Genomic DNA, 1,153,433 nt, shown 5'->3' with positions numbered 1-1,153,433 from the left:
AAGACCAACTTTACCATAAGAGAGGAATTTTCATTACAATTACAAAGACACCATACATGAACTAGTTATCTGTTCCCATTTGGAAATTACAACTAATTAAATGTAATAAGGTAACTTCAATGTTATCCGATGTGATAGGTAGGCGGTGCAGTAGTAGAAAACAAACTTGAGTTTTTCACTAGCAGGACATGTAAAACTTAGAAGTACATGCCCTACTTTTAAAATGCACTGCAGCCTGCCTTCTGGGCTGTCCAGGGTCTACCCGAGGGTTGAGTTATATATATGGAAAGGGAGGGATAGGGCCTGGCAAAAGGTTTATTTTGCCAGGATGAAATGGCAGTTTACAACTGGACACACAGGCTGCAATGGCATATGACACAAACCACACACTGACCACCTAGAACATCCTCTCCATCCTACTCAGGACCTCTATCACCACTGCAACATTTCCCAATGTCTGGTAACACGCCAAAGTCAGACCACTACTCATAAAAACCCACCGCCGACCACAGCGAAGGCAATGGAAAAGAACATAAACACTCAATTCATAAAACATCTGGAGCAGAATCAGCTACTCGACAACTCACAATCCAGCTTCAGCAACATTCACAGCTCCGAAACTGCCCTGGTCCCAGCCACTGACAACATTGGAACGCTCCTCAACTGGAGGAGAAACAGGAGCTTTGATCCTCCTCAACCTCTTGGCAGCCTTCAACACCATATCCCACCACACGCTGATTAAAAGACTTCACCGCATCGGCATTCAAGGGGACGTACTCAGATGGATCACCTCCTTAGTCACAGGAAGAACTCAGAGGATCCACCTCCCAACTTTCACCTCTGAAGCCAAGGAGATAACCTGCGGTGTCCCACAGGGCTCATCCCTCACCCCATGCTCTTCAACGCACATATGACCCCACACATAATTATATTGTAACATTATTTCTAAACATATGTATTTTACAATATATATAAATGTAATTAATATTTTGAATGTATACATATATATATATATATAAAAACACACCATCCAACTCCCACAGAGTAAGCAATAGAAGGAGGCACAAACACGAGGCTGTCAGGGTACGGCATCCATTTATTCATTCAGGACCACCTCAACCCAAGAGGTAAGAGAGACGCGTTTCGGCTTTAGAAGCCTTTGTCAATCTAGTTGCGCCCTATCACACACTTCATATATAGTGCATCCCACTCGAATACATAATTAACATAGAAGACATACTCTCGAGTAAGTTCACACAGTACATCACCAATAGAGCCAAGTGATGTGTCCTGCAGCAACATGTTATCATTACTGGTAAAGCAAATGTTAAATTCAAAATTAGCACAATGCAACTATATATATGTATATATGAACTACCAGTCCCAATTCTACTTCGAATTTGGTATCCACAACAGCAAAGACAGCACTCTACCTCTCTTATGATTTGCGCTTTTATTGATTGCTGCTGTAATACGTTTCGGCAATAAGCGCCTTGATCACACTTATATATATATATTTCCTAAACAAATCTCAGATAATGTGCACTCTCAGGAAAAATCAGGCCCAAACTTCGATAGATTGCAAATTGTTTAATCCACACTAGGCGTTTTAACTGCTTCCACCGTCTTGATCACGTGTAAACGTGCACCACAAGTGATTGGTTTATAAAATAAATCATGGTAAAAATAGAAGACGGCTGTGTATGGAGTCAAGTGTCATGAAACTCGGTGGCCATATTGAAATGTAGTCAGAGACATGCAAATTACACCTCCATATGCAAGGTGCTGTACGTACGCGGATATCTACAAGCATGCGCTGATACACTGAAACAATAATTGTTATCAAAGTGATACTATATGTTCTGAATAGCCTATGGCCAGATCGTGCTATGTGTGAAATCGATAAAGCATAACATTTGATGTCAGGTGAAGTGCTGTCAGGTGTCAAGTTAGCAACTCCTAAAGCGTACTCGACAAGTCATGCGTGTCTGATTAAAACGCACATGTCGGCTGTCATAGTGACCCACAGTGGATATCTACTAGTGAAAAATAGATGCACAAAGTGGCTGCAAAAAAAGTCTTGTGAAAAGGAACGCAATATATATATAAATTACCTACTGGCGGTTGCCAGTAGGTAGTTGTAGTTAGGACCAAGTTTCCATAGGAAGATAATTTTTTGTTTTGCTTATAACTTTGGCGTCATTTGATGAATCTTCATGAACTTTTCCAAATGAATTTTTTGTTCAAATCAGCTCCCATGTTAAAAGTCTGGGGATGATTCATCAAGGAGGAGCCGAGAAAAAAGGGGGTTCCCAAAACATGTTTTCTTAATGCAATTTTCATAGGAAAAGGCTACAGGTCGAACGGGTGAACGGAAGTACCCCAAATTTGGCAGAGAGAAGGGTCTTGGTATAGAAAGCACACTTTTGTTTATTTGATGTAAATCTGTTCAGTAGTTTTTGAGAAATATCAAGATTTACAGATAATCTATATTTGAGAATTTTGTCATCTGATTGGCTGAGGTGTTACGAGCACGAGCTTGCTGCTTATTGGTTGTGAATGGTTGCAACTAGGAAGTGTTGGCAGCCATTTTGTGATTCCGGTGAAGCGAGTAAGGGGAAAAAAGGGGACAAAAAGTAGGAAAGAGGAGGGTAGGAGCGCTGTAAGCTCTGTGGAGTGGTTAGGGTGTGCTATACAGGGAGTGTGAAGTGAAGTATTTACCCCTACCGGTGTGAACGTGTTGTTTTGGCCACAGTGAAATGGCGCTGAGGTGAGGTACCGGTACACTTAGGGATGAAAGCGTGCGCCTAAACCGGGAGCTGAGTGCTGTAAACTGATGTGCTCTGGGCTCTGTAGCATACTGGCCGCTGTAGCATAGCTGTGCAGGTGGTGTTAGTGTGCGTTTAGACTATAGCGGGAGTGGGAAGCAAACTACTCACTCCTACCGGTCTGAAGACTCGGGGATGAAACCATGAGCCTAAGCTGTGAGCTGATTGCAGAGGAGGGTAGGAGCACTGTGAGCTCTGGGGGGTGGTTAGAGTGTGCTATACATGGAGTGCAAAGCAAAGTATTTACCCCTACTGGTGTGAAAGTGCTGTTTTGCCCCTAGTGAGATGGTGCTGAGGTTAGGTGCCGGTACACTCGGGATGAAAGCGTGCGCCTAAACCGTGAGCTGAGTGCTATAAACTGATGTGCTCTGGGCTCTGTAGCATACTGGCCGCTGTAGCATAGCTGTGCAGGTGGTGTTAGCATTTGTTTAGACTATAGCACGAGTGGGAAGCAAACTACTCACTCCTACCGGTCTGAAGACTCGGGGATGAAACTGTGAGCCTAAGCCGTGAGCTGATTGTTGAGGAGGGTAGGAGCACTGTGAGCTCTGTGGGGGGGTTAGGGTGTGTTATACAGGGAGTGTGAAGCAAAGTATTTACCCCTACTGGTGTGTAAGTACTGTTTTGCCCACAGTGAGATGGTGATGAGGTGAGGTACCGGTACCCTCTGGGATGAAATCGTGCACCTACACCGTGAGCTGAGTGCTGTAAACTGATGTGCTCTGGGCACTGTAGCATACTGGCCGCTGTAGCACAGCTGTGCAGGTGGTGTTAGCATTCGTTTAGACTATACCAGGAGTGGGAAGCAAACTACTCACTCCTACCGGTCTGAAGACTCGGAGATGAAACCGTAAGCCTAAGCCGTGAGCTGATTGCTGTAAAGTGATGTGCTGTGGGCGCTGTAGGATACTGGCTGCTGTAGCATACCTGTGTAAGTAGTGTTAGTATGCGTTTATACTATACAGGGAGTGGGAAGTACTCACCCCTACCGGTCTAAAGACTCAAACGCAGTGTTTTTAGCAAGCAGGAACAAAGAAATAATTGTGAAGAATATAATGCAGAATGTTACAATGCCACAGAACAGAAATGGTAAAATCAGGTGTGTCTAAGAAAGTGGCTGTGTGTAATAAAGCGATGGAGTCTGCAAGTTATATAAAAAGTGTCTTTATTTAAGTGCCATAAATGGACCCACTAGCGTAAGAGCTAAGGCATCCTGCTGAGGCAAACTCCAACCGCTTCTGCTGTATTCAAACGTAAGCTCCTGCATCAGTGAATCCCACACTACATGTTACAGTTCCATGTGACATAAACAATACCTACTAGACATGAATGACTCTAAATTCTGTAATGAAAATAAAGGTAGGATAGGATTACCACATGAATCCTTTAAGAAAACAAAAAAAATATTGTAAAATGTAATCATCAAACTTCTTAGGTACCCTGGTACTCCTTTTATGTTACACAAAATTATCAACAGTAGAACAGACAGAAATCTCTTCTACAGTAGATTCAATCTGGTGTGTTTCAGAATTGGTAATAGTTCTACCCACATCGGATCTTTGAGGAGGAACACAAACATTGCGCTTCTCAGAAGCACATTCGATATCCTTCTCGTCAACCCATTCATTATTGTCTTCAGCCCTTTCAAAAAAATATTCTAGTACAAAGAGCTAAGTCATCGAGCTGACATGAATGACTCTAAATTCTATAATGAAAATAAAGGTGGGATACGATTACCACACTGTGCCAACTAGTTTGTCGTGGTTTAGTATCTTGATCGCCAGCTCGTGAGCAGAGGGTGAGGATGAGTTGATTTGTGTGAAAAGGCTTCATGGATAATAGGCAGGCAGAGAGATGTGTGCACAAAGAATAGACATGGTTTCAAAATGGATGTCGGGTTTAGGCTAATTTACCAAGTAAATAGCATATTTGCATAGGCCATACGTCACCCATCCTTGGTTAGGCTGGAGACGTAAGGGGCAATAATGAAAACCGAGTTCAAATGCCTGAGCATACTTAGAAAGTTATTATATGAAAATTGTTTAATTGAAGCTTATTAAAAAATGTGACAGGAAAAAGTTTAAAAAGTTGGAAAAAATCAATCCAAGAATAACGTGAATTTCTTACAAGTCTTGGAGATTGCAGTCCAGAAGTTCTTCAGCGGCTTGAGATGCGTAATGTTCCAAGAGGTCATTGTTGCCATCGTGTGATAAAAGCGAAGTGATCCAATTCATATCCTCGAAGGGACAGTAATGTTCCTCGAATTTTGGAACGGCAATTTGAATTGACAGGCAATCTGCGATGTTGTCAAAGGTCGCACGTTGCAGGAGATCTTTTGCGACTGCGCAAGAATCCCATTCCGCCAGGATACCTTTTTTGCGTTGCATCCGCCATTTCTCCACTCCCCAAACAGTCAAGTTCATTGTTTTCAAGATACTCCATTACCTGCTGAATATCGGGAGCGATTGTTGAAATGTTGGCAAGGCATAGATCCATTTGGCATTCGAATGGGCAAGTTTTGCAATAAAAAGATGGTTGCACGCAGAGTGCATATTTGTAAGTAAATGTCATGTTGTAGCTAGCTCTCATAATAGATAGAGGCAGGCACCGGAAATTTGTTCCATTTTTTCATGGTATTGATGTAGCTTCGCGTAGAAGAGTATTCTGTCTGACATGCTTGTTACCACAGGGAGCGCAGCCATTTTTTACAAGCAAAAATAGTAGTAGAATGGCCGAAAAGAGAGCGAGAATTATGGGCACTGTACCTGTTATTCCAGAGATGATGAAATGAATAAAGTATGGTATTATACCAAAAACAGTTTGAAAGCCTGTGACAAGGCCGGAGGAGACAGTGTTAGAAAGTGTGCCAGAGCTTGAGTGTCAGATGTGTTGAAAATTGTGTAACGATTCACAAAGTGTAATGGGAGGTTTGTATTTAAAAGGGACTGTATTTTACTGGAAGTTCGTGCTATCTGCAGTCGATAAATTTATTTTGCAAAAGTGAGGGACACTTCTGTTTGAAACAAAAGCGCTTTTAGTTTGTTCAGTTTAATCAAATTCGTTTTCAAAGTAGGTGTTGAAGGCTAAGTTGAACTTTGGGAGTTACTTTGTGTGGGTGGGAATAGACAATGCCACGGGAAGTTACTTGGTTTGAAACAGTAAGGACATACCGTATGCCAGCTCACATTCCGTAGCAGTGCATATTATTAAGAAGCAGATAACTGCCGTTAGAAAGCTGTGTGAATGTTGGTCTGATTGTGGGAGTTGGCGCACGCAATATTGGGGGTTGTTAGCTTAGAAGCGTTGTGCAGTTAGACATTCTTGCATAGTAATGAATGACTGCTATTGTGGTCGCACTTTTGACCTGTGAGAAAAACTTCTGTATCCTCTTTAAGACAGCGATATGTAAATGGGGGAAACCACTGCTCGTGAATACATGCGCTACCTTATATAATCACATACAACATGACAAACAGCATGTACACCTAGCAGACACAATGACACTACATACTGTGGGAACTGTGGCTAGCCATGTACACAAACCAAACATGGCATGGCACCTCTGCCACACAATGCAGAATGTGGGGAGAGATGGGAGCAAAGTATGTGCAAAGGTGGCAAGTGATTCTCGATTATAAACGTATACAATGCAAAGGGTTGAGGGAATGTGCCGGACAGACTTGAGTATGCAGAGCACAGACATGCACATGTCAACATACACTGATGGTCTATTGAGTGAAGTGGACAGTGGATGCAACCATGATAGTACAGTCAGTAGGGAAGATTATGAAAACATAGTGCGTACATGCCCCCCCCAATTCTATAGCATAGTGGGCTGGCTTGGTGTACGCAAGGCTAGCATATGGGGTATGAATAAGAGGCAAGTTTCTCTGGGTATGGTTCTGTTCCGGAATGGCGAACGTGTCTCCCAGGTTTGCGCAGCTTACACCGCCACGAGGCTGACGCCATGAGTGAAGATGGCTTGGGTAATGATGCTCTCAGCCTGCTGGTACTCAGAAACCAGCATGGCTGCTGCAACACATATATGCCGCACAGTTCACCTTTTGACACCGCCATATGTGAAAGAGGACCCACCACGTGCAGATGGAAGTTCCTGGGTCGCGTTCCACGAGCTCGGAAGGCTCCTGAGATCAACGCTGGCTTCTGCGACAGAGGCACACAGCACCCAGCCTGAGGTCAAGCACCGTGGAGTGCTCTGTATACTACTAACACAGTAGTCAAACTGGTACCAACAGTGGGACGGTGTCTTGATTCTACAATGGACGATGTTAGAACTGCACCTGAGAGTGGAGATGAAGGTACTCCCTTCGACCAGGTGCAACCAACTGTAGGTCCCAACAGTGGAACGGTGTCTTGATCCCACAATGGACGATGTCCGATATTACCTGTGCATGGTTTTCATAGAACACCCTCCGTTGAGATGCATCACACTCTGTGCTTCCGTACCTAACTGCTGCACATGATTATTGGGCTTGGCAGACTGCAGTGGCTGGACTAGACCGGGGTACAGCAGGTCCGAACAGTGAAAGGGGTCTTGATTTTATGATTGAGAATGTCAGAAGTTCTCCGATTAGGTGCAACCAACTCCATGCTTCCGAACCCAACGGTACGTGGCTGTGAGGCATTAATGACCACTGCCTCTGGCGTACACTGCGGTCAGTAGGGCTCACAATTCAGATTGAGTGGTGATTGTTTAATTACAGAATCCAGTAGTCAAATAACTACAACGTCTATTGAAATATACACAATATCCTTTTAGTATACTTGCATGAAGAACTTTTGTTAGTTGAGTTATAGGTTTAGTACAATGACCAAATTCTTCTTGGTAGTGGAAAAGAACACTGAATAACAGTCTACACTGTGGACAGCAGAGATCGCAATTTGAATTGTTTTGATTTATGTATTGCAGAGTTTTCTGTAATTTATGTTGTTGTATTTTGTGAAGAGGAAGTGAGAAAAAGTATTCATGGATGTCTGTGTAACTACTGCCTTCAATTTACACTGCAGACAGTAGTGTTCACAATTCAGATTGAGTCGTTATTGTACATGACGCAGTCCTATAGGCAAAAGACATTGCTCCAGTGCGCTCTGTCTGCACCACGCAAACGCATCATCGCAGGCTCCGCACAGGTTTTTTGTTGCTTCGTGTATAACAAACAAAGTAGCTCAAGTCAACGCCACATGGCTGTGGGTTCTTGCTGACCGCTCTCTCAGGCCTATACTGCAGACAGCAGTGTTCACAATTCAGATTGAGTCGCTATTGCAGATGATGCAGTCCTGTAGGCAACAGACATTGCTCCTAGTACGGCCCACCCGCAGCACGCATCATCGCTGGCTGAATGCTTTTGATATGGCTATCTGAGTGCTCTAGAACTGATGGACCCTTTATCATACAATCTTTTTGTGTATTATTTTGGATCTATTGCCTCTGTCTCAGTATACCACAAGTGATGGTGCTTTTACAATATAATTTTTTCTGTATTATTTCTCATGTACTGTCCCTACATTACTGCAGCAGAAACTATTGACCCTTTTATCATTGAATCTGTATGTGTGATCCAATGATTACTGCTGTAGTTGATGCTAGCAGCAACCATTCCCTGAGGGCTGGTTTACATTCACCCCACACGCCTCCAGCAGAGACATCACTGGATATGTGACCCTGGTAATAAAAAGTAGTCCAGTGCAAGTGCCCGTACCCACTTCCACGATCTATCTGTGTCCGTGTGTTCATTATCTATGCATGATACTGCCCCTGGCCCGTACCACATTACATTCTGCTATGGACAGTATATGCAACCATGTTACCTCTGGCAGTGGGTAAATCTTCGGTTATGTAACTTTTAGGTGCATGGCTATCACAGGTGGAAGGCTACTTTACAGACAAGGAATATTGATAAATATGATGGTTTCATGTTGTGTGTAGTGTAAGATATGTGTACATTGCAAAACGTTTTTTAAAAAGCTCACTAAGCAGAAGAAGTGTGTCTCATCAAATGCTGTAGAGAGAATGACTAAAATGGGTGGCGTTCTCCAACTGCTACAATGGGAAATGTTATGAACTAATCAAATGGGTTTTTTTTAAGGTCGCATGGCAATCGTGCACCCAGCTCGCAAGGAGACCTCACCCAAAGCAATTTAGAGAAAATATATTTACTATAATATACGTTTATTACAGTTTGAAATATATAAATGTTTAAAATATTTTAGATTATTGCTTGCTCTCATATACACTTTAAAGTTATTTAGATATAGTTTTGAGACATAAAAAAATGAGGGAATGGCGTACCTGGCGCGAAACCATACGTCTATGACGTAACACAGGGCCTAGCAGTGTGCACTCGTCGCATACGCAATGCGCAGCAGGCGCAACCCCATACGTACATGACATAACGTGCGGCTTGGTACTGCGTACCCGTTGCATACCAAAGTAGCAGCAGGCGCGACCTCATACGTATATGATGTTACGCAGGACACGGTGCCATGACCCCGTCGGATACGAAATGCACATCATTTACGAGTTTAGCAATATGGCGGATAGGATTTGTGTGCTGATGGAGCTTGGTGCACTACGGGTACATATTTTTTTTGCAGATATGAAACATTACATAATTTTTAAAGGTAAAAAAAAAGATAATAGAGTTCCAAAATATTACAAAAAACAATTTGAAAAATATAGGTTTTATAAATATTAAAATATGAAATGTACATTTAAAAAACTTTCGAAACCCTTTGAAATTCACAAAAAAAAACCATAGGTTTCAGGGACGTTATAGTTAGTTGGACATTTGACTCATAAAACCAGAGAAATTCGGCCGTTATAGTTAGTTGAGCTAACTATAACTCGCGCGCCCGCAATGCACTGCTGATGACGCCACATATTACATCACTCATGACATGGTTAGTGACATCACTGATGACATCACTGATGACATCTCAAATGACATCCCTGATGACATCAACCATGTGATAATCTGATGCACATACTGATGCCCTAATATAAACTTTGATACACCCACTCTAAAATACAGACTACTATTTTTGAAACCATACACACAACAATGCCAGATACTACATACCACCCACTATTTCCTAGGTCTACACAGATATCCAGTCACTTATACATGCAGTTACTCATCAATACAGTACTATAATATGCACTCATACACCTATACATACAGTCACACTCCGCCACTCATCCATAGAGTTACTCACTCACCTAGTCAGTCATGCAAAGAATCAATCACATACCCATTTACTCATGTATACAGTTATACACACCAACTCAGTTATTTATACACACAGCACATCACTTATTTATGCAGATGCTAACAAATACGTACCGTCTAATACAGTCACTGAAACAAGCAGGCACTCATTTATACACCCACTCTTCAAATAACTTACTCTCATGTATAGTCATTTATATACTCCAACACTCACATATACAGCCTTAAAATATATGTAGTTACTCACACATATACCAATGAGACATTCATTCACTCACCAACACACCCATACACACACTAACTCGACCATACAGCCCTTCCCAGGTGTACTTTTCAATCCATACAACCAGTGAATCACCCACTCAGACATCTATGTACAGAGTCACACTGCACACAGACACACAGGCACCCATACAGATACTCAGACAGCAAATCAATAACCCATATAGACACTCATGTAGCTACTCACCAACCCATGCAGCAGCTTACACACCAACTGAGAGACTAATACAGACTTTCACACAGTTTAGTCATAACCCATGCATTCAGTAAGACACGTTCAATTACTTACTTATACAATCAGTCACGCACCTACTAAATAATCCATTCAGGCACTTGTAAATCCACTCATTCTTCAATACGGCTTGACATAGATACATATGAAAAATATTTAAACTTTACAGAAACTCACATTCCCTGGATGATGTAAACAGTGGTGTCATCAGTGATGTCATCAGTGATGTCACTGACCATGTCATGAGTGCTGTAATATGTGACGTCATCAGCAGTGCACTGTGGGCGTGTGAATTATAATTAGCTCAACTAACTACAACGGGTGAATTTCTCTGGTTTTATACGAGTCAAATGTCCAACTAACTATAATGTCCCTGAAACCTATGGTTTTTCCCTGAATTTCAAAGTTTTTTTTAAATGCTAATTCCTAACTATAACGTAAGTAAAACCTATGTTTGTTTTAGTGCATATATATGTATATATATATATATACACTAAAAAAACATAGTTCTTTTGACTCTCCCTCCCCTTCTCCCTTCCACCCACTCCCTCTCCCGCCCATTCTCACTATCTTCCTTTCGTTCGGACTACCTTTCTTTACCTCTTCCACATGGGACACATACTTCTGTTTCATTTTGGTCTTGCAGGTTTTGTACGCTGCTTCCAGAGGAGTCCAATGTACGTATTTTATGTTATACTGTTGTTTGTTGTAATAAACTTACGTTTCCATTTATTTGTGTTTTAATAAAGGTTATTTTTCTTTCCAATAAATAACTGAGTGTATAGGTCTTCTTTTTCTGGCAACACTTGTCTGTAGTTTATTGGCCTAAGGGGTCTGGGTATTTCTACCCTGCCCCCTTTTGTTATTTTTCACCTTTGTTTTTCTGTTTTCTTGTGCCTCGGTTAGCGAGGCACAAGATGGCTGTCAACACTTCCTGGTTTGAAGGGTTGACAGCCAATTAGCATAAATCTCGTGCTCGGGAGGATCCGCGGCCCTAGATATTGAATCTTTTTATTTTTTATTTTCTCAGAAACTACTGACTGGATTTACACTATTAACAAAAAGGGATCTTTCTGAACCAAGGGCTACCTTTTTGCCAAATTTAGTGTAATTCTGTTCAGCAGTTCTGGCTGTAACCGTGTCTAAAGTTTCCTATGGGAAATTGCATGGGGAAAACACGTTTTAGGACCCTCTTTTTTTCTCGCCCCCCCCTTGCTGAATCTCCCCGAAAACTTCAGGATAGGAGTGGACCGGAGCGCCGCCACGAGTTTTAAAAATTTCGCGAAGATTCGTCAATCGGCGCCAAAGTAATTAGGAATAGAATGTTGCGATTTTCCTAAAGAAAATAGGACTTAACTATAACTTTCTACTGGCGACCGCCAGTAGATAATATATATATATATATATATATATATATATATATATATATATATATATATATATATATATATATATATATATATATATTCACTGAAAAAACCATAGGTTATACACCATATATAGTTAGGAATTAGCATTTAAAAAACCTTATTTTACTCACACAAAACCATTGAAATTCCATATATGGTTAGTTGTACTAACTATATATCGCGCACCCGCAATCCACTGCTGATCATGTCACATATTACATCATTCATGACATGGTCAGTGACATCACTGATGACATCACTGATGACATCTCAAATGACATCACTGATGACATCACTGATGACATCTCAAATGACATCACTGATGACAACATCCAGTGACTGTATTTTTCTGTAAAGTTAAAATGTCTTACATATTTAAGAATGAGTGGATGTATAAGTGTCTGGATGAAGGATTTAGTAGGTGCATGACTGACTGTATGAATGAGTGATTAAATGTGTCTCACTGAGTGCATGGGTTAGTGACTAAACTGTCTTAATTTGTGCATCATTATGTCTGTTGTTCTGAAAACTGCTGCATGTGTTGTTCAGTAGCTATATGAGTAACTATATGGGTTATTGATTGGTTGCCCAAGTATTTGTATGGGAGACTGAGTGTGTGTGTGGGTGGCTGGGAGGTGTATGACTCTGTGCATAGATGTGTGAGCAGTTGATTCACTAGATGTATGGGTTCAAAAGTGCATGTGGAAACAGCTGTATGGGCGGTTGACTGTGTGCATCAGTGTATTGGTGAGTGAATGGATATCTCAGTGCTACATGTCAAAGTAAGTACATATGTAAAACACAGTACATGTGAGAGTTGACATATATAAATAACTGTGCAAAAGAGCCAGTGAATGTGTGAGTGGCTGTATGGATCATTGTGAACTTGTATCAGGGATTGTATAAGAGAGTAAATATGTGTTAGTATATGTTTGAATAAGTAAGGTGTGTATAACTGTATAGTTGAGGAAATGGAGGTGTGATTGATTCTTTGCATGACTGACTAGGTGTGTGAGTAACTCCATGGATGAGTGACAGTCTGTGAGTGTCTGTTTACACTGAGTGTATCTAAGGTTATATTAGAGTCTGAAGAGCTTCATCGTATTATCACATGAATGATGTCATCAGTGATGTGATCAGTAATGTCAAATGAGATGTCATCAGTGATGTCATCAGTGATGTCATTTGAGATGTCATCAGTGATGTCATCAGTGATGTCACTGACCATGTCATGAATGATGTAATATGTGACATGATCAGCAGTGGATTGCGGGTGCGCGATATATAGTTAGTACAACTAACTATATATGGAATTTCAATGGTTTTGTGTGAGTAAAATAAGGTTTTTTAAATGCTAATTCCTAACTATATATGGTGTATAACCTATGGTTTTTTCAGTGAATTTTCAAGGTTTTGTAAATGCTAATTCCTAACTATATATGGTCTATAACCTATGGTTTTTTCAGTGAATTTCATTGGTTTTTTAAAAGCTAATATCTATAGCTGTAAAATGTATTCTTCTTTAAATCCAAAAATATATTTTATATGTTTATTAATAATTTTTTTTAAAATATTTTTTTTGTTTCGCTCCCGGTCCGCGAACCGGGAAGCTTCCCGTTAGCTCATCTTGATGCCGCGACCCAGTCCGCGAACCGGTAAACGTTCCGTTTGCGCAACTGCCGCTTTAGAAATCAACATCGTGACGCGTCGCGAAAGCGTGACGTATCGCGTTGCCGCGTAATGCGTTTTATGACGTACCGCGTTAGCGCACCCGGAAGTGCCCCGGGGCGCGGACCGAGGCACGAAACGCAGCTCCCCGGAAGCGATCCGTGGCGCGTCGCGAAAGCGCGACGTATCGCGTTGCCGCGTAATGCGTCTTATGACGTACCGCGTTAGCGCACCCGGAAGTGCCCCGGGGCGCGGACCGAGGCGCGAAGCGCAGCGACCCGGAAGCTATCCGGGGCGCGGACCGGAGCGCGTAACGTAAGCATAACAGGTCATGTGACTTGTTAATAACACTTTTCATTGGTTCATTTCACTTTTGGTTTCATAATCATGTAAGGCTAGGTCAGGTGACCTAAAAATAACACTTTTCATTGGTTGAGAACTATTGTTTTTCCCAAATGATGAAAACCCCTCCTTCTTTCCTCACTCTGACTTTCATCATTGTGAGAGGAAGACCTTTATTAATACTTGAGAAATGGCTTCAGTAGTTGCTTCAGCTGGTGCACCCCCACCACCACCTCCACCTCCTCATGGGAAGAGAGGACCACCTCCCCAGGTCATGACCAACACAGAGGAGGAAGAAGAAGAAATAGAGGAAGAGGAGAGAGAAGAACCACAGTTCTTGGAAGAGATGCCCCGGGTTTCCCATAGGAAAGCCAGTTTCATCTGGCAGTTTTATTCAATCCCTCCAGGGCAAAAGAAAGTTAATGCGAGGTATGTCACCTGCCTCATCTGCAAAGATAAATTATCAAGAGGGACTGATAAAAAGTATAGTTATGGGAACTATACCATGCATAGGCACATGACCAGGAAGCATCCACTCAATTACAGCCGGGCGGAAATACGGGATATGGAAGAAAATCCAACATCAACTCCTGTGGCCAGGTCAAGATCGTCAATATCATTGACACTAGCAGAGGCACGGGAAACTGTGCCAAACATCCAAGAGAATTTTGGCCACATGAAACATACTTGTATGCACTGTGGTGCGTTGATAGCATGTGGCAACATGAGTATCAATTCAATAAACCTAGCTTACAACAATCATAATTGCCCTAACCGCCCCCAGTAATTTTTTTTTTGCTCCTGTTGAGCCCTTTTCAATGCCTGTTTTTTGTTGTTTCCCCCCCAAAAAAAACCAAAAAAACAAAAAATGTTCAAAATATAAAAAAAAAATATAAAACAACAAAAACATTAAAAAAAAAAGTTATTTTCAGAACTACCTCCCCTTTCAAAAAAAATTGCTAGAATGTTTAGCACTCTGGCAAGCTCTATTTCTTTTGGTTCGCTTCCCGGTTAGCTTCCCGGTACGCGGACCGGGGGCTAACCAAAAAAAAAAAAAAAAAAAAAAGAGTAAGAGTAAGTATAAGGAAAGTAAACAGAGAGTGATGTTAAAAGAAAGACAGCTATAGGGAGTAAAGAAGAGATACTGTTTAATAGATCTATTTACCGAAGAAAAGACGGAAGAGGGTATAATTGTGAAAAACAAAATAGATAAGGAAGTGAAAGAAAAAAAAAGAGAGTAGAACAATAACAAAGAAGAGTTTCTTGGAGAATGTGAGTGAATGTTCAAAATAAGATTAAAACATGGGGAATAACAGAGAGAAAAAATAGAAAACAGAAAACAAAAAATAACAGAAAAAGATTAATTGAAACAGCAAAGAAATGTAAGTAACATAGAGCCATATCATCAACATAGGCAATAAAAGTTTTGCAGCTTTTATCGGCAGAAATGTGTCGCTAAAGCCGCTTTTGCGGCAGGAAACTGCCGCTAAAACCACTTTTGCACCAGTTTTCTGCCAATAAAAACAGCAATAATTTTATTGGCTGTGTTCATAATATGCCCCTTAGTGTGCTTCAACTACACAGAGAAAGCATTATGAACAAGTAGTGATAGAGTGATCAGTCAAAGACACTAAGAGTAATAGAGACGGAGTGAGTGAACAAGAGTGAGGAACTATGAGAAGAGAGGGACTGAGAAAAAGAGTGGAAGGAGTTGAGTAAGTAGGTAATAGAGAAAGGAATGAGGGAAGTAGCAAAGGCAGGAAACTGAGGGTTAAAGAAATGAAGCAGTGGAACTAATAGAAGTTAAATGTGATAGAAATGTAACGAAAAGAGTACAAAACATTTACCTTATAATTGTCGTTAAATTACTCACTTTTTGTTTTTATACTTTCAATCTGTGAAAGAGAGAACAAACATTTGAAAAATATTAAAACATGTATTTAAAAATTACAAAAGACAAGGGAAAAGATTGAAGGACAAACAGTTTTTCAACAACTTTGACACTTACAGAAGCTTCTGCTTCTCCAGGCCCCCTACACAGTCCTAAAGATATACATTTTAAACTAACAGTATCTTGTTGCAGATGAAGTGAGGCCTATCTTAAAACATGGTGCATCTTTTGCATTGCTGTTGTCTCAGAAAAGTGTCGCAAGACACTAAAATTTTAAATGATTGCTTCAGGATGCCAATAAGATGTGTCCTATCCAGAGGTTTGTTTGAGGTGAGGCCTACTCAGGGTTGCAGATGAAATTTAGAGTTGTTGAAGAGTACAGAGAAGATAATACATTTGCAGGCCTACCAATGAAGTGAGTCATGTCCACTGCACTCTTGAACAAAGGCCAAACCTCCTCTGTTTCCCTGGACAGACCTAAACTTGATCTGCACAATGTGATTCGTAATGATAGGAAACACAGGTGATGTAATTGAAATACGTGCAATTTCTTTTGCTCATTTCACAATCACATCACTTGTGTTTCCTTTGCTTAGGTATCTCATTGTGCAGATGTAGTCCAGCATATGAAAGAGTACGCAGAAGTGCAGCACTGCATGCAACAACTTTGACACTTACAGAAGCCTCACCTTCTCCATGCCTCCTACACAGTTCTACATATACATCATAAATGGAAACAGTACAGAATTAATTATACATGTTAAATGGTTTATTTTTGCTGTTCTCAGAATGTATCAAAATTCACTAAAAACAGTGACTTGAAGGTATTCATCATATAACAGCGGGGAAAAAAAAACACAATCAAAATGATTGTGTTTAAAAAACCCATACAACATAACAAATCAGAATTCAGAACTCCTTAAAGTTAACTTACTTTCCATGACGTCAAAGGATGTCCTATGAACAGCTTACACTCTGTTGTGCTGTTATTACTTTCAGCCCGCCACTTTCTGAAAGAAAACCTCCATCGTTTTTAAAAACATGTTACATGCAATAAATGACTTCTTGCTCTCTACCACAAGTTTCCACAAGGCCAAATCTTGTCAGAGCCATTTATAACTCTTGGATTTGTTGTAAGCCAATCCCGTCATTTGGCATTTCCGCAACTTTCAGAATTAAAATGTTGAAGATCATTTTCACAATCCTGGAATAGTAATATCTTCCCCTTCTTGCTCAGTCATGTTCTACATTTCCTATGACACTGATACTGCTTACTATGAAGCAGACTTACACTACCTCTATGACTACTACAATTATTTAATTCTCTACATCACTTTTAATCACAAAGCAATGTAAAACAGTAGACAGCATTGCAGACTTACATTCCCTCTACTCTATGTTTTGATTGGCTGCTTCAATTAGCTTATAAAAAGAAATAGTTTTTCTGAACTCATTCAAGGTGCACTTATTTCTCCATGACGTCCAGTCTTATGGTTAGAAGTTATGTCTCTGAACTACACTTATCCTCAAGGCCAAATCGTGTAGGAGCCATTAGAACTTCTTGAAATTCCTCAGAGCACATCCCGAGATTCTTTCCCTAAAATTTTGGTTTTAAAAACACCAGGTAAGAGTTTTTAAGGTCATACGGCAATTTTTTTTTGAAAATTAAAACAGAATCATTGCAGAATGACCAGCCATTTCTAGACTTTAAATAAGCTGTGTAATGTCCTGATGTTATTGAAGGACCGTCATGATATATAATTGCTACAGTTACAAAAGTCCTTCCTGATATTGACAACTGTGAAGCCACAAAATTTTTAATCAAAGTTGTCAATTTTGTTCCATCAGGCCTACATCGTTGGAACATTAAAATAACATACGGGCCATATGTTCGTATAAATAATGTGGATATCATTTCAGATTTACATTGGCTACACTCCATGTTGTGATCAGCTGCTTTTACTAGCTTATGAAAGGAGACTGATTTACTGTCTGGCAAAGTTAAATATATAAATCTTTCTGAGTCTACACTAGTAGTACTTGATACCATACAGTTCTCGCAGTCATGCTGCCATTGATAAGAAAGCCCAAACAGCTGATCTACATCTACACCTTCAGCATGCAATACATCAAGCATATACATTAAAAACTCCTGACAATCTTGCTGAATATTTTGAGAGAATTGTGTTTGGCCTGAACATCTGTCTAACAGATTTCGAATTTCAGACACACTTTCTATGTTTATTCTAGCAGTGCTACATTTCTCTAACACAGAATTTAACAAACTGCAAAATCTTTGATCAGAATTGACCACAATCTCTTCTTTTACATTTTCTAGAGAAAACAAAACATTAACCACTACATTAGCATAGCAGTTGACACCAGAACTGTTTTCAAATTGAAAACCAACAACATCTTCAACAGAATCCTTTTTGTTTCTGCTTATAATTTCAGGTTCATCGACTTTTCGTCTTTTTGCTACAACCTCCCCAGTATTGGTCACATTTCTTCGTTTCCGGCCTACCACACGTTTCTCAAACAAAGGATATTGAGGCAAATGTGGCGCATACTCTCTTCTTAACCTATTGTATTCCTTAACACAATCTAGATCCGCACAAATGCTTGTGACATCACACTCAATCAAGTACAATCCCGATAAAGTTCTAACTCGTGACAATGCCACATATGCCATACCCTCCTTGAACACAGAACTGCCAATATTCACCAATGCACTGTCTACACTTAAACCTTGCGATTTATGGATTGTCACCGCATATTCCAAGCAAACAGGAAACTGCTTACGGCGAACATATAAGTCTTTTACAAGCAAAAATCTAGCAGAACAACGACCAATTAGCTGTACTTCCTCAATGCCATCAAATTTAATTTTTAAAAATTCAATTCCATCTCTATTTCTGTATTTTACAAAATCAACAACATTACCCATTGATCCATTTACCAGACCTCTTTCAACATGTAAATTCCTTCTTAAAATTATACGGCAGTTCAAGCACACATTCAGAGTCTTTTCAAAACCTGCAGTTTTAGATATACTCTTCTCTAATGAATCCAATTTTGTTTTCAGATTCTCAGACAAAATAATTGTTGATCCCATATGCTCTACTCTGTCAATAGCTTCCAGTTTCACAATCTCTTGCTTTTCTAAATGCAACATTTTGTTGTTGAATTTGGCACATTCTGCAAGAGTTGGCATCAAACATATTCCAGATTTCTTCTCAGTAATTTTCTGAAAAATATTCTCAGGCACAACATCTTGTTCTGGATATGAATTTGACAGTAATCGTGCATGTAAAGCTTCTTTCCCATGCTCGGTCACTTTTCCAATTCTAACATCTTGTAGAATAGTCTTGTAAACTTCATCCTTCGCCTGATGCATATTTTCATGCAGTTCAGCATAATTGAAGTTTAACCATATATTGACGTTGCCAATGCTGCCTAGGCACTTCCTGGTATCTTCATGCGTGAGCATTTTGAACACAGGTTGCCCTTTCACTGGTGTCAGCTGCAGAAGATCTCCGAAAACAATGATGTGTTTGCCACCAAATAACACATCATACTCTGTTTTGAGAACTTCTTGCATTCTCAAATGCACAAAGGCAAGCATGACATTGGAAACCATGCTTACTTCGTCAATGATAAGAAGTTTCATTTTCCTCAAGATTCTTGAAACTTCAAAACAAGCATCTCCAGATAGCTTGTGATATTGTAATTTGTTGTCATGCTCCACTGGCAGCATCAGTAAACAATGTAAAGTAATCCCTTTATTGTTATGTGCTGCCAGTCCAGTTGGAGCGGTGACAACACAAGACAGCGATGACTCTGTCCTTTCCTGCAAATAGCATGAAATTGCTTTAATGAGGAAACTTTTTCCAGTTCCTGCTTCTCCACTCACGTACAGTCGGACAGGCTTCAACGACGTACATGAGCACTCTTTCTTGTCATGACTTAATCCATGATCAATTTGCATGGTAACTTCGTCATATATTTTCCTCTGCTCAACGTTGAGTTGTCTTTCCAACTCTTCTAAGTTAACCGCATCCTCCTGAGCATGTGCCATGGCTCTTTCCACTTCATTCATAGCAGTGGCAGCTTCATTTTCGATAACAGGTCCTCCTAGTGGATCCTGACTCAATGAAGCAGAACTCTGACTGTCCTGAGAACTGTCTCTGGCAATCTCGGCTGCAATCATTGCTTCCTGCTCAATTTCCACATTCAACATTTGTACATATTTGGGAAAAGCAGGACATTCTATGGTCTCCTTGGCGGCATTGAAAGAGTCTTCGTAACAGAGAAAATCTCCAAGCAGTTCCTCTTCTGCACGCCAAGGCTTGAAAAGTTGCAAAAGTGCTAAATAGAAAAACTCCTTTTTTTCAGGAGATTCGCCACTCAATTTTCGATGGTTTACCAAGTGGCATTTTCTTTGCTTGACCAGACATCCCTCACTTCCTATTACAGCATACACTCCTTTCTCAGTATCTTCTTTGATATTCCTCTTGAATATGTAATTTTGAAGAACCTCATACAGACAAACATTCTCGTGGTGAATGCTTCGATTTGGATAATATGTATCCAACATGTTGGTCTTCAAAATGTCGGTACTGTTTGGCTCCTTTTCCGCCAAATACTCAATTTCCCGCACAGGTTTGAGAACTCGATTACGCGTTGCAGCAAGACCAAGACTCGCCCAAATGATACTCCTGGACTTGGCATAGAGACTTGCTGAAGACAACCGGTCAGAACATTCGTACGCTCCGATTTCTCGATGCGACAACATCTTCAGACTGAAACTGTACAACTTCTTGCTGAGGCTCTTTTCATGGGAAATGTCCTCCCACATATCCTTCAATTCTGTCTTCTCTTTTTTGGTGATGTAAGACGTCACATACCGAGCCACAGCCATACAGTTATCAGCCACAAACTGTATATCCATGTTAGCATTCCACATGGACAAAATCACCGGGTTGTAGTCGTTGATGTACTTGGAGTCTTCGTTCCTCTTCAAATTGTATGTGTTTTTAGGTGATTTCTTCATCACATTATGTCGCAGCGAAGACATCAAACTGTTTACTCTTCCTTTAGAAATCACCGGTCGTGGAAAGCCGAAACGACATTTGGTGTAGAACTTGTCCTTGTTTCGGAATTTACGACGACAGTACTTTCCACATCGATGGCTTTGGAAACGCAGAACTTTTTCTCTTAGGCTTTTCTTCTCCTCTGCGTTTGGAACAGCACACGTAGAATACTGTTGTATAAAACTCATCACTGAGTCTTCTGGATCCGTTCCAAATTTAGGTGCATCCTTGATCCACAGCAACATATGTATATGAGGAGCACCTCTTGCTTGGTACTCCTTTCTCCAGAAGAAATCCAACACCTCTCCAAGAGGTGGATTCTTCTTATTCATGATGAAAGACATCATAGCTTCAAATCTATGATTGAAGTACCTACATACATTGACTGGATCCAAAGAGCACAGTTCTCCGGGTGTCTTGAATTCAATGTTTTCTACGTTAGCATTTGCCTCTCGTAGAAATTCAAGTAAGTCTTCCCAGCCATACTCGGCACAGCTCAGAGTGAGGAACCATGTGGGAGTACCTAAGTTCCTCAGCATACATTTTAAATCACCATGACGATGGTACCAGTACTCATTAGTACCACACTGACACGCCATGAGATTAATCAGGTGAGAATCCAAAATACTGTCTTGGACATTGACTTTATCCATAAAGTCACTTGCCGAGATGTTTTGCATGTGTATACCACTTTTCAAGATGTGGTTCACTGCATATGACAGTCCAGACAGATCGCTTTCAAACAGGAGATGAAACAAATAAGGAATGCATTGTCGAAACCTAGCATCTCCTGCATACAATCGCAAAGTCCGGTATTCAGAAGCAGGAATTTGATGAGGTCGCTCATCATATCTTCCTCCCTGACCTGTTGGAAAAAGCTGTGGGAAACACCGAGCTTCCAAACTTTCCTCCCAAACACTAATGGGACTCCCTTTGGCTTGTTTTATTTGAAACAACTCAATAGCATTCCCCATGACTTCCTTGGAATGCAAAGGATGAACACTATAATGTTCATATATTTCTTCACTAGTAGAAGTTTCTACTTTCTCAATTTGACCAGCACACAAATCGCTATCCTCTTCCTCACTTACTTCCTCTTCTGCAACATATACATTCTTATAGTATTTATTATTTTTTTTCAAATACAATGTTGCCTTTTTATCTTTCCTAACATCTACTAAATCTTGCCATATTTTCTTATTCTTTGTCGGAACCCCATTAACTAAGATAACCAGAGGTTCCTCGTCCACTTTTTCTACTCCAATTGTGTTAATGTTTTTCTTCAAATCTAGAGGCAAATAAACAACTCTTCCCTTTAATCCTCTCTGTAAATCTGATGGAGGCAATTTCCCTGTCTTTGGCTCCATTCTTACAATAGCCTGAAAGGGATGGATACTTTGAATCAAAATAGATTCATAAGTATTTAAATCCTTCAATTCAGAAGGAATCTCAACCAATTCCAGATTATTATGAACTGCTCTAGCAGGCATCTGGTTTTGATTTAATTTGCAACAACAATAAGTACACACACGTTGATCCAATCCCAAATCAAAACAATTTTCTACCATCAAGTATGTTGCGAAATCCTTCCATTCACTATTATTTTCCCTTTCACTTTTTGCATATAAATCCACTAACTTAGTCTGATTCTTATAATAAGTGCGTCGACAACACACACAAGTGAAATTCGGCCTCTCACTTGATTTGACCTGAAACGTGGCAATTTCCCTCTGGAAATTATCTGTACTGGAAACCTGTACACTATCTTCCACATCACCCGCTTCTTCTTGGTCAATTTCAACATTCTCCTCTTTACTTCCAAAGTAACAAAACTCAATTTCTTCACATATATTCTTCACATCTATTTCAGAACCATGCAAAAGAGCAGCACATAATTTTTTAAGCATAATTGCTGGACTCTTAGCATAATACAACATTCTAACTAATTTCCTCACTTTATTATGATGCACTGCTAGCATCCTGAAATGATGAAAAACACTCTGGCATACTCTCCTGGAAAGACAAGCCAGTGAATGACCATGCAAACCTGTCACTTCTCTCACTCTGCAAGGATCTAATTCTTGCAACAACCTTATTTTCTGCTTCAAACTTTTCTTATTAAATCACCGTACAAAATCACAAAGCAAATTGATGGAATCCTGTCGCACACTGCAAATACTACTACACTTCCAGGTGTACACAGGACCCTTAGCACGTCTTCCTAAAACCTCATTACCTAACACCTCTTCTGCCTCTGTTGTCACAAGTTTTTCTTTTTCAACTGGACAACCATCTTTCACTTCATAAGCACGACCACTGGTGTCAACTGCATGCACCAAATCATTATCCTGGAAATAACTCTCCTCATTGAAAAATGCCTCACAGCTTGAACTATGCTTCCATTCTCCAGAAAAAACATCACAAAAATTACTACGATTAACTATTCTCTTCCATCTACTATTTCTTTTGAAATCATAAATTGCCTTGTTTAGCTTCCTAATTCTATTGATTATCAAAATAAATAACTTACGTTTAATTTCAAATGCCTGATCAATAACTTTCTCAACTTTTTTTTTTCTCTTATAAAAAACCACTTTCTGTTGACCTTTCTTAATATTTTTTAACAAATTGCCAATTATCCTGTTGCGGAACATTCGTTTACGAATGTCCCTAAACTGTTGTTTCCTTCTACTATCATGCACAGAGTTATCTCTTGCTCTAGCAGTAACATTTTTGATTGGCCTTTCCTTTCCATTTGAATTGCTTCTCTTTTTCTGGACAGAAACATTTTCTGTAGTAATATTTTTTTTACTGCAAATATTTCTTATGAATATTTTTGTACTCTTACCTGGTGCTTTCTTGTTGACTTGACAAATCTTTTTGTTAGAGGACTGCTGCTTTTTTTCAATCACCTGCTGTCTTTGACGTTTTGCAGCCTTTCTCAGTCTTTCTTTCGTTGGCATGGTGAAATGTTGAAATGATCTGCAGTTGAATCTGGGGTAAAATATATTAAAAAATGTTATTAACCACTATTACCCAACAGTACATCAATAACAGTAATCAAAAACTTAAAACACTACTTTACATTTTTACATATAAGATTTTTTAGTGCATGGCAATTTTAGAATACAGAAATAGCAGAAAAGAAATGGAATTTATATTCATGTTACCTGTGCTATCTTATATGTGAATCTGATCTAATTTTATGAGCATATTTTAATATTTTATTGAAGACACTACACATAACCTGTTTTTGAAGGTGTCTTTATTTTTAAATTAAACGGTTTACATTTTTACTTTTTATTTATTATAAATTTTAAAAATAAATGTTTATAGTTCCATAGGATCAAGCAGGTCAGCTTCCCACCCTATGTCATATAATTCGGACAAATCTGCATCCTCATCACGTTCTTCTTCATCCTCAGGATTTAAATCATCCAAGGGATCAACATCCACTGATGTTTCAATTACAAGTTCAATGATGAGGTCAAAATCAACTGATTGCTGATTGTCGCTCATGTTGATGTTGTCTTTATCTTTAAAGAAAGATAACAACAATGAGATGTTGCAGAGTAAGAGACAAATCTCAGAGATTATAATAGTAAAATTGTTTAACAAGAGTAACATTTTGCAGCTATTATTTAGCCATGTCCAGCGATGCTGAGCAGGTGAAGCCTATGTCTAATTTTTCAGTGAATAGGACTCATCTCTTCTTAACCTTGGATAAGCCTCACCGACTCTGTGTCCCCTGCACATACTTAAATGTAAAGGGGCAGATTTATGTTAAATGGCACATCCCCAGGCATGCACCAGTTAACGTGCACCGCTGCTCTGCCACCCATGGTGTGCCACATTTACAATCAGATAGGAGAAAGCTGCGTCAAAACCCTGCGCCTGCTTTAAGCAGGCATAGGTCTTGACGCAACATTGTGGAGATGGGGCACCCCTGAGCCTTGCTGGAGCTGCATCGCACTTGCGATACAACTCCAGCAATGCGCCACCTTTACAGCACAGATACTTCACGCATCTGTGCCATTTTTGCCCCATGCTGCGCCGCATTGTAAATGCAGCACACCATGGGTGGCGGAACAGCGGCGCAGGATGACTGGCACATCCCTGGTGATGCGCCAGTCATCATAAATCTATCCCTAAGCTTCTTATCTTGTTACAGATGAACCGCCATATGTATCATCAAACTATTTTGCATTTCCTAAATAGCGAATTTTAAGGAATAAATAGCAATTCTTTACCATTCCTAATTTGCAATGAGCAAATTGCTAATTGCAAATTACCCATTCATTTCCATGGGCTAGGAGGCTCATAGGAATGAAGGTGCAATTTGCGATTAGCAATTAGCTCATCGCATATTAGGAATTTTTCCAAGGGTGCAGGGGTGTCTCAAGAACACCCTGCTGCACCCCTGAAAAAGAAATTTGGGGGCATATGGCGCACATACATGCCCTAAGGGCATGTATTGGCGTCATATGGCACCTTTTGTTTTTTGGAAAAAAAGCTTTTTGAAAAGAATTCGCAAATTACTACCAACTAAAAGTTGGTGGTAGTTTCCAAATCCTTAATGTCATTTTTTACATATTTTTTGTTTGATACATTGCATTTAAGGAATCGCAAAATTTGCAAATCCTTCAGTGCAATCGCAAAATAAGGAATAGCAAATTTTGCTATTCCTTATTTTGCATCAAACTTGTTTGATACATACCATTTGTCTAATTAGCATTTGCAAAGGCCGAAATTCGCAGAATTTTGATCTTTCCGAATGGTAATTAGCTTGATACATATGGCCCGAAGTGAGGCCTGTCTTGCAACATGGTGCATCTTTTGCATCACTGCTGCATCGGTTTCATGTGGCACGTTTTTTTTACACCATGACACATCTGCCTAAATGCATCAATTTGTAATTTTGTCGCCTCATAGCAAATCTTTTGCACCGCCGCTGCATCACAAAAGTGACGCACAGTGGCGCAAAAGAGGCATACACCTATCATAAATCTGTCCCTAGCATTTTAAATGATTAATTCAGGATGACGATAAGGTGTGGCCTATCCAGAGGTTTGTTTAGGGTGAGGCCTACTCAGGATTGCAGATTAAAGTTACGCTTGATGAAGAATACAGAGGAGATAATACATGTAAAGGCCTACCAATGAAGTAAGTAATGTCCACTTCATTGCGCCAGTCATCATAAATGTATCCCTAAGCTTCTTATCTTGTTACAGATGAACCGCCATATGTATCATCAAACTATTTTGCATTTCCTAAATAGCGAATTTTAAGGAATAAATAGCGATTCTTTACCATTCCTAATTTGCAATGAGCAAATTGCTAATTGCAAATTACCCATTCATTTGCATGGGCCAGGAGGCCCATAGGAATGAAGGTGCAATTTGCGATTAGCAATTAGCTCATCGCAAATTAGGAATTTTTCCAAGAGTGCAGGGGTGTCTCAAGAACACCCTGCTGCACCCCTGAAAAAGAAATTTGGGGGCATATGGCACACATACATGCCCTAAGGGCATGTATGGGCGTCATATGTCACCTTTTGTTTTTTGGAAAAAAAGCTTTTTGAAAAGAATTCGCAAATTACCACCAACTAGAAGTTGGTGGTAATTTGCAAATCCTTAATGGCATTTTTTGCATATTTTTTGTTTGATACATTGCATTTAAGGAATCGCAAAATTTGCAAATCCTTCAGTGCAATCGCAAAATAAGGAATAGCAAATTTTGAATTAAGGACATTTTAAGTCATTTCCACATGTGCAGTGTTTTCAAATTTTGATTTGAAAATCGTTTTTAGGGAAAAGGAATGGTTTGTAAATTTATGACAAGGACATAATGGTGTATGCTTCTTTATAAGGCATTTCACTGTCTCTGATGTCATTTTTCCCATATTACATTATAAGACCTTTCCCCATGGAGCACATTCCTTGTAAATATGCTCCCACCTGTGCATGGTGAATTTAGATTTTGACTGTTTGAGTCACATAGCCATGTTAAAAGTGACCCAAAAAAATTGCAAAGGCTTTAAAAAAACACTTTCATGTGTCTTAAGGACATTTTAAGTCATTTCCCCATGGGCAGTGTTTTGTAAGTGGCGCAAAAGAGGCATACACCTATCATAAATCTGTCCCTAGCATTTTAAATGATTAATTCATGATGACGATAAGGTGTGGCCTATCCAGAGGTTTGTTTAAGGTGAGGCCTACTCAGGATTGCAGATTAAAGTTACGCTTGATGAAGAATACAGAGGAGATAATACATGTAAAGCTCTACCAATGAAGTAAGTGATGTCCACTTCATTGCGCCAGTCATCATAAATGTATCCCTAAGCTTCTTATCTTGTTACAGATCAACCGCCATATGTATCATCAAACTATTTTGCATTTCCAAAATAGCGAATTTTAAGGAATAAATAGCGATTCTTTACCATTCCTAATTTGCGATGAGCAAATTGCTAATTGCAAATTACCCATTCATTTCCATGGGCCAGGATGCCCATAGGAATGAAGGTGCAATTTGCGATTAGCAATTAGCTCATCGCAAATTAGGAATTTTTCCAAAGGTGCAGGGGTGTCTCAAGAACACCCTGCTGCACCCCTGAAAAAGAAATTTGGGGGCATATGGCGCACATAAATTTTAACAACATTCCTTTACCTCAAAAACGATTTTCAAGTCATAATTTGAAAACACTGCCCACAGGAAAATGACTTAAAATGTCCTTAAGACACATGAAAGTGTTTTTTGAAAGCCTTTGCAATTTTTTTGGGTCACTTTTAACATGGTTATGTAACTCAAACAGTCAAAATCTAAATTTACCATGCACAAGTGTGACCATATTTACAAGGAATGTGCCCCACGGAGAAAGGTCTTTTAATGTAATATGGGAAAAATGACATCAAATGTCCTTAAGACACATAAAAGCGTTTTTTGATTGCCTTTGCAGCATGTTTGTATCACTTTTAACATGGCTATGTAACACAAACATTCAAAATCTAAATTTGCCATGCACAGGTGGGAGCATATTTACAAGCAATTTGCACCACAGAGAAAGGTCTTACATTAAAATGGGAAAAATAACATCAGAGACAGTCAATTGCCTTATAAAGAAGCATACACCATTATGTCCTTGTCATAAATTTAAAAACAATTCCTTTTCCCCAAAAACGATTTTCAAATCATAATTTCAAAACACTGCACATGGGAAAATGACTTAAAATGTCCTTAAGACACATAAAAGCGTTTTTTGATTGCCTTTGCAGCATGTTTGTATCACTTTTAACATGGCTATGTAACACAAACATTCAAAATCTAAATTTGCCATGCACAGGTGGGAGCATATTTACAAGCAATTTGCGCCACAGAGAAAGGTCTTACATTGAAATGGGAAAAATAACATCAGAGACAGTCAATTGCATTATAAAGAAGCATACACCATTATGTCCTTGTCAGAAATATTATAACCATTCATTTTCCTCAAAAACGATTTTCAAGTCATAATTTGAAAAGACTACACAGCTCCTATGCAGAAAAACACCCTGTCAGTACTAATACTTCACATTTTCTCCAATTACATTTTCTCAAAGAAACAAAATCTATTTGTAAAACACTTGAGACAAAGCAACATTTGAAAAACACAACTTTCTTCATAATTTTCTCCTTAAAGCACACTATTCTCTATCTAAATTAAAGAAATATTTTCTCACCTTAGCAAATACTTTGAGTTTGAAAACAGTCTCAGAAACACACCAATTTGTCTTCAGCAGAGCAAAAGGTATGCACTCCAGAGTCTGCAGCTATCAAAAGCACAGAAATGCTGTAATTCTTCACACATATCTCTCATGTCACCCAATCAAAACTCTTCCCTCACTTTTTTTCAAATGAAAACCCTTCCCCCCTCTGCCATTTCATGCCTTTTCTGCATGGCAACCACCTCTTGGAAGACTTCTGGTGTTTGCAAGTTCACACAACAATGTTGCAATTGAACTCTGAACTCTCAGTGCACCTCATATCCAGTGCATTCTTTCATTTAATGATTTTTTCTTGACCACTCAAAATACATCTTTCAAACAACTCATCCATGCACCCTAACTTTCTGTTTTCAGCAATCAAAATCCACCAATCACTGTTACTGCTTCATTAACACAGAAACTCCACAGTTTTTTTCATTTTAAACTCTTATTTTTTCAACTGCCATTTCATTGCCACACTTCATCTGACTGCAGGAGAACCTTCTCTCACCATGTTTTCTGTCTGGATTGTTGGACATAGTTACATCTATTGGGCTCAGAGGTATGCTGAGAACAGGAATTTACCTAACCTCAATTTACAAGATGTGGAAATTAAGTGGTTTGGCCACAGAGGATTAAAATGTCACCAATTGATACCATTGGTGAAAACCTTTATGCATTTGCCAAAACCTGACCTGTTAATTGTGCACTGTGGAGGTAATGATTTGGGCACTTTGACTGGGGTAGGTCTGGAAATGCTTTTAAAGGACACCTTTGAGCAATTGATGGCACTTTTTCCTCAGACTGCCTTGGTATATTCAAATATATGCCAAAGACAGAAATGGAGGTGGTCAAACCAATTTTGTCCACAAATTGAGAAGTCGAGGAAGCATGTAAACAAATCTGTTTCAGCTTACATGAGAGACCATGGAATGGGCTCCCTGTACAACAATAACTTGCGTTACTACATGCAAGATATCTATAGAGGAGATGGAGTTCACTTCTCAGATGAGGGCAACAGAATTTTCATTCTGAATTTAAGACTGTGCATTGGTACCTACTTATAAGTACCTAAATGTACCATAAACCCAAAAGCTCTTCTCAGAGCTACCCTACATCTGATCACTCACAATTATTATTTTACTCTAACTTTTTTCACTAATTTTCAACAAAGTACGCTCCCTGGGGCGCTTCCCGGTACGCGAACCGGGAGCTAACCTCGCTAAATTTTTAAAAAAATGTTTTTTTATCGCACATATGGGCCTCCTCAGCCACCCTCAGAAAACCTAGGGGGTCAAGATAAGTCTACCGTGCCCCCTTCTACCCATTCTGAACATTATTTGCCCTCCATCTTGTATCTTAATTCGACCGAAACACAAAATGGTGGACTCCCGTAACGCTTAAGGTTCGCGAACCGGGGCGCTCACCAGTTCGCGTACCGGGTCGCTCCCTGGGAAGCGCACCATCAAAAAAGGTGGGAAAGTAGTTTACAGAAAAGCGACTGGAGACAATTTCACCAAATATAGATTACCTCATACTACATACCAATGCCTACCATTTTCACAAATTTGATTGAAATTCCATTTAACCATTTAGCCTGTAGACCTCTCTAAATACCCTGAGGTAAATTACTTCACAAAACACATCTGAAGTGTTGGAATTGACAACCAATTAAAATGTTACTTTCATTTTCTACTTTTTTTACCTGACATTTGATTGGTTATGTACCTGAATATATATAAAGAAAGAGAGAGAAACAGCCATTTTGACTACTACTTCCTGAATTACATTGCAAGATCATTTTCACTCACAACTTAAACTTGTTTTTAGAAGGTGAGATACTATTTTATAAATTTGAAAACATTTTCAGATAGTTATATACTATCCCTCTGTAAGAGTTAGACATTGAGAAAGGCTTCTTTATTATAATTATGGATTGATTTAGGTTTCTGTGGTATAATTATGAATTTACTTAGGCTTCTTCTACTATCCCTCTGTAAGAGTTAGACATTGAGAAAGGCTTCTTTATTATAATTATGGATTGATTTAGGTTTCTGTGGTATAATTATGAATTTACTTAGGCTTCTTCACAGGCACTTTTTAATAGTACTACTTCACGCCTGAAACCATACAGTGCCCATAGATTACTTCTCTGTTATAAACTCACAAGTACCTGTCTGAACTTAAACCCAACAGTGCCCTATCACTACTGATATATTTATTTTTTATGCAAATTACAGCAATAAAATGGAAGGTGAGCAGAATGTTTCCTTCGAAATTGTTCTGGACAGCAACAATGAACAAGTTATGGAACCCATTGATGACTTAGAATTCATGGATGAGTCACGGGACTATGAATTACTTCAATGTGTAGAATCTGTCGATCATTTACTCCATTATGATGACGGTCAAATGTGGGAACTTATGTTCACTCAACAAGAGGACATATCGGACAGTCAAATGCTAGACGTTCTATTAAATTTTGAAAAACAATCTGAAAAATAAAATTGTATGTAATATTAAAAAATTTTTGAGTCTTTAATCATTTTTATATGTAATTCATAAACTAGTTGAATGTTAGAAATGTTATTACATTTTGAAACACAATCACAATAATAAATAATTGCTTAAAAAATAAAAAAATTAAAAAATAATCAACAAAACCAACAATCAATTAACATACAGTATTTGAAAAGTCTATCATTCATTTTTCATTATAGTACGCTGCCCAGAACGCTTCCCGGTTCGCAAACCGGGCGCTACCCACGCAAAAAAACAAAAAAAAAATTTTTTTTTTTTTGCCCCGCGGGGCCCTTTTAAAGCCTTCACATTAAACCTAGGGGGTCAGGGAGGATATACTATGCCCCCTTATGGTCATTTCCCCCTTTGTTTTGGCCTCCTCTTGTCTCTCAATCCTACCCAGAGACAAGATGGCGGCCGCTCCGGACTGTTTAGAATGTTGACAGACACCGGAGAGCCAATCAGCTTCGCTACGTGAAGTTCCGGTACGCGTAAAGTCCGCGAACCGGAGCGCTGCCCAGAGCGCGCTTACAGATATATATCTTTTTTTAAACGTTAATTTCTCAAAATCCACTGAAGCACATATATTGAGACCTAGCAAAGGCACATCGGGCTACCAGTCCCTACAATTTTGCCAAGTTTCGTGCAAATCCATTCAGCCGTTCGGGCTAAAAGTGAGGCCAACCGCCCTATGGAAAACTCAATGTTAAAAACACGTTTTGGGACCCCCCTTTTTTCTCGGCCCCCCCTTGACGAACCCCCCCCAAATTTCCAGGGGCTGCTCAGAAACAAAATGTTCCATTTTCCAGAAAATTTCAGCCAATTCCGTCCACAAACGCCAAAGTTATTAGACATAGAATTTTCAAAAATCCCATAGGGAAAACATCCTAACTATATATACCTACTGGCGACCGCCAGTAGGTAATATATATACATATATATTTTCACAACAAAGTTCCCAAAGGATTTGGATCGCACTCCGCAAAAGCCTGTTCAAAATGAACTTTATTTAGGAGGACACTTCGCTTCGTGGGCACAGTTCTTTCTCCGCCGACCGGTTTCGGAGCCTCCTGCTGCTTCTTCATGGGCGTGTCTCTAGAGCTCCGCAGCAGATGTTAGTCAGCAGGCATGTGAATCCTTACGCTATATGAGGCATTCAGATAGGTATTTATCTCCTCCCTCTGGTGGGTTGGCCCTTGGTGGGTTGCTTGCTGGGATTTGTAGTATGAACCCTCTGGTGGGTGCTGCATTGTTCGAATAATTAATGGATTTGAAACCCAGGGTTGGGCACCGTGTCCGCAATGCTGAAATGATTTAAAAGGCTCTTGCTTTCTTTATGGGCCGATAATGAACGACCACGCAGTAACGTCATTTAATTTGGCGGTGGTGCAGTTCCTCGCGGTTTTGGGGACCGCGAAATATTTTGACAACAAAGTTCACAAATGATTTGGAACGCACTCCACAATAGCCTGTTCAACATGAACTTTATTTAGGAGGACACTTCGCTTCATGGGCACAGTTCTTTCTCCGCCGACCGGTTTCGGAGCCTCCTGCTCCTTCATGGGCGTGTCTCTAGAACTCCGCAGCAGATGTTAGTCAGCAGGCATGTGAATCCTTCCACTATATGAGGCATTCAGATAGGCATTCATCTCCTTCCTCTGGTGGGTTGGCCCTTGGTGGGTTGCTTGCTGGGATTTGTAGTATGAACCCCCTGGTGGGTGCTGCATTGTTCGAATAATCCATTTCCCAGAATCAAAAATGGTCAGCAAGGAAAAGGTTAAACATCTAAAAAAACATAAAGCTTAGATGACATGACCCTCCCCCAGTTCTAAAGACCAGAAATGGAAAAGCAGCAGAGAGACAAAATACAGGAAGGGAAGAGTAAAAAGAGAAGGAACTTAAAGTTAAAAACCAGGAAGGAAACAATCAATAAATCCGGAAAAATTTACAAAGAAGTCTGATTTAGAAAACACGTCAAAGGGAGACCTATTAACCTTCCCACGTATAGGCATCCCTATATTTCAAGGTAAGGGATACCACCACACCCAGGTTTTGCAGCCAGCCGCAAGCCAGGTCGTGGTGACCAGTCACATCACATCCAACCCTTTCAAGTTACTGAAGGTAGCAGAACAAATTTCCCAGATTTTTACCTCAGACGCCAAATTCTATAGTGTGAATACATTTATATTCCCCAATAAATCAAAAAAACAAATACATAATACCAACCAAAAAGAGTGATCTCCAACAAAGCATCACGTCCCTGGATATTAGTCCAAAGAAGGTTGAAGTAGTTTACACCCGTCAAATCTGTTTTTCTAAAAATACGTTATCGAAGGACAAAGTTGTAATCAAATAATGCCAAACATTACTGTCTTATGACAAGTCTTCCCTATGTTGTTGAATTAACAGACCTAAGCAGTGGTGGCTGTTGACATTTGAAAATGGTGAGGCGAAAAAGTTCTGGATGAATGCCCAGTGGCGAGCGAGCGTAGCAAGATAGTCTAACTGTCATAAGCGGGGTTCTCACGCTTTACTGCCTATCACCTTTACCATAAGCAAAATAAACCTTCTCTTCAGCGATAGGCATGCTTTACTGCCTACCACGTTTATTTCACAGCGTAAAAAAGCATTTATATATGCAACGTTTTTCTTCAGCGATAGGCACGCTTTATTGCCTACCATGATCTTCTACATCGCAAACAAGCATTTATAAATGCAAGGTTGCTCATCAGCGATAGACACGCTTTATTGTCTACCACGTTCATATACAATTCACCAAAGCATTTTTAAATACAAGCCTTTTCTTCAGCTATAAACACGCTTTGTTGCCTACCACGTTGACCTATACTACGACAAAGCGTTTATAAATGCAAAGCTTTTATTCTTTTATTTTATTACAACTCACCGACAAGCACATATCTTTGTCATTACAGCTTTAGATACAAAGACAGTTGTTTTCATCATGGCTTCTTCTCAACAGTTTCAAACGCCAGCTCCATTTTTGCAGACTCCAGGAAAACCTCCACTCATTTGGCGCAACTGGCTCAAAGGTTTTGAGAACTATTTGGTAGCTATTGACGCCACTAAATATGATCCTCCTCGCAAGGTTGCTATTCTTTATGGTTGCCTAGGAGTTGCTACTCAACAAGTTTTCGAAAACCTTCCTCACATTCCTTCTCCTTCTGGTGATTTTGGTGACAATTGGAACGTTTATCAAGAAGCCATTGCTCGACTTAATAAACAATATGACGATGAACCCAGTATTGTTTTAGAACGTCATAATTTTTTCAAACGTAAACAAAGTATAGATGAGAGTGTGGAAGACTATATCGCTCAACTCAGAATTTTGGCCTCTACCTGCGATTTTGGCGCAAATACAGATGCTTCTATCAGAGACCAGTTTGTTTTTGCTTGTTTTTCTAAAAAAATTCAAGAACGCTTGTTGAGTTGCAAAAATCCCTCCTTGTCTGAAACAATAGATATCACAAAAGGGATTGAACGTGCAACTAATTCCTCCAAAATTTTGCAAGAAAGCATTTCTCAACCTTGTGTTCATATGGTTGATCAAGCTTCAAGTTTTGGTTCAATTGACCTTGTTAACAATTCTTTTAAGCAACAAAATAAGAAACCCATCATTTGCTATAGATGTGGTTCAAGAAGTCATCTTGGTAATTCTCCTGCTTGTCCTGCATCTGGGAAAAAATGTTCTTCATGCAAGAAAATTGGACATTTTCCATCTGTGTGCAGAGGTCGCAAAAAATGTACCAGAGTTAATAATATTGAATTTAATGAAAGTTTAGAATCTTGCTCGACCAGACTTAATGATGTCATGTTGTCTATTGAATGTGATTCTGTTGAGTTCCCTAGCATTAAGGGTCCATGGTGTGAGTTAGTAGTTGGTACAATACCAATTCAAGTCAAAGCTGATTCTGGTTCTCCTATCACTATTTTGTCAGACCTCACATTTTATGCCACTTTGGGTAAAAAAGTTGTTCTTTGCAAATCTGACGACAATCCTAAAGCTTTTGGCGAAAAAGACATCGACATGCTAGGTTTCTTTTATTCAAATATTGCATGTCTTGGTAGATGCACCTTCACTAAAGTCTATGTCGCCCTCAAGGGCAGAGATATTTTAGGTTGGTTCGATCTAGCCAGAATGGGTTTAATTCTTAGACCTGGTTCAGATCAACCCATTGCTTTAGGTGACATTCCCCATGATTACTACACTAGTAGTGATTCTGGGAACTTTAATGTTTCAGATTTGTCTTTTCCTAATCTCAAAATGGATAATTTATTCAATTCTTTTCCAAACTTTTTTAAGGATAAAGTTGGTACAGTTTTGGGTTTTAAGCATGAAATTCGACTTAAACACAATGCCCAACCTGTTATTCACAAGGTTCGTTCTCTTCCGTTGAGTGCAAGAGATGAACTGAAGAAGGTTTTGAAAAATGTATGTGATGAAGGAATCATTACATCTTGTTATTCATCCGAATGGGTTTCCCCAATAGTTTTAGTTCGCAAAAAAAACTGGGGGGGTGAGATTGTGTGCTGATTTACGCTCACTGAATAATAACATCATTGTGGATTGCCATCCACTACCCAAAATTCATGACCTCTTGGCTAATTTGGGCGGGGCTAAATTTTTCTCTCTCCTGGACCTCAGGTCCGCATATCATCAAATCCCTTTATCTCCTAAGTCTCAAGAATTAACAACGTTCATCACGCCCTTTGGTGCTTTCAAGTACCTAAGGCTTCCTTTTGGTTTGGCTTCGGCAGCCAGCATTTTTCAAAAACTGATGGACAACCTTTTACAAAATATTCCTGGAGTGCAAGCATATCAGGACGATATTTTGATTTATGCAAATGATATTGTTCAACATAATCACACTTTGAACACTGTTTTACAAGTGTTAGAAAAAGCTGGCATGACTCTCAGGCACGATAAATGTACGTTTGGGGTTCAAGAATTGGATTACTTGGGCCATTCACTCTCTTCCAACGGCATTAAACCCAAGTTCTCTTTAATAAAAGCAATCAGGGATGCCATACCTCCTAAAGATAGAGATGCCCTTCGCTCATTTCTGGGTTTATCAGAATACTATGCGAGGTTCGTGCATGGTTATACACAGATTGTCGAGCCGTTGAGAGCGCTCTTAAAAAAGGGAGTACGTTTTCTTGGTCAGAAGACTTGCAAAAAGTTTTTGAACAAGTTAAAAAGATCATTGAGGATTCTCCAGCTTTGCATCCTTTTTCGGATGGTTCGAAATGTTTTATCACCGTTGATGCCAGTCTCACCGGTTTGGGTGCTGTTTTGGGACAATGGGTCGAAGGCAAAGAACAAACGGTTGCCTTTGCATCCAGGACACTTCTTTCTGCCGAAACTAGGTACAGTACAATAGAAAGAGAAGCCTTGGCTTGTGGTTGGGCTATACAAAAATGTAAGTCTTACATTTGGGGTCGTGAGTTTGAAATGTACACTGATCACAAGCCTCTTATGCACATGATTTCCAACAGTGCTTCCAATAGGGCCTCTGCTAGACTTGTTCGTCTTCTTTCAAAACTTCACGAATTTCATTTTGTCATTAAGCACATCTCTGGGGGCAAACATTTCAGGGCAGATTGTCTCTCTAGAATGCCTTTAGTTGATAATTCTGTGGTTGATGATGACATTGAGTGTGTTGTTGCTACAATTGACGCCATTGCTGAATGTCAACCCATTTCTGAGGTTCAATGGATTTCAGCTTACAAAAGTGATGTCACACTTTCTAAGGTCAAAGAATTTATTGTTAACAAATAGCCTGAGCGCAGAACCCTGTCTTCTGATTTAAAAGGTTTTGCAAATGTGTCAGAGGAACTTTCTTTAGTTAACGACATGATTATGCGTAATGATTTATTTGTTCCACCTGACTCTTTACGAGATCATATCATTGGTTCTGCCCATCAAGGACACCTTGGTATCGTTAAAACTTGTCAACGCATTAAACAATTCTACTGGTGGCCTTCCATGGATTCTCACATCAGGAAAATGGTTGATAATTGTACCCAATGTATTCTCTCTGACAAACATTGGAAGACACTTTCCACTCCTTTATGTCCTGTTCCTTTTCCGGCAGGTCCTTAGGACAAAGTAGGTTTGGATTTTTCCGGTCCATATGAAGTTTTACCAATTGAAAACAAGTATCTGATTCTTTTAGTTGATTATTATACTAAATGGCTGTATTACTCTTTTTGCAATTCGGCATCTACTGAAAATGCTGTAAATTTTTTACAATCTGTGTTTGACATTGAAGGTTTTCCCAATACCATTGTCACTGACAATGGTACACACTTTGTTTCCCATAGAATTTGCTCTTTTCTTAAAACTCATGATATTTCTCATTACAAAGTTGCATTGTACTGACCCTCTTCGAATGGATTGGTTGAGAGGTGTAATCGTGTAATTAAGGAGGGTATACAAACTGCAATTTCCTCTAGGCTAGATCCTTTACCTTTTGTTCATGATAAAGTGTGGGCTTACAATACCTCTCCACACTCCACAACTGGTGTTGCTCCATTTTCTTTACTCAGGAAAAGGAAATTTCATTCACCTCTCAATCCTAGTTGGTTATATAGGGATTGTAATTTGTCTGATAACTCTCACTTTATTCAAGAACGTGTGAAGACTAAACAAGATTCTATGAAGTTACGTTTTGATGAAGGTAAACATTCCTTTGATCAACCCTTGCAAAAAGGGGACATGGTACTCATTAAAAATCCCAAAAGAGTTTTGAAAGGAAGATCTAGATTCTCTTCTTCAAATTTGGTTACACAAGTCGGTAAAGCTTCAGCTCTCCTTGATGACAAGGGTTGGTGGAACAAGCGGGTTCTTGTTAAAATTTCTCCACTTCAGGACAATGTCATCAAAGAGCATGCCACTTCAGAGTCAGAGCACTGTGATTGGTTTGATTTAACTTATGAGCAACCTCCTTCTTTTAATCCTGCTTTCAAAACTTCCACGGTTTCACAACCCGTGGTCTCAGACCATTTGTCTTCACCGTTGGAAGAAACTTCTGAGACTTCTGTAGCTTCAAAGATTGTTGTCTCTGATCATTTGTTATTACCAACAAAAACAGTTGTTGAGAAGGCTCCTGAAGTGGCAACCAAAAGAGCTTTTCGCTTAAAACAATTGTCTTGTAGATTGAGAGACTATGTTTTGGAGTAGAACTGCATTTCTAAATGTCTTTTATCTTTGTTACCCTTTCAAGAGGGGAAGATGTTATATATTCATATTAGTACTTGTGCTTTCTGTATGTTTCATTTGTTCTAAGAGTCTCGTGGTTGTAACCACGAGACTTGTTCTATGTACTGTGTTCCAGAACCCAGCCTTTCAGTCGTGAAGATTCCCCTGAACGTCATTCTGGATGTTGGCCTCTTCACGATTGGATGGCTCTGTTGTGGGTGTTACGGAATAGATTTGGAATTGCAATAAACCCACATTTGATTCATCTACGAGTATCCGGTGCATCATTTAACACAGTCGCAGTTGCAATGACTACAGCAAAAAACCCTTGAGCACCATAACCGAATGTCGGGGGACCTCTTGGCAGGCAATTAGTAGTCTAAACGTGCAACATGGGTGCCTACAAACAAAGCAACCGCTATCTCATCTTACCTATTTGCAGCGAGCGTGCAACCTTCTATCGCTTCCCGTATTTTTAAAGTGAACTGCCATATCGTACGGAAGGGGAATATGAATATCCAAAAACATAACGTTAATCAGCGTCCGGGCGTTCACTTGAAACACGCCCAACTATGCCCGTGACCAATGGTCGCTAGAGCGTGAACTTCAAAATTAAGCGGAAGCGAGCTAAGACGTGCATCACACCTTCCACGGAATGTGTTCACAGTGTTACATTACCATCAACATTTTTTCCAAATCATTTGTTATTTTATTTCTCCAAAAACCAAAACAGGAGCGTAAACAAATATAAAAACATTATTTTGAGTCAAACTAAATAAATGCTTATACCAGTCTCAAACACCATAGACACAATGCCCCAATGAGGTGCTTTAAGCAATTACGCCATTCCGGCACTGTGAACACCAACGGAACTAAATGCCAAGATCAATTTTCAGTTCCACCATCTATACACATAGAATTAAGACCGAGGAATGCGTCCCAAATGGTTTATTTACATAGGTGCTTCTAAATTCTTTTTTTGGCCTTGGGGTCCCGGTGAGACCCCCCTGAGCAGGCCTAGGGGGTCAGGGTCTTTCTACCCTGCCATCTTTTGTTATTTTTCACCTTTGTTTTTCTGTTTTTTTGTGCCTCCGTTACCGAGGCACAAGATGGCTGCCAACACTTCCTGGTTTGAAGTGTTGACAGCCAATTAGCATAAAGCTTGTGCTCGGGTGGATCTGCGGCCCTAGATATCGAAACTTTTTTATTTTTTATTTTCTCAGCAACTACTGAACGGATTTAAACCATTTAACAAAAAGGGATCTTTCTGAACCAAGGGCTACCTTTTTTCCAAATTTGGTGTAATTCCGTTGAGCAGTTTGGGCTGTAGCTGTCTCTGAAGTTTCCTATGGGAAATTGCATGGGGAAAACACGTTTTGGGACCCCCTTTTTTCTCAGCCCCCCCTTGCCGAATCTCCCCGAACCTTTCAAGATAGGAGCGGACCAGAGTGCCCTACGAATTTTAACATTTTTCGCGAAGATTCGTCAATCAGCGCCAAAGTTATTGGGAATAAAATGTTCCTATGGAAAATAGGTCCTAACTATAACTATCTACTGGCGACCGCAGTAGATAATATATATATCTATATATTATCTATATATATATTATCCCTCTCTCTCTCTCTATATATATATATATATATATATATAGAGAGAGAGAGAGAGAGAGAGAGAGAGAGGGAGAGAGGGAGAGAGAGAGAGAGAGAGAGAGAGAGATATCTCCATAGAAAAGTCATCAACACTTTTAAAAGGCTCCAAAGCATTCAGAAAGCTATAATTAAAGTTATCAATATAAAATAAAAATCAAACTTTAAAATCAATTACATTTAAAAGGATTTTGGTATGTAAAAACAAGCAGAAGTGTAAGTTCCCACCAATCGGAACTTCCAAATTATTTATGTGTTCTGAGAGGTAGATGAAACATTGCTATTCCCACCAACAGCAGACATTGATCTCAGAGGCACACCTCGGGCAGGTTTATGGAGCAAGTGTGTTCCCATCCTACCCCCACAGTAGCTACTGATTGAGTATCCAAAACCAATAGAATATCCAAAGAACCAGAGCCAAGATACAATTCACCAAGAGCAGAAGCATTGCAGGAAGGCTCGTAGAATGTGTTCAAAGCAGCAGCTAACACAGGGCACACTGATACAAATGGGTCTTTATGGGGTCCACCAGTACTTTTATGTCCAGAGGCTCAACTTGTTTCGTTCCGAGGCACAAGTCCAGGGCATACTCTAAAGGACCAGAACCAGTACTCATTCAGTTCCTGAAACAAGGGTGTGCCAGAACATTGTACCCGTGGCAAAGGAACCACATGTGGTAGTGCAAGTTCCATTCGATCTTAAAATGGGACATCCATTTCGGAGCAAAAAAAATAAAAACAAAATCACGACAATCAAGAGTATGACCACCAAAAACACTTCTGAGCATGGAGTGTATTAATGATGGAATGACTGTCTGAAGGTGCTTACCAAACCAGAACCTATGCTTTTGAAAAAAGTGTGCCACCCGCAGTATTAGACATGTTATTAGACATGTTAAAAATGTGGTGCAGCAGTTCTCGGAAATGCAGTGGGAAATTAGTGCAGAGTAGAGACTGTATCTCTAAAGAGGTCTTTGCGTCTTAAAGATCAAATGTCTCCCCTGCAGATGTTTAAGCCAAATCTTTTTGAAAAAGTATGGCTATCAGTCTGCTCAAGGCATCAAAGCACACTTTTGAAAGTTTTATTGAAGGCCCAAGTGTTGCCTCCCTAAATGTACTGGCAGGTGGAAACAGTTCTTGTATACAACAAGACACCATGGCAAGAACCAGACCAAGATAGGCAATTCCTGGTCAACATTGACCATTCAACATCAAATAACTTCCGTTAGAATGCAATCAGAAAGCTGGATGGATTACAGCCATTGGTGAATCTTTTGAGCAGCAGTACATGTTTGCCATGGAAGCGTTACAAGCCCCTTAAAGTGAAACATCCTTGCACTCTAAGCAATGATTTAAGGGCCTCTCACAGCCAGATTCGTTAAGGAAAACTTCAGTCTCCCTATTCCGGCAACGGAATTTAAAAGATAAAACCTAAGATTCATGTACATATCCTTCTCCCAGCACTTATATATGCTCAGTTAATGGTGTTGTAAACAGTATTGGAAGTGGAATGTAGAAATCGGTCGAGCAATGAACTCATGGATCTGTAGAAGGCGTTTCAGCTCCAGTGAAAGGTAATTTCTCTAACTGTTCAATGTGTACCATAGTGTATCTTGCATCCATGCGAGCCATGGATATTTGCTGTTTCATAAGGCAGTATGGTGAAAACAGGTTTGCAGCATTGATATGTATAAGTGTCTGAAGTGTACTACTCAATAGCATGATCAATCTAAGTTGTGACTGCCCATGTTGTAGTGCAGTCATATTCTGTTGTATTATGACTATTACAGCTGATACTATGTTACCCAGAGTGTATAACCTGGAGGACAAAGTTGTCATACCACTATCAACCACTGTTAGAGCCTTGTGCAATCTTTCATTTTTAAATGGTGTTTGAGGACCCATCAAGAAGTAATGTAGTTCTGTATCATCAAAAATACGGGACAAGTATTATTTCATCTGAAACAAAGTTGAAGTATTTAGCCAATCAAGGCACATCTTCCCAACAGTGTAAGTTGTTACCATCCCCAAGAGTTCTGTCTGCACATAGGCAGGTCGGGCTTGCTGATATTGAAGCCATTGGTATTAGTGAGGAACGGTGCCTGACATCGACTAGTTTCTACAAGCCACACTAACTATCCCTTCCAATTGGTATCTGATGAATTATAGTCACCATTGCGTAGCATGGTATCTAGTGTTTCCTCCAGCTGCCAGTTTCCATATAGTGCAAATGAGGGAATATTTGGTGTGTTTGAATCTTTGTTTTTAGCCAACCCAATGCATGGTGGTTGTTGCACAGTTTTGTTCAGGATAATCATCTGTTGTAGTATAAGGCATGCTCTACACAAAGCCCTGTTCCCCTGAACCTGCCAATCCTTTGTTTCCTAAATTGATTAAAATTGACAGGGACTTTCAGAAGCCAACCCTTTGTGTGGACAGGTGGAAAAGAAGAGAATCAGAATGAATAAGCATATTCCTATTAGCAGGTGATGGTGTAAGCTTATATGTTGCATTTTGGGGCCTTTCCTGTCTCAGGTATTTGCCCTACCCACACAAGTGAGGTACCATTTGTGTTGGGAGACCTGGAGGAATGGTAGATGGTAGGGACTTTGTTGCTCCCTGCATATTCCAGAACTTCCCATCACAGAAATGTGAGGAGGAAAATATGATTTCCTAGTGAAAGTTTGAGGTGTGCAAGGGCTTCTGGGAAGGAAAACCTGGTGGGGGCCACACAAGTTGCCCCATGTTGGATTCTCCTAGGTGTCTAGCTTTACAAAATGTACAGGGTTGATAGGTTTCCTTAGGTGCTGCCTGAGCTAGGGCCTCAAAACAGCTAGGCACATTGCAAAAAGAGGGTTGATTGCAGTGGAAAAATCTGATGTGTACATGTTGCATTTTGGCAGTGGCATAGCAAGGTCCCGTGCGGAAATTTCTTGTCACCCTGGCTTGACAAAATGGCAGAAATATGTGTTTAAAACACATATTTTTGTCATTTTGTCACCACCTCAGTGATGACACTTGTCACCCCCGGCCTGACAAAATGGCAAAATATGTGTTTAAAACACATATTTTTGCAATTTTGGCACCCCCCTCAGTGATGACACCTGAGGCGGTGGCACCCACCGCACCCCCCTTACTACGCCACTGCATTTTTGGCCCTATCTTATCGCAGGCACTATGTCTTACCATACAAGTGTGGTGCCATTTTGTATCGGGAGACCAAGGGGAACACAGAATAGTAGAACAAGTGTTATTACCAATTGTATTTCTCTGCATTTCAGCCTTCCAAATGTAAGCCAGTGTGTAAGATAGAAGACATTTTGAGAAATGCCCGCTAATGCACATACTATGATGGTTACTCAAAAATTCATGTGCAAATAAGCACTGCTTTAAAACTCAATATGTTGTGCTCATTTAGGAAATGCATAGGTCTCCTTGATACCTATTTTTTACTCTTGATATTTTAGCATGTGAATTGCTCTATACACTGTACGCAATGAAAAACCATTGCAAGGTGCAGCTCAGTTATTGGCTCTGGGTTCTTCGAGTTTTTAGGAAACCCACAAACCCTATATATCCTCAAAACCAGAAGGGTCTAGCAGATGTAATGATATATTGCTTTTGTAACGAGAAGTTACAAATGAAAACGTTTTCACAAACGTACATTTTTTCCTTTTAATTTTCAATATTTACCCATGGTTTGTACAGAGGTTTCTACCACAAAGTGGAATTAGGTTGAAAGCACAAAAAATACCAAAACTGTGGTAAAAAAATCGTTTTTTTGATGCAGATGTGCTTATGCCTGGTAGCCAGTAAAAAGGTGACCTGAGAAGAGCAAACCTTTTGTTGATGAAATTTTCAGGGAAAAAACAGAGACTTTATCAACAGTACTTTGTTATTAACAACATGGCTGCAAATCACCAGTGAGCATAAGATTGGTGTTATGGTCTGCAAAATTTAGTAACATTGCAAAAATGGAACTATTTACTCCTTTTAAAAAAACAGCCCGTATTGATTAGGCGCACAACCCTTTTGGCCTCAAAGGGTTTCAGCCCGTTGCCCCCCCCCTGATCGTATGTGTCAGCCCAGGCTGAGACAGCTTCCCGGGCTGGCAATCGTCTTATTGCAGACGCACCTGAGTACTTCACAGGTCTTTAAAAGACCATTGTTAACCAGGCTTTGTTGTGTTTTCAGCCCTTCTTTGAGCCCCTGCAGCTCCACTCTGCCTACTACTGGAAGACTTAGCCCCCACCAAAGTTTTATTAGCCCCTCCTGAAATTGAGCTCTGGTTGCACCTCTATTATTGACACTTTTTTTCTAAAGAATAAAACGGAGGTGTGACAATTATTGTAGGGAAATACTAAATATAAGTGCTTTGGTACCTATAAATTCCTCTTTTTATTTCATTCTGTGCTCACACCGGGTAACTGGAACTTCCACACTCATTTATTTAGCAAATCTACCCTTCCTTTTAAACTTGCATACCCCAGATAAGAGTGATTTAGATTTTAAAATGGAAAAAAAACATGTAGCGGAGCCACATATATTAGTGAGGGATGGCTGGAGGTGGGGTTAACCTGCACATAGGGCAGCTATATCGCACCCAGAAAATTCAAAAGTGTCTGTAAAATATAAAGAAAAAAGTTCCGGCATTTACTACCCTGTATGCTACAACTCCTTTTGGCTGCCAAGACGTTATTTTAAATTTAAATTATTTAAATTATTACCATCTTATCTCTGTTCGTTGGCTCTGCCTCGGATTTTAATCTGCAACTTCCTATTACAAAGTGCAATAAATAAGGCCATTACCGCTGTCAAAAGCTGTCCCTGCACTGAATTATTGGGATACGCAAAAAGTGCAGAAATATGTCCTCTCTGCACAGTAAAAAGTCCAACGTATGGGCTGTCTGACGAAATGTCAGGATCCATTTCACTCTCAGCATTGTGCCCAGTGCCGGCTCTAGGGCGGTGCCATCGATGCCACCTCACCAGGTGTTAACTTGGGGTGGGGGCATCATTTTCTATTCGTCTCTTTCCAAGGGCTGGTTTGAATGGCCTTGGGGGTTCATACAAATTCATGCTTCTTCCCTAGATATTTCAGCACCCAGGCTAATGTGCTGCATAGCTAAATACATATAAGGTCCCAAACGCGAGACCAATTGCATTGCAAATGCTTGGTATTAACTGTGTTTGAAATGTAATGTTTTTTCATTCCTTTTTCTTTATTATATTGTTGTTTTACATTCTTGAACGTGCATCACATACATTTTTATCTAAGGAAAGCCTTGCTGATAGTGCTAAACGAAAACGGACAAGACAATTAATACATAAAAAACAATGTATCTAATAGGAGTTAGTTTGTTTTCGCTATGTAGAAGCTAGGCTATAGGGCAGATCAAAACTGCGATCTGTCTCTCCTCAATAGTTTTTTACTTTGTTTTTTCTGCAGAGGGAAAGGTAGGAATATTAATGACCAGAGTAGTAGTGTCAGATAGATTTATTGACATAATGCACAGACAAGGCAGCGGGATTGTACTATGAAAATAAAAATGAATATGTCTGAGAGTCTTAGTTCTTCAAGACTACTATAATATTGATAATTTCCTCTGTTAGTTCAAATTATAGCCATTCACTCACTCACGTTAACCTACTGTGTTACTAGATCATGGTATCAAAGACTTACTAATTTATCTAATTTATTTACATTTTCATTATGTTCATTTACATACAAACTCCATCTACTCATTCATTCACTGTCTTTGTTCACCAATTGCTCCACTCACCCTTCAGATACCCAGTTATCCATGCCATCTCTCATTCGCAAATATGCTTGCTCAGTCACTCACTGACCCACTTGCACACTCATTTATTCACTAATTCAGTTTTCCATCCACTTATTCATTTACATTTCTGCTCACTCCCATAACTCCTCATTCATTCTTCATCCATCAATTGAAGCAAGCATTCTGCCACTCAAAATACATCCACTGTTCGACTGACACATCCATCCATCCATCCTTTATTCCTTCCCAGGAGCTAATACATCCCCAATCTATTCCATCCATGAACTCATCCACATGTCCACTTACACGCACATCCATTATTCACATATTCACCAACTTAACCAATTAAACAATGTATTCAGTCACCGATCCACAACCCCACTCACCAAGTTACCCACTGTCCCTTCTCTCACATAATTATCCATCAATCACTTAGAAAGTAATTACAACTGACATCCTTGCATTTCTGGCTAGCAAATCCACCAGCTCCAATGGCTCTAGACACAGCTACTGTCAGTTCAGGATCAGAATTAAGACGAAGAAGTAAAAAATGAAAAATAAGGCGACAGGCCTTTGTTTATGCGCGCTGAATCTGGACCAACATCACTATGTTGATAAAGACTGCTTCAACACTGTTCCAATTTAGAAAAGAGTTGAACACACAACTCATTAAAGAATACTACACTACAACAAAGTAGAAATTTAAGGCCTGTACAAGTAATAGGTCTACAATTAGTACATTCACTGGTAACCAAGCACCCCATGAAGTGCTTGACTCTTTAAGGGTAGAAAAGAAGAGCACCACAAGGACTAATCATGGGAGGTAGCGTGCGTTATTAATCACCATTCGCTGGCATGCAATAATAGCACTTGATAAATAATTGTCCAGTTTGTGCTTTTTCTTTCAAAAAGGAAAAGTACATTTATTACCCACATACTGCTCAATACTACAAACTAATGTACAACTATATAAGTACCTTTGGTGATTTCTGAAATTACATTTGACTGCTAATGGGTCATGACTCCCAAAAATCCAAGTACCGCTTCACCTATACCAGATAGTACATCACCAAATAAGGGGGTATCACTTTTAAAGAAAGCAGACATATTGGTTTTATCGGGGGCACCACAAAAAAAGACCCATAACTACATGTGAAAATCACCATTCCATAAATAAAATCAGCAAACATGTTTCACATACACTCATTATTGCCAATAAAGCATTGTAATGCTTATTAAAAATCACTGACTGCAATACATTAAAAAAAACAAATTCTTGTCAATCAAAATCACATCTCTGTCTTTCCTGAACCACTTTAGGCCACCTAGCATGCAGCCATAGGAACAATCTTTGTAGATTTCGGCCCTCCCCAGCTGTAAAACAAAAGTTCCAGCCTTAGAAATGCTTCAAGCAATGTTGAAAAAGCGTAGGAGTTATAGATTTGTTGACCCTGGAAAACTTAGGGAAGTTACCAAAATTACTTATTGGGGCTTCTGAAACTCCCATTATTCTTCTTTAGGTTGATGGTGGTCCCCCTGCTGTCCTTGGGGGACCACCATTGCAAACGCTTTTCAAAACAAGCACTGACCTCAGGACATTGTGGGGCACTACATTTGTGGAGCGTGAATATTATAGTAGTGGGCTCAGCCACAGTGATCCTTGCTACACATGGCTTTAACTCCATGTCTTATTTTCTTTTTTCCTTTCATGTTTCGTTTGGCCAGTTTTACCATTGACACCCCAATGCAACTTTTTTGGGGGCAGCACAAGTAACCGACTCCTGCGCTGTCCAGACGCTTACCTGCCCTGCTGGCTCTGTTGTCTGTCAGCACAGGATCAGGCAGGATGTTAGCTCTGGTGTGCTGCCCTGCAACCCCTAGACATGAGCACAGGGAGCAGGGGTGAGTCCACCATCACTGTTGTGGGGATGTAACAATGCTCCTCCTTCATTTCTTCACATGGGGGCTCCTGGGATGGGGTGCCAAGCCACATTCCTGAGTATGCCAGTCTCCCTTCATCTTTGGGGCCACATTTCTGACAACACCGGCCCAGGGATTCAAGTCCAGGGTCCAGCGGAACTCAGTGGAGAGGGCCTCATGCATGCACCCTCCTTGTGCAGTAAAAATGTATAAAGGTAGCACCGACCCATCTGGGGTTTTCTCAGAAACTTGCGGGGAAGCCCCATTCACTCTGTCACTCGAGCGGGGGCCTAAGCTCAAATGCTTTCCCTATCATTTTCTGGCCTGTTGTGCTGAATCTGGGGATATTGCTCCTGGTGGAGAGCCTTAGCCACCTGGAGCTGTTTCAGTAGGCCTCCTATCCTCTAAAATGGTGCACTATGCAGGGAGCTTGTCTCAGTGGCTCCCTGCACATTCTTTTCTCTTTTCCTTGGCTTCAGACGATTCTCTCCTCCTGCTGAAATCGAGGTCTTCCCCTAGCTGGTCCTCATGTGATGCTCGGAAGCCTGATTCCCTGGCATGGAAGAGACCCATTGGGCCAGAGGTCACCTGGAGAGTATTTAGCTCAGCAGGGCATCGGGGGGCTTCTCCTTCCAGATGTTCATGGTGTTCTTAACATCCAAGTCCAGGGTCCAACTCCTTGTCTCCCTCTTGTACAAGAGTTTATAAGTGAGGGTAGGAAAGTTATAGATGTCAGGCACCCCTGGCCAATCCTATGATGACACTCCTCCTCCCTGTCTTACCCACCTGCACAACATGCTGGAACAATCCAATACACGTGGTTTCTATGCACATCTCTTCAGCTTCACCCCTAGCTGACAACACTGCCAAGAGACTTTCCCATCAAAGATTAAAGGGGGGGCTCATGTGTTGCTCCAAATGTCCTTCCTTCTTCATTTATTGGACCTGGGCTGCACCAGTCCTTGCACAGTGTGACCGCTCATTACTAGATGTTGTTTTCCTCTGTCCTCCCTAACCCTCCATCCTCAGGAGCTGAGCGAAGCACTGATAATTGCTCCTTTTTAAGCGAGGCCTTTTCCCCCTTTGCTTGGCAGCAGAGTAATATTCTAGGCCCAATCGGGTGAAAAAAGTTCTATAATCTGATCCTGAGCAAGAGAAATATGGCCAATTTTGTATGACCACTGAGGTGCCCATGTAGATTCTTGAGACCTTCATATTCAAACTTGCTGAACATATTTACCCCAGTTTGATATCTCACTGGACTATGTAGGCCTACAGGGAAGGTCAAAGTTAAACGAAAATACAATTTAAGGCAGATTTCCTCCAATGTGTATAATACAGTGACACTGCAGATAAACCAGTAAACCCTACAGTCCTTACCTATGAGTGCCTAGTAACATTATAAGACGTGTGTCAGGTCAACCTCTAGCCCTGCTGTGTATCTTCTGTGCCAGGGTACCTGTGTGCAATTACCAGGCTGGGCACAGCGGTAGTCTCACATGCTCGGCACACAAACATGTGCACATGCATGTACACACATGTTCATATGTAACCAGCTCAGTGCCACTTAGACTAGTTGTGCTAGAGCAGCCTTATCTTAAGAGATGGATGCTGGTGGTAACCACTTGCAGCCCAATTACGATGCAACTACCTTGAATGAGACTTGAGTAGTGACACTCGCCCACAGCAAAGGTTAAAAAAATGGGTGATCAAAAAGCAAAATAAATCAAGGCAGATTGAGTAGGCAAAAGCCATTTTGCTACACTCATCTATTTATAAACCCACCCATCCATCCACCTGCTCACTGATCCATGCTCATGTGTTTATCCAGTATTCCACTCATTATACACTCACCCGCCCATTCATTTCTTTAGTTACTTATACACATCATATGCCCCCAGCCAATCTTCAACCTCAATCTAGTCTTTCTTCAAATTAATGACCCATAAACCCCCTCATCCTTCTAGTTCCTTTATTCCTCCTATTTTTTAACATCATCCCACTCATTCATCCAACTAATTTGACAGTAACTAAAAATATTCATCCAAACATCTGCCCATTGCACATACATTCATCTATTTACTCTCCCATCAGTCAGTTCACTCCTCCATTAACCCACTTGAGGGAAGTGGCCTGGTTCGGGTCACCTGGGTCACTAATGACCACCTCTCAGCCTTCCATACTAAATGAAGAGTTAGTCGGATAGTAGAGAATACAAACTAATAACTGTTTTATTTTTATTCTAACACACTCACACAGCCACATACTAATACACAAAGCGGTGCAAACATAAACAACTTCACTTAAAAAGACATACAATCTAGCCTTGGCAGTGCTTTTTGTTTCTGGCACCACTGCTGTCGATTGGGTCTCGGTCCCTCTACCCAAAATTAAAACCTTGCCAGTGAAGAAATGTGATTTAGTGGCCAGGGCGGCTGTCTCCAGGGCACAGGGCTCACGGTTCGAACCCTAGCTCTGGTGGCAGCTCAGCTGAGCACAATGTGACTCTGGGCAATAGCTCATTTAACCACCGGATGACCCCCAGCGCCTTGAGACCCTCAGGGGTGAGTAGTTTGCGCTTCACACATACCGGATCTATCTATCCGCCTACATCAGCAATATTCCCTTCTCAAAAATTCTTCGTTCTGCTATAAAATGAATTGCTACGACATTGTTTGACCCACCAATTAAATCGATCATTCTATCACCAAAGAGGATTCTTTTTTTTATTTAATTCTAGAAAGCGGTGGAAGAAATGTGTAACCAGGCCCATGCCATTTACATTACTCTTTGTATTAAACAAAGTGAGCATGAAATGAATTTTATAACAATACATATTTTCCCTTCACATTCAGTCCACCGTCTATGAATGGAAACTTGAACACTAGGATAGAAACAACAAATAGGTGCCATTGCAAAATATGTATCTTTATTGTCAATGCTGTTGCCTTTTATAAAGAAAAGAAATCACGATGAGCTCAATCTTAAAGTGTAAGACTCATGAAGCAAATACAAAACTTTGGCCATACAGTTGGCTGATTGAATGTAATGTTTGAAAAAAAAGAGTTGTGAAGTTGGAGGAATATGGTGTAACTTCTAGTCATGTCCAACCAGACCCAGCATACATGTTCCATAATCACCCTTGAGTTCATCCTACAAAAGAAAGCACATTTAACATAAAATTTAGAAATAAATAATACGTGCTATGAACTGTATTTATATGGACACATCCCATTACATTGCGAAAATGGTATCTGCCTAACAATGAAGCAATAGTTGAAGAAATAGGCATTGTAAATCTATGGAATCTTATGTCTACAATTACAGACCTTTAGAAATGCACACAACTATTGCTGTGAATATATTTAGTTATTTTAAGTTCAATTATTAACCGGGATGTGTCTTTCTGTCATACTTCATTAATTTAATAATACAAAAAAACACACTGCTAGTTCTGCAGAATATTTTCGAAGCAACTGCTTCTCCTTCCTGTATAATTGGCACTTTTAATTCCTTGCATTTACAAACAACAAATGAATACCAATTACATGCAGGGTCCGTCAAGCTGCTAGATCAGGAAGCATATCATACCATGAATGCCTGGCGTATACTTTTGCCGTAAAACCGCTTGAAAAGGGCTTGGATTTCCTTCATGTCAATTTCGGAGCGAGAGACCATAATTCTATTCAATGCTTTTTCATTAGTTCCAGAGCCCTATGTAAGAAAGGAGAAGAAAATAATGCCCATTTGTATGTAATTTTATAAACTGGATGTGCTTGTCGAGTCATGCTCAATGCTCAGCGTACCTTTGGACAAATCTTTGATCTGTCTTATGCATATGTCAAATATCAATATCTCTTCAAGCATCAGCACTTCTCCAAACATCACTTGTTGCAAATTATTCAAGCCGTCCAATAAAGGTACCAGTGAATATGAATATACATCTGTTACTTTTCTTTAGGTCCAACTGTTTTAGTTTGGTTCTTTGCATCACAGTTGTTAAAAAGGCCTAATACCTATAGCAAGTTTTGAGTGTGGCCCTTCAATTGTTGGAATACTCCGACCAACCTCTTTCAGACTTGGTCAAAGACATTTTAGCTCAGATTAACAGAGTATTCATCTCTCACCTAATGCTATTGACTGTTTGGCTATATACCTCCACCCCATTTAACTGTGTGTATTGTACTGCAGGAGGGTTACCCACGCCTGGATACCCTCCCCCCAGGTTGATTAGCTCAGCTACACAAATATGACTTGATTGATTGATAACCTCCCATCTGTAGCCCTCTGTTTTCCCAGCTGGTTTCCTCCTTTGTGTTTCCCTCTGTTTCCTGACCCTATCCCTCCACCCCATGCACTTTTTCTAACCCCTTTCCACATGCCACCCTCTAATGTTCCTTCCTTCCTTCTTTCTCTTTTCTGTGCGTTTTTGTTTACCTCCATCCAGCTGCAACCTTCTTGTACACATCTCCCTTCCCCCATGTGCTCTTCATCAGCACCAAACCTTCCCACCCCTTCTTAGCTCCCTCCCTCCCTCTTGCCCTGATCTGGACCAGCTCATTCTGTCCTTGTGAAAGTATAGGGTGAAAGCTCTTCTTTAGTCTCCGCAATTAGAAAGTATATAGTAAAGTTAAATAGGTTGATGTTTAGATATAATTTAGAACTTGAGTTAGGCCCACCTATTTGAATCAATTTAAATACTTATATATAACCATGATTGTTGACATAAATGTTCAAATAAGGTAACAACAATATCTAGACCAGATTACAAAGTCAGACATTGATATGGAGAATAATTTCATCTTTTCTTTCATTTCTTCATTAAAGTTTTTACAGCGGCATAATTTTTTTCAGCAGGTTTAGAATTTGAAAATACTATTTTAATGACTGTACATGCGAAACGTGTTTCACCCTTTATGGCATGTAAGTTTAGGGCTTTCTCAAGGACTTTGCATCAGTCCTTCAAGAAACAGTTTGTATTGTGGCAAAGTCTTTGCAGTCTGAGTTTCTGCCATTGGTTGAAGTGGCAGAATGTTATGTTTTATCTCCATGTTGGCTCTGCGTCACATGTTGAATGAGTTACAATTTGCTGTATTTGTGAGGGGAACATTCCACACTTGTCATTTGGAGCTTGTCCAGACGAGATGATAACAGTGGCTTATTGAGAGAAGCTGAGAATAAACGTTTACTAATTTTACACTACAAACGTGTCAGAAAATTTCAAATAGATTGCCGATGACTTAATCCACCGCAAAGCCACACAACAAGACGTTGATTCTTTGCTAAACGGCGACCCAGTAGTATCCTGCCGGAAGTCTTTGCAATGCTGTGGAAATTTAGCCTGGTGAGTTATGAACTTTAAGAGCCTGACTGTCCCTGCCAAAGTACTCGGTCGGTGAGCTGAATGTTTGATGGGTACGGTTGCTGGGCGTTGACCAGTGCTGACCATGTCCTGCGCATGTGTGGATTTTCACAACTAGCTACGGCCATGTGAGAAGTGCATTTTTGGTTGGCCTGGCACATCATGGAAACATGCCCAACGCACTCTGAATGAAAGAAAGCATAGCTACCCACAGCATGTTCCGGCCATTTTGGATGGCTGGGAAGATACTCATTCAAATCTAAGGGTACTGTGGTTCCATTGCCGCCCGCATTTCCGTATTGGTTTTGGTAGAATTCAAGTGCAATATATCACGGTGACAGGCACACCTGTGCTTGTCTATTCTATGTTATTATAGTGACAGGCACACTTTTAGCAGTGACAGGTACACCTGTGATTCTCTATCCTAATGTATTACACTGACAGGCACACTTTTAACCTTGACTGCTGGTTATGGGCACTAAGCTTCGAGTCAAGTCCCTTTGAATATTGTCTGCAGTTGGTGTTATATACATTATTTTCAAGAAAGGCTGCCATGGTGTATATGTGTGTATAACAGTGAAACACACACCTATATAACTACTACAGATCCAAAACGTGGCATGCTAGGAATCCATACAGTGACACTCACACCAGTTTGGAGAGACCGAGTTACGTGTTTCTCCGAGGTGCTACACACACCTGTATAGTGCCACTTTAAAAACAGTTAAAAAACTGTCTAGGGTCTCGCCATTTCTACCTTTTTGATCAGTAAAACCCTACACCTTCATGTAACCAAATAATTACTTTATTGTCATATCCCCGAGATAGGAAGCGGGACATGGAACAACGCTTCCTATCTCGGGGATATGACAATGAAGTAATTGCACGAGCCAAACAAAGAATCATTAAGCTCCCTAGGGAACAAACATTGAAATCCAAGATTAAGAATAAAAATAGGAACATGTCTACTGTGCGTCTTATCACCAACTACAGCACTTTGTCCTCTAAAATATATAGGATACTGAATAAATACTGGTTTCTTTTAACATCTTAGCCAGGGCTACGCCCATTCATTGCAAGCCATCCTTCTGTGACTTACCGTAAGGGAAAGTCAATCAAGAACATTTTAAGTCCTAGTTACCCTAGACAATACTCACGGGCTCCTAATTGGCTACAAATAAGGGGCATTGGATCATTCAGATGCGGAAACTGCAGTATGTGCAGTAGGATTATACAGGGCATACGCTGCTTTAGTTACAATGGTTCGCAGAATTACAACATTACTACAAATATTGATTGTAATACTACTTATGTAGTGTATGCCGTGATCTGCAAATGCGAATTGATTTATATTGGAAGCACCATCAGGAGACTTAGGGATAGGATATCAGAACACTTCAGGGCTCTGAAGAATCATGATACTAGATATACTATTGCTGCTCATGCTGCTGAATGTGTATCACAGGGTGCTCACCCTTCGTTCACATTCCACGGCATAGAGAACATTCAGATAGATGTGAGGGGTGGTAACAGAGAGCTTAAACTCCGACAGAGGGAGGCTCGCTGGATTTTGAATTTGCGTGCTGTAGAAAAGGGCTTGAATTTTGACAATGAACTGCAATACTTTTTAGGATGAAATATTTTATGACATCAGACTGTATTAATTTCATTCTATATATTGTAGATTTGTTTGCTTGCTTATGCTGTCATTCCTTCTGTTTTGATTTTGGAAATGTGTATGACTAGCCATTTGCCTATATGATGCACCACTTACAACTGTGTACCTATATGGAATTATCTGAGTTGGTTCATGCACATAAGGATTACTTGTCCTGTTATAACATAACATGTTGAACGATGTATTCTGATCCATATAGTGATGATTTGCTCTTATTTTAAGGTGGGTCTACGCATGTTCTAATACTTGCTCTATCTCACTTTACTATTACTATTGATCTTCACTTATATCATTTCTTTCTTTGTGCACTGTTATATAACCTTTGTGATTGTTGACTTAGCAAAATGAACGGGGTACCACATTTAGTTTGCGCTTCAAATATGGTCCCTGGAGTAATGATAGAATTGGGACAGTACATACAACGAGAAATATATTAAGACGGAACCGGAACATTTTATATGCTCATTGAGAGTGCCGAATAAAGTTTTTATTATGTATTGTAAAAACGCGTAACTTTGGGCGCCATTTTGGAATGGTCTGAAACCGGGGAATAATTGGTCCTTCCTTAGTGTTTGAGACTGAGTATTTATGGACACTAAAAGATGGCGCGGGTGCTAGACGCCGTACTCGTGCTGCCACCGGTATTGAAAATAATAAACTTACTCAGTAAGTGTCTTGTAAGACGTTTACTTCCTAAAACCCTCGAGTTGTAATTCGAAGCCTTGAATTGGTATGCTTTGCGATATGTCACTTTACTGTTATTTAACGATGTTCTGTCAACCTTACGAGTGCTTTGAAATATGGGAAACCTTGTCTGAGAGGTTTTACACAAATAACTTTAATATGTCCTGACTCAAGAATGTAAAGTTAGATCGAGTAGGGCCATTAAATTATTAATGGTGTTGAAGGCTAGGTATTACATCCTATTTTATTGCTGAGGACTTAATATTAATGTTCTATTTTAGATGTTGTGACCGGACCTTGCCCTGACGAGGGTCTCGTTTATTCTATAAATTGAGGTGCTACTTCTTCGTTGAATCGACTTGATAACTTCAAATTTAATGAGTACTGGAGTCACTTTTTAGGTTTTCCTTACCTAGCGTGATGAGGCAGATAAATGGGAGTGCTAATGTCACTTCATGGTCAAATTGGATTTCATTCTGTATATATGTCCTTATAATATTTTGTTGTACGGCTAACTCATTGCGCCACTCGGAACAGAGAGTCAGTGGTGTCGCCAGTCTCATAAATACATGTGCTGGTGAGCGTTTATTTCTGGTTTAAACTTTCTTATATTCACTGTTATTCACTTAGGGTTTTTAGAGGTATCAGGATTCTTTTTTATGATCTGCACTTAGTTGGACATGTCCTTTCATAATATTCTTTTCTTCTTTATTTAATTTTTAATTATGGGTTTCTTTTGGGTTCTATTGAGTCTGTCTTTGCACTTCTTATCTTTTTATAAATAAAAGATAAACTTTCTTGTGTTTCTTCGTTTATTCGAATATGTTGTACTCACATTGGGTGTGTTGATTGAATCCATTACCTTGACACATAGGTGAAATCGCCATATGGATGCTCCTGTCATTTGAGGCGATTTGGTTGTCACGGGGTTGAGAATAAACTTGTCTTTTCTGAATTACCTTTTGAATATGTTTTATATGACATATTTAGGACCTCATTTATGAGGCCGTGTGTCAGTTTTGCGCTTCCGATGCGTCACTTTTTGTGACGCATCGGCGGCGTAAAACATGCCTCCTGTTGCGCACTATTTACAAAGTGACGCATCTAAGCAGATGCGTCACTTTGTAAACCCCTGAGCTACATTATACCTGCGTCAGGTATAATGTATGCAGGGGGGGGCGTTCCCCCGCAAAAAGCTTCGTAGAAGTGACGCAGTGAAATCTATGAGATTTCACTGCGTCACTTCTAGGACGCCGTTGCGTCAAAATCTTGCGCCTGCCTCACAGCAGGCGTAAGACTGACACAGGCCCTTTTACATGGGGCTTGCCCCATGTGAAAAGACGCATTGCTGGAGTTGCGTCACTTTTGTGACAAACTCCAGCAATGCGTCACTTTTGCGCTTAAAGATACGTCAGAAATACTGACGTATCTGTAACTCCTTGCGACATGATGCGTCATATTATAAATATGACGCATCAGGTATGTCGCAAGGAGTGCGCACTGAGAAGTCACGCATCGCTGCTTTCACGCAGCGATGCGTCATTTCTCATAAATGAGGCCCCAAGTTTGTAATTGTTGTTTTTGTTGTATATTCTAGCCCTGATGAAGTCTAAATGCATAAACTGCTAAAATTAGACGAAACACGTGTTGGCTAGCAATCAAAGAGATGCTGTAATGAACATTGGAGAAGAAGACTGACACCTATTTTGGAACAAGATGCTTTATTTGATAGATGTTTTGTATATAGTTTGACTTTGCTCGGGATATATTGCATTCACATAATAGAGAGGGCTGAGGTTGTTCAGCCACAAATTTGTCTTGCCATGAATGCGGAAAGGTGGGGAATTTCACAAAATTATACCAGGGTAGTCAAACTACAGAGTCCAAAGTGAACTGTCTGGCTGAGGATAATTAAGTAAAGGAGCAACAAATGTTAAGAGATTTCCAGGATATGATTTTTGTTGTTTCAGATGACAAATTTGCATGTGGAGACCTGAATGAGTGTGTCAATCCATATGTTGATATCATAGCCAGGTGAAGGTTTTACATCTATTGCTTGATTAAGGTCAGAAACTAGCAGAATGAGGCAGAATAAAGGTCAGAAACAAATAGAAAGAGGCAGAACAAAGGTCAGCAATGAGCAGAAAGAGGCAAAATAAAGGTGAGAAATGAGCAGAAGAGGCAGAATAAAGGTACGAAACAAACAGTAAGAGGCAGAATAAGTGGCAGCCAGAGGCAGAAAGAGCCTAAATACAGGTGAGAAACAAGCAGTAAGAGGCAGAATAGAGGTCAGAATCGAGCAACAAGATTCAGAACAAAGGTCAGAAATGAGCAGGAAACGTCTAAATCAAGGTGAGATATGAGGAGAAAGAGGCAGAATTGAGATCAGAAACAAACAGAAAGAGGAAAATAGTGGTCAGCAATGAGAAGAAAGAGGCACAATAAAGGTGAGAAATAAGCAGAAAGAGGCAGACCAAAGGTCAGAAATGAGCAGAAAGAGGCAAAATAAAGGTCAGCAATGAGCAGAAAGAGGAAAGATATAGTTGAGAAAGGAGCAGAAAGAGGCAGAATAGAAGTCAGAAACTAGCAGAAAGACGCATCGGCGGCGTAAAACATGCCTCCTATTGCGCACTATTTACAAAGTGACGCATCTAAGCAGATGCGTCACTTTGTAAACCCCTGAGCTACATTATGCCTGCGTCAGGTATAATGTATGCAGGGGGGGGTGTTCCCAGGCAAAAAGCTTCGTAGAAGTGACGCAGTGAAATCTATGAGATTTCACTGCGTCACTTCTAGGACGCCGTTGCGTCAAAACCTTGCGCCTGCCTCACAGCAGGCGTAAGACTGACACAGGCCCTTTTACATGGGGCTTGTCCCATGTGAAAAGACGCATTGCTGGAGTTGCATCACTTTTGTGACACACTCCAGCAATGCGTCACTTTTGCGCTTAAAGATACGTCAGAAATACTGACGTATCTGTAACTCCTTGCGACATGATGCGTCATATTATAAATATGACGCATCAGGTATGTCGCAAGGAGTGCGCACTGAGAAGTCACGCATCGCTGCTTTCACGTAGCGATGCGTCATTTCTCATAAATGAGGCCCCAAGTTTGTAATTGTTGTTTTTGTTGTATATTCTAGCCCTGATGAAGTCTAAATGCATAAACTGCTAAAATTAGACGAAACACGTGTTGGCTAGCAATCAAAGAGATGCTGTAATGAACATTGAAGAAGAAGACTGACACCTATTTTGGAACAAGATGCTTTATTTGATAGATGTTTTGTATATAGTTTGACTTTGCTCGGGATATACTGCATTCACATAATAGAGAGGGCTAAGGTTGTTCAGCCACAAATTTGTCTTGCCATGAATGCGGAAAGGTGGGGAATTTCACAAAATTATACCAGGGTAGTCAAACTACAGAGTCCAAAGTGAACTGTCTGGCTGAGGATAATTAAGTAAAGGAGCAACAAATGTTAAGAGATTTCCAGGATATGATTTTTGTTGTTTCAGATGACAAATTTGCATGTGGAGACCTGAATGAGTGTGTCAATATATATGTTGATATCATAGCCTGGGTAAGGTTTTACATCTATAGCTTGATTAAGGTCAGAAACTAGCAGAATGAGGCAGAATAAAGGTCAGAAACAAATAGAAAGAGGCAGAACACAGGTCAGCAATGAGCAGAAAGAGGCAAAATAAAGGTGAGAAATGAGCAGAAGAGGCAGAATAACGGTACGAAACAAACAGTAAGAGGCAGAATAAGTGGCAGCCAGAGGCAGAAAGAGCCTAAATAAAGGTGAGAAACAAGCAGTAATAGGCAGAATAGAGGTCAGAATCGAGCAACAAGATTCAGAACAGAGGTCAGAAATGAGCAGGAAACGTTTAAATCAAGGTGAGAAATGAGGAGAAAGAGGCAGAATTGAGATCAGAAACAAACAGAAAGAGGAAAATAGTGGTCAGCAATGAGAAGAAAGAGGCACAATAAAGGTGAGAAATAACCAGAAAGAGGCAGACCAAAGGTCAGAAATGAGCAGAAAGAGGCAAAATAAAGGTCAGCAATGAGCAGAAAGAGGAAAGAAATAGTTGAGAAAGGAGCAGAAAGAGGCAGAATAGAAGTCAGAAACTAGCAGAAAGAGGGATGATTAAGGTGAGCAACGACCAGAAAGAGGCAATATAAAGGTCAGCAGCAAGCAGAAAGAGACAAACCAAGCATTTGCAAAGCAATCGTCTTGCCTTTGGGACCTTAAATGTATTTAGCTGTGCAGCACATTAGCCTGTGTGCTGAAACATCTACTGTTCTGTAACATGGAGGAAAAATAAGCACTAAACTGCGTGACACGACAGGTATGGAAGCATATGGAGAGAAATATTGCATTTCAGCGGGAAATGGTAGAGTCCAAAACTCTGTTTTTAATAAGGGCCTTCGGTGGTCATATCACTGAAAATATAAGATTTGAACAAAATATTACTGTCTACGGGTGCTCGTGGAAGACAGTTTCTATGGACTGGAATCTAGAGGATGCTGAAGTGATTCTGGTATCTTACTGACCTCTGCTGGTCGTTTTCTATCAAGAAAGTTAAATAGAGCCAGCTGCCAGAATAATAAAAAAAGAAAGTACCTCAGCAGAAAGAAATTCTGGTATTTTACTGACCTGTGCTGGTTGTTCTCTAAATAGAGGCAGTTGAACATAAAAAAGTCCCTAAGCGGAAGCAGACAGGTCCTAGGGCTGCTCTCCAGAGCCCACTAAGTACATACACACATAAGTATATACTAAAGTATATAAATATATACTAAAGTATATACAAGAGGTCTCGAATGCTCAACCTAAAAAGGCGATCAATGAGAAGAAAGAGGGTGAATAAAGGTCAGAAATGAGCTGGAAAAGGCAAAATAAAGGTTAAAATGAGCAGAAAGAGGCAAAATATAGGTCAGATTTGAGCAGAAAGAGGCAAAATAAAGGTCAGAAGCGAGCTTGCTGAAAAATGCTGAGACCTTGTCAGAGGCCCTGCCTACATTCTCAACCACTCTGAAGAGTGGCCTCCTCGTGCACTACTGGTTGGGGGATGAAGTCCCTTAGGCTGCTGAGGGTTGTTGGAGGCCAAGAACCCCCATTGTTGACGCAATTAAGTCCTTCAGGGTGGGATTGCTGAGAGCTTGTTGGAGGCCCATGCACTTTCTAAACCACTCTGCAAAGGGGCCTCCTGATGCACTACTGGTTGGGGGATGAAGTCCCCTTGACTGCTGAGGGTCATCGGGGGCCAAGAACCCCTATTGTTGCCACAAGTAAGTCCCGCACAGCCACATTGCTGAGACTAGGGGTGAGCGAGCCAATAAACTCTGCTCTGGTTTTCTGTGTTCCAGGAGGAGCCCTGAGTGGCAAAACTGCACAAATTCAGCTGGCAAAGGAAAGTTAACTACCCACCCCTAGTTACTATGCACTGACCCACTCAGAGACTCATGCGCCCACTCACAAGTCCACTCAGAGACTCATGTACCCACTCCAAACCCTCTCAGATACTTACAGACCCGATAACTCTGAGACTCACACAACCACCAACCTACATATACAGCCACTCACACACCCACTGTCAAAGGTTACAGTTAGGAAAACAAATTATTAAAAACATCAGAATGCACTCAAAAAAGAAAAACAAAAGTTACAGGGATGTTACAGTTATAAAATACAATTAAAAAACATTGAAATTCACTGAAAAAAATAAAGGTTATAGGGTCATTTAAGTTAGGTTCACATTTCAGATTTTACAAAAAAAAAACAGAGAAATTCAGCAATTATAGTTACCTGAGCTGACTATAACTTATGCCCCCGCAATGCACTGCTTATGACCCCATATTCCATCACTCATGACATGGTCAGTGACATCACTGATGACATCTCAAGAAATAAACTCCCAAATTTTAAACCACATTAAAATGATTCAGAAGCCTCTGATTGTCATTCAAAAGAGGGAATTACAAATATTTTTCAGATATGCTGTAGTAACTGAATTAGTATTTCATCTTGCTAGATAGTCCAGGAACTTAATACCAAAAAATCATGAGGTTACCTTTACAGACAACGTTATTTTACCTTTGGCAGACAGATTGTTTCCAAAACGTAAAATATAATGTGCTTTGTGTCAGCCTCTTGTCCATGATTGGATGGCTTTCTTGTCCAACTCAGTAATTTCTTCTTGATTTGATGTCTATTACCCTATTCTTGTGTTTGTCCCTGCCTGGAGCATTCTGCTTTCATAGTGTTCTGGCTGAATATGTTTTATCATTTCATTGCAAACTTTGGGCACTCCTTGACTTTTTTGTTTGGTCCATGAAGTTCAGAATAATCCCACATATTTTGCAGATGATTACATTTAATTTGAGAAAGGGCATAGAAAGGAACAATGCGCCAACAGAGGCACATTTTGTTAGGAGCACCATACAGCAATACCCTAATGTGATCCAATCAGCTCTTTTGATGGAAGATAGCATCATACACTGGCTTTTACAACACTCCCTGCCTAGAGGCTTAGGAGCAGCAGATCATATCTACCCACAAAGATCAGACCAAGAGCTGGCCCCTCCATCATATATAATGGCTGTGATCAGTAGCTATATGGGCCACACAGTTAGAAATCTTTAGTGAAGGGTATGGATACATACAAAGGACACATTTCACAGAATGGATAATTTTTAATATATGAATTTCATATAAATTGTTATTACAGCTCTGGTTCCATTCAATTATGCCACCTTTTTGATATTTAAAGAATGATTTAGTCCTCTTTCAATGTCTGAGATATATGGATAATTTCATACTACTACACATTCAAGAAGTGGTTGGAAGAGTTCAATTCATTGGAACAGGAATTTTGGGGCGTATTTACAAGAAAAGCTCGGAGTGTGGAGCTGCGCCAAATTTGGCAATACCGCCCTCTGACATTTTCAAAATGCAGGGGCGCGCACTATTCACAAGCATACGGCTCACCACAATGTTTTCCCAGCGCTGGCACAACATTTAGCTGCACCATAGTGCAAGGGTGCCTGCGCTGCAGTGAATGATTGTTTATGTGCAGGAAGGTGTCCCTTTCTGCACATTAACAAACACTAATGGTGATGTATTACTTCTATGTGTGCTGCATTCTGCAGCACATATAGAAGTAGCAAAGGATCAGTATATAATAATTCTTTATGTGCAGGAAGGGACCGATTTCTGCACATAAACAAGCATTAATGGTGTTTTGCTCTTCCTATATATGCTGCAGAATGCAGCACACAGAAAAAGCAAAAACGAGGAGAAATACAAGTATTTCTCCTTTTTTTGCCATTCCTATGCCTGCTCTTGAATGGCATTAGTTATTGTAGCTGCCTCAGATTTACAACTCCTTGTAAATCTGGGGCAGCATCAAAAGCAATGGGGGTTGCAGTGGAATGCCCCCAACAACACCCATTGTAATCCCCCTTTCACGCTAAGTGATGCGTGTAAAGGGGACTTATTTACAAGGCAGTGTTAAGCCGCAAAAAGTGGCTTAATGCTGCTTTTAAATGTGCCTTCAGAACATTGCTAAAAGTGACATTCTGGTGGCGATATCCCCCTGTAAACATGCCCCTGTGTCTCTCATGACTTTTCGCTTCAGCTATTACACTTACCTTGCAGCATGAGGGGAGAGCGAGATAGGGAGAAGTGTTGGTCGCCTACACATTTTCAGCACTATCTCTAGGGAAAGGGCCTCATACTTGAATGTCAAGTTACTGGATTTTGAACACTACTTTGAAATTGGGAGGTATATGTGGTTCAAGGTCTGATAATGAGGGGCATTAATTTGGACATTACTGTACCTATACTTCTTGGTGTTCCTTTGTTGCTTTGGTAGTCTGTTCTCCTTTGAAAAGATATAATGAATCAGTCACTGCTTAATTTGAGCTGGTGGTTTCTGGTGCTCAGAACCGTTACTTCATTGTTAACACTGGCACTCATGATAGTCTGCCACATGGTGGCGTTTTTTGTCTAATTTAAAAATGAGCTCAGCTACTGTCCTTTATTAATGAACTAAACATTAATAAAAGGACCACTACCTGCCCCCCACCCCCAGCTACTCCATAGTGTTGGGCACATGGAATAATCTGAATTCTCACACTTGTAGAAGTGTGATGTTTAGTAGTTGTTATGGTACTGTTGTTGGCAGCACTGGCTGGGGCAATGAGTGTTGCAAGCTGCAGTGGCCTCCTGGTGAGAGCCTTGGCAGTTATGTTTTTTTACAAACTAAGCATTGGGTAAGGTGTCTCCTTCTCTTGCAAAGAGTACAGAAGGAGGTTTTGTGCTCCAGTGCCATGTTAACCTTTAAGTAAAGTAAGTGAATAATTAACATTGGCACCCTCAAAAGGCTATGTCTCCATACATTTTTTGTATTATGCCAAAATTCAAATGCCACCTTCATACAAACATGTGAACTCTTATCCACTGCACAGGTAAAAAAGAGAGCCATCTCAATAACATCCCCTGCCACAAACTACATTTTTCGTTTGTGACAAGGGATATTTCATTTCTGGTGGCTGATGAAATTTACTCTTGAGATATGGTATAAAACACGAAATATAAAGCTGTAAATCAAATGTACTTCTACAGCTCATCTCCATTGTGTCCACGTCCCCTTGTGCACAATAAAAATACTCTGAGCTGAATCTTCACAGATTTTTTGGGCTGTCCATCAAGAAGCTTGCCTTTGGATTAGATATTCACAAAGCCTTTAAAAGGAAATAATTTGATCTACATGATATCAGAAATATGCAAAACTTGATTTAAATATAATATTAATCCATCTCATTCTAGGCATATTTTTCCATTGATCACACGATTCTAGCAATCGTATCTATAAAGCTTTCTTAAGGTCACAAAAATAATCATTTTGTGTTGAACACATTTTCTCTATATATTCCTTTGAGTGGCATGAAAGAAACAATGGCACTCTTTGGTACAGTAAACGCAATTAGCATAGTTCAGGATACTTGCTTTTTATCTATAGGGCACTATTGACAAATTATATCCATTCTTATACCCATGAACCCTTAAAGAAAGATTTGCGGTACACCACTCCTTTAAAAGCATATATTTTTGGCAGAATAGAGAGGTGGGGAGAAAGAATACACTGATCATAAACTCCTGTTCAAATGGTTTGCACTAAAGGACATTTATTATATTCTTTTGTGAAACTTTGCGGTAAGGAAGTGGCATTCCTCAAAAAAACTGCTGGGCGATGGGCACCCACCTGACTGGATTGATTCTCATCAGGGTGTTCTGACCTGAAGAGAGCAAAACCCCTTCAACCTATAGAGTAGGCAATAAAAGTAATGATTTCTATACACATCAGTTACCTTTACATACAGCAATGGAAAAACCCATGTGGAAGTGTGTTTGGCAAATTTAACGAGCTTAGGACAAGCACCTTTACATTGCCTGCATGTTGCTTGATCAGGCATAATCTCCATTCAACTTCATGCAATCAATTCCCAAATAAAAGGATGGAGTGAATGCAAATGGTATCCATGCACTCACTACAAAGGCTACTCAAAAATGTGAGCGTGCGTTTGTTTGCTAAGATGCCTTAAGCATTGCCTCTGTGGTCTGGTATGTGTGTATGTGTTGCCACTGTGCTCTTTCTCATCTAATCTGTCAGTTTTGTCATTAATCTCTGCATGCGCTATAGGAAAGGAAGGCTTTGTTTGATATTTTTTTTTAATGGATATAAAGCGTAATTTATTAACTCATTCGAGAAACTGAAGGTAAAAAGTCAGAAAAGTCAGAAAGATGCCATTTTGTTTCCTGTGCATACTTGTACGAGGGTATTCCTGTTGGACTGAAACATATTCTTTTCAGTCCGTGCTATACATTCTCTGTTTAATAAAGGAGAACAGAAGGAGTTTGCTTAGGTACAATACAATACAATACAACATAATCTGAAAGGTTTTTTAAAAACGTCTACAGACGGGGGGCGTGGCTTGGCGCCCGATGGTGATGGCGGCGCCCGTGTGAGGCTTTGCTGGGGACTCGGGTGACACACTGTTTAAAGCTCATCTTTTCCTGCTGGACGGCTTCTTCTCAGCGGCGGACCATTCCTAATTACCACCGCGACTGATGTTTATGCGCTGAAATGCCCTGAGACGGAGGACTGCAACAGTCGGCGGCTTCACTTCAGGTACTGATGCAGCCGCCATTTTATGACGCCACGCACCTCAGACTCTTGCCGTTCCCACGTGGGACTTTCTTCATGGTCACCGCCGCCTGCTTCCCGACACCTCCGCAATAATTTATTTATTTATTTTTCCATGGCCTGCAAGCTCCCCATTTGTTTCAATCTCTTTCACTATAGTAATGAGATGTTGCTGCATTATTCCTCCTTCCTGACCGCCATTTTGTGATGCTCCTGGGGCTCTACCTCATTGCTTTGCCGATGCGGTGTGGAAGTGCCTGAATTTAAAGACGATTCATGAAAGGGGGTGGTGATGGACAGAGTATCTGAATTAAGCAGAACACTCCTACCCATGTCAAAAGATCAGGGCTTGATCCATCACCGTTTTTTAGCTCACTGCACCATCCCAGCTCAGAACCTGGCTACATGCAAATTAGTCTGACCCTGGCCCAGTGCATCATGGGAACAGGGCAGACCAAACTACCAAGCCAATTCTTTACTGGAAAGGAACAAGCTTCCGGGGACCGGTTTCTGGCATTGCAGCCGTCTTCGGCCCGGCTTGCTTGAATCCTGATGGTGCAGTGAGCAAGGGACTCACATCTGAGTATACCCTACCACACTTATGGTGGCCAAAACGATTCATGAAAGGGGGTGGTGATGGACAGAGTATCTGAATTAAGCAGAACACTCCTACCCATGTCAAAAGATCAGGGCTTGATCCATCACCGTTTTTTAGCTCACTGCACCATCCCAGCTCAGAACCTGGCTACATGCAAATTAGTCTGACCCTGGCCCAGTGCATCATGGGAACAGGGCAGACCAAACTACCAAGCCAATTCTTTACTGGAAAGGAACAAGCTTCCGGGGACCGGTTTCTGGCATTGCAGCCGTCTTCGGCCCGGCTTGCTTGAATCCTGATGGTGCAGTGAGCAAGGGACTCACATCTGAGTATACCCTACCACACTTATGGTGGCCAAAACGATTCATGAAAGGGGGTGGTGATGGACAGAGTATCTGAATTAAGCAGAACACTCCTACCCATGTCAAAAGATCAGGGCTTGATCCATCACCGTTTTTTAGCTCACTGCACCATCCCAGCTCAGAACCTGGCTACATGCAAATTAGTCTGACCCTGGCCCAGTGCATCATGGGAACAGGGCAGACCAAACTACCAAGCCAATTCTTTACTGGAAAGGAACAAGCTTCCGGGGACCGGTTTCTGGCATTGCAGCCGTCTTCGGCCCGGCTTGCTTGAATCCTGATGGTGCAGTGAGCAAGGGACTCACATCTGAGTATACCCTACCACACTTATGGTGGCCAAAACGATTCATGAAAGGGGGTGGTGATGGACAGAGTATCTGAATTAAGCAGAACACTCCTACCCATGTCAAAAGATCAGGGCTTGATCCATCACCGTTTTTTAGCTCACTGCACCATCCCAGCTCAGAACCTGGCTACATGCAAATTAGTCTGACCCTGGCCCAGTGCATCATGGGAACAGGGCAGACCAAACTACCAAGCCAATTCTTTACTGGAAAGGAACAAGCTTCCGGGGACCGGTTTCTGGCATTGCAGCCGTCTTCGGCCCGGCTTGCTTGAATCCTGATGGTGCAGTGAGCAAGGGACTCACATCTGAGTATACCCTACCACACTTATGGTGGCCAAAACGATTCATGAAAGGGGGTGGTGATGGACAGAGTATCTGAATTAAGCAGAACACTCCTACCCATGTCAAAAGATCAGGGCTTGATCCATCACCGTTTTTTAGCTCACTGCACCATCCCAGCTCAGAACCTGGCTACATGCAAATTAGTCTGACCCTGGCCCAGTGCATCATGGGAACAGGGCAGACCAAACTACCAAGCCAATTCTTTACTGGAAAGGAACAAGCTTCCGGGGACCGGTTTCTGGCATTGCAGCCGTCTTCGGCCCGGCTTGCTTGAATCCTGATGGTGCAGTGAGCAAGGGACTCACATCTGAGTATACCCTACCACACTTATGGTGGCCAAAACGATTCATGAAAGGGGGTGGTGATGGACAGAGTATCTGAATTAAGCAGAACACTCCTACCCATGTCAAAAGATCAGGGCTTGATCCATCACCGTTTTTTAGCTCACTGCACCATCCCAGCTCAGAACCTGGCTACATGCAAATTAGTCTGACCCTGGCCCAGTGCATCATGGGAACAGGGCAGACCAAACTACCAAGCCAATTCTTTACTGGAAAGGAACAAGCTTCCGGGGACCGGTTTCTGGCATTGCAGCCGTCTTCGGCCCGGCTTGCTTGAATCCTGATGGTGCAGTGAGCAAGGGACTCACATCTGAGTATACCCTACCACACTTATGGTGGCCAAAACGATTCATGAAAGGGGGTGGTGATGGACAGAGTATCTGAATTAAGCAGAACACTCCTACCCATGTCAAAAGATCAGGGCTTGATCCATCACCGTTTTTTAGCTCACTGCACCATCCCAGCTCAGAACCTGGCTACATGCAAATTAGTCTGACCCTGGCCCAGTGCATCATGGGAACAGGGCAGACCAAACTACCAAGCCAATTCTTTACTGGAAAGGAACAAGCTTCCGGGGACCGGTTTCTGGCATTGCAGCCGTCTTCGGCCCGGCTTGCTTGAATCCTGATGGTGCAGTGAGCAAGGGACTCACATCTGAGTATACCCTACCACACTTATGGTGGCCAAAACGATTCATGAAAGGGGGTGGTGATGGAGTCCCTTTCTCACTGCTCCATCAGGATTCAAGCAAACCGGGCCGAAGAGGCTGAAATGCCAGAAACCGGTCCCCGGTAGCTTGTCTCCTTTCTGGTGAAGAATTGGCTTGGTAGTTTGGTCTGCCCTGTTCCCATGATGCACTGGGCCAGGGACGGACTAATTTGCATATAGCCAGGTTCTGAGCTGGGATGGGGCAGTGAGATAAATAACGGTGATGGATCAAGCCCTGATCTTTGGACTGGGTAAGAGTGGTCTGCTTAATTCAGACACTCTGTTCATCACCACCCCCTTTTCTGAATCGTTTTTGGCCACTATAGGTGTGGCAGGGTATACTCAGACATGAGTCCCTTTCTCACTGCTCCATCAGGATTCAAGCAAACCGGGCCGAAGAGGCTGAAATGCCAGAAACCGGTCCCCGGTAGCTTGTCTCCTTTCTGGTGAAGAATTGGCTTGGTAGTTTGGTCTGCCCTGTTCCCATGATGCACTGGGCCAGGGACGGACTAATTTGCATATAGCCAGGTTCTGAGCTGGGATGGGGCAGTGAGATAAATAACGGTGATGGATCAAGCCCTGATCTTTGGACTGGGTAAGAGTGGTCTGCTTAATTCAGACACTCTGTTCATCACCACCCCCTTTTCTGAATTGAATTTAAAGACGGCAGCCTTCTCTGTAAAAAGTAGTCGCTGAGCATTGCTTACAAGTTGTCTACTATCTGGGTGATTGCTACCCTGTTCGACAGTAAGACGTCATCCCTCTGATACGCTACTTATCTTGCCTCAGCCTCACCGGATATACAGGCAAGGGGAGTTACCAAGATCTGTACTCTGACTTATTGCCACAGGAATGAGACGGAATGCTGCTGCCCTGTTGTTCTTTTTATCCACTACTTCATGCCTTCATTAACACTCGCCTTCCCTGTTCTAATGGTGATACGTGAATTCTTTCATCAATAATTACTGCTTCTTCTTTGCCTGCCGCTCCCTATTGCTGTTTTTGACACTACAGATGTCGTGCTGATTTCTGATTGTGACTCTATGCAAGGTGGTCAGTTTCTCTTTGGCGATTTCCTAGATTAAGACGTGTTGTCTTCAGGAGTGCCTTCTTGGACTATTTACTTCTGCTCCACTTCATGCTCTTACATACCTCCTTGTGTTGGAGTCTTCTCTGCTAAGAAGGCAGTGCGTGTTATGTAGGTCGATACAGTTTCATATATTTTATATGGGGCGACTGAAATCTATGTCGCGCATACACTCCAAAACTACGACAAAGGTGGCCTTTGTGAAGAACTCCAAAGTGTTTTCAGTTCTTTCTAAACTAGAGGGTTCTCTCACTTCATCTGGCTCTGACGCAGCCATGGATCCCTCCCAGTCAGCATCGGGGAAAGCTACCACCAAGAGACTAAAAAAAGATCCTTCCTCGCCTCTCAAATCATCTACACCTGTCTCAATGGAACTCTTGCTGGAAGAGATAAGATCCTTTCGCCCTTTTTTGGAGGAAATCGGGACCCTGCGTCCTTTTATGGAGGAAACCAATGTCAAGCTTCAGGCTCTTACGGAAAACTGGTCGCAAATTGAAAGCAGAGTTTCTTCAGTCGAACAGTCTGTTGCTTCATTTCAGGAAACCCATACCACGGTTTCTCATCTAACCTCACAGGTTGTGCCCTCCAGAAGCAGGTGGAAGAGTTGGAAAATAGGAACAGGCGGAACAACCTCCGCATTTACGGCTTGGTGGAAGGCCTTGAGGGTTCGGACTCAGTCACTTTCTTTAGGTCCTTCCTTCCTAAGTTGCTCCACTTGCCAGAAAGTACGACTCTTAACATTCAACGACTGGGTCGCCTACCTACATCTGCTTCCATGTCGCAGCGTCAAAGAGGTGTCATTCTCTATTTTCTGGAATACACTGACCTTCTGAAGGTTCTTGCGGCTGCCAAGGCTTCACCGAAATTAACATGGTCTGGCTCCTCATTGTTCTTCGCTCAGGACTATGCAAAAGCGATTGCCAATCGTCAGAAGGCCTTCTTAGGCATGAGAGATGTCCTTCGTTCCATGGGCGCTAGATATGGGTTGTACCATCCCTGCTTGTTCAAAGTCACCTACAATAACAAGACGACTACCTATGAAGACCCAGTGCACCTACAGAGTTTCATTAATGCACACAAGACTACTGCCATGGACTCTTCTGGGCCTTCTTCTTCTCATCCTGGCTGAATGGATGCCCTGCTTGCTCTTGTTCTTCTGATGTTCTTGTTTTGGTCATGTTTTGCCTTTCTTTTTCGTTTTGTTCCCTTGCTTGTTATTCTCCTTCTCTTGCATTGTTGTTGACTGCTCCTTGTTCTCCTATGTTCTCCGTTTGTAATTGGTTTTTGTATTTCCCCGTTCTGTGTCCACAGGATTCTTCCCCGTCCGACGATGTCTCCCTGGCCTTGCCTCAGTGGCCCCATCCCACCCGGCTCCATTTTTGTCTTCTCCTTTTGTAGGTATGTTTTTCCCTTATTCCCCTTTGTTCCCTTCTTTCCTTACCCTTCCTCCTGTGTTTTAGCTTCCTTGTTTGTGCGGAAGTTATGTCTGCACGTTCTTTCATTCGTTCTTTCATTCGTACTGATTCCTTTTCTCTTTCTCCTCTCTCAATTTATACTGTATATTTATCTCCTTTTTCTTCATCCTTACTCATGGGTCTTTGTCCTATTTTTGCATATGCTTTATTCTATAGATTACTGTTTATAGTATGTCGCTGAACATAGTGTAATGTAATGTTAAGGATATCAACTCTCCAATTAAACGTCAACGCATTTTATCTCACCTTGCCAAATTGAATGTTTCTCCAGGAAACCCACCTCTCCGATATAGAATCTGTAAAGCTTAAGAGGGGCTCGGTGGGTGAGGTCTTTTATTCACAAGGTGATGGTAAGCGTAAAGGTGTAGCAATCTTGTGTCGCAGATCTCTCCCTTTCACCATTATTTCTCAAGAATCAGATACTAATGGCAGATGGATAAATGTCGGACTATCGCTTAGAGGTGTTCCAATCTCCCTCCTTAATGTCTATGCTCCCACTAATGGTGAACCTCTTTTTTGGGTTGAGTTCTCTCAATGCATTACCCAATTTATGGATGATAATTTCATCCTTGCGGGAGACTACAATCATCCCCTAGATCCTTTTGTGGATAGGAATTCTTATGCCACTTATGTTCCCAACAAACTGCACAAACTCTTTACTCAAGCTATTTCCCAACATAAGCTTGTTGACTCCTGGCGACTATGTAATCCGACCTTGCGGGGGTTTACCTTTTATTCTCCATCTCACCGATCCCAGTCGTGCATCGACTATATTTTTGTTTCTCATACCCTTGCTCAAACGCTCACTGCTGCTGAAATTGGCCCTATTCTGCTTTCGGATCATGCCCCGGTTATAATCAGTGTTGATGTGCTTCCTAAGATTGATGGACCTAGGAGATGGCGCTTTAACAACACCCTCTTCTTGGATCCCAAATTCACTGCCTCCTTCACTGCCTTTTTTGACAAATTATTTTTATTTAATGATACCCCCTCCATCCCAAAGCCCACCGTTTGGGATGCTTTCAAACAGCAGCACGCAACTTTATTATTGGCTATGTCGCAAAGAAGCATAGGGCTGCACGTCAGTATACTAATCACCTCCTTTGTGACATTAAAAGATTGGAACATGTCTATTACACCTCACTTTCTAAGGATAGTCTGACAGCTCTTGTTGCTGCCAAGATGAAATTTAATGAGAAGTCTACGGAGGATGCTTCCTTGTATTTGCTAAAATCTAGTGCTAAGTTTTATGGTGGTAGGAACAAGGCTGGGAAAATCCTTGCAAATTATTTGAAGGTCAAGCACAACAAATTGAACATTGAATCTATTTATGACACCAATTCTAATTTACAGCACAAGGGCGCAGACATCCTCACTGAGTTTTCCCGCTTTTACAAAACCCTTTACACCTCTGAAACCCAACCCTCTATTCATTCCCTCACGCATTTCTTCTCTACTATCCAAAAGCCCTCACACTTCCCTCTTGATCATTCTTCTTTGGAAATTGACATTTCAAAGAAGGAATTGCCCACCGCGCTCCAACATCTCAAACTTTATAAAGCTCCTGGACCTGACGGTTTTACCGTTGAATTTTATCTCCACTTTTCCAACCTGTTACTTCCGAAACTACACTCTCTGCTTGATACCTTTGCTTCTTTGGGTAACTCCTCAGGAACCTTTTCCGATGCACACATTTGTTTAATACCCAAGGAGGGAAAGGATGTGAAGCATTGCAAGAATTATAGGCCCATCTCCCTTGTCAATATTGACTGTAACATTTTTGCTAAGGCGTTGGCGATAAGGTTGGACCATCTGCTCCCGGACCTTTTGGGAGAAGAGCAGTCTGGTTTTGTCAAGGGTCGGTACATCACTGACAATACTAGACTTTTATTCAACATATTATCGAAATCATCACATCTCCAAGGGAAACATCCTTTACAACGCAACTTTTACCACGCAGTGCTTTTACATAGCAACTTTTACAACGCAAATCATTACAACACATTGCGCTGGGGGGCGCTCTAGGATAGGGAATAGATTTAATTTACTATCCAACACCTTCCCTACTATCCACGGGGACTGGAGTTGGAATATTAAATTAAACTATTCACTATCCAGCACCCCAAAGTGCTATGCGTTGTAATGTATGCGTTGTAAAAGTTGCGATGTAAAAGCATGCGTGGTAAAAGCATGCGTTGTAATGTCATACATCCCATCTCCAACACTCCCTTGCAGCGATCGCCCTTGATGCCGAGAAGGCGTTTGATAGGGTCGAATGGCCATATCTTTTCCACATTCTCGGTTGGTTTGGTTTTGGCCCTAAATTCATTTCCCTAGTTTCAATGTTGTATTCTCATCCACGGGCTGCGGTTTATGCGAACGGCCAAATGTCCTCTTATTTTGACCTCGGTAGAGGTGTCCGTCAAGGTTGCCCCCTTTCGCCTTTTCTTTTCAATCTTGCTTTAGAGCCCTTTTTGTCCAAGCTTCGCCAGAATCCCAATATACATGGCTTTCAAACTACTGAATCTCCCATTAAACTTGCTGCTTATGCAGATGATATTTTACTCTTCATTTCTAATCCCACAGACTCCATTCCAGCCTTCCTAGAGGAAGTGCGCATTAACTCCTCAATCTCTGGCTATAAGCTCAACAATGACAAGTGTGAGATTCTACCCCTGACGAAATTTACCTTCAAACCTGATTTTAATGCTTCTAATTGTGCCTGGAGTCCCTCCCATATTAAATATTTGGGTTTACACATCACCCCCTCTATTTCAGACACCATTTCCCTCTGTTTGAATAAATGCTCTCAGAAAATATCAGACCTTACAGCCAGGTGGCATCCTCTCTATTTGTCTTGGTGGGGTCGTCTTGACACCATTAAGATGATGTTGTCCCCTATCATTCTCTACATAATCTCTAATATCCCTGTTTCCATTCCAGCCAAATTCTTTAAGAAAATGTATTTCTTTTCTGTGGCATAACAAGAAATCCAGAATGTCCCTTGCCAGATTAATCCGCCCTGCTTCTGAAGGTAGAGTCAACTTTCCGGACTTTCCTGCCTATCAAGCTTCTTTTTGGTTTCAGGATCCCAGTTCCCCCTGCCCTTTATGGACTAAGGTTGAGCGCCTTTTCCTCTCCCCATTCTCCTTTGCTGAATATATCTCTTTCTCACGTAAACCCTCTTTGACCCCCACTCCCATTCACAAATTTACTGTCAAACTCCTTCTATCCTCCAAGCCTCCCCCTCCTGCGACTGTTGCTGATTTTCTCTCGCCTGCCATTTGGCATAACAAGTATCTTTTAATTCATCATAGACACTTTTATTGGAAATCCATCTGCTACAACCTTTTCCCTCCTGAGGCGGAAGCCGGGAGGTCTCCCTTCTTTCCTTGCACATTTTATCTGTGTGTTTTGACTTGCCTGTTCAGTCATTTTATTTTGTGCAGTTTAGGCTTGCGCTTCGCGCTTGATTTAATAAGTGTTTGCTGCCTTGCAAGAGACTTCCCAGCGCTCTTAGGCGCTTCGTTTGCTCCCCTCCCCTTGCCTGGGTATTCAGACCGCCCTCGGCCGAGTATTGACGCCGAGGGCTGGGATCTGACTTTGGCCGCCATCTTGGGGGTAGGACTCGCCGCCCTCACGCTCTAGTAGCGCTATAAAATGCTCACCTCTTCCTCCGCGTAGCGGACGCGTACTGCGGACACGCCGGACCTGCGCCTGAGTCGCGCCAGAGTCCTGCCCGTCTGCGCCCGTCAGCGTCCCGGAGGCGTACGGCGTGGCAGGCTCTTTTAGTTCTGATTCTTCCCTTACACATATCACCATGTTATCCTACACATCCCAGGAGCTCCACTCCATGAACAAAGTTGCGGGGTCCTGTCACTTAGTTTTTTCCCGGTCACCATAGGGGTAAGCACAAATGCCCAGGGTGTAACTGGCAGCTCATTAGCGTACATCCGCCCACATCTTATACGAAGGAGCGTAAGACTAAACACCCTTGCCTACTCCTCAACACTAGGTCTATGCACAGACATGCTCAGGAGATCTTTGATCTCCTGACCACTGATAAACCTGCCTGTCTGATGCTCACTGAGACATGGCTCAATGAATCCTCCCACCCTGACATTGTTGCCGCCATTCCTCCTGAGTACAACATCCTTAGACAAGACAGAGATAGGGGTAGAGGGGGAGGAGTGGCCCTCGTAGTGAAAAAAACTATTACGTGCTCGGTCATTCACACGGAAACCATCACGGGCACCGAATCCCTAGCCTTCTCCCTATCCCTTCAACTTCCATATGGAAGATTGTTATGATCCGGATACTATTAAGATGCTAGATGTCACGTCCTCCCTGGGCCTGCTTCCCTATCTGTCTGGCCCGACCCATGACAAAGGTCACACCTTAGACCAGGTCTTTTCCACCTTTCCGGTTGAAGTGACTGCAGTGTTGCCGGTTCTATGGTCCGACCATCGACTAGCTCATTTCGAAATACCTGGCACTGAGAAACCAGCAGTCACCGCTCTGAGACAGCAGGGATATGCTTTTAGAGCATACCACCGGGTGACCCCAGATCTGCTTGCCCAGGCCCTTGTGAACCATCCTGTGTCTTATACCGGTGACTTGGACAATGACCTCGAAACCCTGCAGACCTGGCTCCTAGCCAGACTGAACGAGCTTGCCCCTGCACAGCCCCCCCCCGTACCGCCATCCAACGGGTTTCGGCACCATGGTTTACTGCGGAACTGGCTCACTCCCGTAGACAATGTAAAGTCGCCGAACGGACATGGAGAGCTCAGTATGATACCGAGGCAAAACTGACCTATAGATCTATGACTAAAACCTATCATAGACTAATCCTTCAGGAAAAGAAATGCTACTTCGCTAAAAGAATCGAGGAAGCAGCAAATTCCTGTAAGGATATCTTCGCGGTCGTTAGAGAATTTACCACCCAGCGATCTAACTCAGCACAGGATCCCCCCGCCGAGACCTGGGCTGATACCATAGCTAATTTTTTCACCACCAAAATTAGGCAGATACAGGATTCCTTTCCCCCGAGGCCGATAATTGTTTTCCCGTCCTCGCCGGTGGAGTCAGTCCATTTGCCTACTTCTGGCCCCGTGCTGGCGGCTTTTCCGCCTCTTACGGTATCATCATCACTAGCACTTATGATGAGTCTTAAATCTGGATCGCCACGTGACCCTTGCCCTGCCAAATTTTTAGCCAGAATGGCAGACGTTGTTAACCCTCTAGCTAACCCTATTTTAAACCTTTCATTGAGTCAGGGGGCCCTTCCACACCTGTGGAAACAGGCCATGGTCATTCCTCTTCTTAAAAAGCCTAGCCTTGCCCCAGAAGTCCCTGCCAATTACAGGCCCATTTTGCTCCTTCCGGCTCTCACTAAAATCTTGGAGAAACATGTTCATGGCGTGCTCTCCAATTTTTTGGAGTCCAACGAGCTCTCAATCAGGTTTTCGACCTAACCTGAGCACAGAAACCGCGCTCCTGGAGGTTTCAGAGATTGTTAAGGAGTCGCTGGATGCCGGAGGCAGGGTGATGTTAGTCATGTTGGATCTGTCGGCGGCTTTCGACACCGTCCCCCATGAGGATCTCCTCATAAGACTGTATGACATCGGTATGAGGGGGACGGTGTTCAGTTGGTTTCGTTCCTTTCTAGCCAACCGCCGACAAACGGTCTGGGCCTCCCCTGGATCTGCCGAAATGTCGCCTTTGGGAGTCGGAGTTCCTCAGGGCTCAGTATTGAGCCCAACTCTTTTTAACATCTTTATGACCCCTCTGGCGACATTGGTGGAGTCCTATGGGGCCCACATCGTTTCCTATGCTGACGACACCCAGCTTCTCTTCACCTGCCAGAAGGGCGAAGAATTCGAGGGTGAAAGTATCCGTGAGTGCCTTGGGGCTGTTTTTAACTGGTTCCAACTGAACAGCCTCAAGTGCAACTCGGATAAATCCGAGATACTTTTCTTTGGATGCCCCTCGGAACCGGACTGGCAAGGGTGGTGGCCTGCCGACATGTTCCCTCCAGCTAATTCCTCTGAGTCAGCCAAGAACCTGGGAATTAAAATAGATAATGGGCTTACGCTCAAATCCCAGGTGTTGACCCTCACAGGAACATGTTTCGGTATCCTCAGGATGTTGCGGAAGTTTTTTCCGCTGCTTTCTGAAGACCATAGGAGAATAATTGTTCAGGCCCTCATCGGGTCCAGACTCGATTATGCCAATATCCAGTATCTGGGCCTGCCGGAATACCTCTTGCAGCGTATGCAGGTGGCCCAGAATGCAGCCGCTCGAGCCATCTTCGGCTTACATCGACGAGTGAGGGCGTCAAACTTATTGCGAACCCTACATTGGCTCCCCATCCGGAAGCGGATAATATTCAAGGCTATGACACTGGCTCACAAAGCCTTGCATGCCACGGGTGCCCAATACTTACAAAAGAGGCTGGCCTTCTATCTGCCGGCATGATCTTTAAGATCGGAGTCACTGGCATTAGCAGTAGTCCCCCGCATAAAGAAAGCCCGCATCGGAGGACGGTCTTTTAGGCTGCTGGCGCCTCAGCTTTGGAACTCCCTACCTTTGTCCTTGCGTTCCATGCCCAACTTATTCACTTTCAGGAAGAGCTTAAAGACCTGGCTCTTTACTGGCTAGAGTCTCATGGTTCCATCTTTGGTCCTGCCATTTTGTCCCTTCACTGTTATGTTGTATCTGTTTACTTTATTTTTCTGGTCTGGAGCACAAAGCGCCGGGACACTCCTTTGGAGTAGCCGTGCGCTATAGAAGACCTATAATAATAATAACATAATAAAGGATTGATATGGATTTCGCAGCTACTCTCCAATTCCACTTTCCTGCCTTTTCACACTCTCTGTTCCTCCTATGCTTTACCCCCATCTTTTGCTCCCAAGTATCTTTTACTTAAAGCAGCGGTCATGGAGACTTACACACGACTCATGCAAACAGCACCTCCCTCCATTTCTCCTGACCCAGCTCTCCAGCTTCACTTTCTCTTACACACTACACCTAAAGCTTCCATTATCTATAAGCACCTTCATGCCCATCCTTCTACTAGACCTAAGTCTAAGTTAGAAGCGCAGTGGGAACAGGATCTTGCTACATCTTGGCCAGTATCCCTGTGGGACAAGATATGGACAAAGGTTCGTAAATCGTCTAGAGCGGCGTCCCTGACGCAATCCTTGTTTTTCATCTACAACAGGCTACTTCACACACCTTTTACCCTTAGTAAACGGTTCCCTACCGTTTCAGACGCTTGTTGGTCCTGTTCTTTACGACACGCTACTCTGTTTCATATGTTATTTCTTTGTAAACCACTGCATGATTTTTGGTTGCAGGTTTGGGCTCAAATCAATGTAATTTTTCACACCTGTATTCCCCTTTCCCATGTTAATCTTTTTCTAGGGAGCCTCTCTTCCTGCTGGGAGGAAACTGACCTCCCTGTTCGCATTGTTGACTTGTTACTGGCTGTTGCGTTTCAATAGATTACTATTAATTGGAAGACTTCTTCTAACATTTCATTTAAAGCATGGTGGTACAATGTTTGTCACAATCACAGGCTTGATACAGCTTTTGTGTTTCCTGCCCAATTGGCAGCCAAACGTGCAGATTTATGTAATGTAATGTAATGTAAGTATACTTTTATAGAGCGCAACTATCACTCCAAGGAGCATCTTGGCGCTATAGCCCGTAGGCTAGGTGGAGAGGCCGGAAAAACAACTCACACATTATTCTCCTCTTTGCTTACATCCCTATGTCTATACCAGAGTCATGCACGCTGTATCTGGGAGGTTGAAGATCCAGGTCTTCAGGTCCTTTCTGAAATTGCTCTCAGTGGGGATTAGTCGCAATTTGAGTGGAAGCTTGTTCCAGGCTTTAGTACCCAGGACTCCGAGGGATTTTCCTCCCTTCGCGGATAGCCTAAATTTGGGGATCAGCAGCAGGTTCATGTTGGAGGACCTAAGGGTACGCGCCGGTACATAGCGTCTGAACCGAGGGAAGAAATACTTAGGTCCTTGCTGGTGGTAGGCTCTAAATGTAATAACCAAGATTTTAAACAGTATACGTTTGTGGATGGGCAGCCAGTGCAAGGTCCTAAGCGCAGCCGAGGCAGATGAACTCCTTGGCCAGTTTAGGACCAGACGGGCGGCAGCATTCTGGACCAGCTGCAGCCTATGCAGGAATGATCTATTTAATCCTGCATATAGGCTGTTGCAGTAGTCCAGACGAGATGTTATGAGTGCTACTGCCACCGTCTTCCTGGCTGCCAATGGGAGAAAGTCAAAGAATTTTCTCAGTCCTCTAATGATACTGAAACATGACCCCTCCACATCCCCTGCTTGTTGCTTGAATGACAGTGCTTTGTCAAACCTTATCCCCAGGTTACGGGCCGTTTCGATAGTGTTTGGAGGGATCTCCGCATCTGATGGCCACCATAATCTAGGGGAAAAAGGGTTTTGGGGCCCGAACGGAAGAATTTCGGTTTTCCTCGTGTTACACTTGAGATGATTTTTCCTCATCCAGGCGAAGGTTGCGGCGAGGCAGTCTCTAAGATTTTCCTCAGCCTTCACCGTTTCCCCATCTAGTACAAGGATGAGCTGAGTATTATCAGCATACGATATAGTGCTGATGTGGAAAGATGTAATCAGCTCAATCAGGGGGGTCATGTACAGATTGAACAGTACCGGGCTCAAACTTGAGCCCTGCGGCACCCCTGTTGGCATTGCTTTTTCTTCAGAGCAATGTTCTCCCAGCACCGTGACTTGCCTGCTGTGGCTGAGAAAGTTTTTTAGCCAGTCAAGCACAGTTCCTGTTACCCCTGCTGTTACTAGGCGGCCAATCAGTACGGAGTGTGATACCGTATCGAAGGCTGCCGATAGATCAAGTAGAATAAGGACAGCCTTCTTCCCTTGATCCATGGCAGTCCTCAAAGTCTCTACGGTATACAAAAGGGCAGATTCCGTGGAGTGCGACGCCCTAAATCCAGACTGATTGGGGTGCAGTATATGCTCGTCCTCCAATTACTTTGTCAGTTGTTTATTCACCGCTTCTTCCGTAAGTTTAAAGAGTAACAGCAGCAGCGAGATAGGGCGAAGGTTGGAAAGTGTTGAAGGGTCTGCTAAAGGCTTTTTTTGCAGAGGTTTCACCGCCGCCAGTTTCCATTCCGGCGGGATCCCAGCAGAGGACAGGGAGGAATTTATGATGTTGTTAATAATCGGGTTTACCGTGTCTACTAAGGCATGCAACAACATGGGAGGGCAGGGATCAAAGGGAGACCCAGATTTGCTGGATAATATCGATTGGCGGGAGTCTTCCAAGCTAATGGGCAAGAAGTTACTGAAATGCGCAGTCCTGGTACCCACCTCAGCTTCCTCTTCCCAAATGACATCTGGATGTTCAGGAAAATCTCTAATAAGACCTAATATTTTCTGCTCCAAAAAGTTGGCTATAGAATTACACAGGGTAAGAGAAGGGGGATTCTCTTGTAGGAGAAACCTAGGTTTCATAAAGTTGTTGACTATTTTGGATATCTCCTTCGGTTTATTGTTTAAGGAGTTGATTGCATCTAGGTAGTATTGTTTTTTGGCATTTTTGTTCAGTGCATGATACTGCCTCCTAGCTTCTTTGTAGTGGCTGAGTTCTTCTTTATTTATGGTTTCCTGTTACAATGTATTTGGACAATTGTGTGACTTGTTCATTTCGCCCATGACCTGCTCAGCAGGAGGTCCCTAAACCCCCCTGATGCCCTTCTCAATTCCTTTATTTTTCTTTGCATTATTATCTACTATGTCATTATTTGCATTTGCTTCTGATGTACAATTATTGTTTCCCTTTTACTCCTATTGCCCATGATACGTCTTTTGTTATCTAATTTCCTTGTAAAGTTTACTCTGTTTCTTTTTATTTTTCTCATTTTTTTTTCTTTGCCTTCCCCTTCCCCTTCCTTTAATTCCCTTATTTCTCTTCCTTCATTCTATAATGATGCCTTATTTTATGATCAATAAAATCTTTTTTTTGAAACTTTAAAAAAAAAACGTTTACAGACATAAATAGAGAACGTTGCAGATACTTAAGTGGGCAAACCATAGATATTGTTTCTTGTAGAAAAAACAACACTTAATTTCGAATCTCCAAATTAGATTGGCTGGTTCAAGCAGTCAACTATCAGTCAGACTATAAAAGTGACCCTTTCATTCAGATAGTTCAGGTACTTTGCTGTTGTAACTCGTTTTTGTAAAATTATTTGATTTTTTTATTGTAAGAGTTCAATAATCATCAACCCCCCTGCTTTCATTGGCTTACATGATGTGTCTAATGACAATCTAGGCATTTTATTAACCCACAGGAAGGTAGAGAACATACCTTGTATCTCTTTAAAAAATGTCATCTGTAGGGCATTAGGAATAACTCCAAACAAAAAATGACACAAGGATAATACTGACACTCAGATCAGAGCAGCCTGGCTCATTATTTATCGAGGTAAATTGGTCCATTTAGCTAACAAACCCTTGATCGTATTGTTTAGAGGGATGTAGGTTAGGGAATATTAATCATTAACATTTTCAGAGACATATATCCCCAAATATATCTTTGGCCTTGAGTTTATTAAAGGATAACACTGAACAAGTAAAGTCTCTAGTGCACAGTTACATTACAAAACCTCTGTTTTTAATGTATTTATCTTATAACCACCGAGTTGTTGATATTCTTGAAAGATTTCAAAAACCCGCTTTTGGTTTTCTATATTGGGTTTTAAAAATAATGCAGTCATCAGCATACAATATAATATTGGTCATTCCCCTTAGGGGCGGTTCTTCATACTGATTGTTTTGAATAGCTATAGCTAAAGGCTCAATGAAAAGGGCAAAGAATGTAAGCGACAGAGGACATCCTTTTCTTATACCTCTGCTCACCTTACAAATACCAATATTATGAGAGTTAATAATGTGCGCCTTAGATCCTTTATATAGATGTAATAATATTTGAATGAAACTGGAAGTAAATCCGAACTTGTTAAGAATAATTAAAAGACATTCTCTGCACAAATCAAAAGCCTTTTCTGCATCTATTAGCATCACTGAGCCAGTACTTTATTCTGAAAGAAGTAATCCAAGCCTCAATCAAAAGGTTTGTATTTAAAGATAGCTGTCACCCTGGCATGAAGCCACTTTGTTCTGAATGAATGACATAACCTTATATCCTACTCACGTGGTTAGCTAAAATCTTAGTAAAAATCTTATAAACAACATTTAAAAGACTCAAGGGCCTGAATGAATTGAAATTATGCTTATCCTTCCTTATTCTTCTTCATAAAGCCAACCACCACTGCATAGCGAATTAATGCTGGGACCTCTCTGCCTTCCAAAATGTGATTAGCTATTTTTAAAGCTGAGGATTTAAAACTGATGCTAACTTTGTATGCAGTTCTGAAGGGATACCATCTTCTCCGCAAGTCTTACCATTAGCCAAAGTTTTTACTACAGGCTCGATCTCTTCAAGGGTGATTTGAGCTATGAAGGATTGGGCTTGGCATGATTGCACTTGGGGATGGGGAGCTTGTTAAAGAAACCCCTTAGTCACAAAGCATCCAAGTCTTGCTGCGCATCATATATCGCTTCATAATGCTTATAAGATCTATCCTGGATTTGTGCTAGGTCCATTATATATACTTTTGTTTCTTCATCTATAAGGGATGTAATCCTGTTTTGTGCTTGGCGTTCTCTTACTTGCTTCACAAAAAATGTATCTGCAAATTCACTCGCCTCGTATACCTTTTGTAGATATGCTGAGCTTGTGATGTGTCCTCTGGTATAGTAATATTCTTGCATACTCATTCTCTCTTGCTGAAGTGCTGATTTATTCGATGCAGTTTTATTACGTGTGTATTGTACTGATGCCGTAGGCAGATCAGTCTCTAACTGTGTCCTATCTAGACTTGAACGTTTCCTCTGTGTAATCTCTTTAGATGTTATATAACCCGTATAGTTGCTTTTAATGCCTCCCAGGTAATTTTGACACTAGAAGTATTAGTATTAATTTGGAAGTAACTCATTATTTCACTTTGTGTATCTTTGCACCACTCTACAGAAAAAGCCAACAAAGCCAAACCTTTCTTTGACTTTGCCATTATCCCAAACTTAAACCAATGAAATAGTCCTACATAGAGGCCAGGAATATTCTAAACTAGAACATACTATTCATACAGCTTTCCATACTGTTACTCCTCATTAACAAGCACAGAAACTCTAATGGTATCAAATGGACAAGGAGCACTAAGGAGCTCAGACACCCTTAGCCATAAATTCCCAACATGTTGAAAGAAAATCTCTTAGACTCTTATGCAGTCTTTCTCTGGGAGTGCACCCAGGATTAGGAACTCCATATGTTCTGCTAAAAATTCTTCAGAACAAGCATTTGCAATGCAATAGGTCTCGCATTAGGCAAAGTTTGAGCTTTTAGTATTGTAAATGGCATTGGCTATTTTTTTTTGCAGTAGTTACGTTTTGTTTTTATAAAAAGAGACATATAAAATATGTTGCATATTGACATATAATGATGCAGCCCACCTATGACTTATGCAGCAGCAAAATGGAGCAGCATTGAGATCAGAGTGCAGCTCTGGAGGCCACATGTCCACCCACATAAGAAATGTTAGAGGTTGTCCACTGACAAGTTTCCGAAATGGCGCCACCTCCTCTTCGTAACTGAATAATAAACAGATACAGAAAATACACACCACAAGCACTGCAATTTGGCAGCTGCGGCGTCTTCTGCATGATTATAGCCCCTCCCCTCCACATAATTCATCACTTGCCAAATAATGTATCACTTGCCACATAATTCATCGCTTGCCACATAATTTATCACTTGCCACATAATTCATGACACATAATTTATCACTTGCCACATAATTTATCACTTGCCACATAATTCATCGCTTGCCACATAATGTATCACTTGCCACATAATTCATCGCTTGCCACATAATGTACATAGCATGCCACAACAGTTCATAGCATGTGACCTCATGTGCTTGGACTCCACAGTGAGGGCACTCAACCTTGTAACCACATTTCAGAGTGGCAAAAAACGTGTCAGTTGGGGGTAAAATCGGTTGACTCCTCACAATTCCATGCTCTACTTGAACTGTGGGAAAAACTGGCCCGGATCATCCTAACCTGCAGCAAACACCAGTTGGGGTTAGCTGTAGTTATTGTCAGTAATAAGGATCCCTACCAGTTCAATGAGTAAAGACACCCTCGCAGTTGGAATACTCCACCGTCGACCCTGCTGCCAGTTATGCGGCATTGCAAACACACTTTGATTAAAGGGTGAGGTTGGGAATTATTCCTGTATGTTAACTGTTATAACCATATGTATTTATGTATTTAAATGCGGTTGTTGGGGCGGTTCTCCTGCAGAGTGGTGTCTTGGATGCTGTGAAGGTTACCCAATGAATATTACACTCTTCTCCCCCAGGCATGTTATGTTATGTTAATAACTTTTATTGGGCGCACAGCTGCCCCAGCGAAGGGGCGTCCTGGCGCCTGATCAAGTACCACAACACAACAAGTCGATGCTGAAAAAAAGGAGAATCAGTCAGCAGAGGCAAAGGTGGGTTTTTATAGCACGTCTAAAGAGAGTCAGGCTATTTAGGGCACGAATATGGACAGGAAGGGAATTCCATAGTCCAGCTGCCAAGACACAAAAGGAGCGACCTCCCATCCTGCTTAGTCTGAACCTAGGTTTGATTGCCAGAAAAAGAGATTCCGACCTGAGAGACCGCGTGGGGACATAGAAAGAAACAAGCCCCACTGCATGACCTGCAGGCCTGCGGAGAGAAGCGTGTATGACACACGTGGTTTCTAAGCACATGTCTGGGTCTCCTTTTAAGCATCAGATTACTGCTCATCTACAACAGGAACACTGCAACAAACCATTAATAATGTAAGCTCTTTGGGTCTAAGGTGTATCCTTTGTGGTTGGTGTGTAAAAGCATGGGCTCCAGAACATCTATTGTCAAAATACCTATCCTACATACATGTCATTTTACATACAGGTAAAGCCGCTCCTGCGCTTGTCCCCAAAAATACTAGGACTGAAGTTAGAATACCCTGTCAGTCTAGTCCTACAAGAGGTGTTGCACAAGTTTTACTGTATTTCAGAATTAAGAACAAGTTCACTTTTTTGTTGATAGGTATTTCTGTAGACTGGAGATGTTTTGAAGTCTGTTTTCTCTTTCTATGCTTTCACGCTGAACCTCTCTAATCTCTCGACGCATATTTGATGCTTAAGCTCTTTCCCTGCAAGGTCTTCCTCAAAGGCCTTGTGAGTAGCTCCCGGTACTCTGGGATTGCTGTGTGACTGTGCACATTGTGTTTCAATTTGTACTGTAAGTGCAGCTCCTGACAGTCCTCTGACCGCAGGCCGGTCGCTGCCCTGCGTGTTTTCTGCTGGCAGCTGCACTCTGCAACCTTCCACTGTTCTAAAGGATTGTATCCCGAGAGTGGGCATTATTGTATGTTAACTCCACATTCCGCAATACAAATAACTTGCACTTTCCTCTGCAAGGCCTATTTCTATTTATAGTGGCTTATCCTGTACTTTATTTAATTTCAACTTTTATTAAAAGAAAAAAAACTACTCACTTGGGTGTGTGGCTGTCTTATTTCCCCATTCATAAGTTGTAAAATGCATACTTAACCTGCAGAGTGAATTTTGTTCTGTTCATGTTATTAAAGTATACCACTAGCTGCTGAAAATGCCTTGCTGCGCTCTACCAGCTGTTGGTGATGTTGTATTAAATGTCCAATTTCAGTGACAGACCAAGCTCGAAGAAGCTCTCCTTGGAAGGATGCTCAGTGTGTACTTTTATTGAAGGGCACTGGCGCTCCTGCCTCTCCCATCCTTTGTACGTCAAACTCCCACACGTTCATCCTTCCAATGTATGTAAAAACATCTAACACCAGTGCTGTGTTTTTTAGGTCTGGCTACGAACAGCTTAAGTGTTTACACCGAAATCTGCAAACAATGGAAATTATGGAATACCCTCCCTCATTGGCTATGATGTGTGGAGTAGCCCCCCTGCACAAGCATAGGGTGATTTCACTGCACATTAGACATGCATCTGCTGAGAGCGAATAGACAGATTTCACTTAAAAACAGCCCTACTGACGGCCGCATACGAAGAAATAGCAGTGCCACTACAATGCAATAAGTCAATAAGGGAAGAAACCACTATATATAAAATTACATTTACACAGTTTTTCTAAATATTTTAAGAGACAGTAAATGAAGAGCCTTGGCTGAAACTGTTCCACGAACATGTATAAATAGTTGCACTATTTTTAGTATCACCTGTGCAAACTTGCGGTCACATTTCGTAGAAATGTGGTGTATGTGCCAGAAGCTTCTAGTGCCTGCATACTAGAAAGCGCTCCTTCAAGATGACCATCACCAACCTTTATAACATCCTCGTTACTCTGCCGGCCTGCGACCAGGAAGTCAGGCAGGCTGGCGCGACAACAGGAAACAGGAAGTAGGAGGGCGGGAGCCTACCCCGCCTCCCACGGAAGAGCCGGAAGAGCCGCGATTGGTTGCAGCACCGGAGCAGGCAGGAGCCTACCCTGCGCCCCGGTGCCGAAGAATAGAGGAAGAGTCCTGCTGCCGGTGAGTGGGGCTTCGCTTTGTGGCTGGCCTGCGAGGGCGGGAGGGGGGCATGTGTGGGCGCGCGCGCGGCGGCGGCCTGTGTATGTGTGCGTGTGTCTTGGAGTCTGTGTGTATGCGTGTGTGACTGTGGGGGAGGAGGAGGAGGGGGTTGCCTGTCTGGGTGCCTGCGTGTCTGTGTAAGTGTAAGTGCGAGTGCGCGCGCGCGCGTGTGTGTGTGTGTGTGTGTGTGTCTGTGTCTGTCTGTGTGCATGCATGCATGCGCGGTAGGCTGGGAGTATGGGAGGGCGGCGCAGGACGGAACGTGCGCGTTCGCGCACACCAATCCAGCCTGGACTGCGCTCGTGCACCTTCTCGTCCGTCCTTCCCTCGAGACAGCTGACTATACGTCTCCAACCCTGGAAGCATCCTTTGGATGCTAATTCCAGGGCGAGACCTAACAAAGAAAAAAGGACAATCCTTTCCATCTGTGGATTCTTCACAGTAATACTCCAAAAATGTTTTATAATATGTCTCAAATGAGTCACTCCCGCTGGCCCTGCCCTGCGACTGAAGAAATGAACGTCATTCTTTCTAGGTATGGCTGATTAACTTTACTTCTTTTGTTTTCTGTTGCAATGCATCCCCTCTGATAGGCCCTGAATACAAGTAGGCAAGTGTTTTATGACCCCTAATCTCCTTATGGCGCTGGGGTTGGACGTATGAGTTGGGTGGTATTTACCACATCCAGTAATTACCGGGTGCTTTAATTGTTTCTCCCTTCATTAAAATTCGGCAGGTCAAACCTGCCAGAATTTATCAGAGGAAGATGTACGTATTTAAGGTACTGAGCAGATTGTGGTACATTGGGCAGTAACATCTGAATGGTATTCCCCAGAAACTCGTAATAGGTGCTGAATGTCTCACTTTAACTAATGTTCCCTAAAGAAACTGGTTCTATTCCACAAACCCGGAATAATGGCACATTATCTATTTCATGTTCCTATGTATATAGATTTTTGTTTACCTTTCAATTATAGTCACATATATTTCTAGTAATTCTGGTATCCTGTAACTACTGTTTATTTTAATCATGAATCCTATGTGTGAGCCAATTTTTCCTCCGTGGGTGCTCTTTTAACTGAATGGTTCTGGTCCAGGCAATATGCAGCACAATAAAACTGGCATTACAAAACCACTGTTTACTGTTTCAAATAAAGGTTGTTTAATGACATAGCACAGACACAGAACTCTCCTAATAACCTTCAAGTCTCTTCTTTTGTCTTAGTGTAGAAACGTAACCTATTGGATCCTAGTTTTTGTTAAATACCATATTGTTTAAAACAGGACGAAATGTTATTGCATAAACCATATGTGCAGTAGCGAAGATTACAATAAGGTATTTATTACCATTTTTGAGGAAGAAGAGGATTTCTAACCTCTCTTGGAACAATGTTTTTTCTAACATTATATTCAGGACACGTTTGCTGTACTGTACCTTCATGGCGTTGAAAAGCTTTTCTGCAAAATAAGCAGGTTTGCTGGCAGCACACTTAACTGTAAAATGAAAAAAAACCATGCAATTAGTAGATATCACCCACCAACTCATTAGGTGAGTTCTGTGGAATTAATATTGGCATGTGTTTAATACAATATATATAGATGAAATAAAAAAAATGTTCACTTAGGTCCTATCTTTTTTTCCACCCCTGAATGCTGCTAGGTGTACAACAAATGCATTTGTAGTCACAAATGCCACGTTATCATTTACAAATTCAGGATGAGTGACATTTTTGTAAACGCAAAATGCATTTATGACAATGGATAATCAACCATTATGTTTTACGGTTGGGGTCGCAGCAAGGAATGGCAGAGGGTCTCCATTGGAAAAGTGATTAATTGTTAACAAAGTTATTTCCCTGTGGTTATTCACAAACATTTCCAAATGAAAAATTAATTTAAACACTAACAACTGCTTTAATATTGGTTAGCAAAAGTGTGAAAAAAGAGTTTGAAAAATCCTGACGCAACCCCATATTTAGTGAGAGGGCAGAATTATAGAGCATAGCCGCCTTGTAGATAAAGATATGGGGTGGGCGCTATATTCTGATTTGTCGGTGGTCTGCCAATTGCAACGTGGAAGAATTTTTTCTTGTACATGCCTCACAAACGGTAAGTTGGCAAGTACAAGCAAGAATTGGTGACCCAGGAGGGGCCCTGGTGGGATTTCTCCAAGGCGGACAGTCACGGGAGGTCACGACCATTTACAGTCAGAAAACTGCCACTCGAGAAGAAAATCTACTTGAGCTGCAGTAAAATGAACTTGAGAAGCTGCACACTTTGGTGCGCCACGTGGTGCCATGCACACTGATTTCTCTGTGCTGAACAAGCTCCTAGCGCTAAATCCCAGCATCGGCAGTGTGACATGCCAAGTTCCACCTGTTTGCAGAACTCCATGGAATCTCGCTGAGTTTTTTGCAAGTCCACAGAATTCTGCGGAGTTAAACTATGCGAGTTCCGTCGAGGCCTAATAAAGATGAACCACCTATTGAAAATATACTGGGTTTTGTTTTTGTTTTCATCTCATGCATGATGACTAAAGAGTTGCAGTTATTGTGTTATGTGATGGCGGTGTGATGGATAAATGTAGGAGGAAGATGGACATGAATATTACAGCAAGCATTGTTAAAGCCAGTAGGTCTGGCCTATGAGAGCTATTTGCTTTGGCAATGGTTTGGAGCCATGATGTAGAGGAGCGTGGGTGCTATGCAGACTGGCTAAAAGCTATTTTTTTTTAAGTGATATGAGGTGGCCAGTTCTACTATACTTTTTTTGTTAAAGGCACATTAGCGCCAACCCCATGACAGCACTTTTTATAATTATTTTCAGCCATGCTGCACAGCACCCACGCTACTATACAGCATGGATACAGATCATTGCTGAAGTCGCCAATACCCATGCTGTGCATCATCAACAATGGCATTGTCAGAGCCCATAGGTACCAAAGCTCTGCCAATGCATGTTCTTGCTGGGACCAATCCGTCCATTCAACAGCAGGGCCTTGTTAGCCTTTACACTGACTGGCGGAAGCTGTGAGTCTGTCCTAGACACATCGAGGACAACTACAGTGACTTGGAATAGTCACTTGCCCCTGAGCACTGCATGGGTCGCATGGCAGCATAGACAACGAAGTCGGGCCACGAGCTCTGAATTCTGATACCGAGAAAGGCCGGTGCCATACCAAATAGGTTGAAAATGTACCGAAAACACAATAGGTGGATGAATATAAATTAAAGTGCTATTGCTAATTTGTCCCCCTCCCCCCCCCCCTGCTATGCCACTGTTTGGCACCTACTCCAGGAATTTGAATGTGATCTAAATGTGCAGATCGTAAACCCCGCCATCCTCTATTAGTGTCCAGTGCAGGCAGTGCGCTAAAGGCTTCTGTGCCCCGTGAACTGCGGCCGTATGTGAGATGCAGCAACCCTTAGACTCCCTGAGGCAATCCGCTCCCTTTCTCAGCCCCCCACACACAGTCTCTGTAGTTGCCGTCACTGTCACGTCATATCTCACCCATGAGCTCTTCCATTCTTCGCATTCATGAATGAATAGCTGATCCCATTCTAAAATTAGAACTACAAGATACAGGATGCCAGTGAAGACATATACTGGATGAGCTGCTCATGCATGGACCTGGGAATCTGCAGCCACTTTCACAAACCCCTCGATCCAACCAGCAGCCTTAGAAACAAGCGTTCACAACGCCTACAGTGTCATTTAAAAAGAACCTTTGCAAACATATGGAAATGTGGTTTGCAATCTACCCGAGTATTCAGCACAGAATATTACTTCATATTACACGCTCTATTTCCACATCGAGTCATTTCAAAACAAGAGCTCAGGGTTCAAGCATGTTCATCGAGTTATTGCTTTACAAAGAAACTCCGTATACAAAGTATGTGTCATAGCCTGCCCATGGAAAGATTCCGAAGTGCTGTGTTTACTGTTTTCAGGCATCGTCGGCTTAACTAGCTCCATCTTACAACAGTTAAGTAGCAGTAGTAGTAGTACTTTATTCAATAACATTTTTATCATAAAAGATGACATTCATTACAGTACCAGAAAAGCCACCAATCCATACATACATTCAGCTATAGTTTAAAAATACAAAAATGTACACACATTATTTGATAAAAGGAGTAAAATATACAATAAAAACGCAATATAAAATTACATAAAGACAACTTACCAAAGTCCATAAAAAGAGTCGTCTATTGGGGCTTGAACTTTATCCTGCGCATGCGAGTCTGCCATGCACTACCCAAAAACTTTGCTACTCCACAGATCAAGACTAGGGAGAAAGTATCAGTAATAAATAACCGCAAGGCCATCCTGTGACACCTAAGGCCCAGCTCCTTACATATTGGCTTTAGCCATGTCTTTCTTGCACCCCTGTATGCTGGACATGCGAAGAGGAGATGAGCCACAGACTCTTTAGGGGCAGCACACCCAGGGCAAGATTTAGCTGGAGAGCTTGAATTGTCCCACCGGTCCGTAAATTCATTCACCGGGAGGGTCCCAAATCTTAATTTTAAATAGAGTGATCTACCCAGGGGCGTCAAGATGGCGGAGTGAGGACGCAGGCGAGCGGCTGACCGGGAGCTCCTCTTCCCTCTGAAGCGAATTAATGAATACATGCACTGATACTGGTATTACCCCCGTAACCTCCTTTACCCCCCAAGCTGCAAGCATAAGGAGACGTCTAAAACTTCTGAATTAAAGCATATCGCTTACCGACGTTCACCGATGCTTTGGCTGTTGGACTTTTCACGGACCGCTAGGGAATCGATCGGGCAAGTGATCCGCAGTTTGCTCGCCAACTCGGAGCCCGGCTGGTCTGGTCTCCGGCCCACGATCCATGCAGGGTGGACATCCAAGATGTCTCCTAAGAATCCGCCCGCACCACCCGAAACACAAAACCTACCGTTGCTGCTGCCTCAGTTTCCTCAATGGGCGCGACGACCATGACTACGGCTTCAGCAGCCCTCCCTTCCTCGTCAGGTGCGACGGAGACAGAAGCGCCGCTCCCCGACACTGAGACCTCTACAGCTTCAGTGCCCACGGGGGTAGCGGATGGTGCTAAGAGCAGCCCCTCTGCAGCGATAGCAGCTGGAGCAAAAGCCACAAAAGCCGCGCACAAAGACACTGGAACTGCAGCAAGTATCGGTAAGCCAATATTACGCCCCCCTACGCTATCTGTCTCTAACACTTCATCTAAGAAACCCACTAAAAACACTGCTAAAACAAAAGTAAAATCCAGTGGCTTAACTGAAATCGCTAACGGAGGTGAGGGAGGCGATGTAATTGACTGCTTAACTCTCCCAACAAGTTTAGCTACTGTATCCACAGCAGGCACAGCTGAAGCTGAAGTCACAGGAACTGAATCAAAATCCCAAGTTGATAACAAAGTTCAACACCAACCCAAACACTGCTTCGTACAAACTCACACTCAGACCTAAACTCTAACTTATCGCTATCTACGGAACCAACTACTGAAGTAGCAATTATAGCAGAAAAGAGCTTAACGAATGGTGGTGATTTAAAGGCAGTTACTAGCAGGGACTCACATGAGCTGATTATTATCAGGGTATCAGGGGGAACAACAGAAAAGCCAATGGCAGACAAACAAATATTCAACACCGCTATTATTGAGGACACAGTAACTAATGCTACTGGACCATCAAATAAAGAGGTCGGCAGTGCTTTTGAGGAGTTGGAAGAAGTTAACGGAGACCTGGACTCCCAAGATGAATATGAAGCAGAGACGGAAGAAGAGACGGCAGATTCGTCTGAAACTTCAACAAGATCCCTGGCGATCAGAAAGCGCAAACTGAAAACTAAACCCAAGACTAAAAGAGGGGGCAAAGCTAACACCACTCTAAACCGACTGATTACAAACAATAACTCGGCTGCCAAGAAAATCTTTATTGATAAAAGCCCTCTTAGGAAATGGATAGAGGCAAAGGGGCTCGTAAAGAGAATGACATCAAGGCTATCCGGGACTAGCCCTACGGACCCCGACCCTACCTCAGGCCTTCTAGACTGTTCCGCTCCCCCGGAGAACAATGCTCCATGCGAACCCCTTAATGCAACATTAAATGTAACAACTGAGCAAGACCTGACACGTATGTCTTTGCTACAACTCAAATCAGTAACGCCACCAATTTGTGACTCGCCAGGGTCTATTAACTTAAATGTACCAGCCATAGATGGAACGACTGACAAAAGTACTCCAATTCGAGATTCAGAAGAGGAAGATAAACAAGAGCCGAATTTCTCCCAATTGGATACTATACTTCAAACACTAACCAACCAACGTAAAGAGGCACAAGAGCATTACTTACAACTACGGGAGGATAATAACAAACTGCAAACCTCCTTATCGGAACTGACCTCTAACCTTAGCGGGGTATCACAAGACATTGAAGAACTGCAACACCGAGTAGTAGGAGTAGAGGAAGTAACGTCTCGTATGAATATAGCAGTAAGCCAACACGATGCTCAGTTAACGACCCTCCAACTCAAAGTTGAAGATTTGGAAAATCGACAGAGAAGATCTAATCTGAGACTTTTTGGGGTACCAGAAGGGTCAGAAGGCTCAGATCCCAGAGCCTTTCTTGTCGGTTTACTTCAGAAAGCCTTTCCAGACTTAGCCGACTGGGACTGGGACTCTCAAATCCAGCAGGCACACCGCTTACCCTTAGTACAAAATAAAAAAGAGAGCAAATTTCCACGTCCTTTTCTTCTTTATTTTGGTAACTTTTTATTGAGACATGCTGTCTGGCAGAAAGCACGACCTAATGCCCCAATAACTATAGAGAATCTGACATTGTTCGTTCGATCAGACCTTAGTAAAGCCACTATGGACAGACGCTGGGAACTACGTAAACTGATCGACCCAATTAAATCTATGGGGGGGCAAGTGTATCTCCAGGAGCCTGCACGTCTAAAAGTCATCAAAAGTGGACACACATACTTCTTTAATGATACTAGAGAAGCTGAGCAATTTCTATCTGGCTTAAGTAAAAGCTAGACCTTACCTATTATACATATTGCAAGACTTTCGACTCTATCGATACCTCAGCTACTGAAAATAAATCTTAGCGGGTGATGGGCTTTCTTTTTGCCTTTTTAGGAAAAGATATTCTTAAGTGATATTATTTAGAAAGAGGTGGGGAAGGGTGGAGAAAGGTTGGAGAAAAAGAAAAAAACAATAACAAAAAAAAATCTAAAGGAGGGAAAAGGGAAGAGAAAAAAAAGGGGAAAAAAAAAATCACACTACAGAGGTGGGGATGGTGGGATTCCCTTAGTCAGCCTGCTGCAGATGCTGCCCCTTCAACGGCAGCAGAAGATGAAGGGTGGTCCCTTCCCGTTGCGGGTGGGTGACAAGGGGGGTGGGGGAGGGGGTTCTTTGTTCTCCACAGGGTGGGGGTTTGGGGGGGTAAAAAACTAGAAAAAAGTGATTACAATTTGAGGGGGAGACATGCTACTGAAGTAAAAAGTAAATGTATATTTTTTGCGTGGCTTATTGAAAATTTCTACTTGGTGTTTCATTATGAGGGTTTCTTTTCTTTTTTTTTCTCTTTACTTAAATGTATAAAATAAAATGTCTTGCTTAGAACGTCGCAGGGCTTAACAGTAAAAACAAATAATGTCTTGTGTCGGAAGAGTTGAGGCTGTACAACCCTCATCTTATACTGTTAACTGAAACACATATAGCCGGCGAGGAAAAAAAATTACTTTCCCAACTAGGTTATGATATTGTCTGCTGCTCCACTTTTGGAGCTTCAATTAGAGGGGTGGCAATTCTTAAAGATAAACGATTCAATACAGAAACCTTACGAACCGCTCAGGATAAAGACGGCAGATGGGTTATCACCCAACTGCATATTGAAAATCACAAATATATAGTCTGCGCGGTTTATGGTTCAAACCAAGACAAACCCAGGGTCTTTGATGATTTAAATATAAAACTTTTAGATTGGGATGGGGAGCTCATTATAATGGGGGACCTTAACTGCATCATGGACTACCAACGAGATACCACCAGGTCTAGGAGTTTCCAACGGATGCGTAAAACTAGAGCCTCAATTCTAGACCTATGCCATACACATAATATTAAAGACGCTTGGCGATACTTACATCCACACATCCCTGCTCCCGATTAGACATGGCTTTAGCTAATGCTAAGCTTTTGAATATTAGCGCAATGGAAGTATGCCCTCGAATCTCCTCAGATCACAACCCTATAATACTGACTTTTGATACTTCACATACTCGTACATGTCATAGACCATTTTCATTTCCCAGATACTTAATATCAGATTTGGTCTACATTTCACAATTAAAAAATCACCTTACTGAATTTATAGAAATCAATTGGAACTCTGCCTCATGTAATACGGTTTGGGACACCTGCAAGGCAAGTATTCGAGGATTCACGCAGGGATACGTGCTTAAACAAAATTCTGAGCGCCGTAAACTTAGTGAATCCTTGATCTCCAATATCTCTGATCATGAAGCACAATTAGTCATAGCACTTCGGTTAAATTCACCTACAGTAACAGAGATAGGCCTTAAACTAAATCAACTAAAATCTGAAACTAAAACAAAGTTTATTCAAAAAAATATCGCCAACATACATAAATTTAAGATCGCGCAATACGAGGGAGGGGATAAAATCGGTAAAATCCTGGCATACAAAGTGGCTGAAGATAGAGTTAGTACCACAATTACAAACATCCGAGGCTCTGATAATAAGATATACGACCAACCACATGATATACTGGAACAATTTGTGGATTTTTATAGGACGTTATACACTCCCGAATCTATTCCAAACGAAACTATCATACAGAATTACTTAGACATGACTTTAACAACCATACTTAATTCTTCGGAAATAGATTCGCTGTCTGAAAATATCACAGGGCAAGATATACGCCAAGCTATTGTCACCTTACCTATAGGAAAAGCTGCAGGGGAAGATACCATCCCTCTGGAAATATACAAAGTATGCTTAGAGGAACTGTTACCCTTACTATTGCAGGTCATACAATCCATTGGGGAGACTGGGAGGGCTCCCAAATCATGGAATAGAGCTAAAATAATATTTTTCCTTAAAAAGGGCAAACCAAAGGAGGAGAGGGGGTCATACAGACCCATATCTTTGATTAACACCAATGCAAAAATATTTGCAAACATTTTAGCTACCAGATTAGCTCCCCACATGCCCAAAATTGTTAATCCGCAGCAACACGGATTTGTCATCGGGAGAGATACTACCACCCATGTTAACATGGCTATAACAGCGTTTGATGTCGCTGAGATTGATTCCACCCCGCTCGGCATGATTTTGTTGGATGCCGAAAAGGCCTTTGACCGAGTGGGGTGGGATTATCTCTGGCACGTTATGACTAAAATGGGGTTCAGTGGACACTTTTTAAAGTGGATAAAGGCATTATACGATAACCCCTTAGCCCATGTTAGCTATGGGGGCAGACCTCCACAGACTTTAAGATCTCTCGAGGTACCCGCCAAGGCTGCCCCCTATCACCCTTAATATTTGCCCTTTCTCTCGAACCATTTCTATACTCTCTCCAGGCACAACATAGAATCGTCCCCTTCAAATCTAACGAACAAACATTGAAAATAACGGCATACGCCGATGATATCGCCATCTATTCTTCAGATATCATTAAGGCACTACAAGGGAATGATATCGAAGCTTGTAAATTTGGCAAAGTATCCGGCTATAAGTTAAACACAAACAAAACACAAATCATAGCCAATCACACACCAGCGGTAAAAATTCCCGAGATCTGCAAAACTGCCACTTACCTAAGAGTCAGAATTACATCTAACATACGAGAAATAAACAATCTTAATTATAACGAACTAATCAAATCTACTATCATATTGCTCAAACAATGGCACAGATTGCCTTTGAACCTAATTGGCAGAATTAACCTTATCAAAATGAAGGTACTACCTAAATTTTTATACCTCTTTCGTTCTATTCCATTAGCATTAGACAACTCTTTTTTTAAGCAACTAGACGGAATATTTAGCAGCTTTATTTGGGGATACAAAAAAGCCAGAAGATCGCTGAAACTCTTAAAAAACAGTATCGATAAGGGAGGCTTAAACTTCCCCGATGTTAAACTGTACTTTTGGTCCTCATTTTTTAGGTGCCTCCGGTCTCTACTACAAACTGAGAACACTTTCTTTTTTCATTCTTTTATGTTAAAATCAAACTCAAAAATGTTTTTACTACGAGCAAACGACCCTAACTACTACAAGATGGTGAACTTTAAGACCGCCAAAGATATTCTTAGGATATGGGTTAATATTCTATCTTACTGTAATACATCTTTTTACCATCCAAAACTACAGCTATGGGGCAATCCGGGCCTTCCGGGGATTTTCAACGATGGCATGGCCCTTAGATGGTCTGCTCACGGAATTAAGGTTTTGGAACATTTGTATGGCGCGCAAGGGTTTTTAGACTACAATACACTTCAAACTCTGTATAATCTGACGGAAACAATGAGATTCAAATATTTACAAATACATGACTTCTTAATAAGGAAGAACCAAATCCACAACATTTTAGACTGTGATATCTGGAACTGTTTATATTCTATCAAAAACAAATCTTTGATAAGCGAGGCCTACAAACATCTTTGTGCTATTAAAACCGACGACTGTCAAAAATCAGCGGAAAAATGGAGTAGCAAAATTGGCTTAAACATAACTCCCAAACAAATATCATGCTCCTTATCTAATATTAATATTTCTGTACGATCGTCCAGTTTAAGGTTACAGCAGTTTCGAACAACATGTATGCTATATTACACACCGGAAAAGATCTCTAAGTGGTCTCTTAATAACATTCAAAGCGATCGTACCAAATGTCCTAAATGCTCTGCTTATGAAGCAGACCTAGGACACATGCTGTACTCCTGTCCGACTTTAAAAGATTTTTGGGGGGAAATACTCAAAGCTTTGGAAATCAAGAAAATCTCCTTACCTTCTCTCACAATACCAATAATCTTACCCGACATTCATTCTGTTTCCCTTCCTCAATCTGCCCTGATAACCATCCTTATCTCCTGTGCCAAACTCACATTAGCTAGAGCCTGGATATGTCCTGAACCTCCTAACATATGGGAATGGTGGTCACTAGTCAATGAAATCCACTCTATGGAGTTAGGGCTCGCGAAACTCAGAGGAGCTCGATCATTAAAAAAATTCGAGAAAATTTGGGGCAACTTTCTTTCTCTTTGAAGACTTTCTGGTTACTTACCTTATCTTCCTGCTGGATATCTATTTTGTTGCTGTAGATAACTATGTTTTTACTGTCTTTTGCTCTCAATATAAATAATTGATATACCTTGTAAATATGGTCCAAGTGGAAAATGAAACATCTCTGTCATGGAACAAACTATATTTATCTTGTAAATAACAGTTTTTTTCCTTTTATTATATGTACATAGTCATGTCTTCCTAACTAACTTGTCAATAAAAAAAAGTAAAAAAAAATAAAAAGAGTGATCTACCCAGGGTTTTTTGTATGAAATCGAGAAACGGTTCAAGTTTCCTTCCAGGTTTAAACTCTAGGTACCGCTCTGAAAGGGTACCCCCTTTCCCTCTACATAGGTCCTCCTCCAGTACCCAATCCCAGTATAATTTCTTCATTACTTGCTTGGGGGGAGGTGCTTGGTTGCCCCATACTTCATACAATCCTAATATTAAGACCAGCTGTCTAAGATTATTCAACCACTTGATCTTATTACTCAAATTGAGTGTGATTAATTCGTCCAACACAGCCGCGTAGTTTGAGAGTTCTGGGGACCTCCTTAGTCGAACCCAGTAAAGTAGTGGGCGCAGACAAGCAATGTCCCTTAATGACCGCCTATCCATATCTTGTCGTAATGGTTTTAACAGGGTGGAGGTGGGCAGTGACACCAGTTCACGGAAAAACATATTTTCCGATCTCACTAGGTCAGTAGTATCCTCGAACCCCTACAACTCTGATCCATAAAGTGCCGAGGGCAGAGCTTGGCCTTCATACACAGAAAGGGCCGGAGCAACAGGTTTGCCAATTGACTCTCGCTGCTCCCGCAGGATCGCTCCAGATACATGCTTATAATTTAAAAGCATTTTGGCCAAATGGTCCCTCCAATTCATCCGACTGTTGACCCTTACCCCCAAATAGTCGAATGAATCTACCAACTCCAGTGGGGTGCCATTAAGGGAGACATTATTCTTAAATCTCTTAGAAGGGGAGAAGGCCATGAGCTTTGTCTTAGAGGTATTAATGGTGAGACCTCTATCCTTACAAAATGAGCTGAAGTGGTCCAACAGCTTTTGAAGGCCAGAGGGGGTTTTAGAAATCAGGAGGGTGTCGTCCGCAAAGAGCAGGGCAGGTTTTTCCCCCGCCAGGGATGGGGCATCGGCTGGGTCCTCCCTCTAATGGTCCACCACCCCATTCACAAAGAGGGAGAACAGAGTTGGTGCCATCACACATCCCTGGCAGACACTCCTACTCACAGCCACCCTCTCTGTCAGCTGGCCCTGGGATCCCCATCTAATCCTTGCATAGTTCCCCTCGAGTAATTTCATAATGAATACAAGGAGGGTGACAGGGAGCCCCATTGTTTGTAGTACGTTCCATAACCTGGAGCGTGGCACTAGGTCGAAAGCTTTTTTAAGATCTATAAACGCCAAGTACAGGATACCCTTCCCGATGGTCATGGTCTTCCAATAAATAGCAAACAATCGGAAGACCTGGTCCATCGTGCCCACCTTCTGTCTAAATCCCGCTTGGAAATGGGAAAGGATGTTCTCCTCTTCTATCCAGGACCCTACCCTGGAGATAATGACCCTGCCAACCACTTTCTGAATCACATCTATCAGACTGATTGGTCTGTAGGTGGCCCCTTGATATCAGGTTCATTAATAGGGAAATAAGGTTTGCCCATGTTGCAGGGTCATTTAGAAGGAAATCCCCGGGGAGCCCATCGGGCTCTGCCGCCTTTCCCGGGGCCAGATGTTTAATGACCGTTTTTAACTCGTTAACAGAGAAGGGGTCTTTGGGAACCCTGAGTAGTCTACCAACACTATCAAGTACTAATGGTAGAGAACATGGCTCGACTGATCCGCCGTATAACTCATAAATTGTGAGTGCCACTATTGTTCCGTTATATGATTCGAGATGGGCTCTGCGCCCCCCCTCCTGGCTTTATTGATTAGGTACCAGAATAGGGAAGAGTTCTTCATCTGGGAAGCGGATTTAAGATCCTGCCAATGTTGTTCATCCCATTCCCGTTTAGCTAGCACTAAGGATCTGGCATAGTCCTTCCTAGCCGCTCTAACTAGTGAAGGATTTTTTTTTAAGCAAAGCTGCAGTTAGCGCCTTCCTTTTATCCCTACAATGAGCCGAATACCAGGGATTACTTGATTTTACCTGAGTGTGGTTCTGTCTGCCACTACTGCCCTGTATGATGAAATATTGGCCCACTTTCTCTATTGCCCTTTTGTACACTAATGGGAAAGAAAGGCCCTGTGAACTTACAGGTTCAACTGCAAGTTGCTCTAGGTCAGCGATCATCTCTACTCACTAATCTTGCTCAGATTCCCTTCCTGGGATTGCACCCTTTCCCATTTTAGTCTGTGCTTGGAATTAAAAGGAACAACTTCCTTGGTTTGCAATAAGGGAGGCTTTGATTCTCATTTCATTTTTTGGGCCCCACCTTAACTTCATGCACAAGGGGTTATGGTCACTATCCTATGATGGTATTACCTCCATATCAATTGGATCTCGCCACAGGTCAGTGTCCAGCAAGATATAATCTATTCTTGATGGGCCAATAAGCCTATTAAAGGTCTTTTCCCCATCTGGATCAGAGCTTGTCCTTCCATTTAGCGCTCTCAGATTGTATTCAAGGGTCAGGGCATTGATCTGGATTGCCCTCGGGGACCATTTTTTAATTGGTTCTAGCGTCAGGGCCGGTATAAACCGTCTAGAGTCTTCCTCCTCTATCCCCAGGGAATCTTCCCTACTTAGGGGTTCAAAGGTGCAATTAAAGTCACCTCCTACAATAGTTTTAGATAGCAGAGTTCTGTTAGCTATTTCTGACTCGAGAACTGTTATCGTGTGTGACATTTGGGCCCCAGCAGATCCCCTTGCATAGACATTGTATAAATCTATCTTGCTGTCCCTATCTTGCCCTTGAAATGAAAGATGTAATATATCATCAGATGCTGATATGTGGACAGTGATGTTCCAGTTTAATGCAATCTTAATCCAAACACGGGGGCCCCCTGCTGGTCTACCTTTCCCTGAAATTGTTGCAGGGGTATAACAAGTAGAATACCCAGATTTATATATGGGGAACAAACTCCATGTCTCTTGAAACATGCAAATATCAAATTTGTCAATGAAGTTATTCCATTCTGGTAAAACCACTTTTTTTTGTAGCCCTGCAATATTCCAGGAGAGCAATTGTATCACCTTCTGTTTCATTGCAGGGACAGCAGGTATAATTCCCTTACTCCCGTCTCTCCCGCTTGGAATTTATTCAACATTATCTGTGCTAATACTTAATTGTTCCTGAGGGGTACTACTGGCAACAATACCTACCAATTCCCCTTGACCACTACGTGTTTGGGGTAAGGGATTCTGCCACGCCCGGCGTCATTCGACCTGTTTCAGCACACTATACCTGTTTCTTTGTGGGAATTGAAAGAGTAAAGAGGATTGCGATTGGTAGACCTCCCAAGGTGTTATTCCCTGTCCAGTTTTTGGTGGCACAATAATCTGGCCCTCCTCCTGTCGGATACCTCTCATCTGACCAGGTCTCCAATGGGGGGTGGGATAGAAATATGTTAAATGTAGAGGGAAAATTTGGTTGTGTGACCAGAGTTGCGACCTGTTGTAAATGTTAAGCATGGGCGGATTTTGCGAATTGGCAATCCGCGAAATTGCGTATTTACGGATTCGCAATCCGCAAAATCCGCGAACTCTCGCGAATTTGCGGATTTTTTTTTTTGTGTTCGCAAGGATTTCTGCCAGTTCGCGAGGATTTTGTACCAGTTCGCAAACGCGAACTTACTTTTCGGGTAGCAACGGTCGCGAACATGTTGTTTCTACATCTGGTTCATCACAGCACCCTCTGTTTCACCACTGCCACCCTCTGTTTCACCACTGCCACCCTCTGGCTCACCCATGCCACCCTCTGGCTCACCCATGCCACCCTCTAGTTCATCACTCTAGATTATGGGTGGAAAAGCACACCTGCCCTGCCTCAACTGACATAATTGAATTAGGGGCTGATTAATGTGTTACTGAATTTGAACTTCCTGGCTGGAACCTGCTTCCTTATCTGTAATTGCTTTCTCTGAGCCTGCTGTGAGGGTCAGAGCAGGGTCATAGAATAGTTGCAAGTAGGCAACTGAACTCTGAAGGGGCCCCTCAGTAAGCACTACAGGGAATGGTTACTAATGATAAGATTGAACTTCTGCACCTGCTGAGTGCTTTCAGTTTTGCAAAAATCCAAATATCCAGCAGCATCCACAAAAAGTAATCCTTCCAGGCACTACAGGGAATGGTTACTAATGATAAGATTGAACTTTTGCACCTGCTGTGTGCTTCCAGGTCAAGATCCAAATCAAAGTGACCAGCACATGAAGAAAGCACTGAGAGGAGCCTGCTGGACAGGAACAGGAAGTTGGAGACTGTGGGGCACTTCCTTCCTCCCACCCCCCCCCAAAATGGAATCCTTGCAAAAAAAAGTGCAGGCAAATGTCAACCTGAGGAGTTATTCTGATAAAAATCATAATTTTCAAGGTTTATGCTGCCTGCTGGTGGATTTCTTGTGCGAAATTGCAAATTTTGCAATCTCGCAATTGCGAGATTGTCGCTGCCCGCCGCATCTACGTTTTCGCAAGTGTTTACTCCCGCGAAATTGTATAGTATTCTAGTTGGCAAGTGCGACCAAGCAAAAAAATCCGCTTCGCACGGATTTACGAATTTTCGGTAAGTTCGCGAGAGTTCGCGGATTGCGAACTTACCGAAAATCCGCAAAATCCGCGAGCGGAAGGGATTTTACGCCCATGCTTAGTAAATGTATTCTACTGCCCGGGTGCTCCTAAAATTAATTACTATGCAGTTTCCCGCAATAGTTTTAGGCCCCGTCCCTATCCAGTCCACCCTTCTTACATTCAATATTTCGCCAGAGGTGTTGGGGGGAAGTGGCCTGTTTGAGTTAAGCCATTGTATGCATTTGTTTTTTAATTCAGTGTGATCCTCGCTTTTCCCCTGACTTAGTGGGGGAACCCCGGCAAGGACCACAACATATGGTAGGGACTCAGCTGGAAGGTCTAGGTTAGGCAAAACTAATTGGGTTCCCTCCTCCAGACTAACTCTACTACATCTCGGATGGTGGTTTACTGCATCTGTTCTATTTTCTGTAAACCCGCCCAGCACAGTACTTTTCCCCTTCTCAACTATACCATCACTAGCCAAGGGTAACACAGAAACATGGGTAGAATTAGCAGTTCCCTGGGTCAGTGGGGCTAATATATTTTTGCCGCCTGGTAATATTTTTGGGTCGGGGATAACAGTAGACTTACTGGTACTGGGGTTCCCTGGTGGGCTACTTGACTGGGCTCTCCCTAAGCCTGCATTATTAATCATAGAAATCAATCTATCTAATCTTGATGACAGTGGTTTAAAGTAAGAACCAATGATCTGCTCAATATGGGCTTCTAAGTCAGATAGGAGATGCGTCAACCAGACTGGAGTACCCAAATTATGTGAGGGGGGACCAGCGACAGGCTGCACATCATCCGATACAATTGCAGATGTTTTAAGCAATTTTTTATTTTTGCTTTTCATACTTTTCATACAAGGCTTAGGGGCTTTTGCTAGCTACAGCTTGTGGGGGAGAGTTAGAGGCCTCTGGGATATCAATTACATCTTGAACTATTAGCGCGCAAGGCAAATTAGCAAAAGAGCACATAATAGAAGAACTAAAGTCTGGGGGGTTAATTGTACCAGCTAAAAAATCCCCATGACTTGAAAAGGGGGAATAGCGGGAGTGATAGATAATCGCCTCTCCGTATTCTCTATTGCAGAAGCCACAACTCCAATAGTCTTCTGTAACATCTTATCAATGGCAGTGAGACTTGGAAGGGGTTGTGCCGTGGCAACCTGAAGCCTAGTAATACGGCGAGAGGAAACGGACTTAGGCATGTTACCCTTGTCACTCATAGCTACAATATGTTGAAAGGTCACACAATGCACTTTACCCAAACTTATGCACCAACATAGTCACAATAACTAAATACAAGTGATAAAATTTTAGGGTGAAAACCCTCCAACTGCTAAAGTTATACAATATTTAATCAATTGGCCAATAAAATAAGCATAATTACAAGCACCTCAGAAGCAGTTCCCAATTATCCTGGTAAGGTGTTAGGGGGGTGGCCCAGCCCTGCCTTGTCCGGCCTCAGATGGCCGCAGACGGCCCGCCCTTGTCCCGGACTTTGCCCGGTGTGCGCCCACGCGCGTCCCGCGGTTCGCGGATATGGGCGCCACTAAATAGGAGGAGATAGGGGTGGGAGGAGGTCCCAGGTGCGGCGGATGACAGCCCGCAAAGAGTGCTGGTCCTCGCAGTCCCGCGCCCTCAGGGTTTCGTCCAGAGTTCAGCCCAATTCGGCGAGAGTTTTGAAATGCCCAAAAATGGTCCCAGGAGCAGTATTGAAGCAGAGTCACAACACCCAAACACTATGGCTGCAAGCGGCACCCGCGAAGCGGGGGCTGCGAGCCGTAATGTACTGCAGGGAGATGGGGGCAGGAAGAGGTCCCAGGTGCGGCGGATGACAGCCCGCAAGGAGTGCTGGTCCTCGCAGTCCCGCGCCCTCAGGGTTTCGTCCAGAGTTCAGCCCAATTCGGCGAGAGTTTTGAAATGCACAAAAATGGTCCCAGGAGCAGTATTGAAGCAGAGTCACAACACCGAAACACTATGGCTGCGAGCGGCTCCCCCGAAGCAGGGGCCGCGAGCCGTAAAGTACTGCAGGGAGATGGGGGCGGGAAGAGGTCCCAGGTGCGGCGGATGACAGCCCGCAAAGAGTGCTGGTCCTCGCAGTCCCGCGCCCTCAGGGTTTCATCCAGAGCTCAGCCCAATTCGGCGAGAGTTTTGAAATGCCCAAAAATGGTCCCAGGAGCAGTATTGAAGCAGAGTCACAACACCCAAACACTACGGCTGCGAGCGGCTCCCGCGAAGCGGGGGCCGCGAGCCGTAAAGTACTGCCGTAAAGTAGTACAGGGAGATGGGGGCGGGAATAGGTCCCAGGTGTGGCTGATGACAGCCCGCAAAGAGTGCTGATCCTTGCAGTCCCGCGCCCTCAGGGTTTCGTCCAGAGTTCAGCCCAATTCGGCGAGAGTTTTGAAATGCCTTTATGTCATGTGTGTTTCATTCTGGGAAAATCTTAGCATGATAAGTACTGGTAATAGAACCAGGACAGCCTGACATTAGAAGCCCTACATTTGCAGGACACTAACAGGGCTTGTGTTTATTTGTAACCTATGTAAAATAATTTTTCTGGCACTGTGTATGCTGATTTCTGGCCGTATTGAGTGAGGGGAGCGAATGGATGTGGTAGTTGTCATACAAAATGCTAACAGATCTGGCTACTGTGAAGCTCCGCTCTAACATTCCTGTATGATGAGTGGCTTTTAAAATTGTGTCTTCATATGATGCAGAAGGCAAGGGTCAGAAACAGGCATTGTAACATCGGGCTTGAGAAGATCTGATGGTACATTCCAGGCTTTAAAGCGAAAGAAACTAGCACTGTCTGCAAGCCATAAATGCAGCCTGGGAAAGGATTCAGACATAGCATTAGTGAGTCCCGCAGGGATCGTCATTGTCTCCCCTCCTGTTTAATCTATATCTCAAACCCCTTTTACATTCCTTAAAAAACAGGAGGGTTACGATTTTTAACTATGCAGATGACCTGCAGTTAATTTTCCCACTGGATTCAATTGACGCCGCCATGGAATTCCAGGCAACTATGTTGCACATTCAACGTGGATGGAGTTGAATCATTTAAAACTCAACCCCGGGAAGACCGAGCTAGTACTTCCGGGAAAACGCTCTATCAGCTGGGGCCCTCACTTCTGGCCATCAACTATGGGATCCCCCCTCCCCCTCTTCCTCGGTGAAAAGCCTCGGGATCACGATTAACTCTGATCTCTCTCTGAAAAGCCAGGTGGGAGCTGTGATCTCGTCCAGCTTCCATCAACTGCGCAAAATTAGAAAAATCGCTCATTTACTCACCCACTCTGCCCTCATTCATGTGGTACTCACCTTGGTCTTGTCCCGATTAGACTTTTCAAATTCCATTTATTTAGGTCTTCCCCTGTTCTTGACTAAACGCTTGCAAATTGTGCAAAATCAAGCGGCCAGATTGATCTTCAAAAGTCACGGTAGGAGTTCGGCAAAACCATTGCTGGCTACTCTTCACTGGTTCCCATAGCCCAACGGGTATTATTTAAAGTCGGATGTTTGGCCTTTAAGGCTCTGCATGGGAAAAGCCCCATGTTCATAAACAGCTTAATAATTAAACATGAGCCTTCCCGCAATCTTCGCTCTGCCCATCAGTCTCTGCTCACTCTACCCTCCTTCAAACTTAAGCGTCAAGGTGGGTGTCGATTCGCTTATCTTGCCCCAAAGGTGTGGAACTCTTTCCCCCTGTCGCTCAGGAAGTGTACTAATCTTATGGAGTTCCGGAGAACATTGAAGACCTGGCTATTCAAGCAAGCTTCAGGATAGGCTAACCATCTTTCATTTATTTCCTCACTACAGCATCATGAAACCTCTAGGTGCCCACGCGCTTAATAAATTCAGAGTAAGATAAGATAAGAGTCTGAAAATAATGTGAACTGCTCAGACAGTAGTGTTCTCTCTGATGCCTCTGTATTTTTTCTAATACGGGTTGAACCTAATCTGCATCAGATGCTGGCATTTTTGTTCACTGTATGGTGGGGTTCTACTGAGGCGCACAGTGCTTGAAAGCGACAAAAAGCACGGAGGCAGGGAGGGGAAGACGCATGCAATGGAGATATCTGGAAAACACATGCTCTCACACGAAGTGCTTCACGAAAAAGAGAAAAAAGAGTTCCTAGAAATCGAGACAATGGTGTAAGCATAGAAAGAACCGAAACATTAGGTGTCAAAGAGGTTTTTTGCTTCAGAGGAGGGACACACACAATCTAGGTGAGCTAAAACAAATACAGCCAGCAAATAAAGGCAAGCAAAGGTGAGTGACAAAACACAAAGCCATTGGTAAGCAATGGGAGGAATGCTCACCTTGGTCAAATTTCAGAATATTCCTTTTCAACTAGAACAAAGAGATGTCTGGTAGTTTTTGATCTAAAAACGACTAGCCATCATAGCTACAGAAGCAGTGGTTTCCTGTGTGATCATACAACAAAAAGGGGCTAATCAATGAAGGCCTAGGAAACCATACAAGGACATTCACCAGGCAGATTTGAAATTGAATGAGTAAAAAGATACCTAAAGAGCAAGAATTGAAGCTAGTAACAAAAGCAGTAGCAGCTATGCACCAAACACGCCCCACGAAGGAGGAAGGATGCAGAGGAGCAATCAAGCCTGGCAACCAGAGCAGAAGCGACCCGACCTTTAAAACGTTCAGATTCCACCTACTTTTGCTAGGCTTAAGGAAGCTACAATTTGAGCAAGGGGTCATGCCCAAGCATCTCTTAGGCTCTTAAAGGAGGACAAGCACTATTCAGGTGAGCCTTAGGCAGGTCGTAGCTGAGACCCCACCCGGCACTCGCAAGGCTAAAAAAATGAAGTGCTTAGTAGGTTGATGACCTGACAGTGCAAGAGCAAATCAGTTTGCATTGGATTACTCTGCTGTCCTCACCCCTCCATTGACACCCTGCATTTTCTGTGGATCTCAGAGGTCCTTGTTCTGTCTACTTACATAATGAGGAATCCTCCAGACCTTCCAGAATTTCCTCCCAGAACAACTTCCACTTTCATTATAAGTAATGAATGACATTTCAGGGTGAATAAGAGCTGATGTAGTGACAGAAGACATATTCTATTTCCATTCTTTGAAGGGCAGCAGCAAGGCACCAATTTGAAGTTCTTACATTGTTCAATCTTAATGCAGCTCTTCTCTGACATGTGTGCCTTGTAAAAGGCACATTTTATATATGACTTACACAAGTTAATTTCCTTTCTAAGCTCCTTTTCCTGATTTATTTCCCATCTACCATCCCTCGCCCATTCACCCTGCTTTCCCTTCGAGCCAGAGGTCTTTCAACTAAAACAATAGTAGCCAATAGGTGTTATTTCCTGTCCTGTACTAAGTCCTAATTGTAGTCCTGGCTCCAGCTAGCAGAGTGTGATAAATCAGTCTATTGGTTACTGCAGCTTTTTTCTACTCTAGGAGAGCAGAACCTTTCCACTATCTATCTATCTATCTATCTATCTATCTATCTATCTATCTATCTATCTATCTATCTATCTATCTATCTATCTATCTATCTATCTATCTATCTATCTATTAAAATAAAAGTTAAAGTTATCTTACAGTTAGGTCAAAATGTCAGTGACAATGCAATGCTTTAAACTAAACTAGTAACTGGAACTCCTGCCCTAACGTAACTTTAACTTGCAGGACCCAATCTGCTGGGGCAAAACACATTTATTTTAGGAAATGGGCTAGAGGATCCCATTCTCTCAGGCCAAAGAATAATAATAGGAGAGGGACTACGTAGCCCCCTCCAAGCCTTACGAGACCCCAGGGACCCTGTTAGACCTGACCCCATTGGTGTGGGTATCCCTTCCATTTTTTGCTGTTGCCTCCTGTGTTCTTGCTGTGTGTTGAACTCCGTTTTGCTGGTCTAGATGCTTTGGGCACTTTGCCACTGCTGTTCAGTGCCAAAGTGCAAGTGCTCCCTTTGTAAATTGTTGTCATGGATTAGTGATTCCATGATTGTTTATTTGATTTACTAGTCAGTCCCTAGTACCGTGCACTGTATGTGCCCAGGGCCTGTAAATCAAATGATGATAGTGGGCTTGCAGCGCTGATTACGACACCCACAGAAGCAGCTCATAAATGTAACTCGGGCCTGCCATTGCAGAGCCTGTGTGCAGTTTGGGACTGCCACGTCAACTTGGCAAGTGCACACATTTGACAGTCCCCAAGCCTTCCCTTTTCTACAAGTTAGTCACCCCTAAGATAGGCCCAAGGTACCCCTGTGGGCAGGGTGCAATGTATGTAAAAGGTAGGACATGCCCTGGTATGTGTGGCATGTCCTGATAGTGAAATACTGCCAATTTCGTTTTTCACTATTTCAAGGCTACCTGTTCCCATAGGACAGAATGGGGAGATTATTTATAACATCTTATAAACATAACTGGCCCAAGGAACAAGGTCAGAAAATAAAGTTTAGTATGCCTGAACTCAGAATGTTAAAATGCATCTTTTAGTGAGGGTGATTTTTATATTCTGTGTTTGAAAATACCACTTTTAGAAAGTAGGTATTTTCTTGCCTAACCATCCAGTATGCCTCTGCTAGGTTTGTGTACTGTCATTTGGATGGCAGGGGCTGGAGAGGGTCAACGGCTCCAAACGTCTGATGAGTCAGAGCTGGGCTGAATAGACCCGGGCTGCATTTAGAGTAGGGCAGGAGATTTCCTTTCACCTTAATGGGCCTGGTCTGCCTTCAACAATGCTGTTTCCACCTCCTGCCAGGAAGCTGCACCAGTGAGGACAGAACTGGTTTTGGGTAAGTACAGACACTCTCTGCCTTCAGAGAACAAAAGATTTTGGTGTATAAAAAGAAGGGCCAAGACCCCAGACTAGATCACTTCTGGGAAATCAAAAGGAACCTTTGCCAAGGAGAAGAGCTGGTGAAGCTGGGGAGGAATTCTGGCCCTGTGCTGTTTGCTATCTGGGTTGCTGTCTGGGGTTGGCCTGCAGTTGCTGCTTGCTGCCAAGGAAAGGAGAAAGGGACTGTGCTGCTTGCTTTGTCACCTGCTTGAAGAAAAAGATCTTCAAGGCTTGATATTGAGCTTGCCCCCTGTTTTGATGTCTCAGGGACACAAAGACTTCATCACCAGCTCCCCTGAATTTCCTTGCTGGAAATTCCGACCTGCAAAGAGGTGCCAGCTGCTGTTTAAGACCTCTAGAGACAGTTAGTCATAGAGAGATGGAAAATTGACACAACATCGAAGAAGCATGTCGCATCCACACCTGTTTCCAACGCATCGCCGAAGAAATCATTGCAGCATCCCCTGCGGCTCGAGGAATCGCCGCATGATGCATCAGGTGCAATGATCTCTGAAGTCCGAGATCACCGCACTGATCCCGATGCAAGCATACTGTGCAGCTGCATGAAACCACGCATTGTACTGGATCGACCTATGGCTTTGAGGCACCCAGGCTGTTGCATCGTTGGGGGCTGCAGTAAGAAACAGACGCATTAACTCCCTACACAGTAAGAAATCGACGCATCACCTCCTCTCTGGTAAGGAATCAATGCATCACCTCCCCTGCAGTAAGGAATCGATACATCACCTCCCCCAAAAAAAGGAACTGATGCATCAGCTTCCCTGTGTGTAAGGAACCGGCGCATCACCTTCCCTGCGGCCATTTTGTTTGTTTTGTGTGAAACATCCAAGGTACTTTGTTGGAAAAGTGTTGCATTTACAGCTTGCATTGAACTGAACTATTTCTACCATTTGAAAGCCTTAATTTTAATACAGTATTGTGGATTTTTGTCATTTGGTCTTATTTTGGTTTAGATAAAGATTACTTATTTTTCTAAACTGGTGTAGTGTCCATTCGTAATGTTTTCACTGTGTTACTGTATGTGTTCGCAAATGCTTTACACACTGTCTCTGAGATAAGGCTGTCTGCTTGTGCCAAGCTACCAAGGGGTTGAGAATGGGTTATTTTAGGAGTGTATCCCCCTTACCCTGACGAGAAGCAAGGGTCTCTATTTGTACAAAGGTACCTACCTATGCCAACAAGAGACCCCCATTTCTAACAGACCCCATACCTTGCGGCCAATATTTATATTGTGGGAGTGGATGCATGGATAGGGAACTCATTTCCCAAGTCCTGTAATGGCAGTCAGTAACATGAATTAATATTTCTTTATTCGGTTTTACAAAATAGAAAACCATAAAAGCAGTGAGTCAGTACCATGTTTCTTCATGTTTCTGGTAAGCAATCAGAGCCTTGATCCCGTAGGAGCAATTTGGCCCAAGAGTAAAAAAAAATCCTTCACCAATCAGAAGGCTGTTTTTTTTAATTAGGTCCGAGGTACTCTTCAGAGAGTCACTTGAAACCAACCATCCAGAAATAGAAATAGTTTTGGAGCTTTATATCTCCAGACTACTGAATGAGTTTACACCAAATCACAAAAAGGATGCTTTCTGGACCAAGATCTAGCTTTCTGCCATATTTGGTGTAATTAGTAGTTTTTAGGATATCAATCAATCAATCAGGATTCTTGTAAAGCAAGACTATTAACCTGTGATGGTCTGCGGTTTAGTCAAAGAGCCAGGTCCCGAGGTCCTTCCAGAACTGCAGCAGCAATGGTGATTCCCTGTGGTACAGAGGTAGAGAGTTCCAGGTCTTAGCAGCGAGGTAGGAGAAGGATCTTCCTCCATGGTCTTGAAGAGCCATGGGATGGTTGCCAGGGCCAGTTGAGTGGAGAGAAAAAGTCTGGTGGACATGCAGATGGAGAAGAGGTGGTTGAGGTATGCAGGTCCGGAGTTGTGGAGTGCTTTGTAGGCATGCGTGAGGAGCTTGAAGGTAATTCTTTTGCTGATAGTTATCCAGTAAAAGTCTTCAGGTGGCTGGTGATGTGGCTGCATCGTGGGATGTTTAGGATGTGTCTGGTGGAGGTGTTCTGGATGTTCTGCAGTTTCTTTTGGAGCTTCTGGGCGGTGCCAGTGTGGAGTACATTGCATTATTCGAGTATGCTGTTGACAAGCTCCTGGCTGATTGTTATCCTGGACTTGTGGGAATCATTTTGAAGATCTTATGAAGCGGGCGGAGCGGGTGGAAGCAGGAGGACAAAACGGCATTGATTTGGTGGTTCATTGAGAGTGAGGAGTCCAGGATGATGCAGAATTTTTGTAAATGATCTGTGGTTGTGGGGGGTACTGAGCGATGTGGGTCACCAGGAGTCATCATAGGAGGGGTTGGAGCACAGGATGATGACTTTGGTCTTGTATGAGTTGAGCTTGAGGTAGCTATCCTTCATAAATGCAGCAACTGCCTTCATCCAGTTGTGGAGATTTCTCTTGGTGGCTGTGGTTTCGTCTGTGAGGGAGAGAATCAGCTGGATGCCATTGGGATAGGAGACGATGTTGAGTCCATGGCTTCTCATGATGGTTTCAAGTGGGGCCATGTAGATGTTAAAGAGGATGGGGCTCAGGGAGGATCCCATAGGTACTCCGCAGCTGATCTCTGGGTTATAAGTTGAACATGGGAAATCTGACTCTCAGTGTTCGGTCAGTGAGGAAAGAAAAATCCATTTTAGGGCTTTGTTGCAGATGTCGGCGTCATCGAGTTGTACAGAAAGTGTGGTCTGAGATGTGTTGAAGGCGACTGAGAGGTCAAGAAGGATGAGGGGAGCTGTCAAGGAGGGTGCGGATGTCATCTGTAGTGGTGAGGACAACTATCTTGGTGCTGTGATTGCTTCTGAAGCCCGACTGGGAGACATCAGGATGTGGTTTATTTCGCTGAACTCAGAGAGTTGGTAGTTGATGGCTTTCACAATGACTTTGGCTGGGAAGGGGAGCAGAAAGGAGGATCTGTAATTCTTGAGGTCTGTCATGTTGGCAGATGGTTTCTTTAGTGGGGGGTTAATCTCTGTGTGCTTCCAATCTTCCGGGAAGGTAGCGCACTCGATAGAGCAGATCACGGCGTGGCACAGTTAGGTTGATATTGAGGTGCCGGTTCTGTTGAAGTTGTGGTTGTGGCAGGGATTGGAGTGGGCACCTGAGTGTATGCTCTTCATGTTCCTGAGGGTGTCATCATGGGTGAGGGTGGTCCAGTTGTGCAAGTTCTGCTGGGGTCTGGAGCCATTGGGGGCAGTGGTTGCGGGTAGGGTTGGTGGTTCTTGGGTTGCAAAGCTGTCGTAGATCTCCTTGATCTTGTATTGAAAAAAGGTGTTGAGTTTCACACAGAGATCTAGAGAGGGGGGAATGTCTGCTGTCTCTGTGCTGGGTTTGGCAAATTCTTTGACCATGGTGAAGAGTTCTTTGCTGTTGTGTGCATTGGTGTTGATGCATTCCTGGAAGGCTATTTTCTTTGTTGAACTGATGAGGTGGTGGTGTGCAGTGATGGCGCATTTGAAGGCTGAGCAGTCTGCAATGATCTTGCTGCTCCTCCACTTTTTCTTGAGCTATCTACAGGTGCGCCTGGACTATTGGAGAGTGAGGAGAACCAGCTGGCTTTCTTGGAGTGCTGCTTGCCTGAGGGATTTTTGGGGGGAGCCAGTGGGTTGGCGCAGTCAGAGATCCAGCAGTAGCGGTTTTGAGCTTAGTTGTTGGCATGTGTGGATGTCGGTGGGGGGGTTTGCTGAGGAAGGTGGTGAGCTGAACTCCAGTGACCTTGTTCTAGCTTCTGCGAGGATCGCAGTGAGCAAGGCAGCAAACTGTCGGTTTGTTAAAAGAGAAGTGGATGTAGTGGTGGTCATTCCAATGTGGCTCAGAGATGTGGCTGACCGAGATGTTGTTGCTTGCTGATAATATGGGGTCAAGGCTGTGTCCTGCTGAGTGGGTTGGTGCGAGTTGTTTGAATCAATGGTGGCGAGGTTCTCTAGTCGGGATGAGGTGTTGTGGTCATCACGGTTGTCCAGGTGGAAATTGAGATCACAGAGAAGGATGTTGTTTGTTGAGGCAAGAGTGTGGTGAGTGATAAAGTCGGCTATGGCTTCACTGAAGGGAAGGCGGGGACCAGGGAATCTGCAGACAAGGCTGCTTTCAGGGTGCCGTTCGGGTTGGCTTGGATCTAGAAGTGGAGGTGCTCCATATCGTGTGAGTGGTCATCAAAGCTGGTTATGAGGTGTAGGGTGTTTTTATGTATGATGGCGATGCCTCCTCCCGGTCAGTTGATGCAGTCTTTGTGGATGATTTTGTAGCTATCGGTGACGGCGGTAGCAATGTCTAGGGCTGAGGTGGTGCTTTTTTTAAAAGTATATGGAAAATGCATGGGTATTTTCTGTTTTGGGCTCACTTTTTTCTCTGCCCCTGCTTGGCGGATTACTCCACAACTTTACAGGAAGGAGCTAAAGCACATAAACTTTTTTTGCTTAGTTTATGAGGTTTCGTTAATAGCAATCAAAAAAGCACACTGTCTATGGAAAATCAGACCTAACTATAGCTACCCAGTTCTTGTTATTATTTTTATGTGGCCTTCATCAGGGCCATGCACACTAGACATGCCACCCTGCAATCTGATGGAACAGACTGCTCACCAATGGCTGGTACCTCTTACTTATTTATGGACAAGGTTTACCTCTGAATACAACAGAAAAGTCAGTGCTGAAATCTGCTCACTGCAAATATCTGGCTATCACAATACAGCTAAGGGAAAGCAGAACATGGGATGCTATGCAGTAGCCGAGAGATACCATGTATAGTCTGCTAAGAGATCCTAAAATAAGTAAATCACAAAGGGCACCATTCGGCATTTCTTTATACCAATATATATATGCCCTAATGTAGAGTATGGCAGTAGAGTTAAAAAGTATGCAAAAAATTCAAACCTCTCAGAAAGTAAACAATGCAGCTTCACACTTCAAAAATAGAAACAAAATCACATTTTCCAAAACAACAGTTCACTGTAGCAATGATTTCTGTAATGATATTAGAAAAGAAATTGCAAATACATACGGATTTCGACCAGGCAAGTTTCAATGTCTCCTTTCATCTCCAGATCCAAAGCTGTGCTAGCATCATGCTTACTGTATTTTGGATACATCTGAAACACTAAGTAAATAGATCTTTTGTTTAAAAGCAGTAACTCCTGGTTCAGCTTACTTTCTCTATAATCAATAAATATGTAAGGCATACAACTATTAAACAATCAGCCTACGTATTACAAAACACATACAATAAATGATGCTTTATATTCAACTCTAGCTTCAAATGTACTGAAAAAACATGTTCCTAATAAGCAAACAAATATAATAAGGATGGGGATCAAGTGCAAAGGATGCTGGCAAATGGTCCTAAAGTTCAAAAAGAAAGTAAAGATGCCTTCATTAAAAGATGTATATATATATTTTCACTATGGTTACAGGGATGTTATAGTTGGACTTACATTCCACTTGGACAAAACCATAGTAATTCAGCAGCTATAGTTTCCTGAGTTAACAATTACTTATGCCCCACAATGTGCTGCTTATAACCTTACATATTGCATCACTCATGTTATGCTCAATGACATCACTGATGATATAAAAAAATGACATTACTGGTGACATTACTGATGACCCACACACCCACTCACACACACATACAACCCCTCATACATCCACTCACACACCTACACAACCACTTGCATACCCATTCACAGACACATGAAACTGCTGGCACACCCATGCATTCATCCATAAAGCCACTTACACTCTCAGTAACTCACTCATACAGGCACTCGCACAACCAGTCACTCATCCATACAGATACCAACACACCCACTCATTTACTCATACACATACTAACACACATACTCAGTCACCTAAACAGTCACTGAAACACACATACTCCCCCATCCAACCTCTCTCACACTCACTTACTCAGCCATATAGCCGGTCAGACAACCAGCCACTTACCCATACAGCCACTTACCAAACAACTTACTCACCCATGTACCCACTTACACACCCATTCACACACCCATACAGCCACTTATGTACCCTAATACTCACCCATACAGACTGTGATGCAGCTGCTTACTCACTCATATAACCAGTTATATATCCTTTCACACATCCATACAACCACTCACACACCCACTCACTGACTCTTACACCCATTCACATGGACATTCACTATCCTATGCAGGCACTCATACCCAGTCATTTACCTATACACACACTCAAACTACTACTCAGTAACCTTTGCAGCCACTCACACAAACACTAGGTCACGCATGCAGCTAATCACACAGCAGCACACAGCGGCAAATCAGACAGCCACAGACTCACCTACACAGCCAGTCACACACATGCACACTGTTCATTACAGCTAGTTACACAGCCACTCGCTCACCCATACAGCTACTCACAAACCCACTAACACATCCATACAGCCACTCACACAGACATTCACATACCCATACAACCACTATGACATTGTTACATGGTGGTTGAATTATGTGATATGGCTGGTGAGCCTTATCATGTAATACTAACACAATACACAAAAATAGAGCTGTAATTCACCCTTAGGCGCCTTAGTTCAGTACTGGTGGTGTAGTGTGGTACAAAGCAGTCAGGTGTGCTTAGAGGAACATGTGTTAAGCATTTCATAGTACTAGCATTGACACTAAGTAAGTGACAAAACTCAAAAGAGAACTTGACACAAATTTATAAAAATATATATTTTTATATAAACATTGACACCAAAATGAACTTTGTATCCTACATACAACAAGGGTAGTTGATTTTTGAAGTGTTCAAAAATAAATACAGAAAATCTTTCAAACTAGTCCCATTGAAGTCAATGGGGGAACCACAGGTGACACTTGCTGGGTCAGTTCAAACTAACCCTCTTGTGGATAAGGTCACTCAGGTCCCTAGACTAAGTTCCAATAGTCATTGCTTTCTTACTTTGCCCAGGGAGTCTGGGTGCAGAGGGGACTTGGCTGTCTCTGGTACTCAACCGGAGCTATAAAACTTGTAGCACTTGACAAAACCACACTTGTAGGTGGAGTTCCACTCTACCCCTGAAGCATAGAGGTCTTTAGGGTCCAAAGACCCGAGTTCACCAGCTAGATTTCGTCTACCTTACTTGGCGGCTCCGGATGCAGAGGTAGCTGGCAACTGTCATTCACAGGTCTCACCACTTTCCCACACACTCGACAACTCCAACTTCAGGATGCAGGAACACAGCAGCAAGGTGGTTGCTGATGACATTGTAATTTCGAGCTGCCCTCTGGCTGGAGATGTAACTCAAGGGGTTAATTATCCGACTGGCGATCAGCAAGATTTGACTGGGGAAAATGTAGCCCATGGTTACTTCAGTGGCTGCAGGTCAGCAGGAGTGGAGTAGAAGCTTGAAATTTGGAGAAAACGTAGCTAACACTCTGGGCTTGAAGTGCACTACTTCCTCTGGGATAAACTTGTGACAGTCTCTGTGGGTAACAATTCTTGTCACGCAGCACATTGATTTTCCTGGAGCTTGCAGGGGACTGGTCCCACTAATCCGAGGGAGTCTGTTTCAGTTTCTGCCATCCACTGGAGTCCCTCTTGAACACACGGTTTGAGTCCATGGACCTGTTGTTGGTGACGGCATCTTCATTGTGCCAGTTCTTGGATTCAAAGTCATAACTGAGCTTCTGATGCTAGGGGTGACCCTTGAATCCTATTTTTAGGGCACATTGGGGTGTGGGGGGCAGTGGTCAATGGGCTACTGGTTCCTGTGGCTAACCCATCCCTGCAGTGACAACATGCTGTGGGTGTACATCACCTTTCTACCCAGAGCCCTCCATTTCAGGGTAGTCAAACATGGCAAAACCCTTCCTTGGATGTACAGACCTCCTAGCCAACCCTAATGGTGTCTCTAGCCTTTTGGAGTTGTACACCTCCTGCAAAACTATTCATCCTTTCTGTCAGGCTGGACAGAGCAGAAAGGGCTTTGTCCTCCATTGGGGGACAAGTTAATTACATATCAAGGACAGTGATATATATGTATAACATGTATATTCACATCTATATTATAATGCTCTCTACCTCCTGTGCCTAGGAAGACAACCTTAAGAGTGACTTACTTATATTTAGGCAGTGGTGTCGCTCTGCAGCACATGGTGTGTGCAGAGTCATTCTCGAGCAGACATGCTGCTTGTGCAGGACTCCAATGGCACACGTGCAGGCACACATTTACTTGGGTCACCCAGGGTGGCACAATTCAGTGCTGCAGCCCTGGTGATCCTTTTACCACCCTTGCCCTAGGTACCACTGGTACCATAGACTAGGGACTTATCAGGGGTCAAATAACTTTGCCAATTGGGTGTACCAATCCACATACATTTTTGGGGAAAGAGCACTGGGACTGGTTAGCAGGTTCTAGAGCACTATCAGAGTAAAAAAAAACATCTAGTAGTCTACAATGGGACCAAACGCGGGGGCATCTGCAAAGGAGGCCATTTCCTTACATGACCCCCTCCCAGCCAAAACACCCAGGTGACTCATCCCACTCCTGGGAGAGTATACCTGGCTTGTTAGATGAGGAAGCAGAAAAGAAACTTGCTAAATTATTGCAGAGCCTACTCTTGCCTCATATTTTCTCTGTAAGGTCAATCCTTGTGGGAGGCTGACCCATCTCAAAAGTGATAGGAGCGATTTTAAAACTAACCTTTGCTATAGCTGTTTTACCTTCCCTCTCCCCTTTTACCTTGGATATTGAGGTGCCCACCTCACTTATCTTTATTTTAGCTAAGGTAACACCAAGTTTACCCACTGAGGATACCCAACAGTTGAGTAACCTCACCATGACTAGCAGGGTCAGGGGGCCTAACTTGCTTGTGGCCAGAGGTCGGCCGTCCATACCAAGGCCAGTGCTGCCTTGAAGGCCAGCACCCAGCAGAGGCTACTGGAGGCTGTCGATATCCAAACTCACACCCTGAGCTCTCCACTGACAAGTGGCTGAGCTGCCTCAAGGGCAACTGTGGGTTCTTGGAACTTCTCTTGCTGTTCTGATTGGGGAGGCAATCACATCTTGTGGCAGGCACCCTTCTTCCACTCTCTCTTTTTTAATAGCAGGGACAACACACCTTTTCTGCATAGCTGCTTGACTGTTCAGGATTTCCTCAGGAACAGATGACGCCTCACCAGTGCCAAATTTGAGCTTTATCCCTACTGAGTCAGAAGGCCCTTGGCTCACTTGTTCCTTTTTTTTTAAGTGGTTTTCTTTTCCCACCTTTTTTCCCTTTATTTTGGGATACATGGCTCAACTAAAGGGACTGGCTGCCCAGAAATGTGGGGTTGGGGGCTGCTCTGGGCAACCACCTTACTTGGGATTTGTCCCACCTCTGGAAGGTCATTATCCAGGAGGCAATCCAAGGGGGGTCAGAACTGACCACCACCTTGTGCCAACAAAGGGTGCCCTCCCTCTCTAGGGACAGTATGGCTACATGCCTAACTGAAACGATCCCGGAGGCTACCCTTATCTTCTTGGTTTCTCGCTTCACTTACTGATCTGGGGTCACTAACCGGTACCCCACTGTGGTGTAACTGGCACATGTGTCTCTCAGAACTATTGCAGGGATCCCATTCACCTGAATGGAGTGGAAGTGCCTAATCCTACCATGAGGGATCATCAGCTTACCATTTGGTTCTGTTTTCTATATTAGTGTTAAGAAGCCCTCCTCATCTGAGGAGTCCTCCCCTATGTCTACACTGGCCAGCCCGGTGCCAACCAACTTTTTCTTAGAACAGACTGGGTCACTTCTGTGGTGACCTTATTGCTGGCAGTCAAAACACAACTTGTTTATCCAGAAACATTTTAAGTCCGGGATTCGCCGGCCTCTGCTTGTCAGAGTTGGGGCGGGGTTTACTCTTCTTTTTAGGTTTCTGGGGTCTTTTTTTTTGGTTGTTATAACTTTTTATTGTAATAAAACATCAACAAATAAACAAGGCAATATAACAATAGTGCAATCATCAGGCGTGTGCTCAAGGAGGACGGGAGAAACACGTTAACAAAAGATAAAAGTCTTCAATTACAGGCAAGGGGGGGGGGGCCTGGGGGCAGAATTGCATATGTACAATAAGCACAGCTCCTCAGAGCAGGAATGCTGGGTCAGGGCGATTGGGGAGGACTAGAGATCTCCGTGAGCGGGGGCGTACATATATCACCTCGGTATGAGTTCCACTGGTTCCAAATCTTCCCCCATTTCCTGGGTCTACCTCTCGCCACATACACCGTCTTCTCTCTGAACATGCACCAGTCCATATTCTCTTTCCAGGCAGTCACTGTAGGGGGCCTCTGGGACCCCCATAATTGCGCAATATCTCGTTTGGCTATCATATTGGCAAGAGTCGCCCATCGAAGCTGTGACACATCATAATCATTTGGTCCCCATACATTCAATAGACATTGCCTGGCTTCTGGCTTCATCACAATGCCCGTTACCTCACTCATCACATCATGTATACAATTCTAAAAACGCACCACCTCAGGGCATTCCCAAATTATATGAAGAAAGGTGCTGAGGAGACCACAGCCACGCTTACATAAGCCATCCGCGGAATAGCCCATATGAATAAGGCGGGGGCCGGTGACATAGATTCGATGGAGGATCTTGAGCTGGACCAGGCGGAGGCGGGCCGGGATCGCAACCTCCCTGGGAGAGGAGATCGCGGACTGCCAATCCTCGTCGTCTAATTCAATACCATCAGCAATCCATGTGTCCCTAAGGCGGTCAAGCAAACTTGACTGGTCATTAATCATTTTTTTTTAAAACAATGAAAAGGTGCTATCTGGCACATGTCCATCCAATATACGATCTTCGAGGGGTGAGGATTCCGGAACGTCACTTCCCACCGGGAAAACTGAATTCAAGGCATGACGTACTTGAACGTAATGAAAGAATTCCCTGTCACTCAGCTGATATTCCACTTGCAAGTCCGAGAAGGTCTTTACCCCGCCCTTAACCCAGAGATCACGTACTTTACTAATACCGATCGTATCCCATTTGTCAAACCCCTTAGTTTTCCACAGAGAACCCAATTTTGCGGAGGCGTAAAGTGGAGTGGCACAGGTTAATCTATCTCTCCAGCCCATAGCCGCGTTCGCACTATGCCATATACGCACGGCTATAGCGGTAGGTCCCGAGAGACCTAAATGGGCAGATCCCGAATAAAGCGCCCTGTTATAATCACCACCCGGTAGCAGCCACCTATCCATTTCAAATGCTGGATTCGACGCCGGACCATACATTCCATGGTTGATGGCAGCAAATTGGGAAGCCCAATAATACCTTCGAATATCCGGAAGCGCTATGCCGCCATCGTACCAGGGAAGCGTTAACTTTGGAAGAGCAATGCGCGAACGTCCGTCCCATATCAATTGCCTCTGTAAGGATTCGGAATCACATCAAAACTGTTCTGGAGTGCATACAGAAATCGCGGTAAGGACATCATTTTGAAAAGGGCAGCACGCCCCAGCGGAGACAGTGGTAGTTTACGCCAGCGCACTACATCCGAGCGCAAACGTTGGAGTGGGGGAGTAGATTACGGTCATAGCGAACCGCCGGGTCCAGCGAGATAAACACACCCAAGTATTTAAAACCAGACTGCGACATTTGGATGGGGCAACCCCGCGGCAGAAGGGGGACACCACCCGCGAGAACATAAATATAGGACTTCGACCAGTTGATAACCAGACCCGAGTTCTTCCGGAAGGAATTAAGCACATCAAACAACACGTTAAGCGATTTTTGGGGAGACGTGAGGTACAATAAAATATCATCAGCGTACAATGAAATACGATCTTCAAAATCCGGAGTCCAATATATACCCCTCATAGAGGGTTCCCACCGCAGCCAAGCAGCGAGTGGTTCCAGGGCTAGGGCAAAAAGAAGCGGGGATAACGGACAACCCTGCCGCGTGCCCCTGCCAAGGGCAAAGGGCATGGAGACCCGACCATTAACTACTACCTGCGCCAGTGGCATATTGTACAGGAGTTTAATCCAACTAATAAAGCCAGCGCCAAAACCAAACTTGGCGAGTGTGGCCCAAAGATTCGGCCATTCGATTGTGTCGAAGGCCATCATGGCATCTAAGGACGCTAAGATGGCCGGTTCACTCAAAGTCGCTGCTCTCGCGAGAACACCGTGCAAACGCCTTAAATTCAATGCTGTGTTACGGTGTGGGATAAAGCCCGACTGGTCCGGATGAATCAGATCACTAATCACCGTGATAAGGCGATTAGCGAGTAACTTGGCCAGAATCTTAGGCTCAGCATTCAGGAGCGAAATAGGCCTGTAAGATGTACAACGATCCCGTTGCTTACCTTCCTTGTGGATCACCACAATGGTAGCAAGACGCTGATCCCGAGGGAGGGTGCCAGCTTCTCGCGCAGCCAAAAACATATCCCGAAGGAATGGTGCTAGCGTATCAGGTCGCAGTTTATACAATTCGATGGGGAGGCCATTGGGACCCAAGGCCTTCCCAGAGCGTATAGAGCGCATCGCCACTGCTACCTCAGCAACCGAGGGTGTGGCATCCAAACAGTCCCGATCAGACTCCGACAAACAAGGCAATGCGATATCCCTAAGTAACAACTGTGAATCCTCCTCGGGCCTGTCCTACACCGCGGTGTAAACTTCCCGGAAATAATCAGCAAAACATCCAACAATATCAACTGGATCTGTCACACGCACACCATCTGAGTTCTCAATCACAGGAATCACACGACTCACTCTCTCCTTTCTGTCTAGCCAGGCAATCAATTTTCCTGCCTTATCGCCCACATCATACAATCGTCCCTGTTGTCCCCTACTCATCATCTTGGCAGCATCAGTTACTAAGTACTTATATTCTAATTGCTTAAGATTAAGGATATGCAATGCGTCCTGAGTAACATTACGCTCCAATGCAGTTTCTAATACAGTAATTTCCGTCTCGAGACGAACAACTGCTTCATTTTTACATTTCTTGGCACACCCTATCAAAGACAATGCCTGCCCCCTAACAACAGTCTTGAAGGCTTCCCACAGTGACACAGGTGAGGACACGGATCCCACGTTTTCAGCAAAATATAAATCTAATGATTTAATCAACTCAGTACGGGTTTTGGGGTTAAGGAGGTACCAGGGGTTAATCGGGGCCACTCGTCCTTCAGCGCCTGCATTGGAGTTAAAATAGAACCAGAGAGGGGAGTGGTCTGATATACCCCGAGCTAAGTGTCTAATCTCGCCAATCGAGGAGGATTGGGCCGCCGGTACCAGGACATAATCTAATCTAGAAAGACTACCATGTGCGCCAGAGTGGAAAGTGAACTGTGTCTGCTCTGGGTGTAGTAGCCGCCAACAGTCCACGAGCCCCAATGTCTCCAAAAATTCACCCAACCAGGAGTGCGCAGCCGTAAGATCCCGGGGGGGATAACGATCCGCCCTGCCAGAGACGACTGAATTAAAATCACCACCTAATATCAGAACACCCTCTGGGAGACCCAAAACCATCCGCCCTAAGTCTGCAAATGTTGTGGATTGTAAGCCAGGAGGAACGTACACCGATACCAAGAACCACTTCATCAACCACGAGGGGGAGTAAGGTCTTAAGCAGTATACCCACTCCTCTAGAACTAGAAGTGAAGCCAAAATGAGCAACAAGACGGTAACCCCGCCTATTGAGAGCGTGGCAGGTATTCCCAATCAAATGTGTCTCTTGGAGCAGGACAACGTCGGGCGAGAGGTGCCGCAAAAGCTGCATAACCACCCCTCTCTTTATCCGATCTCCCAACCCATTTACATTCCAGCTCAGTAACTTCAACCCCCTACCCCCCATCCAAACCCATGGTGAACTCCCATCTCAGAACGAGCACCACACCAATGTCCGAAGTCGTAACAGTTCATTGCCTTGAAAAAGAAAACAAAGGAAAAAAAAAAGAAAAGAAAACAACCCCCACACAATTCCCCCCCTCCCCCCAATGACCCTCAACAGAACTCCCCCCCACCCTGCACCCCTGCACAGACTCAGAAGCCACCCCAATTTGCAGTGTGCCTGTCGCCCTAGCAAAAAACAACAACTAATCTACACAAAGAAACCCCAGAGGAGGAAAGGGTCCCATCGTCCCGCCACCCCCCAGGATACCCACAGAACGATCAAAGAGGTCAGTGAGCCACAGCTGTCCACGGCAAATAGTGTTCAGGATTCAGGCACCATTGTCATTCTTGGTCCATCAGGCCCCCTTCTGCGCCATTAGCATGGTCTCGGCCAGCACGACGGGCAGGCAACGTGTCCAACCAATCACTCGCTTCCTCCGGCCGAAGACAAAAATAATGTCCGATCATCGTATTCCACACGCAGCCGGGCCGGGAACAGCATCGCATATTTCAGCTCCATGTCTCTAAGCCTCCGTTTCACCCCTTGAAATCCCACCCGCTGCTTCTGGACAGACTGGGAAAAGTCTGGATAGAAGTTCACTGCAGTGTTCTCAAACTGCGTAGGTCCACTTGCCCGTGCAGCCTGCAAGATGGCGTCGCGGTCCCTGAAGTTGAAGATTCTTACGATGATTGGACGAGGGGGAAAACCGGGCTTCGCCTGTCCCCCCGGCACCCTGTGTGCTCGTTCGACCGCGAAGAATTTGCTCAGGCCCTTGGGTGCGAGATGATTGAGGATAAGGTCCTCTACTAGAAGATCAGTAGAGAGCGAGCTAGAATCTTCCGGGACCCCAATAATGCGCACGTTGTTGCGTCTTGCACGGCCCTCAAAATCCTCCAAGCAACGAGCAAAGAAGTCATTAGAAGTTCTCAGGTTGCGGACTTCTGTTTGCAAGTCGGACACATCCGTCGTGAGGCTAGAGGTATTTAAATCAAGAGACTTCACCTTTTCGTTTTTCTTGGCCAGATCTGTTCTGATTAGGTTGACATCAATAGCCACCGTATCCAGTTTCAGGGCCAGGGCTTCATATTGTTGGCCGATAGAAATTTCGATGCCAGCAATGGCGCCCATCACATCCTGTAGCGTTAAGTTCGCCGACATAGTCGGATCGTCGATAGCCGTCTCCCGGATCTTAGGTGTGCCACCGGGGGATCCCTTAGGAAGTGTGTAGCGGTCCATGACATTCGTCTGGGCTGAGCTTCCACGGAGGTTGGTCTTAACTTTCCGTTTGTCACCTTCGGGCTTGCCCGTCATGGCGAGCCGGGTGCCCCGAAGGGAAGCTTGAGACCTGGTCCAAATAGCTCCTTAGAATTCACCCACCAGACCACCAGAGGCAGAGACGAATCAATATGAGTTCACAGCCACACAGTCGCTAGTCCCATGCCCAGTGAACTGACATAGGAGCCAGCCGCGATCAGCAGTCACCCCAATGAGGGGTGACGGTATGCAGGAGAAACTAAACTGAAAGTGAAGTGGGGCTGCGGGCTGAACACCGTCAGCCGTTGTTGTTGAATTACTGTCTGGATAGAGTCACAACTCAAGGCCCAGGCGATCCCATGGAGAAGGCCACAAAATACAGGATGGCGTAACTCGGGAACCCGAAGTCCGATTTTGTCGCGGATAGCAGCTAGCGTATCAGCTGAGCTGTGTCCTCAATGATCTTCCGTCAAATCAGGATATTATCCAGGATAGATGCGGGAGGTGGCGAAGGGTCTCGGGAGCCCTGTGCTCACGCGGCCATCACGGATGCGCGCGAAGCTCCTCCTCCGGTTTCTGGGGTCTTGAGGGAGTCTCCTTGGTGGGCTTACTACCTCCCTCCCTTGATTTTTGTGGGTCTAATCCCCCCTGTCTGAAGGTATCCCCCTGGGATTTCTTGGGTACTCAGGACCATACCCCCTTGTCTGATTTCTTACCCAGCTCGGTGAGGAAGCTAAATCAGAGTCTACCAGATTCTGTTTCATTACCTCTGTGGTACTGTTACTCAAAACGTGCTCATTCCTAATCAAATCATGCAGCCCTCACAAGCATCCACTTTATTACCTACTTTCCGGCCCTCCATTGCTTTGACTGAGGAGTCAACAAAGTCCCCCCAAGTTTGGTTCTGCCTCTTTTGGGTCTCTCTGAACTTTGTCCTGTACTCCTTCGTGGTAAGTCCAAACCCCTCCATCAGTGTCTCCTTCATGTGTGAATAAGGACTCTGCCACACTCTCCTCAAGGGATATAAGTATATATCTGCTCAACCCTGAGAATAACTTCAAAACTAAAGAGTCTGAGTGTTGGCGACCTACCTTCTTCATCCTGCAAGCTATCTCAAACGCTGTAAACCGCTTTCCTATATCATCTCCATCACTAAACTTTGGAACAATCCCATTGGAGATCTTAGGTTCAAAAGACCATTACTTCGACCATCTTTGAGGACTATGCCCCATTAACCCTGTTTTCCTCTAAGTCTTGTCTCCTCTCTTTCAGTTCCAGTTCCAGTCTTCTCTCCTTCAAGGAGAGTTCATCTAGCTGGTCATGGACGGTTTCTACCACTCTACCAGTGGAGGACATTCTAGATTGACCACTATCACTTTCCACTTGTGAAGGGGGTGTGGGGAAGTTGAGTGATTTAGGATCATCAGAGGCTTCTCCTTCATCAACTTGGGCTGCGACCAACCTCTCATCTTCTTCTGCTGTATGACCAACACAGGTGTTCTTACCCCTATATAGGTTTTCAGCCTCATTATCTTTGAGGGCCTGTTTGAGGTCCCCTCTCTTAAAGGTTTCTCTAAAGCTAATGCCTCTAATTTGGCATAATGCCATTAGGTTGCTGATCTTTAGAATAGAGACAATGGGCTGATAGAGGCTCAGGGTATTCTGTAGCATGCACTACTTGTTTAGAAGGTGTGGAAACTTATTAAAAACCTAAACAGCTTTTTAAACCTTAATCCTAACTTGCCAATCCACTTTTAACTTTTAATGCAATTGAAATAGGGATGTAACACAGGACCTTAGCAAATACTATTACATCTAGTTTTTAGAAAAATCTAAAAATCTTTAATTTAAGTCTAATGATAATTTTAAGGATTTCTTCATGTACTGAAAAACTACTTAATGTCAGGTGGTACAAATGGAACACAGGTTCTAGATCCCACCGCTGCCACAAATGTTGTAAGGTGGAAGGTATCATATGGTTGATGGGCCTTATCGTGTAATACCAACACAGTACACAAAAGTGGACCTCAGATTCACCTTTAGCAGCCTTTGCTCAGTCCTGGTAGTGTGGCACAGAGCAGTCAGGTGCACTTAGAGGAACATTTCTTAAGCATTTTAGAGAACCAGCATTGACACTTAGGGGCCGATTATGATGGCGGACGGACCTGAGTCCGTCCGCCACCATAGAGTAGGAGGGACCGTCCGCAGGGGCTGCGAAGGTCCCTCCGTGCAGATTAGGATGTGACCGCCAGGGTGGCGGTCACATCCTCAATCTTTAACATTGCGGCGGGTGCAGCTTCAAACTGCACCCGCCGCAATGTTAAACCAGCATTTACAATGCAACGGTTTCGCCTTTGGAAAAGTTAGAGCTATTGGCATTGTAAATGACAAAATTTGTATTTATGTGTTGGTTTTGAAAACCGATAAATAAATGGCATTGTCATTTACATTGCCAATAGCTTAATCTCTCGCAAATGTGAGACCTATTGTACCCTACGGACAAGCTCAGCAGACAGCAATTACTACCACACACACACACACACCCAGAGCCACACACACCCACACACCCAGAGCCAGCCACACACACCCAGAGCCACACACACACACACCCAGAGCCCCACACACACCCACCCAGAGCAGTCACATACACACACCCACTGGAGCAGTCACACAAACACACACACACTGGAGCAGTCACACACACACACTCTGGAGCAGTCACATACACACACTGGAGCAGTCACATACACACACACACACACACACACTTTGGAGCAGTCACATACACACACACTCTGGAGCAGTCACATACACATACACCCTGGAGCAGTCACATACACACACACCCTGGAGCAGTCACACACACACACACTCTGGAGCAGTAACATGCACACACACACACACACTGGAGCAGTCACACACGCACACACTCTGGAGCAGTCACATACACACACTGGAGTAGTCACACACACACACACACACACACTTGGGATCAATCACATACACACACACACACTGGAGCTGTCACACACGCACACATTCTGGAGCAGTCACACACACACACATACACACACTGGAGCAGTCACACACACACACACACACACACACACACTGAAGCAGTCACACACACACTCTGGAGCAGTCACATACACACACACACACACTGGAGCAGTCATACACACACACACTGGAGCAGTCACATACACACACACACACACTGGAGCAGTCACATACACACACACTGGAGCAGTCATGGTTTTCAGGTGTTTTAGTCTAATTAGTTCAATGGAAGCAAGACTACAATACCCATAATGCATTAGGTGATGACATAAAGGATGAGGACTGGATACGATGCCCCTAATGACGGAAAGAAGGCAGTTCTGCTATAGAGGTGTGGCACCAGCCTCTCTGTGGGGGTGTGGTTCCACACCTTGTCCCGCCTGGGGTTTTACATTTGAGGCTGTCACAGTGACGGTTTTCAAAGCCTGACCTGTTTTGCGTGACTTTCCACGGTAATACCACTGGTGCCCCAGGGTTGTAGCCGCAGCAAGTGTAAAACCCGGTGTCATCAAACAGAAATGGAGCAGCCCTTGCTTCCATCAAAATATCCATTCTAAATGTTTGTAGACTCTGGGGGTGAGACTACCACTTCCTAATGGCGAGCACAAACTTACATGTAAAATAGGCTTCGGTGTCATGTTTATTACTGACGGATAATCTCTTATATATGCCTCTTAACATCACTTCCGGCAGATCCATGCCCTCTCCCCTCCTGGGAGTGAAACATTGGACAGCTCCGTGGGAGATCGCCTTTATCTGCTTTTAAGGGGAAACCATGAACAGGTCCGTCTGAGACTCCCAGCTACGACCCCACCTTCTTTGATCCTGGACTGAACCATGTAAGAACCCCCCCCCCTTCCTACCCCTCCATCCGAGACCCTGAACAGATTGTTTTATTTTATTTTTATTTATTTTGTGAGACCCTGGAAAGTCCAGTATGGGCACCCCCCCCCCCTCATGCCCTCCGTTATGAGACCCTTGATAGACCCCACGCCCCCCCTTCCCGCCGAGTGAAAACCTAATCAGATCTTACAAAGCCCCATCCCACGTCCAGTCCAGACATCAAAGCCCAGTGACCCCAACAAAACACAGCCACATCCTAGGCATATACAAATAAGCCCCACAATCCTATTCCATTATTAACACCCCCATACTCTTTAGGGCTGTATCCCAAATCCCTCACATACTCGTAAAAAGCATTTTCCCGTGGGAGCGGTAGTCTTAGCCTCCCACCCCCTTCCCTCCCAGTGCCACCTGTGGGAATCCGCCGGGTCGAACTCCTAAGGGAGGGTGCATTTTAGAATTCCTCCAGCTGCGCACACCGCAACCCATCAGCACCAATAACGGGGAGCCCCAGTCCTGCGGGAGGGGCCCACGGGAGCCTGGGGGGTCTCCTCCGGCACCCGGGGAGGGAGCGCCGCGCCCGGGGGACTCGCACAACTTCACCCGATCCGGCTTTGTCACTCAGCATTGGCATGTGGGAGTCAGGCAAGGCGAAGAGGCGGGGGCGTGGGGCGAGAGGTGGAGAGAGAGCGATGGGTGCAACAGAGGAGAGGCAGGAATGGAGAAAAGAGGGCTAGACAGAGAGTGTCATGAAATGAAACATTCGAGTAACCCGAGAATTTTCTCTGAGACCAGTTCGTTAAGTCGTGATTAACCCTGGGCGTAGTGTGCGGAGTGGGGCTCCGCGGAGCTACGCGAAGTGGGCACACAACTACGCCTACCCGCGCACTCCGCGTAGCCCCACTCCGCGCCGCCCGCCTCCCTCCCGCCCTCCCTAAATACATCAATAAAAGTATAAAAAGCTATTAAAAACACTTACCTTGTCTGCCGCGTCCCCGGGGCTCCCTCTCGCCGTCCCGCGATTCGCGCCGCCACCGACCCGGATACTAATGCGCATGCGCGGGCGGCCGCGCATGCGCATTCCTCATGAGAAATGCGCATGCGCGGCCGCCCGCGCATGCGCATTAGGACCCGAAATGGCGGCGAGAATCGCGGGACGGCGAGAGGGAGCCCCGGGGACGCGGCAGACAAGGTAAGTGTTTTTAATAGCTTTTCATACTTTTATTGCTGTATTTAGGGAGGGCGGGAGGGAGGCGGGTGGCGGCCTGTGTATGTGTTAACATATTTGCCCTATAACATTGTATTTAAAGTTTCAAAATATTATCCATAAATTTAGTCGTCACTCCTCTGATGGGATTTGCAGAAGCATCTCAGTAACACTAATATGCTGCTGCTAGGCTGCTTCGCAGATACACAGACCAGCATTAGCGAGGAGGAAATAGAGACAAGTTGAGACAGACATTAGCCTGTTAACAATTAAGATGGAACTCCATAGTGGATGAGGTCACTTTAATTACCGAAGCAATGCGCGCTGTTAAATTAAAATGAGAAGAAGGGGATTAGAATAACCTCTGTTGGTCAGAGTGAACATTGCAAGGCATCAATGTGCGGGCACGTGAGCGCGGTTACTATGGTTACGCACGCGAGGAATCCCCGTGCAGGGGGAAGGGAACAGGGTCCAGGCAACCTCAACAAATATTTCTTAAATTGTTTTATAAAGGCAGGACGAAAATGATGCTTCGCAACAGCAGCCAGCTCGATGCCGCTGGAGATTGCTGTTGTGAAGGCATTTTTTTTTATTGTGGCCAGTGCACAATAAAACTGTAAAACTATTTTTACAATGTATCAAATAAGCGACTGCACGTACAGTGGGCAACTAAATTATTAAACCAGCGGGAAAATAAATTGCTTTATAACCACGAGCTATGCCTGGGGTAAAGAATACTTGTCGAGAAGATAGGTTTGGAAAGATGCACAAAGAGAAGGAAGTGTCTGATATTTGGATTAGACCCTGTAGTTTCAACCGGTCTTAACTTACACAAGAGTTGAATTCGAATCACCCTTTATTTAAGTAGAAACACCAATTTCCTGCCAATGATGCAATCTTTGGAGCTATATTAAAATCATAGAAGTAACCTGGTAACAGCGCAGAATGGGATTTATAAAATGGAGCAAACTCACGTTGCAGCAAAATGAATGCCTAACTGCAACTTGCTTCCTTGGCACACAACGTGTTCTGCTTTACTTTGTGAAATCAAACATTTTCCTTATAAAAATATAACTGAGAAAAGAAATCCAGTGCCTTGGGCGCACAGCAAATGTATTCCTGTCAAAACCTCAACTGCAAATGTATGCAATAAACGTGCTGCAAAAAAAAAGATAGTGGCTTGTGCAGTTGGGTCTCGAAAGTCTGTCTTCTAGTTTTGGATAAATTCTATTTCCCCGAGAATGACCTCCACATGGTGTGAACCTCCGAGTTAAATTACTTCGTATTTTTAAGCTGCTCAATAAAAGCGAGAGTTAGACACCAGCGCAACACACAATTAACAAAAGGTTCTGTTTGATTAAGTGAGCAGGAAGGCAGTAATTGTTATACAGCCTGGCGTACACTCTGTAGATAAAGAACCCCCCCTTTATCTTATCTCGGAACAGATAGGAGTGCTATTTAGATAAAATATTATATGAAAAGAGGTCAGGGCGAAAAATGGGTCTAGAAGAAAGAAGGTAAAAGACAAAAGGAACATTTGTTTGTTTACAATGTAACAGTTTAAAAATGTTAAGATTTTTTTTTTAAGTCACAAATTCACGTACCACAATTTCTTCTCATAAGAAGAGGAAATAAAACATGGTTTAACAGCACATTAGCTGAACCCCAGTGCGCCCAGCATATGGAATCATAAGCCAAAGCAGAGTAGGCGGTGCAAGCTGAACGAGGTAGAAATCAGTCCACAGATAAAAGCCAGCAAAGTGTGCCGCAGGCCCGCCACTCGTCACACATATAAAGAGCAAAATGGCGCATCCAAGGCTTCCACTGCTGCTCTAGAATACAGAGAAGGAGCTAGCAGTGTCCAAATTGGATTGGAACCCCTTCAATCACAAGCCACGTGGTCCCCAGCTCAGTTACAGGTGGAGACTTGTGGTGGAATTCACCCGTGGCTAAGAGCACTCCAAAAGGAAACTGGTGCTGGGACCCACACCGACGTCACGAAAGACACCGGCCATCATGCAGATGCGGATTGTAATCTTACTCACACGGACATCAACAGACCAAAATGCTAGAGGTAGTAGACGTGACAACACACAGCAACTGCCCCTGATGATATCACAGCGTTAGCCCCGTGCGCTCGCAAGCAGACTCTGCACACCCCAACCTGCACAGACAGCCTCTTTATGGTGCTAAAATGCCAGGGGAAATTCAGGGAAGATGAAGTAAAAATAGGAGGCAGGGCTCTCAAAGCCCCGTTTTGAATCTGTTCTTCACGCGGTCTTCAAGACCCTGAAAAACAAGTCAGGTCCCGGGCCGGCAGCCAATCACAGCGCGGCCCGGGAATGACGTCAGGGGGGTGTCCCGGGCCGGCCAGCCAATCACAGCGCGGCCCGGGGATGACGTCACGGGGGTGTCCCGGGCCGGCAGCCAATGACAGCGCGGCCCGGGACAAAGGGGTGGGACTTAAAAAAAGTCCCAGAAACGCCCCCGAATCGCGTTTTCTGGAGAAAGCGTGATTGGCAGCCTCTGTCTCCCAATGGCTAGCCTCCATTTATGGAGCTAGCCAATGGTAGACAGAGGCTGAACCAAAGTACATATGTAGAATCATGAGGTTTCGCCGTGGGCGGGGCAACTGCTACGCAGTTGCCAACGCCCAGGGTGAAACCTAAAAAAGCATGCACGGCATTTGCGTGCACAAAGCAGCAGGCACCGCGCGGTGCCCGCCGCTTTGTCCACGCAAATGCTGGAAGGTACCATAGGTACCCCCCATGTGCACCCCCCACCCCTCCGTCACCAAGGGGGCCCGCAACGGGTCACCAAAGGCAATCTCCGTATGCTTTTCCACGGCGGAAAAGCCGCTGTGGAAAAGCATATGTTTTCCGCTACCCTAATATGCCTGGCGGTGTCTGACAGACACCGCCAGCCATGTTAGGGCTTTTCCGCTGCGGTTGGAAGGCGACTGCGGCGGAAAAGCAGCGGACGGATTTTGAGACCCACCGCCATCCTAATTTGGCGGTGGGTCTTTTAGGCATCCGCGGCGGATTTCCCGCATCCTCCGGGCCGGCGGTGGCTTCCGCCGGCCCGGAGGATGCGGGAAATCCGCCATCATAATCAGCCCCTTAGTAAGTGACACAACTTGAAAGAAACCTTGACACCAATTTATAAAATTCGATTATATTCTTACATAAAAATATTGACACCAAAATGAACTTTGTAGCTTACATACAACCGGAGTTGAAGATTCTTGAAGTGTTAAAAAATATATGCAGAACATCTTACAAACTTGTCCTATTGAAATCAATGGGAAAACCCGTAGGTGACACTGGATTACTTGCAGGATGAGTTTAAATGAACCCTCTTGTAGATTAGGTCAAGTGGGTCCTAAGACCAAATTTCAACAGTTGTTACTTTGTTACCTTGCCTGGGGAGTAAGGAGACAGGGGTGACTTGGCTGTCCGTGGTAAATGAAGCCACACTTGGACATGGAGTTCCACTATACCCCAAAGCATAGAGGCCTTTGGAGTCCCAGGGCCTGCGTTCAACAGCTGGATTTCTTATACCTCGCTCGATGGCTCCGGATGCAGGGGTAGCTGGCAGACGTGTCAATCACTCGGGGCAGATCGCTCCAAAGATGCTTTCCACATCAGGAACACAGCAGCAGGATCATTGATGTCATTCACTGTCGCTGTGAGCTGCTCTCAGGTTGTAAATATCACTCAAGGGATCGCTCACCCAACTGGCGATCACCAAGCATTGGCTGCAGCAATTGTAGTTCATGGTAACTTCAATGGACGGAGGCCAACAGGAGTTGAGCAGCGGCTTAAAACTTATAAGACACCACTTCTCTTCTGGATCATTTTTGACAGGACTAGCGGGTCACAATTCTTGTCACTCAGCACGCCGATTTTCCTGCAGCTTGCAGGGGACCGGTCCCACCAATCCAAGGGAGTCTGTTTTAGTTTCTGGTGTCCACTGGAGTCCCACTTGCTTGGAGCAATGAGCTTTCACCACAGACACATGTCAAACACACAGTTCCAGTAAATGATCTCGTCAGGGCACTTAAGTGCCCTATCTTTGCGAAGTGGCAGAGTACTTGGTCCTGTTATTTGTGATGGTATCTTACTTGTGCCTATTCTCCAATTTAAGGTCAGAACTGAGGTTCCGGTGCAAGGGGAGACCCTTAAATCCTAGTTTTAGGGAGCATTAAGGGCGTAAGGGACAGTGGCAAATGGGCTACTGGTCACTGCAGCTTCCCCGCCCCTGAGGTGACAAAATCCTCTGGGAGTACGTCACCTTTCGACCCAGAGTCCTCTCTTTCAGTATATGCCAACATGGCAGAACCCTTCCTTGACTGAACAGACCTACGAGTCCACCCTGAAGGTGTGTCTAGTCTTTTGGAATGTGTGCCCCGTTGGGCTGAGCAAGGCGGGAAGGGCTTTGTCCTCCACTGGGGGACAAGTTAATTACAAATCAAGGGTGGTGAAGCCTTTGAGGCTCAGCACCTTGATTACTCTTTTATTGGCCATCCTTATCCAGGGTAGAGGTGGGATCTCCGTCCTACCCAGGTACTTTGTCTCCCATCCTATGGACATGCTAGAATGACCAGCAGGAGCGCTGACTCTTGGCTTGGTGGCAACCAACTCGGGGAGCCCACCTAGGCGCTGGCTTTCTGTATCTTAGGGGCACACCAACTCAGTGTTGCACACCTGAGCATGCCAGCTCACCTCCGACACAAGAATCATGTTGGGGTGAAAAAGCACAGTGTTTGACACCAAACACAACACAATTCTGTTGTTCCATAGTGGAGATGGCTACCTCACATTTTCCCAGCAGCCAGCTCATATTACTCCATGGACTGGTCACTTACAGTAAAGCCTTGCTTTACAGGGTTACTGTAGGAATATACATGTATAAACATATACATCTAATCAATCAGTCAATCAGGAGAATTGTGAGTGTGCTACTCACTTGTGACAGTCTCAAGGCACTGAGAGGGGGGTCTACAGATATGTTTAGCCAAAAAGCCAGGTTTTTAATACCTTTAATCTAGTTTTCTACATCCTTGGCCTAGGAGGACAACCTAAAGAGTGATTTACTTATATTTAGGCAATAGTGTTTTAGTGTGGCTCTGCAGCACATAGTGTTTGCAGTCACTCTCGAGCGGACAGGCTGCTCATGCAGGGCTGTAATGTCAGACCTACAGACACACCTTTACTTGGGTCACCCAGGGTGGCACATACCGTGTTGCAGCCCTGTTGACCCCTTTACCAACCTGGCTCTGAGTACCACAGGTATCATATACTAGGAACTTATCAGGGGTCAAAGTACCATGCCAATTGGGTGTACTAATTCTCATTACTGTTTGGGGGATAGTGCTCTATCAGAGCAAAAAAACTGCATCTAGCAGTCTACATTGGGGCAAAAAGTGGGGGGCCTCTGCACGGAATGGTGATTAACTCAGGTAACTAGAACAACTAATTGTCTATGACCTTGTACGAGTGAAAGATAAGCCTAATTATAACGTCCCAGTAACCTTTATTTTTTTCTGTGAATTTCTATGTTTTTTTAAATTCTATTTTCTAACTATAACGTCCTTGTAACCTTTGTTTTTTCCAGTGAATTTCTAAGATTTTTTAATATTCTATTTCCTAACTATAACATCCCTGTAACCTTTGTTTTTTTCAGTTAATTTCCAAGGTTTTTTTAAATGTAATTTCCTGACTGTAACCAGTAACCTTTGAAAGTGAGTGTGTGAGTGAGTGCATGAGTGTCTCAGTGGGTGTCTGAATGTGTGTGTGATTGTCTCAGTGGTTGTGTGAGTGTCCCAGTTGGCCTGAGAATGGCTGTATAATTGGCTCACTGCGGGTCTGAGTGTCTCAGTGGGTCTGCGAGTAGGTGCGTGAGTGTCTCAGTGGGTATTAGATTGGGTGCATGGCTGTCTGAGGGGGTCTGTGAGTGGGTGTGAGAGTGTCTGTGAATGTTTGTGAGTGCCTCCGTGTGTATGTGAGTCTGTCTGTGAGTGAGTGCATGAGTGCTTCATTGTGTCTATGATTGGGTGCATAAGTCTCTGAGTGGGTATCTGAGTGGGTGCATGAGTGTCTGAATGGGTCTGTGAGTAGGTTTAAGAGTGTCTGAGTGAGTTTGCAAGTACAATCATGAGTGTATGAGTCAGTCTGTAAGTCAGTTCATGGGGTTTTGAGTGGGTCAGTGAGTGGGTCTGTAAGTAAGAGTATGAGTCTGAGCGGGTCTGTGAGTGGTTGCATAAGTGTCTGAGTGGATCTGTGATTGGGTGCATGAGTCTCTTAGTCGGTGCATGATTGTCTGAGTGAGTCTGTAAGAGAGCATATCAGAATATTAATGTCTGTGCATGCATGAGTGTATGCATGGGTCTGTGAGTGAGTGCATGAGTGTCTAAGTGGATCTGTGAGGGAATGTGTCAAAGTCTGAGCCTTTTAAGGATAACAGACCTCCACACAGATAACATTTCCTTTAGAGAACACAGAGATTAGGCAATGGTGCTTGGGTGGTGTGAACATAGATACAGGTGACTGTGCCAGGAGTAGAGACTGCTAAAGGGACATTGGTCAGTGATAGGAGGGTACTTAGAAAAAGGCTGCAGCTGGGCTTCAGCAGTTCACTTTCTGCCCTGAGGCACCCTAAGAGGCAGCAAGAATAATTTCTACCTGCTGTGAAATACCTCTTGGGCTGCTATTTCTAATAGGTTCACAATTTCACTCATCTCTTCTCATGACACATATCAGTTATTACTCAACAATTTCTCATCTTAAAGACAAGCTCTTAATTTTGTTTTAATTAACTTTAGTATGTACATTTTGATTTGCTGCGAAAGGGATATACAGTTGTTTAAAAGTATCTTACCTCTGTTAAGGTGCGGAAAACTCCTTGCTGTAAATATTTCTAAGAACACACCCATATTTGCTGATTTTATCTTCTCTCCGGCTTCATATAAGGCCTAATTTACAGAACACAAAATAGATACATATGCTAATGTTGATTTCATTAATAAAGTGAATCATCGTTTTTTTATTGAATTTTTCTAGACTGAAAGAAATCCTTTGACTAGGAGGTTTACAACTTATGGTTCTAAAATAGTATAACATGTCAGTTTCACTCAAATTACATTGTGGCAAACTGTTGCGTGAAAGCACGTTTTTGAACAAAATATCATTGATTAACATTACACTGCCTTTTCCAGTTAAATATTGTAATAGACATATGAGTGAGGGTCAAACTCACATTCGAAGAAGCAGTACGTTCAAGTGATGCGGACGTCAAAGATAGAATAATCAGAATTTGGATGCTGCACAAGTGATTTGGCTGTGACCCAGAGGTAGAATGCATTTCACACCAAGATACATGACATCTGAAGGCAAAGACTCGTTTGCCAAGAAGGCATCATTAAGAAGTTGTCTGTATTGGATCCTCCACCAAAAATTGGCAAATCACCCGTATCTGCTAAATCCTCACATTCCCTGACTCACTGAGATGTTGGGGGATACAGACATTCCAGATTGGTGCGTTGTAAACAGCTTCACTTTTACAATCGCCCCATTTCTGGACATCTGCCAATGGCTTTGGCATCAGAAAGCCCACCCTATTCATTTGCTGTGTCTGTGGGCAAGCAGGTGAAAGCAGAAAAGGCCTGTGCCAAGCTGAGCCATAAGTACTCTTTACATATCATAATTTGTTTGTTTGTGTCAAAACCTTTACATAGCACATTCTTTGGTAGCTTTTCATGTTTTTTTACAAAGGTTTTTATTAATGGCTACACTTATTAGTATTTTTTTACGGTCATGTCTAAAGTCCCACAGTTTTATGTCACGTTAAAATCCAAGACAGGTGAATAATGACTATAGACTTTTGAGCCATAATCACAGATCATGCTTTGCCTAGGAAAGTGTCAAGGAAGTTATTCAGACAATTCATTCATGAAGGGTCGAGGAAAAGCATCCTGCTTCGCTATGGATCTAGGAATGAAGGGGCATATTACCAAGAATAAGCGAAAATTATTGCTAAGCTTGGTTAGAGGCAATAATTTTATCGTCGTGCTTCGCCTATTTGTATCGCTTAGAAACCTGGGGCCTCATTTATGAAAAGTGACGCATCGCTGCGAGAAAACAGCGATGCATCACTTTTCATTGCGCCCTCCTTGCGACCCCAAAGATGCGTCATATTTACAATATGACGCATCATTGTGCAAGGACTTACAGATACGTCACTATTTCTGATGTATCTGTAAGCGCAAAAGTGACGCATTGCTGGAGTGTGTCACAAAAGTGACGCAACTCCAGCAATGCGTCCTTTCACATGGGGCAAGCCCCACGTGAAAGGGCCTGCATCAGTCTTATGCCTGCTGTGAGGCAGGCGTAAGAAATTGTCGCATTTGTGTCCTAGAAGTGGCGAGGTGAAATCTCATAGATTTCACTGCGTCACTTCTATGACCCTGTGTTGCGTCAGAACCCCCCCCCCCCTGCATACATTATACCTGGCGTAGGTATTATGTAGCACAGGGGTTTACAAAGTGACGCATCTACCTAGATGCGTCACTTTGTAAATATGGTGCAACAAGGCACATTTTTTATGCTGCTGGTGCGTCACAAAAAGTAACGTACCGGCGGCGTAAAAGTGACGCATGGCCTCATAAATGAGGCCCCTTGCAATTATCAAGGTTTATCTCCTAAGCGATAAAAATCTGCCGAAATGCATGAATATCGCTGTAAAGTCAGCGATATTCATGCATTACCGAGCTAATGCTCTTAGCCATGTTATCCACCTACCATTGGATAACATGGCTAAGAACTGCTCTGGGCAGGCGTTAGCTTTTGGAGATAATCGCGCTTAGCGCGATTATTTCCAAAAGTAGGTAATAGGAGATAGCGATGTGAGCGACTGTTTCCAGTCGCTAACATCTTGGCACGCTCACTTTGCATGTCATTCGCGATAAATATCGCTGACATGCAAAGTGGGCCCCAAGATGATTGCTATCTCCTACTAGCTGTCGCTAACTGGTGTTAGCGACAGCTAGGTAATAGGGCGATAAAATTATCGCCGCTTTAGCTGGAAAAAATCCAGCTAAAGCGGCGATAAGGCCCTTGGTAATATGCCCCGAAGTTCTGCTGTTGCCCAGTGTTTTCCAAGCCAGCTACCATTGACATGTCTGGCACCTTGAGTAGTGCTTCAACCCTGGTAAAAAAAACTGAAAGAACATAAGAAACCAGGGAAAAATGATCAACTTTAATCAGACTGTCATAACTTCTGCAGTGAATACTCTTCTGCCAGGTTTCTCAGCAACAATTACTGTAAGGACTTGACTCCTACAGCTAAAAGCAGGACCATACCAATTGTAGATGGACTATAGAGTGCCTCCCAGTGAGGAATTTTCTGGTGGAAGTACCTGACTGACTAATTTTCTTATCCTCACTAATGCTCTTCTATATCTTTCCCACTTACCCATTCCGTTTCCTCGAGATTTGAATCACTATTCAAACTCTTCCTACACGTTAAGAAATCAATAATTGTGAAGCATTTTTCTCTAGATACTGAGACTGTCAGTAGTCACTAATCGATATCTGTGGTCAATAATGCCATTCACCACTGGTGCCCAAAGGTCTCAGATACTATTACAGTCCAATTAATTTGACATGCTTGTGCCTTTGCACACTTGAGTCACCAACGGGCGTTGAAGGGTTTGCAGAGTTACAAAACCTTGTGGCTCACAACCCTTAATAATTTTTTTAAGCTACAGCTAGCAATGCAAAAACACAGCGTTCCGTTGTTTGAACAAACTGAGGGCTAGCTCAGAACAGCAGAGGAACTGGTATCACTAGGCACCTTTTATTCCGATACATACACTTCTATTCATTACTGCTTGCCCAAAAGCACCCAATCCCACCCAATTTGGGTCACAAACTCTGTGGCACTTTATACCTAATTCATCAGTTTCAGTGTACACCATGGCACCCCAAGGCTTGGACTAACAGGTCTTATCTTCCACCTCTCATATTGGCACACACTGTACCTCTCCAACCATGTTCGATACCCTGCTTGGCACCTACTGATGATGTCATGTTGGAGTCTTAATCTCTTGTTTCCTTCATCTGCTTCACTGTCCCCAGTGACACAAAGTGTGCAAAATAAGCAAGACATGAAGAATGAGGAGGTACAACTTTGTCCTACTCATCCACCATTTTCTACTATATGTTCAAATGAAGCAGGAGATGGTTATTTACGGCAACAAAATCCCTGAGGACATTGTAGGAACACCAGCATGATTTGAGGAGTGAATCTGGAACATTTTAACGATACATTTTGTAGCTGGAGGGAAACTATGAGCTTCCCTTTACTAACTGTTGACAACAATTTTCAAATTTTTTGTAACTACCCTTGCACAGTTGAGTGTTTGAGTACCCCACAAGTCGAGCAGAGAAAGCTTGTTACAGGAGGTGGTGGGATTTAAAACCCATATCCTCAGGGGGTTTGAAACTCAGTTAGTTGATGACAAAACTAATTGAATATTGAACAAATCATGGTACCAGAATATAAGGGGAGAGAGCATCTCAGAACCAGGGGCCAGATGTACAAAGCTTTATTGAGATCGCAAACAGATTAATTCACAGAATCAGGCTGTTTGGGACAGCAAAAACCATTTTAAATGTAAAAATGCCGAATTGCAGTTTGGTAAATTGTTGCTGAATTGCAATCCTTGCGATTCGGTATTCGGAAGGGGCGTGTTTAGGGAATACCTTACAAATATCGATTATTAACTTTTTGCGGACGAATTACGGTCCCAAAACATTTATTTTTTACCAACTACTGAAAGGCAGTGGTAACCATTCCCCTTTGCGAATGTTGAAAAAATATATATTTTAAGAGTAGGCACTGGTGCTATGGACAACAGCCGACTTTAAAACAATTAGTTTTAAACATGTCATTATAATTTTTGACATTGTAAGGAAAATGTGTGCTTGGTGTTGTTTCCCCTGTCTTTTTGCCACTACCTCCTGTATTTTTGATGTTTTGCTAGACTTCATTTTTCCTGGTTTATGTACTCAGGATACTTTACCACTGCTGATCAGTGCTTAAGTGCAAGTGCTTTCTGTATTAATTGAGATTCTGGTTGGGTCTCCATGATTGGCATATTTGATTTACTGATAAGTTCCAAGTAGAGTGCACTATGTGTTCCCAGGCCTGTAAATCAATGCTGCTAGTGGGCTTGCATCACTTGTTCTGCCACCCACATGAGTAGCCCTGTAAATGTGTCTCAGACCTGCCATTGCAGTGTCTGTGGGTGCAGTTTTAAACTGCCATGTCGACCTGGCAAGTGCACCCATTTGCCTGGCCCTAACCCCCCTTTTACTACAAGTAAGCCTCACCTAAGGCAGGCCCAAGGTACCCCCATGAGCAGGCTGCTGTGTATGTGAAAGGTACGCCATGTACTGCTGTGTTTTTTATGTCCTGATAGTGAAATATTGCCAATTTCGTTTTTAGGTCAAGCATCAGTGCACGCACTGTCTGCAAGACCTGCTGTACTTACTCTAAGGAATGTAATTTTACCTGCAGCTCACCATTGTTCAACTTCTACATTGCTTTTGTTTCCGGACTCCTTATTGGCCGGTCTTCCCAATACATCACTTCAGTTTTTAAGCCAGGAGTGTGGTGTTTACCGCATCAAAAGAAGGAACAGGAGACTTCAAGTACAGCCAGGTGGGTTTTATTAACCTCATCCACCTACGAACAACTCGTAACTGACTTCCAGAGAAGCCTTCAGTCTAATAGAGAACTTCATGTAAGATTCTACAGATTAAAGGTACAACACATTTTAAAGGTACATTATCACACATCTTCCTTCCCAACAAAACAAAAAAACCAAAGAAAAAAAACCAAAGAAACAATAAAAAATTAAACATAGTCTTTTAAATAGGAAGGAGGTCTGCGTGCTCTCTGACCTCTTCTTGAAGAAAACAACAAACCTGAATCCCCAGGAGTATTGTTACGGGAAATATACGAACCAGTCTCAGCATGGGAAATATTTCTACCCCCAACAACAACAGGCAACTTTGAGTTAACCAAAACCACACGACTGTTGTTCCAAATCCTACCATCATCAGTCTTGATAGCATTCTTAAAAACTTTCACCACAGAACGAACTTCAGTGTACTTAGACCACGGTCTACACCCAACAGGCGCTCTGATGCGTACAAGATCACCAAGTTTGAACATTTGAAAAAACACACACTTTCTACTATCAAAATACTCTTTCCTAGCAGTTTGTTTATCCAACTCCTTACGTCTCCACTCTCCAATACCATTATCCACCAAACCTTTATTCAACCTCATCCAACCTGGACACCACAAAGTATTAGGAACTCTGCCCTTGAACAACTCAAGAGGAGACCTTCCCGTAGTAGAATGAGGAGCCATGCGATAACTATTAATTCTATCCCTAAGAGACTCCTTCCAATCAAGACCTGAGGACCCTGCCAACTGAATTGCCTCTTTAAGGGTCTTGTTGACTCTCTCGACGGCACCATTCGACTCAGGGTGGTACAAAGCGCACTTCTTATGCACCACCCCACACTTCTTTAAATAATCTTCCAACACTCTCGAGCAGAATTGAGGCCCATTATCCGAAAGTAAGTTATTAGGAAACCTTTCTTTTGAAAAAACAACATCCAAAAACTTAATAATAGCATCTGAGGTTATATCTCTCACAGCACTAACCTCAATCCATCTTGAATATAAGTCAATCAAAACAATCAAATATGGAGTATCAGAAACACCAGACAATAGACCAACAATATCTATGGCAACCTCATCTCAGGGATGAATGGGTAAAACTCTCTTAACCATAGGCATCTGTTTAGTTTTTAAAATGTTATAACTCACACAACATTCAGGACAGTCTCTCACCATTCTCTCTATTTCAAGATCCATACCGGGCCACCAAAACTGCAAACGGAGAATTTCCTTTGTTTTGACAATGCCTAAGTGACCACAATGAGCATGTGACAATAACTTCTTCCTAATACCTATTGGTGGAATCAATTTTGTACCACGAGTTAGAAGACCATCATCTGTGACAGAAAGTTCTTCTGAAACTAACAACCATGGTTTTTCTAAACGAACATTATTCTTTATGGAAGAAATTACTCCAGAAATCTCCAAATCTTTCACCAGCTCACTCCTCCATTCACACTCATCAACCGCTCCTTCAGTAATTTCACACACACTGATGTTCTCATCTGCTTCACACAAATCTTCCTCAACAAAGTTCTCAACACCAACGAGCCTTGATAAAAAATCAGCTGACTTATTCGCTACACCAGGAATGTACTCCACCTCAAAATCAAACTCCTGTAAAGAAATCACCCATTTCCTAATTCCTGAAGAAATGGCATCCAGCCCTTTTTTTAAAAAAAACCTCTTTTAATGGCTTGTGGTCTGACAAAACACACACTTTAGAACCCCAAATCAAATTTCTGAATTTTCTCAAGGCCCAAAAAATGTCAAGAGACTCTTTCTCTATCACCGAGTAATTCATTTCTGCACCCCTGAGACACCTGGATGAACAACAAATCAACGAATCCTGACCACCCTTCCTTTGTATCAAAACAGCACCCAGGCCTTTGTCACTGGCATCAGTGAACATGAAAGTCGGAAGACCAGGAACAAATGCATGCAGAGAAGGAGCTTTGTTTAACTCAACTTTTATACTTTCAAACTCCTTTCTACAATCATCAGACCAATCAAAAACAACATTTTTTCCCGTTAATCTCCTCAAACTATGAGTCTTCTCTGCAAAATTGGTGACAAACTTCCCATAGAACTCAACCATCCCAAGAAAAGAGAGTAACTCATCTTTATTTACAGGTTCCTTTACCTTCCAAATGGTCTCCACCAGTTCCTTTTTTGGAAAAACACCTTCCCCAGTGATCCTATGTCCAAGATAATTTGCATCCTGCACACCAAATTTGCATTTTCCTTTCTTCAGAGACATACCAGCTTCATCCAATCGCCTAAGTACAACACTCACACGTTCATTGTGTTCACGCAAATTATTTCCATATATTAACAAATCATCCTGATAACACTTCACACCACACAAACCCCTCAAAATCTTAGACATGATTCGTTGAAATACGGAGGCTGCCGAAACAAGACCAAATGGCATCCTCTTGTATCTAAATGTACCCATAGGAGTGACAAAAGCAGTAAGATCTCGGGAGGATTCATCTAGTTCTACCTGGTGGTAGGCAGATGCTAGATCAAGTGTTGTGAAATATTTTTCCCCCTCCAAAGTACCAACCAACTCATCAATATTTGGTAGAGGAAACCTTCCACAACTACCTCCCTATTAAGTGACCTCAAATCTATGCAAAGTCGAATTTCACCTGTTGGTTTCTTTGCGACTACAATGGGAGCCAACCACTCAGTTGCCTCAACTGGCTCAATTATCCCATTACTTATAAGTTTTTCAATTTCTTCTTGCACTTTGGTTTGTTCCATTAAAGGAATTCTCCTCACTTTTGCTACTATTGGAACAGCATTTTCTTTCAATTTGATATGATGCTTATAGCCACGTAAACAACCCAACTTTTCCCTAAAAACATTTGGAAATCTTTCAGAAAAAAGCTTACACAAATCCTCACTCGCCCCACTATGTTCACTCTCACGTACCTCCTGAATCTGAACTTGAGGCAAAGAATTGGGATCAAGTTTCACTCCCAGTTCTTTTTGATGTAACCACCCCAGTAATGCATCACCTTTCTTTGCTACATATATTTTACCAACAGTTATTCTGCTTCCTAACTCTATCTCACCCAAAAAATATCCCAACATTTTAATAGGTTTTTCACTATAACCTACAGGCGATATATCAGATTTCATTAACTTAACTCTACTTGAAAAATTTTCTCTGAATAATTTTTCATCAATTATCGTTATACGAGAACAGGAATCAAATTTAAAATGTATCCCCTTGTTCTCCACTTTGACCAGGTGTGAAGGATGATCAGCTTTTTTACATTTTATCTCAAAGCTCACAGTTCTGACCTGAGGTTGTGACCATCTCTTTTTTGTTACATCCCCTTTTGACATCTTTGTTCTACAGAACTTTGCGTAATGCCCTCTCTTGCCACAAACATTACACAATATTTTTAATGCAGGACAGATAGGGGAATTTGCTAAATGTGAAAATTGTCCACACCTGAAACAAGAAAATCTGTTAGGTTGACCAGCATAAGAAATACCAGACATGTTAGAATTCATTACATTTGCACTGACACCTTGTTTCTCTGGAACAGTACCACCCTCCTGTTTCTTTACTTGACAAACAACGTCTTCCACCTTAATTTCCTCTTTTGTCTCAGGTTTCTCTTTTTCTTTTTTTTATTTACCCACACATTTGGTCATATGTTCTACTTGTTTTGCAATGACTAAAACTTCTTCAAGAGGGGGTTCATCCTTCAACCATAACTCTTTCCTGATGTCATCATGCGCGCATCTCAAAACGAATTGATCACGTAGCCTCTCATCTAGAGTTTGTCCAAAGTTGCACAACGAAGCCAATTTCCTAAGAGATGATACATACTCTTCAACTGTCTCATCTTTTTTTGGTTCCCTCAAACCAAAGTGATACCGTTCCATAATCGTGCTTAATCTTGGCAAGTAGTGACGATCCAATTGTACTATAGCAATCTTATACTCGTTCAGATTTCTTTGTTCTGCCATAGGCAAATCTGGCAGGTGTTCTAATACATCTTGTCCTTTCCCACCAAGACAATGTAAAAGCAGAGCAAGCTTCCTTTCTGCGCTCAAATTTGTCCCACAAACCCTGGCATAATTAGCGAAAATCTTTTTCCATTTTTTACACTTAACATTTGGTTCTCCAGGGCTAACTAAGAAAAAGGCTGGTTGTGTAACATTTTGCATGCTTCCTTTCTTTTTTTTTTTAATTTATTTTCCTTTTATATTCTTCCCTTTATCTAAAGAATCTTTTTCTTTCTTTATTTCTTTATTTATTAGTTCATTGTCTTTTCCTAGTTGAGTTGGTCACAAAGAGTTAAAGAATTTTCGATGGGCTAAAGGATTCCAATTCCTTCAACAAAGATCCAACTTTCATGTAGAACGGGCCATTGTACTCAGGTTGCTAAGTTACAGCCTTTAATCAAAGCGGAATGTTAAAAAAAAAAAAAAAAGCGTTAAATAAATGTGGAGTGCATTGTTGGTACGCAGCGTGAGATGACGTTGTCTCGAAAAACAAGCGCACTGTTGGCATGCAGAGCGAGTTGACGTAGACTCGAAATACAGCGTCTACATAACAAAAGGCATCAGTTTTTTGCATACGCGTGTGCTCCTTTCACGCGTATAGCTGAAACGCAAAGTGAATTAACACCGCGTCAACAAAAGAGTCAGCACGCAGAAGTGCTCGCGCTCCTTTCACTTCACTCTTATCCGCTCGCGACTCCCAACAGGTTGTTTGATTAAATAAAAGCTTTTTTTTTTTTCTTTTTTACTTTCGTTTCCAAATACTCCCCACCGCTCTCCTCACCATAAATTTTGATGACAATTAAACTGACATCACAGCCGCTGGGAAGCAGCCGCTTCACTTCTTGAAATACAGCCGCTGGAGGAGGGGTGTCAGCAATCTCTCGTCGTGTTGAGGCTTTTGTTTTCCCGATTGTCGCCAAATTAATGTGGTGTTTACCGCATCAAAAGAAGGAACAGGAGACTTCAAGTACAGCCAGGTGGGTTTTATTAACCTCATCCACCTACGAGCAACTCGTAACTGACTTCCAGAGAAGCCTTCATTCTAATAGAGAACTTCATGTAAGATTCTACAGATTAAAGGTACAACACATTTTAAAGGTACATTATCACAAGGAGCACCAGTCAACTACAGTTTTCCGACACAGTAGGTTGATATGTTTTTCTTTGGGGACTACTTATTTTTAATTTACTATTGTGTTTGCTTCATCCGCATGTTTTATGTACAGGAGTGCCATGCTTTGTTTCAGCATGGCACCCGCTTTCGTATTTATACACATGACAGGCTTCAGAGCAAGAGCTCTCCCTGGCCTACGAGAGAAAGGGAGAATCCTTCAGCTGCACTTTCTTTTCTTTTCTTTTGCAGGGCACGGCTCGCCAACCTCCATTTTTTTAAAAATAACTTTAAACTATTCAGCGCAGCGCCCATATAATGGCTTTCAGCTCCAAATCTTCATCTCCTCCCACCCACCATAAGCCAAGAGATGTGGAGGAACAGAAAGCCAAAGCGGTGGAAATGAGGAGAAAAGAGGCTTTCTCGTGGAGACCCAGAATTGTAGTAATATCGAAAGTGACAGAAGCGGGATGCCGAGTAAGAATTCGCCCACATATGCCAGGACTCTATCGGCGATCCCCATCTATGTCATTCAATGTGCTTTGCTTGGATTCTTTGCACTGTTAGCGCTTACCCTGCACTGCACCGCAGGGCAATCATTTGAATGTGCATCTTTTTCTTAGAAAGGGTGTGGACAGAAGGCAGTCTGGACAATGGCAAGAAAAGAATATAACCTCTCCACTGCCAGCACAACTTAGCTGCCCCACAGTCCAGGGCAGTGGCTAGAAGGCAGAGTGATGTTGAGTGTGCTTCTAAGTGTGGCACAGTGGCTGGAAGGACTGGCTGTAGAAGTCAGAACGTCTGAGCAGCTGACTGCTTTTCATGTTGTATAACAAGAGTAGATGGTCTGCAAAGTAAGTTGTCTTTGCCCGATGTAGTGACAAAGCCACCCGGCCTGTTCACGTACGCTGGACACGCACCTACGCACCCCGAGGGTGGGCGCGCCCGAGGGCATAAATAAAGTGGCTCAGCACTGCTCGGGGTCTTGGCCCAGAGATAACATCTGAGAGCATGTCGTCTTTGATGTGGCCCAATCCTGTGACCTAATAGTGTAACTGCCCGTGTCCTGACTGATAGTTGCCGACATCACACTGGTGATGAGGCAGGTCTACCCCACGCCTCGCCGTGCCCGCACCTGCTGTGCTCCCTGGTGCCCGCAGTCCTCGACCAGGCGCTGCCACCGCGGCTCCGGTGCCTGCATGGCCTGCGCAGCTGGTGCCACCTGCGGGTGTTGCGGGTGCCCACCCCGCGATCCACCAGCTGCCTGGAGAAGAGATAATACGCAGCGTACAACCAGCGGCATATGCACCCGTCCTGACCAGTGCTGCTGGCTGCTGTCTCCAGCGCACGGACCAGCGCCCGAGGTGAGGCCTGCCCTACTCGTTTGCATACACACCTCTTGGGCCCTCTGCTTCACCTCCTGTGTCCCGCGCCAATGCCCAGCTGCATCTCGGCTCATCCGCGCTCACACAGCAACGTGGTCAAGCCGGCGGGCAGAAAACCTCACGCTTCTCGTGGAGCACCCATTCCTGCATGTGGTCTGCTCAACAAGGGCACGCTCTGTGTGTGCATTAGCCTGCGCTAGGAAGCTGTCGCATTCCAAGGCACAAGGGGTGAAGTGCCACATTCTATCACCTCACAGGACAGAGGAATAAAGCAAAAAGAAGGAAAGCAAGCCACAGCAGGACACAAGAAAGGCAAGCCCACACACACCTCAATGCAGTGTGGTCGTCAGTGGAAGGAACCTGCCCCAGTGCGGGTTTGCCTACACACCCCGGCCAGTCAAGCGTCTCAACATAACCCACAGACGTTCCAAGGCTATGCGGTTCCTCACCAGTAAGCCACAAGGTGACCCCACGGTGTGGTCTCTATAGCCACACTCTCGAGTGCATACCTGGAACACTACAAGTCCGCAGGAGGTCCGCCCTCACACATGCTACTCTGCTACTCTGCATCACCAGTCCTTGCCGCCCCGACATCTCACTCAGAAGATCTACAGTGGAGGATGACTGTACAAGGTGCTGATGGTGGCAGCGCTCCCCCAGCGGTGCTACCGCCACCCCCTCACCAAGTCAATCCACTGGCCCACGCTAGGCCTGGCCAGGCCACAGATGCCCCTCTACCACCCTTCAGTGAACTGTCAGACTCGTCCACGGCTGCGGCGTGCTGGAAATCCTGGATCGGCTGCCTGGACCATTACTTTATTGCCGTGCGAGAGACCGACAGGAGGGTGAAGAGGTCGCTACTCATGTGCTACGGAAGAGGTGAGCTGTATGACCTCTTCGAGACCCTGCTGGATAGAAGAGCGTATGATGATTACAATGGGGCTGTTGCGGCCCTATACCACCACTTCGAACCCCAGATAAACCCAGATATTGAGCGTTTCAAGCTTCAGCAGGCATGGCAAGGCAATGCCGAGACCATAGATATATTCTACACTCACCTACGGAAACTTGCAAGCTCATGCATGTTACTGGACCAGAGGGAGGAGATTAGGGCACAGCATATCCAAGGATGTCGGTCTGTCTCACTGCGACGCCTGATACTGTAACAACCTGGCATCACTCTAGATGAAATCCTAGTGCTCGCCAGGTTCCACAAGCTGTCCAATGGTCGTGCGGATGAGATGGAAGCGGATCTCAACTGGCCCTCCTAGCAGCCCATATCACCACGGACGCCCACGATCAAGGAGGAAAGAGTGGATGCCTTTCAAAGAAGGTCATCTCAATCAAGAGGTTCCATGAGGCCTTCTCAGAGGAGCATGTGCAGAAACAGTGGCCTAGACCACCCTCCACGGGGGAGGTGCTTCGCAAAAGTAAAGACGTGTTCGCAATGCAGAAAACTCAACCATTTTGCACAGGTCTGCAGGAGCGGAAGAGGATGGAGCAGTGCCCCGAGTTCCCGTGGACTCTCGAAGGCGGTGAGGCAACTGACGATGGAAGACCCCATCAATCAAGTAGACAACACCTCACAAGGGGTTGGACCAGGAATAGAAGACGACGACGTATTGTTTGTATCTTTTGTCGGCCGGGAAGGAACAAGATACCGACCACCGCCCATGTGCAACCTCACTGTAGCAGGGTCCCCTGTGAGTGCCCTCATTGACACCGGAGCGTCAGTAAACTTGATGGACAGCGAACAATATGACAAACTGTCGCCACGCCTGCCACTCCTGCGGCGTCCAAGTCCAGGATCTGCACGCATGCCAGCGATGAGCCGCTCTATCTGCGAGGAGTCATGGATTTCGAAATCACTAGAGACGGTCATCGCTTGAACACGAAATTTCATGTCACAGAAGGAAGAAGGGGCACTCTCTTCAGCTGCCATAGGGCGGAGGATCTGGAGTTAGTGTTCTTTGCGAACCAGGTGCATGACCTGCACACTCGAGAGATGCTGAGAGACTTTCCCTTGCTGTTTGAAGGCCTTGGATGCCTAAAGGGGATGATGTTCAAGTTGCACGTCAGTCCAACAGTCCTGCCCATGGCGTTGAGGCATGGGAAGGTGCCATTTCATTTGCAACCGCAAGTGAAGGGAGAACTGAAGAAGCTGGAGGACTTGGGGGTGATAGAGAAGGTGTCGGGCCCACACCATGGGTGTTACCCCTCGTCGTAGCCCTGAAGCCAAAGCAGCCGGGAGCAATTCGGCTCTGCGTTGACATGTGCTTGCCAAATAGGGCCGCGAAAAGAGAACGCTATCTCACGCCCACGATGGCAGAAATCGTGGCTGACCTGAATGGCGCTAAGTGGTTCACCAAACTGGACCTCAATGCAGGTATCATCAGCTGGGACTCCACACCGACAGTAGGAAAAACTCGACGTTCTCTACCCATGTAGGATAACGGCGCTACAACTGGCTAAGCTTTGGCATCTCTTCGTGAGCGGAGGTGTTCCAGAACGCAATAAGAGAAACCCTCACAGGATTTTAAGGCGTAATAAACTTAAGTGACGACATCCTGGTGTTTTCCAAGATGCTAGAGGAACACCACGTACACCTCCGAGCTACCCTGCAATGACTTGCAGACAACTGACTCACCCTACACAGAGCAAAGTGCTTGTTCTACCAGGAGTCAATAGACTTCTTTGGGTACATCTTCTCAAGAGAAGGATTGCGAGTAGACCTGAAGAAAGCAGAGGCTATACGATCCGCCCCGAGGGCAACATCAGCCACCAAAGTCCGGAGCTTCCTGTGGATGGCCACATACTGAGGCCGGTTCATTCCCAACCTGGCGTCTCTGTCTGAGCCACTCCATGCCCTCCCAAAGTCCAGCCAGGTCAGAGCTAGCATTTCAGGCCGTCAAGGAGGCCCTCATCGATGATCAAGTAATGGCCTACTTTCGCCCACATCGGCGCACAGAAGTCATAGTGGATGCCAGCCCCATGGGGCTGGGAGCAGTCCTGATGCAAGAGACCGAGGCCAAAGAATGGGTCCCTACTACATATACCAGCCGGGCATTGACTGCTACAGAGATGTAGTATGCACAAATAGAGCGCGAAGCCCTAGCCATCAAGTGGGCATGTCAGCACTTCATTTGACACGAATTCCGAGGGATCACCGATCACAAGTCGCTCATCCCGCTCTTCGATGGCACTTCCCGACTTGCTCCACCCCGGATCAAGAGGTGGGCAGTGCAGCTCCAAACATAACGTTTTCAGGGGGCCAACAACCCTGCCGACTTCCTGTTGCGTCACCCGGTCCTGGCCAAACCAGTTCATGCACCAACAAACGAAGACTACACCGAGGAGTTTGTTCGAATTGTCTCTCTCGAAGCGTGTCCTGTTGCCCTCATGCTTGAAGATATCGGAAAAGCAACGAAATTGGATGAATGCCTGATCAAGGTCAAGACCACGTTAACCAACTGGAACTGGTGCCACTTCCTGGATGGAGTCAGCTCCAACACTGAAGAAGAACAATTCTTCCGACACCAGGTGTGGAAAATGCAAAGCGAGATCAGTGAAGGCCTCCATGGAGTGGTCTTGCGGGGAACCAAGCTCATGATTCCGAGGAGTCTGCAAAAGGAGGTAGTCTGTCTGCCGCACCATGGCCACCAAGGTATCTTGAAAACCAAGGCCAGACTTAGAAGCAAAGTCTGGTTCCCAGGAATGGATGCCGCTGTTGAGTAAGCTGTACATACCTGTCACTCCTGCAACATCATGGGTGGAGACCCAGCACCTCATCTGGCAATCACAGAAGACCCGTGTCTGGAGTCGTGGTCCAAAGTAAGCATCGACTTTGGGTCCTTCCCCAATGGGCGTAACCCGCTGGTGCTGGTTGACTCCCACTTGAATTTGCCGGTGGTGAAGATGGTATTGTCAACGGCGTTTCACCACATTGTCGGATCAAATCCGACAATGGGTCACCGTTCCAAGGCAGAGACTTCCAAGAATACCTGGCCTCCAGAGGCATTCTGCACCAGACGATCATGCCACAATGGCCCCAGGCAAATGGAGAGGTGGAGCTGTGTCAGCGTACCGTGAACCGACCTCTCAGAATTGGGGCCGAGAAGGGAGAAAATGCAGAAGAGTGCCTCTCAAAGTTCATCAGTGCCTATTGCCAAACCCCACAGTGCATCGCCCAGTGTGCTCCAGCCCACCTCGTGTTCAGGAGAGCACCATAAGACTGCGTTCCTGCGGACTCTTTGTGGACCCCCCCCCACGCTGGATCATGGTAGAGCCCAAGCACGAAGAAAAGCATCCAATGACAAAGTGAGCCAGGCTCGAAGAGCACAGTCTATGTGTATCTAGGTTGGAGACCAAGTTGTGGTAAAGGACCATCACCCTAACTGGAAATATTGCACCCCGTATGAGCCCGAAGTGTGGAAGGTTGTCAATGTACATGGCTCCATGGTTTCGGCCATGCGGGGAACACGTGTGGTCACAAGGAACACCTCCTGGATCAAGAAGATCCCAGAGAGAATGCCACCTACTGACCAAGTCATAGAGGATTCGGAAGGCGGAGAGGGGGCAGCCCCCGTGGGTGACTCACCGGGCAATGCGGAGCCGGGACAACATCAAGCCGGAAGAGAAGTGGAAGCGGTGGAAGAGCCGATGGGCAATGCAACTGCATCCCCTGAGAGAGAAGACAAGGAAGGGTTGGAAGCCAAGGAGAACTCCCGGAGCCAGAGGTATGGTCTCCAGCCGAACCCAACCCCCAGCCAGACACTGAGAGACTTTGCATGGTGTGCTAAGAAGGACTGAACAACAGCCTGAAAGGGTCCCTGTATCTAAAAGATTGTAGGGATGTGGTGACAGAGCCACTCGGCCCGTTCACGTACGCTGGACAGGCACCCACGCACCACGAGGGCAGGTTTGCCTGAGGGCATAAATAAAGGGGCTCAGAACCGCTCGGGGTCTTGGCCCAGAGATAACATCTGAGAGCGTGTCGTCTTTGATGTGGCCTAATCCAGCGGCCTAATACTGTAGTTACCGGTGTCCTGATAGTTGCCGACATCACACGCCCGTCGCTCACCACTTTCCTCCATATCTATCTTCATGGTGCTCACTCCAACTACAGCATTATCCCCTTTCTTATGAGCGCCAAAGCCTCCTGGCCAAGTCCACACTCATGGGAGGGTTATTAAGGCACTCACTCCTCCCAGCTCAGGTGATATAAAATGAAATAATAAGCTGCAGCATTACTGCATGTATATATATTATTCACTCTAACTTAAAGAGGGGGCCGTGCTTGGCCTTGCTTCGACACAACCTTTGATAACGTTGCTGTGATGCAACGGTTGGCCTTCACAAACCCGGATGTGAGAAGCTGGCCTGAGGAAGATGGTGCCATTCGGCCTAAGGCAGTAGTGGGAGAAAGTGAGTTTACTTATTGAGAATGACCAGTGCCCTGCCTATCCATATGCAGAGCCCACCTCTGTATCTTTCTTTAGGTGCTTCTTACGCTCCTGACCCCGGTGTTACTACACCTGCTGCATAACTTGACCCCAGTTTTCATGCACCTGCTGCATTAACTTGAATCAGATTCACCATCCTTTGATACTGGGCAAATCAACTAATCTCTCAGTGCCTACCAAAAATAATTAGACAAGTCAGGGCATGAAGGAAAGATGAACTGGTACACATGCTGCCTATTTACTAGCACCTCCCTCCTAACCCAATGCCTCACATGCTCTAAGGCGCTAAGGCCAGGGCATGCAGAGCATTGTATGAAAGTGTGCATACGCTCCGGTCTCTCTGTAGGAGACTGGACAGATTTTCCTCCAGATCTTTAGGGGCAGATTTACAATAACTGGCGCATCCCGAGGGATGCGCCAGTTATTGTGCGCCGCAGCTCCGCCACCCATGGTGCGCCGCATTTACAATGCGGCGCACCATGGGGCAAAAACGGCACTGATGCGTGATGCATCTGTGCCGTAAAGGCGGCGCATTTCTTGAGTTGCGTCGCAAGCGCGACGCAGTTCCAGAAATGCTCTGGGGGGCCCTAGCTGTCCAATGCTGTGTCAAGCCTTACGCCTGCTTCAAGCAGGCGCAGGGTTTTGATGCAGCATTGGCCTATAAGTGCATGCGTGAAATCTTTTAGATTTCACGCAGGCACTTTTGCGAGGCGCACCTGCCCCGGAATGCCCACCCTGCGCCGGAACGCCCACAAGTGGCGCAGGGCTTTACAACATGACGCATCTGCCTAGATGCGTCACGTTGTAAATGGGTCGCAGGGATGCGCCACGTTTACGCCGTTGTTGCGTGACGCAACGGCGGCATAAACGTGGCGCAAGTCCGATATAAATCAGCCCCATTGAGTTTCGGTTGAATGAGCATGCATACTGTTCTATAGATACTGTGTAGGGATGCTCCCCTGTCTTTCAGTAGGGCAGGGCTCAGAGGACTCAATGGAGTCAAGGGCCAATGCATGTAGTATGTGTACAATAATGGATATTCTTACCCGAATCTCTATTTGTTTTTCTGGTGTTTCGGAGAGAGGACTAGGGAAGTATGTACTCAGTCCCACATAAATATTCTGCATACTCACCAGGCTCTGCCTCCATCAAATCCATTTGTGAGGAAGGCTCAAAGATTTACAGACTAAACGGGTAGGTGCTACTGATCTTACACGATATGCACATGCATAGCCGTCCCTCTTTTCAAAACTAACTCCAGATAAGATTTTTTTATTGATGTCCATGAGTATTTGCACTGGCATACACATGCTGTGTACGTTCATTTACCTTCCCAGATTCTCTGTTACATCAGATCTTTCTTGCACTACCTCTTTAACTGAACAATATTTACAGTCACTCTTCAAAGGAAGAAGCTCCAGTGAGTTAAAATCTCACTGATGACACATGTGGTACCTTGCAGGCTACAGGGACAATGTCAGCAAGGTCAACAGAGCCTTGAAATTATTTGGGGTCGGTCAACAGAGTCTCACTAAAATGCATAATAGTGCCAGCTCTTATATGTAACACTCGTTAACGGCCAAATAAATAAAAATAAGTCAATCTTGTTACATGCATTTAAGGAATGCCTTATACATGTAGGTTTGTTGCAGGATAAACAAGGATGTAAACAAACAGCGTGTAGATAATATACAGATGTAAAAAAAGAACATCCTCTGAAGATTCTATGGTTTTTCCTATTAAGACATATATGTACTTCTATTAGTCCTTACCATTTCCTAACAGGAGGTAAATCTCACGTCTGGCGATAATACACATACATTTCACTTTGTCATAATTTACTAAACTGAAAAATCAGCCAACATTCATTAGCTTTGTGTGAGAAAAGTGCACCTTGTATGGGGCCCAATAACTTGAAGAAACAATGTACTGTGATAGTTTATCAGCCGCTCACACTGTCTGGGAGGAGTTCTGGTCCACTCCTCCCTATAAAACTGCTTATGAAAACTGATATTGACGGCATTTACGTATACACAGTTCTCTTTAGACCCCACCATAGTATCCAAGTTTGGGTTCAGGTCTGAGCTTTGACTAAGCGATTCCAGTATCACGATGCTTTTCATTTTCAAGCACTGAGTCATAGATTTACCCATGTGATTTGTATCATTGTGAACTCTCAGCTACGCTATAGCTGTTCTAACAATGACCTCACATTTTCCTTTAGAATGCACTTCTATAGAGAGGGCGTACTTCTATGTTTGCATCGCTGTGGTGCATCGGGTTTATGTGCTATTTCAGAGTTTCAGAAATCAAGTTCTGCTGTAATTGGCAATTTTAGGGGAAAGTGATATGTTGTAGTAACGTTTGAATGATAGTTTATCAGTATCTTGTAATAGTTTTTTCCAACTGCGGAAAATTCGGAAAGTGCGACGACTTCTAACAGCAGAAGCCATTACTCAGGTAGTAATCGCAACCGTGATTTCCCACCTGGACTACGCAAATTCTGTCTACCTGGGCCTACCGCTTTTTCTTCTGAAACGTCTTCAGATGGTACAGAATTATGCGGCCAGACTGATTCTGAACCGACCGAGATGGCTCCCTGCCTCCCCCCTACTGAGGCAACTCCATTGGCTTCCTGTGGGTCAGTGATGCACCTTGAAGACAGGGTGCAAAATTTTTAAATCTCTTCACTGTAAGAGTCCAAAGTTCATAGACAAATTAATCAGTAAGTATGTCCCGTCGCGGAATCTGCGCTCTGCCAACCTGGGTCTCTTACAGACACCATCGTTCAGCCGTAAACGCTCTGGAGGCTGCAGATTTGGTACCTTGGCTCCCCGTCTGTGGAACACTCTCCCCTTGGAAATCCGGTCTTGTCGGGATTTGCTTACATTCAGGAAAGCATTAAAAACCTGGCTTTACACTCAAGCTTACCAATAGAATCCCGGTTACCCCTCGCTCAAGTATTTCCTCTGTTTGTCAGCGCCAAGAAACCAATCGGTGTTAGCGCGCTTTATAAATTATATTTTAACATAACATAACATAACACTCCTTAGCGTGGCTTAAGCACAGAAACACTCTCTAAAGGAAGTGCAATTGGAAAATCACCCTTGAAGAGAACACCTTAGCAAGGCACTCCTTCATCAACCAAAGGAACCTGTAGAGGGAGAAAGGCTTCCCAATGTGGAGAAACAGGTAAGTAAACGCTATTTTAGTGGACCTGTGAGAGTATCCCACCAGAACCTCTGATCAGAAGGCTTTGTTTCACTAGGAAGCACACAGCACTCAGTTAGGTTCACAGACGTACAGTCACAGACCTTTCTTCGTCTTTCTCAACAGATGTCTTCCATTACAGACATAACCTAGACTCAAAGTCTGCTTTACTAAGACACACCCCCGGCCTTATATAGTCGAGGTAAATAGCAACTGACTTTAACAAACTATTTCCAAATATTGCAGAACCATACAAAATTAAATATTATACAAGGTCAAATCCATGCATTCATAAATGCTTGTTATACTTTTACAGACTCAAAGGACTAGCTAGCAAGGTGACTAGGCATGGGAGGAATGCCCTTATTTAGAGGGTAAATGGCATCTATGCATGCTACAGTTGTCTCCCCTAGATAGGTGTGATGACTGGGTGTTTTTTACCATCAAATATGGGTAACTTCTTGGGCTCTGGGCTCAGGGTCTGGCTGGCAGCATTCACAGATAGGGTGCAAATGGCCACATGGATATATTTGCATGACTGAAGCCTGCCTTGGCAATAATGCTTTGTAAAGACGTGTCAGATGCGCGAGGAAGCCTCAATGACTCCACAAACAAGCATTTGCAATGGAATAGGTCTCGCATATGTGAGCGTTTGAGCTATTGGTATTGTAAATATCAATGTCTTTTATTTATTTATTTTTAAAAAACGGCAAGCAGTGCATAAATATGCACTCTGGACTTAAAGTCGCTGCTTATGGGAAGCAACACTGGCAGCAACTACACCTCTTTCACTGCCAGCCTTGCTTTTCGTAAGCAAGGACTATAAGTACAAAGTGCATGTTTATGCACTGCTAGCAGCTTTTCAAAACACATAAATAAAAGGCACTGTTATTTACATTGCCATTAGCTCAAACTCTCTCAAATGCGAGACCTATTGCACTGCAAATGCTTGTTCACTATTGCATGGACTAGCACTCCCACAGGCTATCATTAGGAGCCCCCTTGTAACATTTGACAAGTGTAACTTTCAATTGGGAACAGCTATAGATTTAAAGTTTGGGCTCTCTGAGTTCAGAATTTAAAAACACATCTTTTAGAAGAGGTGGTTTTTAAATTATGTGTTCGAAAATGCCACTTTTAGAAAGGTTTGTGTAAAGTATTGTTTTTGTCATGAAATGTCAGTTTTGTATATTGGTGTAAGTACTGTGTAAATTGTGATAAATGTAAATATGTATATGACATTGTGGTGTTCCATGTTATGGATGTAAAAGTCCTTCAAAAGAGAAAGGAGCTGTTAAAAAGAGGGTGAATAAGTAACCCAACTAGTAAATGAAAATAGTTTGGTTGTCGTAAAAATAATCTATAAACTTTTGAGTTGAGGTGTGCACTGCATATCTCGATGGCCCATCACCAGACTGATGGGCCTTCCTGAGCAAGAGTGGTGAGAGGAATTGTCACATACACATGAATAGGTCTGTTTCAGGCCTCTCACCATGCTGTCTCCGCCCCCTTGGAGTGCGTCTGGTGTCAAAACAAGGTAGGACAAGAACTTGTGCACTACAAATATGTTCCTTTGCAGCCCAAAAGGGGTATATGTATTAGGCCTAAAATACCAGAGTTTAAGATCACTTCAGGATCAAGAGGAGACTCTGCTAAGAAGAAGAGCTGAAGAGCTGTGAGAAGGAGTACTTCCCCTTTGCTGTGTGTTGCTTTGCTGGGTTGGCCTGCAATTGCGGCCTCTATCTTGGAGGGGAAAAGGACTGGACATTGTTGTGTATCCTGCTTGAGAAGTTTCTCCAAGGGCTCCTGTGTGCTTGCTACCTGTTAAGAAGATTCAGGGGCCTTAAAGACTTCAACTGCAGCATCCCTGAACTCTATTGCTGGGAGTTCTAACCTGCCAAGAGGTGTCAATTCCAGGTCTGGGCCCTTGGAGGCTGTTCCTGCTGCAAAAAATGACGAAAGTCTTGAAAACTGTCGCTTTTCTCTTCCAGCGCATGTTTATCTTTCACAGCACTGGCATGCAGGAAAGGTTTCCATGCACCACCACTATGCAGCTGAAGAAATAGATGCAGCTCCTGCCCACAGCCGAAGAGCCCACCATAGTCTGAGTTATGCGCACCTTGTCCCCGTAGTCCGTAGACCCTAGAGTCTAGCTCTGACGCAGGCCCTTCTGTGTGACTGAAAGAATCGATGCACTATGGGACCATGGCTGAAGAAATGGATGCAGCGCCTGTTTGCCGCTGCCACATCAACCTCCAGCGCAACCGGATTTCCATGCATCGTATCTGTGTGCCAAGTTTTCCATTGTATCACCTGCAGACCAGAACCGCCTTGGATTTTGACGCATCAGTTCCCCTTACAGTCCAGATTCGATGCAACACTTCTCCTGTGTGCAGCAGAACTGACACATCGCCTCCCCAGGGTCTCAGAAATTGGCACATTGTTGTGTTTCTGACACTTCCCTCCTCTCTGGCTTTTTTTCTTTGTGGATTTTGATGCATCTAAGGCACTTTGTGTAAAAGCATAGTATCCATTCTATGGAAAGAATTTTTTGAAACCTTTAAAAAGTCATATTTTGAGGTCTGTGTGTTGGATGTTTTTCATTTTTGTCTTGTTTGGTTTAGATACAGATTGTATATTTTTCTAAACTGGTGTAGTGTTTTCACTGTGTTGCTGTTTGTGTGTGTGATGTACAAATACTTAATGTAGTGTTGGGGAGGCAAGATGACGGTCATGCGCTCGGCAGAGTGAGCTGGTTCTCGGCGCTCTCCTGGTTCAAACACCCCCCATCTCCTGTCCGGTTTTCAGGCAATGAAGAGCTGAACTGATTCTTTTGTGTATCTTATGATCTGGAGGTTCCATCTTTGGCGTCTGGAGCTCCCTCTGCCCTCGAGACTAACTTGTGCAGGTCCTCGGAGTCTGTGGTATAGAACCACGCTTATCCGCTTGTTTTCTACGGCCCCCTCAATGCCCCCTAAAAGCACAGCTAAGGGCGCTAGGACCCGGGGGCTTCCCCTGGGCACGGGTACTGGGGCTGGGAGTCCCGCCAAGGCTAACATCGGCAAAGCGGGCGATGGTGAAGCACATCAACAAGCGGACGGTCTCTCCCCAGCCTCAGCAGGAAAGGGTGGCGTTCCTTTCCTGCTCGGAGGTGTCATTGGGAGGCCGACACAGAGGCGATTGTTGTCCGAAAACAAGGTATTTTACATTCACCGCTACTTGGATCCAAATAATTAGCAGCAACAACATTTATATTGTGGGCTTGGCCCATCGGAATTGAGAAGGATGTTACCTTAGTTTTAAGCACATTGTGGTATCTATAAACCCTCCGCCATATTGGAATAGGATACTTCCATACAGCTGACTATGTGAATTATGTTAATGTTAATGTTATTAAATATTTTATAACGCGCTCTGTTACTCGCGAGTATCCTGGCGCAGAGCGTAGAATGATGTGCGGTGAGCAGAGAGGGGGACATATGGGTAAATTAATCGGAAATATTAAACAGAAGAGTTTTTAGACCTTTCTTAAAGCATGAGATGGACTGGGCTGCCCGCAGGTGGAGAGGGAGTGCATTCCAGGCTCTGGCAACCATCACCGAGATAGACTGACCTCCCAGCCTGGTGAACTTAAATCTGGGCACAGCCATCCTGCACTGATTAGCTGATAGAAGGCAGCGATTGGGGACATAAAGAGAAATGCGTTTTCTCAAGTATAGTGGCCCACGCTGATGAGTCGCTCGAAAGGAAAGGACCAATGCTTAAAAGGTAATACGCTGTGCCACCGGAAGCCAGTGTAGGCTACGCAGGCGAGGGCGAATGATGGACCTCCTGGGCAGATTAAACAGGAGTTTGTACATCTGTTGTTCGTTTGGGAAGTGTGGATAGGATCACCCCACGTATCAACTGGACGACTTTGGTTGCTACAAAATACCTATATCAATAGGAATTCCGTGGTTCAGATTTGTATGTCCCCTGGAATCTACATGTGGTATATCTGACAAGGTCCTGAAGAAGGTGGTTGTTGAGCATCATGTAATCCACCGAAACGCGTGTAGACCAATCTAGTGCGGAGTCTCATACATTGCTATTGAGACTTCTTGAGTACCGTGTTTGGATATAGTTTGCCTTGATGTTTTGAGAGTGAAATTAGTGGTATGATTGCTGTTACGAGTGGTTGTGTGTGAGGTGATCCAGGGGGGTGTAGTGAGAAATGTTTTCATATTTATATATTTTATAATGATCATGGTTCAAAAGAAAAATATGTATTAATGACCATATGTATTGTAGGATTGTATTTTACTCCTGAGGCTTGAGCCGGGAGGTCTATTTTAATAATTTTCTAATAATTTTCCCTGTAATTACTTTTAGCTCGTGCTGCTGTTTCCCTTGTGTCCTTTCCCTCCCCTCTTGCAATTAAGTTGATCGCGCGCTGACTACTAGAGCGCCAGACTTAGCAAAGGTGATTGTTGAATTTGAACTGTTACCTTAGTTAAAAGGCAGATTACGTGTCTTGCCCTGTGGGTGTGGCCGAATCACGGGCCGGCATCTGCGGGTATTAACATAGTCATCTGAGACAGGACAGCGGCCATCTTAGTGAGGGCTCGCTCTGCACGGCGCTCGTCGCTCGTCAGACAGCATAAAGCCATACGTCAATGGCTCCGCGCAGCGGACGCGCATTGCGGGCACGCCGTTCGCGCGCCGGAGTCAAGCCAGAGTCCTGCCCGTCTGCGCCCGTCCGCGAACGACCGGGACGCGGGGCAGGACTCCAGGACTCCATAGAACTCATAACTGACACAGCTTTGACAGTGGATAATCACAAGATCTATTACTCTAAACCGGCCCTCCTTAAACTCGGTAAGAAGCCTAAACATTCCTGCCTCCATACCATAGAACCTGAAGGGGTGCCCAGGTCCTGCAACATATGTAACGCAACACTTCCTTCCCCTAATGTAACTTTAGAACCGACAACTACACGGAAGATGACATTGCTAAACTGCAGGTCAATGGTAAAGCATAAAATGGAAATTCATGACTTGTTGGAAAATAACGCTTTTGATACAATGTTTCTTACTGAAACATGGCTGGAAGAATCCTCGCTCCCTGACATTCTAGAAGCCATACCCGATGACTATACTCTTCTTAGAATAGACAGGCAGGAACAACAACGAGGTGGTGGACTTGCACTCATTTTTCAAAAAGACTTAGAATGTACTTTTACCAACCTGTCCATTTCTAACAGTGAATGTGGCATTTTTTCTATTAAATTAGATTCCACCACTACTATCACAGGCTTACTCATTTACCGACCCCCTGGTCCCACTGGACCTTTTTGTAATCATCTTATAGAAGTTGCCACCCAGCTAGCAATAAGACATAAAAATCTTATGATTTTGGGAGATTTAAGTCTTCATTTTGAAGACCACAACGCCAAAGAAGCATGCTTATTAAAAACCGCACTTAGCTCATTAGGCTTAAAACTTCTGTTCTCCAATCCCACCCACCAACAAGGGCACCTTCTCGACCCGATTTTTGTAAATTGGGAGGGAATTGACTCCCCTCTTCCCCCAATCCCGTTACTGTGGTCCGACCATTTTATGGTAACTTTTGAGACTTTAATCAATCAAAAAAAAAGCCCGCCTATCAAAGCCCACTCGCTTAAGCGCCGCAACTGGAAAAATTTTACCCCGGCACTTTTTAAAAGCTTTCTAGATGAACATCCTCCTATTGCAGGGCACTCATTACAAGAGGTATGGAACAATTATGAACATTGGTTAGGAAATGCACTAGATAAAATAGCCCCCTGGACTACCAAACCCCCCATCAGACGCTCTAAATCAGAACCTTGGTTTACGGAGAAACTCCGCCTTGCGAAAGCCCAATGTAAATCTATTGAGCGTAATTGGAGAAAGAGCTATGCGCTGGATCTTAAGATGAAGTACAGAACTGAACTAAAAATATATCAAAAAATGGTTCGAGAAGAAAAAAGCATTTTTTTCAAAAATAGAATTGAGGAAGCTGTTCACCCTACTAAGGAATTATTCCGCATTTATAAAGAACTGACTAATTCTGCCCGTCTAGAGACTCTTGATACTTATTCCACAGAAATATGCGAACAAATCGCTGACTTTTTCGTGGAAAAAGTTGAGAAAATCCATGCTACCTTCCCCAAAACCTCTAACGCAGCAGGTAATGTAGACATACAAACTCCCATCACTCAAAACCCGATATTGTCCATGTTTACCACGCCAGATAAAAAGGATCTACTTAATATTATTAAAAGTATACATTCAGGATCTCCAAGTGATGTATGTCCATATGACAAAAGTAAGGACATTATGGACAACACACTTATTGATCATATTAGCCATATGATCTCTCTATCCTTCCAGGAATGGTTTGTTCCTGAAGCATGGAAATTAGCGCAAGTGATACCGCTAAAAAAAAAAACAACATCCCTATTTCACAGCTTCAAAATCTAAGACCCATTTCACTTCTACCTTACTGCGCTAAAATTATAGAAAAAGTAGTAAACAAACAACTCATGGCTTTTGTAGAAAACGAGAACTTACTCCATCCCTCTCAATCGGGATTCAGACCAGGATACTCCACTGAGTCTGCAGTTCTGTACTCCACGGAATGTATTCGAATGATGGTGGATGAGGGCGAGACCGCAGCATTGGTCATGCTGGACCTCAGTGCAGCATTCGATACCGTGCTGCACTCAAAGCTGCTATCTCGCCTCTCGAACTTAGGAGTGAAAGGCCCAGCACTCGCCTGGCTCAGCTCCTTCCTTACAAAGAGATCATTCCAACTACACTGCCCACCCTTCAGATCATCACCTCGCAGCGTCAGCCATGGGGTTCCACAGGGCTCAAGTTTGAGCCCCACTTTATTTAACATCTACATGGAACCCCTGGCTGACATAGTAAGGAATTTTGGGGTGGGCATTGTTAGCTATGCTGATGATACTCAACTTATGTTTAAAATCACACCGGACCGTAAGGAATACGCCACCAACTTCTCAAACTGTATGGCGGCAGTGGCCACCTGGATGGACGATAACTGTCTACGCCTTAATGGAGAGAAGACTGAGGTATTGGTGGTGGGGAAGGAAACCTCTGTGTGATCCGATGCATGGTGGCCCTGTGAACTAGGAAAACTACCCAGCCCTGCAAAAGCGGTAAAAAACTTGGGGGTCATGCTAGATTCTGACCTTTCGGGCAAATCCCAAGTGAACAAAGCTACAGGAAAGTGCACTGGCATACTCAAAATCATCCGAAAAATCATTGATTTGATCCCCATAGGAGCTAGAAAAACAATAGTCCATGCCTTAATAACGCCACATTTGGACTATGGAAACGCCCTCTTAATAGGCCTGAATCACAAAGGCCTACACCATCTCCAATGTATTCAAAATACGGCTGCACGACTGGTATTAGGTCTCTCGAGAAAAACCTCCAATAAATCTGCCCTAATCAAGCTGCATTGGCTTCCTATCAAGGAGAGAATTATATTCAAAAGTCTCTGTTATGCCCACAGGATAGCCCATAACAAAGGCCCCATGTACCTTAGAAGTCTCCTGACTATACATCGTCCGATTAGAGACCTAAGATCATCAGGAACAATGCAATTCAAAATACCCCGCATTAAAAGAGCTAAAATGGGTGGTAAATCCTTCCGTTCCCTAGCTGCTAAACATTGGAACGATCTCCCCCTCCAATTACGGATGGAACCGTCCGAAAGGATATTCAGGGTAAAACTCAAAACTCTTCTTTTCCCCAAATAATTAGCTGATATGATCCCCTCCCTGTTCTCTACCTTGTTGGTTGATTTATAAGCAGTTAGCGCGGGGACACACAGTTTGTGCAGCCAGGCGCTTTATAAGTGTTTTATTATTATTATTATTTGTGTCCTTTATCTAAATGTTTGATGAACTTATGTGTTTAAAAAAAGAAAAAGATAAAAACATTTTTGGTACAAATATAATGATAAACTTTTGATATAATTAAAAAGATATTTTGAGATAAACTGATTTGTTCAGTGGTGTACTTTTTGAAATGTACCTGTTAAAGATGTGAATACTATCATTTGGTAAAAGTGTTATGGTATATGAGGGAAACACTGATACAGTTGTATGTTCTTTCTCCTCTTTTCCCTGACCGCATTGGTTCTACAGAGGGGGTCCCCAAGTTTTGCTCCTGCTTGCAGTCGCCTCACAGTTCCCGCGCTGTTCAAGAGCAATGGAAAGAATGTGGCGGATGTCCTCGAAGTTCCAGTAAATGGAAACAATGTTACAGCAGACGCGCCTGCGCCACCCCGGGAAATGCTCTTACAAGGTACTTATTCTGTCTCTGTGGTCAATGTGAGCGAGGAGAGTGGTGGAAGGAGGGGAGCTTAGGGAGGTTTGAAAGGAGTCTTGAAGGGGGCTGATGATCTTACTGGCTCTACTGGACCTGAGGGAGACTCAGTCACCGCAGGAGACTGAACTTCAGGTGTTATAATATCTGTGGATAAGTCTAAATTGACTGTGTTAGAAGCTACTACTTCTCAGAAGATTGGCCTGGAACAAGAAGTTATCAGTCTAAATTCTGTAGATAGCTGTATTGAGAGGGGTGAAGAAGAACCTCTGGTCTTACAAAATGGAGATCAGCCAGTCATGGGTCTGGCGAAGACAGGGGATTCAGGGGATAAGTTTTACTCTATGTCAGATCCCTCTAATTCGTCGGGGGTTGAGAGTCCAGGCAAAGATTGGGCTCAGGATGAAATCGACAAAAGCAGCCTACGAGCAGTCTTCTTTAAACACCGGAGCTGTTCGCAAAAAATAGGGAGCAACCCGAAACTCTGATAAATAAAGTTTTGGCCCGGCAGGTTCATTGGTCTGGGATTACTCCTTCACACCAAAATTGAGCGATAATGAAGTGGGGCATGGAGGAATCTCCATGGAGGCTTATGGGTCAAACAAAGAACCTCAAGACGAAATTACTCTCTCTACTATTTACCAGAGTATAATGGCTTATCGGGAAGAGACCAGTGCAGAGGGGTCACTGGCCCAAGGTGCAGTTTGGAAATTACAGAACTCAGTGCGCAGAGTTGCAAAGACATGTTCAGAGTTCGCAACCAGATGTGGTGAGGCTGAAGCTAGAATTTTGACACTGGAGGATGAGCTAGCACTGCAAAAGTCTATCACGGAATCTTTGAAGGCCCAGAAAGATGATACAGTCTGGAAGCCGACCGAGTTGGAAAATTGCTTAAGAAGAAATAATCTGTGGATTTTGGGGGTTTCTGAAGGTTTGGAGGGTACTGATATTCGGCAGTTTTTGGTTGATCTCTTCTTGGAAGCATTTCCCGAACTTCCTCAATGGGATTGGTCAGCGGAACTGCAAAGGGCCCATCGGTTTTGTTTTAACCAACAGAAAAAAACAGGGGAACTTACTGATAGACCTAAAGCCATTTTGATTTGTCTCAATAATTTCCTAGCTCGAGAAGCAATATATGATTTGGCTAGACCGGACGGGAAGCGAACAGGAAAGGGATGCACATTTTTTGTGCGGACTGTTTTTTGTCAGGCTACAGTCGAGTGAAGGTGGCACCTTTGACAATTGATTCTTTTATTTCAGGCAAAGGGTGTGCAGATATTTTGTTCCTAAATCCTGCTAAATTGAAAGCTATATTTAAGGGTCAGACACAGTTTTTCTCTTCTGAAATTCCAGCTAAAGAATTTCTAAATTCATTCTCTGGTGTACAACCGTACATAATTGGACACAATGTATTTGCTGATTCATATAAGGTGCCTGTTAGCATTGACGTTTAGGCTTAATGATATAATCAGATCCTTTTTTCTTTAATCCAAATTTTTTTCTCGCACCTTTTTTGACTATGGGGGGAGGGGGTTGGAGTGTTGGGGGGTCGACCAACTGCTTTTCATCACAGAGGACCTAGGTCCTTATGCCTCATTTGGGAGGAAGGGCAGAAGGAGCAGGAGGGTGGATATGGGGTGGTGGGGAGGGAGGGGGCAAGAGGGTGGCACTGCTGTTTTGTGTTATCTATGGTCATGGCATTTTTTTTGATGTGAGAAAGAGTGAATTTTTGGATATCACTGGTTTTGGTTTCCTGTTTGGGTTGACAAGACTTGAGATGGAGTATCTCAGATGCAGGGACGATGGGTAGAATTTGTATCTGTTCTTGGAATGTATGTGGCCTGAATGTCAGAAAAAAGAGGGGTCTGACAGCTAAAATTCTCCAGTTTATGCAGACTGTTTTGTTATGCTTGCAAGAGACTCATATACCCTGGAATAAACGTGGCTCATGAGGGACTTGGGTTTTGATATGTTAGCCTGCATTCGACAAGGTACAACAACTAAAGGGGTGGCCATCTTGGCAAAAAGAAGCATTGGAGTCTGCAAACGAGTGAAGGAAGATAACTTAGGGCACCGGGTCATTTTAAAAATCATAGATAACAATACCCCTCTATCAATCTGCTCTATCTATGGCTCCAATTTAGATGATCCGGATGTGATAAACTATTTGAATGTGGAATTGGGACTATGGCCTCACCCTTTAATTCTCTGTGGAGACTTTAATATTCATTTAGATAGTCGTTTTGATTTAACTGGTAACGGTAATCTCCCATACCAGTGAAGGAAATTAAACATTTTTAAAGCTATTCAAGGTTTAATTAGGGAACACGGGTTGGTGGATGTTTGGCATCGGCATAAACTAGATGACACGGAGGTCACTTTTTATTCAGCTCCACACAATGAATTAGTTTGTCTGGATTTTTTTTTGTCTCCTACCAAATTGCTGAGATGGCTAAAATTGAGGTTTTCCCCAGGGTTATTTCAGACCATAGCCCGATTATAATAGTATTGCCACTAAGCACCAAGGTCAAAAAGCAGAGACCTTGGACTTTTGAAAGAAAACTGTTGCTGAATCAGGCATATTGTGCACATATAGCAAGTTGGATTGAGGAGTTTTTCAAAATTAATAGAAATACTGCCACCGACTCTATGGTCTAGGATGCCTTTGAGGCTGGGGTACGCAGAGGGACTTCGTTTTTCCACATATAACAAGAAGAGAATGCAGGACCAAATTATGGACTGGATGGAACAATTGAGACTAGCAGAAATTGAAATTATGAGGAAAATAGCGAGTAGTTTAAACATAGAGGAACATCAAAAGACTATTGTGTCTATTAAAGTGAAAATTCATCAGCATATCGGGGGGGAGCTAGCTGCTAATTATGCGCAATATAGGGCCGAGATATAAGAATTAGGCGAAAATACAGCAAGGGTTTTAGCAAAGAGATTACGACAAGGGAAAGTTGCTAATCGAAACCATAGGATTAAAGACCATTTAGACCAGATACAGGACTCCCAAGCAGAAATCCTGAATGTGTTTAATAGGTTTTATAACCAATTTAATACTGAGGGAGAGGTTATAGGAGGAGAAGATCTTATGCAGGAATTTTTTTGTAGATCTTGAAACAACAAAGTTTACACATGTACAAAATGAGATTCTTGCAGCACTGATTACATGGGAAGAAGTGGAGGAGGCTATAATGTCATTAGCTACTGGAAAGGCGGTTGGCCTGGATGGATCCCTTTGGAATTTTTTAGGACATTCCGGCAGGTATTTCGACAAGATATCATGATGGTATTTCAGTTTGCCCAAAGGAGCACTATTCCTGACTCCTGGCGAAAGACAGATATAGTAATATTTTTTTTAAAAAGATAAGCCTGTGTTGAATCCCTCTTCGTATTGACCTATTACACTTATTAATTGTGACAGTTAGATTTATTCTAAGATTTTGGCTGGTCGGTTAGGAAAAGCCATTACTCCTTTGATATCAGTTCACCAGCATGGATTTATCATGGAAAGGGATACAACTGACCATGTGAGACGTGTAATTGCTCTTCTTGATTGGGCTCAGGCAACGAAGACTCCATAGGGGTGATCCTGTTAGATGCTGAGAAAGCATTTGAAAGGGTCTCCTGGTGGTCTCTTTGTTATGTCCTGCAATAGAAGGGGTTCTCTATGGAATTCATTCAAGCAGTTAAGACCCTGTATGTACTTCCAGAAGCTAATATTCGTATCTCTGGACAGGAGTCAAGATCGTTCAGTATTAGTAGAGGTACCAGGCAGGGCTGCCCATCTTCCCCCCTGAATTTCGCATTACATATTGATCCATTTCGCAATAAATTAAACCGGAGTGTAAATATGAATCCAGCTAGAGTTCATAATATGGAATATAAAACATTGGCATACACTGATGGTATTGTGGTTCTTACTAGCGATGTTCCTTTGGCGCTCTAGGCAGTGAGGACTCTGTCAGAGCAGTTTGGTATGTTTTCAGGATACAAATTGAATAGGGATTAAACCAAGATTCTTCACTCGCATACCATGCATCTTGTAGACCTGCCAGTTGCCTCTGAAGAAATTTATCTGGGAATTAAGATCACACCGCTAGTAGATCAAATTCCTGATCTGAATATTACTCCAGTGATGGACACTGATAATAGAAAACTGGAGATGTTAAACCACTTTCATCAGTCTCTTCATCGGCTTTGCAATGTGTTAAAAATGTTGATCCTTCTCAAATTTTTATATTTGTTTAGGACTATTCCTCTCATGTGTTCTACTTCTTGTCTAGCAAATGTGGAGAGGATCTGCTCCAGATTTCAATGGGGGTATCAGAGACCAAGAAGGGCGCTTAAATGGATGACACTCCCGAGACATCGGGGAGGATGGCCGATGCCTCATTTTTTGTTTTATTATTGGGCATCCATGATACAGAATATGGGGATCTTAAGGCTAAGGCTGAAATCCTGTTAGCTAGTAGACCAACCATATGTGAATTAGGGTAGGAAGATGGTACAAATAGCTGCTTGGTTAGGATATTAGAACCTAGCTATTATAAAAAAGACTAAATTTAAAGTGCCCAAAGCTGCTTATTCAGTCTGGAAACTTATTTGGCATAAGATGAAGATCCCAAATATAAATATTTATACTCCATTGTCGGGCCCCAGCATCCTCCCATATATTTTTCAAGATCATACTACATTTACTTGGGGGACTAAGAGAGTTTTCTTTCTGGGTGATTTATTTGATGGAGGCGATATTCTCTCATTTATGAATCTGCAGGAGAAATTTGGTCTCTCCAACCAAGATTTTTCCAAATATTTACAGATTTGTAGCTTTTTAGGGAGAGGTATGCATGGATCAGAGCTAAGGTTTGACAAGATTCCTCTGATTGAAATAATATGGAAAAAATCTCCGATAGGGAAGATTTATCAACAACTGCTCGAGGTTCTCCCCGATGATATCTGTACTTGGAATATAAAGTGGGAAAGGTAGGAATAAACATTGAGGAATATTTGGATTTGGCAAATCAGATTTTAATAATGAGTAGTCTCAGGAGCCAACATTTTATGTCTGTCTTTGATCTTTAATATACTCCAGGAAAGATTGCTAAGTGGGGAGGTCTGAGGGTGGAGGGAAATGTAGTAGGTGTGGATTGCTGGCAGTGGACTCTGTTCATATGTTTTTTTTCTTGCCCTAGAGTGGGTATTTTTCTGCAAGAGGTCAAGCATTTTCTGGCTGTTATTTTAGGGATCCCAATAACTATCACAGCTGATTTCATCATTTTGGGCTTTGGATCTGACATGGACGGAAACTCAAGGCCAAGATCTATGACTTGATTCTTGTTTATTGCAATGACTATTGTTCGCCTATGTATTATTTCCGAATGGATAAGCCACGATCCCCCTACGTTTATTAATTGGCGATCAAGGCTTTTAGCTATCTATAACTTGGAATCTGCAAAATATAAAGTGAGAAGACGAAGAAAGAGAGTCTTAGGTCGCCAAGTATGGGGTCCAGTCACAAATTGGCAACAGTAAGCCTGGGAAATGTTTAATAGCATTATGTTTGCATTCTATCCACTTTTGTTGTTTGTCTGATTATTCTTGTCTTCTAAAATAGGGTGGACAGCAGATCTTGAGCTACAACTCTTGGCTGTATCTGAGAATTATGTAGTATATCAGTGCATTATATTATGTTACTTCAAGCTTACATTGTACCTTTTGTGTTATACCTTGTGATGAATATGCCACAACTTGCTGCACTGAATTTGTTTTGTATAAAATGGGGATACAATCAATAAAAAAATATATTAAAAAATGTACAAATAATTTACACATTGCCTCTGAGATGGGGCGTAGCAGCTTGTTCAAAGCTACCAAGAGGGTAAGCAGGGGTTATCTTAGGTGGGTAACTCCTGTACTCTGATTAGACGGGAGGGTCCCTACTTGGACAGGATGCAGAACACTGTGAACTAGAGACCCCCCTTTTCTAACAATGGGCTGCATCTCGAAAATGGCATCATTGAAAAGCAATCTCAGGCATGGTGGTCTGCTGGCCCCAGCAGGTCACCATCCCTGTAATGGCTACCATTCTGATGGGTTGCAAAATGTTACTTACCTCATTAATATTTATGAGGGAGGTTGATTTCTGACCCATTGGGAATCACTATTTCAAAAAATAAAAGTTTCATACATTAGGATTAGCAATTTCAATAAAATTGCTCTTCCTAACATTTGTACATCTGACCCCGAATCTACTAAGATGTGGTGATGCTGCTCTCTTCCCTTGCTGAGGCACACAAGCTGACTGCACAGTGGCTACCTAATGACAAGCACACACCTTTGTACCACAGTACAAAGGAGTTTGCTTGATGACTATCCCAGGTGTTGTACTGCAAGTGTTTCATAATATTATGCTTAGACTATCTTGAAAACTTTTCCCTCATTAGATGTGTGTTGTACATTGCAGCACATACAATGGGAAAAAGGTTAGGAAAATTAACACTATTTGTCCATATTACAGCCTCTTTTAAGGGGTCATTATTTCTGGTGCAAACCCCCGTCTAGATGTTTTAGTAGATCGGACCTTGCATTAGAAACCAGGGGTTGTAGTGTTATAACGTCCATGTACCACCAATAAGACACTTTTGACACAATTTTACACAAAGCAGGAGAAAACACAATTTGTGTTGATTTTAAGACAACCTGCAATTTCAAAAACAATTTAACTGGAAAGTATTTAACTTATCCAGAATTTGTGTCGGTTTGGATGACACTGCCTGTTTTTGCACCAATGAAAAGTCTTCCTATATGTGCTCCTCAATGTTCCCTCAAAGCTGTATTGCTCATAATAGCAGACATATTTAAAAGATAGTAGTAAAGCAGATTTTTCCATAATTTAGCACGAAGTACAGCCACTCTTTTTAATATGCACAAAGTAGTAGAAATGCTGCCAAGTGGAGATTTCTCTCAAATGCTCGATGAAAGTTCAGAGCTAATTATGCTAAACTTGGCGATGGATCAGGCAACAAATTTAGCATGCAAATATGTCAGGAACAGTTACCATTGTGACAGTTCAAACAAGATGGTGTGACAGACTTCCCCTTAAGGTATGTTTTGTGTCCGTAACATAACAGAATGTATATTTCTATGTTTTAGAGCTATATGAGCTCTGACAATACACACTCGCATCACTGAAATAATATCGATAACAAAAATATAGAATTACACAAATATTGAAGATAAAATATAGAATCAAAAATATCGACTTCCTATCTACAAACAGGTAAGTACAAAAATATTGAATCAAAAATATCGTTTAAAGAAATATAGTCAAAATATCGATTTTTTTTAAATGTCTTAAAAATAATTTAAAATTAATGAAATATTAAAAATAATTAACTAAAATATACTTAAAAATACTTAAATAACTTTAAAATTAATAAATAACTCATTTAAGTTATAACAAAAATTACAATTTTATTTTTCAAAACATATATATTAACTTAATATTAATAAAAAAATATACAATATTTTTACCGTAGGATAGCGGGAGGGTAAAAATTACTATTCCCACTCCAGTGAGTGCAACAGTAGGGAAAGCGTTGTATAGCGTACGGGTAGAAATTACTATTCCCACTCCAGTGAGTGCAACTGTAGGGAAAGCGTTGGATAGCGTAGGGGTAAAAAATACTATTTCCACTCCAGAGAGTGCAACAGTAGGGAAAGCGTTGGATAGCGTAAGGGTAAAAATTACTATTCCCACTCCAGAGAGTGCAACAGTAGGGAAAGCGTTGGGTAACGTAGGGGTAAAAATTACTATTTCCACTCCAGAGAGTGCAACAGTAGGGAAAGCGTTGGATAGCGTAGGGGTAAAAATTACTATTCCCACTCTAAAGAGTGCAACAGTAGGGAAAGCGTTGGATGGCGTAGGGGAAAAATTACTATTCCCACTCTAGTGACTGCAACAGTAGGGAAAGTAAATACTTCATATATTAATAAAAATAAATACAATATAAATACCAATAAAAATTTAATTAAAAGTAATTACCAATTTAATATAATATAATAATTAATCAATTAAAAATACAAATAAAAATCAATTATTAAAATGTATTCCCTATTAATACAAATTAATTACCAATTACCAATTAATTAATTAGCAATTAAAAATTAATTAACAAATATTTCAAATAAATACCAATAAATAAATTAAAATATTTAATTAATTACGATTAAATTACTTCCCACCATATTCCCCTATAAACTCACAACCCGCTACGGGAAATAATTTTATAAAATTAACATAATTATCATTTAATCAATTAATAAAAATTAATTACCAATTTAAATTTAATTAATTACCAATTAAACATTAATTAACAATTAATTCAAGATAAATACCAACTAATAAATTAAAATATTAAATTACTTCCCACCCTATTCTCCTATAAACCCACAACCCGCTACAGAATTAAATTACGCAAAAATTAAATAACATAAAATTCATTTCAATAAATTATAAAATAAATATACATTTTTCACACATATACTAAGATACAAAACTCTTTTAAAAATTCGATATTATTAAAAAATCGATATTTTGAATACCTATATTATATACTTCGATATTTTGACTTTCTATATTTATGAAAATCAATATTAAATTACTTACCCTAAATTAGATATGTTTGTTGATTATATTCTGTCCATTCGATATTCTGTCCATTCTATATTTTCACTTCAATATTAGGGCAATTCGATATTTTTGACTCGATATTTTGTCTATATACCATGTGATAACCTAAAGCATTATGGTTCCTTTACTGTTTAACACACCTGAAAACAAGAATGTTTAAGTCAATGGTTCTGGACTGGAGACAGTATGCATGCTTTGCCACTATCCACCATTGGTGGCTGAAATTTTTGAACGGATGGACACCGGTTGATTTTCCGGCAGAGGGATTTGACTCAAAGTGGACAAAGTGGAGAGTCTCATTTTGCTGGAAAAATATCCACAAACATTTCATAATAATTTAAATATGGAAGGTTTTCCAGTTATCATGACATGAGTTAATGTATGATACATTTCTGGATATAAGGGTGCTTGCCCAAACTCTCAATTAGCTCCCAGGTCTTTTATTTATAGATAGAAAGGTGGGGCAGTATGAAATATTAACAGTAAAAACAAAGGATTATTCTAACATCTTCAATGGCTGAGAAACACTCACATGGACAACTATAGGGGTTACATAATATTGGCACTAAAATCTACTTAACATGGACCCTCGGAGTCAGTCTACTGTACAGGGAACTTAAGAAGTCAGACTCTCTGAAGTCTCTGACTTTTTATGGCATGTGTTTATTGCAGCTGCTCATTGAGGGAAAAGTGTAATTGAGAATTCCAAATTATATCAAGTGGGCTATGATCCGTCTGTCCTATAGCTCCGTTTCACAGCTTCCATGGAGCAAAGTTGATTGTTGAGACTCAATTAACTTGTGTGTAAATTAAAGTAATTTAAAATCCGGAATTCAAAAAAGAACAATGATCCCATTAAATATCCAAAGTGAACATTTTAGAATTCCAGCATGCCAGCTCTTACAGTATAGTTGCTCTTCTAACAAGCCTATCGCCAATTTAGCAGTGGTTTTACAAACTAGTACAGTTCTATGGAAGAGAGCATATATCTTCATTCTGGTCTCACAGACGCAGATCATCCCAGGGTGACTACTCATGCCAGAGTGTGTTGCAAAAGGATATCAATATTTAGTAGATCCAAATCTTAAATCTGCTGTCCTCATTCAAAGTTTTCAATGGGTTGACCATGGACAACCACTAAAATCTCACTCACCTGCTGCAGGTAGATTGATACTTCACCAGGAATGGATAAAGACACCCTGAATAAGAGCCATCATGTTGTGTAGGGACTCAGTAAGTCTTCCATACAACACACACCATACAACCTACACTCAATTTCCTATTTACACAACACATCACAAAGTGCTTAATACACTTACCTGGGCAGACTTTGTATCTCAATAATGGACAATTGTATGAATTTTCATGGGGTGGCTCACAGGCCGCCTCACCTCAATGGGTACTGGCAATGGTCCTGGGCTCCCTGATCGACAATCATTTTTGCCAGCACCAGCCTTCTCATTCCATGGAATGAGTTAATAGGAACCACCTCCGCTTAAGGCTGGAGGTACATATTGAGAACACCACATTCCCATCAGAGCCTAATACAGTGCTGTTGAACATCAATACAACTGTTGGGGTTCCTCCTGAGGACTTTCAGTGTGTCTAATGGTGGTGGGTAGACAGAACAGTGGTGGGCTTCCCTTCTCAGCCAAGCGAAGGATTCCTTCCTTCTTACAGTGTTCATCTGTCACACTGCCTTCGCTGTGAGTTAGGGATATTTGTTAGAATTGCAGAATAAGAGCTAGTTAACAAAACAGCTGAACTCACTTCGGAGCATCACCTGACTCTAAAAATAGCAGCCATTTGCTTAAATTACAAGAAGAATATGCAACATATGCTTACCCTTGCATCTCTGTCAGCAAGAGCTTCATCTACACGGTAATCCTCATTTCGATCTCCCTGTAAAAAATATATACCGTATCACACCAGCAAATAATATTTAATGTTTTTACTCTTCAAAAATAACAGAACAAGGGGAGAATGGATATGACACACATGTGCATTTAGTTTCCACAGATAGAGATTATATATACACATTTAGCAGTTTGTAAAAAATTAAAAAAATTATATTGCATGTCAAATGTGCAAATTATCCCATATTTGGGTGTAAGTTTAGTTGTGTCGAGGCTGGAAATGATTCAACAATTTTGGGATTTAAGGGGTTCAAGAAAAAATAACCTTTTCTGGCATGAACAATAAACCACCTTTCCAAATTCCGCCCAGAATTAGATATTATTAAACAGACAACAGCGGGAAGAGATTGAAAGAAACACTAGAAATATGTTTTTGAACCCAGCAGGGCCCCCATGGGTGCGAGGCCATCAAATAGAGGCCTGGGGCACATATGGTGCCCCTCTGTTGATCCCTGCACCCAGTGGCAGGCACTTTGGGGTGCCGGCCACAGGGTTCAGGGATGAACTGAACCCCTGCTTTACACAATGCAGGCATGCATTCCGAGCGGAATGCATGCTTCCATTGTGAAGCATACGAATGCGACCGAACAGGGTTAGGTTGCATCTAACTTGCAGGGCCGTAACCGATGACAGCAGGTCGGTCGGTTACGTCTACAAATGCACAATAGTAGTTTGTAATGTTGAACAACAGTGGGATTATTCCATATCAAAGCACTTTCAAACTTTAAAAATACAACAGGCTCTCACTACGTTAGCTGTACAAATTTATGCAGGAGAAAATAAACATTTTTAAATGAACGAAGACATGGCAGTTTTAGTGCGTTGATCTACAGCATCCTCAAATAACATGGAAATACCAAGCTATATATAAAACATTGCAATTACATCACAGTCTCAAACACTCCACCGCCACCACCGTTGGCACTTCTATCCTTGAATAATGGAGTGCGGACCACAGTTAAGGTGCTGCAATGTTTTCTATTCATTCCATCAGCAAGTTGGCCATTACGAGTTTCGGCTCCGTGAAGCCTTCATCACATGTATATATCGTTGAGTAAAAAAGCGAAGTGGTGTTGAAAATATATATATTGAGATATAAATATATATATATTTGATATATATGTATATAGATATATATATGGCAAAAGGTTACAGTGATGTTATAGTTAGGTGAAAATTTCAGTGACAATGTAGAGTTTTTAAATGAGGAAAACACTGACATTTATAGTTATAGTAACTACTTCTCATGCCCCCAACATGCACAGTTTTGTCATAAATGTTATCATTGCAAATGTTGCAGTGGGATGATTAACTGTGCATGGCCCAGGGGGATGGGGTCGGTCCCAGGGCCTTCACAAGGATGTGGGAATGGGGGGTCTCAAACCCACCCTCCCCTTTAATATGAAATCGTCCTGGGTGGTTGGGGTACTCAGGGTGGAAGACGGGATATGGGTGGGGGCATCCACTCACACCCCTTTCCAAAAATAAAAAAATAACAATTGTGGGGATTTAAAAAAATGCCACAAGACATCACCAAAAGTCCTGAGTTTTGTAAAAATGTTGGGCTCTGGGATGTCTCTCTTAGACCCTCCTACAAGGGCTATGAGGGCAAAATATTCCTACCCTGCCCCTTGTATGTGTTTTAATAAAAAACTCAGAGCAGAGGACTTAATCCCCGAGTCCTATAAAAGCTGCCTCAAACATTCGATCTCATTTTTTTTATTAAGTTCAAGGAATTCTCAAAAGAGTCAATCAAACCCAACTGTGCAGATATAAAATGTATTTGATCCTTAATTTTTCAAAAACTGTGCAATGAATTTACGAAAAATCACAAACAGCACACTTTCTGGAACATGGCCTAGCTTCCTACCAAATTTGATGTAATTCTGTTCAGCAGTTTTTGCCGTAGTGTTGTTAAATAAGTCTATGCGAAAATGCATCGGGACTCTGTGTTTTGGGATCACCTGTTTTTCTCAGCCCCTACTTGAAAGATCACCCAGAAACTGTCCATGCAGAAACTAGGTAAGAAACAACTTTGTAAAAAACTTTGTGAAGATTCGTCAAACAGTGCCAAAGTTATTAGCAACACAAAAAAGCCATTATCTATAGAAACGCTAACCAAATTATAACTACCCAGGGATGAAAGTTACTGGGTAGCTATTGTTAGGTCAGCGTCTCCATAGGAAATTCTGAACTAACTAAAATAAATTCTGATTGACTACAAAAATACTATTCCTTACCCTTTTAGAAGTATTCATTTGGAAAAATATATAAAAAAATACTGTTTTAAAAATGACCCTTTTATAACAATATCTTTATACATCCAAATAATTATAAAAATGGAAATGCCATCCAAAGAAAGGAAAATATTATGTTGATTCCTTTTAAAAGCTATATGACACAAAAACATGTAGACCCTTCATCCACACTGTACTAGCTTTACTTATACAAGGTAAGCTAAAGCAGGTGAATGTAAATCTGAGCATTTTTCTTCTGATTCACGTTAAAAGATGCACAGGTAGTGACAGCGTCATTTATCTATATGGATAAGGATCATGTTAGGGATGCACAAAGGGTCAGATTTATATACAAATTTGGGTACAACTGGGATAGAGATATCCTCGATTAAAAATAAAAATAAAACACAGCCTTTATGCCTCACTTAAGCAGACAGTAAAATAATCTATGGCGTAGCACAGGAATATTGGGATTACTGCATTAATTTATAACAACATAGAATAGCACTGGAGAGCGCAGCATAACAGAACAGGAGGGAGCAGAACAGAACATCATACCTTGCAAATGGCAGTTAAAATCTTTTGAAAATCCCCAGATGTTTCGGAAGCAATATCATTTGCTAATTCAGTTTTATATTCTGCAAAACAAGGAAAGAGAACAAAGGATACATTACCAAAAAGTTTCTATTTCTATACTTTAATTAATATTACTCTGTATTCAGGATGCATGTGGTAATCTCACAAGTACTGTTCAGCCCAAATAATGTGTTTAATGTAATGCTAGATTGGGCAAACATGTAAAGTGGTCTTGAAGTCTCTTAACAGCAAGCTCCCACTGTACCATACCATACCATACCATAAACGTATCAAGATTTAGGCGAAAGTACACGTCAAATACTGGAACAAAACATAATAAAACTATGGCCATATTTACAACAAAGTAACGCAGTGTGGTGCCGCAGGCTATTTGGCTGCGCCACGCTGTGTTACTTTTGAAGCAAAAGGATGTGTCATATTTCCAACAATATGACATTTTCCTGAGAGCTCCTCTGTGCTGGTGCACAATTGGCTGTCAGGCACTAAAGCAGATAACCTTGCACATGTTGAAAGGGTGCCTGTTTTGCAGGTATGGTTGTTTATGTGCAGGAAGAAACACATTTTTGCAGAAACGCAATCAATAGAGGAGTTTTCCTCTTTCTATGTGTGCTGCAGAAAAAGGAAAAACAAGGAGACATAAAAGTATTTCTCCTCATAGCATAGGATTGTGATGCATTCCCAGGGTTACGAAATGTTGCATGCAAAGTGCTGCGTGTAAAGGGGCCATTTTTACAAGGAGGGTGGCTTTACGTGTCCTTGTAACTATGGATCACCACACTGCGCTGCCAGCGCAACACAACAAGTGACGAACCGGCGGCGCAAGGGGCTTGTAAATATGCCTAGTTTTTAACACAGGGGCGCATATTTACAAGGAAATTGCGCCTTAGGAACATCACTTTTCATGACATTCTTGTGGCGCAATGCCCTGCTCCATATTTGCAAAGACATTAAGCCACTTTTTTTGCTTATCGCTGCTTTCTAAATACGGTACCCTTACACAGTGGTATCTGTGTGAAAGGGGCATGTAATGGGTGTTGCTGTGAGTGTTCGAGTGCAACACCCATTGCTTTTCGATGCTGCCCTAGATTTACAAGGATCTGTAAATCTGAGGCAGAGCCAAAAACTAATGCCCTGCAAGAGCAGGGGTTAGGATGTGAAACGGGGAGAAATACTTTCATTGAAAGAGCAAACCACTGTGAATGATTGTTAATGTGCGGGAAGGGATACCTTTCTGCACAAAAACATTCATTCCCTGCAACACAGGCACCCTTGCAATCTGGTGCAAGGGTGATTGCGTTGGTGCTAAGCAGATAATTTCTCCGCCAGCGCTAGGGAAAGCACAGGGGTGCACCGTATTGTTGTAAATATGGCTCATTGCTGCATTTTGGAAATGTTGGAGCGCTGTGCTGCCAAATTTAGTGCAGCTCCACTCTTCGACATTTCCTTGTACATATTTCCCGAGGTGAATAATGAAAGTAAGACCACCTCTTTGTTTAAGCTGTGCTTTAACTTTCCCGGATTAAAACATCATTTGGTCAATATGTTGCAGCCAATATGAATCAGGCATGTCCACTTATCCAGACATATGAGTAGTGCAAAACAAATATAATCTGAGGACCAATGAAAGTAATAGTACCAAAAGTGTGGCGATGGTGGTGAGCCAATTAACCTGCAGTTTACTAATCATCATAATAGAATACATAAATGCTGCAAGCAAAAAATAAATATTCACCTCCAAATGTGTTCCCTACCAGCATCTTATCCTTATAAAGCCGATTTAAAGAGGACTGATTATGCATCTTCTAAGTTATGTTTACATTTCCACACTGGGTTACTTCAGTATCAGAATGAATCTATCTATCCAAATAATACTGTAGCGTAGTCCACATTTTTCTAGGCTTGTTGCAGATGGATTGCAGCATCACGGAACAGTCAGCTGAATCCTTGCATTCCACTGCAACTTCGATCCATGCTTCAGTCTGGGGTAGAGGACACTTTAGACATATTAAAGTCATCCTGCAGTTTGCTAGCAATAGAAATCGAGCACTGAGCCAGCTAATGTATATTGTAAAAGCTATTACATATTCTACAGTCCAGAACAAAGGGTACCTCACAGGGGGACAGTGTCATCATGTGCAGCAGGGGACGTGGTTGCATCCAGCGGTGTAGCACTATGAAGCTGAACAATGGTTCTCAAAGTGTGGCAGCAACAATCCCAGATGGTGAATGGAAGAGCCAAGCTTCAATGCAAAGTACACATTTCATTCCAGCACCCTCCACTGAACTCGCTTAAGGGGAAGTGGCGAAACTCCAGAGGCCAGACAATCAGGATAATTACAAGTCACGTACGCCAATGCCGCCAAACAGAAACATATCATTTCATAGCAGGGATTGCAACATCCTTGCCAAAGTTGTGGTTGCACTCCTGGTTTAACCAGGGAGGCACAATGGAAGCAGTGTGTCTGCCGTGGCAGTGCAGCACCTCAGGAACCGACTAAGATTGGCTCGCCGCCCACACCAGTCCAGGCTGCCAAAGCTCACTAGGTGTGTCCACTTGCAACTCACCTCTGACTTTGGGCCTCCAGTGCAGCATTTCACTATGATTTCAGACACAAGAAGCACAGTGGGGGATTAGGCTGAAGATGGCTTACCACATTAATAAACATTTGCAGGATATGTTAGCAAAGGTGGGAGCACCAGGTTCAAGCAGTCTACTCGATAAGCAATAGTCTATCCCCCCACCCCAGTAATATCTTCTGGGTAAATGCAGCAGAGTACAGTGGACTGAGCCTCAGCAGTGGTTGTCCAAGGGCCCCAACCTTTGGTCAGGACTTGTGGCCTACTCATGGTTGGCTCCCTCTGCAAACCTTCAAACAACAGCAGATAGCCTCTGTTCAGTGATCAAGACAAAATATACTAACATTCATCAATCTGTTTGGCCTTTAAAATAGACAACTTCTCTTGTCTGGTGAAACTTATATTCTTTGTTTCCATCTTGAAATACAGAAATATAAGTCTTACTTGAACAAAGAATATAAGTTTTATCAGACAAGAGGAGTTGTCTGTTTTGGAGACCTAATGCATTAATGAATGTTACTATATTTCTTTGCTGAGATCATTTCAAATATTGTGAATTGACTTACCGAGTGGTTCTCCCATTCTGTATTGTTCACTTGTGATTGGGGTGTTTTGTTGGAACAGTAAACCCAGGGAGGATAGCACCGGCATTTAGGAACAACCTTGAGTGCAGTAACTTTTACCACAACTGTTTCTATCAAATTAATTTAGCCTCTATTCAGTATAGTTCTAGCATTTATTGATCTAAAGTTGGGTCGGAGAACCTTGTCTAGTTCTGAACATTTAAGCAGGAACCCAAACAAAGTTGAACATTTTGCGAATCATTGTGAAAGGTCACTTGCATACTGAGGGTGTAGACCCATACATAGGGTCCAAGAATATGCATTCATTAAGATTCATTATTAACTTTATCTACTTTCATAGGCCTACAGGTCACCATTTGCTTTGGCCTTTTCATACATCTATTCAGGACATAGGGGCTATGCCGCACATCCTGTGTGAGTGTGTGGGACAGAATATTTGTAGCTTCGGTGAGCCCAAGATTGCCTTTAGTCTTATGAACCCTGGTCTGGTTAAAATTGACAATGGGAGAAAAACGGACTCTGACAAATTAGATTAGTTTTTTTCTTTAATTTGGCATCAGAGGACAGTGTGTAGAATATATACATATTTGGGGGTAAAACAAAAATAAAGCATAACCTCATCCACATAGAAAGATCAACAAAGGTGTCCCCTGGGATCAGATTACATTTTTAGGGGGTTATTCATAGTAAACTAACTTTTTCTTCATTGCAGCCAACCCATGGTTTTAAACTCGGGTCCACTGATTCCACATGCCTAGTAATTAGGGCAGGAATTCTTCTACAGCCTGCAGACCTGTAGTAGAGTCTACTGACTTTTGTCATTTTAATGGGCAGTTGCAGCTGGTAGCATTTGCTGGTAACCAATTTCAAACAAAGGCAGCCATCCCTCAGTTAAGCAGAAATTGAATGCCAGGACAGTCACGTGTAACCTTTGTGACTAAGAAATGCACCAACCATGCAATAACATCTGAAGTCAAAGCATGAGATGGAGAACATGTGGAGCAGGTGGGTGAGATTGACTACTGAAGCAGAGGAGATGAAACTCTGCAAAGTGTTCCTGTAGAAGTGTTGAGCCTTGGAAAAATAGAAAACAGAGTTTGAACTGTATTAAATGGAGTACAAATCAAGATATGGTGCAGAGAACAAACCCCAACATTTGGGAATGAAAAAATGGAAGAACATTATAATGAACTACATTAAAAAAACTCAATAGATGGTCGTTGCCACAACAGTTGTAAAATTAAAGTAAAAATAACCCCCAAAAAAACAAAAACACAATATCCCTCCAAAAACACAATAAAAGGGTATTTTGGGAACTACTAACAATTATCAAATAAACAACTCTTTATATCTGAGGCCTTGCAAGGTTGGCGAAGGCTGCCCTTTGCAGCCATGTGTAGTGAGGTATGTCCTGTCCTGTGTTTTAATGAGCAGAGTTCTCCACCCGACTATAACGTCTCAGAAGTCTTTAAAATTACTATTTGTAAAATTAAACTTGCAGTTTGTGATTACCTTTCTGAAGCAGGCCCTGAGTATGTTTCATCTTATTTGATAGAAGTGCTTGGTGACAAAATCAAGAAACCAGATACACACTGTTAGGTTTTAGGTAGGAAGTGCAGAGCACATTATGTTGGACTTACTCAAGTTAGCAAATGTTGGAGCCCAACTCATTACACTTTTGTTCGGGTGACTAAAAATGGAAGATGGGTGGGAACAGCCTGTAGTTCGGGCTCATGTACTGAATTTGAATGAGAGAATAAATCAACAGTCAAACTTCTTCTTTTATTCGACTTTATCAAAGTGCCAGAAGATAGCAATAGGACTCAGAAGAAGTGAACTATTTAAAAGAAATGTATATTGTATTTTGACACAGTGTATCACTGTTTAATCGTACTATTGGATGTGTGCAACACTGAAGATGCAGCTTTTTTAATGTAAAAAACACTCATGTTACTAAAATATGATTGTTCATGTAATTTTAAAGAACTAAGTATAAAAATAAAAATGATTATAAAACAACATTTTGTAACTAGTTTCTGGCAAGGCAAATGTGCTTTCCATACCCACACAATATGTATTCCGACATTTCAGTGGTGTTGTATATCTTGGAACAATATGCAAATAGCTAAAGTATTGTGTATTTTTCATATGGGGCAAAGTGAACACAGACATATGACATAACTTGAATCCTAAGTGTAACTCCAGCGAGTGAGAAACATTCCTTACAATGTGATGTTGAGTTATCTCCTATTAGCAAGAGTATCAGTGGACTTTTTGATAATCAGTGACCATCCCTGAGGGTATGGGATTTTGCGAAGAATTCTACCATGCCGCAGCAGCACCCAATAGCAGATTGAAATGCTTAACAAAATAGTTGGCACATATATTTTGCTGGACTCAGCGTCTACAGCATGACAAATCCTGATATAACAGAATTTTTCTATCGTTCTTCTTCAGACCTGCCTATACATCCTATCTCTGTTAAGCCAGTCTGTTTAAAAATGGTGCTCGGAATGCCTTTTTTTCTGTAATTTTCTTTCAGAAAACATAACCCACAATGTTTCAGGGAAGAGCTGGGCTTGTCCATTACACCTACTCTTTCTCTCCTACTCTGCAATCCAGGTTGATATGAAAATTGTTGCCAGCACTTTTTGAATCCCCATCCAGAAATGAAATGTAGTTACTAATGTCCGCATTAGACGCTTGTCAACATAATAGACACTGTTTATTTTAACATTTTAAAGAATTATGATTTACAGCAACATTGCCTGTTTCACAATTTTATTAGCTAAAGGGTTTAATAACATTTCTTAAGTCTGTTTGATCTCTGAACAAATATTTTATCGAGAAGGGCTATTGACATGTGCTAACTTCATAAGTGAAGGGTTGAAAAGCATAACCTTTGTCCGATAAAAATATACCGCGGCACTACTGATTGACAGAAGTGCTGGATCACAAAACATTTTTCATAGGTGCTCTTTAATGTCCTTGGTGGTTAGCTAAGCTAGTCCTTGGTGCTAAGACCTTTTATTAACTTAGTGTAACAAGAACGTATATGCATATTGTAATGGTGTACTTTAATTTTTGTGTCTTATTTTTTTTTGACTATTTTATTGTGTCCTGTTATGTTTTAATTGTGTTATGTTACTTTGTGTGTTGCTGTGTTATGATCTGTTATTTTCTGTAGGTATTTCAACAAATGCAGCTACAGTTCTAGCCATAAACAGCAAATACTTTTAAAGTTCCTGTGGCAAGCAATCATTTAACAGTGTCTTAGGTGGTAAAATAGCACTGCTCAAGCTCTTCAACTGAAGACACCACTCGACCTAAACATTTGGCAGAGAATGTGTCTTAAATTAGTGTTTACAATGCTCACTGTAGGTGGCACAGCCCCCAATGTTTCTATATATGTCTACTCATGTTTATTTCCTTTTTCTCTTCCAGATACTTACTGGAATGGTTATGAAGAAGTACAGCCATTAGTTTGGAAACATTTATATTCTCAGGTAATGTTATTTAAATGTCCAAGGTATTCATTTGTAAAATCTACTTGGGTAATTCTCTAAAGATTGAACATTAATTTACCTTCCTTGTAGGCAGCAGTAATTTGTTTAATCTCTCTGTTGGTTTTAGGCACCAAGACTTCAATCAGAGTATTTTCATCTGTTCCTAAACCCTAAAGAAAATGACATGGTAAGACTCCATTTATCAGACATTTCATAAAACAATCTGTAAAACGAGTTAGTTAGAATGCCTGAATATAACTGCAGAACGAAGAGACAAAAGAACCGTAAGCTGCTATAGGTTCTCATACAAACTCAGGCAGAGCATGATCACCGGTGGTGATGCTTCTCTCCTCAAATGAAATTATACGAGATGCAGGAACATGTCAACCAGATTCCAGGGACTAAATTACACTATTGACATTGGGGTTCAGACACAAACAAAATGTGGTATAATTAAATGTGATTCCATGCACATTTTTCTCCCACTCATGGCAGGAGGAAAATGTGTGTAGGATTACGAACTACATGTGGTGATTTACCTGTCAAAAGGCGGATCCCACTTGTTATTCCACATTATAAGGCCGAAAAACATAGAATGGCTAATAATGACAGTGAAAATACTGTCATGTCAGGAATCAGTATTATTCATTCATTAGATGCAAAGGCATGATATCATAAAAGGTGATTTGAATAAGAATTGAGTTAACGGTAGATAAAAGCTCATAATCCATAGAAATCTAAATTCAAAACATGCTTGTATTAAGAAAATAAGGGCCAACACATGGAAATGATATACATCTCTCTCTTTCTCTCTCCGTTTCACAATATGAGTGCTTCCTTTATTTCTTTTCCTCACACATATGTATCCTAATCAATAAAGTTCCAGTGCCAACAATGATATGTTAATATTTAGCATAATTCATAATTTAAGGCTAACCATTGCTGTCCTTAATTGTTTGTTCTGTTAGACATAATGCTTCTCATACACTAGACAAAAGGTATCATAACACCTTTTTTTTTAGAAAGCACATATTTTCTCTTCAGCTCACTAAATGTTCATTTCTAAAGTGCGTAATTACTACGTTTGAAGGGATTCACTTTAGCATGTAGTTCCATTGATAACTCTTTTCTCCTTATAAATTAGTGACTTAGTGAACTATATATTCAGGTAATGATGCACCAGAATGTTGGGCTCCTAAGATTTCGACACTCCTGTTTGTGGAAGACACTGTGCTCAGCTATGGAACCTCCTCAGGGTTGCAAGTCTGCAGGACCGTTTTCTCTCATTTTGCACTGAAAGGGACTTGGAGCTGAACATCCAACAGACAAAAATCATATTCTTCACCCCCCTATCCTTTTTTGAGATGCAGTATCAGGGTCCAAAGTGGAGTCTTTGCATATCTGAGGGCTAAACTTACCAACAACCCTGCCTGGCCTTTGCAGCTTCAGAAGAGCGCAATAAAGCTTCAACTACAGGCTAGCGCAATTCTTACTATGTTAAACAAGACCAAGTATAAATCCCTCTCTCCAGCCCTAGAGATACATATACCAAGGCGTATCTGCCCTATATGGTGCAGAGCTATGGGGGCTAATAAAATGTAAATAATCTGACACTTATTGAAAATAAATTTGTAAGGGCACTGCTCAACCTAGCCCAAAGCACCCCACTCCTCCAGCAATTCATAGATACAGGCATTCTTTCTATTGCCTTAGTATGGAAAACTCAACCTTTGCTGAACTGATAGAGACTATGGTCCACTGATGGAATGTCCCCATACAGGTTTCTTCTTGCAGATCTAATGTGTCCAAAGGACTTGAGGAAGATTCCTTGGCTAAGTCATGTCAGGAAGTTGATTTGCAAGCTTGATTTAGGTGTTCTTTGGAACTCTCCCAACGTTGCTGCCTCTAACCCTAGTTCCATACTAAAAGACAGATTACGATCCTATCTATGGGATGAGGAAGTTAGAAAATGTAGTCAGGGTAGTTGTAAAGGCAGCTTTTGGATATCAAAGTAGTTCCTCTTTTTGCGCCTTCTGAGGACAAGATCAGGTGTCCTTTAGTAAAGCAGTTGCTCATATGTTGTAGATGTGGAATGCTACCCATCAGCAGTTTCTGCATACATTTGGGCCCCAAATATTGCAGTAGTACTTTATGTCCCACTTGTAATTCTGAGGAGGAAACTTTACACAACCTCTTCTTCTTTTGCAAAGCCTATGTCAACCCACGTAAGAAGTGGATCAACCCGATGTGTCTCTTGTAAGGCAAAAAGAGCTGAACTCGCTCTGTGAATAATGAAACCGGAAACTGACAAGAAGATTTATATCAGTGTTGCAAGGTTTTTGCTCTCTGCACGGACTCTTTGTAAGAAAGCCTATGCTGAAATCGAACTACAACACAGAATGATTATAATGTCTACTGAAGTACTAACATAGTAAAATGTTGCCTTACACCGTTCATAAACTATGATCCTGTAGGACGACGTGGGAATGTTTGTTGCTAGTGCTATTAATGGATTGCTGCTAAGTACCTGCACTTTAAGATCATTATGTCATTTCACCACTGATTTTTAATTTTTTTTACATGGGAATGACCTTTAATACATTGATGAACTATCTTTTAATGGACATATAATTCGCTTCATTTAAATGGTATTTCAGCTTTGCTAACTGAATTTTAGTAGGTATATATTTTCACGTGGGTGTGTTTATAATTATGATGTATGTGATTTTTGAAGATTTTCGAATCCGAAATAAACTTTCTGATGATGGGACAACTATATGAAGAAGCACTCGACTGTATTTCTTTACCTTCATGGCATTCCTAAGCTCTTGAGCATCAAACTGCGCTGGTGTTTTTAACAATGCCAGGGCAAGTGCTTCCAAACTGCCGCAGAGGGCGTGCTTCAGAGAATCTTCCAGAACCTGCAGAGAAAGAATATTACAGTTACAACAAGAACCTAAATCTTTAACGCGGAACCCTTCAACCCCTCGAGCGTGGTGGGAAAATGTAGGTGAGGGAGGTATCGCTTAATATTTATTACCTAGGATCATAACTCAGCCAGGGTTACCAATCCACACTTTCCACGAGAAGCCATATTCTAGGTTTTACACATTTTAGTTTTGATCTGTGTTGGTCTAATAAATTCAATGGAAATGAGCAAACAATATAATCTATTGTGCATTATCCTAAAAAGGGTCTCACCCTTGACTATCTAGGCTATTGGCAGCTCATGTCACCAGCAGAGGAGGGTCCACTCTGCCAATCAATGAGGCCGTAAAATGGTTTTACAGGCACAAAGTTTATTTACATTCAATTTGGCAACAGACTTATCAGGCAAATATTAGTTATGATTGTCAGCATTTTAAATTCACGGAATATTCTCTTTTTTGTGAGAATTATTTCACGTAGTCTTCTATCCAGCCAGATCTATGCCCTTGACATCACACAATATAAACACGCAGTGGCAACTTAGCTGGTAAGGTTTCAGATTGCTGTGTGTGACATTTACATAATTTCAGTGTAATTATGAGTGACACTTCAACAACTATGCGTGACACTTTCTCACGTGCAAAATCAAGCAATGAGGACAAGGTAAATATATAAATATCACTAATTAGACCCATGTGAGCAACAAGAAACTCTAAGAAGCTCTATGTTGCGTTGTAAAGGTTGCTCACCTCGGAAAAGCATATCAACTTTGCTTGCTGAGCTGAGCCACTTGTTCGTAAATGTGGCCCTCTAGGTCTCAAAAATCTAGATCATAATTGCATGAGGTATGCAGTTTCTTGATACTAGAAAAGGTAAGTGTTGAATTATTGCATACAGCTAACTGATACATTGAGACATCTCCGCATTTCATGAATTGAAAGTAATTACGTCATGATCATTGAAATATTTTATTAACATTTCAGTCACTTTCTCTTTCCAGTCTAATGACTTTTTAGAGAAAATTAACTGCACCATTGCCTGCTTTATTTCGGAATACACAAAAAGAAGAGCAAAAAAACACATTTAGTAACCACTAACTGGAGAAAGATGATTATCCTCGAAAATTGAGTCTGTATTACTGGCAAGCTTTGAATGAAACGCTTTTGCTCTTTACTCAAAACAATCACCATATGTACCCCCCCATTTTCATTTTTCTATAAAACATGGTGCTGGAAAGTGTTTAAGTTTGGGGGGTGTAATTATCTTCAAAAGTATGTAATTCCATACTTAGGCTGCATTCATTGTAAAATGTGGTGAGGTAGGACACGTTCAACTTTCAGATCGTCAAATAATATCCATCCCTTAGGATCAGTTTTTCAAATATTTACAGATAAGAAATTCACCTCTGCCTCAATCGTATACGTAAAGGAGTAGCCTTTACTTAATTTAATTTTGAGCACAGACTCCTTAAATTTCCTAATTTCACTTATTTATTCTCAGTCTGATGTTTCAACATCATAGATATCAAAATGTAGAATCTGAATATCATAATCTATCTTTGTAAATACATCATTTCAAGAGTTACAATCTGATTTTACTCTGATGAGACTAAAAACCCTGCAATGCCAAACATACTATGATTTTTATTTGAGCTCGGCTAAGATCACCAAATGACATAAGAAAGACAAGGGCAAAAACTAAATATCTTTCACCTACTCCTAATCTGATATCTATGTTTGCTATGGGTCAGTCCAAATCGATTTTTTTGTCTGAAATTTTTAGGAAATTTAGTGAAATGCTACTTAAGGAAGTTAACCCTACTGCCTAACTATTTTTTTTAGACAAAAAACTAATTTGTGGTATTTTATGCTATGGTTACAATCCAATTCTTAATAGTAAATATTGCAACTTGGTGGGGAGAAATTATGGTGCATGTTTTCTTGAATGCAAATTCGCTAAATCTCTCTGAAGTTTTACAATAGCTTGGCAGAAATGGGTGAATTGAAAGAATTATGGATAAATAAACAAACCTATATGTATTTCATACCAAATTAAGATTATTTTTTTTAGAAGACATTTTGTTTCTTCTTATTTACTTTAGGATGTTTCTGGCATATGCTTGTAGCTAAATCTAAAAAACAATGTGCCCCTTTAGGATGGTGGGCGTACTTTAGTCCACCTGCCGCCATGAAAAGGCCTTCTGAACCAGACATCATAATATGGTGCCGGTGCCTTCTAGGCACCTCCACCATACTATGCCCCAGCTCCACCCGGTCGGCAATCGGAATGATTGCCGTCCGGCAGATAATCGGTGGACGGACTTTCCATCTGCTGTGGTACCCTGGCCATGGTAATATGACCGTGGTAAATTTGGTTGTGATGGCGGGTGGATTGCCACTGCCGGCAGGGTGGTGGCGATCCGCCCGCCATCATAATCACCCCCTTAGTTCTATAAATTCTCCTGTCAAGATGCAAGTACTCATGTAACTTATGTGATACATGAATACACATGCCTATAATCCACAGTAAATGGCTTGTGGCACCTTAACCTAATTGGATACTGAAAACTGGCAGAAAATGGACTGATACACATTGTTTGCAAATCTCATTTTCACTAGCATTCTTCTTTATTGCTGCTCTATGTACCAATATCTTTCTTCTGCCTGCTCCTTTTTTCAATTTAAGTGTATTTCTCATTGTATATAAAGTGGAGATAAGGCGTGAGCCATACACATGGACTGCAATTGTAAAGTTGGAAACGATCAATAAAAGTTCCAAGCTGTTGCACCATGACAGCAAAAATGTGGATTTTATTACAGACATGAAGGTTAATTTTGTTTATTTTTCTTCTTTAATACAGATTTCAGAGCCGCATGACTTGGCGGATTAAACAATTATAATCAGCCAGTTAGAACTTTAGTTTTCCAAAAATGAAAACTCCAGATATTTTCATTACAGGCTCCTTCTCACTTGCAACACAAGGAAGGTTAAGTCTGAACCTGAGGAACATGTATTGTTGGGCCATTGTCCAAATTAGTCAATGGGCGAATCACTGAACAAAAAAAATATATACACTCGGTTGTTATGAAAATAGAGTCTTAAAGGGGTCAATACAAAGAGCTAGTGACTCATAAAAACTAAAAGCAGCAAATGAGAAATAGAATCCTGAATGAAAAATGGGGCGTGGACCAGTCAGTCAAAATGATCCCATTCCAGATTATAACTACAGTTACAGGTCAGTGAAAGGAGCATTTTTCCTGCAGCTGGCAGCGCCCCTCAAGTGTCCCATGGTCCCTATAAGCAGTTTAAAAAATTGTCCCATCTATATTATTAAATCCTGGCTGCCTTGACCACAGCAACACTCAGTATCTTCATACATGGATTCAACCCACTTATCCTTCTCCTGACCCCTATTCAAGCACTTTCATATGTCTCGTCACCCACCCCATTCCTGTTTGCTTCTGCGTCTCACTTGAGTTTGTTCTCCTCATGCTGACATGTGCATCTCTTTTGCCTTACCTTTACGCTTCTCCTCATGATTTAGGGAACTGCTAAGATTTAAGAGTACTATTTCCTTTGGAACAGGCTAAAGGAGAATGGGACCTCAGGGGGAGCGGCGCGAGCTGTCTCACCCTAGGGATGTTCGCGCACATGGAGAGGACCATGCGGAGATTGGCTGTGGGAGTGTCAGGTGCGCGCGCTGAGAATTCGTTGGTGCGTAGGCAGGGATGTTAGGAGCGCGAGCGAGGCTGAGGCGGCAGTGTGCGTTTTTCTCACTAGATTGAGGTGGCGTTTTTCATCTATTTGAAAGAGACTCTCGATTTTAATAATTTTGGCACAATGAATATGAGTGCAGAGCTTGTGGAGGCCCTGCGCATTATACAACAGGAGGGGAGAGAGGAAATGCTGATGCCTGAGGCACCTCAAAAGATGCTTCCTCCTGCACGGCCACTACAGCGTAAGGCAGTGAAAGGAGTGCAGTCAGCGGTGGAGGCATGCAGGAAGACACCGATGAAGAGAGGAGCTAGGAGGCTGCGCTCTTGGAGTACCAGCGCTGCGAGGGTATCCGCAGCTCATGCAGTTTCGGAGGACGTGGCTTTCTGCAGGGGCCTTTCCCTTCCACCAAAGGAGGCGGTGAGTCAAGGGGATGCCCTAAGCAATTTTAATGATGCCAGTGTCCTGGGCAATGTTATGCAGGTCGGGGCTCCCCGTGAGGTGAAGGCTGCCGCCACCAAGAGAAAAGGGAAAGAGAAAGTTGCAAGGAAACAGTTGGACAGCCAAAGAGGGTTGGGGACTGTAGTGATTTCAGCATTGTCTCCAGACATATGCAGTCAGGAGGTAGGGGACCACCCACTTCAACAAAATGTCTTAAGCGCCAGTGGGCAGAATGTGCTGGTGGGGAGGCAAGAAGCTTTGTTGGTTTCTTATTCCAGTGACAGTGAAGAGGGGGAAGAGTTTGCGGCGCAAGCTACAAAAGAGGTTGCAATTTTTAAGGCTCAGAGCAATGTGGCGCACGACAGAGACTGGTTTGGGGGTAATGGACATTCAGGGGACTTTGAACGGCCATTGGCAAAGCGCGGGAGGCCTCGTATTCAGGCAAAGACTTCCAGAGACCAGGCGAATTATGGTCCCAGAGTCATGGAGATGGATTTGGGCGGGGACTGTGATGACGAATGAGAGGATGGGGCCCTGTTTGATGAAATTGGGCACACAGTGGCTTCAGGTGTTTCATTAAAAAGATGGGACAGAGAATATTTATTCCCACACGCCCGCCCACCACCTGGTTCCCGGCAGGAAGTAAGTTACCCCCAGCCAAAGAACTTGGAGGGACAGTGGGTTTGGTTGGAGCACGCGAGCGCAGCGGTGGATGAAGTAGCAGATTGGAGAGCTCACAATACACGTTCCAATTCTCTACAGGGTTCTTGCGACCTTTCTGACAACGTCATGAGTGTTACTCCTAACGTAACATCAGGTAAAGCCATTCTTCCCACTGTTACAGTGACAGTGGAGGATCATCCTTATACTTATTGTGACTGATCTAGAGCAGATTTTGTGCGGGTGAGCAGACCTCAAGAGCGGAGGGCTGTTTCTACTTGGAAAACCTTTGATGGCGGGGTTGGGGACGGGGCATGTCCCAGCACAAGTGCTACACCGCAGAGTGGTTTTGAGGGTGTTGGCGAGCAATGTAGGATGCATTTAGGGGACAATGAAGGTTTTAATAACAAAACGGTTTCTGAAAAGCCAACAGGTATGGTATATAAAAAATGGGGCACTAAAGGGGGGGCAACGAAAAAGTCTGTTTTATCTTTTCAGATGTCAAGTGCGGACTCATCTCATACAGAGCAAACGCCAAGAGATTATCAGGAGCGGATGTCTCAGACGGAGTTTCAGAAGAGAGCAGAGCAGTTACCTATGGTAAGCCCCATTGGTGGGCAGTTTGGGAGGATGTACATGAAAAAGGGGAAGCGGGGAGATTACAACCGGGATCATTAAAAGTTGTTGACATTGGGGGTAGGAAATGTGGGTTGTCTGACCGCTTAGTACCACCTGGGACACTAACACCGGTTAGCACAGTGGGAGTTGAGGGGTTGGAGAATAGGCAATCTAGTTTATCTGATGAGTTGTCCAAAGATGAGGGGTCTGTGGGAACTGTGTCTATTAATATGTTATGTTATGTTAAAACGGGTCTTTTATAGCGCACGGCTACTCCATGGAGTGTCCCGGCGCTTTGACAAAAACCCGAAAAAAGAGACCAGGGCAAATGCAGGGCAAGAAACAAAGGGAATTACTGGGTAAAAAGCCATGTCTTAAGCAATATTAAGAGAAGGCTTCCTTACATGGGTCTAGCAATGCCGTTGGGAACCCATTTAGCTGACAAAACCAAACAGAAAATATGGAATCACGAGTTTGTTGACGTGTTCAAATTATTACACAGAGATATCCAGGCTAAAGAAGGGTCAAAGGAAGAGGAATGGGAGTTAGCGCGGCGTCCCATGGTGCCTCGTACCATAGAAAATTGGACTTCGGCTTTTCTGATATATGCGAATATTTATTGTGAAAAATATCCCGAGAGGTCAGTAGCTCTTTATAAGTACATTGATATAGTCAGAAAAGCACAAATGCATTTTGGGGGATATTCGTGGTTAAACTACGATGAAGAATTTAGAGCAAGGATTAGTTTATGCGCAGAGAAGCCATGTGGGATGTAGACTCAGAGCTTTGGCTACAATGGATGTCCACGTCCCACCCACCTGCAACGACACACACAGCAAGTGGGCTGCCAATCACTTACCGGCCCTTTCTGTGGCGTCCCGCCCAAACAGGGGCGGGTGGTTGGGGAAGGGGGCAAAATTCAGGGACAGGAGCCTCTTGGAATTTTAATAGAGGACTGTGCAGTAGACAAATATGTCTTTTCAAACATGAATGCTCCCAATGTGGAGGGCAACATCCACTCACGCATTGTGGTTCCCCAATTGGAGGTTTTGGCGGGCAAAGATTTAGTGAGCAGAGCAGTGGTGCATATAGGGGGAGGGGCGCCCCTTTCCATGCTTTCCCAAAAGGCACCTACAACAGTTAATCTGACAAATCTAAGGCCTTGGTTAGAAATTTACCCAGATACTGAGGCAGCAGCTAGACTATTCTGGGGGTTCAAAAATTGTTCTAAACTGGGATATCAAGGCCCCCGTCAGCGTAGGTGGGCTGATAATTTGCGTTCTGCAAAAGAGTTGCCAGAGGTGGTGCAGCACAAGTTGGATGCTGAAATAAAGGCGGGCAGGATAGCGGTACCTTTTCAACAGTGTCCCCTAGAGCATTTAATGGTGTCCCTGCTGGGTGTGATTCCTAAAAACGTTGCAGGAGAGTATAGGATGATACAGCATCTGTCCTGGCCAGAAGGCCGCTCTGTCAATGATTTCATCTCAACGACAGATACTTAGGTTTCGTACACCACAGTAGACAAGGCTATTCAAATGGTGACACAGATGGGTAGGGGGGCGGAGCTGGCAAAATGTGACATCCAATCAGCTTTCAGATTACTGCCCATACACCCTTCAAATTTTGAATTACTTGGGATGTTCTTTCAGGGTCACTTTTATGTGGATAGAGTTTTACCAATGGGCTGTGTGGCATCGTGTGCTCTGTTTGAAACATTTAGTACTTTTATTCAGTGGATATTTTCACAAGTGTGTGACAAAGGTGCCAGCTGTCATTATTTGGACGACTTCTTATTCATGGGTCAGGCTCAGTCAGGTCATTGCATTGCAGCCCTTAATAAATTTCAGGAATTTACCAAGTTTTTAGGGGTCCCTTTGGCTCCAGATAAGACAGAATGGCCCGGTACAATACTGACTTTCTTAGGTATAGAGATTGATACACTGGAAATGACAGCGCGCCTCCCAGCTAATAAGTTGCAGGAAATTCGATCATTTTTACTGTTTGTGCTTGACAAAAAGAAAATTGAGTTGAGGCAAGTGCAGCACCTTTTAGGATACTTAAATTTCCCTTGCAGAGTGGTCAGAGCAGGAAGGACCTTTTGTAGGCATTTGGGTATGGCGCTATCAGGAGCTTCTCTTCCACATCATAGAATCCACATTTGTAGGGCCATTAAGGAGGATTTGAGAGTTTGGTTGTGCTTCCTTGACAGTTTCAATGGAGTACCTTTGCAATTTGTGGATGATGACTTTGTTTGGCGGATTCAGATTTATTCCGATGCTGCAGGATCAAGTGGTTTTGGTTTGTTCTGGGAAGGAAGATGGTGCGCGGAAAGTTGGCCTGAGCATTGGATGAAACAGGGACCAAGTATTGCTTTTCTGAAGTTGTTCCCTTTGGTTGGTGCCTTGTTGGTATGGGGCCACGAATTTCGGAACAGATCTGTCTTGTTCCATGTGGATAATATGGCAGTGGTGAACCTAGTGAACAACCAAAAGGCTAAGGATTTGAAGGTACTGCAGTTGCTTAGAATGTTCATGCGTCTAAGTCTCAAGTTTAATATGGTTTTCAAGGCTATGCATGTCCCAGGGGTCAACAATTCCATTGCTGATGCACTTTCTCGTTCTCATTGGCAGAAGTGTCGGGCATTGGCGCCAGGGGCGGACGTCAGCAAAACGATGGTACCACACACCATTTGGGCTTTAGGGGATTGAGGATCGTCCAGCTAGTCGAGCATTTATTTCTTTTATTTATTTATTGCATTTGTAGCGCACATCAGCTACCCACAAAGGGCTTCCCAGCGCGAAAACATTGAGCAATGTAAGCATGGATAGGAGGGCAGTGTTGCTACATGTTGAATAACAGGGTTTTTAAGGTTTTACGAAAGCTCATATAATTCACCTCGTTATGTACTGTAAAAGGCAGGGAATTCCATAGCGAGGGCCCCAGGTAGGAAAAGGACCTGCCACCCATACGTGTGAGCTTGATCTTAGGGATGACAAACTTTTTAGATGTGGAGGAGCGGAGGGTGCGGGCAGGGTGGTAAAGGTGGACAAGCGATTGAAGGTATTTAGGGGCCGTTCCTGCATGGATTTTGTGCATGAAACAAAGTGTTTTAGATTTGATTCGGCAATCAACCCTCAGCGAATGGAGATCCCGAAGATAATGGGTAGTTGGAGTGGATCTTGGAATTTTGCATAGTAGCCTAGCAGCTGAATTTTGAATGACCTGTAATTTGCGAATTGATGCTTTATTTGTGCCCAAATAGAGCACATTGCCATAGTCAAGGCTGGAAGTAATTAAGGCATTGACTACTGTATTCTTAGTAGAATCAGGCAACATCCAGCAGATCTTTTTTAGCCATTTAAGGATGTCAAAATACGTGGCCGAGGTTTTTACCACCTCCTGGTGCAAATTGAAGGAGTCATCGATGATGATACCAAGATTGCGTGCTTGTGAGACTGGGGTGGGAAGAGTGCCCATTTCTAGGGGCCAATGGTTAGGGCCCCACAAAAGCTTATTTTTACCAAAGATGAGGACCTCGGTTTTTTCTCCGTTTAATTTGAGAAAGTTGTCTTGCATCCATCCTGCTATTTTAATAAGACCTTCCGTAAGTGTGGAGGAGGTGGTAGTGTTCTCAGAGGAAAGGGAAAAAATCAATTGAGAATCATCTGCATATGAGTACATCAATAGCCCGGCGTCTTCCACCACCTTAGCCAAAGGGCTCATATACAGGTTAAACAGTAGAGGACTAAGTATAGAGCCTTGTGGGACACCATGTTTAAAGACATAGGTGTCAAAGCAGGCTGAATGGGAGAAGACTTGGAAGGTGCGATCCGTTAAAAAAGAGATGAGCCATTGAGTGCAGAGTCATGAATGCCTAAGGAGCTGAGTGTTTTAATTAATACAGTATGTGATACCGTATCAAAAGAGGCACTTAAGTCCAGCAGTATGAGGGCCACGGTCTCACCCCTATCCAGTTGGCAACGGATGTTCTCTGTGACTCCTAGCAAGGTGGTTTCTGTCGAGAAACCGGCTCTGAAGCCAGATTGACCAGTAGGTAAAAGATCTTGAGAAGCAACAAATTCAGTGAGAGTTTGATGTACATGTTTTTCCAAAATCTTGGAAAATGCAGGAAGCAGGGAAATGGGCCGAAAATTAGAAGGTTGATCAGGGTCAGTTCCAGCCTTTTTTAGCAGAAGGTGGATCATTGCGTGCTTCCAGATAGGACAGTATCCTCACGAAGGGAGGTATTGAGAAGGTCCATAATAGTGTTCAAGGAGGAGGGATCAAGTTTTTTCAATATTGCACAAGGAAGGGGATCCTTGGGAGATCCTGATTTTATAGTATTGAGTAGTTTGGTTAGAGTCTCGATAGTGAGCCTGGGCCAACTAACCAGAGTACTTCTAGAGTGTTGAGGGGCAGGCCTGTCAGAATAGTTGGTGCAGTTATGCATAGTAGGGCACAGTGGAATTTCTTCCATAGGGGGGCCATTAATTTGGGCAGTAGCAATATTTTGATAGATTTTGTCCACTTTATGTATGAAGAAAGTAGCCAATGTATCACATTGTTGTTTGTTTAACTCAGGAGGCATGGCTAATGTTTTAGATCCCGCTAGTTCTTTTACCATTTTAAATAGGGTTTTGGATTGATTTAGAGCTTCTGAGATGGTAGAGCACACATGGTCAGCTGGCGCTTTATTGCAAAGGGAATGGTATTTAGCTAATTTACTTTTATAGATTGTTTTAGCTTCCAAAGAGTAATTTTTTCTCCATTTGCGCTCAAAAGTTTTACATTCCGATTTTTCTTTTTGCAGAAGTTCCATAAACCATGGGGCCGGAGGTCGAAGGCCCTTACGTTTTAGTTTAGTTAGAGGTAGGCAAGTGTCAATTGCCGTCAGAAGCCAGTTCTGCACTGCTGTGGATAGGGAATATATTGATTGTTTTGTACAAGGAGGGTGGGAGTTTAGGAATGAGTTGAGTGTTTCTATATCTAATTTTTTCCAGTTCCTTATTAGTGAGGATTTGTTGGAAGGAGCTTTAGAGTCATACATAGCCACTTGAAATGAGAATTTAATCAGATAGTGGTCAGACCAGCAGATTGGCAATGCGGGAAGAACATTAATTCCTTTTAAGTTAGAGAAAATAGGGTCAAGAAGGTGACCAGCCATATGAGTGGATCCTGAATTAAGTAGGCTTATATTAAGGGAAGCTAAGTCTGAGACAAGCTCAGAAGTAATTGTAGAGGTTTGATTATTTAAATGTACGTTGACATCACCAATAAGGGAGAAATTAGCAGCCTTCATCACAAAAGGGCTTAGAATATCCAGGAGGGCAATTGCCCATGCTGAAACCGAGCCAGGTGGGCGATATACAAGTGTGCCGGAAAACGTAAAGTTAGGGGTGAGGGCAAGCTTAAATATTGCAGCTTCACAGTTGGGAATGGGCAGGTGAGTGAAGTCACAAGTGTACTCTTTTTTAAAGAGAATAGCAATCCCACCTCCTATCTGATTGGTACGATCAACTCTTACTATTGTGTAATAGTCAGGCAACGCCACTGCAATGTCAGGAACTGAGCATTCCATAGTACCTTCGACTAGGAGAAGTTATCTACAAGCATGGGAAGAATTTTTGACTTATAAGAATTGTTTGCATGAGACAGTTTCCACAGGGACATGTGGTGCATTTATTTGTGACTTTGTTCTAATGTTAATAGATAAAGGTTTATCCCACACCACTATAGCGGGAAAATTATCAGGTGTGTCATTTTATGGCCAATTGTTATGGGGTTTCGATCCAGTTGACAACAGTTTATTTGGGAAAATGTTGAAAGGGCTGAATAGGGAAAAAGTTAGGCCCAAGCAGCTCCGTGCTCCTATTACGTTTGAGTTACTACAACAAATTCTGGAGCAGCTTTCGGTCTGCTGTTATAATGTTTGGGAATGGGAACGTTTCCAACTTGGAATGATTTGGATGTTTTTTGGCGCATTCAGGGTATCGGAAGTACTGGGTTTGGGTGGGGACAAGGGTTTGTGCAGTGATGAGGTTTCAGTAGTGGGACCCAAATTAGGTATCTGGCTTAAAAAATCAAAAAACGATCAGCTGGGCAGGTGCGTATGGGTTTTTCTCAATGGCAGCGGTGTATCGCAATGCTGCCCAGTTCAAGAATGGGTACGGTTTTCTTCTTCAGGTGCATTTCAGCAGGGCCCTATTTTCACTCACATGGATGGTAACAAAATAACGAGTGCTCATCTCTTGGCTGATCTGCGAAAAGCTCTAATGCTAGTTGGTCAAGACCCAAAAGATTTCGCCACGCATTCGTTTCGAATTGGGGCAGCTACGGAAGCATCAAGATTGGGGCTGGGTTTGGAAGTTTTGCAGCGTATTGGTCGGTGGAAATCAAGTTGTTGTAAGCGATATGTGCGAAAATAAGTATGTTTATGTAATAATAATGTTTGCTGCATGTTAATTTTTTGCCTTTCCATTTAGGTGATGTTTGGGGTGCACCTTCAAACTTAAAAAAGCAAACGTGGATGGTGGGTCATTCCTTTGTTAAATGGGCAGCTCTTTTTGCTGAGAAACAAATTTATGGAAGATCACTCGGTATACCCAACGCTGGACATGAGTTGGTATGGAAGGGTAAAGGAGGCATGAAATGGGATGACTTATTTCCGACGCTCACAGGTTTGTTTCATGTTAGAGGTTGTCCTGATTATTTAATTCTTCATTTAGCAGAGAATGATTTGGTTGAACTATCTGGTTCAATGCTCATCAAGAAAATGCAACTGGACTTAGCTGTTTTAAAAAACAATTGGCCGGGCACTCGCCTCATTTGGACTGAATTTGTTTATAGACAGTCTTGGAGAAAGGCAAGGTGTCACACAGCAGTCAAAAAAGCTAGAAGAAAGCTGAATAGAGCCATGAGAGTATTTTGTTCAGTAATGCGGATCAAATGTATTGTTCATGATAATATCACAAGCACAGAAGGTCACCTTTTTAGAGAGGACGGAGTCCATTTATCGCATTTGGGTGTAGCCTATTACTTAATGGAAATTAGGGATATGTTGGCTCATGAGTTAAATGTTAATTTATGGTGCAATTCCAAGTTGTAACTTGCTTCAGTTCAAGAGGGGGGGGGGGCAGATAAACTCTTTGGTTTTCCTGGGTGGCGTAAATTGGGGGAGGATAAGTCAAGAGCGGGCTTGTCCAGTCCTTCGTGGGGGGGTAGGGGGAGTTTACTCAGAACATTTGAGGGGAAGAATTTAAGGAAAAAAGGTTGGGGAAGTTTAATTCAGTATTGTGACACAAGAAAATTATATTGATGGTTTTGGTGCGATGTTATATATTTGCAAATGTAAGATGACAAATGGTTTCGGTTTTTATTGCCAAATTGCATCGTTATAATAAAATGGATATTTGATGGGAATTCATCTGTCTAGAATAAAGTGGCCTTTTCTGCTACAAAAATGTGTGTGGTCTGGATTATGTGGGCGATGGGACCTCAGGGGGAGTGGCGCGAGCTGTCTCCCCCTGGGGATGTTCGCGCACATGGAGCTGACCATACGGAGATTGCCTGTGGGAGCGCCAGGTGCGCACGCTGAGAATTCGTAGGTGCGTAGGCAGGGACGTTAGGAGCACGAGCGAGGCTGAGGTGGCAGGATGCGTTTTTCTCGCTAGATCCCACCCACCCACCAAAAAAAAAAAGAAGAAAATGTTATATGACAGTTTCTTTTTGCCACTTCAAGACATGATATTCCCTAGCAGAGGTTTAAGAGCGTAAATCGGGGGAGGATAAGTCTAGAGCAGTGCTTGTCCAGTCCTTCGTGTGGGGGGGTAGGGGGAGTTTATTGAGAACATTTGAGGGGAAAAATTTAAGGAAAAAAGGTTGGGGAAGTTTAATTCAGTATTGTGACACAAAAAAATGATATTGATGGTTTTGGTGCGATGTTATATATTTGCAAATTGACAAATGGTTTCGGTTTTAATTGCCAAATTGCATCGTTATAATAAAATGGATATTTGATGGGAATTCATCTTTCTTGAATAAAGTTGCCTTTTCTGCTACAAAAATTTGTGTGGTCTGGATTATGTGGGCGATGGTCCTGAGAAGTGATTTGCTGCTGGTGGCACCCCCACACCTTTCTCAAATGCCTAACAGCTGCAATGTACAACTTATCTTGCTAATTTATAACAAGATCTGATGTTCCTTTTTTAAGTATGTTTAAAATTTCGTGAACAAAACGGAACCCTATTTGCATCAGCAACTCAGTTGCAGATCTTTGCAACTTATCAAACCTTGAAAGATGTTGTACCATTAACATTCACATGAACTTTGCTGGGTCCCCAACATACTGCTTCAGCAATAAAACTCAGACCTGAGCAGCAAGTTACAGGTGTGACAAGGATGCATTTGCATTATTCCAAGATGGCAATAGTTTACATCACTGCAGTCACATTTTCAGCCAAGCAATGACTAGTCCAGCACAGTGGTGTAGTAAGTGAGCCATGGGACATAGTGTGAGTAAAGAAAGAGGACCTCTCATCCCCTTGTTTAGTAGTAAAAAGGAAAATATAGTTCAGGTGAAGCTGGCCTCTCCTGTGCCCTGTTTGCACCATGCCTGTTGCACTATAGAGAGCTTAGCCCTGGTATTGCAGCACCAGGATTTAAGGAAGAAAAACACAAAGTTAGCAACATTTGCAGAGTCAGAGCCTGTCCTAGAAGAGGAAGAGAGTTCTGACTGGGTTGATAGAGAAGGGTAGTGGAATTGTTTGCTGAACGAGAAAAGACCATGGACCTTTTTAAAGAGTGATGCTAGCCAGTCAGTAGCTCCTCTGACACTAAAACCAGATGCCACTGCCAAACAAGATATCAGCACACTGGAAGGGTTGTAACAACGCAGAGACATGTGAAAAGAAGTATGCTTTTGTCTCATGATGAGCCACCATTGGAATTTCAACAAATCATAAAAATTATCTACAGTAAGAATAAAGTTACAAGGTAGGATTGTTGAAATCAAACATACCCATCTGCAGCAAATGCATTTTTGGGGTACCTGATATTCACCTAACGCTTCTGGAGCTTGAGTGAGTGAATGAAGAGTAATCCTCTAGCTTTAAACACTGTGAGAGGGTAGAACATTATGTTCTATAGATATCCACCTCAATTGTTTGCTAGAACGCTATTACCGGGCAAAGTGGCAAACAATTGTTCCTGTTTTTGTCTCAAAAACATTGAATTATTTTCTATTGAAAAAGAGTCAAAAGCTATTATTTGAAATACTCAAAAATGCTGGTATTGCTACTGGGTTTTAACTTTATACTACAGCCATTCATCACACAATTTTAATGCTCCCATAAAATTACTATTATGCTGCCTTATTTTTAAAGTCTGTGTTTTAGTAGTTTTTATTTCATGTAACAATATTCATAAAGTTTACCATGTGGGTGTTATGTGGTGCTATTTCTTTCTTGTATTTTTTTTATATAAATATATTACTGTAATTATTTCTACTAGCATCAGAAGCGTTTAGGTTTGTATTGTGCACCTCTAAAATTAATAAAAAAACACAAACGGTGATAAAAATCCATTAAACTTCTCAAGCTAACAATGTATTTCAAACCATATGATTTCAACAGAGTTCTTTTTCTAACCATTATTCCTGTGTAAACACCCAACACTTTGTCTTGGTCCCTATTAAAACTTCCCATTCTTCAACTTGTCCTTGCCAGAAAATGAAGGTCTTCAATTCAGAATTTTGCATCAATACGCATATTATGCCTTCGTATAGAGAAACTAGGCACTAGTGTTAAAAAAACCACCAAGCATGCAGCATGACTCATGAACTTAGGGAAACAAATATGGGTAACTTTATTTTTTAGGAAAATAGTTTCATGTTTATATTTACCTTCCCCGTTGTTTGTTTGTATGCTGCTTTCATCTGTTGCCTTTGTGCATTACTTCTACTGGTTAGAATGTCAATAATAATTTTTTCATTCACACCTGCAAAAAAAAGAAATTGTTTGCAACTGCTGCAATGCATGCATAAGGGCACATATAATGTCTTCTTTGTTGGGTTTCATGTCAAAATATCGAGTCTATAAATATAAAAATGTCAACTATTATTAACTTAACATGGGCAGGTAAAATATATTGAAGATCAGTCTACATAGGTAATATATTACCTACTGGCGGTCGCCAGTAGGTATATATAGTTAGGATTTTTTCTCTATGGGATTTTTGAAAATTCTATGTCTAATAACTTTGGCGTTTGTGGACGGAATTGGCTGAAATTTTCTGGAAAACGGAACATTTTGTTTCTGAGCAGCCCCTGGAAATTTGGGGGGGGTTTGTCAAGGGGGGGCCGAGAAAAAAGGGGGGTCCCAAAACGTGTTTTTAACATTGAGTTTTCCATAGGGCGGTTGGCCTCACTTTTAGCCCGAACGGCTGAATGGATTTCCACAAAACTTGGCAAAATTGTAGGGACTGGTAGCCCGATGTGCCTTTGCTAGGTCTCAATATATGTGCTTCAGTGGATTTTGAGAAATTAACGTTCAAAAAAAGATATATATCTGTAACAGCGGACCGGGCAGCGCTCCGGTTCGCGGACTTTTCGCGGTACGGAGCTTTGTGAAGCGAAGCTGATTTGTTCTCCGGCGTCTGTGAACATTCCAAACAGTCCGTAGCGGCCGCCATCTTGTCTCTCGGTAGGATCGAGAGACAAGAGGAGGCCAAAGCGAAGGGGCAAATGACCATAAGGGGGCATAGTAGATCCTCGCTGACCCCCTAGGTTTGATGTGGAGGTTTTAAAAGGGCCCCGCGGGGCAAAAAAAATAAATAATAATAATAATCGAACGGCTGAATGGATTTGCACGAAACTTGGCAAAATATTAGGGACTGGTAGCCCGATGTGCCTTTGCCAGGTCTCAATATATGTGCTCCAGTGGATTTTGAGAAATTAACGTTCAAAAAAAGATATATATCTGTAACAGCGCTCCGCTTCGCGTACTTTTCGCGTTACGGAGCTTTGCGAAGCTGATTGGTTCTCCGGCGTCTGTAAACATTCCAAACAGTCCGTAGCGGCCGCCATCTTGTCTCTCGGTAGGATCGAGAGACAAGAGGAGGCCAAAGCGAAGGGGCAAATGACCATAAGGGGGCATAGTAGATCCTCCCTGACCTCTTAGGTTTGATGTACCATTTTGCCAAGTTTGGTGTAATTCCGTTCAGCCATTCAGGCTGTAGACGTATGTAAATGTCCTATGGAAAATTGCATGGGGAAAACACATTTGAAAGTGTTGAAATTTAGAACCAATTAAAATGTTACTTTGGTTTTGTATTTGTGTGTGATGAAAGTTAATTGGTTATGTATATATCTCAAATGAGAGGAAACCACAGCCATTTTGTGATACTACTGTCTGAGGTACATTTGTGAGGAATTTTTGGTGGTCAATTTTTGGTGTTTGATTTACACAGTACTAACACTTCTCCTACTTTTAAAAAGGTAAGTTGTTAATTTGTAAGGGGAACTATGTTGTACACTTGAAGATAATTTGAAAAATGTTTTCTGTTATTTATTTGCAGTCCTTCTGTTATACTAAATACTTGATAAAGTTAGTTTTATATTATGTATTACTAAAAACAATAAATGAAAGTGATTATTTTTTTCTGCAATTTACAGCAAGCAATTTCAAAATAAAATGGCTCACAATGAAGAGACCGTGGCAATTTATTTTGAATTATCCACTACATTGATTGAAATTGACAGCACCAATAATGAAATATTGTCACAAGGAGGAGATGACATGAATGATTTTTTTGATCAATCTGTTGATGGCGAATTTATCGAATGTTTGGAGACCATAGAGTTACAAGAATCATCATTGCAGACTTTTAATGAGGAGATTCCAGATGAGATGATTGAAGAGGAAATTCCTGATGAGGACATGTTACTAGTTCTTTCAAATTTAGAAAATTCAGAAGAATAAATTTATATTTAGAAATCAAAAATTGTTTGAGACATTATTCATTTTTATTTTTAATTTATGAGGTTGTAGCGAAGTGATTGTAGTATAAAATGAGACTTATAGTATAGAGTGCAACATTTTTATGTTACATGGTAAGTTTACTCATATTTACTTCCCTTCTACCACTATATTATCTCCAATGTGTATTTGACATTTCTTCTTCATCTCCGGCCTCCTTTCTCTCACTGTGTGTCTCTGATGCATCTTATCGCTGCTATTTTGTGTAATTACAGAAGAGAGTAAAATAAAATAGTTCGGAACGTGAAAAGGGGGCAAAGTAGAGTACCCCTCACCCCCTAGGCCTTCTCAGGCGGTCCCAAAAGGATCAGTTTCTGCTTTCCTGAGAGATTATGGTATGAGTTCCATATACCACAATAACTTGCATTACAACATGCAAGATATATATCTCCTATTACCAACTTTTGGAGATATTCGCGCTAAGCGCGAATATCTCCAAAAACTAACACCTGCCCTGAGCAGTTCTTAGCCATGTTATCCAATGGGAGGTGGATAACATGGCTAAGAGCATTAGCTTGGTAATGCATGAATATCGCTGACTTTTTCGCGATATTCATGCATTGCGGCCGTTTTTTATCGCATTTGCGATAAACCTTGATAATAGCAAGGTTTATCTTCGATAATTTCTGACGATGCTTAGCTGTAAAAAATTCGTTGGTAAGCATCGTTAGCGATAAATATCGCTTAACTTTGGTAATATGCACCAACGTCTGTTAACGTTCGATTCGAAGGAAATGAGGAAGTGTTGAAAAACATTGTTTGCGCCATCTTGCCTTTTTTGAAATGCCACACTTTTGTCGTGCACGGCAGCCATTTTAGATGCCTTGACCAGACCCACTCTCTGCACGCTGTCGATTTGTAGCATGGGTCCCCACCCTCGCAAGCATCTTCCCCAGGCACTGGTCACCCCCGCTCTCTGTCTTATGCATGGGCAATAAACCTCCCCCCATCTGCGCTGCTCTTCCCTGAGAATCACACTCTGTGCCCGCCCGACACCTCCCTTTCGCCCTATTCACTACCGCACCCTCTGACACTCCTCTTCCTCTGTGTCCGATTGTCCAGGCTATCAGCTAGCCCTGCAGATGTAGTTTATGGCCCCAGCTGTAAAGAATCACCCCTCTTCAAAGGAGTTATAGTAGATCAAGGCCCACACCCGATGAGATCCGTCACACCACACGTGTTCCTACTATCTGAAAACCATCCTGTATTGTGATTGGGGAGGGGACCGAGCCTGAAGCGGAAGATTCCAGGGATGACTCTTTGTACATCAAAGTTTTTACATTTATGTGTCACATTAAAAATATATAGCACTCCAACAAAGTAGTAGGATTATAAAACTTTAATAACTTATAAATATATACAACAAAACAAAAACAGTAAAAACATTTAAACAACGAAGAGACCGTGGCAATTTCTTTTGAATTATCCAATACATTTATTGAAATTGACAGCACCAATAACGAAATATTCTCACAAGGAGGAGATGACTTGAATGATTTTTTTGATCAATCTCTTGATGGCGAATTTATCGAATGTTTGGAGACCATAGAGTTACAAGAATCATCATTGCAGACTTTTCATGAGGAAATTCCTGATGAGGACATGTTACTAGTTCTTTCAAATTATGAAAATTCAGAAGATGTTGCCTGGGTGCCGCACTGATTTGGGTATTCGGCGTGGGGCGTCCCGGGGGGTGGATTGTCAGTAGCGGTCTGTTGTGCGAATAGTTCCAAGGCAGCAGAAAGCGCTGAAATCTGGATGTCACGAAGGTGATGTCTAGTAAGTTGCCGCCCAGCAAATAACGGCGTGGGGCGCCGCGGGGGTGAGTGAGTCCAGTAGGCACCACAGCTATTCTTACCGGCATTGCAGAATTACTGCTGGGGACAATGCCTGTGCTGTAGCAGGGTCACAGCAGAAACAAAAAGGATTCTGTTGAAGATGTTGTTGGTTTTCAATTTGAAAACAGTTCTGGTGTCAACTGCTATGCTAATGTAGTGGTTAATGTTTTGTTTTCTCTAGAAAATGTAAAAGAGGGGGAGGCAGTCCAAAATTCTGGTAAAAGGGCAAAGGAAAGGATCGGTGGTTTGAACTATCAGTCAAAAAGGGGAGGGGGTGCAACAATTTTTCCTACCGGGTCACAGTGTGCTTTCACCGGAACTGAGGTCTGCAGGATTCTAGTCATTCAAAGTGAGGCTGGCGCCAGCATGAGAGCGCCGACGTCCCGCGGATACAGTTTCGTCACTCCACGGGTGATCATGGCAGTCATTCCCCATCGGGGGTGTCTGCGGGGGTCGGAGACTCCCGCGGCTCCTCTAGAATCTTCAAGGTCGTGGAGGACTACGGTGGTGGAGTCAACCAGTGACCGGGCCATTTCTTTATGCTGGGCCCGCTCTTGCCAGGTCGACCGCCATTTTGAGAGTTCGGTAGCTACTGGCGATCGCGGGGTCAAATGAGCGGACGGGCTCCACCCCGCCGGGCGAGACGTTGCAGCATCGCCACAGTGGAAGAACCCTTTTCCGGGCGCCTGGAGCGCTGAGGGTGCAGGTGGGAAGCCTCCACTGGGGAGGCGGGAGAGGCCTGTTCGCACCGTCTCTTCCTCCCAGTGCACCCCACGGCGTCTCGCTTGAGATTTGTTATGGCCGGACCAGGCGATGAGGACGAGGGGGGGGGGGTCGGAGGCATGTGCAAGACATCCCCCCCAGTGTTGTCAAAGCCATTATTGAAGAAAGAAGAAATGTCCCATCCGTCTTCGGGCCGGGCTTCCGGTGGATGTCGGCCGGACGCCCCTTGCTCTGGCCCCATGAACGGCTTCCTTGGTTTATCGGCTGCAGCCGGATCCCATCGGCCCCGGCCGTTGGTGGCCGGACCGGTAGAGAATGTGGCGGGACTACCTGCAACTGTCAAGGGCCACCGCGGCCGGACTGGGAGAGAGAGGGGAGGGTCGAGGACACGGACATTCCCCCCCCTGCAACTCTCCAGCGTTGTCAATCCCCCTGGCCGGGTCCCGCTGGCCTCGGCCTCTCCTCCGGCTACACCCTACGTGATGATCTCCTGGCCGAGGCGTGGCAGCAGGACCCGCCTTATATGTGTTGCTTCCGGCTGGGCGTAGCCGAAAACCTGTTGCCCTTTGGAAGTTTCTAGAATGGGGCGGATGTCTGCTGACTTCTATCTTTCCCAGTTTGCCGTTATTTGGCCGTGGCAGGCGGTGGGACAGACAGGATTTGGGGCAGTGAGGGGCGATGTTTTCAGGTTTCTTATTACAGGCTTACTTCTAACGTTTCTTGTTTCTAGGACAATAATAGGTTTTATCATTACGTATTGTTATCGTTTCTTTGTTTGTTATTTAATAAAAAGTTCATCAGTGTCCTACTGATTTTCGTTTTCCTATTCTTTTCTTTCCAGGTTGTTTCATGCTAAAGTTTCTGTTAACAGGATACAGTGATCACTTCGTTATTATTGCATATGTCCTTTTCACTAGGGGTGCTCTCTGGTCGGGCCAGATGACGTAGCTCTAGTAAATGGTCCGGGTGAAACAGGTGCATCAATCAGTGGGGAGTAGATAGGCATGACAGATTACAACGGGGGAGAAAGGTCCGCATTACCTACCCTTTCACTACTTGCAAAGATTTTCCTACGTATATTTGCAAACAGGGAATACCTCCAAAAAGAACCAATTCCCAAACAGTCAATGTTTGGGCAAACAATCAATCAATGAGGAACGAAATAGGCACGACGTGTTAAAGGTTTGCGTTACCTACCCTTCACTATCTGCAAAGGGAGAGAGAATATTCCTATTCTTCCTCGTTTGCAGGCAGAGAAGATCCTTAAGAGAACCAACTTCGAACAATTCAATGCTCGATTCAAACAATCAACAAGGGGTACTGTGAACACAAATGGACGCCGCTTATGTACATACACATTGCTATTTTCAACAGGTTGTTCTTAATGTTTCTATTTTAGCGAGGTCAAAAAGAGATCCCATTAGTGGCCTACTGATTTTGCTCGATTCCTTTTGTTTTTTTACACGATTTTTCGCTATCTGCAAAGACTAAACAGAGTATTGCGACTCTGTGCTTGTTTGTAAATAGAGAATGAACCAAAGAGAACAATCAATCAAATGGAGAGAGAAGCAGGCACGACGGATTACAACGGGGGCAAAGGCCTGCGTTAACTACCCTTCACTATCTGCAAAGAGAGAGTACTCCTAATAGAAATGAGGGGTGGGGGGCAGCATTCAAAGCAGATCAGTGTGCATAAACACGAAAATGTTTTTACTTACCACGTACTTGACATTCGACAGCTTATGATATTTGCTATTAAAAAAACATTGAAATTCACTGAAAAAACCATAGGTTATAGACTATATATAGTTAGGAATTAGCATTTACAAAACCTTGAAAATTCACTGAAAAAACCATAGGTTATAGACCATATATCGTTAGGAATTAGCATTTACAAAACCTTATTTTACTCACACAAAACCATTGAAATTCCATATATAGTTAGTTGCACTAACTATATATCGCGCACCCGCAATCCACTGCTGATGATGTCACATATTACATCATTCATGACATGGTCAGTGACATCACTGATGACATCACTGATGACATCTCAAATGACATCACTGATGACATCACTGATGATATCTCATTTGACATCAATGGTCACATCAATGATGATATCATTAATGTGACAATACAATGCATCTCCTCACACTTTAATATAACCTCTGTTACACCCAGTGTTAAATACAGAGTATAATTTTTGAAACCATTGACACACCAATACTAGTTACTACATACGCACTCACTGATTCCTACGTCTACACACAAATTCACTCATTCACCCATACAATCATTCATACATACAATCACTCATCTTTACAACACTATCATATGCACTCATACACCTATACAGACACTCACACTCTGCCACTCATCCATGGAGTTACTCACACACCTAGTCAGTCCTGTAAAGAATCAATCACACTTCCATTTTCTAATCTATACAGTTAAACATAGAGTACCTTACATTTTCAAACATATACTAACACATACTTACTCTCTTATACAATCATTGATACAAGTACACATTGATCTGCACAGAGTCACACATCTCCCAGCCAGCCACACATACACTCAGTCTCCCATACAAATACTTGGACAATCAATTAATAACCCATATAGTTACTCATATAGCTACTGATCAACACATGCAGCAGTTTACAGAACAACAGACATAATAATGCACAAATTAAGACAGTTTAGTCACTAACCCATGCACTCAGTGAGACACATTTAATCACTCATTCATACAGTCAGTCACCCACCTACTAAATGCTTCATCCAGACACTTATACATCTACTCATTCTTCAATATGTAAAACATATTTAAACTTTACAGAAACACACAGTCACTGGATGATGTCATCAGTGATGTCATTTGAGATGTCATCAGTGATGTCATCAGTGATGTCACTGACCATGTCATGAATGATGTAATATGTGACATCATCAGCAGTGGATTGCGGGTGCGCGATATATAGTTAGTGCAACTAACTATATATGGAATTTCAATGGTTTTGTGTGAGTAAAATAAGGTTTTGTAAATGCTAATTCCTAACGATATATGGTCTATAACCTATGGTTTTTTCAGTGAATTTTCAAGGTTTTGTAAATGCTAATTCCTAACTATATATAGTCTATAACCTATGGTTTTTTCAGTGAATATATATATATATATATGTATATATATATATTTTTTTTTATACTTATACATATATATTATATCATATCATTTTATATATTCACTCACAAAAAAATGAAGATTTCAGGACAGTTATAGTTAGGCTCAGATTTCACTCATACAAAACCAGTGAAATTGAGCAGTTATAGTTACCTGAGCTACCTATAACTTATGCCCCATAATGCACTGTATATGGCCTCACATAATACATCATTCATGACATGATCAGTGATATCACTGATGACATCTCAAATGACATCACTGATGACATCATCCAGTGAGTAAAGGAATTTTGTTAGAGTTTATGATTGTTAAACATATATACTAAGGATACTTCAAAGGTTAAATTAATAATCTAGGAATACTATTATTGAGTGATACTACGTCTAAAATATATTTTGCCTGCGGGCAATTGTTTGCGCTTAACAAATGTTAAAAAATAAAAAATAAATATTATGTGAGTGGGTGTGTGGCTGTGTGTATGCCTGTGTGAGTAGGTGTGTGAGTGACTGTTTGGGTGTGTGAATGGCTCTATGGGTAGATAATTGGGTGTGTGAGTAGCTGTGTGGGTGAGTGAGTGGCTCTGGGGGTGGCTGTGTTGGTTAGTGAGTGGGTGTGTCTGTGGCACTAAAGGTGAGTGAGTGGCTATGTGAGTGGCTGTATGATTGGATGAGTGGATGTGTGAGTGACTGTATGGGTGAGTGAGTGGTTGTCTGAATGGCTGTATGAGTGAGTGGCTAGTTGTGTAAGTGTATGTATGGGTGAGTGAGTGGGTGTTTGGTTAAGTGAGTTAGTGTATGAGTGTGTGTGAATGAATGGTTGTATGGGGGAGTGAATGGATGAGGGGTTTGTATGGATGTGTGAATCGGTATTTAAGTGGGTGTGTGAGTGAATTGTGAGTGCTTGTATAAGTAAGTAAGTGGCTGTGTTGAGAGATTGTGTGGGTGAGTGAGTGGGTGTTTGATTGGCTGTATGGATGAATAAGTGGGTGTGCTAATGGCTGTATGAGTGAGTGAATGTTTTAGTGCTTGCATAGGTAAGTAAGTGGGTGTGTTAATGGCTGTATACCTGAGTGAATATGTGAGTGCTTGTATAGGTAGTAAGTGGCTGTGTTGAGAGACTGTGTGGGTGAGTTACAGGGTGTGTGGTTGGCTGTATGGATGAATAAGTGGGTGTGTAAATGACTGTATGAGTAAGTGGCGGGTATATACGTAGCTATTTGAATGAGAGAGTGATTGTCTGAGTGTCTGTATGCATGAGTGTGTAGGCCAGTTAGTGACTGTATGGGTAATTGTGTGTGTGTGTGTGTTTGTGCATGTGACTGCCTGTATGCATGAGTAACTGCATGTGTGAGTGGTTGTATGGGTGTAAGAGTCAGTGTGTGAGTGACTGTAAGGATGAGTGAGTGGGTGTATGAGGTGGTATAAGGATGAGGATGAGTGATTGGTTGTATGAGTAGCTGTATGAGTAGCTGTATTGCTGAGTGAGTAGTTGTGTGAGTGGCTATATGAGTGAGTGGCTGGGTGTGTGAGTGGCTCTATGGATGAATGAGTGGTTGGGTGAGTACTTGTGTGGTTCTGCGAATGAGTATGTGAGTGGTTGTGTGGGTGTGTGAGTTGGTATATGAGGTCTATAGATGTGTGAGGGGTTCTTTGGATGATGTCATGAGTGATATCTTCAGTGATGCCATTTGAGATGTCATCAGTGAAGTCTGTGATCATGTCATGATTGATGCGATACGTGAGGTAATAAGCTTGTATAGTGCGTGAGCGTAAGTGTTAGTTAGCTCAGGTAACTACAACTGGTGAATATCACTGGCTTTGCAAAAGTGAAATATGAGCCTAACTATAATGTCTATGTAACCTTTAAGTTTTTTATTCAATTTCTAAGGACTTTTAATTATATTTCTTAACTTTAACATCCCTATAACCTTTGTTATCTTCAGTTAATTTTTTTTAATTCTATTTCCTACTATAATAATCGTGTAATTTTTGTTTTTTAAGTGAATTTCTAAGGTTTTTTGCATTTTATTTCCTAACTGTAACCTTTAACCTTTAAGTGTAAGTGTGTGAGTGAGTGCATGAGTGTCTCAGTGGCTGTGGGGAATGAGGGAATTGTGGGAAGATCCGGAAAATGCTTTTTTCCCCTCCAAAACTCTTCTTAAAAAAAAAGTACTGGGAGATGGTGATTACAGAAGAGAGGGCAGAGGGTCTCTCCCGGCACCTGACAGGTCGTTTCATGGATATTAAGACCCACCCGACCCTGGAGCCCTATCGGGATATAATTGGGAAACAGCTGGATCGTAAGCTCTATTTTCAGCTGAGAGTGGGTACCCTCCCAGTAAGGTCTTTTACAGCAAATTGGGCAGGAAAAAATGGTAATGACAGATGTCCAAAGTGTGGGGAGGAACAAGAGTCTATAAGCCATTTCCTCTTCTTCTGCCCCATGTACACTGCCCGTAGAACGATGTGGATTACACCTATATGTAAATTGCTTGGGATACACAGGCATAAGGAGGCTCTTAGAATTTTATGTACTGACCCAACCCCTACAATTGCTGTTGCTATGGCTAAGTTCCTAAAATGGGCTTGGGTAATTCGTGCAAAACAAATAGCGACAGACATATGATGATCTAGCCCTAGCTGTGAGTTCCTGTGTAAATTACCCCTGAAAGAATTGTATATTGATCAGTTTGATTTTAAATATGTAAGTTGATATTCGTCAATAGTCTATTGTAGTTTAATTCCTTTTTAATATTTATTGTATGAATTTTAATGGATTTTTAATGGATTCTAAAATACTGTTTTTTCTATGTATACTTTTATGACTTAAATTGTCGAATAAAGTTCATGAATGGAATGGAGTACATGAGTGTCTCACTGTGGGTATGATTGGATGTGTGAGAGCCTGAATGGGTGCATGAGTGTGAGTGGGTGTCTGAGTGGGTCTGTTAGTAGGTGGGAGAGTGTCCGAGTGTGCTTATGAGTACCTTTATGAGTGTGTCAGTCGGGAAGTGTGTGCATAACTGTCTGAGTGGGTCTTTGAATGGGTGTGTGAGTCTCTGAGTGAGTCTCTGAGTGGGTCTGTGAGTCAGTGTGTGAGTCTATGTGTAGGTCTGTGAGTGGGTGAGAGAGACTATGAGTGATTCTGCAAGTGGGCGCATGAGTGTCTGATTGAGTCTGTGAGTGGGTGTAGTCTAGGTTTCCCTGTGAATGAGTGCATGAGTTCTGAGTGGGTGTGGGAGTGTCTGTGTTGTTCTGTGACTGGGTGCATGAGTGCCTGAGTGTGTTCTCCTTGTTTTCTGTTCAATATCTGACTTTTTTCTCCTAACTCTGACCCTTATCTTGCCTCTTTCTTCTCATTTCTGGCCAGGACTTGCGGGTCAGGGAATTCCTACTCCACCCCCTTTCTTTTATTTCAATTTTTTTTGTGGACTTGTCTAAAGTTGAGTCCTAAGATGATAGCCAATCGGAGCTGTGCACTTCCATGTGAAATTTGTATTTCCTTAAATTTCTCAACAAGTACTGAAGGGATTTACATAAAACAACAAAAAGCACAATCTGTGTACCAAAAGCTAGACTTCTGCCACATTTTGTGTATGGGAATTAACATCGGAAATGCAGTTTTCTCAGCCCCCGCTTGACAGATCTCCCTAAAAGTTTCCATGTGCAACAAGAATCACTGGCACACTTTTATTTTGGAAAAGTTTGTGAAGATTCGTCAAATGCTGGCAAAAACATATGCAAGTCAAAAAAGATTTTCCTATCAAGTTTTATAACTGCCTACTGTCGACTGCCAGTAGGCTTTATATATATATCAAGGACAAATCCCCAATGAGCAGAATATATATATATCTATATATATATATGATATGTTACCTACTGGCATTATAGTTAGGACCTAGTTACCATAGGAAAATCGCAACATTCTATTCCCAATTACTTTGGCGCCGATTGACGAATCTTCGCAAAATTTTCAAAACTCGTGGGGCGCTCCGGTCTGCTCCTTTCTTGAAAGTTAAAGGCTAATTTGGCAAGCGGGGGCCAAGAAAAAAAGGGGGTCCCAAAACGTGTTTTCCCCATGCAATTTTCCACTGGAAACTTTAGACACTGCTACAGCCCGAACTGCTGAACGGAATTACACCAAATTTGGCAAAAAGGTAGCCCTTGGTTCAGAAAGAGACCTTTTTGTTAAATGGTGTAAATCTGTTCAGTAGTTGCTGAGAAAATCAAATATTACAAATATATCTATATCTAGAGGCGCGCAGGATCCCCGCACCGTGCAGATCAGGATCTGCGCACCCTGCCGATCACGAGCTGCATTCTAATTGTCTGTCAACACTCCAAAGCAGGAACTGTTGGCAGCCATCTTGTGCCTCAGTAGAAGCGAGGCACAAGAAAACAGTAAAGTGAAGGCACAAAACAAGAATAGGGGGCAGGGTTGAAACACCCTGACCCCCTAGGCCTGCTTACGGGGTGCCACAAGGACCTTCTGGGCCAAAAAAAGCATTTTTTTTAAAAACACCGTGATGGGTGTTGGGTGCGCGGGTCCAGCCGCAAAAATGAAGAAAATGAAGCGCGGGCTCCCGCGCTTCGTTATTAATTTGCCCACGGGTGGGTCAAGTCCAAGAGGCATTTCTAAGATATATGTGCAGGGGCCCAGGGGGACTTCCGGAGCCCCGGGAACTGCCACCCCCCAGGGGTTTCTAAAAATATTTGGAGGGGTGGACACAGCCCCCCCCAGCCCCGGGGACCGCCATCCCCCAGGGCTTTTTTAAAAAATAGGTGGGGGCCCCCCTCCTGGACCCTTCGATGGCCCTGGGGACCGCCACCCTCCATGGCCAGCTCCTGCAGTGTCCGGGACACTGCTGTTTGCTGCAGGTTGGGCGGGAGCATGTAACTTGTATTAATATTTTAGCATTCATCTTGCTTGTTCAAGCTATTAATCCATTTAGTACTCTTGTTCTATGGCAATTCACCAGCAACAGTTTTTGTTTTATGCCAAATTGTATAGTATTGCATTGTTTTTTATTTATTTATGTAGTATTATACTTGTATTGCTCATGCACTTTTATGGACTTGGAGGCCGAAATAAAGTTATTTGTAAAAGGAATAAGAATAATTCCTTATAGCAGTCTTTCAGTTCCTTAATTTATGTATAGTTGGAAGGCAGTTAGGTACATTCGTTCATGCAATGCTATTGATTAAATGCTTAAAATAGCATACAATAATCTGTAGACATTTTTTAATGGTTCACTGCTTTGCATTCAGGCAACCACATACACAAATGGCAGTTACAGTGAACCCTGAAAACCAGTGACACTACTCAAGTCCTGGAAAAAACACATACATAATTTATGCCACAATTATGTGCTGCTCAAGACTTCACACGGCACATCACTTCTGATATCTCAAATGACAGCACTGGTGACACCATTGATTTGTTTAAAACTGTTTTTATTGTTTTTTGGTTTTTGAATTACAGTATATTTGACATTTTCCAGAAGTCCATTCAAATCACATTATAGTTTGATAATATCAATGCAGGCAATACAATAGACAATCTGAGCATTATTGTGCATGGACAGATCCAAAATGACTTTAATTGGTATAGTGCCTCAATATACAGATTTTAACAATAACCAGCTGAACTTCAATAACACCCAACAGTTTGCTCGCCGTCCTGAGACCCCTAATTGTCTTGGATCGCCAGTTGTAGTACATCTGCTATGTCCTATAAAATAACTCAACCACCCAACCCAACAATATACAGTTCGTATATATCTGCCTGCATACTCCAGCGCCCAGGACATATAAATCGCATGATTTGTGGCCCAAGGCCAAGGGTGTTCCACATGTGTTTAACTAAATGACAGGGAACAGAGGCAGGGGCAAAACAAATCAAGAATCTCCGCCGCGCGGGAAGGGTGGAGAACGTCATTAGTAGATCTCAGATATGAAGGGGTGAGGAAGTGGATGGGAGCAGGGGAGAAAATAGCGCTGTAGTCGCCACTCTGCGCAAGTGCCTCTAATATGGAAGTGGTCGCCGCCCCCGCCATGTGTGCGTTGTATGTCGATCTCAATCATGTGCCCCTTCAAGCCCTTTGGGCTCAGCATCTGATGCCTCTGGTCAATCCCGCCAGTGTGCTTTGTAATCTGACATTATTGTGTCCCATGCCTCCGCCACGGGTTGTTTCCGCAAACCCCTGACATCCTCCCTACGAAGCGCCACACTTTCTGCCTGTGCCCAACATAGAATGGATTGATACCAGGCTGTGGCTGCCAGGGTGCTAGAGCATTTCCAATGAAGCGTGAGCAGGTGCTTGGCTGTTATGAGGCCCAGGTCTATATACCTAGATGTCACCTTGTACTTTTTGGATCATTGGTACAATCCTAAAATACATGTTTCCCATGTCCAGTCCAGGGCATGAACCATGCACTGGGCCAAGCATGTGGTGACCGAGCCCCAATATGGCTGGATAACCGTGCATGACCACAGCATGTGTAGTAGGTCTGCCCCGATTTCACCGCATCTCGCACAGCAGGCATAATTCCGATCAAAATATTTATTTATGCGCTCCGGCATCAGATAGGCTCTATGTATTATGTATTACTGAATGAGCTGGAACCTAGCATTGCGAGGAATCCGTGCAGGTCTCTCAAGTATGCTGCCCCACTCCCAATCCGTGACGGGTCAGTGCAGATCGGTGTCCCAATGGGCACGGAGAGATGTCAGTGGTGGTGCCATGTGCATTCTAAGTGACTCTGCAATCCACCTAGTGAGGTGGCGACCCATGCCCAGCACATGCAGATATTGCATTGTTAAGTGGGTGGCAGGCGCCTGTGTCATATCGCCCCACAACGCGCACAGTGTGCGCACCAAGGCGGCATGTAATAGGAACTGACCTTGTGGCAATCCAGAGCCCTCAGCCAGATCCGCGAACAGCATCAATTGTCCATCGTTGTATAGGTCACTTAACGTCTGCATGTCTACCTCCTCCCAATGTGTGAGCTCTGTACTGGCTACTGCCTGATACCTCCTAGGTGTGCCTAGGATGGGTAGTGAAGGCGGGTAGGGCAATACCCAATTCGTAATACAAAGACTACGCCGGTAGCATTGATATGCCACCCGTACCTGCAATTGCGTGGGTACTCCGCCCTTCCGACCCGGATGGAAGAATACCTCTACCTGCGATTGAGTAAGTCCAGGCGCCTGTGTTGCAGTATCTCTGAGGTGGCGCGCACTTAACCATCGCGCCACCCATTGCAGTTGCGCCGCTAGATAGTATTGCCCCATGTTCAGCAACAGGAGTTGGTCGGCGGATGCATCTTGGCTAATTATACTCTGCTTTGCGATCCACGCCAGATGAACTGTTGCATATCGGTTTCCAGATTTTTTTTAAATGGCGACCTGAGCAACAATGGTAACTTAGTGAAATATTAAAGTAGACGCTGCAGGACCACCATCTTCAGTAGTGCCATTCTGCCCATGACCGCAATGAGCAAGGCACCCCAAAAGTCCATCTGTACCTGTATCAACATGGTAGTGTGCAACAGATTACCCTCAAGGAAGTCTGACTCATCCCTGTATATGAGAATCCCCAGGTATTGAACACTTCCAATTACTAATGTACCGCACCACCACTGATAACCAAACGTGGATCAGGAGTTGACGCAGCGAAGGGTACAAGCGCGATTTTTCCCAGTTGACCTTTAGGCCTGACACTTAGGCAAATTGGGATATCGCATCCTCAATTACTGCACACGATTGCCCCACATGCCTCAGATATATGACCAGATCATCTGCATATAAGGAACCCACATGGATGCTGTCTCCTAAGGGGATCCCTACTCACAAGAAAGGGGAGAGTGTCAAAAACATATTATTTTTTTATACAACTCCACCACCTCGAACCCCCTAAGGCAATGTATAAACACAAGAAGGGGTGGGGAGATCAGAATACACGTGCAACAACACGAGACAGAAAAAACAAATCTGTTTTGAAAACTGCCCTCACTCACACACAAAAGTGGGTGACATGCTTCATCATCGGGTCTGCTAACAAAACGCCCTGGTGTAGCTACACTCAGGGTGGAGCATAAGGGAGGGGGAAGAAAATAAAAAAGAGCAAAATGACAAAACACAACACAAATGTAACAAACACAGTGATAGAACAGTGAGTATCACCCTGGGACTAGGAATGGTGATAGAGCAAAGTGCAGTGTTGAAAGGTGCTTTAAAACTGGCTTGTGGATACCAATAGAACATTTATTTGTAGATTTCACAACCAGGGTTAAAAGAAATGAGGATAGGTTGTGTTAGGAGAGAAAATTAGGTTCTCAAAACACCCCTTCTGGCACTGCTTGTGCCAACATGTTTCGACCGACTTACTGTGCCACAAAGGTCACCCCGGTCATCTTCAGGACGTCTATCGCTCCCAGTCCTGGTACCGGCCCAACTGCAGTTCGGTCAGTGTGCGAATAATAAAAAGTTTCTCTTGATCATAACTTGATCATGACGTGTGGAGGAGATTCCCAACAAGACGGGATGCAACATACTGAAAAGAAGCATAATAAATTATATGCTTCCATGTATATGCTAGTTCATATACCCCACCTAAGGTGTCCGGTTATATTGTGTCTACAGCGTCTCCCTTCTAAGACTAGTTCCTGCAGTGTTAAATCCGCTAAATACCTATGGTGGTTATAAGCATTAGCCACCCAAGGTATTAAACAAAAAAATATAATGCTGCATAAAATGGTTACCACACCCCCTTGTATATGCACACCTCTCTCAAGTACATCACGTTTGAAAGGGCATACATATAGACTGAGAAAATACAGCCACATATACCTGTCCCAAATGGCGTACTCACCGAGTAATTAAAACTGGAAGTGGCGCCTGGCAGGAAGGTCTCCAAAGAACACAACCTGTGTTCAAATCAAGGGAAAGTTAGAAACAGAAAGCACGAACCTAAGATTACTCTCTGTGAAATTGATGTAATAACTCCACGCAGGAAAGTTTGCCATGCTGACATTGGCGGCCGACAAAATTGTCTAACAACCACTTGCCAGAAACGGTAGGATTTAAGTCCGCCCTCGCCGCCCACTCACCACTCCTCCTTACTGTTCCGCAGGAGAGCCCTTCCACCACTGCCTGTTTCCAGATCGCCGCGCAGAGTATAGCAAGTCCAGCGGCTCTATTTTTCAAGGAAAATAAACAGGCAGCCATTACCTTAACCGATCGTTCTGACGCCACCACGTGACACGCGTCGGAGCATGATGACGCGATAATGTCACGATGATGGAGCATCAAGGTCTGATAGGAAACCATGTCCATAGATGAAACGTGAACTCCGCAACCCCGATCCTACGGGCAAGACTGGTAACCCTTCCAGGAAAACAAGCAACCAGTAACCATCATGGGGTCTACAGAGGTACTGGTTCATGTTACAGGTAGGAGCCTTAAAACAAATGTTATATGGAAGTATGTCATCTCACCTAGTTAGATAGCCCAACAGACAAGGGGATTACCGTAAATAGAGAATTCAAACCTCCATCTAGAAAGGAAAAAGGACGTTTTGTAAGCAGACCCGATGATGAAGCATGTCAAACACTTTTGTGTGTGAGTGAGGGCAGTTTTGAAAACAGATTTGTTTTTTTCTGTCTCGTGTTGTTGCACGTGTATCCTAAGGGGATCCCCCAATCTTCTTGTGTTCTGCATAGCGCCTCAGCTAGAGGCTCAATAACAAGAGCAAACAACAAAAGGGAAATTGGGCAGCCCTGCCGCGTGCCACGCTCTATGGGGATTTGCTGTGCACATATGGGCCTGTCCTGAATCTAGCTGTTGGGTTTGTGTAAAGTAGCTGACGAGCCCCAAGTACTCCTCACCCAGTCCATATTTATGCAGTGCAATAAATAGAAATTCCCATTCCAGCTTGCCGAACGCTTTCTCCAGGTCTAGCACCAGGCAACCAGCCTGCGCCCATCCGTCCCTTAACGTGCCACCTGGAAGAAGTGTCATAGTTTTGAGCGACGTGTTGCCCGCTGGCACAAATCCGTTTTGTTCTACATGCACTAACTTCAGCACCAAAGGGGCCAGCCTGTTCGCTAATATCTTGGCTAAGGAACGCTAATGGCCGATACAAGCCTATTAGCTCCATGTCTCTGTTATGTTTGGATAGGGGCACCAGCAGGGACTCACGGAGTGTATCCCGAAGTGTTCCCTCTTCTTGTGTGTTTCGATATATTGCAAGAAGGCGTGGTGCCAAGGCCTTTGTAATATTCAGCCGGGTAGCCATCTGGGTCCGGTGCCTTGCCCCTGGCCAATAATCGTATAGCGCCTTGCAGTTTCTCTAACACAATCGGCTCATTGAGTTCATCCTTTTGTTTGTCCATGTTTTGGTGGAGATTCAAGGAGGCAAGAAAAGCCTCAATAGCTGATGCTGTGATGTAATGCAGGGACTTGTACACCTAGTGTAGTGTGCAACAAACTCGTTATGTATATCATAGTGCGCTGCAGTCCCCATGCGGAATGCAGCCACAGCACGGACAGACTCGGCTGCTCCTGACGGATCATACGCGCCAGCAATCTGCCCGCTTTGTTAGTTGCTGTATGTGTGTGCACAGCATGGGCAGCATAATTGAGACAACGTAATCGTTCTATCACTTCTTCGTGTTTTTGCCGCTGTGTTTCCATGTCTTGCTGTACATCAGCGCCCCGCGCCAGCTCAGCCTCTAATCGAGTTAGGGCATCTTTGATCTTTTTGACCTCGTTATCCAATTGTTTCCTTATGCTCCAGCTCAATCCCACGTTGCATCATCCAACTACTGCTTTTCCCACATCCCATAGTGTGCCCAAGTCCGTAACTAACCCCACGTTAGTGTCAAAGTACGACTCAATCGTGGTGCTCACTGCCTCACTGAACAGGGGATCCTCCAACGCCAGTGGTTGCATTCTCCACAGCCAAGTGGTAGGCCCCTTGTAGTCACCTTGGAGCGTCATGATATGTGGGCTGTGGTCAGAGTGCGTCTTTTCGTGGTAGTCTGCACTAAGGCATTTAGCCAATAGGGGAGCGCTTGCGACAAAATGGTCTATACAACATGTAGCCTGTGCGGGTGTGAGTAATGTGATTACAGTCATGTCTGGGGGTGGAGGGTCCTCCATATGTCGGAAAGGTTCCATCTACGTAGCCATTCACTCAGGTTTCTGGCATTGGACGTCGCTGCAGTCTGTGGTAGTGGTGGAAAGGACCTGTCGAGTGTAGTGTCCAGTATGGAATTAAAGTCACCTCCTAATAACCAGGGGATCTTGCACCAGGGTGATAGTATGCCTGTCAGAGTGTGCCTATTCCGTGTTCGGAGCATATATAGACCCCAGCACTACTTGTGTGCCATGGAGGCGGCCCTTTGCTAGCACATACCTGCCTTGAGGGTCAATCTCAATTTCTTCAGAAACAAATTGAATGCCTGACCTTATCCAAATCAAGGTGCTTCTAGGGTAGGCCTAGTATCCGGTGGCTAGAATCTGACCTCTTCACCTTTGTTGTAATCTACGGATTTCTGGCTACAAAATATGTGTCTCCTGTAGGAAGGCTATATGCACCGCATGTCGCTTAACGTACGCATAGATCTGATATCTGGGAGCCGGCGTGTGGAGCCCCCTAACATTCCAAGATATTACGTTTGTGGTTGGCATCATGTATGAGAATGAGTTGGAGTATTTGGCAGGCCGGTGGTGTTGTTAGAGATGTACACCGGCTTCCTTACATGCAATGAATGTGTAAGTAGTGTCCAGTTGAACAGAGGTGGGATAACTGTAACAAGAGTAGGGGGAAAGGTCCTCTCAAGGGTCAACTGGGATAGGGCAGATAGGCAACATGCATCTATCCAAACTAGTAACAATGCTATACGGCAAGTTTACGCCAACAATGGCCGGCTCGTTCCTTTCAGAGGGTGGGGAGGGATGAGGAGAACAAAAGCAAAATGTATAAGCTTGCTCCCGCATTGTGTATGTACAAGTTTGTGCTTGACTGCATCGTAGAGTATGTGCCAGCTGTATGCTACCTGCTGGGCGTGTGTAGTAGTACTGGCCTGCTCGGGTGCTGTGTGCCAAGCAGCACAACAGGGAGCATCCCATATGTGTCGCACTTTGCATGTATGCTGCTAACGCTGATAAGCTGCTGATGCGTAATACTTGCGTGCCCACATAATGTGTGTTAAAGTCACATCAGATCATCTGCAGTCTTAGGCATCCAAGCCGGAAGGGACTGTGAGTCATCATGGCAGTCCATATGGTCTGTAAGTACTCGTCGCTCAGTGACTGTTCAGAGGAATCTGCTGCTTCGTCGGTCGCTCAAATTCGCTATGGCCTGCAGTGCGACCTGCCTCTCCTGTAGCACCTGCTCTTGGCTAGGAGAGGTGCTGGACTGCATTGGGGACACTGTCATCCCCTGTTTACAGCTGGCACGATGACCCCTGCGGGCGCACTCCGTGGGCCCACGCGACGCTGTCTCTGGCTCGGCGAGGTATGGTGTCCCTTGATCTCCAGTCACTGCCATGCATCGTTCGCGGTATCAAAGAATTGTCTGAAGCTATCTTCTACCACTCACAGTCGGTCTGGGTGGATGAGAAAGTATGTCATGTTCAGGTCTCTCATTTGTTTCTTGACAGAGAGAAAGGTGCTCTGCTGCCTCTGTACCCCGGGAAGAAGAGGACCTGGGAAGTGTCCACTTTTATTGAGTCCATTTTCCTGGCCTCTTGCAGCACTGTGTTCCTGTCCTTGAAGTTCATGAGACAGAACCCTGAAGGGCCGTGGTGCAGTGGGCGGCCCAATGGTACCCTATGTGCCCTTTCCACCGCAAAGAAGGGAGAGAGCTTATCAGCGGGCATTAAAGATTGCAACGAGGCCTCGGTGTACGCCACTGAATCTTCACCTTCTGTGCCCTCCGGCAGTCCCACCAAACACTCATTGTTCATCCTTGACCTGCATTCTGCATCATCCAGCCTGCGCTCCAAAGAATGAAATTTGGCTGTGAGGTGACGCACTTTGGCGGTCACTTTGCTGGTCATCGGGGCAACTTCCTTAACTTCCTTCTCAAGATCACTGACTCTTCCTGTGGTCTGCATGCAAGTGTGTGAAGTCCATTGTGACCGTATCAATTTGGCCTTCCATCAAAGTTCGAGTCTGCATTAGTGCTTCGCTAAGTTGTGTGACTGCCTGAAGCAAGAGTCGATTTTTTACTCCAGGGTAGACTTCTTGGATGTGCCCGATGCTTCAGAATCCTGATCAGCTTGGGTTGGGCCGGCTGTTGAGCACTCCAGTACCGTGCCTGTACCTGTGCGTTATCTATCCATGTTGTCCAGGCCTACCATACACTGGGGCTGGAGGCAGGATGTCTCACCGCAGTCTCCGTGTCTCCTTATTCTCCCCAGGAGTCCCTCCTCCACGTTGAGGTAGTTGGACGCTGATAAGGGACAGGGCAGCTGTCTATGTAACTGCCCCAGCTTTGGCCACGTGACGGGCTCACATGTCTGTTATGCGGTCCCCTCAGTGTGCCTTCAACAGTGATCTTGTGGCTCCTAGCAGCGCACGTCTCTGTTGTCCTTCATTGCATTTGCTCAGGTGGCTCCCATGGGCAAACGATGTCAACGTGTGGTTCGGCTGAGTTACGTGAGGGCTTGTAACTAGCGAAATAGTCGGATCCTTCACCTGTGTCCTCAAGGCATACCACTGGTCACAGTGTGGGCGCCTAGTTGCTGAGCGCCAACACCCACCTCATTTGCATACAGATGTTGCTATTTCCCTGCAGGGTTAAATGGTGCTGTCTTCAGCATGGGAGAGAGCCCACGGTGCAGTCATTTAAGGGCTAAACACCCCAGGGGGCCAGGGGAGAAAGATCCGCAGCCACCACATTGACTCCCTGGCATTGCAGGCTTGCTCAATTTCACTCAGTTTTGCGCCAAGCCTCCAGTCACCTCTCCCGGTCCCACGCGTCCGTGGCATATTGAACGTGTAGGCCTCAATGGTGTGCCCATCTCTTCACACTGTACAAGCCACCCTTATTCACACTTGCTCCAGGTAGCAGCAGCTGCTCAGCCCCAGGAGTCAAAGGCAATCCTTGTTAATTCACAGGTTGGTGCCTGACAGGGCCCACAGTCACAATCACTTCCCCCAATGTACCTCTTGTATCCGCCGCTGCAGAGAGCTGGGCAAGAAGGCGCCTCGCACTCGCTCCCAACGCGGTGAGGGATCCCAACTGCTGTGTCCACACAGCCTGAGCACGTCCTGTGGCAGGCCGGGTGCTCGTGGCAACTCCAAAGCTGATCAGCAATGCAGCACATAGGGCTGGACCTGGTATCCTCACCGCCCCTCAGAGACTCCACAGAACCCGGAAGGCCACCTAGGCTCCCGCAGGGCAAGCAGGTCGGTTCACGGCACCAGCAATCGCGTGCCTCGCAGCGCCGCTCAGGATCCCAGCGCGACCTTGAGACATCTGCTCCGGAAAGGCGGCGATTCCGCATCTTCCACGGCACTCGGTGTGACCAAACTCGGCGTGCGGAGCTGCAGCAGCGTTCACAGCCCAGCAGGTGAGGTTTGAAAGTTCAATGGCTGTAGGAAGCGCAGGATAAATTACGAGCTTGCGGGCTAAGGGACGGAGCCTCGCTACAGCGTGTTCGCCATCTTGGCCAGCCAGCCACGCCCCAACTAGTGACACCACTGATGAGGTTGAAACATCAGTGTAGGAACAATGATCATGTGTGATGCAGAGTGTATAAGGAAGCAAAATACACAAGAAATGGTTGAAGATCAAGCTCTATGGCTCTAAAGAACTAAACAATATGTGATGGTACATGCAGTTGATTTTGGTGGAACAGAAGAAACCACAGGAGGAGATGTGGCCTAACAACTAGAGCTGCTGACTTTGGCACTCAGAAACCAGGTATGAGTCCTGGCGTTGACTCATGGTGGTAAAGCACTATGATGACTTTATGCCCAGTTTGCGCTACATAAACACTGTTAAAAAAAATCGAGATCACAAAGCTCAGTGTGCGTAGACGGCGCACAAAGTATGGTCTTAGGCACCCACTGCAATTAACCCCTTTCCTCCCAAAGCAGCTATGCATGGGCTTTGGCCGAGTGCAGCTTTAATACGATGTAAAAATTTATTTGTGTGCATTGCCTAATATGTGTCAAATTTAAAGAGTTGGGTCAAAAAAAGTATTTATTTGCTAGTAGGTTTGGCATTGCTTGACAAATATGCTTGTAATTTGACAGACAGCTAGCCCATTAAGCCTACTTCTGATAGCTGACGCTTCATGCAGATCTGTCAAGTGGTGACACAGTTATCATCTTATCCAAGCTTTTGTGAGCACCCTCCTTTACACCTTAATTAATCCAGCTACATTTTAACAGATCTATATACTTTGGAGAAGCCACTGCAACATTTCATGCAGTTTGTTAAATGGGCCCAAAGTTGTTAGGAAATAAACACATTTTCCCTTTACTCTACATAGCAAGAGTAAGCCAAGCATACTGTCAAGTTTCATGTACCTTCAACAAAACGTGCAAAAGTATTTTAAAATTGCCATTTCAATGTAACCTGCAGCTTAACCCTAGCATTTTCATAATAGATACTTGATGTTTAACCCTGTGAAGTCCGATAAAATTACTTTTGTAATGCTTGTATCTTAAAAAGGGAAAAAAGTACAATCTGAACTAAAATGCTAAATATTTCTTTACATAGCAGACTGTACTAATTAGACACTGATATTTATACACCAGACCAGTGATTCTTAATCTGTGGTCCGGAGATCCCTGGAAGCCAGGGTGTCTGTGAACCCTCAGAAAATGAACCAACAGTTAATTAACAAATTTATAAAGAGTGTATACATGGAAAAGCAAAATGTACAATCGAACATTGTAAAACGATCTGTAAATGAGAAAGAATCTGAAATAGAAGGCTAACATTCAAGTTAGTATGCTCAGATTGATTCGTTGTAGCAGTGTAAGTGTATCAAACAGAATATAGTATGGCAATGAGTGGACACAGATTCAGAAAATGTCGAACCTTCTATTAAAATTACAATTTAGATTTGTTATATTTGTCTGTAAATTAAATAAAATATTTAATCAGCCAAATGACTGTTTGTTTCAATATCTTTTGTGAATTGTTTTGAGGTTGAAATAATTGAAAATGTTTATTGTCGGGCCCCTGGTTTCCAATAATGCCGCAGTGGAGGTCTCCGGATGGCAATCATGATTCATTGGGGTCCCCGATTGGCTTTGTCACTCACGCTGAAATGTATAAAATTCTATGTGAACTGGGTAGCACATTTTTCAGGAACATTGAAGAAAAATATGTTTACTTTTGTAGGAAATCAGTTTAAAATACTGGTTTAAAGTTAGAGATTCCTATATATGATATTGATCACAAATGCTGGGGGATACCAGGTGCAAGTGGTAAGTTGGCAAGTGAAGATAAGCACCTCCGACTTCCAGACACATCCGTACATTACTGATTCCAGCCCAGTTTCTGTGGTCTGTGGAATTTCAATTATGTACTCATTGTTTGCATAAAAAGTACACACACTTCCATTGTGTTCTTCTCCATCCTAATTGTACAATCCAGTTTTACTGTATTAAGAAAGTAACATCCATAAATCCTATGTAACGAACCTTTGCGTCAACATGCCAGTGTTTGCAGGGACTATCAGAACAACTTTTCTATGGTTGATAGTGCACACAAAGCCCAGACTAGGTGCAATTCAGACACGAGGCACAGATAGATTTTTGAATCGTTTAAAGTATTTCATTTTTATTGAATTGAGTACAATGTATGTCTTTTTTCACCTTGAGCTTTAATATAAATGTTGAGTCTATTTTACATGATTTATCTCCAGAGAACCAAACCTAGTGATTTTCACTAAACACATGGCTGTTTAACCAATGGTTAGCTTTTATTTTATTAGACAGATCCCAAAGTGTCTGTCAATTTTATAGTATATACCTGTTGTGGTATTTTGTATTTTAAAGTGGCAAGAAGTGTTTTGAACAAGGGCTCTACAATTGAATAGGTCATACCATAAGAAAAAGGCATGGGGGCTTATTTATGAGCCCCTTGCAACACTTTTGCGCTGCCGTTGCGTCATTTTTCGTGACGCAGCGGCAGTGTAAACAAAGCGCCACGATGCATCACCTTGTAAAACCCTGCACCGCACTATACCTGATTCATGTATGAATGCAGGGTGGGCATTCCCACGCAAGATAAAAACCTTGTGGGTGTGGTGATGTGAAATCTATCAGATTTCACTGCACCACTTCTAGGATGCTACTACATAAAAATCTTACACCTGCCGCATAGCAGGCGTAAGGGTGACACACTCCTATGTGTGTGGGCCTGCCTAATGCATTTCTTGAGATGCGTCATTGTTAGCAATGGGGGTATATAGTTGGCAGAGGGAGGTACCTTTGTCCAAATTGGGACCCTTCTTCCTAATCAGGGTAAAGGAGTTACACTCCTAAGTTAACCCCTGCTCACCTCCTTGGTAGCTTGGCACGAGCTGTCAGGCTTATCTTACCTTATCTTAGAGGCAGCGTGTAGAACATTTGCACATAACCAACAGTAATACAGTGAAAACACCACAAAAGGACACAACAATAGTTTAGAAAAATATCCAATTTTTTTATATATCCAAAACAAGACCAAAACTATAAGAATCCAACATACAGTACTAAAAAATATATGCTTTGCAGAAATACCTTAAAAACTTACAGCCAGATTCATGTACGGGCCGTTTTGCGTGGCCCTAATAGCGAATCATAGCGACTCGCTATTGAGGACACGCAAAACGGTAATCATGTAGGAATTGCTAAATAAATAGCGATTCCTACATGTTCTCTATTTGCGAGTAGCAAATTGCTACTCGCAAATAAGGAATAACTCCCCATTCATTCCTATGGGCCAAAAGGCCCATAGGAATGAATGGGGTGTATCCCTTATTTGCGAGTAGCAATTTGCTACTCGCAAATGAGATAGCGATTTTAAGGGTGCCAGGGGTGTCCAAAGGACACCCTGTAGCACCCCTTAAATGCACATTTGAACAGGTGTTGCGCACACACATGTCCAAAGGACATGTGTGTGTGCAACATGCAACTTAGAAAAATGCTTTTAAAAGCATTTTTCTAAGTTTTTGCTATTTACCGAGAGGTCTGACCTCTCGGTAAATAGCGGCCCAAAATTGCTAATTCGCAATTTTTAAAAGTGTCATGAATAGCATTTAAGGAATCTCTAATAGAGATTCCTTAAATGCTAATCCTCGCATATTTGCTAATTCTTTATTAGCGAATTTTGCATTTGGGATTGTGAATCCCAAATGCCAAAATTGCACTCGCAAAAGGCAAGATTCTGAGAATCTTGCCCTTTGCGAGTGCAATTTAGCTTCATGAATCAGGCTGATAGTTCATAAGAGTCGGTAGCTCCTTCCGGGGCTACCATGATGCTGAAAAGAGTCTGACAGTTCTAACTGATGGTGTCAGTATGGGCCAGCGAAAGCGTGGACAGACCCAGTAACAGTACCTTTCTTGTTGTGGCTGTCACATTGGTGGGAGCAGGTCATGGCAACTGTCGCAGTTGCATTGCAAAATGGATACAGTGCAGTGTGTGGTGCCCCCTCCATGTAGTGCAGGAAGTGGCTCGGAGACGATTGTCCAGATGGCATTGGTGAGACAAGAGCTTATGATTCAGGGCGAGGCAGTCCTCAATGCGGTGATGTAGGTTGCAGTGTAAGCGACAGAGCCGGAGCTGGTGGTGGTAGGCTTGTGAGACCAGGATGGTGAAGTGAAGCCAGGAGGTTCGAAGTGCGGTGCTCACAGGTAAAGGTGCAAACAGCGGCTCTGTGGGTGGTGTCAGCCGTCGTCGTCGGTGAGACCAGGAGTGCGGTGCCAGATGCAGATGGCGTCTTCTGCTGTGCCAGAGCCAGCGACAGAGTCGGTGACTAAGTCGGTTCCGTTTCCCTTCTTTGTGGCAACTGAAACTGCAGTTCCAAAAGTTCTACCCAGGGATTTATGAAGTCTTTGCAGTCCTTGAGACTTCAGAACAGGAGTCAAGTTCTACTTCAAGCCCTTGAAGATACTCAACACAAGTAAAAGAAAGTTCAGTCCAGTCATTTCACTGCCCAAGGCAGAAGTAGCAACTGCAGGCCAGCCCAACAAAGCAACAACCCAGCAAAGGGGCAGTACTCCTCCTGGCAGCTCTTCCAGTTCTTTTTTCTTGGCAGGTTCCTTGATTCCTGCAGGTTCTCTATGAAGTCTTTTCTATCCCTGAGACTGCTATACTTCAAGCCCTTGAGAAAACTCTAACAGCAGGATGATGAATGTACAATCCAGTCCTTTCCCCGGCCAAGACAGAAGCAGCAACCAGGATATCAACACAGCAGAGCACGCAGCAAAGTGGCCTTCCCTCATGACAGCTTTTGAAGCCCTTCTTCCTGGCTGATTCCTTAGTTCAACAGAAATCTAAAATTCTGTCTTCTCTGGTGCAGCTGCCCGGCAAGAGCTGGAGACAGCATTGTCCGAAGCAGACAGGGTCTATTCAGGTGCTAGGTAAAACTCCTCCCGCTACTCTAAATGCAGACCATACCTATGCAGATGCTAGTGAGAATCCTCCCCCTACTCTGAATGCAGCCCAGGTCTTTTCAGCCTAGTCCTGACTCATTCAGGAAAAGCAGGACACACATCAACCCCCACTTCCCGGTGGCTGTCTGAGAGGATGCACCTCCCCAGCCCCTGTCACTCCAAAGCCAGACAGTCAAACCACAAACCCAGCAGAGGTACACAGGTTGGCTAAGAAAGAAAATACCTACTTTTTAAAAGTGGTGTTCCCAAACACAGAACCTAAAAATCATCTTCATTAAAACATAGTGAAAAATAAAACGCACTGGTATTCTCTACCAGGACACTGCACTCTGCGGCAGGGGTACGTTGGGCCTACCTTAGGGATGTCTTATTGTAAGAAAAGGGAAGACGAGGGCCTAGCAAGTGGCTGCACTTGCCAAGTTGACATGGCAATTACAATCTGCGTGCAGACTCTTCAGTGGCAGGTCTCAGTTACCTTTACTGGGCTATTTCTTTGGGAGGCACAGGTAGTGCTGCAGGCCCACTAGTAGCATTTGATGTACAGGCCCTGGCACTCTCAGTGCAAGGTACTAGGGACATACTAGTAGATCAAGTATGCAAATCATGGAAACACCAACTCATAACACAATTTTCACAGAGAGCATATGCACGTTAGCACTGATCAGCAGTGGTAACGTACCCAGAGTCCTAAAACCAACAAAAACAGGCCAGGAAAAAACAGGGGGAAGAAGCAAAAAGTTTGGGGATTACCATGCAAAAAGCGTCATTTCCAATAGTCAGCTTGCAACACAACTCCAGCAATGCACGCAAACATGCACGCATTGAACTACAAGAAAAGTAGGGTTGTTACTGTTTGGCACTGTCACACTGCTGTCACTGAGAAATATGACCTGTCAAGATACCTGTCTACTTTCACTGGTACTCGGGTTGTTGAAATGCCTCCTTAATATCTTAAAAATGTGTCATCCTTATTGACTTGAAATCTGTGCGGATCTATGCGATGGGATTTAGGAATAACTTTCCTCAGTCCCCAGCATTAGGTGAATAATATGTAAGATCAAACTTACTGTTGAATAATGATATTACATCATTTACTTTCCTAAAAAATATTATACAGCCTTTCAGCCAATTGCAGAGGGTTATTTAATCCAATGACCATCCGCTCCAGTGTTATTGCTCTGAGCCTAAAGTAAATGCAACATTACATGACCAACAAAGCCCTCTGAGGCTGGCCTTGAGACTAAAGCAATATTTCAAGCTATGAAGGCTGAATGTCCAAATTGAAACAAGCACCCTCCTTGGAAACACATGGAGTGTAAAAAATCTATGTCGTATTTTGCAGCTTCTCTCTCCCTTCTCTTGCAGCTGCACAGGTCAATAAATAATATTTGCTGCTATGGCTCTGCACGCTAGTGTAATAAACTGATTTGTTTAACATATTTTGACTTGCAGACTATGTTAAAATTGCACTTTAGAAGGCTTTAAACAGCATATAAATGTTTTCACATAGAAAACTAACACGTAGGGCAAATGTGCTTGCTTTACAATGTATAGGAATTCATTAGAATGCACTGGAATTCTGCTTAAAGAATACATAGGTAAATCACACATAGGGAAAATGTGCTTACTTTAAACGTATTTAAAATATAACACAGTGACATTTGTTGTACTAGGTTATCATTCTTAAGTGCGGTCCTGTAATTAAGCCCAGGCCTTTTCTTTTACCTCTGTTCATAGCTAAATAGACGTTTATTTAGGACACTTTGCCTAGCAGCAGCATCTTACTAAAGAATGCTGACTTCAAGATTATGTTCTTTTTGCTTCATTACACCATATTCGATCACTTTTAATAGCACAATGAAACTTGCTGTGAATTCATAATGCATAGGCTACCAGGATGAATAATGATTTAGATATATGTTATATATGCTGAACTAGACATTGAACACAACTCTTAGCTTAGGTAAGAAGGTTCTCATGCAAACTTTTCTCTGTGTTTCTAGTAGTGTAACACTGTTTAACCATGCACCGGCGTGAATGTTTACTGTGTTAATCAGGAACAGAAGCAACAGATGATGACAACACCATCAGATGCGCGGTTTTCATTGGGCGAAAGACATAAACACCTACTAATTTTCGTTACATCATTGTGTGATTTTATATATTATATTTCATGTTCCTAACTAGAGACAAAGATCTCTTAAGGGTCTACCTCGGGAGGGCAGCTCTTTTATATATATGCTTGCCCTTTGTTACAGACAGCCTTTGCTAAAGGTGACTTTATTCTATTTCCTTATTCTGATTTTTCTTTGATCAATGCTATTGCAACAATCATCCCTAAATCACTGATATTTTAACGGTTGCTACTGTAGCTGTGGGAAATCCAGCTGAGGTTTCAGAACAACGGGACGTTCTAGTCTTTATCTATGCTCTGAGAATCTTGTTCTTTTCTAGCAGGGACTCTTCACGGGTCCCACCTTATGTTAGATTAGGTCCTTTAGCTAGTTTAGTGACAATTTCCTTTATGGAACACTCTGTATTGAATTATGCCGTCACTAATCAGCCTTTCATTTGTTGTTTATGTAAACCTGACTAATCTGAATATAGATCAACAAACTTACTAAATCCCAAACAGAAATAAAACGTTTTGAAAACGTCTTCAACCTCTCATCATTAGCTGAATATTAAGGATCTGTCAGTTGATAATATATATGCATGACCTGTGTTCTTGTTCCAGCTCCAGTCGAAATACGGTGGCAAAGGTCCATCCGACCTGTCAAGCACCATCTGAATTTCCAAGTGTCAATCTGTTAATTGGGGTGGTTAATTTAGGAGACCACTTTGGCTAGTCCTCCAGGTGCCAACACCAGCTTGCATAGCCTTGATATCAACTAAAATGCATGGACAGCGTAAGTCATGAAAAAAAGGAGGCTATTTGTTTTTCTGTTGTGGTTTCTCAAAGAAGAGAGAGATAAGGGCCACAGAGTCTTTATCATGTAACACGATGTCACTGCATAACAGGGATTGCATGAGGTACAGAGTGGAAGAGTAAAACCTCTCTTGGCAACAGCCTCTGCATCTACTATTCCCTTTATAGAATCCTAGGGCCTCATTTATGAGGCCTTGCGTCAGTTTTGCACTTCCGATGCGTCACTTTTTGTGACGCATCGGCGGCGTAAAACATGCCTCCTGTTGCGCACTATTTACAAAGTGACGCATCTAAGCAGATGCGTCACTTTGTAAACCCTTGCGCTACATTATACCTGCGTCAGGTATAATGTATGCAGAGGGGGCGTTCCCCCACAAAAAGCCTCGTAATAGTGACGCAGTGAAATCTATGAGATTTCACTGCATCACTTTTAGGACGCTGTTGCGTCAAAATCTTGCGCCTGCCTCACAGCAGGCGTAACACTGACGCAAGCCCTTTCACATGGAGCTTTCCCCATGTGAAAGGACGCATTGCTGGAGTTGCGTCACTTTTGTGACACACCCCAGCAATGCGTGACTTTTGCGCTTACAGATACGTCAGAAATACTGATGTATCTGTAACTCCTTGCGACATGATGCGTCATACTGTAAATATGACGCATCAATCATGCCGCAAGGAGTGCGCACTGATAAGTGACGCATCGCTGCTTTCACGTAGCGATGCGTCATTTCTCATAAATGAGGCCCCTAATATGCAGAGGGGAGTTAGAGGTAGAGGAAAATGCCTTGTGTGGATGTGCTCCCTGTGAAAGGGCAAAAGTCCAATTACTCCGAGTAAAGTTGGCCATTGTCTGAAGTGGGCTGACCCATTGGCCTTGCTGTATGCAAGAAGAATGTAAGTAGTACAATAACAAACCAATTGATGAATAGGACTGGCTGTAACCCCCTATAAGTATGTATACTAGACATACAACTGAATTGCAAGGTAACTCTGTAAAGTTCCATAATCTCAGGCACCAAATGTGTTCCACGCCCTATGACACATCACGTTTGCACAGTCTCTAAGTTGAGTAAGAATAATTCAACACAATAGACCGAGATTATATTAACAGTTATAAATGACATCCTGCATGTTCACGAAGTGTCCAGTATTCTCATGAAGTTAGAAGATTAGACAAATGTGGCATCTATATTTAGATTTCCTTTTTGTTCCCTTCAGAGAACATATTTGCTTGCAAAGTCATTTCTTGCCAAACACACCATGCAAATTTAAATAGTGCAAGTTTTTCTTGTCACAGTTTCTGTAGCACTTGTATTTGGAGTATTCAATTATAAGTTTGAAGTCCAGATTCATGTGACAAACGTGTTTGAAAGTGTGTGTAAGTGTCCACGATTTTAATACAGGATGGATGGCATTCAACTCTTAGGCCAATGAATATGTTTGTCCACTACTTAAATCTTCTCTTGTGAACTGCCACTATTAGAAATCCACTTAGAAGTTATTAGGGAAGAATTGCACATTCTCTTCACACAGATGTCACCACACAAGGGAATCGGATGGTTCCCACACTGTGAGTTGCCACTAAGCCACACATGCAAACATTAAATTTGTCAAAGTTGAAAGCCACAGTATTGCCTTGAAAAAATGTTCTACTGCAAAAGTAAATTTTTAGTATTGTATTATACTGATATCGACATAATATTATTGACTATCCAAATATTACCATGTTAAGTTGCTGTGAGTTAACCATAATACATCCATACTTCTCTGTCTATGTTTACCTTCCAAGTATGTTGATAGTGGATACAGTGGATTCGACCAAAACATTTTGACCTTGAGATTGTGGCATACAACAATGCCAAAAATGGTTATAATTTGCCTGTACTGCCTTCTATTTAGAGCTGAACTTTCCAGTGATCCTGGATTACAACATAGATAATTATAACGTTTGAACCTCTCAAAATTTTAGCAACAGTAGGTTCTGGGTTTTGCAACACTCTGACATCTCAAGGGTAGAAGTGTCAAATGACAAAATATTTTATCACTGGTTTACTGGTTCTACAGTACCTTTTTCTTTCATCGCCTTGTCGAGGGCAGCCACATCTGCAGCAGCATTAAAGTTGGGATGAGCTTGAACAACCGGTCCATGGAATTCAGGCTGTGAAAGTAAATATGTACAAATGAATTGAAGTGCAAAGTTAAACGCCCCTTATAACTTTTGATTCGATTACTACTGTAACGTATCATTTTACTGTATTCTCAAACAGAAAAGCCATATTACTTTTATGACTATTTAAAAGCTTAGAGGGTTAGATCGAGCACAAACTATATTAAGAAGGTTCAAATTCCGATAGTGCAGTTTGAAAAGTTTAGTTTTGAAATCTCACAAAAACGGACAAAGGTTTGTTTCTTTCTGTTTCTGAATTGTGCTGTCTGAAACTAACTAAGAGAAATTGTGAGTTACATTAATTCACCTTACACACTGCAGGTGCATAAAAAGAGACACAAGGCTTTGCAGTGAGTGAGCACACCTATTCATGATATGGCTCAGTGAGTTGAGAATAAAGGATAATTAAAAATGTTAGTGCAACTACAGATCCGGGATACATTAAGATCAAATATCTGATGGTTAAAATGATGTACTAATGGTGATGATGTGATGTGGTAATTCAATAAACTGTTGTGATGAACTGTGTGCAAATGTAACAACAAAAAGTGTTTTAAAAAAACATATAAAGTATATATATATATATATATATATATATATATATATATTATTTCACTCTCACATAGCACTTTACTGTCTGCCACTGTTTTATGATCATATAGGCACATTGTGTATTATACTGTATATGTTTACAATAATACGTCCTATGAGAACTCTGTATTTATACAGTTAGATTTTGTTCCACTGTTTGACGTATATATGTAGTTAGTTTACTTATTTACTTATTACAGTATACACACAGTAATCCTGGATTCATCCGGTAATACGAATTAGTGCTTAATTGTAGTTAAGGAACTACTAGTGGCAGTATGTTTTCACTTTTCATTTTTGTCACATGACACATTACGTCACTGTGAGGGGGTGTTCCCTTCTAACACTGCATTTAAAAGTAGCATTCTGTCTTATATGCATGTTGCGGCGTGATCAAGGGCATAATTTGCCAGAAACGAACGCGTAGCTGCTCTGTGCATCGAATTAAAACTTGCTGATGCTGAATCATCGTGGTCCGTCTCCCTTTGTTTGCTGGCGTGCGAGGCTGTGCTGGGTCTGAGACGCCGAGAGATTCGAGGAGGAGTCACGTGCTATATATATATATATATATATATCTGATGGTGATTGCAGTGGCAGGTAACTTAATGGTCAATGATAAAGCTATTGTCAGAAATGCTCAGGAAATAAGGGTAAGGGTAACACAGATATGAGGAGAATAGAGAATGGGCTTAGCAGGAGGTCTCACTCACATGCAAAGAGTGAAGCACTCTCATACAAAGACTATAAAACAGAATTGTTGCTAAAAAGACACGTATTTGAACAAAGGATGGAGGGACTGTGTTGAAAAAACAGGCATAGAATAGTTGACGATTGATGATGATTCCAAGGCAGCACATTTAACTCCAATTCAAACGGTATTTCTCGGTGAAAGGAGAGTCAGATGAGAATTATGAAACAGAAAAGTGAAGCAAGTGAGACAAGTGCATAAGTTCCTTATAACTGTTTATTTTACATGAAACAAGTGAAGATAAAAATGAAAAAGTAAATTAATGGAGTAAAAGGTCTGAGAAGAGATAAACGGAGAGTACATCAAAGGAAAGACCAGATGAGCTGCTGAGGTGATTAGAAAGAGAGGTCAGAAATGCGTATTTTGTACTTCTATGTACTTACAAAGAAGGAAGGGAGAAGACAGCAAATTACGGAGAATTTAGACAGACGGTATGAAGTGTGCTTTGGGCGCTCTAACAAATTCATGCCAAACAAAAAGTCATGAGCAAGGGCAAATCAAGGTGATAGCAATCACTTCAAAAATAATTATATTTGAAACATAAACACGGTACGCTGAATATTCTAAATAGTAATTAAATACAGCACACTGAATATTCTAAATGGAAATTAAATACAGTACACTGAATATTCGAAATGGAAATTCTAAATGTAAAACATATAGACATCATGCCCGTATTTGCACAAGCAATTTTCTTGTTTTAGACACTGCTCTTAAAGGAAATCAGGAGATACACACAAAAAAAGATTCTGACGAAGGAGTTTAACTTTTGGGTGTCAGAATTTTTATTTTGTTTAACTTGACAAATATGTATTATACGAAATGAGAAACAAGCAATAGCCTCATATATTGTAATTATGTTGTGGTCTCATTTTTGTTATTGTGCATTTATATATCATTATAGGAGAGGATTAAATGGCTGTTAGAGTCGAGGGATAAAACGGCGGTTTGCAAGTTATGAGCAGAGTTTTATCCAAATGCCATAGCCTAGTGCAGTGTGCTGTGAGCGTTTTTAAGGAAAAAAAAAATAGCACATGAACATTACTATCAAAGGGCAGATAAAGCACACATATTTATTAATCTGTGAATCTTACTTGTGTCCTCCTCTGGTGAGACTCCAAAGCCATAAGCATTTGTTGAACAATTCCTGACATTTTTCGTTGTTGAAGTCGAAGCCCTGGAAGAGAAGAATTCAAAAAGATCCAGATTAGGAGGCAAAATAAATTGGGCAGTGGTTCTAATCTCAATCTGGTTTGTTTCTATGTTGCTTGAACTCTTCTTGAAGGTCTGTGAATTATTGCCTCCACCTCTACACCTACAGAAGGTGGTTGGTAGAGGTACTTAGCTAGTAGGTGAAACCAGTAGCAGCCAGCATGGCTCAGTTTTGTGGGGTCTCGCTGGGGGGTTAATAATAAAATGTAAAATCAATTAAAACCTATTTTTCTGCCAGCCCAGGCACCGCCTCTTCACTACTCCTGCTCTCGTGCCTCCGACATGATCAAGAAGCAGGCAGCCTCGCTCCCCACCCCTGACCCAATTGGTCATGACACCACCCAGCCGGGGCTGTAGGGGATGGCGTTCTCCATGTGGGCTGCAATGCAGCCTGCATGGAAAAGTGCAGAGTGTGCATGACTGGTGTGGGCTGCCCGAGAGGGTTGACTAAACAGTCTATGTACACTTAGGAGTTGGTAAGCCACTCCTGCCCTGCCCGGGCAGCTCCGCCCACCCACCCGCAATGTGCAAAGTATCAGAAAATGTTAATAATCAAAAGGTATTATCATTTTATGCTTGGCTTTCTCAAACTGCGAGAAAGCAGTGGGGTGACGCTCCTCTGGTAGAAACATTCTAAGCACCCCATGTTAACTGGAACTTGCCATTGCCTATCCAAGCAAAAACATAATACAGCATGAAAACTGATTGACTGAGAACGAATCACGCTTTTATACTATTTGCCCAAAATAAATTAAATATTTAGAAATGAAGGCAACCATGGCAAAGTGACACCACCACATGAACAGAATATTCGATGTTCTGTGCACACGTCATGTAGCTAAGGAGCAACATGAAAGGGGTGTTCCCTAAATATCTAAAGAGCAAAACATCTAATCATACATTCAGCTCAACCCACAGCAACACCAACAGGAAGGATGTTTATTCAGAAAATACTTTTTTATTATTCATTTTTTTCATTATAGATTTCATGGAGCATTGATTTCATTTAGTCAGTAAAAAAATATATCATTAGAGTTTTTTTGTACAGACAAACAGTGTAAAAGCTAGGACACGCAAAACATAATTTCGAAAAAAGGGGGGGCACAAAATCCATTCACTCAGACACACCTTTTGTACAGTCAGATTCATACACAAACAATCACATACATATCATACACAGAAAAGCGCCACGTCATGTAGCAGCATTGTCACATCCTCTTAACAAGGAAAATGCTGACCAAAAAATGGAAGAATGATTAGACTACAACCTACACAAAGCCAATGAAATTGCACCCAAGTATTAAAGAATGCATTGCACATTTTTGCCCACCATTCAGGTTGCTAGAAGGTGGTCAGGGGACCAATATCACGCACCATGCAAATCACTATTGTGGCTCTATAAGTCTTTCATTTGCACACCAGTATGGCAGAGTGCCCACAACTGAATGGCATGAAATGCTTGCTGCAGTTGATGAGGATATTCCTATTTTCCATCAGAGCAGGATTACTTATACACAACTCATAAAAAGATAACACACCCTCTGAGGCTACCACATCACCTATGCACTAGAAGGAAGTACACATAGAATACGTTGCATGTAAAAAACAATAAATAATAAGCAATGCAGTCTCCTCACAATTACTTTGCTTGAAAAGATGATTGAAATGCATCATGAAAAGGAATAATGCCCGTGGTCTCCGACAAGCACGACTACCATTTACAATATCAGTAATCCACAGTATCGTATAGCAGGTTGAAGGCAAATTACATATCTTCAATAAAGGACATTTAATCCATAGACAAGACCTTAAGGGAGCCCATTAGGAGGAGTACAAGGCAAGTATACCGAGTCTAATACACAAAGCCATTTACACACATAAGCTGAACATAGTTGTACAAAAGTCTCATTTTATGAGCTCCCCAAAGTACCCCTGTTCAGGATTGTGATGCCTTGGGACATAGGTAAAAACTTAGTCCAGATCTGTCTACGTTTTGCTCTTACTGAAGGTAGGAGTAAATCTGTGTACAGGTGGAAATGTACTTGTATGTAAGTATGCATGTGATATTTCTATAGTGTGAGCATAGACAAAAGGCAGTGGACCTCTGTATAGGGTCACAGACAAGCATAAAGTAAACATGTGATATGTGAGGTAGCTGGTTTGAGGAATGTTAATGGTAATGTAGCATTATTCGAAGAGGTGCATCTTAAACTCTGTTCTACTTTGGGGCAGCGTTTGGGGCAGTCATGATGGGTACAGGGATTTTCCAGATCCTGGGTTCATAGATGGAAATGAAAGGCTGCCTTGTTTTAAAATGTTTACACTTCTTAGTCTGTAGTCTTATAAACTTCTGGTTGCGGGTGTGCTAAGAACCAGTAGAGATGGTGATCTAGTCTGCAAGATAATCAGGATGGTGATAGAGAGCTTACAGCTCTCTAAATTGTATGGGTGCACTATACTCATGATTTAAACGCACTCACGCGTATTTTGTTTCGTTTGGAGTGTTTCATGATTATTAAAATGCAATTATTCAAAGTTAAATTAGCATTGTATGTATTGAAGAAAAGTATAATGCCTGTATGTGTATTGTGCAGGAATAAATATTACTCTTGCAACGTAATTTGTGCTTAGTTTAAGTTGCCTGCATTGTAGGCCTAAACAGCCAGTTGTTGTGAGTTTTGTTTCTACTTGATAGCTCAAGAATTGTCTTTGAATGAATCCTTTTTGTGCTCGAAGACAGTGTGTTCTCATCCTACTGGAGGTGCAGGAATTCAACCTTGTTATTCTTAGATTTAAGGAGATACAGGGAATGTCTTTGAAGAAGTCTGAAAGGCGAGAAGGGAGGACGCTTTCTGTGCCTGGCCTATCTGAGAACCAAGGCCACTGGAAGAAAAAGTTGCCTTAATTAAAGCTTCTGTGAAAAGTTACTGCAAAATGTTGCAAATGAAAAAGTTCACCTAGTGACGTATTGTGGGATGAACATTGTCTTTTTGTATGATGCACAGGGACAGATTCGGGAGACTTCAGCTTATTTTGGTGGAGAAGGAGCATCTTAGAGTGAGCTCCGTAGCGTTAAGCTATCAGACCCATTTGACATGAGTACTTCTTAGGAAGTCAACACCTGCTGACACCTTTGGGATAGGATGATGGAAAATTAGGTAGGACTCTCATCTAGAGTAGAGTAGGGGAAGATACTTCTGTTTTCTTCTCTCAAATAAAAAGAGAAATGAACTCGGCTTCTATACTTTGTTGTGTACTGATTTTGGAGTTCATTATATTATGCCTTTTGTGCCAAATGAATTATATTCGTAGATTTGGATCTGCATCGATTTTTCATGTATCTGTATACTCTGATATTGAGGTGTGTTTATATTCAATTATTTTTGGCCTTATAATAAATTCACAAAACTGAAAGTCGGAGTCTGTGGTCCTTTAGAAGCATGAACAAATTGGAAGTATAACTTTGATATATTTTATTTCCCTCAAGCACTTTAACAGGCTATAAAAATGCCATCTGATTTAAATTTAGCAGGGAAGGCAAGGAGTAAAATTTAGCGTAATCAAGGGCTTATCGCGATTGTTCCTTAATGTGATGCAACTGGTTTTGAACATAATGAGGTCAAGCAAAGGGAGCCAATGGACTTCCGTCTGGATTGGGCTGATGTGATCATATTTCTTCATGCCCTAGATGAGACAAAACATGAGGCCTCATTTATGAAAGTGACGCATCGCTGCGTGAAAACAGCGATGCGTCACTTTTCACTGCGCACTCCTTGCGACACCAATGATGCGTCATATTTAATGTATGACGCATCATGTCGCAAGGAGTTACAGATACGTCAGTATTTCTGACGTATCTGTAAGCGCAAAAGTGACGCATTGCTGGAGTGTGTCACAAAAGTGACGCAACTCCAGCAATGCTCCCTTTCACATTTGGCAAGGCCCATGTGAAAGTGCATGCGTCAGTCTTACGCCTGCTGTGAGGCAGGCGCAAGATTTTGACGCAACGGCGTCCTGAAAGTGACGCAGTGAAATCTCATGGATTTCACTGCGTCACTTCTACGACTCTTCCTTGCGTCAATACGCCCCCGTGCATACATTATACCTGGCGCAGGTATAATGTGGCGCAAGGGTTTACAAAGTGACGCATCTACCTAGATGCGTCACTTTGTAAATATGGTGCAACAAGGCACATTATTTGCTCTGCTGGTGCGTCACAAAAAGTGACGCACCAGCGGCGTAAAAGTGACGCACGGCCTCATAAATGAGGCCCATTGTGTGTAGGATGCCCTAAAGTAGTGCTAGTTTGGAGTCTGGGAGGCCATAGAGTAGCAAGTTACCTCAATGTATATGCAAGAGTATGCAAGCTTAAACTGTAGCTCTGAAGTGCTTCCGGGAACAAACCATTTCAATTCCTGCAGAAGAGAGAGCTTTGCTTTTTGGGGAATGTATTCCTGCTCCCACAGGGTGGGATTGGAGTCCAGAGTGAATTAAGTTGACTTGGCATTCAATGAAAGTTGGGGTTTGAAGCTGTAAAGAGTAATTCTGTTGAGCAAGGTTTGCAGTGTTTCTTGTTTGTTGCTCTTGGCAAATAACAGGAATTCCGTCTTGGTTGGGTTAAGTTTCAGGTGAGCGATGGAAATCCAGGTCATGATAATGTGCAGGCAGTGTTAGAGGTGGTGGATATGTGAAGCAGAGGAAACTTTTGAGTAGAGTTGTATATAATCAGCATATCAGAGAATCTTAATGAAGTTTCTGTGAGTAGAGCACCAAGAGGCTTCATGTAGATGTTGAAGATGTCAGGAACGTCACAGGAAGAAACTTTGAGAGAACGCCTTTAAATCAGTTATGGAAGTGTGGGAAAAGGTTTTATTCATGAGGAGAAATTTCAACATATACTCTGACAAATGTATGCCTAAGTTTGAAGTAAATTTCCAATCATTTCGGAATTTGCAGAAAATTCCAGTTGTACTTTTGGGAAGCTACAGCAGTAACAGTTTCCCAGAAGTAGTTTGGCATCACAAATATTTTACAAAACACAAATAGAAAATCAATTTCATACGCATAAATTTGCCTTGCTTTCTCCTTACTTATGTAGCTACTTCATAGATGAGAAACATTTTTGTCCTAAAAATAATTTCCTTTAAACTATAAATACACAATTATAAAGTAATTATGCAAGTATAAATGGATATATTCTAGATTTACACAATTAGAAATGCTTCCTTGTTTAACAATTTTGGGATACACATTGGCTTAACCGATTTGACATAGTTTATTTTCCAATTGCTACAATGCAGTAGAACCCTGCAGGTTTAGGCTTGGTCCTTGCAAAGAAAACAGTTGAGGAGTCAAATTTTGATCTCCTCCTTGCCTATCTGCTTGAATAGATACTAACAAGCAAAGTGCAATGTAGCAGTTTTATTTTCTCATAGATTACCCTTTGAAAATTCGTAGACTTCTTTGTAATAACTAATCATTTTCTTAACGTACCTCAATTATTAAAAGTCCCACATTTGATTACACTCAATTCCATGTCGACCACTTCAAGTAATGCATGAATTAAAGTAGCTAAGAAAGTAACATCATTAAAAAAAGTCCACTATATATGACTAGGCTTGAGCAAAACAAATCTGAATAGGAGTCCTGTTTCATAGATTGTCCATGTAATAACAACAGGATCCACATTGGAAAAAGTATTAGAAAAATAAATTTGTTTGGTTGTTTTATAAGTGAAAGGGCTTCCCCACTGGTTGGTTAGTTTGTGATTGTGAGAATAAGTTTACGGTTGGATGGATGAGTAAGTACATTAATAAATGAGTAGGTTACAATGCATGTGTGGATGGCTGAACGCATGGGTGAGTAGATTAATTGTTGAGTGAGTACCTGGATGGATGTAGACAGGTCATACCTATTGGATTACTTACAAGAAAAGGCTTAAGATAATCAATGCACTCACTCATCCGTCCAACTGTTGACTTACGATGTTACTCACATAACCTCATATAATTTCTGCACTTGAAAAGGACGCACCTAAGTAACAACATCAAATTTAAAGAAGCATTGGCAAACCCACTGTTTCCAGCCTATAACCCTATGTATACTGTGAATCAGCGGAGGGGTGATTAAGAATCTAAGAAGAATGGCACAGAGGCAGGAAAAATGTACATGAATGGGTGCATTGAATGGTTGGGGAGTAAAGGGACGAATGTGTTTAGGATAGGTGAAAAATAAAATAGAGACAATGAGGAAAATGAGGAAATTACAGTAGAATGGTGAAATAGGTAAAGAAGTTGGGTGAAAGGGAAGTGAAGAGAGAAGATTGAAGAAGGTCGGAGCGATACCAGAATTGAGGACACAGAAGCCAACAGGGAAGGGAAGATGGAGAAATTAGAATTTTAGACAAAAGTGAAGAAAGCAATGGGGAGGTGGCGGTCCCCGGGGCTTTGGGGGGCCCGCAACTCCCCCTTCTCATAATTAATAAAGCCCTCGGGAGGTGATGGTCCCCGGGGCTACAGAGGGCTGCGTGCCCCTGCGTGTAATAAATAAAGCCCTGGGAGGTGGCAGTCCCCGGGGCTGCACGGGCCTGCGCCACCCTCGCATACATATGGCACATTGCACCTGGGACCTGGCCCACCTATGGCCTCAAAGCAATGAAGCAAGGGAGCCGTGCTTCATTTTTTTTTTCTGGCCTGGTTCGCACACCCAGCGGAATTCAGGGCAAAAACATTTTTTTTAATGTTTTTTTGGGCCCTGATGTTCCTTGTGGGACCCCCTGAGCAGGCCTCGGGGGTCAGAGTGTTTTTACCATACCCCTTTGCTTGTTTTTATATTTATTTCAGCTTTTTTATTTTTTATTCTGACTCTTTACCGAGTCACAAGATGGCTGCTAGCACTTCTTTGTTTGGAGTGTTGGCAGCCAATCGGCATGAATCTCGTAGTCGGGAGGGTTCACAAATCCTACTTGGTCACCAGATAACAATATTATTTTTGAATTTCTCATGAACTACTGAATGGATTTACACCATTTAAAAATTAGAACGCTTTCTGAACCAAGACCTACCCTCTTGCCAAATTTGGTTTAGTTCCGTTCAGCAGTTCGGGCTGTAGCTTTGTCTAAAGTTGCCTATGGAAATTAACATGGAGAAAACCTGTTTTGTGACCCCCTTTTTTTCTCGGCCTCCGCTCGATGAATCACACTGAAACTTTCAAAATAGGAGCTGACCTAATTGAACCCCTTGGAATGACTCAAAATGTCAATAGTAAATGAAGGGGGCAATTGGTCACCATCATGCTAATCAGAAAACAACAGAACTGAGTTTGCTGGATTGCCCTCTCAAAACTCTTGCAACTGTATGCCAGCTTGAGATTCCATAACCAGGCAAAGTCCACGTGTCATTGACCGGCACTTTCACTACCAAATGTCTCTCCTGAAGAATGTTTCAAAATATGTCTGCCGCTTCCAACCATACAATAGGTGAAGAAGGCTGACCCAATCCCCCTTTTTCTAATTATTCTGTATTTTTAATGTACTTTAATTGTTTTTATGTTAACAAAGACTTTGAAGTAGCTAAAACTGTGTCTGGCCACACCAAAAAGGAGTGAAAACATTTACGGTTACTACAAATAGATTATTAGATGAGTGGAGTAATAGTCAGTGGCATAGTGGCTGATCTGTACCCGAATACTATAATGGGGGATGACGTTTGAAACACTTACAAATCAGGAGAAAAGTACAGAACTTAACCCTTTCTTGGACATGTACTTAATCTAACAAATGTTTAGTTGCTTCTTGTTGGGAGATATGATCTAGCTTTAGAAGGTCCAAAACCTCTTAAAAGCCCAGAATCTAGCCCACAGTACCAATTTAAATCATCCGCAGTCAGTATGAAGGGAAAGCAGAGACTCTAAATTCCATTAAATGTCTCAACATGAATACTGCTGGGTAATGTTTGCCTTGTCTTGTCTTTGCAGGCGTGTTTACAACTGCCAATTTTCATTAGTTTCCTGTGACTCAGACAGGGTGGGGCACATATATGCAATCTACAGTTTTAGATCTATTGTGTCTCAAGTAATATGCTACTGATCAAAATTCACCTTCATTCTTCTGTGGGTGTGAACGTCAAAATATTTGTTTTTAAAAAAGAGGCAGTAACTGACAAAGCCTTCCATTTCCATCCCTGAGTGAACATGCTTCTACTGTCTCACAGTATGAGCACTGACTAGTTCTATTTGCTTGAAATTAAGTTAAATGATTCATTTTAAGCATGTGAGTGTTAGCTGCCTAGAGTCGTCTTAATGAGTGACCGTGTTTAAAAACATAGGGGCATATTCTCAAGCCCCTATCACCACAGGAACATCACTTTTTCCCGTAGCGTGAAAGGGGGTATGCAGTGGTTGTTGCGGTGGGTGTACCTCAGCAACACTCATTGAATTCGAAGCTGACATCTATTATCAAGGTAATAGGTGGCAATGCTGAACTTAAAATCAGAAAAATTCTGTTCTTAAGGTGGCGAAACAAGGAGGAATGCTTAATTTCTCCTAGTTTTTGCTATTTCCATGTGTGCTGCCTTGTGCAGCACACATAGAAGTAGCAAAATGCCATGGTTTGTTTATGTACAGGAAGATTTCTCTTCCTGTACATAAACAAACCTTTTAAAAAATGCAGTTTTGTCAGGGCGTGGCTTGCTGCAGACTAAAATGGCCGCAGCCTAGAGGAGCTCCGTGGCAAGGGTAGAGTCCCCAATCAATCCGATTAATAATCTGAGCACAAATCGTACCTTGCAGGCGCTCAACAGTAAGCAGAACCTGCAGTGATTCCAGCGATATCCTCCCTGAGCATGTGTGCCCACCAGAACACCGGAAAGATCGAGAGAGGCGGCGCTGCCTACTCCTGAGGTTGAAGCCAGGGACTGTCCTGAAGTCGGGCCCAGGCGGGGAACGATCGGCGGCTGGACTGACTGGCACAGGGCCTGGATCAGACGGAGCAAAATTGGGGCTGAGCAGCGCTGTCGGGCGCAGACTGCGGAGAGTGGGGGCTTCCCCCCCGAGAAACAGCGCAGACACCGAGTGGCGGAGGGACGTCCGCGACGCAGGCCCGCACGTGATTGTTGGTTTGGCTGCTCTGGTGTGTCTGGAAGAAGGAGCGGTCAGGCTGCCGACTGCTGCAGGGACCTGTGAGGAGCCCATCAGGAGGTGAGCGAGGCCCGGCTCCAAGTGCAGACTGCCGAGGAGGAAGGGGGAGGTGAAGAGAGCGGGAGGGACCTACACACACAAAAGCACCCACCTGAAATGATCTAGGGCCTGGATTTCCCGACAGAGACTCGGCCCTCCATCTATCACGACCCCACGTGCAATTGCCACCCTATGAGACATTGATATAGGCATTAATCCAGAAGAAGGCCCCAGAATCTTAAAGTGCTGCACGTATGAGGATAGCGCCATTCTTACATTATCCTGTGCAGGGGGCAGCGTACCCCGGGGGATACCACCTGCATCTGCAACCAGAGCCTGTTACTACTTTAACCCCCTATACAGACATCTCCTGGGCACGGGTATTGTCTCATCATTGACACAAAGTGGCAGATGGTGGAAATTTGACTCTGCGGGGTGCCCCTCTGGTGCTGGTGTGTCCTTTAGGCATGCCACCATCGGCCCTCAGCCCCAGTATACCTCCCAGCTACCTGCACGGTGGGAAAACCGACAGGCCGCGCATGGAGGAAATCCCGTAGCTGGCGGCGGCGACTACCAGCCGGCGTAAAGTTCCCTGGACAAGAATGGGGGCAGGGGCCCACGCACGACAACCCAGGGCAAACTAGACAAGTATGCATTTGCTAGAGACTTTCCGGCGCTGCCTGAATGCAAAGAAATGCAGGATAAGGCCCCAGAAGGTGAGGGGGCGAGTAAAGTGACGCTAGATGACATTATGGTGGCTCTCACAAGTGTGCATTCGATGGTGGGCACCATTTCTACAGATGTGCCTTTCCTACGGGCAGATTCTCAGAAAATGACAGTGAGGGTCACAGAGGTGGAACAAGTGATGAAGACTCTGTCCAGGGATACGGCCACACTGATTAAAAAGTCGGGCACCTGGAGGCAGAAAACAGAATATTGGTGGCTAAGCTAGATGACCAGGAGGGGCGCTCCCGCTGCAATAATACCGAACTTACGGGCATTCCAGAAAGTGAAGGGGGCCCGGCCATCTACCTCTACGTTGAAGAACTCATACAGACCAGACTCCAGCCTTGGGGACTCTCCACCTTTTTCTCAGGGGAAAGAGCATATAGGGTGCCAGGGGGTAAGCCCAAGCCCGAGGCGCCACCCAGGTCTCTCCTGGCACAAATTTTTAATTTCCGCGACAGGGATGAAATACTTCAAATTGCGAGAGTGGCCCCACCGATTCTCATTCATAACTCAGTGATATCCTTCTTCCCAGACTTCACGGCGGCAGTTTCTAAACGCCGCAGGAGCTTCTTTGAAGTTAAGAAAGAACTGCGTCACAGAGAACTGGCTTACTCCATGCTGTTTCCTGCAAAGTTACGAGTAGTGGCGGACGGGAAAACCTGGTTCTTAGACAAACCCGAGGAGGCCCACGACTGGCTTGAGGGATGGGGGCAGGTGGGGGGGTCCAGACGATCGGGGAGGAGACAGCAACAGCGGAAGACGGAGGAAGACCCCGAGGAACATAGACAAGAGTGGGAAGATGACATCGCGCACAGATCGGAAGCTGAAGAGTGATGTTGTGGACATCGCACGAACGGACCTCGCTGTCCTCACGGAGACCGTGCAGGATTTGCCAGCAACAGAACATGGGACACGCCGCCATTGGGTGACTGAGTAATGTGACAGCCTTCCAAGGATGGGGGGCAGGCCCAGGTTCAGGGGTGAAATGGCTGGCCATTCTACTGCGGCGAGACTCAATTGTACATTCATCTTCAAGGAGGGGGTGGACTACAACATTCCCTGGACTCCTCACCCCCGAAATGCAAGTACTGTTATGGGAGAGGATATTGAGCAGTCTGCATTGTTGGGGTGGCGGGTAGTTCTGACTCTGTCAGCAAGGAGGCAGGGAGGGGGGTGGAGGGTGGGGATATATTGTTTTGGTTATGTTTGCTCCGGTTAGAATGCACCACACAGGCACATGTGTATGACACCTTTCTAGACATGAGTCGGCGAGGGCGATGCTCATCGGAATCCGTCACACCAGTGAGGTACACTCACAACGATGGCAATGGCAAACTCACAGTCATCTGAACTAGGGCAGTCCCCAAATACACGGATGGCTTCCCTAACATTGGTTACATGGAATGTGCACGGTCTCGGGAATGAAATTAAAAGGGTCTGGTCCTGTAGTGCCTTAAAAGAAGTTCCCCAGCAGTTGTCCTGCTGCACGAGACGCACCTCACTGGTGCCTCCTGTAAGGCATTGGACAGATTGGGATTTAAAATGGTAGCCCACTCTGAGTTTTCCTCAGATTCTAAAGGAGTGGGTATACTAGTTTGGAAACAAATGCCACTCATTATACATAAGGCAAAGACGGACACAGGTGGCTACTTTGCTGTAATTATTGGGCAGTGGAAAGGACACCCTATCAATATAGGGACTGTTTATGTTCCTCCAGCATTGCATGCAATCACCCTACCAGCCCTCAGTGACTTTCTCCTTGATCTCCCAGAAAGGAAATTGCTGATTGGAGGGGTCTTCAATGCGACGTTAGATGGGTCCTTGGATAGGCATCCCGCGAGGGAGCGGACACTGACGGCATCACATCTTGGGAGCTTTCTGGGTGCCCTAGGGCTTACAGATGTATGGAGGCATCACCATCCCAAGGAGCCCCAATTTACTTTTCATTCGGGGGTGCATAACAGTTTATCTAGAATAGACTACTTTACATCTTCGGATAGTTTGAAGCACGTAGACAAGATTGTGATCAGACCTAGAGGCATCTCAGACCACTCACCGATACTGTTAACATACACATATCACCATAGGGGGCAACAACGTATATTTCCCATATTCCCTGGCTACCTGAAGGTTCCCAAGATTAAGAAAGCCATAGTCTCTACAACACATCGCTACTTCCAGGAAAATGCTTTGTCGGTCCACTCTCCGACCATCTTATGGGAGGTCTATAGGGCCATTCTAAAGGGATAGGCAATTGCATCTATTACAGGGCATAGGCGGGACCAGCAGCAGGAGCTCATTACCATAGAGACGGAGTTACAGGTGGCCCACGCCCAACACTCTCGCAATCCAACACGGGCCACGACCCAATGCTTGCCCCTTAAACAACAATTGCATAAGGACTACCTTAGGGAAAGGACCAAACTCAAACTAACAGCCACACAACATAAGATATATGAGACCGGCGATAAAGCTGGGAAGCTACTGGCATGGCTAGACAAAAAATTATGAGACAAACAGTGGATAGCGCAGCGACCGACGGGCAAGGCTGCAGTAACAAGTGACCGGCCAGCGATAGTACATATGTTAGCACTACACTTCCAACAAGTCAACACATCTCTGTCAGAGATGACTGAAGAAGGAGCACTGACCCATATAAAAGATTTCGCTATGCCAAAACTTACACCGGAGGCGGCCCCTGAACTGGAGGCAGACCTCACAACTGACGAGCTGCAGGTGGCGATCTGGGAAGGCGGTGGGACCTAACGGCTTCCCCGTAGAACTTTATAAAAGGACGGCGGGTATAGTGGCCCCATATATGTTGGATATGTTTCTTGATAGTCTAGAGACAGGTGAGCTCACACTGGACTAACGTCTCGCCACTGTGGTGATGATCCCGAAGCCGGGGAAGCCACCGGAAGACTGTGCCTCCTATCACCTCATATCCTTAACAAACGCCGAGGCCAAAATTCTAGCAAAACTCCTTGCGATCCGGTTGACCCCACACCTCACTATCCTGATCCACCCGGATCAGCCTGGGTTCATGCCCAACAGAAATACAGCATTAAACTTGAAAGGTTTGCATTAAGTACTGGCCCACAAGCCCTATCTCCAAGAGCCGGCTGTTCTCCTGTTGTTGGATGCTCGCATGGCGTTCGATATGGTGGAATGGCCCTTCTTGTTCGCTGTGCTGCAGCACTTGGGTTCGGCCCAAAGTTCTGCGCTTGGGTGTGTCTCCTGTACAAAAAGGCCAATGGCGCACGTGAAGGCTATATATCCCACAACTTTCCATTGACCCGGGGCACACATCAGGGGTGCCCGCCGTCACAGCTGCTTTTCGCTCTAGTGTCGGAACCGCTGGCGGCGTGGATCAGATGGGAGGCAATGATCCGAAGTATTAAGTGGACGGAAGAATGGGAAGACCGCATCTCGCTATATGCGGATGTCGTTTTACTCTACCCGGTCTCCCCTAAGCGGTCCATTCTGGTACTCCTGAATATATGTGAACTTTATGAGCGAGCTTCAGGGTACACAATAAGCTGGTCAAAATTGATACTATTGTGCTCCATGGTCCACCGCCGCAGCTCCCAGAGAATTGACCGCTGCAGATCTCTGGAGACGCCTTTAAATATTTAGGTATCTATATCACAAGGGACCCGGGCGAGTTTATGAAAAGGAATCTAACTCCCCCCCTGGAACGCCTAAAAAGGGATGCAGCTCACTGGGGGACCCTTCCGTTAAAATTGTTGGGAAAGGCCGCGCTCTTTAAAATGATGGCGCTGCCTCGTTTCCTATACGTGTTGGAAAATACCCCGCACCCACTGCCATTGGACTATTTAAAAAAAATAGCGGCTCAGGTTTCCGGGCTGCTTTGAGGGCACAGACCTGCGTGCATAGCTCAGCACAAATTGACTACAGGGTGGTACGATGGCGGCATTGCATTCCCCAACATACAGCAATATTATTGGGTGGCCCAACTGAAGGTAGTCAACCAGTGGATACATGCCACACAGACAGACCCAGCTTTTAAGACAGATAGGAGCAGGATGGGAGTTGAAGGCATGATGTGGGTACTCTATAACAGGAAGCGTACACCAGCGGTAGTAGGTCACACAAGGCAGACGGTCCACATATGGCATGAAGCACACGCTAAGTTAGGCTGGAAGGGAACAATAACCCAGCTTACCCCTCTATGGGACACACAACGTCTGGGTGGCCTTCGTAATTACAAAGGATTCGATAAATGTGTGGGACTTCGAGGACTCCGAATGGCAGGAGGCGACAGCCTCACCGCGGGACGTGGGCATACCCTCAAGACTCAAACTAGTGCAGCTAAAAAATGTACATAGAACTTATTACACGAGACACACCCTACATAAAATAGGGACAGCATTGCACCCGTACTGTTTAAGACGATGTGGGGAGGAGGCTACGTTCTTTCACACTGTGTGGGAATGTCTGAAGAACACGGAGTATTGGGTGAAAGTAATGAGGACCATAACACCGACGGTGGAAGTTTCATTGACGCCTGAGCCTCGACGGTGCTTACTGAATGTGTGGGAACCAAACGATCTAACACGAATGGCGCAGACGTGGGCCACACTGGGAATAATGGTAGAGAAGCGCAATATGGCTAAAAAATGGGGTGCGGGAGAGTCGCCAACGCTCACTGCATGGTGTGGGGATCTAGACACGCCCATGGTGGCTGAGAAAGCAGCATTTATTAATCGAGGCTGTCCTCAGAAGTGGAACAGGGTATGGGGGGCTTGGAAAAAATTCAGGGGGTACATTTGTGAGCCACCAAAGACACAGCAGGAAGGGGAGTCGGAAGACGACAATGATGGGGGGATGTAGAGTTCCTCAGGGGAATACTGTACTCTGCTATACTGTGTATGCCATCTTTACGAACACTGCCATAATGCCGATAATGTCAGAATTGATTGTCTGTATGTACTATTTGACCAACACGTGCCTTGATTATAGTTATAATAAAACGAGTTTTTAAAAAAAGTGCAGTTTTTTAACTCATGTGTACTGCATGAAGCAGCATTTTAGGTTTTTTTATGTGCAGGAAGGGGCACCTTCCTGAACATAAATATACCTCCCCGCTTGCAGGCACCCTTGCACTCTGGTGCAAGGGTTCCTGCGTTGGTGTTAAGTTGTGAGAATTAGCGCCGTGGGGAAACATCAGGCTGCACCACATTCTTGAGAATAGGGTGCATCCTGGCGCTTCTGAAGTGGTGAGAGGCTTTAGGCCAAGGAGGCTCACGCCTCTCACCGCCACTTTCCCGTGAATATACCCCCTAATGTTATACATCATCCTTGCATCACATATAAACACACGTCCCTAACAAACCAAAAAGAGCCTAATTCACAACGTTATTTTCAATTGTCAATTACTTTTACCATCAACGTTAGCATGATTAACAACCTCTCGGCATTCATAAAATTTGAGGTAGCAGTTTTAAGTCCATTTACTTCTGCGCAATATTGCCCTACGTTAGTGTAATATTAATTAGGAGCAAACACCATACTACAGGTTGGCTCTGGATGTGTTAACTTGTGCTCAGTCTTAAACCTATGCGAAAAGATGCAAAACGTCCTTTTATGAGCATTCTCAAACTCTTATACGGACCTTACCCGCCCTGGAACTGGGCAGAGATTTACACCAGTCAGGGACTGAGTAAATCATTTTAAAGAGTCAAAAGAGAAACTAAACATCCACTAGCTTCTTAAGGGTCTACAGGAATGGCTTTCTCCATGTGCATTTCTGGCTTTCTTGTTCAACACTCACCTCCATATCTAATTGATAAATCTCTCCTCTTCACTGGTACATACTCATAGTACCTCATGAAAGAACGGCCATTTATAAATGCTGAAATTTCTACCATAACTCATTATAGCTTAGTCTCTCAAGTTTACACTTGACCAGTCCTTGCACAATTTACTTGATTGCTGAGAGGCCCATGGAGGAATCCAAATGCAATCGGGCTTAATATTGCAATCCTAAAGAAGTAGAAACTGCACCGCATCTTAGAGTCAACTGTTCACTCTAGCCTGCTACATGGACAACCCTCTAAGGGAATTCTTTGCTGCCTTACAAGAATGATAAAAATAAAAGATTAACAGTCATCCTTCATGTTTTCTAGAGGGAGCATGAAAACAATGCCCCATCCTCTCATATTTGTCAATGCTTCATAACTACAGAGTAAGGACTCTTTGGCCTTAAAGTAGATCCCAAGTTGCCTGGAGTAGGAGCACATTTTTGACCCTAGATACATAAATAGAACGCTTTTTGTATTTCCATACTTCTTAAATTGTTATCCATCTGGTGCAACCACCAAAGTTTGAAGTTATTTTTAATTAAAGTTAAGTGGAAATGTTGCAAGAATGATTAATAGTGAATTTAAAAGTTGTGCTCAGTCTCTTTTATCAGGGCCATTTATGGTCTTTCATCGAGTCAAGATTCTGCCTCACCAATGCTAGAACAAAAAGACTATGACACTGTGAAGCTTCTCCCTGCTATCTCTTGTTATGATGCAATATGCAAAGGAGCCAGAAACAAAGCACATCTACGTGAGTCAATAAGGGACAGAAGTGCAATAGTTAGTCCTCATGTGAATGAGAACACCACACAGAGATCATAGCATTGCTATACTCTATCCATATGAACCCTGAAGAGTTAAATTAGGTAGTAACATTAAGGCAACACATTAATCAAAACACATCATTTTGTTTGAAGACATTTTTCAACATTGGCTTATTTAACAGAGGTTTGAATTAATAAACAGTCAATCCAAGGAAGGATTGGCGCAAAGCAGAAATAGAGGCCTACTGCTCACATACAAGCTCTTTATACCAAACCAAAAACTCTACCCAAGACGTCGGGCAGGGTTTTGCTAGGGTCCCTGAAGTGATGTTTGTGATATCCTTCCAGGGAAAACCTTCATGATTTGAAGACAAAAAGTGGACAACAGTCCAGTAATAGAAAGAAACACCATAATCCTGCCTGATCTAATATTTCACTACTTATAACAAGGACATTAATTCCACTGCGGTTGGATATTTTATATCAATCTGAAACTGTGCTCATGATTAGCATAATCTTAAAAAGAACATTGGCACTCCGAGGGAAGTAGACTTTACTTTCTCATGGAAGATGCCAGAATTAGCCATCCTCAGTAGAGTGGTCACCACACCCTCTGATATTGCCTCTTGTTGTAAAAAAAACAAAAAGTTGGTGGTTCATTAATTTAAAATCTGAAGAGCTACAAGTTGACAGTACATGTATCAAATACTTCACTTGGCTGCCTAATTGTGGTACCCACCATCCCCATGAGAACGTGGCCCCCTGAAGTAAGGCCAGGCCATGAAATGCATTGGGCAATATATAAATGTTTGATATCTGTGAAAAAATGCCTCTTTGTCCTTTCTTCTTTATGGTACTGAACGATAAGCTGTTTAAAGTTCTGCCCTGCTCTGTCAGTGTTTGTATCTCAGCAAGTGCCCTATTCTTTTAAGTTCACATTTTATTTTTTAGTTTTATCACTAACAGTGCTCTAACATCCTCTCACCATTACAACATGTGCACGTTTACGAGTGTAAATAGGTTTAAAAACACGGAACCGGTATGTGAAAACTTACAAATCTACGGTATGGGAGTTTACTATGTCCCACTTTGCTTGGGAGCGGCCGCGTTCAATCCTCAACTTTATAATTCCTGTTTCAGAAAATCCACCAGAATGTCAGATTGCTCTGGTAGTAAATCCCATTTGCAGGCATAAGGTCGAGATTGTGTCTAAGAAGCTACCTTCGTGCTTTTTGCACACGGAAGCTAAACGTAGATGTGCAAAAACAGTCTAGAATCAGGTTTTGTGAATTAACAGAGTCACAGTAAATAGAAGCCTGGAAACTACGGTGAGGACAAACTGTAAAAAAAGAGCACCCAAAAAATGCAGTTTTTCTGTGTTACAGATGTGGTGACACAAACTACATCAACTGACATAAGATATGTTTGGCAACAGCGCGTGTAGGTGTAGGTGAGCAGGTAGAAATGCACTCTTCGGTAACCCAAATGCCATGCCGTAGGCACTCTGAAACTTCTGGGGGGAAAATCCGGAGGTAAGACCCCATGATAACGTCCCGTCTATGATCGGGTTTTACCTCAGAATTTTTCTCTGAGGTTTAGACATAGCTAGGCGTGCATCTCTATGCCTGTTCTGTTTTTAGACCCCAAGAAAATTGCACCTCAAAACAACACATTGCTTTAGAAGCACAACCTGTTCAAGATGTGTTTTGACAAGCTTTCAGTACAAACATGTCGGGAAAAGCACACTCTTCAGCACATCTTTCCGGAACAACGTGAAGACACCATTATATGATGATCGTATGGCAAGGTCGAATAGAAAAGTAAAACTATCTGTTCTGATATACAAAATGGAGGAGTATTCAAACCTGTTATTACAGGGACCTGAAACATCAGGCATTGTTTTAATTTATAATAAACACTTGCCTCAAAATGTATTACTTTCTTTGTTTCACTTGTGCTAACAATACAGGACTTTCAACAGGAAACGTAACACATTTTAAAAAAAAAATAAAGACACACAACAGATGTGGGTTCATTGCATGTTTAAAGCGGTTTCAGGCATTACATTTACAACTACAAAAATATAACAACAGAAATAAATTGCAAGGTTGCACTGGTCTCTTCAAATGCGAACAACTGCACGTTCACCGTAGGGATGTCAAATGTGTTATTAAAAGTGTATTTGAGTAATAAAACAATGGTGTGTTGTATTGTAAAACACAGTACTGTGCTCTTTCCTTTTCTTTGAATAATAGCAGAATATCGTCGAGTTAGCAGGAACAGTATTGATGTTTTAAAAGCTATGGTAGAAAATACAACTTACCTCTGGTCTATTGAAATGTAAAATCGCTCAGCGCCACACTGGAAGCTGCCAAACAGGATAAAGAGTGCTCGAGGCTTGCATCTTTATACTTTTATTAAGCAGCCACACCTAGGGCGTGATCAAAATACCTTCCACTTTACACATCTGACTTCACTTGTCAGACAAGGATCACCAGACACCGCTTGCACAAGACTGGGAGCTCAAGGACTCACATTTCAGAACAATCTGAGCTCAGTTCTGCTGGCTGAATGGATTCATCTCGGCGACAGAAAACTACCGAAAACCGATCTGGTCTTGCACTAAAGTAAGCTATCTGTCAAGGACACCACCTGAAGAATATCCAATAATAATTTTTGTATTCTATTAGGCTCAAACTACCACTTTCATGGAGCCTGGTATCTAGGGTCCCGATTCACAGAACTAACTAATGACAAAATCCCTAAACTTTCTACCATTTTGGTATTCACAGGTGTACTGAGCCCATACACTTTACAGAATCAGCAAGTTCTACCTATTCTATGGTATGAAATGGCATGCATGCAGATTCTTACTCCAAATTTGAAAAACAATACACATAGACAATTTCCATTGGCCACCATTAGCAGGGGTTATACAAAAATAATTTGTGAGACAAGCTTCAATTTATAGTCTCAGCACCTGTACTCTCACCCCAGCGAAGTCATCCTCCAACTCAGGACCCAGGGCCCCTCTATTTAAGGAAGCTGTTTAGTCACTATACTCCACAAAGGAGTTGTTGTTGGATCTGCATTCTGCCACACAGTGCCTAACTTCGATCCCTCACTTTCGGCGAACAAGGATTGGAGGCGGCTCTCTATCCTTCAAAGCGGCAGATGCGTGGAATTCTCTCCCCCTTAAACTACGCAGCATCGATGACCCCTCCATGTTCAAGAAAAATCTAAAATCTTTCCTGCAACGCATGCAGAACTGCTAAGGACAAAGACAGACTTTTATCAGATGGTGCATTTCCCACACATAATTGGCTGTATTGATGGTACCCACATACCAATATGCCCACCTTCTGCCTCAGAGTACATTTATCGGAACAGGAAGTCCACCCACACCATAAATGTACAGGTGATCTGTGATTCCAAGTACATGATCACTGACCTAGTAGCCAAATACCCCAGGAGTACCCACGAATCCTAAATCTTCCAAAACAGTGGGATCTACGCACGTCTGACAGCGGGGGAATTTGGCGAAGGATACTTGCTAGGTAACACACTCTGTGAAACTCCCTTGATACGAATTGCAGGTGGATGTGTGTGTGTGTGCATGTGAGTAATGATTTCTCTTCTTACTATTAGGGGACAGTGCATATGCCCTCCGGTCCTTCATCCTCACTCCCTACCTCAACCCTACTACACCAAGACAGAGGAGATACAACAGGGCTCACAGAACAACCGGAAACATTATGGAAACATTGTGGAGCGCACCTTTGGCATGTGAAAGAGCAGGTTTTGCTGCCTCCATAAGAGTGGAGGGGCCTGCCAGTACACACCTGTCACCTGCTGCAAGATCATTGCAGCCTGTGCAATGCTGCACAACCTTGCGGTCAAGAAGGGCACAGCAGTGGAACTCTCAGATTATGAGGGCCATGATGATGAGGAAGCAGTGCCTGAACCACACGCATCTGGAGTTGCAACACCAACTGATGGCAGACACAGACGTGATGAGATCACACGCAACTACTTTTAAGTAAGTGAAGAGACACAGACAGGTGAAGTTAGCACCAAATGTAGTTTAATTTTGTAATGAGGTAGGTTATCAAAGCACAAATGTGCAACAGAAAGTATTTAACTGCAATGATGTCAGTCCTGGTTCATCTCACCATGAACTGTAAAAGTTATTTCCTTCCACGCTTCCCAGTAGCACTTGTAGGTTGCTCACCCTGCTCACTCTCTTGCTGGCCTGTGGCCTCAGCGTGCCGTCTGCTCCTCCTTGTTTCAGGGACTAGGGTGCTTCCTATGCTGCCCCTGCTTGTGCTCTCCTCACTTACAGGCACATTCAGAGCAGCTGTATGTGCAGTTTGGGCATTCAACAGCGTCTCAAGAGCACTGGTCATCCTGCCCATGCCCCTAGTGACCTCATTGGTGTTTTTCGTCATAGCCTCCTGCATGTTACTGCTTCTCCTGCATAACAGGGATGTGGCAGTGGCCAGGTGGTTGATGGCTTTACTTTGGCCATGAGCACGCTGCCTTTCCTTGCGCCTTGCCTCAAAATCAGTGTCTAGTTTGGTGCATAGCAGCTGCACCGAGTTGTGAATACCACGCATCCCTGCTGCCATCTCTTTGTTGACTAGTACCAGCTCACTAATGCCCTTTCCTATTTCTTCTATGTTACTGTTCAGGGACCTCATTTGTCGTTGGCATGCCTGGATGGATCTTCCCTGCATCCTCTGTATCCTCACCATGCTCCCCTCCAGACCACGGAACACACTTGGACCCTCAACTGGTGCATCTGCTGGCCTTTCTTGGACTCTGCAGCGTCTTGCACCACTATGGGACACCCCTGCACTGGAGTGCGTTGTACCAGAGCTGACATCTGCAGGCAAGTTGTGTGTTTCGTCCCCCTCAATGTCAGCTGCTGCTGACTCCATTTCAAGGAGTGGTGCCAGAACATGCCTCCTGCTGGGTTGTGATGCAGGTGTGGGATCATGCTGTGATGCTGGCATTTCTGGGGATGACAGCAACAGAGGGGATTGAGATCTGCCAGGGGACGCCTGGAACTCTTGAGGCATTTCTGAGTCTTGTGCAGGAGGATGGCTACTTGATGCAACTGTGTCCTGTGGCTCGTTGTGGGTAGTGGGACCTGCCTCCTGACTGTCCTCCCTCTCAGGTGGTGTGCCTTCAGTCTCCTGCGAACTCCTGCAAGACGTTTCACCTGTGGACATATGAGGCAGCGTACATTAGCTAAGCGCTACTGTGTGACAGTCACTACAATTAAATATATGTCACATTTGCTATATTCTCTATGCAGTCATTTACTTAACTAGTTGGTTGGTGTGCTGTATGACATGTTCTTACATTGACTGACTACATATCGCATCATGCATTGGCCCTGTATAGTGCTTGCAGTACTGGACTGGGGTCACTAGCCCACTAAGGGTACAGGTAAGGATAATGGTATGGGGGGAATGCTGTGCATTTGTCTTACCTTTTTTGCTTGCAGCTCTGGCTGAGCTGTCCACTTCTCCCAGTCCGCAGAAGCTTTCTGGTTCAATGGTTGAGGCCACCATCTCCTCCAGGTCAGTGAGGGGGGTGCTGGGTTCTTGCCTCCGCCAGTTTTTGATGCCTGCTTGTGATGTTCTGACAATTTCTTTTTTGTTTGGCTCCTGAGGTCATAAAATCATTTTTTCAGGTCCTCTGTGTCTCTGGTGGTCACCCCAACTGCATTTACTTTCTCCAAAATGTCCAGCCAGATTTTTCTTTTGGCAGATTTGGCCACAGTGAGGGACTGCCTGCCAAACAGTTTGTGGTGCACCTTCACCACCTCCTCCACAAGGACCTGCAACTCCATGCTGCTGAATTTGAGTTTCCTCCTCCTCTCAGGATGCTCTTTTTCCTTGCTGCTTGCCATTTTACACTTTTAAAAGTGCACCAAACCCTTTCTGCTGCTCAGTGACTCAGCTCAGCTGCAACTGCCTTTCCAGAAGCTTCTAATTAGTTGCAGCTGCCTGTGTGGCCACTTCCTGGGAGGGAGGGGGAGGGTGGTAGCACCTGATTGGCTGCCTTCTTAAGTTTCACTTTTGTTTGCTTTCTGATTCTGTATTTACCGATTCTGTATTTACCGATTCGGTATTTACCGATTCGGTATTCCCCATGCATTCCTAGGGGCCTTTTGGCCCATAGGAATGCATGGGGAAGACCGATTCGGTAAATACAGAATCGGTAAATACAGAATCGGTAAATACCGATTCTGTATTATCTGATTGTCCGATACCGAATTTTACCGAATCGGTATTTTTTACCGATTTTTTTTCTACATACCATTTACCGATTCTAAAATACCGATTCGGTAAAATTCGGTATTTTAGAATCGGTAAAATCGGATTACCTACATCTGGCCCTAAGTCATTATGCAACCTTATGAACATCATATTTAGCAATGCTAGATAACAAGCATCAACATAATTGTGTAGTCTTGAGAAGTAAATCTTTAGAAACCAAAAAGGGCCTAGTACATATTGCATTCTATCCCATGTAACCATTGACTAAGGATCCCAGGAAACGCTTCAAGTTTATAGGTAAGGGATGGCAAAAATTGTTCACTCGCTATGCTAATATGGGCCTTAATGAGTGAGATTACATTTTGAGTACAATTCAGTGAGTCAGTACTATTTTTTAAATAGGCAAAATATTGCTTGTGTCCATCTTTCCCCTTCAAATCTACTCCCAGGTAGTAGTAATGGGAGACGTGTTCTACTCTGTTGTTACTTATGGCCCCAATTACAGCCGTCCTGCCACAGTGGCAGTCCCTAGTACTCCGCAGAGTTGATGATCTTTCACCCACCGTATTTAGATGCATGCAGGCAGCCTCATCGTCCCTGTCGACAAAGTGTTTCCCGCCATGGTTGCTGCACACTCCTACTGATGCAGCAGACTCCAATTCTGGCAACCACTACTCCATCGCCATCAGGGTGGCGTGTTCCAGCTGTGCAGATTTAGATTTTATAGTTGTACTGGCGGTCTACTAACGGCGGTTCCCAAACAGAATGAGCCTGTTGTGTTACACGCTCACTGATGCACAATTACTGTGACCATTGGATGGATGCTAGTAGAACACACTTGATGTCCATTGGCTAAACGGAACTACTCCCACAATACATTTTAAAACACACCCCATTTTAGACCATGATCCTTTGCCATTCTATTGCACCTAGACATTTGCTACCAGAGGCTTTGTCAGTGAAGTGAAGGTTTTTTGTTCATTCTTCCCATCTCCTGTCCTTTAATCCCCTTTCATGTATTACCTTGTGTTCAGTTATTTAATATTATTTTTTGCACAATACCAGGCCCCACAAATCCACATTTTACTCAGGGAAAATTATCAGTCATGGTGGATGAGATCCTAAGAGTAGAGCCAACATTTTTTGGAGTCAAAGTCCAAAATGCCCCAATCCCAGAAAAGGCAAACTTGGGCCATAATAGTTGACAAAGTGAATGCTGTAGCCAACAGCCTGCATAAAAGGGAGGAAATTAGGAAGCAGTGAAACAACCTGGGGGGTGGGTGCGTTCCCTGGCCTCCAAGCGTCACATGGAGGCAAACATTACTAGTGGTGGCTCTCCCAAGCTCCCAATACCATTCATGCCCTGAGAGCAGAAGGTCTTGCTGATCCTACATACTGAAGGTGTGACAGGAATACCTGGTGAAGTGGAGTCTGGTAAATTACATTTTGCAAAGTCTCAATAAACCTCAATGTCCTGTTTGTTCTCAGCTCAGCCGTTGCCAATGTGTTTTTCATTTCAAAGAAACCTCAAACTGTCAGTATCATATAATTTAGATTGTGTGAATATATTGTGTTGCATCTAAGATTACAGAGGCCAATACTCCATTACATGTTACATGATGGTATGGTGGTACAACACCAAATAACCCATTACCATATGGGTGTCATATTGTAACGGTCTGGCCCAATCCCACTTCATATTTTCCACAGGTATGTTCCACTGGCTATGTTGCTAGTCTTGGTAAGCTGCCTTTGAAATGACTACAACTACTATGATTCCCTGTTTCTGTTTCTCAAAAGAATATTGCTATCTCATATTTAGGAGGCTGTCCCTGTATATACTATGCCAAAGTAAGGGATAGTGTGCACAGAGTCCAGTGGATCCCCAAAGGTAGGCAGAGGTTAAAGTAGATAGTTCATCACTCTCTATTTGTGGTAGTGAGGGTGAGCAGTAAGGCCTTATCAGAGGGTAGTGCTAAGCATTTATTGTACACACTCAGGCAAGAAATTATTTCAAACACACAAGGACTGAACTCTGACCAATTAGTTTTGTGTAATAAAATAAAATTTAGGTATATTTATTTTCTAAAACCAAGCAAGGCCTGTTGGCAGGTAAGTACAAAAATACTTTGCAAGCATAAGCAGTTTAAATAAAGTTTAAATGCACTGAATTGGTTACAGAATACTTTACTTTGTATTTGCAAATAGTCAGAATTACTTTTCACTTCTTTTTCGTACAGAGACATGGATCTCCAGATACTAGGCTGGTGCATTTCCTGTGGGAAGGAAAAATTAGATAATGCACTTTGCAACTGCATTGCAGGTTTATAGAATTATTCAAAAGCCACATGTTGTCCTGAGAAGGAAGAACTGGATTTACAGGTCCGTGGATAGGATTCGGTAAAATGCCCACTCGAGTCTCACTGCCAGTGGCACAGAGGAAGCTGGGGGCAGAGTGCAGGGACCAGAAGTTAGCCAATGGGCTAAGCACTGTCATGGGCTTGGGGACTGCGGTGAGCAGGCGACAAGGTTGGGAAACAAAAGCTCCTGGGGTCGACGTCAGCACGGTATTGCCCAATGGCCAACACAAGAACTACAAATAATCAACAAGGTCCACCTTACGTAGAGTTAGTGTATAACCAGGTGTTTATGGAATACACAATATGTGTTAAAATACCCCTCACACACCAAAAGGGCCCTTGGTGTCATGCTTCATCATTGGGGTCTTCCCGCCCCGCTGCGGGACGGGGCAGTGCTGCGACAAGCGACTACGCTGGAGCACCTTTTATTTTGAGGGTGCTATGTGAATGAATGGGAGTGAGTGTCAGTAGGGTCAGGGGTGATACTAAATAAGTGATTTAAAAAAATACCTGGCCTAGTGGTAGAAAAAACTATTTAATAAACACTGGCTGGTATTGTTAAAAAAAGTCAAGCGGAGAGGTAAAGTAGATTAATGGACTTATTCTCCTGTGCGGGTCAACATGTTTCGGGGCCACAAGCCCCTTCGTCAGGACCGGGGACTGATCCCCCTGTCACTCACTAATGTTTTGCCACAAAAAATTAGGGTGTGTATACTTAGTAATGATCAATGTGTATAGATATAAATTATAAATATACGTGTTCCTGGCTATATCAGTAATGCTGATGTAATAAGCCTGAAAAGATAAGAGCACAAAATTATAATTGCGCGGATCCCAGAGCGCAGGACTAATAGTCACCTGTAAGGGAAAAAAACGAAACGAAAGAACACACATATATGGAGTATGGTACATAGTATCCAAGACTTTGCTGGAAAGTACCCTGTGGGTGAACTGCTAAAGGACAAAACAGTAAAACCACAACACATATCATAGGAACTACACACAAAATCAAGCAATCATACTAGCTGGACTACATACTCAGGGTGTTTGGAGTCAGTGCCCCATGAGCCAACTTTGGAACGAAGGGTACATTGAGGATCCAAACTGTAAATGGGGAGAAAAAAGGAACAAAAGAAAAGAATGTTTTCTAGATCTATCTACACTAGATAGGTAGTGGAGCTAAAGTCCGCTATTCCATTCGGCTGTGCAGTACTCACTTAACCCCCAGCACAGCGGTGCTTCCTCCTTCGTCCGTGGCTTCCGTGATACTGTGAAGCTCGGGAGGGGCGCCTTTTATGTGGAGGGGTTAATTGGGTAATTTGGAGTTAATTGGATTATGGCTCTGACTCGGGACAGGTGAGCTCGAGAGATCGAGTTAAAACCCTCGTTCTGCGGCGGCCATTACTGACAGTCTAGATTGTTATTGAGGTACCGCTAAACTGTCAAGAGTCGTCTTTATTTGACCGACACAAAAAAAGACTGGATGTACCGCTAATGAATTACGTTTATACATTCATTCTCAGTTCGGTACGGAACCGAGATATCATCCGCTGTGGGCTGGGTTTCCCTATCCTGTGCGCATGCAAGGTGAAAGTATTCTAGTCATGGTGCAAACATGCGCACGTTGGATTTTAACGCGCCTGCGCGTGTTGAATGTCGCTGTTATTTAATCGGTTTTCTACTCTTAATAAACACAAGTAGGCGCATTGGAGATTTTATGCGCCTGCGTGTGTGAAGAGTCACTGTATAAGGTTCGAGTCCTGGAGGCACTCTTATATTGGAATAGAGAGTTAGCGTACTAAAAAGAGTCCCCTGTGGTTATTGAAGGGGTGGGAACAGTGCTCTATGAAATTGGCAAGAAACATCTGACAATGGATTCATTACTAGGATATTATGGTATTATCCCATTACATCGTATCAAAAGAATCAAAAGTACTTGTGGAAAATAATATATTCTGTCATAATCAGCATTTTTTTTAAAACACTAGTAGACAGTTTTTAAAAAGAGGATTAGGGGTTCCACTAGATTCTCAACTGGGACCATGGTATTTCGTCATTGAGGCCTGTTAGATGGGTGCCAAGACGAAACACCCAGTGTTGTTCTTTAGATAGGAGGTCCTTGTCATTGCTGTACGCCTCTATTACCGTCCATTTCAAATCATGGATGTTGTGACCCATAGTTACATAATGTGTTGCCATTCTAGTCGTGTTTTTTTTACAGCGCACAGTACTGCGGTGTTCGCTCATCCGGACTTTTACTGGCCTGGTGGTCATGCCCACGTATTCTTTCAGGCAGGGGCAGGTGATCAGAGAGACCACGTTGCGGCTGTTACAATTCGTGAAAGAGCGTTGCTCCCAAGAGGACTGGTTTGAAAAAGTGATGTTACGACTTTTTTGTGTCTACTGACAGGACGCACATGAGCCACAGGGGTGGTGTCCACTGACGGCTGTTAATCTCTGCGGGTCATTATTGGTGCGATCTTTAGGTCTTGTGTGGACCAACATATCTTTGACATTTTTACCCCGTCTGTGTGAAAACATGGGTCTCGGGAAATTCAGTTTCCCGCAGTTAAGAATTTTCCAGTGCTTGTTCACAATCTTTGTGATGCGGTTCGAATTGGTATTGTACGTGGTCACACATATAGGACGTTGATCTGGTTCTTTTTGCACTGTGGGTTCTAACAGAGCCTCTCTGTTATTGTTATGAGCTCTTTTTAGGCCTTTGTTGACAACCGTTTTTGGATAGTTTCTGTCTAGTAGTTTACGTTCCAAATCCCCTGCCTGGGTTTTGAAGGTTCTGATGTCACTGCAGTTTCGCCGAAGGCGAAGGAATTGCCCATAGGGTAAATTTTTGCGTAGATGTCGCGGGTGGAAACTGCTGTAGAGTAACAAACTGTTTTTAGCCGTAGGTTTGAAGTGGGTACAAGTTTCTAGTCTTCCATTGATTGGATAGATATTTAAATCTAAGAACACCAGGTTCTCCTTGGAGGCTGTGTGGGTAAATTTAAGGAACCTGTCTCGTTGGTTCAACCAGATCATGAACTGATTGACTGAATCTTGGTCCCCTCTCCAGATCACTAGCACATCGTCAATGTACCTTTTCCATGTCACCACATGGTTCCTATAGGGATTCTGGTCGTTGAGGATTTTCGTTGTTTCTAGGTGATGGACGTACAGTCCGGCTAGACTAGGGGCACAAGTACTCCCCATGCTAGTGCCATGTTTCTGTAAATAATACGTGCTTTCGTATTCAAAGAAATTTTTCTTCAGGGACAGGGAGATACATTCAAGTACTACCTGTCTTGGTGTGTGGTATTTCCAAGTTGTGGAGAAAAGGACTTCCTCTATTATCTCCAAGGTTTCTTGGTGTGGGAGGCTGGTGTAGAGGCTCTCCACATCCAAGCCTAAGAGGAGGTCCTGTTCTGGGTCAAAAGCGACTTCTCTGACCAATTGTAGCACAGCTTTTGTATCTTTCAGATATGTGTTGGTTGCTTGTACTATGGGCCTGAGGAAAGCGCCAGCGAACTTTGATAGGGGTTCCAGGATAGAGTCAATCTCAGATACTATAGGGCGTCCAGGTGGGTAGGGGACGTCCTTATGAATTTTAGGAATAGTATAAAAATAGGGTGTTTTAGGCTTGTCCTGAATGAGGAAGTCACTTTCTTTTTTCGTGAGCCAGTCGTTTGCCATGGCTTCTTCAATCATTATTAGGATATAGATCCTGACCTCCTCTGTGGGGTCTTCTCTGAGTACTTGGTAGTTACGTCTGCCGTCCAATAGTTTCCTGCATTCTCTGTCATAGTTGGTATAGGTCTGTATGACCGTTGCCCCGCCCTTATCGGCTGGCTTGATTACGATATCCTGATTGTTGGCTAGTTCCTGGAGTGCTGTCCTTTCCAATCTGGTGGTGTTTTGGTAGGTTTCGCCCGTGTCAGTTGGTAAGTTTTCCAGATCACCCATGACTGCTTTCTCAAATGCCAGAAGTTCAACTGATAGAGTAGAGTCTAATGGGGTGAACATGGATTTATCATTTTGTGCTCTTATCTTTTCAGGCTTATTACATCAGCATTACTGATATAGCCAGGAACACGTATATTTATAATTTATATCTATACACATTGATCATTACTAAGTATACACATCCTAATTTTTTGTGGCAAAACATTAGTGAGTGACAGGGGGATCAGTCCCCGGTCCTGACGAAGGGGCTTGTGGCCTCGAAACATGTTGACCCGCACAGGAGAGTAAGTCCATTAATCTACTTTACCTCTCCGCTTCACTTTTTTTAACAATACCAGCCAGTGTTTATTAAATAGTTTTTTCTACCACTAGGCCAGGTATTTTTTAACATCACTTATTTAGTATCACCCCTGACCCTACTGACACTCACTCCCATTCATTCACATAGCACCCTCAAAATAAAAGGTGCTCCAGCGTAGTCGCTTGTCGCAGCACTGCCCCGTCCCGCAGCGGGGCAGGAAGACCCCAATGATGAAGCATGACACCAAGGGCCCTTTTGGTGTATGAGGGGTATTTTAACACATATTGGGTATTCCATAAACACCTGGTTATACACTAACTCTACGTAAGGTGGACCTTGTTGATTATTTGTACTTTCAGGAGAGGAGGACGCGCCCACCTTGGTGCAGTTCAGCACCACCTCTTCACTCCCCCTTCTTGATAATTTTTTCTCTTTAGGCAGCGTGCAGCTATGGGAGTTCCTTTCTCATATGAGAATACCAGTATTTCTGGACAACCACAGAATAAACCAATTCGTTTTTTTCTGTCCATGTACCTTCTCATTCTCTTCACTAACACCCTTTCTCACGAACATCACAGTTAGTCTACACACATAGTTACCACATACACAATTAGTCAAGCTGTCCACCACGGAGGACGCTGGTGGCCTTACATTTGACGACGATGAAGTCGACAGAATCCTAGCGACCCTACGCCCTTTTGAAGGGTTGAGCAACTCTGAACCTGGCACCAATGATGGCGACTGGGATGAACTAGCCACCTTAAGAAGAACACAAGTAAAGACAGCGCTACATGGCCTGTTAATGTCAGAGTACCTCAAATCTAATGCAGCCCCTCCCGGCCGTATAGTAAAGAATGAACCATTCATTTTCACCCATGTTCTTGAATTCAAGAGAGACTGGTCTCTTATAAGCTGGAGGTGTACTAGGGACTGGCTAGTCCTGATCATAAAAACAGCTACTAAACTTACACAAGAACTTAAAATAGAGATCACACAACTAGAGGTGAAAATCAAAAGTTACCTATCACCGGCAGCCCTTAAAAAGAGGCTTGAGGAACTCAATCAAGAGATGACTGACTTTGAACTTACTCTGAAAAAAAGTAAATACAAGAAACACAAAAAGACACTGAGAGTTTTACTCATTAACGTGTGTATCCGTATATTAAAAAAGACTGTGTCCAGAAACTATAACAACGATCAGGACATTGACTTTTCAGACACGAGTTCAAACAGCTCAAACTCAAGCAGAAATAGTAATCAGGGAGCAAGAGGAGGGACACCATCCCTCAGGAGTCCGTACCCACGGGGTGGCAGAGGTTGGACACCCTATCAAGGGCCACAACCCTACATGCAAGAACCCCCAGGTTACATGCAATATCCACCGGGACCTACCTATATTGGTAACCAGTTCCCCCCTTGGGACCAACAGGCACCCCCATTCAATTACTATGGTCAGCCGCCTTTTTTAGGCCAGCGCCAAGGACCCCAGAGAGGCAGGAATTGAAAAGGGACCCAGGTCCACTGGAACCAACAACCAGCAGCACCCCCAGGTGTGTCAACCCGGAGCCAAACAGCATCCACCAGTCGGGGAACCTAGTGGTTAACCTCTCTGATTATCAATTAACACAAGAACAAGAAAATGTCCTGAGCAAAGGGTTAGGTTTCGTACCAACCAACAAGATGGACAAATTTAAAGTATGTCTAGAGATGAAGGAGTTCATACGAAAATTAAAGCTAAAAGCCTTTTTTCCAGAACTCTGACATTGATACTGCTGATCAATCTGACACAGGTCTTAAGAAAAAATCCATGTTCACCCCATTAGACTCTACTCTACCAGTTGAACTTCTGGCATTTGAGAAAACAGTCATGGGTGATCTGGAAAACTTAACAACTGACACGGGCAAAACCTACCAACACCACCAGATTGGAAAGGACAGCTCTCCAGGAACTAGCCAACAACCAGGATATCGTAATCAAGCCATCCGATAAGGGCGGGGCAATGGTCATACAGACCTATACCAACTATGACAGAGAATGCATGAAACTATTGGACGACAGACATAACTACCAAGTACTCAGAGAAGACCCCACAGAGGAGGTCAGGATCTGTATCCTAATAATGATTGAAGAAGCCATGGCGCACGACTGGCTCACCAAAAAAGAGAGTGACTTCCTCATTCAGGACAAGCCTAAAACACCCTATTTTTATACTATTCCTAAAATTCATAAGGACGCCCCCTACCCACCTGGACGCCCTACAGTATCTGGGATTGACTCTATCCTGGAACCCCTATCAAAGTTCGCCGACGCTTTCCTCAGGCCCATACTACAAGCAACCAACACATATCTGAAAGATACAAAAGCTGTGCTACAGTTGGTCAGAGAAGTCGCTTTTGACCCAGAACAGGACCTCCTCTTAGGCTTGGATGTGGAGAGCCTCTACACCAGCCTCCCACACCAAGAAACCTTGGAGATAATAGAGGAAGTCCTTTTCTCCACAACTTGGAAATACCACACACCAAGACAGGTAGTACTTGAATGTATCTCCCTGTCCCTGAAGAAAAATTTCTTTCAATACGAAAGCACGTATTATTTACAGAAACATGGCACTAGCATGGGGAGTACTTGTGCCCCTAGTCTAGCCGGACTGTACGTCCATCACCTAGAAACAACGAAAATCCTCAACGACCAGAATCCCTATAGGAACCATGTGGTGACATGGAAAAGGTACATTGACGATGTGCTAGTGATCTGGAGAGGGGACCAAGATTCAGTCAATCAGTTCATGATCTGGTTGAACCAACAAGACAGGTTCCTTAAATTTACCCACACAGCCTCCAAGGAGAACCTGGTGTTCTTAGATTTAAATATCTATCCAATCAATGGAAGACTAGAAACATGTACCCACTTCAAACCTACAGCTAAAAACTGTTTGTTACTCCACAGCAGTTTCCACCCGCGACATCTACGCGAAAATTTACCCTATGGGCAATTCCTTCGACTCCGGCGAAACTGCAGTGACATCAGAACCTTCAAAACCCAGGCAGGGGATTTGGAACGTAAACTACTAGACAGAAACTATCCAAAAACGGTTGTCAACAAAGGCCTAAAAAGAGCTCGTAACAATAACAGAGAGGCTCTGTTAGAACCCACAGTGCAAAAAGAACCAGATCAACGTCCTATATGTGTGACCACGTACAATACCAATTCGAACCGCATCACAAAGATTGTGTACACGCACTGGAAAATGCTTAACTGAGGGAAACTCAATTTCCCGAGACCCATGTTTTTACACAGACGGGGTAAAAATGTCAAAGATATGTTGGTCCACACAAGACCTAAAGATCGCACCAATAATGACCCGCAGAGATTAGCAGCCGTCAGTGGACACCACCCCTGTGGCTCATGAGCGTCCTGTCAGTACACACAAAAAAGCCGTAACCTCACTTTTTCAAACCAGTCCTCTTGGGAGCAACGCTCTTTCACGAATTGCAACAGCCGCAACGTGGTCTATCTGATCACCTGCCCCTGCCTGAAAGAATACGTGGGCATGACCACCAGGCCAGTAAAAGTCCGGATGAGCGAACACCGCAGTAATGTGCGCTGTAAAAAAACCACGACTAGAATGGCAACACATTATGTAACTATGGGTCACAACATCCATGATTTGAAATGGACGGTAATAGAGGCGTACAGCAATGACAAGGACCTCCTATCTAAAGAACAACGCTGGGTGTTTCGTCTTGGCACCCATCTAACAGGCCTCAATGACGAAATACCATGGTCCCAGTTGAGAATCTAGTGGAACCCCTAATCCTCTTTTTAAAAACTGTCTACTAGTGTTTTAAAAAAAACGCTGATTATGACCAGAATATATTATTTTCCACAAGTACTTTTGATTCTTTTGATACGATGTAATGGGATAATACCATAATGTCCTAGTAATGAATCCATTGCCAGATGTTTCTTGCAAACTTCATAGAGCACTGTTCCCACCCCTTCAATAACCACAGGGGACTCTTTTTAGTACGCTAATTCTCTATTCCAATATAAGAGTGCCTCCAGGACTCGAACCTTATACAGTGACTCTTCACACACGCATGCGCATAAAATCTCCAATGCGCCTACTTGTGTTTATTAAGAGTTAAAAACCGATTGAATTATAGCGACATTCCACACGCGCAGGCGCGTTAAAATCCAACGCGCGCATGTTTGCACCATAACTAGAATACTTTCACCGCGCATGCGCACAGGATAGGGAAACCCAGCCCACAGCGGACGATATCTCGGTTCCGTACCGAACTGAGAATGAATGTATAAACGTAATTCATTAGCGGTACATCCAGTCATTTTTTGTGTCGGTCAAATAAAGACGACTCTTGACAGTTTAGCGGTACCTCAATAACGATCTAGACTGTCAGTAATGGCCGCCGCAGAACGAGGGTTTTAACTCGATCTCTCCAGCTCACCTGTCCTGAGTCAGAGCCATAATCCAATGAACTCCCAATTACCCAATTAACCCCTCCACATAAAAGGCGCCCCTCTCGAGCTTCACAGTATCACGGAAGCCACGGACGAAGGAGGAAGCACCGCTGTGCTGGGGGTTAAGTGAGTACGGCACAGCCGAATGGAATAGCGGACTTTAGCTCCACTACCTATCTAGTGTAGATAGATCTAGAAAACATTCTTTTCTTTTGTTCCTTTTCTCTCCCCATTTACAGTTTAGATCCTCAATGTACCCTTTGTTCCAAAGTTGGCTCATGGGGCACTGACTCCAAACACCCTGAGTATGTAGCCCAGCTAGTATGATTGCTTGATTTTGTGTGTAGTTCCTATGATATGTGTTGTGGTTTTACTGTTTTGTCCTTTAGCACTTCACCCACAGGGTACTTTCCAGCAAAGTCTTGGATACTATGTACCATACTCTATATATGTGTGTTCTTTCGTTTCGTTTTTTTCCCTTACAGGTGACTATTAGTCCTGCGCTCTGGGATCCGCGCAATTATAATTTTGTGCTCTTATCTTTTCAGGCTTATTACATCAGCATTACTGATATAGCCAGGAACACGTATATTTATAATTTATATCTATACACATTGATCATTACTAAGTATACACACCCTAATATTTTGTGGCAAACATTAGTGAGTGACAGGGGGATCAGTCCCCGGTCCTGAGGAAGTGGCTTGTGGCCCCGAAACATGTTGACCCGCACAGGAGTTAGTCCATTAATCTGCTTTACCTCTCTGCTTCACTTTTTTTTAACAATACCAGCCAGTGTTTATTAAAAAGTTTTTTCTACCACTAGGCCAGGTATTTTTTAACATCACTTATTTAGTATCACCCCTGACCCTACTGACACTCACTCCCATTCATTCACATAGCACCCTCAAAATAAAAGGTGCTCCAGCGTAGTCGCTTGTCGCAGCACTGCCCCGTCCCGCAGCGGGGCGGGAAGACCCCAATGATGAAGCAGGATACCAAGGGCCCTTTTGGTGTGTGAGGGGTATTTTAACACATATTGTGTATTCCATAAACACCTGGTTATACACTAACTCTACGTAAGGTGGACCTTGTTGAATATTTGTACTTTCAGGAGAGGAGGACGCGCCCACCTTGGTGCAGTTCAGCACCACCTCTTCACTCCCCCTTTTTTCAACACAAGAACTACACCACCAGCTCTTTCTGGACCGATTTAGTTACGGAGTTGTTCGGGTGTCACATTCGGTCACGGTTAAAGGGTTCTTGACTGCAGGTTGGGTTTGGGAGCTTGTTGAGGTTCAGACATCACTGGCATCCAGGATAGGATTTCTGGGAAGACCTTCTAAGGGTGTTGGTTCACTCGGGCGCTGGAGGCGGAGTGATGGAGACTCAGGGAGTCGGCCGGAGTCAGAGTTGGCTACTTTCGAGCAAGTCCTGTGCTGATGGGAGACGGAGTGCTTTTCAGGCACAAAGGCAGGGCAGGCTCTTGGTTTTTGAGGACTGCTGGCTGCAGGACACACCAAGGTTCTGTTGGAGAAGTCTGAGGTCAAGACAAGCCTGAAGGACTGGGGCAGGTTAGTTGACGTCCTCCTCTTATTCTCTCTGCACAGCTGCTCAGTCCTTCATCTTCTTGCTTCTTCTTTTCGGCTCAAGTCTGAGGAGGCAAGGTTCAGGGTTGCACCTAAATACTAACTTTAGGGGCGTTACAGGGAAATTCAGGGCGGGACCAATGAGTTCCTTTCTTGAGGTGGGTACTTATGCCCCCTCCAGTTGGAGGGGGCATAAGCCTCACTCTGGTTGGCTGTATCCCCCAATGTGCAAGATGGCGGGGACTGAGAGTTGTACTTCACTTCACCTCCCGCACCTAAGGGGTGGGGTTGGCACAGGTGGACAGACCCCTCCTCCTAACTTGATTTTCCCACCGATTCTCCCAACAAAATTGGGGGTCAGAACTGGTGGGTGCCAGTTGCTAGGGGCAGAAAATATCTGGGGGTAGCTTACAAATGCAGCTAGCCTTTGAACCTTCCCCGTCGTGGACCCTGCTCATATTGGGGGATGAGGCTTGGTACCTCGTCCCAGGATGTGCTTTGTTTCAGGACCCCGAGAGCAGCAGGCTCTCGACCCAGGGGTCTAAAAACATGTGGTGATGGCAGCTGGCGAGCGTCACTCTGCCAGGACACTAGAGTTAGGTCATTTTTCAGGTGGCATCTCTAAGATGCCCTCTGAGTGCCTTTTTCATTAACTCCCACACTGGCATCAGTGTGGGTTTAATGTGCTGAGTAGTTTGATACCAAACTTCCAAGTTTTCAGTAAAGCCATTATGGTGCTGTGGTGTTTTTAATGACAAACTCCCAGCATCATATACTTTTTATGGCATTACTGCACTTACAATATCTAAGAATTAACTTAGACACTGTAGGGGTAGAGGGCTCGTGCACCTGTACCCTCACCACTAGTATAGTGCACCTAGCTAGAAGGGTGTCTTACCTATGACAGGGAAGTGGGTGGTAGGCATGGCACACAGGGATGTGTGACATGTCGACTCTTCACTTTGTTCTGCACCAAACACGCAACCTGCAAGGGCAGTGTGTGTGTGTGTGTGTGTGTGAGTGTTTAAAGGTAAAGGTCCTCTAAGTATGGCACAATAAGTCCTGCAGTCCTTAGGGACATTCCCTGGTCACAGTGCCCCTGGTACCTATGGTACCCTTTTGAAGGGACTTACATGTAGCCAGAGAGTTGTCAATTGGGTTTTTCATTAATACAGATTAGGGAAAGAACATAGGCCCTGTGTACCTGGTTGGTAGGGACCCAGGGCACACTCAGCAGTCAAAGTACATCAACATTGTGCAAAAAGTGGGGGCAACCATGCAAAAAGGGCGACCACTGTCTTCCAACAGGCTCTCCCTTCTGATGGAAAACCTCATCAGACCGGACCAAACAGGCTTTATACTGGGACGATCCATCTCCCATAATCTACATAATCTGTTCTCCATCATGCAGGGAATGGACCTGGATGAGCCGTCTTTTTAGACACCACCAAAGCGTTTGACTCTCTGAAGTGGGGCTACTTGTTTGCGATATTGACCCACATGGGATTCCTGCCTGGATTCCTCAACTGGATTAAACTGCTGTACCATTACCCGAAGGCCACATTACTCTCGAATGTGGAGCGGTCCTCAGCCTTCACTATATCCAAGGACACACGGTAGGGGTGTCCCATTTCACCCCTGCTGTTCGCGATCGCAATGGAGCTATTGGCTGCCATGCTCCGCCAGCATCACAAACAATATGCGCTAGACTATCCCACCCACCAGTCTTCATTTTGCTCTGTGCGGATGATATCATGTTATATGTGCGAGAGCCTAACAATGGATTAAACACTATGATTCACAAAATAATAAACTTTGGAGCCTACTCGGGCATCACAATAAATTGGGGAAAGTTCCAAATCCTGCCGCTTACTCATAGCACTGCTTAGTTCCCAATGGAATACCCACTGCAGTGGTGTGACGAGGAGGTCTGGTATCTTGGTATCACCATCAATAAAGATAAAGATACGCTAATGAGGGCAAACTGTGGAGTGGTTCTCAACAAAGTGGAAAGCTTGATCACCAGATGGATAACTCTTCCGCTCTCCTTTGCGGGCCACGTGGCCTTAATGAAAATGGTAGTTTTGCCCAAATTCCTATACTTGTTTATAAACATTCACTTTTCGCCCGGTCGCTACTTCTTCACCAGGTTGAGGAATCAACTTATCTGATTGGCATGGGGAGGAAAGCAGCCTCGGATCAAATTGAGCACCCTACTGCTACCATTTGCCCAGGGTGGCTTCGAAGCACCTGATCCGGAATTGTACAGTTTCAGTGCCCAGGCGTACTATGCAGCACATTGGCTGGATCCTCCGCTCTTCATGACTCACTTGGCAGTCGAGCAGGGGCTTGAGGCGTCCCCCTCCCTTGCAGGCCTATTAGGCGTAGATAACAAAACGGCTGGGTGATCCCATTCCACAGTGGCCTGCACCAATAATACGTGGTGGTCCATAGCCAAACGATCCCAGACGCCTATGCTATATTCCCCGTTGCTCCCTATTCAGGATCAGCCTAACCTACACGTCCCACAGGAAGGCATCTGCATAGCATGTTCCTGAGGTTTGGGATACATACATGGGGAGATCTGTATCAGGGAGAGCGACTCAAACACGTAGAGGAATTCTTCGGTGACACATGTCCCACAACCATGGATCGCTTCCTATACATACGCCTACGACAGGACGTCATGGTCTCTATACCTAAGTTTCCAGAGGAGCCCCCATACTACTCTCGCTGCATCTGACACTGCGGGCTAGGGCAAAACACGCTGTATCACGCATATGCAAAGCCACCATAGGGGCAGGGCTCTCGGGCCCACAAAAGTGAGGCAGGGATGGGAAGCGGAGCTAGGTCATCCACTTACTGATGAAGCCTGGGCACATTGCTGCTAGCAGACTGAAAGCATCACAGCCACTAGTAGGTTTAGGATCATACACTTCAAATTTCTCCATCGCATATATTATACTCCAGCAAAGCAGCACAAACTTCAACTGCGGGACAACGCTGTGGGAGGGAGGGGGCGGGGTTCCTGCATGTTACATGGGAATGTAGGTCTGTGGCGCACTATTGGACCAAGGTAGCGACGGCCCTGGGAGACATGATTGGGGAGAGGCTTGAACTTACACACAAAATGGGTCTCCTGGAATACCTCCCTGGGCATAAAGATAACATTAAGCTTTTTCTGGCATTCGGTCTCCCACTAGCAAAGCGTAAAGTTGCATGCAGATGGGGAAGGGGCAGGGTGCCCAAATTCAAGGACTGGTTAGCTGACCTCTCCTATTGCAAGGAGCAAAATGCCATTTACGATCCCTGCCCAATCGCGGCCCGAGACATATGGGCACCCCTCATAGCATATTTATTGAGGGGCAAGGGATGGGAAACTGAAGCCACTGTAGCCCCCGTGCAACCTGTTAGTCAAGAGGAGGTCGGAGAGTCTCAGATCAGTGGGGAGGCATCCTAGAATGCATGTTGAGTAAATGTATATGCCTCTCATGTCCATTTTTAAGCCGAATGTACTGTACCCCACATTTGAAGAACAGCATCTCTTTGTTACTGACCATGCACTGTGTCCCTATGTTTCGATGTTTGTGCTGTAGCTGAAATGCCCACCGTGTATTGTTGGTTTGAAAGTACTGTATTATTAACAGAAATGCCAATAAACAAAGTTTAAAAAAACATGCAAAAAGGGACACTTTCCTACATCATATGACTCATTTTCTCTTGTCTTATAGATTTCAACATACAGTAAAGTCATGTGATGATCAATCCCTATTCAATGCATTCTTATGAAAATGATTTGTGTTGTTTTTTTAATGTTGGGCTGTGATGACATAAAACTCTTAAGGTATGGAATTTACCATGCTGGATGCAAGTGTTACTTGCAAAAATTGACTCTGCACTGTTCACATGATGACTAATGTCAAGCATCCATTCAAGTTATGGAAATGTCTGTTTTGAAGTCAGCTAGGCCTTGGAATTGTCAATTGCACATTTCACCTCTTCACTGTGTTGGTCTGAATGATTGGGAGATGTTAGTTATACTTCCTAATCACTTCATGAACATTTCAGAATGTCTTTTTACCTGATTATTTGAAGTTGTATTGCTTGAAACTGCTAAAAGATATGGGGCCCGATGTAGGTAATCTCGATTTACCTACTCTTAAATACCGAATCATACCGATTCGGTATTTAAGAGTAGGTAAATTGGAAGTAGGCAGATGTAGGTAATTTTTCTTTTTCAATTACCGAATCGGTATTTACCGATTCGGTAAATACCGAATCAGTATTTGCCATGATTCCTATGGGCCTTGAAGCCCATATGAATTAATGACAAATACCGATTTGGTAATTACCGAATCGGTAAATACCAAATCCTGCCAGGGGGAACGGGGTGTCACTTTGACACCCTGTAGCACCCCAATGCCAGGCTTGTGTGCCATGTGGCGCACATACATGCCCTAAGGGCATGTCTGTGTGTCACATGGCACAGGTGTACATGCACAGATGTGCATGTACACCTGAATTCGTTATTTACCATGCAATAGTATTACATGGTAAATAACGAATTCTTAGGGCCCTGTGGCACTGTTTAAAGCGCCACCTACATCTGCATTTACAGATTCTGTATTTTTACCGAGTCTGTATTTACCAATTCGGTAATTTTACCGATTCGGTAAATACAGATTCGGTAAAAATACAGAATCTGTAAATACATGCCCCCTACATTGGAAAAGGCATTTACCGGTCGGTAACGGACGAATTTGGCCGTTACTGACCGGTAAATGCCTACCTACATCGGGCCCATGGTAATATGTGCAATACCACTGCAAGCTATAATCACAATAATCTCCACCTATTTTGTCTCCTGGCTATCTCCATTTTTTTACTCAAAAGATTTGAATGTACAATACAAACTATTACTCATAAAATGTTCTCAATGTCTCAATAGTCCTAACTGGCACAGTACATGGCAAGGAATCTGCCACTGAAAAGATCAATGCCACCACCAGCAAGAAACCCCAACACTAATTTTGACCTAACATTCACTCTGTGTAATATTTCGGGACACATTTGCCTTTGTGATGCCAGTAGTATTTTGGACATTGGACTCTCCAACCAAGGTTGATTTGGTTTTTTTCATCCTCTTTAATTTGATCATATTTAGTACAATAGATTTACTAGTCAAACACTCATAGCCTGGTGTTATATATATCAATACATTTGTTTTCTTTCATCATAACTTGACAATGACAAAAATTAAAAGATTGAGTAAATATAGATGATTTGAAAGTAATTTTAATCTCAAATTCACAAACATAACTCCCAAAAATGTCACACCATTCAATCATCTACTACTATGTCTATTCCTTTAGACCAATTCTTATCTGTCAACATTTTCACTAACATAGCAATCTATACATTTCACTATTACAATATTTCTCAGTGCCATTTTGCACATTTCCAGTTCAAGACCATACCAATGTGGAAGAAGTGGATATGTCTAAAACAACAAGATAGCATAGGCAAATTATCATTGACTCATGTCTTCAGCTGGAGTCAGATCTTCTGGCTCACATGAGGAATCCCATTTCAATAACACAAGCAGACAATACCTGGGCAGCAATACATTTTGTAGACACTGGATCATTCCAAACCACTGGTCCAGTATCTTGTAGAATGCCACAACCAAATTTCAGTGGTGTGCCATAACAAGTATACCCCAAAATGATGTGTTGCATCAACTGCTACATACACTTTACACACAATGAGGATTTTGCCAATGTGAAGGGAGATGAGCATGATTTGGCTACACTATTACATGTGTGTTGTGTAAATGATGGAACACATATTGCTTTATTGCCAACAGATGACAGAGAATATGTCCAATGTCACCTTCAAATCTTCCATTCAATCACAGTGCAAGTTGCCTTTGTACAAGATTTGTATACCCAACGTCTATGTCTGTCTTGTCCAGGATCAACCCAGCTTCAATTTGTACTTCAAAACAGCACCACATGCCACCAAATGTCAAAATTCTGAAATGTCCAAATGGAGATGAAATGGTGAAGGTACCTAAAACAGATCAAAACAAAAAGATTACCAGTCTCACGGAACATGATGGTCACATTACAAAGTCAACCTTTGGAGAACACAGATTTGCGAAACAATCTGAGATAAACAATGCAACTGAACATAGCAGTCAATGTCTCCAAACTTTGATCAACAAACACCTTTGGCCTGCTTTTCCCTGAACTTGCTCTTTCCATCAAAGTGCCACCACATACTTCATTAATCACCACATCAATAGTTGGTGTAATGGTGAAGGAGATAACATGTAAATATATACTTATACTTGTGAGAAGAAGTTGTCAATGACATCTTGACGTAAGTCAACTTCTTCCTCTTCACCACTATCATCTGCATTTGGCATAGGACGATCCTCTCCTGGTGGCTCCTCATGGCCTCCATCCTCAGTGATATAAGGGAAATTCTGTCACAGAGCAATGCTGTACAGCATGCAGCAGGCCCTGTGATTCAGCACACGATATCAGGTGAATAGAGGAGGGCTCTGTTAGACATGGCATCTTTTGACGTGTTTCCCCTGAGTTTTTGCTTTCTGACCTCCCGTTTTTTACTCTGTTTTTGCTGGTGTAACGATTCTGCGTACTTTCCTCCCATTTTTTACTCTGTTTTTGCTGGTGTAATGATTCTGCGTACTTTCCTCACTGCTGTTCAGTGGTAACGTGCGAGTGCTCGTGTGATAAAATGGACAAAGGTGCAAAACCTTGCCAACTAGAGACCCCCATTTCTAACAGGCTCCAACAGTTTTGTCAAGACAACAAAATCTGACCACCGTGTTTTTCCATGTGTCTCATTGAAGGGGTTTTCCCGTGGCATAGTTGGATTCCTCAGTGGTTCCAATAACTAAGGCCAGTTAACCCCTTCGCCACGTGGCAAATTCCACCGCGGTGCGAGAGGGGGCGTGGTGCTGCCATACTGAGGACGGCTCCCGGCTGTCATGAGTCATAGTAAGCGTGTGCTCATGGTGGCCGGGAGCCATCCAAACTCCGCCCACCAATTAATTCTCCCGCACAGGCGGGGCATTACTCGCGCATGGGCGGAGCGGCAACAGTCAGACGGCCCCCGGACGTCATGAGCATACGACTACCGTGACTCATGACAGTCAGGAGCCGTCCAGAGCATCGATGAGGTTAAGGTAAACTGAGTCTCCTAAATGGAAGACAAAAAATGGTCAAAATAATTCTGGATTATGCAAAAAGAAATATTCCAAACAATGTAATGAAAGATTTTACTGACCAGCAAGCCTGGTCCTCTCAGTTCCAAGTTGAGATGAGACATTTGCAGGGGTATGGGGCTATTCCCGACACCGCCAGAACCAGCCTACACGAAGGGATGAAAGACGTCGCCGAGTGGATGAAGAACAGCCGCCTGAAACTGAACTCAGACAAGACGGAAGTCCTCATCCTGGGACCATCGCCCTCCGCCTGGGACGACTCCTGGTGGCCCCCCGCCCTGGGCACCATTCCCATGCCAACAGACCACGCATGCAACCTGGGCTTCATCCTGGACTCCTCCCTCTCGATGACCAGACAAGTCAACGCCGTCTCCTCATCTTGCTTTCACACCCTACGCATGCTCCGCAAGATCTTCCGATGGATCCCGACCGAAACCAGGAAGACGGTCACCCAGGCACTTGTCACCAGCCGACTGGACTATGGAAACACCCTCTACGCCGGAACCACAGCCAAGCTACAGAGGAGACTCCAACGCATCCAGAACGCCTCCGCCCGACTCATCCTGGACATCCCCGGACGCAGCCACATCTCCGGCCACCTAAGGGACCTGCACTGGCTCCTCGTCAACAAGAGAATCACGTTCAGGCTCCTCACCCACGCACACAAGTCTCTCCACGACCTGGGCCCCAAGTACCTCAACGACCGCCTGACCTTCCACGCGCCCACCCGCCCGCTACGATCTACTAGCCTCGCCCTCGCCGCCGTACCACGCATCCGAAGAGCCACCGCCGGAGGCAGATCCTTCTCCTACCTGGCGGCCAAGACATGGAACTTCCTCCCCATCCACCTTCGACTGACCCAGGACCATCTCGCCTTCAGGAGACAAACTTAAGACCTGGCTGTTCGAGCAGTAGCGGACCCCTTCCCCCAAGCGCCTTGAGACCCTCCCGGGTGAGTAGCGCGCTATACAAGTGTTATGATTGATTGATTGATTGATTGATTCTGTAGTACAAACGAATTATGGGCAGAGCTAGGGAAATATGCACAGACACTTGTGATGGACAAATCCTGTAAGCAGACAACTTGCACGATGATTGAATAGAAGTGTTTCTGACTTCACTAGACCTGTTCTTTGCATGGGGTGGCACTAAGGCAATTTGTGTGCCATCACTTGCTCCAACCACATGTGGTAGGCAACCCAACCCATTAAAGCCCCACTTCACATTGGCTAAATACTGCTGCAGTGGAAACTGGATGAGGCTGTTGATGTGTCTCATCATTGAAGATAGAACTTCTTGTAATACACCAAGGAAAGTTGGTTGTGACATATCACCAGACACAGCCATAGTGTAATGGAAAGAACCTGTAGCCACAAAATTAAATACTGCCATGAGTTTGACAATTGGTGTAATAGATGTGGGATTTCTGTTCGGATCGAGCTCAAGCTGATAACATCAATCCAGTATAGTTTGTCTATTCAACCGGAACTTCTTGATTCTTCCTGAACTTCTAAAACTTGCTGAACTCCCTTTCTTTCATGATGCTAAGATCTGGAAATTGGCAGTACAGATGAGGCTTATGTCTCCTTACTCTCCCAGGGTTCATATGTCTGAATTGGAGAAACATTTGGACTTTTGCTAGATTTTTAACAGCAACATATTTGATAATTATCCGTGAAGTCATGTACTCCTGCAAAATTCATGTTATCCATATTTTAATCCAGCATTTGATTTTTGTCCTTTATTCTTCACAAATTACATTTACTGCCTCAAATGATTGGGAAATTTGAAAAGATGGAAATAATACATTTTAAATTTGTTTTTAACACACTTTTTTAAAATAGTACATCATAAAATAATGCTAATGGAGATGTAAGCACACTAACGCACTATATATAATCGGTTTTTTTCAAAAGAGTGAGTGTCCATCAAAGTTTGTATGCGTGAGAACAAACTAGCACCCATTTTGAGTGGTGGTGATACACTTAACAGTTAAAACACACTATTTTGAACTTCAGAAATGGCGGTTGTCTGACCACTCAGACTGGACATTTGGAATCAGATATGTGTGATGCTTGTTGAGTGCATGTAAGGCAGTGAACTCCAACGATGGACACAGCCATAGGCTATTGTTGTTGAAAGGAATGTACAAAGACCAATGGATGTGACCATTTCTTCTGAAGATTGTGCAATCTAGTAAATGTATGCTGCAGTTGGATAAAAATCACTTGCCTCCTAACATTGCTGCTATTAAGACTTGCTCCAGTTTTGCTGCTGTATTTTGCCTGTGGGAGCAGGTGAGGAGACCACTTCCTTCTTGCCAGAGGAGCTGGATTTGCTGGTACAGGAGGTTCTCTCCCTGTATGGCCAGCTCTGTGGCACACCAGATGGAAATGTACATGTCTGAAATATTTATGGGAATCTAACTGTTTTTTTTCCATTGACACAAGCTGCAATGTCCCTTTGAGTACCCTGAGTGAAGTGTAGTTAGTGAACTGAGATGTCATATATATTGTTCCTTAGAGAGTACAATGATGGTGGGGATTTCTAAGCACTTTGCCATGCTAAAAAAAGAAAACTTAATTGTGTGCTGTTTTTTTAAACCCCTATAGTGCAATTGGTGTATATGGAGAGCTATATCTATATATGTGTTTGATTGGAATGTGCTACGTTGTAAACGCACATCATGGCAATTTGAGAACACATTTCCCATGGTTTGCCAGAGCCCTCCTTCAATGGCGACGGGCATGACCAACGAGAGGAGCATTTTCCCCCTTATTCTCTGCCTTCTTTCTGTTATTTACAGCCGTATCATCAAACCATGGCTTACCTGCCTACGCATGAGTGCTTTCTCGAGGACTTCCAACTGCCTCGCCCAGCAAGACACTGCGCAAGATCCACTAACCCAATCCAAGGTCTCACAGAAAGCTCATCGGGGGGGGGTTCCAGGAAGTGAACAGAAAAGCCAGTGAAAAGGGCGTCGCATAAATGAGGAATGCATTCTCAATTCCAGGACTATGACCACCCACAGAGAACTGCCACTCCAGACGAGGAACCTAAGGAGCCATGGGAACTCAGAACACAGACAGACCGGATGGAGGAATTCACCTTGTATCAAAGAACCAGCTCCGAGAGCCAACCAACCCGTGCTGTATCCAGCCACATTCCAGGAGGAACATGGCTTCTGCGGGTACAGCAACGATTGTGGGGCTAGCTAGGATGCAGGATTTTAAGGTCCCTGAAATGTTGAAGTTGGGTCGGGGATCGAGCTTAAGAGGGACAAAATAGTCTACTCTAGTCCGGGTACTTGGTGAAGGGCGTTTTTTTAAGGTGTAAATGGTCCCATACAATCCCACCCTCTACCATACTGAAAGAGATTGAATAACCAACGTACCTATCTCTCTCTCTCTTCCCTCCCCGGCACTGGTACGTTTGCAGTACAGTGGAAGGCCTCTACTCTGACCTGAAGAAAAGAGAGAGACAAACTCGAGAAGGAAAAGAATAATACCCATGTCTAAAATGTTAAAAAAACTAATATATAATGGTTGTCCGCCATTGTGTTTGCTAATTTCCTACACGTGGTGGAGATTCCGGGCAACTCACCATTAGTCTGAAATAATGGAGAACCTGCTTCAACTGTTGATAAAAGGGCAAGAGAAACTCGAATGAACCCTAGAGCAACAGATGTCATCTGCGCAGGCAGCTAGAGACTTATTCAAGGACTTTATAATGCAACAGGTTGAGTGTATCAACAGAGAAGGAAAGGACCAGGTACAACTGACCACCAGACTGCAAAACCCACCCTGGGGCCCCACGGGGTTCCCATAAATTGCATTACAGAAGTACATCCCGGGCGAGGACCCAGACGCCTTCCTTTTGAAATTTGAAAGAGCTGCCTGTGCTTGTGGTTGGACCATAGCCAAGTGGCCCTTCTTTTTGGCCCCCTTCCTGACAGGAGAAGCCCAAGCCGCTTACCAAGTGGCAAATGCCAGTGGAAATACCCCATACACTGACATTAAAGCTCTTACACTTGGCCACCTCAGTATGTACTCTGAAGCATATAGGGTCAAGTTCAGCAAAATCAGTGCAACGCCGTGTGATAGCTAAAACTAAAAGCCGCCGCTGACAAGTGGCTTTCTCCACAAGAAAACACTAAGAAAGAGATTATGGCTCTCATATATCCAGAGCAGTTTCAGAGGCTTTGCCCTTCCCCACCCAACGCTGGCCCAAACAACACAGTCATCCAACAGTTGAGCAGGCTGTCGAAATGGCCACCAAGTTCGCTCAAGCTCAGCCCATGCCTCTCCTTGGGAAGTTAATAAGAACCAACAAACCCATGCCTCAGTCGTAAAACCAGACCAAAAGACAGCCAAAACTACACAGAAAGTAACCTGTCCTCAAACCCACAAGACAGAAATGTAACTCTCCTGAGGACCTCAGTGTTTTGACTGCAGGAATTGGGTACACATCGCATGGGTCTGTCCCAAAAACAAGACTCCAGAAGAACCCATGAAAGTTAGCTATCTCTCTAAATCGGTTCTTTATTCCGAGGAGCGGGGAACATCTTTCTATTTAAATCTTTGGGTAAATGAAAAGTAAACCACTCCCTTGTTAGACCTAGGCTGCAGACAATCCATCATTCATTCTCATTTGGTAAAAGCCTCCCAGCACCTTCCTGGGTCCTAAGCTTAGGATTAAGCTCGAGGTACCGACGGACAGAGCGGGGCCTCTGCACCTGAGCGAGTGCCAGGAGAGGTGAGGCTATCCCCTAGCAAAATTTGGGATTGAGATCTTTGACAGTGCAGTCCCGCCATCAAGAACTTCATATATGGTATTCAGTATCAAATAAAATACTGAAAAAACGAATATATAACGCTTGTCCTCCATTGTGTTTGATAACACCCAACAACATTATAGTCTCTTTACAACTGTACATGAAAAATGTATTCTGTACAGAAGGGAAGGAGCAGAAACAGAAGAAATTGGGGAAATAATGAATGAGGACGTAGGGACCCCTGAGAGCGAACCAGATAGCGCGTAAGGACAATTTCAGTTAATATCGTCTGCATCTTGGAATCTTTTTTCGTTTACCAGATGTCTCGTGTCAGACACATCATTTCATTTATCAATGTAAGTGCATGGTGGGAGGAGCCCTGGTATAGTTGGGCTCAATGAATCAACGAATCAACCGAACTATCATTACTGGTAACAAAATAATAATAAAATATATATATATATATATATATATATATATATATATATATATATATATATATATATATATATATATATACATATATAATAATGTTGTGCAGAGTCAAATGACATCCCCTTGGGGAAATTGTCCAATTGTTGTTCATTTTGACTAGTAGCAATTACATTGCTTGTTTCTGTTTTGCGCAATTAGTCCATGTAGGTGACGATAGCAGCGATCAGACTGCTCGAGGTGCACATAGCGCTTAGCCTCCTCAGTGTTTTGTTTCTCCTTATGTTTATTGTCTTTGTGTGATTTTAAGACACTTGATGATTTGATGCGATTTTCATACTTGCCTAAAATGTAACTCACTTCCTTGCTCTTCCTGCTCCTGACCCCGTTCCGCCGCGGCTGTGTGCCTATCGAGCGGAGGGTCTCCTCGTGAGCAACACGCCCCACACCACTTCCTGCCTGCCACACTCTCCACGCAGATTAGCGTGCTAGTTGTTGTGGAGCTTAAGGCTATTTTTAGGGGTGGGCTCTGTGCTCCCTGTGACGATAGCGGCGATCAGGCTGCTCGAGGTGCACATAGCGCTTAGCCTCCTCAGTGTTTTTGTTTCTCCTTATGTTTATTGTCTATGTGTGATTTTAAGACACTTGATGATTTGATGCGATTTTAATACTTGCCTAAAACGTAACTCACTTGCTTGCTCTTCCTGCTCCGGACCCCGTTCTGCCGCTGCTGTGTGCCTATTGAGCAGAGGGTCTCCTCATGAGCAACACGCCCCACACCACTTCCTGCCTGCCACACTCTCCACGCAGGTTAGCGTGCTAGTTGTTGTGGAGCTTAAGGCTATTTTTAGGGGTGGGCTCTGTGCTCCCTGTGACGATAGCGGCGATCAGGCTGCTCGAGGTGCACTTAGCGCTTAGCCTCCTCAGTGTTTTGTTTCTCCTTATGTTTATTGTCTATGTGTGATTTTAAGACACTTGATGATTTGATGCGATTTTAATACTTGCCTAAAACGTAACTCACTCGCTTGCTCTTCCTGCTCCTGACCCCGTTCTGCCGCGGCTGTGTGCCTATCGAGCGGAGGGTCTCCTCGTGAGCAACACGCCCCACACCACTTCCTGCCTGCCACACTCTCCACGCAGGTTAGCTTGCTAGTTGTTCCCTCCCCTAGGTGTATTTAAGATGGGGACATGGGGGAAGCGCAGCGGGCGTGCCGTCTTCGCACCGAAGTTGCGCCTAAGTTAAGCCCGTCTGCGCCCGTCCGCGGCCGGTTGCGGCCAGCCGCCAGCCACTATGCCCAACTGATTACCTACTCTTCCGCGTATCTCCACGCACTCCAACACTCTGGGCCCCTACATTCCCGTGCTGTAGGCGTTGCTCAGGATTGTGGTATTTTGATCTCCCAGGGTCTCCCGTCAGGTACACCTGCAGTAAGTACCCCGACACATCGCAGCGAATTCTCTACATTTTTACCCGGTGTAGGATCCCCTGGACTACATCCCTTGGTGGTAGTCTACCTTAACACTCGCTCGCTGGTAAAACACCAGCTCGAGATATTTCAGCTGCTGGACGACAATAAAGTGGACATCCTTCTTCTCTCTGAGACTTGGCTAACAGAAGACTCTGTCCCGGATATCCTTGCTGCTATCCCCACCGGCTACTATATTTTACAATTGAATAGGGCCGCCGGGAGAGCAGGAGGGGGGGTTGCAGCTATCATCCGCTCCCAGCATAAGTTTATTACTCTTGAAACATCCACTCTCTCTAAAACTGACAGTCTTATTTTTAAATTTACCGCTCCTAGGTTGTCTATAGACCCCCTGATTATATCCCTCTTTTCCCCCAACAGTTCGGTGACTTAGTCTCCCAGCTAATTATCAATCATGCCAAAATTCTCATTATTGGTGATTTTAATTATTGGCCATCAGATCTTCGGGAAGGTAACCTCTCTGAGGAATTTACTGATCTCCTACTTGGCCTGAATTGCAGTCAGCATATAACAGTAGCTACCCACAGCAAAGGCCATATCCTAGACCAAGTCTGGACGACCAACTTGGACATTTCCCCTCCTTCAGTTTTTCCTTGCTCTTGGTCTGATCATTTTTAGGTCTCGCTAGACGTAAGCAAAAGCGAAGCTTTTGCTGTCTAGCGAGACAACTAATGTAGTTACTTTGCGGGGAATGAGGACAGCAAAGTGCCACGCGCATTTGCAGGCCGAGATTCGACCTCATGAGCGCGCACGCCCAGCCCGGCGCCGTGCACGTCCCCTGCCACAGACACACACATGCACACGCAGGCAGGAAAGGCCACACACACACAGACACGCGCGCGCACCCACACGCACGCACACACACATACAGAGACACCGACACCACCACCACCACCACCAACCGCCGCCTCGGCATACATGACGCCTCACGCCCCTCCTCTCAATTCGGGACTCACCGGGTCGGCTGGCGCTCGGCAGCGGGGCGGTCTCTCCTTCTCCAGCGGGGCTCCCTCTTCTGCACAGGCCCCCCGCCATGGCTGGCACGGCATCTCCGGTCACAACAGGCAAAGCTTCCGCAACGGCAGTGGGAGCGGACACACCTCTTCCCGGCCCCGCCCACAACCAGGCGGCGGGCCGGACATCTGCTTCCTGTGTTTTCCTCCGGGCTGCGGCGGTGATTGTTCTCTCGTCTCCTCCTGTATTGCACCGTTTGCTCCTCTTGTATTTTATTTGCTCACGATTATCACTTTTGCCTCATGTAATGTAACATTTGCTTTTGTAATTTGTTCACTTGTTTATTTACTTTGTTCACAAGTCTTGTTGGCCCGTTATTGGTTAATTAAGTGATTGAAAGAAAGGCGCGGTGTTCTGTTTTTCACCTGGCCTCTACTTGGTTTCCACTGCTGCCATCTAGTGACCAAAGGTGGCGATGTAAAAAAAAAAAAAAAAAGAAACCCGATCAGAGTCGTTTGTTTTCATTTGCCGCCTGATGTATTCATCTACGTACTTTTGCAGAATTTGGATGTTACACCGTGGAGCGGATGTTTCTAATGTATGCATGCATTGGTGCAGCCTGTCAGTAAAGGGTTGAGTGTTTAGATTATACGCCCTCTTTTTAAACATACATTGGTTTAGCTAACAGGTCTGAATCTGATGTGCAACGCATGTTTTCATTTATTTATTTAATGCGATTTTCTATAGCGCGAGCTTTACCCGAAGGTGTCAGATACATATTTACACAGCATGAGCTTCTGGCCATTGTCTGCCAATTTAAAACAAGCCTGTAGAAGAATGCGTTTGTGCCTGTGCATGCAACAATTACCACTTCCCGCTCGTCGCTGCCTGTTAATTTTAGTGCTTCTGCACTGGTCACCGTCACTAGCTGCTGCGCAACAAGTTAGTTAATTGTACACCTGTACTCTGTTTGCGTTTATATTACTGGTGACAATGTGCAGGGCATCTGCTGTATTGATCCATAGTATCTACGTTATGCTGCTTCACAGCGTGTGGTCATTACATGCAGAGAAGGGAAATTGCTCCATGACCTTTGCTTTCTCCGTTGCTCTTCTGCCTTCAGCCCTCTAGTTATCAAACAAGCTTCCAGTTTGTTTGGTGGCAGCAGACATACCAAACACTCTCATTAATACGTTGACCCTTGACCTGCAGTAATCCTTCGCAGAAGTGCAAGTGGTAGCACATTAGATGTTTGCAAGTGTTTATAAATACATTTTGAGTATTCCTTTGTTGAACATTTGTAATACATTCTCAAAACCCCACACTTTTGCATGCACATATTGATTTACAGGGATGCATTTTTATGATGAGTGAAATAAAAAAGCATTTGCAATGCAATAGGTCTCGCAATTGTGAGAGTTTGAGCTATTGGCATTGTAAATGGCAATGCCTTTTATTTACGTGTTGGTTTTTAAAACATAAAATAAGGTATTGTCATTTACAATGCCAATAGTTCAAACTCTCACAATTGCGAGACCTATTGCATTGCAAATGCTTGTTTTATTTCCTTTTCCCTGAATTTTACTCTGCCTATTCACCCCACTCCTATTTCTAATTTCACCGCCCGTAACTGGAAACGAGCCAACCTTGCAGAATTTAATTCCACTCTAGCGGCCACAGCCCCTAGAGGCCAGGCCTCGGTGGCTGGTCAGTCCTGTCATCTCGAGCAGTGGCTGGTGTCTGCCAGCAATAAAGTGGCCCGCTAAAAATTATAAAAACTAAACGTCCCCATGATGCTCAACTGTGGTTCACAGACCAACTGAAACTGGATAAACCGGCCCTCCGCCAAGCTGAGCGCCGTTGGAGGCGTAACTACGACCTAGAATCCAAAACCGTGTATGTAGACCTGCTGAAACGGTATAAAAATCCATCCTATTGGCCAAAACCACTTACTTTTCCCAGAAAATAACGGACTCAGCCTCTAAGGCTAAGGATATTTTTCTATCGTCGAGTAGCTCGCCTCGCCGGACCGTTTCACTGTCCAACCACAACCTACACAAGCTCTCTGTGATTCCCTTAATTCTTATTTCATTGATAAAATTGACACCATAAAGAATAACATTCCCCCTCCCCTTTCCCCCACTCCTCTACTTCTACTCCTATGAACTCTTGTCGCCTGGATGTTTTTCCGCCTATCTCCCCGACTGAGTTTATTTCTCTGTTACATATGGTGAGCTCGGGCTCTCCCAATGACTGCTGCCCCCCTCAAATCCTCAAAGAAGCCTTCTTGGCCTGCCCAGATCCCCCGTTGGCACTGCTTAACAACTCTCTTGCCACAGGCACGGTACCGGATTCTTTCAAACAGGCAGTTTTAGTTCCCATATTAAAGAAGCCTGGTGCCGATCCTTCGGTCCTGAGTAATTTTCGGCCGATCTCCCTTCTCCCCTATCTTGGGAAAATCTTGGAGACCTACGTTACTCGCTGTCTCAGTGCATTCATTGAGTTTTCTTCCTTTTTGGATAACCAGCAAGCCGGCTTCAGGCCAGCTCATTCTACTGAAGCTATTATTGTGGCAGTGATGGACGTGCTGAGGAAAGGCGCCGACAAGAATATCGCCCAGGCACTTGTATTGCTGGACTTGTCGGCTGCCTTTGACACGGTCGATTATGTCATCTTGATCGACCGTGTCAATAACGCAGGTATTCAGGGCATGGCTTTAACGTGGATCAGATCTTTTCTGCACCAGCAGTCTCAGGGTGTTAATCTGTCTACTTACTCCACCCCTTATTCCCCCCTTTCCTGTGGAGCCCTGTTGCCACTTTTATTTAACCTGTATATGCAACCCCTTATAGCTTCCCTCCGTCACACCCCGGTTATCATTTTCAATTACGCCGATGATTTACAGTTGATCTTCCCTCTTAATTCCACCCCTTCCTCCTGTGCAAACTTCCAATCCACCATGCTTGCCATCTCTGAGTGGATGCACTACAGCCAGCTGAAGCTCAATCCCAACAAGACGGAGTTAGTAATGATGGGTGGGTTGGCTAACCCCTGGAACTCTAGCTTTTGGCCTTCTTCCCTTGGGAACCCGCCCAGCCCTGTCAATTCGGTAAAGAGCCTAGGCGTAATAATATGTAGTGACCTTTCTATGAGGCCTCAAATTAATGCAGTTACATCATCCTGTTTCTTTCATTTGCGCAGGATTCGCAAAATTTGTAGGTACTTACCCCGAGGCACTCATTCTCGTCATTATGGCTCTTGTCACCTCTCGTATTGACTACGCTAACACCCTCTATGTTGGGATACCTGCTTACCATCTCCACCGGCTGCAGCTGGTGCAAAACCAGGCAGCGAGACTGGTATTTCACCAGCCTAAACATCAACATGTCTCGCCCCTGTTGAAGAGACTGCACTGGCTCCCAGTGGCCTATCGCTGCATGTTTAAACTTGGCTGCACTGTCTTCAAGGCCCTTTCCGAGCAAGCTCCTGTATTCATTACGTCTAGCCTCCAGCGTTATGCTCCCTCTAGAGATCTTCGGTCCACTTCACACAACTTGTTGATTGTCCCTAGGTATAAACGCAAAAAGCATGGTGGCCTGTGCTTTTCTCTCCTGGCCCCGACCCTATGGAATTCCCTCCCGATCTCCCTCAGACTTTGCCCAGTTATGTTTGCTTTCGTAAATTGCTCAAAATCCACTTCTTTCAATTAGCCTATGAGTAACCTCGGTGCACTGTTTCCCTCATTTGTTTTGAGCGCCATGAAACCGTTTGGTGAACGAGCGCGGTATAAATGTTTTTAACATAACATTTTAACATAACGTACATACTTCATGGAAATGATGTTAGCTATGTTTATCGTCCAACAACTCCCTCAGCCTATATCTGGCCTCTCCAAACAGTTGTATTGGAGATAACGGTAGCTCCCAGACCCCTTCAGCGTAGCACATAGTCTTGAGGCCATTTATTAGATAGGCACATGGTCCTTTTTGCATTGAAAAGTTAAGGGAAGCCTGTGTTGATATCACATCCAGATCATGAGGCTGCAGATAACAAACCTGACAAGGAGCAGTGCACAGTCAGAATTATGGACCGGGCTGGGTCACAGGGACAAGCAACTGAAGGTGTGAGGTACATCTCCAATAAACATATATCCTTACCAGGGCTCATAAATATGCCACAGAATGATTTTAAATGGACAACAGTTTAAAGGGAGAGCTACCAAACTACTTGAGCTAAAACTTCATGTCATTGGACTCCCATTTCAAAGTGTTTCATATCCAAACTGCATTCCTCTCATTCCCAGTGGCCAATATTCACTGTGCCATAAGTATTTATGTTTAGCCTTCAGTACTTCATTATCTATTGCACTGATCAGGAGCAGGTCACGTCACAGAATATGTAGGAGCTCCCTGGGTGAGATTATGTTATACGCCTGGATTGGTGAGTCTAGACCTTGACATAGGTTGATGGTAGGCAACAGGTCACTACAAAATTGTGTGTGAAGATATTGGTTTTGGTCAGCATGTGACAATACACATGTTGTATGCTAACGCATGAGTTATGCTAGTGATAGATGTAGCAAAATTGTGTTACATCAATACAGACAAACAAAAGTCACATAACCATTGTTTTTGCTATCATTTCTTGTATCCATACAGGTCAACGCCCATCAGAAGTGGGACATGTAGAAGGCCATCACCAGAAAGCTACAATGCTGGACACGAAAGTCAGCTGATGACCAGCTCGGTCAGTCATCCCAAAGTAGTGAGGTATATGTGCTGCACTCTGACTCTCCTAATAGCCCGCATTCTTGTGGTGGCCTATCTGTTGCTTGAGGGGCAGTTGAGGGCCCAACAGCAGCAACAAGGGGGTACGTTTTTATCAGAGTTTCACATGTTACATGACTATTTTTTGTTTAGCGGCAGGATTGTTCCCATTCAGTGTTACGGGCGACCCATGTACATTGTACAAAAACAGTTCTTGAAGGAGTAATGTTTGCACAATGTGTATGATGATGTGCTTTGTCAATTAAAATGTTGTCAATGATCCCACCTGATTCCTATTTGCAACCAATAGACTGTTGTGATCAGACATTGGCTGCCTAAACTCCACATTTATATCATGTTGCTTGATGTCATGATGGACAGTTGCACCAAACAAGTCAATAGTATTTATTGTGTCAGGTGTGATTCTCCTTCACTATTGGTGATGATGTAATGGTAGCCCTATTACATATGCAATAGCATACTAGGCAGTTATGATACAGTTGATGGACAAAAAGTCCGTGTTAGACCCAGCGGTTTCTGGCTGGCTGGGATGCATCTAAGCCAATCAGAATCCACCTTTCTAAATAGGATGAGTATGATACACTTGTCCAATAACCTGTGCTCAGCCCCTCAAGTGGCTGCTGTTCTGTATGAGCACACTTCTCTGCACAGCATGATGATGGTGTATGCCAGTTCTGTCCTTGTCCCGCCCACAATCACTTCCACACATCTCCTATGCACCTGGTGCGGTCCTTACGATCTTCTGAAGATGGTGCGGTACTTTGTGTCCTTGGGATCTCATGGACACCAGGACAGCTCACTGGCCCTTGGAGAGTACTTAGGGACAGTTGCCATGACAGTTGGTACTTAGCTGCAGGCCAGCAACGTCCAGGCAAAATCCACCAAGTGATAGTCCCCTTCCTGGAGCACACAGGTTCCAGTCCACCACAAGTCTTCAGATAGTCCGGCAGCAGGCTCTCCTGCCCTATTGGTTCCCCATGTTGAAGACCCAGTGTCAAACCAGAGTAGTATGGTTCCAAATCCAAAAAAATCTCTACATTCGGAGGCCAGAGCCCCAGTAATTATACCCACAATGGCCTTCGAAAATATGATGAATTCAAAAAGCCACCTTTGAAATGCACAGGCCCTCTCTAAATTGTGTCATGTCTGGCATCCTATTCTGGAAAGTTTGATCACCATCTTTACTGAGGTCAAGACCCTGCCCCTTGGAATGCAGATGTCAATTTGACCCCCATGTAACCGTCCCAAAAGGCTCCTCAGATTAAGAAGTCCTTAATTTCACTTGAGCCCCTATTTTATAGCCTTCTATGAGGAATGCACAGATGTATCTGTCCCTCTAGCACTAGATGTGAATTAGGAGACATGCACACAGAGGTACGAGAAAGAAAATGCCCACTTTGCCAAAGTGACATTTCCAAGACCGTAATGTCGAACCCACTCATACTACCAGAGAGGATTCAGCATTATGAACTCATTGATACTAAACACTAAACTGCTACTATTTTGCCCACAGGAAATACTGCTAGATAGCTTTCCCTACGCCTGCATATGATAATCCAATGCGAGAAGCAGGTCCTGTCATACCTAACACACTATCCGGTGCCATTTAAAACCCTTGCATTTAGCGCACACACGCATGCCGCCTGCCTCTTTCTAACATCGCACCTTTTCACCAGGGAGAACTCTGACATAGCAAAAGACATGTTGAACCTTGGCAAATACCTTTTAAATTCCAAGCAGTGTAACAGTAATCTGTGCACGCAGGCCCCATCAGGCAGACCTGTGGCACAATCGATGAGCTACTTCTGTGGAAGGCACAACCAGTGCTACAGACCCACGGAGGAGCATTCACGATACATGCCCCGGGCAGCCGCGCCCCATGGAGGGAGTTGCGGTGGGGCACGCAGGCTGGGCAGGGGAGGGGCATGGTGGGGGGTGATAAACACCGGAATATGGATGATTACTGGTAAGTAAACAATTAAATAATAAAACAAATTTCGTTCCATGTCCTGCATCGCAAAATGCAATGCAGGGCATGCTACGAAATTCGTTTTATTAATTTAATTATTTACTTACCTGTAATCATCCATATTCCGGTGTTTATCACCCCCCACCCTGCCCCTCCCCCGCCCCGCCTACCTGCCCCACCACAACTCCCTCCACGGGCCGCGGCTGGCCCCGGGTACATGTTTTAGCCATTCCCTTGACAAGGGACTTACAGCTAACTCAAATCAGCCAATCATATATACACCCATCACCTGTAGGTATACACATATCACTTTGGAACTGCACAGTAGTGTCAAACATGCTCAAAGTCATAAAATAGCAAAATAAGATCAAAACATGAGGTGGGCAGCCAAAAAGGTCAGGGTAGACCACGCCAACAAATTCCAGGTCTAATGGTCACATTGGTAAGTTGGGATTCTACACAAATAAGAGAGACCACTTGATCCAAGATGACTAGTGACATCAGTATTAATGGCTACATTTTGGATTCAAAGCAGTTCCAAATTATGTTTTACATCAGAACTACTGTTTCATACATGTTCAAAATGACAGATGTTTGCCACACCCGCACGCACCCTCCCAGACACAGACCTGTCCCTTCCAACCCCAAACCATCTCTTCTATCTTCCAACCCACTCCTCAAAAGGCTGTACCCAACCCTATTACCCCCAAAGGTACCCCAAAAAAAGGAAAAGGATCCCATCCCAAAAGGAAGACCACCTGTCCCGAAAGCACACCCCCCCAAACTCAAGGCCACACTTCCCAGAACCACACCCCTCCCAAATCCAAGGACACCCCTACCAACCCTCCACATAAAATCTTTGAGGGGACTGCTCTGCCCACTACATGCCCTTTCCAGCAGATGTTCCCCTGGCAGTGCAATTGTAGGCAATCTGGGTGCACTGGCACACATGTGCAGAAGAACTGTGTGGACACATATGGACTGGCATTTGCTTTGTTTCATATTAGTTGAGAGTTTTCTCATTGTGAATAAATCACATTTCATCTTTTTACCAAGTTTGTCCAGGCACTAATATACCTATGAAATTGTTTGATTCCATCAATGTACATACTTTATAAATGTCTACTATGTTAAATACATACACTGATTCACATGGTGTTTTGCAATTAGGTGCAGCCATTCAAAATAGTGGTGGAAACTTGCACAAATAGATGTTGGGAAATTATTTAAGGATATTTTACTACAGGTTTGTTTGTTTCACCTTTATTACTGAGTAGGTACACATATGCATTTCACCTTGTAATATTATCTGCAGATTTAAAGTGTATACAATACAGGATTTGCACTAGAGAAGGGATAATTTAAATAGATGAATATGTGGAGTGATTCAAAGTTGGAACGGCCATTGATTTTCCATGTAATCTATGAGGTGGGGGTTACAGCTTGTCTAGTGCAATTTCTTCATGAGGTTACATTACACTTATCCCCATATGTGATGCATGATTTTATTGTGACAATGCTAAGAGTTTATTTCCACACACCTGTATTGCGAGTTTCTATTTTTTGATTTATTATCCTTTTTTGTGCATGTCCTTTTTTTGGAAGGGGTGAGTGACAAGCTACAGGGGCTGCCCAACAACCCTGAACCAGGGACAGTCGAGTATAACACCTAACAAAGGTTCAGGTAATGAACTCAAAAAAGAAAATATTCCAACTTCATGCAAACAATCAAAAAAGAAAAGCAGAAAGAAGAAGCCTGCATATCCATACACAATTCAAAAAAACAATCAATGTATTAAATATATTATTTAAAAATTCAAAAAGGAGAAAAGAACTGTTGCGCTCAAGACAAAGTGTTGGTAAACAAAACACAAACAGTTACACAAACCAAACAAGTGGCTAACAAATGGAAATTACATGTGCAAAAAGGAACAACAAAGAGAAAAGATTGTGTCCTTTAGAAATTATGGCCACAAAAAAGTGTCGAAGGCGTTTCAACCGCTAGGTTACTGTGCGGTCATCATCAGGACATGAGATGGACTTGAGCGATAAATTGCAAATTAGAAGTCCATTCGGGAGAGCAAAAACCCGCGTGGTGTCCACAAGGTTCACCAACACTTTGTCTTGAGCGCAACTGTTCTTTTCTCCTTTTTGAATTTTTAAATAATATATTTAATAAATTAATTGTATTTTTGAATTGTGTATGGATATGCAGGCTTCTTCTTTCTGCTTTTCTTTTTTGTTGTTTGCATGAAGTTGGAATATTTTCTTTTTTGACTTCATTACCTGAACCTTTGTTAGGTGTTATACATTTTTTGGAAGGCAGCTGGTGCCTAATTCATGAACACAATGTGGTTAGACACAAGTGTTACTGTACATTCCTTAGATGTCAACATTAGAGACATGTCCATTGCACATTGGTATGCTATTGCTTGTGAGAGTAACTTAATGATGCATGAGTCCCGAGCATTTGTGGAGAGCCAAGTGAAAAAAGTAACTGGTAATGGGGGATGTTACCTTTGTTTCCGGAAATGACAGGGTTGATTTACATTGTGATCTTCCTGCCTCTTCTGCTGACACAGGAAATAGAAAGGTGAGTAAAGTTGGGTTTGTGCCTTTTAATGCGTTCCATTCCACCAACTCAGGTGTGGAGGTGTCTTTGCCACAGCTGCTTTGGCAGGAAGGCACATCGTGATTGGCCCAATGGAGAAACTGGTGGTCCTCCTTCTGACAGCTTCTTTTGCCTATCCAGCCATCAATACAGTTGAGTTTTTCTGGCGGTGACGGAGGGATCACAGCAGTCATTCATCTACGCAATCACCAACATCTAAATAGGGTGGGTGGGCCACCAAGCTGAAGGGCACGAAGACAGCCGAAAAAGCATGGCGGGACCCAATCTGCCAAGATCTAAATCAGGCCCTAAGCTTTCAGGATCCCTTGCTCAGTTACTTTGCCATTGGTGCATTTTTTCAGTTCAGCATTGATGCCAGTATCCTCTAGCACAGCCAGTAAGCATTACAAGCCAAATGGACAACATTATCCACTTGCTTTAAAGCAGTCATTTGTGCATAACCTACTTTCGGCTATGGAATTAACTCATTCTAGTAAATGTCCCAAAATCTGCCAAGTACAGATCAAATACCAGGGGTGCTAGGACTTTCCATTGTTTTAATTCATGGATTGTTCAAATCCAAGGACAAAGTTCACTTTTACGACCCAGTTGAATTCTTACCCAGTTGTACTGTTCAAGATGTACCAGATTGTGATTGCTGGCAACAAAGTCTTTGTTATTTTCCATTCTGTAAGCTTCTGCAACATCCTTCTCCTGTCCACACTGTCAGAGGTTAACCTAAAATCTATGACACATACGTGAAGTCGAGTCTGAGTGTGGACAGAGTGCTTTCTGAAGAAAGGTAGAATAAGATGTTATCCAGCATATCAAAACTTGGCTTGAACCAGTTAGATAATATTGCTTAGTTTTGAGGCTCTATTGAGTGGTGAACTGTAGTTGCACTTTGCTGGGCTAGCACATATTTTGTTTCTTTTAGCTTTTACTCTAAACTGTTGCACTGATACACAATTATAAAAATAAACACATATAACATGTGAAATCAATGTGCTGTTTATTGAGACATATAACTTTGAATATACATATATTACACGTATTTTACAAGTCAGTCTTCAGTTTGTAATTATAGTTAGGTCAGAGTTTCCATAGGAATAGCTTTTCTGTTTGACTAATAACTTTGGCACCTTATGATAAACAATCAAAAACCTCTCCAAAACAAGTTCATCTACCTCAGCTTATTCCTGGAAAGTTTCAGGAGGATCCGTCAAGAGGGACTGTATGGCGGAAAAAGGCATGCCTTTACCACGCATGCCTTTACAATGTTGTTTCTACAATGAACATGCCAATACATTATATGTCTTTACTATGCACAAACATACATAGGGGTTCATTGTAAGTACCTTTACCACGCATACCAACCAATACCACACATACCGTTACATCGCATTATGAAAATACATGAAAAGGTATACTTTTACATCTTATAAAAAGCTATTACATTTTGAAGAAAGTATGTAAAATAAGGTAACACAGTAACATTTTTCAGTGCATATATTACATAAAAGATTCATTGAAAAAATCATGTTGTAATATAACTAACACTTTAATAAACACATTTACATTTAATTTTTTTGCACAGTAGTCCTTCCTTTATTTTAACCCTATTTATGTAGTTTGACCCTAACCAAGATGGCTATTGTTATATGTGTGGATGATCAAATAAATGTTTTTGTTAGCAAATTAAATACAGTTCGATTAAGTCTTCTTGCCTTTATAAAGTTTTATACAGCGCAAACATGACCCTTGCGGCTATCAGAACACTTTCCAATGAACAAAAAGGTGACAAGTATAAAAATAACAACATCATCAAGAAGGAACAAGGTGTGGGATACTCCCTTAAAGAGCACACCACAGGTTCCAGTTGGACAGGAACCAGTAAAACAGAGTAAGAACATAGTTTATGAGAAATAAGCATGCAAGCAGGCAAGGGATAGATCAAGTTCTGGGCTATAGTTCATGTGTACACTGGCATAGATGTGTTCATCAGTGCCCTTTTGACTTTTTTCATGAATGAGGCAGTTCAGGAACTCATGGTTATTTCATAGGGAAGGTCATTCCAGATTCTTGGGGCCATACCTGGGAATGTGACGTTGTAAATTTTCTTTTTATGAAACTTTGGTGGTTTCAGCAGGAAGGGCTTCTAGATGCTCTGACTCCACCAGACAGATCTTGTTGTTGTGCAAGGTAGCTCGGAGTGTTGAAATGTAGGGCTGTATGTGCCATGCAGGCAATTTTTATGTGAATCCTTGCCTCATATGGAAGCCAGTTAAGTGATTTCAGGTCCGGAGTGATGTGATTGTTCCTTTTTGATCCGGTAATGAGTTTAGCTGCAGATTTAAAAGAAGCCCTTAGTGGTGCCAGCTTGGCTTTGGGTAGGCAGCAAAGGGTTGCACTCCCATAATCCAACCTGGGAATCACTAGTGCTTAAACAGCAGACTTGAGGCCATCCCGCGGAAGGAAGGAGTTTTGTTTATCTTAAGATGCTCATGTGGAAGTTCGCTACTTTGGTGGCAGAGCTGATGTGCTCCTGCATGTACAGATTCTTGCCGAGCGTTATTCCCAGAGATCTTGTTGACTCTATATTGTGTACAAATCAACCCAGTGCTGTTAATCGTTTCATCTAGTCTGCAATGTCCAGAGAACGTTTGGGTCAGACAATTAGAAGGAATTCTGTTTTGAGGGCATTTAGTTTGAGGTGGTTACCAGTCAGCCATTTTTGTTTTTTATGTAGGATTGAATTTAGAGATCTAATATTTCAGGTGAAGATATGTTTTATTACAATTGGCATAGTGTAATACATTACAATACATATTTTATTTTGTATTATAGAATACCACCAAAAACGGATAAATTCAGCCTTCCACAATTTTGTGCTCAGTGGTAAACTGACTTTGCTCGTGACCACAGGCATCAGAGAGAGGAGGAGACCAAAAAGGCATTAGTCTTCATACATTGCCAAAGGACGACGAAGAAGAGGGAGCCATCAAAAGCATGCCCTGTGGCAGGACCCCCAGACAGAAACCTCAAGAGGGACCATGAGCCAGACAACTGGCAAGAGAAGCTAAGAGTTAATCTTTCTACAAGAACGTTCACAGAAGTTGAGAAGAGTGTACTTTGCAAAAGCCTTTGGTTTCGTCCCGACTCCTAATGAGGATGATTTTAGGACAGAACTTGAATTACACCGGTTCGTCAGGAATATCCGCCCACACGCCTTCTTTTTTGGAAAACCACCTGTGGAGATAGACGACTCTGGGTTTCACAAACGCTCCACTTTTACACCTTCAGCAGGAATGGTGCCACCTGAGGTGGCCACCTTTGAGCAGGCCAACCTGAAGGATTTTGGCCAAGTCCCGCGCAAAACTCCCTTTCACAACATGTCAAAGATGGAAACTATGGCCATGTAGACCCTGGAGACTGACACATCGATTAGCATCAAACCTGCGGAAAAAGGAAGTGCCATTGTGATACAAGACACCACAGATTACAACTTGGAGTGCAGACGACAATTGTCTAACAACCGTTACTACACACCTATCAGGGAGGACCCCACCAACCATATCAACAGACATAGAACATCAATGGTGTTTACAGCAGAGGCACACGGGTGGATCAGCAAGAAAGAGGCAGAGATTCTGATCAGTGACCATCCCACGACACCTTGCTTTTACACCCTCCAGAAAATTCATAAGGGGTAAGACCTCCCGCGGGTAGGCTCATAGTGTCATAAATAGGGTCCATACTAGTACCACTATCTCAGTTTTGCTACTACTTCTTGCAACCCCTGGTAACAAAAATACTGTCATTCCTAAAGAATATGACAGCGGTCCTCAACCTCTTGGAGGAACTAGGTGAGGACTCCCCGGTTGACCTATTGATTACATTAGACGTGGAGATCCTCTATACAAACATTCCCCAAGATGCCACTCTGGAAATGATAGAAGCTTCCCTCAGGAATGAGGATTGGACCTCACCCACACCCATCAGTTTCATCATGGAGTGTGTGACCCTTGCCCTTAAAGATAACTATTTCCAATTTGAGGACCAGCTGTACCACCATATGCAGGGTACCTCAATGGGCACTACCTTTGCCCCATGTCTGTCATGCTTATACATGACAGACTTTCAGAGGAACAAAATAGAGAGTAACAACAACCCCTACAGAGAAAACATACTATTGTGGAGGAGGAATATCGACGATATACTCATCCTGTGGCAAGGCATCACTGACTCCTGCACTGAACTCTGCAATTGGGTGAACACACTTGATCAGATCCTCAAGTTTAGCAAAACCACTTCCCTCACCAAGATACCCTTCCTGGACTTAGTGGACTTAGTGGTAATACTCCATGAAGGAAAGCTGACCACAAAGACATTACAAAAACCTACAGATACTAACAGCCTCCTTCAGTATGACATTCATCATCTGAAACACCTACAGGACAAGCTCCCGTTTGGTCAGTTTTTGCGCCTACTTCATAATTGTAGTGAGTGAGGCATTACAAACGACAAGCTGAATCCCTGTGCTCTGACCTTGTGGCCCGTAGATACCACAAAAATGTGGTTAAAAAAAGCCAACAAAAAAAGAGACAGAAATAACCACAGGGAGGCCTTATTGGAACCACGAAAACGTACACCCTGTGATGTTATCACCTGCATCACCTTCTTTACCCCACAGTCCAATAAAATCCAAAAGATCTTAAAATAACATTGGCCCATCCTGTGTACTGGAGAATTGTCACCAGCTATCCCTTGCTTCGCTTTTAAACAAACTGCCAACATCAAGGACAGGTTGTACACACGAGACCACTCCCTACACCCATCAGGCACCAGCAACAACTATGGGGGCTCCGCCTGTGTCTGAGCATCACCCATGTGGGTCATGTAGTGTGTGTCCTTTCACACGCCAATCCAAGCAGGTAGACATAGGAACCACTGATGCATGGATATAGAGAACCCATACAAACTGCAATACACGCAATTGTGTGTACATGCTTACATGCCCTTGCCAGAAATGCTACATTGGCACGACCACATGGGCAATTAAATTGCTCATCACTGAACATCAAAGCAACATAAGATGTAAAAAAAATCATGAGAAAACTACTCACACACTACGTGAAACAACAACACACACCTGACGACATCCAGTGGACAGTCCTGGAAGCAAATGCCACCCTGACATCTCATGCTCTTTTAGTCAGTGAACAAATATGGGTTTTCCGATTTAAAACACACCAGACAAGCTTGAATGATGATATTTCATGGGGGAGATGACTCACTAACACCTATTTGCTGACTAGAGACAATGGGACTATGACCCTGAAAACCACGCTTGGTGAGACTGACAATCACTCTGTTCCACCAAGGGTTTGATACCCCTTAGACATAGCCCCCACATGATAAATCCATGCAGTCTCTTCAGTCAAAGTAGACCCCTGTAATTGTAAATCTGGCCCACCAAGGTGCTCCATTTGCTACCCCTCACAATGGATTATAATCAAATATATCCATCACTATTGAACCAGGGCACTCCATTCTAAAATGGCCCCTGTATTTTCACATTATGTGTGACCTTGTTCTAAAATGGCCTCTGCCTTGGTCGATTCATACATCACTCCAAGATGGCCCCTGTAATGGCAAGACTAATCCAACATGGCCGCCATCCATTACCTCTTTATAATCCATTTTAGAAACTCTCTTAGTGCCCCCAGGGACAGCTGGCTATAGGTAGGTCCCACATTGGGCACCTTGCGGATCCAAGTAAGAGCATTGTATGCTGACTGAGTTACTTTCCAACACACACACACTGTTATTTCCTATTGCCTTGCACACTGTGGCGTATTTTGGCATTCAATATTAGCATTATCGTCCAAATGATCCCCCCGCCATGCTGTTTTTTAACCTTCTTTAACACGCTTTCTTTGCACGTGGTGACATCTGACCGTGTTCATGTGCGGTCCTGACCACCCCGCTAAGTTTGCTTGCCCCACGACCCACCCCTGTAAAGCAGCGTGGCTTGTGTGAGTGCCGCTCATGGCTCCTGAGTCACACCAGCATGTAACATTGCCAGCACGGCCGGGATCAAGTGTCAAAAACCTTTCAAACTAACGGTGCGACCTGAGCAATAAATGACGCTCATGACTCTAGAGCACTATGACATGGTTCTTCAACAGTGCAGCCGGAATTACGTGTTGTGATCTGCATAGCTGCAGCACGACCAAATGGCTTGAGCTTCAGCCGCTTTGGGTTGTACAGGCATGTGTCAATTGCCCTCTCCTCACCAGGTGTGTAGCGCGTCTCTAGTGTGAGCAGCTCATTGCTGAAGACTCGCGCAGGCATTTCTTTTTGAGAGTTCAAACCGGGATGCACAGTATCTGTTGAGGGCCCCATTTTTGCATCGCGACTTGAGCATGAGACACTTGGTTCTTGGACAGGAATTGACTACCTGTCCTTGTACTCTCCATGGCCACCCTGAGCCCGCGCTAGCCTCCTGGACAATATGATCAGTTTTAATTTTACTGCACCAAGGGTAACCCAATCAGGAAACTCAGACTGATAAGCATATAGCGCAACCGTTTCAACTGGGACCCTCTCAAATTGGGCACTCATTTCAACCTTATTTGAAATATGATTCACCACACTCAGGTGCCCGCTGTAATCATCACTCTCTGCAGAAGGCACCAATTTCATAGGTGCGTGTTCCCATCTAGACAAACTATGAACCTCCTTATAATTAGAGCGCCCCAACCATGTTAACAATTTACACTCACCTTTTGCAGATTGGTCCCCCTAGTAAGTTGAGCGAGTTTGCCAGGTTGTCCCTGCAGGGGCATCATTACCTTACTCTTCCGGTGGGTCAAAAGGGTGTAAGAGACCTCATGGTCGACAATAATAGCCTGCAATAATAGTGGCACCACGTTACTTGGTCACACACTCACAATACTTGATGTATGAAATATGTGACCACTTGATGAGATGGTCTTACTGTGTATTCTTACAAGTTGTTTTCCCTATTTGTTGTTCAATAGGTTCTTCATATGTCCTGCATGTTGATAATGCTTATCTTTATAGCCACCACCAGGTATTACAACACCATATTAGCTGCACTTACAGATGGCTACGCCACAGACAATCACAATGGAGATGCATGGTTTGTCACCGTAATCATGCAATGAAGATATTCTCTGTTTTTTAAAAACATATACCCTGTAACTGTTTTTCTTCTCCAGGAGCCTTGCTTACTTTCCCTACTTTTTTTCTTTACCTGGGCAATGTACATACCCACTTCTCTTCCCCTTTTTCATGATTCTATGTAATTTCCTTTCAGTGGGACCCAGGTCATGTCTCATCCAGTACTAACTTCCTGTATGATATACTTTTTTATCCTCTAGGTGCACCATTTTCCGGAAGTTATATTTGTCCCTCACTTATGATTTGTTACTTCAGACACTAGGACTACTTAGGAATCCTGACATAACAGGACTTGACTTTGACCTCTGTCTTACACTACTTGCCGCCCCCTTTTTGAGTAGATGAGGATTATAGGTCCTAATAAATTGCTGAGATCCTGTTGGACTTTTTAATTGGCAAGAAATACGTTGAACCTTGGCACACCCTACTGTGACTAATTTTCCCCTCTCAGTTCACAACTTTTCAGTCTGTTTTTACTCATGGCCCAGGTACTCCTCGAATAAACTACTTTTGGAGAATCCAGGAGCCATTTTTAAATCACACCCACATCACACCCACACAGTCTCACCTCTACTCACTTCACATAGGCTCTCCCTCACATAATACATCTAGCTTCATGACGGCAAAACCAAGAAGACCTCCTGCAAAGAACTCCCCTGCGGGGCCCACTGGGCATTGCAGCACCAGCCCAACGAGGAGCTGCCCTATGATGAAGCATGACACCCCTTGGGTGTGAGAGGGCCCTTGCTTATTGGAGCTATCCCTGGACGAGCACTACTACCCTGTCCTTTCTAGCACCTACTAATAACTGCCATTACTGATTTGGACTGACATCCTTTTCCTTCTTCCAGCCCCCTAGGAACAGCATCCCTTTTGTCATTAGCTTATGATTGGGGCCCATATGCTTGACCTATCAAGCCCCATCCCTCCTTGTGAGACTTAATAAACTTAGCCAACCATATGTTTAAAAATGTAAAGTAAATTGTTTTCACCTTACCACAGCTTTTCCATGCTTCCAATCTTGACCATGAAACTCCACCAACTGTAGAAACAGAAGCACAACTGGGTATGCCAAGTCTGAAAGTAAAACTAAATATATATATAACAATTTTATCCATTACAACAAATGGACAAGCTTGAGGAAAATACTTTAAAAATGATTTAAAAAATATAATGCATTACAAATAAAATATGTTATTTTTTTGTAATTTAAACAATGTTTTTTACTATTTAGGAAAACATTTTCCTTTTTTATAAAAGCATTTTATTAATAAATAGTTTAAGTAAAATATGTGGTGTGAATTTTAGTATTTTACGTTAAAATGATTAAAGATAGTTTTTTAGGCTATTATTTTAGAATTTTGTTCTATGTTTTACAGATTAATGTCAGTATGTTTATATTTGTAGTTCATCAATTCTTAATACATAATTTGTCTGTTTAATTAACATAAAAGTATTAAAATTAATACCTGAGTATTAAAACACTTATCTAAACAAAAAGGAATCCACTCTGGTGGTGCTGGTGATCCCTACAGTGGTGGGGAGCACCCAGTGTTGTTTTAAATACCCCTCACACACCAACAGGCCCCTTGGTGTCATGCTTCATCATCGGGGTCTTCGCACCCCTCTACGGGATGCGGCGTGCTACGACTCACAACTACGTAGGAGCACTGAAGGTGAACTATGCGTTGATGTGTGTGAAGTAAATAAGTATGAGTGGTGAGGTGGTGAAAAGTGATGGTTAAAAGATACCTGGCTCGTAGGAGAAAAAATAATAAAAACTTTTTATTAAGCCCTCGGCTGGTATCGTTAAAAAGGTGCAGGTGAGGTTGTCTGTTACTGGTTAGGGTACGTCAACCTCAGAAGTGCGTCGACATGTTTTGGAGTTAAAAAACTCCTTCTTCAGGATGAGGATATGCACAGTTATCCTCACCTTACTCACATGAAAATGTAGATGTCAAAGTGTGCTCTACAAAAGTTAAAAAGATGAAATGTACCTAATCGTGTTATTATGAATGAAGTCTGTTGCGCCCAATTGGCGTTAATATTACAGAACCTGTGAATGAACAAAAAACATCATGAAACATAACATCACATACGGACATTAATGTTCAGAAAAGCCTATGCTAATACGTAGGAGGGTAATGAAGAACCCAAAATGAGGTCATGGAACCCTGTAAAAGAAAAATGGACATGGACATACATATAGACAAGGATACACATTGATTTAGGATATAGTCGCCATTAGATTCCATGGGATGAAAAAATGGAATGAAAAACACACATTTTTGTATATATACAGTGCTTACTTATGGACAAAGGCTAACTGGCCTCATGAGCCAAAGCGTAGTATTGGGGGTTCTCTTCTTCCTGCTCAATTTAGCAACCTGTAGGATGTCAAAAGAGCTGGGTTTTAGGATCTAAGATGCTGATTCTCAAGAGAAACATAGATGCCTCTATACTCCAAGACCAAACTCACGGTTACTGCAAAGCCTGGTAGGCTGTCTTCCCCTCAACGCGGCTCCGACGGTATGTCGAGTCGTTCTAACAAAGTCCTTTATATAGTGCCAGTAATTGCTCTAATTAATGCCCAATTGAAAACGGAATATGCCCAAAGAACGACAAAGTCCTTGGAATCAAATCCGGTCCTGCGTGTGTGTGCAGGGTGTGTCAGATCGAACTGCGCATGCGCGAAGGGGTGGCGTCCATGCCTCACGCTAAAGCACAATGAGAGCATGCGCGGTTTGTAAATGCTAGCTACTCGCGCAAGCGCGGAAGGGATCCCGGACTTTTTTACATAAATCCCGGACTTTTTTAAAGAAAGTGGGGTTAGTTTTGACAAGGCAATCCTTACAATATTAACTATTGTTAAGTGGGATCTCTGTGACAGATTCATTGAACGAAAAAATGGGTTGGGTCTATATCTGAGAACCAGAAAGTTGAGCCAATATCCTGCTATAAGGGGGTATGTCTAAGAAAGAGGGGATTGTTTTCCCACCGGTGTAGGTTTGAACAAGGCAATCCTTATAATACTAAATCCAGTTAAGTAAGATCTCTGTGACATGACCTCAAAGGGGATGCTGGTCTGATTGATAAATGAAACTTGGGTTTCTAGAGGGGCAGGTCAATTTCTGAGACCCGAATAGTCTAAGGGTTGAGCCAATATCCTGCTATAAGGGAGTGTGTTATTTTAAGCAGATAAAGTTGATCATCGCAGTTGGCTCCATGGAATGGAGTCATTCAATCCGGTGGTGTCCGTGCCCAGACGGAACACCCACCTCTGTTCCTTCTCAAAAAGACCAACATCAGATGGCAGTTGTTACGTTGCTTTTATGCTCGTTTATTCTGGTTTTTACAGCTTGTGTAGTCATACCCACGTACTCCTTGTCGCATGGGCACGTCTGTGTTACGACATACAGTTCAATCTCCAACCAGGTCTCAAAGTTGGTGAATAAACACTGGCACATTCTGACGAGTGGCACTCTAGACTTAGAGAAACCTCTATTTGCCCACAGGAGAGGAAAAAATCTAAAAGACATCCTGATACACACTAGACCCCCAACCACTGTGATTCAACAAACTAGACTACAAGGGCTACACGGACACCACCCATGTGGTAACTGCAATAGTTAATTTATCACGCTTGCACTCTCAAATTACATCTGTTTAACTGTTGTAGCGTGCTCTAGGGTGTACCCTCCTTCTGGGTACTGGTAAATCGAATAATTAGCGTGACCCTTAATTGAGTGACGTCCCCTAGTCACAGCGGTATCCCAAAAATTGGGTTGTAAAGTTCCAAATATTTCGAAATGTAAGTTCAAACTTTGCAGGTTTCAAAATTCTTTATTTGCATTATAGCGTTATTTTCAGGTTTCCAAGATTGATTCAAAAAACAATCCAAGTAATCCAGTCTTCTAATTAATGCTTCCTTGTCCAATGCATTTCGGCTAAATAACAGCCTTCATCAGGGACTGGATTCTACAAATTAAGTGATCACATATAAGGATATATCAGGGACTATATGTCAAACTCATTCTTAATACAATGGTAACTCTTTAAAACATCAGAGTCCGAAGTGAATCTATATCAAATAGCGTCGCCGTTAACAAATAGTGACACCCCGTGAATAAAAGTAATGTGATTAATAGACAGGTAGCTAAAAACGAAGTGCAGTCAAAGTATAAATAAATAAACAAGAACCCGAATAAGTGCCAAGTGCCAATTGTTTATAACCCACATTAAAATGTAAGGTACAAGTGGTTGAAATCGTGAAGCGCATACACCCACTCACCAATAGAACCTAAGTCTCTGGTACTTACTTGGAAGGATAGAAAATAACATGTAATCTAAATCACCATTCGCGAAAAACGCAGTTCACCCGATCAGTGCGTGAGAGAAAGTTAAATCGCCTTCATATTGGTAAACAGTGAGAACCGACATCCGTAATAGTTCCGTGGCGGCCATGAAGAAAAGGGGTAAAACGATTCTGAATAGAAAAAACTTTCTATCTAGTAGAATACTCCTGGAAATAATGTTATCTCATGGGTTAATGAAAATTAACTGACAGCGTATCTGTTGAAAAACTGTAACCGATTGCTTAGTTTCAATAAACATCACGTTAATAAACAGTGAAAACGGACTAAGTTCGAAATAACATCTCTAGCAATCATGATAGAAAAGGGGTAGAAGGGGTATAGACAAAGTAGAAAGCTAATCACGATCATTAGGAAAGTAAGCAAGAAGCGATGAGGGATACTAGCAAGGAAAAAAGAAAAAAGTGTGAGAAAAGATTTTACATAACAAAACATACTCAGTTAACTGGCAAGCTTTGAAAAATAAATTATGTACAATGCATTATTCTTGGATGCAGGCAATTAAAAGGAAAGGAAAACATGCACAATGTAATTCAGTACTTCATGGTAATCATCATAGGTAACAGCTAAATTCGGTCCGGTCATTCATTCCGGTAGGTTTTAAAGTTTCCAATTTGAAAATCCCAAAATTCTCTCGTTGTAGTAAGTTCTTATTGTTATCAATTCCCTCTCGTTTTTTCACAATCTCAAGAACGGTGAACCTCAGCTGGCTGATGTTGTGGGAAGCCTCACAAAAATGAGTTGCAACAGTGGATTTAGTCTGTTTGTTGCGAATGTTCGACTTATGTTCATTCAGTCTGATTTTAATTTTTCTCTCGTTCTTTCCCACGTATCCTTGTCCACAGGGACATTTCAATAGATATATGACATTCATAGAATCACAGGTTGCTGACACGCGTAGTTTTATCTTGTATCCTTTACTTGGATGGGTGATGGTGTTCCCTCTGATGATACTGTTGCAATGACTGCAGTTATGACATGGTAATGTGCCATGAAAGGTTTCTTTGGTTTTCTCCACCTTTGGTTTGATCATGTTTCCCAAGTTTGTCGCCCTTTGATAGGCGAATAAAGGTGTCTCTTTGAAGATGTTGTTGAATTCAGTCTCTTGGGATAGTATTGTCCAATGCTTTTTGATGATGCTCTTAAAGGTTTTGCTTTTGGTTGAATATTTCGACACAACAACCATTCTCGTGTTCTCCTTTTTTGGGGCTTGAATCAGTAGATCTTTTCTATTTTTTAGAGCATATCTCTGTTTGGCATCATCTAATGTGTTTTGAGGATATCCTCTACTCTTGAATCTTAATTCCATCTCTTTGATTCTAGTTTCTAATATCTCCGGAGATGATACGATCCTCTTTACTCTTATCATCTGCGAGTATGGCAAATGTATCTTTAGGGAATTGTTATGAAAACTGTTGTGATGTAGTAAGTTGTTACGATCTGTCGATTTTCACTAGATATCCGTTACAAAGTGAGATCCTTCTCTATGTATCTCTACATCCAGAAATGTAATCTTGGTGGCATCGATCTCCGATGTGAATTGGATACGTTCATCACGTGTGTTAAGTTCATTGATAGCTTCTTTGAGTTCAGGTTCTGAGCCAGTCCATATGATGAACATGTCATCTATGTATCTCAGTATTAGTTTGGTGTTGGACTTCCACGGTTCTTGGTTCAAGATGTGTTCGGTTTCAAACCGTTCCATATATAGATTCGCATAGGAAGGGGCTGCCGAATTTCCCATGGCAGTCCCAGTAAGTTGTAAATAAAACTGGTCCTTCCATTTAAAATAACTATGGAAGAGGGTGAAGTGGAGTAGTTCCATGAGGAAAACTTTAAAATCCAAATCCATTTCTATATTGAGCAAGGTCTGTTCAATCGCTTCAATTCCATCTTGGTGAGGTATAGATGTATACAAAGATCTAACGTCCATACTACATAGTATGATCTGTTCTTCTTCTCCGATTTTAACCATTCCCAGTTTCTCCAAAAAATGGGTCGTGTCCATTTTCATTAACCCATGAGATAACATTATTTCCAGGAGTATTCTACTAGATAGAACGTTTTTTCTATTCAGAATCGTTTTACCCATTTTCATCATGGCCGCCACGTAACTATTACGGATGTCCGTTCTCACTGTTTACCAATATGAAGGTGATTTAACTTTCTCTCACGCACTGATCGGGTGAACTGCGTTTTTCGCGAATGGTGATTTAGATTACATGTTATTTTCTATCCTTCCAAGTAAGTACCAGAGACTTAGGTTCTATTGGTGAGTGGGTGTATGCGCTTTACGATTTCAACCACTTGTACTTCACATTTTAATGTGGGTTATAAACAATTGGCATTTATTCGGGTTCTCGTTTATTTATTTATACTTTGACTGCACTTCGTTTTTAGCTACCTGCCTATTAATCACATTACTTTTATTCACGGGGTGTCACTATTTGTTAACGGCGATGCTATTTGATATAGATTCACTTCGGACTCTGATGTTTTAAAGAGTTACCATTGTATTAAGAATGAGTTTGACATATAGTCCCTGATATATCCTTATATGTGATCACTTAATTTGTAGAATCCAGTCCCTGACGAAGGCTGTTATTTAGCCGAAATGCATTGGACAAGGAAGCATTAATTAGAAGACTGGATTACTTGGATTGTTTTTTGAATCAATCTTGGAAACCTGAAAATAACGCTATAATGCAAATAAAGAATTTTGAAACCTGCAAAGTTCGAACTTACATTTCGAAATATTTGGAACTTTACAACCCAATTTTTGGTATACCGCTGTGACTAGGGGACGTCACTCAATTAAGGGTCACGCTAAGTAACTGCAATAGTTGCCATCTGACTGAGAAAAGTTTGACCCTCACTTTTCAGAATGGCACCAAGTGGGAACAACGAGCGTTCACTAACTGCAACAGCAGGAATGTGGTCTACCTCATCACGTGCCCATGCGACAAGGAGTACGTGGGTATGATCACACGAGCTGTAAAAACCAGAATAAACGAGCATAAAAGCAACGTAAGATGCAAAAAATCGACTACTAAGATGGCAGCACATTTTTTGGAGGCACAGCATTGTGTAAATGAACTACACTGCACTGTGATTGAACAACTGCCATCTGATGTTGGTCTTTTTGAGAAGGAACAGAGGTGGGTGTTCCGTCTGGGCACGGACACCACCGGATTGAATGACTCCATTCCATGGAGCCAACTGCGATGATCAACTTTATCTGCTTAAAAGAACACACTCCCTTATAGCAGGATATTGGCTCAACCCTTAGACTATTCGGGTCTCAGAAATTGACCTGAACCTCTAGAAACCCAAGTTTCATTTATCAATCAGACCAGCATCCCCTTTGAGGTCATGTCACAGAGATCTTACTTAACTGGATTTAGTATTATAAGGATTGCCTTGTTCAAACCTACACCGCTGGGTAAACAATCCCCACTTTCTTAGACATACCCCCTTATAGCAGGATATTGGCTCAACTTTCCGGTTCTCAGATATAGACCCAACCCATATTTTTCGTTCAATGAATCTGTCACAGAGATCCCACTTAACAATAGTTTATATTGTAAGGATTGCCTTGTCAAAACTAACACCACTTTCATTAAAAAAGTCCGGGATTTCTGTAAAAAAGTTTCGGGATCCCTTCCGCGCTTGTGCGAGTAGCTAGCATTTACAAACCGCGCATGCTCTCATAGTGCTTTAGCGCGAGGCTTGGATACCACCCCTTTGCGCATGCGCAGTTCGATCTGACACACCCTGCACACACACGCAGGATCGGATTTGATTCCAAGGACTATGTCCTTCCTTGGGCATATTCCGTTTTCAATTGGGCATTAATTAGAGCAATTACTGGCACTATATAAAGGACTTGGTTAGAACGACTCGACATACCGTCGGAGCCGCGTTGAGGGGAAGACAGCCTACCAGGCTTTGCAGTAACCGTGAGTTTGGTCTTGGAGTATAGAGGCATCCATGTTTCTTTTGAGAATCAGCATCTTAGATCCTAAAGCCCAGCTCTTTTGACATCCTACAGGTTGCTAAATTGAGCAGGAGGAAAAGAACCCCCAATACTACGCTTTGGCTCATGAGGCCAGTTAGCTATTGTCCATAAGTAAGCACTGTATATATACAAAAATTTGTGTTTTTCATTCCATTTTTTCATCCCATGGAATCTAATGGCGACTATATCCTAAATCAATGTGTGTCCTTGTCTATATGTATGTCCATGTCCTTTTTTCTTTTACAGGGTTCCTGGACCTCATTTTGGGTTCTTCATTACCCTCCTATGTATTAGCATAGGCTTTTCTGAACATTAATGTCCGTATGTGATGTTATGTTTCATGATGTTTTTTGTTCATTCACAGGTTCTGTAATATTAACACCAATTGGGCGCAACAGACTTCATTCATTATAACACGATTAGGTACATTTCACCTTTTTAACTTTTGTAGAGCACACTTTGACATCTACATTTTCATGTGAGTAAGGTGAGGATAACTGTGCATATCCTCGTCCTGAAGAAGTAGTTTTTTAACTCCGAAACATTTCGACGCACTTCTGAGGTTGACGTACCCTAACCAGTAACAGACAACCTCACCTGCACCTTTTTAACGATACCAGCCGAGGGCTTAATAAAAAGTTTTTATTATTTTTTCTCCTACGAGCCAGGTATCTTTTAACCATCACTTTTCACCACCTCACCACTCACACCTATTTACTTCACACACATCAACACATAGTTCACCTTCAGTGCTCCTACGTAGTCGTGAGCCGTAGCCCGCCGCATCCCATAGAGGGGTACGAAGACGCCGATGATGAAGCATGACACCAAGGGGCCTGTTGGTGTGTGAGGGGTATTTAAAACAACACTGGGTGTTCCCCACCACTATAGGGATCGCCAGCACCACCAGAGTGGATTCCTTTTTGTTTAGATAAATTGCTAGGGGAGACACAATACACTTCCTCCTCTCCCTCCCCCCTTCTGATATTTTCTTGTTCTAGACAGCGCACAGCTGTGGGAGCCCATCCCAATTAACTTGGACACCTATAGACAATCGCCACACACTACATCCAACGCCTAAAAACCCCTTTTTTTCCCTAACCAACATCGCAATGGAGGATGAACACGGCCTTACCTTCAGTGAGGACGATATTGACAGGATTCTGGTGGAAGTGAATCCTTTCGAAGGATTAAGCAACAACGACCCAGGCCCAGCAGTGGCAGACTGGGACGAACTAACAAACCTAAGGAAAGTCCAGATTAGGGCTGCCTTGCATGGTCTCCTAATGAGGGAATATCTAAGGAACAAGATGGCCCCTCAGGGCCTCATAGTAAAAAACGAACCCTTCATTTTTCAAGAAGATCTTGTGTTTAAAAAAGCCTGGTCCCTGATATCCTGGCACTGTACCAGAGACTGGCTGGTACTGATAGTACAAACAGCCACAAGAAAATCACAGGAATTGAAGGTAGAAATTCAGTGACTTGAGGTTCAACTCAAAGCATTAATTTCACCAGCAGCCCTGAAGAAAGGGTTGGAATAACTTAATCAACAAATGACTGACTTTGAGGCCACATTAAAACAAAGCAAGTTCAATAAACTAAAGAAAGACAAAAACCGCTTTACGGCAGAGAGGGCATACCCTTACACAAAAGCTGACTATGTGGCTAATGGAAACACAAGTGACGCTGACAGCGTGAGTTCAGATGGTAGCTCCACCAGCACCAACTCGGGTGGTTTCCAACATAGAAAACAACAAAGGGGAGGCTAACGCCAGCAGAGAACCCAAATCCCACGCCAAAGAGGCTGGAGAGTCTTCCAAGGGCCACCACAATTTAACCCCTTCCAAGGCCAATACCAATTCCCTCAATTTCAATATGGCCCACCACCAATGGGACCGATGTACCCACAATGGGGGCAAGACCCAACTGCCACACCTCAAAACCAGCAGCCTTTTTTATCGTGGGGCCCAGGACCCCGCAGAGGCAGGAACAGGAAGGGGAACAATGTCACCTGGCAGCCGGTGGACGAAGCAGACCCCAGGGTCCACACCAGGAGCATGACAGCGAACCAAGCTTCAACAAGCAAGAGGGGAACCTAGTCATTAACATATCTCCCTGGCCTTTAACAGACCTACAGAACCAGGTACTCAATAAAGGCCTAGGGTATGTTCCTACAAACAAACCGGACACGTTCCGCTTACACAAGGAGATCCAAGACTTTGTGAGAACTATCAAGTTGAAAGCGTTTTTCAAGAACCAAGAGCCTACCCAGGATCCTTCGAACACGGGTTTAAGGCCTAAGTCATCTTTCACGCCATTGGACAACCAACTTCCTGTTGAAGTCCTGGCATTTGAGAAGGCCATTATGCTTGAACTCAGCAAAATAAACCTCAACTAGAACGTATTCCAGAATATGAGCAAACAGGAAAACGAGGCGATAAGGGAACTCTCGCAGAACAAACAACTCACTATAAAACCTGCAGACAAAGGCGGGGCAGTGGTGATTCAAACGACGACTGCATACGACCAAGAATGTAGAAGACTCCTTTCTGATAGGAGAAACTACCAGATCCTCTTAGAGGACCCCACAGAATCTTTACGTATACAAATTGGGGCAATGATTGAGGAAGCCCTGGCCCACAACTGGCTTACAAAGAAGGAGTCAGAATTTCTGATACAAAGAAACCCTCATAGACCTTACTTTTACACAATACCGAAGGTCCATAAGAGTCTACAGAATCCACCTGGCCGTCCAATTGTGTCCGGCATTTCATCTATACTAGAACCATTATCAAAATTCGCCGATGCCTTCTTAAGGCCTCTGGTACAGGCAACGGACACATACCTGAGAGACACCAAAGCGGTCCTTCAGCTACTACAAAACCAACCGTTTGACCCAGACTTACAATTGTTGCTGAGCCTTGACGTGGAAAGCCTCTACACCAGCCTTCCACATGATGAAACCCTCCTAATCATTGAGGAGGTGCTCCATTCCAACCCATGGAACTATCAAACCCCGCGAGGAGTAGTAATGGAGTCCATTTCCATAGCACTAACCAAGAACTTCTTTGAGTATGAAGGCACCTTGTATCTGCAACGTCACGGAACCAGCATGGGTAGTACTTTCGAGCCGAGCCTGGCGGGGCTGTACGTACACCATCTGGAAGCTACCAAGGTCCTCCATCCCAGCAATCCCTTCAGGGGCAAAATCCACACCTGGCGGCGTTACATTGATGACATCCTGGTCATCTGGGAAGGGGATGGTCAATCTATCACGGATTTCATGACTTGGCTTAACACACAAAATGCCTTTCTGAAATTCACCCACCAAATGTCTAATGAGTCAATGGTGTTTCTGGATTTGAACATTTATCATGAGGCAGGGTTTCTGAAAACAGAGACACATTTCAAACCCACGGCGAGGAACTGCCTCCTCAGGTTCGACAGTTTCCATCCACGTCACCTAAGAGAAAATTTACCATACGGGCAGTTCTTACGTCTACGCCGCAATTGTAGCGACGTGGCAAAATACAAATCCCAAGCCCAAGACCTGAGTGAAAAACTTAAACAGAGACGATATCCTGATAGAGTCATTAAGAGTGCAATGAAAAGGGCTCGTAATAACAACCGGGAAGCTCTGCTGGAAGATAGAACTCCGAGAGAAAACACAGCAAATAGAACAGTTTGTGTTACGACATACAGTTCAATCTCCAACCAGGTCTCAAAGTTGGTGAATAAACACTGGCGCATTCTGACGAGTGGCACTCTAAACTTATAGAAACCTCTATTTGCCCACAGGAGAGGAAAACATCTAAAAGACATCCTGGTACACACTAGACCCCCAACCACTGTGATTCAACAAACTAGACTACAAGGGCTACATGGACACCACCCATGTGGTAACTGCAAAAGTTGCCATCTGACTGAGAAAAGTTTGACCCTCACTTTTTAGAATGGCACCAAGTGGGAACAACGAGCGTTCACTAACTGCAACAGCAGGAATGTGTTCTACCTCATCACGTGCCCATGCGACAAGGAGTACGTGGGTATGATCACACGAGCTGTAAAAACCAGAATAAACGAGCATAAAAGCAACGTAAGATGCAAAAAATCGACTACTAAGATGGCAGCACATTTTTTGGAGGCACAGCATTGTGTAAATGAACTACACTGGACTGTGATTGAACAACTGCCATCTGATGTTGGTCTTTTTGAGAAGGAACAGAGGTGGGTGTTCCGTCTGGGCACGGACACCACCGGATTGAATGACTCCATTCCATGGAGCCAACTGCGATGATCAACTTTATCTGCTTAAAATAACACACTCCCTTATAGCAGGATATTGGCTCAACCCTTAGACTATTCGGGTCTCAGAAATTGACCTGAACCTCTAGAAACCCAAGTTTCATTTATCAATCAGACCAGCATCCTCTTTGAGGTCATGTCACAGAGATCTTACTTAACTGGATTTAGTATTATAAGGATTGCCTTGTTCAAACCTACACCGGTGGGAAAACAATCCCCACTTTCTTTTTTTTTTTTTTTTATTGCAGAGAAGGGAATTTCAATTTACACAGCTCCTGGCCTACAACCCCTCCGGGCCGGCCGCATCACAAGTATTACAATCAACTTCACACTATACAGTACACAGCCTGGTGGCCGACAACCCCGGGGTCAGGCGGCGTGAAGTGGATCTCGTGTTCTCAGTATCTAGTATAGTTCTGAAGTGCCGGCAGCATCCAATATTCGTGTGCATTTTTAACTTTTCCTCCCCCTAAAACAACCCTGTAACTCCCCTATTGAACTACCCACCCCCTACCCTCACCTGTAGCCTCATAGAAGTGCCCTGCACTGTTCCACGTTACCCGCCTCTGCAATAGCCTGACCCGCACCCAACCCCACATCTGATAGTATCTGTAAGGCCGTTGGTAGAAGGGTCAATCAATAACAACAAGAGAGGAAGGGCATGAAAGGACACTTCTATACCCCAAATAATTGTATATTAGCAACAAAGGAGTGACTGAGATATATAGCAAACATAAAAGTGATGTTATCCCGCTTAGTGTCGCAGATGTGGTCAAAACTCACACTTGCATGCCTGCACCCAGCAGGAGAAAAACAAGCTGTCTCCCTTTGTATGCCCGATGGCTCCTATTTGAAGGAAGAAACCAAAAGGGCCTGCAAGTCACCATGTGCTCAAAACAAAGAGTATCCTTATTTGTTTAGAAGGACCCTCACTCACCACTAGTTGGTGACATGCTTCATCATCGGGTCCCCGCTGGGGTGACCGAATGTCCCCCCAGCGTGCTACAACGCCTGATTACAGCGGAGCAGGATGTGGTGAGTGTAACAGTGCCGAAATTAGGAGGTGACTAATAGTGAAGGTGTGAGTGTATTAAAAAATGCAAGGTTGTGCCTTTACAAAAGTCTTTAATATAGACCAACCTGCATTGCATAAAAACAGTGGGCGGATTCCAGCGGGTTCTGAATTAAGGAACCGGGATCCTGGTCAATAATAAACAATGGTCAACATGTTTCTGCTGTCAGTTGCTTTTTGCTCAGCATTCGTCAGGACCTTAACCAAAGTCCTCCTGTGGTGTGCGCGCGCTAAGGCGCACCCTCCCTGGAGGCTCGAAGTGTGAAAAAATATTTACAGCGATGAGGATCAAGAAATTTTCTTGATTTAGTCACTACAAATTCAGTAGTGAAAAATATAAAAACCGCATTCGAGGCGGATTCATGCCCCGTCGGAAAAGGCAGCGCGGGACATCTTCACGCGGTGGTAGTTTTCACCTCCGCGGCTCCCCGTGAAACACCTACTTACTCGGCTTCTGCCTTCTCCCCTTAGTTAATCCCCGCCGGTGAGCCTCTCACTCTATCCTCCCCCTCCGCCCTCCTTGCCCCCACCCCTGTTGGCGCGCTCAGACTCGCTCCCATTACATCTCGCCTGCGCTAGGGTACTGGGCCATGTCGTACATGGGGTCTGCCACCAACCCGTGGGGAGCGCTGTCTGTGGAATTCGCATAGTCAGATTGCTGTCCCTGCAAGTAGGTTTTGTATAGGGCCCAGAAGTTTTTCGGGCTGCTTTTTGGGGGTAATAGTTCACTGTACGTCTCCGTCTGCGTGCTACAGTACAGCATGTCCCGAGCCCATCTGGCCTTAGTCGGCAGGGGGCCTCGCATCCAACACTGGGCCACGACTCTCCTGGCCATAAGCATCCCCGTATCTGTGAGTCTGCGTATCGCCCCCGGGAGCCCCCTTGAGTTGCCTATGAGTGCTATTCCCGGATTGCTGTCCAAGTCTACCTCCAGTATTTTGCTCATCTTGGCAAATATTTCGCGCCAGAACGTCTGTATACCCGGGCACCCCCATGATAAGGTGCAGGAAGTCGGCGTCCGCCGCCCGACAGCGCTCGCAGTGAGCCTCCGGTCGTAACCCATATCTGTGGAGCCGCGCTGGGGTGTAATACACCCTTTGGAGGAATTTAAAATGTATGAGCCGATGTTTCCCATTTAGGGAAATACGTTTCGTGTTTTCACAGCAGTAGCGCCACGTCGCGTCGTCTAGTGTGGTCCCTAAATCTCTCTGCCACTCCAGCCGAGCTTTCATGAGTTGGTGCCCCCCATGGGATCTAGCTATGCTGTAGAGATTTGTCAAAAGCTTCTTGGGGTCTTTGTGTGTAATGACGTACAATAATTCTGGGACTTCCGGAGGCTCCGCCATGTCCGGACCCAGAAGTTCTGAGAGGGCGCTCCGAGTTCTATGGAAGTGGAATCTTTGGAGTAACGGTGGGTCAACTCCATCCCCCCGAGTTTGGTCCCAGGTTTTGGCAGTGCCGTCTTGAAACAAGTCACCTGCCTTGCTCAGCCCCAATTTTGTTAGTTTCTGTGTGACCGCTTTGTCCATCATGGGCGGGAGCCAACGCATCCACTCTATCGGCATCTCCGGCGAATAAATCATCGCCCCTCCCTGGCGAAACAGGAGCGAGTGCCAAGCGTGATTGGTAGCGGAGATGGAATCCAGTATTCCCGTCCGACGATACAATCCCCACTTTCTTAGACATACCCCGTTATAGCAGGATATTGGCTCAACTTTCTGGTTCTCAGATATAGACCCAACCCATATTTTTCGTTCAATGAATCTGTCTGTCACAGAGATCCCACTTAACAATAGTTTATATTGTAAGGATTGCCTTGTCAAAACTAACCTCACTTTCTTTAAAAAAGTCCGGGATTTCTGTAAAAAAGTCCGGGATCCCTTCCGCGCTTGCGCGAGTAGCTAGCATTTACAAACCGTGCATGCTCTCATCGTGCTTTAGCGCGAGGCTTGGACGCCACCCCTTCGCGCATGCGCAGTTCGATCTGACACACCCCGCACACACACGCAGGACCGGATTTGATTCCAAGGACTATGTCCTTCTTTGGGCATATTCCGTTTTCAATTGGGCATTAATTAGAGCAATTACTGGCACTATATAAAGGACTTGGTTAGAACGACTCGGCATACCGTCAGAGCAGCGTTGAGGGGTAGACAGCCTACCAGGCTTTGCAGTAACCGTGAGTTTGGTCTTGGAGTATAGAGGCATCTATGTTTCTCTTGAGAATCAGCATCTTAGATCCTAAAACCCAGCTCTTTTGACATCCTACAGGTTGCTAAATTGAGCAGGAAGAAAAGAACCCCCAATACTACGCTTTGGCTCATGAGGCCAGTTAGCCTTTGTCCATAAGTAAGCACTGAATATATACAAAAATGTGGGTTTTTCATTCCATTTTTTCATCCCATGGAATCTAATGGCGACTATATCCTAAATCAATGTGTGTCCTTGTCTATATGTATGTCCATGTCCTTTTTTCATTTACAGGGTTCCTGGACCTCATTTTGGGTTCTTCATTACCCTCCTATGTATTAGCATAGGCTTTTCTGAACATTAATGTCCGTATTTGATGTTATGTTTCATGATATTTTTTGTTCATTCACAGGTTCTGTAATATTAACGCCAATTGGGCGCAACAGACTTCATTCATTATAACACGATTAGGTACATTTCACCTTTTTAACTTTTGTAGAGCACACTTTGACATCTACATTTTCATGTGAGTAAGGTGAGGATAACTGTGCATATCCTCGTCCTGAAGAAGGAGTTTTTTAACTCCGAAACATGTCGACGCACTTCTGAGGTTGACGTACCCTAACCAGTAACAGTCAACCTCACCTGCACCTTTTTAACGATACCAGCCGAGGACTTAATAAAAAGTTTTTATTATTTTTTCTCCTACGAGCCAGGTATCTTTTAACCATCACTTTTCACCACCTCACCACTCACACTTATTTACTTCACACACATCAACACATAGTTCACCTTCAGTGCTCCTACGTAGTCGTGAGTCGTAGCACGCCGCATCCCGTAGAGGGGTGCGAAGACCCCGATGATGATGAATGACACCAAGGGGCCTGTTGGTGTGTGAGGGGTATTTAAAACAACACTGGGTGCTCCCCACCACTGTAGGGATCACCAGCACCACCAGAGTGGATTCCTTTTTGTTTAGATAAATTGCTAGGGGAGACAGAATCCACTTCCTCCTCTCCTTCCCCCCTTCTGTTATTTTCTGATTAAAACACTTACCCACTGAATACCCCGATATCCCTTGCATTCCATCCCTAAAGGTGTGTTTTACGGTCCTAAAAATATTTTAATTGAAGGACAGTATAATTATGTATCATATATCATAATGTGTCAAAAGTAATTCTCAAGTATCAAAATTAATACTGGAGTATTAATGCACTTCCCCAACCAATACACCTAAATCCTTTGGATCCTATCCCTAAAAGAATGTGCTACTGCCCTAAAAATATTTTAATTAAAGTACATCATAATTAAATATCATATATTATAGTGCCTAAATATTAACCCCTTGTATGCTCATGACGAGCTCAGCTCGTCATGGCATACAGTGCTCGGGTGCTCATGACGAGCTCATCTCGATATGTGCCCCACTTACGGGGGGAGCACTGGCACTCTCCCCGTGGGTGCCCGATCTAATTATTTTTTGCAGGGAAGGCCGGGGAAGACCTTCCCCTGCCTCCCCCGCCCTCCCCGCCCGTGTCATCAATGCGCGCTGACGTCATTGGAGGTTCCCTTTCTCCTCCAATGCGCAGGGAAGCCATTTGCTTCCTGCGCGTCGGAGGAGAACAGTAAGTTTGGGGGCTGGGGAGGGGGGATTTTAACTAAAGAGGCATTGAGGGAAAGGAAAGGGCTTTCCCTCGATGCCTCTTTTGAGCTTTCCTGCTGCACGATCGTGCGATCGTGCAGCAGGAATGCCCACTAGATACCAGGGATTTCTTTTTTAATTGGCAGTGTTCGGGGAGCGGCCCCTTGGGCAAGGGTCGCTCCCCCGTTTGGGGGCAATTTATTTGGCTTTGTCTGCCCCCCTGGGGGGGCAGAATTTAATATTTTTTTTTAAAATCATCGCACTTTGGGCAATGAGCAGGGGAGTGGCCCCTTGGGAAAGGGTCACTCTCCAGTTGGGGGCCATTTTGCGTAGCCCTAATGTTTTTGTTTGTTTTGGGGAGCGACCCCTTGGACAAGGGTCGCTCCCCTTTTGGGGGCAAGTTGTTAGCCTTTGGCTGCCCCCCTGGGGGGGCCAAATTTTTTGATATTAATTAGGATGTGCTGGGGAGTGGCCCCTTCAGCAAGGGTCACTCCCTTTGGGGGCCATTTTGCGTAGCCCTAATGTTATTTGTTTTTTTTGGGGAGCGACCCCTTGGACAAGGGTCGCTCCCCTTTAGGGGGCAAGTTGTTAGCCTTTGGCTGCCCCCCGCGGGGGGCGATTTTTTTAATATTTATTAGGATGTCCTGGGGAGTGGCCCCTTGGGCAAGGGTCACTCTCCTTGGGGGCCATTTTATGAAGCCCACATTTTTTGTTTTTGTTTTGGGTAGCGACTCCTTAGGTAAGGGTCGCTCCCTTTTGGGGGCCATCCTTTTTGCTTTGTTTGCCCCGCTTGGGGTGGCAGATTACAATTTATAAAAATGTGTTTGATACACTGTGCCACTTGAGTAAATGTAGTGGGGAGTGGCCCTTTGGGCAATGGTCACTACCCTTTTTTGGTGCATATATTTTGCCTTGCCATTTTGGTATGCCCATGATGTTAGGTTTTAGTTGGTGTAGCTCACTCCAGCACCCCAGTTCAGATATGGCCATATGCAAATTAGTCTGACCCTGTGCCTCATGGGAACAGTCCAGCCCAAACTGCCAAGCCATATCTTCCCTGGCCCGGAAACTACCATAATGGGACCGGTTACTGGCTAATCAGCCATTATCAGCCATGTTAGCTTGAGTCCTGTGGCAAAGTGAGCAAGGGACCCACGTCTGCCAACTTAGGGCAATCAAAGCGCACAGGGTCAGTCTGATTTGCATATGGCCATGTCGGAACTGGGGTGGTGAAGTGAGCTAAACAATGTTGATGGATTAAACCAAGATCAGTTGACTGGGGGTGAGTGTTAGATTTGCTCAAGCGTTCCGTCCATCATCCCCTTTGGTATCACCTTGAAGGGCAGTTCTGCTGTTTTTTTTTGTAGGGCCACTAGGGCACCAGGGTTTATTTTTTTATTGGGGATCCGCCCCTTGGACATGGGCCATTCCCCATTATGGGAGGGTGATTGTGGCCTTTTGTGCCCTCTTTGATTGGTAGAGTAGCTGTATGTGTTTAGTCCCATCTGTCCCCAAGGGGGGCAGAAGCCACTAGACACCATAGTTTTTACATTTTTTGTTTTGGTGCGGTGGCCTCAATGGCAAGCGTTGCTCCCCTATTGATTTTATACTGTTAGGCCTACCTACCCCTTAGCTTGGCAGGTGGACTGGTGCATTTTTTGTATATGTGATTCTAATGTTTTTTTCTTCTTTTTAAATCTAGTGTAACGCTTTTGATTCCTGTTTGCGGTTTCAACAGTGGCTGTTCTGCAGTTTTGTGTAGTTGCATTTTTTAGGTAAGAAAAACATTTTAGTTGTATGTACTCCAAATGTGTAATATTGCAATGTATGAATTATCTTTTTTGTAAGTGGTTTCATAGTGGCATTTAGTTAGTGTTTTGAGCATGAACATTTTTGGGATGTGTTTTGCATTGTCTTATGTGTATTTTTTTTCTCTTCCTTTTTTAATGGGATATTGTTGAGCCATACTGTGTCCGTGCAGAGTATATGGTGGTGAGTTTAGCTGCTTCTGGCAAGTGAGTGGTATTGTTTTGCAGTGTATTGGTATTTTTGGTAAAGGTGAATTTTCTTCATTGCTTATTTTACATAGTGTTTGTTGTTGTTGACTTGTGTGACAAGTTACCTTTATTAGTAATCACTATGGCTAGCCGTAGAATGACTGCTCAGCAGGTGGTTGGTATGCTCGTTGAATCTTCCTCTGAGCCAGATTATGACACTGAGAGTGCGTCTGAGGAAGAGGAGGGAGAGGAAGATTCTGGCAGTGAGTTTTCTCTCCCAATGGAATCATCAGATGATGAAGGTTCTATCAGTGCAGATGAAGGGCCTGTTTTAGAAGAGGATACTGCTGGGCCGATGGTGCAAGATGCATCTGGATTGCAGCCTGAGGCTGCTAGTCTTCCTACTGGAAGTTCTGGACTCTGGGTTGATACTAACATGGTGTTGCCTGCCTTTAGCGGTGATGCAGGATTGTGAATTTTTTTTGCCTATACAGTATTTTCAGTTAATAATGGATGATGTCTTTTTGGGTGAGATTGTTGAGCAGACTAATTTGTATGCTGAACAGTTTTTGAGGGACAACAGTGACAAACTTAGGCCCTACTCTAGAGCTACCCGGTGGACTTCCACAAATCTGGAAGAGCTGAAGAAGTTTTTGGGTTTGACTTTATTGATGGGTTTGGTAAGGAAGCCGAACCTGACATCATATTGGTCTTCCAGTCCCTTGATGGCAACAGCCATATTTCCAGCTGTTATGACTCGTGATCGGTATTTACTTTTGCTACGCATGTTGCATTTTGTGGATAATTTGTAGTCACCCTGACTGTGACCGTCTTTTTAAGATTCGGCCTGTTCTTGATTACTTTGTTGATCGATTTTCAGAGATTTACATTCCAGGGAAAGAAATATCTATTGATGAGTCTTTGGTTTTGTTCAAGGGTCGTTTGGTTCTTAGGCAGTACATCCCTAGCAAGAGGGCACGCTATGGAATTAAACTGTATATGTTGTCTGAGAATAAGACAGGATATGTTTTTAATTTTCGTGTGTACACTGGTAGAGATTCCACTATTGACCCCCCTGGTTGTCCGTCCACTTTTGGAGTTTCAGAGAAAATTGTGTGGGATCTTGCTAGAAGACTGTTCAACAGAGACCACCATGTGTACCTTGATAACGTCTACACTGCTGTGCAATTGTTTAAGGAATTGTTTAAAGTGGACACTTTTGCATGTGGCACAATCCTCTCTAACCGCACAGGTTTTCCAAAATAGCTTGTTTGCAAAAATCTTCAGAGGGGTCAGTGCAGTTCCTTGCGTAGTGAAGAACTACTAGCTGTGAAATTTGTGGACAGGAGGGATGTGTACATGATGACTACCATCCATGATGAGAGTACTTCACCTGTGCCTGTTTGGGGTCAGGTTGCTGATGTGCACAAACCTGGATGTATTCTGGACTACAATAAGCACACGGGTGGTGTTGACAGAGTAGATCAGAGGTTGAAACTTTACACTGCTATTCCGAAGGCTTATGTTTGGTATAAGAAGTTGGCCATCCATTTTTTCAACTTAGCAACTTTTAATGCTTTTATTGTGTTCAAGGAGTGTCCTCCTGCGTCCAAGTTGACATTTCTTGAGTTTCAGCACTCTGTGATATCTAGCCTTGTTGTTATGGAACAAGTAAGTGTTCCTAGATTTGGAGTGGTGGAGGATGTGACTCGATTGAAAGATCGCCATTTTCCTGATTACATTCCTCCCACATCTACAAAAGACTTTCCCACTAGGAGATTTAGAGTCTGTTGGCAAAGAGGTTTGCGGAAGGAGACTCGTCTTTTCTGCCCTGGGTGTCCTTCTAACCCTGGGCTGTGTGTGCCTGCTTGTTATAGAGCTTACCACACACAAAATAATTTTTGGGAGTATCCATGAGTTGTAAAATGAACCGCCGGGTCTGTATTTTTTTTAATTTGTATTCTGTTTTAAGGTTGGCATTAGTGCAATGTATTTAGTTTCAGATTTTGTGTTACTAGATTTGTATCTATTTGCAAATGTCTTTTTTTTTGTAAAAAAAACTTCAAAATGTGATGGTGGTGTGTGTATGCTGGCGCTTGGCTGGCGGTGTGCGTGGAGTGGCGCTTGGCTGGCTGTGTGCGTGGAGTGGCACTTGGCTGGTGTGCGTGGAGTGGCGCTTGGCTGGCAGTGTGCGTGGAGTGCCGCTTGGCTGGCGGTGTGCGTGGAGTGGCACTTGGCTGGCAGTGTGTGTGGAGTGATGCTTGGCTTGCGGTGTGTGTGGAGTGGCACTTGGCTGGCGGTGTGCGTGGATTGGCGCTTGGCTGGCAGAGTGTGTGGATTGGCACTAGGCTGATGATGTGCATGGCCTGGTGCTTGGATGGTGGTGTGGGTGGAATGGCGCTTGGCTGGCAGTGTGTGAGTAGTTACTTTCTGTTGGTCACTACACACACTTCTAGCTGAGCGCCACTCCACGCAGACCATCACTTTGTGTAGTTGCTGTGTCTGGAATGTGGGTGTGTGAAAGTGATGGGCCTTGAATGGTGCTGTCTGCTGGTGTGAGTGTTGTAATGTGATGGGCCCGCGACTGGCGGTGTGAAATTTTTGTATTTGTCAAATGTACGAAAGGTGTATGAATGGCCTGTAAAGAGGTTGGTGCCTTGACGTGGCTTTACAGCTCACGAGCTGTGAGTCAATGGTTCAGTTTCTCATTGTTTTAATTATTAACAGTGCATTTCATTTTTGTGAAATGACTTGCTAATACAATTGTATATATTGAATCATCACTCACCCTCGTGCCAAATCCAACCAGTATGTGTGTGCTTGAGGATTAGATGGCTGTGCAGTAATATTTGTCTTTTTTCTCTTTCTGAAGCAGGGTGTACCTTGTACCTTTTTGTGAATGTTGTAAAGTGTTGTTTTTGCTCCCAGATGGTGTGAATGGTCTTGTGTGTATCAGGTATTAAAGGTGCGTGAATGGCCTGTAAAGCGGTTGGTGCCTTGTCGTGGCTTTACAGCTCACGAGTTGAGAGCCACTGTTTCGGTTTTTATGTATTTAATTATTGACAGAGCATTTCATTTGTGTGAAATCTCTTGTTAAATACATTTTATGTACTGAACCATCACTCACCCTCGTGCCAAATCGAACCAGTATGTGTGTGTGTTTGAGGAATGGATCCTGTGCTGCAATGTTTGACTTTTGAGTGTCTCTGTTAAGGTGTACATTCCAGCTAAGAATAACCTAGTAAATGTAGATATTATTGTTAAACCATGGGAGTATATGGTGATGTCTCTCTTGTCAATTCCAAGTTAATTTTTTATCCACAATGTCCTGCAAACTTGAAAATGTCTGTCACAATTTCCATGCAATATTGTCCCAAAAATCTCACGCTGTGGAACTGAACACAAAATTAAGTCAAAACAGTTTTGCAAGGGAAGTCACCTGGGATTTTGGCCCCGTGCTCAACGGCCATAATACATTTCTGAAAAGTAGACACCCGGGGACTTCCAAGGAGGTATGGCTTGCGCGGATCCCCCAACGTTTCCTTACCCAGAATCCCCTGTAAACCTAAATTTTAGTTTTAAAAAATAATTTTTTTCACACATTTTTGTGTGGGAAAGAGTGGCATCACTGGGCTCACACACATTTCCTACCACCCAGCGTTCCCCCAGGTCTCCGGATAAAAATGGTGCCTCACTTGTGTGGGAGGCCCAAGTACCCGCGACAGGCAAGGGCCCAAAACGTAGTGAGGCGACTTCAAAAATGCCTATGTCAAAACCACCTACTTTTGCATGGGGGGTCACCTTGGTTTTTGGCCCAGTGCTCGATGGCCATCTAGGGAAACCTACCAAACTCACACATTTCTGAAAAGTAGACAGCCGAGGGCTTCCAAGGAGGTGTGGCTTGCGTGGATCCCCCAATGGTTCCCTACCAGGAATCCCCTGCAAATCTCAATTTTAGCTTTAAAAAATTATTTTTTCACACATTTTTGTGTGGGAAAGCGTGGCATCACTGGGCTCACACAAATTTCCTACCAAGGTAAGAGGAAGGGTTGGGGGATCACGCAAGCCATACCTCTTTGGAAGCCCCCGGGCATCTACTTTCCAGAAATGTATAGGTTTGCTAGGTTTCCCTAGGTGCCGGCAGAGCTAAAGCTCAGAAACTACAGCTAGGCACTTTGCCAAAAAAGGGTCATTTTCCACTGCAAAATTGAGGTGTGACCACGTTGCGTTTTGCGCCGTTTCTTGTCGCAGGCACTAGGCCGACCACCATATGGGGTACCATATTTCTTGGAAGGCTTTGAGGAACGCAGGGTGGAAGGAAATTTGTGGATCCACGCAAAATTCCTGAACGTTCCACCACAGAAATGTGGAGAAAATGTGTTTTTTTGTCAATTTTTTAGGTTTGCAAGGGATTCTGGGTAAAAGAACCTGGTGGGAGGCAGTCAAGACACCCCATCGTGGATTTTCCTGGGTGTCAAGTTTTTAAAAATGTATAGGTTTGCTAGGTTTCCCTGGGTGCCGGCAGAGCTAGGGTTAAAAAACTACAGCTAGGCACTTTGCCAAAAAAGGGTTATTTTTCACTGCGAAATTGAGGTGTGACCACGTTGCGTTTGGCGCCATTTTCTGTCGCAGGCACTAGGCCGACCCACACAAGTGAGGTACCATTTTTCTTGGAAGACTTTGGGGAATGCAGGGTGGAAGAAAATTTGTGGATACACGCAGATTCCAGAACTTTCCACCACAGAAATGTGGAGAAAATGTGTTTTTTTGGTCCATTCTTTAGATTTGGAAGGGATTATTGGTAACAGAACCTGGTGGGAGGCAGTCAAGATACCCCATCCTGGATTTCCCTGGGCGTCTAGTTTTGAAAAATGTATAGGTTTGCTAGGTTTCCCTAAGTGCCAGCAGAGCTAGGGTTAAAAAACTACAGCTAGGCACTTTGCTAAAAAAAGGGTTATTTTTCACAGCAAATTTGAGGTGTGACCACATTGCGTTTTGTGCCGTTTCCTTTCACAGGCACTAGGCCGACCTACACACGTGGGGTACCATTTTTCTCGGAAGACTTTGGGTAACGCGGGGAGAAGAAAATTTGTGGATACACGCAGATTCCAGAACTTTCCACCACAGAAATGTGGGGAAAATGTGTTTTTTTGGTCCATTCTTTAGATTTGGAAGAGATTATTGGTAACAGAACCTGGTGGGAGGCAGTCAAGTCACCCCATCCTGTATTCCCCTGGGTGTCTAGTTTTCAAAATGTATAGGTTTGCTACGTTTCCCTAGGTGCCGGCAGAGCTAGGGTACAAAAACTACAGCTAGGCACTTTGCCAAAAAAGGGTCATTTGTCACTGCGAAATTGAGGTTTGACCATGTTGCGTTTTGTGCCGTTTCCTGTCGGCAATAGGCCGACCCACACAGGTGGGGTACCATTTTTCTTGAAAGACTTTGGGGAACGCATGGAGGAAGGAAATTTGTGGATCCACGCAGATTCCAGAACTTTCCAGCACATAAATATAGGAAAAATTTGTTTTTTGTACACTTTTTTAGGTTTGCAAGTGATTTTGGGTAACAGAACCTGGTGGGAGGCAGTCAAGTGACCCCATCATGGATTCCCCAGGGTGTCTACATTCCAAATATATATAGGTTTGCTAGGTTTCCCTAGGTGCTGGCAGAGCTAGGGTGCAAAAACAACTACTGCTAGGCACTTTGCCAAAAAAGGTTCATTTTTCACTGCGAAATTGAGGTGTGACCACGCTGCAATTTGCACCGTTTTCTGTCGCGGGCACAAAGCCGACCCACACAAGTGAGGTACCGTTTTTATCGGGAGACTTAGGGTAATTCAGATTTGTAAAATCAACTGTTATTACCTATTGAGTTTTCATGCATTTCTCTCTTCCAAATGAAAGACTGTGTAAAAAAAAAGTCATTTTGAAAAATGACCAATAATTCTCATGCTAATATGACTATTCCCAATTTTGAAATTGTGCAAATATATACTGTTTCTAAACTCTATAATTTGTACCCAATTCAGAAATACATAGGTGTCTTTCATACCGATTTTCCCATGTACACATTTTCCCAGAATAATTGCTCTATACCCGGTACATAATAAAATACCATTGCAAGTTGCTGCTCAGTTTTTGGCTCTGGGTTCGTCGGGTTCTTGGTGAACCTACAAGTCCTATATATCCCCACAACCAGGAAGGTCCAACGGATGTAACGGTATATTGCTTTTAAACAGCTGTCATAACTAATTTTCTATTTTCCAATATTTAACTGTTAGTTTCTATAAAGAAACCTTCATGGATTTAGACAAATAACCCCTTTCTGAATTCAGAATTTTCTCTACTTTTCTAAAATGTATAGCTTACCAGGATCCATTATTGCTTTCATACTCATTTCATTTTTACCATTAACTGGAAGGAGGTTAAAAGCACTAAAAATAGTAAAATGAGGCTATGTCCCAGAAAAATGCCAAAACTGTGTGAAAAATGTTGGTTCTCTGACAAAAGACTGTCATTCCCTAAAAGCTGGGAAAATTGTGATTTCAGCCCCACAACCCGTTTTTCCCATTTTTCTGAAAAAACCCAGCAATTTTACTGTATTTTGCTTAATTTCTGGGACCCCTCCAAGGGAATCCACAAACCCTGGGTACCTTTAGAATCCCCATGATGTTGGAAGTAAGGGACGTAAAATTGGCGTGGATACCTTATGTGGTCAAAAAGCTACAGGGGCCTAAGCACGCCCTACCCTAAATAGCCAAAAAAAGGCTTAGCACAGGAGGGGAAAAGGCCTAGCAGCGTAGGGGTTAAACTTGTATTAAAATATTATCTGAGTATTAATGTACTTCCCCACCCCTATATCCCTTCCATCCCATTTCTAAAGGTATCTGTTACAGACCTAAAAATATTTTTTTAGCGAATCAGCCCATGTCAGAAATGGTTCCCATATGTCTTTTGGCTTAGATGAATGCTGCATTAGTTCCAAGAATGTTGATAATTGTGTGTGACGGAAAGTGACATCATGCAGCCAGGCTTCCAACTTAGGAATCCCGCACCTGCCCCAATGTATGGCTACCCTCTGCTTGGCAAAGAGCAAGAGCATGGCATGGCTTCAGCCGGGTTGTCTTTCACATAGCCCAGTAAACCAATGTGCGGCTCGGAGTCGACTGGTGTACCAATTATATCATGAATTGTATTAGAAATCGCGGCCCAGAATGATGCCAATGGAGTACCATGTCATGTGTATGAACATGGCTGGGCCGAACCCGCATCTCCAGCATCTGTCATCTGCCTTGATCTCCATTTTATGCTTACAGACTGACGTTCTGTTTAACTGATGTATGAATTTAAAAGGATTACGTGCAGACTTATTGGGCGAAAGTGCAGTAAGTTAACCACAACAGAAAGCCCAATGGTGGTCTGTTAAATGGGTTTTCAGTCTTGAGTTCCAACCCTGGAATGCCTTTGGAGTGATTATGGGGGCGGTGTTCTGCACAATAATGTATAGGTGTGTTATTAGCTATCAGGGGGAGACCGTCTGAATAATATTTTCAATAGCCATCAAAGTGGGCGAGGGAACATGGAAGGTTGTGTGTATTTGCTTGTAAGTTGCCCTGATTCTATACTAAAGAAAAAGCTCTGAGAATGTCCTAGACCGCTCGACTATGGTTTCGACGTTTTTACATTAGTACTTAGATATTAAGCAAATATAACCATTCTGTAATTAATTATATAGTATAGTTAGCTATATACTTAACTATATACTTACTCAATAATGCGTGATCAAGGCATGTGTTGTAAGTGTATATTCCTATAATGTGTGGTAATGGCTAAGCCTGGGCAGAGTTCACCTAGCGGTGCTATGCGAAAGTCCGCGAAGTTGCTAAACCATTCCGCTGGGCTACGCATAGTTCCACGAGCACGCAGGGTTGATTGTCAAGCCTGTTCGCATGATGTTTTCCACCGTACGTGAACGCGGATTGCGTGTTCGGGTGGAAATATTGTGTGAAGTGCACCACGCGTCAGACATGGGCATGGCCATCTTGTTTCATACTCTGTTTGTGGTGCTGGGCCTACTTTTTCATCCTTATTTAATCTCTTTTGTCCTTGGCTTTTTATTTATAGTCTTACCCTTTGTCTTTCTAAGTATGTATTTGTTTTTTTTTCTACTTTACTGTGTTTCTGGTGAGTTTTGTACTTTATTTTTTAGCTTTCCTACTTCCTTATTACTACCCAATCCTTCCTTCTTTTTCCTGTTTCTTTGTTTTTCTCTCCCCCCCCCAGCCCCATGGCAGACATGGGCGCACCAAGGCATGGCCCCCTTCCTTGCGGAAGGCAGCGCCAGGCAGGGGTGTAGCCCTGTGCCCTGTTTTCCAAGGTGGAGGTGGCAGCACTGTTTATATCCAGTGCCACCTCCCCTCCACCCTGGAAACAGGCAGCAGGCCTTGGTCCGGGTATGTTATGCGAGTGAGCCAGCAGCACTTAGCGAGGGTGCACCGGGTAGTTTACCGCTGCTCTAGGGTCTAGCGCACCCATGAGCATATGGCGCACCGCTGGTCCGACATTCTTGACCGAGAGCAGAACCTGCTGGACCTGCTAGGTGTTGCGGTTGAGGGGCTTGGTGAGTAATTATTAAAAGTATCCATTTTTATTATTACCTGTGTTCTATCCTATAGCTAATATTTTATTTTTTTCCCCAGATAATGCCAGCATGCTGCCTACATGCAGGGAAGTTAAGTGTTCAAATATTATGTAATACTGTTATTCTAGACAGGTGCTTAGCTTACTTGGTGCTACTCACGTAACCTAGTTATTGAATCATTCTTGTTGCCACTCACTTGGGCTGATGTGATTAGTGATGATTATGTTAGACGTCTGTAATTAGTTATTTGTATTGTCATAACCGCTTGGTGCATACCAATGCCACACGGAGGGTGCAGGGATGATTGTGAACAACAACATCCATTTTTAAATGAAAGCTTGTGCTGCAGGCTTTTTTTCGGCAGCCACACAAGTTTCCATTGACATATGGAGGTTTGCAACCGCCCTATGGCCTATGGACGATCACATTTATTCGTAGTGGACTAGTGCAGTTGTCGTGGCCACTGCGCCAACCTACTGCAGGTCTGTTCCAGAACTGCAATGGCGTCTGCCCGACAGCATTGGAATCATAATAATAAGGCCCTTAGTGATTAGTGCACTGGCCCATCAAAGGGATTTGACTTGAGACTGAGAGATTGTGAATGAGATTTGAGAAAAAGCAAACATGAAACATCATGATTTGTTGCAATTTATTATTAGTAATTCCAAAATGCAGTTTACTAAATTTGGAATAGGAGATAGGTTGTGTAAATTTTTAATAGGATAGGACGGTCTGCGATATACTACTGCTAGATGATGTGATTTAGAAAAGTTCAATGTTATTGCGATTGCCTTTGCCTTTGCCTTTCAAAAGTATTTTGGGGAGATATTATTTATTATACCACTGATTTTTTTTTGTCTTTATATTTTACATCACCATCCAGGGGCAAGAAGAAGGCTGAGGCAGGTGAGTGTCTGGGAGCTTAAGGTGGAGGCGCCTCCCTGGGCTCCTTGGCCTATGGCCCTGCTGACCCCATTAAGTCCTCCTGGTCTTAACATTAATACATTTATTTCCCTGATTTGTATGCTCCTTTTTGGATAATGTGATGTCTACCTGTTTATATAATATTTTACAAATTCTGTTTGATGTATCCATTTCTAAATTCTTGTTATCCTTGGATTATCATATTTACTTATTTTCTATATTTCACGTTTCTCTACTTTAAGTCAAACTGTCGCTAGTTACTAGTAGCCTGTCTACTCTGTAGCTTCCTTTCTTGTGCCTTGTTAGTCAGGTTTCCCTCTACCCTTTTGTGGACTGGCTATTGGTGGTACTCTAAGACTCAGAGAACACATTGGTCATATAGTAATACTACTCCTATGCTGTGCAGATTGCATGCCCATTGCCCAAGTAAGGTATTCTACACATGTAATAGATGGGAAGCCTTATATTCACTAAAACAAGAGAGTGGCAATGGTCACGTTGGACACCCCAAAGTTGTGTCTTCTTATTAGCTAGGCCTAGCATCATATTAGCAGCAGTTGGTGAACTGATGACTTTGCACCATGTGTGGGAGGAAGTACGGGGACAGCCCCATTGCATTAGCCAACCAAGGCCATACGCTATTTTTGTCTGCAACCATCAGATTCATCAATCAACAGCTCCAGCCACTACTTAACAGCATGTCTCTTGCCTTGACTTCAGGCTTTTTAGAAACTTTCCAACAACAACATGCCCATCCTGATATTTTTTATAGAAGATACTGTCTGTAATGAATGTATCCAGATTGTAGTAAATGATGTGTGTGGTGCATTTTAATTTTGCTACTAAACAATTATTAGGAGGAGGTGTATCTAGCAACTAAGAAATGTGTAATCGTTTTTTCAGCCACACCAACCACCAGTGCTGGGGCCAGGACAGACAGCAACAGCCAGTCTGCAGATGTGGCAGCAGAAGTGGGTGTGCCAGCGGAAGTGGCGGGCAGTAGTAAGTCATATTGCTTGCTTATTATTGACAATTAATCCTAATTATCAGCTCACTGTAAAGGTGCAGTCTTGTTGACTTGTGAACAACAGGTGTACAACATAACAGCAGGAGTTGAAGTTGAGCTGAGTAACTAATGTCCGCTCCTATCTTCATCTCAGCAGAAAACGTTGCATGAACAAGACCTTGAACTATGGGTTGCTGGAAAAGGGAAGGATATAAGGGGAAAGGTTGTATGAAATGTATTATATATGACTGAAAGCGAAGGAAATAGTACTATAGGTGGCTCATAGCTAGGATGCATGGGTGGGTGAAGGATGGATGAAAGGTTGGTATACAGGTAGGAACAAATATTGCCTGGATGGGTGAAAGTGTATGTGTGAAAAGGAAGCCTGCCTGGGTGGTTGATTAGAATCCTGTGGTGGTTTCTTTTGATTTAAATCAACTTAAGGACACATGGGTGAGTACATATCAAATGTCAAATAAATGTATGTTGCTGAAAGGTTTTTACTTGAGATCATAAGACTAGAGTGAGACAGAAGGCAATGTTTGGACCTTTGGATGGATGGCTACATGGATGGATGGGTAGTTTCAATGGTAAAGAGTGGATTGAGAGAATATAAAAAAATCTTAAAAGGTGGTGAGTAGCTAAGCCAAGGGTGAAGAATAAAAAATAAAATACTTGAAGAAGATTGCAATGTTGATTGTAAAAATCATTGGGAAGGAGAATAAGGAACTATGGTGCTCCTCTGTAGAGGTGTTTGTCACACCTTTACTTGCCTAGAATGTTTTTTTTATTTTTTTTATTTTTATTCGAATGGTTGAGGAGGTGGTATTTCAGACTCCTCCCTAGACTCACTGTAGTTTTCAAGCACATTATGTATCCTTCCTACCCACCCATCATCAATCACCTCCCACCATAGTTACCCATGGCATATATTTCTGTGTGTATTGCTAAGAGCATTGTTTACAATTTGACTTTTTTCTTTCTTGATATGTAGCTACTCCAGCTGCTCCACCGACCGGCAGGAGATTGCAGCCTGGACCTGGAGACCATCAGGGCTGAGTATCAGAGGCTGGTTGCCGAGGAGGATGCGGGTAAAGATGCTGCAGATGCCCCAGGCCCCAGCCAGGCCCCAACAACCACCCCACTACCACATCGTTGTTGCGGTCCAATAGGTGCCCACTGGTGCCACCATCACTGCACCAGCACTGCTGCTCCTCCTTATGTCCACCATTATGAACGCCGCATCATGTGAAGGCAGGCAAATATTGAAGCCAGGCAGGAATGAGTGGTGAAACATTTCCAGAAGCTCCTAACCTGCCTTTAGTGCTCTCTTCAGCCCCTTTTTTAATCTGTTTTTGGGGGATTGGAGTTGGGGGATTGTTGGGTTTTTCTTTATTTATAGACATTTCTGGACATTACTTGGACATTGGTTGGGGTTAGGGAGAAGGGTGGGTCAGTTGTGGGTTTTGTATTTTGTTCAGAGAATAATGAACTTTTAATACTTTTACATTTGAATATATTATGAATGATTTAAAAAAATGTGGTGGGGTTGATTGTTTGTTTCACTTCTCAGTGCTGCCTTTTCCGCAGCCAGTTTTAAAAGACTGCTGATAGTGTGAACAAAATGGTGATGCGGTACCTTCCCTTGTCCTACTACTCTCTCCTCCTAGTCTCTGTAGTCTACTCTGCTACTACTATATAATTCTTTTAACTAAGTATGGGCAAAATTTGCGAATTCGCGGTACACAAATCTGCGTGAAATCGAATTCGCGTTCCGCAAAATCCGCGAATTCGTGCGAATTTGCAGATTTTTTTTGCATGTTTGCGGGGCGCTGTGTGTGTTTGCGGGATTTTTTCCACCACACTGACCGCGAAGTACATGGGCGCGGCCATCTTGTTTCACGTGTTAGCGTTGCGTATTTCCATTTCCGGGCCCCAGTTGCATGCTCGCGTTGTGCAATTCCTACGTGCGGGCCTCAATTTCTTGTTCCCGTCCCTTTTTGCGTGTTCAGGGGAGAAAATTCCGCGCGAACTTACCCACGCGGTCCTCAATGGGCGCGGCCATGTTGTTTTTCATTCATTGCTATGGTTCTGGGCATGCTTTTTGTATCCTCCCCTAATCTCTGCAATCCTTTGTTTCTTTGAACTTATTTTTGATCTTTTTTACTCCTTATCTATCCCTCTATTTTTCTACATCTATATTTTGTGTTTTTTTCTACTTTTGAATACTTTAAAACTACTTTTTAAACCTTTTTTCTTTTCTTTACTTTTTCCCTATTCTTTCCTATTTTTTACTTGACTTTACTGTCCAGGACCATGGCAAAGGGAGCCGGCAAAAATCTGAAGGGGAAGGGTACCGCACCCCGTAGCCGGCTCCCTTGCGGGCGCTTAAGAGGGGAGGATGTTAAGGCCAGGGAGATTTTCAGCGCGGTGGAGGAGGCAGCACTTATCTTTTATGTGCAGCGCCACCTCCCCAAGACCGTGTCAGCAGGGGGCAGGCTCGGGTCTGGGTTTGGCCTCCGGGAGCATCGCCAGCTGTGGGCTAAGGTGTGCTGGGCCATGCGGAGGGAGTCGGAGGTCCGGCGCACCTACCAGCAAGCGACGCACCGGTAGTCGGACCTCCTTGACCAGGAGCAGAACCTGCTCCACCTGCTAGGTGTGGAGATCCCTGCCCTTGGTGAGCAGCTATTTAATAACTACTTTGTTTTCTTCTGCTCTGTGTTATATTGCTAATATATGTTTTTCCCGAAGAGCAAGAATGCTGCCGATTCGATTACATTTCAGGTAAATTAATGTTTAAATAGCTTCTGTGATTGCAGGTGCTTGCCTGCTCAGTGGCGTTGCTACTATGCTTACTTGTTTGCAACTTTGTGCTCATTTGAGAGCAGAACTGCGTAATGCTAGAGAGACTAGAGACTCAAGTCTAGTCCTTCCTTTGTACTCCTGCTGCCACTAAGAAGAGATAGCGGTGGATTGATAGGTTGAGTATATTATGACTTGTTATTTAGTAGTAGGACATTTTTTTAGTGGTCTGCAATCATGATGACGGACTGTGTCTGTCACGTCGCGTGCTGTTGAGTGCTGGCAGTCGTAGTAGAACCTTTTTGTTGTTGGTTTAGTTAGTGATTTACATAATTTTCCTAGTAGACGGTCTGTGAATCCAGCAATACTGTACTATCTATCCTAGTTGACCAGATCATATAGGTCAATCAATACATGTAGTGCAATTGTTGGTAATTTGTTTCCCCGAGATAATTTTAGATTGTGGTCAAAGAAATCAAATATTTAAAAAAAAAATCATCCATGTTTGTGTTTATTTCATGATCATCAGCACCTCCCAGGGGCAAGAAGACTACACCTGAAACTCCGGCGGAACAAGGTGGGCAGGAACGGTCCTCTGCAGGCTCTTCTGCTGGCCCCAGTAAGTTGTTCTGTTGTTAATATTAATAATTATACTTCCCTAACTTTTACAGGTCCTATTCATTACAAATTGTTTCCTAATTCTATTTTTTACAAAACAGTCTTTGATCTTCTTGTAGACTGTTTCTACATTCTTATCCTGTCTCTACCATCACTCTCTCTGCTACTACTATTATTTACTATTATTAGTCGGTCTGTGTAGGTAGTTAAGCTTGCCCAGTCGGCAAACGGTGTTAAACAAAACTCTGATCCAGCAATAGCTCTCAGCACTGAGTGCAGTCCTCTGGGTTGCCCTTGCTGTCTATTCCAGTCTTCTTATTGTAAGTGCTTTGACAATTTCCAACAACAAAATGTCAATGTGTCCAACAAGAATAAGCTAGTAGTTGGCTTTTTTTATTTGATAGGAGCACATACCATACCGCTAGTGTTTCAGGGACAATTCTGCACATAAAGAAGTATGGACAAGAGAAATAGGACATTGTTTATGATAGGTGCAGTTCGACTTTCCACATATGTCAGTCCGAACAGAAGTTGAACCCCCAATCCCCTGACCGACTATCTAGTGTGTCGGACCAATGATTATGACCCAGAAGAACAGAAGAAGACTACCGCGGAGTCCCGACCTATCAGAGTCACGGAAACATGCCTGCAAAGTGCAGTAGTTCAAACCCTTCCGCTCACTCACAGGTGAACAAAAACCACACAGTGTTTGTTAGTTTTAAAGTTTTATTTTCAAATAAGAAATAAAAAAAGAATTTCTTTATTTTTAATAGTGCAGTATTCTGAGCGAGCACTGGTGATGATAGATGACGTTAAAGTTTAAATAACATTCCTTTGAATCAATATAACTTAGCACATCAAATTATTAGAAAAACTGTGCGGGAGCCCCCACCTTCCTTAAAGTACTTAAAGTACTGCTGGTGATGAGGAGTAGGTGGTGAATTGTCCTGTTGGCAGAAGGGCAATGGAATCTTCTGTCTGTAATTAGAATAATGGTGCATGTTAAAAAGCAAGCATTCATCAGTTCTGCCAAAAAGTGTAGCATTTAATGGCTAACCATATAAAAGGTTAACACCCTCCCCAAAACCGTCACTTTTTTAATTCCCAATAATTAAAATTTGGTTATGTATTAACATTTTCTTTCATTACGAGACGAAACAGGGGGTGGTGTATGGCATCTGAAAATATGACATGTTTTTTCTAGACGTCACAACATCAGATGCGGCACCTAACACCAGTGCCGGGGCCAGCAGTGCAGAGGGGTCCACTCCAGGGGGTGATGCGGCGGCGCCACAACAAGTGCCACCAGGAGGAGCTGTGGGGGATGGCTCAGCGGCGGCGGACGGTGGTAAGTTATTATACTCCTTACTCATTGCCATTTTTGAGTAGGCTCGCAAAGGAGTGTATGATGTACTGTACAGTAGACAGTACACTAGTACAAGTACACTGTACTGTTAAGAACAGTTACTAACTTAGAACTACATTTTTGCCAATCACGGAGAAGACAGTCAACTTTGACTTAGCCATAGCATTAGCGGCTGTAGTTCTCGGGTAAGCAATGGCCCCCTCTATTTGACTTCAACTCAGCTGGGAAACACTTATCGTGAAGCCAAGTCATATCAGATGAACTTGAGGGATGTGAAGAACGAAAAGGGAAATAAGGGTGAAAGGAAGGACGAGGGAGTCGTAACATTTATGACTGTAAAGAATGATACGTGTTTTTGAATGCAGGCAGAGGTGGCTGATAGGAAGGAATCACATGCATAGCTACTTGAAGCAAGGATGGTTGGAGGAGAAAGAAACGATGACTGCCTGTGTAGGTAAATCAGAGAAAATGCATGTGTGGTGTGCATTGCAATATATCATTTGGGTCAAATTCAAATGCAAGTCAAGACGGTGGTTTACCAAATAAAAGGAAAAGGGTGTTAGTTGGTTGTTGAGAAAAAGTAAACTTGGTACAGTTGAGACATTAAGAAGAATGATAGACATTTACTTTGGGAGCCTAGATGGTATCATCGTCTTCCTCATAGATAGCAGAGCTGTATGTAGTAGAGCAGACGCTCAGTGGATGAAGAGTGTTATTTTGAACAGCATGTCCGTGCCAGTGTAGCAAAGCTGAGGAAATCCAAATACTAGAAGTTGTGATTGTTCAGAAATATTCCCTTGACTAACAGTACAGTAGTTTACTTTCCAAGCACAGCATATATTGTCTATGTATTGTATAGTTGACGTTATATCAAGTCAAGTCCCTTCCTCCGGCAATTATGGGTATCATACTCACTCCCTATGTTAATAATTTTCTTTCAGCTGTGTCATGGGTGGACTATCGCTGTTGTTCACTCAATCTATCAAAACAAAGCACCTAAAGTCATCCAATAAATAAGCAAAGAGCATGTGGTCGGCAGGATATATGATCAGAAAAGAATAATCTTCATTTTCCTTTTGTAGTAATCAAGGCCCGGGGGCAGTGCGAAATATAAATTACATTGAGCAGTAGCCCTTGATGTAACCGAGTATGGCCAGTGTCACCCCTATAGAAAAGTAAGAGCTTTCCTATCCCAACCTGCATGTACTGCTTAAAGTAATGCGAGTCTGCGTCATCATGGCTCGGGTCTGTTTTTCTTGGGTGCAAGCTGAGTGAGCTGGCATTATGCCGGGTAGGCTACCACAAGTTCACGTACAAGTAATTTCTTTTGCAAAACAAGACAAAAAAAGAAGAAGACTGGTGTAGTTTCTGACTCTCTGACTATGTAGTAGTGAGTCCATAGTGGTGTTAGTAGAATTCCTGAAACTCCCACTAATGTCACAGGCCTACAAAGACGGCGGAAAGATACATGCGAAAATGTTATACTGTGCTTGCAAGTTGCTAGTGTTACTGTGGGACAACTTTCTGTTGAATTATTTTGAGTTAATGTTAAAGACTATTGGCTACAGTATTTTTCTTTCTTTCTTCATATCGATGCTCCGCAACAAAAACTCACCCAGAAGGAGATGGCTGTCCGGGCCAGGGCCCGTAAGCTGGAGGCCATTTGCACCGAATATCGGCGGCTGTGGGCTCGGGAGCAGGATGAGGAGGCGGCAACTGCTGCATCCTTCTCCAGTGCCCCCTGGTCCACCAGCCAGCAGCCTCCAGCGAAACGGCGCCATGGCCCGACAGCCTCCCGCTGCCGCCGCACAGCAGCAAAAACAACTGCTGCCCCCCCAGAGCCTGGATGGCACATCTGCGCCACCTCCAAAAGAGAGTGGACTACCTGGAGCGCTTGGCAAAGAAACAACAACGCCAGATCCGGGACCTCCGCAAAGAGCTGCAGGACCACCTATCCACAGGACACCGCCGGAGGAAGCGACTGTCCCTTTCCCCTTTTTTAAAGGCTGTTGGGGGGTGGGAATTTGGCATTGGGAAAAGGGACCTGAAGGACATTTGGACCTTGTTTGGGGTTAGGGAGGGGGGTGAGTTGGGAAGAAGACTTGACTTGAAGACGGACTTTTGGACCTTGTTTGGGGTTAGGGAGGGGGGTGAGTTGGGAAGAAGACTTGACGATGGACTTTTGGACCTTGTTTGGGGTTAGTGAGGGGGGTGAGTTGGGAAGAAGACTTGACAACAGACTTTTGGACCTTGTCTGGGGTTAGGGAGGGGGTGAGTTGGGTTAGTTTATTTTGTTAGGGGAAATATATTCATTTATTTTACATACTTAAACATAGTATACGCGTTCATATTATTTTGTGTGGTGGTGGGCGGGGGTTACTGTACGTTTGGTTTCTACAAACTTACCAGCATGAATTATCTATACGTCCAAAAATGTACAAAAGTGCCACTAACAGAGTTAGTGAATTCAATTGCCCCAGTAGTACTTTACTAGTACTACTGTCAGTCTCTCCTCTCCTCCAAGTCCTAGCCCATTATTCTACCTCCCCAAAATGCTTATCTTACCTGTGATTCGTGTTTGAGAATAGGGCTAGGCACATGGCTGTCTGCATGGCAAATAGCGATTAATGACTCAATTCGCCGTCATCATCATATTCCTGCTGTGCTACTTCAGGTATGGTGTAATCCAGTTGTATAAAGTGCTGATTCAGATTGATCATGGTTAACCTCCCCACGTTTTGGGGTGAGAGACTGGTCCTTCTCACTGTCAGAACGGCACAGCAACACTGAAAACACGCTCAGAAGACACACTTGTGACAGGGCAACCCAAACAGTTTATCGCCAGGCTGTTGACCACTGGGCAGTGGTGCCTTTTCCCATACAAATACAGCAATGGGTTTTGATCAATGAAGACCTCTGTTGGATCATCCAGAGAGGCCTGGACCATATGCTCAATGCTCAGGGGTGCTCGGCTTGGCCTCTTTTGCCTTAGCCTCAGTATTGGACCTAACAAGCCCTTGCTGTAGAAACCATTCCTGTGCTGATTTTGGTGAGGCTAATGCTTCTGTCCTTCTTGATGTTGTTCTTGGTGTTGTTGGTGGTTTTGGCTGCTGTGAGCCAAATGCACTGCCCTTAGCCACTGAAGTTGAACTTGGCGCCGGCTGCCTCACAGTACTTGGTGTGGCCTAGAGTAGCGGGCCTGTAATTCCCAGCCATTCTTTTTCTAAACAATTGCCTTCCACAACTATGCAGCTTTTTTAGTAGGGAACATTCCCTTCTGAAAAAATAATCAATGTGTTCAGTACTGCTTTGTACTGTGGATCCAGAATTGTGGCACAAATGTAAGGGTTGCATGACACAATGCCTCTTTGCCTCCTTGTATTTTTTGATGAGCGAAGGGTTAAGCTCTCAACCAACTCAAATGAATCTTATTTTTCCTTCACACCTGCGTACATTGTAGACAACCCTTTAGCTTTTCCTGTAGCATGAGCAACAATGGGATAGCTTGGCCCATAGTACAGTCCTCCTTGCTGACTTCACGTGGGAAGAGCTTGAAAGGAAATAGCATCTCTGTCAGGCATTTAACTAGGCCCCATTGAACCATCTCAATGATCATGCCTTTCACAGTAGCATCCCCTCTTTGCATGACATATTCATTGATGGGTCTGTACTGCTCAAACAGACGTTCAACCATGTAATACATTGAGTTTCAACTTGTTGGCACCTCCTGGATGAGTGCTTTAACTTGTATTCTATGTTCACATTGAATCATCTTCAGCTGTTACCAGGCTTTAAAAGAATGCGGACAATGTGTGCAAATTCTTCTGCAGGTAGTCAGTAAGTTGCTGACTCGGTCTTCCTTTTTTTCAGAAAGTCTTGAACAATTATGTTAATGCAGTGCACCAAACACAGGACCCTGAAATAGTCACCATCGGCCATGGCCTTACCTATAATACTGCCATTGTCCGTGGCAACAAAACCAATGTTAAGCCCTCTTGGCCAATGCCTGTCAAAGTCTTCCAAAATGTTTACAGCAGTATGAGATTTCTCCATGGCGAACATGGCTACAGTTGCATGTTTACGAGTGGCATAAAAAATCTCAGCAGCGTCAACAACTGCAGATATCTTTTTTCTAACTTCCACAAAAGAGATCGAGTGTTCAGTGGTGCACATGTATTCAGTGGCTTGGCATCTGGTCCACATGTCTGTTGTCAGTGTGAAAAGCACTCTGCTGAAAAGCCTGGCCAAGCAATTCCAGCACGTTGCGATGTAATGCTGGAACAGCAGCACTGGCGAAATAGAAACGGCTGGGAACCTTCCATTTTGGGCAGATGGCTGTCATAAATTCATGAAAATCCACCCCTTCCACAAAAGAAAAAAGGAGGAGGTACAGTGCTAACATTTTAGCCAGCTTTGGGTTGTATAAATGTGATATTGGGAGGTTGTGTTCGTACTGCCCCTTCGACCTAAACATACTGAGAATGGTAGCCTGGATTTTTTTCTTTTCTGGTGCCACTGACGCAGTGATGTCTTGACACCAGATGTTGTTAATTTCAACATTCGCTTTTTTGTTGAGGTACCTCACTTGCCTGGGACCCCTTGGTGTCTCAGCGTGACTCTTAGTCTTGTGCCACTCCGATGTGGCTGCTGAGGATGTGGGCGGTACCACTTCACTGCTGGGGACAGGGCTACTTTGTGTACTAGAGAAAATGATCCCCCACTTGTTCATCTTCCACCATGATTAGATCTTCTACTTCTTCATTCCCACCAACAACAATGGATGCAGTTTTTAGGCCGCTAGGGTACGCCTCACACTTGATCAAGTGGTGTTTTTTCAGATGGGTAGTATGGCTACCGGTACCATAGTTTGTCCCAAGCTTACACCGACTAACACATTGTTCTCAAATGGAGCATATAGCAATGTTCACCTCCTTCCTGCTAACAAAAAAGAAGGTCAACTTTCAGGCACTGCTGGTGTCACCTTCAATGCCGGATGAACTGGTAGGTCTGCGTGACGTTTGACTCTCTGCAGTACCTACTTTTACTGAGGTGGTTGTGGTGGATGTAGGTCACTGCCTATTGAAGCTGGAGGTGGTGTTGGTGGTATCATCTGTGTTGGTGGTATCAGTGCCACATCCCTCACAGCAATTTGGGATGGGGTAATGTCAGTCGCCACTGGGGCGGGACTAATATTCATGATGACTGGCTCATCATCCTCCTCTTTTTCTACATCCACCTCCATAACTCTAAGGCTTTTTGGAACCTTACTTTTCCCTAGCCTTGTCTCATGGCATATCTCACTCTCAGACCGAGATGGTGGCTTCCAAGTGTTGTCTAGATCATCAGAAGGGGGGCTTGCAGAAGAAGACAATTGACTAATTCTCCTTTTCCTTGCTGGGGATCTGGAACACCACTGATCTTCTGAAAGAGTGACTTGCTTTTCATCCCCCATAGGATATATTGTACAAATACATTTATTTATTTTGACTTTTAAAGATATACAATAATATAATTTAATGTTAAAAAGTATATGTAAATAAAAAATGACTTTTTTTTTCCAAAATATTTTTAATTTAAAAATAATTATAGCTTATAAAACAATGGTAAATATTAATGCTATTTATAACTTTTGATCAATTTTAATACTCAAGAAATGAATACAAAGTTTTGCGTTCGTTTTTTTAAAAATACATCTTTAATAAAACACTTTCATTTAATTAAATAACATTAACATTTAATTCGGCATTAAGTTAAAATTGCTGAACCATTTTTGTATTTTGTTCTACATTTAAAAGAAATATATGAATTTAATTTATCTTAACATTTAATATAAACTATTTTTAAATGTAATAAATGTTTTAATATCTCCCTATGCAGTACCAATGTGAGATCTCCACCACAGTGGTGGAAATGTCCAAAACAGTGGCTGCGCCCTCCACCTACATGTAAAAGGTTACTCATAAATTGGGACCCCTTGTTTCAGGTGGTGGAGGCCTATTAATCAGCACTTTGTAGTAAACCTATATGTGCAAGTATACTCACATGTAAATATACCTTTTCAAATGGGACTCAATATGTGGTGCATGCCATCAGCTTTGAAAACCATAAGATGTTTCATAGCAGTGGGATGGGGAGGACTGGGGCTAGCAAAGAGATCAGAGAGCGAAGGTGCAACTGACGGTACCAACAAAAGGTACCAGAGAGGGCAGCAGAGTATGTTCAGGTGTACTGACATGGACAACAGAGGACATGGGATGGGTGCAGAGGAGGGGGCAACAGGCTAAGCAGGGACTGCAAGCTGCAAGTGCATTGGCAGTGCAGTGGATCATGGAGGGCTGGAGGCCAAGACAGGAACAGAATCACAGAGAACAGAGGGTAGATGACAGGGAGGCAAAAAAAAGAGTAGAGCACTGATCAGAAAGGTCAGTCAGCATGGGCAGTGTAGCACAACAGACCAAAGATATTAGACGACAGGTGGGAGGATTTCAAACTCAGACATCACAAGGCAGAAAGGAGGAGGATCTAGTCAGGGGAAGCAACTTGACTGGGGATAAAAAGCAGCTAGTGTAGTGGCAGAACAAGAAAGTACAGAGGGTAGGAGAAGGGTGTAGGGGCACGTACATGGAGAATGGAGGGCAGGGTGGAGAGAGGGAAGGGAGTCTGTGCAATCTGAGAGGGGAGGGCAGGTGTTATATTCAGTCGCTACACAATGGACCGTGAAGGGCTGAAAATTAATGGTAGGGACACGCACACAGATAATAGAGTGCAGGTGGGAGAGTGGAGATGGAGGGGCACAAAGCTGACCAAAGAAAGCAAGCAGGATAGGAGAGATGCAAGCACAGCCATAATGGAGTTAGGCAGAAGTAGATGTAAAAATATATTTTTTTATTTTTAAGGATTTTTTTTACATTTATTAAAATGTCTTTACACAATGTTTTTGTATTACTGAATAATGAAACTTTTGTTCATTGCTTTGGAGAAAACTATACTGTTAGTCTCACTTGAAAAGACTACCTGATGACATTCATTGCAATATTTTGTACAATATTGCAGTCCTGCTCTTTCTGTTGGTGTCTTACTACATTATTGCTCTTTATACTTCGTCACCTACTGCATATCATCTCTGGTACGCAGCCCAGGCAATCCTGTTTGAGGACATTGATCCGAGGTGCTTTCACATTCTGGAAGTGCCTATACAATGGTATCCTGGATTGCCATAAACATTTACTTGATTACACAATGTGCATGTGACATTTGGAGTACTAATATTTTTGCACTGTATGAAGCATAAAAATTGTAAATGAAAATATTTTTTCTTAGGCCTACTTGATAATGGGATGTTGATGTCATAGACACCATGTTTATATCTTCATACTGGGAAGATGGTGTTAAGTCATATCTGGTGTTTCCTGGTGTAAGTCTTAGCCATCGTTGTCAGCTACACCCTGTGTGATCGCTAATTTTCCAGGAACGTTTTACTGGAAAATGTACTGTTGTGGTACCTCTAGGAAGTTGAAACATCAAAAGGCATAGCACAGGAAGTGGCTTATTGCTGCAGAGAGGAAATGTCAAGAGGATGAAGGAGCCTCTATATTGAGTGCTCCAAATCACAGTGTGCAGCCTGGGAACATTGCCCCTGCTGAAACTGTAGTGGACCTGATCTGCAATGTAAACCCCTTGTACAGTAGAATTTCATTAAACTGCATAGACTGTAGTTGATAGTCTCTGCTGGAGTCCAGTCTAGTACCTTACTGCTCAACAGCAAGTCTGCAGGATATATTGTTTTTTATTCTAAGTTGATACCTCTTTTTTCTTGTTTTTAGTTCAAATCCTCAAAAATTCAAAAATAAAAAAAGTTAATAACTGTTCAAAAACCAAAACTAACGTTCTTGGTAGTACTAGCTTTGATTTAACAGATAGAAAAACGTTTATGCTGATTGCCATGTCTGTCTATTAATGTTAAGGATGAGGTTGGGCACAGGGCCTGAGGTACCAAAACCCCTTTTGACCAGGCTCTATGCCTAAACCCCAGTGAGCACCCAAGCCCCTTCATATCGGGCCTTTGTCTGTACATTGTGGGGCCAACACCCGAACCACTGCTTTTGACCAACCCCACCGCACACATCCTTTGGCCGTGCACAGCAAAGAGTTAGCCGGAGGGCCCAACCCCCCCCCCCCCGCCTGCAGCCAACCCGCCAATGTTCACGGCATTTGGCCATGCACAGCGAGGCGTTGGTTTCAAGCCCTTGCCTGCATCTAGGCACTTCACCAATTTAAATATTTCTTTTTTATATTTTTTGTGGTACAGCAGAACTCTCACGGTACCACTGCTCAAGCTTCACATCCATGGTACCGATTTATTCAGTGAGGTTTGCACGGCCCCACATGACCATCAAGAGGACGCTTGAGCGACTGATTTTCTTTGTTCAGTGGGGTCCCACTGTACCTATAAGTCGTAGGGGGTTAGGGTATCCCTATACTGGTCCCTTATACTTATCATATTTCTTTTCAACAAATTCAGGACAATAGGACCAAGTCCCTGTGTTCGTTAATAGCAACATTTTTTACCCGGCCAGCCAGATTGCACCGGTCCAGCGAAAGTGTGACAAACGAAAAAGCTCTCTCGGCCAATCAGAGGCCTTAAAAAATAAGTGCAAAACAGCTGGACTCCCATGGGACCAACTGTTTATAAAGTACTCTCTTTTTTTGCCAAATTTGCTGTAATTCCGTTCAGCCATTTTTTCTTTATCACTTATTGCAATTTCTTATAGGAATTAACATTGGAAAAAACGGTTTGTGATTTTCCCTTTTGCTTGGTCCCCACTTGATGGGAAACAATCATTTCAAAGCAGTGTACTGCCATGCATAAGTCTTTACTATGCCTGTCACTACCACGCGTAAGTCTTTACCGCGCATATCACATCCATGCATGCCATCACTAACCCTGGGCGTAAAACTCTACTCCGCTCGCGGAGTTTGCAGATTTTTGGCAACTCTGCATTCAGCGTAGAACTGGAGGTTACCGAAAGCTCTGTACTGCACACCAGAGCGGATTATTATTTTAGATCACGCACTCAAAAACATTTTGGCGTACTTGAGAGTGACTTACCGGGATGCCTGCAATCTCCGATGAATTTTCCGATCTGTTTGCTAGCGCCATGACATTTGGTAGCCAGCCGCACGATCCACGAAGTATGCGATCGCAAACGCGTAATTCAGGCGGGCAACCAGACTTCTGGCAGAAGTGTAGTTGGCTGTCGTGTATTCCTCCCAGACAGGATCACAAAGGGGTCTGGGTGTTGGAAGGATGGGTAATCCTGACCTGATTAGAGGGATGGATCTGTCACCTACCTAACGTGTACATCAAAGGATCTGCCTCATCAATCAAACAAAGAAATTTTCACCAGCCTTTTGTAACTCTAGGCATCCTGGGACCAGTGCCGGGAGGAAAGAAATTCAAGACGAAGATTTGGGGGAAGACTAATAGGTTCACCCACTTCAAAGCTGGCAACAGGCATAAATAATGGGCCCACTGACTGAATCTTAAGTGCACTCCTAGATAAGTGGATACTACAAAAGAAGGACTGTCCTCCTGGCAGAGGACTACCCTGCTGCTTAAGGCCTTCCCTACTGTCAGAGAAGGAAAACTAGACATGCCTGAGCCCTGCTGGCCTCTGCAAAAGTAATTCACTGAACCCCAAAAAGCGCTTTACCAGGGTCCTTGGTTGGCGTCAGAGTACACTCCTCTGAACAAAAAGTAGAAATCTTGAAGTTTAAGGTTCTTCAAGACCATGAAGGGGTCTGTTCGCACTGAGATCTTGACACCCACACAGACCACCAACGCGAACCTGCAAGGATGACATACCTTACAAAGATGCAAAAATTATTGAACAGTCCACTGTTTGTGCCACACTTAAAATAAATATAATTTAGCAGCATCAGCACTAGAACCATACAATAGCACGACATGTGAAGGCATTAGACAGAAGTAAGGGTACAATCTAGTAACCAGGAAACAGGAAGAACAGTAAAAATGGAAGTGAAAATAAAAACTCAAGCAGATGGAAGTTCAGATCTGCACTCTAGAGGACAATAAATACCAGTATGAACTGTGCATCCACCAAATTCCCTATAAAAAAAGCTGTTATGTGAATCTCTATCCTGGGCAAGGTCAGTGCATTGATATCCCCTCAGAGGACATTGCATTGCTTATAGAGCGCAGACTACTCACCCAGAATGGGTCTCAAGGCACTGGGGTGAGGGGGGAGAAGGATTGAGAGGGGGGGTCGCAGTAGTCTGGAGGGTGGTCAATAAGTCCCATCGAAGAGCCAGGTCTTGAGGTCTTTTAGGATCTTAGGGAGCGATGTGGTCTGTCGGAGGTGGAGAGAATGGAGTTCAATGCCTTGGCCATGAGGGGGAGAAGTAGCGTGCTCCTACTCTGGTCTTCTTGGTCCGAGGTACCGTTACAAGGGTGAGCTGGGCTGAGCGGAGAGAACGTTGTGGGCGTGGAACGTGAGGCAGTAGTTTACGTTGACGGGTCCGATGTTGTGGAGGGCCTTGTGCGCATGGGTGAGAAGCTTGAAGGTAATTCTCTTCTATACAGGGAGCCAGTATAGGGTCCGTAGGTGTTGGCTGATGTGGCAGTGGAGCAGTCGGTTGAGGTCTAGTCTGGCGGCGGCATTCTGGAGTTTGCGGTGAGGTTCTTGTTGATCCCTGCATATAGTGCATTGCCATGGTCCAGGCTGCTACTGATGAGGGCATGTGTGATTGTTTTCCAGTGTTTGTGGAGGATCCAGTTGAAGGTCTTTTGTAGTAGGCGCAATGTGTGGTAGCAGGAGGAGGTGATGGCGTTGACCTGGTGGTCCATTTTGAGTTTGGAGTACAGGATGATCTCGAGATTGCATGCATGGTTCATAGGAGCGAGGAGGGCCCGAGTGCGGGGGGCCACCAGGTGTCGTTCCAGGCATTGGGGTATGAACCCATGATGAGGACTTCGGTTTTGTTCATTTTGAGTTGTAGGCAGCTGTTCTTCATCCATCTGGCGACGGCTTCCATACCAACTTGAAAGTTGCATCTTGTGATGTTGGGTTGGTTGGAGAGGGAAAGGATAAGTTGGGTGTCGTCTGCATATGATGTGATGTTAGGTCTGTGTGCTGTGTGCTCTGATGATTGATGCGAACAAGGCCATGTAGATCTTGAACAGGGTTGGGCGGACTCGTTGGGTCCTGCCAGAGAGGAAAGACACGATCTAGTCGAGGGCTTTGTTCCGGATACCTGTTTCGTGGAGTCTGTGGGCTAGGTTGCGGTGGAAGACAATGTTGAAGGCTGCGGAGAGGTCCAGGAGGATGAGAGCCGTGTCTCTCCTCTGTCGAGTAGGGAGCAGATGTTGTCTGATGCCATGAAAAGAGTGTTTTTTATTTTGTGGTTCTTACTGAAGCCCGATTGGGAGCAGTCAAGGATGTTGTTTTCTTCTATGAAGGTGGTGAGTTAGTTTATTGACAGCTTTTTCGATGACTTTGCCCGGATAAGGAAGCAGGGAAATAGGTCTGAAGTTTTTGAGGTCGGTGGGCTCCGCGGAAGTTTTTTTTAGGAGAGGGTTGATTTCGACATGTTTCCAGCAAAGTGACAAGAGCCAAGTCAAGAAGGCCTAAGGAAATCAAGAATAGAATGAGTGCTGTCTCGGAACTACGCTGCTCCCTACTGAACATACAGTGACAGATGCAGGGCCCGGAGAGGTCCGGGAGACTGAGGTCTGGAAGAGTGAGACACGAAGAGACCATGCTGATTATTGACATTAAACTGTTAGTATCAAATGTTGTATCCCTTGGCTAACACACTTCTACCTTGATATTGGTCCTAAGTCAATTCTATACACACACCGTATGCATTACACTCTTATCCACACACTTGTATAGTTTGAACCATTTATTTATAAAAGTTAATGTTTTGTTACACAGCTGGTTTAAAATCACAAAGCAATATCACAATGTTACATAAAAGGGTTTTCAAAATACATACATTACAATGGTTAAAAAGAGCAATGAAAGTCAATTGCACTGGGTTTATAAAAGAAAAGTGAGAAAAGTCACAACAGAGGAGAGACATGCATAAGACATAAGCAATTTGTCATTAGGGATTACACATCAGAGACTCAAGTGATTGTCACCAACTAAACCTAGGCACGTTATTTTCTGGACTCCAGGGAAGTTTTATATCTCGCGATTGTGTGTCTGCGGCATCGACGCGTTTCGATGGCTTAATGTTGATACTCTGCCATCTTTTTCAAGACTATAAAATTCTGTCTCTCCTATATTCTGGGCACTGGATGGTTGCCACTTTCAATAGTACTCCTAGGAATAGACAATGCACTATCAAAGTTCTATTGTGGAGATCAGTTCTAAATCACAACATCACAAATTACATATTCTTTATATGTTTATAAGCAAACAGAATTTTTTTTATATAAAGATTGGCATTTCATTTTCACAGTCGTCATGATATCTGCACTGTCATCTATAATTAGACACAGTTGGATGTTTATATGGGGTCCATCTCACTTATACACCTCCATATATGCCTAACTTGATGTTCTAGTGGTGCCTGATCAATAGGTTTTTAACTATTCTACCTTGGCGGTTGCATTCTTTCATGAAGCATATATATATATATATATATATATATATATGGGATTGTTGGGGAGGAGGAAAGTTAACCCAAAATGGTGATATGATCTGGATTGTAGGGTATACCTCTGAAACTCAGGTTAATGCCTAATGTTACAATCGAACACCCCCTGTGGTGTGTTCTTCAGTCGTATTATCAAAAAAATATTTTATTTATATATAAAAGCAGTTTCTACGTAGGATAGAACGGGTTACTCTTACTTTTTTTCTCTATTTTTTACCTGTTTACATTGTACTTCAGGTCCTGAACGATCTGATCACAGTCCTAGAGCTTCAAACGTTGTTTTATCATAGTCTTCTAATCTTTGTAGACAAGGAAATTAGCATATTAGTTATCTGGCATCCTCTAACTGTATATATAGGTACTTGAAAAATCTAACTAAGAGTTACCTTATGGTGCGTGATTTATTGCCTCAAGTCCGTCTATCTGTTTCTTGTGTTTTAATTCGTACACACTTGATGCCTGCAAAATATATGTATCTTTTACCACTATTATCATCGACCTCCTGTACCTACTTTAGGTTCTAAACACCTCGGATACTCTGGTTACCCCGTTCACTTTTACCTTTATTCCATGTGGGTGGCGTTTTGGAATGTAGTTATGGCGGACTCTAGATTTTATTAATGTTTTCCGTTCTGTCACTATGCCCCGGGAGTATTCCTGGAATAAATAATTTAACATTGCATTTGTATCGCTAATTTCCTGCATGACATCGGCATATTTGTGCGATATGTCTATCCACTCTCAACCTCGAATCTTACCGTGCTCCGTTTAGGGAGAAACCTCCTAATCGGGGAGTGGGATTAATGGCACACTTCTTATGCAATGGGAAATCTGCAAATGTTTAAAGCAAAATATAGGGGCTATTAGAAGACGTGTAAATCGCATCTCTTAACGTTTTACAAAGGGTTTGGGTTGGGTGTTTATCTTACCAGCTTTCTCTTACAATACTGGGCTCCCCTCCCTCTCGCTTCGATTTTCTTTGCTCCTGTTGTTTTGAGACAGAACCTTGTAATGAAGAGTGGGTTCTTTTCCAGTAGGTAGTCTGAAAAAGATTTTTAACCAGGCATAACGGGTATTAGAAGATTTCCACACCATATTTCTTGGCGTGTTGCAAGGTTTCCACACCATATTTCTTGGCGTGTTGCAGAGATTTGGGGTGGGGCAGTTCTCTTACCGGCTTACTTCTAGCGACGTGAAGCTCCACTCCCTCTGGCTGCTCAGCACGGGTATCCGGCGTGGTAGTTACCTTACTATACTCAAAGTCGGGTTTTAACCTCTGTACTCAGAGTTGTTATTGGCTATCTTTTAAATGCCGACAGCTGTTTTACTTCAAAATCGGCTCCCACGCTGTGGCTCCGCCTTTCTCATTGGTTGGAGTGCCACGAGTTCCAAGCCTCGTTTTTACTCGCGTGCTCCAAGCCTCTTTCTGGATGCCGGTCTCAAACTCAGCCTTATTATAAAAGCATTTTTGTCGTTTTCCAAGCTTCGATTTCGCTTCTGGCCACGGTGTTTGTTTTATAGTGGACCATGATTGTCAGGGAACCCGATAATTTTGGGTGAAACAAACCAATTATTTCCCCGGAGCTCCGTGATGTAGCTCAATATGTTTTCCATTTGTACCCTGATTAGAGCGCTATATATAGTGCTTTTCTATCATTATACTACCATCAATTACATTTTGTCATAGGGGGAAGGGTCATTTTATTATTATTATTATCTCTCGATGACAGTCGATATAATTCTAAAATGGGTCTTCCTGCTTCCTACCACATTTGTGTTTTTGCGAGGCCCCAGTGGTAGAGTTGTTTTTGACTTATGATCTTTAATAGGTATTGAATATTATTATACTCTAGATTTTTGGAATGCTAGTAATTTACCACAACTGTCATCCAATCTTCACGTGAGTTCAAGCCTTTCTTGATTGTATCTAGATGGCATATATACCACTGCTCGCGTCTCTTCCTGAGTGCTTCTAAATTTCCTCCCCTCCTGCTGATACTGACCTTCTCTAGGATAAACCACGAAAATTGGTTGCATTTGTAGTTATTTGTCACAAAGTGTTCAGTTAGTGGAGCATTTTCCTTTTTGTTTTTAATTGAAGATCTGTGCTCTAGTAATCTTACGCGTAATTCTCTCCCGGTTTCACCTACATACCCTAGCCCACATGGGCAGATGATGAGGTAGATTACGCTTTTGCTTCTACAGTTCGTCAGGTTTTTCGGGATCATTGTTCTGCCATTGAAGTTCAGGGTCTTACTTTCTAGACAGTTTGGGCATATTGAACAAGACCCACATCTGTAATTGCCTACTGCCCGTCCTTGTTTTGTCAGAGTAGCTTGAAAGCTGATAACTAATATGCTAATTCCCTTGTCTACAAAGATTAGAAGACTATGATAAAACAACTAATATGCTAATTCCCTTGTCTACAAAGATTAGAAGACTATGATAAAACAACGTTTGAAGCTCTAGGACTGTGATCAGATCGTTCAGGACCTGAAGTACAATGTAAACAGGTAAAAAATAGAGAAAAAAAGTAAGAGTAACCCGTTCTATCCTACGTAGAAACTGCTTTTATATATACATTACATTTTTTTTTGATAATACGACTGAAGAACACACCAGAGGGGATGTTTGATTGTAACATTAGGCATTAACCTGAGTTTCAGAGGTATACCCTACAATCCAGATCATATCACCATTTTGGGTTAACTTTCCTCCTCCCCAACAATCCCATATATATATATATATATATATATATATATATATATATATATATATATATATATATATATATATATATATACATACCTATATATATATATATATGCTTCATGAAAGAATGCAACCGCCAAGGTAGAATAGATAAAAACCTATTGATCAGGCACCACTAGAACATCAAGTTAGGCATATATGGAGATGTATAAGTGAGATGGACCCCATATAAACATCCAACTGTGTCTAATTATAGATGACAGAGCAGATATCGTGACGACTGTGAAAATGAAATGCCAATCTTTATATAAAAAAAATTCTGTTTGCTTATAAACATATAAAGAATATGTAATTTGTGATGTTGTGATTTAGAACTGATCTCCACAATAGAACTTTGATAGTGCATTGTCTATTCCTAGGAGTACTATTGAAAGTGGCAACCATCCCGTGCCCAGAATATAGGAGAGACTGAATTTTATAGTCTTGAAAAAGATGGCAGAGTATCAACATTAAGCCATCGAAACGCGTCGACGCCGCAGACACACAATCGCGAGATATAAAACTTCCCTGGAGTCCAGAAAATAACGGGCCTAGGTTTAGTTGGTGACAATCACTTGAGTCTCTGATGTGTAATTCCTAATGACAAATTGCTTATGTCTTATGCATGTCTCTCCTCTGTTGTGACTTTTCTCACTTTTCTTTTATAAACCCAGTGCAATTGACTTTCATTGCTCTTTTTAACCATTGTAATGTATGTATTTTGAAAACCCTTTTATGTAACATTGTGATATTGCTTTGTGATTTTAAACCAGCTGTGTAACAAAACATTAATTTTTATAAATAAATGGTTCAAACTATACAAGTGTGTGGATAAGAGTGTAATGCATACGGTGTGTGTATAGAATTGACTTAGGACCAATATCAAAGTAGAAGTGTGTTAGCCAAGGGATACAACATTTGATACTAGTATAGTACCCCAATCCCCTGGTGTTCATAGGGGGTCTCTCTCATTTATTTGAACATTAAACTGGTAGTCCCAGGAGTCAAGGCTCCCAGGATCTTGACTCTGATGGTACTTGATCCTCCAAGACTGAGTGGATTACGACTTCTGATCCTAAATCAACTCTCATTTCGACGTTTGGTCGCCAGTCCTCAGCTCAAGAATTGTCAGCATTTTGTATGGAGATTTTGAAACTCGTTGTTGATGCTTGTGTCACTGATTTGATAAAAAAAATGTTATCAATGATTTTTATTGATTTTAACAAAGGAATATCCAGAGCATTTGTATAGTTATCAGAGCATACGTTTGACAGTAAAAATTTGAAGAACATCAAATGGCTTAGTTAGGGGGAGAAAGAAACTCATTATCAATTAACATTTCAATGACTACTGGGAAGGGCGGCTCACTGTGTCACTCGGCAGCACAGCACAGCCGAACATTGGCAAATTACAACAAATCAAATGGAGACTCCAGCATTGCTCCACAAATCCAGTCTCTTGACATACTGCATAACTCTGAAAGAGACAATATGAATTCGGATACAAAAAACACAACAAACAAAATAAGGAACAATTAGAAAGAGAAAATCCACATGTGACCTGAATAAGAGAACAAAACCTGATCCCCTGTATATAAAGTTTCAGTGCAACCACAATAGCTGGTCTGGTGTGATAGAAAGTGACATAGATATAAATATAGGGACATGATGGGATGTGTGCTGTCGTGTCGCGCAGTTGTGTCGTGCACCTCGGGAGTAAACATAGGAATAAATGGGCGAGGGAGAGGAGGGGAGGGGAAAGTGGATGTGCTGGGGCTGGAGAAGAGACAGTAAGGTAAATGGGGGGTGAGCAATTTCGCATCCCCGGTAATATGGGTGAAATTCCGGGGGGGGGAACGTCTGCAGCAGCTCCAGCCTCGATCGCCGTTAAAAAACCCTGCCATGGGGGGGCGTGGACAGGCAAGATGGCCGAGCGGATGTAATCCGTCTCGGCTCCCGGTCCGCGCCAGTGCCTCGGGCGATATTAGCCATTCCCCCTACCTGCAGTTCATTCTGTGATCACAGGATGCGCCTGCAACTTCTTGGGCGACGACGGAGGGCTGGGGCACCGGAGGAGTGGAGATCGATGGGCTTGCCTCAATGCCGCCTAAGAAAGCTGTCACCAAAGCAGCGACTGGGGTCACCCGTTTCTTCGCTCCAACAGATAAGCTCTCTTCCGAGGACCGTGAAGACAACACCGACAATATGGCTTTTACCAAAGAAGACTTCATGGCTTCACTTCGAGACTTCAAGATAGAGCTTCGGAAGTAATTGAGTCAGGACATTAAGGGCTCAATCGATCAGTTGAAAAATGACCTGAATGATCAAATGGCCTCCCTCCAGCGGGAAGTAGACTCTGTGGGAGTAAGAGTAGTGGAGCTAGAGGAACAAACTAAGGAAATTGACACGCGCTCCTCCAAAATGCAGGATACGATTTGTGCTCTCCAGGACCAGTTGCACCACAACCGACTGAAAGTGTAAGTCCTTGAAAATAGAGCACGCGGAGACAACCTACGGATTTGACACCTGGAAGAGGGGGAGGAGGGCCCAACCTGGAAGCCTTTCTAGTAGGCCTCTTTGCAGAAATCGTTAGTCCACGGGTCCTAAAAATCAAGCTTGAAAGAGTACATAGGGTTGGAGGGTCAGCAACTGGGGACTGGAAGCGCACAACCGAACATTGGCAAATTACAACAAATCAAATGGAGACTCCAGCATTGCTCCACAAATCCAGTCTCTTGACATACTGCATAACTCTGAAAGAGACAATATGAATTCAGATACAAAAAACACAATAAACAAAATAAGGAAAAATAGAAAGAGAAAATCCACATGTGACCTGAATAAGAGAACAAAACTCAATCCCCTGTATATAAAGCTTCAGTGCAACCACAATAGCTGGTCTGGTGTGATAGAAAGTGACATAGATATAAATATAGGGACATGATGGGATGTGTGCTGTCGTGTCGTGCAGTTGTGTCGTGCACCTCGGGAGTAAACATAGGAATAAATGGGCGAGGGGGGGAGGGGAAAGTGGATGTGCTGGGGCTGGAGAAGAGACAGTAAGGTAAATGGGGGGGTGAGCAACTTCGCATCCCCAGTAATATGGGGGAAATTCCGGGGGGGGGACGTCTGCAGCAGCTCCAGCCTCGATCGCCATTAAAAAACCCTGCCATGGGGGGCGTGGACAGGCAAGATGGCCGAGCGGAAGTAATCCGTCTCGGCTCCCGGTTCGCGCCAGTGCCTCGGGCGATATTTGCCATTCCCCCTACCTGCAGTCCATTCTGTGATCACAGGATGCGCCTGCAACTTCTTGGGCGACGACGGAGGGCTGGGGCACCAGAGTAGTGGAGATCGATGGGCTTGCCTCTATGCCGCCTAAGAAAGCTGTCACCAAAGCAGCGACTGGGGTCACCCGGTTCTTCGCTCCAACAGATAAGCTCTCTTCCGAGGACCGTGAAGTCAACACCGACAATATGGCTTTTACCAAAGAAGACTTCATGGCTTCACTTCGAGACTTCAAGATGGAAATTCGGAAGTAATTGAGTCAGGACATTAAGGGCTCAGTCGATCAGTTGAAAAATGACCTGAATGATCAAATGGCCTCCCTCCAGCGGGATGTAGGCTCTGTGGGAGTAAGAGTAGTGGAGCTAGAGGAACAAACTAAGTAAATTGACACGCGCTCCTCCAAAATGCAGGATACGATTTGTGCTCTCCAGGACCAGTTGCACCACAACCAACTGAAAGTGGAAGTCCTTGAAAACAGAGCACACAGAGACAACCTACGGATTCGACACCTGGAAGAGGGGGAGGAGGGCCCAACCTGGAAGCCTTTCTAGTAGGCCTCTTTGCAGAAATCGTTAGTCCACAGGTCCTAAAAATCAAGCTTGAAAGAGTGTATAGGGTTGGAGGGTCAGCAACTGGGGACTGGAAGCGCACAAGAGATATTCTTGTGAAATTTCATTCCTACAAGGTGAAAGAGACCATCTTTGTAGCAGCCAGAAAAAAGCACTCAATCTCCTTCCAGGGGCACGAGTGCAGCATATATCAATACGTGGAGCCCGCAACATTAATGAGGAGACAGTTCCAACCCATCACTTCCAAGCTGCGGGACGACAACCTTAGATACCGCTGGACCTATCCCTATGTCCTCAGTTTCGAATGGCACAACAAGCAACTTCACATCACCGATCTGAGGGAGGGCCTTGACCTATTAGGTCTTCCTGCCACTGACCCTGAACCCACAGCTGACACTACACGGGGCTCCGGCTGTGGAGTCTGCTCTTCAACAGGGTGGGCCAGGACCTCATGAGGGAACCACAAGTGAGGACGGTATCAGATCTCTTGTTCTCTCGCATCTCTACAGTCTACATACCTTAGCCACCAGTCTGGTGGAATACTTTGGTTGCTATGTGAGGACTTATACGGCCTCTGAGTCTCAAAAGACTTTGTGATATCTGCTTTACGAAATGGCTATAAACATATGTTTGAGAAAAAAAAACTTCCCTTGTACAGGGGTTTAGCCAAACCCAGACCAAGATCCAGATATTTATTCACACTCTTGCAAGTCGAGTTACGTCTCGTAACTCCCACCAGGAAGTGGAGGGGTTCCACCTCCACCCACGCATCTGTCACCGCTGCAAGCACAGCAGCCACCTCCAGCCAAAACACGCAAATGGTCGTCTAAGTCCAGACTATGTGAGTAAAAGTAGCTTCTTGATTTCTGCATCTAGGGCAGAGATCCCTGGCAGAAGGGTACATGTGTGTCAGTCTGTGAGGAATGAGATACGTTTGATGAAGGTAGTTAAATTGAGTATATTTCACCCTGGTGTTAGTCAAGATAATTTTGGGGTGGTTAAGACATTGTTGCCATTGTTTATCCAACAGGGTAATGGACAGTTCACCATCCCAATACGCTCACAGTGTAAGCAATGCAGAAGGATTGTCTAATCTAATGAAGGTGTATATAGCTGTTATGGCTTGACGCCCGCGGCCATGTGAAAGCAGGGTGTGCAGTAAGTGCGAAGTAACAGGTTCCACCCCGTTTGCATCCCAACACTGCACGGACAGGCGAGTCAATAGGGCATATACTCAAAAGGAGTCCTGTGACACTCCATACGATTGCACCAGGCCCTCAAACGTCAACAACTGCGAGTCAGTAAACATGTGCCCTGATGTGTCCAGCCCACTCTCCCTCCATGTTCCCAGCTCCGGACGTCCATGGCATGAGTACGTGCCGGGGAGCAACTCCAAAGGTAGACTAGGAGTGTAAGGTGGTGGGCAGCCCTTGGGTGGCACGTACCTAACCCAGTGCCGCCGGGTGGCAGTCATCAACAGGTTGCCTCGTCACCTCTGGGTCGGCACAGCCGTTCCCGAGAGCCACTCCAGGAGCGTTGGGATATCCCAGGTCACAGCTCCAGTGATCAACTTAGTGACGTTGCTTTTGGCGAGCCACCGCATCTGCCACTGTAGCTGTGCTGCTGCGTATTACAGTTCATAATTTGGCACGCCCGGGCCGCCATTCGACAGTGGCAAGTATATTTTATGAAGGGCCACCCGAGCCCGCGAAGCACCCCATTTCAGTGATACCAGTAATGATTCTAGATTTTGGAAGAGTGTCCAGGGCAGGCGATATGGAAGTACGCAGAAAACGTATAAAAGACGGGGAAGTATTAACATCTTGGATATTGCTACTCAGCACATTGGCGGCAAAGAGAGGCACCTTTAAAATGGGAGGGTCATGCGCACTAGCCTGATAGCTCTGCCTAGGTTCCCATCAACCGTGTCCAACCCCAAGTGGTAAATCTATATCCCCAAGTATTTAAAGGTGTTGAACGCCCACTTCAGCGGTGTAAGCAGCGCTAGCTGTCTTTGTGCTGGTGTCATTGGAAACACCACCGATTTTGCCCAGTTAACCTGGAGTCCAGATACGCCCGCATGATCATTTAAAAGAGCCATGATGAGCTGTAAGATCCCAGCCTCGCCGCTCGTCATCAGCGTACAACAAGACAATGTGCCATCGTTGATGGACCCGTATACCACAGTCCCTCACCCGCAGCCGAAATTTACAAGCTAGCGGCTCCATGGCCAGAGCAAAAAGGATCGGTGATAGGGGGCAGCCCTGTCGTGTACCCCTCACTATTGACAGAAGTGATGAGTAAGTGCTACCCGTTTTCACCCTGGCCTGCGGCCCAAGGTATAATTGTCGTATCCATTGTAGGAAATGGGGACCCATGCCAAACCCCGCCAGGGTCGCCTCGAGGTAAGCCCAACTTAAAGTGTCAAACGCCTTTCCTACATCAAGTGAGGTGATCCAAGGCTGTTCCTCTCGTACTACATGCCCACTCCAGGAGCGTGAATAACAGCTGCAGAATCAACCCCATATTGCTGCCTGGAATGCAGCTATTATGGTCCTCATGGATTAGCAGTGGGACAGTAGCAAGTAGTTGGTTAGCTAGTCATTTCCCCAGGATCTTATATTCGATGTTCAGCATAGACAGGGTAGGATAGGAGGCCATCAGGAGGGGGTCTCGGCCTGGTTTACGTAAGACAACCAGCGTCTTCTCTCTCATAGTGGGCGGTAATTCACCCATCTCATAAAAAGGCTTGTGTAACAAATGCATATTAAGAAGGTTGGCCAAACTGTAGGCCTAACTTTTATTTTCTTAAAGTTTCATTTCTCCTCATTTGCTCTAGGGTTGGGAGTTAATTAAAATATATGTGTGTAGAAGCAGAATCTGGTAGGAAATTGTGTCAAAGGCTGCCGATAAGTCAAGCAACACCGAAAGTACCGCTTGTCCGTAGTCCAGGGACACTCTAATGTTGTCAGTGACCTCAATCAGAACAGTCTCCGTGCTATGCCAGGGTCGGAAGCCCGAGTAAGATGGATCGAGACAGTTTGAAGCTTCGACAAAATCGGACAAGTGTTTATTCATTTGTTTTTCTAGAACCTTGCTCAGGAGAGGTAGTAATGAAATGGGGAGATTGTTGGATACATCCTCCATAGGGGCTTTAAGATTTTTTCGGATGGGTATAATTTTTCCATTCTAAAGGGAGGAGACCTTTTTCTATCAAGCAGTTCAAGATAGAAGAGATAGGGGCAGCAAGTTGTTTGGCGAGCAGTGTGGTGGTCTTGGCTGGAATAATGTCTAGCTGGAAGATTGATTTTATGGTGTTTAGGAGCACCTCTACTTCCTTGGGCTTACGTGTCCTGAATTTGTCTAATCTCTGTGCATTATCTATGCCCAGGGGGTGGTTTGCTGTGAGGTCAGTTCAAGGACTCCCGGTTGAAGTGATTTTATTGTAAATCAGTTCAATTTGCTCTGTTAGGTATATTGCTAGTTTGTCACACAGGGCTTGAGAGGATGGTTCTTCAATATCGCATGCCTTTGTCATATAGAGTGCCTTTGCCTTCATACTGTGTTAAGTTAGCATGAGCTTGTTAGAAGCTAAATGCCATTTTATTCTTTCTGTTGCTTTGCACATGGCCCATGATATTATACATGTTTAGAGTTTAGCATAATATTTTGTTTCACACGAGAAAAATATGTTTTTCCTATAGTATCAGTCTAGCTTGGTAGGCTATGTCTGCACAGTGAGTGCCGAAGCCCTCAAGGTTACTTCAACACAGTAGTTGTTTTTCGGTCTGATCAGCGCACGTCCTAGACATAACACATATGCAGCTGTGGGTGGCTCAAGTTTTCAGTGCCTTTAATATTGCACTGCGTAGAGCATGTGGTGGCAGTCTGACGAACCTTCGCATGCAGAGAGCCGGTGTAGAATATGATGTGATCTCATTCTACTAGAACCTAAGGTATGGGGCCGCCCTTGTAATCCCAAGAGACCTTTTATCGATCTAATCCAATATACTAGCAAGGGAGGGTAAGAAGTAGGTATCTTTAGCCTTCTGACCGTTAACATTTAACATGCTTTCTCCCTTTGTATTCTATGGAATTGTAACTATGCTGATAACCTTGTTTCTCATAGTATGTTTGCTTGTATTATCTAAGATACTGTACCTGAGAACACAGCATTAGAAATAAATATTTCAGGCTAGCACGTGTCCTCATTCACTCCTTGTTTTGGGCTGATTAGTGAGTATAACGAAAGAGTGTTCATGTTTTCCATGTTTCCTGAGGTGTACTAAGGCCATGTTTTGGGTTGTCTAACTATTGGGGATTTGTAAGAATCAATAAGACACTGATTGCTAGTCTGGTAGGGGATTTTGGGTACTAAGGTGAGTTTTGGCACACCCTAACTCACCAAGGTTCCAAGTCTTAGCGCACAGTTCTGCGTAGAAGCGGAATCCCTGTGACACCTTGGGAGTGGTGAAAGTTTGTAAAATCTGATAAAGAATTTTGTGGGCGTTCCCCACCTGTTCAAGTTGCATCACTAGGTGGGTTCTGCGAGCAATTTTAATGTTTTTATGGAATTGGGCCAGTGCACTTTTATATCTTTCTTTATACTGAGAATCGTGCGAATGGCAACATTGTCGGTCCAAATTTTTACAGCAGCTCTTTTCTGTCCGGAGGTTTGGGGAAATCCATGCTGTCTGGGGACGTCTGGCTACGCTGGAATATTGTTTCAATGGGAATTGATGGTCAATAATGGCTTTAATAGTAAAATTAAAACTGGCCAGGAATTCCTTGACATTGTCTGAATCAAGATTCTGTGGGCTAGGAAAGATATCTTGAAAATGTTACGGTGTGAGTTTGTGCACTGTCCACACCACCTAGGTAAGTTAGAGCAGGAGATACTGGGTGTCCCAGGGCCCAGGGCCCTTAATGTGAAACTCTATTAGTGAGTAGTCTGTCCAGGATAGAGTAGAAGTAGCTTCACAAATGATATTGGGGGAGTTAGTAAGGATAATATCCAGTGTATGCCCAGCTAGATTGGTGGGGCCATGTTGATCTTACTTAACTCCAGTGATGTTAAGTCTGCCAGGAAAGTAGAAGTATCTTGGTTTGTGGTGTCCTCACTATGGACAATAAAATCACCTAGGAGCAGAAAGTTTCTAGTAGAAATAAAATGCGGACAGATGAGTTTCATGAATTGTAGCGAGAAGTTAGAAAGGGGACCCGGAGGCCGGAAGACCAGGGCACCATTCCAGCTATGTTGGGAGAGCAGATCAATTCTATTTTGTGGAAAGTTACTCAAAAAGGTGTTCACATAATAATGTACGATGTGACCTGTTAGGGGTGTAACTTATCCTTTTTGTATTATGCACAGGGACATATTTGTAGGACTTCCGCTTTTGACTGAGGAAGGAGAGCATCCTAAAACTAGCTCTGTAGCTTTATGCTACTTGACCCATTTAACATGAGTGCACTTCTTAGGAAGTCAGCACGTGCTGACACCCTTTGCGGAAATTCTCTTGTGAACTAGGAAGGGATTCCATTTTAGAAGTAGAGTAGGAACAGACTATTCTTTAATTCAGAAATACAAATGAAAAAGGATCAGGAAGCAGTGTCTATACTCCGCTGTGTTCTCATTTCGGAATTTATTGTTCTGTGCCTATTGTGCTGTATGAACTATATTCGTAGATTGGGATCTTATTAGTTTTAGAGTCTCTCTACGCCTTGATTTTGAGGTGTGTCTATATTCTGTTTTTCTGTTTTTGTACTAAAAAAAGAAAAACTGAATTCTTATTTAGTTGGACGGGAGGGAAAGTTTAAAATTGGTAAATTATTTTCTTCCCTCCACATTTCCTAGCAGGCAATGAAGACCGTCGGCCAGATATTCCTGAGCAAATTTAGGATACGGAATCCGGCCCCATCACTGTATTGAGTTGCATGTTTTTTTATACATATGGCCCTCAGTGTAAGCATTTTGTTTGATAGAACAGTGTCAACTACTTCTTCTTAATTTTGCTGATGGATGAGTAACTTGTGCTACTGCAACCTTGAGGGTTCCCATTTGATTGGTATGGCAATAGACTGACACAGTCACGCAGTAAAGGACGTTACTCATCTCACTCTCTTTGTCAATAGTGTGTAGTCCTGCACATGTACTGATTAGCAACTGCACGCTAAAGCTAAACAGCTGCTAAAGTTCTGCTACGTGCCTCAGTTCATTTGTGGTGAAAAGCAGGATGGGTTTGGCATTCCTCTTTTCTGAAAGAAGTAGACTTTCTTCTTGCGCAAACCCTTTTCTAAACACCCAGCTACTGGATAATTAAGCAACACACTGCTGCTACGAGCACGCCCACAATACCAAACCCTTACTGACACGTCTGAACAAAGAAAGCTTTCACAACCTTTGTAAAGGAAGGGAAAACTAATACTGTATAAATGTAATATTGTGTGGTTCTACACAAGACTTATCCATCTTTCAGAAACCTTCCAACATTATCTTACCCCAATCTGCTTGAATAAATTGCACATTTATGTTATAATCACTTCTAGATATGATTGTGTAAGCTACACATACACTGGATTTGTAGACTTTAGAAATAGTGCATAGAGGAGCCAATTTCCAAAGTTCACTGAGTGACGACTTAGGGCATAACGCAATAAGACATGACCTTTGAACCATGTGACTTCAGCTGAAGTCAATTCACCAACATGCTGTCAAAGTAAAGCGTGGAAAAACAGAAAAGGGGTATTTGAATGCTTTGGGAATTGTACCTCAGTCCTCACAACACACAGGCACAGTTATTCTCTGGCAAAATAATCCAACATCTCACAGCAGAGCAGTCAGTGCTTAACTAGTAAAAGGTGGTTATAAATGTAGAAAACAAGTGCAATGAAATACTTCTACCACTAACGGCGACCTCTTAATGCCTTCTTACTCCATACATCTCTGCTGTGTGCCATCACTATCCCTTTTTCTTTCCTCCCTTTCTTTTCTTCCTTTCATCACAATTGTACTTTCTCTTCTTTTCCCACAAGTATTTTACTCCACTATTTGTATTTGCCCTCCACTTACTCCTGTTCTTCACTCCACACACCTCTTCTTGAACAAAAGCTCTGTGCGAAATAGACACAGTTTTTATATGAGACTTCAACCCTGCTCAATGAATTCAACCTCTCAACTAACATCTACTTTGGCCTGCAGGTCACAAGTCTGCATTTCACAAAAGTTAACACAGTCTTATATCCTTCAAAGATTCCCAATTAGGCATTATTAAAATGGATGATCCCACACTATTTACTGCACTTAGGAATGACAGTTTTGCGGCACTGATTAAAGTTAATTAATATGTTTGTTATTCAAGGTTGACTGAAGATTTTAAGCTTGAGAAGGTGGATTGGTGCAGGGGGTTAGGTTAGCGTGGCAATGATATATTCACAAAGATGCAGGGTTTTAATTCTATGGGAATGCTTGCGCTCCGCTATGTTTCTGACTGCCTGTTCGGCTGAATAATTATGGGTGGTGGAGCCACAGGAAAGGGGAAACCCTCTCAACCCCTCAAGAGATGTTGCGACGCAACACCTGCACTTTAAAACACAATTTCCTATGCACACACAATATCAATTCAAAAACAGAGCAATGTTGGTCTTTATCCGGTCAGTATAATCATAAACTTAATGTCCACTTCTTCTTGTATGAGCAATTTTTTCTTTATTGCTCAAGCTATATCACGCCAGCCGCCAGCCGACACGTGTTTCGTCAGAGTACAGATCGTTCTGACTCTTCAGGGCTGGAATTGAAACGAAATATACACAGTACTGAATATTCTGTCTTGGATATCCAGTCTATCATATGATTTTACATAGTTGTGGCGATACTTAAAAACACTTGTTTTTTTACATTTATACTGTGAGGCGATACATTTAACCCCCATAGCCACAAGGGGGGGAGTTTGAAGGACTCGAACAACATAGGACCATCAATGTCCATAAAACAAAAGCTCACTTGAAACAATGTTTTTTACTTATCGAAGAAAAGACTCTCATCATGTTTTTGCTGTACATTTCACTTGTGTAAGTGACATGCACTTGCATTTGAAAGGTGATTAAGTGACAAGATCACGACGAATTCTTACATGTATAGGCTGACACTATGCATATTCACGAATACACTACATGTTGCAGACAAAAATAAGGAAACGCCTAGAATCATTCATGCACGAGGTAATACTGTTTTAGCGTGCAGAAATATTGTGCTCCAAAAGGTGAAAGATCCGGACAAGGTGTGACATTTTTAAACGGTTGCCGAGAGAGAAAAGAAAAGACCCTGCACCTCTGTTTAGTTGTGCAATAATGGACGATGTCTTGCCATACGTATGTTAAGACATACCTGTCTTCTGATAATGGCGTGTGTTGTAATTCCTATTGAAAATTGTTACATATGAGTAGTACCCTTAATATGTCTCAGGTTGAAGCTAACCCCTATAAATAACAAATGAGAACTTATGTAGTGAAACTTACCGCTTGACTGGTGATAATTCCAACCAGGTAAGGGTATCTATTATGGTTTCGTTGAGTATAGATCTTCACTTTTGTCTTCATCGGTGTGGCACGTTACCCGAAGCGGTATATGTAATAAAAGTAGAATAAGGCCCAGTAAGCACATATTTCTCCCTAAGTTTTTGTAATAAGTTCTCAAGATGCTGTTAGCCTTTATACCTTTAAATGTCTTGAAAAAAACGTTTCTAAAACAGTGTTCCGACCAGTGCCTCTCTCCCAGTTTTTCTGCTAAGGTCTCAAATTACTATTCGATTTTAACCCTTTCAAAAGTCTTTGAACCGTTCCTTAAACAATGTTACATCCCTAAAAAAGAAGAACCTCGGCGGTCTTATCCTCAATTCGATACTCCTCAAGTAAATCTATGTAGATATTAGTACATGTATGTCTCGCTAATTTATAGACAGTCTGTGACCCAAATGCATGCCTAGATCCATTACACCTATGTCTTTCTCAATCTCTGTGCCCAAGGTATTTACACATTTAAGCAATCCATTTCGTAAAGTCCTAAACTATAATTGTCCACCTTTATCATGCTCACTGCATGATTTGACGTTAGTTAGAAGTGCTCACCTGTACACGCTAATTATTATGTTCTATGCGCCGTGATAGTACGCACAAACGGAACAGGAACACTCTTCTCGTTACACTGATCAATGCCTAGAGGAACGTGTAAAGAATTTTTTTACCTTAAAGCATATTTAGCTAATTCAAAATGTCAATAGAATTCCAGAAAAACACCCCTCGGGGCTCTTGTGCTTACACTTATGCTGGCCCAGTCTCCACATAAAAAATATCTTGATACGGTAGTTCTCCGTAGTTGTTTTGCAAACCGTCCCAATATCCGAGGACCTATAATTGCCTAAAATGCAGTTTAAGATCCACTAACTACTTGCAATAAGTCTCCGAATCAACTTAAAAAACAAAAATCCACCAATACCTCCTGTTCTGTGCTGCCGCGAATCCAGCGTGTCTACGCGATGGTAGCTTTCGAAAGCCGAAGGAGTTATCCCACGCGAGTGTTAAAGGGGCACTCTACCCTGTTAGTTAAAAGACTAGAACGTTGCGGATCACTTCCGTTTTTAGGGAATGATCAACACGGAAGTGTGTAAGACGAAAACCATAGGTGCCATCTTGTGTGTATAAACAAGTCGCGATCAAAGGAAAAATAGTGAATCACTATTATTTCACCTGAATAAGTGGAAATGAAAAGTATGCACTCCGGAAAAACACAGTAAGAGGCTATACAACCCAAATAAAGTTCTATAGGAGACCGAAATCTTAATGCAAAACGTTTCCTATGTGTGAAGTATAAAAGATTAAAACGAATAAAGTACAAAAAGCTCAAAATAAAAACGAACTCTTTGTATTTGATTCCCTGCCAAGCACAAAGTATGCAGAACATTTTATTGGGAATTACCTTATTCAATGAATGGAATATGGCCTTATTTTCTATTTCAATTGTTCCTATCACCCAGTTGTGTGTACTTAGTGACAGCTTAAGTGACATGTATTGCATGCTCATACAATTTCTTTTATACATGTGGACCTTAATATCACTTAAGTGTCATCATATTTGTCACATAGTGCGTGTCCCAGTCGATTATGTACAATGCGATACCATGGTTCTGTCCATATTTTGCCATAGTTGCACATTTATCCCAGGAAAAATTGCATTTCAGAATCACAATTCAGACCCCGTTTCACTGATTCCAAACGCGTTATCCATAGTGCCTCTGCTCTGCGAAGTCTAAGTTCCCTGTTGCCACCTCTCGGGTTTTGCTGTATTGCTTCAATCCCAAAGAATGAAATCTCCTTATGGGTGTTTTGGGCAGGGCACAGTGAAGCATGGATCGCTGCAGGATACCTAGCATCCCCATTTTTTAAGGCTCTTATGTGTTCTGTGATTCGATCTTTTAAGGGTCTAATGGTGCTCCTCACATATTGTTTGTTACATTTGCATACCAGTAGGTATACCACATATCTAGTGGTACAGTTAATGTTTTGCCTGATTTTATAGCATTGGTTGTTAGGACCTTTGAAAGTTTTAACTTTATGTTGGGCCCAATTGCATATGCTACAGAACCCACATTTATAGAATTCTTCAGTGTGTGGTGTTAGCCATATGCTACTCTCGGGTGTTCTTGGCAGTGACGGACTGAGCCTGGTGCGTAGCGTCCTCCCTTTCCTGAATGTAATCACAGGTCGAGCTGGTATTTCTTGTGACAAAATATTATCACGTTTTAGGATCCCCCAATGCTTGTTGAGAGTTTTCCTTAGTGTTTGGTTCATTCCATTGTATTCAGTATAAATGTAAAAAAACAAGTGTTTTTAAGTATCGCCACAACTATGTAAAATAGCGTGGCAATGATGTCAGCCTGACAGACACTCTTCATGTCCAGGCCAGGCAGCCAGGTAATGTACTTGCACTAAATGCGCAGGCGCCTGGCTGTTTGGGCTGAACATTTCAAGGCTGAAGATGTTACAGGCCAGAGGACGTGGCCCCCTCAGCCTGGCAAAGCGATTAGTGGTCCCTACCTCATGGTGAGGGGGAGTATCACTGATAACATTTGACCTGGGTGCTTCAGGCTTAAGCCCTGAAGTGCCCAAGGCAGAGTGTAGTCACATATTATGTTGGGGCAGCAGTCTCACTGACTCCATTACACTCTATGATGAGTAAGGGACTGCTACTTTATCTCTTTGGCTGACCCATGACAAGGTCAGTCAATGAGAGGAGGTAGCAATCTCAATCATCAGAAACCACCGAAGCTTTACCCTGCCATCCAAGTCTGGAGTCTAGTACGCTTTAAAAAAAATGTTTGGTGAATGCCTACGTGTGTATATATGGACAAAAGGGTATTTGTGAATACATACTGTGCATGGGTGTGAATGAGTGTGCATGTGTGCGCGTCATGCCCACCCCACTTAAATTATTAGCTGCCACTGGCTGTAGGCATCGCCCAAGTAGTTGCCATGCAAGTGCCCTGATAGTGAACAGGACTTATAGAATGGACTACAATACCACACACTTACTTTGGACACACCAAAGAATCAGAGCAAGCTTCATTAACACACAGAGGAGGTACTATATTGACAATAGACATTAGACAATAGACATTCAAGGCTCCATTGCACAGCATATGCATGTGTAGACACACATACACAATACTTGAAGTTGAGCAACATTGGAGAATTTCCTTGCATAGTGTACAGTTTCTCCCAAACAAAGCAGGTGACTTTCTGACAGCAGCTGCAGTGCAGTTCCCACTCTTATGCATAACAGTTGCAGCAGTAGAGCAAGCATACCTCACAAAAGACAGTCCCATTGCATGCAACAGCAGTACATTCTTTTCTCACATTCCAAGAGCAGTGACACATCATATTGGAGATGCAAGCATCTCTCACGAGGAGAACACGTTATAAAAATTCACCAGCAGTGCAAACGTCCCCGACATAGGCAATGTATGCTACAAGCAGCAACAGTGAAAGCTTCCATGACATACACTGAACATGCTCAACATAGTGAGGAGTTTTGCATTTTTTCACCTATAATATTAGCTACTTTCACAACTGTTGTGTGAATGATTTCATCACACTTATGATGAAGTGCAAAAGCTGATCATTCTTTACATGACACACAAACCGATTAGTACCAGCACTGTAAAGGTGTGATTGGTTAGGTAGAAATAGCAAGATTAATCAAATACCGAATTTAACACGTTCATTAACTTATCTCTTTATATTTCTAACAAACTCATCATGAAAATTAATTATGAATCTTAGCATTTCTATTGATTTTATTGTAAAGCTCCATGACAGTATAGTTAGTGGTGTAATCCATGATTGCAATTTGCTATATGACTGAAACTTTCAGTATAATTGACTAACATTTTAAAGACCTTATATCCTTAGAAATTATTCAATTTGAATGATTTTTAAAAATAGTTTACATGTAGGTACTTTATAACTTTTTGTCAGTAAGCACCTCACCTCCGCCCTCATCAGCACCCCAGCACCGACTTATCCAGATGCAAACACTGCTGCACGCAACCTCCACCGCAGGATCATGAACTGCGCCTACACACCCGCCTCCCTAAAGAAAGCCACTGGAAGACACATCAAGTAAACAAGCTGGTTCACCCCTGCCCTCCAAGAATCCAGACACTCCTGCGGATGACTCCAAAAGACATTGAGGAACAACAAAACCCTGAAACACGCATCATTTACAAAGCAGCCACCATTCCACACCACCATCTCATCAAATTCACAAGGAAGATCTCCCTCCAAGACAGAATCCTCACCAATGCTCACAACACCAAAGAGCTCTTCTCCATCTTCAAGGAATTTGTCAAACCCTGCCGCGAAACAAGAGACGTTCCACCCTCCCAAGACTCTGCAACAGACTCAGCACCGTCTTGCACCATAAGATTAAGATGATCTACCACAACTTGACAACCAAGACCTCCTCGCCACTCCAGCTCCCCTCCATGTGACACCACTCAACAGACCCTACTCAAATGGACCCCGCTCACGAAAGACAACAACTTGAAGATCATGTAAAGCATCCACCCCAGAGACTCCTGCCCCACCACACTTTCCACAGAGCCGCCTCTGCCATCATATCCGAACTACATCAGACTATCAACTGCTCCTTCGAGACCGCCACCTTCCCCGATGACTGGAAGGACACCGAAGGTTATCGCCTCCTGATGAAATCCTCCGAAGACCCAACAGACCTCATGAACTTCAGACCCATCTCCCTGCTTCCATTCATAGCCAAGGCCCTCCAAAAGGCGGTCAAAAACCAGCTAGCAAACTTAATCGAAGCTAACAATATCCTAGACATCTCCCAATCCAGATTCCTCAGCCACCACAGCATCAAGGCTGCCCGAATCACCACCACTGATGACATCCACTCCCTCCTCTACCAGACTGAAAGGGCTGGATCTCTCAGCTGCTTTCGACAACATCTCCCAAACCACCCTAGCCACCAGACTCTATGACACTGGCATCTACGGCAGGGCCCTCGACTGGTTGCGGTCCTTAATCACTGGCAGAATTCAGCAGATAAAACCCCCTCCCAAAATCTCGGAACCGACAGAGACCAACTGTAGAGTGCACCAGGGCTCCTCCCTCAGCCCCACCCTCTTCAATGTCTACATGGCCCCCGTCGCAACCATAGTTGGAAGCCATGGGCTCAACATCGTCTCATACGCCAACGATACCCAGTTGATCCTCTCCCTCACCAATGAACCCAACATCTCCAAACACAACCTCCAAGAAGGGATGATAGCCGTTGCCACCTGGATGAAGAACAGCTGCCTTAAACTCAACTCCAAGAAAACACAAGTCCTTATCCTTGGCTCCAACCCCTTTGCATGGGATGACTCCTGGTGTCTCGCCGCCCTTCAGAAATCCCCATCCTGACGTACCACCCATGAAACCTCGGCTTCATACTAGACTCATTACTCACAATGAACCATCAGATCAATGCCGTATACTACAACTGCTTCAACACCCTCTGCATGTTCCGAAAGATGTTCAGATGAATCCCGTCCGAATCCAGGAAAACTCTCATGCATGCACTCATCAGCAGCATACTGGACTACGGCAATTCTTTCTATGCCAGATTCAACATGAAACTCCTGTGCAAATTCCAGACTGTCCAGAAAGCCGCAGCCAGATTGATCCTCGGCATCCTCCATTGCAGCCAACTCACCCAATAGCTCCTCCATCTTTACTGGCTCTCAGTTAAAATAAGAAAAACTTTCAAACTCCTCATCCACACATAAAAGGCCCTTCACAACACCGGAACCACATACCTGAACAGCCACCTTTCCTTAAGTGCACCTAAAAGATACGGCTGATTTCTTGAGCTCTCTCTGGCCATGTCCCACTTATCTACAAGACCAGAATGGGAGGAAAGTCCTTCTCCTACCTCACAGCCAAACCCTGGGACTACCTCCCCCTCCGCCTCCGGCTATCTTCAACATTGACCCAGTTTGGGAGGGACCTCAAGACCTTGCTCTTTGGATAACCCCAACACGCAACAGAGATGCCCCCCTCTCCTGAGCGCCTTGAACCCTCATGGGCGAGTGGTTGCACTTTACAAACCCTAATTGATTGATTGATAATTATAGCTGAACACTTTTGTGTGATAATTACTGACAACATTACAAATATGCCCATATATGATATGTTTTATTTTTTAATTTTTTATTTTAATTTTTTTAATTTTTCATTATTAATCCATGATAGTTACATTACATTGCATTTATATAATCAATGGTTTAAAACAAGACACAAAAAAACACAGTCTTAAAAGCAAGTTGAGAAAAGGTTGTACAGTGTTTGACAAATTCTTTAGGCACAATGAATGCTTCATCATTACCGATCTAAAAATCCTAACAGTCCTAAGAAAACTACACACTAGGTAAAATAGGGGTTAGCTAGCTCATCAATTACAGTACACACAACATCATTGTAGGTCTAAAGTGCATAACAATTCCTTAAGGTGCAAATACATAAGCCTTTAAGGTATAACCCCAATATAACACATCATTCATCCATATAGGACAGCACCAGCCCCCATATCTCCATGCCCAATTTCCTTTTTCGAACACCTTTTAGTGCATATAAGCTATGTTCTAAATTGAAGATGGTAAAGAATCTGGCCCTCCATAATTCAAAAGTCAGAGCATTTTCCTGAAGCCACATTGAGGCAATACATAACCTGGCTATGGCTGTAGCCAAAAAGATCAGATATCGGAATCTATAAGCCAGCTGGTCACATCTATCACTCTCCTCTACCCCCAACAACACGTGAGCAGTTTTCCTCCTAAAAATTTCTGGTGCTCCAAAATGTTACTTAAGTGCCTACATGTAAAACAAATGAGCACAATGTCAGCATCCTCAGAGAAAACATCTTCCGTCATTTGTCCAACCCCATTTTAACAACCTAGCTGGGGTATAATAGAGGTTAAACACGGTCTTACAGTGTTGTGCACTGAGATTACAGACATCAATACCCTCCCCACCTGCTCGAAAGAGTATTCCACCCAAGTACCTTGACACCCTACCCTGTGGTCCCACTTAGTATTGTGAATATCTAAATCCCCACCTTTGGTGTCTAATAATAAATTGTATGAAAAGCTTATGCGTGTGTTTTTCCTTACAGCTTCAACTAAAGGATTTAATTCAACTTTCCATTGGCTTTTGCATAAATAATCGCAAATTTGTAGATATTTAACAAATTTGTTATCTGGGAAGGTGGTATTTCTCAGCTAGCATCTCAAAGGACATCATACCTGTTGGCATATTAATCCCAAAATATTGAATACCTTTAATCCGCCATCTATCAATGGTCCTATCCCAAAATATAGGTGGCAAGAGTGCTGTAGCTGTGAACGGGGTATACTGGGAAACTCTCTCAAATCTATGGCATTTTCGCACAGCTTTCCACACCCTGAAGGCGGCATTTAAAACCTTAAACCTAGTTCTTTTTATAGTAGCTTGGCTCCAGGCTAATGAATAATTGTTTTTTTGCATCGCTGCCCAATAGCATTTGATATATGGAGGGAGCCTCAACAATACTAAATGGTTCTACCCCCGTTAATAAAATATTCATATGTTGCAGTATACACCCAAAGGTGTATAAAGTAAAGTCCGGCACTGCCCAACCACCTTTCTCGGAAGGGAGAATCATATAGCTCATAGCTCTGCGAGGCTTCCCATGCGTCCATAGAAACCTAGCACATATTGACTGCAGTGCTGCCAGTTGGACACAGAAGATTCCTAGCGGAACAGATTCTAAAAAATATTAAACTTTGGGTAATATTAACATTTTAAGAACATTACATCGTCCCACGAGTGAGAGGTGTAGACATTCACACCGGTCTAATTGCTTCCGTACAGAATTGAAAAGATTGACCCAGTTGACCTCCACCAGTGACATTAAACATGTCCTTATTATGACCCCAGGTATGATACCTCACTCAAAATACAATGATCCTCAAAGCCGGCTTGATTTAAACACAAAGTTTGTGTCTTCGAACCATTAAGTTTGTACCTGAAGCGGCTCCAAACTCAAGCGCCAGCTGCTCTATCTTAGGCATGGCCATCATATGATTTGGACTGACCACTGCCAAATCGTCGGCCTATGCGAACACCCAATAGTGCTCTTGTCTCCAAATCACCGACTCTATCCCTGCTCTAACATCATTAAAAAAGAGTCGATATACAATGAAAACAACAAGGGGGATCAGGGGCATCCCTGCCTTTACCCCGTGTACTATATACCGGGTCTGATTAAAGGTCCATTATGCAGATTTCAGCTGTTGGGCGTCGGTATAAAACTTGGATGGCTGAGATGAAGCTTTGCTTAAAACCTACTTGTCGTAGTACTGCCCATAAAAATTCCCACACGACCCAGTTGAATGCTTTTTCAGCGTCTAATTGAATTAAGCAAAATTTGCTCCCCGTGGTATTAGCTATATCCAACAGGGTTACCACTCTATTGATGTGGTTAGTTGTACACCTCTTAGGTATAAACCAGTGTTTTCGGATCAACACCAGCGGGGCAGGAACATCAGCCAACTGGGTCGCTAGGATTTTGGCATAGATTTTGCCATCTGAATTTAATAATGATATAGGGCTATAGGAGCTCGGCTGTTCAGCCGGTTTGTCTTTCTTTTTAAAAACAATTATGCTAGCCTCATCCCAGGTCAAAGGCGCAGCAGGGGGCCTGGGCCTGCTGAAAAGTGACGAGCATATCGGCTTTAAGGTCTCCCCAAAAAGTTTTATATACTTCCAGGGGAAGTTTGTCAGGCCCTGCTGCTTTGCCAGAGGCTAAGCTAATAATTGCTCCTTCCAGCTCTTCAATAGTAATAAGCAGTTCTGCCTCTTGCAGATCCATTTTTGGCAGTTAAGACTCTGCAGCAGTGTTTACCCGGCTTGTGTATCAAAACACTCCCCAGTGTACAGTGCCTCATAATAGTCATAAAACACATTTAAAATCTTGCCATCAGTTTCTATGATATTGCCCTTAGAGTCCACCACTGAGCTAATTCGTTGGGCCACATTCCTTGATCGCAGCCTTTGCGCCAAACATCGCCCAGTTGCCTCCCCATAGTCATAGCATTATTTCCTGATAATAGAGTGTTTCCTAGTTACTTCTCCACCCCAATGTAAATTGATTTTGGCCTTACACCGGGCAACCCCCGACTGCGGAGCGGAGATCTCCTGTCCTGCGTGGATGCCCTGCATAGTTTTTCTTCTGCTATTGTAAGGCTGGCATGTAATTACTGTAGTGCTACTTGTATCTGTTTTTGCCTATGTAGCCCAAAGCTAAGAGTCTCCCCCCTAAGGCCCGCTTTAAAAGCATCCCACACAAAGCTGGTCCCTGCGGTATTACGATTCATGGCCACAAATTGCTTAATCCACACCTTCAAACGTGCCACATATCCTTCATCTAATAGCAACTTCCTATCAAATGAAAACGATTCCGGCCTAATTCCTGCTTTGAGCATACGTAAATTCAATACTAGAGGTCCATGATCTGATGATATCCATGGGTACACCTGAATGTTAGCACCAGAAAGTAAAAGACCCTATAAAAAAAAATCTAATCTTACTAATTTCTGATCTGGATCTGAATAAAATGTATACCCAGGATCCGACCCCCTCAAAGCGACCCATGCATCTACCAGACCATGATCCCTCAGTAAAGACTGAAGCGCTTTAAATACTTTGGGCTTCCTCCCATTATAAGGTTTGCTATCATCCTGCAAGATCTTTGGCTCAAGTTGTATATTTAAGTCGCCACACATAATTAGCTGAGTGGGCCATAGTGCTAGTTCCACATTCAACCCTTCAATTACTGCAGCCTCATCAAAGTTTGAACCATATATAGAGCAGAAAGTGCACTTCATGCTACCGATCATACATTCCGCAATAGCCCACCTCCCGTGTTTATTCGCCAGTACTCTTCCTGTCCCTTGTATATGGTTTATAGCCAATATCGCTATCCCACGTGTAGTAGTGGATTGCTCTGTACATATTAATACAGTTAACCCAAGTTCTGCCAGTAGTTTTTTATTGCCCCATGGAATGTAGGTTTCTTTAATACATACCAGATCTGATTACAGCACCCGTAATTCGATCGAGACCCGTTGCCTCTTATTATAGTTGTTCAACCCACATACGTTCAAGGAGCAAAACCAAATACCACCATGTATGCCCCTATCCCCAATATATTTTCCCCATATCTTTGTGCTTAAGGACTATATGCCTAAAACCATGGAATTTCATACTTTTGTTCAGTGCACCATCATGGATTATTTTTACTAGTGCCCCCCACCCCCATGACCCCCACCAACCCTTTCCTACACAGCTTCAGCTTCAGCTTCAGCCATGACCCACCCCCACCCTTCCCCAAACTGGAGGATTGGAGACACAAGGTCTCAGAAATGGTACGAGCTTCTGCCCCCAGATCCCCCTGCCCCTTTTATAACCATGCTTGATTGAGTATTCCCACACACCTCTGCTTTAAACAAAAAAAAAAAAGCTAACAATGCAATACGTACAAAAAAAAGAATCCACATTGTATCTGACAATAGGTCTAGACCTGGTTAACTCTGACACAATTAATCTGTGTAAATAATCTAAGGGGCATACTTCACTGCATTTGGATTTCTCTTTTTTTTCTCTTTTCCTCCCTTCTCCCTTCTCCCCACTTTTTTCTTTTTTTTCTTTTTACTTTTCCTCCCCTTTTTTTTCTCTTTTTACAAAGACTGCAAATACTCTTACGCCGCTGACTCTGCTGTAAAGAACTGCATATGCTCATTATAGATAATCTTGAGCTTAGCTGGATTTAGCAAAAAAGCTTGTGCACCTTTATCTCAAAACGGAGTGATTAATTGCCATCTCTTCTCAACAGTTAGAGGGCAATAATCAGGGAGCACAAAAAACTCTTGCCCCTTCCCGCTTTTCTTTCAGTCCTGTCGCTCCAGATCATAGATTGCTTTTCTCACCAGAAAGTTATTAACTGATATTAAAATCGCCCTCGGTCCAGCAGTGTTCTGGCCCCGTCTGTTGCACTGTATTAATAGAAATCTGTGCGCCCTCTGGATCTCCTGATTTCAATCCCATTGAGTTAGCCCTGGGAAAGCCTCAGAAACAATGTCAATAATAAATTTCCGCACCTCCTGCCCCTCGGTCCCCTAAGAGTGTCCAACACGCGGAGATTTTTGCACTGAAGGTGATTTTCCAGGTCGGTGATCTTCCAGAGTGTATCATCCTTTGCGGAGCATGGGGCTTCCGTTGTTGCTTTCTGGGCAGCTAGCTTATCCTCCAGGTTCGAGATGGGTGTCTCAGCCTCATGAAACCTGTTGACAAACTCGGAGCATGATTTAGCAATTCTCCATATCAAATTCTGGAGTTTGCGACAAGCCCCCTGTATGCGCTGGCTCTCAGTGCAGATCTCCTCCCTATGGGCCATTATACTCTGGTAGATAACAGCCAGAGAAATGTCTTCAGGTTTCTCCATGACATCTGATTTAGGTAGTGTCCCATCGAACACTCCATTGGTCCCAGACTCCCCCATAAACGAATAATCCGACTGAAAAGATTCTGCACTCTCAGCCATCTGGAAACCTGCGACCGCACCTGAATCACCCCTCTTGCGCACTATTTTCGGGCTACTCATTGGAGTACCGGGCGAATCGGCCCCCCCATTCTGAAGCATCCCTCGTCTACATATTGCTGGACCCCTTGTGCCTGATACTGGGAGGGCCACTCTTACATTTATTCAGAGTACTTGAATCGGACTCTTCCCCAGAGGGGTCAGATATCGGAAAAAAATGAAAGTCCTCAGAGTCAATCTCTTTTCTGAAATCCTGGTCGACCATGCTTTTTTCTTCAATCACCTTGTCACCACTCTCCAGGGCCAATTCTGCGCATTTTGTTCCATTTTCCCCCTCTTTTGATAAGCCCCGGGAGGTATCTCCCGCTGCACCCTCCTTACCAGCTAAAGAGTCCGAAGGAAAGTTCTCTCCCTGCATACCAGTTCCCCTGCTCTGTGCATTTTCAGAAGTAATTGGTGCAGAGGGGAGTTGTTTCTTTATTTTCCCCATGAAAACAAAGCGGGAACAGATTTTTTACCGCCCTCCACACGAGTGGCATCTTTTTTCACCAAAATTAACTCAGATTTTTTCATCTCAATATCTCGTCCCGCCACGCTTTCAGAGGCATCCATGGTGTTCCGCGCTGTACCGGGGGCATTGCAGCGCTGCACTCCGTTGAACCTGGGTCGGATTTCCCTTTCAACAGCACCCTCCAATTTCTGCACAGACCGGCGTGCACACACCTGGAAGTCCGCCTCGCTAGTTCCAGGAGCCACCAGAGAACCACACGGGGAACCAGACAGGTGCTCCAATGCATCCCAACAGATCATGTCCCCTGCACACGCCGCACTCTGTTTCACTCCAGGTCTGGCATGGTGGCACACAGGTTCAACCGACCTCGCCCAGCAGCACGGTAAGTGGAACAGGGGGGTGGGGCGGGGGAGTTCCGGGAGCTCGAGCTCCCACGACCGTGCTCACGGTCGCCATCTTGCCTACCTCTCTCCCGAGCACCTTGAGACCCTCATGGGTGAGTAGTTGCACTTTACCAACCCTGATTGATTGATTGATAATTAGAGTTGAACATTTTTATGTGATAATTACTGACAACATAACAAATATGCCCATATATGATATGTTTGATTTATTTTGTTATGCTTTAATTTAACTAGCAGTTTATTTGACTAAATAAGAAATGCAAACATTGTTTCCATTAAGCTGCATTATTTCATAGCCTGGTGTGGACTTTTGTTACCCTTTTGTTACCTTCCCCAAATTTTGCTTTATCTATTCTATTTATGCAACATTCTTTAAGCAATAAGACACTTTTTCAGTATTACTCAGTGTGTAAATTGGTGGGAACCTGATCTTTGGACTATATCTCTGAAGAGCAACAAAGTAAATATGTAAATAAGCTCTTTGTCAACTAACCTGTGAGAAAGGAATGGACAGTCATTTTTCATGACCAGCATAGGAAAATAAGTCGAAGTATCAATGTCTACCCGGTGAACGGAAAAACGAACACATGATGATCAGACCATTGTATGGTGACAACACAAATGGATGATTTGAAGTATAAAAAGTGGCTTTACTAATAGAGCGAGTCATCTTTCTTCTTATACTAATTAGAGCAGTCTTTCGCTAAGTGCACCCTTCACTTCCTTGCCTTCAACCTGCCTGCCACACAATCTTTACATGCCCTTTAACTTTTTGCCCTTGCTGATGAATTTGCCTATTGGATGGAATGGAGCTGTCTAGTGAGAGATCAGACTTGAACTTTCCTAATTAATGCTCCATTCCTCTTTGCCCATTCCCATGCACTTCTCCCTAGTGGACTTTAACTTGATCTATTTGCCCATGCTAAAATAATTATTTTGAACCATCCTGCTGCCTTTTATGGTGGCAAGAATCTAATTTTGAACCATCCTTTTTATATATTATTTTTTCAGAAATAGATTTACTTTACCTAGATATGTGATTTTATATTTTGAGCCATAAGACTGATGACAGAGCTTTTTAAATTGTAACTTTTATGCATTGATTTTGGATCCTGAACACAAAAATCAAATTATCTAAATTTCTTTTGGCTTTTCTTGTGTCTTAATGTTCTTTCCACTGACACTGTGCTTACATTATCTGATTTCTAAATGCATGGTAGAGAGAGTCATAGATTATTTTCATAACATCAGGTTATTTTGCTGTGGTTCTGTGTAGCCACAGCAGAACTACGGTTTGCATAATACCTGTCAGACTGAACTTCTTTAGGCGGTTAGGTCTTCCTATTGCAATACTTTATTTCTATAGCATGGTTCTGAGAGTAGTGTATTTGAACTTGATCTTCAATTTGTGAGTTGGCTACCAATTATTGGTCCTCATTGAGTGGCTGACAGTGGGACATCCTGATTTCTCATCCCTCACTATGAGGAAGAAAGTCCAGCTGAAAACAAATGCCTCTGTGCGTGAAGTATGGAATCTGAATGAAACAGTTAACTGTATAGGTCCAGTGCTTAGAAACTGCATAAACTGGCTTCCGCTGCAAGCAAGCTGGGTAGAAGAGTAATGGTCTTGTCTAGTGATGTGAAGAATTAAAGGTGAAGAAGGATTGTTGGAGTACTGTACCTGTAGCAGCAAATGAGTGTGAGTATTGATAGGGATGCGCATTGCAAATGTTTTGGCTTGGGTTGTGGTGTTTTAAAATAGCTGTGTGATGTTATGCGAAGTTAAAAAGTTGTATGCACCGTATCGCTTAATGGAAAGAAGTTGAAGATGTTATCAGGTCTGTTTGTGGCCTAACATCTCGAGATATATACCTATGTGGTGATCTTAGAATAGAAGACACTGAGAAAGTTGTTTGCTATGGTGCTTGTCATGAGATGTCATCTACAACATTTTATGGATAGGGAATTTCTTTTGTGTGTTGGTGGCAAGCGATTAGTATAGTTGATCTCGGGTGCACAGGGAATATCTGTATCAATTAGTGTGAAATCCTGCTGGTTGAGATTTCATTTGAAGTAAATGATAAAGATAGGCATAGAAATATTATTATTTTGTATTACCTTTTGAATGAGAGACATTATTTCCTTTGGAGGAGCAGGCAGAATTAATTGTTGAAACGGCTTGCATATTGTTGTGTGTATTTTCTTAGAAAACATGCCAAAGAAAAATGTAAAGGAGGGTAAGCTGCTGCAAGGAGCGAGATCTACGACACAGTGTCCCACGCTGTAATTGGTTGGTTGGTGTAAAGCCCCAATGAGATTGATTGACTACGTCATAGAAAGTCGCGCTGTTACTGGTTGTGATGGCTGAAGTAGAGAATTGTGGAAGTATTTCATTTCCAGGATTTTGCGGCGAACTTCAGTGAAATGCTGAATAAAAAAATGAAATTTTTCAAAACTTTGCAAAAATTAATACAAGGTGATCTGAGCAAACTTGTTCGAGTAGGAGAAGAAGTACTGCCAGGATACACTGTACTGATGGATAAAGGATTAAATCCATGTTTTTGGCTCGCACATTGGCAAAAGATTACAGAGAAAAACATGGTTCTACCGTTTCCCCATTATAGGACAATTAATTTGAGAATCATTGAGAATTTAAGGAGAGAATTATACAAAATGAGACCACCTCCTAGACCTGCTCCATTTGAGGCATTAAATACTTAATGTGAGGCCTGGCATCCTTGGCATGGTTTTTCCTTTTTTTTGTTTTGCCTCTACCTCCTGTATTTTTTACCCTAGTAAAGTGCACTGTGTGTACCCAGGGCCTATCAATCAAATGCTACTAGTGGGTCTGCAGCACTGATGTTGCCATCCACACAAGTAGCCTTTCAACTGTGTCTCAGACGTGCAACCGCAGTGTCTGTGAGTGCAGTTTTAGACTGTCATGTCAACCTGGCAAGTGCACCCACTTCCCAGGCCCTAACATTCCCATTTCTTACATATAATCCACCTCTGAGTTAGGCCTCTGGAACTCCCTTGGGCAGGGTGCAGTGCATGTGAAAGGTAGAAGATGTACTGATATGTTTTACATGTCCTGATAGTGAAATACTGCCAATTCCGTTTTTTACTAGCTCTGCCATAAGCTATCATGGGAGCTGCCTTGAAACATTTTACAGCTGTAACTTTCAATGTTGAGCAGCTAGAGATTTGGAGTTTAAGCTCTCTGAACTCTGAATGAAATAACATGCTTTTTAGTGAAGTTGGTTTTTAAATTTTGTGTTCAAAAATGCAACTTTTAGAAAGTAGACATTTTCTTGCTTAACCATTCTATGTGCCTTTGCCTGCTTGTGGATTGACCATCTGTTTTAAGACTGACTGGGTGGGCTGTTTGTGCATTCACTCCAGACACTCCCACAATAGGAACTGATGTGTGCCCTGCATACAATGGTGGGTCATCCTGGGCTAGAGTGGTAGGAGGAATTCTCACTGACAACTGAATAGACTGTGGCTGCTCTGCACTATGCCATCTCCACCTCCAGTAGTGGAACTTCCCATGGTGGACAGAACTGGTTTTACTGAGCAAGATACACTTTCTGAACAAAGACTTCAAAAGGAAAAAGGGCTATAAGTTTCAAATAAAAAAAAACTACAATTTTGCATGACTTCTGGAATCAAGAAGAACCTCTGCCACGGAGAAGAGCTGAAGAGCTGTCAGGAGGAGACTGCTCCTTTGCTGTGTGTTGCTCTGCTGGGAAGTTTGAAATAATCCAAATACGGGGTGTGGAAATCGCACACGAGTTAGATGAGGGTGGAATAAGTTCATAAGTTGGGTGGTGCATAGAAGTAAAACTCCCTGTGCTGAGGGTTGAAGAATTGCGTGATTAGCGCTGTTTCCCTCGGGAGCAGCGTCCCTTCAGTGCACTCAGAAGAACGCGTTCTTTGATTGCTTTAATAAAGATTTCTTGAAATGAATTTGTCTGTAATCTTTTTATTCTTTTTCAATGCTTTTCAATGTTTTTCATGTTCCACATTATTCATTCATAATGTATTCACTCTTGTCAGCCCAATGCATTTCGGGCGTTCGGCCTTCGTCAGGGGTCTTAATTATGAAAGCAACCAAGTAAGGCACACATTTAGGGCTCGATTAGGATCGCGGTTCTCCCGCATCCTCCGGGCCGGCGGAAGCCACCGCCGGCCCGGAGGATGCGGAAAACAGCTGTGGAGGCACAAAAGACCCACCGCCAAATTAGGATGGCGGTGGGTCTCAAAATCCGTCTGCAGCTTTTCCGCAGCGGTCACCTTCCGACCGCGGTGGAAAAGCTCTAACATGACTGGCGGTGTCTATCAGACACCACCAGCCAGATTAGGATAGCGGAAATCATATGCTTTTCCATGGCGGCTTTTCCGCCGTGGAAAAGCATACAGACATTGACTTCGGGGGCCCGTTGCGGGCCCCCTTGGTGAGGGGGGGTGCACATGGGGGGTACCTATGGTACCCCCCTGCATTTGCGTGGACAAAGCGGCAGGTGCCTGCTGCTTTGTGCACGCAAATGCCGTGCATGCATTTTTAACATTACGGCGGGTGCAGCTTGAAGCTGCACCCGCCGCAATGTTAAAGATTGAGGATGTGACCGCCAGGGTGGCGGTCACATCCTAATCTGCACGGAGGGATCGCCGCAGCCCCTGCGGACGGTCCCTCCTACTCTATGGTGGCGGACGGACTCAGGTCCGTCCGCCATCATAATCGGCCCCTTAATATGTACAAGTGCAAATGCTTATAATTGCAAATTAACATCATGCATTAAATCATCATCATGATCATGCAAAGAACAAATATCGGGCTGGATTTTAGTTAGCAAATGAATCTCGAACGAGAAACAAAAGAGAAAATGTTTGATTGAGGAAGATTGAAGAAAGGAAAAGGTGACCAATTCAATGAAAGAGTGCAAGATGACAACATGGTTATCCCGACTAAGTACACCTAAATGTGTGTGAGCGAGATACGCTGCGATTGACAAAAGCGTGTGACTCATGCGTATGCGTGTGGGGTAAACCAAGTGAATCCCTTGGGTCTAACCTGTTGCTGTAGCGTAAGAATACGGTCAGTGCCGTCTGAAGATCGTAAATGGCGTCTATGAAAAATGGAAAACCGTGATAAGACTGATACAATGAAAATGACCTGATCGCAGAGGTCGGGTGTTTTAGCGCGTGGAACGGCTTTGGTGCTTATCGCGTGTTCTTGAAGATGTGGCGTTTAATCCTCTCCCCACGAATGTGTGATAACGGAGTGTAAGTAACTCCGACATGTGTGGTGGGTTCTAATTGGGTCGGTGCGCGGTCATGTGACCGGAGAAATGCATAATCCTTTCTGATAGGCGGAAAAGCGGTCAGAAGGGCAGTTGCTACGGTGACAGCATTTTTTTTCAGGCAAAAAACTTTATCCGTCAAAAATTAAGATGTGGAATCACATGTTAGAACTGGATGTGTGCAGACATATAAAGAAGGAAAAAGGGTAAGAATGGTAAAGGCAAAAGACTTAAAAGTGAACACCATTAAGGTAATAAACGTGGTTGTAAACACAATTAGATAAAAACAAATTACTCTATGATTCATTGACTGCTAGCTTTAAAGTTCATTAATAAGTGACAATTAAATTCCAAACGTTCGTTGAGTCCTTTAGGCTGTACTGATGACAACCGGTGTATCCAATAGAGTTCTCTTCTAAGTAGGTACTGGGCATTGTCTCTTCCAGGTAATATTGGTACCATTTCTAGAATGCAATATCGTAATTGACTGGGGTTGTGATTGTGTTCATTAAAATGGGTGGCCACTGTGGATTTCGTTGATTTTAAACGAATGTTACTTTTGTGGTCAACTATTCGTGTTTTTATTTTTTTTGTGGTTTTTCCCATGTATATTTCAACATATACACCAAATTGGTGCTATCACACGTTCCATTTGTATTGAGTTTGATTTTGGTCCCATGTAGTGGGTAAGTAATTTCATTAACAATATAAACAAAACGGTGTGTTAGGACCCAGGGGAATGTTTTAAGACCAAGCTCTAGGAACCGACCCCATCAATATATAACAACAAAAACGTTCCAGAGGGTCAAAAAGGGGAATGTGAATCTACAGTGAGCAGAGAACAATCAGAAATATGATGACCCCCAAACCGACTATTGAGGCGGTTCACAATGACAACCTAGTGGATAATCAAGAATACAGTGGATGCTCGAAAGTACCCATCAGTCACCACTCGAGACCGCCCTTCATCATTTGGGATTTTCTGAAACCATCCATATAAGTAGGTAGTGTCCAAACGTGAGGAGACTAGATGGTCAATAGTACTCCCCCGCTGAATAGTACAGGTATGGTTTATCACTTTCTAAGACTGGTAAGTGATTAAGGCGTGGTGTGGCTGAGGGTGTGCAGTGCAGACCAAAGTTAATGTGAAAAAATTAGAAGAAAAAGTGTCTAAAATTGGATAAGGGAGCATGGAACAGACTTTATTGAGATAATGCTCGCTTTGCCAAATTAAAAATTATTATGTGCAGACAGTTTGAAAAATGCGCTGTCAAAAAGATGGAACCAGGCCAACATGTTTCAGCAAATCACGGACATAGTTGTCCTTGCTTTCATCAGGACCTCATAATAATCAAGTGCTACTGCAAACAAAAATAAGTGAGTATAAAAAGACAAATATTGCAATTCACCTGCAATCTCCAGGTAAAAGGGTTATGTCCTACCTCACAGCTAGTGTTGTTCACTGTAAAATCAAAAAAACAAGGGTCAGTTCTCTGACTGCTTTAAATGCTCACTCCATTTCACATACAAGGAACTAGGTATATATAGTGTGGACCTTAGATCCAGTCAAGCAATGACTATTCATACTCATAGAAGTAGTTAGGTTAAATATTCGATACCAGGATATTAATTTGTATGCCCAATAGAATAAAGACACGTCTTACCATATTCTGTGGGACGTGAAGACCTCACCCCACCTGGCAGCGGCTCAGGATTGGAGTGAAGCACCGCTCTAAGAAACACGCAAACCAAAGGAAAACATGTTTACCACAATGTGCAAACAACCTTATATCAACAAAAACCCTCCGTCACCCCACTAGGAAGTAGAGCGAGTCAAGGGTATTATTTTACAACCCATTGTTTTAAGAGTGGTCATAGGCCTGATCAAGTTATCAAATTACTCCGTGTCCGGTAGGGACACTAATGCGTTCTTTACTGAATTCTGAGAACAAAGTCTCTATGCTAAAATAGTACAGAATCTGCTTGATTGGGGACGCGATTTCGCGTCGACATTGTTGTGCATAACCAGCGGAAATGAGTTGTAAACACCTCCAAATGGTGCACAATAGGCTCAAGAAATACCCAAGTATTAATTCGCGCGAGTGCAGGACTCACCTATCCGTCGGTAATTCCTAGCCGGCGTCTGAACCGACTGGGGAGGCACCGAGCGGCTGGCGGGTCCATCGTTAAAAAGAGAACGTTCATTGGCTCAGCTTTCACGTGACCGGTATATGCTCTATATTGATTCGTTAGCGCGAGTAAAGAGATCGCGCTGGCCATTGGTTGTTAGACATCACCAAGGTAACCAAAATCAAAATAGTGCACTGTGAACGATTCTCGAATGTATTATATCGTGTGTGGTGACTATTATTACATCTTTGGGACACGCTGATTCAGCGTTCACGTAACCAACCTATACTAGGATCTAAATCGTTAACACTAAAAAGGAAGTAGCGATCACGCTGGATGTTTAATTAATACTCATCACCAAGGTCAGGAAAGTGCCCTCGGACCAAATCTCGGTTACATTATATCACATGATGGTGAATATCTCCTATGAATCGACCAGATATAATCATCAGAATATTATTAGTGAATTTCCTTTCTCCTTAGACAAGAGAAGGAATAAAAGCAGAAAGAAGCCTGGCAGGTATACACTTCTCAGAGGCTTATTACTGTTTAGATGACCATGGACACATGGGCAGTGACACTAGTAGGAAAGTACTGTTATTCAGAAATGTATCAAATTGAAACTATGAAATTACAGTTCGAAATAGCAGCTCTAAATTACAAACTGGACCAAGGAATATCATCATTGAGTCCCTGTTTATGAGTATTAAGCTTCAGGACCCATTTTTGTTCCTTGATCAAAAGAAATTTCGCTATATCTACAGTGTAAGATGGAATGAAAGGTTGTTCTAACACAGTTTATTCGAATTCAGTGGGCAGATGATTAGCTTCCAAAAAATGGTTGGTCAGTTTGGTAGCTTGTCTCCTACATCGGATAGTGCTTTTATGTTCCGATATTCTAATTCGTATCTTTCGAGTGGTCATACCCACGTATTTGAGTCCACATGGGCAAACGATCAGATACACTAGTCGGTCGCTATTGCAATTCGTGAATTTCACTTGTCTCCAAGGTCTTGATGTTCCAATGTCAAGCTCCAACGATTTTTTTGTTTGTGGACATGCCTGACATGTACCGCAAGGATGGTGTCCTGCAACCGGAGGGAGATCCCAAAGTGATCCAACGGCCCTAGGTTGATCTTCAAGAGGTCTGGTGTGGACTAATCTGTCCTTCAGATTTGAACCTCTTTTAAAAGAGAACAATGGCTGTTGTAAAGTCAATCGTCCACAATTAAGAATGGGCCAGTGTTTTCTGGTCAGTTTTTGGATTCTGTTAGACATGGTTCCAAATGTCTGGACAAATGTAAGCCGTTCCAATAGTGCTTTCGGAGTCTTGGGCTCTAGGAGGGCTTGACGGTTGTTATTCATAGCCCGTTTCATAGATTGTTTAACCAGCTTCGGTGGGTAATTCCTCATGATCAACTGATCGCATAAGGTGTTTGCATGTTCTTTGTAGGCTGCAGGTGTAGAGCAGTTCCTTTGGACCCTCAAAAATTGCCCAAAGGGGAGATTTTCCTTCAGGGATTTGGGGTGGTGGCTATCATAAAGTAGAAGCGAATTCCTTGAAGTGGGTTTCCTATACAGTTCTGATTGTAAAGCCTCTGGTGTAGCCAATATTAAGAGATCAAGAAAAGCAAGTTGGTGACCACCTATCTCGATGGTAAATTTAGGAAAGAGTTCCTGGTATTGAGCCAATCGAGGAACTCGAGACATCTCTCCCTGGTACCATGCCATGTCACTAGGTCGTCATCGATATACCTTTTCCAGGTTTTTAGGTTATCGATGTAAGGGTTGAGATTGTTGAAAATATGTTGCTGCTCGAAGGAATGCACATACAGGTTCGCTAGACTGGGAGAGAAAACGCTCCCCATACTGGTGCCCGATACTTGCAGGTAGATATTGTCCTCAAATTAAAAAAAATTCCGTTTCATGGCCAATGTGGCACAGGCCATGATGAAATGTACCGGTGTTATACTGTTGAGGTCCTGGGAGTCTAGCAAGGAGTGGATCACCTCTAAGGTCTCATCTTGAGGGATGGAGGTATAAAGGGCCTCAACATCAAAAGAGACTAGTAGGTCTGTGGTAATCTCGAATTTGATGTCGGGTAACAGACGTAATAAATCCGTAGTATCCTTAAGATAAGTAGGCATCCTTTGTACCATTGGTCGTAGAAAATAATCCACAAAAGTGGAGATCGGTTCCAGAGCTGATCCTATGCCTGAAATTATCGGGCGACCCGGGGGAGGTCGTTGCTCTTTATGAACCTTTGGCAGGATGTAAAAGTAAGGCATTTTAGGATGGTCAGTATACAGATAAGTAGCTTCTGCTTGGGTAATCCAGCCCTCGGATGTCGCCTCTTCAATCATAATCTTGATGGTTAATTTGAGTTCATCAGTAGGATCTTGATCGAGCAGCCTGTAGGCATTCCTGTTATTGAGTTGGCGCATGCATTCTGAACGATACACATCAGTGTCCAGAAGCACAATCGATCCGCCCTTATCAGTCGGTTTAATAGTAAGTTCCTTGTTAGTTGAAAGCGATTGCAAAGCCAAATGTTCTAATTTTGGTAAATTATAAAAGATCTCACTATTTTCAGCAAAGAGGTTTTCAACCTCTTTCTCCAAAGCCTGTTCATAGGCAAGGACCTGTGGTGGCATCAAATGAGTGGGAGGTGTGAAGGTAGACTTACATTTCAAACCTGTATTAGTTTCCTTCTCATCTTGTGGGTCAATTTCTTTCCCATTGAAGAAGAAGTGTAACCTGATCTTTCTGAGAAAGTTAGCCAGTTCCAAGCGGGTTTGAAAATGATCATTTCGGTGAGTGGGCACAAAGCCAAGTCCTCTATTAAGAGCTTTTTCTTCCACTGGTGTTAAAGTATGTCTGCTTAGATTCATTACTATTCCGGCATCGCGTTGTTCTGTGCTGCCTCTTTGCTCTTGGCGGAATTGCTCCTCACATTCCTCGTCCCTGAGGAGGTCGATGGGGGGCTGTAAAGAACCTGGGGTTGAGTTTGCCCTCTTCTTCTTCCTCGGGACCTGCCCCGGCCAAACCCTAAAAAAGGCTGGTTTGAGAAGTTCCCTTGGAAACCTGGTTGGAAACTCGTTGGAAAATTGGGCAAACATGGGCCCATGGGTTGTTGAATGGGAGGTGGTTGTTGGGGAGGAAAAAAAGGAGGTATTCCTCCGAATTGCCACGGATTTGGTGACCACCATTGTTGTTGCTGGTTGCCTCTCCAATTATTCCTGGCAGTTGATCATGAGGAATTACCCACCGAAGCTGGTTAAACAATCTATGAAACGGGCTATGAATAACAACCGTCAAGCCCTCCTAGAGCCCAAGACTCCGAAAGCACCATTGGAACGGCTTACATTTGTCCAGACATTTGGAACCATGTCTAACAGAATCCAAAAACTGACCAGAAAACACTGGCCCATTCTTAATTCTGGACGATTGACTTTACAACAGCCGTTGTTCCCGTTTAAAATAGGTTCAAATCTGAAGGACAGATTAGTCCACACCAGACCTCTTGAAGATCAACCTAGGGCCGTTGGATCCCTTTGGGATCTCCCTCCGGTTGCAGGACACCATCCTTGCGGTACATGTCAGGCATGTCCACAAACAAAAAAATCGTTGGAGCTTGACATTGGAACATCAAGACTTTGGAGACAAGTGAAATTCACGAATTGCAATAGCGACCGACTAGTGTATCTGATCGTTTGCCCATGTTGACTCAAATACGTGGGTATGACCACTCGAAAGATACGAATTAGAATATCGGAACATAAAAGCACTATCCGATGTAGGAGACAAGCTACCAAACTGACCAACCATTTTTTGGAAGCTAATCATCTGCCCACTGAATTCGAATGGACTGTGTTAGAACAACCTTTCATTCCATCTTACACTGTAGATATAGCGAAATTTCTTTTGATCAAGGAACAAAAATGGGTCCTGAAGCTTAATACTCATAAACAGGGACTCAATGATGATATTCCTTGGTCCAGTTTGTAATTTAGAGCTGCTATTTCGAACTGTAATTTCATAGTTTCAATTTGATACATTTCTGAATAACAGTACTTTCCTACTAGTGTCACTGCCCATGTGTCCATGGTCATCTAAACAGTAATAAGCCTCTGAGAAGTGTATACCTGCCAGGCTTCTTTCTGCTTTTATTCCTTCTCTTGTCTAAGGAGAAAGGAAATTCACTAATAATATTCTGATGATTATATCTGGTCGATTCATACGAGATATTCACCATCACGTGATATAATGTAACCGAGATTTGGTCCGAGGGCACTTTCCTGACCTTGGTGATGAGTATTAATTAAACATCCAGCGTGATCGCTACTTCCTTTTTAGTGTTAACGATTTAGATCCTAGTATAGGTTGGTTACGTGAACGCTGAATCAGCGTGTCCCAAAGATGTAATAATAGTCACCACACACGATATAATACATTCGAGAATCGTTCACAGTGCACTATTTTGATTTTGGTTACCTTGGTGATGTCTAACAACCAATGGCCAACGAATCAAAATAGAGCATATACCGGTCACGTGAAAGCTGAGCCAATGAACGTTCTCTTTTTAACGATGGACCCGCCTGCCGCTCGGTGCCTCCCCAGTCGGTTCAGACGCCGGCTAGGAAGTACCGACGGATAGGTGAGTCCTGCACTCGCGCGAATTAATACTTGGGTATTTCTTGAGCCTATTGTGCACCATTTGGAGGTGTTTACAACTCATTTCCGCTGGTTATGCACAACAATGTCGACGCGAAATCGCGTCCCCAATCAAGCAGATTCTGTACTATTTTAGCATAGAGACTTTGTTCTCAGAATTCAGTAAAGAACGCATTAGTGTCCCTACCGGACACGGAGTAATTTGATAACTTAATCAGGCCTATGACCACTCTTAAAACAATGGGTTGTAAAATAATACCCTTGACTCGCTCTACTTCCTAGTGGGGTGACGGAGGGTTTTTGTTGATATAAGGTTGTTTGCACATTGTGGTAAACATGTTTTCCTTTGGTTTGCGTGTTTCTTAGAGCGGTGCTTCACTCCAATCCTGAGCCGCTGCCAGGTGGGGTGAGGTCTTCACGTCCCACAGAATATGGTAAGACGTGTCTTTATTCTATTGGGCATACAAATTAATATCCTGGTATCGAATATTTAACCTAACTACTTCTATGAGTATGAATAGTCATTGCTTGACTGGATCTAAGGTCCACACTATATATACCTAGTTCCTTGTATGTGAAATGGAGTGAGCATTTAAATCAGTCAGAGAACTGACCCTTGTTTTTTTGATTTTACAGTGAACAACACTAGCTGTGAGGTAGGACATAACCCTTTTACCTGGAGATTGCAGGTGAATTGCAATATTTGTCTTTATATACTCACTTATTTTTGTTTGCAGTAGCACTTGATTATTATGAGGTCCTGATGAAAGCAAGGACAACTATGTCCGTGATTTGCTGAAACATGTTGGCCTGGTTCCATCTTTTTGACAGCGCATTTTTCAAACTGTCTGCACATAATAATGTTTAATTTGGCAAAGCGAGCATTATCTCAATAAAGTCTGTTCCATGCTCCCTTATCCAATTTTAGACACTTTTTCTTGATGAAGGGCGGTCTCGAGTGGTGACTGATGGGTACTTTCGAGCATCCACTGTATTCTTGATTATCCACTAGGTTGTCATTGTGAACCGCCTCAATAGTCGGTTTGGGGGTCATCATATTTCTGATTGTTCTCTGCTCACTGTAGATTCACATTCCCCTTTTTGACCCTCTGGAACTTTTTTGTTGTTATATATTGATGGGGTCGGTTCCTAGAGCTTGGTCTTAAAACATTCCCCTGGGTCCTAACACACCGTTTTGTTTATATTGTTAATGAAATTACTTACCCACTACATGGGACCAAAATCAAACTCAATACAAATGGAACGTGTGATAGCACCAATTTGGTGTATATGTTGAAATATACGTGGGAAAAACCGCAAAAAAAATAAAAACACGAATAGTTGACCACAAAAGTAACATTCGTTTAAAATCAACGAAATCCACAGTGGCCACCCATTTTAATGAACACAATCACAACCCCAGTCAATTACGATATTGCATTCTAGAAATGGTACCAATATTACCTGGAAGAGACAATGCCCAGTACCTACTTAGAAGAGAACTCTATTGGATACACCGGTTGTCATCAGTACAGCCTAAAGGACTCAACGAACGTTTGGAATTTAATTGTCACTTATAAATGAACTTTAAAGCTAGCAGTCAATGAATCATAGAGTAATTTGTTTTTATCTAATTGTGTTTACAACCACGTTTATTGCCTTAATGGTGTTCACTTTTAAGTCTTTTGCCTTTACCATTCTTACCCTTTTTCCTTCTTTATATGTCTGCACACATCCAGTTCTAACATGTGATTCCACATCTTAATTTTTGACGGATAAAGTTTTTTGCCTGAAAAAAAATGCTGTCACCGTAGCAACTGCCCTTCTGACCGCTTTTCCGCCTATCAGAAAGGATTATGCATTTCTCCGGTCACATGACCGCGCACCGACCCAATTAGAACCCACCACACATGTCGGAGTTACTTACACTCCGTTATCACACATTCGTGGGGAGAGGATTAAACGCCACATCTTCAAGAACACGCGATAAGCACCAAAGCCGTTCCACGCGCTAAAACACCCGACCTCTGCGATCAGGTCATTTTCATTGTATCAGTCTTATCACGGTTTTACATTTTTCATAGACGCCATTTACGATCTTCAGACGGCACTGACCGTATTCTTACGCTACAGCAACAGGTTAGACCCAAGGGATTCACTTGGTTTACCCCAGACGCATACGCATGAGTCACACGCTTTTGTCAATCGCAGCGTATCTCGCTGACACACATTTAGGTGTACTTAGTCGGGATAACCATGTTGTCATCTTGCACTCTTTCATTGAATTGGTCACCTTTTCCTTTCTTCAATCTTCCTCAATCGAACATTTTCTCTTTTGTTTCTCGTTCGAGATTCATTTGCTAACTAAAATCCAGCCCGATATTTGTTCTTTGCATGATCATGATGATGATTTAATGCATGATGTTAATTTGCAATTATAAGCATTTGTACTTGTACATATTAAGAGGCCGATTATGATGGCGGACGGACCTGAGTCCGTCCGCCACCATAGAGTAGGAGGGACCGTCCGCAGGGGCTGCGGCGGTCCCTCCGTGCAGATTAGGATGTGACCGCCACCCTGGCGGTCACATCCTCAATCTTTAACATTGCGGCGGGTGCAGCTTCAAGCTGCACCCGCCGTAATGTTAAAAATGCATGCACGGCATTTGCGTGCACAAAGCAGCAGGCACCTGCCGCTTTGTCCACGCAAATGCAGGGGGGTACCATAGGTACCCCCCATGTGCACCCCCCCCTCACCAAGGGAGCCCGCAACGGGCCCCCGAAGTCAATGTCTGTATGCTTTTCCACGGCGGAAAAGCCGCCGTGGAAAAGCATATGATTTCCGCTAACCTAATCTGGCTGGTGGTGTCTGATAGACACCGCCAGTCATGTTAGAGCTTTTCCACCGCGGTCGGAAGGCGACCGCGGCGGAAAAGCTGCAGACGGATTTTGAGACCCACCGCCATCCTAATTTGGCGGTGGGTCTTTTGTGCCTCCACAGCTGTTTTCCCGCATCCTCCGGGCCGGCGGTGGCTTCCGCCGGCCCGGAGGATGCGGGAAAACCGCGATCCTAATCGAGCCCTAAATGTGTGCCTTACTTGGTTGCTTTCATAATTAAGACCCCTGACGAAGGGCGAACGCCCGAAATGCATTGGGCTGACAAGAGTGAATACATTATGAATGAATAATGTGGAACATGAAAAACATTGAAAAAGAATAAAAAGATTACAGACAAATTCATTTCAAGAAATCTTTATTAAAGCAATCAAAGAACGCGGTCTTCTGAGTGCACTGAAGGGACGCTGCTCCCGAGGGAAACAGCGCTAATCACACAATTCTTCAACCCTCAGCACAGGAAGTTTTACTTCTATGCACCACCCAACTTATGAACTTATTCCACCCTCATCTAACTCGTGTGCGATTTCCACACCCCGTATTTGGATTATTTCAAACTTCCCAGCAGAGCAACACACAGCAAAGGAGCAGTCTCCTCCTCACAGCTCTTCAGCTCCTCTCCGTGGCAGAGGTTCTTCTTGATTCCAGAAGTCATAGTTGTCAGCTTCGAAGGAAACAAATCCATGTCACATGTGCTGAAAATTTGGGCATTGGAAACACAAATGTAGGTTTAATGTGAACAATCCTGGAAATCAAATACAGAATGGAGGGTATACACAGTCTTCGGGAAATTTCATGGTTCAGACTCAACAGACACAAAGACAGAGAGTTCAAAATTCTAATATATCCCAATTAATGCAGATACCGCAACCTCTGATACCACCACAGAATGTCCAGGTTCAAAGGTACAATATGAAACAGAGTCAGCAGACAAATTGAAACAGTTTCCCAAATAAAAATGCATCATCACAGTATTTGATTTAGACAGACAATTTCGATCAGGACCCGTCAGCCTAACCGTATCTAAGGGAGGAGGAGGACTGCATGTTTGGCATAGCCCTATTAGTAGACCAGAGTGATCCATTTGTGGGCAGAGAGGTAACTGGAGTCATGTCTCATTCCTTGTTGACAGCAATGTAACCTCCTCTACGGTAAGAATAGCAGAGGTTGCTAACCGACCCTCTGAAAAGAAAGTATCAAAGTTGTAGGAGTTTCAAATAAATGTTGTCCACCACAATTCTGAAGCAGTTACTGTTAAAATAGGGTTCTTTGAGGACAGAAATCGATTTCTGGTGTGTATTTCAAGTCCAGTGAATCTACTTGGACGTGACTTACCTTGCAAGCTAAATTGTTTCATTTATTGCATTCTAAATTGCATTCTAAATGATTTTGAATTTCATTTCAGTAAGCTGTATTCAACGATTAGTCATAACGCACCATGAAATGACTTGTTCATCAATAAATAAGTAAAAAAACATTGATATCAAAGTATGAGAGCCGAAGAATTGCAGCATACCAAGGTAAAATTCCGTAAGTATATAAAACATCCGATTGGGGTCCCCTGAAAGATAATGGTAAACAAAAATTAACATAATAGAGAGGACCAGTAAAAAGAGCTAAATAATTCAAAGTTAAATCTAGAAAAGTCTTAATTCTAGTCATAAGGAATGAAAGGGCTGTTATAACACTGGGATTCCTTAAAGCATTCTAGAAAAATCTTGCTCTAATAATCCACATCCAACCTAAAACGTTTGCAATAGCACATGTGTGTAAATGTTTTGAAACAGATCTAAGGGTTTTAAGAACAGAGGAGCTATTGTGGGTCACCAGTAATCTACATATTGGTGTATTCCATTTTTTGAGGGTATAGCATTACCTGGGCAGAGAAGAGGACATTACCAATATTTTCTATCAATAGCTAAAAGGTTGAACACAATAAATCACCATTTGATGTCCAATTCTATATAAATGATTTGCGAGGGGGGGGTGCCAAACCTAAAGTGGAAATATAGTGTTCTGTTCAAAGGGACAGTAATAGCATCCCAGTAGGACTCCACAAGGCTGCTTGCTTCGAAATTTAGACATTTCCCTGTCAGGGTTGAATCCACCACCCGTTTTGCCTCATAAATCCAGACCCACAGACAATAAAGATCGTTTAGCTTTGATGCTGATAAGGAAGTGGAAGATGCAGGGCTAATGCTGATTAATATTTTTTAATTTATTTTTACCAAACAATCTTTTCAGAACTATGAGCCTTAATTACATCCTCCAAAGTCAATGTATAATGGACTAATTCTGGATTAGACCATAGTTTTCTCCAGAATAAAAGGGGACAGATTCTAACTAAATCAGGCACTTACCTTCTTCCTACAGCATATATTAGGGGTGCTAGCAGGTAGATGTGCTATAGTTCTCAAGAACTTTTTTTCTAAACCTATGACAGAGGATATGCTGGCAAAGCCCCACAATGTCAGAGCCACAGAGTGCAGAGGTTACAGCTTTGCCATCATAAATTTGCAGAATGGAAGCACTAGGTTTCGAATAGGAAGAAGCATGCTCCATGGCTATAGCACTCACAATCTGCCTATGTTTGAGGGCATAAGACTCCACATGGGACTTCCAGGTAAGGGGTGATGATAGTGTAACACCTAAAATCTGTAAATCATCCACCCTTTTAAGGGGTTCTCCTCCCAATTCCTGCCTACCTTTAAAGGACTTGTGTTTGTTAAACATCATAAGCTTGGTCTTTGTGTAATTGAACCCAAGTCCATAGCAGTTACAAAATTAGAATCGAAAAGGGTACGCTGCAGTCCACTGGGGATTTTAGAGATTAATATTGTTTCATCTGCGAACAATAAAATAGATATTTTGACACCTGCCAAAATGGAAGCATCTGTAAAAAAGGCCAGTAAGGTTGTGAACTGTATCGTTTAAGAACAGGGAGAACAGAGTAGTTGCCAGTATGCAACCTTGGTGTCATTCGGTCAGCTGTTGTATGTTTCCCCAGTGTACCTGGGCATAATTGCTATCTTGCAATCGTGATAGCACAGTAAGAAGGTCCAAAGGCAAGCCCATGTCACTGAGCACCTACCACCATTTCTTGCATGGGACAAGGTAGAAAGCTGATTTGAGATCAATGAAGGCAACATACATGCTGCCTCCGCAAATGGCAACAGTCCTACATGAACCAAAACACCTGGTCCATAGTCCAAAGTACCTATCTTCTTTCAAAAATCCACTTTACAAGGTGATAAGACATTAAAGTCATCAATGCAAAAATGGATCCCGGCCAGGAGTAGGTGGGAAAACAAAATCTGAATACAATCAATTAAACTGATTGCCCTGTAATTAGATGGCAATGATTTGTCTCTCTTGTAAAATTGGATTACTTCAGCTCCCTTCAAGGAATATAGTATGGGAGTGCCCCTTGCATTAGCATTAGCTATCAAAAGGATTTATCGTGACCAATTTTACCTTTCTTGCAAAAAGAGATCAGCAGGGATGCCATCTGGCCCTGGAGCCCTACCTCTAGTATCTATCTAGAGCAAGAGTGACATCAAGGAGCTCAAAGGAGAGCTCGCTGTCAACGAATGGGTCTGCAGGGCAAGGGGTACTCTCAGCAGTCCCCTCTAGAAAAGTTGTGTGAATCGGGGAAAATAAAGCTGAGAAATTCTCAACTCGAGCAAAAGGAGTTATATGCAGGGCCGGACTGGCTACCGGGCATTTTAGCATTCTGCAGAGCTGGGGGCCGATTTCGTTGATGGGGACCTGCGTGTGCAAAACGAAATTCGTTTTGCATTGTTGATTTCGAAGCACACGCAGGTCTCCATCTACGAAATTAGCCCCCACCACAGTGACATCAGCCCCCAGCTCTGCAGAATGCTAAAATGCCCGGTAGCCAGTCCGGCCCTGGTTATATGGTTATGAGGGGTGGATGCTGAACAATCCCTTCCCTACTTAACCAATACACGCCCAAACTGTGGTAGAATCTCTGGTTGTAAAAGCAGATTACAAATCCCACCACTTGCTTTGTCCCATTCCCTCCTAGCTCGAAGCTAGACAAGTGTGTACAATTTCTTAGCTGAGTATATCAACGAGATATCCTTTGTTTTTAATGACTCTCGCAGGTGTTTCCGTGAGGATCTACATTCTGGTTAAACCAAAATTGGACCCTTAGTGGCCGTTTCCGATGATAAGAGGTTTTGATGGTAAAATAAGATTAAATGCCTTTGAAAAAGTTGATATGGGTCTCCCCTTGCACCACCAGTACTCACAGTCAATCATGATGGCTGACGGTGTATTTCGATCATGTGTCGAACTACAGGCCCCAGAAGCCATTGGAACACAGTCCCTGTTTAAAACTCAACCAAGATGGCCGCCTATGCTGTGGAGGCGATCGAGTGAAACCTGCCAGTGGAGGCTCGGCGTTAGCTAATATTAGGTGAGAACGAGCAAATGTTCGTTGAGCCTATTTAGTGGACCGGTTTTATGCTGATATTCACTGAGCGTTCCCCTATTAAGCGCTTCTCCCATTTCTTGAAATTTCTGCAGTGCGCGACGGCTTAAAACGGACAGACCAGACCCCTAGGGCTCACTGCATAATCAATCAGAAAGGAGGGAGACACCGAACTTCGGGTCTGATGCAGGTACTTTTTGTACCCCATTTTTGAAAACGACATGCAAATGAAATATAAATCTAAAAACCCGTGTAACTTTCACGGTACTTGACGTTTTTCTAAATCGGTTCCCCATTTTAACAGGCTGCTTCCTAAAGAACCACAACTGAACGAATAACCATCGTGACAATTAAAAAGAAGAATACAAGGTATGGGACCGTCTGAGGGACAATTGCACATTTTTACCAACAGTAATAGAAAAGCCAGATATATTACACATAAATCTTTTTTCTCCAATTAGGAACTCTGACATTTCGAGTTCACCCTCTCCTCCCTCCGAGAAGTGCCGGCCGGTGCACAAGGAGGTATGTAGAACGAAGGCACACCCGTTTGTGTGTATTAAAATGTTGTGTCTGGAACAATACTTCTCATTCAGCTTGTGTTTTATGTATTGTAGAAATTAGGTTTCAAGCACGCCATAACGCTCCCTGCATCGACAATAGTGAAGACACTTCCAGTCCATAAAAACAAAGGTAGTTTTTCTTGAATGATTCGATAAGTAGTGTGTGAAAGGGTAGAGACGTACAGGTTGTCAATAAAACTTTATTGTTTTTTGCATCCTATACAGATAATTAATAAAGCCCTGATGAGGGTTCGAGAACTGGTTCCTCGAACCTGAAACGCGTCGGCATACCAACAAGAGTTAATTATATCATCGAGGGATATAAAAATAACTATACACTACCTTCCTCTTGTTACCAAATGTCGTTGAGCTTGTTTTTATTAAGAAATTGATTTGTGAATATGTATGAAAAAGGCTTTTTTGTAATGGTATTTTTTAAGTGTAATGTTTAGTGTTAAACTGGATGCACTGTGAATTTCTTTGATTATGCACTGTGAATTTCTTTGATTATGCTCAGTTTTTGTCAAATGTTTTTGTATTGTCATAATTGTTTCAAATGTTTGTTCTTTTTTCGCCCATGAAAACTTCAAAAAAAGGATATCGATAATAATACAATTGATTGGTATAAATAAAAGTACCTGACCAGGTCAAAGTAATTTGTATTTGGTCGAGTGTAAATTGTTTCATTGAAATATAAGGTTTGGGCACCCCCCTCTTTTTGTGTAACTCAGTATAACGGTCCAGCCCACCCTTAGTCCCGCTAAGGACCTAACTCCTTCATATTCAAAATATTTTGAGCAATTATAGACTTGATCACTGGTGTTATTCCCGCCACCGTCTGTGGTGTTAACTTAAACTGTGGCATCCTTGGGAATTCGACATTCAGCTTGACCTGTGTCTTAACTGGTTCGACTCCTTCGATCAGACCATTTCCCCCTCCTGTAAAATCCCATACTGCACGAGAGACAGAGTCCCTCCGATCAAAAGGCAACTAGTCTTTGGCCATGACAAATAACATTTCTGCACACAAATTCTGACATGCCACCTTAAAGGCAGAATTGTCATCACAGGTCTGTAATTCCACCCCCTCGGAGTATATTAGATGGTACAAATTAGTTTGCTAAAAAGATCACGTCCTAACAAATGAACCAGAATCACACACTACAAACTGGTGTCGATCCTGAAAGGTTCCTATTCTCACAGGCAAATCATTTGTTGGTTGAGGATTGGTCAGCTTCTGATAGGTAACTCCTACCACTTGGATTGATTGTCCAGAAAGTGACAAGTTGGGGACCACTGCTGACCTTACAGTAGATAGGGCTGCACCAGTGTCAATTAAAAACGTAATGGGATGACGTTGACATCGGCTTCCATAATTGGTCCACTCTTATCTATCTCTAGGGCTGCGCCAAGGGTGCAGTCCTCATCCCCCCTCTTACACCTTCCTTGTAATCGGTTCATATCAGAACTGTTGGTCAATTCAATGAAGGGCATCTGTTGATACACATATTTCCTAGAAGAGATCCTTGGGGGTTGGGGCACCTGTACCTGAGGTTCCGTACCCCCCTCAAACATGCACTTAGGCCTAGTCACTGTGTTCAGACCATCAGATACCTGCACAGTTTCCTCATTTTGCATTTGATTCGCTGGATTTTAGCGACACTCGCACTTTCAAAAAGCCCGATTTTGTGTCAATAATGACAAGCAGTATTTCTCCTCTCCTGTCCTTGTATCCATTCCTCTTCCTCTCCCCTGCCCTGGGTGGACCGCCACATTTTGCCCTACTCCTCAACCACTCCCTTGCCGTCGACCCATAGTGCCTCCGTTCCCCTGCATTACATCTGGTATTTAAGCATACCTCAACTGTACCATCATCAACTTATCCTTCATTTTCCTATGGGTGTACTCTACTTGATCACTACAGTACTTGGCATAACGCAGAACCTTGTCCACTGACTTGTTCTGCCAACATATCAATTGTTGCTGAATCATTAAACTTATCTCAGCCCTCAATCCTAACACAAATTTCAAGACAAACTGTCCTATATCTTTCTGTTCAAGGGCATCCAGCCCACTATGCTGTTTAAAGGCCATTAGGAGTCTCTCGTAATACCCCAGTAATTGTCTGTCGTCTACAAGATCGATATTATACACTCTCTCAAGAACATTAACACTCCGTGACCCACAACCTGCATCAGTCACTCGAGCAGCTATAATCTGCCCCTGGCCTGAGGTTTCCACACGCGACTCTATTAGATCCACTCACACAAATTTCCCTACCCCAAGTGAGCCATAGATAGCGCACCATGACACCCCCATCAATTATCAGACAATTACAGTAAAAAGCTATCCCAGGATCTTTGACTTCTCTTGAGTCTGTTTTCCAAAAACCTCCTGATCTGCACATGTTCGAACCAATCAACTCACATTCACTCGACTATCATTCCAAATCCGCAAGACATCACACAACCAATTCACTGCAATCTAACGCACACATCACTATTCATACTCATGCTACCATTGTCTCCTCCGCACCATCAATTTCCACCGACCTCCGTCAACACCCGCTGTCCTCTGCACTCAGTCATGGGCTATCTTTTGGGGCTCTGTAGGTCTAATTTTGTTCTAGATTTTCTAAGATCTCCTCTCACGTCTAGAGGCAACCATCCATTTCTGCTACCAATTGATGGGGCCCGATTCCATATCCTAAATTCTCCCAGGAATATCTGGCCGATTGTCTTTATTGCCTGCTGGGAAGTGTGGAGGGAAGAAAATTATTTACCAATGGTACACTTTCCCTCCCGTCTAACTAAATAACTACGGACTCAGAATTCAGTTTTTGTTGATTTATTACAAAGCCAGGAAAAACTGAATAGAGACACACCTCAAAATCAAGGCATAGAGATACATGAAAACTAATACAAAGCCCAATCTACGAATATAATTCATACGGCACAATAGCCACAGAACAATAAATTCCAAAATGAGAACACAGTTGAGTAAAGACACTGCGTCCAGATACTTTTTCATTTGTATTTCCGAATTAAAGAATAATCTGTCCCTACTCTACTCGTATAATGGCAACCCTTCCTAGTTCCCAAGAAAATGTACCCAAAGGGTGTCAGCACGTGTTGACTCCCTTAGAAGCGCACTCACGTAGCGCTACAGAGCGTGTTCAAAGATGCTCTCCTTCCTCAGTCAAAAGCGGAAGTCCAACAAATCTGTCCCTGTGCCTAATATAAAAAGGCAAAGTTACACCCCTAACAGGTCACATGGTGCATTATTCTGTGAACACCTTCTGGAGTAACATTCCACAAACTCCAATTAATTTTACAGCTCTGTTGGCCAACCTTGGTTCCCAAGTTTCACCTGGCACTGAAGGTGTCCTTCCTTCTCTCTGTCCGAGTTCTTCACAGGCATTCATCTCCTCCCATGTATCTTCTTGAATCTAAACTAATGAGGTCAAATTCCTGCACCTGCAGGAGGGGCGAAAAGAAAACCTTATGCACACATCGATTTTAATTAACTCCCAACCCTAGAGCAAACAAGGAGAAATGAAAATTTAAGAAAACTAACCCTGGGCGTAGTAGTACGCTGCGCTCTCTGAGCGTGCTTAGTTTGCGCTCCTATACACTACGTGAATTGCACATGGCACAGTGCAAAAACACGTAGCGTAGCGGGCATTTTCGGCTTTCTCACAGTCCCCAAAGTCAAGTTCGTGACCGTGAGCGAGCAAAATCAACATCCCGGCAAGACTTTTTCCTCATTCGCGCATCAGCAACATCAAGTTGCCGATCATAAGCGTGGAAAATAAACCTCCCTGCGAGATTCCCAACACGGGGAGGTCAGGATTCTCATTGCGAGTGGTTGTGTATGCTCACGACCGCTCGCGATGAGAAACTACCAGTCCGCATTGAGAAAGCTGCCGCTCGAGTACAAATCTACTCGAGCGGCAGAAAACGACCGCTTGCACTGTGCAAGATGCCATTTGCAATGATTGCACAGTGCGGACAAGAATCCGGCACTGTGCAATCAGTGCGACCTGCATATTCCCTACCGCACTACGCAGTTCGCATAGCTACGCATAACGTGCGTATTGTGAAGTACACTTCACGTAGCTAGGCCTAGCACTACTACGCAAACTACGCCCAGGGTTAAAGAAAATAAAAGGTAGGCCTACAATTTGGCTAACCTAAGGACGTTGTTAATATGCATTCATTACACAGGCCTTTATATGAATCATCTTATAACAGTGAATACATTTGTTTTACCTAATATTCATTATATACGTGCATAGTTTACGTGATTTCTCTAAATACCTGCGAAATGCTGATCAATCCTGAAAATAACATCATAACTTCATTCTTGTGATTTTAACATGATGATATATAAACTCCCTTCTGATATGCACAAAGTTCAACCAAACATTAGAATATACGCAACTGCAATTCGTACATGAATATAAGGCACCCGTACAATTTTAAGAACGTTCAGCACAGTTTTGACCATTATACAGTGCATGCCTGTCCTTTCCTTGTGTTGGCTCACTTTTGGCTGCCTAGGGCCAACTCAGGCAACCTTATGTCATGTTGCAAGAGGGCCTGCACTGTAGATAGTATTGTGTTTGTGCAGGGAAACCTTCCTGCGCGAAAACAATCTTCAGAGGCAACTTCCTCTTTCCAAGTGTGTAGCATAACTTCCTACAGCTTGTTTTATCCCTTCAGCTTAACTGGAGGTCAGCCAATTGACTCTTGCAGTACATGTCATTGTCCTGGGAGCAGCTCCAGCCTTTCAGGTCTCCTCACGGGTCTCAACAACAGGTGCAGTCCTTCTTCTGTCTTCCACTGGTCCATTATTTTCTGTCGAGGGTGCTCAAGGATGCCTAGACATTTAAGCCTAGCCTTAGCCTGTGGGTGAGAGTAGCTCTTGGCCCCTCCCTAACTAACAAATAAGGAAAAGTTCCCAATGGTATCCCAACCCATTTTTGTGGCAGTCCCTTAGTGTCCTACAGCAAACAATCCCACAGTGCTCTTCTCTCCATAAATCTAACATGGCATTACCTTTCTTCTCCTGTATAGGCCACCTGTGGCCACTTTATAGGTGTGGCTAGAGAAATGGGCTACCTCCTCTGCACAAATCTGGTTCTAGAGGCAGAGCCTCTCCCATTTGGATAGTGCCTGAAGGACTAGGGTGAGAAATGAGCAGGCAGTCCTACTGTTAACTATAATCTGCCTGTGACAGAGTTGATCTCTTTGAAGTTAATTGAGCTCCTGAGCACAACCTAGATGTTCATCCTGTCAGAGGAACAGAACACCTCCCCACACCCAAGTTCTTTGTCTCACTCCTGGGATCAAGTTCACACCTCATCAAAAGGGCCCATTCAGTTCCTAGGTGACAAGTGGAAACTTGGAAACTATCTAAAACTGCCTTTTGTAAAATATTTGGGAAAAATCCCACTTTAACAATGGTTTTGGCTCGTAAAAAATATTTGAAATAAATCCCAGAATTAGCTTGGTTGCTCTTTCCTAAGTGGAAATACCATTATTAATTGTAATATTGCATTCCAGAGTTTTCCTAGGGAACATCTAACCCTGCTACAGGCAAAGCAGCTGTTAGGGCCTTGTCATTATGAGGACATGTTCAACTGCCTGTTAAAGCTGAGCACTCCAACACAGTGGGTTATGGGAAATGAAGGAACAAGATAGAGGGAGGTATACACGATAGGTTACCGAGCAGGGAAGGGGTTACACCTGGCGAGTTTAGAAAGGGAAGTGAGGGTGAGCGAGTTGTTGAACGTTTGGTGAAAGGAAGGAACTGGGAGGAAATGACATGGACATGTACTACAGGTACGGGGACCTTTAGTGAAACTTTGGGCTATTGGGATGGTTGTATTGGAGTAGAGTAAGGGTAGAGAAATGCTTCGTATGTGTATTTTCATTAGAGCGTGGAACGATTAACAAGGGGTGAAGAAAGGTGGGAAGCCCCACGGGATTTGATTACATAATTAGAGGGAAACGTTAATCACGGCATCAAAGACAGCATGGATTGAGTAACATATTGTTTAAAACATGTGGCATACTGTGTAGCTTGATACAGAATCTAACGATGATGTTTAACATTTGTAGTGAACCCCTGACGAAGGGCGAGGAAATTTGCCCGAAATGCATTGTGAGAATTACACTACAGAGGATGACTTATGTATTTTTCCTGCTCCAGAAAAAGGTCCGGATGGACATATCTGCAGTATTAGAAATAAAATACATATACTGGCTCTCATGTGACAGAGAAAAACGGAATTAATGAATAGAACATTGGAATACCCTGAATAAAAAATATGAAATGGATTAAGCAGCGGTACTTTTTTGCAACATAGCGTCAAGCTGTGCGTACGGTTTAGGAGTATAGTGACGCTCCCTAAATTTTGTGATTAACTTTAAATGTTCCCGTGTCCTACTTTTAAATATGAGGCACTCTGCCTTATAGGCATTTTAAGCCTATTAGGGTGATTTATTAATATTTGAAAAGATGGTTTAGGTCTGTCAAAAGGGGTTATTTTGGCATATTGGATTTGCAGTTTTAAACTGCATAGACAGCTAGAGTGGTAGGCCTGCAGTGATATGTTTCACTGTTACTCTAGTGATAGCTCAATGGGTGCTGCAACTTAAAATCTGACTTCATCATCAGTTGTGATTTTAAATTGTGAGACCAGAGACACCAAACCTAGCATAGAACATTATGCTTATAAAATTTAATACTGCAATCCCGCGGTTAACCAATGGAAGAAATAGGCCTTACAGTACCTGGGGAGGTAAAACTTAAAAAGTACACATCCAAACTTTATAATACACTGCACCTCAACACTTGGGGATGACAAGGGCCCACCTTAGTTGTGACTTATATGTATCAAAAAAGGAAGTTTTGAGCCTGGCAAGAAGGTTATCTTGCCAGGTCAAAATGACTGTTTAAACTACACACTAGATTGGCAGGCCTGAGGCATGGTTAAAGGGTTACTTATGTGGGTGGCAACATCAATAATGCAGGTCCACGTGTAACATTTGATTTACAGGCCCTGGGCACATGTAGTGCACTTTACTAGGGACTTATAAGTAAATTAAATATACCAATTGTGGATAAGACAATGTTACCATATTTTAGGTACAGAGCACGTGCACATAGCAGAATTTTGGGGGTGACCGTGCAGAAAGGGCCAGTTTCAGCACAGATCAAATATTTCTTTTAATGTAGTCTCTATTGATTTGAGTCTCTTCCACTTAACCCTGCCCTTATAATGCCCCACTCATTTTGAAGTATGTGTGATTCAATCATCTAAAAACCGAAGTGGGCACACTTTTAGTTGAATTACCTAAAATCCAAGAATCAGTACATATCTGATGGCTCTGTATTTTTTTACTTGAGCTCATTTCTGCCATCTAGCTTCTAATAACCTTGATTGTAATGATCCAATGCTTAATGTCAGTAATTTCTCATCATCAAATGACCTTCAGGGGCAATCAATCAATAAAACTTAATGCCTGCTTAGTACGCTCAAGTATCTTTATTCGCCCAACTTTGTTACACATTTATTGAAAAGCACCCATAAAACCCAAAGAGAGAAGTTACAAGAGCAGAAAGTGCAAATGATCATGTTGCATTAACTTTCTACTAGCATATTAAATGAGCATGATCTGGTAACAAAAAAAGGCAAAGCGGTAAGGCATGGCAGGCAGCCAATTAAGCCATCGTAAATCATCTGCCGTCATTGCCTTCGGAAGTAATCCCAGTGCTATACTGCTCTTCTTCCCGATAAAGGCGCTTGAATACGACCTGCCATTTTTGCTTTGAAAGATAGAGGTGAAAATTGTTATAGTGTACTAAAAAAAGTGAATAAAAACAGAGCAAGAAAGATAAGAAGCATGATTGTGCAAGGTTTATTGATACGTTACCCACTGAAAGCTTTACTCAGCCTGACTGGAATTGAAAACAAGCATTTGCAATGCAATCGGTGTTGCCTTTGGGATCTTAAATGTATTTTGCTATGCAACATATTAGCCTGGGTTCTAAAACAACTACTGTTCTTTAACATGGAGGAAAGTAAGTACCAAACTGCGTGACATGCCAGTTATGGGACCACATGGAGAGAAATATTGCCTTTCAGCGGGAAATTGTATGATCCAAAGCTCTGTTTTTAATATAAAATCAGGGCCTTCGGTGGTCATATCACTGAAAATACAAGAATTGAAAAAAATATTATTGTCTACGGGTGCTCGTGGAAGACAATTTCTAAGGACTGGAATCTAGAGAATGCTAAAGTGATTCTGGTATTTTACTGACCTCTGCTGGTCGTTTTCTATCTGGAAACTTAAATAGAGGCAGTTGTCAGAAAAATTAAACAAGCATTGGCATAGTCAATAGGTCTCCCCTTTGGGACCTTTTAAGTGTAAAAGTTCCTAATAACAAGCAGATCGTTGCCAGTAATAATGAAATCCTGTAACATTCTGTGACATGCTGATACCAGGATTTTTATAATAAAGTGATTTGAATTTTTCACTTGCAGTAAAATTGTAACCAAGATTAACCAAAGCATAGTTGCTAAGATTTCAGTTTGTGTGACAATTGTATATTTCCTCTGCCCCTATGTGTGACAGTTCAGTGCCTTACGGGTGAGATTTTATCATGAGCGGATGAAGGGTCCACCAAACTCCCCACCATGCCATGTTCCGCCCATATTAACCCCGCACCCAAATCACACACTCCCCCACCCACCCAGACACGGTCATCTGTGCAACCCCTGGTGATACCTTAGACTGTGAATTTCTGCCCCTGAAGAAATGTTTGTGAGTATCCCTGGTCTAGCGCCTTGAAATAAACTGAGGTTTCTGTGAGGAATTGACACTTTGTAGCCTGGCACCCGCAGCGAGGTCTACCTCCAAGAAAACAAATTAGATGAATACGCAGCAATGCCAATAGAGGCCAGTTATGTTAAGAAGGAAATACATAAGAATTCCCAAATACATTTTGTTAAAAAAAGAACAGAATGCTTAAAATGACAGAGCCATGAATAACACCTGATGTAGGGCTCAGGAAAAAAACAAAATATGGCAATTGCAGTGCAAGTGAAAGTGCAGACTCAGCTTACAATGTTTACTGCACTTTTGTGTTTCCTTTAGTGCTTTCTTGAATTGCTAAACAAACTATTAGCTTCTTGACCAATAAGATTGAGTCTCGTTTGGAGTCCCCGGCACCATCTGACATCATCTGTAGCAATGTTGCTGGCATTTAATTCATAGTCGTACAAAAGGGGGTGGTGATGGTCGGAGCATCTGAACCAATCAAACACACACCCATTCAACAGATCTGGGTTTAATCCATCACCGTTCTTTAGCCCACTCTGCCACCCCAGTTCAGACATGGCCATATGCAAATCAGTCTGACCCTGTGCCTCATGGGAACAGTCCAGCCCGAACTGCCAAGCCATGCCTTCCCTGGACCGGAAACACGCTTCCTAGGACCGGTTTCTGGCATTACAGCCGTCTTCAGCCAGGCTTGCTTGAATCCAGTGGCAAAGTGAGCAAGGGACTCACGTCTGAGCATTCCCTGCCAACTTATGGCGAACAAAGTGGTACAAAAGGGGGTGGTGATGGACGGAGCATCTGTACCAATCAAACACACACCCAGTCAACAGATCTGGGTTTAATCCATCACCGTTCTTTAGCACACTCCGCCACCCCAGTTCAGACATGGCCATATGCAAATCAGTCTGACCCTGTGCCTCATGGGAACAGTCCAGCCCGAACTGCCAAGCCATGCCTTCCCTGGACTGGAAACAAGCTTCCTAGGACCAGTTTCTGGCATTACAGCCGTCTTCAGCCATCCATCACCACCCTCTTTTGTGGCATTTAATTCATGGCAATTAATTCATTTACTTTGATTCTTTCTGTTTCTTTATGGATTAAGATTGGGCTCCATAAAGAAACAGATAGAATCAGAGTAAATTAATTAATTGCCATGAATTAAATGCCAGCAGCATTGCTACAGACGATGTCAGATGATGTCGGGGACTCCAAACACAGCACAGACATAGCATAAGAAAATGGTGATTAGTTCATGCATGCTACAATCGCGGGTACAGGATGAGTCTACGGTCCTACAGGAATAGGAAACAGGAACTGTGTCATGGCAGACAGTAGACAGGCTATTGCTGCAGAGGACACACAGGTGGCGGCCAAGCAGTTGTGGTGATTGAAGGTGGCATATGGCTGCAGCCGGTGGAAGGAAGCACAGCAGGTCTCGGCTCTTTTGCTGCTCACCAGTGCTGGCAATGGTGGGTAAAAGCTTTAAATGGCCGAGGAACACTCACCCCATTCAAACCCCCTCAGGAACCTCAGGACACGCCATAATTCCATGGAATATGCGATACTGATCTAGCTACAACACAGGCAATTACTTAAATGTATTCAGTCTATTACATGGGAATTGGGAATGCCCACACTTACAAAATAACACCTGTATAATATGACAAGGCACACTCCCTGTCTGCCCCTGTATCTCTGCGTCTCCTCGTGCAGTGCATTCATCGCCTGTACAAACAATACACAACACTACTGGGAAGAGGCACACAAAAGCAGGGCAAAGACAAGTGTTTACACAAAATGACTGAAGACAAACTGAAGACCCATGTAGGGACAGACTGTGGTCCGATGCCTGGCAATCAATAAAGAAACAGAGACAAAAAACACACATGAAAGCAAATGCTATGTGGACACAACAGATACAATGAACAGTCACCAAGAACGAGTTGTGCAACGTGAAAAACCTTGCAAATATGGGAGAAACAATAACACGGGCAGGACGCTAAAAGAAAAAAAACAACGTGAAAGTGTTTCACTTGCTAGAGCGAGCAGTGCCAGGAGCTATAATTGCTACCATATGGCGCTGCGCGCTCTCACAAGTGACTTCCCACACGTGCACACGTTGCTATTGAAGGCAATGGAACGCTTGCACGTTTTTGGCTGAAAAGCAGAAGCCATTCCAAAAGGTCTTTTTGCCTAGCAGCCCATGCACGCAGCGTAGGCGAGACCTAAAAAAGAAAGTCCCTCAGCAGAAAACGATTCTGGTATTTTACTGACCTCTACTGGTCGTTTTCTATCAAGACAATTAAATAGAGGAAGTTGAACAGAAAAAAAGTCCCTAAGCAGACAAGTCTTAGGGCTGATCTCCAGAGCCCACAAAGTACCTATACACATAAATATATACTACAGTATATACAAGAGGTCTCGAATGCTCGACTTGAAAAGGAAAAACAACTAATAGACAGGATCAAAATAGTTTAATAGCCACCCTAAAATGTGCACCTGTTCTGTCCTGAGATCTTTGGACGACAGTAATTCGGAGGTAAAGTCACCAGGTACAGTAGCACTAAACAGAGCCACCATTTATTAAAATGAGCAGACACACAACAGATTTAACTCACAATAATGGCTGACCTCTAAAGAGTAACCCTAGACTGCACCCAGCTACAGGCAATTAGAAAGCCATACCCTTCTCAGGATGTGATTGCATGAGAGCATACCATTCTGTTAATTCTTGCGCTTTTCATTGCAGAGGATATCAATCAATTTGACATTTTCCAGATTCCTTTCGATTTTTCCCTCCATCACGAGTTTAGAGGGGCTACGAATTAAATATATCATATTGCCCATTGGCTCATAAAGGAATGCTGGACACCGAAGTAAAATACACCTGGAAATATGTCGTAAAACATTTTTGCTTTATATTTTTGTGCTTTAGACTAAGAACAACTCGAAGTCCAGAAGGAAATGAGGTGATGAGTCTCCAACCCCATGGTCTGATGACAAGATGGCAGTCCATAAAGACTTGTGTGGTAAGGGGATGCCTCTTGCAATCAAAATGTATCACTTTGATTCTCCCCAATAGCTACAGAATTCAACAACAGCCTGATGAAGATTTATAGTGGGGTAATGAACTTGTGGACTGAGATGTTGCTCATATTCCAAATGATGTACCTCATTCACCTCAAATAATGAATATCATTTGAGGATTATGAAGGAAGATTTTTACAGACTGGTTACAGCTTTCATGGACGCTGCGCGTGAACATCATGCCTAGCTAAGGGGCTACTCCTTGGAATGTATATTATATTATTGAATGTAGTAAGGACTAAAAAACACCTGGAGATGGTTTGTTATGTCACACAACAACAAATATTAGTTCCATAGGAAACTTGGTCAGTTTTCCAGGGGTGTACATTGTTTCAAAATACAGACATCCCAAGTATCAGAGGCACAGCTAGGGGTGGAGATTGGTATTGCAGCCAGTATTAAGCATCCAGAACAATTTTTGATCTATGGTTTATTTCTCATAATGTCTCTTGCTATGGAGAAATAAAAAAGTAATTATAACATAAAAAAACAAAGGTGCTAGTATTCCTCCATTTACATATGTACACAATAAAAACAAGCATTAAAGAAGCTACAACTTCTAGAAAACCTTTCATGTTAAAGAACACATGCAATTTTCAATCTCTCAAGTTTGTTTTCATTTAAAGAATTGTTAGAATGAATTCAATTCCATCAAAATTAATAGGAAAAAATGTTTACTACCAATAATGTGAAGAATGGCCATGCATGATGTTAGCATTATTCCTCAGCTCCATTCTTTTTTATGAGTGTGCCTTGTGGTAGCAATGTTTGGCCAAGTGTGTTGTTTGACTTTCCCTTAAGCTAGGCTAAAGTAGAGTTGATCCTCGTCAGTAGTAATACTGGAGTAGAGGTGCATCTTTGTGAAACAGCATTGGCTTACTTTTTTGTGGATGCCCTTTAGCATTAGCATGTGCCACCCAACACCCTTTATTTGATTGTCTATTAAATATTCCCTATTCTACTATTACTACTCCAATCCCCTCCCACAATTACACCAAAAACATAAACCTCTGAGTGCCGAGTTCTCCATGCTCAAGACAGAGAACTCTGCACATAAGATACACTGCTCGTGCAGGCAGAAGTTTCTACCTGGAGATTTGTGAATACACTTTGTGAGCATGTAATAAATTACTGCCGGAAAACAATTTGACATACTCAAACGTTGTTTGGTGAGTATACCCTTGTATGTTTTGGATTTTCTCCTTCTGTGCAGAATTGCATGTTATGGCCAGCATTATTTTGAGAATAACATGTGAAAGTTTTCTTTTTTAAAGGTCTTTTGTATGTATGTAAGCTTGCATATATCTGAGGGGGGCTTCAGGGTGTCTAACTATGGTGTACCTCTATAAAGGCTTTAATAGCATTGTCAGATCAGACCATGCATTGACAGTGTGACACCACTTGGGTGACACAGAATCAGTGCTTAATTATGTACCTTTTTGACCACTTGAATCTGTAATATGACACAGTACCAGAGATAAATGTGTTGCTTTGTTTCTCACACACTACAATGCAAGTATGGGAACTCTCATTTTGCATTCTTCATTACACTTTGCATCTCTACCAAGAACTGAAGTGTCTTCTATGATACGAACATGCTGCAGTGGTGCTACAAGGTTACCCCATTGTGCTACTGTATTACTTTACATATGTGGTTGAAGTAAAGGGATAATGTTTATTTCTATTTTATGAAAACAGTCAAATATGCTAGAGTGGTGAATATAGGTGTTGTACCATACCCTCTCTGTGGGATCACCCCCAAACATTTTGCCTTTACCCCTTTTGTTTTCTGAACCCATTTTTGTCATCTTTTAGAACTCTGTGCATTTTACCGCTGATAACCAGTGCTAAAGTGCATGTACTCTTTCCTTTACAAATTGGCATATTGAATTTCCTTCGTAGAGTTGTACTACATGCACCCAGGGTCCGTAAATTAAATGCTACTAGTGCACCTACTCAAAAGAAAGGAGTTAGGTCCTTAGTGGGACAGAAGGGAGAGCTGGACCGTTTTGTGAATTCAATACATAGAATGCTTCCCTTCTAATATTATTTCAAGTTTATGATTTTATGGAGACCAAATAAACAGTTTAATTGAATCTGGTCAGGTATATTTATTTTTACCTTTCACTTATTATTTATGTAGAAAAAACTCTCATCTGCAACCAAATTTCATAGACAGAGAGAGAAAAACACAACATACATGATTCACTTATAGTTCCATTACTTCATCACAGTGCATTACAAACATTTATATTTACATGAAACATTACCTACACTTATTAAACAAAAAATTATATCAACAAAATCACATTCAACAAACATTTACTAAACATGATATCTCAACCACTTTACAGTAAATTTCTTCGTTTTTGAAGATCACAATTTTCAAATACCCAGACAGTAATTTACACAGAGCCTTGACATCTATATCATATACTTAAACACCATCAGGTGTGTTTTTTTTGGCTCTTTCCTAAATTTGCCGACGCGTTTCAGGTTCAAGTCCTGTGTCCCCAAACCATCATCAGGGCTGTGTTAGTCTGTTGAGAATGCAACAAAACATACAGATGTAATTTGTGCTCTGACATCACCATTCTATCTGTATCAACTATTCCTGGAAAGCTAGTGAGGCCCATACCTGTATATTCCTAGCAGGGGCATTAAAGGTAACTTCAATCGACTCAGTGCTGGATGTTCACTCTCATTCAGCAACCTGTTCTGCATAAAATATTAATACAGCATTGTAGGTTCATGATTTAGTTAGTGTAAGGCCTTATCATTAGTGGAAAATGAGCCTTAATCATACCTCTGTTTTAGTGGGAAGGTTATGCGGGAGGGAGAGGAGGATCTGTCTTTCTTAATTCTCTCCTGTATAGGAAGACATAATGCTCTTTAAGCATTTGCGTTAACCAGATAGTTTTCCCTTTGACGAAGGGTCATTGAAATGAGATCTCAAACATACCTAAAACGGTGTGTAACTGCCGTAAATCATTAGGTCCCACGGTCTTTTCGTCAATATTTTAAAGTCTGTTCTCCTATTAACAAAATGACAGAATATTACAAACTTGTTTTTGGCTTTTACTTAACGAAATACTCCGTGGTCTAGGCATCACTCGTACCTCTGTTTTGTATCACGGCGAGAGGCCTCCTCTCACTGTCAGTTCCAACCCCGTCCGGGGCTCGAGTAAAGGGCGGTGCTCGCGCGGTTCGGTACCGCGTTTTAGCCTTTTGTCTACCACGAATTAATCTGGAGAAAAGAAAACATTTTATCAGGCGCGTTTATTCGGTCTCAATGCCAGACAACGCTTGCTTCTAGGCATCAATCCGCATCCCTGGAGTGTTTGTTTATGTCGAGCACGGTCGGGTTCAAAAACTGCGTCTCTGCCTCCTCCCGGATCAAGCCGGAAGCAATTTCATTTCGGCTTAAAAAATGTGAAAGGTACTAGACCTTCTGGGACTCGTAGTTCATTACCGATGCGAATGCAGATTAGTTTAAAAAGAAAACTTGTTGTGGTCGCATTGCTATCATCGCGCTCTCTAAGATTCTTTTTTTGATTTCTCCATACCACTTCTAGTGGCAGCGCGTGTTATGTATAGTGAGTGGAACCAGTCAATGTACGGGCAATGCGTGCGACCGAATGCCGGCAGTCACGTGTGCATGTCTCTGTGCACCAGTAGTGCATGAAGTTTTAGTGTTTGTCATTCATGAGATTCAGCAAAGGGCTGTCACCGCTTCAATAACACTCAGTGGCACGGCGTCAACCCTCAAATTCTGGACAATTCGGACATGCTGTTTAAGCCTGACAAAATACAATTAAATTTCAAAATTAAGTATGCCTCTTTTTCCAGAAGCCTACGCTCAACGTCTGCAGGGCGCTGTATGTTATTCAGTGTAAAAAGCACAGACCACTTAAAATCATTCTCCTTATGTGACATCTCAACAAATTCTCAACCATTGGAGCAGTAAGGATTTTCTTGTTAATTCTGGACCTGTGTTGGCTTATCCGAATGTTCGCTTGCTGGTTCGTCTTCCCAATGTATATCCTTTGACAAGGACACACCACCACATATACCACGTTTTTCATTTTGCAATTTGAAAAATCGAGATGCTTCCATCTCACTCCCTGATGCTGAAACTCAGTGCATTCAATAGTGTTCCCACATGAAATGCAGTTACCGCATTTATGATGACCCTCTAGTGGTTTCATGTCCCAGAGGGCACGTAGATCCTTTTTTATTGTTGGCGTTGGAAGATCGGCCCTTACAATTTGCTGCCCCAGGCTCTTATTTTTCTTAAAAGCAAAAATGGGGCGTGGGAAAGGGCACTCCAGATTTTCTAATAAGTGCCAATTCTTGAGCACGGTTTGCCTGAATTTGTGCGTGTCTGACCCGAAGGTAGTCACGCACACCAGGCGATCCAGTTCCTTCTTCTCCCTATTTTCAAGTAATGTTTCACGAGGAGTGAAACGGGCCCTTTTGAAAGAATGTTTTAAAAGTTTCTTGGGGTATCCGCTGTGAATCATTTGATGGCAGAATGCCTGAGCATGGCGGTCATAATCGCTCACCTCGGAACAATTCCTTCGAATTCTGAGCATCTGGCCATAAGGCAAATTTGCCTTTAAGCTTCTAGGATGGTGACTTTTGTGGTGTAATATGGTGTTCTTATCTGTAGCTTTTCGATACAGGGATGCTTTTAGTGTCCCATCAACACAGGTCATTTCGACATCTAGAAATGCCATTTTTGTGGTGCTTGCCTCCAAAGAGAATTTAATATCCATGTGTCTGGCGTTGATCCAGTCGTGGAACGCTACAAGCTCGGTCTGGCTCCCCTGCCACAGGAGCCAGACGTCGTCAATATAGCGCCACCACTGCAAGATGTTTTCAATATGTAGGTTGTTATTGTAAACAAACATGGCCTCATACTGTGCCATGTAGAGCACTGCCATTTCTGGGGCATATGGACAGCCCATGGCAGTGCCCTTCCCCTGCATGTAGAACCTGCCATTGAATGTAAAATAGTTTTTTCTTAGGGCTAATTCTGCCAATTTCAAAATGAAATCGGTTGGTACCCTATGTGGCCTCGTTCTTTTGTCCAAATATACCTGTATTACCTCAAGGGCCTCCTCTTGGGGGATCTGGGTATATAGGGACGTGACGTCCATCGTCACCATTATTTGTTTACCTGGATCAAACGCTGTTCCCTCCACCTTAGTCAAGAAATCAGTCGTATCTTTAAGATAAGACTTTACCTCATTCAGAAACGGTTTTAGAAAAAAATCGATGTACTTGGATATAGGCTCCAAGCAGGAGTCTACACCCGAAACAATCGGGCGTCCTGGTGGCTCGGCTAGGTTTTTATGTATTTTAGGCAGCAGGTATAGAACAGGTGTTCTTGGGAATTGTTTGTTTAAAAATTCAAATTCCTTTATACCTACAAATCCTTGTTCCTTTCCTTGGGTCAGTACATCAGTTATTAACCCTTGTATCTGCCGTGTTGGGTCCTCCTCTAGCGGTCTGTACCATATGTCATTACTGACTTGCTTGAGTCCCTCTGTGACATATTTGTCACGTGGCCAGATAACGATTGCTCCCCCCTTGTCGGCCTGTTTTATGACAAGGGAGGGATCTTCCTTGAGGTTTCTTATTGCCTCTGCTTGTCCTTTGGTTATGTTCGAAGACACATATTTCTTCGCTCTCTCCATGGTGGTAATGGAGGATAGCATGACCTGCTCAAATGCTTGTATCTGCTTTGGGATATTTTTAAATGGCGTGAACTTGGATTTTTTCCTGAAACCTGTTACTTCGTTACTTATTGGTGCTGGTTGGTTGTGAAAGAAAGCCTTTAACCTCAGCTTTCTGCAAAATTCCAATGTTTTGATTTTTAATTTAGTGTAGTCGGTATGTTTTCGAGGAACACATTTTAGACCTAAGTTCAGTAAGGATACTTCCTGTTCTGTTAATACCCGATCAGATAAATTGACTACCACATTGGGTCTTTCTATGATTGGTAGAACCGTTTGCGTGTGCGCATTTCCCAAGGAATTTTGTACCTGCCCCGTCCTTGTTGACGCCTGTCTAAAAAAGACACCTGTTTGCGTTGATTTGATCCCCTGGCGTCTGAATGAGATGTTTCTGAAGAGGAACTATCAGAGAATGTAGTAAAACGATTTCTAGATCTTCCTTGATAATCATACAGCGCCCTGCGCGACTCCGCCTGTGTATAATAGTCCTCTTTAAGAAAAGGATAGACTTGATCTAATTTGAACGATTTGATGTCCCTCTCGTACTTCAGGCTTTTATTATTGATTGTGATGTCCTTAAAGACTTGAATGTCTTTTTCTATTTTGTCCAGAAGAGTTTTGGCATCCGTGACCGCCGGGTTATTGGCTATGGCCTTTGTTAACTCTTCTATCTCCTCCAACTCCTTAGCACATAACCTTTGAGCCGTCTCGATGGTATGGACCAACAAGTCCCATCTACATTTAGTGTTAATGAAGCTGAATCCTTTCTTGTATTCAGCGTCTTCAACAAAGATGACAGGTGTATTTTTGACCTGCAGTCCCCAGGGGATAGTGCCACCCTTCAGATGTTTAAGAAGGAAATGGCCGTGGAGTTCCGTTCTAACGTGTTTTTTACAGAGTCTTGTCAATTTTTCAGACTCATTCTGCTGCTTCGCAGTAGTGCTTAAAGTGATTGATCCAAATGGTGATGAGGCTATCAGAGACTGAATGTGACTCTCACTGAAGGAGAGTGTATCTTTCTCTGCCATAATCTTTGAAGGACCGTAGTCCTTCTACACATGAGGTTATGTTTAAAGTCCCTATAACACTCTCGCGGATATGCACCCGCTCTAATATGCTCAAAAGAAAGGAGTTAGGTCCTTAGTGGGACAGAAGGGAGAGCTGGACCGTTTTGTGAATTCAATACATAGAATGCTTCCCTTCTAATATTATTTCAAGTTTATGATTTTATGGAGACCAAATAAACAGTTTAATTGAATCTGGTCAGGTATATTTATTTTTACCTTTCACTTATTATTTATGTAGAAAAAACTCTCATCTGCAACCAAATTTCATAGACAGAGAGAGAAAAACACAACATACATGATTCACTTATAGTTCCATTACTTCATCACAGTGCATTACAAACATTTATATTTACATGAAACATTACCTACACTTATTAAACAAAAAATTATATCAACAAAATCACATTCAACAAACATTTACTAAACACGATATCTCAACCACTTTACAGTAAATTTCTTTGTTTTTGAAGATCACAATTTTCAAATACCCAGACAGTAATTTACACAGAGCCTTGACATCTATAGCATATACTTAAACACCATCAGGTGTGTTTTTTTTTGGCTCTTTCCTAAATTTGCCGACGCGTTTCAGGTTCAAGTCCTGTGTCCCCAAACCATCATCAGGGCTGTGTTAGTCTGTTGAGAATGCAACAAAACATACAGATTTAATTTGTGCTCTGACATCACCATTCTATCTGTATCAACTATTCCTGGAAAGCTAGTGAGGCCCATACCTGTATATCCCTAGCAGGGGTATTAAAGGTAACTTCATTCGACTCAGTGCTGGATGTTCACTCTCATTCAGCAACCTGTTCTGCATAAAATATTAATACAGCATTGTAGGTTCATGATTTAGTTAGTGTAAGGCCTTATCATTAGTGGAAAATGAGCCTTAATCATACCTCTGTTTTAGTGGGAAGGTTCTGCGGGAGGGAGAGGAGGATCTGTCTTTCTTAATTCTCTCCTGTATAGGAAGACATAATGCTCTTTAAGCATTTGCGTTAACCAGATAGTTTTCCCTTTGACAAAGGGTCATTGAAATGAGATCTCAAACATACCTAAAACGGTGTGTAACTGCCGTAAATCATTAGGTCCCACGGTCTTTTCGTCAATATTTTAAAGTCTGTTCTCCTATTAACAAAATGACAGAATATTACAAACTTGTTTTTGGCTTTTACTTAACGAAATACTCCGTGGTCTAGGCATCACTCGTACCTCTGTTTTGTATCACGGCGAGAGGCCTCCTCTCACTGTCAGTTCCAACCCCGTCCGGGGCTCGAGTAAAGGGCGTTGCTCGCGCGGTTCGGTACCGCGTTTTAGCCTTTTGTCTACCACGAATTAATCTGGAGAAAAGAAAACATTTTATCAGGCGCGTTTATTCAGTCTCAATGCCAGACAACGCTTGCTTCAAGGCATCAATCCGCATACCTGGAGTGTTTGTTTATGTCGAGCGCGGTCGGGTTCAAAAACTGCGTCTCTGCCTCCTCCCGGATCAAGCCGGAAGCAATTTCATTTAGGCTTAAAAAAATGTGAAAGGTACTAGACCTTCTGGGACTCGTAGTTCATTACCGATGCGAATGCAGATTAGTTTAAAAAGAAAACTTGTCGTGGTCGCATTGCTATCATCGCGCTCTCTAAGATTCTTTTTTTGATTTCTCCATACCACTTCTAGTGGCAGTGCGTGTTATGTATAGTGAGTGGAACCAGTGAATGTACGGGCAATGCATGGGACCGAATGCCGGCAGTCACGTGTGCATGTCTCTGTGCACCAGTAGTGCATGAAGTTTTAGTGTTTGTCATTCATGAGATTCAGCAAAGGGCTGTCACCGCTTCAATAACACTCAGTGGCACGGCGTCAACCCTCAAATTCTGGACAATTCGGACATGCTGTTTAAGCCCGACAATATACAATTAATTTTCAAAATTAAGTATGCCTCTTTTTCCAGAAGCCTACGCTCAACGTCTGCAGGGCGCTGTATGTTATTCAGTGTAAAAAGCACAGACCACTTAAAATCATTCTCCTTATGTGACATCTCAACAAAATTGGTTTTCGTATACGGAGTGAATTGCATGAGGGGGTCAGGTTGACGGTTGAGGCTCTGAAGAGGTAAATTGTTTAAGAATTGATTTCGTGGGACATGGGGATGTCAGGTTGTTATGTGAGGTGGGGTTGGGCTAATGGTGTAAGAGGGGCATTAATAGGGGGTAAATTAGATGTTAAAGATTACCTTTGTTTCATTTTTTTTTAAATATTTAAATTTTAAACATTTGATGGATATTTGATGCACTTTTAGCTTGGAGGGATTAAGGATGCAGTGGGAATGGGTTTATTTAAGTTATAGTATGTGAGTGTAATTCAAATGATGAAGTTGGGGAGGTAGAGAGGGTCGTTTTGGGTGGAGACATTGGGTATTACAGCATTTCATTTTACATAGTATGTTTGAATTGAGCAGTAAGTTGAGTTGCTTTTTTCATGTGTTTCAGCGACCCCTGACGAAGAGACAGCATGGCTCGAAATGCATTGGGTATGACATAAAGGGTCTTTTCTGAAACATGGTTGACCTCACATGCCACTGTTGAAAGCCTGGATTGGCAGCAGGAGGCATTTGAAATTGGTGAATAAAGCATTCAGGCGCAACCATTCTGTCTCTGTGGTGATTAAATATGAAAGAACATGGATAAAATGACTGGTAAAAAGTTTGGAATACACTGATAAAAATGTTGAACTTTGGAGTAAGTGGTTTTCATTGAGAGATTATTCCCCATTCAGCAGTGCAGCAGTTGGTGCGCGTATTAAGTGCCCGCTTTTGGAGTACTTTTAGGAAGTAGGCATTTTTTTGCCCTAAACATTTGGTGCCTGCAGTCTGTTCCTAGTCCACATGATTAGGTGTACTTGGTTGTTGGCCTTTGTGTATTCCTCCAAAACATCCACACAATAGAGGGACTAGAGTTTGGGCAGATGGGCCATTGTAGCAGGATGAGGGGGCGGAGCTGTGCACAGACCTGCTTACCCTTCAAGGACACTCCCTCTGCTCGTACACAAATAACTTCACACCAGCCTTCTGTGACTACAAATATCCTGGGACCAGATCAGGAAAGAAGGAAAATCCAGACACGTCTTTCAGGGGAAAACTTTAAGAGTTTCCTACACTTCAAGGTGGTACCAGGTATAAAGGTTGAACTCCCAGACCCACTCTTCAGTTCACTTCTAGACCTAAGGAAGGACCCTCAGAAGACTGACCTGCTGCCTTTGGCCCGCTGCGTACTTCAAAGGACTGCTCTACACACAATGAGGACTGCCCTGCTTCCTGAAGCCTGCCCTGTGCCTAAATCACAAAGGTACCCCAACGTAATAGAAATAACTTCAACTAACCTTGGTTAGGAATGGGAAGGTTAATAATGAAGCATCCTAGTTATTACCCACTAGGTTGTGGTAAAGGAAAAGATTCATTTTGTTTATATTTCCCTCACACACCCTTGTGGTGTCATGCTTCATCATCGGGTCACCCTGACTCCTAAAGGTCAGGGTGGGCTTGACAATTTTTCAAGGAGCTCTTTCAAGATGTGGCCAGGGGGTCTTAAAGATTAAAAATCCTCAAACAATTCCTGGTTTCCCTTTATTCTTGGAAATGGCTGGGATATTAAAAATAAAGGCATATAAAGGGGAAATTGGATATTAATGGTCCTATGACCCCCGTGCCGACATATTTGAACTCAATATATGGCCAAAAATTTGTCCAGGGCTTCAGGGCAAAAAAAGAAGAAATGAACTCCCTGGTGAGAGGTGAGGTTCAATACTACACTACTCCTATTTCGTGAAGAAAGTGCAGATATCTGCTCCTTTGTTTTAAACAAAAGATACACTTATCTTGTGCATGTTCATTTTCTTTTTACTCCAGCTGTATAACAGGGAAAAAAAGAAGAAAAAAGAGAACATAAGGTAACAACATTATTGTGATGCCTGTAGTTTCCCATTCGTGATGTACTTATGAACTGCACCCATGCTCAACCAACAGGGGGTGAGTGCAAGCCATATTTTTCTGTAACCTGGCTGGTGCGCATTTTACCAGGGTTATTTTCAGCCACTCTTTATAAAGTGTTGTATATTAACTGGCGATAAACATCGCATTTTGATTTTATTCCCATTCTGGTGTACGTGTAATTGTTAAAAAACACCGGTGTGACACTTTCATCAAACCATACAATTGCACAATCATTCACCATAAGTTCATTCAAACTGTCATATTCCTCTCTCCCTTACCCCGCTTTGGGAGAGGTAATTCATCTCAGGGAATCGCAGTGGGAGGTGTAGTCCTCTAGTCAACTCTGATCATTGTGTGGAGAAATTGCCGATAGTACGTTTCGGCGTATACGTGGAAGAAAAAGCAGCAACAGAAACAGGCACTGTTCTGCCTTTAGTAAATCTGCATTGATAATTACCATCCCCACATACCTGTGTGTGGTGTATCCCGCATGGGGCCAATCAAGATACTAACTTCAAGGGTCCTGCCCCGTGTGAAGACCTGCTTGGTTGTGCGTCCCCGGGCTTAACAATTGTAAGTTGCATTAAACACAGACTCTACAAAGGGTAAGCATTGGCAAATTAAATAACTCCATTTTCAAATTTTTAAAAGTTGCTTACAAAATCAAGAAATCAAGGAACTATTTCATATGTATTATACCTTTTTATTTGTTTATAGCTGAAGCAAACACACAAAAACATTTGAGTTGCATTAACAGGAACAAAGTTGTCTAGTCACTTCCGCACAAAGAAACAAGAATTTTTCCATAATCTCCATTGGTATCATCCTGTGAATGTAAACAGATAACCACATTGAGTTAGAGTTGCTAAACAAACAAGAAAAACTAAATTGGATGGTTGGGGAAGGCAAAACACAAGATACTTAAATGCTACAATTCAAGTAGTTCAAGCAGTGTATAAGATTTCTCTAACTGGGAAAGGACCTAAATTCTACAGAAACCCTTCCTCAGAAGATACTTCTGATACCAGCCTTTTGTGGATTTTTCATGGTTATCTACCTCTCTTTCCTCTGCCACTTTTGAAAGCAACGTATCTGTCTTAGAATGTATAGCACCTTGGAATCTGTGGATGAGTTTAGTGCCAAACAAAGCACCAAATAAATAAATACATATAAATGCATGTGAATGAAGAAGCCCGATAGTTTCCCCTTCTTACCTTACAGGAGAGATTTTGGTTGATCTGCAACTGTCCAGCACTATTAGTAGCATCGCTATTACCATATTATGTGCATCATTCCTGCTGTATAACAGTCCAGCATCCAACAATAAACTAGATGATGTATCACAAATGTTGTGAGAACATTTTGTATTATTCTAGTGCCGCAAATTGATTACAATTTTGAAATTCCCTCATGTGTGGCTATTTTACTTAAGCATTTTGAAGAGTCACAACTTTATCTGGTTCATTCAAGGCACGGAAGATGCATATGCCAGTGAAGTGAATGTAGGAAGGAGCACAGAGGAGAGTTTGATTTGCTGAATGAAAATACCATTGAGGAGTGTCCTACTTAAATAATGACATAAAGAATCTCAGATATGTTCAGAGAGATAGCTTTAAGTGTTTTAGCCATGTCCTTGAAGCAAACCCTGCTTTCAATGAGCAGCCTGTGCAAATAACTCAGTATAAGGATGAACTGCTCCCTTCTAGGATGTTTAGTTGTCAGACATGCTTCTGCCTTTTATACTTTGCTGGGTTTCAAGATAGATGAAGTTGTCTTTGTCCAGTCAGGAGTGGAATATAGGAGTAATTTGCAGAATCTTAAACTGTTGTTAAATGTAAATGTTATCTTCAGGAACTTTGCCTGGATAAATTAGATGCTGGTATATTTGGCAGACTACAAATTCCAAGCCAAATTACTATTACTGTCATAATAGATTCACAGATTGTAGACTGATTAGCTGGCAAAGGCAGGAGGTCCATATTCGCAGCCAGACCAGTTTGCTCCAGACGGAAATATCAGGGTGGCAAGGAGGAGCTCAGCTTTTACTGGATTACTCCTAAGAAAGTTGGTTCCCATCCACCATTGGCTGATAAATATTTGGCCAGCGAGTCAGGATCTCACATGCTAACATCAGTTGGAGAGACTTTAGACAACCTGGAGATATTCTTTCTGACATCAGCATATATTTACAATTGGGCTCCTGTGAGATGGGGAAGTTATGTGAGAGGCCACACACACAAACTTAACTAGAAAAGTGGAGAATGGTGATCTCTTGAGAATATCACAACTGATTCCCTGATCCCTTAGGTAAATGTGCGAGGGTGACTATCTGTTGCCTATCCCTGAGAAATGATTTGTACCTGTTAAAAAAAGTTTCTGTGAAACCTGTCTATGTCAGTCTATTGGTGAATAGTAAATAGTAATTATTTCAGAAGTTAATGTTTCACACTGTAATAGCAAGTAAATTGTGTTGTAAAAGTAATTGTTTTGATGAAATGGTCAAAAGAGGATCTTCCTCTTGGTTACTTATTTATTTTTGGGGAGTTTCATATAGTGCAAACTCGGCCCAAAGGTATCAGAGTGCTTTACATAAGCACCAGTTGCATTACAGATAGACACTTTCATTTTTGATAGGCACAGAAAGATTACGTGATTTGCCCAGAATCAGAGGATTTTGAGTGTCCCTGTCGAGACTCAAACCCGGTTCCCTTGCTTTGAGGTTGACTACTCTGGCCGTTATGACACATCCTCTCTCTTAGTGTAACCATTTACGTGTAACCATTTACCCAGTGTATCCACAGACACTAGCTCATAGAGTGCAGTCTAGCAATAAAAAAAATTTCAAGAGATGGCTGTACATGGATGATACCCTGGTCGTTGTCAGAACTACTGCTGTTTTTAAACCTAAGATTGAAGCTATCAAGGACTTCTCTGCGATATCGAGGAGGGAATAATTGTATAAACTATAGACATATCAATCCATGCATACCATCAGTCTACCTCAAAGGAACTACCAGGAAGTAATTGTGCCACACCTAAGAGGTATATATGTCCACATAGCGCTGTATCGTCTATATCTGTTCTGTAAAATGAATATAAGACAAATGGCCAACCTGCACCAATCCTTGAGCCTGATTCACAAAAGTAAAGTTAGACTTTTGGTTTGAGTTTAGACCAAAAGTCTAACTTTACTAGTTTTCGGTATTCACAAAGGTAAATTATGAGTATTATCTTTACCTCGGGACGGAATCTCCTCACTCAGGCGGAATCTCTGCACTCGGGCAGAGATCCGCCCTGAGGGTGGAGATTATGATCGAGTGCGGAGATGCCACTGTAAGTGCAGGATAGAATCTTCTCATTTGGTCATAGATTCTTCCCAGAGTGCCGAAACTCTGGCAGAGTACGGACATTAAAATACCACTCGTAACATAACTTTGTGAATACCGAAAGTCATACTCCTAGACTTTTGGACTAAGTTTATCTTTGTGAATTGGGCCCCTTGGTTTTATCTCAATCTCTCCCTAGCATTTGGCATCCTCTGTATTTTTAAACCGTGAATGGAAAATGCGCATCCTCTATTTTGGGTAGAGAAAGCAAAAATTCCAGTTTAAAAGAAAGGCAATTTCCATTAGTTAAGGGTGACTGATCTCTCCTGAATTTAAGTTCTATCTTTACATAGCAGCAGCACTATACCTGTGGTGAGGGATATCAATGTAGAACACTGAAATTATGTAATGTAATGATTCCTCACGCACCAGAGGGATATGGCCCTTAGAATAATTCCCACATTGAGATTCTTCATAAAAGCAGATTCAGCTAACTTGTTTATTTGAGTAAGTTAAAACTTGCAAAGTGACAAGCATCTAAATGCTTCATGGCCTTCTTGGATTTCTCAATACAATTTGGGTTTCAAGAGCAGACTTGTTTTTAGAAATATCTTCCTCAACTATTTTAACTTGAAATGGGTGTGTACTGCTTATGAATACAATTATTATAATCTCTTTTAGGTATATCTATAACAGAGTCACACTGATGCCAATTTAAGATTGACTAAACAATATCCTCGGACGAAGCGTAACATGCCCGTTAGATGTATTAGTTGTACTCTATAACTTGTGGCCTATAACATATAATCCTACATCCTCTTGCTACCTCTAACACTGTAATGCTGGGCACCATAGTTTGTTTATTTTTTGTACATACAAACTATGGCATTCTAAAAGTCTAAACATAGAGAAAGGGTTGCGTGCACGGAAGGCCTATAAGGAATGTCCATGGTTTGCAGTGGTCTATCTCAATCTCCCGTACATGACCAAAAACTTGGCACAGAATAGAAGACAGGGAAAAAGCTATTTTAGGATATACATAATTTTCCTTAGGGCTACATTTCAATGGATCAAATATACTAATATTTACATGCTAGATCATACTCCATAAAAAATGCACACAATTACACTTAATAGCTCAGTTGGTTGCCAATATGTAGAGCAGAGGTTAGCAAAGGGCTACCTATGCTTTGGTTTTGTTCCATGCTGGTCAAAAACAACGTGTCCAATTCTATCAAATTCCCCACTTTTGCACCTTCATGAAACTGAAATGATTGTGATGGTGAAGAATGCTACCTGACAGTTACATTTTTTACTTAAACATTTATGCACACTAATTCAAAAATTGACAATGAATGTGAAAAACTTATTTCACTAAATTGGAGGTTTAACCAGTTTTTGAAAGTTTTTCTCCCAGAATGTCATCTTTTTTTAATATCACTGATTCCTAAACTTTATGAAGTTGTTCTTTAGGATTACTGGGGTGGCCCAGTGTGTGGGAGGCATCTCCCGCACCTGTGGAGGCATCGCCAGTCCCATGAGTCCCTGATAGAGGAGCACAATGGGCTACCACCGACCAAAAATGATTCTGCCTCACCACCAGTCCATTTTAAAATCGGGCAGCAGATACTGCAACATTATTCTGACATAAAGAGAATCGAGGGGGGAGATCATATCATGTGAAAGATGGTATCTACACCTCTGCGTTCTCCTGCTTATTGGCAGCACAGAGATCATAGGTGAGACCTTGTTGGAAAAGAGTATACGGCCTCACTCCACCAAGATCTAAAGAGAGTACTAGATTATTGCCTTTTTAGCTTCCGTCAGAAGTAACTGCTCTGTACCAGAAGGTGGATTACTCTAAAAACAATTCCTACATAAATGATAATACTCATGCAGTCTTCTCTTGGATAACAGTGACACATTCATTACTTTACAATGAAAGCATGTTCCTCTAGACTAATGTACTAGTGCAAAATTAAAAAAATACAAAGGAAAACTTTAGGAAGTCAGGAAGCACTTACCCGGATAGCCTTCCGAAGTGCTTTGCCATACATCCGCTTGTACTGAGCTTTGATCTCATTCATGTCAACCTCATGACGGGAAACCATAATTCTTATCAATTGTCTGTCTCTAGTTCCATCACCCTGTTGAAATTGCAACCCATTTTTGTTACCTATAAACTTCACACTACTATTCAAATCAAATTATTTTTCTACTTGCATTTTTGAAGCTTAGCATCAAAACAAGCTCTTTTGTGTAATTCTTATTTATGAGTTTCGAAAATAACATGTTCACTTTTATGTGGAGTTGTTTTATGTTAAGATAGTTAATATATAATGCATATATCCCATGAACACCGTTGCATCTAGGCCCTGGCTCACCCAAACCTGACTGATTCACAAAGGTAACCTTTGACTTCTGGTCTAAGTTCAGACCAGAAGTCTAACTTTACTACTTTACGGTATTCACAAAGGTAAGTTACAAGTAGTATAATTCGGGCAGAGATCCGCGCATAGTGCAGAGATTCCGCCCTGGGTGTGGAGATTCCGATCCAAGGGTGGTGTGGAATCTCCACACTTAAGAGGAGATTTTGCCTTGCGAGAGAAATTTCCACCCCAAGTGTGGAAACTCTGCTCCGAGTACAGATGTAAAGATACTACTCATAACTTACATTTGTGAATACCGAAACTCATAAACTTAGGGGCGTATGTACAAGCCCCTATCGTCACAGGAACATCACTTTTTGAAACATTCCTGTGGCGATAGGAGCCTTGCCTTATATACAAGGCAGTGTAAATCTTTAAGTTTGAAATCAATTTGATTAAATCATAACCTGTTGTACATCTATTTTGCCACTTAAGTTCATGGCACAATGGTAAATACTCATAAGAATAGAAAATGCTACACGGGGAATAGATTCAAAGAAATTAGACTTTATGTAAATATGGTTATTGTATCCTCCACAGGGGTTCTTAATTGTTTTAAAGATTGAAGGCCCTGAAGATGGCCTTAAGAATTTGACAACAATAAGGCCGAAACGTCGACTTAAAAATCCACATCTTTTTAGACAGTTTTGTTCTGGACAACGTGGTCTTTGTTTATCTGACAAGATCTGCTGCCATATATCTCTAACGAGTGGAACACAACGCAAGTGGATTTTAAGAAAAATTAATTTACTTCTTGTCCAATTGTATATTGTTGATTTATTCTTTTTTTCTTCTTTGAAGATATGAATGATGTACCCCGAAGGATGAAAACTTTTACATAAAGTCTAATTTCTTTGAATCTATTCCCCGTGTAGCATTTGCTATTCTTATGAGTATTTACCATTGTGCCAAGAACTTAAGTGGCAAAATAGATGTACAACAGGTTATGATTTAATCAAATTGATTTCAAACTTAAAGATTTACACTGATCAATTACCTGCAATTTATGCATCAACGAATTCCCTTGTTGCCAAACTTCTAAAACAATTTTCAGCCCAAGCTCGCAAGGGTTTATTGGGTCACCCACTTCGAATATTATTATGTACAAGGCAGCGTTAAGCCACCAAATGTGGCTGAACGCTGCCTTGTACATAAGGCACCTGTTAGAAATAGGGTCCCTCGTTGGCACTGGCTGGTGCCAATGTCCAAATAGAGACCATTCTTCCTAAGTCAGGTCAAGAGGGCTACCCACTTCGATAACCCCTGCTCAACCCTGTGGTAACGTAGCACGAGCAGTTAGGCCTATCTCAGGGGCAGTATGTGAAGCATTTGTGACCATGCACAATAAGGCAGTAACGACACCACAGAGGGACACAACTCAAGTAGGTATATAAAAATAGTATCTTTATCTAAGGTTTAACTCAACACTCTCAAAGCGTTTCAACAAGCTACAATGCACTTAAATCAGAAGGGACTTTAGAATGCACTCACGTATTCACCAGAACCTGGCACTGACTGAGATCAAGGGCGGGGCCTACACCGCTCATTGCGCACCAAGTTCCTGCCATTGAAAGGGGACACAGCACGCAGCTTCTTGAAGAAGCGGAGACGGTGACAAGCGGACGCCCAGCGACCACAAGGGCTGCGGCGGCCCGGTCTGGTGGTGGTAATGACTGTCATTGTGCAGCTCAGTGGTGGGATCACAGCGGCAGCAGCTCTCTCTTAGCTGAGGCGGCCCACGAGATGATAGCGACAATCCTTGACAATGGTGAACAAGATGTGGGCACACAGCGGCCGCAGCTCTCCCTTAGCTGCGACAGCCCACAGGACGAATCACAATGATGCAAAGTTTGCAAAGGTGCGGGCTCTCAGAGGCAGCAGCTCTCTCTTAGCTGCGGTGGCCCACACGACAAATCACCATGATGCAAAGGTGCAGGCACTCAGCGGCAGCAGCTCTCTCATAGCTGCGGCAGCCCACAGGACAAATCACGATGATGCAATGTTGGCAAAGGTGAGGGAACTCAGCGGCAGCAGCTCTCTCTTAGCTGCGGCGGCCCACAGAACAAATCACGATGAGGCAAAGTTGGCAAAGGTGCGGGGCACTCAGCTGCAGCAGCTCTCTCTTAGTTGCGGCGGCCTACAGGACAAAGGATGGCTCGTACAACGGTGGGCACTCAGTGGCGGTAGCTCTCTCTTAGCTGCAGCAGCCCACACAGATTCAGCAAAGGTTCTGAGGATTCAAACTGAGGCCGGCTCTCAGCGGCGGCAGCTCTCTCTTAGCTGCAGCAGCCCACACAGATTCAGCAAAGGTTCTGAGGATTCAAATTAAGGCGGGTTCTCAGCTGCGGCAGCTCTCTCTTAGCTGCAGGAGCCCACACATGTTTAGCGAAGGGTTACCAGTCCCAGTTCCACACAGTAGACCTAGAGGTTTACTCAATGGAGGCCTCACCTGCAAGTAAGATTCCTCGCACAGGAACTCCGAAGGCTGGCGGGATGAAGTCTACTGTCCCTGAGACTTCAGCAGGAGACGCTCTCAATTCAGGCCCTCGGGTAGTTTCTTCAGCAAGTTTGGTGATAGTTTCAAAGTCCTTTCCTCTGTTTACTTGGAAAGAGGTTCGTCTTGACATCCAGAAGGAACACACTTTAAAAAGGTTTCAGCGCAGCATTATATTTCTAAAAAGTCTTTGTTCTTCTAAGGTCGCAAATCATTGAATCCAGCCAGAACCAGTTTGGTGGGGTCAGGGGGCACTTGGTTTATGAGGCGACATCCTGCCCTTTCAGAATGAGGGGCCTGCTGTAAGACGTCCCATGGGAGGTGGAGCCATCATTCACCTTGCCAGGCATGGCCCTGCTCTTATCAAAGAGTCACCCCTCCCCATGCTCTGCATGCCGCACTGTCTCTCCAGCCAGGTCTGACCCAGCAGGCCCTGCTGCTCCAAAACCAGACGGCCAATATACATACTAGCAAATCCTACAGAAAAGCTTAGGCAAGAAAATACCTTGTTTCCAGAAGAGGCATTTTCGAACATGGAATATATAAACAGGTCTTACTAAAAGGTGTGTCTCCCTGTCCTCATCTTAAACATATCAAATTTGAATTTCCTATCAGTTTCAAGGGGTCAGAAAGGATTATGGAATGTAATCCTCAGCCTGCCAATTCCGGCCTATGAGGACTGATAGCTTCAAAATAGTAAGCAGTGAAATGGAGGGTACTCGCTATTAGAACATGCTACACAGACCTAGGCATTACGTTGATCTCAATTCATATAGTCATATTTACACAGGGAGCATTCACACTATGGCACTGATTAGCAGTGGCACAGCACCCAGAGCATCTAAATCCAGCCAGCATGAAAGACATGAAGAGAAAAGAGGGTGGGAGACCCACGCCAATGATGTCGGGTCTAACAGCACCCTTTCACGCTATGGTTAGCGTGAAAGGGAAGTGCAGTGGGTGTTGCGGTGGGCGTTCCACCGCAATACCCATTGTATTTGACGCTACCCCCTATGTACAAGGGTGGCGTACACAGGAGGTAGCACCACAAATTAAGATCAGGAAAATCCTGGTCTTGAGTTGGCGAAACAAGGAGAAATTGATTATTTCTCCTCGTTTTTGCTTTTTCCATGTATGCTGCCCTGTGCAGCACTCATGGGAAAAGCAAAATGCCATGGTTTGTGTATGTATAGGAAGGTGTCCCTTCCTGTACATAAAAGAAACCTTTTTAAAATATGTCATTTTGTAACTTTCATGTGTGCTGCATGAAGCAGCACTCATGAAAGTTACAAAATGGAATTTTAGGATTGTTTAAGTGCAGGAAGGGACACCTTCCTACACATAACCAACCCTCCCAACAAAAGATGAAGTCAGCAAAAACAGGAGGCTGGAAAGCAAAATGTTGAGGAAAAGTCACACCGAGGATGTCAGGTCCAATAACTGTTATAATGGCAAGGCATTATTTCAGAATGGAAACACTTTCAACTTGATTCACCAAGGTAAACTTAGACCAAAAGACTAGGGGGATATGTACAATGAAGTGGTGGAGCTTGTCATTAGCCTCTTGGGCTTAACAACATGCTCTGCCACTTTGGAAATGCAAGGCTGCACCACATTTACAAGAATGTGTTGCAGCCTTGCGTTTCCCACTGAGATGGCGCTAAGTTTAACAACTTAGCACCAACGCAGGCACCCTTGCACCAGAGTGCACCAGAGTGGCATTGTCTGTAAAGCTAAAAATAATCAAAGGTAAGTTGATATGGATTGGACGCCCCAAGGTACTTGAAAATAAATTTCTGACACTATCCCAAAAGGTAGCCAAGGCAGGGAATTCATTAATTAAACATATGAATCACAGAAGCTAAGGCCAGCCCGCATTTCTTGCAGCTGACCGGTGAGCCTTTAGTGATTTTAGAGAGTTTTAATGGGGAGAAATAGGCCCTTTGAATGGTAAACAGGGGGTTCCTTTTCAGACGTGCCGGTTAAACTACCTCATATAAGATCTTGCAAGAATTCTGCCATAAATAGTCGCAATCTTGTGCAGTTAAGGAACCACCCCACAGTTCCTCGGCCAGTTTAAACTCGCCATTCACAGATTCGATTATGGCTTCATACCAAAAAGAAACCTCCTTCCTCCCAGGGGACTTAGCCACAAGCTGATGTTCTAGAAAGCTGCCACTCCCTATCGGGTGCTTGTGACATTATTTGCGGTTGGGCCCAGCTTTTCAACTGAAGATATTTAAACCTTGAGAGGCCTACACCAACTTTGTCTTTAAGTTTTTCCCTTGAAACAAGAATCGCGTCGGAGACCAGGTCCTTCCAGACCACCAACCCATGTTCTCTCAAGGGTACTGCCAGCCTATCCCTCAAACACTCCGGGGCAACAGGAGAGTCCCAGAGGGGATCCTGGCTAGAGAAGTAACAAAGCGTAGCTGTGCCCCTCAGTCTGGCCCAAGTTTTAGCGAAACCCTGAAGAACCTTCAACTTAACCTTTTTAAAAAACTTTGGGTCCCCAAATTTAAACAAAAAGCCCTCCTCAGGTAAGTTGGCGCCTCTAAGCATTGCTAGAAACAAGAATTGAGACAAAGGGGTATTAGGTGGTTGCAGGTTGGGCTACCTTTGAGTTGATGAGGGAGAGGAACTGTCACCTACCACACTTGCATATCACAAAGGCTCTCCCTGAGAAACCTCACAATGGAGTTGACACAAGTCTGTCTTGTCCCAGTCAAACTGGAGCCAGAGCATGGAGTGAGGAAATTTCTAGCACCTCTGGCCGTGGAAAACTCTAGAAACTTCTCCTACTTCAAAGTGGGAACGAGGTATAAATAATGGACCCCACAACCCAACTCTCCAGTAGACCTCAAGAAGTCTCAGAGAACTGTTTTACTGCTCTGCAAGAAGAACTTCTGCCCTGCTGCTTGGCTGCCTGAGTGGGAAGGACTCTACCTGCATCTTGAACCCATGGCCACCAGAATGATTCCAAGGGCTACTTGGCTGGTCTACTGCTCAGAGCCTCAGGAACAGAAACGGCTACAACCACTTTAAACTCAGCACTTGGACTCTGCCTGCTGTGAGTTTTGCCCCCAAGTTCATGATGTGGCAGGATTAGGAAAATGTTATGTCATAAAAATGTCTGTGTCTGAGTCATATTTAATCATTAAGACAATTTATGTGTAATGTCTATGCATTCAGTATGTAGTATACCTTTTAAAACACCAAGGGCCAGATGTACGACCTTTTTTCAGGGTCACAAATGGGAAATTGGACCGTTTGTGACCGCAAAATAATTCTGCCCTATGTACAAACCTGAGTCAGTAACCTATTACCGACTCACAAAATAAGATTGTGACTCGCTATTAGGAAGAGGAGTGCCAAGGGCGTCCCTTCCTAATAGCGAGTCATACTTCAATGTACCATTGTTTTGCGACCGCATTTGCAGCGGTATTTGAAAGTATTTTAATGCATTTGGTTCCATTTCTTTACAGCTGACACACACAGTAAGAAAATGGTCAGAAATGTATTCAGATACAGTACCTTCATTGAACGAAACAACTGTAGAGCAAAATAGGCTGGTTCGCTAATTGCGCATTGCACTGCAAAGACAATGATTAAGAATGTATTCAATACAGGAGCAGAAATTTGTAACATGGTTGACGCTCACACCCATATATTTTTTTTATTGCATTTTTTATTACATTGTTACATAAGAGAATGGATGACATGACGTAAATTAAGTTTACCAAAAACAAACATCACAAAAACCTGATATTTCATACAAAGTAATGTTTTTTAATACCTGTGAAAATGAGCATTTTCTGTCATAAGTTATAAATGAGAGGCTCTTTGTCTATTCATCACTGCCTGGCTCTTCCTCCTTACATTAAAGACTGTTTACAATCTGCCTTATCTATAATAATCATCACGAAATCCCCTTTCACAACCCCTCCAAAATTACACAAACACTCCAAACCACCATTCAATGTTATCTGCTTCAACAACCACCCGCTTCTTACATGCCCAAAGAATTAACCGTTCAGTCTTTGTCAATGTATTCACGTTCGTATTAGTGCCGGTTTCCTTTGAACTCTACTGGGGCAGGGCTGGAGTTGGGAAAGAAAAGCAGCCCTGGAAAAATGCTCAAACCAGCCAGCTACCTTTGTCTCTTTGTGCAAACCCTCTTTTACCATCGACCCATTCTCTCTCTAGGGCTGATTTTGACTTTGGCAGTGCAGGAGCGGTGCAGCATGCCACCACCCGCTCCTGCACTGCCAAAGCCGACTGCCGTGCACCCCCAGTGTTGGTCTCACGGTGGTACAGTGTAAAGGCTCATAGCTCGGAGCAATCCATGCCATGCAAGAACAAGGGTGCATGCATACAGGGGGGCACAACATGTGTCCCCCTGCATGGACCCCCATGAACATGGGCCAGGGCCCCCTTTGTTTTTCCCATCACCAGCCTTTTCATGGCAGGCTTACCGCCATGAAAAGGCTGGCAGTGGGGAACCTCGTAATATGCTTGGCGGTGCCGCAGTGGCACCGACAAGCATATTGCTGCCCCAGACCACCGTGGGACCCCGGTACCCTGGTGGTGCAATGGCGGTCCGACAGCAAAATTTGTAATACATCGGTCGGACTGCCAGTGCGGCTGTGGCAGGACCGCCACAGCTGCGCCCCAGCAAGTCCACTGCACCAGGGTCCAGTACAGACACAGTAGTCCCTCAAAAGCACTTTCACATTCATATTTCTAGCCATCATCAAACCAAAACAATATTCACCTATAAAATCCAAATCACTGTTGTATACATGAAGCGTCCTGGGTGCATCAATCTCATCATCCTATGCCTAAACACTGTGTAAAAAATGTCCTGTGCGTCCCAATATCAAACGTTTGCTCAAACTCCCAGATGATTTCTTCCAAAAACCAGATAGATCCTATCTTCATTAACAACATTTCCACAAGATGAAGCTCGTAGTTCGCATTCACCAATTTAGTGGCTTTAGAAACAACACAAATTTCTCATTAATACGTGAAAATGAAAGTCAAACACTGGCACATCATTTGGAAACGTGCTTAATCATTAATACAATTCATTTTGCTGGAAGAGATGAGTGAATGGCACATATGTCAACACTGTATTCCAAAGACAAGAAACTTCTTTTCTGATTGATTCTATTCAATCAAGATTTTGAATTAGGGCACCTTGCAACTCATCGTCAGTGTGTGGTAGGCCTGGTTCAGACATCTTTAACAGATATTAATATCTAAGATTACCACTACACAGTGTACAACACTCAATATATGTGCATAGATATACACATACAACAAGCATTGACAAAGCCAATAGGTATGGCGTTGTCCGCTAGCCTTTTGGCATTTCATGTTTTCTTTTGTCATGGCTTTTGTAAATATTCATTGTTTTGGGAACTGCCGGGAGTTTGTTAACCAAAAAAAAACACATTGACTAAAGATGCCATAACTCATAGTAAAGTAAGCCAATGGCTTGAAGTGGAGTGATGTGTTGCCCCTTGACACTCGAGTGGGTTGGAAAAAAATGTGAATGACACAACCAGAGACAAATGAATGAAGTGTTGCTAAAACCCCTATAGGTAACACTGTCAGGCACATATTGTTAATAAAATCGTATGTTCTTGGCTAACATAGACCTAAAAAAGACAATTGTTGAGCCATTGGCTGTCACCTCTGGACTTTGGGAAAGAAAGAAAGAAAGAAAGAAAGAAAGAAAGAAAGAAAGAAAGAAAGAAAGAAAGAAAGAAAGAAAGAAAGAAAAGCATGAACAAAGAAATGAACGAAGGAATTAATGAAAAAAGGAAAAAGAAATATTAATATGAAAGGATGAAAGAGGAAAGAAATAAGGTAAAAAGTAAAGGTATAAAGTAATTTATTATGCATGATTAATTATAACCGTTAGATACATTAAGTACATATAAAAATGGAGGTTCCTTGTTCATAATACAATAAATTAAAACAATGTTAAAAAGCCCACATCTATACTGTAATTAAGGCAATTAAGAATTCCTTAGAAAAAGGTACACCCATGATTATTACATTCTTCAAAACGCTGGGTAACTTAAACAGCGGAAAGTTTGAGTACCAATAAGTTGATGGATTGGGCTGCCAACCTGTCTATGCTCGGTACCTTGGTTTAAAGTGCCTGGACTGCAGCAGGGTGCTCTTTCTAAACTTGGGGGTACAAAAAACCAGCAATCCCTTGGAGAACTGGGCCTTATGGGCCGAGCGGCGCAGGGCACGCCTAAAATCTCCGGGTTCACCTGCCTTGTCAGACAGAGACACGAGACACTCTGTTAGGCGTAGAATATTAGGTTTATTAGCTGCAGCTAAGCACAGTTGTCCTAGAAGTACACCAGTGGTGAGTTCTCAGGAGACTGGCACTTAATTCCATGGCGCACAATCTTATATAGGACACATATTTACAATGCCTACTCCCAAAGCATACAAAACTGACAAATAGGAAGAGTTTGAAAACAAGTTATCGAGTATCTTGAATACGACCTTCTTTCAGACCCCGTGTTCTCCCCTCCCCTCAAGTTAATCAATGCTAGTGCATGTAATTCAATTTGCAGGTGACAGGACGTATTTGTGTGCCTCAAAGGATAGTTGTGTAATAGGAGAATACAAGGAGAGAATAGCGAAGGCCAGTCAAATAAGATAAAGTGAGGGAAGAATGGTGGGACCCAAACAGTCAACTAAGACAAGGATCAATCAGTCTAGACATGGATTAACAAACTTGGGCAGACCCTGACATCAGTTTCGTAAACAAGGACCGAGGGTTACTTTTTAACAGAGGAGACACCTAGCAGCTGGAAATGAATAACTACTATGTTCGCAGTGTGGCCTCAGTAACGGCAACACAAAATGGCGGCTATCACAAAATGACGGCTAGATACGGAACGAAGTCAAAAACCACAGAACCTCAGACCCTCCTTTTGCCATTACTCAGGCAAAACACAAAGGACTCAAGTTAGTCTGAGTCAATGTCAATGGTCATGAGGTCATTGAGCTGTTGCTGCAACATTATTTTGATGTTCTCTGTTTGCTGTGATACAGGCTTTGGGACACTCAAGGTGGCACAAAGACCACAGATGGCGGGGCCACACTGCAAACAAAGACAGCAAGAGAAAATGATTGCCAGAATCATTCTAAGGAACGTTAACACTTTCCATCCCCATGTGGACAGTAGTCCCCAAAACCATCCCATCACAGACCAATCTTCTGTGTCCTGATGAATAGACTCGGAAATCACGTGTAACTTAGAAATGGCTTGGTATACTGTAGGGGCGTTATCAGGAATGTAAATGCAGCAACTAGACCCAATCAATTTACAGACTCCTCCTCTATCTGCAAGGACAATGTCTAAAACCATTCGGTTTTGCAGAGTCATAAGGCGATCCGCCTGGAGTTCGGCTGTCAAATTACTCAAGGCTCCGGAAGTTACATTTATCGTAGCCTCGACAACACGAACTAGCTGTCTAATGTTTCTGCTATTGGCCATTGGGCCCCAAAATGGAAGAAACCCTTTAATAAAGTCTCCTCCCTCTTGTCCGGCTGTGTCTCCAGAATCAATAACCCCTCTGCCATATCTCTTTCTGTGATGACCTGAAGGAGCAGTATATGTCGGAGGAAGGAGGAAAGCCACGTAACATGTTCCTGAAAAATAGGCGGGAAGCCATGAATAGGCTCTATCATGACAAACAAAATATGTACCTTGAGATGGTACTAGCGGTGAAGAAACCAAGGGTGAATAGATGTATGTATGGGAACAAACACTCCTTTCCTGTTTGTTCTTATTATTCTGACCATTTATCTGCAGACATAAGTTACCTTTATGAGGTACGGTCCAAATTGGCAAAGATGTTCTTTGTCTAGCCTTATCAGTAAGGCTAGTAACGTAACGAGTCACATTCCAACCATCATATGCTCGCTTCTCATCAACGGGATCTTACCAATGTCTGCAATTTTAGCCATGGTCACTATTCCCTTTATCAAAGGACTATGACTAAAATCCGCTCCACTATTATATGGACCATCAGGAGGATATCGAAGGTGATTCTGGTACGCATTGGAAAACATAGCAAAATAAGCCCAAGCAGAACCTTTATAGGAAAATGGAAGGACTAAATATGGCATCCCTTTCTCAGCGTTATGGGGCATGAGCCCACAAACCCAACAATCAGTAGTATTGACTACCAGTTGATGCTGATGTAACAACTGGATGAAAGAATTGTTGAAGTAATCTGTTCTTCTAATTTGCTTATGATCTGGGAGTGCATAGAACCTATGTGGAGAGGTAGTAGTATGAATAGACAAAGAAACAGAAGTTGGAGCAGGTGCTTGCTGCATAGTGTGGACAATCCAACCCACACAGGCTAATAAAATACATAAACATACTAAAATACATAATGCTACGCCACATCTGTTAAACAATAATTTTTTATATCTGAGTTGCATTGCAACTTTCTTATCATTTCCTTCCACTATATTATCCATTCTCTAAGGCGTTGCTCACGGTAATCTTCCTGGATCACTTAGTTGTGGTTATTAGCCGTCCTATGACACTGCAAGTCCTGCTGACCTAGGTCACTACTCAGGTCACAGCCTAAGACTCATACCATGACCCTGCAACTTGATGGATAGTGGAAAAGGAAATGTCTTTCAGCAAGCCTAATCAAAAAGAAAAAGGAAAACACAAAAAGTTCAGTTGTCCTTCAATAACCTAGGTCTTAGGTTGTACCGTGTCTTGCCAGGTATCGTTTGGTCTCGAAACAAAGTTTCTGGATTCATTGTGTTCAGTCTCTTATGTGATGGTACAGCCTCTTGCAACACGTAGTCGTCTTCTTTCTCAGAACTTGTCCAGTCCAGGCGTGCACTACTGAAAGGTACAAACCGGGGTACTTTTTCACTTTCGCTGTCAGCTATGCCTTCTTTGACCCACTGGTCGTAAGGTAAAGGCAAAGGTACCCTCTTACAGTGCACGCCGTGGACCCAGTTTTTCTTCCCGACGACCTTCACTGCTGTACGCGTAACCAAAAGCACTTGTCACGGCGGCCCCCAACGAGGTTCCAGATTCTTCTTCCTCTGGAAGTTCCTTAAACAGAAGAAGTCGTCGGGTTGAATGGAATGACCTGGATCTGAGGAAGCCTCCGGCAAAGCGTTTTGGACCTGTTGATGAAGTAATCAATTAACAATGGGTATGGAATATTAGTATATTTTTTAGGTCGAGGGACTCCCCAGACATTGGCTGGACGCCCAAAGACAACCTCATAAGGGCTAAGTCCTAAACGAGAATGTACAGTTGTTCTTGTAGAGAGAAGTACCAAAGGTAAGGCATCGGGCCAAGCGAGGCCCGTGCTGGCCTGAATCTTTGCTAATTTGAGCTTGAGAGTTCCATTATAGCACTCTACCAAGCCCGCTGACTGAGGATGGTTTGCCGCATGGAATTTCTGCCTAATACCAAGACCCACACACACCTTCTGCATAATTTGACCAACAAATTCACTTCCATTGTCACTCCAGACAATTGCGCGGCAAACCAAACCTCGGGAAGAATTCCTTCAAAAGGACTTTGGCAGTGGACAAAGCAGTATTATCCTTTAGGGGGTAGGCCTCTATCCATCTGGAAAAGGCACAAACCACCACCAGGACATACTTGAGGTTGTTGGAAAGTTCCATATGAATGTAATCAATTTGTAAAACCTCAAAAGGATACGTAGGGGGAGCTAAATGACCTGCCGGAGTTGGGGTTCCCTTTCCTGGATTATGCATCAAACAAACAATGCAGTGCCTTACCACGTTCTCCGCACATTTGGGGATACCCTCATTCTGTCATACTGGAGCCAAAAGTTTACATATTCCTTTCACACTGATATGAGCTGGACCATGCGCCTTAGTAACTACAGGTAGTACATAGGCATCTGGTAACAACCAACGTTGGTGTTCTGACAACTCCGTCCAACATCCCGTTGCATCCAACATTCCTGTACTCTCTCTCCACATTCCTTCTCTGTTGCTTCTTCTTGGATTATTTTCACACCTTCTACTGTGTCCTCACACATACCTACTTCTCTGACCCATCTTGCAGGACCTGCAACATACATACGATTCTTGACATCTTTCGCTGTTTCTTTCGCTACTTCATCTGCAAAAGCATTCCCACGACCCACATCATCAGTGATCTTTTTATGTGCACTGCACTTCACAATCGCTATTTGTATAGGCAAGACAAGTGCCTCGAGAAGGTCAGTCACCAACTGACCATGCTGTATTTTGGTCCCATGGGAAGTAAAGAATCCTCTTTCCATCCACAAACGACCAAAACTATGAGCCACGCCAAAGGCGTATTGGCTATCGGTGTAAACAGTCACTCTCTTTCTCTTAGCCAACACACACGCTCTCGTTAGTGCAATCAATTCAGCTGCTTGTGTTGAATTCTGTGTGATAATTGCAGTTTCTACTACTGTATACAAAGTAGTAACAGCATAAGCTGTAGTCGTCTCACCATTAGGAAGTTTGAAACAAGACCCATCCAGCCATAGGATCCCATCCGGGTCCACGAGTGGTGTATCTTTCAAATCTATTCTGCCTTTAGTTTCCTCCTCTGTACGAAGAAAACAATCATGCTGTTCTTGTGTATCTTTCTCTTCTGGAATAGGTAACAATGTTGCTGGATTTAAAACATTACATCGCTTGATATGTATGTGACTAGCCAAAAGCGTCAACTCATACCCAGACAAGCGAGCACTCGTGAGATGTTGCGTTTTCGTTCTGTTCAAGAGAGTATCCACTGCATGTGGTACCATAACAACAAGAGTGTGATCCAATACCAATCCAGCAGATTGGCGAATGGAGATCACTGCTGCTGCTGTTGCTCTGAGACAACTAGGCAATGCCTTGGCTACAGGATTCAATGTAGCCAAAAAATAGGCACACGGCCTTTGTTTGTTTCCAAATTGCTGTGTCAAGACTGACAACGCGCAACCTTCTCTTTCATGAACGTAGAGTGTGAAAGGCTTACTATAATCAGGAGTACCCAACACAGGAGCAGAACACAAAGCAGTACGTAAATCTGAAAAACTCTTCTGACAATTATCAGTCCAAGGAAGAGGTTGGGGTGTGTCTTTCAAAGTAAGTGCCAACAAGGGTTTAGCCAACAAAGAAAAATTCAGAATCCACTGTCTACAATAAGAGGTAATGCCCAAAAAGGCACGCACCTCCCTTTGTGTGGATGGCACAGACATTCGTGCAATTGCATGAATACGTTCTGGGGTCAATCACCTTCCCTCCTTCGACAAGAGATGACCTAAATAGGTAACCTCTTGGCGGCAATATTGTAATTTAGAAGGTGACACCTTATGATGTAAATCAGACAAATGACGCAAAAGCGAAACTGTCGCATTTTTACAAACGCCTTCTGAATCGGCAACCACTAACAGATCGTCCACATACTGAATAAGAGTAACACCTGGAGGCAAAGAAAGAGCGTCAAGCTGGGATTTCAAAGCCTGACTATAAATGGAGGGGCTTTCACAATAGCCTTGAGGTGCACGCTTAAATCGAAAACTTCGGCCTCCGAGAGAGAAACCAAAGAGATCTCTACTCTCCTCAGCATTAGGAATGCTAAAGAAAGCATTTTTGAGATCAATAACTGAAAACCAAACAGCCGAAGCAGGGATCAGTGTGAGCAAGGCAGTAATATCTGGGACAACAGGAAACTGAGGGACAACAATTTTGTTGACCTCTCGAAGATCAATCACAAAACGGTATACAGGAGGCTTAGAAGGATCAGTACGTTTAAGAACAGGCAGAACAGGACTATTGCAAACATTTCCTCTCGTTTCTTCAACCACACCCTTCTGGACTAAATCATGAACAATAGCCAACAAAGCTCTTTCGCCATCGTTAGAAATCTTATACTGAGGAATACGAGGCAATTTAACATCAGGCTTGACAGTGATCACATAAGGTGGAATTTCAAGCAAACCAACATCATACGGACCCGTGGCCCAAAGCGTAGCAGGAAGTGAACACAATTCAGGCGGCAGCTGATCCTTAGACAAATACATGGGAGAAACCAATTTATCGCCCAAAGTAAGATTTACGCCAGAGGGGGAGCAATACAATGTGGCATGTAGACGTTTCAATAAATCCAAACCCAACAAATTCTCACCACAACCAGTCGTTAAAATGAGCAGGGCTTCCAAATCATAAGGACCAACAGAGATAGGCAAAGGACAAGAAACCGGGTTGCGAACTGGGGAGCCAGAGAATCCTACAGAAACATTCGTTAAGCCAGACAAAGGTGCCCCAGGAAGTTTGGAGTGAATAATAGAACTCCTCATTGCACCAGTATCCAAAAGAAATGGCTCTGAAACACCCAATGCAACAACGTTAACATAAGGCCCATTCTGATTAACTGGAACTGATACCACTCCCTTTCTTTGTCCATGGCTGTCCTAGCTAGTATGAAAATCCTGATTGTCATTTTCAGGACAATAATCGTCATTGTAATATTGTGCGGACTGGGAATTCCGCTGATCAAAATAATTCATAGTATTTTGAGGGGGAAAAGAACGCTGTTCCTGAGACAACGCACCTCGCCCTCTACCCCTAGGCGCTGACTGAAAACCACCATGGCCTCGTGGCCCTGGCAGTCCACCATTACGCTGCAATAAAATCGGACAACTACTCTTAAAATGACCTTCCTCTTTACAATAGGCACATTGATTAGGACCCAACAAAGGTCGCGGAACAAAAGGTGTAGGTTTCTGCAACAATCTTTGAAACTGTGGAGGCTGTTGCAATTGACGCTGAGCAGAACGAGGGGGATAGGCTTGTTGCAAAAGAACCTTTGTTTTCAGTTCTTTAGTCTTTTTCTCCGCTCTATCCTTTTCCTCCTTATCCCTATTCTCGTAGTACTGAGCAGTAGCTAATATCTGAGCGGACGAAGAAACGGCCCACGCACTCTCAGAATCTTTCAATTTGTGCGATAATTCTGGAAGTAAATTAAACACAAATGTATCCACAAATAATCGCTGTCCACCTTCAGTACTCATATCTTGACCATTATGGTCGATGAACGTTTCCTCGAAACGAGTAAAGAAATCGGAGACACTCTCATCTTTCTTCTGTTTACACGCAGCTAACTTATCCCAATTAACACGTAAGGCAGGCATCATCGTTTTCATTAAAGTGATTATTCTACCAGGCAATTCTGTAATCAAAGCATCAGGTTTAGCACCACCTACTTGTGCTTCATCCGCGGGAGTAATAGCAGCCCAAGTACCACCCAAAGCTTGATCATGATCTTCCCTTCAAATCCGAGCCCATAGTGCTTGAGGGACTACATTTTCCATCAGCAAGTCAATATCTGCTAAATTCATAATACACGCATCAATAGTCTGGGACAACTCTTCATAATACCCAGCAGGATTCTTACGAGGGTCCGGTAAAGACTGTTTAAGCGCCAAAACTTTCGATCTTTTCCAAGGGACATGTACCCATATACGCTGAAAATGAGCTGGGACAGCCAGAACAGCGCCTGCTGGTGGAACTGCATCTCTCCATATCGGAGGAACTTCTCGCATAGGATAGTGTTTTACTTTTTGCTGTACTGCAGGATCAGGTTCAAGAGAAACCTGAGAAGAAAATAAAGGCCTAAAAGCGACAAGAGTCCGTACGGTGTTCTCGATCTCAGAACCCACAATAAGTCCCGTATCAAAGGTAGCCTGTACGTCTAACAAACCCTGGGGAGCAAAACCCAATTCCATATCCTCCCAACCTTTAACAAGAGTGTCTCACATAATATTGAAAACATATCTCTGTCTAGGCTCATCCCACTGGGAAAAGGTGCTCATGATATCGGGCACACTATACTGTGTACCACTCGTGATCCATTTACGAGCAAGTTTATCCAACACTATTCGCTCATCAGAATCTGGAAGCTGACTACGAGATTGCCTTGGAGAAAGAGCAGGAGTCAAGTTAAAAGATCCAAAGAGGGGGGAGAAAAGGCCGGAGACAGTATCGACCAATCGTCTCCTAGCTGTAGGAGAATCTGACAGTAAAACGGGAGACAATGTATTAAGCACAGCGGGAGAAGAACTAACAGTTGTAAGAGGAACTGGCGGTAAAGGAGACTGAGGTACAGAAGCCAGTGGCAAAGGAGGTGGAGGTGGAATTACTTGAAGAGGCAATTGTGGAAGATTTGGAGCAACCGGTTGAGCAACAGGTGGGTGACCAACAGGTTGTAATGAAGGTGCATTAGCACCTAATACATAAGGGGGAGGTAATCTCAACAAATTAAGGGATCTTCGTCAATATCTTTAGCATGTGGGGAAGTAGGCAACGCGGGATAACATCTATCTATTGCCATACGATGCTGTCTTTCGGAGACTTCAAGCATCTGATCAGTCTCATTATTCTTAAACTGTTGAGCAGCCTGCAGAATTGTCATGTCTTGCGTTTTCTTATCTCTTTTTGCCTGTTTAATTTCTTTCTGTTTGGCTTCCTTACGCCAGAGGCGGAAAGAGTCAAACATTGCCGGCCGGGCTTTTCTCTTAAACAAAATTGATTCTAAGTTATCTAAGATATCAGGCTCAAAGCTACCATTTTGTGGCGACTGCAGAACACCATCTTTCTTCGTATATCGGATCCATGTGTCATTAAAAATAATGGGACCAAGACCATGTTTCGAATAGAGCTCATAAGTGGGAGTTCCAACCGGACGAATCGGACAAGAATCCTCTAGCCGGGAATCCCTATTACAGTCAAAACAGCAAAACTTCCTAAACTTACTAAGCCCAGGCATTTCGTAACGAACTGGACTATTCACGAACTTCAAGGGGGTTAAAGCAATAAGCACAGCACAAACGTACTTTCCCCTTGGCTTCGACTAATGCATTTGTCGAATAACAAAAACAAGACAAAAGAGTGGGCGCTACCCACGAATACTTAACTAAATGTTTTCGTACGCCAACAGGTGTCCGTCTAACGTCTCGCGATACCAATCATCACCAGAGCGCCAAGGCAGGGCGGCAGTCAGGGCAGCAGTCGTCAGCAGCCATCGGAAAGGAGTAGCTGTGCTACAAAAGACTTTCGGTCCACTTCGACATACAGGGGTCGCTTGACGTGGTTCGCGATACCTCCAGAATTTCCTTGCGAAGCTCCTCACGATCCTCAGGCTGAACCGCTACTACTGAAGCCGCCCCACGTTTGGGACGCCAATTGGAGAACTGGGCCTTATGGGCCGAGCGGCGCAGGGCACGCCTAAAATCTCCGGGTTCACCTGCCTTGTCAGACAAAGACACGAGACATTCTGTTAGGCGTAGAAAATCAGGTTTATTAGCTGCAGCTAAGCACAGTTGTCCTAGAAGTACACCAGTGGTAAGTTCTCAGGAGACTGCCACTTAATTCCATGGCGCACAATCTTATATAGGACACATATTTACAATGCCTACTCCCAAAGCATACAAAACTGACAAATAGGAAGAGTTTGAAAACAAGCTATCGAGTATCTCGAATACGCCCTTCTATCAGACCCCGTGTTCTCCCCTCCCCTCAAGTTAATCAATGCTAGTGCATGTAATTCAATTTGCAGGTGACAGGACGTATTTGTGTGCCTCAAAGGATAGTTGTGTAATAAGAAAATACAAGGAGAGAATAGCGAAGGCAGTCAAATAAGATAAAGTGAGGGAAGAATGGTGGGACCCAAACAGTCAACTAAGACAAGGATCAATCAGTCTATACATGGATTAACAAACTCGGGCAGACCCTGACATCGGTTTCGTAAACAAGGACCAAGGGTTACTTTTTAACAGAGGAGACGCATAGCAGCTGGAAATGAAAAAACACTATTGTCGCCGTGTAGCCAGAGTAAAGACAACACAAAATGGCAGCTATCACAAAATGGCGTCTAGATACGGAACAAAGTCGAAAACCACAGAACCTCAACCTGTTAAGAGAGCTAGTGCAGCCCTAAAGTGCTCTTCAAATGTTTTACAGGACAGACTCAGGTAGGGCCCAAGTCCTCTGTGTTGGGTTGATTTGTGCCCATTGACAAGGAGTTTTGATTCTCTTTGAAACTATATAAAAGAAATTGTGAGCCAGCAGTTTATCTGCACAACAGCTGGATTGAAGCACAGCTTTACTGCCTGGTGCAATCCTGCTTGAATGTTGGTCTTAATAAAGTTTTCCATTAAATTGATGCAAATACAAATAACATGGATAAGGTCCTCAGTGCCGTGTCCACACAGGCGGCAGAAGTTCTCGCCTCCTCTCCTTTCCCAAGGTGGTAGAAACAGGTTAATCGGGGCAATACCAGTACAGAGCTTTAAAATATTTTCTTCATGGCCGTTTTTATTTCCGTTTTGAAGTAGGGCTGGGGTTTGAGGACCTCATAGTTAATGAGCACTACACAGCCATGCGCTCATTTAGCAAGTGTTTCTTTGTCCTCTAGGGCTGACATCAGTTGAGTTGCCTTTGTCACTATTTATTTAAATCAGAAGTGTGTTATTGGAGTTTTCCATAGGTCTGTCAGACCCAGAAGCTAGATGGATTCCAGAAGATATTCTCTGGCTGGTGATTTTCCAAGGCAAAACAGCTCAGTCTAGAGGTGAGAATACAAGGATCCTTCCTGGGCTCCTCTGATTTAATGCCAACATTTTATGAAAACTCCCCTTCTTTCCACCGACTGTTTTTGAAGCCCACATTCCAGCCGTATTTGGGATGGCGAAACATATCTGGGGAGATGAAAAATTGCTTGATAGGAGTTTGCCAATATTATGTCCAGGACTGCAGCGTTTTTCCCTTTCAGAGGTTCACTCCCATAGGTTATAGTTGGCTGTAGTTTAGCTCGCAGGACCTTTAGCAGAAGGTTGAATGTTAAATCCGGCAGCTTCTTCTTAAAAGGCTTTATTGCTAAATAAAAAATGACTCCCTTCCTCCGCAAGGACTCCAACTGCGTTTTAAAAGAGTTATTGTGATCTAAAAGTATTCCAACTTATTGACTGGCCTGAACGATGCCCATCCAAAAACCAATGTATGATCTTTTTCTTGTTGTAATTTACTGCCATCATTTATATTTTTTCTAAATTTATTGTTAAGACGTTCTGTTGCGAAAAGCTGTGGGTGGCATCCAGAAGGTGCTGAAGTCCAATAGGGGTCCGGCTTATCAGCACTAGGGCATCCGCGTAAAGCTGGTTTGACAATGTCGTTTTCCCTAGCTTCCGGGGATGTATGACGTTACAACGCATACTTTTACAACGCCTACCGTTACAACGCAATTTTTACAACGCAGGATCCATTACAACAAATGTCTTTACAACGGAAGTTTTTACATCGCAGATGCCTTTACAACGCATGCCATTACAACGTAAGTATTGGTAAGTATATAATTATATTTAAAAATGTAATTAATTAAAATTAATATAATTTAATTTATTTTAATTTATATTTTGATTTATTTTTCTTTTTTTATAAATATATATATTTTTAATTTATTAATTTATATTTTTTAAAATAATGGGTGTAATAGTAGGGTAAGTGCTGGATAGTGTAGGGGTAAAAATTACTATTCTAACTCCAGGGGGGTGAAATAGTAGGGTAAGTGCTGGATAGTGTAGGGGTAAAAATTACTATTCTAACTCCAGGGGGGTGTAATAGTAGGGTAAGTGCTGGATAGTGTAGGGGTAAAAATTACTATTCTAACTCCAGGGTGGTGAAAAAGTTGAGTAAGTGCTGGATATTGTAGGGGTAAAAATTACTATTCTAACTCCAGGGGGGTGAAATAGTAGGGTAAGTGCTGGATAGTGTAGGGGTAAAAAATACTATTCTAACTCCAGGGGGGTGAAATAGTAGGGTAAGTGCTGGATAGTGTAGGGGTAAAAATTACTATTCTAACTCCAGGGGGGTGTAATAGTAGGGTAAGTGCTGGATAGTGTAGGGGTAAAAATTACTATTCTAACTCCAGGGGGGTGTAATAGTAGGGTAAGTGTTGGATAGTGTAGGGGTAAAAATTACTATTCTAACTCCAGGGGGGTGAAATAGTAGGGTAAGTGTTGGATAGTGTAGGGGTAAAAACTACTATTATTATAATTATTTAAATTATTTTAAAGATAAATAATATTTTATTTCTAAAAATATTAATTAATTAATATTTATTTATTTTTATAAAAATTATAAAAATAAAATTTTTAATATAATTATATACTTACCAATACTTACGTTGTAATGGCATGTGTTGTAAAGGCATCTGCGATGTAAAAACTTGCGTTGTAATGGTAGTTCGTTGTAATGGATCCTGCGTTGTAGTGGTTGCGTTGTAAAAGTAGTCCGTTGTAATAGTTGCGTTGTACCGGTTGTTTCCCGCTTCTGGGCATGGGATGTGCATCTGTTGAGTTCCCCCAGGAGATCCACTAGAAAAAGGTTAAAAAGCAACAGGGCTAGGACACACCCTTGTTTTAGCCCCTTTGAGGTGGGAATTCTTTTTGATAGATGTGTCGCGGAACCTAGCTTTATCCTAATCCAAGTATCGGTGTGCAGCTGCCTAAGTTGGTCTAAAAGAGGTTTGGGTATCCCCATCCTTCTAGTTTTTGCCAGAGCTTGGTGTGATCTACATGGTCCTTTCCCAGTCCTGAGGCAAAGTAGCCGGGAGCTGGCGGTACGATTGCAAAATTGCTTTTAACTACTAAAATAATTGTTTTTAAACCTTTTGTGTGGTGTCACCTACTTATGCTGTTGATCCAAGCACCACTTTGAAATAATCTTCGCTGCACACAGCCGATCTGAACGCTGTTCGCGCTTTGTATTGTAGAGCGGCCGCCATCAGCCCAGGCGTGCTCGCAGACCACGACCCCTTTAGGCCACGCCCCCCGACCTGCCTACAAATACGCTGAGAGCGAGCGCTTGTCAGAAATCCTTTCCCAGTCCTGAGGCAAAGTAGCCGGGAGCTGGCGGTACGATTGCAAAATTGTCTACATTGCTTTTAACTACTAAAATAATTGTTTTTAAACCTTTTGTGTGGTGTCACCTACTTATGCTGTTGATCCAAGCACCACTTTGAAATAATCTTCGCTGCGCACAGCCGATCTGAACGCTGTTCGCGCTTTGTATTGTAGAGCGGCCGTCATCAGCCCAGGCGTGCTCGCAGACCACGCCCCCTTTAGGCCACGCCCCCCGACCTGCCTACAAATACGCTGAGAGCGAGCGCTTGTCAGAAATCCTTTCCCAGTCCTGAGGCAAAGTAGCCGGGAGCTGGCGGTACGATTGCAAAATTGTCTACATTGCTTTTAACTACTAAAATAATTGTTTTTAAACCTTTTGTGTGGTGTCACCTACTTATGCTGTTGATCCAAGCACCACTTTGAAATAATCTTCGCTGCGCACAGCCGATCTGAACGCTGTTCGCGCTTTGTATTGTAGAGCGGCCGCCATCAGCCCAGGCGTGCTCGCAGACCACGCCCCCTTTAGGCCACGCCCCCCGACCTGCCTACAAATACGCTGAGAGCGAGCGCTTGTCAGAAATCCTTTCCCAGTCCTGAGGCAAAGCAGCCGGGAGCTGGCGGTACGATTGCAAAATTGTCTACATTGCTTTTAACTACTAAAATAATTGTTTTTAAACCTTTTGTGTGGTGTCACCTACTTATGCTGTTGATCCAAGCACCACTTTGAAATAATCTTCGCTGCGCACAGCCGATCTGAGCGCTGTTCGCGCTTTGTATTGTAGAGCGGCCGTCATCAGCCCAGGCGTGCTCGCAGACCACGCCCCCTTTAGGCCACGCCCCCCGACCTGCCTACAAATACGCTGAGAGCGAGCGCTTGTCAGAAATCCTTTCCCAGTCCTGAGGCAAAGTAGCCGGGAGCTGGCGGTACGATTGCAAAATTGTCTACATTGCTTTTAACTACTAAAATAATTGTTTTTAAACCTTTTGTGTGGTGTCACCTACTTATGCTGTTGATCCAAGCACCACTTTGAAATAATCTTCGCTGCGCACAGCCGATCTGAACGCTGTTCGCGCTTTGTATTGTAGAGCGGCCGCCATCAGCCCAGGCGTGCTCGCAGACCACGCCCCCTTTAGGCCACGCCCCCCGACCTGCCTACAAATACGCTGAGAGCGAGCGCTTGTCAGAAATCCTTTCCCAGTCCTGAGGCAAAGCAGCCGGGAGCTGGCGGTACGATTGCAAAATTGTCTACATTGCTTTTAACTACTAAAATAATTGTTTTTAAACCTTTTGTGTGGTGTCACCTACTTATGCTGTTGATCCAAGCACCACTTTGAAATAATCTTCGCTGCGCACAGCCGATCTGAACGCTGTTCGCGCTTTGTATTGTAGAGCGGCCGTCATCAGCCCAGGCGTGCTCGCAGACCACGCCCCCTTTAGGCCACGCCCCCCGACCTGCCTACAAATACGCTGAGAGCGAGCGCTTGTCAGAAATCCTTTCCCAGTCCTGAGGCAAAGTAGCCGGGAGCTGGCGGTACGATTGCAAAATTGTCTACATTGCTTTTAACTACTAAAATAATTGTTTTTAAACCTTTTGTGTGGTGTCACCTACTTATGCTGTTGATCCAAGCACCACTTTGAAATAATCTTCGCTGCGCACAGCCGATCTGAACGCTGTTCGCGCTTTGTATTGTAGAGCGGCCGCCATCAGCCCAGGCGTGCTCGCAGACCACGCCCCCTTTAGGCCACGCCCCCCTCCAGGGAGGATATGTGCATGCACAGGAAGCGCAGCGGACGAGCGCAGCGGGAGCGCCTAAGGCAAGCCCGTCTGCGCCCGTCCGCGCCAAGACCGCGACAGGCGCAGGAAACTCTGCCCAATCCTCCACGCACATCAGGTACCTCCCTAGCGCCCTCCACCTACTGCGGGGTACCAACTACTGCTCCTGCAAATTCGATTTGTCTACTGTCTCCGGCTTGGTCAGCTGCAAGGACTGTAGCTGGTCCTCCAAGTCAAACCCAGCCCACTCCTCTAACCCCCCACCACTTCCCAAAGTCTCCAGGCCGCCCTTTAAAGGCGGTTTGATAAATGCCCGGTCCATGTGCAAGCATAGCCAAGACATTCACGACCTCATTCTAGACTCTGATCTCGACTGTCTTCTGATTACTGAAACCTGGTTAACGGAAGACTGCAACCCAGACATAGCCAATGCCCTACCCCAGGCTTACTCCTTTTTCAGACAAGATAGACTGAAAGGAAGAGGGGGTGGTGTTGCAATTATATTGAAAAATAATTTCACATGTCATACGTTCAACTTAGACCCTTTAACCGGCTCAGAAGGCTTGGGTTTCTCTATCAAACTCAGCCAATCCTCCTCTTTCTCAGGTGGCTTGATCTATCGTCCCCCTGGAAACTCTTCCAAGTTCCTAGACTCCCTGAGCGACGCACTGGGCCACTTCCTACTCCGTTACCCGCATTTTACTCTTCTTGGGGATTTTAATTTACACCTTGAGTCATTATCTGACTCACAAACTAATAGCTTCTTACAGACCCTCGAAATTTTCAATCTTCATCAGAGTGTCACTATGCCGACTCATTTACTAGGTCACACTCTTGACGGGGTCTGCACCAATTCCCCTTCTCTCACCACCTCACCCCCTCTCCCCCAGATATGGACCGATCATAGTCTGATCCCATTCCATATTATCAAAGTACACCCTCAAACTGTCAATAGAACAAATTCTCATCGCATTAATTCGGTCAACTGGAAAACAGTCCAAGATAATCTTATCCTCAACCCCATTCTCCAATCCCAGTCCCCCGTTTTGTCTGGCAACATAGAACAGCACGTAAACATCTTCCATAACTGGATTTCACAAGAAATCACAAGCCGGAATCCTACCAATCGCCCCTGCAGTATTCAGAAAATAACAAAAACCAACGCCCCTTGGTTCACTCCTGCTTTAGCTACCGCTCGCCTTCTCTGCAGGAAAGCCGAGCGTAAATGGCGCAGAACATACGACCATGCCGACCGTCTCTCTTTCATCCAACAAAGGAAAAACTACCTTTCCAATATTAAATCTGCTAAAAAAATCTTCTATGTCAATGCCATTAATAAAGCCAGTCAGAAACAAAAAACCTTGTTTTCAATCGTTAAATCATTGACCCAGCCTAAAGCCCTTCAACCCGAAATCCCCCCATCCCAAGATTTTTGCGACAAAATTTCAGATTACTTTGACGAAAAAATCTCCTCCATCAAAATGAATTTCCCCCCTCCACCTACTCCTCCTTGGCCTCCTACTCCTGACCAATTAGACTCCCCAGTTGGTAGATTTAAAAATGTCACCCCTGTCACCCTAGCTCAAACCAGAGATGCTATCTTATCTTGCAAGTCCGGTTCCCCTCTCGACCCCTGCCCTCCCAAGATTCTTCACCAACTCATAGATGTGGTGAACCCCATCATTAATGACATAGTCAACTTGTCACTCAGCACCGGATCGGTCCCTTGCATATGGAAAATGGGCATTGTCAAACCTCTATTGAAGAAGGCTAACAAATCCCCGGCAGACATGACCAATCTCCGCCCGATCACTCTTCTCCCGGCTTTGGGAAAAATAACCGAACAGTTGGTCCACAGAGAGCTCAAAATCTATCTTGATGCTCACAATATACTTCACCCACAACAATCGGGTTTTCGGCCCAAACACTCAACCGAAACAGCTCTGATTGAATTATCATATCAGATACAATAAAAATGCTGCAAGATCAGAGGAAGAAGGCTATTCTCATTCTTCTCGACCTCACTGCAGCGTTCGATACCATATCTCACACAATCCTGATCAATAGATTGACGGAAATAGGGATCTCAGCTACCGCCCTATCATGGATTAAATCTTTCCTTACCGATAGGTGCCAAACTGTCGCCCTTGGCCCCTTTCAATCCAAAGAGAAAAAGGTCCCCTCAGGAGTACCCCAAGGCTCCATCCTAAGTCCCCTCCTCTTCAATATTTACCTCATCCCTCTCCTATCCCTGATAAAATCATTCGGCATACTAGTAACCTCGTATACCGATGATACGCAGCTGATTGTACCCCTGGAGGACAACTCAACCAAAGCTGAGCTCAATCTTAAAAACTGTTTAACAGCGGTCTTCCACTGGATGGACACTAACCATCTTAGATGTAACTCTAGCAAAACAGAGATCCTCCCCATCGGAAAGAACATCTCCTTCTGCCCAGCCCTCTGTTGGCCGAATAACTCTGTGCCCCCCCCCCAGACCGTAACAACAGCTAGAAACCTTGGCGTGCTATTCGATTCTGATCTATCATTCGATCAGCACGCCAGGAATGTTGCCGGCAGATGCTTTGGTATAATAAAGTCCCTGAGAAAGTTCTTCAACTTTCTTCCGCTTGACGCCAGAAAAACAGTAACAGTGGCACTTATAATCTCACGCCTAGATTACTGCAACGGACTCCTGGCCGGGACTAAAAAGTCCACTTTGACCAAACTTCAAAGCGTTCTTCACACGGCTGCACGACTGGTTCTAAAACTACCCTGTAAATCATCTGTCTCTGCAGCCCTTAGATCCCTGCATTGGCTTCCTCTCCACAAAAGAATACTTTTCAAAATTCTTACCATTGCTTTTCGGGCTTTCAACACTTCTGGTCCTAAATATCTAACCAGACGTTTTCCCCACTACTCTCCGACTCGTTCCCTCCGCTCTGCTCAAGACAACCTCATGTCCCCTCCCAGGTACAACCTGAAAACGAAAGGTGGAAAAACTCTAAGCTTCTTGGCCATCAAGGCCTGGAATGGCATGCCCAAACACTTGAGACAACAGACCCTTGAGAAACCCTTCAGAAAACTCCTAAAGACTTGGATCTTTAACCTCCCCGATGACTGGACTAAAGCTGCCATCTAGCCTCCGTCTGCCTCCACGACTGGGCCCTTAGGATTTTGAGCGCCATGATGCTCCCTCTGGAGCGAACGTGCGCTTTAGAAATACCCTTTCAAATATTCAAATATTCAAATATTCAAATGGTCGAAAGCTGCTGTGTAGTCTATAAAATATAAAAATAGGGGATATTTTTCCTCCTTTGCAGCATCCATCAGCAAGGTTAATGCCATAATATTGTTTATGGTGCCTTGCCCTTGGCAAAACCCTGTTTGAGTTGTTGGATTTATACGATTTTCAGAGGCCCAGGAGGCTAATTCGTCTAGGTTTGTCCCGCATAATTATTAGCCTCAGTGTCGATAAGGGCAATCAATCAGTAGTTATTCGGGCACTCCTTTCCCCTGGTTTGTAGATTGGGCTAATATTTGAACCTTTACAGGACTCTGGGATTATGGACATTCTAAGTGCATACCTAAAAACTCGAACTAGTGCCTTACTCCAAAATTCCACATCTTGTTTGTACAACATTGGGGGTATGCCATTCAGGCCGGGGGTACCTGCAGGTCTGCCCCTGGCTATTTGTTTCATTATCTGCAGTGCTGATGGGCCGCTTTGCTACTCTGATGTAAGCAGTGCGCAGTTTATGCCTAGTGATGACTTTGTCCCCTGTTGTTGTTGTTGTGTTAACCTGGGGTAAACACTTTGCTCTATAGTTGCAAGATTGTGAGTTTTTACTTCCCTGTTGTTCTTAGACGTTGAAATGGTTGGAAAGATAATCAACCCAGGCTGCCTCGGTTATGTTGGAATTTATACCAGGATGGTTAGGCCGCTGTAGTATATTGACTGTATGCCAAAACTTGGCGCTATTATTTTGTTTTGAATTGCTGAGCAATTTCGCCCATAGTTCATTGGTTCTTTTTTCCCATTTCCTTTGCCTTATCAGCGCCTTAGATTGTTGGAGGGTGCACTGCAAACTCAGGTCTTGTGGTGAGTTACGGAGTCGCCTTAGGGTTATATTTATGGAATGCTTTCATTTTTTTGAGACTGGACTATTCACCGTCTTTGTTGGGGTGACTACCATTTTCCTTAATTTTGGCCGTGTCCTAGTCACAAATTTTTCGCCAAGGGACGTGATCAAATGTTCCCAAGTTTTCATTGACTGGACTAATATGTCCTTCCCATGGTTGAATAGGACTTTGGCAGTTGCTGATATTACCTCTATATTTCTGGGATTGCATCTTATTCATTGGAGGTTTATAATTTCTTCTGGGGTGATGGTTTTACAGATCTCTGGTGAGAGGGTCGAACTGGCTTTGAATCTCACTTCCTGGTGAAGGTGGTCGCTATTTTCGTTATTGCGTACTCTAAAGAATGCGATTTAATTGAACAGGTTTAGGGTTGTTAAGGTGAAGTCTAAATGGGAAAATACTTTGGTCGAATGGTACGTGGCGACTTGTGGTTTGTCCCCCTCAAAGCGGCCATTTAGTGCTCTCAAATTTAGGTACTTTAGTTCCTGAAGCAGGTACGTTGAGCATCTTGTTGTTTTGATCGTTTTGGAATGGCCTTGTAATGGAATTTCCCAGGCTCCAGTTAGATCTTGAGTTGAGTCATAATCTTGATCGTTCCTTAAGAGGTGCATGTCAAAGTCGCCTGCCAAGATGATGTGGTCTGTGTCCTCCTCTTCCACTACTCTTTTTAAATCGGAGGCCAACTCCTTCGCTGTCTTTAGTTTATGTTTTGGATGCACGTAGACATGAATTAGTATTACTTTCTGATGAGTCTGGTTGAGCTTGAACGTTGCTATTACAGCCTGCATGCAGCTTGGTGGTGCAATGTAGATCTTGACCTGAGAAATATCTCCTATTACTGTTATTGAAGCTAGAAGCATTAGACCCCCTGAGCGGCGGCCAAAATCAGATCCCTTTTTTGCTGGAATACGGCGGGAGGTGTAACCATAGAGATCGAAGGGTTTTTCCTCCCAGGTCTCATGAAGCAGGATAATGTCAAAAGTTTTAAAGTAATTTAGGACCTCTTGGTCATCGATTTTAGTGGTTAGACCATTGATGTTCCAAATGCATATATTAATTGCATGTTGCTCTGCTGTAGGTGCAGGAGTGCTAAATATCCCTTGTCAATTTGATTGCGCTGATGACATTGTTCACTGTATGTGCATCCAGTCGTTGGTTGTAGGCAAGTGAGTTGATTCAAAATGTCTGCAGCCTGCGTTCATTGCGATGGTCAATTTAACCTCCTGGTTGTTACCCTGAGTTGGTGAGCTTTGGGTTAGGGCACTAATTGGCGGCCTCCTGGTTGGTTCGTGAGTCAGTTCCTGGATGGTATTGACTCTTGTTGTAAGGTGTGGATCCCCAGACAATTCCTGCGGAATATTGGATCTTGCAGTCGGGCATTCAGTTCTACCTTTCATGGCGGGGACAGGGGTGCTTAAAGTGTCCTTGAGATAGAAATCGGGTCGGCTGAGATTACCTTGAGCTGGTTGTCTGTACATTTGTCCGGGAGGTTAACTTTCTGTGTCTTCCCTTCCTTTTTTGTTTATGGTGGGTTTTCGCTGGCAAGGTGTTTTTTTCGGGTGCTCCCGGTATACTATTAGCCAACAGCGTACTACCACCGATGGGTGATCATGGTTTATTAATGTCATCTCCATGAGTTTGGGTACTGATTTTATTTTTCCATCCTTGGGTGACTCACTACTCGTTAAGATCTGAAGTCCGACTTTTAATTTCAGGGCAGAAGTAGCTCACCTAGTATTGATGGGAGCGTGAGTAATTTATCAACTATTGGGGCGCAGGTGCATTCTTGTTGCGATGTTTGGGCTTTGAAGGCCGCTTCTTGCCCATGCTTTATTAGGCCATTCAGCTCGGCTAGCTTCCTGTCAATCCTGAGGTGAAATCTGCCAGGGTTTGAAGAACTGTAAGCTGAAGGTACAGTGTGTGTGGTTGGTATTGAAGCGCCGTTGCTGAGTGTTGAATAGTGCTTATTTTTGTTGTCGAGATTGAGTCTTTGTTTGTATGTCCTTCATCGCTTCTCTCAGACCCTGCGGTAATTGGAGGGGCATAGGGAATATGGTTGTATGAGGCGACAAGTTCCTCCCATTCCTTGGAGGCTAAAAAAGACATCTCGCCGATTGATGTGTGAGAATCTTCATCGGGTAACAGTAGACAACGCCTTGGCATTGAATTATCAGAGAATACACTTAGGGCCGTCGGGGCCACTACATCTTCTAATTGTGTGATTGGCAGTTGTAGAATGGAGCTATTTTTTGGTTGTGATGTTTGGTCCCTTGCTTTTTGATGATATGCCCACAGCGCTACTTCCGGGGTGAGAGCGTGTTGGAGTTTTGGGTTTTATCCCAATGTCTGGTTCCCCTTGTTGTGGCAATGTTAAGGTGTCTGCAACTAGATGACTCTCCACTTCCAGGGAGGGAACTTGATGGAAGCTTGGGGTCTAGTCCAATATTTGATCCCCCTTGTTGAAGCAATTTTAAGATGTCTGTCCCAAGGTGGCTCTCTATTGGTGCCTTGGAAAGTTGCAGAGTCTGTGAAGAATTTTGAGCGTTTTGTGAACAGACCAATGGACGATCTTGCAGCTCCTTGGATTGATCGGTGCCGTTGTGCCTTTTCTGGGTAAAGTGGCTGCCGCTACCAAGTTCTGCGCCTTTACCTGGCCCGTTGATATCTTCAACTTTTAGTATTACTTCTAGGATTTGTTGAGTAGTAGTCGAATCTATACTGGTAATACTGCTGATATTGCTGCAGAGTTTTTCCTTTGAGTAGATTAGGGGGTCAGTTAATTTTGTTGTGGGCCGCAAAGTTAGATCGGATCTCCCTAGTTGGAGTGGGGTTTGCAGACCTTTTATAGTTTCACTTTTGGGAAAAATTGCTGTTCTGGGGTCTTTCAGGAAGGAAAATGTGTATATTTTGGGTTGTAGGTTGCATGGATTTCTCTTTTGGGGTGTCCCTTCAATATTTGTTAGCTCTTGGCTTTTCCAAGTCCAGCTTCGAGAAAGCTACATTTCCAGTTGCTGTTATTATTAATGTGTTTTAATTCTCCAGGCTTTGTGTTTCGCTGTAAATTATGACTTTGAGGGGAGATTTGTCACTATAAGTTGTGCCTTTGAGGGGAGCACTGTCAGGTGATTAGGGGATCCTATTGACCGTCGCTATGTCGCTCATTTTGTCGAGCTTTCACGTTTTGTTAGGTGACTTTCCCGGTCAGGGCCAAGGGGGCTGTTGTCCCTGCTTTCGTCCTCATTTTTCCTTTTTGTTGTTTTTGGATGCAGCCTTGATCTTACTGGGGTCTTTCTCACTCTGCCCGACCTAATGGTCCTTCCAATTATCATTTCTGCTTTTTTGAGGTGAATTTGTCATTTTGGCTTTGGAATTGATTTAGTTTCATTTTTTGTACCAAATGCAGGCTTACTTGTTGAACTTATTGTACTTGTTGTACTCTTGACCTTTCTGTGGGAGTGTAGTCCTACGAGGTGATGAAGGTGAGGAAAGACAAGCTTTTTAGCGTAACAGTAGGCTTCAGGAAAACTGGTGACTGCTGCCCGTGATGAAAAAATCTGTTTCTGCCAAATACTAGAAAAAGCTGGCAGATATTGATGAACGCGGTCAGCTGTAAAGTGGAAAACTGCAAATTAGACCGGCTTGAGCACTAGAGAGGGAGGGCCAAGGCCAAGGCTTGAACACGCTGGATGCGGCCGGACGTGCCCCCGGCCGAGCGGCGTTTAGTTAGAAAAAACTAGCTTGTTTATATTACCCTCACACACCCTAGTGGTGTCATGCTTCATCATCCGGTCACCCCGACCCCTACAAGTCGGGGTGGGCTTGACCACAGTGTTGGGAAGCTCTTCTGATATGTTCAAAGAGGGGGCTCTAAATAAAATAAAATCAACCAGATAGATCCCCGGTATCCCTTTATTTTGGGGTCTATCTGAGAAGTTAAAATATTGTATAGAATTTATTAATACAATTGGGTCTTGTCAGGGTATTATGGTCCTATGACCCTAGTGCCAACATGTTTCAGTCCGCAGTGGCCATAAAGGTCCGGGACTTTCTTCAGGGCAAGGCTAGCCCCCTATGTGAGGGAAAGAAGGATGGGATTCCGTATCCTAACGGTGTTGTGAGGGCAGAGTAGCTGCTCCTCAAAGTATAGAGTGTAGTGTGTGTGTCAACTGCCAGGCTGCGTCTGGAAAGGAAGACAAGAACAAACGACATCATATACATATGCGCAGAATCCTATTTTCTGCGGTGACATGAGTGGTCTGGAACGTGTGCCACTATTGTGAGCATGCACCATGATTGTAGTGCACGCCTGTATAGAGGTATCCAACCCCTACTTGTGCCATTCAAGTACATGCTTCCGTGACATATCAAGGATCATGTGACGGAAATAATGTCTCAGTGGCGACTTAATCGCATTCTAACATTTTGCATCAAAATACGACTTGTGTATATATATATACCAACATTACACATGCACCCTAAGAGTTAGTCTCAATCGTATCCACTCAATTAGTAATAGGAAGGTTCTCAGTTATTCCGATTCTATTCACATCATCACACATATTGTCATGCACATTTGCGTGGGTCGAGATACTGTACCCAATTAGGGAAGTCGGCTTGCTTCACAGGATCGGAAAAAATGTGTGTGGTCCTAATGATAATGAATTATGGAGGGTTATGTTGTAGTAGTCGCTGCCAGCGGGTTATATCGTAAGATTGTGGGCAGTATTTTCCCGACTGCGCTGCATACAGAGTCACTTACTTCAATTGAAGGTCTCACCCCGCAAAGTACCTAGATCGGTTCCGGTCCTCGGCTTTGGGCAGCCGCAGTGATCGGGACGGTTGTTAATAAAGCCCAGCTAGCGGCATCGTAGGTTGCCGTTGGTCACATCTCCCCCGTATACGGAAATGACGTGGTACGTCATGCGTGCGCAATGCGTGAGGGGCGGAACAGGTTGGGATATGTAGTTTCCAGTCCATTTGTAGTTCTACACCAATTTGGGGAGAGCTATGATGGATCATTTATGTATATATTTGCAAGTGGGGCTTTTGCCAAAGTTTATAATTATTCATTAATCATGGTGAATAAGCCAGTAGAGATAGTAGGGAATTGTTTGCAATGACAGAAAAGCAAGGGCAATTGTGCTCAATCCAGAAAGTATGTATTGGTCAGAGGTTGGTGAGCCATGAGAGCATGAAGAAATCCTCAGATTCACTTATTGAGTTGGCTCCAAGGTATGCCATCGTTAAGGCCATTTATATGGGTTTTTAAACGGTATACCCAACGTTGTTCCCTCTGTAGGAGTCTCTTTTGAAGATTTCTGTGGTCGAGACCACCCCGACTTGTAGGGGTCGGGGTGACCCGATGATGAAGCAAGACACCACTAGGGTGTGTGAGGGTAATATAAACAAGCTAGTTTTTTTCCCCACATACATGGCTGCGCTAGACACAACCTTATAGTAGATAATTGTTTTCCCCACTACTTTCCTGTTTTCCAGACCACAGGTACACAGGTACAGTTTTTATCCCTCACTCAACTGACCATTACGCGGTCCATTGGAGTATTTTTTCGTGCTAAACTTCTTTGGGAGGATATCCTCCGGTTATTACCTCTCCTACCCTCAGGGTACCTGGTTCACTCCAGTGCCCACTCGTGTTATTGGCGTTTAGTTAGAGCCAGAGTCGGCGCAGAGCCAGGACGCCAGCCTCAGCACTTGGCCGCCCGATGCTGGATGCTGGATGCAGCCCGCACCCCCCGCATTTAGTTGGACCCCGGTAAGGAAACTAAAGTCAAAGTCAAGCGGGAGCCGGAACTGTGGGCTCAACTGCAGCAGTTTGATTTCCTCCTGCTTCGCTTAAAGCAGCCGGGCGATCGAAATGATTGAAACAAAAGAAATAAGGAATGAAAGAACAAAAGAAAAAAGGAAAGAAGGAGATATGAATAAAAGAAGTAAAGAAAGATGGAAAGAAAGAAGGAAAGAAAGAAAGTTACAGCGAAAAGTAAGAAGACAATGAAACAAATATTACAAATGCTGAAAATTAAACACAATAACTGGTTTCCTTCCCGGGCAAAGTTTATTAAAAAACCTTTATTGAAATTCACCAGAATAAACGTCTTCTGCTTAGGAATTCACATGTATAATATTGAAGCTTTCGACAATTGAATACAGAAGAACAGTTTCAAATGATCTCAATCTGTGAAATACCAGCAGTAAAACAGTAAACAAAGGACACTCCAGGAACTTATAGAGAGAGGAATGTGGCCTGTGCTCATATCTGGTAGAGGGTCCTGCTGTCACATTGGACTCTATACACGAAGGCAATATCAGAGTAATAGAGTATAAAAAAACATTGGCACACAAAGTAACTAGCTTGTGTGTGGATGTGCTCATTGTGAAAAAGAAAAATGCAGTCAGTCAAACTGATGTCTTCCAGTGACTGAAGTGGACTTATTCTCTTCCCCATACCGTATATTGTAGTGGGCAGAAGCAAAATATGAATGAAACCTTACCCCGAGGTAGCAGGTTGCCGGTTGCAGGATTGTGGGCCACAGCGGATTGCGGACTTTGACCCCACCCAAAAGGATTCCTCGCCCCTGAGGTTGCTGTTGCTGCAGTGTTGGAAGCGCAGCCAGCGATTTGAACCTCGCCGCAGCGCCGTGTCCGTGGAGGCGCCTGACAGCGTGGGTCTGCTGTGCAAAGGAGGAGGAGCAGGCAGGGCAGAGCGTCGGCGGGGCTGCGAGCAGGCAGGGACTCCAGTCTCCAGGAGCCCCTGCGCGCCCATTGAACACACCTGGGCTGCTCTCCCCGCTGGACACGCCCCCGCCTGATAGTTGAAAACTTGGGCAATCGAGCACTCCTTGGAAACCTTACCCCGAGGTAGCAGGTTGCAGGTTGCAGGATTGTGGGCCACAGCGGATTGCGGACTTTGACCCCACCCAAAAGGATTCCTCGCCCCTGAGGTTGCTGTTGCTGCAGTGTTGGAAGCGCAGCCAGCGCTTTCAACCTCGCCACAGCGCCGTGTCCGTGGAGGCGCCTGACAGCGTGGGTCTGCTGTGCAAAGGAGGAGGAGCAGGCAGGGCAGAGCGTCGGCGGGGCTGCGAGCAGGCAGGGACTCCAGTCTCCAGGAGCCCCTGCTCGCCCATTGAACACACCTGGGCTGCTCTCCCCGCTGGACACGCCCCCCTGTCCTCCCTTTGAAGGGCCGGCTGTATCACAATATAAAACGGAGTTCACTCCCCGCTGAGCGGGAGCGAGCGGGAGCGCGCCGGGAGAAGCCCGGGACAAGGGCGGGACCGTCTGTGGCCGTCAGGGGCCGAAAGAGGCTGGGCTGGGCCAACCCTCTTCCATCTGATTTCTCCTACCTCCAGCGGAACTGAGGAATTGAAAACGGAGATGCCCTCACCGGCACCTTGTGAAACCCCATCAAGGGCGGGGGGAAGTAACACAGGGACGTTGGACAATTATTTCAAATCCGCAAAAGGAGATGGGGCCAAAGAAAATTCCTTGGAGAGGCGTAGGGTGGAGCGCCGTCGCTCAATCGAATCCATGAAGAGCACACCCCTGTCCGAGATAATCCCGTATCCTATTTCCCAAGAGGAGGGCACCCCTATTGATAGCCAAAATTTACTAACCCTAGAGGACTTCCCTCTACTGCTACGGGAAACTCCAAACACCTCTGGTATCCAGCCTGAAAAGATCATAGAGATCACCCCATCTTTAACATCCTATATGGCAATGGACTTGATTACCCTAACCCCTCCACTGAACAAAAACAAGAAAAGTAAGCCAAAGCAAAGTGTGGTGGTGGAGCTCCATCGGCCTCCACCTAGCAAACGTAGAAGGAAGACAAGGGGGGGGGCAGGGGAAAACCAAACTATCCCATCTAGATTTTGGTAAAAAAAATAAAACCGCACCCCCCCTTGGCAGGGATAGTGATACTGCGCCTATCGCTACCCCCTCTAAGGATTCAAATACTAACACAGTCGCTATCAACAGTGACCTAGTGGCCAACACGTTTAACATAGCACCCTCTCTTACACCCTTAGGGAGTATAGAATTCTTATTTCGTTCACTTTTGCAGCCCATTAGTGATAGCTTAAAAAAAGTTGAGATCAGGCTTACCATCTTAGAGGCATCTCTTACTACCTTGAACACCTTAGTTAGTAAGCAGTCCAAAAGTGTGGGGTCCAGTTCTTCTACAGGTAACCTTCCTAAAACAGGAGTCTTGCAGGGTCCCACCAAAGTCCCCTCGCAGGGCGCTCCCACTGCCCCCCCTTTGCAGCCACTTATGGCTATCCCAGTTCCGGCACCACGTAATTACCCAACCAATATGCCTCTACAACCAACAGACTCTGCCCCTCACAACTCACAGACAGGGACCAATTTTGGCTTCCCCCAAGTCGCTAGCACTTCCTCTCCCTCCCCGGCCCGGCCTGCCCCAAGACCACGGAGACCAGATTTGCCTCCAGAAGCCAACAGACTAACGGTGGTGTTAGCAGGTGCCCCTCAATTACAAAGAGGAGAAAACGAAGATTTCCAATCACTTAAGAAAAAAGTTATTAAATGGCTGAATTGGAACCGACCCCTACCACCACAATATAATAATGAGATTATTATGGTCAGAAGGGTTCCCTGGCTAGGAAAGACGAGAAAACAATAATAGGGGATTGTATATTGGTAACCTTCAAAGACCCGGGTACTGTTCTACATATCTGTGAAGAGGTGAACCGCTCATTGGATTCTACCTTTCAGACCCTGCCAGTATCCTTTTTCTTTCCTCCAATTCGCATGCACTATGATCTACCGCATGAAGAATGGACAAGGGTGGAACGTAGGCACAGACACAAGGATTATGTCCAACGCCCAAATTTCCAACTACCAGATACACCCTATCTTCACTTTAACCGCTTTAACTGCTTGAATGGTCTGGATGGGGTCGACTGACTGCCCACTTACAACCCTGCGACTTTGGATAATGGCTCCCCTAGTCTTTCTGAGCCATCCACCGCCACTGTTGGCAATACTCTTGAACCACTGACTGATCCAGTGTTTGAAACCATCTCTGCCCATCTTCTTGATACGGCAACCGACACCCCTGAACACTTGAGATTAATCTGGTGGAATGTTGCCGGACTGGCTAATAAATTGGCCGACCCCGACTGGGCAACTTACATTGAGACTGGAGACGTTTGTATGTTTCAGGAAACCTGGGCAAGAGAAGACTATGGGCACCAAGGCTACCAGTCTTTTTTTATCCCAGCAAGGTGGGAGGGTAAAGGCCGCCCGTCAGGCGGGCTTACAACTTGGGTCGCATCTCACCTAGGCTGTGAGGCAACACGGCTGCCAGTTAGCTCTGATGACATCCTTGCGGTCCTACTATCCTGGCCAAACCAAGCTAAACTTGTTTTAATTAACATCTATTCCAGGCCTGTGGGAATTGCCAAGGAATCACTGACCATAGATGAACTTACAAACTATCTATCCGAGCTACCAAGTGACTCATTCTATGTGGTGGGAGGGGATTTTAATTCTCACTTCGAGCCATTGCCAGGTCTTCTAGAGGGGTTTTCAATGGAAGAAGAGGCTAGATGGGCAGTGCCCACGGTTGAAGCTCCCTCCCCGAAGGCATGGACCCCACTTGCATTACAAATCACAGCCCTCACCCTAAAGTTCGGAATTAGAGCCTGTAATGGGCGAATGAGATCTGACATACCCAGTAGAACAACTTATAATAGAGCGGGAAGAGAGTCTCGCTTGGATTATGTCTTGGCCCAAATAGTGAAGTGGCCAAACATCCGGGACTTTAGGGTAACGGAAAGGGCAGATAGTGACCATAATGCACTCGAACTCGACCTTGTTCACCCTGGCCTTCAGACCCCAATGACCGCTCTGGAGGTGAGCAAACCTGCGCTTCTCCTAGAAAATAGCAGGAGAAGAATTAGGTGGGAGCATCTGGTTGCAAGTAAGAAGAAACTCCCCATGCTCTATGATGGGATAATTCCCATCTTGGAAATTGTGGGGAACTTGGAGATCGAGGTGAATAATAAAGTCTCCCAGGCTAAATTATGCAAGGCTCATGAGGACCTCATAAAAGCAGCGGCCCCTAACCTCTTCAGTAGTACACGGAAACCAGGTAGGGGGGGGCAATGCAAATCCTCATGGTACAACCCAGCATGCAGAAAGGCAAAAGGGGATCTTTTTAGGTCTATTAAGGAGGGTCTAGGGGGGGTTAACCTAAGAGAAAGCAGACGGGCCTATAAGAAACTCGTTGCCCACGCTAAAGCCAAATGGGAGGAAAACCAGTGGGAAGAACTTACTAAGGCCCTAGCGATCAAAGACCACCGCCTGTTCTGGAGGATAGTGAGTGGGGGGTCGGGAAATCTCCAATCGGCTATTGAGCCGAACATCGCTCCAGGGGCGTGGCAGGCACATTTCCAGTCCCTATATAGTTCCGACGCGGGAGAATTTATTGCTGACACTGGGATTGAATGGCCAGACTATGGAGGGGATCCAATAACACTGGGCGAGGTTACTGCTGCCATAGCAGGACTAGCCTCGGGAAAGGCGCCAGGACTGGATGGCCTACCCGGGGACCTGTTTAAACAGGAGCCCATTGTTTGGGCCCCCTACCTTGCCGCCCTTTTTAACGGAGTTCTTAGCGGCATGGAAATCCCTAGTACTTGGCTGGGGGCGGAGGTGGTGCCCATTTTCAAAAAGGGGTCGCCTCTCCTCCCAGCCAACTACAGACCCATCAGTTTAATTGATGTAGCACAGAAACTCTTTGGCAGGGTTTTGCTGAATCGGCTCCAGGACTGGATGGAAGAGGCGGGTGTCCTTAGTCCCTACCAGGCGGGATTTAGGAAGGGAGTTTCCACAGTGGACCAGGTTTTTAGATTGAATATCATCTACTGGAGGTCAGCAATATTCGAGGGCGGCAGCCTCTACACAATTTTTGTGGATTTACGAGCCGCCTTCGATCTGGTGCCTAGAGGGAAACTTTGGAGCGTCCTGGCAGAGATGGGCGTTCCTCCGGACATCCTATTAATCTTGCAGAGGCTGCACCACAATAATTATGCCCGAGTGAGGTGTGGGAGGTCCGGGGAACTTACTGAAAGATTCCCCGTTGGCCGAGGGGTAAGACAGGGTTGTGTGTTGGCACCGACCCTGTTTTGCCTCTTCGTCAACGGGGTAATCGCCCACCTGAATGCCACTGACTATACCGACGCCCCCAAACTGAATGGCAGCAGGGTGCCTGCAATCATGTTTGCAGATGACACCCTGCTGCTATCTAAAACCCCTATGGGGATACAGAGGATCCTCGATTCATTTATGGCCTTCTGCTCTGATCGGGGTTAGAAATTAATGCGGCCAAAACCAAATTTATGGTTTTGAATCCGAGCCAAACAACGCGGCCGAACCCGTCACTGGGAGCAGCGCGGCTCGAGAGAGTCTCCACCTTCGAATACCTTGGTGTGACCCTTAATGAAAACATGTCTTGGGGATCCCATCAGAGCAGGGTGAACCTCAAATTGACACAAACTACTGGGGGCATCGCCCGGATGATGAATGGCTCCTCATACCGTCCGCTGGGGTCGCTCATCCAGATTTACAAGGTTCAGGCCAGGGGAGCGATCATGTATGGGGCGGAACTGTGGGGACATACATCTTGTCGTAGTCTGTCATTAACGGAGAATAATTTTATCAGACAGATAGCCGCGCTTCCGCCCAGCACCCCGCTCCTCCCCTTGAGGCTTGATCTGGGTCTACGACCATTAGCCGATGAAATAGGTCTGAGACCCATAGCCTTCTGGCGCAGGCTGTGGAGTAGTAACGATCTCGCAGCCTATAGGGCGGAACTGATGGAACTATTGAACCACCCGAAAGCGCTCCGGATCCCCTGGATAAAACACATCCAAAATACTTGTATGGAATTGGGGTTCTCTGATTTATGGACTGATCCTGCCAATGCCGCACCAAGCATTTCTAAAAGATCCCTGGCCAATGCATATCACGAACAAAAACTAGCTAGGGTCCTAGATAGCCAAGCTGGAGGGTCATTATCCTCTGTATTTGTACAAAGTAAGGACCGTTATAGGTTTGAGGGGGTTTTGGATGCTATTTCCCCCGTGCTTGCCAGAAAGCTGTTTCTCCAGTGGAGATACGGCACACTGCCCTTTCGATCTTTTACTAGCTCCTGGTCATCACCTCCTACCTCTAAGCAGTGTCCGGCCTGTGACGCCAAGGAGGAAACTGATTTACACGTGGCCCTTTTTTGTCCAGCTTATAGGGCTGCGAGGAAATATTGGCTTCTTCCACTGATTAGAAACATGGGTTGTAGGGAATATGCCCCAATGTATAGGATTTTAAAATCTGATGTTTCAGGCCCAACTGTGTTCGCACTGGCAACATTTCTTACCAATGTCTGGCACACCCGCAACCGTATTTTAAATATGATGGTTTCCTCTTAATTTTATGATTCATAGTCTTAAGGCATTTTTAGTAATATGTAATTTCAATGTTTTATAATGTTAAATGTGCTGTTTTATTGTGATTATACATGTGTATTGTTTATCTTTTATGGCCAAATGGCCGAAATAAAGATTGGAAATGGAATGACACACCAACAGACCAATGGGTGATGAAAGCTGACTGAAAGCCACTTTAAATAAGAATATTGTACATATATTCTATTAAAAATCAAAAGAAGCTTTTGAACCACCCCTCTTCAGTCACTAACTTGTTTGTGCGAGCCCCCTTCAGACATTGGCTCCATTGTCTGTCCATCATATTTTGGATCAGTATTTGGTGTATGTTCACATTTCCTACTTTACGTTGGTGAGTATAGAAATCAGTTCACCTGAAGACTTCTACTGCTGCCACCCTCTGTCTTTCTCCATTATTATGGGCCACACTTGCCTTGCCCACTTTATCATCCACATGCTCCTCCTACCTCTCCTGGCCACTGCATCCACAGCACTTCGCACAGATTTAACACAGTGTCCTTCTCCCTCTGGTGCCTGAACTTGTTTGCGGGTTGCTTCACTTTCTGCACAAGTGAAACAAGAGCCACCTCCCTGGAAGCTGAATGCTCTGCATGTGTATGGTGACATGGGGTCTCCCCTTCAGATCACTGACAGTGGAAACAATGCAGGTGCGTGTGTCTAGCAGTAGCAGTGATGTGAAGCGGTGGAGCACACACTTAATTGATACATCATACTATTGCATGTTCCTGTGATGGCTAAAATGTTTACAGAAAAATGCATGGGTTTGGTAATTATCACTAAACTCAGAATCCTGATTCAGTTGTAAACCCAAAATGGGAATCCTGTGGGTCCATGAAGGTGGCCCATGCTTTTGAGATTTTCATTCATACTGTAATGTCTTATTATCAAATCATGGCATAATTTGCTTTATCATGATGCACCTTTTTAGCTGAAGTTCCCTGCCACCATTTCTTTCACATCCAGTAGAATTCACTGTTGCTCTCCTACTTCTTGTGATGAAGCATGTTTAAAATATGTGCTGCTCTTACTTCTCTGCATTTATTCACATTAACTCATTACCCAAAGTATGGCACCTTTGCATACACCACAGCTGTGGAGATGATGGAAATAAAAATAAACTCCTGCATTACCTGCATCACCTTTCTCAAACACACACTGACTGGCTCATGCCCACAACCAAAGAAGTCTATATTTGTTATATGTTAATGTTAATGTTAACAGAATTTATACAAAGCGCATGAAAACCCAGAGGTGTCTTGGCGCTGAGGATTCAGTAGCCCACACAACGTCTAGTCCTGGAACAGCCAGGACTTCAAACCTACCCTGAAGATGGATAGGGAGGTCACACTTCTGAGTTCACTAGGAAGAGTGTTCCAGAGCTTGGAGGTACCATAGTGAAAGCTGCGTCCACCCCAATGCAATGTATGAACTCTGGGCACCGTGAAGAGTCTGTCCCCTGAGGAATGAAGTTTTCCTGTAGGTTTGTACCAGACAAAAAGCTTCAGAAGAAACAAAGGGGCTGTGTGATTCAGTGCTTTGTAGGCCAAGCACAGTGCCTTAAATTTAATACTCTGTGGTACCAGGAGCCAGTGCAAATTGCGTAACTCATTTGATACTGATTTATGCTTGGGGATGTTGAGCAATAGCCGTGCTGCTGTATTTTGGACCATCTGAAGCTTCTTTCGACACTGCTTCTGAATATTCAGATATAGCCCGTTGCAATAGTCCAGTTTGGACTGGATGAGAGATGTTACTACTGATTTTTCTAGTCTCCGTGGGGATGTATGGGAGGATCTTCCTTATTTTATTTATAAGATTGCCCTTCCTTCCTTTCTTGTTGGGTATAGTAAGTCTATTTACTACAGAGAATAGTTCCTTGGGGGAATTTTTTGCTGTCTCAATCTGTTTGGTGAAGTAATGCCTCTTTTGTGAAATTAGTAGGTTTTTATAGTGTGTTAAAGCGGTCCTATACACTTCCCTTTCTCGCCAACGACGTTCCAGACGGCGACAATTTAGCTTTTCTTTCCGTAGTGTGTCAGAGAACTAGGGGGCAGATGGAGTGTTCCTGTTCCCTGAAGATTTTTCTATGGGTACCGAAGCCTTAACTGCTTAAGTAAGCCAGTCTGTGTATTCGATGGCAGCTAGGTCGGAGAGGAAACGATGAGGATATGTTCCTGGACGCTATCTAACCCCGTGAAATATGAACAGTTCTTCTCTGATTAAGCACATCATCATCCTATTCCTATGACAAACCATCTCTAGCAACAGCTTTGAGATTCTTCTTCTTCTCTTCAAGATAACCGTGCAATTGGCCTCTCTATTGAAGCATAGCAGGTCGGGTGACTTGAGCTCAAGTTTCACCACAGTTCCTCCCTTGATTGGTACCGACGGTGGCCGCATGCTCAGATTGATTCTCCAGTCTTATCTGATCCATTTTTTATAAGTTGTCTACATATAATATAGAACTAGCATCTTTCTGCAGAATTGTTCACTTGTGTTTATCAACATCTAGTGTTCAGCTTCTGTTCTGTTTTCTGTTGGAAATTTTTGTGACTCTTCCTGAAGAAGGCGTCTTGTACGCCGAAACACGTGTAGAGAAAATTACAAACATCTACTATATCTCAGCGACTTGTGGTTCATACCACTTGAATTGTCGATTTGTTTCTTCATTAATTTCAATTATTTGTTCAATGTTTAACCCCTTCGCTGCTCATGACGAGCTCAGCTCGTCATGCAGTACACTGGTCGTGTGCTTATGACGAGCTGACCTTGTCATGAACAATGGGAATAAATAAGATCCAGCACAGGAGGAAAATCTCCATAGCATTGAAGGTGTTAAGATGGTTAGTGTGGTGTTTATAATATTGTATTGTATGTCATGCTGTTTATGTTTCATCATGTATGTTTATGTCAGACTTTTACATTTTATATGAATAAAATGATATATTTTTAACTGATGTGTGTAGTACACTGAGCGTACGTATGTAGTTATTATCACTCCATGTATAGGACTTGATTTTCATATATGGTCCCTAGTTGCTTAGGAATGTTACTTCATTTATAATAGCTAGGTCGGTGTGACCATGAGATTGTGGTTGCGAACCCTCCAACTGTGTGCGGAGAAATGTTTTGTCCACTGTACTCCAGACCGTATGAGAAGAGGCGGGAGACTTAGCGGTACCAACAATCCGACAGACATACCTAGAAGGCTGAACTTGATTAGTGAATGGTCTGACCATGTCAGAGGAAGGGTTTCATTTAGCATGAGCCATTGAGCTGTAGTAAAAATGCCATCCAGCGTATGCCCGGCCTCGTGGGTGGGAGTCTGTACTAGTTGGGTCAGACCTACAGCTCCCAGTGTGTCTAAGAGTGCCCCTGTCTCTCTTTTGTCCTTATCTTCCAGATGAAAATGAAAATCTCCAAGGATGGTGAAATCCTTATTTAAAAGAGTAGGTTCAAGAAGGCTATCCAGATTCGTTATAAAAGTGATTCTAGTGCCCGGTGGTCGCCTCTGAAAGTCAGCTTAGGGCTGAGTTCAAGTGTGAAATAAAGAGCCTCATATGAGGAGGACATTGAGGTAGGGTAAAAAGTTACTGGGAAATGTTCCCAAAAAAAATTGCTATTCCACTGCCTCTTTTTAACCACTTGGATGCTATGGCATGTCCAACGCTCTACGCTCTACTGTAATTTCCATTGAAATGAATCGGCACTCCATGACGAGTTACCCTTGTCATTAGCATCCAAGTGGTTAAAGACCTGTCGACCCTGATTGATCGAAATCCAGTGGGGGTTGCAGGGATGAAATCTGGGTCAGAGGCAGCATCAGCCCATGTTTCCGTTATGAAAAGTATATCTAACCCCAAGTTTTCTATCATGTATGCAACTTCATATTTGTGTTTTGCCAATGATCTAACGTTGACGAGGCCGCAATAAACCTCAACCCTATCGGAGAGTTTGGGAACATTATGGCTCTGAAAATTTTGGAGAGACTTGAGGGCATTGATCCTTCGAGCTTGCGGAAGTGTGAAGCCGCAGGGACAAATTGCATTGCCTTCACCAGGACCTCGCAGACAACAATTATCCTTAGTATTGTTAAGGCAAGATAGTTCCTTAGCGGAGTATCTTAGCATATGGGAAGTCAACAGGCCAGGGTTTCTGGCCTTAGGCGCGGTCCAGGCACGGACGGGCGCAGACAGGCTTGCCTTAGGCGCACCCGCTGCGCGCGTCTGCTGCGCATCCGCACCATCTGGTGATTATATACAGATTTCCGGTGGACGACTAGACCGCGGCCCGACCGGAAATGAGTGAAATGAGCAGCAGAGGTAGGAACGCCCTCCACACAAATGGCACGTCAGCCACGGCGTATCAAGCCCCAAAGTGCAAAGAGCAGATTCGGAATACAATGAGCAGGTGAGTAGCAACTAGTTTAATTTTTTTAAAATCTAATAGGCAGTTGCAGTAGCAGAAAGATATACGTAATAGTAAAAGTTATGGGATAAAACAATCAGAGCAAAGTAAAAGACAAGGCTAAAAGGTGCAGGGCACCAGCAGGGCGAACTTGAGTACGCTGCGCGTACGCACCATCTGGTGATTATATACAAATTTCCGGTGGACGACTACACCACATCCCGACCGGAAATGGGTGAAATGAGCAGCAGAGGTAGGACCGCCCTCCGCACAAACGACACGTCAGCCGCGGCGGAACAGGGTCGGCCCCAAAGTGCAAAGAGCAGATTCAGAATACAATGAGCAGGTGAGCAGCAACTAGTTTAAAAAAATGTAATCTAAAAGACAGTGGCAGTAGCAGCAAGATATACGTAACCGTAAAAGTTATAGGATAAAACAATCAGAGTAAAGTGAAAGACAAGGCTAAAAGGTGCAGGGTGCCAGCAGGGCTAACTTGAGTATAGAAATATGATTCCATCTCTGAAGCCAGGACTGCCAAGGAAAGTGCCTGGTACCTTGAATGTGAAGCCAGAGGGAGAGGCTGCTTCCTCTGGCAAGCCCTTCTTGATGTCCATGCTTGGGTCCTTGGTAAAAAGGCATATATGAACACTGCTATCATTACATAGCTATCCCATACTGTTAAAGTGTTTAAATAATAAATACACGTATCAAAAGTAGATGCAGTTAAGAGAACCAGCTGGCAATCTTTACTTGACCTCTTGTACTCGGGTCTTGAACCCCTGGTCTCAAAGATCATGAAAACTGTAACAGAACCAAACGTAAATAGAGTCCTAGGAGAGATGTTCACTTTCAATGCCCTTTGTACTTGTGGGTCCCAATTATGTATGGGGCGCGCTTTCCTTGTTGGGACCCAGTGCGCCTAAAACACGTATGCCAGGCACAAACACGGTAAGTGTGCCCCATTACATAGAATCCCCTACCCCCAGGGCAGTGCGCTCAGGTGAAAAAAGAAGCAGCTTTGAAGCAGTTGCTACATGTTTCACTGTGCAGGTGGCAACCCGCCTGCACTTTTAAAGGGGATTAGAGAGCCCCATGCAGGCAAGTTCAGTGAGTAACTGTACCCGCCTTCAAGGAGATGTCTGGATGGTCCGTAGGACCCTCATTTACCCTTCAGAGTGCTGCTATCAGGGATTGCACTGACAGTGCACCAGCTTTTAGGTGGGGCATCGTCAGTGAGCCCCCTGACAGCCTCTTTGCCTCTGCTCCCACATCTATAATACAGTGCCGGCACAGAGACAAAGAGATTCTCTCTTATGCATGGGGTCACGCCCCCATGCAAATGAGGGAAAGCCTTCTTGAGAGAGTGCTGGCGCTGTATGAGCACCAGCGCTTTCAGTATTACAGGAGGGGCTGCACAAGAGTCTGCGGCCCCTTCTGAAATATTAATGTGCTCCGGGGGCGCGCAAAGCCGGTGCGAATGCCTGTTGCGCCTCCGGGACACTTTGTGTAAAATGGCCCCTGGCCTTATTTTAGCTCCTTGGCTATAAATAGGAGGCTGTTAGGAGTCTTGGATGGGTCAACCTCATGGTGTTACCTATACTATCCCTGACATTTTCTTGATTCGAAATTCACATATATAAAAAAAGAGACATCAGAGATCAATGTTTGAGGGAAAACCAATACATACCAATGGTTGACAGAAGGTTTACAAGGTCCCCACCAAATTCCAGGTACAGCACCGTTTTCAAATCATGCTTGCTATAGTTGAGATATCTCTGGAAGACTGTGCAAACATTAAATAGTAATATATAACCAAGTGAAACATTACTCACAGTTGATACAGTGTTTTATTTCTGGTAATGCTCCATGCTCATGAAATAAAATCATATAATTTCCTCAACACTATATGAATGGTGCCGCCGCCAATGAAGGAAGACTTTTTCCTCTCCCCAGTTCAGACAAAAGGAGATGATTTGACTGGGTAAGTGGGGTGATCAGTAAATAAGGATAAAGAGAATGCAGTTATTGTAAATTTTATTTAAAAGCCTTCCTCTTCTGGGAGATGTCATCACCAGTATTTATACTGCCCATCTTGGTAAAGGACAATTATTCCACAATAATGAAAACAATTGTATTTTTAGTGCAATAGTAGACCATTGCACTCTGCAATTAAAATGTATGTGAGCATTAGTGTTAGTGGAGAATGATGGTAAATGGAGAAAATGCTAATGTCAGGGTAGGTGGACAAGAAGATGAGTACAAAGCAGATAGGATTTAAAAAAAGGGAAAAGAAGGGCAGAAAGCACCCAATTTAGTGTTTGGCAGATAGGGCACTTTGTCACAATGAGGTTGGAGCATCCTTTCTTCAGCAACTCTAGGTCAGCCCAATAAATTATGAGGTGTGCGGACATCAAGGTCTACAACAATGGAGTACAAAGTTCTCCTATTGGTGTAAACCTTCCTCCAACAGTCCGAAGGAGCATGAGGTGTCAGAGGTATCCATCCAACTATCTAGAGTGTGGGAAGTGACATGTGCCTAGTCGGAGGAGGTGACGTGTCACGAGAAGCAATGCTGGCGAAGGCCGCTGCAAGGCAGCCATGAAGGCTGTGAAAGCCACCAGTGTCTTCAGCTAAGAACATGGCAAGTGAAGCCAGGCAAAAGTCAGCCCTCAGCCATAAGCTTAACACACCAAGCCACAAAGCCCTGACTCCCAGCTTAAACCCTGAACCCCGAGTGCAAGGATGGATTAGGAGTGGCTGGGAGATGCAGCATGAGTGGCGGGGACTGAGTATGGCAGGGAGCCAGGCTTACAACTCCCTGGCACGACTGATTACAGTTTCCTGCTCGCTTTCTCCATCTGCCCATCATTGCCGAGATGCTGCAGTGAGGTCGGTAGTACAATTGAGGGATTCTGGATGTCTCTGGGTGACTCCAGCTGGCGGGCCTCAAACTGCAAGTACTAAAGGAGCACACTGGAACATAAGGAGGAGTGGGGCACCAATGTTTAGTGGAGGAAAGAGAGTGTGTGGTCTCAAGAGTTGTACTCAGCCTTTGTAAGGGTGAGCCTCACACCCTGTGGAAGTGGTCCAGCTATGTCTGGGTGCAGCTCCTACTCACCTCCTCTGGTTCTGGTGCCAACAGGGATTCTTGAGCAACATCCTCCCACCGTCATACAGGTGTTATTAGTCACCATCAGCAACACCACACAGGAAACCTGCATACCAAGTGTACACCCACAACTGGGAGAGCCCAGAATAACACAAGCAGTGTCCAGTATCCAGTAAAGCTCCGAACAAAGCATGTAACCTGTGAGGCAGTTGTCGTCTTGCTGAAGTAGCTTTAAGAGGCAGAAGCAAGTTCTCCTGATTCTGAGACTAATGTGCTTGTGGCCCTCCCTCCCTCCTACCCCAGGCAGAGCCCACTGTGTACTACAAATTGTATCCAGAAGGAAAGGCAACGCTTCCTACAACCTCACCACACACCATCTCACAACATCTTTATACCGGCTTATAAAGGCAAAATCTGCAGAGAACAGTACATCATGCTCCTTGAGAACGTGCTAAACAAGTGTCCAACAAATCTGTGGCAACATGGTCAAAAGGAAATTCCTCCCCTGGAAAAACTCACAGAATGCTCAGACATCTTCTATATTACATCTGGGTGCCCCCTCTCCAGGACTTGTTTATTTTTTATTTATTTTTATTGGCATTTTCAAAAGAAAATACATAAACTCAACAAACCACTAGCCAGTATGCTAGCGATGCGTGTTCAGGAGTAAAATCTGCCCAATCAGATCTTTACGAGTGTTGTACAATATGCGCCCATCCTACTAATACTAAACAGAACGATGTCGATGACAACCACATTGCAATACCAATCAAAAGAGAAGCATATGGGGTACATGTTTGCAAGTCCAGAGCCTCATCTAATATCACATGCACTGCAGGCCGGTTAACTGTAAAGAAACAGCAAAGCACACAAGATGATGGACGGAATGATGCACAATGGCAAAACATTCACCCCCAGTCACAGATCTGGGTTTAATCCATTGTTATTTTGCTCACCAAGCCACCCTAGTTCAGACATGGCCATATGCAAATCAGACTTGACCCTGGGCCTCATGGGAACAGTCCAGCCCGAACTGCCAAGCCATGTCTTCCTTGGACCGGAATCAAGCATCCTAGGAACGGTTTCTGGCTTGAGCCATCTTCAGCCAGGATAGCTTGACTCCAGTGGCTTAGTGAGCAGAGACCCACGTCTGGGCATACCCTTCCCACATAGGGTGAACAGCAAAACACACAAGATGATGGACGGAATGATGCACAATGGCAAAACATTCACCCCCAGTCACAGATCTGGGTTTAATCCATCGTTATTTTGCTCACCAAGCCACCCCAGTTCAGACATGGCTGTATGCAAATCAGACTTGACCCTGTGCCTCATGGGAACAGTCCAGCCCGAACTGCCAAGCCATGTCTTCCCTGGACCGGAATCAAGCATCCTAGGACCGGTTTCTGGCTATCAGCCGTCTTCAGCCAGGATAGCTTGACACTCCAGTGGCTTAGTGAGATAAAGAATGGTGATGGATTAAACCCAGATCGGTTGACTGGGGGTGAGTGTTTGATTTGCTCAAATTCTCCATCCATCATCCCCTTTTGTATCGCTTTATTCGCCCTAAGTTGGCAGGGTATGCTCAGACGTGAGTCCCTTGCTCACTTTTCCACTGGATTCAAGATAGCCTGGCTGATGAGGGTTATGAATCCGAAACCGTCCCAGGATGCTTGTTTCCGGCCCAAGGAAGACATGGCTTGGCAGTTCGGGCTGGACTGTTCCCATGAGACACAGGGTCAGACTGATTTGCATATGGCCAAGTCTGAACTGGGGTTGCGGAGTGAGCTAAAGAATGGTGATGGATTAAACCCAGATCAGTTGACTGGGGGTGAGTGTTTGATTTGCTCTAACTCTCCATCCATCATCCCCTTTTGTATCGCTTTGTTCGCCCTAAGTTGGCAGGGTATGCTCAGACGTGAGTCCCTTGCTCACTTTGCCACTGGATTCAAGATAGTCGGCTGATGAGGATTATGAATCTGAAACCGGTCCCAGAATGCTTGTTTCCGGTCCAGGGAAGACATGGCTTGGCAGGGGAGTGCCAATTGCAAAAGACATGGAGCATGATCCGAGAAGGATCTGGGAAGATGAGACACCCCCATGGTCCAGGTGGCCACATTGCGAGAAACCAGCCGGAAATCCAAGTGGGACCAGGCACCAATACAGTTGCCTTCCCTAATCGCAGGATATCTACAGTACCAGATATTGACTTAATCTCCATCTGAAATTATAGCCTTTAGGGCTTTGCTTTCTGAAGGATGCAGGGCCCGGGCCGTCTTCCTCCTGTCAAAGTCATCATCCAAGATAGCATTAAAATCTCCCCCCAGATAATAGTGCTGCAGCCAGTTACCCTAACTCTAGCCCAGATGTTTTGGAAGAAACTAGGTGAGTCCACATTAGGGCTGTATGTCACGACTATCGCAACTGGGGTCCCACCCAATGTACCCATTATGATAATAAATCTGCCTTTGGGATCCCTGTGTAGTTCCCCCTCCTTCCAGTCCAAGTCCCACTTAATCAACACTGCTACTCCTCGGGAGTAGTTGGAAAATATGGAGGAGTATACGTGGCTCCACCTCTTGGCCTCAGCTTAGGGAAAGGCACGACATTAAGGTGGGTTTCCTGCAGTAAACACATGTCTATGTTATGTCTCAATAGGTAAGCATGCACAAGCTTGGACTTCCTGCCGTCATTCAGTACCTTGATGTTCCATGTGAGAAAATTCAGATTGGTAGCATGGTGTCAAACTGTATGAAGTGCAAGAAAGCAGTGGGGCAAGGTCAGCACAGCATGTTCCAAAATCTTCCGGTGCAGACAAACAAGCAACAAAGAGTTTTACTTGCTAAAAACACAACAACATTCCCCACCTCCAACCGTCCACCCACTCCAACCACCCAATCACGTTGTAGGTAACTCTCCCATGAACACATAGAGAAACATTGAGCACACGTGAATCTTCCCATAGGGATGCAGGCACGCCGGCACACTCCCCTGCTGAGGCAGGGAGGCCAAGATACTTCAGAGATTTGAGCCAATAAAAGGAAAAGAATTCAAATAAACCACACACATATCTTTAGGGTCTGACTGGAGTCCCGACAGGTCATATAACTCTGTCCAGTCTGGTGTATCGCAACTCTGACCGGCATGCCGCATGGGACCCCCAGAACCCCACTTATATATAAGAAGGCCCCCGCCGAGGCAGGTCTCACACACCCACCCCGGGCAAAGCCTGCCAAAAGGAAGGAGCTTAACATAGGAGCTCATGCTATAGCAGACAGGGGCCATCAAAGAATAGGATGCCAAACAGGGCTCCCACCAACAAAAACAATACTAAACATCCAGAGCATATAACATGGCATAGCAGGAGAGCTGTCAGTCATTGTCACTTAGCTGGGTTTCTGCCGAGTCTGCCGATCTGGAGCCATGTTTTGACTGCTTACTGACGATGCATTTTGCGAATTTGAGGGTGGACTTGGCATCAGTAAAAAAGTGTGTAGAGCCAACATGTGTAACCTTAAGTTTGGTGGGATAAACAATGAGTAGTGGACCTGGGCCTGCAACAGGATCTGCTTCGCATGGAGAAATTCATGTCTCGCCGTCTGCACTGCAGGTGTAAAATCTGGGTAAAAGGAAAGCTGGTTACCCTTGTGCGTGACTTTCCCAATCTCACGCGCCAGATGCAGAATCCAGTCGCGGTCTTGGTAATTAAAGATCTGAGCCAGTATGGGCTGAGGTGGAGCTTCGACTGGTGGTTTAGGGCCCAAAGCACGGCGTGCTCTCTCGACTGCAAAGACAGGGGAAAGGTGAGTATCAAACAGTTCCTGGAGTTAATCAGCCACGTAGGTCTCCATCTTGACAAGGGCCGTGGTCTCCGGTATCCCTGTGATACGCAAGTTGTTTCGGCAAGACCTCGCCTCCAAATCTTCATTTTTGGCGCATATTAGCCCCAACACTCTATCCATCCGCAGAAGTTGTTCTTTTGTTTCCACTTAAAATTCATGGAAGTCGGATGTTTTATTCTCAAGTAAGTCGAGTCTATGTTCATGGGTCTTTACCTGGGACTTGACGGATTCCAGTTATGTACTGAGCTTGTCAAGCTTGGTGTCGATATTGAGCAGGCTTGACCGCATTTCAAGCATCAGTGTATGGAGATCTTCACCTTGATCTTCCATTTGCTGTACCGTAGATCTCTATGTGCTGGCTTCGGGGTCAGATTCCATGAGTCTAATCAACCTCCACTGGTCAAAGTTTAACTTCGGCTGCTTTCCATCTTGTTTACCCATATTTTGTGCTGGTGTCACCAGTCTCAGCTGCAGAGCTTCTCAGCCTGTTGAGGCACAGGGCACACACCCACGACCCTCTCTTCAGTATGTGGCAGCCTGTGTCGAATTAGTGTGGGTTAATGCTCAGTCTGAAGACCACAGGGAAGCAAAGGTGGCCCCCCAGCACCACAGCCAGCAAGCGGACATACCTGTGGACATTGGCAACACACTCCTAGTAAAGAATGCTCCTCAACGGATTACCAATCTTGCAGTCCATAGTGGCGCCAGGAGTGTTCACCCTAAGTGTCCTCCCATCACGATCTATGTGTTCTTGGCACTACCGCTCAGCACTCCGCCACATAGGCCCCTCTCGCAAGTTGGCTGCTGCGTGGGGACCAGGTCCGCGGGATCAAGACAACTCGCGCTGCATAGCCAGGGGCAAGGTGCACACTGATTGGGGTCCCTCAAAAACATTGGTAATTATTTTGCCCGTAGATATCAAGGGTACGATCTCCAGTTCAAAGTGTGTCACCAAAGAGCGCCAAGCTGAGCTCACATGTGGCACGGCTGCAAAATGACGCCTACAATTCACGGGGCGCTCCACATCCACCTCTCCACCGTACCTCATCTTTGGAGATCAAGTCTTATGTAGCAAGTCAGTCAGCGAGGCTGCACAGCACTGCGGCAGGAGCCGGCGCCGCCACCGGGACCTCCAGGAAGAAGGGAGCACCTGGCTGTCGCCTCAGCTGAGGCCCTCACCACGCCAGCCACTGTGGGCTCAATTTCAAGGTCTGCCCGCACACGCAGCATCCGGATGTGCCTCTGTCGCCGGCCTACGCACTGCAGGTCGCACAGACGAGCTCCAGAGCAGGACACACAAATGCGAGTCACAGCGATTGACTCCTGACGTGTTCCTCTTTCGATGTGTGGATGTTAGCTCGGGATTAGCTCTCCATTTGCAACGATAAAAGCAGGATCGTTTCTCGGCCGGCAGAGCTCACTCGCAGAGCGGCCACACCACAGCTCGGCAGACCATGCCCCCCTCTCCAGGACTTTGACTTTGCTTCAAATGAATCAAAATCCAGGACATAGCAGAGCAGAAGCATGAGGCTGCACTTATGGCTCACCAAGCCCGAACCAAAAAAGCCTCTGGGCTGACAAGCCGGTTCGCCAAAAAGATCCAGACCCTAGGAGTCCTGCCACCCATGCAAGGAATGGTTAACAAACATTTCCCTAACAGGGATCCCCACCTACCAACTTCATTGGGTTCATGGGACTTTAACAGTTCATAATTTTCCTCATCGTCCTCAGAATGCTTAGGATCAGAGGGCAAACTGGAATCAGGTTAAAGCCCCGTGGGTAAAATTCTTGCCCTGGCCTACAATGGGATCCCCAGTGCAGCAAAGAGAGCCTTGTTTTCATTCCCCAACCAACCCTCCAGACAACTGCCCCAGAGTCTACAGTAACAGAGAGTGATAATCATTCTCTGAATCAAGTGAGCATACAAAACTGGGGCTTGGAAAGAGAAACCCTGTACAATGAACATCGCTCACAAGCAGTAAATGTAAATGTAAATGTACAGTAATTTATATAGCGCAAATCACCAAGCGGTTTCTAAGCGCTTGCTTAGGGAACCCGTCCTGGTATTTCCCTGTGAGATAACCCCGGCAGGGTATCCGCAAGGTGAAAGCCAGGCATCCCGCCGCGAGGGGCCGTTGTGGAGATTAAGCAAGCTATTGCCCAGAGTCGCAGAGTGTGAACCCGTGAATCGAGTAGGCACCGGAGCGAGAATTGTCGAGTCCATGGACATTTTAGGACTCAAGACCCCGCCGAGCCGGGAATTGAACCCTGGTCCCGGGCTGACCTCTGCTTCCAGGTCTGCTTCCTCTAACCAGTGAGCCACACTTCTCCACGACAGTCACAGTGATCATGGAAGTCCACTGCAGCCAGACCCACCCTCTCCTTTTGGGCTACACTACCTAAAACCAAGACATCAGAAACTGCTCCAAAGGCAGACTCTGCTCAATCTCCTTCTAAAAAGCCTAGGAGGGAAAGTATATACGATAAGGAACTCGAAAACCTATCGGACCAGTTCCTTGCCACACTGGAAGCTGAGATGGAAGCATCAATGGCTCAAACTCCAGCGTTTAGAAATGACCTTAAACTCAGAACCATGAGTCCCATTCACCAAGGAGTACCAGTCTCTCCTTTTCCAGTGCCTCCTAGCCCCACACCGGCCTCCCTGTCCTCCATTAGTATCAAGCATGATATAATTGCCAGGGTGCTCGTATGTCAATCACAAAAGATGTAGCTCCAGATAGACCTAACTCAATCCATCACCTCGAGCTGAATGGAAATGGGACTCAGGCTTAGGACACTGGAAAATCTCTTTTGGTAAACAGGGATGGATAAACTCTGCTAATGTTCCCCGTTGCTTGATAAACTAAGCTCTCTACCAGAGATACTCTGTTCTCTTAAGGACAGTGTAAAGCTTTCAGACCGTGACATCGGAAAAAATTGTAGTCCATCCTCCCCAAACCAAACTCTTAGACCCAACCCAATCATCACTACCAACAACTCTTCCCCAGATGGCGTAATACTGGCCTCACCACGGCCCGAACAGAAGTCCCATTCTTTATTAAATCAGCCCACTTACACCTTGGCCAGTATTGCAGCCTAACTCCCCTGAAGCTCGAACAGAGGGAGAGCACAAGTTCAATCGCCTGAATCACCATTCTCATAAGGCACCAAACGTTCAATAAGAACAAAAAAGATACTGAAAAAACTGTCTAAAAAACAGTGCCCTACAAAACAGAGATCCCTGATCACAGGACCTACCAGGGTCTCTCATGCGGACCAAAAGGATGGGTCCACTAAACTCTTATCCATATTTACACAGCTCCTAAATCAAGCCTGGGCCACATGATAGGCACAAGCATGCAAACCGGCATGGAAAGTTCATCGAGGCCTTCTGCTTCCCTCTGAGGCGTTGCAATCCAGACCACAAAAAGCAGCAGCTGCACTGATTTGTCAAATGGACCTGGAAAAAACATTATAAAGTGACTACTCTGGGGACTGGCTTGGATCAGGCACCAGCAGTTAGCACGAATCCACCTGGGGTCACACGGATTCTTATACCCACAATTTAAACATAAATGGCAAACAATGAATCCCAGAAAGGTATTGGTGCACACAGCAGCATACTAGACACAAAGCAATCCAACACCCCTAGCCACAGGGTGGAAGGGCTACTCACAGAGGCTGTTTCTACGAGCCCAACCTCTGCATTAAACAAACTCACAATGGGCACTTACGGGATCAATTGTGTGAAGCCTTAAAACGGGTATGGGATAAGTGTGCATCTATTCTTAACTGCCCCAGGACACAACAAGTAGCATCAAGTACTAATAGAATACCTTCTCACTTAGATGCAGCTGTTAGGGGGCCTCTCACCAAAGGCCCCCCTTACCCTCCTGGCTATGCAAGTAGCATCCAAAATACATACTGGCCTATTGCACCCAGCAATCAAGCACAAACAAATATGTGGTATGGGCTCAGCGACGAGAATTCGGACCAAGCCCATCTAAGCAGTGGGTCAATCCTACACCCGGTGAAAACAGTTAGTTTGACATTCAGCCACAAACAATATTGAGACAAGCAGTCTATTGCTCGAAGGCAAATTGTAGGGGACAGCCAGTCACCCACAACAAATGGACCATCAGCTCAGAATTGGAGACAACGCAGCCCAATTAGCAGACTCCCACATATCCAACTCAGTGGCTCCCAAGGTGCATCTTGCCACACAGCTCTCCAGCCGGAATGGGGTCTGGAGACTCAACCTTCAAACCAGGTGAAGTCACATATGCAGGGACCATGGACCACTTTGGACTAGCATTCATTCCACACTACAACCCCAAGTGTGCCACTGACATATTAAACAGGGGTAATTTGTTACATTTGTTTAAACACATTTTAAAACAGAATGATCTGTCATGGGCTGAACTAACTTGTGCAATGTCCGCCCATTTCCTGGAAAAAAGTCCCTGGATGCCACAATCATCACATGGGAAAGAGCTGATCCCAGAGATGCTATACTGAATGAATAAATTATATTTGAAGAATGGGATATCGAGTTGTTAAAGCTCCACCCACCAAAATACCCCCATGTCCTACTGCTGCAGGAGCCCACTATGCAACACAGAAGTGTTCAGAGAGGGGGGTGAAGTGCCACCCAAAACTGTCTACCAAGCACCTCAAAGGGCAGGCAGGTCGCTCCCCAAGCCAGCACACAGCCGCCTGCTGCCTCGTTTCCTCCTGCTGCCTGCCGCCGCCTCCCTGCTGCCTGCCGCCGTCTCCCGCTCCTTCCTTCCCACCGCTGCATCCATGCGGCCCGCCCCCTGATCCCCATTGGCCACCCTGCTCACGCCTCCCAGCTGCTCCTCCCTCCCTACCAACCTCTTAAGGGGGCCGCACAGTGGCATAGGAGTGACCTTTGACCCTGCTCGCAGGCAGGCCGCTCCCCACGCCACCACACAGCCGCCATCTGCCTCGTTTCCTCCTGCTGCCTGCCGCCGTCTCCCGCTCCTTCCTTCCCACCGCTGCGTCCCTGCGCTCCCCCAGATCCCCATTGGCCACCGCGCTCCCGCCTCCCAGCTGCTCCTCCCTCCCTACCCACCTCTTAAGGAGGTCGTGCAGTGGCGTAGGAGCGACCTTTGACCCTGCTCGCAGGCAGGTCGCTACCCACGCCACCACACAGCCGCCTGCTGCATCGTTTCCTCCTGCTGCCTGCCGCTGCCTCCCTGGTGCTTGCCGCCGTCTTCCGCTCCTTCCTTCCCGCTGCTGCATCCCTGCAGCCCTGCCCCCTGATCCCCATTGGCCACCCCGCTCCCGCCTCCCAGCTGCGCCAAAGGCAAGCCTGTCTGCGCCCGTCCGCGCCTGGACCGCGCCCAGCACCAGAACCCCTGGACTCCGCGAACGCCACAACACCAGACTCCGCTTCGACACCAGCACCCTCTACGCACTCAACGCCGGCCAAAACCACACCTGCTTCCAAGCCGTCCCGAAACGGACTCACGGACCTTTCTCCTGCCACACCTGCCGCTTCACCTGTGACATAACCACCAAACCTCAAAGGACTGGACCCAACCACCTCCGCTGCATACTCCTCAACACCCGCTCCGCACGCAAACACGCCGTTGAGCTCTGGGATCTGCTCGACACCTCTGCCCCAGATGTGGCCTTCCTGACTGAGACCTGGTGGAACGACTCCTCGGCGCCGGACATCTCCATAGCCATCCCGGACGGCTACAAGATCACGCGACAGCAAAGAGCTCTTCAGCATCGTGAAGGAACTCTCCAAACCCAGCGCCAACGTTAACGACATACCGCCCTCACAAGAACTGTGCAACTCACTAGCCATCTTCTTCCACCGCAAGATTGCTGAAATCCATTACAGCTTCAACACTATGACCGCCCCAACTATGCCAGACTCCACCTCCCCTGTGAACACCACCAGCGCCAACCACCTGACCTCCTGGTCCAACATCAACGACGACGAGACACACAAGGTCATGAACTCCATCCACTCAGGATCTCCGTCAGACCCGTGCCCACACTATGTGTTCAACAAAGCAGACAATGCCATCGCACCCCAATTAAGGAAGGTCATCAACATCTCCTTCGAAACAGCGACATTCCCGGAAAGCTGGAAGCGCGCCGAAATCAACGCCCTCCTCAAGAAGCCAAAGGCGGACCCCAAGGACCTCAAGAACTTCCGGCCCATCTCCCTGCTCCCTGTTCGAGGTGAAGGTCATCAAGAAAATCGTCAACATGCAGCTGGCACGCCACCTGAAGACAACAACATCTAGGACCCGTCCCAGTCCGGGTTCAGACGAAACAACAGCACCGAGACAGACCTCATTGCCGCCACGGACGACATCAGGCGTCAACTAGACAACGGCGAAACATCAGCCCTCATCCTCCTGGACCTGTCAGCCGCCTTTGACACGGTCTGCCATCGCACTCTAAAGACACCTCCTAGAAGCCAGAATCCAAGAGAAGGCCCTTGACTGGACCACGTCATTCCTCTCCGGCCGAACCCAGAGCGTCTGCCTCCCGCCATTCCGATCCGAGGCCATCGACATCATCTGCGGCATCCCCCAGGGCTCATCCTTCAGCCCGACGCTGTTCAACGTCTACATGGCCCCCCTCGCACAAGTGGCCCGCCAACACAACCTCAACATCATCTCCTACGTTGACGACACCCAGCTCATCCTCTCCCTCACCAAGGACCCGCACACCACCAAAACCAACCTCCTAGAGGGAATGAAGGCCGTCGCCGACTGGATGAAGAACAGCCGTCTGAAGATGAACTCGGATAAGACGGAGGTACTCATCCTCGGACCCACCCCCTCAGCCTGGGATGACTCCTGGTGGCCGACCACACTGGAAACATCACCGACACCCACTGACCATGCACGCAACCTAGGATTCATTCTCGACTCCCTCTCCATGTCTAAACAGGTCAATGCCGCCTCCTCCTGCTACAACACCCTCCGCATGCTCCGCAGGATCTACAAGTGGATCCCGACCAAAACAAGAAGAACGGTGACACAGGCCCTCATCAGCAGCAGACTGCACTACGGCAACGCACTCTACGCAGGAATCCCAGCCAAACACCTACGATTACTACAACGCATCCAAAACGCCTCCGCCCGACTGATCGTCAAAGTTCCCCGCTGCAGCCACACCCCCCTACCTGACAGACCTACACTGGCTCCCCGTCGACAAGAGGATCACCTTCAAGCTCCTCACTCATGCACACAAAGCACTCCTCAATGCCGGACCAGCCTACCTAAACAGAAGACTCAGCTTCTACACCCCCACCCGCCAGCTCCGCTCCGCCAGCCTTGCCCTCGCCACTGTCCCCCGCATCCAACGAACAACCTCCGGCAGCAGATCCTTCTCCTACCTCACAGCCAAGACCTGAAACACCCTCCCCACCCACCTACGGCAGACCCAAGACCTACTCGCCTTCAGAAGACTCCTCAAGACCTGGCTCTTTGAGAAGTACCGGCACCCCCTCCCCTCAGCGCCTTGAGACCCTCACGGGTAAGTAGCGCGCTTTACAAGTACTCTGATTAATTGATTGATTGATTGAAAGGCAGCTAATGCTCTATAGGTATTATGCACCAAGAATCAAAGAAATGCAAGATACATGCCAGCAAGCAACAACAATGACAGGGGGGACCAGCTGGTAGATACCAAATCGGGAACCCAACATGACTATTCCTAGCAACCTCCCATCAGTCTGCCCACAAACTCAGAAAGCTCCAAAGGAGCAAAATCTCATAATTACATCATTGAACGTGGGTGGTCTGAGGACAATTCTAGAATCAAAATCTGTGGTGGCATTCCTATATAGCAAGATCGAAGTTGTGCCCCATAATCAAAACTCCCCAGCTTTGAGAGTGGCAACATTTTCAGGGCTAACAATTTCTCATAAAAATCTTCCCTTGCTCCTGATTTACTGCTATCACAACACACTGAAAACACTGAAAGCATCAAGGGAGCGTGCAATCAGCGATCGCTGTAACCACTACAAGTCCCACAGACAGTACCTTCAAATGGATCTCAACAATCAATTACATTTTCCCGGTCTGAAACCCTTGCAAATTGTCTTGCCAACTTTGAGATTCCCAACAGGGGTGAAAGCGACCTTAATTCCCTAACTCTAAGTCTGGAGCTAGTAGTTCCAACAGCAGCCAAATACCACGCAGTGGACTTTTTCACATGCCTGGAAGCTACAAGGTTAGTCAGGAGGATCAATTGGACGGCCACAGACACCTCTACGGTGACTAGGTGGTGACACAAGGTGCTTATCAATCCCAAAAATGCACAGGGAGTCTTACAAAACAGTAGTGGGGCAAGATGGTGGCCGCTGCAGTGGCTGAGTGAGCTGGCTCCTAACTACCTCCCCGCTAAACCTCTCCCTCCTTGATTTTATACGCTCGCTTACTTTTACGCATCTCCTCAGATGATCTGGCGTTCTTGGTCCTGGCTTCTGGGGGTCCCGCTGCCTTGCAAATTGGTAAAGGGTCCCCGCAAGGAGGAGGTGTCGGGTCAAACACACACACAACTAAAATTATAAGACAAACAATCACACAATAACCAGGGAGTTATTCAAAAGGCAAATGTTGTCATTTATTTAACAACACTTCGTATGAATCAGTGTAGTAATACATTCAAATTTAAACAATATAAAGCCCCTAGGGAGGAAAAGGAAAGGGAAAGGAGGGGGTAGTGCTCAAAAGCGGTGAGAAAGTCTAGCAAAGTACACAGACTCAAAAGGAATAAATATTTACAATCTTCAAAACATAATGAGAATTGTTTTGCAAACGCAAAAGAGCCAACATCAATTATGGCGTGTATTGTAAATGCAATTTTCATGAGGACATTCTACGGTCACATATATGAATAACTATAATACAGGGAATGTGCCGGAAAACCCAAAAGGAGAAACTCGTCGACGTTTCGACCCCAATATGTAGGCTAGATTGAGTCCTTTAACGGGGTCTTCATCAGGACAGGTGCAACGGGGAAGGGACGAGTTGGGGCCGTCCTATCTGCGAAATTAAGATTAAAAGACCCGTGTCAAAATAATTGAATTAAATCGACACAACAATCATTATCATCGTACCCACAAAAGGCATTCAAATTGAGAATGGACCATGGAGTCCGGGTCAAAATAGACCTCAGGACTAGGATAACGAGAAAAAGGCACGTAATTAATCATGCTCTGTCTCGGTAGTATCAGTCAATTTTAACAGAGGATACTTGTAACCAACAGCGAATGAAAAGGACATATTGGAAAACACTGCAAAAGTGAACTCACTTCAAATAAGAATAATCAGACCGCTGAAGTCTGAGATCCAAATTGTTTAACTGTTTTCATGCGAGACTAGCTGCTCCAAGACAAACACCAACTCTAGGTTGAATCATAATAAAATTGATGTTAATATATGACTAAGATATAAGTTACACTCATTGGTACAGTGCGATTACCAACTTACATTGGCTATCCAGGTATGAAAACACTGGTAATCAAATTTGATAACAGGTATTGTTCGTCTTCGTCGGTTAAAACTGTTGGGAAACATATAACCTTTATTAGAGGTTGGCCCATGTTGTCAATTAAAGCAATTGCCGCAGCAATATAACCATACCATCATACCTTCATTAAATAGCCGGTTTGGCTCTTCGTATATATCAATGTCAGGCCACGGAGGAATCAAAAGGGGTGCTGTGGCGTATTCATACGCTGAAAAAAATAAAAGCGAAAAGCAATTTGTTGACGTGTTCCCAATGTTGGGACAGCCAAACCCCATTCAATAAGTCAAAATATACCTCATGTGGAGATCTTTTTGACAAAGTACACACTGTACTAGAGGGAACAAGCCGTGTTCAATTTCATGCGTGAACCGCCATGTATAAAACGTATCAAATACGTGCAGTCAACAGATCCGTGTTGTCAATAAATCCTAAAACAGACATGAAATGCCGGTCAGCGCGACTAAACAAGGATAAGACCCGCTTAACACAGAGTCAACGTCTTGTGGAGCCGAGATCGGGAAAATTTACTTACACAACGTCTTAGGAAGGCAGGGTCACGATAGTCTGACTCGTCTCTGCAAACTCCGCCAGCCGCTACGCGGAGTTAGGGGCGGGGCTACTCATTGCTCTCTATCATAGACAGAGAGAAAATACTTGAAAAAGACGCTAAGGGGAAATCACTTCCAAAAATATATGGCGATATTCGATGTCAGTATTAAATTTTCACCAGGCTGTCAAAAATTAGTGAATCAACACGAAATTAAAACCATAAATCGCTTACCTTTAACAAGTCTAGTAATCAGTTCAGTGGGATGCACAACAAATAACTTTCGTACCACTCAAGCATAAAGATGTATACACGGTCTTTCAGTGGTCAATAACAAATTAAAAATTGTATATAACAATGTATACGTTGGTCATCAGATTGCAGGACTTCTTATTGATACATTAGTGTGCAAGAGATTGAAGCTCGTGCACTTCACAAACATGCGAGTGTAGGCGAGCCAGCATATTGTAAACAGTAAAGATATCTTTTCAGAGCATGCATTTCAATTAAAGTCACATCAGTATAACAATATAATTCGTGCACCTCTCAAGCATGAGGGTGTAAACGAGTGCTGATTAGGAGGCAGCATGAACTGATTTGGACAAACATCATCTTAAGGCTGCCAATTGTGCCAAACTGCTGTCTTGTTCATTTAACCCATTTTTGATCGAGTCTAAAAGAGACATCCATTTACATTCACGTAAATTCAGGACAGTAGCTAGGTTACCACCTCTCCTTCCTAGGACCACTTTTTCAATAACCAACCATTTTAAATCAGACACCACATGGCCAGCGGTTTGCCAATGATCCACCAAAGGGGCACCCAGAACCTTGCAGGGGGGCGCCATTGTCCCCGACCCTGATCTAAAAAATGAGGTTGAAATTGTGGGTCGGGGACAATGGCGCCCCCCACGTGGACGCGGCGCAAATTGGACCAGAGGCCAGAGGAGAGGTCAGCAACAAAATTCCGGATGGGAAGGCAACAGGGGCAAACAACAGAAACAAGTGACCTTCCGCGCCGAACCTCACGGAGAGATCTCGACACGGAGGAACACTTACAGATGGTGAATGAAATAGCCACCACAGACTCCAATGCACCCTCTAACAACGGTCCCATGGTCAATCCTGTGATTAACATTTCAACGTACCAATTGCACACTGATGAGATCAAGGTCTTAAGTAAAGGCCTGTCCTATGTGCCCACGGCCTCAGCTAATAAATTCTTGCTGAAAACTGAATTATATAGATTCTTCAGAAAGATCCGATTGAGATATTTCTTTCGCAACCAAACAACCAGGCAACAAGGATCTATCACAGGCCTGAGAGAGCCATCCACTTTCTTCCCACCCACGTATGCAATGAGCCCTAGAATTGTAGCATTTGAGGACATCGTGACCAAATCAGTGGATCAAGCTTTGGACAAAAGGAAGTTTGTTAGACTGAACCTCACTAAGAATGAAAAACAGGCTTTGACGAACTTGTGTGCTAATAAAGCAGTGGTCATCAAGCCCGCCGACAAGGGCGGGGCAATTGTAGTACAGGACCTGTCTAAATATAAGGAAGAAATCAATAGACAACTGGGAGATGGGGTCAGCTATCAAGAACTATCCCATGATCCATCAAGAGAACTAGCCCTTAAAATTTTGTCAACTACCCAGAGGGGTTTGGAAGATGGTTTCTTAAGTGAACAAGAGTTCAAATTCTTAAACCAAAAATTCCCGAGATTGGCTACAATCTATACCTTACCCAAGGTCCACAAAAATTTGGAAACTCCCCCAGGACGTCCGATCGTGTCCGGGTGTGGATCTATGTTGGAACCATTGTGTCAATACATTGACTTTTTTCTCAAGCCCATTGCTCTTAACACCAGAGCTTATCTACGTGACACCTCTCAAGTAATCCAATTGATAGACGAAAGACCTTTTGATCCTAGTACAACACTCTTGGTGACATGTGATATTATATCACTTTACACCAGCATCCCTCAACAAGATGCTTTGGATGTAATGAGAGACGTACTAAACAGCAGACCGGCGCCTGTCCAAGTTCCAACGGATTTTATAATTGATCTATTGAGTATTGCAATGAAACAAAAATTTTTCATTTTTCAAGAAAAGTTCTATGTGCAGACGAAGGGCGTGGCCATGGGAGCTACATTTGCTCCCAATCTAGCCATCATTTATATGGACCACTTCGAGCAAGAACACGTCTTCTCACCCAACAATCCATTTTCAATAATGCTGACCCTTTGGGTTAGGTATATTGACGATGTGCTGTGAATCTGGCAAGGTAACAATGACCAACTCAAAGAGTTTCATGGATGGCTTAACCAACGGAACCCTCACATCCAATTCACTTTGGAATCTAGTAATACAGCCATTCCCTTTTTGGATATTTCCATATATGTTGAAAATGACCATCTAGAGACAACCCTCTTCAGGAAACCGACGGAGCGGAACTCTCTACTACAGTATGGGAGCCACCATCCCAGAGGTCTAAAAGACAATTTGCCTATAGGTCAATTCCTCAGAATCAGGAGAAATTGTTCAACACGTTCAAATTATATCAAAGAATCTGAGATTCTTAATGAACGTCTTATTTCACGGGGCTATCCCGCTCGTATGGTAAGACGTGCTAGGAAACGAGCGTGGTATAACCCACGGGAGAGTCTGTTGAATCCAGAAATTCGTGACCCAACTGAGTTGAATCGCATGATTTGTGTCACTACTTTCACCACAAGAAGTAATGAGGTGAAACAAATCATCAATAGTAACTGGCCTTTGATAGCGGGAGAGATTGATCAACCGCATCTTCCCCTCCATTCTTTCAAAAGGGCGAAGAATATTCGTGATATGGTAGTACACTCGTACCTTGAACCAGAATGTTCCCCCACACTCACGAGCTTATGGAATTTACCACCAATAATTGGACATTTTAGATGTGGCACATGCACAGCATGTGAGACCACAATCCAGACAAAGACATTCTCACACGGCGATAGGGTCTATACCCTAAAACATCATACTAACTGCAACACCAGCAGCGTTATATACATTATACTATGCCCATGTGATCAAGTTTATGTTGGACAAACGCAACAAAAAATTAAGTCCCGCATTTCTTCCCACTGCAGCAGACTACGCTGCAAGGTTCTGGGTGCCCCTTTGGTGGATCATTGGCAAACCGCTGGCCATGTGGTGTCTGATTTAAAATGGTTGGTTATTGAAAAAGTGGTCCTAGGAAGGAGAGGTGGTAACCTAGCTACTGTCCTCAATTTACGTGAATGTAAATGGATGTCTCTTTTAGACTCGATCAAAAATGGGTTAAATGAACAAGACAGCAGTTTGGCACAATTGGCAGCCTTAAGATGATGTTTGTCCAAATCAGTTCATGCTGCCTCCTAATCAGCACTCGTTTACACCCTCATGCTTGAGAGGTGCACGAATTATATTGTTATACTGATGTGACTTTAATTGAAATGCATGCTCTGAAAAGATATCTTTACTGTTTACAATATGCTGGCTCGCCTACACTCGCATGTTTGTGAAGTGCACGAGCTTCAATCTCTTGCACACTAATGTATCAATAAGAAGTCCTGCAATCTGATGACCAACGTATACATTGTTATATACAATTTTTAATTTGTTATTGACCACTGAAAGACCGTGTATACATCTTTATGCTTGAGTGGTACGAAAGTTATTTGTTGTGCATCCCACTGAACTGATTACTAGACTTGTTAAAGGTAAGCGATTTATGGTTTTAATTTCGTGTTGATTCACTAATTTTTGACAGCCTGGTGAAAATTTAATACTGACATCGAATATCGCCATATATTTTTGGAAGTGATTTCCCCTTAGCGTCTTTTTCAAGTATTTTCTCTCTGTCTATGATAGAGAGCAATGAGTAGCCCCGCCCCTAACTCCGCGTAGCGGCTGGCGGAGTTTGCAGAGACGAGTCAGACTATCGTGACCCTGCCTTCCTAAGACGTTGTGTAAGTAAATTTTCCCGATCTCGGCTCCACAAGACGTTGACTCTGTGTTAAGCGGGTCTTATCCTTGTTTAGTCGCGCTGACCGGCATTTCATGTCTGTTTTAGGATTTATTGACAACACGGATCTGTTGACTGCACGTATTAGATACGTTTTATACATGGCGGTTCACGCATGAAATTGAACACGGCTTGTTCCCTCTAGTACAGTGTGTACTTTGTCAAAAAGATCTCCACATGAGGTATGTTTTGACTTATTGAATGGGGTTTGGCTGTCCCAACATTGGGAACACGTCAACAAATTGCTTTTCGCTTTTATTTTTTTCAGCGTATGAATACGCCACAGCACCCCTTTTGATTCCTCCGTGGCCTGACATTGATATATACGAAGAGCCAAACCGGCTATTTAATGAAGGTATGATGGTATGGTTATATTGCTGCGGCAATTGCTTTAATTGACAACATGGGCCAACCTCTAATAAAGGTTATATGTTTCCCAACAGTTTTAACCGACGAAGACGAACAATACCTGTTATCAAATTTGATTACCAGTGTTTTCATACCTGGATAGCCAATGTAAGTTGGTAATCGCACTGTACCAATGAGTGTAACTTATATCTTAGTCATATATTAACATCAATTTTATTATGATTCAACCTAGAGTTGGTGTTTGTCTTGGAGCAGCTAGTCTTGCATGAAAACAGTTAAACAATTTGGATCTCAGACTTCAGCGGTCTGATTATTCTTATTTGAAGTGAGTTCACTTTTGCAGTGTTTTCCAATATGTCCTTTTCATTCGCTGTTGGTTACAAGTATCCTCTGTTAAAATTGACTGATACTACCGAGACAGAGCATGATTAATTACGTGCCTTTTTCTCGTTATCCTAGTCCTGAGGTCTATTTTGACCCGGACTCCATGGTCCATTCTCAATTTGAATGCCTTTTGTGGGTACGATGATAATGATTGTTGTGTCGATTTAATTCAATTATTTTGACACGGGTCTTTTAATCTTAATTTCGCAGATAGGACGGCCCCAACTCGTCCCTTCCCCGTTGCACCTGTCCTGATGAAGACCCCGTTAAAGGACTCAATCTAGCCTACATATTGGGGTCGAAACGTCGACGAGTTTCTCCTTTTGGGTTTTCCGGCACATTCCCTGTATTATAGTTATTCATATATGTGACCGTAGAATGTCCTCATGAAAATTGCATTTACAATACACGCCATAATTGATGTTGGCTCTTTTGCGTTTGCAAAACAATTCTCATTATGTTTTGAAGATTGTAAATATTTATTCCTTTTGAGTCTGTGTACTTTGCTAGACTTTCTCACCGCTTTTGAGCACTACCCCCTCCTTTCCCTTTCCTTTTCCTACCTAGGGGCTTTATATTGTTTAAATTTGAATGTATTACTACACTGATTCATACGAAGTGTTGTTAAATAAATGACAACATTTGCCTTTTGAATAACTCCCTGGTTATTGTGTGATTGTTTGTCTTATAATTTTAGTTGTGTGTGTGTTTGACCCGACACCTCCTCCTTGCGGGGACCCTTTATTTACATTTACCATATAGCGCCCAGGTCCCCGCGACTGCATGGGTTCAACCCCCCTTTTTTGTAATGCCTTGCAAATTGGTGGCGTAGAAAACCTCCAGCATTTCCTCTCCATTTGTTTGCTGTATTTACCCCCCTTTAAAAATGCCACCAAAGACCGGCACGAAAAGCATTAAAGGACGGGGGCTGCCGGTAGGCTCTGGAAGCTCTCCGCTACCTACTCCGGATCAAGATGGTGAAAACCTCGATCAGAGAAGGCGACAATCTACTTCTTCAATGATGGCTTGGCTGCCCGGCTCCGGGGACCAACAAAAGAAAAACGGTGCACCTTGGGGAAAGAAGACGGTCCCTGCTTTGTTTAAAGCACAGATCGATAACAGTAAATCAACGTGGCACCTAGCAGCCAGTCTTAAATGGATCGGTAAGACTATACATGCTGGCGGCGGTTGCCTCAATACCACAAGGTGCTGCCACTCAATGTATGAAATCGCCGCGGGGTGAGCCTCTCAATCAAGAAATGAATGAGGGGCCACCGGTATGTGTTGTTGAAATTCCAACCATGGATGTAGCCATTCTCCCTGGTGGCAGTGGAGAGCCTGGAAGTTCAATAAGCCTATCCTCCATAGGTGTTCCTTCGGTGGCTGTGGACTCAACAGCAAGAGGGGTACATTTAACGTTATGGGAGCTGAAGTGCTTTTTGGTGAAGGCCAGGCAAAAGTGGCAATAGAATCGCCTTACACGGCTATGGGTGCTAATCATGTGGAAGATAAGCTATTAACCTCTAAGGAGTAGGATGTTGTAGATACATTCTATTCATTATCAAATTATTCTAACTCCTCAGGCGATGATCATCCCAGCAATGAATGGGCCACAGATAGAAGCGATAGTAGCAGCCTACACTGGGAAGAGGAGAGTGATAAAACATTGCTAAAACATGGCATGGAGTGCATACTGCTATACCCAATTACTCGCTCGGATCAGGCCAAGGGTGCGGCGGGATCTATGACATGGGGCTACTCCTTCTCACCCAATCTGGAGGGAACGGAGGTTTCGTAAGAGATCCTATTGGCAGGCACAGTTTTTGGCAAAGATCCAGAAGGAATTACGCTTTCCACAATATATCAAACCATTATGGCCCTTCGGGAGGAAACCAGAGCAGAGAGCTCCCGGACTCAAAGAGCTTATCATAAACTTCAAAACTCTATCCTTAGGGTAGCTAAGTCATGTTCCGACGAGAATGGGGGAGGCGGAGACCCGAATTTCTCAGCTAGAAGATGAACTGACTGCGCAGGAAATCTGACAGAATCTATGAAGTCTTTGAAGGAAGACACAGTATGGAAACTGACTGAACTCAAAAATCGATCAATGAGAAACAACCTTCGCATCTTGGGCGTTCCTGAGGGCAAAGAGGGGGCAGAAGTCCGTTAGTTCGTGATCGAACTTTTTTAGGAGGCGTTCCCAGAACTCCAACACTGGGACTGGAAAATACAGCTCCAGAGGGCCCATCAATTTCCTTATAATATATGTAAGAAGACAAGAGGACAGGCTGATAGTAGGCCACGCGCTATTCTCATTTGCCTCAATAATTATTGGACTAGGGAGGCCCTTCATGATCTGGCCAGAGCAGATAGGAAGAGGACTGGTAAGGGCTGTGATTTCTATGTGAGGCCTGACTTCTGTCAAGCGACAGTTGAAAAAAGATGGCTCCTGTGGTAACTAATGCTGGCATTTCAGGCAAAGGGAGCACAGGTCTTTCTACTTAACCCTGCTAAATTGAAGGTGATTTCCCAGGGGCAAATGCATTCTTTTCAATCTGAGATCAAAGCAAAGGAATTTTTGTCCTTATTATAGGCTTGCAACGGTTAGCTGAATTGGATACGTTTTGTATTTTATCTGCTAAGGGAGAGTAAGCTGGATATTAAAAGATATGAGTTATGAGACTCCAATTTAGTTTCTCTTTCTTATAAATTCCCATTTTGTCTTTTCTCTGATTCCTTGCTCGTTTTTATATAAAACAATTTTGGCTCATCTTTAGAATAGATTGTATGTTATATGGATGGGGGAGGTTTAGCTTAGTGGAGGGGTATGGAGGCCTGCTCAACATCACCAGGGACAGGTGGTCTCTATGCCTCGAGAGTTGGGGGTTCGGTAGGGGTGGGTCGGGGTTTTGGGTACAGAGAGAGGATTCACGGGGGCGGGACATCGGTTGTGGGTGGTGGTGGCAAGCACAATTGATAGTTAACTTGCATACTCAGAGTGTACTTTTTGGTGAAGGCCAGGCAAAAGTGGCAATAGAATCGCCTTACACGGCTATGGGTGCTAATCATGTGGAAGATAAGCTATTAACCTCTAAGGAGTAGGATGTTGTAGATACATTCTATTCATTATCAAATTATTCTAACTCCTCAGGCGATGATCATCCCAGCAATGAATGGGCCACAGATAGAAGCGATAGTAGCAGCCTACACTGGGAAGAGGAGAGTGATAAAACATTGCTAAAACATGGCATGGAGTGCATACTGCTATACCCAATTACTCGCTCGGATCAGGCCAAGGGTGCGGCGGGATCTATGACATGGGGCTACTCCTTCTCACCCAATCTGGAGGGAACGGAGGTTTCGTAAGAGATCCTATTGGCAGGCACAGTTTTTGGCAAAGATCCAGAAGGAATTACGCTTTCCACAATATATCAAACCATTATGGCCCTTCGGGAGGAAACCAGAGCAGAGAGCTCCCGGACTCAAAGAGCTTATCATAAACTTCAAAACTCTATCCTTAGGGTAGCTAAGTCATGTTCCGACGAGAATGGGGGAGGCGGAGACCCGAATTTCTCAGCTAGAAGATGAACTGACTGCGCAGGAAATCTGACAGAATCTATGAAGTCTTTGAAGGAAGACACAGTATGGAAACTGACTGAACTCAAAAATCGATCAATGAGAAACAACCTTCGCATCTTGGGCGTTCCTGAGGGCAAAGAGGGGGCAGAAGTCCGTTAGTTCGTGATCGAACTTTTTTAGGAGGCGTTCCCAGAACTCCAACACTGGGACTGGAAAATACAGCTCCAGAGGGCCCATCAATTTCCTTATAATATATGTAAGAAGACAAGAGGACAGGCTGATAGTAGGCCACGCGCTATTCTCATTTGCCTCAATAATTATTGGACTAGGGAGGCCCTTCATGATCTGGCCAGAGCAGATAGGAAGAGGACTGGTAAGGGCTGTGATTTCTATGTGAGGCCTGACTTCTGTCAAGCGACAGTTGAAAAAAGATGGCTCCTGTGGTAACTAATGCTGGCATTTCAGGCAAAGGGAGCACAGGTCTTTCTACTTAACCCTGCTAAATTGAAGGTGATTTCCCAGGGGCAAATGCATTCTTTTCAATCTGAGATCAAAGCAAAGGAATTTTTGTCCTTATTATAGGCTTGCAACGGTTAGCTGAATTGGATACGTTTTGTATTTTATCTGCTAAGGGAGAGTAAGCTGGATATTAAAAGATATGAGTTATGAGACTCCAATTTAGTTTCTCTTTCTTATAAATTCCCATTTTGTCTTTTCTCTGATTCCTTGCTCGTTTTTATATAAAACAATTTTGGCTCATCTTTAGAATAGATTGTATGTTATATGGATGGGGGAGGTTTAGCTTAGTGGAGGGGTATGGAGGCCTGCTCAACATCACCAGGGACAGGTGGTCTCTATGCCTCGAGAGTTGGGGGTTCGGTAGGGGTGGGTCGGGGTTTTGGGTACAGAGAGAGGATTCACGGGGGCGGGACATCGGTTGTGGGTGGTGGTGGCAAGCACAATTGATAGTTAACTTGCATACTCAGAGTGTACATCTTCATTTGAATAGGTAAATACTGAAAATACTGAACTGCATTGCTTCTAAAGATTATTTGAAATATATATGCCATGCTATCAGCTTAGGGAAAGAACTGGTACCCTATAAGGATAATGGTTAGGGACAAATTACGCATCTGTTCTATAAATATCTGTGGACTCAATGATCGCAAAGAAGGAATCTATTTGTCAAATTGATTAGGCATAGGCAACTAGAGGTTTTATGTGTACAGGAAACAAATATAGCCTGGAGTAAACAAAATTGGCTTAGAGATACAGGTCTTGATCTATTGGCTTGTACATGTCAGGGCACCACTACACGGGGGTAGCAATTTTAGCAAAGCATGGAGTCATAATTTGCAAATGCAAGAAAGAGAATCAAATAGGATTAACTAGGGCGATGGGTGATTTTGGAAGCAGATATTAATGGTGCTCCTTTTACAATCTGCTCCCTGTATGGTTCAAACTTAGATGACCCTGACGTTTTGAATTACATCAGTATTGAACTAGCTGTGTGGCCATCTCTGCTGATCTGCTGCAGTGACTTTAACATTCATCTAGAGAATAGCTTTAATCTTGCTGGTAATACTTCATATTCAGGAAGAAAGAGCAAGACCTTAAAAGCACTACAGGGGCTAGTCAGGGAACATGGACTAGCGGACGTATGGCATAGACACAGACCGGGGGATTCGGGCTTCACCTTTTTATCTGCACCACATAACAAACTGGTTTGGCTGGATTTACTTTTGCTTCATATCAAATAGTTGTAAATGCCAGCATCAAATTGTATACAAGAATAATCTCAGATCATAATCGGCAAAAAATGGAACTACCATTAAGTGGGCTTTCCAGAACTCCACCGATATGGACGTTTCAGAGGAAAATTCTATTAGATGAAGTCTACTGTACACATGGCTAAGTGGATCATTGATTTTTCTAATATCAATAAAGGTACCGCTTCTGAAATCATAGTGTGGGATGCGTTCAAAGCCGCTTTACAGGGGAGACTCTCAGTTTTTCTTTGTATCGTCAAAAGACGGTTATAGCAAAGACCAAGGGATGGATTGCCGATCTAAGGCTTGCAGAGGTTGAGCTTGTAAGGAAAATGAGTGCTGCTCAAAACATAGATGAGTATCAACATCTTATCGCTGCCATTAAATCTAAAATACATCAATATTTTGCGAAAGAGCTCGCTGCTAAGTAGATACAGCACAGGTCTGATATTTACTAATTTGGGGAAAACACCGGGAAATTACTGGCCAAACGTATCCAACAGAGGGCGGCTGCAAACTGAATAAGTAGGATTTTAGATTCACTGGGTCAGATACAAGACACTCTGTCGGGAATCCTAAGCGTATTTCAAAACTTTTATTATCAGCTATATACTGCAGGAGGGGAAGCTACTACGGAAAGTATCAGGGAATTTCTAAACATGATGAGAGTCATGCCCGAACAAAATGAGGCTCTCAACCCCTAAATCACCGGTGAGGAGGTCGAGAAAGCAATAGTGTCCCTAGCCACGGGTAAAGCAGTTGGGCCTGATGGGATCCCCCTAGAGTTTTTTAGGACATTTCGGCAATTGCTAAGTCCAATATTGCTATCTTTATTCCAGCTTGCTCCACGGGGCCAGATCCCTAAATCATGGCAGAAGACTACTATTGTAGTGTTCAAGAAAAAGGGCAAACTTGAACTTAACCCGGCATCTTACAGACCGATTACACTCATCATGGTGGATAGCAAGATCTACTCAAAAATAATTGCCTCTAGGCTGGGCACAGTTATAACTCCTTTGGTATCTATTAGACAACACAGGTTTATCCCGGGTCGGGATACAACAGACCATGTCAAGAGAGCAATAGCCCTCTTTTATTGGACACAGGCCACTGGATCACCGCTCAGGATGATCCTGTTAGACACAGAGAAAGCAATTGACAGGGTCTCCTGGCAGTTCGTTTGGTCTGTTTTACACTGGAAGGGATTTACTACAGAATTTATTCAAGCAGACCAGGCACTCTACATAACACTGAAAGCGGCAATTCGTATATCAGGACAAATATCACAAACATTCAGTATCTGCAGAAGAACAAGGCAGGGGTGCCCCAGCTCCCCACTGCTATTTTCATTATACATTGATCCTTTTTTAAATAGGCTGGAAGCAGAAACTAACATTGAACCATTTAAGGTTAACAATATTAGCTATAAATCATTAGCATATGCCGATGATATTGCGATCTTCACAAGTAACCTAAGGTTAGCTTTTCCAGTAGTGGAAGATCTAGCGAACCAGTATGGCACAGTATTCGACTATAACATTAACATGGACAAGACTCAATGTTTACACTCAGACAGCTCCCCTCCGGCAGACATTCCAATTTTATCAGAGGCCACCTATTTGGGGGTCAGATTAACAGCAGCAGTGGAACTTATCCCGGTACTTAATATCTTACCGGTGATTCACACAGTTAGCAAGTCTTTGGAGAGACTAGATCATCTACATTTAACACTACATGGTCCCTGCAATGTTATGAAAATGTCAATTTTCCCAAAATTCTTATTTTTTTTCAAACAATTCCATTGGCATTCCCAACACCATGTATTACAAAAATTGAAAGAGTTTGTTTCAGGTTTTTGTGGGGCTATCGGCGGCCCAGAAGGGTAAGTGGATGACTCTTCCCAGATCAAGCGGTGGATGGGGTGCCACATTTTCTATTATATCACTGGGCAGCACTAGTGCAGCATATGGGAATACCGGTGACTGGAAATATGGCTAGCTCAGAGGCTGTTCCCAACCACATATGAGATGCTTTTAGGAGACAAAGCTAGACAAAGGTTAGTTAAAATTTTGGAACCAATCTACTATAAGAAGACAACATTCAAAATAGTACAATCGGCTTATTCATTTTGGAGGAAAATTCGATGTAGATTTACGATATCCAACATTAACGCATATACCCCCCTTTCAGCGAGTGGTCTCCTACCAACTATATTCCAGGACAGAATCACTTCAGCTGGGGCAATGCAGGAATCACTGTCCTAGGGGATTTATACCATGAAGGACAATTAGTCCCACTTATGATTTTACAAGAGAAGTTTGGTCTCTCTAGGGGGGACGTTTTCAAGTTTTTACAGATTCTGAATTTCCTAGGTTCCAGTGTGCAAGGTGCAAACAGTAATCTGGGCACTATTGGTCTAATAGAACTGCTGCTGAGACAATCACTGATGGAGCAATATATCAGGCGTTACTGGCAGAGTTCTCTGATGATTTAATATCTCAAAATGCTCGCAGGGAGAGGAGGCTAGGGAAAACAGGGATTAATATGGAGACATCTTTGGAATTAGCTAATTGTGTGCTTATATCTGGAAGCCAGAAAACTCAGCATTTTATGTCTGCTTTTGATTTACACTATACCCTGCCTGCCAAGACTTCTATGTGGGCTAGCTCCTTGGGAAGTTCATGTAGTAGATGTGGGCTCTAGGGAGCAGACACTCTACACATGTTTTATACTTGTCCTGGGTTGGCACTTTTCTTGAAGGATATAAATCACTTTTTGAATTGGATTCTTGCACTCCCATAATATTTTCTTCTGAATTGATAATCCTGGGGGTAGAAAGTGACGAAGTGGGAGAACCTCGCGGTAGGGCTGAGACTAGTTTTCTTTTCATTGCTAGGGCTGTCCTAAGTCTATGCATAACATCTCAGTGGATTAGTCCAGATGCTCCAACATTTATTAATTGAGGATCCAGGACAATAGCGCTATACAATATGGAATCTTCTGTTTATAAAATGCGGGGGTTAAGGAGACGAGCATGGGAGTTAAAAATGTGGTTTCCTACTACTAGTTGCTTAGAGAAGACTGTGTAGGCTATTGCCTCCGCTCTCCCTGGAAAAAAAAAGAAATTGTCTTCTGTCTTCTCTTTTTTTTGTCTCTTTTTCTCTTTTTTGATTACTGCAAATAATGAACTATAAATCTCTATTTTTTCTAAAGTTTAATGTACATTGCTGATATGTTAATGAAGCTGTATTTACTGTGACAATTCATTTTGGGGGGAAAAAATCATAATAAAAAGGGAGTCTTACAAAACAAGTGGGACAAACTGACAATAGAACTTATAGAGACATTATTCACCACTGAGCCCATAAGCAAACCCCCTGCAAAAGGGAAGTTTCAGCTCAACCGACCATATATAGACCCTTGTTGTTACACGGAGCAAGCTCACATTTTAAAACTCCATGACTGTTGACTGTACTAAGAAACTAGATAATATCCAGTGGCATGACAGGACCAACCGCCCACTAGTCTAATGCTGCTCTGACTAACTCCTATCCATGACTCAGATCAGCAATCCGCACCGCTGCACTTTGTACCACCCTGTCTTAGGCTATTATCACTGCCTTTCTGGCTTTCTAGAATTTAAATGTTTTACTCTAACTAATCTTTTTCATCCCTGTGTGACTGACATACATATAAATTACTTTACTAGTATAATGAACTGAATCCCTCATTAAAAGTGGACTTCAATGGGTGCTTTACCGATAACGATACACACAATAGCCTTTGGTTATGTTTTTTATTAACTAAACAATACATTTTGATTCCTACGCAAGTGGGCGGCCAGAGGGCTTGTTTCACTGTACCTCATCACCAGGAATATCCTTTTTCCATTTTTGTGCCTAAGCAAATTTAGTTACCATGATTATCATAGCGTCACCTTGACTCAACTCCTTCAACCCAACAGCTATAAGCATGCAGATAAAAAGGTACACGCTTATTTAGATGGAAACTCTCCCTCTTTGTCAATTTCATGACCTAACAAGATGCAGGATGTTTGCCTCTGCTTAACATGCAACACTTGGAATCTAGCACCATAAGATAAAGACTAAACCATTTTTCTTGAGAGAACAGACAGTGCTTAAAAGACATGATCATTTATTTAAATACCATTTAAATATTGAGATAGAAGAAGTTTCAACCATATGAGGCTGATGGCTATTATCCATTGTAAACTTGCATAGGTCTACATTACTCAGTCAATGTCTTTGCAGTGGGAATCCAACTAACACAAAGAATGGTTAGTACCTCTACAAATATCTATATTTGCGTTTACTTTTTATTTAAAGGTTTGACGCCCTCACTTGCCTGCATTCCTGCTTTGCCGTTTGTGCTGCTGTCTGGGGGCTTCGATATTGTGCCACATCACGGGGCTAACTGGACTCCGCATCACTTCTCCTCTGTTCCCGAACGCGGACCACGGACTGCCTGGACTCCATCTCCCCGACCAAACACACTGAGACTGCTCATTAGGAACATTATTTCCCCATAGGGCGTCCATATATTTTTAATTAGGCTGGATCTACCACAATCATTAAAAATCACACATGAATAGGACTGATCCAGACTTATTTTAAGACTCTGCACAATGCACAGCTTTACTTGCAAATATTGAATAACCTGACATTAAGGCAAGAGACGCCGCTAATAATTATAACAACTGTAAAACTCAGAGTGAAATAACCCAATTGAAGGCCAGCATTTCTTATAGTGAAACACCAAATAGCTATGGCGGCCTTAATGTAGTTCCTGCCCCTACTGACTGCACATCACAGTCTGGGCCTAGACTGAAAGAAATTGAGGGTAAACATCCTTTACAACGCAACTTTTACCACGCAGTGCCTTTACGACGCAGCTTTTACAACGCAAACCATTACAACGCAAACCATTACAACGCATTGCGCTGGGGGGCGCTCTAGGATAGGGAATAGGTTTAATGTACTATCCAACACCTTCCCTACTATCCACAGGGACTAGAGTTGGAATAGTAAATTAAACTATTCACTTTCCAGCGCCCCAAAGCACTATGCGTTGTTATGGTATGCGTTGTAAAACTTGCGATGTAAAGGTAGGCGTTGTAAAAGTATGCGTTGTAACGTCATACATCCGAAATTGAGATCCTGTTCGGGAATGTGGCACGTCCTAAAGCCAAACTGTCTAACCCTGCCTGGCTGGAATTCATCCATAATTTTAACATTATATGTATTCAAGAAACCTGTTCTGACAACATCTTACATATTAATGGTTTTAAGATATGTTCCAGTCCAGCGGTGCCATCAAGTAAGGGAAGGAATAAGGGCGGCCTTTGCATCTATGTGACCTATAGGTTAAATGCTCACAAGATAGACCTTGTGAAGTCTAAAACCTATTATCAGGTGTCAAAAAGCAATTTAGACAACAAGTATTATTTAGTTTTGTCACATTTTTATAATAATATGCCAGCTGCGGACACCCGACAAACTTTAATGCATTTGCAGAGAAATCTGGACAAGACCCAAAGAAGCTCTGGTAAAGACTACTGTCTAATCTGGGGTGGATACTTTAATTGTGGACCCTGCCCACATACCATGGGAGATGTTTGTGGTATAGATCTAGATGATGCAAATGATTTGTTCCATTTTTTGCATACTGCTTCTGGAGATTCATGTAATTTTCTAAAATATTCTATGGACCTGGGATTTGCAAACAGTGTGTGTTTGCCCCCAACTCCTTTTATTAGTACCTTTAATGGACATGGCTTGTTTTCAGCCATAGACCATATACTGGTATCAAATAGATATGCGGACAGAATACACAAGTTTAAAGTACAGCCTGTTGCTTTTAGCGATTATTATCCGATTAGTGTCCTTTTAAAACTACCTGCCCAAGCACTAACAAGCAAAACATTGGCAACTCACCTGGCGGAAGATATCGCTATTGATAGACAAAATGGTTACACGGTCAAATGGGCGGGTGTAAATCAATCTGCTTTTAACCATCTGCAAAGATGATTTTATAGCCTGTCTCGATGAAAATACTAACAAAACAGATATCCTTAATTCTTTTAGGAAAATAACTCAGACTATACAAAACAGACTACGGGTAAAAAGTAAGGAATGGGCTGATAAGAGAAGCGGTTGGTTTGATTCCAAATGTTCTCAAACCCATGCAGCCTTGATAACCACCTTACACAAGTCCATAAATGATCGAGCTGATATAAAAAGGGCAAGACTAGCCTATAAGACGTCTCTTAAGGAACGCAAGGCGATCATAAAATCTGAACTATGGCAAGATCTAAAACGAGCATCAGTCTTGAAAGATACAATAGGTTTCTGGTAGGCAGTGAATGCCCCTTTCCTCACCCCAGGTAACCTGCCTAGTATCGAAATAGCAATAGGGGAGAATAAATGAGTGTCCCATTTTTTTGGCCTTTATAATAATAGGGTGGACCCCCAAAATGAGGTGGCCATATGTTTAAATTCTCCACACCATCTTCCTATTGAAATCGACTTTGATGCCCAGGATGTGATTCTGGCCATTAATGAAAGCATGGGGGGAAAAGTGTGACGACCCATCCTGCTATAGACCAATATCATTATTAGAATATTTTGCAAAGGTGGCTGGGCGTGTTGTTTTAAACCGCCTCCAGATATGGGCAGAGGAAAACTGTATAATCTCTGAATTACAGTATGGCTTCCATCAAGGTGTGGGAATCATCAAACAATGTTTGAATCTGAAAGTACTGGTAGGAAAGTACTTAAAGACTAAAAGGGGGAATTTATTTGTATGCTTTGTTGATTTGAGTTCAGCCTTTGACTGTGTTAACCATCAGAAGCTATGGAGCATTTTAGACGCCATGGGGATTGATCCACCCATTCTTAACTTTTTAAAACAGTCTTATTTAGATGCTAGGGCCCGGGTGCGCTATGGAAGGGGTGGTAAACTCAGTAAGACCCCACCGGTAAAGAAGGGGGTGAGGCAGGGGTGCGTGTTGGCACCCCTCTTGTTTACTCTTTATATTAACAGCCTGGGAGCAAAATTAGGTAATGATTGTCAGGATTTGCCATGCATAAACGGACGGCCAATAGGAGCCTTATTATATGTAGATGATGCCGTCCTATTGGCCCATACCCCCATTGGCCTACAAAATGTAATTAGCAGCTTCTCTGCCTATATGCTAGATCTTGACCTTCGTGTCAATATAAACAACACATTTACAATGAAATGTTGTAAGCCTAGCACCAAGTGCCGAGAATTCGTTATTGAAAACAGGAAACTTTAATTCATGGCCCATTTTTCCTACTTGGGCATTGTATTCGAAAAAAAGAGGTCTATGGGCTAAAGCTATCAATTCTAGGAAATTATTATTCTGTAAAGCCACTGGTGCTATAATTAACTTTGCCAGGAAATTGGGGAGGCTCCCAGTTGCAGATTTAATAACAATCTATAAAGCCAAATGCATTCCTGTTGCCAAGTATGGAGCAGACATCTGGGGTTATGCCAATGCCAAGTGCCTGCAAATAATTGAAAATAGGTTCCTGAGATATCGTTTAGCTGTACCTAGTAGCACAGCCGCATTCGTATGCCACGCTGAGCTGGGGTTGCCTTATCTTTTAGACTTGATTAAATTGCAGCCCATCTTGTTGTGGCAAACAGTTTGGACTGGTACATCTACTGGCTTGAACAGGGACCTGATCATTGATTCATTGTCCCTTGAAGGGGCTGATCATATTACCTGGTTGAACTATGTCCAAAAATTCTTAGAGAGTCTAGGACATCCGGGATATTTCTCTAATCCTGACAGTTTGAACAATGTTACCAGAAATAATTTAAAATCACTATGTCTGGACTATTAATCAATCCAGTAACATTGTAAAACCGTCAGTGAGTACACACCAACTACTCCTGACTCAACCAGGAATACAACCATACTAATTGAATACTGCAGGTGCCTATGATAGATTGCTATTGACCCGCCTACGCCTTGGCATCTTTCACACTAGGGTTACCTTCCCATAAATTAATGACCGGTCCCGCACCTTATGTTATGCCCGTGTAATGACATCTCTGCTCAGTCGACAATTCATGTTATGTTTTTGTGCAAGTTTTATTCTATGCCCAGGAAAAAATTGATTTGACCAATTTTAATAAGTTATGGCTTAAGATAATGCCGTCCCGCCCTTCTAAAGTTGCAATATCTGAATGACAGATCCGTGATTGATCAAATTGTCAGACAACGGCTGACAATGGATGATGGTCCCATCTTTTCTTAAAACTTGGTTTGAATTTTTATTCTGTATATATACATGAAATGTACGTTTTTATTTCTTATTATGTTTTGGGCTTTCATAGTTTAACAACTTTTAAAATCGTATAAAGTGTATTCTGATCTGATCTGACATCTCATCTTCAAAAAGAAAAATAGCTCCTCACCTAAAACTTCATCTATGCTCAATAAATTCCTAACTGTCTACTCCTGTCTAAATTGTCTCACACAGGAACAGGCATGAGGAAAAGCAGAAAAACCTATAACTGACTAGGTCAATACTGAGAACGTATTGATTAAAAAACTTTTTTTACTTGGATTTGAATGCATCAATTTAATTCCTTTTTTTAAGAATACAAACAATAAGATGAAGGGTAACTAGGGAGTGAAATGAGAAATTAAATATTTCAGCAAGTTTGTGGGGTGTTTCATGAACAAAGTGAACATGTGCAACAATGTGGTTACTCGCCTAAGTTTGCACAGGTGCAGTAGCCTTTCTGCAATGAATCTGCCTAATCATTAGGGGCCGTATTATTTCTTTCAGTGACGAGCGCAGAGGCAGAATCAATTAGTCATTAATATGCATGAGGCAGTAAGCTTTTTGCCACCCCTTGTAATTGCCTGCAAATTCATGGATGGAGGCCTGAGAGAAACAGTAGAGCACTGTCCACTCATTTTCATGGGGCCAACATTTGTTAAAAGCAGCATGGGTGGCTTTAATAAACAGGCTTACAGGGAATGTGTTTGGGATGAGCTTCCAGTGGACCCTCGACAAATGTAGTCTTCCCGAATTGAAAGCAGCCACCAATCAAATGGCTGATATTGTTCCAGTAGCACTTATTATCTTTGTGAAAGAATCTCACCATCAGGCCAGTAATCAGTCAATCGCTAGTGTGAGTGCCCCTTTCATGCCCCTTATCTTTGTGATTCGGACTGAGTTGCAAAAGGCACATTGAACGTCAGGAAAACTTTTGTGACTTGTCAAAGATCATTCTATATATTGCGAATTGTGTGTTGTGGTAGCAAATCATCCCATTTTGCGAATCAGAAGCATTTCAACCACAAATGCACTTCGTTCATCGATTCTTGAGTTGAAAAGTGGTTGCTAGTCAGAGTGTAGTTTCTATGAAGCATAATCCTTAATATGTACTCAAATGTACATTTGCAATGCGACTTGAAAATTGAGATACATGTGCTTTACATTAAGGAATGTATGCATTTAATTAACCATTGTAAATGTAATTATTCACCCACTTGAATCAGCTTCCAATTAAATACCCATTGCACATTCACTTCCTGACTTCTTGCGATGTAAGATCTCACTTATACCTACCCCTACGAAGGTGTGAGAAACTTCTTGTTGTAAGAATGTTGATGAAGGCATTAGCATCTGTCCCTTTTCTCTTCTCCCCAGCTTCATACAAGGCCTATTTCAAAGCAAGGCAAAATATCGTATTATTCCTTAGTATGGATGGGTTCAATAAAATGCATTTCTTGGTCTGTATTTAAGTGCATCATCTAGTCATTTTGTCCTTGATTCAATACAGGTGTTGGCGGATGAAATTTACTGTAAAATTAGAGTGAAAAGTTCCTGATAGGATTTTCTAACTGCACATTTGTATCTGATGACCTATCATGATACCAGACAATGATACAAAGAATTATTTTCCACTTGCTAATAACCCTAATTCAGCATTATCCCAAACCTATGTACCCTCCTCCCCCTCTGTCTTCATGCTTTCCTCCCCTTGAGCAATATTCTGGAGCTGTTTTTAATAGAAACCTCTACAATTAAATCCAGCCATCCCAGAATCTCACTGGTATTCTAATGTTTGAACATTCTGAACGTTTCCTTGAGCTTCAGGAAGAAAATCTCTATCAGAATTCTGGGAATAATCGCAGCTGCTTTTTTAACACATTTCCCATGGTCTGCTGTGGTCTTTATAGTGGAATAAACATCTTACACTTTGTTATTCAAAAGCCCGAGGCGACAAAGCAGTCTCCAATTTGCTTCTCTTTGTCTTCAGTCTTCAATTTGTCCTCATCCTAGGCTCATCCCCTTCCGCCTGGGACGACTCTTGGTGGCCAACGGCCCTAGGAAAAGCCCCCATACCGACGGATCACGCACGGAACTTAGGCATCATCCTGGACTCCTCACTCTCGATGACCAGACAAGTCAACGCCGTCTCTTCTTCATGCTTCAACATTCTACGCATGCTCAAAAAAACATTTCGTGGATCCCCACCGAAACAAGAAAAACGGTCACCCACGCACTGGTTACAAGCCGTCTGGACTACGGAAACACCCTTTACGCCGGTTCCACCGCGAAACTACAGAAAAAACTCCAACGCATCCAAAATGCTTCAGCCAGACTCATACTAGACATCCCCCGCACAGACCACATTTCTGATCACCTGAAAGACCTTCACTGGCTCCCCGTCAACAAGAGAATAACGTTCCGTCTCCTCACCCACGCACACAAAGCCCTATATGAACTTGGACCTGATTGTCTCAACACGCGCCTTTCCTTTTACACCCCCACCCGCCTGCTGCGTTCGTCCAACCTAGCCCTCGCCGCTGTTCCGCGCATCCGCAAAACCACCATGGGAGGAAGATCCTTCTCCTACTTAGCGGCCAAGACCTGGAATTCCCTTCCCATCCACCTCCGTCTTACTCAAAACCACCTAGCCTTCAGAAAACAACTTAAAACATGGATATTCGATAAGTAAACCTCCCCCCCCCCTTCCTCAAGCGCCTTGAGACCCTACGGGTATGTAGTGCGCTATATAAATTCTGACTTGACTTGACTTGACTTCTTCAAAAAAATGCAATAAGAAGGAGAGACATCATTTTCATCAGTAAGATAAAACAACTATTACTTAAGAGTCAAGGAGACAACGTCAATGTGCTAAATACAGTAGATGTTGGGGTTTCCATAGCATATGGCGCATCGAGAAATTACAAGGATAAACCCAACATAACAAAAACAACGAAGTGAACCATTCTTCACATCCTTGGACAAATTGTGTTCCTGGGAAGTCGTAAATGGAACGACATATGTCACCATTGCTGACATTCTACAACATTCACATAGCTACTTGGCTGGAAGAATAAGTACTCAAAGTGTGGCTTCCTATCATGTAGGTGGTGTGTTGGATTACCAGTGGGGTGGTGATGACGATGCCTGATCACCGTTCATGAGCATCGGAAGGAGGAGTCACAATGTAGTGCCCCGTCTCACTCCTGTTCGATAGGAATGCTCTGAGAGATTGCTTCAGTCTTACGTTCTCTTCGTTAACACCTGTAGAATAAAATGTGAGGGTGAACTGCCCCCAAACTCCATTAAAAAGTCAGCAGAAACCAAGAGTTGCTTGATAAATCTCTGTTTTCTTTGCATTGCATGTGTATGATGGTCTCTCTCTTTCTGCTCTCTCTGTGGTACAGTCAGTTGTGAGACTGCAACCCTCCCCCAACATTTCATTTTTTCCTTCAGAAACACCACCCTAGCTGAAAGAGACATGGTTGGTGTCTTGGGGGAAGAGGCATACATTTAGAAGAACACCCAGCCGACGTTAAAGAGGTGACTATGAATAAAGCGTTGTTGAAATTAAAAGAAGTGTAAGATTCTAGGCAAAGTTATCATAGGCTGAGCTTGGGTATAAATTCAGGGGATCGTGATTGATCCCTGCTTCATGGACTGAAGAATCAGAATAGTGGAAAAAAGGTATCGAGGGAAAAATTGAAGATCTATTGGGGGCAGTGTGCCACAATTAATCAATGCAGACAGGTAGCAAGAGGTGTGGTGCAGCGGCCGGGGTGCCTGACTCTGGAGCTCAGGGCTCACAGCTCGATTTCCGACAGCTGACTCTGGATCGCAGGGCGCACAGATCGATTCCCTGCTCCGGTAGCAGCTCAGCACCATGTAACTCGGGACAATAGCTCACTTAATCTCCCTGACAGCCCCCAGTGCCTTGAGTACCCTAGTTGTGAGTAGTTTGCGCCCTACAAATACCGTATTGATTGATTGACAGATATATAACAAGTTCAGGAGGCTACAACAGGTTCAACAACCAAACAAATATCCACGATTTAGGATTTGGAATGTAGACATAAATCTACCTGCTCAGGAAGGGGAGTCATTGAAAAAGCGATACAAAAGGGGATGATGGACGGAGCGATTGAGCAAATCAAACACTCACACCCAGTCAACTGATATGGGTTTAATCCATCACCATTCTTTAGCTCACTCAGCCACCCCAGTTCAGACATGGCCATATGCAAATCTGTCTGACCCTGTGCCTCATGGGAACAGTCCAGCCCGAACTACCAAGCCATTTCTTCCCTGGACCGGAAACAAGCATCCTGGGACCGGTTTCGGATTCATAATCCTCATCAGCCAGGCTATCTTGAATCCAGTGGCCAAGTGAGCAAGGGACTCACGTCTGAGCATACCCTGCCACACTTAGGGCAAACAAAGCGATACAAAAGGGGATGATGGACGGAGCGCTTGAGCAAATCAAACACTCACCCCCAGTCAACTGATCTGGGTTTAATCCATCACCATTCTTTAGCTCACTCAGCCACCCCAGTTCAGACATGGCCATATGCAAATCAGTCTGACCCTGTGCCTCATGGGAACAGTCCAGCCCTAACGACCAAGCCATGTCTTCCCTGGACCGGAAACAAGCATCCTGGGACCGGTTTCGGATTCATAATCCTCATCAGCCAGGCTATCTTGAATCCAGTGGCCAAGTGAGCAAGGGACTCACGTCTGAGCATACCCTGCCACACTTAGGGCAAACAAAGCGATACAAAAGGGGATGATGGACGGAGCGCTTGAGCAAATCAAACACTCACCCCCAGTCAACTGATCTGGGTTTAATCCATCACCATTCTTTAGCCCACTCAGCCACCCCAGTTCAGACATGGCCATATGCAAATCAGTCTGACCCTGTGCCTCATGGGAACAGTCCAGCCCGAACTACCAAGCCATGTCTTCCCTGGACCGGAAACAAGCATCCTGGGACCGGTTTCGGATTCATAATCCTCATCATCCAGGCTATCTTGAATCCAGTGGCCAAGTGAGCAAGGGACTCACGTCTGAGCATACCCTGCCACACTTAGGGCAAACAAAGCGATACAAAAGGGGATGATGGACGGAGCGCTTGAGCAAATGAAACACTCACCCCCAGTCAACTGATCTGGGTTTAATCTATCACCATTCTTTAGCTCACTCAGCCACCCCAGTTCAGACATGGCCATATGCAAATCAGTCTGACCCTGTGCCTCATTGGAACAGTCCAGCCCGAACTACCAAGCCATGTCTTCCCTGGACCGGAAACAAGCATCCTGGGACCGGTTTTGGATTCATAATCCTCATCAGCCAGGCTATCTTTTCTGAGCATACTCTGCCACACTTAGGGTGAACAAAGCGATACAAAAGGGGATGATGGACGGAGCAGTTCGGGCTGGACTGTTCCCATGAGGCACAGGGTCAGACTGATTTTCATATAGCCATGTCTGAACTGGGATGGCTGAGTGGGCTAAAGAATGGTGATGGATTAAACCCAGATCAGTTGACTGGGGGTGAGTGTTTGATTTGCTCAAATGCTCCGTCCATCATCCCCTTTTGTATCGCTTTGTTCGCCCTAAGTGTGGCAGGGTATGCTCAGACGTGAGTCCCTTGCTCACTTTGCCACTGGATTCAAGATAGCCTGGCTGATGAGGATTATGAATCCGAAACCGGTCCCAGGATGCTTGTTTCCGGTCCAGGGAAGACATGGCTTGGCAGTTCGGGCTGGACTGTTCCCATGAGGCACAGGGTCAGACTGATTTGCATATAGCCATGTCTGAACTGGGGTGGCTGAGTGGGCTAAAGAATGGTGATGGATTAAACCCAGATCAGTTGACTGGGGGTGAGTGTTTGATTTGCTCAAACGCTCCGTCCATCATCTCTTTTGTATCGCTTTGTTCGCCCTAAGTGTAGCAGGGTATGCTCAGACGTGAGTCCCTTGCTCACTTGGCCACTGGATTCAAGATAGCCTGGCTGATGAGGATTATGATTCTGAAACCGGTCCCAGGATGCTTGTTTCCGGTCCAGGGAAGACATGGCTTGGCAGTTCGGGCTGCACTGTTCCCATGAGGCACAGGGTCAGACTGATTTGCATATAGCCATGTCTGAACTGGGGTGGCTGAGTGGGCTAAAGAATGGTGATGGATTAAACCCAGATCAGTTGACTGGGGGTGAGTGTTTGATTTGCTCAAACGCTCCGTCCATCATCCCCTTTTGTATCGCTTTGTTCGCCCTAAGTGTGGCAGGGTAAGCTCAGACATGAGTCCCTTGCTCACTTGGCCCCTGGATTCAAGATAGCCTGGCTGACGAGGATTATGAATCCGAAACCGGTCCCAGGATGCTTGTTTCCAGTCCAGGGAAGACATGGCTTGGCAGTTCGGGCTGGACAGTTCCCATGAGGCACAGGGTCAGACTGATTTGCATATAGCCATGTCTGAACTGGGGTGGCTGAGTGGGCTAAAGAATGGTGATGGATTAAACCCAGATCAGTTGACTGGGGGTGAGTGTTTGATTTGCTCAAACGCTCCGTCCATCATCCCCTTTTGTATCGCTTTGTTCACCCTAAGTGTGGCAGGGTATGCTCAGACGTGAGTCCCTTGCTCACTTGGCCACTGGATTCAAGATAGCCTGGCTGATGAGGATTAGGAATCCGAAACCGGTCCCAGGATGATTGTTTCCGGTCCAGGGAAGACATGGCTTGGCAGTTCAGGCTGGACTGTTCCCATGAGGCACAGGGTCAGACTGATTTGCATATAGCCATGTCTGAACTGGGTTGGCTGAGTGGGCTAAAGAATGGTGATGGATTAAACCCAGATCAGTTGACTGGGGGTGAGTGTTTGATTTGCTCAAACGCTCCGTCCATCATCCCCTTTTTTATCGCTTTGTTCGCCCTAAGTGTAGCAGGGTATGCTCAGACGTGAGTCCCTTGCTCACTTTGCCACTGGATTTAAGATAGCCTGGCTGATGAGGATTATGAATCCGAAACCGGTCCCAGGATGCTTGTTTCCGGTCCAGGGAAGACATGGCTTGGCAGTTCCGGCTGGACTGTTCCCATGAGGCACAGGGTCAGACTGATTTGCATATAGCCATGTCTGAACTGGGGTGGCTGAGTGGGCTAAAGAATGGTGATGGATTAAACCCAGATCAGTTGACCGTGGGTGAGTGTTTAATTTGCTCAAACGCTCCGTCCATCATCCCTTTTGTATCGAGTCATTGAAAAAGCCCAACACAGTCAACTTTGACTAAGAATTTTGCAATTTTCTCATCACGTAACTAGTCTGCTGTCATGAGTGGCTGCCTCCACGAACAGGGCTATTTTTGATGCTCTATATATTCAAGTAAATCAGTTGGGAAACAAAAGAGGCAAGGAAGCCAGTGTCGCTGGGGATCAAATTAGTCACACCTCTCAGAATACAAACCTTGTAAAAATGATATCTGACTGGCTCCGCTATCTTTTGGCTAGGTTTAGGCTATAGAAATCCCATTTGCATAAGTACATAAACTTGATAGCCAGTACTCAAATAAAGATCACATCGTTGCCCGCCCTATATATCAAGTCATGACTGAATGGATCAACAATAGAACAAAAGCCATTCCGTTTACTACCAGTCCCTGTCATATGAAATCAACTTCTTTGATCATTCGATACTAAATGGATCTTTTTTAAGACTATGATGAAATTGTTTAAAGAAGGAAGATTACATGAATAGCGCAGACCAGTTATTCAAAACCGTATAGAAAGAGGGTATTGGAAGAAATTGCAAAGAAGAGAACATAGTTTAATCCAAAAGAGGCATTAATTGGACAGACTGATGAGAAAATACAGAAGAATCTGGGATGTGTTGCCACCTTCAGAAAATACAACAAACAAGTTAAGTCCCTGATGCAAAATAGTGGAAGTTTCGGGACAACGAAGGTACCACTTGACTTCATCTTTGCCCTTAAAAAGCACAGAAATATTAAAGCATGCAAACAGACTACGCAGCAAACTGAACATTTCAGAATAGCATCAATACTGCCATGTCTGAATGTCAGCACAAATGAGGTAAATGTTAGATCTGTGCACAAATTATTGAAGGACAAGAGTTTAAGAACAACAGCCACACCTACTGTGTACCTGAGCTCGGGGTCCCCGCCGCACCGCGGGGGGTCCTGGGGACTGTGTTGCGCCCCTGTGTACCTGTAATTCCATCATTGCACGCAAGTGTATGTGTGCAAAACTCGTCAATCTAGTATATAATCCAGTACAAATCAAAATTGAGGAATAAGCAATCAATGCCCCATTAGTCAGTCAGCCGTTTTTCGCAGGAAATTCACACAAAGGGAGCTATTGTATCGACAACACTAGAAGGTATAAACCTTGACACCAGTGACAGTGATACAAATTAAATCTTATTTCAAAAGAAAACTTGTATAATGGGAATATTATAGTCAAGCGAATCAGGACTTAAAGTAATGTCAGGGACAAGCAATATTAGGTAATCATTTCATCAATCCTATGTCTCATTTTTAGTGATAGTCTATAAACGAGAGGATCTCTCAGTCAACTAGTTATCCTGTGGCCATGCTACCTGACAAGGATGAGAGACACATGTGAGTGTAAGAAGTGCTTAATTATTTTAAGTGTGCTGTAGTCAGAAAATTGGCTATTCTGAATCTGTACGACTATACCTCCCATCATTATGTCTGCCAAAAAACAGGTGTACGCACAATCTGATCCACTACAGATGAAACATCTCCTGTTATTCCCATTACTCCACGTTCTGACTTCCCAGGTGCTGTCTTTTGTCAAGTAGTGAGCACTTCAGAGAAGCACGAGTGGTACCACTCTGAGTTGGTGAATTAACAGACTAGCTCTCAGGGATTTCAGGAGAGAGCGAGCTATCAGAACACTCGCAGATGCAGGTTAGGTGCCTGATCGACCCCTTCAATTTTAGGAAAATTCCAGAAAAAGGAAGGTAAAAAATATTTGAAACAAAAATAATAGCTCCTAAAGATTGAAGACTATTTGAGCTCATTAACAGTTCACCAGATTAGGAGTATACAAGTTTAGTAAAAGCCTTTTGTTACTTGAGCCACAGATCACAATAGAGGACTTACAGGGAGAATTGCTAAGGTCTTCCCAACAACGTCCTTGTCACGCACTTAGCAATGGTGGTGGGAAGGATCTACCTTCCGTGGGAAGAGGTAATTTGCTTACTTGGCACAACAGGTGAGTTCTGTTGGGTTGATTCATTAACAGGACACACAATTCTAACCCATGCTTGTGGCATGCTTCATAATAGAATTCAAGAAGCACAAATTAATTTAAAAGATGGCCTGCCTGGATGCATGCTTATCTGTGGGATTTGCAAAAATCAATGTGGACTGGGCCACTATAAGCTTAGGGTGTGTGCTATTGTTCTAGGTCACTTGTAGTGATGGCCTTGAGGCTGGACCCAATTGGGTCCAGCCTCAAGGCCATCACTACAAGTGACCTAGAACAATAGCACACACCCTAAGCTTATAGTGGCCCAGTCCACATTGATTTTTGCATATCATACCCGGGGACTGGACAGGCCCCTAGAAACCCTCGCTCTTTCTATTGTTTATCTATCTGTGGGATTTGTCAAAAGAAAATAACCCCATTTGGGTATTGCAGCAACTAACCACGTATGTTTCAAAATGCCATTTTGCTATAAACATTTGTTCTTTGGAGAGCCTAATTGTATCTGTTTTCCTTTTGCTTCTTCAAAGAGCGACCTGTACTTTTTAGAGATATATCTTTGACCAGACATTTATTTTATTGTCCGTGCTCACTCTGTCACAGTGCATTACAGTTTTAATCTTAGAGTAATCTCATAGAAAAAGCCCTATCTACTGCCCCTGAATACCGCTAGTGTGCCAGGAGTGGAAAGAGAGTTCTTGGTCAATCCAAATGGAGTTAAATGTTGTCTAAGACAACTGTGAACTAACCGTGATGTGCCCATAGGCCAAGACAACTGGCCTCAAATTCACCTCTTACATACCAATCAACTGTATATCTTCAGGTGCTACAAACCATGTCCCAGCAGCAACAGATTCTGATACAGATTTCGTTGTTGGTGATGTAAAGTGGTTGAACAAATTGCAAGCATTTTTCCCATCACTTTTTTATGTGTTTCACGTACCGCCCTAAGTTGCAAGTGTATGTATACCCAGACATGGGTACTGTGCTCACTGTGCCCTGGAAACAAGCTGTACCTGGCTGCTGAGCCCCTATCAGTGAGAAACCAGTCCTAGGTTGCTTTTGTTCTGGTTCCAGGAGTCCCTGGAGTGACAGTTAGGTCTGGACTGTTCCCATGAAGATCAGAGTCAAGGCTGATTGAAGGGTGCAAACTGAGGTGGCATGGTGTGCAAACCAATTGTGGAGATTTGGGGGCTATTCTAAGCAATTACCAGTTTTAGACAAATTGCAAGCATTCCTCCTGTCACCTTTTATCTGTGTGTAGTGGTGACCATAATTGCAGAAGGCAAACTCCCATGAAATTCAGGCAAGTATCAGACAAAGGTCGCCTTACCTATCATCCAGTCGCACATTTCTGTAATACATCTCTGAACAGTTTTTATAGATGATCTACATTAAATTGTGGCAGATTAATAGGGGCCGATTACGATCTCAGTGGGAAAGCCACCGACCTTAGGTCGGAATCTTTCCCACCAAGATCTTCGGTTTCAATTCAGACCACCTAATAACAATATAGGCAGTCGGAATTGAAATCAGCCGGTCATGAAGTACGACGGGCTCAAGGATCCAGTCGGAGGCTGGCCTGTAATCCCAATGGACGTTGTTTACACCATTGGGATTACAATGCTCAGTTTCACACAGGCTTTCCATGACGGGCTTTTTGAAATGGAAAGCCTGTTAGAAAGCAAGTTTGGGGGCCCCTGGCAGGGCCCCTTCTTTTTGTGACCTCCGGTTGGGGGACGTGAGGGCACCTATAGTGCCATCCTGTTCATGACTGTACCATGGTGGCACGTGGTGCAGAATAATCACAATCTCCCATTTCTCTATGGGCGCTTGTGCTTTGGCCAGTTTAAAGCTGCAGCACTAGCTCCTATAGGGAAATGAGAGCATGCAACTGCACCATCTGCATTCGCTTGTAACTCTGCGGGCAGAACCTCCAACTGGAGGTCAGTCGGTCCTCATTCCACGATGATGTCAACATCATAATCGGGCCTATAGACTGTAGTGATTGACTAAATCTCTTTCTTTGGCAACAGACATTTATTAGTAGCCCCAGTTCTCGTTTTAGCACTGAAATCGGCTTGAGAGATAGTGAATCATTACGCAAATATTTGATTTCAGATCCTACCCATGACGTCTCTTGTTCTTTTCTTCAGGCCTCGATTTTGACATTTAAACATTGATTAGTGGCACTACCCTCACCCAGGTGTTGCTCCTGCCATTGCCGTCACTACCCTGTCAAAGCTATAAATATTTGAAAAATGCTGCAGCAGTACAATCACATAATTCCATTGGCCCTGCTTATCAGTCTGTCCTATTTCAAATGCCATTCTAATTTGTAGGAGACATTCAGAAACAAGACATGAAAGACAATAAAGAGATGAAGACTGGTCAAAAAAGACATAACATTAGATTCACCTCTAAAATCTAATACTGATCAAATCACAAACTTGGATCTTATTCTACAGTGAATTACAACTGTACCAAGATTTGCAGAGAACCCAGAAAAACCACGAATATAATGCAAATGGACATTCAAGGGTTAAAGAAGAACTTTAAGGATTTGGCTAGCAGAATCGTCGAAGATGAGTCTCATATCAGCTGCCTAGAAGATGATGGATCAATATCACTGAAACTCAACAATTCCATTTGTTCTAAACTTGACTTTCTCTCTTTGAAGTTATTGATCTGAAAAATCATGGTCAAGAGGAACCCCAAAGATATTTGTCCTTTTGAAGGTGTAGAGGATACTGCAAATTCGTGTGTGGAATTTCTTGAATTCCCTGTATCATAAACATATTTTTCTGTAGGGACATTAAAATTGGGAGAGCTTGCAGAATCCGCTCAGGCAAATCTCTTGCGGACTCATTTAAAAGTAAGAAACCACTGAGAACCATGATCTTCAAACTACTGAGATATCAACACACTGAAGAAATGGTCAAGCATATGAAATACACCAATACATAAACCAGGAAGAGGTTAAACTCGGTATTGCTCAGGACTAATCCAACACTTCTGTGCAGAAAAAGCTTTCTGGCCCTCAGTCAACAGCTCTGATCTCTATTCATCAACACTTTTTTGGGTCCATCCCGCTTTAATATCATCTTCAATGACAAACCCAGAATCTTCTCGGATCCAGAGAGATCCAGAATGTTTTTTTTCTCACTATTTTGGCCACTGACCTCTAATTTCTGTATAGTTGTTTGCTGGATGGTCAGCTGACCCAGTCCTTATTTGTCTTCAAATTGCAATAGTTTGTATTGTTTGGTTAATGGGTTATGGTATATTATATATATCTTTTTACTAACTCTTCTTCTTTGCATAAGGCTTTTTAGATACCTAACATTACATAGTTTGTCAGTGATGTTATATTACTATCCCTATCTCATATTAAGGTATCTTTTGATCTCATTCCCACATGCAAACAGAAATTGCTCAATTGATAAAATGTAAGTTAATATTCATTTTAGACGCTTCTTGGATGTTCTGCAGTCATTACATACACCATATGCTCCTAACAAGTAATGATAGCTATTCTAAGGATGCCAACTCCTGCTCTTCCAGTTCTTCACAAAGGGTGGGTTTGAGATCCCTAGGGCTTCAGCTTTTTTGGTATATTATGCTTATTCTTTCTTCTGTCCATTATCTTGATTCCTCCTTTCTCTCTCCTTTTCTCTTTCCCAATCTGGCTTAAACTGGCATATGAGAGCACATTTATAGATACACCTTTTTGCGGTAATAGGCAACTGCATTGCTATGCTCTCTCTTGTTGGTGCCTATTTAGTACATCATCATTCTATTTCCTCTTCTACCATTTGATCTCTATTGGAAACTTTATGGTGCATACCTTGCTCATAATGAAGTTGTGTATGCTAACATTGCTCAGTCACTAACATACTATCACTGAATACAAAAGGGCTAAATCATCCTTTTAAAAGGGGAAAGGTGGTTGATTACTCTCAAAGATTAAAGGAGGATATCATCTTATTACAATAGAAAATAGCTGGTTTGCTAGATTCCTCAAAATTCAAATACTCTTGGATCAGTGACTGTTTAGCAATCTTGCACATCAAAAGAAAAATTATGTTGTAACACATATATCTAAAACATCCAATATCACTGCGACCTTAAATCAGCAAGACAAGTTAGGCAGATAGGTAATCATTCTAGCTAAAAGAAAGGAGACTAAGTACTATAATATTAATGTTTATGCACCAAACAATGATGACCCAGACGTCTGGTCTTCCTTAAATACAGCTATCTCAGACCTAACACAACATAACAGTGTAACAATGGGTGGGAATTTCAATCTTCCTCTAGATAGAACTCTTGAACCTCTATTACAGGTCATTTCCAAAAGAGCTCATACCCAACTTTTCAATCTTTGTAAAAACCAATAATGTATTAGGAATTTAGAGGATCCACAACACCTATGGTAGTGATTAAACATTCTATTCACAACCTCATACTTCCTACTCTAGGATTGATTACCTTTTAGTAGAGACCGATTCCTCAAACAATTCTCATCTTCAAACATTGAGCAAATTGTGATCTCAGACCATGCATGCATTTCCCTAGAATTTAACCTTGGTGTGTCTATACCATCATGAAGACAATGAAGAATGAATACTATTGTTATAGATAACAAAGAAATTAATCAGAAGTCAGAATATCTTTATTCGACTTATTCCAAGTCATACAAAGAAACAAAAAACAGTAAGACAAGACAAACATATGACATTACATGGAAAGCATACTTAAGCGTCCAGTTTCCTAAAAAGCATCAGCCTAAAAAACACATTTTAAATACTATATACAATTTTTTTTTAAAAAGGTACTTTTTATATAAGAAGATGCATTTTTCCCCATAATGGGGACATTTTTAAGACAGAAAATTGCCAACGGCTTTAACCCTTGCGGCTGCCACTAAAAATTTTGCAATACTAAAAGTAGTGCGAGGATTTGTCAAAAGCTGTAAAAAGAGCAGCGCACGGCGCACCTGTGTGAACCCTGCTTCTTTCAAAATGGGGAACAAGTATTTTTTTCTCTGCTCATGAAACAGGCTACAAAACATGACAAAGTGCATTGTGTCCTGCACAGAAAAATTGTCGCAGCTGCAAGGGGCGGCTTGTTCCGGCTTCTGCCAGCCGTTAAAAGAACCAAGGTGAAAATGTAAAAGATTGAACCTAAATTTGATTAATAAAAACCTATGATAAGGGATTGTAACGAAGCTGAGATAAGGTGCAAGATGGGGTTCACTTACCAAAAGGTAGTGGGCCCTGACTGCTGGTTTCTGCAGTTCAACTACCTCACGGCACACATCCTTCCTTTCATAGAATAACTTTTTTATGTGACCTATATCTTGAGCCCTGATTTTTTCTGGGCAAAAGAAAAGTTCTGGGCGACCCAAATTCGTAAAAGATTTAATCAAATAGTCCAACCATGGGATTTTCCTATATTTATCTAAAGATAGGACATCCTTCATGATACTGTGATTCAATGGGAGATCTTCGTTTAACCACATTTTCATCCACAAGGTCAGGGGCGCTAAACTCAATAGGTCTGATAGATACGATAAACCCACCTCCTTGTGAATAGAATAGGTTGGGGTTGACTGCGGGACAGATAAGAGAGATCTAATAAATCTGTTCTCGGCTCTCTGGATGGGGTCAAGATTTACATATCCCCACAGGGGGGATCCGTATAGAGCAATGGCCACAGGTTTACACTTGTAAATTTTTAACAAAGCTTCCATGGGTCTTGCTCCCAACTTGCCTGCAAAACCTAAGAGAGCTGAGGCAGATCTAGTTACCGCCAATCGCTTTGCACTTATCTGTGGACCCCACGTCCCTTTATGGTCGAACAAAACGCCCAGGTAGGGAAATGTGGTGACCTTGGAGACTTGAAGCCCACTGCAAAAAAATGATTTATGGTTTTTTTTTGCACAATCCCGGCCCATGACCATCGTGTGCGATTTAGACACATTAATCTTAAGGTCCAATTTCTCCATAAAGGAGCCAAAGGCGTTCAGGAGAACCTGAAGACCAATACCAGTGCGGGCAATCAACACGGCATCGTCCGCGTACAGGAGTGCCGGAATTTGGACATCTCCTGCACGTGGAACGTCCGTGCCCCTGCCTCGCAGGTATGCCCCCAGGCCGTTAATATAGATGGTAAAAAGCGTGGGGGCCAAAATGCAACCTTGCCGAACCCCTTTTAAGGATTTAAATAAAGGGGTACACCTTCCGTTGTTAGACACTCGGACAGCTGCAAAAAGCTCCTGATGCAAAGTGGCCATAAACGTGACCAATGCTTCATCAATGCCTAGTTCCAATAGGCTCGACCATAGTTTGGACCTATTAACGAGGTCGAAAGCCGAGGAGAGGTCCATAAATGCTAGATACACGGACCCCTCCTTGGCCACCGTATACTTTGAAATGAGTAAATGCAAGTTAATGCATTGCTCGATTGTGCCTTTTCTTTCTCTAAAGCCATATTGCAGTTCGGACAGCCCACCGCAGCCCTCAACATTTTCCCTTAGTCTATGCAAAAGGACTCTACCCAAAACTTTTACGGTTGAGTCCAAAAGTGAAATGGGTCTATAGAATGCTGGGTCGTCCCGCTGACCTTTGTTTTTATAAATAGGGACGATAGTAGATATTGCCCATGATGCGGGGGCTGAGTTGTCAGTAACAGCATTGAACACATTACACAAAACGTTCGACCATAGTTTAGGCGAGTGCATAAAAAAGTCAGCCGGGACTCCATCTGGACCGGGTGCCTTGTGTTTTGTAGTTGCCTTAAGTGCATTTTCTACTTCTTGTGGGTTAAAGACGATAGGGTGTACGGGCCCATTGGACAATAAACCCTTATTGATGCCCTCATCCCCTTCGTCGCCCCCATATACACTTTTAAAGAAAGACAGCCATTTATCATCAGCAATCACGCAGTCCATGGGTTCATTTCTGTCTTCGGAGAATAAGGGCTGCTTGATAATCTCCCAAAACCTCCTACTATCCTTCAGTACTGCCGCTGACTGGAGGTTTTCCCATGTTTCATGTTTGATGGAATCTTTACAATTTTTTATTGCTGTCTTGTAAACTTTCCTTAGCCTCGCGATGTCATCTGTTGCCCTCGGTACAATTTTTAGAGCCACCATCAGATCTCTGTGGGCCTTCGAGCATGCTGAGTCGAACCATCGCTTGTGTCCTTGAGGTCCCTGAATAGGTTTAGCTAACAGCTCGTTAGAGACCTGGGCGCATATCTCCTCAAAAGCTGCTACAATCTGTTTCCCTTGAGCGTCCGAATTCTGACAAAGCTCCACCTGATCTTTGATTTTAGGGAAGCATTTTTTGTAGAAATTATCCGGAATCACTTTTGCCCACTTCACTCTTCTGTCTTGGTCGGTGGTCCTCAGGGAGTGTGAAGCTTTTATGATTGATGGTGAAGCGCCCATCTGGGCTCCCCAGGCCACTTCCAATAATACTGGGTTGTGATCGCTAAAATGGGTTTCTACTGTGCGGTAAGCAATAGTCCGATTGAGGATACCCATTGAGACAAAAATATAGTCTATCACCGTTCCATGATTGCCACCCACAAAAGTTGGCGTCCTCAAACCATGGTCGGGTTCAAAAAGATTATAGTTGGCGAGTAGATCTTCAAGCTCTTGACCCTCAGCAGAATGTACAAAGTGAGGTCCTAATGGTACCGCATCATCCACTTCATCAACTTCTATTCCCTTACAATCTAGATTACATAAATGAATATTAAAATCACCTACTAAAATAAACTCGGAGGCAAATACGATATTCTGTGAGACTTTGTTTAAAATACTGTCCAGACTAGCAATGTTACGGCCGGCGTAGTCACTATTCCCAGAATTATAAAAATTAACATATAGAGTCCTGCTAGTTTTACTGATCACCCTTTCTACTATTAAGATGTTATCAGAGTCAGAGGTGATCTGCCTATAGCTTCCTTTTAAGTTCAGAGAAAAAAAGAGCGCCAAACCCCCTTTAGCCCTGCCCGTTCTACTGGGGACTGCAGGTCTTATGAAACTAGTGAACCCATCCCACCCGATATTGCTGGATGTAACCCAGGTTTCTTGCAGAGCAATAATGTGATGTTCTAAAATAAAGCTCCGCCAAACAGGGTCCTGGCTTTTAGTATTTAGTCCTGCTACATTCCAGCTTATGATCTTGCACGAATCAATAATTACACTTGGCTCATTTCCGCCCTCAGAGTCTCCTTCCGGTATATCTTGCGATGGAGGTACCTCTCTGATTTCCCCATGACCGCGACACTGTGTGTCTTTTCCATTAACACCCGGTTTCACACCGGCCACAAGCCCGGATAGATTTGGGGCCAGATGTAGGTAGGCTTTTACCGGTCGGTAACGGCCGAATTCGGCCGTTACCGACCGGTAAAAGGCATTTGAGATGTAGGGGGCAGAATCGGTAAATTTACCGTTCTGTAAATTTACCGATAGGTAATATTACAGAATCTGTAAATATACCGGTCGGTAAATTTACTGACCGGTATATTTACAGAATCTGTAAAATCGATATGTAGGTGGGACTCTTATGAGTCCCACAAGGCCTTAGAAATCGGTATTTTACCATCAAATTCAATTTGATGGTGAAATACCGATTCAGGTGTGCATGCAAATGTGCGCATGCACACCTGTGCCATATGACAGGCAGACCTGCCCTTAGGGCAGGTATGCCTGCCATATGGCCCCCGAACCTTTTTTGGGGGTGCTAGAGGGTGTCAAAGTGACACCCCCTGCACCCTTGCCAAAAATCTGTATTTACCGATCGGTAAATACCGACCTGTAATGCCCCATTCATTCCTATGGGCTTCATAGCCCATAGGAATGAATGGAGCATTACAGGTCGGTATTTACCGAATCGGTAAATACCGACTTTTACCGATTCGGTAAATAAACATCTGGATTTCCCTACATCTCCCCCCTTCATATTTACCGACTTTTAAATACCGAATCGGTAAAATTCGGTATTTAAGGGTCGGTAAATATGCTTTACCTACATCTAGCCCTTGGTTGCTGGGTAAGATTTGTAGAAGGGTGAGGCTCAACCACTACCTTAAACACTAGCAAACTAGAGTGTTCTTCTATATTAAAACCGTCACTACTAGTTTTTAGGTTGCTGGGCCCCACGCATTCCTGATCCGCTCCTATTGCAAGTCAGTCGCAGGTATTTAAGTCAGATAGGGGGCCAAATCTGTTTCCTGTGGCGAAACCCCACACGAATGGATTAGGTGGCTGAAAATGACCATTGTGAGCTACATTCCAAATGGGGTATGAACTATTTGAATGGATCGAAAAAGGGTCCGATCTCTGCCACTGTGTGGGCCTAAAACCCCGCTCGCTATGGTCGTATCCCAAAGGACCTGGCCCCCACCCATTTATTCTTAAATCATGCTGATGATCAAACTGATGATTTTGCTCATGCGGGTAACTAGATCTTCCTACATCCCGATGTACCATCGGCTGAAACCACTCAGTTGGGTGTCGCAAACTAGTGGCCCTCCCCCAGCTACTGGTGCTGATAGACTTATATTGCCTGGTGGTATTAGGCAAAGTGGCAGCCTGAATCTCATCATAAAAAAACTTGAGAGTCAGTGGAATTATAGAGCCACTGCTGCGTTGTGGTGGAAACACATTATTTAAGATGTCTGGGAGAACTTTAGCATTAGCAAAATTTAAAATAACACAGTCGCCTTTAAACTTTTTAGGTTTACTGCCAATCCAAGATACCCTCCTAGTCAGAACTATGTCCCCGGCCAGTTTGTCTAGCCCTTCTTGAGCCATATACATATTATTAGAGAGCCAATGTAGAACTTTGTCTTTTAGACCCTGTTTAGACTCAGTTTTATCTTGTACAAGGACTGGGACATTGGCCAACACCAAGACTACCGGTGAGGCTTCCACAATAAATTCTGCTGAGGGAGTCTCTTGGTGCGCTACCGCTGTTGCGTCAGTTGCACTGGTGTGGGGGACTCCAGTTTCGACATTCTGATCCATGACAGGTGGTGATAGCAATGAAGGAGAAGGAGCCAGCCCTTGTTGGATAGTCTGAATGGGCTGTAAATTACTTTCAGTGGGGGAGTCCTCCTCGTCCGTAGATGTTAGATCTGTGACGAGGGAAGATAGATTCTCTACCTCCTTAGCCAAAACATTATGGACCCCACTCAACTTCCTCACTTCAGCAGTTAATTTATCCACTTTCCCGATCAGAGGTTTGATTATAGTCCTAATTTTGATATCTATCATATCTTGGATCCTGTTGAAAAGATCATCATCACTGATACGTTTAGACTCGGAATCTGCCTCAAGGACAGTATGTTTGCCCGACCGCCTAGGGGGAGGAGTGGCGGGCTTTTTCCTACCTACATGTTTTCCCCCTCGTTTCGTAGGAAGCTTTCTACACGCTCTAACCGCGCGTGTTTCTGGCTGCGGAGATTGTTGGTCTTCATTCAGAATGGCTATCTGGCTGTTTGAGTCAATGAGGGTATTGTCTGACAAATCTATTAAATCAGTTCTACCCATCGAGGGCTCGAGATCATCAGTGGCCTCGATGAAATTATCTGAAGAATCAGGATCAGCCATAATAAGCGGAGGATTGTCTAGCAATGAGTCAGACATTGAAGTGCTAGCTGCACCTGTTGATGGACTATCTTCGGGCAACACCGGTGATTGACTCAAGCCCAGAGACTGCCTTCGCTTATTATTAATACTACTGACGACTTGAACAAGATACGAATCCAAAGTATTCAAAGTTTCAACTGGGGCAGATACCAGTTTTTTCCCCATACTCTGTGCTGTGCCTCAGGAGGGCAATCAGAAAATAGCAATAGCACTATGTAATGTGGATCATACGACTGTGATAAAAATAACAGAGGATGTTCTCTGAACAGTGGGCTATGCAAATATCAAACAGGAGCACAGTACCTTAGTATCCACGCGTTAAGTGTCAGGGGATTGGCCTTGCCTGGCCTTCTCGTGCCTCTGAGGGCCTTAGAGGGCCCGCCCTTTGCCCGGGCTTAGCCCCGGGCGTCCCGCTCGCGTCCCGCGGAGCTGAGGGCTTCCTGATTAAATAAGCCCCTCCTGGCGCGTTGCTGACGCGTCAGGGAACGCGCCTCCGCCGCAAAGGCTGCCGGGACCTGAAGTCCCGGGGCGGCGGTGGCGTGCCTGGTGCTCGCGGTAGCTGGCTTCTGGTGCGGCGACTCTGGACTCCCGCTGCTCTCCTCGGGATATGTTACTCCTGGAAATGCGCCTGTAAGTACTCCGCTGGACAGTGTCTGAGATGCGGCTCCCCCGCTCCACCGAGGGCTTCCTGATTAAATAAGCCCCTCCTGGCGCGTTGCTGACGCGTCAGGGAACGCGCCTCCGCCGCAAAGGCTGCCGGGACCTGAAGTCCCGGGGCGGCGGTGGCGTGTCTGGTGCTCGCGGTAGCTGGCTTCTGGTGCGGCGACTCTGGACTCCCGCTGCTCTCCTCGGGATATGTTACTCCTGGAAATGCGCCTGTAAGTACTCCGCTGGACAGTGTCTGAGATGCGGCTCCCCCCGCTCCACCGAGGGCTTCCTGATTAAATAAGCCCCTCCTGGCGCGTTGCTGATGCGTCAGGGAACGCGCCTCCGCCGCAAAGGCTGCCGGGACCTGAAGTCCCGGGGCGGCGGTGGCGTGCCTGGTGCTCGCGGTAGCTGGCTTCTGGTGCGGCGACTCTGGACTCCCGCTGCTCTCCTCGGGATATGTTACTCCTGGAAATGCGCCTGTAAGTACTCCGCTGGACAGTCTCTGAGATGCGGCTCAATCAATCCATTCAGAATTTAATTATCCACTATTTAAATGAAAGCAACATAGCTGAGACTTCTCCAAAAATCTCAACACACTGAAAAAGTTGTGAAGTGCATGAAAAATGACAATACAAAACCAGGCAAGGTAATTGACATTACTAAAGACTACTCCATGGACACATTGCTTCACAGAAAGGATTTTGTGGCCCACAGACAACAGCTCAGGTCTAAATCCTTCAATATTTGTATTTGGGTCTATCCCATTTTAATATCAGCTTCAATGACAAGTCCAGACACTTCTCGGATCCTGCTGATCTCCAGAAATTTAGTTTAGACATTAATAAGGGCCTCAATACGATGTCAGTCGGTAAGCATTCCGACCGACTCAGTGTCGGAACCGTTTCCCACCGAATCGGATTTGGGTAGTCCAACCAGCCAATTTCGATGTTTCCGAACACCATTCGGTCGGACTCCTATTGACTTCAATAGGAGCCTGTGTTCTGACTGACAACACAGGCTCCCATTGCAAAATGGGGTGGTTGCAGAAAACCTTGCACCCTGTGGCGGGCATGCCATTGTGAAAGCCACACTGTGCATGGTTGGAAAGAGGGGACCCATGGGTACCCCCATAGGCCCAACCGGAGGACTCTGAGTGTAGGGGGCCTGCTACGTGCCCGCAAAGTCAGTTTCCGACAGCCGATCTGTATCAAACAAACCGAGTTGGAAAGGCTGTCTGAATCCGACATCGTGATACTTCGCTCAGAAACGCAGTTCAAAGAGCTGTACCAGTTGGCTCCGACCAACCCGGTTTCACCTAATGTTGAGCAGAACCGAGTCAGAAAGACCGTACGGTTACTTACTATCGTAATCTGTCGGTCTGAAATGTTTCCAAGTCAGTCGGAAACGCTGGTTCCAACACAGATTTGGACAAACCAAATGCTGTTCAGAGACTTTCCAACTGACATCATAATGAGGCCCTTAGCATTCAGACATGGATCATTAATAGTAGCAGTTTGTGTGTATTTTTTTCACTATTTTGGCCATCAGGCTTTAGTTTTTCTATGGTCATTTGTTGGGCATGATCAGCTGACCTGGTCCTAATTTGACTTCAAACTGTTAAGGTGTGCATTGTTTGGTTAATGTGTTATGGTATATTATATAAATACTTTTGCTAATTACTCTTCTCTGCAATTGAAGGATTTTTAGATACATAACCTTACAAATGTTGACTGTGATGTTTTATTACTCTCTCCATCTCATATTTAGTTAGGTATCTTTTGATCTTATTCCCACATACAAATGGAAATTGCTCTATTGATATGCTGCAAGTTAAGGAATTTTTTTTAGGTTGTTTGGATGTTCTGCGGTCATTATATACACCATCACTCCATTCAATCTTCTACCATTTGACCTTTATTGGATACTTTATGTTGCCTACTACACTTACTTGCTCACAATGAAGCAACACTCTCACTGAATACAAAGGGGTGAAATAATTCTGTTAAAAGGAAAAAATAGTTGATTACTGTCACAGATTAAGGAGGATATATCATCTTCCTACAGAAAACGAGACTTAGGGCCCCATTAGGATGGCGGGCGAATCGCCCCCGCCAGGCCGGCAGTAGCCACCGCCGGCCTGGTGGCGGCGATCCCCCAGCCATCCATGCAGGAATGATCCCCCGCCATATTATAATGGCTGGGGGGTCCTCGGCCGACTGAAAGACCGTCTGCCGCTTTTCTTCCCGGTCGACATATCGACCGGGCGGAAAAGGCTTCTATATGGTGACGGTGTCTTTCAGACACCGCCAGCCATATTAGCATGTGCTATTGTGAATGTCTTTCCGTGGCGGCATTGCAGCCACCGAAAGGCATGTGGAGTTTGCTTTCCCATGGACTCCGAGGGGGGTGGGGGGTGCACATGGGGGGTACCTATGGTACCCCCCTGCCTTTCAAAGAACAACGTGGCAGGCACCGCACGGTGCCTGTCATGTTGTGCTTTGAAATTCACAACATGTACTTTAGCAATGTTAAAAATACGGGATGCACCCGCCACTGTGGCGGGCGCATCCTAATTGCCCCCACGGAACCCCCGCCCTTATGGCGGGCGGTCCCTTTCACCGGGAGGATGGAGGGAGGACAAAGTCCGCCCGCCATCTTAATGGGGGCCTTAGTCTGCTAGATTCCTCAAAATCCAAATACTTTTGGATCAGTGACTGTATTAACTATTCTGCTCATCAAAAGAAACATTGTGTTGTCCATGTTTGCTCTACCTTCCACACCAACTTCATCACTGAGCATACACATTGTGTATACCTCCCAGAGTTCCCTCTCTCTCTTTTTCTGCTTTTTCTATCTCTGGTTTTTAAAATCCCCTCCTCTATGTTTCCAATGTTATGGTACAAATATATTGTGCTGCTAATAATACTTTTTGGTTATTAGATGTAAAAGTCATCTTGATATTCACACCATTGATATACACTCTCAGCAGTTTCGATGGCCCTACAATGATACCTCACCTACTTTTCATACACCTCATATGAGATATATGTTGGCTATTGTCTATTTTCATGTCTCAATTGTAACTAGGTCTGTGTCCTGTTTGCAGTATGCACCATGATACTTTCTATCCATATAACAACTCAATAAAAACATTTTAAATGAAAAAGATGCTTTACAGACCCATAGTAGAAGTGCAAATTCTGATATCAGATTGGCAGAATCTCCACTTTTTTACTACCTTGGAATTGGTGGCACATGTGTGGGTGGAAGGACCTTGGAGAAAGGAATTTAGCGCTGCCTCCACTATGTTGCCTCCATTAACATCTTTTCAAGGTGTTAATGAAATACATTGGTACACCTTGAAGTTCACATAGCTATGTAATACATATGTGAATGCCATAGAAACAATTAGCAAAACTTTTTCAGATATTTTATTATGCTAAATATATTCATATAGGAGCTTTCATTTTTAGGTACGCTTAATATAGTGTGTGTTAAAGTAAAGTTGAGTAAAAATCATTGAAGGAAACTACCAATGTATTTGTAGAAAAGTTATGTTTCATCCATTCGGCAAAAATACTCGATTTGGCACGCTCTATTCAGTATATACAACAACCATAAAAGTACAAAAGCACATATTAGCAAACAATTAAATCTTATTACTAAAAAAGAGTATGAATAATGACAATCCAATTAATTATCACAATAAAATAAGTTGGGAATTAAAATGTTTTTTGTCGCATAAATTGGTTTTAAAATGAATGATGCAACATAGAAACATATCTCTGCATCATTTAGTTCAATTAATAGGTTCAGAGCAGCATTAGTCTTTCTTACATTGTGTTTCTTGAACAATGACTTTAACTAAAAACTTCTAAAATTCCAATAAACATTACAAAAAAGTAAAAAGTGCATAGTGCTCTCTTTGGAATACTCGTCGCATGGGCATAGGCTTGCAGGAACATTTTTCATTCAGGGAAAGGCAACTAAATGATGAGCGATTCGTATTCGCAGCCTTGTTAATATGAAGCGGTGCAAACGTTTGGTGACTAGAGACAGGTGTCATTGGAAACCGCCACTGTCTACATTTGTTTTGTAAGACAAAAATGTAGTATGCTTCCCCACTTTTCTCATGCAGGTCTCATTTTTATGAGCTAAGAATAAACCCTTTTTTTCATGTTTGGACAATCCTATCACATAAGCTAAGTTTTCACAAATCTTAATTTTAAATAACTCCTTATGTAGGTCCGTGACATATTTGATCCACGGGATAGATAGACTATTGTCACGTTGTAAACAATCCTGAATGATTTTTTGTGTAAACCTTGTCTCTTACTTGGCACACATGGATCTCCAGGCCATTAGTGGTTGCATAGCAATCATATCTGATAAATATCTAATTCCCACTTCTTGATGTATTATCTCTGTAGATGCAGACCTGGGCAGACATAACAAGTGCTTTCAGAAGGAGTTTTCATCCAGTTGTAGTGCAAAACTTGTAGTGTTTGTAATGTGGCCCCATCCCTGAGCCATATAATACAATAGAGGTACTTCGGGCCTTACAGATATCCACCATATCCTTGATATGGCGGTTTCCCTGTTTGGATGCAAAACGAAAAATACCTTGTGTGCTCTTTAGCATTCTAGTGTAAAAAGGTCAGGCTACCAATCAGTATAAAAGATCCTTAAGTATTGCCCGGCGGTGTCGCCTCTTAAACCCACAAGATATTAACCAATGAAGAGGCAGGCGCTGGAGACTGGAAGGCAGGAAACAAGGGTTTATTCTCTCCGGAGGAGAACACATCAGTTCGGACAGCAAGTATCGTCACGAGGTGCTCTAACCGCATCTCTGAGGCCTGGCCTCTTATACACAGTTTTATGATCTTTATTGCAGGAAACACATTCTTGTAATGCTTTGAAGTATGAAAGGACATCCTCGGAATCTCCCCTTCAGGCCCGTTCCCACACACATTTACAGTTGAAGTCCCCACCCCGGTCACAATAGGTGATGATTATCGCGCAGCTGGACATTCCGCCGATTCACGGAATGTGTGGGGTTGATCGGATATCATAGGGTGGGGGCTTTGATCAATTCGAGGGACCTTTAATGGGGGAAGCTTCCTACTGTACGGGGGGGGCAATAAACAGTATCCGCAGGGCCAGGTGGCGGCCTGGGAACGAGGAAGACAAACGGGCGCGCAGGAAAGGGGGTTTGTATCAAAGGGCCTGGGACCATGAAAGGAGTGAAGGGAGGTGTCGCGCTGGGAACAGGATGGGATTCCGGGACAGAGCTGCGCTGAAGAGGGGTTTACGACTCAAGGCATGTGAGAGCGGGGGGGTGCCGGCGAGGTTGAGGGAGAGAGAGGGACGCGCTGGCTATCAGCGAGGGGCAGGGAGGCCATGGTGCTCAAAATGGCTGCCGCTTACGTGCACGAATGGGTTCAAGAAGAGCAAGATAATGTTGACGTTTGCAGCCTAACTTTTAACAGTCCTCCCTTTTCAACATATCTAGCCAATTTGCCTACTCAATGTCAATCTTCATCAAATTCCTAACCTCGGCATCATATAATGCTCCCATGCGTTCGTTTCCAAAGTCCACAGTCTTAGGGCAAATACAATTTGTACATAGTGAACACAGAGGTGGCAGACATTGAATTCCTAAGCATAGACCGCATATTACAACTACAGGAATCAGGATAATGGTGAACAGTCTCCAGCCCCAGTTCTTAACGGTGTTCCAGAACCAACCACCAAGCGACCATTCTTCCTGATCCTGGTGGACTTCTGAAGAGAGTCTGTGAAGATGTTCGATGGCTTTGTACACTGAGGGTGAGTTGTCCGGTATGTATGTACAGCAGCTGGACCCAATAATGCGGCATGCTCCACCACGGTCCGCAAGAACCACATCTAGGACAAGGCGGTTCTGGAGGGCCACCAAGCGGACCGCTTGAAGCTCGGCGGTGTTGTTAGCAAAGATACCAGCTGTGATGTTCATTGTTGTCTCAACTGCCTGAGTCAGATGTCGGATGGCACGGCTGTTTGCCATCGGGCCCCAGAGGGGAACAAGTCCCTTCATAGCATCAAGGAACTGCGCTCCTGTTGAGTCGGCTTGCTCAATGTCCTTGGCTCGTTTTTGTCTATGATGATTCGCTGGGGCCACATAAGTCGGGGGAAGGATGAAGGAGATGAAACAAGTGCCCCCCCAGCCTTTGGGGAGCCAGGTGTAGGCCTTTGTGCCGCAGACGAAATACATGTTTGGGGACGACACAAAGGTAGGTGGATCCGTGGAGTCCAAGGTTCTGGTAAAACGGCAAGCACTGCGGCCCACCAGCTGTGTCCCATGTCCTTCTATGCACATTGGCCTGTGACGTTGATGACTGACAGGGCCACAGCCAGAGTGGCAGCCGTTCGTTTCCGCAGGTAGGAAAAGGTGGGTCTGGTTGGATTGTTGAACACCTGCATTTCAATTCGTTCTTTAGCAGGGATGTCCATGTGGATTGAGTCGTTGGAGGTCTGCCTTTGTTTTGTTTCGCCAGACCCCGTGGAAGAAATGCGTTACGGTTTTGCTGGAGGTGGCATTGTCCTTATAGCTTTCTTGCAGGAGGATCAGCCAAGCAAGGCAGGAGCCATGAACTGAGAAGGGTGAAGGGATGAATGGTATCGAGTGTCCAGTGGCGTGGGGTAGCAACCCACAGATCCAACAGTTGGTGGCATTGGTGGCGAGATTGTGCTGGTGAAGGAGCTGTACGAAAGAGTTATTCCAAAACTCCTTTCGTCTCTCTCTGAGTTGAGGAGAAAGCGAAATCAGATAATGTTCCTTCATGGTGGTAGGCTGAGCAGTGGTCAGGAATGTTTCGTGTGCAGGTGCATTTTCTTCCACAATCCAGAGTGTGGTCATGAGGAGAAAGCAGAAAAGGATTGTGATGAAGAGTGCAATTGTCTTTGAGCTGTGGAGTCTGTCTGTTCTTGGGTTTCTGTAGTGGGTATTTCCTGTTGCCTCCATCATCTTCTTATTTGGCGCTTCCATCAACTTCTTATCTGGCGCTTCCATCATCTTCATCTTCAAGGTGCTCGGTAGTGGGCAGAACCACAGACTTAGTTTAGCTTCTCTCCAGGTAACCCTTGGTTGCTTTGGGTCACCGTTCTGAGATTCAACTTAGTTCGTGGTCTACTTAGCCGAAGCTCCCTCCTTTTGACGCAGGAAATACCCTTCTCTGGATGGCACAGTGGGATCAGAGAATTTTGAAAGTTCAAGTGCTTCGGTATCTGGATAGCAGGTTAGCGACGGTCGGTCTTTGTTCAGGAGCTCTTCTTGGTTGTCGATGTTTTCTGTCGTGGCCAGGGTCGAGGAGACCTTCTTACAGTGGTGTGCGTGCAGCCAGTGCCGTTTCCCCTCCACACGAAGAGCCGTCCGGGTGGTGATTAACACTTGCCAGGGGCCCGTCCACCGGGGTTCCAAACTCTTCGACCGCTGAAAGTTTCGGATCAGCACGAAATCTCCAGGTTGGATGGCGTGACCGGGACCCCTGGAAGCATCGGGGATGGCCTGCTGCACCTGCTGATGAATGACAGACAGAGTTTCAGTCAATTTATACAGATAATCAGACATTAGGACGTCCGGGACGTCATGAATGGAAGTTGGTTTCGGTGCAGACCAGACACTCATGGGACGACCGAAAACAACTTCATAAGGTGTTAAGTGATGTCTGGTGGGGGTGGAACGCATCGATAGCAATGCCAGTGGGAGGGCGTCTGGCCATTTCAGACCCGTGGTAGCCACTATCTTGGCCAGTTTAAGCTTTAGTGTGGCATTGTGTCGCTCAACAAGTCCAGCAGACTGGGGGTGGAAGACTGCGTGGAATTTCTGCTTGATGCCCAACCCCTTTAAGATGAACTGGATGACTTCGGCTATGAAGTGGGGGCCATTATCGCTCCATAAAATACGACAAAGGCCGTAACGGGGGAAAAACTCCTTTAACAGTACTTTTGCAGTGGCCATAGCAGTGTTGTCACGGGTTGGGTATGCTTCCACCCATTTGCTAAATGCGCACACCACGACAAGTACATATTTCAGGCCTTGGCACCTGTCTAGCTGGATGTAGTCCATCTGCAGGACTTCAAATGGGTGATTTGGGACCCCAAATCCTCCCCGGGGTACTACAGTTCCTTTCCCGGGGTTGTGTTGCAGGCATATCAAGCATTGTTGGACCAGGCGTTTGGCGGAGTCTGTGATTTTATCATTGTGCCAAACTCTGGAGACAAGTTCAATCATGGGGGCTGATCCTATGTAGGCAGGGGAGTGTGCCATAGCCAGTATGGGAATCAGGTACGAGTCAGGTAGCAACCATTTGTTTGTGTCTCTTGTCCGCCAGCAGCCTTCGTCATCTTTTAATCCCACCCGTGTCCATTCAGTCAGCTCGTGTTGTGTGCTAGCCGTTTGAATGTCTCTAATAGTGTCCCTAGCGTCAGTCCATTTTTCTGCTTGTGACCTGGTCACATACATACGTGTTGTCGTCCTATTTTCAGCTGTCGTTCGGGCAGTGATGTCGGCTAGCGCATTTCCCTGCCCAATGATGTCTGTCACCTTTTTGTGTGCCTGGCATTTGACGACTGCAAGCTTTTTGGGGAGAAGGACAGCTTCGATCAAGGCGGAGACTAGATCCCCGTGCAAAATGGGGGTGCCGTGTGAGGTCAAGAATCCTCTTTCCCTCCAAAGGAGCCCAAAATGGTGAACCACCCCGAAGGCATACTGGCTGTCGGTGTAAATGTTCGCTGTGGTTCCTGCTGCCAGAATGCAGGCTCGTGTCAGGGCAATCAGTTCCGCTGCCTGGGCAGATCGTTGCGTGATGCGGGCTGTCTCGACTACAGTTCGAGCCGTGGTGACTGCATAGGCAGCGGAAGTGGTGCCATCGGGGAGTTTGATGCAAGAACCGTCCACCCACAGCTCCCCGTCAGGGTCAGGGAAAGCCGTGTCTCTGAGGTCAACCCTACTTCTAGTCTGTTCGTCCGTAAGAGTCACGCAGTCATGTACAGGGTGCACATTGGGATCGTTCTCTGGTAAGGGTAACAGAGTTGCCGGGTTCAGCGTGGTGCATCTTTTCAGGGCGATATGGGGTGCAAGCAAAGTCAGTTCGTATCCAGTCAGTCGAGCACTCGTCAGGTGTTGCGTCTTGGTTTGGTTCAGGAGGGTGTCAACTGCATGGGGTACCAGTACCGTGAGGGAATTCGAGAGTACGATCCCCTCACTCTGTCGGATAGAGATTGCAGCAGCAGCTACAGCTCGAAGGCAGGCAGGCAAGGCTCTGGCTACAGGGTCAAGAGTGGCAGAGAAGTAAGCGCACGGTCGTTGCTTTGGGCCAATGGCCTGGGTCAGGACAGATAAAGCGCACCCCTCCCTTTCGTGAGTGTAAAGGGAGAAGGGCTTTTTGTAATCAGGGGTACCTAGGACAAGGGCCGAACAAAGGGCATCTCGTAGTTCCGTGAAGGACGTTTGACACTCAGGGGTCCAAGGGAGTGGGAAGGGGACGTCTTTACCTAGCAGAGAAAGCAGCGGTTTCACGATGAGGCTAAAGTTTGGTAACCACTGTCGGCAGAAGGAGGTGAGGCCTAGTAGGGAGCGAACCTGTTTCTGGGTTTTAGGGACAGGAGTTTCGAGAATGGTTTGGATCCGGTCGGGAGTGAGTTTCCTTCCTTCTTTGGACAAAAGGTGGCCTAGGTAAGTGACCTGGGGTTGGCAGAATTGCAACTTCTTCTTGGAGACCTTGTGGCCATTTTCCGCAAGGAAGTGCAGGAGTTGAATGGTGGCTGTAACTGCTAATGGAGTGGTGTCGGCTGCCAAAAGGATGTCATCGACATATTGTACTAACACCACTCCATCAGGTAACTGGACTTGATCCAGTTGTCTCTTGAGGGCCTGGCTGTAGATGCTAGGGCTTTCTGTGTAGCCCTGGGGTGCTCGGCAGAACCTACATGAGCGGGCTTTTAGGGTGAAGCCGAAGAGATATCGGCTGTCTGGGTGGATGGGGATGGAAAAGAATGCGTTTTTGAGGTCAATGACAGTGAAGGTGGTGGCAGTAGAAGGAATCAAAGTCAGGATGGTGGTGATGTCTGAGACCACAGGGTACTGGGGTACCACCACTTTGTTGATCTCTCGAAGGTCAATGATAAAACGGTATGCTTTCTCATCTCCCTCTCCCTGTTTCTTGATGATGGGCAAGATAGGGCTGTTGCAAACGTTGCTAACCACTTCCTCTACCACTCCTGTGTCTATCAGTGACTGAATAATCTTTACCAATGCCTTCTCGCCCTCGGGCAATATCCGATATTGTGGAAGTTTTGGGAGTGTTGCGTCTGGTCGGACAGCACTGGGTCAATCAACATGCGCCCTACGTCCGAATCCGCCTTGGCCCACAGATACGGAGGCAGAGTGTCAAGCAGGGATGTGTCAGAGTCGGTGATGGAAAACATGCGTCGGGGAGGGCAATGTCTAAGCAGAACGGGGTTGTCGTAAAGGAAAACTCGAACTCCGTCTTGAGAACATCTGATCGTCGCTCGGAAGTGTTTCAATAAGTCAAGTCCCATAATGGCGTCAGGGCTATTGGAGGAAAGCAAAAACGTGGTGTCAGTGGTGTTGTTTTCTACGTCAAAGAGGATCGGGGCGGACAAGGGGTTAGTGGAGGGCGTTCCATCGAAACCTGTCGATGTTATAAGTGAGCCAGACAAGGGTGCCCTTGGAATCAGTCATTTAGATAACGCACTACGTGTTGCGCCAGTGTCCACCAGAAATGGAGACTTGGTACCCAGGACCTTAGCAGTGACGTAAGGGCCTTGCTGGTCAACATAGAGCTCGACTGGATCCCTCCCTTGCCCTTGGCAGTCCTATGCAAAGTTGTGGGCGTCATCGTAGTCAGATTGCTGGTATTGGTTCTGTCTGGGTCGATCAAATGTATTTGGTCTGCCCGATCTGTCGTTAGTCGTGTCATTTGGGGGCCCTCGCTGTTGTCCCTTATTTCTCGGTCCACTTGCTATGTCCTTGGGGTCTTTGTTTCTGATTATTTCCAGAAGAACTGGGCACTGGGATTTCCAATGGCCAGTTCCTTTGCAGAAAGCACACTGGTCCTCTCTAAGGTCTGTACGTCCACTGTGGGGAGTCAAAGTGCGGTCCTGGGGAAATGCAGCCTTAGGGACGTTCGTCTGATAGTTTCCCCGGTATTGGTCTCGTCCTATAGTCACCCCTTGCAGTTGGGCAATCATCACCCTCTCTTTCAAGTCCTTCTTCTTTTTCTCTGTTGCCCTATCGTTTTCATTTTTCTGATGTTCATAATATTGGGCCATCTGGAGGATAGCCGTAGGTTTGGAGGCTGCCCAACTACTCTCACTAGCCTGCAGTTTCTGGGAGACCTCCGATGACAGACCCTTAACATAATTCTGGACAAACAGATGGTGTCCGGTTGCAGTGGTCATGTCCTGGCCGCTGTAATCGGAGAACACCGTTTCAAACCGGGAGAAGTATTCCGATACATCCTCCTGGGGTTTCTGGCGACAGGCCGTTACTATCGACCAGTCCACTTTCTTTTCTGGAATCAGGGTTTTTAATTTCTGTACGATTTTATCTGGAAGGTCTAGAATGGATTTTAAAGGCTTTTGTCCAGGTCCTCGTTGTTTATCAATGTTATCGAGTTGTGACCAGGTATGTCCAAACAGCTCAAGGTGGTCGACTTTCCGGATTTGCTTCCACACATCAGCTGGTAGACATAACCCGAAAAACAAGTCGATGTCAGCCAGCGTCATAATCGTTGAACCTAGGGCTGTACCCAATTCAGTATAGAAGGCAGTGGGGTTTTTACGTAGGTCAGGCAGAGATTTCCGGAATGTCAGAATCTCTTGCCGGTCCCATGGCTGGTAGACCCAGTTGTACACTACCCTTCCTTTTGCATCTTGGTGGTTTGCATCATCGTTAGTCCCTGCACCTCGTGGAGGAACCCAGTAAGGGGCAGCCTCTCGTATCGGCATCATGGTGTTAGATTGCTCAGTTTGTGGTTCGGTCGCTACGGATGTCGTGGGTTTAGTTCCCGATTCTCGTTCAGTGAGGTGGCGGAAAACCTCAAGCGTACGCGTAAGGAGGTCCGTCACATCACACTCGCCCTCATCCCCGATATCGACCTTCCGGTACAGAGTCGTTAGGCTCTCGGGACCTTTGTCTCGATATCGGTCCTCGTATGCGTTCAAGACATGGTAACACAGTCGTACGGTAAAATGTCGTCTGTGACTCCCTGTATACGAGTTAAACATATCCGTGATGTACTCTTCATCTTCCTTCCTTTCTACCAGTGTCCTTGCTATCGTGTCGATCCCTGTTCGCTCATCTTTGCTTAGGCTGTTTGTTCTTGCAGGACCAGCCCTTCGGGTCTCAGGGTCGCCTAACGTTGTCGTTTGCGTAGTATTTAATACAAGGGGTTCGGCCGGCACAGAGGCCATGGGGGCCGAAGCTGTGGCGCTACCTTCGTTTGTACCTGGGGGTGGTGAGTGCTGTGCTAAGGGTTGGGAAGGGGCATATGGAGGGGGCATGTACATGGTCGGAGGACCTAACAGCAGATCATCGTTGGCTCGTTGTTTCGAGGGTAAATCAGGGTAGAGCATGGAGGACGTTCTAACCGGACACTGGCTTGATGTTTCCATTTCTAGTTTCTGTTTGGCTTTCTCTCTTTCCTTTATCTCTCCTTCTAGTTTCTGAGCAGCTAGGTGGGCTGCTTTTCGCAGCTCTTTTCCCAACCTACTCTCAGTTTTCTTTTTACGTTGTTCAGTTTCTTTGCGCCACATGCCGAAACTATCAAGCATAGTGGGCGTTGTCTTGTTTTTACCGAGGGCTGCTTCTAGCGCGTTTATTTTGTCATCATCAAAGGATCCTATCAGTGGCCACTGACTTTCTCGATCCTTTTTCGTATATTTATGCCACAGCTTGTTATAGGCTATAGCGATCAATCCATGCTTCATGAACATGTCCTTATTAGGGGTGCCTTCCAGTGGAGCCGGATGGTTCATCTCTAATAAGCGGTCCGGGCTAAACAGGCTACCAATCAGTGGGGAGAAGACAGACATGACGGATCACAACGGGGACAAAAGTCAGCACTTCCTATCTTATCACTGCGTGCAAAGACTAGACAGAATATTCCTATTCTACGTTGTTTGCAGGCAGTGAATACCTCATGAACCAATATCAAATAGTCAACGTTCGGTCAATCAAAACAATTCAGTGGGGAGAATAAGTAGGCCCGCAAAGGTCTGCGTTACCTACCCTATCACTATCTGCAAAAAAAGGGGGGGGGGTGCCTTCCAGTTTGCAGACAGAGAATCTCCAGAAAACAGTCTGGGAACAATAGTTCAGGTTCAAATAATTAATCAGTGGGGGAGAAAGATAGGCACGACGGCTGCGTTACCTATCCTTCACTGCTTGCAAAGAGAGAGCCTGTTGTTTCTCCGTTTGCAGACAGCGAATCTCCAAATAAATCAACAAGGAGTAATACTAGTATTTTCTAAACAATTGAACAATCATTTCGCAATTCGTCGTGTTTACACGACCTTACCCGGACCGCATGGACAGTTTCTTGTCTTCCGCATCCAGCGCCCGATCGTCCTCTTTTCTTCGTAATCCTCGCGGCACTCCTGATGGTTCCCAGTCAGGACCGTAGATCACTCGAGAGAGGTCTGTTCGGAACCAGTGAAGTTCGGATGATCGGCTGTCAGACGAGGGTCTATCGGACAGGTGCACTCCCGATCGTTGCAGTCATTCACTCTGTCGTCAGGACCTCTCCCACTGGATCCACGTGTCGCTGATGGGCCCCACGCTTGGGACGCCAATTGTAAAAAGGTCAGGCTACCAATCAGTATAAAAGATCCTTAAGTATTGCCCGGCGGTGTCGCCTCTTAAACCCACAAGATATTAACCAATGAAGAGGCAGGCGCTGGAGACTGGAAGGCAGGAAACAAGGGTTTATTCTCTCCGGAGGAGAACACATCAGTTCGGACAGCAAGTATCGTCACGAGGTGCTCTAACCGCATCTCTGAGGCCTGGCCTCTTATACACAGTTTTATGATCTTTATTGCAGGCAACACATTCTTGTAATGCTTTGAAGTATGAAAGGACATCCTCGGAATCTCCCCTTCAGGCCCGTTCCCACACACATTTACAGTTGAAGTCCCCACCCCGGTCACAATAGGTGATGATTATCGCGCAGCTGGACATTCCGCCGATTCACGGAATGTGTGGGGTTGATCGGATATCATAGGGTGGGGGCTTTGATCAATTCGAGGGACCTTTAATGGGGGAAGCTTCCTACTGTACGGGGGGGCAATAAACAGTATCCGTAGGGCCAGGTGGCGGCCTGGGAACGAGGAAGACAAACGGGCGCGCAGGAAAGGGGGTTTGTATCAAAGGGCCTGGGACCATGAAAGGAGTGAAGGGAGGTGTCGCGCTGGGAACAGGATGGGATTCCGGGACAGAGCTGCGCTGAAGAGGGGTTTACGACTCAAGGCATGTGAGAGCGGGGGGGTGCCGGCGAGGTTGAGGGAGAGAGAGGCTGGCTGGCTATCAGCGAGGGGCAGGGAGGCCATGGTGCTCAAAATGGCTGCCGCTTACGTGCACGAATGGGTTCAAGAAGAGCAAGATGGCGCCGATAATGTTGACGTTTGCAGCCTAACTTTTAACACTAGTGTGGACATTAGTTAGTTCTTGTGACCAGTGACCCTTGCTTGAAAAAGTAATTCCCAAATAGCAAAAATTGTTGACTGCTTCCACCCTGGTTCTGTCTCTAAATTTTTTTTTTTAATTTCTTAGGTTTTAAGCCACATACCATAGTGAATGTTTTTGCTTTGTTAATTAACAACTTTCTACTAATGATAAAAGCTCTAAACGTATCTATTAATCATTGTAAGCCTACTGGAGTTCTAGATAGGACACCCATTCATCTGCATAAACCTGGACCGGTATAGCTTGACCTGCAACTTGGGGTGCATCCGCCTTCACTGATTTAAGTACTTTGTCAGCCTCATTTATAAATAAAGTAAAAAGCAGTGGGGCTAAAACACAGCCTTGGTGAATGCCGCGTTTCACCTCGAAATTTGGGGTGCAGTTACCTCACTAACCATACCTGATTCGGCATGTCAGTCTCTCATACAGTTTTGCCAAAAAGAAATAATAAGGTCTAGGGCTCCCAAATGAAGCAAAACCGGCCAAAGAATGGAATGATCAACGAGGTCGAAAGCACTGCTGAGGTCTGCAAAACATAAATACAAGCTCCCTTGTTTTGCACACATATATTTGCCCATTAAAAGCTCTAAATTAATACATTGCTCTGTTGTACCTAGCCCTCTTCTAAAACCATATTTTCCTGGTGATAAAATCTCATTCTCAGTGACCCACTCCTCTAATCTCACCAATATGACTCTACTCATCACTTTTACAGAGGAATCCAAAAGTGTAATAGGACGGTAGTTTTTGGATTCCAATTTGTTCCCTTTTTTGTAAATAGGAACAGTAACTGATTGACCCCAGGTGGATGGTATGCCATCAGTCACTGTTAACTTAAAATGTAATGTAATGTATGTGTCTTGTAAAGCGCACTGCTGCCCTGAGGCGTTGTGGCGCTGTAGACCGCTGGGGAACCCGTCCTGGCTATCCCTGTGTGTGTCCCTACTGGGTATCTCCAAGGTGAAACCAGGCATCCCCGGCAAATGTGGGGGGCCGTTGTAGAGATGAGGCAAGCTAATGCCCAGAGTTGCCGAATGTGATCCCTGGTTAGAGTAGGCACCGAGACGAGAATTATCAAGTCCGCTGACCCTGGTCCATGACCCTGCCGCGCCGGGAATCGAACCCTGGTCCCGGGCCGTTCTCTGCTTCCGGGTCTGCCGCCTCTACCCAGTGAGCCACACCACTCCACCATATATAAGGTAAGTATGGAGCCCAATAGATCTGGCAAGGTTTTATAAACATCTATAGGGACTCCAAAGGGGCCAGGGGCTTTACCTCCATTAATGCCATTTAGACCCTGCCTAACTTCCTCAAGACTAATGGTTAAGGATATTATTGGCCACTTCTGGTGTGATGGACTGTGGAAACTAGAGGCCTCACAAACAGGTGGGTGAAAAATGCCAGAAAATGTTAAAGTCCCTTCTTCATAGCTTACATGAGACAATATTTCTGGGTAGGAATCATTTTTCAGGAAAGGTCAGTTACCAGTTTCCCAGAAGAGCTTATTATTAGATGTATCCGCTGCCCTGGATAGTTTGTCCCATGCTTCCTCTTGGAGCTCTTTCTTACTCTTTGCGAGCACTAGTTTATAGTTAAATGTTAGATTTTTAATTAGCTCTGGGTTTCTAAATCCAATACTAAGAGCCTGTTTTAGTTGTTTGGAAGCTTGAGTACAGGTGATTAAACCATCCCTTGTTTTGCATAGATGTGTCCCTATAGGGAGCTGTCAGTATCTCATCAATGGTGCTATTCATTTTTCTGAAATGGGTTAGCAACATGGTGGGGTTAGCGTCTGCAGGAAGGCAATATATAATCTATCCACCACATTTTTTTATAATATCATATATTACTTTATTCGGGTCTACCCCGTCCCACTTTATTCGGGTTCCATTTGGTCAGTGTGTGGAGATGTACATTTTTTACCCCACACCAATATTGACAATATAATGCAATTGTTGTCGCTGAGTAACAGCTGTGCAATCCTAGGTGTAGTGCACAATTGAGTAATACTTGTAGAAATTAATACATGGTCAATCACTGAATTTGCATTCCTGCCAATAAAGGTTGGTATCACATCCTCATTAACATCTTGTACACATTGCAACAAGTCAAGGTTATATTTCATCATCATTGTATTTAGTACTCCTCCATAGTCATTGTGTGGGAAATGAATACAATCGTCCCCTTCATCACTCTTATACCCACAAGCTTTGGTCATGGATAATGGACATACTTGCGTGTTAAAATTCCCAACCCATATAATTACAAAATTAATGTTCAATGCATCTATCACATTATCAAGCCCCTCCTCCAGTTCAAATATTGCATTACTACGAGTAGAATCAAGGATGTTATTATAGAAGTTAACCAGTAGCAAATCCCTTTCATCTATACAATTCAGCCACAAAATATGTTAGTATGCTCCTATTTTGATCACTCTTTTGACGGTCACTGGGAGTTTATTTGACATTAGAATTAGGAGTCCACCTTTTGCTCTGCCTGCAGGAGATGGCAATGCCAGAAAGTCATATAAGGTATGCCCTTCTACATGTACTTGATCAGTGCACCAGGCTTCCTGTAGACAGACTATATTGTGTCTATTAATGAAGTCTGCCCATCCTAGTAAATATTTCTTGCTTAACAGGACATCTATATTCCACGTGACTATTGTGTGATCATTTACCGGTAGGTTCCCTGTATTATCATCCAGTTAATCACAAATATTATCGTCATCCCCCTTGTATGCAACGTCTCTCCATGCGCACATGTTATATCTAACATGATATTAGGCATAATCACCACTGGGTTATCAGCTTTTGATGCTCCAGCACCCATTAGCCCTTCTCCTTTTTTGCCAGCCTCCACATTAAATGGACATGCAACATTATGTCAATCATTTTCTTCCTATGTACTTAGAGCTTGATATCTGTTAGACACTGGTAGAGCATAATGGGGAGGCTTTGGCCCAGCAAAATTCAAACTAGGGGGCCCCCGATCGACTCCCCTATTAGTTATTGGTCTTAGATGTCTATAGAAAAAGCCAAGAGATAGGAGGGACACATTATGATCATATTGTAGTGGTGCGACTGCTCTTTCCAGGGTATTCCTAGCCCAACTGGGGTTTCTAAAAATTAATAATAATACAGTCTCCTTTAAAGCACTTAGCCAAGGGGCCAATCCAGCTTATTCTCCTTGTTTGAAGAATCTGGCTTGCACATCCCACTGGCTGGCCACAATTCTTATCTAGTCAGTGAACACCTCTGTTTTTCAGGGTATGGTCTGATTCCTTTTGGTCCGGTAGTAACTGTGGCACATTAACCATTACTGCCACATACGGGCAGCACTCAGGAGGTAAGATTATAGAGAAACCCACTATACTTTCAATAATCTCCTCACCACCTGGCTTATTACAGTTAATAGTTGGTCGGTTCAACTCATACCTGTCCCCTCTATCAGGGCATGATTGGTTAAACTGTGATTGCCTTGATTGGAGATGAGTTACTGGCTCATTATGGCAATCTTTACTCCTCGAAGTAGCTCTTTCTTAGGACACGTGACCGGAATTACTACAAATTGGCATGCATGTTACCTTGGTGGGGGCAGCTATTTCCTGGGGAGGCTGCTTATTACGTACTCCCATTACGCCACTCGGTCTTTCCCGTGCACTGTTATCAAGATTACTTAGTATACCATTAATCTTAGCTATTTCACCATTCAAGTTATCTAGTTTATTATGAAGGGGTTTTAGAATTTCTTAAATTTTCAGTGCTACAAGAGCTATAATTTGTGTCGCATGTGCATTCATTAAAGACTCTTGCTCGGGAGGGGCATCACAGGCCTGGGCTATTTCATTCTGTGATGGTCCTTTATTGTTTTTATTACTCCATACCTTTACCTGGCTCTTTTTACAGCCTCTTTTCCTTTTTGGAGTAGGGGAACCATTAGGCGAGTGTAATCGTAATGTGCTGGTCTGTGAATGCAATTCAGTGTTGAGGTTAACAGTACTTTCTGTTATCCTTGGTATACCTGGTTACTTGTTGTTAGTGGATTCCCTTAATTGAGCTTTCTCCTGCTGAACTACACCGCTAACCCCACTATCCATCTCTTCTATCACTGTACCTGATCCTAATGATAGGCGGGGTTCCGCCCTATCAATTTCTACGTTAATTGCACTGACTCCACGCTCTAGATAGGAATCAATTGTAGTACATGGGGGATTAACCACTACTTTTTTTTATTTCGCACTTGGCTATTACTATTACTCCTTTTGCTAAATGTCGTCCCCTCGATCAACAACGAAGTGCAATGTCCCTTGATGGAAAAACAGCAGAAAATGTGGAAAGCCAAAAAAGTGCAAATGCAATGACTTAGGACTAGGGGTTTTAGGGTCAATGTGCCAAGTATAAGTCTATAGGACTGGGGGTTTAGGATCAGAAGTGCCAGGTATAAATACAGAGGGCCTCATTACAATGTCGGTAGGAAGAGATTGGACCGGCTTTTGGTCCATCTAAATGCCGTGTCAGAAGCCTTGTTTCCAACCGACTCAGAAGCATTTCCGACCAACCGATTACGATGGTCAGAAACCGTTCTGACTTTCCGACTCGGTTCCGACTCGCATCCAAACGGCATTCAGAGAAATTCAGTCGAAGCCAACTCTTATGGCTCTACAGACCGAGTTTCTGACCGATGCATTACAATGGCAGATTCAGACAGCCTTTTTGAATAAGTTTCTCCAGCATGGATTGACTGTCGGAAACCAACTTCGGGGGCCAATAGCAGGCCCCTCTTCACCCGGAGGCCTCCGGTTATTGGGTGATGTTTTAGCTTTAGATATTAGTTAATGCATACAATTACACTTTTAGAGAATTATAGTTTTTATTGTATACTTAAATAATATATTGGTAGGTTCAATTACTTTTTCTATTCTATTTTAATAATTTTGTATGAATAATTGTAGTTTTTGTGCTAAAAAGGGATTGAGTTGTCAATGTTTTGTTTCAACAGTATATTAAGTAATACTATATCACTATTTAATTATTTAAAAAGGCTATTATGTAATTTCGTACCTACACTAAATCATTGAACAAATATTTTAGAAAAATTGGGGTTCATTTATTTATCTTTCAAAAAGTACTTCATTATTTGATAAAAAATCTATTAAAAAACAGACAATTTATACTTAATTATTTGTTTCAATGATTTCAATATGTACTGAATGATAAAACCTTTCTGAATTTTTCTAGAATATTTTATTGAAAAATTTAAAATATTTAACTTTTTGAAAAAGTGCTATTTTTAATTAGGACAACAAATTAAAACTCTCACCCTAATATTTGTATCTTCAGCAATAGCAGTCAGACATGAAATAAAATACCAAAGCAAACCTCCCTAATGTACTCACTTTCACCAATGTGCGTGGGGCTGGAATCAAAATAGTAAAACTGCCTCCTCTGATACTCTCCCCAATGTTAATGGGATTGAGGTTAAAATAGTAAGTCTGAACCCATCCCCGAATATATGCAGGCTCCCCAGTGTTAATTGGGACTAAATCTAGAATAGTAAATCTGCCCTTTCCCCAATATATACACTTTGTACCATGTTATTATCACTTGAGCTAGAATAGTAAATGTCATACCCCAAAATTCAATGCACTTCTTCCTCCTTAAGGCAGTAGAGTAACTCTGACCTTCACATACACAAATATATGCACTTTTCCCAATCTTAGTAAGACTTGCATTAGAATAGTAAATTGGGACCCCTAAATATATGCACATTGTCAAAGTTAGTCGGACTGGGGTTAGAATGGAAAAAAAAGCTTTACCCAAATATGTGCACTTTCCCGAATGTTAGTGTAACTTAATTTATAATAGTAAATATGCCCACCCCAAATGTATGCACATTCTCCAGTGTTAGTGGTAATGGAGGTAGAATATAAACCTGACATCTCCAAATATATGCAGTCTTTCTCTAATGTTTGCAGGACTGGTGTTACATTTAACCCCCTCACCCCCAATATAGGGATATTCCCCAGTGTTCAGGGGGATTGAACCAGAGCAAACATCAAAGCTGAATATCCAAAATATATGCACTTGTCCTAATGTTAGGGCTAAAGTTAAAATACTAAATCTAGTTGCCTCGCACCCACCCTAAAAAACATATGCAGTTACTTGAATTTTAAGAGGGATTGAAGTTAGAATTGTATATCTATCCTGCTCCACATTCTTTATGCACTTTCTCTAATGTTTGTGAAACTTTTATTAAAATAGGAAATTTGATCCTCTGGTTTCTAAAGTTTTCTAATGTTTGCTTAAGTAAAGTAAAGTAAAATAATACCCTTTAATTTTTTTTTCTTAGTTGTGCGGTTTGAAGGGGTTTGGAGTTAACATGCTATGACTACTTATTAAATGTATTTATAAGTTGTTATAGATGCATAAAGCATTTAAAATTATGAAAATATTAGATTTAAAAAACAGTGTTATAACAAATGCTAATTACTACATTAGGAATTACAGTCCATGTAAATAGAGTGTTTATTTAAACTGTAATAAAAAAATCAATTTTTATAGGACTTTTTTAAAACTATTATTTTTTATACATTTGTATGGTTTTAGAAAAAATAAGCTTTGTTATATATATTTGAACTATAATTAGACATGCTTTCATTTTTAAAAGATAATTTTGCAAATAAAACATATTTTAGAATATTATATAGCTATATATTACACTGCAGCATATTTATATATGTATCTATTTATGATAAGTGTTTTTGTTTCTTAGCAAAATATTAGATTTCTTTTAAATTAAAATATTACATTAAATGTGAATTCCATTGCAGTTATTTTTTATATATTGTAGATATGTTGGAGTTTGTTCTAATATCAAGTCACCATCTCTTTTTTAATCTATATTTTTTGAATCTATATTTTTGTATTTAATATATTTTAAATATGATGGTTTTGATGTCAATATTTTTGTACTTGCCTTTATAACTATCAAAAGTTGATATAGTGGCCTTAAATATTTTTACTATGAAATATTTGTATCAATATTTTGCAGTTGATATTCGGGCATGCAACTCATCTTCAGCTTTAAAACAATATAGTCATTCAGTCCTTAACAAGAAATAAAATGCAGAGTGGATTTTAAACAAGTTAGCATTTAAATAATTTCAAGATAACAATTACCTAAACACTAGGGGCCAGATGTAGGTAATCTCGATTTACCTACTCTTAAATACCGAATCATACCGATTCGGTATTTAAGACTAGGTAAATGGGATGTAGGTAATTTCTCTTTTTAAATTACTGAATCGGTAAGATTTGGTAATTACCGAATCGGTATTTAACGATTCGGTAATTGCCATTCAATCCTATGGGCCTGGAGGCCCATAGGAATGAAAGTCAATTACCGAATCGGTAAATACCGAATCGGTAATTGGGGAAAACATTGAAGGGTGGCAGGGTGTCACTTTTACACCCTCTTGCACCCCTCAATCGTGTATGGGTGCACATGTTGCAGACATACATGCACTAAGGGCATGGGCATGTATGTCTGCAACATGGCAGCATTTGAAAAGCAAAAAAAATGATATTTCAAGATTTTTCATCATTTACCACCAACTTCTAGTTGGTGGTAAATAACAAATTCTTAAAGCCGTGTAGCACTGCTACCTACATCTCATAATACAGATTCGGTAATTTTACAAAATCGGTAATTTTACCGAATCTGTAAAATTACCGAATCTGTAAAATTACCGAATCTGTATTTTAGGTGGCCCTACATCTCATTTTCAAAATACCGGTCGGTAACGGCCGAAATTACCGAATTTCAGCAGTTACCGACCGGTATTTGCCTACCTACATCTGGCCCCAAAAGTTCATGTGGCTTTTCTGAAAGGGTGAGGTGCAATAATTTAAAATAAATTTGGGACAATTGCAGGAGTAAATGTACTTGTGCCAATATGGCAGTGTAAAGAAAAGGCTGAGTGAAAAGTAGTTTTAGGAAATTGAGATCAGGTAAGTAATTTATGTTTATTGATATATGTAACAGTAAAACATCTTCTATGACATCCGACAAGAGTACACACTCTGCCACGGTTTTTTGTGACATTCTTAACTGTTTAAATACATGAGAAAGAAAAGATGACTACCATATTGTTTTTAGAAGGACAAGACCACCAAGAACCTGTACATGGAATGCTTACCCCTGCATCACTGTCCACAAATTCATCATCCAAATCAGTATCTTCACTTCTGTCACCCTGAAAAAATCAATTACTGTGCGTTAAATTCAGATTTGCAACATGAATTGTTATTAAAAGTGCATACTCAAACCACATGAAATAAACTAAACATTACCAGTCCAAAGACAATCATATGCTTTCAAGTAAAAGCCAAAAACACCCTATCAAACAGACCAACTAACATGCAATGAAAATACATGTGAGCAAACATCCAAATGAGTGATTAAAAAGGAACAATGAAGAAGATTCTGCTTGAAGAAGGCTCTGTTTATAGACTTAAAATTACCTGGGCATGGCATGCTCACCTTGGCTAGTACCAACAAAGTTTTCCGAAAATATCCACTTGTGGCATCGTTAATATCTTTAGACAGCTCAGTATAGAAATCTGCATAAAGGAAATAGAAAAACACCTATAATAGCCACATAATTGCAGCTTGGTAGCTGAAACCTTTCCTGCTTGGGTCTGTATTAGTGTGTGGAATAGCACACAAGAGTTAACAAAGTTGAGGGCACTGGATTCACTGAGTGAGCCATCACAGCCCAAACAGTGTCAAAAAGCTATTTGATAAAATCTAATTTATTCAAAAGGCTTCTGAATACTATAACTCCTGAAAAAAGTAAAATGACTTCCTAGATCACAGAGATGGAAAATGCTATGGGACCAAGACACTGTCACAAGTCTGACTTGCGCACTTTGCAAGACATACCTGCTGTCACCAAGGCTGGTTTTGGAATCCAAATAAAATTAGACCTTGAAGACCCTTTCCTCTTAAATCCATGTTTTCCTTTGCCATCACTAATAGAGGGCTGGTCAATGAAAATCGTACGACTATGCTCTTATGACACAGCAGTGCAGACAGATATTCTATCTGCTGAAATATAAATCCCATTATATCATATGGGATTTATATTTCAGCAGACGGAGACCTCAATGGACCTTGTGAGGAACAGTGTCATTATTTCTTAACTCCTTAACCACAGCCGTTATTTCGCCATGCGGCGGTTCCGTGGAGTGGGCGGGGCCACGAAGGCATTGGCCGTTCGCAGCACCAGCGAGGTAGTGCTCGCGACGGCCAACGACAGACGGGAGCATGGAAGGGGTTAAAGAAGACCACCATTCACTTCAACTGATAATCCACTTTCTGACATCACCCCATTGGAGCTCATAATAGAAAATGTATGTCCAATGAAGGAATATTTATGTAAACAATATTTAGGAAAGTCTAGATGACATTCTGGCATAGAAATTTGAAAACGAATTATCGTTAGCTGATGACACTGTGTAACACCATTTTCAAAGGTCAGAAGATAAAAATGCCTAAGGAATGAAAGTTGGGTAAGAAGATTAGGATAGTCATCTTAGGTCAAGTAATTTGAGTAGATATGTACTGTAATATGATAAACAGACTTAAGATGATAACAGCATGAAAAGAGGTCTGTTTTGCAGGATTAGAAGCGTGGATGTGAAACTGCAGAGGTGAGTACATTTGATTGTTGGACTTTGCTGTTTTTGCAGGGTGATCCCCTAACTGTTTGCTTCTTCCTCCTATTTTTTCCTGACCTGTTGTTGTTGGCTACAGGTCTTTGGCCACTTTACCACTGTTAACCAGTGCTAAAGTGCTTCTGTTCTCCCAGTATAAATTATGTTTATGGATTGATGGTTCCCTGGTTGACTGTTTAATTTACTGATACAGTGCAATGTGTGTGCCCCAGGCCTGTAAATCAAATGCTACATGTATGACTGCAGCATTGGCTGTGCCACCCACACAAGTAGCCCTGAAAAGAAATCTCATACCTGCCACTGCAGTGTCTGTGCAGAGTTGTAAACTGCCATGTTGACCTGGCAAGTGCACCTACTTGCTGGGCCCTAATCCCTAACCCCTGTGGTAGGCCCAAGGTACCCCTATGGGTAGGGTGCAGTGTTGGTGAAAGGTAGGACATGTGTGTGACATGTCCTGATAGTGAAATACTACCAATTTCATTTTTCATTATTGAAAGGCTATCTGCCCAATGGGATATATTATGAAACATTTTGTAACATCTTAGAAGTATAACTTCCCACTATGTCAAGATAGACAAATAAAGTTTAGGCTCTCTGAACTCAGAATTTAATAACACATATTTTAGCAAAGATGGTTTTTAAATTGTTTGTATGAAAAATCCACTTTTAGAAAGTAAATCAGAATAAGCTAAACGTGCCTTCAAGGGCCAGATGTAGGAGCCCAAATACCGGTCGGTAACAGCCGATTTCGGCCATTACCGACCGGTATTTGGGTTTTGCTATGTAGGGGGCTGAAAATTACAGAATTGGTTTAGTTACCGATTTGGTAAAATTACCGATTCGGTAAATTACCGAATCGGTAAATATACCGATTCTGTAATTCCAAATGTAGGTGGCACAGTTTACAGTGCCACAGGCCCTTAGAAATTCGTTATTTACCATGTAATAGTGTTGCATGGTAAATTACGAATTTCTGTTAAGCGTGAGCGGTAAATCCGTTACGCCCACGGATTTTTCGGATTTTTGGGAAATACGCAATACGCGTATTTTACGGATTTCCCACAAAATCCGAAAAAAAAAATCCGCGCGGACGTAACGGGTTCAAAAGTTGAACCCCCACTCATGTAACTAATTTACAATGGCGCCAGCAAGCTGCCAGCTCCGTTGTAAAATAGTTACAAAGTTAGCTTGCACAGGAACCACTAGATAAAACGAAGCAGGTGCTGCTTTATTTTATCTAAGTGCTTCCTGTGCAAGCTAACTTTGTAACTATTTTACAACGGCGCTGGCAGCTTGCTGGCGCCATTGTAAATTACAACAGCAGCTCCAGTTGAGTAGAGGTATGGCACAAAACGGTGGCGTCTTCTTGAATAAATATGAAGGGCAGGGTTCATTCTGGCACGATGGTCCTGGCACAAAAATAAAACCTCAACAGGAAGCACTTACAGATATCAATAAAGATATCAATAAAGCATGTGCCCTAGTTGAAGCTTAAATTCAGTGACTCATTCATCAGCCCAAAAACAATCGTAAGCGTTGTCAAGGCTGGGCAGATGTGCCTTCTTCCCAAATCTACCGTCGAAAATCAGCTGTGATGCTGGATAGACTTTGCATCCTTGACTCTCACGAGCGCAATACCCAGGCACATTGTGTTCGCACGGGTTTCTGCACGTTCGCGAGCGTTTTGTACAATAAAACCCTCGCGAACTTGCAGAAACCCGTGCGAACACAAAAACAAAAAAAATACGCTAGGATCCGCGGATTTTGCGTATTTTCGAAATACGCCAATACGCAAATCCGCGGATTGCCAATCCGCAAAATCCGCTCATGCTTAATTTCTGTGTACATGCACATCTGTGCATGTACACCTGTGCAATGTAGCACACATACACGCCCTAAGCGCATGTATGTGGGTCACATTGCACACAAGCCAAAAACTGGGATGCTACAGGGTGTCAAAGTGACACCCTGTCCCCCTTGGCAATTCGGTATTTTTACCGATTCTGTAATTACCGAATCGGTATTTGCCATTGATTCCATGGGCTTCAAGGCCCGTAGGAATCAATGGCAAATACCGATTCTGTAATTACAGAATCGGTAAATACCGAATCATACCGATTCGGTATTTTTTACCGAATGAATACCTACATCAGATTTACCGATTCATGAATACCGAATCGGTAAAATTCGGTATTTATAAAGCGGTAAATCTGATTTACCTACATCGGGCCCTTTATTACCAAAAATCTTGTTGATTCAAAGAACTATATCTGTGAAGCCCTAATTAGTGACTTCAAGGAAACAAATTAACAAAGTCAATAATATTCATTCAAAGTGAGTGTATCAGCAAAGAAAAGCAAGTCGGGTGTATATTCATTTTTCTAAACTGGTGTGGTGTCCATTTGTGGTGTTATCACTGTATTACTGAGTGTTTTGACTCAGTACAGATACTTTACACATTGCCTTTGGGATTAGCTTGTCTGCTTGTGACAAGCTAACCAGTGGGTTGTCTAAAGTGTCTATCCCCCTTACCCTGTCTAGTAGAAAGGGTCCCTACTTGGACCTACCTCTGCCAACTCGAGACCCCCATTTCTGACAACGATCATGTTTGAAAGCTGGAGGTTGACTACCTAGATTAAATTTCAGAACTTTAAAGATGAAGGTAGTGGGAAGTGAGAGGGCAAAGAGGGCAAAGACGTGTTTCTTTAACCCCTTCGACGCTCATGACGAGCTGGGCTCGTCATGAGGTAGCCTCCTCGCACGCTCATGACGAGCCCAGCTCGTCATGTAAAGTGCGGTTTTAGAAAACTCAGCACAGGAGCAGAATTCCGCTAGCGCGCATGCGGTTAAAGGGGGGGAAATAAAAAGACCACTTAATGGTGTCAGACAGACAACCTGAGCAGAGAACGAACGATCAATGAATATTGTGAGATATAGAAGACAATAGTAGCGTTTATGAATAAGAGATGAAGGCATTGAATCAGAGGCTCAGCAGCACTGGGGATAGCAAGAGTCAGAAAATAACAAAGCTTAGAATCTGATATCAGATGTTGGGGTGTGCAAAACTCATGCAATTTGGTTTTGTACAATATATTGAACTTTGTACAGATTACATGAAATCGCACTTAATTATACAAGATGCAAAACTGACATTATATTTTAACTGGCTATATTGTATCGAAATTGTTGCAAAATGCATCCTACTGCCAACTTTGGAATACGAGGATGAATGTTACACCAAAAATAGTGCAATAAAACAAAAGCACTGCTAAGGACAGCAACTTACGTATTGTTGGGCCTGTACCTTTCTGGAACATTTTTACTACAAATGGCACATAGTTGCAAGACATGTCATTATAGCAGAATGTCGTCTGGCAAGAGTAACGTGGGATTTCTACAATTATGCTTAAATATGCCAGCATAATGATGAATTCACCTGGGCCTAATTAGGAGAATCTAGATAAACAGAGTCTCATAGAGGGGGTTAACGGACCATCACAGGGAATATGCTAGATCAATTATGGAGTTAAAGAAGTAGCAAAATCAGAAGTAGTCAGTGCTTAATTTGAGACAGTGGTTTCTGGTGCTTTCCACCGGCACTGAATTGTCAACAGTGGCACTCATGACAGACTGCCATATGGAGGCATTGTTTGTCTACATTAAAGATGAGCACAACAACAGAACTTTAGCAATATAAATTAAAACATGACTAATAACTACTATCCAAGCAATTCTTATAGCTTTGTGGGTCTGAAATAGTCTAAATTGTCACACGTGTAGGAGTGTGATGGTTAGTAGTTGTGTTGGTACTTTCATTGGCAGCGCTGGTAGGGGCAGTGAGTGGTGCAAGTTGCAGTGGCCTCCTGACAATGGCCTTGGCACTTATTTATTTATTTATTTTTACAAATTAAGCACTGGAAGTAGAGAGAGAATAGCGAGACAAGATATTGGGAAGATCTTTGAAAATAGATAGGAAAGACCACAGGTTTGGTGACAAAGTGGCTATAGGTGTGAGAAAATAACTTTTCTTGGCAAACAGAAGACGAGAGTCATGAGCCGCGTGGAGACTGGAGTGAGAAATGTGTTATTAGAAGGATAGGCCTTTATTAAAAAATATTTTGCTTTCAGGTAGGAAGATTTCTCTGAACAGAGAGAATAAGTATGGCAAGGTCAGGGAGGAATTCTGGAAGACTCAAAAGACTGAAGGAGTGAGTAGAATTGATCCAGATCTGAATGGGTGAGCAGTAGTTGAAATCACTATTAAAGTCAGTAGGATTCAGATTAAATGGGTGGGAAATCTATTGTGCGTGAGACAGAAGGGAATAACAGAACAAATGCCTAGGAAAAAACTAAACTTGATAGTAAGTAAAATGAAAAAAATTAATAAAATGTGAAATTTGAAAGTAAAAGAGAGAGAAAATGTCTGAAGTTCCACAGAGGGAGAGAGGAGACAGTGGTTCAGAAGGATACTGAAAATCAAGAATGCAAAGGCATCCAGCAGCTACATCGGGGGATAAACTCAGTGAAGCCCACATTTCAACAGCACAACATGAGGTGAGCCTGGCGCTTCGTTTTCAGCGCTACTAATGGCTCTCCTGGGCTAATATTCGGCGAGAATCGATTTTCGGATTCCGGCCGCCATTTTGTTTCGCGTTTTCACGCGATTTTCCCCTCAACTGCATGGCTATATGAAAGGCTTCTCCCCTCCCACACTTTTCATGGCTAGCATTTCTTTAATCCAATACTCTTCTATTTTTGGGCTCTCATTCCCCACTAATACTACCTAGGTGGTTTTTCCTGCGCTTTATCTCCTCAATATGACATCTGCTTGACTTTTGCCACCATTTTGAATACATTTCTCATGTTTTTCCTCATTTCTTCTTCCTGGAGCTCTGGACATCCATTTATGCAGTGAAGAATTGCTCATTTGAGCCCCCTTTTTTACATTATTTCTACTTCTATATGGGAAATTGAGCAATTTCAAGCTTTCTGCGGCAAAAAAATCAATTATATGCTCCGACTCTGACTCTACTATTCAGGATATGGAAGGCAATCCTGCTCCAAGCACTGATTTACAACCTGGAACAACTTCCAAAATGCATCCTGCCAGCAAACTTCCAACAACGACAGCATCTACCAAACGTCTAAAGAAAGACCCACCCTCTCCGAGCTCTGCTTCTTCCTCATCTTCTATGGATCTCATATTGGAAGAAATACGTGCCCTCAAGCCATTTATGGAGATGACCACTAAAACTTTACAAACTATGCATGATAAATGGTCTTCGTTGCATTCTCGTGTTCTGATCCTAGAACAATCGACAGAATCTCATCACACTTCCTGCTCTCGTATTTCTTCGATGGAAGCGGACATACTTCAACTCAAACGTCAAGCGGAGGATTTGGAAAATCAAAATCGCAGAAACAACCTTTGCCTTTATGGTCTTCCAGAACTTTTGGAGGGGTCTAATCCTACTGCCTTCTTTCAAACTTTTCTCCCGAAGATTCTGGAGTTACCCGTCTCATTACCATCAACAACCAAAGAGCCCCAAATTTTCTAACAAGCCTTGAGGTGTCATCATGTTGTTTCTGCAATACACTGATCTTCTACAGGTTCTCTCAGCGGCCAAAGCTAAAAAGCAGATTATATGGGAGGGACATTGCCTATATCTGTCACAGAACATAGCTAAAACAACAGCTGACCGTCCGAAAAAAATTCTAGACATGCGTCCGCAACTACGAGCCCTCAACGCTAGATATGGCTTGCTCCACCCATGTCTCTTCAAGGTCACTTACAAAGACAAAACTACCACGTTTGAAGATCCAGTTGCTCTACAAGAGTTCCTTCGTCATCATGGAGCAGATGCAATGGACGCCTCTGGAAATGCTTAGTTGCTTAACTGGTTTTTATAATGGGTTAACTGGTTTTTCATAGCGTAGGTTATGTGGTTATGTTCTATGTCTTGTTGGTCTTTCAATGCTGTTCTTGATTATTCCCTTTTGTATGCATATACCCCTTTTTTATCCCATGTTTTCTTCTCATATTTACTACCCTCATTTCTCTTTTTACAGCTGTCATTGTCGCCCTTCCTAACCTGATGTGCCCCTTCTGTTTCATATATTCCAGATGTTTTGTAGCGGTTGTTTGGTGCGCTCTCGTTGTCTGCCGTCGTCATCTTTAGGCGTCTTCACCCTCATTTTTCATTCGTTCCCGTAAGTATGTTTTTCAGTTGTATGTATTGGACATGTACTGTCTTCTTGTTCCATATCCTTTTTTCTTATTTCTATACCCTAATGCTCTTTTCTCTTTCTTCTTCTCTTTACCTTCATCTTCTCTTTTCTATTACGCTATTATTCTCTTAATTATTTTCTTCCTTTATATTCTTTCTTGGTTGCTCTTGTGAGCTAAATTTATTTGTTCATATTCTCTTATTGACTTAAATTCCGAGTTACTACATGGAATGTTAAAGGTTTAAATAATACAATTAAAAGGCATCGGGTATTGTCTCATCTTACTAAGCTTAAGACTGATATTGCCCTGATTCAAGAATCCCACCTTTCAGATAATGAAGCCTCTAAGCTTAAAAGATGTTGGGTGGGTCATGTATTTAACTCCCCTGCTATGGGCAAGAAAAATGGTGTCGTGATTTTATGCCATAAAAAATTGAATGTTTCTCTTATTTCTCATGAATTTGATGATAAGGGCCAATGGGTGATTGTTAAATTACTTCTAGATAAGATTCCTATTGTTATTTTCAATGTTTACGCTCCTCCTGGTGTTGATAATTCTTTCTGGCCTACCATCTCTGAAAAACTGTATTCACTTAACTTATTCTTGATGGTGATTGTAATCAAGTCCTTGATCCTATCCTTGACCGTAATTCTAAAGTTAAATTTTGTACATCCAAAATGCACACTCAATTTACCAATTCAATACATCACAAAGCTCTAGTCGATATTTGGAGACTATGTCATCCCGACCTTAGAGAATACAGTTTCTATTCCCCTTCCCATCATTCCCAATCCCGTATAGATTACATTTTCCTTAGCAAATCACTAGCCCACTTCCTCTGACATTGGGTCCATTTTAATTTCAGACCATGCTTCTGTCCATGTAGATATCGATCTCATTCCCTTCTCTCCTCATCCTGGTCGATGGCGTTTTAATAACTCCCTTCTCCTTGATTCCAATTTTTGTACTAAATTCACTGAATTCGCCACTGAATTTTTTCTGATCAATCATACCCCAGATTCCTCCTTTGTTATGATATGGGATTCTTTTAAGGCAGCTGCTCGAGGTTTTATTAATAATTTTGTCTCACAGAGGAGGAAATCCTTGGAGGCTAAGTCGACCCAACTCCTTCATAAAATAAAACTCCTTGAGAACAAGTCTTATCAAACCTACACAGAAGTTTCCCTCAAAGAACTTATTGATGCCAAAATTACATTTAATAAATTAACTACTGATGCAGCCTCCAATTACTTGTTAAAATGCAACTCCCGCTATTATGGAGGGCAAAATAAAATGGGGAAATTGCTCGCCAATTATTTGAAGGTAAGGAAGGAAAGAACTAAAATTGATTCTGTTCAAAGTCCTACTGGTGAAGCTTTATTCAAAGATAAAGATATTCTCCGTGAGTTTGTCAATTTTTATCAAAATCTATACACCCCTAAAACCATCCCAAATTCATCTGATCTCCTGTCTTATTTTCAATCTATTCCTTCCCCTCCTTCTGCTCACGTTGATTTTACCTCCTTGGATTTGGACATCTCTCTCAATGAGATTTCTCACGCTGTCTCAGTTTTACGCCGGGGGAAAGCACCTGGCCCGATGGATTTACCATTGAATTTTACAATCACTTTGCTTCACTTCTTTTACCAAAATTACTTCTTTTGTTTCAATCTTTTTTAGACACTGGTTCCTCTCAAGTTCCATTTCAAGAAGCTATGATCTGTTTAATCCCTAAAGATGGCAAGGATCATACTCTCTGCAAAATTACCGCCCTATTTCTTTGGTTAATACAGATTATAAAATGTTTGCTAAGATGTTGGCTCTCAGAATGGATCCACTGTTACCTGAATTAATTGGCCCAGAACAATCAGGTTTTGTCAAGGGTAGACTCTCTTCTGACAATTCTCGCGTCTTCTTTAATATCCTAAGTAAAGCTTCTTCACTTAACCATCCTTTGGCCGCCATATTTCTTGATGCAGAACAAGCATTCGATAGGATTAGTTGGGACTTCATGTTTCATGCTTTGCAATGGGCTGGTTTCCCTCCTAAATTCATTACTCTTATTTCTTTGCTTTACTCTGGTCCCCGAGCCTCTATCTTTGCTAATGGTATGATCTCCGATTACTTTTCTTTGCATAGAGGTGTTCGGCAAGGCTGCCCACTATCTCCTTTATTATTTGTTTTGGCCCTGGAACCTTTTTTGACCAAAATTCGACTGGATGATAATATTTCTGTGTTCCACTTTGGTTCTCAACAAGTTAAGCTCTCTGTTTATGCCGACAATATCCTTTTATATTGTTCTGACCCTCAATCTTCTCTTCCTTCAACAGGTTTCTTCTTTTTCTCAAGTTTCTGGTTACCGACTTAATGTAGATAAATGTGAGATTCTCCCCTTAATCAATTTATGTCAAAAACATCTTTTTGAACAATCTGGTTTCTCTCGGCAACCCTCTAAGATTAAATATTTAGGAATTTGGTTTGCTCCTCTTTTGTCGGACACTTTGAAAATACATTTTGATTCTATACTTAAAAAACTTGACTCAGCTATATCCCGCTGGAATCCTCTCTTCCTTTCTTTGTGGGGTCGCCTTGATTCTATTAAAATGATGTTGTCTCCGATAGTACTATATACTATATCTATGATACCTGTCCATATTCCTGGTTATTACTTTAAGAGAATTGATGCTACTCTACAAAAATGTCTATGGAAAGGTAAATGTTCTCGCATATCTCTGACATCTCTGAAGAAAGATAAATCCTATGGCGGTCTTCGCTTTCCTGACTTTTCAACTTATCATCGCGCTTTCTCATTGAAACAAGCTGCCCGTTGGATTACCACTGATTTCTCGTTTTACCCCCCTTTATGGCTAAAAATAGAATCTTCCTTCTTCTCTCCCTTTGATTTTCAGGAAATTCTTTCTTTCTCTACCAAACTATCCTCTCTTTGCCACCCTGTTATCTCACATTCTCGTACTCTACTTTTACCTTTTTTATCCTCCTCTTATCCATCTCTTCATTCCATTGATCTCCAACCTATTTGGCATAACAAACATATTCAAATTCGTAGTAGCACTATTTATTGGAAGTCCAGGCATTCCAAAGGTATAAGGTCGATTTCTCAACTTCTTTCTCACAATCAACCTCTTCCCTTCTCGGAAGTTAGGTCTACATTCCCCCTTCCCCTATCTTCTCGCACACAATATGACTTGCTTTATCCTGTCTTAGTTCAATATATCCAACCTTTACCCATGTCCTTTGCTATTTCCGTCACTTCTCAATCCATTTCTTCCGCGTTAAATCAATCTCCATCTGCTTCTTTTCTTAATAAGTCCTTTCAATCTCTCCTAGATAGGCCTAAAACTAAAAGTGAATTAACCTGGGAAAAAGACTAATCTCAGGATTGGTCAATTCCTCTCTGGGACAAAATATGGTTTAAGATTCATAAGACCTCCAGAGCTGCCAATACTACTCCAACCCTTTTTTTCATTTACAATCGGATTTTATTTACTCCACTAATTTTGTCGACCTTCTCACCAGATACCCCTTCCACTTGTTGGTCTTGCGCACATCCTTCTGCAGATTTAAAGCATGCTTTTTGAATGTCCCCCCATTTCCCAGTTCTGGAAACGCATTTGGTCCCAAATTCAATTAATTTTCCATGTCCAAATTCCCTTCTCCATCACTCATGCCTTTCTCGGTACTCTCTCCCCTATATGGCCTCAATCTTCACAAAACATTAAGCTCCTTGACCTCTTAATTGCTATTGCATTCCACCTCATCACCTCTAACTGGAAAGATGCGAAGAATGTCACCTTTCGCTCTTGGTGGAACGCAGTTTGTTTTCACCATCGACTAGACACCAATGATGTCACTCCCATCTCCTTAGCAATCAATCAGGATCTACTGTGGCTACCTTTATCTAATTATCTAACTCTAATTACTTCCCCGCCCACCTCATCCACATCCCACTCTGATGATGTACGTAAACCTCCTTGAAAATCTTCCCATTGCCTTTTTTTATCACTACCCTAATTAGTTGACAGTTTTTATCTTTTTGACATAATGATGATTCCTTGTCTCTTTTGCTTGACTATGCTTACGATGTTACCTTCTCTTTGTAGTATTTTTTGACTGATTTTATTCTATGTCTCTTTATACTTTACTAAGTTTTTTTTTATTACCATTATGTTTTTATCATACATTTTGTAAGATCATAACATTTACCTGTTTTCTTCATTTATGTTCCTGCCTTTTTGTTCTCAATAAACTCAAACTTAAAAAAAAAAAGAATGCAAAGGCATGAGCAGCGATAATATGAACAGTGAAATCCCTGAATACAAACCTAAATATCCTTCCATAAAGAGGAAAGAGGGAAGGTAGCGCAAGAAATAATATAGCACAACTAGAATCAGTACACTGTACCAAAGCTGAAAAGCTGTTTCTTTCTAAATGTGTGCGTTAGGTGACTCATGGACCAATTGTGATAATCGGAAGGGTTTTACTATAAGAGTGGTACTGGTCTTTCCCACATTCGCCTCCTCACACTTTCCTATTGAGCCTAATATTTCCTCAGCTTTAGCTACATAAAATCTAAAGATGAATCATGGTCAACAATCCTATCTATATACATCTTAACAGAGGTACTTAAAGATTACCTTCTTTGTAGGCCTTACGGATCGCCTTGATTTCTGTGTTGTTTCTCGAAGCAAGGATTTCAATGAGGATGTCTCTATCTGTCGCCCAAATCTATATAGAAATACAATATAATAAACTAGTTGCCATTTAATACAATAATATTGAGACACCTCAGCTTTTGCATTCTTTGCACCCTGTAACTCAGGATTTAAAACTATGAGGCAAGTACAAACAATAGACAAGCACAAGGAGGCATATGTCTGAATTTATCAGGCAGGTTGATTTGCCATTGCACTATAAAAGGCGATTTTAAGGATTTAATAAGTTTAACATGCTTACAAATGCAAAACACACAAGACCTGATTCCAAAAGGTAACTTACACACTTTTGTGTAAATTCACATTTTGGAGTGCGTTTATGGCTTTCGGTATTCACAAACTACGAATGTAAACCTACTACAAAGGTGTAAGCTGCATGCCTCCGTGGGTGACGTTACTACCTAACCACCTCTCTGACCCTCCTTAATCTCTTTAACTCCTCCCACCCACATTTACTACTAAAACGTGTTCTTAAATGTGTGTGGCAACTCTGCAGTTAGTGTGCAGAATCCACACACATATGTATAGATAATTTGCAGATTCGCATAGTTTGACAATTGCAATTGTAGTATTTTTTAAGTATTAGAAGATGTACTACAACGTGCAGTTTGTGAATCACGCTCACAGTACTTGATACACAAAATGTTTTGAAGTGGAAGACAGATCTACTTAGAAAAAAGTGGAACACTTCATACACAAATCTGATTCACAAAGGAAGGACCGACGCATTGCAGCATAGAGCATTGACACTTGACCCATTACCTCCTCCTCCATCGTCCTCATTTCATTAAATCAGTGCTTAATTTGAGCCAGTAGTTTCAGGTGCTCAGCACCTGCACTTAATCATCAACAGCAGTGCTTGAGCACCAGTTATGGACACATGAATTTTGGTAGGCATAGGGAGATTAAGTTATTAGGCTAGAATCATAGGATGTTGAGCTGACACCGACACTCAAACTTGGTTCCCCATCTCTGAAGTCGGCAGCTCTTGCCATTACCCCACATCCTCTTCCCACTTGTTGGGATTCATTGTTAGTTGTTAGTTCTGTGTTAGGCAGTGCCAAAAGGAGGAACGGGCTGGTCGAAGCTGCCTCCTGACGAAAGCCCTGGTGCATATATTTATACAATTTAACCACTGCATTCTTTAAATGCTGAGGTTGGCTTTCCTTTCTCCTACTCTAAAAAACTTCACCTAAAGTGGTAAATGCGGACCTTCACTAAAACACATCCATCTTTCTCTGTGTTGTGAAGACAATATATCATTCTCCATACTCTGCTATAAAAAGTAGGAGACATATATTATTGAATATTTCTTCAAAGTTATGACATTGAGAGCCTGATTATTAGATATGAGTCCCTTCAAGCATTAAGGAGGTGTCCCTTCCTGTATCTACGGCTGTATTTCAGCAAGTATATGTAGGCTTTATTTTTGAGTATACGGCTAGTGAGAACATCCTGCTCCAAAGGTACTTCTCCACAAAAATTCCCCTGCGTTCCCCTCTAACCCTCTACTCTTCTCTGAAAGTGCCTGATGTTTTTTAGGGCTCTCAGGGAAAGATGAGTCATGAATGTGTTGAAGTCATGCTTTATGTTGGCAGCACATTAGTGGGGATAAGGATACTCCTTCCTGCTGCTGTTATCAGTTAACACAAGCCAGCATTTGCTCTATGCAACCTCTTTAGCCCCAAGCACCACCTTGCCTGGTCTCAAAATGTGGTATTGCAAGGCTTCAGCAGTTCACAAAAATGTGCTGCCTAGTAACCAGGAACCTTGAAGGCTACTGAAGGAGACACCATGTCACAGAACCTGTTCTGTCCTCAGAATGAGAAACTTAGTTACAAGAAGGTGCTCATAGGCTGGCTCTGTCTGCCCAGTTGCAAGAAATGATCACCAAATCAGTGCATGTTGGCCTTCAACTGTATGAGGGCCTATTCCTCATAAACACAATAGAAATGCAAGATTTTTGTCTCTAAAATCTGAAGCTATGGAAGAACTGGAACAAAGGGGTAGTTATGGTCAGGGCCTTAGCTGACTTAAGCCCTGCAGAATTTGCACACTAATCTGCCTTTACTGACCCAGGCTTCCATAAGGTGGAGGACAATTTTTTACATGGGACCAGAGTCTGACTGAGTTCTCCTGCATAGTGTTATGCATAACATACAGAAGGGGAGGGGGGCGTGTCTAAGATGGCATTACTGCGAGACGCACCACGGGCATCCCACAATCTAGCTCAGCCCATCTCAAGTCGCTCCGGCTGCGGAAAGGCAGGCCATCGAGATGCAGACCTGGGGCCGTGTTTGCGGCCTCTGCCTCCATTGGACCTCCGCTGCAGACAGCCCTAGCCGGGGGAGTCTGATTCATTACCAGAGGCCCTACTGTATACCGCATTGTGCTTGTGGCCCCATGGATGCGGCATGAGTTTGCTGCGCTTCATCGAGCACCCTGCTATTTAATCGATGTCGGTAGTGAGGTTCTATGCCACAGCGAGGACGTCCCGGCCACGGACTCAGGTAGGCCGCCCGCGCCTCATACCACCTCCGGTATGCTTCAAACCTTGTGGCTGTTACTGGTAGGGTCCCTCGGGGACCTGACCTTCATCTGTGGGCCCCCTCCCCCTTATTCACGGGCCCACCAGACTGCTCCCAAGAGGCCCGGTCCATTTTTGGTTAAACTGCATACTCCATGCACATAGAGTGGTCATGAGGCCTGGCCAGCGCCCACCATACCATACTGACTCGAAGACATTGCAGTTACCCCCTGGACTCATGGAGGCCCTTCGAGACCAGGGGTACACCGTGCCTGGGCAGTGATAGCTTCCTGCTGCGCATCGGCGTGTGGACGCCCCTCGTCGCGGCAGCGCTGAGCCGGAAATCCCCCTATGTCCAGGGGTGAATACGAGTAGAGGGGAAGGGGAAGTCGCATAGAGTTTCCTTATCTTGTGTGCGATTCCGTCCCAGGGCACGGCCTTCATTGACAGGGCTCATAAGGGAGGCACCCTCCTCTTGTGTTATGGATAAAACTGCTCACATCTACACTGTACGGTAACTAACACTCACTGGACGATTGCTGCCTGGGACTCGATAATTTTTCTGCCTTGCCCTTCCACACACTATAATTGTCACTCTTGCTCGATGCCCTGGCCCAGGTGCTGCATTTAAGGTGGGAGCAAGAATAGAAGACTACCCCCCTTGACCGGGTGGGGCTCTGGCATTGGTCCCAGTGCGCTCTTTCTCTCCCTCTCCCTGGCACTTACAGAAGGCCATTACTACCAGGATGGGCAAGCCAAGGCCTGAGAAACAACAGCCATCGGCCATGGACCTACTGGGCCCACCATTCGCCACCGCGGGTGCCGGCCAGTTGTTAACAGACCAACCCATGTCACAGGCCGACCCTTCACACCGCCTCAACGAGCTAATGGCGGCGGTGATGGACATTAAATCCACACTGGTCCCAATGATTGTTACGTTATGCAGTGTTGCAGGGATTCTGCTCAGACACAGAACTGTGCACAAGGACCCAGGCCCTCAGTGAATTATGGTGGACCAAAAAACTCACCTTAGTACCTAGAACCCCTAACCAACTAGCATCAGTGTCACATTAGCTCTTCGTCCCATAGCAAAGTAATCAATGATTAGACAACCCAGAACATGCGACTTAGGTTACACTCAGGAATGGTGGGAATCAAGAACACTCTTTCGTTTGTTAGTCTCATACCAGTCCACAACATGGGTAAAAAAGAGACACGGTAAAGTTTAAAATGTTTATTTTTAATGACATGCACTAAGATGCAGTATTTTTGCGAGCATAAGCAGGCATATTATTAAAAATAATACAAGCAGCATTGTTACAATTCCATAAAACACGAAAGGGGAAATCATATTATAATGATGGTGGGAACAGGTTCTATAGTGCCTTGAATGCCATCCCCCTAGCTAGGACCTATGTTTTATAAAATATAGAAGGTCTCCTAGGCTTGTGTGGGGGACCCCATACCTCTAAGATCAGCAGGAGTGAATCACATCAGGATCTGCAAAAACTCTCTGTCTCTCTGGAAACGTAATTCTTCCAAGTGTCTAAAATCATGTATGCAGTGCCATATTAAAGGCACCAGAATTCCAGTTAACTGCAGCTATGTTGTGTCTAAGCATGAGTCGATCAGCCCGAACCACAGCTAAACATTGTTATGATAACCTTGGAGGCTTCAGAACTCACTGTGCAGACTAAGGTCATGATGTAAGTCTAGGGATGTTGAAAACAAGCCATTCTCATGTGAAGATATTATAACAGCTACCTGCAGTGTTGTGTGCAAAAGCGGCAAAAAGGCAAAATGGCGTTCAAGCTTCTAATAAGCTTATGCTAACATAGCAATGTGCGCAAGCAGAGGTCTGCCCTCACTACACCCTCCTTTGAGCGGAGAACGCAACAGAAGGGGAGCAAGTTTAGTACGCAGATTTAAAGTTCAAATGAGACAGAACCAAGTTCAAATTTTGCCAAACTGGATAATTGGAAGTAAAAACATATGAATCAGTTAACCACAAAAAAATTCAAAACCCAACAGGGGTGTATAACGTCAAACACAAGTAATGCGTAGAAAGAAAAACTTAAAAGATATCATGAGGCCACGTGTCTATGAAGTAGAGAGACAAAGAAATTGTCACTTCAGTCCAACAGAGTATAGGCACAGGATGTTGCAACCGCCTCCAACAGGAAGTCGTTGTTACAGTTCAGCCATCCAATTCAGTAATGGAAAAGAACATACATGTTCTTCGACAGCCGCCGCCTCTAGCACCGTCAGAGGACAACTCGGGTGTTCTTCGAGATAACTGCATGCCAGAAAGTCATGGGCTGCCGTCCATATAATCCAATTACCTGGGACTCCATGAGCCGCTGCGCAGGCCATAATCCCGACACGAGAACAGTCTAGTTCATGAGCAACTAAGGGACTCATTACTAGATCATAATCCGGGTTAGAAGACACCGTATTGCAGAGACACAAATCCAGAGCCCACTCAAAACTGCAATCCAGGCATTGGAAGACAGGCTGCACGCACATAAAGTACGAAAACCGGAAAGATAATCCATACGCCACACTCAATGTAGCCAGAGGTAGCGATCCATAGTATTCAAGCAACCGGTTATGAAGCTGGAGCAGCCGGGGCAGGTTGTCGTTTGGCACAGAATGTGCAACCATTTTTGAGCAAGCAAATTAACAGCTGCATACCAGCAGCCAAGGTGATAATTAATGGTAAACCGCCGAAGACGCTGGAAAAAATTGAATGAAAAATTGCCGGTATCACACCAAAAATAGTTTAGAATGAGGTCACAAAACCGAGAACTTACTACTGTAAAAAAGTGCCCCAAGCCTGTTGTCAACAAGGCATTGAATATAGTGTGAATCAAAGTACCAAGATGGAGGGGGAGATCAGTATTCAAAAGGGGATGCACCTCTGTGCGAGTGTTTGCTATATGAAGGACAAATGTTTCAAACGCGTATATAAGGGCGACTTCTTTTTGAGACAAAAGAGCCCTTATTCGACTCATCTTGTTGAACTCTGCTTTCAAGGTAGGAATGGAAGGCCAGATGGATACATCGAGCTTTCCATGCGGAGGATGCAACAGCACATTTTTACAAGAGACAACACGTTGGGAGACAGTCACTATGTACGGAATCCCTGCCAGCATACCACAGCAATCTTCATTATTTAAAAGTAAATAACTACTGTTTTCTAACAATGTGAAAGTCAGTGTAATAGCCGGGGCTGGTGTGCCCTTTTAAAATGCAGGCCAAATTTGGGGCGTCTGAATTACAAGAGCTGTGCAATTCTATATTTCTACAGACCAATGAGTGGTCGGTGTTGAAATGCAATCTTCACCTTTCAAATAAACGTCTTTACCGTCCCTCAGGCACCTATAGGTAAACGGTAGGGACCAATCTTCATGGAGCTAACCGCTACCCAAGGGTTCATATCTGCCTATGGCATCGTGTTTCATACATGCTTCGAATGAAAATAATGGTAAAGGTAGAGTTATTAACCCAAGAATAAGCCAAACAGCAGAGTTAATTTTGGCCACAGAAAATGGTAAGGGTTCCAATTTTTTAATATGCAAAAGCGAATATGTAGCATCTTTCATGGACAAAATTGTTGTTTTACTGATTAAAGGGTATTAATAGAGAAGAAGTGTTCATGTAATCCCAAGGCACCTTCCAAGCCTTCAAAGTTTGTAATGTCCATGCAAACTGCATAATAGAACGTAATTGATTTTGACCATGGTACAAAACAGAGCCATCATCTTGCACAATATCAACGACAGAAGAAACACTTTTGTCTAACGTGTAAATACGGGAAGAAAGTGTGTTAATGCTATTATCTACAACTGCAAGTACTTTTTCTAAATTAGCTTGATCAATAGCCCTTAACCTAGAAGCAGCTTCAATTTGAGACAGATTCCAAACCTCGTTGTAAATAGCATAAACCCATCTTTTTGATTTGCTTGTGGCAGGACCTTACACAAAGTCATTCAAATCAACATTGTCAGTCAATTTTGATAAATGAAGCGTAACCAACGCTAACGTGGAATGTTTAGCCAGTTCTGACATAGCTTGCCTACTGAGTGACTGAATGGCCACTTTCAAAACGGGGATCCACTCTAACCTGTGTGTAACCCGGGGCCAAACCCAGAAAACGATGTTGGCATGAATCTGAACTTTTTTGCCATAATAACTAACCTTGGGGATCAAAATTTGAAATATTAAATATTAAAGGACTCATTTATTAGCAGAGACTGTAAATCACTAAGGACCAGATGTAGGTAACCAAATACCGGTCGGTAATGGCCAAAATTACCGAATTTCGGCCGTTACCGACCGCTATTTGGTGTTTGAGATGTAGGGGCCACAAAATCGTACGAATCGATAAATTTACCGAATCGGAAAATTTACCAATTCGGTAAATTTTCCGATTCGATAAATTTTCAGATTCAATAAATTTTCTGATTTGGTAAATCAGGTGGTAACCAGGTGCAGGCTATAAAAGAGTGCCTAAAAACAACTGTTTGACCAGAATGGCGGCATTCTACGTGATTGCGAGGCGGCTAGGGCTCCAGGCAGAAGGAGAGAGGGTCTTGAGAAGGAAGGAGCAGGAAGGAAGGAGCAGGTCTACAGGCAGAGAATCACCCTATTCCAACTGACTGAGCCAGAGATCATACAAAGGTACAGGTTACACCCCAAACCATCCTGGAGCTGATCAGGGACCTCCACCCACTTTTGGAGCACCCAACCCCAAGGGCGCACGCCATCCCACCCCATGTGCAGGTGCTGTGTAGCCTACACCTGCTTGCCTCTGGGAGTTTCCAGAGTGTGGTTGCTGCGGTAGGTGGGGTGTCCCAGAGCTATCTGTCATGTTTATTTAGGAAATTCTTAGAGGTTATGATGCAGAAAAAGGCATCGTTACATCAATTCCCTGCAACGCACGCAGAACAGCTCAGGACCAAGACAGAGTTTTATCAAATGGCTCATTTCCCCAACGTCATTGGCTGTATTGATGGCACCCACATACCAATATGTCCACCTGCGGCCACAGAGTACATTTATAGGAACAGGAAGTGTACCCACACCATAAATGTACAGGTAATCTGTGATGCAAAGTACATTATCACGGACATAGTTGCCAAGTTTCCTGGAAGTTCCCATGACTCATACATCTTTCAAAATAGTGGAATTTACACACGCCTGACTGCGGGGGAATTTAGCGAAGGATACCTGCTAGGTAAAACACTGTGTGACACTCCCTTGATACATATTGCAGATGTATGTGTATGTGTGGATAAGTAATGTCTTTTTCTGTTACATATAGGGGATAGTGCATATGGGGTCCGGTCTTTCATCCTTACTCCCTACCTCAACCCTTCAACCCCCAGCCAGAGGAGATACAACAGGGCACACAAAACTACCAGGAACATTGCGGAGCGCACCTTTGATCTGTGGAAAAGCAGGTTCCCCTGCCTCCACAAAAGTGGAGGGGCACGCTAGTACACACCAGTGACCTGCTGCAAGATGATTGTAACCTGTGCAATGTTGCACAAACTTGCCATGAAGAAGGGCTCCAAGGTGGAATTATCTGATTATGAGGACCATGATGACGAACAAGCACTGCCTGAACCCAACACTTTAGGAGTGGCAACACCAACAGATGGCAGACACAGACGGGAAGAGATCACACGCAACTACTTTTAAGTAAGTAAAGAGACACAGACAGGTGGAGTATGCACCCAACGTAGTTTTATTTTGTCACTACGCAGGTTCCTAAAGCACAATTGTGCAACTCAAATTATATACATTCAATGATGTTAGTCCTGGGTCACTTCCCCATTAACTGAACTACTCATTTTCGTCCATGCCTACCAGTGCCAGATGTTTGTGGCTGGCTGTCTTCACTTGGCGTTTGGGCTGTTGCCTCACCGTGGTGCCTGCTACTCCTCCGTGTCTCTACGACAAGGGGGCTTGCCATGCTGCTCCTACTTGTGCTCCCTTCACTATCTGGCACATCCAGAGCAGCAGTTTGTGCTGTTTGTGCATTTATCAGCACCTCAACAGCAGTGGTCAGACTAGCAATGCCCCTAGGAACCTCATTACTATTTTGCGTGAGTCCCTCCTGCATGTTTATGCATCTCCTGCATAGCAGGGAAGTGGCTGTGACCAGGCGGTTAATGGCTTTATTTTGATGCTGTGCACGCTGATTCTCCTTGCGCCTTGATGCAATTTCCTGATCTAGTTTGGTACACAGAAGCTGCACCGATTGTGACATATCACGCATCCCTGCAGCCATCTCCTTGTTGACATCAACTAGTTCTCTGATGCCCTTCCCTATGTCTTCCATATTGTTGTTTAGGTTCCTCATTTGGCGTTGGACAGACATGATGGCCTTTCCCTGCAGCCTTTGGATTTTCATCATGCTCCCCTCCAATCCACGGAACACACTGGGACTCTCCACACGTGCAGCTACACTGCTTTCTCGTAGCCTGCGGTGTCTGGTAACAGTACGGGACACCTCTGCACTGGACTGCAGTGTGGCAGAGCTACCTTCCCCAGGCAAGGTGTGTGTGTCTTCTCCCTCCATGTCACCTGCTGATGACTCCATTTCCAATAGTGGGGCAACAACATGCCTCCTGCTCTGTTGTGCGGCAGGTGTTGTCACAGGCAGTGATGCTGGCATTTTTGGGGATGACAGTAACAGAGGGGATTGTGTACGTTCTGGGGACTCCTGCAACTCTGGAGCCATTTATGTGTCTTGGGATGGTGGCTGTGTACTTGGTGCACCTGTGTCCTCTGATACTATCTGTGCACTTGGACCTGACTTCTGACTCTCATCCCTCTCTGGTGCCGTGCCTTCAGTCTCCTGGGAACGCCTGCAAGGTGTCTCACCTGTGGACATATGAGGGTACATTAGCTAAGCGCCACAGCCACTACAATTAAATCATTTTCACTTGAACAATGTACATGTTGCCTGCGCTTCATTCTGTCTGGAATCATTTCCCTAACTTGCTGGTTGCTATGCTGTATGACATTGTCTTTCATTTACTGACTACATGTCCAATAATGCATTGCTCCTGTATAGTGCTAGCTGTACTGGACTAGGGTTCACTTCGCCACATAGGGTAAAGGGAAGGATGATGGTGTGGGGGGAATTGCTGTGCATGCGTCTTACCTTTTCTGCTGGCAGCTCTGGCTGAGCTTTTTACTTCTCCCAGTCGGCAGACGCTTTCAGGTTCTATGGTTGAGCTCACCATCTCCTCCAGGTCAGTAAGGGGGGGTGCTGGGTTCTTCCCTTGCCTGCTTGTGGTGTTCAACTTTTTTTTTGTCAGGCTCCTGAGGTCGAATCCACCTCTTTTTAAGGTCCTCTATATCTCTAGGAGTCACTCCAACTGCATTCACTTTATCTTGAATGTCCAGCCAAATTTTCATTTTGGCAGATTCAGCCACAGTGAGGGACTGCCTGCCAAACAGTTTTTGGTGCTCCTTCACCACCTCCTCAACAAGGACCTGCAGCTCCATGCTGCTGAATTTTAGTTTCCTCTTCCTCTCTGGCTGATCTTTGTCTGTGCTGCTTGCCATTTTTCAAATTTAAAAGTGCACAAAACTCTTTCTGCTGCTCAGGGACTTAGCTCAGCTCCAACTGCCTCTCCAGAAGCTTCTAATTAGTTGCAGCTGCCTGTGTAGCCACTCCTGGTAGGGAGGGGGAGGGTGGCGGCACCTGATTGGCTGCCTGATTCAGTTTCACTTTTCCATAGAAATGAATGGGGAATACCAATTCGGTAAATACCGTTTCGGTAAATACCGAATCGGTAAATACCGAATGACCGATTCCGATTTTTACTGATTTGGTAAAAAATACCGATATTTAACCTACATTGCATTTACCGACTCATAAATACCGAATCGGTAAAATTCGGTATTTAAGAGTCTGTAAAATGCAATTACCTACATCTAGCCCTGAGTGAGTTACTTGTGTGATTGTACCAGGTGGGGTATTCTCCCAAATCAGGAAGAGAAGGAGCATTTAATTTTTTAGACATAGCCAATCCAAAGCAGGTGGGTAGTGAAATAGTCGGATTCAAAAACAACATATGGTTCGGGATGAGACATGCACAATACTAAGCCTTGGTGCCTTGCGCTTGCCAACTTTTAGAACCCTAAACAGATTTAAGATCAATAGTATCTTTTCCCAGTGAAACAGTCGAATTCAAAAACAACATATGGTTCGGGATGAGACATGCACAATACTAAGCCTTGGTGCCTTGCGCTTGCCAACTTTTAGAACCCCAAACAGATTTAAGATCAATAGTATCTTTTCCCAACTCATAGCCCCAAAAGCCAATTGGTCAATAAAGGGCTTGGAATATAACAATTTAGTGTGAGGAAGTGTAACTTTGGAAGATGACTTAGCAGTCATCTTAAAATAAAATGCATCAGGATTGGACTGATCAAAAGCAGTAAAATATCTATACTTTTTCAAAAGAGTTTGGAGCTGCCTTCAACCGGGGCTGGACAATGTTCCCATTGTGGATATTTAACCACATTGCTAAATGTGTTTGCTTTGTACAGAAAATGATTGCCATAGTGATGGTAGCAAAATGAATCAGCATAATTGACGGAATCTAAGTACGAATCTTCAGCATCAAAGGCAGCATAATATTTCAAATCAGAAAATAGAGCTTCTACAGCTTGGACCATAGTGATGGTAGCAAAATGAATCAGCATAATTGACGGAATCTAAGTACGAATCTTCAGCATCAAAGGCAGCATAATATTTCAAATCAGAAAATAGAGCTTCTACAGCTTGGACATCCCAATCATCAGAGAGAATGTTTTGTTTAACCACATCTCCCATAGAAATACAAAGTTAATTAGGGACATTAATGAACTCTGTGGGTCCGTGGATTTGAAATTTCACAGCATCCCATACAATACCTTCTAAGACAGGCCAAGCAGTGATATTCACAAAAGTCTGGTCCCTCTTTATGATGTGTGATGAGGATTGGGATGCCAAAGTTCCATTAATTAGTAGATCTTTCTTTAACATAATGACTGTTCACAAGATGGGAAAAGTATACCACAAACCCAATGGACATGAACAAAAAAATTGAGAATAGCACCAGCCAAATGTAAGTCCAAGGGGGTATCAAAAAATATTTTTGAAACGAAACAGCAAAAATAGAAACCCTTGAAGGGGACTTCGATGAGACAAAATCAGTGTCAAATGAAATGCGCGACTGATTAGCCACACATGTCTGCAAATCGGGCATGGACAAATCTGTGGGGTAAGTATACTCTGTATCATCAAGGGGATCACCAGCCGGTAGATTCAATAAAGGATTTGTAACCGTAGGCATCTCAATGGCAACGTCAGGTCCGGTGTCCCTTGCCGGAGCCAAAACAGAATTTCTCAGCATTGCTGGACAAGAGACAGTAGGAGTCATACTAAGAAGTATCGGCCACTCGCTGTAATTTGACATTGTCAGTGGAGATGTGCCTGTTGTCCTTGCGACCAGGAAGTGGAGGTAAAATGACTGTTCGTGTGCCCTCCATGGCAAGTACAGGAACTGGTGCTCGATATGAGGGGCCAAACTCCTTCTTGTTCTCCACCTTCTCATGGATCAGATCACCAACTTGGGGTAGCCAGCCAACTACTGGAATCTGAAGAGCAGCATCAGATGTGGAGGGCAAATGTTCCTTCGCAAGACTGTCTCTGGTCTTTTGTAGATTCTGTAAAACATCACAATGTTCATCTACGTCGAAGGATGCAGAGGACGCCACCATGTCTAGACCCTCAAGGTCCGGAACAAACATTTTAATGCCAAAGAGCATTTCGTATGGGGTCCGCCCACCCAGAGACATTCTAGGGAGATTATTAAGTGCACATTGCACGCTATACAGATGGACCAGCCAGTTCCGGCCTGTACCTCAAACCTTAGCTGTCAAGGATTGCTTTAAGTCATGGTTCATCCGCTCCACAACTGAATTACCCTCAGGCTTGTATGGAGACGAAAATTTGACTTGGACCCCGAATGAAGCCATGGCATCCTTGTATGCCTTAGAGGTGAAAGCTGGACCCTGGTCCGAATGAAAGGTACCACATGCAAAAATTCCCACAAAGACACGCAAATCCCTGATGACAGTGCGGGCATCAATACTCCTTTGTGGCCACACCCAAACAAAGTGTGTGCACGAATCAACTACAAAGAAGATGTACTTATACGCAGTATCAGAGGAGAAAGGACCACAGTGATCTAAATAAACGCACCCAAGTGGTTTATTAGATATGTACAACTGTGCCAGGGGCGGGCGCGCAGCAGTTGAAGGTTTAATGTGCCGGAAAATGTCACAACGAAGAACATAGTCACGCGTCTGTTTGTACAAACCACGCCATCAGTAACGCTGTTGTAGAAGAGATACAGTAGCTGACATGCAGCATGAGCCGAGGCCATACCCTCGTGATCCACTGTTATAAAAGCCTGCCTGCGGTCCACGGTGGGAATCAACCTGTCACCAATGTTGTTAATTCCCACATAGGGAACTTTATCGAGACTTAAATGATAAGAGTATTTAAAAGGGAATCCTTTCGGGTAATTACCTCCCTTCTCTGTTGCAGCAATAGCTGTCAAGATGTCATCATCAATCTTACTTTTAGAATGTGTAACTGCTGCTCCTAAGTATGTCGCAACTGCTCTCTTTGCTGCTTCATCAGCAAGACCGTTACCAACAGCATGTACCCCCAAGCGTTGGTGACCAAGAGTATGAATTACAAACATGAGTGGGAGCCGTTCTTTGAGCTCAGCTCCTCAAACCCAAAGCATTTTGTGTTTAATCGTGCTACCTTTGTAATCACGATAGTCATTCTGAGTCCAAAAGAATAAGTTGTCAATGTAAGACTGTACACAGTAGTACGAATCATTCACAATAGGAGTAGTCACACTAGGGTCTACGTACTCCCGTGCAAGCACCAGAGCACGGAGCGCTGCCAATTTGGCAGTACAGTCCCCTAATGTCTGTGTATGCACGACAACGGACTTGAACTCTCCATTCACCATTGTACCAACCACTATTGCGCAGGGCCCAGAATAAGCATGTTTAGACTCCGCAGCTTGTTGCGCCGACCTGTATGAGCAAATGATACAATGGAAATCCTCTAGCGGGCGCATGGTCAGAGGAGCAGGATGAACAAACTCATATTGCAAGTACTCCTGAGTCTGTAAAGAGGAATCAAAAATAAAGGTGACATCCAGAGACGTCAAAGATGTGGCCCAATGTATCCACCTGGGAGGTAATCTTTTCGAATTAGGTACACTGGCCTTCGTCACTGCCTCCAAGGCAGGATACAGTTTAACAACCAACATGCATTTCCCCTGTGACAGTGCACGTTCTTTCAGAATCGCTATCTGCACCGCAGTCAAGACCTTTTACACAGAGGAAATACGCATTTTAGCCATAGTGTACAAGTGCGATAGGGACTGTGTCACCCTCATTAAAAGTCAGGTACGTGAAACACACTGCCCCAGCACAATTCTTATCACCAAGTTGGTGTGATTATCACGAGTCAGTAAGAATCTAGATTCAAGATCAGACTGCAAAGATTGCAAAATCGCAGAATGTTCAGGCAGCCAGAAAGATCTGGAGAAAGTAGGTTGTACCAAGGCATAAAGTGGCTTGATACGCTGGGCATAATTGGGAATGTAAGTACACCCGAAATTCAAATAACCCAGCAAAGATTGTAGTTTTTTCACAATTGTGCGCATTTCTCCAGGAAGTGAGGTGTCAAACCCCGACCTTCATTATTGAGCTCAGAGCCCAAGAACAACACTGTGTACTCAGCAATGTGAGATTTTGCAATGTTAAATTTGTAACCGAAGTCCGCAAACGAACAAATGATGCGGTCAACGTGACACAGATGCGTCCACAATTCGTCATCTGTGAGATAAATGTCATCCACTTACGAGCACGCATCAGGGTCGAGCCTCTTCAAAAGAGAGACTATGCGGGCGGAAAAGACGCCAGGACTGTTCTTGTAGCCCATAGCCAATCTTCAAAACTGTTTTTGTTAACGCCACAGGTAAATGCTGTCCATTGACTACTAATAGAGGACAGGTTATGGCTAAAAAAAGCCATTGGATATGTCAAGTGTTATCTTAAACCTTTTACGCATGAGACTATCCACACGGGCTGATCTGTGAGTATTCTGTACCGCGCATGTCCAACAATGGGAGTTTAAATGCCGGTAATCCAATACCAAACACATTTCAATGACACCTTGATATTCCAATTGGTCAAGGATTTCTGCCACGGGACCTTTCGCTTCATGTAGCATGGGGTATTGGGGTTGAGACTGTGGCATAGACCGCAATGGATTCTCATGACTGGGAGAAAATGTGCCCCATCCACATTGAGTACGGTAAACTGCTGGTGCAAGCACCTTAGCCCACTCTTCTGTAAAATGCAGGGCCTGCTCCTTCGGCACTGTGTGTGCAAAAGCAGGGAGGATTACCTTCCCCCCTTGGGGAGCGGCCAGACCAAAAGGCAGGGGCCAATCTACTTCCGCTGACAAAATGTCATAGGCAGTCGTAAGATTTTCCCAAAATACCCTTTTTATAGTACGTTGTATGTCACCTTCAATTAAAAGGACAATTTCATAAAGTCTTTCAGGGGGAGCCACTCTAATGTCAGCTTTCTCAACAGTAACAAATGTGTCAGTTGCTGTCACCTTCAGAAGTAGACGCAACGGTTCCTGCACTATGGTAATTTCCGCCGTGCTGTCTAACAGCGTCAGCGCCCACGTCAGGTTCCGAAGCTGTGTTCTCACTATCCGTGGCATATCTTGCTGTTAAAGCAGCAACTTTCTTCTTCTGAAACTGGGGTCGGGACGATGAGAATAGTCTTTTTTGCCTTTACCTTCAGTCTGGCGAGGCTGCTCACGGCTTTGCTGGGCACCCCAACCTCTGCCTCCTCCACCGGTTGGTGAGACCGATGTTCCCTGCCAAGAGCGAGGAGAACATTGTTCAGGAACCTGTAAACGATCAGGTGACTTAATAGAAGTGCGGTCACGCAAATCGTAAGTGCGCTCAGTAGACACAGGTATTGGCGAAGCCGGACGAGACCCCTGTTTCTGTTGCTTTTTCCCCTGTTTCATATTCTTATTCCAATTCTGCTTTGGAATTTAAGAGCGTTTGTCTTTATTAGACTTCTGCTCCTGAGGTTGTTTCTGTGCTGATTTAGCAAAAGGCTTAACACCCAAACCATTGTGGCCAATGGTCTCATAAGCTGGCGTAATAATTTTCGGCAACTGCCGGGGCTTATCAGCATTCGGGACATTGCGCAAAGCATTAGATACCTGAAAGCTCACTGCATCACCCTTGACATTAGCAAGGACCAGATCGGAAACAACGTCAAACACTCCAACGATTCTAATTCCCAATTCAACAGCCGCCTCCGCCCCATGTTCATCCTGGACATGCTTAATGACGAAAGGAAGGACAGCCATGAACGGTGTGCCAAAACATTTCACATAGACTGCCACAAATATCTTACCCCAGGTATCACAATCAGTCACCTCTGGCATCCTGTGTTTCTCAACAGGAGTCGTATTGGGAAATACTTCTTCCAGTTGGTTTAATTTCTCGGCAAGCCAAAAAGGCATATTGTCCTTATCCTGGGGGCACTTGCCCATAGCCGCATTAACCATGACGGGACTAAGCTTCATCCCGCCCGGCCCAACTGGATGCGCCGCAGCTCCAGGTGCCTCGCCCTGGATGTTGCGGGCTACATATTGTACCAAGGCCCTAATAACCCCTATAGCAGAGGTATAAAAGGTCCTCAATTCACCAACGCAAACTTGCATGTAACGCGGGTGTGGACTAAACACAGACAAAACAGGCCAAGAGGCTCCTGGGATGCACAAAGGACCTAAATGAACCACTGTTACAGAGTGGGGAAGGGTGCCAATAAACCATACCCGGTGCTGCCAGGCTGAAATCAGAATCTCCTGTGTCCTGTAAGGAGTATACTCCATAGGCGTGGCAGTTTGCGTGGCGTTTGACACCGTGCCCTACGGCCACCTCCTGCAGAGATTGAGAGAGTGTGGGTTCAAGGGCACGGTGTTGAAGTGGTGTGCTTCCTTCTTAGAGGGTAAAAACCAGGAGGTCTGGTCACCCCCCTTTTCAGCTAGGGGGCCGACTTTGAGTGTGGGTGTGCCACAGGGCTCTATTTTGAGACCTGTACTTTTTAATCTGTACATGGCCCCCTAGCTACATTGGCTGAAAGGAACGAGGTCACAATACTATCGTACGCCGATGACACTAAACTGCTGTTCACCTGGAGGAAGGGTGAGGAGTTCAATGGGGAGAAGATAAACAAGTGTCTAAAAGAAACTTTTGCCTGGTTCAAACATAACCATCTAAAATGTAATACAGACAAATCTGAAATAATTTTTTTCGACTCCCCCCTGTTGGACGTCTGGAAACAAAGGTGGTAAGCATGGGCTGAAAATTCGTTCCGCTCGCGGAATTTGCGGATTTTCCGCGGTTTCGCGATCCGCGAATCTTGCGAAATCGCGGTAAAACTCGCGAATCAGCGGGGACGAATTGTCAGCCAAGCACTTACAGGGTTACAGCAGCAGGTGCAAAAGTTGAAGATAATTTTTTGTAACCTTTTACAAAAGGGTTACAAAGAAATTAACTTCAACTTTGGCACCTGCTGCTGTAAGCCTGAAAGTGCTTCCTGGCGCCTCGTTGCCTACTTGCAACTATTCTCTGACCCTGCTCTGACCCTTGAAGCAGGGTCAGAGAATAGTTACAAGTTGGCAATGAGGCGCCTGTCACGAAAATTAAACCTCAACAGGAAGCACTGACAGATATAAAAACAAGCATTTGCAATGCAATCGGTCTCGCATTAGGAAAGTTTGAGCTATTGGTCTTGTAAATGACAATTTTTTTATTAATGTGTTGGTTTTGAAAATAGCTAAATTAATAGCTTTGTCATTTACAATGCCAATAGTTATAACTTTCGCAAATGTGACACCTATAGCATTTGTAATGCAACATGTTTTGTATTTACGTGACTTAGCTGTATTGATATTACAAATTACAATGGCTTGGATTTTTTAAATAAATTAATACTTAAATAAAAGTGATTTTAATTTATAATGGCAATAGCTTAAACTTTTGTAAATAACATTTGTGAAGATTATGCTCAGTGTATTTTATTGTGACAAAAATCCAAGAACAGAAGTGAAATATTAACATCTTTTTGTGACATTTGTAATAAAGTTTGAAACATTGAGAGAACATATTTGAACCAGTTGTTAAATGGTTGCGCAGATTGATGCTGGGGTGGCGCTGAGTGGTGCTGTGGTGGTGCTGAGTGGTGCTGTGGTGATGCTGAGTGGTGCTGTGGTGGTGCTGAGTGATACTGGGATGGTGCTGAGTGATGCTGGGGTAGTGCTGAGTGGTGCTGTGGTGGTGCTGAGTGATGCTGTGGTAGTGCTGAGTGATGCCGTGGTGGTGCTGAGTGGTGCTGTGGTGGTGCTGAGTGATAATGAGGTGGTGCTGAGTGATGCTGTGGTGCTGCTGAGTGATGCTGTGGTGGCGCTGAGTGGTGCTGTGGTGGTGCTGATTGGTGCTGTGGTGGTGCTGAGTGATGCTGTGGTGGTGCTGAGTGATGCTGTGGTGGTGCTGAGTGGTGCTGTGGTGGTGCTGACTGATAATGTGGTGGCGCTGAGTGATGCTGTGGTGGCGCTGAGTGATGCTGTGGTGGCGATGAGTGGTGCTGTGGTGATGCTGAGTGGTGCTGTGGTGGTGCTGAGTGATGCTGTGGTGGTGCTGAGTGGTGCTGTGGTGGTACTGAGTGATGCTGTGGTGGTGCTGAGTGATGCTGTGGTGGTGCTGAGTAGTGCTGTGGTGGTGCTGAGTGATTCTGTGGTGGTACTGAGTGGTGCTGTGGTGGTGCTGAGTGGTGCTGTGGTGGTGCTGAGTGATGCTGTGGTGGTGCTGAGTGATGCTGTGGTGGTGCTGAGTGGTGCTGTGGTGGTGCTGAGTGATAATGTTGTGGTGCTGAGTGATAATGTGGTGGTGTTGAGTGATGCTGGGGTAGCGCTGAGTGATGATGTGGTGATGCATAGGGCAGAAAGGCACAAAAAGCAGTCTAACAAAGGGCAGAAGGGCAGAAAAACAAGGGAAAAACGAGTCTAACAGAGGGCAGAAGGGCTCAAAAAACCAGTCTAACAGAGGACAGAAGGGCAGAAAAACAAGGGAAAAACGAGTCTAACAGAGGGCAGAAGGGCACAGAAAACAAGTCTAACAGAGGGCAGAAGGGCACAAAAACAAGGGAATAACAGAGGGCAGAAGGGCACAAAAAACGAGTCTAACAGAGGGCAGAAGGGCAGAAAAACAAGGGAAAAACGAGTCTAACAGAGGGCAGAAGGGCACAAAAACGAGTCTAACAGGGGGCAGAATGAATCCCGCCCTGCGTGTTTGTCCACGAAGATGCCACCTTTTTGTGCAATACCTCTACTCAACTGGAGTACTTTCTACTGTCTAATCAGTAAGTGCTCCCTCGTTGGCTAAATGTATAGGGACAGATTTACAATAACTGGCGCATCCCCAGGGATGCGCCAGTTATTGTGCGCCGCAGCTCCGCCACCCATGGTGCGCCGCATTTACAATGTGGCGCACCATGTGGCAAAAACGGCACAGATGCGTCATGCATTTGTGCCGTAAAAGCAGCGCATTGCTGGAGCTGCGACGCGCTTGTGACGCAGCTCCAGCAATGTTCTGGGGGGCCCTAGCTCCCCAATGCTGCATCAAGCCTTGCGCCTGCTTCAAGTAGGCGCAGGGTTTTGACGCAGCATTGGCCTAAAAGTGACTGAGTGAAATCGTTTAGATTTCACTCAGCCACTTTTAGGAGGTGTTCCTGCGCAGGAACGCCCTCCCCTGCGCCGGAAGGCCTCCTGATGGCGCAAGCTTTACAACGTGACGCATCTCTCAGATGCGTCACGTTGTTAATACCCAGTACCATGGCGCATCTTTTGTGCTGCCGCTGCGTCACAAAAGGTCTCTGTAGAGGGTGGCAGTGGTGAACCAGAGGGTGGCAGTGATGAACCAGAGGGTGACAGTGATGAACCAGAGGGTGGCAGGGGTGAACCAGGGGGTGACAGTGCTGAAGCAGAGGGTGGCAGTGCTGAACCAGAGGGTGGCAGGGGTGAACCAGAGGGTGGCAGGGGTGACCCAAAGGGTGGCAGTGATGAACCAGATGGTGGCAGGGGTGAACCAGAGGGTGGCAGTGGTGAACCAGAGTGTGGCAGTGGTGAACCAGAGAGTGGCAGTGGTGAACCAGAGGGTGGCAGTGCTGAACCAGAGGGTGACAGTGGTTAACCAGAGGGTGGTAGTGGTGAACCAGAGGTGCTGTGATGAACCAGAGGGTGGCAGCCGTGAACCAGAGGGTGGCAGTGGTGAACCAGAGGGTGAGAGTGCTGAACCTGAGGGTGGCAGGGGTGAACCAGAGGGTGCTGTGATGAACCAGAGGGTGGCAGTGGTGAACCAGAGGGTGGTAGGGGTGAACCAGAGGGTGGCAGTGGTGAACCAGAGGGTGGCAGTGCTGAACTAGAGGGTGACAGTGGTTAACCAGAGGGTGGTAGTGGTGAAACAGAGGTGCTGTGATGAACCAGAGGGTGGCAGTCGTGAACCAGAGGGTGGCAGTGGTGAACCAGAGGGTGACAGTGCTGAACCAGAGGGTGGCAGGGGTGAACCAGAGAGTGGCAGTGCTGAACCAGAGGTTGGCAGTGGTGAACCAGAGGGTGGCAGGGGTGAACCAGAGGGTGGCAGGGGTTAACCAGAGTGTGGCAGTGGTGAACCAGAGGGTGGCAGTGATGAACCAGAGGGTGGCAGTGGTGAACCAGAGGGTGACAGTGGTTAACCAGAGGGTGGCAGTGGTGAACCAGAGGTGCTGTGATGAACCAGAGGGTGACAGTCGTGAACCAGAGGGTGGCAGTGGTGAACCAGAGGGTGACAGTGCTGAACCAGAGGGTGGCAGGGGTGAACCAGAGAGTGGCAGTGCTGAACCAGAGTGTGGCAGTGGTGAACCAGAGGATGGCAAGGGTGAACCAGAGGGTGGCAGGGGTTAACCAGAGTGTGGCAGTGGTGAACCAGAGGGTGGCAGTGATGAACCAGAGGGTGGCAGTGGTGAACCAGAGGGTGCGGTGCCCATACACGACCGCATGGGTAACTTCACCATGCAAGCGGCTCGTGAACACGCAAAAAACCCAGCGAACACGCAAAAAAAACAAAAATCCGCAAATTTGCACGAATTCGCGGATTTTGCAGATTGCGAATTCGAGTTCGCGCAAATTCGCGGAACGCGAATTCGCAAATTTCGCCCATACTTAAATGGTGGCCCCACGACAGGTCTCTTCCCCAGGCCGCAGTCAGGACTGTAAAGAACTTGGGAGTAAAAATGGATGACGCACTCTCTATGGTACCTCAGGTTCAGTCAGCAGTCAGAACCTGTTTTGGTGTCCTGAAGATACTCCGGAGGTTTTCATTTCTATTACAGACCGAGCATAGAAAAATGGTTATTCAGGCCCTTATCATCTCAAGGTTGGACTATGCCAAAGTCTTCTATTTGGGCCTCCCGAAGTTCTTACTTACCAAACTGCAGGTAGTGCAGAACACGGCAGCCAGGGCTGTTCTGAGTCTAGGGCCTAGAGATCGGACGTCTCGCCAAATGACAAAAAATCGACATACAAAAATATCGGAGCAATAATATCGATATCAACAATATCGACATACTATCTACAACAAGGTAAGTACAAAAATATCAGAAAAAAATATCGATGTAAAAAATATTGTTTTAAAAAAAATATTGTTTTTTTAATAAAAAAAGATGTAAAATAAATTAAATACTACTTTAAAATATAATAAACATAGTTAAAATATTTTATAATATTTTAAATTAATAAGTAATAAACATAATTTAACAAAAAATGTATTAAACATATACATATAATATATACTATATATACTTACTTAATAATCCGTCAAACATATTTTAATAACATAAATAATTAAAAATATTCTAAATTACAAATGTATACACACAAAATAATAACATAAATAAAAATTAAATAGTTATGCAAAACAAATTAAAAAAGATATTTTACTTTTAATATTTTTAAAATTAATTATATACTACATTAACTAAAACAGTACAAAAAATATTAGGTAACAGAAGGAATAAAATGCTATTTCAACTCCCCAAAAAACAACAGTAAGGAAAATGTTGGATAGTTTAGGGGTAAAAATTACTATTCCCACTCCAAAGAGTGCAACAGTAGGAAAAGTGTTGGATAGCGTAGGGGTAAAAATTACTATTCCCACTCCAGAAAGTGCAACAGTAGGGAAAGTGTTGGATAGCGTAGGGGTAAAAATGAGTATTCCAACTTCAGAGAGAGCAACAGTCGGGAAAGTGTTGGATAGCGTAGGGGGTAAAAATTACTATTCCAACTCTAGAGAGTGCAACAGTAGGGAAAGTGTTGGATAGTTTAGGGGTAAAAATTACTATTCTAACTCCAGAGAGTGCAATAGAAGGGAGAGTTTTGGATAGCGTAGAAGTTACAAATAACATACTTATAAAGAAATTAATATTTTAAAATATTTTAAAAATCAATTAATAAATAAATCTAAACTATTTACAAATACCAATAAATAGTTATTAAAACATAAATACCAATGAATAATTAAGTAACAATAAATTATTAATAAATACCAATTAATATTAAATATAAAATAATAATTATCCATTAATAAACAGAGAATACAATATTTCTTATAACAAAAGCATATTAATTATTAAAAAGTAATTACCAATTAACTAACATTGAACAATTAAATAATTTCTTAAACCAAAAATATTAATTATCAAACATTAATTGCCAATTATTAATTACCCATTAATATATTAATAAAAAAGATCAATAAATAATATTTAGTAATATTTAATTACCAATTAATGATTAAACAACAATAAATTAATTTTCATAGCCAAAAAAATATACTGTTAAATAAGTACCAATTAATAATTAATATACAATAAATTAATTATCAATACCCATCTATGAATGTAATAATTAATTAATTACATAGCAATTACTTTACATTATATATTCCCCTATAAATGCACTACAAACTCTAATAATAAAATAATACACTTAACATAATTATCAATTAATCAATTAATGCAAATCAATCACCAATGAATTACAATTAATTACCAATAATAATTAATTAACAATAATATAATTAACAATTCCAATTAATAAAAATAAATTATTACTTAATTACATTTAAATTACTTGCCACCCTAGTCCCCTCTAAACCGAGAACCCGCTACAGAACATAATAATCAATAAATCAATTAATTAAAATTAATTACCAATTAATAAAAATTCATTAACAAATAATAATTAATAAACAATAATATAATTACTAATATCAATTAATAAAAAAAAATGACTTAATTACATTTAAATTACTTGCCACCCTAGTCCCCTCTAAACCGAGAACCCGCTACAGAACATAATAATCAATAAATCAATTAATTAAAATTAATTACCAATTAATAAAAATTCATTAACAAATAATAATTAATAAACAATAATATAATTACCAATACCAATTAATAAAAAAAATATGACTTAATTACATTTAAATTACTTCCCACCCTGTTCCCCTATAAACCCAGAACCCGCTACAGAACTTACACACAAAAATTAACTAAAAATGTATAATTAATTTAGTATAATTAAATTATTTCCCACCCTATTCCCCTATAAACCCACAACACGCTACAGTACTAAAATACAAAATTTACTTAAAATAACATTTAAAAAAAATAACACATACTTATTAAATACATAAAAATATACATACAAATCATATAAAAATCGATATTAGTAACATCAATATTACTAATATCGATATTAAAAAACTCAATATTACTTACGTTCAAAATTTCTGTCACTTCGATATTAAAAAAATCGATATTATTTACCTTCTATATTCTCCACTGGTTACTGGTGCGCAGTAGAATCCACTTCAAAGCTCTGGTCCTAGCCTTTAAGGCCCTGCATGATATAAGAACAAAATACATCTCCAGAAGAGTCTCTTTCTATATACCTGGCAGATCTCTCAGATCTGCCCATCAACATCTCATGGTCACCCCTAAATATCTTAGAGCCCGCAAAGGCGGACGATCCTTTCAAGTGCAAGTGGCTGGACTTTGGAATAAACTACCTCTCCCACTTAGGCAAGTCACTAACCTGCTCGCCTTCAGGAAACAGTTGAAAACCTGGTTGTTTCAACAAACAATATAACCTTTTCCGTCTTCTTCAGGTTTTCCCTTTTCTCTTTCCTGTCTCCCCCTGCATTTTGGTCCTCTCTGTCTTAAGCGCCGGGACACTCTATTGAGTAGCTGTGCGCTCTAGAAATCTATTTTAACATAACATAACATAATATGAAACGTATTGCTATCTGTATTGACCGCAGAGAATGTGACCCATGAGTAGAAAAGCTCAAACGGGTATGCCGCTTCATCACTCTCCACAAAAACAAACCGCTATGCCCTCCAAGGGGACGACATAAGCCTGCAAATGATTGCGGACCACCATCCGACTATGTTGGGGAATCTCAACATCACCCATAATCACACAGTAGAGAAGACGTACAAAGAAAATGTAGCACAGCAGTAAGGGGCCGATACCGATCTGGGTCGGAAATCACTCCGACCGAGCCGGATCCGGGGTGTTTTCCGACCGATACGGATTCCTGCAGGCCCACCGAGCGAGTACGATGCGGCCATATGCTGTCGGACTCGTTTAGGTTGGACTCTCATTGAAGTCACAGTGGACACGCGTCAATGCCATCCGCACCATACATGCCTGCCCATGTGTCCGAGCCGTAAGGCTGCGGGTAACAGGGGGTCCGATGCGGACCCCCAACTTCCCGCTCCGGGAGCTATTGCGGGCCGGAAGCTCCAACTCGATCCGGCTGTCCGAATCGAGCATCGTACTGGCTCGGTCGGAATTCGCCTCCATTGTGCGCCACGGTTAGCTTACGGCCGAGACGTACGGAGCGGTTCGGACCCGGAAACGATTCGGACAGAGATATTGCGCTTGTTCGCATCGTACTTAGATGTCCGGACTCATGTACGAACCGGACGGAAATTCAGCCTCCGAATCCGACCAGCTAATGCCGAACCTAATTAGGAGCTCTTCCGACCGAGATCGGAATCGGCCCCTAAATGGGTACTAGCTCAAAGTTCGAACCTTTTTAAATTATCAAGCTTGAATAAACCTATGTAAGTATAGGTAGGTTATACCGTTACCACTGTCAACCGGAAACAATAGTGAGGGTGTTGTGGACTGATATAAGCACTACTCGAGAGTCTCAAAATAAGACCACTGCGTTAGGTGCGCCATATTGCAGGTATTCTGCTAAGACACAGAACTGTGCACAGAGACCCAGGACCTCAGTGAATTGTGGTGGACCAAAAAACTCACCTTACTACCTAGAACCCCTAACCGACTACTCGTACTCGAGGTTGCAGGACCTAGGTTATCTAAGAAACAAAAAATCGGTAAAAAACATGATAGAAGTATGGGAAACCGATACAGGATACCCATACCTAGAAGCCCTCCCGAACTATGGTTTTAGGTGGGATATTTTAAAAATTAGAATTGGCATTATCCCCTGGCGAGTGGAGGAGAAAGTCACGGCAGAAATTATGTACCCAGATGGTTTATGCAAGTGCGGTATGGGGACTAAGTGTGAGATAACGCACATTCTTCTTGATTGTCTCATGTATGTTGAAGTGAGAAAACAGATTCTGCGACCCATTTTCAGAAAATATGACACAAGAATGAGAGCCCAAGCAATCAATTTAGTGCTAAGAATGGAATATTTAGAAATAGTTATAGCTCTGGGTTACTACCTGAAAGAAATAAATCAAATGGTCAGGGGAAAGCTCAAAGAAGTGTAGTGAGAAACCCCAGTTACCCTGTATACAATAAAAGAAGAAGAGTAACTTAGGCTGGACAAGTCCTATGGGTTTTAATATCTTTTAATCCCGTTACAGCAATGGTGTACTGCTGAAGATAATGAATAGCCTTAATTTTGAAAGTCCAAGACGATTCAGCTTTTAAGAAGAACGTACTGTATGTTTTTATACCTTTTAAAGATTTTAACAAAAAGCTGTACATTGTTTTACTAATAATTAATTATGTATAATACCCTGAATTTTACTCAATTTTGTTTTAAAGACTAAGGTCTAAATAAACAGAGTTTTTCTCTCTCTCTCTCCCTAACCGACTAGCATCAGTGGGTCCCGGAGTAGCGTGCTACCCGCCGAAAAAGCGCTTCGACGCCTCGTCAGGGGTAGTAAGCGCTATATAAATGCAATTACAATACAATACAATACATTAGCTCTCCATCCTATAACAAAGTAACCAATGATTAGACAACCCAGAACATGCAACTTAGGTTACTCTCAGGAATGGTGGGAATCAAGAACACTGTTTCGTTTGTTATTCTCATACTAGTCCACAACATGGGTAAAAAAGAGACACAGTAAAGTTTAAAATGTTTATTTTTAATCGACGTTCTCTAAGATGCAGTATTTTTGCAAGCATAAGCAGGCATATGATTAAAAATAATACAAGCAGCATTGTTACAATTCCATGCAACACAAAAGGGGAAATCATATAATAATGATGGTGGGAAACAGGTCCTTTAGTGCCATGTATGTCACCCCCCCTAGCTAGGAACTATGTTTTATAAAATATATACGGTCTCTTAGGCTTGTGTGGGGGACCCCATACCTCTAAGATCAGCAGAAGTGAATCACATCAGGCTCTACAAAAGCTCTCTGTCTCTCTGGAAACGGAATTCTTCCAAGTGTCTGTTAGATTTGGGGGTCTCTAGCTGGCACAGGTAGGTACTTGTGACAAATAGGGGCCCTCTCCTCTAGTCAGAGTAAGGGGGATTACACTCCTAAAATAACCCCTGCTCACCCCCTGGTAGCTTGGCACGAGCAGTAAGGCTTACTTCAGAGGTGTCGTAAGTTAAGCATTTGTGACCACATATAGTAACCCAGCGACAACACTACAAATGGACACCACACAAGGTTTTATGTAAAAAAAAAAGTATATTTTATATATAGTTACCACAAGACCAATAAACGACAAAAAGAATCCACAGTACTATTAGCTCTCAAGAGTTTTTGTTAAAAAGACTTAAATCAAGATTATGTGCGAGTCGGTAGCCCGGACAGGCTAAAGCGTTGCTGAAAATAACAGAGTCTAGCAAATCCAGCGGACCGCGTCGGTACGGGCCCACTCAAATGTAGACAGACTCAGTCACAGTACCTTTTACTTGGGGCGGCCGGCACGGATGTGCGAGCCAGTTCTGGTGATCGTTGCGGTGCAGAAAGGCTGCGTTGCAGGACGCGGTGTCCCTCGATGCGGTGCAGGCAGCCGCCCGTTGACAGAGTCGGTGAATCCAAGGCTTTGTTGCAGGTCGAGACAGTGCTTCGATGCGGTTCTTGCAGCTTGCGGTGCGGCGAACGAGCCGGAGTTCAGGAGCTGGCGTTGATCAGACCGGACAGCGGTGCGAGTCGAGCAGTGCGCCACGAATCGTGCGAGCCGGTGCCCAACTCCGGTGCGGTCACAGGACTCGAAGTCAGCAGCAGTGACCGCATCGGTCAGACCAGTTTGATTTGGTGTAGCGAGGCGTTGAACGTCGCGGTGTCTACCAGTGGTGGTGCAGGCTACGGCTCGGTGACGGCGTCAGGACGGAGTCGGTGAGAGCAGAGCTTCCGTTGTTCGAGACGGAAGTTTCTGCATGCGGTGCCTACAGGACATTGGGCCAGTCGTGAGAGTCGGTCACAGCTCTCTGCCTCTGTAGCCACTTGTTTCCAGCAGCAATTCACAAAGGCTGGTGAAGTCCACTGGTCCTGGGACTTCGATCAGGTGGCAAGCTCTCTTCCAAACCCTTAGAGATCTTTGCACAAGTTTGAAAGAAAAGTCCACAAAGTTCTTTCTCCTCTCTTTGGCAGTCAGGCAACCACTGCAGGCCAATCCCCCAAGCAGCACTTCAGCTTGGGAATAGTCTCTCCTCAGTTTCTTCAGGTTCCTTCTCCTCAGCAGAGGTTTCATCTTGTAAGTCCTCGGACCTGTTAATTCTCGCCTCGGTGCCTATTCTAATCACGGGCCCCACGCTGCAACTCTGGGCAATAGCTTGCTTAGCCTCCACACCTGCCCCAACAGCGCTAAGGATGCCTGGCTTCACCCTGGGGGTGCCCAGGAGTGGACACTACACAGGGAAAGCCAGGAGGGGTTCCACAGCGGTATGAGTATCAGCGCCAGGAAACCGCATAGGCGACACCGCAAGGTGATCGTCTGGTGACAGTGCGCTCTATAAGTACCATGACATTTACATTTACATTTACATTTACATTTACATTTACAAGTCCAGAAGTGATCTCATTTCTTGGGATCAGGGTCCCAATATTTATACCCCAAAATCCTTTGTTCTCTGTGGGGAGATGGGCCTGTGCAAGGTTTAAGCCAGTTCTGAAGCACTCTGTTTACCAGACTTCTCCTTTCCTTTCACAGCGCAGGGCAGGCACATCAGAAACCCCACAGGAGGTGGAGCCATCGTTGTGGAAGGCAAGTACAGTCCTGGAGCACTTTGTTGATAGTCTTCCTTCTCTTCTTTCGGTGTGCAGGGCAGAGACATCAGACGCACCACAAGAGATGTAGTCAGCATTGTAGAGTGAAGGCCAGCCCTATTCAGGTCCCATGTGCAACTCCTCCCTCCCATCTAGATGCAGATCTTCCTATTCACCACCGGGCTGTCCCAACCTGTCTCTTGGAATCCCCCAGCCCTGTCACTCACAAAACCAGACAAAGGAATACACAACCTCGCAGAGGCAGGCTCAAATGGTTAGGCAAGCAAATACCTACTTTCGAAAAGTGGTATTTGCAAAAAAAGAATATTAAAATGAACTTCACTGAAACATGTATTATATTATCCTGAGCCCAGGCATGCTAAACTCAAATCTCTACCATGTTCTCTGAGTCTGCTAGGATTATAAACATGTAACAATCCAGCAGCCCATTCTGGCCTATTGAGACCAGGTAGGCTTGCACTAGTGAAAAACAAACATGGCTGAAATTCACTATTAGAACATGCCACACACATCAGGGTGTGTCCTACCTTATACTTACAATGCACCCTGCCCTTGGGCCTACCATAGGGGTGACTAATATGAAGAAACGGGAAGGTGGGTGCACTTGCCCAGTCAGCATGACAGTACCAGACTGCACGCAGGCTATGCAATGGCAGACCTTAGACACATTTTACAAGGCCGCTTCTGTGGGTGGCACAACCCGTGCTGCAAGCCCACTAGCAGCATTTGGAATTACACGCCCTGGGCACACTCAGTGCACTGTACTAGGATCTGACAAGTAAACCAAACATCCAATCATTGAACCACTAATCAATACATCAATTTACAGTATGGAGCACTCGCACTGTGGCACTGGACAGCAATGGCGCAGTGCCCAAAGCATCTAACACCAGCAAGAACACATGAGGCAACAGCAAAAATGGAAAGGAGACCCACGCCAATGGTGCCAGTTCTAACAGTGTCTAAAATCATGTATGCAGTGCCATATTAAAGGCGCAAAAATTCCAGTTAACTACAGCCACAATGTATGTTGTGTCTAAGCGTGAGCAGATCAGCCCGAACAACAGCTAAACATTCTTATGATAACCTTGGAGGCTTCAGAACTCACTGTGCAGACTAAGGTAGAGATGTAAGTCTAGGGATGTTGAAAACAAGCCATTCTCAAGTGAAGATATTCACAAATTCAAAACTTGTGGTACCAGCTACCTGCAGTGTCGTGTGCAAAAGCGGCAAAAAGGGAAAATTTTGTTTAAACGTCTAATAAGCTTATGTTAACATAACAATGTGCGCAAGCAGAGATCTGCCCTCAGTACAGCGCAGAGCCTAGTTTCCTGCGAGAGGACCACAAAAATGTAAAAGACAGAGTAGAGGATGTGGAGTCCACAATCGCAATGGTGAAGCCCTCCGTGTCCTCAACGGTGGCCCAAATCAAGTCACTGAAAGAAGAGGTGAATCTTCTCAGAGATCATGTTGACGACTATGGCCGATCACGCCAGAATAACGTGCGCCTGGTGGGCCTGCCGGAAACCGTCAAGGCACAGAGTATGGAGCTATACTTTGAAACCAGGTTCTTAGACACCATACTTCAAGCCAAGCATTCCAAGTTCTTTTCTGTGGAACAAGCTCAGAGAGTACTGGGGGGCCCACCCCTACCCCTAGGCCGGTGGTCGCGGGTCTCTTCAACTACAGCAACATGGACCACATGCTGCAGGTCACGAGGGCCCGTGGCCCGTGGGTGATCAAGAACGTGGAGGTGGATATATATACCCAGACTATACATTAGCAAGCCAGTTTCGCAGGGCATTCTTTATGGACGTTAAACGCTGCCTCCGCGAACACGAGATTAAGTATGCACTACAATACCCGGCCTCATTGCGAACACAGCATAAAGGACCCACGATCTTCTGCCATTCACCTGATGAAGCTTGGAACTGGGTGGAACAAAACCAGGTGGCGTCAGCTCTGAAAGCCATGAGGGACTCCCACCAGCAATGGAAAACAGCCATAAACAGCGGACAGCGGACAGCACCCCACCACAGCCCGAGTGACTCAAGAAAGGGAGCAGGCTGTCAGAACCAGCTATCTCCTCTGCTGGCACTCGACACAGGAGCAAAATGTCGTAAGCTCCCAATTCCACCTCAAGACTCCCCAGCCACGCTCTAATTAAGATGAGTGGCCAGAAGAGCCCCACGGGGGAAAGGGGAATTGGACAGAGAAGAGACAACACACCCACGGAGAATTCTTCTTTCTTCTTTGTAGTGTTTTCTGCTGTTGAGTCTTCTCCTATGGCTAGCTTCTGCTGCAAAATAAAATTCACATTTATTCTAAGCCTGCCTTTTCTTTCTTTTGTTCACACAATCTCTCTCTCCTCCTCTACCTACCCATGTGTGGTGTGTCTTTGCTTCTCTTCTTTTAAATCTTTGTTCTTTTTATCTGTATTTCTTCTTGGCTGTGTATGATAAACCTTAATTATTATATGTGCATTCAACTTCTTCCTATTCTCTCAATGTGTCATTTATCTCCTTCCACCTGCCTCTCACCTAATATTTGCTAAGGTTCCTTTTCAATATGGTGATGAGAATGCTTCTGATGCTCTCACTACCTTATCTCCTACTCTCCTGTATTCACTACAGTTACTTCACTGTGTGTATGCACTTACGCTAATGAATATTTCCTTTCTCACTGCAAAGACGCTATTCAGTACTAGAAGTGCTTAGTAAGTGTTGCGATATAGTGGATAAACAGCCTGTCAACTTCTATCTTCTTTTACTTATTCAAACGGAAGAACGTTATTCAAAACAGGAGAACTCCTTAACTCAGCACCGCTAACATAACGAACTTGTGCTGACTCTAGTGAAGAAAAGGTTTGAGGAATGCAAGACGCTATTTAACATATCGCGCATGCGCCAAGAGAAGCGAAGCTTCCCCGAGCGTGCGCAGTTACCAAAATCTTTTCCCAAGACAATTCTCGGAACAATCTTACTTGGAATACGTAGTTCAACCTAAAGCACAATTGCCGGTTCCCTTCAAAACGAACTCGCGACGCAAATAATTCCCTATCTTCGCGCCGCTTCTGGAACACGTCCTAATCCTCCATGAATTCAGGTGAAGTGCGTAGTTGCTTGCACGTCTCACCTGCATCACGCTGATTGCTGGGGTAGGCTGGGCTGCCAACCTGGTTCCTTCCATGGAACAAACGGCCGCCATGTTGGATTCTGCCCTGGGCCCTATTCTGCTTATGAAGTCTAGATAATACTGCAATCATAACTCCTAAATTATTTACTCTGTTACTAGGTTAACTTAGTACTTTTACTAGTTGTGGACCTGACTCAGGTTCTCCAACAGGCCAAAAAGCATGGTGCCAGAGCTTCCCCTCTTCGCTCCGAGTCAGAAACGGAGACCTCCCCGGAGCAGGAATACTTCCTATTGGAATCACAGCAGCAGTTGATGCTGTGCGCCGGACATGATGTGACACCGCAGACCACAAATGAACTGGGTTGACCACACATGATACTGGGACTCGCCGGACCTGCGTAATTCATGCTAATGGACCATAATACTCAAGCAGGAGGCAACCACTGGATAAAACTCTTCATCGCCCTTTGATTGGCTGCTCTGTGAACACTCTACCAAGGTAGTCAGGAGACTATGTCGAGACTGTGCGAGTATTTTCACACCCCACACACGATAAGAGACTGTGATAGACTTATCTTGAGTTTTGTGATTTCCTGTTTTGTTTGTCTTCTTATTTGATTATGTTTGCATTCAAGAGCATATGGACTCTTGCCCGTTGGCAATTAGGCCTGGCGTGGGGGGGGGGGTCAGTTTATACAGTACCACAAAATGCCAGTCCATAAGATATTTCTGCATGCCATGCTAGAATGCAGAATTGTCCTTCAAGTGCTATTTCACTGCCTGTCACACGTGAGGAGGGCATATTTATTGTCCTTATCACTTACTGAAGTAAATGCCAGGGAATAATTACTTGTTGTTGACTTGGAATGTGAGTGGCCTGGCCGGTTATGTCAAGCGCCACAAGGTCTACCAGTACTTACGCAGTCATAAGATAGCCAAAGCTCGACTTCAAGTGACTCATTTAACACTACAAACACTGCAGTCACTCAACAAAAGGTGGAGGGGCACGGTAATAGGCACAACATACTCAGGCTATGCAAGAGGGGCCCTGATTTGGGTAGGCTCTGGTATTCCACTACAGATATTACACACACACACGTTGACCTTCAGGACCACTACGCGATACTAGAAGGCTCTTTAGATGGTCGCCCACTATCCGTGATTTCACTTTATGCGCCTAACTCAAGGCAATTCCCATTCCTTCAAACCTTAACCCCAGCACTCCTCAGGGACCCCTCGGTGTACACTTAATGGGGGGGGACTACAAAGGCGTACCCAACTTGACTCTTGATAGATCCCGCTCTCCCCTCTTCCAAGCTCAGGCGGTTGGACTTGCACATATATTATGTCTACCTGGGCCACACAGATACATTTGTTTGACAATTGGTGCGTTAAACATCCTACAGACCGGGCGTACTCACACTTCTCCACTCTTCACAATCCGTACACATGAAATTGACACCATTTACTGCACGGATACAGCACTGGTAAATGTAGCTCACACCGAGTACTTAGCTTGCATGGTATCGGACCATAGCCCCCTGCAATTTCAGCTGACTTGGGGCACGTCCAGACCAAGCATACCAACCTGGCATCTCCCTTTGGAGGCACTTTGTGACCCTGCCCTGAGTGCTACCATCTTGCAGTATATAACTTCATACTTCCAGACTAATGACGGAACAGCCACACATGTCAGTGTTAAGTGGGACACCATGAAGGTTCTCCTACATGGGCAGGTCATACAGGCAGTGTATGGTACTTGTATGACACTAACTAGAGAAATACAAGGACTAGAGGCTGAAATACAGCAGTTGAAACATGCGGCCCCTATGGACCCGCATACACTACCAGCACTCTCGAAAGCCAGATTAGAACATAAGTATGAGAAGTTGGCCTGGCATATGCTGTCCACTATTCTAGTGGGCACCTTGCACCAGTCCAAATGACCCTTATTGATGGTAGGTAAAGAAAACCATGATAGAAAGCTATCCTAGTCGTAGCTGTAGAGAGAAGCCTTCATTCTAAGTCTTGGAGGAATTTAAAGCAGCTTGTTTTACCAGTCTATAATCTTGTAAATGACCAAATGAAAGGAGAACCACACCAGGTATATATATGTAAAATATATGTATTTATACTAAACGCATCCCCCTAGTCTATTTATGAGGCTAGAGGCAAAAGTACTTTCAGTAAACTTAATAACACACAGTAAATAAGCACAATATACGTTGAGCCCTGGGGGCGTACCAACCATATAGTAAGAAAGTGGTATAAGTACCACGACTTGCATAGAAACAAGGCCTAGAGCCTTTAGAACCGCTGGGGCCACCAGGCACCACCCAAGGGAGTGACACAGGGGACCCACAGGGGACACATGCAGTATGTGAACACAGCTGCAAATCACCATGAACTTCTATGGGGAAAGTCGCGGTTGGAATTTTAAAGATAAAGGACACTTAGAAGAGGACTTGGAGCAAACCCCTTTAGAGATAGGGTTTTTAAGAGCCCAACACCCACGGGAGCACTGGAGTACTCGAGTTACCTCACCCAGGGAAGCCGGGATCATAGGTGTCTCTTGGTGTCAGGTTTCGTCATAGTTTTCAATGGCGATCGGCTGCAAAGTGCTACTGGCGTCTAAGTGGAAAGTGTCCAGTGTGATCCAAGCCTGGATCGAAGATGAGAAGAACCTGAAAGCAGAGGGTACAGAGTCTGGGTGACTTGCCAGTGACCAGGAGCATGATAGGCGAATGCCCACTGATGTCGGGTGATTTCAGGTGAAGAAGGAAGAAGGTGAAGCTTGACTCTTCAGCCACGAGGACCAGGGGGAGTCCTCGACAACCAGGATCTGTATTCGAGCTGTCCCACAAAGGTTGTCGAGTACTGCGGTGTCGGTTTCCGGATTGGACTCAACAATCCTTAGGAACAGCAACCCATGCAGAAAGCAGAGATAGGCTTTGGTGCAGACCAGCAAGGTGTGAGGGATTCACCACTTGGTATGGAGTCAGGGTACATCTGGAGCAACCAGGGAAGCCCAAGGAAAAGTAGAGTTACCTTCGAGGGGACCCATCAGTCGACGGGTCAGGGATCGGAAGGAGCCTTAGGCGGACATGCAAGAAGCGGGCTCACGGAATACTTGTGGAGTGTAGGCTCACAATCTTCTGTGCAGATGGTGCTCAGGGTTTGGGCTACAAGTAACCCAAAGCACAACTTCAAGAAAGATCGGGAAGTCAATGAACTAGCAAATGTGCATGGTGTCCAGGAGTTCTGGTTCCATGTCACTTGTGAGGGCTGTGGAGCTCAGCTTTTCTGGGGACTCGAGTCGGCCTCTGAGACATCTGGAAATCCTCTTACTGTGTCACAAATACTTCAGCGTCCGTCAGGAGCTTCGGAAATGCCGACCGGGAAGATGCTTAATTGGTGCCTGCTTAAGCAGGGGAGTCACTCCTTGACCCCAAGGGAGATTCTTCCATCCTCTAGTCTTTAGTAGAGCGTTGCAGTTCCAGGATTCAGTGTCAGAGTTTCGTCCAGGTGTAATCTAAAGTCATGTTGCCAAGGGTCCCTTACTTATACTAAGAAAAGGTGTTGGACATACTCTGGGGACCCACTAATGGGAGGGTCTGGAAAGAGGGGTTGCTACATCCATTTCATTTGTCCAGTTTCATGCCAGAACAGGGACTGGTAGACCCTGCAACCGATTTGAACTGGGCTATGCACAGGGACACAAATTGTGCCCCCAGTGCAGACTTTCTGCACCCACCCAGCCTAAATACACTAAAGTCTGTCTGGGAGGTGGTTACACCTCCCTGTGACAGGAAACCTATTGTCCAGGCCTCCCCTGCCGGAGGTTCATGATGCTGGGGCTCGTTTAAACTATTACCGGGCAGACCAGTGTGTACATATCTCTCCCTCTAGAATGGTGGAATTCTACCCACCCCCCGCCGCCACTACTGGCAGGGGAGGTACGATTCTAAAGTGTTTGTCACCAAACACGACATTTTTCCATGCAGCCATTACAAAATTAGCATTTACAGCAAGGTTATAATGAAATTGAGAGTATATGGTCTGGCTGCATCACAGAACAGCGTCAGAGAATAGATGCAGAAAGCTAAAGAGGGGTCCTGCTCATGCATGGGCACCCGCTCACACAAAACCAAGCACTCTGCCATCAGGATTGATAATCGCTGCCATAGGAGTGACTGATAGGTTTATATGTGTCAGTGATTATAGGTAGATATAGGTAACCTATATCTTAGTAAGAGGTGCATGCATCACCTTACCCAGGCTGCAGTAGCATTCCTGTGTTGTCATTTTGGAAGGCTTCCCAGGGGTGGCATAATACATGCTTCAGCCCCTGGTAGGCCTCTGGGGTACCCATGCCTTGAGTACATAGTGTATCATATACTAGGGACTCACAAGGGTACCCCAGTAACCAAACTGGAGTGTACCTAAAGTACCTACAATCATTTAACAGAGGAGCGGCTAGGCTGGGTTCCTGGATGCCAGACTAAAGTTGAAAAACTGTGAAACACCAGCAAAAAGTGGGGGTATCCACAGTAAGCAGATCCTACTCTTCTACAATAAGGATGCACTGGATAAACTGTGCGCCTTCGATTATAAGCAGTAATTGGTTAGACGCGGAGGGTGACAAAGCAGGCAAGACACTTGCTTGGCAGTTGAAGAGAAACCTTACGCAACCACCTATCACTGCAATATACACCCTTGATGGTACCCTGGCCAACACGCAGGAGCAGATCAATGGCTTCATTTATAAATACTATACATCATTATACAAGGCCCCTGACTCAGTTGACCCACAGGCAATGAAACTGTTTCTAGAACAAGCGGCCCTTATACAAGTAACGTCAGACCAGTATATGGAACTGGAGACCTCGCTCGCGGTAACCAAAATCTCGGATACCATCAAACAGCTAGCTAGAGCCAAAAAGCCCGGAATGGATGTCTGCCCCACGGAATTTTATGATACATATTTGACCCAGCTGTCTCCCCGGTTGCTCACTATTTTTACAGATTTCTTTGACAGAGGCATATTACCTCCTTCTCTCCGCAAGGCGATCCTCATAGTCCTTCCTAAAGCTGTAAACCTGGGCGGGACCCCCTCATCATGAGCTCATACCGTCCGTTGTCATTGCTTACATCAGCCCATAAAATCTTGGCAAAATTTTTGGCCAATAGGCTGCTTGGGGCTGTTTCTTTACTGGTACACTCGGACCAAAATGCGTTTGTACCAGGTAGGAGCATGGGACTGAACCGGCGACGCTTGTTCAAACTCCTAGAGTGGGCCCAAATGTCTCCCGGGCAACACTGGATAGAAGCCTTAGATAAAGAAAAGGTATTTGACACCCTGCGATGGGATTACCTACGGGCAGTGCGCGCCCGTTTTGGTATAGGCACCAAGTTTCTCCGCTGGGTGAAAATATTATATACTGCCCACGCGCCAGGGTGAAAACGGGTCACGTCATCTCGCCACCCTTTGACATTGAGCATGGCACAAGGCAGGGCTGCCCACTCTCACTAATTCTTTTCGCCCTGGCCATGGAGGCTCTGGCTTGCGCGCTTCGCAGTCACGTTCTAGATTGGGGCATACGAGTGCATACGCAGTGGCAAATAGTGTCCCTATATGCGCATCACACACTGATTTATTTATGCAATCAGGACGAGGCGCTCCGTGGTCTAGTCGCACTACTTGACACCCATGCACAGTTGTTGGGCTTGAAAATCAACTGGGATATGTCCGTCTTAGTACCTATGTCCCCCATCCCAATACAGCAGAGACAGTGGCAACCTCATGCCCCTCTTGCCAGAGCGTATGACTTCTTTAAATACCTGGGAGTACAGGTCTACCATTCTCCATCTGATTTGTTGGATGGCAACTTGGGGAAGTCGATCACCAGCGCCAGGGCGACTCTCTCGTTCTGGACTACCCTCCCGCTATTCCCCATGGGCTGGATAGCCATATCCAGGATGCTCCTCCTCCCTAGGCTCCAATATTTCTTCACCGTCCTCCCTATAGTCCGCCTCGGAAGTTGTTCCACAATCTACGGTCATTGCTAATCTCCTTGATATGGGGCAACTGCAGGGCAAGGGTAGCACTCTCTAAGCTGCATCTCCCTATATCAGACAGAGGTTTGGTGCGCCAGATTATGACCTACACTATGCGGCTGCCCTGCTTCAGTGGCCTATGCGCTGGTTGACAAAGCAGAATTTATTTGAATTAGATGCTTGGGCAATGGCGCTAGCACAACCAGACCTGCTTGAATGGCTATCAGGCACTAAAACTCAGCTCCAGAGGACTGAGGGCTGCACACTGTTACGGGCAGCTCGTACTGCCTGGTTGCGCTACGTCGTGCCCAAACGTCGCCCTCCCCGTACGCCCCAGACCTCCCCATTGAGACATCACCAGGGTCATATACCCGCCTAAAACTTCTGGCATTGGCTGAATGGCAGGTAGCTGGCCTGACAAAACGGAGAGACTTATTTACAGACTCCTCCCTATGTAATTTTGACACTCTTTTGGACGACTGTGGTGTGTCACCAGGACCGTTCCTTCTCTACGCGACACCAACAGGCAACACGAATCAGGGGGGACATTAGCACAGTACCACCAACTTCTGCAGCCTTGCAGACACTACTGACACACAGATCAGGCAGGAAAACCATCACGGCCATCTATATTTCGCTCAAAACAGACACCGCCCCCTCATTGTCCCCATTATGAGAATACTGGACAGTGGCACTCTACAGAAATCACAGACAAGCAATGGGAACAGTGTTTGGGAAACCACAAGGCCATCTGAATGAATGCCAGACTGAAATCCACGTAATTCAATTATTTGCATCATACATACTTAACCCCGCACAGGTTGGCGCAAATGTATTCAACCTCCACCGACATTTGTCCCAGTTGCTGTGACTCGGGCGCTGACTTCATGCATATGGTCTGGACGTGTTCTCACATTATAACATACCAGGAGAAAGTATCTGATATACTGACGGCGGCAACAGGAACCATAGTTCCAACTCAGGGCGCACACTACTTGCTAGGCATAACAAAATGGAATGCATGTCATAAGAACATCAATACATTTATTGAGTTGGCGCTGGTTCTAGCCAAACGTTCTTTGACCGTTGCTTGGAAATACCCGGCAGGGCCTTCCACTAGACACTGCTTGAACGCCCTCCGGCGTGCCCTGGTTGCTGAACACGTGCCACTGACATCTCAGCCCCTACGCCCAACGACTCGGACACAACCTGTAGACTAGCAGCACTATGTAGCTATTATAGAAGCTAGCCTCCGTGATTCTAATGACCACAGATGATATGGTAGTGGTACTGATGTTGATACCGGGTGATGCAACAGGGACACCCCTAACATCTACACTAAGACACGCAGGTCAGCAGAGTGTTCGTTTGCATATATGCAGGTGGGGTGGATAGATACAGTAGCCCCCCACTCCCAGCCTGGTCCGATAGCACCTACACATAACGCGGCACCTGCACTGTAAGACTCCTCTCTCACTTTACTCCCACTGCAGTATCCATCATAGCAGGACTCTGGTGGTCTGCTCTCTACACGTGCGGCACAATCAGCGGGAACAACTTTTTGACAATCATAGGACAGGCACACTAGTTAGATGGTACTATGTTTTCATTTTTGATATAATGTCTTGTTGCATATAGTAACATTGGATGGCACCTTGGTAGTGAAATAATGTCGTTTATAGTTTAATTGCAATATCGAGTACGGCGATTTGCCTCCCTCCATCTAGAGGGCACAATAATGCAAAAGGAGATGTACTACAACAGGTACTTTACTATGTTTTATTTCCAGCTGTATGTTGTTTTGTGTTTAAAATGAATAAAGAGTATTGAAAAATAAAAAATCATACAGAAGGGGAAGGCAAGAATGTGGAGTGGCCTGACTGCTTTACTAGCAGAAGTCTATTGTCACAGCTCTAAGCAGAATTGCCTCAAGAGAAAAAAGTGGACTCATTGATAGAATACTTTCCCTCCACGTATTCATAATTTCTGAGAAAGTTTCATGTTCAATATTGTTTACAACAAATTAGATGTACTTGGTAAGCATTCTTTCTCTTCTTCCAATTTTGTAGTAGTGGCCTAATCGAGGCCCTACTGAGGAGATGTACGAGGGAGCAAATAGTTTTTTCCATCTGTCCCTAGAGATTCAACAGTTCAGGTTAATATCAGACAATTAAAGTCAAGTCAAATAAACTTTATTCGACCAAAGGCCATAAAAGCATAACATTAAGAGAAAAAGACATGCGATCCATTTTTTGAAAAAGGAAATCCAACGACATATATATTAAAATGTTTCTTACATATAATAAAAAAACATGAAAAAATAAAATGTCAACCTCAAGGAACAGTACATTAGGTTGCCTATCTATTCCGGATATAAAAAGCAGTTTTAATAAAATTTAATAAAGAATAGCACAACTCCCATGAACCTGGAGATTGTAAATATATTAGCTCTTCTTTATGGGATCTCAGATCTGGTTTGTGGAGAATAGGGACCAAAAAAGGAGTGCCGTGGCTGCATTTGTAATGTGTAAAATAGGATAAAGCAATTAGGGCTCTATATTGAAGTCATCATCATCAAAATATCTTAATTCGATTCAAGGAATCATAAAAAAGCAAATCATAAAATATTCCAACAAATCCAACTTAAAGTGCATTCACGATTATAAAGTGCCGGTATATGCGGTAATACATTTGTACATAAATACAAAAAGAGTTTGGGTAACAATCCATTCAGTTCATATATCAACACATTCATGAAGTCCATTGTAATAATATACACAGGTATGAGTTACTAATTAATAAGGAACATCGTTTGTGCAAATATGCAAAATCCAGACTAAAGTGCAATTGCCAACTAGTCACAAAAAGAAATAATTCAGAATATGAAGTGCAATGCCTTTAAGTAAAATATTTTCCCAAGAAAAACAAAAATTACAGAATATATATTTTATAATAAGACATAAATACTATGAACATTAAAAATGTTAAAAAATACAACTAGGCAAGGTACTATCTTGGTGTTTTCAAATCTATTAAAACAGAAGTCCTATTTAAAATTTCAGACCATTCTTCATTCTGATATAGTTAGCAGCCAATAAGAATCTCGAGACTCCAAAGACAACAAGCTGGGTATTATCGGTTTTTAGGATACGCAACATTTCCATATAACTTCTCACACCCAGCTTTCTTCCTAACGGCGCAATCCGTTTCTGTCTAGCTTTCATGTAAGTAGGGAGGAGAACATGAGCTATGCTTTCTTTTGTTGACAGCTGGCACATTATGCATTTACTGTCTTCCTCCCCATTAAAAGCACTTCCCCACCCGGCTGTAAAAGATCTGACTAGAAGGGTCCTGTACATTAGTTTTAAATACAATATCTTTCCAAGTTCTGGTTCTATTTGATCAAGAAAGACCTCAAAGCAGGGGACGGGTTTGAACATCAGGTAGTCATTAGTAAGTGGGCCAGTGCTGCTATTCGATACATTTTTTAGTGCTGCCTGGTTCCAATAGATCCTCTTTAAGTTCTATTTTTGAATTAAGGGTCCCATTTTCTGGATGGAGCCAGAGCTCACTGAGCCCTAGGTTTGTTAACCACCTGCATACATTATCCAGCCAAGGGAACGATACATGTGTATCCATTGTATATTGAAATGCTGTTGCACCCACAAGGTGGAAGATCCCTATTCCAAACCTCTGCTGTGGGGAAAACAAATTTGATGTGTAAGGTTTCCAGCCTGGGGATTGTTAGCCAATACCAGTGGGTTAAATTCTCTATCCAGCCTTCGTATGGCTCCACACTATGGAGCCAATTACAATGTCATACGGGCATGAGTCCATCCAACATCGTTTGGGAGCTGTGACTGAACAACCTTCTAAAGTCGGTCCCAATTCAGCAACTAGAATGCGACAAAAACTGTTCTGTCGCACTCCTAGGGCCCGATTCACAGAATGAACTTAAGACAAAATCCTAAACTTACTACAATTTGGTATTCACAGAATGCACTTACTACAATTTGGTATTCACAGAATGAACTTACTACTTTCGGGATTCACAGAATAAACTTACTACTTTCGGTATTCACAGAATTGATTTAAGACTACTAACTTTACGTCCGCCGCCGGGGAGTAATTTACGGCCCGTAATCGTAATTTACGGCATTGTGCCGTAATTTACGATTACGGGCCGTAATTTACGATTACGGGCCGTAATTTACAATTACGGGCCGTAATTTACGATTATGGGCCGTTGGGCATGTTAGCCAAGGGGAAACACCTGGCCAAGGTCCACCCATCCCCCAACATGGATCAGCTGACACACAGCAGCCAATGCCAGCCAACAGCTCCATTTTGCCATGGTGTATGCTGCCACTGCCTACCATCCCCCACCACGCTCCAGCTAAAGCCAATCAACACTAATTGATCAGTACCACAACACACATAAAAGCAGCACACAGTGAAGGAACAGGTTTGGCCACAGAGAGACTGTTACAACAACGCTTCCAGTGCCAGAGACCATGGAGATGCGCAGAAAAAAAAAATCTCAGCAGAGGAGACCACCATGCTCGTGGAATACATAGTAAGGCACCACAAGCGCCTATATGGGCTACCACCATATTGCACCAGTGGTGCACAGAAGCAACAACTATGGCAGCAGATAGCCACTGCTGTCTCAGCCCTGGGGGTGGAGAGGCGAACTGTACAGGACATTAAAAAAAAGTGGCAGGACGAAAAGCAGAGAGTAAAGGAAAAGTACTCCAGGATAGAACTGAGGAGAGTCCTCCCTGCTGCATGCCCTGGACCCCGCATCCAGCTCACCCCACTGGAGGAGGATATCCTAACAACTATACACCCCCACTTGGTCCATGGGCTGCCTGTTAGTGATGTCCGCTACGTGGTACCAGGTAAGTGGAATGAAAAGAAAAAGTGCATGAAGAGATTGTCTGTGTTACACTGTCATAGTGATCATGGAAATTGTCCAAAATGCATATATATAAGGTTAGTCAGAGACTCATGTGTCACCCACTACGTAGCACCACAAGTCCCAGAAACCTTTGCATCAGAAAAGGCTAATACCCACCACCCTATTAAAACATGTGCACAGTACTGATGCCATACATACACAACCCAGCTACTTCAATACCTGTACATATTGACTGAAAGTGTGCAATGACAAATGGAAATTTAAAATTACGTTAAATAAATAAATTAGCTAAAGACAAACATTAGCAGGGAAGCGCCAGTACCAATGTGACATGCAATTCAAGCCTTGCGCAAACACGGATGTGTCGTGTACATATGGTGGTGCACTGTGGTGCAGGGATAAACAGATGTGTGTTGAATCTGATGGTGTCTAGGGGGGCTTTGCTGAGGTTGTGTCGCAAGAACGTTGCAACTCCAACAATGTCCATGCACTGCCCATACCTAACGTGCTGTGCCACTCCTTACGTCTGCTTCAAGCAGGCGTAAGGTTGCGTTGCAGCGGCCTCTGATAAGTGATACTGTGAAATCATGTAGATTACACTGACTCACTTGGACGCTGCATATCCCAAAGGAGTGCACACCCTGCCTACCTCCAAGCTGACGTTGCGCAGGGCCTCACAACATGACGATTCACCCTAGTAGGGTCACGTTGCAAATAATCCTAAATGTGTTGTCTGTTGTAAACCACCGTCGTGTCACAGAAGTGATGCAACAACAGTGTAAATTATTTTTCTAGGGGGTCGTAAACCTGCCACAAAATCTCCAAAAAGTACTTCACCCTGTGCCAGCCTAAATCACAAAGCAGATGGTGAGAGTATCCTCTGATGTAAATAAGTCCAACACATATCCTGTTGTCCAATTTCCACTCTGCCACACCATTACATCCCCAACACACCACTGCTCCTACCTGCCCCGTCTGCGGCAGTTCCGCACAGTACTGTTATCACACAGAAGATATGGGCGAATCCCCGAAACGTTACACAATCACATTTCCCATTTGTCAACTTTTCTCTCTTCTCACCCATTGACATATCCAGCAGGAGCACAGACAACTGCAGTAGCAGAGGGCACCGCATCGCATAGGAGGTATCGGGAACGTACCGAGGAAGGCATGTCAACTACACTAACTGGTAAGTAAAAGTGGACAGGAGATGTTCAAAATGCATATATCGTCAGAAGACGACAGAGGGACAAATAGTGCCCAGCTATGTAAGTCAACCATTTATGCCACATTTGCTGCATTACAATTGGAGTTGTCAATGGACATTCACCTTTAACATATGACATTTGTGAACAGCGAAAGACAAATCATAAAATGTCTTGGCTCATCATACCTTTGTAAATGTGGTACACAACATGTATTACACCAACAAACCCAGAACGGGGAAAGCAATCCTGTAATCGAGGGCCACAACAAGTCAAAAGGGTGTACACACCATATTGTAATAGTGTATGTAGACCTTATCAAGAAATACCATTTGCACCGATACGGAAATGAAGACCAAACAGTGAGATACCAGTCTCTATAGTATTGACAATGCATACACTGTCCAACTTCTAATCTGTCATACATACTTCATTCAGCACAGTCCACACAGCTGATCATGTACTGCGTACATTGGATGGATAATTTCTGGACTTCAACAAAACACGATAGTGGACTTTACCTATGGATTCGTAGGCATGTCATTGTGACATAGGTAGCATCAAGGTAGTGGGCCCAATCTAAGTTATATGTGGGATCACTCATTACATAATGTATGACACACTTCTGCAAAGGTGGTGAACATGACTGCTTGTGCCCGTCCTGTGCCAGAAATTGAATGCATCACATGTGGCAGCAGGAATGTAAAGTTGCTAAACAAACTTATCATTGTAGGTACAATGTTGTCCTCCCAGAACCCCAGACGCCCACTGACTTCTGCTACTAGGTTGGACTTGACATCTGTCCAGGGACCACCTACTGCTCCGGTGCAGGGCCACGGTAAGTCAAGCTTGCTGAATGCTTATTAATTGTGCCTTTCACCTCCACCGTATGTGTTGTACAATATTGTTATCCTGCATCACAATATGCTCACATAGGGCATTTGAACACATGGCCAATCAGACCCTGGTGGCAAATGAGATGCTGACACAAAATGTATGCCAAGTGTGTGCAAAATGGACATACAATAGCACAATGTGTCATAAGAAACGTCCACAACACAACAGGCTTGCAATTCAATGATATGCTAAATCCCTAGCAAAATTAACATGGTCAAATCAACATGAAATTGGTATGGCTGAGGCACACACGGGTGCCAGTTGTGTACCTGTGAGATGGGTGTAGGGGCTGCTAAGGTGAATCTTCATGCAGTTACACCTGCAAAATGATTTGGCTGAAGGGCAACAGGATAATCCAGTGCAGGTGGGAAGATTCAAAGCTTCTCACCTCATCTGCAATGTGTGATCTAAACCAAATGTTGTCTTCTGCTTGCCTCCCTTCTTCCATATTCAAATGTATAGGTGAGTGTATGAAATATGAGGTTTGGATGTCTGCTGCACAAGACACCCTCTGTTATGTAAGTAGTACCATGATGTTGGAAATGGAGCATGGGAACAGAGAACACTCAAAGGATGGACATTAGTAATCTGTGTTCGCTCATTCAAAAATTAGCTGTGTGGCCTCATGGGTAGGGAAGCACAAATGGGCAACATCAGGCCCCTGACAAATGTACATCTCACACATGAACTCCTTCCTGACTTGTCAACAGACAACATTACACCCATGAAAAAAGTCAGTCACAATGGTAAGGGTGAAATCAGTAACCTTCTCATACAAGTTCGTCAGTTGATGGGTCATCTTATTGATGTCAGTGCTGCATGGCTGTAAGCTAGCAAATGCTGCTTGTGAGCAGGTGCCCACATGTTAAGTCAATGAGCTACACATGCTGCACATCGTCCTTGATTATCCACAAATGGCTAATGAGAATGTAATTTGATCTCATAGCTACAATCTGTTGTACTGAAATATGGCCATGTATTTCTCATCACAGGTGCTGACAGGATGAGACCACTGCAGCGGACACCATCACGGGGGTTGCATGACATCCTGGCTGCAGCTGTGAAACCGTCGCGCACCTGTTGTAGTTCAGAAAATTCTGGACTCGTGAATAAAACTTCGTCGTAGCATGACGATTTGTATATCAAAAGACCGAGAATGGCTAGTACACTATGTACAAGCATTTTCGTCATATTCCAGTAACGATTTCACCTCAAAATCGTCATTTTCGTTCTGAACCCTTGGCTTCCATTTTGTGTACGGCAGCCATTTTGTGAGTTGCCCTTTACATAGGCTTATAATACAGCTAAATTAGATTCCAAAGGACAAGTACACCTTAATTGACTTTTCTCTGACCTAGGCAAGCTGAAACCATTGCCCCAGGCCGAACCTGTTTGGTCAGTTCCTCTCCCAGTGGCCGAACAAGATAGCATCAAGGCACAACAGGCCATAAACCCTTTTCATCGCACACACACCCTGCCGAATCTTGCTCACACCTGTCCCTGCTCTTTTCTTCTGCACTTGCTTTATGATGGGGAGGTGCCCGTTTTTATTGAGGGTCCACCGATATCTGATGGAAATGTTGGGCCTTGCCGGGTAATTTGTTGTGGGCTGGACGTTCTGAAATGTGGGCATGTCATCATGACTCTGCTTTTTCTTTGTAGTGAAAATATGCGAATAGGCTACTGTAAATCTGAGAATGTTTGCCTGAAGCACAATATTTTGTATAAAAAGAGAAGCCTGGCTTTGTGAGATTGAGCAGTCTCCTGAGAATATACATCCCGTGTTGTTGTACTTCTAGGACCTGTTACTTCGTTGCAGCCAATAAAATCGATCCTTGACTTCACCTAGAAGACTCTGAGTTTCTGTGGTCTGAATCAGGAAGGTACTCGAGGTCTTTGGGTGTACCCTGACACTGCTGGGTTACCGGTTCGGTACCGGTTCTGAAAAACCCAGTACCTCAGTTGGCGCCCAACGAGGGGCGATACCAGCGGTACCGGTCCAGCCAGAGGTTTGTGAGGAGCTTTGTGTGAAAATTCTGGAGGAAGGCCGCCACTTCAACGACCCCTGCATGTCGACGTGGTCCGAAAGTCTTTGCTGCGAGGTTCCCCGCTTCCCGACGGCTACAAAGGACTGCTGCCTTGGCTATCGCCCTGATTTGGACCCTTGAAGTTTGGTGGAGCGAAACGCTAAGACGAGTCTTCTGGTGACGTCATCGATATCTTAGTTAAGTATAAGTGGAGCGTTTCCCAGTCCTTAGTTGGTTCTTAGTTTTGGGTATCCTTTGGGATCACTTTGTTTGGAACTTCCAAGTGCCAAAACCGAAGGACTTGTGTATTCAAGAGAAATATCGTAATCGATAATCCTTTGAAGTTTGAAGCTAGACTAGAGAGCGAAGATGCCTGGTCTTAGCTGACTTGGAAATTTGTTTTGTCTTGGTTGTAATAATAGGGATTCCCGATTGGGGGACTCGTGTCCGGTTCCTCCGATTGGAACTCCAACATATGAATTGTATGTGAAACATGGCGTAGGCCCCATCACATACAACGAAGTGTGGATCAAATACACCAGAAAAGATGGTGTTTTAAAATGGCCCCAATATGGTAGCTTTGACACGGAAATCTTAGATAACCTTGAAGTTAAACTTTTTAAGAAGAAAGCCCGGCCGGCGATGTTTGACTCCTTCCGCCTATGGTGTAAGGAGGCCAAACAGAAGAAAATTAAATTAGCAAAGAAAAATAAGAGAGAAAGGGGTACTTCGATAATGCAAGCTGCTATGCAGTATAAAGACAATGAAGAAGAACAGATGAGTGAGCAGTTGCCCAGGCAACGTAAAATGGTAATAGATAAATGTTATCCAGTTTTGCCGCCTCTTCAGCAAGATGCAGCAAAAGAGCTTGAAAAAGATCCGTTAATGGCGCATTTGTTAAGTTCGCCTCCCCCTTATGCGCAGAATGCTACGGCACCTCCGCAACCTTTAGTTGCGCAACCTGTGGTTGTTATGCCTCCTGTTCCTCCACAGCACCCACCAGCTACTCTTCAGTTGGCTCCTGCTCATCCGTTGCAGCCTCCTCAAGGGCCACTGACTTTTACATCTGCTCTGCCTTTACTTCCTACAACTTTGACTACTATATCGACTACCACTCCTGGTACTTCTCCTGACACTGCCTCTGCATCTGCCTCGTCTCATCCTGCTTTTCCGCTTGTCTTTTCATCGACTTCTCCTTCAGTCCGTCAGAGAGTGACTAGCACTTTTAATAGTATTTTGTATCCTCTCTTTGGAGCGGCAAGTCCGGCTCCTGTCTCTGAACATAAGCAGTTGCGTAGTCAACTGCCTGATTCTAGGGAGAAGGAAACGTTGAATTATTTGGCACATAAATGGGTTGCTGACACGGAAAGATATGATTTAGAATGTGTTATGGATGTCTTCACCCAGTGGGAAGCATCAAAGCAGAGATACGTTTTTGAGAAAATGTGTGTTTTTCTATGTGAAGATTTAGAGGACAATGATTTAGACTCTAATCCTCCTGAGTTGAGCCATGTACGGTTTGAGTTTTCAAAAGGCTCAATTGTGGGTCCAGATGTTAGGAAAGCAGTTGCGACGTTGTTGTCGCTTAGGACTGAAGGTGTTTCTAGGTCGTTGTTTCAGTCTGATTCTTCTGGTAAGAAGAAGGGAAGACAATATCCCATGAGAGAAGTTCCTCCAGTATGGAAGGAAGCAGTAGCAGCTGGTCCTGGTAATGTCCCACCACCTATACCAGCACATTTTCAGCATGTATGGGTACATGTTCCTTGGAAGCGAGCTGAAGTTTTGGCCCTTAAGCAAACATTGCCTGATCCCCGTAAAAATCCCGCAGGGTATTACAAAGAGTTGTCACAGACTGCAGGTTCATGCATTATGAATTTAGCCGATATCGATATGTTATTTGGGAATGTTGTTCCACAGCGTTTATGGGGAAAGATTCGTCATGCAGATCATGATCAGGAGTTAGGTGACTCATGGGCTAATATTACTGCTGCAGATGCCCGACAAGTTGGTGGTGCTAAACCTGAGCCTTTAGTAGCAGATCTCCCTGGTAGGATCATTAATTACATGAAAACTTTAATGCCTGCCATGAGAGTAAACTGGGATAAATTGTCTGCTTGTAAGCAGAAGAAAGATGAAACGGTGTCTGACTTCTTCACCAGGTTTGAAGAAACGTTTGTCGACCACAGTGGTCAAGATATGAGCACAGAAGGTGGTCAGCGAATGTTCGTCGATAAATTCGTGCACAATCTGCTTCCAGAGTTGTGTAAAAAGTTGAAAGATTCAGAGAGTTCTTGGGCAGTTTCCTCTTCAGCACAGATATTAGCTACTGCACAGTATTACGAAAATCGAGACAAAGATGAGAAAGATAGAGCAGAAAAGAAAACTAAAGAGTTGAAAACAAAGGTTTTGTTACAGCAAGCATATCCGCCACGTGGTGGCCAGAATAATGGTGGTCAGAATAACTATCAGAATAATTATCAGCAGCCTCAACAGTATCAGAGGAACTCGCAAAGAGTCGAGTAAACTCAGCCACGTGTCCCTGTAGGTCCCAACCAGTGTTCGTATTGCAAGGAAGAGGGTCATTTCAAGTATAGTTGTCCTATTTTATTACAGCGTGCAAATGGTGCTTCTGGTGTAAGAGGTCGAGGTGTTCAACAAGCACCTAGAGGTAGAGGACGTGGAAATTTCCCCCAGAACACAGAGTCTCTTCCACCTCAAAATTCGATGAATAGGTTTGATCAGCAGAATAACACGTCTGGTAGGACAGCTCAGTACTATGCTGATGATTACTATGCAGAAGATAAGCATATGGAAGGTAATGATTGCTAGGACAGCCATAGACAAAGAGAGGGAGTTGTTTCAGTTCCAGTAGATCAGAGTGGACCATACGTTGAGGTGATTACATCAGGTGTGTCAGAGCCTTTTCTGTTGGATACTGGTGCTACAAAGAGTTCTATTATGCACTCAAAACTCCCTGGCGCACCTTTGTCTGGCGAAACAAATGTTTCTGTAGGTTTTTCTGGCGCCCCGGTTAGAAACACGATTTCTGACATTTTGTCTCTTTCTGTTGGTCCTTGTGAATTCAAAGCACCCCTTATTCTGACAACAGGTTGTGGTAAAAACATGCTGGGATTAGATCTGTTAAAAAGATTGTATGCGACTTTGTACTGTTCTCCTTCAGGAGTACAACTTACTTTAGGTAAGAAAGTGGTTTCCCCAATGTATTTGTCAAGGGATAAACTTCCAACAGAATTGTCGTTTCTTCCTGATATTCTTTGGGCTACTGGTCCTAATGATGTGGGTCTTTTAGAAATACCACCATATGTTGTAACATTGAAAGCCAATGTTAAAATGCCACGCATTCCCCAATACAAAATTTCTAGTGAAGGTGAAAAAGCGTTGTTAGCAATCGTTTACGATCTGATTGAAAAAGATGTGATTGAAGAGACAAGAGGCAACGTTTGCAATAGTCCTGTTCTGCCTGTTTTGAAATGTACTGATCCTTCCCAGCCACCTGTTTACAGATTTGTGATCGATCTGAGAGAGGTGAATAAAATAGTTGTGCCACAATTTCCAGTTGTTCCTGACATTACTGCCCTATTGACTATGATTCCAGCTTCTGCAACGTGGTTTTCGGTGATTGACTTGAAGAATGCTTTCTTCAGCATCCCGATTGCTGAGGAGAGCAGGGACATTTTTGGCTTCAGTTTAGGAGGACGAAGCTTCCGCTTTAAACGCGCTGCCCAGGGCTACTGTGAAAGTCCATCAATATATAGTCAAGCTCTAAAGACACAGCTTGATACAATTGTTTTACCTGACGGCGCTACCCTCATTCAGTATGTTGATGATTTGTTTGTTGCTGCAGATACTGAGGAAATCTGTAAAGAAGCCACGTTGTCATTGTTGCGTCACCTGTGTGATTTGCATCACAAGGTGTCACTTTCCAAATTACAATATTGTCGACAAGAAGTGACCTACTTAGGTCATCTCTTATCGAAGGAGGGAAGGAAACTGACCCCAGAAAGGATTCAGGCAATAGCGAAATTGAGTGTGCCAAGAACACAGAGAGAAGTGCGTGCTTTCTTGAGTATTACATCGTACTGTAGACAGTGGATACCAAATTTTTCTTTGCTGGCCAAACCTTTGGTGGCATTAACGTGCAAAGATACACCGAATCCCGTTCCATGGTCTGCAGATTGTCAGAAAAGTTTTTCTGAATTGCGCACAGCATTATGTTCGGCTCCTGTGTTAGGTACCCCCAACTACAGTAAGCCCTTTACATTGTATGTCCATGAGAAACAAGGTTGTGCATTGTCAGTACTGACACAGTTGTTTGGAGACGAACAGCGTCCATGTGCATGTTTTTCATCGACTATGGATCCGGTAGCTAAAGCATTGCCAAGTTGGTTAAGAGCAACAGCGGCAGCAGCTTTTTCTATTCGACAGTCTGCTGGTTTAGTGATGAATAACACCTTGATCGTTATGGTTCCACATGCAGTGGACACGTTGTTAAAAAGAACCAAGACACATCACTTAACTAGTGCTCAATTGTCAGGTTACGAATTAACATTGTTAGCAAGTCATGTGCACATAAAAAGATGCAACACACTCAACCCAGCTACGTTGTTGCCAATTGTAGAGGAATTAGATGCTTCAGAACAGCATGATTGTTTTCTTAGAACAGAAGAAGAAACGAAAGGGAGAGTAGATCTCCTAGACACTCCTCTTGCTGAATGTGATGGTACCTTATGGGTGGATGGTTCATGCTTCAAGCTTCCGAATGGTGATACGACTGCAGCATATGCTGTCACGACTTTGCGTACAATTGTTGAAGCTGCACGTATTCCACATAATTCAGCTCAAGCAGCAGAATTGATTGCACTCACGAGAGCATGTGTGTTGTCAAAAGGAATGAAAGTGACTATCTATACCGACAGTCAGTATGCATTTGGAGTGGCTCACAGTTTTGGACGATTGTGGAAAGAACGTGGGTTCCTGACTTCGCATGGAGCTAAGATTCAGCATGTTCAGTTGGTGAATGAGCTTCTTGAATCACTGACCTTGCCTCTGCAAGTTGCGATTGTGAAATGTAGTTCTCACAAGAAGGTGACTGATGATGTTGGTCGTGGAAATGCATTGGCTGACGAAATCGCGAAAGAAACTGCAAGGAATGTGATGAGCCGCATGTATGTTGCAGGCCCTGCAAGATGGGTTGGTGATGTTGGAATGTGTGAAGACACGATAGAGCGTGTGAAGTCGATTCAAGCTGAGGCTACAGAGAAAGAGTTGAGCATGTGGAGAGAAAGTACGGGTAGAATGGATGCAAATGGTTGTTGGATTGAATTGTCAGAGCATCAGAGATGGTTGTTACCCGATGCGTACGTGCTTGCAGTGGTTACAATGGCTCATGGAATGGCTCACATTGGCGTGAAAGGGATTTGCAAGTTGTTGGCTCCAGTATGGCAAAATGCAGGAATTCCTAAGTGTGCAGAGAATGTGGTCAAGAATTGCATGGTGTGTCTGAAACACAATCCTGGTAGGGGAACCCCAACTCCAGCTGGTCATTTTGCACCTCCTACGTATCCGTTTGAGGTTTTGCAGCTACATTTCATCCACATGGAGAGGTGCAACAACTTAAAATACGTACTCGTTGTTGTTTGTGCCTTCTCAAGATGGGTAGAAGCATATCCCCTAAAGGACAATACTGCCTTGTCCACAGCTAAAGCCCTTGTGAAAGAATTCTTCCCTAGATTTGGAATGCCTAGAATGGTCTGGAGTGACAATGGAAGTGAATTTGTGGGTCGAGTGATGAAGAGAGTATGTGGAGGGCTAGGCATTCAGCAGAAGTTCCACGCTGCAAATCACCCCCAATCAGCTGGATTAGTAGAATGTTATAATGGCACGCTTAAGTTAAAATTGGCCAAAATTCAAGCGAGCACAGGTCTTAAATGGCCTGACGCTCTCCCTTTAGCACTCCTATCAACCAGAATGACTGTGCATTCGCGAGTGGGACTTAGTCCATATGAAATTGTCTTCGGCCGCCCGGCCAACATTTGGGGAGTGCCTAGACCCACCAAGTTCAGTGAAATCGAACACCCTATTTTGCTTGATTATTTGTACGAATTGACGGCTAAATTGCGTGTTTTGCATCAACAGGTCCATGACACCCTGCCTCCGGTCTCTGAAACTCCAGGTCACGCCATCGACCCTGGATCCTGGGTTCTCGTGAAAAACTTCCAGCGGACCAAGAACGACCAGCCCAGTTGGACCGGACCGCACCTCGTCCTCCTTTCCACAAGATCAGCTGTTCGAGTGGAAGGGAAGAAAAACTGGATCCACGGGATCCATTGCAAAAGGATCCCTTTACCTCTGCCATACGACCGGTGGGTCCAGGAGGTTGTCGGTGACTCAGAGACTGAAACCGTGCCACGTTTTCTGCCTTTCAGTGATGCACGTGTAAAAGGAACACTGACTGAACAAGAGAGCAACAATATTTTGCAACCAACTGTATCACCATCAGTTCGATTGAACACTACAGAACCTGAACTCCTTTTCCAAAACCAAACAGTACCTGGGAGAAACGTTATAATTTGAGGCCGAGACCTATGGACAAATAAATAAAATTTTCCTTTTTGCTATTTTTGAAAGTGCAGCTCTCCCATCTGAGAAACTTGCTTATTTTTGTTTTTCGAACCGCCATCCGGGTTCTGCTGCTAGGGCCGCGATTGCCCAAAGTCTTTTGGGGTGCAGCTGACGACGTTAGGTCGGCAGTTCTGGTTGGTCTAAGGGAGTTGCCCTGGACTGACAGAAGCATTCCTTAGCAGAAACAACCTCCCATCGCGGGCAGCACTTTAGAGAGGATGGAGTTTTCCGAGATGGAGAGACCTGCCAAAAGAGTGAATTTTAAAACCAGGATCTGTAAAATAATGACAAAGAAAAGCTTTTTGATATTGTGCATTTTTATGTTATTCAGTGTGATGATATTTTTAATAAGTTATGTTTTATTCTCTTTCCAAGTAACATTTGCACCCACTACATCGCCTATACCTCCTCCTTCCACTGTTTCCCCACACTCTTTTCAACCCCTTCCTGAACACGAATCAACTAGGAGATTAGAGTTTAATAATAACTCCTTTGTTCAGCTCTTGCACCAACACCAACTTGTAATGAACACGACTAACTGTTGGGTGTGTGGTCTTATGCCTCACACAACGGATAAAGGTATCCCTTATCTGGTCCTGCCATTCAGCCACAAAGGTTCTGTGTGGGCATACAGAACGATGTTCATCTATGCTCGTGAAGTGCACCCCCTACGTTCTGTAAAAGACAATCCTAAGAATAGTGCTCTGGTTAAGGGTATAGTCGACATGATTAAGGAAGATATTTCTTATGAAACTACCCCCGAAAATGAGACACTTGCATATATAGGATGAAACGTGACCGGATATGGAGCTACTCTGAGTGAGAAACAGCAAGCTAAGAGATCGTCCCCGATTTGGATTGTACCCTATCAGGGTCACCTATGTCTGCAAGGTACTGGCAAGAATCCCAGAGCTCAGTTAGGGAAAAGTGTCTGTACTGAAACGTATGTTTTTGGGTCTCAGACTTCCCCTGCGTTTTTAGCAGCTAAGGGTACCTATTTCATCTGCCATGATAGAGCCTATACATGGTTGCCCCCTGACTTTTCGGGCTCATTTTTTGCACCCAACATCGCCATCGTCATCCCAGACGGGTACAAGATCATCAGGAGGGACCGCATCAACCAGACCGGAGGTGGCATCGCCATCGTCCACAGGAACACCATCCGCATCACGACCGACGCCAACGACTCCTTCGCAGCAGCCGAACATCTCCACTTCCAGATTCACACCGACCCTAAGACGACCCTCAGAGGCACCCTCGTCTACAGACCCCCGGGACCACGCACACAATTCAGCGAAGACATCACATACTTCATCAGCCCGCACGCCCTCCCCTCCACTGACTACATCCTTCTCGGGGACCTCAACTTCCACCTGGAGAACAACAAGGACCGCAACACCACCGCCCTGCTGGAAAACCTCGCCAACCTCGGACTCAAGCAACTGGTCAACACCCCCACCCACTACGCCGGCCACACGCTTGATCCCGTCTTCTCTTCCAGCAAGTACATCACCTTCAGCCACGCCACCGGACTCCACTGGACCGACCACAGCTGCGTCCACTTCAGCTTCAAAAGATCCACGACCCACCACCACCCGCAACAGGTACCTCACAGGAATTGGAGCAAGATCACCGCAGACCAGCTAACCACCTCCCTCAGCCAGAGCCCACCCGCCAACACAACGGACCCCAACGAAGCAGCCCGCAACTTCACACAGTGGCTGACCGCCTGCGCCGATGACCTCGCGCCACTAAAGAACCCTCCCAGCAGACCCAGAAGCAAGAAGGCATCCTGGTTCACCGACGACCTCAAGGACTCCAAGAAGACCTGCCGCACCTTCGAGAAAGCCTGGCTCCTCGACCGGACCACCGACAACATGACCGCTCTCAAACACGCTACCCACAAGCACCACCAGCTCATCCGCACCACCAAGAAGAAATCCCTGAAGGAACGACTGGGCAACAACGCCCACGACAGCAAAGAGCTCTTCACTATCGTCAAGGAGTTCTCCAACCCGAGCACCGGCACCAACGACATCACTCCATCACAAGACCTCTGCGACTCCCTCGCCTCGTTCTTCCACCGCAAGATCGCCGACATCCACAACAGCTTCGGCGCCGCACCCACGCACCCAACCGTCGAACCAACGCCCCCCCACCGCCACCCTTCGCACCTGGACCACGGTGACCACCGAAGACACAGCCCGCACGATGAACACCATCCACTCCGGATCACCGACCGACCCCTGCCCACACCAGGTCTTCAACAAGGCCGACTCCACCTTCGCACCCCAACTCCGGAACATCATCAACGCCTCCTTCAACACCGCCACCTTCCCGGAGAGCTGGAAGCACGCTGAGATCAGCGCCCTCCTGAAGAAACCTACAGCGGACACCACCGATCTCAAAAACTTCCGCCCCATCTCGCTCCTCCCTTTTCCTGCTAAAGTCATCGAGAAGATCGTCAACAGACAGCTGACCGCCTTCCTCGAGATGAACGGATCCCTCGACCCCTCGCAGTCCGGCTTCAGAGCCAACCTCAGCACTGAGACTGCCCTCATCGCAGCCACCGACGACATCCGGACCCTGCTCGACAAGGAGGAAACAGTGGCCCTCATCCTCCTGGACCTCTCCGCTGCGTTCGACACGATCTGCCACCGCACCCTAGTCCAGCGCCTCAGCAACATCGGTATCCAAGAGAAGGCACTGGAGTGGATCATCTCGTTCCTCGCCGGAAGAACACAAAGAGTCCGCCTCCCCCCGTTTCGCTCCGAGGCCACCAAAGTCATCTGCGGCGTCCCGCAAGGATCTTCACTCAGCCCCACCCTCTTCAACATCTACATGAAACCTCTCGCAGCCATCGCACGCCAGCACAACCTCAACATCATCTCTTATGCCGACGACATCCAGCTGATCCTCTCCCTCACCAGAGACCCCGACACCGCCAGAACCTGCCTACACGAAGGGATGAAAGACGTCGCCGAGTGGATGAAGGACAGCCGCCTGAAACTGAACTCGGACAAGACGGAAGTCCTCATCCTGGGATCTTTGCCCTCCGCCTGGGACGACTCCTGGTGGCCCCCAGCCCTGGGCACCGCACCCAAGCCAACCGACCACGCACGCAACCTGGGCTTCATCCTGGACCCCTCCCTCTCGATGACCAGACAAGTCAACGCCGTCTCCTCATCGTGCTTCAACACCCTGCGTATGCTTCGCAAGATTTTCCGCTGGATCCCGACCGAGACCAGGAAGACTGTCACCCAGGCACTCGTCACCAGCCGACTGGACTACGGAAACGCCCTCTACGCCGGAACCACAGCCAAGCTACAGAAAAGACTCCAGCGCATCCAGAACGCCTCCGCCAGACTCATCCTGGATGTCCCCCGACGCAGCCACATCTCCAGCCACCTGAGGAACCTGCACTGGCTCCCCGTCGACAAGAGGATCACCTTCCGGCTCCTCACCCACGCACACAAGTCTCTCCACGACCTGGGCCCCAAGTACCTCAACGACCGCCTGACCTTCTACACGCCCACCCGCCAGCTACGGTCCACCAGCCTCGCCCTCGCAGCCGTACCACGCATCCGAAGAGCCACCGCCGGAGGAAGATCCTTCTCTTACCTGGCTGCCAAGACTTGGAACTCCCTCCCCATCCACCTTCGGCTGACCCAGGACCATCTCGCCTTCAGGAAACAACTCAAGACCTGGCTGTTCGAGCAGTAGCATACCCCTCCCACCAAGCGCCTTGACACCCTCCCGGGTGAGTAGTGCGCTATACAAATGGCTTGATTGATTGATTGATTGGTTTCATTCCTGTTGCCTCCCACCTACACAGCAGCGGCAGATTACCACAAGACAAGGGTAGTTAGAGGTGTCTTGAGTAGAGAAGACACTACAGGTCAAGAATTTGGAGACTTCGCAAAGGGTTTTCTGCCGTTCTGGGGACCCATGGTTAACAGCAGGAACATCAGGCAATTGACAAGGGTGGTTGAGTCCACCGTAATTGAAACTGCTGGTGCCCTTAGTAACTTGACTGCTGAGCTCCAGTCGGATCGTCTTATGACCCTTCAGAACAGGGTCGCATTAGATTTCATATTTGCAGACCGAGGTGGGGTATGTAGATTGATCCAATCGAGTTGCTGTGTTTTCATTCCAGATAACGCTCCAACAGTGTACCAGGCCATCTCTAAACTGCATAAGATTTCCGAATCTATTCATGTGGATAAAGGAGATTGGTCATTAATGGGATGGTTCTGGGAACTGATATCCGCCTGGGGATGGAAAATTCTGATGGTCATTGGGATGGTCTTAGCCATTCTTTTCCTGTTCTGTTTGTGCGTGCAGTGTGTTCCTGCAATATGTGGCCTCTGTGCTACATCATGTGTAAGGAAGCCTGTATCAAGAGACGAACTAAGTAATAGAATGATGTTACAGCAACATCTCAATGACTTTAGGAATATAGACCTGGACTCAGATTAGCATGAGGATAGATTAATTGCCTATGTAAGGGCAAAAGGAGGGATTGTAGTTCTGAAAATTCTGGACTCGTGAATAAAACTTCGTCGTAGCATGACGATTTTTATATCAAAAGACCGAGAATGGCTAGTACACTATGTACAAGCATTTTCGTCATATTCCAGTAACGAGTTCACCTCGAAATCGTCATTTTCGTTCTGAACCCTTGGCTTCCATTTTGTGTACGGCAGCCATTTTGTGAGTTGCCCTTTACATAGGCTTATAATACAGCTAAATTCGATTCCAAAGGACACGTACACCTTAATTGACTTTTCTCTGACCTAGGCAAGCTGAAACCATTGCCCCAGGCCGAACCTGTTTGGTCAGTTCCTCTCCCAGTGGCCGAACAAGATAGCATCAAGGCACAACAGGCCATAAACCCTTTTCATCGCACACACACCCTGCCGAATCTTGCTCACACCTGTCCCTGCTCTTTTCTTCTGCACTTGCTTTATGATGGGGAGGTGCCCGTTTTTATTGAGGGTCCACCGATATCTGATGGAAATGTTGGGCCTTGCCGGGTAATTTGTTGTGGGCTGGACGTTCTGAAATGTGGGCTTGTCATCATGACTCTGCTTTTTCTTTGTAGTGAAAATATGCGAATAGGCTACGGTTAATCTGAGAATGTTTACCTGAAGCACAATATTTTGTATAAAAAGAGAAGCCTGGCTTTGTAAGATTGAGCAGTCTCCTGGGAATATACATCCCGTGTTGTTGTACTTCTAGGACCTGTTACTTGGTTGCAGCCAATAAAATCGATCCTTGACTTCACCTAGAAGACTCTGAGTTTCTGTGGTCTGAATCAGGAAGGTACTCGAGGTCTTTGGGTGTACCCTGACACCGCTGGGTTACCGGTTCAGTACCGGTTCTGAAAAACCCTGTACCTCACTGTCCCACAGGTAAATCGGGCATGAGGAGTGTCAACAGCTTAGATTTCAAAGCCATTACAGAGATCGAGATCCTCTTCTACATGGAATCAACAGTTGTTGATTACAAAGTGAAATACTGACCAGGAGTGACACATATGCAGGTCTGTCATTTGGTGAGGCAGATCGTTGAGAATGTTGTTTCTACCCTCTACAGCTATTTCTACAACAACTATGATGAGACAGGTGCAGCAGGATACACCAGGAGGGAACGCAAAGGGACTGAGAGTTGGGGCTGGAGCTGGTGAGTTTGCTAGTATCATGTAGATCTCCGTGTAACACCTCAGTGCTATGGTGTGAGCGGCCATTTGTGGTGGTACCCTAACATGATCACATGATCCTCATCTGCTGATGCAAAGTGCAGTAAATACACCCTGGTGTTGCTGCACATGTAATACCTGGTCAATCACTAATACAGTTGCAACCTCTGTGTTTCAGATGATGCTGAGGGAGAGGCAGATAGCCCGACAACCAGTGGTGGCCGAGGGGCAATCCGAGGGGAGAATCCTCTGATCCTCCAGGCAGCAATTTCGGCTGCAACTCATGCCCAAGAGGAGGAGGATCAAGATCAAGAGGACGGTGACTTTGAGGAGGATGATGAGTACATTTCTATTGACTCCGGGGATGACAATACTGACGTCCTGGACTCACATTCTCTGACAAGCAACGCCCGTCTGCCTCCTCTCAAACCATCAACAACACGGCATACATCAAACCATCCACGGCTCACACACATCCACTCACAGATATCACTCACTCACAGCCCTCACGTCTGTGACCGACATGGTGGTTCCCCTACCCACTCTTCCCTACGCAGTTTATCCCAGCCATTCTCTCCAACAACTGTGGGAAGTACCAGCCCTGTTGTGGACCTGGTATCCCCTGGGCACCCTACTCCTGCCCACAGACTTCTACCTGCCCCCCCCCGTTGTTGGACCTGCTCATCTCATCCCTGGCAGACACCAGCAGAGGGGGTCTGCACGTGACGATGGTGGCCAGTGGGAGCAGGGCTTCTTCCGACAGCCGGCATATGTGAGGCAGGACATTCGGGCCATAAGGGCTACCCTGTCCGACATTTCTGGGTCCCTGCAGGACATGGCCCAATTCCCTCAGGTGGTGGACAGGATGGGCCAAGCTTTGGTTAGGATGGATAGCACTTGGCAGGAAATGTCTAGAAATATGAGAGACCTGATTTCCATCCAAAGGGAAGAGAGTGCAAGACACCATGCCTTGGCCATGAAGATGATGGAGGGCATGGTGAGAGTGATCCAAAGTCTACCTTCACAGCCAACGCAGGGAGGGGAACAATCATGTCAGCCTGTAGGACAGCACATCCCCACACCTGTAACACCAACTGCACAGCACCACAGCCAAGGTACCCAAACACACCCGCACCCTGAACAGTCACTCCCACCACTCCCACTACCTGCCCAAACACCACCAACCTCTGCACAGTCACTCCCACCACCCCCACTACCTGCCAAAACACCACAAACCTCTGCACAGTCACTCCCACCACCCCCACTACCTGCCCAAACTCCACCAACCTCTGCACAGTCACTCCCACCACCCCCACTACCTGCGCAAACACCACCAACCTCTGCACAGTCACTTCAACCACCTGAACAACCAGCCCTTGTCCAGCCACAGACACCTAATGTGCAGACACCATTGGCACCTGCACCTCTTGATCAGCCTGGACACCACCCACAGACACGAAGGCGACAACCTCAACCTCACCCCTAACCCCATTCCCCCCCCCACTATTACGGAAACACAAACATGACCGCCATTGACATGGCCAATTTGTTTTGGGCTCCTTAGGAGTATTTTGACAATAAATATCTACCAAAGTAATATCCGGTTGTGTACCATGTCCCTTCTGACAATGTAGGCATGTGTGTGTGTGTGTGTGTGGCAGTTACAAGTGTAACACATCATAGCAACACGTTGTCATGTGCATAGAATGTGATTTACTAAATATGTGTTAATATTTGGGGATAGACATTCAAAATGAAGTCAAACTAGTCAGACAAAGTATAAATCTGCAAGTTATTTATGTAGGAACACAAACAAACCGTCCGTTTGGAAGGGAGAAAGGAAAACAAATGATGATCTTAATGCAGAAGGAGAATGGAACTTGGATTTGGGTGGGGCAAAACAAATATAACACGTCAGGTAGCGTCATGGGAACCAGTCTATTCACAAGGGGAAAAAGAAATCTCCGTCCGAAACAATGTCTCAGTCCAACAGTCAAGTGTCTTTCTGGTCATCCTCCAGGACCACAATGTCTAGATCCTCTGGGTCGGACACATCCACACGGCTGGCGGATGCAGGAACAGGCACCACACGGGAACGTGACACACGAGGAGTATGGGGGGAAACAGTGTGGGGCAACGGTCAGGGGGACACATTTACGGTGGTATGGGAAGGCACTTGGGAGATGAAAGACATTATGGCTGTGTTCAGGGACTGGACTTGGGTGCCGAGGTTGTCCATAGATCTTACTAGGTCCGTGTTCATGGACTGGACATGGGTGGCGAGGTTGTCCAATGATCGGACTATGTGCGCTTGCATCGAGCGTATCTCCAGACACACCTGTAGCAAGATGCGAGCGGACATGTCCGGTTCACCCTCGACCATCCAACTCAAGTCCCCTGGCACAGCCACGGGAGGAACAGCACCGGCACGGGGAGGGGGGGGGACACAGAAGGGATGTGGTGCCTCAGGTCCGGAGCCGATGGGTTCGGCTTGGCGGCTACGAGGAGGGGGACAGGTATCAGGGGATTGAGCTGGAGCCCCCGATGGCATGGGGGACGCTAGAGGTAGGGAGGGGCTGATGGCAGGCCCAGGATGAACATTGGCCTGCCCCGGGGACACCTCTTCGTGACCCACTGGTGAGGTATGTGTGGCTGAGTGGCCATCCCCCACATCATGGTCGGCGGTGTCCGGTCCTTCACCCCCCCTTCAATGTCCACAGCCTCCACCCGGGACATAGTACCAGTGTCATGTTCTTCTTCATCCTGGGTGGGTGAAACCCCCTGGCCTGCAGATGTTGAGGGCCCCTCCTCCTCCTCCACTTCCTCCTCCTCTCCTTCATCGCTGGTAGAAAGAGGGTTTAGCCGCCACCGTACTGATGGTCTCCTTCTCCGGACTTGTTCCTGCGGATCTCCTGTCTCACCAGCCGTGCCTGCAGAAGTGTAAGCAAAATCCTGATGTGGTGGTTGTTCCATGCATGACGCTACACATACATTGAATAGCCTAGGTCCGAATTTGTTTGCCTCTGATCTCACTGTATAGTTATCAGGGGCCGATTTACAACTACTGGCGCATCTCGCTAATCAGCAGAGGTGTGTCTGATGAGTTGCAACGCATCAGCCCACCCGTGCGTCACCCCTGATGGCCCGCATGTACAAAGCGGCACACCGTGGCGCTTGGGTGGCAGATGTGTGATGCATCCCCGGTGGAATAGCCGGGCTTTGCTGGAGTGGCGTGGCAAGTGTGAACCCGCCTCCAGCAAAGCTCAGGGGTGCACGATTGCTGACATGCTGCGGCAATCCTTACACCTGCTTCAAGGGGGTGCGTAGTTTTCAATCCACTTGGCCATAATAGTAACTGAGTGAAATCTTGTAGTTTCAATCAGCCAGTTTTAGGATGCGATCCTGCACCGTATGCATCACGTTGTAATAATCCTGCAGCATGGTGCTTTGTGTGCTCCGCCGCTGCGTCACTAAAGTGACCCTATGGTGGTGCACAGAGGCGCAGGTGCCTTGTTGATCTGCCCATCAGTCCTTATGGACTCAATGGTGTTTGGGAGCACACTGTCTCACAGTCCCAGCACAGTTTTCCCCTTTGCATCCGGGTAAATGCTGTTTACAGTACTAACTTACTCCTGAATCATCTGTGTTTGCAGGGAATGCTGCCAAGTTCCTCTCAGGCACACAGCAAACCCAGATGATTAACTTTGCTCTCTGAAACTGCTGCTCTCTACTGATGAAGCGCTCATTCCAGGAACACGTGTCTAGAGATATACAGCAAAGTCAGCTGCAAATTTGGTGTATGACTCCAGATTTTTCCTAAGTAAGTTTGAACTGTGTACTGCATTTACCAGGATGCAAAGGGACAAACCGTGCTGGGACTGTGAGGCAGTGTGCTCCCAACCCCCATTCTGTCCATGCACTTACATTACATGTATGCACACTGTCATATACTGATTTGAGTTTGACATGGACATCTCATGTGTATTATTGTGGCTTGCGCAACTGCATTAATCAAACCTCAACCTTGGCATTGTTGTGATCTGTGTGTCTTGTCACTGCTGCATGTGCCAGTTCAACTACAAGTCCACCAGAGGAGAACATGAAGAGTCCAGATATAATAAATATTGGCCATTGATATGGATTTGCAGCTATTTAACGTCTGTACAAGTGTCATCTGCTTTGTAGCATTGTATGGGACAAGACAAATGTGGGTCACACATCCACGTGGGGTCTGGAGTACTCCTCTAGCTACATTGTGTGTCTGGCCTTTTGATGTCCCCACACATCATCGGACAATCCAGTGCCACATAGTGTCTTACTTGACTTACAAGGTAGTGCAGTACACCGCTGAACAGTGGTGGGTGGTTGTGACAGCTACCTGTACATGTGAAATGTCATATAGGCCACTGAGGGTGAGACGTCTGTCAGTGGACACACCTTGCCAAACTATGAAAACTTGTGAGTGATGCAAGGATCTCAAAATCTGTCATGACTCCAAGGCACATGATGATCTGTCTCAATTGGAACACAACGCTACAGGTGCAATGCTAATCACAACATCCAATCCCCTATGGCCTGCCATGTGCAGACTGGACAGTCTCTGTACCATCGCTCATCCAATGCACACATCTGTTATGATTGACTTGGTTCAATTGTAGTGGTGCTGGCAGAGCAGAATTCAATATGGATGCATGAGTGTGGCTCATTTACCCAGTTGTCATGAGAAAACTACAACTCCCAAAATGCACCCTGACCTGTATAGTACATATGCCACAGTGTGCCTCTTGAAACCTGGTGACAGCTGCTTGGACATGCAATTGGCTAATGGAGGCATGGAACACACAATGGTACCGCACTGTTTCACTCACATCATACTCCCAGACTCATATTGCATATGATGCACTTACTAGGTCCATGCTGCTCGTGCTCCTCCAGCTGAGCATGGAGGGTGGGCCAAGCTGCTCGCAGGACCCTCCTGTACAGTGGTGACAGGCGAGGACGATGTACATGGTGCTGGGAGGACAGGCCAGCCAGCTCGGTAGCCTTGGTACGGGCCCACCGCTTCAGGTCCTCCCAGCGCTTGCGGCACGCCCTAGCCCTCCTGTTGGCCACTCCCACTGCACTGCAGCGCTCGGCGATGTTGGCCCATAGCCTGCCCCGGGCTGCAGTGCTCAGCTGGTGCTCAGGAACCCCATATAGCTGAGGGAATTTCTCCAGCACCCCCTCCACTAAGATGTCCAATTCCCTGTCTGTGAAAGGGGGGCTCTCTCCTCATATTCCTCAGCCATTATAGGGAATTAGGTCAGATGAGAGCAGCAGGATGCCTGAGGATCTGATCAGTGATAGAGGATGACTCAGAATGACCACAACATGGTTGCCAACTACTTCCTGTGATGTATTTCCTGTCTCCCACTTCATGTATTGCCTTGCCTGTATGAAATTATGTGTTCTAGTTTATTTTCGTAATTTATGACCCGAAATCGTAGTTTCCGGGTCGTAGTTTACGCGCACGCGCATTACGATGCGGCGCCGGAAACTACGTATTAGCGCAGTAAATTACGAAAATGACCCGGAACACATTATATCATACAGGAAATGTTATACAGGTAGTGGGAGACAGGAAATACATCACAGGAAGTAGTTGGCAGCCATTTTGTATTCATCCTGGGCCGTCCACATTCAGTAAACAAATCCACTGCCATCCTGTTGATCTGATGTAGGGGAAAGTGAAATGACAATGCAGGTGTGTATCATGAATATGTATGAAAAGGGGGAACAGGTCATTTCAAGTCATTTATGCAGTGACAGGGGGTAGGGGGCTGACAACATCCATCCCACTTTCCTAATCTCATACTTTGCATTATGGGACATGTAGTTCATATTGAGTACTCAGTATCAGAGTTGAATGAAGTGTTATGTAACATTGGTGTGGATATGTCAGATACATATGGGGGCAGCTATACGAGCCCTGTGTGCACCAATTGCGCCACAGTAGCGTAACTTTGGTGGCGCAGCAGCGCTACGCCACCTCCATGCTGTGGGGTATCTTCAACATGACGCATCTGTGAAATGTGTCATATTGTTAGGCCCTGCACCGCAGTTGTGCATTCCTGCACAGGGGGGACCTTCCAGCACACAAACACCTCCGAACAGTGGCAGGGTGAAATTTACTAAATTACACTCAGTCATTTTCATGGCCATGCTGCGTCACAACCCTGCGCCTGCTTGTAGGAGGCCTAAGAATTGATGCAGCATGTTAGGCATCGGCTCCCCGCTTGCCTTGCTGGAGCTGCATTGCGCTTGCGAACCAACTCCAGTGGTGCTTCACCTTTATGACAGCATATGCTTCACACTTCTGTCTATACTTGGCGCACAGCTTTGTAAATGCGGCACATCCATGATGGCGCAAGGGATGTCTGCTGTGAGGCACAATTACTGGGGCATCCCTGCTGATATGCAGAGATGCAACTGTTATTGTGAACCTGACCCATGGTGCATGAATCTCCCATAACATCATCACTCACATTCTGTGCCCATCATTTGTGGGGGAGTCAAATCTGTAGTGGTCATAGGCCTGAGTATGCAACCTTTTGTGATTTGGTGACCCATCCTTATGAGGTCCAGGTTTGTCTGTAAGGACATGTATTGTTTGTCATCAGCGTGAATAGTTTGTTTTAGGGATGTCCACTACGCTGCTTGTTGACATGGGCACATGACCTGAGGCACAATCCACCTTTTGACTTCTGTCAGCAGCTGTGATTTGCATGCAGTTAGTGTGGTTTGCAAAGTCATCTCAGGGTGGCATTTATGGACACTGTTGTGTCTGTCCACATTTCATCATTGACAACAGACAGCAAACCACATGTTGGCCGTGACACTACAGGTTGCTCATGCAAAATACGTGGCAACGAGCTGATCACGGACTTGCATGCCCTGACGTCGGTCATGTGCAATAGCCCGGTCTCCCACATTCAGAGCTAGTCGAGGTTCGAGAAGCATGTGTAAGCCATGCATTAGAGCAATGTTGTGCAAAACACAACAGGCTAGTATGATCTTGCACACGACTACTGGGGAGTACAGAAGCACACCCCCTGTACGGTCGAGACATCTGAATCGCGACTTCAACAGTCCAAAAGTGCGCTCGATGATGGCTCGAGTACGTATGTGTGCCCTATTGTACCTACGCTGAGGTACAATGTTAGCACGCCTGTAAGGGGTGAGGAGATGTGGAGAGAGTGCATACCCAGCGTCGCCTGAGGAGGGAAGAAAGGGCAGTTGTTAACATTTCACTCTTTGACTTTCACAGGACATGATCTATACATTCATACATGCAGTGTCTGTTGGGCCATGTATCTCATTGTACAATCATTACTATTGGGGGGCATTCAGACATTTCAATGACGCACATCACTCATTTTTAGTGCTTGGTACTTACCCAGTAGCCACATGTTACCAAATTCTTCAGCAGCCATACGCCGAGCAAGAGGTGACATGCGGAATATGAAGCTGTCATGTGTACTGCCTGGGAACACTGCATGCACATTGATGAACCTTCCACTGGCATCACAGACAGCTTGCTCATTGATGGAATACCATCTGTGTCTGTTGCAGAAGATGCGTGCAATGTGGCGGGGTGGCTGAAGGGCCACTTGGGTGCAATCAATTGCACCCAGCACACGTGGGAATTGTGCAAGGAGATAAAAATCTCTTGCTGCCCTTTGTCTCATGGCCAAAGTATATGGCATTTTGATGTAGTTGGGGGCTCTATCAGTACCTGATGCAGGCACCGCGACTGGCTCGCCTGGGAAATGCCCACATGGTCACTGGTGACCCTTTGGAAGGACCCAGTAGCAAAGAAGTGGAGGGCAGATAGGATTTTGAGGTATGCTGGTTTTGCATGTGAGCAGCAGGTCACAGAGTCAAGTTCCTGCTCCCACTCACATACCATTTCCAAGATGACTTCAGGTGGGAAACGGTACCTGGCCCTTACATCCTGGCTGGACATTCCAAATATGTTGACCCTCTTCCTGTAGATCCTCTCTGCTCTTCTCCTCCTCCGCAAGTAGTTTTGCCGCATGGCAAGGGGTAGTGCTACAAACACGTTCAGCGACATCCTGAAAAGGGATTGTTTGTGTCTGCTCTGCTTTCATAGATGCTGCAGGGCTGGGATTGGCTGCTGTGTGTCAGCTGATCCATGTTGGGGGATGGGTGGACCTTGGCCAGGTGTTTTTCCTTGGCTAACATGCCCAACGGCCCAAAATCGTAAATTACGTCCCGTAATCGTAAATTACGGCCCGTAATCGTAAATTACGATTACGGGCCGTAAATTACTCCCCGGCGGCAGACGTAAAGTTAGTAGTCTTGAATCAATTCTGTGAATACCGAAAGTAGTAAGTTTATTCTGTGAATCCCAAAAGTAGTAAGTTCATTCTGTGAATTCCAAAAGTAGTAAGTGCATTCTGTGAATACCAAATTGTAGTAAGTGCATTCTGTGAATACCAAATTGTAGTAAGTTTAGGATTTTGTCTTAAGTTCATTCTGTGAATCGGGCCCCTATTCTTTTCCATGGGAGCATGCATTCTGTTCGAAATACTTGCTGTTAAGGTAAAGAGCCGAGGTGCAGTTCATCCCTACACCCATGGTAGGTACCTCAGGTTGCCTGCCCCTGGGTGCAGGAATTAACAAGGCTGCACCATAGGTGCCCCTAGGCTGCCATCTGGAAGACTTGCACCCATGGGGGCCATGCTGGGGGCCCCCAAAGTCAGATTCCCACAGCCTTTCTGTGTCGGAAAGGCTAATATAGGAAGGCTGCGGGAATCTGCCATCATAATCCCTCAGGCGGAATGAGCCGCCCTTGGGCTTACTGGCCCCTTTACAAATGCTGTTGAAAGCTATTCTGAAAGCCTATTCGGGTTCCTTTCTGACTGACCACATTGTAATTGGTCGGTTAGAAAGGAATCCAAACTGGACATTTTAAAGCAGTTGTAATGGCTCCGACTGACGGTTGGAGCCGTTTCCGCCAGCATCGAAATCAGCCCCTAAATGTTGTAGATATAGAGGCAATGCCAATGGAGGTTTTGGCCTGGGTAGATTCCAGATGTATGTTTGTACAATAGGCCAAAAAGCGCTGTTTAACACACAGTTTGAGGCCACGCCTAATCATAGAGGTCTGTGAGACATACTGCATTGAAAGTATTTTTTATGTAAGATAACCATGGAATCTGATTTGCTTTGTCTATTGAAAGGCAATCAGCAATATAGGTTCTAGTTACTGCAGTCGCAGGTGTGCTCCAATTTTTTACCAAAAGCAATAGCTGGACCAAGCCCCCAAGTCTTTCAGGTATGTCACCCCAGTTTTTCTTCGCATACTAAAGTGGCTGTGTTAACCAGACCTTACAACACTGTTTTCTGCTCTTTTCAGCATCCTAGTGTTGTTGTAGCCCCACAGACGTGCGCCATTGGTTTCCAGCCGAGATTCATTTACTCTCGTAAAGGTTCAATATTTAATTTAATGGCTAATTTTGCAGTTTGCAAGCAAATCTAAAGGTAGTTTCCACATTCTTATAAAGGGACTGGGATATTACAGTTAAAAGGGGTGCCCAACTAAATGTTCGGTTAAAAATAATTACCCAAAAATGTTATCAGGCATTTCATTTGAATGTCTGTAATTCAGCAGCATCTCTTCCCTCAATTAAAGCTTGATTCGACAAGACACGTGCGCCTGGAAAGCTAAGAAACCCTGAAGACCTCTCTGAGTCATTTCACATTTACTCTTCCTAAACTCTTTAGTATGCTTCCAGAAGAGCTCATCAAAAAGTCAGACTAAGATAGTAAGCCGATGACTCCTGTACGCCATTTTGGTAGGGTCAGAGTTTTGGAGCTTGCAGACTTTTTGGTCCTTTTCCTCCTTGCAGAAAAGTGGGTCAGCCCTTTCTTGGTAGGGGTCATGTTATGGGTTTCCCTTCATCAGAAAAATTCCAGTATGAGCCTTACTCCACTCTCTCTTCTCCTTTCAGAGCTTCAATATACTGATCCACTGAGAAGTCAATGATTTCTCGACTTCCTGAGAGTATTCAGGTTAAGATGCAGGAGTACTTGAAATCATAGCCAGGGGCACTATATACTGATTAGTGCAATTCTAGGGAACTTCATGGATCAAAGGTCAGCTCCTCTACAATCTCTTGATTGTCAGGCCCGCCTCTAAGGAATCCGAGAATTGTTAGTAAAAACAGCAGAAATCCAAGTTCCACAGGAGAGAAATAACCTAGCACATTATTCTGTCATGTTTGCAGTCAGAAAACCTTGAGGATATTTAAGCCTTATATTGAATTTAAAAAGACTAGGGGCCAGATGTTGGTAGCCATATACCGGTCGGTAACGGCCGAAAATACCGAATTTCGCCGTTACCGACCGGTATTTGGATATTGAGATGTAGGGGCCCAAAAAAGACCAATTCGGTAAATACGAGTCGGTAATTTACCAAATCGTAATTTACCGAATCGGAATTTACCAAATCGGAATATTCCGAATCGGTATACACCGATTCGGTAGTTACCGATTCGGAAATTACCGAATTCTTATTTACCGAATCGGTAATAGGAAATGGAAAAAAATTAGTTTTGAGATGTAGCAAACTTCTAAAATACCGAATTTCATGAAATTCGGTATTTAAGAGTCGGTATTTACCATGCATTGAAAGCTGGTGGTAACCAGGTGCAGGCCATAAAAAAAGACCCAAAATGCAACATTGTGGCCAGAATGGCGACATTCTATGTGATAGCAAGGCAGCTAAGGCTACAGGCAGCAGGAGAGAGGGTCTGGAGAAGGGAGGAGCTAGTCTACAGACAGAGGATAACGCTTTTTCACTCACTGAGCCAGAGATATTGCAAAGGTACAGGCTACACCCCACACCATCCTGGACTTGATCAGGGGCCTGCACCCACCTGCACCCAACCCCAAGTGCGCATGCCATCCCACCCCATGTGCAGGTGCTCTGTAGCCTACACCTGCTTTCATCTGGGAGTTACCAGGGGGTCATTGCTGTGGTATGTGGGGTGTCTCAGATCTGCCTGTCCCTTTTCTTCAGGAAGTTCCTAGAGGCCATGATGCAGAGGATGCATCATTACATCTGCTTCCCTGACACACATGCGGAACTGCTGAAGACCAAGACTGACTTTTATCAAATTGCACATTTCCCACACGTCATCGGCTGTATTGATGGCACCCACATCCCTATATGCCCACCTGCTGCCACAAAGTACATTTACAGAAATAGGAAGTCAACCCACTCTATCAATGTACAAGTAATCTGTGATGCCAACAACAAAATCACAGACATTGTGGCCAAGTTCCCAGGAAGTACCCACGATTCCTACATCTTTCAGAACAGTGGGATCTACACACGCCTGACAGCAGGGGAATTTGGCGAAGGATACCTGCTAGGTAAAACACCGTAACAGACCCTGATAGATATAGCAGATGTATGTGTATGTGTGCATGTGAGTAATGGTTTTCTCATTTAAATAGAGGGGACAGTGCATATGCCGTCCGCTCATTCATACTGACACCCTACCCCAACCCTTCAACCCGCAGCCATAGACGATACAACGTGGCACACAAATCCACTAGGAACGTTGTGGAGCGCACCTTTGGCCTGTTAAAAAGCAAGTTCCGCTGCCTCCACAAAAGTGGAGGGGCACGGCAGTACTCACCAATAATCTGCTGTAAGATAATTGCAACTTGTGCAATGTTACATAACCTTGCTACAAAGAAGGGAACAGAGGTGGAATTGAGCGACTATGAGGACCACAATGATGAACATGCACTGCCAGAACCAAACACAGCAGGAGTAGTGCCACCAACCAATGGCAGACAGAGACGGGCAGAGATCACACAGAACTTTTTTTGAGTAAGTAAATACACACAGACAGGTGGAGTATGCACCCAACGTAGTTTAATATTTGGCACTACGCAGGTACTCAAATGCACAAATGTGCAACACAAATGACATCCATTCAATATTGGTAGTCCTGTCTCACTTCCCCATTAAAGTTCATGGAGTGTGGGCTGTATAAGTCATTTCCGGGCACGCCTACCGTGCCAGATGAAAGTGGCTGGTTGTCCTCACTGGGTGTTTGGGGTGTTGGCTCAACATGGCGCCTGCTGCTCCTCCGTGTCTCAACTACAGGGAGGCTTGTCATGCTGCTCCTACTGGTGCTTTCCTCACTTTCCGGTACATCCAGAGCAGCTGTTTGTGCTGTTTGTGCATTAAGCGGTACAAAAGGGGGTGGTGGTGATGGACGGAGCATCTGAACCAATCAAACACTCACACAAACTCACACAAACATCTCTTACCTGGCCCCTAAGTATTGGAATAGTCTCCCTGTGACCCTTCGAGACATCCCCTCCTACCAATCTTTCAGGAAATATCTTAAAGCCCACTTGTACCAGTTCTAGTTGTCCTGCTATGCCTCTTGTGACTGCGACTGAGAAAAAAGCTCCGAGATGCCTCCCGGTGATTCGCGCGCTATACAAGCAAGAATAACATAACATAACATAACACCCAGTCAAAAGATCTGGGTTTGATCCATCACCGTTCTTTAGCCCACTCTGCCACCCCAGTTCAGACATGGCTATATGCAAATCAGTCTGACCCTGTGCCTCATGGGAACAGTCCAGCCCGAACTGCCAAGCCATGCCTTCCCTGGACCGGAAACAAGTTTCCGAGGACCGGTTTCTGACATTACAGCCGTCTTCAGCCCGGCTTGCTTGAATCCAGTGGCAAAGTGAGCAAGGGACTCACGTCTGAGCATAGCCTGCCACACTTATGGCGGCCAAAGCGGTACAAAAGGGGGTGGTGATGGATGGAGCATTTGAACCAATCAAACACTCACACCCAGTCAAAAGATCTAGGTTTGATCCATCACCGTTCTTTAGCCCACTCTGCCACCCCAGTCCAGACATGGCTATATGCAAATCAGTCTGACCCTGTGCCTCATGGGAACAGTCCAGCCCGAACTGCCAAGCCATGCCTTCCCTGGACCGGAAACAAGCTTCCGAGGATCGGTTTCTGGCATTACAGCCGTCTTCAGCCCGGCTTGCTTGAATCCAGATCTTTTGACTGGGTGTGAGTGTTTGATTGGTTCAGATGCTCCGTCCATCACCACCCCCTTTTGTACCGCTTTGGCCGCCATAAGTGTGGCAGGGTATGCTCAGACGTGAGTCCCTTGCTCACTTTGCCACTGGATTGAAGCAAGCCGGGCTGAAGACGGCTGTAATGCCAGAAACCGGTCCTCGGAAGCTTGTTTCACGGTCAAATTACTGAATTTGTAATTTCAGATGTAGGTAGCACTGTTTTCAGTGCTACAAGGGTTTAAGAATTCTTCATTTACCACCAACAAGTAGTTGGTGGTAAATTAAGAAAACCATTTAAAAAGCATTTTTTTTGCTTTTTAAACAGTGCCATGTTGCAGACATACATGCCCTAAGGGCATGTATGTCAGCAACATGTGCACCCATGCACAATTGAGGAGTGCAACAGGGTGTCAAAGTGACACCCTACCACCCTTCAATGTTTCCCCCAATTACCGAATCGGTATTTACCGATTCGGTAATTGACATTGATTCCTATGGGCCTAAAGGCCTATAGGAATCAATGGCAGTTACAGAATCGGTAAATACCGATTTATTAATTACCGAATCATACCGATTCGGTAATTAATTCGGTAAATATACCTACATCCCGATTGCCAGTTCTTAAATACCGAATCGGTATGATTCGGTATTTAAGAATCGGTAATCGGGGATTACCTACATCTGGCCCATAGTGCTTACAATGCATTTCTGTAAAAGCTATGGCATGTGACATTTAGCCTTTTTAGAACGGTAGCTTTTTCTATATTAGATGTCGTGTTAGCTCAATGTACAACTTACAACATGCCTGAGGACACCAAAATTATGCAGCAATGAGAAATAATTTTCCTGGAAGGTTGAGGAAATTATCCTACAAATTATGAAATGTAATTTGAAAGAAAGCACATTCCTCATCATAATTACTTTACTATTTTACCATTTTAAGAACCATCATTACTGTCTGGCCAAAAGTTTAACCCTTTTTGTTCCAGTTTTAGCATCTAAATACAGGAATAAGCAACTGAAATGTATATACTTAATATCTGGAAAAATATATGCTGCTGTGCAATGGTTGTTCTTGTAGCTTTTGAAGGTTTTTTTATATAGATTTTCACTGGGATCTGGTAGATTATTTGGCAAACACAGTAAAGACTACCAACCACAAGTATGCTTTGAATACAGGATCGGTAAAGCAATAGCACTTTGTTGCTAAGCATACAACTGGCCTCACCTCTAATTTTAATGTAATATTTGAGCACATTATTCCAAACTACATGAATCTCACTTCATTGCTTGGCCCCCAAATTGTGGAATTCTCTTCCTTTGGAGCTGCGTGAGGAAGCTAATTATCTGTCTTTTAGGAAAAAACTTAAGACCTATTTTTTCTAATCCTCTCTCCCCTGTGACACGTATTTGGTACCTAAGCGCGGAGATATCCATTTGGGGTGAGTCAGGCGCTCTACAAATGTAATAAATAAATAAATAAAATAGGATGATTTGATAAATTAATGGCTTGTACAAAGGGTCTGTTGGGGGACATGATCACACCTATAGCTATCAAATGCCCACCTTACATGTCAAAGGGCTTGCCTCCAGTGCACACAAAAGAACTTAACACTACTCTTTTGTCACCCCAGACAATTTGGAGCCTTGGCAGGGGAAGATAAGAACTTTCCAGAACCAGATGCAGAGGTAGTATAAGGAATTCCACCCACTTCACAGGCAGGCACAACAAACAAATATTGGACCCTCTGTGACTCCTGGACCTGTGGCCCTTACAGTAGAATGACTGGCTTGCCACTACAGAGCTGCCCTGCTTCTACTAGACAATTGACCTGCTGCTTGAGTACCGAATTTCTCTCTGAGAATGAAGACTGGGCCTGCTCCTTTCATCCCAGGCTAACCTGATTGACTCCAAGAGCCAGGTGGCTCAGCTCCTGCATGAGCTACAGAGATACAACAAGCTCCAGAGGTCTCTCTGCAACTGTCCACATAACCTGCTGCATTGGATCAGCCTATACCTGCAACTGGACCTGTCTGAGCCCGGCTGGCCTCTTCTGAAAGGAGTTCCTGGTCCCGAAAGGGTGCCTCCCCAGGTCTTCGACCCTTGGCTCGAATCTGTTGAGCCCCTCCTGAGAAGAAAGGATAAATCCCAAAGCTTTGGGCTAGTCGTGATCACAAACTGGCCCCCTCACACCAAGATTCTGCCGCACACATCGACCACCAAGGTGAAGCTCCTTTGAACCCGACTCCTTACACAACAGCAACCATCAGCGGCAACTGTCAAGGCGAGATCTGCACTTCGCGCTGCAGCAATGACAGCCCTTGGTGACTGCCAATGCAAGCTTCAGCAACAACCACCTGCAACACTGGACTGGCTCTTCGCACTATGGTGACAACATCCCATGCCACCCGCCCTGCTCTTTACGCTACAGTGAAGACCATCCACGATGTTTTCCCTACTCCTCTTGAACTCCTTCACAGCGAGTGTTACTCTTCGCGCTGGAGATTGGAAAGATAACTTTTTCAACAGGAATAACCTGGTCCCTGTAGGTGGCCCATGTTCCATAGGGGTCAGCCTGAACTTCTGAATGTCCCCCGTCTAGCACAACCAGATGACTGGGAACAGCACTTTGTGCTCTTAGGTGTTTTTTTCCATAAACACTTGGAAATTACATATCTCTGGTTCTACGAATTGGATTTTTGAGGTTCTGGTATAATTATATATTAAAATGTTCTCTTGTTTTCAAAATTGGTGTGAGAATGTTCTTGTGTTGTACCTTCGCTTTATTACTCTGTGTGTGCTGCATAAGTACTCTACATGACAACTGACTGCTTTGGTGCCAAGTTATCAGAGGGTTAAGCGCAGGTTAATTTAGTGTTTGTTGTGTTTCACCCTGACAATATTGAGGTTGTTGCTCGAATAGGGTTTTCACCCCCCTCAATCAAAAACCCCATTTATTATATTGGTGTTCAGTGGTAAGATCCAGTGTTGTCTGTGCAGTATCACTCAGTGATTTTGTGTAACTCTAAAATTCCTTATAAATAAATTGATACCAGATTAGTTTTTTCAATTCTCCTTGATTGACCTCTTTTGCTTTTTTCAAATTCACTTCCATTCTGCCTGAGTTTGTGCACCTGTAACATTTGCCTGTCAGCATGGAATTTGAGCTCAACAACCTGGAAAGATACACTGTGGCTGATCTCAATGAATTCTACGAGAGAGGGCTTCCAGAAATCAAGATTTCCAAGAAGAAGGAGTTCCAGCAGGCACCTCAGGAGCTAGGAAAAGGCCCAACAGTTACAGTCTACAGCACAAGAACAAGAGGAGGGTAAGGATATGGAGGGGCAGGAGAATGAAACAGAGGGGGAGAATGAAATCCTCCTGACAATCACCCCAGAGGAGAGAGAATGACCCACAGGTGTGAGGTCAACAGAAAACAGCTTAAAACCTGGATATTCGATAAATAAACCTACCCCCTTCCTCAAGCGCCTTAAGACCCTCTGGGTATGTAGTGCGCTATATAAATTCCGACTTGACTTGACTTGACTTGAGGTCCCCTGCCAGGTCCAGAGCAGGCAACAGTATATCTTCCTGCGCCTGCCCACTGAAGACCTGGAGGGCAGGAGAGCTGAGAGGGATTTTTTTCTGAAGCTGGGCAAGCTGAAAGATGGAGGAGGCAGCCGCAAAATGGGAGGCTGTAAAAGAAGAGGGTTCTGAAAGAAGGGCTTTGGCGAAAGAAGGACTGAGGCAGAGATTGCCTTAGCCAAGGAGAAGGCTGAGCTTGAAAGGGCATTGGCAAAAGGAAAACATTGACTGGCTCATGAAGTGAGTCTGAAGGAGCAGGACATGAAATCAAAGGAGTTTGTGAATGAGTTTCATGTAGCGTGGACGGAGTAATACTGTCCTGCTGAAGACGCGAATAACGCCGAATCATTGGGCACAGAACCAAGTGGATTCTGGATATCGCTTACTGATTTGACCACTATCTATGGATGCGTAGTATCCAATTTGGATTTTGTTTCCAAGTTGGAATTGAATTGACGACTATTGATCATCGGTTGGTCCGCCAATTTTAATCCTAAGCTATGTAACGCTCAAGCAAATTCAAGTCCTGATGATGACCGTACATTAATACAGCGGTCGAAACGCCGTCGACACTTTTTGGGGCCATAATCTGTTTGAAGGGCAATTACTTTTGTTTGTGCTGTTTCTGTTATATGTAATGTTTTTTTGTTAAGCCACTGGTTTGGTTTATGATATGTTTGTTTTTTGTATGCCAACCTCCTGTCTTGAGCGTAATTGTTCTTTGAAATATTTTTCCTAATATGTAATAAACTATAATGTTCTTCTGAAACTTGTACAAATTATTTGGAATATATGATTTTATAGACTTCTCTCTTTATACAATAAGTTGCAAAACTTCTGTGACTTCTCTACCTGAACCTTTTGTTGGGTATAACGTTTGATTGGAAGCAGGTAGAAATGTCTTGCTGCAACTCAATGAATTGCAATGTAAAAACCTCTTCACTAGTAAAGTTGGATTCTAAGTCACAATTCTGAAAATACCAATTTTAGAAAGCTGGCATTTTTTTGTAATAACTATGTGTGCCTCCTGCCAGTTTTCTTGGTCAAATAATGTGAATAGCTTTGCTGCTGGGCTTTGGTTATTCCTCCCAGACACTGTAACAAATGAGGACATGGTGTTAGCAGAATGGACCATCATGCCAGAATGGATGAGGCCAGAGCTGTTCCCTGCCCTACTTACTCTTCAAAGGGCTTGCCTCCAGCCCATACAAAAGAACCTGTCATTTGTATTTTGACACTCCAGACTTCTCAGAGCCTTGGCAGGGGATGGGAAGGACTTATAAACAAAAAGGGGGAGATGTAGGTAGACGGTAGGTTCATCCTCCAGACTGTATATAGTTATTAACAAATCTGTAAATGACAGATCAGAGAACCTAACCAAAGCGAAGGTCTTCCACTAAATGAGGGAAACAACAACCCAGAATCTAAGAAGAGAAAATTCTCTTCTTGAGTCCCCTCACTCACCAAGGGATGCCCCTATGTGACATGCTTCATCTTCGGGGGCATCCCAGACAGCTACTGTTTGGGGCGTGCTGCAACTTGCGGAACTACGTAGGAGCACTTTTTGTGAAAAAATGTGTTGTGAAGTATATGGGGGAGTGGTGACAGTGATGCTAAAAATACCTAGCTAGTGAGCGATTAATTTATTCCTGCTCAATATGTCTGAAGCCTTTTCTGCCTCTGAGGCTCTGATCAAGTGGCCAGGCAACTGACCCTTTGAACTACCATGGAAGTCCTGAATTCAAGCACAAGTGCAGGTCACAAGCAGCAAACCTGTGCTCCGAGGGCACAGGGTGAGCTTCAGGCAGCAGAGCAGTCCTGGTAGAGTCTTCTCCTCACAAAAGTGTCTTGAATTTCCTGCCTCCCTGCCCTGGTCCCAGGATATCTGGAGTCACAATATACTAGTTTAAAGTTCTTTGTGTATGTGCTGAGGCAGTGTCTTTGAAGTGCAAGTACAGCTGAACATTGATCCGCCTCTCCATCCTGGCAGAGTGGCCCATCCAACCGCCACCCTTGCTCTCAATTGTGTGACTGTCTTGGAGGAATACGCAAAGGACAACTGCCACTCAAACCTAGTCATGTTACCCAAGAACAGGCTGCAGACTCTAATTGTTGTACAAGCACCTTTTGCATTTGATTTAGTAGACTGCAAGTTGCCCCATCTGTAAAAAGAATCTAGGCCACGAGGTGTTCGTACAACATACATCCTGAAATCATGCACTTAGAAGTGTGCTCATTAGTGATACTAAAGAAAAAGGACAATCTGTGGAATAAAATATTTGATCAGGATCACACATTTTTAGGTCGAGCTGGAGATGGTAATGCGAAGCATTGCGTCCAGTGAAGTATCTAATGTTGTCCGCTTTCTGGGAATCTGAGACAGGGGTCGGGCACACGCGGCGATTGGGATCTGTGGACGCGCACGTCCAGGCCGGCGCCGTGCCCATCTCCTGCCTCACATTCCCTGAAGTGCGCAAACACACACACACAGCCACACTCACGCATGCATGCACACACACACACACGCACACACACAGACACGCACGCACACACACACACACGCGCACACACACCTCCCGCAACTTTCACACGTTTCTTAATTTCCCCCAAAGTCTTCGCTTTTGTTCCCTCTCTCTGCTCTACCTCCCCTCTTGGGCATTGCCCCTACCCCCGTACCCCATCAGTGGGAACCACCCCCCCATTCCCCTACTCACCGGTCCCCGCTCTTTCTCCGTCCATCGCCTCTTGTACGACATCAGCAAGCGGAGAAACGGCCCAGAACACTCTGCGCCTGCACGGAAGTGCTTGCGCCTGCCTGACGTCACTCAGCGGCTGAACCTTACGGTAGGCAGGCGAGGGCCGCAGGGTCCCTTTGACCAGATTCAGATCAGCTTTCACCGCCGCTCCTGTCCTAGAGTTCCCAAACACCCCCAGCCCTGCCAGCAGCCGGTGTGGTTTGCCCCCGACAGCCTGCCGCACCTGCAGCATCTGGCGGTACTAATGGACTTTTTAGGAGATGGGCAGTCAAACACGAGAACCATCAACCCGAAGCTCTTTTTGGTTGCCGAGGAAGGCTCAACTAACGAGGTGTAGGATAGCGTGAGGACGAAACGTACCATTCATCGACCTGTACCATGAGCGATAGCACCGCTGTTTTGGGTATGCAGGCTTACTCTCTGGCAGGGCAGTTGCTGAAAGGGCATTATGGCTTGAACAGAGCCCGTCATACCAGGCTGGACTTACATATGACTCACAGCCATTTTGAAGGCCGTACTACTCTCCACTGAGACAGACGTGAGTGACACTGCCCCAGCCCTAACAGCTGCGCAGTAGTTCTGGCCACCAAACAGCTTCTGACGCATGTCACGGACTATCTCAGCCACTCAGATCTTGCTGCGATAGTGGCCTGAGAGGAAATGTTCTAATTTCATGACAGGGAGGACTTCTCTTTGCAAATACGTCTGACGCGATTTCTAAGGTGCTTTTTTATTCCCATGCTCTGCCCTGCCTTAAACCATGGCCCCTACAATGTGACAGCCGGGGAGTGATGTGTTTAATTCACACAGCCAATTAAAATGAGCAGGGCATCCATTAAAGACAGACACCAGGATTACCTCTGGCTTGCATCTCGCGCCAAGTGAGTTAAAAGACGCGCCACGGACCCATCAGTCATATGATGTCATAGAGACGGCATTCACCCTATCAGAGGGTCAGAGCTCTGCCGTGGCCTGGCAGCTGCTTTTAGGGGCACGCTTCCTGCCTCGAGCTCTGTCGCCTCACACCCTCTTCTCCAGTCTTATTCCTGCTAATTGACATATTTACGTTTCTTACTTTTTACTGCACGTCAGCCTTGCCCAGAGAGGCACGGGAGTGGAAAATGTATTGAGCCACATTGCTTGAAAGTTACTTTTTTCAAAGCACAGTCATTTAGTTTACTTCCTTTTTTCAATTGAGATTTTTTTTTGCAATTGTTCTGCCTTTAAAATGTTTGAAAAAGTTCAAAAAGGACTTAAGAGAAGCTTTGCTTGGGGCATAGCCAAATGCATGCAGAGTGACTGGCCAGCTGGCAAACAAGTCAATCGGGTAAATGTTGGGACATGGGCGCGAGACACAAGGTGCAATCTATATTTCCTCATGACATGCCTATGGCAAGGCACCGGTTATGTCTTGTAATACTATCTTCCCAATTTGGTGTTTGTGTTTGGGAGTTGTGTAGTGAAGAGTAAGCCTGTTGGAAACGTATCCAGCAGACAGGAGAATGCCCAGACGTGGATATATTTGCTCTCAGCATCTGTGTAGGAATCTGAAAGGAGAGGCTTCCAGGCCCAATAATCTTGTGTTCCAGTGCACCAGTGCAGAGTGCAGTGCTCCACTGAGCTTCAGGGTCACATACAGTGTGCTGTGCTCCACAAAACTCCAGAAATGATGCTGAGTGTTGCAGCCATTTTGAGCCATGGGCAAAGTGGGCAAGTGTCCAGGGCCCCACCTTTCAAGGGGTGTCCTGGTACAATGATTGGGACAGTCAGAAATACTGTAGCAGTCCATACACATTCTTGTTCAATCTGAGAGCTGCACCTCTCTCAGTATACCACTCTATGTCCTCGGTCTTCGCCTCTCTCTCCACCACTCTATGAGCCTGCCACTAGGTTCTCTCAACTCTCTTACTACCTCAAACCCTCTCTCTGAACCTCACTGCTCTGTTTCCATCTCAACTCTGTACCTCGGATCAATCACTCTCAGCCTTCTCTCTCTAATTATTACAGATCTGTACCTTTCCACTATCCCACTCTCTCGTTCTACCACTGTTCCCTCTACTTCATCTCATTTACTATCTTATCTTATCTCTTTCTCTACAGCTACATTCTGTGCTGTAACTACCACTACATTTCCCCTTCATCTCAGCGCCTCTTCTCTACCTCACCTTTCTCTGCCTCACCTCTCTGCCTCTTTCTCTTTAAAGTTCTCCATACCTCAGCTTTTTTTAACTCTCTACCTCACAAGTCTCTCTGCCAAGGTTAGTGCCCTTGCATTTCTGGTGCTTGCTTACAGCAGTTCTAATATCTTAGAGTTTCTTGTTGCTCAAATAGGTGTAATTTCTATCATTTATATATGTTTCTGTTGTCTATATTGCTTGATTTTGCTCGTAGCATAGTGTCACTCAAAAGCGTGCCCATTTAAAGTTGGTGTTATATAAAAATGCACACATTCTACTTGCCAGTGGTTGCGTACAATGGGACAGTGCACTTCAGCTGTATCCACGCATGTAAATTACAGGACATTTAAAGGAGCAATTGTTTAGTGACCTACCTAATCCAGTGAGATATTTCACTGAGCAGTTCAAAGCCGCAGCAGACATCACAAAATACTTCTCTATGTCTGATGTTGGTGGTTGTTAGAGGTTGCGGACTGGGGAAACAGGGCTGTGTGTTTTCTCTGCACTGGAAGCCCCTTTATATCTAGTGCTTCACAGACCGTGCATATATGTGTGCATTAATTGCTTATCCTTTAAAATACTATTTATGTATGGACAACATATTTTCGAAAGGGACATTTTTGCATTACATTTGTTTAAGATGTTTAAGGTGTTTCTAATACAACATATGTTTTTAAATTTGAAAAGCAGAAGCATCAATTGCTGTTCAGAGATCGAGTATTTTTGGTATTTACGAGTTTGAGCTATTGGTATTGTAAATGCAAATGCATTTTATTTATGTTTCTTTTTTTAAAACATGGATAAAAGGCATTGTTATTTACAATGCCAAAGTTTAAGCTATTGGCATTGTAATTGACAATGTCATTTATTTATCTGTTTTCAAAACCAACACATGGATGAAGGGTTTGTCAGTTACAATGGCAATGGCTCAAACTTTTGCAAATGCGAGACCTGTTGGATTGCAAATGCTTGTTTGACAATCAGAGAGCTGGTATTGATTCTAGGTTATCTGCTTTCAAATTTTGTAATTCAGCAGCAAATGGGTACCTTTTTTTCTCTCTCCTGTGTACATCTAAGGTCAATGTTTTGCCTTTCATTCTTGTCTCAATATGCGAAAAACTTGAACAGAGACAATAGACCCAACTTAGGGTCACCAGACCCACCTAGGATGCATTTCTTTGGGGAAATTGTCCCACCCTAAACATGCCCCTGAAACCGTGCCCTTGATGATGGCTTAGAGTGCTCTGAGTCCCCTAAACAGCTGCCGAGCCTTCTTGAGTTTGCCCTTGGCGCCCTGAACTGAGATCTGTGAGCTAGTGCAAGTGTTGCAACGCCGCAGTACTCTTACAGCTGGACCAATGGCTGCATCAAATCGAGGGCAAGCTGGCCTTGCATGGACTTGTTCTCTCAGCTGACCATCAGCAGTGCACCTTGTTCTGTGTTCAAAGCATTTCTGCCTGACTGACTGGTTGAGTATCACTATATTTGTTAAGTGATCTACTGTTAGAGCTGTCAGCTTTTGGGTGGCCTTCCCCCAAACACTTTTGCCTACTCTCCTCCTATTTTTTTTAATTAGTTTTTATTGACCGTAGGACTCTTCTAACCAGTTATAAAGTGCATGTGCCCTGTCCTATAAACATGGTAAAATTAAATTATTCCTGATTGGCACATTTCATTTACCTATAAGCCTAGAACAGTGGTATTACATGTCCACAGGGCCTGTAATTTAATTATACTAGTGGCCCTGCCATACTTATTGTGGCAAAGACTTAAGTAGACTTTTAAACATATCTCAGCCTGCCATTTACAGTGTGTAGTGTACTTTAAAACTGCCAATTCAACCAGCAAAATAACCCCGTTGTCAATCATAAAACCCCATTTTTAATATAGAAAGGTGCCCCCCAGGTAAGGCCCTAAATAGCCCAAAGGGCAGGGATGCATAAGTTGCTCATGTACTTCTATGTTTTATATATCCTGGTGGTGACAAACTCTTGAATTAATTTTTCACTAATGTAAATCTGACCTCTTCCATAGGATAACTTTGAGTTACCTATTATAATTAACATATAATAATGTTTGCTTTGGAGCAGGTAGAAATATTATTGTCGTTGGGGGTGAACTATGAATGCTTCCAAAAGCTATCCCTGTTTATAAATGTCTGTCTATGCAGTGACATAATATGATCCAATTTTCTTTTTTTTTTTACACTATGGAGAACGAGAGAAAGTCCAGTCAGTTGCACTCTTCTGTTTACAATGCCATCACATACAAGCAACTGCTGCCTTAAAAGTTCTCCTGAGGAACATCTGGGTTTCTTACTCGATCAGGATGTTGTGTTCTCCCTCTGCCCTATCCTGGAGGGTGGAGGTATCCAAAGATATTGGAGTAGGCGCCTAACTCACTTATCGTGACATGCTTCATCATTGGCGCCTATCCACACCCGGGTGAGATGATACTACCCGGGAGGATTCAAACATAGATGGAATGGGAGTTCTAAGATAAATCACTACTGGATAAGCAGGGATCCAGATTAGTGATATGTTAAAAATATCTCAAGGTATACCCAAATGCTATGCTTTATTTGGAGGGTACCTGGGGTATGGACAAAATGTGAATTTTGGGATTTTACTGAATTTAATCATTCAGATATACCCCTGTTACTGTCCTAACATATTTTGCCCCTCACCAGGAGCTCATATGGGTCTGGGGCCTTTGTCAGGGCTTTATAATATTGTTTTGTCCCTGCTTCTTTATTGTGCACACAGACCATGCACAACCGTGAGGCCTAGTGGCCTCACCTGTCTTGGTCCTGTTTTCAGTAGATTTTCTAAGAAAGGAGTGAGACGAAAAGGCCACTATTTCTTCTCTCACCCATCCTGACTTTTAAATCGTGTCTCATACATTCATAACGTTGGACCGTGTAATTGTGTTTTATACATATCTTTAATTGGTGAATGACTCTCTGGCTACAGTCTTCCCTGTAAATCTCTCTTTAAAATCAATATGAACAGGTGATCCAGTGACTATTTACATTGCTGTGATTTGTGATCTTATGTAACTCTGTACTTAAAAGTAAGTGGTGAACTATCTGATACGTTAAGATGCACTCTTAAAGTGTGGTTATTTGTCCGTGTAGTTCATATGCTATGCATTCCTTTTTCGATCGCCACCCTGTTGTGTCAATCATACTTAGACACTCTTGTGCTTACCCATTGGTATTATTCTTCAAGGGGCATGTGGTTCAGGAGGGATGTGTTGACTTGTAGTCAAACACTACAGGAGAGAGAACGCTGCTGTCTAAATATGAAGGTGTTTTTTATATGTACATACAAGATGTTTTGTATTAAAGGTTTTTTGTTGGAGTTCCTTCTCATTCCATTAGTAACTTTCATATTAATAAAATCTCTCCTAGCGGAGATGGTAACATTGCTTGCCAGTATCTCTACTTTTCGCTCTCAGATGTGTTTTGAGAATTATAGACAAGCAAGCTGATCAGCCCCTTTACACAGTAAGTGTATGTATACTGGTTTTATATCCCTTAACCTGGGGACCCATGGTGTATACAAAAACCCCAATACTTACTCATGTTATCACCCAAGATTTATTGCCCTGTAATGCATTGTTCGGAAGTTTCAAAACAGCTGAAAAGGTGCATGTCGCTCACCTCCCAGTGCGGTCTATGTACAGGCTGTTAGTCTGATGCAAGGTTATTGCTCACTCTCACAAATGGGGGAATAGCGCTGTCAGCTATGGACAACCACTGAATTCATCCATACACACTCATTCAATTTACTTACTTCATCAAAAATTCCAGCACCGCAGGATTACCTTGGTGACCCTGCTCAGACCACCGCTGAGTGCTGGGCTTGGCGGATTGGGTCTTTTTTTGAAGCGTTGTTGCGCTGCTTGGTACCACATCATCTAGAATGTATCCGTATTTTCCTATTGAATGTCGGAAAATGGAGTCTCATGCTTGAAAAGGGTGGAGTTTTGAGTGCAGAACTCCAGTTCTTACTTATTTTGGCATTCATTATGATACCCGAAAAACCTAAAAATGGTCTCCCTAGTTTTTCTAAGTAATTGTTTACAAAATTGTTATTTGTTTATTTTCAGGGGGTAGCGGTTGATTGTTTCTTCCCACATTGGATGCATATCAAGTGCCCTTCCGTATGGTTAATAAAGTTTTGTGAATAAAAAAGGTTTGTAAAAGAGTAGGAAAAACATGCAGGAATATTATTGGTTATGGGACATTTTGTACATGTGATTGAGAAGCCCATGACATACATCTTATTTATCACTGTGTTGTTAGGGAATCTTAATCATTTCATGCTTCATTTCATTGTGTGTTCGCACATTGGAGGCACCTTGAGGACCCTTCTTTGTTTTTTAAACAACCCTATACATGAAAAAAGAATTGTACATAGAAAGGCAATTCGAGAAGGAATTTATGTTTAGTAAATGTGTTACGAAGGTCCTGATGTAACTTTTTTATTTTATCATCTTATCGTTTGGAAATCATAAGCATTTTGTATTTAAAACCCCATATAAATGCCAACCTCTAGTACACATGTTGGGTTGTTTAGCTTGTTGTATCTACGTCAATCTGATACCCGTGTCCTCCTGAATGGAAAACTAGACCAACAGTTAATCTAATGGTTCTTGGTTTTTTAAACCTTTTTTTACACTATATAAATGCTATTTGTTGTCTCTGGTTTCTAGATATCCCCTTTCACATTAACAGTTTTATGTTAAAGTGATCCAGGGTATCTCTTCATTCAATTCCCTTGACATACCTCTTATTTATCACTGTGTTGTTAGGGAATCCTAATCATTTCATGTTTCATTCCATTGTGTGTTCACACATTTGAGGCACCTTGAGTACTCTACTTTGTGATTTATATAACACTATACATGAAAAAAGAATCGTACAGAGAAAGGCAATTCTAGAAGGAGTTTATGTTTCGTAAAGTTGTTACGAAGGTCCTGATGTACCTTTTTTATTTTGTTATCTTATCGTTTGTGAATCATAATCACTTTGTTTTTAAAACCCCCTATATATCTGTGGTTTGGTTCTTAGCCAACCTCTAGTCCACATGTTAGGTCATTTTGCTTGTTGTATCTACGTCAATGTGATACCTGTGTCCTCCTGATTGGAAAACTAGACCAATAGTTCTTGGGTTTTTAGACCTTTTTTACACTATATAAATGTTAGTTGTTGTCTCTGGTTTCTAGATATACCCTTTCACATTAAGAGTTTTATGTCAAAGTGATCCAGGCGGTAAATCCATTTTTGTTCTATCTTTAACCAGATCGATGCTATGCATTTTCCCCTCCTGTGCTGAGATTTACTTATTCCCATGTTTCATGACGAGCTGGGCTCGTCATGAGCGTGCGAGGAGGCTACCTCATGACGAGCCCAGCTCGTCATGAGCGTGGAAGGGGTTAATAGTTGTTTGTCATTTATGGTTCTGGGTAGAAAGGCGGTAAATCCGGTTCCATGTTTAAATATCGATTACAAAAATATAGTTTACAAAAATATGGATGTAAAAATATCGATTACAAAAATATCGACTCTCTATACTTAAACAGGTAAGTACAATAATATCGACTCAAAAATATAGATGTAAAAAATATAGATGTAAAAAATATCGACTTTAAAAAATATTATAACTTAAATTAAATAATTAAATAATATTAATATTATTAACAAAATAAATTACATTACATTTATATTTTAACTATTTATAACAAATAAACTTAATTTAATCAATCTAAACTTAATAAATGTGTACATATACATATATTTTCTTAAATACATTTTATTATTATCTTTATTTAATTTATAAACTTTAATAATTATATAAAAATTAAATAAAAACATATATAAAACATTTTGAATAAAATACAACTTTCTACAATTAATTAACACATAAAAGTATTTAAAAATAATAATACATACATTTAATAACAAAATCAAAACATTAGTAGTTAAAACATTTGATAGCGAAGGGGTAAAAATTACTATTCCCACTCCAAAGGGTGCAACAGTAGGGAAAGCGCTGGATAGCGTAGGGGTAAAAACTTACTATTCCCACTCCAGAGGGTGCAAAAGTAGGGAAAGCGTTGGATAGCGTAGGGGTAAAAATTACTATTCCCACTCCAGAGGGTGAAACAGTAGGGAAAGCGTTGGATAGCGTAGGGGTAAAAATTACTATTCCCACTCCAGAGGGTGCAACAGTAGGGAAGGCGTTAATTAGCGTAGGGGTAAAAATTACTATTCCGACTCCAGTGAGTGCAACAGTAGGGAAAGCGTTGGATAGCGTAGTGGTAAAAATAACTATTCCCACTCCAGAGGGTGCAACAGTAGGGAAAGGGTTGGATAGCGTTGGGGTAAAAATTACTATTTCCACTCCAAAGGGTGCAACAGTAGGGAAAGCGCTGGGTAGGGGTAAAAATTACTATTCCCACACCAGAGGGTGCAACAGTAGAGAAAGCGTTGGATAGCGTAGGGGTAAAAATTACTATTCCCACTCCAGAGTGTGCAACAGTAGGGAAAGCGTTGGATAGCGTAGGGGTAAAAATTACTATTCCAACTCCAGTGAGTGAAACAGTAGGGAAAGCGTTGTATAGCGAAGGGGTAAAAATTACTATTCCCACTCCAAAGGGTGCAACAGTAGGGAAAGCGCTGGATAGCGTAGGGGTAAAAACTTACTATTCCCACTCCAGAGGGTGCAAAAGTAGGGAAAGCGTTGGATAGCGTAGGGGTAAAAATTACTATTCCCACTCCAGAGGGTGAAACAGTAGGGAAAGCGTTGGATAGCGTAGGGGTAAAAATTACTATTCCCACTCCAGAGGGTGCAACAGTAGGGAAGGCGTTAATTAGCGTAGGGGTAAAAATTACTATTCCGACTCCAGTGAGTGCAACAGTAGGGAAAGCGTTGGATAGCGTAGTGGTAAAAATAACTATTCCCACTCCAGAGGGTGCAACAGTAGGGAAAGCGTTGGATAGCGTTGGGGTAAAAATTACTATTTCCACTCCAAAGGGTGCAACAGTAGGGAAAGCGCTGGGTAGGGGTAAAAATTACTATTCCCACACCAGAGGGTGCAACAGTAGAGAAAGCGTTGGATAGCGTAGGGGTAAAAATTACTATTCCCACTCCAGAGTGTGCAACAGTAGGGAAAGCGTTGGATAGCGTAGGGGTAAAAATTACTATTCCAACTCCAGTGAGTGAAACAGTAGGGAAAGCGTTGTATAGCGAAGGGGTAAAAATTACTATTCCCACTCCAAAGGGTGCAACAGTAGGGAAAGCGCTGGATAGCGTAGGGGTAAAAACTTACTATTCCCACTCCAGAGGGTGCAAAAGTAGGGAAAGCGTTGGATAGCGTAGGGGTAAAAATTACTATTCCCACTCCAGAGGGTGAAACAGTAGGGAAAGCGTTGGATAGCGTAGGGGTAAAAATTACTATTCCCACTCCAGAGGGTGCAACAGTAGGGAAGGTGTTAATTAGCGTAGGGGTAAAAATTACTATTCCGACTCCAGTGAGTGCAACAGTAGGGAAAGCGTTGGATAGCGTAGTGGTAAAAATAACTATTCCCACTCCAGAGGGTGCAACAGTAGGGAAAGCGTTGGATAGCGTTGGGGTAAAAATTACTATTTCCACTCCAAAGGGTGCAACAGTAGGGAAAGCGCTGGGTAGGGGTAAAAATTACTATTCCCACACCAGAGGGTGCAACAGTAGAGAAAGCGTTGGATAGCGTAGGGGTAAAAATTACTATTCCCACTCCAGAGTGTGCAACAGTAGGGAAAGCGTTGGATAGCGTAGGGGTAAAAATTACTATTCCAACTCCAGTGAGTGAAACAGTAGGGAAAGCGTTGTATAGCGTAGGGGTAAAAATTACTATTCCCACTCCAAAGGGTGCAACAGAAGGAAAGCGCTGGATAGCGTAGGGGTAAAAATTACTATTCCCACTCCAGAGGGTGCAACAGTAGGGAAAGCGTTGGATAGCGTAGGGGTAAAAATTACTATTCCCCCTCCAGAGGGTGCAACAGTAGGGAAAGCATCGGATAGCATAGCGGTAAAAATTACTATTCCCACTCCAAAGGGTGCAACAGTAGAGAAAGCGTTGGATAGCGTAGGGATAAAAATTACTATTCCCACTCCAGAGTGTGCAACAGTAGGGAAAGCGTTGGATAGCGTAGGGGTAAAAATTACTATTCCAACTCCAGTGAGTGCAACAGTAGGGAAAGCGTTGGATAGCGTAGAGGTAAAAATTACTATTCCCACTCCAAAGGGTGCAACAGTAGGGAAAGCGCTGGATAGCGTAGGGGTAAAAATTACTATTCCCACTCCAGAGGGTGCAACAGTAGGGAAAGCGTTGGATAGCGTAGGAGTAAAAATTACTATTCCCACTCCAGAGGGTGCAACAGTAGGGAAAGCATTGGATAGCGTAGGGGTAAAAATGACTATTCCCACTCCAAAGGGTGCAACAGTAGGGAAAGCGTTGGATAGCGTAGGAGTAAAAATTACTATTCCCACTCCAGAGGGTGCAACAGTAGGGAAAGCATTGGATAGCGTAGGGGTAAAAATGACTATTCCCACTCCAAAGGGTGCAACAGTAGGGAAAGTGTTGGATAGCGTAGGGGTAAAAACTTACTATTCCCACTCCAGAGAGTGCAACAGTAGGGAAAGCGTTGGATAGCGTAGGGGTGAAAATTACTATTCCCACTTCACAGGGTACAACAGTAGGGAAAGCGCTGGAACCCAAAACAATAAAAAAAACTATCAAATTTTTTATTACATTTAATTTCTAATATAAACATAATTAATATATACATTTAAATATATTATTATTAACAAAGATAATAAAAACATATTTAATTACACATTATTTAACACTATAATATCCACCACACACCTAAAATTAAATACACAATTACATTTAATATTTACTAATTAATTAATGAAAATTAAAGTCTTTTTTAAATTAATTAATTAATTATTTAATTGACAGCTTTCAAACCATATACACTTATAAACACCACAACACAAACCTAAAATTAATTACACATTTACAATTAATAATGACTAATTAATTAATGGTAATTAATTTATAAAGTATTTAATAATTAATCAATAACATTTTAATTACTTCACTCCATTTACACATATAAACTCCACTACACACACCTAAAATAATTAAACAATTAACATAATTAATTAACATAATTAATTAAGTAACATATTTAATTAATAATTAACTAATTGAAATTAATTAACAAATAATTATTAAACAATTATTAATAAATTAACACATTAATTAATCAATTAATTTTATATATTTAAATTACTTCCCACCCTATTCCCCTATAAACCCACAACCCGCTACGGAACTAATAACACAAAATTTAACATAATATACATTAATAACTAATAACATTCTACAACATATAATAAAATGACAAACAATTCTCATTAAAAACACTAAAATACATAACATTATTGAAAAATCAATATTTTGTAAACTATATTTTTGTAAACGATATTTATTACAACTATATTATTGTTATCGATATTACTTACCTGTCAGTCGATATTCTGGTCAAACTATATTTTTGTTTTCGATATTTCTTCAAATCGATATTTCTGCGGGGATATTCATGTCAGACGATATTTCTCCGTTGATATTCCTGCTCTGCACCGGTAAATCCATCTTTGTTCTATCTTTAATAGTTGTTTGTCATTTATGGTTGTGGGTAATTTCTCTCTCACGGTCCATGTGAAATAATTCTCTGTGTGGCCTGACATTTGGAAATGGCAAATTAATTTTGTGATTTTTTTTTCACACCGAAGGGGGCTTAGGTGTTCGTTGATGCGCATTTTAATTTTACCAGTAGTCATGCCTATGTATCTTAATTAGCATTTGCATGTGATAACATATACAACACTGCTACTGTTACAGTTTGCATGTTTTTTGAGTACCTATGGGGTTCTGTGCCCCAGATAGACTTCTTTGTTTGCCTTTGTTAAGGGGCAAACTTTGCAACTCCCACATGGGTAATGCCCTACTACTTCAGGTAGGCTCCACATTGTTTGCAGTGTATTGTCTTCCTCATTAGCCTGTCGGTTTGAGTATGTACCACTGAGTCTCTAAGTGATTTCCCTCTCTTAAACGCAAACATCGGTCTCTCTAGTCTCAATGATGCGGAGTTCAGAGTTATCCAGTGTTGCAGTAATAATTTTTTCACTGCATTGAATTCTGTGCCTTACGTAGTCACACATACTAGTCAGGTGTTCTGAGGTTTGATGTGCATCTCAAGTAATGATTCCTAGGGTTGTGTTTTTCCCTCTTGATTACCCTCTTCGCAAGTTGCTTGGGGTAGGATTTTTCTTCGAGTTTGTTAGCCAACAGTTTTGCGTCTCCTTCAAAGGTCTGTTTCTCGATACAATTTCTTCGCAGTCTGAGGAACTGACCTATAGGTACGTTGTCCCTGAGGGCTTTGGGGTGGAAGCTGTTGTAGTGGAAGAGAATATTTACATGAGTTGGTTTGTAAACATCTCAATTTTCAATGCTTCATTCTCAGACCCAATTTTCAGGTCATGGAATGTGATTGAATCCCTGCTCATGGTCATGGTGAAGTTCAGGAATTCATCCAGAGTATTTAGCCTATTCAAGAATGTTGTGGCTTCTGTTTCAGTGCCCCTCCATATTAGGAAGATGTTGTCTATAAATCTCTTCCACACTAGTACCTTTGTATCAAGGGGTTGTTGTTGTCATAGATGTACCTTGTTTCAAAATCATGGACATAAATGCAAGCTAAGCTTGGGGCAAAAGTACTGCCCATAGATGTTTCATGAGTCTGTAAATAGAAATCTCCCTCGAATTTGAAGTAATTCTTGGTTAAGGCCATTTACGGACAATCCAGGATGAACCTCCGTGGTGCAATTCCTCCCTTCTCAATATGGTTTCTATTACTTGTAGGGATGCTTCTTGTGGTATGCTGGTATACAGCGCCTTAACATCTAGTGTGATAAAGATGTTGGTTGTTTTGTTGAATCTCAAGTCCTGGAGTAGTTCCAGCACATCTCATGTATCCTTTAGATAGGAAGACATTTTCTGTACCAGTGGTCTCAACTTGCTTGTCTATAATTCTCAAAACACATCTGAGCACGAAAAGTAAAGATACCGGCAAGCAATGTTACCATCTGGGAGTCTTTCTAGGAGAGATTTTATAAGTAGGAAAGTGACTAAAGAAATGAGAAGGAACTCCAACAAAAACAACTCTAATTCAAAACACCTTGTATATAAAAAAAACATATTATTTTGAAAGCAGCGTTCTCTCTCCTGTAGTGTTTGACTACAAGACTACACCTCCCTCCTGAACAACATGCCCCTTGAAGAATAATACCGGTAGGTAAGCACAAGATTGTCTAAGTATGATTGACACAACAGGGTGGCGATAAAAAAGTAATGCATAGAAGATGAACTACACAGACAGATCACCACACTTTAAGATTGCATCTGGACCTATCAGATAGCTACCCACCTACTCTAAAGTACAGAGGAATATAGAGTAAGTTCACTAATCACAGCAATGTAAACAGCCAAGAGATTCCCTATTTATACCTATTTATGAGAGAGATTAACAGGGAAGACTGTTGCCAGAGAGTCAATCACCAATTGAAGATATGTATAAACCACGATAACACAGTCCAACGTTATGAATGTATGAGACTCGATTTAGAAATCAAGATGGGTGAGAGAAGTAATAATGGTCTCTTTGTCTCTCTCCTTTCTAAGAAAATGTTCTGAAAACAGAACCAAGAGAGGGGAGTGCGCTAGGCCACATGTTTGTGCATGGTATGCATGCACAATAAAGAAGCAGGGACAAAACAATAATATATATCCCTGACAAAGGCCCCAGACCAACGTGGGCTCCTAGCGAGGGCAGAAACATTTTGGCACAGTAATAGGGCTATAACTGAACGATTACATTAAGTAAAACCCATAAATTCACATTTTGTCCATACCCCAGATACCCTACAAATAAAGGATAGCATTTAGGTATACCTTGAGATATTTTTACCATATTCTTATGTTTTCAGTAGAATCCAATTGACTCTATACTGAAATTTTAATCATTTTGTTTTTGTTTTTTTTAATAAAAAGACTGTGAACGTTATGAATTAGTTTGTGACCAGTGATTTGAGCAGTAATCATATTATAACTTTATGTATGAGTTAGATAGCATTTTCTCTGACTAATTCCTCCAGGGAAAATCCTTTGACTTGTCTTTGTCATTAGTACCCTGTTCCCTGGAACGCGTGGGGTCTTCTCTCTTTTTGACGACTTACTATCTGGTGTTCCAAAACACTTCATAAAATTATTTTTAAAGGGACAAGAAATATGGAGCCCTGCCTACATGTGCCGATTTGACAACTCTTCCATCAGCACTTCTTATGGAAGGCAGAGACTAAGAAGAGTGTGTGCGGTGAAAATGCATATAAAATAAGTGGTTCCAGGGCAGGAAATCCAGGCTATTATGTTGTACATGACTGTAGTCATGAATTACCAGGGAATACTACCAGTCCCAGGTAGGGTGGGGAGGGGCACAGTTTCAGCAGGGATGTTTGGGTTGTAACACTCCTCCAATGCAGTCTTGGTTTCGTAGATGTGTCTGGGGGTCCTCAGTCAGGTCTGCTATGCCTCCTCTCATTTCACTAACATATTTTAACTTCAGTTCTTGGTTTGAAATCTTCAATATATGTGGGACCACATATATCAAAAGTATTTTGCATTTGCAAATGGTGCAAATGCAACATGGCCTTTCTGAATGTATGAAAGACTTTGGGATTTGCAATTTAGGTAATCACAATTTTTAGTGATTACTTAAATTGTGAATGCAAATAGGGAATCGCAATTTGTGATTCCCCAATGCAATTGTAAGAAGCCTTTTCTAAATGCAAACAGTGCATTTAGGACTCACTATTACCATTGATTTCAATTTGATGATAAAAATGTGTAATTTTGAAAAATGCTAAAAAAAGCATTTTCCATAATGTCATGTGTCAAACGCATGCCCTAAGGTCATGTGTGTGCCTTACTTGTGTACCTCTTTTTTGGAGGGGCTCTTCGGAGGAACCTTAAGTCCCTGTGCACCCTTCCCTTTGTATTATCTAATTTGCAATTACCAAATAGATAATCGCAATTTAGGTCACGCAAGACCATTCGCACCTATGGGCCTTGAGGCCCATAGGAACAAATGGAGTAGCAATTACAAATAGAGATTCTCTAATTATGTTTGCGATTTTCAAGAAATCGCTATTAGGGAATCACTATTTCCTGTATGTTTTGCTATATCATATTTAGTAATTACCTACTTGTGATTCAGTAACACAAGCTAATAGGTAATCGCAAAATGTGAGTTTGATACATGTGGCCCATAGTGACTGGTTTATGGGTGCAAATTTGCTACTTTTTAAATTCACAAACATTGGCAGCAGTAGTCTTAGAAAGCTGAGCCAGTCTCAAGTCTCCACACATACTTCTGGCAGAGAAACGACCTAAAGGTGATGGGATTGTTTCTTGCAAATAGTATAACCATTGGCAATCACTCGTGGTAGCATTCCATATAATCATGTTTCTCCCACTTTGCCACTCTAGACAAGGGTCTACCTAATACAAATCAATGCTGACCCTATTCCTCATGGAAATAGTCTATCCATACCTTGGTCACCTCACCTGGACACCCTCCAGCCATTTCTTTTTTACCACTGAATCACACAGATTTCAGTATACCCTTTAGGCAAAACCAGAAAATGTAGTTTACATTTACAGTTCAGCATATATTCTCAAGTATTCCACCTGTAAGTGTATCTCATCCATAGCAGGGTTTTCTTTGCATTCTGGGACTTGTAGTCCAGTTCAAATCAATAGAACATGTGGACTACAAATCACAGCATGCAAAACCAAGGCTCGATCTGGACAAGGTACAAACATGAGTACATGGGAGAATTAAGAACTCTGATCAGCTCGACGTAGGCCATGCACCCCTTTGTCCACCAGAAACACTTTCTGTGCTGACTCAGAACAGATGTGATTGTTTTTCGTTTAAGAACGTTTTTCGTTTAAGAAACTTGCCTTTAGACAACGTATTCGGATAGCCTTTTAAAGGGAATTGATTATTCCAAATGAAATCTGAAATCCTGCCACAGTTGTGATTTACTTCCATCGATCTAACGATTCCACTAAACATATGTTAAAATATATTGAACATACTTTCCTTTATATTCCTTTGGTTCACATGAAGGACACAAAGGCACCTAGTAGTACAGTAAACACAAACAACATGCCTCAGAGTATTCTCTTTTTTAACCATATGGCACTATTTACTTAATGATATTAATTCTAATGTTCACAAACCTTTAACAGGAAACATATAGGTCCTGGAAGTATACTTTTATGGCAGCATGAAAAGGTTGTGAGAAAGTATGCATCCAACAAACATAAAACGTAAAACAAAATGTTGATTAAAGGTTTTGGAATAAATGCTGTTCATTTAATCTCATTGAATGCTACATTCTTATGTGAAATTCGGCTATAAGAAAATGTAATTCTTTAGGGATAGTAGGAGAATATTACATAGTGCTAGTCCCAATGAAATGGGGCACTGGCTGCATCTTTTTGTACAGTTTCATAGAAGAACCTTCCAATTTCTATCGTATATCCATCCAACTTCTAATCACTCCACAGAACCAGACAATAAAAAGGATGGTCTTCAACACCTCGGTTAGAAATACAAACCTCAATGGACAATCATAATGAATCATGGGAGTGACAAATCTAGCAGGCACATGGCAAGCATTTTTAGCTGCCTTTTCTTTGCTTAGTCAAGCATATTCACCATACAGATTCATGCAGTCGATCCTCAAGAAGAAATGACTGTATATGGCAGGCTTGTGCTGGAAAATCACTGGCAAGTGTTGCCTCTTTTGTCTAGCTTGCATTGTGTCTCCATATGTGACCTTACATGTTGCCTGAGTGATAATTCTGTGTCCACTCATCTCTGTTTCTTGTGTTTTTGATCTGTGGATGCATTACACAAAAGCCAGACCTGTTAGCTTTGCCAATGCTTGTTTTATTTGGGGTGGCGTGTTTTAATGTGCTGAAGCCTTATTTTCGCTTTTGCTATTACATGACAACTCTTTTGGATACTGAATTCCACACAATACAATCCCTGGCACTTTGGTTGACTTCTTCATATTAAGTACAGGAGCATGTGGTGCACTATTCAGTGTTACTGTGATAGCAATGCATTAGGAATGAAATCGCTCAGAGTAAATCCTTTAGCTTACATATTATTGTGGCATTACATACAAAACAATCCTGGCCCAGTCAGTCACAGAGCACAGCAGAGTACGTTTGCTCAGGTGCAGACTGCAGCAGATGGTGGGCGATGCTGTGTAGTGCTCAGCAGGTCTGACTCTTCACCCTGGATAGAGTGCACAGCACAGGTGGTTTGCAAGGAGCAGGGTGCACAAGTACAAAAGTGGTCATTTGTGGCTAACTTTCAACAGGTAAGAAATATAAAATTGATACAGAAATTACTGAAATATAATGCATTATTTTCCACTCTTGCAAATAGGTAATGGAACTCGGTCATTAAAGAACTTGATTTGGCACTGAACCTCAAATATATTTTGTAAAATTGTGCATTTGAAACGTCAGCTGAGACCAACTAATTACGTTGCCTACCTTAGTAGCAAACTTCAGTTGATCCGCATCAAATCGAGCTGGAGTCTTCAGCATAGCCAGGACTACTTCCAAATAATGACCGGAAAGAGCTTTCTTCACCGACTCCTCTAAAGACTGAGTAACAAATAACAATTGGTCAGTCCATTTAAAAATCAACTTCTAACTGATGATTAACACTTATGGACGATAGGACCGCTGCTGCCCCCAGGGATCCGTGATCCTTGGCAGTCTGTCAGCTGTCTGAGGCTTACAATATGCTGGTGGTGACGCTGAGGCACGAGCAAGCGTATTGTTTCCTCACCACCACAGTTTTAATTGCAGTGAGCCTGACATGAATACAGTGTTGGTTAGGAAACAAAGGGGGCTCTTCAGTACAGGGCCCTCTGTTGCCTCAGGGCCAGGGGATGCATGCAGGGGGGCACATGTTGTGCTCCCCTCACTATGCATGCAGCCCTAGTTCCTGCATGGACTCAACAGTTCATGCTGTGCAGGAACGTGCTTTGGCGATGCCACTGCAATATCCCTTGAGTCTTCAAGGGATAATTTAGCTCCTGTCTATTTTGGGAAACATGACTAACCTACACTACTGTTGCTAAGTCCATACTATAAATGGTCTTAATGCATGGTAGTGGAAACATTGTCTACACCTACTTTCGCCCATATTAAGTGTAAACAAAGAGGATCACAATAATAGATCATCATTACAGGAGACATCTGTACTAGTAACGTGTATCCGAAGAAATTTCATTCATGAAAAAACCTCCTGTAAAAGTACTTTGGGCTGGAACTTTTCAGGGTAGTGTGAGTTTGTTTGAAGTAAGCAAACCTTGCAGCTTTGGGGAATGAAAATATGTGTATTTCATGGGAGCAGGAGACTTCCTCTGATAGCAAGTGTAGTAATATGTGTATTCTCATGGCACTTTACCTATACTACTATTATAAAGTAAGAACTTTGAACCTTTGAGGCGGGTAAACTCGGGAACCACAGCGCCAATCCACACACCCAATACATCATTGTAATCGTCAGGGTGTGCAGATGGACATAGGCTATATAAACTATAAAATATGCGTTATTTAAAAAATTTACATTAAAAAAAAGTAGTCCCTTCGAATAGCGCCGGCCGCGACCTGCGTGCTGACGTCAGGAGCGCGGGGAGGAGCGGCGTCCAGGAGCGCGAGGAGGAGCGGCGGACATGGCGCGGGGGAGGAGCGGTGAGGAGCGGCGGACAGGCGGGAGGAGCGGCGGACAGGCGGGAGGAGCGGTGACGAGCGGCGGAGCGGTGAACTGAGGAGCGCGGGGGAGGAGCGGCGGCTGAGGTAAGGCTCCGGGGGACCCAAGGACAATGTCGGGGCAGGCGGGGGTCAGGGCAGGCGGGGGAAGGGGCGGGCGGGGGCCCGGGCTGCTGGACAATGTCGGGGCGGGCTGGGGTCGGGGCGGGCGGAGGCCCGGGCTGCTGGACAATGTCGGGGCGGGCGGGGGTCACGTCATGGATAGAGCCAAACATCAGCAATGTCACATCGCTCCAAAAGAACAGTACACTGTGCTCAATACCAAGATCCCCAAATAACAAAGGGCACTAATGATCGTGGCGGGGGCCCGGGCTGCTGGACAATGTCGGGGCGGGCGGGGAAGCCTGATTGCTCCCGGACAAGGTCGGAATGGGCTGCTAGTTTCATTATAAATGTGAACTTGTCAATTTTACCCTACCCTCCCTTCCTGTAAAGCGCTGTGATAACCACTAGGGTCATGCTCGTGCTATACAAAACTTTATAAATAAATAAATATAAATGAAATAAGTAGTACCAAACTCCACATATATGCACCTATACAGTACATATATCCTCACGGTACATTGATGTGAATTTAGGAATAATAAATCTATACTCCCCTACCCTCACTAACCTTTGGATGTTTTGTCCCTCGAAATTCTGCCCTCGATATTCTTTTTATTACTATTTTCTGGGGTCGATATTCAGTAGTACAATTTCTGGCAACATTGACCACTCTCTACTTATATTTGTGAATGAGAGAGATATTTTTTTTTAGTTCCAATTTTTACAGAGTGAACACCTCCTCACAGTTGGTATTTCACCCTCGAAGAAAAGGACAGTAAAAAGATGAATGAACCACCTTTATTTACCTTTCTTGTAGCCTCTCGGAATGCATATTTAATCAGTTGTCTTTCTGCATTGTTTCGCCTCGTCAAGACATCAGTAATCCCATCTTCGTCTACTCCTATGTGAGTCAGAAAAAAAAAGCAATTTGTAATGGGTCCCGAGGAAATTTGATGTTGGGACATATCCGTCTGTAACAAGGTACAATGAGGAGGTACATATACTATAAAACAGCAGGCCTACCAACAGACTCACCACAGTGGCCAAATGCAAAATGATGGGGGAGCCCTGCAGAAAGAGACAACGGGTACCACCTAGTATCCCATATCACACAGATATTCATTGGTCTTGGGCTGAATGGGGTCAACCTGAATAGTTGGAGGCTCCTTGGAGGGTTGGTTCCCCCTCCCTGCACTGCAGGGGCTGCAGAGGCTGTGTTGTGCCCCTGGTTCACCAAACACAGACTTCCTGCAAGATTTTTGCAAGGGCTAAGTGGAAGCGAAAGGAATGATTTACTGCTGTATACCCAACCTAAGTTCCATCACTCACAAAGTATCCACTCCCAAACAGAGATGTGCTCAAGGGTCTCTAAAAAATATTTAACAATGCATATAGGGAGCTTGTTTCATCTCAACAGTTAACCAAGAAAAGGTTGCTAGCAGTAACAGAAAACGTCACAAATAAAGCAAAATGTGTATTTATAAAAATTAATGGTAAAGTTGTCTTAACTAGCTTGTATTAAGTCCCTCATTCTGAGGGGTGCAGTGAAACCCCATTGGTGATCTAATATTTAGTAACAATGTGGCAATTCCAGGGCGTGGGATTATAGTGGGATAACAAATAATCCCCTGTGAAGTGGGACCTGTAGAAATCGGAGTTAGAGCACTCCCTTCTCGTAGTGATTCATTTTTATGGGTGATTTCCAGCCTCCACGTTAGGAGAGGTTTAGGCTGGTGAAATATCAGTGGAATTTTGAGAGTGCTGTTTTTCTGCTCATCTGGTAATCGATTTTCAACAACAACTCCCATTCCAGCCAAACACGATTAACAAGTCCAATTCAGTATAGTCGGTTGGGGGTAGGGAGGCAGGAACAAGAGTAATAAGGGTACATTAGTATAAGTGGTGGCTGGTAACATTTGAAAGTGGTAGGGCGTAAACGTGAGGGATCCGTCTTCAGTAGCGCGTAAACGTGAGGGATCCGTCTTCAGTAGCGAACAACCACTGCATTTTCTTTTATTTTCACCTTGTCATAATTTCGAGAACTGTGTACCCCCTTGATGGCGGCCCCATCACACCCATTTGCACAGAATCACAATTACAACTCAAATACGTGACCACTAACCCTAAGCACTCTGCAGAGAGGCCAATGATTGGATGGCCATGTATTCTGAACACCATTTTGAGACACTGGCAGACCCTGTGAGAAACCGGCAGTGCCTTCAACCACAGCTCCGGAGCTCTTAATCGTGCAAACAAGTGGTGTCCCTCAGTAAAAACTATGCACTGTACAATAGTAATGACAAGAAAAAGTACAGAATCTACATCCCGGATGTAGCTAGCAGTATTCTCCATTAACCTGCATATTGAATTGACAAGTGTGCAAGACTGATAGCCTACCTGAATCGCATAAATATCTAGAGACTGCTGATGCCTAGTTGTTGTCCAAAGTCACCCCCAGATGCTCACACTGCGACCTAGAAGAAGATCGACACGGCCAAGTGAAGACGGATGCAAAATAAATGCACCGTCTGCCTTTCACTTCAAAATTGTGGTGCAGCATCTGTGATATGGGCTCTGCAATACAGAAGGTCGCAGAGCAGGGCCTGCAGCAGGAGCATCCAGAGAGGAGGAGAGGACAGGTGTCCTGGGGGAACAGCCGTAGGAAGTGGCCTAGAAATGCCTCCAGTCCCATGAACGGAGGAGGCATTCAGCTGTGCCAGGAAAGCAGCGAATTCAAACCAGGCCCCACTTCTGCAAGAATAAATAGGGTTGAAGGCTCTGAAAATACAGGACGTACAGCCTACTCACATTGGCAGGCTACTGGCCGTCTCATCCTGCTCCTTTATGTACAATGGCTGCACTGACCCACCCACCTTCCCATTAGGATCTTTACCTGGACTGGCGAATCTAGCATTTCTTTCATGGTGTGACCCCCACAGGTCATTGCCCCTAGGGAAACCCCCTCGGCCTCAATCCTTTCACTCTTCTGATGAAGCTCTGCTCACCTATTGAGTAGTTTCGGTTTTACAAGATCAGACATTGTGGGTTGTTGGTTCAAGAGGACGGGGGAAATTGGAACTGGCAGGCCCATTCAAATGTCTTCATCCTGTGAACGTGGACATTTTTGAAGCACTTATACTCTGTGCTAGGGCCAGCAAATACGAGATGTCTTGGACGGCAGTGGCAGCAGCGGCCTTCACGTAGTCCTGTGTCTGTAATCAGTAAGGGAACGTGTTTACCATAACATTTTGTCAGATGCTGGGCTCCATTTTTTCTAGCAGTTTCATACGGCACGTACTGGTGGACCTGAATTGTATGATTGCTTTACATAAGCACCAATTACGTTACAAAAGTTCATATTCGTTTGTTTTTACCAGCATAGAGAAGTTAAATGATTTGCCGAGAATTACAGGATGCGGTACGGTCCGCGCCACCTCTGCTACCCTTGGCGCCTTCACTTCACTGGAGTGGCAGACCCTCGCAGCCAATCCTGGCCCTTGGGGCACAGGTTATTCTACGCCCTCAGCACGCCCATTAGGGCCTGGAAAGGGGTTGGACTTCAACGCAGATGTTCAAAAATTATGATTTCATAACTTCTTTGGTGCTCATGATCACTATTCTGTTTTGTAGCCATTCAATATCATTTAGTTGGAACTCTTCAACCTGCAGACTTCCTTAGCACAGTCTCCTAGCTGAGCGGTATCAACACAGCATCATCTGCCAATTGTAATAGAATCGGTGTTGCACTGAACTAGAAACATGAGGACCGATTCATAATCATTTGCGAGTACAGGAAGAAGTACTGCAGGAGCAGTCCTTCACACAACATCACTGCAATACAATAGTACTACAGCTGTGCAACTTTAGATACTTATGTAGTCCAAAATGCCTCTGTAATCAGGCCCCAAAATCTGCAACCAAAAGAGGCAACAAGAGCAGATAAACATTTTTTAATTTAATTTAATTTATAGTATTTATAAAGCGCTCTGCAACCCTACGGGCATCCTGGCGCTGTATGAATATAGCTGAAACGCTGTGCATCCTGAGTAGAAAGGGTGTCATTTGATTCTGGGCAGTTAGATTTTAGGGAAAAGCCATGGGGCATATTATCAAGGGGGTTTATCTCCGCTTTTTTGGCTTTAAAAGCCAAGAAAGCGGAGATAAAATTATCTCCCTATTACCAAGCTGTCGCTAACACCAGTTAGTGATAGCTAATAGGAGATAGCGACCATCTTGGGCCCCGCTTTGCATGTCAGTGATATTTATCACTAATGACATGCAAAGTGGGCGTGCCAAGATGTTAGCGACTGGAAACAGTCGCTAACATCGCTATCTCCTATTACCAACTTTTGGAGATATTCGCGCTAATCGCGAATATCTCCAAAAGCTAACACCTGCCCTGAGCAGTTCTTCACCATGTTATCCAATGGGAGGTGGATAACATGGCTAAGAGCATTTGCTCGATAATGCATGAATATCGCTGACTTTTCAGTGATATTCATGCATTGCGGCCGTTTTTTATCGCATTTGCGATAAACCTTGCTAATAGCAAGGTTTATCTGCGATAAAAATCGCCGATGTGCGGCGATAATTTTTGTCTCTAAACAAGTTAGAGACAAAAATTATCGCTAGTTGTTGGTAATATGCCCCCATGTTTTTACCTTTTTTCGAAAGGCCATCAGTTCATCTGTTTTCCTGATGGTGATAGGTAGTCTGTTCCACAGATGAGCTGCCGCTATACTGAAGGCTCTGCCACCATAAGTGGCTTTCCTGATCCTGGGTATACTAATGAGGTTAGTAGAGGAGGATCGAAGGGTCCGCGTGGGTTCATACCATTTGAATTTGTTTTGAAGTGGTAGGGGGCCCATCCCATGCACTGCCTTAAAGACAGTGCATAGGGATTTGAAGAGGATCCTCTGGTGTACAGGCAGCCAGTGTAATTCAGCCAGTGCAAGAGTAGTGGGAGATCTTCGCCCTCGGGAAAGTGCCATTTTAGCTGCAGCCGCCTGGATGCTCTGAAGTCTGGAAATGAGGTAAACAGGAGATTCCAGTAGCAGAGCATTACAATAATCCAGGCGGCTAAGAATGGTACTCCTGACTATGGTGGCTCTGACCTGTGCTGGTAAAAGGGGCAGCAGCTTTCGAAGTCCTCGCATTAAGGCGAAACAACTGCTCACCTGCTTATTGACATTGGTCTCTAGACTCAAACTGTCATTAAAACTGACTCCAAGGTTCCTCACTGATTTCACTGGGGTTAGTAGCTCCCCTGGCTCCAGAGGCCAAAAGTCAGGGGGCAGACTTCTAGTGATTCTACCTACTTTGCAATGCATTATTTCGTTTTTATCTCTATTAAACTGTAATGAGTTCTGATTTAACCAGGATGTCATTTCCTGGATGAAGGTATGGAAGGTCTGGAGTGAATCTGCATGGGCACCATCAAGAGAGATCATCAGCTGCGTGTCATCCCCATAGTTGATCACGCTAATGCCGTGAGCCTTGATGATGCCCATCAGGGGTTGCATGTACACGTTAAAAAGTATCGGACTAATTGCAGACCCCTGTGGGACCCCGTGTGGAACTGTAGCAAACTCTGACTGGTATGGAGGGATTGCTACTGCTTGCCATCTGTCCGTCAAATAGGAGCAGAACCAGTCAAGCGCAACTCCCCCAACTCCAATGCTTTTCAGTCTTGTCAGCAGAATATCGTGACTCACCGTATCGAATGCGGCGGACAGGTCCAGCAAAATTAAGATTGCTGATTCTCCCCTGTCCGCCCTCATTCGTAGGTCGTCCAGAACCGTCAGCAAAGCAGACTTGGTTCCATGAGCTGGTCTGAAACCGAATTGCTCCTCTTCAAGGATGTTGTTAGTTTCCAGGAAGAGGGACAATGACCTGCTGACCAGCCGCTCCATGATCTTAATTGGATATGGCAGGAGCGATATAGGTCGGTAGTTTTTATGGCAGTTCGGGTCCAAATTTGATTTCTTCAATAGGGGGGTGACAACTGCCAATTTCCAATCTTTCGGTACAGTACCTGTGTTGGGAGATTGATTACACAGCTGTCGAAGTACTGGAAAGAGTTCGTCCCCAAACTCCTTTACTATTTTGTGAGGTAGGGGGTCCAATGGGGATCCCGATGTTATACTAAGGGCTGTTTGTGCGAACTCTTGTTCTGTCGGAGTCTCGAATTTCTCCAAGATAGCCTTTGGTATGGGGTGCCTTACATTTCCTTCGCTCTTCTCCCCATTCTCGGTATTACTATTATACTGCACTAGAGGGGTGGGGACATCCTTCATGCCCTTAATGATTTTAGTAATTTTTTCCTGGAAAAAAGACGCCAAACCGTCACATAGTTCCTGTGAGGGCTTGATTTGGCTATTGGCACATTCAGGATAGGACAGCTCTTTAACTATCCTGAAGATGTCACGTGATTTGTTGGAACTATTTAGTATTAGCTCTGCATAATAGTTTGCTTTGACTATGGTGATCTCTTTCTTGTACTGCACAATTGTCTGCCTCCAGAGCAGTCTCTCCTGCTCTGAATAATTTTTCCTCCAGTGCCTCTCCGCCTTTTTACAGGCGTTTTTTAGTTCTTTCAATTTATCCGTATACCAGGGCGTGGAAGGGTTTCCTCTTTTTATGATTGCTTTCAATGGTGCAATACAATCAAGTTTTCTAGTTACCTCATTGCATAGTAGGTGATAATTTGTGGTGATATCGTTCTCTAGATTAAACGAGTTGCCCACTTGACGGAAGTCAGACTTCCCTTCCTCTTTCCTTTTTAGCAGACCCTTCCAGTCACGGCTAATGAAGGTCCTGATCTGCGTGTTTGCTGGTCCTGTATTAACCAAGGTATGGATATTAAATAATAGGAGATGGTGATCTGACCATCCTATAGGTAGTATTGTTCCCATGGTGATAAGATCCTCTGCCGCGAATATTAGATCCAGTATGTTTCCTTCCCTATGTGTGGGGGTAGTTATCCATTGTTTTAATCCTAAGTTGTTACAGGATTGTAAAATATTATGAAAAGCCGTGTCTAGTTGGCCGTTAGCCCACAAGTTGAAATCTCCCAGTACCAACAGTCTGCTATGTGAGATTGACAAGTTGTTAATGACAGTGATAAATTCCTGCTGTTGCATTGCGTTGATATGCCCCGGTGTCCTGTAGCAGATTAGGCCCGTAAGGCAATGGCTGAGTCATGTTTGATCGATATCCCGAGAACTTCAGCACATGAGACCATATCAATATCCAATGTTACAATGTTTAAATCTTCCCTAAAAATGATTCCTATTCCTCCCCCTCGTCCCACGATCCTGGGTTTATGAACAATCTTGTATCCTACTGGACATGCCGGCCCCAGCTCTGACTCTAGTCCAGCCGCCTTCCATGTTTCGGTTAGAAACAGAATATCCAGGTTATTGGATTCGATCAGTAGCTGTATTTCGGTGGCATGTATTGGGAAGGATCTAACATTTAATAGCCCACTTATTAATTCTCCCTTAGTTGTATGCCTATGTTCTGCATACTTTAGCGGGATATGCCTATTGCCTGAGGTCTGATCGGATTTAGATAATAATTCAAGTGGGAGGGGATTAATATGTGGCAAGCACATTAGGCAGTTGGGGCAGGGATTCTTGTCCTTAGATGTTATATTAGGGGCTAGGTGTGGGCAGGTTGCTCTGCAGGCCAGTGGATCCAGCATCATCAATGCTTCCCTACTATATCTATATGCCTCAATATCCGGAGTAAGTCGGGCAAGGGGGGTTGCCCTGGGCCCGATCTCGGTGCGGACAAGCGCAGACGTGCTTGCCTTAAGCGCGCCTTCGGCACGCAATCGTCGCGCCCGCTGCGCTCGTCCGCTGCGCTTCCGGTAAATGGCATGCACATCCTTTATGGAAGTGAGATAGGTGGAAAAAGGGGGGTGTGGCTAGTACTATTGGGCGCGCCTTGTTATTCTGGCCAATGGCGTCCGGACTGCAAAAACCACCCGCCCGCGTCAGAGTTCTATCGCTGTGCGGTGATGTTAGTGCCTGAGATTTCAGTGCCCTGGATATCGGTGAGTCTTGTATTGCTTTAAAAGTAAACACAGTATTACAAAGTTAAAATCCTCAAATGTCCCTACTCCTGGCTGTGCCTCAGGAGATTTCAGATAAGACGCCACGCTTGTAATCAGCGCGAGTTTTGTACCTGGTAAGGGGGCGTGGCTAGTACTAGTGGGCGTGCCTTGTTATTCCGGCCAATGGCGTCCGGACTGCAAAAACCACCCGCCCGCGTCAGCGTTCCATCCCCTGTGCGGTGATGTTAGTGCCTGAGATTTCAGTGCCCTGGATATCGGTGAGTCTTGTATTGCTTTAAAAGTAAACACAGTATTACAAAGTTAAAATCCTCAAATGTCCCTACTCCCGGCTGTGCCTCAGGAGATTTCAGCTAAGACGCCGCGCTTGTAATCAGCGCGCGTTTTGTACCTCGTAAGGGGGCGTGGCTAGTACTAGTGGGCGTGCCTTGTTATTCCGGCCAATGGCGTCCGGACTGCAAAAACCACCGGCCGCGTCAGCGTTCTATCCGCTGTGCGGTGATGTTAGTGCCTGAGATTTCAGTGCCCTGGATATCGGTGAGTCTTGTATTGCTTTAAAAGTAAACACAGTATTACAAAGTTAAAATCATCAAATGTCCCTACTCCCGGCTGTGCCTCAGGAGATTTCAGCTAAGACGCCGCGCTTGTAATCAGCGCTCGTTTTGTACCTGGTAGGGGGGCGTGGCTAGTACTAGTGGGCGTGCCTTGTTATTCCGGCCAATGGCATCCGGACTGCAAAAACCACCCGCCCGCGTCAGCGTTCTATCCGCTGTGCAGTGATGTTAGTGCCTGAGATTTCAGTGCCCTGGATATCGGTGAGTCTTGTATTGCTTTAAAAGTAAACACAGTATTACAAAGTTAAAATCCTCAAATGTCCCTACTCCAGGCTGTGCCTCAGGAGATTTCAGCTAAGATGCCGCGCTTGTAATCAGCGTGCGTTTTGTACCTGGTAAGGGGGCGTGGCTAGTACTAGTGGGCGTGCCTTGTTATTCTGGCCAATGGCGTCCGGACTGCAAAAACCACCCACCCGCGTCAGCGTTCTATCCGCTGTGCGGTGATGTTAGTGCCTGAGATTTCAGTGCCCTGGATATTGGTGAGTCTTGTATTGCTTTAAAAGTAAACACAGTATTACAAAGTTAAAATCCTCAAATGTCCCTACTCCCGGCTGTGCCTCAGGAGATTTCAGCTAAGATGGTATAATATTCAGCTTTATGAGAATAAGGTATACCTCATGTGTAAGGAAAGTCATGGTAGATTAGAAAAGATGATATTTTACATTTGTTTTTGTTCTTGTGAATCCTTTTAATCCCTTTTATCCTTTTACAAAAAATGTAAGCAACACATGAGCAGCAACCAACGCACTGAATAGTTTGATAACATAGGACGCGATTCACAAAAGTATTCTAACTTTACTGCTACTAAAATGTGTGAATACTTAAAGTCGTAAAGTTAGGATGTTGTCTTAGTTTAGTAGTAGTAAAGTTAAGAATCCTAACTTTACCACTACTAAATGCCTTTTGTGAATACCGAAACTCGTCAAGTTAGGATTTTGTCTCCGATTTCTATTGTAAATCGGGCACATAGAGGATATGTTACACCTTAAGCCCTTTTGCCATTAGATTATTGCAAAACACTATGGGCCAGATGTAGGAGCCCAAATACCGGTCGGTAACAGCCGATTTCGGCCGTTACCGACCGGTATTTAGGATTTGGCATGTAGGGGGCATCTCATTTACAGAATCGGTAAATTTACCGATTCGGTAAATATACAGAATCGGTAAAATACCGAATCAGTAAATTTACCGATTCTGTAAATGAGATGTAGGTGGCACTTCACAGAGTGCCACAGGCCCTTAAGAGTCGATATTTTACCACCCAATCCTATTGGGTGGTAAAATACCGAATACAGGTGTGCATGCACACCTGTGCAATGTGACACACAGACATGCCCTTAGGGCATGTATGTGTGCCACATGTTACACATGCCTGTATTTGGGGTGCTAGAGGGTGTCAAAGTGACACCCCCTACACCCTTGCAGGATTCGGTATTTACCGATTCGGTAAATACTGAATCGGTATTGCCCATTTATTCCTATGGGCTTCAAGGCCCATAGGAATCAATGGGCAATACCGAATCGGTATTTACCGATTCGGTAAATACCGATTTTTACAGAATCGGTAATTCAAAAAAAGAATTTACCTACATCTCCCTCCTTCTAATTTACCGATACATAAATACCGAATCGGTAAAATTCGGCATTTATGAGTCGGTAAATTAGAATTACCTACATCTAGCCCGTAGTTTGTGAAAAGTGAAAAGCATTACAAATGATTTTTTTTTTTTTTTTTAAATTTAAAAAATGACAGAGAAACACAAATATAGAGAATAACACGTTATAAATGTGTTACCGTCTAAACTGATAATATTGAAGTGTAGAATGTAGGATGCACAGCAACCATGAAACTCCACCATTCCATGATAACTATACTTTTAAAGCTGCAGGAAACTCAGGCCACTCCTGTATGATTTTAGTTACTTTCTCCAATGCCCCTTTAACAATCCTTATGCATTTGTCATGCTCTTTTAATTTCCTTCCGCCATAGCAGAAACGACCATCGTTTTCACTCCGATCGGAGCTGCTGTGAAGGTGGTGCTCCCTCTTGCTGTGCTGGTAGATCCGCCTGGTTTCCTATTTACGTTCAATATCTTCCTTTTACCCCTCAGACACAACTTTGCTAACCTTGCCGAACTACTCACTTCATCATAGTGGAAGAAATATATTTGTGGACTAACGCGTTTTGTTTTGTAATTAAACGTATTCCAACATGGCTGTCTCATCGTCATTCGTTCAGTGAGACCACGCCCAAGACATGCTGCAGCGACAACTTCCAATGTCACACATGCGGGTCTTGCCGGGTCACCTTCGAGTTGGCCCTTTGAAGGCACGAGACAAACATGCAGACTCTCTCCTCGGTGTGTAGGGCGCAGAACCCACAGCATTTATTTATGCATTTTTATATAGCGCAGACTTTACCCAAAGGTGTCAGGGCACTTCACAATAAGACCCGTTACGTTACAAGAGGAAAATGTTACAAGTATACATGTTACAGAAGCAAATGAGATACAAGAAGAGGTATAATACAGCAATAGATGGCAGTCACTCAAAAATACAAAAACACACTGGGATGACACTTGCACAGGCATAGCATACAAATTTACAATAGTGAAAGAACTTCCTTGAGGGACTTGAAAGGGCGTGCATTCCGGGACGTTCCTTCTACCTGCCTTGGTAATGCACTGTCTGGTAACATCTAGACTCTAGATTGTACTTTTCACAGTGGCAAAAATAAAGCTTATGCAGGGCCTCTCCGTAGAGCAAGACTTCTCGCGCTGCAAGAAAACGAAGAAACTAAATAAGTAAACTTGTGTCCTGCAGCCAATCAGCGCACGCTTGTAATTAGCGTTTATCCAAGTGTGCAGGTGATTCATTTTTTGACAGCGAACAAATAATTAAAAGCTTCGCTCTTCAATCTCCAACTGGAGAAGCAATGATATTCTGTCACAGCTTTTTGAGAGAATGCCCTACCTCTAATTACATTTCAGGTTCGTCTATAATAAAAGAGAAAAGCTAGGAAATATATATTTGAAAGAGAAGACGGAGGGAAATTTACAAAAGATTTGCACGATTTCAATTTGAAACGAGGCTTTGACAGGCTTAGGGGACGTGTGCGGTGTTTGTATGCTCACTGATTGCACAAAAGCATCTCTCTCGCCCTGGGGGGGGGGGGGGCGTGGCTTGCGCGCAGCGGAGATGGCCGTGTTTCTGTAAGCTCCGTCGCGTCGCCTGGAGGTGAGTGATAAAGTGCTGTGAAAGAGCCTATTTTCACGATTGGAAACGCTGGCTTTGGATGGCGGAATACTTTGAGAGGGCTACGAGTGAATTTGAAGAGGCTGTGACGTTCCCAATGTAAATGACCTCGTCTGCAGCTTTTCTCCTCAGCAAGCTCCTCAAAATGGCGGCTCCTACAAGCTGAATGAAGCGTCTCGGATAAGTACCCTCTGTTTGCCACTTCCAATTGACTTTTACCTGCTATTCTTGTTCAGAGACTTGTTATTTTTTTACTCTTGCGCCACAACACAGCGACACAGTGATACAGCGTCATTCTTTCAACCATTTCAGGCGCGTTTATGAGCTCTTTACTCTACTTCTACAACCTTTCCCGCATTTTTTCTTCTGTTTTGCGGAAAGTAACTATATTCAGTGCCTGGTTGATTAATAATTAGGGCTTTGTTTTTGTGCGCTCTGTGTTGTTCATAACGATTCAGAAAAGGGGGTGGTGATGAACAGAGTGTCTGAATTAAGCAGACCACTCTTACCCAGTCCAAAGATCAGGGCTTGATCCATCACCGTTATTTAGCTCACTGCCCCATCCCAGCTCAGAACCTGGCTATATGCAAATTAGTCTGCCCCTGTGCATCATGGGAACAGGGCAGACCAAACTACCAAGCCAATTCTTCACCAGAAAGGAGACAAGCTACCGGTTTCTGGCATTTCAGCCTCGTCGGCCCGGCTTGCTTGAATCCTGATGGAGCAGTGAGCAAGGGACTCATGTCTGAGTATACCCTGCCACACCTATAGTGGCCAAAAACGATTCAGAAAAGGGGGTGGTGATGAACAGAGTGTCTGAATTAAGCAGACCACTCTTACCCAGTCCAAAGATCAGGGCTTGATCCATCACCGTTATTTAGCTCACTGCCCCATCCCAGCTCAGAACCTGGCTATATGCAAATTAGTCTGTCCCTGGCCCAGTGCATCATGGGAACAGGGCAGACCAAACTACCAAGCCAATTCTTCACCAGAAAGGAGACAAGCTACCGGGGACCGGTTTCTGGCATTTCAGCCTCGTCGGCCCGGCTTGCTTGAATCCTGATGGAGCAGTGAGCAAGGGACTCATGTCTGAGTATACCCTGCCACACCTATAGTGGCCAAAAACGATTCAGAAAAGGGGGTGGTGATGAACAGAGTGTCTGAATTAAGCAGACCACTCTTACCCAGTCCAAAGATCAGGGCTTGAGCCATCACCGTTATTTAGCTCACTGCCCCATCACAGCTCAGAACCTGGCTATATGCAAATTAGTCTGTCCCTGGCCCAGTGCATCATGGGAACAGGGCAGACCAAACTACCAAGCCAATTCTTCACCAGAAAGGAGACAAGCTACCGGGGACCGGTTTCTGGCATTTCAGCCTCGTCGGCCCGGCTTGCTTGAATCCTGATGGAGCAGTGAGCAAGGGACTCATGTCTGAGTATACCCTGCCACACCTATAGTGGCCAAAAACGATTCAGAAAAGGGGGTGGTGGTGATGAACAGAGTGTCTGAATTAAGCAGACCACTCTTACCCAGTCCAAAGATCAGGGCTTGATCCATCACCGTTATTTAGCTCACTGCCCCATCTCAGCTCAGAACCTGGCTATATGCAAATTAGTCTGTCCCTGGCCCAGTGCATCATGGGAACAGGGCAGACCAAACTACCAAGCCAATTCTTCACCAGAAAGGAGACAAGCTACCGGGGACCGGTTTCTGGCATTTCAGCCTCGTCGGCCCGGCTTGCTTAAATCCTGATGGAGCAGTGAGCAAGGGACCCATGTCTGAGTATACCCTGCCACACCTATAGTGGCCAAAAACGATTCAGAAAAGGGGGTGGTGGTGATGAACAGAGTGTCTGAATTAAGCAGACCACTCTTACCCAGTCCAAAGATCAGGGCTTGATCCATCACCGTTATTTAGCTCACTGCCCCATCCCAGCTCAGAACCTGGCTATATGCAAATTAGTCTGTCCCTGGCCCAGTGCATCATGGGAACAGGGCAGACCAAACTACCAAGCCAATTCTTCACCAGAAAGGAGACAAGCTACCGGGGACCGGTTTCTGGCATTTCAGCCTCGTCGGCCCGGCTTGCTTGAATCCTGATGGAGCAGTGAGCAAGGGACCCATGTCTGAGTATACCCTGCCACACCTATAGTGGCCAAAAACGATTCAGAAAAGGGGGTGGTGATGAACAGAGTGTCTGAATTAAGCAGACCACTCTTACCCAGTCCAAAGATCAGGGCTTGATCCATCACCGTTATTTAGCTCACTGCCCCATCCCAGCTCAGAACCTGGCTATATGCAAATTAGTCTGTCCCTGGCCCAGTGCATCATGGGAACAGGGCAGACCAAACTACCAAGCCAATTCTTCACCAGAAAGGAGACAAGCTACCGGTTTCTGGCATTTCAGCCTCATCGGCCCGGCTTGCTTGAATCCTGATGGAGCAGTGAGCAAGGGACTCATGTCTGAGTATACCCTGCCACACCTATAGTGGCCAAAAACGATTCAGAAAAGGGGGTGGTGATGAACAGAGTGTCTGAATTAAGCAGACCACTCTTACCCAGTCCAAAGATCAGGGCTTGATCCATCACCGTTATTTAGCTCACTGCCCCATCCCAGCTCAGAACCTGGCTATATGCAAATTAGTCTGTCCCTGGCCCAGTGCATCATGGGAACAGGGCAGACCAAACTACCAAGCCAATTCTTCACCAGAAAGGAGACAAGCTACCGGGGACCGGTTTCTGGCATTTCAGCCTCGTCGGCCCGGCTTGCTTGATTCCTGATGGAGCAGTGAGCAAGGGACTCATGTCTGAGTATACCCTGCCACACCTATAGTGGCCAAAAACGATTCAGAAAAGGGGGTGGTGATGAACAGAGTGTCTGAATTAAGCAGACCACTCTTACCCAGTCCAAAGATCAGGGCTTGATCCATCACCGTTATTTAGCTCACTGCCCCATCCCAGCTCAGAACCTGGCTATATGCAAATTAGTCTGTCTCTGGCCCAGTGCATCATGGGAACAGGGCAGACCAAACTAACAAGCCAATTCTTCACCAGAAAGGAGACAAGCTACCGGGGACCGGTTTCTGGCATTTCAGCCTCGTCGGCCCGGCTTGCTTGAATCCTGATGGAGCAGTGAGCAAGGGACTCATGTCTGAGTATACCCTGCCACACCTATAGTGGCCAAAAACGATTCAGAAAAGGGGGTGGTGATGAACAGAGTGTCTGAATTAAGCAGACCACTCTTACCCAGTCCAAAGATCAGGGCTTGATCCATCACCGTTATTTAGCTCACTGCCCCATCCCAGCTCAGAACCTGGCTATATGCAAATTAGTCTGTCCCTGGCCCAGTGCATCATGGGAACAGGGCAGACCAAACTACCAAGCCAATTCTTCACCAGAAAGGAGACAAGCTACCGAGGACCGGTTTCTGGCATTTCAGCCTCGTCGGCCCGGCTTGCTTGAATCCTGATGGAGCAGTGAGCAAGGGACTCATGTCTGAGTATACCCTGCCACACCTATAGTGGCCAAAAACGATTCAGAAAAGGGGGGGTCAAGCCCTGATCTTTGGACTGGGTAAGAGTGGTCTGCTTAATTCAGGCACTCTGTTCATCACCACCCCCTTTTCTGAATCATTTTGTCCACCATAAGCGTGGAAGGGTATACTCAGATGTGAGTCCCTTGCTCATTGCACCATCAGGATTCAAGCAAGCCGGGCCGACGACGCCTGAAATGGCAGAAACCGGTCCCCGGAAGCTTGTTTCCTTCCCAGTACAAGAATTGGCTTGGTAGTTTGGTTTGCCCTGTTCCCATCATGCACTGGGACAGGAACAGACTAATTTGCATATAGCCAAGTTCTGAGCTGGGATGGTGCAGTGAGCTAAAAAACGGTGATGGATCAAGCCCTGATCTTTGGACTGGGTAAGAGTGGTCTGCTTAATTCAGGCACTCTGTTCATCACCACCCCCTTTTCTGAATAATTTTGTCCACCATAAGCGTGGAAGGGTATACTCAGATGTGAGTCCCTTGCTCATTGCACCATCAGGATTCAAGCAAGCCGGGCCGACGACGCCTGAAATGGCAGAAACCGGTCCCCGGAAGCTTGTTTCCTTCCCAGTACAAGAATTGGCTTGGTAGTTTGGTTTGCCCTGTTCCCATCATGCACTGGGACAGGAACAGACTAATTTGCATATAGCCAAGTTCTGAGCTGGGATGGTGCAGTGAGCTAAAAAACGGTGATGGATCAAGCCCTGATCTTTGGACTGGGTAAGAGTGGTCTGCTTAATTCAGGCACTCTGTTCATCACCACCCCCTTTTCTGAATCATTTTGTCCACCATAAGCGTGGAAGGGTATACTCAGATGTGAGTCCCTTGCTCATTGCACCATCAGGATTCAAGCAAGCCGGGCCGACGACGCCTGAAATGGCAGAAACCGGTCCACGGAAGCTTGTTTCCTTCCCAGTACAAGAATTGGCTTGGTAGTTTGGTTTGCCCTGTTCCCATCATGCACTGGGACAGGAACAGACTAATTTGCATATAGCCAAGTTCTGAGCTGGGATGGTGCAGTGAGCTAAAAAACGGTGATGGATCAAGCCCTGATCTTTGGACTGGGTAAGAGTGGTCTGCTTAATTCAGGCACTCTGTTCATCACCACCCCCTTTTCTGAATCATTTTGTCCAACATAAGCGTGGAAGGGTATACTCAGATGTGAGTCCCTTGCTCATTGCACCATCAGGATTCAAGCAAGCCGGGCCGACGACGCCTGAAATGGCAGAAACCGGTCCCCGGAAGCTTGTTTCCTTCCCAGTACAAGAATTGGCTTGGTAGTTTGGTTTGCCCTGTTCCCATCATGCACTGGGACAGGAACAGACTAATTTGCATATAGCCAAGTTCTGAGCTGGGATGGTGCAGTGAGCTAAAAAACGGTGATGGATCAAGCCCTGATCTTTGGACTGGGTAAGAGTGGTCTGCTTAATTCAGGCACTCTGTTCATCACCACCCCCTTTTCTGAATCATTTTGTCCACCATAAGCGTGGAAGGGTATACTCAGATGTGAGTCCCTTGCTCATTGCACCATCAGGATTCAAGCAAGCCGGGCCGACGACGCCTGAAATGGCAGAAACCGGTCCCCGGAAGCTTGTTTCCTTCCCAGTACAAGAATTGGCTTGGTAGTTTGTTTTGCCCTGTTCCCATCATGCACTGGAACAGGAACAGACTAATTTGCATATAGCCAAGTTCTGAGCTGGGAAGGTGCAGTGAGCTAAAAAACGGTGATGGATCAAGTCCTGATCTTTGGACTGGGTAAGAGTGGTCTGCTTAATTCAGGCACTCTGTTCATCACCACCCCCTTTTCTGAATCATTTTGTCCACCATAAGCGTGGAAGGGTATACTCAGATGTGAGTCCCTTGCTCATTGCACCATCAGGATTCAAGCAAGCCGGGCCGACGACGCCTGAAATGGCAGAAACCGGTCCCCGGAATCTTGTTTCCTTCCCAGTACAAGAATTGGCTTGGTAGTTTGGTTTGCCCTGTTCCCATCATGCACTGGGACAGGAACAGACTAATTTGCATATAGCCAAGTTCTGAGCTGGGATGGTGCAGTGAGCTAAAAAATGGTGATGGATCAAGCCCTGATCTTTGGACTGGGTAAGAGTGGTCTGCTTAATTCAGGCACTCTGTTCATCACCACCCCCTTTTCTGAATCATTTTGTCCACCATAAGCGTGGAAGGGTATACTCAGATGTGAGTCCCTTGCTCATTGCACCATCAGGATTCAAGCAAGCCGGGCCGACGACGCCTGAAATGGCAGAAACCGGTCCCCGGAATCGTGTTTCCTTCCCAGTACAAGAATTGGCTTGGTAGTTTGGTTTGCCCTGTTCCCATCATGCACTGGGACAGGAACAGACTAATTTGCATATAGCCAAGTTCTGAGCTGGGATGGTGCAGTGAGCTAAAAAACGGTGATGGATCAAGCCCTGATCTTTGGACTGGGTAAGAGTGGTCTGCTTAATTCAGGCACTCTGTTCATCACCACCCCCTTTTCTGAATCATTTTGTCCAACATAAGCGTGGAAGGGTATACTCAGATGTGAGTCCCTTGCTCATTGCACCATCAGGATTCAAGCAAGCCGGGCCGACGACGCCTGAAATGGCAGAAACCGGTCCCCGGAAGCTTGTTTCCTTCCCAGTACAAGAATTGGCTTGGGAGTTTGGTTTGCCCTGTTCCCATCATGCACTGGGACAGGAACAGACTAATTTGCATATAGCCAAGTTCTGAGCTGGGATGGTGCAGTGAGCTAAAAAACGGTGATGGATCAAGCCCTGATCTTTGGACTGGGTAAGAGTGGTCTGCTTAATTCAGGCACTCTGTTCATCACCACCCCCTTTTCTGAATCATTTTGTCCACCATAAGCGTGGAAGGGTATACTCAGATGTGAGTCCCTTGCTCATTGCACCATCAGGATTCAAGCAAGCCGGGCCGACGACGCCTGAAATGGCAGAAACCGGTCCCCGGAAGCTTGTTTCCTTCCCAGTACAAGAATTGGCTTGGTAGTTTGTTTTGCCCTGTTCCCATCATGCACTGGGACAGGAACAGACTAATTTGCATATAGCCAAGTTCTGAGCTGGGAAGGTGCAGTGAGCTAAAAAACGGTGATGGATCAAGTCCTGATCTTTGGACTGGGTAAGAGTGGTCTGCTTAATTCAGGCACTCTGTTCATCACCACCCCCTTTTCTGAATCATTTTGTCCACCATAAGCGTGGAAGGGTATACTCAGATGTGAGTCCCTTGCTCATTGCACCATCAGGATTCAAGCAAGCCGGGCCGACGACGCCTGAAATGGCAGAAACCGGTCCCCGGAATCTTGTTTCCTTCCCAGTACAAGAATTGGCTTGGTAGTTTGGTTTGCCCTGTTCCCATCATGCACTGGGACAGGAACAGACTAATTTGCATATAGCCAAGTTCTGAGCTGGGATGGTGCAGTGAGCTAAAAAATGGTGATGGATCAAGCCCTGATCTTTGGACTGGGTAAGAGTGGTCTGCTTAATTCAGGCACTCTGTTCATCACCACCCCCTTTTCTGAATCATTTTGTCCACCATAAGCGTGGAAGGGTATACTCAGATGTGAGTCCCTTGCTCATTGCACCATCAGGATTCAAGCAAGCCGGGCCGACGACGCCTGAAATGGCAGAAACCGGTCCCCGGAAGCTTGTTTCCTTCCCAGTACAAGAATTGGCTTGGTAGTTTGGTTTGCCCTGTTCCCATCATGCACTGGGACAGGAACAGACTAATTTGCATATAGCCAAGTTCTGAGCTGGGAAGGTGCAGTGAGCTAAAAAACGGTGATGGATCAAGTCCTGATCTTTGGACTGGGTAAGAGTGGTCTGCTTAATTCAGGCACTCTGTTCATCACCACCCCCTTTCCTGTTCATAAGGCTGTTTTTTCCAAGTGGTTACTTTTGCCCAGTGAAGTGTCTGGTGTACTGATTGTGGAGATATCTTTACGTGGTGACCTTCTTCACTGTTTTTCTTGCCTTTTCTCATGGCAGACAATATGGGTCTTTCTCCCCAAACCAAGGACTCTAAAAGTACTCCTAAAAGGTCTAAACAAAATTCTCCTACTCCAGAACTTGTTCCGAAAGACTGGCACTACTTTGGATGCTATTCTCTCTCGCCTGAATGCTGTTCACGATATTGCACAGAGTACAAAAACCAATACTGATTTACTTCAAATTGAGGTTGCTGCAATTAGAAGTGATTTTAAGAATGTAACACTTCGAGTTTCCAATGCTGAAGCACGCATCAGTGTTGTTGAAGACTCCACACACAAGCAGTCTAAATCTATGCAAAATATGGAGCGCTCCTTAACTGCATTGCGGAGAGTTCTTACTGAGCAGGAAGACAGAAACCGTAGATCTTATCTGCGCATTTTTGGATTACCTGAGGATGCAGAGAAAATGGCGCCTTCAATGATTGATTTTTGACTCCACTGGATCCCTTCTGTGCTGAATATTTCGTTTCAGAAAGACTTTGAAATAGAACGTGCACACAGAGTTCCTTCAATCAAGCTGAAATCTTCACCTCATCCTAGATCAGTGGTTTTTAAACCATTGCGACATCAACAGTCTGAGCAAATTTTGGGGCAGATGCGGAAAGTTAGAGTGATTACTTGGGAGGGACACAGAATCGCTATATCTTAAGATTTTGCTAGAGATCCGACGGAAAGGTTTCCTCAATTTGCGACGACGTCTTCTTGACATGAACATACCATTTTCTTTTGCTGGTCCTTCACGATTTCGAATAACTTTTAAAGGCCGCTCTCAGATCTTTTATGAACCTGCTGAGTTGTATATTTTTTTGGGACAATCAGTCTGAGTCTCAGATGGAGTGTTCGCCTTCTTCTAGTGCCTCTGGTTCCTGAATATCTCTTGGATTTATATATATTCTCTGTCTCTACTGGTTTCTTTATCCTTGCACTCCTTGCTGGGATATTTGTTAGCATTTTGGAACAAATGGTAGATTACATTTGCAGTGCTTAACATGTTCTAATCTTTTCTTTTCTTTGCAGGTTCATTCTATATGATACAGGCTATGCTTTCTTTATATTTGTCTTGGTTGTGGCTTTACGATTGGTCTTCTTTAGTTTTACGATAGGTGTCTCATTTCCCTTCCTAGTAGTGTCTCTTTTTCTGGGTGTTCAGTGTTCTAATGGTATATTATTATCTTCTCGTTCAAGATTATTTGGTACATCTCTATATTTTGTTTTTATGTCATGTTTGTTATCTTTGTTACCTTTTTTGTTCTTTTTATTCCCTGGTTGGCAGAATCTGTGTTTTGGCTTGCTCGGAAGTTTAGTTCATCTCTATTTCGTCTTTACTATGTACTTCTTTTTACATTTGATAGTATAATCTACTATCTTCCTTCTCTTGCTCTAGATAAGTTATTGGTATTCTGTCTTATTTATTCTTCCATTGTTGCCTTTTCTTAATGAATTGTAGGGTTTCTCTAGATGAATTCTATTTTTGATGTTGATAGGGACATTTTCTGGATATGTTATCCTATATTTATTCTGCTAATGTAGTCATATTTATATATTGTGTTGCTTTGTTATACATGAAATGTTCATTTTCTATACTTTGTATGCCATATATTATATGTTATTAATTGTAGCTCCTTGTTGGACTAATTTTTTGTTTACTTAATCTCTATATTATAATATATTACTTTTTTATTATGAATTACCTATCTCTTTTTCATCTATTCTTCACTCTCTATCGTTTTCTGCCTTGGTGGTATTGGCTCTTTTCTTGTTTTTTGCTGGCCTCCTTGGCTGTTCCTCAATGTTTCTCCCTTGTATGCATTTTGTCTCTTATAGACTTCCCCTGGTGGGTTCTTTCTTCTTCTCTCTCTTTTTTCTTTTTCTCCTTTCTTTCTCTCTTTCTGCAATCTTTTCCTATTTCTTCTTTTCTGGTTTCTCCTGCTGGTGTTCTTGGTTTCTGTCCTCATTAGTTTTGTCTTGTCTTTCCTGTGCGGTTACTTTTGTTTTGAGATTTTCTCCTGTGGCATTAAGTAGTAATTGGTTGTTTGTTCCTTTCCTACTATGCCAGGTTTGAATGTTTTATCCCTAAATGTCCGAGGTTTAAATCATCCAGTAAAAAGAACAAACATTTTGCATTACTGTAAAAGCCTTTCTAGCGACCTAGTATTGTTACAGGAAACTAAAATATCATATAAAGAAGCTTTGTTGTTGCAGAAGGAGTGGGTTTTGGATGTTGTTTGTTCTGAGGCCTTTGGAAAAAGGAATGGAGTAGTGACCATGATTTCGAATAATTCGGGGTTGGCGGTTGTGTCTGCGGAGCATGATTCTGAAGGTAGGTGGTTGCTGACTCGACTATCCAATGGGTCTCTTGATTTATATGTCATGAATCTATATGCACCGAATAGTGATGATCCGTCATTTTGGCGTTCTCAGACTAAAAAACTTTCTGCAGTTCCTCATAATGGTAATTTGATTGTTGGAGGGACTTTAATCTCCCAATGGACCCTCTTTTGGATAGACACTCTGCTTTCACATTTCGTCCACCTAGAGCTCATAAACAGATGTCTAACATGTGCTCCTCCTCTAATCTTACTGATGTGTGGAGATTACATAATCGCTCCGGTAGTGATTTCACTTTCTTTTCTTCTCCTCACTCTAGCTTTTCTCGTATTGATTATCTATTAGTCCATTCCACTTTACTTCGACAATCTTCAAATCCTGTTATTCACCCTATTGTTATATCTGATCATGCCGCAGTTACATTCACGTTCCTCAATTTGTCATCACCCAAGGAACCCCGTACTTTGCGTTTGAATTCAGAGATTTTGTTTGATCAGGCTCAAGTGGCCTTACTTACTAAAGATATCAAGCCCTATTTTCTTGAGAATGATTCTTCGGTTAGTTCTCCTGTGGTCCTATGGGATGCTTTAAAAATGTACGATCATGGGTCAGATTATTAGTAAAATGGCAAAAAAGAACTCCGATATCAAACAGGAACTTGTTAAATTAGCGGATGACATTAAACACAAAGAATCTCTGTTTCGATCTTCTGCAGATAAGCTGCTCTTACAAGACATCTTATATCTAAAATATTCTTATAACTCTATTGTGACTAAGAGAGCTCATATTGGCGTCCAAGTCAGAAATTGAGGTTCTGTGATTTTAGACTTTGCTTCGTAGTCAGCCGCCATTTTGTGACAGCGGCCATTTTGTGTTGCCCTCACTCAGGCGAGACGGCGAACATGTTTTTTTTGCCTATTCAGCTGCTCGCCTCTCCTGTTAAAAACTAACCCTTTGTCCTTGTTTATGAAACCGATGTCAGGGACTGGCCGAGTTAGTTAATCCATGTCTAGACTGTTTGATCCTTGTCTTAGTTGTCTGTTTGGGTCCCACCATTCTTCTTTCTTCTTTATCTTATTTGACTGGCCTTCACTATTGTCTCCATGTACTCTCCTGTTACACAACTATCCTTTGAGGCTCGCAAATGCGTCCTGCCACCTGCAAATTGAATTACATGCATTTAGCATTGATTAACTTGAGGGGAGGGGAGAACACGGGGTCTGAAAGGAGGGCGTACACAAGATATTCGATAGCTTGTTTTTGAACTTTTCTCATTTGTCAGTTTTGTATGTTTTGGGACTAGGTATTGTAAATATGTATGGTATAAAAGACTGGTATAAAAGACTGTGCGCCATGGAATGAAGTGGCGGTCTCCTAAGAATTTACCATTGGTGTAATTCTAGGACAACTGTGCTTAGCTGCAGCTAATAAACCTTTTTTCTACACCCAACGGAGTGTCTTGTGTCTCTGTTTGATAAGGCAAGTGAACCCGGAGATCTCAGGCATGCCCTGTGCCGCTAGGCCCATAAGGCCCAGTTCTCCAATTGGCGTCCCAACATGGGGCAACTTCAGTGGTAGTGGTTCAGCCCAAAGATCGTGAGGAGCCTCGCAAGAAAATTCTGGAGGATTCGCGAACCACGTCAAGCGACCCCTGTATGTCGAAGTGGACCGAAGGTCTTTTTCAGTGCGGCTACTCCTTTCCGACGGCTGCAGACGACTGCTGCCCTGACTGTCGCCCTGCCATGGCCCTCTGGTGATGATTGGTATCGCGAGACGTTAGACGGACACCTGTTGGCGTAAGAAAACATTTAGTTAAGTATACGTGGGTAGCGCCCACTCTTTTGTTTTGGGTTTTTATTCGACAAATGCATTAGCCGAAGCCGAGGGGTAAGTACGTTTGTGCTGTATTAATTGCCTTAAACCCCTTGGAGTTTGAGAAATAGTCCAGTTTGTTACGAAATGCCTGGACTTAGTAAATTTAAGAAGTTTTGTTGTTTTACTTGTAATAGGGATTCCCAGCTAGAGGACTCTTGTCCAATTCCTCCTGTTAAAACTCCCACTTATGAGATCTATTCAAAACATGGTCTTGGTCCTATTATTTTTAATGACACATGGATTCGATATACAAAGAAAGATGGTGTTCTGCGGTGGCCACAAAATGGTAGCTTTGAGCCTGATATATTAGACAATTTAGAAGCGATTTTTTTTAAGCGAAAAGCCCGGCCGGCAATGTTTGACTCTTTCCGCCTCTGGTGTAAGGAATCCAAACAGAAAGAAATTAAACAAGCAAAAAAAGATAAGAAAGCACAGGATATGACGATCCTACAAAAAGCTATAAAAGGGCTCGCAATCAAAATCGCGATTCCCTTTTAGAAGAGCTTCCGAAGAATAACACCATTGAGGTCCCATTAACCTGTTACTACTTATAACACAGCATCCAACCTAGTGAGCCGGAGTTTTAAGAAACATTGGAGGATTTTGACATGGAACAATTGTAACTGGGAGAAACCTTTGTTCTCCTATAAGAGAGCTCGGAGTCTTAAGGACTCTATGGTACACACACACCCACAAAAATTTCAAGAAACCCCCAGAAGTGTTCTGAATGCCGAGGGTTTACCACCCGTGGTGGGCCACTACCCTTGTGGTAGTTGTAGTGTGTATCCATTTACCTCAAGCTCCAAAACATTGGATTTGGAACCCAGCAAAATTTGGGAACAAAGAAACCACACGAATTGCAACACAAGCAAAGTTGTGTATTTAATAACCTGTCCCTGCGGGTTAAGATATGTGGGGATGACTAAAAGGATGGTCAAACTCCGCATCTGTGAACACAGGAGCAGCATAAGATGTGGCAAGAACAATACGAAAATGACCACACACTTCTTAGAACATAGACATTCCCCAGATGAGATCCATTGGACAGTGATCGAGCATTTACAGCATGGTACTGAAAATAGACTCTTTGAAAAGGAACAGAGGTGGGTGCATCGCCTGTCGACTCATCTTAAGGGTCTGAATGATGACATAGCGTGGGGTAGTGTTCTGAGACATTGATAAACCATAATTGTTCCATTGTAGATCTTGATTTGCAGCTAAGGCCCAGAATATAACCTCAAATACCAGTCTGGACCTAATGATGATGTCTTAACTCCTTGAGTATGAACCCCGATTAATTGGGGTAGACGACCCGAATGGTCCCTAATGTCTTACTTACCCGAAGGGTTTGACTTCTCTCTGTTTTGCTGTTGTATGTAACAACAGAGGGCAGCAGATACCCGAGAGAAGTGCCTATTGGAGAGCTAGATATTTCTTGGTTAACTGGTGGCAATTTGGGACAATTTATATAAATGATTACTAATAAATTGTTACTGATAAAATACTGTCACCGACGATCGGCTTTATTTTCCAACAGAACGTAGGACTGTTAAGAATTTGTTTTCTCCAAAATATGGGCAGAATAGCTGAGGTTGTCCTTTGTCTAATGCATGGCAGTGGACTAATAAAGTTCTGCGCTTTGATCACCAGTGAGGTTAGGTAAACGGTCTAGTGTCGCTTGATCGGCAACCGGAAGTGATCTTTTTCCGATACACTGTTTTGCCATTGAATGTGTCACTTTACAGTTAACATTCCGGTGTCACATTGACTCTTCCTTAACATCACTGTTTATTTTGGAATTCTGTAAATTATGTTAGAGTTACGGACGAACTGTTTGTTGCACCCGCCCAGCATACGGCGACCCCGACCACGTGACACCCGGATGGGTCACGTGACCGGGTTTTCCGACTAAATGCTGTGGCGGTTGTATTGCGGGTAATATCCAGACTACAGTGGCCCGAAATCTAGGTTACTGGCGGCGAGTCGTTGTGTCCGAAGTAAGTGCTCGCTTTGCAGTAAGACAGAAGGGTATTTTGATGGGGCCTGGTAGCGTTGTTATACTGATACCGGCCATCTGTTTTGCTCTTTTCCAGAAGGAGCACAACGTGAAGAAATTGCCGCACTGATAGTCCATGTGGTATGCTTGAATTGTGAGCAATGTAAGTGTATGTTTGACTTATGCCTATACCTGTGATTTGTCTGTGACTGCAGATCATTGGGCCCTTTGAATAGGGTACTTGATCCGTTTTAATGGGGTATTGCATTGGTTTTAACTTTAAAATACGACTCCTTAAGAGATACAGGGGCGAATTGCTACCATGAATTCAGGATGTACGTTTCGGATTTTACAAGACCTTTAATATAATAAGGCCCACCTGTAGATAGCGGCTACAATACAGTCAATTTCAGGGTGTGCACAATGGAAGAAGGAGACCTAGAAGAGATTGGTACTCCTCAAATTCATAAGGTTCTGACACCTCTGGTCGATGAGACTGTTTGTTATGTACATAATGTTTATGTGTGTTTTTGTGTTGATTCACAGATAGTCTCCAGGCGAATTCCAGGAGTACTTGCTGCGGGTAAAACCGTGAGTCAAATAAGGAAAGAATTGTCTCCTTGTTTTCACATTTGTGTTCCCACGGAGTGGACACGCCTTAGTGTGCGTGGACCCCGGGGGGACTTTCTTCTTTTTTATACACTGGTCCTGAAGAAAGCTGAGCATAACACGCATCAAACAGCAGAAACATGTTGACCATCTACACCAGGACACTAAGGTTCTAATAAAAACCACCATGTGGCCTCACTGTTTTTAATGTGAGCAGCTGGTCCACTAATAAAGTTTTTTTGGGTCCAGCTGTGATCTTTTAACATTCACTCACATCACTAAACACTCACTTTATTGAAATACATCTTCAAAAATAACCCGCTCCGCTGCAATTGCAGGCGTCGCAGCACACAGGGGAGGCATTCGGTCCCTGCTGTGGGAACCCCATGACGAAGCATGTCACCACTAGGGTGAGTGAGGGTTCTTTTAAGAAATGAGTTTTTTCTTCCCTTCTTTTTCAGTCTGTTGACCTTATATGTAAACATATTTCTTTTCATATTGTGTTTTTTAGTAGGTAGGGACACTGTCACTTGTGAATTCACAGTAATAGGCACTCTTTTGTTGTTGTAATTTGTTAAACAGGGGTTGAAGAGTGGCCTCTTAAACCCTTACTTTCCCGTTGATTGCATAGATCCTACAGGCTGCTCAACAGTTTAAAAATAATGAAATTGATCAAATGACTGACATTTCAGAACGCCAGCATCGTATGGAAATAGGTTGATGTTATCCGGTGTTGCCTCCTCCCACAAAGGGTAGAGATCTTGACGAAGATCCTTTAATGTCTCATTTGTTGAAATTACCTCCACCTTATGTGTTAGGTGCTAATGCACCCCCAGTACAACCTATTGTTCAGCAACCTGTTGTTCAACCTGTTGTTCCAGTTCTTCCACAATTACCTCTTCCAGTAATTCCGCCCCACCTCCTTTGCCACCGACTTCTGTACCTCAGTTTCCTTCGCCGTCAGTTTCGTTTACCACTGAGAGTTCTTCTCCTGCTGTGCTTAACACGTTGTCTCCAGTCTTACTATCTGATTCTCCTACAGCTCGTCAACGTTTAGTTAATACCGTTTCCGGTCTTCTGTTGCCTTTCTTTGGATCTCTTAATTTGACTCCTGCTTCGTCCCGAAGACAAACCCGTAGTCAAATTCCGGATACTGACGAACGAATTAGGTTAGATTCTCTCGCTCACAATTAGATCATGAGTGGTCCACAGTATAATGTACGTGATATCCTGGATACTTTCCTTCAGTGGAATGCGCCTACGCAGAGATATGTTTTTAATATTATGTTTAATACTCTGATTAAAGGATGGGGTGATATGGATTTGGATTTACCTCCTCAGGGTTTGTTTGATATACAGGCTAACTTTGATAAGGGTCTTATTGTGGGTTCCGACGTCGAAGATGCTGTTCATACACTCATCACTTTTAGGTCTTCCTTTTTCTCTCAAGCTTCTCAGGAACCGTATCCTGCGGTTCGGCATAAAGTGAAACACTATCCTATGCGAGAAGTTCCTCCAATATGGAGGGCAGCAGATCCAGGTGCTAATCCGCCTGTCCCTGCTCATTTCCAGCGTATATGGGTACATGTTCCCTGGAAACGTTCTGAAGTTCTGGCGCTTAAACAGTCTCTACCGGATCCTCGTAAGAACCCTGCATGGTATTACAAAGAATTGTCCCAGACTGTTGATGCATCCGTTATGAATTTGGCGTATATTGATTTGTTGATGGGCAATGTAGTTCCTCAAGCATTATGGGCTCGGATTCGTAAGGAAGACCACGATCAAGCTTTGGGTGGTGATTGGGCTGCTTTAACTGCCGCAGATGCTGCACACGTAGGTGGTGCTAAACCCGATGCTTTGATCACTGAATTGCCCGGTAGAATAATAGCTCTAATGAAAACGATGATGCCTGCCCTCCGAGTTAATTGGGATAAGTTAGCCGCGTGTAAACAAAAGAAAGATGAGAGTGTCTCTGATTTCTTTACTCGTTTCGAGGAGACGTTCATCGACCATAGTGGTCAAGATATGAGTACGGAGGGTGGACAGCGATTATTTGTGGATAAATTTGTATTTAATATACTTCCCGAATTATCGCATAAATTGAAAGACTCTGAAAGTTCGTGGGCTGTTTCTTCATCGGCACAGATATTAGCTACTGCTCAGTATTACGAGAATAGGGATAAGGAAGAAAAGGGTAAAGTAGAGAAAAAAACTAAAGAGTTTAAGACGAAGGTTCTTCCCTCGCTCTGCTCTGCATCAATTGCAACAGCCTCCGCAGTTTCAGAGATTGTTACAGAGACCTGCACCTTTTGTTCCGCGACCTGTATTGGGTCCTAATCAATGTGCCTATTGTAAAGAGGAAGGTAATTTCAAAAGCAGTTGCCCGGTTTTATTGCAGCGTAATGGTGGACTATCAGAGCCACGAGGCCGTGGTGGTTTTCAGTCAGCACCTAGGGGTAGAGGGCGAGGTGCGCCGCCTCAAGGACAGCGTTCCTTACCTCCTCAGAATACTATGAATTATTTTGATCAGCAGAATTCTCAGTCTGCACAATATTACAATGACGATTATTGTATTGAGAACGAAAATTCTGACTTTTTTACTAGCTACGACAGCCGTAGACAAAGTAAGGGAGTGGTGTCAGTTCCAGTGGATCAGAATGGGCCTTATGTTAATGTTGTTACATTGGGTGTTTCAGAGCCTGGATACTGGTGCGATGAGAAGTTCTATTATTCACTCCAAACTCCCTGGGCACCTTTGTCTGGCTTAACAAATGTTTCTGTAGGATTCCCTGGCGTCCCAGTTAGCAACCCAGTTTCATGTCCTTTACCCATCTCTATTGGTCCTTACGATTTGGAAGCTCCGCTCATTTTAACGACTGGTTGCGGTGAGAATTTGTTGGGTTTGGATTTATTGAAACATCTACATGCAACATTGTATTGTTCCCCCTCTGGTGTACATCTTACGTTGGGAGATAAATTGATTTCTCCTATGTATTTGTCTAAAGATCAATTACCACTTGAATTGCGTTCACTTCCTGCTACACTTTGGGCCACGGGTCCGAATGATGTTGGTTTGCTAAAAATTCCACCTTACGTGATCACTGTCAAGCCAGATGTTCAGTTGCCATGTATTCCTCAATACAACATTTCTAGCGATGGTGAAAGAGCTCTGTTGGCCATTGTGTATGATTTGGTTCAGAAAGGTGTTGTCGAAGAAACAAGAGGAAACGTTTGTAATAGTCCTGTTTAGCCTGTTCTTAAACGTACGGATCCCTTTAAACCACCTGTGTATCGTTTTGTGATTGATCTTTGAGAGGTCAACAAGATTGTTGTCCCTCAGTTTCCTGTCGTCCCAGATATTACTGCCTTGCTCACAATGATCCCTGCTTCGGCTGCTTGGTTCTCAGTTATTGATCTCAAGAATGCTTTCTTCAGCATTCCTATTGCTGAGGAAAGTAGGGATCTCTTTGGTTTATCTCTCGGAGGCCGAAGCTTTAGATTTCGACGTGCACCTCAAGGCTATTGTGAAAGTCCCTCCATTTATAGCCAAGCTTTGAAGTCCCAGCTGGATGCTTTCTCTTTGCCCTCAGGTGCTACTCTTATTCAGTATGTGGATGATTTGTTAGTGGCTGCTGAATCTGAAGGTGTCTGTAAAAATGCGACTGTTTTGCTTTTGCAACATTTGTCTGATTTACAGCATAAGGTGTCACCCTCTAAGTTACAATATTGCCGCCAAGAGGTTACCTATTTAGGTCATCTCTTGTCGAAGGAGGGAAGGTGATTGACCCCAGAACGTATCCATGCAATTTCACGAATGTCTGTACCATCCACGCAAAAGGAAGTGCGTGCCTTTTTGGGCATTACCTCTTATTGCAGACAGTGGATCCCACATTTTTCTTTACTAGCTAAACCTCTGTTGGCACTTACTCTGAAAGACACACCACAACCTCTTCCTTGGACTGACGAATGTCAGAGGAGTTTTTCTGATTTACGTACTGCTTTGTGTTCTGCTCCTGTGTTGGGTACTCCAGATTATAGTAAGCCTTTTACACTCTACGTGCACGAACGAGGAGGCTGTGCATTGTCAGTTTTAACACAACAATTTGGAGGCAAACAAAGGCCATGTGCCTATTTTTTGGCTACTTTGGATCCAGTAGCCAAGGCATTGCCTAGTCGTCTCAGAGCAACAGCAGCAGGGGTGATCTCTATTCGTCAATCTGCTGGATTGGTATTGGACCACACTTTGATTGTTATGGTACCATATGCAGTAGACACTCTTTTGAACAGAACGAAAACACAACATCTCACGAGTGCTCGCTTGTCTGGGTATGAGTTGACGCTTTTAGCAAGCCACATACACATCAAACGATGTAATGTTTTGAATCCAGAAACGTTGTTACCTACTCCAGAAGAAGAGGGTACACAAGATCAGCATGACTGTTTTCTCCGAACAGAGGAGGAAACTAAAGGCAGAATAGATCTAAAAGATACACTGCTCGTGGATCCGGATGGGATTCTATGGGTAGATGGTTAGTGTTTTAAGCTTCCTGATGGTGCTACGACTGCAGCATATGCTGTTACCACTTTGCATGAAGTAGTAGAAACTGCACGTATTACACACAATTCAGCACAAGCAGCTGAGTTAATTGCATTGATGAGAGCGTGTGTGTTGGCAAAAGGAAAGAGAGTGTTTACCCTGGTAGCCAATACGCCTTTGGCGTGGCTCATAGTTTCGGTCGCTTGTGGAAGGAAAGAGGATTCTTTACTTCCCATGGGACTAAAATACAGCATGGTCAGTTGGTTACTGACCTTCTTGAATCACTTGCTTTGCCTACCCAAATAGCGATTGTAAAGTGCAGTGCGCATAAAAGGATCACTGATGATGTGGGTCGTGGGAATGCATTTGCAGACGAAGTAGCGAAAGAAACAGCGAGAAATGTTAAGAGCCATATGTATGTTGCAGGCCCTGCGAACTGGGTCAGAGAAGGAGGTATGTGTGAGGACACAGTGGAAAGTGTGAAAATGATTCAAGCAGAAGCGACTGAGAAGGAATTAAGCAAGTGGAGGGAAAGTACGGGAATGTTGGATGAGACAGGATGATGGACGGAATTGTCGGACACCAACGATGGTTGTTACCAGATGCCTATGTACTACCTGTAGTTACTTTGGCGCATGGTCCAGCTCATATCAGTGCGAAAGGAATATGCAAGCTTCTGGCTCCAGTATGGCAGAATGAAGGTATTCCTAAATGTGCGGAAAATGTGGTGAAGCATTGTATTGTTTGTTTAATGCATAATCCAGGAAAGGGAACACCAACTCCGGCAGGTCATTTTTCTCCCCCTATGTATCCTTTTGAGGTTTTACAAATAGATTACATTCATATGGAACGTTCCAATAACCTCAAGTATGTCCTGGTGGTGGTTTGTGCATTTTCTAGATGGATAGAGGCCTACCCCCTAAAGGATAATACTGCCTTGTCCACTGCCAAAGTACTCTTGAGAAAATGTTTCCCAAGGTTTGGTTTGCCGCGCATTGTCTGGAGTGACAATGGAAGTGAATTTGTGGGTCAAATTATCAGAAGGTGTGTGCGGGTCTTGGGATTAGACAGAAATTCCATGCGGCAAACCATCCTCAGTCAGCGGGTTTGGTAGAGTGCTATAATGGCACTCTCAAGCTCAAATTAGCGAAGATTCAGGCCAGCACGGGTCTCGCTTGGCCTGACGCTTTGCCTTTGGCACTTCTCTCCACGAGAACAACTGTGCACTCTCGTTTAGGACTTAGTCCTTATGAGATCGTTTTCGGACGCCCAGCCAATGTTTGGGGAGTCCCTCGACCAAAAAGATATTCTGACATTCCATATCCATTGTTGGTTGACTACTTGCATGACCTCGCAACTAAATTACGTGTTATTCATCAGCAGGTCCAAAACGCTTTGCCGGAGGCCTCCACAGATCCAGGTCACTCCATTCGACCTGGGGATTTTGTGTGCGTCAAGAACTTTCAGAGGAAGAAGAATCTGGAACCTCGTTGGGGGCCGCCACGACAAGTGCTTTTGACGACACATACAGCTGTGAAAGTCGCTGGGAAGAAAAACTGGGTCCACGGCGTGCACTGTAAGAGGGTACCCTGCCTTTACCTTATGATCACTGGGTTCAAGAAGGCATTGGCGATAACGAATGTGAGAAAGTACCCCGATTTGTACCTTTTAGTAGTGCACGCCTGGACTGGACAAACTCTGAAAAAGAAGATGATGATGTGCTACAACAAGCTGTACCACCACATCTAAAATTAGACACGACTAACCCAGAGACTCTGTTTAAGGGCCAAACGGTACCTGGCAAGACACGGTACAACCTAAGAACCGGGTTGTCCAAAGACAATTGAACACTAATCGAACACTTTTTTTTTCTTTTCCTTTGATTACTTTTTTGAAAAAAAACACATTTCCTTTCCACTATCCATCAAGTTGCTGGGTCACGGTAGGAGTCTTAGGCTGTGACCTGAATAGTGACTAGGTCAACAGGACTTGCAGTGTCATAGGACGGCTAATAATCACATCTAAGTGATCTAGGAAGATTACCGTGAGCAACGCCTTTAAAGAAATGGATACTGAAATGGAAGGGAATGATGTTATGATTATAAAAAGAAACAAATACAATAAACTGCTGTTTAGTCGATGTGGCGTAGCATTATGTATTATAGTGTGTTTATGTAGTTTATTAGCCTGTGCGGGATGGGTTATCCATACTATGCAGCAAGCACCTGTTCCAACTTCTGTTCCTTTGCTCTCTTCTTCTACTAACTCTCCGCATAAGTTCTACACACTTCCAGACCATGAACAAGTTAGGAGACCAGAATATTTTAACAATTCATTCATCCAGTTGTTACATCAGCATCAACTGGTAGTTAACACTACTGACTGTTGGGTCTGTGTGCTCATGCCCCATAACACTGAGAAAGGGATGCCGTTTTTAGTTCTCCCGTTTTCATATGAAGGTTCTGCTTGGGCTTATTTGGCTATGTTTTCTAATACATACCAGAACCAACTTTGATATCCTCTTGGTGATATATATACTGGTGGATCAGATTATAGTCATAGTCCTTTGATAAAGGGAATAGTGACCATGGCTAAAATTGCCGACATTAGTAAGATTCCCGTGGACGAGAATGTGACTCGTTATATTACTAGCCTCACTGATAGGGCTAAAGAAAGAAGATCCGTACCAATTTGGACAGTACCTCATAAAGGTATCCTATGTTTGCAAATAAACGGTCAGAATAATAAGAATAAACAGGAAAAGAGTGTTTGTTCACATACCTATGTCTATTCCCCCTTGATTTCTTCTCCGTTAGTACCATCTCAAGGTACATATTTCGTTTGTTACGATAGGGCCTATACATGGCTTCCTGCCTATTTTTCAGGAACATGCTTTATAGCTTTTCTTCTTCCCCCTACATACACTGCTCCTTCAGGTCATCACAGACAAATATATGGTAGAGGGGTTATTGATCCTGGAGACACAGCTGGACAAGAGGGAGGAGACTTTATTAAAGGGTTTCTTCCCTTTTGGGGCCCAATGGGCAATAGCAGAAACATCAGACAGTTGGTTCGCGTTGTCGAGGCTACGATAAATGTAACTTCCGGAGCCTTGAGTAACTTGACGGCTGAACTTCAGGCGGATCCCCTTATGACTTTGCAAAACCGAATGGTTTTGGACATTGTCCTTGCTCATAGAGGAGGAGTTTGTAAACTGATTGGGTATAGTTGCTGCATTTACATTCCTGATAATGCCCCTACAGTATACCAAGCCATTTCTAATCTACATGTCATTTCCGAGTCTATTCATCAGGACTCAGGAGATTGGTCTGTGATGGGATGGTTTTGGGGACTACTGTCGACGTGGGGATAGAAAGTGTTAACTTTCCTTGGAATGATTTTAGCCATAATTTTCTCTTGTTGTCTCTGTTTGCAATGTGGTCCTGCTATCTGTGGTCTTTGTGCCACATTGTGTGTTCCAAAGCCTGTATCACAGAAAGCAGAGAACATTAAGATGATGTTGCAGCAACAGCTCAATGACCTCATGACCATTGACATTGACTCAGACTAGCTTGAGTCCTTTGTGTTTTGCCTGAGTAATGGCAAAAGGAGGGGCTGAGGTTCTGTTATTTTCGACTTTGCTTCGTAGTCAGCCACCATTTTGTGACAGCCGCCATTTTGTGTTGCCCTCACTCAGGCGACACGGCGAACATGGTGTTTTTGCCTATTCAGCTGCTCGCCTCTCCTGTTAAAAAGTAACCCTTTGTCCTTGTTTATGAAACCGATGTCAGGGACTGGCCGAGTTAGTTAATCCATGTCTAGACTGATTGATCCTTGTCTTAGTTGTCTGTTTGGGTCCCACCATTCTTCTTTCTTCTTTATCTTATTTGACTGGCCTTCACTATTCTCTCCGTGTACTCTCCTGTTACACAACTATCCTTTGAGGCTCGCAAATGCGTCCTGCCACCTGCAAATTGAGTTACATGCATTTAGCATTGATTAACTTGAGGGGAGGGGAGAACACGGGGTCTGAAAGGAGGGCGAACACAAGATATTTGATAGCTTGTTGTCGAACTTTTCTCATTTGTCAGTTTTGTATGTTTTGGGACTAGGTATTGTAAATATGTATGGTATAAAAGACTGTGCGCCACGGAATGAAGTGGCAGTCTCCTGAGAATTTACCATTGGTGTGCTTCTAGGACAACTGTGCTTAGCTGCAGCTAATAAACCTGTTTTCTACGCCCAACGGAGTGTCTTGTGTCTCTGTTTGATAAGGCAGGTGAACCCGGAGATCTCAGGCGTGCCCTGCGCCGCTAGGCCCATAAGGCCCAGTTCTCCAAAATCTAAACGATTGCTTCTAAAAAAACGTGCAGGGATAGTTTTAGCTGCTACCTTGAAATTTCAAGACTCTGCTGTTAAATCGATACAGATATCTTGTATAAATGACAGTGCTGGAGTTAGGAAGATCCAAACTAAGGAGATCCTTGAGGTCTTTCGTAATTATTATAGCAACTTATAAACTCCTCATAACCAAGCTTCTCTTGATCAATGCCAACAAATTTTAAACACAATTCCGATTCAGACTGTGTCTGACTTTGATTGAGCGAAATTGAGAGGGCCAATTGAGTCTGAAGAAATTATTCATGCTATCAAGGCCACCTGCTCTGGGAAGGCTTCGGGTCCGGATGGCTTTCCCATTCTTTTTTATAAAACTTTTCTCCCCTCTTTTGCACCCCGTCTCAAAGATGTTTTTGACTCTTTTATTTTGTCCGGTTCAGTTTCTGGCTCTGCAGCGGAAGCTACTATCGTAGTAATTCCTAAGGAGGGTAAAGATCATTTAGATCCTAAAAATGTTCACCCTATATCTCTCCTAAATATGGAAGCGAAAACGTTTGCTAAGATCTTGGCCAAGCCTCAAGAACCATATATCCCTCTCCTTATTCACCCATCGCAGACTGGTTTTGTTAAAGGTAGGTTGGCTAGGGATAGTATTCGAACATTTTGTCATATCCTGGGGAAATCAAAATTATCTAAATTACCTACAGCGGCGCTTGCCCTCGATGCCGAAAAGGCTTTTGACAAGGTTTCATGGCCTTTCTTACAAGCAGTTCTTCGAGCCCATAACCTTGGTGATCCCTTTGTTAACATGGTGATGTCTTTCTTTGCGCATCCTCATGCAAACATTAGGGTTAATGGTTCTACCTCTTCTTTTTTTAATTTATGCCAGGATACTAGACAAGGCTGTCCGTTATCACCTCTTTTGTTTTTACTGTCTATTGATCCTCTTCTTCGTTTACTGAACCTTAATCATGATATTAAAGGTTTCTGATTTGGCTCCAATTGTCTTAAAACAGCTGCTTATGCAGATGACGTGCTTATTTTTTCTGATGATATAGTTACTGCAATTCCTGCTATTTCTGGGACTATTAATTCCTTCTCTAGTGTTTCTGGTTATACTCTTAACAAAGATACAACGGAAATGTTCCCTCTTAATGCGTATTGTTTTCCCGCGCATATGGGTGATGCCGGCTTTAAATGGCAATCACAACGTCTTAAATATTTGGGGATTTGGTTTTGTAGTACTCTTACAGATACGGTTTCGTACAATGAAACTCAAACCCTACTTAAAGTTCGTCAACTTTTGGATACCTGGTCACCTAAATATATTTCGTGGTGGGGACGTCTTTAAACTCTTAAAATGATGACAACTCCAATTATTAATTTTGTGTCCTCAAGGCTTCCTGTTAAATTGTTCTTGTCTTTCTTTCACGAAATTGATTCCCTCACTTCTACCTTCCTCTGGAGTGCCAAGAGATCAAGAATAGCATATAAACACTTGAGGAAACCTTATGACATGGGAGGTTGTAATTTTCTGAATTGGGATCATTATCAAGTGGCTTTCTTGGCCTCTCAAGGGGCTTTTTGGTTTTCTACAGACACTATACACACTCCTCCGTGGGTGTTTATTGAACGGGAACTATCTTCACCTCTACCTACTTCATCTTTTTTAACTATGTCCACATTGTCTATCCCTTTCTCTCGTACTAATATTTTAGATACCATTGCTGCAGTGAAAGCGATTGATGGGAAAGTTTCTAATTCAATTCATAAGTCTAGATGTTCTTTTTTGTGGCATAATCCTAGACTTAAGATTGATGGCGACTCCACGTTGGTAGCCTATTGGGCTACCAAAGGTATTACCCTTGTTCAGCATCTTTATGATTCTAATCATGACCCATTACACTTCTCTTCTTTGGCTAGGCAGTTTTCTCTCACTAATCTTGGTTTTTATACTTTTTTGAAGATCAAAGTTGCTGTGGCTAAGGTTCGGTTTCTTCCGACTTCTCCTACTATTTCTCTCTTATCTATGTGGTATAAATCAGGTCATAAGGCTGCTAAGATTTATACATTCCTATCTTCCACACTGCCTTTGTTGTCTACCGTTACACAACAAAAATGGCTTCATCACTTTGACCATGATTCTTTCGCACATATTTCTCCAGAAACTTGGCAACTTATCGGGAAATTTTCCCTTCGGAATAAGATGCCCCCTCTCTAATTCAGTCTAAATTCTTCTGTCTTAATTTGTTACATTGGACACCGGTTTGCCTACATTCTCTTAATCTTAAAGATGATGATCTCTGTTGGAGTTGTACATCAGTTGCTGGCACTTATCAACATATGTTTTTTGAATGTTCTTTACTCCAACCTTTTTTGGACTTGATTCATAAACATTTTATGCTAATTTTCAAAATTCAATTCCAGCTTTCGCTACCTTTAATTTTATTGGGCCCATGGGCTACATTATTAACACTACTGCTGGATTCTTTAGATATGTATTTATTAGATCTATTGCTGACAATTGCGGTTAAAATGATTCTTACGGAATGGAAATCCTTTGGATCCACATCCTATTATAAATGGTGGGCTTGGGTCTCTTTTCTCCGTGGGGCTCACACCTCTGTGGAAGAGAATCACTTCTCTCCTTCTATTTCTAGTGGGGTGTGGAGATCTTTGGATAGATATGTGGACTGGGCTTCAAAATGTGTGGTAGAACAATATCCCTTTGTGTCGTCTTCTTAATTTCCTTTTTTCGTCTGTTTGTACAGGAGACTCCAGACTTACTCTCTACTCCTTACTCTCTACTCTCTCTCCTTTTTTCATTTTTCCCGCTTTACTCTCCCTCTTTTTCTTTTTTGTATTTTCCTTCTGTTGATCAACTTTTTCAACTTTTTCTTCTTTTATCAAGCAATACCTGCTGACTTTCTATTATGTTTTTTTGATGATCTTGTCTATGACATATACGATTTATATTGTTATGTAGGAACGATTTTTCACATTATTAATTCTGTATTTGCTATTGTCCTTTTGTCTATGTATTGCTTTTTACTATGTTTAACTATTTATATGGTCTTTCTAATCTAATAAAATATTAGAACAAAAAAGCATCTCTCTCGCCCTAAACATAATCCCTCCCTCCCTAGGCGTGACAACATTTCCATCAACTAGGGCATTCACCCGACTTCACTGGATCACCCACCTCCCTGAACGCAATAGCATCTCTATGATCTAAAGCTGTCTTCTGATTTCACTGATCAGAAGAACATTTCTTCAACTCTGCCTCAAAAGTACTCTTTTCTGGCCATGACGGCATCTCTACCAGCTACAGCCCTCCCTCACTTCGCTGGAACAACTAGCATCTCCATCAATCTAGTTTATGGGAGCCAAGAGCCTTAAATATTACTTGCTTCACATGGTAGTGAGGGAAATTCCGAGGGTGCAATTAATGACAGCTGTGCTGGAGTTAGCGTTCAACGTAAGTTCCTTTCTCATTTCCAAAATGTGCCCCACCCTGATTTTTATTATAAACCCAACAAAATAGAACTCTTCTATTGAAATATGCCTGCATCATGCATGTTCCAGGACGACCCGCTTCCCCGTCGTTTTGACCTTCCTCTGTTGATGTAGAATGGCGAGAGTAAGAAATAACGCTGTAATTAAACCTACAGTAGAATAACATCATGGCAACGGAGAGAAGCAACAAACGAAGGGAAGCAGCTAACAAGCTGTTTACTAAAACGGCAGCTTATGGGACAAGTTCATCAATGGTACAAACCACCAGTACAGCAATAGACGATAAGCGCAAGTTTTGGGACACCTTATGGAAGGTACTGAAGAAAGAGCAATTGAAAGGATGGGAAGCAATGGCTCTACAACAATATGTAGATGTTGCAAGAATACCGCGGGGTCTGCATATTTATATCATCCCTACATTTCAAAATCCGGACCCGGAAATGATAAATGAATGGATGAGCAATAATGAAGAGTGCTCTATGAATATGTTAAGAATTTTAATTAAATACGCAGAGAAGGAATGCCTCAAATTAATACATTGAAAGATCTATACAGTACAGACGAATTCGAACAGGAAATGACGAAGATGAATAAAAAATTGGAGAAAATTGAAGAGGAAATCAAGAATAAGAAGTTGACCAAATTTGAAAGAGACTAAGCGAATTACAGAAATGGACAAATCCTTACATTCAGCAAAAAATGTGATCATTTAAGAAAGGACACTGTCGATAAGAGTGTTCAAGACAAGACACCTACTCCAGATGCAATAACGGATGAAAGCCAGGATGAGGAAAGAAATTCAGGAGAAACTATGATTGAGATCAGTAATCCTTCAGATATGGATATGGTAAAAGATTGATTTTTAAAAGAAATAATGCTAATGGCAAAAGGAAGAGCACAGAATCTACAGGCCAGCAGCGACAGCCCGGGCAAAGGTCGAGGGCGAGGAGGCAGAGGAGGAAGAGCGAAAAATTTGCCAAAAGCAGTACAGGAGAAACCCCAGTGGGAATGCTAACAAGGGGAAGACAAGCGAAAAAATGAAGAACCAGAAGACAGTGGTAAATCTTTCTAATTACTCTTTTTTGGAAACAGAAATGGATGTTTTGTCTAAGGGATTATCCTTCTGTCCATCAGCGGGTTTTAATTACACTGAAATAAGAATTGACCTTTTTAATTACACTAGAAAGCTAAAATTGAAAAAAAAATTGCATCCAACAACAACACAAGGATACAGAATGTCTCTGAGGCTCCAACAGGCTTAACTGTACACGATGTTGATACCTTACATGTGATTCGAGAATTGGGAAACCCTGGATCATTTATTGATGATCCATTTCTGAATCTGATAAATACCGATAGCAACATTGGGAGGAGTAGTGGAAGTAGCATTGTTAGAAATGGGATCCCTGGCTGGCCAGGGCTTGCGCCAAAGTCAGTCAGAGACCATCAATCCTAAGTCAGGGCAAGGGAGTTACATGCCAAGATAACCCCTGCTCACCCTCTAGGTAACGTGGCGCGAGCAGCAAGGCTAAACCTGGAGGCGATGTGAGTTAAGTATTTGCGCACGCACCCCAGCAACAACATTCAGGCCCACCACGAAGGAAACTCCACACAAGGTTATATGTAAAAATAGCCTTTGTATTACACCAAAACACATTAGATAAAAACACACACTTTACAATGTGCCAACAGGCACGGGCAGAATTTACAGGGGATATGTACAAGACAGGGCCACCTGGACCACTGTCAGGAATCAGCACTTTTAGAAGTAACAATACAATACTTGTAGGCCTAGAACTTAGAACATAGAGCCTATCGGACAGTACCTTCCATCCTGGTTGCGCAGGATAATGCGAGTGATCTCCTTAGTAGGCTTGAGCGGGCGACCGGCTAGCTACAAGCGTTTGTCTGGGGCGACCAATGTGTGCGGCTCAGAGGAGGAGGGGGTGGCAGGATGCGGGCGGCCCAGCGAAGCGGCGCGGCTCGAGGCTTGGGTGGGCGGCCGGGCACGAGCTGCCGAGGGCAGTGAGCGAGGCACACTTCAGCAAGGCCCCAGTGGCCCAGGGAGATCAGACAAGTCCCAGCAATTTGTCAGGGAAGGCACAATAGAGTCCACTGGTCCTGGGACTCTGGTCAGGGGGCGAGCTCAGTACCAAGCCCTTGGAATATCACTTAGAACATAACATAGAAAATCACTGTAGCACAAAATAGCATACAACCAGTAACTACTGGTAATCAGGTAAGTACCACCTACGCAATCCTAACCACCTTAGGAACAGGTCACGCAGGGAACCAGGACCTCACTAGCACCACCTGTACTAGCAAGAACAACCACCTAAGTATCACAATACAAGTAGGGGCCTAGACCTGGGGACAAAACACATGATGCATAAACATACATTCAGCCGTGTAAGAACAAGGCACATGATGCATCTACAACACATTCAGAGGTGCAGCACAGGAGAACACATGATGCATAATCAACACATTCAGAGGTGTAAGGAACAAGGCACATGATGCATCTACAACACATTCAGAGGTGCAGCAAAGAACACTTCGCATAAATCACATTAGCACAGAACTTACATCAAAAGTCCAGGGTCCAGGTTGCGCCACTGCGCCAAAACCTAAACGTAGCAGCTGCCCACTACTTGCTGGGCAGCTGAGGGACTGGACAGGGGGCCTAAACGCTGCAGCTGGCACTAAGTGCTGCGCAGCTGGGAGGCCAGGGTAGGGGTGAAGGAGTGCGTCTCACTCCTAAGTCCAAGAACAAGTCCCTAGAAAGGAAAACCTAAACGGTGCAGCTGGCCACTACTTGCTGGGCAGCTGGGATAAAACTGCGGCTGGGGCTCTCCCTAGCCCCTCAGGAATCAAAACTGAATCCAAACTGCACAATAGGTTGGAGCCCTCTGGCTCTGAAAACAAATATGCCCCTGGTTGAAGCCATCTAGGCTCAGGAAACCCTACTGCCCAGCGTGGGAGCCCTCAGGCTCTGCAAGTAAATACAATGTCCTAACACGTTGGAGCCACGGAGGCTCTAGCAAGATGGTTCCTATGGAGCACACTGGGTCCCCCAAGAGTAAAACATGCCCATGAAGTTGGAGCGACCCACTGCCATCTGGGGCCGCTCTACATATCACCACACTGTGCCCCGATCAGGCAAGGACCCCCAATAGCCTATTGACTCACGGGGTCTCCATGGGGGCACCTCTCTGCTCTCCGCCCTCCGCCTGGTCCCGCACGGGGGCAACTTCCCTCCGGATGCGTGGGGAACTTCTCTCCACCCGGTCCCGCTCCCAGGGGCCAGGTCTCTTCTCAGGCAGCGGGCGGGGCTCCCCTCACTCCTGGGAGCCCCACTAGGCAGGCACGGGGGCATCTTCACCCGGTCCCCCTTCTCGGGACCGGGACTGGAACCAGAGCCGTCGGGGCTCTGCGCGGCTTCCTTCCATCGGGGGAAGACACAGAAGTGGAGCCCTCGAGGCTCCGGTCGGCATTGTCTTCCGGGCTCCCCCATGGTCCTGGGAGCCCCACTACTCTTCTCCTGCATCCGGCAGCATTTCCCGGTATCCCTTTCCACACGGGAGACCGGAGGACAGCACAGGGGCTTCCCCCACTCAGCGCACGGCGGAGGGCGGGACTTCCTTCGGTAACCCGTATGTCCCGCCTACAGCCAGGCGCGATGCCGCCTGACTTCCTGTTTGTGGCCCGGCCGCGGCGGTGATCCAACGGGGGCAATAACGAGGGGTGGGCACCCTCGGTTTTTAGAAATAAACATAGAAGCGAGGTGGGCACTCGCTAAATAATTAAATGAACGGGGTGGCACCCGCAATTAAGAATAAAGTGCAACGAAGCACTCTGGGGCACAAAAAGGGCAGGAGCGCTCTGCCCAGGCAGGTAAATGAAAGCGCTCACGGGGCACTAGGGGCAGCCACAGCCCTGGGGCAAGGACAAAGGCACAGCAGAAGGTCCTGGGCATCAGAAGGAGCATGCAGGGCCCAGGGGCCAGTGCACAGGGCAGGAGACAGCCCCCATGGCGGTCCCTCCTGGGCCCCACCAGCAGCAGCCCACTCCTATCTGGATCCTGGAAGAGAACAACCTCTGTGGGGACACAGCCCCATTTTTATACTAGTAAATCCTTTGTTCTGGCACAGGGTGAGGGGAGAAACCAGTCGCAGCTGGTTGGTGAGCACTCTTGATGTGCTCAATCACCCTTTTCATTCACTGGCAGGGCTAGGGTCATCAGTCGCACCACAGGGGGCGGAGCCAGCATTGTCTGGGGAAAACCCAGTCTCATTCAGGACACAGGTACACTCCTCCCCAGCCATCAGCATGCTAATCTCCCACTCACCACCGGGCAGACCCATCCAGCCTTCCTGGAGCCTGGCATGCCAGCCAGCTCCAGCCAATCACGCTCCAGCACCCTCACTGCACACACACAGCCATGTCTAGAAGTGGCACTTCCACACTAGACACATACATGCCGCCTACACCATTTTGCAGCATTCAATCACACAAGTCCACACATACCAGACTCGAGCCTGTACACCCCACACATCAGGATCTACCAGGGACACATACATTCCCCATGCATTCCTATGGGAGGGCAGGCCTATTTCACACACGCACTCAGGGAGCACACGCACTTTACACTGCGTCACAGTGTCAAAGTGCGCAAAGACCAGAAATCACTATAATTCAAGGCAAAAAGTTCAGGGGTGAACCTACCAGAAGGCCCAAGTCCAACAAGCATCAATCCCAAATCAATCAATCAATCAATCAGAACATTTGTAAAGCGCACTACTCACCCGGAGGGTCTCAAGGCGCTGGGCGGGGGGGGTCCGCTTCTGCTCGAACAGCCAGGTCTTGAGCTGCTTCCTGAAGGCGAGGTGGTCCTGGGTCAGGCGGAGGTGGGTCGGGAGGGAGTTCCAAGTCTTGGCGGCCAGGTAGGAGAAGGCCCTTCCTCCTGTGGTGGCTCTTCGGATGCGGGGGACGGCGGCGAGGGCGTGGCTGGTCGATCGAAGCTGGCGCGTGGGAGCGTAGAAGTTGAGGCGGCTGTTGAGGTATCCTGGTCCTTGGTTGTGTAGGGCTTTGTGTGCGTGGGTGAGGAGCCGGAAGGTGATTCTCTTGTTGACCGGGAGCCAGTGCAGGTCTCTCAGGTGTCCGGAGATGTGGCTGCGGCTGGGGATGTCCAGGATGAGTCGTGCTGAGGTGTTCTGGATCCGCTGGAGTCTCTTCTGGAGTTTGGCGGTGGTGCCGGCGTAGAGGGAGTTGCCGTAGTCCAGCCGGCTGGTGACGAGGGCCTGGGTGACCGTCTTCCTGGTTTCGGTGGGGATCCATCGGAAGATCTTGCGTAGCATTCGCAGGATGTTGAAGCACGACGAGGAGACGGCGTTGACTTGTCTGGTCATGGAGAGGGAGGAGTCCAGGATGAAGCCCAGGTTGCGTGCGTGGTCAGTTGGTTTGGGTGCGCTGCCCAGGGCGGGGGGCCACCAGGAGTCGTCCCAGGCGGAGAGTGAGGATCCCAGGATGAGGACTTCCGTCTTGTCCGAGTTCAGTTTCAGGCGGCTGTTCAACATCCATTTGGCTACGTCTGTCATCCCTTCGTGCAGGTTGGCTCTGGCGGTGGCGGGGTCGTTGGTGAGGGAGAGGATCAGCTGGGTGTCGTCGGCGTAGGAGATGATGTTCAGGTTGTGCTGGCGTGCGATGGCTGCGGGGGGGCTCATGTAGACGTTGAAGAGAGTTGGGCTGAGCGAGGAGCCTTGAGGGACGCCGCAGATGACTTCGGTGGCTTCCGATCTGAACGGGGGGAGGCGGACTCTCTGTGTCCTTCCGGCGAGGAAGGAGGTGATCCACTCCAGTGCCTTCTCCTGGATTCCAACGTTGCTGAGGCGCTGTACAAGGGTGCGGTGGCAGACAGTGTCGAAGGCCGCGGAGAGGTCCAGGAGGATGAGGGCCGCTGTTTCTCCGTTGTCGAGCAGGGCTCGGATGTCATCTGTAGCTGCGATCAGGGCGGTCTCGGTGCTGTGGTTGGCCCGGAAGCCAGACTGCGAGAGGTCGAGGGAGCCGTTCGTCTCGAGGAAGGCGGCCAGTTGCTTGTTGACGGTCTTCTCGATGACTTTGGCTGGAAACGGGAGCAGCGAGATGGGGCGGTAGTTCTTGAGGTCGGTATAGTCTGCTGATGGTTTCTTGAGTAGAGCGCTGAGTTCGGCGTGCTTCCAGCTCTCCGGGAAGGTGGCGCTGTCGAAGGAGGTGTTGATGATGTCCCGCAGGTGGGGTGCGATGACAGCGTCGGCCTTGTTGAAGACGTGGTGAGGGCAGGGGTCTGTTGGAGATCCGGAGTGGATGGAGTTCATCGTGCGGATGGTGTCTTCGGTGCTGATCGGGGTCCAGGCGCGGAGGGTGGCGGTGGGGTGCGGTGGTTCGGTCGTGGAGTGCGTTGGTTGAGTGCTGAAGCTGTTGTGTATGTCCGCGATCTTGTTGTGGAAGTAGGAGGCGAGGGAGTTGCAGAGGTCTTGCGAAGGGGTGATGTCGTTGTTTCCGGCGTTGGGGTTGGGGAGCTCTTTCACGATGTTGAAGAGTTCCTTGCAGTTGTGCGCGCTGTTGTCCAGTCGTTCCTTGAATGCGGTTTTCTTGGTGGCGCGGATCAGCTGGTGGTGTTTTCGGGTGGCGAGCTTGAGGGCAGTCATGTTGTCCGGTGTTGGGTCTCTGCGCCAGGTTTTCTCGAGTGCTCTGCAGTTCTTCTTGGAGCTCTTGAGTTCGTCGTTAAACCATGGGGCTTTCTTGCTGCCGGGTCTGCTCGGCTGGGTCTTCAGAGGGGTGAGGTCGTCGGCGCAGTCGCTGATCCATTTCGTGAGGTTGGTGGCCGCTTGGCTGGGGTTCGTTGTGCTGGTGGGAGGGTTCTTGCTCAGGGAAGTAGTGAGCTGGTCTGCAGTGATCTTGTTCCAGCTTCTGCGGGGAGCCTGTTGCTGGAGATGGTGGAGCGTGGTCCTTCTGTAGCTGAAGTGGACGCAGCTGTGGTCCGTCCATTGGAGTCCCGTGGCGTGGCTGAAGGCGATGTCCTTGCTGGAAGAGAAGATCGGGTCGAGTGTGTGTCCGGCGTAGTGGGTGGGGGTGGTCACCAGTTGCTTGAGTCCGAGGTTGGCGAGGTTGTCCAGCAGGGTGGTGGTGTTGTGGTCGTTGTTGTTCTCCAGGTGGAAGTTGAGGTCTCCGAGGAGGATGTAGTCGGTTGAGGGGAGGGCGAGCGGGCTGACGAAGTCGGCGATGTCCTCGCTGAATTGTGCGCGTTGTCCCGGGGGTCTGTAGATGAGGGTGCCTCTGAGGGTGGTCTTGGGGTTGACGTGGATCTGGAAGTGCAGGTGTTCGGCGGGTGCGAGGTTGTCGTCGGTGTTGGTCGTGATGCGGATGGAGTTCCTGTGGATGATGGCGATGCCTCCTCTGTTAAAACTAAGGTCAAGGGACAATCAATATTTGCCCGGCGGTATCGCCTCTTTAACCCACAAAATATTAATCAATGAAGAGGCAGGCGCTGGAGACTGGAAGGCAGGAAACAAGGTTTATTCTCTCCGGAGGAGAACACATCAGTTCAGACAGCCAGTATCGTCACGAGGTGCTCTAACCGCATCTCTGAGGCCTGGCCTCTTATACACAGTTAAATGAATTTTATTGCAGGTAACACAGTCTTGTAATGCTTTGAAGTATGAAAGGACATCCTCTGAATCTCCCCTACAGGCCCGTTCCCACACACATTTACAGTTGAAGTCCCCACCCCGGTCACAACAGGTGATGATTATCGCGCAGCTGGACATTCCGCCGATTCACGGAATGTGGGGGTTTGATCGGATCTCATAGGGTGGGGGCTTTGATCACCTCGGGGGTCCTTTGATGAGGGAAGCTTTCTACTGTACGGGGAGGGGCAATAAACAATATCGGCAGAGCTAGGTGTCGGCCTGGGAAAGAGGAAGACAAACGGGCACACAGGAAAGGGGGTTGGTATCAAAGGGCCTGGGACCATGAAAAGGAATGAAGGGAGGTGTCGCGCTGGGAACAGGATGGGGTTCTGAGGCAGAGCTGTGTTGAAGGGGGGTTTATGACCCAAGGCATGTGAGTGTGGGGGTTGTCAGCGTGCGGGCTTTGCGAGGGCGAAGGGCCATGCTGGGGGGGGCCAGTGGTGTGCAGAGGGCGGTTCTGATCGAGGCACCTAAAATGGCGGGTGCGCACGACAAAAAGTGTGGCATCAGGGGAAAAGGCAAGATGGCGCAGATAATGTTTACCAAACCGTACTAATTTTCCACAGTCCTCCCTTTAACATATCCAAGACATCTTGCTGGCCTATTTCCTATCCATGTCTACTGTGGTGATCATAAGCAAAGAAGTAGGAACCCAGGTGAAGGAATTATAAACATTACATTTAAAATCTTTTCATCTTAGGAGGCGGGTCTATCGAAAAACTCGTTTGCAGGAAAGTCATAGTAATGCAATATCGGGTAGAGCATCGAGTACATTTCATAGATACTTATATTCATTTGGAATGTGAACTGATAGGTTATTACGTATGTAAATTCTGTTCATTTTTAGTTGGAATCAATACAATGGTGGCTGGGAGAGAAATGAGACGTAGTAAAAACAATAATCAGAGGCGCCATTGTTCGAAGGGGAGGTCCTATTGTCATGGACCGTTATTAGTGAGTTCTCAGCATTCTTTGTCGTCTTCTGTTGGCACGGTGGAGCGATGAGTCCAGCTCTCTTCTGAGCTCCGCGTTGCAGGGCATGACCTTTTCCTCGCTTTCCTGGTCAAAAAGGTCCTTTTCGCCCTGTGTCCTTTGGAGTCGATTGTCAAAAAGTTCAGGTGGAAGAAGAGTGTGTGTAAGTAGTCCATAGGGTAGGTCAGAGGAAAAGGGGGGATGGAGCAAGGCCAAATCGGGAACAGACCAGGGGGGCGGAAAATTTCAGGTAGGCGGGCTCATGACCGAATTCAGAGAGCGGGGACTTTTCGGCACACGTTGAACATTGAGCAGGGGCATCAGGTCAGCCCTTTCCTCTCATTTTGTCGGAAACAGTGCCTCGTCCTGCAACTCCTTTCTGTCGCGATCTCGCCTTGGCCAATGTCGCAGATGTTCCACGATCTGTAGTCAGGCCACGTGCTCCCACATCCGGTCTCTCTTTCCTCCGACAGCGGTACCCTTAAATGAGTTTGAAAAGACAGTCTTAAGAGAATTGGCAGAGGAAGGTAATCACATAAGTCTATTTCTCTCCCAGCTCCAAGCAAATAAGAAACATCCGTTACATTGGGGTTTACAACCATCATATAAATAATTGATGATGGGCTTGTTGGATTTCCTATAACTTTCCTTCGTAACTATTTCTTTGGTGCTTGTTGGCGTTACATTCATTGTCGTGGTACGAAATCTGGTACCTATTCATCGTATTTTGTGTATTACAGTTACGTCAGTTCTTCTGACAGAGACCCACCTTCCTAGTACGAGCCTTACAAAGCTATACCGTTCTCCAGGGCTTTATATTTTTCGAAAAAAAGTGCAACGTGCTATCACCATGGTCTGATGGGTATCTTTCTGAGGGACGAACATAGGCTAAACAATTTTCCATTCTATAAATACATCCTACCTTTCAGCTAAACATTTTACTTTCAACAGGGTTAATTTGCAACGATTTCTTCATTTCGGCCTAATCTTTAACTTCGCAAACATCAGTCTAGTTCCTACATAGCCTCTTACAACCTTATTACTTTATTAAAAACCGGGGTCTTATGGAAGCAACTAGGGACATAGCAAACTGTGGTTAGGGACTATCATCTTGCTTTGTGTCATAAGGGCGTTACTTAGCAGAAGGCCACAGTTCAGTTGGTAAGCGTTCAGTGACATTTCTCGAATTCTAAAACTCCGTAGCTTGCTCACCAACAGATCATTTCTAGGAACAACGGCTGGCCCGTGTTAGTTGTAAGTCGACTTGTTTCTTACAACAGGGGGTGAGGGACATTTTTAAAACTCTCGTCCGGGGCAGCTGATACAAAACTGAGGGGGTTCTGGGAAGACGGGGATGTTTCGACCACTTTTTACTGTTCGGGGATTGCGACAATTCGGGATGGGGAAGGTCGCATTATCCTGAGGCAATTTTTTTTTTATAGAAGCCACTGACATGTAGTTCCCTTATTACGGGCCAGATTAGGGAACCTTAGTCGTCTTACCTGTCCTTTCCCGTTTGGCCAATTCTAGGTTTCATCAATATTTAGCAGAAAGGAGAGGTAGTGACACGGCATCAGGGTGATTATATTTAAGACAAATTTTGTGCAAATACTTGCGGTATTTGGAGCCAATTGGGGGGTGCACTAGGGGTGGCGGTTTGCCAATTTTGGTGCTAGTCGTTCGGAAGAGTGAGAGTGTGGAGGGGAGAGAGAGAGAGAGAGAGAGAGAGAGAGAGAGAGAGAGAGAGAGAGAGAGAGAGAGAGAGAAAGAGAGAGAGAGAGAGATGTGCAACAATAGGCTAAATAGTACACGTGCGACATGGGGGGTGGCCGTGTATTTAGATAGGCTATTCAGCGCATTACACAACATAAGACATTACGGGTCCGTGTTAGAATTTCGAAAACATGCAGTTTGGGACGGACGAGCATTAGGCAGGGTAGAGGGGACATGCTTTGAGTAAAAGACACCATTGTATCGCACTTCTCGCACTCTCGGTCCTCCGATCAGTCAAGTCAGCGTCTCAGTCGCCCAAAAACATTTTCTCATAGATTCAGACATACGTGACACGTGCCCATTCACGCAACACGGATTAGGGGTGACCGTGTTTTATCATATTATATAACTTATTAGCTCTTTCGTTGCAAGAGCAGTTTGTGGGTGTGCTTAGGTGCCATCTTGCAGCGTTAGTCCGCTTCGTGTATCAGACATGGCGAGGCTTCAGATCTTCACCATACCTCGGCCGTGATCTCCAGTGTAACCTGTAGGGGGAGGAAAAGAGGGGAAGGGAGGGGGACAACATTCGCGCATTTCAAATGCATGGGCACGAAAGTTCTTTACTTACCTCATACTCGTCTTGTCTCCTCGGGATAGAATCCCTGGGGTCTTGGTTTCTGAAGCCAGGGGGGGGTAGTGTGCCCTTATAGGTCGCGTGTAGGGAAACGTTAAAAAATCAGGGGCTCTTAGTGCGGGGTATCTAGTTGGTAGATGTATCTAGCTATCGGGGCCCTTAAATCTTTTCCAATGCTGTGATGGTCTAAGGCATACCAGCTCTTCGGCCAACTCTGTTCCCTAGTACCTTTGAGTGTCGTACCTTCATAACGTTCTATCATTTACACCGCTTCACGTTACCCGTCCTCAGAAGTCGAGGTCCTTCTCCATCCGTTAGTTCCAGAGCCAGTCGCATACTTGGAGGCAGAGTATCGTGTCTTAGATTCGATCCTCCCTCTGGAGTTGAGCAACCATCTTCTAATAACCTTAAAAAGAGAACAAAGCAGGGTGCACAAAAAACTCTCTCGCTGACCCCACATTTTTCAAAAAGAGCATGCAATACCCATTTCATAGTTCGGAAAACCTTTATTTGCACAATCGTTCAGCATGTAGATATGACAGTGCAATCGTATTTGGCCGGGCACGGCAATGGCTAAAGTGCGTACAGTAGGGGGGTTATTTTGCAGTATTGGGAATATTAAGAATATTAAAAAGGTTTATTCATTCATTTGCAGGGGACTAAAACGTCTATCGATTAGTTGAGGGATCAAGGGGCATTCATTTCATAGTTGGCAGTACAGTTGGACTAGTTGCAATCAAATTTCCTATATGTATACCGTGTGCGTGTGTCGTAAGCGAGGTTATGTATCGGCTACAATAAACATCATAATAAATTGTACATTTGAAAAAACATTTTTCACGGGGCCCTTTTACATGTTCGTCGAGTGAACCCTCCCTCTTTTTCGTCAAGTGTACAAAGGATCATATACATTTTTCAGAACATCGAGTCTTTTTAGCTAAAAACACCACGAGGCGTTCGCAAGTTCTCATTGATTCCGGCGCCATTTTGGGCGGGGCCGGGTTAGTCCGGAAGTAGCATCAGAGACAAAATGTTTCCCATAACCGGCGGTTGGACCAGAGTCCTCTTCGGCAGTTCAAAAACTCGTGCTAACAGAAGGGGTGGCTATGTCGTGGTTATTTTCGTTAGCGACCAAGGCAGTCGTTCCTCGCCGGGAGCCGGCAGGGGCCGAGGGCTCCTGGGACCTTTGTAGAATCTTCAAGGCTGTGGGGATGCTGTCGGAGGTGGGGGCTCGTGCCCCGGTGGACAAGCGTCCGAGTTACATTGCTGGTCAAAGTTACTCTAGCGGCCTAGACCCGCCTTCCAGGGGGCCCAGACGCCATTTTGAGGCCCTGCAGCAGCCGCCCTTCGTCGAGTCTGCAAGAGTGGAGGAGACCTTTTGGGGTGAAAGAAAAGGAACTCTGTGTCGTAGGAGCAGGACATTCGGCTAGGGTGCAGCTGGGGCGCCCCCACCTGGGGGGGCGAGGGAGACTCGTTCGCGCCATCTCCCTCTCCCGGTGCACCCCACGCTGCTCTCTTTCATGGGCATGCATGATGGCCACTCCACATCCTGTGTTCCTCAAGTCCCATGTCCAGTGCTGTGGAAGTATGGCCACCTGCGGTGCATGTTCGGTGCTGTGCAAGTATTGGCGCAGCCGTTGTGTGTTCGGTGCTGCGCAAGTATGGGCACCGTTGCATGTTCGGTGCTGCGCAAGTATTGGCACCGTTGCATGTTCAGTGCTGCGCTAGTATTGGCGCCGCCCGGCTGGAGGATTTCGGCGCCGGGCCGGGGGCTGGGAAGCCTCCTATCCGTGGAGGTGGGAGAGGCTCGTCCGCGTCGCCTCTCCCTCCCAGCCCAACCTGGACAAATTTCTGCAGAGGTATTTGTGATGGCCGGACTGGGGCTGGGAAGCCTCCTACCTGTGGAGGTGGGAGAGGCTCGTCCGCGTCGCCTCTCCCTCCCAGCCCGACCTGGACTAATTTTCGCGGAGGTATGTACAAGACATCCCCCCCCCCAGAGTTGTCGCAGCCATTATTCAAGAAAGAAGTGGCGCCTGGCGTGTTGCTGCTGCCATTACGGAGGAGAAAAGAAAGAAGTGTGCCGTCCGTCTCTGGGCCGGGCTTCCGGTGGATGTCGGCCGGACGCCCCTTACTCTGGCCCCATGAACGGGTTCCTTGGCTCATCGGCTGCAGCCGGATCCAGTTGGCCCCAGTCCCCGGCCATTGGTGGCCGGACCGGGAGAGCATGTGGCGGGACTATCTGCAACTCTCACGTGCCACCGCGGCCGGACTGGGAGAGAGAGAGAGGAGGGTCGAGGACATAGACATCCCCCCCCCCTACAACTCTCCAGTGTGGTCAAGGCGATCCCCTGGCTGGGTCCCGCTGGCCCCTGTCTCTCCTCCGGCTCCACCCTATGTTACGATTTCCTGGCCGACTGTTGGCAGCAGGACCCGCCTTATATGGGTTGCTGCCGGCTGGGCGTAGCCGCAACCCTGCCCCACCTTGGAAGTTTCCAGAGTGGGGGGGGGGGATGTTCTGCTGACTTTCATTTTCTACTGTTTACCGTTCTTGTTTCTAACGTTTCCTGTTGTTAGGGCATTAATAGGTGTTATTATTACGTATTGTTATTGTTTCTTGCTCGTTATGTTAAATAAAAGTTCATGTTCATCAGTGGCCTACTGATTTCGTTTTCCCATTCCTTTCTTTCCAGGTTGTTTCATGCTAAAGCTTCTGTTAACAGAAGTTAAGTAACACGGAAACACAGGCAGAGGGATGACGTAGATTCATGCATCACGTACACACAAACTCAGACGGGGAGACAGTACAAGTATTATATACAAAGACCCAAGACAAACATAAAACAGTTATTGGCCATAATTATCTTTTTCTGTATGCTGCGCATACTTATTGTTCTGAGTTCTTTTTACCTGTTTCTTATCTTTTTACAGAGTGGGGGGGCAGCCGAAAGTAATCAGTCCCATTGCACTCGAAGTTTGAGTTCATTAATGGAATGTATACTAATCTGTCCGAGACTACTCTGTGTATTGCTTCTATAGGTTCTCCGAAAAGGGTGGCTTTCTTTCTTTTTTTTTTTGTTAGGGAACAGTAGTGATAGTACGGGGTTCGTCGCCGGTTAATTTAGAGCTAGACTGGGTTTCCCGTCTTAGCGTTGTTTGATCTATGAGGACTCGAACATGTCGCTGAAATCGGCCTGGCGAAATCTGTGCCATCGGGCATAATCGAACGTGGTGGTTCTATCTGGCCTGTCCATGTCAGTCTGATTCGTCTTTGTCTCGCGCCTTTTCCCTTTCTGCCGGCCTGTTATTCCTGTCGGCCCTCTGCTCCTACTCTCGTTCAGTAGAGTCGGACATTGGGCTTTCCAGTGCCCGGCATATTTACAAAAAGTACATTGGTTTTGCCCTAAGTCTGGTCGCCCTGTGCGCAGTGTCGGGGGATTACTTTCGGGTCGTTGTGTCCTGGGGTTGTCCTGTCGATATATTCCTTTACCTACTCTGTCCTCGTCTCTTTTCTTTCGTTGCATTGCTTCTTTGCGCCACATACCGAGACTGTCGAGCATAATAGGCGTTGTCTTATTATTACGAAGGGCTATTTCTAACGTTTCTATTTTATCAAGATCGAAGGATCCTATCAGTGGCCACTGTTTCTCTTGATTTTCTTTGGTATACCTGTGCCACAGTTTACTATAGGCTATGGTAACTAATCCATAGTTTATGAACATGTCTTTATTAGGGGTGCCTTCCAGCGGAGCTAGATGATCCACCTCTAATAAACGGTCCGGGCTGAACCAACTATCGACCAGTGGGGAGAAGACAGACATGACGGCTCGCGAAGAGGACAAAAAGTCAGCACTGCCTATCTTATCACTGCGTGCAAAGACTAGACAGAATATTTCTATTCTACGTTGTTTGCAGGCAGGGAATACCTCATGAACCAATATCAAAACAATAAATAAACGACCAGTGGGGAGAATAAGTAGATCCGCAAAAGTCTGCGTCCTCTACCCTTTCACTATCTGCAAAGGGGAACCTGTTCTTTCCTGTTTGTAGACAGAGAATCTCCAGAAAACAATCCGCGAACAGTAGCTCGTGGTCAAAAAAACAGTTAATCAGTGTGGGAGAGGGGATCTCCCGAAAACAATTCGTGAATAAATAATCAATCAGTGGGGGAGAAAGATAGGCACGCTGGCTGCGTTACTTATCCTTCACTGTTTGCAAAGAGAAAGAGCCTACTGTTTCTCCGTTTGCAGACAGTGAATCTCCAAATAGGTCAACAAAGAGTAATACTAGTATTTTCTGAACAATTAAACAACTATTTCGCAGTTCGTCGTGTCTACACGACCTTACCCGGACCGTATGGACAGTTTCTTATCTTCCGAATCCAGCGCCCGATCGTCCTCTTTTCCTCGTATTCCTCGCGGCACTCCTGATGGTTCCCAGTCAGGACCGTAGATCACTCGAGAGAGGTCTGTTCGGAGCGAGTGAAGTTCGGATGATTGGCTGCCAGACGAGGGTCTATTGGGCAAGAGCTCTCCCGATCGTTGCAGTCGTTCACTCTGTCGTCAGGACCTCTCCCACTGGATCCACGAGTCACTGATGGGCCCCACGCTTGGGACGCCAATTGTTAAAACTAAGGTCAAGGGACAATCAATATTTGCCCGGCGGTATCGCCTCTTTAACCCACAAAATATTAATCAATGAAGAGGCAGGCGCTGGAGACTGGAAGGCAGGAAACAAGGTTTATTCTCTCCGGAGGAGAACACATCAGTTCAGACAGCCAGTATCGTCACGAGGTGCTCTAACCGCATCTCTGAGGCCTGGCCTCTTATACACAGTTAAATGAATTTTATTGCAGGTAACACAGTCTTGTAATGCTTTGAAGTATGAAAGGACATCCTCTGAATCTCCCCTACAGGCCCGTTCCCACACACATTTACAGTTGAAGTCCCCACCCCGGTCACAACAGGTGATGATTATCGCGCAGCTGGACATTCCGCCGATTCACGGAATGTGGGGGTTTGATCGGATCTCATAGGGTGGGGGCTTTGATCAACTCGGGGGTCCTTTGATGAGGGAAGCTTTCTACTGTACGGGGAGGGGCAATAAACAATATCGGCAGAGCTAGGTGTCGGCCTGGGAAAGAGGAAGACAAACGGGCACACAGGATAGGGGGTTGGTATCAAAGGGCCTGGGACCATGAAAAGGAATGAAGGGAGGTGTCGCGCTGGGAACAGGATGGGGTTCTGAGGCAGAGCTGCGTTGAAGGGGGGTTTATGACCCAAGGCATGTGAGTGTGGGGGTTGTCAGCGTGCGGGCTTTGCGAGGGCGAAGGGCCATGCTGGGGGGGGGCCAGTGGTGTACAGAGGGCGGTTCTGATCGAGGCACCTAAAATGGCGGGTGCGCACGACAAAAAGTGTGGCATCAGGGGAAAAGGCAAGATGGCGCAGATAATGTTTACCAAACCGTACTAATTTTCCACACCTCCTGTCTGGTTGACGCGGTCCCTCCGGATGATCTTGTAGCCGTCCGGGATGGCGATGGCGATGTCGGGCGCTGAGGAGGCGTTCATCCAGGTTTCCGTGAGGAAGGCGACGTCTGGGTCTGTGGTGTCGAGCAGGTTCCAAAGCTCGACGGCGTGTCTGTGGACGGAGCGGGTGTTGAGCAGGATGCACTTCAGGTGGGTGCTGCTGGAGTTCGGCTTGGTGGGTGCTGGTGTAGCGTGGGTCCGGTTGCAGGTGAACTTGCAGGAGTGGCAGCTGAAGGGTCCGTGGGTGCGTCTCGGTGTGGCTCGGTAGCAGCGCGGGGTTCGGCCGGTGTTGAGAGCGTGGAGTTCGGTGGAGTCGTAGGTTCGTCTGGTCGGCTTCCGGCGGTGGGGGCCAGGGGTCCTGGCACTGGGCGCGGTCCAGGCGCGGACGGGCGCAGACTGGCTTACCTTTGGCGCACCTTCGGCGCTCAATCGGTGCTCCCGCTGCGCGCGTCCGCTGCGCGGTCGCTCAGGGGGCGTCATAAGAAGGGGGACGGGAGGGCGGGTCTGCTGGGCTGGGCGAGCGTCCGGGCCAATGGGCCGGTGGTGGGCGGGGCCGCAGGGGCCAGCGGCGGGAAAAGTGGCGAGCGGCCGGCTCCGCTGTGGCTGGGCCGCTCGGGGGTGCTGGGGGGGCGGCGGTGGCGGCAGGCAGGCGGCAGGCAGGCAGGCAGGAGGCTGGCAAGGAGGCTGGCTAGCAGGGCAGCAGGCGAGTGAGGGGGGTGACCCGGCCTCGAGAGGCCTAGAAATCCTTCTACATCCCCCAAATTAATAATGACACAATAAATTGCTTCGAAAGAGGGACGATCAAGGAACTGAAAAACAATTAAATGAAAGGTTTTAGAGGTAAACAGAATCTATCAAAACAACAAAGAGATGCTTTTAAGAGCCTGGAGGAACAAGGGACAAGGGGGGAAACGTGGTAATTTGGCCACTGCAAATGTACTTGGATGAAGGACAAAAACAACTGTCTGATTGTACTAAATATTGTGTGGTGTCAAGAAACAATTATGAGGCAGCAAATAAAGAGGTCATGGAAAAATTAATTGGGTTGCGGGACCAAGGCACATTAGAACAGGATGAATACTTGTTCCTATGCTGTAGAGATCCCAAAATTCCCATCCTATACATTCTGCCCAAATTACATAAAAATGCCACTATACCACCAGGGTGACCCATTGTGTCTTCGCGAGGAAGCTCCCTAGAAAACGTGTCTAAATATGTAGACCATTTTCTTCAACCTTTTGTACAAGGGTTGCCCTCTTACATTAAAGATACTAGTGATTTTTGGAGAAACATTAAGGACACAGAGTGGAAAAAAGGATATTTACTTATGAGCATGGATGCTTGCTTAAGTATTTAATAATCATAATACGCTTGCACCTAAGATGGCTGCTGCTACGCGAGGGTTTCTAATGCGCATGCATCTGTCATACTCACGTGACATGACGTATTCGTTGATTTGGAGGGAATCTGCCGCTTCTGCGCACTAGTGTTAATATGGCTGCTCTATGTTCTCACATGCAAGAAGCTTGCACTGCTGCTTTCGCCAAGCTGTTCGTTCTGCCTAACCCTAATGGTATAGTTAACATTAAGATAATGGGTATAGAGTAGAAATACATGGTATACAGTGTATTCATTTATTCTGTGTTCTAAAACTGTTTCTTTTCCATTTCATGTCGCACTTTGAAAACTGGCCTGGCTTGTAACACTGTACTCCATATTTGTTGAAACTGCGACTGCGCGAAAATCTCAAGTCTCTGGAACAGTGACCTTTGAACTATGGCCAAGGAACTGACTGACTAGAAGATGCTCCTGGGAACGTGGACTTGTGAACCTAAATTTATACAATGTTAAACAATGTATTTGTCAATAGAACATCCATTGTTGGGTGGAATAAAACCTCATGGGCGGGAACGTAAATTTGAATAAGAGATGGTAAAAGTCTCAAATTTGGTGTGGTGTGACGACCTCTCCTCTTTTGTCCAATCGAAATTGGGGATCCTTACACTTGCAACATTGGGGGGTGGTACACTGACCTTGAAAATAGTATAACTAGTGTAGGTTTAGCCAGAGAAATTGTCGACTTGTCCGAATAGCTGACCTGTCACTGACCCAACGCACTCAATAGGTGATCGAGAACAGAGGTGTAGCGGACAACTCTGTCAGAAGATTCGCTGACCCAATTGGGGTCCGGGAAGCTGAGGTGCTGGCGAAGCACTTTGTCGGTGAAATTGATAACCCAATCAGGGTTTTGGATGATTACTTGCAGAGAGGGAGTAGCATAGGTGTTGCAACTGAACTGCGGGTGCTGGTCTTAACCTTTGGTGGTCCTGTCCTGATCCAGATCTGGTTTATCCTGTCCTGATTCTGATCTGCACCTTCTGGCCTACTGGCAACTGAAACCTTTGGGGTTTCTGTCCTTAACTGACCCGTGGCCAGGGTTGGTCTTCACACCATTCTAGGTTAATATAAATCTGTGTCGGTATCGTCATTATATTTCCGTGTGTCCTTCTCTTTACCTTCCCTAAATCAAGAAAAGCTTTGTTTGCATATGTTCCTTTTCTTGCCCATCCCTTTTTAATGATAAATTCGTCATTTGAGTAAATAGTGTTTTCCATTTTCTTACCTTCCCTATAGTTACATGCACAAATTGTTTTCGGGATTGCATATTATGTTCCCTCTTTATACCCACCCTTTGATAATTGCTTAAAAGCTGTGCTATTTAGCATGTTCCTTCTTTTTCCACCCTTAGACAAATTGTGTAAGTCTGTTTTCAATTTACATAGCATGTTCCTTGTTCTTACCTTCCCTTTAAATTGCTATATGATTGGCATAATATATCTTTTGCATAGTTATACATTATTTCTGATTTTCGTTATTGAGAGTTTTATCGTGTTAAATATTTGGATCATGGCCATTTATGAAGTTTAGATAAAGAGTTTAAAACTTTCCCAAGTCTGTGGTTATTATATGAGTGCATATGTTATTTGCTACCTAATTTAAACTAACTCCCTGATCCAATAGGTTACAGGTACCAGTGATAAGGATTGGTAAGTCAATAGTGTAGGACCTAGTAGGTAAAATATCTGGTAGTTAGAGCGTAGGTTACCTGATTTAAGAAATGTGTAATTGATTATGGGCCCAGGTGAGTATGGTTAGTTTAATAGTCGGGTGACCTGCGCGCTTTATCAGTATATTTCTTTGGTAGCAGAGGAAAGGTTAGGGTTTAGTTAAATAAAGGTAGTTAGTTAGTTGGTTATGAAAACACTTTTATGATTGATCGATCAAATGTGATATTATTTGAAATATTTTGAAATTTTATTGATTCTGTTGATGCTGTATGAATTTTATGTATTAACCAAAATCGTTCGTACCTGTTATATGTTTGTTTGGAATCCCCGGGGGCAGAATAGCGGGTGGTAAATGGAAGCCACACTGCAGTGAGGTCACTTACTCGCAGGAAGTTAGTGCATGGTTAGGTAAAACCAGAAGCACTATTTAAGGTTTTCTGTATGAATGTGTGAATAAATGATAGCAATGAGTTCGCTAGCAAAACTTTTAGTGTGATATCACCTAGAAAGGGTCACACGGAAGGAGTAGCAGGTTCGTCTGAGCTTGATTGATAGCAAAGGGGTGCGCTGGTGAAACTTTGGCCTTAGTATATATCCCGGAGTGGATGAGTCCGAAGGAGTAGCAGGTTCTCTAATGCTTGGGTGAAGGGTAGGCAAAAGGGATCTACTCTTAGTACACAAAAGGTAAACGGAAGGGATTTACTTGCAGTGAAAGATATCTTTTCTTTCTAGACACTCAGGTACAGTGGCGAATGTTTATACGTTGTTGATTAAAAAAAAGAATTGCACTTTAAATAAAAGATTTGAGTTTTTGCATTACCTTGTGAAGGAGGGAGTCAGTTGCGGAGCTGCGCTGATGTCACTCAGAGCCGCGCTGGTATTGGTTGAGACAGCGGGTGTGTAGCTGAGATAATATTGTAAAGGAGGGGTGAGCACAGAAGCATGGGAACTCATCTCACGAGAAAAGCCACGCAATAATTGGTTAAAAATATTTGAAACCACATTGTTGATTGGTTGAAGAAAATAAAAGACGCGCTAGTATTGGAAGTATTTTGTAAACAAATCTGAGAGTTATCGTACGATTTCAAAATGTAAATATATGTGGTATTTAAATCCAGGGCATCCAGAAACTCGACCTGATAGAAGATACTTAGGGTTTGCTAGAGAGCAGAAGCTAAGAGGCAGACCTTACAAAATGTATGGAAGTGAAAGAAAAATGTCATTTGTAAACAGAGTTAAGAATTTCTTTAAAAAAGATAAACCAATTAAAACTAGACAAGGAGTTATTATTCCACCACCAAATACACCCGCATCATTTATGATGTTTGACAGGGGTTACCACATTTGTGTATGGTTAGAGAATTGGGTGGAATACACTAAAGATGACGGATTTTTGGCATTTCCCTTAGATGACACGTTTTATGGCAGAATTTTGTTCAATTTAGGGACAGGAATGAATGATTTACATCCTAGACCTAGACTAACACAATATGAGGCATTAGAAGAATGGGAGATTGAGGCTTTTGAGCGAGACAGACCTAGAACTGACAAAGGATTGAGTAAGTTCTACCCTAAATTCTCACGAGAAACCAGAGATAAACAAATGAACAGACAGAACATGGTAGTGGTTGGATTATATCCTGTATTAACTTTAGAAGAGCCCACTGGAAGTAAAAGGACAGAGAAAACAAAACTTTTAATGACTAGTGGTGATTCAGACGATGATTATAGGGAGGATTTCTTAATGAAAAATCCACCACCTTATAATGAGGAACCGAGTACAGTAAATCCAAATGCCCCGTTTTTAAAACCACCTTTATATCCGCAAGTAGTACATGAGACCTCAATCGAGAGGGTATTACAAGAAAGAGAAAGAGAAGCATTAAATAAACAATAAACAGAGAAGTGAATTGATTCAGAAAATTTCTCATTTAAATACAAGTCCCGAAGCTCTGACAATTCCAGTAACTATTGGCCCAGTTGTTCCTTTTTATGGAGATAAGCAAGCTAGTCCAAAAGCTCCAGTTATAACTACATCGGTAGTACAGCCAAGAAAAGAACCCTTGATAGTAGACGATCAGGCAAGTGAATGTGAGTCAGTAATGTCCTTAATGGATTTACCAATAAGAGAACCAGTGAGTAGTTTGATTAGAAAAACCACTCCTTTAAATTTAAGAGAAGTACAGATGGAGACATCCTCAGGTACGAGAAATGCAACTGTAGTAACTCCTGAAGAAATAGATAGATGGGCACGAGAAATAGAGAAACCAAAGACACAGCCGAAACCATTGGATATATACAAATTGAGAATTGAATTGTAGGAACTGATGGCTGGAAATGTGCGATTAGACAGATTAAATACTCTTAGTGAAGATGAACTATTATTTATTTGTAAAAGCATTACTAGAAATGCAAGCGTGTTTCATGAAAAATTAATGGACTCAGCAGCTAGCATGGGAATTGACATTGGTAAATCTAAAGTATTACAAAAACCATATCGAGCAGAATTTTCTGACAAGGATTTAGAAAACACGAATGTGTCCAGAAGAAAAGTGCAGATAAGAGAGCTACTAGCATTGTTACAAACATGGGGAGAATTAGAAAAATGGAAAGCCAGGTGGGCAAAGAAAAAGGAAGAGGTTCGATCAAAACAAATGACTTCAGAATATGTTTATAAGAAGCAGAAAAAGTGGAAAAATGATGTCCTATGCGAGAAGTACCAGGTGGAGGTTATGTGCATGTACCATGGTCCCGACAGGATATTTTGTCATTTACAAATGATTTCCCAAAACTTTGTGAAAAACCTGTAGAATAGTACAGACAAGTCAAGAGATTTGTAAAAGTTTCGAAGTGTCTTTTGAAAGATTTAGATGGATTATTCGACATTGTAGTTCTAGTAGATTTATGGACAGAATGTAAAATTGCTTTTGATTGGCCTAGTGAGGAGTACCCTAGAGACCCAAAGACAGGGGCACCTGGCGAAGATGTTATGAAAAAATACTACCAGGTAATACTTTACCTCAAAGGGAAGATGCCTGCAAAAGAGACAGATTGGACTAGAATAGATAGAACCACTCAGAATAAAGATGAATCTGTGCATGCATATTATGAACGTTTATTGCAGGTATTCAAACAGTACAGTGGATTGGATAACATAGATATGAAGGATATAACGCATTTCATTTATCGATTTGTGTCAGGATTAAGACCAGTCCAGAAATTTCACAATGGATTAAAGATCATAAAATTTGTTGGCAGGCCAAGCCAATCGACGAGATCCTTAAATATGCCAAATATTGTGAAGATGAGCTAGACAATAAATGAAAAGAGTTAAAGGAAAAAGTCATGTGGGCACAAGTACAACTAGCAGAACAACAAGAACATCAGTTGAACCAGATAGGTAGTAACCAGAATCAGGGTGATGGAAACGAAGGAAGGCCAAGGGGAAAGTTCAATAGAGAGGAAGCAAAACGAAAATTCCCTTGTCATGGGTGTGGCAAGTTGGGGCACTGGAAGAGCGAGTGTAAGCTGTACAGAGTGGTAATGTGCAAAATAATGATTTGAATCCACAAACGCAGAATGAGGTGCCATGGAAGACACAGCAGCAGGTAATACAGAACCAGTTACCCCCTGCACCTATGCCAAATTACAGGAGCAAAGCACAACAGAGAGTAGATACCACAAATTGGGAGGGGGGTGAGAGGAGAGATACAGCAACCTCACAATTTCTTCTGAGTGATACATTTTTCAGTAAAGAACCTTACTGACAGTGCCTGAGCAGGGAGTGCGTGCTTGGCGACTCCTTGCCTGTAGACCAGTCAGGGCCATACATTGAAGGAAATGATGTCACCTTTCTGTTGTACACTGGTGCTACCTGTTCTATTGTAAGAACAGCAGATGTTCCAAACCTACCCCTCTCGGGAGAAGAGATCCAAGTAGTGGGCGTTTCTAATAAACAAATTAGTGCACCAGTTACAGAACCTATGGAAGTTAGAATAGGCAATTTTAAAGAAATGCATAGATTTGTTGTCTGTGATTCAAGTCCTGTAAATTTATTAGGACGAGACTTGTTGTGCAAAATGAATTGCACCATTTTCTGTACCCCAAGTGGTGTTGAAATTCAAACCCAAGACGAAGACGGAATTTACAAATTAATGTTAGGGAAACAAGAGACAGAAATTAAAAGACTGACAATAGAAGACTTACCAGAAGAACTGCAACAGACAGTAAAACCAGATGTATGGGATTTTACTGAAAAAGATGTAGGATTAATGGCAAATGTTGACCCAATAAAAGTGACAATAAAAGAAGATGCAGTTTAACCAAATACTTGACAGTATAAAATGAGTTCAGCAATAAAAGCAGGTGTTGCAGTAGAAATAAAACATTTGGTTGAAGCAGGCATTTTACAAGAAATAATGAGCAGTCCATGTAACTCTCCTATAATTGGTATAAAGAAACCGAGTGGCAAGTACAGGGTCGTACAAGACCTCCGAAAAATGAATACGATTGTTGTCCCATGCTGTCCAGTCGTGCCAAATCCTGCAGTGATTCTATATCAGATACCGTGGGAGGCTGGATGGTTTACTGTCATTGACCTGTATCACGCATTTTTCTCGATTCCATTACATCCAGACAGCAAATTTATTTTCTCATTTGACTTCAACAGACATGTTTATGTTTGGAATCGTGTCCCTCAGGGGTACACAGAAAGTCCCTCAATTTATAATCAGATTTTGAAAAAGTGCCTTGAGTCATTGGTACTACCTGGACAGTCAGTCTTGGTCCAATATATAGATGACTTATTGGTGGCGTCTAAAACCCGGAATGACTGTGTTGTTGATACTATTGTCTTACTGAATCATTTAGGTGAAGTGTCACCATACAAGTTGCAATTCTGTACCACGTCAGTGAAATATCTGGGGCACCAGATAGAAAAGGGTGTCAGAAGAGTTACCTCAGAAAGAATCAGAATAATTAAAAACATGAACTTGCCTCATACCCAAAAAGAAATCAGGATGTTTCTTGGAGTTGTAGGATACTGCAGGCAATGGACTGTGGGATTTGCAGTACCTGACAAGCCATTAATACAAATGACAAAGATAGGAGCCAAGAACCCAGTAGAGTGGGATGACGAAAGCATGTCTGCTTTTGTAAAATTACGAGAATGTCTGTGTACATCTCCAGCATTAGGGATGCCTGACTATTCAAAAGATTTTGCACTTTTCTGTGACACCCGAGATAATTTTGCACTTTCAGTTTTGACTCAAATTCATGGTTTAGTGAGACGTCCTGTGGCATATTTTTCTTCCACATTGGACCCAGTGGCAGCTGCATTACCTGGATGTCTGAAAGCAGTAGCTGCAACTTTCATGAGCCTTGAGCAGAGTGAATCAATTATTATGGGACATCCTGTAACTGTGTATGTTCCACATGCAGTTGTAATTTTGCTAACAAGGACTAAGACCCAGTAACTCACACCTAGTCGGCTGACTAAGTACGAGAGAATACTTGTAGGTGCAGGAAACGTAACCATTGCTAGGTGTAATATCCTGAACCCAGCAACACTGCTACCTAATTCACATACTGCAGAAGTGAAGGGAGAAGTTGAACATGACTGTATTGATCTGACTGAATACAGTACAAAACTACGACCAGACATAAGAGAAAAGCCATTAATTGATTCAGAATATGAGCTATTTGTAGATGGCTCTTGTATGAGACATGAGGAAGGAGGTCTGAGCGCTGCTTAAGCAGTGTGCACATTGGGAGGTCCAGTTGAAGCATCCCATTTGCCTGGAGTCAAGTCTGCACAAATAGCCAAATTGGTAGCCTTGGCAAAAGCCTGTAAATTTGGGAAAAATTGGAAAGTAACCATATACACTGACAGCCAGTATGGTTAAGGGGTTGTGCATGACTATGGCGAACTATGGATGCAAAGGGAGTTTCTGACTTCTTCAGGTACTCCAATTAGAAATGGTCAATATGTAAAGGATTTACTTGAAGCAATCCAGTTACCAAAAGAAGTGGCTGTGGTCAAGTGTGCTGCTCACAAATCTGGCAATGACAAAGTGACAGCTGGTAATCGATATGCTAACCAGTTAGCCCAGCATTGTGCAAAATATAAACTAGCTGTTAATAAAAAGTTTGAGATGGTCGGAAACAGCGCCAACTTGTGTTGCTAGAAGGTGTAAGCACGTGGGAAGAGGTAAGAGATTTGCAGAATGCAGCAGAAACAAAAGAAAAGGAACAATGGAGGAAAATAGGTTGTCAGAGAAGGGCTGAGGATGGTGTCATTGTTTATCGTGAAGGAATGCCTGTGTTTCCCGACTGTCTGCTTGCTCCTATGGCTAAGTTGATTCACGGAGATTCCCATTTGGGAAGAGATGCTATGATACGTCTGTTTAGACAGTCGTGGTTTAATGCGAAATTCAGGAACATAGCAGAGGCACTCTGCCAGAGAAGAATACATTAGTGTTACCAGGAAAAATTGGGAAGGCAGAAGGTCCTTTTATTCGATTACAGATTGATTTTATTCAGTTTCCCCCTTGTCGAGGACTAAACTACATACTTGTCATTGTCTGCCTGTTTTCAAAATGGGTGGAAGCTTACCCCACACTCAGGAACGATAGCATCACTGTAGCTAATCATTTACTTAGAGAGCTTATACCACGTTTCGGTTTTCCAGTAACAATCGAATCAGACAGAGGCTGCCATTTTAATAATGAAATAATTGGTCTAATTTGTGAAGCATTCCAAATTAAGAAAAAGTTGCACTGTGCATATCGTCCAGAGGCTTCGGGAGTGGTAGAACAATTGAATGGCACTATCAAGTCCAAATTGGGAAAGATGTATGAGTCAACTCGATTGGAGTGGCCAGATGCTCTGACACTTGTTCTGATGGGACTTAGAAGTATTCCAGACAGGAACACAGGCTTGAGTCCCCATGAAATACTGATGTGAAGAGCAATGAGGCAAGCATGGGTGCCAGGACTCAAACTGATCAGCATATCTGATGATTTAGTACTGGAGTACTGCAAAGAACTGGCTGACCAAGTGCGTTCTATCTCTCACCAGGTTGGGGAAGACGCAGTCGCCAGACAAGCAACTCCAGCACATGACCTGAACCCAGGTGATTGGGTAGTATTAAAGAAACATACTCGAAAAACTTGCCTTGCACCGAGGTGGGGAAAACCACGACAAGTAATTTTGGTTACCACCACAGCTGTAAAGTGTGCAGGAGTTCCACACTGAATTCATGCCAGTCAAATGTGACTGAACCTGATGAAACTGAGACTGAAGGTTGTGCAGCTCAGGGGTCTCAAGATATCGATCCTGGAGTAGCTGATGAGGAACAACCGAGCATCAGTCAAGATGATTGGATTCCAGTAATCAACATACCTGCAGAATATGTGAGAACAAGAAGCCAAACAAATTTAAATAGACAGAGTGATAGTGAGGACGAGACAGGTATAGAAGAAAGTACTCAGATCATAGAAATCCAAGTCAAAAGTGATTCTGAGGAGGGCCAGATAGGGAAAGATCAGGTAATCAACATTCCACCAAGAATTCCTGAGCCTGAAAATGGACAGATAGAAATTAGGGCGGAGGCTCAAGCAGAAGAAAATCAAGGGTTCGAAGAGCTTGAGCAGGACCACACAGGAGTAGAAAATCGTGTTCAGGACGAAGAAGGAGAAACAGCCAAAAGTCAAATTCAGCAGACACCTGAACAAGGCCAGATTAGTGACTAGGCAGAAGAAACAGAAATATTACCTGGACCTAGTCAGGTAGAGAAGGTAACAGAAGGTAGCATTGAAATAGATGTGCCACAACTGAATGAAAATAAAGAGAGAGCCAAGACACAGTGCCAGCTAAAAGACTCAGAAAAGGGGACAAGTGGCCTAGGTTTGTCAAAAGACTGAGACTGTGTTTAAAGACAATTAATGAAGAACCTGAACAAGTGAATGAAATATCAAGTCAAGCCGACCAACCTGTGATACAACCAAAAAGAAGAAGTCCATGATTAAAAAGACTGAATAATAAATACAAAGGCCCTGAGTGGACCTACATTGTGTTGGAAGATTTTGAAAACTTGGAAATAAGTGATGAAAGTGATGAAGAATTGATTGCTGATCAAACTGACGAAGAAGTGAGACCAACTTGAAATACACACAGGGTAAAAAAACTGTGTAAAAGTTACAAAGAGGGGTTGGATCTCCTTTAGTCAGAAATGGCTGATCATACTGTTAATGGAAGACCGAAAATAAATTGTTTAAAAACATGCTGTAGTGTATGTTTATGTAGTATAGCAAGAGTACTTATAGTTTGGATAGGACTAACAATAGCTATTCCTTACATGGTGAGTAAAGAGACAAAAGTTAACACTAATGAACAACTGCCATTAGATACAGAAGAGTTACAAACAAAAGATACACCGAAAAGAGTAGATACACAAGAAAAGGCACTTAGTATTAGACAACAGAAGGTAGACTTAGAAGCACCAGATGAGGAAGGATTGCATTATACGAGAATTAAAAACAGAACACATTTGAATGTATTTGCAAACCTATTAGTACATTATGTTGAAGCTATGGAGATAGAAGATTGCAATGTTTGCATTAAACTGCCTACTTCGGTAGCTGAAGGTGTTACCTATCACCATTTGCCACTAACATATGGAATTTCCTGTAGTGTTTTAGCTAGTTTATTTTATAAGAAAGGACCTTTACAGTATTATTATTCTAATTTAGACGTGATATTTTCTGAACTTCCTATATGTAGAGACCTAAACCCTGTACATACTACTAGAAATGTAGCACGCTACATGAGTGAATATGTTCTAACTATAGGTACAATAGATATAGCTGACGCACACAAGAATAATCTAACATGTTTATTACAAGAAAAAGAGAAAATATTTTTAAATATGGTTGAAAAAAGGAGAGAGAATTTCCAAAGAAAAGCAAATGATAAGAATCATAAAATTCCTAAATGGGCTGAAAGTATAGGGAACACTTCAAATGGTGGGGCTAATGCTGCTATGTTGCTGGATTTCGAAAAGAAGGGGAAACTCTGTCTCCACAGAGAAAGAACTAGTTATTATAACAATATATTCATTGGTTCCAGTGAGTGTGAACACAATTATAAGGTAATTGGGGGTTGGGGTTTCAAAGCTGGAACTTAACCTGTGTTTCCCGGAGTCTATTATATATGTGGGAATAAGGCTTATTACAAATTGCCAGATCTCTGGTATGGGAGTTGTTATTTTGGAATAGCCTTCCCAAAGATATATCATGTGGTTAAAATCACTGGAAACAATGAAGAAACTAATGGATTAGTACGTAGTAAAAGAGCTAGTTTTGGTGAAATTGTAGGTGATATATTAATTGCATTGATACCTACAGTGGGAGTGGCTCTGAATACACACATAATCTGCAAATTGTCAACAGTATTGGATCAGTTATCAACTGACACTGCTGGAGGTTTCTTAATGGTCAATACCGAATTGGTTGCGATCAGATCAATGGTTTTACAAAATCGACTTGCTCTTGATACATTATTGGCAAAGGAGGGCGGAGTCTGTAGAATGTTGAAGGTCCAACATTGTTGCACTTACATACCAGACAAAAGTTTTGAAATTAAAAGATATGTGAGAAATATTACTAACTTGGAAAACGAGCTTAAACCACTGGAGGTTGATAGTGCATGGAAGAGTCTCACTGATGGTCTCTCCTCTGTAGGTAGTTGGCTTTCTAATGTTGGAAAGAGTATTGTAGGTAGAATACTGATGCCAATGGTGGGAATAGGCTTACTAGTTCTAGGAATAATAATTTGTTGCAAATGTCGAAAACATAAAAAGAAATACTCCGTAAATAGGCAAGGAGTAAAAAGAAATATTGATGAACTCGAATTAGAAGAGATGAATAGTAAAATATACAAGAAAATGAAAAATTATCATGGTAATAATGAGAAGAAGCAACATAGAAAGTTTGAAGAGATTGAGTTGGGTGAAATGTGAAAAGTTAGCATCTGTTTCATTAATTGCTGATGATATAAAATATCATCAAAGAGGGGATTGATGGAGCAAGGATTCGCACATAAAGCGACTTGCTTGTATTCATGAACCTCGAATAACGTTAATAAAGTAACCAACATGTTTTGTTTGACAGATTTTGCATATTTTACATCAACATTGGGTGTCCGAGTGAAGCTTGCTTATGTATTTATTATTCATAATACGCTTGCATCTAAGATGGCTGCAGCTACGCGAGGGTTTCTATTGCGCATGCGTCTGTCATACTCACGTGACATGACGTATTCGTTGTTTTGGAGGGAATCTGCCACTTTTGTGCACTAGTGCTAATATGGCTGCTCTATGTTCTGACATGCGAGAAGCTTGCACTGCTGCTTTCGCCAAACTGTTCGTGCTGCCTAACCCTAATGCTATAGTTAAAATTAAGATAATGGGTATAAATACATGGTATACAGTGTATTCATTTATTCTGTGTTCTAAAACTGTTTCTTTTCCATTTCATGTCGCATTTTGAAGACTGCCCTGGCTTGTAACGCTGTACTCCATATTTGTTGAAACTGCGACTGCGTGAAAATCTCAAGTCTCTGGACAGTGACCTTTGGACTATGGCCAAGGAATTGACTGACTAGAAGATGCTCCTGGGAATGTGGACTTGTGAACCCAAATTTATACAATGTTAAACAATGTATTTGTCAATAGAACATCCATTGTTGGGTGGAATAAAACCTCATGAGAACCTGAATTTGATGGGCCGGAACGTAAATTTGAATAAGAGATGGTAAAAGTCTCAAATTTGGTGTGGTGTGACGACCTCTCCTCCTCTTTTGTCCAATCGAAATTGGGGATGCTTACACTTGCAACATTGGGGAGTGGTACACTGACCTGGAAAATAGTATAACTTTTGTAGGTTTAGCCAGAGAAATTGTCCAACTTGTCCGAATAGCTGACCTGTCACTGACCCAACGCACTCAATAGGTGATCGAGAACAGAGGTGTAGCGGACAACTCTGTCAGAAGATTCGCTGACCCAATTGGGGTCCGGGAAGCTGAGGTGCTGGCGAAGCACTTTGTCGGTGAAATTGATAACCCAATCGGGGTTTTGGCTGAGTACTTGCAGAGAGGGAGTAGCGCAGGGGTTGCAACTGAACTGCGGGTGCTGGTCTTAACCTTTGGTGGTCCTGTCCTGATCCAGATCTAGTTTATCCTGTCATGATTCTGATCTACATCTGCTGGCCTACAGGCAACTGCAACTTTTGGGGTTTCTGTCCTTAACTGACCCGTGGCCAGGGTTGGACTTCACACCATTCTAGGTAAATATAAATCTGTGTGGGTATCATCGTGTGTCCTGCTCTTTACCTTCCCTAAATCGATAAAAGCTTTGTTTGCATATGTTCCTTTTCTTACCCTTCCCTTTTTAATGATAAATTTGTCATTTGATTTAATAGTGTGTTCCATTTTCTTACCTTCCCTACAGTTATATGCTCAAATTGTTTTCGGGATTGCATACTATGTTCCGTCTTTATACCCACCCTTTGATAATTGCTTACAAGCTGTGCTATTTAGCATGTTCCTTCTTTTTCCACCCTTAGACAAATTGTGTAAGTTTGTTTTAAATTTAAATAGCATGTTCCTTGTTCTTACCTTCCCTTTAAATTGCTAAATGATTGGCATAATATATATTTTGCATAGTTATACATTATTTCTGATTTTTGTTATTGAGAGTCTTATCGTGTTCAATCTTTGGATCATGACCCTTTATGAAGTTTATATAAAGAGTTTATAAATTCCCGAGTCTGTGGTTATTATATGATTGCATATGTTATTTGCTACCTAATTTAAACTAACTCCCTGATCCAATAGGTTACAGGTACCAGTGATAAGGATTGGTAAGTCAATGGTATAGGACCTAGTAGGTAAAATATCTGGTAGTTAGAGTGTACGTTACCTGATTAAAGAAATGTGTCATTGATTATGGGCCCAGGTGAGAATGGTAAATATATAGTCGGGTGACCTGTGCGCTCTATCAGATGTATGCAGTCTCTACACCAGCATTCCACAAAATGAAGGTGTAGATGCATGCAGGCATTTCCTAAAGGGAAGGTCATTATCACTTCTGTTACACACGGAAATGATTCTGGAAATGATAACAATTTGTCTAAAAAACAATTTTTTCCTTTTCAATAAAGTTTTGTACAAAGAGACCCAGGGGACCGCAATGGGAACCTGCGTCGCCCCGTGCTTTGCAGGTTTATACCTCGGCTGGTGGGAGGAGCAGGTTGTCAGGAACATCAGACAATACAATGACCATGTGGTCCTCTGGGCAAGGTACATTGATGACATCTTCTGCATCTGGAATGGAAACAAAGCCCAGGCAGACGAATTTGTGCAGACACTGAATAATAACTGTTTTAATCTACAATTTACCAGTGAGACCAGTGAAGAACAAATTGAGTTTCTAGATCTCAAACTAGAGATTGTAAACAACAAAATTTGTAGCAAGTTACACAGAAAGTTGGCTCATACCCAAAAAGAGATCAGGATGTTTCTTGGAGTTGTAGGATACTGCAGGCAATGGACTGTGGGATTTGCAGTACCTGACAAGCCATTAATACAAATGACAAAGAAAGGAGCCAAGGACCCAGTAGAATGGGATTACGAAAGCATGTCTGCTTTTGTAAAATTACGAGAATGTCTGTGTACATCTCCAGCATTAGGGATGCCTGACTATTCAAAAGATTTTGCACCTTTCTGTGACACCCGAGATAATTTTGCACTTTCAGTTTTGACTCAAATTCATGGTTTAGTGAGACGTCCTGTGGCATATTTTTCTTCCACATTGGACCAAGTGGCAGCTGCATTACCTGGATGTCTGAAAGCAGTAGCTGCAACTTTCATGAGCCTTGAGCAGAGTGAATCCATTATTATGGGACATCCTGTAACTGTGTGTGTTCCACACGCAGTTGTAATTTTGCTAACAAGGACTAAGACCCAGTATCTCACACCTAGTCGGGTGACTAAGTACGAGAGAATACTTGTAGGTGCAGGAAACGTAACCATTGCTAGGTGTAATATCCTGAACCCAGCAACACTGCTACCTAATTCACATACTGCAGAAGTGAAGGGAGAAGTTGAACATGACTGTATTGATCTGACTGAATACAGTACAAAACTACGACCAGACATACGAGAAAAGCCATTAATTGATTCAGAATATGAGCTATTTGTAGATGGCTCTTGTATGAGACATGAGGAAGGAGGTCTGAGTGCTGCTTACGCAGTGTGCACATTGGGAGGTCCAGTTGAAGCATCCCATTTGCCTGGAGTCAAGGCTGCACAAATAGCCGAATTGGTTGCCTTGGCAAAAGCCTGTAAATTTGGGAAAAATTGGAAAGTAACCATATACACTGATAGCCAGTATGGTTGAGGGGTTGTGCATTACTATAGCCAACTATGGATGCAAAGGGAGTTTCTGACTTCTTCAGGTACTCCAATTAGAAATGGTCAATATGTAAAGGATTTACTTGAAGCAATCCAGTTACCAAAAGAAGTGGCTGTGGTCAAGTGTGCTGCTCACAAATCTGGCAACGACAAAGTGACAGCTGGTAATCGATATGCTGACCAGTTAGCCCAGCATTGTGCAAAATATAAAATAGCTGTTAATAAAAAGTTTGAGATGGGCGGAAACAGCTGCCAACTTATGTTGCTAGAAGGTGTAAACACGTGGGAAGAGGTGAGAGATTTGCAGAATGCAGCAGAACCAAAAGAAAAGGAACAATGGAGGAAAATAGGTTGTCAGAGAAGGGCTGAGGATGGTTTCATTGTTTATCTTGATGGAATGCCTGTGTTACCCGACTGTCTGCTTGCTCCTATGGCTAAGTTGATTCACGGAGATTCCCATTTGGTAAGAGATGCTATGATACGTCTGTTTAGACAGTCGTGGTTTAATGCGAAATTCAGGAACATAGCAGAGGCACTCTGCCAGAGGTGTTTGATTTGCCAACAAATGAACCCAGGGAAGAATACATTAGTGTTACCAGGAAAAATTGGGAAGGCAGAAGGACCTTTTATTCAATTACAGATTGATTGTATTCAGTTACCCCCTTGTCGAGGGCTAAACTACATACTTGTCATTGTCTGCCTGTTTTCAAAATGGGTGGAAGCTTACCACACATGCAGGAACGATAGCATCACTGTAGCTAATCTTTTACTTAGAGAGCTTATACCACGTTTCGGTTTTCCAGTAACAATCGAATCAGACAGAGGCTGCCATTTTAATAATGAAATAATTGGTCTAATTTGTGAAGCATTCCAAATTAAGAAAAAGTTGCACTGTGCATATCGCCCAGAGGCTTCTGGAGTTGTAGAACAATTGAATGGCACTATCAAGTCCAGATTGGGAAAGATGTATGAGTCAACTCGATTGGAGTGGCCAGATGCTCTGCAACTTGTTCTGATGGGACTTAGAAGTATTCCAGACAGGAACACAGGCTTGAGTCCCCATAAAATACTGATGGGAAGAGCAATGAGGCAAGCATGGGTGCCAGGACACAAACTGATCAGCATATCTGATGATTTAGTACTGGAGTACTGCAAAGAACTGGCTGACCAAGTGCGTTCTATCTCTCACCAGGTTGGGGAAGACACAGTCACCAGACAAGCAACTCCAGCACATGACCTGAACCCAGGTGATTGGGTAGTATTAAAGAAACATACTCGAAAAACTTGCCTTGCACCGAGGTGGGGAAACCCACGACAAGTAATTTTGGTTACCACCACAGCTGTAAAGTGTGCAGGAGTTCCACACTGAATTCATGCCAGTCAAATGTGACTGAACCTGATGAAACTGAGGCTGAAGGTTGTGCAGCTCAGGGGTCTCAAGATATCGATCCTGAAGTAGCTGATGAGGAACAACCGAGCATCAGTCAAGATGATTGGATTCCAGTAATCAACATACCTGCAGAATATGTGAGAACAAGAAGCCAAACAAATTTAAATAGACAGAGTGATAGTGAGGACGAGACAGGTATAGAAGAAAGTACTCAGATCATAGAAATCCAAGTCAAAAGTGATTCTGAGGAGGGCCAGACAGGGAAAGATCAGGTAATCAACACTCCACCAAGAAGTCCTGAGCCTGAAAAGGGACAGATAGAAATGAGGGCGGAGGCTCAAGCTGAAGAAAATCAAGGGTTCGAAGAGCTTGAGCAGGACCACACAGGAGTAGAAAATTGTGTTCAGGACGAAGAAGGAGAAACAGCCAAAAGTCAAATTCAGCAGAAACCTGAACAAGGACAGATTAGTGACCAGGCAGAAGAAACAGAAATAAGACCTGGACCTAGTCAGGTAGAGAAGGAAACAGAAGGTAGCATTGAAATAGATGTGCCACAACTGAATGAAAATAAAGAGAGAGCCAAGACACAGTGCCAGCTAAAAGACTCAGGAAAGGGGACAAGTGGCCTAGGTTTGTCAAATTACTGAGACTGTGTTTAAAGACAATTAATGAAGAACCTGAACAAGTGAATGAAATATCAAGTCAAGCCGACCAACCTGTGATACAACCAAAAAGAAGAAGTCCACGATTAAAAAGACTGAATAATAAATACAAAGGCCCTGAGTGGACCTACGTTGTGTTGGAAGATTTTGAAAACTTGGAAATAAGTGATGAAAGTGATGAATAATTGATTGCTGATCAAACTGATGAAGAAGTGAGACCAACTTGAAATACACACAGGGTAAAAAAACTGTGTAAAAGTTACAAAGAGGGGTTGAATCTCCTTTAGTCAGAAATGGCTGATCATACTGTTAATGGAAGACCGAAAATAAATTGTTTAAAAACATGCTGTAGAGTATGTTTATGTAGTATAGCAAGAGTACTTATAGTTTGGATAGGACTAACAATAGCTATTCCTTACATGGTGAGTAAAGAGACAAAAGTTAACACTAATGAACAACTGCCATTAGATACAGAAGAGTTACAAACAAAAGATACACTGAAAAGAGTAGATACACAAGAAAAGGCACTTAGTATTAGACAACAGAAGGTAGACTTAGAAGCACCAGATAAGGAAGGATTGCATTATACGAGAATTAAAAACAGAACACATTTGAATGTATTTGCAAACCTATTAGTACATTATGTTGAAGCTATGGAGATAGAAGATTGCTATGTTTGCATTAAACTGCCTACTTCGGTAGCTGAAGGTGTTACCTATCACCATTTGCCACTAACATATGGAATTTCCTGTAGTGTTTTAGCTAGTTTATTTTATAAGAAAGGACCTTCACAGTTTTATTATTCTAATTTAGACGTGATATTTTCTGAACTTCCTATATGTAGAGACCTAAACCCTGTACATACTACTAGAAATGTAGCACGCTACATGAGTGAATATGTTCTAACTATAGGTACAATAGATATAGCTGACGCACACAAGAATAATCTAACATGTTTATTACAAGAAAAAGAGAAAATATTTTTAAATATGGTTGAAAAAAGGAGAGAGAATTTCCAAAGAAAAGCAAATGATAAGAATCATAAAATTCCTAAATGGGCTGAAAGTATAGGGAACACTTCAAATGGTGGGGCTAATGCTGCTATGTTGCTGGATTTCGAAAAGAAGGGGAAACTCTGTCTCCACAGAGAAAGAACTAGTTATTATAACAATATATTCATTGGTTTCAGTGAGTGTGAACACAATTATAAGGTAATTGGGGGTTGGGGTTTCAAAGCTGGAACTTAACCTGTGTTTCCCGGAGTCTATTATATATGTGGGAATAAGGCTTATTACAAATTGCCAGATCTCTGGTATGGGAGTTGTTATTTTGGAATAGCCTTCCCAAAGATATATCATGTGGTTAAAATCACTGGAAACAATGAAGAAACTAATGGATTAGTACGTAGTAAAAGAGCTAGTTTTGGTGAAATTGTAGGTGATATATTTATTGCATTGATACCTACAGTGGGAGTGGCTCTGAATACACACATAATCTGCAAATTGTCAACAGTATTGGATCAGTTATCAACTGACACCGCTGGAGGTTTCTTAATGGTCAATACCGAATTGGTTGCGATCAGATCAATGGTTTTACAAAATCGACTTGCTCTTGATACATTATTGGCAAAGGAGGGCGGAGTCTGTAGAATGTTGAAGGCGCAACATTGTTGCACTTACATACCAGACAAAAGTTTTGAAATTAAAAGATATATGAGAAATATTACTAACTTGGAAAAAGAGCTTAAACCACTGGAGGTTGATAGTGCATGGATGAGTCTCACTGATGGTCTCTCCTCTGTAGGTAGTTGGCTTTCTAATGTAGGAAAGAGTATTGTAGGTAGAATACTGATGCCAATGGTGGGAATAGGCTTACTAGTTCTAGGAATAATAATTTGTTGCAAATGTCGAAAACATAAAAAGAAATACTCCGTAAATAGGCAAGGAGTAAAAAGAAATATTGATGAACTCGAATTAGAAGAGATGAATAGTAAAATATACCAGAAAATGAAAAATTATCATGGTAATAATGAGAAGAAGCAACATAGAAAGTTTGAAGAGATTGAGTTGGGTGAAATGTGAAAAGTTGGCATCTGTTTCATTAATTGGTGATGATATAAAATATCATCAAAGAGGGGATTGATGGAGCAAGGATTCGCACATAAAGCGACTTGCTTGTATTCATGAACCTCGAATAACGTTAATAAAGTAACCAACATGTTTTGTTTGACTGATTTTGCATATTTTACATCAACATTGGGTGTCCGAGTGAAGCTTGCTTATGTATTTATTATTCATAATACGCTTGCATCTAAGATGGCTGAAGCTACGCGAGGGTTTCTATTGCGCATGCGTCTGTCATACTCACGTGACATGACGTATTCGTTGTTTTGGAGGGAATCTGCCACTTTTGTGCACTATTGCTAATATGGCTGCTCTATGTTCTGACATGCGAGAAGCTTGCACTGCTGCTTTCGCCAAGCTGTTCGTTCTGCCTAACCCTAATACTATAGTTAAAATTAAGATAATGGGTATAAATACACGGTATACAGTGTATTAATTTATTCTGTGTTTTAAAACTGTTTCTTTTCCATTTCATGTCGCATTTTGAAGACTGCCCTGGCTTGTAACGCTGTACTCGATATTTGTTGAAACTGCGACTGCGTGAAAATCTCAAGTCTCTGGAACAGTGACCTTTGGACTATGGCCAAGGAATTGGCTGACTAGAAGATGCTCCTGGGAACGTGGACTTGTGAACCCAAATTTATACAATGTTAAACAATGTATTTGTCAATAGAACATCCATTGTTGGGTGGAATAAAACCTCATGAGAACCTGAATTTGATGGGCCGGAACGTAAATTTGAATAAGAGATGGCAAAAGTCTCAAATTTGGTGTGGTGTGACGACCTCTCCTCCTCTTTTGTCCAATCGAAATTGGGGATGCTTACACTTGCAACATTGGAGAGTGGTACACTGACCTGGAAAATAGTATAACTTGTGTAGCTTTAGCCAGAGAAATTGTCCAACTTGTACGAATAGCTGACCTGTCACTGACCCAACGCACTCAATAGGTGATCGAGAACAAAGGTGCAGCAGAGCACTCGGTCAGAAGATGCGCTGACCCAATTGGGGTACAGGAAGCTGAGGTGCTGGCGAAGCACTTTGTCAGTGAAATTGATAACCCAATCGGGGTTTTGGCTGAGTACTGGCAGAGAGGGAGTAGCGCAGGCATTGCAACTGAACTGCGGGTGCTGGTCTTAACCTTTGGTGGTCCTGTCCTGATCCAGATCTGGTTTATCCTGTCATGATTCTGATCTACACCTGCTGGCCTACTGGCAACTGCAACTTTTGGGGTTTCTGTCCGTAACTGACCCGTGGCCAGGGTTGGACTTCACACCATTCTAGGTAAATATAAATCTGTGTGGGTATCATCATTATATTTCCGTGTGTCCTTCTCTTTACCTTCCCTAAATCGATAAAAGCTTTGTTTGCATATGTTCCTTTTCTTACCCTTCCCTTTTTAATGATAAATGTGTCATTTGATTTAGTAGTGTGTTCCATTTTCTTACCTTCCCTACAGTTATATGCTCAAATTGTTTTCGGGATTGCATATTATGTTCCGTCTTTATACCCACCCTTTGATAATTGCTTAAAAGCTGTGCTATTTAGCATGTTCCTTCTTTTTCCACCCTTAGACAAATTGTGTAAGTCTTTTTTAAATTTAAATAGCATGTTCCTTGTTCTTACCTTCCCTTTAAATTGCTAAATGATTGGCATAATATATATTTTGCATAGTTATACATTATTTCGGATTTTTGTTATTGAGAGTCTTATCGTGTTCAATCTTTGGATCATGACCATTTATGAAGTTTAGATAAAGAGTTAATAACTTTCCCAAGTCTGTGGTTATTATATGATTGCATATGTTATTTGCTACCTAATTTAAACTAACTCCCTGATCCAATAGGTTACAGGTACCAGTGATAAGGATTGGTAAGTCAATGGTATAGGACCTAGTAGGTAAAATATCTGGTAGTTAGAGCGTAGGTTACCTGATTAAAGAAATGTGTAATTGATTATGGGCCCAGGTGAGAATGGTAAATATATAGTCGGGTGACCTGTGCGCTCTATCAGATGTATGCAGTCTCTACACCAGCATTCCACAAAATGAAGGTGTAGATGCATGCAGGCATTTCCTAAAGAGAAGGTCATTATCACTTCTGTTACACACAGAAATGATTCTGGAAATGATAACAATTTGTCTAAAAAACAATTTTTTCCTTTTCAATAAAGTTTTGTACAAACAGACCCAGAGGACAGCAATGGGAACCTGCTTCGCCCCCAGCTTTGCAGGTTTATACCTCGGCTGGTGGGAGGAGCAGGTTGTCAGGAACATCAGACAATACAATGACCATGTCGTCCTCTGGGCAAGGTACATTGATGACATCTTCTGCATCTGGGATGGAAACCAATCCCAGGCAGACGAATTTGTGCAGACACTGAATAAAAACTGTTTTAATCTACAATTTACCAGTGAGACCAGTGAAGAACAAATTGAGTTTCTAGATCTCAAACTAGAAATTGTAAACAACAAAATTTGTAGCAAGTTACACAGAAAGAAAACAGCTGGTAACAGTCCACTGCAAGCCCAAAGTTGCCACCCAAGAAACCTTATAAACAGCATTCCGTTTGGCGAATTATTGCGCGCCAAGGGAAATTGTAGCACGGAGGAAGACTACAAGAAAGATGAATTGGTTATGACACAAAGATTTAAGGATTGAGGATATAGCTCAGTTACTATTAAATCAGCTGTTGAGAAAGTAACTAAATTGCAAAGGGAGGAGCTATTTGACAAAAAACATAAATGACCAAATAATCAAATAAGGTTTATAACAACATACAACAATCAGGCATGGGAGGTACGTAAAAGCTTGATGAAAGTTTGGGAGATCCAGATAATGGATGAGGATCTAAAGGACAACATTAGCAATTATCCTTCAATGACTTTTAGAAAAAACAAAATCATTGAAGGATACATTAATGACTAGTAGTATCAAAGAGACCAAAAAGCCCAATGCTATACAAGGATTCTTCATGTGTACTAAGTGCAAAGCATGTAGAAACAGCCACAATTGCAAAATGGTAAAACTCTGTAGTGAGAAAGCGGCATTTAAGATCGTCAAACATTTTTTCCTGTGATACCGATTATGCAGTATATGCACTTGCAATTTATTCTATATCCAAAGTACCATCAACAGGGTAAAATTACTTATTCTGGAACATCTACGAGCTATTGCCAAAAATGACAAACAGTACCCTGTTGCCCGTCATTTCAGTATCAAACACAACCAAAATCAAAATCTATTCAAGTTCTGTGTGTTGGATTCTATTCTACTGAGAGAGAGAGGTGGGAACCGCACACTTGAATTGAGAAAACTGGAATCAAAAATGATTATCAAATATAATACAACGAGTCACTTTGGTTTGAATCTTGATGAGGAGATGTCGATATATTTAAGATAAATCAATAGTCCAGATCTGCACCTATTCGTTGTTGCATTTTTTAAAATACATTTTTAACAAGTTTGTGTTTATGTTTTACACAGAAGAGTTCAACTGATTGGTAACACAGAATTTATTTGGTTTTGTTGCAGAAAAGAAGAAATTCAATTGGAGTCGTGGTTGATTCCATAGAGAGGATAAGGAATTGTAGCTCACTTGAGCATGATCTTCAATAAATTAGAATGTTGTTTGATGGATTGATAGACTTATATGCAGTTTTAACCCACTTGGGTGAAATTTATCGGATTCATTTAATCAAATGAATGAATTACAAGCGGCATTGGGTGTGTGCCATTTGAGTAACTTTACTATGTTTATGAAGAACAGTCCGCTGTAAAACCCACTTGGGTAAAAACATTACAATAATTTTGTTTATCTTTATCAAATGTATTTCTTTAAATATTTATCATGAATTTGAACCTCATTTGGAATTTACGAACCATGCATGATGTGTAAATACAAATGCTTAAGAAACTCTCTACATAGTATGTTTACTATATCTATTGTGACAAACAGAAATTAACTCTGCACCTTTAAATAGTTTCATTTCACTTGTGTAACTTACCCGTGATCAAGGAGTGAGGTTAACTCCAAAACGCGTTGGGCACCCGTTGCTGTAAATAAATACCGTCTACTTGCACAGAGGCCACGACACCAGTGAGTTTTATTTCTCGCTAACTGGATCTTTGTTGGAATGTTTGGGAGAGGCGTCCCGGCCGTGCTGCCCACCGCTGAAAGAGGCTTGGTTTTTGACAAAAAAGTACTTTGGGATATATATATATATATATATACATATATATATATATGTATATATATATATATATATCCAATCGAAGCTCATGCTAGATGTCCTTCACATCTAACATGAGCTTCGATTGGAATTCAATAGAGCATATTATCAAATCTATTATGGCCACTTTAGCGGCAGTTTGCTGCCGATAAAGTGGCGATAATTTTGATGCCAAGGTTTGATAATATGGTCCTCTCTACTATCATAAATAAAGTGTGTGTACCTGGTATAGAGCAGTTGTTATAGTGCCGCATTCAAGTGGTGTCTATATGGAAGTGCCTACTGTGTTACTGATGCCCGTTATGGCGACTGATTTCTAATGCATTGCTATGAAGGCTTTGTAGATCTAGGCTTCTGTGCTTACCTTGTATAAAGAGTGCGGCCACCAGAGTTCACCATTCGACTTGAACTCTGCTTCTATACGTCAAAGTATATTCAATAAGTTGCAGGGAATTCCATTGCTGTTGCTCGATAGGCTGTGGTTGCTTCTGAAGGATGTTTGCTGAAGGAAACAAAAGAACGTTTTGATTAGTCATCGTAAACTGAATTGCGTAACTACTATCAAAAGTGAATTTTAATATGGGTTCTTAATATTTCGTAGTTAGACTGTTGCAGCTTCAGCAAACAAAGGAAGATGAATAAGTTAATAGAGGCCTGGGACAGCCTTGTGACGCAGAAAAAAAAATACTATCATGGATGCACAATTAATAATAATAGAGGCCTAAGCACGTGGCGTAGTACAGAAGTACGACACAGAAATGTATGCACGCACAATTTTTAAGATTAGAGGTGTATAGGACCTTGTGACTTATAAAGAAATATTTCAATTATGTAAGTACAATTTAAAACCATTGAGGGGTAGGAAAGCCATATGAAGGATAAAAAAATAGCATTATGCATATACAATTTACAGTGGAGGCTGATGTTGTGACGTCTTCTCTTACCTTTGCTTCTGTCGTCTTTTGTCGTGTCTTGAAACGCTGCGGTTTCGCTGAGTCTGGGGTGTTTTCGACAGTCTGTCTGTCACCACAGCAGAGGCAGGCAAAAGAGAGCGCGCTCACTTCAGTGCCCGTATTATGTGGGAACCGCGGGGGCTGACCACACCAAGGCCAGGGCCGTCATTGGTAGCGTTTTCACGGTCTGTAAGAATGATGGCCCTGGGGGACATGCCATTGGGTAATGTATTGGTTTCCAGGCTAAATGATAGCAAGCATGCTAGGTGGTGGCATGTGGGTAGTGTGGGCGGGCATGCACCGCGCATGCGCAAGTATGAGTGTGTGCACAACAATTAACAACAGAGAGAGATGGGGGCGGTTTGTCATGTGCGCAGAGGCAGGCCCAGAATCGGATCTGCAATGAGTCAGCACTTCTAATCATTCTCCTTAGCGCGCCCTGAGCTCTGATTTGTCACTGAGAGGGTGATCGCACCATAGCTTGTACTGCTTATCATACTCAGCGTGTACCCGCGCATACGGTACGAATATGCTTTGATGTTACGCGTCGCATTAAAGCTTCGGTGTGACGTCATGTACGGCGTTCTGTACGTGAAAGGGGGCAATGTTTCTACTTGGTTTAAAACATGTATGTATTTAATGTACATACTAAGGGCAGACATTTGGGATAACTATGAATTTTTTTAATACTTGTAACAATCATATATTACTTTTAAAAAAGAATTACACAAATCGCGGTAGAAGAACATCATGCGTACTTGTATTGAAAGAGCTGCGCAAGCGCATCATAAGCGTACGCAAAGCCATGTGACTTTAAAAGTAGAGATTTGATTGGTTCAAACCTTTTCCTATTGCGACTGTTGAAAGTTCCATCCCATTATAATTATTCGACTTTGACTTTCTAAGAAGAAGCATTTGTTCGCGGAATCTTCTCAAATAGCAGGAAGATCACCATAATAAGAACAATGCAGTCATCTTCCAGCAGTTCTTCAGAGGGATATTTCATTCCTGAAGAACGTTCAAAGAAGAAGAAAGAAGCTCTAATTTGGAACTTTTTCACTTTTCCAGAAGGTCAGAAAAAGGTTAATGCTCCAAAAGTAACCTGTAAAATTTGCCAAACAACTCTTTCAAGGGGTGATCCATGCAAAACATACTCCTTTGGCACAGCAAATATGGTGCGACACGTGGAGAACTTGCACCCCAAGAACTTTGCTTGAGCTGCAAGACGGAGGTTGCACGAGAACCCAACTGCTGCTACACCAAGCACATCAACTGCGGCAGCAGCATTTTCAGCAAGCAGTCCACACCCACATATTGATTCTGACTTTGCTAAAGTTAAAATTCTATGCATTTATTGCGATAAACTTTTGTGTTATGGGGAACAGTCTATAGACTTGATGAAACGCAGGATGCAGGATCATTGCTGTCCTCGACATTAGTTGTTCTTTTTTCCATTCTTTTGTTCCGCTTGGAATTTGTTAAGAAAACACAAAAAAATAAAAAAAAACCAGTTCTTTTTAGAACTACCTTCACTGGTCAAAGAAAGAACTATATTTCTATGGTAGTGTGTAAAAGTTTGTTAGAATGAATGTGTAGTTCATAAATGAATGAATGAATATGTTTCTAATGTATGGAGAATGTGAAAGTGCAGAACTATAAGGAACTGCTACAGCATAAATCTATAAGTTGTTTATCTATAGTATACTGTAGTATGTCCGAAGCACTTGAATGTATCATATGTACATAAATATGTTACAAGTGTATGCTTCAATTTGCGCTGCTGGTGAAAGTGCCTGGGTGAATTTGTATGTGTTAGGGGCGGATTTACAATCCCCTTGTGCCTCTTTTACACAGCCGTTGCATCACTTTTGTGACACAGCGGTGGCGCAAAAGATGTGCCATGGTGTGTGCTATTAACAATGTGATGCATCTGGAGGGTGTATTACATTGTAAAGCGCTGCAAGGCCTCGTAAAAGTGACTGAGTGTAATGTATAACATTTTATTTAGTGAGTTTTGAGCTTATGCCACGTCAAAACCTTGCACGTGCTTGAAGCAGGTGTAAGGAGTGATACAGCATTGTGAGCATAGGGCCCCAGAGAATTGCTAGAGCTGTGTTATACTTGCAACCGCCGTCAAGCAATAATTCATCCAAAAATTACTTTGCAATTTAGTTTTGTTATTATTTTATAATAAGAATATGAAATATAATCTAAAAAATAAAATAAATATAAACATTTATAATAAAAATATAACAAATTAGTATAAAAAGAAAGACATAATAATTAATACATTTATAAATTATCATTTACAAAACCTTTGAAATTCACTGAAAAAACCATAGGTTTCACACATGTTATAGTTCGGAAATTAGCATTTAAAAAACCTTGCAAATTCATTGATAAAACCATAGGTTTCACATACTTTATAGTTAGGAATTAGCATTTAAAAAACTATGCAAATTCATTGAAAAAACCATAGGTTTCACACGTTCTAGTTAGCTGACATTTCTCTCATACAAAACCTTTGAAATTCCTCCGTTATAGTTAGCTCAGCTAACTGTAACTTGCACTCCCGCAATGCACTGCTGATGACGTCACATATTACATCACTCATGACATGGTCAGTGACATTACTCATGACATCACTGATGACATCTCAAAAGACATCACTGATGACATGACTGATGACATCATCCAATGAATGTGTGTTTTTCTGAAAATTAAATATGTTTTATATATGTATCTCAAGGTCGATGAAATGAAATGAAATTTAATTTATAAAGCGCATGGCTGCCCGAAAGCGTCCCAGCGCTAACAGAAAGAACAAAGAGCAAACTGAAGAGGGTACCGTTACTTAGGGGGTCACTGGGAAAAAGAAATGTTTTAAGAGACTTCCGGAATTTGAAATGGCAGGGTTCCGTTCGAATCCAGCCAGGGAGGGCATTCCACAGCTTTGCCGCATTTACCGAGAAACAACGTCCCCAAGTGCGCACCTTCCTCACTCTGGGAACCATGGCCAGATTTCCGAAGTCGGAGCGGAGAGCCCGAGAAGATTTATAGGGGCAGATCAAACTCCTGAGAATAGGGGGTCCTTTACCCTGGAGAACCTTATGGGTAATACATAGCGATTTGAAGGTGATTCTTTCGCGTATTGGCAGCCAATGCAGTGCTCTCAAGACCGGTCTGGCCGAAGATCTTATTGAGGCGCCGGTGAGCAGCCTAGCTGCTGAGTTTTGAACACGTTGGAGGGTATTGATGGTTGCTTCAGGAGCTGCTAAAAACAGGGCGTTGCTATAATCCAATCTGGATAGTATTAGCCCCTAGATTAGTAATTTCCTGGAGTGAAGAGGCAGGAGTGGAAGAACTTTCCTCACAGACCGGAGTAGGCCAAAACATATGCCTGCGGTTTTCTGTGCTTGAGTCCTAAAGGTTAAGTCGGGCTCAAACCACACCCCTAAGCATTTAATTTTGTCTTTAGGTGCGGGCAACTCACCTAGACAAGGGGGCCATATGGATTTGGGGAGAGATGTAAGACGGTGGCCCAGGAGCATAATCTCCGTTTTTTCTCCATTCAGTTTGAGCCGCGAACTGGTCATCCAGGAATATATTCCGGCAAGGCAGGCAGAAAGATTGTCCCAACACCCCTCCTGTTGGGTTAGCGAGACGACTAATTGGGTGTCGTCCGCATAGGTGACTATTTTAATCCCAAAAGGAGCAACCACCTCCTCCAGTGGGAACCACCTCCTCCAGTGGGGCCATATACACGGTGAAAAGAGTAGGGCTCATAGAGGGGCCCTGAGGGACTACACACTGGAGGGGGGTAGATTTGGAGAGTGCACTGCCTTCCCAGATCTGAAAGGTTCGATTATTCACAAAAGATGTAAGCCATTACAAGGCCATGCCTGCTACGCGCGAGACGATGTATTAAGATTTCGTGGTCCACCGTATCAAACGCTGCACTTAGATCCAGGAGGATCACGACAGCGGATCCTCCTGAATCCAAGATACACCTTGCTTCTTCCGTAACCACTATCAGGGCTGTATCGGTGCCCTACCCCGGGCGAAAGCCCGTTTGGGAGTTACGCAGCAGCTTATTGTTTTCCAGTAACAAGGAGAGCTGCTGGTTGACCATTTTTTCCGCAATTTTCCTAAGGCCTGGTAGCAACGAAATCGGGCGGAAATTGGCCGGGTCGGAAGGATCAAGCCCTGTTTTTTTTAAAAAGGTTTTGACAATGGCCTGTTTCCAACTAGGTGGAACGACCCCGCAGGTGAGTGAGGCGTTTAGGAGCTCAGTTGCTAAGGGGCAAATGGTGTCTGCGATCCGCTTAAGAATGTACATGGGTGCGGGATCAGACGGGGAGCCACTCTTCATAGATGACAAGACTTTACAGAAGTCTTCCCTGGAAATACAGGAGAAGGAGTCCAGAGAGGGACCGGAACTAGGAGCCAGGTGGATATCAGCATCAAGAATTGGAGCATTATATAGTAGACTTCCGAGGATTCTTTGTATTTTAGTATCGAAATAATCCGCTAGCTGGTTGCATCTTGCTTCTGTGCCTTCCTGAGTACTTAATGAGGAGGGTACCTTAAGGAGTTGTTTTACTATTTTAAAAGTTTCCCTAGATGAATTGGATGACATTTTGATTTTTTCTTCGAAAAATGCCACCTGGGCCTTTTTCAGAGAACTTTTGTAGAGTCTCAAGGCAGATCGATAGGCCGCTTGATGGGAGAATAAATGGGTATATAAGAGTCTAAATGGATGATTTTTGTGTGTAAAATTGATTGTATAACTGACTGATTAAGTGTATCTTAGTGAATACATGGGTTAGTGAGTAATGTTTAAATATGTAAATATCTCTATCAGTTTCTCACTTTGTGCATAAGTGCCTGCATGGGTTGGTGAGTAGCTGCATAAGTGTCTATATAGGTTATTAGTTGTGTTTTTGAGTATCAGTATGAGTGTCTGAGTGGCTCGGTGGGGGTCTTGCGTAGTGCATAGATGCATGAATGAGTGACTCACCGCTAGTATGTTTTGAACACAGCATGTGTGCAGGACTGTATGGGTGGATGAGTGTGTGTATGGGTGTGTTAGTGAGTGAATGACTGTCTCAATAGTGTCGTTAGGAGTAACTGCATATGTTTTAAAGTAGTATATGTCAATATTGGTGTATATAAGTGAGTATACATGAGAGTGAGAGATTGGAAGAGTTCTTATATAAAATAGTATGTATTTGTATAAGTGATTGCTTAAGAGAGTAAGTATGTGTAAGTTTCTGTAGCAGTAAGTGTGGTGGTGTGTGTATAACTGTATATGCAACTTAATGGATGTCAGATACTTTGTTTGCGTGTGTGACTATGTGTGTGAGTAACTCTATGGATGAGTGTCACTGTGTAACAGGATGTATAGGTGTATAAGTACATATGATGAGTGAGTACATGTATGAGTGACTGTATAGGACTGTTGGTGAATGGGTGGATGTGTGGGTAGATCTTGGAATTACTGAATAGGTGTGTTGTAAGTGGTATTGGTATGTCCATTGTTTTGAAAATGTTAGTTTCTATTTTTGAGTGTGTGTATCAAAGGTTATATTAGGGTGAGAGGAGGTCTGCCACTCTATCACAAGGATGATGTCATCAGTGATGTCATCAGTGATGTTGTTTGAGATGTCATCAGTGATGTCATGAGTGATGTCACTGACCATGTCATGAGTGATGTAATATGTGACATCATCAGCAGTGCATTGCGGGCGCGCGAGTTATAGTTAGCTGAACTAACTATAACTGGGTAATTTCAATGGTTTTGTACGAGTGAAATGTCCAACTAACTATAATGCCCCAGAAACCTATGTTTTTTTCAGTGAATTTCTAAGGTTTTTTAAATGCTAATTCCTAACTATAATGTGCCTGAAATCTATGTTTTTTCAGTGAATTTCTAAGGTTTTTTAAATGCTAGTTTCTACCAATGCCTACAGAGGTACGAAATGTGAAGAAAGAAATAAAAACACACAGAAAGAAGCAAAACAAATGCAGAAAGAAGCAACAGAAGTCCTCAAAGATGGAGAAAAGTGCAGGAAGAAGGAAGACGTGCAGAAAGAACAAACAGAGGAGCAGAAAGAGGCCTAGTTGCAAAATCATCCTGTACCCTCAACTTATTCAGATGGGTTCTGGTGGTAACTGACTCTGACAAACCAGTCCTAGAGCCAGTGCTATGCTAAAGGACACTTAGAATACACTTAAAACACCTATATACACTAAGGAACACTGTGCGTCGGGGTACCCCTGTGATTACCATGGCCTCCTCTGTAAGTCCCTAGTACATAATAGGGCAGGGGGATTACAACTACCTCTTAAATGCACCACAGGGCAAGTTTGCACACTGGTGAAGGGAGGGGGGCCTGAGGTGACATGTGGAGGATAAGGTCCCCTTAAATCCTGAGTGTCTTTTGGGTCCAACTAGCCCACCAGATATCTCCAGGTAGTGCCACAGAGCTGCGTTGCAGAGAGGTGTAAAAAGGGGCAGGGCCTGGACCACCTCTCCGCAACGGAGCACAGTAGTGGTTACTGGAAGCACCTGGTGGGCTAGTTGGCCCCCAGGGGCCCTCAGGATTGAGGGGAATTATTTCTCCAACTTAAAATGCGCCACAGGGCGTGTTTGCACACGTCACCTCAGGCTCCATCCCCTCCCTACACCACTGTGTAAACGCGTCCTGTGGCCGCTTTAATTTGGGAGATTAAGTCCCCTTGAATCCTGAGGGTCCCTAGGGACCAACTAGCCCACTAGATACCTCCAGTAAGTGCCACAGAGCTGCGATGCACGGAGGCGTAAAAAGGGGCACGGCCTGGATCACCTCTCTGCAACGCAGCGCAGTGGTGCTTACTGGAAGCACTTGGTGGAATAGTTGGCCCCCAGGGTCCCTCAGGATTGAAGGAGAATTATTTCCCCAACTCAAAACGCGTCATGTTTGCTCCTAATAAACATTGACGAATATTGATACAGAACCCCCGTGCGTGGCTAGCCGCCTAAAATGGCAAACGTGTCCTGGTGAGGCTCCGACTCCCCGGGAGGGAAAAATCTGATTAAATCACCCAAAACGAACTCTCACTCGCCATAATTACTGGCGTGTACCTGGTAGTGCCTCCGACGCAGACTGCAGCGGTAGGGAATCCTGAAGTCTTCGGCAACGTGTAGGTGTGGGAGTCGGACGGCGGATACAGCCTGTCTTGGATGCGCTGCTGAGGCAAGGAGGTCGATTTCTACACAGGTCGCATGAGACCACGGGAACCACGGGGCGGATCGAGAGCCCTGAGGATAGGTGATCGCAATGCCTCTGAGCGCGGCCACGCAGTGAGCAGCCTTTGCCACACCCAAAGGGACCAGAGCGTTATTGTGCCACGATTGGGCGGTGAGTGCGGTAATCGCCCTGAAACATCCGCTGTTGCTGGGCCTGACCGAGCTTAGGGGGTAATGCAGCAGCGCACCACGTCGCAAATCGAAGGCCCAGAGAGTACAGACTTGATGCTCGCCTTCCCAGTGCCGCATACAGACCGTGGGGACTTGTTAGTATGCTAAGAACAGTGCTAAGTCCTGAGACAGAGTGCTACAGACCTGCCGCGTGTGGCGGCCTTACATCAGGGGAAACAGCTTGCGCTCCTTTTAGTCGCCAGCCCTCTGTCAGAACACATCAGCCCGGCTAAGGCCCTTGGCAACTGACTGTACCTGGGACGTCCGGAAGCCTACTCACCTCTCAGGGTTCGGCTCGGAGGTGCGGTCCTGGGGAACTGGGTTCGGCGTGATCGACGTGCAGGCTGAAGTTGAGACCCTCCCCCCCTTCCTTCATGCCTATTTGTGAGTGAGCACCACCATCAAGCACAGCCAGTGTACGACATGGGTAGACTTAAAAGTATTGGACGGCCACTCTATTGTGAGTGGCCACTCTAACCCACCTGAGACCTCCAGTAGGCCCCTGTCACTGGGAGCCCCATCTTTGGAGACCATGGAGAGCACTTCTGATAAGCTGGATTTGATCCTAAAAGAAATCCGTGAATCTCGGTCGGCAGTCGAGCAGCAAATCGGGACTCTCACTTCTGGCCTTATGCTGCTCGAAGCTGACCATGGAATGCTAGCTGGGATGGTTAAGGAACATGACCGAGCGCTGAAAGACTTGGAACCCCAAATCACAGCAAATACAACACCTGCAACAACAGGTCACCAGCCTCCAGGATCGAGTGGAGGACGCTGAAGGCAGAAATAGACGCAATAATATACGTGTAATTGGCCTTCCAGAGTGTGGCGAGGGTCTCCAGAGTGGCAGACTGCATGGAAACCTAGTTCAAAGACCATGTGGCTCAGGATGGACTTTCACAATGCAAATACAACACCTGCAACAACAGGTCACCAGCCTCCAGGATCGAGTGGAGGTCGCTGAAGGCAGAAATAAATGCAATAATATATGCGTAATTGGCCTTCCAGAGCGTAGCGAGGGTCTCCAGAGCGGCAGACTTCATGGAAACCTGTTTCTCAGGCCATGTGGCTCAGGACGAACTTTCACGATACTTTTGTGTAGAAAGAGCCCATCGGATACCAACAGGGGCACCAAAGGCGGGTGTGCCCCCGAGACCGCAAAATCGTAAAAATTTTAAACTACAGAGACCGCGACATCCTCCTACAAAAAGCAAGGGAAAAAACGCAGATCCACTACGAAAATCACCTTATCTCATTGTAACCAGACTACACTATACTAGTACAATGGCAAAGATCCTCCTACCAAGCTTAAAGAAAAAATTGTGGGCGGCTCAACTTAAATATGCTTTACTATTTCCTGCCAGGTTAAAGATCATCTATGACAAAAAAACAACTTATTTCACAGCCCGAGTGATGCTAAGGAATGGCTGGAGATAAAGAACCTTGAACCGAGCCAGAGTGGCCAATCAGATTCGCTCCCCCGGAGCCGCAACGGTTCACAGAGACAGAAACATCGCCAACCACAGTTGAAAAATCGGAGTAAAGACAGCCCTGGCCCGACCCGGGAACAGCAGCAAATGGACAGGGAGAGGGCTCTGACCTTGGCCAGGTCATTTAGGGATGGCAGCCAGAAGATCTCCACGGACTCTGAGGACAGCACTCTTCACTCGGACTCTGAACACAGTATCACCCCTCAGTTACACCTCAGACTATCGACGATGTCCTAGACAATTGAAGCTATAAACCCCTGTGAAATGGTCAAACTTATATGAAAGGTCCGGTGTGTAAAATGACCCCTTGATGTAGGAAATAACACTAACCTATCAGTTACAATTGTACCCTCTTTTATCGCAATAAGTCAACAGAATTTAAGATGCCCGGAATTGTATGAATATGTTACTTGTTATTTTTTCCACGTATAGCTTCAGCCAGTCTGATTATCTGATTCAGTCCATCTATCAGAGATCATGCATGATTTGTTCTGTTTGAGGTTCACATGTAAACAAGTGGTGATAGTCAAATAATATTTATATTGTGTTCATATTCCCCCGGGCTCCATCGAGCTGCCAGGACCCCGCGTTTACAAAATGTGCAGTATGAACGGTGACAGCGCACACCCCACTGAGCGTATGCACCATTATGCGTACTTTGTATGTTGGAATTAGTTGTTGGGCCCAGCGCAGCTTGGGAGCTGAGCCACGTATTGTTAGTTCTAGGGTAATGGGGAACGCCTGGTCTGCAATACTTCACAGGCTCCACAACATACGGAGCTTCGTCTACCATAGCGTCTTATGCCTAGAGATTGCACCACCGTAGGCTCCTACAATCTACTAACCTGGAATGTGCGAGGTCTGGGAGCAGTACAGAAAAGGCACTATGTCCACGCATATCTCCTTAGACGTACAGCCCACGTAGTCTTCCTTCAAGAGTCACACCTTACTGATACCGAGGCCCAGAAGACCCACAAAAAATGGGGGTGCCATATTTACTCCACTAACTACTTAGCATTCACTAGAGGAGCAACCATCTGGATCCGCCATGGGGTCCTGTTCACAGAACTGGATTGTCGCATAGACGACCAAGGGAGGTGCATTCTATTGAAGGGCACCCTGGATGGCATAACCATGGTCCTGGGGAGTATATATGCCCCGAACTTCGCCCAGGACAAATTCTATCAGCAGTTGGGCACAGCATTAGTCGGGTGGGATACAATTCCATGGATCCTAGGCGGTGACTGCAATGCGGTGCTAGATATAGCTCTAGATAGATCACACACTCCATTACACGGCGCTAGTGCCTCCAAGTTGGCAGAGATGCTTAACACCTTGTTAGAGGGATGGGAACTGTTGAATGCCTGGTGCCGTTTACACCCCACACATAAGGAATACTCCTTTTACTCACCAGTCCACCAGCTCCACACAAGGACATGCAGATTCCTCTGTTCCAATACCATAGCCACGCAGGTCCGTCAACCCACTTATTTAGCAAAAACCCTTTCAGGTCACAACCCGCTTGAGCTTACACTCACCTGGGGTAGAGTGCCAACCCCAGTGCCCACCTGGAGATTGGGACCACAGTTACTGGAGGATGCCCCATTCCGCACTACTCTATCCAATACCATCACTACTTATTTATCTGAAAATTTGGAACTCAGCTTCCTTCAACCTAATTGAATGGGACGCACTCAAGGAGGTGGTGAGAGGGGCTGCAATTGGACAGATGGTGGGGGCCAGACAGGAAATACATCAGAATTTGATGAGAGTAGAGAATTTAATGACCACCTTAGAGCAAGAAGCAGTGACAGACCCAGATAAAAGGGATGCAGCCCATGAAGAAGAGGCTTATGCCTCGAAAGGCATCGGCGAAATGCACTGATTATGGATGTGAAAGGCAGGCTGCATATCACTACCGAAAGGGAGAATGTTTATCGAGTGACCTCTCGTTTCTGCAGGCATTTGGTTTTCAAATATTTTACGCAGCGGCCTGGCCGCGGAGAGGTGCACCATCATCAGCCGGTAAGGACTGTGTTTGCCGGTTGAGAGAGGCTGAGGTCCCGAACTGTTCAGGATTGTATCAGCACAACATTCTACATGCATAATGAGCATGCTGTAATATTCATTACTTACTCAAAGGAACAATGAAGCTTGAAAATACATTGTACTTTTGAACTTACCAAAGTTTATAATCCACACCCCGCATTGAGAACTCCATGTCCCACAATGCATGTACTAAACATACGCCCACTGGGGGCAGGCATGGAAGTCAATAATGCTAATTGAGAATCAATGCGAGCCTCAGAAGTACTTTGTTGTAGCCCATGAAGAAGAGTCCTATACCTTGAAACGCGTCGGCAAAAAGCACTGATTATGGATGTGAAAGGCAGGCTGCATATGACTACCGAAAGGGAGAATGTTCGTATATATGTTAGACCTGGCATCTTTGGCGTGGTTTCCCCCTATCTTTTTGCCTCTATCTCCTGTATTTGTGATGCTGTGCTGGATTTCGTTTTGCTGGTTTAGATGCTTTGGGCACTTTGCCACTGCTGTTCAGTGTCAAAGTGCAAGTGCTCCCTGTGTAAATTGTTATTATGATTGGTTATCCATGATTGGCATATTTGTGTCACCAAGAAGTCCCTAGTAAAGTGCACTGAGTGTGCCAGGGCTGGTGATAACAAATGCTACTAGTGGGCCTGCAGCACTGATTGTGCCACCCACATGAGTAGCCCTACAATGGTGTCTCAGGCCTGCCACTGCAGTGCTTGTGTGCAGTCTGTGAACTGCCATGTCCTCCTGGTCAGTGTCCCCACTGGCCAGGACTAACCCTTCCCTTTCTGTACACATTGGTCACCCCTATAGAAGGCCCAAGGTACCCCCTTGGGCAGGGTGCAGTGTATGTGAAAGGTAGACATGCTCTGGTAGTGAATTACAGCCATTTTCGTTTTTCAATATTGTAAGGCTATCTTGCCCCATAGGCTTTCATGGGGAATGCTGGCTACAGTGGCTACCAGCATATCTTCCCATAGGAGCAAGATAGGACATAAAAGTCTGGTATCCCTGAACTCAGAACTTAATACCACATCTTTTAGAAAAGGTTGTTTTTAAATCCTGTGTTTGAGAACAGCACTTTTAGAAAGTTGCTGTTCTCTTGTCTGACCTTTCTGTGTGCCTTGGCCTGTTTGTGAATTGACTGTCTGGTTTGTGGGTGACAGGAGCTGGGTGGCTCCCAGAGTCCGAGTGGGCCATCCCTGGGCTGAATAACTCCATCTGCATCTAGAGTAGTGGGGGGGGGGGGGGTAGCACCTGGGCCTGAATAGGGCTGCGCCTGCCTTCCACAATGCTGGCTCCACCTCCTGCTGGGCGGCTGATGACCCTGCCCCTCTCTCTGAAAGGAAAGGAGAGGCCAGGAAAACAAAGTGCTCAAGGAACACCCAGAACTGGTTCAGACCAGGCTCAGAGCCCTCCTGCACAAAGGGATCAAAGACTTTTAGGGGTATAAGTACAGGACCCCTAAATACATAAGATTAGATCATCCTGGAATCAAGAAGGAACCTCTGCCAAGGAGAAAGCTGAAACTGAAGAAGGAAGACTGTCCTGCTGTTGCTCTGCTGGACTGACCTGCTGTTTGCTTTGCTGCCAAGGAGAGAGGAAGGACTTTGCTTTGTGCTGTGTCCCCTGTCTTGAAGGAATCTTCAAGGGCCTGAGAAGAGCTGGCTCCCTGTTAAGAAGTCTCAGGAACAAAAGGACTTCACCCCCAGCTTCCCTGAATTCTGCTGAGAGAGTGTCGTCCTTCCTAGAGTGCTTGGGCCAGTTGTGGTGCCTCTGGAACTTGTACCTGTATTGGGAAGCTGGAAACCAAGCTTTTAAAGACTTTCTGCAAGTTTTGTCGCATTGCTCGCTTGCGGAGCGCATCCCTGACAGTGCGAGGAAATTCCTGCCACTACAAAGGCCGAGATCGTCACAGCGCCTACTGCCGCTGCCAGAGTCATAGCATCCTTCTTTTGCGGGACGCGCCAGTCCGGTGCAGAAGATTACCATAAGTGCAAGTGTCGTCGTAGAGCCTGTCGTCGCTGGGTGAGATCTTCGCACCACTTGCTTGCAGACTGCATCACGTCGCTGTGAGTGTCATCGCAGAAGCCATGGCATCGAGGAGCTGCGAGAGGAAGATCACCGCTGATCCGCGCATCGTCACCCCGGAGATCGTCGCAACTCCAAAGATCATCGCATCGTGCCTTTGCAACCTTTTTCACTACGGAACGTCCGCACCGGAATCCATGCAAGGTATCGCATCCCTCCCCATACAGACCGGAGTCACCGCAGCACGCCCGCTACATCCAGCGGGGCTGTCGCATCGCCTCCCCAGGGTCTCAGGAGTGATGCATCCCTTGTTTTCCACCGCACCAGCTTCTGTTTTGGAACTTTGTCGCATTTAAAGGTACAGTAGGCTAAACGTGATGCAAATGTGAACTTTTCACGCAACTGTGGATTATTTTAACGCAACCTTAAGACCTCTTTTGAAACCATACTCTTGAACTGTGTATGTTGGATCTTTGTTGTTCTGGTCCTGTGTAGTTTAGATTAAATACCTTTCTTTTTCTAAACTGTTGTGGAGTCAGTTTGTGCTATTTTAAATGTGTTACTGTGAGTGTTGGTACAAATACTTTACACATTGCCTTTGATAAGCTTGACTGCTTGTGCCAAGCTACCAAGGGGGTGAGCAGAGGTTATCAAAAGAGTGTTTCCTCCTTACCCTGACTAGTAGCAAGGGTCCCTATTTGGACAGTGGTACCTACCCCTGCCAACTAGAGACCCCCAGTTCTAACAATATATATATATATATATATATTCACTGAAAAAACCATGGGTTATAGACCATATATAGTTAGGAATTAGCATTTACAAAACCTTATTTTACTCACACAAAACCATTGAAATTCCATATATAGTTAGTTGCACTAACTATATATCGCGCACCCGCAATCCACTGCTGATGATGTCACATATTACATCATTCATGACATGGTCAGTGACATCACTGATGACATCACTGATGACATCTCAAATGACATCACTGATGACATCATCCAGTGACTGTGTGTTTCTGTAAAGTTTAAATATGTTTTACATATTGAAGAATGAGTAGATGTAGAAGTGTCTGGATGAAGGATTTAGTAGGTGCGTGACTGACTGTATGAGTGAGTGATTAAATATGTCTCACTGAGTGCATGGGTTAGTGACTAAACTGTCTTAATTTGTGCATCATTATGTCTGTTGTTCTGTAAACTGCTGCATGTGTTGATCAGTAGCTATATGAGTAACTATATGGGTTATTGATTGATTGTCCAAGTATTTGTATGGGAGACTGAGTGTGTGTGTGGCTGGCTCGGAGATGTGTGACTCTGTGCAGATCAATGTGTTCTTGTATCAATGATTGTATAAGAGAGTAAGAATGTGTTAGTATATGTTTGAAAATGTAAGGTACTCTATGTTTAACTGTATAGATTAGAAAATGGAAGTGTGATTGATTCTTTACAGTACTGACTAGGTGTGTGAGTAACTCCATGGATGAGTGGCAGAGTGTGAGTGTCTGTATAGGTGTATGAGTGCATATGATAGTGTTGTAAAGATGAGTGTTTGTATGTATGAATGATTGTATGGGTGAATGAGTGAATGTGTGTGTAGACGTAGGAATCAGTGAGTGCGTATGTAGTAACTAGTATTGGTGTGTCAATGGTTAAAAAAATTATATTCTGTATTTAACACTGGGTGTAACAGAGGCTATATTAAAGTGTGAGGAGATGCATTGTATTGTCACATGAATGATATCATCAGTGATGTGACCATTGATGTCAAATGAGATGTCATCAGTGATGTCATCAGTGATGTCATTTGAGATGTCATCAGTGATGTCATCAGTGATGTCATTTGAGATGTTATCAGTGATGTCATTTGAGATGTCACCAGTGATGTCATCAGTGATGTCATTTGAGATGTCATCAGTGATGTCATCAGTGATGTCATTTGAGATGTCATCAGTGATGTCATCAGTGATGTCACTGACCATGTCATGAATGATGTAATATGTGACATCATCAGCAGTGGATTGCGGGTGCGCGATATATAGTTAGTGCAACTAACTATATATGGAATTTCAATGGTTTTGTGTGAGTAAAATAAGGTTTTGTAAATGCTAATTCCTAACTATATATGGTCTATAACCCATGGTTTTTTCAGTGAATTTTCAAGGTTTTGTAAATGCTAATTCCTAACTATATATGGTCTATAACCTATGGTTTTTTCAGTGAATTTCAATGTTTTTTTATTAGCAAATATCAAAAGCTTTAAAATGTCAAGTACGTGGTAGGTAAAAACATTTTCGTGTTTATGCACGCTGATGTGCTCTGAACGCTGCCCCCCTCTTTTCTTTTAGGAGTATTCTCTCTTTGCAGATAGTGAAGGGTAGGTAACGCAGGCCTTTGCCCCCGTTGTAATCCGTCGTGCCTGCTTCCCTCTCCATTTGATTGATTGTTATCCAAGCATTTACTGTTTTGGAATTGGTTCTCTTTGGTTCATTCTCTATTTACAAACAAGCACAGAGTCGCAATACTCTGTTTAGTCTTTGCAGATAGTGAAAAATCGTTAGAAAAAACAAAAGGAATCAAGCAAAATCAGTAGGCCACTAATGGGATCTCTTTTTGACCTCGCTAAAATAGAAACATTAGGAACAACCCCTCATGAGAAATATGAAACTAGTGAGAGGAACCGAGCTCGACGCCATGATGGCTGCAAGACAGCTCGGCTCCGCCGCCCACCCCGCCCAAAATAACGACAAACCCTATGCAAATATTATAAATATATACAACACACCAGCAAAGTAACAGGGTAAAACGTTTTATTAAATAACTATTTACATGGCAGCCTGCTGCAACATCGATCCAAATGCATGCCGCCGTTCCCGGGATTTCTCCCCGACTACTCTGCGGCCTACGAGATGGAGAGGCCGGGGCGTTGACTAGGCGGGGCCTCCGGCCGCAACCACAGCGCCAACGATCGCTGCTGACGGAGGGGAGCCTTGCCGGTGAGACCACTGATCTGAAGAACCGCTGCCTGCGGTGCCTCCCTGAGCCGCTTGACGGAGGCCCCCGAGGGGCGGTGTGGTGGCGCGGACTCGGAGGGGGCGCTTGGCTCCTGCCCCCTCCCCAAGTCTCGCTCGGCCAGCTGAGTTGCGCCCACTCTTGCGGCCTACGACATGGAGAGGCCGGGGCGTTGACTAGGCGGGGCCTCCGGCCGCAACCACAGCGCCAACGATCACGGCTAACGGAGGGGTGCCTTGCCGGTGAGAGCCACTGATCTGAAGAACCGCTGCCTGCGGTGCCTCCCTGAACCGCTTAACGGAGGCCCCCGAGGGGCGGTGTGGTGGCGCGGACTGGGAGGGGGCGCTTGGCTCCTGCCCCCTCCCCAAGTCTTGTTGCCCTGGTGTGGCCTGAGATCGCCCCCGACATAGGCGGCCGGCTCCCGGGGTCCGGTGGAACTTTTTGCCTTTGGTGACTCTTCCATTCTGGACCTTGTCCCACAATCCGTTTGACCTGAAGACACGTCCTGCGGTGCCCTCGCAATGCGGCCTGGTCCCTGAATGTGTGCAGGGGGACGGTATTGATTGGATCAAGATGGCGGCTTCACACAAAGCTGACTCAAGTGTTGCTGCTGATGCTATGCAGACAAAAACTGGTTTTCAGTTAGTACATTCTTCAGGATTTTTCCATCCAAGGCTGGTTGAGAGTTTGTAGAACGATGGCTTCAGATTTTCAACATACTACTCTTCAACATTCTTCATAAATGTAACAATGTGAGACTCACTAGGAGAACGGCCGTTTATCTTTCCTTTCAAAATGCTGCCAACAATATTTTCTGAATGGAAGACACCATCTTGTAGCATAAAGGGCTGCGTCAAGGGTGGTATTGCCCAGAATGTCTTGTTTTCTAGTGCTCGTAATGACAAAGCCAGAACTGCCGAAAGGGATTCTGGTCCTGCCGCTACTTATTGGAGACATTGAACTATACTCTGGACCTGCCTGGCCTCGACCAAAATGGCGCCAGTATGGGAGCGACTTGCAACTCCTTATGACGTTCTAGTTACTTAGCCTTGACGTTATGGGGGATGTATGCGGTCTTTGTGCACATGGCGGGCGGGGAAGGGTACTGACTGGGAATACGGACAACCCTATTGATGTCGATTTTTCATTATTGATTATTGATTATTGTATTAATAAAGCTTCGAAGTAATGTTACCCATGATACTCGCCCATGGTGTGCGTATGGACGATTTTATTGTAACTGATCCTGTTATACTTTCAATTATAAAATTAACCTTCACTGATCCTGCAACCGTTTGTCACGTTTAGTTTTTTCAATTAAATGGCTCGCTTGTTACATACTCCTATACCCCTGGCTTTTGAAAGACACCATCTTGTAGAATAAAGGGCTGCGTCAAGGGTGGTATTGCCCAGAATGTCTTGTTTTCTAGTGCTCGTAATGACGAAGCCAGAACTGCCGAAAGGGATTCTGGTCCTGCTGCTACTTATTGGAGACATTGAACTATACTCTGGACCTGCCTGGCCTCGACCAAAATGGCGCCAGTATGGGAGCGAATTGCAACTCCTTATGACGTTCTAGTTACTTAGCCTTGACGTTATGGGGGATGTATGCGGTCTTTGTGCACATGGCGGGCGGGGAAGGGTACTGACTGGGAATACGGACAACCCTATTGATGTCGATTTTTCATTATTGATTATTGTATTAATGAAGCTTCGAAGTAATGTTACCCATGATACTCGCCCATGGTGTGCGTATGGACGATTTTATTGTAACTGATCCTGTTATACTTTCAATTAAAAAATCAACCTTCACTGATTCTGCAACCGTTTGTCACGTTTAGTTTTTTCAATTAAATGGCTCGCTTGTTACATCCTCCTATACCCCTGGCTTTTGAAAGACACCATCTTGTAGAATAAAGGGCTGCGTCAAGGGTGGTATTGCCCAGAATGTCTTGTTTTCTAGTGCTCGTAATGACGAAGCCAGAACTGCCGAAAGGGATTCTGGTCCTGCCGCTACTTATTGGAGACATTGAACTATACTCTGGACCTGCCTGGCCTCGACCAAAATGGCGCCAGTATGGGAGCGACTTGCAACTCCTTATGACGTTCTAGTTACTTAGCCTTGACGTTATGGGGGATGTATGCGGTCTTTGTGCACATGGCGGGCGGGGAAGGGTACTGACTAGGAATACGGACAACCCTATTGATGTCGATTTTTCATTATTGATTATTGTATTAATAAAGCTTCGAAATAATGTTACCCATGATACTCGCCCATGGTGTGCGTATGGACGATTTTATTGTAACTGATCCTGTTATACTTTCAATTATAAAATTAACCTTCACTGATCCTGCAACCGTTTGTAACGTTTAGTTTTTTCAATTAAATGGCTCGCTTGTTACATACTCCTATACCCCTGGCTTTTGACCCTTTCCTACGCGCAGTCTGTACTACCGCCCTCGGGCGATCTATGTAATGAACAGACTACCATTGCCGAAACACAAGGGAATGCATCTCAGAGAGATAAGTCAAGTACGTGGTAGATAAAAACATTTTCGTGTTTATGCACGCTGATGTGCTTTGAACGCTGCCCCCCCCCTCATCATTTTTTTTTTTCTTGGTTTTTTTTTGCCCCGCGGGGCCCTTTTAAAGCCTCCACATCAAACCTAGGGGGTCAGGGAGGATCTACTATGCCCCCTTATGGTCATTTCCCCCTTTGTTTTGGCCTCCTCTTGTCTCTCGATCCTACCGAGAGACAAGATGGCGGCCACTCCGGACTGTTTAGAATGTTGACAGACACCGGAGAGCCAATCAGCTTCGCTTCGCGAAGTTCCGTTACGCGTCAAGTACGCGAACCGGAGCGCTACTCGGAGCGCTGTTACAGATATATATATTTTTTTGAACGTTAATTTATCAAAATCCCCTGGAGCACATATATTGAGACCTAGCAAAGGCACATCGGGCTACCAGTCCCTACAATTTTGCCAAGTTTCGTGCAAATCCATTCAGCCGTTCGAGCTAAAAGTGAGGCCAACCGCCCTATGGAAATTAACATGGGAAAAACGCGTTTTGGGACCCCCCTTTTTTCTCGGCCCCCCCTTGACGAAACCCCCCCAAATTTCCAGGGGCTGCTCAGAAACAAAATGTTCTATTTTCCTGAAAATTTCAGCCAATTCCGTCCACAAACGCCAAAGTTATTAGACATAGAATTTTCAAAAATCCCATAGAGAAAAAATCCTAACTATATATACCTACTGGCGACTGCCAGTAGGTAATATATATATATATATATTCCTGCTTTCCGTTTTCTAATGGATTCCTCCCAACAATGGACATGGACCCAGGTAGCCTGCTCAAATTATCTATATTCCCTTGTCCCTTGTTCACATGACATGGCTAATTCATTTCCTTTGTGTTATTTAAAGTGACAGGTGCATATTTTAGTCAACCACGTGACAAATAAAACCATAGACATAAAAGAGTCAAATGTATACATAAATAATGTTCTAAAAATGTAGGTACTTCATTTAAAATTAATTATAGTGTTTTGGAAATTACCCAGGGTACCGGGACACGTCAGAGTCCACCTGCTGGTGTGGTGCAAATTACGGCGGTGTTGGAGTCATTCAGCTCTACGCTGGACTGGGCATGCATGTCTGCCTCGTCCCCGCCTATTGAACACCAGAAAAGGCAGGTTGAGGCGGTTGGAGACCGGAGGGGACAGCATATTCGTCTGCAACAAATTGGGGAACAAGGTGACGCTTTCTCATCCCCACGCAACGTTTTCCAGTGACAAAGTAATGCACTCTGGGAAAGGTAGTCACCCAATGTGACTTACCAAAAGACATTTGCGATTGGCATTTAGGCCTTTGGGGGTGGAGCTAAGCTGGTCTAATCAGGTGGGGCGTGACATTTTGTCAGTTAAATTTTGCCACCATCTGACACACCGACACCCGTGGCGCTGAGGAAGGCTAAATCCATAGCCGAAATGCATTCGCCTGTTAGCGGGTGTGTACTACTTCCTTACCTGCTGTGGACTGAATAAAGGTTGTTCCCACTGGTTCTCCTGCTGTGGCCTCTTCACTTTCGGCGGCGGCTGTTTGGTGATGGATCATATATTACAGCGCGGAATCCAGTACCGCGCACAGAGGTCCCCGTCTCGCTAAGTTGGCTCTGACTTTGCTGGCTGCTGCTTCCGCAGTGTTTTGGAAATTATCCGGGGTACCGGGACACGTCAGAGTCCACCTGCTGGTTTGGTGCAAATTACGACGGTGTTGGAGTCATTCAGCTCTACGCTGGGCTGGGCATGCATGTCTGCCTCGTCCCCGCCTATTGAACACCAGAAAAGGCAGGTTGAGACGGTTGGAGACTGGAGGGGACAGCATATTCGTCTGCAACAAATTGGGGAACAAGGTGACGCTTTCTCATCCCCACGCAACGTTTTCCAGTGACAAAGTAATGCACTCTGGGAAAGGTAGTCACCCAATGTGACTTACCAAAAGACATTTGCGATTGGCATTTGGGCCTTTGGGGGTGGAGCTAAGCTGGTCTAATCAGGTGGGGCGTGACATTTTGTCAGTTAAATTTTGCCACCATCTGACACACCGACACCCGTGGCGCTGAGGAAGGCTAAATCCATAGCCGAAATGCATTCGCCTGTTAGCGGGTGTGTACTACTTCCTTACCTGCTGTGGACTGAATAAAGGTTGTTCCCACTGGTTCTCCTGCTGTGGCCTCTTCACTTTCGGCGGCGGCTGTTTGGTGATGGATCATATATATATATATATATATATATGAGAAAGAATGATTCCTGCAAGAAGAACCGGAGAGACTCAGCGGGGTTTTCAGGAAAGGAATTTATTCAGCAGAGTGTGGCATGACGCGTTTCGACAACAATGTCTTTTTCAAATGCCTGATACACCATCAAATCTGCCAGTCCGTTTAAAAGTATGAAACAGCGTCTTGCCATTGGTGGCCATCCAGGTGGGTCAGGTTGATTGGAGGGGAGGCGTTGTAACGGCGTCGGCACACTACAACTCCCAGCATTCATCAGTCAGGAAAGCCAGGTAAGTAATTCCCCCTGAAACCACTTGTATCTCATGGAGTACTGGATGAATGTGGACGCTTGTAAAACGAAAGGGCTGTGCTGTGGCTGAAGTCTTCCCCTCTCCTGAGTCCCCCAACGTCTAAGCCGCTAGTAGCTCCTGCAACGCTGATCCTGAAGCCAAGAATGCAGTGATCTTGACTGCTCCGTGAGGTCACGGACTGCTGGGCTGCAGCGGAAGCCTTGCGGATTAGGAGAGCGGCGAGCCGGAGTGCTTCCAATACCTTGGACAATTGAGAAAGAGTGCCCTATATATCTAAGTGTGAGTGAGTGGTCTTTGGAATTTTGGGAAACAAATTTGAAAAGTATACAATATCGGCGCTAATTAGTCCCGCCCACTTCAATATGTTTTCGAATGCCTCCCGAAATGAGGAAGCAGCAGATGTCTTCAAATGCAGCCCTATGCAGTGTCCTGAAAAAAGCAATACTAATGGCACTCCAAATACTTTAAAGGCGCAATTCAACAAGTTAAAACGCCTGATGGAGCGAGAAATTCGCAAATGGTGGGAGGCAAACTCACTGCAGCATTATTTAGAGGTTAAAGGCGTCCCACGCAGATTACGAATTTATACAATCCCATTTTATGAGAATCCTGACCCCGCACTACTAGAGGAATGGTCAGAGTTTACCTCAGAGGCAAGTGCTATAATGTTAAGGATACTTATCAAGTTTGCTTGGAGTGACCGTGAGAAGTGTCTTAAGGAAATAGCAGAGATTGAAGCACTAATTAATGCTAACCCAGACACAGCGGCTAAAGATGACTTACGTGATAAGATGAAGGCACGGTTAATTGCATATCAGGACAAAATTAAACAAAGAAAACATACCAAATTTAACAGTGATGCCAGAGATTATGAGCAAGGGAGGATCTTGACCTTTGCTCGTAAATTTGATGCCCCAAGGAAGGTACTGAGAGGTGCTGGTCAAAGAAAAGTCCAAACAAGGGAAACGTCGGAGTCAGCTGTAAGCACTGACACAGAATTGTCTGGGGAAGAATTGCCAGGCACAGCAGAATATACTCTATGCGCCAGGGGGGCGTTTTTTAGAGGAATTTCAACTAGTGCGCAACTCCAGATAACGAGGTGGGGAGAGGCAGACCACATGAGCAAAGAGGCAGAGCCACAGAAAGATGAGAAGAGGCAGCCGCTTCAGGACAAGAACAAGGAATGGCCAGCCAAACCCGGAGCAAAAGAAGCCTCAAGAAGTAAAATCCTGTATTAATCTTACTATAATCAACTTAACTAAAAACAAGCTAACAAAAGATCAAGAATCTGTCCTAAAGAAAGGACTAACTTTTTGACCTGCCAAAAAAGTAGAATATACACAAACACGTATAGACCTGTACCTGTTTACGCGAAAATTGAAACTGCGGACATTTTTCAAATTAAGGGGGCAACACCAAATGCCTGCCCCTGCAAAACAGAGTGCAAATCCAGACACCCCGACGCTAACTGGCGAAGATCTCAGAACTCTCCAGGTGATTTCAAGTCAAGAACCAACAAGCTCACAAGATTCGACATCTAATTTATTAGAAGTAAGAAGTTTTGGCATTAATCAAAAAACAGTACTCACAAAGTTCAAAACAAATCAACGTATATACCTTTGTCCACCTATGATGCCATTGATGTGTTTGAAGAGGCAGTTAATCAAGACCTACTTAAAATGAGAACTGCTTCAGTGCTTCACCCAAAAGGCAACCTGACGAGAGGAGAACAAAAAGCACTGCAAGAATTACAAGATAACCAGGACATAATTTATAAGCCCTCAGATAAAGGTGGCAATATTGTGTGGATGACAAGAGAATTCTATACTCAGGAATCACTTCGCCAGCTGTCAGATGAAAATTGTTATCGGAAGATCACGAAAGGCGAATATGTCACTAGTATTCATCGATATCATGACTTGATTACGAGATGGGCAGACAGGAGCATGATAAATGACAATGAACAAAAATTTATCTCCTGCCCACACCCAGTAACATCTACCTTTTACCACCTACCCAAAATTCATAAAGATGCAAAGAGGCCACCTGGTAGACCAATCGTCTCCTCAATAGGTTGTTTGACTGAATCTATGTCACAATTTGTGGATTATTTCCTGTCAGACTTTGTAAGAACACTACCTTCATATATACAAGACTCTACACACTTCATTAAGAGCATTATTGACATTACATGGGAACAGGATATGCTGATGATTGTGCTAGACATAACTAGTCTTTACACAGTGATTGAACACCAGAAAGGATTGCAAGCTGTATGATATTTCTTAAAGGGAAGGTCAATTGAACTGCCTGAACATAATGAAATGTTATTAGAATTTGCAGAGTTTGTTCTTAATAACAACATCTTCCTTTTTGACAAACAACACTATCGACAAATAGGAGGGAACGTGATGGGCACCTGCTTCGCCCCCAGCTACGCGAATTTATTCGTTGGCTGGTGGGAGAAGCTGGTGGACTGGTCGGACAAGTACAGTGAGTGGGTGAACTGTATTATATCCTGGCATAGGTATATAGATGACCTATTTATCCTATATAAAGGTCCTAATTCCCAAGCAGAGGCATATATTAAAGAACTAAACAAGAATTCACTTAATCTCCACTACAGTGGGCAGATAAGCCAAGAAGATGTATCCTTTTTAGATCTGAAAGTGTTCATTCGAGATGGCAAGATTTGTACAACTTTGTTCCGAAAGTTAACAGCTGGAAATGCGAGTTTAGAGGCGAATAGCAGTCACCAAAAGAGTTTAAAAAATAGCATACCATATGGTGAACTGCTTCGCCTGAAAATGAACTGTTCAAACAATGATGATTTTGAAACTGCAGCGATAGATGCCATCCATAGGTTTCAGGCGAGAGGATACAAACGCGATCTGCTGACCAAAACATTTGAGAAAGTAAATAAAATTCCACGCAGATCGTTATTGAAGGAAAAAGAGAAACCTACCCAGTGTGAGAATGACCCTTGTAGATTCATTACAACGTTTTCTAGCGAATCAGGGCCTTTCAGAGAAATTCTATATCGTAATTGGCATATTTTGGAAACTGACCTGGTAATTGGCAAGGAATTACCAAAACACCCTTAGGTAACTTTCAGACGTAGCAGGTCACTTAAAGACTACTTAGTCAAGAGCCATTACGAACCAGTCCCCTTTATCCCTAGATTAAACACCCTGACAGGATTTTTTCCATGTTCAAAATGCAAAGCATGCAGAAGTAGCTCCAAAGTATTATTTTATCAGGTTCCAGGCATGAAAGGCACGAAGAAAATTAACAAATTCCTAACGTGCAATACACCATATTGTATTTACTGCCTGGTATGTCCATGTATGAAAATCTACGTAGGCAATACGATCCATCCAACCAAACGCAGAATCCTCGAGCATGCTCGCGCAATTGAAAACAAGGATCCCTCATACCCGGTAGCGAGGCACTTCTCTTAACTACATAATAGTGATCGCACTCTTCTCAAATTTTTCTGTATCGACCACGTTCCTATGAGTGAGCGTGGCGGTAACAGGGAATTGAGCCTGCGTAGACTCGAATCAAGGTATATAATCGATTTACACTAAATTATACCATTTGGGTTAAATACTGAAGAAGAATCGTCGATACACTTGGGCTAGCATGTTTTGTAATGACTGAAGTTGGAAGGCAGTGAATGTAATTGCAGTTGGTGAGTAGTGAATTACCTCAATGTCTTGTAGATGAACTTGTATAAATCTGCATAAGGGTCTCTTTGGATTCAATATAGAATTGTTACTTGTAATTATGACTTCATATATATTTTTTGATGAATGAAGAAACCATGATTTCCTAAATGATATGTTCTAATCAAGAATCTTTATTATTAATGAGTTTGCCCATTCAGGGCTCAATCATGTGATACAAGGTGGAATGAACTGCCAGTATATAATGATAGCCCATACAGGGCTTAATTGTGCGCCATTGAATTGATATACATTAAGTGTTAATGAACTAATATAATTTGTTTATAATACTGTGCATATATTTGTTACATATGTAAATAGTGTATATATAGACAATCTAAGATGGCGCTTATATTTACACTGATTAGCAGTCCACTTTTTGTGTTAATGGAAACTCCCAGCAAACAACGCGGGAGAGTTGTAAATAAAATGGCCCCAGTTTATCTTATTTTAGATACAGTGAGAAAAAGGCACGTATGCCGAGACGCGTCCTGTTTCTGTGAAACAAAACAGAAGATTTCAAACTTACCACGCGAGTGCGACCATTTCTTCAATTCTTTGGGGAAAACTTAGGAGCTGATATATATATATATATCCACAAAACACATGCTACTCTTCGCAACATGAAACAGACCACTCCAGCATGCTGTAGCATTATTTCAGATTTTATTGGAGACAGAAGCAGCATGACGCGTTTCACCTCCCACGAGGCTTAATCATATGCTCAGTTTTCTCTTGATGGGGTTGTTAGCTTTTAAAAAAACTTAACTAAAAACATTGAAGAAGGACTGATGTCCACCATTTCAATTAAAGAGGCAGTGGGTGTTTAACATAAATGCACGTAGCTTTCTCTTTCGTGCAGTCACAGTAAGTACTTTTTTGTTATTTATATAAGGAAACTCCTTTGAAAATCAAGTATTTTCATTATAATCGTGTCCCATCACTGCACAGTTTCCATATTGTCTTACATTGTAGCACTCGGACCACAATGCCCAGAATCCACCATCAATGCTTTTTTTCACCTACTTGGTACTTCAATGTTGTTTTTGGCAAAATAAAAACCTTGTTGTCACCGCAGCCCTCGTACATAGCGTAGCCTTTACCAGGAAAAGTTCCATTCTGTGGCTTATGTTGAACAGGTTGCAGGTTCACTCAAGGTCAATTCCGCTACCATCCAGACATTAAAACCTTCTTTTTGTCTTCCTTAAAGAAACATAGATCAGCATGCAGTGCGCAGGGAAATTCCCTCCAAACTCTAACTGTATCCATGTTTTATCTTCCAAGTCGAGGCGGGCCTCTCAGTGTGGCCCTTCCATCATTCCTTTGTTGATAATCCTTGTACCAGCCGGCGGGCGCTTCTTGTGATGGATTTGATCCATATACAAAACAGATCTGGCAATTGAAGCACCTCAGCCAAGTGAGTCGGGCCCATCTTCGGTGTGCCAGACACCTTTTAAATCCATAAAACACATGCTACTCTTCGCAAAATGAAACAGACCACTCCAGCATGCTGTAGCATTATTTCAGATTTTATTGGAGACAGAAGCAGCATGACGCGTTTCACCTCCCACGAGGCTTAATCATATGCTCAGTTTTCTCTTGATGGGTTCGTTAGCTTTTTAAAAAACTTAACTAAAAACATTGAAGAATATATATATATATATATATCTCCAACACATTTCACCACACGGAGAGAGGCCACTACACGATAGTAGTTTGAACATATTTGATTGCAGCTTGCCAGCAGGGATTACAAACAGGCACACAGCAAAAGTTAATCATGCCAGACGCGTTTCAGAACCAAAGTGTCCTTTCTTCAGTGGCAAGTATAAAGTAACTGCAATGGCGAAAATCGGCATTTAAGTATTCACAGTCCTGCCTCTATAGGCGTGGCCAAACACATGGCCTTCTGGATCTGGTAGTAAATAACATTGTTCCTCCAGTGAGTCCGTTTCTCATTATTTCCCCATTGCACAAATCATGTTCCAAGTGGTACTGTAAGCAAAGTTCGAATCACCTGCTCTGCTTTGTAGATGCAATTGCGAACATTGCGCTGCAAGCGCCGTGTATCCTTTGAGCAAACACCCTCTGGTGCCTGCATGGACCCGCTGGGGCGCGGTGAGCCTCTCTCAACAGCAGCTGGGTGTAGCTGCTAATTAAATCCAACACATTTCACCCCACGGAGAGAGGCCACTACACGATAGTAGTTCGAACATATTTATTTGCAGCTTGCCAGCAGGGATTACAAACAGGCACACAGCAAAAGTTAATCATGCCAGACGCGTTTCAGAACCAAAGTGTCCTTTCTTCAGTCAAATTTTTCTGTATCGACCACGTTCCTATGAGTGAGCGTGGCGGTAACAGGGAATTGAGCCTGCGTAGACTCGAATCGAGGTATATAATCGATTTACACTAAATTATACCATTTGGGTTAAATACTGAAGAAGAATCGTCGATACACTTGGGCAAGCATGTTTTGTAATGACTGAAGTTGGAAGGCAGTGAATGTAATTGCAGTTGGTGAGTAGTGAATTACCTCAATGTCTTGTAGATGAACTTGTATAAATCTGCATAAGGGTCTCTTTGGATTCAATATAGAATTGTTACTTGTAATTATGACTTCATATATATTTTTTGATGAATGAAGAAACCATGATTTCCTAAATGATATGTTCTAATCAAGAATCTTTATTATTAATGAGTTTGCCCATTCAGGGCTCAATCATGTGATACAAGGTGGAATGAACTGCCAGTATATAATGATAGCCCATACAGGGCTTAATTGTGCGCCATTGAATTGATATACATTAAGTGTTAATGAACTATATATAATTTGTTTATAATACTGTGCATATATTTGTTACATATGTAAATAGTGTATATATAGACAATCTAAGATGGTGCTTATATTTACACTGATTATCAGTCCACTTTTTGTGTTTATGGAAACTCCCAGCAAACAACGCGGGAGAGTTGTAAATAAAATGGCCCCAGTTTATCTTATTTTAGATACAGTGAGAAAAAGGCATGTATGCCGAGACGCGTCCTGTTTCTGTGAAACAAAACAGAAGATTTCAAACTTACCACGCGAGTGCGACCATTTCTTCAATTCTTTGGGGAAAACTTAGGAGCTGATATATATATATATATATATATCCACAAAACACATGCTACTCTTCGCAACATGAAACAGACCACTCCAGCATGCTGTAGCATTATTTCAGATTTTATTGGAGACAGAAGCAGCATGACGCGTTTCACCTCCCACGAGGCTTAATCATATGCTCAGTTTTCTCTTGATGGGTTTGTTAGCTTTTTAAAAAACTTAACTAAAAACATCGAGGAATATATATATATATATATATCTCCAACACATTTCACCACACGGAGAGAGGCCACTACACGATAGTAGTTTTAATATATTTGATTGCAGCTTGCCAGCAGGGATTACAAACAGGCACACAGCAAAAGTTAATCATGCCAGACGCGTTTCAGAACCAAAGTGTCCTTTCTTCAGTGGCAAGTATAAAGTAACTGCAATGGCGAAAATCGGCATTTAAGTATTCACAGTCCTGCCTCTATAGGCGTGGCCAAACACATGGCCTTCTGGATCTGTTAGTAAATAACATTGTTCCTCCAGTGAGTCCGTTTCTCATTATTTCCCCATTGCACAAATCATGTTCCAAGTGGTACTGTGAGCAAAGTTCGAATCACCTGCTCTGCTTTGTAGATGCAATTGCGAACATTGCGCTGCAAGCGCCGTGTATCCTTTGAGCTAACACCCTCTGGTGCCTGCATGGACCCGCTGGGCGCGGTGAGCCTCTCTCAACAGCAGCTGGGTGTAGCTGCTAATTAAATCCAACACATTTCACCCCACGGAGAGAGGTCACTACACGATAGTAGTTCGAACATATTTAATTGCAGCTTGCCAGCAGGGATTACAAACAGGCACACAGCAAAAGTTAATCATGCCAGACGCGTTTCAGAACCAAAGTGTCCTTTCTTCAGTGGCAAGTATAAAGTAACTGCAGTGGCGAAAATCGGCTTTTAAGTGTTCACAGTCCTGCCTCTATAGGCGTGGCCAAACACATGGCCTTCTGGATCTGGTAGTAAATAACATTGTTCCTCCAGTGAGTCCGTTTCTCATTATTTCCAGTTACTTTATACTTGCCACTGAAGAAAGGACACTTTGGTTCTGAAACGCGTCTGGCGTGATCAACTTTTGCTGTGTGCCTGTTTGTAATCCCTGCTGGCAAGCTGCAATTAAATATGTTCGAACTACTATCGTGTAGTGGCCTCTCTCCGTGGGGTGAAATGTGTTGGATTTAATTAGCAGCTACGCCCAGCTGCTGTTGAGAGAGGCTCACCGCGCCCCAGCGGGTCCATGCAGGCACCAGAGGGTGTTTGCTCAAAGGATACACGGGGCTTGCAGCGCAATGTTCGCAATTGCATCTACAAAGCAGAGGCAGGTGATTCGAACTTTGCTCACAGTACCACTTGGAACATGATTTGTGCAATGGGGAAATAATGAGAAACTGACTCACTGGAGGAACAATGTTATTTACTACCAGATCCAGAAGGCCATGTGTTTGGCCACGCCTATAGAGGCAGGACTGTGAATACTTAAATGCAGATTTTCGCCACCGCAGTTAATTTATACTTGCCACTGAAGAAAGGACACTTTGGTTCTGAAACGCGTCTGGATGATCAACTTTTGCTGTGTACCTGTTTGTAATCCCTGCTGGCAAGCTGCAATTAAATATGTTCTAACTACTATCGTGTAGTGGCCTCTCTCCGTGGGGTGAAATGTGTTGGATTTAATTAGCAGCTACGCCCAGCTGCTGTTGAGAGCGGCTCACCGCGCCCCAGCGGGTCCATGCAGGCACCAGAGGGTGTTTGCTCAAAGTATACACGGCGCTTGCAGCGCAATGTTCGCAATTGCATCTACAAAGCAGAGGCAGGTGATTCAAACTTTGCTCACAGTGCCACTTGGAACATGATTTGTGCAATGGGGAAATAATGAGAAACGGACTCACTGGAGGAACAATGTTATTTACTACCAGATCCAGAAGGCCATGTGTTTGGCCACGCCTATAGAGGCAGGACTGTGAATACTTAAATGCAGATTTTCGCCACTGCAGTTACTTTATACTTGCCACTGAAGAAAGGACACTTTGGTTCTGAAACGCGTCTGGCATGATCAACTTTTGCTGTGTGCCTGTTTGTAATCCCTGCTGGCAAGCTGCAAATCAATATGTTCGAACTACTATCGTGTAGTGGCCTCTCTCCGTGGGGTGAAATGTGTTGGATTTAATTAGCAGCTACGCCCAGCTGCTGTTGAGAGAGGCTCACCGCGCCCCAGCAGGTCCATGCAGGCACCAGAGGGTGTTTGCTCAAAGGATACGCGGCGCTTGCAGCGCAATGTTCGCAATTGCATCTACAAAGCAGAGGCAGGTGATTCGAACTTTGCTCACAGTACCACTTGGAACATGATTTGTGTAATGGGGAAATAATGAGAAACTGACTCACTGGAGGAACAATGTTATTTACTACCAGATCCAGAAGGCCATGTGTTTGGCCACGCCTATAGAGGCAGGACTGTGAATACTTAAATGCCGATTTTCGCCACTGCAGTTACTTTATACTTGCCACTGAAGAAAGGACACTTTGGTTCTGAAACGCGTCTGGCATGATCAACTTTTGCTGTGTGCCTGTTTGTAATCCCTGCTGGCAAGCTGCAATTAAATATGTTCGAACTACTATTGTGTAGTGGCCTCTCTCCGTGGGGTGAAATGTGTTGGAGATATGTATATATATATGTTCAGCTAATCCTGTTTACCAACATTCAAAATCAGGCACCGACTCCGTGGGATGAAGTTTCAAGGATAATATTTATTCCATACGATTAGACGCGTTTCGGCGGACAGAGCCGCCTTGGTCACTCACTACTAAGTATGGGCGAAATTTGCGAATTCGCGGTACGCGAATTCGTGCGAAAGCAAATTTGCGTTCCGCATAATCCACGAATGTGTGCGAATTTGCGAGAAAAAAATTGGTTGCGTGTTTGCGGGGCTCTTTGCGTGTTCGCGGGCCGCTTTCAGCGCGACGACCGCAAAGTTACCCATGCGGTCGTACATGGGTGCGGCCATCTTGTTTGCGTTGCGTATTTTTGTTTCCGGGCACTAGTTGCATTCTCGCGTTGTGCGTGGGGCGCGATTACCTGGTCGCGTGCGCTTTTGGGTGCTCGCGGGGGAAATATCGCGCAAACTTACTCACGCGGTCCTTAATGTACGCGGCCATCTTATTTTTCATTCTTTGCTATGGTTCTGGGCATGTTTTTTCAATCCTCCCCTAATCTTTGCAATCCTTTGTTTCTGTGAACTTTTTTTTGATCTTTTTTACCCATTATCTATCCCTTTCTTTTTCTACGTCCATATTTTTTGTTTTTTTTTACTTTTGGTTACTTTAAAACTACTTTTCTTAACTCTTTTCTTTTATTTACTTTTTCATTATTCTCTTTCTATTATTTCCATTCCTGTCCAGGACAATGGCAAAGGGAGCCGGGAATAACAAGGGGCACGGTCACGCACCCCGTACCCGACTCCCTTGCGGGCGATTAAGTGGGGAGCAAGTAGTAGCCCGGGAGATTTTCAGCGCGTTGGAGGTGGCCGCACAGATTTTCTAAGTCCAGCGCCACCTCCCCAAGACCGTGGCAGCAGGGAGCAGGCCTGGTTCAGGGTATGGCCTCCGGGAGCGTAGAAAGCTGTGGGAAAAGGTGTGCCGGGCCATGCGTAGGGAGTCGGTGGTCCGGCGCACCTACCATCAGGCGACCCACCGTTGGGCGGACCTCCTGGACCGGGAGCAGGACCTGCTCCACCTGCTAGGCGTGGAGATTACTGGCCTTGGTAAGTAGCTATTTAATAACTACTTTGTTTTCTTCTGCTCCGTGTTATGTTGCTAATATATGTTTTTCCCGATGAGCAAGAATGCTGCCGATTTGATTACATTGCAGGTAAATTAATGTTTAAATAGCTTCTGTGATTGCAGGTGATCGCCTGCTCAGTGGCGTTGCTCCAATGCTTACTTGTTTGCAACTTTGTGCTCATTTGAGCAGAACTGCGTAATGCTGGAGAGACTAGAGACTCAAGTCTTTCCTTTGTACTCCTGCTGCCACTAAGAAGAGATAGTGGTGGATTGATAGGTTGAGTATATTATGTATTTTTATTTAGTAGTAGGACATTTTTTAGTGGTCTGCAATCATGAGGACGGACTGTGTCTGTCACGTCGCGTGCTGCTGAGTGCTGGCAGTCGTAGTAGTACCTTTTTGTTTTTGGTTTAGTTAGTGATTTACATAACTTTCTAAGTAAATGGTCTACAAATCCAGCAATACTGTACTATCTATCTTGGTTGACCAGATCAGATAGGTCAATCCATACATGTAGTGCAATTGTTGGTAATTGGTTTCCCCAAGATAATTTTAGATTGTGGTCAAAGAAATCCAATATTTCAAAAAAACAATCATCCATGTTTGTGTTTATTTCATGATCATCGGAACAAGGTGGGCAGGATCGGTACTCTGCAGGCTCTTCTGCTGGCCCCAGTAAGTTGTTCTGTTGTTAATATTAATAATTATACTTCCCTAACTTTTACAGCTCCTATTCATTCTAAACTGTTTCCTAATTCAATTTTTTACAAAATAGTCTTTGATCTACTTCTAGACTGTTTCTACATTCTTATCCTGCCTCTACCATCACTCTCTGTGCTACTACTACTACTACTACTACTATTTACTATTTTTATTATGAGTCAGTCTGTGTAGGTAGCTAAGCTTGCCCAGTCGGCAAATGGTGTTAAAAAAACTCTGATCCAGCAATAGCGCTAGAGGCACTGAGTGCAGTCCTCTGGGCTGCCCTTGCTGTCTATTCCAGTCTTCTCAATGTTAGTGCTTTGACAATTTCCATCAATATAATGTCAATGTCCACCAAGAATAAGCTAGTAGTTGGCTTTTTGATTGATAGTAGCACATACCATACCGCTAGTGTTTCAGGGACTATTCTGCACATGCAGAAGTATGGACAAGAGAAAGAGGACATTATTGATGATAGGTGCAGTTCAACTTTCCACATACCTCAGTCAGAACAGAATTTGACCCCCAATCCCCTGACCGACTATCTAGTGTGTCTGACCAATGATTATACAACCCAGAAGAACAGAGGAAGACTACCGAGTACCGACCTATCAGAGTCACGGAAGCATGCTTGCAAAGTGCAGTAGTGCAACTGCAAACCCTTCCGCTCACTCACTCGTGAACAAAAACCACACAGTGTTTTTTACTTTTAAAGTTTTATTTTCACATAAAAAAGTTAAAAAACAATTCATTTATTTTTAATAGCGCAGTATTCCCATCGAGCAGTGGTGATAGATGACGTTAAAGTTTAAACTCCCTTCCCTAGTATATACTTCAACTTAACACATCTCATTATTAATAGTAACTGAGCGGGACTCGGGAGCCCTCACCTTGTTGGAACTACAAGTCCTCCTGGTGGTGCTGAGGAGTAATTGGTTCTGTCTGTAATTAGAAAAATGTTGCAAGTTAAAAAGCAAGCATTCATCAGTTGTGCCAAAAAGTGTTGCATGTTATGGCAAAGCATATAAGTTGTACAAAAGGGGGTGATGATGGATGGAGCATCTGAACGAATCAAACACTCACACACAGTCAAAAGATCTGGGTTTAATCCATCACCGTTCTTGAGTCCACTCTGCCACCCCAGTTCAGACATGGCCATATGCAAATCAGTCTGACCCTGTGCCTCATGGGAACAGTCCAGCCCGAACTGCCAAGCCATGCCTTCCTTGTACCGGAAACAAGCTTCCTAGGACCGGTTTCTGGCATTTCAGCCGTCTTCAGCCAGGCTTGCTTGAATCCAGTGGCAAAGTGAGCAAGGGACTCACGTCTGAGCATACCCTGCCAACTTATGGCAAACAAAGCGGTACAAAAGGGGGTGGTGATGGACGGAGCATCTGAACGAATCAAACACTCACACCCAGTCAAAAGATCTGGGTTTAATCCATCACCGTTCTTTAGCCCACTCTGCCACCCCAGTTCAGACATGGCCATATGCAAATCAGTCTGGCCCTGTGCCTCATAGGAACAGTCCAGCCTGAACTGCCAAGCCATGCCTTCCCTGGACCGGAAACAAGCTTCCTATGACCGGTGTCTGGCATTTCAGCCGCATTCAGCCAGGCTTGCTTGAATCCAGTGGCAAAGTGAGCAAGGGACTCACGTCTGAGCACACCCTGCCAACTTATGGCAAACAAAGAGGTACAAAAGGGGGTGGTGATGGATGGAGCATCTGAACGAATCAAACACTCACACCCAGTCAAAAGATCTGGGTTTAATCCATCACCGTTCTTTAGCCCATTCTGCCACGCCAGTTCAGACATGGCCATATGCAAATCAGTCTGACCCTGTGCTTAATGGGAACAGTCCAGCCTGAACTGCCAAGCCATGCCTTCCCTGGACCGGAAGCAAGCTTTCTAGGACCGGTTTCTGGCATTTCAGCCGTCTTCAGCCAGGCTTGCTTGAATCCGGTGGCAAAGTGAGCAAGGGACTCACGTCTCAGCATACCCTGCCAACTTATGGCAAACAAAGCTGTACAAAAGGGGATGGTGATGGACGGAGCATCTGAACGAATTAAACACTCACACCCAGTCAAAAGATCTGGGTTTAATCCATCACTGTTCTTTAGCCCACTCTGCCACCCCAGTTCAGACATGGCCATATGCAAATCAGTATGACCCTGTGCCTCATGGGAACAGTCCAGCCAGAACTGCCAAGCCATGCCTTCCCTGGACCGGAAACAAGCTTCCTAGGACCGGTTTCTGGCATTTCAGCTGTCTTCAGCCAGGCTTGCTTGAATCCAGTGGCAAAGTGAGTAAGGGACTCACGTCTAAGCATAACCTGCCAACTTATGGCAAACAAAGCGGTACAAAAGGGGGAGGTGATGGACGGAGCCTCTGAACGAATCAAACACTCACAGCCAGTCAAAAGATCTGGGTTTAATCCATCACCGTTCTTTAGCCCACTCTGCCACCCCAATTCAGACATGGCCATATGCAAATCAGTCTGACCCTGTGCCTCATGGGAACAGTTCAGCCCGCACTGCTAAGCCATGCCTTTCCTGGACCGGAAACAAGCTTCCTAGGACCGTTTACTGGCATTTCAGCCGTCTTCAGCCAGGCTTGCTTGAATCCAGTGGCAAAGTGAGCAAAGGACTCACGTCTGAGCATACCCTGCCAACTTATGGCAAACAAAGCGGTACAAAAGGGGGTGGTGATGGACGGAGCATCTGAACGAATCAAACACTCACACTCAGTCAAAAGATCTGGGTTTAATCCATCACCGTTCTTTAGCCCACTCACGCCAGTTCAGAAAAGGGCCATATGCAAATCAGTCTTACCCTGTGCCTCATGGGAACAGTCCAGCCCGCACTGCCAAGCCATGCCTTCCCTGGACCGGAAACAAGCTTCCCAGGACCGGTTTCTGGCATTTCAGCCGTCTTCAGCCAGGCTTGCTTGAATCCAGTGGCAAAGTGAGCAAGGGACTCACGTCTCAGCATACCCTGCCAACTTATGACAAACAAAGCGGTACAAAAGGGGGTGGTGATGGACGGAGCATCTGAACGAATCAAACACTCACACCCAGTCAAAATATCTGGGTTTAATCCATCACCGTTCTTTAGCCCACTCTGCCACCCCAGTTCAGACATGGCCATATGCAAATCAGTCTGGCCCTGTGCCTCATGGGAACAGTCCAGCCTGAACTGCCAAGCCATGCCTTCCCTGGACCGGAAACAAGCTTCCTATGACCGGTGTCTTGCATTTCAGCCGCATTCAGCCAGGCTTGCTTGAATCCAGTGGCAAAGTGAGCAAGGGACTCACGTCTGAGCATACCCTGCCAAGTTATGGCAAAGAAAGCGGTACAAAAGGGGGTGGTGATGGACGGAGCATCTGAACGAATCAAACACTCACACCCAGTCAATAGATTTGGTTTTAATCTATCACTGTTCTTTAGCCCACTCTGCCACCCCAGTTCAGACATGGCCATATGCAAATCAGTCTGACCCTGTGCCTCATGGGAACAGTCCAGCCCGAACTGCCAAGCCATGCCTTCCCTGGACCGGAAACAAGCTTCCTAGGACCGGTTTCTGGCATTTCAGCCGTCTTTAGCCAGGCTTGCTTGAATCCAGTGGCAAAGTGAGCAAGGGACTCACGTCTGAGCATACCCTGCCAACTTATGGCAAACAAAGCGGTACAAAAGGGGGTGGTGATGGACGGAGCATCTGAATGAATCAAACACTTACACCCAGTCAAAATATCTGGGTTTAATCCATCACCGTTCTTTAGCCCACTCTGCCACCCCAGTTCAGACATGGCCATATGCAAATCAGTCTGACCCTGTGCCTCATGGGAACAGTCCAGCCCGAACTGCCAAGCCATGCCTTCCCTGGACCGGAAACAAGCTTCCTAGGACTGGTTTCTGGCATTTCAGCCGTCTTCAGCCAGGCTTGCTTGAATCCAGTGGCAAAGTGAGCAAGGGACTCACGTCTGAGCATACCCTGCCAACTTATGGCAAATAAAGTGGTACAAAAGGGGGTGGTGATGGACGGAGCATCTGAACGAATCAAACACTCACACCCAGTCAAAAGATCTGGGTTTAATCTATCACCGTTCTTTAGCCCACTCTGCCACCCCAGTACAGACATGGCCATTTGCAAATCAGTCTGACCCTGTGCCTCATGTGAACAGTCCAGCCCGAACTGCCAAGCTATGCCTTCCCTGGACCGGAAACAAGCTTCCTAGGACCGGTTTCTGGCATTTCAGCCGTCTTCAGCCAGGCTTGCTTGAATCCAGTTCAAAGAGTTCAAGGGACTCACGTCTGAGCATACCCTGCCAACTTATGGCAAACAAAGCTGTCCAAAAAGGGATGGTGATGGATAGAGCATCTGAAAGAATCAAACACTCACACCCAGTCAAAAGATCTGGGTTTAATCCATCACCGTTCTTTAGCCCACTCTGCCACCCCAGTTCAGACATGGCTATATGCAAATCAGTCTGACCCTGTGCCTCATGGGAACAGTCCAGCCAGAACTGCCAAGCCATGCCTTCCCTGGACCGGAAACAAGCTTCCTAGGACCGTTTCTGGCATTTCAGCCGTCTTCAGCCAGGCTTGCTTGAATCCAGTGGCAAAGTGAGCAAGGGACTCACGTCTGAGCATACCCTGCCAACTTATGGCAAACAAAGTGGTCAAAAGGTGGTGGTGATGGACGGAGCATCTGAACGAATCAAACACTCACACCCAGTCAATAGATTTGGTTTTAATCTATCACTGTTCTTTAGCCCACTCTGCCACCCCAGTTCAGACATGGCCATATGCAAATCAGTCTGACCCTGTGCCTCATGGGAACAGTCCAGCCCGAACTGCCAAGCCATGCCTTCCCTGGACCGGAAACAAGCTTCCTAGGACCGGTTTCTGGCATTTCAGCCGTCTTTAGCCAGGCTTGCTTGAATCCAGTGGCAAAGTGAGCAAGGGACTCACGTCTGAGCATACCCTGCCAACTTATGGCAAACAAAGCGGTACAAAAGGGGGTGGTGATGGACGGAGCATCTGAATGAATCAAACACTTACACCCAGTCAAAATATCTGGGTTTAATCCATCACCGTTCGCTAGCCCACTCTGCCACCCCAGTTCAGACATGGTCATATGCAAATCAGTCTGACCCTGTGCCTCATGGGAACAGTCCAGCCCGAACTGCCAAGCCATGCCTTCCCTGGACCGGAAACAAGCTTCCTAGGACTGGTTTCTGGCATTTCAGCCGTCTTCAGCCAGGCTTGCTTGAATCCAGTGGCAAAGTGAGCAAGGGACTCACGTCTGAGCATACCCTGCCAACTTATGGCAAATAAAGTGGTACAAAAGGAGGTGGTGATGGACGGAGCATCTGAACGAATCAAACACTTACACCCAGTCAAAATATCTGGGTTTAATCCATCACCGTTCGCTAGCCCACTCTGCCACCCCAGTACAGACATGGCCATTTGCAAATCAGTCTGACCCTGTGCCTCATGGGAACAGTCCAGCCCGAACTGTCAAGCTATGCCTTACCTGGACCGGAAACAAGCTTCCTAGGACCGGTTTCTGGCATTTCAGCCGTCTTCAGCCTGGCTTGCTTGAATCCAGTTCAAAGTGAGCAAGGGACTCACGTCTGAGCATACCGTGCTAACTTATGGCAAACAAAGCGGTCCAAAAGGGGGTGGGCATGGACGGAGCATCTGAAAGAATCAAACACTTACACCCAGTCAAAAGATCTGGGTTTAATCCATCACCGTTCTTTAGCCCACTCTGCCACCCCAGTTCAGACATCGCCATATGCAAATCAGTCTGACCCTGTGCTCATGGGACCAGTCCAGCCCGAACTGCCAAGTCATGCCTTCCCTGGACCGGAAACAAGATTCCTAGGACCGGTTTCTGGCATTTCAGCCGTCTTCAGCCAGGCTTGCTTGAATCCTGTGGTAAAGTGAGCAAGGGACTCACGTCTGAGCATACCCTGCCAACTTATGGCAAACAAAGCGGTCCAAAAGGGGGTGGTGATGGACGGAGCATCTGAACGAATCAAACACTCACACCCAGTCAAAAGATCTGGGTTTAATCCATCACCGTTCTTTAGCCCACTCTGCCACCCCAGTTCAGACATGGCCATATGCAAATCAGTCTGACCCTGTGTCTCATGGGAACAGTCCAGCCCGAACTGCCAAGCCATGCCTTCCCTGGGCCAGAAACAAGCTTCCTAGGACCGGTTTCTGGCATTTCAGCCGTCTTCAGCCAGGCTTGCTTGAATCCAGTGGAAAAGTGAGCAAGGGACTCACGTCTGAGCATACCCTGCCAACTTATGGCAAACAAAGCGGTACAAAAGGGGGTGGTGATGGACGGAGCATCTTAACGAATCAAACACTCACACCCAGTCAAAAGATCTGGGTTTAATCCATCACGGTTCTTTAGACCACTCTGCCACCCCAGTTCAGACATGGCCAAATGCAAATCAGTCTGACCCTCTGCCTCATGGGAACAGTCCCGCCCGAACTGCCAAGCCATGCCTACCCTGGACCGGAAACGAGCTTCCTAGGACCGGTTTCTGGAATTCCGCCGTCTTCAGCCAGGCTTGCTTGAATCCAGTGGCAAAGTGAGCAAGGGACTCACGTCTGAGCATACCCTGCCAACTTATGGCAAACAAAGCAGTACAAAAGGGGGTGGTGATGGACGGAGCATCTGAACGAATCAAACACTCACACCCAGTCAAAAGATCTGGGTTTAATCCATCACCGTTCTTTATCCCACTCTACCACCCCAGTTCAGACATGGCCATATGCAAATCAGTCTGACCCTGTGCCTCAATGGAACAGTCCAGCCCGAACTGCCAAGCCATGCCTTCCCTGGACCGGAAACAAGCTTCCTAGGACCGGTTTCTGGCATTTCAGCCGTCTTCTGCCAGGCTTGCTTGAATCCAAAGGCAAAGTGAGCAAGGGACTTACGTCTGAGCATACCCTGCCAACTTATGGCAAACAAAGCGGTAAAAAAGGGGGTGTGATGGACGGAGCATCTGAACGAATCAAACACTCTCACCCAGTCAAAAGATCTGGGTTTAATCCATCACCGTTCTTTAGCTCACTCTGCCACCCCAGTTCAGACATGGCCATGTGCAAATCAGTCTGACCCTGTGCCTCATGGGAACAGTCCATCCCGAACTGCCAAGTCATGCCTTCCCTGGACCGGAAACAAGCTTCCTAGGACCGGTTTCTGGCATTTCAGCGGTCTTCAGCCAGGCTTGCTTGAATCTAGTGGCAAAGTGAGCAAGGGACTCACGTCTGAGCATACCCTGCCAACGAATGGCAAACAAAGCGGGACAAAACGGGGTGGTGATGGACCGAGCATCTGAACGAATCAAACACTCACACCCAGTCAAAAGATCTGGGTTTAATCCATCACCGTTCTTTAGCCCACTCTGCCAACCCAGTTCAGACATGGCCATATGCAAATCAGTCTGACCCTGTGCGTCATGGGAACAGTCCAGCCCGAACTGCCAAGCCATGCCTTCCCTGGACCGGAAACAAGCTTCCTAGGACCGGTTTCTGGCATTTCAGCTGTCTTCAGCCAGGCTTGCTTGAATCCAGTGGCAAAGTGAGCAAGGGACTCACGTCTGAGCATACCCTGCCAAGTTATGGCAAACAAAGCGGTGCAAAAGGGGGTGGTGATGGACGGAGCATCTGAACGAATCAAACACTCACACCCAGTCAAAAGATCTGGGTTTAATCCATCACCGTTCTTTAGCCCACTCTGCCGCCCCAGTTCAGACATGGCCATATGCAAATCAGTCTGACCCTGTGCCTCATGGGAACAGTCCAGCCCGAACTGCCAAGGCATGCCTTCCCTGGATCGGAAACAAGCTTCCTAGGACCGGTTTCTGGCATTTCAGCCGTCTTCAGCCAGGCTTGCTTGAATCCAGTGGCAAAGTGAGCAAGGGACTCACGTCTGAACATATCCTGCCAACTTATGGCAAGCAAAGCGGTACAAAAGGGGGTGCTGATAGACGGAGCATCTGAACGAATCAAACCCTCACACCCAGTCAAAAGATCTGGGTTTAATCCATCACCGTTTTTTAGCCCATTCTGCCACCCCAGTTCAGACATGGCCATATGCAAATCAGTCTGACCCTGTGCCTCATGAGAACAGTCTAGCCCGAACTGCCAAGCCATGCCTTCCCTGGACCGGAAACAAGTTTCCTAGCACCGGTTTCTGTCCTTTCAGCCGTCTTCAGCCAGGCTTGCTTGAATCCAGTGGCAAAGTGAGCGAGGGACTCACGTCTGAGCATACCCTGCCAACTTATGGCAAACAAAGCGGTAAAAAAGGGGGTGTGATGGACGGAGCATCTGAACGAATCAAACACTCTCACCCAGTCAAAAGATCTGGGTTTAATCCATCACCGTTCTTTAGCTCACTCTGCCACCCCAGTTCAGACATGGCCATGTGCAAATCAGTCTGACCCTGTGCCTCATGGGAACAGTCCATCCCGAACTGCCAAGTCATGCCTTCCCTGGACCGGAAACAAGCTTCCTAGGACCGGTTTCTGGCATTTCAGCGGTCTTCAGCCAGGCTTGCTTGAATCCAGTGGCAAAGTGAGCAAGGGACTCACGTCTGAACATATCCTGCCAACTTATGGCAAGCAAAGCGGTACAAAAGGGGGTGCTGATAGACGGAGCATCTGAACGAATCAAACACTCACACCCAGTCAAAAGATCTGGGTTTAATCCATCACCGTTCTTTAGCCCACTCTGCCACCCCAGTTCAGACATGGCCATATGCAAATCAGTCTGACCCTGTGCCTCATGAGAACAGTCTAGCCCGAACTGCCAAGCCATGCCTTCCCTGGACCGGAAACAAGCTTCCTAGCACCGGTTTCTGGCCTTTCAGCCGTCTTCAGCCAGGCTTGCTTGAATCCAGTGGCAAAGTGAGCGAGGGACTCACGTCTGAGCATACCCTGCCAACTTATGGCAAACAAAGTGGTACAAAAGGGGGTGCTGATGGACGGAGCATCTGAACGAATCAAACACTCAAACCCAGTCAAAAGATCTGGGTTTAATCCATCACCGTTCTTTAGCCCACTCTGACACCCCAGTTCAGACATGGCCATATGCAAATCAGTCTGACCCTGTGCCTCATGGGAACAGTCCAGCCCGAACTGCCAAGCCATGCCTTCCCTGGACCGGAAACAAGCTTCCTAAGACCGGTTTCTGGCATTTCAGCCGTCTTCAGCAAGGCTTGCTTGAATCTAGTGGCAAAGTGAGTAAGGGACTCACGTCTGAGCATACCCTGCCAACTTATGGCAAACAAAGCAGTACAAAAGGGGGTGGTGATGGATAGAGCATCTCAACAAATCAAACACTCACACCCAGTCAAAAGATCTGGGTTTAATCCATCACCGTTCTTTAGCCCACGCTGCCACCCCAGTTCAGACATGGCCATATGCAAATCAGTCTGACCCTGTGCCTCATGGGAACAGTTCAGCCCGAACTGCCAAGCCATGCCTTCCCTGGACCGGAAACAAGCTTCCTAGGACCGGTTTCTGGCATTTCAGCCGTCTTCAGCCAGGCTTGCTTGAATCCAGTGGCAAAGTGAGCAAGGGACTCACGTCTGAGCATACCCTGCCAACTTATGGCAAACAAAGCGGTACAAAAGGGGGTGCTGATAGACGGAGCATCTGAACGAATCAAACACTCACACCCAGTCAAAAGATCTGGGTTTAATCCATCACTGTTCTTTAGCCCACTCTGCCACCCCAGTTCAGACATTGCCATATGCAAATCAGTCTGACCCTGTGCCTCATGGGAACAACCCAGCCCGAACTGCCAAGCCATGCCTTCCCTGGACCGGAAACAAGCTTCCTAGGACCGGTTTCTGGCATTTCAGCCGTCTTCAGCCAGGCTTGCTTGAATCCAGTGGCAAAGTGAGCAAGGGACTCACGTCTGAGCATACCCTGCCAACTTATGGCAAACAAAGCGGTACAAAAGTGGGTGGTGATGGACGGAGCATCTGAACGAATCAAACACTCACACCCAGTCAAAAGATCTGGGTTTAATCCATCACCGTTCTTTAGCCCACTCTGCCACCCCAGTTCAGACATGGCCATATGCAAATCAGTCTGACCCTGTGCCTCATGGGAACAGTCCAGCCCGAACTGCCAAGCCATGCCTTCCCTGGACCGGAAACAAGCTTCCTAGGACCGGTTTCCGGCATTTCAGCAGTCTTCAGCCAGGCTTGCTTGAATCCAGTGGCAAAGTGAGCAAGGGACTCACGTCTGAGCATACCCTGCCAACTTATGGCAAACAAAGCGGTACAAAAGCGGGTGGTGATGGACGGAACATCTGAACCAATCAAACACTCACAACCAGTCAACAGATCTGGGTATAATCCATCACCGTTCTTTAGCCCACTCTGCCACCCCAGTTCAGACATGGCCATATGCAAATCAGTCTGACCCTGTGACTCATGGGAACAGTCCAGCTTGAACTGCCAAGCCATGCCTTCCCTGGACCGGATTCAAGCTTCCTAGGACCGTTTTCTGGCATTACAGCCGTCTTCAGCCAGGCTTGCTTGAATCCAGTGGCAAAGTGAGCAAGGGACTCACGTCTGAGCATACCCTGCCAACTTATGGCGAACAAAGTGGTACGAAAGGGGGTGGTGATGGACAGAGCATCTGAACCAATCAAACACTCACACCCAGTCAACAGATCTGGGCTTAATCCATCACTGTTCTTTAGCCCATTCTGTCACCCTAGTTCAGACATGGCCATATGCAAATCAGTCTGACCCTGTGCCTCATGGGAACAGTCCAGCTTGAACTGACAAGCCATGCCTTCCCTGGACCGGATTCAAGCTTCCTGGGACCGGTTTCTGGCATTACAGACGTCTTCAGCCAGGCTTGCTTGAATCCAGTGGCAAAGTGAGCAAGGGACTCACGTCTGAGCATACCCTGCCAACTTATGGCGAACAAAGCGATACAAAAGGGGGTGGTGATGGACGGAGCATTTGAACCAATCAAACACTCACACCCAGTCAACAGATCCAGACACCGGTCCTAGGAAGCTTGTTTCCGGTCCAGGGAAGGCATGGCTTGGCAGTTCGGGCTGGACTGTTCCCATGAGGCACAGGGTCAGAGTGATTTGCATATGGGTGTGAGTGTTTGATTGGTTCGGATGCTCCGTCCATCACCACACCCTTTTGTACCGCTTTGTTCACCATAAGTTGGCAGGGTATGCTCAGACGTGAGTCCCTTGCTCCCTTTACCACTGGATTCAAGCAAGCCTGACTGAAGACGGCTGGAACGCCCGAAACCGGTCCTAGGAAGCTCGTTTCCGGTCCAGGGAAGGCATGGCTTGGCAGTTCGGGCTGAACTGTTCCCATGAGGCACAGGGTCAGAGTGATTTGCATATGGGTGTGAGTGTTTGATTGGTTCCGATGCTCCGTCCATCACCACACCCTTTTGTACCGCTTTGTTCACCATAAGTTGGCAGGGTATGCTCAGACGTGAGTTCCTTGCTCACTTTGCTACTGGATTCAAGCAAGCCTGGCTGAAGATGGCTGTAATGCCAGAAACCGGTCCTAGGAAGCTTGAATCTGGTCCAGAGAAGGCATGGCTTGGCAGTTAGGGCTGGACTGTTCCCATGAGGCACAGGGTCAGTCTGATTTGCATATGGCCATGTCTGAACTGGGGTGGCAGAGTGGGCTAAAGAACAGTGATGGATTAAACCCAGATCTGTTGACTGGGTGTGAGTGTTTGATTGGTTAAGATGCTCCGTCCATCACCACCCCCTTTTGTACCGCTTTGTTCGCCATAAGTTGGCAGGGTATGCTCAGACGTGAGTCCTTTGCTCACTTTGCCGCTGGATTCAAGCAAGCCTGGCTGAAGATGGCTGTAATGCCAGAAACCGGTCCTAGGAAGCTTCAATCCGGTCCAGGGAAGGCATAGCTTGGCAGTTCGGGTTGGACTGTTCCCATGAGGCACAGGGTCAGTCTGATTTGCATATGGCCATGTCTTAACTGGGGTGGCAGAGTGGGCTAAAGAACGGTGATGGATTAAACCCAGATCTGTTGACTGGGTGTGAGTGTTTGATTGGGTTCAGATGCTCGGTCCATCACCACCCCCTTTTGTACCGCTTTGTTCGCCATAAGTTGGCACGTTATGCTCAGACGTGAGTCCCTTGCTCACTTTGCCCCTGGATTCAAGCAAGCCTGGCTGAAGGAGGCTGTAATGCCAGAAACCGGTTCTAGGAAGCTTGAATCCGGTCCAGGGAAGGCATGGCTTGGCAGTTCGGGCTGGACTGTTCCCATGAGGCTCAGGGTCAGACTGATTTGCATATGGCCATGTCTGAACTGGGGTGGCAGAGTGGGCTAAAGAACGGTGATGGATTAAACCCAGATCTGTTGACTGGGTGTGAGTGTTTGATTTGTTCAGATGCTCCGTCCATCACCACCCCCTTTTGTACGGCTTTGTTCGCCATAAGATGGCAGGGTATGCTCAGACGTGAGTCCCTTGCTCACTTTGCCACTGGATTCAAGCAAGCCTGGCTGAAGACGGCCGTAATGCCAGAAACCGGTCCTAGGAAGCTTGAATCCGATCCAGGGAAGGCATGGCTTGGCAGTACGGGCTGGACTGTTCCCATGAGGCAACGGGTCAGACTGATTTGCATATGGCCATGTCTGAACTGGGGTGGCAGAGTGGGCTAAAGAACCATGATAGATTAAACCCAGATCTGTTGACTGGGTGTGAGTGTTTGATTGTTTCAGATGCTCCCTCCATCACCACCCCCTTTTGTATCACCTCATTTATTGGCAGGACAGCAACATCCTTGAACGAGCCCTCACAGCAGAGTTAATCGCCTTTGTCACCATTCACGTTTCGGAAACTAATTTCCTTCATCATCGGCTTGGCTCACTGGGGAAGGCTGCAGCGGACATTGTTTGTTCAGGTGTTTTTCAACGGTATAAGTATATATATGTATATGTATCTGATCTACATGCCTCTATACACCAGAAAGGTTGCAGCATGATGGCATATAGGTATGTGGGAGGCATGCGTGAGTGAAACATGCCTTGGCATATATTCCTAAAATATAATGGCTGTAACCTGCCACTAGAAATTCAGATGGGGCTTGTAGACTAACAGTTTAGGGATGAGTGATCAAACATGATTAGCGTGTAATTTATTTACAATCATTTATGTTAAAAAAAGCATCTCTGTTTAAAAAGCCTTTAACATGAATCACTTTCATGGTTTTGTCCAGCCGAAATATATTGATTTGGCCACATGAGTTAAGTACACTAGAAATTGTTACACTGCCACAATGCCAACATATTTTAGGTACCAGATAGTCAGTCTTCACCCCAAAAATTCAGTACCTTGAAAATCACAACTCAACTAGAGATAAAGCCAGAGGCAGAGAAACATGTCAGAGAGAGTGAGAACTAAAGAACATCCACAGTGGGGTTGTGTGCAGCAAGGGTCAGACAATTCAAGGACTAAGGCAATTTAAATGCATTACCTGGCCAACGTCAGCTGCACATGACTGAAGGCTGTGACATTTTCCATTTTAATTCCAATAGGATTAAGAAAAATAGCTAAATGGAATCATTTTAGCTGGCTTCCTTCACACATCTTTGATTGCACAGTTTCTGTTGCTGAAATTCGTTTTTGTTGGCTCTAGTGCTCTGTGGACTTTACCACTGCCAACCAGTGCCAAAGTGCCTATGCTTTCTCTTTCAAACATGGTAATTTGCACATTCAGTTTACTCATAAGTCCCTATTAAATGGTACTACATGTACCCATGGCCTGTCATTAAACGCTAGTAGTGGGATGAAGCACTCATTTTTCCACCCACCAAAGTAGCTTTTTTAAAACATATTCCAAGCTGGCCACTGCAGTCTGTGTTGCAGTTTCAAACTGCCATTTAATCAGGCAAATTAAAAAAATTGCCAGGACTAGACTTTTCTTTCCAATGCTTATGAGTTGGCCCTAATGCAGTCCCTCAAGCCTTATAGGGTAGGGAGCATTTTGTTCAAAGAGGAGGACGGGTGTTCTTACGTTTTGCATGTCCTGGTAGTGAAAAACTCTTGAAGTATTTTTTCACTGTTCTAAGGCCAATATCTCCCTTTGACTAACACTAGGTTACCCTATTACATTTATTAAGAGCTAACTTCAGATTGGCAGGATATAGAGATATGCTGTTTACACTCAAATAAATTGTAATTTAAACTCAATAGTAAAATTGAATTTTAAGTTAGGATTCTGAAAATGGTACTTATAGAAAGTTAGCATTTTCTTATCCTAGCCATGTGCCTTCTGTGTCACATAACTGTCGATGGCTTTACTGCTGGAGTTTGTATGTTGTTTTAGGGCAGTGACCCAAAAAGGGGGTTGAGTGTGGACAGGATGGGCGATCCTGGCAGGGTGTCTGGTGGTACCCTTCAAAGGGCTTTGCCTCTTGCACACACACATGAACCTGAAACCAGGCGTCCCTCGCCTTTTGTCACCCCAAGGCAATTTGGAGCCCTGACGGGAGAAGGGAAAGAACTTTCCAGAGTCAGATTTGGGTATAGGACAGGGAATCCCTCAACCACAAAGGCTACCACCTGGTATAAATATTGTACCTTGAGAGCGACTTCACAGAACACTCCTGGATCTGTGGAAGTCACAGAAGAAGGACTGTCCTTCTGCTAGAGGACTGTCCTGATGGCGGTCTTGCCATAGGAGAAGGACAATTGGACCTGCTTCCTTCAGTTCAGGCTACCCAGAGTGACTCCAATTGTTAGTTGGCTAACCTCCTATGTGAGCAGCTGGTACATAACAACGTTCAGATGCTTCCCTGCAACTTCCCAGCTGACCTGCTGCAACTGGAACTCCTTGTCCTGCAACTGGACCTGCCTGAGCCCAGCTGCTATCCCCTGCGGGAGTGAGTCCTGAACCCCAAGAAGTGCCCCCCACGTCCGGGGCCCTCAGAGGCATCAGTTGAGAGCTCCATTTAGGTGAACAGGTGGAACTTCAGACGTTTGGGCTCTTCTTGACTGCAAATGGATCTGTTAATGCTAAGAATCTAGCACCAGTGACGACCACCAGTGTAAAGTTCCAATGAGGCCTGCTCTTCAAATTGACAGAGACCATCTACATCGACCACTAATGTAAAACCTGTACTTTACGCTACAGCAATGACAGCCTGTGAAGATCATCAATGAGAAGCTACAGCAATGACCGGCTCTTTGCGGTACATTGGCGATAGTTCGCAATGCCCGAATTGCCCTTCGTGCCACAGAGACGAACGCCTGTGACACTCAGCCTCCCCTAGCGACCTGCTCCACCGCAAATGAAACTATTTGCACTGGACATCAAAGTTAACTTTTCAGCTGGACTAACCTTTTCCCTGTATATGACCTGCACTCCATCACAGTTGTCCTGAACTTGTGACTCGGTCCAAGATGACCAGTTGTCCGCTAGTAGCGCTTTTTGTTTTAAGGCGCTTTAATACTTTAAACTTTCAAATTAAATATCTCCTGTTCTACTTATTGTTTTTTGTTGTTCTGGTATCAATTGCTGTATTCAAATGTACTATATCTTTCTAAATTGGTTTGGGATTTTTCTTGTGTTGTGTTTTCATTTTGTTGATGTTTGTGTGTTGCCTGAATGCTTTACTCAGTACCTGTAAATTAGGCCTGACTGCTTTGTGCCAATCTACCAGAGGGTTATGTACAGGTTAATTTAGTGACTTTTGTGGTTCACATTAACAAGAATTGGGTTGTTGACTGAGTGGGGCTTCCATTCCATGAACCAATAACTCAGTTTCTTAAATGGAATTACACCAAACTTGGCATGACTATTTGACTCGGAGACATGCCTTTGCCTTGTTTTGTGTAAACTAAATAAGTAATTTTCGAGAAATTAGCATTTACATTTTTTAGGGGGTGCCTGACAGGATTTGATTATAGAAATGTATGGACCATTATTTCGTGATGTCCATGAAACTAGGTTCACTGATCTATGCAGACTAAACATTTTAAACATATTAAAATCTAATTGGATGGAGGAGCTGTTACCTTCTGTGTTGAGTCCATGAAACAAAAATCACAGGTATCAATCCCAAATCTCCTTCTTTGCTACTCCATAACTTCAGGAAAAATGTTGTGTCTACCATTAAAGGATGCAGGGATTCATCCCCATAACATATATGAACAATGAAAAGAGCCATTAGGGATCATTGGGGGCATCACGTGAGACCTTTGCACAGATGGGGCGGGGACATAGGCTCTCCATGTGATTTAAAAAAGAATTGAGATGGGGTTTTCAGATCCCAATGATGGGTTTGCAGCCCCCAACAGGGCCCTAAGGTCTTGGAATCAGGTAAAGAATATGCAAAACCCCGACATTGGCCCCAGGACCTTTGTTAGACCTCTTTGAGGTCTGCTGAGTACCGCGGGATAACCTTGCAATATTTAACGACACTAAAATCAGATGATGTTCAATTGTTAACAAGGCTGTTTTTAGAGTTAAGTGACTTTGTTAGACCTGACAGTCTTAGGGTGTTCTTCCCCCAAATGTTTTACCCTACTCCTTCATTTTTGCATATCTTGTTTTTGCTGGCACTGGGACTCTGTGAACTTAGCACTGCTAACCAGTGCTAAAGTGTGTGTGTTCTCTCCCCTCTAAACATGGTAAGATTGGCTTGCCCCCAATTGGCACATTTAATTGACATGTAAGTCCCTAGGAAAGTGGTACTACATGTACCAAGGGCCTGTGTTTTAAATGCAACTAATGGGACTACAACATTGATTGTGCCATCCACTTAAGAAACTCTTAAACATTTCTTAGGCCTACTGTGCAGCTTTAAACTGTCATTTCAACCTGGCAAAATAAGTCTTTTGCCAGGCTTAAATCTGACTTTAGTATACATATAAGACCATTGAGTAGCCCCAATGTAGCCATAGAGTAGGGCACAATGTATTTAAAAAGTTGATTATTTACTAAATTTGCTTTTCACAACTACAAGTTCTGCCACTCCCAAAGGATAACATAGTGATAACTTATTACATCTAATAAGCGATAGCTATCAAATAGAATCAGGTAGGAATATCTAGTCTGGTGTCCGAAAAATTGAAATTTAGATTCCTTTTTCAAGGTAAAGTCGGATTTTAAGTCACATTTCTGAAAATGCCACTTTTAGAAAGTTGGCACTTTCTTGTCCCAACCATTTGGTGTCTTCAGACTGATACTGCCTCACATGACTAGGTGTAGTTAGCAATTGACCTTTGAATATTGTTTATTGCTCCCAGACAGTGACACAAAGTGCAATTGATGCTGGTAGGATGGGCCATCTCTGACTTGATGATGGAGAGGAGCTGGCACCTACCACACTTACATATCACAGAGGCTCTGCCCAGACACACTCACAAAGGGTTTGACACTAGTCTTTTGTGACCCCAGACAAGCTGTGGCCAGGGCATTGAGGGAGAAAATTCCAAACTCCCTGGGGGGCAGAAGGGGGTGCTCTAGAAAATTCTCCTACTTCAAAGCTTTGATTCCCGCATATCGATCACCATCAAACTTTCCATAAACAAACTAAGCAACAAGAGTACTTTTTTGGAAAGATTCATGTCAAACAGTGTAAAAGTTATTTGCAAACCAAATAGGCATTGCTTATGGAAATGCTGCCACTCCATATATATATCCATTTTAAGAAAAATGTGTTTCAAAACATACAGTCCGGTGTTCTCGGGTGAGTGTTGTTATCTGGCAGGTCGTAAATTACAGTGGAGGACACTGCACACAGTATTGTAAAGTGGAATAATGTTGAGTGGAGTAGAATGAAGTGGAGTAGCGGACAGTGGAGTAAAAGGTATAGAGCGGAGTGGCGTCTCGTACAGTAGGCTGGTGTGGCATGCATAACAGTTAAGTGGCATAGCATGCAATTGAGTAAAGTGTCATAATTTTGAGTGGTGTGTCATACAGTACAGTGGAGTGTTTAAAAGTCTTGTAGAGTAGAGTATGGTGTTGCCCAGTAGAGTGTTGTGGGGTAGAGTTGAGAAGAGAGTTCTAAAATGGAGTGTATGGGGATGAAGTGGAGTCAAATGCTGTAGAGTGGCATAGAGTGTGGGAGAGTTTTGTAGATTACAGATGAAAAGGGAGGAGGAGAGTGTGGTAGCTAGCGTTATGGAGTGTAGAGAGGAGCATTGAAAAGCGGCGAAGAGTGTGACAAAGTATTGTGTATTGGAGCTGTGGTGGCCATGCAGGCAAAAGCAGGGTGGCGGGATGGGGGTGGGGAGGGTGAAAGTGACAAATTACGGGATAGGGAATGTAAAATAAATATTTAAACAAAACCACTTACCTAGAGCTTCTCGCATCACCAGTTGGCAATGCGGCAAGCTCAAGGTAAGTTGGTTTATTGAAATAGTGTAATAGTGTAAGGTGGAGCAGCATAAAGTGGGGTGGCCTACAGAAAAGTGGGGTAGTTTGCAATGGTATATAGTGGAGTGAGGTAGAGCACAATACCATACATTGGAGGGAAGTACGGTGGAGTTGTGTACAGTGTAATAGGGTAGAGTGGAGTGGCGCTACCTTGAATAGCTTAGGGTGGAGTCGAGTGTAGTGGCGTATAGTGGAATAACATAGAGTGCAGTAGCATACAGAGGAGGGGTGTACAGTGCAGTTGTGTAGACTGGAGTGGCAAGCAGTGGAGTGGGGTTGAGTGGAATAGCATACAGTTGTGTACCCTACAGGTTAGTGGCATCCAATGGAAAAGCTTGCACTGGAGTGGTGTTGCTGGAGTGGCATACACTGGAGTGGTGTAGAGTGGCATACAATGAAATAGCATATAGTGGATTGGAGTAGACTGCAGTGGTGTACAGTGGAGTGGGGTAGAGTGGAAAACCATACAGACGAGTGGTATAGAGTGGAGTTGCCTACAGTATAGTAGCGTAGAGTGGAATGGCGTAGAGTGGAGTGACACAGTGAATTGGCGTAGAGTGGATTGGCGTAACGTGCAATAGACTATACTTTCATCGACTAGAGTGACATACCTTGTAGTGGGGTATAGTGAAACAAATAGAGTGTAGTGGCGTACTGTGGAGTTGCATAGAGAGGAATGGTATACATTGAAATAGTGTTGACTGGAGTCACGTAGAGTAGAATAGCATATAGTGGAGTAGCGTGGAGTGGCAGAGAAATGGAGTGAGGTAGAGTTAGTGGTGTGCATTTGAGTGGTGCACAGTCAAATATCGTACACTGAAGTGATGTATACCGGAATGTCATAGAGTGGCATAGAGTGGAGAGCTTAACTATGTTTGTGAAATTGAGCAATAATGTAGATTATGATGTTCAGAGTAACACAAAAGAGTGAATTATTCTGCCGTGCGTTCCTACAGATTTACCAAGCAATGTAGGGTCACTAATGGTGTCTTGCTTTGCTTCGTATATGTGATTTAAGTATTGTGTTCCCCCTGTGACACCATGCATTATGAAGAGTAATGCAATACAATAGTAGAGGTAGGCCTTAGTTATATCTTGTGCCATAGTATACTGCAGTAAATTTGAGGTATACTGTGGTACAAGGCAAAGACAATTAAATGGCAACCATATTGCTTTTAGTAATGTTTGACTTTGTTCTGAGGCAGGCCCTTAGATATAGGTAACACATTTTATTCATGTTCCCTACGTAGAGGGAGTGATTTGTTTTTCTATTTTATGACATATTTTTAATAATTTCCTTAGTTCCACTGTAGTACCTAGTGTTTCTTTTTGTAAATTTTTTAAGTTGTGTGGTAAATTCTAGGTTGCTGTGTTATTGGGAAAGGGGCTCAAATTACTTATGTACTTTGCATGTATTCAAACGCACGGGCCAGTGGGGCAGGGCCCAAACCCAGCCTGCACGCTTTTGTTGTGCCTTGAGCAATCATAAACATTGCAAATAATGATGGTGTGCATTCTATCGGTTTGTTTTGACACTTTCATGTATTTCCACCCTAAACAGATGAAAGGATTGAACAGTTAAAAGAATATATCGCCACGTGTCAGGCCGTACGTTTATCAGAGGGAGACGACTTCGTGTTTGAAGAACCACCAGAAAGCCCTGGGCAGGGAGCATAGGTAGTGGGCCCCGGAAGAAGGGGTCCGGGCGAGGGGGAGCCCCCCGGAGCTCAGGAAGGTGTTTTAATAAAACATCCAGAGAAGGCATTAGATGACCAGTACCTGCGGCTGCTCCTACCCTTCCGAATTAGTCTCAGAATGATAAAATTTAGGAGGAAGAGGGCATTGTGACACACGACGTGAGGGACTGGCACAGACGGCTGCAGTGCCAGGGCCATGACAGGGGCCCTGGACCCACAGCCCCCCCGAAGAGAAAGAATCGGTGGCCTCTTTGCCAGGAAATATTAATATCGATACCATATTGAATATGGTGTCTTACGCATGGCGTATGGCCATGTCCGTTACGGACACTGCACAGCCACCGCGTGCTCATGACACAAGCGTTTGACTTTTGCCAAAATTGGTCATGCGCCTACTCACAATTATTACTGGTACTGGCAAAGGTTAAAAGGGCTAGGTAGGGGCGACATGATTTAAACCAAACGTGGGGTGTGCTCGCGTTTCATAAATGCTGGCAATGATTACACAGTCAAACATGGTCTTTGTATGCGAGGAAGGGGCCTTCTGAGTTAGAGAAAGTTTTCCGCCCCGGCAAAAGTTTACAAAAATGGGCACATGCTGTTGCGATATTATTTAAAGGCGGGGGGGTGAACACCTACTGATAAATGAGAGAGGTGGGGCAGTAGGCCATCATCTAATCCTCAGACGTGACACGCAGGGTATCATGCAGCAAAAAGAATCGGTAAAAAGCCGGTTCAGCTATGGGTGTGTGCCTTGTCTGGTGCAGCGTAGGCCAAATGAAACAGAGGGGTATCAAGCAGCAAGCTGGCTTACCTTACAATGCCGGCCCTAGCTCAGGATTTAGAAAAACGCCGGTGCCCGTTGAGGAGCCGAAATATAATTGGTGTGTGCCTGAGGATGCATGAACATGCAACGTCATAATTTCTCACACTTAGGCAGAGTCAGGACAAGATGACAGATATGGCCTGGTGGCCCCTGGGGTTTGGCGGCCCTGCGCAGGTGCACAGCTTGCGCATGCCTAAGACCGCCCCTGAGCTAACATCGGTTGTTTAATAGTCATCAAAGAATATTGTTTTATGAACTTGGGGATCATTTCGTGATTATGTATTGTAAAAATGGTTTAATGGAAAACAACAAAATGAAGAACCGTTATAGAGCATTCCATGACGTATTTATGGGAGGAGGTTAAAGTGATTGATGGGCTTTGTAGTTGTTGTGCAGGTATAGGTGAGCGGAATGAGTAGTTTAATTCATGGATAAGGTTTAAATGCACGTAGGTGAGAGGGGCCACGTTGGTGGATATATTAAGATGAAGTGTAACGTGGGAAAGAATGGTGTTTGTACTTTCACGATGAAGGAAAGCAGCTGAGGCTGTTTCACTACGGAGCTTAGGTTGAGGAGTTTGCAGGTAAAAATTTAGGTTCTTGTTCATGGGTAGTTAGGTACTTTGTAGAATGCAGACACACTGGGTGATGTGATGTATACTTTTTTGAATGGTGGATGGGTGAAAAGTTTGGGGTATTTTTAGTGTTTGAGGGTAAAGGGTGATGAACATGTGGATAATTAACCCCTTCGCCACGTGGCAAATTCCGCCAGAGTGGGAGGGGGGCGGGTATGGGTGTGGCACTTGGGTACCCAGGACAGCTCCCGGCCGTCATAAATCACGGTGGGCGTGTGCTCATGACGGCGAGCCATCCGACTCTGCCCACTTAATAATTCTCCCGCACAGGAGGGGAATTCCTCATGAGTGGGCGGAGCGGCAACGTTCAGACGGCTCCCGGCCGTCATGAGCACACGACTATCGTGACTCATTACAGCAGGGAGCCATCCTGAGCATGGATGTGGTTAAATTTTTTCTTTTAAAATGCGCTACGCGAATGTCTCATATTAAGAGATGTGAAATGTTTGTGATTGTGGTACATTAGGTGAAATGGAGTAAAAAATAACAAATGGTGTTTTTTAATTTTGTAGTTACCCCTGACGAAGGGCCATTGAACCCAAAATGCATTGGGTTTATGCGAAGATGATTATTCAGGATGAACAATGTATTCCCCACGTGCTTAAGATAAAGGCCTGGACATGCTTATCTTGAGCATTCTAAGCTATGGGAAAACATGGCGCTTGGCATCTGGACGGATAAAGTTATGGAAAAAATATTTGTTGGAAACATGGTAAAAAAATTAAAGAAATTGGATGACTAAATAAAAAATGGATTATATTGAGTATCGAAAATTGTTGCTGTGAGATTGGGAAAGGGGCACAAATTGCTATTTTACTTTGCTTCATTTCTAGGTTTTACCACAGTGTTGAGTAGATTTTTTGAAAGTAATTAACTATGTTAAAAATTGTAAATATACTATAGTACACAATTGGCCTCATTATGATAGTGGACGATTGGACTGCCGTCTGCTATTGTCGTGGTCAGGCAACCGCCGACAAGCATACAGCGGTGTGACAACCGCATTATGATATGACTGCCCTGCCGGCGCAGACATATGTAACCTGATGTGGGGACCCACAAGGCCCTCCACAGCACTGGAGGCCACCACCCCCGTGGCTTTTGAATACCATTAATGTGAGAGAGGCCTGTAGAGTCTACCCCGCAGTCCTGGGGCTAATATTGTATTAATATGGAGAGGGCCGCTTGCCCCCCACAGCTGCAGGGCCCACTCTCTTCCCAGGGCAATGACTAACAGAAGTGCAGGGAGGCCGTGCACCCCCTGCAGTCTAGGGGACCGCCACCTCCGAGGGGCAATCAATAATGGAAGTACAGGGAGCCCGCTAGGCTCCCCCGCTGCCCTGGAGACAACCCCCTTCCCAGGGCTCAATTTATATATATGCAGGGGGTCCGTTGCGGACCATTGGCCCCGGGGGCACCGCTCCCACCCAGCCATAGCAAACTATGCTTTGCTTCATGCAAGCAAGAGCAGAAAATATTCTTGCTTGCTTTAGGACATGGCCTTTTTGGCTAAAGGTCCCTAAACTTTTTGTTTTCCCCCAGACCCTTTTCCTGACATAGAGTTGCCGATTTAGATGCTTTGGGTACTTTACCACTGCTGATCAGTGTCAAAGTACAAGTGTTCCCTGTGTAAAGTGTAATGGTAATTGGTTGGCCATGATTGGTATGTTTGCCTTACTAGTAAAGTCCCTAGTGATGTGCACTGTGCGTGCCAGGGCTAGTATTGCAAAGGTGCGCCGAGAAGGGAACTCAGGCCTGCAGTGTAGGGCCTGCGTGCAGTTTGCTAAGTTAGCATGTTGTCCTGGCAAGTTCAACCACTTGTCAGGCCTTACTTTCCCTTTTGCGTACACTGTGGGCAGCCCTATGGTAGGTCCCGGGTAACCCCTGGGCAGGATGCATTTTAAGTAAAAGGCAGGCCATATACTATGGGGTGTGTTATGTCTTGACAGTGAAAAACACTCAATTTCGTTTTTCACTGCTGAAAGGCCATCCTGCCCGTAGGACAGAATGGGGAGGATGGGTGTTGTGTTTGTTAGCCTAGTTTCCTATAAGTTTAAAATGGAGAGGGGAAGTTTAGTATGTATGAACTCACGGTGGCATAACACATCTTTCTGTGAAAGTGGTTTTGTCACTGTGTGTTCAGAAACCACTCAGAAAGTGTCTGAGTTTTGTGCTTTAAGCATTTCTGTGTGTATCTGCTGAATGTGGAATGACTGTCTGGATCTGAGAGGTAAGAGGAGGTGGGAGATGTCTTGACCCAGGGAGGGGTTGAGATGGCACCAGGTTGCCCTGCATCTGAACCTCTGCTAAGGAAGGAACAACTGAAGAGACTGCTAGGGAAAGACCAATCCTTGCTTCGTGATATGGGGCTGGTCTTCAGTTTGCTGTTTTAACCGAGGAAGAGGCTGTTGGGACTGTGCTGTGTGCAATGGGTCCCCCTGCTTGAAGAAGACTGTGCTTTGTGCTGTGACTTGTAACCCCAAGTGCCCAAGGTGATCTGGCTCCCTGTTTGGAAGCACAGGAACATAAATGTTTCCAGAGAAGTTTCAAGGGACGCGTTGGCAGAGTGTTGTCGCAGCTTGAGACCCTTGGAAGGTGTGCCTTGTGATCTTGGACACACGGAGGAGAAGTGAGACTCGGACGCACTGGGAGGGTGCACAGGAGACAGTTAAGAGCGCCTGGTCAATGTGTGTATCAAGGTGAAGCGTGTCTCGGATGCGCAGGGAACATGTAGTGGTGCACCGCAGGCATTGGTCAAGAGCGCCTGGTCAGCGTATGCACCAGAGGTGAAGTGAGACTCGGACGTGCAAGGTGCGTGTCGTGGTGCACCACAGGCATTGGTGAGGAGCGCCTGGTCGGTGTACGCATCGGCAGTGAAGTGAGTCTCGGACACGCAAGGTGCATGTCATGGTGCACAGGAGGCGTTGGTGAGAAGCACCTGGTCAACCTGTGCATTGGAAGTGGAGTGAGTCTCGGACGCGCAGGGTGCGTGTCAGGGGGCACCGGAGGTGCTGGTGAAGAGCGCCTGGTCATTGAGTGCACCGGAGGAGAAGTGAGGCTCAGACACAGTGTGGCTGAAGGCATTGATGTAGAGCGCCTGGATATCGGGGAACCGGAGTTGGAGTAAGTCTCAATGAAGCAGTGTGATTGCTTTGGTGCATCTGGGACTGTGGAGGTCTTCGGCTGATCATCGTGTGCACCGGAAGAAAGTGAGTCTCTGCAGCGCGGAGTGCGTGTCTTGGTGCCAACTGAGACCGCAGGAAGGAGTGCCTGGTGAGCATGCACTCGGAGTTGACGTGAAGTCCCATCAGCGTTGTGTGTGTGGCTTCGTGCCAAGAGGAGCCCCGGAGGGTGCTGTGGTGAACGTGCACCCGGAGTAACGTGATCTCAGGGGCTTGGGGTATGTGTGCTCTGCGGCCGCCTGAGACCTTCCTAACAGTTGCGGCCCAGACCTGCAGCCCTGGAGGAGCTGAAGCCCATTGAGTCAGTTCTGCACGGAAGGCCCAGTTCGCTGAAGGAGGAGAGGAGAGTGGGGTCACGCCCCCAGGTAACTTGGAACACTACCTGGGTGAGGTGCGGGCTTAGAGGGACACTCTCTCAGCCTCTCAGTCCTTCTGGCGACATAAGAATCCACAGAGAGGGTTTTTAGTGTAAAGGGAACAATTGCACTCAGCAGGAAAGACGGCTGTCAAGTCAACATAAAACTAAGTAAAATGGTGCTGACAGGAAAGGGGAGACCCTACTAACTCCTGATCTAGTGTTTGGAACTCCAAACCCATACTTCTGGGGACGTGAGCCTTTGCTTTGGCTCAGATTGGCCCGTAATGGTCAACGGAGTGGCAGTACTGGGGCCAGAGTGAGAAGCTGCACTTTATGTCATCGTGGATATGTGTGTGGGGCAATTGTTATTGAGGAGGCTGATTGTCATAATACACTTTGCCAATATTGCTGCTAACGAACTGCCGGACTGTCTTATGACGCCTGACATTATTTCTACATAACGAAGTACATGATTGTAGCGCTACGCATTGCCTTATTCTTCCATTGCAAAGTACAGGAATTGCAGCGGCCCGCATTGCATTATTTCTTCATTGCTGAGTACATGATTGTAGCTATGCATTGCTTTATTCATTAAATTGCAAAGTACATGATTATAGCGGTGCACATTGCATTATTTCTTCATTGCAAAGTAGGTGATTGGGGTGTGACGCATTGCATTAATCCTTCATTGCGCAGTACATAATTGTAGCAGTACGCATTGCATTATTTTCTCCTATTGCAAGGTACCGGGGTGTATCGTTACGCATTGTATTATTTCTTCTTTGCCCAGCACAGGATTGTATCTTTACGCAGTGCATTATTGTTTGTCCATTGCAACGTGTGTGATTCTAGCATTGCGACCAGCATAGCATTTTGAAAGCGGTGGTTGGGATTTGAACCTTCCAGCCAGCCGGAACGAATATTACCCTTTCTTATATGTTAACTTTTTGTATCATGTGGTCTGATCGTATATCTTTTTATATAAAGTTTATACTTGTTTAATCAAACTTGTATGGAGTCCATTTATGGTATCACCAGTGGGTTGCTGTGGGCGTGGTTGCACATACTGTACACTTGTGCCTTTGAGATAGGCCTGGCTGCTCGTGCCAAGCTACTAAGGGGGTGAGCAGGGCTATCTCAAAAGGTATCCTTACTTGGCCTAACTTCGAGTGGAGAGTCCTGGATATCGCATTTGGTGACAGTGGTGCGGGACGGGGACTCTCGATTCCAACACTTGCATGAAGCAGAGCAGAATTACTTTTGGACAGAGGGAGCTGCATGTTAGCAGCTCCCTCTGTCCAAAAGCAAGGCCGGCTCCCACCCATACTTCGAAGCCACCCTGTAGGGACAAGGACTCCCATTAGATGGAGACTTGGTTTGGTTGTGATTTGGGGAGCATTTCCCGCTTTCCCACGTGCAACACAATGGATTATCCAGGTACTTACAGTATGCTGGCGAGAAAGGGAGACTGGAGGTGAAAGGATGCCTCTTGCCAACTCTGATGCACTGATGTTTAATCAAGAAAAGGGATGTGACTTTGGCAGCAATTGCTATGAGCAAGATTGAAATAAATAAAGCCATGTTTTTTAAATACACGTGACTTTGGATTTTGTAAACATGTGGGCCTGAATGATTTAGTAATATAAGACTGTAATATAATGATGATGCTATTAAGCATGAGTTAAATGGACATTATAGTCTGCGTAAACACAGTGGCATTACAGGTGCATTATGGGAACAATAGGAATGCTGTTTGTCGTGTGTGTGTTTAATGCAATTTTAGGCATGTGATTAACTGTATCAATATCTGGCTCACCTCTGAACAAGGCCGTATTCTACGACCAAAATGCGTCAGGAATGGATTTGTTTGAATACAATAAAATGCCAGTGTTTCATTGAGTTGGTCTGTGATACTTGTTGTGTGTTTGATGTTACCAAAAGACCTTTCATGCCCGAAATTCGAAGCCACCCTGCAGCGACGAGGGCCTCCATTAAATGGAGACCTGGTTTGGATGTGATTTGGAGAGCATGTCCAGCTCGCCCATATGCAATTCAATACATTTTCCAGGTACTTAAGGCATGCTGGCGAGAAAGGCAGACAGGAGGTGAAAGTTCTCCTCTTGCCAACCCTGATGCCCGGATGTTTAATCGAGAACACGGATGTGGCTTTGGCAGCAATTGTTTTGAGCAAGGTTGCAATACATGAAGCCTATTTTTTTTAAATACACCGGACTTTGGATTTTGTAAATACGTGCGCCTGAATCACTTTTTGAGACTGTAATATAATGACGCTATTAAGCAGACCCTCCAGGATTTCGCGATTTCGCGGTTTGCCGCAAAATCGGCACTTTTGTAAAAATGCAGCGATTTTTACAAAAGTGCCAGTGAAATCGTCACTTTTGTAAAAATGCTGCGATTCAAATGGACATTGCAGTCTGCATTAACACAGTGGCATTACAGGTGCTTTATGGGAACAGTAGGATTGTTGTTTGGTCAAGTGTTTAATGCAATTTAAGGCATGTGATTAATTGCATCTATATCAGGTTCACCTGTGAACAAGGGGGCCGAAACGCGTCAGGACTTGCTGACACTTTGAATACAATAAAATGCCAGTGTTTCTTCAAGTTGGTCTTTGATACCGGTTGCGTGTTTCATGTTATCAGAGGACGTTCCATACCCGAAATTCGAAGCCACCTGCAGGGACGAGGGTTTCCATTAGATGGAAACTTGGTTTGGATGTGATTTGGAGAGCATTTCCCGCTCGCCCACGTGCAATGCAATGGATTTTCCAGGTATATACAGCATGTTGGCAAGAAAGGGAGATAGGAGGTGAAAGGTCTCCTCTTGCCGACTCTGATGCAGTGATATTTAATCAAGAACACAGAAGTGACATATGCATCAATTGTTATGAGCAAGGATGCAATACATGAAGCCTATTTTTTTTTAAATACACCTGACTTTGGATTTTGTAAATATGTGTGCCTGAATATCTTTTTAATATAAGACTGTGCTATAATGTCGCTATTAAGCATGGTTCAAATGGACATTGTAGTCTGCATTAACACACTGGCATTACAGGTGCATTATAGAAATAGTAGAATTGCTGTTTAATGCAATTTAAGGCGTCTATATCTGGCTCACCTGTGAGCAAGGCCATTTTCTATGGACGAAACGCATCAGGATCAGCTGCCACTTTGAAAACATTAAAATGTCAGTGTTTCATCGAGTTGGGCTTCGATACCTTCATATGTTTGATCAATAGAATTCCTAGACAATAAAGTTTGGGTAGATTAGGACAAGCTATAAACTACAATCTTTAGAAAACCAAATTCAGGAAACACCATTCTCCATTTGAGTAGCTCACATCCTACCCTACTGATAAAAAGTATTCAGTTTGGAGAATTTCATAGTGCAAGGAGGTTACGTAGCACAATAGAATGATATGATAAAGTAGAGAAGGAAATTAAAACATGTTTTTTAGAGAGAGGTTACCCACTATCTATTTTAGAGGCAGCTTTAAGAAAAGCAAGAGGATTAAACAGGGAAGATGCTCTATATAACCCTTCCAAAGCCATGAGAAAAAGCGAATAATGGAAAAATGACAAAGTACACAGTAAGCAGAGATTTATAACCACATACTGTGTAGAGCACATGAGCATTTTCTAGATTTTATGTAGACACTGGCGTTTAATAAGGGAGAATCTGGTTATAGGCCGATCAACAATGAGACAACTCCAAATTACTTCCAAAAAACAAAAATCATTGGGAGAGCATTTGGTGAGAGGCGAATTCAAAGCAAAAATAACTTGGCTTAAACATGTAAAGCATGCCAGAATGCAGAGAATATTTCTACTCTCACAACTACTTTTATCAAAACTGTCAAAATAAAAGAGAAACTTACTTGTAGAACAAGCTTTGTGGTGTGTATATATACTTAAATGCGCATGTGAAATGATATATGTAGTGAGTACCACATTGCCAGCCCATAAGAGAATCCTACAACACAGGACAGCTATAGCAAACAGGGAGGAAGATACCCAGTGGCTAGGCATTTGGAAAAGTACCACCACAGTAACCCTACATTGTTGAGATAAAGTTGCACTGCACAAGTACTGACAAAGAAAAGAGGAGGGGATAGAGAAAAAGAATTGAGGAAATTAGAAATGTTGGAGTTAAACAGTAAGGAGCTAAAAGGTTTTAATATTGATGAAGAACTTTATGCTTGTCTATATTGATAAAGGTCTCCCATTAAACACACTCTTCGAAGAGAGCAGTATAAAAAAACGTGTTATCAAAACAAAGAGAAAGGCAATAGAAGGGTAATAGCTAATTAGGACAGGCACTTTAATGAATAAAAGCACTTGATATATTTTTCACTTTATATTGGTTTTTGGGTAAATTTTATTGGAAATATCTACACTATAATAAGACACTAGCCAGAAGATATGACATACATGCTCATCAAATGCTGTTATTTTTATAAAGTAGAAGGTTTATTCAAGGGAATTTTCCCATGAAATAATGATTTTTTACAGAAGAGACAATTGTAAAAAATGTTTGGTTTATGTCCAATTTGGAACATCCATGAAATTGAACAAATTAAATATATATGGAAAGTTTCATTAAATGAAAAATGAGAACATTAGTAGAAACAGCCACTGAGTAATCCACAAAAAGAATCTGAGAATGTTACAAAATGGCGCTGACTGTGATCAGCTATAGTGCAATGATATGTTCCAGACTTGTCCTTTCCTAATGTATATTGTAAATAATTGAAAACGATTTATTGCATTGTAAAACAAATAGTGCTCGTCATCGTGAACAAGGCTACATTGACAGTAGGAATGCTTGGATGAATACCTAATCTTCGTAATGAAATTAAGAGAAGCCCACAGGAGAGACAACATAATTTTTTGAAGGAAGGTGATTTGCAACCTATATGAGGTGTGGCGGGTGCCTCTATAGATTGGCACCCCCGGCGGTTAGAAGATACACCAGCAACCACCAGGAAAAGTAATATATATATATATATATATTTTAGAGTACAAGAAAGGCGGCACAACCGGATACTTATTAGAAGTTATTTATTGCACCAACACTCCACCGACGCGTTTCAGCCTCATGGCTTTTTTCACGGTCAGGTCACACACTGCGGAGCGCTCTCATGCATGGAAGGATCGTTTTGTCTTGAATATATATATATATAGATATATATATATATATTACTACAGCAATTTACTTCAAACAAGAAGACGCCGCACACCACTTCAATATTTGCTTCAGTTGGTTTATTTCCTGTAGGTTCTTTCCTACCTACGCATTTCGGACATCAACTGTCCCTGGTCACGGTTAACAAACACTAGTCTTTTCTTTGTGTTGGTTATTTATACTAAAAGCTCCACTTAGCAAGTTATGATGCATTGTGGGCTTAGTAGGCAATACTTTCTGTCAAGCTTATCTTTGCATTGGATAGCTAGAGTCCGGCATTTTACTTTATTTTCGGGGAGTTGTTTACCACTGACAATTAAACAACAATTGTCATATGCATGGGAGACACCGATGTTTATTACATCAGACATCTTTTATTTTATTTTATTTTTATTATTTTTTTTTTAATCCTCATTTTGTGAAGCTTATGTATAAGGAGTTTCGGGAGACCTTTATTTCAGCGTTTTGTACCGTCACTGCCCCATAATCTTTATCTGGTCGGGGAGTATCTTATTCTGGGTTTCATTTCCGAACAGGTTTCTCCTTTTCCTTTATCATCTCCAATAATTCTTTTTCGGTGGTGGGGGAGCTAGCCCTCTCGGCTACTCAGCGGAAATTATTTCCGCTAGAATTATTGTTATCGCATTAATCATTGGATTTTAGGATTTGGAGACCATTTTAAGCATGTTGGTTATTTGTTTGGATAAAAAGTTCCCATATTTCCCAGTATTCTGATTTCTTGCTTGCTTTCCCTTTCCTATCTAGTTTGTTAGTTTTTATAATAGAGTTTAGCCAATTTGTGTGAGTGGGAGGGATTGGTTTGATCCAATTTAAGCAGATCTCTCTCCTAGCTAGCACTATCAACATAAACAATAGTTTTTCTTGTTTTTTGGACAGTTTTCTCAATCCTATGTCATTAGTAAGGTGAATCCCAAAAATAATTAAAATGGTACTTACTTCGATTTGGGTTCCCAATACCTTGTTAATCATCTTACCAGTTTCCTGCCAGAAGGAGAAGAGTGCTGGACATTTTTGGAACATGTGTAAATCATCTGCTTTCTCCAATCCGCACTTTGGACACGATTTTATAGATGCTCCTTTAAATTTTGATAGTTTTTTTGGAGTCCAATATGACCTGTGAACTGTAAATAGGTGATTTCTTTTCAGGTTTGCTGGTTTTATTATGGACCAACAGTTTTCTAATGATTTTTGCCAAATAGGTTGTAAGTTGATTCCCGGCATTGCTTTTTTCCATATTGTGTCAGGGACCCTGCACTCTTCTTCGCCGGCCATTATGAAGGCCCAATACCACCTGGATATTTCTTTTTTTTATTGGCCTGGGTTTGGATATTTCTCTTTCTAGATCTTCGTTGCCGGTTTTTGTTTCTGTTAAGGATTTGGCCCAGCTGGTCAGTTGATCATATTTAAATTTTGATAGGGAATAGTTAGTGAGTAAGGATATTTGGTCCCATGTGATTATACAGTTCTCTACCAGCAGTTGACCCCAATATTCAATTTTTGCCGTTTTTAATGGTGTGGCCAGGGAGTCTTTTAAACAGTCTGGAGTGCCTGGAGAGTTCCAAATTGGAGCCGAAGAACTGTAGTATGGTATCTTTACTGTGTTCCTGATTTGGTACCATAGTTTTGCAGCGTTGAGTATAATCTTTAGTTTTATTTTTTTAAAGAACTTTGGATGGCCAAACTTAAATAGGAAGTGGTCAGATTTGTCTGTCATACTCTGTAAGAAAACTGGATAGAGAGTGTATTTTCCTAATAGAGATCTCACATTTTTAAATTGGAAAGCTCTGTAGTATTCGAAAAGATCTGGGCTAGCAATACCTCTGTGCTCTTTTTTCCTCCTTAGTTTATTCCCAGAGATTCTTATGCACTTGGATGACCATATAAAACTTTTATATGGTCATCCAAGTGCATAAGAATCTCTGGGAATACATCAGACATCTTATCAAACAAAAATAATTTGTTTTTGTTTTGAATTGTGTTCATGCCGTGTCACAAGGACTACATTTTTATCTTGGTGTAATTATTGGCTAAGTGCCTTTTTTGTATTTGACCCCTTATAACGTAATTGCCGTTCTCACAGGTTTCCTTTGCTCCGATACCAAATATTTAAAACAATTATCTTATTCACATGTCTAATGAAGTTTCTTATGTCATACTTTGTACAATATTTTTTGGATTTAGACCATACTTTGGGCAAAGTCTATACGTAAAGAGTTAGGTTGGTTAGATGTTATAAAGTACTCTCATAAAGATTCCATGGATTTTCACAATAGTCCTTTAAAAAGCTTCCAGCTTTAGAAAGTCTTAAAGATGTACATACATCTCTTTGTCCCCGTTAAGTCCCATCGGGGTCCTGGTTTTGAATTTAATTATTAGTTATGATTCAAGGCGTCTTAATCTACTGACACGATCTTCACCCCTCTCATTCTCATTTACTATCGCGATGCCTGCATACTTGATATCCTTCCATGTTTTACCAGAATGATTCTTCAGATGTTTCGCAATGGCATAGCTATACTCACTGTTCTGAATTGATCTTATATGCTCCAGTATTCTTTTTTTGAGGGGGCAGGTTGTTGAGTCAATGTATTTCATACCACAGAAACATTGTAGTTGATACACGACAAATTGTGACTCGCAAGTTATTTTATCTCTGATTTCAAAAGTGCGTCCTTTGGAGTCCTTGATGCTTTTAAAATTTTGGCCTATTTTACAAGCCTTACATGATTGGCATTTTGAGAATCCGTATTGGCGTTTGTCTAGCCATGTCACTGGTTTGGTTCTTCTGAAGTGACTATTGACCAAGGTGTCTTGTATTGACTGTGCTTTTCGAAAAACAATTAGTGGTCTGTCTCCTATCAGGGGTCCAATTTTTGTGTCTTTTTTCAATACACTCCAGTATTTGGTTAAGATCTGCCATATCTTGAAACTTTCCTTCGAGTATGTAAGGATTAGTCGCGGTTTGTCTTCATCTGTTTTTTTTTTTTTAATCTTTGGTATATATATATATATTACAGCCAAACCAAACTTTCCTTAAAAATAAGGCGCTGACTCCGTGAATCATAATCCAAACGATATTTAATTGCTCAGTTGCTGCTTAGACGCGTTGCGGCGGCTTGCTCCCACCTTGTTCACTACATCTGCATGAACATTGTGTTGAACTATATATGCATACATGTTACATGTTCACATGGGCATTTGAATGTTACACAAGTTTCAATTGGCTAAGGGTTGTTATGGTTACAGGCATATGACCCTCATGGATGGACATAGAAGACTTCATGACTTGCACATTATTTCATCATGGCAGTCTTTTTACACTCTTGTCTGAAACTTAAAAAGCACACAGGAATCACAGTTCATAAGATGTCTCTAGTAAACTTGATGTTTGTAAATTCACACCCGTATATTTTAGACACAGAGAACACTCTAATTTATCTAAAACGTGCATCAACACTATTTACAAGTTTGAACTTAATACGTGTTACATTGTCAGTGGCATGCTTCATTACGCCTAAGGTTTTTGTGGCTGATGATAATATTGCAGTCCAAATACCGGCCTTGTGGCTGTTGGAATTTGGTGCGTGCGACTGAAAATCGGTCGCATATGGAGTTAGCGCTCCAGGGTATAAGCCCAATTGCAAATCATGCTTACTACTATATTCAGTTGATACTACTATGATATGAGCATCAAAAAGCATTTGTTTGATATTCAACTATTTTATCATATGTTTACGGCATATACAATTGAGTAAAAATATTCCTACTAATATTTTTGCGCACAATGTTATATATTTACTGTTAACACCAAGACACTGCGCAATGGACACAACTCGTCTCCAAGTGGAGTAAATGCCTAAAGACTTGTATAGTGTACCGTAAAAAGTAAGTGGTGAATAATGGTGAACATAAGTGAAGTGAAGTGGTGAATTAAAGGAGATGTGATCATGGTGTCCCTATGTGCTTGTGATATAAACTAATTGAATAGTAGTTAGAACTACAGATGTTAAGAATGGGTATTCAGGAAAGAGACAGTACAGACTGGTTACAGATGTACGTTCAGGGCTTCATCCGCGTTCAAACCGAACGGGATTTTAAAATTCAGAAGGATTATATATCTGGACTCCAGGCGACGTAAAGTCAGTTTACGATTGCCCCCTCTTGTGTTTCTGGGTACGCTGTCGATGACGTAGTATGATAGGCTTTGGGCATTCCCTTCATGTAGCCGATTAATGTGCCTAGCTACTGGGTATTTTGGGTCTTTGTTTGCTATTGCCCTTAGATGTTGTAGGATTTTGACATGTGCAGGGTGAATGGTAGAACCCACGTATCTTTTGCCACATACACATGTCAACACGTACACCGCGTATTCTGTTTTGCACGAGTATTGTGCTCTGATGGTGTACGGTTTTTGTCTGAAGGGTACAATGACATCAGTTGTATCGATGTGTTTGAAATAGAGGGGAGAAGGTAGATCGCTAGATCTAAGGGCACCAATTACCACTCAAGGGAGTGGAAGGTCCAGTCACAGTGTGTGCCCGTGGCAATCGTTGCAACAAGGGGGGTACTGGACTGTTCCTGAGCGTGACTAGAGGGAAGATTGGTTGGCGTGACCAAAGGTGTTGATTTTACACCCAAGGGCATCCATTTTGTTGGATGGATTGGCCTCACACACCCCGAAGGATGTCATGCTTCATCATCGGCGGTTGCTCCTCGTCGGGGAGGCGGTGCAATCCCCGACGGGCTCACCTCAAAGAGGGGCTCTTTGGCGGAGATCTTTTTCCAACTGCCTTATGGTGAAGTGCGGGTGTGTGGGCAGGGTGGTGTGTGGTAGTAAAAAAGGGGATATTAAAATGTAGCTAAGGGTACCTGGAACGAATTTTATTCAGGGGGTCCCTCGCTGCAGTTAAAAACAGGGGGCTAGCTCACTAGGAAACAACGAGTTAATTCAGGTGAACCTAGATGGGGCTAGTAGTGTACAATGGTCGACATGTTTCTCGCGGTGGGCTGAAGTAACCCGCGATTCATCAGGACCTAAAGAAGGTGATTAAACCAGTCTCCTTCGCCCCGGCTGCTTGACCTACCCTTCACCGCCGAGCTCGGCGGTGAAGGGTAGGTCAAGCAGCCGGGGCGAAGGAGACTAGAGTCTTGACTATTTGACTCATCCCTGATGCCTCACCCCGCCGACCCCTCATGTGGCAGGTAGTTCTTAACTATTAGGTATTGGACAACCAACACAGAGGTAACACAAACACAAACCCGCACATGACACTAGCATGTGGTTTAATCACCTTCTTTAGGTCCTGATGAATCGCGGGTTACTTCAGCCCACCGCGAGAAACATGTCGACCATTGTACACTACTAGCCCCATCTAGGTTCACCTGAATTAACTCGTTGTTTCCTAGTGAGCTAGCCCCCTGTTTTTAACTGCAGCGAGGGACCCCCTGAATAAAATTCGTTCCAGGTACCCTTAGCTACATTTTAATATCCCCTTTTTTACTACCACACACCACCCTGCCCACACACCCGCACTTCACCATAAGGCAGTTGGAAAAAGATCTCCGCCAAAGAGCCCCTCTTTGAGGTGAGCCCGTCGGGGATTGCACCGCCTCCCCGACGAGGAGCAACCGCCGATGATGAAGCATGACATCCTTCGGGGTGTGTGAGGCCAATCCATCCAACAAAATGGATGCCCTTGGGTGTAAAATCAACACCTTTGGTCACGCCAACCAATCTTCCCTCTAGTCACGCTCAGGAACAGTCCAGTACCCCCCTTGTTGCAACGATCAGTTGTATCGATGCCATGGTTACACGCTTTGCATTTGCTGCATTTCTTGAAACCTTTCTGGTTTTGTAACCAATTGCAGGGCTTTTTTTATGGCTGGGGCATTGCAAACCAACTGGCTTCGCATCTATTAGGCCTTTCTATAGGTTACAAGTGGTGTTTTGCCCACCGCCTGGCCGATGGTTGGGTCATTACGTACCAACGGCCAGTGTCTCCTAAGTATCTTGCGTTTATTCATGTGGTACCTGTTGTACCCCGTGATAAGTCTAGGTGGCTGCCGTTCGCAAATCACAGAACTCTTGCTGTCTTTGGGAGGGAAAATGAGTTCCTGCCTGGATTTAGTACTGCATTTGACTTCTGCTCTCCTACACGTTTTATCAGTGTATCCCCTGTTCTTGAGCCTAGTAAAGAGATTCTTTTTGGCTTTTGTCAAATCTTCTTGGGTACTGCAGTTTCGAGTCATCCTTAGGCATTCAGCATATGGGATGGACTGTTTCAAAGGTGTGGGATGTAAACTTTGCTCGTGCAGGAGGGCATTGCCTGCTGTAGGTTTGCGGTATGCGCGTGTCTGTATTCTGTTGTTTCGGACAAATAGCTCTAAGTCAAGGAACTGTATGGTGGTGGGGCTGATGTTACATGTGAATTTTAAATTTAAAGCATTTTCATTCAATTCACAAGCAAACTGTTCTGCACTCTCAGGGCTGCCCTGCCACAAAATAAAAATGTCATCAATTAACCGTTTATACACCATAATGTTGTTGGTCATGATTTCTGCGTGAGTTATTTATTTGCTTTTGTTGTCATCCCCATGGGAACAGGGGTGGTACCATCCCTCTGTATTAGAGGTTGTGTCCGCATCTTGGAGTCTGGTGCATGCTCTACTGTCATTTGATATCATGCTGCCCCTGTGCCAGGGCTGTCTCACGAAAGGCACAAAGCTGACATTTGCACCTCTCTCTTGTTTAGAATGGCAGAAAACCTCAATCCATGTTGGCCATTTTGTATACCCCCATGCCCCTCAAATGTGCCCCATCAAATTCATTGCGGGAGCAAATACATTTCTTCTTTTTCTGCAAGAAAAGCTCCATCCTGTGTGCTTGAAAATGTTGCATATATGTGCCTGGGCAACCTTAGTTTGTGTCAGCAACTTGGGTGTGGGATAGAGGCACAGTGTATTTGCACTTCTTGCTGCTAGTGATTCGCAGCACCAGTTCCTGCCTGCTATTTTTCACAAATGTTACAGACCCTGGTGCTGTCTGTTCATTCTCCAGCCTGAAGTGCGGTTGATTGCCAATAATTCTATGGAGGCTTCGTGAAGACCAGTTTCCCAAATATAACAAGCATTTACAATGCAACGGTTTCGCCTTTGCAAAAGTTAGAACTATTGGCATTGTAAATGACAACATTTTTATTTATGTGTTGGTTTTGAAAACAGATAAATAAATGGCATTGTCATTTACAATACCAATAGCTTAATCTCTCCCAAATGCCACACACACACACCAACAGAGAGCCCCCCACACAGAGCCCTCCCCCCACACACACAGACCCCTCCACACATACACACCCACACAAAGTCCCCCCCACACACACACACACAGAGCCCCCCCACACACATAGAGCCCCCCACACACACAGAGCCCCCCACACACACAGAGAACCCCACACACACAGAGAACCCCCCACACACCCACACAGAGTCCCCCCACACAGAGCCCCCCCACGCACCCACACAGAGCCCCCACACACTCAGAGCCCCCCCACACACTCAGAGCCCCCCCACACATAGCCCCCCACACACACTGCGAGCCCCCCACACACACTGCGAGCCCCCCACACACACTGCGAGCCCCCCACACACACTGCGAGCCCCCCACACACTGCGAGCCCCCCCACACACTGCTGCTGTTTACAAGGAGGGGTCGCATCAACCAAGAGGGTGACATAAGAAATCCATTGGACTAATCCGACGAGCGCTGCCTGGAAGTGTTTTTTAATGTTTTTTCTCAGTTTGTGGAAAACAACTAATATTGGGTCACTGGAGATTTAAAAATAAAATAGATGCCGACTTCTTTTTTTTTTTTACTATTTCTCAAGCGAATTAACTTGCCAGCTGAGATGTGAGCAAATGTGTGCTTTTCGTGAAAGAAAAGCATCTGCGATGCTGTGCATTGTAGCAGAGGGTGGTAGCAAGTGCTGCTCCGTACATTGGTAGCCAGGTAGTCGGCCCGTCTTGTCGTGTGCCACTGCGTGCTGGGGAAAGGGGTGTCGTGTTGGATAGTGCCGCTGTCGGCACGTGATCGACCATTATGCATTTGATCAGTGCTCCAACATGTTTCAGAGGTCACGTTTAGCATATAGTTAAAGAAGGGTGCGCGTGCTGGGGAAGGGTGCAAACCCCACGGCTCACAAGGCTCTATCTCTCTCTCTCACCCAAGGAAACCCACGATGCGGAGACACAATCTGCTCTACTAGCCTAGGACAGTATCCATGGCAGCCATTGCATTTAATTAATAATATGGAAAAACAAGTGACATAACAAAAACTTCCAACCTACACGTTATGGCTCGCATCAGATGAAGTGGCAACTTCGCGTGCACAGTAACAATATGACGTATAATATACTGATTACACAGGCATCTGAAGCACATTCGTTAAAGGCGTAGATTAGTTACTGCCTAAACATGGGGTCTGTTTCAGGCGTCTAGCCTACGGTCAATTCAAAGTTCCTTATTTTGAATAAACACATGGTCTGTCTAGAGTAGATTCTAGAGTCTAGACCTACAAGCAAACCCACATTTCTGCACCAACTGCCTGCCTCACGTTGCTAGTTTCTCCCTTTCATCAGCCACGTGCTCACTGACTTCAGATCACCAACTGTCTGTACTTTGCCTTCGCTTCGTCACAATCCAGGGGCAGGCGATACTTACGTTGCCCCAGAGTCTACAAACTTTGCACATCGTTAAAGTTACAACGTTGTGCGAAGTTTGCATAACCTTGCTCGCAGAAGAATTATTTTGCAACAAAATGCATTTTACAAAGAACCTCTCCCACTAAATGCTTGCTTCGATTTGGTTTTATCCTACAAACCCTGCTATTTAAGATTCTTATTTTCAGCAATTTATCACTTACCAGCCTCAGAAAGGTTGCGTAATTTTTAAGGAAGCTTTACAGGATTGAGTAAAAACTTCCAACACCCCTAAACAAATAGCGCCCTGGTTTTGCTTCACTTCTTTGATTTTGTGCCAACCTGACCTTTTACCTCGAGGGCTGTTGACGGCACCAGATTACCAAGGCATCAGCGGATTTGTTTTTGCCAGAGCAGCATAACAAGCACCTACGGGCACACGGACAGCGGGAGTGGGGGGCGGGAAGACGAACAGCGGGAGGGGGGCAGAACGGGCACACGGACAGCGGGAGGGGGGGGCAGGAATGGGCAAGGGGGGGGCGATACTTACGTTGCCCCAGAGTCTACAAACTTTGCACATCGTTAAAGTTACAACGTTGTGCGAAGTTTGCATAACCTTGCTCGCAGAAGAATTATTTTGCAACAAAATGCATTTCACAAAAAATCTCTCCCACTAAATGCTTGCTTCGGTTTGGTTTTATCCTACAAACCCTGCTATTTAAGATTCTTATTTTCAGCAATTTATCACTTACCAGCCTCAGAAAGGTTGCGTAATTTTTAAGGAAGCTTTACAGGATTGAGTAAAAACTTCCCACACCCCTAAACAAATAGCGCCCTGGTTTTGCTTCACTTCTTTGATTTTGTACCAACCAGACTTTTTACCTCGAGGGCTGTTGACGGCACCAGATTACCAAGGCATCAGCGGATTTGTTTTTGCCAGAGCAGCATAACAAGCACCAACGGGCACACGGACAGCGGGAGGGGTGGCGGGAAGACGAACAGCGGGAGGGGGGCAGAATGGACACACGGACAGCGGGAGGGGGGGCAGGAACGGGCAAGGGGCGGGCGATGCTTACGTTGCCCCAGAGTCTACAAACTTTGCCCATCGTTAAAGTTACAACTTTGTGCGAAGTTTGCATAACCTTGCTTGCAGAAGAATTATTTTGCAACAAAATGCATTTTACAAAAAATCTCTCCCACTAAATGCTTGCTTCGGTTTGGTTTTATCCTACAAACCCTGCTATTTAAGATTCTTATTTTCAGCAATTTATCACTTACCAGCCTCAGAAAGGTTGCGTAATTTTTAAGGAAGCTTTACAGGATTGAGTAAAATTACCAAGGCATCAGCGGATTTGTTTTTGCCAGAGAAGCATAACAAGCACCTACGGGCACACGGACAGCGGGAGGGGGGCGGGAAGACGAACAGCAGGAGGGGGGCAGAACGGGCACACGGACAGCGGGAGGGGGGGCAGGAACGGGCATACGTACAGTGGGAGGGGGGGCGGGAACGGACAGCGGGACATCACGCAACCCACCCCTACAAAGGACTCTTTTGAAATGGTGGAAAACAAAGCTGTAAAAAAAAAATATTAAACACCGCCCACCGCCGCATGACGATCGCAAGGGGGCGGGATGAGTAAAAATGGCCGGAACGCCCACTAATCTGCTCCGGCTTTGACGGACAGATCTCTGTTCCAATGGCTAGCCTCCATTTATGGAGCTAGCCAATGGAACAGAGGGGCGGGACTAGACTCACATACTCTAAACAAAAGATTTTGCCTGCGCAAAACGCTGCTTGCGCAGCTTTTGACAGGCGAAACCTAAAAAAACGAGGGATTGCATTGACAGTCTTAGCTCCTATATGGTTTCACGTTGCCCGCAATAAAGTGTGTCATGCAAAGTGAAAATACAGACCAGAGAAAAAAGCTGATGGTGCTGAGTGGTAGAAAAGCAAAAGTAGCATATTTTATTGTTGCAGTTCACTAAACCAAAATCAACTTGTAGCGGTAGCAAATAAGGAATGAAAAAAAGTTTGGAGAGTATGCGCCACTGCTCAACGTGTTTTTACATACATGCGTTTGGCAATACAAGTCACGTACATCTCTCAATCAATCACATCATTTCATTTGGTCAGTGTTACATCACCCGTGGGCATGTATGTACTTTTTTGTTTAGTCACTCAAAGCCTTTATATTCGCTGGCAATAGGAGGTTAGAGAACACAATATATGCCACGCTCTGCAACAGTCATCCGCAAGCCATATTTTTAATCGCGATAGAGCTTGCCAATGACGCAACTCAATTTGAATGGGCTTTCAGCAGCTGTGTCCTGCAGTATGGGTGCACTCGCTAGCCAGAACAGCTTGCACTGCACCTGCCAGTTCTGATGGGAACAGCTGAGCCCCACTACACAAACTTCATCAATGCCTGTGATTTCCCTCTACTTCCTCACATGCTAAACAAGCACTGCCTATGGCCTCCAGCGAATTCCGATGTGCAATGAGTACACATGGGTATGTTAATTAGGGGTCGACGGAACTCCGTGGAATTCCATGGAGTTTTTATTCAACTCCATGGAATTCCGCAGACTGAAACTCCTCATGCTCTGTCCACCACAAGTTAATTCCCATTTGGATTTTGAACACGACTACAGCCCGAACTGCTGAATGGAATTATACCAAATTTGGCAGAAAGGTTGCTCTTGGTCTAGAAAGCACCCTTTTAATGTTATTTGATTTAAATCCATTCAGTAGTTTTCGAGCTATTAAAGGAAAACCAAATGTGTATATATACGATGTGAATCCTCTGTGAATCCGAAATGCCCCTTGCTGATATCTGATTTGCTGCCAACACGTCAACCAGAAAGTGTTGGCACCCATCTTGGTATTCAGCTGCAGCCTTGTCCCAATGAAAATATTGTTAAAAAAAAGAAATGGGGGCATTGTAGAGATACCCTGACTACCCCTAGCTCTGGTCCTGCTATCATCCTGGGATACCACCAGTGCAAAAAGCATTTTTATTTATTATTTTTGCTGCAAAATCATGACAAGTCACAAATCTGCGGTAAACATTTTTAAAAACAAATGCGGTGTCCTGTGCTTGTTTCCACTATAGCCCCTGGGGCATGTAGACATGCAAGAAAAGGAGGGGGCGTGCAGGGCACCCCTCCTTAGGCTAATTTGAGAGGCCCTGGTACCACCACCTGCCCAGAACTACTTTAATATATTGGAGAGGTTTTGCTCGGACCCCCCTCCAGGAACTCATTTGAGCCCCAGGGACCACCATCTCTGCGGTACTTACATTTTTTTAAGGGAGGGGCGCACCACAGACTCCCCTCCAGGGCTGTTTGAAGCCCCGGGAACCCCCACGTTCCTGTGGCTAAATGAAAATATTTGATGGGAGTCACATGGACCCCCCTAGGCCATGGGGATAACCACCTCCCTGGGGCATGTAATATATTTAAAAGAGTGAGGGGGCCCACAGCCCCTTCCCAGGTAATATACAGCCCGAGGATCACCACCTCGCTGGGCAGGCCTATGCAAAGTAAAGGAGGCAGGATCACGCAGCCCCCTCCTGGAGCCCAATCATGGCCCTGGGGACCACCACCACCTAAGGCCAGATTCTGCTATCGCCTGAGGTGCCCACTCTCGAGAGACGGAGCGATACAAAAGGGGATGATGGACGGAGCGTTTGAGCAAATCAAACACTCACCCCCAGTCAACTGATCTGGGTTTAATCCATCACCATTCTTTAGCCCACTCAGCCACCCCATTTAAGACATGGCTATAAGCAAATCAGTCTGACCCTGTACCTCATGGGAACAGTGCAGCCCGAACTGCCAAGCCATGTCTTCCATGGACCGGAAACAAGCATCCTGGGACCGGTTTCGGATTCATAATCCTCATCAGCCAGGCTATCTTGAATCCAGTGGCCAAGTGAGAAAGGGACTCACGTCTGAGCATTCCCTGCCACACTTAGGGCGAACAAAGCGATACAAAAGGGGATGATGGACGGAGCGTTTGAGCAAATCAAACACTCACCCCCAGTCAACTGATCTGGGTTTAATCCATCACCATTCTTTAGCCCACTCAGCCACCCCATTTCAGACATGGCTATATGCAAATCAGTCTGACCCTGTACCTCATGGGAACAGTGCAGCCCGAACTGCCAAGCCATGTCTTCCATGGACCGGAAACAAGCATCCTGGGACCGGTTTCGGATTCATAATCCTCATCAGCCAGGCTATCTTGAATCCAGTGGCCAAGTGAGCAAGGGACTCACGTCTGAGCATACCCTGCCACACTTAGGGCGAACAAAGCGATACAAAAGCGGATGATGGACGGAGCGTTTGAGCAAATCAAACAGTCACCCCCAGTCAACTGATCTGGGTTTAATCCATCACCATTCTTTAGCCCACTCAGCCACCCCATTTCAGACATGGCTATATGCAAATCAGTCTGACCCTGTACCTCATGGGAACAGTGCAGCCCGAACTGCCAAGCCATGTCTTCCATGGACTGGAAACAAGCATCCTGGGACCGGTTTCGGATTCATAATCCTCATCAGCCAGGGTATCTTGAATCCAGTGGCCAAGTGAGCAAGGGACTCACGTCTGAGCATACCCTGCCACACTTAGGGCGAACAAAGCAATACAAAAGGGGATGATGGACGGAGCGTTTGAGCAAATCAAACACTCACCCCCAGTCAACTGATCTGGGTTTAATCCATCACCATTCCCCAGGATGCTTGTTTCCCGTCCAGGGAAGACATGGCTTGGCAGTTCGGGCTGTACTGTTCCCATGAGGCACAGGGTCAGACTGATTTGCATATAGCCATATCTGAACTGGGGTGGCTGAGTGAACTAAAGAATGGTGATGGATTAAACCCAGATCAGTTGACTGGGGGTGAGTGTTTGATTTGTTCAAGCGCTCCGTCCATCATCCCCTTTTGTATCGCACCCTCGAGAGACAGCAGTTTGCTTTTGCTCAGTGGCAGCTATAACAGCTCCAGGCAAACAAGAGTAAACATAATTCTGCTCCGAGGAAGCGGGAGCTGTCAATCTGCTACCAATTGGTGAGAGCAGAGTTTTCATCTGTTTCCCTGCCTGCTGTCAAGAGGGCAGGGAAACAGATAAAATGATTGGTCCTGAACACTGGGTGCTTCATATTTAGCAATTCCCTGCATGCAGGAGCAATGCCAGCTCCCGCAGGAGGCCAGGAGCTGGCAGGGACCGTAGGAGCATTCAGGCTCCCCCTGGGATCCCCATCAACTCACACTAGATGTCCTGGGTGGAGCCAGGGAACCCAGGCAGACATGGCTGGGTCCCCGGGGATGAAATCAGTCAGGTGAGGGGGGCCAAGCAACCCCCTCCTCGTATTGTGTTTTTTTAGTAGGCCCCGGGGAGGTCTTGGAGGGCCTGAGGTGTCCACATGGCCCCCGCTTATGTTTAAAATAGCCCAGCAAAGTGGTGATCCCTGGGGCATGGTAAAGCCCCAGGAGGGGGTCCATGCAGCCTTCCTCCATTGATAAATTAAAGCCCCAGGGAGGTGGTGGTCAACGGGACATGATAAAGCCCCATGATGGTGGTCTGTGTAGCCCTCTTCCATTGATAAAATAAAGCCCATGGGAGGTGGTGGTCCCTGGGGCTCCAAAGAGCCCTAGGAGGGAAGCCCCGTGGGCCTCCTCCTTTTTTAGCTTGCACCCACTCACAGACACAGTCATAAACTTGTGCACCCCCTCACAGACCCACTCAAACACCCATTGATGGTCCCACTGGGAGACTCACTCACCCACTAATAGACCCACTCAGACACTCATGCACCCACTCATAAATCCATTCAGGCATTCATGCACCCATTCACAGACGCAATAAGAGACTCACTCACCCACTTAGACATTCATGCACCCACTCACAGACCCATTCAGAGACTTACACACCCACCCACTCAGACTTATGCACCCACTCACAGATCCACTCAGACACTAACACACCCAGAGAATCACCCACACATGCTCTCACAGACCCACTGAGACACTCATGCACACACTCTCAGACGAACCCATGCAACCACTGACTGACCCACTTAGACACTCAATCACCCACTCAGACACTCACACAATAACTCACACACCCACTCAGATGCTCATACATCCACTCACTCACCCACTCAGACACTCATCTACCCACTCACAGACCCACTCAGAGACTCACACTATGACTCACAGACCCACTCAGACACTCGTGCACCCATTCACAGATCCACTAAGACACTCACACACCCAGTTACAGACCCACTCAGACACTCACACACCCACTCACAGATCCACACAGTCACTCACACAACCATGTATACAACCATACAATCATTCACTCACCCACTCACAGACTCATACAGCGTCTCACACACCCACAAAACCATTCACACACCCACTTCAAGACCCATACAGCCACTGACTCACCTCCCTTTACAGCCACTCACACACCAACTCTCAAGAGTTACTGTTATGGTATAAAATTTAAAAAAAATTGAAAAAGGTTACAGGAACGTTAATAGTTAGTAAATATAATTTCAATTTAAATTCACTGCAAAAGCCAAAGGTTACAGGAACGTTAGAGTTAGGCTCATGTTTTTATAAGCTCAAACCATAGTAATTCAACAGTTACATTTATGTGAGCAAACTATATCATATGCCCCGGCAATGCACTGGTTATGACCTCATATATTACATCACTCATGATTTGCTCAGTTACATTACTGATGACATCACTGATGATATCTCAAATGACATCACTGATTACAATCTTCCACAGAACAACTCACGCACTGATTCATACACCCACACAACCTCTCATTCATTTACTCACACACCCATACAACCACTCACACACCTACTGACTCATCCACAGAGCCACTTACAGACCCACTCACTCACACATACAGCTACTCACTTACCCATACACCTACTCACACAGCCACTCAATCACATATACAGTCACTCACACACTGACTCACTCACCAATACAGCTACTCAAATATTTAGTCACTTGCCAAAACAGCTTCTCAACTGAGCCACTCACACACCCAAACAACATCTTACATACCCATTCACACACCCATACAAGCACTCACACCTCTTCTCACTCACCCATACAGCCACTCAGCAGTCACTCGCCAATACAGCCACTCCCACATCCACTCAGCTAACCAAACACACTCAGTTGCTCACTCACCCATATAGCGACTTAGACAGCCAGTCACTCACATATAGTCACTCATACAACCAGTCACCCATGCAGCCACTCACACACCCACTCAAACAATCCTTCACATAGCCACCCACTTAATAATACAGCCACTCACACACCCACTCCCTCACTCATCAATACAGCTACTCACAGAGCACTCACTCACCCATACAGCTTCTCACACACCCCATTATGTACCCATTCACCTGCTCACACACCCATACACCTACAGTCCTTCACATAGCTACCTACTCAATCATACAGCCACTCACACACCCACTCCCTCACTCATCAATGCAGCTACTCACAGAGCACTCACACACCCATACAGCTTCTCGCACACCCCATTATTTACCCATACACCTGCTCAAACACCCATACACCTAATCAGACACCCTAATATTTACCCATACAGTTGCTCACACACCGACACACACACCCATACAGCAACTCACACACCCACTCACTCACCAATATAGCTACTCACACAGCCACTCACTCAACTAGACAGCTACTCACATACCCATACAGCAACTCACCCACTCCCTCACCAATAAAGCTACTCATGCAGCCACTCACACAGCTAGACAGCTACTCACCCACCCACTTATTCTCACATACAGCCACTCACATGCCCCTCACACACCCATAAAGCCTCTCAAACAATGACTCAACCACAGATATACACAGTTACACAGACACTCATATAAAGTATATTTGAAATAGTATCACTCATTAGCAGTACATAAGTTATACTAATGTAACTTTTGTAGTGTAGTGCCTTAGTATATATTTTAACACTCAAAAGCTTCCCATCTGGTGTCTTGTTCATGTGTGAAATGTCATGCTCTGTGATGCTGCTAGTGATCAGAAATCAAGGCTCTGTGAATGGTGATTCTCAAAACCAGAGGTATGCTGTTGCTAGTTAGACACCCCGGGTGCTGCTGAAATCTGGTAATTAAACATTCATTATATTGCCATGAAGATTAAAGTCGGGAAATCAGAGTCATTGATGTTAATTGGTGGTATTGCATGGGTCAAGCAAGTAACCGGGGCTAATTTAATTGCTAGAAATATATGACGCTCCTGTGCTGTTTATAACTAAACAGAATTAATGCTGCAGGTTGATTACAATCCTTAATGCATCATGCTGCTCTGCTCATGTCTAGGGTGTCATGGTGTCTTAGGGCCTGATTCACAAAAGTTACTTACAATTTTGAGCAAGTTTACTAATTTTCGGTATTCATCAACTCCAAGTTTAAGTTAATACTAAACAAAATATAATATGTCCAGCACTACAAATGAACAACAAATGGTACTACAACACCCACCCTGAGAAAATATTGACAGTAGGGGTTTAAATATATCCCCAATGGAAATAAAGTTCAATATAACTAAATTATTTAAAATAAGTAATTATATAAATAAGTATACATTTATGTTACAAATATATAAAAAGTGCCTACAAATTATTTAATTATAAAAGATTTTAACACATTATTATGAATTAAAAAATTATGCAATAATAAGTGTTATTAAACTATAAATTCATTTTAATTAATCAAATGCATAACTTTAAATAAGTATTACTGGACATTAAAAACATATTTATTGCTTTAGGTGTGAATTAATTTTTTTATGTAAGTTTCCGAAAAATATTTTTGATTTAATGTAATGTTTCCTTTAATTAAAGTTTTAATTAAAGATTAATGTAATAGTGTTGTAGCAATGTTTTGTTCTGTTCTACATTCAAAGTAAATATATATAATGAACAAACAATAATATATAACATAAAAATATTTTTCTGATGTATTTTTGTGTTAAATAAAATAATATATTGTTAATACGATACTTTAACATAGCAAGATTCCGCAGTCAGGGCAGAGAACTCTGCATGGCAAAGCATAGGTAAAAACTGATAGTCATGTTTTAGATGGTGAACATTTAATGTGATCTTGGATTTCAACATAAACTGATTTTCCAATGATCTTGGATAGTAGGTGAATGATGGGCCAGTAGTTTGCAGGGACATCAGGGTCTAGTGTAGCTTTTAGGAGTGAGAGAATCTGTCTTGAGAGATTCTGGGATGAAGCATTGAGTGAGGGGTCATTGTCAATGGCAACTAGGGGTGAGAGAGCTTTGATGAAATAACAGGATAAGAGATCATCTTAGTAAGAAATGGCATTGAGGGAGTGCAGTATGAAAACGAGATTTACAAGGGATAGGGTTTGAACAATGACCAGTGCAGGATTGTACCGTAAGTGGTGGGTGTAGGAGATGAAGCAGCCTCGGTGTTGACGCGCACTGTAAAAATGTATATCTGTGTTAATGCTTCTTTCAGAGTCCAGTTGTCTGGATGGAGCAGCAGGGGAGCCTCCGGGTGTTCTGATTTTCATAGGACCGCCCAGCGGGAGCAGAAAGAAATGCTAGAGGCTACTTTCTTATCTCTGCCACCAATGGACACTAATGCTATAACCAATAAATATTGTGGTGGGAACTTCACAAAATAAAAAGCTAAAATATGCTGGGCAGAGTCTTGCTTTCAGTGAAGAGGTTGGATCCAAAGCCCATCTGTGTGTATTGTTTATGGTATGAAGTATATTGATGTGGAGATATTAAATCTGTGACACAGTAAGCTGTCAAGCCACACCTGAAAAGAGTTTCCTCAAGTATGCAATAGAAGGGCAACATTCATTCAATCAGAACATAGTGACACCAAAACGCTCCTTGCCGGAACAAACACAAGAATAGAGAGGAAAGCCACTAAATCAGGAGCAGTAAAGGTAGAAAGTAAACAAAGCCATCCAACATCTCTGCGGGGCTGACCCAAATCCCACTGTAAGTATATGTTATGAAGTGGAGGCAGTAGGGCTTGCTAACAAATAGCTAAAGCTGTAGTTCAGATCTAAAAAAGGTGTCTTTGGCACATAAACTATCTAAGAAAATTGACGTATGTGTCACAGACAATTCACAGCAGTGGAACAGGTGCTCCGTGTTTATGTGCAGGTGGGTTATTGACACTTGTGAGCAGGATGAGTGCAGCCAAGCAATGTACAGCTTCTCTTAGGAACTGAGAGACCAGAATACCAGCGCGCAGGTGCTAGCACTGCATCCCCTACCTGTCCTGTCTTGAAATGGTTCACTATTTGGCAGTGCAGTCTTTTACGGATCCTGCAGATTTAATTTGCACTAGGTGGTCTTTTTTATGTCCTTGCACTTTTTATGGAAACAGGTGCACCGGCTAAGGTCCTTTCACAACACGTTACCCCATACAAATGAGGGAATACTACGGTACATGACACGTGCTAACTTTTCATACATATGTAGAGCAATAATGAAGAGGCTGAAAAAATCGTTGAGGTCCTTTTCGTAATACCAAAGTGCCCCACTCTGTACAAAACAGGTACAGATGCTTGTAGCCTTTCCGGAGATGTTTTTTTTTTTTAAATCGGCCTCAGAATTAGACCACGGGTTCGGAAACAGAAGTAAGTGTATTATCAGTCTCATATTGAGTTTCAGCTAAGAGGCACAACATGAACAGGACACGTAAGTATTAAATACGATTTACTATTCGTTAACTTTATTTCAAGCATACCTTTAGCTTTCATGTATCTTTCCAGATTTGCAGCATGATGAGCAGCATAAAAATCTGGGTCTTCTAGAACTGGTCCAGCAGTAGCATTCAAAACTGGGGCTTTTTGAACTGGTCCAGCAGTAGCATTGAAAACTGGGGCTTTTTGAACTGGTCCAGCAGCAGCATTCACAACTGGGGCTTTTTGAACTGGTCCAGCAGTAGCATTCAAAACTGGGGCTTTTTGAACTGGTCCAGAAGCTGCCTATAAACAATACAATTTCAAGGTATAAATTGTTTCCTTAAAATCCTGAGATTGAAGTTGAAACAGTATTCTTTAAATGATACAGTCTAACGGTGTGACACTGAAATAAATAACATGTCATTATTCAGCACATTACTAGCAGTGGAATATCCCATATATCAAACTAGAACTAAGTATACAAATGATTTTATACTCACATACTAAAAGTCACCATAAGGCTGATGTTTTTTATATTCGTCTGTTTCTTACTAATCTGTCTGCTGCTTTGCAGTCTATTCCTTTCTGATCCTTTCATGAGCTTAATTGCCTGAGAATGATGTCCTGTGGCATGTTTCCATAGGATTTATTCTACTTTTCTCTCGGCTATCCTGATTTCACCAAGGTTATAACATGCTTACCACAACAAGTCTTCCTCTTCACAACTTGATGAGTGAAAGGACAAATGTTTCCTTCTTGTGAGGGCTGTGTTGCACCCTTCTCTGGACCACTGCATCAGCCTGTTATTTGTTGCTTCTGTCTTCATTGCCTCAGTTAGAGGAGGAGCAGCGTATGAAAAAGATGCACATCCCATCTGCCCTTCATTGGGATTCCCCTCCACATTTAGGGTGTATGGGAATGGCGGAGCTTCACTGCTGGTTACACATTGGAAATACCTTTCCGGTGGAGCTGATGCCCGTGTTTACATGTCAACTAACTTAGAGAGACACTACCACTGGCATTTCGACCCTTTCGATCCAGGACACAATCATGGTGGGCTAACCCAGAAAAGTATTTACATCTTCCATCTTATAATATCCCGGGATATGTAAAGCGTGAACTAATCACCACTAAGGGTCACAAGGCGTAGGGGGCCATCAGGAGGATTAAGCGAGCTACTGCCCAGAGTCACATGGTGCTAAGTTGAGCTGCCGTCGGCGATCAAACCGTGAGCCCCATGCTCCAGAGTCCGCCGCCCTGGCCGCTGTGCTACACCTCTCCCTTCTTTCTGAAAGTGGACCCCCTGTTTGAAAGTCCCTTTTTCCAAGAATCTGCCACAAGTGCAGCTGAATGTCAAAGCTGCTAAATACCAGAACTAGTGGGACTAGTTCGTCCCTTCCCCCTTGGGGCCAAGTGAACGAGAACTTGATGAGGGCTCTGAAGAAAGGGTCCTTTTAGATTTCTGTGGATTGGTCCTGGCTGTGGTTCCCTCAGGAGGAGTACTCGAAGATCCTGCTGCACACACAGGCAACATCGAAGTGGAAGAATGACTTGGGAGATTAGGGAGTGCAGACAGAGAGAGTGGTCTATCTTGAGGACTCTAGGCTGCTCCTGACTGAAGACCTCAGACCATGAGACTACCAAGGGGTTGTCATGAGGGCAGGTACAGATACTAGATCCTAGCTGGTTCTGAAAACAGAGAAGTGCCAGTGCCATAGGGTTGAAAAAGAAAAACAAAACCCATTCAGAAAACACCACTAAACATTTTGAGAGAAGGAGGCCACAGCCCAGCATTCCTGGTGGCATATGCACACCACTAGGAGTAAAGCATACTGTAACAACTGTGCCCGGGGCACACAGCAGGCCAACTGTGGCCTAAGGAAAACAATGTGCACATTGAGTACTCATATGTCGTGTTGCTGGACACTGCTCCGCATGTAGCCAGCTTTACAGTGCAGTTGGTCCTGTTATTGCTGACAACTAGAAGGGTGGTCTGTGATCAGGTGGAAGCATTAGCCGATTTGGTTAGTACCTGCATGGGTCGCGCCTGGACCTGACATCCTTGACATGACATTCCCCAAACTTTCACCCCCATAGTTTGATGAACCATTTTTTAGGGCATCAGGATTTTACCCCTGCTAGCCAGTGCTAAAATATGTATGTCCTCCCCTTAAAACTTGATGAAATTTGCCTGCACCTAATTGGCACACTTAATTTACTTATAAGTCGCTAGTAAATTGAACTGCATGTACCCAGGGCCTAAAAATTAAATGCTACTAGTCGCCAGCAGCACTCATTGTGTCACCTACCAAAGTAGCTTTGCAAAACATGTCTCAGGCCCAGCACTGCAGACTGTTCTTCAGTTTCAAACGGCCATTTTCACTGTGCAAAATAAAGCCTTTCCAGGCCTTAACCTTTCTTTTTACTCCATGTTAGTCACTCCTAGGGCAGGCCCTAACCCCTCTCCAGGCAGAGTGCATGGTATTTAAAAACTTGGACATAGGCATTTAATTGTTTACATGTCCTGACTGTGAAAAACTCCTCAACGTGATGTTGACTGTTGCAAGGTCAGTCTCTACCATAGACTAACACTAGGATACCTTATTTCAATTATGTTATTTGCAAATACTTTATTTGGTGCTATGACCATAAAAGTGTGACAGACAGCATAAAAATACAAATAACAAAAATAAGCAGGTAAATAAAAACATGATCATGTCAATAATTGCAGTGTGTTACATGATATGAAATATAAAACCTGGCAAGTACCTAAAACATAAAGAAATAAAATTAGACATGAATAAAACAAAGCAGAATATGGGAACTTGTAAAGACCAGCATGCCAGCTACGAGGTTGGGCCCTCAAAGGCAACACAAGCCCTCTAGATGGACATTCCTCCCTATACACAACACAATCACATTTAGGAGAGCGACGGCCCTAACTTCAAAACATTAGGGACATTAACTCATGTCGTAGCTTTAAGCAGGAATAATGATTCAGGAGTGTTGAGATCGATAACCAGTAGAAAGTTTTCCTGAGTTACCTCATCGCATTGGCTCTGATTCTCTAGCTTCAATGAAAATATCTGGCAATGGCACAAACAATAGGTTCTTTGATCTCTGCATGCATAATCCTAAGGGCCACCAAACACTGTCTGACACCCAGCTGTCTAAAAATTGGAAGAATTCTTCCCAACCTTGGCCGTACATAACCAGGGCAGAAGAAGAAAAAGTATTGTATGTTCTCTTCAGATTGTAGGAATACAGGGCAATTAATACATCCTAACGTCTGATTAGGAGCAGATACTCAAATACATTTTACACTCAAATTAATTGTAAGTTAACATTCTCTTTAATGGTAACATAGGATTTTAAGTTACTACTTTTAGAAAGTTGGCATCCCCCCCCCCGCCCCCCCATCCACTGTGCTTTGCTGCCAGTGTCCTGACTCATATGACTGCAAATGGCTCTGTTGTTGTGGGTTGTATATTGCCTCCAGACAGTAAGACAAAAGAAGCCTAGGTGTGAGGGAAGAGGATCTTCCTGACAGGATGGTTGAGGAAGAGCTGTCCAATACTCTGATTACACTTCGAAGGGCCCTGCCCACTGCACACACTAAGGAACCTGGCACCAGGCCTGCCCTTGTCTTTGTCATCCTAGATAGTTTAAAGCCAGGACCAGTGGACCGGGAAAACCAGAACCAGTTCTGGGGGTAGGTCAGGGATTTCCCCCACCACAGGCTGGTATCACAAATATAAATGGGACCCTCAGAACCTCTCCCCCGAACACTCCTGGACCTCTGGAAGATTCAAAAGAAGGACTGCCTTGCTGCTGGAAGGACTGCCTTGCTATCTGGAAGAAGGAAGGTTGGACCTGCATGTTTGGAACCCAGTCTACCCAGAGTGACTCCAAGGGTCAGCTAACTGACCTTCTATGTGGGCTACAGAAACACAACAAGTTTCCATGGGCCCCCTCCACCTGCCCTGCTGACCAGCACCAACTGAACCTGCCAGGACGTGCCACAATCTTGCGGTTGGGCTTTACTGGAGTGAAGCCTGAACCCTTAGCTGGCATCAGTGATCATTATTTTTAAAACATTTGATGGCAATCCAGAGGTTTGGTTTCCTTTCTTCGAAAAGTGACCTCTTCATGCCGGTGACCATCCAGAAAAATGACTAATGGGAACAGCTGAACCATACTCTGATTACACTTCAAAGGGCCCTGCCCACAGCACACACTAAGGAACCTGGCACCAGGCCTGCCCTTGTCTTTGTCATCCTAGATAGTTTAAAGCCAGGACCAGTGGACCGGGAAAACCAGAACCAGTTCTGGGGGTAGGTCAGAGATTTCCCCCACACACATGCTGGTACCAGGTATAAAAATGGGACCTTCAGAACCTCTCCCCCGAACACTCCTGGACCGCTGGAAGATTCAAAAGAAGGACTGCCTTGCTGCTGGAAGGACTGCCTTGCTATCTCGATGAACTGCCTTGCTATCTGGAAGAAGGAAGGTTGGACCTACATGTTGAGAACCCAGTCTACCCAGAGGGATTTCAAGGGTCAGTTAACTGACCTTCTATGTGGGCTACAGAGACACAACAAGTTTCCATGGGCCTCCCTGCTGACCAGCACCAACTGAACCTGCCAGGACTTGCCAGAATCCTGTGGTTGTGCATTAGTGGAGTGAAGCCTGAACCCTTAGCTGACATCAGTGATAATTATTTTTAAAACATTTGATGGCAATCCAGAGGTTTGGTTTCCTTTCTTCGAAGAGTGACCTCTTCGTGTCGATGACCATCCAGAAAAATGACTAATGGGAACAGCTGTTCACTACGAGAGTGACCATCCGCAGCAACTGGCAACTTGAAACCTGCAATTCCCACTGGCATTGATGGCCTTTGACGATCAACCAATGCGAAGCTCCCCCAATGACTGGTTCTTCTCATTAAAGCAACTACCGTCCGAGATACTTACCCTGCTCTTCAACCTGAAAGCCTCCTCCTAGAGACCTCTGCCAAAGCGAATAGCCCCCTTCTCACCCGAAGTGAGAATGTAACTTTTCAACAGGACTAACCTGGTCACTATAATTTGACCCATGCTCCATTGGAAGAATTCCCGAATTTGTAAATTTCCCCCAGTCCAGCATGACCAGATAATTGCATTCAGCACGTTGTGCTTCTTTTTGGTTCTACTGATTGGATTTCTGCTGTTTTGATGTCATTTTATTTAATAAAATGTACTCTATTTTTCTAAAGTGGTTTGGGATTTAATTGGTGTTGTGTTCTCACTTTATTACAGCCTGTGAACTGCATAAATATGTTACTCATTGCCTCTAAGTTAAGCCTGCTTTTTTGTACCAAGCTATCAGAGGGTTACACAGAAGTTAATTATGTGAATTTTGTGGTTCACCTTGACAAAGAGTGTGTTTAATATAAGAGTGGGTTTACACCCTTCTGCACTAATAACATTTCTTACATTTCTATGTTTTTGTACTCAAGAAAGATCAGGATCTTCATCCTTGTACTGATTTAAGAGCTTCAAATAAGATAACAAGTAAGGATACATTTCCCTTGTCTCTTATAATGGATATAATGGAGCTCATTCAAAGTGCTCACCTCTCAAATCGGCTCAATTTGAAAAGCCATTACAATATACTGGTTATAAAGTAGAGCAAAAATCAGATGATGGCTTATTGCACCCCACTCAGACATTTTGAATAACATTTTGGTTGTGTAATATTGCAGATATGTTTTAGTACTTCATAGATTATATAGTCTCTGATGCTTTAAATCAGTTTGTGCTGTTCCACTTGGATGGTATTGTGGTATTATCTTAATTCTGGTTGGAAGAAAATGTGAGTCTCCTGCTACCATGATTTTAGCAACTTCATTTATTCCAAAAAAACATAGAAGGGTGAATTTGAGAAGGTAAGATGGAATACCATTGAATTGAATGTCTCTGGTCTGCCTATTGATCCACAGAAGTTTTTGACATTCACCTTCTAATGTCATAGAGACTGAAACCTTTTTTGGTTTTGCAAACTTTTCTCACCAGTTTATTTCAAATGTTCCCAACATAACTGCTGACATCGCCCACCTTTTGAAAAAGGAAGAAATAAGAAAGGTTTTATTAATGAGATGAAAAGGCTGAGGAGCCAAGACACTTGAATGTATGTTTGCTCAAACACCTATGACATATCACCCAGACACTTTAAAAAAGTTTAATGGGGATGCAGATTTCTCTGAATGAGTTCTTAGGGCAGGTTTGCTAGAAAGGCAAGACAAATATTGGTTTGAACATGCTGTTTGTTACTTAACCAATGCGTTGTCACATTCTGAATGAAACTATACAGTTCTGTAAAGAGAGCTTCTTTTAGCAATGGACATGGCCTACACCGAAAGGAGACCCCCTTTGATGGGTACTAGAGACCCATTTGAAATTTGAACAGGTTATTGGATTTATACAGTATGTTTAGTCTTAAATGCAAGAACCGTTGTCAAGCTAGATGGCCATTTTCTTTGCTCAGTGTGGTTTAACAACAAAGTATATTCTTGTGGTTTTTGTTTTGTTCTGTTGCTATCCTGATACACCTTTTACGTATGATCAGCCTCTAGTTCCTTTTTATTTAGTGGCTGCTACTGTCCAGTTCTTTTCAATCAAGACGAAAATGGTGCACAAACGGAAGGATCCAAAATAATTTGATCTCAATCTTAAGACTCTTTTAGTTCAATGCATTAAATTTTATTTCTTTCAACAGGCCGGGTTCCAACTAAATAACTACAACTGTATACAAGGATGATGTCTAATACTTCTTCATTTTTTGGTTATAAAGGCATTATTTTTACCTTGGGGTGAGCATTATGATCTTGTCATATAGATATGCTTTGCCTTCACACACAATCTTTTTGGAGGTCAGTTATTTAATCAGACATTCAGTATGATCTCTTGGTTATCCCACTGAGCTCCTGAACCTTGGCATGCACACTTTATAACGGATCTCCCACCAATGGTTACTGTAGCTATCTTTTCTAAGATGGCTCATATTTCACCATCAGTCAATATATCTAGAGCAGAGATAATGGCTCAATATTTCTTGGCAGATATTTTTCATCTTCCTGAGCTACCTCACTCCATTAATTCTGACAGAAGAACTATGGGCTGGATTGATATATTGGTGGATGGTTTACTCCATCACAAGGGTGACTGATATGCCATCCTGATGAAATATCAATCCCATTATATCCTAAAGGATTTATATTTCGGCGGATTCGATATCCGTCACCGTTGTGACCGGGTAACCCATCTGCTAAGATCTAAATCAGGACCTACGTTTTTGGGGGATTTTCGGTGGCTGTGTGTAAGACCTTAAAGGAATTAAAAAAGTAGTTTTCTATGGTTACCAACCTCAGTAAAATGGTCTAAGAGAGAACACACATTAATATATTCAATGATACTATAATGAATACAAAGATAATTGGTTCTCTATGTGCCCACGGCTGACTTTTCCAATGATAATGTAACCCATAGTGCTGCTGGGAATTCACCTTTCTATTGCTTGCAATGTTTTACTTCCAGATGGTTTACCTCTTCGTAGGCGTGGCCAAGATGGCAAATGGGGCAGACAAGGTATGAAGACCTCTGTTCCATCCACCTTTCTGACTCCATCCTCTTGCATAGTAGCCCACTAACCAACCTCAACATTTAATAATAATCAACACTTACATCCACCCCAAACAGAAACAACCTGGCAACGAATTGATAAAAGCCTTGGAAAAAATAATGGTCAAAGAGGACTCCAATTTATTCATCCTGGCAGGGGACTTTAACATGTTACTCATTAGCTGGGATTCAGAGGACGACCTTAACCAAGAACTCAGTGCTGCATGGTGAGTCCCAAGACAGGGCTCCACAAAAATCAATTAATTGCTCCAAAAATCTACTTCGTCAATTAGAACATCTTAACTTAAGAGCCTTGAAGAGGCGCTATGCTGAAGACGATCCACTGGTGGCAACCTTTCATTCCGATAAGCAATCCCCATCTGGACTACACATTCACATCTCTAAATATGCTTGGCAGGGTAAAGGCGTAAAAAATAGGGACAAACGACCTTAGTGACCACCTGCACCAAGAACCCACAATAAAAGTCAATTCATTTCTGGAGACTGAACCACACAGGCATTGATGTTGAAGGGACTTCAAATTTAAGGCGGCTTTGGTGCATTTCCTCTAACATCGACTCCATAAGCCTCGCAGCGAAAACTCTTTTTACTCAGACGGCATGTTCCACAAAGTTGACAGAAGTATGGCAAAACTTTATTCTAGACGTCAGTGTGAAATTGCTAAAAGGCCCGCCAAACAGGTCACGCCAAGGACAGGAAACATCAACCAAATTACAATTAACCCCAGAAATTAAAATTCAAAAACGGTTAATAAACTAAACACTGAGACAGATACGAAAGGATACAGCGAACCACGACTTGCAAACAATCCTACGGAGAGCGAAAAAACTGTTAAAATGGATGAAGTGGGAAAACCAAAAATAAAAAAATAACAAGCTATGGGCAAAACTTCTTTATGAAGTAAAATGGAAACACAGCTCAAGGTTCTGGCAAATGATTAAAACAATAAAGAATCCAGGCCAACTCAGCCTAAACTCAAACATAACGGAGGAAGTATGGACAAAATACCTACTCAAGCACTTCAACATTGAGGACAGCTGTGAAGAAGCGATGACAATAAAGTTCTGCAAAGAAGCTCAGAGGGAAATAACAGACAATCAATGCATAACAGTCACGACCCAAGAAATCCACATGAATGGAGTCATGCTACTGCCTCGAACAGAAAAACCAATGCCCGACCCTAGTTATTCTTGCCAAATCAGGTCTGGACATTTCGCCACCACGCCAGTTGACGTCAAAAGGCAAATAGCCAGGGGAAGACCGACAGGAGCCCCCGGGCCAAACGGCATTCCACCACTGCTGCACAAATCGGACGCGGAATTCTGGAGCATAGCGCTAACACCGACATTCAACAACGTAAAGGACACTCAGACTCTACCTGAATCATGGCGCTGGTCAATAATCAGTCCAATGTTCAAACATGGCAACAAGAAACATTCAAATAATTATCGGCTTATTTCCCTTATAGACGTGGAGGCTAAGTATTTTGCAGGAACCATACTGGAGAACCTGACGCTATGGGCATCTGAAAACTCAATAATTCCGGTCAATCAAACAGGGTTCTGCAGGTGTCAAGGGGCCACAACCAAAATCATGGTACTGACCCTGCTGATGGAAGCATCAAAAGAGATTAAAAATCCCCTTTTTCTCTCCTTTATTGATTACACTGCTGCATTTGACCACGTGGATCGCAACAAACTCTGGCAGAAATTGGACAACTGGGGAATACCCTAACATCTCCTAGACGTGCTGATCTTACTCCACTCAAACACCTGGATTAAAGTTAAACTAGGTGAGGGCACACACCTCTCTAAACCCATTCCAACAACAAAAGGGTTAAAACAGGGTTGCGTGCCAGTACCGATTTTATTCAACCTCTTTCTTGCCGTCTTGCCTGGGGAACTTGATAAATGCCTCTGTCACGCTCCGAAACTAGGGAAAATCCCACTGTCAAATCTGCTGTATGCAGATGACCTGGTGCTGATAAGCCGGACACTAACAGGCCTCCAGCACCTTCTAAATGTAGCCTACTCCTTTTCAGGAAGGAATGCCCTGCAAATAAATTTCAACAAATCCAAGGTCATGGCAGTGGACTACAAAAAAAAGAAAAATTAAGTGGCACATAAACGGAAAAGGGTTGAACCTATTGACCACCTACATATATTTGGGAGTAATTCTGGACTCCAAGAACTCGTTTAAACCTCAATTGGACTCTTTACGAGGAAAGGGAACCATGCCAAAGTCCCCGACCTAACGCTCAACCTTCTTCTCCAGGTGTTGCGCGCAAAGCTACAGCCAACTCTCACATATGGGAGTGAATTCCTCCAAGGGAAGGACGCCGCAGTATTGGACACAGTAATAGCTAATTCATACAGGGCTATCTTCAACCTGCCAAGATACGCCTCGCCTGCACGAATTCGGTTAGAATTTGGGATTCTGAAACAAACACTGGGAAGGCGGAGTGCATATGTTATCAGCTGGCACAAGATTCGCAGCGCTGAGACTGGTTCTCTAAACTCCAATGTATGGGAAGAGCTGCTCCGACATTGCAAACCCTCAGACAGAGATTACCTACTTGACTCACTTCAAGTCCTGAGTCTCGCCGACCTTTGGGACACTCCAACAGACCTCTTGTCTTTTAAAAAAGTTGCGAAAAAATCTGCACGCATCATCTCCTCCATTGAGGATAAGGACTCATTGGCAAAAAGAGGGCATGGTTGGATCACGCTCGGTGACTATCGAAGAATGCAACCGCAAGCATATTTTAACATTGGAATGAATTTAAAAACTAAAGAAAGTTTTTTAAATTACGCCTTTGCACAATTCCGGTTATCCCACATTTGCCACCGTGGGTAAGACAAACCTTCTCGCAGCAGTGCGGTCTGTGTAAAGCTGACAAGGAAAACATTGTCCATGTGATATGTATTTGTCCTAAATTAAAAGACTTGAGGCAGAACTTATGACGACCCTCCTTCAAATCACATGGCGTCCGGTCATGCTGGCAGGCTGTCAAATTGTGTTTGAACCCCGCTAATACAAAATAAAATTTTCGGGTCGTAAAGTTTTTTGAATTAGTTGAAAAAAGACACAGGAGCACTTGAAGGCTGTTAAACATTTTATGGACAACTAAGACACTGATATTAATCAAATTTGTAATACTGAGGAACTGCCCACAATGAACTTTTAACCATTTTTAGCTATGCTTTTATTGTTTTGTAAAGATTTTAATTAATCATGTACAAATACAAATTACTTACTTACTCACTCTCCGACCAAGTGGGGGCCCTCCAGATGACAGCAGGAGCTGGTTGGGCTGAGAAAGGGGCTGAGGGCTGTGGAGCTATGACGGTGGATTGAGGGGACGGCTCTAATGCCTAAGGCAAGCTGCCGCTCTACCTCATGTGACTACCCCTTCCCAACAGCACTGCAGGGCCAGAGGTGAGAGACCGCAGAGCTGCCATGGTGCACCAGAGGAACGCATGGCGGGACTGCAGCCTAGGGTGAACCATGGTTGTGGGACCCCATGATCTCCCTTGAAACACACTCTGATTGGACGGGTCCTATGGTGCCACATCTGGGATAGCTTCCTTCTCTGCCTTAACACGAACAACTGAGGTGGGACAGCAGCAGTGGTGAAGGATATTTACCACTGGGGTATAGGATTACAGCCTACTGAGCCGCTGTGGGAAGTTTCAGCCCCCCACAGTGCTGAGGTTTGCCTTTTTACTGCCTGTCCCCGCAACTATGAGACAGTTCCTACCCACAGTAAGGTATGTGTACACTTCTGGGGCAATACTACATTGCCAAAGATTCAATGAACTCTTACAGGCCATCGAAAATGTGAAGACTGCATTGGAATCCCCATTGGACAACCTGATGATCAAAATTGGCCTGTTCAGAGCTGACTGAGGGACAGAGTGGAATCTAATGGATCACGCAGCCATCAATTGTAGATATGCAGTTGCAACTAAAGGCCCTTTAAGCTGAAGTGACTTTGATACGCACCAGACAAGACGATGTAAAAGGTCAATAACTTTGCAACAACATTTGTGTGGTGGGTCTCCTGAAGAGAGAGGAGGGCCCTAATATGGACTTGTTTCTTGAAGATTGGTTGTTCAACACTGTGCAGGTAAGAAATAGATAAACCTTCTTCTCAGTTGAATGGGCCAATAGAGTCCACAGCAGGGCTGCCACTCAGGGACTTTGCCTAGGCAAGTGGTGGTACATCTCTTTAAATATCAAGATTGCAATCATATTTTACAAATTGACTGCATGAAAGGCCCCTGGCAAGTTAATAACAGTCCAGTGAACACCTGCCCAGACTACACAGCAAATTTGCAAAGCCAGCAGGGCTTGTTCATAGCGTTTAAATGAAAACTTTGCCAACTAGGTCTACAATATTGACTCCATGATCCTAGCCAAATCAACCATCATAGACTCTGAACACACGCATTTCTGGAAGTGGCTGGTATTGAAGGGGGTCACTGCATCAATGCATAATTCGCTATTGCTTAATGATCGGCAACACCAGAGGCCCAGACAGTTACATCATTGAAATACAATGGCAGGCATACAGAAGAAGAAGAGGTGAAGGAGAATGCACAGGTGCTAGCTGAACTGGAGTTTGGACATTGTCAGCCCAGGGGTTCACTTGACCATGCAATGGTTTCCCTAGAGAGGGTGTTGCCTTTTCTCCGGAAGATATGTCACCTCAACCTAGGTCAAGCCATGCTCTTACTCACATGACAGCGGACCAAGTGATGTGAACTGAGGTACTATATCCTTTTTCCAATCTGTATACCAGGGCTATGTTTTTGTATAGGAGAGGCATTCAATTGCAGTTGTATTATGGGTGTTGATGGTCAAATATCCTTACCACACATGGATATTCAAATCCACTGAGTCTGAAGGACATTTTTACTCTTCTTACATTGTAAAGTTTATATTTAGTCTAGAGCTTGTTGCTGTCTTGACTTGGGGATGGGATTTGAGATTTATGTTATTGCCTTATTTTTTGTGTGACCAGACTGCAATACAGTATCCATCAAAAGTAGGTCAGGGACACCCTGTGAAATTGGGGTCCTCGCTGATTGGAAAGGTGTGGGGAAGACAACATGCCAATCACAATAAAGTCAGAACATTTGACAGATCCCCATCCTACATATGACATAATGACCTGGAATGTAGGGCATATGACCACACCTAGATGCCGCCACAAAGTGTACTCTTATCTGCAATGCACATAGATCCACTTAGGATACTTACAAAAACCCCACATGACGGCCATGGAACTCCTCAAGCTCTATCGCTGTTGGAGAGGCCAGATTGTTCACACCTCCTATTTGGCATATGCAATGGGGGTGCTTCTGTGGGTGATACCAGCAATGCCTTTGGTAAAGGCAGGGAAAATGGCAGAATCCATAGAGTGCTATATGTAGGCTGAGGGGAGGCTTAATGGTGCATCAAACACAATAATGGTGCTGTGTGCCCTCAACGTTGGTCAAACACAATAAATAGACATGGTAGCCCCCGTGATGCTACATGTTCTAAAAGCTCCGTCTATATGTTGCATGTACTTTAACTATGTGAACTACACTAGTTTGGAGAGATCTATATCTCTGCTACATGGCATTCATCTTCATAGATTATCTAGGACACAACTGCCAGAAGTACATGTATCGCTCCATGCATCACCTCATGAGAGAATACTCATTCTTCCGCAATTTGCACACCAGAATTAACCTTCTTCTTTGCAACCCTGACATGTTTGGGGCAGACCCCAAAGACCCATACCTACTTAGCGGTTACACATATGGGCCCTATATGATGACGCATTCCATAGGACTGTAGACACATACGTAACCCAATTATTTTAGGAAAATGATGTGGGATGCCGTTAAGGTGGTCATGCAGGGATAATGCATAAAGACTGAGTATGCGTGAAGCTCACACTGCAATGCAAACTTGTTGTAAAAGAGTATGCTATACACGAGGCAGAGGTGAGTGACAGAGAAAGTATAGTGCATGTGATCTAGCTCCCTGCTCTTAGATCTGATCATAAGTCTTTAGTGGATAGGCTAAAATAACTGGATTATAAAGAATACATAACAAAACAAGTTAAAGAGAGAGAGAGAGCATGACACATATGGCTTGGCTGCTGCTCTTGTACACCAAGACCAAAATGATTTAATCCCAGGGAGGAACACATTTCTCAACCTGAGGCGTCCCTTTTATTTCACTGAGGATTATCCCCAACTTTGCCTCTGCCTGTAGCACTTTGCTTAGACTTACACAAAGCCTTTTATATTCTGGGTTGACCCTATCTATATGGAGTGCTACTTACACAATGGGCCTGGGACCTCTTATATGCTAATATAGTTGCCTGGGTATGCACAGGTAGGGAAACCTTCTCGACCATTTGGGTAGGCAGGGGCACCAGGCACGGATGTCCACCGTCATTTAATATGATTATGAGGTGCAAGAACCCCTGGCAGGCTTGTTTCTGCTGCAGGGTTCACAGTGGGGATCCTGAGTGGAGACCCATGAGAAGCAATATTGTTATACGCAGTTCACACCCCAGTGTATCTTGGAGATGTACGGTGAGACCTACTTGAGTGATGGAAGCAATAAACAAGTTCAAAACTGCCTTTGGCTTGAAATTGAACTGGGCCAAATCCTGTCTCTTACCTCTCCAACGAATTATAGAGTGCGAAGTGTTCTACCACATGGGCTTAACGTGTCAGTACGACACATTCAGAGTCACTTGGAGTCAATGTCTGTCACTCAGATGACAACTTAGTATAGGGCAACTTGGGGGTGGTGATGGCCAGCATGTATCTGTATCAGTCAGTGACATTCTGAAAGTCACTACCACTCTGGGAGTTAGAGTTGCAATAGCAAAAATGTTGCTCCTACCTAGGTTACTCTACCATTTCTCAGTGCTTCAACTCCCCCTTCCCCGGCGATTTCTTCAAGACTTAAATACTGTTCTTTCTGACTTGATATGGGCCACAGGGAAGAAGAGAGTGACTCTCCATAAACTGCATTGCACCAATAGAGGGGGGGGGGATGGGGACCCCTAACTATGACCTGTACTATTCAGTGGCACAGCTACAGTAGACCATGCAATGGATATCAGGCACACTTAATCCAGAACAGTTGTCTCTTTTACAAGTTATGTAAAGGCGGGGGATATTGGAATGACTTTTGGACTCCCACAGAGACACCCCACACATTGGACAACTTGCCAAGGTGGCCAAATACTGTTGTCACATGTATGTACAGCCCAGGAGCAGCCCATTGGAGTACGCACCCAGCCTGCCACTATGAGTATTCCCAGCATTTGCAAGGTGGCTGACTGACACAATATAAGGCAGTGAATGGAGGCAAGCATCCTCAGGATAAGTAACCTGTACAAGCATAAAACCTTGATGGCCTTCTATGTCCTCAGAGAGTGTTACAACATTGAGGAGAGCTAGTGTTTAGCACACAATGCCCTGACAGCCATGGCAGGTACCCCGTGGAGCCCTAATTTTATATCCCAAACATTGCAATTGTTACTGGAGCATGGCGTAGGGAGATGAGCAATCAAATTAATTTAGAGTGTGCTGCTGGAATCCCATGGCTTAAGTCTATATGCCCTGAGGGATTAATGGGCCCTCTTGCTTCAGCGAGAGCTCACAGGCAGGCAGTGGTCTCTTGCACTGGAGCAGGTCCGGCGAGTCTCCAGGAACCTGTGTTTATAATTCACACAGTGCAACTACCTACATTAGACATATCCTACTCCCACGCTTCTGCATCACATCTTCCCAGGTGTGGAACCGAAATGCCAATTGTGACTATGTCTGGAGACAGACTTTTACCATATAGTATGGGCCGGCCTAGAAATTGGACTGAATTGGACAGACACAATGACGACACTAACAGACATCATGGGATGTCCATTACAGCTTGATTACCTACACTGTTGGCTGGTTGCGTGGGTGTGACACGCCGTACATGCAAGAACAAATATGTTACAAAGCTTGTAGACCTGTTGTATATACCGTAAACATTTTGCATAGCGAATACAAGGAAGTACACCATAGTCCTCCCCCATTATCTCTGTGGCTTAGAGACCATTTCTAAAGGACAACTGCTAAGACAATTGCCTGGCGCTCACTTCCACTACAGTGAGAAGCGGTGACACAATGGGAAGCCTGGCACACATATGTAGACAAACTGGCAGCAAAGACAGACGAGTGACCACCTAGAGGCCCTGCATTCACCAACGGCCTTGCTCTTGTGCTGTTAGCTGTGGCCACTGAAAGTATTGACTCAATGATCGGTGACACAACATTTATGACTGAGGGCTAGACATTGGGGTCCTGCTTCCCACAAATTAATGGTGTTACTAAAGCTCTTCCTTTCTTATTTTCTATCAAATCAATGGGTCCCGACACTAAGACACATTAAGATACTGTGCTTCCCAAGAGAGGGGCAATAGGCCCACAACTGACACGAATGTCAATGGGCAATGGCGAATTGTTACTAATTATTACACAATGTTGCAGTAGCTCTTATGAGAAAGACAATAGGGTGCTCTAACCTCAAATGTCTGCTGACTATGTATGCCCTGGACACTAGGATAGATGTCTGTACTCATTTGGGAACTCGAGATGTAGGATAACACATTGTGGACTCACAAGGCATAAAATGTAATGCATACTTTATACTGCTATGTTGGGAATCCAAACCATGCTCATCACTGTATGTCTGTAAGTTGAAAAACCAATAAAGATTTACTATGGAAAAAGAGTGTTTTTCTCTTTTCCTCAGATTGATCTTTTGGTTCTGGCAACTATTGATTATGTGAATCAGTACCAAAAACTAAGGCAACCTGTTTCTGAAATTTTATATAGTTCAGAGATCAAGATGAAGTAAAAAGTTGATATGTAACAATCATGTTTTCACTTTTTGCTCCTGGAGTTAAAGTTTGGCTGTCTTCTCATTTTCTTCCCATTCAGAAACTCCCAGTCTAATCTTGGAATGATTTTTCAGCCCACTTATTGTTATTCATCAGATCAGTTATGTGGCTTTCTATTTAAATATGCATTACATTTCGAAAGATCATTTATTTGTCAGCGATCTAAACTGAAGCCTGTGTCCCAGATTCTAATTTTTAACTTTCATTTGAACCTCTGACACTGATGGTACCAGGACAAACAGAACATAAAGTTCAGACAATTTGTGACTGTCAGCTTTTCATCTTCTATTCTTGATTCAATGGAAGAGGAAGGATTACCCATCTATTGAGTGAACATGGTAAGATACTTCTGCTCATGCTCTCATGCTCTGTTACTTTTTTGACACTTCTTTCAAAAGTATCTTGATAAACAGAGAATTTCTGCGTAGTGTACACTGTCACAACAGTGCCTTGATTCGGATGCTGTTGGTGCTGTGATTAGAGACAACCACAGCAGTGTTTCAATATCAGTTAGAGACATTAGCTGACATGGGTGGTTGTGGACTTGTGGAATGCAGTGAAAGGAAAAGAATGTCCAACTTGGCCTTTTTCTTTTCATGTTTTGTAGTGTAAAACCTGCAATGAGACCACTGAAATACATCCGTTTGACAGGTCAAAACCTACCTTTGAAACATTATTAAGCCACATTTATGTCAGCCTTGTAGCTTTGAAGGCAGTATGTTGGCATTTAAAAGTAGTACATGCACAAATGTAACATGTCCTACAGTGACTAGCATTGAAAAGTAATTTTTCACTGTGGCAGGTCTAGTTACCCTATGCATAAAACATAGTGCAGATTAGCATCCAAATACTGCATCTCAGAAATGGGACTAGCTAGAAAATAAATTCAACAACTATTTTTAACAGTTATTAAAATACAATTGAATGGAGAAATTGGATTTTTTATTAATATTAAGGAAATGTAACTTTTAGAAAGTCAGCTCTTAACTTCATGAAGTTCCTGAACTTGTCCTGGTCAGTGATTAGCATTAGGTGTGAAATGCCTTCTAGGAGCAAACAAAAGGCTGGCCTAAATGGGCAAGAATGACTCATCTGAACCTCACAGAATATACAGAGTGGTGGCTGTGGGCATCTTTTTTGACAATACAGTGTCACACCCTGCTGAAGGGTTTAAACCTGCTTGACGGGTTCCCTTCGGGTGTACTTGATAGGCAGAAAACAGGACAATTCTTATGTATTGTTTGGTTCATGAAGAATCCTACTTTTGTCCTACCAGACCTCTGTGTTTGGGTTTTATGTGGGTACAGACGGTGGCCCAAACTGTATTTTAGTGTAAGATATGGAAGGACACTAGGGTTACCACAGTACATTCTCCACACACACACATCCAGCCCTCAGAGCCCAATTTTAGTGTAGCTGAAGAGTTTTGCCATCTTCACAATGCCCAAAGTTGGTAGGGTTAATAATATTAGTATTAATTAGCATTTATTAAGCGCATGGCTACCCAGAAGCATCCCAGCTCTAGGGACTGTTCAGGCTGAAAGAGAAAGCTATCAATTACTATTCTGGAATAGCCATGTTTTAAGACCCTTCCGGAAGGAGAGGTGGGAAGTTTCAAGCCGGAGATTGAGAGGGAGGGAGTTCCATAGTCTAGCTATGTTATATGAAAGGGAGCGTCCTCCGCTCCGCAGCCTATTAATTTTAGGAATGCAGGCTAAATTTAAATTCTCCGAGCAAAGAGATTTCTTAGGAAGATAGGCAGTGATCAGAGACTGATTGATGCAGGGGCCTGTGCCCCTAAGACTCTTATGAGCAGTGCAAAAGGCTTTAAAGGAGATCCTTTCCTTTATTGGTAGCCAGTGACGGGCTTTCAGACTAGGTCTGGCTGACTGCGTGCTGCCAAGTCGTGCAACACAATTCTGTGCCACCTGGAGCTTCCTTAGGGTTGACTTTTATGGCGGTCAAATACAGTGAGTTACAGCAGTCCAGCCGCCAAAGAATCAGGGCCTGGACTATTTTCTTAGATTCAGTGGGCAATAGGGGAAGGACCTTCTGTAGCATTCTAAGTATGGCGTGGCAGAACTCCCTCACTGCCACTGCCTGCTGGTCAAGTTTAAGAGAGTCATCCAGCCACACACCAACGCTCTTAATCTTGGACTTCAGGACTGGGGGTGCTAAAGCACAACGCCCAGGGCAGTGTGGGGGCTAGCTTGGCAGTATTGCCCAAGTACATGATTTCCATTTTTTCTTCATTCAGTTTGAGACAGGAGTCCAGGTGGCAACTTTCCCAAACAGAGCTCCAGGTCTGCAGGGTCAGTCCGTGGATGATTTAGAGATATCACCAACTGAGTGTCATCCGCGTAGGTGACCACTTTGATCCCATACACTGGATGACCTCAGCCAGTGGCCTCATATATACGTTAAATAACGTGGAACTCAGAGAAGATCCTTGGTGAACTCCATAGCTCAGAGGAAGAGGGCTGGAGGTGGATTCCCCTGTGAAGACCTGAAAAGTTCTGCCATTAGGAAACAATTGAATCCAGGAAATGGCTTTTCCTGCTACCCCAGCTCTCCTAAGCCGTTCAATGAGAACGTCGAAGTTGACCGTGTCAAAGACCGCGCTAAGGTCCAGGAGGATGATGGCCGCCACTCCTCCCTGATCCACTATCCTCCTGGTTTCCTCAGCTACAGTCGTTAGTGCAGATTCCGTACCGTGTTGTGAACGGAAACCCGTCTGGGAGTGATGAAGTAGCTTATGGGTTTCTAGGAAAGCTAATAGGGTGGAATTTATATGTTTTTCTAAGATCATACTAAGCAAAGGTTGGAGGGATATGGACCGGTAGTTGCTCAGTGCTTCGGGGTCCAGGCTGGTTTCTTTTCGTAAAGCTTTTACCATAGCGTGCTTCCAGACCTGTGGCACGAGTCCGTTGGTGATGGACATGTTGAGCACCTAGTGTATGGCTGGTAGAACCACATCTTTGGTCTTAGATAAGATGTGAGGTGGGCGGGATCTAGGGGAGATCCAGATTTTATTTTAACAAAAATCTTAGCTAGAGTCTTCATGTCCAAAAGAAGACATTCCTCCAGGGTGGGAGTGGCTGCTACCCTCATGCTCCTAGTGCTAGGCTCCTGTTGCCCAGCTACTTCCGTCAAGCTGGTGTCTAGATCACTAGGTAGTAGGGATAGAGGGAGCTTCTTATAAATAGATTGTATTTTTCCCTGAAAGTAACTTACCAGTTCATTACACTGTCCCTTGGATGAGTTTCTGGAAGTATCACGGAAAGTGGGCTCCAGGCGAGATTTGGTAATCCGGAAGATTTCTTTTGGTGCGTTTTTGATGCTGCCTTCATTTTGTCTTCATAATAAAATGACTGTGCCTTTTTTATTTTTTCGCTTGATATCGCTTTATGGCTTCTCTGTAAGTATTTTTGGTTCTTTCACTGAAATCCTTCCTCCAGATCCTCTCTAGTTGTTTGCATTTTTGTTTGAGCTATCTAAGCTGAGGTGAATACCATGGGGAGATATTTTCTCTCATCCTACGATTAATTGTTTTTCCGGAATAACTATATCCAGTGTGGATTCCAACCAACAGTTAAAGATCTTAGCTGCTGAGATGATGTCTGCCTCAAAAGTAGGTTTTGAGTTTATAAGTTGTGTTGACCATGCCTCAGCTGAAAGTTTGGACCATGGGCGGTCTTTCATCGAGCTATGTTCCTTGGATTCACAGTGGGAGGGGGATTTTAGAATGAAGGGGATCATTAATTGATCGGTCCATGGTAGAGGAATAGGACTCTTTACAGTCAACTCCAAGATATTAGTGAACATAGGGTCCAAGGTATGACCTTTAATATTTATGGGTGCGGTGATTTTTTGTATAAGTTGTATTGCGGTGAGATCTTGTATCAGCTCAAGTGCCTCTCTTTTACTAGGGTCCTCAAAATTAAGATTTAAGTCCCCTATCAGTGTGAAATTGCTGGCAGATTTTGCAAGCGACGCTGCCACTTCTGGGAGTGAGCTAAGGAGGGGGCCCCCTGGCCCCGGCAGTCGATAGATAAGAATTCCCGAGAAAGACAGTGTAGCAGAGAGAGAGATAGAGAAGAAAAGGCTCTCAGAGTTAAGTACTAGGTTGGGTTTAGTTCTACAATTAAATGTTGGCCCAGGGAACCTTTACCTCTACCTCATTGGTAAGTCCATACCCAAGAGTCATTCCCATACACTAGCTAATGTCAAACATATATGTGGCAACTCAAGCCACTCTCTTCAGAACACTGCTGGACCTGAGGAAGAACAGAAAGGACTAGACATGCTGTTTGTGATTTGAGAGGAGCCTTGAAGGATTGGGCCTGCTCCTTCCTGTACACAGGAGAATGAATTTGACTCCAAGGATCATGAGGCTGATCTCATTTTCAAGCTACAGGGACAAATTCAGCTACAAATGTCCTTTCCTGAAAATGCCCAACTGGCTAGTGGCAGCTGTTCCTGGGCTAGTGGCACATGGTCCTAGGTTTGAACCTACTGTTGTCCTCTGCCTGATTCTCTGTGAGACTCTAAGTACCTCTCCGGATGTCCTGAAGGCTTTAAGAGCGTACTCGTGTAGTTGATTGGTGCTTGAAGGACTGTGTCAGACACTAACATCTTTGAGCAGGACGATTGGTTGATGTATCCAACCTGAGCTCCCCCTGAACTAGCCTCAAATTGCTCATTGGTCTACTGCAACATAGTCAACGTTGTCTTTTCTTGGCGCTATTTCTACTTAAAACTAAAAATTCAGATTTCTAGTTCTCTTTTTGGATTTTTGCTTTTTGGTGTCATTTTGTTTATTACAATTTGCTCTATATTTCTAATTTGGTTTGATTGTTTTGTATTTTGACTTTTGTTATGTTTTGGTGCCACATAAATACTTCACCCATTGCCATATGTTAAACCTGTCTGATCTGTTCCATAGCTACCAGGGGTTTAAGCTCAAGTTAATTAAGAGATTTTAAGGGTTCACCCTCACAAGGGTTGTGATTATTCCTCAAACTCGGTAGAGACCCATCCCAATTAATAATCACATTTCGTACACTGATGGTCTGGTATTATCTATTATGTCTAAAGCTTCTGCAAAGGAGATGTCCCTAAAGTGAGTGAGCTTATTATGCTTTTTATTCTAAAGGATTTTTTATCCAGAAAACAATGGTTCCTGTGGCATAATAAATGTACAATACTAAGTCAGTACACAGCTCAATAGCATATAAGATGTTAGAGGGAGGATAACAAAGAGAGAAGCAATCCACAATTGTACCAGTTTGTAACAGGTTCTTTGTATTTCAAAACAGTTAATACTGCAATTATATTCAAATTGTACACATAGTATTCAAAAGTGCAAGGTGTCCCAAGTGTTATTCTGAGCGAAACAAAGAAAAGTGTGACAATAAGTGTGGCTGGATGCGGGCCTGGCCTTTGGCCCCCAGATTGGCCGGGTGGCGGGGGTATGCTTCGGCGTTCTGAGAACTTTAAGGAAGGTATTAGATCTCCTCCCTGTTGCGGCTCGCCGAACGCTGGTGCATGCCCTAGTCACATCGCGCCTAGACTACGGGAATTTGCTGTATCTGGGGGCCACGGGAAAGGTCATAAGCCGCCTCCAGGTGCTGCAAAATGCAGCTGCTCGCTTAGTTTTGAGGCTCCCTAAGAGATCTCCCTCTAAAGCAGCGCTCCAGGCACTGCATTGGCTCCCTGTTGGGAGAAGGGTGGAGTTTAAAGCTCTCTCCACATGTCACCGCATTCTGAGCGGTAAAGCTCCTGCCCCGCTACAGAGTCTGGTGACCTGGTATGAGCCCACGCGCAATCTTCGCTCCTCCCGTACCGGGCTACTGAAGGTTCCGAGAGTAAGGAAGGCTCGTATGGGAGGGAGGTCTTTCAGTTACCTGGCACCCAAGTGTTGGAATGCCTTGCCTCTGGAATTGCGTCTGGAACCGTCTGAGACCATTTTCAGAAAAAAACTTAAAACTTATCTATACAGCAGGTAGGCGTTTCTGAGGGTGGCTTGGACTGCAGCTTCCACTTATCATAGCACGGGGACACGCCGGTGTGCGCAACCAGGCGCTCTACAAATGTCCAAATAATAAGTAATATGTACAAGTTTCTGCTGGGGGTATTTACAAGGAGAGAGGAAAATGACCATGAACAATAATAAGAGCAATCATTAATCAGTGGCTATCTACAATCATAGGTACTGTGTTATATAGTTCATTTCCTATGGCGTCGCCGTAGGAAATGAACTATATAACACAGTGAACACAGCAGAAACTTCTACATATTACTTATTGTCACACTTTTCTTTGTTTTGCTCACAATAACACTTGGGACACCTTGCACTTTTTAATACTATGTGTACGATGTGTATATCATTGCAGTATTAACTGTTTTGAAATACAAAGAACCTGTTACAAACTGGTACAATTGTAGATTGCGTCTCTCTTTGTTATCTTGAGCTGTGTACTGACTTAGTATTGTACATTTATTATGCCACAGGAACCATTGTTTTCTGGATAAACGCATTGCCCTGGTTCCTTTGTGAGTAGGGTCCCCTTGTTCCCCTTTTCGAATTTATTCTAAAGGAGGCACTAGTGAGTTCCAAGATATGGCCAGTGCTTCAGGCTTGAACTCTGAGTGAATCTTGTGTATTTTACCTGTAAAAAATAAGTTGGGATACATTGTCACATAGGTCTTACATATGCTCAGGAGCAAGAATGAGCTGTCAGTTTATTGATTATTTTGAAAACTTCTTTAGAATAATTTAGGATTGTGGCTATGCAAGTACAGTAACATTTCCAGCTTGCCAGAAGGACTTGCTTTTTGCAAGCAGTACTTGCTACTGAGTTCTGTTATTTTGATTCCTCTTAGTATTTCAGCCGCCATTACTTTCCCAATATTCTAGCTTTATGTTTCCAGAAATGAAATTCTGGATTGAAATATAGATTGTCCTTCTGAATGGGTGGAAACGAGTGGTTATGGGAGTGCTTGGAGAGCTTTTTGTCCAACACAAAATTTAGGTACTTCAAGATGATCGATGCTATCTTAAAATTAGTAGGTTTACGGCCAGATGTAGGTAGCCAAATACCGGTCGGTAATGGCCGAAAATCTGTATTTTCGGCCGTTACCGACCGGTATTGAGCGATCGGTATGTAGGTGACAGAAATTTGGCCAAATCGGTAAATATACCGAATCGGAATTTTTACAGAATCGGTAAAATACCGAATCGGAATATTTACCGAATCGGAATATATACCGAATCGGGAAAAAACCAAATCGGAATATTTACCGAATCGGAATATTTACCGATTCGGAAAAATAACGATTAGGAATATTTACCGATTCGGAATATTTACCGATTCGGTACACTTACCGAATCGGTAAAATACCGATTCGGTAAATAAGAATAGGTAAAATTGAAGATTGAGATGTAGGTAAGCTCTGAAATACCGAATTTGCTTCAAATTCAGTATTTAAGAGTCGGTATTTACCATGGATTCAAATCAGGTGGTAACCAGGTGCAGCCTATAAAAATTGACCCAAAATGCAATTCTGTTTACACAATGGCGGCATTTTATGTCATTGCAAGACGGCTACGGCTACAGGAGGAAGGAGAGAGGGAATGGCTGAGACAGGAGCAGGTCTACAGGCAGAGGGTGACCCTGTTCATGCTCACAGAGGAAGAGATACTCCTGAGGTACAGGTTGGCTCCAGACACCATCTTGGACCTCATCAGCGACCTACAACCACTGTTGGAGCACACTACCCCAAGGGCACATGCAATTCCACCCCATGTACAGGTGCTGTGCAGCCTCCACCTGCTCGCGTCTGGGAGCTACCAGAGCGTGGTTGCTGCGGTGGGTGGGGTGACCCAGAGCAGCCTCTCAAGGTTTTTTCACAAATTCCTTGACGCCATGTTGCAGAGGATGGAGCATTACATTTCTTTCCCAGCCACCCATGCTGAACTGGTTCAAACCAAATCTGAGTTCTACCAGATGGCTAGATTTCCCCATATTATCGGCTGCATTGATGGCACGCACATCCCCATTTGTCCCCCTGCTGCCACAGAATACATCTGCAGGAATAGGAAATCCACCCACACCATCAATGTGGTGATTTGCAATGCAAAGTACGTCATCACAGACCTTGTTGCAAAATTCGCTGGGAGTACCCACGACTCCTATACTTTCCAGAACAGCGGAATCTATGCACGGCTGTCTGCAGGGGAATTTGGCGAAGGATACCTCCTAGGTAAGACACAGTGTGCGACCCCCTTCAACACCTATTGCAGTAAGAATAACAAGTATGCATGTGAGTAATGTATTCCCATTTCCCTTTTAGGAGACAGTGCATATGCCCTACGTTCATTTATCCTCACTCCCTACCTCAACCCCTCCACACCCAGCCAAAGGAGGTATAACCGGGTCCACAAAAGCACAAGGAATGTAGTAGAACGGACCTTTGGCATATGGAAAAGCAGATTCAGATGCTTGCACAAGAGTGGAGGTGCAAGGCAGTATACCCCATCACCTGCTGTAAGATAATTGCTGCCTGTGCCATGTTGCACAACCTTGCTGTTAAGAAGGGTACTGAGGTGGAGTTGTCTGACTACGAGGATCATGATGACGACAATGCTGTGGCAGAAAACCAACCTGCTGGAGTGTCAACACCAAGTGATGGCAGATACAGACGTGAGGAGATAACAGACAACTATTTCTGAGTGAGTAAAGAGACACAGACAGCTTGTGAATGTGAAAAAAAGTTTTTTAATGTTGTCACAACGTTAATGCACTGATGTGGAACAAATAATAAGTATTTGAACGTGGGGACTGCTAATGTCCCAGGTTGCCTCACCCACACTGTAAATGTCATTTACGGGCGAGCTTCGCAGACCCACTGGGGTGTGGTTCACTCCCTTCGGCATGTCCTGCAGGCTCAGCTGAGCGCCTGGTGCTCCGGCGTGGCTCAACAACTGCGCTAGCCGGGCTGCTGCGGCTGCTGCTGTCGTATGCCTCAGCCACGTCCAGGGCAGGATTCGCAGCAGTATGGGAGATGATCATGGCCTCCAGGGCACTGGTAATCCTGGCCATGCCCCTGGTTACCTCCGCGGTGTTCTGCGTGAGGCTTTCTTGCATGTTGGCGCTCCTACGGCATAGCTGGGATGTTGCCGTGGCCAGCCGGTGCATAGCCCTGTTGTGCACACGCGCATCCCTGCGCCTTGTTTGCTCCTGAGCATCCATGTTTGCGCACAGTTGGTTGATGGCGGTGGTCATGTCACTGTTGGTCTTTGCAACCTCCCTGTTGGTTTCCACTAAATCACTGATGCCCTTGCCCATGTCTCCCATTTGCTGATTTAGGATCCTAAACTGGCGGTGGCAGGCCTGAATCGATTTCCCCTGCATGCGCTGGATGCGCACCATGCTCCCCTCAAGGCCACGGAACACAGTGCCCTCTCCAGGTGGACCTGCACTGCTGGGAGTGCGTTGGCGGCTACGAGTGCTGCTGGACTGATGTGTGGACACCTGTACAGTAGGAGTGACTTCTATGGTTGCTTCAGCCTCACCCTCACCTCCCGCCATGACACTCAGTGGGGCCACATATCTCCTCCTGGCTGGTGAGGTAGCAGGTGTTGTCAGGGACCGTGATGGGGAGTTCTCAGGTGAGAACACCAATGGGGGGGATTGGGAAAGGTATGGGGAGTGGGGAAACACAAGGGGGCGAACAGTGTCATCCGCATGGGAGAGGGCAGTAGCGTCTTCGTCCTCCTGCAAGGCTTCTGCGGTGCTTGGCCCTGCCTCAACACTCTCCTTCCTCGCTGGCGCAGTTCCTTGTGAGGCAGATGGTCCACTGCCTGATGTTGGCCCTAGGTATAAAGAAGCGTATGTACACTGAGTGCTATTGTCTTACAGTCACTACAATAAATGCATTGCACATTTCACTTTCATTACTCTGATTGGCTTTCAATGCATTGCTGTTTTCTGTGCACTTACATGTGATCCTACATTTGCTGACTACATTTCCCATAATGCATTGCTCATGTATAGTGCTAGCAGTACTGGACTGGGGTTGGCCTGTACACAAAGGCTAAAGGGAAGCAGTTTGCTTTGGGGTGTCATGCTGCGCAAGCCTCTTACCTTTCGTAGTAGCTCTGGCTGAGCTGTCCACATCTCCTACTCCCACGACACTGTCAGGCTCGATGGTGGAGGCCACCAGTTCCTCAGGGTCAGTCAGGGGGGGCGCAGGGTTCCTGCCTCCACCGGTCACACCAGCCTGCTTGTGGATCTCTGCCATTTCTTTTTGGGTGAGGCTCCTGAGGTCGTAAAACTTTTCTTCAGGTGCTCTTGGCTCCTGCTGGTCACACCCACAACATTCACCTTCTCCCCTATGGCAAGCCACATGTTTCTTTTGGCTGACTCTGGTACAGAGAGGGACAGCCTGCCAAAAAGCTGTTTGTGGACCCTCACCTCTTCCTCAACCAGTACCTGCAGCTCCATGCTGCTAAACTTTAATTTTCGTTTTCTTTCAGCCTTCTGGCTCTCTGTGCTACTTGCCATTCTTACTCTCTTTCACTGCAAACAAATCTCTCCCTGCTGCTCTGTCTCTCTGCTCAGCTCTGACTGCCTCTCCAGAACCTACTAATGAGTTGCAGCTGCCTGGGTAGCCACTTCCTGGTTGGGAGGGGGAGGGTGGTAGCACCTGATTGGCTGTTTTCATTAGTTTCACTTTTGCTAGCTTCCCGAATCGGCATTTACCGATTCGGTATTTACCGATTCGGTATTTACCGAATCGGTATTTTCAATGCATTCCTATGGGCCTTTTGGCCCATAGGGTTGTACGGCCATTACCGATTCGGTAATTACCGAATCGGTATTTGCCGATTCGGTAATTACAGAAAGTCCGATACCGACTTTTACCGATTCGGTAAAATATACCGATTTTTGACCTACATCTCATTTACCGATTTTTGAATACCGAATCGGTAAAATTCGGTATTTAAGAATCGGTAAATGACATTTACCTACATCTGGCCCTTAGAGTTCAGATAATTAGCATTGACAATAGGACTTGTTGAAAACAACCTCAAAGTTCTATTCATGGCTGAAAGTGTTTTGCTAGTTTTTTTTTTTTAATTATTGGCACAGCAATAGTAAACGGGACACCCGGATGTACAGATCAGGGTAATATTATACAGAAGTCAGCCACAGAATGTAAATCCGGACAGGCATGGATGATTTGTAGGAAGTGGCATTCTTGATGAGTAGGTTCATTTATAAATGTTAAGTTGCAAACCTCTATTTCTTTCCAAAATCTATGTGCAGGTCCTGCTAGGATTTCCAATTGAAGATTAAATGTCCCAGAGCAATGGTGAGGTAATTGATCAAGTAAAAAATCTTCTATGATATATACTTACTCCTTTAAATATATGAAACTACAAATTGAAAACAAATACATCTCAAGTTGCAAAGCAACATTCGTTTGTAATCCTCCGACGGTGAAAATGGCTGAGGTGAGGTGAATATGTAGAAAGAGCGCAAAATTATGATAGTCAATCAGGTCACTTGTGGTCAGAAGGCTCTGCACGCAAGTCAAATATATCCATTCCATATCAAGCCTTGCAGAACCACTGACTTGTCTCTGAGATGAGAATCATCTATGACACTATGCACCGAGTGATTTAAATACATTGTGAATTATTACTCGTTAGTCAACACTGTAGTTTTACTAAAATATACATTTTATATCACAACATTGTTAGACCTGGCACCATTGGTGTGGGTCTCCCATCTATGTTTTTGCTATTGCTTCTGTGTTTTTGCCATGTTTTTGCTGGTCTGGATGCTCTGGGCACTTGGCCACTGCTATTCAGTGCCAAAGTGCAAGTGCACCCTATTGTAAATTGTTGTAATGGATTAGTGACTCCATGATTGGCTTATTCGATTTACTTGTCAGATCCTAGTACAGTGCACCATGTGTGCCCAGGGCCTGTAAATCAAATGCTGCTGGTGGGCTTGCAGCACTGGTTGTGCCACCCACAGAAGCAGTTTCTAAAATATGGTTCAGGTCTGCCATAGCAGAGCCTGTGTGCAGTCTGGGACTGCCATGTTGACTTGGCAAATGCACCCACTTTCCAGTCCCTAAATCTTCCCTTTTCTACATATTAGTCACCCCTAAGGTAGACCCAAGGGTAGGGTGCATTGCATGTAAAAGGTAGCACATGCCCTGATGTGTGTGGAATGTCCTGATAGTGAATTACAGCCAATTTCGTTTTTCACTATTGCAAGGCTACCTGTTCCCATAGGCCAGAATGGGCAGTTTGATTATAACATCTTATAATCCTAACTGACCCAGGGGGCTAGGTAGAAATTTAAGTTTAGTATGCCTGAACTCAGAATGTTAAAATACATCTTTTAGTGAAGGTGTTTTTTATATTCTGTGTTTGAAAATACCACTTTTAGAAAGTAAGTATTTTCTTGCCTAACCATCCAGTTGTCTCTGTGTGTATTCCAGATCTGGCTAGTGAGTGCTAGGGGGCTGGAGATGGCCGTGGCACCAGCAACCGGTGGGTCAGGGCTGGGCTGAATAGGACCTGCATTGAATAGAGAGTAGGGGGAGGAGAGTTCCTTTCACTGCTCTGAGCCCTCATAGAAAAGAGAGTAGGGGGCGGAGATTTCCTTTCACTGACCTGAGCCCTCATAGAACAGAGAGTAGGAGGAGGAGATTTCCTTTCAGCTACCTGAGCCAGGTCTGCTCTCAAACAATGCTGTCTCCACCTCCTGCCAGGAAGCTGCACCCAGGAGGACAGAACTGGCTTTTACCAGGTACAGACACTTTCTGCCTTCAGAGATCAAAGGATTTTGTTTGTATAAATATTGGGGCCCAGACCCCAGAAATTTAGATCACTTCTGGGAATCAAGACGGACCTTTGTCAAGGAGAGAAACCAAGGAAGCTGAAGAAGGAGACTGCCACAGTGCTGGTTGCTGTCTAGGGTTGGCCTGCAGTGGTTACTCAATTCTAAGAAAAGGGAAAAAGGAACTTTGTGTACTTCATTATCTTGAGGAAGATCTCCAAGGGCTCAAAACTGAGCTTGCCTCCTGTCTGAAGTCACAGGGGCACCAAGACTTCACAACCAGCTTCTCCCTGAATTTCCTTGCGGGGAATTCTACCTGCAGAGAGGTGCCTGCTGTTGTTCCGGGTACCTCTAGTGCCTGTGTGTTGCTCCGAGCTAGAAGCGTGACACAATGAGCAGAAGAGTCTTGCTGCCACAGCAGTTACATTGCCGAAGAAGCATGCTGCCGCCGCAGCTGTTTGCTGTTGCATCACAGACGAAGTGTAGCGCATCACCGGAGAAGCGTGACGCTGCCGCAGAGGTCACCGTTGCATCACCGCAGAAGTGTGTCGCAGGGCCTATCATGGCTCCAAAGTTCATCGATTTTGCCACATGGGCTTCAGACGTGCACGCATCGCATCCCCGTTGTCGCATCGCATCCAAGACGGCATTTTGACGCCGCAGTAAGAAACGATGCATCAACTCCCCACACAGTAAGGAAGCGACGCATCACCTCCCCTGCGCTGCAGTAAGGAACCAATACATCTACTCCCCTGAGTGTAAGGAATGGCGCATCAACTTCCCTGCAACCCTTTTGTTTGCATCGCGTGACGCATCCCAGGTACTTTGTGAGTAAAGTGTTGCATTTACCATCTACATTGAACTAAGCTATTTTCTACCATTTTAAAGACTTATTTTTTATTACAGTATTGTGGATTTTTGTCGTTTAGTCTTGTGTTAAGTCTTGTAAAGATTACTTATTTTTCTAAACTGGTGTGGTGTCCATTGGTAGTGTTTTCACTGTATTACTGTATATGTTCACAAATGCTTTACACTGCCTCGGAGATAAGTCTGTCTGCTCGTGCCAAGCTACAAAGGGGGCGAGCAGGGGTTATTTTAGAAGTGTAGTCCCTTACCCTAACTTGAAGCAACAGTCCCTATTTGGACAAAGGTGTGAACCATTGCCAACTAGAGACCCCCATTTCTTACAGATATGCACAAATATCAACTTCACTATATCGACTTGCATCTCATCCACGTTAGTAGATGTGAAGTTGGGGTAATAAACCTACACTTCCCTATGTATTTTACCATGATAGTATATTAGTCGTCAATATTTTGGTTGCAATATATGTGTAGATTCAGAGTTCCGGCCTCAATATTGTGGCGTGAAAATAGCAGTGGGTGGAATTTATTTTCGCAGGCTGATTAGGAACAATTTGGTAATTTGTTACGTAGAATTACTGAATAAATCCCCCCGCCCCGCCGGCGGAATGAATCAGCAGTGGTGTATATTTTTAACATGGCTGGTAGATTGAGCAGTCACTCTATGTTGAAAAAAACACTGCAAATAAAGTTTAATCTGCTATGGTTTTTAAACATAGAGGGACTGGCTCTTCCAGCCCTCTTAAAGCACAGCATGGCATATGCCTCGGGACCCTTACATACTAATGTAAGGTTTCCGAGGGGTATGCAGTGCAGTGCATACCCTTCTGTGTCCTTACATACTTTTGTAAGGGCCCATAGGGATATGCGTTGCAGTGCACCGCAGTACATACTCCCTGATGCCCTTACATAAGTATGACAACCACCAAGGGGTATGCACTATAGTGGATACCCCGCCTTGCCCTTACATGCTTATGTAGAGAGTGAGTGGGAGTGGATGTTTTAGAAGAGGCCGAAACATCTCTTTTATATGGCATCCGTGAATGAACTCTGCTTAAGGGGTTTCTCCCCAATAATAAAAAAAACATAGGAAACTACCCACTTGGACAATAAGGTAAACTTACAGTCGTTTGGGATCCTTCCAACACGTCTAGCAAAGTAAGGCTTCCCAAAAGTGCGCATATGATGCTCATTTCTGAAAAAAAAGAAAAGAAACGAAAAGAAAAGAAAAGAAATTTCAGAAAACGATAACATTCAACATATGCAAGAGCAGGTATCATGGTTGTAGCTTCATCCATGTATGATGGTCACAGTTCACTTCAATGTGTAGTACACAGTGTAGTTGAATGATTTTCACAAAGATGAAGCAAACGCAGTGAAAGGTAAGAGGTAGAATTTATATGTATAATGTCGTAGGACTAGGACACCAAAGAAGACACTTTGTGAAATTCGAGAATGTGATTTAATTGTGCACATTGAAAATGAAGGAGAGAAATCTTTGCACGGCTGATAAGGAAATAATGCTCCGCGCTGTTTTTGAGCAAAGATTCACAATGCAAAATATTAGCAATATGTCATGACAAATGTAAACTATAATTGTTCATGCTGGGGTTACAAAGGGGCCGGAGGCAGGTAGAAAGTAACAACAGCAATCTGTCGAAAGGACAGCTGGTGTTGAACATGACTCACCAAAACCATAGAAAATTAAATGAAACACTGTCGAAGAAAAAATAAAAAAGATTCTTGCTGAGGGGGAGTTTGAAGCGGTGTACCCACAGGATGGGAGCTAGGGACAAACACAATTTTGCTACTGAGGGAAATCATTAATGTTTTAATCTATCAATGCTTTCACACGTGGGCAATCAAAAGTAACTCTTTGGCAAGCTACTCTGAAATGACTCACCAGTTCCAAGCAGATATCTACAGTTCTGATAAAGAATTCTGACAACGAGTGACAACTGAATTACCCTGCACCGGTCCGAAACAAAACTATCATATAACCGGTGACTTATCAGATCAAGTTTCTGAAGCAAGAATGATCAGGCCTGCCAATGCACGCAAGCACAAATTGGGTTTATATGAGGGATGGACGGTAAGTCAATTCACATAATACTGCATCCTCCATGACACCTCCTTTTCACTTTGACTCAGTACCTCAAATTCGGATTTCTTTGATGACCCATCTGCAAACGTCATGTAACCCTAAATAACCGTTGTGCCCTCACTGTGCATTAGATGCACCTGTCTCCCACTCTCCAGACACCAAGGGTCGCAAACAGGCCTACCTCATGCATATTAATGAGGTAGGTCGCAATTTGCGACCCATTAGGAATCACAGGCATCACAGGGATGGACCAGCAAGTCTGTGATTGCTTTTTAACAAAGCAATTTTTTTTTAAATGCAGCCCGTTCTTCTCAAGGGAAAAGAGGATGCATATAAAAAGAAAAAATGAAACTTTGAAGTTTCATTTAGTAAGAGTGAAACTTTAAAGTTTCATTTCGTAAGAGTAGAGAGTAGTCCATGGGACCACTGCCTGCTCATAAAAAATATCCCCCAGATTCATGAAAGCAACATTCTGCGAATTCCAAATTGCGAAAGTTACTGAATGGCAATTTAGAATTCGCAGAATGGGATTCATGTAGAAAAGCGAACAAAAAAAGCGAATCGCAATCGGCCGCAATTGCCGTTTGCGATTTTGCCTAAATCGCCGAAAATCGCAGAATCGCCCTTTTTCAGTGTTGAAATTGCGATCTCGCAATTACCGAAATCGCTAATTGCGATCTCGCTAATTGCGAGATCGCAAAAACGGGAAGTCGCATTTCGAGCACAATGATGACTTCACAACCAGGAAGTAGGCAGTTTCCTGCCTCATTCTGCTCACTGAGCCTGAAAGTGGAAGCAGCACTTGCCAGAGCTCCACTACAGAGCACCTGCAGCAGCAAACCAGGACACAATCAACCCCAGAAAATGTCCCAGGAAGCAGCAGGGAGCAGTGCCCCTGGAAGTAAAAGGAAAATTTAATTTTCCGAGCAGGAACTAGAATATTTAATTGAGGGAGTCACCAAGGACCATGACCGGCTCTTCGGTGAAGATTCAAGGAGGGTGCATGAGGCGGACAAAAGGCGCATTTCGCTGCTCATCCGCGCTAAGGTCAATGCAGTGGGAGTGACCCAGCGCTCCATTGACGAACTCAAAAAGAGGTGGTATGATCTCAGAGGGCGTGCAAAGGAAAGAATTGCAGAGAGGTTGGGGGAGCGAATATCAACCGGAGGAGGAGAGCCCACCGTACCACCCAACACCCCACTAGAGGACCTTGTGGAGGACACCCTGAATCCCCAAGCATGCGTGGGGGTCACCCGGCTGGACTCCTCCCGACTCACCCAACAATCCCTAAGTAAGTGCCATGCGACTGCGACCCTGTCCCCTGAAAATGGCCATGACTCCAGAGCCAACCATTAGAAAGCCCAAGTCAAAACACCAGAAATGCCCAATTGCATTGTGGGACTTGTAGTGTGACCACAAATTTCAGATAGCCCCATACAGCCAGACCTGTCAAGTGAGAGTCAACCCTAAAGCCAGTCAGGGAATGCTAGCCTGCATGCATGTAGCAACCTCCCATGTGCAAGAAACATGTCATTAATCACGGTCCCTTTTACATAACAGGTGGCACAGAACAACCCAGCTCGGACAGTGAGGCCCTACACATTGACGACAACCCCGAGGACACCGAGGGAGAGGGCCGTCCTTCACACCAACCAGGACCATCACAGGCAGCAACAGCAGCAGTAGTACCACCACCTGCCCCTGTGGCCAGTGCCACCCCTGCAGCCACATGTGCGCCACAACCAGCCGGTGTAACACCCATGCCAGTGGCACAGGCCACATCAGTTGCAGCCCGGAGGCAGACAAGGCGCACAGCCACTGTTCGATCACAGTCCAGTGGACTGGTGAGGGAGGAGTGCGACACACCAACACGCGCTGGCAGGGGGGGAAATATCCGGGATCCTGGCCTGTCCATTGAACGTCGCATGCTCCGAGTCCATCAGAAGCAGGCACGTCACTTGGCTGCCATCCACCTGCAGCTGCACAAGACTGCACGTAATATGGGACAGCTCACTGACAGCATGCAAATAATGACCGCTGCTGTCCAAGAAAACACCCAGGTCCTGTTGTCCCAGCAGGATGTCAACCGTCGCCGCCACCGCCAGCTGCTGACCTGCCTGTCAGCTTACACACGCTCAAATCACATTATCGGGAATGCCACCTCCTAACTATCGCGTCGCTCCCTAGCGATGCAGATTCAAATGGTGCAGTGCTGCCAGGACGTCACTAGGGGACTGGAGCAAGTCACCACAGCAGTGCAGGGTCTGCAGGCGACTGGCCATGGACAAGCTAGTGGGGGGATGATGCCAGTGAGGGCAATTCCAGCCACACCAGCCTGTCGGTGCGGCTGGTGACGGTACCCCACCGCAGCACCAGGCCCACTGCAGCCTCACGGGCAAATGCTGAAGTGGAGGAAGTCGAAAGGCGACTGGGAGCGTGTGCCCGGAGGCGCCACTGACTCTTCCTAATGTACCTGCAGGGTCATGCTGATGATACAAGCATGCCCTCTTCACAAACATGGGGATGTATGAGTTAATACAGCTCTCATGCAATGTAAAAATAATATGACTACATTATTGTGAAAAAAACAATAAGGTTTAATATGCACAAGTTAATCTGACTCATGTCATTATTTCATTTGTCATGCATGAGTGAAGTGTTTGGTGAGGGGAGTGGGTGCACTAGAAACAGTTCATTGTGATTTGGTTGCGGCGCCTGTGTCCTTCAGCAGGATTCTCCCCCGTGCATGATGCACATGTGCAGGTGGGCGGTTGTCCCCGTCCGACTCACTACCAGAGATCTCTGCAGGTATCCTCCGCTTGGTAGCAATGTTGTGGAGTATTGCACACATGGCCATGATGCGGCAGCAGACTTCAGGCTGGTATTTGAGGGCCCCACCAGGCTTGTGTAGTATGCGGAATCGGCTCTTCAAAAGCCCAAATGTCCGCTCAATGCTATTTCTTGTGCGGATGTGTGCAGCATTGTAATGCCGTTGCTGTGGTGTGGCAGGGTTGAGGTATGGGGTGAGGAGGTACTCACGGAGACCGTAGGCGCTGTCACCTGAATGAAAGGAGCAGAGGGTGAGTGCCTGTTATGCTCAGCTACATGGTCGCGATGTACTGTTTGTTGGCATGTGTACTTACCTAGAAGGTGTCCTTTGCCAAAGTCTCCCCTGGCCAGTCGTGTGTGCATGCCGCTGTGCCGGAATATGAAGGAGTCATGTGTGCTCCCCGGGTATTGTGCCACTATGTCCGTGATGATTGTCTTAGCGTTGCACACCATCTGGATATTCAGTGAGTGGTAGCACTTGCGGTTCCTGTACATGTATTCGGTTTGTGCAGGTGGGCAGATGTGGATGTGGGTACAGTCAATGCATCCAATGACATGGGGGAATTGTGCAATGTTGTAAAAACCAAGCTTAGTTTGATTCAAGTCCTGTTGGGTGGTCGGGTATTAGATGTAATGGTGTAGCCGGGTCAGCATGGCCTCCAGGAAACTGTTTAGGCAGCGTGACATGGTGCTCTGGGAGATCCCCCCTGCTTCGGCAACTATCCCCTGGAAGCTTCCCGAGGCCAGGAGGTGCAGGCTGCACAGGACCTGGACATGGGTGGCCACGGCATTGGCCCTCCATGTTGGGTGCTGCATCAGGGGGTCAAGGTCCCGGATGAGCTTTGTAATCATTGCCTCATTCAGCCGGTACTTTGAGTAGATTTGCTCCTCAGTTTGGCCCAGAAGTGTGACCCGCTGGCGGAAAATTTGCTCCTGGATCCTGCGTCTGTTCCTTGCTGCAGCCTGGAGCCTTCGCCGCCTAACCACCATGTATAGTCCTGGCATTGTGAATGTCCTCATGCTCCTACTGTTTCTCCTTAAGTGTGTTTGGTCGGGGCTACACCTGTGGCTAGTTTATTTTTCTATGGACTTCATGGTTACCACCTAGTTTGGGTTCTCCTTTAGTTGCGCCTCGCAAATTGCGATTTTGAGGTTTTTCGCAATTTGCGATTTTTGATGAATTTGGTTTGCGATTATTTAGCGAATTCGCAAACTAAATCGCAGTTTCATTTGAATCACGCAAATTCCAATTCGCTAAGGGGGTCCCACCTTGATTCTGCGATTTAATTTGCGAATTCGCTAAAAATATTTTGCGATTTCGCTAATTGTTCATTTTTCAAATCATGAATTGCAGATCATTGAATTGCGATCGCAATAGCTAATTCGCAGCTATTGCGATCGCAATCTTGGTTGATGAATCTGCCTGTATATGTTTTCCATTCTCAAAGATTAAGGGGTACTCTGGAGACCCCTTTCCCATTTGTGAATGGGTTACCACCTCCTTCAAGGAGCCAGTAAAATAAGAATATTTTGCAACTGTAATTCAGTAATATCTTACAGTATTGCAATTTGTGTTTTGTACATTGTAAAAGCATTTTTGCTGTCGGGAATGGCCCAATCGGCCGTTTCTGACAGCAAAAATGCTTTGTACATGTGGCCCTTCAGGCCTTATTCACAAAACAAACCTTCACTTTTGCGTAGGTTTAGACCTTGGAGCAAGTTTAGTACTTTCAGCATTCACAAACTCTCAGTACAAAAGTGTAAATTACATGTCTCCACCTCTTACGTATTGCACTTGGCTTACTGTTTTGCTGGTTGGTGATGTCTTTCTCTAAATTCCTCCTTGGTCATACCTAAACCCCTCCTACTCACCCTAATCCCATCCCCTTTCGTAGTAAGTCAGTTCCTTCTTTAGGCCACTCCTCTGTGCCCCTCCCATATTGAAACCTATATTTACTTCTGCACAGTTGGGGTAGAGAGCTACGCACACATAAGTTTAGGTAATGCAGATGCATAAAACTTCACACAAAGGAGCACATGTATGAATAATTTTTGTATTCACAAGCAGGCCGATTCTGCGAATTGGCCCATTTGCGAATACAAAAAAGGCTTTTCACATGCATCAAACCCAAATTGCGATACGCTAACCTGTGACCGAATCGCAAATTGGGTCTTACGATTCAGTATTTGAAAGGGGTGTGTTAAGGGCGTCCTTTCCAAATACCGAATCCTAACAATATGCATGAATGTTTTGTGACCGTGAATGAGGTCGCAAAACATTTGCATATTACCACCTACTTCAAGTAGATGGTAACCCATACACAAATGGGAAGTGGTCCCCAAGGGACCCCTTCCCCTTTGTAAATGGTTGTTGTGAGCAGGTAGTGGTCCCACGGACCACTGCCTGCTCTTACAAAATGAAAAGAAAACCTTTTGTTTTACTTTTTTGTAAAGCATCCTGTTTTCCTTTAAGGAAAACGGACTGTTTTACAAAAAAAAGACTGCTTTATTTAAAAACAATCACGGACATGTTGGTCTGCTGACCTCAGCTGGCCATCATCCCTGTGATTTGTGCAATTCCTTGAGGGTCGCAAAGTGTGATAGATTGATTTGCGACCCCGTAGGAATTGCAATCTGAAACTCTTTGAATATCAAGCATTGTAAATTGCAATTACCTCATTGAGATTCTCAGGAATTTGCATTTAGGTATTTGCAATTTACATTGTTGATGCATGTACCCCAAGGTGTACAAAGCATTTTTTGCAGTCGCAATTGTCCTGTCCTTTGCAACTGCATAAATATTTTTTGTAATGTACAAACACCAATTTGCGATTTAGTAACTTGTTATCAGTGGTTAATTTGTAAAAAAAACAGAAGTGCTGGGCAGCTTCGACCAGCCCATTTCTCCTGTTAGCGCTGTCTAATACAGAACCAACAAACCGTGCCAGTGGGGAGGGGCTGTGACCCAATGGCCAGAGCTGCCGACTATGGAGCTGGAGAACCAGGTAGAGTCTCCGCGTCAGCTCAACATCCTGTGATTCTGGGGAAATCACCTTATCTCCCTGTGCCCACGAAAAATTAATGTATCCTTAACTGGTGTTCAAGCGCAGGTGTTGATGATTAAGTGCTGGTGCTGATCACCGGAAACCGGTATACAACCTTTACAACGCAACTTTTACCACGCAGTGCCTTTACGACGCGACTTTTACAATGCAAACCATTACAACGCATTGCGCTGGGGGGCGCTCTGGGATAGGGAATAGGTTTAATTTACTGTCCAACACCTTCCCTACTATCCACGGGGACTGGAGTTGGAATAGTAAATTAAACTATTCACTATCCAGCGCCCCAAAGCACTATGCGTTGTAATGGTATGTGTTGTAAAACTTGCGTTGTAAAAGCATGCGATGTAAAAGCATGCGTTGTAATGTCATACATCCCCGGAAACCACTGGCTCAAATTAAGCACTGGGTTGAATGCTGAATTGAGGACTATAAAGGACAGATTTAGCGGGGGCTTATTAATAAATTAACTAATGGAGGACTTCCATTGTAGAGCACTTTAGCAATAGTAAGACTAGGGATATGAATCCTGTTATCTGTTAGCCTATAATTTTAGAAGACAAGCTACTATTATGCATAGCCTTTGTCTTGTGCACAGATGATAACATAAAGTCAACTCCCTCCCTGAGGATATCAACTGAACCCATTTTGTAATGCTCTACAAACATAGCTGTCTGAAAGGCACTGCATTCTCACACACATCAATGCAAGATTGGCATTCCGCCAGAAGCTGTCAAATGGCGATAGAAGTTTGTTCAAATCAAAAAAGTAGTAATGTGATTACAGGACACAATTGCAAATGGACTATTGTGATAGTGGGATATTAAACATCACTAGAAAATTGTACCAGCAATATGGCCTAGGTTACAATGTAAAACTAACTCCTTTATGATACCTCCTAAAGGTAGCGCCCATTGTGCTGGGAACGACGCCAAGCTACTGTTTACAGCTGGGCAACAATATATTGCATTGAAGCTTGTAATATGATGTCTGTACAATGATGCTCATATTCATACTACCAATAAAAAAGATTTAAAAAAATAAATGCAAGATTGTCTCTTTTGTTTGTACTGAAATGACTGAATGTGATGTTCATGCACACTGCAAATCACAGCAAGAGCGTTGCCTCAGTACTGTGAAGATAAAAAAGGCTGCATGGTCTTGACTGTCCAAAAGGGTTCACTTACGAAGTTACGTATAAGCATTGCTGAAGCCAATAGGGCCAACCGTGTGGTAATGCACGCAGACAACAAGCAATGCTAATAAACAATGGTGCATGACAAGTGTATCAATATTCCTGCTTCACTTGCAAGTGTGAAATAGGCATCTGTAGGGAGTGTGTATGCATCCGGCTCCCTTCAGCCTTTCAGTAATCCAGGGAACTACTTGGATGTGACTGTAATTGTAAGCAGGACAGCTTCCATTAGCCTCGGCTTCCTCCATGGACATCGGGACCACTGACTGGAACCCTGGTAGAGGCGGTGGTTTTAAACTGACTTGCAGCTTCTTTATGAAAACTATTCTTTTTTGTTTTCATCTTTCATGTCCCTGACAGCTTGTTGCCTCTATTTAAACTATTCATTCCTTTAATACTCTACCAGTGATAGCCTGCATATTTGTCATTCTCCCCTCTCTGCTCTATGCATCAGGCAAAATTAGATGCTTGGATGGAAATGTGCATGAAAGGGTCACGGGAACATCGATTCACTAAAATGTCGGTGGTAAAGAAGTTCAAGCACATACTCTCTGACCCTTTATGATGTTACAACATGTACCACTTGTCCGGTGTTTAATTTGCAAAACAAATCTCGCCAGGGCTGTAGTCAGGAGGCCACTGCACCTTGTGCCACACATTACCCCTGCCAGTCCTGCCAATGACAGTAACAACACAAGTACTAACATTCACACTCCTACAAGTGTGACAATTCGGACTATTTCAGGTCCCCAAAGCTTTAAGAATAGCTTGGGTTGCAGGAAATATTCATTTTAAACGCGTATTGAGTTAATAATTCACTGTTGCTGTAATTCTCTCTAAATAAGCCAGGCAGCGCCACCTTGCAGCAGACTGTTGCAGCCCCGGTGCTGACAATTAAGTGCCGAGCACTGGAAAGCACCAGCTCAGATTAAGCACTGCTTTTTACCAAATGGCAGTTTGGGTTTACGAGCAAATAAGAACTGTTATTTGGAAGGGTTGTGTTCAGGTCGTCCCCTCCAAATAGGGAATCTGAATGGTATGTACTAATGTTTTGTGACTGAAATATTTGCACTTTATCACCAACTTGAAGTGAGGGTAACCCTTTGGGAACCATTCCCCTTTGGCATGGTTGAAAAAAATATTTTTTAAAAGAAGGCAGTGCCACCTCTTAAAAAATAAAAATGCAACATTTTATTTGCAAACGCATCACTAATTCCTTCAAGGAAAACAGGATGCATTTAAAAAAATATATATATATTGCTTTGTTTAAAAGCAATCATAGACATAGTGGTCCTGTGACCCCAACAGTCCACCATCCCTGTGATTGCAGTATATCATAGTGGGACACAAATTGTGACCCACCTCATTAATATTAATGAGGTAGGCCTATCTGCTACCAACAAAACTAATAATTAGTGTTAGAACTTTTAAAAGATACTGAGTAGGTTGATAGGGGTCTTTCATCCATGGCTCGGGGGACTTTACATTGAACCCTCTAAGCACACATTACATTGCATTCTGGTAGATGCACATGTACTAATTTAAGTTTGGGATAACAAATCACAGAATACAAATCCCTGTCAGAGAAAACCTTAACCTGGCAGACTAATCCTGAGGGATGAAGTCTACGGGTGAGCGTGCTGGTAAACTCCGCTCCGCTGACAGTTGGCGAAGTTTTGCCGAACTTCACATTCCAAGCAGATAGCAGAGTGGCAAAACTCTGCTGGCAGAGCGAAGTTTACTGCCAACCCCTAACAGGGACTCACAAACTAACTCATGTACCCATTCTGACACTCATATACCCACTTACAGCCCCGCTCATTCTCTCTCACACCCACTTACAAACATACTCAGACAATTATTAACCATGGGTGTAAAACTCCGCTCAGCTCAAGAAGTTTGCGGATTTTTGGCAAGCACTTCCACGTTCCGCATAGAATGCGGAGTTACCAAAAACTCTGCGCTCCTCAGCGGAGTTTTTCATTGAGTTTGCGTGCTCAAAATGCGTTTTCACGCACACAGGAGCGACTTACCGGGATGCCTCTGATTACTCATGAGATTTCCCATGCGTTCGCAAGCGCCACGAGATTTGGTAGCAGGCTGCACGGTCCCACGAGAGTGTGCAATCACGAACACATCATTTTGGCGCGCCATCAGACTTCTGACAGCGGGAGGAGAGTGCCTGGAGGTGGAGTAAGCAGACGAGCGAGCAAGGAGGGAAGAGAGAGGTGGAGCGGGAGGAAGCAGGCATGGGGGCTCGAGGCTGCCCGACTACCAGCGGGGCGACAGCAGATTTTTCAGGGCTACGGCCGCGGCAGTCTATGGTCTGACAAGGAGCGGGGGGAAGTGGCGTTCAAATTGGAATCAGCAGCAGCAGGCTTTGCAGGGCTCCCGCGGCTTCCCCCCCCCCTCCGTGATCTCCCGCGACCTGCGGCTCTTGGCGGTTCTTAGCTGAAGGTGGACGGAGCACAGCCAGGGACCGGAGCTGCGGGGCTACAGCAGGTCAAACCTCCACAAGCACTGTGAGTACCCGCAAGGTTGCTAGGGGTGGCACATAACTCTCCAACTCTCTAACGGTCGGTCACCGGTGGTGGTCGTGGCACTGCTCATCTTGCGCCCACCTTGCGCCTGCGCTGCGAGTTGCGAGTTGCTTGCCCCCATTAACTCCGAACTTTAAACTTGTACCAACGCTCGGGCCGCCTCAAACGCCTCAAAGGCTACAATGTTACAATGTCCTTAAAGTTGGCTCCAAGGATTTAAAGGCCACTAAAGGACTCAAAAAGGGGCCCCAAAGGAACCAAAAATGAAAAGTGCCTAAAAAGCATCTAATAAGCACCCGAGGGCCACTGTGGACGTGTCTCTCCCCCCTCACTGTGTCACTGAACTACAGAGCCTCCCAAACCCCCCAAGGCTCCCTCTCAAGACATCCTGGGAGCTGTAGAGAGCACCGAAAGCCTACCGTGTGGGGGACCACCACTTGCGATCTACTACTAACTGTCTCCGGCAGCTTGGGCAGCTTGGGTTCACTGCTCACGGTTACCCTAGGTCACTCCTAGGTCTCTCCAGGGTCGCTTCACCCTACCTCAGTCCAGCCCAGGCCTTTCTGACTGTTTAGTGGTTTCAGTGCCTGGAAAGGAGAGGACGCAGAGGCAACAAGGGAGCAGGGAGCAGGGAACAGGGAGCAGGCAGCCAGTGCCAAGCGGCCAATCACTGATTACTGAATACTGCATACTGCATATTTGAACACTGAATACAGAGCTCTCTGTACTCTCTGCGCTCATTGCATTTATGGCATCCATTACATTATCACTGCCCACCGCACCTCAAAAACATCACAAGAGCAGCAAACAGCAGACCTAACCTGCCACAAGCACATCAAACAGCAAGCCAAATCCACCCACACGCCTATCCAGGCATCGGAACGTCTGGTGAGCGTCTGGTGAACAAAAGGTCCTGCCAAAGAACTGCAAGAGCTGCATATCTGACAATTGAACCACGCCTTTAGCCACTAGGCGGCCTTCAGGCGACTCCAGGTGACTTAAGGCGAGCTCATGAGGTCAGGCAGGACTAGGGAGACCCTGACGTCAAATCTAAAGGCGAAAAAGGGAAGAAACCAAACCCCAGCACAAACTACATCATAGAGCCAAACCTCCTCATAACTGAGCAGGAATCGGCCGAGGATCAGGGTACGGCAGCAACAAAACTGCAAGCCACAAGCACAAGCAACTGTTACCAACCAAAGATTTATACAAAGTTCAACTTCTTAAAGGATGTGGCCTCAGGCATCTTTTCAAGCAATAAATCTCTACAAGGCCTGCAAACCCCACTGCAACCATCGTCACCAATGCTACCAGCACTGCCATCACCAATGCTAGTATCCATCACAAGCCCTTTATTTCTAGACAAACCTATGGCACAACAGCACCAAGGCGAGATTTTGAATCACAGAAGCAACATCACTTCCCAGAGGACCCCGACCAAAGGAGAGAAGACCCACAAATCTGTCGGTGAGCCGCCATCACCTCCACTACAATTCGCAGGCAGACTGGAAATCGGCAGCCTGAGTAGCAGCCAGAGGACTCCACTGACAGAACACAAAGTCAACGAAATAATCACCACATCATCACAACCAGATGACAAACCAGGCAACTGGTCCATCGAAAGGGTCAAACCCAAGCAGGAGCCCGGGGCCGAACCATGGACAAAAGCAGAGGAACAAATCAGGAAACAAACTTCCGTCTTATGATGAGTACGCAATCCAGGAGTCACAGCGCGCCAATCAAGACAACAGATCCAACGACGAAAAGTCCTCTACCAGCCACAGATCTGTACGGCTATGCCCAAGACAGTGCACCCACCAACCTGGGAGGACTGGGGGTAGGCTCTCAGGACCCAAGCTAGAAAGAAGACGGCAGGGCAATGGTGTCTTATCTTAACACACTCAAATGGGAAGATATGCTTGCAACCCGCAAACCAGACCAAAAGGATCACCCCCACCAAAACTCCCCACAGGAGTCCTCCAGGGTTACAAACCAGGCTGCTCACAATACCAACAATAGCAAAAACGAGAACTCAGGAAAGAACAAAACTCTGGTACCTGGAATTCTCTCATACACAATTCAACAAGCCGTCGAAGCCTTGCAATACCAATCAGAAAAGATGAAGTTACAATTAACACTTCTGAATACAGTGGCAGTTTTCACAGCCAGTATCGATGAAAAGCTGGGAAACCTGAACAGTTTGATAATGACAGCACAAACAAACACCTATCTCAGTTGCAACTACAACCAGGTAGTCGACAAACTAGCTACTCTGCCCTCAATGCTAACTGGTTTCATAAGTGATATAAAAAACTCAAATGTAGAAAACTCAACAAAAGATCTGGGCACCATCAAAATCTAAGAGGGATCATCTAGTAGGGAAAAACCTGGCAAAAGGCCAAAGGACAACCTTGATGATCACAACGAGGAGATAGCATCAATTGGAAAAGGGAATCGGCAAAAACTTAACGCCAAACAACGTAGTTAACAAAAAAGGAAAGGGCGCAATCAAAAACTACAAACAAACACAACAAAACACTTTTCCATTTTCGCAGGCACACAGGAAAAACATACAACTAATACAAGTAATGCAGGGTCAGCACATTGCGCAAACCTGGTATCAAACACTTCCAATCAACAGCAAAAAACAAACAGAAGAACAACGGATCATGATAAAATAAAGGTCCAAGACTCACTAACAAGAGACAAAATCAAACAAAACGAAGAACAATACATAGAAACACTGAATACTCAACCATCTCCAAAAATCGGCAGTGAAAATATCAGCCAGGAGCAAGACAATCAAGAACAGATGAGAGAACCAAGACTACCAAATAATGATCCTGCTCCTCCAGGGCAAGCACCAGTCCAGACAAGCAACCCAGAGGCATCAAGACCCCTGAAATTAAGCAAACATCTACTTCAAATCCCCACGAAGGGGACAGAAAAAGAACCAATGGCCCAACTTCAAGCCCAAATCATGAAGAAACAACAAGGGACACAGGAACTAAGAGTGCCAACACTATGATCAGACCAACGGGGAACTCACTGGTAAAACGGCCACAAGACAAGGGGGCAGAACCAAAGCAAACTCCTCCAAAACAAACAATAACAATTCCAAACATAAAGATCTCCTTAACAGCTGGGGAAAGTAAACACCTGGAAATCCAGGAAGTAAAACTATGCAATGGACCACCTGCTACAACATACCGATCACCAGCGAAACAACAAAAACAAGGAATCAGCCGACAGCCGACAGAGGTCCTGGTCCTTTACCCCAAATACACGTCAAAAGGGCAGCAGGACCTGCTTATCCGCGGTAATATCCTCAGACTATTGAAATCTATCCCAAAACTGGGGGGAATAAGTTCAAAGGACTTAGTCTCTGTAGAATTTTTTCCTGCAGTTAACCCACAAAGCTCGGAGGCAACTGAGACAACTTGGACTTCAAGCAACATTGCAGACTTGATCTTAGCTGAACAGGAGCTTCTCAAAAACTGGGGAATCAAGTTGGTCCCCTTTCAAAAACCAGCCTACCCTTTACCATTCCTGAGCAGGATGAGCCCAGCGCCAAAGAAACATCAGGTTCACACTTTCAGTGTACTCAGGGACGCACGGGGAAGCTCACCAAAAAGGAGCATAAGCAGCTCTTGGGATCGATCGGAAGCACGCTCAACGGCAGCAGCGGAGCCACACCAAGTTCCAACAAGGGAAACACTGTCCCGTACCATCATTATACACCCTGAGGAGGACTGACGCGGCTTACAAGACAGAGCCAGTAGCGGGGGAAGGGCACCAACCCTAGGCCTCTGCTCTTAGAAGATCAATGGCCTAACCTAAAAAATGGACAACCCAGATTTCCAGCACTACATCTCCCTTTTTGATATAATAACGCTTCAAGAAACTTGTCTCAAAGCCCCACAGCACATCAAGGGCTACACTTGCTTTGCCACACCAGCCGCAAGGACTAGTAGGTTCGGGCATCACTCAGGAAGACTCACCACCTATGTTTCCTCTACAACAATCGCTTCAGCAACCCTTATGGACTCATTTTCAACCACAACATTAACAGTTAAAATAAGACTTGTCCTCGAGAATAAAGAAGAGGAGGTATGCATAATCAACTCATACGTCCATCCCAAAAATAAAGCAAAAGACTCATCCAAAATTACCAATCAACTGGCTGAGTACACTATCCAGATGGAAAAGCCACTCTTCCTTCTGACAGGGGACCTAAGTCAAGATCTATTTGGCTCATCAGAAGGAGAGGAGGCACTGGCTCTAAACAGAATCTATAATATACCACCGCCAAGTGCCCTACTAGATAGGAGAAAACATCTGAATAGCCGCTTTCTTTACGACTTAGAACATCGAAACCTTTGGGCATTGAATGGAAGATTTTCGACAGATTCTCCTCCAGTAAAATCCTTTTACTCGATCACAACGAGCTCCATTCTGGACTACACTTTCGCAAGTCTTTCACTATTTCCATACATTTCAGAGTTTAGAATGGGAGATAAGGGTGACAGCGACCACCACCCCCAGGAATGCCACATAATATCAAATACACCAACCTTAATCAGGCCAGACACAGCTCAGGGGCCGATCTACTCCTTGAATCAAAAAAGGATCAAATGTACGCCAGTTAATTTGACCCCTCAAGCAAAAGCTGCACTCCAACTTTTCGACACCCAAAAATCAACTGCAGCTGTGCATATTACTTATTGGGATCACTTTACGGCAACACTGCTAAAAAAAACTTGCAGTTTCTGTCACCCCAAAAGACAATCTTTGCAAAGAGTGCAGCATGAACAATCTAAATAAGGAACAGAGAGCACAACTAAAGAAACTAAAAAGATCAGTAAACTTGACGCTACGGAAGCTGAGAACAGCCCCTAACAACATCAGCCTACGAGCAGAGTTGAAACATCAAAAGGCGAAAATGAGGCCTGGGCTAAACTCCTATATGATATAATTACTAACAACAGCGCCCGTTTATGGCAAACAGTGAATGGGATCATGCGCCCGCAGCATAAAGAAATAGGATCTCACATCACTGAAGAGATTTGGATCAAATACCTCTCCAGTCACTTCAATGACCACACAGAGCATGCAGGAGCGCAAATGAGGACCAATAAGATCAAAGAGACAAACTGCGAAACACGTACGCTAGAGACACTGGGACAGGCCTCTCTAGGCATAAATACCAACCTCCCAGATAACTTGAGTAACCAGCAGACAGCCTTAATTAAAAAGCAGATAGCCAAAGGCAGGAAAGAAGGTGCCCCTGGACCAAATACTTTGCCAGCACTATATTAGAGGAGATTGCACTTTGGGCTGAGTCAAACCTGATTATACCGCTGAATCAGACTGGCTTTCGGAAAAAGGCTGGAACATCAACAAACATCCTTGCCATTTCACTAATTATAGATGCACCAAAATCCTCTAAGCTCCCGCTACACTTGTGTTACATCGATTTCAGCGTGACATTTGATAACATCAAGAGAGGTAGACTATGGGGGAAACTGACACAATGGGGCCGACCGCAGTCGACTCTAAACATGCTGATGCTTCTCCACACCGACACCTGGGTGCAGGTGAAACTAGGAAGCGGCACTCACCTGTCCTCAAAAGTACGAACCACCAAAGGACTCAAACAAGGGTGTGTGCTTGCGCCAATTCTGTTTAACCTCTTTATGGCGGATCTACCGAGACTGCTCGATGCCTGTAACTCCCACTCACCGAGGATATGAGGGAAAACTCTAAGTAATCTTCTGTATGCAGACGACGTTGTGCTACTTAGCCACACTTACATTGGTCTCCAACGTCTTTTGACAGAAATGCAAAAATACACTATGGAAAACAACCTAAAAATAAACCTCAGTAAGACTCGCACAATGTCAATCAACACCAACAAAAAACAACAGAAGAGCTGGTCTCTTGGTGGTTTAAAAATTGAGCCAGCTTGTGAGTACAAAGATCTGGGAGTCATCTTTGACAGAGAAGGCGCTTTTGCGCACCAAAAGCAGGAAATTATAAGGAGAGGTTCACTGATCGCCTTGACGATGAAAAATCTGGCAACCAAATTGATGGCTTGAACTCTGACCCCCATTTTGAAAGTAATCTAGGCGAAGCTGCTTCCCTCGATTACCTATGGCAGCGAGGCTATGCGGGGAAGAGACTCCAAAGACCTGGATAGCACACAGGTCAAAGCTTACAGAACAATGTTCTCGCTTCGCTCCCGCTTTACACCTCTCCGGCTCAAATAAGACTGGAGTTCGGCCTGCAAAAGCAAGATCTAGCCAGGTACGGGGCATACATAATTTGCTGGCATAAACTTAGAAGCGCCACTACAGATAATGCTATGGCAGGATATACAAAGCAGGGATGCTTCTGAGGCAAGAACTTACCAACAGGCAGCATTGGAAGCCACCAAACTCTCAGTGCTCTGGGACACATAACTTGGGCACAGCATTTTCAAAAAACTAGTCTGGAAAAATGTTAAGTCACTCTCCTTACTGGAGGATAAGGCACTATTCTCAAAAAGATCGCATGCATGGATGACCATCAATTCTTATAAATCGCTAACACCACAAATATATTTCAACCAGGGTTACCCAAAAGCCACAAAAATTAAGCTCTTAAAATACAGACTAGGGATTCTGCCAAGTACAGAGCACCTACCGCCATGGCTCAGGAAAGACGGAAATGGAGCCTGCATGCTATGCAATTCAAAGAATGGTGATATTCTTCACTTTATCTGCTGTGTGTAGAACTGCAACAAGCACGCCAACTGCTTCTTAAAGATCAATTCAAGCAAAAAGGGATCAGCACCGGAAGGCAAGCGGTGCTCGCCTCCCAGAATCCGTTAAACACTAAACTAAACTGTAGATTTGTGAAATTTCGGCCGAGCAAAGAATGCCAAGACTGCCAAAATCAGGGGATAATATCACAGACTCAGGCTGATAAGCAGACGGACAATAGTATGTAAGGATAAATTCACTGCACACGTCCATCTAGCACCAGAGGGTCACTCTTGTGAAAAGCAAAACGCTAACGGCAAAAATAGTACATGGCTGAACAGGACGGGAACAATCCAATACGGGGATCAGAATTGCTCATCACTCAATGTAAAAAGTGTGTTTTTTGATCAGTCGTATTGAGTTATCTTTGGTGTAACCAGTAATGAATTTCCAATTTTATGTTCTATTTTATTGGTTTTAAATATTGATGTTTTAAGAATTCTGTAACATGCATTGCAATGGTTTTAATTAACTATGCATAATAAATTAAACTTAAACCATCAGACTTCCGGTGAACATTTGTAAAGTTTGCGATCCCAAACATGCAGAATTTGCAAGCTGGAGAAGAATGTCTCTCGAGGAGCATCAAAATCTTCTCAAAAGGATGATTGGATTAAAAAAACTCCTCAGATTGACATTTGGTTGTACTTTTTTGCATAAGGAGTCCTTTTTCTTTTTCTACTTTTTTTTTTAAGAGGAAGGTTGTGCCCCAGTGTTTCCAACTTCTTGTTCCTGTCCATCAGACTCCTCCGCAGTGCTTTGTCAATCTCCTGTTCACTTTTCATTTGGAGTTGGAAAGATCCCTCTTTTGTCTGCTGCATCATATATCTTTGGATTTGAGGACTTTTGGATTTGAGATCTTAAAAGTCACTTAGAAAATTGTTGTTGTTTGTTAGATTAGGGCTTGGTCCTACATTTTTTTTTACTTATCATCATTTATTTTTAAAATGTATTGTAGTGGGTGGCCTGTAGTTTCAGTAGGGGCCTAGTTGTTTCTTTGTATGTAATTTCATTTAGTTTTCTTTTATAAAGGAAACATGTTGCACAGTTCACTATATTTTCTCCAACTTTTGAAATCAATTTGCAATATCGATTTAATTCACTAGCCCAGTAGTCTGCCAATAGGCATTTCAGCCAGTAGCCCCAGAGCTTCTCATGGGTGCATGAGACAACTGTTTTTCTGGCGTCTCTGTTGAATTTAAAAATCATCCTTTAGGGCATGGATGGCATTGGATTGAAATACAAAATGTCTTTGTTGGATGTGTGTGGTTGTTGAGTTAGCTGCAATCATTTTTTAGCCCTGTGGATTTTTGTTTTTGGCATTGTTGTATTAAAGCTGTGTTGTTTAGCATGCCTCCTTGGTCTGGCCAGCATGTGAGTGTGTTTGTTTGTTCTTAATAGTGGGCCAGCATTTGCCTTGGCTGAGCTTCTCCGTGTGGCCAGAGGCCATCTTGTAAAATCGGTGTCCTTAATAGGCCTGCTTGAGTTCATTGTTTTGCAGGCCTCCTGCTTGTTGTTTTGAGTGACCATGTGGCTGGTGGCCACTTTGTGGTGGTGGTAGTGCTTTTGCCATAGACCTGCATGTCTTCTTTCCTTTGTCCTCTTGGCTTATTGCTACTTGTTGTGGTCTGCCTGATTGCCATTTTGTAAGGCAACCATTGTGCACTGCTTTTGCCATAGGCCTGCATTGTCTGTCATCCCTTTCTTGTAGTTGTGACCTGCCTGACCATGTGGCTGGCGGCCAATTTGTGAAGGCAACCAGTGTGCTTTCGCCATAGGACTGAATTGTCTGTCTTCACTTTCTGGTTGTTGTGGCCTGCCTGGCCACGTGGCTGGCGGCCATTTTGTGAAGGCAGCCAATGTGCTTTTGCCATAGGACTGCATTGTCTGTCTTCCTTTTCTTGTTGTTGTGGCCTGGCTATGTGGCTGACAGCCATTTTGTGAAGGCAGTCAGTATGCTTCTGCATTAGGCCTGCATGCATTTCTCTTTCCTTTCTTCCTCCTGGCTTATTGCTTCTATCCATTGTCATCTGCAGCTCCCTGAATGCTGAATCCCACGTGATGCAAAATGCCAAACAGGGTCAGTTTATTTGTATTTTTGTCATTGTTTTTCTTCTTTCCTATCCTTCCTCAGTGTACTGTAGAGTAAGCTAGTACACCAACCATGAAAACCCTTGTTTTTGTCAGTCTTACAAATGTCTACACTGTATTGTTATGTTATTTTACATAACTGTGGTAATACGTTTAATAATATTATTAATGAGTGTGACCACACACAAAGTTATATATTATGTTTGTTTGTTTGTACTAATAGTAATTGAACCACAACAATGAATACCACGTTTCACTGATGTTCTTCTTGCTTCTTTGCTTTTAGGGGCATAAAAGATGAGAAGGTGTCATCACCCATTGTACTGCCTGACAGAAATCCAGCTGCGCACGACATGACATGTTGTGTGACCACAGATATCTCCTCAGCTTGTGCCACTGCGTGCTGCTGACATCTGAAGAATATGGCCCCAAAGAAAGGTACCAGGTTTTCCAGTACCAAGAAAGTTGTCAGTGAGAAAAAGGAACTGCCACTTACCAAGACTGGTGTGCAGCCCAAAATCTTTTTAGGAATACCCAAAACTTATACCTGCAGCAGTGTCTGGTGATGTCATGACCCCAGTGCTTAGTCCTACATTCGGCAAGGTCAAGAAACGAATTTACAAAGACTCGAGATCATTCAATAAATACCCACACTGGTTGCGGCAAGTTCCTACCTGGAAGACCACTCTGAAAACCATTCTCAGGGTTTTGAGTCTGTCTTCATTTGCTCCCACTATGTCATTGTGCGAAGACAAAGGTTCACGCTCTAGTCTTTTGGAGCGCGAGACCAGTAACATCTATTCAGCGCATGCGCGCTCTGGTAACTGCGCACTTCAACTGAAAAGATCGACGGAGAGAGCAGCGTTTCCTCAGAGCGCATGATTTTGAATGCGTTTCTTCAGAGTTCAGAGCAGCAGTTTTCTAGGAAAGTATTCAGAGTTATTTCTTGTGTATTCACCGTGTGCGTTTGGTAATTTTGTTTATTTCACGAATTCATCTTCAGAGTCATTTGCCTTCAGAGAATTTTCATCTGTCAAGTTCAAGAGTAGAAGGAGTCGAGGATATAAGAGATGAGTATTCATTTGGAGGAACACCTTCTGTGAAGAGAGGGTTTCCATTCTTCAGAGCCAAGTAAGGAATTCCGTTACTAGTAAAATATAGCGCCACCTCAGCATTCAGTGAGGAGCCAACCATTGTGACTGATTCAAAGGCGCTTCACAAGATTAACAAGACTGTAAGTGACTGTTCAAAGAATTAGCGTCCAAGATTAATTTATGCTCCGAAGCACATAAGAGACTTGGAGTCCTATTCAGAGACTGTTCTTAGTTCATGTGAGAATTGTATTCTAAAACTGCTCAAAGTCTTGATTTCACGAAAGCTTTAAAGAACATTATTTTCCATTCATCTTCAGTTCTTCAGCGGGAGCTGAAGCTCATTTCAACTGATCAAAAACTAGCTCCGGCAAACGTTAGAGAGGGGCTAAGTTCATTGGTGATTAAGGTAACGAGATTAATATCTTAAGAATAATACAGTGTCAGAATTTTACTAGTTTAGAATAGAGTTACATTATTGTCTTTGTTGCAGGTACTTCCAGGAGAAATAAAATCGAAGAAAGACGAGTTCTGGTCGCTACCATCACCAGTGAAGTCTCTCTTGTTTGTCTTCCACTTCCCCTTTCCCCTCTGGTTGAATTCAGGAGACGAGTGTTTTTAATCACGGTCTTCTGTGTTTGGTCAGGGGGTGTTGGGGACTAGCGTCTGTTCCTGGGGAGGTCGCATTTGGTGTTCTGACAGATTGAAGTGCCAAGAGGCCTCTTTCTGAGGTGCACAGATCTCTCCCCGAGCAGACATGGCAGAAGGCTTAGATGTAAAGGCATTGGCCACAGTTCTAGATAGTATGCAAAAACAATTAAATAATTCATTGGAAGAAAATAAAAATCTCAGGGCAGAGATAGAAAGGACTAGTCAAGAAAATTTACAGATAAAATTAAAATTAGATGAATTGTTAGAAGCAGGTCCAAGTTTTAAGTCTTCGACAAGTCAAATTAGTAGTTTGATATCTCTACCCAAGTAATTCATGCAGTTTCGCCCATCATTCCATTAGCCTCTCCAGAGAGATTTAGTGGGGATCCCCAGAAAGCTCAAATCTTTCTCACGCAATGTTCTTTACACTTTTTGTGTAGGCCAGTAATATTTGCTAAGGATCAATCAAAGGTGGCTTTCATTCTGTCGTATCTGACTGGTGACGCAGCTGCGTGGTCTATGTCTCTAGTCACAAAGGACGACCCCATTTTGTACAAGTTTGAGGAATTTAAAGTGGAGTTTTTGAGAATCTTTGATAGACGTTCAGCGTCACAAGCTACAGACAATGAATTACTGGATCTAAGACAAGGCAATAGAGATTTGGTGGCCTATCTAGCCCAATTCAATAAATTGATTGTTGAAACTCAATGGCCGGAAGCTAAGAGAGCTGCCATCTTTTATCGAGGTTTAAAAGATGAACTTAAGGACGCTCTAGCGCAAATTCCAAAAAGACCCACAGAAGTATCCGAGCTTATTGATTTGGTATTGCAAATGGATCATAGACTCCAAGAACGTAAGAGTGAAAAGAGAAGAGATTTTCGTTTTCCTCCACCTCGATTCGATCGTATGAAAACTGAGAGTCAAAAGGTTAACGAAAGTTCTCAGTCAGAGGAGCCCATGCAAATTGGGTCGATAAGAGGGCCTTTATCCAAAGAAGAAAAAGAGAGAAGAAGAGCGGGGCAATTGTGTTTGTATTGTGGATTATCGGGCCACTTTGTAAAAGATTGTCCAAAGAAGCCAAAGACGTCACTCACAGCAGGTAAAAGATCGGCTTCACCTGTAGTTGGAGCTGCACAGGTGGAAGCAGAACCAAAGTCAGCTTCAAGTCCTCAACAGATAATTAATACTCTTCAATCATCTGCTCCTCATTTAGTAGTCTCATTCACTATCGAGTTTCGGAATCACAAGCTCAGTGAGGTCACCGTGATGATTGATTCAGGAGCAACGGGCAATTTTTGTGACATTAAGTATGCTCAACGGATTGGAATCCAATTCTTATGGAAGAAAGTAGTAGAGTCGGTGAGAGCAGTAGACGGAACAAATTTATCATCTGGCCCAATCACTCATGAAACAGAGAAGATCCAATTAACTGGGTTGAAGGGTCACACAGAAACTTTAATTTTTAATCTCATTGATGCTCCTCAGTTCCAGCTTATATTAGGTCTTCCGTGGTTAACTGAGCACAATCCACGCATTGATTGGGAGAAGAGAACAGTCATTATGGATTCAATTTTTTGTAAAGAAAATTGTTTTTGTGATTCTCCTTCGATAGAGGAAGACTCCCCAGCGCGAAAGTTGGCCGATCATCCAGCTCTGATTTGTTCAATTGAAACTCAAGAGATTCCAGCGGAATATCGAGATCTATCTGCAGTTTTTGACAAGAGAGAGGCAGAGAAACTTCCTCCACATCGTCCGTACGATTGCAAAATAGAAATAGAACCGGGAGCTGTGTTTCCGTGTAGCCGCATCTATGCATTAACAGAAGATGAGAACACGTATTTAAAGACATATTTGGAGCAAAATTTAGAGAATGGATTCATTCGTCCATCTAAGTCGCCCGTTTCTTCACCTTTATTTTTTATCCCAAAAAAGAATGGTGAATTGAGAATCTGTATTGATTATAGAGCTCTCAATCAATGACAGTAAAAAATAGATATCCCCTTCCTCTTATTTCAGTGCTCCTGGACCAAGTAAAAGATGCCAAAATTTACACCAAACTAGATTTGCGTGGGGCATATCATTTGATTAGAATCGCTGCTGGAGATGAATGGAAAACTGCTTTTCGAACACGACATGGATTATTTGAGTATCAAGTGATGCCATACGGTTTATGTAATGCCCCAGCAGCTTTTCAACATTTTGTAAACAATATCCTGCGTGAATTTCTGGACAGAATTGCTGTGGTCTACATAGATGACATATTAATCTTTTCTAAAAATGTTCATGAGCACATTTCCCATGTCAGATCAATTCTAATTCGATTACTTGAAAATCATCTTTTTGTAAAATTGGAGAAATGTGCCTTCCATGTGGAAGAAGTGGAGTTTCTTGGATTTGTATTGTCTCCCAAAGGAGTCAGCATGGATATTTCCAAGGTCAAAGCAGTGCAAGATTGGCCTTCCCCTTCGTGTGTGAAAGAAATTCAGAGCTTTATTGGTTTCTCCAATTTTTATCGAAGATTCATTCCAGACTTTTCTCATAAGGTCAGTCCCATCACGCGTCTATTGAGAAAAGGAGTCAAGTTTGAATGGGATGAGGAAGCGGAAACAGCCTTTCAATTTTTAAAGAGATCTTTCACTCAGGCTCCAATTCTGTTGCATCCCAGACCTGAAGAACCATTCTTTGTGGAGGCTGACGCCTCAGATGTTGCTATAGGAGGGATTTTATCTCAACGCCATCCAAATACAGGACAGTTGCACCCAGTGGCCTTTTACTCTCGGAAATTAACTCCTCCAGAATGCAACTATTCCATCTCAGATAAAGAATTGTTAGCCGTTAAGGCGGCCTTTCTTGAGTGGAGGCATTATTTACTTGGCGCAGCTCACAAGGTTACTGTATATACAGATCACCGTAATCTACAATTCTTAAAATCAGCAAGAACGTTGACAGCTCGTCAGCTTCGTTGGTCCTTGTTTTTCGCAGATTACAATTTTGTTATCACATTCAGACCAGGCACCAGTAATGTTAAAGCAGATGCACTTTCCAGAATCAATTCCAATTCCAGAGATGTCAATCCTAAAGATCAATCGATAATTCCAGAGGAGAAGATAGTTGCAATCTCCATTACGACTGATTTCTCTGAAGGGATTCAGAAGGCTCTATCTTCAGAAGAGATGAAAGTGTGGTCCGAAGAAGATTCTGTTAGAGAAATCCGGAAGGGTTTGCCTTACCATCAGAATAGTTTATACCTTCCCACGAAGGAATTACAGGAAAAGGCCTTGAAATCTTGCCATGATGGAACCTTAGCTGGTCACAAGGGAATTCAGAAAACCACAGAGTTGATTGAGAGAAATTTTTGGTGGCCGGAGATGAGATCACAGATACGACAGTATGTTACCACCTGCGAGCGATGCTTGAGAGGCAAATCTGATCGAAGGGCTCCTCTGGGACAGTTAATGCCTTTGCCAACCCCCCCTCATCCTTGGCATACTGTGTCCATGGACCTTATTGTGGATCTCCAAGTTAGTCAAGGGTTGAATACAATATTAGTGATGGTGGACACTTTCTCTAAAATGGCCCATTTCGTAGCCATAAAGGGTATCCCTTCAGCTTCCCAGTTAGCTCAAATATTTACTCAGCATATCGTCAGACTGCATGGCATTCCACAAGTCATAGTAACAGATCGAGGGTCACAATTTGTTTCCCACTTTTGGAAAGCCTTCTCCAAAAGATTGGGAATAGATGCTCGTTTCTCAACCAGTTTCCATCCAGAAACTGATGGGCAAACTGAGAGAGTCAATCAAGAGCTTGAACAATATTTACGACTTTATTTAATGAATCAGGAGGAGGGATGGTCGGATTTAGTTTGGTCAGCTGAATTTGCCTACAATAATGCTCAACACTCCTCTACAGGTTTTTCCCCCTTTTATTTGAACTATGGTAGACATCCTAGTTTGACTCTAAGTAGGGAAGAGGCACCAGTCCCAGCAGTTGAGAGTTTTGTAGAAAAAATGCAAGAATCTATAGGTCAAGCCAAAGAAAATCTCGAAAAGGCCAAGAAAAGTTATAAGGCACAAGCAGATAAGAAGAGAAGAAAAAATTCTCCCTTTAGAGCAGGAGATAAGGTTTGGCTATCCACCAAACACCTTAGGTTAAAAGAGAATCGCAAGTTTCAACCCAGATTCATCGGACCATTTAAGGTAGATAAAATGATCAACCCTGTCTCAGTTAAAATTCACTTGCCATCATACTTGAGAGTCCACCCAGTCTTTCATGTATCGTTGATAAAGAAAAGTCCACAGCACTTAAGAATGCAATCCACACCTAAACCTATTGAAGTAGATTCCGTAGATGAGTTTGAGGTACATAAAATTCTAGATTCAAAGATCAGAAAAGGTAAATTACATTATTTGATCAGTTGGAAGGGTTTTCGTTCTGAAGAGAACTCTTGGGAGCCATTTGACAATGTTCATGCTCCTAGACTTGTGCGAGAATTTCATCAGTCAAATCCAAACAAGCCAAGAATGAAGGGACGCCTTTTGGTGGGGAGTACTGTCATGACCCCAGTGCTTAGTCCTACATACGGCAAGGTCAAGAAACGAATTTACAAAGACTCGAGATCATTCAATAAATACCCACACTGGTTGCGGCAAGTTCCTACCTGGAAGACCACTCTGAAAACCATTCTCAGGGTTTTGAGTCTGTCTTCATTTGCTCCCACTATGTCATTGTGCGAAGACAAAGGTTCACGCTCTAGTCTTTTGGAGCGCGAGACCAGTAACATCTATTCAGCGCATGCGCGCTCTGGTAACTGCGCACTTCAACTGAAAAGATCGACGGAGAGAGCAGCGTTTCCTCAGAGCGCATGATTTTGAATGCGTTTCTTCAGAGTTCAGAGCAGCAGTTTTCTAGGAAAGTATTCAGAGTTATTTCTTGTGTATTCACCGTGTGCGTTTGGTAATTTTGTTTATTTCACAAATTCATCTTCAGAGTCATTTGCCTTCAGAGAATTTTCATCTGTCAAGTTCAAGAGTAGAAGGAGTCGAGGATATAAGAGATGAGTATTCATTTGGAGGAACACCTTCTGTGAAGAGAGGGTTTCCATTCTTCAGAGCCAAGTAAGGAATTCCGTTACTAGTAAAATATAGCGCCACCTCAGCATTCAGTGAGGAGCCAACCATTGTGACTGATTCAAAGGCGCTTCACAAGATTAACAAGACTGTAAGTGACTGTTCAAAGAATTAGCGTCCAAGATTAATTTATGCTCCGAAGCACATAAGAGACTTGGAGTCCTATTCAGAGACTGTTCTTAGTTCATGTGAGAATTGTATTCTAAAACTGCTCAAAGTCTTGATTTCACGAAAGCTTTAAAGAACATTATTTTCCATTCATCTTCAGTTCTTGAGCGGGAGCTGAAGCTCATTTCAACTGATCAAAAACTAGCTCCGGCAAACGTTAGAGAGGGGCTAAGTTCATTGGTGATTAAGGTAACGAGATTAATATCTAAAGAATAATACAGTGTCAGAATTTTACTAGTTTAGAATAGAGTTACATTATTGTCTTTGTTGCAGGTACTTCCAGGAGAAATAAAATCGAAGAAAGACGAGTTCTGGTCGCTACCATCACCAGTGAAGTCTCTCTTGTTTGTCTTCCACTTCCCCTTTCCCCTCTGGTTGAATTCAGGAGACGAGTGTTTTTAATCACGGTCTTCTGTGTTTGGTCAGGGGGTGTTGGGGACTAGCGTCTGTTCCTGGGGAGGTCGCATTTGGTGTTCTGACAGGTGAGCAAACTGGGAGCAGCACCTCCGCATCAGTTGACCCACCCCACCAACCTAGGCCCAAGCCCATGTGTGTCTCAGAGGCAGCCAGTCTAATCACGATAACGCCGACGAACAGTGATGTTGAAATTGACTTCTTATAGCAAAGAAGTACCCAATCAATGCAGGGAACTGAGATAATAGTGCAACAACTGCCACAACCACTCTTAATAGTAGTTGTTCCTCCCAAAGTAGGGGCAGTTCAGGAGCTAGAGCATTCTGCAGAGGAAGAAGAATAAGCCACTCTTTCAGAAGATCAATTGTCTTCCAGATCCCCAGCAAGGAAAAGGAGGTATTGTCTATCAACTTCTTCTACAAGCCCCCCTTCTGATAATCTAGACGTCAATTGGATCCCACCATCTCAGTCTGAGAGTGAGACATGCAACGAGACAAGTCTTGGGAAAAGGAAGGTTCCAGGAAGCCTTAGAGTTATGGAGGTAGATGTAGAAGAGGAGGATTACAAGCCAGTCATCATCATAGACATAGTCCCACCCCAGTGGAGACCAATATTACCCCATCCCAAATTCCTGTGAGGGATGTGGCATGGATACCACCAACACAAATCATACCACCAACACCACCTCCAGCTTCCATATTTCGCCGGCAGCAACGTACATCCACCATATGTTTCACCTCAGTAGAAGTAGGTACTGCAAAGTGTCAAACTTCACGCCCACCTACCAGTTCATCCAGCATTGCAAGTGGTACCAGCAGCAGCACCAGAAAGTTGACCTCACAGTTTAGGACTTGTTTTTGGTTAGCATGAAGGTAGTGAACATTGCTATATGCTCCATGTGTGCACAAGGTGTTAGTCTGGGTTAGCTTGGTACAAACTATGGTACCGGAGGCCAAACAACCCATCTGAAAAAACACCATGTGATCCAGTGGGAGGCACACCTTAGCAGCCAAAAAACTGTACCTATTGCTGTTGATGGGGATTACATGTGCATCACTGCACACTGGATCTCTTTTATGGGGGTTTGAGAAAACATATCTGCAGCAGGTGTTGTTGACACTGCTGAGATTTTCAATGCCACTCGGAAATATGCAACTGTAGCCATGTTTGCCATGGAGAAATCTCATACTGCTGCAAACATTTTGGAAGACTTCGACAGCAAGGTCTTAACATGGCTGCACCCAAGAGGGCTTAACATTGGTTTTGTTCCCACGGATGATGGCAGTAATATAGTTAAGGGCATGCATAATGGTGGCTATTTCAGGGTTTTGTGATTGGCGCTCTGCAATAACATCATTGTTCAAGACTTTCTGAAAAATTACTGACCACATGCAGAAGAATCTGCACACATTTCAGCCATTCTTTTAAAGCCCGGAAGCAGCTGAGGATCATTTAGGGTGAGCATGGATTGACTGTTAAAGCACTCATCCAGGAGGTGCCAACACATTGGAACTAAACGTATTACATGCTAGAACGCCAGTTTGAGCAGTACAGACCAATCAATGAATATGTCATGCAAAGAGGGGATGCTACTGTGAAAGGCATGATCATTGAGATGGACCAATTGGGCCTATTTAATGCCTGACAGAGATGATACTTCCTTTTGATCTCTTCACATATGAAGTCAGCAAGGAGGAATGTACTATGGGCCAAGCTATCCCATTGTTGCACATGCTACAGAAACAGCTGAAGGGGTGTCTGCAATGTACGCATGTGTGGAGGAATATGAGTTGGTTGGAGAGCTTAACCTTTCACTTATCTGAAAATACAAGGGTGCAAACAGGCATTGTGTCATCCAACCATTACATTTCTGCCACAATTCTGGATCCATGGTACAAACAGATAATTAACACAATGATTCCTTTTTTAGGACGGGATGCTGCCAAGTACAAAACTTGGATAGCTGCGGAATCCAGTTGCTTAGAACAAGAATGGCTGGAAATTAGAGGCCTGCTACTCCAGGCCACAACAAGTTCAACTTCATAGCCTGAGGGCAGTGCGGCTGGTTCACAGCAGTCAAAACCCCTAACACCAAGAACAACATCAACAAGAACAGGAGCATCAGCACCACCAAAATCGGTGCAAGAATGGTTACTATAGAAAGGGCTTGTTAGGTCCAGTGCTGAGGCAAAGGCAAAAGAGGCCGAGCGGAGCTCCCCTGAGCATTGAGCGGATGGTCCAGTCCTATCTGGACGACCCAACGCCAACAACAACCGTAAAGTATATTTTACCCCTAAACTAAAACATTCGCTATTGTTTCCAGGAGGCCTCCCTGACCCCCTGGTAAATCCGATGAGGTAATCATAACCTAAACCAGAGGTACGTGATACGTTGCCTTATGCCTGTTTTTTCTGCCGTAAACAAAAACGGAGATGGTCTCAAGTCACCTGGGGGTACTTTGTCACTCATATTCATGAAAACTATATATAAATAACACATTGCGCTTCAAAACTGGGCATGAAGATACAATGGTTACAGCGAGTGACGAGTAACAATCAGAGTGTGTGTGCATTACGATCGATTGTTCTAAACGTGAACAACACCGACAAGTAAAAATGAGCGTGTGAGTATTATGAATGATCATTTCTGAATGAGAACCACAACTGAAAGATAACATTTGCCATTAATGAAATGCAATCAGAAACATTGAATGGATGTATTAACGACTGGGTAATTAAGACCAAAAACGAAAAGCACGATAAATACACAATATTGGCAAGCGTGCAACTTAAATCGACATGATGAAATAGGTTTATCTCATCCAGTCAAGAGATAATATAATTCACTTTAGTAGCGAGAGTTGACCCTAACCTGAAGTTAGGGACAGTCGGATAAAGTATTGCTATTTTCTAGTTGTCACGCTATAATAGCGCAAACTGTTCCTGGTTATTTAACCAGTATTGACCAGTTTAATGAAAATCCAAACCCCTACCCTTTGTCTTGTCTATATGTTTTTACCCGCAGGTACATTTATACCTTCATGGAGCCATAATGAACAATGCTTCAGAATTGGGGACTAGCTTACTAGGAACTACCAGTATTGCTAAACACACCTAGAGACGCCTACAGGCCTCTCTACACTTATCACTTTGGTCCTGAAGAAAGCCCACTGACCGACTGGCGCACAAGGGCTGAAACATGTCGACCTACTTCACTAACATTAATGTGAGAGAGTCATAATCACTCTCAATCACGCAAAACCAATTTTATTATCTCCAAGCCAGAACGAATAAACCAATAAACCTGAATATGAGAGATTTTTAAATTTATTCACCTCACTTTGTCACGCACCAATCACTGATCACTACTGATCCTAACTAAGGGTACAACCTCCTGGTGGAGGATGCAAAAAACAATGATTATGCACACACGTGTGAGGGAAAGCGGAGAATCAAGATAAACCGCTACAACAGCCATCTAACACACGTGCATGAGGGTTAATTTTGGGACTGGTTGGAACGAAAACTGCATACCCTAGTTATGCAGGACAAGTGATCTTTCCCCATTTGATTAGCTGAAAGCAACACTAACTCATGGCAGGGTGAGGATCTTCTTCTACTTTTCCACCCATGCCCAGTATTAGCAAGTACATTTTGTTTCCAGAGGAACATAATCCATCATAATTATAATTGCCAGCATCGATTCATCATCCTTCCAGCACTAAAGGTTACTCTAGTCCACTTCATAGATTGAGTCAACTTCAGTTTGTAACTTGTACTAGGCTATCCCCGCCAACATTATGTTTTATTTTACTTTAGCATTGCTTATCATTCATCATCATGGTTTCTTGTTTGCCAGTGTTCCGGTGTATTCTACTTTTACTACTCATTCCCGAGTCTCACTCAGGTAACTGACTGTCTCAATTTCTTTTTTTGTAAATGCTACTATCACTGTCAGTTTCTACTACTACTATCACCACCACCATGGTATCTTGGTAAACCAAACTATCATCACCATGCAGCCATCGCTTTGCCTGAGTAAGAATAAGTGTTAATCATAGAAGAGAAGAGGTTTGGGGGAGACCTATTTAATTAATATGGAAATTAATTCATTACTTCACACACCCACGTCAAGTTTCAGACTGCATAGACTAGGAGCAGAGACTAACAGTTCTAGTTGGACAAGTCACAAGTGAGGGTATCGCATCTATCTGTTGCTGTGTTACACTATCGCAGATTATTATTTCAATCAAAAACTAGCTGGGGTCCTGCAGCAGCAAAGGAAACCAGGTGAAGTAAAAGAGTAACCCCTCCACAAAACATTTACATCGTATTTAAAGTAAGTATAAAAAATGTATTACCCTAACAAAATAAATTATTGGAAAAACCAACAACACCTGACCCACCCCTTCCCCCAACACCAACTAATGTCCAAAGATTATCCACTCCAAAAGTCCATTGTCCATAAAAACACCAACTTTTCCCCAATGCCCCACCCCCACACAAAAAAAATAAAAAAGGGACAAGGCGACGGTGTTCTAGGGATGGGCTCGCAGTCACTAGTTAATCGCCAGGACCTCCTTTACCTGCTCCTCTAGACACGCCACCCGGAGGAGCATGCAGCGTGTGGATGCTCTACAATTGCATCCAAAGAGGGGGGCAGCAGTGTTAAATGAAGATGAAGTGCAACCGGTGGCTGCCAGACCGTGGTGGCAAACCACTGGGGGGGCCTGGCTGCGGCCCGGGGCAGTGGAGGAGGCTGCGGCTGCTGCCGCCTCCTCCTCCGCTAGAGCCACCAGCCGCCGATACTCTCTGCAGATAGCCTCCAGCTTCCGACGCCGGGCCATGGCTGCTAACTCATTCCTGTTTTGTTGGGAAGCAGTAGCTATATCAAGAAAGAAATAAAAAAGACAATTGTAACCAATACTCTAAGCAAAACTGTAGCACACAATTAATTATACACATAGCAGCACAGTAGCACTAGCAAGCGCAGTACATTACATTTGTGGTATCCTCCCACTTTGTTGGCCTCTAACTTTTGTTGGAGTTCAAGCATTACTACTACTAGGCACTATGGAGTAGACAAGTCTTTTGCTCTCTCTTTTTTAGCTAAATTAACCTTGTAGGCAATTAGGCATGCCAGCTCAGTCAGCTTGCGCCCTAGACAGACACACTCATGTCAAAAGACTACATTTATTTTATTTACTACTGTCTGCAAGTGGGGTACATGTAGTCTATATTTACACAATTATCTTGTTTTTCTATTATGGCCATACTCTGTTACATCAATGGCAACTGCTCAATTTCACTTTCACCCTGACTACTACAACAAGGCTTATGAAGTCTGATCCAAATGATCATTGATTATATATGAGACGATGGCAGCAGATAGGCCACCCATGGCAGGCTGTCACAGTTGAAAATGAAATAGGTAGGGACTAGGGAGTGTGCCTCGGAGTTGGATGGAGGCGCTTGATAATGGTGGGTTCTTATGGGTAGATACATACACAATATATATGCTGTGCTTACAAACTACTGTGAGTCAAGGGAGTATTCTGAAATACAGCCTTGAATCAAACACTTGAAAAAAACAGTCCTTGTTTCTCTTACCAGCGATTTTTTCCATTTATCATTGCATTGGTCTTCTAGCATTATATTTTTTTAATTTGAATCCCTTTTTCTATTCTCCTTGGCCTTCCTACTCTGCCATGGTTTAATTTTCTTTTACATTGTCTTCATCCAGTGACAGGCTCCACCTATGCCATGGTGATTATACCATCCAGGCATCCATCCATTTAAAGTAAACATGGCTATCATTACTCTTAAATAATCTCTCAACAAACATTTCACCAACAACATACATTTGTAATTTATTTTTTAACTATGACCCATGCATCCTTCCTTACTTGCCTTTGAGTTTGACCATTGAAACCCCCCAGAGGATTCATGCAATCACCCATACAGTTTCACCCAGTCAGGCAGACAGCCTTTCCTTCACCTTCCACCTATCTTTCAACCACCCATGCAACCGATTCCTATCAGCCACCTATGCATCCCACACATCCTTCTCTGCCAGTCATATAAAGAATATTACATGTAGCCCGCCCTTCCTCCTTCCATCCTTATTTCCCTTTTCGTTCAACCCATCCATCAAGGTCATATGACTCTTAGTCTTCTTCATAAAACGTTCCCAGCTGAGTTGGAGTCAGATAGAAGAGGCCATTATTTACTCCACTCCCATCACTAATGTTATTGTAATGCTAAGTTAACGGTGTCTTCTTCAACCTTTGTTCACAACAACTTAGGGGGTCATTAGGATAGCGGGTGGAATACCACCCGACCGCCATGGAGGTGGAAACCAACCGCCCGCCTGCCTCGCGGGGACACCGGTGGCCACATTAGAATCAACCGCCACTAAAGACCGACCGCTGCGGAAGCTGGCCAAGCAAAGCCGTCCTACGCGGGCGGTGATGGCCAAAAAACTACTGCGGCGGTCGGAAAAGCTGCGGAAAAGCAACAACCCGCCGCAAAGGCAGCGGACACACCGCACTTGAAATTAGGATATCCCCGAGGCTGTCGCGGTCGGAACCGCTGTTACCGACCGCCGCGGATGTACACAGGAGTGAATGGGAGAAACAGCGGAAGAGCTGCAGCATAGCCACCGCAGCGGACGGGACATGAAAAACATGGCGGACAATGCCAAAACACCGCAGTGATGCCAAACATTAAACAAATAAAAGTAGCCATGCCCCCAAAATACATAACACACATACAAATAAAACAAATAGATGCAAATAAAAATAAAACAGCACAGGACAACTCCCAAAACACACCTGACACTTCCACTTGGACAAACCCACACAGCTGAGTATAAAGCCACCCCCTTCACTAACCACAATCCTTTGCAACACTCCAGAAGAGAAGGCCATACACCACATCTAACAGGAGAGGCAAAAAACCACAGCACACACTCACATCCATCACTACCAGCACCACCACCATTACACCAGCACAAACAATCCCCCAGCACACAACACACCTCACACCTCAACACCACACCCCTGCACCCACAAACATCTCAACCACCACACACCATGACATCACAAAAAATGACCAAATTCACCGAGAGTGAGTTAACAGTCATGGTCAATGAGAATATGAGAGTAGAAATACACACATTAGTGACGAAATGCACATCATTATTTATCCAAATGCTTTTGATTTATAATTTGATTTAAACTTTTTTGTGTGCAGTCCAGATATAGTGGTGTTGCCCATTAGACCACTCCAATTAATAATCAACACAGATGGAGCTTCTTGCTGCTCCTATCGAACGCACAGCCTCAGTCCTTGAAAAAAGAATAACTCAGTTTTTCTGATATTTCACTTCTTTTAATGTCCAGTTAATCCATAAATCAGAACGATTTCAATCCAGTTTTTCACATTCACATGTGTGGCAGTTAATGTATTTAGAACGTTTCAAATGTTGCAGATTGCCCATCCAGGCCTTTCTACTGCAACACGACGAATACAATTAAAAACATCCTCGTATCCAATGCATTAAGGGCATAATCTTCGCTCTTCATCAGGGATTCACTACAAGTTATAAAAAGCACAACGTTAATTCACAAGCTCTGTACCTCGATTATGACGCTCATTCCAAAATAAATCCCAGTGTTATGCATGTTTGTTTTGTCATCGCTCATATTTAACGTGTTTCCCTCTAATTTTCTTAACTTCACACTTTTACGACCCTCTTCACTCTTCCCATTACGACATCACTATGAATTGCTACACAGCTTTCCCTCCGGCGGCTTCCCTTAATCAACCACAACTTTCTCACTACATACTTCAAGCATCTTAACATCGCGCTTCCCGCCTTCTTTATAACGATGTGCAAAACGATATGTGAAACTTTCCACTTATTACCTCCCGCTTTTTTCACAGTGTCTGCCAGCTCTCCATCCCTTCCAGCTACCAATCCCCTTGATTAGAGTATGTTAAACTACCAATCCCAGAATACCTTCCGGACGTTTTTTATTGATGCATGGATGTTTCAAACACGTGATTATTTTATCTAAGTTGAAATAACTCTGATACCACGCCCACCCTAGAATGTTACTTGACACATTAAATATGGCATTTTAACACATAGAATACTGACAGGCATGTCGATTTACAATATTATTTTCCTGTAGCGCTCATAATCGCTGATTTGAATAGTGAGTTATGATCTACTGTGTCCCTTTAAAACATGGCGATCTTAAAAACCAGATGTCTATGTCTCCCATGTGGGAATTGAAGTACTTTCATGATACTATGGTGGGTGCAACATGTCATGTGGGCAAACATATATATAATTACACACATTAGTGACAAAATGCAAACCATTATTTATCCAAATGCTTTTGATTTATAATTTGATTTAAACTTTTTTGCGTGCAGTCCAGATATAGTGTGCGTTCGATAGGAGCAGCAAGAAGCTCCATCTGTGTTGATTATTCATTGGAGTGGTCTAATGGGCAAACCCACTATATCTGAACTGCACGCAAAAAAGTTTAAATCAAATTATAAATCAAAAGCATTTGGATAAATAATGGTGTGCATTTAGTCACTAATGTGTGTAATTATATATATGTTTGCCCGCATGACATGTTGCACCCACCATAGTATCATGAAAGTACTTCAAGTCCCTCATGGGAGACATAGACATCTGGTTTTTAAGATCGCCATGTTTTAAAGAGACACAGTAGATCATCACTCACTATTCAAATCAGCGATTATGAGCGCTACAGGAAAATAATATTGTAAATCGACATGCCTGTCAGTATTCTATGTGTTAAAATGCCATAATTAATGTGTCAAGTAACATTCTAGGGTGGGCGGTGTATCAGAGTTATTTCAACTTAGATAAAATAATCACGTGTTTGAAACATCCATGCATCAATAAAAAACGGCCGGAACGTATTCTGGGATTGGTAGTTTAACATACTCTAATCAAGGGGATTGGTAGCTGGAAGGGGTGGAGAGCTGGCAGACACTGTGAAAAAAGCGGGAGGTAATAAGTGGAAGGTGTCACATATCGTTTTGCACATCATAATAAAGAAGGCGGGAAGTGCGATGTTAAGATGCTTGAAGTAAGTAGTGAGAAAGTTGTGGTTGATTAAGGGAAGCTGCCGGAGGGAAAGATGTGTAGCAATTCATAGTAATGTCGTAATGGGAAGAGTGAAGAGGGTCGTAAAAGTGTGTTGCAGTTTAGGCTTTGGTGTAAAGTTAAGAAAATTAGAGGGAAACATGTTAAATATGAGCGATGATAGAACAAGACATGCATAACACTGGGATTTATTTTGGAATGAGGGTCATAACCGAGGTACTGAGCTTGTGAATTAACGTTGTGCTTTTTATAACTTGTAGTGAATCCCTGATGAAGAGCGAAGATTATGCCCGAAATGCATTGGATACGAGGATGTTTTTAAGTGTATTCGTCGTGTTGCAGTATAAAGGCCTGGATGGGCGATCTGCAACATTTGAAATGTTCTAAATACATTAACTGCCACACATGTGAATGTGAAAAACTGGATTGAAATCGTTCTGATTTATGGATTAACTGGACATTAAAAGAAGTGAAATATCAGAAAAACTGAGTTATCCTTTTTTCAGGGACTGAGGCTGTGCGTTCGATAGGAGCAGCAAGAAGCTCCATCTGTGTTGATTATTCATTGGAGTGGTCTAATGGGCAAAACCACTATATCTGGACTGCACGCAAAAAAGTTTAAATCAAATTATGAATCAAAAGCATTTGGATAAATAATGGTGTGCATTTCGTCACTAATGTGTGTAATTATGTATATGTTTTCCCGCATGACATGTTGCACCCACCATAGTATCATGAAAGTACTTCAATTCCCACATGGGAGACATAGACATCTGGTTTTTAAGATCGCCATGTTTTGAAGAGACACAGTAGATCATCACTCACTATTCAAATCAGCGATTATGAGCGCTACGGGGAAATAATATTGTAAATCGACATGCCTGTCAGTATTCTATGTGTTAAAATGCCATAATTAATGTGTCAAGTAACATTCTAGGGTGGGCGGGGTATCAGAGTTATTTCAACTTAGATAAAATAATCACGTGTTTGAAATATCCATGCATCAATAAAAAACGGCCGGAAGGTATTCTGGGATTGGTAGTTTAACATACTCTAATGAAGGTGATTGGTAGCTGGAAGGGGTGGAGAGCTGGCAGACACTGTGAAAAAAGCGGGAGGTAATAAGTGGAAGGTTTCACATATCGTTTTGCACATCGTTATAAAGAAGGCGGGAAGCGCGATGTTAAGATGCTTGAAGTAAGTAGTGAGAAAGTTGTGGTTGGTTAAGGGAAGCCGCCGGAGGGAAAGATGTGTAGCAATTCACAGTGATGTCGTAATGGGAAGAGTGAAGAGGGTCGTAAAAGTGTGTTGCAGTTTAGGCTTTGATGTAAAGTTAAGAAAATTAGAGGGAAACACGTTAAATATGAGCAATGATAGAACAAGACATGCATAACACTGGGATTTATTTTGGAATGAGCGTCATAACCGAGGTACTGAGCTTGTGAATTAACGTTGTGCTTTTTATAACTTGTAATGAATCCCTGATGAAGGGCGAAGATTATGCCCAAAATGCATTGGATACGAGGATGCTTTTAAGTGTATTCGTTGTGTTGCAGTAGAAAGGCCTGGATGGGCACTCTGCAACATTTGACACGTTTAAATACATTAACTGCCATACATGTGAATGTGAAAAACTGGATTGAAATCGTTCTGATTTATGGATTAACTGGACATTAAAAGAAGTGAAATATCAGAAAAACTGAGTTATCCTTTTTTCAAGGACTGAGGCTGTGCGTTCGATAGGAGCAGGAAGAAGCTCCATCTGTGTTGATTATTCATTGGAGTGGTCTAATGGGCAAAACCACTATATCTGGACTGCACGCAAAAAAGTTTAAATCAAATTATAAATCAAAAGCATTTGGATAAATAATGGTGTGCATTTCGTCACTAATGTGTGTAATTATATATATGTTTGCCCGCATGACATGTTGCACCCACAATAGTATCATGAAAGTACTTCAAGTCCCTCATGGGAGACATAGACATCTGGTTTTTAAGATCGCCATGTTTTAAAGAGACACAGTAGATCATCACTCACTATTCAAATCAGCGATTATGAGCGCTACAGGAAAATAATATTGTAAATCGACATGCCTGTCAGTATTCTATGTGTTAAAATGCCATAATTAATGTGTCAAGTAACATTCTAGGGTGGGCGGTGTATCAGAGTTATTTCAACTTAGATAAAATAATCACGTGTTTGAAACATCCATGCATCAATAAAAAACGGACGGAAGGTATTCTGGGATTGGTAGTTTAACATACTCTAATCAAGGGGATTGGTAGCTGGAAGGGGTGGAGAGCTGGCAGACACTGTGAAAAAAGCGGGAGGTAATAAGTAGAAGGTTTCACATATCGTTTTGCACATCGTAATAAAGAAGAAAGAAGGCGGGAAGCGCGATGTTAAGATGCTTGAAGTAAGTAGTGAGAAAGTTGTGGTTGATTAAGGGAAGCCGCCGGAGGGAAAGATGTGTAGCAATTCATAGTAATGTCGTAATGGGAAGAGTGAAGAGGGTCGTAAAAGTGTGTTGCAGTTTAGGCTTTGGTGTAAAGTTAAGAAAATTAGAGGGAAACACGTTAAATATGAGCGATGATAGAACAAGACATGCATAACACTGGGATTTATTTTGGAATGAGCGTCATAACCGAGGTACTGAGCTTGTGAATTAACGTTGTGCTTTTTATAACTTGTAATGAATCCCTGATGAAGGGCGAAGATTATGCCCAAAATGCATTGGATACGAGGATGCTTTTAAGTGTATTCGTTGTGTTGCAGTAGAAAGGCCTGGATGGGCAATCTGCTACATTTGACCCGTTTAAATACATTAACTGCCACACATGTGAATGTGAAAAACTGGATTGAAATCGTTCTGATTTATGGATTAACTGGACATTAAAAGAAGTGAAATATCAGAAAAACTGAGTTATCCTTTTTTCAAGGACTGAGGCTGTGTGTTCGATAGGAGCAGCAAGAAGCTCCATCTGTGTTGATTATTCATTGGAGTGGTCTAATGGGCAAAACCACTATATCTGGACTGCACGCAAAAAAGTTTAAATCAAATTATAAATCAAAAGCATTTGGATAAATAATGGTGTGCATTTCGTCACTAATGTGTGTAATTATATATATGTTTGCCCGCATGACATGTTGCACCCACCATAGTATCATGAAAGTACTTCAATTCCCACATGGGAGACATAGACATCTGGTTTTTAAGATCGCCATGTTTTAAAGAGACACAGTAGGTCATCACTCCCTATTCAAATCAGCGATTATGAGCGCTACGGGAAAATAATATTGTAAATCGACATGCCTGTCTGTATTCTATGTGTTAAAATGCCATAATTAATGTGTCAAGTAACATTCTAGGGTGGGTGGGGTATCAGAGTTATTTCAACTTAGATAAAATAATCACGTGTTTGAAACATCAATGCATCAATAAAAAATGGCCGGAAGGTATTGTGGGATTGGTAGTTTAACATACTCTAATCTAAGGGATTGGTAGCTGGAAGGGGTGGAGAGCTGGCAGACACTGTGAAAAAAGCGGGAGGTAATAAGTGGAAGGTTTCACATATCGTTTTGCACATTGTTATAAAGAAGACGAGAAGCGCGATGTTAAGATGCTTGAAGTAAGTAGTGAGAAAGTTGTGGTTGATTAAGGGAAGCCACCGGAGGGAAAGATGTGTAGCAATTCATAGTGATGTCTTAATGTGAAGAGTGAAAGGGTCGTAAATGTGTGTTGCAGTTTAGGCTTTGATGTAAAGTTAAGAAAATTAGAGGGAAACATGTTAAATATGAGCGATGATAGAACAAGACATGCATAACACTGGGATTTATTTTGGAATGAGCGTCATAACCGAGGTACTGAGCTTGTGAATTAACGTTGTGCTTTTTATAACTTGTAATGAGCCCTGATGAAGGGCGAAGATTATGCCCGAAATGCATTGGATACGAGGATGTTTTTAAGTGTATTCGTTGTGTTGCAGTAGAAAGGCCTGGATGGGCAATCTGCAACATTTGAAACGTTCTAAATACATTAACTGCCACACATGTGAATGTGAAAAACTGGATTGAAATCGTTCTGATTTATGGATTAACTGGACATTAAAAGAAGTGAAATATCAGAAAAACTGAGTTATCCTTTTTTCAAGGACTGAGGCTGTGCGTTCGATAGGAGCAGCAAGAAGCTCCATCTGTGTTGATTATTCATTGGAGTGGTCTAATGGGCAAAAACACTATATCTGGACTGCACGCAAAAAAGTTTAAATCAAATTATAAATCAAAAGCATTTGGATAAATAATGGTGTGCATTTGGTCACTAATGTGTGTAATTATATATATGTTTGCCCGCATGACATGTTGCACCCACCATAGTATCATGAAAGTACTTCAATTCCCACATGGGAGACATAGACATCTGGTTTTTAAGATCGCCACGTTTTAAAGAGACACAGTAGATCATCACTCACTATTCAAATCAGCGATTATGAGCGCTACGGGGAAATAATATTGTAAATTGACATGCCTGTCAGTATTCTATGTGTTAAAATGCCATAATTAATGTGTCAAGTAAAATTCTAGGGTGGGTGGGGTATCAGAGTTATTTCAACTTAGATAAAATAATCACGTGTTTGAAACATCCATGCATCAATAAAAAACGGCCGGAAGGTATTCTGGGATTGGTAGTTTAACATACTCTAATCAAGGGGATTGGTAGCTGCAAGGGGTGGAGAGCTGGCAGACACTGTGAAAAAAGCGGGAGGTAATAAGTGGAAGGTTTCACATATCGTTTTGCACATCGTTATAAAGAAGGCGAGAAGCACGATGTTAAGATGCTTGAAGTAAGTAGTGAGAAAGTTGTGGTTGATTAAGGGAAGCCGCCGGAGGGAAAGATGTGTAGCAATTCATAGTGATGTCTTAATGGGAAGAGTGAAGAGGGTCCTAAAAGTGTGTTGCAGTTTAGGCTTTGATGTAAAGTTAAGAAAATTAGAGGGAAACACGTTAAATATGAGCGATGATAGAACAAGACATGCATAACACTGGAATTTATTTTGGAATGGGCGTCATAACCGAGGTACTGAGCTTGTGAATTAACGTTTTGCCTTTTATAACTTGTAGTGAATCCCTGATGAAGGGTGAAGATTATGCCCGAAATGCATTGGATACGAGGATGTTTTTAAGTGTATTCATCGAGTTGCAGTAGAAAGGCCTGGATGGGCGATCTGCAACATTTGAAACGTTCTAAATACATTAACTGCCACACATGTGAATGTGAAAAACTGGATTGAAATCGTTCTGATTTATGGATTAACTGGACAATAAAAGAAGTGAAATATTAGAAAAACTGAGTTATCCTTTTTTCAAGGACTGAGGCTGTGCGTTCGATAGGAGCAGCAAGAAGCTCCATCTGTGTTGATTGGAGTAGAGCCACAACTGTTTGGTAGCCTGGTGCAACAGACACCATTAGCCACGTGGACACAAATGTGGGAAAGGATAGTCAAAAGGGTGAATGCAGTAGGGACCACCCCAAGATCCAAGAAGGAGGTCATGAAGCGGTGGCATGATCTCAAGAGGGTTGTCAAGGAGAGGAGGAGTAAGAACTGGACACTGGCAAACGTGACTAGCAGTGGCCCTCCCATCCCACCGAAAACATTCACATCATGGGAGGAGAAGGTGCTTGCCATACTGCTTCCTGAGAGTCTCACTGGAGTAGCCGGGGGAGCGGAGGCTGGTTAGTACAAACAGATGCCAAACAACACACTGAGAAGTACTTCCTTGCAATACCTAAACACCATTACACTGTCCACCCTCACACAAAAGGTAGCTAGCCATCTTGCTTAGGAGGCCTGTATGGGAGAGGGAGGCCTGCACTACCACTCCCACCATGCCCTCTGTCCCACAGCTGAGCAGCATGGAGGCCTCCCCCACCCAGGAGCATGTGTCAGCCATTGCACTGTTCACCCTCACTTAACAGGTAGGTAGCTATCTTTCTTGTGATGTCTGTCTGTTGGAGGGAGGCCTGCACTACCACTCCTACCATGCCCCCTGGCCCACAGCTGAGCAGGATACAGGCCTCCCCCACCCAGGAGCAAGTGTCAGCCATTGCACAGTTCAACAAACAGACTTACAGGTAAGTAGGCATCTTGTATTGAAGCATAGTTTGGGTTTGGGAGGCCTGTATCACTACTCCCACCATGCCCCCTGTCCCACAGCTGAGCAGCATGGAGGCCTCCCCCACCCAGGAGCATGTGTCAGCCATTGCACTGTTCGCCTCACCTAACAGGTAGCTAGCCATCTTGCTTAGGAGGCCTGTATGGGGGAGGGGGGCCTGTACTACCACTCCCATCATGCCCCTGTCCCACAGCTGAGCAGCATGGAGGCCTCCCCCACCCAGGAGCTTGTGTCAGCCATTGCACTGTTCCCCTCACCTAACAGGTAGGTAGCTTTCTTTCTTGTGATGTCTGTCTGTTGGAGGGAGGCCTGCCCTACCACTCCCACCATGCCTCCTGGCCCACAGCTGAGCAGGATACAGGCCTCCCCCACCCAGGAGCAAGTGTCAGCCATTGCCCAGTTCAACAAACAGACTTATAGGTAGGCATCTTGTATTGGAGCACTGTTTGGGTTTGGGAGGCCTGTATCACTACTCCCACCATGCCCCCTGTCCCACAGCTGAGCAGCATGGAGGCCTCCCCCACCCAGGAGCATGTGTCAGCCGTTGCACTGTCCCCCTCACCTAACAGGTGGCTAGCCATCTTGCTTAGGAGGCCTGTATGGGGGAGGGAGGCCTGCACTCCCACTCCCGCCATGCCCCCTGTTCCACAGCTGAGCAGCATGGAGGCCACCCCCACCCAGGAGCATGTGTCAGCCATTGCACTGGTCCCCTCACCTAACAGGTAGGTAGCTATCTTTCTTGTGATGTCTGTCTGTTGGAGGGAGGCCTGCACGACCACTCTCAGCATGCACCCTGCCCCACACTCCAGCAGCATGTAGGCCTCCCCCACCCAGGAGCATGTGTCAGCCATTGCACTGTTCAACAAACAGGCTTACAGGTAGGTAGCCATCTTGTATTGGAGCACTGTGTGCGGGTGGAAGGCCAGTATCACTACTCCCACATGCCCCCTGTCCCACAGCTGAGCAGCATGGAGGCCTCCCCCACCCAGGAGCATGTGTCAGCCATTGCACTGTTCCCCTCACCTAACAGGTAGCTAGCCATCTTGCTTAGGAGGCCTGTATGGGGGAGGGAGGCCTGCACTACCACTACCACCATGCCCCCTGTCCCACAGCTGAGCAGCATGGAGGCCTCTCCCACCCAGGAGCATGTGTCTGCCATTGCACTGTTCAACAAACAAACTTATAGGTATGTAGCCATCTTCACTTGGAGGGTGTTTGGGGGAGGGAGGCCTGCACTACCACTCCCTCCATGCCTCCTGTCCCACAGCTGAGCAGGATAGAGGCCTCCCTCACCCAGGAGCATGTGTCAGCCATTGCACTGTTCACCCTCACCTAACAGGTAGGTAGCTATCTTAACTCTTCCTGATGTGTGTGTGTGTGTGGTACACCTGCATCCCTAAACGCAACAACAATTGCATGCAATGCATTGACAGTCAACATGTATGAGTAAATTATGTTCCTCTGCACTATGATATTACACACAGTGTTGCCATGAATTGTACTACTGGTGACTTCATAATTGTGTAGTGTATAGACAGCCGATGATACACAGATGATACAATGCTTGCACAGTGCCCAACACTGACCATTCCCCATCTACTCCACAGGTGATGAAGAACTAACTGCTGAGGACCACTACAACGACCAGCAGAGCCAGTCTCCATCCCCGGCACATGTACTCTCAGATGTGGACTCCCAGGACAGTTTGGACGATGAGCTCCGGCCCGGCCCATCAGGTGTGCCACAGACCCAGAGGTCCCAGGCCCCCTTCCTCCCCACCACCTCATCTGCTGCAACAACAGCGCAGCAGACCCCTGCTGTCATGGCCTCTGCCTCCACCGCAGCCACCACCGCCACCAACGCCACGCACCACCACCACCACCACTACCACTAGTACCACCAGTACCACCTGCAGCACCCTCCCTGTCCCAGGGGATGACCAGCCCACAGAAACAACTGTGGAGGGCAGGGAGATAGTGTGTGGACCCACAGTGGCGAGGCAAGAGGTCCGTGGCACCAGAGCAGGTGGGAGGGCCAGGCTCACCACCAGATCTCGGGAGGAGTGGACACCATCCCTGAACCACTTCACCAGAGTTGTGCAGGCATACCAAAAGGTCCAGGGACAAAGTGGCCGGTCGGATGCACTATTAAGGGAGCTCATCCTGCTGATGAGGTCCATCGACAACCACCTTGGACAGATGGTGGACCTCATGGACCAGCAAGTGGCATTGCAGACGGACAGGCATGTGTCCCAACCACCACCTCCGTCCCCTCCTGTTGTGCCACAGGATGACAGTGCACCATCCTCCCCTGCGCCAACAGAGAGGGGCGAGTCCTCTGACGCCGCTGGCCATTCAGCAGGCCCCCCACCGCCAAAAATATCTAGGGGGCATCCGAAGAAGAGCCTGGGAGTCACCGTAGGCAAAGCACGTGCCACACGCCAGTCACGGAGCCAGCCGTGATGACAACCCTCTTCCCCACGGCATTCACTGTTTGGACTATCTTTCCCCACATTTCCTTGGCAATGGTACCTGTCTGTTGGACTGGGTCACCACATCCATGTGGTGTCTACTCTTGCATCTCATCGAACAGGACTGTCAACTCACTGCTCATTCCCCACCTTCATGTCCACTTTCAAAATAAAATACCTTACGCACCTGATTTTGTGCATTTTCGTTTTTAGTGCAATATTTACAGTGTTGACAATATCCATGATGTGTCCAAATGATGTACAGTATGTAGGGCAGTATTCTTCTGTAGCACCTAGGGAGACACAACAGAACAACAGTCACTGGTCTCATTGTGGCATCACAGGCAGAACACTACACAAAACATACACAAGACACAACAGGTATACTAGACAATGGGCTGCAGGTGTGAACAAATAGGGTCCAGCATACGTCCCCATATGGAACGTCAATGTCACATTTACCACACGCAGGTGACTGAACGTGTGCCTGTCGGTTACATCCGCGCATAGCCCTTCACAACAACAGCAACCACACCAGACAATGTACACGTTGTGCCTCGTCACCCACCTTCAAGTGAAGTAGCGGTCGATGAGATGCTGGCGCAGGTCTACTCCTTCCTCCTCTCCACTGTCCTCATCACTGGACTTGGGTCCTTGAGCAGGTGGTTGCCTTGGTTCCTCACCATCGTCCAGGAGCAGGGGGACCCCCTTGTGGATGGCCAGGTTGTGCAGCATACAGCATGCCACAACGATCTTGCACACCTTCCCAGGCGAGTATGCCAGTGCACCTCCGGTCCTGTCAAGGCATCAGAATATTGACTTCAGCAGGCCAAAAGTCCGTTCGATTACCCGTTGGGTCCTGCCATGGGTCTCATTGTAGCGGATGTCAGCCGGGGTCCTAGGATTCCTGAGGGGGCTCAACAGCCATGGCCTACTGGGATATGCTGAGTCACTTGTGAATGAGAAACACCCATTGCAATGTTGCACAGCCAGAGAGCATCAGGTAACACACAGCATGCCATATCAGTAGGCATACTCACCCACAATCCAAGCACGCTCAGGATGCAGATTCTCCATCATCCGTGGCACCATGCTGTTCCTCATGATGTATGAGTCATGCACCGAGGCAGTATACTTCACACATACATGAGACACAGTCATGTCCGCAAGGCACAGCACCTGCACATTGATGGAATGATAATGTTTGCGGGTCCTATAAATGTGCTCCATTGCCTGTGGTGCCACCAGACCTACATGGGTGCAATCGATGGCCCCAACAACATGTGGGATGCGCCCAAGGGGATAGAAGTCCCCCTTCACGGCAGCCCATTCTCCTCCCCTAGGGAAATGGATGTAGCGATTTCGATACAGCATCATGGCAGCAAGAACATCCCTCAGCACCATGCTAAACATGGGCTGCGACATCCCTCCAGCGCTAGCCACGGTCTCCTAGAAGGAACCTGTTGCAAAAAAGTGGAGTGCTGCCATCACCTTGTATGTGGGTGTGAATGCCGTTGGATAGTGACAGCGAGGTTGCAGGTGGGGCTCCGATAGATCACACTGGATCTTCAGTGTTGGTCTATCCAGGCGGAATTTCCGTATTATTGCCTCATTCTCCATGTCCTCCAGCACTGTCAGGTGACGTAGGAGATTTGGCCTCCTCCTAGTTGAGATGTAAAATTGAAAATGTCAGTGACAACCATCATGAGATGGACACAGCATATACCATCAATGATGTCATGGAAAAACATCGACTGCCTTAGAGATGCATGGCACACCAGGTTACATGGCTGGCCTTTTGATACACACAGAGGGCACACCTCTCCACTGACAATACACAAGTGCCACAAACACATCGGGGAATGTGAATGTGCACATACTGGAGAACACAATTCACATGTGCAGGCAAGATGCTGCAACATCCGCCAATGTTTTGGAAATTACCATGTCTGTATCATACCCATCTGCTGTACCTGTCACACCTCAATGCATCATGTAAACTCTGCACACATCCATCAACACAATGATCACAGTATCAGGAAAACATTCAGTTGTGTGAATGAGCTGTTGTGAATGCACCAGTCTGATACAATACAATGCAGTGACACAAGCCTTGTCAAGGTCATCACTGACCCACAACAAATGGATTTGTACTATATCATGAACACCAACTCAAGAGTGTCAAGCATCATCAGCCATCAAATGCATAACTAACATGGAAGGGACCACAGACCAAAGTGTGTCACACTGAACGTGCGTCCACCTGTGGATGACATGGAAGTATGGCATTGTGTGTACAATGATGTGCCCTTCACCATGATGCTGCTGTGTACTGATACAGTGTTCAGGTTTGACATAGCCAATAATGGTTATGAAAATAGCGGTACCTACCGCCTGTCCCCGGTGGCGTGACGCAAGCACCACCTCCTTCACAAGTGCGGTAGGCATTGGCATATGGACATGTGTACATGGCGGTGGGCATGCTCCGTCGCAGGCATTGCGGTACCTACCGCCTGTCCCCGGCGGTGTGACGCCAGGACCACCCCCTTCACAAGTGCGGTAGGCATTGGCATATGGACATGTGTACATGGCGGTGGGCATGCTCTGCCGCATGCATCGCGGTACCTACTGCCTATCCCCGGTGGTGTGACGCCAGCACCACCCCCTTCACAAGTGCGGTAGGCATTGGCATATGGACATGTGTACATGGCGGTGGGCATGCTCCGCCGCATGCATCGCGGTACCTACCGCCTGTCCCCGAGGGTGTGACGCCAGCACCACCCCCTTCACAAGTGTGGTAGGCTTGGCATATGGACATGTGTACATGGCGGTGGACATGCTCTGGCAGCGCAGAGGCGGTCATTGCATGCATTTGAATGATGCACCATAGCAGTAGCGCACCCCGGGCACCCGCGGTGCATCACCGCCATGGAGCATTGCCTACAGCCAATGGGAGTGATGTTCGCGGTGGCATGATGCAGATTTGAAAGTCGCGGAAGGTGTGCTCCGCCACCGCGAAGGCGGTCATTGGATACTTTTGAAAGAGGCAGACCTGGACAACCAATTGTTGCTGCTTTGCAGCTTCCAAATGACCCCAGGGGGCTATAAATCTGTGGGAGTGAGCCTCACATTTTCACTGCTCACAGAGCCTGCTGCCTGGGACCCTCTCCTGCTGCTGCCTGAAGTGCCTGCTGCCTGGGACCCTCTCCTGCTGCTGCCTGAATGGAAATGACCTATGTTTCGCTATACTAATGTGGCGGATGTGAGTACCGCTGCTCGCGGACAGTAAAAGCTGTTTTTCTGTCCCGCCACCGCCCGACATCCTAATGGACCCCTTAGTCTCTCTGAACAGTACAGTATAGTACACCCTTGCAGCGACTGTGTAACGATATATAATATAAGTACAATTTACTAGCACCCGCCCTGCTGCTGGCTCATGTACCCCTGCAGAAACTTTTGCATCTGCTCCCTCCTGGCTGGCGTTACCTGCCCCACCGCTGGCCCCGGCACTGGTGGTCGGTATACTTAGAAAAATCATTACGCATTTTTTTAGATGGCATATAAGCCTCCCCCTATTTCATTTTGTCATTAGCAAGATTGAGAAAATACAATACATACATACATATACCACTTACATCACTACAAATCATTTACTAGATTAGAGTAGACAGTAGTATGTCCTATCCTATCAAAAATAGTTAAATATATGGTTGGGCATTTTGTTGGTTGCATTTGTTTAAAAGCCTCTCAAAATTAGGGAGAGGACAACCCAAAGGACTGGACTCAGTTGCTAGAGCTATTGGTAAATCTGAGTTTTAAAACTTAAAAAAAATAAAGAGTGACCAACTGGGCAAGCTACAGACACTCTATTAGTAGTAGAGAGTCAGAGGCAGTTGGATTGATGTAAAAAAAAACAGACACTAGAAAAAAACATAACTAAGTAGGTAGGTAATGCAAGGATTACAAGAATTTAGAAACAGATAGATCGAGGAAGATTTGGTAAAAAAAGAATTAGGAAACGGAAATAATAGTTTGGAAAAAATATGGAGCATTAAAAGTTAGGGAAATATAATTATTAATATTAACAACAGGAGGACGTACTGGGGCCAGCAGCAGAGCCCTCAGTAGAAGAGTGATCCTGGCCCTGGGAGGCATCTCTGTGTCCCGCCACAGACGATCCTGTCTTCTTCTTGCCCCTGGATGCTGATCAAGTAAGATATAAAAAAGAGACAAAAATTGTTTGGTCTGAAGCAAATAAAATATTTTTTAAAATGCTCTAAAAACATTTTTGGACCGGAAACAACAATTGCAATAAAATTGACCTATCTAGTCTGATCAACTAGTAGTAGTATCGTGGACCGTCTAGCTATTATTTATCCAGTTATCTAGTTATTATCTAGTTATTATTATCCAGTGTTCCGTTCCAATTCCAGAATCCTAAACCTGTAAGTAAGTATCACTAGTCTAGGCCACCTATTCCAGAGACATTGGAAATAAATAAATCAACCCACTTTGTCGAGCCAATTGTTCACCAAGTCTGCATTTCCATTTATTTCAGTCCTCAAAAATGCATAGATGGAAGCATGCATATTGCATACACCAAATTGTTGGTTGGTTGCTGCTGATGTGCTGATGAGTTGCTATATTACTCAGTCACTAGCAAACTACAAAAGGTTCAACTAAGGACTAACCCTGGGTGTACTGGGTGTGGCGAGGCTATGCGGAGGCCCACAGAGGTTAAAACAATCTCTGCACACTCTGCATAGCTTCGCTATGAGCCACCCGCACTATTAACAATAGTTATAGAAGCTTAAAACACAATTTAAAGTATTAAAAAGGCCTAACCTGAGCTGCGGCGGCATCCCCGGGCTCCCCTCTTCCTCCAGCGCGACTTCTTGATGACAACTGCCCATGCGTGGGTGCTTGCGCATTTCTCATGAGATATGTGCATGCGCAAGCACTCGTGCATGCGCAGTTGTCATCAAGAAGTCGAGCTGGAGGAAGAGGGCAGCCCGGGGATGCCGTCGCAGCCCAGGTAAGGCATTTTTAATAGTTTACATTGTGTTTTAAGCTTCTATAACTATTGTATATAGGGTGAGTGGGAGGCGGGGGCTGGTGTCAACTCTGCTCCGCCGCGGAGAGTGTGGGGTGCTGCCTACTCGCCTATTCGAGAAGCGTGGAGTAGGCAACACTCCCCAAACTCCGTGGGTGGAGCAGAGCTCTCCACCCACACTTACTAAGGACTGGAGTCGGCAGGATGTGACATGACAGAGGACGAGTCACGCGGAAGTAAAAAAAATACCAACTAATGCTAAGTAAAAAAAAACTACCTACCAATCCACCACTATCTTAGTGACAGGACAAAGGACTGAAGTCTCTCTAGCATTACCTAACTTAAGTTCTCTAACCTCTCTTGCATAATCAACCCAAGCGAGCGCAAAGTTACAAACAAGTAAGATTAGTAGCGCCGAGTACCTGTCTAGTGTTAAGAAGTATAACAATCACATAATATTAGATTTTTAAACGTAACTTACCTGCATGTAAACAGCAGCATTCTTGCTATTTGGGGAAATATTTATATTCACAATTACACAGAACAGAACACACAATACTACTATAATTAGCTACTCACCAAGCCCCATGACCTCAACACCTAGCAGGTCCAGCAGGTCCAGCAGATCCTGCTACCGGTCCAAGATGTCTGACCAACGGTGATGCAGCTGGTCATGGGTGCGCCGGTCCCCAGAGCAGTGAAACCCTTGTCCAACGGCGGTGACACGCCTGGGAAGCGTAGGACTGCCGCCTGCTGCCAAGGCTAAGGGGAGGTGGCGATGTACAAAACAAAAAGGGCAGCCACCTTGGAGAAAAGGGCCCAGGGCTGCACCCCTTCCAGGCACCATCTGCCATAAGGAAGGTGGAGCTTGGTTGCAGGCGCAGCAGTAGCCTTGACCTTCTGACTACTAGAGATAGTAGCAGCGTTAGCCATTGTTCTGGGTGGGCGAGGGGCAGAAAGAAAAATGTAGGAGTAAAAAATAAAATCAGTAGAAGAAGTAGGAAAGTAAAAAAGAACAGTACAAAAAATGCAGTAAAAGTAGAAAGAAAATGAAAAATATACACATTGGGAGAGAGAGGGATAGATAATAAATACAAAAGATCAGAAAAACAGTGTAAAAGACAAAGGATTGAAAAGATTAGAGAGCTTTGAAAAACAGCCCCCAGAACCATGCAAAGAGTAGGAAAACAAGATGGCCGCTCCCACTGGTGACCGCGTGGTGATGTTTGTGCTATAGTTCCCCCGAACATGCAATCTGCGTTGCCAAATGTCAAAAGCATCTCACGAGCATGCGCGAGCTTGCGGAACAAGCAACTCTGCATGCTTGCATAACTCCGCGTAGCGTTGCAGAGTTTTTTTGCTGCTTTGTGTAGGCTCCCGTAGTGCAGCTACGCAAACTCCACCCTGGCTTAACAATCATACACCCACTGCGACACTCATGCACTCACTCACTCACACTCTGAGGCCCTTATTATTTTGTCAAACACCATTGCGTAATCAGGACCGATTGACCTCTAGTAAGCGGTCCAAACCACATTATTACAATGTGACTGCACATGGTACAGTTGCATACTCCCATTTGCCTATGGGAGGTTGTGCTTCAACTGTAAAATGGCCGTCGCACAAACGCCCATAGAAAAATTGGAGGATCTGTTCATCCCTGCACCGCATGGCAGCACACAGTACAGAGATGAAAAGGGGGCAACCATAGATGCCCCCGGTGGTTCGCTTTCCGACAGGCTTTCCATGTCGGAAAGCCCGACATGGAAAGCCTGTCAGAAACTGACACCGTAATCCCTACGGCGGAAACACCATCCATAGGTATTACGGGCAGGCCTACGACCTGCCGATGGGCTCCATGAGCCCGTCGGAATTCAGCCGGAATGACTGTCAGGTTTCACGGCGGCCGAAACTGAAACCCACAAGGGGACCAGGGAAGCCTCTCACCTGCGGACGGAGGCTTTCCTGGTCTCATCGTAATGAGGCCTCAGTGTCAAATGTTAGATGTTACAGTTAGAAATTAAAATGTAAAAAACTCTTACAAATTCACTTAAATAAATAGAGATTACAGGGACGTTATAGTTAATAATTTGAATTTTAAAAAAGCTTAGAAAATGACTGAAAAAAACAAAGTATCAGGGATGTTATAGTTAGGCTCACATTTTGATCGTACAAAAACAGAGAAATTCAGCAGTTATAGTTATCTGAGCTAACTATAACTTACATCTCTGCAATGCACTGCTTATGGCCTGACCTCACATATTACATCATTCATAACATTGTCAGTGACACATTACTGATGACATCACCAATGAGATCTCAAATGACTTCACTGATCCATTCGCCGACGTTGGTCATAGCATTCTGGGCGATGCATCTGGTGCTGGTGGTGTCTTTAGATGCAGGTTATTAGCCAGAGACTTACCTGGCTCAACTCACCCATTCATCCATTCACTCACTCACCTGTCTATTTATTTGACATTTGACATTTGACTCTTTTATCCACTCAACATGTAGAAAACATGTACAAATCGTCATTGCGGAAGCACTTTCATAATAATCATTAGCAAAGCCACTAGGGCTGACTTTGGCAAACTATATTTTATTGCAAACCTGTGCCACAAAAGCAAAAAACAAAAAAAGAAATTTGCCTGTAACCTTTTAGTGACGTTTTTTAAACAGCAAGTCTTTTATATGTGCCACGCAAGTTATGATTATTATTTGTGAAGTAGACAAGAGAAAATTGCATCCTAACCAAACACTCAAATCGTAGCTATGTTACAGTGTCACTTACTCATTATAACCCAAACCCAGCAAAACAAATAGGCAATATAATAAAAAAAAATAGTAAAATCATGCTTTGAAACAGCTTTGTAACTGAAGAGGAAGGAACTAATTTTAAATGGATATGAGCAATGTACACAGGCTTTGTTGAGTCAATAACTATGGAGGGAGCCATTAAGTAGTGCTGTAACGGGAAGGAGAAAAATAGGAAAGGCAATTTATATAGGTCAGTGGATGAAATCTACTGACCAAAAGCCCTATTCTTTATGTATAGTATGTATGATGTTTTGGGGGAATAGTCTGGGAAGACAACTAAAACTATTTTGAAGACTAGACCTGAAATGGTTAGCCATGCTGGATTTGTCAATGCTTTATTAAAACTTCCAACTCAGTATGGACGCAGGCAGCCAGACACTGGGAGTTCAAGCAGCAAATACAGCACAGCGAGTAAAGTTGTTGCACTGCACAGTGTTGCCTGAACAGAAGAAAGTAAAACTGCGCCATATCTACTTAGAAATGGCACAGTTCTGCTTCCTCCCTGCACATTCTGCCTTCTTTCTGTGCCAGTGGCTGTCGGCAGAGGTGAGAGCGATGTGGTGAGCGCAGGTGAGAGGTTTTATTATTTTTTTATTTACTATTACCAATCTTAACGTCTGTTGACTTCCACCCCCTTACCCCGCAATGTCCTGGCCCACCATTCTTACCTGTGCCGTCCGGGCCAGACTGGCTGTTCCCCGGTGAGCCGCTAGGGTGGGGGGCGGTTTTGGGTCCCGGGGGTCGGCAATAGCAACCCTCTGTAACAAAATCGACCAAGCAGTTTGGCAGGGCCGGTTTCATTTGCCAGTCTGGCCCTGGTGCCGGCTGCCCTGCGCTGGTGCTCTTGTGGCTGCCATGCACCAGCGCAAGAACCCGTTGTGCCTTTTGTGAAAGGATGTCTGTGTTGTCCTCAGGAAACATTTTTCTAGGAAGGCCTCCCTTTCTGCTCAAAAACAATGGTTTAAGGCACAGCTTTCCAATCTGTGTGGCGCGGCACGTTAGTGAGTCGCAACCCACACGTAGGTGTGTCGCGTGATGTGACGCGATGACATCTGCAGGCCAGCCAATATTGGGGGAATGCAACTCGAGCCCCCTCTCTGTGATCGCAACGTGCATGGCGATAGGCGGAGCAGCTGCAGAGAGGAGCCTCGTGGACAGGAGCTCCAGTAAGTATTGACCCCCCCACCCCGCCTCCGGGAGTGCTGCTCACGGCCCTGAGCATGTGACCTTGCTGGGACATTTTGGGTCACTTTTAAATCACTAAATCTTCTGTTTGCTGGCTCCTCTCCAACGGGGAGCCAGACAGCATGAATACAAGGACGTGCACGCAGAAGGCAGAACCCTGGGCTTCTCAGTTATATTTATTATTGGTGTACTTTAATTTCCTGCACGCTCACTGAAACTTCAACTCGCAGCTATGAGTTAAACGTGGCGAAAACAAGTAGCAAGTAGCAAAACCTTAAAATAACCTAAGACAGTAGCCACTACGTCAAACAATATTTGAACTTCATGTTCATTATTTAAAAGGCTCATGGGGAACCCACTGCGATAAACTGAACGGAAAAGCTCTCTCCTATTAAAAACAAATTCATTGAACAGCACTGGCTTTACTCATCTGTGCCTCAATGTTGAGTTTCCGCACTGACACCCAAAAGTACGGTTCCTCCTAACCCTGCAACTACTCATTTCTTTCTGCATTGAGTTGAAAATCCACCTCCTTGACGTTATCCAGAAGTGAATTCTAGAGCACGGGTACAATTAATGAAAATAAATCTGTTAGTACCAGATTGGAGCTGGGGTGGCTAAGCAATCTAAAAGGGCATGCCTGTGGCTGAAGTATTTGTTTTTTATTTAAATGTAAGTGCCTTTCTATCTATCAGACGTGTTTGATAAGGTATCAGAAATTGTGCAGAAGAAAAAATGTCATCAGGTTTGTCACATAAAAATAAGATTGTGTCAGAGAATTAATAGTGGAGGGATTTAAACAGCAGATTTTCAGGCTTGTGAGGCAGATAGTAATGTTGTTATCCAAGGGTTGTGAGGGAAAGGGGTCAGCTGATTCTATGTTTAAGACTGGATTTTATCTTCGGTCCAAGAGAGGTCTTGGGGTAACGCACAGTGCACAGATTTCAACTCTAAGAGCAAATGCCAGACACTAAATGTTGCTGGCTGGACGTGATCTATGTCTTAGAGGTGGAAGATGATGGATGTAGCTCCTGTATTCTGAACCAGCTGTTTCTTCACGAGGTCAGAGAAGAGGCCAATGTCAAGGTAGCTGGTATAGTCACTCTCAGAAAAAGCAATGGCTCATATCAGAAAAATCAGGTGATAAGCATAATTATTTTAGCATGCCTGGGGTGGTAGCCATCCCTCCCTCAGTGATCGGTACGTGTGGGGTTGTGTGTGTGTGTGTGGGGTTGCGTGGGGATGTGGGGTTGTGTGGGGGGTGGGGTTGTGTGGGGTTGTGTGGGTGTGTGTGTGGGATTGTGTGTGTGTGGGGGGGTGTGGGGTTGTGTGTGTGGGGGGTGTGGGGTTGTGTGGGGGTGTGTTTGTGTTTGTGTGGGTTGTGTGTGTGTGGGGCTGTGTGGGTGTGTGTGTGGGGCTGTGTGGGTGTGGGTTGTGTGTGTGTGTGTGTGGGTGGGTGTGTGTGTGTGGGTGGGGGGTGTGTGTGGCAGTATGCAAGTGACATCATGGTGCATGGCATTGCATGAAGTTACATCACAGCTTGTGACATCACAGGTGGCATTGCAGGAAGTGGCATCACAACTCATGAGCTTACATGAAGTGAGATCAGAGATTAAGACCTCACATATGTTAAGCAGGTCTATCATGAGTACATTTGAGTGCATTACAATATTTAACGAATTGATTTTTGCATTGGGGTTGTGCCAAAAAGTTGACAGAACCAGACACACAATCTGGGCCTCAATTAAACAGTTAAGGGCATATTGACATGTCCCTTGTGCCACCAGTGCATCAATTTAACCATGCGAAAAAGTGACATACCGATGGTGCAAGGTGCTTGTGCATGAGTGCTTTATTTTTTAAAACCCTACCACAAAGAAATTGGCAATAAGGAGAAATCAGGCAGTAATCTGTTCTGCTTAATTGGTGGCAAAGTCTGGGTTTTAAAATATATCATGGGGTTAAGGCACATCTTTCCAAACTGTGTGGTGCAGGTTGCTTGCACAAACCTAACCTTGCTTACACTCAGTTTTGCCAGTCACTGGCTTTGTTAGACCAGATTAACGATTGCTTTATTAGCCTTCCTGCTTTCTCAAATGTGCTTGGAAATGCACCATTTGCCCACTACTTTTTCAAAAATTTCTCCGGGGAACCCCTTGGGTGGTTCGGACTGGCTCGTTGCGCTCGCTCGCGTTACCGTGTCACTCAAATTTTTTTTATAAAAAGGTGGGTCACCAACATAAAAAGTTTGGAAAGCTGTGGTTTAAGGCATTGTCTTTTGTACCCTTCTTTGTACATAAATCGTCACAAACCCTTTCTTTCAATCTACTGCAAACCCATACTTGTAAATTGACATTTTTCAAGAGCCATGCAATGTAACAACAGGGGCATTGAATACCATTTTGCATTTGCTGTTCTACTGTTTAACTGCACGTTTTCAAATGTACGGCTGCGCCACGTATGCCTATTTCATTCGCTGTACTCAAGTGGATGAAAACCCTGAATACCAGTTATGGAAGACGCTGAACTGAACAAAAAGACTGTCAAGAATCTCCACCATTGGTATTCAGAGCTCTCCCTGAAATGTGAGTCTAAAGAAGTCAGAAAGGGAAATCAGCATTGGAGATGAAAAGTTAATTTAACTTTGTGATTGTCTTCGGCTCCAGGGAAATTAGCTGAACCCTAAATTGACACAGAAGAAACTTAACAGTTAAAACATACGCCAATTAACCACGAACACATGTGTTATGCTGCAACTACTTTTATCTTTTTTTATTAAAATAAATAATACAAAGTTTAGCCGCCTGGTCTTAGTAACGGAGAGTATTACGCACATTATACTTTGCCGCCCTGAGTATTTTCAAAACAGCCATTCTTCTTCCATATGCTCGTCTTTTTCCATTCAAATAAGTTATTTAAAGTGTAGCCGCCGTGTTATTAGTAACAGGGAGTATTACGCACATTATCCTTTGCCCACGGTCAGTATTTTAAAAACAGCCATTCTTCTTCCATATGCTCAGCCATCTCTTTCATTTTGTAAACATGTGTAGATAACTTTCATTTCAGAAAAAATTAAATTTTTTATCAAAAGAACGAAAAATAAAATAATCTTACTTGCTTTACACAGAGGAGAAATCTTCTTCACCGTAAAATGCTAAGAAGACCAAAGCTTTTTGCCGCAGGGAGCTTATATAGTCAGGGACGCATACACCTAACAAGAAAGGAATGCAATGTATGCTTTAGCGATTGGCCAGCACGTCAGAATATTTCCACCTACCCAACACTGCGGCCGAAAACAGGAGATTTGGCTCAAAATAGGAAATCGAATTTACAAAGTACATCAAACACAATATATACAAAGACTTCAAAACGTGCAATCAATCAGCCTTTTTCAGACCTGCCTCATATTTCTGATGAGTTGTTTGAATTTTAGAATTCTAAGGAAACATTTGAAACTATCACCTTGTTCCATTAGTCTTTTCCCAGAGTAGGCGTGTGGTAGCTTGTTTATAAGATTTACTTCTTAGACCAGTTTTACATTGAAACATACTGATTTTCTTTCAATCAGAAATTAATTCAGCAATAGACAAATGCAGCCCAGGTTAAGACAATTTCTACATTGAGCACACGTATATTTTATTTATATTTATTTTAATTGTATAGTATATGCTTTGTGACTTATTTGCTTCTATGCACGTTTGCGAGTGGCAAAAGTGATTTATGTGAGTGGGATATACGAATCTTTGGGGTGCACTTTTTTACATGTCCATTCATACGGAGAGGGCGTACACTGACCTCTGTTATGCATTTCACATATTTACAAGACATTTTGGTTACACTGAAACGAATGAAGAGGCCATATACTGCGCTGATAACATTGTTTTAATGTCCAATATAGGAAACATAGATTACGTCAACCCAGCTTTTGATGTTGCGTAGTCAATGGCCAACGTCATGTAGTTTATAACAAAACAATATGTATTTCTTTTTTTATTAATGCTATGGGCTAAATTAGTATGGATAACCCACGACCTTGGCCTAAGTCAGAGCTGTGGATGTCTAGTTTAGACATGGAAGGGAAAGATGTCACATTACACTTGGATACAAAATACACGATTTTAACACGAATGCCAGCTCAGATAGAACTTTGTGACAAACAATCACAATTTTTTTGTAGTTTTTGCCGGAAATGGACAAAGCTCAGAGAAAAAGGTTCACTAAGTCATGCTGCATATAAAAATAAGGTCAGCAAGGGCAAAAAAAGCTCTATAGACAATAAGTTGAAACAGCTGGGAGGAAATGGTGAGTGGAGAGAACGAGCACAGGATACACCGGATGTGGGCTCTGCGGAGCTGGTAATAGGAGAAAGGAAGGAAGAATTATCTTGTATTTTGGAGGGGATAGTCAGGAGAAAGTGGGAGGCAAGCAAGTACGTGCACCATGAATATGGGGAAGGATACGGAAAGCTCCAGGCTTGGAAATTAAAAATGGATCAGAACCAAAATAGGATACATGCCATTATGATAGAGAGGCAGAGCTCACCCAATAGTGAGGACAAAGAGATAGAAGGTGCTTTTTGTAGATTTTTTTCAAACCCTCTATACACAAGATGTGGGAGCTACGGAGGAGCAGGATGGAGGATATCTGAATGATTTGAAATTGCCTTTTTTGTCAGATGAGCAAAGGGGGCTGTTGAACCCTGAAATAACGATTATAGAGGTAGTAGGGGCAAAAGTGAGACTGAAGAGGGGGAAGGCGGCAGGACCAGATGCCCTCCCAAACGAGTTTTATCTGTCACTTACAGATGAGATTTCCCCTTTCCTAACATAGCTATTTAACTTGTTTTTTCTTGGAGCTTCTGCTATCTGGGAGTCTTGGAAGGAGGCTGCTATCTGCCTCTTGTTAAAAGCAGGGAAGGACTTAGATCTGGGGGTCTCTAGTTGGCAGAGGTAGGCACCAATGTCCAAATAGGGACCCTTGCTTCTAGTCAGGGTAAGGGGATACACTCTTTAGATAACCCCTGCTCACCCTCTTGGTAGCTTGGCACGAGCAGACAGGCTAATCAAAGGCAATGTGTAAAGTATTTGTACCAACACTCACAGTAACACAGTGAAAACACCACAAATGGACTCCACACCTGTTTAGAAAAATAAAGCTATTTAATCTAAACTACACAAGACCAAAACGACAAATAGCCAGTATACACAGTTCAAGAATATGATTTTAATAGACTTCTTGGGTTTGAGTCAAAATAAGCCACAGTTGCGTCACGTTTAGCCAAAAGTAACTTTAGATGCGGCAGAAGTTCCAAATGGAAGCTGCAGCATTGAAAAACAAGCAATGTGTCACTCCTGAGACCCAGGGGAGGCAATGCGACAGCCCCGCTGGACGCAGCTTGCGTGTTGCGACGAATCCGGTTTGTATGGAGAGGGAGGCAATACCTTGTATGGATTCCGGTGCGCAGGTTCAGTAGGCACGATGCGACGATCTTCAGGACGGGGACGATCTCAGGTGCGGCGGCGATGCGCAGCGCAGCGGCGATCTGCGACGATGTTCGCAGTGATGAGATACGGTCCGCAAGCAAGCGGTGCGGCGATCTCCCCCAGCGACGACAGGCTCTGCGATGAATTCGCAGCCATAGTAATATTCCCGCACCGGACTGATGTGTTCCGCAAGCAAAGGATGCGTCGGCTCTTGCAGCGGCAATAGGCGCTGCCACCTCGATCTCGATCTTCGCAGCGGCGGGAATTTTCTCGCACTATCGGCATGCGCTCGGCAAGCGAGCGATGCAAGAAAATTTGCAGATTGTCTTAATTTCTTCTTGTCCAGCTTCCCAAACAGCAGGCACGACTTCCAGAGGCACCACAACTGGACCAGGCACTCTAGGAAGGGCAGAACTCATACAGCAGAGTTCATGAGGAAGCTAGGGGTGAAGTCCTTTTGTTCCTGGGACTTCTAATCAGGGGGCCAGCTCTACTCAGGCCCTTGGAGATCTCTTCAAACAAGGGGACAGAGCAACAGCAAAGTCCTTCCCCTCTCCTTGGCAGCAAATCAACTGCAGGTCAGCCCACAAGTACACAGCAGGACAGTCCTTCCTCTTCAGTCTTCCAGCTTCCTCCTTGGCAGAGGTTCCTTCTTGATTTCAGGATGATCTAATTTTCTGTAGTCTGGGTAGCCCTTTTTATATCAGTCTTTCCTCTATTCTTTAGAGGCAGCCTTGGCTTAGTCAGAACCAGTACAGGTCAGTTCCTGAGCACTTTGTTTTTCTGTCTTCTCCTCTCCTTTCAGAGAGAGGGGCAGGGTCATCAGCCGCCCAGCAGGAGGTGGAACCAGCATTGTGGAAGGCAGGCACAACCTTTTTAAGGCCCAGGTGCTATCCCATCCCACCACTCAAGATGCAGATGCAGTCATTCAGCCTAGGGCTGACTCATCCACCCTCCTGGGGGCTCCCCAGCCCCTGTCACTCACAAACCAGACAGTCAATACACAAACAGGCCAAGGTACACAGAAAGGTTAGACAAGAGAACAGCCACTTTCTAAAAGTGCTGTTCTCAAGCACAAGGATGTGTTATTAAATTCTGAATTCAGGGATACCAGACTTTAATTTTCTATCTTGCTCCTATGGGAAGATATGCAGGTAAACATGATACTCAACATTCCCCATTATTGCCTAGGGGCAAGATAGCCCTCTCAGCAGTGAAAAACGAAAATGTCTGTCATTCACTACCAGAGCATGGCACAAATACTGGTGCATGATCTACCTTTCATATACATTGCTCCCTGCCCCGTGGGGTACCTTGAGCCTTCTATAGGAGTGTCCAACGTGTACAGAAAGGGAAGGGTTAGGCCTGGACAGTGTGGACACTGGTTAGGGCAGCATGGCAGTTAGCAACTGCACACAGGCACTTGGGTGACAGGCCTGAGATACCATTTTAGGGCTACTCATGTGGGTGGCACAATAAGTGCTGCAGGTCCACTAGTAGCATTAGAATCACCTGGCCGGCACACTCAGGGCACTTTACTAGGGACTTCCTGGTAATACAAAAATGCCAATTATAGATAACCAATCACACTTACAATTTACTCAGGGAGCACTTGCACGTTGGCACTGATCAGCAGTGGCAAAGTGCCCAAAGCATCTAACCCAGCAAAAACTAAATCCAGCACAGCGTCAAAAATACAGGAGGTAGAGGCAAAAAGTCGGGGGGAAACCATGCCAAAGATGGCAGGTCTAACTGACCCAAGGTGTTGTGAATCTTACAGGCCTATCTCTTTACTGAATAGCGACTATAAGATCTTTAACCAGATTCTGCCTGGGAGATTGGGAGGAGTAGCGGGTAATCTGAGACATCGAGACCAGAAAGGGTTTATAAAAGGTAGGCATCTTCATGAGCTGATACAAGAGTTATTAGGGCAATAGACATAGCAACTCAAGAAGGTCTCCCTCTGTCAATAATTACCTTCGACGCAACGAAGGCTTTTGATAGGGTGAGCTGGCCATACCAGCATAGAGTTGTTGAGTCATACAGGTTGAGAGAGGCTTTTGGTAGGGCTTTGAAGATGATCCATAGAAGCCCATCTGCTAGGATACTGGTAAACTGGAACCTCACACAAAACACATTAATTTCAAGAGGTACAAGTCAGGGCTGCCCCCACTCCCCTCTTCTTTTCAATCTTCATATTGAACCCATGGCCATCAAAATCAGGGTCAGTCAACAGATTTTGCCATTTGAGTTTGGGGACTGGGAGAAGAGGGTAGCTTTGTACGCACATGATCTGTTGATATTTACAAGGGACTTGTCATTTTCACTCCAATAAATTTCGGGCCTTTTAGACAAATTCGGGGAGATTACCGGGTACCAGATAAACGGACAAAAAACCGACATGATGGAATGGCACTTGCAGAGTGACAACCCCGTAGTCAAGGAATCAATTAGATATTTTGGTATTACGGTGACAAAGAGCTTGGAAGACACTGCACAGGTGAATTTTGAGAGGGTGGCAAATGATTCCAAAATGTTAAGACGAACTTGGACAGGGCTTCCACTTTCTTTTTTGGGAAGATCGAATATCTTGTAGATGGCAATACTACCAAAATTCACTTTTCTGTTTGCCTGAATCTCCTTGGAGTTTAAGAAAGTTTGGGTTGACAAATTGCAGGGTACACTGTCTAGTTTTATTTGGGCTTCTAAAGCAACCAGAATTGCGTGGAAGAAACTCCGTAGGGGGAAACAACAGGGAGGAATTGCTAGCCCAGATGTGTCCCAATATTGTAGAGCATTTCAGTTTAAAGCAATTAGAATTCTATTTTAAGAATATCCAAAGTATCCACTGTATTTACAGGTGATGACTTAGGTAGAAGGAGAACACTTTTTGTTTAAATTCGGCCATCCGAAGTAAAAAAAAAAAGAAAAACTGAAGATACCCCTAGCAGCATGCAAACTTTGGTGTCAAATCAGAAGAGTCGTAGGAATTCCTTATTACAGTACTTGTGCCCCAATATGGGCATCTCCATGGACTCCTGAGTGTTTGTAGGATAGCATTTCAGGCATATTAGAAAGATGTCTCATTACACTTGCATACAAAAGACACAATTTTAACACGAATGCCAGCTCAGATAGAACTTTGTGATAATCACAATTTTTCGTAGTTTTTGCTAGAAATGGACAAAGCTCGAGAGACAAATGTTCACTAAGTCATACGCTCATAATTCTAATGTGGAGGTGTGGGCCTGTGAACAAGAAGTGGCTGTCTCCTCTGCTCTTAATTGGTAGTGTGTATCACTGTTAGGTTGGCTGTGTCAAAGCGACATGCGCAGAATGGTTATTTGTGCTTTAACACCTTGTAGGTTTTGTAGGTGGGGCATAGATGCTTATTGTAAATCAGATTTGCAGGAAAAGGTGATTTAACTACTAATGTTGTTTTAGGTTTTGGGTGAGTAGAACTGCAGCATTCTATGTTCCTGGGCAGCGCTGTGGCGTTCGCTGCGCCTCCTGCTCTCGGTGGGAGAGGGCGTAATGCTACTATGGCTAGTAGCCTCCTCACTGTCCCCCCCCATCTGCTGTAGTGGCCACCTTCTCAGTTTGCAGCAGTTCAAGTGCTGAGCCTTTTGGACCATCCCCCTAGGCACATCCCTACTACAGTGTGCCATCTCCTCCTGCATGGCAATAGAGCGACTGCACATGAGGGAGGTAGCAGTGGACAGGCGGTTCACCGCCTTGGTGTATGCATCAAGTCTCTGCCTCTCCTTGCGCATAGACAGGCGGTCCTCCTCAAACTTGGTGCAGAGCTGCCTCACAGCCGACGCCACATCACTCATGCCCTCAGACATGATGATATTAATCGCACTGATCCCCTTTTCGATGCGATACATGTGCGCATTCATGTGTGACATCTTCCGCTGCATGGACCGCATTGCTCTCCATTGCAGGCGCTGGACTTTCAGCATGTTGCCTTCCAGCCCAGAGAACACACTGTCACCTAGGCTCGGGATTGGAGGACTGGCTGCCCTTGCCCTGCGGCGCCTTGAGGATGTGTGGGCGCGCTCGGATGGGAACTCGGATCTTTCCCTGTTGCCATCCTCAGCAACTGTGCACTGTTGGCCCCCTGTGCTCTCTTCCTCTGACACATCCATCTGCTGGAGGGTGGCCACGGCATGCCTCCTGCCTGACTGTGGTGGTGGTGTTGATTGTGGCAGTGGTGATGGTGTTGTTGGTGATGTTGGTGATGGTGGCGTTGAATGGAGCTGTGGTGAGGACAGAGATGGAGACGTTGGTGGAGCTGGTGGTGGTGGGGTTGTGTGCCCTGCAGGTGACTGCTCCTCCTCCTGTTGTATCCCCTCTGTCCTGGGTGCCTTCCCTCTGCTCCCCTCTGCTGCACTGCGAGATTTCTTGCCTGTAAAGACAGAATGTAGATATACTCACTTATCTGGCAGCATTTGCATTGCATTAAACATTACACCTGACAATCACACTGACTGTCCTCTGCTTGCTAATTGCTGTCGCATCCCTTTGGGTTTGCTAGACGGACTGTTCTGAACACGTGTTACTTATGACTACATCTCCCATAATGCATTGCAAGTCATGAGTGAAACATATACTGGAGTGGGAGTACCTATGCCTCTCTGGGGATTGGGGTTGGGGAGGGGGGTGCACAGCATGCTGTGCAGGAAGCTTACCTTGTTTGCTGGCAGCTCTGGCAGAGCTGTCAGTGTCACCGATCCCACTCACACTCTCCAGCTGGAGCATGGACTCCACCATGAGCTCCAGGGCTGTTGGTGCAGGCGCTCTGCTCCTCCCTCCACCAGTTTTGGTAGCCTGCCTCTACCTCTCCACCATCCTCACCTTTGCAGTCTTCCTCAGGTCATACCACCTTTTCTTTATGTCCTCAATGGAGCGCTGGGTGACCCCAATGGCATTTATCTTGCTCTGAATCTCAAGCCAGATCTGTCTCTTCTGCGATTCTGGCACATGGAGGGACTGCTTGCCAAACAGCTTCTCATAGTCCTTGGTGACTTCTTCAATAAGACCTCAAGCTCCATTTCACTAAACTTCTGTTTTCATTTTCTTTCACCTCCATCCTTCTCTCTTTCCTGGTTTGCCATTTTGCAAAAAAAAAAAAAATTCTTGGCAAAGAAAGACTGTGTTGCTCTTGGCTCCTCTGCTCAGCTACCTGCTTCGCAGTCAGTTCCAGGGTCAGTGCAGCTGCCTGGGTGTGGCCGCTTCCTGTTTGGGAGGTAATTGGAATGCACAGGATTGGCTGATTCAACAAATTCCGAAATTGTTAATTACCGAATAGGTATTTACTGATTCGGTATTGGATTTGGTATTTACGAATTGGTATTGGGGTTTCGGTATTTTTTTTTTACCGAAACCTTCCGATTAGCTATTTTTTACCGAATATTACCGATTCGGTCATTTTTACCAAATCTTTTGGGTTTTTTTTTGGTTTTTTTTTTATTGAGAATTGACATAGTATGAAAAAGACATCAGAATACAGGTGTTGTACATCGATAAAAAAATCACAAAATTCATATAATAAATCATCCCGTTAATATATCAATACAAAATTTAGATTTGATATTGTTACTACCTGAGCATACAAAGGATACACAAGATAATCAATCCACATAAGAAGAACAATTTATAGCTATATACATATATATCTTGTAGAAAAAGTTGATAAAATTCACACTGAACAGTAATAGATTAAATCAAAGCAGCGTTAGCAGATATACCCTCCCTCCATAACTTCACTGGAGCCCACATTTCAAAACCAAAATCCCGCAGTTTTTTACCTTTATAGAGATAAAGCGAGGATTCTATGTTATGTATAGCAAGGAATCTGGCCAACCACATTGAGAAAGTCGGGGGAGAGGAGTCCTTCCAAGCAGCTGATATCAAGATTCGTAAAACGGCCGCTGCTAGAAAAATTAGAGCCTCTACTTCTCTCCTTCCACTCAGCCCTAGTTTACCATCAAACCCGAGTATCATAACTGTTGGGGATAGACTGATCTTCGAGCCTAGCAGCCCCTCAAGAAATTTCTTGATCTCGGTTTTAATTGTGGCAAGTTTGTCGCAAAAGAAAAACATATGAACCAAATCGGCCGAGTCTTGTTGGCATCTAGGACATTTACTATCTTCTCTCACCCCCCAGTCATATAACTTAGCGGGGGTGTAGTATAGATTGAAAACAGTCATGAAGTGTTGAGCATTTAGATTAGAGGACCTGAGTACCTGCTTATCCAAGGATAGGGCTTTATCAAGATCTACATCTGGATCCTGTAGTTTTGCTGCCCAAGCTGCCTCATGCTTCTCGAGGTCGTTAGGTAGCCTGTCCAGCAGCTCCTGATAGACTACCCTAATCCTGTTACCGTCATTCACTACATAATCAAGGATAGGGCTGGGAGCAAGAGAACAAGCAGCTGTTACGTCTGCGCTAAGAGTTTGTGCAATTTGAATATACTTAAAGCTATGGCCTATAGGTAGATCATATTTCTGTTGAATAACTTCAAATGGCATCACCTTACCATTGCACATAATATCGCCTACCGTCTGAATGCCGTGCTGTTCCCAACATTTCCAGGCCCCATCCATACTAAGGTTCGGAAAGAAACCTGATTTCCATAAAGGTGAATGTCTATTAATTCTGGGAATCAGCAGGTATTTCTGAAGTGTTTTCCATAGGTCCCAAGCTCCCAGTGTAGTCTTGAGCCTAGTTTTTTTTTAAAATCTGCGTCCATTTTTTCTCAATAAAGCACCCACGGCTTCCTGCCCCATAAGAAGCTCATATATTGAGGGGAGAATATATAGATTTGAGGTTGGATCCCTAGTATGTCTCTCCCTACCACCAGCTTTAAATAAAATAGACATCTGGGTTATTAAGCATGCCCAGTGGTAGAATCTTATATTTGGGGCGCCCAGGCCTCCGAGTTCCTGGGGAAGAGACATATATTTGGCTGCTCTTCTAATCTTGCCATATTGCCACACAAAACTATTAAAAATGGATTCAGTTTTTTTTAACATTTGTTCCTCGATTAAAAAAGGTATAGACCTATATAGGTACAGAAGCTTGGGCAGCATTGTCATTTTCAGAACATTTGTTCTGCCAATAATAGACAGATGTAGTGCGTCCATACGTTTTAAGTCTGTTTCTATTTTTTTAAGGACTGGATTGAAGTTATCCCGTATGATTAACCCTGTCTCTGTTCTGATAGTAACCCCCAGATATATAGCAGAATCAACATACCGTTGATCCATTTTTATTATATTCTTTGAGCATATCACCTGTGTTTTTTCCTCGTTTAGCCTATACCCAGAACAGTATCCAAATTGTTTGGTAATCTCTACTAGTGTTCGCATGGTCTCTACCGGATCAGGTGTTAGAACCGCTAGGTCGTCAGCATATGCTAGAATTTTGCTCTCGAACCCATTGGTTATTACTGGTTTAATGCTGTTATTAACCAATATCTGCCTGATCAGCGGGTCGATATACAGGGCAAATAGAATTGGTGAGCAGGGATATCCCTGGCGGGTGCCCCTTTCTATCCTAATCCCGACCGAGCTCAGACCCATCATCTGTATGCAAGCCATCGGGTCGCGATACATGGCCCTAATAGCTATCAATATTTTTGGACCTAAGCCTCTCTCCTGTAGTACATCCCAGAGGTACTGCCATCTAACACGGTCAAATGCCTTCTCGGCATCAAGGAGGATCATGGCAATCCCCTCCCCCCCCAGCATGGGCCTCAAATATAGATATAGCTCTTCTCACATGGTCCGTTGTGCCATGGATGAACCCATGCTGCCAGGGGGAGACGAGGCCGCCAATGACCATCCCCAACCTTGTGGCTATGATTTTTGCGTACAGTTTGTTGTCGGAATTTATAAGAGAGATCGGTCTATAAGATCCGGTACTTTCTTTTGGCTTTCCTTTTTTATGGAATACAACTATGTTGGTATCTCTCCACGTTTCGGTATTATACCAGTACATATAATTCCATTAAAAAGATCTAGCAGAAATGGCGTAATCTCAGTCTTCAAGCATTTATAGATCTCCAAGGGTATACTGTCAGAGCCAGCAGCTTTACCTGCGGCTAGCTGAGATAGTGCTTCCAGTATTTCCTCTATAGTTATATCGGACTCGAGGCTTGCCATTTCACCTGGATTTAGCTTGGGGCCTAGGTCTGGGTAGTGTCTGCGTGCGGTATCCGGGGGTGTATCTCCTGCATCTTCCCTATACAAGTTTTCATAAAATTTTTCGAATATAGCTACAATATCTTGAGGTTCAGTATAGTCTCGTCCCTCATCATGTATGCGTGTTATGGCGTTTTTAACACTATCTTGCCTGATTCTTAAAGATAGTGCCCTCCCAGCCTGCTCCCCTGTCTCATACATTTTCTTCCTATAGGTCCAGTAATCTATAGATGCCTTATCGGCCAATTGTTTCTGTATCTCGGCTTTAATCAGGCAGATTTTAGTTTGACTCTGAGTACTCTCCTTCCCCAAAGAAAGTTCCAGACAATGCTGTTCCTCTGCCTTAACCAAATCACCCAGGAGTCTATTCTTCTCATCCTGTTGTTTTTTCCTTAGCTGAGCTGTGTAGCTAATTACTTCCCCTCTTAATGCTGCTTTAAACGAGTCCCAGACCGAGTTTCTCGAGGCACTATATTGGTTTGCGTCGAAAAACTTGCGTGTCCAGTTTCGCAGATGTTCTATAAATGCAGCATCAGCTAGTAATTTACGGTTAAATGTCCAAGATCTTCTTTTCCTAATTGGACCTAGACCATTATGGCTAATCACTAACGGGTTGTGATCCGAGAGGACTTTAGGGAGATTTTTAATGTTAACTTTCCCAATCTCTCCTGAGGAGATTAAAGCATAATCTAATTTGCAGTATTTCTGATGGGGGCACGAGAAGTACGTGAAGCCTGGGTCATCAGGATGTTTTAAGCTCCATATATCGACTAAGCCATGTGATGCCATCATGGAAAGGAGTGCCCTTGAGACTCTTGGTTTCCTACCCTTATAGGGGACATTGCTGGATAAGTCCATCGAGATATTAAAGTCACCACATACCAAGATTGGTGCGGGCCAACTTGCCAGTTCACTTTCCAATACTTCAAACACTGTAGTGTCATCGTGGTTTGATCCATAAATCCCACAGACCGTTAGCCCACATCCTAATTCTGCTATAGCCCATCTTCCCGCCGGATCTGATTTAGCCCGTTTAGCCCCCCCCCGAGTTAATTTTCCCAAGATTACCACACCTCTTATTGTTGAGGTCTGAGAGGAGCATGAAAGCATCTCAAAGCCACCAAATTTTAACAATTTTCTTTTTGCCCATGAGAAGTGCGTTTCCTGTATACACAGGATGTCGATGGGTTCAGATTTTACAAACTCTGTGAGTCTGGCTCTTTTTCGTCAGTCGTTCAACCCCCCTATATTAATCGTGTAGGTAGTAAGACTAAGCATTATCGTTTTTCATGCATCTCATACTTTTTAAATCCGGGGTTTGGTTACTAACAATAGCCATTCTGTACAGGTAAAGCCATACAAGTCTAATTTCTATAGCGTCAATTCTCAATTTTTTCTTTTTTCCCTTGCTTCCCCCCCCCCTCCCTCCACCACCCTTGCACCCTTGACCCTCACTTGGGTCACCCTCCCCCCCTTCCATCCCACCCTTTCCCTCTGGAAGCGCTCAGACCGAGGTCTGTGCGTTGGTGGATGGATGCAGCAGTGTGGTGTGTGGGTGCACTTGTGAATCACCAAAATCAAACTTTAAACAAAACATATCCTACCCCTAGATACCCCTCTCCTAACTCCCTGTCCCCTTGAAAAAAGGGGGGAATTAAACACAGCACCCTATTGAAAGCAGTGAAATTTGATTGTTTCTCCAGCCGTACATTTTTATCTAGACCCATTTAATACCACTTCCCCATGTTGGCAGGTTATAGTGAGTCCAGAAACTCCTTAGCCTTCACCTCAGATGAGAAGAATTGAGTCTTACCCTCTCTCACAACCTTAAGTTGTGCTGGGTTTACCAGGTAGACCTGCATATGTTTATCCTGGAGAGGCTTGATCAGTTGTCGGAGTCTCCAGCGCCTCTCGACCAATGCGTGGCAAAAGTCTGATCTTATAAAAAAAAGATATGCTCTCGCTTGTTCTTTTGGCATCAGGTCTGGCTTTATCAGATATGATCTGTCTGAGGATGTAGTTTCCTAAAAATATAAGGACTGCCCTTGGTCTATCAGATGTAGTCCCAGCACGGATTTTAAATGAAGTACCGTGGGCTCTGTGAATTTCAGATGACCAGTTCCAGTCTGCTAATTCAGGGAATGATGAGGGTAATGATGAAAGCCCTCATGTCCGACCCCTCGATCCCTTCTGGGACCCCCAGGACGCGCAGGTTGTTGCGTCTTAATCTGTTTTCCATATCCCCCAGCTTCCACTGGATATCAACAACCTGCGCTGCCTGAGAGTCAACCTTAAGTGATGCAGATGCAGCCTCCGACTCAGTCGCGACAATCCGTTCTTCTAGATTCGCAGCATTTGCATTGCATTAAACATTACACCTGCCAATCACACTGACTGTCCTCTGCTTGCTAATTGCTGTCGCATCCCTTTGGGTTTGCGAGACGGACTGTTCTGAACACTTGTTACTTATGACTACATCTCCCATAGTGCATTGCAGGTCATGAGTGAAACATAGACTGGAGTGGGAGTACCTATGCCTCTCTGGGGATGGGGTTGGGGAGGGGGTGCACAGCATGCTGTGCAGGAAGCTTACCTTGTTTGCTGGCAGCTCTGGCAGAGCTGTCAGTGTCACCGATCCCACTCACACTCTCCGGCTGGAGCGTGGACTCCACCATGAGCTCCAGGGCTGTTGGTGCAGGCGCTCTGCTCCTCCCTCCACCAGTTTTGGTAGCCTGCCTTTACCTCTCCACCATCCTCACCTTTGCAGTCTTCCTCAGGTCATACCACCTTTTCTTTATGTCCTCAATGGAGCGCTGGGTGACCCCAATGGCATTTATCTTGCTCTGAATCTCAAGCCAGATCTGTCTCTTCTGCGATTCTGGCACATGGAGGGACTGCTTGCCAAACAGCTTCTCATGGTCCTTGGTGACTTCTCCAATAAGCTCCTTTTCACTAAACTTCTGTTTTCATTTTCTTTCACCTCCATCCTTCTCTCTTTCCTGGTTTGCCATTTTGCAAAAAAAAAAATTCTTGGCAAAGAAAGACTGTGTTGCTCTTGGCTCCTCTGCTCAGCTACCTGCTTTGCAGTCAGTTCCAGGGTCAGTGCAGCTGCCTGGGTGTGGCCGCTTCCTGTTTGGGAGGTAATTGGAATGCACAGGATTGGCTGATTCAACAAATTCCGAAATTGTTAATTACCGAATAGGTATTTACCGATTCGGTATTGGATTTGGTATTTACAAATTGGTATTGGGGTTTCGGGATTTTTTTTTTTACCGAAACCTTCCGATTAGCTATTTTTTACCGAATATTACAGATTCGGTAATTTTTACCAAATCTTTACGTACATCGGAGATATTGATTCCTTAATGCCGAATCGGTAAAATTTGGTATTAAGGAATCGTTATTTCACGTTTACCCACATCTAGCCCACAGATGTTAACTCAGTCCTGAGTCTTAGCCTTTTGGGTATCTCTGAACTTTATCCTGTATTGTTCAGTGGTTAGGCCAAACCTTTGAATCAGAGCACACTTCAGGACTGTATAATCATCAGCATCCTCTTCTCTAACAGTGAGGAGCTTATTTCTACCTTTGTCTGCAACGGAGAGCCACAGGATTGCTGCCCACTGCTCCTGGGGAACCTTCTGAACTTTACAGGCCCTTTTCAGTGCAGTACCTCATTTGTGGATGTCAATCCCACTCTGGTAGGAAAGGACAATCTTGCTTAGGTTCCTATGGTCATGAGATCTTTCTCTACCACTAGGGAAGTTGCTGCCAACATGAGGCTCTAGCATCAACTTCTTTCTACCTCTTTGGAGCAGTAGGGACTCCCTTTCTAAGGCTACCTGCTGTCTTCTAATTTTCAGCTGGGCTTCCTCATACTTGATCTACCTTTCTCTCTTCTCCTGGGAGGATTCCTTCCTGTGAAAAGAAACAGAGGTCCCTATAGATGTGTCAGAATGGATAGACTTCCCTGAAGGAAATCTTGACCTTCTAGGCACACCTCCACCCTCCCTGGTGGAACAAAGAGAGGGCCTTAATGGCCTTCTTCCTCGTTTCCAGGAGGAGCTGCATTTTCTAGGTTAAGGTCATCGTTGCCTTCCTGCTCAGCTTCAGAGGTCAGGTCCAGGTTATTTTCACCCCTGGGCATTCCCTCTTCTGCTGCCCCACCCATACTGCCTACCCATCCAGGCCCGAGGCCTTTCTGAGATCATCCAACAGCAGTACCTCTATGAGGCGTTAGGTGTTTGCCCTTTTGTCTGTCTTCAATCTCCTAGTAGTACACAATGCTCTCAATTCCAAGAATGAGAATGTGTCATACTTAGATGCCAGTACTGTACTGACATCTGGCAGGGACCCACTGGTTCCCGGCCTTGAAGTCATCACTAGTGTGGTGTGGTGTATGCACCTACCTACTCTAGTGTGGCCTACTAAACTCTCTTGAGTTGTAGAAAGAGTGTGCTAAGCCCTTGACACACAACTCTAAGTTCAGCAGAACTTACTGTAGTTTAAGCTTGTATTATATGTACCTCAGGTACCTTTAGTGGTTTTCAGTTAGTCACTCACTTGAGATTATCTGGTTAAACAATGAGAAGCTTGAATCTCACTGCTGCCAACATTTTGAGAAGTTTGCCTGGCATATGCTGTCCACTAGTTATAGTGGGTAACTTGCACCAGTCCATTACAGCCCCTTAGAGGTGATAGGTTAAAGACAACCTTATTTGAAAACTATCCTAGTGGTAGCTATGGAGAGCAGCCTCCAGGCTAAATCTTGAAGGAATGTAAAGCAGCTTGTTTTACCAGTCTATAATCTCTTGAATGACCAAATAAAAGTAAAACCACACCAGGTGTATATATAAAATATATGTATTCATCGCAATGCACCCTACTAGTCTCTTTAGGAGGCTAGAGGTCAAAGCAAATATGTTACACTTAATATTTCACAGTAAATTAGCACAACATACGTTGAGCCCTAAGGGCATAGCAAACCATATATAAAGAAAGTGGTATAAGAACCACGACTTGACTAGACACAAGGCCTAGAGCCTGTACAATCACTGGGGCAACAAGGAACCACCCAAGGTAGTGACACAGGGGACCCACGGGGAAGCGTGCAGAGTGAGAACACAGCCGGAAGACGCCGTTACCTTCTATGGGGAAAGTCACGGTTGGAAATTTAAAGATTAAGGACACTTAGGAGAGGACTTTGAGCAAACCCCTATAGACTTAAGGGGTTCTAGGGCCAACACCCATGGGAGCACCGGAATACTAGAGTTACCTCACCCAGAGAAGCCGGGTGCATAGGTGTCTTTTGGTGTCGGGAATCGTCATTGATTTCAGTGGCGATCTGCTGCAAAGTGCTGCTGCAGTCGAACTGGAAAGTGTCCTGTGTTATCCAAGCCAAAATTAGAAGAACCTGAAAGCAGAGGGCACAGAGTCTGGGTTACTTGCCAGTGACCAGGGGCACGATAAATAAATGCCCACCGATGTCGGGTGTTTTCAGGTTAAAGAGGTGAAGCTTGACTGTGCAGCCACGAGGACCAGGAGGCATCAACTATGACCAGGAGCTGGATTCTAGCTGTCCCACAAAGGATGTTGAGTGCTGCAGCGTCGATGACCGGATTGGACCCAACAAGTCTTGGCAACATCAACCCACGCAGAAAGAGAAGAAATGCTTTGGTGTAGAGCAGCAAGGTGCTGGAGACTCACCAAATGGAGGAGAGTCAGGGCACACCTGGAGCAACCAGGGAAACCCAATGAAGTTAAAGTTGCCTTCTCAGGGACCCACCAGTCAATGGACCGGGGATCACGAAGGTACCTCAAGCGAAAACACAAAGGGCAGGCACACGGAACACTTGTGGAATGTAGGCCAGCAAACTTCGGTGGAAAAGGTGCTCGGGGTCTGCGCTACAAGTAACCCAATGCACAGCCTCAAGGAACGTCGAGAAGCTAATGCACTTGCAAATGTGCATGGTGTCCAGGGATTCCAGTTCCACGGTACTTACGAGGGCTGCGGGTCACAGCTTTGCTGGAGACTCAGGTCGGCTTCAGAAAAGTCTGGAAATGTACCTCCAGGGCTGCAATTACTTCGGAGTCTGTCGGGAGCTCTCCTCTACTCCAAAGGAGATTCTTCAGTCATCTAGTCGTGTAGATCATCAAAGTTCCAGGATATCTGTAGCAGACTTTTGTCCAGGTGTAATCTAAAGTCCTGTAGTCAGGGGTTCCTTTCTTATACCCAAGGACAGGGTTGGACTTACTCTTGGGACCCACATATGGGAGGGTTTGGAAAGAGGGGTGGCTACACCCATTTCCTTTGTCCAGTTTCACGCCAGAGCAGGGGCTGGTAGCCCCTGTAACCGGTTTGAACTGGGCTGGGCACAGGGACACCAAATGTGCCCCCAGTGCGGACTTCAAAGCACTCTCAGAGTGCACCCACCCAGGGCCAATACACTAAAGCCTGTCTGGGAGGTGGTTACACCTCCCTGTCCAGGCCTCCCCTGCTGGAGTTTCATCCAGCAGCAGGAGGCCAGACTCGTGTCTGTGTCTGCAGCATCCATTTTGTGATGCCAGGGCTGTTTTAAACTGGTACCGGGTATACTGGTGTGTACATGTCTCTCCCTTTAGAAGGGTGGGATCATACCCCCGCCGCCAGGACTGGCAGGGGGTATGATTCTAAAGTGTTTGACACGAAACATGACATGTTTCCATGCAGCCATTCCAAAGTTAGCATTTACCCCATGGTTATAATGCACTTAAGAGTACATGGTCTGGCTGCATCACACAGAACAGCCCCAGAGAATAGATTCCGAAGGCTGCAGAGGGGTCCTGCTCATGCTTGGGCACCTTCCAACACAAAACCCAGCACCCTGCCTTCAGGATTGATAAGGCCTGCCATAGTGGTGACTGATAGGTTTATATATCTAAGTAAGGGGTGCATGCACCACCTTACCCAGGCTGCAGTAGCAGTCCTGTGGTGTCATATTGGAAGGCTGCCCATGGGTGGCATAATACATGCTGCAGCCCCTGGTAGGCCTCTGGGGTACCTAGGCCCTTGGTACGTAAGGTACCATATACTAGGGACTCATAAGGGTACCCCAGTGCCCAAACTAGAGGGTACCTAAAGTACTTGGAATCAATTTAGAAAGGAAGCAGCTAGGCTGGGCTCCTGGATAGCAGGGCCCCAGCCAGACTAAAGTCGAAAAACAGTGAAACATCAGCAAAAAGTGGGGGTAACCATAGAGCAGATCCTATTCTCCTACACTGATGACATCTCAAATTGCATCACTAATTAAATATGTATTATGTATATGCTAATGTGTATTGAAGAATGAGTGGGTGTATACGTGTCTGAATGGAGGATTTAGTAGGTGCCTGACTGACTGTTTAAGTGAGTGATTATGTGTGTCTTAATGAATGCATGGGTCAGTGACTAAACTGTGTGAATATCTGTATTAGGCTCTCTGTTGTTGTATAAGCTGCTGCATGGGTTGGTTAGTAGCTACATGAGTGCCTATATGGGTTATCAATTGGTTGCCTGAGTATTTGTATGGGTGCCTGAATGTGTTTGTGGGTGGGTGGGAGATGTGTGACTCTGTGCATAGATGTTTGAGTGGCTGATTCACTGTGTTAATGGGTTCAAGAGTGCATGTGGATACAGCTGTATGGGTGGGTGAGTGTGTGTTTGGGTGTGTTGGTGAGTGAATGGATGTCTCAATGTTACATGTCCAAGTGACTACATATGTAAAAGGCAGAGTATGTCAAAGTTGAAGTATATAAATGACTATATGTGAGAGCCAGTGATTGTGAGAGTGGCTGTATGGATGAGTGTGTACTTGTATCAGTGATTGTATAAGAGAGTAAGTATGCATTTGTTTCTGCTTGAATAAGTGATATGGTGTGTGTATAACTGTATAGGTCAGTAATGGACGTGTGATTGATTCTTTGCATGACTGACTAGGTGTGTGAGTAACTCTGGATGAGTGGTGGTGTGTGAGTGTCTGTATAGGTTCATGAGTGCTTATGATAGTGTTGTACTGATGAGTGACTGCATGTATGAGTGATTGTATGGGTTAATGATGTATGTGTAGACCTAGGAATCAATGAGTGCGTATGTAATAACTGATATTGGTGTGTCGATGGTTTTGAAAATGGTAGTCTGTATTTTACAGTGGGTGTATCAAAGGTTATATTAGAGTGTGAGGAGGTGGATCAGATTTTCACATGGCTGATGCCTCCCGCAACGTGGCGATGACTTGAGGTGCACAGAGTTGGTGGCAGCCAAAGCACTTTGCCCGACACAGGCCTCCTGCCACGTGGCGATGACTTGAGGTGTACAGAGTTGGTGGTAGCCAAGGCATGTTGGCTGACATGGGCCTCACGCCACTTGGTGATGAGTTGAGCTGCACTGAGTTAGTGCCACCAGAGCTGAGCGGGTGTGCAGCCTGCAATGATGTGTAGGCCTCGATTCACCATCCTGGCAATCAAGACCTGAATTGAATTGTGAGCTCGGCTGGACCATGTGTACGCCAAAGGCAGCTGGCTGTACAGACATGACTCCACAGCGCAGTGCAGCAGGAAGCGCTGGGGGCCTGTGCCACGGAATTCGGCGATGGCTGAGGAGGTTGCTCCGGCACATGGTGGGCCCTCTTGGAGTCACGCCAGTGGGGGCAGGTGAGCATTGAGGTCTGGGTGTGCAGGGTCGGGCAGTCATCGCTGGGTGGCGGACTGGTCTGGGGACCAGGGCTGGGATGCTTGCAAAAGATGTAGGAATCATGCACACTGCCTGAGATGTTTGCGACAACATTAGTGTACAGGCCCGGGTGGTCCAGTTTTGCCTGCACATTGTTGGAATGTGTGTGGTTTCTGTTGCGGTATTTGTGTGCAACCTCGACAGGGTGCACAAGTAGTACATGTGTGCAGTCAATTGCCCCCAACACGTGCAAGAAGCCTGCTATGGCGTGGTTCCCTTGCTTGGTCTCCAGCTGCTCCTGCACAGTGCGGGTAAAGTGAACATGCAGGTGTATCACGTTGAAACGAACCGTGATGCTTACAAGTATGATAAATCTTGCATAATGAGGCCGTAACAGAAGTTTGTGTGGTTGTAAAGTTCCTTTTCTTCCTACGTAGGTTATGACCACACAAACGTTTGTTACAGTCGTTTTGTGCAGGATTTGTCATACCTGTAAGCATTCCAGTTTGTCCAAGTGCAATACATTGTACCATATTACGTTTGGGACCATAGTAACGCTTGACCATTGTCTTCATTTATCCAACAGGTTTCTGAATATGGACTTTTTGGATTTCCAGGATGATCTACAGGTATTTCGATCCACAAGTTGATGTTCCCCGTTGGGAATGTGTTGTTAATTTATGTTTTTCTAATAAAGTACTGTTTTTCCACTACTGACGACTACTAGACTTCATGACCTGGCACACCCCCATTTCAGTGACTACAATCTTGGATCTGGAGCACAGAGGTGTCAAGCAACGGCTGGGGTCGGTTGTGCAGGAATACTACGAATTGGGACGAGCTGGTGGTGCGGATACAGGGGCCCTACGTTGCTTTTGTGGACATGCATCCAAGACGTGTGAGGAAGTTTAATAGGGCTGGCTATGAGACTCCTCCGACCCTTGTAGTTGTTAGTTGGAAGGTACCAGAGGCCAACAAAGGCAGCACAGCCAGCAGCTTTGTCTGCAGAAGGATGTTGATTGTCCACTGTGTTGGTACCGTCAGCCTATGGGCAATGTGGCAGTGTGCATCAACTTGAGAATGGGCCGATAATTCTTTCGCCACTTTTGCTGTGCTAAAGTGACGATAACTTGGTGATAAGTCCCCACTCTTGGGTTATAGGGTGACTCTAAAATGAGCCCTTGTGTTTATTAGGACTTTGTTGTAGCTACATGAAAATCACAAGAATAAAGATGAAAAAACAAGAAAAGTGGGCAGGGTAGAAACACTCTGACCCCCTAGGCCTGCTCAGGGGATCTCACAAAACCCCCCAGGGCCACAAAATATGAAAAAAATGTTTTTAAAAAGCTACTGGGTGCACGATTCCAGACAAAAAATAAAAAAAAACAATGGGGTGTATTCTCAAGGACTTATCGCTGGGTTATTGGCACTTTAGCGCAGCAAAAGTGTCGAAATGGCCGGTTTTCCAGCAATAGCTTTTGCAAAAAACATCACCTCAAATGAGAGCGATAGCTGACGCTAAGGATATGCAGAGTAGGTGGTCCCATGCAAAAAAACACGAAAACACCACCTCCCGATATTTTCAACAACCAGCCAAATCTGTGATGCGATTCAAAAACAGGCGATAAGCCATGTTAGCAGTAAGAATTTAACATCTGCATTTTACTGGTGTAAAGCAGGACAACTACAAACAGTGAAAGGGAGCCCAGCCCAGAGCCACATCTGAAGACCCGCACATGTCACAGAGCTACTGATCATGCAGCTTTAACACCCAAGAAGGCCACAATACCCACTGCCACCACCCTCAAGACCTTCCCTCCAGACATCGCCCCCACTACCATCGAGGCAGCGCAGAACAGGACAGCAGACCTTCCCAAAATGGCATGGGCCTTTAGCCACACAATAGCTGAATGTTGGGAGAGGTGGGAACCAAGTGTAGCGGTGATGTGCTGGACAGACCTCACTATGCAGAACACAGACCTCTCCATGTGTATATATACTGCTGGTGCTTGTAGTGTTGTGAACAGTGGACGCGACCATGTTACCTCAGGCAGTGGGGAAGATCTCGGTCATGTATCTGTGTCGTCCCCCCCTGTTAGAGGAAGCGGAGTGGGCTGGTCCAACGTGTGCCACTCCTGTGTAGGAGTGTGAATACATAGGCAGGGACTCTGGGTGTGGTTCACTTCTGGGAAAGGCCAACACATCTGCCAGTGCGTCGGCCCTCATCCTGCCACGAGGCCGTTGCCGGGACCACTGGCCTCCTCGACACAGGCCCCCTGCGAACCCAGCGGCACAGCATCGCAGAGTTATGTCTGTACATACTATTGCCTTCGATGTACACTGCTAACAGCAGGGCTCACAATTCAGATCGAGTCACGATTGCAGATGATGCAGTTCAGTAGGCAACAGACATTGCTACCAGAGAGGCCAGTCTGGAGCACACATCATTGCAGGCTGCGCACATACTGAAGGCTTCTGGTGCCACCAACTGTGCAGCTGAACTCAACGCTATGTGGCTGTGGGCCCTTGCTGACCGCTGCCTCTGGCCTATACTGCAGAGAGCAGGGCTCACAATTCAGATCGAGTCGCGATTGCAGATGACGCCGTCCAGTAGGCAACATACATTGCTACCAGTGTGGCCCTCCCGGACCATGCATCATCTCTGGCAGTGCACACGCTGAGTGCTTCAGGTACCACTAACTCTGTGCAGCTCAAGTCAACGCCACATGGCTGTTGGCCCTTGCTGACCGCTGCCTACGGCCTACACTGCGGTCAGCAGGGCTGACGATTTAGATAGAGTCAGAATTGCAGATGCTGCAGTCCAGTAGGCAACTGACATTGATACCAGTGCGACCCGCCCGGACCACGTATCATTGCTGGCTGCGCACACGGTGAGTGCTTCATGTACCACTAACTCTGTGCAGCTCAAGTCAACGCCCATTGGCTGTGGGCCCATTGGTGATCGCTGCCTCTGGCCTACACTACGGTCAGCAGAGCTCACAATTCAAATTCAGTCTTGATTCATTAATTCACAGTCCAGTTGGCAACAGACATTGCATCCAGTGCGGCCCACCCAGACGAAGCATAATCGCTGGCTGCCCACACGCTGAGTGCTTCAGGTGCCACTAACTCTGTGCAGCTCAAGTCAACGTCATGTGGCTGTGCACCCTTGCTGACCGCTGCCTCCAGCCTACACTGCAGTCATCAGGGATCACAATTAAAATTAAGTCTTGATTCATTAATTGCAGAATCCAGTAGGCAACAGACATTACTCCCAGTGCGGCCGAGCAGGACCACACATCATAGCTGGCTGTGCGCACGCTGAGTGCTTCAGTTGCCACTAACTGTGCAGCTCAACTCAGTGCCACATGCCTGTGGGCTCTTGCTGACCGCTGCCTCCGGCCTACACTGCGGTCAGCAGGGCTCACAATTCAAGTTCAGTGTTGATGCATTAATTTCAGAGTCCAGTAGGCAACTAACTATAATGTCCCTGAAACCTACATATTTTGACAATGTATTTCATCTTTTGTTTCATACGCCTACACTGCGGTTAGCAGGGCTCTCAATTCGAATTCAGACTGGATTTATTACTTGCAGAGTGAATTGTACTCTATGTCCTCTGATTTTATCATGAGGAAGTAACAAAAAGCATTCCTCGATGTCTGTGCTGACTACTGCCTTCCATCTACACTGCGGACAGCAGGGCTCACAATTCAGATTAAGTCGCAATTGCAGATGACACTGTCCAGTAGTCAACAGACATTGCTACCAGTGTGGCCCGCCCGCACCATGCGTCATCACTGGCTGCACACACACTGAATGCTTCTGATGCCACTAACTCAGTGGACCACAAGTCACCACCATGTGGCCTTATTGAGGCAGAATTACTTAAGCAAAATACATTGCTCCCAGTGTGGCCCACCCAAACCACATTTCATTGCTGGCTGCCACATGCTGAGCACCACTGTTGCCACTAACTCAGTGCAGGACAAGTCAACACCAGGTCGTTGTGGGCCCTTGCTGACTGCTGCCTCCAGCCTACACTGCGGTCAGCAGGTCTCACAAATATCCAATCCAATCCTGCCCTGCAAGGACATGCCATCATCGCTGGCTGCCCACAAGCTGAGCTCTTCAAGTGTCACTAACTCTGTGCATCACAACTCATGGAACCTTTATCGTTGACTTTCGTGCTGCAGACATCGGACGCAACAATGTCACCTCAGGCAGCAGGAATATCCCGAAGGGACATTAACAATTTATTTATATGAGCACGCTCATCGCTGGTGCCCCAACCTTAGTGCACCACAAGTCATGGACCCTTCACAATACAATCTTTTGTGTGTGATTTAAGATCTGGTGCCCCTACCTTAGTGCACCACAAAACATGGACCCTTTATGATTGAATCTCTGTGTGTGATCCGAGGATCACTGTTGTAGTTTGCCAGCACTAACCATTCCCTGAGGGCTGGCTTACACTCACCCCACACGCATCCAGCACGGACGTCACTGGACATTTGACCCTGGTAATCAAAAGGGGCCAGGCACACGTGCCCAGACCAGTTCCACTATCTATCTGACTGTGTCTGTGTGTTCATTATCTATGCATGATTGCCCTGAACCCTACCACATTACATTGTGCTGTTGACTGCGCATGCAACCGTGTTACCTCTGGCAGTGGGGATGACCTCGGTTATGTAACTTTGTCTGGGTCATTCTATGAGTACATGGGTAGAAACTGGATGAATAGAGCAGTGAAAGGAGAGTGTATGGTGAATTTATAAGTGCTTGGGGATTGGCAGAGTGATTGGATAAGTACATATGGTGGCGGAGCCTAATCCCCGAGCAAAAGCTTGGCTCTAATTGGCTGCCAACCAGTGGCAACCCCGGCGGAGCATCAGAATTGCAAACCAAGCCTCCTGAGAGCCGACGCTACACACGGAGTATGAGTAGGCACCGCACCAGTTCCTGAGACACCCGCCTTCTTTGCGGGATCCCCACAGCCTTTGCTCTAGTACCCTGGGTTCCTGCCCCCTACAATCTGGGCCACTGACTAGTGGGAATACTGCACTGATGCCTGGAAAACCGAGTCCAGGAGCTTGGATTTCTCATTGTGGTATACTGCATTCTCATTCAGTGGATACCCTCCCAGATTGTTAATCTCTGGTTCAAGGAATTCTGACTGTTGGATCCCCTGAGTCCCTTCCACTGGATCCCCTAAAATGAGCTGCTGGGTCCGTGGAGCACCGGTAATAAAAGGCCCAGAATCCTGTCTGCAAGATATTCCCATCCCCACAGCTTGATCATTGACATACGGTGGATAGAACCTGTGGAATTCTGTAAGCGTAAGTGGAGTGGGCAGATCCGGCATACGTCAGTCAGTGGCACAGCTAGAGAAAAATTTCGAGGGAGGCTGATAACATTTTGGGGGGGGGGCTAATTCCTCCAGTCATGGGCAGAGTGGAGATGCAGGGGCTCTAAGAAGGGGTGAAAACACAACAAAGCTTCATTTAATTGTAAATGGTCTTTTAAAGACCTGTGAAGTACTCGGGTGCCCGGCTTAGAGAGCTTGGAGCTCAGTGCTGTTGTTGGAGCGCTTCTTACTGATGGGTAGTTGTTGAGCGTGGAGATATTGGCGGCGGCCCAGACGCCGGGAAGCACCACCCTGTTAACAAGGGGGGACCACTGGAGTTGGAATTTTCCGGCCCTGCTTCGTGGGACAGCGAAACGGGATTGAAGAAGCACCCGACCAGCAGAATATAGCAAGCATAGAAATAAGGACTTTCTTCGAAGCGCGTCAGGCCATCGCCGTGTTACAGCTGTGAAGGGGATCGGCAGCTGGATGACTTCTGTACCAATTAAAGAGCTTGGAGCTCAGTGCTGTTGTTGGAGTGCTTTTTACCAATGGGTAGTTATTGAGCGAGGATATATATATATATATATATATATATATATATATATATATATATATATATATATATATATATATTACCTACTGGCGGTCGCCAGTAGGTATATATAGTTAGGATTTTTTCCCTATGGGATTTTTGAAAATTCTATGTCTAATAACTTTGGCGTTTGTGGACGGAATTGGATGAAATTTTCTGGAAAATGGAACATTCCGTTTCTGAGCAGCCCCTGAAAATTTGGGGGGTGTTCGTCCAGGGGGGGCCGAGAAAAAAGGGGGGTCCCAAAACGTGTTTTTAACATTGAGTTTTCCATAGGGCGGTTGGCCTCACTTTTAGCCCGAACGGCTGAATGGATTTGCACGAAACTTGGCAAAATTGTAGGGACTGGTAGCCCGATGTGCCTTTTGTAGGTCTCAATATATGTGCTCCAGTGGATTTTGAGAAATTAACGTTTAAAAAAAGATATATATCTGTAACAGCGGACCGGACAGCTCCCCGGTTCGCGGACCGGGGCGCGTACCAGAACTTCGCGTAGCGAAGCTGATTGGCTCTCCGGCGTCTGTCAACATTCTAAACAGTCCGGAGCGGCCGCCATCTTGTCTCTCGGTAGGATCGAGAGACAAGAGGAGGCCAAAACAAAGGGGGAAATAACCATAAGGGGGCATAGTAGATCCTCCCTGACCCCCTAGGTTTAATGTGGTGGCTTTAAAAGGGCCCCGTGGGGCAAAAAAAATAAAAAAAAAAAATTGTTTTTTTTCGTGGGTAGCGTACTGCAATGAAAAATGAATGAGAGACTTTTCAAATGCAGTATGTTAATTGATTGTTGTTTTTGTTGATTATTTTTTATTTTTTTTATTTTTTAAGCAATTATTTATTATTGTGATTGTGTTTGAAAATTTAATAACATTTCTAACATTTAACTAGTTTATGAATTACATATAAAAATGATTAAAGACTCAAACAATTTTTTAATATTACATACAATTTTATTTTTCGGATTGTTTTTCAAAATTTAATAGAACGTCTAGCATTTGACTGTCCGATATGTCCTCTTGTTGAGTGAACATAAGTTCCCACATTTGACCGTCATCATAATGAAGTAAATGATCCACAGATTCTACACATTGAACTAATTCATGGTCCCGTGATTCATCCATGAAATCTGAGTCATCATTGTCCTCAATATCTTTTTCTGTGTTGTTCTCCAGAACAATTTCGAAGGAAACATTCTGCTCACCTTCCATTTTATTGCTGTAATTTGCATAAAAAATAAATATATCAGTAGAGATAGGGCACTGTTGGGTTTAAGTTCAGACAGGTACTTGTGAGTTTATAACAGAGAAGTAAACTATGGGCACTGTATGGTTTCAGGCGTGAAGTAGTACTATTAAAAAGTGCCTGTGAAGAAGCCTAAGTAAATTCATAATTATACCACAGAAACCTAAATCAATCCATAATTATAATAAAGAAGCCTTTCTCAATGTCTAACTCTTACAGAGGGATAGTATATAACTATCTGAAATTGTTTTCAAATTTATAAAATAATATCTCACCTTCTAAAAACAAGTTTAAGTTGTGAGTGAAAATGATCTTGCAATGTAGTTCAGGAAGTAGTAGTCAAAATGGCTGTGTTTCTCTCTCTTCCTTTATATATATTCAGGTACATAACCAATCAAATGTCAGGTAAAAAAAGTAGAAAATGAAAGTAACATTTTCATTGGTTGTCAATTCCGACACTTCAGATGTGTTTTGTGAAGTAATTTACCTCAGGGTATTTAGAGAGGTCTACAGGCTAAATGACTAAATGGAATTCCAATCAAATTTGTGAAAATGGTAGGGATTGGTATGTAGTATGAGCTAATCTATATTTGGTGAAATTGTCTCCAGTGGCTTTTCTGTGAACTACTTTCCCACTTTTTTTGATGGTGCGCTTCCCAGGGAGCGACCCGGTACGCGAACCGTTGAGCGCCTCGGTTCGCGGACCTTAAGCGTTCCGGGAGTCCACCATTTTGTTTTTCGGTCGAATTAAGATACAAGATGGAGGGTAAATAATGTTCAGAATGGGTAGAAGGGGGCACGGTAGAGTTATCTTGACCCCCTAGGTTTTGTGAGGGTGGCTGGGGAGGCTTATATGTGCGAAAAAAAAACATTTTTTTTAAAAATTTCGCGAGGTTAGCTCCCGGTTCGCGTACCGGGTAGCGCCCCAGGGAGCGTACTTTGTTGAAAATTAGTGAAAAATGTTAGAGTAAAATAATAATTGTGAGTGATTAGATGTAGGGTAGCTCTGAGAAGAGCTTTTGGGTTTATGGTACATTTAGGTACTTATAAGTAGGTACCAATGCACATTCTTAAATTCAGAGTGAAAATTCTGTTGCCCTCATCTGAGAAGTGAACTCCATCTCCTCTGTAGATATCTTGCATGTAGTAACGCAAGTTATTGTTGTACAGGGAGCCCATTCCATGGTCTCTCATGTAAGCTGAAACAGATTTGTTTACATGCTTCCTCGACTTCTCAATTTGTGGACTAAATTGCTTGGACCACCTCCATTTCTGTCTTTGGCATATATTTGAATATACCAAGGCAGTCTGAGGAAAAAGTGCCATTAATTGCTCAAAGGTGTCCTTTAAAAGCATTTCCAGACCTACCCCAGTCAAAGTGCCCAAGTCATTACCTCCACAGTGCACAATTAACAGGTCAGGTTTGGGCAAATGCATAAAGGTTTTCACCAATGGTATCAATTGGTGACATTTTAATCCTCTGTGGCCAAACCACTTAATTTCCACATCTTGTAAATTGAGGTTAGGTAATTTCCTGTTTTCAACGTACCTTTGAGCCCAGTGAATATAACTATGTCCAACAATCCAGACAGAAAACATGGTGAGAGAAGGTTCTCCTGCAGTCAGATGAAGTGTGGCAATGAAATGGCAGTTGAAAAAATGAGAGTGTAAAATGAAAAAAAACTGTGGAGTTTCTGTGTTCATGAAGCAGTAACAGTGATTGGTGGATTTTGATTGCTGAAAACAGAAAGTTAGGGTGCACAGATGTGTTCTTTGAAAGATGTATTTTGAGTGGTCAATAAAAAATCATTAAATGAAAGAATGCACTGGATATGCAGGTGCACTGAGAGTTCAGAGTTCAATTGCAACATTGTTGTGTGAACTTGCAAACAACAGAGGTCTTCCAAGAGGTGGTTGCCATGCAGATAAGGCAGAAATGGCAGAGGGGGGATGGGTTTTCATTTGAAAAAAAGTGAGGGAAGACTTTTCATTGGGTGACATGAGAGATATGTGTGAAGAATTACAGCATTTCTGTGCTTTTGATAGCTGCAGACTCTGGAGTGCATACCTTTTGCTCTGCTGAAGACAAATTGGTGTGTTTCTGAGACTGTTTTCAAACTCAAAGTATTTGCTAAGGTGAGAAAATATTTCTTTAATTTAGATAGAGAATAGTGTGCTTTAAGGAGAAAATTATGAATTATGTGGCGCAAATTGCTTGTAAATATGCTCCCACCTGTGCATGGAAAATTTAGATTTTGAATGTTTGTGTTACATAGCCATGTTAAAAGTGATACAAACATGCTGCAAAGGCAATCAAAAAACGCTTTCATGTGTCTTAAGGACATTTTAAGTCATTTTCCCATGTGCAGTGTTTTGAAATTATGATTTGAAAATCGTTTTTGGGGAAAAGGAATTGTTTTTAAATTTATGACAAGGACATAATGGTGTATGCTTCTTTATAAGGCAATTGACTGTCCCTGATGTTATTTTTCCCATTTTAATGTAAGACCTTTCTCTGTGGCGCAAATTGCTTGTAAATATGCTCCCACCTGTGCATGGTAAATTTAGATTTTAAATGTTTGTGTTACATAGCCATGTTAAAAGTGACCCAACCATGCTGGAAAGGTAATCAAAAAACGCTTTCATGTGTCTTAAGGACATTTTAAGTCATTTTCCCATGTGCAGTGTTTTGAAATTATGATTTGAAAATCGTTTTTGGGGAAAATGAATTGTTTTTAAATTTATGAGAAGGACATAATGGTGTATGCTTCTTTATAAGGCAATTGACTGTCCCTGATGTTATTTTTCCCATTTTAATGTAAGACCTTTCTCTGTGGCGCAAATTGCTTGTAAATATGCTCCCACCTGTGCATGGTAAATTTAGATTTTGAATGTTTGTGTTACATAGCCATGTTAAAAGTGACCCAACCATGCTGGAAAGGTAATCAAAAAACGCTTTCATGTGTCTTAAGGACATTTTAAGTCATTTTCCCATGTGCAGTGTTTTGAAATTATGATTTGAAAATCGTTTTTGGGGAAAATGAATTGTTTTTAAATTTATGAGAAGGACATAATGGTGTATGCTTCTTTATAAGGCAATTGACTGTCCCTGATGTAATTTTTCCCATTTTAATGTAAGACCTTTCTCTGTGGCGCAAATTGCTTGTAAATATGCTCCCACCTGTGCATGGTAAATTTAGATTTTGAATGTTTGTGTTACATAGCCATGTTAAAAGTGACCCAACCATGCTGGAAAGGTAATCAAAAAACGCTTTTATGTGTCTTAAGGACATTTTAAGTAATTTTCCCATGTGCAGTGTTTTGAAATTATGATTTGAAAATCGTTTTTGAGGTAAAGGAATGTTGTTAAAATTTATGTGCGCCATATGCCCCCAAATTTCTTTTTCAGCGGTGCAGCAGGGTGTTATTGAGACACCCCTGCACCTTTGGAAAAATTCCTATTTTGTGATGAGCTAATTGCTAATCGCAAATTGCAACCTTCATTCCTATGAGCGTCCTAGCCCATGGAAATGAATGGGTAATTTGCAATTAGCAATTTGCTCATTGCAAATTAGGAATGGTAAAGAATCGCTATTTATTCCTTAAAATTCGCTATTTTGGAAATGCAAAATAGTTATATGATACATATGGCGGTTGATGTCTAACAAGATAAGAAGCTTAGGGATACATTTATGATGACTGGCGCAATGAAGTGGACATCACTTACTTCATTGGTAGAGCTTTACATGTATTATCTCCTCTGTATTCTTCATCAAGCGTAACTTTAATCTGCAATCCTGAGTAGGCCTCACCTTAAACAAACCTCTGGATAGGCCACATCTTATTGTCATCCTGAATTAATCATTTAAAATGCTAGGGACAGATTTATGATAGGTGTATGCCTCTTTTGCGCCACTTAGAAAACACTGTCCATGGGGAAATAACTTAAAATGTCCTTAAGACACATGAATGTGTTTTTTTAAAACGTTTGCAATTTTTTTGGGTCACTTTTAACATGGCTATGTGACTCAAACAGTCAAAATCTAAATTCGCCATGCACAGGTGGGAGCATATTTACAAGGAATGTGCTCCATGGGGAAAGGTCTTATAATGTAATATGGGAAAAATGACATCAGAGACACTGAAATGCCTTATAGAGAAGCATACACTATTATGTCCTTGTCATAAATTTGCAAACCATTACTTTTCCCCAAAAACGATTTTCAAATCATAATTTGAAAACACTGCACATGTGGAAATGACTTAAAATGTCCTTAATTCAAAATTTGCTATTCCTTATTTTGCAATTGCACTGAAGGATTTGCAAATTTTGCGATTCCTTAAATGCAATGTATCAAACAAAAAATATGTAAAAAATGATATTAAGGATTTGGAAACTACCACCAACTTCTAGTTTGTGGTAATTTGCGAATTCTTTTCAAAAAGCATTTTTTTCTAAAAAACAAAAGGTCCCATATGACGCCCATACATGCCCTTAGGGCATGTATGTGTGCCATATGCACCCAAATTTCTTTTTCAGGGGTGCAGCAGGGTGTTCTTGAGATACCCCTGCACGCTTGAAAAAATTCCTATTTTGTGATGAGCTAATTGCTAATCGCAAATTGCAACCTTCATTCCTATGAGCCTCCTAGGCCATGGAAATGAATGGGTAATTTGCAATTAGCAATTTGCTCATTGCAAATTAGGAATGGTAAAGAATTGCTATTTATTCCTTAAAATTTTCTATTTAGGAAATGAAAAATAGTTTGATGGTACATATGGTGGTTCATCTGTAACAAGATAAGAAGCTTAGGGATACATTTATGATGACTGGCGCAATAAAGTGGACATTACTTACTTCATTGGTAGGCCTTTACATGTATTATCTCCTCTGTATTCTTCATCAAGCGTAACTTTAATCTGCAATCCTGAGTAGGCCTCACCTTAAACAAACCTCTGGATAGGCCACACCTTATCGTCATCCTGGATTAATCATTTAAAATGCTAGGGACAGATTTATGATAGGTGTATGCCTCTTTTGTGCCACTGTGCGTCACTTTTATGATGCAGCGGCGGTGCAAAAGATTTGCTATGAGGCGACAAAATTACAAATTGATGCATTTAGGCAGATGTGTCATGGTGTAAAAAAAACGTACCACATGAAACCAATGCAGCAGTGATGCAAAAGATGCACCATGTCGCAAGACAGGCCTCACTTGGGGCCATATGTATCAAGCTAATTAGCATTCGCAAAGATCAAAATTCTACGAATTTCGGCCTTTGCAAATGTAAATTAGACAAATGGTATGTATCAAACAAGTTTGATGCAAAATAAGGAGTAGCAAAATTTGCTATTCCTTATTTTGCAATTGCACTGAAGGATTTGCAAATTTTGTGACTACTTAAATGCAATGTATCAAACAAAAAATATGTAAAAATGACATTAAGGATTTGGAAACTATTGTGGTAAATTGGTGGTAATTTGTGAATTCTTTTCAAAAAGCTTTTTTTAAAAAAAACAAAAGGTCCCATATGACGCCAACACATGCCCTTAGGGCATGTATGTGTGCCATATGCCCCCAAATTTCTTTTTCAGGGGTGCAGCAGGGTGTTCTTGAGACACCCCTGCACCCTTGGAAAAATTCCTAATTTGTGATGAGCAAATTGCTAATCGCAAATTAAACCTTCATTCCTATGAGCCTCCTAGCCCATGGAAATGAATGGGTAACTTGCAATTAGCAATTTGCTCATCGCAAATTAGGAATGGTAAAGAATCGCTATTTATTCCTTAAAATTCGCTATTTAGGAAATGCAAAATATTTTGAAGATCACTGTTATTGTTTTACTGTTTGGTAATAATGGTTAATAACATTTTTTAATATATTTTACCACAGATTCAACTGCAGATTATTTCAAGATTTCACCATGCCTACAATAGAAAGACAGAGAAAGGCTGCAAAACGTCAAAGACAGCAGGTGAAAAAAAATAAGCAGCAGTCCTCTAACAAAAAGATTTGTCAAGTCACGAAGAAAGCACCGGGTAAGAGCACAAAACAATTCATAAGAAATATGTGTAGTAAAAAAAATATTACTACAGAAAATGTTTCAGTCCATAAAACGAGAAGGAAATCAAATGGAAAGGAAAGACCAATGAAAAATGTTACTGCTAGAGCAAGAGATAACTCTGTGCATGATAGTAGAAGGAAACAACAGTTTAGGGAGATTCGTAAACGAATGTTCCGCAACAGGATAATTGGCAATTTGTAAAAAAATATTAAGAAACGTCAACAGAAACTGTTTTTTTATAAGAGAAAAAAAAAGTTGAGAAAGTTATTGATCAGGCATTTGAAATTAAACGTAAGTTATTTATTTTGATAATCAATAGAATTAGGAAGCTAAACAAGGCAATTTATGATTTCAAAAGAAATAGTAGATGGAAGAGAATAGTTAATCGTAGTAATTTTTGTGAAGTTTTTTCTGGAGAATGGATGCATAGTTCAAGCTGTGAGGCATTTTTTAATGAGGAGAGTTATTTCCAGGATAATGATTTGGTGCATGCAGTTGACACCAGTGGTCGTGCTTATGAAGTGAAAGATGGTTGTCCAGTTGAAAAAGAAAAACTTGTGACAACAGAGGCAGAAGAGGTGTTAGGTAATGAGGTTTTAGGAAGACGTGCTAAGGGTCCTGTGTACACCTGGAAGTGTAGTAGTATTTGCAGTGTGCGACAGGATTCCATCAATTTGCTTTGTGATTTTGTACGGTCATTTAATAAGAAAAGTTTGAAGCAGAAAATAAGGTTGTTGCAAGAATTAGATCCTTGCAGAGTGAGAGAAGTGACAGGTTTGCATGGTCATTCACTGGCTTGTCTTTCCAGGAGAGTATGCCAGAGTGTTTTTCATCATTTCAGGATGCTAGCAGTGCATCATAATAAAGTGAGGAAATTAGTTAGAATGTTGTATTATGCTAAGAGTCCAGCAATTATGCTTAAAAAATTATGTGCTGCTCTTTTGCATGGTTCTGAAATAGATGTGAAGAATATATGTGAAGAAATTGAGTTTTGTTACTTTGGAAGTAAAGAGGAGAATGTTGAAATTGAGCAAGAAGAAGAGGGTCATGTGGAAGATAGTGTACAGGTTTCCAGTACAGATAATTTCCAGAGGGAAATTGCGACATTTGAGGTGAAATCAAGTGAGAGGCCTAATTTCACTTGTGTGTGTTGTCGACGCACTTATTATAAGAATCAGACTAAGTTAGTGGATTTATATGCAAAAAGTGAAAGGGAAAATAATAGTGAATGGAAGGATTTTGCAACATACTTGATGGTAGAAAATTGTTTTGATTTGGGATTGGATCAACGTGTGTGTACTTATTGTTGTTGCAAATTAAATCAAAACCAGATGCCTGCTAGAGCAGTTCATAATAATCTGGAATTGGTTGAGATTCCTTCTGAATTGAAGGATTTAAATACTTATGAATCTATTTTGATTCAAAGTATCCATCCCTTTCAGGCTATTGTAAGAATGGAGCCAAAGACAGGGAAATTGCCTCCATCAGATTTACAGAGAGGATTAAAGGGAAGAGTTGTTTATTTGCCTCTAGATTTTGAAGAAAAACATTAACACAATTGGAGTAGAAAAAGTGGAAGAGGAACCTCTGGTTATCTTAGTTAATGGGGTTCCGACAAAGAATAAGAAAATATGGCAAGATTTAGTAGATGTTAGGAAAGTTAAAAAGGCAACATTGTATTTGAAAAAAAAAAAAAAATACTATAAGAATGTATATGTTGCAGAAGAGGAAGTAAGTGAGGAAGAGGATAGCGATTTGTGTGCTGGTCAAATTGAGAAAGTAGAACCCTCTACTATTGAAGAAATATATGAACATTATAGTGTTCATCCTTTGCATTCCAAGGAAGTCATGGGGAATGCTATTGAGTTGTTTCAAATGAAACAAGCCAAAGGGAGTCCCATTAGTGTTTGGGAGGAAAGTTTGGAAGCTCGGTGTTTCCCACAGCTTTTTCCAACAGGTCAGGGAGGAAGATATGATGAGCGACCTCATCAAATTCCTGCTTCTGAATACCGGACTTTGCGATTGTATGCAGGAGATGCTAGGTTTCGACAATGCATTCCCTATTTGTTTCATCTCCTGTTTGAAAGCGATCTGTCTGGACTGTCATATGCAGTGAACCACATCTTGAAAAGTGGTATACACATGCAAAACATCTCGGCAAGTGACTTTATGGATAAAGTCAATGTCCAAGACAGTATTTTGGATTCTCACCTAATTAATCTCATGGCGTGTCAGCGTGGTACTAATGAGTACTGGTACCGTCGTCATGGTGATTTAAAATGTATGCTGAGGAACTTAGGTACTCCCACATGGTTCCTCACTCTGAGCTGTGCCGAGTATGGCTGGGAAGACTTACTTGAATTTCTACGAGAGGCAAATGCTAACGTAGATAACATCGAATTCAAGACACCCGGAGAACTGTGCTCTTTGGATCCAGTCAATGTATGTAGGTACTTCAATCATAGATTCAAAGCTATGATGTCTTTCATCATGAATAAGAAGAATCCACCTCTTGGAGAGGTGTTGGATTTCTTCTGGAGAAAGGAGTACCAAGCAAGAGGTGCTCCTCATATACATATGTTGCTGTGGATCAAGGATGCACCTAAATTTGGAACGGATCCAGAAGACTCAGTGATGAGTTTCATCCAACAGTATTCTACGTGTGCTGTTCCAAACGCAAAGGAGAAGAAAAGCCTAAGAGAAAAAGTTCTGCGTTTCCAAAGCCATCGATGTGGAAAGTACTGCCGTCGTAAATTCCGAAACAAGGACAAGTTCTACACTAAATGTCGTTTCGGCTTTCCACGACCGGTGATTTCTAAAGGAAGAGTAAACAGTTTGATGTCTTCGCTGCGACACAATGTCATGAAGAAATCACCTAAAAACACTTACAATTTGAAGAGGAACGAAGAGTCCAAGTAAATCAACGACTACAACCCGGTGATTTTGTCCATGTGGAATGCTAACATGGATATACAGTTTGTGGCTGATAACTGTATGGCTGTGGTTCGGTATGTGACGTCTTACATCACCAAAAAAGAGAAGACAGAATTGAAGGATATGTGGGAGGACATTTCCCATGAAAAGAGCCTCAGCAAGAAGTTGTACAGTTTCAGTCTGAAGATGTTGTCGCATCGAGAAATCGGAGCGTACGAATGTTCTGACCGGTTGTCTTTAGCAAGTCTCTATGCCAAGTCCAGGAGTATTATTTGGGCGAGTCTTGGTCTTGCAGCAACGCGTAATCGAGTTCTCAAACCTGTGCGGGAAATAGAGTATTTGGCGGAAAAGGAGCCAAACAGTACCGACATTTTGAAGACAAACATGTTGGATACATATTATCCAAATCGAAGCAGTCACCTCGAGAATTTTTGTCTGTATGAGGTTCTGCAAAATTACATATTCAAGAGGAACATCAAAGAAGATACTGAGAAAGGAGTGTATGCTGTAATAGGAAGTGAGGGATGTCTGGTCAAGCAAAGAAAATGCCACTTGGTAAACCATCGAAAATTGAGTGGCGAATCTCCTGAAAAAAAGGAGTTTTTCTATTTAGCACTTTTGCAACTTTTCAAGCCTTGGCGTGCAGAAGAGGAACTGCTTGGAGATTTCCTCTGTTACAAAGACTCTTTCAATGCCGCCAAGGAGACCATAGAATGTCCTGCTTTTCCCAAATATGTAGAAATGTTGAATGCGGAAATTGAGCAGGAAGCAACGATTGCAGCCGAGATTGCCAGAGACAGTTCTCAGGACAGTCAGAGTTCTGCTTCATTGAGTCAGGATCCACTAGGAGGACCTGTTATCGAAAATGAAGCTGCCACTGCTATGAATGAAGTGGAAAGAGCCATGGCACATGCTCAAGAGGATGCGGTTAACTTAGAAGAGTTGGAAAGACAACTCAACGTTGAGCAGAGGAAAATATTTGACGAAGTTACCATGCAAATTGATCATGGATTAAGTCATGATAAGAAAGAGTGCTCATGTACGTCGTTGAAGCCTGTCCGACTGTACGTGAGTGGAGAAGCGGGAACTGGAAAAAGTTTCCTCATTAAAGCAATTGCATGCTATTTGCAGGAAAGGACAGAGTCATCGCTGTCTTGTGTTGTCACTGCTCCAACTGGACTGGCAGCACATAATATTAAAGGGATTACTTTACATCGTTTACTGATGCTGCCAGTGGAGCATGACAACAAATTACAATATCACAAGCTATCTGGAGATGCTTGTTTTGAAGTTTCAAGAATCTTGAGGAAAATGAAACTTCTTATCATTGACGAAGTAAGCATGGTTTCCAATGTCATGCTTGCCTTTGTGCATTTGAGGATGCAAGAAGTTCTCAAAACAGAGTATGATGTGTTATTTGGTGGCAAACACATCATTGTTTTCGGAGATCTTCTGCAGCTGACACCAGTGAAAGGGCAACCTGTGTTCAAAATGCTCACGCATGAAGATACCAGGAAGTGCCTAGGCAGCATTGGCAACGTCAATATATGGTTAAACTTCAATTATGCTGAACTGCATGAAAATATGCGTCAGGCGAAGGATGAAGTTTACAAGACTATTCTACAAGATGTTAGAATTGGAAAAGTGACCGAGCATGGGAAAGAAGCTTTACATGCACGATTACTGTCAAATTTATATCCAGAACAAGATGTTGTGCCTGAGAATATTTTTCAGAAAATTACTGAGAAGAAATCTGGAATATGTTTGATGCCAACTCTTGCAGAATGTGCCAAATTTAACAACAAAATGTTGCATTTAGAAAAGCAAGAGATTGTGAAACTGGAAGCTATTGATAGAGTAGAGCATATGGGATCAACAATTATTTTGTCTGAGAATCTGAAAACAAAATTGGATTCATTAGAGAAGAGTATATCTAAAACTGCAGGTTTTGAAAAGACTCCGAATGTGTGCTTGAACTGCCGTATAATTTTAAGAAGGAATTTACATGTTGAAAGAGGTCTGGTAAATGGATCAATGGGTAATGTTGTTGATTTTGTGAAATACAGAAATAGAGATGGAATTGAATTTTTAAAAATTAAATTTGATGGCATTGAGGAAGTACAGCTAATTGCTCGTTGTTCTGCTAGATTTTTGCTTGTAAAAGACTTATATGTTCGCCGTAAGCAGTTTCCTGTTTGCTTGGCATATGCGGTGACAATCCATAAATCGCAAGGTTTAAGTGTAGACAGTGCATTGGTGAATATTGGCAGTTCTGTGTTCAAGGAGGGTATGGCATATGTGGCATTGTCACGAGTTAGAACTTTATTGGGATTGTACTTGATTGAGTGTGATGTCACAAACATTTGTGCGGATCTAGATTGTGTTAAGGAATACAATAGGTTAAGAAGAGAGTATGCGCCACATTTGCCTCAGTATCCTTTGTTTGAGAAACGTGTGGTAGGCCGGAAACGAAGAAATGAGAACAATACTGGGGAGGTTGTAGCAAAAAGACAAAAAGTCAATGAACCTAAAATTACAAGCAGAAACAAAAAGGATTCTGTTGAAGATGTTGTTGGTTTTCAGTTTGAAAACAGTTCTGGTGTCAACTGCTATGCTAATGTAGTGGTTAATGTTTTGTTTTCTCTAAAAAATGTAAAAGAAGAGATTGTGGTCAATTCTGATCAAAGATTTTGCAGTTTGTTAAATTCTGTGTTAGAGAAATGTAGCACTGATAGAAGAAACATAGAAAGTGTGTCTGAAATTCGAAATCTGTTAGACAGATGTTCAGGCCAAACACAATTCTCTCAAAATATTCAGCAAGATTGTCAGGAGTTTTTAATGTATATGCTTGATGTATTGCATGCTGAAGGTGTAGATGTAGATCAGCTGTTTGGGCTTTCTTATCAATGGCAGCATGACTGCGAGAACTGTATGGTATCAAGTACTACTAGTGTAGACTCAAAAAGATTTATATATTTAACTTTGCCAGACAGTAAATCAGTCTCCTTTAATAAGCTAGTAAAAGCAGCTGATCACAACATGGAGTGTAGCCAATGTAAATCTGAAATGATGTCCACATTATTTATACGAACATATGGCCAGTATGTCATTTTAATGTTCCAACGATGTAGGCCTGATGGAACAAAATTGACAACTTTAATTAAAAATTTTGTAGCTTCGCAGTTGTCAATATCAGGAAGGACTTTTGTAACTGCAGCAATTATATATCATGACGGCCCTTCAATAACATCAGGACATTACACAGCTTATTTAAAGTCTAGAAATGGCTGGTCATTCTGCAATGATTCTGTTTTAATTTTCAAAAAACAATTGCCGTATGACCTTAAAAACTCTTACCTGGTGTTTTTAAAACCAAAATTTTAGGGAAATAAGCTTGGGATGTGCTCTGTGGAATTTCAAGAAGTTCTAATGGCTCCTACACAATTTGGCCTTGAGGATAAGTGTAGTTCAGAGACATAACTTCTAACCATAGGACTGGACGTCATGGAGAAATACATGCACTTTCAATGAGTTCAGAAAAACTGTTTCTTTTTATAAGCTAATTGAAGCAGCCAATCAAAACATGGAGTAGAGGGAATGTAAGTCTGCAATGCTGTCTACTGTTTTACATTGCTTTGTGATTAAAAGTGATGTAGAGAATTAAATAATTGTAGTAGTCATAGAGGTAGTGTAAGTCTGCTTCATAGTAAGCAGTATCAGTGTCATAGGAAATGTAGAACATGACTGAGCAAGAAGGGGAAGATATTACTATTCCAGGATTGTGAAAATGATCTTCAACATTTTAATTCTGAAAGTTGCGGAAATGCCAAATGACGGGATTGGCTTACAAGAAATCCAAGAGTTATAAATGGCTCTGACCAGATTTGGCCTTGTGGAAAATTGTGGTAGAGAGCAAGAAGTCATTTATTGCATGTAATGTGTTTTTAAAAACAATGGAGATTTTCTTTCAGAAAGTGGCGGGCTGAAAGTAATAACAGCACAAAAGAGTGTAAGCTGTTCATAGGACATCCTTGGACGTCATGAAAAGTAAGTTAACTTTAACGAGTTCTGAATTTTGATTTCTGATGTTGTATGGGTTTTTTAAACACAATCATTTTGATTGTGTTTTTTTTTCCCCGCTGTTACATGATGAATACCTTCAAGTCACTGTTTTTAGTGAAATTTGATACATTCTGAGAACAGCAAAAATAAACCATTTAACATGTATAATTAATTCTGTACTGTTTGCATTTATTATGTATATGTAGAACTGTGTAGGAGGCATGGAGAAGGTGAGGCTTCTGTAAGTGTCAAAGTTGTTGCATGCAGTGCTGCACTTCTGCGTATTCTTTCATATGCTAGACTACATCTGCACAATGAGATACCTAAGCAAAGGAAACACAAGTGATGTGATTGTGAAATGAGCAAAATAAATTGCACGTATTTCCATTACATCACCTGTGTTTCCTATCATTATGAATCACATTGTGCAGATCAAGTTTAGGTCAGTCCAGGGAAACATAGGAGATTTGGACTTTGTTGAAGAGTGCAGTGGACATGACTCACTTCATTGGTAGACCTTCACATGTATTATCTCCTCTGTACTCTTCAACAAGTGTAAATCTCATCTGCAACCCTGAGTAGGCCTCACCTGAAACAAACCTCTGGATAGTAGACATCTTATTGGCATCCTGAAGCAATTATTTAAAATTTTAGTGTCTTGCGACACTTTTCTGAAACAACAGCAATGCAAAAGATGCACCATGTTTTAAGATAGGCCTCACTTCATCTGCATCAAGATACTGTTAGTTTAAAATGTATATCTTTAGGACTGTGTAGGGGGCCTGGAGAAGCAGAAGCTTCTGTAAGTGTCAACGTTGTTGAAAAACTGTTTGTCCTTCAATCTTTTCCCTTGTCTTTTCTAATTTTTAAATACATTTTTTAATATTTTTCAAATGTTTGTTCTCTCTTTCACAGATTGAAAGTATAAAAACAAAAAGTGAGTAATTTAACGACAATTATAAGGTAAATATTTTGTACTGTTTTCGTTACATTTCTATCACATTTAACTACTATTAGTTCCACTGCTTCATTTCTTTAACCCTCAGTTTCCTGCCTTTGCTACTTCCCTCATTCCTTTCTCTATTACCTACTTACTCAACTCCTTCCACTCTTTTTCTCAGTCCCTCTCTTCTCATAGTTCCTCACTCTTGTTCACTCACTGCGTCTCTATTACTCTTAGTGTCTTTGACTGATCACTCTATCACTACTTGTTCATAATGCTTTCTCTGTGTAGTTGAAGCACACTAAGGGTAATATTATGAACACAGCCAATAAAATTATTGCTCTTTTTATAGGCAGAAAACTGGTGCAAAAGTGGTTTTAGTGGCAGTTTTCTGCCACAAAAGCAGCTTTAGCGACACATTTCTGTCAATAAAAGCTGCAAAACTTTTATTGCCTATGTTGATGATATGGCTCTATGTTAATTACATTTCTTTGCTGTTTCAATTAATCTTTTTCTGTTATTTTTTGTTTTCTGTTTTCTATTTTTTCTCTCTGTTATTCCTCATGTTTTAATCTTATTTTGAACATTCACTCACATTCTCCAAGAAACTCTTCTTTGTTAATGTTATACTCTCTTTTTTTTTCTTTCACTTCGTTATCTATTTTGTTTTTCACAATTATACCCTCTTCTGTCTTTTCTTCGGTAAATAGATCTATTAAACAGTATCTCTTCTTTACTCCCTATAGCTGTCTTTCTTTTAACATCACTCTCTGTTTCCTTTCCTTATACTTACACTTTTTTTTTTTTTTGGTTAGCTCCCGGTCCGCGTACCGGGAAGCTAACCCGAAAGCGAACCAAAAGAAATAGAGCTTGCCAGAGTGCTAAACATTCTAGCAATTTTTTTGGAAAGGGAAGGTAGTTCTGAAAAGAACTTTTTTTTTATATTTTTGTTGTTTTATATTTTTTTTTATTTTTTGAACATTTTTAGTTTTTTTTTTATTTTTTGAACGATTTTATATTTTTTTTGGTTTTTTTGGGGGGGGGGAAACAACAAAAAACAGGCGTTGAAAAGGGCTCAACAGGAGCAAAAAAAAATTACTGGGGGCGGTTAGGGCAATCATGGTGTTCATACGCCAGGTTCAGTGCATTGATGCTCATGTTGCCACAAGCTAATAATGCACGACAGTGCATACATAAGTGGATCATGTGCCCAAAATTTTGTTGAATATTTGGCACAGTTTCCCGTGCCTCTTCTGGTGATAGAGAAACCGGTATTGTTGGTCTGGCCACAGGAGTTGGTCTGGGATTGTCGTGCATATCCCTTAATTCCGCCCGGCTGTAATTTAGGGGATGTTTCCTCGTCATGTGCCTGTGCATAGTGTGATTGCCAAAGCTATATTTTTTGTCCGTCCCTCTGGACAATTGTTCCTTGCATATCAGGCAGGTGACATACCTCGCGTTGACTTTTTTTTGCCCACGAGGTACTGAAAAAAACTGCCAGATGAAACTGGCTTTCTTTCTGGAAACCCGGGGCAACTCTTCTAAAAATTGTGGTTCTTCTCCCTCCTCATCCATTTCTTCCTCTTCCTCCTCAGTGTTGGTAAGGACCTGGGGAGGTGGTCCTTTCTTCCCATGAGGAGGTGGTGGTGGTGGTGGGGGTCCACCAGCTGAAGCTACCAATGAAGCCATTTTCCAAGAAGCAAAATAGGTCTTCCTCTCACAATGATGAAAGTCAGAGTGAGGAAAGAAGGAGGGGTTTTCATCATTTGGGAAAAAACAATACTTCTCAACCAATGAAAAGTGTTATTTTTAAGTCACCTGACCTAGCCTTCCATCATTATGAAACCAAAAGTGAAATGAACCAATGAAAAGTTTTATTAACAAGTCACATGACCTCTCACGCTCATGTTACGCGCTGCGGAACGCTCCCCGGTTAGCTTCCGGGTCGCTCCGCTTCGCGCCTCGGTACGCGCCCCGGGACACTTCCGGGTGCGCTAACGCGATACGTCACAAGACGCATTTCGCGGCAACGCGATACGTCGCGCTTTCGCGCCGCGGATCGCTTCCGGGGAGCTGCGTTTCGCGCCTCGGTCCGCGCCCCGGGGCACTTCCGGGTGCGCTAACGCAGTATGTCATAAGACGCATTACGCGGCAACGCGATACCGTCACTATGTTGATTTCTTACCGGTTCGCGGACCGGGTCGCGGAATCAAAGTGAGCTAACGGGAAGCTTCCCGGTTCGCGGACCGGGAGCGAAACAAAAAAAATATTTAAAAAAAATTATTAATAAACATATAAAATATATTTTTGGATTTAAAGAATACATTTTACAGCTATAGATATTAGCTTTTAAAAAACCAATGAAATTCACTGAAAAAACCATAGGTTATAGACCATATATAGTTAGGAATTAGCATTTACAAAACCTTGAAAATTCACTGAAAAAACCATAGGTTATAGACCATATATAGTTAGGAATTAGCATTTAAAAAACCTTATTTTACTCACACAAAACCATTGAAATTCCATATATAGTTAGTTGTACTAACTATATATCGCGCACCCGCAATCCACTGCTGATCATGTCACATATTACATCATTCATGACATGGTCAGTGACATCACTGATGACATCACTGATGACATCTCAAATGACATCACTGATGACATCTCAAATGACATCACATTCTGCCAATGTATAATTATCTGTAAGGGTATAATGCAAATGTAGTTGATATCAACTACATTTGCATTATACCCTTACAGATAATTATACATTCGCGTGAGTATTCCCAGTCAAGCGACATGTTGGCCGGTGATCTTCAATTGTAAGAAAGAGGATCAAGTAAACAACGGCGCCTGAACCCCTATTCATTGGGTAAGGGATATTGTGTGTGTGAATATGATAACAGTGATTATGGGTCATTTAAAGAATGGAAAAGTGAGAGATTTATTAAATCTTTTCAGACAAAGAACTTTCCCGGCAATAATCATCACGGTGGCTCCTCCTGGCAGCAATTCCCAGGAAGAATATAGCAGACTAAAAGGTAGTAGGCGAATTGCTTAAAACTTCTTTAACCAATAGATGTAGGACGATCCCTGTAAAGACATATACTAAGGGATATATCTATCTCTCTAGGTCCATATATATTTCCTGAAGCCCGACTATAAACACAGATGGCTACGGAATGAATATTGGTTGAATACCCAAACAAAAGAGGTATGGAGTTAAGCGAATGCCTATCTGGAATATGATAGAAACCAGGTATAAAAACATTAATAATAACAAGAGATGGTCATCTAAAAATAAAAAAAAATTTCTAGATCAATCACATTTGCTAATTGAACACGGCAGATCGTGAAACTCACCCTTAAGATAACATTTGGGGCCAGTCACTACTCTCCAGCAGAGCTACTTTTACTTTTCTGGAATAAGGTAGGCGGATATCAGAAATTGCTTGTTAATGTAAGGAACAGCATTGGAATGGAGAATTCCAAGGGAAAGGCAAACATATTGTATCTGTGTAGTCATGCAGTGAAAGAGAGACAATACTGAATAACCAAAGGGGGATGAGTATAAGATATCATGTAGATAACATATTTCTGTGCTGTAAAAAAATCATGTGTTCATCTATCTGGGTAGAATGTATAAAACTGGTATGATTCATAAAAAAATATATGCAACTATAAAAATATGAAATGTGACAGAAATGGATAACAGAGATAGTGTTGTTAAATGATGCATAAAAATGTCAGATGGTAACTCTGTGTTTCTTAATTGTCTAGAATCATGTCCTGAAGAAGGTGTTCTATAAGAAAACCGAAACGCTGCGTCGACCGTTGTGATTCTTTTCGTTTTTAAAATTTATTTTGTATAAAAGTTAAAAATTCTTTTATGAAGTACATTTGTCTAATTTGAACATGTTTTTTTAATTGTTTTTAAATACCTACATGTATTTTCATTCATTAATTGTGTCATTTGATAATGTTAATAAATTTGAAATAAGAGTTTTTACCAAACATTTGTTGCAATATGTCTCAGATACTGTCATAGCTTTAAATATTTGCTACTGTTGAATTACTGTCCCTTGCTGTATCTTTGCCTTTCCCGCCCATCAAACTGGCATGCTGTCTTTAGTTAGATACCTTCAGTAATATTACTGATCCTGGACACATCCTCTGATGTCCATTTTGTAATTGGGACCTTTTACTTTTGACACGAATCTTTCCCCCCAGTCCCTTACGAGCCTGTGCGGGGTCCTCCTCCCTTTGTCTATAGTATATATATATATATATATATATATGTGTGTGTGTGTGTGTGCTGTTGGCTCTTGCATCTTGGAAGAATTTAAGTAATTTCATTGTGGTGAAATATGGAGCAGGGTGAAGGATCACTGGATTTTTCTAGGCCTGGGCGGTAAATTCTGTGCCGCTCATGGTATTTGCGGAATTTGGGTAATTTCGCAGAGAACGCGAAATTGCCAAAGATTCTGCGATCCGCAGCTTCATGGAATTCTTTGCTTGTTCGCACTTTCAAAATGTGTGTTCACAAGATATTTCTCCCCGTGCACCCAAACAACGTTCATGAACAGGAAAAAAGCATCTCAAACGGGCAAAACAAGCAATTCCGCTTGCTCGCGGAATTTTTGCGTGCTCGCAGAGATTTTTTACCATTTTGCGTAGTTTTGCGTAGCGCGACTATGCAAATTCCTCTCACCCCTAGATTTTTCCTTAAAAGAGAAGCTAAATCAGGCAATTGAGAAAATTACTACAGAGATGTCTATTAGGATAGAAAGAAAACTAGAGTTGCTGGCTTCACAATCATCCAACACGGATGAAGAACGCATTTGGTCTGCGCCTGAGGCAGAGGCTGCACTTAGTTCAGCTAAAAAAGCATCTCGAAAGAGAAAGCATGCGACTACCAGTATTCCACTGGGTACAAAGAATAGATCTACGTTGGTAGAACATGTTTACTGTATTGACAGGCATGTGTAAGATGCTGCAGGCATCCAGGATGGGCAGGCAAAATTGCCCGCATGTTAAATTGGCAAAGAAATTTAAAGAGCTTTGACAAAAAGCGGTGATATGTGATGAATCCCCCGGAAGTGCGGAGGTGGAACTGAGTTGTATATCTGACTTTGACTCAGAGGAGGATGAGTCACTTAGCAACAAGTTGCTGGTGGAAGGCATTTTGAGTAAAGAGAATGGACCTCTTTTAGAACCTTTAGGGTAGAGCATGTGTGATCCTTTACTAATAAAACACCCCCTCTCTCCTGAAAGGTCACCTTGAGACCAATGAGCTGAATACCTTCAATATTGGATACGAAGGGAGATTCACAAGGAGGTGCATGTAAGGTTGAGATCCGAATGCCCTTGGGCTTCCATTGATAAGAAGGTGTTGATGACACCAGAACATGATGCAAAGATTATTGTATTTATTGCGAAGGGGGGACGTGACCCCAGGAAGGGCCTAGATACGGGTCTCAGATCCTGTCAGTACAGGTTATTAGATGTCCTTGGGCCGCTGACAACATTTTATGACATGGCCAAGGAAGCGTACGTTTTCAAGAATAGTATTGATGTTGAAAAACACCAATACAGCGCTCTCTAGAGGGAAACAACCATCACAATGCAACTTTCACCACGCACTACCATTACAACGAAAGATTTTACAAAGCAAGATCCATTACAACGCATGCTATTACAACGCATGCCATTACAACGCAGATGCTATTACAACGCATGCCATTACATTGTAAGTATGGGTAAGTATTTAATTTAACTATTAATCTTTTAATTTAATCAAATTAATTTAATTATTTTAAATATTTAAATATATATATTTTTTAATTTAATATTTTTTTTGAAATGTAAATCAATTTATTTAAAATAATTATAATATTTTATTTACATTTAATTTTTTTTAATTATAATTTAATTTACTTTAATAATTTTTAATATTTTAATTACATTTAATTTTAATTTATTACATTGAAATTAAACCCCCTGGAGTTAGAATAGCATTTTTAATCCCTACACTATCCAACACTTACCCTACTATTACACCCCCCTGGAGTTAGAATAGTAATGTTAACCCCTACACTATCCAACACTTACCCTACTCTTACACCGCCAAGGAGTTAGAATAGTAAATTAAAATATATTAAATACAAATTATTTTAAATAAATGTAATAAATAATGTTTGTAATTTAATTAAAATTAAATTAAAATTAATAAAATTAAATACTTACCTATACTTACAATGTAATGGCATGCATTGTAATAGCATCTGCATTGCAATGGCAGGCGTTGTAATGGCATGCGTTGTAATGGATTTTGCGTTGTAAATGTTGCGTTGTGATGGCATGCGTTGTGAATGTATGCGTTGTAACCTCATACATTTCTCTCTAAGGAAAGGAGAAAAAGTATTTTACAAAAGGCCCATCAGCAAATGGTCTCTTATTTGGGTAATCAATTATTAAAGGCCTTTCGAGGTATGTAGATGCTTTCAGCTCGCTTCAGAAATCTCAGAAAGAGATTAAGAAAGTTATTAACAAGCAAGCTTTTGGATTGGCCAGGAGAACAAGGATCCGGTCTCCCAGCCGAGGGCAAGGTATCACCAGAAGCACCTTCGTACATGGTTTTAGAGGATACCAGGGACAACAATCCTTTCATGGAGGTGGTTTTTCCCCCAGAGACAGAGGGCCAGGGGATGATATAGCCCCGAGGATAGAAGGAGCAGAAGAACTACTTGTAAGTCTAGACCCTTCTGTTACTGCCTTAAAACGGGCGGCAGACTAGCCCAGTTTTATCAAGGATGGTTGCAGGTCACAGGGAATCCTTGGTTTTTGGAAACTGTACGTGAGTTACATGTAGAGTTTGTGGATTACCCAATACAAGAGAGTATGCCAAGAAATCTAGTTTTTCGAAAAGATCAGATGACTCTCATAGACAGTGAGATATTGCAGTTAATAAAGAAAGTGTGAGAGAAGGAGATCGAGAGGATGGTTTTTTAAGCAATATGTACTGCTGAAGGGAGGCTGGATGACACGCTTGGATCTGAAAGATCCCTACCTTACAATCCCAATATGTTTAAGTCACCAGAGGTTCTTGAGATTCATATGGAAGAGAAAGATGTGGGAGTTTGCACCCTGGTGCTTTAGGAAGGTCCTTCGCCCGGTGACAGTTTATCTGAGAGAAAAGGGTGTGCGGCTGTTAATTTCATTGGCCCATATTCTGATTATGGCACAGGAGAGTATTATTATCAGATGCAAATGTAGAAGTGGAGGGATTGGAATGTTTGGGCTTTGTAGTGAACTGAACAAAGTCGCAATTTCTGCCAAGTCACCAAACCAGTTTTGAGGTTTTGTAATAGATACTCTGGAGGGTGTCCTGAGGTTACCAAAAGAAAATTTTGAAAGGATTCGAAAGGTAATAAGAAATACTCTGAGTTCAAACTGTATTTCCTTGAGAATGTTAGCCCACATAGTTGGTCTTTTGTCGTCTGCAATTCAAGCTATCTTCCCGAGACTTTTACATTACAAGGCATTACAAAGACTAAATGCTTTTCACTTGAGGAATGGTTTGAAATATTTAGAGAATATATGGCTAACTCAAGAAGCGAGACAGGAGTAGACTGGGTGGCTAAGAAACATAGAAGATTGGAATGGGCATGCATTTTTTGGAGAAAATGCATATTTGATTGTGGAAGCAGATGCAAGCTTGAAAGGTCGGGGTGCCTGCTGCGGATTGCAGGAAACTGGCAGTCGTCGGACAAATCAGGAAAATAATTTGCATATAAATTGTTTGGAGTTGTTAGCAGATTCTTTTGCGATAAAATGCTTTGGGGAACAGACTGCAAAATGTTCTGTAATATTATGAATGTTCAAAGGGCCTGGCGGATATAGCGAAGGTCTTCTGGGCATATTGCATTGAAAGGGACCTATTTGTTCAAGTGAAACACATTCCAGGAAGGTCAAATTCAACAGCGGATTGGTTCTTGAGGAATTTTTACGATTCTAGCGATTAGATGTTAGACAAAGGTGTGTTTATGAAGTTTAAATCATTAATGGATCCATTTTAGATAGATCTATCTGCAATCAGAGTCAATGCTCAGGTGAAGAGTTTCTTCAGTTGGCACCCGGATCCGGAGTCGGACGGGATAGATTATTTTCTCCAAGATTGGAGAGGGCTGTACCCCTATGTTTTCCCTCCATTTGCTATGATCAGCAGAGTGACAGGGATGATTTGCAAATGGAGAGAGACGGTGGCGGTGATCACCCCGTTCTGGGGTTCTCAGGCATGGTACCCTATTATGTTAGAGATGAGTGTGGATTCCCGGTACTTCTTCCGATGTTTCCGGAGATCATCCAGGGACCTCAAGGAGTGGTACATGTTCTTTCAAGAGAGTGTGGAAAAAGCCAGGACTTTTATCAGAGGCTTCAAGACTCATTGAGGAGTCCTGGGCACCTGGAACTAGGAAGGCCTACATATTTGCCTGGAATAAATGGAATAGTTGGTGTGTGGAAAGGGGTATGGATCCTGTGTCAGTGGATGTAGTTTAGGAGTTAAATATTTTTAACTGATTTGTTGTCAAATGGCTTAGCATACAGATCAGTGAACTTAAATAGATCGACAATTTCACTGGGTCACATTTTAGTGAATGGCCTGAACGTTGGTCAAGATGTGAAAGTGAGCAAACTGTTAAGAAGTATTAGGTTGGCTAAAACTCCAGGTACCAGGTATACTACCCTCTGCAATGTTTCACACGTTGTACGTTTTCTTGAATAATGGAATGATAATACAAACTTAAGTTTAAAGGAGTTATCCTTCAAAGTTATGATGCTGCTTGCAATCTTTCCGTAGGGTCTCAGATGTTCCTGCCTTGGAGATTACTAGTAGGTGTTTTATGCCTGAAGGTATTTGTTTCCATATAAAACAGAGAACAAAAACAAATTCCTCAACTATATTCAACCCATGTTTGGATGAAAAGGAGAAATTGTGTCTGGTGCATTGTGTGAAGGAATATGAACGTAGAACTTTGTTGTTGAGACATCCTGGGGTGGAACAATTACTTATTTCATTTAGACACCCCTACAAGGCCATTTCCTCACCCACTCTAGCGAGATAGGTGAAAGAAACGATGAAGAAATGTGGTATGCATGTTTGGGGCTTAATCAGATCATGGTGCTGCTGCTTCTAAAGCATGTATGATAGGTGGAAGTCTACAATACATCTTACGATGTGCTAATTGGTCTTTGGACTCTCTGTTTAGATGTTATCATTTCAAACCTATTGAAAGTGCAGCAATATTTTTAGTGATTAAGCTCTGAACTTGCTTAATATTGGCCTCCAGGTTTTGACATAAAATGACTATTTTCCACAGCCTTGGTAGGCTGAAAATCTGGATTTTATAAAAGTCACAGAGGCTAATATTATCCAAACGGCTTGTTGCTTCTCTCTTTCTCCTTGTTTATCCAATGTTAATAATGAAACATTCATATGTAAGAATGAAATTGCATCCCTATAACAAATTCACCTGCCATGAACTCGCAGACAACCACAACTTAGAAATACATGATCAGGAAGGCTCTGAGATCTAGGCCTGAAGTTACTGATTGACAGGTCACAGATAGGGTGGCACAGAGAAAGTAGACAAATGGGTGAACAGGAAACTCAATCCCACAGATAGGCGCAGTGACATCACAATGGCCCAGGGAGACTGGCCCCAATAAAGCACACATTACTGGAGGGTTGCACACATTTCCAAATACAGCATATATTCAGATGCCACATGAAGTTAGGGACACACAGCCAATCAGAACACAGTACACACAGTACATGCAGTGATCACAGGCTCCTCATGCCGCATAACAGAACATGTTACCCGCTAGCCCCAATTGTGTTCATACAAGTCCGAGGTCCACCTGCAGTTGTGATCAGGGGCCTTATTTATGACCCCAAAGACAAAGCCTGCATTCTTTACCCAAAAAAGGATTGAGGGAAACACTTTATGATACCCAAATAAATGTATAAAACTTTGATCAGATCGATTGCACTTCGAGACAGTCAATAGACCTGCTTCTGTAACTGTACTCCCAGCTGAAGTGTTAAATTTAACTAACTGTTCCTGTTTGCCAAACGCCTCTTGTTTTTTCAAGGTATATGGATTTTATTAAAGACACAGAGGCTAATATTATGAAATAAATCCTTTATTGCTACCACTCAGCAGCATGTTAAAAGCTTCTAGAATTTAGAACCTCGAGCAAACATCCCAAACATAATAAAACTCCCAGCAACCAGCCCTCTTCCTTCTTTTATGAACTGCGAATTGATGTACATCCTATGTTGTTAATAAAGATTGGTGGCGGTTCACCGAGGGAGTGCTGCGGGGTGGTGTTGGGGGGCAGGGGAGGGGCAGGGTGGCAGGTTAGTGGTACCTACTGAAAGAGTCCCATTTGAACAGGCGGTATACAAGGAGATTGAAGCATTGAAAAGAAATCCAACTAATGTCTAGCACAACATGACAAAACTGAAACAACAGCCCTAAAGGAATTGAAAGACCAAACTCAAAAAATAATAAAAACCAGCAGACAAAGGAGGGGGTATAGTTCTACAAAACCTCAAGGACTGTAGACAGGAATAATTGTTTCTCCTTTCAGAAGAAAAAACTGCTGAGTTTTGGATAATGACCCCACAACAACCAGACTGCAAACAGAAATCAAAAAATGTGGTGGAGAGAGCAGCAGAAAGAGATTGGATCTTAACAAAAGAAGCAGAATTTCTCAACACTCAAAATCCCAAAATTCCTTATCTTTACACACTACCAAGATCCATAAAAATAAGAACCCACCCACCCCCCATTGGGCAGATCCCATTGTTTCAGGAATTGGATCATTACTAGAACCAATATCTTGCATCTGCAACTTTTGTTTGAGCCCTATAGTTCAATGGACAAGCACTTACTTAAAGAACACCAAAGATCTACTTGTTCTACTACAGGATATGGCATTTAATCTGGTAACCGGCACCCTACTACTCCTAGATATGGAGAGCCTGCACACCAGCCTACCCCAAGATTCCACACTAGGGGCCAGATGTAGGTCGCCAATTACCGGCCGGTAACGGCCGATTTCGGCCGTTACCGACCGGTAATCGGTTTTCGAGATGTAGGGGCCAATATTTTACAGATTCGGTAAATTTACCGAAACGGTAAATTTACCGAATCTTTAAAATACCGAATCGGTAATTTTACCGAATTGGTAAAACCCAGATGTAGGTAGCACTGTTTACAGCGCTACAGTCCTTCAGAATTCGGTATTTTACCACCCAATCCAATTGGGTGGTAAAATACGGACTTCAGGTGTGCATGCACATCTGTGCATGCACACCTGTGCCATGTGACACACAGACATGGCCTTAGGGCATGTATGTGTGCCACATGGCACACATGCCTGTATTTGGGGTGCTAGAGGGTGTCAAAGTGACACCCCCTGCACCCTTGCTGAAATCGGTATTTACCGAATCGGTAAATACCGATTCGGTAATGCACATTGATCCCTATGGGCTTCAATGCCCATAGGAATCAATGGGCATTACCGATTCGGTATTTACAGAATCGGTAAATACCGAATCTTAACGATTCGGTATTTACCGATTCTGAAATACCTACATCTCCCCCCCTCTATTTTACCACTTCTTAAATACCAAATCGGTATGATTCGGTATTTAAGAAGTGGTAAAATAAAATTACCTACATCTGGCCCTAGAAGTCTTGAGAGAAACTCTGGAATGGGAGAAATTGAATTTTATGACACCAATTTTTTTTATTTTAGAATACACCAGTCTCGCATTAAAAGAAAAATACGTTGAATTTGAAGACAAAACCTATCTACAAATGTTTAGGGCATCAATGGGCAGTACATTCGCCCCCAGCGTAGTGGGTCTTTATGTATACAGCTTTGAGACCAGACATATTCTACATGACGAAAATACATACAGAAACAACATACAACTTTGGGAGCACTACATGGATGATATTTTAGTGATTTGAAATGGAGATAACACATATATGAGCAAGTTTCTAACATGGATAAATACATGCGATCCCAACTAAAAGTTCACTTACACTTCCAACAAGAAGTCCATAACCTTTCTGGACGTCACCATATATGCTGAAAAAGGAAAATTACACACAAGGACATACCAAAAACCTACAGACAGAAATACCCTGTTTAAATTTGACAGTTTCCACCCAAGAGACCTCAGAGAAAGTCTACGGTATGGGCACTTTCTGAGATTGAGAATAAACTGTTAAAAAATAAAACAACTTTATTACTCAAGCAAGAGAACTTAAAGGAAAACTCTGGGCTATCGTGAGAGCATCTTAAAAAAAAAACTACAAGAGAGCAAGCGGCCAAAACAGAGATGGTCTCCTAGAACAGATCAACAGAACTGATGACACTATTCCACTAACTTGTATGATAACTTTTAACACCATTGACAAATAAAGTTAAAAAAAAACATAAGCAAAAATTCTAGCTTCAGGCAAACTGAAATGGAAAAAAACACTCTTCTCCTTCATAAAAGCCAAACGCTTAAAAGATACACTGGTAAGAACCAGACGACGGAATGCAAAACTGAGGATGTAAGAACTACTGTATGAAGTCTATGGGGGCCTACCAGAGGGGATGGGCCACCACCCTTGGGGAAACTGTCTGTCACCTGCCAGAACAACGAAAATCCGGAATTTAGAACTAGGCAAAACATGACACTATGCAAACATACCAATTGCTATTCATTAAGTGTGGTCTACCTTATCATGTGCGCCTGTGGATTATGCTACATGGGGATCACCACGAGAAAAATTAAGACCCGAATTAATGAACACAGGAGAAACATAAGCTGCAGAAGGAGCACAATTAAAATGATGGACTACTTCATCAATCAAGGACATACTCACAACGATATGACCTGCGTGGTAGTAGAACAATTGATCACTGCAGAAAACTTGGAAAGCTGCCTTTTCAATAAGGAAATACTCTGGATTTCCCGGATGTCAACACGAAAAACAGGCCTAAACGACAACATTCCTTGGAACAATATCATTGACTACCTAACCCACATGTCCTCACCTCTCTACAAACAAAAAAAAGCCCAGAGACATGAAGAAACATTTTACCCCCACAACATAACCTAGAATTGAAGTATCGCCATAATAATGGTGCAGCTCCACACGGAGAAATGAACACAAAAAGGTGGAAAAATATTTAGAAACACCCAATCTTCACATAAATAAAAACCCAATAATTTGTGAATACTGAAGTTTATGATTTCATTTCTCCTCAAACTAAAACCCGAAGGTATGACAGGGACAGAGTTACCCAGGCTATATAACCTAAAAGTAAAATAATTCCATAATTATGTTGCTGAGCCACACAGAGAAATAAATGCATTGACCACACCCTTGCCCCTTAATAATAAAAAAAACACCTTGTCTCGACTAACTTAAAAGCATGGTTTGTAATACTAATAGTTTTACCGTAAATGTTAATATTCGTCCCTATCTTAGTAACAAAATCCAGGAAATTCTCAGTTCTAATTGGTTCAGAGGCATAGGGTGTTAGGTCACAACTAACACCCTATGCCTCTCTCTCAAAAGTTCTTTGTTAAGACGCATGCAGTCATCATCGGCCTTCAGCAAAGGAAACCAAAATCTTCTCCATCCTTGACTCGAGCACATTTGAAAAGATTGTGTTACAGTTTACTAACACAGTTATCCACAAAACTAAACTTTTCCTTGGACAGTAGGAAGTTCCGCTGGTAGCCATCAACAAGGAAAGAACACAATAGTCACTACGAAGACTAAAATAAATGTTTCTACATTCTGCGTTTAAAAAGCAAATTAACTCCTAAAGTAGTTTTGAGGCCTTCTCAGTAAAGAGTGCAGTTTTCTCTTATAAGCAGACTCTGTTATTTGTTCACAATAAATGTTAGATCTCATTAGTAATTTTTCAGCTTTTCTAATAATCTAATATAAACACTGGTGGACTTGGCACTTTTTGTCCTAAAATATTTTGCTTTTCCCATAGCCTTTTTACTGACATGGTGTGTCTGAACTGAAAATAATAAATGTTGTGCAATGGGGTATCGCACCTTTATTTCCACCATTGTAGAAATGCATCTTTGTAAAATGTCACTATTAAGATGGACGCCATTTCTGTCTGCTTGTGCCTCCTGCCTGAAGTGGGTTGGCGGTCGAGTGTTTGAAGTAACAAGGTGCTCTACACTCTACCCACAGTGACATTTGAGGCTGGAACTGCCAGGGATCTTCTAGAAGCTACCAGCCCTTTCTGGTAGGTGGGAGGAGGGGTGTATATGTTGAGCAGTAGAGATGCCATGTGCTCAGCCCATCTGTACCCCTCTGCTGTCCTCAGGGCCACTGAGAGACTCTGCTGGAGTGGAGACTGCTGTGCTAGCAGGATTGCCATCGTAATGGAGGATGAATGTTCCCAGGTACTGCTGCTTCATTTTTGGGTGAACTGCCCTGCTGTTTGCTGATCTTGCCCTGCATTAACTGTCTCCTGGCCCCTAGCGCCTCGTGAGCACTACATTTCAAGTAACTGGGCTCCTTCTGCTGTCTAGCGCCTTGTGCGGGTTGCAGCGCTATCCCAGCCCTCAAGGACTTTCCTGCTTCTTAGTGCCTCGTGGGCACTATTGTCTACAATGCCAGAGAAGAGGAGCACTGTCTGTTGTCCCTGAAGCTATTGGGCCTCTCTAGTGCCTGGTGAGCGCTGCCTCCAGCACCTGCCCAGGAGAAGAAGGTGCATGGGACCTGCTGCGCGTGCTGCCATGGAGAGCTGGTTATTGTCAATACAGCGCTGTGCTATCAAAGAGCTCTAGTTGGTGGCCTATACTTCAAGGAGGTGAGGAGCTGACGCCTGCAGAGCTGCCAGAGCGCTACTTTATTCTGGGAGACCCTGAACTTAGGGAGGACTCTAGCTCCTCATGAGCACTACAGCTGTGCCCAAGAAGGAGGTGAGGAGCATGGGCGCTACTTTCCTGTGTGCTTTATTTCAACCCCCCCAAGGAGAAGGCCTGTGGGACTGCCCACGTTATTGCCAGAGAGAACCCTGCAGCCACCGAAGAAGCGGGAGCAGTGTGTGCTCCATTCTGGCTTTCCCCATGGCCTGCCAGCAGAAAGGGGCCTATAGGGGCACAGTGCCGTGCCCAGAGATTGCGTAAGGACTCCAAAGAGTGAGTAGGGCTCAGTTCCAGCTCGGTGGAGGTGGTGTTGGGGCATATTGTAGGTTCCCGCCTCCCCCCAGTGCCGCTCTGAGGGCACCGTGGTGCCCGTGCTGACCTTACAGCAGCCCTGTCTGACAGCATGCAGCTGCAACCTTGGGGAGCACTGGGAATTTCAAGGGTCCCAGAGTTGGGTTCCCAACTGCGCAATGGTGCCAGTGCTTGTTTTTGGGCCTGACTCCCAGCTGCCCTGCGAGTGTGCAGGCAGCTGCAATGTATTGAGGGGCATTGTACTCCTCAGGAGAAGAGAGAGAGGAGTTAGAGACACTCCTGCCCTGCCCCAGCGCTTTGCACACTTTGCTTTTTGCTGTTTTTGTAGCCAGCCCTGACTTTGCGGGACAAAGGGCATTTGAGCCCCGGAGAGAGGCCAGTTGGCCTGGGGCCAGTTTCAGAGTGTAGTGGCCCCGATTGGGGCAAACAGTGTTTATGCGGGCGAGGCCTATTGCCCCATATGATTTATTGCATAACATTGTTGCTTATTGCCTTTGTATCTAGGATGATACCTAATTCTTTAGAACATGCAGCAAGGCAGCAAGCCCTTGGAGTCACTTCAATTTTGGGATACCAGGCAAGGAGGGCAGCAGGCAGCAGGGAAGACACAACAGAGCAGGAGTTCAGCAGGGTCCAGCAGAGTGACAGCCCTATCAGCAGCACAGCAGTCCTTCTTGTCCTCATGTTCAGCAATGCACTGAGTTGGTGGTGTCAGGGGTCCAGCCTTACACCCAGTTGTACTTTTGACATGAAGGAGACTTCAAACAGAGACCTTTGAAGTACAAAAGGTACTTGCCCCGCCTGCCCTTGCTTTAGACTCACAACAGGGGGTACCCAGCTCTTTGTGTGGGGACAGACACAGCCCTATTCAGTTGCAAATGTCAGCTCCACACTCCAATCCTACCCAGGATGACCCTTCAAGATGTTAATTGTCCATCAGGATGTAAAATGGCCCATCATGCACAGCTCAGCTCCCTTTGTGTATGATTGTCTACAGGCAATGCACAAAGCCCAAATATCACCCACCCCAGATGCACATTTATAATCAGGCAGAGGCACATGGTGGTTAAACTAAGAAAATGCCAACTTTCTAAAAGGCAAAACCAAAGGGGATGATGAACGGAGTGTTGAACATTGCAAGCACTCACCCTCAGTCAACTAATCTGGGTTTAATCCATCATCATTCGTTAGCTCACTCCGCCACCCCAGTTCAGACATGGCCAAATGCAAATCAGTCTGACCCTGTGCCTCATGGGAACAATCCAGCCCGAATTGCCAAGCCATGTCTTCCCTGGACCGGAAACAAGCATCCTAGGACCGGTTTCTGGCTAATCTTCCGTCATCAGCCAGTCTAGCTTGAATCCAGTGGCAGAGTTAGCAAGGGACTCATGTCTGGGCAAACCCTGCCAACTTAGGGCGACTGGGTAAAATATGAAAAGTGAAATCGACTGCAATGGAGCATTGGACAGATACAGGAGCCAAGCAGAGCCCGTGGCAAACAGTACCTTCACAGAAGAAGTCTTGTTGTTGATGAGCAAGCTGCGAGGAGTAGTCGATGTGTACGATTATAGGTGATCTGTCTGTTCTGAGTCGCACATTTCGGGTATGCGTCGGGATGGAACCCCTGGTGATGAAGGCAATGTATCATCGTGGAGCTGCACTGGGATGTCTGTGAAGTGGCGGTGTGTCAGCATTGAAGGGAATGTGTCTGTTACGACCGGCCCAAAGTTGGCAATGAGTAAAATTTCAGAAACCCCACTTTCAAGGGCTCAGGATTGGATTGCATCACTTGGAAGGGGAGGACTCACAGTTGGGAGAGTCCGGAGGCTGTAGCAGGGTTGAATGAAGTCTTTGATGTCCCTGAGACTTTAGAACAGGAGGCAAGCCAATAAATCCTTGGAGTCACTTGGTTCTGGGGCTGTACAGATTCTGGTTCAGTCCCTCTCTCTACCAGTAAAGGAAGACAGCAGTCAGCAGGCACAGTACAGCAGGAGTCAAGCAGAGTCCAGCCGACTGACGTCCTTTCAGCAGCACAGCAGTCCTTCTTCTTGGCAGTGTGTCCTCAGGTTCAGAGGTGTACTGAGTCGATTGAGTCAGGGGTACAGTACTTATACCCAGTTGTGCTTTTAACATGGGGGAGACATCAAAGAGAGTTCTTTGAAGTACACAAGGTCCCTGCCCTGGCTCCAGACGTACTACAGGGGAATATGTAGTTCTTTGTGAGGGGACAGGCACAGCCCTATTCAGGTGAAACTGTCAGCTTCTCCCTCCGATCCTGCCTAGAATGACCATTCAAAATGTTAATGGGCCATCTGGATGTGAATAGCCCATCATGCAATGCTCAGCTCCCTTTGTGTGTGACTGTCTAGAAGTAATGCGTGAAGCCCAGCTGGCACCTACCTCAGACTTGTATCAGACACATGTAGAGGCATAGAATGGTAAAGTTTCTAAAAGTGCAAAAGGAACAATTAATTTACGGAATGCTGGACAATGGAAACATTCACCTCCAGTCACAAGGATCTGGGTTGAATCCATCATTCTTTTGCTCACCACACCACCCCGGTTTGGACCTAACCATATGCAAATCAGTCTTGATCCTGTTCCTTATGGGAACAGTCCAGCCCGAACTGCCAAGCCAGTCCCTCCCTGGACCGGACACAAATATCCTGGGACCGGTTTCAGGGCATCACCCTTCATCAGCCAGGCTAGCTTGAATCCAGTGGTGTAATGAGCACAGGACCCACGTCTGGGCATACCCTTCCCACTTAGGGCAATATATGCAAAAGAAACAATTGATGAACGGAATGCTGGACAATGCAAACATTCACCCCCAGTTACAAGGATCTGGGTTTAATTCTGGTATTTTCCTGACCCCTACTGGTCGTTTTCTATCAAGTCAGTTAAAAGGAGACAGTTGAACAAGCAGAAAGCAATTCTAGTATTTTATTGACCTCTACTGGTCGTTTTCTATCAAGACAGTTAAATAGAGGAAGTTGAGCATTATATCTAATGGCACTTGTAAAACCGGAGGGAGGATATCCGTCACATTTGTGATGGAGTAACCCATCCACTGACCTTTGAATCTGGCCCTAAGTCTGAACGTACAAATCTTCACTGCTACTTTCTCCAGCCACTCCCCGACAACAATGCCTCACGCTCAGACACCACTGGCTGCCTTGCCCCGCTCAACTTATTCTCCAAAGGCCGAAGGTTAGTGGAGATCGGGTCCAATCCATATCATGTATCCAATCCAAATTTTAGCACAGTCAGCCATAACTTTTGACTTTACCTTTGTCTCACATGACTAGATGTCCACAACCTATTAGCTGTTATTTGTTACTTAAAAATAAAAAAATCATAACTTATCACAATTAACTCCATAATTCAATATTGCTGTGGAATCTTTCTTGTTTTGAGTTCTTACTTTGTTACTGTTTAAGTACTGCATAAATACTTTACACATTGCCTTTAAATTAAGTCTTATAGAGTTTGTGCCTGTAGTGACAGGATAATTTGTCCTATTTGGACTAGTGATGACTATGGTCCACTGCCATCTCAGTATACTGCTATGAATCCTTTGTTTCAGCCTTATTTGTGCCTATTTGTAGGGTTTACCTATTGGCTTTGACATGATTTTGTGCCTTCTTTATCCTTTTTCGGGCCTAAAGGCCTAAAACTAGAGAGAAGCCATCTTTGTTCTTGCCTCGGCTGTCTGAGGCGCTTGCAGGCCAGAGGTAATGTTTAGATTTTATGTGTTATTCACTAGCAATGAGCCGGTGAGGACTGGTTCTTATCGAAGGAATGTGTTTGTCTCTTGGGTCCTAGACGCAATACGCAGCTGGCCACTGCGGGTGCGCGAAGGCTTGGTGACTGGCACAGGAATTCAGTGGGAGTCAGCTTGTTACTGGAAATTTCCATGAGGAGAGAGCCTTCTATATTATCAGAGAGCAAGAGAGCAGAGCAGTCAGAAGCTGAGTCAGAAGCAAGAGGAGTCAGAATCAAGAGGGGTTAGAAGCAGAAGGAGTTTAGTTGCTGAGTTGCTGAGTTGTCGAGGAGTTGTCGAGTTTTGGAGTTGAAGCTGAAGCTGAGTCGAGTGGAGTTAAGCTGAGTTAAGCCGAGTTGAGTTGAGCTGAGTCGAGCCGAGCGGAATGCTCATTAGTCATTATCGAGTTGGATGAAGATAGCTGAGTTTGAGTCCAATTCCTCCTGGTCTGGAGGTCCGGCAGTCTGACGAAGCAACACGGTGCAGATGTGCAGTCGTGCTTTTGAAAGCAGAGAGTCCTGACCCAACCTGAGAGAAAGAGTGAGAGAGAGAGACGGACCCTTCTAAAAGACCATATAAAATGGTGAGGTGTTCTAAGAATGTTTTTATTATATTTGTTTATGTCTAACCAATCCTTACTTTTCAGCCCTTATATGAAAGTATGTATAATGTTTTCTTTTCTAACTGTTTTTGACTACTCTATTCATTTATGCATATTAGTATTCTGTTGTTCCGTTATTTCATTGTTGTGTAATAAAGAGACCCCAGTTTGCAATTCTGTTTGTTTACTGTTTCTGAGAGAGAGTAAAGGGTTCCTTTTTGCAGATGCTAATGTACAGAGGGCTGGGAGGCACCCCCACTTGCAGGTAACTGTTGATAACTAGGTACACTACTCAGGATCAGGAATGGTTGCAGAACAGCACATATAATTTGCTCTTAGTCTTTGTAAAGGAAGGTCAGGCCCCTTTTTAGTGGAAAGGGAAATTGGCTCCAAATCATCCAAAGACATCCAAATTACAGGTAATGTATCCTTCTTATAGGCCAGGAGGCATCTATTGATTCACCGGAAGGTGTTGCTCGTGCAGATGCGCGTTGTTCGTCGGGAGATGGTGTTTATTTCGCACCAGGGTGCGTTGCTCATGCAGATGCGTGTTGTTCGTCGGGAGACGTTGCTTATTTCACACCTGGGTGCGTTGCTCATGCAGATGCGCGTTGTTCATCGAGAGACGTTGCTTATTCCGCACTAAGGTGCGTTGCTCATGCAGATACGCGTTGTTGGTCCAGAGACGTTGCTTATTTCGCACCGGGGTGCGTTGCTTGTGCAGATGCGCGTTGTTTTGTCGGGAGACGTTGCTTATTTCGTACTAAGGTGCGTTGCTCGTGCAGATGCGCGTTGTTCGTCGGGAGACGTTGCCTATTTCGCACCGGGGTGCGTTGCTCGTGCAGATGCGCGTTGTTCGTCGGAAGACGTTGCTTCACATATCCTCCAGACTATAAGTTTCTTGTGTCTTCAGTAGCTAGTAATGTCTTTTTCTTTGACTAATCTTCTAAGTATGGAACACATATGGATAGTTTGGAGAAGGCTGTGTTATGTGATGACCGTGTGATTATAGCTGGGCCACCAGAATCTGAGAAAATATCGGTCATTACAGTGCCAAGCTACAAGAAGATTAAGCATAGGTACTTTTTGTGATTTTTGTGGTTCACCTTGATGAGGATTGTAACTGTTGCTTCTGTAAGGCTTCATCCACAATAGGGTATTCAGCTTCACATTTGTAATTAGCAGGACCCTGTCATTCATTTAACAATTGTAAGTGGCATTAATCACAGACACTACAAAGAGTAAGCATTTTCAAATTAAATAACTCAATTTTCAAATTTTTAAAGGTTGCATACAAAATCAATAAATCAAGGAACTATTTGATATGTAATATACCTTTTTATTTGTTTAGAGCTGAAGCAAACACACAACTTGTTCTTTGAAAAAATTAGAGTTGCAATAATAGGAACAGAGCTCCCTAGTCACTTCCGCACAAAGTCACAAGAATTGCTACATAATCTCCATTGGTATCATCCTGTGAATGCAAACAGATAACCACATGGAGTTAGGATTGCTAAACAAACAAGAACAACTAAATCCAAGGGTTGGTGAAGGCAAAACCCAAAACCCTTAAATGCTACAATTCAGGTAGTTCAAGCAGTATATAATATTTCTCTAACTGGGAAAGGACCTAAAACATAAACAACCCCATCCTCAGCCAGTACTAATGATTCCAGCCTTTCAGGAGTTTTCTTGGTTATTTGCCTCTCTTTCCTCCGCCTCTTTTTGAAAACGACGTATCTGTCTTAGGATGTATAGTACCTTGAAATCTGTGGATAAGTTTAGTGCCAAGCAAAGCAACAAATAAATAAATACATATAAATGCATGTGAATGACGAAGGTCTATGGTTTCTCCTTCTTACCTGACACAGTAGATTTTGGTTGATCTGCAACTGTCCATCACTATTAGTACCATCGTTATTACCATATTATGTGCATCATTCCTGCTGGATAACAGTCCTGCACCCAACAATCAATTAGATGATGTATCACAAATGTTGTGAGAAAATTATGTATTATTCTAGTGGCGCAAATTGATTACAATTTTGAAGTTCCCCAATGTGTGGATATTTGACTTAAGCATATTGAAGAGTCAAAACTTTTTCTGGTTCATTCAAGGTGCGGCCGATGCATATGCCAGCGAAGTTAATGTACATGGGTTTTTATAAGGAAAATACTAGGAAGAAGCACAGAGGAGAGTTTGATTTGCTGAATGAAAAGACCATCTAGGATTGTCCTACTTAAATATGACATGAAGAATCTAGGATGTGTTCAGAGAGATAACTTTGTGTTTATCCATGTCCTAGAAGCAGACCCTGCTTTTAATGAGCAACCTGTGTAAATAACTCAGTATAAGGATGAACAGGTCCCTTCTAGGATGTTTAGTTGTCAGACATGCTGCTGCCTTTTATACTTCGCTGGGTTTCAAGATAGATGAAGTTGTCTTTGTCCAAACAGGAGTGGAATATAGCAGAATTTGAAACTGTTGTTAAATGTAAATGTTATCTTCAAGAACTTGATCTGTAGAAATTAGTTGCTGGCATCTTTGGCAGGCTACATATTCCAAGCCAAATTACTATTACTGTCAAAATAGTTTCATAGATTACAGACTGATTAGCTGACAAAGGCAGTAGGTCCATATTCGCAGCCAGGCCAGTTTGCTCCAGACAGAAATATCAGGCTGTTAAGGAGGAGCTCAGTTGTTGGCTGGTTTACGCTTAAGAAAGTTGGTTCCCATCCACCATTGGCTGATACACAGTTGGCCAGCGAGTCAGGTTCTTACGTGCTAACATCAGTTAGAGAGACTTTGGACAACCTGAGGATATTCTTTGTGGCATCAACATATATTTACAATTAGGCTACTGACAGATGGGGGAGTTATGTGAGAGGCCACACACACAAATTTAACAGAAAAGTGGAGAATATTGATCTCTTGAGAATACCACAACTGAACTCCCTGATCCCCTAGGTAAATGTGCGAGGGTGACTATCTGTCGCCTATTCCTGAGAAATGATTTGTACCAGGCGAAAAAAGGTACTGTGAAACCTGTCTATGTCATCTATTTATTGAATATTAAATAGTAATTTTTTGACAAGTTAATATTTCACACTGTAATAGCAAGGAAATTGCATTGTAAACGTAACTGTTTTGAGGTACTGGTCAAAAGAGGATCTCCCTCTTAGGTACTTATTCATTTTTTGGTAGGTTTATATAGCGCAAACTCGACCCAAAGGTATCGGAACGCTTTACTAAGCACCAGTTGTGTTACAGATAGACACTTTCATTTTTGATAGGCACAGAGAGATTAAGGGGTCCAGTAGGTTAGCGGGCGGATCGCCACCGCCCATATGGTGGTGGCGATCCACCCGCTAAAAACCTCCGCCCACTCTGCATTTCCCCTCCGCCACATTACCATGTCGGTCGCAGAGTCGACCGGGCGGAAAAGAATCTAACATGGTGGCAGTGTCTGGGAGACACCGCCATCCATATTAGCATAGATACGGGGTTGTGCCTTTCCTTGGCGGCGTTGGCATGTGGGTTTTGCCATTGGGGGATTCTGGGGCGTGGGGTTGCACCTGGGGGGTACCTATGGTACCCCCCTGCAGTTCCATACCCAACATGACAGGCGCTGCGTGGTGTCTGCCACGTTGTGCATGGAAGTACACGACATGCCTTTCTGGCATTACGGCAGGCGGTGCTGAGAGCACCGCCCGCCGCAATGTCAGGAATGCAGGATGCGCCCACCAGTGTGGCGGACGCATCCTGATGTCTGTGACGGGACCCCCGCACCAAAGGCGGGCGGTCCCAATCCCTGGAAGGATGGCAGGCGGACTTTGTCTGCCCGCCATCCTAATGACCCCCTACGTGTTTTGCCCAGAATCACAGGATATTGTGTGTCCCTGCCGAGACTCGAACCTGGTTCCCCTGCTTTGAGGTTGACCGCTCTAGCCATTAAGATGAATCATCTCACTTATTGTAACCATTTACATTTAACCACTTACCCCATGTTTCCACAGAAATCAGCTCATAGAGTACAGTCTAGCAATAAAAATGTTTTTAAGAGATGGCTTTACATGGATGATACCTTGGTCATTGTCAGAACTACTGCCTTTTTTAAACCTAAGATCAAAGGTATCAATGACTTTTCTGCAATATCAGAGAGGGAATAAATCCATGCATACCATCAGTCTACCTCAAAGGAACTACCAGGAAGTAACTGTGCCACACCTAAGCAGTATATATGTCCACATAGCATTGTATCGTCTATATCTGTTTTGTAAAATGAATGTAAGACAAATGGCCATCCTGCACCAATGCTTGGGCCTGATTCACAAAAGTAAAGTTAGACTTTTGGTCTAAGTTTAGACCAAAAGTCTTACTTTACTAGTTTTTGTTATTCACAAAGGTAAGTTACGAGTATTATCTTTACCTCCGCACTTGGGACGGAATCTCCACATTCAGGCGGGATCTGGGCACTTGAGCAGAGATCCTCCCTGAGTGTGGAGATTATAATCGAGTGCGGAGATTCCACTGCAAGTGTTGGATAGAATCTCATTCAGGGCGGAGATTGTTCACCGAGTGCAGAAACTCTGCCAGAGTACAGACGTAAAGATACCACTCGTAACTTAACTTTGTGAATACCAAAAGTCATACTCTTAGACTTTTGAACTAAGTTTACCTTTGTGAATCAGGCCCCTTGGTTTTTCTCTCAATCTCTCCCTAGCATTTTGCATCCTTTGTATTTTGAAACCGTGAATGGAAAATGCACATCCTCTATTTTGGGTAGGGAAAGCAAAAATTCCAGTTTAAAAGAAGTGTAATTTCCATTAGTTAAGGGTGACTGGTCTCTCCTGAATTAAAGTTCTAGCTTTACACAGGAGCAGCACTATACCTGTGGTGAGTGATATCAATGTAAAAGACTGTGATTATGTAATGCAATGATTCATCACACACCAGAGGGATATGGCCCTTAGAATACCTCCCACAGTGAGATTCTTCATAAAGGCAGATTCAGCAAAATGCTTTTATTGCTTAAGTTAAAACTGGCAGAGTGAGTGGGAAAATTCAGGTATTGAAGAACTTCAACAGTTACAAGCATCTAAAAGTTGTATGGCCTTCTTGATTTCTAAATACAATTTTGGTTTCAAGAGCAGACTTATTTTTAGAAATATCTTCCTCAACTATTTTAACTTGCTATGGGTGTGTACCGATTATGAATACAATCATTATAATCTGTTTTCGGTATATCTATAACAGAGTCACACTGATGCCAATAATTGTGAAAAATGTAAGACTAACTCGGATGAAGTGTAACATGCCCGTTAGATGCATTAGTTGTCCTCTATAACTTGAGGCTTATAACATATAATCCTACATCCTCCTGCTACCTCTAACACTGTTCTGCTGGACACCTTAGTTTGTTTATTTTGGTACATACAAACTATGGCATTCTAAGAGCCTACACATAGAGAAGGGGTTGCGTGCACGCAAGGCCTGTAACAAATGTTTATGTGTTCCAGTGGTCTATCTCAATCTCACGTACATGACCAAAATCTTGGCACGGAATAGAAGACTGGGAAAAAAGCTATTTTAGGATATACATACTTTTCCATAGATCTAAATTACAATGGATCAAACATACTAATATTTATAGGCTCGATAATACACCATTGAAATTGCACACAATTACACTTAATAGTACAGTTGGTTGCCAAGATGTAGAGCAGAGGTTAGCAAATGGCTGCCTATGCTCTGGTTGTGTTCCATGCAACTTGCCCAATTCTATCAAATTCCCCACTTTTGCACCTTCATGAAACTGAAATGATTGTGATGTTTGAAGAATGCTAACTGACAGTCACATTCCCTATAAAAACATTTATGCACACTGATTTACAAATTAAAATTGAATGTGAACAAATTATTTCACTAAATAGAGGTTTAACCAGTTTTTGAAAAATTTTCCCCAGAATTTCATCTTTTTTAATGTCACTGATTCCTAAACTGTACGAAGTTGTTCGGATTACTAGGGTGGCCCAGTGTGTGGGAGACATCTCCCATACCTGGGTATCAGCCAGTCACATGAGTCCCTGAAAGTGGAGCACAATAGGCTAAGACCAAACAAAAATGATTCTGCCTCACCACCAGTCCATTGTAGAATCAGGCAGCACATACTGTCAAATTCTTCCGACATAAAGAGAATAGAGGGGGGAGATCATATCATGTGAAAGATGGTATCCACACCTCTGCGTTCTCCCGCTTATTGGCAGCACAGAGGTCATAGGTGAGACCTTGGTGGAGTACCGTATACAGCCTCCCTCCACCAAGATCTAAAGAGAGTACTAGATTATTGCTTTTTTAGCTTCAGTTAGAAGTATCTGTTCTATACCAGAAGGTGGTAAAAACAATTCCTACATAAATGATCATATTAAGGCAGTTTTCTCTTGGATACCAGTGACAAATTCATTACTTTACAATTAAAGCATGTTCCTCTAGACTGATGTGCCTGGTGCAAAATAAAATAAAAATACACAAAGGAAAACATTAAGAATTCATGAAACACTTACCCGGATAGCCTGCCAAAGAGTTTTACCATACATCCGCTTGTAATGTGCTTTGATCTCATCAATGTCAACACCATAATGGGAAACCATAATTCTTATCAATTATTTGTCAAGAGTTCCAAAACCCTGTTGAAATTGCAACTCATTTTTGTTACCTATAAATCACCAGGTGCACTTTATAAAAGCACTGTAGCACTTTACTTCAAGCTACTATTCAAATCAAATTATTTTTCTACTTTCACTTTTAAAGCTTAGCGTCAAAACAGGCTCATTTGTGTTTGTGAAATTCTAATTTGGCGATTTGAACATAACATGTTCACCTTTATGTGGAATTATTTTATGTTAAGATAGTTACTTTATAATGCATATATCCCATGAACACCTTTGCATCTAGGCCCTGGCCCACCCAAACCAAAAGAAAGAAGAAAACAAAATGCTTGTCCTTTCAAGATAAGAATTAATTAGAATATGGGCAGTGAATTACAGAAAATGTACAAATAATGAATTGCATTGTCTCAGGATCCGAGCTTTTGTTATGACCATGATTGCCTCTGGATTCCTTTGGCGGATTCCAACCTATGCTTATTTATGTTTAGGATAAGATTACCCAATGTACCATCCCGTAAATCATTGGCAACTAATATTCATCTAGGTTAACAGCCATTCCTAGATTATCATTTGCACAGTGCTGGTGATGTACTTTCCTTTCAAAGGGCCTAATTCACAAAGGTAACATTTGACTTTTGGTCTAAGTCCAGACCAAAAGTCTAACTTTACTACTTTTCAGTATTTACAAAGGTAAGCTACGAGTAGTATCTTTAAGCAGGACAGGGATCCGCCCAGAGAACAGAGATTTCGGCCTCAGTGTGTAGATTGTGATCCAAGTCTGGTGTGGAATCTCCGCACTCAAGAGAAGATTATGGCGTAAATGCGGAATTTCCACCCCAAGTGTGGAAACTCCCCTAAGAGTAGGGCTGGGCGTAGTTTGCGAAGTAGCGCTACGTGAAGCTACGCAAAGTGCACTTCGCACTACGTGATTAACGCGTAGCACTATGCGAACTGCGCAGTACCCTGTTCGCACTGTGCAAGATGCTGTTTCAATGATTGCACAGTGCGGACAAGCAACCGGCACTGTGCAATCAATGAAAATGGCATCTTGCACAGTGCGAGCTGTAGTTTTCTGCAGCTCGAGTAGATTTTTACTCGAGCAGCAGTTTTCTCAACGCGGACTGGTAGTTTCTCATCGAGAGCGGTCGTGAGCATACGTGACCACTGGCAATGAGAAACCTGACCTCCCCGCGTTGAGAATCTCGCCGGGAGGTTAAGTCTCGCCGGGATGTCATTTTGCTTGCTCCCGGTCGCCAACTTGATGTTGAGGACTGCGAGCAAGCAAAAAACGACCGCTGCACTACGCTACGCTACTCTACGAGGGTTTGCACTGTGCTACGTGTAGTTCACGTAGTGCGAAGTAGCGCAAACTTCGCAAACTACACGAAAGTAGCATAGTGCTTTGTCCAGGATTAGCTAAGAGAACAGTTGTAAAGATACTACTCATAACTTACCTTTTGAATACTGAAATTCATAAACTCAGTCTTTTGGTCTAAGTTTACCTTGGTGAATCAGGTCCAAAGAGTTTCCATATTGAAATAATGCCTTGTCATTATAACAGTTATTGGACCTGACATCCTCGGTGTGGCTTTTCCTCAACTTTCTGCTTTCCAGCCTACTGTTTTTGCTGAATTCATCTTAAATTGGCTTTAGAACTATGCACATTTTATAACTGGCAACCTGCACTAAAGTGATTGTGCTCTCTTCTTTAGGTTGAAGATGTTTTAATTGTTATAACAACAAACAAGATGCAGCGCTAATAGTACAGCAAAGATGGGTGTGATTATCTGGGTGCTTTGCAGAGCATCAAATAAGAACAAAACAAAACAACCCCGTTCACCCCCCTCCCGTCTCCTCTCCCATCAAAGTTGACTAAGCATACAAGTGAAAGTTGGGTTATATGCACTGTAGCTCAATGCGATGATTCAGAGCATAGCAAGGAAACAAAGGGTTGTCACACATCCGCAAAAACAGCCCCATCGCCCTGTGACGAGAAAGAAATGTGTTCCATCCCCGGAACGAACCATGGGCGGTGGAGCCACCCGTTAAAAGTGGGTAATCTATCTGTGCCCCACAGGGAAAGTACATTCTGCAGTGCCACCCCTCCAGCCACGCCTAATTATTTGCCTTTACGAGATTTGAGGGGGTATGTAAGCCGATCAGAGACCCAGGGGCAGAGCTTGCTCGTGACCAAGATGGCCGCTTGAGCGCGTAGCTCCGCAACACCACCACCTTATCTGACAAATATTTCCGCTCTTAGGTGTAGAAAAGGTATCACTGCGACGGTTACGGCTGCCGGAGGAACGGCGAAGCAGGACATTACTGACAGCGGTGTGAGTGGCTGGGCCCGAATCCCTGGTCTTTTGTTGTTGACGTGGCCACTCTCCCACCCCAGTGTTGCAGCAGAGGACAGTGTTCTGCGTCCGGTGGGGAGAATTGACCCCTCCCCCTCCTAACAGTAACTAAAGTCTTGCCCTTGCCCTCCTCGAGGCTCCTGATCACCCCACCTGGCTGGCTGAGCTGCTTGGTGAGTGTGAAGCACCGGAGGTGCTCACGCACTGACCTGGGTCGTCATCGCCGTAGCAGCTAGAGGTGAGGGGGCTCGGGGGCCCTGCGGAGCTGGCGGGACACTGTGTAATCTTTAGAGTGGCTATTTCTGCGGTGCTGTAGGCTCGGGGCACGAGACACCTGCAACAGAATTTGCTGCTGGCCGCGTGGTATCCCGGAGCCCTACTGGTGCGGGCATGCGGACACCATTTTGGTCTGCCCTCACTCTGCCTCGTACTAGAAGACACCTGGTTGAAAGGGGCGTGGAGGTGGGGCTGACCCTGCAGAGATCACCGGCGCAACCGGGAGTAGTGGAGATGACTGTTGATTTTTTCTGAAACTGCTGTGTTGAGGGACGCTCTGACCCTCCATCCTAGCACACGCTGTCATGGGAATCGGTTCAGCCTGCCCCAGCCACAAGTTGCTAACTCCTTTTGTCACCACTCTGAGGCCCTTGTTTTACCCTACGACTTGTTCTGACGGGCCGCTGCGCGCTCCCTCCTCCTTTGGTAAATCATTTCAGGAGTGGAGCGGTTCCGCCACTGAGCGCCTGGATTATACAGTGGTGTGTCTGCTGGGGGCTACTGCCTGCAACATTTCTCCAGAGGGAAAGCTTCGTCCACTGGCGACCTGAGGACCTGGTCCCACTCCCCCCTCCACTCTCCGGCATTTACAGCTGGAACTGTGTGGCGCATTTACCGCCCCCCTGGTTTTTCTGCTGCTGCCCCACGAAGAGGTTTCGAGCCTCCTACAAAACTCCCAGGGCCTCATTTATGAAAAGTGACTCATCGCTGCGTGAAAACAGCGATGCGTCACTTTTCACTGCGCTCTCCCTGCGACACTAATGATGCGTCATATTTACAGTATGATGCATCATGTTGCAAGGAGTTACAGATACGTCAGTATTTCTGACGTATCTGTAGGCGCAAAAGTGACGCTTTGCTGGAGTGTGTCACAAAACTGACGCACCTCCAGCAATGTGTACTTTCACATGGGCAAGTCCCATGTTGTTAGTGCCTGTGTCAGTCTTATGCCTGCCATGAGGCAGGCGTAAGATTTTGACGCATTAGCATCCAAGAAATGGCGCACTGAAATATTATAGATTTCACTGCGTCACTTCTATGACGCTTTCTTGCGTCAAAACGCCCGCCTTGCATATATTATACCTGGGGCGGGTATAATATGGTGCAGGGGTTTACAAAGTGACGCATCTACCTAGATGCGTCACTTTGTAAATATTGTGCAACAAGGCACATTTTTTACTCCGCTGGTGCGTCACAAAAAGTGACGCAGCAGCGGCGTAAAAGTGATGCAAGGGCTCATAGCTGAGTCCCCCAATACCTAGCTGTCACAGTCCTGACCAGCTGGTGTCCACGTTCAGTCAGTTGTTTTTTAGAGTCCGGCTTCCCTTACACCTGAACAGAGCGAGGGAACGCATAAAAGATGGGCAAAGTCTACAGAACACAACCGAAAATCACCTTTGACCAAAGGAAGGCTAAAGAGCGCAAAACTGCGGCAGAAGAGGGTGAGAACACACAGGATCCACCTCAGGAGGAACCAGAAGGTGACATCCGCACTATGCTTGCGGCGATGGAGAAGGGCCTACAGAGCAGCCTCTCTGTGCTGGGCTCTAAGATGGACTCTCTTTCCTGCCGTATGGATAGAATGTCCGAAAGACTGGACAAACATGCACAACGATTGGATATGGCAGAACGCTGTGTCACGGAGGTTGAAGAGGCACAGTTGATGCTAGATGTGGGCCACAAGCAATTGGGAAAAGTTAGGCAGGTCATGCAGGAAAAGACGGAGGACTTGGAGGCGCGCTCGAGGAGTAGGAACCTTACAATCACAGGCCTTCCGGAATCCACCCCAAGTGGTAACATGGAACGGTTTATTGAAAAATTGCTTGTTACGCTCTTTGGGCAAGAGACTTTCTCATCCATGTTCGCTGTCGAAAGGGCACACCGCTCTCAAGGCCCGTGTCCAGTGCAGGGAGCTTCCCCGAGGCCGATCATTGCGAAGCTCCTTAACTACCGCGACTGAGACTCTGCACTACGCGCGGCCAGAGACAAACAACCACTCCAATTTGAAGGCTATACTATATCGCTGTTCCTTGACTTTACTTGCAAGGTGCAGGAGGCGTGCCAGCAGTTTACTCCCATGAAGAAGCAACTAAGAGAGGGCAATATTGACTACGCTGTGCTCTACCCTGCCAGACTCCGGATTAATTGCCAGGGACAGTCGCTCATCTTCACAGACCCATAGGCCCTACAGGGGGCCATGAATGACTGGGCCAGAGACAAACGACGCAGCCCGAAGCGACCTCTGCTGGGAGAGGCAGAAGGAGGAGTTCTTGAGGAACAGGACTGATGGTGCAACTCTGTACCATGCAGATAAGATGATTATTGCCGGGGGTTTTTGTGATGTTGCGAGGCTTAGGAGAAATATTACTCCGAGCTGTTGGGTTTAGTGCCTTATATATATATGGTACTGTAGCTGTGCAGGGTAGGTGCGGCTATTATGGGTTGCAGGGGAAAAGGTCTACTAGATTAAACCTCTTTGCTGGACATGATTCGTTTAAAACCACGATGTTGGGAGGGGGGATTTTATTGTATAATGCCAACCTCAGAAGTTCTAAATCCATAGGTGGTGTGCGGGGCAGAGACCAGGCGAGATCACTTTCAGTTTATGTATACGAAGTATGCCACCTCTGCCCGCGAGTGTAATGCACAATTGGGGTATTGTTTCAGGTGGGTTGGGGGGATGGGTCCTCTTTGCGCTGTATTGAAACATCCGCATTTGCTGTCATCTTATAGTGCGGCACAGGAGGTCTGTTTGCCAGTTCTTTGTCTAGGCCTTGTTGGGGTTGGCCTGGTGTGGGTGGGGTGTGGGGTGTGGGGTGGGATGGGGTTTCGAGATACGCAGAATTACTAGGAGACACTACACACTTTGCACAGTTACTATGCTAGTAGCAGGATCTTATGGCTGACACTGGCATGAGAGGTTTGACAGGGTTTGATACAATGGACCGCACTCCCCGCAGGGTAGGTACACAAGGTACTTTGCGCTCTCTCACATGGCATGTGCGGGTTCTCAATGACCACAGAAAACTACGCAAAGTACTAGCATACCTGATAAGACACACAGTTCTACAGGAAACACACCTACCTCTCTCTAGTCCACTACTTCGTAGTAGAGGCTTGCAGGGGAACACGCATGCTGGGGGCTTCACCACACATGTCCGGGGGTTACTCACATGGGTTCACCCTAAGTCTGCCTTCACACTGGAACCCTTACATATGGATGTTAACAGTAGATATGTGGTCTTTAGCTGTGGGGGCAAGGGTCTGGACTTACTAGTTATCAATGTGTACGGGCCCAACTATGATAACACAGACTTTTATATGGACTTGTTTAGTAGGGTGTAGACTTTTGAGGCGGGGGGGGGCAGAAGCCATGGGGTGGGGACTTCAATTTAGTTTTGCATCCGTAATGTGACCGCTCAGGGGGACCGATCAGACGTGTTACTGCCTCGGTTCGAACACTTGCTGCATCTATGATACACAAAGACCTGTATGATGTATGGAGACAGCGATTCCCTGAAAAGGGGGGATTTAAACACTATTCGGCATTCCATGACTTGCACACACGTATTGATTACTGGTTGGCCTATAAACAACCGTACAATCAGGTATGAACTTGTGAGGTGTTTACACTTCCTCTCTCTGACCATTCCCCGGCTCTGGTCATAATTAATACTCCCTCAAAGACAATCCCTCCTTATACTTGGAGTTTTTACCATATTCTCTATTGGATGTGGCATTCAAAGCTGAACTGACAGAGGCAAACAAAACATTATTTTGGCAAAAACGTGGGCTCAGTAGAGAATTTCCAGGCAGTGTGGGAGGTGTCACGATGTCCAAGCACTCGGGAGTTCTTAAGGCGCTGCGCAGGAGGCCGTCTGACTTGGAGGCCACGTTGGCTGACTTAGAGACATGTCTACAACATGGTGTTGATGATGAGGGGATGGCAGAATTCAAGGCACAACTGTGGGAATTCCAGGATACGGCTGAAGCCGAAATTAAACATCTTGGCAAATATGCCACTGCTCGTATTTACGATGAAGGTGAAAGTCCAGGTACGGTACTTGCACAGTTGTTACGGAACTGCTGTGACTGCACCAGGGTCACTGAACTGAACTTTGCAGTGGGGTTTACAATACCAGACGACTTTGCCATAGCAGAGAGATTTAGAGAATTCTAATCGTTATTATATCCTTCGGGTAGCTCAGGCACTGAGGAAGAAATCTTGGACTACTTAACACATATTAAGATGCCATGGCTGACTAATACACATCGTGGATTTTTGATGCAACCATTAGAGAAAGAGGAAATACTTGTTGCACTATCTAGTATGAGAGCTTGTAACGCCCCGGGGAAAGATGGCCTGATGGTGGATTTCTACAAGGCGTTCTTGGACCTACTGCTGCCACACTTAGCCACTTTATTTGATGAAATGTGTGACTCAGGCACACTTCCGCCCTCAATGAGAGAGGCTGTTATTGTGGCCATTTCAAAGCCGGGAAAACCACCTGAGGAATGTTCGTCATATTGTCCCCTTTCATTGCTCAACGTTGACACCAAAATCCTTGCAAAGACACTTGCCAATCGACTAGTGTATCTTGTCCCCACGCTGGTTGCACTGGAACAGGCTGGGTTTGTCCCAGGACGTAACATCACTTATAATCTATGCACAGTGTTTGGCGCTCTTCAACACACCATTCCGGAGACTCACGCAGTAGCAGTGTTTCTCGATATGGAGAAGGCATTCAACTCTGTTGAATGGCCCTTCATGAGAAAGGTTCTGTTGCATATGGGCTTGGGAGCGGTCGTCTTGCAGTTGCTGGGGATACTCTTTAGCTTGCCCACGGCCCGTATTAAAATAGGAGAACTTGGTAACGGAACCAATATGTATTTTGCAAGGTACGAGGCAGGGCTGTCCGCTCTCTCCGATCCTCTATGCATTAGCAGAGGAACACTTAGCTTGCAGGCTACGAGAGTATCATGAACTCATAGTTTTGACGTATACAGATGATACGCTTCTCTATGTACATGACCCAGGATAGCATCTCTCATCTGTCTTGCGGGAAGTGGTTCTTTTTGGGGGGGTTTGGGTTGGCGAGTCAACTGATCCAAATCCATTATATTCCCCCTTATGCCATCTACAACTCAATTTGACCTGGACTACCCACTACAATGGACAATGAACTCAGTGAGATACCTTGGTATACAAGTATACTCAGACTCGGAAGTGGTCTTTAGGGAAAATTATGGTGAATTAGTGAGTAGACTGGAAAATAATGTGGGCAGTTGGATTTGTTTGCCGTTGACGCTACTGGGTAGAATTTCAATAATGAAATTGGTGATTCTCCCTCGAGTCCTGTTCCTTTTCATAAATATCCCCATGGTCCTCCCTGGTATATTCTTTAAGAAAATCACAACTCTGATGGTTAAATTGGCGTGGGCGGGCAAACAACCGAGAGTTAAATGGCAAATTCTCACGTTACCTTATCACATGTGGGGGCTGGTGGCACCGGACTTTGATCTTTATTAAAGAGCTGCGCAGAGTGCCCATGCTTATCTTTGGATACACGGTTTGCCAGATATCCCTCACCCACCCCCGCTGCCCATGTTGCTCTTTACAACTCCGGACCGTAGAACTGGCATTCTGGACTCGAATAACGCGACCACTCATGTCTGGCATCCCCTACTAAAGTTGCAAGCTGGGGCTATTCTGTATTCAACCTTAGCACCCCTGGAATGGTGTCATTGGCTTCTGCCACGTAGAGATGGGGGTGTGGTCCGCGGACTCAACTCCATTGGGGTTAACACTAGAGGGTAATTATTTGAAGGCGGCACTGCTAAGGATTGGGACTGCGTGGTTGTGGAAGGTAAGTAAGTAAGTAATTTTTATTGTTTTAGGTTAATTAAAACCATTACAAAAGTACATTGATAGCTCATACCTTCGGATAAAAGATTATAAGAAAAATATATTATTTTTAAAACAAGAGAACTTTGATAAAAACAGTTTGGTGCGGGTGTGTGGTCGTAGTGTGGTGTCTTGCCAATTTTCAACTAGTCCGGTCTGGTGCCATCTTCCAGATTTTTTAGTTTCAGTTCCAGACATTTCAGGAATTTGACCAACTTCCCATTTAATGGGGGATGGCCTGGGTCGAAACAAGCGAGAACCGCTTGTCTGCGTGTGCGGATTTTTTGTTCATTGAAGGCAGTTTTTAACAGGGCTACTCTTTCCTCTTTCAGCCTTGGGCAGGTGCATAGTAGGTGTTCGAAGTCTTCATACTCTGCCCAGCACAGCCTGCATTTTGTCCCACAGTCCCTTCTCAGCCATGGTTGCAGATGTGGAATAGAGGGTAGAATTCCTAGCCTATGTTTTAAGAAGGCTTCTTTTGATTTACTGCCATACCCCAGACCAAAGTATGCTTGTAACCCAGGCGATTTGTATGTGGACAAAGTCATCCATGCGTGTCGCCTTTTTGAAAAGGTCGCTTTATCTTCCAAGTGCGATTGTCTTTTTATGCTCTTGTTTACAACATGCTTGAATTGCACATGCGGTAATGGAGTTTCCCATAGTTCTTTTAGACCTGTGACAGTCAGGGATTCCTCTAGGAAAGTTTTAGCCAGCAGTTGAAGAGAGCTGCTTAGGTCTAGCCATAGCAGATGGTTCAGTGAATTTTCTGGCGAGTTCTTTATTTTCTGCCAGCACTTTATGTATGAACCTCTTCTTGCAAGCTTTTGGGAGTTCAGTCCAAACTCTAACCGGATCTGGGCTTGTGAGGTGTAGATTGGCAGGTTAAAGAGAAGTCGGTAGGCCTTTGCAATAGTTGTGTCCAGCAGTTTCGCGTCTGGGCTTGTGAGGTGTAGATTGGCAGGTTAAAGAGAAGTCGGTAGGCCTTTGCAATAGTTGTGTCCAGCAGTTTCGCGTCTATGCCTTTTAGAGCCTCACTGCCGTATGTAATAGATGACTCTAGCTTAACTTGTGTCACACGGAGCAGTGGGAGAAGAGTGGGACCATTCAGATTAGACTTTAACTGTTTAAGCGTGGTAGCTATCAGCATCCCTTTCCTCTTGGTTGCCTCTGGTTGGTTCGAGAAGCGACCTCCTTTATCGAACAATATTCCGAGGTATTTATATTCTGAACAATTTGCGACAACCTTTGTTCCCAGGAACCAAGTATGCAGCTTTTTGTTCCCATTTATAGACAGAACTTTGGTCTTGTCAATGTTTATTTCTAACAGGTTCGCTTCGGCATATCCATGCAGTGCATTGATGAGGTTTTGGAGACCTACTTTAGGGTGGCTGACCAGGACCACGTCGTCTGCGTAGGATATGCTAGGAAGCGCTTTGCCCCCCAAGCATGGAGCGTGCGCGTTACAGGCTGGTTGTGGAAGGCACTACGCCCTCACTCCTCACCTAGGGGGTCATTAGGATAGCGGGCGGAAAACAACCGCCCGCCGGGACCGTGGATAAACCGGCTGTCAAATTAGAATCATCTGCCAAAAAAGACCGACCTCAGCGGTAGCGGGCTAACAAAAACCGCCCGACGCGGGCGGTGACGACCCAAAACCGACCGCTGCGGTCGGAAAAGCAGCGGAAAAGCTACACCCCTGCCGCAAGCACAGCAGAGTGAAACTAGGATTTCCCCGATGGTCCCGCGGTACGAACCTCTTTTTCCGACTGCCGCGGTCACACACTGCAGTGGATGGGAGAGACAGCGGAAGAGCTGCAGCATAGCCACTGCCGCGGACGATACACAAAAAACATGGCAGATGAAGCCAAAACACCGCAGCGATGCCTAACTGAGCACAAATCAAAGTAGCCATGCCCCGCAAATACACAAAACACATACCAATGTAACAAAAATATTAAAAATGAAAAATTCCCCCAGGACAACACCCACAATACACCTCACAGCAAAGGCCCAATTGGACACACCCACACAGCTGAGTATAAATACAGGTCCTTCACTGACCACAATTCTTTGCAACACTCCAGAAGAGAAGGGCATTCACCACATCTGGGAGGAGAGGCAAAATAACACAGCACACACACATCACCACCACCGCCACCACCATCACACCAGCACCAAAAACTCCCCAGCACACAACACATCTCACACCTCAACACCACACCCATCACACACACCCCTGCACCCACAAACACTGCAAACACCAACCACCATGGCAGCACAGAAAATGCCAAAATTCACAGAGGGTGAGTTGTCAGTCATGGTCAATGAGATAGTGAGAGTGGAACCACAACTGTTTGGTAGCCTGGTCCAACAGACACCATTAGCCACAAGGACACAAATGTGGGAAAGGATAGTCCAAAGGGTCAATGCAGTCAGGACCACCCCGCGATCCAAGAAGGAGATCATGAAGCGGTGGCATGATCTCAAGAGGGTTGTCAAGGAGAATAAGAGCAAGAACTGGGAGCTGGCGAACGTGACTGGCAGTGGCCCTCCCATCCCACAGAAAACATTCACACCACGGGAGGAGAAGGTGCTTGCCATACTGCATCCTGAGAGTCTCACAGGAATATCCCGGGGAACGGAGGCTGGTAAGTACAAACAAATGCCAACCAACACACTGATAAGTACTTCCTTTCACAACCCAAACACCATTGCATTGTTCAGCCTCACCTAACAGGTAGCCAGCCATCTTCACTGTGAGGCCTGTTTGGGGGAGGGAGGCCTGCACTACCACTCCCAGCATGCCCCTTATTCACACTACAGCAGCATGGATGCCTCTCCCACCCAGGAGCATGTGTCAGCCATTGCACTGTTTATCAAACAGACTCACAGGTATGTAGCCATCATGTATTGGAGGACGGTTTGGGGTGGGAGGACTGTATTACTACTCCCAGCATGCCCCCTGTCCCACACCCCAGCAGCATGGAGGCCTCCCCACCCAGGAGCATGTGTCAGCCATTGCACTGTTTATCTAACAGACTCACAGGTATGTAGCCATCATGTATTGGAGGACGGTTTGGGGTGGGAGGACTGTATTACTACTCCCAGCATGCCCCCTGTCCCACACCCCAGCAGCATGGAGGCCTCCCCACCCAGGAGCATGTGTCAGCCATTGCACTGTTTATCAAACAGAATCACAGGTAGGTAGCCATCTTGTATTGGAGGACTGTTTGGGGGTGATAGGCCTGTATTACTACTCCCAGCATGCCCCCTGTCCCACACCCCAGCAGCATGGAGGCCTCCCCCACCCAGGAGCATGTGTCAGCCATTGCACTGTTCACCATCACCTAACAGTTAGGTAGCCATCTTGTATTGGAAGACGGTTTGGGGGTGGGAGGCCTGTATTACTACTCCCAGCATGCCCCCTGTCCCACACCCCAGCAGCATGGAGGCCTCCCCACCCAGGAGCATGTGTCAGCCATTGCACTGTTCACCATCACCTAACAGGTAGGTAGTCATCTTGTATTGGAGGACTGTTTGGGGGTGGAAGGACTGTATCACTACCACTCCCAGCATGCCCCCTGTCCCACACTCCAGCAGCATGGAGACCTCCCCCACCCAGGAGCATGTGTCAGCCATTGCACTGTTTATCAAACAGACTCACAGGTAGGTAGCCATCTTGTATTGGAGGACTGTTTGGGGGTGGGAGGCCTGTATTACTATTCCCAGCATGCCCCCTGTCCCACACCACAGCAGCATGGAGGCCTCCTCCCACACAGGAGCATGTGTCAGCCATTGCACTGTTCACCATCACCTAACAGGTATGTAGCCATCTTGTATTGGAGGACTGTTTGGGGGTTAGAGACCTGTATTACTACTCTCAGCATGCCCCCTGTCCCACACTCCAGCAGCATGGAGGCCTCCCCCACCCTTGAGCACGTGTCAGCCATTGCACTGTATATCAAACAGACTCACAGGTAGGCAACCATCCTCACAGCTCTAGCTGTTTCTGTCTGGGAGACCTGCAACACTACACACGGCACCAATTGCATGCAATGCATTGACACAGGACATGTATGAGTTCATGATGTTGGCCTGCACCATGTAATAACAGCCAGTATTGCCTGTAACAAGAATACAAAAGTTGGCTCAAGTGTGTAGTGTACAGACAGCAGATGACATGCAGCTAACAGAATCCCTGCACATCGCCCAACGCTGACCATTTTCCATATAATCCACAGGTGATGAAGATCTTGCTGCTGCGGACATCAACCAACAGAGCCAGTCTCCACCCCCGGGACATGGACTCACAGATGTAGACTCCCAGGACAGTTTGGACGATGAGCTTGAGGCTGGCCCATCTGGTGTACCAAGGCCCAACCGGGCCCAGGACCCCCTCCTCCCCACCACCACGGCTGCTGCACCAACAGCTGCACAGCAAACCCCTGCAGTCACGGCCTGTGCCTCCACCGCTGCCACCTCGGCCACCACCACCACCACCAGCACCCTCCCTGTCCAAGGGGATGACCAGGACACACCACCAACTGTAGAGGGCAGGGAGAGTGTGCGAGGAGCCACCGTGGCCACCGTGGCGAGGCAACAGGTCCGTGGCAGCAGGGCAGGTGGGAGGGCCAGGGTCCCCCCAGACATCAGGAGGTTGGCACACCATCTCTGGACCACTTCACCCGAGTCATCGGTGCATATGAACAGGTCCAGGGACAAAGCGGCCGGTCGGACGAACTCTTAAGTGAGTTCATCCTGCTGATGAGGTCCATCGACAGACGTATAGGTCAAATGGTCGACCTCATGGCCCAGCAAGTGGCGTTGTAGAGGGACAGGCCTGTGTCCCAACCAACACCTCTGCCCCCTCCTGTTGTGCTGCAGGATGACAGTGCACCTTCCTCCCCTGCGCCAACAGAGAGGGGCGTGTCCTCTGACGCCGCTGGCCAGTCAGCAGGCCCCCTACCACCAAAAAGATCAAGGGGGCGTCCAAAGAAGAGCCTGGGAGTCCCCGGAGGCAAAGCACCTGCCACACGCCAGTCACAAAGCCAGCCCTGATGGCAACCCTCTTCCCCACTGCATTGACTGTTTGGACTGTCTTTCCCTACATTTCCTTGGCAATGGCACTTGTCTGTTGGACTGGGTCACCACATCCATGTGGTGTCTACTCTTGCATCTCATCGACCATGACTGTCAACTCACTGCTCATTCCCCACCTTCATGTAAATATTCCCGCACAAATCGCATGTCCACTTTCCAAATAAAATACCTGACGCACCAGATTTTGTGCTGTATTGTTTTTAGTGCAATATTTACAGTGTTGACAATGTCCATGATGTGTCCAAATGATGTACAGTATGTAGGGCATGATTATTCTGAAGCACCTAGGGAGATACAACAGAACAACAGTCAATGGTGTCATTGTGGCATCACAGACAGAACACTACACAAAACATACACAAGAGACTTCTGGCATACAAAACAATGGGCTGCAGGTGTGAACAAATAGAGTCCAGCATCCGTCCCCATATAGAACGTTAATGTCACATTTACCACACACAGGTGACTGAACGTGTGCCTGTCTCTACCATCCACAGATAGCCCTGCACAACAACAACCACCACAACAGATAATGTGCAAGTTGAACCTCTGTACACACCTTCAAGTGAAGTAGCGGTTGATGAGCTGCTGACAAATGTCAACTCCTTCCTCCTCTCCACTGTCCTCATCACTGGACTAAGGTCCTTGGGCAGGTGCGGGCCTTAGTTCCTCTTCATCATCCAGGAGCAGGGGAATCCTCTTGCGAATGGCCAAATTGTGCAGCATACAGGATGCCACAACGATCTTGCAGACCTTCCCAGGCGAGTAGGCCAGTGCTCCTCCATTCCAGTCAAGGCAGCGGAATCTGGACTTGAGTAGCCCAAAAGTCCGCTCGATGTCACGTCGGGTCCTGCCATGTGCCTCATCGTATCTGACGTCAGCCAGGGTCCTGGGGTATGCTGAGTCACCTAGGAAATAAAAACACACATTGCAATGTCGCACAGGCTGAGAGCAGAAGGTCACAAACACACCTCACGCCATATCACAGGGCATACTTACCCACAATGCAAGCACGATCGGGATGCAGTTTAGCCATCATATGGGACACCATGCTGTTCCTCATGATGTAGGAATCATGTGCAGAGCCGGAGAATTTTGCACACACATGCGAAATCGTCATGTCCGCAAGGCACACCACCTGCAAATTAATAGAATGATAATGTTTCCGATTCCTAAAAATATGCTCAGTGGTCTGTGGCGCCACCAGACCTACATGGGTGCAATCAATGGCACCTACAATATGTGGTATGTGCCCAAGGGCATAGAAGTCACCCTTCACTCCTGGCAATTCAGCTCCCCTGGGGAAATGTATGTATTGATCTTTATATAACATCATGGCTGCAAGAACATCCCTCAGCAGCATGCTGAACATGAGTTGCGATATCCCTGCAGCGGCGGCCACGGTCTCCTGGAAGGAACCAGTAGCAAAAAAGTGGAGGGCTGCCATCACCTTGTATGTGGGTGTGAAGGCAGTTGGTAGTGGCGACGAGGCTGCAGGAGGGGCTCCAACTGGTCACAAAGGGTCTTTGGGCTCACCCTGTCAAGGCGGACACATGTCAATGACAACCATCAAGAATTTGACCCAGCACATACCATGGATCATGTTACACAAAACATTATAAATTCCATGTGAGATGCGTGACACACAAGGTTACATGTGTAAATAAATTGGAGACACACCAATCCATTTACCTAAAACATGTCCCACAGACATAACAGAATATCAATGTAAATAGCACAGCTCCTGAACTGGACATTCCACATGTGCACGACTCATCCAGTAACATCCACAAAAGTGTGTGAGATGACCATGAATGCCTCACACATATCTGCTTTACCTGTCACACCTCAATGAATCATGTGAATGTGGCGCACATCAAGGGCACAATGATCACAGTAGATGTCAAACTTGTGTGCATTGCCTGATATGGTAGCACAAGTATGGAAAAACACCATACAGTGAGACAAGCCTTGCCAAGATCAGCATAGACCCACAGCACAGTGCTTGGTTACACATAATTAACACCAGCTTCACACTGTCAGCCATCATCAACTATCAAATGCATCAGTGAGAATGCAGGAACACAGAGCAATCTGCGTCACACATAGCATGCAGCCACCTGTGCCTGATACCAAGAGATGCAATTAATGATGTGCCATTAAACCTGTTGCTGCTGTGTACTGATGCAGAGTTCACGGTACAAATTCCCTTTGCATGTGACCAAATTTGCGGAATCTTCCGCCTGTCCGTGGCTGTGTGACACCCCCGTCCACAAGTGCAGTAGCTATTGGCATGGGTTGCTGGCGGTGGGCATGCTGCACCACACATAAGGCGGTATCAACCGCCATATGTGTGATGCAGTATGCCCACCGCCAGCAACCCATGGCTCCATGCTAAAGTCTACCGCACTAGTGGACGGCGGTGGTGCTGGCACAGCACCGAACTCCACTAGACTGACCACTGCTGCATCCACCTCACCTTTGGAAACCAACCACGCACCATCGCACCCAACAGATGCCCCGCCGCTGCTGGAGCAAAGTCAGAGAAGACCAGCTAACCAACACCGCCGCCCGCAAACTCAGACAGTGGATCAACGACTGCGCCAACACCCTCGCCCCACTCAAGAAACCCTCCAAAAGCCACACCAGCAAGAAAGCCAGCTGGTTCACTGAAGACCTCCAGGCCTCCAAGCAAACTGAAGAACTGGCTCCGTGAACGAACACTGGAAAGCTACGCAGCCCACAAGAACGCCACCTGCAGACACCATCACCTCATCAGATCCGCCAAAAGGACCTCCTTCAAAGACCGCCTAGACAACAATGTGCACAACAGCAAAGAGCTCTTCAACATCGTGAAGGAACTCTCCAACCCCAGCTCCAACATCCCACCTTTGCAAGACTTGTGCGACTCGCTTGCCACCTTCTTCCACCGCAAGATTGCAGACATCCATGACAGCTTCAACGCCACAACTGCCCCACCGGCGCAAACCACCCCTCCCCCCAAAAAATGCCCCTCCGCACCCCCCTTCACAATCATTGTCGTTAGTATTCAGATACTGCTCACAAAGAATACCACTAGTCTTCAAATAGTGGTTGCAATCAATGAGACTAGCCTTCATTTTGCTCTTGAAATAGCACAAGAGCTGCAAGTAAAGGCTAACAGAATACTACTAAGCTTCAAATAAAGTTCATTGTAAATTAATAGTAAATGAATACCGTTTGTATCTGGGCTTGTTGATGTGCATGGGGGTGTACAGGATGGGCACATGGCCTGTTACTTGATGGTGTGTGTTGATGTGTAGTTGGGGGTGGTGTGTCCCTGTGGTCTTTGTGCCCTGCCCATGCCTTGGACTGGCCCTGCCTTCTGCATTGTGCGCATGTGTTGACCGCGGCGGTGACGTGACCGGGAGCGGGGCATTGCTGCTAGTTTGCGGTCGCTGTGTGTCCCGGATGCAGAGGGGTGACTTATTGGCAGGTGGGTAATATAGAGATGCCCTTGTGGATGTGTTGTGACCCCCAGCGGGGTGTATGTGGTGGACTTGGACCTGGTGTCGGGCCGTGTGTTATGTGCTGTTTTGGTTTATTTGCGTACCTCCGGCGTCATCCGCAGCGGCCCTGTTGATGGTAGTGCAGTAGCAGGTACATGACCGGATGCATGTGGAGGGCTGGGTCCATGGTGTTCATGGCCGGGTGTAGGCGATCGCGCTCCACTATCGACTTTCCGCCGGCTCTGGTTATGCGGTGTCTCCGCTGCGGTGCATCTGCCTGTTTGGGCGCACTTTGATGGCGGTGCGCGTCGCTCCGTGGTGGACGGGAATTGACCTATGTTTTCCTATACTAATATGGCGGACGTGGGGTCCGCTGTTCGCTGGTGGAAAAGGGAGTTTTTCCGTCGCGTCAGCAACGCGGTGGTGCCACCGCCCGACATCCTTATGGACCCCCAAGTTCCCATTTCAAAGTATTTTATTCATTTTTATAAGCAGGTACATTAGTATTTCTGTTACAAGGTTAGCCAAACGTAGTTTGTACAGGAGTGATTACAGGTACTTTGAAATATATGTTTAGCAAATCCCCTCTAATTGCTGGAAAATTAGGCAAAGTTTCAGTATCACAGGAAATGACATGCATTACTACAGCTACTGGGGACTGATCTGACTGAACCGATGGAAGTGACTGCACTCTCCCTAGTTATAAAAACGCAAGCCCCGTAGGGAATGTTTTCTAAAATTTACAAACATGCTATGTCATACAGGGAGAATCATTATACCAAAGCTCGCTTGGCCTGGCAGGGCGACCTGAATAAGGAAATAGATGATGATATGTGGTTATACTGCTGCCTTAATATGAAAGGAATTTCCTTTAAAGGTAGGCACCGCTTGATACACTTTAAATATCTCAATAGAGTTTATTATACCCCAGAAAGACTTTGCAGGTATGGATTGCGGGAAAACTCGAGATGCGAGCGCTGCTTTGAGCCAGTAGCGGACTTTAAACACTTAACTCAGATTTGCCTTGGGGTGGCTACGTTTCGGGGACGGGTGTTCTCGGAATTGGTAGCAATAACATGGCAGGCGCTTACACTGGACCCGGCTCTGGTGCTGTTGGTCTACTCAAAATCTTTACCTAAGGGAATGCGCATGGGAAATCGATATGAAACTACTGATGACAAAGCGTAGGGTGGCAATTTGTTGGTCAACGGGGCCACTTCCTACGTTGACTCAATGGGCTTCTGACATGTTACACTGCTCTACTCAAACGGAAAGTTATAGTGACCTCCTGCCCCCCGCAATAGACCTAAGAATTTTTGGGCACTGTACAATACATATAGGGACAATAAAAATAGCGTGGATGGGGAGTCTCTGAGAGAAGGACGGACGTGAATGTTCCCGCCTCAGTATTGTAGTACCTTTGTTATATTACGTAGGGAGTAGGACGACCTCTGTAAAAATCAGTGAGTGCGTGAATTGGTTTGGGATATTGTAGTTCTGTGGGTTGCCTCATGATCAGTGATGTCCTGTCCTCCTGTCACCTGCCTGCCGGTGGGTGATACACGTGGCAATTAGGATGTGCTACATTGCTTGCATGTTACCCTGTCGCACTACGAACTGTAAGTTAATTTGGAATGATTCTGATTGTGATGCCACAATAACTGAAATGTGTCCGAAGTTTATTGTACAGCTCATATTTGGAGCCATTCTTGTCTTTGTTAAAGCACAATAAAATAATTAATAAAAAAAATTCAAAGGCCCTAAGGAAATCTTAAATGTGTTGTGTCGAAATGACAGTCAATCTCATCTAGCAACTGTCTAGTATACTTTGAGATGGGAACATTCCCACAGCAAGTGCAATAGTGTGCCATCTGCCTCACAACCTCTCCAGAAATTGGGGGGAGCAATCCCGATCGCTTTTGTGCAATCGAATTGGCGTGAGGTACCAATACTCCATAACCTTGGTGGCTGTTTCTATGCTGGAGGTGTTGCCTGCTGTGTGACAAGTTCTGTAATGGATATCTGCCCACTCTTTGGGGGTCAATGTCCGTCCGATCTTGGATTCCCACTGTCTCTGGCCTGCTGATTTGACTTCCTGTTCTGGGGGCGCAGCATGTGGTACTGTTCAATAATGAGCCTCTTCGAAGTTTGTTTTGAGAGCAGCCAGCGCTCATATGGAGTAAGAAGTCTCCCCACCCCTGGTTGCAATTGCGGCTGTAAGACTCAGTGCCTGGTCTGCATATAGTGATAGCATTCAGTTTCTGGCATGTCAAAGTCCAACTTAAAATCCTCAAAGGAGCGAAGGCCCCTTAGGTAAAAAAAAAGCCCAATAGATCTATGTCCCTCTGCATCCCAAAATGTGAAGACCACCCAAGCTAGGTCAGGAGATAAATCTGGATTTTCAGTGATATGTGTGAGAGGGGACGGGAATGAAGTCAGATTGTGACGCACTGCTGCAGCATCCCAAGCTTTCAATGTGGGTCGTGCCACCTGGGAGCCATAGAGTCCCAAGGGTCTGGAAGCCTTACACAGGAAGGGGATTTTCCAGAGAGACTTCCGGGCCAGCGCCTTCTCCATGAACAGCCAGGTCTTTTCGGACTCGGGCTGCGCCCATTCGAGCAAGACCTATTGTTGTGTTGCTGCATATTAGCATGCGAGGTCCGGGATGCCCAAACCTGGTCGCTTGTCTGCCCAGACAAAAGCACCAAATTAAGACTGAAGTTGCTTTAATGCGCCTGGCGGAGGTTCTAATGGGAGGGTCTGAAACAAGTCCAGGATTTTTGGGAGGACATTCATCTTCAGAGCTGCTACTCTGTCTAACCAGGATAGGCCGAATGGCTGCCACCTGTGAAGCTCCGATATGACCTGTTTGAGTAACCTGGTATTGTGCAAAGAGAGCGTCTCTGCCGTAGAGGTTGAGAACAGTATACCCAGATATGGAATGACGGTCTGGTTCCAGAAGATGAGACATGCTAGGGCCAGAGTGTTGATAGTGGGCTGCTGCAAGGAGAAGCTTAGCGCTTGGGATTTAGACGCAATTACCTTGAAGCCAGATGCCATGGAAAAGTGCTCCAGTTTATTCAAGAAGGCCGGGACGGAAGTCTGGGGGGACTCAAGGTTGGCAATGACATTGTCCGGATACAGGCTGATGGTATGTCTCTCTCCCCCAAAGAGGATCCCCTCGATCCGCTGATTATCCAGGACTCTCTGGCCAAACAGCTACATATAGAGAGCAAAGAGGAGAGTGAGAGTGGACAGCCTTGCCGTGTACCTCTGGCTATACAAAAGAGGTCTGAGGTATATCTGTTCACCCGTACAGTAGTGGAAGGATGACTATACCCGCTAAACACCCATTGGCAAAATCTGTTCCCAATGCCAAAAGCTCCTAGGACGGATTCCAGAGAGGGTCAATGGACCCTGTCAAATGCCTTTCCAGCTTCTATCGACAGGAAGATCCACTCCCCTGATTAAAGATGGCATTTGTCTAAAAGATGTAACAATCACCTGGTGTTGTCGTTATACTGCCTCATTGCTACAAGTCCTGCCTGGACTGGCTCAATCAATCCCGGCATCATGGGTCCCAGTCCTGGATGCCAAGATCCCAATAAAGATTTTGAAATCAATGTTCAATAGGGAGATTGGCCTCTACGAGGCACAGTATCTGCTGTCCTTCCCAGACATGGGCAATACCGCTATCGATGCTAAGAGAATCGTGGGTGGCAATTCAGTTGTATCGTCTATAGCATTAAAATGCTGGGTTAAGATCAGAGCTAAGATACCGCAAAAGGTCTTATAGAAGATGGCAGTGAAGCCATATGGACTGGGTGCTTAAGACAGGCAATGGCTGAGACGACCTCCACGATCCTGATAGGGCTGTCAAGGGTAGCAGCCTGTTCAGGCATTAGTACAGAATGCATTAAGCCCTGGCAATATATGAAAGATTGTGAGAGTGGCAGAGACTGAGCAGTGTAGAGGGCTGCGTAAAAGCCCCTGAAGGGGTTGGCAATATCGTGCTCCTGAGTGATCTCCGCTGATCGATAAGCCAAGAGAAGCGGGACTGCCGCCGCCTGCCGCTGCACACGCAATGTGTGAGCCAATAAACGTCTGCACTTGTTCCCCAGTGTAAAAAGTATGCTTCAATCGGAGAGCTGCAAATTCCACCCTATCAAGATCAAGGCTAACCAGCTGGGCCCGTGCAGCAGTGAGTTACCGCCAAATGCGGGGAGCTCCCGTCCTTTTATAAATACCCTCCAGTTCCAATACTTGTTGGGAGAGTTCGTCCCTTTTATCACTATGAGCTCTATTGTCTGTGGCAGATGTGGTGATAAAGTCCCCTCGTGCTACCAGCTTAAGATGTGCCCAGAATGTCATTAATAGCTAAATAGTCATTTAGTGTGTTGGCGAGGCATGCCACTACTTCAGGGCGGTGTACAAGTGTGTCCCTGTGCCTCCAGGAATAGGATGGGCAGGAGGTGGGGAGGAACAACAGGGTAGCGGTGAGGGCCACGTGGTCCGAGAGTGACTGAGGTGCAATTTCAGAAGACTGTGTAATCTGAAGGAGAGAGTTGGTCACCAGAAAATAATCTAGTCTGGCCTAGGTCTTCCGGGCATGTGAGTAAAAAGTATAATCTAGCGTGTGAGGGTGGAAGTACCTCTACAGGTCCACTAACCCTATGTCCTGCATAAGCATGGGCGGATTTTGCGAATTGGCAATCCGCGAAATTGCGTATTTACGGATTCGCAATCCGTAAAATCCGCGAACTCTCGCGAATTTGCAGATTTTTTTTTTGTGTTCGCAAGGATTTCTGCCAGTTCGCGAGGATTTTGTACCAGTTTGCAAACGCGAACTTACTTTTCGGGTAGCAACGGTCGCGAACATGTTGTTTCTACATCTGGTTCATCACAGCACCCTCTGTTTCACCACTGCCACCCTCTGTTTCACCACTGCCACCCTCTGGCTCTCCCATGCCACCCTCTGGCTCACCCATGCCACCCTCTAGTTCATCACTGTAGATTATGGGTGGAAAAGCACACCTGCCCTGCCTCAACTGACATAAATGAATTAGGGGCTGATTAATGTGTTACTGAATTTGAACTTCCTGGCTGGAACCTGCTTCCTTATCTGTAATTGCTTTCTCTGAGCCTGCTGTGAGGGTCAGAGCAGGGTCATAGAATAGTTGCAAGTAGGCAACTGAACTCTGGAGGGGCCCCTCAGGAAGAACTACAGGGAATGGTTACTAATGATAAGATTGAACTTTTGCACCTGCTGAGTGCTTTCAGTTTTGCAAAAATCCAAATATCCAGCAGCATCCACAAAAAGTAATCCTTCCAGGTCAAGATCCTTGGCACCTGCTCCCTTATCTGTAATTGCTTTCTGTTGCAGTGTAATTTTTTTAACAGGACCTTTGTTGTATACTTGTAGCTATTCTCTGAGCCTGCTGTGAGGGTCAGAGCAGGGTCATAGAATAGTTGCAAGTAGGCAACTGAACTCTGGAGGGGCCCCTCAGGAAGCACTACAGGGAATGGTTACTAATGATGAGTTTGAACTTTTGCACCTGCTGAGTGCTTCCAGGTCAAGATCCAAATCAAAGTGACCAGCACATGAAGAAAGCACTGAGAGGAGCCTGCTGGACAGGAACAGGAAATTGGAAACTGTGGGGCACTTCCTTCCTCCCCCCCCCCCCCAAAATGGACTCCTTGCAAAAAAAAAGTGCAGGCAAATGTTAACCTGAGGAGTTATTCTAATAAAAATCATAATTTTCAAAGTTTATGCTGCCTGCTGGTGGATTTCTTGTGCGAAATTGCAAATTTTGCAATCTCGCAATTGCGAGATTGTCGCTGCCCCCCGCATCTACGTTTTCGCGAGTATTTACTCCCGCGAAATTGTATAGTATTCTAGTTGGCAAGTGCGACCAAGCAAAAAAATCCGCTTCGCGCGGATTTACGAATTTTCGGTAAGTTCGCGAGAGTTCGCGGATTGCGAATTTACTGAAAATCCGCAAAATCTGCGAGCGGATACGGATTTTACACCCATGCTTAGTCCTGCAACCATTGGCGGGAAGTGTCAGCGGTGGCCCCTGTCTACACCTGTCTCTGCCCGGAGGGGTCTAGTTGGGTGTCAATCACTATTTTCAAGTCCCCCCAATAAGGATTTGTCGGTCAGGTGTAGACATCAAATCCCCAAGTGCCTTATGTATGAATCCCTCCTGACCTTCGTTCAGGGCATAATTAGTAGCAGTAGTCAAGGCGTGGCCACCCACTGTCACCGAGAGGGCCAAAATCCATCACTTAATCTCGGAAGTCTTCGCACCCACGTTGCACGAAAACTAGCGGGCTACAAGGATGGCAACCGCAGCCCTTTTAACGGGGAGGGAGAAAAAGTACTGCTGTGGAAAGGCCTTGGAGCACATCTGATGAGTATCACCGGACAGCAAGTCAGTTTCTTGCAGCAAGCAGAGGTGGGCGCCGGAGTTCTCAAGATAGGACAGAATAGCTCTCTGCTTGATGGGGTTATTAAGCCCCTTCACATTTAGCGTCACTATAGTAGCGATCATCTATCTAAGTAGGCGACGAAAGCTCTATTTACTGCCATTAGTGCAGTACAGTCAGAGTGGCCTGCATGAGGAAAGCCCTCCTGGACCCCATACAGGACACCCTTGATGCAGATGCGCAGCCCTAGCCTGCCCAAATCAGAAGGAACATAGTAAGGGAGAGGACACCCCAACAACAAGTACAACAAAAACCACTTTAAAAAAATGAAACAAAAGCATGAACAGTAACAACAAGAGTCAATGTCCTGAGCATCCTGCTCATGGGAGAAAAAGAAAAACAGGGGGTTGCAAAAGCCTATGGCCACTGCTCCCACAGGAAGGCCCATCACAACAGCACTGAGTACATTGGTGCGGCTCGGGATAAGAAGTAGAGCAGAAACCCACAGCTAGAGAAGGGCATCATCACTCCACTGGGGCACCCGTGACAGTCGACAGGACGGCCTGCCGCTCACTGATCACAGTGTCCGGGTCAGGGCACGCCACTGAACCGGGGGTTTGATAGCGCGTGTCTCTAGGAGACTCATCCGTCACGGCCGCCTCAATACCCAGGAGTGTGCAGGCTTCTGTGGGTGATCGGAGTTGTCTCAGCTCTCCTTGATAATGGAAACTCAGTCTGAACAGATGCCCCAAGTGTACTTTATATCAGAGTTAACAAGGTGAGGCGTGACCAGCCGAAAGGATTTACATTTGAGGAGGGTGGAGGCCGCCAGGTCCTAAAAAAGCATTGGTTTCTGACCTTGATATGTGAAGACCGGGTGACTCCACTCCTCGCGGAGGATCTGCTCCTTCAGCTGGTAGTCGTGGACACAAGTCAATATGTCCACCAGGGGCACTTTAGGAGTGCGTTCGAGCCTGACCCGAAACTCCGAGGGTTCCCCAAGAATGGAATGGAAGAGACCCACGACTAGCACCTCGATGTCACCATCCCCCTCTGCGTTTGCCAGGCCTCAGATGCGGATGTTGTTCCGTCGGGACTTGTTTTCTAGGTCCTCGGTGTGGGTCTGTAGATATCGATTCTGGTCTTGCAGGGTCAGCATCGCTTGCTGGAGGTGCTTGATTTCCTCACTGCAGTTTCTCTCATGCTCCTCTAATGTGTGTACACGTTTACGCAGGGAGTCCAGGTCTCGCCGGACCTCACGCAGGTCAGATCACAGCTCCTGCTTCATGGTGGCCAGGTCGTCACAAAGGGAGGAGAAAAGAGACTCCATGTAGGAGCGGCTGACTGGGACCACCGTGCTCTCCCCCACCCCGGCTTCACAGGCGTGCTACACCCCAAGTTGGCTCCCCAGCTGTTGCGCGGTTTTGAACAGAATCACCGACCTGTCCTTCCTGCTCTTATGGCCACTCCAGCAGCACAAACAACTCAAACGCAGGTCCACTGGTCAGGTCTGGGCTCCGCACAGAAGCCAGGTGAATCAGCATGCATCTTCCCTCGGACCGCTGTGCAGGCGGAGGCGCTACGTAGAGCGGGAGGAAGGCTGAGTTCCCAGGAGAAGCGGTCATCTTAGCTCCACCTCCACCTCAATGCCGCGGCCACGGCCTTGTATGTCACTCCAAACCGGGGCCTCGCATAACAGCCCCTACAGAGGAAACCCTTTTCCTGAATCAGCTGCCACTCAGGGATTGCCGCTCCAAAAGTGGGTCCGCTGTGCGCACTCGCCGTGCCTGACCCAATGTACGATGGGCCGTCAGACATCACTAAGGTCGAGGTGCCCTCGCCTGAGGGCCCGTCAGCCTTAGCTAGCCCTCCAGGCTTCAGGCTCCACAGACCACCACCGTCTGGGCCTTGGAGCCAGAATCGGCCGCTCCCACCAGCTGATCACTGAGTCAGGGCACCAAGGAGAGGCCGGGGCGCCCTCCGAGGAGCCCAGTCTTCGCTGAACAATGCTAAAAATGGCCCAGTGGGAGGGGAAAGCTCCAAGAGTGCATCTTACAGCGACGCCATCTTGGCCACGCCACCTCTCTCTTCTTTCAACATGGTGACATTGGTTTATACCCAACTGGTATATTTAATGTACTAAGGTGGTATTACATGTACCCAGGGCCTGTAAATTAAATGCTACTAGTGGGCGTGCAGCACATATTGTGCCCCTGACTTAAGTAGTCTTGTAAACATATCTCAGGCTTGCCATTGCAGCCTGTGTATGCAGTTTTAAACTGCCATTTTGACCTGGTAAACAACTTTTTCCAGGCCTAAACCTTCCTTTGTTATGCATATAAATCACCCCCTCCTAGTGTATTTAAAATATTGGGCATGTACCTTTAACATTGTACAAGTCCTAGTCGTGGAAAACTGTTACATTTGTTTTTCACCACTGCACGGCCTACCTCTCCCATAGGATGAGTTTCAGTTGGGAGCAGGTAGGAATATCAAGTTTAGTGTCTAAAGAACTGCAATTTAAAACCCTCTTTAATGGTAAAGTCGGATTTTAAGTCACAATTCTGAAAATGGCACTTTAAGAAAGTTTTCTTGTTCCAACCATTTGGTGTCAGCAACCTGTGTCCTGGGTCAGTAGACTAGGTGTAGCTGACAGTTGATCTTGGTGTATTGCTCACAGACAGTGAGACAAAGGGGGATTAGGTGGTGGCAGGATGGGCTATCTTTGACTTAATGAGGGAGAGGTACTTTCACCTACCACTCTTGCATATCACAAAGGCTCTGCCTAAAAAACTCACAAAGGAGTTGACACTAGTCTTTTTTGTCCCAGTCAAACTGGGGCCAGAGCAAGGAGTGAGGAAATTTCAAGCACCTCTGGTGGTGAAAAACTCTAGAAACTTCTCGTACTTTAAAGTGGGCACCAGGTATAAATAATGGACCCTGCGGCCTAACTCTCCAGTTGACCTCTGGACCTGTGGAAGTCTCAGAGAACTGTTGTGCTGCTTGGCTGCCTGAGTGGGAAGGACTCTACCTGCATCTTGCAACCAAGGCCATCAGAGTGACTTCAAGCGATACTTAACTGGACTACTGCTCAGAGCCTCAGGAACAGAAAAGGCTCCAACCACCCTGAACTCAGCACCTGGATTCTGCCTGCTGTGAGTTTTGCCCCCAAGTTCATGATGTGGCAGGATTAGGAAAATGGTATGCCATAAAATTGTATGCGTCTGAGTCATATTTAAACATTAAGACAATTTATGTGAATATCTATGCATTCAGTATGTATTACACCTTTTAACACACCAAGGGCCAGATGTACGACCTTTTTTTGCAGTCACAAATGGGAATTCAGCCCGTTTGTGACATGCAAAATAGGTCTGCCCTACATAAAAACTCTGTTTTGTGAGTCTGTATCCTATTATGGCCTTGCTAAATAGGATTGCGACTCGCTATTAGCAAGGGGAGTGCCAAGGGCATCCCTTCTAAAAGCTTCCCCTTTGTGACTGGCAGGGAAAATATTTTTGAAGAGCAGGCAGAGGTCCCAGGGACCACTGGCTGCCCTTAAAAAGTGATATAGAAACGTTTCATTTTTCTTTTTTAAATGCATCCTGTTTTCCTTTAAGGGAAACGGGCTACATTTAAAAAAAATACCTTTATTGAAAAGGCAGTCACAGACATGGTGGACTGCTGACCCCAGCAGGTCATCAGCCTAACCATTCCCAATGGGGTCACAAATTGCGACCTGCCTCATGAATATTAATAAGGCAGGCAATTTGCGACCCCATTGGGAATCGCAAACAGTGTCTGAGACACTGTTGTACATTCCATTTTGCGAGTCGCAAATCGTCACAATTTCAGACTCGCAAATTGGAAGGGTCGTACGTCTGGCCCCAAGATAGGATTACAAGATATATTCAGATTCAGAGAATTAGCTCTGCTCCCCCCAGTCTATCCCAACCCTTTCGGCTGGTTGTTGGATTGCATCATTATTGATCTATAAGGAAACTGTGATACTTGCTAGAGGGAATGTTTACAAAGGATGTGAGTGTGAATTTTGGAAGGTGATGCATGACAGGCATTGTGAACTAATTCAGCGGAAAAGACAGAAACTTTGACTCTAGGCATAGGATTAAGACGAAGCAATGAAGCACAGGTGAGAAATATTTTCTATGATAATGTTAACCATAGTCATAATTTTCAGGAATGCATAAAGCAGTGCATCAAGGGCTTGAAATGTACTACCAACCACCCAAATTCATCTAGCTCCCTGAAATTAAAACAGCATTTTGCAACTACAACTAAAGTGTCCTCTTCCTGCAGGTGCCCGAGTCCACCCAAAAGGTCTCTTTCTCAAAATGTGGCATAATGGATTTGCGATTGTGAAAAATGCAACACTAGCCTGCGCCAATATTAGACCACTGCATAATGTTTTATATTCTGGTACCCACAATCACATCATGGGCTCTCTGATGTTGCAGGAGTTTCATATTCTTCCTTCTATTGGTTTGCATAGACACGGTGCGCCTGATCACTGCAGCTCAAATTAGTCCTTTTAAAACTACTTGGCTCTTCAACCTCCTTTATCATGCCTGCTCTGATATCACTCACATCTCCCTACACACTACTGCAAATCCAACACTGTACAGTAGAAACCTGACTACTAGCCATTATGTTAGGGTTGACTAGATACCTCCAAGGCTTTACTCCATATTAGAAATAGTTTTTCACAATTGTAAATGCACAGTCAACATCTATATCAAGTTAACACTTATTTCCATCCTTGGTCATTTAACCCCTTCGCTGCGGCGACTATTCCGCCGCGGCGTTAAGGGGGCGGGGCGGCCGCGCGGCCGCGCGGCAGTCCCGTGCTCGTGACGGAACCGCTCCGTCACGGCACGTGGGTGAGCTGTGCTTGTGACGGAACGGTTCCGTCACGGCGCCGCCCGCTCAATAGAACGCACCACGCAGGTGCGAAATCAGCGCCGCGCAGGCACGGCGGCGGGGCCGTGACGGAACCGTTCCATCACCAGCACAGCCCACCCGAGGCTCGTGACGGAACGGTTCCGTCACAAGCATGGGAGGGGTTAATAGCCTCAGCACCAATGTCAACATCTTTATAGTCATACTTGACTTAAAAATGGCCCTGAGTGACCTGCTCATATCTGGGTGAAGCACGTTCATCTATTCTGACTACTTTTGCCTGCCCTCTGCTTTAACTTTCAGCTATTCACATACCAGTTTTGTGAATTACCATTAAGTGCTGTCCCACCACAAAACGTTGATTCACTCGATACTGGTCTGCCAGAACAGCAAGAAAAAAAATCTCCACTCCTCGAACCGTGAAACATAGACAGTATTTCCCCAGTGAAGCCGTCTGCTTCTCTCATAAAGGCATCACCAGAAAACCTACAAAACACATCAAATAATAAAAATCTTAATGCTCACTTCACCTTTCCTAACGGGGCTCTTCTCCACATCCCTGAACATGCTACAGCTAAAAGGTGTAGTCCAACGACCCAGGTTCAAAGGATAGTTACCTTATCCTCGTATAAAAATAGTCCATACTATGATGTCTTCTGTCACCAACACCTCAAGACCAAAGAAGCTTTCATGTAGTCAGACCCACCTGCCTTCTTTAAAACATTTCTTCCGACTCTTCTTAAGTTGCCTCAGGGCACTACTTTAAATATCCAGAGAGCGCATCGCCTAGGACCTCCATCACGTGCAGCGTCGTCCTCTTCATTCACAAACAAACCAAGAGGGGTAATCTTGTATTTCCTTGAATATACTGACTTATTGATGGTTCTTTCAGCTGCCAGAGTGATAAATCGCATAATTTGGTCAGGAAAACCTCCGTTTTTTTCTCAGGATTACGCTAAAGCGACTGCAGATCAAGGCAAAGAATTCTTATCTTTGAGGCCTCAACTACGCTCAATCAATGCAAAATATGACCTTTTTCATCCATGCTTATTCAAGGTGACTATCCACAACAGAAACCACAACATATGAAGATTCACTCAAATTAAAGAGTTTTCTCTACTCTTTTCATGCTGACACCATGGAGACTGCCTCTTCGGTGAACTCTCTTTAAGCAATAGAGCCTATGCAGTGAAGGTCATTTTTTCATGTTGTTATGCTTTACTGACAACGCTTTTCCTCTATTTGTTTTATATTACGAGGTTATTATGTTGAGGTTCATTATTTTATATTGTTAATCTTCATTATCGAGGTTACTTAACTTCCATTTTTTATCTCCACAGGTTGTATTTCGTGCTCCCTTTTTCCCTCCATCTTTGAAGTTTGCTTGTTCGTTCCGTTCTCCCTCATGCCTTCCCCTGTGGGTCCTGGATGTGCCATTGTTCAGTGTGGCCTTCCATCCCTTAACTCCCCATATGTTATGGAGTTTATGTAAGTTCCTTTATAGGTCTCGCTCTCGAGACCTATTGTCGCCGAGATGCCTCTCAAGGGAGACAGACCGGGGCACGCGCGGCGATTCTGGTCTGTGGACGCCCACGTCCAGGCTGGCGCCGTGCACATCTGTTGCTCCACATTCACACTCACGGAAGCACACACACACGCGCGCACACACACACACGCAGGCACACACACGCAGGCACACACACACCGCCGCCGCCCCCCACGCACACACACACACACACACACAGACAGACGCACGCACACACACACACACACACACAAACCACCACCCCCCCCAACTAAGCCCCACTTACCGCATCAGCAGCCTCAGCCACCACTCCTGACTATTGCTGCCACCGCGGGGCTCTCCCTCAGGCATGAGAGCCCAGCGTCACCACTGCTCCTGGGCCATCCACTCTGTGGGTGCGGGCTTCTCGTAGAAGACAGAAGTCCCGCCCCACGACAGGCATGACGCTCCCGAACTTCCGGTTTCGGGATGTGCAAGCTCACGGCTTGTTAAACTGGAGCTCCTCTGCTCGCGCCCCAATTCACAACCAACAGTCGGTGGCGAAAGGGTTTGACCGATGTGTTCTTGCTCAAAGGCAGCGTAAGCGGCGTCAAAGCTTTTTCATGAAGGCAGGAGGATATGTATCCCTATTGTAGCCTTGTTATTTGTACATTACTGTAGCCAGTGGCTAGCCACGAATGTGTGTGTATTAACAAAAGAATCCGCGTTCATTTTTCAGGAAAGATAATTGTAAGTAGCATCGATTGATAAAAATCAGTAAGCACAGCCGCACCTTTCCGTGGGCTTTACCTGGGATCACGTTTTTCTTGTTTAAATCCTTTCTTGTACACTTGTATTCATGCTGAAGGCTTTAATGAAAGAAGTGTGCATTTTCATATCTTCCACACCATACGCCTCTGACGATCTGATCCTCTGGTGTAGTTTTCAGGCCGCCCTTCTTATGTTCATAATGTGTAACAGTGAGGTTGGGATAAACGTAGCTGAGACAGTCATTTGTTTAGTACAGACACACTGGACAGGGTGCGGCGGGTCTTGGGACCTGTGATGAACGCGGAATGAAGGTTGAGGAGAGCTAACCTGTGATGGAGCTGCAGGCGATCTTTTTTTTTCTTCAAAACTTTATTTGTGAATGTATATTCATTGCATATGCATACAGTATTAGACAACAACCATGCAATACATGACGCTTTTTAATTTACTCCCAGTCCGCAAATAGAGGGCAGAATCTCAGTAACTAGGGCATTTCCATACAGAATTATGCACAATATCAGAGTCCTCTGTTGTTGTCAGGACATGTCCCCATACCCACCCTCACCCTCCCCAACTATCCCTCCCCACCCATCCTACCCAGGTGTCTAAAGTCTCCTAACTGTTCAGCCTTAGCTCCCCGGTGTTGACCACTCTCCTTCCAGAATAAACAATAGAAGCCCTTCTAACCACCTCCGTCTTGTCTCAATGTCCAGTATACAAAGTTGTTTTTCCCCCGGGGCGCAACGCGCTCAGTTGTCCTGGGACAGTGGCTGATTCATACTATCTAACTCCAGTAGCATGACCTCCCAATCCTGTGCCATGGGGGTTTTAAGCCTCCCGCCTTCCTCCTCTTTTCTAAGGGCAACACTTTCTGCTCTGCCCCATCTCACCACATCCACCCGCCATGTCTCCGCCCTGGGCGCCCTAGGGGACTTCCACTGCATTGTTATCTTCCTGATCGCTAAGAGGAGGGCAAGGTCCACAAATCACAGTTTGGGTTTTAGCGGCTTGGGGCGAGGGCGAGCTCCCACTAAACAATATAATGTGCTCTCCTTCACCTGTATCTGTGAGACCTCTCTTATTGTCCGGCAGACCTCTCTCCAATAGCCGCCCAGCTGTGGGCATGACCAAAGCATATGTAGGAGGCCTGCCCCATCTGCCCTGCATTGCGGGCACTGATGTGGGGTGTCGGGAAACATCCGATGAATTCTCTCCGGGGTGAGGTATGCCTTATGGAGCACCATGGCTTGGATGAATTTAAATTTCGCATTCCGGGAAACTCTCTTTGGATGTTGCAGGGCCACCCACCAGGTTGCATCTGTAAAATCCTCCCCTGTGTCCCGCGACCAGGTCTCTCTTAAGGTGTCAAGGGGCAGTGCAGCATGAGTTCTAATCCCTGTGTACAGCCATCGTACCAAGTGGCCCCCGGCCCCCATGTGGGGCATCAGATGTACTAGTTTGTGTTGCTGTGGTTGAGTACGTTGCGACGCCCAAGTCATCCTAATAAAATGAGATACAGTAGCGTGTAATAGGTAGTGTCTGTCCGAAGTCCCAGTCACCTGCACAAAAGTGCGATGGTCCAGCAGTAGGTTGTCTCCTAAGAAACTACCCACCCCCTCAATTCCGCATTCTGTCCAATGCATTAGAGTGTTTTTGGTAAGCCTTCCCTGCGGTGTTGGGATACCCAGTAAGGGGATATCATCTGCGTATGGCTGTGCAGACAACGTATAAGCCAGCGCCTTCTTCCAGCAGAGGAGGGCAGTACGTAGCAGAGGGTGGCATGGTCTTGGTATTCTACTTTTGGGTAGCAATAGGGCATGTAAGTCACCCCGGCCTAACCGGTCTGTCGTCCATCCGATCTCATGGAGGTTTCTCCCGGTCAGCCAATAGGACAACCATTGGAGCTGGCTTGCGTAATAATATCCTTGGAAGTCGGGGCGCCTAGTCCCCCCACAGAGGTGCTAAATTGCAATTTACGCAGGCTGATCCGTCGTCTGCCCGACCCCCATATAAGGGTGATCAGCAACGACTTAATGGTCGTGAAAATGCGGTGCGGGATACATATAGGCAGATTCACGAAGAAGTACAGTAAGCGAGGTAGCATTACCATCTTTGCTATCGCAATACGGCCGATGACTGACAAAGGAAGCGAGGTCCAAAAGTCAATACTGCCGCGGAGGCCGGCGATGGCCCTAGAAACGTTGCCATTCAGCTTATCTTCTGTTTTTCTATATATGCGGATCCCAAGGTATTTAAAGCTGGATTGGGCCACTGGGATCATGTAAGTGCCAAACGGTATAGAGGGCGGGTGGGGCACGTCCCGGAAATAGAATCCCACAGACTTTTTGGGGTTTATGGCCAGTCCCGATACCCTTTCAAACCGGCGAAAGGTGTCATATAATAGCGTATGGTCAGCCTCTAGGTCCCGGAGATATAATAAAATATCATCCGCGTATATGGACAGAATATGAGACGTCCCCGCCACTGGTATACCCAGCGCAACCGCGTGTTACGAAGAGCAATGGCCAGCGGTTCAAGCGCTAACACAAACAGCATCGGGGAAAAGGGCAACCCTGTCTGGTGCCTCGGTGAACTGGGTATTCGGCCGACACATAGCGCCCCGTTCTCGCCCGGGCCGTGGGGTCAGTATACAGCAGCCTGATCCATCTTATTAGCGGGGCCGGAAAGCCAAAGCGTCGCAGGGCTTCGAACATAAAGGACCAAGAAAGTGAATCAAACGCTTCTTTGAGGTCTAACGCAATACATCCCGCCCGTGCCAGCTCTGTCGGTGACACTGTCATTATGGGGTGCAGGCGTCTCATGTTGAGAGAGATACTGCGCCCCGGGAGGAACCCACACTGGTCGCGATGCATGAGCGCAGTCAGGTGGGGCTGTATACGCAGGGCGATAGCTTTGCTCAAAATTTTATATTCCGTGGCCAGCATGGATAGAGGCCTATAATTCGCTAGCTCCAGAACGTCCCTACCCGGTTTAGGTATGGAGGTCACTATGGCCTGCATGGTTGTGTTGCAGATAACCCTTTTCGAATGCTACCTTGTAAACCTTTTCCAGGACCGGTACTAATATGTCGGCATAAGTTGAATAGAACTCTACCGGGAGTCCATCCATGCCCGGCGTCTTGTTTCTATTAAAGTGTTTAACCACTGCGTGTATTTCGTGTTGGGTAATGGGTCCCTCAATCGACTTTTGCACCTCTGCAGTTAATAGGGGGAAGGGAAGGTCCCGCATAAAGTCGGTTATTCGTGTAGGGTCTTCCATCCCGGTTCGGTCATACAGTGCCTTTAGGTGGTCGTGGAATGCCCAGTTGATACCAGATTGTGTACAAACTAGGTCGCCCACCTGGTTACGGACCTGGGTAATGATCGGGGTGTCTGGCCGATCTCGCACCAAGCGGGCTAACAGCGCGCCGGAGCGGTCCGCCTCTGTGTGTTGTCTCTGTAGATAGGCTTTGTAGTCAAGGGTGCGCAGTGTCTCTAGCGTCTCTGCATGTAAAATATGTTGTTCCTGTAGAGCCTGTTTTTTCCCTGGGTCCTCGACTGCCTCCCGTTCAAGCCCCGTCAATTGGGCCTCCACCTCGCATAACTTCCGGTGTATCTCCTGTCTGGCGCCGACCAACTTCTCTATAGCCACCCCCCGTATCACCACTTTCATCGCATCCCAGACAACCAGATTGGAGGAAGCAGAACCCCAGTTAACATCCCAGTACTGTGTCAGGGCTTCTGAAAGGGTTGCTCTGAACGGCCCGTCTTCCAAGAGCTGTGGATTGAGTCGCCATGTAGGTACTGGGGTCGGGACTCTGCCCCAGGAAATGGTGCATTTTAGGGGCCTGTGGTCCGAGAAGGTCTTTGCCAGGTATTCCGGGGCACCTATCACTGAAACCAGGGTGTGGGAGCACAGGAGTCGGTCAATGCGTGTGTGTAGGTCGTGTACTGGGGAGTAGAAGGAATATTCTTTGTGCGTTGGGTGCACCCCTCGCCATACATCACCCAGTCTCCAGCCCGCCACCCATGCCCTGAAAAAGTCAGTGAGCTTCGTAGCGCCAGCGGCTTGTAGGGGCGGGTGTGACCTATCCAAGGCCAAGACTAGCACCGTGTTCCAGTCCCCCGGAGTACCCAGGGTATGTCTGCCCATGAGGAGAGTGCCCTCCCGACCCTCCGCAAGAACAATTCTTGGTTGTAGTTCGGGGCGTATATGCTGCCCAGGACTATCAGTTTGCCATCTAGGGTACCTTTGACTAGAATGTACCTGCCCTGGTCATCCACCTTCCTTTCCACTTCAACAAACGGCATCCCATGTCGCACCCAGATAGTGGCCCCCCTGGAAAAGGCAGAGTATGATATGGAGTATATAGTCCCTCTCCACTTCTTCCTTAACTTCTGAGCTTCAGATACCGTGAGGTGTGTTTCCTGCAGGAAGGCGATTTGCGTCTGCTGCCTAAGGAGGTAGGAGTGGACCCTGTGTCTTTTCTGCACTGCCCCTAGCCCTCGCACCTTCCAGGTGATGACTTTATACACTTCGGACTGTTCAGCCATAATCATTAGGTGGCGGAACCATTTCTGCCTGCGGTCGTGCTTTGGGAGCACCGGGGAGCTGAACCCAGGAGAATACACCTTTAAATACGTCTAACATAGTCAAAACTAACTCGGCTCAGCCATAGAACATAGCTGTGCCCAACATTAACAGTCGAATCATAGAAAACCAAATTCTCGTGCTTTCGCCATTGGGGGGGTGGTCTAGCACACATGCGTTCATTTAGTTACCAGTTCCGGTCTCCACCGGCTCAACTGTGGCCCGGACGGGGCTCATGATGCACAGAAGAGAAGTTCAGTGTAATATGTGAACAGTGTGTGGGATTGTCAGTAAGTGTCTTCGAGCAATGCCCAGGGGTGCCCATTGCAGTTTTAATTCTCGGGGAGTGGTGTGCGGTGGGTAAAGCGTTGTTGACACCCTTCACGTACACATCCCACCTCCCCCATACATAGCATTCCAAAAGGAGGCAGGCACCAGAGGCACCGATTACAGCAAAAAAGGATACCGTACAATGACAGCAGCAGAGGTGCCGGCCCTGGGCTTCACCCGACAGGTCAGCTCTAGGTTTGATTGTAGGAAAGAGCAGCACACTGTTCTCAGAGTCTGAGTGCGCCGTGTTATCGTCAGAGTCCGTGTTTATTTTCGCTGAGTCCTCCCTGAAGGTGCCGGCGATCGAGAGAGCTGTCAGTTGTTCCTTCTTCTGATGGTCCCGTGACGGTCCTCGCCCAGCAGTCCCCTTCCTGGATTTAGAGGATGAGTGGCGGCTACCTCCCGAGCCCCTCTCCGACGTCCTCGCCTCCGCCTCTTGGGACGCCTCTTGACTGCCATCCAAACCCATCACCTCCAGCAACTCTTCAGCGTCAGCAGGGCTCTCGAAGAAGTGAGATTTCTTTCTGTGAATAACTTTCAAGTGGGCAGGGAAGAGTAACGCGTATTTCAGCTGCGCGCCTCTCAGTTTCTTCTTCACCTCCATATAAGAAGCCCGCTGTTTTTGTACCATGTTCGTATAGTTCGGGTATAGCGATACCCTCTGGTTGTCAAAATGGATGGTGGAGTTCTCACAAGCTTTCCTTAGGAGGACATCCCTGTCACGGTAATTAAGGATGCGGTCGATAAGAGGGCGCAGAGGGCGCCCCGGCCGAGGCTGTCAAGTCAGGATCCTATGCGCCCTTTCCACACAGAAGTATGGGGAGAGTCCACTGCTCCATGAACTCCTCAGCCTGCGGCCCTCACATTTTTCTGGCAGGGCGATCACCCTTACATTATTTCTTTGATTGCGTCCTTCTGCGTCTTCGACCCTTTCCATCAGGCGACCTGACCCTGTATGTCCCGGATAGACGTGCTGTGGTCCGCCACGGTGGGCGCAAGGTCTGTGAGCACTAGACCGTGGTCTTTGACTTTGTCCGCTAGCTTGCCGTGATCAGCTTGTAGGAGAGATAAGTTAGTGGTGAGGGTCCCCAATTGTTGCTCCAGTGCGTGTCGTGAGTCTCGGATTTCCTGGAGTATAAGGTCCAGCTTATCCGGTTGTTGATTACTCGACGTCGTCTGATCAGCCTGTCCAGTTCCGCGGCTGCTCGCTCCAGCCCCCGCCTGCGGGCAGGGTCCCGTCTGCTCACCCAGACCCTTCACAGTTCTCTGGCCCTTCCGCACCATATTGTGCTTGACCTGGGGCACTCAGCCGCAGCGCGGGTACTCCTACCCCGCGGGCGCCACAGTCCAGACAGTAGGCCACCGTCCCCACGGTACAGCCGCTCCAGCGATCTCGTGCAGGGGGGCCTGGGAGGATAAAGAGCCACGGGGCACGTGGTTCCGGTGCTGTTCAGGGACTCCTCTCGGGGGGCACAAGCCCTCGCCGGGGCCACACCAGGCGGCAGCCCACGCTACAGTAGTGCCTCCCTCAGTCTCCAGGCCAGATCAGGATTAAGGTGGTAAATGAGTGCAGCTCCCCACTGTGGTCGCTGCGCAGCTTGTATGTCCAATGGTTCTGTGTGTCACTGCGATTCCCCTCCACTCACAATCCCCCCGACCCCCCCAGTGGGGCCGGTCCGCAGGCAACAGGAAGGCGGAGGTGGGGGAAAGGGAAGGAGGAGATACACAAGGCCCCCCGCACTGCAGGGGCCGCGCCGCGATCCTAGGGTACTCCCCAGACTGGTAGCCTTAAAATGGCGGCGTCGTCTGGTCTCAGCGTCTTGTAGTCGGAGCACGGGATCTGGCGCGCCCCTCCCCGCCGTCTCCACCGTGCTCTGCCGGCTCCTGCAGTGGCTGGCAACGTCCGAGGAGGTGTAGGCAGCCTCCGCCGCCGTCCACAGAGCGCAGGCCCCTCCCCTGCAGCTCCGGTGTCAGCTGCCAGGCGGCCCCCGGGATCTCAGGCCCGCCGCTGGGCCACAGTGTTACTCCACCTCCCGGCTTCTCGGGCCCGCTCCGCAGTTCCCGACGCGCCGTGAATCTGGCCATCCCGGCGTCTCTCCTCACCACCGCTCAGGCCGCTGCTCTCCGGACCGGGCTCTGCCGCTAAGCCGCTCAGTTCAGCGGTGCAAATGTACCGCACAGCTCTGCGTTCACCGGATAAATCCCGGCCGGGCAAGGAGCACTAGTGGAAGCCGTCCGCCCCCCGTAGCTGCAAGCGATCTTAAGTCATACTTGCCACCTTCTCTTAGCTTTTTAACCAACAGTTATGTATTCTGGGGACTAGAAGTTTAACATTTAGCATTGTAAGCATTGGCTCAAAAATCCAAACATGCTAAGGGATACTGGCTAAAAAAACATGACTGGCTGAAAGTGGCGAAAATTGGTGAATATTTATGCATTTTCTTGCTTTTCTAGAGGGGGTGTTTGTATATGCACGGGTCGGGGGATCTGTGCAGGGATCTGTATGACTTGTCGAGTTTTACAGAGTGGGAACTTGACCCGGAGGCATCAGAGCGCTCCTGTCAGTGCCCAGATTTCGTTGTGCCTTCACGCACAAAGGCGTCGAGTTTTTATGTAGCAGCGGATGTTTATTTATGCACCAGGTGATGTTTGACGTATATGTGCAGTCATTTCTCGGTGCCCAGATTTGTGGGTACCTGTAGAGGGTCTCATGTTTTTATTTACCACCTGTTGTGTATTTATACGCGCGGTGATGTTAAATGCATCATGTGTGCAGTGATTTGTCGGGGTGCACAATTTCTGGTGAGTACATGTAAAAGGTGTCGCATTTTTATGTGGCTTTGAAAATTTATGCACGTGGGGGTGTTTGGCGTTTCTGTGCAGTTATCTGTCGGTGGTCAGATTTTGGAGGGTAAATAGTGCCCTGTTTTATGTAGTACTAGTTTTCATATTGAGGTGAATTAAACTTAAAATAGTGCGTGACAAAAGATTTAAAAAGCCATTTTTTTTTATGAAAGCAGTTCTGCACGCCGGATTGACACTAGGCATAATTTACCATCACAGATAATGTAAATACAACCTAGAGCCTTCCCAGATTCTCATTGGGCAGCCGTGGGTGTTCGCGTGACATCCCATCCCCCTGCGGAGGTTCTCGACACATTTATGGTTCCTCCTGGTGACATCTGGCCTGGTCTGGGCCCTGCACTTGCATCAGGTTTGCTGCCTGGCCATCATTCTAAGTCGTGGCTGGTATTCCTGGGACAAGACCACTTAATCAGAATTAGAAAATGAGTAAAAGTTTCTATTTTCCCCTTTGAAACATACATTTAAAATAGCGAATAGAAGAGATGACAATTTTTAACAACGTTCTAACCTATCCCTACCTGATGATAAAAGCAAATTAAGTGAGAATTGGAATGTTCAGAGGAGTTGACATTCTTTTAATTCCAGTGTTGGGTCTGGACTAACTAGAATCTCAAAACCAGTCCCTGCAGAGAATTATTTTCTGTCAGTGCTTAATTTGTAAAATATGAAGTGCAGGTGCTCAAATGTTTGTCGGAGGCCACACCTACTATTTTACAGCTCCACCCACTTCCTTCTTTGGCTCCACCCACTTAATCTATTAGCCCCACCCACATCCTCGACTGGCACTGCTCAAAATCAGATGTAATAATACACCATACCCGATCTGAATTTCAGCAAGGGAGCCTTCCTTTTAGTAAGGTTTTGATAGGAGGTTCCCCTGCCCTGTGAACATTTTGAAAAAGATTAAACCAAAAGTGCATTCAAAGCACAATTTTGGAATAAATTAGCTAGAATAACTAATGCATTGAAAAGGTACTATTCCAGGGCTTTATGTGCTAATTTGGGTAAAGGACAATACTGGGGTATGCCATTTTTAACAGAGTTCATGAGTTCAAAGATACAACTTTTACATAACTTATGTGACAAAATAAACCAAAATGCTGGAAAACACGCTAAACAGATAAACTGAATAAAATCATGCAATACAGTTGAATGAGTAACTTATCACTTCCATTGGCTTAAGGGGTTCGGAGTTCATAAAGGTATTACTTCAAAAGCAGGGTGACGTTGGTGGCAGTGTGCAGAGTTAGTTTCACACTGTCAGTCACAAAAATTATTAATCGACTGGTAACCCAAAGCAGCCCTCGCAAGTTTTGTTAGACCAGCCCCCATACAGTGCGTGATGACCTAACATAAGCACCCAGGCCAGAACGCATGGAAATCTCACACTGTACTCAGACCAGGAAGCATGGAAAAGTCAAACAAAGGCACCCAGGCCAGAAAGCATGGTCCCGTCACACAAAGGCACCCAGGCCAGAAAGCATGGTCCCGTCACACAAAGGCACCCAGGCCAGAAAGCATGGTCCCGTCACACAAAGGCACCCAGGCCGGAAAGCATGGAAACATCAAACAAAGACACCCAGCCAGGCCAGAAAGCATGAAAATGTCAAACAAAAGCACCCAACCCAAGTGAGTAGCGCTGGAACAATTTTCACAGTGTTGGTGCTGCACCTGCCCTAAATGTTAGATCACTGAAGAAGGAAGAAGTAATAAGATTGTGGAAAATCCAAACATCACAATAAGGACAAACAAAGCAAAGGAGCCTTGCTCATTCTGGCGGAGGTGGTGAGGGTGTGGTGGTTAGGTATGTTGCAGTGGAGCATTTTGAATGTTTTCAAAGAAATCTGCATTTCCTAAGCTTTTTATGTACGAAACACATCAATACCCTGTTATGCTAGGAATGATGCACATCCCTATAGCTTAGCCTAACCAAAGGTCTTTTGGCAGCACAGAATGACAGTGTAGCAAGGATGCAATGGCTGGCTCCACTAAAACAATGTCAAGTTCCTAAAAGTTCATTGCGCTGGCAGTCACATTTTAAATCATAATTTTGAGTAGGCCTGCGATTTCCTCGTCAGGGGACTATCACAACTTTGACAGGTTGAGAGCAATGGCCCCGAAAATTCTGATGGTACTATATATAGGGGGTTTATGATTCAAAAGAATGACGCATCTAGTGCACAAGTAAAAACTGCACTGAAACAACACCATTACTGCCTAGACCCCTGCTTCACATTTACTGTACTTTGGTTATAACAGATCACACACCACCCCACACTTTCTATGTGTCAGTGTATTCAAGTAATCTTTCGATAGGACTAGGCCCCCTTTAAAGGGTGCTGGGTCATAAATACAAACTGTGGAGAGCGGGGCCCACCTTAGCTCTGGCAGAATGGTTTAGGCTCAGCTGATCAGTAGACAGATGCACATTTTATTAGAACTTACTTTATTGTACATTACTAGCGCACAGTACTTTTCAGGAGCCCTCAGCTGTGCAACATAGTTGAAGTCGCACTTAACTCGCAGGTGACGGTGGGGTGACTTGGGTCAGTGGTGACGGAGATAGTGTCACTCATAGTTGTTCAAATGTCACTCATAATTACACTGAAATTCTGCAAATGTCACACTTAGCAATCTGAAACCTTGGCAGCTATGGAAGGAACTCTAGCCCAATAAGAACCAGTATTTCTCCGTCCAGCAAGTAGGGCTGGGAAAGAGTCACCCATAGGCTAGTAGATACCCACCCTACGGGTATTTCAGAGGCGAACGTCCAACGTATGACTGTCTGCTCCATACCCAGCAGTCTTTCAGAGCCACGAGCCTTAAATCTCAGTAACACAACAGAAGCCCAACTTCTGGGGACACTTCCTGGCAGCCATTCTGGTTACCTCTGTCCCATGCTGTCAGCACTGGCCTGGACAGGTCATATTGCACGCCTGCCCACCCTTCTGTAGGGCGGCCTCTGATTGTACAATGCACCTGATATTAGTTTCCCCAACTTTACCGATTACAGATTACTTGAATGAGATAGGGAGGGGCTCTTGGGAGACTGACAAAATGAAAGGCGTGCAGTGAAATGTTCTCAGCTCGAGCCTAACACAAGTGCGCGATGCAGACCTCACACCCAATTGCCATTTAATCTACCTCCCCCGCAGCAGTCCTGTGCCCACCCTAACTAATAGACTTAGGCCTGCAGGTCATTGATAAACGAATCTCCCCCGCCCTGCCTCGGGCTCGCCTTTCCTCTAGATAAGGGGCTGGTCTCAACAGCCCATTTGTCGGCTACAAGGACGGCCAGTGGGGCGCTAATGGGACAGCTAATGGCTCAAGTAGCCTGCCCAGACTGAGGCCGTGCCCAGGGTGACCCCCGCAGATGGCCTGCTCCTCAGTTGTGGCGCAGTGCAGAGGAGGCCGGGCCGGAAGAACAGGTCCCTGGTGCAGGCGAGGACGTGGTTCTTCACACGGTCCTGGGAACCCCAGGTCGGCCTGGTAACTCCTTGTGTGAAAGTAGGGGCGGGAGGGACTTTCTAGGGATCTCCTGCGAATAATTAAAGAAGATAATAAATGCAAGTTAAATGTTGGGGGAAGCAAGCGCAGTAGTAGGACAGGCAGGGGGGTGAACATAGTGCTCAGGATCCGGGGGCGGTAGTGACGACTGACTTTTGATTCCTCAGTCCCTGGGGACGAGGGGGGGGGGGTCATGTGAGCAGTGTCACGACCTACCTCAAAGACCTGAACAATTACGGACACGCATTTTAGCGATAGATTTGGAGGAGGCTGAGGTGGAGCATTATTTTTTCTGGCGCTCTTTTGTGCACTAATTATCTGAAACTCAATGTGGGCAGGAAGGACTGGGACCGGTGACTCGGGCAGAACACCGGGCAGGGTCCAGTTACAGGCTAGATGCACAGGGGATGCCGGTTCACCCACCCCCCACCTGCTGCATCCCAACGTCGTCTCCACGCACCTGTTAGTGCACCCCTGCTGCCTAGACCCTCCATTATGGGGCCTGTCTCGTTGCTTCAAGTCTCAGAGACTGGTATCCCCTCGGAGCTGCGGCCGTGCGAGTATGCTGGGACGTGGTGGCAAAGCAGCAAATGCGCGCGCATTAAAATCTCAAAAAATATCTACACACAGCGCCGTATGCTGCCTGCTGCCGCGCACATTCCCAACCCCCGCAGAAGACCGTCATCACCAAAGCCCTGCCCAACTCAGTGTCCCGCCCTCTGGGCTGGTAACACTGAGGCGCAGCTGCTGCATTCATTCTAGAAGACATTCATGACTGAAAAATACAAAGAGTAAGTGAGAACTTGAAGATGTTTAACTGGAGACACTCGTGGTGTGAAGCAGTGCGTAAAGAGCAGTGTGTAAAGAACGTAACACTACAGTAACATCAGCGCAGCACTTATGGCGTAGAGCAGCAGTCTGTGTCACGTAATTTACTATAAAAATCAATTACGTGCATTAAACACGTGTAGACCCGGCCCTGATAAATTAAGCACTGTTTTCTGTGATAAAGTGAGCCGTGCAGTGAGTTAACATGTGGCTGTGCAGACTTGGACGAGTGCACCTAGAGGCTGGGCTTGTCACAAGCGGCGCTGGAGTGTAGTAACTGAGGCCAGCTTCTCCCCAGGGTGGGGGCGAGGCCAGATGGACGTGGGTAGTGCAGGGCACGGTAGTGCGGAACTCGACACTTCTAAGCCCATTTCTAAAATGTTCGTAGTCATAACTTTACAGGTAAACACTAGTATACAGGCTAGTGCAGGTGTTGAGCCTTAAGGAGTAGTGGCATAGGGTGCTTTGGGAGTCACGTGAGGCTGGTCACACTGAACACAACTGCATAGGATATAAAGACTGCATTTACAGCAGGGTACAAATGTGAATGTAAATGTAAATGTAGTGTACTTGTATAGCACGAATCGACCCCAGCTGGGGTATCTCGGCGCTTATACGAATACCGCTGTGGAACCCTTCCTGGCTTTTCCCTGTGAAGTGCCCACTCCTGGGCACCCCCAAGGGGAAGCCAGGCATCCTAGCAACCCTGTTGCCTCCAGCCTGGCCGCCTCATGCAGGATGCCCGCATGTGCAACCAGCGGGGTGGGTTTGTTGGCCCCCTGAGGGCATCAGAAAGAGCTTTTGTGAATTGTCAGCGGCAGGCAGCACGTGTGATGAGTGTGGCTGCAGCAGTGCACATGCCCTTCTCACTTGTTAGTGGGGGGGGGTGGTCTTGCCCGCTGCCTGTAAATACACTGACCCGGGCCTGTCTTCCATCGGGCACACCGGGTCTTTGCTGTGTCTCAGTGGGTGTTTGTGTCTGCAGGGCTGAGCCTGGTCTCACTGTGGTAGCTTCAAGGTGTAGTATTTGTGACTCGGAATTGTCCCACCCTCCGGGGGCCTCTATGCACCCTGAGTTCTGTGCATGTGGGTGGGAGGGGTTCACCACGTTCTGCATTGGGCCCTGTCTCAGTACGTTATGTCATTGGGTGTTGGGTCCCCAGAGGTGTGTTGTGTATTATTTGATGTGTGCTAGTTTGGGAGGCCACTTATCACCCAATTGCTCCACATATGGCCTCTACATCCGGGTTATCATCACACAGACGTCCAGCTACTATGGAGTTATAAGGGGGTGATCTGTGTTGCTCATCGGGTGAGTGAGTGCGCCTTTCCTGCCCGACAGATGTTGCACAGCCTGCAGATAGACTCACGAGAGGGGATGTTGCTCCCTTCGGTGTGTGACTACTTTTGGTTTGGAATAACTGTACTGAACTCTCCTCGAGAATATTTCTACAACACTTTCAGATCGGTGGAATTAGAAAACACAATGCACAAACTGAAAAAAACATGATTATATGTATCTCAAACCAGTCAATTTGTTCATTCACCACATGCCGCAGATCAACTCTTGACCCGTCTATTCCCTTGCATCCATAATCCCCCCACGTACCAATAAATAAACATTCATTCATTCATTTATTCATTCTTCTACCTCTCTCTCTCTCTACACCCCCCTCTCTCTCTACACCCCCCTCTCTCTCTACACCCGTCTCTCTCTCTACACCCCTCTCTCTACACCCCTCTCTCTCTCTACACCCCTCTCTCTCTCTACACCCCTCTCTCTCTACACCCCTCTCTCTCTACACCCCTCTCTCTCTACACCCCTCTCTCTCTACACCCCTCTCTCTCTACACCCCTTTCTCTCTACACCTCTTTCTCCCTACACCCCTTTTTCTCTACACCCCTCTCTATACACCCCTCTCTCTCTACACCCCTTTCTCTCTACACCCCTCTCTATACACCCCTCTATCTACACCCCTCTCTCTCTCTACTCCCCTCTCTCGACACCCCTTTCTCTCTACATCTATCTATCTATCTATCTATCTATCTATCTATCTATCTATCTATCTATCTATCTATCTATCTATCTATCTATCTATCTATCTATCTATCTATCTATCTATCTATCTATCTATCTATCTATCTCCTTCACTCTATCTGTCTATCTGTCTGTCTGTATATCTATCTATCTATCTATCGCCCTCTATCTATCTATCGCCCTCTATCTATCTATCGCCCTCTATCTATATATCGCCCTCTATCTATCTATCGCCCTCTTTCTATCTATCGCCCTCTATCTATCTATCGGCGTGGAGCTAACGGGGTGCTGAGAACGGGGGGGAAGCACGCCACGAGGCCAGGTCCAACACGCCCTCACTCAATCTATCACCCTCACTCAATCTATCGCCCTCACTCAATCTATCGCCCTCACTCAATTTATCGCCCTCTATCTATCGCCCTCCATCTATCTATCGCCCTCACTCAATCTATCGCCCTCTATCTATCGCCCTCACTCTTTCTATCTCCCTCATTCTATCTATCTATCGCCGTCACTCTATCCATCGCCCAGTTGGGGCTACATAAAAACTTTATAAATAAATAAAATATGTATCTAGCGCCCTCACTCTATCTATCTATCGCCCTCACTCTATCTGTCTATCTATCTATCGCCCTCACTCTATCCCCCTCTATCTATCTAGCTCTCTATCTATCTATCTATCTATCTATCTATCTATCTATCTATCGCCCTCAACCTATCTATCTGTCTATCTCTCTATCGCCCTCACTCTATCTATCACCCTCACTCTATCCATTGCCCAGTTCGCGCTATATAAAACTTTATAAATAAATAAAATATCTATCGCCCTCCCTCACTCTACCGCCCTCCCTCTATCTATCCCCCTCCCTCTATTGCCCTCCCTACCTTTATCTATAGCCCTCCCGCTATCTATTTATCGCACTCACTCTATCTATCGCATTACCACAGCATCACTCAGCACCACCACAGCATCACTCAGGGGCACCGCAACATCACTATGCGCAACCACTGCATCACTGAACGCCACAGCATCACTCGTTGCCACCACAACATTACTCAGCGCCACCACAGCATCAATCTTTGCAACCATGTAACATCTGGTTCAAATATGTTCTCTCAATGTTTCAAGCTTTATTACAAATGTCACAAAAAGATGTTAATATTTCACTTCTGTTCTTGGATTTTCGTCACAATAAAATACACTGAACATAATCTTCACAAAAGTTATTTACAAAAGTTTAAGCTACATTTGCGAAAGCTAAAACTATTGGCTTTGTAAATGACAAAGCTATTAATTTCGCTATTTTCAAAACTAACACATAAATACAAAATTTGTCATCTACAACACCAATAGCTCAAACATTCCTAATGCGAGACCGATTGCATTGCAAATGCTTGTTTCATCTTTCTACTCGCTTTTACTACTAGCTTCTACCTTCTTTTCTTCTACTTTTTTTTAACTGCTGTATCTGCCCATTCACCCATCTCTTTTTGCTTTTTCACTTCTTATCATGGCGCATCTTTTCACCTATCCCTTTTTGTCCCTTGTTCTTCTATCTTCTTGTTTCATATTCAGTTGGTTGGATGCTCATTGTAATTTGTAATTAAAAGTTATTTCATGGAATGTCAGAGGTTTACATTCACCCATTAAACGCCAAAGAGTTTTGACGCACTTAACTAAATTAGATGCAGACATTGCATGCATACAAGAAACTCATTTAACAGATGAGGAATCCGCGAAACTAAAGAGAGGATGGGTGGGAGAGGTTTTGTTCTCTCCAGGTGACGGTAAACGTAATGGAGTCGCTATTCTTTTTCGTAAGTCCCTGGCTGTTAAACTCCTCTCACATAGTCATGATCAATTGGGAAGATGGGTATTTGTTAATTTTTTGGTACACAATGTAACAGTCTCCCTATTAAATATCTATGCTCCTACAGTTGGTGACCCTTCTTTTTGGACCACTCTCTCTCAACAAATTACACAATGCTATGATGCTAACTTTATTCTTGCAGGTGATTGTAATGATGTCTTTGATCCCTTTTTAGATCGCAACTAATTGACTCGTTTACCCCTCACAGATCTCATAAATCATTTGTGCACACCATAAAACAACACAAATGTATTGATGCATGGAGACTTTGCAATCCTATGTTACGGGAACTTTCCTTTTACTCACCCACACATCACGCTCAGTCTCGCATAGATTATATTTTTGTTTCTCATAATATTTCCCAATCATTAGTCCGGTCGGATATTGGTTCCATTTTGCTTTCAGATCATGCTCCTGTTACCATCACCCTTGATGTTCTACATAAACCTACTTCCCCTCGTAAATGGCGTTTTAATAATGCTCTTCTTCTGGATCCTGTTTTTTCTTCTTCCTTCACTTCTTTTTTTGCAGAATACTTCACTCTTAATCAAACAGATGATTTATCCTATCATACAATCTGGGATGCTTTTAAAGCCTCAGCTGGAGACTTTATTATTCGTTATGTCTCCAATAAGCGTAAAATAGCGCGCCAAAAAACCAATGACCTTCTTACTAAGATTAAACACTTAGAACACTCCTATTATTCCTCCAAATTAAAAGATTGCTTATCAGAACTTCTAAAAATCAAACTTCAATTTAATCAAGACACCACTAATAATGCATCTAAATATCTCTTAAAATCGAGTGCCAAATTCTATGGCGGCCAAAACAAAGCTGGAAAGTTGCTGGCTTATTACCTCAAAACCAACCCGAATAAACTTAATATATAATCTATCTATAGCTCCAATAAATCATTAAAATTCAAGGATGTAGATATCTTCAATGAATTTCTTCACTTCTATAAAACACTTTACACTTCTGAAACCTTATCATCTGATCATTCTATCTCCCAATTCCTCTCTAATATTCGTCTCCCATTTGATTCTCGTCCAGACATGTCGTCCTTGGAAATGGATATTACCCAGAAAGAACTCCACGCTGCTCTTAAAATTCTTAAAAAGGATAAAGCTCCAGGACCAGACGGTTTTACGGTTGAATTTTATACTCATTTTGCCTCTTTATTACTCCCCAAATTACACACCCTTATTCTTTTCTTTTTAGAATCTGGAGGTTCCACCAGTTCCTTTTCCGCTGCCTTTATTTTTCTGATCCCTAAGGAAGGTAAGGATTCCCAGCATTGCAAAAATTACAGACCCATTTCTCTGGTTAATGTGGACTATAAAATCTTTTCAAAAGCTCTGGCACTGCGCTTGGAAGCTCAATTACCAGAATTGTTAGGCTCTCAACAATCTGGCTTCGTTAAGGGACGGCTTATCACAGATAATACCCGTTTATTTTTTTGATATCCTCTCCAAAACTTCCCACCTATCTCAACCTCTGGCTGCCATTGCTTTGGATGCGGAAAAGGCATTCGATAGAGTTGAATGGCCTTATCTCTTTAGTGCACATAGATGGTTTGGCTTTGGACCCAAAATTCGTTCTCCGATTTCTATTCTGTATTCTAATCCAACAGCTGCTGTCACTGCCAATGGGAGCATCTCCTCCTATTTCACTCTTGCAAGAGGAGTTAGGCAGGGATGTCCTCTTTCCCCGTTCCTTTTTAATATTGCACTGGAGCCTTTCTTACTTAGGTTTCGTCAAAGCACGGACATCCATGGCTTCACTTTTCAAGACTCCACAAATAAAATGGCAGCATATGCTGATGATGTTCTTTTATTTTTATCAAATCCTCAAACTTCCTTACCAGCTTTTTTAACTGAGGTTGACTCCTTTGCATCGGTATCCGCCTACAAATTAAATAAATATAAGTGTGAGATCCTACCTTTGACGACGTATACGTTTAGTGCTGATTTGACTATATCCGTTTTTTCTTGGAGTCCCCAATCCATTAAATATTTAGGTTTACATTTTTCCCCTTCTATTCAGAGGACAGTATCACGATGTATGGACAAATGTATTGATCGGTTATCTTCCTTGACGGCAAAATGGCACTCTTTGTATTTGTCTTGGTGGGGCCGCTTAGATACGATCAAAATTATGCTCTTTCCCATTGTTCTATACACGCTTTCAAATATCCCAGTACCAATTCCCTCAAGTATTTAAAAAAAAAAAAATTCTATCTTATCTACTTTTCTTTGGGGTAACAAGAAATCACGTATGTTTCTTCGCAAACTAATCCATCCTAAATCGGAAGGTGGGAAAAACTTCCCGGATTTCCCTCTCTATCATAAATCTTTTCTATTAGTCCAATCTTCTCGCTGGCTTTTAAATTCATCTACCAAGTGTCCTCTCTGGACAAAACTCGAACGTTCTTTTCTTTCCCCCTTTTCTTTCCACGAGTATTTATCCTTTATACATAAGCCACAATGTGTTCTACTCCTATTCTTAAGTATACATCGAAAAATATTCCTGCACCTTCCCTCATTTCTTTTTATGAATGTCCTATTTGGCATTATACGCATATTTTAATTAATAATAAACCCTTTTTTCTGGAAATCTTGGTATTCCCGGGTAATTATATTGGTTCATCAATTATATTGTAAAAATGTACTTATGTCCTTTGCACAGGCGTGCGTTGTTTTAGGTCTTTCCCTCTTCATTCCGTATCAAATACTCCACTTTAATACAGGCTATTCAATCTGCCCACCAGCAATATAGAGTATCCCTTCCAGACACACTTCCTGCTCTTCCGCATGTAGCTACTCTACGTACTCTAATGCTTCGTGGTTCTAAAGCTTCTCTTATTTACAAGTGTTTACACTCCCCCTCCCTCCCACGAGACAAAACTAAAATAGAATTATCTTGGGAAAAGGATCTAGACATCTCTTGGACTACGGATTTTTGGAGTAAAATATGGCTTTAAATTAGGAAATCTTCTGGAGCTGCTAATACCACGCAAACTCTCTTCTTTATCTATAATAGACTCCTACTTACTCCTTCCACTCTGCATACATTTTGTCCCACCACTTCGCATACTTGTTGGTCTTGCTCGACACCAAATGCTGATCTACTTCACCTATTGTTTACATGTAAATTTGTTCACTATTTTTGGCACCAGGTTTGGATGCAAATTAATTCAATTTTTCACTCCAAACATTCCTTTTCTATCCTACACATCTTCCTAGGTAGTTTGTCTCCTATTTGGGAACATACTCACATGAATGTCAAGATTATCGATTTATTGTTGGCAGTGGCCTTCCAACAAATAACCAAAAATTGGAAAGATTTCACCAAGCTTTCGTATCAAGCTTGGTGGTATGCTATTTGCTACAATCATAGATTAGACACTACTTTTGTATATCCACAACATTTAGCACCCACACGACTAGATTTATGGGAACCGGTTATACTTTTCATTGACACTAGTGCCAGGCGACTTTCCTCATCCACACCTATACAACAAGATGTACCTAAACCTCCATGACTTCCTTTTTTATTTTTTCTATCATTCTATGTATATTTTTAATGCATTACAATGTTTTCGCTGCTTTGTAGCAATCTCTTTCTCATTTTTTTATATGTTTCATGATAAAATTGATGTCATTCCTTTAGTCATTATTGGAATATTATTTTACTCATTTTTACGCTTTCCAATCTAACCGATGTATTACATATGTTCTCATTATTTTTCTTGTTTTTATACTATTGTATACCAATGTGTTATTCAATCTTAATAAACATCTTTCTGAACTTAAAAAAGAAGAAGCTTTCATGTACATGTATTATTGCAGAGCTCTGATAAACAAATTTAATAATTGTTTTATTCACCTAGGGTCCCTTTTGACAAAGATTATTCCTATCTCTATTGCTACTTTTGTCCAGCAGTATCGTATCAGATGAGGTGCTGCCTCAGATTATAAAATTGTGTTGTAGAGGACTTCACAGACCATTAATACGGCTCAAGCAAGAAGCAAAATCTTAGGTATTTGAAGCGGAATTTGAAAGTATTTAAATGCATTTGGTTCCATTTCCTTATAGCTGACACACACAGTGAGAAAAACATTCAGAAATGTATTCACATACAGTACCTTCATTGAATGAAACAACTGTTCAGCAAAATAGGTTGGTTTGCTAACTGCACATTGCACTGCAAAGACACCGATGAAGAATATATTTAATACAGGAGTAGAAATTCGAAACTTGGTTGACGCTGACACCTATATTTTTTTTATTGCAATTTTTATTATATTGTTATATAAGAGAATGGATATCACGATGTAAATGAAGTTTACCAATAACAAACATCACAAAAACCTGATGATATTTCATACCAACTAATGTTTTTGATACCTGTGAAAATTAGCGTTTTCTGTCATAAGTTATGCATGAGAGGCTATGTGTCTGTCCATCACTGCCTGGCTCTTCCTCCTTACCTTAACAACCGTTTAAGATCTGCCTCATCTACAATAATCATCACTAAATCTACTTTCACAAGCCATACATAATTACACAAACACTCCAAATCACCATTCAATGTTAACTGGGCCACAGCGGCCTGCTCTACTGGAGCCTATCTTTACGTGCCCAAAGAATTAACCGTTCAGTCTTTGTCAATGTATTCGCTTTCGTATTAGTGCCGGTTTCCTTTGAACTCCACTGTGGCAGGGCCGGAGTGGGGAAAGAAAAGCAGCCCTGCTAAAATGCTCAAACCAACCCATTCCCTTTGTCTCCTTGTGCAAACTCTCTCTTTCCATCTATCCATTCTCTCTCTAGGGCTGATTTTGACTTTGGCGATGCAGGAGGGGAGCGGCATGCCGCGGCCCTGCTTAGTCACTGCCAAAGTCAGCAGCCGAGAAGCTGCTAGATAACTAGCAATTTCATTGTCTAGTAGGTGTGCGTCATGGGGGTCCGGGGCGATGCAGTTTAAAGGCTCATAGTGAGCTTTATTACTGCACCAAAGTGGGACTGCCAATCAACGCTCCATCACGGCATGGATGGAGCAGCCCATGCCATGCAGGAAAAGGGTGTATATGGGCCAGGGCCCTCTTTTTTCCCCCACCCCCAGCCTTTTCATAGCGGGCTCACCACCATGAAAAGGCTGGTGGTGGGGAAACTCATAATGTACTTGGCTGTTCCGCAGCAGCAGCACCAAGCATATTGCTGCCCCAGACCGCCATGGGACCACAGCTCCCTGGCAGTTGCAGTGCTGCAATGGCAACCGACCGCCAAATTTGTAATACTGCCGTCTGACTGCCGGTGTGGAGGTGGCTGGCTCACCACCTCCGTGCCCCAGCAAGTCCACTGCACCAGGGTCCAGTGCAAACACAGTAGTCCCTCAAAAGCACCTTCACATTTATATTTCTAGCCATCCGCAAACCAAAACAATATTCACCTATAAAATCCAAATCACTGTTGTATACATGTAGCTTCCTGGATGCATCAATCTAATCATCCTATGTCTGAACACTATGTAAAAATGTTCCTGTGCGCCCGATATCAAACATGTTTCCTCAAACTGCCAGATGATTTCCTCTAAAACCCAAATAGATCCTATCCTCATTAACATAATTTCCACAAGATGAAGCTCGTAGCTCGCATTCACCAAATCAGCGGCTTTTAAAACAACATAAATTTCACGTTAGTACGTGAAAATGGAAGTCAGATGCTGGTGCATCATTTGGAAAAGTGCTTAATCGTTAATACAATTCAATTTACTTGGAGAGATAAGTGAATGTCAACACTGCATTCCAAAAGCAAGCAACAATTTTTCTAATTGATTCTATTCAATACACATTTTGTTTAGGGCACCTTGTAACTCATCTTCAGTGTTTGTTAGGCCTGGTTCCGAAATCTTTAACAGATATTAATATCTCAGATCTCCACTACACTGTGTACAACACTCAATATATGTATATAGATGTATACATACAACAAACATTGGCTAAGCCAATAGGTATGGTGTTGCTCAACAGCCTTTTGGCATTTCATATATTCTTTTGTCATGGCTTTTATAAAACTTTAGTTTTTGACAACTGCTGGGAATTTGGTAACCAAAAGTACCACATTGACTAAAGATGCCATAACTCATAGTGAAGTAAGCCAATGGCTTGAAGTGGAATGACGTGCTGCCTCTTCATACTCGAGTGGGTTGAAAAAAATGTGAATGACACAAACACAGACACATGGATGAAGTGTTGCTAAACCCCTTTAATTAACACTGTCAGACACATAATTTTAATAAAATCAAAAGTTCCTGGCTAACATAGACCCAAAAAAGGCAATTGTTGTGCCATTGGCTGTCACCTCTTGTCTTTGGGAAAGAAAAAACAGAAGGAAGAAAAGCTGGAAATAAAGGAAGAAAAAGAAAGAAAGAAAAACATGAAATAAGGAATGAAAGAAAAAAGAAAACAAATATGAAAGAATGAAAGAAAAAATAAATAAGGAATGAAAGAATGAAAGTAAAAAGGAAAAAAGGAGATATGAATATAAGAAGCAAAGAAAGGAAGGAAGAAAGAAAAGAAAGAAAGAAAGAAAGAAAGAAAGAAAGAAAGAAAGAAAGAAAGAAAGAAAGAAAGATAAAACGAAAAAAAAAGAAGGCAATGAAACAAATATTACAAATGCTGAAAACTAAACACAATAAATCCTAGTTTTCTTCCTGGGCAAAGTTTATTAAAGAACCTTTGTTGAAAATGACCAGAAAAAACATCTTCTGCTTAGGAATTCACATGTATAATATTGAAGCTTTTGATAATTTAATACAGAACAGTTTCAAATGGACGCTATCTGCTGTGAAATACCAGCCGTAAAACAGTAAACAAAGGACACTACAAAAGGAATACACAACAGCATTGACAGTAGACAGAAACTTATAGAGAGAGGAATGAGGCCAGTGCTAACATCTGGTATAGCGTCCTGCTGTCACATTGGACTCTAAACACAAAGGCAACATCAAAGCAATAGAGTTTAAAAACCATTGTCACAGAAAGGAACTAGCCTGTGTGTGGATGTGCTCCTTGTGAAAGAGCAAAATGTGGTCACTCAAACTGAAGTTATCCAGTGACTGAAATGGGCCTACTCTCTTCCCCATGCTGTATGTTGTAGTGGGCAGAAGCAAAATGTGAATGACACACCAACAGACCAATGGATGAAGAAATCTGGCTGAAAGCCACTTTAAATAAGAATATTGTACACATATAGTATTACAAATCCAAAGGTATCGGCTAACGCCAGACCTAAAAAGAAGCATTTGGCTATCCCTCTCCAGTCACTAACTTGTTTTTGCAAGCCCCCTTCAGACGTTGGCTCCATTGCCTATCTATCATATTTTGGATCAGCCCATGGTATTTGTTGTATGTTTACATTTTCTATTTTACATTTGTGAGTATAGAAATTAGTTCACCTGCAGACTTCTACTGCTGCCACCCTCTGTCTTTCTCCATCGTTATGGGCCATACTTGCCTTGCCCACTTTATCATCCATATGCTCCACCTGCCTGTCCCGGCCGCTGTATCCACAGCACTTGCTGTGGGTTTAACACAGTGACCTCCTCCCTCTGGTGCCTTACCTTGTTTGCGGGTTGCTTCACTTGCTGTGCAAGTGAAACAAGAGCCCACCTCCTTGGAAGCTGAATGCTCTGCATGCGTATGGTGACATGGGGTGTCCACTTTAGATCACTGACAGTACAAACAGTGCAGGTGTATGTGTCTAGCATTACAGTGATGTGAAGCGGTGGAGCACGCGCTTAACTGATACATCATACTATTGCATGTTCCTGAGAAGGCCCATGCCCCCACCACTCTGCCAGAGTTTTTTTGAACACAGTGACTTTTCTCCCACACAAACTGAAGCAAGGTTTGCCTGGCAAAAATGTTTACAGAAAAATGCAAGGGTGTGGTAATTACCAATAAACTCAGAATCCTGATTCAGGTGTAAACCCAAATTGGGAATCCTGTGGGTCCATGAATTGTCCCCATGAGTTTTGAGATTTTCATTCATACTGTAATGTCTTGTTATCAGATCATGGCATAATTTGCTTTAGCATGATGCACCTTTTTAGCTGACGTTCCCTGCCACCGTTTCTTTCACATCAGTAGATTTCACTGTACTCTTGCTCTCCTACTTCTTTTGACGAAGCAATCTTAAAATCTGTGCTGCTCTTACTTATCTGCATTTAAGCACATTAACTTGCCACCCAAAATCTGGCACCTGTGGATACACCGAAGCTGTTGAGATGATGGAAATAAAAATAAACTCCTGTATTATCTGCATCACCTCTCTCAAACTTACACCGACCCGCTCATGCCCACAACCAGAGATGCCTATATTTGTTGTAGAAATATGATTCCATCTCTGAAGCCAGGACTGCCAAGGAAAGTGCCTGGTGCCTCTAATGTCAAGCCAGAGGAAGCAGCCGCTTCCTCTGGCAACCCCTGCTTGATGTCCATGCTTGGGTTCATGGTAAAAATACATATATGAACACTGCTATCATTACATAGCTATCCTGTACTGTTAAAGTGTTTGAATATTAAATACATGTATCTCAAGTGGATGCAGTTAAGAGAAACAGCTGATATATTTACTTGACCTCTTGTACCGTACCCCGGGTCTCAGATATCATGAAAACTGTAACGGAACCAAATGTAAATAGAGTCCTAGGAGAGATGTTCACTTTCAATGCTCCTTGTACTTCTGGGTCCCAATTTTGTATAGGACGTGCTTTCCCTATTTGCGCCTGGTGTGTCACAGATTCCCCTGCCCCCAGGGCAGTTCACTCAGGTGAAAAAAGAAATGGCTTTGAAGCAGTTGCTTCATGTTTCAATGTGCAGATGGCAACCCGCCTGCACTTTTAAAGGGGATTAGAGATCCCCTTGCAGACGAGTGCAGTGAATACAGTGAGTAACTTCACCCACCTGCAAGGGGATGTCTAGGAGGTCCATATACCCCCTTTTCCCCCTCTAGAGGGCTCCTATCAGGGGTCGCACTGACAGTACACAAACTTTTAGATGGGGCACTGTCAGTGCGCCTCCTACCAGCTTCTTTGCCTCTACTCCTACGTCTATAATACGCACAGATGCAAAGAGATTCCCTCATTTGCATGGGGTCACTCCTCCATGCAAATGAGGGAATGCCTTCTTGAGAAACCACTGGCGCTGGATGTGCGCCAGCGCTTTCAGTATTACAGAAGGGGTTGCACAAGCGTCTGCAGCCCCTTATGGATTACTAAAGTCCTCCTGTGGCACGCATAGCGGGTGCAAATGCCTGTTGCACCTCCTGGGCACTTTGTGTAATATGGCCCCTAGCTTTTTTTTGCTCCTTGGCTATAAATAGTAGGCTTTTAGGAGTGTTGGGAGGATCAAACTCATGGTGTTACTAATGCTATCCCTGACATTTTCTTGATTCGAAATTCACACATAAAAAATAGACATCAATAAGATACTTGTTGATTCAGACATCAAATATTGAGGGAAAACCAATACATACCAATGGCTGTCAGACACTTTTTAATGTCCCCTTTCAATTCCAGTTCTAGCGCCTTGTACAGATCATGCTTGCCATAGATGGAATATCTCTGGAAGACTGTACAAACATTAAATAGTAAGAGAAAACCAAGTGAAACATTACTCACAGTTGATACATTGTTTGATTTCTGTTCAGGCTTCATGATCTCAAATAAAATCATATCATTCCTTCAACAGTATATGAATGGTGCCGTCACTAATGAAGGAAGACTTTTTACTCTCCCCAGTTCAGAAAAAAGGAGATGATTTGACTGGGTAAGTGGGGTGATCAGTAAATAAGGATAAAGAGAATGCAGTTATTGTAAATTTGATTAAAAAGCCTTCCTCTTCTTGGAGATGTCATCACCTGTAATTATACTTCGCATCTTAGGAAAGGTCAATATCCACAATATTGAAAACAATCGTGTTTTATTGCTATAGTAGAGCTTACTCTGTCTGCAATTAAAATGCATGTGAGCATTAGGGTTTGTGGAGATTGATGGTAAATGGAGAAATGCTAATGTCAGTGTAGGTGGACGAGAAGATGAGTACAAAGCAGTTATAATTTTAAAAGAAAGACAGAAAAGACAGAAAGGGCCTGATTTATTGTTTGCAGAAAGGGCATTTTGTCGCAATGATGTTGGAACATCCTTTCACCAGCAACTCTAGGTCCGCCCAACAAATTATGTGGGGGTCAGACATCCAGGGTTACAACAATGGGTACAATGTTCTCCTTTTAATGTAAACCTTCCTCCAACAGTCCGAGGGAGCACGAGGTGTGTGCGGTATCCATACAAATATCTGACCTATCTAGAGTGTGGGAAGTGACATGGGCCAAGTCGGAGGAAGGTCACAGGAAGTGACCTGTCACGAGAAGCAGTGCTGGCAAAGGCTTCCGCAAGGTCACCGTGAAGGCTATGAAAGCCACCAGTGTGTTCAGCCAAGAACAAGCTTAAGACACCAAGCCACCAAGCCATCAAGCCCTGACTCCGAGCTTAAAACCTGAACCCCCATTTCGAGGATGGATGGGGAGTGGCTGGGAGATGTGGCATGAGCAGTGTGGTCTGGGCATGGCAGGGAGCCAGGCGTTCAGCTCCCTGGCACCACTGATTGCAGTTTCCTGCTTGCTGTCTCCATCTGCCCATCATTGTTGAGATGCTGCAGTGAGGTCGGCAGTACAATTGAGAGATGCTAGATGTCCCTGTGTGACTCTAGCTGTCTGGCCTCAAACCGCAAGTACTTAAGGAGCACACTGGAACATAATCAGGAGTGGAGCATCAATGTTTAGTGAGTGTGTGGGCTCAAGGGTTGTACTCAGCCTTTGTAAGAGTGAGCCCAACGGCTTGTGGATGAGGTTCATCCAGGTCTGGATGCAGCTTGGGGGAAACTGTAATGCTCCTACTCACCTCCTCTGGTCCTGATGCCAAGTGATAAGAGCCAGCTTGGATTCTTGGGCAACATCCCCCCACTGCCATACAGGAGTTATCAATCACCATCAGCAACACCACGCTGGAGGCCTGCATAAAAAGTGTACACCCACAGCTGTGAGATCCCAAAATAACACAAGTAGTGTCCAGTGTCCAGTGAAAGCTCTAAACAAACCATGTAACTTGTGAGGCAGCTGTGGTCTTGCTGGAGGAGCTAAAAGAAGCAGGGGAGAGCAGCAGTGGTGCGTCCATTGGGGCGTAGGGGCGTAGCCCCACTAAGCCCCATGGACCCACAGCATCGTCACTAAAATTATTTTTATTTTACTAAAAGAAAAATAATCACGAGCGCTACCACTGGTCGGGAATCCGGGAGACACCTGATGTTTCCGGAGTGCGCAGGGGGGGGGGTGCTGGGCCAGCTGCAGCTTGAGTGACAGTCCACTCAGCTGCAGCAGTACTGCGCAAGTGAATTTTAGGGCAGCACCAAGCCCGAGCATGCGCAGATGCAGCCCCTGCTGAAGTTCTCCTTAGAGAGAGGACCAGGGCGAGCAGTCATGGTGCCCCCCTAGCCAATCCTGGCGCTGCATGCAGTGCCAGGATTGGCTGGTCCAGTGCAGACCAATCACTGTCTGACTTTGGGACGCCCGCCGCTGTTACGTCTAGCCTGGAGTGCGTAGGCAGCAGACCGTGTGTGACTCCCGCCTCACCGTCACCGGCGTCACGGTACAGGTAAGGCACAGTGTGCATTCAAAGCTTATATTTTACAGCAGGGCAGGCTCTCTGGGCCGCGGTGTACCGTCACTGCCAGAGAGCACCCTGGTCCGACTCCTGTGTAATGCTGAGAAAGCAAGCAATCAGGATATACTTTAATCTTAAATATACCCCTAGATGGACGAGGAGGTAGTGTGTCACGTACACCCACCTAACCGCGATCACGAAAGAGAAGTGGTAGGGGTGGTTGGAGGGCTGCCACTCACATGGTGTGTCAGTAACAAAAGCTTATACCCTGTGCACGGTCTGTTTCTTGTCTCTTTCCATGTTGTGTACTTTAAATACTTCATCTGCCAGCCTGGGGTTTCAGGACAAACACCCGTGCCCTCCGTCCTAGCTACACCGAGCAGAGAGGGGAGAGCACAGACTCTGAATGGGGTGGGCTGCGCGGCCGCCTTGTGGGAAAGGATGAGGTTTCAAGGTTATGTTTGTGTTTGAATTTAATTTGTAGGGTAAGTTAAGTATAAGATTTACAGTGTGCAGCGCGCACAACGTTTTATTTATACTGCAAAAGTTTATGAATTAAAGCAACATCTGAAACTGATCTTTTGAAACCATACTGCACAGGAAATCTGGCATAATTTATTTAATACTGATTTAATTGTCCTTAATTGCACCGCTCCCTCTGTTTATGTGCCGGTCCTGTTTCTAGCTACAGCTTACAGCAGTGGTGGTTTTGGCTGTTGCTGGTGGCGCGTAGCTTGCCCCCACTGTTAGTGGTCTGGCCTGCACATTATGTTAAGTGACCTGTTGGCTTATGTTGTATTTACAGACCAGTGCGATAAAAGGCAGTTTGAATACTGTAAGGAATGCATCAAAAAAAGAATTGGTTCAATGTCATTTGCGAAACCATGCATCCAACTGCATTGTCACGCACGTCAGACTTGGGAACGAATGTCCAATTCAAATTGACATGGTTTGCGTTCAGGAGTCCTCGGTGTTCTGCATGTTTTTTCAAGGGAAATATCGTTGTTTATATTTCCGAGTGTTAATACAAAGAATGACAGCACCTCGCGGCGAGCACCCATGAGTATTGGGTAAATATGCACGCACGAGCTGTGATGGTATTGAAAATGATTTGTCCTTTTTTTCTGCAACTACTCTACTTCTGCAGTTTCACATACTGGTGTTTTTCATTGCCTCACATCACGATTCACTTCATGCTGAGGAGTGCACTACATCATGCTCACTCATGCAACCAGGCAGACGCATTCTGAACACTTCCCATCTGCAGAATGGATTTGCATTTGTGTTTGGACGTGTGCGGGCTATTGGTGCATCTTTCAGCCATTGATCGCTTTATTCGTGTGTGTTGGTTGCTACTGTCTTTCAGCTGGAAAGTAAACAGCAGCCGCAGCTTGCATCAATTATCTGCACAGATTGTTTACTCTCCATAGAGCACAGGGTTATGGGAACAGCTTTGAACTTCCCTTTAATCTACATTATACCTCTGGCTGTGTGTGTGAATGCCTGTATGCATGTGAGTGTAGATTCTGTTTTCTATTTTTATATATTTGTATGTATATTTGTATGTGTATATTTGTATGTGCCTGTATGCATATGCGTTATGTAACTCAACTGTAAGGCAATGTTTCCCGTTTTCCTTGCCCGGCCTCTTTTCATTCGTTTTCCTAATTTCCAATCCTTGCCCTGACCTCTTTTCTTTCGTTTTCCTTGCCGTCTGTTCTTCTGTTTGCCTTGCCCTCTGTTCTCCCGCCGATTTCCTTGCCCTCTGTTCCGTGTGTGGTTCATTTGTCACAGCCACAGAAACAAATTATTCCACCATAATTTGAAAACCATCGGACATTCCAAATCTTAAATCAAATAATCAATTAAGGCCTCACTTCATCTGAAAAGCTAAATTAAACAGCTGTGAATAACGGTTGCAGGACATCAATTCCCTCACTCAGCTTGGTGGAAGCCTCTGAGGATATAGCGCGCGATGCAATTAGGGTATTTAAAGGCACAGTGGCCTCCATAAGTGGCCTAAAGAAATTATAGGAGTGAATGGGGATGGTGACTTTTTTCCTGCTAGTGACCTCTAAATGATGTCTTCAGTGTCTTGTCACGCCTTTATACTCAGTGAACCTTGTTGGGGCTCTGTGTGTGTGTGTGGGGGGGTTCTCTGTGTGTGTGTTGGACTCTCTGAAGGATGCTCTTGTACTATGGATGGTGCTAGTGTCAACAATGGGACCCTGCGGATGGATGCAACCACATACCACATTGTTATTTGTTTTATGCTGAAACTGTATGAATGGGATACTTCTTAATGCAGAAGACAGCTGAGTTAATTTAAGTAACTGATTATGATGCCTTTGCATATCATTAGGGACCTAGGGCCAGATGTAGGAAAATCGAATTTACCGATTCATAAATACCGAATTTTACCGATTCGGTATTTATGAATCGGTAAATATGAAGGAGTGAGATTTAGGAAGAATCGGTAATTGAATTACCGATTCTTTAAAATTCGGTATTTACCGATTCGGTAAATACCGAATCGGTATTTCCTATTGATTCCTATGGGCTGTGAAGCCCATAGGAATCAATGGGAAATACCGATTCGGTAATTACCGAATCGGTAAATACTGATTCCTGCAAGGGTGCAGTGGGTGTCACTTTGACACCCTCTAGCAACCCAAATTCAGGCATGTGTGCCATGTGGCACACAGACATGCCCTAAGGGCATGTCTGTCTGTCACATGGCATAGGTGTGCATGCACAAATGTGCATGCACACCTGGATTCGGTATTTTACCACCCAATAGGATTGGGTGGTAAAATACCGATTCTGTAAGGCTCTTGGGACTCAGAAGAGTCCCACCTACATCGGGAAGTTACCAATTCGGTAAAAATACCGATTCGGTAAATTTACCGAATCGGTAATTTTACCGAATCGGTAAAATAGGGCCCCTACATGCCAATTCTTAAATACCGGTCGGTAACGGCCAAAATCGGCCGTTACGGTATTTAGGCTCTTACATCTGGCCCCTAGTGGCCACAGCTCCAGCTGCCACCAATGCAGCTCTACTTTATCATTTATCTACTGTCACAGAGGAGTGAGGATATAGACACTGTCTATATCCTCACTCCTCTGTGACAGGTCTCTTTCCTTTGTGCTCCCAGGTCTGTCACCTCCCTCCCACTATTTCTAATTTGCTTTGTCCCAATTCAGCATTCTGTCCGTTCCTGGCCCCTTCTAACCCTGCCCTTCTCCCTCTCCCCTCCACCAAAGCTCTTGTCTGTCTATTCTTCAGCCCTTATCAGCTCTGTCTCCACTTTACCTATACACTTTTCTTTATCAGCTGTTGTTTTTCTCTCCTCTCCATACAAAGTCCCAGCTCTGTCTAGTCATAAACAAAAAGCAGAGGCCCACAGACACCTTGTGGATGATTTTCTGACTTGGTTCCATATACCCATCATAGGTACTAGGTCTGTCTTATGACATTGACCAGGGTGACACACTGCTCATGAAGGATAAAGAGACTGAGGCTTAATGACAATGCTCATGTCCGTGCTATGTCCGTGAATAGAATAAATAAATATAAATAGTTTTTTTAAACCTATTTTAAAGCGCGTTACTAAACTAAGATGCAATCTCGTACAGGGCAAATATCCGAAACCAAATCAGCACTGGCTATTTTGCCAACGTGGGCATAGTGTGACAAGAAAACGTAAGTATTCATGGATTTTGAGTAGCATTACGAATTTCAAATGCAGTTTGAGTAGGTTGCAGTGATACTGAATAAGCAGGTACCTATGTTAGGACAACTATTAATGTAATAACTGCACTTTCACAATTGCTTTATTAACCTTCCTGCTTTCTCAAATTTGCTTGAAAATGCACGATTTTTCTTCCTTTTTTTCAGAATTTTCTTGGGGGGGGGTTTTGCGATTGAGGCTCGCTCGCTGCGCTCGCTCGCTACGGTGCTGTATGCAAATTACTTTGCGCCTCACCACTTTCAAATCTCACCCACCGCCCCTGGGGGAGAGTGCTCCTGATTCTGAGACTAGTGTGCTTGTGACTCTTCCTCCCTCCTACCCCAGGTGGGGCCCACTGGGGGCTACAAACTGACCGGGAGGAAAGGCAATGCTATCTATATCCTCGCAACACACCATCTCTCAACATATTCATACCAGCTTATAAAGGCCAAATCTGCACAGAACATCACATCAGGCTCCTTGAGAACTTACTAAACAAGTATCCAACAAATCTATGGCAAAATGGTCAAAAGGAAAGTCCTCACCTGAAAAAACCTCACAGAGCGCTCAAACATCTTCTGTATTATGTATTACATCTGGGTGCCCCCTCTCCAGTACTTTTGACTTTGCTTCAAATGAATCAAGAAAACAGGATATAACAGAGCAGAAGAAAGATGCTGAACTGATGGCTCCTCCAACACTCACCAAGTCCAAACCAAAAAATCCTCTGGGCAGACAAGCAGGTTCTTCAAAAAGACCCACACCCTAGGAGTCCTACCGCCTGTGCAAGGACTGGTTAACAAATATTTTACTAAGATCCCCAACAGGGATCCCCCACCTACCAACCTCATTGGTTTAATGGGACTTTAGCAGATCATCATTTTCCTCATCATCCTCACACTGCATAGCCTTGGAGGGCAAACTGCAATCAGGATAAAAGCCCTGTACGTCAAATTCTTGCTCTGGGCTGCAATGGGATCCCCAATGTAGCTAGGAGAGCCTTGTTTTCATTCCTCAATCAACCCTCCAGAAAACTGCCCCAGAGTCTACAGTAACAGAGAGCGACAATCATTCTCTGAATCAAGAGAGCATTAAAAACTGGGGCTTGGAAAGAGAAACCCTGTACAGTGATGTTAGTCACTGTGAGTCTAGTACAAATACAAGTTCAAGATCTCACCGCTGGCCAACAATGTTAGAACTGGGGGTCTCTAGTTGGCAGAGGTAGGTACCACTGTTCAAATAGGGACCCTTGCTTCTACTCAGGGTAAGAAAGATACACTCTTTAGATAACCCCTGCTCACCCCTTTGGTAGCTTGGCACAAGCAGTCAGGCTTATCAAAGGCAATGTGCAAAGTATTTGTACCAACACTCACAGTAACACATTGAAAACACCACAAACTGACTCCACAACAGTTCAGAAAAATAAAGGTATTTAATCTAAACTACACAAGACCAAAACGACAAAAATCCAATATACACAGTTCAAGAATATGGTTTCAAATGAGTTCTTATGGTTGCTGTAATCGTGATTTCCTCGGGATCGGGTAACCCAAACACACTCTGGTACACCCCTGACCGTACCTCAAGAATGGAGAATAGACGATGCTTGATAAGTAGACCAGTTTTTTATTAATGATACACAAGGTATGGGTACGGTAGATGTTCCAACCGTCCTCTGCACGTATGCCAGTCCTGGCACTCACCAACAGAGGACACCGTGCTAAGTAATGGCCGACAATGCCACTCGATTAACGACACAAGCTGGTTACAGTCGTCCTCCGCACTCGTGTCAGTCCTGACACGCGCCAACGGAGGGCAAATCAATACAAAAGCTAACGGAAAGCCAGTATAGTTCCTTCCACTCGATAACCCTCGAGCGGGGACTGGCAAAGGTCTGTGTGTGGACTGAGTTCCACGCGCTCGATAACCCTCGAGCGGGGACTGGCAAGAGTCTGAGACGGGACGGTGTCCCACGCGCTCGATAACCCTCGAGCGGGGACTGGCAAGGGTCTGTGAGGGGACGAGGTCCCACGTGCTCGATAACCCTCGAGCGGGGACTGGCAAGCGTCTGTAAAGGGACGATGTCTCATGCGCTCGATAACCCTCGAGCGGGGACTGACAAGGGTCTGTGAGGGGGCGGAGTCCCACGCGCTCGATAACCCTCGAGCGGGGACAAGCAAGGGTTTGTGATGGGACGGAGTCCCAAGTGCTCGATAACCCTCGAGCGGGGACTGGACGGGTTCAACGGCTTGGGCGGGACACAAACGCCCGTGATATGCAGGGTCCTGTCTGTGTGCGTGTCCTCCTTCCAACACTAGCGTCCAGCGCTTCCGTAACACACACAAGGGAAAATCATGGCTCACCTTCCTTGAAGCGTCGGCTACGCGGTCTCGCGTCTATGAATCAAAATATCCGACGCTGACTGCTGGCGTCCCGTCTGTCTTTATGGGGACGCCCTCCGCGTGTGTTACCGCGCTATGCCCTCTGGGAATTGTAGTTCGGGGCGGATGTGGTTCTGGGATTTGTGGTTCCAAGTTCTTTGTTCGCCGCTACGGAGCTCTGATGAATGTCTTAACAGTACATCCCCCCTCCATCAGGGTCTTCCTTCAGGACCGGGCTTATTCGGGTATTTCCTGTGGAAAGCAGCCACCAGCCGCGGCGCACAGATACCGCCAACAGGTTCCCATGACTCCTCCTCTGGCCCGTAGCCTTTCCACGCCACAAGGTACCACAGCTTACCCCGGCGCCAACGCGAATCTCGGATACCCTTGACCTCATAGTCACGCTCCCCGTCCACCCATACAGGTGGAGGCGCGGGGGGTTTGGGCGCCCCCGACGGCTTAAGCAGGGAGACATGGAATACTGGGTGGATGCACAGGCTGTCCGGCAACTCTAGTCTCACGTTCACCGGACTGATGCATTCCTTTATTCGGTACGGTCCGATGAAACGAGGATGAAACACACTGTGTTTGCAGAACTTCAGGTTCCTGGATGACACCCATACGTAATCCCCTGCCTGGTACAGTGGGCCCTGCCTTCGTCGTTTATCCGCAGACACCTTGTATTGCCTCTTTGCCTCCTCCAAACACCTCCTAGCGCTCACCGTTGTGTCTCGGATGTGAGCCACTCATCTGGTGGTTTCGGGAATGCCCGACGTTGTCGAGGGGTGCAACAAGGGGAGGAACCTGGGGTGATGCCCGTAGTTGCTGTAGAACGGAGACACCTTCGTGGAAGTATGTGTGGTGTTGTTATAAGCGACTTCTGCAAGCCACAACTTATCCACCCACTCTTCTGTGCCTTGGTCGACGAAGCAGCGGAGGTATTGTTTCAAGGTTTGGTTGAGGCGTTCTGTCTGGCCGTCTGTTTGCGGATGGTAGCTGGTGGACAACGCGGAGGTGACGTGTAGCGCCGAACACCAGGTTTTCCAGAACCTCGCCGTGAACTGCGATCCCCGGTCCGACACAATGATGCTGGGGAGGCCATGAGCCCTCACCACCTCCTTCAGCAGCATGACCGCCAATTGTCCAGCCATGGGCACTCCCTTACAGGCTATAAAACGACCCATCTTGGTCAAGCAGTCGATGACCACAAGAATGGTGGTATACCCTTTGTCCACGGGCAACCCAACCACGAAATCCAGGGAGATGCGGTCCCATGGCCGTGCTGGAGTCGGAAGCGGTTGCAGAAGACCTTGGGGGCGTCTGTGATCTGATTTCATGGCGGCGCAGGTCGTGCATGCGGCAATCCAGCTCCACACATCCGCCCTCACAGACGGCCACCAAAACTGTCGCAATACGTAGTCCACTGTCTTCTCTAATCCGAAGTGTCCCGCACTGGGCGATTCATGACACCATATGAAGGCCTGTTTCTGTAAGCGTGCGTTAGGCACCAATACCCGACGACCCTTCACTGGAATGCCGTCCTTTACCCGCCAGTCCTCGTGCCTCCGCAGCCATGTCAACCACCGGACGGTGTTGATACCTTTCTGTATGCCATGTAAGAAAGCCCCCGGCTGGATAGCACCCACCACCGCACCCGGACTTATGATGGACTCGAAGGTCGGTAGAGGATGTTCCGCCTCGGTGGTTTGCCTCGACAGAGCGTCTGCCTTCCTGTTTTCGGTTCCAGGCCTATAGGTGATGGTGAAGTGGAACCCGGAGAAGAACAACATCCATCGTTGTTGCCGAGGAGACACCTTTCTGGCAGCCGTCATGAACTGGAGGTTCCGATGGTCTGTGTACACCAACACCACATTTTTGGCCCCCATCAGCAGATGCCTCCACTCGGCAAAGGCGTCCTTGATGGCCAGAAGCTCCTTTTCGACGACATGATAGTTCCGTTCCGCCACGTTCAGTTTTCTGGACATAAACGCAACGGGATGCAGCATTCCTGTCACAGGATCCTTTTGGGACAGTATTGCCCCCACCGCCGAATCCGAGGCGTCCGCCTCTACCAGATACTGCTGTTCCGGGTCAGGGTGGGCAAGGACAGGAGCGGATACAAAGGCTTGTTTCAACGCACGGAACGCTCTCTCGGCCTCTTCCGACCACAGAAACGTCACTGACTTCTTCAATAGATGCGTGATGGGAGTCACGAGCCCTGAGAACCCCTCAATGAACCGGCGGTAAAAGTTGGCAAAGCCAAGAAAGCTCTGGACTTCCTTTATGTTCTTAGGTGCTGGCCATTCCGCCACAGCTTTCACCTTTCTCTCCGCCATTGTTTGTCCTTCGGGGCTTAACATGACTCCGAGGAATTCTACTGTTGTCACGTGGAAATCGCATTTACTGAGCTTACAGTACAGCGAGTTTTCTCGCAGGATCCGTAGTACCGATTCCACATGCACCACGTGGTTTTCTGTGTTGTCCGAGTAGATCAAGATATCATCTATGTATACGACGACGTAGACATCCAGGATGTCTCTAAGCACGTCGTTCAGGAAGAACTGAAACGCTGCAGGGGCGTTACACAGCCCAAACGGCATTACTCTGTATTCAAACAGGCCGAACCTCGTCTTGAATGCCGTCTTCCACTCGTCCCCGCAACGCATACGGACTAGATGGTAAGCCCCTTTCAGATCGAGTTTGGTGTATACACGGGCCGTTTTTACTTGTTCTAGAAGCATGTTTATGAGCGGCAGGGGGTATCTGTTCTTTATTGTGATGGCGTTGAGCGCCCTGAAGTCCACACAGGCGCGATGTTCCCCATTGGCCTTAGGGATAAAAAACAGTGGTGATGCCGCAGGAGATCTTGAAGGCCTAATGAACCCGAGTTGTAACATCTTATCCAGGTAGGCACAAAGGTGGATGTTTTCGGGTTCGGACAGTGCGTACAGCCGGCCGCCAGGTATCGCAGCACCAGGGACCAGATCGATTTGGCAGTCATAGACCCTATGGGGTGGAAGCGTCTCCGCTTGGACATCATCAAACACGTCTCTATATGCTAAGTACGCCTCAGGGAGGACCACCTCCTTTTCCGCAGCGGTGGCCACCACCCACCCTGTATTCTCCGAGTCCTTGCGTGCCTCCCTTGACCATTGACAGGACCGAGAACAGAAAGGGGAGTCCATTTGCTGCTCCTGTGTTTCTCAGTTGATGGCGGGGTTGTGTTTTTTCAGCCACGGCAATCCCAAAATGATCCCATACTGCGGAGCACAGATGATCTTGAAGTCCACCACTTCCTTGTGTTGTGTCCCGTATACCATATCAACGTCCCCGGTGTGGTGGCTGATGGGCCCAGAAACCAGCCTGCGCCCATCCACAGCAAAGACCTCCTCCGGGACCGCGCACCTCTGCAGGGCCATACCAATACGTTTTGCCTCCTTCTCATCCATAAACAGCCCTGCGGCCCCTGAGTCGACCATGGCTGAGACCGAAACCCATGTGCTCCGGACCCGCAGGTGTAAAGGGATGTACAGGTGTCGGTTGCTCTCCGATGTGTGCAGCTGAGCTGAAGGGATAAAGCCATGACTCCGGAAATCCCCTTCGTTGTTCCAGGAGCTCGTTAGTTTTCCGCCGTCTTGTCCACTGACGCAGTGGACAAGCGACCAGGGCGCGGATGTCCTGTCTTTGGTTTGACAGGACATTTGCGGACGTAGTGTCCCTTCTTGACGCAGTACAGGCAAAGTCCTTGTTTTCTACGAGCCTCTTTCTCGGTTGCCGTAAGGCTGGCTCGGACTGCACCGATGTCCATGGAGTCGGTACGAGATACTGTTGTCGCTTCTGCTGTAGACGCATGTCCCGCAGCAAGCAGGGCTTTGTCCTTCTTATGTACACCCCCGCGCCTTTCGCTTAGGCGGTGGTCTAGGCGGATGGCCAGGCTGATTAGGTCTTCGCAGTGCACAGGTTGAGGGTCTATTTGTGCGATCACATCCTTCAAGTCCTCGCTCAGACCCTGGTGAAAAAGCGCCGTTTGCTTGGCAGGGGGCCATTTGGATTCAGCAACCAGGCGTCTGAATGCGTTCAGGTAATTGACAAGCCCGGTTGTGCCTTGTTTTAGTTCCAACAACTCCCTGTCCGCCGTGTAGGAATCCGCTCTCCGGTCGAACACCTTTACGAACTCCTCTTGGAACTGTTCCCAATCGTACAACAGCGGATCGTCCCTGCTCACCAACGGTACTGCCCACTGAGCTGCGTTCCCCGCCAAGTATGAGATCATGAAGGCGACTCTGGCCTGGTTGGTGGGAAACGACTTAGGTTTGTAGGAGAAGTGTAGAGCCACCTGTGTTATGAAGACCTGGACTGTGGAGGGATCCCTGCTGTACCTTTCCGGTGTGGCAAGAGGTATTGCTACAGGCATCTCCACTACCACGGCAGCAGGCATTCCCGTGGTACAAGCCCCTGCGTTGAACGGATTCCTCTGCTGGTTGTCCACCCTTGCTCGTAAGTCCGCCGTCTCCTGGCGCGAGGTAGCCAGTTCGTTCTGAACGTCGAGCAAAGCCGTCAATATGTCTTCCATGGTGGCCATGACCTGTTACCCAACCAGGAGGTTGATTGTTGTTGTTCAAGGTCGGATATTATGTAATCGTGGTTTCCTCGGGATCGGGTAACCCCAACACACTCTGGTACACCCCTGACCGTAACTCAAGAATGGAGAATAGACGATGCTTGATAAGTAGACCAGCTTTTTATTAATGATACACAAGCTATGGGTACGGTAGATGTTCCAACCGTCCTCTGCACGAATGCCAGTCCTGGCACTCACCAACAGAGGACACCGTGGTAAGTAATGGCCGACAATGCCACTCGATTAACGACACAAGCTGGTTACTGTCGTCCTCCGCACTCGTGTCAGTCCTGACACGCTCCAACGGAGGGCAAATCAATACAAAAGCTAACGGAAAGCCAGTATAGTTCCTTCCACTCGATAACCCTCGAGCGGAGACTGGCAAAGGTCTGTGTGTGGACTGAGTTCCACACGCTCGATAACCCTCGAGCGGGGACTGGCAAGAGTCCAAGACGGGACGGTGTCCCACGCGCTCGATAACCCTCGAGCGGGGACTGGCAAGGGTCTGTGAGGGGACGAGGTCCCATGTACTCGATAACCCTCGAGCGCGGGACTGGCAAGGGTCTGTAAAGGGACGATGTCTCACGCGCTCGATAACCCTCGAGCGGGGACTGGCAAGGGTCTGGGAAGGGACGGAGTCCCACACGCTCGATAGCCCTCGAGCGGGGACTGGCAAGGGTTTGTGATGGGATGGAGTCCCAAGTGCTCGATAACCCTCGAGCGGGGACTGGACGGGTTCAAAGGCTTGGGCGGGATACAAACGCCCGTGATATGCAGGGTCCTGTCTGTGTGCGTGTCCTCCTTCCAACACTAGCGTCCAGCGCTTCCGTAACACACACAAGGGAAAATCGTGGCTCACCTTCCTTGAAGCGTCGGCTATGCGGTCTCGCGTCTATGAATCAAAATATCCGACGCTGACTGCTGGCATCCCGGCTGTCTTTATGGTGACGCCCTCCGCGTGTGTTACCGCGCTATGCCCTCTGGGAATTGTAGTTCGGGGCGGATGTGGTTCTGGGACTTGTGCTTCCAAGTTCTTTGTTCGCCGCTACGGAGCTCTAATGAGTGTCTTAACAGTTGCGTTAAAATAATCCACAATTGTGTCACGTTTTAGCCAACTGTACCTTTAGATGCGACAAAAGTTCCAAGTGAAAGCTGTAGCGGTAAAAAGCAAGCGATGCATCACTCCAGAGACCCTGGGGAGGCGGTGCGACAACCCCGCTGGACGCAGTGGGCATGTTGCGATGACTCTGGTCTGTGTGGGGAGGTATGTGATACCTTGCATGGATTCCAATGCACAGGTTTCGGTGGAAGCGGCTCGCAAAAGGTACGATGCGACAATCTTCGGGGCGGCGACGATCTCCGGTGCGGCCGCGATGTGTGGCTCAGCGGCGATCTTCTCTTCTCATGGCCTCTCGGTGCGATGGCTCTGCGACGACTCTTGCAGCGACATGATGCGGTCTGCAAGCAATAGGTGCAACAATCTCACCCAGTGACAACAGGCTCTGCGACGATACTCGCAGCAATGGTAATCTCCCGCACCGGACTGGTGCGTCCCGCAAACGAAGGATGCGACGACTCTGGCAGCGGCAACAGGCGCTGCGACAATCTCGGCGTTCGCGGTGGCAGGAATTTCCTCGCACTGACGGGGATGCGCTCCGAAAGCGAGCAATGCGCTAAAAGTTGCAGACAGTCTTTAAAATCTTGGTTTCCAGCTTCCCAACACAGGTACAACTTCCAGAGGCACCACAACTGGCCCAAACACTCTAGGAAGAACAGAACTCTCTCCGCGGAGTTCAGGGAAGCTGGGGATGCTGTCCTTTGGTTCCTGGGACTTAACAGGCCCTTGGAGATTCCTTCAAGCAAGGGGACACAGCACAAAGCAAAGTCCTTCCCCTCTCGTTGGCAGCAAAGCAACTGCAGGTCAGTCCAGCAAAGCAACAGCAGGAAAGTCTTCCTTCTTCAGTCTTCCAGCTTTCTCCTTGGAAGAGGGTCCTTCTTGATTCCAGGATGATCTAAAGTTCAGTGGTCTGGGGTCCTGTACTTATACCCCAAAAAGTATTTGTGCAGGAGGGCTCTGAGCCCAGTCCAAACCAGTTCTGGAGCACTCTGTGTACATGACTCCTTCTTTCCTTTCACAGTGCAGAGCAAAAAACATCAGACGCCCCACAGGAGGTGGAGCCAGCCCTGGAGCACTTTATTGACATGATTCCTTCTTTCCTTTCACAGTGCAGGGCAGGGACATCAGACGCACCACAGGGGGTGGAGCCAGCCCTGTGGGGGGCAGGTACAGTCCTAATCAGGTCCCAGGTGCAACTCCTCCTTCCCATCTGGATTCAGATCTCTCTATTCATCACTGGGCGGACTCATTCTGTCTCCTGGAACCCCCCAGCCCTATCACTCACAACCCAGACAGTCAATTCACAAACAGCCAAAGGCACACAGAAAGGTCAGACAAGAAAGCAGCCACTTTCTAAAAGTGCCGCTTTCAAACACAGGATTTAAAAACCATCCTTCCTAAAAGATGTGTTATTATATTCTGATGGATACCAGACTTCAATTTTCTATCTTGCTCTTATGGGAAGATATGCAGATAAACATTATACTTAGGATTCCCCACTATAGCCTATAGGCAAGATAGCCCTCTCAGTAGTGAAAAACGAAAATGGCTGTAATTCACTACCAGAGCATGTCACACCCACTAGTACATGCTCTACCTTTCATCTACACTGCACCCTGGCCATGAGGGTACCTTGGGGCTTCCATAGGGGTGTCCAATGTGCACAGAAAGGGAAATGTTAGGCCTGGTCAGTGAAGTCACTGGCCAGGTTGACATGGTAGTTTACACACTGCACACAGGCACTGCGGTGGCAGACCTCACACACGATTTTAGGGCTACTCATGTGGGTGGCACAATCAGTGCTGCAGGCCCACTAGTAGCATTTGTATCACCAGCCCCGGCACACTCAGTGCACTTTACTAGGGACTTATTAGTGATACAAATATGCCAATCATGGATAACCAATTACAATAACAATTTACATAGGAGCATATGCACTTTAGCACTGATCAGCAGTGGTAAAGTGCCCAGAGCCCTATTGTCAACAACCACAGGTCAGGAAAAACAAGGGAGGAAGAAGCAAAAAGTCTGGGGATAACCCTGCGAAAAGGGCCATTTCCAACAAGTGAACATTGCTCACGAGCAGTCACGTTAATCATGGTAGTCCACTGCAGCAAGATCCACCCTCTCCTCTCAGGTTACACTACAAAAAACCAAGGGGCTGATTCACATAACTAATCTCAGATCAAATCCTAAATGTACTATTTTTGGTATTCACAGAAGGCATTTAGCAGTAGTAAAGTGGGCACTTTACTACTACTAAACTGAGACAAAATCTTAACTTTACTACTTTCGGTATTCACAAAAGGCATTTAGTAGTAGCAAAGTTAGGAGTCCTAACATTACTACTACTAAATGCCTTCTGTGAATACCAAAAGTAGTAAGTTTAGGATTTAGTCTTAGATTAGTTCTGTGAATCGGCCCTAACCAAGCCATCAGAAACTGCTCAAGAGGCAGACTCCGCTCAATCCCCTTCTAAAAAGCCTAGGAGGGGAAGTATATTAGCAGACCAGTTCCTTTCCACACTGGAAGCTCAAATGGAAGATCAGATGGAAGCATCAAGGACACACACTCGAGCCTTTAGAAATGACCTAAAACCCAGCCCAGAAGTCCCATTCACAAAAGAGAACCAGTCTCTCCTTCTGCAGGACTTCCTAGCCCTACACTGTCCTCTCTGTCCTCCATTAGCATCAAGCATGATACGATTGCCAGGGTGCTCCTATGTCAATCACAAAAGATGGAGCTTTATATAGACCTAACCCAATCCATCACCTCCAGCTTAATGGTCTTAGGACTCAGGCTAAGTACACTGAAAAATCTCTTTGGGCAAGCAGAGGTGGATCAACTCTGCTTATGCTCCCCGTTGCTTGAAAAACTAAGCTCTCCACTGGAGATACGCTGGCCTCTAATGGACAGTGTAAAGAATTCGGACCGTGCCCTTAGAAAAAATTGTATTGCATCCTCCCTAACCCAAACTCTTACACCCGACCCAATCATCACTAAAAACAACTCTTCCCCAGTTGGGTAATACTGGCCTCACCAGAGCCCGAACAGAGTTTGCATTCTTTATTAAATCAGCCCACTCACACCTTGGCCAGTATTGCGGTCTAACTCCTCTGAAGCTCACAAGAGGGAGCACACAAGTTCAATCTCCTGAATCACCATTCCAATAAGGCAGAAAACTTTCAAGAACAGCAAAAAAGATACTGAAAAAACAGTTTAAAAAAAACGGTGCCTCACAAAACAGAGATCCCTGATCACAGGAACTACCAGGGTCTCTCATGTGGACCAAGAAGACGAGTCCACTAAGCTCTTATCCATATTAAACACAGCCCCTAAATAAAGCCTGGGCCATATGATAGGGACAAGTACGCAAACCGGAACGGACAATTCATCGAGCCCTTCTGCTTTCCTCTGAGACGTTGCAATACAGACCACAAAGGCAGCAGCTGCACTGATCTGCCAATGGAAAGGGAAAAAACATTCAAAAAGTGACTACTCTGGGGACTGGCTTGGATCAGGCACCAGAAGTTGGCACCAATCCACCTGGGGTCACACTGATTCTTATACCCACAATTGAAACATCAATAGCATCAATGGCATAAAATGAAACCCAAAAAGGTACTGGTGCACTCAGCAGGATACTAGACACAAAGCAATCCAACATCCCCTAGTCACAGGGTGGAAGGGGCGGCTCATAAAGGCTGTTTCTACGAGGCCATTCTCTGCATTAAACAAACCCACAGTGGGCACATATGGGATTAATTGTGTGCAGGTCTTCAAACGGGCATGGGATAACTGTACATCTATTCTTAACAGCCCCAGGGCACCACAGTAGAATCAAGTACTAACAGAATACCCTCTCACTCAGATGCAGCAAGTAGGGTGCCTCTCACCAAAGCCCCCCCCCCCCCAGCCCTCCTGGCTATGGAAGTAGCATCCAAAATACATACTGGCCTTTGCACCCAGTAATCAAGCAACAACCAATATATGGTTTGGGCTGAGTGACGAGAATTTGGAACAAGCCCATCTGAGCAATGCGTCAATCCAACATCCGGTGTGAACAGATGGTTTGACATTCAGCCACAACCAACATCAAGACCAGCATACCAATGCTCGAACGCAAATTGGGGGGACAACCAGGCACACACTACAAGGGGACCAAAGGCTCAGAATTGGAGACAAAGCGGCCCAATTAGCAGACTCCCACATATCCAACGCAGTGGCTCCGCAGGTGCACCTTGCCCTGCAGCTTTCCAGCCACAACAGGGTCTGGAAACTCAACCTTCAAAGCAGGGGAAGTCACATATGCAGGGACCATGGACCACTTTGGACTACACCCCCAAGGGTGCCACTGACATATTAAACAGGGGTAATTTGTTATGCTTGTTTAAACATATTTTAACGCCGAAGGATCTGACATCGGATGAACTAACTTCTGTAATGATTGCCCATCTCCTGGAAAAAAGGTCCCTGGATGCCCCAATCATTACATGGGAAAGAGCTGATCCCAGAGATGCCATACTGAATGAATCATTTATATTTGAGGAATGGGGAATCGAGCTGTTGAAGCTCCACCCACCAAAATACCATCATGTCCTACTGCCGCAGGATCCCACTCTGTAGAAAATAAAAACCTTCTCAGGGGACACACTGATACTTGGTCCTTTTAAACCAACAAAGAAGAAATTGGCACAGAAGCTGAAATATAAAAGTAACATCTTTATTAACCTCAAATAAGGGAGACTACGTCACTCAGAAGCCTAAGCAACTGAATTAGGCAGTCTGAGGAGTACAGAAAACAGAGGCCTTATATATGCTTAGGGTTACATAGTCAGCATAAGACCAAGGGACAGTCCTGGCACATGTAAGCTTGCAAAATGCCTAATATGGGCCTGCAAGATCTGCTTGCTCAACAAAGTGGGAGGAGAGTTACTTCTCCATACAGCAGCAAAAATAGCCTGACAGTTCTACAAGATGAGCAGGTGCATTCTACTAGCTAGGACCTTCTGAGCATGTGTGAAGGTGGAAGATGCTAAATATAGTTAGTTTCTAGGCAGATTACAAGAGCAGTCAACACTGAGGGAGGACAGAGCACATGGCGAGCACGTGGCAGCACATGGCAAACAAGATGGCTGCCAGAAATACAAAATGGCTTTCAGCTCATACTAACAAATCCCTTCAATATTTAACAGATAGTCCTTTTAGCATTAGCTAAAGACATTCATATGATCCAATAGGAACATAGAAAATATTTGCACATTAATTTTCATAAATTTATCAATATCCTTATTCATTGCTAGGTGGGCATTTTCCATTCTAAACATTTCATTAAACGGGTATATTTGAAGTATAAGCAGGAATACAAAGGGAACGGAGCATTGGGCCATAATTTACATACAGATTGCAGGAGAGAGTAATGACCACTATTACAAACATAATTATCATTTTTCCTAGTCCTAAGCAAAAGCAAATCCTAAAACCGTCTAGTAAAAACATTTTAAGGGCTTCTTGTCCATTTTCCTTTTATGAGGGCTAGAACATCCATTATATTTGGGACCAGGACCGTAGGAATTAGAACAAAGAGCTGCAAAGGGCTGCTCCTCCTTAAAAACGGGACATCCAAAGGGGTACATTATTGACAAAAAGGAGAAGTCCTTTGGGAAATTGAAGCCACTGTACAACTAACCAGAGGGGAGGCTTCTCCCTGTGTCCGTTTGAGCCTCACAGGCAAGCTCTTGTTGTTTCCACGGTGGAGCTGCACAACTCGCAACTCAAGAATCACAGCCCAGTTTCAAGGAAAAAGTCTCTTCTTTCAGGGCAGTCACCCACCAGGGCATATGCTCTTATCGATCCTGTCCAGTGTCTCAGGCAGTGCACCAGTTTTCTTCACTTCAATCTAACAGGCACCAGAGACACAGCACCTGTACCCGAAACTCAAGTCCTTCCCTCACTCCTGCATTGCTCTGCTGGTGCACTGCTCATTCGTTGGGGCCAAACATTGCGTCCAGTGTGCTCAGGCACCTCTTGACCAACAAACAAAGGAGCAAACTTGCATTCACTTTGGGACCAAGATTCAGAGGCCTGATGCTAGGATCTCTGAAGCAGCCCTTGTTTATAAAGGGATCACCTCAAGCAAAGCTTCCTCGACATTCTGGTCGGTCTGTGACTCTCAGCTGGGCATTAAAACTTCATCCACATTTTCTCCTTTCTGATTTGTGACCCCGTCTTTCGCCCAAGACAGTTGCAGGGGTACACACTAAATCACAGGGCTTCCGCCTTCACTGAGGTCCTAGTTGCCAGCAATGCCTGTGCTGGTTACCTTCACTTTGGCTTCAAGCTGGACTGGTGCTGACGCTGACTCCCCATGCTGAATCTGATGTCCAGGCCCCTCTGGCAATGGTTGTAAGGCAGCAAATATCTATTGGTGGACAGAACAAAAGGTCTTTAGACAAGGCACAGAAACAGTCTATCAGCAGAGAGGATAGTCTCAGAATACTTCCTAGTCTTGGGACGCCCCATATATTAGCAAGGCACCCAAGAACCACTTCCATCTATCTAAGAGAGAGTAAAAAAACCAACATCCTATACCTATGGCAAGTATAAAAGGAACTCTTTGGTGAACTGATAAGAATAATACATCACCCAATCCCAAGCAGCCAAGGACGTCTGTTCATTTACTAAATTGTGAGGAAAAGAGAAAAACTACACACAGACATACCCTAAATCCTTACATTGGTGTATTCCTGTGTACTAATCTGAAAACCCTCAAAAAAGGAAATGTCCTACACTTTTGCTCATAAACTTTACATTACTTGTATAGGACTGCAGACACTTCTAAAATGATTTCTTCTTAATAAAAGCACCTACATTGTATGCTTAGGACCATGCTCTCCTCATGTTATAGGAGCAACAGAAAACATCTAAAATTTCTAATTTAACAGGGGTTCTTATCTATAAAACAATATTTCCTTCAAAACATTTTTTGCTAAGGATCCCATGGGCATCTTCCCCGCATTCCAATTTTCGTGATCCAAACTATGCAACATCAGCTCTTATAAGGACTGTCAGTTTGTTTACAGAGACTAGCTAATAAAAAAAAGTAGCAATGCCCTTGCAAAATTATATAGCATGGAATAACATACAATAATGGTGTTATCACCTTAAGACTTGTAGAACAAAAACTACTCACATCTTGTTCCGCCTAAAGGTCAAATAAGTGAACAACAATCTAGACTACTGATCCAGTCATAATTTCATCAAACATGATGGGCAGTAACATAACATATATATGTATTCATTTTATTAATGCTAACAATGTAAAAAACAGTATTACTGAATAGCCAATTAAATGTCTCATTGCTATTTCACAGACAGCTTAGAAAGGCTAAAAAAATGAGAAAAGGAGAGAGCAACATACATTTTGCCCAGCCTTAATTTGAAGAGGAGCTAGCCTCCTTCCCCCATTTTGACAGTAGGAAACCTGAAACAGGTTTCACTTCTGTCAACACTATCAACCCCTATTTGTAGCAACTAGGCATAAACAAAGTTATAGGAGGTGGATTGTACATTTGAGGGAACTAAAAAACATGAATACTCAATCCCCAATTCTTTTTAGCAAATGTACAAGTGTAACATGAGGGCATATGAAGTCAAACTAAATTTCATTGCCTCAGCTTTTTTTTTTACAGTAATCCTCAGACTAAAAGCATTAGTGCTGTATATATGGCCAAGCTAACATATACAATTGTGTTGTGGTATATTCATATGAGTGCATAAAAACTTGCTTTTGCCCAAAAACAATAAGCACAACTCCTCCTTCTTTTCCCGTGCTGCCATCTCGTCTAAGCGGCGGTTAAAACACAGCTGTTGTAAAGCTTTTTTTAGAGTTGAAATGGAAGCACGGTGACTGTCTATTTAAAATTGGAGCTTTTCAATGCATGTTCTATAATATGTGTTTTAGTTCAACAACATCCAATTTACTCAGATGATGTGTTTGCCTGTTTATATCTAAGACAATGTATCTAAAGAAAATGTTGTAACATTTTATAATTGTTTATTTATTGCAAAAACACACAATTTCTTTTTTTTTAGCCTATTTTATTCTTATTCAATCTGAATACTAATTTTATCTTTTAAGCATTGGCAGTTTGTACATGTGCATAGTTGCTTGCTCTTATCAATCTAATAGTAACATGTAGTTATTTAGCATATCATATGGTTCATTTCTGGATTTTTATTTAATTTGTATTTAATATTAATTAAATGACATTTTGCATAACAGACTGATGACAGCAAGAAAACACAAACAAACACACTAAGCTCATTCCAGACATATACAGAAGGGGTCATACACTCAAAACACATGATACAGCACGCTTAAGAGCCATTATTTCACAAATAGCGCAATCGCTTTTTACTTACAGAAGTACCACTAATGTAAAACGACGAACCACATAGACATTTAAACACATGATTAACCCACAGATCAACACTTAGGACAGAAACAAAGGACAGCCAACAGACTGTACTCAAACCAAACCATTTGTAAATACCAGTTGTAAGACATATTTACAAGAAGAGCTTCTCAATAGTATTCCAAAAGACTGCAAAAAAAACAGCCCAACAGACTGTTTCATTTTCAAGTAGCCAAAATACACTAAATTCACTAGCTTTGTCTGGCAGAACACCAAAAAATCGCTCTGCATTTCTCAAAAGTGCACAGAAAAGGATCCTTGTTCGTATTATTGTCATATTTTAATTCCCTGGGGATACAGAATCACCAAGGAAGAAATATGTTTTTATACCTAAACCTATTTAGGTATATCCCTCTAGGGAGCCGGCTAATTCACTTCACATCTCACTATGGTACCTCCAAAAAGCAACACATTCTCCGATGTGTGCTTGAAACAGGCATGCCAAAAATATTGCAACATATGCAAATATTATAATCAAAGTAGCACTTAAGGTACTCTTGTACTGTGTGCCATTCAAATCAATTCAAAACAGAGAAAAGTCTCCTCATTACCTGCCTACATAAATTGCAATTTACATATTACATACATACAAATACAAATATTGGCCAATCATACTAACCCAAAGCCACAGTAAGCGTTACTAAACTACCTTACCCATCCAAGGCATCAAAAACCAACAGCAAGTGCCGCAGAATGACTCTTACCAAACAAATGGTTGTCCAAATTCTAACTGCCAAGTTCTGAATGACCTAACGGTCTTTTTTAGAATACGCACGCCAAAAAGGTTCTCAGTCAGGAGTAACATCATGTGGAGGATCAAAATCAGGAAGATAAGAAATATACTGGACTGCCAAGACAGAGAATCTCCAGAATCTCTGTGCACAGAGTACCTCCTTAGTAGAGTCCTGTCCTGTCCTTCTCAGTAGATTTCTGTCTCCTGACAAGATCACTCCCTTAGATAGCCACTTCTCTGATGAGCCCCACGTGGGGTGCCATCTATAGAAAATAGAAACCTTCTCAGGGGTCCCACTGATACTTGGACCTTTTAAACCAACAAAGAAGAAATTGGCACATAAGCTGAAATATAAAACAGAGATCCCTGCTCACAGGACCTACCAGGGTCTCTCATGCGGACCAAGAAGACGAGTCCACTAAGCTCTTATCTATATTAAACACAGCCCCTAAATAAAGCCTAAGCCACATGATAGGGACAAGCATGCAAGCGGGCAAGGACAATTCATCGAGCCCTTCTACTTGCCACTGAGACGTTGCAATCCAGAACACAAAGGCAGCAGCTGCACTGATCTGCCAATGGAAAGGGAAAAAACATTCAAAAAGTGACTACTCTGGGTACTGGCTTGGATCAGGCACCAGAAGTTAGCACCAATCCACCTCGGGTCACACTGATTCTTATACCCACAGTTGAAACATCAATAGCATCAATGGCATAACATGAAACCTAAAAAGGTACTGGTGCACTCAGCAGGATACTAGCAATCCAACATCCCCCAGTCACAGGTGGGAAGGGGCGGCTCATAGAGGCTGCTTCTACGAACCCATTCTCTGCATTAAACAAACCCACAGTGGGCACCTATGGGATCAATTGTGTGCAGCCTTCAAACGGGAATGGGATAAGTGTACATCTATTCTTAACAGCCCCAGGGCACCACAGTAGAATCAAGTACTAACAGAATACCCTCTCACTCAGATGCAGCAAGTAGGGTGTCTCTCACCAAAGCCCTCCCTAGCCCTCCTGGCTATGGAAGTAGCATTCAAAATACATTCTGGCCTTTGCACTCAGTAATCAAGCAACAACAAATATATGGTTTGGGATGAGCGACGAGAATTTGGAACAAGCCCATCTGAGCAATGCGTCAATCCAACACCCGGTGTTAACAGATAGTTTGACATTCAGCCACAACCAACATCAAGACCAGCAGACCAATGCTCGAACGCAAATTGGGGGGACAACCAGGCACACACTACAAGTGGACCAAAGGCTCAGATCTGGAGACAAAGCGGCCCAATTAGCAGACTCCCACATATCCAACGCAGTGGCTCCGCAGGTGTACCTTGCCCTGCAGCTTTCCAGTCACAACAGGGTCTGGAAACTCAACCTTCAAAGCAAGGGAAGTCACATATGCAGGGACCATGGACCACTTTGGACTGGCATTCATTCCAAACTACACCCCCAAGGGTGCCACTGACATATTAAACAGGGATAATTTGTTATGCTTGTTTAAACATATTTAACACCGAAGGATCTGACATCGGATGAACTAACTTCTGTAATGATTGCCCATCTCCTGGAAAAAAGGTCCCTGGATGCCCCAATCATCACATGGGAAAGAGATGATCACAGAGATGCCATACTGAATGAATCATTTATATTTGAGGAATGGGGAATCGAGCTGTTGAAGCTCCACCCTCCGAAATACCCCCATGTCCTACTGCCGCAGGAGCCCACTCTGTAGAATACAGAAGCCTTCTCAGGGGTCCCACTGATACTTGGTCCTTTTAAACCAACAAATAAGATATTGTCACAGAAGCTGAAATATAAAAGTAACATCTTTATTAACCTCAAATGAGGGAGACTACGTCACACAGAAGCCTTAGAAACTGAATGAGGCAGTCTGAGGAGTACAGAAAACAGAGACCGTATACATGCTTAGGGTTACATAGTCAGCATAAGACCAAGGGACAGTCCTATCACATTTAAGCATGCAAAATGCCTAATATGGGCCTGCAAGATCTGCTTGCTCAACAAAGTGGGAGGAGAGTTACTTCTCCATACAGCAGCAAAAATAGCCTGACAGTTCTCCAAGATGAGCAGGTGCATTCTACTAGCTAGGCCCTTCTGAGCAAGTGCGAAGGTGGAAGATGCTAAATATAGTTAGTTTCTAGGCAGATTACAAGAGCAGTCAACACTGAGGGAGGACAGAGCACATGGCGAGCACGTGGCAGCACATGGCAAACAATATGGCTGCCAGAAATACAAAATGGCTTTCAGCTCATGCTAACAAATCCCTGCAATATTTAACAACTATGCAACACAGAAGTGTTTTGAGAGGGGGGTGAAGCGCCACCCACGAATGGCTAACAAGTGCATCAAAGGCAGCTAATGCTCTATAACTATTATGCACCAAGAATCAAAGAAATGCAAAATACATTACAGCAAGCAACAATTTCAGGTGGAAGCAGCTGGTAGGTCCCTAATGGGGCACCTAACAGGACTATTCCTAGCCACCTCCAATCAGTCTGCCTGCAAACTCAGAAAGCACCAACTGTGCAAAAGCTCATAATTACATCGTTGAACATGGATTGTCTGAGGACAATTCTAGAATCAAAATCTGCGGTGGCCTTCCTACATAAAAGCGATATCTGTTATAAAAGCGATAGAAGTTATGCTTTGCAAGTGGCAACAATTTCAGGGATAACAATTTCTCATAACAATCTTCCCTTACTCCTGATCCACTGCTATCAAAACACACAGAAAGCACAAGACAGCACACAGTAAGCAATCTCGGTAGCCCTCTAGAAGCTATGCTTCCGGAATTCCCCTCTCATGAAGACCGGCTTACAGGGAACTTCAACATCAGGGACCTGGGAAATCCTAGCACTGCTGCTCGAAATATCAAGGAATGGGGAAAAATGAACAGTTTTCTAGGTTCCTTTAAACTAGTGTCCACTGAACGAGCATTCAAGGCCCAGGATCACCACTACCATTCCCACAGTATCTGTAAAGGAATCTCAACAATCAATTACATCTTCCTGTCCGAAACCCTTGCTAATTGTCTTGCCAACATTGAGATTCCCAACAGGGGTGAAAGCGACCATAATCCCCTGACTCTAAGTCTGTAGCTAGTAGTTCCAACAGTAGCCAAATATTGCGCAGTGGACTCTTACAGACATCCGGAAGCTACAAGGTTAGTCACGAGGATCAATTGGAGGGCCACAGACACCTCTACGGTGACTAGGTGGTGACACAAGCTGCTTATCAATCCCAAAAATGCACTGGGAGTCGTACAAAACAAGTGAAACACACTCATAATAGAACTTACCGACTTATTCTTCGCCACCGGAGCCCGTGAACAACCCCCCTGCTACAAGGAAAGGTTCAGCTCAACCGACCATATAAGGCCCCTGCTGTTACACAGAGAAAGCTAACATTTTTAAAACTCCATGATTGCTGACTGTACTTAGATACTTAGATACTTGACAATATCCAGTGCATGGCAGGACCAACCGCCAACCAGGCTAATGCTGCTCTGACTAACTTGTACCCATGCCTCAGATCAGTGATCCGCAATACTGCACTTTTTACCACCCTGTCTTAGGCTATTATCCCGGCCTTTCTAGCTTTCTAGAATTTAAATGTTTTTACTACAACCAATATTTTTCATCCTTGTGTGACTGACATACATATAAATTACTTTACTAGTATAATGAACTGAATCACTCAGTAAAAGTGGACTTCAATGGGTGCTGTACCGGCAATGATACATGAAATAACCTTTTGTTATGGTTTTTATTAACCAAATAATACATTTGATTCCTATACATTTGGGGAGCCGGATGGCTTGTTTCACTGTAGCTCATGACCAGGAATATCCTCTTTTTTTCATTTTTGTGCCTAAGCTATTTTAATTACAATGTTTATCATAGCGTCACCTTGACTCAAATCCTTCAACCAAACAGCTATAAGCATGCTGATGAAAATGTACACACTTATGTAGATGGAGAGTCTCCCACTTAGTCAATTTCATGACAACAAGATGTAGGATGTTTGCTTCTGCCTATCATGCAACACTTGGAATATGGTGTGATCGGGAGGATCATGTCTTGAAGACTCTAGTGTTTTAGCACCATAAGAAAAACTAAACCATTTTTTTGAGTGAACAGTCAGTGCTTAAAAGACATGATAATTTTTCAAAACACCATTTAAATTTTAAGATAGATGAAGTTTCACCCTTGTGAGGCTGAAGGCGAATATCCATTGCAAACTTGCATAGGTCTACATTACTCAGTCAATGTCTTTGCAGTGGGAATCCAACTGACACAATGGCTGGTTAGTTCCTCTACAAATATCTACATTTGCGTTTACTTTTTATTTAAATGTTTGAGGACTCATTTTCAAAAAGAAACATTGCTCCTCATCTAAACCTTTATCTATGCTCAATAGATTCCCAACTGTCTACTCCAGTCTAAATTGTCTCACACAAGAACAAGCAGAAAAACCTATAACTGATTAGGTATATACTGAGAACGTATTGATTAAAACACTTTTTTTTACTTGGGGTTGAATGCATCAATGTAATTCCTTTTTTAACAAAATAAATTAAGATGAAGGGTAACTAGGGGGTCAAATGAGAAACTGAACATTTCAGCACATTTGGTGGGTGTATCATGAACAAAGTGAACACGTGCAAAAAGGCGGTTGTTCGCCTCAGTTTGTACAGGTGCAGTAACGTTTCTAATGAATACGGCCCCTAATCATTAGGGGGCGTCTTATTCCTTTCAGTGATGAGCGCAGAAGCAGAATCACTCCTTTAAAATGCATGAGGCAGGATGCATGGATGGAGTCCTGCGAGAAACAGTAGAGCACTGTCCACCCATTTTCAAGCGGCCAACATTTGTTAACCTCTTCCATGCTCATGACAAGGTCAGCTCGTCATGCAGTACACTGGAGCTGTGCTTATGACGAGCTGACCTTGTCATGAACAATGGAGTTTCTATATGTTCAGCACCCAGAGCAGCAGGGGGGTGCTTTAAAAAACGGCATACGGGGAATGTGTTTGGGGTGAGCTTCCGGTGGACCCTCAACAAATGTCTGCTTCCCAAATTGCAAGCTGCCACCAATCAAATGGTTGATATTGTCCCATTAGCACTTATTATCTTTAGCTTTGTGAAAGGATCTCACCATCAGGCCAGTAATCAGTCAATCGTTTGTGTGGGTGCTCCTGTCATGCCCCTTATCTTTGTGATTCGGACTGAGTTGCAAAAGGAACATGGAAAGTTGGAAAAACTTTTGTGACTTGTCAAAGTTCATTATGTATATTGCGAATTGTGCTTTGTGGTTGCAAATCATCCGATTATGCGAATCAGAGGCATTTCAACCCCAAATGCACTTTGTTCATCAATTCTTGAGTTAAAAAATGTTTTTTAGTGACAGTGTAGTTTTTATGAAGCATATTCCTTAATATGTACTCATATGTACATTTGCAATACAACTTGAAAATTCAGATACATTTGCTTTACATTAAGTAATGTATGCATTCAATTAACCATTGTAAATGTAATTATTCATCAACTTGAATCAGCCTTGTTAAATACCCAATGCACATGCATTTCCTGACTTCTTGCGATGTAAGATCTCACTTATACCTACCCGTACGAAGGTGTGGGAAGCTTCTTGTTGTAAGAATGTTGATGAAGACATTAACATCTGTCCCCCTTCTCTTCTCCCAGCTTCATATTTATTTATTTGAGGGTTTGTATAGCGCTAGGAATAGACTCCCGAAGGAGTATCTCCGCGCTCAAGACAGCAGGCAAGAAAATATCCGGACATCTCACTGATATTCTAAAAAACAAATGGGTAATTTACATAATTTTTGAGGGCAGGCTTCAGCTAATTTTGTTTGAACAGAAAAGTTTTCAGTTGTTTTCTAAAAAGGAGATGATCGGAGCATTGTCTCAATGAAAGTGGAAGAGCATTCCACAAAATGGGGCCTACCACAGACAGAGCCTTACCACCCAGTCTAGTCCTGCTAATCTTGGGTACCCTCAGCAACGGCTGCTCACTTGACCTAAGTGTGCGTGCAGGGGCATATGGTACAAATTTATTAGCCAAATAGGCCGGTCCTAAATCATTTAAACCTTTATGTATAGTACAACAGGTCTTAAACCTCACTCTTTGACGTATGGACAACCAGTGCAGTTTATCCAGCAGTGGTTTAGATGGAGATCTGGGGGGGGCGTTGAGGACCAGCCTGGCTGCTGTGTTCTGCACCACTTGCAGTCTGTCTAGCACCTCTTCATTTGCACCTGCCAGAAGACCATTACAATAGTCAAGTCGGCTAATCACTAGAGCCTGAACCAAAGTTCTTCTGATGGAGTCCGGGAGGAATGGAAATATCCTACGGAGGAGACCTATCATATGAAAACAAGATCCCACCGTGATGTTGGCATGTTGTTTCATAGTCATCTCCGGCTCCAACCGTACCCCCAGGTTCTTGATTATTTGTTTAGGTTCGGGAACTGGACCTAAGTCCAGCGGCCACCAATCAGGGGACCATTGGACTTTAGCCTCACCGAAAAGCATCACCTCAGTCTTACCAACATTACACTGAAGAAAGTTGGAAGACATCCACTGGGATACTGCTTTCATCCCCTCGGAGAAGGATTGTATAAGCTCCGGCGTTAGTAATTTAAAGGGAAAAAGCAGCTGAGTGTCGTCAGCATAGGACACAGGACAGAAACCAAAGGCTCTTGTTATATCTGCCAAGGGGACCACATAGGTGTTAAAAAGGGTTGGGCTCAAACACGAGCCCTGTGGAACCCCCTTGGTGATCTTAACCTCATCCGACCTAAAATCACCCATGGTGACACATTGGGTGCGGTCGGAGAGAAAGCTCTTTATCCAGTCCAGTGCCTTGCCACCGAGTCCATTCACAGTCAGTCGTTCGATCAGGATGTTATGCGAGATGGTATCGAATGCTGCTGATAAATCCAGCAGTACCAGGACAACGGAATAGCCACTGTTCTGGTATATGCGGAGATCATCCGTTATCGACAGCAGGGCCGTTTCAGTGCTATATTTCGGCCTGAAACCTACATACCATACATACAAGGCCTATTTCAAAGCAAAGCAAAATAACGTATTATTCCTTAGTATGGATGGGTTCAATAAAATGCATTTCTTTGTCTGTATTTAAGTGCATCATCTGGTCATATTGTCCTTGATTCAATACAGGTGTTGGCGGCTGAAATTTACTGTAAAATTGGGGTGAAAAGGTCATGATCGGAAATCTAGCTGCATAGCTGTGTTTGCTGAACTATCATGAGCCCAGACAATGATGCAAATAACTCTTTTCCACTTGCTAATTTCCCTATCCAGCATTATCCCAAACCTATTCACCCTCCTTCTCCCCCTTCCTTCATGATTTCCTCCTCTTGAGCAATATCCTGGATCTATTTTCTACAATTAAATCCAACCATCCCATAATCTTACTGGCATTCTAATGTTTGAACATTCTGAACTTTTCTTTGAGATTGTGCAAGAAAAGAAGTGAACCATCCTTCACATCTTTGACAAATTAATTTCTGTGACCCTGGGAAGTCATTAATGGAACGACATATGTCACCATTGATGACATTCTACAACATTCACATAGCTACTTGGCTGGAAAAATCTGTACTTAAAGTGTGGCTTCATATCATGTAGGTGGTGTGTTGGATTACCAGTGGGGTGGCGATGACGATGCCTGATCACCGTTCATGAGCATGGATCGGAAGGAGGAGTCACGATGTAGGACCCCATCTCACTCCTGTTCGATAGGAATGCTCTGAGAGATTGCGTTCTCTTCGTTAACACCTGTAAAATGTGAGGGTGAACTTCCCCCAAACTCCATCAAAAAGTCAGCAGAAACCCAGAGTTGCTTGCTAAATATCTGGGTTTTTTTTCTTTGCGTTGCACGTGTTTGATTGTCTCTCTCTTTCTGCAGGGACATCTGGAATTTGAGGGCCTTGGGCTGAACGTATATGGAGGGCCCCTGCTTGGGGAACCTTTGGATTTATGATCCAATTTCATGCCCTCTTTGGCCAGGTCACTGTTAGTGCACATGCACACTCGTCCAAATTCTAAATGTGTTTACATCTAAAATTCCGAAATAGTGACCCCTGTTTTCAACATTGGAACACAGCTCACTAATATTACTGAAAATAACCTTTGTGACCCTCTCCAATTTCTCATATGTCAGGCACCGTTTTGATCTGAAACTTATTTAATACATGTTGCATGAAACAAACAAAATCTCTCTGCAAAATACCTATAATAGACTCGCACATCACCGGCACATAAAAGAAATGAAAGGAAAACGGTTTTTAAAACAACCTGTTTAAGAAGTATTCAAGGTCATAAGGGCAAGACTGTGCAGAGCAAGCTGATTTTATCAGGGGCCCCCTGAACGGGTGGGGCCCTGGGCCAGAGTCCACTTTGCCCGTCCCAAAAACATCTCTTTCTTTGTGCCCTCACTGTGCTGCAGTCGTTGTGAGACTGCAACCCTCCCCCAACATTTCACTTTTTCCTTCACAACCACCACTCTAGCAGAAAGAGAAATGATTGGTGTGTTGGGAGAAGAGGCATACATTTAGAAGGCCACCCAGCTGACGTAATAGCGGTGACTATGAATAAAGCGTTGTTGAAATTAAAGGAAGTGTAAGATTCTAGGCAATGTTATCAAAGGCTGAGCTTGGATAGAAATGCAGGGGATCATGATTGATCCCTTCTTCATGGAGTGAAGAATCAGAATAGTTTAAAAAGGGTAGATCTATGGATGCCAGTGTGCCACAATTAATCATGACAAATAGGTAGGGAGAGGTGTTGCGCAGCACACGGGGCGCCTGACTCTGGAGCACGGGGCTCAAAGTGCGATTCCTGGCTCCAGTGGAGCTCACCTCAGCACCGTGTGACTCTGGGCAATTGGCTCACTTAATTTTCCAGATGGCCCACAGCACCTTGAAGCCCTTAGGGGTGAGTAGTTCGCGCATTACAAATACTGGATTGATTGATTGACAAATATATTACAAGTTGACGAGGCTACAACAAGTCCATCAACCAAACAAATACCCAGGATTTATGATTTGGAATCTGGACATACATCTACCTGCTCAGGAAGGGGAGTCATTGAAATAACCCAACAAGGAAAGAAATATATAGGGCCAGAATGGCTCAGAGCAACCCCTCGAGCAAAGATATACAGAAAGATGCTATGTTGAATATAGATGAACTGGGCGAAGAGGAGAGGGGGAATGATGGCAACAGTGCACAAACCTTGATCAAGGAGATTGATTCTGGGGACTACTTATTTTCTCTCTCAGACCCCTTGGATTCATCGGGAGACAAATTTGAGCTAAACCATATGCCCGGATCCAGGGGGGTTTCCCAGAGTAGTGGACATAGCGAATCAAGCAGCTTGCACCGTGAAGATCACGATCAGGGGACAGATACATCCGAAACTGCCCCTCAGACAGTTTGTAAGAAGCTGGGAAATAGTGAAGATGCCATACAGGAAGGGGGTAATGATGCTCTGGCATGCGACTACTCATTTTCGGCCGGAATGAGGGCAGACGTAGGGAGTGTAACCAAACACCCGACGGAAAAAGCAGGGGGGAAATATTAAGAGATTTCACTGACTATGATCTACAAAATTATCATGGCTCATAGAGAAGAAACTCACATACACCATAGAAATCCTTGGGTCTAGAGAGGCAAAGCAAACACACAGAGAAACTTATGGAAATACTGAATAATCCCTGTCAGGACGAAATCTCTCACCTACCGATGGAGGATTTAGTATTTCTTAACTAGAGTAGGAATACAAAACATCCCTGGGCTTCTTACTCTCAGAGAGGAAGTTGTAGCCCTTGGCAGGACTAGGTGTTCCTGCCAAGAGGAGAATCCCAAATGATGAAGCCTGCCACCATTGGTGGGTGAGGGATTTTGTCCTGGAAGGGGTTATCTTACGGTTTATCCTGTATGATTTTCCATAGGTTTCTCTGCTTGTTTGCTTTCCCTCTCTAGTCCCAAGGATTTCTGTGGTGTATGTGAGAAATTGATCGGGGATACAATCCATGTGGGTCTTTAGATTTCCCTCTGACCCCCCTCTAACCCTTTTCCTTTGGTATCAAATTGAAGAAATCCACACAGAAAGCCAACAGACCCTAGGTGCATGCCGCAAGTTACAAAATTCGATTCGACGCATCCCGAAATCCTGCTCCGAATTTGCGCAGAGTTACTGAGGTAGAAACGCTAATTTCTAACTTGGAAGATGAGCTGGCTACTCAGAAGGCAATAACAGAATAAACACCAGCATCTAAGGAGGACACACAATGGAAGTAGACAATTCTTGAAAACCACCTCTGGCGCAACAACTTGAGGATCTTGGGATTCGCATACTGCATGGAAGGCCAGGATATGGGAACATTTATCGGTGATCTCTTCTCTGAGACTTTTCCCGAGCATCTGCATTGGGATTCAATCAATCAATCAATCAGGGGTTTGTTGAAACACGAATACTCACCCATAAGGGTCTCAAGGTGCTAGGGGTGGGGGGTGCAGGTTCCATTCCATCAAGGAGGGGGCCTGTCGAAGAGCCAGGTTTCTAGCGAAGATGGGGAGTGATGTTGTCTGTCTGAGGTGGAGCAAAAGGGTGTTCCATGCTTTGGCCGTGAGGAAGGCGAAGGAGCGGCCTCTCGATCTGGTCTTTCAGGTGCGGAGGTCCACGGCATAGAAGAGCTGGGCTGATCGCAGGGTCCTTTGGGGTGCGTGGAATTGGAGTCACCTGTTCAGGTATGCTGGTCCAGTGTCGTGAAGGGCCTTGTGTGCATGGGTGAGTATCTTGAAAGTGATTCTTGCCTCGATGGGGAGCCAGTGGAGTGTGCGCAGGTGTTGGGAGATGTGGCAGTGTTTTGGCAGGTTAAGGACTAGACTTGCAGCAGCATTCTGGATGTTCTGTAGCTTGCGGGTGAGTTTTTTGTTTATTCTGTCATAGAGTAAGTTGCCATAGTTGAGTCTGCTGGTGACCTGGGTATGAATCACTGTCTTTCTGTGTTGAAGGGGGATCCATTTGAAGGTCTTACGGAGGAGGAGGAGAGGGCGGGAAGCAGGAAGACGAGACAGAGTTGATTGGACTGTCCATTTTGAGCTCGGAGTCCAGGATGATTCCCAGGTTGCGTGCATGGTCTGTGGGGGTTGGCGCTTTCCAAGGGCTGAGGGGCCACCAGGTGTCGCTCTAGGCATCGGGGTTTGGGCCCATGATGAGTACTTCTGTTTTGCTGGTGTAAAGCAGCAGTGTAAGGCAGCTGTTTTTAATCCATTTGGCGACGTCTTCCATGCCTTCTCGAAAATTGTGTCTGGCGGTGTTGGGCTCATTGGATATGGAGAGGAGGAGTTGGTTTTCGTCTGTGTATGACACAATGTTGAGTCCGTAGGTTCTGATGATGGGGGCGAGTGGAGCCATGTAGACGTTCAAAAGTGGCAGGCTGAGGGAGGAGCCCTGGGGGACTCCGCAAGTGGTAGGTGTATGGTCCGAGAGGAAAGGTGGGCGTCTGACCCACTGCGTTCTGTGGAGAGGAAGGAGCGGATCCAGTCGAGGGCCTTGTCCTGAATTCCTGCATCGTAGAGTCTGCGTATTAGGGTACAGTGTAATACTGTGTCCAATGCCGCTGAGGGGTTGAGGAGGATGAGGGATACTGTTGCGTCTTTGTCCAGTAGGATATCATCTGTTGCAGTGAGGCGGGCGGTTTCCGTGCTGTAGGCTCTTCTGAAGCCGGGCTGTTGATGGCTTTTTTGATGACTTTCGCTGGGAACGGGATCAGGGAGATGGTTCTGTAGTTTTTGAGATCAGTGGTGTCCACCAAGGCTTTCTTTGTCGGGGTGGTTGACCTCGGCATGTTTCCAGTCGTTGGGGAACGAGGCGGTCGCCAGGGAGCAGTTGATTGTGCGGCGGAGCATGGGTGCGATGGTGTTGGTGGCTCTGTTGAAGATGTGGGCAGGGGTCCGTGTGGGAAAGGAAAACCTGCAATCCATCACATTGGACCTAATAATAAACACATACTTAGTTTTGATTTTTCATATCTTTATTTGACTTCACATTTAGCTGTCATCCTTCTTACCTCACCGATATAACTTCTCACATCTTTATCTATCTATTTATCTGATATTTAAGCTATGTCTTCATGTCTATCTATCTGTCTTTAATGAATGCTGAAGCTATATGTGAATGGGGAAGGGACTCTGGGGCAGTATATGGTCAAAATATCGAGTCCAAAATATCGAATTACACAAATATCCCCTCCAAAATATAGAATGGACAAAATATCGAATGGACAGAATATAGTCATCAAAAATATCGTTTTTAAGGTAAGTAATGTAATATCGATTTAAAAAATATAGAAAGTCAAAATATCGAAGTATATAATATAGGTTAATAAAATTATCGAATTTTAATAATATCAAATTTATTTATCCAATTTTTTCAAGTGTTTTGTATGTTAATATATGCGTGAAAAGTGTATATTTTTTATTTCTTTATTTTAAGTAATTCATTTTATGTTATTTAATTTTTGCGTAATTTAATTCTGTAGCGGGTTGTGGGTTTATAGGGGAATAGGGTGGGAAGTAAATTAATTATAATTAATTAAATATGTCAATTAATTTAATTTATTTTTAATACATTGTTAATTAATTTTTAATTGGTAATTAATTAATTCTTAATTGGTAATTAATTTTTATTAATTGATTAATTGATAATTATGTGATTTATATTAATTTATTTTCTGTAGCGAGTTGTGGAATTATAGGGGAATAGGGTGGGAAGTAATTTAATTATAATTAATTACATACGTTAATTTATTTATTGGTATTTATTTTGAATACATAGTTAATTAATTTTTAATTGGTAATTAATTAATTCTTAATTGGTAATTAATTTGTATTAATTGATAATTATGTGAATAATATTAATTTATTTTCTGTAGCAGGTTGTGGGTTTATAGGGGAATAGGGTGGAAAGTAATTTAATTATAATTAATTATATATATTAATTAATTTATTGGTATTTATTTTGAATACATTGTTAATTACTTTTTAATTGGTAATTAGTTTGTATTTATAGTTAATGAATTTTAATCATTAATATTTATTTTAAATTGATTAATTATTATATTGTATTAAATTGGTATTTACTTTTAATTATTTTTTTATTGGTATTGATATTTATTTTATATTTATTATTATATTAAATATTTACTTTCTCTACTGTTAAGCTCACTAGAGTGGGAATAGTAAATTTAACCCCTATGCTATCCAACGCTTTCCCTACTGTTGCACTCATTGGAGTGGGAATAGTAATTTTTACCCCCACGCTATCCAACGCTTTCCTTACTTTTGCACTCACTGAAGTGGGAATAGTAAGTTTTTACCCCTACGCTATCCAACCCTTTCCCTACTGTTTCTGAGTCGGTCGGAAACGCTGGTTTCGACACAGATTCGGGAAACCAAATGCTGTCCGCAGCCTTTCAGACTGACATCATAATGAGGCCCTAAACCCTCCTCTCCTTTCTAATTTAATTCATGCAGATATTGGGTCCATTCTTATTTCTGATCGAGCTCCAGTTTTGATCAACCTTGATCTCCCCTCGGAATCCCCCAAGTCACGTAGATGGCGCTTTAATAATTACTTACTCAAGGACCATAAATTGCTGGAACATTTTAAAGAGTTCTTGCCAGAGTTCTTCCTAAGGAACGCCTCTCCGGATATTCCTTTATCCACTTTAAGGCTACGGCCAGAGGTTTTATTATTGACTATGTTGCGACTAAAAAGAAGCAATGTAGTAACAATTCTGCTTCTCTATTAGCCTCTATTAAGCATCTAGAACATGCCCACTTCACGTCCAATAATGAGGATAACTTAAAAAAGCTAATTCAAGCTAAGCTGTCCTTTAATAAAAAAAATTGACTAAGGAGCCCTCTGGCACCCTACTTAAGATTAACTCTAAATTCTATGGTGGTCGTAACAAAGCTGGCAAGCTATTAGCAAACTATTTAAAAGTTAAACCCCAACGTTCTAAGATTGTCAAAATTACCGACACTAGTGGTATGGATCATTTCAAGGATGACGAAATATTACGTTGTTTTACGTATTTTTACAAGACGCTATATTCTCCAGAATCCTCCCCTTATATAGCGGCGTTGGATTCTTTCTTTGAATCACTCCACCCGCGTTCCTACGGGCTTCCCGATTGTTCAATATTAGAAGAGGACCTCTCCCTCTCTTAAATCAAGTCTGCCCTAGCCTTACTTGTTAAGGACAAATCTCCTGGTCCAGACGGCTTCGCTGCCGAATTTTATTCCTGTTTTTCCCAATTTTTGCTTCCTCACCTTTTATCGTTATTCCAATACTTTTTGTCTTCTAAGGAAGCTCCAGATCCTTTCTTGAAGCCATGATCTCTCTCATTCCTAAGAAAGGCAAAGTCCCTTGTTCTTGTGCTAATTATCACCCTATTTCTTTAATTAATTTAGACTGTAAGATTTGCGCTAAGGTCCTCCTCCTTCGTATCAATAAGGTAATTCCTGATTTAATTGGCTATGAGAAAACAGGTTTTGTCAAAGGAACAACGATTGCGGATGATTCCAGAACCTTTTTGAACAACATACATCTTGCTTCCAAAAGCTCTACCGCGTTGGCAGCTATCGCCTTGGAAGCAAAAAAAGCTTTTGACCGTGTTCACTGGCTATTTATGATGCATGCCCTTAAGTGGCATGGATTTGGTCCTACTGTTCTATCGCTTATTAGTTTGCTGTATTCCTCACCTACTACTTCGGTTTTTGTTAATAGCTTTCAGTCTCAATATTTTACTCTCCAATGAGGTACGCGTCAAGGTTGCCCCTTGTCGGGGACGTGGCTTAGCCAGCTACAAGATGGCCACACTTTAAGTGGGCTCTGCCAGCCAAGCCAAACATCTGAAAGAATCCTGCAGATAATTGCCGTAAATCTGCCCGGTATCCTGCTTTTCTGACGCATCTCGTCCTGGGGTGTCACTGTGTGCAGCTTATGGCCCCCGGCGACACATGGGAGCCAAGATCTGCCGCCCGATCAATGTGCTGGGCCTGGGCCCTGCTGTTGGCAAGGCCCAGCCCTCTTACCTTTCTGTTGATTCTGCCCCTTTTGCCTGTGGGTCGACTGGAGGTATGCGGGAGACCCTGGATTGCTGTGCCTGGTGAGTGCTGCTGCCACTGGGGTAATTCGTGGCGGGATTGGGGGCCCGTATGCTGCACCGCCCGGGCCTTCCCGCAGCGTGGGCACCATTTCCCTCAAACTCTGGCACCCGCTGCGACAGCCCTTTGTGCATGGGTCAGGTGACAGGGGCAGCAAGCTCCCTGCCACGCTTGACTCCAGACTGGCGCTTCCTCCTGGCTCCCCCCACAGGGCTGCTTAGATTGCCTGGTGCCCTCGATCCTCCTTGTGGCCACCTCCAAACTGCTTTCTGCCACACCGTCACACCGCCCAGGCCCCATTGTGGCCGCATCGGCTCCAGCTCTAATGGTGCTGTCTGGTCCTGGGCCCAACTCGCCGCATCCACCGGCCTGTGGATCCTCATCCTGTGGTGTGCCTTGTGGTTGCTCTAACATCATAGCTTGCCCTGCACCGGCTGGCACATCCTCCTGCATGGGACCCTCAGCCCCTGGATAGCTGGCCTCAACCTTGGCATTCTCCTGCACACCGCCCAGCCTCAGCGGTTTCTGGCACCTCTAGACATCCGGCCCTGTTCCCCCACGGCACTTATTTTCTCTGCGAGGGCTTCTGTGACGGAACCGGAGGTGCACGTTCTGCACAGCAAGGCCTTCTGCTGGGATATCCCTCCCCATTCCTCAGCCGCCTGGCCTGTGACGTTGGCCCCATGCTGGGGGCTGCCAGCTCCCCCTGGCACCCCGCGACATCGCCCCTCGCCATCAGACCACGCTGGCAGCACCCTGAGGACTATACCTGTGGCCCGCTGCATTTGGCGCTGCCTAGCTCTTGCACTCCCACCGCGCCTTGGCCGACCTCGCGTGGCATTGCACTGCCTCTACTGCAGCCTTCAACTGGGCCCCCTGCACTCTCTGGGCATTTGCTATGTCAAATAACTTGGAGTGGCGCGACCTCCTTGGGACTCAGCTGCGGCTGCGGTGTCTGCCCACGCCATTCTACCATTCTGCCTGCCTGGTGTGCACACCCTGCGTCATGTCCTGCCACCTCCTCGTTGCTCCTGCGGCCCTCAGTGATTATCCACTCCTCTCCGCCTGTATTGGGGTCGCTTCTTGAGACCTTGTCATCACCCTTGCAGTTGGCCTAGCTGCTGTTTATCTGTGGCTCACCTGTTGCAGTTTCTGTCGCCTTCTCCTTTGGCTGTTGCCTCCCCTTACTCTCTGGCAGTGCCTTCTACCTGCTTTTGCCGGCCATGGGGAGAACTGACCCTAAGCAGCCCAAGATCACCTTCGGCCAGCGTCGACCGACGCATCAGGATGGGGCAAGCTCGTATGGTGGCGACTCCGCTGCCATCACAGAGGCACCCCCGCACGTGAAGATGATCTAAAGGCAATATGCTCAACGTCAAGTCCACGGTCACAGGTATTGCGGCCCAGCTTGATCAGCTGTCCACCCGTCTGGACTCAGTCAAGGCTCGAGTTGACTCTCGAGATGCTCATCTTCTGCATGTTGAATCCAGGGTCTCTGATGCCGATGATGCCACCACTCAAGATCACCAAACACTGTTACAGATGGACAAAGGACTTGACCTCATTCGGAATAAAAATGAAGATTTGGAGGTGCGCTCCCGCCGGAGGAGCAACCTCAGCATCACAGGAGTACCTAAATACACCAAAATCTCCTGAATGGAGGACTTTGTGGAACAGCTCATCAGGGAACTCCTTGGTGATGTTCTCTCCTCCGTCTTTATTGTTGAGCGGGCGCACCGCTCCCTCGGCCCTCATAAAGGCCCTGGTCTGCTGGCTCGCCCCATCATCGCCAAAATCCTGAACTTTAGAGACCGTGATGCCAACCTCCAGGCGGCCAGAGAGAAGGGCGAAATCCGTCTTCAAGGCAACTCTCTCTCGTTCTATCCTGATTACACCATCGCTGTCCAGGTGGCTCGCCGCAAATTCCTCCTGGCAAAGTGGATCTCCAAAAGCATGGAGTTTCCTACTCACTGACTGCAAGCTGCGGGTCTGGCAGGGTTCTAAAACGCTCGTCTTCCCAGATCCTAAAGACGCCCTTGCCTTTGCTAAGAAACTTGACAGGTCGCATTGCTCTTCACCTGCTTACTCTTCGGCCACTGCAGCTGACCACCTTAGTGACAATGATTGAATGGCTGTGCACTAATATTTGATTACAACTTGCACTGCTTCATGTCTTTGGCTCATTCATGACACGCCATTTTTATTTTGTATGTCAGTTTTATGCACCTAATGGGCTCATTGTTATGCTCCTCCATGCACCTTCAATGTTCGCCTCCCAGTTGAGGGCACCGCAAAGATTGTACTGGTGCCCTCATGTGGGGCTCTGTTTCATTTTGGGTTATGTCATCACTTTGTGCCCCCATGCTTATTGCACCGACCTTATTCTTGCACTATTTGTGGGAGCATCACTTGCATGAGATCTTGTGAGGACCAACATTTAAGATAGAAACAGAGGAGTAAAAGAATGGATGAAGCAAGGAAAATGTGGTTTATGAGGAATTAATGACATTTCGGCATCTTTCGCAGTGCGTTTGGTTGTGGCGTAATGACGCCCCATTCTATAAAGCATCACTTGCATCGCCACGTACCGTTTTTCTCTCCTATCGACTTGTTTATCACCCTTCTTCCTGACACAGCACTATGACAGACACTGTCCTTTGGACCTGGAATGTCTAGGGGCTTAACGACCAACGCAAGGTATGACTGGTCCACGCCTACCTTATTCATCATAGGGTGGACATTTGTTTCCTGCAGGAAACCCATCTCATGCCCGCCACGTCCTCTAGGCTTCTCTCTCGACACTGGGATGTATTTCACTCCTCTTACTACTCTAATCACTCTCTGGGTGTCCATCCTGTTCCGTAAGGGGCTCCCTTGGCAGACTTCACAGGTGGTTGTCGACTCTGGGGGACGCTTCGTACTTCTTCACGGTACTCTTCACGTCCAGCCCCTGATACTAGCTGTCCTGTATGGGCCCAACTGTGATGACCCTGATTTCTTCACACAAGTCTTGCACCACATTTCTGCTATCAGCCCTGGGAGGACTCCGCTGAGATCAATGCAGTTGAGACCCTGCGCTGGGCTTGGGAGGGGCTCCGGAAAATCTCAAGTTCGGACATGCTCTCTGCGGCTGCAATGCCCATCGCTCAACACCTGCTTTTCCTCCTCTTCAATCTTCAGGGATGGTGAAGAATGTCACTCATCTTGGGCTTTCCACTGTGTCCGATCTCTACCCTGAGAACACATTCTATACACTTGCTGTTGACTCTGGCCCTATGGACACTTTGCCTTATTATCAGCTCCGGGCGGTCTGTAAAAAGCTTTACCCCTCGTTCCCCCTACCTCCCCCTTGATGACCACACTCAATCTTCTCTACACGTCCCCCTCCCAAAGAAATTGGTTACCAAAATCTACGCTTTCACGCTGGTGGCTTCTTCCACCTCCACTGACAGGGCGCGCCTGGTGTGGGAGGAGAACCTAGGAATCGAAATTTCCCAGGCCGATTGGCTGTATTGCTGTACCCAGATTAAACACCTCTCCCCTAATTATTGTCTGCGCCTTATCCACTTTAAGGGGCCTATTACGATGGTGGATTTCCCGCATCCACCGGGCCGGCGGAAGCCACCGCCGGCCCGGAGGATGCGGGAAATCCGCCGCGGAGGCTTGAAAGACCCACCGCCAAATTAGGATGGCTGGTGGGTCTTACTATCTGTCCTCCGTTTTTCCGCCGCGGTCGCCTTCCGACCGCGGCGGAAAAGCATTAACATGGCTGGCGATGTCTATCAGACACCGCCATTCATATTAGGATGGAGTACAAAGTATGCTTTTCCACGGCGGCTTTTCCGCCGTGGAAAAGCATACGGAGCTTACCTTCGGGGGCCCGTTGCGGGCCCCCTGGGTGAAGGGGGTGGGGGGTGCACATGGGGGGTACCTATGGTACCCCCCTGCATTTGCGTGGACAAAGCGGCAGGCACCGTGTGGTGCCTGCTGCTTTGTACACGCAAATGCCGTGCATGCATTTTTAACATTGCGGCGGGTGCAGCTTGAAGCTGCACCCGGCGCAATGTTAAAGGTTAAGGATGTGACCGCCAGGGTGGCGGTCACATCCTAATTGCACAGGAGGGAACTCCGCAGGCAATGCGGAGGTTCCCTCCTACTCTATGGTGGCGGACGGACTCAGGTCCGTCCGCCATCATAATCGGCCCCTAAGTATCTACACAGGCTCTACAGGACCCCTGCACAATTGTACTAGATGGAATTCATTGCCAATGACAGATGCCTGCGCTGCTCTGTGGCTGACTTCTCCAACCTCGCCTAGCTAAGTCCCAAGGTCTCCGCATACTGGCTTGAGGTCTGTGCTGTTATTTCTGAGATCACCTCCTCTCCAGTCCACCCTGCTCCTCTGCTTTGCCTCTTAGGCTACGTCAAATTCTGTCCAGATGCCTCCCGTTGACTGATTGCTATGCTACTCGTCCTTGTGCTGCGCAGGGTCTCCATCTGTTGGGGTCACAGGCCTGCGCCGAAGGTGGCCCTTTGGCTGGAGGCTGCTTGCCAGACTCTCCTGTCCAAAGTCTGGGACCTAATGCCTACCATATCCCACCCACTTGATATTTGGGGACTGCTTATCTCCTACATCCTGAGTCACACTTCCCAGGACCAGGCAACCTCTCCCGCACTCCCCGCCGGCACTCTGCCCGTGGCGGCCACCGGTGAAGGTCAATGAGTTTCCTCCTCATTTTCACACATGGTTCCTTTTATGATGATTCCTCCTCATTGTTTTGGTGTTTCCCCAATTTGTTTAATTGATATTGTTTTTTGCGGTACATGTATGTGGTAGCCTTTGCTCTTTTATGTCGTATCACAATGCATATTATTTTGTCGGTGTACTCCTGCAATTTTACTGTGTCTAATCCTCAATAAAGGTTTTTGAAAAAAAAAAGTTGCCCCTTGTCTCCTTTCATTTTTATTCTGTCCCTTGAGCCTAAGCCTTTTCTTCATTCTCTCTAGAATTCTCCTACCTTTCACGGTTTTACTCATAAGTCTATTGAAATAAAGGTTACTGCTTACGCTGATGATATTCTGTTATATATTTTGAGCCTTCTATATCTTTGCCCGCTTTTGTTGATCTTCACTGGCTCGAAAAGAAGCTCCCATATCTTCCCAGACTTAAAATCCTTAAACTGGCTCCCGCTGGAAGCAAGAATCCATCTTAAAATAGCCTGCATGACACATAAGGCCTTACACTACAACTCACCCAGCAACCTCGCACAGAAACTGACAATCTCTGGTGGGGCAAGGTCCTCAAGGAGTGCAGATAACCTACTACTGAAACCTCAAAGATTCAAAAAGAAGAAAACATATAAACGATCCTTTTTGGACATGGCGCCAAGGATATGGAGTACTCTTCCACCAGAAATCAGACTGAATGCTTCTACCATTTCTTTCAAAAAGGAAGTTAAAGGAATTCTAACGGCATAATTCACCTGATTATAAGCTAGGTTTTTCTGAGATTCAATAGTTCCCTTGCTATTTTGTCTCTCTGTGTTAAGGATCCAACTAAACATCCCAATCTAATTTTTCAGCCCAGGACTTTATTAACTATGATGCTCCTGTCATGTACTCTACGCTTTTTCCCCTGTACACAAACTGTTCGTGTCATGCATGATCTTTCCTCCATAGAATTTCCTTTTGATTTGTTATGCTACTCGTGATTTCATTGTTCCCTCTTTCATTGTTATCTATTACTCGCCTCGTTGATTGTAAAGCGCTCTGATCTCTGCAAGGATGTTGTCAGCGCTATATAAAACCTTCAAAATAAATAAATAAAATATGCTGCCATCTCGGGATAAAAGTTACATTTTTTTAAGTCTGAGATTCTTCCGCTCAATAAATATTGTCTTAGAAGTATGTTTGAAGGGATGGACTTTAAATGGAATACTAATTGCATTACGTGTCTAGGGAGAAAATACGCTGCGTCAATTGCTAAAACTGTTCAATTGAACCTGGATGAGGTTTTATCTAAAATTTCTGCCTTGTCGGAGAAATGGTCCCCTTTAATTCAGTCCTGGTGGATACCTCCAAGATGATGATGCTTCCGGTAGTTAATTTTTACCTTTCTATGTTACCGATACGGCTTCCTCTAAAAAATGTTAAGCATCTTAATAGTATATTGAGCAAATTCCTCTGGACCAATCGTAAAGCTTATATCTCTCTTTCTCTTCTCTCTGCTCCTAAAGATAGAGGTGGGGTTAACTTTCCCAACTTTCTCCAATATCATTCCTCTATTCTACTTCGACAAGCCTTGCCCTATTTTTCTTCATTAGACGATACTCCCTTATCAGTATGGCATAAATTAGAGGAATCAATTATTTATCCATTTCCCTTCTCTTCGCTAGATAACCTTGCTCATCCTCCCTGTTCTTTTAAATCACCTACTATTTCATATCTCATATCTACTCTTTACCCGATTCTTACCAACTCACATTCTCATCTTCAGTTATTTTTTGACTCCTCTATTTGGCATAATAAATCCATTAACATTTCCAACCGTACTCTTTTCTGGAAAGATTGGAGTATAAAAGGTGTTATACAGGTTAAACACTTATTACATAATAATAAGCAGCTTTTATCTTTCCAGGATTTTCAGTCTAGATACAACTTACCCTTTTCATCTCTTTCTAAGTTTGATTCTTTGAGACTGATTGTAACTAAGCAGCTCTCTCTTCCCTCTGACATTTCTTTTTCTCTGCCTGATTCCTCTATTCAACTGTTACCTTCTTCTCCTTCTGTTCGTGCTTCTCACATTTACAAATACCTCTTTTTCTCTTTATCTACTCGTCCCAAAAGCAAGATTGAACTTGTATGGGAAACACACTTTCTCTATACACACTTGGGACTCTATTTGGGCTCGTATACACCACATATCATGTAATGCCAGCACTACTCAAACACTTTATTATTTTTATCAGAGACTATTTTTGACTTCATTAGCTGTTTCTAAGTGTAGTCCTGCTCAATCTATCTAACTGTTGGTCTGGTACAAATACTCCTGGTACCTATCTTCGTTCCTTTTTTTTTGCCCTAATATTTTCATTGTTTGGACAAAAGTATGCAAGACTATTACCTCTATTTGTTCAAGAACTTTCCCTTTTGATATCCCTTCTATATTTTTGGGTAGTTCCTCCATACGCTGGTTGGTTTCTCGAAAACTAGGTTCATTTATAGATTTAGCTATTGCCATTGCCTTTCAGGTTATAACCTCAGGTTGGAAAGATGCATCCAAAGTCTTCTTCCCTGCCTGGTGGAATCTTTAATGTCATCATCACAGGCTAGATAGAGCGTTTGTAACCACCTCTCAGCAGCTTATTTGTAAAAAGGCCTTTTGGTCTCCTCTCACTAATTATATTTCTTCCTCCGCACTACATGCCAAGGACAGTAACTTTGTTGTTCAACCGCCATGATTGCTTTGTTTATCCCTCTATATAATGAGCTTATTACAGGATTGTTTATTGATAATTGAGTTTTTTGTATTATAATGTCATTGGAAAGCTTTACCAGTTTATAGCATGTGACTGCTGATATCTGTTTCTTTTTTATCTTCTTTCACTCTTTTATTTTATTTTATTTTCTCTTCTCTCTCTTTCTTTTCCCCTTTTTCTCTTTCTTCCTTATTTCTTTTCCCTCCTTGTTCTGTCTTTCAAACTCAAAAAGTAAAAAACAAAAATGCAAGTTGTGTTATGGTACACCATGACTTTGTTTTCCTCTTATATTGGTTTTATTCTTGTAATTTATGACGTATTGCATTGTTCACCAATTGTTTTTTTAATTTGTATTCTCTGTCACCTTTGGGATTAATATCCATTCTCTTTATTATATTTCTGTACCATGTTTTCTATATCTATTTTAATAATTCTGTTTAAACTAAAAAAAAATGAATACTGAGGCCCTAAGCATTCAGACATGGATCATTAATACTAGCAATTTGTGTGTATTTTTCTCACTATTTTGGCCATCAGGCTTTAGTTTCTCTATGATCGTTTGATGGGCATGATTAGCTGACCTGGTCCTAATTTGTCATCAAACTATTAAGGTGTGCATTGGTGGGTCAATGTGTTATGGTATATTATAGATATTCTTTTGCTCATGACTCTTCTCTGAAAATGAAGGAGTTTTATATACCTAACAATACAAATGTTGACTGTGGTGTTATATTACTCTCGTAGTAATTAATCAAAGAGGAGGGATTAGGGATTGGGACATCTGTTTCGTTCCCCTGGGTAAGCTTATAGTTAATCAAAAGAGAAACAGACACTTGTTACACCTCTTGACCATTTGTAAAGAAGAGGATTTTTGGAGTAACCTCAAGAAACCCAATGCTGTATATCTGTTTCATCCGCCCCGCATTAGGGTTATCGGCAGTTATCATCGGGTACTCCAAAGTAGTGGTATTGCCCGCCTCAACCCGAGGCACCTCTGGTCTTTTGTGCAGTGTCCAGAGAAGTGAACAAAAGTGTGAAAAATAAATTCTCAAAAAAAGGAAGAAATGGTTAAAAGACTGGCAAATCACCCTAAACGATGTGATTAGGGTTATCGGCAGTTATCATCGGGTACTGATTCCTGATTTTGTGTCAGGAGAATAGCTCCTCTGGCTTCTTTAACCAGAGGATCCCTTTCTTGCATCGGGGTATTACAGCTGCTGAGCCCAGAGCCGCGTGTGGTTAGAAATCCGCCTTGTGCTGACTCTGGGGGCAGAGTCAGCACAAGGCGGATTTCTATTCTCCTGACACATATATAACACTGCAAGATCCAGTAACTCGATCTATTTAGTAGTACCTATCATTTTAACTTGAATTGGAAATCACACCAATATTAAAAGTCGTTTAGGGTGATTTGCCAGTCTTTTAACCATTTCTTCCTTTTTTTGAGAATTTATTTTTCACACTTTTGTTCACTTCTCTGGACACTGCACAAAAGACCAGAGGTGCCTCGGGTTGAGGCGGGCAATACCACTACTTTGGAGTACCCGATGATAACTGCCGATAACCCTAATGCGGGGCGGATGAAACAGATATACCGCGCAAACACAACAGCATTGGGTTTCTTGAGGTTACTCCAAAAATCCTCTTCTTTACCAATGGTCAAGAGGTGTAACAAGTGTCTGTTTCTCTTTTGTTATATTACTCTCCCCATCTCATTTTTAGTTAAGTATCTTTTAATCTTGTTACCACATACATATGAAAAAAGGGGGATATATCATCTTACCACAGAAAACGAGGCTTAGTTTGTTAGATTCCTCAAAATCCAAATACTCTTGGATCTGAAACTGTAATAACTATCCTGCTCATCGAAAGAAAAATTGTGTTGTCATCTGTTTGCTCTAGCTGCCACACCAACTTTATCACTGAACATATACATTGTGTAGACCTCCCAGAGTTCTGTCTGTCTCTTTTTATGCTTTTTCTATCTTTAGTTTTTAAAATCCCCTCCTCTGTTTCCAATGTTATGGCGCAAATATATTGTGCTGTATATAATACTTTTTGATTATTGAATGTAAAAGTCATCTTGATATTCACACCATTGATATAGACTCTCTGCAGTTTTGATGGCCTTACAATGATGCCTCACCTAATTGTCATACACATCATATGACATATATGTTGCCTATTGTCTATTTTTATGTCTCAATTGTAACTAGGTATGTGCCCTGTTCGCAGTATGCACCATGATAATTTCTATCCATATTACAACTCAATAAAAACATTTGAAATTAAAAAAGCTGCTTTACTGGCCAGTAGTAGAAGTGCAAATTCTGACATCTTATTGTCAGAATCTCCACTTTTTCACTACCTTGCAATTGGTGGCACATGTGTGGATGGAAGGGCCTTGGAGAAAGGAGTTTAGTGCTGCCTCCACTATGCGGCCTCCATTCAAGGTGTCAATGAAATACATTGGCACACCTTGGAGTTTGCATAGCTATGTAATACATATGTGAATGCACTAGCAACAATAAGCAATATTCTTTCAGATATTTTATCATGCTACATATATTTATATAGGAGCTCTCGTTTTTAGGTAGGCTCAATATAGTGTGTGGTAAGGAAAAGTTGGGTAAAACTATTGAAGGAAACTACAAATGTATTGGTAGGAAAGTTATGTTTCATCCATTTTGCAAAAAAACTCATTTTTAGAGCCTCATTACAATGTCGGTCAGAAGGGCTCCAACTGGCATTTGGTTCGTCCAAATGTCGTGTCACAATCCTTGTTTCCGACCGAAGCGGAAAAATTTCCGACCAACTAATTATGATAGTCAGAAACCATTCTTACATTCCGACTTGATTCCGATTCGCATCTGAACAGCATTCAGAGAAATTCAGTCGAAGCCGACTTGTATAGCTCTATGGGCTGCGTTTTCAACTGACGCATTACAATGTCAGATTCAGACAGACTTTCCGAATCAGTTTCTCTGACTTGGATTGGCTGTCAGAAACCAACTTTGGGAACCCATAGCAGGCTCCCCTTCACCCAGAGGCCTCACATTTTGGGTGGTGTTCTAACTTTAAATATTAGTTAATACATACAATTACAATTTTAGAGAATTATAGATTTTATTGCAACCTTATATATTTTATTGGTAGGTTCAATTACTTTTTCAATATTTTTAATAATTGTTTTGTGTCATTGCAATTTTTGTGCTGAATGGGGATTGAGTTGTCGCTGTTTTGTTTCAACTGTATATTAATTAACATGAAATTAATAACTATAACACTAGTTAATTATTATCTAATTTAGTAGCTATACTAAATCATTGAAAATATTTTTTTAAATTGAGGTAGATTATTTATCTTTTAAAAAATATTTTAGTATTTGGAAAAAAATACTTTAAAAAAACACAGACATTTTATGTTTAATTAATATGTCTCAATCATTTCAATGTGTACTGAATTATAAAAAGTTGTGAATTTGCTAGAATATTTTGTTGAAAAATTGAATATATATTACTTTTTGAAAATATGTTATTTTTAATTATGGCAACAAATGAAAGCTCTCACCATAATATTTGTATGATCAGCAATAGTAGTCAGAGAGGAAATAAAATACCAAAGCAAACCTCCCTAATGCACTCACTTTCACCAATGTGTGTGAGACTGGAAACAAAATAATAAATCTGCCTCCTCTGATACTCTCCTCAATGTTAATGGGATAAGGGTTAGAATAGTAAATCCGAACCCAACCTCGATTATATGGAGACCCTCCAGTTTTTATTGGGACTGAAGCTAGAATAGTAAATCTGCCATGCCCACAATATATACACTTTGTACCATGTTTTTAGGACGTAAGCTAGAATAGTAAACCTCATACCCCAAAATTCAATGAACGCTTTCATAAGTAAGGCAGAAGAGTAACTCTGAACTCCGCACACACAAATATATGCACTTTTCCCAATCTTAGTAGGACTTGCATTAGAATAGTAAATTGCACCCCTTAAATATAGGACGGGGGTTAGAATGAAAAAAAAAGCTTCACCCAAATATGTGCACTTTCCCGAATGTTAGTGTGGCTTGATTTATAATAGCAAATATGACCACCCCAAATATATCTGCTTTCTCCAGTGTTAGTGGTAATGGAGGTAGAATATAAACCTGACATCTACAAATATGTGCACTCGTTCTCTAATATTTGCAGGACTGGTGTTACATTTAACTCCCCACCGCATCCCCGATATTGGGATATGCCCCAGTGTTCAGGGGGATTGAACCAGAACATGAAGCTGAATATCCAACATATATGCCCTTTTCCCAATATTAGGAGGACTAAAGTTAAAATACTAAATCTGGCTGCCTGACACGCCCCCTTAAAAAAACATATGCAGTTTCTTGAATTTTAAGAGGAATTGAAGTTAGAGTAGTATGTCTATCCTGCCACTCATTCTTTATGCTCTTTACCCAATGTTTGTGAGACTGTTATTAAATTGGGAAATATGACCCTCTGAATCCTAAAGTTTTCTAATATTTGCTTAAGTAAAGTAAAGTTAAATAACACCCTTTAAGTTCTTTTTTAGTTCTGCAGGTGACTACCTATTAAATGTATTTATAAGTTTTAATGAATGTATAAAGCCTTTAAAATTATGAAAATATTAGATTTTAATAAACAGTGTTATAACAAACGCTAATTACTACATTTAGATTTAAACTACATTTAAATAGAGTGCTCATTTAAACTGTAATAAAAAAATCTATTTTCATAGGACATTTTATGTACAACTATTTTGTATCCATTTGTATAGTTTTAAAAAAAATAACCTTTGTTATATATACTTTAATTATTTAATTATAAATATACATGCTTTTATTTTTAAAATATATTTTCCAAATAAAGATATTTTATATCACATAACTATATATTACACTGCAGCATATTTATGTGCTTATCTATTTTTGATACATGTGTTTGTTTCAAAAAGTTAGATATTTCTAATTAAAATAATAGAGTAAATGTGTATTGCATTGCAGTTAATTTGTCATATATTGTAGATATTTTGGAGTTTGTTCTAATATTAAGGTCACCATCTCTTTTTTAATCTATATTTTTGGGATCTATATATTTCTATCTAATATATTTTAAACATGATGGTTTTGATGTCAATATCTTCGTACTTGCCTTTATAACTATCGAAAGTTGATATAGTGGCCTTAAATATGTTTACTATGAAATGTTTGTATCTATATTTTGCAGTTGATATTCAGGAATGTAACCCATCTTTAACTTTAAAACAATGTAGTCTTTCAGTCCTTAACTACAAATAAAATGCAGAGTGACTTTAAAACAGGTTAGCATTTGAGTAATTTCAAGATAACAATTACTCAAACAACAAAAGTGCATGTGGTCTTTTCTGAAAGGGTGATGTGCAAATAATTTAAAATATGTTTGAGACAATTGGGGGAGTAAATGTACTAGTGCCAATATGCCTGTATAATGAATAGGCTGAGTGAAATGTTGTTTTAGGAAATTGAGATCAGGTAATAATGTATGTCTATTGATATATGTAACAGTAAAACAATGACATCCGACAAGAGTACACATCCTGCTACGGATAGTGACATTCTTAACTGTTTAAATAAATGAGAAAGACACGATGACTACCATATTGTTTTTAGAAGAAAAAGACCACCAAGAACTTGCACATGGAATGCTTACCCTTGCATTACTGTCCACAAGTTCACCATTCACATGAGTATCTTCACTTCTCATACCCTGAAAAAGATCAATCACTTTGCGTTAAATTCAGATTTGCAAAATGAATTGTTTTTAAATGTGCAAACTCAAAAAACACATGTAACTAAATAAACATTACCAGTCCAAAGACAATCATATCCAAATGCAACCCATCAAACAGACTAACTAACTTGCAATGAAAATACATGTGAGCAAACATCCAAATTAGTGATTAAAAAGGAACAATGAAGAAGCTTGTACTTGAACAAGGCTTTGTTTGACTTATAATTATCTGGGCATGGCATGCTCACCTTGGCTAGTGTCAACAAAGCTTTCTGAAAATCTTCACTTGTGTCACTACTAATATATTTTAGGCAGCTCAGAGTTGAACTCTGCATAAAAGAAACAGAAAAACACATGTAATAGCCACATAATTACAGATTGATAGCTGAAATCCTTCCTGCTTGGTACTGTATTATTGTGTGCAATAGCATACAAGAGGTAACATAGGTGAGGGCACTGGATTCACTGAGTGAGCCCTCACAGCCCAAACAGTGTCAAAAAGCATTTGATAAAATCTACTTTATTCAAGAGGCTTCTGAATACTATAAGACCTGAAAAAAGTAAAATGACTTCCTAGATCACAGAGATCGAAAATGCTATGGGAACAAATCAGAAAGACACTGTCACAAGTCTGCCTTGCGCACTTTGAAAAGCCTACCTCCTGTCACCAAGGATGGTGTTGGAACCCAAATCAAATTAGACCTTGAAGAACCTTTCCTCTTAAATCCATGTTTTCCTTTGCCACCACTAATAGAGGGGTGGTCCATGAAAATCGTACAACTATGCTCTTATGACACAACAGTGCAGTGCAGAAGGCAGTATGAGACAACTGCATCCCTTCAGCATTCACCTTTGACTGGGTTACTTAGGTAAGTACTTTTACTGGCCTACACCTCCTTAGATCAGTCACAGAGGAATGCAGGGCATATATGTACATACGTGAATGCATCTTTTACTGTAATGAGGATACAACACTAATGCGGCCACCATGGGCATAGCTTAGTCAGTTAGGCTAGGGGTGGGTAACAGAGATTTTCCAACCATCATCAATATTTAAATGGCAAAATGGATGAAAATAGTATCATATTTAAAAGGTTTCTCTGCACCACATAAGAGCCATCCAGACCTTTGTTTTTTATTGACATGTTTTGTGTGAGAGGGCAGAACAGTAGTGGGTGTACTTCAGCTCTGCAAAGTTTCATAGAGACATGTGTCTGTGCTATGAGAGCTGATAATCCAAGTGGAAACCCAATCAAAACACTTCTAACCCAACTGGAGGCCCCTGGACCCAACTACATACACCAAATTCAATTTATTAGGGAGATGTCAAACTCCATACACCACCACAGATCTATGCCCCTAATGGCCACACAGTCTCTCTAACCAACATTCTCCTTGTGCAAAAAATAGCATTGCACAAAAGATATGCGTGCAGTGGAATTATGCACCTACAAATGCCCTTTGTGAATTGAACAGACATATATTGTGCTCTTTAAGTCTATGCAGATCTTGAAGCATGCAAAGGTAAAAAGAGCGAGCATTTGCAATGAAATAGGCCTTGCATTTGCGAGACTTAGAGCTTTTGTTTTTTGAAACATAAAAGTGGGTTCCGTACTCAAGCATGAAGTGTGCTGCCTGTGTTATAAATATAAAAGTGGGCCCTATGCTAAAACATAAATCGCTGTACCCCTGCACAGTGATTAAAAAATGATGATTAAAGAGGGTGTCTGTGTTGTAGATATAAAAGTGGTCCCTATGCTAAAACACAAAGGGGCCGATTAGGATGGCGGACGGAAATGGGTACTGTCCGCCATGGTGGGGGAAATTTTACTCCCGGCTGCGCCGCGGAGAAACCGCGGTTGGGATTAGGATATTCATGTCACGAAACTCCGACCGCGGCGGACGGATCACAACCAACACCGTCCGCGGTGGACGGAACACAACCAAGTCCGTCCGCGGCGGACGGAGTCCAATGAACAACCACTGCCGGAAATGACCGCGGAAAATAAAACATGTACCGCCATACCTGAGAATACTCCGTGGCCGCAATTAGGATAAATCCGCCCGTACCACGGAACTCACAGCCATCCACGTCCGCGGCGGAAACAATGCTACGAGAACCACAGCATCACTGCGGAAGGCCAACACGCACAACATCCCTAGCGCCTAACAAATGTCAGAAAGTGCACCGCAAGTCCTAAGCAAACATACGAACATTGACAAGGCCCCCCCCCACCAAGCACAAGCCACCATGACACGTCCCAATTATCCAATAATGCACACAAGTCAACACGCCCACCTACCACCTGACTCGCAACAACCATTGAGACACGACTACAAAAAGACACCCACACACAACCACAATCCTTTGCATCACAGCATTGCTGCCAGCAAGAGGGCCATTCGAGACACTGCTAACTCACATAAAATCACATAGAAGACACCCACCCACCACCCTACCACACCCACCACACAAACACCCACCACACAAATCCTACACATCACACACCACACACCTGCACCTCCCAACTCACTCAACTCACACACTGAGCACCACACACCATGGCACCCAAAAAAAAAACGAAATTCACGGAGACAGAGTTGCGGGTAATGGTAGATGAAATAATCCGTGTGGAGCCCAACATCTTCGGGGCCCAAGTCCAGCAGACGACCGTGGCGCAAAAGAACCACATGTGGGACAGGATCGTCACTCGGGTGAATGCGTCGGGGACTGTGCCGAGGACGAAGCATGACATTCAGAGGCGGTGGCATGACCTGAAGACCAGGGTCAAGGGCATCCGAGCGAAAAACCACGCCAGAGCCAATCTTACTGGCGGTGGCACACCCCCGGAGCCCATACCCTACACCGATTGGGAGGAGAAGGTGCTGGTGATACTACACCCAGAGAGCCTAGACGGCCTTGACGAAGGAGAAGAGACTGGTGAGTACAAACCAAGCACCACGATCAGCACGACATGGTCAGGCTCACACAACTGAGAAGAAACATCCCCCACGCCCCAACCCATGCACGTTGGACACCAACACACTAACATGTCCATGGCTCCCAACAGGCCCCCATGTTCACGGGGAGGGTGGTGGTGGTGGTGGTGGAGGGTGGGGTGTGTGAGAGGCCCAAACTACAACTCCCAACAGGCCCCCATGTTCACGGGGAGGGTGGTGGTGGTGGTGGTGGTGGAGGGTGGGGTGTGTGAGAGGCCCAAACTACAACTCCCAACAGGCCCCCATGTTCACGGGGAGGGTGGTGGTGGTGGTGGAGGGTGGGGTGTGTGAGAGGCCCAAACTACAACTCCCAACAGGCCCCCATGTTCAAGGGGAGGGTGGTGGTGGTGGTGGTGGTGGAGGGTGGGGTGTGTGAGAGGCCCAAACTACAACTCCCAACAGGCCCCCATGTTCACGGGGAGGGTGGTGGTGGTGGTGGTGGTGGAGGGTGGGGTGTGTGAGAGGCCCAAACTACAACTCCCAACAGGCCCCCATGTTCACGGGGAGGGTGGTGGTGGTGGTGGTGGTGGTGGAGGGTGGGGTGTGTGAGAGGCCCAAACTACAACTCCCAACAGGCCCCCATGTTCACGGGGAGGGTGGTGGTGGTGGTGGTGGTGGAGGGTGGGGTGTGTGAGAGGCCCAAACTACAACTCCCAACAGGCCCCCATGTTCACGGGGAGGGTGGTGGTGGTGGTGGTGGTGGAGGGTGGGGTGTGTGAGAGGCCCAAACTACAACTCCCAACAGGCCCCCATGTTCACGGGGAGGGTGGTGGTGGTGGTGGTGGTGGAGGGTGGGGTGTGTGAGAGGCCCAAACTACAACTCCCAACAGGCCCCCATGTTCACGGGGAGGGTGGTGGTGGTGGTGGTGGAGGGTGGGGTGTGTGAGAGGCCCAAACTACAACTCCCAACAGGCCCCCATGTTCACGGGGAGGGTGGTGGTGGTGGTGGTGGTGGAGGGTGGGGTGTGTGAGAGGCCCAAACTACAACTCCCAACAGGCCCCCATGTTCACGGGGAGGGTGGTGGTGGTGGTGGTGGTGGAGGGTGGGGTGTGTGAGAGGCCCAAACTACAACTCCCAACAGGCCCCCATGTTCACGGGGAGGGTGGTGGTGGTGGTGGTGGTGGAGGGTGGGGTGTGTGCGACAGGAAACAGAAATGTCTACAAATCAATGTAACCATGTACTGTCCACGTTACTGACCAGCTCGATCTTGTCCCTCAGGTGATCGTCAACTGACTGGGGAAAGCAGTACCCGGCCGCCAGCCTCGCCTCCCACACCTACAGGACTCTCTACTGACGAGGACACAGGCAGCTCCGGGGCGGAGGATGGAGCGGGACCAAGCACGCAGCCAGGGCCATCTGGCTCACAGGGACTCCCAGGACCGACCAACGTCGCATGTGTGACTCCAGCGGCACCTGTCTCTGTGATCTGCACAGTCCCCACCACCACCAGTACCACCAGTACCACCAGTACCACCAGTACCACCACTACCACCAGCACCACGACTCCTGCCGGTGCCACCCAGCATAACCCAGCGCGCAACGCTGGTCCAACGGCCCCACACACAAGCAGGGTGAGTGGGCCACAAACACAGGCAACGGGACAACAGCCAATCAGGCGAGCCACACACCGCCGTGCAGAGGAAGGACAGCTACCCGAGCCAGTGGCACAGTCCCTACAAGCTCTTGCCAGGTGCCAGGCCTCATACGACCGGTCCCAGGCAAACGCTGATCGTGTTCACCAGGACTCAGTGGACAACACCAACATCCTGCGCGAAATCTCTGGCATCCTTGGCCAGATGTTGCTGATCATGGGCCAGCAGGCAACGATGTGGAGGGAATGGGTTGCCCGGAACAACCCCCCCCCCTCCACCAAGTGTTTCAGCGCCACCGCCACCGTCACCTCCGCCTCCCCCGTCACCTCCGCCTCCCCCGCCACCTCCGCCTCCGCCTCCACCGCCGCCACCACCACCTGAGCCCCTGGCGACGGATGTGGCCCATCACCAACCTGCCCTCCCAGCTGACTCTGTACCACCTCCGAGACGGAGGGGGCGGCCGAGGCAGGAAGTGGCTGAGAGCAGTGTTGGAGCGCCAGGCACACGCTCCAAGAGGGGACGACCATGACAATGCCACTGCCTGTGCCAGACATTCACCCTGCCAAGCATCCTGTCCCACATAGACAATCATTGCCACTGGTCTGCTGGACTAGCCTGACACCCCCCAATGTGGTCAAAATGGTTGAAGCGATGGGATAGATCAAACACGCATAAGTATTTCAAAACGGTTTTATTGTTCAACAGTGTTCTTTCCTCAGAATCACTGTGCTTATCACTCTAGCCTACACGTGTTTCATCACAGCATGTGGCTGTGAATCTTCAGGGCTGATCTGAATGATCAAGGCGCGTTATCGGGAGACCGGTGATAATTCCGTCCCGGTCCTAATCGGGATGTTTATGTTTGTAGGAGAACGGTACCGAAAGTAATCGGTTGCCGTTTCGTCAAAATGGGGATCGTGTGTAACAGTTCACACAGCGTCGGTGCTATTCGGGCTGTTTGCCCGTGGGTTGAGCTGAGTGCAGCTCCTGTTTCCGAATTCGGAAACAGGAGCTGCACTCGGCTCAACCCACGGGCAAACAGCCCGAATAGCACCGACGCTGTGTGAACTGTTACACACGATCCCCATTTTGACGAAACGGCAACCGATTACTTTCGGTACCGTTCTCCTACAAACATAAACATCCCGATTAGGACCGGGACGGAATTATCACCGGTCTCCCGATAACGCGCCTTGATCATTCAGATCAGCCCTGAAGATTCACAGCCACATGCTGTGATGAAACACGTGTAGGCTAGAGTGATAAGCACAGTGATTCTGAGGAAAGAACACTGTTGAACAATAAAACCGTTTTGAAATACTTATGCGTGTTTGATCTATCCCATCGCTTCAACCTTTTTGACCATTTGAAGATTGAAATTAGATTTGATACACTAAGTGTGCTCTGGATTCTTGTCCAATTACATTAGAGAGAGGTCCCAGAACCTCTTCTCTTACAGAGGTTAAGGTTTTCCTCTGCCAAGAAGCACCTAACTCTATACCACGACACTTTAATACTTACCGTGACTAGTTGTGCGCCATATTTCTGAACACTTAAAAACCTGTTCTCTGACTCTATAAAAACCCCCCAATGTGGTGTCAGCACGGACATTTCATCTGCCATTACCTTCAACTCCGACTCCCTCCCCCCCACTTACTTGTAAATATTCACCAGCACAAAAGCACAACCTGTCAATAAATTGCATTTACTCACACAATGATGTTTTGCCTCCATGTTTATTCACATGATTGCCATCAGATACAGACGTAAACAGGTACAGGGATCATAGTCGCACTTGATCATGGCGCTGCGGGAGTGACCTAGAGAAAACCAGAGACAGCAAACACACGTCAGTAAAGAGATTCATACACATCACAACACAATGCACAGCAACATTACACAAACGACAACCATCACACAAGCATGGGATGGGAGCACACACATCATGGACACTCCTATGTCCAAAGACATGAAGACACACATGTGCAACCATCACAAACCACACCCAGCTGATTAACCCCATATCCACACAACACCAGCAAACATACATGAGGCATTGTCAACCGCCACTAGAGGTAGATACTCACATTCAAGGGAAGTAGCGATCTATGAGCTGGCGCCTCTGGTCCACACCTTCCTCCTCACCACTATCCTCATCAGTCGACATGGGTGGGATGGGAGGCCGAGGAACTCCTTCGTCTTCAGGGTCCAACAGCAGTTCAATGTCATTGCGTACTGCCAGGTTGTGGAGCATGCAGCAGGCAATCACGATCTTGCATACTTTTCCTGGTGAGTAAGGCAGGGCCCCTCCGGTCTTATCGAGGCACCGAAACCTAGACTTGAGCAGTCCAAAGGTACGTTCGATGACTCTCCGTGTCCTTCCATGTGCCTCATTGTACCGCATTTCACCCGCCGTCCTCGGATTACGTAGGGGACTGAGGAGCCAGGGCCGGTTTGGGTAAGCCGAGTCGCCTATGTAGGGGGATGACAGAGACAAACATCAGAACAAGATATGGTGGGTACCCCATGCAACACAGAGATCACAAGAGTCCCCACTGCACACTCACCAACAAGCCACGCTTGACCGGGTGGCAGATTTGCCATGAGTCGTGGGACATTGCTGGTCCGCATGATGTGGGCGTCATGTGCGGATCCAGGAAATCTTGCACACACATGGGAGATGATGTTGCTCGCCAGGCACACCACCTGCACGTTCAGCGAATGAAAGTGTTTGCGATTCCTGAACACTTGTTCGCGTGCCCGTGGTGGAATGAGCGCGATGTGCATGCCATCAATTGAGCCCACAACGTGAGGTATGTGGCCCAGTGCATAGAAACCAGCTTTGACAGCTGGCAACTCTTCCGGACGTGGGAAATGTATGTACTCATCCTTGTACAGCATCATAGCTGTTAACACATCCCGAAGAACCGTGCTGAACATGGCCTGTGACATCCCCCCGGCACCTCCAACTGTATACTGAAATGTGCCAGTAGCGAAGAAATGTAGTACCGCCATTACCTTTGCAGTGGGTGTAAACGAGCCAGGATACGTTCTACGTGGCTGCAGATGAGGAGACAATTGAGCCACAAGCTCCAGCAACCGACGTCGATCCAGCCTGAATTTCCGAATCACCTCCTCGTCTACCATATCCTCCAGCACAGTGTATGGCCGAAGCACATTTGGAGCCCTCCTGTGTGGGAGAGAGATGTTACTTTGGCCAACTAACAAACGACGCATACGTGTACAACTCCATCACATGTGTACCTTACTGACAAAACTTCAGTCTTCACCCTAATGTATCGTAGACACATCACAGACACTCATGCAACTGCATGCACACAAACGATAAGTTTACACACGCCATGTCATCAAGCACAAATGCCACCACCAATAATGATGTGCATACGGTAATGACATGCATGGTGACACAACGTAGAAATCACATACACGGAATGCATGTGTACCACCACCACTGTAGTCACCTCGACACAACAAGAAACTGACAACAGATGCATTAATTGCCCACACAGCCGTGATGTACTGTGTAGTTGTGAAGATGTAACAACGTCTGTAGGGTCAAACCCGACGACAACACGTACAAATGCACATCTGTTGCCCATTGTGTGCCGACCGATGGCCATTGTATGGACACACATGCTATATTGTATGACATATGACCTTTCACAATCACGCTCACATCCCTCATGACGCAACTGCACACAACACATCACGGTGCAGCGTCTGACAAGATCACATATTTGGCGCCGCCATGGCGGTGCTCAACTTCCGCTACTTCCCAAAGGCCATATGCGGCCTGCGTCCCTCTTCTCATTGGCTGCATGTGCAGGGACCGTCACGGGCACACATCGGCAACCGCACGTGCAAGCCTCAGGCACGGATGCTTCAGTTGCAACAATGTACTATCACTGGCGCCTCCATGGCGGTGCACGTACACAGCGGGGGAGGTGCAGGCCTATACACCCTGCAGATGTACTCAATGGACATGCCAGTTCATGACCCCCCTTACAGTCACCTTGCATCATCCACCGTACACCGGCCGGAGCGGCCGGGCCATGAACAACCGCCGTGCCCAGCCATGAGCAACCGCCGTGGCCGGCCATGAACAACCGCCGTGGCCGGCCATGAACAACCGCCGGTCCCGGCCATGAACAACCGCCGTGGCCGGCCATGAACAACCGCCGGTCCCCGCCATGAACAACCGCCGGTCCCGGCCATGAACAACCGCCGGTCCCGGCCATGAACAACCGCCAGTCCCGGCCATGAACAACCGCCGGTCCCGGCCATGAACAACCGCCGGTCCCGGCCATGAACAACCGCAGGTCCCGGTCATGAACAACCGCCGGTCCCGGCCATGAACAACCGCCGGTCCCGGCCATGAACAACCGCCGTGCCCGGCCATGGCGGTTGTGTTCATGGCCGGGCACGGCGGTTGTTCATGGCCGGGCACGGCGGTTGTTCATGGCCCGGCCGCTCCGGCCGGTGTACGGTGGATGATGCAAGGTGACTGTAAGGGGGGTCATGAACTGGCATGTCCATTGAGTACATCTGCAGGGTGTATAGGCCTGCACCTTCCCCGCTGTGTACGTGCACCGCCATGGAGGCGCCAGTGATAGTACAATGTTGCAACTGAAGCATCCGTGCCTGAGGCTTGCACGTGCGGTTGCCGATGTGTGCCCGTGACAGTCCCTGCACATGCAGCCAATGGGAAGAGGGACGCTGGCCGCATACGGCCAATCGCAAGTAGCGGAAGCTGTGCACCGCAACAACAGGGCCAGTCATTGGCCCATTTCACGATCACGCTTCCAGGGCTGACCAATTGCTGGCGACGTATGCCACTGACACGTGCTGAGGGCCCTATATATGTGTCTTGGCCAAAATTAAACTTCCTACCCTGGGGACCAGTGCTGCCTGTGACCATCACCTCGACCTGCTGCTGCTGCTGCTGAGCTGACCACCGACTGCTGCCTGTGACCATCACCTCGACCTGCTGCTGCTGCTGCTGAGCTGACCACCGACTGCTGCCTGTGACCATCACCTCGACCTGCTGCTGCTGCTGCTGAGCTGACCACCGACTGCTGCTCTAGTGCCATACTCCGTGATCTTGCCATGTCGAGTGGCAAAGAGATCCGGTCTCGACCCTTCACCGCCGTGGAGCTTGATGTCCTCGTGGACGGTGTACTCCGCAACTATGGACGCCTCTACGGCGCACCGGGACGGGTGGTAAGTGCAGTGTGGGACATGTTGGTCTGCATGAGGGGGCCAAATGATCAGGCCTATTTCTATCTTAGCTGTGTAGTGTGGGCTAGACATATGTTCCTGATTGTGCATGGCTGCTGACAGTAACGTCTTGCCCCTATGTGTGTGACAGGCCACCTGTCCACTGACTTAAACCCTTTTGTCTCCCATCATGGTAGGTCAAGCTGCACCTTCGCAAGGACCTGTGGAGGACCATAGCACGGGAAGTACGGGCATTGGGGGTGTGCAACAGACGACATACACACTGCCACAAACGCTGGGACGACATTTCCAGGCTGAGCAAGAATGTAGCGGAAGTAACAGTGGGCCTGATTCCAAGGACGCCCCGTCTGGCCCGACGCTCCATGACCCCTCTCATGCACCGTATCATTGCAGTGACGCATCCTGAACTGGCCGAACGTCTGAGTGCCGATCAACAGCAAACTAGCGGTGAGCATACTGTCTGTGTAGGAAACTTGTGAGTGCTATGCATGTATTGGTGCACAGACACACTATTGAGTTCCGTGTTGCGTATGTATGCCTGTGATGCCATTTTGGTCCCATTGGGTGGTACTCATTTGACATCCAGGTCCGCCATGTTGACACGCCACTTGCTTAGTAGTTGAGTGTTAAAGCACATCCCCTAGTGGTCCATGGCCCCATGGCAGAAAATGTGAGGATGACTGGTAGGGGTGGGCCATGTGCAGGATGAGGGCTCCTAAACCTTTGTCTGCTATGTGATTTGGCTATCCTGTTCCTTCTGTACGTGAGTGTGCCCATGACTCACACATCTTTTCTGTGCATTTCAGCTTTGACAGAGGACACTCAGCCACAGACGGTGGAGAGTAGCCGAGGAAATGAGTCCGGCTCAGACTTCGCACACACGCAGACTGACACGGAGGAGGCCAGCGCCGGAGAGGGGGACAGGACCGTCCCTGAGGACTCGCATGTGGAGACACCATCGTCCTCCTCGTCGGACACTCTTGGTGAGCCTGCACTGTTGTCACAGACTGGGAGTGGGCACTCATCACCTTCTGTCGGAAGACAGCACACAGGGCCCACACTTCCGCCAACTGCACCATGTAGTGTTCGTGGCCGGAGGAGTAGGGGGAGCAGAGTGGCGTTCGGTGCAGGCACCGCTGCCCCTGCCACGGTGAGCCAAAATGCACTGTGTGCTGAGGCCGTTGATCTGCTGCGACAGCTGTGTGTGGGGCAGACCAATATGACAAATGCTTTCCAGGACCATGATAGGAAGTTGGGGCAGGTGGTGGCATTCATGGAAGGGATGCATGGCGATCTTGCAGGTCTACACAGGACAGTGCAGTCATTGGCAAGCAGTGTGTCATCTGCAATAGTACAGTCGAATGAACAGGGTGCTACTTCTGTTTCCCCATCTACACCGCTGGATGTCTCAGGGGGTAGTGATTATTCAGAGCAGGACTCAAATACAGGTTATTGCACTAGAAGCAGCGTCAGACAGCACGTCAGGGCACGCAGGGCACAAACCCCATCCCCTAGATCAGCTAAATCTGTTCACGTAGACGACGTCAGATGCACTGGAGTACACACACAGGATCCACAAGTGTTGTTGGGGGACATGCCTTCCGGAGCTACACAGGCATTCAACACGAAAGGTACTCCCAAGGCAAGGGATACTCACATGTCCATGGACTGTTCCTTGGACAAGGCCAGTCAGAAGACAAAGGCACCTACTAGGAGCAGGGAGACTCCCAAGGGCAGGCCCACAGCAGAGGTAAGGGACACTCCCAAGGACAGTGAGAAGACTAAGGCACCTACTAAGAGCAGGGAGACTCCCAAGAGCAGGCCCACAGCAGAGGTAAGGGACACTCCCAAGGACAGTGAGAAGACTAAGGCACCTACTAAGAGCAGGGAGACTCCCAAGAGCAGGCCCACAGCAGAGGTAAGGGACACTCCCAAGGACAGTGAGAAGACTAAGGCACCTACTGAGAGCAGGGAGACTCCCAAGAGCAGGCCCACAGCAGAGGTAAGGGACACTCCCAAGGACAGTGAGAAGACTAAGGCACCTACTAAGAGCAGGGAGACTCCCAAGAGCAGGCCCACAGCAGAGGTAAGGGACACTCCCAAGGACAGTGAGAAGACTAAGGCACCTACTAAGAGCAGGGAGACTCCCAAGAGCAGGCCCACAGCAGAGGTAAGGGACACTCCCAAGGACAGTGAGAAGACTAAGGCACCTACTAAGAGCAGGGAGACTCCCAAGAGCAGGCCCACAGCAGTGGATAGGACCACTCCCAAGGGCAGGGACACACACAGAGAGCAGGTGTCTGCTGGAGACAGGTGCACCACAGACGACAAGTCTGCTGGCAGGAACAGGGCGGCGAGCAGGGCACAGGCTACATCCAGAGACAACACTCCACCTAAGGATAAGGCACATCCTACGGACAAGGCATCTAGCATGGACAATGGCGCTATCAAGGACAGGCATACTTCACCCCTGGCTGCACTGAGGCTGATGTTTTCTACTAAACGCCAAACTGATGTCTCCGCGGCGGAGTCCCCCCATACCTCCACTCCCATCCAGGCCAGTCAGAAGCAGAGGAGGGTGTCCCCTGTTGTTGCATCCCCCATTACACATCATTCCGAGTCCAGGCGGCAGGCACAGAGCAAACGACAAGCAGGCTCCAGCACGTCCCCCGAAACCAGATCCCCGGCAGCAGTTGCTCCACCTATGCTGGGTGGTGATTCTTTGGAGTCCCCACCACTTGGCAGTCCTGTCCTGTCCAGGGTGCACTCACACCTCCCTAAGAAACGCAGACACACACCATTGACACCTGCCAACCCCGATTTGGCTCTAGGTGAGCTATCCCCAGCTCCCAGGCCCACCCTGCCTCCTGGCCCATACAGCCCTGTGGCTCATCATTTCAGTTGTCCCAGTGGCGCTGGTGCAGTTGACTCTCATGTATCAGATGGTGGCACAGTGTCAGTTGTGCCCTCTCCTGTTGCAGATCCTGGCAGGGTATGTGGGTCTATGGCTCACGTGTCAGTTAGGAGATCTGTGGCTGTGTTGCACACTCCTGTTTCTGGTGCTGGCAGTCTGTCTGGGTCAGTGGCTCACGTGTCAGTGACTACATCTGTGGCTGTGTCTCACACTCCTGTTGCTGGTGCTGCCAGTGTGTCTGGGTCCGTGGCCCATGTGTGTGTCACTCGGGCTGTGGCTGTGTCTCACACTCCTGTTGCTGGTGCTGCCAGTGTGTCTGGGTCCGTGGCCCATGTGTGTGTCACTCGGGCTGTGGCTGTGCCTCACACTCCTGTTGCTGGTGCTGCCAGTGTGTCTGGGTCCGTGGCCCATGTGTGTGTCACTCGGGCTGTGGCTGTGTCTCACACTCCTGTTGCTGGTGCTGCCAGTGTGTCTGGGTCCGTGGCCCATGTGTGTGTCACTCGGGCTGTGGCTGTGTCTCACACTCCTGTTGCTGGTGCTGCCAGTGTGTCCGAGGCAGGTAGTTCACGCAGTCACCCTGATTCTGTGATGTGAGGTGCTGTACACTTCACTCAAATGTTACTTCACATGGTGTGTCCATTGAGAACTGCGTGGCACTCTTGTGGTCCCTGTGACGGGTTGGTAGGGACACGTAGTTGTGCAGCCTCTGATGTACCTGCTCTGTACTGCACAATGCCCTGTTGATGCTCTGATACTGCATACTGCCCTCTCGTTACCTGCTGTGATGTACCTGCTCTGTACTGCACAATGCCCTGTTGATGCTCTGATACTGCATACTGCCCCTCTCACGTGCTGCCTCTGATGGGCCTGTTCTGTGCAATGGACTGTTGATGCACTTTGCCCCTCTCACGTGCTGCCTCTGATGGGCCTGTTCTGTGCAATGGACTGTTGATGCACTTAGCCCCTCTCACGTGCTGCCTCTGATGGGCCTGTTCTGTGCAATGGACTGTTGATGCACTTTGCCCCTCTCACGTGCTGCCTCTGATGGGCCTGTTCTGTGCAATGGACTGTTGATGCACTTTGCCCCTCTCACGTGCTGCCTCTGATGGGCCTGTTCTGTGCAATGGACTGTTGATGCACTTTGCCCCTCTCACGTGCTGCCTCTGATGGGCCTGTTCTGTGCAATGGACTGTTGATGCACTTTGCCCCTCTCACGTGCTGCCTCTGATGGGCCTGTTCTGTGCAATGGACTGTTGATGCACTTTGCCCCTCTCACGTGCTGCCTCTGATGGGCCTGTTCTGTGCAATGGACTGTTGATGCACTTAGCCCCTCTCACGTGCTGCCTCTGATGGGCCTGCTCTGTACTGCACAATGCCCTGTTGATGCTCTGATACTGCATGCTGCCCTCTCGTTACCTGCTCTGATGTACCTGCTCTGTACTGCACAATGCCCTGTTGATGCTCTGATACTGCATACTGCCCTCTCGTTACCTGCTCTGATGTACCTGCTCTGTACTGCACAATGCCCTGTTGATGCTCTGATACTGCATACTGCCCTCTCGTTACCTGCTCTGATGTACCTGCTCTGTACTGCACAATGCCCTGTTGATGCTCTGATACTGCATGCTGCCCTCTCGTTACCTGCTCTGATGTACCTGCTCTGTACTGCACAATGCCCTGTTGATGCTCTGATACTGCATGCTGCCCTCTCGTTACCTGCTGTGATGTACCTGCTCTGTACTGCACAATGCCCTGTTGATGCTCTGATACTGCATGCTGCCCTCTCGTTACCTGCTATGTTGTACCTGCTCTGGTGCCCACTTTGCCCATGCTCACGCATACACTGTGATTTGACCCCTATTTTGGACAATAAAGGTAGTCTATCAAGTCTTGTGGTCTGTCGTTGTCATTCCTGCTTGCGTACTACAAATGTGTATTCGTATATGCTTCTCATCAGTGGTTTCGGTAACATGACACTCCCCCTCCCTACGTCACGTCCCTTGCTGGTATTCCCCTCCAGACAGCCAATGGTTTGTGCCTTACCTGCGTCGTCGTCCATAGTAGGCCATGACTAGGACGTGGTGGATCGCGAAGAGCATCGGGAAAGCGTGTAGCGCCGGGTCCATGGTGGTGGTCAGCTTGCGGTGGGTATCTCGGCTGTGTCACCTATGTTCGCTGTGGGGATTCCGCCATGTTCAGACAGGTTGTTTTTCCGCTGCGGTTTTATGTGTGTTTTCCGCCATCTTGATTTGGGGGACGGTCTTAGACGTCAGTGCGTACGGCGGAGCGTCCGGATGTGTTCCGTCCGCCGCGTGGTCGTGTGTAGTTGGCCGGCGGAGCGTGCTTTTCCGTCGCGGACGGAAATTTGACACGTTTTCCTATCCTGATATGGCGGACGGAGTATCCGCGGCAGGCGGACACGGAAAAGGCTTTTTCCGCCTACTCACGGGCCGCGGTGGCTCTTCCGTCCGCCATCCTAATCGACCCCAAAGTGTGGCGCCCATGCATATTTAAGTTATATGCATGTCGGGCCGTGAAGCAAGAGCCATTGTCATACAGTTTTTTTTAACCAGGAGCAGTGCTCGGTGCCGTGGTGACAGAATATTACTAGCACAAAATAAAAGAAGTAGTCCCTAAATGAAACACAAACACTTAATAATAATAAATCCACATTTGTAAAGCGCACAATCACCCGTAAGGGTCTCTAGGCGCTGGGGGCCGACAGGAAGATTAAGCAAGCTATTGCCCAGAGTCACATGGTGCTGGGCTAACCTGCCGCTGGAGCCGGGGATCGAACCGTGATCCTCAGATTCCAGCGTCAGTCGCCCTAGCCGCGGCGCCACACCTCTTCCCTTATAGCGTAGCAAACCTCTAGTTGGTCAGTGCTACTTTATGATAAAACGCAAGTGATGTATCAGGAGCACCAACCGTTAAGGAGCTAGGAAAGAAGATCCATCCAGGGGTTATCTAATGGCAAGCAGCAGTTGAGATTACACTCCGTATACTGTTTACAGCAGGTCTTGCAGTCAGGGCATGAGCCCAGCCTATGCTCGACCTAAAAATGTTATGACCTAAAAATGTTATTGTGAACAAGGATCACAGTACAGTTTTCAGGCAACCAGCCATACCGACTTACATTCTACTCATGTTTATGCTTTTTGTGGTAGCAGCCTGCAATAGAATACATACTTTACCTGCTCATAATTTTTCTGAACTGGTCCCTGTTGGACTAGTTTAACCTCCCTGGATAGACAAGAAGGGATTTAGTTTCTGACAACCATAGAACATGACAACTTTGCTCTCCCTAATCAAGAGTATATCTCTAGAGTCGTGTGAAAACAAAAGACAACTATTTTACTCAGTCAATACGTGCATTCTTAGTTTCACCAGATTGTAGAGAAAAGAAGAGACGGGCGTGTTCAATAAAAAGGTGTTATTTATTGATCAGTCTCTTTTCTCATACAAGAGAAATGAATCGCTACAATTGCAATACTTATGGTTAAGTAAAGTGCCTACAGTAAAAGCAGGATTATAAAATAATACTGTAAAAGCATTGATATGGTTTCTTAGCAATATGATACTTTAAAATGGATAAAAGTTATACATACATACATACAATGACTAATCGTACTCAACTGGTGCTTCTAACTACGCCTACCCCGGTGAACCTGACCTGAGCCTAATACGTGGGATGGAGTAAGTAAGTAGCAGTTTAAGTTAAGTTTGGTTTGCCAAGAATCTGACTCAAGAATTCTCTGTAAGGGGTTAGTCAGTTCAGTACCTGGGATTTAGAAGGCTGGAGGGCTGGTATCTCTGTCTCAGGACTCGGTATCCCAGTTACCCGCGAGGGTAAGCCGGAAACGCCGGAGGCTGGATTTCTCAGCAGGAGAAAAGGCAGCGTCTCTCTCAGCGCGTCAAAAGGGAGGGGCAGCGTCCGTGGGCTTCCTGCATCAGCTGGGCTCTTCGGCAAGTAGCGCTGCTCCAAGCTTATCACCACCGTGTCTTTGCTTAGGGCATCGTCGGTATATTTATACCTGAAAGGTGCCGAGTTTGACGTAAGGATGGACATAAGACGTCATTAAGGATGTCATAAGAACTGGTCGTTCTTACATTCTTTACAGGAGTTCTCGAACGAAATCAAAACAATAGCCGCGGGGGATTTCCCAGGTCTGCTGGAGGTTTGCTTTGTTTTGAGAACTCAGTGTGCTTTCTAGGGGGGCTGGAGGAATAGTGCTTGCCTAATGTGATAGCATGCGCTATGACTTAATCTGAAAACGGGTTTCTGTGCCGTTGTATGGCCATTAATGATTTAGTAACCGGACAAGGGTCAGAAATAGGAGTATCGATACAGGTCCCTAGATAAACATACTACACCCACTCCACGATTTTATGTACATATTTACTAACCTAAGCAATAGTAAACATAACTAATAGTGCATGTGTATACTGAACCACCCCAAAATACATTGTTTATTTATTGCATTTGAAAAATGGTATTGCGAAATACACGAAAAATGAGTATAGGTACTGTATGCATTTAAGCAGTGTAATTATTCAAAAGAGATGCACATATATATCGGCATGAATGATTTGCGAATTTACACATGAAATGGCTCTTAATACGGAAGAAAAAGGTGCGAGACCACTTCATCACATATAAATACAATTACTTGTAATTTAGCTAGAGGTTGAGGTAACGTAATGTCTCAAGAGTTTCCTAAAAATAGAAGCTCTGTTCTCTAGGAATAGTTTTACTTGAAGCAGAAGATAAGTGCCAAAAAGGTAAATATTTTGGATTTGGAGGAAAAAGTTTTCGTTTTCAGGGGAAGAAGGAAAGAAGTTCTCAGTAGTTTTGTTTTTAAAGCTGAAGGCCAAATTCAGAGTTCAGGGAACGCTGTGTGCAATTTTGTTTAAAGTCATTCTCTCTGTTCTGGTGAAAACATCATTTCAGACAGACTCTCGAAAAAACAGTCTACAGCTTCTGGTGAAAGTTCGACTAGGTTGGAAAATGTCGCTACCATGCAGTCATGAGCATGTTCGCTTTCAGTGATGTTTCGATCAGCATTGCTTACAGAAGGTCGTACCTGGTTGATGCTGCTTTCATCCTGTACTTCACTACCCTTCAATCGTAGTGGGGAAGTCTCCACGAATGCCGTCATCAGGATAGGTAGCCGCTGGGGACAGCACAATGCATGAGAATTTACTGGACTCAACAAAGTATCTGCATCCAATGGTACTTCTGATTGTAGTGTAAGACAGGTGTCCAACACGCATTCTTCGCCGCATAGCATGCACCTCAATACGGGCATAACACAATTCTGCCACTTGGGTTTGAACAAAAGAAACCAGGTCATATTCAGATCTCGTAGCCGGGCTAATCCAAGGACTTTAGTTATGCGGTCCCGGTAGCGTATAGCTAGGATCGTTTCTTCCATTGTTGCTGGAGTCTTGTCTGTGACATGGTTTGCCATAACGAAGCAGGAGTAGCAAAAATAAAATGCCTGCTACGAGTCCCAACAGGAGTGGAAGTCCGCCAAAGATGGAATGGACGAAATTAGGAAAAATACCCAGGACTGCTTTGAATGGGGTTAACAGTCCCGAAAAAACTGTCTTGAATACACTTGCGATACCACTTGTATCAGAAATATTTAAGATTTCGTTTAGCATTTCTGCGAAGTGTAGGGGGCAATTTGTTGATAACAATGCATGTATCTCACCCGTTGTCCTTGCAACTTGGAGATCATACGTTTCCTTTGATGACGTCAAATGGGTTGGCGTCTGTAGGAGCACAGTCTTCATTCTGCTTAAAGTATCAATTCAAATAGAAGAGATTTTCAAACTGGGCCAAATTTGTTCCTCCCTGTCTGGAGCATCATTCGGGAACAATACTCTTTCACAGCAAATGACCATGGAAGTCACGCTTACCAGATAAGGTTTTCCTGGAAGCAATTATCAAAACAACAATGATCCAAACCAAGGGCACTCAATATATTTCCTAAGACTTGGCTCCCTATTGTCATATTCTTTTAACAATGACCACCCATTTCATACTGTGTAGGGTTGGGGGTACACCAGTCAATGACCCATCTTAAAAAAGCCTGTCTCCTTCTCTACAACAGTTCTAATACCCACACCATAATGTGTAGAAAAAATGTGTGAAAAACGTGATAACACCTCACGGGCGCACCACCAATGGGACCCCTGGCTGGTACTCACCAGCCACGAGGTCTTTAAAAACAAAATCCCCCGGAACTCCAGTCGTGAGTTCACGAGGTTTCTCCTTGCGCGATGAATCACGCTATGCGGAGAGGCGCCGGCTTTTCCTCATCCCTCGTGGCTGGTAGGAGACACTTTGGCTGATCGAGGTATCTACAACCCTGGTGTCCTAAGCAGTGGCGACTAAAGATATGCCCTGAAGAAATTGCCTGAAATTATTAAGGCAATGAAACATGTCGGCAAGTTGATATTGGCTCTATAGGTAGTAGCCTTTCTCACCTTTTTAACTTGAGTACAACAAGCAGATTAGAACAAGAATAAAAGTGGTCGGTTCATGCTTGTTGTGGATTTTATATATGTGGTATTGTCTCACTATATGTATGTGTTGTCTGTTTGTTCCACTGCACACATCACTACTAACACTAGTTTGGTTGGACACGTTTCCGTTCAGCGTGATAACACCGATGATGATAACAGGGCCATCCTGGTGAGTACCAGCCAGGGGTCCCATTGGTGGTGCGCCCGTGAGGTGTTATCACGTTTTTCACACATTTTTTCTACACATTATGGTGTGGGTATTAGAACTGTTGTAGAGAAGGAGACAGGCTTTTTTAAGATGGGTCATTGACTGGTGTACCCCCAACCCTACACAGTATGAAATGGGTGGTCATTGTTAAAAGAATATGACAATAGGGAGCCAAGTCTTAGGAAATATATTGAGTGCCCTTGGTCTGGATCATTGTTGTTTTGATAACGTATTGAGTGGGGGGCGGTCCAGACCTATTTTCCCTCTAAGCTCCAATTCTGTGTGCTTTCCTGGAAGCAAGCCACAACATCTGTGATCTACAATTAGAATGTAACTCCCGTTAGAAAGTCTTTTAAAGAATGGTTCTATTTGTGTTGCAGGTGTGCCGAGTTGGTGACATGAAAGGTTATTTGAAGTCCCTATACAGGCCCCATGCAAACTTATACCCTGACACATAAGTATACCATTTAGTGATTTTTCACAATTATTACCACTAAGAAATACACTCCGTCCTTTATTACTGTAACATGTGTGTGTATAGGGTAAGTTCCATGTTGACTTAATGTATCCTTTACCCAACCTTTCATACTGGCCTGCCTGTATATATTTTTGGCAGTATCGAAACTGGAAAGTCGTTATCAGAATAGTTATTATCCCATGTATTATCCATTCAATGACAGGTGTTTCTGACATTGTCAATGGCAATCTCTCAAGTTTTTCAATGCTCAGAATTGTATAATCAGCACCCTTTTGTGCCAAGCTGATTTGTGTATCAGTAGGGTTAAAGATACTGAATAGTGACGTTCAGGCACGTAGCCTGAACGCAGATTTTGTAACGTCCAGCCAAGCTGTACAATAGAACGTAATTGGGACTGACCGTGTTGCAACATCAGTAAGTCTTGCTCTATTATATCGATTGCAGAAGATACAATACTGTCCAGTGAATATATTCTGGAAGACAGAGTCATTAACCCATTGTCCACAACAGAAAGTGATTTTTCCAAATTAACACGGTCAATTTCCCGTATTTTCTCTGCTGTCTCAATTTGAGTTTCTTTCCAAGCTTCGTTGTAAGCTGCATATATAGAAGCCGCTATGAAACGTTTTTGACGCTGTTTGCGTGGTCCCATAATGCAATCACGCAAGTCAGCACCTTCTTTAAGTAAAGTCAAGTGTTGCTTGATTTCTACCAGTGTGGATGTATGTAGCCATTCGAGGCAGAGTTTCCCTACACTGTAAGTAGTTACAATCCCTGGATGTTGTCTCTGGGAGTATCTAGTGTCTGGCCTGGTCAATGTGAACCCTTGTATTTTGTTCAGGAATCTATCTTGACAGTTATTTGTGTCTGTGGGCCAGATCAACCATTTTTTCCAATCAGGATGTGTTCTGTTTTGGTTTAAAATATGGGATACGTCTATCTCAACATCTGTAGTGTCATTAATGTCAGGTGTTGGTTTTGGAGTAGACGGTTTGTTTAAGTCTTTAATTTTGGCTAGGCCAAGACAAGTTGTCTGTTGAATTGTATCATTCAAGTATATAATTTCTTCTGGGATCATGTAGGCTCTAAATAATGATTCTATACCTTGCACTTGCCAATCTCTTGTACCCCAGATTGTTTTCGTTTCAATATTTTTGTTCCAGAAATCAAAACCGAATGTTTTCATTTTTTCAAAAAATTTCTCTGAATAGATGAATTTTGTATTTGTAAGCATGGTTTTCATTCCTGTCTTATTTAACAATTTGAAATAAAATGTTTCTGCATCGCTTGTGTTGAACCCTGAGAAATAAGAATATTTTTCATAGAATGTTTTTGAACTGCCTTTTGGTGGAGTCGCACAATGTTCCCATTGGTTATAATTCAAAACATTTCTAGGTTGAGCAGATTTATGCAGATAATGGTTACCATAGTGGTTAAAACAATACATCTGGTCATAATTAGATGAACCTTGTAAATAATCATGTTCTGTAAATTTAGCTGACATCACTAGATCTGACATCATATCATTAATACTTTCAAAGTCCCATTCATCAGTGAATGTGCTTGGTTTTACAAAGTCACTTAATGAAATCTTGAATTGATGAGGATACTTCAGGAGCTCAACCGGACCATAGATTTCGTAATCAGTTTTGTCCCATGCTACCCCACCGGGTATAGGATTAGCTGTGAAGTTTACTGAAGAAAGTTCTCTTTTCTCGATGTGTGAAGACTTGTGTGGTTTCAGGACCAAGTTGATGTTCTGACTTGCTGTGTCCATTGTAACATATTTTCCCTCAATGAAATGTCCCAAGCATAGTACCATGATGAGCCAAAGTATGAGTACAAATACACCTAGTGCCACCCAAATTTCAATCCATGGAGAAATCAGATATGTTTCTTTTAGTTGATGAAAGAGTTCCTTTGCTTTGTCTTTAAAAGTTTTTGTTGTCGCTGTTCCTCAGGTTCACTCAGATCCTCAGAAAAATCATCGAAGTTGATGAAGTAGCCTGATGCTGTTCTGTCAATTGTTTCAATTGCTTCTGGATTCCTTTTTGCTATAGGAATTTGCTTTGTTTCATTAGCATAGTCAATGGTTACATCACTGTAGAATGGTGTTTCTTGATGTAAAATTTTGATTTGGGTTTCAAGAGGTTTGAGTTCCATGGCTTTGTTGCATAATCCTTGTTGATTCACTGTAGGTTTATCAGATGTGATTAGTCTCTCAGTTTGAACCTCTGTAGTTGTAGCAAACTTTGGTGTTCTACTACTTCTTGGGAGTCCACTTGGCCTACTACTTGTTATCGGCCACATGATTGTGGTTTAACCAGGTCGATGGATACAACTCGGTTCTCCTTTTTACCAGCAAGGGGCGGTAATACTACTGATCTTGTCCCATTGACAGACAAGACAGGAACTGCTTTTCTGTAAGAAGGCCCAAATTCCTTTTTTACCGCGATCTTCTCTCTGACCAGATCCCCGATTTTTGGAATCCAGACAGGCCTTGCTGGGACAGGTGGTTTCTCTTCAGTGGTTGTTGGCTGCTGTTTCAACTTTATGTTGCTCAGGTCTTTTCTTATTTCATTTAAGTCCTGTAAAATAGCCAAACGATCTTTGATATCAAAGCATTTTTCTTTCACCACTGAAGTTTGACTATCGAGGTCCTGGATTAACATTCTAGTCCCAAACAATAATTCGTACGGACTGAGACCTCTCAGAGAATTTCTTGGCAGATTATTAAGACTACGTTGGACACTTATTAAATGTTTGACCCACCCAGCCCCCGAACCTAATACCTTTGCCGTTATAGATTGCTCTATGCCTTGGTTTTTTCTTTACACCATCCCGTTTCCCTCAGGAAGGAAGTGAGAAGAGTCCCGAAATGTAATGCTCATGCTGGCCATGCCCCCCCTATAAGCTCGAGAGCTAAAGGCAAGACATTGGTCAGAACGTAGCATGCTCCTAGCGTATATGCCATTATAGACTCGCAAATCTTTTTATAACAGTTCAGACGTCAGCCGAGTGCTGGGGTCTACATCTATAAATGAAAATAGACTCTACATGTTAATATGACGCATTATTCACACTGGGTTTTTTCTTTTATTGTTTGATCCAATCTGGAGCGAAACACCATGGTAATATACCGTCTCGGTCACCACTGCAATCTCTGTTGCAGTCTGGGCAGTTTTTTACAAATATGTGATGTTCCAGGCTCATTCCTGGCCACCAGTATATTGATTGTAATTCTTCCAGAGAATCCTTAAGCTTAAGGTGTCTAAGACCCTCACCCATATGAGCGTCTGCTATTAACAAGCCTCTCCTGTTCGTGTTTGGAATTACTCTGTCCCCCACTCCAGGGATTAGAGCAAAAGGAACGGAGTTTGCATTGATTATGTAAGTATAATTGAGTGGATAGTTGATGGGTAGTGCTGAGCAGTCGCCATTTGATGACGTTTTCACTGCCAGCATTGTTTCCCCGTCAATGTATTTTCCTGAACGCTTTTATGTAGCTACGGAAGCCGATTTAGTTGTTTCCGCTGTGGCTGTCTCAGCCAATGAATTCCCTGCAGCGTGAACGCCATCACGCTGATGACTCAGTGAGTGTATCACGTGAGTCTTTGGTAGTTCTTTTTGTAAAAGAACTACTTGTTCCCAAAGTGATTTCTGCTTGATTGTGGCACCTGTGTCATCTTTGTAACCGTTTTGAATCCATTTCTGTAAATCGTTATTGTATGATTTGACGCAGTAATACGAATCGCACACTATTAGTGTCGGGAATTCGCGATCGGCATTATCTAGCGCCATTTTTAACGCTATTATTTCAGTTTGTTGTTCTGAATTATTTTCTACTGACTGTGTTTTTGTAAACAGAGGTCTCAATTTACCTCCGCGCCACACGTCTTTTACAATCTCGCATGTGGCGTTGTATGCTTGCTCTCCCCAAACTGAGGGTTGAGCATGTCCGTCTGTATATATTACACAGGCGTACTGTCGTATGGGCAGAATGTCGATTGGCAGAGGATATTCTCTGTCGTATTCTAGATTTTTTAGTTTTTTCATGTTTGGTCCAAAGTAATAATTTACTTTGTCTGTAGCAAGGGAATTTTCCCATTGTATACATTTTGGATTTAATGCCATGGTAGGTAAATTACATGGACTTGTTAATGCCTCAAAAGCTGATTCTGCTGTTATAACAGTAGTCCGTCTGCCTTGGGCCTGGGCTCTTTCCCTTGCTATAGCTGTTTGAACCGCATGTACAATGTTTTCCTTTATACTGAATGTTTTTTCAGCTTCTGTGTACAAGTGTGATTTGTATGCTATTGGTACGGTTTCTCCCTCATTAGAGGTTAGGTATGTAAATCCGCATCTTCCTGGGATGACTCGAATCACAAGGTTGCGTGTGTTATCACGTGTTTGCAGTTTTGTTTTAACTAACATGTCTGTTTGTAAAGATCTCAAAATTTCCGTGTGTTTTTGAGTCCAATTGATTCTTTTAAAATCTGGTTTTATTAGGTCATAGAGAGGTTTAACCCTCTCTGCGTAATTTATAATGTAAGTTCTTCAGAAATTCAGGAAACCTAGAATTGATTGTAAGTTTTTCAGCGTTCTTGGTGCTTGGATTACAGCACATTTCTCTAGGAAATTGTCAGCCAGGCTTTTGCCTTCACTTGATAATTCATATCCTAAAAACAGGACAGTTAGATGGGCAATTCTTGACTTTTTGAAGTTGAATTTGTAACCCTCTGCTGCGAAACCAAGTATTATGGTGTTCACTCTCTTCAAGTGAGTATCCAAGTCATCATCTGTTAGATAGATGTCATCGACATAAGATAACGCCTCATCATTATATATTTGTAGTAACTCTGTTACTCTCGCTGAGAATAATCCTGGGCTGTTCTTGAACCCCTGTGGCAAACGACAGAAATTTGTTTGCGAGCCATTTATTGAGAAAGTGGTCAAATATCTGCTTTCTGGTGCTATATTTTGACAAAAGAATCCATTAGAAATGTCTAATGTTGTTTTGTATTTTTTGCGCACTATGCTATTCATTAGTGCTGCACTGTGTGAGTTTTGTACTGCAAAGGTCTTGCAACATGAGTTTAAGTGTCTGTAGTCCAAAACTAGACGATATGAGTCATCTGGTTTGGAGACAGGAAACAAAGGATTGTTCATTTGTGAGGGGCAAGTTTCAATCACCCCTTGGTATTCAAGTTGATCTAAGATCTCCCTGACCTGTTTTTTAGCTTCTTGCTTAATTGGGTACTGCCTCTGTGCAGTCGGTTGAGATTTTAACTGGATTTTGTGAGGAGGAGAGTCCTCATCCCATCCCACATGATTTTTATATAGTGCAGGAGCCTGGGCTACTGCCCACTTTCTTGCAAGTGTATATTTTTTATGAATTGGAATATGATTTGAGAAGGCAGGCATAATCATTTCTTCGCCATGAGGGCACTCCCTGACAAACTCTGGTGGCCAGTCTTTTTCAGCTAGAAGGATGTCATAACCTTTGGAGAGATTATCCCAAAATAGACCCCTTATTTTCCTAGTCTTATCCCCCTCTATACGCAATGTTATTTCATATATTTTATGAGGTTTGCTAACTCTGGAATCTGTAGTTTCCACTTGAATGTATTCATTCGTGTCCATTGTCTCCAGATGATTCATCAGGATCTTGCGAGCTATGCTCAGTTCTGCTGCGCTGTCTAGCATTGTCTGAGCCCACTCTCCGTTTTTCAGCTGAGTCCTCAGGATCCTCGGCATGTTTGATTATTTTAATGCTGGCTACCTTCTTTTTTGGAAATTGTAACTTTTTACTTTGATGAGCAGGTTCTTTGTCTTTGGACTTGACGTGCTCTTCCCTGTGTTCTGACCGTCCTCTTCTCTCCGATTTCTGCGAGGAAGTCTGAAAAGATCGAGAGGGACGTGTATCAATATCTTGATATCTATCAGGTTTCTTCAAATTATCCCTATTTATAAGGTTGTATTTTTTCTCAGAGGGCTCCCTCTGGGGAGACTTGTGTCCTTGGTCCGGAGATCTTTCTCTCTGCCGAGGAGACCTTCCTCTCGACTGGAATCTTTTTTCTTTGGGAGTGGATTGTTATTTCCATCCCAGCTCTTTTTTGAAGTGTTTAGATTATTTTTAATAAATACCTTTTCAGGATTATCAATTAGTTGGGGTTTCACTGGTTTCCCACCCAAACTATCTCTTCCTAGTTCTTCATAGGATTTTTCTATGATTCTGGCAAGTTCAAATGGTTGGTCTGCTATATCTGTTTCTTTCAACCTTTGGCGGATTGCCACATTTGCTGCTTCCCCCTTTATGTTCGCTAGTAATATTGCCGAGACCTGCTTGAAGTCTTTCAGTAATTTCATACCCAGAGTTAAAGCAGGTTCTGGACCGTATTCACTTTGAATCTGTTTTAGTACTTCTGGTATTACCGACATGGATGGAACACCATGTGTTTTTGTGTAAATGGAAGCAAACACTGTGCCCCAAGTGTCACAGTCCTCCACATGTGGTGCGATTCCCATTGGAAGACAGATAGTCAGAATTCTGTGTTTCTCAACAGGGGTGGTATCCGGAAATACCGCCTCTATTTGAGTGATTTTTTGTGCTAACCAGAATGGAATTTGTTCCCTTTTAATGGGTACTTTACCTAAACCGGACTGTATGTTCTGTGGTGTGATTTTATTTGTGTTCCCCTGATGAGGGGTCAGCTGTGGAATTTTAATAGCTGTTTGGACTGTTGAAGTCCGCATTACATATTGGACTAATTGTCTGTGTATTTTAATCAGTTGTTTTAGCTGTGCTAACAGATCTGGTACAGACATTTTTTCAATGTCTGGATGTGGTGTGTATCCGGATAGAACCGGCCACGTTGCTCCTGGTCTACCTAGTGGACCGAGCCTGGTGATGTGATTATTATGTTTTAGGGCGCCTTTAAACCAGAGCAGGTGCTCTTGGTATTTTAGTGGTATTTCCACCTCCTCGAAAGGAGTGTACTCATCCGGAGGTTCTCTATCTTGTAATAGTGGAATTCCTTTGTTACAGCGTTTGCTGCTGGAAAGTTTATCCATGAATAGAATACCTCTGTCTGCCGATATTCATGTGCCTCAATTACGAATATGACTGTACCACCTCTCGGTGTTAGTCCATTTTCTATAAGTTTTAAAGTTATAGTTTTTCTTATGCTGACCGGGATGAGTATTGCGTCCGGGTCAGTTTGCAGGAGACTTGTGTCATCTGCTAGGAGTTGAGCTGCTATTCTAGCTGCCTCCCTTTTTCCCTCGCTGTCTGACATTTTACTGACAGCAAGGTTTTTTGTTTTTGTTGCAGATCAGGTTTCCAAGGAAACAAAGATTAGGTGCACAATATTTTGGAACAGTGTATCCTTCAACGTTGAATAAACCAAAAACCATACATAGGAGTCTCCTCCTACTAAGTTTGGCGGATTTAACCTTTGACCCACTCCAGACGTCTTTGGAGTATTTATGGGAGAAAGGGTCTGTGTGAAAAAGCACGACTGAGTTACTCTAATGCCTTGCGTTAGATCTATCGCCTATCCAAACCGTTGGGCGCCATGTAGTGTAGTTCCTATTTTCCCAATAGGCTCTGCGCATTGGAATAATATCTTCAATGGTATAGACGTAGGACAGAGGTTAACTAGGTCTTCTACTGACGATATTAGACTTAAAGTTTTGTGTGCCAGCTAGCTCAGAGTTCACTAGAAACTTTCTCGAATAGGCAAGGAGGAGTTTAACCTCCCTGGATAGACAAGAAGGGATTTAGTTTCTGACAACCATAGAACATGACAACTTTGCTCTCCCTAATCAAGAGTATATCTCTAGAGTCGTGTGAAAACAAAAGGCAACTATTTTACTCAGTCAATACGTGCATTCTTAGTTTCACCAGATTGTAGAGAAAAGAAGAGACGGGCGTGTTCAATAAAAAGGTGTTATTTATTGATCAGTCTCTTTTCTCATACAAGAGAAATGAATCGCTACAATTGCAATACTTATGGTTAAGTAAAGTGCATACAGTAAAAGCAGGATTATAAAATAATACTGTAAAAGCATTGATATGGTTTCTTAGCCATATGATACTTTAAAATGGATAAAAGTTATACATACATATATATATTGACTAATCGTACTCAACTGGTGCTTCTAACTACGCCTACCCCGGTGTACCTGACCTGAGCCTAATACGTGGGATGGAGTAAGTAAGTAGCAGTTTAAGTTAAGTTTGGTTTGCCAAGAATCTGACTCAAGAATTCACTGTAAGGGGTTAGTCAGTTCAGTACCTGGGATTTAGAAGGCTGGAGGGCTGGTATCTCTGTCTCAGGACTCGGTATCCCAGTTACCCACGAGGGTAAGCCGGAAACGCTGGAGGCTGGATTTCTCGGCAGGAGAAAAGGCAGCATCTCTCTCAGCGCGTCAAAAGGGAGGGGCAGCGTCCGTGGGCTTCCTGCATCAGCTGGGCTCTTCGGCAAGTAGCGCTGCGCCAAGCTCATCACCACCGTGTCTTTGCTTAGGGCATCGTCGGTATATTTATACCTGAAAGGTGCCGAGTTTGACGTAAGGATGGACATAAGACATCATTAAGGATGTCATAAGAACTGGTCGTTCTTACATTCTTTACAGGAGTTCTCGAACGAAATCAAAACAATAGCTGCTGGGGATTTCCCAGGTCTGCTGGAGGTTTGGTTTGTTTTGAGAACTCGGTGTGCTTTCTAGGGGGGCTGGAGGAATAGTGCTTGCCTAATGTGATAGCATGCGCTATGACTTAATCTGAAACCGGGTTTCTGTGCCGTTGTATGGCCATTAATGATTTAGTAACCGGACAAGGGTCAGAAATAGGAGTATCGATACAGGTCCCTAGATAAACATACTACAGTAGTAGTAAAGTTAGGACTCTTGACTTTATGACTCCTAAATGCCTTCTGTGAATACCGAAAGTCTTAAAATTAGGATTTAACTTCTACTAAACTGAGAAAAATCTAATTTTAAGACTTTCGATATTCACAGAAGGCATTTAGGAGTGCAAAGTTAGGAGTCCTAACTTTACTACTACTAAACTGAAAAGAATCCTAATTTTAAGACTTTCAGTATTCACAGAAGGCATTTAGGAGTCCTAAAGTTAGGACTCCTAACTTCTGTGAATACCGATATGAGTAAGTGTCTTCTGTGAATATTAAAATGAGTAAATGCCTTCTGTGAATACGAAAATGGTAGTAAGTTTAGGATTTTGTCTTAAGTTAGTTCTGTGAAATCTAAAGAGGGGCCGTCTGCACGGAGGTGGAAGAACGAATTGGTGAAGTGGTCGGGCTGTGAGAGTGTGTCACGAATGCGCCAGGCGACCAGAACGGGTAATGAAAGGAGCTTGGACCTAGCACGGTCATGGGAGATGGTGGTGCAGGCGTTGAGGGACCACCTAACTGAAGGCGACGAAACTGATCAGTTATGAACTGGGATTCTGTGTGACCACTTGTTTGTTACAACTTCCTGATAGTTGTCCACCTAGAGCAGGGGGGGATTGGTGATACCCACGTCAGCAGCAGTTGGGGGGGGGTTTAGAGTAGGAGTTGTGGGAGGGGGGGTTTGCCGGCTAGCGGCGACTTCCCGGAACCGGATGGCCCAGGAAAGTAGTCATGCTGATTTCATGGTATGACATTGAAGTGACCTGGGATTGGATGGGGGGGAGATGGTTGGTTGTTTTGGGATAAAAGCAGATATGAAGTGCTACACTTGACCCGTGTCCCGCATAGGGCATGCACCGAGGTACCTCCTGCGAACTGACTCATTGACACGCCGCCCAGCCTCCGGGATGTGGGCTAATCGGCTGTGTATTGCATTACTATTGTGCCGTATGATGGGACCCGCTGGTGTATGGGTTGGTTTGTTGGTTGTGTTTCTTCCTGATTCTGCAATAAAAATATATAAAAAAAAAAAAAAAAGTTAGTTCTGTGAATCGGGCCCTTAATGTTTATTTAGAGGATAATGGGGACAAAGAGACTGTCTCTTTGTTAGAGACTCTAGGGGCATTGGACCGCGCCCAGCGCTAGAACCCCTGGGCCCCGTGAACGCCACAGCACCAGACTCCGCTACAACGCCAGCAGCCTCTAGGCACTCTGGCCAAAACCACACCTGCTTCCAAGCTGCCCAGAAACTGACTCACAGACCTTTCTCCTGCCACACCTGCAGCTACACCTGCGACTGAACCACCAAACCTCCAAGGACTGGACCCAACCACCTCAGCTGCATACTCCTCAACACCCGCTTCGCACGCAAACACGACGTCGAGCTGTAGGATCTGATCGACACCTCTGCCCCAGACGTGGCCTTCCTGACCGAGACCTGGTGGAATGACTCCTTGGCGCCCGACATCGCCATAGCCATCCCGGACAGCTACAAGATCACCCGCAGGGATCGCGACAACGGAATCGGAGGAGGACTAGCCATCGTCCACAGGTCCACCCTCAAGGTCGCCACCCACGCAGACAACACCCTCAACACCGCCGAACACCTGCACTTCCGGATCCACACCGACCCCAACACCACCCTCAGAGGAACACTCATCTACAGACCACCGGGACCCCGAGCTCAAATCAGCGACTCCATCGCCGACCTCACCAGCACCCACGCACTCGCCTCCACGGACTACATCCTCCTTGGGGACCTGAATTCCCACCTCGAGAACAACAACAACGCCAACTCCGCCACCCTGAACGACAACCTCGCCAACCTCGGCCTCAGACAACTGATCACTGCAACCACCCACGCTGCTGGCTACACGCTGGACCCCATCTTCTCCACAGGCACCCACGTCGCCTTCGACCACACCACCGAACTCCACTGGTCGACCACCACTGCATTCATTCCACCTTTAACAAACAACCACTCACCACCGCACCCAACAGCTACCTCGCAGCTGCTGGAGAAAAGTCACAGAAGACCAGCTGATCACCACCCTCGCCCAAAACCCACCCACCGACCCGACCAACCCAGACAACGCAGCCCGCAACCTCAGACAGTGGATCGACAACTACACCAACACCCTCGCCCCACTCAAGAAACCCTCCAACAACCACGCCAGCAAGAGAGCCACCTGGCTCACTGATGAGCTGCAGACCTCCAAACACGCATGCTGGAAACTGGAGAAGAGATGGCTCCACGAACGCACTCCGGACAACCACGCAGCCCACAAGGACGCCACCCGCAGACATCACCACCTCATCAGATTAGCCAAGAGATCCTCCTTCAAAGACCGCCTGGATAACAACGCACCTGACAGCAATGAGCTCTTCAGCATTGTAAAGGAACTCTCCAACCCCAGCACCCACACCAACGACATATCGCCCCCTCACAAGAAATGTGCGACTCACTAGCCATCCTCTTCCACCGCAAGATCGCTGACATCCATGACAGCTTCAACACGATGACCTCCCCGACTACGCCAGAACCCACCTCCCCTGTGAACACCACCAGTGCCAACCGCCTGACCTGGTCCAACGTCAACGATGACGAGACACGCAAGGTCATAAACTCCATCCACTCAGGATCTCTGTCAGACCCATGCCCATACCACGTATTCAACAAAGCTTACGCTGCCATCGCACCCCAACACTGAAAGTCATCAACATCTCCTTCAAAACAGCGACATTCCCGGAGAGCTGGAAACACACCGAATTCAACGCCCTCCTCAAGAAGCCCAAGGTGGACCCCAAGGAACTCAAGAACATCCGGCCCATCTCCCTGCTCCCGTTCCCAGCGAAGGTCATCAAGAAAATCGTCACCATGCAACTGGCCCGCCACCTGGAAGACAATAACATCTTAGACCCGTCCCAGTCTGTATTGAGATGCAACCACAGCACCGAGACAGCCTTCATCACAACCACAGATGACATCAGTCGCCAACTAGACAACGGCGAAACATCAGCCCTCATCCTCCTGGACCTGTCAGCCGCCTTCGACACGGTCTGGCATCGCACTCTAAAGACACGCCTTCTAGAAGCCGGAATCCAAGAGAGGGCCCTTGACTGGACCACGTCCTTCCTCTCTGGCAGAACCCAGACCATCCGCCTCCCACCCCTCCGATCCGAGGCCACCAACATCATCTGCGGCCTCCCCTAGGGCTCAGCCTGACGCTGTTCAACGTCAATATGGCCCCCCTCACACAAGTGGCCCGCCAACACAACCTCAACATCATCTACTACGCCAATGACACCCAGCTCATCCTCTCCCTCACCAAGGACCCGCACACCACCAAAACCAACCTCCACGAGGGAATGAAGGCCGTCGCCGACTGGATGAGGAACAGCCGTCTGAAGCTGAACTCGGACAAGATGGAGGTACTCATCCTCGGACCCACCCCCTCAGCCTGTGACGACCCCTGAGGGCCAACCACACTGGGAACAGCACCGACACCCACCGACCATGCACGCTACCTAGGATTCATCCTCGACTCCTCCCTCTCCATGTCTAAACAGGTCAAAGCCGTCTCCTCCTCCTGCTACAACACCCTCCGCATGCTCCGCAGGATCTACAAGTGGATCCCGACCGAAACAAGAAGAACGGTGACACAGGTCCTCATCAGCAGCTGGCTGGACTATGGCAACACACTCTATGCAGGAATCCCAGCCAAACACCTACAACGACTACAATGCATCCAAAACGCCTCCGCCCGACTGATCATCAACGTCCCCTGCTGCAGCCACATCACCCCCCACCAGAGAGACCTACACTGGCTCCCCGTCGACAAGAGGATCACCTTCAAGCTCCTCACCCACGCACATAGAGCACTCCACAACGCCGGACCAGCCTACCTTAACAGCAGACTCAGCTTCTAAACACCCACCCACCAGCTCTCCTCCGCCAGCCTCACCCTCGCCGCTGTCCCCCATATCCAATGAACAACCTCCGGCGGCAGATCCTTCTCCTACCTCACCGCCAAGACCTGGAACACCCTCCCTACCCACCTATGGCATACCCAGGACCTGCTTGCTTTCAGAAGACTCCTCAAGACCTGGCTCTTCGAGCAGTAGCGGCACCCCCTCCCCTCAGGGCCTTGAGACCCTCACGGGTAAGTTCCGCACTTTGCAAGTACTCTGATTGATTGATTGACTGGGTCTATCTCAGGCGGTGCACATGCCCATCCATGAGGCAGGACACAACACTTGATGGTATTTCTACTTCTGTACAGGGACTAACAGTAAAAGAGAATCTCCCGCTGATGTCGTCAGACCACTCTTTAGTCAGGTTTGATTTTTCAGTCCCAAACCCATTAACCTATAATGCCTGGAATAAGGTGGACAAAGTCCTTTTCCAAACTCATCTGGATAGAACACGACCACTGCTAAATGTCCCCCCCAGATTTAGCAGCCACCATGTATACGGACTGGCTAAATCAGGTCATTAAGGACACAGTGCCCACTGGCAAAACCTCAGGGAATAGTAACACTCCTTTGGCTCCCTGGTTTACTGATGTCCTGCGCCAAGAAAAACAAAAGTGCTGCAGACTAGAAAGACGCTGGAGAGTTAAATATGACATAGGAGACAAAGGCATATATAAATCCGCACTAACCCCATATAAAAATCTACTGATGTCAGAAAAAAATGAGCGCTAAAAATAAGCCCAAAGAATTGTTTGGGGTAGTTGAGAAACTGTCGTCTCTACCTAAGAAAAAATGCATCAAGAGCAACCAAAGATTTTGTGATATGATTGCAGTAGCTTTCAAAAACAAAGTCAAGGATATCTATGATGCTTTTGAAGCCACCCCCTTTTGCAGTCCTTCTGACACACCACTAATCTCAGAACCTAAGGGAAAGCGTTTTCACTGCTTCTCACAGATTTCCTCAGAGGTATTGGAAAAACATATTAGAGTAATTAACTCTGGGTCCAAGCTTGACCCCTCCACACCTGCATTTCTGAAAGATATAGCGGAGGAGTTGAGCCCTAGGCTCACAGCAATCTTCAATAACATTCTCACCTCTGGTAACTTTCTGGCTCCTTGGAAAGATACATCCATCTGGATGTGTCTAACCCTAATAACCACCGCCCTATCACTCGGCTGCCGCTTCCAACCAAAATAATAGAGAAAATTATGAACAAACAGTTAGCCCACTTCATCCAGGAAAACAACTTATTTGATTGCTCCCAGTTTGGTTTTTGAAATGAGCACAGTACTGAAACAGCATTATTCAAGGCCACAGAGGAGATAAAGACTGTGATGGAAAGAGGGGGCATGGCCGCCCTCGTCCTCCTCGATCTGTCGGCCGTGTTTGATACCGTGGATCATGTGGTTGGAAAGGTTGAGGGTCAAGGGTATGGCACTGTCCCTGCTATTCTCCTTTTTGTAGGAAAGGAGACAAACAATGACATTTGACGAGTATAAATCAGTTCCCTAAGTCCTCCCTATGCGGAGTTATCAACTTACAGTAACCGCAGAAGGTATAATGATTTGGGGTGGGGGTTTAATTATATACAGAATCTAGCATTAGATACCTCAAATAAGACCAAACTACAGTTAAAAACTAAGAAGCATATCAACAAACTGCAGCGATAATAATCACTGCGTGCGCTTAGCGGGTTTTTTTGTATTGTAGACTAGCGCTGGAACTTATCGCCTATCTAGTGCTGTATCAACAACGCTTAGCGCATTGGCGAAAAGATTTCCAGTGATAGCGTAGAAATGGGCAAACATCGCTGGAAAACCAGCGATGTCCAACTAAAAGAGGCGAAAGCCTTGTTGATACAACCCTGTGGTCGTAACCCAAGAATCCACCTTCCATTGTAGGTATGCCCAAGTCTGCTTTTTAGCAGACGTTACAATCCAGTGTTAGAGGCACAATAGCATGACAATGTTTATTGATAAGCTGGATTTGGGCTCATTGTAAATATTGCGAAGCTGCCTTCACGATATTTTTTCATGGAGTTTTGTCAGACACGCCTACTTTGCATCTCATTAACGATGCAATGCGAGGCGTGCTGACAATGGGTGCTATGGCTTGGAAACACGCGTCAGTGTGTCCTTGTAGATAATGCGATAAAATTATCGCATCTTTTTGCTGAAAACGGATGCAAAAGTGGCAATATTTTTATCTCCAGCCCTTGATAATATGCCACCAAGGCTCCGAAGCTAATAAAAAGACTGTTAAAGGATTTTGCATTAACTGACCCATGGAGGCAGGGACACCCTGGTGTCGCTCAATTTACATGCTATTCCTCAAGGTATAGACCTGCTTCTCGATTGGATTTTTTTCTTGTTGATAAGCTGCTGGCTAACGGCAAGTCAGAGATAGTGGTTAATTCCTTTTCTGATCATTCCGTAGTTTCCTTCATACTAAAACTGAGGATGAAACCAAAAGAGAGAGCAAGATGGCAGTTTGACAAATCCTTACTGGAAGGCAACAATTGGGTGGCCGAGACAAAAAAATTTATTCAGGAGTGTTTTCAGTTGAATATAAACACTGCCTCAATATTTGTGGTTTGGAAGGCCTTTAAAGCCACCTTCAGAGGACAGACAATAGCCTATAAGCTCAGGGTAAATATTCAATGCAGACAAAAAATATTGGAATTAGTGTGCAGTAGAGGAGGTGAGTCAAAACCTAGATTCGATAGGGATTCCAGAAAATACGTTCAAAATATTACAGCAAGAATTGATAAAAGCAAAAGATCATTTGAAAGATTATTTTTTTGTTAGAAGAGATCTCAAGCAGCAAGGCCTCTCAACAAAAGGTCTATGAGGAGAGTCAGCAAATTGGCAGATTCCTGGCTTGGTCTACGAAAAGTAAGACAGCAGCGCAGACTATCAGCCAGGTTAGAAATCCTTCTATTAACCTGCTAGAAAAGGATAAACAGGCACTATTTCTGGGGTATTCCCTGCCTTTTTTTAACAAATCTATGCAGACACATTAGTAGTTGAAGATTCAGAATTAGAGTTCTATCTAGAATTACTGGAGTTACCACAGATATCTCCGCAGCACACCGAGAGGCTGAATAAAACAATAGAAAAATCCAAAATTTGTGAAGCATTAGGTAGTATGTCCAGCACAAAGGTTTGTGGATCAGATGGATGTCGGTCAAAGTGTTTAAGGCATTCCAGGAAGAACTATTGCCTTCTTTGATTAAAATGTTTAATCATATTAAGGATGGGATGGAGACCTCTAATAGTTTTAAGGAAGCAGTTCTTGTAATTCTTTTTTTAAAAGGATAAAGATCCTTGCGATCCAAATTCCTAACTCCCAATCAGTGTGCTAAATACAGACTACAAACTGTTTATGAAGATTTGGGCTAGAAGAATTGCTCTGTGCCCCCAACAAATGGTTCACTCGGATCAAAATGGCTTTCTTGCGGGACCGCTAATGGCCACTAATACATATTTTCTCATGCAGCAGTTGATTTTTTTCAGTTAATGAAACTAAAGCGGCTGTCTTAATGATGGACGTGGTAAAGGCTTTTGATTAGCTGGATTATTGTGCTTTATATGCAATTTTAAATAAATTAGCTTTTTCAGCCCAGTTGATACAAATGCTAAAAAATCTATACAGCCAGGCGGAAGCTAAAATTGTTATCACTGATGCGGAGGTCAGGAAAGTGAGTATTAAACGAGGCACACGTCAGAGGTGTCCTTTATCCCCGCTTTTGCTTTCTCTGTTTATAGAACCCATTGCGGTAAAAATCCAAAATAATTTGTTGATTGTGCCCCCTATTGAAAATATGCCCAAAATTAAGTTGTAAGCAGATGATATAATTTTGTATCTTAAAGCTGAAGAGTCCTGCATACAGAATGCAATGGAGGAAATCCAGAAATTTACAATGGTAGGTGGGTATAAAATCAATCAGTCCTCACGTTTAATTCAGCTCTCTCTGATCTTCCTTCATCAATATATACTCGAAGGCAACACCCTATTAGATACTTGGACATTTATGTCACAAACAACTATGACAAACTCTTTTCCTCGAATTATACCACCATGTTAGGAAAAGATAAAAAATTATTGGGAAAGCGAACCTTACTGCATTTATCTTTGCTAGGCTGCGTGTCTATGGTGAAGATTTCAGTGCTCCCGCTATATCAGTTTCTTTTTAGTAATCTTCCTATGAAAATTCCAGGCACCTATTTCAAAGAATTGGACGAAATGATTATGAAATTTGTACGGAACTATAAGCACCCCAGAGTCAAGTTGCCCATATTACAGTTGGATGTAGCATCCGGGGGATAGGCGCTGCCACATTTTCCAACTTATTATCAGGCTTCCCTGCTCAACTTACATTCACAATTAGGAGAAGAGAATTCGGTTTTTGATAATTACTTTCTAATATAAGCACTATAAAACTCCCCATTTTTCTGCCATCAGCAAAACTACCTAAAAAAACAGATATAAAATAATCTCTGCATTAGTAACTAGGATTATGCTTTTTTTTTATTCAAGAAATATTTCAGCGTATCATGTTTATACCCCACACAAGATTGTGTAGCCGGAGGTTTAATGATGTCAAAGGAACTCTATCAACAGTGGCAAGAATTATGCTTCTGCCTTCTTGGTGATTTTTATAACCATCAAACATTAATTACATGGGACTCGATAAGGCTACAATTTGGTAATTTAAATACTGCTTTTTTTCTATGTTATATTCAGCTTGCGAAATTTCTCGAAAATAACTATACTATGCTGAGTGAAACAGTGCTTCCAATAATCAAGCAAATATCAAACAGGTCCCAGGTGTGGGAGTTTGGTATCGGCTTCACCATCAGAAAGCTCATAATGAAGGTATTATTGTGAAGGAACTTCAGAAAACTCACTCAGAGACAGGCTGTAAATTCAATATTAAAGAATGGCAACAATTAGGCAAATTCTCAAAAACAGCATTGCAAGGAGCGAATTATAAAAGAATATATTTTCTATCTAGATGGCAAGCGTACTACACTCCACAGAGGCTGTATAAAATGTTTCCCACCTGCTTGAATCAATGATTTAGATGTAATTAATGGGATGAAGGAGGATGGGTTCATACACTTTATTCATGTAGTAAATTACAGCAATTTTGGAAGGATGTTTTTGTTATGATATCTCAGTTTCTGTCATCAGCTATCGTTCCATCACCAAGGCTGGTTTTATTCGGTATCTCACCAGAGATGCAATGCTTCAGTAAATATCAACAGTATTTTGTAATATTTTCTATAGCTGTTGCCAGATCATTGGTGCTGCAAAACTGGAAAACCAGTACACAACCCAGGATCAATCAATGGATCAGTAAAATGTGTAGGACCTTTAGATTCGAGGAGGCCTATGCAAAAAGTATAGGAGCTACAGTAAAATTGAGAGCTGTGTGGCAGAAATTGTGTATAGCGGAGTTAGAGTAGGATTGAGAAATATTTAGTCAAATTAATGTTGACTTTCGCACCTGCACTTTATAGAGTTCCTTGATATTTGTACTGACTAACAGTTAATCCTAGCTGCACATGCACTTTAAAAAATGCTGGATGTCTAAATTGTCTTTTTATTGGCATTTCTGAAATAGTTTTTTCTTAGTTGCAGAGGCACTTTGAAAACTAGGTGGATGTATCATGCAGAAATAAGGTACCAAGGAATATCAGCTGCTATAGAATTCTGTTTCAACCTCTCCTTCTAAAATGTTTTTTCCTAACCTCTCGATGTTAATCCCGAATATTATTGTTATCGTATGCATTATGGTGTGATGGACAGTGTTTTTCTTACTGCTCTTAATAAAAAATATAATTAAAAAAAAGTTACATGTCTGTTAGATTTTTGTCATTTTGGTCTTCTTGAGTTTAGATAAAGATACTTTATTTTTCTAAACAGATGTGTTGTCCATTTGTGGTGTTATCACTGTATTACTGTGTGTTTTGAGTGCAAATAATTTACACATTGTCTTTGGGGTAAGACTGTCTTCTTGTGCCGCGCTACCCAGTGTGTTATCTAAAGTGTGCATACCCTTTATCCTGACTAGAAGCAAGGGTCCCTATTTGGACCAAGGTACCTACCTCTGCCAACTAGAGACCCCAATTTTTAATAACGATCGTGATAGAAAGCTGAAGGATGACTACCTAGAATACATTTCAGAACCTTAAAGATGAAGGTAGTGGAAGTGAGAGGGCAAAGACGTGTTTCTTTAAAGGCAGAAAATAAGGAGATCACTTAATGGTGTCAGACAAACAACCCGAGCAGAGAACGAACGATTAATGAATATTGTGAGATATAGAAGAAGATAGTAGTGTTTATGAATAAGAGATGAAGGCATTAAATCAGAGGCTCAGCAGCACTTGGGATAGCAAGTGTAAGAAAATAACAAAGCTTACAATCTGATATACATGTGCAAAACTCATGCAATTTGGTTTTGTAAAATTCACTGAAATTTTGAAAAAGATACATGAAATTGCACTTAATTATACAATATGCAAAACTGACATTATGTTTTAACTGACTATATTTTATCGCAATTATTGCAAAATGCATCCTAACTTCCACTTTGGAATACGAGGATGTATGTTACACTAAAATAGTGCAATAAACCAAAAGCGCACCTAGCGTTTTATTCGTCTTGTACGTTTGTGGAACATTTTTACCACAAATGGCCCATAGTTGCAGGATTTGACTCTATAGCAGAATGTTGTCTGGCAAAAGTAACGTGAGATTACTACAATTATGCTTAATTAGGAGAATATAGAGAAACAAGAGTCGCATAGAAGAGGGTATTGGACCATCACAGGGAAAATACTGAATCAATTATGGAGTTACAGAAGTAGCAAAATCAGAAGTAGACAGTTCTTAATTTGAGACAGTGGTTTCAGGTGCTTTCCACCGGCACTGAATTGTCAACAGTGGCACCTATGACAGACTGTCATATGGTGGTGCTGTTCGTCTACAATAAAGATAAGCACAACAACAGAACTTTAGCAATATCAATTAAAAAATTACTAATAACTACTAGCCAAGCAATCTTTTATGCCTTTGTGGGTCTGGAATAGTCTAAATTGTAACACGTGGAGGAGTATGATGGTTAGTAGTTGTGTTGGTACTTTCATTGGCAGCACTGGTAGGAGCAATGAGTGGTGCAAGTTGCAGTGACAAAGGCCTTGGCACTATTTTATATATTTATTTTTACAAATTATGAACTGGAAGTAGAGAGAGAAAAGCGAAACAAGAGATTGGGAAGATGTTTGAAAATAGATAGGAAAGACTATGGGTTTGGTGAAAGAGTGGTGATGGAAAATAACTTCGGAAGACCAGAGTCACGAGCTGAGTGAAGACTGGAGTGTGAAATGTGGTTATTAGAAGAATGTGCCTTTATCTTTTTGGAAATAATTTTGTATTGTATTCAAAACAAACATGGGCTCATAAGGAAAAAGATTTTTACATTGTGCACACATAGAGAGCAGCGAATGTAGGATCGAGATACATACAAATGATAGGAAGCAGTACATTTGTGCCAGGTATGTAACCCCATCTCATCCCACAGCTACCCCTCCCCCTACTCAGAGTCACCTTCACTGTCTAGCGTCAGAGGGTCACACAAATACCCCCTGTATTCATTCCATGCACCCAAGAGTCTAACCCATTTTCGTGGACATTTTCGATTCAAATACACTGTTCGTTCAGCCAACATTGCAGAGTCCAGGTCAGAGCACCACTCCTTGACTGCCGGTGCCACCGAAGACCCCCAAAATTGAGCTATGTTTCTTTTTGCATACATTATACCTAACGTCATCCAATCCTGCGCAGAGTATGAAAGATCATTGGGTTGCCAAATATTCAATAGGCAACACCGTGGGTCAGGAACTATGGAGTCTTTAACAACCTGCGACATAGTCCTCATCACTTTAGTCCAATAGTCAGTAATTAGAGGGCAGTCCCAGATAGTGTGAAGGAACGTCCCTTCTTCCCCGCATCCCCGTAAACAGTATGTGCTGCTCTCCCAATCACATGCAGGGTGACCCTAGTGTAGTACACCCGGCGTAATATTTTTATTTGGACTAATCGAAGTCTGGATGGTATAGCCACTTCTCAGGGGGAAGAAAGCGCAGTCTTCCAATCGGACTCATCAAACTCCCCCACCTCTTGAGTCCATTTGTCTCTTAGTTTCAAAGTCGGGTCTAGTAGATTATTGACAAGTTTACGATAAACAAAAGAGGTCGCTTTTTTGGGCATGTGCTCCGTGAGGAGTCTATCCTCCAGTGGGGTAGATTCAGGAACCTCATCACCAGGGCGGATCAGAGATCCCAGGGCATGATGGATTTGTAAATATCTATATTTTTCTGTGGGCACCAAGTCATATTGTTCAGTGAGTTGCTCAAACGTTAAAATGGCTCCTTGCTTCCAGAGGTCTCCTACCGTGGAAATACCAATCAAATCCCATGCTCGGAAACCTTTACTGTTGCCTAAACGGCCCAGTTTGCGCGACGACCAGAGTGGCGTCATTAGCGTAAGGGCATCTTTACATTTAAGGCGGGCCTGGGCCTCATACCACAATTGAACCGTATGGGACGTAGGACCAAGCAATGCAGATGCGCTTTGCTTATCATAGAGTGCAGTTAGAACACCGCCGCTACCTAGGTCGTATCTGTCAGCTTTAAACGCTGGCTCAGTCTGGGGTGCATGCAGCCAATGGTTGATGATCTTCAGCTGAGCCGCCCAATAATATAGTTGGATGTCAGGGAGAGCAATTCGGCCGTCATACCAGCCCCTAACTAATTTGTGTCGGGAAATGCGTGCCGGTTTGCTCCCCCACAGGAGACCTGAGACCAGTGCGTCTATTGATCTAAAATATTTAGGAGAGACAGAGAACGGGGTATTTTCAAGGACATAAAGCAATCGAGGCAGTGTCTTCATTTTATATAAAGCCGCTTTTCCCAGGAGGGTCAAGGGCAAGCAATGCCAATGTTGCACATCCGTACAAAAGCGCTCAAGAGGGGGTTCCAAATTACGGTGAAAAAATTCCTCCCGATGAGGCGTCACCAAAATCCCCAGATATTTAAAAGGTTCTTCAGTGATTATTAAAGGACAATCTGTCGGGATTTACGGTGGGGGGCCCTTGAGGACAAATAAAACTGACTTGGACCAGTTGACAGTATATCCCGAGACCCGCCCGAAAATTTCACAAATATTAAGCAGAATTATAATCGAGCGTCTGGGCAGGGTCAGATATAAAAGAATATCGTCCGCATATAATGATATACGGTCCTTCCATGTCTCTGTCCAGCTGAGTCCCCTAATCATGGGGTCCCACTGGATCCACGCCGCCAGTGGCTCTAGAGCTAAGGCAAACAACAAGGGCGACAAAGGGCACCCCTGACGTGTGCCGCGGCCGAGCGGAAAATCTCTGGACATATGGCCATTAGCCACAACCTGCGCCAGTGGCTTAGCATATAGCAGTTGCACCCATGCACAAAATTTAGTTCCAAAACCAACATGCCGGAGGACCGCGAATAAATAGGGCCATTCAACCATGTCGAATGCCATTCGAGCATCCAGGGACAAAATAACTGCAGGCTCCGGGAGACTAGGCATCTGTGCCATCACAGCGTGTACCCAACGTAAATTGAGAGCGGTGTTTCTGTTAGGCATAAATCCGGACTGATCAGGGTGGATCAGTGTTTCCAGATGCCGAGTTAATCGGTTGGCGATCATTTTGGCCAAGACCTTGGCCTCCGGATTAAGCAAGGAGATCGGACGATATGATGTACATGCGTCCGGGGGTTTGCCAGGTTTCAAGATCGCAACGATTGTGGCTATCTGCTGATCTTGTGGCAGCTCCTCCTTACTTAAACTATCTAAAAACATTGCCAAAAGGTGGGGAACCGTGAGCTCAGTTGCACAGTTATATAGAGCTCAATAGGGATCCCATTGGGCCCCATAGCTTTTCCCGATTGTAGGGATTGAACCGCTGCAAGGACCTCATCCTTAGTAAAGTCGAATTCTAAAAGCAAGGCCTCGTCCTCTTTTGTCCTTAATATAAGTTTGTGCCTCCTCCGTCGTGATATGTGAATCGGAGGTATAGACTCGCTCAAAATAATCAGCCAAGGTGTCCACAATGTCCCCTGGGGCAGTGACTATCTTACCTGCTGAGGTGCGGAGTTGCGCTATTGTTCTCTGGGCCCTCTCTTTCTGATCCAGCCATGCCAAAAGTTTCCCGGCCTTATCCCCTATTTCATAAATTGTGTGGTGTGTGCGTTGTAGCCTCAGTCTAACTTGTTCCCGCTTTGTTTGAGGCGCAGCAGATGTGCTGTCACCGCCGCGGGTCAGTGTCGTGTCGCGTTTGCAGCATGGTCAGGTCGGCCTCCATCGTGTCCAGGTCACTTCTGGCGGCATGCCTGTGCCCCGTTATTGATGCTATGGCTTGCACGGTCTTATAGGCTTCCCATAGAATACCCGGTGGGTTTACGGAGTTCGCATTTTCTTGGAAGTAGTGTTTTGTAACTGCTATAAGCTCCTTTCGGACCTTGGGAATCTGCAAATAGCCAGGGGAGATCGGGAAAATCCGTTTCCGGACCTTTACGTGGGAGGTATATGTCAAAGTAACTGGTGAGTGATCGGAGATGCCTCGTGATCTTATCTCTGTCTCAGACAAATGAGGAAGACTCTCCGCTGAAAGGAATAAACAGTCGATGCAGGAGAGGCTACCGTGTACCCCCGAGTGGAAAGTGTACCCTCGTTCATTAGGATGTTTTATCTCCACCCATCCGTAAGACCCAGTGCCTCCAGGAATCCAGTCAGCCGGAACTTCCCTGTCCCCAGCGTCCTACATGGATGACGGTCCGGCGCGTTATCTAGAACTGCATTGAAATTGCCTCGTATTATGAGCTCCCCCTCCAGCAGGTTCAGTAAAAATGCGCTAAGGGCGGGAAGTGCAACAGAATGAAGAGCCGGTGGGATGTATACTGACACTACGTTAAATCTCCTTCCCTCCCACTGACAGGACATAGCCACAAATTGTCCCTGTGAGTCCCTCCAGACCTGCTGAACAATTAGTGGGAATCGCTTGCGAACCAAAATACCAACACCCCTGGAGCCCGTAGAGAATTCAGAATGCACCGCCATTGCATAGCCCCAACGGTCCATAGCCTTACAAGTCGAACCCACCAGATGTGTTTCCTGGAGCAGTGCTACTGCTGGCGTCGCGCGACGTATATACTGCAACACAAGTCCTCTTTTAATTTTATCCCCCAGCCCGTGGACATTCCAGGTCTTAAAGTCAGAGGGACTACTGGGGCCAACAGGGGGGGGTAATATCTACAGTATTGCACCTTGCACTTCCACCGTCCATCAGAATTAAGACAACATTGCAAACCAGTCTCTGCAGTATGCACTTCAGCAATCATAGCAGCGAGATATAGCCCAAAACCAAAACATAAAACAAAACTCGACAATCCTGCACATTTTTCCGCTAACATTTTCATAGTCTTTACAGTCACAGAACCAACAGGATCCCCGCCCCTCCCCCCTAGGAACACCACCCTCGCTCCCCCCACCCTGCTCCCCTGCCTGTGGATGTAGAACTACCCACCCCCCAACGTGGCAGAGTGCCTATACACTCCCAAACCATGCTAGAGATGCAGAGGGGAAGTGAGCCCTCCATCCGATGGCCATCTGAAACGTCTACAATTAGGTACAGCCTTAATTCTGCGATCAAACCATACAAAGCATCATAACACGTCTGAATAAACAGCAAATTAAACACATTATTAACCAAGAGTCGCTTACAGCCCACTGCAGCCATTAAGAAGGTTTGGGGCTGTCTGTAGCGTCACTCCTACCCATCCCCATCCAATACTTGCGTGCATCTCCAATGCCGGGTCCATCAAGAATTAAAGTCTGTCTTATTCCTGCTCATATAGACTACTGGACTCAGCTGCGGCTTCCAGTGCTGCCCCGTCAGTTCCACTGTCTTTTCTGCATTCTGGTCGGTTTTGCCGACTGCCATTTCTACCCTTGACCGCCACCCACTCCCAGGCCGCATCGGAAGAGTCAGAAAACCATGGTTTACCGTCCCATTCCACTCTCAATTTTGCCAGAAAAAGCATTGCGTATTTAATGTCCCTGCTGCGTAATTCCTGCTTAACTGCCTGGAAACTCCTTCGCTGTGCCTGGACCCTGGCTGTAAAATTGGGGGAAATGGACACTTCATAATTGTCAAGTTTGAGCAGAGGGCCAGATCTTGAGGCTTGTAGGATGCTATCCCTGTCCCGAAAATGGAAGACCCTGGCAATTAAGGGCCGCGGCGGGGCTCCAGGCCTTCGGCCTTCCGCCCGGCACCATATGGGGCCGCTCTATTGAAAAAAAGGCGGACAGCACTTTAGGTTTCAGGTGCTTCGTGATTAGGTCCTCCACATAGAGGTCCGCAGCCGGCCCTTCTGTTTTTTCCGAAACACCAAGGATACGTATATTATTGTGGCGGGCCCTTCCTTCATAGTCATCCAGCTGCTGTGCCATGCGAAGCTGCGTTTTTTCCATGTCCTCCATTTTACGTCGCAGCTCGGAGGTATCATCCCGCAACGACGTCGTCGCTATTTTTAGCTCCTCACCTTTTCATTCATCTGCTTAAAATCTGCTCTGAGCAAGGAGACCTCCACTGAGACGGAGTCTATTGATGTGCGCGTTCCCCCTATGGCCGCCAGAACGTCACGGAGCGTCGGTTCAGATGGCCCGGTGGCGACGCCGCCGGGCCATCCTTATCAGGCTTCGGCGAGTCACCTTTTTCACCACCTTTAGTCTATGCAAATTTGGACAGTTGCTTCTGGGCATTTAGCCTGGAACCCCCGCCCCCCGTCGCCATTCTCCGTGTCGTCGTGAAACAAAAATTACAAAGGCGACACCGCCTCCCCTACACCAACTCACTCAAACTGTAGGTAGACCAGGCAGTCCAATCAACAGTTCCACCACGGAGCCAAGGAAATCTCTTCTGGGCCCACAGAACAGTCCAGAGTCCATGAATGCGTCACCTGCTGCAGATACTGAGGCAGAGAGTGTCACAACAGAGAAAGGTTCACTAACCTTACAAACACCGGATACAGCAGAAGCGAGGATGATGCTAGCTTCTCCATTCCACTGGTCACGGTACCACCTGAGAGCGGATAACCACACACTCAACAGAGGGGACCCTAACAAGGGAAGGGAAAAAAGGGAGAAATAAACCAAAACACTATGGCAGCCAGAAATCATCTACTGCTAGGGTAGTAGGATCAATACACTTCCTTCGAGGATTTATATCGGAACTGTAAGAGGGAAACACAAGGAACAAAAGGTGAGTACTTATCCCCTCCCCCTTAAAATCTGCTCTGAGCAAGGAGACCTCCACTGAGACGGAGTCTATTGATGTGCGCGTTCCCCCTATGGCCGCCAGAACGTCACGGAGTGTCGGTTCAGATGGCCCGGTGGCGACGCCGCCGGGCCATCCTTATCAGGCTTCGGCGAGTCACCTTTTTCACCACCTTTAGTCTATGCAAATTTGGACAGTTGCTTCTGGGCATTTAGCCTGGAACCCCCGCCCCCCGTCGCCATTCTCCGTGTCGTCGTGAAACAAAAATTACAAAGGCGACACCGCCTTCCCTACACCAACTCACTCAAACTGTAGGTAGACCAGGCAGTCCAATCAACAGTTCCACCACGGAGCCAAGGAAATCTCTTCTGGGCCCACAGAACAGTCCAGAGTCCATGAATGCGTCACCTGCTGCAGATACTGAGGCAGAGAGTGTCACAACAGAGAAAGGTTCACTAACCTTACAAACACCGGATACAGCAGAAGCGAGGATGATGCTAGCTTCTCCATTCCACTCGTCACGGTACCACCTGAGAGCGGATAACCACACACTCAACAGAGGGGACCCTAACAAGGGAAGGGAAAAAAGGGAGAAATAAACCAAAACACTATGGCAGCCAGAAATCATCTACTGCTAGGGTAGTAGGATCAATACACTTCCTTCGAGGATTTATATCGGAACTGTAAGAGGGAAACACAAGGAACAAAAGGTGAGTACTTATCCCCTCCCCCTTTACATCTATCAATATCTATAAACCTATATTCAATGAGTGTACTTACTATATGTACTGCCACTTTTATCCAAGAATAAACAGATGCAAAAATAGAAAAAATAAAGAAAAGAAAAGAAAAGAAGTCCTTTCTTGTTTCGTACTGCCCACAACAGTTCAGGGACAGCAAAGTCACAATATCGCAAGGTAACAACACCTTTACTTATCTGACCCTTATTTCTTGGTTCTCCATTGTATTTCTGTATAGCTTCCTGTTGGTCGTATCACAGGCTGAATAGAAAAGCAATCCGAGTCTCCCTTCAGCTCCTCGCAAGAAATGAAAAATCCAAAGCCTCAGTCACAATTTCCGACGCTGTTGGGGCCCCAACAGGCACAGGAAGCCAAAAGAAGTTTCTTATAAGAATCCAGGACCATAAAAATACCATTCCACGGACTCCAGCAACTCGTATCCCCGGCTGCAGGCTTAAAGATCAGAGGTCATGAACGCGCTGCGGCGCGTTTTCCTTCCGTGAAGAAATGTCTTCGTGCCTCCAAACACTAAACACGGGTGTCAGATCTCGATTTTGCCCTCACAAGATTCATTCAGCTCATGTTAAAGGTACCACTCCATTTCTGTCCATTTGGAGTTGGCGGCAGAGAGTGGCTCAACAGTGGGCCAATTGGATGTAGATTGTTCCTGGTTGTGCCACCATAGTTCTTCGGTCAGCGTTCTAGTGTTCCGCTGACTGTCCGCCATTTCGTGCACGAGAGCTCACTGCTCCGCGCACTTCAACTGTCGTTTTGAAAACGGAAGGTCGCTTTTCCTCAGCGCTTCCGAATTTCGAACTTTGATTTGTAATTTGGGCACAAGTACCAGTTTAGGGCTCATTAGTATTTTAGGAGCCTCTTGTAGCACACTCGGCAAGACTTTCTAGTTAGTTTTTGATTCCGTGTGCAAGTCTCGTTTCCTTCAGTTCACGGAGGCGTTTTTTCCCTGCCTCGCTTCTACAGTAAGCTGGTTTCTCTGCAGACTCGTAAATAAGTCACCAGCAACTCTCGTTCCTGAAGAGTCCATGGGCGTGAGGTTCCTGACAGCAGCTCTGAATTCACCGGCTATGCAGTAGGATTGCTCCTTGTTGTTTTCTTTACTTGTTGAACTCTCCTGTGATACTCATCCAGCATTTAGCCTTTGTGTACTCTGCCCTAATAGTCTCTTTCTGGGGACTTACCTGTAAATTCATTGAACTTCCGGAGAGGCTTATCTTCTGGAACATTATTCAGTATTCTTCATAGCTTCCTTCATCGTCCAGTCATCATTCCGGTTGAGAATAGTAAATGGGGTATTCATTGTATGCATATAATTAATACTGCTGTCTACCTCCATATCTTCATCCTACAAACTGCAACTAATGAACACTGAACTGAATGCATTGACTACTATAGGAAGCATTTTATATCCTATGAAGAATTAGAGAGCAGCAAATTCCACACTTAAGTAAGGTAAAAAGAGAAGCTAGTGGGTAACTAGTAGTTTAGGAAGCCAAACCTTGTGGGAACTGTATTAATGATGTTCTTCATATTTTAGGTGCGGTTGGGCCGTTGTTAAGAAGAGTCCTTAGGCACCAGTGTGGCAGTCTCTCTTGTCTATCCACTTCCCCTTTCCCTTCCGTTCCTGGCCTTGGAGAAATCCGGGTCCAGGGAGGTGAGGGAATTAGGAAATACTCAGCTGGGCTTCCCCCTCCGGTCATCAGCTTCCACGGAAAAGCCAAGAATTCAGGTACACTTCTGACAGATTGAAGTGCCCTCCAATTCTCTTCCGTCTGAGCAAAATGGCTGAGGGGTTTGATGTAAAGGCGCTAGCCTCTATTTTGGAAGGGTTGCAGAAACAACTTAGTGAGACTAGGGAAGAGGTTAGAAAATCTAATCAAGAGGCAAGTTTTCTTCGGCAAAGAATAGATCAGATGTCCACAAGTCCTAGTCCTAATTTTGGGGGTTTAAGGGCCCCAGTTTTTGATCCTTCCCCAACTACTTCATCGTCCCTTACCACTCAAGTAGTGTATGCCATGTCCCCCACTATTCCCTTGGCAGCCCCAGAGAGGTTTCAGGGGGACCCCAATAAGGCGCAGATATTCATGACTCAGTGCTCTCTCCATTTTTTATGTAAGCCCATTTTGTTTAAGGAGGATCAATCCAAGGTGGCTTTCGTGCTCTCTTACCTGAGTGGAGACGCAGCTTCGTGGTCTATGCCATTGGTCTCCTCTAATGATCCAGTGCTGTACAAGTTTGAAGAGTTCAAGAAAGAGTTCTTACGAATTTTCGACAGAAGAACCATCTCCCAGGCTACTGATAATGAACTATTGGATTTGAAACAGGGCAATCGCGAACTGGTGGCATACCTTGCTCAGTTCAATAAATTAATCGTGGAAACGAATTGGCCTTCTGAAAAAAGAGCAGCAATTTTTTACAGAGGCCTCAAGGATGAGTTGAAAGATGGGTTGTCGCAAATTTCCCAGAGACCCACGGATGTGTCAGAGCTCATCGATCTTGTGCTTCAAATTGATCAGCGTCAGTCAGAACGACGTAGTGAAAAGAGAAAAGACTTCAAGTCAGTTCCCCCAAGATTTGATCGTGCTAGAGCTGAACCGGCAAAGAATCCTGAAGGAGTCGTTCCGGAAGAACCTATGCAAATTGGCACAGTTCGTGGACCGCTGTCAAAGGAAGAGAGGGAGAAACGCCAAATGGGAAGGCTCTGTATGTATTGTGGACAGCCTGGTCATTTTGTCAGAGAATGTACCAAGAAACCAAAATCTAAGCAATGGGTAAAAGACAGGCTCCACCAGTAGACGGAGTTGCTCTGGTGGGAGCTCCTTTAGAGTCAACTCCCAAACCTCAATCATTAGCGAACACTCTCCAATCTGCAGCTCCACATCTGATCTTGTCCTGCAAAATTCGCTTCGGGGAAAGACGAGAAGAAGAGGTGGACATCATGTTGGATTCTGGTGCCACGGGAAATTTCTGCGATATTCAGTTTGCGAAAACTATGGGCATAAAATTTGAGAAGAAACCAAGGCCGGAGCCGGTTAGAGCTGTGGATGGTACCAACTTATCATCTGGTCCTATTGTCTTTGACACCGAAGCCATTTTGGTAGTAGGTCCTGGAGAACATCGAAGCAATATTAGTTTCAATTTAATTGATGCGCCTCAATTTCAGATGATTTTGGGATTGCCCTGGCTCACAGAACACAATCCACAGATCGATTGGTCAAGGCGTACTGTGGAAATGAATTCAACTTTCTGTCATGAGCATTGTTTCCGTGAGCAAATCGAAGAGGTGCAGACCACGTTGTCGTCTAGTTTGGCAGATCAAGCACAGATGATTTGTGCGGTAGAGATTCCTGAGATCCCACAGGAATACCAGGATTTGGCAGAGGTGTTTAATGAACAAGAAGCCAGAAAATTACCACCTCATCGGGATTACGATTGTCGTATCGAGCTGGAGCCTGGAGCAACCTTGCCCTGCAGTCGTATTTATGCTTTGTCTGAGCCAGAGAATTTGCACCTGAAAGAATACATTGAGCAAAGTTTAGAGTGTGGATTTATACGACCCTCCCAGTCTCCAGTGTCATCGCCTCTCTTCTTCATTCCCAAGAAGGACGGTTCTTTGAGAACCTGTATAGATTACAGAGCCTTAAATCTAGTGACTAAAAAGAATCGCTATCCTTTACCTCTCATTTCAGAACTCCTAGATCAGGTCAAGGACGCGTGCATCTATACCAAGTTGGACCTTCGAGGAGCGTATCATCTTGTACGAATGGCGGAAGGAGAGGAGTGGAAGACAGCCTTTCGAACGCGGTTGGGGTTGTTTGAATACCAAGTCATGCCCTTTGGGTTATGTAACGCCCCAGCTGCCTTTCAGCATTTTGTAAATGATGTGCTTCGAGAATTTTTGGATCGATTTGCTGTTGTCTACATCGATGATATTCTCATTTTTTCGAATAGTCTGGAGGAGCATGTCGGTCATGTTAGAGTGATTTTGGAGCGTTTGTTGGAACATCACCTGTTCGTGAAATTGGAGAAGTGTGTCTTTCATTCTTCTAAGGTGGAGTTTTTAGGATTTATTCTGTCTCCAAGAGGGATTTTTATGGATGACTCCAAGCTCCAGGCAATCAAATCTTGGCCAGCTCCCAGATCTGTGAAAGAGATACAAAGTTTTTGGGGATTTGCCAATTTCTATCGGAGGTTCATCCATAAATTTTCGGAAAAAGTGGGTCCCATTACTCGCCTTTTGAAGAAGGATGCGCGATTTGTTTGGGGCAAAGACTCTGAAGACTCTTTTCAATTGCTAAAAGAAGCGTTTGTATCAGCCCCAGTGTTACAACACCCGGATTTAAAAGAACCCTTTTACATTGAAGCAGATGCCTCAAATCTGGCCATTGGAGGAATCCTTTCCCAACGTCATAAACAGACGGGCCAGTTACATCCAGTGGCGTATCATTCGCGGAAATTATCTCCTGCGGAAATCAATTACTCCATTGCGGACAAGGAATTATTGGCCGTAAAGGATGCCTTCCAGGTTTGGAGGCATTATTTGCTTGGGGCAAGACATGTGATAACTGTGTTCACAGATCACCGCAATCTGCAATTTTTGAAATCAGCTCGAACCCTCACACCTCGTCAACTGCGATGGTCGCTTTTCTTTGCAGATTATGACTTTGTTTTAACCTACAAGCCTGGATCTGCAAATGGAAAGGCAGACGCGTTATCCCGTCTCAGTTCGGAAGGACAGAGTGAAAAGGTTTCCGAAGGATATATTATCCCTCAAGAAAGAGTCATAGCAACTGTGGCAGAAGATGACCTGGGAAATCTAATTAGGGAAGAATTTCGAAGAGAGAAATTTCACAATTGGCTGGCTGAAGGTGAGGATCGAGAAGTTCGAGAGGGAAAACCTTATATTCAGGGAAAGATGTTTGTGCCTAGTGAGGAACTTCAAGAAAAAGTCATTCGGCTTCTACACGATCATCCACTTGCAGGACACAAGGGAGAAGTCAAAACTGTGGAATTGGTGAAGAGGACCTTTTACTGGCCAGGAATGGAAGCTCAGGTGAGACAGCACGTAGCCACTTGCGAGCAGTGTGTTAAGGGGAAAAGTTCTAGGCAGTCTCCACAGGGTTTACTCATGCCTTTGTCATCAGCCCCGTCCCCGTGGCATACTATCTTAATGGATTTTATAGTGGATTTGCCCTCCAGCCAGGGATTTTCTGTGATTTGGGTGGTGGTTGACCAATTTTCTAAGATGAGTCATTTCATTTCACTAAAGACCTTACCTACAGCTCCACAACTAGCCTCTTTATTCATTCAACACATTGTCCGGTTGCATGGGATTCCGAAGGTTGTCATTTCTGACCGGGGACCACAGTTTGTTTCTAGATTTTGGAGGTCCTTTTTGCAGGGGTTGGGGGTGGATTCTCGTCTGTCCACCAGTTTTCATCCAGAAACGGATGGACAGACGGAAAGAGTAAATCAGGATCTGGAGCAATATCTTCGTCTGTATTTGATGGATCAGGAAGGAGAGTGGCCTTCTTTATTAAGTACAGCGGAGTTTGCCTATAATAACTCAATTCATTCAGCAACAGGTTTTTCCCCATTTTTTCTAAATTCTGGTCGTCATCCCAATATGCTAGATGGTCGGGAGGAAGTGGAGGTCCCAGCAGCTGCGGAGGTGATTCAGAATTTGCAGACGGCTTTCCAGTCTGCATCTCTCAATCTATCCAAGGCAAAATCTGGATACAAGAAACAAGCGGATAAGAAACGAAGAGAAAGTCCAATTTTTAAGGCTGGGGATATGGTTTGGATTTCAACTAAACACATGAGATTAGTGGGGAATCGAAAATTTCAACCTCGTTATGTAGGTCCATTCCCAGTAGAGCGTATGATTAACCCAGTTAGCGTGAGAGTAGTTCTTCCTAAATCCATGAGAATCCATCCTACTTTCCATTTCTCTTTGGTCAAGCCAAGTCCACCCGATTTGAGATGTGAGCCATCTCCAGCTTCAGTTCAAGTGGAGGCTGCACAAGAGTTCGAGGTGAAAAGAATTCTGGACTCCAAATTGAAAAGGAACAGACTGTTCTACCTAGTGGATTGGAAAGGTTTTGGCCCAGAGGATCGTTCTTGGGAGCCCAGTTCTAATGTTCACGCTCCCAGATTGGTAGCTGAATTTCACAAGACTTATCCACAGAAGCCTAGAGAGGGGGTTTTAGTGGGGGGTACTGTCAGATCTCGATTTTGCCCTCACAAGATTCATTCAGCTCATGTTAAAGGTACCACTCCATTTCTGTCCATTTGGAGTTGGCGGCAGAGAGTGGCTCAATAGTGGGCCAATTGGATGTAGATTGTTCCTGGTTGTGCCACCATAGTTCTTCGGTCAGCGTTCTAGTGTTCCACTGACTGTCCGCCATTTCGTGCGCGAGAGCTCACTGCTCCGCGCACTTCAACTGTCGTTTTGAAACGGAAGGTCGCTTTTCCTCAGCGCTTCCGAATTTCGAACTTTGATTTGTAATTTGGGCACAAGTACCAGTTTAGGGCTCATTAGTATTTTAGGAGCCTCTTGTAGCACACTCGGCAAGACTTTCTAGTTAGTTTTTGATTCCGTGTGCAAGTCTCGTTTCCTTCAGTTCACGGAGGCGTTTTTTCCCTGCCTCGCTTCTACAGTAAGCTGGTTTCTCTGCAGACTCGTAAATAAGTCACCAGCAACTCTCGTTCCTGAAGAGTCCATGGGCGTGAGGTTCCTGACAGCAGCTCTGAATTCACCGGCTATGCAGTAGGATTGCTCCTTGTTGTTTTCTTTACTTGTTGAACTCTCCTGTGATACTCATCCAGCATTTAGCCTTTGTGTACTCTGCCCTAATAGTCTCTTTCTGGGGACTTACCTGTAAATTCATTGAACTTCAGGAGAGGCTTATCTTCTGGAACATTATTCAGTATTCTTCATAGCTTCCTTCATCGTCCAGTCATCATTCCGGTTGAGAATAGTAAATGGGGTATTCATTGTATGCATAAAATTAATACTGCTGTCTACCTCCATATCTTCATCCTACAAACTGCAACTAATGAACACTGAACTGAATGCATTGACTACTATAGGAAGCATGTTATATCCTATGAAGAATTAGAGAGCAGCAAATTCCACACTTGAGTAAGGTAAAAAGAGAAGCTAGCGGGTAACTAGTAGTTTAGGAAGCCAAACCTTGTGGGAACTGTATTAATGATGTTCTTCATATTTTAGGTGCGGTTGGGCCGTTGTTAAGAAGAGTCCTTAGGCACCAGTGTGGCAGTCTCTCTTGTCTATCCACTTCCCCTTTCCCTTCCGTTCCTGGCCTTGGAGAAATCCGGGTCCAGGGAGGTGAGGGAATTAGGAAATACTCAGCTGGGCTTCCCCCTCCGGTCATCAGCTTCCACGGAAAAGCCAAGAATTCAGGTACACTTCTGACAACGGGTCACAAAAAGTTCCAGGCAAACAACAGGAATCGTAGCGGTTTCCACCATTGATTCAGGTGACAAGCACCGGTTGAGAGCAGGGGAGGAGACTATAAGGAAAACCAGTGAGAGAATAGAGGTAGGAAAGAGACAACAGACTACAGCTAGGTGATCTGGGAGTTGTAGTGTCTCCACTTCCCGTGTACCTAACCTTTATAAGGAATGTAATCGTGACAGAGAGGCAGGGTCGGCAACCTCTCGGACATCTAGGGTCACATCCATGTCCTTCCGATGCCCACCAATGCCGCTTGTTGACCACAGAGGCGCGGCGCGGCCACCGAGAGAACGGGGCCACCGGCAGTTCCCAGGCAGGAAGGCGAGGGGGGGGGGCCGCGTGAAGCACAGGTCGGAGCGGCGATCCCCCTCAGCACAACTGCGCCTCCATTTCCGTTTCGTTGTGCACGTCGGGGTTTTGCCTCGGGGGGGTCACTGAGCCCACTGAGATTCCAATACAGTTACCCCAGGGAGGGGGCGCCAGGTCTGTAGGGAGATGCTCAAACAACAATTACGCCGGGTTTCAGGCTGATTTAGGATAAAGCAGCCATCGGTGGGAGAGAGCTCCTTCAAGCGCAGCCATCGCCCTTGGCTGCTAGCCACGCCCCCCAAAATGTGCCTTTATTATGAACAGTTTCGCCTTTGAGCTCCTTATTTTGGACGGACAATTTCCCCTACTGTGACACCGTGGCCTCTATTGCAGTTTGAATCTTGGGAATCTCTTCCTCAATTGCGTCCATCCGTGCAGTAACTACTTCCAGTTTCTGGGCCAATAACTCGCAGGAGGACCGAATTGCCGCTTGATTAGCTTCAGAAACCAAGAATCTAGTAGCCAGATCAGCTTGGTTTGCCTCGGAGACTGTGAACCTGTTGGTCATCTCCTCTTTCAGGGCCAGTAGAATATCTGCCAGAGAGTGGGAGTTTGGAGGTGAAATTTCTTTAATTGCCAGGGGGTGAGTGGAGCCTTCCTTTTGTCACTTCTTCATTCTGCCCCTTCACTAATGTTTCTGATGGATCTGGCATGTCTCTAGGGTCTACTTCTAGCCCCTGAATAGCTTCCTCCTGCTGATCAAATGTAGCGAATCTATTGGTAAGAGTTATGTCTGGGTGTACTTCCTGGACCTGATTAGATGTGGATTGTAATGTAAGTACTGCCACTTCTTTCCTGTCGGCCTCACTACTATCCATAGTGCTAGATTCAGATAGGGTTTTCTCTTTTTCATTCAGACTTTTCTCTTCAGGTGCTTTTTGTAATATAGTGACTACTTGAGGTTCATGAAGAACTTAGGGCTGTGTTTGGGTCTGGGGAATAAGTTGAAGCTGAGGGGTTTTAGAAGAGTTGAGGGACATAACCTGATAGTAAGATTTCAGAGATGGCGTAATTCTTACTTTGGTTTCTACTGATTTATTTTCTCTTCATTTTGCCTTATTCTTATGTGCTTTAAAAAAAACTGGAGTTACTGGTGATCTTAAACGCCCCTCCTGTTTAATCAGTTTAACTTTCCTAGTCACAGTATTTACTTCTGCCACAGGGGGGAAAACTCGCTGAGGAATAATTGAATGAATGATAAATTTATTCGAAACAATATGTGCTGCTCTAGCCCTTAATGAATACCTAGTAGGTTGGAGCTCAAAGATGACCTTGAGAGGCTGGAGAATCATGCAAGGAAAAATAACCTGAAGGTTATGAATGTACCCGAGGCAATGGAAGGGGATGACATTAAGGGCTTTTTAATCTCGCTCTTGAAACGTACAGTGCTCAAGGACCACCCGGGAATTGACCTAAGTTATGAAATACAGAGAGTCCATAGAGACCCATGTAAAAGGAATCCTGTTCGGTCGAAGTCCCGGAAAATTTTGGTTAATTTTTTGTCATACTCAGTAAAAGAACAAATCCTATCCGCAGCTCTGAAGGAAGGCATCATCTCCTCCCCATTAGCAGAACAGTCACCCTTTTCATTTTTTATTAGAGCAGACATTTCCCATATAACAGCAGAGAGGCAGTGGGAACTGGGGAAGAGACTACCAGAGCTGAATGGACTGGGGGCAAGGGCTCAACTGAGATTTCCAGCGACATTGCGTGTAATGTGGAACAACCACATGCACATGATCCGCTCTCCCCAAGAAGTTGACACCCTAATAGCAAAAATACAGCTTGAAAAACAGGGAGATTCTGCCAGCACAGGTTTGTTTATTACAAGAAACATATTTAAGTCAAATAGAGTCTGAGAACACCTTTTCTAAACTCCCCTTGCTACAATGTTTTTGCCACTTTCAGCAATCGGTGCACTGCCGAGGGGTGGCAATATTGGTTAAGAGAGGTCTTAACTGTGAGATAAAATTGGGTTTAACAGACCAATCAGGAAGATTTATTATCGCCCAGCTAGAATTGGAAGGGGAAAAATTACATGTAGTTCTTTTTATGGTCCTAAGGAGGACGACCCCTCTTTTTTTATTAAATTGCAAGATAATCTTATTTCAGCGTCGCCTCCAATGATTGTTGGAGGTGACTTTAACATTCGCCTTGATCCAGTCATGGATAGGTCCAATCGCAGTTGTGTTATCGGATCTCCTAGATCTAGAAGTGTTCTGAAAAATCTTCTCCTTAATATCAATATGTTGGATGTTTGGAGAGCATAGATGGGTCTTCACAGGGTTTCACTTTCCACAGTAAAAAAATACCACCATTTGGCAAGGATAGACTATGTCTTAAGATCCAATATATTTCTGTGGCACCTAGTCATCTCTCGGATCATGCACCTTTACTCTTTACATTCTCCACAAGTAGAACATGTCGACAGTCGAGGTGGACTCTGAATAGAGCCTACTTGATGGATACAAATATTATGCAGGAAATAAAAGCGGCCTCAACTGAATTTTTTGCTTTTAATATGGGTTCTACCTCAATGGATCAAGTTTGGGATGTATATAAAGCTAATTTGAGAGGGGTGTTGGGTACCCAAATAAGAATTAAATACAAGAAAAATGCACAAGAATGGCAGTCTCTTGAGGCAAGAATATCGGACCTTGAAAGAGAAAGGAATCAAGTAATTCCGGAGAACGCCAGGGGCTTGGTGCAATTAGAATAGGACCTTGAGAATACAAGACAAAAACTAAGGATCTTTCTTGATGGGAAATGTAAGGCCCAATGGCAAGCACGTAATATGGAAAACTTTGAGTATGGGGAGAGAACTGGAGCATTGTTTGCGTGGAAAGCAAGAGTAGACTGAGCAAGAAACGATATAAATGAACTTATCATAGACAATCTGGGAACAAAATCTAGTAACCCTGATGATATTCAGAATTGTCTTCGGTCTTTATTTACAACTCTGTATAGTGAGGAAATAACACCTTCCCCAGAAGCAATTAGCTCATTGCTTAGGGATAAGTCCATGTCTGTCTTAACTAACACAGCTAAAGAATCACTGGAGGCACCCATTTCAGTGGAGGAGACAAAGGCTCAAATCAAGAGGGCAAAAAACAAGAGAGCAGCTGGCCTTGATTCCCTCCCCAATGAAATCTACAAATTGTTAAGCAATGAGGTTTTGCCTATTCTCCAGATTCTCTTCAACTCAGTCTATTCCACTTCGGGGGTGGTCCCAATATCTTGGAAAGAGGCTACAATCGTTCTAATATTGAAGCCAGGGAAAAATCCGTTGTTGGCTGATTCCTACCGACCAATCTCCCTGCTGAATGCCGATTATAAAATCTTTATGGGTATTTTAGCAGGGAGGTTGGCAAAGCTTGTATCAAACCTAATTAATCCCGATAAGAAAGGTTTTATGGTGGGTAGGTCTATTCAGGAGCAAACCCAAACCTTGATTGGCAACATCGATCTGGCTGAGAGGAGGAACAACCCTTTAGCAGTTGAAGCCCTGGATGCCGCCAAGGCATTTGACCGAGTGTGCTGGAGTTATCTCTGGGAGGTACTTGAGACTGTGGGAATGGGTCCCATATTTGTGCAAACCCTAAAAACATGTTACTCTGGGGCGTCAGCGAAAATCTTGGTAAATGGTTCCCTGATCCTGAGTTTTTAAATAAAGAGAGGAACAAGGCAAGGGTGCCCCCTGTAAACCTCTTTTATTCAATATCTACATCGAATCCCTGAATTTTTCCGTATGGATGTGCGTAAATGATTTGTAATATATGATCGAGTTAAACTCTGAATTGTCTCTAAGAAGGTGTAAAATATCTCTGTATGTGCATTTAGAGGGAAACTAGTTTGTTATTACTTGCTAGAAGGGTAGAGTAGCCTTACTTTATCGATGAATTTAAATATTCTGTGAAAATAGCGTCGTCTATTTCACGCGAAAAGAATACTTGAATGACTGAAAAAGCTATCACTTCATTTAGCGAAACAGACAAATGGTTTGTTTATTTGTGGAGTTACTAACTGTTTTCAATTGAAGGATTTGTAAATATGGCTCTTTGAAATTTTTTTGTAAAGGAGGTGTCAGTTTAAGGAGCGGAGCGAGAGACACAGAAGCTGCAGCGGCAGCATACGCCACAAGAGCCGCGCTGTGATTGGCTAGCATACGTCACAGACTGCGCACAGATTGATTCACGTGACTAGGACAAGCTTACATCTGATTGGCTCTTCCTGAAAGCAGTAATTCTATTAGTTGAGCAGGACAGTGACTTAGCTTAACCTGATTGGCTTGTTGGTGAGTTTCGCGCACGGATTGGTTGGTGTTGCGGAATAACACGGAAGTGGTTACGATCTTTTCCAAAGTAAGGGAAATTGTTTAAAAACATGGATTATTATTTCAAGAAAGAGAAAAAGAACCTTTCATGGTTTCAGAAATTGAAAAATAAACTTAAACCTGACAAGAAAATTGCAACACGAGGTGGAAGATTAATTCATAAGTACAAAACACCTGCAGCGTATATGTTAGGTCAATATGGTTATCATACTTGTCTTTGGATTGAGAATTGGATGGAGTATACTAAAAATTATGGTGTATTAGCTTGGCCGGAAGATGGATCTTTTAACATGGCTGTTTTGAAAAACTTAAGAGAAAAAATGATGAAACTTGTACCAAAGCCTAGACCTACTCAATTTGAAGCACTAGTTGAATGGGAGGAAGAAATGTTTGAATTACACCGAGAAAATAGAGGAATATCAAGGGGAGGAGAACTAGATTTAAATAGAGAAACACATCAGGATAGAATGCGTCGATGGAGAAGTGCAGACATGTGTGATGGTATGTACCCAGTGAGACTAATTAGTTAGGTAACTGGACAAAAGTGTACCCAAAAGAAAAATAATATTATTGAAGAAAATGAGACAGAAGATGCAGTTTTAGAAGAAATTTATACTAGAAAACCGCCACCTTATCAACCAGTTTGTACTTGGACTTCTCCTAGTGCCCCTCCAAGAGAAATTATTGATGAGTCGTCTCCTAAAACAAATTTGATTAATGGAAAAACACCTGAAAGAGTAGAAACAAGATCAAGTTCTAATATATCAGGAGAAAATAGAAATTATGCTGAAACTCCAGTCCATAGAAATGAAACACCAGTACATGAAACCCCAGTTCAGAGAAATGTAACTCTAAATAGAAAAAGAACAGAAAGGTATGAGGAATTACGGAGTACCTCAGAAAATATTCGTTCTACGAATTAATTGATACAACAGTTAACTAAAAGCATGGAAGCAGTAACAGTACCAGTAACGATTGGGCCTGTTCTTCCAGTATTTGATCAAAAAGAAATTAGACATTCAGCTTTGACTATTCCACTAAATTCAGAAATACAGAAAGTGACTGAAATTTTTTATTCAGATCTGTCTGAAATTTATCGCGAAAAATTAATGATGCCTGTCTTAACTTTTAATCAAAGCTTGATAAGTAAAACTCCATCTGGTGCAGAATCAGATTCTGGAACTCCGGAAAAGAGTCAGAATAAAATAGATTTAACACAAACTCCTGAATGTAAATTACTTGATGTTGCAAAATTGAAAGCAGATATTGAGGAATTAATAATTGGAACAATTGGAACTGACAGTTTGAAGCTATATCAGGATGATGAATTCTTGTTTATTTGCAAAAGCATAACTTGGAAAACGAAAAACAAATCTGATCAATTAGAGGAAATGGCTGATGAATTAGAAGTAGATTTGAATAAGCAAAAGAATATGCAGAAACATTACAGAGTGGACTTCTCTGAAAAAGACACTGAGAATATGAATACCTCAGGAAGATCATTCACATAAAAGACTTAATTGTGGTTTTGAGAAAATGGGGTGATTTAGCTAAATGGAGAGTGAAATGGACAAAGAAAAGAGATGAGGTCAGAACAAGCTTAGCTTTTCCTGTCAGAGAAAAGGAAGTGGGAGTGGTAAATGAGTTACCAATGAGAGAAATACCAGGAGGTGGGTATGTCCATGTTCCCTGGACAAGGCAGGACATTTTAATGTTCACAAATGATTTTCCCCGATTAAGAGAGAAGCCTGTAGAATGGTATCGACAGGTAGACAGATTTGTGAAAGTTTATGGGTTGATCTTGATGGATTCTTTGACATAGTTGTCCCATCAGATCTTTGGGCAGAATGTAAAATTTCTATAGATTGGCCAAAAGAAGAACCTCCTAGACATTTAGTGACAAGTGCTCCTTCATCAGATGTGATAAAAGGGTACGAAAAGGTAATTGTGTGGTTTAAAAACAAGATTCCCCCAAAAGAGATAGATTGGGTTAAAATAGATAGAACAACCCAAGAACCTAAAGAATCTGTACATTCATTCAATGAGAGACTACTGCTGGTATTTAAACAATACAGTGGTTATGAGAATTTAAGTGAAAAGGATACGAGCCATTTCATATATAGGTTTGTATATGGCTTAAGACCTGAAATTGGTGAAATGATTAGATCAGGAATAGTTGGTTGGCAATCACTCACAGTATATGATATATTGAGAAAAGCAAAATACTGTAGTGATGAATTAGATGCAAAACAAAAGAAGTTAAAAGAAAAAGCTATGTGGGCACAGGTAAAAGTGGCTGAACAACAAATGGCAAATTTGGGAAATAAAAATGTTGACCAGAATCAAGGAAAATTTAAAGGTAATTATAATAAGCCAAAATTGATGGGAAATATAGAAGAGTTAAAACAGAAACTCCCATGTTTTAATTGTGGCGAAATTGGACACTGGAAGCGCGAGTGTAAGAATCCGCCCAGAAATTAAAAAAATTCATCATTAAATCCACAGATGCAGAATGAGATAAATCTGCAGCAACAGCTACAGCGACAGGTAGTGAATCAGCAAAGTCAGATACCACAACCACCACTTCCAAACTGTGTAAATGTGCAGAGATACAGTGCAGAAACAGGATTCAGCGGAGGTGAACAGGTAAAGAGACCACTAAGAGTCAATGTGTCGAATGTGTCACAACAATATTGGTTGAAAGAAGATGGTGGGAGTGAATCAGATGATTACTTATGACGGTACCTGAGGGAGGAGGAAGAGTGTGTGCTTGGAGCTACTCTTGAGGTAGATCAGTCTGGTCCATTTGTAAATGGTAAAGTAAATGATGTAGAAATTACTTTTCTAGTGGATACAGGTGCTACCCGTTCTACTGTTAGATCAGTGGAAATAGAAAACCTACCTCTCTCTGGTGAAAAGGTCCAAGTAGTTGGTGTAGCTAATCAGCAAATTAAAACAGATCTAACTAAACCAGTTGAAGTTGAAATAGGCACATTTAAAGACATGCATAAATGTATAGTTTCTAATAGCAGTTCTGTAAATCTTTTAGGTAGGGATATTCTTTGTAAGATGAATTGTAAAATATATTGCTCACCGGATGGTATTGAGCTACAAATTCCAGAAGAAGATGGGCTTTACAGATTAACAATGTCAATGGTTGAGGCAGAAGAGAGTAAATTATTTCCTGTGTTTGATAAGAATAATCTACCTGAAGAATTAAAAGACACAGTGAATGATTTCACTGGAGATGAAATGGGTCTGATGAAAAATGTAGATCCAGTAAAAATATCAGTAAAACAAGGAGCAGATTATCCAAACATTCCACAGTATAAAATGAAAGCAGAAATGATTGAAGGAGTAATTCCTGTAATAGACAATTTCATTAAACAAGGTGTTCTGAAAGAGATTGAGAGTAGCCCATGTAATTCACCGATTATGGCAATTAAAAAGCCAAACGGTACTTTCAGGATTGTTCAAGACCTGAGAAAGGTTAACAAAATTGTTGTTCCATGTTGCCCAATTGTACCAAATCCAGCGGTAATTTTATATCAGATTCCGCATGATGCAGAATGGTACACGGTTATTGACTTATGTAATGCATTCTTTACTGTTCCATTGCATACAGAAAGCCAACACATTTTTGCGTTTAGGGTCAAAGAGCGTATCTCAGCATGGTGTAGTATCCCTCAAGGGTATGCCAAGAGTCCATCTATTTTTAATCAGTTGTTAAAAAGATCCTTGGAAAATCTAGATTTACCTGTAAAATCTACGTTAGTGCAGTATATTGATGATATCCTTGTGGCTGCAAAAACAAGAGATAATTGTGTAACAGATACCATTACTCTTTTAAATTATCTGGCAGAGGAGGGACATAAAGTGTCTCCTGCAAAATTACAGTTTTGCAAACAAGAGGTAAAATATCTTGGCCACAGAATTGCAAAGGGAGTCAGACAAGTGACAACAGAAAGAATAAAAATGATTCAAGCAATGTAACCTCCAAAAACACAGAGACAGGTTAGAATGTTTCTTGGAATGGTTGGGTATTGTCGTCAATGGATTAGTAGATTTTCAGTAATTGCAAAACCACTGCAGAGACTGACAAAAGAAGACATAAAAGACCCAATTAGCCTAACAGATACTGAGTTAGAAGCTTTTGAACAGCTAAAAAGAAGTTTGTGTGAAGCTCCAGCATTGAGAATGCCTGACTACGAAAAAGAGTTTGAGCTGTATTGCAGTGAAAGAGAAGGTTGTGCATTATCAGTTCTGATTCAGAGACATGGAAGAATGAGAAAGCCAATAGCATATTTATCAGCTGTTCTTGACCCAGTTGCAAAAGCATTACCAGGTTGCTTAAAAGCAGTAGCTGCAACCAGTGTGAGCCTGGAACAAAGTGAAGGAATAA

The 1,153,433-nt window shown here is 44.2% G+C and overlaps 2 protein-coding genes, 2 long non-coding RNA genes and 1 pseudogene across 6 annotated transcripts; all 5 read right to left on the bottom strand.

Moving 5' to 3' along the window:
* Window positions 1-50,728: 50,728 nt before the first annotated feature.
* Window positions 50,729-257,693, bottom strand: LOC144818407 (annexin A1-like). Of its 2 annotated transcripts, none has more exons than XM_078675780.1 (13): window positions 257,622-257,693; window positions 238,689-238,771; window positions 236,156-236,246; window positions 203,643-203,737; window positions 188,191-188,304; window positions 185,463-185,553; window positions 178,678-178,757; window positions 175,812-175,868; window positions 136,828-136,921; window positions 114,709-114,804; window positions 88,185-88,243; window positions 51,413-51,535; window positions 50,729-50,974 (listed from the first exon to the last, which is right to left on the bottom strand). In XM_078675780.1, exons 2-13 carry the CDS (start codon window positions 238,746-238,748, stop codon window positions 50,918-50,920), a joined length of 1,017 nt encoding a protein of 338 aa, XP_078531906.1. In that variant the 5' UTR covers window positions 238,749-238,771; window positions 257,622-257,693; the 3' UTR covers window positions 50,729-50,917. The 2 variants fall into 2 exon arrangements, with proteins under 2 accessions (XP_078531906.1, XP_078531907.1); XM_078675781.1 differs by having other exon boundaries at window positions 238,689-238,783; window positions 257,621-257,681.
* Window positions 257,694-415,177: 157,484 nt separating this feature from the next.
* Window positions 415,178-416,449, bottom strand: LOC144819577 (uncharacterized). 2 transcript variants are annotated; one of them, XR_013607450.1, is made up of 5 exons: window positions 416,189-416,449; window positions 416,032-416,104; window positions 415,876-415,937; window positions 415,708-415,787; window positions 415,178-415,609 (listed from the first exon to the last, which is right to left on the bottom strand). It is a non-coding gene; the product is annotated as an uncharacterized LOC144819577 (long non-coding RNA). The 2 variants fall into 2 exon arrangements; XR_013607449.1 differs by having other exon boundaries at window positions 415,708-415,937.
* A 4,261-nt stretch (window positions 416,450-420,710) lies between these two features.
* LOC144819576 (uncharacterized) lies at window positions 420,711-421,251 on the bottom strand. The gene is made up of 3 exons (XR_013607448.1): window positions 421,093-421,251; window positions 420,936-421,008; window positions 420,711-420,841 (listed from the first exon to the last, which is right to left on the bottom strand). It is a non-coding gene; the product is annotated as an uncharacterized LOC144819576 (long non-coding RNA).
* A 3,314-nt stretch (window positions 421,252-424,565) lies between these two features.
* Window positions 424,566-1,024,276, bottom strand: LOC144819575 (annexin A1-like). Its single transcript, XM_078677409.1, has 14 exons — window positions 1,024,229-1,024,276; window positions 914,950-915,046; window positions 858,030-858,100; window positions 826,597-826,837; window positions 663,858-663,952; window positions 661,717-661,830; window positions 565,362-565,452; window positions 553,282-553,361; window positions 552,938-552,994; window positions 510,727-510,820; window positions 475,599-475,694; window positions 435,644-435,702; window positions 429,211-429,333; window positions 424,566-424,686 (listed from the first exon to the last, which is right to left on the bottom strand). The coding sequence occupies exons 3-14, from the start codon at window positions 858,096-858,098 to the stop codon at window positions 424,630-424,632; spliced, it is 1,176 nt and encodes a 391-aa protein (XP_078533535.1). The 5' UTR covers window positions 858,099-858,100; window positions 914,950-915,046; window positions 1,024,229-1,024,276; the 3' UTR covers window positions 424,566-424,629.
* LOC144820194 (annexin A1-like) lies at window positions 976,002-1,135,295 on the bottom strand (annotated as a pseudogene).
* Window positions 1,135,296-1,153,433: the final 18,138 nt, after the last annotated feature.

The sequence above is a fragment of the Lissotriton helveticus genome, chromosome 2_1 (assembly GCF_964261635.1).
Source record: "Lissotriton helveticus chromosome 2_1, aLisHel1.1, whole genome shotgun sequence".
NCBI lineage: Eukaryota > Metazoa > Chordata > Amphibia > Caudata > Salamandridae > Lissotriton > Lissotriton helveticus.
Note: the sequence above shows the minus strand (reverse complement) of the source record. Positions and strands in the feature narration are given on the sequence as shown.

Bases quoted from the DNA above. Each gene is read 5' to 3' on its own strand.
- LOC144818407 (XM_078675780.1), bottom strand. From the start codon at position 238,748: ATGTCAGGAATTGTTCAACAAATGCTTATGGCTTTGGAGTCTCACCAG. The intron at 88,244-114,708 runs GTATGTATTTGC...TTCATTTTACAG, and splicing joins AACTTGCCTGGTCGAAATCC to TTAAGTGTGCTGCCAGCAAA. The intron at 51,536-88,184 runs GTACAGTACAGC...TTTCTTACATAG, and splicing joins AGCTTTTCAACGCCATGAAG to GGCTCTGGAACTAATGAAAA.
- LOC144819575 (XM_078677409.1), bottom strand. From the start codon at position 858,098: ATGAGCATCATATGCGCACTTTTGGGAAGCCTTACTTTGCTAGACGTG. The intron at 826,838-858,029 runs GTAAGTTTACCT...TATTGTTTATAG, and splicing joins TGGAAGGATCCCAAACGACT to GCAGCTTCTGGACCAGTTCA. The intron at 435,703-475,598 runs GTATGTATTGGT...TTGTCTTTGCAG, and splicing joins AAACCTTCTGTCAACCATTG to TGCAATGCGCAATTAGCGAA.